The sequence below is a fragment of the Saimiri boliviensis genome, chromosome 7 (genome assembly GCF_048565385.1).
Source record: "Saimiri boliviensis isolate mSaiBol1 chromosome 7, mSaiBol1.pri, whole genome shotgun sequence".
Classification (NCBI taxonomy): domain Eukaryota; kingdom Metazoa; phylum Chordata; class Mammalia; order Primates; family Cebidae; genus Saimiri; species Saimiri boliviensis.
The window spans coordinates 121,530,084-122,679,445 of NC_133455.1; the positions used below are offsets into that span (position 1 = coordinate 121,530,084).

The following is a 1,149,362-nucleotide window of genomic DNA, read 5'->3' on the forward strand; positions in this document are numbered from 1 at the left end:
TGTTCGCTCTGAATTCTCATTTTTGAGTGTAGATACAATTTTAGAGTGTCCCATACATTATCTGGGTACGGACACTGGATCATTTCCTGCTTTTGACAAACAGTATTAGCTGAAGCCTGCTAATAAACCACTTTGTCTTTTCCTGGTCTCTTACTAAAAGCTGTCTATATGGCTCCTGTTACTCAGGTGATGTTACGTGGATGGTGTAGAGAAAGTAGGTAAGGATAAGTTTGGATTCTGACTTTACGGAGTGCCAGGGCTCCAGTTGCCTAGAGAAGCCTCTGGGTAGTGTTCCTTTAAACCCATCCCAGAAACAGCATCCACTTCTTGAATATTCTGCATTAATTGTAGTGTTTCATTTTGTCCTTACCTGGGAGGGCATGAACCATTTGCTAGCCAGCGCCACCCCCCAACACCCTATCTAATGTACAAATCTGTTCTGCCTTCAGCTGTTCGATGTGGTGAAACAAGGCCGGCCTGGCTCACTCATGTAGGACTGCTGATGATGGCACGGGTCACGGAGGGGCAGGAAGGAAGCTGCCCGAGCATGCAGCCTCCTGTCACTGCCGTCCTATCGTCCCACGTCCCTGCCTTGCTACACTCCCTGGAAATGAAAAGCGTAGCTTCAGATCTTGGTTGTGTCATTTGCCATGGAGCGTGGGCAAGTGGCCATTTGCTTGTCTAGCCTTGGTGTTCCGTTAAAAAGAGGTCAACGATACATCTTCTAGAGCAGGCGTCCCCAAACTACGGCCCGCGGGCCTCATGTGGCCCCCTGAGGCCGTTTATCCAGTCCCCCGCCGCACTTCAGGAAGGGGCACCTCTTTCATTGGTGGTCAGTGAGAGGAGCACATATGGGGCGGCCCTCCAACGGTCTGAGGGACAGTGAACTGGCCCCCTGTGTAAAAAGTTTGGGGACGCCTGCCCTAGAGCCTTCGCTGAGATGCTGTTGCTCCTCTAGATCATTTCCTCAAACTTCCCATAGCGATTGGGGTTTCTGCCAATCACTTGCGGAAATCATTTCCTTGCTCCAACTCCTTCCGTTGGCGGACTTTGTTTACTTTCCTGGCCTTAAATGATACGCTCGCTTTCTTGCCCCCTGCCGCCGAACCAAAACTTCACTGAGCATTATGAAATGGTTGAAGCATTTTCCCTGAAAGCTCTTCTATTAAAATATACAACATTATTAGGGTAGATTGAGTAGTTAACATGTCCTTGGTACTGAGGAAGGAGGATCTGACAGCATCTTTGAGTTCCTGGTCCTTCAAAGGTGTACAACACTAAGATTTCAGTAATTATTCCCTCTATTAAATGACTTAGGTTCCAACCTCGTGTCTCTGAGCAGGTACTGGGCTTTAGCTTAAGCCAGGCTGCCACCTGCTGTCCATTAGTGGTTCTGCTAAAAGAAAAGGAGGGGTTGTTTGGACTTTCAAAGGCAAAGCTTAGGAGAATATTCTGTTCTCCAAGGTAGAGAAGGTTTATCAGAAGTAGTTTTTCCTTCCAATGGTCTTGAAAGGGATTCCCCTTGGCCATGCAGAGACAAATAGGACCCGGAGGAAGCCGGCAAAACAAGGCCAGAAGCTGCTCCAGCTTCCTAAGCTTGCCTTTTTAAGAGTCGATAAATTTGCATGAGAGTGCTTTTCCGGTTTGGGTGGGGAAGATAAGCCTTCCAAAAAATGACACTGGGTTGGTTATTGTCCTAGAGACACTGCTGGTCGGTCTCTGTGAGTTAGTAGTTGGGGTTAAATGCAGTTGGAGTGCCTTAATGCGAAAGAATCAGCAGCAGGTGGGGCGGCCACAGCCTTGGCAGGAAGTGGCAGGGCAAGAGTTAGGGTGTACTCACCCTGCTGTGTGCAGCACAGGTGGGGCCTTGTGACACACAGTTGCCACACTCAGCAATGGTGGCCCAGGGGCTGGGAAGAGCTCCTTGCTGCTTAACCCCCCTGGGCCTACTGGACACCGTATTGTTCCTGGCATCTAAATTGTAATTTCCTTGTCCCCACCTCCATGAAACAAGGTAACGTAATGATAGCAGTTAGAATGTATTTATTTAGCGTTTACTATATGCCAGGCAGTTTCAAGCATGTTATGTGAGTATATCACATTCAGTCTTCACAATACTCTTCCAATAATTTTGAGGCAATTTTCAACTCTCCTGCAGTTTCTATAACATGCTACTAATGCTAGTATCCACTTTCAGGGGGCTGTCGTGAGGATGGAATGAGCTGAAACATGTTATTTGGTACGTGTAAACCTTAGTGTTCTAGCATTATCCTGCCACTTGAACTGGCTTCTCTGAGCTGCAATGTCTTCTGCTGTAAGGGGGCATTAATTCTGCCCTCATGGGGTTATTGCAAGACATGACGATAAGAGTGACATTCTGTAATCTATAATGTGTGTTTTATCGAGTTGGCCTACTCTAGAGGGAAGTTAGGGCTATTTGCTGGCAGAAAACTTGAACAGCTTGTACTTTAAAGTGTGGAGGCTGAGGGTGATGGAGGAGCAGGAGGAAGGGCCCCCAAAGCCCCACATACTATCCAAGCTCATCACTGGGGTTGGTTAAACTGAAAGATTTGAGGCCTCTCCCAAATTTCCCATGGTTTTGCCCTTCATGTTGCTCTCACTGTGGAGATTGTTGTCTCCTGGGATCCAGGTCTTGGGGTTTGGTGGGAGGAGGAAGCTGCAGGGCCTTGGGACCCTGGGGGAGATGTGTGTGCCCTGGGGGTGAGTTCCCAGATACGGCTTCCCTCCCAGTGGACCCTGCTTAGCAAATTGGAATGTTCCCACAAGTTCCAGTCCTAAGGATTTCACCCCAGGGACAGAGTCGAGTGGATTCTTTTGTACATCAGCGGCCAGAAAAAGAGTACAACAACTGCTCTTTTTCACTATGTTACAGCTATTTTTGCCGTCCCCTGAATGCACATCAATTTCCATGCAGCAGTTGGAGATCCCTACTGGCTTGTCATAGATGCAAACTTTCCTTTAAGTTAGGGCTTTGTAAAGAAGTTTTGGGAAGTTCTTCAATAACAACTTCCCAAAACATCAGATGCAGCCCTGTCGATATTTCCTAAAAGGATTTCATATCTTTCTCGTTCTTTACCAATCCCTTACCCAACCTCCACCCCTGCACCCCAACACAGTCAAAACTTTTGTGAGCAGCAGCTAGTAAAGTGAGCTGCGTTGCCTTCTACTTGAGCCTCCTTTGGGGAATCTATGCTTTAGTTGGGGCATGTTCTTGCTTTAGCCTCATCTCTGCAATTGGCCTCATTCTGCTGCTTTTTCTCAGTACCAGGAAGTCCTTGGGTTCTACTGGAGACCACTCAGAAGCATCTGACCTTTTTTTGGCTGGGTCTGGACTGTGGCGTACAGGAGGAACTAAATTATTTTGTCTTGGTCCAAACTGGTGTCATGTTGAGAGGATACAGGAAGGTTAGAAGGATGCTCCTTTCGAGACCTGGGCGGATGGTATCGGGCACCACTGAGCATCTTGCAGGTGGTGCCAGGTGAATGGTTTCTTGTTCCATCCAGCATTCTCCAGAGGCAGGAGCCACCAGCCCAGGATTGAGAGGAGCATTGATCTGGGGGTGACCCAACTGCAGTTAGTTGCATCCCATTTCAGTGCTGGCTTTTTGGGATAGTTCTGGAAGGATCACCTTGCCAAAACACAGGTCAGGCTGGGTGGTGTCACCTTAGGAGTTGGGGCAGTAGCCCCCAGGCACACAGAGGCATCAGGAGTAGGGGCGGCGAGGCTGAGGTGTCTGAGGCACCGCCGCAGTCCTGGGCGTTCTCCTGCGAACCCAGAGCAGAGGTGAGAGGGCAGCACTCAGAGGAGGAACCCCAAAAAGGGAGGGGCCTCCACCACTAATGGGGGCCAAAATCCTGGGGAAAGGGGAGTTTCAGAAAGCCGGGGAAGCACTGCCACCTTCTTAGGCTCCTACCTTTTGGAGGAAAGCAGAGCCTGGCCCATCAGCCTGGGAGTGGGGGATCAGCCTTCTCTGCTTGCCCCCAGGCTTGGAGTGGCTGTAGGATCATCCTCTCAGAATGGCTTCAGGAAAGCCCTGAACTCTGGGAGCATCTCTGATGGGGATTATTCGGGGCAGTCCTGCCCAACAGACTGGACTGTGTATGAAGCACCCAGCTCAGGATCCATACCAGCCACTATGACTATTATCCACGTGACAGCCTCCTCACATTGCTCAGATCATTCAGAGCTAAGTGTAGTGGGAATGCAGGCAAGATGGGAAAGTGGCATTCTAATTCACCCAGGGCCCAAACCCTAGGAAGCGTGGCTCTTTGTTAAAGCACCTTGGATCCCAGTTGACTTTGTATTTTAATGACATAGGGGCTCTGCTATGTTTTCACACCACCTCTTCAACAAATGTGAAACGTTTTCCCTGCCCCACTCTCTGGACACCAGCTGGACGTCTGTCCTGTAGTTCAATTCAAGTCTGACACTATCGAGAGTTTAGCATTAGATCCCAGAAGTTACAGGGCTCAGTCCCACAAGGTGGCGCTCACTTCAGATACCAATCGCAAGCCCCTGGTCTCCTGTCCTGCAGACTGGCTGTAAAGCTAGGGTTCCCATGACCCCGTCTCAGGCTGCATGATTTGATAGTGTGGCTCACTGGACTCAGGAAGGTGCTTCCCCCACCATTACTAGTTTATGATAAAGGACACAGGTCAGGCAGCGGAGAGGAAGAGACATACAGGCCAAGGCACGGGATGTACAGAGCTCTCACACCCCTTCACCATCCCGGACGCTCTCCAAACACCATTGTTCAGGGATTTTGTGGAGGCTTCATTTCGGTAGACATGATGGATTAAATCTTTGCCCCTTGGTGATCAACTCAACCTCCAGCCCCCTTCCTTTCCCAGAAGCCAGGGGATTGGCCAAAAGTCCCAACCCTCTAATCCTGTGACCAGCCCCATGCTGCCTAGGGCCCCCGGCCACCAGTCATCTAATTGGCATACAAAGACACTCCCCTATCATTCCAGGGGTCTTAAAGGCACCTGTGCAGGAACCAGGGACTAAGACCAAATACTGTAACAAAAGCTGCACCTGTCACCCTACTCATTCAGGAAATAGCAAGGGTTTTAGGAGCTTGCCAGGAATCAGGACAAAGACCAAATGCCTGTTTCTTATTCTATCACAGTGTCACGGGGTATAAACACGAATGCTTCCCCCAAGAAGCACAGGCACAGGTGTGTTCCTTGGTATTCATATGTGCTCCTGGCTGCAGGGGCACAGGCCCAGGCACAGAAGGCTCGGGGGTGAAGATCCAGCCCACCCTCAACCCGCCTCAGCCCGAACCTCTGGATGGAAGGCGTGGCAGGAGTCTGGTCGCCGGCGGACCTTCTGAGAGCGCATCCGGTCACATTTGACAGAGGCATTATGTGCAGAAGCCACTGTTAAGGTCAGCATCTCAGGACGGGAGCCCATTCTGCAGACTGCACCAGGGTCTGGAAGAACCTGCCCTGGTGCCATCAGTTGCCCTGCAAGCAGCTTCGAGGTCAAGAGACAGCACTGGGGCTGGGAAGGATTAGAGAACACGTAACGAGCCCTCTGGAGGATGGATGGGTGGGGATGGAGGCTGGCCCCGCTGCTCAAAATCCAGCCCCACAGGCACCTCCTACAGCCCCCGTCCCCCACCCCACACATCCCGGAGGATTGCAGGATATATTTGACTTCTGTCGCCTCCTGCAGCACTGGCGGGAAGATGCTACAGTCACAGGTGGGGTCTGTGACCAGGAGGAGGAGGTTACTGTTGGGAATCTGTTGCACCACAAATACCCTGCAGCAAAGAGAGGGAGTCGAGGACGGCTCGGTGGCCACCACGAGAAGGGCTTCTAGGGAAGGAACTTCTGGAGACTTTAGTGTGGAGTTGGAGTGACAGGGAAGCCCGGAAGCATGAGGCAGGGTGGGTCAGGGGCAGCTATGGGAAGGGGCTTGGGCAACGGCTCAGTCCTGCCGGCCTTCCCCACAAGCCTTTGCTGCTGCATTCCCTTTCCTGGCAGATCGGAGAAGGTGAGGAAGTCCAAACTGGGCCGCTTTGGAGAGTGCAAAGAGTTGTTATTAATATATGCAGGGACAACAGGCGTAAATCAAGACCATCCCGAGCAAATGGGCGGGTGAGGCCACGCTAGCTTTGGGTGAGGGTGGTGGGGTGGGCCTGGGCCAAGCGGCAGTGCTGGAGGTTGGCCACCAGGTGGCGCAGCGGTCCCGCGCTCGCGAGGCCGCCTTGCGAGGGGTCGGGTGGAGCCCGCCCGCCGCCTCCCAGCAGTCACAGCTGCCGCCTACCGAGCGCCTCCCCCAGGGTGGCACGTGCCCAGCACAGCCACGTCTACTCAACCTTCACGGCTCGATGTGAGACCGGTGTTGTGCCATTTTGTAGATGAGGAAACGGAGGCTAGAGGAGGCGAAGTCACTTGCCCACGGTCAGGAGTGGGGAAGAACTGAGCCAGTTTTTTGTTTTGTTTTGTTTTTTTTGAGACGGAGTCTCGCTCTGTCTCCCAGGCTGGGGTGCAGCGGCGCGATCTCGGCTCACTGCAACCTCCACCTCCCTGGTTCAAGCGATTCTCCTGCCTCAGCCTCCCGAGTAACTGGGACTACAGGTGCATGCCACCAAGCCCTGCTAATTTTTGTATTTTTAGTAGAGACGGGGTTTCGCCATGTTGGCCAGGCTGGTCTCGATCTCCTGATCTCCTGATCCGCCCGCCTCGGCCTCCCAAAGTGCTGGGATTACAGGCGTGAGCCACCGCGCCCGGCCCAGAGGCAGTTTTAAGCTCAGGTCTGTCTACTCCAAGCCCTGAGCGTCACTCCGACCTCTGGCTCGGTCCTTCGCCGAGCCCCTGCGCTAAGTGCACCGGGGACGCTAGTGCCAACCCTCAGCCCTGCGCCTACCCCGTGAAACCCCGCGCGGCATGAGGTGCAGGGAGAGGCGATGGGACCCCCATGCCAGCGCCGCAGGTGCTGCGCTCTAAGTGGTTTGCCGCGGGCCTGGGGGTCTAGGGACCGTCTGGCGAGCCGCACAGCTGGCTGCGGCGACCCTGGGGGAGGCCGCTGCGTTCCCAGGGTGGGCGCCTTCTCGGGCTGGAGGGCGGGGGGCAGCCGGAGAGACCCTTCGGTCTGGCCTCCTTGCCTCCCCGGGGCCAGGGCAGGATGGAGCTGGCGGCTTCCACCCAGCAGGAGGCCTGGCAGGGCTGCGGCCGGGGTTCCCAGCGGCCAGGACCTCGCACACTTTCTCTTCTCACACCTCCGCTGCCTCCCGACTTCTCCCCTGGCAGCTCAGCCGCAGGCGCTGTCACCGCCTGGGCCCGGCCTGTGCCTGCGCGGGGGCGAGGGAGACCCGCTGGAGGGCCGCCGCGCAGAGACGCCTGGGGTCCCTGCGGCCTCGGTGGGGTGGGCTCGCCACACAGGGTCTGGCCTCGGGACGCCTCTCCCCACCCGCCTAAGGCAGCACACCCGACTGTCCGGGTCCCCAGCCGCCCTGCCCGCCTCAGACCTCCCGCCTCCTGCGGACGGTGGGGGAAGACCCTGGGCTTGTGGCCTTGTCCTTAGGGGCGGCCCCTCCTCCCGGGGTTCCAGGCCCCGCCTAGACTTGGCCGGACAGCGGCGCCCCGGGCTCTCACTTCCGGCAGGCCCCGCACTCGATGATCCCGTTGGCCTCCCGGATGGCCGGCTGGTACACGAACACGGGGTACTCCGTGTCGCAGGGCTGCAGCTGGTCCTGCTTCTTCTGTTTGTGTGCTGCGGGCAGACCGAGACAGGGCGTCACACCAGTGAAGGGGCCTTGGAGGGCCTGCCCTGCGGTGACCTCGGCCAGCACTCCCAGCAACCCTAATGTTCGCCCCAGGCCATTTGCAGATGGCCCCTCCTCAGGCAGTTCTCAGGGTGCGTGTGGGAGGAGTGGGTGGGGGTGAAGGGTGAAGGGGGGGAAGGCACATGGAGTCTCTGAAGAGAGTGGCTTCACACGGGGAGGGCCCGCGGAGGGACCCTGGCCTCACTGTGAGCTGGGGACAGTGCACCATCTCCAGGCCTCCTTCCAGCACTCAGATCCCGGGAGAGGAGTCTGAGGGGGGAGCAGAGGCTGTAGGGGCACCAAGGAGTGGCTTGGGGGGTACTTAGGAGCACCACCCCTCCCTTCACTGTGGACAGACCCAATGCAGCTCCTGGGCGATGCTGCCGGGCCCACGCTCCACCCATCATGCCTGAGTGCCTGGGGCGAGGGGCAGCTGGGCAGGTGGGCTCCAGGCCTGGGGCTGCTGAAGCCTAGAAGGCGCAGCTGCAGGCACAGGGCTCCTTGGGGGATGTGTGATTTGCCCTAGCTCCCTGAGACAGGGACAGAGGGACTCAGCCAAAGGCTCTGGAGGACGCAGGTTCGTTTCTGCCCAGAGCCCCCACAAGGTGGACACATGGCAGAGCAAGGCTGAGCACAGGCAGGGACTGTGCCCAGCGCTCCTGTTCCTCCCAAGGCTCTCTGCGTGACCTGCCTGTTCTCAGGGCCTGGCTGCAGCAGGGAGAGGGCTGGCAGTGTGGCCCCCGAGGGATAGGCCTCTGTGTGTGTGTGTGTGGGTGGGGGCAGGTGTGAGCTACCTTCCCAGGCTCACGCGGAGTCCCACAGGAAAGCATGGGTCTCCTCTCCAGCCAGAGCTCAAAAGCCAGAGGTCACCGGCCGGCATGCAGAAAACTCTCATTGAGAGGAGCAAGCCCAAGGCAGCCAGGGTTGTGGGTTTTGTCCCCAGGGCTAAGTACAAAAGCCTGCCTTATAATGGCAGGGTGGAATGGTGTCCCCAGGGTCACACAGTAGAAGGAGCCACAGCTCCTACACCCTGGCCTGGGACTCCAAGTCCAGTGCTCTTTCACTGAGCACACTGACACCTGAGTAGGACAGGCCAGGCCTGCTAGGCCAGGGGGAGGGGCTCCAGGGGACAGCTGCCCCAGAGAAGAGAAATTCTGAGCAGGCAGATTGAGGGGAATCATCCTCAGCTTTTGCAAGATGCAGCTGCTGACAGAGAGAGACAGAGGGGGCAGTGTCCCCTCCTCCCCCTTGTGTTCCTGTGCGGGGGGCAGGGACCTGCTTCTAAGTGACACAACATTCCTGGTTCCTTCACTGACACCTAGGGACTGAGAACGCCTGGAGCAGCCCCGCTGATCTGGGTGTGAGTCCGGAGGGACTCTGGAGACACAGCCGGTAATGCTCTGAGCCCAGAGGCAGAGGACGCCCCAGGCCAAGGCCAGCAGGAGGGAACGAAGAGCAAGCCAGAGAGTGACCACAGCAGAGATGAAGAGATGGGACAAGCTGGGGACAGCCCAGGCGGTGGGAGGTTCTGGAACCCCATGGCAAAGGTTCTATGAACACAGAGGAGCTGAGCAGAGCCCGCTGAGGCAAGATGGCCTCCTGTGGTCATGGAGCACCCAGGCGCCCAGGGAATGAATGCTTTGAAAGACCAGGCTCATTGCCACCCTGTGCGTGTGACCAGAGCCACCAATCTTTTTGTTGGGGCTTCTCATGGTCACTGCCTCTGGGGACTGTGTCCTCAGACACAGGGTCCTGGAGGGGAATCATCCTGAGAGCTTCCTGGGGCCCTGGACTCCTTCCAGGAGTCCCGCTGAGGGCTGGTATCACCTGGGCTGGGGGCGCTGCTCTTTGCTTCTCCAAGGGGTGGGCTGGCAGCTGCTCACTCATACGGGCTCACGGCTGCCCGGCCCTGCCACCCTTCCTCTTGGAATCTTACATGTTCTCACCCAAGGGGAGGCTGGAGTTTCTAATTTTTCCTGGGGCCTGACTGTCCTCATGTGGGATGAGATCTGGGCTAGACTCCCCAGTCCCTCAACCCCCAGAAAAGGTGCTTTAAACCGGGAGAGCTCAGCCCTGCTTGGGGTCCATTCCTGGGACAGGTCATGGAGGTCAGGTTCTTTGTGGCTCCTGCTGCATCCCCAACCCTCCGCCAGCAGGGGTCGCCTCCGAGAGGCTACTTACAGTGATGGAAGACACTTTTGGCTAGCCGGGAGGTGAGCCCAGCACAGGATGGACACGGCACAGGAGAAGCATGGTGGCACATGAGGGCAGGATGTCATGGGGTGGTGATGATGGCACATGAAGTGGCGGTGTCCCAAGATGATGTCACACACAGAGCCAGGAGTGAGGGAGGTGATGAGAGAAGGCCACGCAGGATGAGATGTGAACAGCAATGCCTCAGGGTCGCCTATCCCCACCGTCACCCACCACACAGGGAGAGACCAAAATTCCACTGCCCTTCAGCACATGGCCCTGCAGCTCCGCGCACTCACCCTCGGCCCCTCTGTCGTACCAGGAGCCCCAGACGCTCCACTCCAGCAGGAACCTGTCAGACACAAGACTGAATCTCGGAGACCTCAGAGTCCTCTTGGGTCCCCAAGGGGCTGGAGTATCCCTGACGGCCCCCAGCCCATTCCTTCTCCTCCAACACACCCTCCTCCCTGCTTGAGGGCTCTGGGGTGAGCAGTGAGGTCCCTCCCAGGGGCAGCGTGCAGGGAGGAGGTGATATCCAGGGACGTTGCCCTCCTTCCCCGGGGTCTGGGAGCAAGTGGGTTGTCCTGGAAACCTTGCAGCCCCTGCTCAAGGACACCCTCCTAAGCCACCCTCGCATGCAGCCCTCCACCAGTCCCATGTCCACCCCACTCACAGCACCAGCTCCTGCAGCAGCCACCTGGTCGCCATCAAGAAGGCAGAAATTGGCTGGGAAGGAGAGAGTGCACAGCGCTCACACCTAGGTCCAAGGGTGAGGGTGTCCCCCACCCCAGCACCACCCTCAGAGAGACCAGAGGGCTGCCCCGCCACTGGGAGGGGGTGCAGCAGAGCACAGGCCCACAGCCCAGCACTCCCCATCCCCCTACCTCCCATCTGCCCTGCAGAGCTGAGCTAGCAGGGAGATGCCTACTGCAGGTCAGACATCTCGGGTGGGGTTAGACATGCCCCTCAGGAGGCGAGTCAAACCCTCATTCTGGTGCTGCACTGCTGAGGATCCCTGGTGGTCTAGCGGCAGCATCAGGGGCTGAGGCTGGGGCAGGCTGCTTTGTCTCCACCAGAGGCCCTGTTAAGTCACAGCTACCAGAGCAGTCTCTTAAGTCACAGCTGCCAGAGCAGAAGCCCCAAAGCGAGACCCACAGGCCTGTCTGGGAGTGGGACAGGGCAGTGGCTCTGAGCAGAAGGTGGAGATGGTCAAGGAGGGGCCCTGGAGCTAGATGCCCAAGGTGAGTGAGAACAAGGACCAGTGACCTCATTCCAGGACAGGGCAGAGGACTGGCTGGCTGGCAGAGCGAAGGGCTGGGTGACACTCACGCTGACCAGGGGCTGCGCTGCGCTGTGGTGGTGACTCGAGGGTTTGCACATGGCCTGGTAGTCATACATGGTCACTCTGAAAATCAGACACAGGCTGTGATGAGTTCAAAGCCACCCCCATACCCTGCCCCTGCCTCAGGAGGCTTTACTAGCAGAGCGTCCATTCACTGCAATTCCTGAGGGCGCCTGAGCTAGGACAGCAGATCAGAAGACAGCTCATGCTGAAAATTACATTTCTGTGCTTGGAATGGTTTAAAGACAATGAAGAGCAAATGGCTTTCCCTTTGAGCTGGACGGTTTTCCCTCAAGGGTCTGAGCTGCGGGGTCCCTCCCAGGGATGCCCATATGACCTAATGCCCTCCCCACATCACATGGATGCCCTGGCTCCATAAACGTTGCTTTTGGAACTCTTTGGGGCACCCACTGTGCATTTTGGACGTCAGGATCCCAAGATCCACCTGGACCACTTAGGGTCAGCTGTTGGCTTACTGTGTCTATTTGGACTGGGGAGGAGTGTGTCCCACTTACTGGCTGAACACCCCCATGCTGAGCAGCTGGGTCATGACAGCACCATCCACCTCCCCCAGAAATCTTCCCATCTGTGAGGGAGGGAGAGCAGAGAGAGAGAGAGGGAAAGAGGCGGAGCAGGATGAAGCCTTCTGAGTCCAGCACTACTATCAGCTCGGGTCGAGGCTTTTGGTGCCAGCTGGGCTTTCCCTCTAGATGCCTCTCGGCATAATCCAGCTGAACCTTCCACCCACGCCCTCTCCAATCCTGGCTCCTTACCCTCCAGCCTGGTGCTTTAGAAACTGGAGGCAGTTATCTGCTAGCTGGCTATGAGACCAACCTAGAGGTTACAATATGATTTTTAAAAAATGGTATAGAATTCCTTGGAATAATTCTGTGTGAATCACTTGCAGCAAGGTTAAAGAATGTTTTGTGAAACTGGATTTGTTGTATATGCTGTGTGTGTGTGTGTGTGCACGTGTGTGTGTGCACGTGTGTGTGTGCACGTGTGCGTGTGTGTGTGTTTGCACGTGTGCGTGTGTGTGTATTGGGTCAGATATAAAGCACATTTCTGCAGGTCAAGGTCAAAAGCAGCAGTGCTTGTCTCATGCACACCGGTATCTGCATCCTCCCAGTGTGAGAGGGCTGCTGTCGCTTTTGATGTCCCTCCACCACCTCTCACAATCAGTGTGCCCTGTGGATCGGTCATTTGTCCCCTCCATGACAACAGCCTAACTGGATCACTCGCCCTCTCTCCATTGCCCATCTGCCCTCCTAACTGACCTCTCCCCTCGTCCCTGTGGCACTGCCAGAGTCATATTCCTCAAACGCCTCATGGATGGGTCACTCTTGTCTTCATTAAAAAAAAATAAGACAGGACCCTCCCTCCTGTCCCCGGCCCCCCTTTCATTGCCCACCAGCCAGTGTTTTGTGGCTCCTGCGCCCTGTGCCAGGCAGTGGCCCCCTAGCTGGCTGAGGAAGGCCTCAGGTCCTCTGCTCTGCTACCTCTGATGGCCTCTGTACTTGCCCTAGCCTCTTGACTCTGCCGTTTCTCAGACTGGCAGGGTGGCAGAGCTTGGGCTTGGTGTTGGATTTTGACTTGAATGTAGGCTGTCTTAAAGATTGGGGATAGCGTGTGCCCTTAAAGATGTGTCTCCCAGTAAACACTTGAAAAATGGCAGCCATTGTTATGAGGAAAAGTCTGGGCTCTGGCTTGGCTGTTCTCCCTACTCTGATTACCTTTCTCTGTCCTCATGCCAAGGAACTTTTATCATCACCATTCCTGGAAAGTCTTTCGATTCTAACTTTTCCAGCCAGAATGAGGCCCTCCTGTGCACACTGACAGCCCGTGGCCGGCACGCCATGCAGTCCTCGCCTCACTCTGCCTGATGAGATACTTGGTTGAAAACTATATGAGGACAGGACCATGTCTTACTATCTCTGAATTCCCCAAAGTGTCTTGGTACCTGGACGTACTCAGTCAGTGTGGAATTTTGGCAGGGAAGGGAGGTGGGTGCCGTGCTGATGGCCATGTCAGGTTCTTCACGGAGAGCTTTCTAGCTGCATGGGCCCAAAATGAATGACATGTAGGAAAACTACCAATAAAAAGAAATGCAAGGCTGGCACAGGAGCTCAGGCACATGGACCTGGCCGACCTCAAGGAAAGCCAGGCATTGTCTGGGTGTCCACCTGGGGTCTGCCCTGGCAGCCAAGTAGATGCCAGCAAACCTTCTGAAGGGAACAGAGATTTATTCCAGGCAAAGGCTAGTTAGAACGCATGACTCCTGACACCCAATGAACAATCAGAGAAGTTCTCTTCCAAATAAGAGGTGATGGTCCCGTTTCAGGACAATAACCCCAGGACCATGCCCACAGTTCATAATGCTGTGACTTATAATCAGCCAATATGGAGCCACAGGTCTCCAAATGCGCCCACACCAGGAATCCGGGATGAAGTCAGGAAGTATCACTTTCCAAATTGGAATTAAGTAACAAAATATAGTTCTTACATCCTACAGTATTTCCTGTATAAGTGGAAATAGCTGACTTATAAAATTAAAACATAAGGATGCAACCCACTAAAAATGCATGGCAAACTGTAATCTACAAATGGACAGGTCAATTACAAAAGTAGATAGGAGGGAAACAGATGCAGACAAAGGTACTCAGATTTGTCTGTCTACACTCTGCTAGTTCCTCACCTGGAATGCCCTGACCACCAAAAACTATTTCATTACACCTTTTATTCACAAGGCACTCACCAGGTGAGTCTGATGCAAAAATGAATGAAATGAACACGAATCAAGAGCTTCAGACTAGTTTGCATGGACAGACAGGAACACATGAATCCTCAGACAAGACCAGCTGATAACCAGCACCTCTGACAGTGGTGGAAAGGAGTGGGAGCCCAAAGTCCTGGCAGGCTGCATGGAAGAAGGCAGTGGACACAGCAGGGGGACAGCAGGGAGGGTCAAGGGCATTCCAGGGACAGAACAGCACATGGGAATGTGAAAGGCATTGAAGTCCTGCCTGTTCTTCAAGGCGCAGCCCAAAAGCTCTCCCTGGTGCCTCCAGCTAGAGTGATCCCTCTCAGCTGGGGTTCGCTTTTTGCTATTTTAGTTACTGTGTGTGTGTGTGTTTGTTTCCTCCATCACTCCGTCACCTGGCAGCAAAATTCTAGAGGACAGAAATTCATCTCTGTCCCACAGTACCACACCATGTCCCGTTCACAGTTATTATTCCATGCATATATGCTGAAGGAATGTGTGAGGAAATGAATGACCTGAGTCTTCTCCTCCCTGAGAAAGTGCAGCAGCGTGGAGACAAGGCTTTTGACAAGGCTGGTTTTAATTCCTACAAGCCTGTCCCATTCTGCCTCCTAATTCCAGGCTTATTCGCCAACTATCCTGTTGTTTAGACATTTGATTCTGAGAAGACAGGTCCCTGAGAGCAAGGATGTGTATCCTGGACACTAGAAAAATGTATCCCCCTTCGTAAATAAATAACTTGATTTTTCTAGGATTTGTCACTCTGGCAGAAAATATCCATTCTCTCCGTCTTTAGTTAGGCAGCCTGACTTAATTATGGCAGCCATGTGCTCAGGGAAAAGACTACATTTCCCAGTAGGTCCTGCGGCAAGGGGTGGCCAATGGAATGTGAGCAGAGCCGTGGGGAGGGACTTCCGGCAAGCGGCCCCAAGACCTGCCTGCTGCCCTCCTTGCCCTTGTGCTCTGGACAGGAGCCCCTCCAGCTGTGCTGAGACTGTGCGGATGGGGCCAGGCCGGGCCCAGGCTGCCTCCGTCCATTCTTTTATGAGAGAATGCACCTTTAGTTGTTTAAGCCACTGTAGTGGAGACTCTTCTGGCAGCAGAACACAATTCCTGGCTGATAGTTTCTTTTGAACTTTGTCATGGCAAATCCCCGGCTCAAATCGAGTCCCTGAACCTGCAAAGCCAAGGTCCAAGCGTCGACGTGGGATGCCTTGCGGATTTAGGAGCCCCAGACCGCCCGTGGAGTGGCAGCGAAAGCACAGCACGATACAGGGGCCTGACCGCCTGGGTCCCCTTTTCACGGGGACAATTCACAAATAAGCAGTGGCCCATGGGCCGCCTGAACTCTGGGGCTGGGTCGGAAGGGTCTAGAACCCTCTGCCCGGCCTTCGAGTCTGCAGGGAGGCTGCGGGGAGGCAGGTCCTGTGAGCACCACCCAGGAGCCTGCAGGGGAAGCAGATGGGGAGCAAGTGATGAGAGGTTGGGTAGTCCCTCCCCGGCCTGGAGTAATTTGCAAGGCTGTGGGAGGCTGTCCCCAGAGAAAAGGGGTGATCTTGAGTCTTGTGGCAGATGGAGTAAATGTCCCATGGCCTCCTTACCTAGGGGCAGCCCTGGTTTCTTCTCTGAAGTTGGGAGCTCATCTTCCTAAGGGGTGTGGACACTAAAGTCCCCGTGCCTGGCTCATGTGGGGATCAGTTTCCTTTCCTTTGCTCCTGGCTTGTGTAGCCTCGCCTCTCCTCTGTCCCCCAGGCTGCAGTCTCTTAAGGGGTGCCTGGGAGGGATGTGGAGGAGGGAGTGGGGGTGGGGCAGCACTGCACTACCAGGAAAACCGCCTGAAGAGCCTGCCTCTGACTACCACAGGATTAATTTTATTCTGGGAGGGCCCGGTGGAGCAGGGCCATTTGGGATGCCAGGAAGGCAGAGGGAGCATGGCTGCCAGGGTGTGGGGTGCCTGGGAAGATGGCAGAGGCAGGCTGCCCAGAGTGGAGAGGACAGGAACATGTGCTAGGCTGGGAGAGTGACTTTGAAGATGAAGGGCCTGGGCTGGGTGAGTCGCAGGGGGCAGGGAATGTGAGAGGGATTCAGAGACACAGGAGCTGAGGCCCAGACCTGACACCCCCTGAGGACAGAAAGGGGCACCCTGCTCTGAGTGCCTGCCTGGTCCTGGCTCACTGGGCTGGGATGCAGAGGGAGCAGGGTGCTGTGCTCTGAGAGATCCAGGCCCCTCAGGGGAAGGTGCTGGGGTGGTGCCTCCAATTTTCTAGGCTGCAGTTGTGCCCCTTGGAGGTTCATTTTGAAGCTCCCATGGGTGGGTGCTGCCCAGAAGCCAAAGACAGGAATCGGAGTCCCCAGATTCAGGGTGACAGATCCACTATAAATATTACAAAACTCCACAGAGCTGCTGTCACTGTCTGTCCCCAGCTGTCTGCTTCTCTTTCTAGGCCCCACGTCGAGGATTGCAATCTTGGCATCCCTAGCTCTTTATTATAAGAATGAGCCCTGGCCGGGTGTGGTGGCTCACGCCTCTAATCCAAACACTTTGGAGGCCAAGGCGGGTGGATCACCTGAGGTTGGGAGTTCAAGACCAGCCTGACGATGGTGAAACCCGTCTTTTAAAAAAAATAAAAATAAATAAATAAAATTAAAAAAAAAAAAAAAAGAATGAGTCCTACCCTGGAAGACAGGCCAAATGTCTAATTAGCAGGCCTGGAACACCACTGGCACCAGGAGAGCCAAGCAGCCGCTCCCTCAGGCTGGCTGCAGACGGGGCCCTTGCGGTTTCCCCACTCACTGACTACAGGGAGGAGGGTCTTGGGTGAGGGAGGGCATGGAAGGACTTTGTCTGGGAAGAATCTTTGAGTCTGCAGCTCAACAGGCTCCTCTCTCCAGGCCCTTGCGTGAACCCTGGCAAGGACAAAGAGTCGCTGGAAACTTCTGGCCCATTTGCCCAGTCAGGGAAGTGACAGCAGCTGGCTAAAGTGTATTCAGACCCTCCGCAGCCAGGAGGCCTGGGCAGGGTTCGGAACCCACGATGCACCCAGCCACCTGGAGGGCTCCCTCAAGCAGACTGCCAGCCCCAGAGTGTCTTGAGTCCCTAGGTCTGGGATGGGACCCTGGCAAATCTGTGTCCCTAACCAGCTCCTAGAGGCTGGGGCTTCCGTGCTTTAGCCACACTGGAGGCCTACCGATAAGCAGGGAGGTGCGGCAAGGAGTGAATGAGTCGGGGAGCCAGCCCTGTGGCCTTCGATGGCAGTTGTGTGTTTGGGAGAGAGGGGCAGGTTTGGATCGGCCATTTGGAGTTGGTGGTGGGCAGACTCTGAAGAGGTTCACAACGATCCTGGTCTCCTGGGAGTCCTGCCCTTGTGTAAGCCCCTCCTCTTGAGTGTAGATTGGACACAGTAACTTGTTTCTAGCAAGCAGAATATGGTAAAAGTGGTGGGGTGTCACTTCTGAAATCAGATTTCAGAAGACTGTGACTTCCACCTTGCCTTGGTCAGTCTGATGATGGAAGCTGCCTGCTGTGGGAGAGGAGGCTTCCGCCTCACTGCCCTGGAGGAACTGAATGCTGCCAACGACCACGTGAGCGTGGCCGGATGCAGATCCTTCTCCTTCAGGCCTGGAAATGACAGCAGCCCTGGGGACCTGGATGCTATTGCCTTGTGCAAGACCCTGAGCCAGCCGTACCCAGATCCTTACCCACGTAAACAGCTAGATTTTAAGTCTTGTGGCTGTAAGCCACTACTTTTTTTTTTTTTTTTTTTTTTTTTTTTTTTTTGAGACAGAGTCTTGCTCTATTGCCAGGTGCCAGGCTGGAGTGCAGTGGCACAATCTCAGCTCACTGCAAGATTCCTCTGCCTCCCGGGTTTAAGCAATTCTGCCTCAGCCTCCCAAGTAGCTGGGACTAGAGGCGCACACCACCACACTCAGCTAATTTTTGTATTTTTAGTAGAGATGAGGTTTCACCATGTTGGCCAGGATGGCCTTGATCTCTTGACCTGGTGATCTGCCCACCTCGGCCTCCTAAAGTGCTGGGATTACAGGCTTGAGCCACCATGCCTGGCCAAGCCACTACTTTTGTGATAATTTGTTATGCAGCAATAGATAACTGCTACAGAGTTGTTAAATGAATGAGTTTTTAAAAAACAGCAAAACAGATGGACGGAGCGAGGGTCGGACAGCTGAAGAAGTGGCATTAGCCCCAGACCCTCTGCCACCCTGTCTTCCACTTGCCATCTAGTCCAGCGCCTGCTACTTCCAGGCCTAGAACTATCAGGCCAGTTTCGTTTTCCACACAGTTATTGAGTGTCTGCTGTGTGCCAGGCACCACACCAGGTGGGGTTTCCAGTCTGGTGCCTTCCCATAACCTAACCCAGCTCAGGCTGCAGGGTCAGAGCTGTCCCGAGTGAGGAAAGAGGCAATGAGCCCTGTCACAGTGCCGTGACCCCCAGGGCCTTGACACTAGCCCAGAGCTTAACCCAGGGTTGGAATTCCTGGGCCTTGCCTTTCAGGTCCTTAGAGGCATTGGTCCTAATTCCATGAGACTCAGCTGAGCGCAGCAAGTGAATGATCTCCACCTTGAGTGGTGACAGTGTGACCTGTGTGCGGCTCAGGGCCAGGAATGTCACACAGGGGGCCGGGACTTGCAGCCTCCACACCCACCAGAGAAGGCCAATCTAGCTGGGGTCAAGAACCGTGCCCTGCAAATGCTCAGGTCTCATCAAGACCAGTGTTATCCCCACTCAGTTTCCCTTCCAAGAAGTCTTTTCTAGAATCTTCTTCCCCCTCTTCTTTGCTGCTCTTCACTTGGCTTTCCGGGTTTGAAGTCTGGCTTTTCTGTGGCTGTGAGTTTTTGGGTTAATGCCCTAACCTTGCAGGACCTCATTTTCCCCTCCTGTGTGAAGTGAGACTAATAAGGTCCCAGCAGATGACGTGAGGGGCCCTCCTCACTTCTGTGGCCTCGCTGTTCGGGGCACAATGGTGAACCAAGTGCGATGGGAGCAGGGGCCCTGGCAGAAGCCTCTAGAAGTTCAGTTTGTTGCTGCCCAGCTTCTTTTCACAGACGATTTGGAATAGCACAAAAAAACACGTACAGGGTAAAAACGTAATAGGAAATGGGGGTGAATGACTTAAGTAAACAAATACGTTATCTAATATAAATCTCTGAGTAACTGATTGCTACCACGTCTTACCCAAAGTTGTTCTCAGTGATTTCACAATCTGAAGACGTGAGCAAATGTGGTCTGGACAGAATAGGACCAAAGCAGCCCAGTGGGTTATGAGAGGCCCCTCCAGGGTTCCTATCTTGAGATGCCACGTGCTTGCCAGCTTCTCTCAAGGCTGGGGTGGTTCCCCTCCAGGGCCAGCTCCCTGCACAGTTGTCCGGCTGCCTCTGGAGCAGGGGCTGGTAACTAGAGCCCACAGGCCAAGCCTGGGTCATTCTTGATTCATGTGGGATCTTGATCTAAGACTGGCTTTTCCATTTTCAAGCGGTTGGGGAAAAAAATGTCAAAAGACTGGTAACATCTCATGACACATTAAATTTATATGAAATTCACATGTCGGTATTCAAAGGTTTTACTGAAGCAGCGCCATGTGCGTTTGCTCACAGATCACCCATGGCGGCTTTCTTGCTGCCATAGCAGGGCTGAGTCTCGTGAAGCTCAAAACCAAAATGTGCGTCTGCCCCTTTAGGAAAAGTTCGCCTACCCCTGCTCTAGAGCTCGCCCTCAGGCCGGGCCATCTTCTCCCTCCGTTCTGCCACCTCCCATCCCAGTGTCCAGGATCCAAGCTCTCTCTGGGACCCCCAAACCCATGCTCTGGCCCTTGAAAGCCAACACCTCGGGAGGCCTGGGGCCGTGATCAGTCTCAGTAACCCAGGGCGAGAGGGGTCAGAGCACAGAAGAAGGGGCACCGGGTAATCCCAGAGCCTCACACCAACCATGGTTCAACTGCTGTCGTCACCGGTTTCTCCCAGAACAACTGAAAACTACAAAGGCCTGGTGCTCTGTCTGGAGAGGAGTGAAATGGCCAAAAGAGGGCATGAAAGGGAGGAGGGGGAAACCAGAGGCAGGCGCCCAGCTGGCCACGATGAACAATGAGCTGAGTCCTGCAGAGCCTTGCCCCGACTCCCACCAAGAGGAAGTTGAATGGAACCATCTTCGGGTTCTCTATTCCTGTGGCTGAAAACTGCTGCACATTAAGCGGGTCGTTTAAACACTACCCCAAGGAGTTAGATTTCCTGATCCGCTGGTGTCACTTTGTCCTCACTTGCCCTCTTTCCCAAGTCTCCTTCCGACACGGGGCTCCGGTTACCTGACGACTGCTTTGGATCTTAAGCCACACCCGCTCAGGCCATACCACAGCCCTGCGATGCGTGGAGGCGGCCTTGGCCATGACCTCTGCATCAGCCTCCTCATCCCAGGCACTTAGAGCCTTCAGCTGGGGTTGGCTTAGACACTGTGTAGTCCAGCCCCCAGCGAGGCACAGCTAATGAAAGTCGCTTACCTGCATCACATGTCTAACTAGTGGCAGAGCTCACATAGAACCAAATACTATACCCCTTCCCCGGAGGCTCAGGTGGGAGGCTGTTCTGATGCTTCTGCCGTGCTTGAAGGAAATACATCTGGTGAATATGTCTAGATTTGCTTAAGGTTTGAATGGGCTTCTTTCTCAGTTTGATTCCTGGCTAAAGAAATAATCCATTTTGAGGCCTCTTTTGGAGCCCAGCAAGTATAACATTATTATTGTACTTTCTCTTTTGCCTTTCTGAGCGCATGCTGCATTCAGGGAGATACCCACACCCGGCAGGGGTGGTGGGAGGGGGAAAGATTAGAATGTGCAAACCAGGCATTCAGGTGGGAAAGCTTCGCGTCCAACCCCCATTTCTCCCTGGCACACTGAAGGCCAGGCGTGGTGGGCGAGAATATACTTTTCCATAAGGTCCAGACAGGACAAGAACATGAGTGGGGAAGCTGTGCCTTCTGGGCCCCACGATGGTAGAAAAGCAGGAGGGGGTGGGGGGAGTGACCTGATGAGTGGGTGTGCTTGGACCCCGGGGAGGAGGCCCGGTGTGAGGCTGGGCCAGTACGGCCAGGCAGGGCCCCGAGATGGAGTTACTGAGTGGCTCCTACCAGCCACGTGAGGAGGCCAGGCTAGTGTCAGATAAAACAAAGAAGTAATATTTTCTCTGACCTCTGAGTTGAAAAGTGCTCCAAATTCTGCCATCTTGCTATGTTGACTTTGGCTTCAAGTACACCTTTTCTTCAGCCCTTTCGCTGCATTGGCCTCCAGCAGGGTTCCCTCCCGGAGCCGTGGCTGGTGTGACTGCCCGATGTCTCCAGTCCTCCCGGCCGCCCTCTCCCCCTATTCTGCATCCCCAGTGACTCACCTCTTGGGACCTCTCGGAGATCAGAATGAACCCGTTGTTGTCGACAACGAAGCAGTCCAGATCCTGGGAGGAGACCCAGAAGGGAGGTTACGGCCGGGGCCCTCACCCAGCCCGGCTCCTCCGCCTGTCCCTGCAGCTCTGGAAGGCAGCGTGGAAACCTTCGCTGCAGGGAAGGAGGGCATTTGGGAGAAGGAAGCTGGCTCTCCAGGAGGACCGGATGGAGGGCCTTGGCTCCCCTCCTCCACCCTCCTCACGTGGGCAGAACTTACACTGTCCTCGCAGCTCTGTGTGCATGGCATGTCCCCAGTGTTGCACTGGAAGGAAGAAGAGAGACTGAATGTGACACCTGCATCCATGTAGCGGAGATGGCGCCCGTGAGCGGGAGCACTGTGTGTGGTACGTTTGCAGTGTGTGTGCACTGGGTGTGCATCTGCATGCAGAAGGCACCTGTGTGGGGTGTGGGATGTGTGTGTCATGTGTGGACAGCACGTGTACGAGGTGTGTGCATGTGTGTGTCCATGTGTGGGTGTGTATCTGTATGTGGAGGGCACACGAGTGTGGTGTGTGTAAATCGCGTGGTGTGTGTGGCATGCGTGTGGTATGTGGCCTGTGGGTGCTGAATGCTGCAGGCCCTAGCTGGTGGAGTAGCCCAGGTAGCCCCAGGCCTCATGGCTGGTGTGGGGAGGTGGCTTGTGGGCTCTGCGGGGCTTCTGTGCTGGCTGTCTGGTAAGGCGGTGGGTTCCCCCAGGCCCCTGCCCTCTGTCCCTCCTGCCTCCCTCTTGGGCTCCCTGCACTTGCCCAAAGCCAGGCCACAGCAGCAAGTGGAGGGAGCCGAGGGGCCTGGCGTTGTGGGAGAGTGGGGCTGGAGGAGCTTGCGGGAGATGGTGGGGGCAGCTCAGAAGCCAGAGGGACCTGGGGGCTCTGGGGAAGCAGAGGGGAAGGAGCCAGTAGAACAGGACGGGACAGGCAGAGCTGGGAGTTCTCAGCCAGAAGCCGCTGTTTTCTCTGGCGTCTCTTGCCAGCCATCAGGGCCTGGACCCTGGACCCTGGACCCTGGACCCTGGACCCTGGACCCGGGACCCTGCATGGTGGAGTGGGCAACTGTCTCTCTGCAGTGGGAGGCGTGCCAGTGGCTTTGAGGTGGTGAGAGGGGGTGATGCTGGGTCTTGCCCCTTGCCACTGGGCCCGGAGGCGCTGTGGACCAGGGCTGAGGCTCGGCCTGCAGGCTGGGGAGCTGAGGGGCTGAGAATGGGAAGTGCCAGGAGGGCATCCAGAGAGCGTCAAGGCAGGCAGAGCATCCTGTGTGGTGTGAGGGGTTCTCGCACCCGGAAAGCGTGGGGAGTCCCCAGCCCCGACCTGGCCCAACATCACACCTACCTGCTGTGTTGCTGCCCAGAATTTGCGCTGGAGGAATTCCAGCTTCATTTGGACGCCCACCGCTACAGGGCAGGAAGAGGGAGGGCAAAGCCAGGGAAGAGATAGGGAGAGAAAAAAATAGATTCAAGTTAAAGAGAGGAGGTGCTTCAGCAGGAACTGAGGAGAGAGACAGCAATGATGGGAGGGCTGAGTCAGAGGGCAGAGTGCAAATTGAGGTTTCTGGGGAGTGGGGGCGGGAGGAAGAAGAGAGATGGCAGCCTCTCTTGTCCCCACTCGAAGAACAGCACCAGAAGTGCTCAGCAGCGACAAGACTCCCATTCCAGAGAACAACGAGGGCGATTCATCCCCGATCCCTGGGAACTCAAGGACCGCTTAGTCTCCCCTTTCCCAGAGATGGGAATATAGAGACCAGAGAGACCCACCCATCTGACCAAATCACGTGACCAAGAGTGGCGCCCTGAGACTGGGATTCAGGGCCATTGCACTAGCAACTCACGGGCTCCTTGGATGTCAGCCTGGTGTAACCACCTCTTTTACACCCACTGCCTGCTCAGGATCTTCCCCGCTTCATAATGAGGCTCTTTTCCTGCTCAAAGTCAGGATCGGATTTGCCCAGGGCTGCAGGCAGGTTCCAGGAAACCGCAGGCATCACCACCTGGCAAATAGTTCCCTTTTGATGCCTCGGCTTACAAGGGCCACGCTGCCTTTCTGCTTCCTGAATAGGCTTGGAGAACCCAAGCGGGTGCTCACATACCAAGAGAAATCTGGGACAAAGGCTCCAGGAAAACTTGGGGCCAATGAATAGAAAGAAAAGGCAGGCTATACTGAAAAGAAGAAGAATTTCAAAACTAGGCCAGCTTCCTAGTGTCTGCTATAATAATATCAAAACTGCGCTGGGTGCTTAGAACGCGTCCGGCACCTCACATGCATGAGTGTATTGAATCCCACAGCGGGCCAGTCCTATTATTACTCTGACTTTCCAAGCTGAAGAAATGGAGGCTTTTCAGAGTCACACAGCTTGCCCAAGTCACCAGCTTGTTAGTAACGGAAGCAGAACTGTAACCTGGGCCTGTCTATCTCCGCACCTGCTTCTTCTCAGAACCTGCCTCCTCTCTGGACCTGCCTCCTCTCCGCACCTGCCTCCTCTCTGGACCTGCCTTCTCTCTGGACCTGGACTGAGTCCTCTTTGGGACAGGCAAGCCACTCTCTACTCAGGCTTCGGTTTCCTCATCTGTGAAATATGAACGGATGTGGGTTCTTAACCATTGTCTCCGTCACAATTATTCTCATTTCTCAAGTACCCAGTTGGCGGGAGTTCCAGTATGGCACAGAGTTACAGAACTGTGTTTTTGTTTTTTCAATCTGGAATGATCTTAGAGAAATGTGATGGGAAAAAAAAATAAGAGCAGGGAAGGGTCAAGGGCCAGAGGTCCAGCCCTGCATTTGTGATCTTTGAATTTTGTCTCCTCAGCTGCAAGATGAGTCATGGGTTGACTTCCCTAGGAGGGTAGAAGGAGCCTAAGATTGTTGAGGCTCAAGTGAGATAATGTGAGAGGCTGTTACTCTAGACAAGAGCCTTGGTTTTTAAACTCCAGCGTGCACCAGAATCGCCTGGAAGGCTTGTTAGAACCCACCCCCAGAGTCTCCTTCAGGGAGTCCGGGGTGAGGCCTGAGAATTTCTGAAGTGTTCCCAGGGGTTGCCTATGCTGCTAATCCAGGTACCATAATCAGGAAACCCCTGTCCCAAAGCCTCACTGATTGCACCGTCTAAGATGATGAAGATGACCCATATCTGTGCTGTCCTAAACAGTAGCCAATAGCCACACGTGGCTACCAAGAACTTGGAGTGTGACTAGCAAGCCTGAGGACCTGAATTTTAAAAAAATTTAATTTTAATTAACTTAAAATTAAATAGCCATGTATGATTGCTGGCCACCATATTGGACAGTGTTGTTCTAGAGCTAATCTGAGTTTTCAGATGAAGAATCTAAGGCCCTGAGAGGCCCCTCCAGGCCCAGGAGTCTCACGGCAACCTTGGGGTGGTACTCTGGCTGGCTGGCCTTCTTGAACAGGTCCTACAATATAGGAACATTTGAGTTCTTTGGGGGCGTCTTTGTTGCTTTGAGGTCCAGGTGACTGAAAGGAGTGGGCTGGAAGGGGACAGGTGACCCATCTGTTGGCTCATGACAAAGATGAGAGAGAGCTCCCAACACAGTGCATAGCTGTAGGTGAGGCATGCTTGGGGGCCCAGCATGGGCCACGCTCCTCCTCCTGCTCATCTGCCCCTCTTAGGCTACAGGGACCCCTCACTCTCCTCTCCTTTTTTTTTCCTTATAAGACTACCCTACATACTCATTTTTGATAGACTTCTTTCACCTGGAGGAAAAGGCTGACTCAAAGAGGATCATCAGAGGTGAAACGTGCTAGTGCTCAGAATGACCATCTCTTCGGGATTTAAGAAGGCTTCCTTCATCCTGTCCTTGACCTCCAGGCTCAAAGAGTTCTCTCATTATTCCTAGAACGAGATGCTGCCTTTCCATTAGATGGCTCAGTGTCAAGTTGCATAGCATCATGAGATTTGTGAGCTGGAATGAATTCCATGATTCTAACATGGGGCATCTGGAGAGGGTGGGGGTGTAAGTTTTGAGGCTCCTTGGGCAGAAATGGGGGGAGCAGGACACAGAGCAGATTCTGTCTCACTAGGTTCCATCCCAGGCTCCTCCAAGGCAAGCTGTGTGTCTTTTGCCCCTGGGTGTTCTTTGCAATACTTAGGGCATTCCCACTACCTATTGGCATGTCATCTCCACTTGGGCACTTTGAACTTGACATGTTCTCCCCCAAACCTGACCCTCCTTGAGACTTCTCCATTTCAGGACACATATTCTAGTGGATTGCTATCATTTTTCCTCCTCCCATCCAAGGTCTGCACACCTTAGTTCCAAAACTTCATAAATTTGTCCGTTTCCCTCCATCTCCACGGTTACCACCATTGGCCAAGCCAACACTGCTGTCACTTAGATTAATGCAAGCACCCCTGAGCTGTCCCCTTGCCTTCCAGCCTGCCTCTCTATGATCCGTTCTCCACATAGCCACAAGAGTGATCTTTCTGAAGACCAAATCACACCACTTCCTGGCTTAAAACCCTCCGATGTCTTCCCATTGATCTGCTTTGTTTGTTTTGTTTTTTGAGATGCAGTCTTGATCTGTCACCCAGGTTGGACTGCAGTGGCACTGTCTCAGCTCATTGCAACCTCTGCCTCCTAGGTTCAAGTGACTCTCCTGCCTCAGCCTCCCAGGTAGCTGGGATTATAGGCGTATGCCACCATGCATGGTTAATTCTTGTATTTTTAGGAGAGATGGGGTTTTACCATGTTGGTCAGACTGGTCTCGAACTCCTGACCTCAAGTGATCCACCCGCCTCAGCTTCCCAAAGTGCTGGGATTGCAGGTGTGAGCCACTGTGCCCAGCCCCCGTTGATCTTAAAATCTAAACTTGTAAGATGGCCACATGAACTGGCTCTGCTGATTTCTCTGATTTCAACCAGAAACACGTCACCTCCCAAACATGTTAAGCTCATTTCCCAGAGGATTTGTGCCAGCTGTTCTCTCCTGCTAGAATGCTCTTCCCCTAGAACTTTACATGGCTGGCTCCTTCCCATCTTCAGGTCTCAGCCCAGCATCATCTAGAGTGGCTGTCCCTGGCCTCCCGAGATAAAGCCGTTTCCCCCTCCCTCACCTTTCACTTTCTGTCTCATTGCTTTTTAAATTTTCTAAGTGACATGATTTGTTCATTTATTTGCTGTCTCATTTACTGTCTGTCTGGGGCTAATAGCAGGCAGAGGATTGAGTTCTGACCCCCAGCACCTAGAACTGTACCTGTCACCATGTGACTCTGCAAATTTTTCTTGAGTTAAGTGAGCAAATTCGATTTGAGCCAGCCACTTGACAGGGAAGCAGAATTCTACCAGATCTCACTGTCCCTTCCCTCCAAGCTTCAGGAGCCTTGCTGACCTCCTTCCTCTCCATTTAGCTGTGCCCTCTCACTGTCCCTGCACTTGAGATCCTGAGCTTGAGGTTTAGCTGTGCTCTCTGTCCCTAGAAGACCTAGGAGGCCATCCGCTCAGAAATGAGGACTTAAGTGAGACACGAAGAAAAACTTCCTCATGGCAGGAACTGTAAGATACTGAAGACAAGGTGTGGTATTGGGAGGAAAGGCAGTGAGGCATGGAGATCTATTTGCCAGCGAGCCAATGGTGTTCTGCCAGGCCCAACCACCTGCACCCCTTGGCCTTCGTCGTGTTGAATCCTTCTGCCAACTCTGTCCCACAACCCAAGTCAAGCTTTTCTATTCTAGACACCCAGGGAACTGAGTCTTCTCCCCCAGGCCCTGCTCTGCTCGTGCGGGTGAGTGGCTACTTGCAGGGAGGGCTGCCCTGCCTCCTGTCATCTCCTGCTAGCCCACTGTGTGCAGGAGACAGCACCTTATGATATTATGTTTGCAGACAAGCTTACATCTTCCAGTGAAGAAAAATTCAGGCAAAGGGCCCGAGGAAATGCAAGGCTTTCCCGGGAGTTATCAGGAGAACTTCCCTCATGCCTGTGCATGGCAGGCCCTAGTTTAGAACCCAACCTTGGTCCCCAGGGGACTTGCCATGACCTGAAAGAGGAGGACAAATCTCAGACCTTTCATTCCACCCCAGCTGGCCTGGGCCCCCTCCTTCCCTCCTGTCCTCCCTCTCCAGGCTTTCTCCTGCTTTCCCTCTCTGGGCTGCCTCTCCACATTGATCTTGTGCCTTCCTCCAAAGCAGCTTTCCTGTAAGATCTCAGCTCAGCTCCACTGGCAGACAACGTAACAAAGAGCCTCAATAAGGCCAGGCTGGCAGGCGGCTTATCAAGATGTACGTCTTTGCTATGCACGCAGACTGCCACCTTGGTGCTGCTATGTCATCACAGATGGCAGAACCAAACAGCTGCACACGCACACACACTTACATCCACACACATGGACACACACAGTCATGCACACATGGACCCAAAAGCATGCAAACACACACATGGGCGCACACACTTGCACGCACATGCATATGCACATGCACACACATATACACACACATGCACACCCACAGCATGCACATGAACACACGAGTTTGCACACTGTTGAGTGCTCTGGTCCCAGGAGTCAGAAGCTCCAGCTTTGCCCTCCTAATCCTTGTATCTGCTTCTCTTTCCTCCTCCTCTGTCTTGAGAACCCAACCAGGAGCCTGCGAGTTGCACTGGAGGGGGACTGTGGGGCATGAGTGGGATCATCTTTTCTAACACAAGCTGGGGACCCAGCAGGTGCACAGTGAATATACTTAGGTCACAGAAGGCCAGTGCCAGAAGGGAGCCCAGAGATCTCAACCTGTCTCATTCTACAGGGCAGGAATCCAAGCCAGCAAGGCCTGGAGCTGCGGAGTGAACTCGCTAGCTAGCTAGTCACTGAGCAACAGAGTCTGGAGTCTGGGTCTCCTGATGCCCAGGCTCGAGCTCTTTCATGTCCCCTCCATTCCTTGCTCAATTGAAATGAAGTTGCTGGGGCCTGAAGGACACGGAGCAGGTGAGACTGGTCCCTCTGCTCCAACTGCTCAGTGGAGGAAAGGAGACGAAGCACGCCATAGCCCCTGCACACGTGATGGTGGCCTAGAGACAATGCCAGAGGTTGGAGGAGGAGCAGGGCCAGTCCTGGGGCATTCCAGGGAAATGTCATATTGCAGGTGACATGCTGGTTGAGTTTTTAAGGAAGGGGGAGGCCACCTATGGTCAGGAGAGCATTTCAGGCCCAGGGAAGGACACATTTTCATGGAGATGGAGAAGCAGGAAGCGTGTTTGTGGGGAGAGGTGAGCCTCTTCTGCTTGACGGTGGCATGTGTGAGAGGTACCAACAGGGAGAGGTGAGAGGCACGGAATTCCCCAGAGGTAAAAGACATTGCCTCCTCCTCCTGGGACAGCAGCTCAAGCCCTGTGCTGCCTGGGACCCCAGCAGAGCAGACAGAAGGGAGCATGCAGGAGCATCCTTCTAGGGGTGCCCTGAGTCCAGCGGGTTCCTCTAACCTCACCCCAGTCCTGGTTGTGAATCCCCGCAAGAAAGCAGGCAAAATGGAAGAGGGACCCGGGCCACAGTGAGATATTTCCAGCAAGCCGCTTCACCTGTCCACAGGCAGTGGACACAAAGGAAGGGAGGTGTAGGGTTGGTGCACCAGGCTGGTGGGGCCCTGGCTCCCCTCGGGCTTGGTCCCTGACTTACTTGGCCTTCAGATTAGCTACTTCCCATCTCTTGGGATATCAATTTTTCTGACTTGCTTTGTCCCGATTGGTTAGGAAAGACACCTCCGAGTTCTTGAATGACAGTCTATTCCCTTCGCATTGCCTGACCCATCATAGATAAGAGCAAGGAGCCCTGAGAGGCCAAGCTCGGCCCCGGCACTGAGGACAGTCTGCAAGTTGCTGCTGCAGGCTGCCCAGTGCCCAAGCTCCCAGCCTGCCAGCTCTGGCATTCTGCTCCCCTAAGTAGTCCTGGCCTGGGGTGGTCAGTCCCCGAGGCTCAGTGACCTCTGCATGACCATATGATCCCTGGCTTTGTGGGGCTCAGGGCCCTTTCCTGTAGGGCCATTTGGCACATGGACATCCCTGTGCACCCTTCTTTTTTATTGCATTTTAGGTTTTGGGGTACATGTGAAGAACATGCAAGATCGTTGCATCGGTACACATGGGGCAGTGTGATTTGCTGCCTTCCTCCCCTTCACCTATGTCTAGCATTTCTCCCCATGCTATCTCTCCCTGACTCCTCACCCCCCATTGTCCCTCCCCTATTTCCCCCCAACAGACCCCAGTGTGTAGTGCTCCCCTCCCTGTGTCCATGTGTTCTCATTGTTCAACACCCACCTATGAGTGAGAACATGCGGTGTTTGATTTTCTGTTCTTGTGTCAGTTTGCTGAGAATGATGGTTTCCAGGTTCATCCACGTCCCTACAAAGGACACTTCTTTTGAATGACCTAGAGAAGGGTTCGGTTTTTTCTTCTCTCACAGGCAGGATGGAAGATGCTGCCTTGCATGTCTCCGAAATAGGAGAAAGACCCGCTTCCCAGGGGGGCCTCCATGGGAACAAAAGTCAGCCACTGGCTCTGTGTCTGTGCCTGCCCTTCTTTCCCCAGATGGAAGGGGAGAGAGGAGAGAGGCACAGAAGACAGGTGCAGCCCGGAGGTGAGGGAGCGCCTGGAGGCGCGGGGTGGGAGACGGAGGTGGTGGTGAAACAGACTTCCTCCTCCCGGGGGTCAGCAGCGATTCATCCACAGGCACCATTTTCCACTGAAATGTGAGCACGGACAGGGTGAGCACAGCCCTCGCAGCGGCCGTGGTGCCTCTGGTGTGCGCCTGTGTGTGCTGCTGCCGCTGTCATCACAGATGCACCCCAGCTGTCACTCCCCGCTCTGCTCCGGCTTGTTGCTCGCGCACACGCGCGCGCTCTCCTCCCTCGCCCTTTTCTTCCCTCTCTCCTCTCTCTCTCCCTCCATCCCTCTGTTTCCTTCTCAGTTTGTGACTGACCCAGCAGCTCCGTACCCTGTCTGCCGCAAGCAGTCCACCTCCTGGTGCTGTGTGCTGTGTGCCAGCCCCTGCTCCCGCTGAGTGGAGACTCTGGCACCAGTGCCCACTGCGCTCTGCCTGCCGGTGGTGTCTGGATTTCTCCAGGAATCCCAGGAGGGTCTCACTGGAGGATTGAGAGCCACCTGATTGAAGGCGTTTGCGGTCAGAGTAAAGACGGGTGAGTGCTGAGCGGCTGATGGGAAGGAATGGAGGGTTGGTGCGGGCAGGGGGTGGCGGGGCATGGGAAGTGGGGACTGGCCATCTCTTTGCCCTGCAGGAAGAGCTGCAGTTGCTTCCTACCTGGGGGCAATTGCTGGGGCTGAAGAAGCTGCTCGGGCTAAGGCACCTGAGCATCCCAAAGGTGCACAACACTGGGAACTCTGATCCCACAGTGCTGGGGACAAGAGCTGTGGATTCTGCTGGGAAGCGGGAGGAAGGCAGCGCTGGTGCCAGATGACAGCCCCGGGTGGCATGGAAACTGGTCCCTGCAGCATGCAAGAAGCAGCCAGGAGCCTTGTGCTGTCCCTGTGTCCGGCTCCGCACAGACAGCCCCAAGAAAGTCAGGTGTCAAGGGAAGCGGGTGGGACGGTGGCTGGGCACTAGGAACAGATAAGAGGAAGGCTTGGGGTAGAGGGTGGCAAGGTGGAGGGTCTGGGCGTCTGAGGCATGGGCACAGACCCGGGGACTGGGCCTCCCTACAGGCTGCCTGCAGGTGTCTGTCCTTGGACAAGGGTGTGGAGGAACCCTCCCCCAGATGAGCACAGGTCCACTTGGCTATGCCTGAAGCCTCCCAGGAGAGGGTGAGGCTGGCAGTGGGCAAGAGAGAGAAGCCCTTCCTTGCTAACCCAAGGGCAAGAGAGGAGAACCAGGCCTGCGAGAACCTGCTGGGGTGTCCCGCAGCTGTACACCCAGCTGTCCATCTGCAAATGGGTCAAGGAGCCTTAGTGGGGGCTGTGCCCTGAGCTTGGGGGCCCGGAACCACAGCGGGACCAGGCCTGTCTGGCGTCTCGACCCAAGCAGGGGTCACGGACACGCTGAGTGCAGTGGGCAGTTGCTCTTGATCCTCCAGGTCCATTTGGACAGCGCCGGAGAGAGGACAGCCTGACCGGGACTCGGAAGTTCATATTCCTGCACCTCCCCGCAGGTCTGGGGCTAGGTTCCAGTTGGTGGGTCTGTCTCCCCCACCCCCAAGCTGTCCACATTTCTGGGGGGTGCTGGCACCCCGGCTGTCAGGGCTCTTTGGGCAGTGCCTCTGTGTGACTCAGATGACACCCCTGCAGCTTAGATAACTGCCTCAGGTGGGGGCGGGGAGGGAGCCGAGCACGTGGAGCTGAGGCGGGGGAAGTCCAGCTGGTAGGGAAACCCGACAGCAGCTTCCGAGCTGCCAAGAAGAGCCCAGCTCTTCCCACCCCCCACCTCCCCACCGCAGAAAGAAAGTCTCAGCACTGCCAAAAGAGGGAGACCAGGAAAGCCAGGCCCGCGGGGAGGGGAAGGAGAGTGGCTGCTTAAGCAGCTGATCTGGTGTCTTTGGGAGTTGGCAGAAGCCTGTCTGGGCCCAGGATGAGCAAACCCTGCTCCCATTTCCCAGGCAACAGGGCCCAGGGGCCACCTCTGGGCTGCTTTGGCCTCAGCGGGCAGTGCAGGAAAGGAGGAGGGGGTGGCGTGTATACGGTGATTGGGGGTGTTTGGGAGCTTTGGGGGCGGGCAGAGGAGGAAGGAGCCAGCATAGAGGCTGTTTGCCCCTCTGGTTTTCCTCCTCCTTCACCCAGCCAGGCCTCCCCTGCACCTTGCCTGGGGCCACCACCCTGAGCCCAGCCCCAGGGCCCAGTGGACACCTTATATCCTTCATGTTAGGGAGCAGCTCCCAGGAGGAGCCGCTGAGGTGGCTTCTCTGTTCTGCTTCCCAGAGGGTCCATTTGGGATTGGGAATATCTGACAAGGAAATGGGAGTGTAGGAAGCTGGGGGTGAGGATGGGGCATGTGTTTTAAAATGAACCAGGAGGGCATATGTCTGTTCCAAGTACAAAACCTGCTTCCTTGCTGCCTATGTGTGACGGGGTGATGGGCAGGAAAGAGAGCTAGTGTGTGTCCTAGAGGCACTGGATGCCCTGTGTGCAGTGTCGGGGGGAGCCCAGTTTAGACAGCAGTGGCAGCGTCCTCTGCGTCCTGGCCACACGGAATCTCTGCCGTCATCTGCGTGGGGCTCTGGCTGCCCACTCTCTGGGCTCCCTCTCAGCCTTTCTGGGGTTGACAGACGGGCACTGCCCCTGCAGGCCCAGGACCTGAGCCTAGTCCCGGCTCTGGTTCTCTCTGGCCTTCTGCAGAGTGAAGGGGGTGGCAGAGTGGGCTGCCAAGGCCCCTTTTACCCAAATGAGGGAACTGGAAATGAGGAGTTCTGTGAGTATTCCATGCTGAGGGTTGCGGAGGCCTTGTCCTGGGTCAGGGACCCTTGACCCAGGGAAGATGCTAGCAAAGCAGGTGTACTGTAGGGCCAGCGTGATGGCCCAGGAGTCAGGAACTCAGAGGTGGAGGCCTGATGGGCATTAACTGGCTGTGTGTCTTGGACACCTGGCATGGAGGGATAGACATGCGCAGATGCATGAGAGGAAAGGCGTGGACACCAGGAAGCATGCTGGTGGTTTCCAGCAAGAGCCTGAGCCTAGATTAATTCACTTCCATCTGAGGAGGAATGGGAGGGGCAGGGGCATGGAGCGTCCAGGCTCCCACCATCCCAACCTAGCTTTCCACAGTGAGTGCGTCAGGCTGCTCCATGCCCGGAGGGGCCAGGTGGGGCGCTAGCAGGGAGGCAGCTTCCACCCCCAGTCTCCAGGGAGGCTGCAGCCCACTCAGCTCTGCACGTGGAACCCCCTGCTCCTACTGGGGCCTGCTGCTCCCCCATGGCCTCCCCAGCCCTGGCTGCCCCGGATCAGAGCTCCAGCCTACTCCCCTCACCTCAGCACACAACAAATCCCCCAGTCAGAAAGGTTTCTAGGAAACCCTCCACTCTCCATATGAGCCTGGCCTCCCAGGTCTTTTTTTTTTTTTTTGAGACGGAGTTTCGCTCTTGTTACCCAGGCTGGAGTGCAATGGCGCGATCTTGGCTCACCACAACCTCCGCCTCCCGGGTTCAGGCAATTCTCCTGCCTCAGCCTCCTGAGTAGCTGGGATTACAGGCACGTGCCACCATGCCCAGCTAACTTTTTGTATTTTTAGTAGAGATGGGGTTTCACCATGTTGACTAGGATGGTCTCAATCTTTTGGCCTTGTGATCCACCCGCCTCGGCCTCCCAAAGTGCTGGGATTATAGGCGTGAGCCACCGCGCCCGGCCTCCAGAGATTCAAGAAGGAAGGCTGGGAAGGGGGGAACCTGGCTTGCTTGCATCTCAGTCCAGCAAGTCACAAAGCCTCTTCCTTCATCAGGTATATGGGGACAAATCAGCTGCCTTCTCAGCTCCAGCGAGAGTGGCCCAAGCAATGCTGTGGGCACTGCAGAGGACCATTCAGAGGAAGGGCGGCATCTTCCTTTCCTACCTCTGCCTTTCCTGTACTAGTAACCTCCGCGTGTAAGCAGACAACTGAGTTAGGAGCCAGAGAGCTTGGGCTCAGTGCTGTGTGAGTCCATTTGCTTAATTTTAGGCGAGTTACTTAATTTCCTGTGCCTCAATTTCCCCCATCTGCAAAATGATAGTAACAAGAACACTAACCTCAGAGAGTTGTTACAAGGATTAAGAGCACTCCACAGGTCTGTGACTGTGATAACTGTTTCTCCCCAGGTCCCCGTTAGCTTCTCAGTGCGTCCTGGAGGCTCAGGGACAGGCCAGCATGATCTCCTTGTTGGCCATTTGCCCTGCTAAGAGGTGCCGGCCTAGTAGTTATCAAACGCAAATATGCATGAAAATCGCCTGGGGAATCTTGTTAAAATGCAGATTCTGACTCACTCACTCTGGATGCCACCTGAGACTGCCTTCCTACAAGGCTCCCAAGCTAGACCAGTGCTCCTGGTCCGTGGGCCACACTTTGAGGTGCAGTGGGCTACACTCTGCAGCCCTGGTGCTCCTCAAAGCCCCATGTTTCTGGTGCTCCAGAGTTCCTCATTGGGCAGCCTTGAGCTCCTCAGCCCCATTCCTCAATCCTGGCTCTCTCTGGAAGGGAGGCCAGGGACTCCATGGAGGCCTGACCCCTTATCTTTGGCCTCCCTGTCTCTAGGACTGGGTTAGGAGCAGGCCCAGCACCCATAGGGAATGAGGCCATGGGACCTGGAGAGAGGAGATCTGGCTGTCCCTCATGCTGCACCCTGGGTGGGGACTTCCCTCCCAGACTGTGAATTGATTTCAGCAGCTGTCAGTGCCTGCTGCAGCAGCTGCTCTCCAAGCTTCCTAATGTAGGTCACCCCCTTTCCTTAGGGAGGCTCCACTCTTCTGGGGGTGGAAAGGGTCCTTTGGATGGAGGTATGTTGGTAGGCGGAGGCTAAGGAACTAGGAAGTGCTGGCTGCAGCCCCACCTCTCTCTAGGAGTCCTTCTGTGGTGCCACACATGTATGACTGGCCTCCCCTGCAAGCTGCACTGTTCCTCCTGCTCTCAGGACGGCTCTTCCAGCAGGAAGCCCAAGGGACCCACTGGCAGGATTAGCTGCTCAGAGAGCACAGGGCATATCTATGTGGACCTGGGGGGCTGGCTTTTCTCTTGACACTACCAAGATCAACAGCGTCCTGCCACTTTGCAAGACACCTGCAGGTCTGCATTGTGGGGACTTGCCTGACTTGCGCAGGTGACATTCCATTTGAGGCTGGGGATGGGACATCCAGACCTGCGCAAGAGGCCACCTTCACCAGCCTGTTTGCTGGTCAACCTCTGGGCTCACAGTAGGGGAAGCACTGAGGGACAGGAAAGGGTGGGGTGCAAAAGAGGAATCTGCCCAGAGGAGGCAGAAGCCTTAGGTGGAAACTGGCCTGAGCTTGGGTGGGAGGGTTTCTCCACTCCCTGTCTGCCTGCAGCAAGCCAGAAGGAGTGGGAGCAGAAGCCTGGATGGGGTATCCAGCTTCAAATGGGCCCTGAGCATAGGAAGTGTCTTATGGGTTAGGGATTGCCCCAGTCCCTAAAGGGATCCCCTGAACTGCAGGGGTTCTCTTTAGACCTCACTTCTGGGCTGGAGGTGGCTTACACATCCGTCTGCTGGGGACATTCGGGAACGCAGAGGCATCTCATCAGCTGCCTGAGTGTTGGCATTTGAGAAGTGCTGGGGTGCTGCCAGCAAGGTGCGGGTGTGCATGTGTGCAGGCGTGGGGCACATGTGTGTCAGCACACGCCTAGCTGCACAGCTCTCTGTGGGTGTGTGTTTGCATCACATGCTGTGTACAGGGATACAAGCACATGTCTGGGAGGCCTCTGTGCACACATAAGTATCTCCCTGAAAGGGTCACTGCTGGGTGACAGTCTACAGGGAGTCAGAGCAGCCTGGCTCAGAAACCTGCAATCCAGTCCCTGACTTACCTTGTGTGACCTTGGGCAAGTGATCATTGTCTCTGAGCCTTGGGTGGCCGTGGACCGTGAGCTCTTGTTATGGGCATTCTCGATTGAGTAGGAGAGATTGTTCTGAAGGTCAGGGCTCAAGGGACAGACAGTGGGGGTGCTGCTGTTTGAAGGCAGGACTCTGAAGGCCGTGGGTGTGGGGCAGAAATACATAGACTCTACAGGGCCGGGGTGCTCAGAAATGAGAAATAGTGTTACGTGTGAGGTTGGTGGGACTGGAAAAGAAAGCTGTCACATAGACCTGCTGCTGACACCCCTCTCCCTTGGAGGGAGGAACTACTGCTCCTCACGCCTGTCTTGGGCTCAAGTCCGAGCTAGGAGCAGGAGCCTTTGCCTGAATTTCCATGGCGATGTGCCCTGAGTGTGTCAACTCTCCTCCCTTCACTAGATTGATCCTCATAGAAATTCCACCAATCAGGTATTGTGGTCACCACTTCTAGACGTAAAGAAGCTGAGGCCCAGAGAGTTGGTTTAAAGAAGTGGCCAGACAGGGATTTGAACCCAGAGCCCCTATCCCTGCCAACAGGCACCAGGAGTCCACTGGGACCCGGCCTTGAGACAGTGGTTAGAGAACTCTGATGGCGCCACTCCCAGGGGCTCCTGCACCCCTCATGCCAGGAACACAGGTCCACCCGAAGGCTGCCTGGGGACCTGGGCTGCCTGCAACTCCAGATCGTGCCCAGCCTTGTGACCCCTCTGCCAGCCCCTGCAGGGCCCTCGGCGGGCTGGTACCCTCGCTGTGTGGGGGAAGGGGAGGAAAGACAGCCAAGAGGGCAGATCTCCGCTCCTAAGCAGGCTGCCCTTGCTGGGGGCAGAGCCGACTGTCCTGTTCTCACTGGGCCCTGCTGTGAGCACCCGAGGAGGGAGGGGCCGGGGGGAGCAGAGGGAAGAAGATGGGGCAACAGGGTTCGCAGCAGCAGGACCCTAATCCTCGAGCGGAAACCTGCACAAATAGGCCGAGATTTCTGGGCTCGGCACCCAAGCTTCCCGGCAGCTCCATCCACCTACGGGGCTGTCAGCTCCACTCTGGTATTGATATCAGCCCCCAGAATTGCATAGGCCCAGGGAGCAGGGAGAGGGAGGCTGCAACCAGGAATCACCCAGGGACAAATGTGGCAACCAACAAAGTCAGAGGCTGGGAGCTGCCTGGCGCAGGGAACCTGTGGAGTGCAGAGAGGGGTGTGGGCACCTCCCTCCAGGCCCCGTCCCCTCCAGCTGCAGCAGGTAAACACATGCCAGGCCCCTGTCCCCTTTCTGATGGACTGGCAGCCTGGGCCTCCCTTCTGGAAGGAAGTGGAGACCCCAGCACACAGCCTGTGTCCCAGCTGAGAGACACTGGGGGGCAGACCCTAGAAAGGGTAAGTGGCCCCTTGTCCCCTTGGAAGGAAGCCTGCTCTTGCACCCTGGCCGCCTCAGGGCCCTGCTCTGTGATCTCACCTCTCCTCTGTGTCCCTGTCTCTTCCTAGCAGCTGCTGCAGCATGAACCCCTGAGCTGATGAGTCTTATTATAGCCCGGCTGGCGGAAGACAGAGCGCTGCTATTCACCTCTGCGAGGGCGGCAGCAGTGCAAGGGGAAGCGGCAGGCCACCCAGTGGCTCACACCCTACGTGGCTGCAGCTGCCAAGGGCCTGGACCCTGCCTCCCTGGGGCCATGGTGAGCTGTGATGGGGCTGCAGAAACTGGGACCCAGGTGAGGGGAGCCTCCAGGGACAGGTGACAGCTGTGGTCTGTGACCTCACTGCTCACCTTGGAGAGACAACCTTAGTTTCTCCACCTGTAACTCAAGGAATGCCTAGATGGGAGACCATGTTGCCATGAAAACATTTGAGTCATCAACGTACTCCAGAGGCAACAAGAAGGCAGTGGAGGCTGGGTGGACACTCGGGTGTGCCCCCAGCCTGGCAGCACTAGCCCGCCCTCACCCTCGGGCTCCTGAGAGGCTGAAACCTGCCCGCCCCGACCCCAGGGGGTTGGTTTCCTGGCTCCTCTCCTTCTGCTCCCTGGCTCTTCTTCTTCCCCAACCCAGGGAATCATAACAGAGGAACAGGAGAGGGCATGAGGAGTGTAAAGAGACACCCGGGCCCTCTCCCTAACCCCTGGGCTGGAACGGGGCTACGACGCCTGCCTGGGCTCAGTGCTCCTCCCTCCCTCAGGACTGACAGGCGGCGCACCCAGGGGCTCCTCTCTCCCCAGAGCGACAGGGCCCGGAGAGCCATGGGCCTCACCATGCTGGCACCAGGCAGCAGCCCTGAGCAGAGGGGCAGGCTTGCCCTGCAGTGGAGGCAGGTGTCCTGTGAGTACTCCCCTGGCCTGGAGGAGGGCACGGATGGGATGGGGGTGCTAAGGTGACAATGGGTGGCAACACTTAGGCTGCAGGGAGGCCTAGGCCAGATCTTCCTGGGATGCCCGAGGCCATGTTTTGGGAAGCCAGGTCATGCCCATGGTGACAGCATCCCCGCCAGTCAGAGTCACTGCAGAGTGCTGAGCGGTTAGACTCGGAGTTGGAGGCCACCACAGTTGTTCTACCTCCCCCAGGTAAGTCTCTGTCACCTTGCTGGGGTCCCCGATTAGAAAAGAGCTCTGCTGGAATGCAGGCCTGATGAGTCTTACCCAGCCTCACTGGGGTCGGAGCTCGCCAGCCTGAGCTTGTCAGCCTGTGTTTCACAGACCGTGGAGAGCCCTTTTGCTCCCATGGGGAACTGCCCCCTTGGCTGGCCTCGGCCAGGAGCTGGGTCAGCTTGGAGATGTCTCTTATGCTCCTTATGCCTCTGCTTTCCCAGCTCTCAATAGAGAACCTAGTGGGCTCTTGGGATGCGGTGCTGGAAGAGACTTTGGGGTGTGGGCCCAGCCCCTCCTGCATGTGGGCGGACTGATCCCACAATTTAAAAAAAAGGAGAGGAAGCGTGAATGAAGGCAACGCTTGGCAGCTGTCAGTGTGAAAGGAGCCCTGAGAATTCTCTTTATATGTGTCAAAGGGACAAGGTCAGCAGGGGCTGGTCTGCCCAAGGCTAGACGGTGGCAGGGAGGAGATGGTCCTGTGGGACAGCCTTCCGCCTGACTTCCCGCTGTGGCCAGTGCCCCACAACCCGGGCAGCCTGAATTATTCACCATGTGAGAGGCTGGCCCCTGAGTGACTCAGATCTCCTTTCAACCTCATTCTAGAATCACTCAACACCTCGCAATACGGGATTATGTTTTCTTGTCACTGGAGCTTTTATGCCGCCCTGGTCTCCTGGAGGGGTGGGCAGGCGGAGGGTTGCTCTTCTCCAGCAGCTCTCTTGGCCCGCTGTCAGCCCCTTCTCTGGGGGGGGGGGGTGAGTGGCTTCTGGTGATGCTGATCCTTTGAGAGGGAAGCTGAATGGGGTGAATTTTTTTCCTGGGGAAAGTCAAGTCTGAAGAATGCTAATTTTCAAATGGCTTGGGGTGGTGGTGTGGGGCCAGATGATCTGGCAGCAGATGGGCTTAGAGGGGTGAGAGGCTGAGTCGTGACATGAGGTGACCCCAGATGGCCAGAAAGGGTCTCCCCAGTGGGCTTCAGGGGCTGTGCCTGTTCACTTCTCCCCAAGAACAGCAAGCCTCACTGTTAGGGTGCAGGGAGGCCTAAGCCAGATCTGACACGGGGCTCTCAGCTGTCATCGACCCTCCAGGCGGGGGAAGCGAAGAGTCTCATCCTGTTCCTTTGGGACACCAGACACCCAGGCCCCTATTGGACAGAGACTCAAGGCGGTCCCACCCAGGAACCCAGGTGAGGGTGGGCCGATGGCTGTGAGCTGGATCTGAACTTTTCTACCAGTTCTCTGGCTGGGGTCTTTCCTCTGAGCTGGGTAGAACTGACCTTGGCTGGGCTGACCTGATGGGGCTGAGCTATTCTGAGTGCTTCCCAGTTCCTTTTCACCAGCCTTCTCTGCTCCTCAGGAGGACACTTAGGGGTTTTTAAGGCCACTACTGGAAAGGGCCGCTCCGCAATAGAAGGCACTGCTCTGATGTGATTGTTCACTGAGTGTTACCCCCTCCAGTCCTGCAGATGGGACCCCAGGCTCGCTACAAAGAAGGGTCTTGGGCAAAAGATGGGACCAGGAAAGGAACTCTGTGAATCGAGCCATTGTGCATGAATGCTGCCCTGTAGCCCCGAGGAACAGAAGCCCAGGCTGAGATCCTGGATGGCTTTAGGGTGGGGGTCAACTTTAGGATGGAACTTTTCCTGGGCCGGTGATTTGTCAATGCTGAAGTGGATTTGTGCGTCTCAGCCTGTCATTCCCACAGTGGGATCCTAGGCGCACAGCCTGGGCTCTAAAGCCTCACACCAAGTTGCTGGCGTCATCTTGGGTGTGGGGTTCACGGAAAAGTAACAGCACCTGGGAAGCTGTGAAGACAGGGCTAGGAGTGCCATTTTGTGCTCTCGCCTTTCCATACACAGCCTGTCCTCAGCAAAGCTACAGAGTTGGGGTGGGCCGCAAAGGGGAGGGAACCAGCAGCCAGGCCATTTTCCTTTGGAAAGAGAAATTGTCCTGGCAGAGACACTGGGAGAGGGCATGGGAGCAGGTTTCTCGGACAACCTTATCTCCTTTATTTTATCAACACCTATGGTGTCAGTGGGACCCTAGCTCCCCAGGAGCTGACTGTGGGAGGCCCCGTGAGCTTCCCATCGCTGTGCACCAGGGTGGCTTGTCCTCTGGGCCCTGGCTGAGTGTGCAGAGTCATCCTCCACTCAAGTGATTTCTCTGCCAGATGTGTGGCAAGGCGGGACACCCTGCGGACACTGTGTGATGCCCATTAATATGGAAGTGGCTTTGGATTTGTTAATTATCCTTTTATGTGGTTAATAAATGTTTATGCATTGATTGTGGTTTGTGCCAAAGGAGATAAAGCCAAGAGGCTGTTATGATATGAGCTAGAAAGGAGGGGAGAGAAGCAGGAGGTGGTGACCTCCCCTGTTGCTTTCTTTCCCCCGTTTGGCCCTTCCATCAAGGGATCACCTGCTGGATTGCCCTGTATGCGGTGGAGGCCCTCCCCACCTGCCCCTTCTCCTGCAAGTGTGACAGCCGCAGCCTGGAGGTGGACTGCAGTGGTCTAGGCCTCACCGCGGTGCCCCTGGATGTGCCTGCGGCCACCCGAACCCTCTTGCTCCTGAACAATAAGCTGAGTGCCCTGCCAAGCTGGGCTTTCGCCAACCTGTCCAGCCTGCAGCGCTTGGACCTGTCCAACAACTTCCTGGACCAGCTGCCCCACTCCATTTTCGGGGACCTGACCAATCTGACCGAGCTGCAGCTGCGCAATAACAGCATCAGGACCCTGGACAGAGACCTGCTGCGACACTCCCCACTGCTCCGCCACCTGGACCTGTCCATCAACGGCCTGGCCCAGCTGCCCCCTGGCCTTTTTGACGGGCTCCTGGCTCTGCGCTCCCTCTCGCTTCGCTCCAATCGCCTGCAGAACCTCGACCGGCTGACGTTTGAACCCTTGGCGAACCTGCAGCTGTTGCAGGTGGGGGATAACCCCTGGGAGTGTGACTGTAACCTGCGTGATTTCAAACACTGGATGGAGTGGTTCTCCTACCGAGGTGAGCACAGCCGGCCCTGCTGGGGCCCGAGGGATTGCGAGAATCACCCCTAGACCCACACTTTTCTCCTGGTGGCTAGGCGCTGACTCAGAGAGCAGGCCAGGGGAAAGCAGGGGGCGACCCTGCCTCTGTGCCAGCTCGGCTAGAAGAGTCACAAGCCTCCCCTCAGATGATGAGCCATCACCCTTCCTGCCAGTGGGAGAGAGGCTGGTGCTGCTCCCTCCACCCGCACCGTCCCCTCCCCGCTCTGTGTCCCCTCCCCCAGCCAGCTCCCCCATTCCTCCTAGGAGGACTCACTGAACTTGATCTCCCTTTTGTGGGTTACATGAGGGAAGTAGAGACACCTGGGCTATCCCACCAGGTTTGCCTGTGGGCTTCCCCAGTGTGGTGGAAGGAGGGAGAAAAACAGCTCTTCTTCTGAAGAATACAGCCGCCTCTTAAACATCTGCCCTTACAGGAGAGGGTATAGAATGAATCCTCAGTAAAGCCAATTCTTCCTTTTGGTGACACTGCCAACTTCCTCTCCCAAGAAGTTTTGTTATCCAAACTTCAAGAAGAAGTCAAATGGGTTAGGTTTTACTTTTTTTCCTTCCCCTTTCCTTTAACGTGGGAAAGTACCAAAGTGACTTATGAGATGATCACGTGACATAGGAAAGGCGGGTAGTCAAGATGGTGGTGAGGAGGGCCAGACCCTCGTCTGAATTTCGGCTCTGCCACCTGCTAGCTGTGTGATCTTGAGAAGGCTGGTTACCCTCTCGCTGTGGCAGGGCCTTGTCTGGAAAGTGGGAAGGAAACAATATCCATCTCATAGGGTCATTGCAAGGATTAAGTGCGGCAATGCACAGAACGTGGCTTGAGAGGTGCTTCGCAAAGTAAGACCTCACCAAAACGTCCACGTTATCTGTTCACGTGCTGGTAGTGACCAAATACTAAGCGGACTTGAAACACCATTTGGTGCCCAGCACAAAGTAGGTGCTCAATGAATGTTTGCTCAATATTTAAGCTGTGAAAATAATGCCAGTGCTTTTCGCTGAAGTAATACTTTTGTTTCATCTCCAGCCACAATTTCAGATATTTCCACAAAATTCTCCTGTATTGGTTAATTAAAAATGTTTTACAAACTGTAAAGTGCCACAAAATGTTAGTCACTATGATCATTTCTCCCATTTTCATGAGTGGGGAAATGATTACTACCTGTGTGAAACATACAAGTAGCTTACCAACGTCTTTTCATGTGCATTATTTTAATCCTTACGTCAGCTAATTGAGATGGACCTTCTTATGTTAAAGTTAAGAAAACTAAGACTCATATGTAATTAAATGAATTAAATAATTTTCACAAGATGGCACAGCCAGGATTCAAGCTTGGGTCTTCCGAGCAGGGAAATGAGGCTGCATCTGTCAGCACTCAGCTCTGCGTCCCCAGGCAGCCCCACTGATACGTGTCCCTAGGATGTGAGGTTTGCTGCAGGCCACCCAGGCATCAGCTGCACGGGGGAACTAGGCCACGTGTCTGCACACCCTCCTCTCCTATGGTCGTCAGGAACTGAATTCCCAGCACAAAAAGGCATGCCATGAGATTGTGCATTTTTCAGACTTTTTCAACAGCAGAGTTGCTTTCAAGCTTGCATTTTTAAAAACAAAATCCTGGAATATTTCCATCAGCATCCCGGGGAAGGATTGATGCCTATTGTAGGAAGAGACTTGCGGCAGATGGGCTGCAGAGGGAGCTGGCAGTGACGGAGTGGCTGCAGCCCGACTCTCTTCAGCAGGGGGTCTAATGCCTACATCTAGATTTCACTGGAAGCTGAAAGAGGGCCAGAATCCAACTTTCACTTCCTAGGGGACATCTAGGCAGATTTTTGTCCTCAGCCACCCTCTCTCTCACCCTATTCCTGTCCTGCATCTGTGTCTCCCCATGTCTGAGCCAGGCTCCACCATCACCATGAAGACGTCACGGTGAGCCCGTGCGCCCGTGTACCCACACCTCCTCATCAGCACCAGCCTCCTCGCCTTGGCCTCGTGTATCTCCAGGGTTCCCCCTCCAGATCCCTTTGTATTCACAGGGCTGTGGTTGGGACATTGATGGGGACACTGGATTGCTCCTAAGGAGGAAAAGGAGAACATTCCTGCCCGACTCTCTTCCTCCCTATACCAAGAAGGGAGCTGCCCATTCTTAGGCAACCAAAAGGTCCTGCATGTAGGGGCAGTGGCAGAGGCAGTGGCTTTGACTTTTGTCCTTTGCGTGAGAGGGAAGAACCCTAGGGGGATAAGATGCTGTGTTGAGACGGTGTCCTGGGCTCACTGACCAGTGATGAGCAGGCAGATTCGGGGGCAGAGTGTGGCAGGGACACTCAGCTCTCCGCAATGACAGCCCTTTCCTGAGCACTTCCCATTTAGCACTGCCTTACTCTGTGGGTCAGTTTGGCCCAGGAGAGGACAGGCTGGATGGAAGTGGCTGCATGCTTCTCTATAAAATGGGAATAATGACAATATCCATTTCACATGGCTTCTGTGAGAATGAAATGGCACGATATACGTAACTCACTGTGGACTTGGCTCAATCAATGCTGTTTTCCCTCCTCCGCTTCCTCTTCTATAGATGGCGATTCCAGGATTGACTACATTGCTGATAAAAACTACCTTCTGGGGCTTCCATTTTGGGGAGCTGGGGATGGGGAGAGGGAGTGGCAGTTCTGGGCCCCTGGACAGCCCCTCTTTTTTCTCCTGCATGCAGGGGGGCGCTTGGACCAGCTTGCCTGCACCCTCCCGAAGGAGCTGAGGGGGAAGGACATGCGCATGGTCCCCATGGAGATGTTCAACTACTGCTCCCAGCTGGAGGACGAGAATAGCTCAGCTGGGCTGGATATTCCTGGGCCACCCTGCACCAAGGCCAGTCCAGAGCCTGCTAAGCCCAAGCCCGGGGCTGAGCCAGAGCCTGAGCCCAGCACAGCCTGCCCCCAGAAGCAGAGGCACCGGCCGGTGAGCGTGAGGCGAGCCATGGGCACGGTGATCATCGCAGGGGTCGTGTGTGGCATCGTCTGCATCATGATGGTGGTGGCTGCTGCCTACGGCTGCATCTATGCCTCCCTCATGGCCAAGTACCACCGGGAGCTCAAGAAGCGCCAGCCCCTGATGGGGGACCCTGAGGGTGAGCATGAGGACCAGAAGCAGATCTCTTCTGTGGCCTGAGTGCCCACCCCCACCTGGCCAGGTAGGAAGGGCAGGGAGAGCACACCGCATTGCTCTGCCATAGCCCCCACCTTGACATGGCGCTGGCCACTGCTTCCCCCAGTCCACTCTCCTCCCCATCCTCCAGCAGACAAGCCACAACAGGCTCGCTCCCTGCACTTCCAAGGCTCCCTGGAAGCCACGGTGCTGGGGGCTCCTGCTGATGCTCCTCTCTGGGCCAGTACATCTTTGGAACATCTGGGGGATCTCCCTAAGCTCTGGCCACAGCAAAGCAAGGAGGTGTGTGCAAGAGGAGGCTTCCAGACTGGGCGTTCCCCTGTCATCCTTCCTGCCCTGGGGCGGCCACAGCTGGTGACTTGTCCTACCTTGCTGGTCCCACCTCACCTGCATTGAGGGGACAGGGAGGGAGGAATCTGAGGGATAGGGTAGATTTCTGAGACTGTCTCCTAAGCCAGAAAGACGTTCTTAACACCCCTGCAGTATGAAACCTGGTCCAGCTCTACAACTGCTGGCACCAATGTGCAAACACACCAGCCCTGCCATCTGGACCCAGCACTCAGAAAAACCATGCACCCCTGGCCGACGCCATCAAGCCCCTGGATCTGCTATAGGCCACACTGACCACGTGCTCCTAGATTCACTAATTCACTCACGCACACCCTTTGTATCACCAGTGTAGTCACATGGATTGAAAGAATACACACACTGTCTCTCTCTTTCTCTCTCTCTCTCTCTCACACACACACACACACACACACACACACACACACACACAAACACACTCCTACAGTCATGTGGAGACCAAGGCTGTGAGCACTGGGACAGCAGAGATATGCTCTTCCCCGGGGTTCTCCCTGAGACCACAGAGCCTCTCGCTTGCTCACTGCAATCTTCTCAAGTCAACAGAGGGAAGGAACCCAACCAGTAACACCAGGATCCTTTGAGATCCTCCAAAGTGGTGCCACTGGAGGAGACTTCCTGTCACCATGGTAACCCACTCACACCTCTCCTGCTGGGCTTTCCCGGGATACCACCCAGGGGCCTGGAGCGGCTGCATGTGCACATGGCGGCCTCCTGAGAACCCAGCCACACACCACTGGTGTTACCTCGGTCCTGCCCACGCACATCTCAGCGCCAGGCCCCGAGGGCCCCCCTCTGATTCCTCCACAGCCTGCAGCCTGGCACCGTGACTCTGTGCCTCTCCCCCTCCATCTTCATCACTCCTGGCCTGTGACTTCAGGGCTGGGACTTGGTGGTGCTTTGCCATTGGTGGCACCCTCTGGGGAAAGCAGGTGGCAGGCAGAGAACACGGTGGCTCTCCTGAGGCTCATTGCCTGCTAGCTCATCCCAGACAGACTCCAGGAGTGGGAGGGGTGGCCACATGCTGCCCAGAGGTTCCGACGATGGGCTTTCTGTTCCTGGGTTTCATCTGCTCAGTGTGGCTCCCTAGAGCACTTCATTGCACCCAGGTGGGGTCCAAACCAGAGGGTGGGTGGGGAGCCTGTCTGGGATGGAGCCACCTGCTGCCAAGACAGTGGAGGTTTTCAGGGTCACCCGTCCCCCTCTCTAGCCCCGCCCCTCCTCGGAGTGTGATGGTGGTGGGTACCTAGGTGTCGTGCTCACAGAGGCTCAGCAGGTGTCAGGCTTGTCTCTGGCTCTCGGGTGGAATCTCGATGGGGGTTTGGGAAGAGGCTAGCCAGAACCCTGAAGCCAAGGGGCTGAGTGGAGAGAGTTGGCAGGCCCTCCTCCGACCCTCCCTGCTTATGCAGCTGTGGGTGGGTGAGGTGGGCTGGGCACCGGGAGGAGCGCCTTTGAGAAGGTTGGTCCTGGCAGGTGGACAGAGGGCACCTGGCATGGGCTTCTTACTGGGACCCCAGGCCACCCTAGCCTCAGCCACAGTCTTCCTTCTTTTGGCGTGTGGGCTGATACCAGATCTGGGGATTTTCTAAAGGGACTGTGGGGAGGGGAGGGCATTGTCAATGGTGGCATCTTTAGCCTGAGACAGAAGATTTTTAAAGGCAAAATTATATTTCTGGTTTGTTGTTTCAGAAGAACAATAAAGACTGTATTTTCCTATGTACTTCCTGGTTTCATTGGGTGGGAAGGGGTCTTGGGTGCCAGGAGAGTTGCCTCCTGCCCCCACCTCCCCAGGAGGCTGGACAAAGTGTGGGTGGCCATGACCCTGGTGCATAGAGCTCTGACAACAGACGGTGCCTACTGCCCAGGACCAGGGCTAGGGCAACGCTGGGAGAGAGCTGATGCTGAGTCCTGGATCAGAGTGAGGGCCTGTGGCTGGGGGCAGTGAGCTCGTGGCCTGGCAGAGTCAGGATGGTACGTCCTCCCTAGCCTGACGGGCAGGTTCCTGAGCTCCAGGGCAGCTTTGCTGGGCAGCACCGTGGCTGTGGTGCGAAGGTGAGCTGGGGAGCCAACCGGGCCCTGAGCCTTTCGGATGCTGCCCATCTACCCAGGCTTGACATGAATCAGCCTTGGCAGCCGGGACAGACAGGCCCATGTGGCGAGAAGGCACTGTTCGCCCAGAGGATGCTGCCACACACAGGAGGGGAGGGCATTGAAGGGGCCTCTGCTGCCTGGGTTCAGCCTCACTAGATGCTGGTGGGGCTGGCAGAGAGGAGGAGCCGGTTCAGGGCTGACTCAGGGGCCGGAAAACCACACTCTGGGCCTGCAGAGTGAACCCTTCATGGGGCTCAGCAGGTGGGCCCTGGAATCACAGACTGGAGGGCCGGGGATTGAGGCACAGAGGAGAGGGGATGAGGAAGAGCCTCAGGCCTCTGGGGTGGTGAGCATGCTGCAAGCCCCAGTGAAGAGCAGGGCTCAGTGCTCAGCCCAAGAACCCCCTCTGGGGCTGGGCTGGCTGCTGGCTCACCAGGTCTCGGCTATATGGTTCATTAGTCTTCAGCGGCTAAGGCAGAGTTGTCTCCTTTCTAGGACTTTTCTTTGGATAACAACCCAGCAAGCCAGGAGCAAACCCTGGAGGGAGGTGAACCATCAGGGTCCCTCTGGAGTTCAGCTTCACTCCATGGCAGAGCTGGGGTGTCCACCCTCCCCAGACAGTGATAAGTATAGGGTGTTGCTATCCTGTACCCCTAATGATTATAGCAGGGCACATGGCAAATATTCCCGAGCTCCAGTGCAGAAGCAAGAACTGGGCCCTCCCAGGCCTGGCACACAGGTCTCTCATGCATACGTGTGTTATTCAAATGTCATGGTTCCCAGACAGAAGCCCTCAAAGGTCTGAAGGCTGGACCTATACTGAGGCCGACCTCTTGGGAGAGGAGCCTCTTGCAGCCCCAGCTGGCAGGAAGGGCCTCCGTGCAGGGGCTTGTGTACATTCCAAATCGTGCTGGAAGAATGCCCGTCTGCTGGACAAACGCTCGCCCAGTACAGCCCCACCGTCCTGGAGCTTGACCTGACCCCTCACCTAGGACCTGAGGGCATGGAGAATTGAAAACAGGTCCTGATCCAAAAGTTGGCTCTCTGGAAATTTTACAGGAGCTGTTGATAAACTACCTGCTTAGAGATGAACACGATCTCTCCTGGTCCACTGCCTTCCGTGTGAGCCGGCGGCGTTATCCAGGGCAGCGACGCGCAGCACGCCACTGCCCCCAAGGCTGGCTGAGTGCCGTCTCCTACCTTTCCCTCGTGCTCAGCGCAAAATCGCCACCATGCACCCCCCCACCACAGACACCACACTCAGCAGGCCTGGCGCTCACATGCTCACAGTGCTAGCCGTTTCCAGGGACAGCAAATGAACCACCTACCCTCCTTCAGCTACAGGCTCCAGCTGGCCCCAGGATCAGGGAGGCTGAGCCACAGGCCAGGGAAAGGAAGTGACAGAATGAGACCAAAAGAAAAATCATAATTGAAGTATCAGGTCTCCAGTACCTCATCCTTTTCCTCTGGCATTCATGCATCCCGGAATGTAAGAGCGATTGTCTGCAGTGAGTTAAACCGGAGGCACTGGGACACTGTTTCTATGGCAACCCCTCTCGGCTCTAATTCAGCTCTGAGTTAAAAATGCTGTCAAATAATTGGAGAGTGCAGGAAAGCACAGCCAGCAGCCTGACCCCCTGTCCGGTCTCCTTCCTAGACCTCCAGGTGTACAGAAGCTGAGAAGGCCCCTGTCGCGTGGGAGCTGCACAGCGTGGGCTTGGCTGGGAGCACAGAACAGTCTGTAGGGAGACGATCTGAGGTCAAAGTTTGGCCTGGAAATTGGATCTGGGTTCAGTGTGCCCTGGGCCAAGGGAAGCATGGCAGGCAGGAGGGCACAAGTCCCTTCCAAGTGCTGCAGGTGGCCGCATTGCAGACGACCAGTGACAAGGGGGTTTCCACCCGAGGCTGTTTGGCAATGTCATTTGGAGCTGTTCTCCCCCCATTGCTTATCACAGAGTGGCACACAGCCCAGGACCCCGACTCAGGACAGCCCTGGTGCCCTCTGTGAGGCGGGAAGACAGACAGAGCCCAGCTGGCTCTTTCCATTCCCTTTGTCCTGCCCCTGTCTGCTTCGCCCCCATCCTGCTGTGGAAGTCCTCAGTCGGCCAGAGCCTCAGTTAAAAGGCAAGTACCTGACTGCTGGGTTCACGGAGCCAGGATGGCTGAGCTCCTGTGCCTGTTGGATCAGGCAACTTTTCAGAACACAGCTGGGTCCCAGATACAGAAGCTAAAGCTCGGGTAAGGAAAGCTTCATTGCAGGGGCCTGATCATTCTCAGACAGCCAGGTAGAGACACCAAGGACTCTGCAGGCACCGACCCTGAAAGGCAGGAGAAGCTAGTGAGGGTCACGGGTGCTCTCATCACATAAGCCGTCAAGAACTGCAGCGCAGGGCAGTGAACCTGGGCTTCAAGGAGAGGCAGCCGCGTTCAGATCCCATCCTCATTCATTATTAGCTGTGGGGCTTTGGGCAAGTAATTTTTCCGTGTCTCGGTTTCCTCAGCTGTAAAATAAAGCTGAAATCATCACCTTCACGGGGTCACCCCAAGGACTGCATGGGAGGCGGTTTCCACCGCATCTGGCACACACCGAACACACACACTGAGCTCATGCTTTAGGGATCTGAGTCACAGGCCCACTTCCCTCTGGAGCAGGATACCAGAGCCCAAGGCAATAAAAGACGGAACTGCAAGTGGATGACTCGGGAATCAGCACCCATTGTTTGCTATGTGCAGAGGCAGGACATCTTGGTGGTTAATAACACCTTTGGGGAAAAGACAGGTCTGGATTGAATGAATGATGGTATCTGGTCCCTGCTAGTTGGGTTGCTTTGAGCAAGTTACCCAAACTCTCTGAGTCTGTGGTCCTCATTTATAAAATAGGCACTGACAATAATATCTATGCTATAAAATATTTGTAAAGATTAAGTAAGTTACTACTGCGAAAGAGTTTTCTCAAGCTTTGATGTTCAGGCAAATCAGTAGGAATCTCGGTAAAGCGCATTCTGGTTGCACAGGTAAATAGGTACGGTATGGACCCCAAGAGTATCTGTTTCTAACAGAGGCCCAAACAATTCAGTGTTGCTGGTCTTCAGGTTATCTTTTCAATAGCAAAGCTTTCAAGAAGTTGTCTCAGGCCTGGCACACTGTAAATACTCAGTAAATGTTAGCTTGATGATGATGATGATTGATGAAAGGCCTAGAATAAAAGAACTCTGCCGCCAGCCTTCCTTTTAGCTATAGAATGCCTCAGCAACACTCTATTAACCCTCAGGAAGTGTTTTTCAAGAGAAGCCTGCATATGGTCAATATATTGTATGGAAGGGGGAGGGGGATGGGCTGGGCTGCAGCCTCTGTCCTGTGTGGCCTTGCAGATTTCCTTACCTCTCTGGGCTTCATTTTCCTCACTTCATGAATACTTTTACAACTAAAGTTTTATGGTTTCACAAACAAAATGGCTTAGGAAGAGTTCACTTCCGCTCATCTGGCATTTCACCCGGAGGACTGTGGCCCTGGCGACATGTGTGACATCTGTGGGGCCTCCTGCTGCTGTCATCCATGCCTTGCTCTTGACACTGACCCCAGCCTCCTGGCCTCAGCGGCGCAAGGGCGGCTCCTACCTGCAGCAATGGCTGTCTTCTTGTCCACGGTCACTGCCACAGCTGTGCTTGCTGTCACCACCATGGGCTCACCGGCACTTTCTGGGGAAAAAAGACGACCTGGTCACTGTGGAAGAGCTGCGGCTGGGGCAGGTGGAACCCTACCACTTTCTCGGAACAGGAGATGGGAATAAAAGCAGGCGAAGACATCCTTGGAAGAACAGAGTCGGGGTGGGACAGAAGTTGTGTTTGGAGAAGTTGCTGCTGTGATGGTGGTTACCCCAACAAGACACACACGTGGCCTCTGGCCGACAGGATGGTGCAGGGATGCAGTGTCCCCACAACCCGCGGTTTCTGCCTGTCTGCCGACTTCGGCATGCGTCTTGCCCACAGCACCTGTGCTTCATCCAGTGGTCCCTTCCAGGGAAGGAAGGACAGGCTGCGTTTCAGCCCTGGGTGGTGGGTGACCCTGGCTTGCTCTCTGTGAGTCTGCGTAAGTCAGAGAGGATGCTGACTGTCAGTCCTGCTCAGGAAGCCAGATGCCACAGCTGAGCCGCTGTTCGGTCTGGGCAGTGCGGTCCTGGGCAGTGCAGTGACAGACCCGCCACCGAACAGTGGCTCTCAAGGTCTTTGGCTTGCTTCACAGCTGTTGCTGCACTTCTGAGACTCTCTGCAGCAACTCAAGGCAAGCCCCGAGGCTCCTGAAAGCTACAGGGCTTGCTTTCCATTGCTCTCTCCACCTCTTCTGGAAGAATCAGGCCACCATAGGTGCAGAGTTTAGAGGGTAGTTTCAGCTCCACACTGAAACAGAGCTTTCTGGCTCTGACCGGGGCTGGTTGCTACAGGACCCTAGGATTCTTAATTCTCATCAGTCCCTGGCCCCGGACTGGCATTTCAAAGCACTCTTGCCTGCCGGTCAAACGCTATTACTAAACTTCCAAGAAAGGGGCAAACATTTTCTGATGTGCTATCATATTTTGTTAGAATGTCTTGATTTCAAATGTTGCATGAAGCAAACAGGTCACAGACTCTAGTGTGGTGATTATTACAACAGTGTCAATTATCCTGGGACTTCGCCACCAGCTTCTCACATCTGCCATGTCGCCAAGATTACCCACCACACCTGCTGTCATCAAATATCTCAAGAAATGTAAAACTACAGTCTGAGTGCAGTAACTTCCAATATGGAAGGTTGTCGTTGATTCTAGAAATTTGCTGTGATGACGAAGGGACCACGGTTCCCCACCTTGCGTCTGGAGACACCTCGAAGGTGGTGATGGGGCAGTTCTGACTGTTCCTGGGTCCCACGGCCCATTGTCTGGGACAGACCTGTTGCGTTTGTACCCCAGCCAAGCAGAGGCTTGTAGGAAACGCTACATGGGGATGTGAAGACCCTCATGGTGCAGTCTCTGGGGGCGTCAGGGATTTCAGTGCCTGGCTCACCGTGGCTACCCGGCCCAGCATTTGCTGGGAATGACCAGCGCACCCAGTGCAGGAGGGGGTGGGGCCCAGGGAGAGGTGGGCTGTGGGGGGATGACAGGCCCCAGCGCCTGGGCATATTGGCGAGGCTCTGCTGTGTGTGGACAGGTTTCTAGGCACTGGTGCAGCTCCATGTGGGCAGGACTTAGCCCACTAGGCCCCAGCAAAGGGCACCCGTGTCAGCCTAGAGAGACAGTGGAGCTTCCCCTCGCCCTGGAGGCGGCTCCTCCTCTTTTCTCCCATTGAACTGCAGCTGTTTTCCTTCTTTTGGGGTGGAAGGGAGTGTGCAGAGGTGGCCACGTGTCTAAGCGTGTGCATGAGCTGAGCAAGTGAGCGGGGCTGTGGAGAGGGAGCGAGCCCCACCCCCCTCCTCGTCAGGCCCCCTTTTTGGGCTCCAGCTTCCCTCTCTTCTCCTTGTGGCTCAGCTTTCCACCCACGCACCCTCCCACCTCATGGCCACATAAAGCTCCCCCAGCAGCCAGCAGGCTCAGTCCCGGTGACAGTGCAGGCAGGAGAGAACCTGTCACCAAGGCATGGGGCAGGGGCCGGGGGGCTCAGCAGGGGCTGGGGGGCTCACTACAGAACCTCTCCAGGGGCCTGTGGGTGCCCTCCCTGGGGAGCCCACTGTGCTACTATCGAGGGTGGGGGCCATGGAGGAGGAGCTGCCTCTTTCAGCCTTGGGGTGGGTGGTGTGGGGAGGGGTATCCCCTTTGCTTCCAGAGCCTGCCTGCTGGGCTTGCACTGGCAATAAAAACTCCCCCTTCTTCTTTCCCTATATTCAGTGTGGTAATGGGGCCTGGGCTTTTAGTGGGGCAGAGTTTAGCTCTGTGGCTTCCTTGCTGTGTGACCCTGGGCAAGTCACAGAACCTCTCTGAGCCTCATGTTCTCCTTGTGTAAGTTGAGGGATAATGATAGCACTTATCTTATGGGGTTGTGTAGATTAAATAAAATCATTTTGTGAAGGATAGTAGTTATTGGCACGTGTGTGGAGGGACCAGGTGCGGGCTGGAGGGGGAGCATAGCACCAGGTGAGGAAGGTGGAATTCCAGGGGGCCCAGTTTGCCTTCCCGGTCCTTGTCCCATGAGGAGCCCCTGGGATCCTGGGCCTTCTCAGGCATCAGCTCCAGGGTGTTTCACCATCATGGGGCTTGAGGATGGTTTTGTGGTGTTGGGAGGCCTTTGGCAGAAGGGCATCCTAAAGGGGAAGTTCTGAATGATCCCAGGCCCGGCTCCCCTTTCAGAAGTCTCTACTCTCCTGCATCCCCTCCTGGGGCTCACCCTACCCACCTGTGCACACTCTCCAGATCCCAGGATCCACATGCTGGGATGGGATCAGCCACCCCAGAGCTCACCTGGTGGAGGGCTGGCTGTGCTACGCACTCTGGGACCCCTGGACAAGCCCTGAAGCTCCCTGGGCCACAGTCTTTGTGAGGGTGAATCAGGAGCGCCAGGCTATGCAGACACTGAGGTCTCTACATGCCTACATACCTGGTAGTTTTTCTGGCGCTGTCAGAGTCACTTTCCAGAGTGGGAGCTGCGGTTGGCTGGCAGTTGGGTGCCCATCGACTCTGAGAGTCTTCTTGGTCCCTGACCTTGCAGGGGTTTTGCGGCTGCCTCACGCCCCGCCCTCCCCGCCACCCGCCCAGCCTCTGTCTTGAGCTGAGAGGGGCTTCTGGAGCATGCTGGGCACTCCCTGAGGCCGCTCCTGGGTGGTCCTGGGTCAGTGGGGACTGGTTGCTTTCTTTCTGTTTGGGAAGAGTGAGGCAGCCCTACTGACTTGGTGAATACTGCAGCCCCTAATGAAACCACTCATCTGGGTGGTTTCACAGACATAGAAGAAACTTAGATAAACTCTTCTGATCTCATGTTTGGAATCTGGTGTAGAATCCCATGCTGGAGTTTTAAACACCAACTTTGATGGCTGGCTAGGAAATCAAATGATCAGCCCCACCTTCAGCGTGAGACCTGTGGTGTGGGAAGGCACCAATGAGCTTTCTGAAGTCACTAATGCACAGCAGGAGGGAAGGCCAGAGGGTGATGCTGGTGGTCTGGACATTCTATTCTGTATCTGATGCCCATTTCCCACTAAGAGCGCAGCAGGAGGAGAGATGAGACTGGCCGGAGACTCGCCCAGCCCCAGGAGCACAGAGCCGTGGGTTACCTGGTCCTTCCGCCCAGCGGAGGTTGAAGACGAAGCTGCCAGCAGGGTGCTCCGAGGCTTGGCGGTACCACAGCGGGAAGCGGTCCAGGGTGAACACGCTAGCCTCGTCTTCAGGCGTCAGGAATTTCCTGTAGGGAGGAAGATGTAGACCTCTCCCAAAGCTGTCAACAGTCACCCCTCATCCTTTTTCTCATACGAGGTCATCTTGGCTGGGCCCAGAGAATGAGTCCCCTCTGCTTCAGCAGAGTTGCAGAGAGATACAAAATATGAGCCCCTAAATTAGTACTGCCCCAGACAGCGTTACCCAGCAAGCATCACCTTTTCCAGAGACAAAATGAGGTTGCATCTGACTAGCAGCTAGAAGAGGTATAGGGTCTGTGTAACGAGGGAATACTTTCCAATTTTATGTAAGCTCGTTCGCCTGCAGGGTTTCTTTCTTTTGCATGGAGCCTAATTTCTTCTTGTCTGGCTCCTTGGCACGTCTGAGGGAGGAGGCTGTAGAGTCAGCTCTGTCACTGCACTCACAGGAGGGCAGCAGTCCCCCCAAACGGTTCCTTCAAGAGGATTGCCTCTAGGTTTTCGCATGCATTATGAGTTTCCTTTTTTCGAGCAGCTTTACCTTGCTAATTATGGTTTTGCATTCCCTGAACACACCGCAGCCCACAGAAGGGAGTGTTTGGCCAGAAGCAGAGTGGGAGGCAGGGAGAAGCTGGTGGGGGTGGGGAGCAGACACATTGCTGTGGATAACCCACAAGGTGGATAACCGAGATTTGCTTTTGACAGCGACAGGCTCACATGTTCCAGAAGCAACCTGCCTTGTGACCCTGTTCCTGGGCTGCCATTCACCTCAAGGTCTTGGTGAAGGGAGCCCCCGGGAGTGCTTGCAGGAAGCAAAGGCACCGGGAAGGCCTGCCTGCCTCGAATCTCCTGCTTCCATTTTGGAAGCCTCTGAGAGAGGGCGAGGGAAGGGTCAGGGAGGCAGTGGTGCTCCTCCCCTCTCCACCTCCGAAGGGATGAGGGAGGGGGAGGAGGGGAGAGAGGAGGGAGGGAAAGGAAAGAGCAACTTCATTTGTTTTCCTAGAAAGCCTCAGCTTTGCTTAGCAAGTGTGGATTTGTCACAGAGTCCTGGAAGAAGCTCAAAGATGGCGCTCCGTGGCTGGGCGTGATTGCGTTTATCGAGAGGAGCAGCCGGTGGGTGGGAGGCGAGGAGAGGGGGTCAGGTCGGCTCAGGGGCCCTGGACTGCTCTCCAGGTGCCTGCAGGTCCTCACCTGTTGGAGTCTCCTGGGTTGTGGAGCGGCAGATGGCACTGCTCGCCCCCCAACCCCTCCTTTGGGCACCGGTGGGCCAGCCCCTGATTCCTCAGAACCCGGCCTTTGCTTCGAGCAGGGCTTCTCAGCCTCGGCACCAGTGACATCTTGTGCCAGGCAATTGCTGTGGGGGCTGCCCTGCACATGGTAGGATGTTTAGCAGCACCCCTGGCCTCCGCCCACTAGATGCCAGTAGGAAGCTCTCTGCCTCCCACAGTGTGACAACCAAAAGTGTCTCCAGACATTGCTGAATGTCACAAAATCAGCCCCAGTTGAGCATCCCTGGTGTGGAGGCGTAAGCCTGCCATGGCCTACAGGGAGTTGGGCCTGAACTCCTAGCAGGCAGAGTAAGAAACCACAAATCTCCCTCGCCAAGGTGGGAGTGGATGGTTCATGAAGGCACTGCGGGGTGAGCACTCCACCTACCAGAGGGCCCCAGCAGTGGCCTCTCTCCCCTTACGAGTGGGGACAAAAGACATAGTCAGAACATTCAGCCCATCACGCAGAGACTAGCCTGGAGAGGAAGGCAATTTTGGCTTTCTCCCTAGAGATTCCTCTAGGTGGATTCTCCAACCAACCCTCAACTCCGAAGTCTTCCTCCCTGACGACCGGCCTCCATCTTCTCCTAGGGACACTGCCGCCAGGATGTGTGTGCGCCTTCTGGAAGGGCTACTCTTAATACCATCCCAATCTGTCCATCCCGACCCTTCTGTTCCACTGGGCTCCCAGCGGTCCAGCATGCTGGAGACCCAGTGCCAGTCCACCTGGGGGTGGCTCAGGAACACAGCCCTTCTCTGCCCTGCAGGGATTGCCCTCCCGGGATGGCTGGCCCAACCCACCTGTCGGAGATCTTCTCAGAGCCCACGAACAAGCTGCTTCTCAGGAGACCAGCCCGGGTGCCCAGGAAGGCCATGTCCGCCACCTGCTCGGACTCTCTGTGTGGCAGACAGAGTGGGAACGGTCACCACATGGCTGTGGCGGGAGCTCGGGGGAGACCTACAGGGGTTTTGAGGCCTCTCTTTGGTCCTGCCCAGCCTGGCTCAAGGGAGACCTTCCAGGAAGGCTGGGTTCGCGGGAAGGGGCCAGGACACGCACTGTGCTGGCTGGCATCCACAGTGTGCATCATGTCTCAGGCCCAGCTTCCGGGCAGCACCTCCCTGCGATGGGGAGCCCTGAGCCTCTGCCTCTCTGTCCCGGCAGGTCTATCTCCTGATTTGTTCTCCCAGATTCTGGGGAGTTGGATCTGGAAGATGGAACTTGGAAGGGAGATTCTGTCCTGGGACCTAAGGAACAGGAACTTCTCACGCCTAGCATACTTCCCTTATTACCAAAATGCGAAGGGAGGGGGAGCAGCCACTGTCTACACCCACCCAGGAGAAGTCCCAGGGGACCTCATAACCTCGCCGACGGGACTTGAAAGGAAGACAGATCCCTGAGCTAGTTGCGTCACATTACCTTCCTCCCAGTCTCAAAGCTGCAACACTTTGACCAGGGTGGGAAGTCATCCCTTTTAACCTAGATGAGATTCTTGTCTTTGGCACAGTCAATTGGAGGCTATAAACTGGTTCCTCCCCATGCCCCAGCGGGGGTGCTATAGTGAACACACAAGTAGCAACCCCAAAGTACTGCCAGGCTTAGACTGGCTGGACTGCAGGGGCCTCCCTCAGGGATAGACCCTGCAGGGTCTGTGGGTGGTACCCAGGACTGGAATAAAGTCTGGAAAATCACTGAGGGAAAGGGTTTCCCCCACCCACTCCAGCGCTGTAGCCAGGGGGCTTGTACAGAGTGCACACGGGGGTCATAGGGACTCAAGCCCCAAAGAGCTCTGCAGCAGACCTCCGAGTCAGACTCTCTGGGGACAGGGCTGAAGTGCCTGGGCATCCCTCAAGCTTCGTGATCCAATTCTCTGTTCAAAAGCAGAGAATGGGCAAATGGGTCTCACCACCCGTAACTCGACTTCAACAATCACCAGCCCGGGGCTCGTTTCAATTCAGCTGCTACTGCCTCCTCCAACCCCTCAACTAGATTATTTTGAAGCAAATCCCAGATATTTCATGGGTAAATATTTTGATTTATACAATTAAAATAGAATAAAAAAACCCTCTGATGCCATTATTACACCTTAAAAACCAACGATTCTTTAATATCATCAGATAATCCAGTAGCCTTATGAATTTTTTTAAGTTTGACTGAATCAGAATCTGCCTAAAGTTCATGCATTGCAACCGAAATCCCTTATTTGTCTGTCTGTCTCTCTCTGTATTGAGATTTCATTCAATACCATCCAATTCACCCACCCGAAAGTGTGCGATTCAGTAATTGTTAGTGTATTCACAAAGTCGTGTGACCATCAGCACTGTGAATTTTAGAACGTTTGCATCACCCCAGAAAGAAACCCCACAGTTATTAGCAGTCATCTTTGGCCTCTTTTAACCGAATTCCCTTTCTCTGCTCTCCCTCTCCCTTTCTCTTTTCCTTGCAATTGATTTGTGGAACAAGCAGAGCAGCAAAGGGCGCTTGTCTATGGGGATTCTCCTGTTCTGGCCTTGGCGGGTCCACCCTGGGGTGTTCTTCAGCCTGCTCTTTTGTCTCCTGCATTTCCTGTCAACTGGCAGTGAGACCTCAGGGCCCCACCGCGGTCGGGTTTGTGCCTTTACAAGGCTGTTCTTTACAAGAGGCCCACACTCTCTGATTGATTAGGGCATGAAAAATACATGCATTCTCGTGTTTCTCCTTTATTTTATTTTTACCTGCAATACTTGTATAAAGAAAAACTTCTCCTTATCAATATTTAGTTATCTTGAAGTACAATTTTTATAGAAGAGGCAGAATAATTTATTCTTTTCGTTTCTTTATCAGGTTTTGGAATAATGAGTTGTTTTCCTACCGATCTTCCGAAGATGGCCAATGAAGACTTTTCCCCAGTATCATTATGAACCCAAGGATTTTAACGTATTTCCTTAGGTTTTAATCCATTGCAGTTATTTATTATTAACGTATTTCCTTATGTTTTAATCCATTGCAGTTATTTATTATTATTATTTTAAAATTAAAGACAGGGTCTCACTATGTTGCCCAGGCTGGCCTTGACTCCTGGGCTCAAAAGATCCTCTTGCCCCAGCCTCCCATGCAGCTGGGATTACAGCCGTGCCTCCATGCCCAGCTTCTGCTGTGATTATAATTACTTTTGCTGCTCTGATCATCCACCTTTGGCTCTGGGGTCCCTTGGGCACAATAGTACTTGTCTTTGGTAACTTCTTGCTTCCTCATATGACAAGATGTTCCAGGTTCATTGTGTACATTTCCTGTCCTTGTCCTGGAATCAGACATTTCTCCAAGGAGCATGGGCTCGTTTTAATGAAGACTAACATTGAAAGACCAAAGTCTGGGGCTAGAGTACTCACTGAGGTGGGTCCTTTCAGTGGAGAGAGAGAGTTAGGAAATCCTTTTAATTTCTTTAAGAGAAATTACAAGAGTTTAAATTGATATTTCTAATTCAAATTTAGCATTACATCTAAACGTAACTCCTTTGATTTTTGAAATGTGCGTATCTCTTTTCTTTTTTACTACAGATCTTGATTCTTAATGACATTAATATAATAGTATTTGCTCTCTCTATTCAGAATAACAGTGCCAATATTATTTCTAGCAATGTGATTACTAAGCACTGCGTAAGATTTTATTTATTTAGTGTTTACAGTTCTAAAGCCCCTTGAAAGAATTCCCCTATGTTTGATTATTTCATGAACTTGATATATGGCTAGGTTTATTTGTTTCATTTGCTTTCAATTACTAGAGGTTACTTTTTAGAATTTAATTTTGTTTTATAATTAGATAAAGCATTTACATGGTTCTAAAGTCAATATGGAAAATAAGGCATACTCAGGGAGTCTCTGTACCCATATCCGTTGTTCCTTTACTCTTGCTGTAGGAAACCTGATTTTTGGTTCCTTGTTCCACTAAAAGGTTGTGTGTATGTGTAAATAATGTACACATGAATATTTACATGCACATTTGTGAAAGTAATTATGAAAATATATTTGTGTTTCCTCTTTCTAGATAAACTTTTCTTCATTGCTGAAGATTATTTCAAAGTGGCAGTGTATAGAGATATTCTAATTTTTCACCGCTTCATAGAATTCCATGATGTGGCTCTACCATGATTTATTTAACTAGGCTCCTACTGATGAACGTTTGGGTTGTTTCCAATCTATTACTGTTATTAAAGGTGCTGTAATGAGCAGCTCATAGGTACATCTTTTCATATTTTTGCCAGTGTATCTTCGGGATAAGGTTCCTAGAAGCAAGGTTGCCGGGTCAAAATGTAAATGCACCATGAAATTTTGATAGATGTCATCAAGTTCCCCTTGACAGGGTTTGACACATTTTGTATCCCACCCACAATCTATTAAGTGCCTGACTTTCTGAGGTTCTGTCAACAGTGCACACTGACAAGTTCAGGTGGCTCTCAATCTGATAGGTGAGGAGTCCAATCTGGACTCCTCATTGCATTTAAGATTAAATGTTAAGTTGAGCATTTGAAAATATATTTAGGGACTATTTGAATTTTTCTTCCAAGGACTCTTTGCATTTTTCCTCTGAACTGTTCATATTTCTTGGCTACATTCCTTCTAAGGTGGTTGGTCTTTTATGTCTCGGTTTTTGAAGTCCTTTATCGTGAATATATAATGAAGTAATCCTTTATCTGTTTTATAACTCCTTTTATAAAGGAGTTTTATAAAAAACTCCTTTCCAGTTTGTAATTTCTCCTTTTACCTTGCTTGTGTTTTCATATCTGCCATAGAAACATATTTTTCTTTCTTTCTTTTTTTTTTTTTTTTTTAAGATGAGGTCTTGCTCTGTTGCCCAGGCAGGAATGTGGTGATGTGATCATGCCTCATTGCAGCCTCCAGCTCCTGGGCTCAAGCGATCCTCTCACCTCAGCCTCCTGAGTAGATGGGACTATGGGTGTGCACCACCACACCTGGCTAAGTTATTATTATTATTATTTTAGACATGGGGTCTTGCCATTTTTCCCAGGCTGTTCATAAACTTTTGGGCTCAAATGATTCTCCGACCTCAGCCTCCTGAGTAACTGGGACTGAAGGCACAAGCCCCTACACCCAACCACAGAAACATTTTTAAGGTTGTTAAATTTATCCATCATTCCTTTATTGCTTCTGAATTTTGAGTCATTGTTGGGAAAGGTTTCCCCACTCCTAGATTTTAGAGCAATTGGCTCATGTTTTCTTTAGTATTTATATGGTTTCATTTTTTACATTCGAATCTCTGAGTCATTTGGACTTCGTCCAGGTGTATGGTGTGAGAAAAGAACACAATTTTATCATTCTCCATATGGCTCTTAAACCAGTTATTTAAAAATCCATCTTTCCTTCATTGATTTGACAGGATGCCTCTGTCATAGACTAAATTTTCACATGCATTTAGATGAGTTTCCGGATTTCCTTTTCTGTTCCCGTGGTCTGCCTGCCTTTTCATGTGCCAATACCACACTTTATAAATCTCAGAGGCTTTGTTATGTGTTTTAATATCTTGGTAGGACCTTCATTGCTTTTTTTTTTTTTAAAGAGATTTCCTGGTTATTCTTGCTTGTTCTTCCAAATAAGCTTGATAATCAGTTTATCTAGATGCAGAAAAAAAAGATGGTGTTTTCATTGTGGTTGCATTCAACTTATACATTAACCTTGGAAGGATGAATATCTGCATGATGTCGAAGTCTCCTATCCAAAAACATTGTCTCTCCATGTGTTCCAGTCTACTTTTGTGTTTTCAGGAGTGTTTCATAATTTTCTTTATATAGATTTTTGAACAGTTCTTATAGTTCGTCACAGGTTCTTGTAGTCTTATAACTTTACCATGTATTATTTCTTGCCTTTTAAAATAAGCTTTCTCATATCTTGTATCTTTTTGTGTGTAAAGGCTATTAATTTTTAAATGTTTATATTATAACCTTTTACTTTACTAAATTCTCTCATTGGGTATAGTAATTTTCTTATTAATTCTTCTGGGGGGTTTTCAGACATATAATTATGTCATCCTTAAACAGACAATTTTACTTCTTTCTTTCCAATTCTGATTGCCTCTGCATGCTTTCCCTTGTCTAATTCCTTCTGACCTTATAAAATAGCAGTGGGGAGGTAGGCATGCTTGTCTTGTTCTTTAGTGAGAGAGACTCTAGTCCCAATAAGATGTTGACTTTCATGCTTAGGGTCAATTTTAATTTTACTGAGTGGCTTTAACAAACAAGAATGATATGGCTGGGTTTGGTGGCTCATTCCTGTAATCCCAGCACTTTGGGAGGCTGAGGGGGGAGGGCTGCTTGAGGCCAGGAGGTCAAGACCAACCTGAGCAACATAGCATGACCCTCCCCTACAAAATTTCTAAACAATGAATGGATATTAATATTTGTTTAATGCCTTTCTAAATCTATGGAGATGGTTACGTATTTTTTCTCCTTAACTGTATGCTATTTTATATTAGCTTCCTAGGAAGTCTTTTCTGATGCATGCCCTGGTTAGGAATATTTCCTTCTCAATATTTCTCCACATTGAAAATCATTTGTGACTAATCTCTGAGCTTAGAAAGATGAAGATGGTGCCCCTCTCCAAACCCAGTGCTCCAGCTCTCTGTAGAAGGCACAATAATGAAGGGTTTAAGAGTCTAGGCAAGGGATCGAGGCTGCTTGCTGTTGACTCCAGCTCTGCCACTTTGCAGGCATGTGATCTCAGGCAAGTTGCTTGATCTCACTGTGCTTTGGTTTCCTCATCTGTACAATGGCAGTAATGAGAGCTCCTGTGTGAGAGGAGTGTGGTGAGGATCAAGGGGTTATATACACTGAGCACTCAGAACAGTGCCTGGTCCACTCGATTCTTTTTCTTTCTTTAATTTTGTATAGGTCATGTATTCCTATGGGTCAAAATTACACCAAAGTGTTAGGGTGAAAAGTGTCGCTTCCATCACTATTTCGGTTACCCACTTTCTAACCAGAAACACCAAATGACAACTGTTTCCTGAGTAGCCTTGCGCAGACAGTATATAGATCATAGATGTTACGTATGTAATCCACACAAATGCTATGGCACCTCCCTTTTTATAGAAAGGGTAGCACACTCTACTATGTAAAATGGTAGCATCCCACATCTTGCTTTTTTCAATAGGAGACTGTGCCTATAAAATTCTGTAGGTGTTTTTTATTAAGATAACACTAAAAAACTTCCCATTTTTATTGTCTAGTATCTAATTACGTGCTTAAATTTATTGACTGTCTAGGGAGGTTTGACATCTTCACAATGTTGAATCTTCCTATTCAGGAGCAAGGTATGGCCCACGGCGACCTTAACCTCATTAATACCTTACCCTGCCCCCAATACTCATGTGCACACACACGTTCTACACTCACACACCACTCACCTTCTTTCTATCAGGCCACTAAACATAATAGTACCAGGAAAAGATCAGCAAAGGGAGTGAGGATTTTTAAGGGGCTGGGAAAATCAAGGTCAAGTTCATTGGTGCCGTGACCTTACCTGCTGAAAACCTATTTGAGCTGCTCTCACCAGGGCAGTTTAGTCAATGGGCTCTCATGGCTGGAGATCAACCCACAGAAAGGGGCTGTTGGAATGGGACTATACTTGGGTGGGGATTTAGTCCTGTGCCCAGGGGACCTGCACTTGATCTTAGGCCACAGGACGTGGTGCTCTCCTGCGCCACCAGCCAGGTGGTGAGAGGGGCCCCTGACTCAGACAAGGGAATTCTGGGGGCTGGTTGGGGCCTGGAAACCAGGGATCCTGGACCTACTCGGAGATGTTGAGGGCCAGCGCTGTCCAGTAGGCTTCCATGGGAGCTGTCACCACCGCATCAAACAGCACCTCCCGGACCAGCTCCTCGTCACCTGGGTGCAAAACATCAGGGTACCAGGCCACATGCTTCCTGCATGCTATGAACACAACTTACCCACCTTAAGTTCAGGGAAGAAGATGTGCTTCATGAATGTGTCTGCGGGACATGTAAAACTATCTCTGTGGGCTTGAGGGAGCCACCTCACCTCTGTCTGTCTTCACTTTATTAACCCCCAAAATATGTGAGTACAACAGCTTGTTATTTGAGGCTCTTTCCAATTGTAACATCTGAGGAGCTTCAGAGACCCTCGGTGACCTCAGGTTGGATCTTCCCAGTCTCCCTCGTCTCAACCCCTCCCCCTCTACTCCTTAATCATCCGTATACCTTGGCCTTTGGTTAGTTCTGTGAATTCTTTTTTTTTTTTTTTTTTTTTTTTTTTTGAGATGGAGTCTCATTCTGTCACCCAGGCTGGAGTACATTGGGATGATCTCAGTTCACTGCAACCTCCACCTCCCAGGTTCAAGCAATTCTCCTGCCTCAGCCTCCCAAGTAGCCACAGGTGCACACTACCATGCCTGGCTAATTTTTGCATTTTGGTAGAGATGGGCTTTCACTGTGTTGGCCAGGCTGATCCAGAACTCCTGAATTCAAATGATCTGCTCATTTTGGCCTCCCAAAGTGCTGGGACTGCCGGCGTCAGCAACTGCACCTGGCCAGAGAATTTGACCTTGCCAAGCTCCCTGTTGCCTCAGAGCCTCTGCACAGGCTGTTTCCTTGGTCTGGATGTTATTTTCCCAGTCATTGCACGGCGCTCTTTATTTTTCCTCTCTCTTTAAAGAACTTATCTGTCTTTCTTGGGGTAAAAGTCACATAAAATGAAACCGACCAATGTAAAACATGTGATCCAGCCAGTGGCATTTAGGACATTCACAATGTTGTATAACTACTACCTCTGTTCAGTTCCAAAATATTTTTGTCACTCCCAAAGGAGATCCTCCTCACCTTGGTGAGGAGGTGTCATGAAAGAGGCCAAGTGACTTAGCAGGATCTCCTTTAAAGCAGACCCATTTCTCTCTCCTATAGCATCCTGTTCATGGCACTTATCGCAATTTATAAAAACCTATATCTATATATGTAGGCTTCTTTGCTTATCATCTGGCTTCTCCACTAGACTGTAAGCTCCATGAGAGCAAGGGCCTAGTCTGGGTTATCTCTGTAGCTCCAGTGCCTATCCCAGGGCCTGATATAGGGTACAAGCTCAGTACAGATTTGTGGATGAAATGAATGAATAAGTAAACAAGTGCCCTGTTGGGCTAGCATGGGAGGCAGTCTTCTTATGGTGGTGACAATTATGTGACAGGATGACCTGCTCCTTCTTCCAAAGAGGAAGGAAGACGAGCAAGCTGAGGATGTGGCCTAATGAGGTCACCACTCACATTAGTGCAGGCAAGAAGGCCATGGGACCATGGAGCAGAAGCTGAAGTGTGAAAACTGCAAGACAAGGAGCTTCTGGGGCTCCTATCGTGGAAGAGGTGAGCAAGGTTAGCCTGAGGAACCAGCTTAGAAAACACCAACCACAGGCTTTGAGTCATCTGGCCAAATGCTCCCCTTGTGGAGATGAAGACTTCTGGTGGAGAGTGGCAGCCCTTTGCCCAGAGGTCCACTTCTAGATAGTGGTAGGGAGAAAGCTGACAGACTCTTAATAGTACTCTCTTCTGACCCTTAACAGAGCTTGGTGGATAGAGGCTGAAAAATATCCCAGGCCCTGACCTGGGGATGAACACCTGTCACCACAGTTCCAAACGTGCTTAAATATCAACTCAGCCCTGTGTTAAGGGTGGCTATGCCTTTTTCTGTGGGGGGATTCTCCTTGTTTTATCTAAGTCATCCATGTGCTCCTGGGATAGGGCTATGCAGCAGCCTCCCCCTGCCCTCCCATCTCTCCTGGCAAAGTCCTGAGCTGCAGGACCCCAGAGGAAAAGCTTGCCTCAGTGGACAGCACTCACACTCCAGGTCTGGATCCTCTCTTGTGAGGAAGCGGACCATGGCCTCTAGTTGGCTGAGCTTCCGGTGCTCCGGGTCTATATCCGTGATGCAGTAGATCCTGGAACCCAGGACAATCAGTGTTATCTCAAAACATTCCACCTGTCTCCCTCCCATTTTCTACTCCTCACTTACCAGTCACTGGCCAGGGCCAGGTCCGGGTGAAGCAAGTCATGCAGTCCTGTAACCAGAGTCCACATGCAGGGTGACATACCCCCACTGCCATGAGGGTGTGTGCCCCAATTGTAGAAACAGCCAGCCAGTGAGTTTCTGAAGGAAGGGACTGGGGTCCGTTCTTTCTTGCTCTTAGCTCAGAGCAGATGAACCAACAGAACATGGCTAAGTCTGCACAGGTCCTGCCTCCTGAAATGCTTTCTTCTCATTGCTTCATGTTCAAATCTTACCTCATCTTCAAGGTTCAGGCAAAAGCCATGCCTTCAATGTGCTGCCCAGCCAGTGGGAGCATCTTCTCCTCCTGCAGCCCTCATGCCCCTTCTCCCCGTCCAGGTTGGATCTGGGTTATTACCTGTTCCTACTAGCATCTCCCTCAAAGGGAGCTGATACTTTGAAATCAGTGATTTTGGCTTAATTGGCTTCAACCCCAGGATGGGTCCTGTGTGTTTTGTGGGCTCTCAGCACAGAGCCAGCCTGGTCTCATGCTCAGTACATGCTATTGACTGAATGAATGATGAGTTAATGCTCTGTGGCACCTACTCAGAGCTGAGAAACGGACAGGTGCTCCTCTGAGAGTAAGTCCAAGGAGGAGATGATGGAAAGGCCAGTGGGGCATCTGTGGAGTCTTATGAGGGCTACTGCTCTGATGTAGACACAGGACAAGCAGCTGGAAGGGGAGCTCCCTTGACCACAGAAGCCCAGGCAACTCCGGGATTCCAAGCCCTGACTACTGGTTTGTCTCACTCCCAGGAATGAGTAAAGGACAGCACCCTCTGTCTCCTGGAGGAGTTTGCCCTGGGAATATCTGGGCAGAGGAAGAAATGTGTAGGAAGAAGGAAGAAGGCATGGCGGAGGCCTAGGGGATGACGACAGACAGAGGAGAGTACCCCAGCACTAGGATCTGTGCTGTGGAAGGGCAGACACAGCTTCCAGGTGAGCACATAGCTGGTGCCTGACTCAGCCTAGGTGTGAGAGAGGGGCTCTACCAGGGACAGCTCCCAGACAGGTGACAGCTAAGCTGGGGCCTGAGAGTGGATCAAAGTACACTGGGATAGGAGGGCACTCCAGGGCAGAGCAAAGCAGCCAGGAGGGGCAGGCCCATCAGCAGTGATGTGGGCAGAGTTGGCATTTCTAGGAAGATCCCTCTGGCTGAAGCTCAGGGAAGAAAGGAGTCAGGGAGACTGGTTGGAGGCTACCATAGTTGTTCACGAGAGAGGTGACAATGACCAGGATGGTGGCAGAAAGTCAGAGTGATGAGATGCACTCAGCAGATAGCAGAGGGTAGTATGTGGGTGCTAAACAGAAAGTGACCACAACTTCCAGGGGCTTCCTGAGATATTTGTGACCCCTGAGATAGGTTTTGGTTTCCTAAGGTGCTTAGGTCACGGTAAGTCACAGGCAGGAAGGATGGGATGGGTGGGGCTCTTCTCTCCCGGCCTCCACCGCTCTTCTCTGCCATCTCACGCTGGTTCACATCCCATAAGCTCTGGGTATGTGCTGAATTGCGTCCCCCAAAAGATATGTTGAAGTCCTGACCTGTGAATGTGACCTTCTTTGGAAACAGGGTCTTGGCAGAAGTAATCAATTTAAGGTGAGATCACAAGGGTAGGCCCTGATCCCGTATAAGCGGTGTCCTTATAAGAAGAGATAACAGAGGCAGTGAGAGGCAGCTGAGGGGAGATGGCCACGGGACCAGGGAGCAGAGACTGCAGTCTTACAGCTGCAAGATGAGGAGCGCCTGAGGCTCCTAGACCTGCAAGAGGCGAGCGAGGATTCCCCTAGAGGCTTTGTGGGGAGCATGGCCTTTCCAACACCTGACTTGGGACTTCCAGCCTCCAGAACCGTGAAAGAATACATGTCTGCGGTTTTAAGATACCATGTTTGCGGAACTTTGTGCTGGGAGCCTTAGCAAATGAATATGGGCTTCCTTTCTTTTCCTGGCCTCCTTTCTCATCCCCTCTGCTGTCACCTGGCAGGGAAATTTCAGCTTTGAGCTTTGTTTAAAAAGCATACTGCCTTGATGGTCCTCCCACTCCAGCAAAGCCTCCTGGACCCTGGCAGTGTGGTTGGCAGGCCTCAGGCTCTGCTGGTTTGATGACTGACCCACAGATCCTGGCACACCCTGGGTGTCAGGGACACACACACCGCTCTCCACCTGGCAGCATTGTTCTGAGAGGCTGCTCTGGAACCTGGGAGCAGGGAGGCTGTCACATTTCCACTTAACTGTCCCTCAACCCCTGGCGCCAACCCACCTTCTTCCACAGACGTGTTCCCCAGAAGGATGTATTCTCCGTGGCCCCGGGACAGCACCACCCCTAAACTGTGGGGAGAGAAGAGAAGGCACTCACTCAGTGCCAGCAGATACCCGCCCACCTCCTGGGCCTCGCCCTTGCCCTCACCAACACTACATGTACAGGCTTTTTGTACCCACGATGAATGGTGCCCTCCTTATGCCCCCTTCTTCGCCTCTGGCCTCACAGCTGTCCCCTCCAGAATGGAGGAGTGCTTCTATTTTCCCAGCAGCCTTCCTTCCTGAGCAGGACCCTGGCTTTTCTGAAGACCAAGAGCCCTCTCAGCTCCCATTTTCATCAAGGCACATCCTGAACCTCTCACAGACCCCCTGAAATGTAGAACAGTCTCTCTGTTTCACAGGGGGTCCCACAAACAGGAGCTCCCTTTCCCACCTGATGACTCCTACTGTGCCTTCCTCTCCTTGACTGACCATTGGTTTTGAGCCTTGGCTGAATATCTGACTTTCTTGGGGAGTTTTAAAAGATGTGAGTGCATGGGCTCTACCCCGAGAAATTCTGATTAAATTGGTCTAGCCAGCTGGGCAACAGAGTGAGGCTCCATCTCTAAAAATTTTTTTCAAGTCAAAAAATTAGTGGGGTGTGGTGGCACACTCCTATAGTCCCAGCTACTTGGGAGGCTGAGATGGGAGGATCGTTTAAGCCTGGGAGGTGGAGGCTGTAGTAAGTTGTGTTTGTGCCACTGCACTCCAGCCTGGGAGAGAGGGTGAGACCCTGCCTCAAAAAAAAAAATTGGTTTTGGATGAAGCCTGGACAGTGGCCACTTGACATAATTCCTCAGGTATTCTAATGAGCAGTGAGGGCCAGGAACCAGGGCTTTATGGAGAAATGAGATAATTCAGAGGTAACGCTCATTTATTTCCTAGTCTGCCTAATACCTAGAGTCAAACATTTCTACAGTTGCATGGAACCTGAGATCTTCCAATTTGATCCTCTCACTGCTTTAGGGTCTTAAGTGGAAGATGTCACTTAATCATCACACCGCCATCAAGAAGCAGCTGTTACTGTTGCCCCATTTTACAGACAGAGATCTAAGGCACAGAGAAGTTAAGTGAAGCTCAAAGTTGTGTTAACAGAGTCGTAGGAGGCAGAGGCGATGCATCAGTAAAGCAGGGAGTGCTGGGCGTCAGAGCCTCTGCTTAGAGACAGGGCGAACTGCCTCTGGGGAAACGGCCTGTTGAGGCAGCTTGGCTGATGGATGCAGATAAACAGTGAAATAACCACGGCATCTACAGGGGCTTGCCTGGGGCCCAGAGGAGCACGGCGCAGACAACACACTTGTCCTGGGTTACACAGCCTGTAAGTGGTAGAGCTGGGCTTCACGTCCAGGCAGTGCGGCTCCAGAACCTACATTCTAGGCTACACCGGCAAAGCTGGTCTACACCTCAAGTTTCCTCAATGCTGATCTGGGCCTTTTGCTACTACTACAAAATTGCCGACTAAATATGAGTTGTTGGTGTTTGTGTTCAATCCCCACCCCCAGAAAATAAAGCCTGGGTCCCTCACCTGAAAGGGGTGTCGCTGATGTCCGTGAAGAAGTAGTCATTGGTCAGGAAAAGAACTCGCTTCTGAAAGAGTAGACAAGGAAAGAGTGCTCATGGCAGAGAAGAGTGGCCTCCAGCCCCCACCTCCTCCCTAGGGCTTTTGGGGTCTTCATCACCTCCACAGTGCCCCCCCCACCCAACTTCTTGCCTCTTCCCTCACCACTACGCACCTCATCCTGGTGACACCCATAGGCAGATCCGCTTGAGGTCCAGCAAACTGCAGCCCTTTTGGGTGTGGCCTGGATTTCAGGATCAAGGTCTAAACCTGCACTGCTCATCACAGTAGTCCCTAGCTGCATGCAGCACTGAGCACTTGGAACTTGGGTGTGGCCAAGGAACTGAAGTTTCAGATTTTAGTTAACATAAATTTAAACTCAGCTAGCTAATGTGGCTAGTGGCTATACTGGGCAGTGCCAATGTAGACCTTGGCTCTAGGGTTCCTACAGGGTTGAAGTTGGGCCTGTGAGTGTGTGCTAAGAACTTCTGGAGCCCATGAATACATACACAATCTGCTTAAACTCTCTGCCATCAAAGACACCCAGGGAGAAGGGGCACACCGTTCTCCCTCACTGCCACCTCTGCCCGGGTCTTGGCACCCTCTCACAACTTCCCTTTCCTTTCAGAGCTGCCAGCTTTCAGCCTTGGTTTCCTTTGTATAAACTAGGGCATCAGGTAGTACAGAAGTGGCTAAGGGCATGGCTGGGCTTAGATGAACCAAGACCGAAACCCAGCTCAGCCACTTTTGACTTGTGTGCTCTCGAGCAAGTTTCTTCACTTCTCTAAGCCTCCGTGTTCTCATTTGCAAATCAGGATGACCCGTGGCCTTTCTTGCATGAGGCTGCTATGAGGGCGCGTTCGTGGTGCTGAGGTTCTGTTGATTGTCCTGTCCGTCACACAAGTTCATGTCATTGGGAAAGCCACATTTTGCAGTTGGTCCAGGACTTGTTCTTATTGCCTTTGCTTGTTTCTGACTTTCCTTCTTTGATTTTGGAAATTGAAAGAGTCGTCAGAAGAGACACAGGGGGAGATGATGGCAACAAAAGCCTTGCTTTCTCTAGGAAACAGGCTTTATGCCAAACCAGAATGCACCGTTCTCAAAACGGGACCCACTCCCTGACGATGCCCTCCCGTTCCTCTGTGCAGTCAGATCCTCTCCATAGCTTCTCTCCATTGCAGTGGTCATGGGATGGCCTGGAAGATGTCTTGGGGGAGTCAGGTGCCCTGTGCTCCAAGGAGGGGCTGGCTCAAGTGGCAGAAGCAGAGATCATCTTTTTATTTTAGTTTTTAATTGAAGAAAAGGGTGGAATGCACTTACAGGTATTACCTAATCAGCTTTGATACATGCATCTAGTCATGTGACTACCACCCAGTCAAGACACAGAACGTCCTCTCTGAGCTCTCTGCCTGCCGCTTCTGGTCGGTCCCATCCCACTCCTTCGCAGGCAAACTCTGTTCTGGATTCTGTCCCCGTAGACTGGTTTTGCCTGTTCTTATAGTATGACACAGACAAAAAATTGTGCCGAACTTCTTTTTCTCAAAATAATGGTTTCAACACCCATCTATGTTGCTGTGTGTTCAGCATTTTGTTCCTTTCCGCTGCTGAGTAGTACCCCAGGGTGTGCATGCAGCCCGGAATGCTGCTCTGCTCACCGACGGATGGATATTTTGATATATTTCGGTTGTTCCTACTTTGGGGCTACAATGAATAAAGCTACCATAAATATTCTGGAACATGTGTTTTCATTTCTCTTGGTAAAAACCTAGAAATGGAATCTGGATCACATGGTAAATGTATATTTACCTTTATAAGAAAACTGCCAATTTCTCAAAGGTGTTTTGCCATTTTACACCCGATTAGCAATGTCTGAGAGTTCCAATTTCTCTACATCACTGACAGTATTTGGTGTTATTAGTCTTTTAAATTTTAGCAATTATAGAGAAGGTGAACCGGAATTTGGCAGGGTGTGTGTGTGTGTGTGTGTGTGTGTGTGTGTGTGTGTGTTTTGACAGTCTCTCTGTCACTCAGGCTGGAGTGCAGTGGCACAAGCCTGTCTCACTGCAGCTCTGCCTCCTGGGTTCAAGCAATTCTTATGCCTTAGACCCTGAGTAGCTGGGATCACGGCCTAGCTAATTTTTGTATTTCTAGTAGAGACAGAGTTTCCTTATGTTGGCCAGGCTGGTCTCAAACTCCTGGCCTCAAGCTATCTGCCCACCTTGGCCTCCCAAAGTGTTGGAATTAGAGGCATGAGCCACCAAACCCAGCTAAATCTCGTGGTTTTAATTTGCATTTCTCTGATGACTAACAATGTTGCACATCTTTGCATAGCTTCCCTTATGAAGCGTCTGCTCAGTACTCTGAGCATTTTTTAACTGGGTTTTAGTATTTTTGTTATTGCTTTGTAGGAGTTCTTTATGTAGTTTGGATACAAATCTGTCTGCTTTCTTATTTTCTTACTGGTGCCTGTTGATGAGCAGAACTTTTACTTTTGCTGAACTTTTACTTTTCATGACTTGTTTATCAAATTTTATTTTATGTTTAGTGCTTTCTGTTTTTGTCTAGGAAATCTTCACATATCCTCAGGTTGAGAAGATTTTCCCTTATTTTTTTCTTGTAAAAGATTTACAGTTTTAGATTTTACATTGAGGGTTACGATTCATCAAATTAGTTTTTGTATGTGATGTGAGCGATGGTTCAATGTTTCCCTCCCCCATACATTTATTCAATTGTTCTGGGACCATCTGTTGAAAAGATTGCCTTTCTCCAATGATTGGCAGAGGTGTCTTGATTGAAAAATCAATTGATGATATATGTGTGTGTAATATCTGGGTTCTCTATTCAAGTCACTGACCCATTTGTCTATTCATTGGTCAATACCACCCTGCTTGGTTACTGTAACCCTATGGCAAGTTTTGAAATCAGATACTGTGAATTGTCCAAATTTTTCTATTGCAAGATAATTTGGCCTATTCTAGGTCCTCTGCATTTTCACGTAAATTTTAGAACCAGCTTGCCTGTTTCTAGAAGTCTGTTCAAATTTTGATTCGGATTGTGTTGAATCTATAGATCAATTTGGGGAGAATGAACATGTTAACAATACTGATCTTAACCTATAATCATAGTTATATCTTTCTGTATTTATTTTTTTCTTTGATATTCTTTCAGAGAGGTCATGTATACCTTTGTTAAATTTATTCCTAAGTATTTTATGTTATTTGATGCTATTGTCATTGGAACGCTAAAATATTTCCTTTCCTTTTTTTTTTTTTAAATTTTTAAAGAAAGAGACTTTTTGTTAGCATTGTTACAGGGAATGCATTACGTGAGCTGGTCCTGTGTACAACCCCCTAAGCTGCAGTAGACACATCAGTAGAGAGCAACACATATGTTGTACACACCACAGAAACTGGATCACCCTGAATGTCAACAGAAGACTGAAAATCACTTTACAAAAAAAATAAAAATAACACCCATTGTCATATTTTAAAAAGTGCCAGCCCTTGAGCAGCAGAGCATTGGAAACGCCTGAGGACACCCCACCAAGTGCCTTCGCTGGAATGTGGCTGCCAGCTGTGTGTGGCCAGGCCCATCCTGTCCAAAGATAAATGTTTGGAGTGCTTCAATTCATCTTTAAAAGGCGGTCAGGCCCGTTTATCTTTGGAGTTCTTCCGTCTTAGGTTTCCCCTCTCTACTGTTTGTAATTTCACAAGCATGTCAGCCTAATGCTGAGCCGGCCTTCATTCAGCCTAAGAACGAAGGGCACAGACTTTCCCTTTGTGAGGTTTAAATCTGAGTGGAGTACAGAATGAAGAAATCAAACACTGCAAAATTTAAAGTCGAAGGACAGTGGAGCCAGTGCCAATTTAGAGAAGCACTTCCACGCTCCCTTAGAGTTCTATTTGGCAAATATTGATGTTTAACCAGTTAGCAAAATATTTAACCCAGTTGCAAAATTAACACCATCATTTCATTAGCTGCTGTGCTGTGTATACTGAATGCTGCAAAATGAACATCACATTTGATGAAACACATTTGAGAACGTTTGTCAGAAAGTGTGCCTCCGCCTCAGGACCCTAAGCCCAGGAAATGAACAGAGACTCCTGCAGCTCTGCTCCTGCAGCTCTGCTCCCGCCGCCCTGCCGGTGGCTCCTCTTCCTGCTGGTAAGGTGGGCGATGAGGACGAGGAGGAACAGACCCAAAAGGTTGCCGCCGACGGCGATGGGGATCAGCATGTTATTCTCATCCAGCAGACGCTCCTCCACAGATCCTAACTGGTTGCCTTCCACCTTGAAAGCCTGACCCCACACTTTTGAGTATGTTCACTTAAAACGCCTTCCTGCCGCGCACACGCTCTGGCCTTGCACTTGTAGGAATTGCTGAAAGCAGCCTGCAATGCTCGCAGGGAGTAAAAATAGGTCCCAGAAGCTTTAAAAGTAGGTCCCAGCAATCCCATTACTGGGTATATATCCTAAGGATCATCAATCGTTCTATTATAAAGACACATGCACACGTATGTTCATCGTGGCACTGTTTACAATAGCAAAGACTTGGAACCAACCCAAATGCCCAACGATGATAGACTGGACAGGGAAAACGTGGCACATACACACTGTGGAATACTATGCAGCCATAAAAAACGATGAGTTCGTGTCCTTTGTAGGGACATGGATGAAACTGGAAACCATCATTCTCAGCAAACTGACACAAAAACAGAAAATCAAACACCTCACGTTCTCACTCATAGGCAGGTGTTGAACAATGAGAACACGTGGACACAGGGAGGAGAGCATCACACCCTGGGGTCTGTGGGAGAGGGGGAACTAGGGGAGGGACAGCGGGGGTGTAGGGAGGTTGGGGAGAAATGCCAGATATAGGTGCCGGGGGTGGTGGGGAGATGGAGGCTGCAAACCGCATTGCCGTCTCTGTAGGTACCTACGCAACAATCCTGCATGATCTGCACATGTACCCCAGAACCTATATATATATATAAAATAAAAAATAAAAACAAGTGAGGTCCCTGGCGTCAGGAAGAGTCGTATCCAACTGGATTCCTCATAGGAAAATCCGGCTAGAACCTGCGTTTGTCCCGAACCGCAAGCCCCGGACCGTGCTGCCCCCGCTGCGTGGCTCCCCGGTCACCAGGTGGCGCCGCGGCTCCCGCTGGCTGAGGTCTCGCTCAGGTTGACGTGGAACAGTCTTGTCACCGTGGTGTTGTCCTCCTCACTCAGTGAGGTTCAGTCACAGCTCCAGGCTGGCCGGCAGGCAGGTCCCGTGGGTGCCGCTCACGCTGCACCTGTCCACGGAGTGGGGGAGGGGCTCTCGGCGCCGCGGTGGGGACGGCGCGTCTTGCTCTCCGCGGCCTCTCCCTTGCTGAAGCTGCTGTTGCAAAGCGAGGCCTGGATGGGGGCATCGCGGAGCCCGACGATCTGCTGTTCCTGCGGGCCTCGGTGCCTTGATATCAGGTATCAGTTTCACAGTCTTGACTTCCCTGGAGCTTGCACTGGGGAAAGCGTGTGTGTTTGACAAGTTGTAAACAGAACTCGTGAGTCGGAGGCTGTCACGTCTTGCATTTCTTGAGAAATGGAAGGTCAGCGTCTGTCCTCCAAAAGCAATCACGAGCCTGGGGTCGGAAGTGTTCTCTTTACCACCAGAGCCGTCAAAGTTCACGTTCTCAGCGCCACTTCTGGAGTCCCAGTGCATCGAGAAGGCAGCGGAGAAGCTGGCCATTATGCAGGCTGTCCTGTTGCCCTTTTCACCACATCCACTCGGAAGAACCATGTGAGGAGCAGCAGCATCAGGGGCAGCTAGGGGCTCCACGGGGCGAGGCAGCCAGAGCAGCGTGGGGAACCAGGGCGTGGGGAGGCAGTGGAGGTGGGGGGCACTGGCCAGAGGGCTGGCCTGAGGGAAGGTGGCCTTCTCAGACCAAAAATATTTCATATTCTGTTTGCTGTTTACATATGCAAATAAAATTAATTTTTATAAATTGTGTTCTGTGAACTTGCTAAACTTACCTATTAGTTCTAGTGTTTTGTTTTGTAGATTCTTGGGATGTTCTATGGAAACAATAATTTTGTCCATGAACGAAGGCAGTTTTACTTCTTCCTTCCTTGTCTTTGTGCCTTTTATTTTGCTTTCTTGCCTTACTGCGGTGGCTGGGACCTCCAGCGCAAGGCTGAATGGAAGTGATGAGAAGTGCCCCCTTGCTTTTTCTCAGTTATAGGGTGAGAGTGTTCAATATTCTACCATTAAAAGTTAGCTGCAAGGTTTTCAGAGATGCCTTTCATCAGAGGGAAGAAGTTTCTTTCTGTTCTTAAATTTTGTCAAATGATCTTTTAGCATCTATTGAGATAACGCTCTGTCTTTTCTTTTTTATTCTGTTAATGTAATAAACCACTGATTAATTATTTCAATGTTAAATTAACTTTAAATTTTTGAGATAACTCCACTATGTGCTATTGTTGCCATGTTTTACACTTTACATATATTACAAACCTATGATGCAACATCAAAATTTTTGCTTTAAATAATCAGTTGTCTTTTTGAGAAATTAAGAAAGTAAATAGAAGATAGTTTTGTATTAACCCATGTTATTTATCATTTCCGGTATGGCTGATCTCTCCTGTAGACCCCAGTTCCAGTTGACGTCACTTTACTTCAGCCTTAAGAATTTTCTTGAGCATTTGTGTTGCAGGTCTGATAGTAATGAAACCTCTGTTTTCTTCTACCTTAAAATGTCTTTTTTGTTGTTGTTGTTGGTTTTTGGAGACATATTCTCACTCTGTTGCCCAAGCTGGAGTGACATGGTCATGGCTCACTGCAGCCTCAACTTCCTGGGCTCAAGTGATTCTCCTGCCTCAGCCTCCTGAGTGGCTGGGACTACAGGTGTATGCCACCACACCAGGGTAGTTTTTTTGTTTTTTATAAACAGGGTCTCCCTGTGTTGTTCAGGCTGGTCATGAACTCCTGGGCTCAAGTGATCCTCCTGCCTTGGCCTCCCAAAGTATTGGCATTACAGGTATGAGTCACTGTGCCCGGCCTGAAGATGTCTTTATTGAAGACATTATTCTTATTTTTGAAGGATATTTTCTGTTTCTACAGACATTTGAGTTGACAGTTTTTTTCTCCTCTTGACACTTCAACGATCTTGTTTTGTTGTTCCTGATAAAAAGTCAGCTGTCTTATTGTCTCCCTCTATGTAATGCATCTTTTTTCCTATAGCTTTTTTGGAGATTGTCTCTTACCTTTGAATTTTAGTAGCTGGACTACGAAGTACCCAGGTGTGTTCTCGTTGCCTTTTTATCCTGCTTGGTGTTTGCCAAGATTCTTGGATCTGTAGATTGCTGTTTTAAATCAAATTCAGGACATTTTCGACAATTAGTTTTTCAAATACTCTTTTTTGCTTCAGTCTTTCTCCTTTCCTTCTAGGGCTCCAAGAACATGTAATTAGACCACTTGATACTATCTCACAGTTTGCTAAAGTTCTGTTTCTTTCTCTTGTTTTTCTCCATTTCCCCCGTTTTTTTTTTTTAAATTGGATAATTTCTATTGATCTATCTTTAAGTTCACTGTCCCTTTTTTCTACAATCTGTAAGCCCATCTAGTAAAACTTTCGTTTCAGATATGGTACTTTTCGGTTTTAAAGTTTTCATTTGGAAGCATAAGCAACAAATGCAAAAATAAAAAGTGACCAGAAAGCTTCTGCATAGCAAGGGACAAAGCCAATAAAATGAAATGGCAAGCTATGGACTGGGAGAAAATATTTGCACATTTTATAAGGGACATGAAAATCTTATAAAATATATGGTTTGCAAGTATTTTATAATATCCCAAATACATAAGGAACTCACACAACTCAACAGGAAAAAGAACCCCACCCATGCATCCAAATAATCTGATTTAAATATGGACCTAAATAGAGATTTCTCAAAAGAAGACATAAAATGACCAACAGGTATATGGAAAAGCTGCTCAACATCATTGATATCAGAGATGATCAATGCAACCCCAAACCACAGTGAGATACCACCTCACACCTCTTAGGATGGCTTTTACCAAAAAGATAAGAAATAAGTATATACAAAGGTGTGAAGAAGGGGAACCTTTGTACACTGTTGATGGGAATGTAGGTTGGTGCAACCACTGTGGAAGACAATATGGAGGCGCCTAAAGAAACCAAAAGTAGAACCGTCTTATAACCCGGGAGTCTCAGTTCTAGGTATATACCCAAGGGAAAGGACATCACCACCTCATAAAGACATCTGCACTTCCATGTTCATTGCACCATTGATTGCCAAGATATTGAAACAATGGAAGTATCTGTTGTTTCTGCTGATGGATGCATGAAGAAATTGTAGTGCATATAAATACAAAGGAATATTATTTAGCCTTAGCAAAGAAGGAGATTCTGCCATTTGCTACAACATGGATGGACCTAAAGGACAATATGCCAAGTGAAATTAACTAGCCACAGAAAAAAATGCTGTGTGATCTCACTTATATGTGGAACCTAAAATAAAAATGAAATACGTAGAAACAGAGAAAAACGGTAGTTACTAGTGGCAGGGGAGGGGATGGGGAATGGGATGGGGGAATGGGAATGGGAAAATGTTGGTCAAAAGATACAAAGTTGCAGGTACCTAGGATGACTAAGACTAGAGCTCCAGTGAGGACTAGAGTTCATTGTATTGTACTGTGGACTGGAAACTGGCCAAGTGCATAGAGTTCAGGTGTCCTTACCACACACAGGTTACAGCAACGTAACTACCTGAGATGATCGGTATGCTAATTTGCTTGACTATAGTTGTCTCTCCACTAGTATGTGTATATCAAGATAAGCACAGTTGGCCCTCCATATCCCCGGGTGCCACATCCTTGCATTCAATCCCTCGTGGATGGAAAAATAATTCCAGAAAAAAGGATAGTTGCGTCTGTGCTGAACATGTACAGACTTTTCTTGTCATTATTCCTTAAATAATACAGTATAACAGCTATCTACATAGCATTTACACTGTATTAGGTATTATAAGGAGCAGGGAGATGATTTAATGTATTAGGGAGGACTGTGTACATTACACATAAATCTATACCATTTAGTAGAAGGGACTGGAGCGCCCATGGATTTTGCTATCTGTGGGGCGTCCTGATCCAATCCCCCACGGATGCTGAGGGACAACTGCACATTGTGCTGTGCACCTGAAATATACACAATTGAAAAACAGGCCTAAAGCAAGAAAAAATTCCTGTTTGGTTCTTACAATGATTTTGTACTGTGTCAACTTAGCTATGCTGGAACTACACTTCCAGACTCAATGCCCTGTGTGGTTCCAAGTCAGGGTCAGCCAAAGAGAAGTGTCTGTGAGATTTGCAGACGGAAGTGCAGTGGCGGCCGTTTTACACACTGAGGTCCGCACAGAATACCAGGTGCTGCCGTTCTTTGCCGTAACCTATTGCTGTGCCTTCCTGGCATGGGACCCCAGCCAGATTCAAAGCTTCCCCGCTGCTGTGGCTCTCCTCCTTCAGTTTCGCTGAGACCCAGCCTGGTGAGGATTCAGCCCCTCGTAGAGGGCACTGGCTCCGTCTGCAGGTCACCTGCAATCCCTATGGGTAGAGCTGGTGAGTGACAGATGTGGGTTTCAGTGTGTTTTCACGGATTCCTGTTTTTCCTCATGGGTTCCAGTTAGTTCTTGCTTTCTCCCACATCTCATCCAGCTTTCCTTCCCAACTGCTGGGCCTGCTGACCTTCAATGGCTTCAAGCTCACCACTGGATGCAGACACCAGCTTTCTGCAGATTTCATCACCAACTCCCACAATTTCAGGTCTAATCCCTAGAATAAAATCCTGCAGTCATATCACTCGTAGGGATTCTGTTCTTTGATCAAGCCCTAACCATTTCTCAGCTGAGATTCTCCATCTATTCCCTCATTATGAACATCTTTCCCTTTAATTCCTTGTGCAGAGTTATAATGTTTGCACTAAAGTCATTCTAATTCTAACTGCTGTGTCATTAACAATTTTTATTGTATGCTGGATATTTGAGGGGTAGGCCACAGATACTCTGTCTTCCTTTGAAGAGTGTTTTTATTTTAAGCAGTAGTCAAATGATTGGCTGATAAGAAGTGAGCAGGTAGAGGCCTGGATTCACATTTTGTTCGGGTGGGTCTGTCTTAGCTTTGTATTTAGGCCTAGGGTGAATCTCTTGGTCTTGGGACAGGCTTCACTCCTAAGGTGTAGTTTTCCTGTGCTTTCAAAGGAAATCCCGACGTGTTTACCAAGCCCTCCATCTCCGTGTGACTCACACTCCAAACTGTCCCCACTACACGTGCAAGAGCTGAGATCCTGTGTTGAGATCCTGCTCTGAAATCTTGCTTTTGGCTTTCCAGGGTCATATTCCACTGGGGCACTTCGAGGCTCCACTGTGTCTGCAGGGTTCAGAAATCAGCCAGGAATTTGCGGGGAGTTTGTATACAGATTTGGGGTCTAGTTTCCCTGTGGCTCCCTGCTTCTGGGCTATCCCTCCTCATTTCCAGACACGCTGGAAACCCAAATTCTGTTCTCTGACACTTCACGGTGACAACTGCAGCCTTCTCCTTGAAGTCGAGCCGTTCCACTCCAGACAGCCTCGGGGAGTGCCCTTTGGGAAAGAGCCAGCCAAACTTGCATCACACCCAGTGCAGTTCTCTTGATTCAAGTGTTGTTGCTGCCTGCTTTTGGTCACTTTCAAGTGCCTTTCCATTTTTGTTTTTTGTATTTTGTTTGGAGTTTATAATTGTTATCTGTTGGAGGGTGGGTCTAGTCAAGCTACACCTTACTGAAATGAACTTCGAGATCATCTTTCAAGGCTGAAGTAAAAGGAGGAGAGAAGGGGTATGGGGGATCAGGAGGGGGCCTGTGACTTCTGTTAACAGAGAGAGTGAGAGAGGTCTGGAAGATGAGGTTGGGAGTAAAGAGGTATCAGAGCAATCTGGTTTTTTAATAGACTGCCTCCTTCTTCTGGACAAAAATGTGAGGGGGAGAGAGAGAGAGAGAGAGAGAGAGAGAGAAAGAGAGAGAGACTGTAAGAGCATAACACAGAGCACTCTAGCCCTGTGTTCCTGAAATCAGGGCTCAGGGATTCAAGGGCACTGGATGAACATGAGGCAAAGCTGCTCTGCTTGCCAGCCCCTGGTGTGTGTGTACATGTGTGTGCCGATGGTGTGTGCAGGTGTACATGTGTGTTGCTGGTGTGTGTACACATGTGTGCTGGTGGTGTGTGCATGTGTACACATGTGTGCTACTGGTATCTGTGTGTACATGTGTACAGCTGGTGGGTGTGTACACGTGGGTGTCGCTGGTGTGTGTGCTGCTGGTATGTGTGCACATGTGTGTGCAACTGGCATGTGCATACACTACACGTGCGCCACTGGTGTGTGTATACAGCTGGTGTGTGTGCATGTACATGCATTCACTTCAGTCAGTGCAGTTAATTTGGAAGAACCCAAAGGTTAGGAAGGAACACTATGTCTCCCCTCTCCCTCCTCCATTGCTAATTATTGTCTGAAATGATCAAAAACATGAAAATGACAGAACGAGTTCGAGGTTAGACTCCAGGATGCTTTGCTCTTCTGGTTTCTTCTTTTAAACTTGTGTCTGAGGATGCCTGGCCAGCATGCTGCTGATGGGTTAGAAATTGTGGCACTCGTTACTGGTCTGCAATTTGGGACAGAAAGCCTGCCATCGAAGTGTCAAATGGGAGGACTGCCGACCAAAGCTGGGCTTCTTACAAGTTCAACATCCTCTATGTTGGCCCAGGTTGTATTTTTAACATTTTTGGAATTAGTTGCACACGTCTTAGACATGGGTCTGAGCTGTCTCCTGCAGACGGTGTGTTTTCTCTCCCGTTTGCCACAGTTCCCAGAGCCCCGGCACAGAGGCCTGTCTGCTGCTGTCATTAGTATTTCTTAACAAATACAAGTTTGGCTCCATAGGTTTCTGGGTTTGAGTCCTGCCCTAAATCATGCTGGTGGATCTGTGGAAAATCAGGACCTGTAAAGTCCCCTGGAGAAAACAACACAGCAGGCGGTCATGTGCCGGGAGGATGGCTCAAACAGTAACAGATATTCCCACAAGGCTGTAAGAAAGCTCTCCTCGGCCTAGACCTGGACCTGGAGAGGCAGGTCGACGGAGAAACAAGCTCATAAGTTGAGATGCTCCATTGAGCTGAGAGGGAGGGCTGGGATAGATGGGCAGGCAGGCTGGCCGACCATGGGGCAGTTGGCTGGCTCTGTGAGAGCTGTGTCAGGGAGACAGAGCCCTTGGCAGTGAAGAAAATGCAGCTGTGTCGGGGAGGAGTGGCAGCCTCGGACATCAGAAGAGTGAGAGCCAGACACCGCCACCGTGGCCCCACACCAGCAAGACGCCCTGCACGAGGTGTTGGCTGCCAGGCCCCCTGGGTCAGGGTGAAAAGATGAAAGATGAAGGAGGGCTGAGTCGTGACGGAATGCGGTGGAGGGAAAGGAGAAGGCAACTAGTGTTCGAGGTGGAATAGAAATGCTGTGCTAAAGGGAATTCTGGTAAACCTTTAAGGCTGGAGAATTGAGAATTCAGGGCCAGCTCTACAGAAAGGCCTTCTAGGGCAGTGGTTAAGAATGGGAGATCCAGGAGCAGCTACACATGGGCTTTGCAGTTGATCATCTGGGTGACCCTGGGCAAGTTTTTAGCCTCTCTGAATATCCTCATCCGTAAAATGGAGATAGGATAGGCCCACCCTGACATTGTGAGTGTTCAATGAGTGAATACTTGAAAGTGCCCAGCCCAGTTTCTTATAAATGTGAGTCACCATCATTATTATAAACTGTACTAACAGTAGTAAGACATGAACACCTAAGTGCTATGGAACGTCCATTATGGTCATGATCATCATCATCCTCATTGAATGTTCTTTATGTTGAAGCACCCATATGTCAGGAAGCCTTTGTGAAATTGCAAATATATAACCCAGATGGTTTGTTAGTAGCAATGAACAAACTTCGAAGGGATGGACAGCAGTTTCAGAAGTTCAGTCTGCTGCATCTGGTTAGGACTCTGCCTCAGTGGCTTTGAGAAGCGTAAAGACTGCACAGGATCCCTGGGCACTGGGGGAGAGGCTAGAAGAGAACCACACCCACTGCGTGTGTCAGTCTGTATTAGACACAGTATAGCCACACTCAGCTCTACCTTTAAGCCGTCATGTGCCATCAGCATACTAAATTTTTCACTGTAGCTTCACTGATGTGGCAGTGCTGGGCTAGGGAGGAGCTGGCCTGTGCATGTGAGCAGAAATCTGGTTGGGATGAAGGTGGGGTCCCTATGGAAGAAGCCTTTGTTCTTTTGGATTAAGAGAAGGAACAGCTGCCGGTGGCGATCTGACCTCACTCTAGTGCCCAGTCTGTCTGAAGGAGGCCTTTCTCAGCCCAGAGCTTGCAAAAAGCGGGGCAGATGCCACTAAAATCACACACTCGTCCCAGTGAAAATCAGTCATGGCCTTTCTTGTCTCTCCCTGTGCTATCTTGTTTGGCGTTCATGGAGGTCTGTGTTGTGGAAGAACTTGGGTCTAATTGCTGCAGGCAGATGCCTGTGTTCTTTTAGCTGAGGCAGATGGGCAAGGGAGGAGGAGGTGGAGGTGGCTGTGAGGGAGGAGGTGACATTTGTAAATATGTCAAGGGACAATGCAGAATCAGTAGACACACTGGAACCTTTGAAGTGAGAAGATGAAATGATCTTTTATAAATGTTGCACGGGTCTATACAGATAGTAATGGGGTTAGGGAGGGTATTGGTTCCTAATTATCTAGGGTTACAGTGGGTGAAAATCGGTGATAGGGAATAGTGAATATTTTCAGTCTCTTCCCAGAAAGCATTTCACAAGAGCTGCTTACCATTTACAAAATTAGCTGTCACTTTTCCCCTTTTCATTGTAAACAACGAAAGGGCCACTAACAGACAGCATAAGGAAAGAAGAGCTGTAAATGCCTCGGCTAACCTGCCCAGCTCAGTGGTCTACCAAAAACCAAGCTTTGCATGAGCAATCCTGTCGTTCAGTGGCCAGGTGGTATACTCCCTCATCAAGCCCTCTAAGTGCAGCAAGCCCTCAACTCTTCAGCTCTAATTAGGCCAAGTCCAGGTTCCTTGTCACTACCCCAAGCCCTGCCTTCCTAGGCCACATCCTGGCTCTGTTTTTAGCTCCTTACCCCTTTATCCAGCGGAACCTTCACATCCATCGAGAAAGAACCTGTTTCCCTGTTGATCATGGCGGTTCTCAGCTTCAGGAGGAAAGACAATGGCATTAGTTCCTTAGCTCACAGGGGAGGATCGAAGTGTTGAGTTTTTGGACCAGATTAGAGGGGATTCCCAGAAATACTTTTGGATCTTCTCTTTTTCCTCTGAGCTTAAGATACTGGGAGGGAAGATGGACCTGATTCTAGGCTCCATTTAGCTCATGATTCTAGGCATTCACCAAGATCCCTCTCCCAGGTGGACTGATGCACTGGGGTACAGACTGCCAGGTTGCTGGGACATTGTTTCGTCTAGGACGAGAAACTGTGATCAAAAGCCAGGCTAGAACATTGCTAAAACTCAAACTCTGCAGCTTAGACACAGGAGCTCATTCAGTCTCAGTAGTCCTTATGATTCAAGAAGATATTGTTATATTTTTATAGCTGTTAAAAGAATTGCTCACTTTAAGCATTGCTTGAGCTTGGAAAGGCTCTGGGATGGACCAGTTCTGCCCGACAGGAACAGAGTGGCCTCAAAGCTCACAGCCACGCAGCTGACCCATTTAGTCAGGTGCAGAGCTAAACTAGCTTCCCTTCCCCCATTTTCCCCACTCACAGATTCAGCCTGGTCTTCCCACTCCACTTCGGAGAGATCCACACTGTTGTAGTTAGGTTTGGGTTTTAGTTTCTTCCCCTCTCTGTACTGGAGTAAGCAGGTTAGGAAGAAAAACATGTGGTTAGTATACGACCTGCTCAAGTTTATCTCGTCTACAGGAGTCTTTCAGGTATATTCATAAAAGGAGAGGATTCCTTAGAAATCAATCAATTCAGTGAGTACTTAAGGTTATCTGGGCAAACTTCCACCCGATGCAGAGCTCCCCTTGCTGACATGTATGGCAGATGGTCTCACGGCCTCTGAGTGAATCTTCCCATGCCAGGGAGATCCCTATCTCGTGCGTTAGCTTGGCACAGCTTTGGACAGCCCTAATCGTTGGAAAGTTCCTCCTCAAACAAAACTGAAATCGACCTCCCTGTAACTTCCACCCACTGATCTTCCTTCTTTTCCCTGGAGCTGCATAGAACGTGTTCCACCTGACAGCCCCTGGGATTTCCAAAAGTACTTGTCACTCCTAAGACTTCACTGCTCCAACTGAGTTTGCCCAGTGTGTGGATGCCTCAGCTCCCTCTGAATATGCTCGACTTTGTGTTTCAACATCACTCTCAAAATGGAATTCCCAGACAAAAGTCAACCTTCCAAGTGGGGTCTGACCAGTGTGACGTGTGATCTGTGGACTAAGGCGTCATGGGGCCCTGACTGCTGCCTGCAGTTCTGCTATCTTCCTGGCCAGCCACACTGCCCTGGCAGTTCAGGCAGTGATTTCAGACAGTCCAGTCCCTTGGTCCTCCTCATGGGACACACCGTCAGACGCTGCTTCGCAGTCGTACACTTGGGCACTGAGTATTTCCCAGAGCTCCGAATGCACTCCTAATACAGTTCATCTTGCTAGTGTCAGCTCATTGTTTTAGAATACTTTCTAAATACTAATTTTCTCACTTAATGTATTAGCCATATCTTCCAGACTTTATGGCATCTGCCTTCTGCATTTTCATCTTAGTCATAAAATATTTGAATGGAACAGAGACAAGGACAGATCACTGCTTAATAAAGACCTCCCTTCAACTTGACATACAGCCATTAATCAACATTCTGAGTGTTATTATTTTCTGGCCCTGACTCCTCTCTCTCTGAAGCCGAGACAGATGCCATCAAGTTATCTATGATTAGGTCTGCAGCACTTCCCGGGTTTAGTTTATTAACCCCCATCAAAAAAGGAAAGAGGACAGTTCATCATTGAGGTAAATTAAGGATTAATTAGCATGTATGCTTTGAGTGGAATGAGGCCCCTAGCAGATGCCTGGACGCCTCTAGACACCTGTCATGGTATATCTTCCTTCGGCCAGTTTTCTGTTTGTTTGCTTTTTTCGGGAAAATGTCATGCTGATTTCTCTCCTGTTCAGGGGATCTGTAGGATCCCCTTTCCCCTCCTTCCCTCCTCTCCCATGCTTGGATCATGCTTCTTGGTCTTATTAATGACCATATTCATCAAATGGCCCTGTCCTGCCGTCTTTTACATGGGATGTTTCCTTGGGTGTGGCTCAGCATTCCATTACCATTCCTTAAATCCTGACAAAGCCTGAAGATCATCTGTGGCTTCTCATATTAAAACCATAATTCTACTCCATTAAATACTCCTACATGGGGCGCTGACGTAGAAAGATTTCGGGCCAATAGCATGATTCTTTTAATTTATTACTGAGCGTATCCTTGTTATTTTTTCTTTTTCAAATGTTAACTATAGTTTTCCTGATAGCGCTTTCCTTAGAAATCCCATTTCATTGGCTTTACCATATCTTTTGCTGTGTAATAGGGTCTAGTGTGGTATTATTCCCTAACTGTTTCATTTGTGTAAGTCTGGTTTTCTTAATTAGAGTATAAGCTTCTGTTTAAAGCATTCTTCACAGCATCATGAGGTCAGCATGTAGGAGGTCCACACTGTGAATCAACTGGTTGAAGCCTTACATTCATCTGGAGTACATAGATGGTGACAGGAGGTTTCTGATCAGCACCCCTCAATTCTACAAGTCAGATCCAGAATCAGCATATTTATCATTTCCCTAGTGAGTCATTTTGCTGGCACTGGGGCTGTCCCCCGCAGAACCCCCGGTACAAGGAGTGACATGTTATGGGTTCCAATGCTTGCCCAGCAAAGCCTAAATTGGAAGACAGCATGAACAGAGTGGCTTCCAGTGCGCCCCAATCTCTCTCTATTCAGAACGCCTAGAGCTTGCCTTAAACAGTGAATCAGTTGCCCTGCAGATGCTCAGTGTCTATTTGAACCAAGTGGAATGAATAGAGTGTGGCTTAGACTGACCCGGGCAGCTGAGGCCCTGAGTTATCCAGAAGGTGCTCTGCTGTCTGTCGTCAGTTTCCATCTGCTATTCACTACAAGACTGGTAGAAGGCAAAGGGCTACGATTCTCCCAGGACTTTAGCTCCCCCACCCCAACAATCACACTGAGAGCTGTGGTCATATGCTGCCTGGTGCCAACGTGCAGGACTAGCTCCTTGGCCCTGGAGGCAGAGCTTTCGGATAAGACAATGCAACTTCCTCAGCCCTCAGTTGCTCAGTTGAACTCACGTGAAAATACCCAGCCTCTGAGTCAGGGTGGAGAGGGCTGGGAGGGCCAGGAGCATTCAGGAACGCGTCCTAAGCTGTGCCACTCGGGAGAGGGCTCCCCTGGCATTTCTATGGTTAGCTCCTCGTTCAGCCGACTTCCCAGGCCCCCAGAGTGCCGAGAGACTCCAGCGGATGTGAATAATGGCCCTGCGGATTCTTTAGCCTCAAAACTGCACGCTTCATTACGTGCTCTCTGGCCCACTCATCAGTCATTTCACATGTTTTTGCCTTGTCTCTTCTGCTAGATTATAAACAACTTGAAAACAGGGACTATGATTCAAATACATTTTTTTTTTCTCACATTACCCACTGGGTTCCTAAATGGAGCCCAACGTGTGTTTGTTGTTTTAATCATTTTTGTGAATTACCCCCAAATCCCATACGGCAAGGATCCCAAGGCAAAGAAGACCTGTACCTACCAGGGGTCGGAGGTCGGGATGGGACAGGATGTAGCCATTGTTGGTGTTCAGAAAGGCATATCCATGCACTCCAAGCTGCAGAGTACAGGGCGGAGGGGCATTTGGCCTGCTGTTTGTGGTGGGCATCTGGAGTTGGGCAGGGGTTCGGGGCCACAGGATGGTCAAAGATGGCAGCTCGCAGCAGTGAGTGTTTTCAGTAGGAACATAACCGAGCCAGGGCCATGCTTCCATCCCTTGATTGAGGCGTCCTTTCCAAACTTGACTGTTTATAGTAACCATCATAATGCATATTATTACCTGACTTCTTTCCTACCACGTGTTCTGGGTGCTTTGATGATCTAATCTCACTCATGCTCACAGCAGGACTGTGTGGCACAGAGGAGCAGACTGAGAAACCAAAGCACTGGGCAGGGGAAGGACTTGCCGAAGGCCACAGAGCAAGTCAGTTTGTGGTGGGAAAGGGACCCAGGGGCACCAGTTGCTGCTCCCATGCTCAGCACCTGCACTTCTTGAGCGGTGATGGAGGGGCCCCACCCCAGCTCTGGGCTTGGCTGTCACTGCCTGGAGAGAGGTTCCCACCATGGGGGAGGAGGGAGGTGGCCCCCTGGGAACCTGTGATGCCCACAGGGAACAGACCCCGGCTCACCCTGTACCGGGGCGCCAGCTTCATCAGCTCTCTCAGGGCCACATCGGAGCCCACCACACCCAGGAGAATGCCATGGGATCGCTGGAAGGAAAGACACAAGGGGTGGGGGAGACCCAGGTTTCCTGTGTACAAGCCAGACTGGACCCTGGCCTGTCCAGAGCCTGGAAGAGGAGGCCACTTCGGCTTTAAGTGGTTCTCCCTCTACAGTCAGATTCTAGGCTGGGAATAAAAATCTAGACTCTGTTAGATGAGGTCCCAGGAGCAATCTCAGCTGCTAGGAAGATTAATACACAGTATTAATATTTAAATTGTAATATTTAAATGCAATCCAAAGTTAAATGAAATATTAATCTTCATGGCAGAGGGTGAAGTCATCGGGATCTTAGGGACCATAATTCATGGATGCTCTGAAGCATACAGAGCCTGTAATGAAACATTTCCTGACCAGATGGAGTATGGAAGGCTCTAGAAATCCCCTCACCAGAGGCCTTTACAAACAAGTTAGAGTCTGCACAACCTGCTAGGTTAAGCGTGGCTTTGCAGGAAGGCTGGCAGGTGATCCTCCAGCCTTATATCCCCAAGCCAGGGTTCCCAACTGCAGAGCAGAGAAACAACCCCCAGCCGGTGAGCAGAGTCACCGGGGAAGCCATGGAAAGACGCAGATCCCAGCCCACCTCCAACCAGGAGAGTCTAGGGTAGCTACTCTGGGACATGCCTGGGAATCTGCATTCAAACCCTCCCAAGATGCCTCAGAGGCACAGCCAAGTCAAGAATAGTCTAAGGATGCCATTGTGGCCCCGGGTTCTAATCCCTGCTGCAACCTCTCCAGGAGCAGCCACTTACCGTTTCATTTTTCTTGCTGAAGACTGGCATGGCCACAGTGGTGAGGAGCGTCAGGCTTCGAGTCTGTGAGCTGAGGAGCTGTCAGGGAGGGGAGACAGGGGTCAGAGGGCATGGCCTAGGGCTACTGATGTGCTGCACCCAGAGCACCCAGTGCGGACAACTCACAGTCATGCATCAATTATCCAGCGTCACCTTCCCGAGGGGAAGGAGGAAATCCCAAATGAGGGTTCCCTTCTCTGCAAAAGGAATGCTGGGGGTCAGAGGTGGCCTGGAGGGGAGGACCAGACTGATGTCACTCAGCAGGGTCCTGAGCCCATGACCCAGCCACAAGCACACTCACTAGGCTCTCTCATCTCAGCGAGGCCCAGGCTGAGTGTTGAGCATGAACCCAGGGAACAGGCCATCTGCGCCTGCCCAGAAACAGGGAGGCTTTGCACAGCACCAGCTTTCTAAACCTCTGATACGGACTCAAGGTTGCCACAGGTGAGAGGGAGGACATCGACCCAGAGCTACCCAGAAACACAAGCACACCCCGAGGAAGGGCAGGCCGTGGTATGGCGGTAGTGGGCCTTGGGGCCATCCCCAGCACCCCAGTCAGACCCACACGGTCTCCACTCACAGCACCAGAGCCGAGCCCTTGCCGGTCTCCCCAGGGCTCTGTCCTGGCTGCCCAGGCTCGCCGTGCCCGCTCCTCTAGCTACTTGAAAGGGGCTCTGCATGTGTGCCCCACTTATAACAAAGGTAGGCTTCTGACAAGTGTGTGGGAAGAGAGGTTTCATAAGTCCGACCTCGGCTGAGATCAACTAAAGGAGGCTGCTGAGTCATGGAAGTCCACAGGTGACTTTCTCGGAGAAGGAAGCACGTTTTGGCCGCCACGTCTCTTTCCCTCGCCTCATCTGAGTTTTCAGTTTAGAGTTAGAAGTAAGGTTCTCTTTTCTTTTCTATTTTTTTTTTTGAGATGGAGTTTCGCTCTTGTTGCCCAGGCTGGAGTGCAATGGCGCGATCTTGGCTCACCGCAACCTCCGCCTCCTGGGCTCAGGCAATTCTCCTGCCTCAGCCTCCTGAGTAGCTGGGATTACAGGCATGCGCCACCACGCCCAGCTAGTTTTTTTTTGTATTTTTAGTAGAGACGGGGTTTCACCATGTTGACCAGGATGGTCTCGATCTCTCGACCTCGTGATCCACCTGCCTCGGCCTCCCAAAGTGCTGGGATTACAGGCTTGAGCCACCGCGCCCGGCCCTAGAAGTAAGGCTTTCTGAGAGTGAACCACGATGCCATCTAATTTTTTTCTGAGCTTAGACACATCTCTACAGGTTACATGAGGACTTTCCAGTCTCCTTCCTGAGTTAGGAATGTGTGAAGCCAGCTTGCCCCGGCCTCCCCAGGAAGCAGCTCCCAGACTGTTGGTAGGCCCCTGTGACCTGCTCTCCCCTACAACGTGTCAGCCTGGGCGGGGTCCAGTCACCGCTGTCCCTGCACTTGTGTTTCTGGATACCCTTGCAAGGACGGACACCTGCCTTGAGCTCAGGGGAGTGACACCCTCCACTCAGAGGGTTCAGAAGTGGGCCCAGGAGATCTGCAGGTGACCCTTAACTTCAGGGACTCCTAAATCAGGGACAGGAGAGGGAAGGAGGAAGACAGGGGTGTAGGGACTGGTTGCGGGGGCGCAGTTCTCACTGAGGGACAGGAGTAAAAGTGAAGATAAAACTGTGAACTGTCGCCTTGTCTGCATGCGTGGAGGTAAGAGAGCCCCAGAAGGTCAAGCTGTCCATAGAATGCTGGGAATAACCCAGCACCACCCATCTGACATCAGTTACAGGGCACAGGGAAGCCAGGGTTCCTCCACCACCTTCTGCCAAACTCACACCCAACACTCCAGGCCACCTTCAGCAGGTACGGCCTGCGCCCGGCTTCTCTTGTTGGATTTCAGAGTTCCGAAAGCCTTCGCTTTTCAGCCACATGACCACAACACTCCCACGTGAGGGGGGCCCACACAGTGCACCAGCGTCCTGGCGCCTCCCACAGGGCTGGCTACTGGCAGGCAGATGGATGCATGGGTGATGGAGGGGAACCACAGGTGCCAGCGTGCGCGGGAAGACAGCTCAAAGAAGATCCCCTCCTCCTGCCATCCTTCTCCCCACCCACCTCTCTCTCATCGACCGTGACACACAGGGCCCTACGAACGCTTGGACGAGGGACAGAGACCCCTGCCCAAGGCAGCCAGCTTGTCCCTTCTGAGCCGCAGTCGGTGATGGTCGGATGACATCTGCTGGGCATGGCCTTGTTGGCTGAACCCCTTTAAAGTGGATTAATGAGCTTTTCATCCCAAACTTGGCCAGATGGCTCATGTCTACTGTTAGCAGGTGGAGGTAAGCATGCCACTGCCTTCGGACATAGAGCAAGTTGAAGAAAGCTGACGTGGCATTCCCAGCCTCCCTTGTCAGCATGGGGACTAAGTGCTGGCCAGTGAGAGGTGAGTTCCTGGGTCTGGCAAGAGCCTCACGGGGGCGAAGCATCCCCCTTCCCCTTCCACAGCCGGATGCTAAACGTGGTTTCAGTTGACTCACGTTTCGGCAGCCTCCTGACCATGAGGACGAGGGTCACACCACTGGGACAGTAAAGGAGATGGGAGGAAAGAGCCTGGGTCCCTGATGACCACAGAGCCTGTGGTCAGCTCTGGGCTTTGTTTACCCAAGAGGAACGTTCACTTCTGTCTTATTTAAGCCACTCTTTTCAGGTCTCTCTGGAGCCCAGCCTGATAAGTAAGTCATCACTGAAGCAGGTGGCTGCCTATGTGATGGGGATTTGGGAAGTGGCAGAAAGGTCTCCCTTCCCCAAAAAGGTCCCGTCGGAAGCTCTCCCTTTGATGTTTATTCCTTTCTGCAAGTCACTGCTGCCTGCAGTCCTTTGAAAGTGCACGGACCCAGGAAGGGAGAACATGTGATCCAGCAGTGGGATGTTGGGTTCTTGGTCTGACCCCTTCCTCCCCCGGGTGGGTGGGAGAGAAGGAGGCTGAGGGAGGTGAAGACTGTGGGGGAGGAGGGGAGGGCGGGGCAGCTTTGGACCAGGGGCCCTGTCCGTGGGGGGCACCTGGCAGGTCTGCTGGGAGTTTGGGGCAGCATATGGGCAATCGCCCTGTGAGTGGGCGGAGGGCTGTCGGGAAAGAGGAGGAGATACACGGAAAAGCAGCCTCACCCACCCACCCCTTCTTAACGTTCCCTAAGGAGGTGCTAGGCCCACCCCTCTCCTGACCCAGGAAGTCCCTTCTTGCTCCCTGGGGTCTGTAACTCTGGGGTGGGTGGGCTTCTCTAACTGGGAGCTGCTGCCAGGCTCACCTTGCTGTCCATGTAGGCCTCTGTCCAGATGATGTCATGGTCGTGGTTGATGACCATGGGGCGGCTGAGCACGTGCAGGTATTCCATCACATTCTCCTGGGTGTCCGCCAGCGTTGAGATCTGCGTGTAGTAGCCTGCGGTGGAGAGGGCCGCGTGGGTGTGGAAGGCCGGGCTCCCCTGGGAACCCCTCGCCAGGGCCTGTGCCCTCCCCAGCTGCTGATGGCTCACAGCCGTGTCCTCTCTGGAAACTGGCCGGGGATACAGGGAGCTGCTTCCCCACAGTTGCATCCTTTACCCAGGGGCACCTGCAGGCCTCTGGGAGGCTAAGAGCTCCACGAAGGAGCAGCAGGGCCTGGTGTAAGGGCATTGGGGGTCGGCCTCACCCTCTCCCACCCTGTCCTCACCACTTCCTTGCAGGAGCATCTCCTGAGAGCACCCCATAAGCCTTCTTCGTCACTCTTAGGTTTGTCTTCAGGAAACCCAATCAGAGGCAGAGATTTCTGGCTCTCTGCTCCTCCTTCCTCTGGTCCTTGTCCTTGCTGGGATTGTGGGGTGGGTATCACAGCCTCTTCCCTGGAGCCGTGGTGACACTCCAAAGGGCAGATGGTGCAGAAGGCTGTGGATGGCCTCCCCGCTCTCCTGGCTCCACCTCCCAGCGCATTCATCCCCCTTGCCAGTGAGATGCAGTGGCTCTCCACTCCCAGGAGGTCTCAGCCCCTTTGAGAATGCTGTTCCCTCTGTCTGGAACACCCTTCCAGTCACCCCACTGGCACGGAGAGTGTCTCTCCCATGGCCCCCAGCACCCTGAACAGTTGTGGCTCTCTACCCTCACAGCACATTTCAGGCTGTATCGTGGGCGGTGGTTTACTCGTATGTCTCTCTCCTGGACAATACCAAAAGGCAGACTGACCCTGAGTCCATCCTGATCCCTCTTGGACCCCTGGTGCCTGGAAACAGTGCCAGGTGCAGAGTGGATGCTCAGTTAATTTTCGTTGACTCAATGATGTCTGGTCAGAGATCGATGAGGACCATTCACACACAAAACATTATTCCAAAGAAAACAGTGACCCTCTGCTTTTTGTCTGGGAGCAGAACTAGAGTCCATGGCTTAATTTGCCAAAAGAGGAATGGGGGCAGGATGGAGACAGAGCTGGCACTGTCTCACCTTGCTCTTTCCAAATATGAAGGAGGGGCTGAGGCTTTTGTTCTTGACGCAGCGCTGCTCCTCTTAGGGGCCCACGGGGAAGCCCATGCTCAGCGCCTCCAGGGTTAGGTCACCTGTCCCCCGGGCTCAGGTGCAGCTGGGAAGGCACCTGCAGGCCCGGCACTCACCTTTGTTGTTGCATGCGATCCACTTCATGTCATCAGCAAAAGACACTTCTCTCCCAATGAGGTAAGTGAAAACTCGGACCTAATGCACAAGACACAGAGGGACTCAGCAGCAAAATTCCTGGCCATAAGTCATGTTAACATCATTTATGTGAGTCTCAGATGTTGGGCCAAGTGCTTCTTAGTCTTTGGGTTCTCCCATTTCACCCCCTTAGGCCCAGGCAGCAACACAGCTCTCCCAGGGCCGTGGGAGCTGCCAGGTAGGTGCGAGGCCAAGGTTTACAGCCCGGCACTATTCTGATGTCCCCACACCATATTCTGGTCCCTCGCCCCAAACCTCGTACATCAGGCCTCTGTGTCTCAGGTCGCCGTAATTTTGGAACACTGAATTAAAATGTCTCTGAAGGCAAGAATGGCTCTAACAGGAAAGCACATTTGAATGGAAGCCATCCTTTTCAGGGCCCTGCTGGTGATTCTATCTATGGCAGTAGGAGAAGCTTTCTCTCCCCGGACCCCTGTGGGAGGGTCACCTTGCAATCTGGCCAGTTATACTTCTCAAACACTGGCTGGTAGTCCTCCACGGCACCATCACTGATGAGCATGATGGCCTGGTTGCAGAGGCTTCCTTGCTTGGCCTCTTGGAACTGCGTAGGGAAAGGGCCTGCCCGTGACCACAGGCCAAGCCTGACTCCTCCACCTGCCCCTGCCTCCTCCATCTGCCCCCTGCCTCCTCCACCTGCCCCTGCCTCCTCCACTTGCCCGCTGCCTCCTCCACCTGCCCCTGCCTCCTCCACCTGCCCCCTGTCTCCTCCACCTGCCCCTGCCTCCTCCACCTGCCCCTGCCTCCTCCACTTGCCCCCTGCCTCCTCCACCTGCCCCTGCCTCCTCCACCTGCCCCCTGTCTCCTCCACCTGCCCCTGCCTCCTCCACCTGCCCCTGCCTCCTCCACCTGCCCCCTGCCTCCTCCACCTGCCCCTGCCTCCTCTACCTGCCCTCTGCCTCCTTCACGTGCCCCCTGCCTCCTCCACCTGCCCCTGCCTCCTCCATCTTCCCCTGCCTCCTCCACCTGCCCTCTGCCTCCTCCACGTGCCCCCTGCCTCCTCCATGTGCCCCTGCCTCCTCCACCTGCCCTCTGCCTCCTCCATGTGCCCCCTGCCTCCTCCACCTGTCCTTGCCTCCTCCACCTGCCCCTTGCCTCCTCCATCTTCCCCTGCCTCCTCCACCTGCCCCTGCCTCCTCCATCTTCCCCTGCCTCCTCCACCTGCCCTCTGCCTCCTCCACGTGCCCCCTGCCTCCTCCATGTGCCCCTGCCTCCTCCACCTGCCCCCTGTCTCCTCCACCTGCCCCCTGCCTCCTCCACCTGCCCCTGCCTCCTCCACCTGCCCCTGCCCCCTGCCTCCTCCACCTGCCCCTGCCTCCTGCCCCTGCCCCCTGCCTCCTCCACCTGTCCCCTTCCTTCCAGTCCTCCCCTCCCAGGCCTTATTACAGCAGGCACCTGCTTCAGGATCTCAAAGGCTTCTCTCAGGGCTTGGTCCACGATCCCCACACCTTTGACCATCAGCTCCTCCACCAGCAGTTTGAAATGCTGTCATGGGTGAGATATTAGAGGAGCATCAAGGTGTTGCGTGCGCCAGTGGAGCTTCATGTTTGGTGCTAATTTAGGAGGCTGTTTAGGGCCATCCAGAAGGATGTGATTGCAGGGCCTGCGTCTCCATGATGCATCTAAGTTCACGGACTGGTCCTCTACAAGAGATGCTTCTGAAATGCCCCCGAGATAAACTGAGAGAGGATGAATGACTTGGTACAAATCCGTGGCCAGTACTGGTGGGAAATGCCAAGTGTGAGGCTAAGTGCAGATGGGGGAACAGTCCTGGGATAGCGGAAGGGTAACCTCCGCTCCCAGACCACAGCCCGCAGCCTGTAGCCTGCAGCCCAGGGGTGCTCACTTCACAGCAGAAACAGAGGGAGCAATCTGTGATGTGCAATAGCTCCCTTTAAGAAATTATTGCCATGTCCTCTCCTCCTGGGTCTTTCACCAGGGAAAAGGACAGCACTCACTGGGTCTAAATTTTCCACCATGCAGGGAAAGCTCTCATGAACACTGACATAAGAGAAAGGCTTACGTGGGAGGCAAAAAGGGAAACTGAGTCCCATATAAACCACAGGGTGAAAAACCAGTCCTGAATAAGCAGGTTTCCCTTCGATATGAGGTCTCTCTCCGCTCATGGTTTGCTCTGATAAGTAGCAGTGTGTTTACAGGGCGGCTCCCTGGGTCGTTTCCATGGGTAATGTGCTCTGCTCTCATTCTGGGTGTCATGGAAATAAGCAAAAGGGGCTGCAGACACAGTCTGCAGAGGCAGCCACCCACCATCCTGTAGAAGTGCCAGGCCACAGCGGACACTCACCTCGCGATTGTCTCGGTCCGCCTGGACGAGAATCCCTTTAAAGCAAGGCTCGATGTAATGGATGTAGTCATTGTACTGCAGTTGCAGTGAGTTGAGGGGACATCAGGGGAGAATAAACAGCATCAGTTTGCAAAGTCCAGGCCCAGCAAAGACGCTCACACAGGTCACAGGGTGGTCAGGGGTGGTGGGTCACCTTGGCACCTGCGTGTGATTTCTAGAGCAAGTGAGAGCTATTCTAGAAGAGGAAGGCATATTTACCGCAATGATATTAACAAAGTCATTCTCCCCCAGGGTGTCCAGGATGGTGGTGATGGTGTGCTTGGCAATAGTCATCCTCAGCCCCTTCATGCTGCCACTTACGTCCACCAAAATCACTATGTCCTTGGGAGAAGTAGCAGCTTGAATGTACCTGCAGAAGAAAAAAAGGGACAAGTCCAAGATGGGAAAACCAAAGCCAGAACCAATACCTGACCAAGGTGTCTGCAGTTATTTCTATTCTGATGCCGGCTGAAGCCCACCCAAAGTTCAGGGCAACCCATCCATCCCCGGCTGAAGACCTCTCCCCCATGAGCTCTCACCAGCCACGGTTTCGGCAGTCGAAGGTAACGACTCCATTCTCATCAGGTGTCCATTTTATACCTGGGGGAATAAAGACTGGTTCTTTTACTAGCAGAATGCTGGTGTAGATTTCTATCCTATTCACCTAATAAAAAAATCTGTATAGATACACAGAGAACACAGACACAATCCACAATAGAATCTCGATTTATAAGACTTTACAATTGGGAATAGTGGGTTTAAAAGAAGAAGATTAAAAATAACATGTGAAATTGTAGTATGTTGTGCTTTGGATAGAAAAAAATGATGGTGGCAGTATCATAAATGTCTAGAAGCTCCAAGGGACCTTCCTACTCCACAGTGGTTAGACTTCAGATGACATGCACCCTTTGAGGCACTGCTGGCCTTTCAAAGGTAGGAGAGGTTTTCAGAGACCATGCTCTCAAAACCTAACAAATGAGAACAGAGCCCAAAGAGTGAGGTGTATGTGTGAGATCAGCCAGCAGCCAAAGCCTTGAAGGTGGGAAGCAGAGCTGTGGCAGTGTGATGTGATGGGAGCTTGAGTACCACCAGTCTGAGTACCGCCAGTCTGAGTACCACCAGTCTGAGTACCACCTAGTCTTGCAGGCAGTCATGGGAGGTGGGGCTTTCCTGAGGCCACATTCTTATAGCAGCATGGTCATGGGGAATTTGATCCTTAGAACAGCGATGAGGGGGAGAAGCTGAGACTGAGGTTATTGGCTCTTGACCAAAATCTTGGAAGAGGAATTTGGAGGTTGTGGACGAGGGTACCCTCAAGTCCAAGCAGAAATAGAAGCGAATTTTCTTGTGGATTCCCAACTCAGGCCCACTGGAGTCCCAACCTGACAAGCAGCATGGCCTCACAAGCAAAGATTGCCAAATACATATGGAGCAGACCCCTATTAGTAGGATGCAGCAGACTGAAGAGCTGCCTCAAGAGCTGGATATGGTTTCTCAAGAATTACAGGTGTTGGAATGGCCAAATACCAAACACAAACTAGGTATGTATGAGAAGAATACACAATGCAAAGAACATATAAGAAACGATCAGGAATGAAGAAACAGTCTTGCAAATATGAAACTTTAGAGGTGAAAAAATTTTCAGGTTGAAAAAAATAAATTAAATGGATATGCGCATTATCCACAGGTAAAAAGAAAATGCACACATTTGTGGATGTACCTAGAGGCTGGAATGAGAAGGTCTAACATACATCTGACCGGAGTCACAGAAAGAGAAAGGGGAGAGCATGGAAGAAAGGTGATAGTAAAAGAGATGGTATTGGCAGACATTCGAGAACTGATAAAAAACGCATCTCCACAGATCCAGGAAGCACGGTGTATCCTAAACAGGATGAATAAAAAGATATCCACATATAGACACATAGTAGTGGAACTGCAGAACTTCAAAGGCAAATCAATAAACAGACAAATACCATGAAGGTAGGCAGGGTTTTCCCAACATCAATAAAAGCCAGAAGACAGTGGATAAAGTTTAAAGATGTTGAGAGAAAAGAATTATTAATTTAGAATTGCATTGTCAGCAAAACTATCATTCAAGAATGAGGATAAAAGGAAATATTTGTAGATAAACACAAGCTGAAGCAGTTTATACGGAGGGCTCCACTGTAAAGGAACTTCTGGAAGATTTACTTTAAGAAGAAGGAGGATGATCTTGTAATAACATCTTGACATTCTTGAGGGAATGGTGAACAAATAAAAGGGCAAGTAGGTCATTAATTCCAAGTAAGCAATGCACATATTAAATAACAGCACTCGTGTGTCTGATTTGTGGGGATGAAAAATTTGAAATATTGACAATAGAATGAATGTTTAGAAGAAAGAGATGGAAACACAAATGTTCTAAAGGCCTTTGTTGACTGAGAGGAGAGCAAAAATGTTATTTAATTTTAATTTTTTATTTTTAGAGATGGGATCTTGCTATATTGCCCAGGATGGTCCTGAACTCAGCCTCCCAAGTAGCTGGAACTATAGGTGCAAGCCAGGTTCTCAACTTAATTTTAAAATGTTGTTGTACTCAATATGCCTGATAAGATTTCAGGGGTAATTACTGAAAGATAAAAACAGGGGGACAAATTCTAAACTGCTAGAAAGATAAAAGTAATATTGGGGAAATTTATTTTTTAAATGTTAATCATTTCAAAAGGAAAAAAAGGAGAAGAAACAAATATAAAAACACCAGGACAAGTAAAAAATTTAAAACTAAGATAATAGGCTTCAAGATGGCTGACTAGAGGCATCTGGTACTTTCCTCCTCCACAAAGAAGAACAAAAATAGCAGGTAGATAATCACACTTTGAATAGATCATCCAAGAGAGAAGACTGGAATTCAACAGGGAAGTGATGGGAAACACCTAAATCAAGGGAGTAGATGGAAGCAAGTCACCCTGCTTGGCCAGGACTGGTTGGGAGCCTGTCCAGGCTCCTCAGTGCAATGAAAGGGTAAGTGAGAGACCCCCAGAAGCCTACATTCCCACCATGGACTCCTGCAATCCTAGCCATGGGAGAACCTCTAGACTATAGTAGGCCTTAAGACTAACAGAGAGCTTCCTGTAGCCTGGGTGAGGGCATTACGCCAGAGAGGAAGCTCACACTGGATCCCACACACCCCCCAGATCCCTCAGCAGCTGCAACACAGCACGATATTGAGAGCCCAGACTCCACCAGACTGCATCCTGCCTGGGTGCCCAACAGCTTCTTCATCTTGATATCCCTGGAGACCCACTGACATTTCCTTCCCACAGCGATCGCCATGGCTGGATGCTGCCACCGGGGCTGAAGTGTCAGCTATTGGCAATAACCCCACTGCCCTTGGCAGTGAAACCACAACAAATTTTCATGCACCCTGAAGACAAAATCCCTCATGTGCAGCCATTGCACTGTGGGCTGCTGCCAACAGGGCTGAAACACAAGTGAAGCAAACACTCCCTAGCCGCCTGCACCTGGCTGCTGCCACTGAAAGCAACCTCACCCTCCTTAATAGTGTGGCTGCAGCACAGCCACTGCTCTCCCAATCTGAGCATTCCACCAGGGGCCAAGGGACCACCCCACACTTGCCTACCACGGCCTGTGTCTGCATATGCCAGCAGAGGGCTTGGAGACAGGTCCACCTGACCTGGTTCTGTGTTCCCCCACCCAGTGCTAGTACTTTGGGGCCAGAGAACTGCCCAGTCCACTCCATCACCATTGGCACCTGAGAACTTCTCCCAGGATTCTGAGTTCAGAGCCACTCAACCTCCTGCTACCACCACTGGTGGCACCCACCCTTACATGCCACCTGCAGGCCTGGGTACTGAACTGCCGAGCTCATTGCAGCCACTGCCAAAAGCAGCACAGACCACTTAGGAGGCAGAGGGTTGCCCCACTACTGCTACTGCTGTCACCCTCGCCACACCCACTTCTCTGGGTCCTGAAATCCTGTCCACCACTACCACTACTGTCACCTGAGCAAGTCACCTGGAGTCCCAAGAATTGGCCTGTCTGGACCCACTAACACCAGTGCCAGTAAATACCTCCCTGAGACCCAAGGACATGCATGCTCAGCCCACTGCCACCACTGGGGCCCAAGGACAGGATCACCTGGCATCCTTGTCCCCAGAAAAACTTCACCACAGCCTCCACTTACAATAGCACCCTAAGCCACTGAGGAAATCATAGATACCACAGATGCTGTTTACAGCTGAAGAAATCATATAAGACTGCACTACTGCATGCATCTAGGATCAAAGTCAAAATGCCCTACCCAACCAACACCATAGATATAATAGCTTTAGGAAAAAGTCCTCCCATATAAAAGCAAATTTTAAAAATGGGAAGATGCAACTATTACACCATATGCACAGATATCAATGTAAAAACACAAAAAATATGAAAAAGCAAGTAAAGTTGACACCCCCAAGGAACACAATAATTCTTCAGCAACAGATTCCAATCAAAAAGAAATTTATAAAATACTGCAAATGAATTCAAAATAATATTAAAGAAGCTCAGTGACAAGAGAATACAGAAAAGCAATGCAAAGAAATAAAAAAAGACCTCAGGATGTTAATGAGAAATTTACTAAGAAGATAGATGTCATTACAAGGAACCAAACAGAAAATCTGAAACTGAAGAATTTATTAAATAAAAGACAAAATACATTTGTAAACTTTAACAATAGACTAGATCAAGCAGAAGAAATAATTTCAACTTGAAGATAGGTCTTTGGAAATAGACAAAAAATTTTTTTAAAAAAAGAATAAACAAAGCCTATGTAACATATAGAACATCATTAAGAGGCCAAATATTCACATTTTTGGTGTCCCATAAGGCAAAAAGAAACAAAAAGGATAGAAAATCTAACAAAATACTAGCTGGAAACTTTCCAAGCCTACCAAGAGATTACAACATTGAGATACAGGTCTTCTTCACAGTACATTGTAGTCAAACTGTAAAAAGTTAAGGACTAAGAGAGAATTCTAAAAACAACAAGGGAAAATTGTCTAGTTACTTACAAGAGAACTTCCATGAGACTAGCAGTAGATTTTTCAGCAGAAACCTTACAGGTCAGGAGAAAATGAGATGATATGTTCAAATTTCTGGGAAAAGGAAAAAAACCTGCTAGTCAAGGATACTATACCCAGCAAAGTTATCCTTTATAAGCAAAAGAGAAATAAAGTATTTCCCAGATAAGCAAAAGCTGAGGGAATTAGTCACCACTAGACCTGCTCTACAAGAAATTATTGAATTGTCCTGAAAAAGAAAGGACAATGTCTACCATTATGAAAACACATGAAAGTATAAAATTTACTGGCAAAGCAAACACAAATAAAGAAGAGAAAGGACTCAAATGTTACCACTATAGAAAACTACCAAACCACAATCATAAACAGTAAGGGAAAAAGAAAGGAACAAAGGATATCCAAAATAGCCAGAAATCAATTAATACAACGACAGGAATAGCTCTTACATATTGATAATAACCTTGAATGTAAACAGATTAAACTTTCCATTTAAAAGGTATAGGCTGGCTGAGTTGTTTAAAAGAATATGAACCAACTATATGCTGCCTACAAGAAACTCATCTCACCTGTAAAGACATATACAGAGTGAAAGGGAAGAAAAAGATATATTCCATGCAAACAGAAACCAACAGCAAACAGGAGTAGCTATATTTATATCAGACAAAACAAACTTTAAGTCAAAAACAGATACAGAAAAAAGAGATAAAGAAGGTCATTATATAATGACAAAGGGATCAAGTTAGCAAGAGTATATAACAATTCTAAATATATATATGCACCCAACACTGGAACACCCAGATATATGTGGCAAATATTATCAGATCTAAAGGGAGAGATAGACTCCAATACAATAATAGTTGTAATGTCAACAACCCACTCTCAGCATTGTGTACATCATAATAGATGATAGGCACCTGCCTGTCTCTGTGAATTTGACTACTCTAGGTACTTTATATAAGTGGAACCATATAGTATTTGTCCTTTTAAGATTGGCTTAATTTGATTAGTAGAATGTCCTGAAGGTTCATCCACATTGTAGCCTGTGACAAAATTTCCTTCCCTTTTAAATTAACAAAAAAATTGAATTTAAACTGCACAGTTGACTAAATGGACCTAGCAGGCATTTACAGAACATTTTCTCTGACAACCACAGAATGCACATTATTCTCACCAGTTCATGAAACATTCTCCAGGACAGACCATATTTTAGGACATAAAACAAGTCTCAGTAAATTTAAAATAATTGAAATCATCTTCAGCATCTTGTCAGACTACAATAGGATAAAACTAGAAATCAATAACTAGAGAAATTTTAGAAACTATTCAAATACATGAAAATTAAGCAACATGCTTCTGAATGACCAATGGGTCAAGGAAAAAAGGAGGAAATTTAAAAATTACTTGAAACAAAGGAAAATTGAAATATAATATACAAAAACTTATGGGATACAGTAAAAGCAGTATAAAGAGGACAGTTTGTAGCAATAAGTGCTTACATCAAACAGTAGAAAGATTTCAAACAAATATTTTAATAATGCACCTCAAAGAAATATAAAAGTGAGAATAAACCAAACCTAAAACTAGTGAATGGAAAAAAATAATAAATACCAGAACAGAAACAAACAAAACAGAGACTGAAATAATACCAAGGATCAACAAAAGGAAAGGCTGATTTTTTAAAAAGATAAAATTAGTAAACTACTAGCTAGATTAACCAAGAACCCCAAAGAGAGAGGACCCAAATAAACAAAATCAGAAACGAAAAAGGATACATTACAATGACTACCACAGAAATGAAAAAGATCATTAGAGACCATTATGAGCAACTATATGTTATGACAAACTGGAAACTTAGGGAAATGGATAAATTCCTGGACAATACAAGCTACTAAGATTGAATTGGAATAAATAGAAAACCTGAACAGACCAATAATACCTAATGAAATTGTACCAGTAATCAAAAGCCTCCCAACAAAGGAAAGTCTAAGACCACATAGGCTCACTGCCAAATTGTACCAAGCTTTCAAAGAACTAACACCAGTTCTCCTCAAGTTATTCCAAAATACTGGAGAGGATGGAATTCTTTCTAACTCATTCTGTGAGGCCAGCATTACTCTGATATCAAAACCAGGTAAAGATAGAACAACAAAAGAAAACTACAGGCCACTATCTCTGATGACCATAGATGCAAAAAAATTCTCAACAAAATACTAGCAAGCCAAATCCAACAGCACATCACAACGATAATATGCCATGATCAAGTGGGATCATGGATTACCAGGGATGCAAGGATGGTTCGACATATGCATATCAATAACAGTGATACATCACATCAAAAGAATGAAAGATAATAACCATATGATTATCTTCATAGATGAAGAAAAAGCCCTTGATAAGATTAAGCATTACTTTATGATTAGAAACTCGCAGCAAACTAGGCATAGAAGGAAAATACCTCAACATAATAAAGTCCATAAAGGACAAACCACCAGGTAACATCATACGGAACGGGGAAAGCTGAAAGCCTTTCCTTTGAGAACTGTAACAAAACAAAGATGCCCACTTTCATCCCTCCTATTCAACATAGTACTGGAAATCCTAGCTAGAGCAATCAGGCAAGAGAAAGAACCAACAAGCATCCAAATTGGAAAAGACGAAGTCAAACTATCTTTCTTTGCAGATGACATAATCTTATATCCAGGAACGCCTAAAGATGCCCCCAAAAAGACCTTTAGATCTGATAAATGCATTTAGTACAGTTTCAGGATAAAAAAAATCAACATATTAAAATCAGTAGTGTTTCTATACACTAATAATGAACTAGTTGAGACAGAAATTAAGAAGGCAATCTCATTTACAGTAACTACCAAAAAAGTACCCAGGAATAAATTTAACCAAGGAGGTGAAAGACCTACGTAAGGAAAGCTACAAAACTGATGAAAAAAAAATTGAAGTGGATACAAATGAAAAGACATGTTTATGGACTGGGAGAATTAACATCATTAAATATTTTTTTAAATATTTAAAAAATATTTTTTGGCAGAGATGAGATCTCACTATGTTGCCCAGGCTGGTCTTGAATTCCTGGGATCAAGCAATCTTCCTGCCTTGGCCTCTCAAAGTGCTGGGATTACAGGTGTGAGTCACTGCACCAGACAAACAAAAAAAGCCTAAGTTTAACAACATTCAGAGTTAGAGAAATTATGCATTAATGGGACCTCTTATTCATTGCTTGTGGGAACATAATTGGTGTGAGTATTTTAGAAAACAATTCGGAAATTTCTTTTCCAAGTTGAATGCCTGCATATCCTAGGGCCTAGCCATTCCATTCCTAGGTATATACCTAAGAGAAACTTTGGTAGTAAGTCTCAGGAGACATGTGTAAGAATGTTCATAACAACACTGTTCACAAAAGTAAAAGACAAAAATGAAAAAACCCATGAAGAGGATGGATAAACTGTGATATATTTATCCCAAAGAATATGTGAAAACCCATGAATCTTGGTAGCACAATGCTCAGTGAAAAAGCCAGTTCTAAAAATCTATACACTAAACCAGTTTTAGAAATCTCAACAACAGCAAACAACAAAAACAAAGCAGAGAGCAGATTCTGGGAAGATGGTGGAGTAGGAAGCACCAGGAATCTATATCCCCACCTGGACAACAATTGTACCAGTAGAATCTGTCTGATGTAACTATTTTGGAACTCCACAGTCTGTTAATGATTTGCAACTTCCAGGGGAAGTCTTGGATGGTAAATTGCAGTCAATTTCTGTTTATTTCAGCTTTTAGCACAGTAGCAGCTACCCATGCCCCAGCCCTGTGCTGGGCTGGTGTGCATGTGCTCTTGGAGCAGTTTACACAGCTTGCAAGAGCCAGGGTGAGCAAAAAGGATCCTGTCCTCCAAGTATTGAGGTTCTGTGGTCTGATTGCTGATTGCAGCTTCTGATCACAAAAGTGCAAATAAAGACGTGGCTGGCGTTGTTTTACTTCCTCCCATTGTTGCAAACCCCTCTTCCTCTGACTGAAGTTACTTTCGGGACATTTAAAGGGCCTGTGATAATTTTTCCCCTTCATTTTCTTCTTTTGTGAGCCAGACATTAAAAATTAAGACATTTGAAAACAACTGCATATGGGGGGAAATTAGAAAGTAATCATGCATATCCAGAATAAGGCTTAGAAAAGAACTGAGAAGACCTTAAGTTTACACCTCAGGCTGAGCCTCAGCACAGAGGCAGCCTACAACAATTTTTTAAAAATAACAGAACAGGGCTGGGTGCCATGGCTCACACCTGTAATCCCAGCACTTTCGGAGGCCAAGGCAGGTGGAGGTCCTGGTCAACATGGCAGAACCCCATCACTACTAAAAATACAAAAAATTAGCTAGGTATGGTGACGCATGCCTGTAGTCCCTGCTACTCAGGAGGCTGAGGCAGGAGAATCACTTGAACCCAGGAGGCAGAGGTTGCAGTGAGCCGAGATTCTGCCTGGTTCCAGCTTGGTGACAGAGTGAGACTGTCTCAAAAACCAACCAAACAAACAAAAACAAAACAGGAAACTCTAGAGAAGGAGGGGAGTATGATTTCCAGAGCTACCATACAAATGTCCAGTTCAAATGTAAATTCAAATGTCCACTTTTTAGCAAAAAAGTACAAGGTGTACAAAAAAGGAAAGGGTGACCCATTCAGAGGGAAAAAATAAACCAACAGAAATTATCTCTGAAAAATACTTGATGGTAGATCTACCAAGCAAAGACTTTACAATAACTGTCTTCAAGATGTTTAAAGAACTAAAGGAAGATGTGGAAAATGTCAAGAAATGATATAGGAATGAAATAAAAATGTCAGTAAAGAGATGAGAAATCTAAAAAGAAATGTAAAATTATTCTGGAGCTGAAAATCTAGTAACTGAAACTTTAAAATCCACCAGAGGGATTCAAAAGCATATTTGAGAAGGCAGAAGAGAGAATCAGTGAAATTGAAGATAGGACAATGGAAATTATTGAGTTCAAGGGACAGAAAGAAAAAACTTAAAGAAAAGTGAACAGAGTCTAAGAAAACTATAGGAAACCTTCAAGCTGACCAACATACGCACTGTGAGAGAGAGTCTCAGAAGGAGAACAATGACAGAAATTTTGAAGAAATAATGGGAGAGTATTTGAAGAAATAATGGCTGAAAACTCCAAATTTGATGAAGGACATGAATATAAATATCTAAGAAGCTCAATGAACTCTAAGTAAAATCAACACAAAGAGATCCACACTGAGACACATTATAATCGAAAGTTCAAAAGGAAAAAATAAAGAGGGAGTATTAAAAGTAGCACCAAGAATGGACTTATCATATACAAGGGACTATAAAATAATCAGTAGATTTCTCATCAGAAATTTTGCAGGCCAGAGTTGGGCTGATATATTCAAAATGCTAAAAGGGAATTTAAAAAAACCTCATCAACCAAAAATCCTCTATCTGGCAAAACTATCCTTCAAAAGTGAGAGAGAAATTAAGACATTGCTAGATTTTTAAATGTGGAAAAAGTTGACTGCTAGTAGACCTGCCCTGTCAGAAATGCTCAAGGGAGTTCTGCAGGGTGAAATGAAAGGACACTAGACAGTAACTTGAAGCCATATTTAAAGATCTTTTCATAAAGGAAAATACATGGGCAATTATAAAAGCTAGTATTATTGTAACACTGATTTTAACTCTACTGCTTGTTACTGCATGATTTAAGAGACTACCCATTTTACAAAGCTAGTATTAGTCTGAAACCTAGTATTATCATAACACAAAATTTTGTTTTCTGCAAAATTTAAGACACTAATACATTCAAAAGAATTATTAAGACAAGTAGGGAGAGCAAGATGGCTGAATAGAAGCCTCCACCAATCACCTTCCCCAAAGAAACACCAAATTTAAAAACAGTCTGCACACACACACACAAATCTTCATAAGTAGCAAAAATCAAATAAGCAAAACAGTACCTGATTTTAACTTCATATCACTGAAAGAGGCATTGAAGAAGTTATACAAAGTAGTTTTGAATTGCTGATGCCACCCATGCCAAACCCCCCTCAGTGGCCACATGGCACAGAGAGAGGGAAGATGGAGTGATTGTGGGACTTTGCATTAGAACCCAGTGCTGCCAACATCAGGCAGAACTCAGATGGTGTCCACAGAGGGAGCATTTAGACAAGGTCTAACTAGATAGGAGTCACCCATCCCAGCAGCCAGAACTTTTTGGCAAACCTCACCATCATGGGCTAAAAGTGCCCTGGGGTCCTAAATAAACTTGAAAGGCAATCTAGGCCAAAAGGACTGTAACTCCTAGGCAAGTTCTAGTGCTCTGCTGGGCTTGGAGCCAGCAGACTTGGGGGACACACAACCTAGTGAAATATCAGCTGGGGCAGTCGAGGGAGTGTTTGTGTTACTCCATCGCTAGCCCCAGGCAGCATAGCATGGAAGAGACCCTTCCTTCCACTTGAGAAAGTGAGAGGGTGGAGTAAAGAGGACTTTGTCTTGCAACACGGACACCAGCTCAGCCATAGTAGGATAGAGCACTGGGCAGAGTCCTGAGGCCCCCATTCCAGGCCCTAGCTCCTGGATGACATTTCTAGACACACTCTGGTCTACAAGGGAACATGCTGCACTGAAGGGAAGAATCAGCCCTTGGCAAGATTCATCACTGGCTAGCTACAGAGCCCTTGAGCCTTGAATAATCAGCAGTGGTAATCAGTTGGTACACACTGCGGGCCTTGAATTAGACTCTAAGACATGCTGGCTTCAGGTGTGACCCAGCACATTCACAGCTGTGGTGGCTATGAAGAGAGACTCCTTCTGCTTGAGAAAAGCGGACGGAAGAATAAAGGGGACTTTGCCTTGCGGCTTAGGCATCAGCTTGACCACAGTGGGGGTAGAGGATAAAGTGGGCCGTTAGAGTCCCTGATTCCAGGTCTTGGTTCTTGGGCAGCACTTCTGGACCTGCCCTGGGCCAAAGGGGAGTCCACTGCCTTGTAGGGTGAGTCCCACGAGCTGACTGAAGAGCCCGTGGGCCTTAAGTGAACGTTGGCAGTAGCCTGGCAGTACTTCCTGTGGGCCTATAGTGGCAGTGGACATGAGGAGTGACTCTTCTGCCTGGGGAAAGGGGAGGGAAGAGTGGGAAAGACTTTGTCTTGTGGTTTGAGTACCAGCTCAGCTGGAGTAGAATAGAGTACCAGGTAGATTTCTAAGGTTTATGACTCCAGGCCCTGGCTCCTGGACTGCATCTCTGGGCCTGCCCAGGACCCGGGGACCTTGCTGCCCCGAAGGGAAGGACATAAGCCTGGCTGCTTCACCACCTGTTGATCATAGAGCCTTAGGGCCCTGAGTGAACATAGGCAGTAGCCAGGTGGTGGTTACAGTGGGCCTTGGGAGAGACCCCAGTGCTGCACTGGTTTCAGGTCTGAACCAGCATAGTCCCAGAGATGATGGATACATGGGTGCTTGCATCACCCCTCCTCCAGCTTCAGGCACTCTGCTTGATAATGGACAGAATTCTTTCAGATCTTATCCAAGGACATCAAAATGGTACATCTATGAGTCTACAAGAACCACAGTGCTACGGGGCTTGAGGTATTCTCTAATGCAGATATGGCTGCAGTGACCGAAAACTTAGATCACAACACTTAAGTCCCTTTGAATACCTAGAAAGCCTCCCCAAGAAGGATGGATAGAAACATTTGTTCTTCACAGCCCAGATGGTGAAGACGATAATAAATACCTAACTCTCCAATGCCCAGACACTGAAGAACATCCACAAGCATCAAGACCATCCAGGAAAACATGATCTCACCAAACAAATTAAATAAGCCACCAGAGAGCAATCCCACAGAGAGAGAGAGAGAGAGAGAGAGAGAGAGAGAGAGAGAGAGAGGACTTTTCAGGGAGAGAATTAAAAATAGATGTTTTGAGAAAATGCAAAGAAATTCAAGGTAATATGGAGAAGGGATTCCAAATCCTATTAGATAAATTTAACAAAGAAATTGAGGTAATTGAAAAGAATGAAGCAGAAATTTTGGAGTTGAAAAATGCAACTGAGGTGGGGTGCTGTGGCTCACACCTGTGATCCCAGCTTTGAGAGGCTGAGGTGGGCATATCACTTGAGGTCAGGAGTTTGAGACCAGCCTGGCCAACATGATGAAAATCTATCTCTACTAAAAAAATACAAAAAGTAGCCGGGTGTGGTGGCATGCACCTGAAGTCCCAGCTACTTACTTGGGAGGCTAAGTTAGGATAATCGTTTGAACCAGGAGGCAGAGGATGCAGTGAACTGAGATCACACCAATGCACTCCAGCCTGGGTAGCAAAGCTAGACTCTGTCTCAAAAAAAAAAAAAAAAGAGAGAGAGAGAGAGAGAGAAATGTGACTGATATACTGAAGAATGCATCAGAGTCTCTTAACAGCAGAATTGATCAAGCAGAAGAAAGAATTAGTGAGCTTGAAGACAGGTTATTTGAAAACACGCAGTCAGAGGAGACAAAAAGAAAAAAATAATTAAAAAAAATGTAGCATGTCTACAAGGTTTAGAAACTAGCCTCAAAAGAGCAAATCTAAGAATTATTGGCCTTAAAGAGGAGGTAGAGAGAGAGAGAGAGATTGGGGTAGAAAGTTTATTCAAAGGAATAAATGGAGAATTTCCCAACTCCAGAAAAATATATCAATATTCAAGCACAAGAAGGTTACCAAGCAGACAACACCAAGCAGATTTAACTCAAAGTTGACTACTTCAAGGCATTTAATAATTGAACTCCCAAAGGTCAAGGATAAAGAAAGGATACTAAAAGCATCAGGAGAAAAGAAATAAATAACATACAATGTAGCTCCAATATGTTTGACAGCAGACTTTTCAGTGGAAACCTTACAGGCCAGGAGACAGTGGCATGACATATTTAAAGGGCTGAAGGATAAAAAAACTTTTACCCTGGAGTAGTATATCCAAGAAAGATATCCTTCGAACATGAAGGAGAAATAAAGACTTTCCGAGACGAACAGAAGCTGAGGGATTTCATCAATGCCAGACTGGTCCTACAAGAAATGCTAGAGGGAATTCTTTAATCTGAAAGAAAAGGACATTAATGAGCAACAAAAAATCACCTGAAGGTACAAAACTCAATGGTAATCATAACTACACAGAAAAACACAGAATACTGTAAAACTGTTAACTGTGGCATGTAAACTACTAATGTCTTCAGTGGAAAAACAAAAAGATGAGCCAATCAAAAATAAAAACTACAACTTTTCAAGACATAATTCACAAAAAGTTAAAAAGCAGAGGGACAAATCCATGGAGAAATCCAAACCTGAACAGATCAATAACATATAATGCTATTGAAGCCATTAAATTATCAGCAAAGGAAAGGCTGGGACCTGATGGCTTCAGAATTGCTGAATTTTATCAAAAATTTAAAATAGAACTGATACCAATCCTACTCAAACTATTATGAAAAATAGAGGAGGATGATACGCTTCCAAACTCAGTATACAAGGCCAGCATTATTCTGATACTGAAACCCAACAAAGACACATCGAAACAAACTCAAACAAACAAAAAACCTACAGGCCAATATCACTGAAGAGGATTGATGCAAAAATCCTCAACAAAAACACTAGCAAACTGAATACAACAGTACATAGAAAAGATCATTCATCATGACTAAGAGGGATTTATTCCATGCAAAGATGGTTCAACAAATACAAATCAGTCAATATGATACATCTTACTCACAGAAAGGACAAAAACCATATGATCATTTGAATTGATGCTGAATAAGTATTTGATAAATTTCATCATCTCTTCATGGTAAGAAGCCTAAAAAAACTGGGTGTACAAGAAATATAGCTCAACATAATAAAAACCATATACAACAGACCCACAGCTAGTATCATATTGATTGGGGAAAGACTGAAAGCCTTTCCTCTAAGATCTGGAACAAGACAAGGATGCCCACTTTCACCACCATTACTCAACATAGTACTGAAAGTTCCACCCAGAGCAATCAGCCAAGAGAAAAAAAAATCAAGGGACTCCAAATTCGAAAGAAAGAAGTCAAATTATTCTTGTTTGCAGATAATACAATCTTATATTTGGAAAAACCTAAAGACTCTACCAAAAAAAACCATTGGAACTGATAAACTCAGTAAAGTTGTGGAAGACAAAGTCCACAAACAAAAATCCGTAGCATTTCTATACACCAACGGAAAACAATCTGGAAAGGAAATCAAGAAAATAATCCCATTTACAATAGCCACAAATAAAATAAAATACTTGGAAATTAACCAAAAAAGTGAAAGATCTCTACAATGAAAACTCTAAAATATTGATGCAAGGAATTGAAGAGGACACACAAAAAATGGGAAGATATTCCATGTTCATGGATTGGAAGAACTGGTATAGTTAAAATGTCCATACTACCCAAAGCAATCTACATATTCAATGCAATCCCTATCAAACTACCAATGATATTCTTCACAGATATAGAAAAAACAATTCAAAAATGTATATGGAACCAAAAAAGACCCAGAATAGCCAAAGCTATCCTGAGCAAAATGAACAAAACTGGAGAATAACATTACCTGACTTCAAATTATGCTACAGAGCTATACTAACCAAAACAGCATGGCACTGGCATAAAAACAGACTTAGAGGCCAATGGAACAGAAGAGAGAACACAGAAATAAATCCATACATCTACAGTGAACTCATTTTTTTGACAAAGGTGCCAAGTACATACATTGGGGAGAGGACAGTCTTCAGTAAATGGTGCTGGGGAAATTGGATATTCATATGCAGAAGAATGAAACTAGACTCCTATCTCTTACCATATACCAAAATCAAATCAAAATGAATTAAATCCTTAAATCTAAGACCTGAAGCTATAAAACTACTGGAAGAAAACATTGGGGAAACTCTCCAGGACACTGAACTGGGCAAGGATTTCCTGAGTAATACCCCAAAAGCACGTGCAACCAAAGCAAAAACTGATAAATGGGATCACATCAAGTTAAAAAGCTTCTGCACAGCAAAAGAAACAACCAATGCACAGAATGGGAGAAAATATTTGCAAACTCCTATCCATCTGACAAGGGATTAATAACCAGAATATATAAAAAGTTCAAACTCTCTGGGGAAAAAAAATCTAATAATCTTTTTTTTGTTTGTTTGTTTGTTTAGATGGGGTTTTGCTCTTGTCACCCAGGCTGGAATGCAATGGCGCAATCTTACCTCATTGCAACCTCTGCCTCCCGACTTCAAGCAATTCTCCTGCCTCAGCCTCCCAAGTAACTGGGATTACAGACACCCACCACCATATTTCACTGATTTTTTTTCCCCCTGTATTTTTAGTACAGATGCAGTTTCACCATGTTGGCCAGGCTGGTCTTGAACTCCTGACCTCAGGTAACCCACCCATCTCAGCCTCTCAAAGTGCTGGAATTACAGGCATGAATCACCACTCCCAACCAAGACAGGCAATTACAAATGCTGGCAAGGACGTGGAGAAACACACACACTCATACACTGTTGGTGAGAATGTACATTAGTACAACCACTATGGAGAACAGTTTTGAGGTTCCTCAAAAAACTAGAAATAGAGTTACCATAAGATCTGGCCATCCCACAGCCAGATACCTACCAAAAAGAAAGAAAATCAAAGAAAATCAGTATATTGAAGAGATATCTGCACTCCCATGTTTATTGCAGCACTATTCACAATAGCCAAGATTTGTAAACAATCTAAATGTCCATCAACATTAGATGAATGGATAAAGTAAATGTAGTACATGTACCCCATGGAGTACTATTCAGCCATAAAGAGAATGAGATTCTGTCATTTGCAACAACATGAATGGAATCAGAGGTAACTATGTTGAGTGAAATAAGTCAGGTACAGAAAGACAAGCTTCACATCTCACTTATTTGTGGGAACTAAAAATTAAAACAATTGAACCCATGGAGATAAAAATTAGTATAATAGCTACCAGAGGCTGGGAAGGGTAGTAATGGGGTTGGGGAGAAGTGGGATGGTTAATGGGTACAAAAAAATAGAAAGAATGGATAAGATCTTCTTTTTGATAGCACAACAGGGTAACTATAGTTAGTAATAATTTAATTGTACATTTTAAAATAACTAAAAGAGCATAATTGGATTGTTTGTAACACAAAGAATAAATGCTTGAGGGAATGGATCCCAATTTGCCCTGATGTGATTATTACATATTGTATGAATATTTCATATACCCCATAAATATATACACATACTATATACCCACAAAAATTAAAAATTAAAAAACAAGAATTATTATTTTGTGGGTTTGGGCACACAATGTATAAAGAAGGAATTTTATCAACAATCAAAAGGGGTTGATGAGGAGCTGTAAAGCAGCCGAGTTTTTGTATGTTATTGAAGTTAAGCTGGCATAAATCCAAATTAGAATGTTATAATTTTAAGATATTAAATATAATCCCTCTGGTAACAAGAAATAAAATAACCATAGAATACATATAAGAAGATATGAGAAAGAAATTTAAGCATTTCCTATAAAAAATCAACTAAACCCAAAAGAAGACAGTAATGCAGAAAATGAGGGGGGAAAAGCTTAAAGCATAGAGAAAACAAACAGCAAAATGACAGAAATAATTCCCTCATTAGTAATTACTTTAAATATAAATGGATTAAACTTTTCAGTCAAAACACAGAGATTGGCAGAATGGAAAAAAAACATAAAGCTAGCAAGCAAAACTTCAGAGCATATTAAAAGGATTACCCACCATAACCAAATAGGGTTTATTCCTGGAATGCAAGGATGGTTCAACATATGAAAATTGATCAGTATAATAATATACACATTAAAATAATGAAGGGAAAAAATTCCATGGCCATTTCAATGGATGCATAAAAAAATTTCACAAAATTCAACATCCTTTCATGACAAAAACACTAAAAAAACTAGCAACAAAATGAAATTGATATAAAAATCATATATGGAAAACCATATCCCAAACATCATACTTTATGGTGAAAGACTAGAAGCTTTTCCTCTATTATCAGAAACAAGACCAGGATGTCCACTTTTGCCACTTCTACTCAACATAGTATTGGAATTTTTAGCCAGAGTGATTAGGCATAAAAGAGAAATAAATGGCATTCAAACCGGAAAGAAAGAAGTAAAATTATCTCTATTCACGGATGATCTTATATGTAGAATGCCCTAAATATTCCACAAGAAACTTTTAGATCTAATAAATAAATTCAGCAAAGTATCGGGAGACAAACTTAACACACAAAATTGGTTGTATTTCTATACATTAACAATGAAAAATCTGAGAATTTTTTTTTAAATCCTATTTATGATAACATCAGAAAGAATAAAATACTTAGGAATTAACTTAACCAAAGAGGTGAAAGACTTGTACAATGAAAACTAAAAAACATTGCTGAAAGAAATTAAGGACAGAAATAATGGAAACATTCCCTATTCATGGACTGAAATAGTTAATATTTTTAAGATGTAGTACTGCCCAGGGTGGTCTATCAAAATCTCAATAAGCAAGACAAACTCATTCTAAAATTTATATGGAACCTCAAGAAACCCCAAATAGCTGACTTATTTTAAATGAGAAGCAAAAAGAGGTAGAACTCTTGGAAACTTTGTGCTTTGTGTTTTCCATTTTTATTGATGGACTTTATTAAGTTGGCCACTAGCCACAGAGTGGCCTGTGCCATTTTCCGAATTGCTGCTGAATACTCTAGGCGAGTGTGCCTCATTTTTCTAACTGGGACATAAAGTCCTTAAGGTAAAGAATTGTTTTATCCTTCTCTGTATCTCCCAAAGTACTTTTCAGGGGACAGAAGCGTCATGTGGGCATTCATTGACTGGTTTCATGGTGTTTGATGGTTTCATTCATTCGTTCATCCATTCCACAGCCCTTTATATGTGCATATCATGCAGTGAGAAGGGCTAAAACATGGGCCGGAGATGCTTTGGGATAGGAGGACCAGCCCCATTCACTGGGGACCTGAGTACCAGGGCCCATATTCAATGCCCCTATTGCCCTATTTCTGAAGAAGAATCCCAGAAGGTTATGGAGATGCCACTCCATATCCTTACCTGGATAGATTCTGAAGAATCCAGTCGCACTGCCAAAATATTGCCAGGTCAATGTCGGATCTCTCTGGAAGTTCTCCACAAAGACAGCATTCAAGGCTTCAGACATGTAGACTCCATTTAAAATTTCGGGGTCTGAAGTGTGAGATTATAGAAGATGATGATCCTGCAGGGCTTCTCAGGAAAATGGTGGGTGTGCCTGGTGAGTGTGCCTAGAGTGCCTTTTGGGTGTGCCTTGGGTGTGCCTGATGGGTGTGTCTGTGCCTGGTGGGTGTGCTGGGTGGGCGTGCCTGGTGAGCATGCCTGGTGGGTGTGCCTAGTGGTTGTGCCGGGTGGGCATGCCTGATGAGTGTGCCTGGTGACTGTGTCGTGCGTGTGGGGTGTGCTGGGTGGGCGTGCCTGATGAGCGTGCCTGGTGAGTGTGCCTGGTGGGTGTGTCTGTGCCTGTTGGGTGTGCTGGGTGGGCGTGCCTGGTGGGCGTGCCTGATGAGCGTGCCTGGTGCGTGTGGCGGGTGGGCTTGCCTGGTGAATGTGCCTGAACTGAGCGCGCCAGCTACCTTTGTTGTACACGTTGGTGGGCAGCTGCACGCTGCTGATGGAGGTGTTCACCGGCAGATTGCTGAAGTGCGCGTTGGACTCCAGGAGGAACTCGGCGCCCAGCTCCACGAAGTTTCCGTTCTCATCCCGCTCGTTGATCAGGACCGAGTTGTAGTAGTCGAACTGCAGTGGACGAGTGAGGCCCACGGAGACGTCCGGAGCACAGGGACACGTGGACAGAGAGGGTGAGAAACCGCGCAGGTGAGAGGACGCAAGGGCAGGGGCCAGGCGGCCATCAGTGTCCACACAAGCACCTGCAGCTGTGCGCTGGGCCATGGTCAGGGCAATTCTGGACAAGAATATCCAGGAGGCCGGCGCGAGGGGCATGAGACCGGCATGAGACAGTTGTGCTGACCGCTGCCTCGGTCCCCAACTTGGTGCAGCATGTGTGGATACGGCTGAGGCGGAGCGGAGACACGCAGCCGCGGAGTCAAGGACACATACAGACAAGGAGCCCATCAACCCCCTCCACTTCTCGGGGGGCCAGGAAGGTCCCAGAGCCCCAGGATGGTGCCTGCAGGGTCTTGGGGCCTGCAGCCTTGGCCTCAGCCAGGGCCCAGGCTCCGAGTCCCGTGGGGAGGAGCCGCAGCTGCACTGGGTCTCTCCAACGCGGTATTGAGGGTGCGCTAGGATTGCCTCCTGTGGAGCCGGGCCCATTTCCTCCACACCTGAACACCCCCCAGGACTGCCTCGCAGACACCCGACGCCCACCCCTACTCCAGGTTCCTGCACCCCACACCCTGCTCCTCCTCCCGCCGCTGCGGCCGCGCTGGTCTTCCACGCACACTCCCAGCCGCACCCCTGCCTTGCTCAAACCCTCTGCATCTGCCTTTCCCTGCTGGGAAAGGCCAGACCCCTACACTGGCACCCGAGGCTGCCCCCACCCCCTCAGCTAACTGTCCAAGGCCACTGTCTGCGTCACCAGTCTCAGGACACACAGGGCCCAGGGCCCAATGTTTACTCAACCAACCTTGGGTTTTCTTATTTCTGTGTCTTCTTTCTGCTGCAGGCCCTGCCTGCCTAAATTCCCCTGAGCCCCCCGCGGCGCCTCCCTAGGCGGCCCTGTCTGCAGGGGTTTTGGGGCCGCCCTCCCCTTCTCCAGGCTGCATTCTCCTGAGGCTCCACCCACCCATTTGTAGGGACTTGTGATGTGCCTTACACTGGAGTTATTTGACTGAACTTCTTGAGGTCAAGAACAAGTCCTGCTCCAGAGGCTAACACATTTCTGTGTTATAATAATGCCTGTGAGGGGTGAGCAGTAAATGTCTATTGAGTGGTTTGCCACCCTACACTGCCACCCCCATATCTGGTACTCAGGTGATCCTGGCCCTCTGTCACCAGTGCCAGGAGTGGGACTCACCACCAGAGATTCGTTGAATTCATGGTTCAGATCAGCCTCCTCGGCAGCCTCCACCAGATTCTGAGAGACGGGAACACAGAGGTAGTGAGAATAGGTAAAAGGAGCCCAGTCGGTTTTCATCAAGTGAAACAGTCAACTCGTGACCAGCAATTCCACTCCTAGGTGTATGCCCAGAAGAAGTGAAGACAGGGACACACACAAGAACTTAGGCATGAATGTTCACAGCCACGCTACGCACAAGAGCCAAAAGGCCATGCTTATGGCTCAGTGAAAGCAGCCCTTTGGAAGAGGCCATGCGCCGTGTGATCTCAACGGGGTGGCAATCTGGAAAAGGCGTGACTGGGGAGATGGAGAAGATAAGTGGCTGCCAGTGGTTGGGGATTTTTAGGGCAGTAGAGTGTTTTTGTCTGATACTGTAATAGTGAATACATGTCATTGTACATGTTTCAAACCCCACAGAATGTATGAGAGTGAACCCTAATGTGCACTCTGGACTTTGGAATGATGGCGATTCATGGATTATAACCCATCTACCTCTCTGATGCAGGATGTTGATAATGGGGGAGGCTGTGGCAACAAGGGATGTATGAAAATCGTACTTTCTGCTAAATTTTGCTGTGAACCTAAAACAGCTCTAAAAAATAAAGTCTACTAAAATGTGTGTGTGTGTGTGTGTATTCAAAGCCAAAAGGTGGAAACAACTCAAATGTCTGTCATTTGATGAACTAATAAACAAAATATAGGCTATGCATACAATGGAAGATTATGCAGCCCTAAGAAGGAACGAAGTGCTGGTGCACAGAACAACATAGATGAACCCAGGAGACATTATGCTAAGTGAAATAAATCAGGTACAAATGGTCACGTGTTGTATAATTTCATTTACATGAAATACCTGCGATAGGCAAATCCATGGACAGAAAGCAGATTAGTGGTTGCAGAGCTAAGAGGAGGGGGATATCCGGATTCTGTTTGGGGTAGTGAAAAAGTCTGGAACTAGATGATGGAGATGGTTATACAACGTTGTGGATGTACTTCATGCCACTAAACTGTGTACTTTAAAATGGTCAATTTTATGTTACATGGATTTTACCACAATACAAATCTTTTTTAAAGAGCAGGCAAGCAACACAGTCAGGGTGTGGGAAGTGCTTTGGGACTCAGAGGACCCAAGCTCCTGTTCTGGCTTTGTCAGGGCCAAGCCACTAAGCCTCCCTGGTCCTCTGGTTACACAGCTGTAAAATGAGTAGGATAATCCCTGCCTCCCCACTCCCAGCCTACAGATCGTAGGATAAAGAAGTTCCACAGGGAAAAACTCATTTCAGGGCTGCTTTGCAGGAAACTTTCCAGGCGCACCCTCATAGAAGGTCTGCAGCCCACACAGATCCCACCCACAGCAGGGCAGGGACTGGTGCTCAGGGGAAGTCCGCAGAGCAGCGCTTCTTTGGTGTCTGAGGCTGTGGAAGGGCAGAGAGAGCCTGGAGCCCCAGCCTCTGGGGGTGTCCCAGGACTGCTTGCTACTCTAGTGATGCAAGAACCGACGCCCGCCTGAGTCGGGCAAGTCTCATGCCCCACTCTCTGTGTTCGACCCAGGGAGGCTGTGTACACAGCGCTGGCTGATTGAAGGAGGCAGGTGTTACTGCGGGTGCCAGGCCGTGTGTGAGGCTCGTGCCTTCCTGCTGTGGTGTGTGATTCAGGGACCCAGGATAGGTGCTTGGGTCCCCAGGCATCTTCTCATTGGTTCCTGAGGCTAAGATCCCTTGCCCCTAAGCCTGCAGAAATGCTGTGCATTGTAACACGTGGGAAAGAAGGCCCCAGCAACCCTGATCCTGGCCTCCTCCCAGATCAGGGATGGTGATGGGGATGGGAGAAAGACAGCACACTGGGGAGGCTGCAGCTCACCTGCCCTGTCTGCTCCTTCCCCTGCTGCTTGGCCCTGGCCTCAGCCTCCCAACTCAGCCAACCACCCTCAACCCCATCTGCTCTCTCCTTGTTTTTTGGCTGGTCTTATGAGTCCTTTTAGGGACTGCACTGGTCTTGGATGGTCCGATGCTTGACTGGATGGAGTGGGGGACTGTATCTACTGGTTTATACCGTCCGGGTCCCCATAGGCGTCAGTGCAGACACTTCATTCCAGGGAAGGGGACACCTTCTGTTTCTCCTGGGCCCCACCGGGCTTCATGGATGTTCAGTAACAGAGTCACCTGGGCACGAGGCCCACCCCTGTAAGCACCTCTGCTGCCCAGGTGGCCCTCAGAGCACTGGGGAGCCATGAAGGTGATCCTGATGGCCGAATGAGGGGAAGGAAGGAACGAGGAGAGAATGGAAGAAGGATAGGGGAGGGCGGGAGTTCCGCTTTGCTGGCTCCAGCTAGCTCACCTCCCACCCTCCTTCTCATCTGTCCATCCATTCTCAAAGCAGTTCCTAGGTGCTGACTCTGTGCCATGCTCTGTACTGATCACTGAGTGTGGCCTGGTGACTCAGTTCCCCTCAATGCTGCAGGCGGACCTGGCTGTGCAGGGCACTGGCACCTCGGGGCAGAGCCCCAGCTCCAGCCCCTCCCCTCGCCTCTTGCTTTCTATCGTTTCCTCTTTGACAGGGATTCTTGGACTAAGGGTCTTTTGCCTAATGGAGGTACAAAGTGGCATCTTGTAAGATAGGAGAGGGTCACGAGGGTGGGAGGAGGCAGGGCCATGACATCGGGAGGGTCACTCTGCCACCCTGCATCACAGGCTGGGGAGAAATGCCCTGCAGATCACAGGCTTGGAGTACCTGGACAGCCTCGACTTTTCTCCGCAGCATGGTCTCCATGTCCTCTGAGAACTTCCTCACCAGCTCCAAGCCGTCCACCTCCTCGATCTTCAGACTGGGCTCCACATCCTTGTACTTCTGTTCGGGGAATGTGGGAGAGATGGGTGCACATGCTTTTGTACCAGGATGGCTGCACCTGTGTATTGCACGGCCTCCATCCTCTCAGCAGGTGCATTCCAGCACTTGGAGCCTGGTTTACTCAACCAGGGCGAGGCCAAGATCTCTCCTCCTTGGACAACATCCCCAGTGATAGTGTAGCTGCGTTTCTTCCAATGTTCTCTCTGTTCCAGGTGCTCTAGACATACTGTGGCGATAGCCTTAACAGGGGAGTAGATCCAGGCTCAGAGAAGTCAGTGAACTTGACCAAGGTCAATAACCAGGTGAGCAGGTGACCGCTGATGGGGCCAGGCTCCCAGGCATGCCCCCTCCCTGTCCTTTGTGCAGTGCCACGCTGCTTCCCAGGGCTTTTGAAACCACTCCTGGCATCAGTTCACCTTTCTTCAATGCCCCTGAAGGGGGTCTTGTTATGAATGTGCCCCTATGCACGTGGATTTGGACCTCAATTCCCACTGTCCCAATGGAGCTCAGCAGCTCCATCCATGAGCCTGGGAATGGGGTTTGAGTTTTCTCCCTGGGCCCACTGGAGACCAGCTCTCACTGACTGTATGTATTGTCAGTGTTCACCCAGCTCTGCAATTTATTGGCTATGTGACCACAGACAAGCCAGTCAGTCAGTCAGTTCCATCATCTGTAATACGTGACATTTACATAGCTTTAGTGAGTGCTCTGGAAAGCATACATTTTACAGAATGCTTTTACCCCAGACGGCAGCATCAGTATTGCTCTATGCTCCTTGCCCTGGGTTGTGGTGCTTTACAGCATAGCAGCCTGCCGTGAGGGGTAGGACGGGTCTTAGCTGTCATTGCTATAGTGGCCTGTGGGGGCCTGGGGAGCAGCCCGCCCTGGCTTCTCTTACTTCCACCAGGGACAGGCTCGTGGGCTGCGGACAGGGGAGGTGAGGAGGGACATGCCATCACATGCAGGCATAAAAGCCTGGGATTCGGGATCTTTGTGATATGGAAATGGTGCCTCATGGATTAATGGTGGAAATGAAATCATGACGAAGCTCTTAGTGAATGGTAGTAATAGAGGAGGGTGAGCTGCCATTGGAACTGCTCTGGGGAGTAACAAATATTAGAGAACAGTGAAGTTGTTTATAACCTGGTAAGAAGATCAGAGAGCCATAAGTCTTCGAGGAAAGCAATGCATACTAAGAGGGTGGGTGCTGGATGTGGCTGGGGGGCTGACAGCCGGAAGTATGGGGGCTTTCCCTGAGCAGAAGCCACAGCCCGTCCACCTTCTCTGGCCCAAGCAGCTCCTAGGGACCTACCTGCACATGCCCTCTAAGGCTCTGCTAGCACCACAGGTGTTAAGCCCGCATCCCACTCCAACCACCCCCTCCGTCTCCCCCTTATTCTTCACCCCACCCCCACCCCATACATCTCCTGCAGGTGTAATTCCACCTTGGCCTCTGCTCCCTGAGGACCTGGCACAGTGGTCTTGACCATGCCCCTGAGCTGCCCCCCAATGCCTTGAGCAAATCATTCACCTCCCTGGGCCTCAGTTTCCCCAGCTGAAGTGAGCTGACTTGATGGAATGCCCAAGGCCCCTCCTAGCACTGGCAATTGGGGGGCTTTGACAGCTGACTGCCCTCTGCCATCCTGTGGGCTCCCTGGAAGGGGGTGACTGACCTTCTGCAGCAAGAGGGACCCCGAGTATTTGGTCACGGTGTTATACAGGTCCCCGCCGAAGGTGTCAGCCCACAGCTTCACTCTGCCAGGCAATGAAAAGGCATGTGTATACACACACATACATGCACAAATACAGAAACACACATAGACATACAGATTTACACACATAGAAAGCAAGTGTCTACACACAGACATCTGCTGATGCATGCACAGTCAAACTCACAGACGCATAATGCACAAGAAATGCACACACACGGCCAGCCGCGGTGGCTCACACCTGTAATCCCAGCACTTTGGGAGGCCGCGGTGGGCAGATCAGAAGGTCAGAAGTTCAAGACCAGCCTGAGCAACATGCTGAAACCCTGTCTCTACTAAAACTATAAAAATTAGCTGGCGTGGTGGTGTGCACCTGTAATCCAAGCTACTCAGGAGGCTGAGGCAGGATAATTGCTTTAACTCAGGAGGCAGAGGTTGCAGTGAGCTGAGATCATGCCATTGCACTCCAGCCTGGGCAACAGAACAAGACTCCATCTCAAACAAATAAGAAAAGAAATGCCCGCACGCATACACACACATGCATACTCATACACACACATGCATACATGTATACACACATGCATATGCATACCCACACATGCATACCCGTACACACATGCATACCCATACACACGTGTACGCATACACACACATACCCGTACATGCACACGCATACATGTACACACACATGCACACCCATACACACATGTGCCCATACACACAGATGCATACATGTACACACATTCATATGCATACACCACATGGACACACATATGCACATGTGACATATGCCCAGAAACACACGAAAGAGCTCCTGTTCCTTCTCCTCTCCCTAAAGCTACAGGCGTGGGCTGGGTAGGAGACGTGGAGAACGCTCAGGACCCAGTGGCTGCCCTGCTGTGTGGTGAGCACCCTCGCAGGCTCTCCTGCTGAGGGTTGTGGGGCAGGGCTGACGAGCCCAGGACTGAGCCTGACCCCAAACCTCCAGGGCCTCTGGTTGGAAAGTGGCGGACTGAGAGGAGAGAAGGAGGGAGAGGCAGTGGACAGGCTCAGGCCAGGGCCGGAGGACCCTGAGGACAAAGGAGGATCTGCCTGGCCACGCTGTGGCCTCTCAACAAATCGTTCCCTCCAGTGTACTCCCTTCAAGGTCAGTGGGGGCTGCCGAACCCTCTGTTGAAACCTCAGAGACTGCATGAGGCAAGGGTGCAAGAGGAAAAGGCTCTGAGCTGCTTCTGCTGAGGCCAAGGGTAGGACAGGCCCGGAGGGCACAAGGAGGCCACACCTCGCTCTCTGTAGTCAGCCTAGTGGGGAGCCCCGATCTCTTGCCAATGCCCCAGAAATGCACCACGATCCCACCATCTGGGCAGGTTCGTGAGGTCCTGGGGGCGGCACACAGGACTGGGTCTGCGCCTCTCCAGATGGAGCAGAGGTGGTTTGCCTGTGTGATCATTTTAAGACCAGCAGTCATTCAGTCACTCAACCAACGTTGATCAAGGTCCTACCACGTGGCAGCCTGGAGCCACCCTATAGTCCGCATCTTTGCAGGGACACCTTTCTCATGCAGATAGCATAGTACATGTTTGAAGGTGCCCATGAAAGTTGGGGAGGAGAGTGGTATAAGGGAAGGCTCCCTTGGGGAGGGAGAGCTGAGCTCTGGGTTAGAAGTTTGGTGGAGGTTAGCCTGCAGAGGGATCTGGAAGAAGATTCTAGGTAGGGAGAACAGAAGAGCTTAGAGGAGTAAAAAATGACTTTCAGGTTTCCAGTGTGGGTTGTTGACCTGATGGTGTTGTTACTGAATAAAATCAAGACTATCAAGAAGGTCTGGGGGAACACGCTGAGGAGGGTGAAGGGTGATGTGTGTACCTTGGGCTCTGTTGAATGTGAGGTTCCCGTTGTTGAGCTACCAAGAGGAGCTCTAAACGAATAGGCAGGTTGTGTACTGCACAACTCCAGAAGGCACTGATTGTGTTTTATCTTGAAAGACACAAATCTGAATTTAACACCTCACATGATGCTCAGGAAAAGCTGCCTGTAAGCACTGAGTCTGTGTCTAACAGGTAGAGACAGGGCTGAGAGTATTAGTACAAAGGTAGGTGTTGAAATTCGGAGGGCAGCGGGGCTCTCTCAAGAAGAGTGTGCAGCATGAGATCTCTGAGCATTGAGAGACGCTGAACGCTGGGGAGCACCCCCAACCTCAGGGGAAGGCAGAGGAGGAGGAGCACTTGAAGATGCCAGAGGTAACCCAGTGCCTGTGGAGACCCAGCGGAGTGCAGAGCCATGGAAGTCAACGCACTGGGACACAAGGAGCGGGGGCTAGTGTGTCTCAAGCAACAGGGTCTGGGGGGACAAGGCCAGGAGCACCTCCTGGATTGGGCAAGAGGAGGGCTCTGGTGACCTTGTGGAGAACAGACTTGGGAGGAGATGGAAGCCCGGCAGGAGGGAGGGAAAGACTGAGATGAGAGATTCGGCGGGAGTCAGGATGGATGGGGCCAAGTCCTGGCCAGGCAGATGTGGCTGTTTGTAGGCTGTCATCTCTGGCAGCGCCCAGGGCTTCTGCGTAGATGGGCACTGGGGCTCCCTCCCCGAAGGCCTGGATTCCAGCCACCCTGACTTGGCCCTCAGCCTACTCCTGGAGTCGGCCTTCTCCTATCAGCTGGTGTGTGTTCTGGGGATGAAAATCGTTCTCAGCATCTCCCGCAGCAACAGATAGCATTACGGGCTGGCAGTGAGTGTGACGGTGAAATCACAGTCCAGGCTGACTGGGGTTCAAATCCCAGCACCTTCATCTCCTGGTCTTGTGAGCTTAGGGAAGTCACCTGACCCCTCTGGGCCTCTGTTTTCCTCAGCTGCAAAATAGGGATAACATAAGACCCCACTGAAAGGCTAGGCAGACTCATGGTGTCATTTGTGAAGCACCCAGCTCAGTGCCAGGCGTGGAACAAGGAGAGCTATGTGGCTCAGTGGGAAATGATGCCACCCGGTCCCCTGCTCAGAAGGCTAGCACCATGCACACTGCATCATTTGGGATCCCTGTCCCCACTCCTGCTAAGACACGCTGTTGGCAGGTGGTTCTGCTGGTGGCCTGGTCATGGTGCCAGGCTCAGGTGGCTGGATTAAACAGGACAGGGTCTGTAGTACCCACAGTCTACGAGGCTCTGCTCCCCACATGTATTGGAAATTTCCTTCCTAGGACCACCAGAGCTGGGGCATAAAACACAGACACCCTGAGAGGTTGCACAATAATTTAAATTTACACCAAGTTGCACACGACTGATACCGGATTGTTTACTGGAGTTGGCCTTAATGGCTGGCTATAGAATCAAGGCTGAAAGGTATAAAAACGGAAGACTATGGCCACCAAAATCTATTTTTTTTCCTCCAGTTCCTGGATAGGCCACCTCCTGTGTGCCTGAGACGTTCTGTGGGTTCAGAACTGCTTCACCTTTTTTGAAAGTCAAAATACGCATTTCCTGCCAAATTTTCCAGGGAGCTGCGATGGTCAGATAACCCGGCTCCCCCAGGCCACCTCATCTCGGCATTATCCTGAAGGAGCACCCGCCTGCAGGTGCCCCAGAAGCCGCCTGTGAGGTCAGGAAGAGAGCAGCCCTGATTATCAGTTCTGCCTAAAGCCCTCGGTTCTTGGGGAGGGGTAGGTGGGACTCCAGAACCCGCAGAGCTTTTGGGAGGAGAGATTGGAGGCCAGAGAAGCAAAGGGATTTGCAGCAAGAGAGTGGGCAGTCACAGCTGCAGGGGAAGAGCCCACGGGGACGGCAGGGGTCGGAGGAGTAGGCAGAGGGTGGAGGTCCAGCCCAGGAAGGAAGCAGGAAAGCGCGACGGAGTTTTGTGGGGTGGAGGTGAATGTGATGCTTACGTTTCCAGAGGAATCTTGACCTGCCCCCAAGTGGGGGACAGGGAAGTGCCCAGGAGCAGCAGCCACAGGAGGGCTGAGGTCTTCCGCATGAAGGCCCAGGCCACGGGCCTTGGCTGGCGGGGAATCCAGCAGCCGATGGAGCTGGGGTTTGTGTAGAATCTCGGGGGTGCAGGCATGATGGCCCTGCTGGGGTCGGGGAGGGGAAGGAGGACAGAGTAGCCACAGACCATGAGCTCTGTCTGCCTGCCTTCCAGACCCCAGAGATGCCCCAAGCCTTTGCCTTCCGGGTCCTGGCGAGCCTGGGGTCCCCAGCCTCTTACTGGTGGGTGGGGAGGGCTTCTCTCTGCCCCACAGCTGCAGCTCACAGAAGAGTCACCCCACCTAGCAAGCAGGCATCGGGGAGAGGGACTGAGGGAGAGGCTGTGGCAACGTGAACCCCTTTAATCCGCTGGCCTCTCCTCTAATCCTCTCCTGACAGCAGGGAGGAGCTGGTGGGGGTGGAGAGCTGCCTCCCAAGATTACTATGACTGCAGCTCGTTCCCTCAGGTCACAGAGCACCCCTCTGCTTTAAAGAGGCAGCCCCGTTCCTGTGGAACCACCTTCTGGTCCCGGGAAGGGCTTGCTGTGACCCTGGCTGGAGGACAGCAGCTGAGTTTGCACAGTGCTCTGATTGACCCACAAATCTCTTTTTGACTCTTGGAGGAATCCTGGGGTGACAGCTGGGTCCTCGTCCCTGCTTGGCAGAGGCTCTTGAGGCCCAGGGAGTCCCAGAGGCAGAGGTGGGACTCTGGCTGGTGTTTCTAGGCCTGGTGCCTTTGGGCCGGGTCATAGGTCATAGGTGAAGTCACTGGGCCCAGGCTTCCACATCTCAGCTGCTCGTGGGCAGGGCTGGGAACGCATCTGCTATGCAGCAGATGAAGCTTCGGGGCCCCTGACTCCACAGACTCCTCCCTTTCCCAGAGAGGCCCTAGCAACATGTTCCTGTGGCCAAACGTTTTTGTAAAATATGCAAAAGTGAGGTAGTTTAACCATAACCAGTTGAGACGTCTGTCTCTTTGCATCCCAACTTCTCTTCTGTCCAATGGACCCTTAGTTGGATGATGTGTGAGTGGCCGAGGGCATTTGAGGGATCCAGTTAAGAGGGAAGTGAGCTGGGGAAACATTTAATCTGGGCTTAGTGGGATTTGCTGACGCAGCTCACAGTGACTTCCTGGTATAGAGAAGTTACCTCCCTCTAAGTGTAGGAAGCGCTCGCTTCCAGGAACACTCGTCCCACAGGACATCCCACCAGCAGGTGCAGCAAAGAGGCTGGACCCTGCCATACACACCCCACCACACCCACCAAAATAACAGTTAGGAGTTCATCTGCAGAAAATCTGCAAAAGGCCACACAGGTAACATTGTTAGTGGAAGACTTGGTTCTCTCCTGTTAGAAAACAGCTGATACTGAAAGAATGTAATTACACCACACGTTGCTTTGTGTTCTGATGAGAGTTACACAAATTAGAATTGATCAAAAGTCTTGTATTTGTGAGCCCAAACCAGTAGTCGTACCACATGGGTCCTCTGGGGGTGAAGTCACAGATTTTACGCAGTCCCCATATCGGATTATTTCTTAGTGTAACTGACACACCGCATCTTCACAAAATCTGGTGGTTCCAGCAAAATGGTACGCAAAATTGCCACCAACGCAGAGAAACGCTTGCAGAAGCAAGTGTTCTGATGACAAAACTCCTACACAGACTCATCAATAAGTCAATGTTGTGGCATCAGAGTAATCTGGTGGCACAGTTTCGTGGCTGAATACAACATGGTGGTAATTTTTAAACGCATCTGAATGATTCCTATGAATGCCTTAATTTCACATACATTTTGTACATGTTTCGAAGATTACAAATGAAACACATTTAGAAAAAAATACTACAGAGGTGCATTGGGCAAACAATAATAAAAAGAACGTAATCTTTCTAGGTTTTGTGAATTTGGTGACATTCACCAGCTTCTTAAAATTTGTAATTTGGAATGATTTTAAAAATTAAATAAATATTCACCTTTTTTCAACTTTTTCATTGTGGCCAAATACACATAACATAAAATGTACCATCTTAATCATGTTTTTAAGTATTTGGTTCAGTGTAATTAAATACATTCAGAATGTTGTTCCAGCATCACCACTATTTATCTCTCCAATTCTTTTCATCTTGTAAAACTGAAACTCCACCCACCAAACACTAGTTCCCCTTCTCCTTCCCAGCGGCTGGCAGCCGCCATTCTACTTTCTGTGTCTCTGATGTTGGTGGCTCTAGGGACCTCACAGAAGTAGAATCATTACATAGTTGTCCTTCCATGACTGGCTTATTTCACTTAGCATGATGTCCTTAAGGTTGACCCATGGTGCAGCATGTGTCAGAATTTCCTTCCCTTTTTTTTTTTGAGGTGGAGTCTTGCTCGTCTCCCAGTCTGGAGTGCAATGGCGCAATCTTGGCTCACTGCAACCTCTGCCTCCTGGGATCAAGCGATTCTCCTGTCTCAGGCTCCTGGGTAGCTGAGATTACAAGTGCTTGCCACTATGACTGGCTGATTTTTGTATTTTTTAGTAGAGATGGGATTTCACCATGTTGATCAGGCTGGTCTGGATCTCTTGACTTTGTGACCCACCTGCCTCAGCCTCCCAAAGTGCTGGGATTACAGGTGTCAGCCACCATGCCTGGCCAGAGTTTCCTTCCTTCTTAAGGCTGATTACCATTCCTTTGTGTGGACAGACGTCATTTTGTGCATTCATTCCTCTATCGATGGACATCAGGATGGTGTCCTCCTTTTGGCTACTGTGAAATATTGCTCTCAACATGGGTGTGCAAATATTTCCTCCAGATCCTGCTCTCAATGATAAATACTCACTTTTATATTTATATTTGTACTTGTGATTTGCATTATTTTTCTTTTATGGATAACCACTCCCAAATTATACAAGCTCCTGACCCCCTGGAGCCTGCCTCCACCAGGTTCCAGCACCCTGCCCGGAAAGGCCGCACTTCTCTCTACTGTGTCAAGCGTGTGAGCTGCTTAGAACGCTCCATCCTTCACAGACACACTGGTGGCCTGGGTTCTGCGCAGCCCCTTAGACATAGTGAGGAAACCCCAAGACTAGGACGATGGGTCCTCAGCCCAAGGCCACCGCTGGCCTCCAGGCGGCTGCCTCTGCTCACTGCCCCTTCAGGTTCCAGTGAAGGCTTCCTTCTCTGACTGGAGGGGTGGGTAACAGCTGGGCTGCTTCCTGTGTCCCCTACATCCACACCATTCCAAGGAGTCCTTTGGGTAAGGACTGTTTCCCGCAGCCCCTGTCTGGTAGCACACCTCCCCACTCTGCCTCTCTTCATCTATTCTTAACGCAGCAACAGAGGGATCTTTTCAAATATGAGTCAGACCATGTGGCTTCTCTGCTCTGAAGCCCCCAGGGCTGCCCATCTCCCTTAGAGGAAAAGCCACAGTTTTGATCACAGCCACGAGGCCCTACCTGGCTGGACCTGGTTTCTCCCTGACTGTGCCCCTCAGGCTGCGCCCACAGTGGGACTCCTGCTGCTCCTTGGGTTCCTCAGGTATGCCCCTGCGGTGCAGCTGACCTCGGAGTTTGCACCATGATGCGGCTCCAGCTGCCTGTTTCCCCTGCATGGCCGGCTCCCTCATTTTCATCAGTGTCTGGTGTCGGGGGTCCTGCAGGAAGAGCTGGTACCCTTGGATCGGGCAGCTTGAGAAGAGTTTACCAGAGAGGCTATTTACAGAGGTATGGATGGAGTCCTATGGGAACGCTGCAGTGGCCAGGTCTGGAAACCATGGGGAGCCAGCCCCTAAGCCTTGAGGATGGGGATGGGGAAGCCACTGGACCCTGGAGAGAGCAGGCTGTATGGGGAGCACTGTGGCCTCCAGTCAAGGGATGTGGCCAGCCACTGCAGTCCCATGGAAGGACTGGGGCAAGGAACACCCATCCCCCCTTACCTCCCCCGCTCTCCTGCTGGGCCCCCACCTGGTGAACCCTAGGAGCTCATACATGTGGTCCCCCAGGACAGTCCCCCAGGACAGCAGAGAGTGCTCTTAGAGGAGCCAGCAGGAGATGCCCAGCTCAAGGTCTTGAAAGCCACCTTTCATGATGAAGTTTCCTTCAACGAGAGAGTGGTGGTGATGCACAACTGTGTGAATAGCCTGTCAGGCACTGAGCGGAAAACAACATGGTGAATTTTATGGTGTATGAATTACTTCTCCATTAAAAAACTTTTTTTTTTTTTAATCGCCTTTTGAATGACTGAAGCCTTCCCTGGCTACAAGATCTACCATCTTGCCCGACACCTGACATTCCCTGTCCTTCTTCGAAGCATCTTTCTTCTCCTCGGTGGCTACCACAGGGTGTGCCTTATCCAGGCCTCCTCCTCTAGCACATAGCCTCCATAAGGGCAGGGCCTGCGGGCTGTTGTCCCTGCTGTATGCCCGGCCCCTCAGCACAAGGAGGTGAAGATGATTGGAATGAAAGGGATTAAAGAGGGTGGATCCTGGGTGGAGGTGAGGGTTCTTGGGCTGAGTCCTGCCTGTCTCTGCCTCTGCTCTTCAGGGCCTTTGAACAGGAGCCCCAGGGCCCCAGGATCAGTTTGGAAACCCCCACGTAGCCAGAAAAAGGCTTTCATTTCCCCTTCATTTTACGAATTTGTCTCAGATGGCTCATTTCATCCTCAAGTGACACAGAGGACATCACGAAGGCCATCTGTGACATCCATACACCACTGTTCAGGGCAGCGTTATTAACAACAGCAGAAGGTGGAAGCGATCCAGGTGTTCACCATACGTGGACATGGGTTAGGGATAAATCCGAGTGTCAACAAACTAACAAAATGTGACTTTGCACATGATGGACTGCTAAAAGGAAGGAAATCCTGACACACACTAAGACATGGATGAACCTTGAGGACATTATGCTGAGCGAAATAAGCCAGTCACAAAAGGACAAATACTGTATGATGCCATTTACACGCGGTTCTTAGAGCAGTCAGATTCTCAGAGACAGAGAGCAGCATGGTGGGGCCGGAGCTGGAGGAAGGGAGCAGTGGGGAGTTATGTGTAATGGGTGCAGAGCTTCAGTTTGGAAATGTGAAAAGCATTCTGGAGATGGAGGGTGGTGGCGGTTTCACAAGCACGCGAATGGATTTAGCACCACTGAACGCTACACTAACAAATGCTTACGATGGTAAATTTTACGTTACGTGTATTTTACCACAATTTTAAAAAAATAAGTGAGAAGAAAGAGGTGCGTGGGGAGGGGCTGTACAGCTGCCCTGGGCAAAACCAGGAGTCCAGGCGCCCCCGACTTCCTCGTCTCCCAGAAACTGCTTCCCATCCTTCGAACAACCATCCTTCCAAAATGCCAGTCTGGCTGGATTGCAGAGCTTTAAAGGGAGAGTGCATTTCAGATTCCTAATGCTTTTAATCAGGGCCCAGCCAATTTTATTCAACAAGAGAGGAGGAAGTGAGAAACAAGGTCATTAAACAAAATGGTCTTGCTTGAACACATGCCTCCTGCAACTACACACACGCACACGGGGACATACACATGCACACACCTCCCAACCCATCACTAAGAAACGCAGCTTGCATTCAGGTGGTAAACAAGCTCATCAGCCTAGCGTCAACCTAGATTTGCTGGTGCAGACTCCTGCCTGCGGGACATCAGGCCCCCAACTTGCCCCTTCTGCCTGGGGAGTCTGAGGCACATAAAGCCGGGAGCAGAGGGCAGCGGGCTAATTAGAGGCTGGCCAGGCAGGCGGCTGCTGCGAGGCTGTGTGGAGAGGCAGTCTGCCAAGGAGCGGACCCCTGGGGACCTGCCGTGTCTATAAATACCCTGAAGGTAACTTGTTACAGGGTGTGCATGTGTGTGTGTGTGTGACAGAGAGAGAGAGAGAGAGAGAGAGAGAGAGAGAGAGAGTGAGTTAGTGTATGAGGAGGTAAAGACTGAAGCTGAAGAAACTCAGAGGGCCTGGTGGGGATTTAGGAGCTGGGGGAGGATTTGGTGGTGAAAGGAGTTGGTGAGTTTCCACAGCTTCACAGCGCAGGAGGAGTGCAGAGAGGCCTCAAGAGGAAATTCAAGCATCAAAGAACAGGCTTTGAGAGGGAAGACCAGAGGAAGTGCTTGCTGAGAGGTACCGGCAATTTCCTTATTTAACCAACAAGTGAGGGCTAGCTGTGAGCCCAGAGCATGTGCTCCAGGTTGTGACCCATGACGGGCAGGCCCCAGGACCCGGGGCATAGGGAAATGGAAAATGGGGACAGAGTGGCAGTGTGACGTTGTCCATGCCAGTGACCCACCAGCATCCTGGGAGACAATAACTTCAACGCAGGGACACAGACCAGGCATACGAGGACTCTGGTCTAAATCCCAGGTCTGTGTTGATTGTGTGCACTGAGGTGCCGCACAGGGGAGGACACAGGGAGCACCCACCTGGGAAAGAAGTCCTGGAAACCTCCCAGGAGGACAGACGGAGGACCCACCTGGGGGAGGAGGCCTGGAAACCACATGGGAGGAAGGAGGGAGAACCCACCTGGGGGAGGAGGCCTGGAAACCACATGGGAGGAAGGAGGGAGCACTCACCTGGGGGAGGAGGCCTGGAAACCACATGGGAGGAAGGAGGGAGCACTCACCTGGGGGAGGAGGCCTGGAAACCTCCTGGGAGGAAGGAGGGAGCACTCACCTGGGGGAGGAGGCCTGGAAACCACATGGGAGGAAGGAGGGAGCACTCACCTGGGGGAGGAGGCCTGGAAACCTCCTGGGAGGAAGGAGGGAGAACCCACCTGGGGGAGGAGGCCTGGAAACCACATGGGAGGAAGGAGGGAGAACCCACCTGGGGAAGGAGGCCTGGAAACCACATGGGAGGAAGGAGGGAGCACTCACCTGGGGGAGGAGGCCTGGAAACCACATGGGAGGAAGGAGGGAGCTCCCATCTGGGAAGGAAGCCTGGAAACCTCCCAGGAGGACAGAGGGAGCGCCCACCTGGGGAAGGAGGCTTGGAAACCACACGGGAGGATGGAGAGGGTACCCACCTGGGGAAGGGGGCCTGGAAACTACCCAGGAGGATAGAGGGAGCACCCACCTGGGGAAGGAGGCCTGGAAACCTCCTAATAGGATGGAGAGGGTACCCACCTGGGGAAGGGGGCCTGGCATCACGTCTCAGCTCTGACCTTCACTCAAAGTGTGACTTTGAGCAAAGCACTCCCTGCTCTGGGCCTCACTTTCCCCATCTGTATGTGGGAGGGGCCTGGGGTGCTGGAGTTCTCCACAGGTGGTCCTGACCTCCCTGCCCTGCTGCAGATGGTCCCATGTCTGAAGAGTTTGCATGTGCTCAGCTGTGGTGGGTCTACATCTTCTCATGAGGGGCTGTCCACATGACCTTGGCCAGAGAGAGGGGGCCAGCAGTCCTGAGAGCCGGGGCTACTGTGCTTTATGTAATATGAAGACAAAACATGACTGTAATTAGTCTGTTAGGTAGGTGAGCATCTGCCTTGTAATCTCATTGATATTAGTAATGTGCCTAACCAACTCCTCACAGTGCGTGAGCTCAGACTCTGGTATCTGGGGGTCAGGGCTTGAACCCCAGCACTGTCCCTTCCTAACCCATTATCCACAGCATGTCGTTTTTCTTATCTGTAAAATGGGGATGACACTACCCGTGTCAGGCAGAAATGTATTCAGCTGCAAGTAACAGAAAATCCAGCTAACAAATAGGGGTTTGTGGGAACAGGAAGTTTGGAGTGGGCAGTTCCGGTAGCAGCCCGTCTTGGCTCAGCTGCTCGGTGATGCCTGCAGACACCCAGATTCTCCTTCATTCCACCTTCTCTCTTCTGTGTGGTTTTCATCCTCACGTGGCTCACCTCACTGTCACCAGATGGCTGCTGCCCTTCAACATCATGTCCAGCTTCACAGTAGGGGACGGGAGAAGGGCCATGCCTCTGACTGGCCAGAAGTGGGCCACGTGATCACCTTGAACTGCAAGGGAGGCTGGAAAGATGGGAACAGGGTGATCCTAACTTGCCTAACAAATCATGATCTGTTGTCTGGGGCTGGGTATTGTTATCAAGGAAGAACAGAAGTGTATGATGTGGGCGGCTAGGCCTGCCTCACTCCTGTTGAGTAGTGAATGAGATGAGGCAGGTAAAGTTCTCAGTGCAGGGCCTGGCACTAACAGACACTCTCCATTATCATGTACATGTGAGTTTTCTTTCTGTGTAAGGACTGATGGGCAAACCGTTAACTTTCATGGGAGCTAGCAAAGGGTGCACCCTCTCTTCTTCAGAGCAGAAGACACAGGACAGAGATTGGGCAGGTTCTCAAATGTAGGGCCCAGGGGCCCGTTTACTCTGAAAACCTTTCATTGCCTTTCTGGTGGGTGCAGTGGAACAAGCCTCACCCATGAGTCAGAAGGGCTGGTTTTTAGTCTGCACCCTGATACTGATCTCCTGTGCAGTCTTGGCCTTTTCTCTCTTAATTTTGTCATCTACGTACAAGAGTGTGGGGTGAGAGGATCATCGGAGATTGTGCATGTGAGCTCATTATGTTCTATGCAAATGTGAGACGCCTGAGTTTACTAGGGGAAACAAGGCAAGTTTAGGGAATATAGTTGGTTTAGTGACTAGGGGTGGCAGGCAGTGAGCCCATACATGAACATGCACACACATGCACACATGTAATGCACCACACACATGCACACATGTAATGTACCACGCACATAATGCACTGCACACATGCACACATGCAATGCACCGCACACATGCACACGTGTAATGCACCGCGTACATGCACACACATAATGCACTGCACACATGCACACACGCAATGCACCATGCACATGCACACATGTAATGCACCACACACATGCACACGTGTAATGCACCACACAGTACCAAGCAAGCACGTGTGAGCGCATGCAGATGGATGTACATTCCACACACATTAAGACACTGGTAAGCTGTCTGCCAAGATGGACCCTGGTGGCACATGGAATGGACCATGGTATAAAAGCCTTGTCAAAGGAGAGGAAGAAATGGAGGATGGGGCTGGGCTGCGGTCAGCTGGCTGTCAGCAAGATAGTCTTGGTTATTCCCACCACATCAGGCCAGAAGGCAGAGTTTCCAGGGCGCTCACTGGGCACGTGGACAGGTGTCGACCAAGTCGTCCCTCTTCGGAAGCCACCTCACTGCCCTTTGCAGTGACTCTGTCCAGTAGGGGCATGTTGCTAGAGAGTCTGGTCTCTAGGTCACCTCCATCTGCAGCCTTTCCACCCCTTTTGGGGCAGGCGAGAGCCTGTGACTACACAGTCAGCTGAGGCTGAAAAGGGCAAGGGGAAGCAGAGGGGCTCAGCTGCCATGCCGGCCAGAGCCCTGGCTGCCCAGCAGGTCAGGAGGGAGGAGGATGGAATTCTGGGAGAGTTCCTTTGAAATCAGAAGTCCCCACAGCCTTCCTTTCAGCTCCCCACTTCACTTAGACTTGTACCTCTGCAGCTGTGCCAGGTTAGAGCCCCGAAGAGGTGGGCAGCCAGCGTGCATATCACGTTACACCAGGAGGGTAGGCAGAGTACCTGGCTGGGTGGCTACCACTGCTGTGGAAATCAGTCCCTAAGCGCTGCCGTTAGAAATACCAGGGCCCGCGCCAGCTGACTTGAGGTGTTGGAAACGTGCTGAGATGTAGCCATGCACAACTCAGAGCACTGGGCCGAGTGCAGAGGCCACAGCAGCCTGGAGGAGGCAACTCAGCAGGGAGAGTGGGGAGCGGGGCTAGCCCGGCGGGAAGCTGAATGCTTCCTTGGAAAACCAGGCCAGCTTCCAGGGAGGACACCTGGTCCAGGCTGGCAGCTTGCTGAGCTCCCCAAGGTCAGCATTTCAGAAAGGCCAGAGAGAGCCGGTCAAGTGTCTGTTGAGGGTCACTGCAGAGTGGGCATTACCCAGGGCCAACGAATGAAGGAGCCAGGGCTGCTGTCCGATTCTCTTTCAAGCAATCTGTGGGGAAAACATTGCCTTACAAGCTGCAATGATGGGATTAAAATGAGTCCCATTGGCCTTAGGAAGAGTTCATCTACTTCCTCCTGATGGGGGGAGTGTACAGAAATGGTGCAAAGGTTTCCTGGTAGAGAAATGGAATTAGGGGTGTGATGGTCTCGTGACTGGCGGGATTTCACTGGGAACTCTTGCTCCCTTGGCGCGCCGCCCTCAGGGGCCGGCCCCATGGCTCGCCTTCGCTGGGCTGATGTTCCCCGTGCTGAAAACCTTGGGCACACCTCAGAGGATTGAGGACTCTGGACCCTGGTTCCCCGTCCAGGAACAGTCTCAGAGGAAGTGGCAACTGCAAGTGGGAGCCATCAAATGCTCATGCTCAAAGAGGCTTCTGGAATTGTCTGAGCTTAACCTCAACTTTAAAGAAACATAACAGAGATGACTGAGGAGCGATGCCCCATTCACAAAAGAGCCAGGACCGCCGCGCCCAGGCTGCCTGCACTGTCCACACTGCCCGTGCGAGGCTCCGTGGGATGGGCCACTTCAGTCTCTCCATGTCGGGCACAGCAGGGGCGACACAGAGGTAGGGGGATGGGATCCTTGCACTTGGAGATACACCGGGGGATACAATCAATGAGAAGACCATGATCAGCAATGACAAATGTGAGAAGGGCACTTGGATCGTTGGGGACACACCGGCAGACACTTCTGAAGAGATTAACACAACAGGGGTAGCATTTGAGTTTGAAAGAAGAAGAATTAATGCTGATTAAGCTTCCAACACAGTGGCAACAAGGTAAGGCCTTGTTTAGGCCCTGCTGTTTATTAACTGTGTGAAGAGATGGTGCTCCACAAACCTTTCCTTCGCTGCCTGTCTGCCTGGCCTTCAGCTTCTCCTTTTCTGTTGCTCCTCAATGCCTCCCTCTCCTCGCTTTTCTCCCACAGCGCCCAGTAAGCCTTTGCTACCTACCCACTGTGTGCCTGGCCCTGTGCAGGGCCCCAGGATCCAGAACCCTTGACATGATGGTGATTTCTCGCCCTGGAGGAGCTCACAGGCTGCCGAAATGACAGACACAAAAGAAAACACCGAGAGGCCAGGGAGCTCGCTCTGCCTGGGTCTCATCCCTTACCAGGGCGGTTTCTGCTGGAGTAAACCCCACATGTCCCGAACACGCGTGGCTCCACTGGGCCCTCAGTGTGAGGCCTCGCCCCTGCCTCAGGGAGCTTAGAGCCATCAGAAGAGTGCCTGGCAGGGGTGGGGTGGGGACCACTTAGTGCTTCTGGCTGCAAGGAGCAGGAAACCCCTACTTGGGGACTGAAATAATAGAACAGTGTGACAGCTCACGCGAGGCCAGTGGCAGGTGGCTCCAGGGCTGGCAAGCGCAACAGGTCTGGGATGTGGCCCAGGACACAAGTTCCTTCGGCGTTTCCTCTTGCTGTCCTCAGTGTTTTGGGTTGTCCTCCAGCCGGCTCCCCTCATGGCCACAGGATGGCTGCCTCTGCTCCCATGCTGATTCCCAGGGCTTATCCCAGACCTTCTGGATCCAAAGCTCTGAGGTGCAGGGCCCCAGTCTCCCTGGGTGCCCCTGAGGTCCTGGCTGATGTTTGGGAACCAGTGTCCCTGGCCTTCCTGCATGGATACAGGAACCCTCAGCCTTGAGTGGGGGCATGTGAGAGGGCACAGAGGGGCAGTGAGGGCAGCACGGCCTGGAGTTAGCAGAGGCTGCAGGCTGGGCTTCCACACAGACCATTTGCCTGTTGCCAAATGTGAGGACAAAGGTTTTGTTTTTGTTGAAGTCATAGGTTTCCTGGATGGAGCCTCGTCTAACCCCAGCAGTGCAGTACAGGGGAATGAATGAGCAGGAAGAGGATGGGCATCTCGTGGGGGCAGGGCCCCAATGGGGACCTGTGTGTCCATGCCCGCGGAGCTGGTGGCAGAGTGGCGGATGCCGTGGTGGAGCACGGCGTGGAGTACTGGCAGATGACATGTGCACATAGCAATGAGGGCAACATGTAAACACAGCATTTAGTGGGGCAAAGCCAAAATGGGATTCATAACACAGAACCATAGAAATTAAAAATATAGAAGCTGGGCGTGGTGGCAGGCACTTGTGGTCCCAGTTACTCAGGAGGCTGAGGCAGGTGGATCTCTTGAGCCCAGGAGGTCGAGGCTACAGTAAGCTACAATAGAGCCACTGCACTGTAGCCTGGGTGACAGTGAAACCCTGTCCTAAAAAAAAGACAGGTCCACGGAGTTTCATACAACTGAGTACTACACAGTGATTAAAAATGGACACAGTGAGGCGTGAAAGAAGCCAGATTAAAAAAAGACTGAAGGTGCTGCTTCGAGTCACTCCATTTATGTGAAATTCCAGACAGAAACCTACAATAACAGGAATCAGCACAGTGAGGTCCTGGGGGTTACTTTGACTAAGCAGGGTGTATGCGGGACCATCTGGAGTGTTGGGAATGTTCTAGATTGTCGTCTGGATGTGGGTTAACACACACATATGCAGACACACATAGACGGCTGTTTATAAACTTCGCTGAGTTGTGCACTGAAGACTCTGCATAATTTTCCGTGTGCATCTTACACCTCCATAGAATTAATATAGATCCACACACACAAAACAATATATATTTTGTAAAAACACAAACAGGAAGACATTGAATGAACAGAATGGCTGAGGGGTTGTAGGGGAATGGGAGTGGGGTACGGACATAAAAGGGAGGAAATAAGAACCTTTAGAGTCCTTGACCAAACCAGTGATGAAGGTTTGTATAAACTAAGGAGTACGATTATCTCGATGGCTTGTGTGCCCACGAGTGGGGGCGGGGGGAGAGAGAAAGAAAGAGCAACAGCAGCAGAATAGCAGAGGCAAGAAGTTTAGGGCTTCGGAGGCTTGGACCAGATGCATGTGGGGAGCGATGGGGTCTCTGTGGGCAGCCTGGCACCATGGCTTCCTAGGCCTATTGCCAAGGGCAGGCCGCCCTGGTCTGCTCAACGTCAGGAACAAAATGCAAGACAGTGACAAAAGAAAGCAGGACAGAGTTCCTGGCGGTGGTTACCCGGGCTGGAGCTTCCCAGCCCTGGCGGGGAGCTGGCAGTAAAGCCAGACTCAACCTGCAACGTGCGCCTCTCTCCACAGCAGGGGACACGGTGTGAGCTGGAGCATGCAGAACATTCAGGAGTGAGATTTTTAGTGAGCAGAAGAGGAGAGAAGGGGTGTGGGCAGAGGGTCATGTGAGGTGAGGTGAAGAGGTTCTGCCCGCTTCTCCCTGGCTGCGGAGGGAGCATCCACTGGGCACTGCTGTGGGGCCAAACCACAGGGGACGAGGCTCAGTGATCCTAGGGATGGAACTGGCAGAGGTTAGGTTTGTTCCGCAGGATAACAGGAGACTGCTGGAAATGGGCTGGGACATGTGTGTGTGTGCAAATGTGTGTACATATGTGTCTATGACATGGATATGTGGAGATGTGTGCGTGCACCTGTGTGAGTGAATGTATGTGTGCACGTGTGGGAGCATGTGTGTGAATGTATGTGTGCAGGTGTGTGTGCATGTATGTGCACGTGTGTGAATGTGTGCGTGCATGAGTGTGCATGATTGTGCACGAGTGAATGTGTGTACGTGTGTGCATGAGCGTGAATGTGTGTGTGAATGTGTGCGCGCGTGCGCGTGATGAGTGTGCGCATGCCTGAATAAATGCCTGTGTGTGTGAATGTGTGTGCATGTGCACGTGTGAGTACTGTAAATGTGTGCACGTGAGCACATGTGTGCACGTGTGAGATTGTGCACACGTGTATGCGTATGAGTGAATGTGTGTATGAATGTGTGTATGTTGTGCATGTGTGAATGCACGTGTGTGCATGTGACTGCGTGTATGTGTGCGTGTGAATGTGTGCACGTGTGGGTGAATGTGTGCATGTGTGTGAGTGAATGTGTGTGCACGTGTGAGTGAATGTATGTGGCATGTGAATGTCATGTCTACTGATGTGTAGGTGTGTGCATGAGTATGTGTACGTGTGTGAATGTATGTATTCATGTGTTTGTGTGTGTGACGTCGATGTACATGTGAGGTGTGTGTGCAGGTGTGTATTGCATGTGTATACACCTGTGCACATGTGTGTATATGTATGTGTGCAGGTGTGTGTCCTTGTGTTCTGAATAGATTAAGAAAGTAAAGAATAAACAGGAGAGGCTCTCAGCAGGGATGACTGGTCCTTTAATGAACCCCCACAAACTCTCCCTTCCTTTGCCTCTCAGGCTTGCTATGCAGCCTCCTTAATTAGTGCCTGTAGAATGCATTCAGATGCTAGAAGGAGAAGCAGCAGCTTTATAAATAAACAGACTTCTAAAGGTTGACTAATCCCTGAGTCCCCGAGGGAGACGAGAGAGCTGTGCTGTGTTGGAGGAAGGCGCAACTTGAGTGAAGGGGGCAGCTTCAGCGGTTCACCAACGTTTGGGTCCTGGCCCTCATTAGCGAGTTGCTTCTCCAAGAGGGGAGGCCCAGGTCACAGAGTTGCCCCAGCTGAGCACTTGAGAGAGGGAGGCAGGGGCCATGTGGCTGCCTCTCACATGCTGACAGCCTTGCTGGCTGGAGCTACCCATGGAGTGACCTGTTTGCGAGGTCCAGCACGGAGCTCTCTAAGCAGGCTCAGCAAAGGCGAGCAACACAGATCCTGTCCACAGCAGAGCTCAGCCGGGCCTGCAAGGCCATCCCACACATGGCAGAGCACCCCGACCTGGGGATGGAGTGGCCTCTCCAGGTGGCATGGAGGCAGAGAAAGCAGTGGCCACCTTATACTCAGGGCCAGGGGCCACCTCTGGCAGTGACTTCCCCTGAACTTACTTCTTAACCAGAAGGGAGGGCCCAAAAGGAGAAAGGGGGCTAGATGCTGAGATGGGAAGAAACCACATCTGATACAGACTCATCTGACAGGGGAACCTGTGGCTGAGTGTTTGCATGGCTTAACTTTAGCACAGAGGGTGAAGTAATGATGGAGCCAGCCACACTCAGCCTCCTGACTTCTGGGGAGTTGTCACCTGCCCTCTGACTCTTTAAGGCTTATCTAAGGATGGCGCTAGTTGCATGGCTTAGCACGGGGATCCCTGTGGCTTGGAGTTTGGCAGGGCCTACCTGGTGATACGCATGGGGATCGTTGGTCTGCATTTGCCCAGGACAGTCGATGTTTCTGCCTATTGTCTGTGTGATTAGTGACCGTTCACATCCAGAAGCATCCTAGTTTGAATGATGAAGTATGTGGTCACCCCACTGATGGGCAACTGGGTGACACTAAAGAAGAAAGAGGACTTGGCCGGGCGCGGTGGCTCACGCCTGTAATCCCAGCACTTTGGGAGGCCGAGGCGGGTGGATCACGAGGTCACGAGATCGAGACTACCCTGGTCAACACGGTGAAACCCCGTCTCTCCTAAAAATACAAAAAATTAGCTGGGCATGGTGGCGCGTGCCTGTAATCCCAGCTACTCAGGAGGCTGAGGCAGGAGAATTGCCTGAACCCAGGAGGCGGAGGTTGCAGTGAGCCGAGATCGCGCCATTGCACTCCAGCCTGGGTAACAAGAGCGAAACTCCGTCTCAAAAAAAAAAGGAAAGAAAAAGAAAAAGGAGAAAGAGGACTTGAACCTCCAGAATCTTTGGCTTTTAGAACCTCTTTTTGGACCTCGCTTCTCTGCAAAGTCCCTCCAAAATGTTCTGCAGCCTTCAGCTGAAGTCACAAATAAGAAATGATTCCTCATTTGCCCCCATAGAGTGGAGTGTGATGGGGGGAGTGAGCAACCCCACTATCTGAGTTAGAGGAGGTTCCCTGAGACCCCAAAGCCAGGGTGGCCCCCACTTTCTCTTAGGACTAACATTTCCTAAGTACCCACCCACAGGTACCCACATCACCATTAGCTCACAGGTGTGCTGAGTCTAAACTGCATGGAGCCCCTCACGTGTGAGGCATTATCTTTTATTATTCGAATTATCAACCACCTTATGTCATAAAGAGGAAATGACTCCCGAGGGGAAGATGATCATGACCTGCTCTGTGAGTGGACACACGGGAGGTAGAGCACAGGTCCCTGGGCCTCACCTCTTCTCCGCAGGACACTGCCTCTACGTGCCTGGTCATAGACGGGGCAGGGCGCCCTGCTGGCAGCCAGGCCCAGGCAGCGGGGCGTGCAGAGGGGCCATGTCGTAGCCTTTCCCCTCTTCACCCCATCTCAATCCACATAGCCAGGTCAAGGTCTGCAGGCTCCAGTGCAAGGCAGGTGCTGCTGAGAGAGCTGTAGCTGGAGTTGCAGGTAGGGGTGCTCCCTGCATTGTCTGCCTGGGAAATTCTGCCAGAGACACAGCCCCCATTTGCCTGAGGAGGCAGGGAAGCTTCCAGAAGAGGTTTTGCTGAGAGTCACAGACCATGGCAAGGCTGTGAGACCCCTTCCCCAACCCAGGACTCAACAGGGCCACATGCTCACAGAAGGTCAGTGTTGGGCCCTGGGAGGTTGTTGATCTGGGCCCAAGGGATCCAGACTCCCTCATTCCTGTGGGAGTTCTGACTCTGTTCTGCCATGCCAGCTCGGGAGAGAGTCTGGATTTGGAGTGGTTTAGTTGGGCTGTCCTTCCCCGGGCCTGAGCCGGCCAGAACTCACGGTCACTCTTCTCCCGTCTCCTTGCTCAGCCTGGCTAGCGGGAAAGGACAGCTCTGCTTCTGGATGGAATCAGTGAAATGGTGCAAGTAAGAAATCAACTTCTTGGAATTTCAGGTTTCCCAGCTATAAAATGAGGGAAAGAGCATACCTTGCAGGGTTTCATGGGGGGGCAAAGGCAACCACGTGCTAGGGGCAGAGAGCAGTGCCTCGCACCGGTAGTTGCTGTTATGGTCAACTGGAGCCAGCATCTCCTCATTTCATCTTGTCACTGTCAGCCTAGTCACCCAGGCGAAGAATGTGCGGCTCATCTTTGCCTTCTCTTTACTATCCACAGATGATTAGTAACTCAATCTTGCCAAGTTTGCTTCCTAAGTCTGTCTTAAATCTGTCTCTTGTGTGTTTTTCCATTTCAGCTACTGCTGCTTTGGGTGAGGCTGCCATCCTTTCCCCGCTGAGCCACTGCCACAGCTGCCCGCTGCCATCTGCCTCGCCCATCTTGTCTCCACTCAGGACCAGGGACGCGTGGGAGTGATGGTGAGACCATGCAGAATCCCTCACGGGGCCTCCGCTCTCTGGAGGGGCTGGACAGTGCTTTTCCAGCCACATCTCCTGCCAGTCTCTGTCTTTTAAGTTCCAGAACACCGAATGGCTGGTATTCTACCCGCTTCCCACCCCTTCACACACACGGGTCCCTCCAACACACACACGCACGTGCACACACACATGTTCACAGAACTATTGCTGCGGCTTGCCTTCCTGTCTTGGCTCATGCCATCTCTTTTGCCTTTAAACTCCTGCTGCCCTCTCATTTTGTCAACCTTACCTACCCTTTGAGAACCAGCATAGGCATTACCTCTTCCTGGAAGCCTTCCCTGGCCTCCTATTTGCACGTAAGCAATGACCCTCCCAATGTCATCTTACAGTTAAGTCTCTTTCCCACTGGTCTGTGAGCTCCCTGGGGCGCGGGCTGGGTCTTACTCATCTCTGTGTCTCCAGCGTGGCATCTGATGGAGAGCGGCCATTCACACACAGGCTGGGCACGCGACAGTTGGGCAGAACCCCCTGTCCTTTCAGGACCCGTTATCTCAAGATTTCCTATCCAGCCACAGTTTCCCAGCCACAGTTTCTCCGATCAAGCCAGAGGTTTCCCACAGTTTCTCTGTGTGTGCTGGGAAACCTCTACACAGAAGGGAATAAAACCTAAGGAACTCGTGACCCTGGAGAAGTGCTATGGGCAGAAAATATAGCATCAGAAATAATTCTGGACAGATTTATGATGGAGCCATAAGTGGCCGGGACACACTTGACCCGTGAGGCTGATGGGGGAAGGGCCAGCTCTGCCTGGTACATCCCAGAGGGCTGCCGTCCAAAGGAGAAAATGCTGCCGTGGAGCACGCACAGCACTGGCCTGAAGCAGCCATTGCAAGGTTCCTACAATAAATACTATAGAAAATCATTTTTCCTTGACACTCACCTGGGTGGAGAAAGAGGAGGTGGTGGGACTAGAACTCAGAGCTTTCTGAGTGCAGTGTTCTCTGCCCTACGTCACGTGGGATGTGGGGCTCCTGGCAGCCTAGATCGTGGTTCTGCCTTCTTGGTCTTTTGAGCCCCTTCAACTGTGTAGGTACTAAGTGTGCCTGACAGGTGGAGGAAGGAGCTGGGGCATTCACAAAACTGTGTGTGCACAGCGGGGTGGCTGCAGCTTCCGTCCTGGGCCAGGAGACTGTCGTCTTGGAGACGGAGCTCTGCTCACTCCCCAGGATCTCTAATGCTGAGGACTCCCACCCCGTCCCTTGCGTGTCTGTCTCTGTTGTCTGCCAATCTCAGCAGGGTGCTTCATCTTGGCTTCTTCCTAGATATTTAGTGCCTTTCATCTTGGCCCCCGAAATTCTTAGACTTTGGCTTAAGATTGGTCTCCCACCCTTTCTCTGCCTACTTAGTACATTTTTTTTTAACTTCCTTCCTACTTGCCCTTAGTTAACTTGTCCGAGGCTCGGATTTCTTTCTTCTGCCTCCTTGAGAACCCTGGGCTGCACAGCTTGGGCTGCTAGCTGGCGCGGGACCACGCGCCTGTCTGTACTGCCCAGACGCCAGGAGCGCCAGTCACCCACAGCGCTCGGCTCTCCTCCCCCTCCCCACAGTCTGCACACGCAGTTTTTATTTGTGTACTTTTCTCAAGGCTCTAAGCTGTTGGCAGGCATTACTCATGACTCAATTTAGTGAACATGTATCTAGATACCCAAGGTTGAGTTAAATATACCAAGTATTTGTAACCACCTCCCTCACTCCTCTAATTGTAAGAGGGAGTGGGGTGCAGAGCCATCTGAGATCTGAAAACCAAGTGTTCAGCAAAATGCTGGCCAGGCTCCCCAACACGTGCAGCCATGAACCTTTACACCGCGATGCGTGGCCTCGGCCTGCGCGCTGCAAACGATGCGTTTAACCTCAAAGATGACTCCATGTTCCAAAGCCTGGGAGGCAGGCTGACTTCTTGGGGAAGGAGGGAGGCGGCACATGTCTGAATAGAGCAGGCCCTGGCAGAAAGCAGAAGGCTTCTTCATTGCTAATAGGAGCGAGCGGCCAATCTGCCCACATTATTCTGGAGACGCGGTTCCTAAAACTGCAGCCAACACTCTGCCCTCCCGCCCCACCTGCATCTATATTGACAAACGGAAACCAGGCAAAGCCTGGGGCTCAGAGCACTCTTTCTGATGTGCCCCTCCCATCCTTAGCAGCACAGACTCCAGGGAACTAGGCCTTAACAAGTGTGGTTGGTTTCTCTTTATATCTGAGAGAACCAAAGAGAAGAGCTGTTACTCAATAGCTGAGATTTCTTGAGGTAGAAATGCACTTTCCGCTCGGATTTTCACCCTTCTCATTCAAGAGGAAGAAAGCAGGCCCTTCTGTCCTTTCTGGGTCTGCAAAGGGCAGGCAGGCTGCTGTCGTCTGAGGGAAGAAAGAACTCAAATGCCACAGATCTGTGCTTTCCAGGACAATCCTTCAGCCCGTGATTTTCTGGTTTTTGTTTTGTTTTTGTTTCTTGGCCCTGGGCTTTCCTCTTAAAGGGGCTGGAAGAAGCCAGTACAAGGGGTCTATGTCCAGTAGGGCTGGTTATGCATACCAGACAGTTCTGGAAGATACTAACGGAGGCTTCTCTCACTCTGCAATGATCACCATGCCTGGCCTTGTGAAGGGGTAGACCAGGCAGTGGGTTTCTTTTCAGAAGATCCAGGAAGTCTGAATCCTGTCAAATAGCACTGCCTTCTCCTGCCTTGCAATTCAGGTGGTGCTTCACCCATACCGGCAGGGGCGAGAGCAGTACCGACACGGTGCCATTACAAGTAATGGTCCCACTGGGTATGTGGACCTCTTAAAGAGCCGTGGCACTTCCTTCAGAAGGAAGGGAGAAGCGTTACCGTTTTCATTCCGTTGATAAGGAAATGAAGGGGAGAAGAGAGGAAAACAGGGAGACCACAGAACCCCAGGTGCCAGGGCCAGACCGAGCACTCAGGTCCTGGTGGATGGCAGACGAGGCCACCCCAGCAGCCGCGGGCCTCTCCCAACAGCGGGGGCAAGGCCCCGCACCGCAGAACGGAGGAGTCATTTGACGTATGTTGCTCCCATTTAATCCTCATAAGGACCTTGTGAGAGTTTTTCACTTTATAAGTGAGAAAGCAGTGTGCCAGAAATGCACTTGCTCAGGAATTGAAGGCGGGTCTGTGTGACTCCACAGCTGTGTGCTCTGTCCCCACAGCAGACAGCTCTGGCTTCTGGAACTTCTACCAGGTTGAAGCCCACTGCACTGGATAAGGTGACCTCTATGAACAGAACTCTCAGGACTCCACCTGAGATTCAATTAGGTTAAAACTGCTGCCTGGGAGCCAGTGGCACCTAACGAGTGGCATCCATGATGTTCCCAGAATTTGGGCTGAGTGGGAAGAAGAAAAGCCCATTTATTATGAAATCTAACTTTGGGTGCCTTAGATAGCCCTTTTGATCTATTTCTTGGGCTCACTAGAGAAAGTCCTTTTGTACAAAGACACTCTCATCTGCTTTGCTGTATAGAAGAAACAAGCAGTCCATCACCAGCTACCCTTCAAAAGGGTGACTTTGTCTTTGGTCGAAATGAATTGGGCCTGTCCCTTTTAAAATGATTTATTCCAGTAAAGGATGGAGAATTTATTATTTTTCAAAACAGATGACTGTGGTGTTGACCTAGAAAGGCCCGCTGAAGCCTGCAGGGCAGGTCTGACCATGCTGGGCTTGGGTTTGTTCCTCTGTCACATCAGAACATGGGCCCCTTTTCACATTAGGTACTGTAACGGATATTTCTTTCTGTTTTATTTACTCAGTTCTGAAGCAAAGGAAGAAATATTTCATGAAATTAGTCATTCACTACAACAAATACATTAGGAACATTAAATATGGAATTCAACTTTCCCTAGCTGGTGAGCAACTCTAAACATGTAATCAAGATCAAAGATATGTTTTCAAGGTTCCAGCAGTGAAGCAGATCATTGATTTTGTTCCCATTTTTGTATATGTGTCGCTGAAGCAAGCACTATTATCATGGATTTCAGAAGGACAGATCCAAGTGTGTCTCTGACGTTGCCCTGTTCTCCTTATAAGACTACTGAGATACCATTTATGCAACCATTAATTTCAAGTATTTTGTGGAAACTCTGCATGGCTTGCCACTTTGTTAGATGTTGTAGGAGATACCAAAGAAACAAAAGAACTTCTACCAGGTTGAAGCCCACTGCACTGGATAAGGCTGCCTCTATAAACAGAGATCTCAGGGCTCCACCTGAGATTCAATTAGGTTGGAACTACTGCCTGGGAGCCAGTGGCACCTAAGGAGTGGCAGTCCCCTTCCTAAATGTTGGAGGATAACACAGTGGACTCCTTGCCAAGGTCTGGCACATAACAAGGGTTCAGTAACAGTCAATCCCTTTTCCACCCACCCATTCTCTTCTCAAAAAAAAGCATCCTCCTGTGGGACAGTAGGGGAGTTTCACTTGATGGTGTGGCTGAACAAAGGTTTAGAGCTTAAAGTCCAAGCCTAGATCTCAGAAACTGCAGGGAAACCTGTTTTCCTCATGCTTCCATTTTATGAACTATAAAATGAGAATAAAACCCGTCTGCTTTGCAGTAATCTAAGATCTTTTTATGATCCAAGAGTAAGAACGGTTATAGGAACACAAAGCTTTCTTTATTACGAATACTTAGCAGGGACTGACTCCCATACATACGTACTTAACAACTTGGCAGGGGCTCTTCTGGCTCCTTCCAAGATTAAGCTCCTCATCTCTGTGAACATAAAACTCAATCTGTTACACGGCTTGCCGAGTCCTTATCACAAGCCCCGAACATCACAGTCACAGTATCCTGTGCCCTCGCTCTCAGCGTGTTCTGCTGAGGATGATATACTATGCATTCGGAAGCTGAGGCGGGCACATCCTGCTGCTTGGGTCCAAAAGAAATATGGGCTGGGATAGATGAAGTGTTGCTGGAAATCTGGGCCATTTGTCAACTCTTAGAACATCTATCCTCTAGAAACTAGCTATAAATACATTTAGAAGTAACTTCCCTTCAAAGGATTGGGTAAAACATGCCAACTGGGTTTTTACAAATGAAAGGTTTACTTTGTCTGGTAAAAGAAAACCATCATTATTTCCAAAGGCTCATTAAAGCCTTTGTAGGGTAACTTGTGGGACGACACTGCCACCTGGTGGTCGGCATGCACTGTGCACATGGAGCTCCCCAGTGGAAATTACACTCTGTGCTCCAAAGAACCACCAGACCCTATTAATAAAGAACTAAGCCGTGATTTTAAGGCCTTCCCACAGAGACACTGATTCTTCTAAAGTGGCTCCATACATGTAAGAAAACGTAATTTAAGCCTGGCATTTACTGAATGACCTGGGCAAAGAATTTTCCTGCTCACTCAATTCTTAGTACCAGGTGTACTGAAGGACATGATTTCTAAGAGCAAAACAAAACAAAAAACCACTTGAAAAGCAGGCCTGGTAGTGACGGAATCTCTCACCATTGGTTTGTCTGTAAAGAATTTTATTTCTCCTTCGCTTATGAAGCTTAGTTTGGCTGTATGTGAAAGTCTAGGTTGAAAGTTCTTTTCTTTAAGGATGTTGCATATTGGCCCCCACTCTCTTCTGGTTTGTAGGGTTTCTGCAGAGAGATCCACTGTTAGTCTGATGGGCTTCCCTTTGTGGGTGACCCGACCTTTTGCTCTGGCTGCCCTTAGCATTTTTCCCTTCATTTCAACCCTGGTGAATCTGATGATTATGTGTCTTGGGGTTGCTCTTCTTGAGGAGTATCTTTGTGGTGTTCTCTGTTTTCCCTGAATTTGAATGTTGACCTGTCTTGGTAGGCTGGGGAAGTTCTCCTGGATAATATCCTCAAGAGTGTTTTCCAACTTGGTTCCATTCTCCCCATCACTTTCAGGTGTACCAAGCAAACGTAGGTTTGGTCTTTTCATATAGTCCCGTATTTCTTGGAGGCTTTGTTCATTCCTTTTGATTCGTTTTTCTCTAATCTTGTCTTCATGCTTTACTTCATTAAGTTGATCTTCAGTCTCTGATACCCTTTCTTCTACTTGATCAATTCAGCTACTGATACTTGTGTATGCTTCACGAAGTGCTTGTGCTGTTTTTCAGCTCCATCAGGTCATTTATGTTCTTCTCTAAATTGGTTATTTTAGTTAGCAATTCCTCTAACCTTTTTTCAAGGTTCTTCGCTTCCTTGCATTTGATTAGAACATGCTCCTTTAGCTCAGAGGAGTCTGTTATTTCCCATCTTCTGAAGTCTACTTCTGTTAATTCATCAAATTCATTCATTCTCCATCCAGCTTTCTTCCCTTGCTGGCGAGGAGTTGTGATCCTTTGGAGAAGAGGCATTCTCGTTTTTGAAATTTTCAATCTTTCTGCACTGGCTTTTCCTCATCTTCATGGATTTATCTAACTTTGGTCTTTGATGCTGGTGACCTTTGGATGGGGGTTTTGTGTGGACGTCCTTTTTGTTGATGTTCATGCTATTCCTTTCTGTTTGTTAGTTTTCCTTCTAACAGGCCCCTCTGCTGCAGGTCTGCTGGAGTTTGCTGGAGGTCCACTCTGTACTAAATATGGAAAGGAAAACTGGTACCAGCCAGTGCAAAGAATACCAAATTGTAAAGACCATCGACACTATGAAGAAACTGCATCAACTAATGGGCAAGATAACCAGCGAGCATCATGATGACAGGATCAAGTTCACACATAACAATATTAACCTTAAATGCAAATGGGCTAAATGCCCCAATCAAAAGTCACAGACTGGCAAATTGGATGAAGAGTCAAGACCCATCAGTGTGCTGTATTCAGGAAACCCATCTTGTGTGTGAAGACACGCATAGGCTCAAAATAAAGGGATGGTCAAATATTTACCAAGCAAATGGAAAGCCAAAAAAAAAAAAAAAAAAAAAAGGCAGGGGTTGCAATCATAGTCTCTGATAAAACAGACTTTAAACCAACAAAAATCAAAAAAGACAAAGAAGGGCATTACATAATGGTAAAGGGATCAATGCAACAAGAAGAGCTAACTATCCTAAATACATATGTATCCAATACAAGAGACTCATAAAGCAAATTCTTAGAGACCTAAAAAGAGATTTAGACTCCCACACAATAATAGTGGGAGGCTTTAATACTCCACTGTCAATATTAGAGAGATCAATGAGACAGAAAATTCACAAGGATACTGAGGACTTGAACTCAGCTCTGGACCAAGTGAACCTTACAGACATGTCCAGAACTCTCCACCCCATATCAATAGAATATACAGTCTTCTCAGCACCACATTGCACTTATTCTAAAATTGACCACATAACTGGAAGTAAATCACTCCTTGGCAAATGCAAAGAACAGAAATCATAACAAACAGTCTCTCAGACAACAGTGCAATCAAATTAGAACTCAGGATTAAGAAACTCACTCAAAACTGCACAACTACATGGAAACTGAACAATCTGCTCCTGAATGACTACTGGGTAAATAATGAATTTAAGGCAGAAATAAATAAGTTCTTTGAAACCAGTGAGAACAAAGACACAATGCACCAGAATCTGTGGGACACAGTTAAAGCAGTGTTTGGAGGGAAATTTATGATACTAAATGCTCACAGGAGAAAGCGGGAAAGATCTAAAATCGACATGCCAACATCACAATTAAAAGAACTAGAGAAGCAAGAGCAAACAAATTCAAAGGCTAGCAGAAGACAAGATCAGAGCAGAACTGAAGTAGACAGAGACATGAAAAACCCTTCAAAAAAAGAATCCAGGACCTGTTTTTTTTTTTTTTTTTTTTTTTTTTTTAAAGATTAACAAAATAGCCACTAGCCAGACTAATAAAGAAGAAAAGAGAGAAGAAAATAGACACAATTTAAAAATGATAAAGGGGATATCACCACTGATCCCACAGATATACAAACTACCATCAGAGAATACTATAAATACTCTATGTAAATAAATTACAAAATCTGGAAGAAATGGATAAATTCCTGCACACATACAGTCTCCCAAGACTAACCTATAAACAAGTCGAATCCCTGAATAGACCAATAACAAGGTCTGAAGTTGAGGCAGCAATTAATAGTCTACCAACCAAAAAAAGCCCAGGACCAGAAGGAGTCACAGCCAAATTCTACCAGAGGTACAAAGAGGAGCTGGTATCATTCTTTCTGAATCATTCCAAACAATAGAAAGAGAGGGACTCCCTAACTTATTTTATGAGGCCAGCATCATCCTGATACAAAAACCTGTCAGAGACACAATAAAAAAATAAAATTTCAAGACAATAACCCTGATGAACATCAATGCGAAAATCATCAATAAAATACTGGCAAACTGAATCCAGCAGCACATCAAAAAGCTTATTCACCACAGTCAAGTTGACTTCATCCCTGGGATGCAAGGCCAGTTTAACATATGTAAATAAATAAATGTAATCCATGACATAAACAGAACCAATGACAAAAACCACATGAATAGCTCAATAGATGCAGAAAAGGCCTTTAATAAAATTCAACACCACTTCAGGCTGAAAAAGGAAAACTCAAAAACCAAACTCAATAAACTATGTATTGATGGAATGTATCTCAAAATAAGAAGAGCTATTTATGACAAACCCACAGCCAATATCATACTGAATGGGTAAAAAAGCTAGAAGCATTCCCTTTGAAAACTGGCATAAGACAAGGATGCCCTCTTTCACTACTCCTATTCAACATAATATTAGAAGTTCTGGCCAGGGCAATCAGGTAAGAGAAAGAAATAAAGGATATTTGAATAGGGAGAGAGGAAGTCAAATTATCTCTGATTGCAGATGACATGATTATATATTTAGAAAACCCCATTGTCTCAGCCCAAAATTTCCTTAAGCTGATAAACAACTTCAACAAAGTCTCAGGATACAAAGTCAATGTGCGAAAATCACAAGCATTCCTATACACCAATAATAGACAAACAGAGAGTCAAATCATGAGTGAACTCCCATTCACAACTGCTACAAAGAGAATAAAATACCTAGGACTACAACTTACAGGGGATGTGAAGGACCTCTTTAAGGATAGCTACAAATCACTGCTCAAGGAAGTAGAGAGAGCACAAACAAATGGAAAAACATTCCATGCTCATGGATAGGAAGAATCATATCATGAAAATGCCATACTGCCCAAAGTAATTTACACTGACTTTCTTCATGGAATTAGAAAAAAACTATTTTAAATTTCATATGGAACCAAAAAAGATCCTGTAGAGCCAAGACAATACTAAGCAAAAAGAACAAGGCTGGAGACATCATGCTACCTGACTTCAAACTATATTACAAGGCTACAGTAACCGAAACAGCATGGTACTGGTATCAAAATTGATATATAGACCAATGGAATGGAACAGAGGCCTCAGAAATAATGCCACACATCTACAACCATGTGATCTTTGACAAACCTGACAGAGACAAGCAATGGGGAAAGGATTCCCCATTTAATAAATGATGGCGAGAAAACTGGCTATCCATGTGCAGAAAGCTGAAACTAGAACACTTTCTTATATCTTACACAAAAATTAACTCAAGATGGACTAAAGACTTAAACATAAGACCTGAAACCATAAAATCCCTAGAAAAAAACGTAGGTAATACCATTCAGGACATAAGCACAGCAAAGACTTCATGACTAAAACACCAAAAGCAACGGCAACAAAAGCCAAAATTGACAAATGGGATCTAAACTAAAGAGCTTCTGCACAGCAAAAGAAACTATCATCAGAGTAGGAGAAATATTTTGCAATATCCATCTGACAAAGGGCTAATATACAGAATCTATAAGGAACTTAAACAAATTTACAAGAAGAAAACAACCCCATCAAAAAGTGGATAAAGGATATCAACAGACACTTCTTAAAAGAAGACATTTATGTGGCCAACAAACATATGAAAAAAAGCTCATCATCACTGTTCATTAGAGAAATGTAAATCAAAACCACATTGACATACTATCTCACCCCAGTTAGAATGGTGATCATTAAAGAGTCAGGAAACAACAGATGCTGAAGAGGATGTGGAGAAATAGGAACACTTTTACACTGTTGGTGGGAGTGTAAATTAGTTCAACTGTTGTGGAAGACAGTGTGGTCATTCCTCAAGGATCTAGAACCAGAAATACCATTTGACCCAGAAATTCCATTACTGGGTATATACCCAAAGGATTATAAATCATTCTACTAAAAAGACGCATGCACATGTATGTTTACTGCAGCACTATTCACAATGGCAAAGACTTGGAACCAACCTAAATGCCCATCAATGATAGAGCAGATAAAGAATATGTAGCACATATATACCACAGAATACTATACAGCCATAAGAAGGGATGAGTTCATGTCTTTTGCAGGGACATGGATGAAGCTGGAAACCATCATTCTCAGCAAACTAACACAGGAACATAAAACGAAACACCACATGTTCTCATTCACAAGTGGGAGTTGATCAATGAAAACACATGGACACAGGGAGGGGAACATCACACACCAGGTCCTGTTAGGGGTAGGAGGCTAGGGGAAGGATAGCATTAGGAGAAATACCTAACGTAGATGGTGCGTTGATGGGTGCAGCAAACCACCATGGCACGTGTGTACCTATGTAATAAACCTGCACATTGTGCACATGTATCCCAGAACTTAATAAAAAAAATCCACCTGACTATAAAAAAAAGTCTGAAACATTTTACTTCATATTATACATACTTTTTTAAAAAATAAAAGGCAGAAACATTGACGGAAACAACACTTGATGTGAAAGAACCTTGTGCCGGAGTTCTAGAAGGATCTGAACATCAGTTTTAAAAGGACTTGCTCTCACATAGTCTTTTTCATGGCTGCTTGAGTCATGCTGAAGAGATAGGCTTCATAGATTATATTTAAGAAGTTGTCGTCGTTCTGGAAAACAAATGAAAGACCCAAGAGAATGCAACTTGGTTGACAGACACAAAAGGCTTCCTCTGTCTTAGAGCTGAACTGGCATTTGGACACACAGGCTCATCTCTCCCTGTCTGATCTAACAGCTGGTGGTTTTTAATTGCACGTGTGAATGTTATGTGGGACTGAGGCAAGGCCAGTCAGAGCTGCTGGTTTTCCACGGTCAGTATGCACAGTAGCAAGAGCTCATTACATACAGCACGGGTGGGCAGCCGAGCCACATGGCAGCATGGAGCAAGGTTTACTCAAGAACCGCCTGGATCTGCTGCATGAAAAGACAAGGGGCCTCAGCAGACAGAGGAGTTAGGAGGACATGATCCAAGTCAGTGGTCTCAAAGTTTGGTTCAGAGATTGCTGTGGTGTGTTTTTTTGTTTCTTGTTTTTTTGTTTTGTTTTGTTTTGTTTTTGAGACCGGGTCTCACTCCATCACTGAAGCTAAAGTGCAGGATCACCATCACAGCTCACTGCAGCCTCAACTTCCTGGAGTCAAGCAATCCTCCCACCTCTGCCTCCCAAGTAGCTAGGGCTACAAGGTGTATGCCATCATACCTGGCTTTTCTTTGTCAGTTTTTTTGTTGAGAAAGGGTCTCACTATGTTGCTCAGGGTGGTCTCGAACTCCTGGTCTCCCCAAGTGTTGGGATTACAGGCATGAGCCACTGTGGTTTTTAAAGGCCCTCCACGTTACCTACAATGTGTTTACTTTGTTTTGGGCATGACTTAGGATTTTACTTCCAATATGCTTCATCAGTACTTCATCAAAGTCCATGTAAATCTTTCCAAAAGTTATGGAAAATTTCTGGCCTTGGCATGTGGGCGGGAATACGACTGGTAGTCTCTGGGCTCTTTTGCCTGGCAAAGACTGGGAATCATGGTCTAATCAGTGGTTTTCTTCATTTTTTAGTTCTAGAGACTTCTCCCTCCCACTCAAATTCTTTACAGTGTTAGTAATTCACCCACACTTCACATTCCCCCTTCATTCCCTCTTGGCACCCCACATAGAGTTAGCATTATTTTCATGCAATGAAGAGAGTGATGTTATCCCTTTTTATCCTACAAAGTAGTCACAAAGTTCCTATGCATGAGACTGCATCCTAACAAGAGGCGGAGGCCAAAAACAGCCCGTTTGAGTGACTGGGAAGATGAGGTCTAGCACACAGGAAGAAGCAACATGCATTCCGACAGCCGAGGGAGGGGGAATGTCATTTCTAACCAGCCGTGTTCAGCAACTACTCTGGACTAACGGAGTCTCAGGACAATGTGATCCGAATGGAATGAGCCAGAAAAACATACGGCTCTTTTAAATTCAAACTTAAGAAATTTGCTCAATGTAAAGAAGTTCATAGATGTCCTTTCTAATTCCTCATGAGCTTACCGTGAATAGCTTTAAAAGGTGGCAAATATTTGTATCCTGATATTTATTTATTAATTAGTAAGGCTCAGTTATTTGCTGCTGACCTTTATATCTGATCGTTATTACACTTCTGCTGTTTTCTAGTCCATTCCTTTCATTCTCTCTCAAACGGTTTCCTTCTCTGTAGTCTCACTACGATGCTCAGGCTGATCTTGAATTCCTGGCCTCAAGCAATGCTCCCACCTTGGCTTCCCAAAGTGCTGGGAGTGCAGGTGTGAGGGGCCCCTGCACCTGGCCAACACGTAGGCTTCTAAAAACATTTTAGTAATAGAGACCACTGTCTTTTTGAGTAGGACAAGACAACCGCAGAAGGGCTAGCCTGCTCTCTAAAGGCCACCTGATGCTTAAGCAAAGTGCCACAGAAGTTTTCTCAAAGACTATCTACCAAAAAGACACCTAAATATATCAACTGGGGTGTCTCAAGTCTGTCTGGCTACATATATTCCACTTTTCAAGGCCTACCATTTATTTTTTGGGCGTGCTTTGCTAAGGCACCTGTGCTGAAAGTCCTTCTGAGGCTGGTCCCTGGTAACATTCATGTGGAGAGCATGGCCCACGGGAGAGCATATGGGAAGTGGCACCCGGGGGCCAGGCTGGGGGCCTGCACGGTAGCAAGAACTCATTACATGCAGCACAGATGGGCAGCCGAGCCACATGGCAGCATGGAGCATCCCCGCTGTGTTATGAACGAGCTGTGTGCCTCAGCAGTTGCTTAACCTCACTTTCCTTTTCTGTAGAATGGGAAAAATGACAGGGTTGTTGTGTAAGGAGTGAATGAGTTAGTATGTGTGTGGCACTTAAAACAGGGCCTGGCACCAGCTCTATGGAGTGTTAGCTCTTACTGTGCTCATTATTATTTCACAATTTCACAGGCACGTGAGACGAGCGGCTCACAAGGAGTCCTGTCGCTCCATCCCATCCTACTGAGCGGGCTTCAAAATGACTTACAAAACGCACCTGCAGCAGCCACGGCCGTTACTTGCTTCCCTCCCTGTTTTCCGCTCGCTCAGTGACCTGCTCCCCACTGGGCAGACGGTCCCTTGTCCAGGACTGCTCCCACCTCTACTTCCCAATGGTGAGTTTTCTGTCCGGGCCCCTGGCAGCACCCAGGGTCCTCTCAGGGACTGCTTAATCACCAGCGTATGCTTCCTTCTCTTCTGACAGGTGACAGTTTGGAGACCTTAGACGGTCCTTCAAATGACCAAATCCTTGAAGAGCTGAGACACCCAAAGCCACACTTGGTATTCTAAATAACACCGAGCTAAATGAGCACAGAAGCCACTGGGGTCAGATGAGTTGTTACACACACCTGTTATTCTCAGGAAGCTAAGCAGGCCACGGCCAAGTCTTTATATCCAAGTCACAGCCAGGAGGCCAACAGGTGTGGTCGGGTGCAAAGAGAGACGATGTGCCCGCTTACCTGAATGAGGTACAGCAGTGCTTCCTGGAGCTGGAGCTTGGTGAGTGGGCTGCTGGTGATCACGGAGGGCTCTGAGCTCTGCATGGGCAGGAGGAGGCTGGTGGCGGCAGCAGGCAGCTCCTGGCCTCCCACAGGCAAGAGGCCGCTCTCCCTTTCTTTTGGTGGGACGGAGGTGGATTGTGTGAACACCATGGGGGACATGAGCAGAGAAGGAGCTGCTGTAGCAGGGATGCGCTGAGGTGAGATGACCTGCTCACAGCAAATACACACAGGGGTGGGGTCAGGAGCAGCTCATGGCATGACAGCTTGCAGCAGTGGATGCGGGTGATCTAACATTCCCTGTGCACAGCTTCCCTAGCTGAGACTAGTCTACGCGTAACTGATTCTTGTTCCACTCTCTGTGCACCTTCCTCTGGCATCACTGAGCAGCTCTGGTATGGTCTGCTGTGGTGACTGCTGTTCCCACTGCATATGAAGCTTGGCCTCTGAGTGACAGTGTATTTTTCAGGCTGACTGCCAGTATTTGGCAATGTGCATTTAGGTCTACTGACCTTTTCCTCAGACCTGGCTGTCATGACTCTGACTTAAAGGTCTCACAATCTGTGTGAGCTGCCACCCTTACTTGATGGGGGCCTACCTATTTCCCCTCCGGACCCTGGAGTACAGGAGATGCTGTGACAGCAACTCCCTGCCCCTCCTGCAGCCTCACGCACTTCTCTTTGGGAGGGAGAGTGATGTGTGGCTGCACCCTTTCTGGGTCCTTCCTGGACAGGATCTGCCTGCCTGCAGAGAGCCCGCCTCTTCAGCTTCTGCAGCTGATGTGCTGCCTGTTGCTCAGCCCTGCCATGGCCTTGTCTGTCTGGTGAGTCTAACTCCCTTGGCAAACAGACCTGAAACCAAGTTTTCTAACAGCCCTTTCAGTTATGCAAGTGACATTTTGATCCTAAGCTGACTGACTCCTACAGCTATCATTTGCTTCTAACTCAGGGGGAAAAAAAGAATATTATTTATTAGCCTCCTAACTCCCCAGAAGAACTCCTGAGAGGGAGGCACAGAGGCCAGCAAGCTAGAAGCTGCTGTAATTCTATAATCACTCCCTTAGCATCTCTTGGAGCAGAAGCTGGCCTAGAGGAAGGCAGGCTGTTTCTTTTAACTTGTCCCTACGTGACATTTCGAGGAGCGGTGCTGAGCAGCGGTGCTCCCCGGAGGAGGAGTCAAGCATTCTGAGCACAGCGTGGGCTCCTGAAATGCACGCCTCCCTCATTTGGCTCTTGATATTTGTGAGTACTGAAAAGTCAAAGGAGTTGTACATCAGAAATGGAAGTCAGACTATATTCATCCCCTGCTTCTAATTCTAAATCATCAAAGAGAAAAAAAGCAGACGTTTTTAAAAGAGGGACAATAACACTGAAATGAGGGGGAGCAGGAGTTATGAATATTGTTTCTATAACAGCCAGTACTCAGATTAGGGATGTTAATAAATAATAAAGGAGAACACTTTGACTCAGGGGCTCACAAAGACTTTTGGTACATCCCTAAGATCTTTGTTTTAAAAAAAATTGAATGTTTTCTTTTGAGACAGGGTCTCACTCTATTGTCCAGGCTGGAGTGCAGTGGTGTGAACATGGCTCACTACAGTCTCAACCTCCTGGGCTGAAGTGATCTTCCCCCTCCTGCCTCCCAAGTAGCTGGGACCATGGTGGCATGCCACCAAACCCAGCTAATTAAAACCAAAAATATTTTTGTAGAGACAAGGTCTCATATGTTGCCCAGGCTGGTCTGAAACTCCTGGGTTCAAGCAATCCTCCCATCTTAACCTCCCAAAGTGCTGGGATTACAGGCATGAGCCACTGTGCCTGGCCAAAAGTGACAGATTTTTGAGAAACTGTTGTAAGTTACATAATAGACCGGGCACAGTGGCTCACAACTGTAATCCCAGCACTTTGGGAGGCCAAGGTGGATGGATCACCTGAGGTCAGAGGTTCAAGACCAGCCTGGCTAACATGGTGAAACCCCGTCTTTACTAAAAAAAATACAAAAAAATTAGCTGGACATGGTGGCAGGTGCCTGTAATCCCTACTACTTGGAAGAGTGAGGCAGGAGAATCGCTTGAACCTGGGAGGCGGAGATTGCAGTGAGCTGAGACCACGCCATTGCATTCCAGCCTGGGCAACAAGAGTGAAACTGTGTCTCAAAAAAAAAAAAAAAAAAAAAAAAAAAAAGGTACATAACAAAACATGACGAAAGGCCAGTGATTATGTATGTGATATGCAGGGAGAACCTTCCAATTTTTAAACCGAATGTACTTTCAATACATGTGTTCCAATCCAAAGGGAAAACAAATCAGTGTCTGATCTCCAGATGTTACCCACAGGCAGACGATCAAGCTTGTGGTTTCCTCACTGCCCCAAGTCAGTGATAGACATGGAGAAGCATCTTCCCTAAAGGACAGAATACTTCTAAAAATGGTCCTATTTTCCCTCTCTGGCAGTTTGTGTGGGGGGTGGAGGTGGGTGGCATGCACATCTCTCCTGATCTTCATTAGGCTATACTGATGATACTGAGAAAGATAAAAATAGGCTGCGCCTTTAAGGAGGAAATATGCTGCTTTCTGTTTATTTCAAGAACCTAGAGCATGGGCTGTGGGTAGCGGTAGGGAGTCTGTTTTCTTCATCATTATGTACCCACATGTAGACAATGCCTGACATGTAGTAAGTGTTCAAAAATATTTACGAAATAAGTGAATAAGCAATAATTTACTGCAGACTGAAACACCAGAGGAGGTCAGATGCTCAGTATTCTAGACTGATTTCAAAGCAGACCATACTATGTTCCTATAGTCAGAGATAAGGCTTTTTTCCCATGTCTGTGTTGGTCTTCAGACCTCCTAACATTATGACGATTTAACTCTACAAGTAAACGCTCTCAAAAGGGCAGGGGGAGGTTCTCAGATTGTTAACCAAAGTGAAGATTCTCCTTTCAGGTAGAAAGTTCAGGCAATCAAGATGCACAGAGGTGGCTTCTGGCACCCTGCTCCAAACAGAAATGTACGTGATACATGGTCCTCACAGCACAGAAGTGAACTCTAAATTTCACTGCACTATAGTAATACCTTTTCGTCTCTGTTTTTTTCTTAAGGGACAGAGTCTTATTCTGTCACCCAGGCTGGGGTACAGTGGCATGGTCATGGCTCACTGTAACCTCTGCCTCTTGAGCTCAAGGGATCCTCCCACCTCAGCCTCCCAGGGAGCTGAGACTATAAGCGTGAGACACCAAGCCTGGCTAACTTTTTTTGTTTTTTGTTTTTGTAGAGACAGAGTCTTGCTATGCTGCCAGCCCGTTTTATTTTGCACCTGGTACATATTTACCTGAAAAAGAGGAGTTTGCTGTTCTGTGTTAGATGTCTTGCTGATCCAGCATTCCAAGGGCTTCCCTGTTCTAGAGCTCTGAGTGAGCACAGGAAACCTAGCGGCCAAGGCTGGCCGGTTAGAGGCATGCAGCTGCTGCTCCTGCTGCACCATCTGAAGCTTCTTCAGTAACTCTTGAGGGGAGATCACTCCAGAACTGCCACTCTGATTACCAGAGAGGGGGAGTGTTTGTCTTGGGAGTGTGGACTGTTCTCTTCCATGAGCCTGATGTCCTACTGTCTGAGGTGGAAGACAGCCATTGAAATAGGCCTGTGGTAGCTGAGCCAGACCCTTTCCTGGAGCCACAGGGGTGACAGAAGTGGGAGCTCTGCTGCGGTTCGGGGCGGCTGAGCTGGCAGGTGTTGGGGTACTAGGGTCACACTTGTTTGTGGCCCCCAGTGGGGTACTGTGAAGTTTCTCTAACAGGTTGTGAGTTCTGGAAGCATTTTGCACACTACAAGAAGTCCCAACACTGTGAGGAGACCTTGGCCGGACAGGTCCCGTAAAAACTTCTCCTGCAGAACGGGAACTGCCATTTTCACAGCACCGGTTTTCAGGCAGCTCTGACAATGGGTGGAGGTCTGTGTTCCTGACCATGAGTTTCTGAATGGCTGGACAGAGCTGCTTCTCAATGGGGGGCGAGTGCCTTTTGGGTTCCTCATAGGACAGGGAGCGTACGGCCCCCTGTCTAATTGGAAGCTTCTCTTGCGGCTGCTGTTGCTGCTGCTGGTGGTGGTAGTGGAGGGTCTGTGGAGGCTCTGCAGTCTCCTGACATGTAGCTTTGTCCTGCTTCCCAAACAGAGCTGTCAAGGACAGGTGCTGGGGTTCAGGGTCTAAGGTCTGGAAAAAAGAAAGATATCTGACATGAGTCTGCAAACAATTTGGTTATATGAGGGAGTGCTGTGAAACCTAACTTACCTAACTGATGACTTACTCTATTCACAAAGGATCGATTAGAGAGAACGAAATCAGATAATCAACTTTAAAAATGAAAATCCCTTTTTAATGTCAAAATTTTTCATAGCCTGTTCCCCTTGTACCCCCAAGACAGTTGTTATACTTTAGTGTCTGTTGACTGAAAAAACAGGTACAGGATCTTCGAGGGCCTGGGGTTTCACAGATTGGAAACCACCTTGGTAGGAAATTACATGCACTAGAAACATAAACAGTCTCTTCAATAGGAAGCCCATCTAAGCCTGCAGGGTAATATGAGAAGGAATATGAGAATTTCTGAATTTCTAGTAGCTTTTCATAGAATTATGGAAATCTAGGGCTGGAAAGAAACGGAAGACTTTTAATCTAACTTGATCCTTTCAAATATATAATGGTAGGGTTTGAAAAGTCCTTGGATACATAAAATCTACCTTGGCCCAGCCACTTACAAAGCTACTTCCTTTTTCTGTTGTTTTCTGCATAGTTGCACTAAGAAAACACAAGGCCAGGCACAGTGGCTCATGCCTGTAATTCCTGCACTTTGGGAGGCCAAGGCAGGCAGACTGCTTGAGCTAAGGAGTTCAAGACCAGCCTGGACAACATGGCAAAACCCCATCTCTATAAGAAATACAAAAATTGCCAACATGACAGCACAAGCCTATAGTCCCAGCTACTTGGAAGGCTGAGGTGGGAGGATCACTTGAGTCCAGGATGCAGAGGCTGCAGTGAGCCAAGACGGTACCACTGCACTCCAGCCCGGGCAACAGGAATAAAACCCTATCTCAAAAAGAAAACATGAGCTTCATTTTAAAGTTATTTTATATTCAGGTCTCTCTATTAAAATATAATAAAAACCTTCCATGGACAACAAGCAATAAAAAGAAAGCTAAAAAATTAGAAAATATTTATTTTCTTTAAAAATTCAGTATAAGATTTTCATTACTAGTCTTTGTGTCTTTTGGCTCCATGTTCATTTTCAAAATTGATTTAAACTAATTCCTTTAAGAAAATCTTTCTAACTAGTCATAGCCATGACAAAATGGTACAGCAATATTATATTTATAATCATTAATGGCACCTACAGATTGACAATTTTTGTCATTGCTGTACTATTCTGAAATATGTATACATACACTAACACAAAAGCTGCTGTAATGTTTCTAATTCAGATTGCAAATACGGTAACAGGTCACCCTGTCTGAAGAGGAATTTTGTATCACTCCTCTGGACTCTGAGGTCTCTGCAGCAGCTACCCCAGTCTATAGTGCGGGCACTGCAGCTGGCACAGAGGAGGTGCTCAGAAGTGTTAAACTCAGTTTTGCTGCCTTGGTTTTTATTCTCTCAGGTGGCCTTGGGAAACTACCTGTCCCAGAAGAATACGGACCCAATCGGTAATATTTCTGTGATCTCTGACAATGTTATTAGTTTTCTAGGGTGTTTTTTGATTTTTGCTTTTTGAGGCAAGGTCTTGCTTTCTTGACCAGGATGGAGTACAGTGGCGCATCACAACTCACTGTAGCCTCAAATTCCTCAGCTCAAGTGATCCTCCCATCTCAGCCTCCAGAGTAGCTAGGACTACAGGTACATGCCGTCATGCCTGGCTAATTTTCTTGTAGAGATGGGATCTTACTATGTTGCCCAGGCTGCTCTCAAACTTCTGGCCTCAAGTGATCCTCTTGCCTCAGCCTCCCAAAGTGCTGGGATTGCAGGCTTAAGCACTGTGCCGGCTTGTTGTTTTTTTAAAAAAATATATGATCTCTTAAGGAGTTCAAGTTCACAAGAGAGTAGCACAGAATGTGGTATATTACAAAAGTAAAAATTTTCACCCTCTTCTAGAAAGAGTAAATGATTAGTAATGAAAAAAATCTATATTTTGAAATTTCTCTTTCTTGGGTTTAGCTGAAAGCATTCTTCAACAACACCAGGCCCTCCCCTGACTATATTCTGGGTCAAAGTTCTTTAAGAATTCTAGAGACACACTGAATACGACAAGCAGAGGACTCTTACCTGGCTGGGCTGAGGTATATGCGGTTGCTGGTTTTCACTGGGTTTCACTGGAATTGGTTTGATGAGATTGGGGTTGTCATAGATGGCAGATGAACTGGTTATCTTTTTTGGCTCAGAACAGGTTTTACACTGAAATAGAAAAAAAAAAAAAGCCACCTCATTTTTGGCTTCAAAAAGCTTTAGTCTTTTTAAAAGACTACCTTTTTGCTTCTTATCTAATTGGTAGATGCCTGTGTTTTTGATAGATTTTCATGCACAAAGGAAGATCCTTTAAATTTTTCTAAAAGCTATGTTTGAGTATAAATCAAGTTCTAATTTAATTTTTCTTAGTTGGACAATTCAGTGCTCTAAATACTACTAACACCACCAGCCTGCAGGACAAAGGGGTTCTTAGATACCTGTATAATTGAAAGGCTATATATATATATCCATGCTTAATATATTGACTATACATTTAAATTTATGTAGTCTAATGCTTTTCAATGATAAACAATTATAGACACTATTCCTTAAATAACATGACAATTTAAGCAGTTGACTTAAAACTGGAGAGTAGCTGAGTACATTCATCAAAGTAACTCAACCTTTTTTGGTCTATAGAAATGAAAAAGATGACTCAAATCACTGATTTAAAAATTACTAACATCATCTTTATTTAATACATGTCTTCTTGCATAAACAGAATAATTCAAATCTGCGTGTTCTGAGCCACTTACTACAAATTAGAATTTTGCAGAGAAAGAGACAAGTGACAAATCTCATCGTTTCAAACACTTACTCATTATCATCCATTAATCTAACCAACCATGCAATTGCTAACACAGTCAGATTTATAACAAAAAGAGCACGGCAATGATATTGGTGTCTAGTTTGCCAAAACACTAAATAAAACAATATAAAATGCTGCCTTCTGTACTGTGGGACTCTCTGAGGCATCATTAGTTTTCACTGTACACTCAAGGCCTCAGGCCCCAAAACATTCCACACTGTACCTGACGTGAAATGAAATGTAAACACAGTCTTGTCACTTGGGAACCCAACATTCCCAATGTGTTTTACAGTTATCAGGGTGTATCTTCTAATGCAGCGATCTGGGGGCGTGGCATCTATGACCACTGTGTGCACTGTATGTAAGGTTAACCATAACAAAGATTAATTCTTTTCTTCCAGGCATTCTATCAATATTTTATATATTTGGCACAAGTACTATGTGGGATGTGAAATCACTTTATAAGTCATAAAGTGTTATTTCCAATTCTTCTTAGGTGAATGATGGTATGGCTGCATGAACCAACTGGCCTGGCTTTCCTAAGACATGGATAACCAAGATAAGATAAGAATACAGGCTAAGGCATAATCCCTTACACAATTGTCTATTTCTATGTTCAGAAACACTGAATTTCCGGCAAAGAAAAGCAGATTTTTCCCAGCTTCCCTATGCCCATTTTTTTATGGGGTAAGAGGCTGCTTTATCTCTTGATATTCATAACCCTAATAGCTTTTCCTAGTCAAAATGTATCTCCAGAAGCTGTTTTCTGTGTCACTATGACTGTCTGCCTACAAAGCCTTGCTTTTATGTAACAATTGCTCCCTCTTATCAGAGTGCTCAGAATTAATCATCCACCTCAGTAGTTTGTAGCTCATTTTCCAGTTGTTTAATTTTCTATGCTTTTCCCGAACCAAATATCTTTAAAACCCTGGGGGAAAAAACAGTTTTTGAAAAAGTATATAATGGATTCTTCACAGAGAACCTGAGGCATTTCTTAAAAACCTCAAAAACTTCCTCTGTTGGATGCTGAGGCTAAAATACAATAAAACCTCAAAACGTACGTCACATAATTCAATTTTAATCACACACAAACACATATATACATAAACATATGTATTTATACCAAGAGAGATGTCTGAAACAAAATACAGTAAAAGGATAAAAAGTTTCTATCTTTAGGTTATAAAATTATTGGTGATTTTATTTTTTATATTCTTTTTAATTTTATCATGCAACAAAAAAATTTGCTATAATTTCATAAATAACTCACAGCTATATCCAGAAAAGAGCCACTAATTCTTGTCTTAAAGCCACAAAACACAAATAGTCCACTTCTGAATACTCCAAGCCTAACTATGCATCCTGTAGAACATTTCTGGTCCTGGCTCTTGTTCTTACTGAAATTTGGTTATTTTATTGTTCACTTGCATCTCAACTAGAATTGAATAGGGAGGAGATAAAAAGAGATGAAATGCCAATTAACATCTTTGCTACTTTACAGCAGATTCACAGAATGTTACTTCTCGAAAGAGAATACATGAAATTTTGGCCAAAATAAGGTTTTCAAATTATGTTATCAACTTCCTGTAAACTAGATAGACTTCACTTTACCAATATCGTATATACTGATAACTCAACATTTGTCCTACTTTTACTTCTTTGGATGTTTGCAAATTTAAAAATTCTGGAGAGCCTTAGACATAAGACCTGAAACTGTAAACCTACTGGAAGAAAACATAGGAGAAAAGCTCTCTGACAATGGTCTGGGCAAAGATTTTTTTCTTTATGTGACCCTAAAGATAGGCGACAAAAGCAAAATAGACAACAGGCTGTTCCACGGCAAAGGAAACCACAGAGTGAAGAGATGACCTATGGAGTGGAGGAAAATACCTGCACGCCTTACATATGATAAGAAGTTAATGTCCAAAATATATAAAGAACTCAAACAACAGGAAGAAAACAAATGTTCCAGTCAAAAAACACACAAAGGGCCTGAATTGATATTTTTCAAAAGAAGACATACACATGGCCAACAGGTATATAAAAAATGCTGGACATCACTAATCATCAGGGAAATGCAAATTAAAACCACAGTGAGATATCCCCTTAAACCTGGTAGAATGTCTACCATAAAAAAGGCAAAACATAAGTGTTGGCAAGGATGTAAAGAAAAGGGAATCCTTGTGTACTGTTGGTGGGAATATTAATCAGTACAGCTATTATGGAAAACAGTATGTTGGCTCCTCAAAAAATTAGAAATAGAACTACCATGTGATTGAAGAATCCCATTTCTGGGTACATGTCCGAGGAAAATGAAATCGGTATATTGAAGAGATAGCTGCATTCCTGTGTTCATTGCAACGTGACAAGAGCCAAGATACGGAATAAACCTAAATGTTCATCAATGAATGGATAAAGAAAACGTGGTACATATACACAATGGAGTACTATTCAGCCTTAAGAAGGAATGAAATTTTGTCATTTGCAACAACATGAATGAACCTGGAGGACATTATATTAAGTGAAATAAGCCAGGCACAGAAAGACAAATACTGCATGATTTCACTCATACATAAAACCCAGAGAAGTTGAATCCTTCGAGGCTGAGTATGCTGGTAGTTGCCAGAGCCTGGGAGTAGGAGAATTATGGAGGTGTTGGTCAAAGGATACAAAATTTCAGTTAGACAGGAGGAATAACTTCAGGAGATTTATTGTGTATCATGACCACTGTAATTAATAACAATATATTGTATACTGAAAGTTGCTAAAAGGGTAGGTTTTAACTGTTTTTGCCACACAAAAATGATAAATATGCGACGTAATACATATGTTAACTAGTTCGACTTAGGCATCCTATAACGTACATGTATATGAACACATCGTGTTGTATACTATAACTATATTCAATTTTAATTTTTCTTTAAAAAAACTGCAAAAAATAGGTCTAGCATTGAAACTCATATCAGAAGTCTTTTAGTTTAATACTTATCCAACACAAGCCAAATTGTTTATCACATCACCAATATGTAACCTTTCAATCTCTTCTTGAACACTTTCAGCAATGGAGACTCGCTTCCCAGCAAGCACTCAGAAGAAAACTTCTGTTTTCTTTCTCTCTCATCACCTTTCCATTTCACCCCCCTTCTTCTACTCAGAACCACCCTACTCAGGATCTCCACTTTTTCTGAAATATGTGTGTGTGAGTGCAGACAGCACGAATGTAAGAAAGCGATGGAAGGCTCCTTCCAAACATAAGGCTCTGGAAGCCAGCAGGGACTTAGGCAGGTCAGAAATAAGGTGATGGAAAAAGAACATTTGAAGCAGGCCATGAAAGACTGATCATATTTTGATGGGTGAAGAAGAGAAGAAAACAGTGTGAGAAAAGGCACTCTCAGGAAGCAAAATTGGTATTCTGTTTGGCAGGAGTTTCAAACATTTGTAGAGGGTAGTAGGGCTAGAAGAATAATCTCAGGCCATCTTAGGGAAAGCTTGAAGACTCCAAGGGTTCCTGTACTGGGCAATGAAAAACCAAGAAAAATGTCGACTAGGAAAGTAGCTTGATCATGCAGGTGTCCTGGAACACTGGATCACATCAGCTGGCTGTTAAGGGAAGAAGAAATCATTTCTTCTATTATTTATTTCACAGTTGGAGTAATTGACATTACACATATAACAGCATATATTTGATTTTTAAATATATTGAAAAACACAGTCTATACACAAATTAGGTATCTGTATTTCATGTCAACACTATAACAAATTTATGAAGGCATAAAGATGAACAGAACATTGTTTTAACTTCAACGTTTACAGTGTTTACAGTGTATTGAGATAAGTTGACTTAACGTAATAAACGAGGAAGAACAAAATAAGTTTTAAACAGTAATAGACTGAGTTCACTGGGAAGAATAATTAATTTGACTGAAGGGATCTGGGAAAACTCCACGTAAAAAGTATCATTTTTACTGAGCCTTAAAGGATACGTAAATTCTGAAGGGTAAATAAAATAGGGGAAAAATATTCCAAGATATAGGTATAATATAAAGTGATGGCCTAAATTAAATCTCCAGAACCATATATGAGTGTTTCTGAGAGACAGAGAGTATGTATGTGTTGTTCTTTTATGTGGTGGCCACTCAGGTGAGGCCACAGAAGAGACACAGGAGAGTCTCAGGAAAACAAAGTTTATTATACTTACAGGTCCTGGAGACAAGAGGCATGTCACACTGCCCAGGGCCACATGTGGAAGCCTCAGGGCTCAGCAGCAAGGGGAAGGTGTAGGCTAGAGCCTTTACTGGATTTCCTCAAAAAAAGGCAAGGCAGGGCATGGTAAACAGGTTAAGATTATCCAGTTTGAATAACTCCAGCAGGCTCTCAACTGTATGAGTGGTTCCTAGTTGCTGGGTACCTGGCCCTGGGATGATTAAGGCAGAGAAATATTGTACAGGCCAGACAGAGGAGATACGTATGGCTCAGGATTGGTTAGTGTGCCTATTAAAGACGTGTTCCTGGCCAAGCCCTTTGCTAGCTCTGAAAACTGTCTGGTCCTAGGAGGGGCAGTCTCTCCAGCCAGAAAGGTTTTTAAGATGTCAAAACATTGTAACATATAGAAGATAAAAAACACAAACAACACAAAGTATGTGTGTTTTGAGAGGAGGGAGGGAAAGAAAAGAAAATAATTTTGTTAAATATTTGTACTTATATTTATTTACCATTGTTATGCTGTCTTCACAGAACATTATATTCCCAGAGGGCAGAAATGTCACCTTTTAAAGATTAATCTTCAGTGTGCATAATGTAGTATAATTAATAAATTAAATAATTAATTATTCAACTAGGTGCCAAGTCATCATAATACATTTTAATGCCTTTTGAAGAATTAAAAAAAAACACACAAAACGAACATAGAGATAGTTGTTACCGTCTGAAGCTGAGATTAAGGCATCTCTGTTCAGGCCACAAACTAAGAGGAAAATTAAACTGTGGCTCATTCACATTAATATTCCGTCCTTCATTCAATAGCCAGTATTTAGCACTCATCATGTGCTAAGTACTTTGAAGACAACAAGGGATATAAAGGTGAATAAAGGATGTCCTTGGTACTCAAGAAGCTCATAATCAAGGCGAAGGCATGTTGAAGAAACTTGTCCAACTGCCCATATGTGCCATTTCATTCAGGGTTTTTCTGATTTCTTCCTCTTGGTATCATTTAATTTGTTTTTCTACTTGTTCTCCCCTCACTTCCCACCCACTTTCACTTTCTGTAAACTAAAAAGTTAGAGCTCAAGGCTTAATGAGATTCAGGATCAACTCTTTGGGCACGAATATTTCAAGATGGTGCTGTCCATTTGACATCTTATCACGCTGGGAAGCCAGAATGTCTGGTTATTTAACTTTGAATGATGAGAATCACTGGGGTTCAGGTTCCACTGTCAAGTTTCTATCAACTTTTCCCATAACATTAATATTACTGATGATCACTGCCTGAGTCAATTATTTTAAGCAGAGTGTCTATAAGTTCTATGATTCCCTCCACATGTACTAGCTGGAGTTCTTTGGTAGAGAAGAGCTCTCCCTCATTGACCATGGCTGTTTGATTACTCTGAGATCTAGTCCCTTTAGGGCAGGCAGGATAAAAGCTCAATTCATTCCCATTAATTACCAATTTTCAGAGGAAGGAGTTGGTGCCTTAGCACCTTCAAAGGATAACGAATAATTATTTTGTTTTGTTTTATATGTTTGGTTTGCCTGCTCTCTTTCTCATTACCATGAACTCGTAAATTTTTACATTCAGGGTGTTTTGATCCATTGTAGTCATTCCTGTTGATGTTAGAATTTGATGATCTGGTCAGTGTCCTTGAAGCTGATCACTGTGCCCTTTCACATGACCCTGCTGGTTTTACTATTCCAGACCTGGAATCAGAAATTTCTTTAAAGAGTCCTGATACCTTTTAGAAAGAAGCAATATTTAGAAATAACAATCTGGGTGATATAGATGCTTATTGTCACTGAGTCAGTCACTTTTATTTCTGTCTTTTCAGGGCAGGAGTTAGAAACTCTATTTTTTGTTTCTATACCTATGAAACAAAACATGATCTAATTCTGATATTTACACTTAATCTTATACAATTTTAACTTATTGGATTTGATTTTTTTCACCTTACACTAAGGTTTTGGTTCCAACTATGTTTATATAATTTCTTATTTATTATATCTGCAACAGTAGAAAAATTACAATGCCAACAGTAGAAAAATTAAAATGCCAACATTACTATAAACAATAAAACCAATGAATGAAGTTTATAATTTCTTGCAGTTCTTTTTATCCTTAAAATATAACCCACAAAGAGTGTTCAGTTCAAGCACCAGGTTTTGAAGTCACTCTAATTTTTTACTAATTATGTCATAATACAATATTCAATTACATACATTTATTTCAGCTAGTTTTCAAATTCTATAATTTAAAAAAATTTTTATTTTTGCCCATTTTTTCTAGTGTTAATTTTGTACTTCTCAATTTTTAGGAGCTCTTCATAAAATAACTTCCTGTTATTCTGGTATAAACAATTTTTTTGTCAGTTGTTTTTGTATCTTTCTATTTGCTTCCATTATATTTAAGCCTTATAAAACATTTTTCTTTTTATGTAGTTTAATTAACTGCTTTTGGGTTTTTAGGCATAACTGAAAGATTTCTCTTTTCCTAGATTATAAAGAAATCCATACAAATTTTCTTCTGGTACCTGAATCATTTTTTTTTTTACATTTAAATTTCTAATACATTTGGAAGTTATCATGAGGTACAGACTCAATTTTGTATTTTTCCAAATGGCTACTAGCTGCCCCAATACCATTTATTTAAGAATTCACTCAAATAGCTGACTTGAGATTATCATCTTTATCATATCCTAGATTTCATACACAATTGGATTTAATCTTATATTTAGAATCTTACATCTGTCCCATTGGTCTATTGGGCTGTTAGGTATCAATACCAACAACATGATACTGTTTGAAGTGTTTAAGCTTCAATGTTTTAAAATCAGGGAGAGCTCGCTCCATCCCCCGTCTCATCTCCCCCACCTCCAGCTCCTGCTAATTAATATCACTCTTCTTTGCCAGGATTTTCCCAGCTATTCTTTCTTGCGTATTTCTTCCCATGAACCTTATGGTCAACTTGTCTGGATTAGAGAGTAAGGGAGAAGTGGGAAGGGGAAGGGGAGGGGAAAATAAACCAGTGGTATTTATTTAGTGATCACCTTAAAGGTACAGATTTAAGGAGAACTAAGAGCTTTATGTTCAATCTTTTTATCCAACAACAGGGCACATATTTCCGTTTGTTCAAGTCTTTTTTCATGCCTTTCAGGAGTTTTAAAACATTTTCTTTATATAGGTTTTGCCCATTTCTTGTGAATTTTATTGCAAAGAATTTTATATACATTTGTTGCTACTGTAAATTGGGGTCTTACAGTAAGTCTTCTATTTGTATATACGAAGGCTATTGATTTCTCAGGCTATTTTTTAATCCACTTAAAGGCAAACCATTTTCTTTAGCTTACTAAAAGCAAATAAAGATTTTTTTATTTGTAATATAATTTCCTTTGGTGGAAGGCACAGGACCCACAGCACCTGCTCTTTCTAAACAAGAATATTCCCACTGCAGAACTGAAGTGTGTACGCATCACAAGGAAGGGCAAATACTCACCTTTGTGTATTCATCTTTGGCCTTGATGAGCATTCGTAAAATATCTACCTCTTTGCCCTCTCCTGAACTGAGGATCATTGGGGAGATTCCCGCTCCAGTTCCCTGATGGGCTTTCAACTGTTCATACTGTGTTAGGCTAGAAAAACGGGGGAACATCCACACAAGAAAAACCAATTTAATACAAACAGTGTTGAAAACCATCCCAGTTCTCACCTAGTCATCTTCATTCTGTTACAACCACATTAGACATAAGGCTGCTTAGGAATTTAAAGGAGAAAAATGAGAGTTGAGGTCCTGAATTCACTGACTACATAGGTGAATCTAGGGTGGGAGTCAGCAAACCTGCAAGCCAATTCCAGCCCACCACCTGTTTTTGTAAAGAAGGTCACAAACACAGCCATGCTCAACACAGCCATGCTCATTTGTTTACGTATTGTTTATGGCTGCTTTCGCATTACAAAGGCGGAATTCCACAGTTGGAACAGAAATCCTATGGACTACAAAGCCTAAAATACTCACTCTCTGATCCCTTTCAGAAGAGTCTGCCAACTCCTCACATAGTACATTCGGAAGGATGCTCTCATTAGTTGCTAAGGAAACCCAATTTAGAGTTCTGAAATAATGAGGAAAGTACCCCCCACTTTACATAAGCCTTGAAGTCAAAGCAAGGTTGATTCTAGCAACTCAAATCCTGTAGTTCTCTGGCAGTTTCAAAACATGGTAAAGATTCCATTCTAACCCTGAGAAGAGGGGCCATTTAAAAAAGCACTTAGAGCATTGAGTTCTGTTGCCTGAAAACCAATACAGAAGAGAGACCAGATTGTTCCTATCACCTAGCAAAATACACATTCCCTTTATGTGCTGTGACTTTCAGCTAACATTCTTATTACTGCCATGAAGTTTATGGTAACAAAGATCTGAGAACTTACTGAGAGACTTAATTCTAACTGGGGAGGGGGTCTGAATCCACACAAATCAGCTGCTTACGGCTAGTAAATCATCAATTTCCTGCCCGAGCTGTTGGGTAATTATTGCAGAATGCTGACAACTTTAACATGGCCTCTTGGCTGAGCTACAGGGTATTTTTTAATCTGTATGAAATCTTACTATTATTATCTGCTGCACAAGTTACAGTAACATGACTGTTCTAGGAACTAGCTGTTACGGTGGTATACATCGGTTTGAATACACTTAATCACCATCTGCACCTTGAGCTACTTACCTAAAATTAGCTATCTCTAGCTAGACTTTCAGGAATCTATCTTATTTCTTAAAAGGTGCTCCCTGTTTTTCCTTTCCATGAGGTCACTTTCTAGTCATTTCATTGCTCCTGGATTTAAAAGTGGGGAATGATTCTTTTGCACACAGAGCTGCAGTGTTAGATCCATGTGGTAGCAGCCATCCTATGTGCTTGCGTCCAGTCACAGGCTGTGCAGGAAACTCTTCTCACTCTGAGGCTCTTACCCATCCCCATAAATGGCAGGGAAATAACTGCCTCACCATGAGCAGACCTTCGGCTCAAGAATTGATCAGTCAACCAGTTGCAGAGCAGAGAGCAAGCCCTCCCCTTTCAATGCAATCAGGGAAGCCAAGAGTGGGAAAGACAAACAGCAATTTTAAAGTTTCCCAAAATGCAGAATGGGACAAATCACAAGGTATCATGAGATTAAAAGAAAGAGATGAGGCTGGGTGTGGTGGTTCACACCTGTTATCCCAGTAATTTGGGAGGCCGAGGTAGGCGGATTACAAGGTCAGGAGTTGGAGACCAGCCTGGCCAACATGGTGAAACTCCCTCTCTACTAAAAACACAAAAAATTAACCAGGCATGGTGGTGCACACCTGTAATCCCAGCTACTCGGGAGGCTGAGGCAGGAGAATCGCTTGAACCCAGGAGGCAGAGATGGCAGTGAGCAGAGATTGTGCCATTGCACTCCAGCCTGGGTGACAGAGCAAGATTCCATCTCAAGAAAAAAAAAAAAGAAAGAGACTAGTAACAAGGAAGAGAGAGATGGATGAGTGATTACTAAGCTAATAGTAACTCAGCAATTTCTAAGAAGTTTAAAAATAAAGACTATCCTAAGTACTCAGTGTCTGAGACATGGGAGGAAATTCTGAGCTCCCACAAACATGGATAACAGTTAAAGGAAAGCATTTCGGGGAGGAAGGAAATGAAAGATTTTACAGAATCCTGAGCAGACTTTTAGGATGGCTCTGAATGTTCTTTTTACTAACAGGCATGTTGATAACTTTTCAAAGCAAAGAACTGCTAATTTATAAATGAAAATATTAAAGAAAACTGCCATCTGGAACAATTCATATATATTTCACAGGGACAGGAAAATATGAGTCATTCCAGATGATAAATATTACCTAGTAAAAATGTGGCAAGTTGTTTCTTGTGTCTACTTCTCATTTATTAATTAATACTAAATGTCTGCCTAACCACTGTGAAAAGAATTGCTGTGGGAGATACATTCTGTTAAGATTATAGTATAGTTATATACATACATTTGTAGAAATACAAATGAAAGCACCAGGTCCTGAAAAATATTTAGCCCTTTAGCACTTACTTTTTCATAAGCTCTGCAATTCTTTGGCATTCTTCCTTATCATAAAACCAAATTCCATAGATGGACACTGAAAAAAACACATCAAACAAATTATGAGCATCTTCAAAACTACAAAATAGAACAAAATTGCCTTTTCCATCTTAAATACATGATAATCTATGTATTGAATTGATTTATTCGATAGTTATTGAATAAATAAAAGCAATCATTGGGGTTAAAGCTCAAAAATACAGCATTGAGCCAGGTGCACAGTGGCTCATACTTGTTATCCCAGTACTTTGGGATCACCTAAGTCAGGAATTCAAGACTAGCCTGGCCAACATGGTGAAACCCATCTCTACTAAAAATACAATAAAGAATTAGCCAGGCGTAATGGTGGGTGCCTGTAATCCCAGCTACTCAGGATGCAGAAGCAGGAGAATCGCTTGAACCTGGGAGGTGGAGGTTGCAGTGAGCGAAGATCGTGCCATTGCACTCCAGCCTGGGTGAAAAGAGTGAAACTCTGTCTCAAAAACAAAACAAAACAAAACAAAAAACAAAAAAACGGCCTCAAAATGTTAAGTCCACAGAGAAATCTGTGGTGGTTTTGTGCAAAGACACACACCCACACATAGATACACATATTGAATAAACTGTGTTCTCCTTAAAAATATAGCACCTGAACACATTAGGCATTTGGTAAAATCTTCCTAAACAAATGACTACAGAACTGAAAATGAAGTCAGAATTTCTAAACTTCCTGGCTTCAAGATATCATTGTTTCTACACTCCATTTGCACATTTCATAAAAACATTTCATCTTTATTTTTAAATATTCAGAAGCCTGATACTCAAATTATGCCTAGAAGCCTCCTTCCCCTTCTTCTCTTCTCAGGAACATGTTAACTGAAAAACTGGCTTTTGTAAGCTATAAGTTAGGGATAGGCCACGGGAAAAAATAAAATTTAACAGATCTCTGGCTTCAAAATGTCTGTACAGAAAATTTAAAACTGCTCAAAGATTAGATATGACTATGATTTCATCATTTAGTAATGAAAGAAACTGTGACATAATATAGCTGCTATTGATTCATTTAATAATGTTCAAATAAGTAGTATATTTTATATGCGCTTATCTATATCATTTTTATAGCAAAGGCTGAAACAGCTCCAAAAGACATTTATAAATATCTAGTTGAGGATCTGATGGCATTAATCATGTAAGTAATGCATTAACTACACACACATTTAAAAAATCTTCACTGAAAATAGCAACAATATTATGATGGGGCAATGAAAACTGACAAAACATGTTTTTAAAAGGGAAAAATCTTTAAATTCAAACTTTCCAAACATGTAATTATATTAATAGTCTTTTGCTGTTAAAACAGCTGTGATAAGCCTGGGCAGGGTGGCTCAAGCCTGTAATCCCAGCACTTTGGGAGGTGGAGGTGGGGGGATCACGGGGTCAGGCGGTCGAGACCATCCTGGGCAACATGGTGAAACCCGTCTCTACTAAAAATACAAAAATTAGCTGGGCGTGGTGGTACATGCCTGTAATCCCAGCTACTCAGGAAGCTGAGGCAGGAGAATAGCTTGGACCCAGGAAGCGGAGGTTGAAGTGAGCCAAGATCGTACCACTGCACTCCAGCCTGGTGGCAGAGAGAGACTCCGTCTCAAAAAACAAAAACAAACAAACAAACAAACAAACAAAAACCAGCTGTGATAGTCTAACTACATGTTTTTTCCCCTCTTACCTGACCAGTATCTGGGCATGGAATTTCTGCTTCTTGTCAGTAATAGTTCAGATATCAAAAGGTACAAGAAATGTCTTTATAGTGCTATTTTCAGCAGAAATCTTAGAGGAACCTATGAATCTGAATTACTAACTTGGCAAAAGGTGGTAATAGGGCTTTCAACTTTGTTTTGCAATTATCAGTGTACCAGAAATATTTTATCTTACCTACCTGCATGTGAAGGCTGGGCAGTGGGGAGGGGAAGTGAGGGAAAAAAAAATCCAGCTTTTTCTTGAACGGGACCATTTTACCTCTTAGATGGAAATATATACATATTTTCCTCCTTGGTATACTGACTTTTTTTTTTTTAAAGAACATCTGAGTTCTGAAGTCCATGTGCTATGAAAGCTTTTACATCAAAACAAAATTCTTTCATCTTCAGATTACTAAATGTGTATCTTGAAACTTCGTATTCAAGTTTGCTTTCAGTCCATCAACAGTAATTCCCTACTCTGATTCCCTACACAGATTCCTACACTAATCTGCCTACCCTCACGTTCTTGAAGTCAAAGCAGATTGGATCACTGACATTCAACCACTGAATAAATCAATCTGAATATGTTTGTGTGTCTTGGTGACTTCCAACCTTAGTTACAAAACTAGGAGCCTGGTCTATTGTTTTAGCTACAGTGTAAGTTTTCTTTCCTTGAAGACTGGCTTTTCCAAAACTATCAAACGAGAAAGGTGGCAGTAAGAGAGAAAAACAGAGCATAACTCAGAAACCCAAGGTCCAATGGCAGAGGCAAAACCGGCCATTGTTGTCTCATGAGTAGGCTCTCTTAGTAGAAATACTATGGGTGTCTTTTGTTTGATGTTATACATTTGTGGCATCTGACATAAGGAATTAGGTTTTCATAGGGTGGGATGCCAAGGAAACTGCTGATACAAATAGAAGAGCAGTTTGACACTGTCACTACCAGGAGATAACTGAAATGCAGATTTAGGGAGGGAAAATGGTATGGAACATCTCTCAAATGTCAAAACTAAATGAAGGAAAGATTGGGTTCGCAGTAATTATTTAACACATTGTGAATACTTCTTTAGGTCCCAACCATTTATCTCTAAAGCAGCAGGGCTTTAAAAATTAAAATGGGATATTTTGAGATAACTCTTTTGATCCCAGTTTAGTCTGGATAGAAAATTTAAATAGCCAAGAGGGGGGAGGAAAACATTAACCAAGAGTTCCGGTTACTGAAAAGTGGCACCAAGATAAAATGTAAAACTGGGCCTAACTTTCTTCTCCCTAAAATAGTTTTGAAACTTGAGCTGCATTCCCCTGGGAAAGAGGCTGTGAATTCCATTAAAGTACACATTCCAGCTGAAGTTTCCTGCCTCTTAGCTCTAAGGTCTACCAACCCCTGGACAAACCTATCACTCTTTCACACAAGAGGGTCAATCAAAGCAGTCTGTGGGGATATATAAAAACCAGAGATCATCATGCCTTAGGGAGGTGATGAGCTGACAGGCTGACAGAAACCATGAAGTTCACATTTCAATCCAAGTTTTCCCGTAAAGCCACTGGGTGAGAGGCCCACCCGTACATAGGCAGAGAGCAGAGCAGGGAAGACAGAAAATATAAGGTTGAAAAGAATCAAGCAAGAAGGTGTTTTTTTGTGTGTTTTGTTTTGTTTTTTAGAATTCTAAAACTTAAATTACTGTAACCTAAACTTGCAGCGATGTGATATGGCCATGTAAATTTCTGTGGCACTGAAATGTTACTGCGGGAATGGCTTCTGGGTTTTAAAAAATTACAAAAGCTCATGAGCAGGATAATTATTTAGTTTTAAAAATCGACCAATATACATCTGGAAATTCACAATGCTTCGAGCATTTGTTCAGCCTGGTACACCTGCATACCAGCCGCTTCCCAGCCACCTGTCTGCTGATACGGAGGTCAAATTTAAGGGTACTTTGGTGCATGAAGCTCAACTCAACTGTTTCTACATCTCTCCTGGAGGTAAGAAACCCTAAAGCGAAATAAAGAGTAGGAAGAACATATTAAAATTTACTCTAAATATTCTAATGCTACCTAGAATGTGACTTCTTCACTGTAGGAACTCATCTCTCCACATTTAATCAGGATTTACCATACACTGTTATGAAATTTTGCCTATAACTGCACTATCCTGGTTTATGCCATTCTTGGAAATTCTCAACTGATAAAAAGTGATATTTGAGACAACAAGCGATGCCACACAGCTCAATCTTCTACTCTCCTTTTAATTCTGTCAGAAAGATCATGGAGATCAAAATTTCCATATTAGACTTTATGTCTGGATTTTGTAGGTCCACAAAGACAAGGCAGAGAGCAAGCTGATTATATTCAATAGTGATATTTTCTTTCTTAAATTTCTTCAATGGAAAAATCAAAAGCTGGTCAAATTTTAAGCGGTTAGTTAAGGGGCCATTAAAGGCAATATCAGTGTCACTCACATGCACATTTTCATTTGTAACCCTTTGATTCTTATTAGCATGGTGCATTAGTTCATTTTGCATGTTCTTTGGGGATTTACCTCATCTTGTTTATGTTCCTAATACATATTTCTATTCAATCTGTTCTTTTAAGATATTTATAATTTGTTTTATATTTTATCCAAAATACCATAACTCCAAATCATGAATGGTAGCTTGTATTCGTCTAATTAGGACCTGTGATAATGTTTGTGCAAATTTTTTAAAGAATATATATATCCATTCAATTAGGAAGTGGACGATAAACACATAATTACATGGGTAAAATTTAAATAGGCAGGACATCTGATTTGGTAATGCTCTTTCTAACATAATTTCATTAATTCTTCTAAAACTGGTAGGGAAATAAGTTTTTCTTAGTATTCAGCAAGGAAAGCATTTAAGTTCCCTCTTTCTATCTGGAAAGCCATGAAAACACGGTAGTGTTAAAGTTACACAAACCTCTTCTGGGCATCTAAGGATAAACCAAAAATTTAAAAATTCCTTCAAACTCCACTCCTTTCATGAAGTCTTTCTCAAATGAGTAGAATAATATTTTCAATGTAAGGATAGAGAACATCTAATCATGTATTTGTGTAAACACTTGTTTTTGAGGCTTCATTCAAATATAATATTTCTTGATTTACTGTACCATTTATCCATATCAAGCTTTAATAAATTTGACCACATTGATGATGACTAGTTCCTAGCATATGGTACCACACATGCACACACAGCTACTATGCTTTTGAAAGATCCCAAGATATTTTAAAACTCAGAAAACCAGAACCATGAAATTTTAGAGCCAGAAGTCAAGTAAGAGGCATGCAGTTCAATAACCTATTTCACTAATGAGGAATCTGTGGTCTAACAACACTAAAAAAGTCAGCCACAGTCATTTTTCTTGGTTTAATCTGTTTCCCCTAAAATACGCCCTTCCCCCAGCCTTTCAAATGAAATAGATGAAGCATTCAAATTTGTTTTTACATATTTGATTGCGTTCTAGGCTTGGTTATAAAAGACTGGAATGAGTCTTTTTAAACCAAAGTTCATGTGGACCCTCAAAAGGGAAAAAGAAGGCTGGAATGAAGGGAGGGGGAAAATCCGTGAGGAAGGGAGGGAGGAAGAGGGAGAAAAAGAGAGAAGAGAAAGAGGAAGGGAATGAAGCTTTCTGGTAGCAGCAGTGTTTTCACAGCAGTAAACACTCGAGCAGCAATGACGCTGCCTGTCTGCTGGCATCCATAGATGGGAAACGCAGGCTACGTCTGGCCGGCTCTATGCTGATCCTGTACTACTTCCCCATTTGGAATGTTTGCACTCAAAACGCTTTCCTCTGGCATGTTCTCTAATGCCTTTAAAGTAACGTTCTGCCATTCACCCTTCTGCCTTAGCTTTACTGACCAAACACGGACACAATTTTGTAAAACAAAATCTTCACTAGCCACTGAGAGTCTACATAGCTCTGTTATCTTTGGCTCCTGGTCTGCTTCTTTTCATATGACATGGTTTTACTGCGCCTCACAAATCAGTGATCCCATGACCTGGGAATATTGGAAGGTTCAAAGCAGATGAGAAGCAGTTTCTATTTTATGGGAGACTAATACTCATGAACATTTTGGGGAAAACAGTAGAAACAACCCTCCCCTTTCTAAATAAATTAACATTATGAGAAAGTTAATGCTATTAAGAACAAACAAAATTCTCTTAATTAAAGCATTATACTAATTTGGATTAAATTAATATGTACTCTCTAACTTTAAATGAGAATTTATTACTTTCCAAGTAAAAGATGGATTTAATCTTTTAGAAAGTTTTCATTAATAATGGATTCATGTTATATAATTCAACCTTCTTAATCTTCACAGAGGCCATTATCTTCCTAAACTGGGAACCTTGAAGTTATCTACTACTCTCAGGTTTATCAAAGGTCATATGGGATCTTCATATACTAATTTCCTACTTTTATCTGTTCCTTTAATTTAAGAGATATGACAGTGTAAATAAACTTTTTAAAAGTTAGGAAGTAGAAAACTTCAGAGTTTATAACAAACATAAATAGAAACAACGTATTCTGCCTTGTTGGCCACTTAAATTTATATTTTCATTTGTTCATAATCTTGCTGATAAATTTCAAAATCTCCTTGGCCACAAATATCATGCAGGGAGTCCCTAATACATCCTTCCCTTCTCTGTATTCATCCTTGAAGACCCAGGCTTTCACTCCTCTAGGGATAAACAGTCCCAACTTTTTCTCTGCTCCTGTAGCTTTTTTGTAGAACCTTGTACTAAAACAGGTAACAAATTAAGCATTTATAAATCTGTTCCCTCCACTAGACTATAAGCTCCTGGAGGGGAGGACTTTGTTAATACCCCCAGTACAGCAACCAGCATGTACAGACATTCAACAAATATTTGCTAAGTTAAATGGAAATCTAAGACTTCAAGCTCTTCTACCATCAACAATCCTTGTAATTGATGATAGCAATAATTATCACTTTCTGTAGTTAATTAAACATTGTAGACTAGATAAGCTAGAATTCTCTCTCAGTTGATTACACCTTCTACCAGAGATTTCAGCATGGACAGTCTCCTCACATCATCCCTTTTGTTCTCCTTCAAACTTCACTGAGAGTTTATTTTGCTTCAAACACTTTACCTTCTTAGGTTTAAATAATGTTGATGGGATTCTGTCATTAGGACATAAGCTCCCAAAGACTGTATATTTCTATTGCTCCGGCACTGTGTAGGCACTAACATACTCGTTTTATGTGTATTTATTATTACAACTCTACTGGAAAGAGTTCAAAGAATGCAGCAATTCTGCAAAATCACATGCATTTCTCTTCATTACGGAAAAACACAGAACAAAGAATAACAGTACTTTGGTCTACCAGAAAAACTAAGACATTCGTATTCCAGTTGTGTTTGATAATGGTAATCTCAAGCTTATATATATAAGTACCTAAATTATCTGAAAAATATAAGATTTATATGCATGTCAATTATTCAGCAACACATTGACAATCTATTACCCTAAGTGAATCTCAATGTACGGACCTGAAAAATATAAGATTTATATGCATGTCAATTATTCCAGCAACACAGTGACAATCTACTGCCCTAAGCGAATCTCAATATATGGAAGTAAGTCCAGTCTTCTATAATTGCAATTTTTGAGAAAGTTATGTTTAAACATATCTATTTATGTTTAAGCTTATGTTTAAAACAGAGTATTTCTACAGGTCGAAAATTTGTTCCAATGAAGAACAGACTTCTTCATATTGGAACCAGATGATTTAATCGAGTGTTTAACAATGATAGGAATAGCTCTGCTGAAAATAGCCTAACCATAAAACACATGATCACAGAAATATTTCTATGATTTGACATAGCTGTAGTCTAGCCAAAGGAGCATAGCGTTACTTCCTGATTTAAGAAAAGTAAGTCAGAGTTTCTGTGCTTTTTCACTTTTACCTTAATCTATGAATGCAGACATAAGAGATACCGCTTTCCAAAAGACTTTTTCCAAAAACCCTTTATGTTTAAACCGTTAAATTCCATGTTGATTCCACTATGAAATAAGAGCTCTAAGGCTATATATAAGGTAATTCTAAAATGAATTCTTGGCCAAAATTGTTTTCCTTCTTCAAAACCCATAATTTTTCCTTCTGTGGGTTAAGGGGTAAATTTACCTTGATTCTAGAACTTGATTATTTGAAGCTGTTTACTAAATGATATTTGGACAAAAATTAGTAATATAAAACATAGAATCTAAAAGAATACACATTATATAGCCATAATGATCATTTACTATAGATAGAGGATAGAAAAACTAAAAGATGTTTTACTTTTTAAGCATTTAAGAAAATGTTTTGGAACCCAGCTTTTCTCTGCCAAGATTTAGATTTCCACCATGCTAAACTGGGCTCTCTTAAACACAAAATATAAAATACGCTGCATGTCCAAGCCACAGATACAGTGTATGAATCGGAATAGCATTACTATGTATATGTTTTTTTGGTCAAGCCGAGAACCTTAATAGTCTATACAGTTCAGGATAAAACAAGTGACTTTGCTTTAATTTTGCTCTCCCGTAGCAGCTGGAAATCACCATCTACGACTTTGCTGCATGGGTGGCTTTTCCTCACCTCAGCATGTCAGATTGTTAAGTTACGTAAGAGATGTATATCTTCACATGAAGGTTCTCTCTGAGTCGCCCAGCAGTTAGGATGGAAAAGTAAAAACTGTGTTAATTGGGTGGTCAGGATGAAGAGAAGGGTTGTTTACCCACACTGTGTATCTGCTTATGTGTGTGTTTTAAGGAACTATCTGGTGTCACAACTCAACATATGGAAAAACAGAAATATGAAATCCAGAGATATCACAAGACTCAAGAGTGAAATTCTGCTTTACTTGAGATTTTTCAGAGCCTTCTTTAACTGGCAGAACACCAGTTCTTTAGATGAATAGTCCTCTTTAGAGTTTAGATCCCTTACTTTCAGCCTACGTGGAGTACTGACAGAAAACAAAAAAGTCATTCTGTATCAAAGGTCAGAGTGACAAGTTTCATCACTCATGTCACAGTAGATGCATAACCCTTCATCATATGTTAACATGTTAGCTCTCTAAGCAATGATGCATAATAGATAGATCAATTTTTCGGTCAGAATGGCAAAGGAGACTTAGAGACACAAAGTAAGATTCAGGCACCACATGCTCATTTTTAAATTTTGGTGGCCTTCTTTCTTTCTCGTTAAGTGCAGGCTTAAAAGGAGTCCTTGAAAGAAAGTTGCTAATGCAACCAACCACTCCTCTCGCAAGACTGTATAGCCTACCTATTCTGACTAAATATGAAATGTCAAATTCCTCAGCTCCCATTCCATACTGCTCATGATTTGAATGAGTCTACTTTGAGGATCTTGTCTTGCTGGGCAGATCCCGAAGAGAAATACATTCTATTATTCCTGAAAATACTAAGTTTCTGCCTAGTAGGAATGTCAAGTATTTTTAGCCATATAGTTACTTTAAATATTAGTTTCTTGACCCTGGAGGGCTTTAGGGGTTCAATAAAGTTTCTACAACTATATGCAAAAATCTCATGTATATATGCAAATAGACATTTTAAGAGATGAAGGAGTATAAAGCATAGAAGACCCTCTAGAACAATGCCTGGCACACAGAAGTCAAGCAAATATATTTGAAGAAAGGAGAGGGACGGAGGGGCAAGGAAGGAAAGTAGGAAAAAGGAAGAAATGAAGGAAAAAAGGGAAAAAGAAGTCTTCAGATTCTCATAGGGATTTGTGACTCACAAAAGATTAAGAACTACTATTTGTGACTATCGATATGCCAATAAATATCCTAGGGTGGAAAAAAACCCGCAATTATCCGTGGGCAGATAATGTGTCTTATATTTACTTAGTAATAAATTTACACAGCGTTCACTTTTAACTTTCCAAATTGCTTTTGTAATAAAACTGATTACAAGGTTAAGAAAAGACGTAACAAGTCTCCAAGTCTTAGAACTTGTTAAGTTGGAAGAGCTTTTATTCCTCCATGTAGCCCGAAGCCTAGGGTGAAGCTTAAAAAGCACGGATCTGTTAGCATGCTCAGCCGTGAAGAGGGTGAATCACTCAGTACAGCTGTGGCTACTGGTTTGCCTTCGTTGGAAAGGTGTCATTCTGAGTCTCTACCACGAAGTGGGAAACAAGAAGACATTTTGGAAAGCTTTTCAACTTTGTGGCTCCTGCTTGATCGCTCCAAGCCACGTATCTTCAAAGCTTTGTCTTATGCATTCTGATGTTCCAGATGGTAGACAAAATCATCAGATATATATACATATGTAACAATTCTAGAATATAAGTGATTTAGGAATTATATTAAGTACACTGTACATGTCTATTTCTTATCTAAATCTGTTTATTTTCTGTATTTATTTGGCACCACAGAATACAAGTAAAATATAAGATATGGGCTCTGCCCATGAGGCACCTGTAATTTATTATCCATGCCACTGCCTTCTCAATAGCCTAATTATCAGCCCAATTAGTTAATGGTAACATAGTGGCAGATAAAATGTTTTACAAAATGTATTCCAAGTATAGTGAGCCATACTGTTTTCAAATCATGACTCATCATTGTTCTGTAAATTTGACTTCCTTACTGCTATTATTTACTATGGGTATATACAGGTACGCTTTAACTTTGGCACTTTGGAAGAAATTCAAGTTTATACTTCATAAGATGTTCTGTAATAGCCACCAAGAAAATAGCTAGTATTACATTTTAAAACTGTATTGTTTTTATGCATTTCACTTTAGAGAAAGCATTGCAGAATAGATGCTAGGCCTTCTCTTTGCTAGGAAATTTACATTTTAAAAAATTCACTCTCAAGAGAAAAGTGGAAGGTTAATTCCTTCCACTCAGGAAAAATATTAAGTTGTACAGGTTTCTATATTGTCAGCAAAAAGAAACCTTGCTTCTCTGACCACAGGGAGAAAGCAGACATCACAAGCCAGAGAAAGGGGGCATAGCCTTCTCACTGATCTGGACTAGAAATGCAGACTCAACTATTTCTATTACCTTACATTACTTGGGGATTTTAGTTGATGTCAAGCTTTTGGTATCATGTTGGTTTAAAGTACTGAAGATGTGTTTTAGAACAAGGACTGGTTTATTTCCAGGATGACAAAGCCAAGATGCAAAGTGCTAAGAGTCAGTGTAATATTCTAATCAATACAGCAGAGATCAGGGTTAGCTGAAACAGTGGTTAATAAACGTCAGGATAATAAAGAAAGGTAACAAGTTATCCTTAAATATTCATTTCTTTAAATACTTCTTTTATAAGGTTCAATTATTTCTACTTTTTTACACTGAAGAATCATTTACATACAAGAAAATGCACAGATCTTAAAGTGTTCTTCTGCTCAATGAGTTGGCAATAAAACAAACTTATGTAACCAACACTGAAAACAACATATAAAATATTTTTATCACTCTTTTCCAGTCAACAACCACACCCCATTTCCACCACCAGCCCCAGCAGAGACAAACAATTTTTTACTTCTGTCACCCTAGATTAGTTTTGCCTGTTCTTAAACGTCATATAAATGGGATCATACAGCACATCCTCTTTCGCAGATGGCTTGCTTTGCTCAATGTGTTTCTGAAATTAATCCATGTTGTCGAATATATCAGTTATATATATTATATATAAATATATAATTTTTTTATAGCTGAGTACTGTTCTATTATTATATACCAAAATTTGTTTATATATCAACTATTAATGGGTATCTGGGTTATTCCCAGATCTTTTTGCTATTATGAATAAAACTGCTATGAGCATTCATGTAAAAGTCTTTGTTTGGACCTATGTTTTCATTTCTTTTTTTTTTGAGATGGAGTCTCGCTCTGTTACCCAGGCTGGAGTGTGTAATGGTGCGATCTGGGCTCACTGCAACTTGCATCTCCTGGGTTCAAGCAATTCTCCTGCCTCAGCCTCCCAAGTAGCTAGGATTACAGGTGCCTGCCACCACATCCAACTATTTTTTTTTTAATTTTTAGTAGAGATGGGTTTTCACCGTGTTGGCCAGGCTGGTCTCCAGCTCCCGACCTCAGGTGATCTGCCTGCTTCGGCCTCCCAAAGTGCTGGGATTACAGGCATGAGCCACTGTGTCCGGCCTTTTTTAAAATGTTTTTGAGATGAAGTCTGGCTTCGTTGCCCAGGCTGGAGTGCAATGGTGCCATCTTGGCTCACTACAACCTCTGCCTTCAGGTTTCAAGTGGTTATCCTGCCTCAGCCTCCCCAGTAGCAAAGATTATAGGCATGTGCCACCACGTTCGGCTAATTTTTGTATTTTTAGTAGAGAGGGGGTTTCACTATGTTGGCCAAGGTGGTCTCGAACTCCTGACCTTAAGTTATCTGTCCATCTCATCTCTCAAAGTACTGGGATTACAGACTGAGCCACCGCACCCAGCCCATTTCTCTTAAGTAAATAACTATGAATGGAACTTGTTGGATCCTATGCTAGTTATATGTTTATGTTTATAAGAAATTGCCAAATACTTCTCCAAAGTGGTCGTAACATATTTCTCTCTCACAAGCAATGTATCAAAGTTTCCATTGCTCCACATCCTCATTAACACTTGTCTTTTTAATTTTAGCCATATGAGGGAGTATGGAATATTCTTATTTGGGCTTTAATCTGCATAGGTTTCCAATGTCCGATAAGCATATGGTAAAATGCAAATTAAAACCACAATGAGATATCACTTCAGAATTCCCAGATAATTAAAAGGGCAGGCTGGGTGCGGTGGCTCAAGCCTGCAATCCCAGCACTTTGGGAGGCCAAGGCGGGTGGATCACGAGGTCAAGAGATCGAGACCATCCTGGTCAACATGGTGAAACCCCGTCTCTACTAAAAATACAAAAAATCAGCTGGGCATGGTGGCGTGTGCCTGTAATCCCAGCTACTCAGGAGGCTGAGGCAGGAGAATTGCTTGAACCCAGGAGGCGGAGGTTGCGGTGAGCCGAGATTGCGCCATTGCACTCCAGCCTGGGTAACAAGAGCGAAACTCCGTCTCAAAAAATAATAATAATGATAAAAGGGCAAACAATATCAAGTTTTGACAAGGATGTAGAGAAAATGGGAAGTCTTAGACATTATTGTAGAGAGTATAAATAGGCACATAACTGTTCAGCAGTATCTACTAAAGCTAAACAAACCCCTATGCTATGTCCCCATCAATTTCACTCCTAGGTACAAACCCGAGACAGATAAGCACACATATCCACCTAAAAAACATAGACCAGAATGTTCATGGCAACTTCTTTCAGAATAGCTCAAATTTGGAAATAACTCATCTATCGACAGGAGAATAAATTAACAGACTGCAATATAAGGATGCAGTGGAATATTACACAGAATAAAAAGCAAGAAACTACTGCTATATGCAATAACTTCGAAGTACCTGATCAATAATGTTAAAAATCTTTTCATACGACTATTGGTATTTATATCTTCTTTTTTAAAGTGTCTCTTCAAATATTTTGCTTATCTTTCTGTTATTAACTTCTAAGTGTTTGTTTATATATTCTAAACATAGTACTGTGTCAGACATATGTACATCTTCTCAATATTTTTTCCTAGTCTGTGGTTTCTCTTTCCATTTTCCTAAAGGTATCCCAAGAACAGAAGTTTTTAGTTTGATGAAATTTTTACTTTTTTTTTTTTTTTTAGGCAGAGTTTCGCTCTTGTTACCCAGGCTGGAGTGCAATGGCGCGATCTTGGCTCACCGCAACCTCCGTCTCCTGGGTTCAGGCAATTCTCCTGCCTCAGCCTCCTGAGTAGCTGGGATTACAGGCATGCGCCACCATGCCCAGCTAATTTTTTGTATTTTTGGTAGAGACGGGGTTTTACCATGTTGGCCTGGATGGTCTCGATCTCTTGACCTCGTGATCCACCCGCCTCGGCCTCCCAAAGTGCTGGGATTACAGGCTTGAGCCACCGCGCCCGGCCGAAATTTTTACTTTTGATGAGGTACAATTTATCGTTTTTTGTTTTATAGTAAATGCTTATAAGCATCATTTTAAATCTAGTGTTTGGTAATACTACCTTTAACTATTTTTAATAAAGAGTTATTTATTTCATTGCTTTTATAAAAGTGAAAAAAATTCTTATTTCATTTGCAGATAAAACATCTATAGCATAAGCCTTTCTGTTTAAACCACACGGCCATGGTTTAAAAGGGCCATGAGGAAATAGCAATGTGACCTGTTTTCATGGATCGTAATTCAGATATCAAGTTAAAATAGTGAATAAACTTCTTAAATATCAAATCACAAATCTTAATAAGCATTAAAGAAGTTGAGGGAGACGTCTATAAAAGTGCTTTTTAGAATTTAAATAAAGTTCTATAAAGGAAATTTATATTTATATATATATATATATATATATATATATATGCATTATACATCATCTTGTTCACGTAGATAAAAATTAACATTTTCCCACATTACATATCTCTTCCTTGAACTATTAAATTTCCCATGATGAGGATGTATGGCATTCTTACAACTCAAAATTACTTCTAGGAACTTTAAGGTAAATGTTACTACTATCTATAACCTTGAGAACCAGAATAGTTCCTAGGTAAGCTGCTAAAATTACTTACTGCTTTGAGGTTCTGCACAGGAACTACAGAGGTTCCTTAATAGCTGTTGGCTAATGCTCCAGAATAAAAACTAAAGAAATAGTTGTGAACATTTAAATTAAGCTTTATTGGTAGCTTTGAATAAAGAAATCCAATAAAAACAATTCAATACTCATCGCAAATATTTAATTGTGCACATTTAATGCAAGGATTTAAGTGTTATAGGGGACTGGAAAGTTGCCTTTGCCCTGAAGGTGCTTGCACTCTAATAGAGAAACTAGGACATAATACTCTAGATAAGGTAAAATATAAGCACAATAGTAATTGCCTTTATTTCTAGCTCAGATTTAGCATGATATTTTGAAGATATATGTGTACATGTCTGTCTTTTGTGCTAGGATGGTAAATTATAAGGAGGAAGGGATGTACCTTACTCGTTACTTCCAAAACTCAACACAGAATCAGTATCAACAGACAGGTGCTCAATAGCAAATGAGCAAGCAAGCGCAATGTAGGTACAACACAAAAGACATATATGCTGTAGTGAGACATCACAGCTATACACAGGAATCACAAAAACATCCAGGGAGGTAAAGTTCCATCTGGGTTTTGAATTATGAGTAGAATTTATCTGGTAGAGATTGGTCACAATGAAGGAGAGAATTCAAGGAGAAAAACAGACATATTTAAAAGCATGAAGGTAAGAGTGTTCTGGGAAAGTGTATATGTAGCTGTGTTTACTTGGAGCATTAGGCAAGTGTGCAACAGGAGTAGCAGACTTGGCCAGAAAGGGAAACTGAGACCTGACTACAGTAAGCTTTCAATGTTAGGTGAAATTTCTTACTTGGTAGACATTTCAGATTTTGAGAAGGAAAGCAACTTGATTAGGCTTATGCTTTAGAAAGATAAATATAGCTGTGGTTTTGGATGGAGGGGATAAACCAGGTGTGAATTATAAAGCTAATGACATATCCTTTTTATAAATTGCTGGATTCAATTTGCATTTTTTCCTTTTTTATTGTTAAAAATATTAAAAACATTAAATTTACAAGTTTAACCATTTTTAAGTATGCAGTTCAGTGGCATTAAGCATATCCATAATATTGTGCAGCCATCACCACTATCCATCTCCAGAACTTTTTCATCATCCCAAAATAAAACTCTGTATCCATTAAAAGATAACTGCCCACTGTCCATTCCCTGAAGCCCTGGAAAACCACTATTTTACTTGCTGTCTGAATGAATTTGACTACTCTAGGTACCTCACAGAAGTGGAATCGTACAATATTTGTCCTTTTGTGTCTGGTTTATTTAACTTAGCATAATGCCTTCAAGTTTCATTCCTGCTGTAGTATACATCATAATTTTATTCTCTTTTAAGGTTCAACAATATTCCACTGCGTGTGTATATAACATTTTGTTTACCCATTCATTCACTGGTAGATGTTTGGGTTTTTTCCACCATTTGGCTCTTGTGAATAATGCTACTATAAACACTATTCTGTTCGTATTTTGCTGAGGATTTTCATATTTATATTCACAAAAGACACTAATCTGTAATTTTCTTTTCTTGTAATGTCTTTGCCTTGTGTTGGTATCAAGATAATGCTGCCCTCATAAAATGAGTTGGAAAGCCCTCTTCTACCTTCTGAGAGATGGTGTAGAATTGGTATTAGTCCTCCCTTGAATATTTGGTAAAACTCACCAGTTAAACTATCTGAACTTGGCAGTTTTATTGGATTTTTAATTGCAAATTCAATTTTCTCAATAAATATGGGACTATTCAGGTTATCTACTTTTTCTTGAGTGAATTTTGATGATTTGTGTTTCTCAATGAATTAGTCCATTTCATTTAAGTTGCCAAATTATAGTATTCCCTTATTATCCTTTTTATGTCTGTAGCTAGCCCCTCTTTCATTTCTGATATTGCTAATTTGTGTCTTTTCTTTTTTTTCCCTTCATCACTCCAGCCAACTGTTTATCAGTTTTTTGATTCTTTTAAAAAGTAATCAGGTTTTGGTTTCACTAATTTTCTCTAAATAGTTTTTCTATTTTTTATCTCATTGATTTCTCTTTTTGTTTCCTTCCATTTGCTTTGGCTTTAATATGCTCTTCTATTTTCTTCAAGTGAAAGTTTGAATTACTGACTTAAGAACTTTCTTCTTTTCCAATACAAGTATCTGATGCTATAAATTTCCCTCTAAGTTCAACTTTGGTTGCATCTGAAATATTGTATTTTTATTGCTATTCAGTTCAAATGTTCTCTAGTTTTCTTTCTTCTTTGACATGAGTTTTTCAGAAGGGTGCTATTTAATTTCCAAACATTTGGAAACAACAAACATATACTTTGTTTGATTTCAATTCTTTAAAAACTTTTAAGGTTTGCTTTATGATCACGATAAGGTTTATTTTGGGGAATGTTTCATGAGCACTTGAGAAGAATGTGTATTCTGCTGTCGTTCTACAGAATGTAATATAAGTGACATATAGAATGTAATTTAAATGACAACTGTGTTGAGTTAGCTGATAGTGTTGTTTAGGTCTTCCGTATACTTGCTTGCTGTTTTCTGTCCTCTTGCTCTGTTGATCACAGAAAGTGGCGCACTGAAGTCTCCAAGTGTAATTGCAGAATAAAAAAAAAAAACTTCTCCTTTCAGTTCTATCACTTTTTGCTTCACACACTGTGAAGCTCTATAGTTAGGTGCATACACATTAATAATTATTATGCCTTTTGTATAAATTTACCTACTTTGTCTGTTATTAATCTAGACACCCCAGTTTTCTTTTCATTAGTATTTGCATGGTATATCTTTTTTCTTCCTTTTACCTTTAACCTATCTATATTATTACATTTAAAATGGATTTTGTGTAGAAAGCATATGCTTTTTTTTTTTTTTTTTTTTTTTTTGAGACGGAGTTTCACTCTTGTTGCCCAGGCTGGAGTGCAATGGCGCGATCTCGGCTCACCGCAACCTCCGCCTCCTGGGCTCAGGCAATTCTCCTGCCTCAGCCTCCTAAGTAGCTGGGATTACAGGCACGCGCCACCACGCCCAGCTAGTTTTTTGTATTTTTAGTAGAGACGGGGTTTCACCATGTTGACCAGGATGGTCTCGATCTCTCGACCTCGTGATCCACCCGCCTCGGCCTCCCAAAGTGCTGGGATTACAGGCTTGAGCCACCGCGCCCGGCCCAGCATATGCTTTTTTAATGCAATCTGGCAATCTCTGTCTTTTAATCAGTATGTTAGGCCATTTATATGTAACGTAACTACTGATATGGCTGAACTTAGGTAGGTCTACCACTTTATTTTTTGTAATTTTTGTATTTTTAGTAGAGACAGGTTTTCACCAATCAACTCAGGTGTATATAAGAAGTTCAGTCTTGCCTTCTGTGGATGATGCTTCCCATGTCAGTTCCATTTTCAAAGGTGTTTATGTCTTCCCTATACATATACCAGTTAGTCTGAAATTTGGAATAATGGTTTATATTGTAAGTTAATTCTAAAACCTGTTGTTATTTCCTTGGTTCTGTTACATGTATGTAGCTCACAGGTGAGCCCAGGATTTGCATCAGTTCCTCGAAAGAATTAGGAGATCTCCTTATCAAGCTCCCTCCTCTAGAATCACTCCCACTCACCAGCTCTGAGGGGCCTTTTTCCCCAGTCTTCTGACTACAAAGTCATAGTTTATCTCAGGGTTTTAGACTCTCACACTGTCAGGCAGTCTGTACAGCAAGAGAAAATAAAAATATATGATGGGATTTTCCTCACACTCTTCAGACCACAGGGGCCATTGTTCCCAGTTCCTCTGGCAGAGAAAGTCTTTCATGGGATTTTAGGTGCCCGTGCCACCACCATGACCACCACAGCAGCAGTTCAGCTTTCCTTGCAACTGGCTTCAGGGTGGGGATAGAAGAGAAAAAGAGAGGTAGGGAAAGGAAACGGGGAAGTTTTTAGAAAGAGGAGTTTCTCTCAGGTTTTGTTGTTTCTTTTCCCAGAGTTCTGTGACTTGGTGCATGTCAAAGCCAGGCGATAAAAGAGGAAAGAATAAATCCAGGAGCTCACCACCACACCAGTTTTTCTTCAAGTTCTGATTGCTCTCTTCAGTGGGTCTGTTACCATCTACTTTCAGAGCCCCTAATTAGTTGCTTTTATAATCTGATCAGAACTTTTAGTTGTAACCTGTGGGAGAGATATATTGTAGTGAACCTACTCTATTTTTGATGGTGCCAGAAGTTCAATTCCTTTTTGCTACGAGGGGTTATGAAACATCCCAAGTAACACATAATGAAAGTCTGAACTGGAATAGAAGTGGGGATGAAAAGAAGGAGAGAAGCTACAGAACCACTTCAGAACTAAGACTTAGTAACATGGCTATGAAGACTTCAAAAGGTTAAATATTACCATACATACTTAAAAAAAAAAACAAACTTATAGAAAATCCTAGTTTTACAAATGATTTGTCAATACAAATGAGCATTAGAAGTATTCTGCCCTGCTGCTAAAGAAATTATATTCTTGGCATCTATACAGGTTTATTCTTGAATGGATTTTCCTACAGAAATAATCCTACATATGCTAGTGCTCACCATCATAGCAGTTTTTCCATTTGGTTCTTTTTTATACCTATTTTTATGCCTCAGGTCTTGAAGTTATGGTTTCTTGGTTCAAATGGTGTTTCCATCTCAAAACAGTCATGGACCACAGTGTATTACTTAATCCCTTTAACCTTAGTATTCTCATTTATAAAACAGGAATAACAGTATTTCCAAGAAAAAGTTATGGGATAACCCATATAAAGCCTGAGCAGGGTGCTTGGCAGACAGTAAGTGCCCAGTAAATGTTTTACTGAATAAATGAAATTTTTGCCCTAACTTTAATAGCTATCTTATTTACTTTTAAAGTTCATACACGTCAAACCCCATCATAACAATGTTTAAACACTTTAAACAATGTACAAACCCTTTTCTGTAGTAATCTATTTTGCATCTGAATGAAGCTACTTTACCTAACAAGCATCTTTTTCTGGCTGAATAGTTTGGGGATTTCATTTCTTTATTTTATTCATCTAATTCAAGAAAAGGGATTTTTTTCTCTCCTAATGAATCTAAAAAACTGTAAAAAAAAACAAACAAAAAAACCTTAACGCAAACCTCTATCAATTCTACCTTTGTCTACCTGAAATACCCAAATATGGCTTATGAATTATACAAACAAATGTGAAATGCCAAGACCATATAGATTCTTGACTATATAGAATATCTTGAGGAAACAGAGCATTCTTAAAAAAACAATCCTGAGTGAAGCTGAGTTCCTTGCCCAAAGAATGATGAACCAATCTATATGCCACCAAAGAACATATAAACTATACATAATTCTTATATAACATATTTGAATTGTATGAAAACATTTCAGAGGTATCAGAGACTCTGACAGCACCTATGGTAAACCCTTCTGTGCACCTTTGATGCCAGGGATTGAAAAGGCTTGTGCAAATAACATAAAACCAAATGACTCTGGCTGCAAAGGCAATCTGTATCAGATATAAACGAGGGAAAAACAAAAAAGCATAATGAATCCAGAAAAGTAAATAGATCTATTCCCTTTCATTCTTTGTTGTTCAACTGATTCGATTTCTTTTGCATGGAAATTTATTTAAAGCATTTTAATGTGCATCCGAAAGGCTGCCTTTAATTTGCATCCATGTTTAACAGTAGAAAGAGCAGTACAGGTGGTATGGAAAGAGCAATGGAAGTGAAATCAGAATCTGTGGGTTTTTACAGTTTGTCACCTCATTAAGTCTCAGTTTTCTCATCTGCAAAACGGCAGTGAAAATGTCTATTCTATAAAATTGTGATTATTAAATATGGTAAATAAATAAAAATAATTATAAAATATGGAAACATAAATGAAAATATGAAAAAATAACTGAAAATAGAACAGTGCCATTCAATAGAAATATAAGTTGAACCATGAACATGAGCCACATAGGCAATTTAAAATTAAAAAATGCAAAGAAGCATGTGAAATTAATTTTAATAATATATTTTATTTTGCCCAATTTATTCAAAACATCATTTCAACATTTTAATCAATATAAAATGATTAATAATTGAGGGTTTTTTTTTTTTTTTGAGACGGAATTTCGCTCTTGTTACCCAGGCTGGAGTGCAATGGCACGATCTCGGCTCACCGCAACCTCCGCCTCCTGGGTTCAGGCAATTCTCCTGCCTCAGCCTCCTGAGTAGCTGGGATTACAGGCACGTGCCACCATGCCCAGCTAATTTTTTGTATTTTTTAGTAGAGACGGGGTTTCACCATGTTGACCAGGATGGTCTCGATCTCTTGACCTCACGATCCACCCGCCTCGGCCTCCCAAAGTGCTGGGATTATAGGCTTGAGCCACTGCGCCCAGCCCGAGGGATTTTTTTTAACATTCTTTTTCTTTTTGTCCTGTCTGAAAATTGGTGCCTATTTGACACTGACAGTACAGCTCCATTCAGACTAGCCACATTTCAGGTGCTAAACAGCCACGCTAGCTAGTAACTATCATACTAGACAGCATATGCTTAGAACCAAGGTGAGGCTTCACACATGTTTATTAGATTCAAATAGTATTTCCCATCAGATAAACCCTGTGGGACTTGGGAAGTTATTTTTAAAATTGATGCATTAAAGAGAGCTTGTGTTTTTATATTGGTATAGTAGTTAATATGTGATACGTAATAAGAATTTAAAATAAAATATTCCCTATAAATGACCAGATCATATACTTGACCAAAATAAAAGCATCCAAAAATGACGATTATAGGTCACTTTGTAGTTATTTTATTAGGACTTAAATTATATGTTAATTTGACATAGAATCTAATAATCTAAAAAAAAAAAAAAAACCAAAAAACCTGACATAACTATAAGTACACAAAACAATTTGAACTATAAACAATTCAAACTGGCATTTCTGTAGAGAAGGAAAGGGTCCTGGAGTTGGAAATCCAAGTCTTTAGTAATAAACTACAATTGCTACAGTATACCTTTCATCAAAAAAACATGAGGAGAAATCACAATATTTTTCTATATTGCAAACATTTTCATTTCACAGGACCTGCCATTATAGTAAGTCATATTATAGTTTCAATAGCTTTGTTTTTTTCCTCTCATAAAAATTTATTCTCTAAGTAAGAGGATGACCACCCATTATGACAATTACATATTGCATCATTTTAATGCATGTTAATGACTCATTGGGGTTAAAATGTCAAATATTCATACTACACTCATTATTAAAATTACAGTGAATAGTATAAGGTAGGCAAATTCTTGTATCTTGAGCTCAAAGAGTAGAATGAAAAATATAAAGAAACATTTCTTCACTGCAAGGTCTTTATGAAAGCTGTCCATAAAGCCTAAGGTGCATGTATGTGCACATGCACACACACATATTATATATTTAGTATTATGTTCTTGTTTTCTGTGGGTGGAGATGTCCCTGCAACTGGCATATTTTCAGCAATCTTCCTCTGGACTGACCAGCAGTGCAACACAAGTGGAGAGTAAAATGTAGTATTAGAAAGACAATGGCTACTTCATTTCAAATCTGACAAGGACTATTTAGTTACCTACTACGACAAAGGGTTATGACATTCTTAATGACTGATATAAACTTTTTGGACTTTGACTTTTATTCACTTGTATTCAGAAGATGGCACTTCTACAATACAGGTGCCCAAACACTTTGTCCGCACACTCAGCCAGAAGTGACACATAAAGAAAAAGTGCTATAGCAGACTAATTAATTCTTCGTTCAGGGCGCCACCTATGTCCCTTTCTGTGGTCTCCTCACCAAGAATTTGCCTCACCCAGCCCTGTTCAGGCTTAAGATCTGCAATGGGTTCACACTACAAATTGGAAAAGCTTCAAAAGCTTCAAAATTTATAAATTTAAAGATTTATATCATTATATTTATATTCCCTTAAACTCTTCCGAGGAAGAATCTATTCCATCAATTAGGTATGCATTTCCTAAACATTACCGTTTGTTAAAATACAGCCCACCCCCCATAGCCACTGCTACCAAATTCAAACACAATGGCACACACTGTACAATTTTAAACACTTGGCCAAACTTCCGAAGTAAAACTACCCAATGTGGTAAGAAAGACTCACATCTGGCATTTCTGTAGAGCAGGAAAGGGTCCTGGAGTTGGAAATCCAAGTCTTTAGTAATAGGTTCTGTCCTATTTTCCATGCTCAGCCTATTCATAATGGTGAATCCGTGCTTTGGAGAAGCAGACCTAAAAATCACAAGGGGTCACGGGGAAATCAATAGACAAATTGCTTAGCATGCGATATTTTCAGTATAAGTATACTCTGATGTATCTCTCAACCTTTGTTTGTATATACAGCTTTATACAAGCAGCCTGGACACATACTTCTTTACCACTGGCATCATTATAGAGTAATTCCCATAATGCAACAGCACTGTCATGATGACTCGTTTCATAAAATTGAGTTATACTTTCTTATTTGTGGAGTGTGTGTGTGTGTGTGTGTGTGTGTGTGTGTGTGTACAGTTGTGTATTTCTCTACCTAGGTTGTAAATTCCTTTAAGGCAGAGTAAATACTTTTTAAAACATTACTGACTTTTAAAGAATACTTTTTAAAAGTTAAATTAATTAAAGATATTTTTAAAGAATCTTGGTTGTTAATATTAAAGTATACATCACAATTAGATGAAGAAAATTTTCATAGAAAATGTTAAGTGTTAGTCTGAAATTGAGGGCTGCAAAATCTCTTAGTGATATGAAGCAACTCTGGACAATGAACTTATGAGGTTACAGAGCCTGAACTAGAAGTTTATATAACAACGCAAAGGGCAGATACTTCAATGTTTTCTTCAATGCAAAGCAAAGAGCTACAGAGATAAACAATTATGAAAGTTTTTCTCTATAAAAATGTGACATTTAGTGACGTTTTATTTTCATTTCACTCAATAAACCTTGAACACCTACTATGCCAGGCAGAAAGAATCCAAATTATACTGAGTATAAACTCTAACAGCTACATGTGCATTTGTCTACCTTTGGGTGACAGCCATATAGTAATTCAACTGTGCAACTTCTGATGACAAATGAAACACTACATACTTACACACTGAAGCTGAAGCAAGCAGAATTCATTTATTTACTTTAAATGAGGGTGCTAGGGCTGTTATTAACAAACCCACAGAAATGTTATGAGCAACAGGAAGACAAGTTGTTTATGTCTCAGTTTTATGTTACCTCTATTTGATACTGATCAAGGAACACAGCTACGTAACCACTGCCAGGATTTTCTTCTGAAACCTCCAATTTTAAAACTGATGGGAGGCGATCCTTGCCTAGCTTTCTTTACAAAGGGGTAAAGTGGTGGTAAGCATACAACCAACACCAGAAATAATCATGATAATCATTTCAACTTAGATCCAGAGGAAGAATAGAAACTAACTCCCAAAGAGCTCTATTAGGGGGTCACCCGAAGTGTCAGGTTCAGAAATTACCAGTGGGTGTCTCTATGAACTCTCTATTACAGAAAGGAAGGCATGGGAGGAAATAAATGATTTTTTAAATGGGATTAAGTGTTTTCGTACAAGAATGAGAATCTGATTCTTCACATATTTCATTATCACAACAGGATCTCACCTCTTTAATAGTACAGCTACTATACCATCGCATAATTTAGAAAATAGGCCCAGGGGATAAATGTGCCAATTGCTCTAAAGCAACTTCTGTAAGAGAAGTCAAAATATATTACTGCCAGCTCCATTCTCTGTACCAAACCCCCCTCCCACCTTGCGTTTTACATGCTTTTTGTAATTGTCTACTGAAGAAAGACCTCAGCATACTAGGATCTGAGAGGTTTTTGTTTTGCAGGGGATAAGGGAGGCATCCTATTCTTGAGGAGTTAGATTTGGAGAAGAGACTAAAAAACAGGGAAGGATTTTGTTTTCAACTTCATGTTCTGTTTAATTCAGAGCTCCATTAGAGACATGGAGTATAGTAAGAAATCTTTGAAAATACAAACTTATATTTGGTTTGGGTGCAAAAACCAAAATATTTGTATGATTTGTTACTCTTCCACAGCTTAAAAAAAAACAACTACTCTACTAAAAGTTCCCCAAATCAATCATTAATACATACTAATACATCTTTTCTGTCACTTCTCCAAGGAGTAATAATGCCTGTTGTGAGAAATGTGTGACAGCGCACCCTGCACGCATGGCACACAGTACAGTTCAACCCTGTGCCTTCTGTGGTGAACTTCAGAATCCTCAAGAGCGCTCATACTCTACTGAATAAACCTGCCTTGGGGCATGCTCTGGTGCGCTGGATGTTTGGTAACATAATGCAGACGAATATGCCAAGGGTTCTTGGGTACTCCACTGCCTTTCTGAGACTGTGAAGAACCTGACCTCGTCACCTAGTGTGCTGGCCTTGCCACCCATTCCTTCTTCCCGCTTCCAGTGCTGCCTCCATATAAAAGTTTTTTCTCCTCTTATAAAAAGTTTTTCTCTATAAATATGTGACAGACTGGAACAGACCTTCCTCCCCTGCAGCTGAGCTCCTTCCTCCCCAGCACACACAGACCTCCATCATGCATGCACTTTGCCCGCCACGGGCCTCTCTGTGCTGTTCTAGTCCTGCTTTTATCTTTCAAACTGACTCCTCTGTCTCCTTGCTGGCCCTCAAACCTAGCCATAAACCCTCATCGGTTTCCTCTTCATACTCACTCCTTCAGGGAACAGCTTTTCTTTCATGGCTTCAACTACCAAAATACTTCAGACAACTCCAAACCATCTCCACCACCGCCCCTACTCTGAGGGGCAATCACCGGAATGTCCGGCTACCACTCCAAATCATTACTTGAAAGTACAATGAAGGCTGATCCTCAAACCACATTCTTGATCTCCTGGCTTTCTATTCCACCAACGCTTCTGTCATTCTCAATCTTCCATGTTCAAAATATTGTCATTTTAAAAATTTCACCATTGCAATCCTCTTTCCATTTCAGTTTCTATTATTTTAACCCAAACTCTCATCATTTCATATCTACTCCACTGCAATAATCCTCTCACTGTCCTGACTCCAGTTTCTTCAAGAACCAGAGCATCCCCATGAAGTTAATACACTGACTTTCCCCACACATTTCCTCTATTACTCTCCTGTTCATAAGCCTTCAATAACTTCCTACTGCTAAGAAAACAAAACTTGCCGGGTGCAGTGGCTCATGCCTGTAATCCCAGCACTTTGGGAGGTGAAGGCGGGCGATCACTTGAGGTTAGGAGTTCGAGGCCAGACTGGCCAACATGGTGAAACCCTGTCTCTACTAAAAATACAAAAATCAGCTGGGCGTGGCAGCAGGCACCTGTAATAGCAACTCGGGAGGCTGAGGTGGGAGAATCACTTGAACCCAGAAGTGGAGGCTGTAGTGAGGGGAGATTGCGCCACTGCACTCCAGCCTGGGCGACAGAGGAAGACTCCATCTCAAAAAGAAAGAAAAAGAAATCTCAAAATCTTTAGTTTGCCATTCCAAGCCAGCAAATCTCTTCACCCTTGCTAACTACTGTAAACCAACATAAACCCTCTGCATTATAGTCATTTTCCTCACTGTCCCTTTAACACACCAGGTTCTATGCCTCTGCTTTTGCCATTCTTCCTGTTGAGACTGCCTCCCCTCTCCTCTATGCAAGCTAAGTTCTACCTTATTCCTGAGGCCCAACTCAAGACCCATCACTCTATAAAGCAGGGGTGTCCGATCTTTTGGTTTCCCTGGGACACCTTGGAAGGGGAAGAATTGTCTTGGGCCACACATAAAAGATATTAACACTAACAACAGCTGATGAGCATTGAAAAAAATTCCATAATGTTTATGAAAGTTTATGAATTTCTGTCAGGCTACATTCAAAGTCATCCTGGGCCACATGTATCCCATGAGCCACAGGTTGGACAAGCATGCTTTAAAGGTTTCCACAATCACAGCAACCCATGCATTGCTCAGAATCTATCCACTGGCACTCAGGATACTCTATTCTGTACTGTGGCTTACCATAAACGTGAATATATGTAGAAAGAAAATACACTTGTGCGTGTATATTTCCTATCTCCTCAATGAAACTTACCCCTAGAAAGGTTTCTATTAGGCCTTTGAATTTCATCTTTGTACCCTCACTGAATGTGATGACCTTTGGTTATGACATTTTATTTATTGTAAAGTTTATTTATTGAGCCAATATATATAATGCATTTGTGATTTGATATTAATAATATCTGATAACAAGAAATGACTGAAAACATGAGTTTATTGACTCTATCCTGAAACATATTCTATTAACTGGACAATGGAGGACTGAAAGACAGCTTCAATTTTGGACCATGCTTTTTTAAAGAGTCGGGGTGGGAGAAAAGACCCTTTTCCAAACATTAATTGAACAATCTAGTATTTCTCATAGTGTTCTTCGAGCTCCTTGCCAATGCATTATATTCAAGAACTTTGTGCAATTCATTTGAATTAAAGAATATTTAATTTATTTTAAGCAGAACCCAGTCAATGATTTAAGTTCATCTATATTGAAGTTTAAATTATATTCTGAAATTAGCATTCATCGCAATATACCAGGTGACATTTTTCAGTATTCCCTTCTCCATGTCAACTAATAATTTCAAACTGAAATTTAATTCTTTTACTTCTTTTTGAAATAAAACTGCATGCAACTGAAGAAGAGTGACACAATTGAGCTAAAATATTATTTCAAAAATTGTTAGTTTCTTCATAACAGTAAAACTCTTACCTTGTATAAACAAATAAGGTTCCTTCCACATCAGTCTTCTCCTAAACAATAAAAACAAAACACGTAAGACATGTATGGTCTCTTCATTCATGAAGGTATCAAACAAACTTCTCATAGAACAGGAATTATATCCAACTTCAAGTAGGTGAAACTGCGACCAGCCAAATATACCCAATATGAGGAGTTGTTCTCAGCAAAAGGAGAAAGCAAGTTCTATGCTCTGCAGATTAGGCGGCAGGAAGTAGTCTTTCTTTTGTCATTTATAAAATAAACCATCGTTATCTCTCTTTACCAAAGACAGGGATGGCAACATACTTATAGCTAAACAATGAGAAAATAAGTGCTCTGTGGATTTAATGACAAAGCAGTGTGCTGCCTTTTTCTCCATCCACCACACTGGGTATAGGGCAAGCTGCAGACATTATGGATGTCTGTATTTCACTATCCTTCATTTTATTTTCTGGGTTCATTTTCTCTTGACATATCCAGTTACTTAGGAGAGCAGATGTTCTGTTAGTAACTCTACTTTGACTGCTGGATAGAGAAAGCATGCCACAGAGTTCTCAGATGAATCAATCAACTACTTAGTGTATTAAATTTACAGTCATCTGAAGTTAAGTTAGACAAGTATTACCAATAGGACTCAAGAAATTTGCCTGAGAAAATCTGGGAGAGGTGGTAACGTTAAAATGATGGTTCATTTGACATTTCTTTCCCATTTTTCCAAAGGTAGGAAGCCAGGCCATTATGATAATGTTCATCGATACAATGCATACTAAAAACACACATATACGTATCCAGATGTTTTATTAACCAGTAACCAGGCCCATTGTAATTCGGAATTTAAAATGTACTTTTGCAATTGACAGGGTTTAATTTCAGCATTCCATTTAAACTCCTGATATTTTATAATTAATATTCATGACCATAAGCATTCAATATTTAAGTACTCTGTAATTTTGGTGAAAAATACACCCTTTTTAAAAAAAGCATAACATCAAAACAGCAATTTTTAAAAGGCACACAAGGCATGATCCTCTCACTTACTCAAGTAATTTCAGCAAATTTTCATTCACTTTAGTTCAGCAGGCCTCAAAGTGTTATCCCCAGATCAGCGGCATCAGCGTCACTTGGGAACTTATTAGAAATGCAAACTCTTGGGCTCCTGCCCAAACCTACTGAATCAGAATCTCTGGGGATCGTGGTCAGCAATCTGGTTTTTATTAACTTTCCAGGTGATTCTGATGTAGGCTAGTTTGAGAAGCACTGCCTTAGTTCAACAACATACTCTCTGCCCATGAAATTATATTACGAGTCCTGAAAACAAAATCCATTATGTCACAAATTATATCAAACTATCATCAAGAGTAAATGGCTATAAAAATCATTACTTAGTAACAAAATGTTTAATCGCAAGATGTTTATTATTATGAGATGTGAAATTATAAATAAAGAATTTAGGCCAGACACAGTGGCTGATGTCTGTAATCCCAGCACTCAGGAGGATCGCCTGTGGCCCGGAGTTCAGTTTAAGACCAGCCTGGGCAACAGATTGAGACCATCTCTACAAAAAAAAAATTTTTTTTTAATTAGCCAGGTGTGGTGGCACATGACTGTAGTCCTAGCTACTGAGGAGGGAGAACTGCTTGAGCCCAGGAGTTTGAGGATACAGTGAGCTATGTTTGTGCCACTGCATTCCAGCCTGGGCAACAGAGCGAGACCCTGTGTCTTAAAAATAAATAAATTTATAACAGTTAAAACAACTTTAGCCAGTTTTTTCCCTTACATATAAGCACAGGTAAAAAGTCAGGGAGTTAATCCTTAAACTAGATTCATTATGAAGTGTCTATAAATCACTACAATATACTGTGAAACATATCCTTATTTCTGAAATGTGGCCCCTTTGCCACTGTACTTTGAAAAATGTCCAAGCTAAAAAGTATACAGAAACATTACTTATCTTTCTTTGAAAACAAACATGATTCATTCCTATCTGTTAAGAAATGTATATCCTTAGTGTACGTTAAACACTAAGAATTACAAAACCCAAACCACCACCATCATCGGGAAAATGGCCACTGCAGTACAGTAAATACTACCTGAACAGTATCCAAATTTTTGGCTGTCCCTAAAGTTTAACTGATTCAGTCAGCAAGTATTCACAAGTCCACAAAGCATTTATGAATAAATTTGTAAAAACTAAATCTTTGGTATTATCCATTATATTGTTAGGAAACTGAGCCAAGACACAGGTGCTAGAACTAGGACTCTGCAGAATCTCTGTGTACTGTCAGGATCACTCCCCACAAGATCCAAACACTCTCCTGGTCTTCCAGTATTTGACCTTGGACTGATCAAGACTGATTCATCTTAGAGATTAGAATCAGGAAATCTATATGTATCAGCACATATAAAGCTAAATAGCTTCTGACTTATTCCCTTTCTTCCTTGATGTAACAGAAATTCTCTTTTCTTAAAAAAAAAAAAAAAAAAAAAAAACCTTTAATGACACAATTTAGTTTTAAAAAGTCCAAGGTGAGAAATGTAAAAGGCACGCTTCTCCTAAAATTAATCTTTAACTTATAACAAGCAATTCTTAAAACTAAGATTTTTATTTAGCATTACACACAAAGAATATGAGTTTGTTACTAGAAAGGAGTTGTGATTGAATAATCACAACCTGGGACCTGGAGGGGGGTTCCTGCCAGATCATATTGGGCTAATCAGTTTATCATTGTATGTCTCAGTTTCTCCACTGAAAAGAGATAACCAGTCTACACTACTCAGATCTTTTGATGAAGAAACATCAGGTGCTCTATGATATCTGGATAAAAGAGACTTTTAAAATGTACATTTCTGTCCATTACAGCTGCCCAAATTCATGCATTTTCCTGGCCCCTCCACAGTTATCTAAGGGCAACCAGATTTTTTTTTTTTCTTTCTGAGCAATGTCCAGCGTTAGGGCTGTGGAGAATAGTTAAAACAAGATTTTATTAGCTGTTCCTTAGATCCTTTAAGGAGGACTTGTATGTTAAAGTCCAGTCTTGGGGTATTTTAGCTTAAATTTTAAAAGCACAATTTGATGACTTAATATTGCACTCTATTATAAAATCTAACAAGTGCTAAAGAAATAAGCAATTCAGAATTCAAAATACAAAAAATATCCCAAATGGAATATAAAATAGTGCTGTTTTGCAAATTTTGGGGACTCCACACACCATCTGACACAAAATAAAAGCAATGTCTATTTTAACTTGATTATTTTCAGTTAAAACAATCAAAAAGTAGTTCTCAGTTTATCCTCCCCATCTCTCTTACCATGCATGTAGCATCTGAGTCACCTATTAAACTTTCAACAATAGCAAATGCCTGGGCCTCATTATCCAGAGGTTTTGGTTTGGCATGTTTCACTTTTTAAAAACTCTGAGTTATTTGGATACACCAAAAACTTAGAAAACCGCTAGCTAGGAACACAACGTTAGCCACTGTAGGGCAATTTTCAGGCTCAGCATTCCCAGTATTATGACTCTATAGATGTCATAATACGCTTTCCCTCAGTGTGACAACCACAAACCTCTCCAGACATTGCCAAATATCACCTGCTGGCAAATTAACTCCAGCTGAGAGCCATTGGTCTAAAGACTGAGAGCTGGTAAATACCAAGGTTATGGTCTTTAGTTGACACATAGGTATTAATATTTTAAGGGAGCAGTTTTTCCTGGCAACAGGGAGTAGGTGTAACTCTAAAATTCCTATTCCAGTCATGATGTAATATTTCTTAATCCTTCTTTAAAGCAGTTCATTTTCTATACACCTTTCATTCCTAATTTCTCCTCCTCTGAAAGGCTGAAGTCATTCTTCATCCATTTTCAGGGCAATAAGAATTCCCCTCCTTAACATCCCCCCTGCCTTCTTTTAAATACTTTCACCTCTATTCTCAAGAATGTTCTCATAGTCTTATCAGGTTGACATTCAAAGGGCTCCCATCCAGAGATCCTGAGTGACAGCACATGGGGACGGTGGTCAGAATTTGTTTGCCTCCAGCAACTGTTCTGCCGCTGAACTAGGTCTCTCTCATTTTCGGCTACCACAGCCTTGAAAGATTAGGACTTTGAAAGAATGACCTTTTCCTGAATGAATTATGCCCTGTCTGAAGACAACGTGTCAGCAAGCAGGAAAACATAACTCCTGTAAATAATGCATTGTGACACTTCTGCTTTTTGATAAGGCTTTTGTAGATGGGCTTCATTATTAGGTATCTAATAAACACCTATGTAACTATCTTAAAAGGTATCTATCTCATAGATAACTGTCAAAAGCCTATAGAAAACAACTATTATTTAAGAGAAATGCTCTGTACTCATTTATATTAAGTTTCTCGGGATTCTCCAGACTCTAATCCTAGTGTCAAGTCAGCTTACAGAACTATACGTCCCTGGTCCTCATCGCTCACTGTGAAATTGCTTTTACAGGATTATGACATTATACCTTTGGCATTTTTCTACAGTGCAACAAAATAACCATATGTAGAATATCTTTAAATATATTTTTAAATACCATGGGAAACTGTCTACTATGTTGCTCAATGTTCTTTACGTAAAGACCCAGGTGACAAATTACCCCAGAAACTAGGGGAAATAACCTCTTTCTCCTGATCAAGTGGTACATTTTTCTATTACATAAGAACAAATATTAAAGAGCTCTTCCTGTTCTCCTTTTGAGTTTGGCCACTAGGAGAGCAAACCTAAATTCTCTGCCCCATTCCAGTAAACTTCCTCTGTTAAGACCTTTGGCCAAAACTGTTCGTCTATCCCACTTTTGCTTGCCTTTTTATTTTTATGTTAATGATTTTCAGGTGAGTTTTTACTACAGGCTGCTGATCTATACTGGAGATCAGTAGGCTTATGAATGTGGGTATTAAAAAAAATAGATTTGCTCAACATGGTTGTTTTCCTTAAGTTTTGATGTTTATACAACCGACCTGAAGAACACAAAAAGTTTATCTGAAATCCATTCATCAAGGCCAAGTTCTCCACACTGATTGTAACTTATTTTAAAATGATGGATATCATATATGTGGTATATAACGGACAATATACAATGGATGATGAATATTTGGACAAAAATCGTTATGAGGAAAGAAATAAAATTACATCTCTCTACATTCGAGTGGGTGGGTTACAAAATTACAAGCAGCAATTCCTGCAACAGGACTCCAGTGTTCTAGGCTTCTACCCCATTCTAATTGTGAGGACAATGAAATTTCATTCCATTACCATTTATTGGGGCTCCGCTTTGAGAAGAGCACTAAAATAACTTGGCTCCCAAATAGCCTCCAATATCAAACATGGTGGGCTGTCGTGTCATACATAGTCTTTCCAAGAGCATCAGCCTCCTTCTAAGTGTTAGACCCTGCTCCATTTCGTCTTTTATTCGCCGAGGTTGGTTCTTTTCTTGGTGTTTCCCCTTACTTTACGACTTACAGACTTCTCGCCTCCTATCACCTTTTCATTTCTCTTTGCCCCATCTAAGACTGACGTTCTAAAACCAGAACTCTTAACTTTTATTCGTCTGCTGTCCCTGCCTCCTCCATAGCCAGTTCCACTGTAACAGAACTCAGCTTCACTTTCTCAATCACATCGGTCTTCCGGCCCTAAGGCATCAGGTTCTTCCTTTTCTTCGGCTGTCAAGGGTGCGGTACCCAATCGGTCTGGTTTCCCAGTGTGGGGTACATTAGAGACTTAAGTCTTTTCCCCAACTCCAGCTAGCTCCATAGATCCGCCTCCCTTCCCCCAAACCCCCGGGACCCCATCACCACAACGTCAGCCTCAGGCCCCCGATCCACCCACCTCCAGGGCGTCAACGTCTCCTCCCCGTCCCTGGGTCCTCAAATCCCGAGTCTGACACCCCCGCCCCCCGCCTCCACCCCAACCCTGGTCTGCACGGCTCTGCCGCGTCCGCACGCACCCACTCGTTGGCCCGATGGCCGAAAGTGTACAGAGCCACCTGGCTGGCCACGTCCACGATGCGGTTGATATAGGGATCATGGCGCTGCAGGGCCGCTAGGCTGATGTCGCGCCCCTTCCCCACCAGGCCGCTTGCCGCCACTGCTGCCATCTTCCCTCCCTCCCTGACAGCGGCGCCGGGCTCTGGGAAGCCACGCTCAATAGATCGCAGAACGAGCGAGCTGCCTCGCAACCGAAAACCCAGGAGGACCAGAAGGCCGGGGAGGCCTTCCGGCGGCAATCACCCGCAACCCTCCCGCCCGCCGACGGACGCAAGGCCTCACTAATCGATGGTCGCGCCCCGCCCGCGGAGGATCGTTGCCATGGCGACGACAAGCCCAGGCCTGCCCTCCGAATCCCGCTCCTTTCTCGCAGAGCTGTTTCTCTTCGCGCCGGAGCTTGAGCTGTGTGCGCGGGAGGGCTTCCCTCTTGCATATGTTCGACGCTTTGGCATATCTTTTCTTTGGCGCTTCAGGGATCAAACCTGTAACAGTAAATAAGCCTCGAGCATCAAGAACTTTGAAGACAAAAAGAACTGAATTGATTTCTGAATGCGCTAACACCAGTGGTTCTTAAAACTGTAGTGTGGTCCCGGAACCCCTTGAGAGTTTCTGAGACCCTTTAGGGTGATCTGCAAGGTCAAAAACAAAAAAACCTTTTATGACAATGCTAAGACGTACTTATTTGACTTGTTCACGGCGATGACGTTTTGCAGACAATGGTGGTTAAAAATGCTGGTGGTTCAACCCAATTAAGGCAGGGGCACCAAACTGCATTGTTAGTCAAAGTACCTGTCACTAACCTGCCTTCTCAGTTAAAAAAAGAAAAGAAAAGAGAAAAGAAGAAGCTAGAGCCAGTGTCACCTGATGGTGTTCTTGATAAGCACTAAAAATTATTAGTTTTGTTGAAGCTTAATCCGTGAGTACAATTCTTTTAAGTATTCTGCATAAAAAATAGGAAACAGGCATAAAGCTCGTCTGCTGCACACCGGAGTGTGTCATATTTGTCTCTAGAAAAATACTTCTGTGCTTGAGTTGCAAGCTGAATCATGTTTTTATTTTTATTTTCATAAAACATTTTTACTTGAAAGAAAGATGGGCAAACTATGGTTATTCAAACAGGTACTTGACAGACATTTTTCTGAAAATAAATAAAGTATGCCTGTCACTTTCAGGAAAACAAGGGACAATTACTGTTGCCAATGATAATTTTTAAGCCTTCAAGCCAGAATTAAAAGTTTAGGAAAACTTTATCTACTGCCATGAGCTTGACAGCTTCTCAATACTTAATGTTTTTTTTGTTTGTTTGTTTTGTTTTGTTTTGTTTTCTGTTGAGATCACCGGTGATATTGAGTGCAATTTTAACAAATACTGTATAATGGAAAGTGTCAATATCTGAAAGATCTGTGTAACTCAGTGATCCAGTATTTTCCAAATGACCCATATCTCATGCCACATAATCATGCATAGGCAAAAGATCCATTCTGGGACAAGGTGGACTAATGGATTTTTAATGTAACAGAATGAAAAGTTAATAGGATTTCAGACAGTACATTGCAGCTAAGCTTTGAGAAACTCCAGCTTGTCAAGTTTTGGTATATTATCCAAGAAGAATATCCACAATTATCCGAAAAAGGCTATTAAAATATCCATCTCTTTTGCAACTACATTATCTGTAAGAGGCCAGAGTTTCTTCATATACGCCAAACAAAACACACATAGCAACAGATTATAAGCAGAAACAGATATGAGAATGTAGTTGTCTACTATTCAGCCATGTTAGAGATATTTGCAAAAATTTAAAAGAATGCTTCTTTTCTCACTAAATGTTTATTTTGGAAAAAAATTATCTTCATAGAAATGGATTTATATTTAAGATCGTTGTTATTTTTAATAAATGAATTAAGTATTTTTTAAAGTTTATTTATTTATTTTAAGATGGAGTCTTGCTCTGTCACTCAGGCTGGAATGCAATGGTGTGATCTTGGCTCACTGCAATCTCTGGCTCTCAGGATCAGGTGATTCTCCTGCCTCAGCCTCCTGAGTAGCTGGGATTACAGGCACCCACCACCCCTGGCTAATTTTTGTATTTTTAGTAGAGACCGGGTTTCACCATGTTGGCCAGGCTGGTCTCGAACTCCTGACCTCAGGTGATCTGCCCACCTCAGCCTCCCAAAGTGCTGAGATTACAGGGGTAAGCCACTGTGCCCGGCCTCTTTGAAGTTATTTTTAATTTCCAATATGGTAAATATAGGTAGATATAACTCATATAAACAAAAGTTCTTTGAGGGAACCCTTAATAATTTTTTTTTTTTTTTTGAGACAGAATTTCGCTCTTGTTACCCAGGCTGGAGTGCAATGGCACAATCTCGGCTCACCGCAACCTCCACCTCCTGGGTTCAGGCAATTCTCCTGCCTCAGCCTCCTGAGTAGCTCGGATTACAGGCATGTGCCACCATGCCCAGCTACTTTTTTTTGTATTTTTAGTAGAGTCGGGGTTTCACCATATTGACCAGGACGGTCTTGATCTCTTGACCTGGTGATCCACCCGCCTCGGCCTCCCAAAGTGCTGGGATTACAAGCTTGAGCCACCACGCCCGGCCGAGCCCTTAATAATTTTTAAGAATGGGCTGGGTGTGGTGGCAGGCACCTGTAATCCTAGCTACTTGGGAGGCTGAGGCAGGAGAATCACTCGAACCCAGGAAGTAGAGGTTGCAGTGAGCTGAGATCCCACCACTGCCCTCCAGCCTGGGCAATGGAGCAACACTCCATCTCAAAATAAAAATAATAATACTTCTTAAGAGTATAAAGGGGTCTTGAGACTAAAAAGTTGAGAAGAGTTGGTCTAAACCATTTACCTAGCATTAGCTATTAGAACAACTGTGAAGAAATTATTATGTTCATAAATTCTTTCTATATCCTATTTGATATAGAAATATCACAGGTATGGCACAATACCCTCTCATAATAATATGTTGCAATATAATCTTTGCAGTCACAATTTCAATTGTACTGAAATTCTTGATTAAGTTGCATTTTGGAGTCTCAGACCTATTGACTCCCAAGCCTAACTTCCCAGTGGGGAAGAATACAGCAATGGCTTTCAAACAACTTTTTTTTTTTTTTGAGACGGAGTTTCGCTCTTGTTACCCAGGCTGGAGTGCAATGGCACGATCTCGGCTCACCGCAACCTCCGCCTCCTGGGTTCAGGCAATTCTCCTGCCTCAGCCTCCTGAGTAGCTGGGATTACAGGCACACGCCACCACGCCCAGCTAGTTTTTTGTATTTTTAGTAGAGACGGGGTTTCACCATGTTGACCAGGATGGTCTCGATCTCTTGACCTCGTGATCCACCCGCCTCGGCCTCCCAAAGTGCTGGGATTACAGGCTTGAGCCACCGCGCTCGGCTCAAACAACTTTTTTTTTTTTTTTTTTTAACTGAGGCTGGAGTCGTTTGCAGAGTCTGACCCAGAACATATGTTTATATATTTATACCTGATATTAACTCAAATAAATGTTTCATGAAACAATACTAAATGACATAGACTTTTTTTTTTTTTTTTTTTCTGAGATGGAGTTTCACTCTTGTTGTCCAGGCTGGAGTGCAATGGCCTCATCTTGGCTCACCACAACCTCTACCTCCCAGGTTGAAGTGATTCTCCTGCCTCAGCCTCCCAAGTAGCTGGGATTACAGGCATGTGCCACCATGCCTGGCTAATTTTGTATTTTTAGTAGAGACAGGGTTTCTCCATTTTGATCAGGCTGGTCTTGAACTCCCAATCTCAGGTAATCCGCCTGCCTCAGCCTCCCAAAGTGCTGGAATTAAAGGTGTGAGCCGCTGCGCCTGGCTGATACAGACATTTTAAGAAATACTAGCTGTGACTCTGTAAATTGATTTCATGACCAATTAATGGATTGTGACCTGCAGTTTGAAAAACGTAGTGCTAGGCCGGGCGCGGTGGCTCAAGCCTGTAATCCCAGCACTTTGGGAGGCCGAGGCGGGTGGATCACGAGGTCAAGAGATCGAGACCATCCTGGTCAACATAGTGAAACCCCGTCTCTACCAAAAAGTACAAAAAAAAAATTAGCTGGGCATGGTGGCACGTGCCTGTAATCCCAGCTACTCAGGAGGCTGAGGCAGGAGAATTGCCTGAACCCAGGGGGCGGAGGTTGCGGTGAGCCGAGATCGCGCCATTGCACTCCAGCCTGGGTAACAGGAGCGAAACTCCGTCTCAAAAAAAAAAAAAAAAAAAGAAAAACGTAGTGCTGTGGCAACTGAGCAAGCATACAAAGCTGACTAGACAACTTTCCATGTTAGTTCACTACCCTTTTCCAGTATTCTTAACCTTTTTGTTCTTATATCACATACGTGCTTCAAGAAACAAGTTTAATTGTAATATGGGCAATGGAGAACTTTGTGATTAACTCTTGAACTAGTCACACTCTCACTTGATTAGCTGTTTTAATTTTGATTTTTCAGCATAAACCCACAGATTCTACTTTGCATTTCCCTCATATATATAATGATGGAGCATTACGTTTCTTTTGTCTGTTAAGTTCCACGATCCTTACGCAAATCATTTTCCTTGTAATTTTTCAGTCTTTTCATCTTTAAAGAGTAAAGAACAGATGGTGACCCTAAAAGAACAAATTGCTTTGAGCTCAATAGAGAAGACAGACAATATGGGGGCCAATGTAAAAGCTTAAGTGTTCATAAAACAAAAATGCCTACAAGTCTTAGTGATCTGTATGACTACAATTGCAAAGTATTTATTAAGTGCTCACTTGATGAAATTCATTAATTCATTCTTCATGATTTATTGTTGCTTCTTGTGTCTGTACTGAAATTAAATGGTCGTGTCATCTCCAGTCTTTGATCTCACTAATGAGTAAGAGGAAGATACTATTACTTTGCTCATGGGGAAAATTTCACATATGTGAACAACATGCCAATATGATCCTTAGTAGAGAAGGGTTGATTTTTTGTGTTTAGAATTAATGAAGCAACATGAATGAATGACCCATCTCCTGTTTCAACCTCCTTTATCTGAACTGTTTTCTCTCAAGTATCTTACACATTCCCATCTCTGTACCTTTGCCCATCTGTCTTCTTAGCTTGGAACATCCTTTTCCTGGAAAACTCACCTCCTGTCTTCTTGTCGCTTACAGTCCTTTTGGCCTGTGAATCCTCAGTGTATGCTGTTGTGATTTTTCTTGTGGCACTTAACTCACTTCATCCTGACTCAGACTTATTTACTATGTTACATATTCACTTTTTTCCAATTCTTAAAAAAGAGTCATTGTAATAAAAGAGAATTGTTATAGAAAATCTAGTCTGAAAATGATTCTTGCAATTGAACAAGAAATTTAGCTTTGAATTTCTTGACAGATTAGCTAAAGGAGGAAATAGTATGTTTCATAAGTTTCTGAGACAGGGTCTTGCTCTGTTGCCCAGGCTGGAGTGCAGTGGCACAATCACAGCTCACTGCAGCCTTGACCTCCTTCCCACCCCAGCCTCCCAAGTAGCTGGGACCACAGGTGGGTGCCACCATGCCCAGCCAATGCTTTTATATTTTATAGTGATGGGGTCTCATTATGTTGCTCAGGCTGGAGTTGTTATTTTTTATGTACTTATCACCCATGTAGTCTCCCTAGCACTTGATCCAACACCTTGTGAATAATAGAGATTTAATAAATGCTTATTCTTTTGAACTAAACTCTGAGTTAGTTGAATTTACTCATTAAATGTCAGCTTTTTAAAGAGCTCATGATTTATAAAATAAAGAAATCCAAGTTGGGATAAAAGAATATACAATAACAAGTCCTGATCTCTCAGAGTTGACATTCTAAGGGAGATAGAAAAAAAATGGAAAAGTTTTTGGTTTTTTAACTTTCAAACAAAAAACTCTTGAAGATTAGAAATTATACTCAGAAGAAAAAAGATAAATAATGTTGCAGTGACTTCAGTATCGCCATATTGTTCATCTCCCTGGCCTACAGAGCTTTATTTTTTCATTCTTTCCCCACCCCGCAAAGGTCTAAAGCTCTGACCTTCTAGGATGACGCTAGCCTTCTGCCTATTTCTATTTGAATAATCTGTGTTTGTAAAACCAGGGCATCATCACTTATCCAAATATACGAAGTTGCAGGCTCGATATTAGTAAAAGACCATTACAAATAGGCAAATTCTTTTTTAATCCATGCAACTTCCATTTCTGTTGGCGTCCACGGTACTGGCATGCTTCCACTGTGTTTCCATAAGCCTCTTCATGATACCTTGGACAAATATTGATGACTTTGGGTTCATGATTATTTTATAATTGTCATTATGAAATTAAATATATGCTCAGACTTGGTTTTATAAAGTTAGATACTGCAATTTAAAACAAGTTTGTCATTTGATAAATAAAATAATGGCTGGGTCTGGGATTTTTATACCATGGCTATGACTGAGTATGGCAAAATTCAGCACCTAATCAATTAAGGTGACTGTAAGAAGACAGTATGTTTAGATTGTTTGAAAATCAGAATATAACCGAAAACTGTTTGGTTCTGTAGCCATGAATGAATGTTTGTATACAAATATAGATTGACTCTTTATGTCATCATAATTTTAAAACACAAATACGCAGTCTGCTTTCTTAGTACCCTTTTCCTTTTTTTTTTTTGAGACGGAGTTTTGCTCTTGTTACCCAGGCTGGAATGCAATGGCGCGATCTCGGCTCACCGCAACCTCTGCCTCCTGGGTTCAGGCAATTCTCCTGCCTCAGCCTCCTGAGTAGCTGGGATTACAGGCACACGCCACCATGCCCAGCTGATTTTTTGTATTTTTAGTAGAGACGGGGTTTCACCATGTTGACCAGGATGGTCTCGATCTCTTGACCTCGTGATCCACCCGCCTCGGCCTCCCAAAGTGCCGGGATTACAGGTGTGAGCCACCGCGCCGGCCCTTAGTACCCTTTTCTTTGTTGCGTAAATACCCTCTAAGTCTGGCATTTATCTTGTAGTAGAATATGATAGAATGGAGAGGAAAGGAGGAGCTTCCAGGATGACCCTAAGAATTTGTGACTCTGAAATGACTTAAACAGCCTCTGATACTGTGCTTGTATCATCTGTATGAGTTGCCCTTTTTGCTAGGAATTTTATTCCAAAAGATGATAGAAGTGAAGAATTAACCCTCCCTGTGGAGAACAGTTTGAAGCAGTGTGTTTTCAGTTGCTTTCAATGAACGGTTCATTTATTTTTTAAGCAGCAGAGCACAGTAGAAAGGGCACCTCCTGGAAAGGGAAACTAGTTTCACCTCTTTCTGTGTGACCTTCAACAAATGACCTCCCCTATACCTTAGGGAATATAATATTTGCTCTACCAATTTCACTGGGTAAATGAGATCAAGTGAGAAAATGTACCCAAAAAAGCTTTGCCATCTGTACGATGTTCTGCAAATGAAAAAAAAAAGTATTAAAATTAGTAGCAGTAAGAGTATTGCTATTTTCATCATCATTATTATTACTTTAATCATCAATATTACTCTTTCTAATAGAAGCCCAGAAGGGATACTTCTAGTCCAGCAAGTGTTCAAATCAAAAAAATTCTGCCTAAGTGACAAAGAATATGTTAATTTCCAGGGCAGCACATTTCCAATATTTTTGTATAATAAAGGATGCGAATTAAAACATATTTATCAGAAACTTCACAGAAGAAGATAAAATATAGGAGACATAGCTCTTTGTTCGTCAAGGTTGTACAAAGATATTAAGATTTGAAACAATTTTTGGGAGCCAGAGTGGAATGAAAAGGTGTAGATATGGGGTGAAGACTGGCGAATGTGGGGAAGGCAGACACCTGCCAGGGGGCTTTTGCTAGGGTAAGAGGTAACCTGTACCTTTGAAAAGGTCAGAAATTCTCCAGTCTGGCCCTTGTAGCTCCCTGCACTAGACCTCTATTAACCTGACCTAAAGCGGGGCTGGGGTAATTAGAGCTTTTTGAAGTGGAGAGACCAGACATGAATTTTCTCTTTTGATCTCTATTTGCTTCTCTCTGCCAGTTCCATGAAAGCTATTAATTTTACTGTCACTGTCAGGGGTCAGGTGAAGGCTTAGTGGGCCTAGAGGATCTCTACAATAGCTACATCTTTTGATTCGTTTCCTCTTGTTTCTGGGCATCACCCTAAAAATATGAAGAAGTACCTTTAATTCCACATGAAGAGATCATTGGCTTAAAATGCAAAGACCTGACGGTGTTAACCAGTGTCCATGAGTCTCAGTCAGAGTAATCAGTCATTTGATTACCAAGAGGGAGAAAAAGATGTTAAGAAAGAAGTACCGTAGAGGCCGGGCACGGTGCCTCACACCTGTAATCCCAGCACTTTGGGAGGCCGAGACGGGTGGATCACCTGAGGTCAGGAGTTTGAGACCAGCCTGGCCAACATATCAAAGCCCTGTCTCTACTATAATACAAAAAAATTAGCCAGGCATGGCAGCAGGCACCTGTAATCCCAGGTACTCGGAAGGCTGAGGCAGGAGAATTGCTTGAACTTGGGAAGCAGAGGTTGCAGTGAGCCAAAATAACGCCACCGTACTCAAGCCTGGGTAATAAGAGGGAAACTCCACCTCAAAAAAAAAAAAAAAGTAGAAACTACAGAAGACAAATCTCTGTTTTATTCTCAGTGTACCATGGAAAGGACAATGGAAGTTGTGTAGACATTGCTTGCCATGCCTCTGAAAACACAGGCAGCTCTGTGTCACAGTATTGAGGAAGATGTTATTGGATGTGGCTGATTTCACATAAAGGAGCCTTGTCGTGGGACATGGAGGAGTGTTTAGGGTTGTCACCAAATTTTCATTCACATTAACTTGGTGTGTGCTATCTGATTCATTATCATAGCCCTAAGGTCATAGAGGGATGACCTGAATGATTATCTGATTTGAGCAAAGAACCCACAGTTCTGAGCAAGTCACCTCACTTCTCTGTGGAATAGAGATCGAATCAGAAGAGTGCTACCCAGCTACAGAATTTGTGGTTCTCTATTAGGCTACCTTTGTTCATATCAAATGCATATCAAATCTTTACAAACAAGTAGATAAGCCCAGAAACAGTACTGAACAATTTGTTTAAGGAAACATCTCGCACTGAAATTAGGTCAGGGAAGCAGCCCATTAAAGACTTTTTCAGGTTAAATCAAACCTAAGGGTTGAAAAGCCTTTATTCTTTCATTTGTTGTTTTCCCTTGTGCTGAAGGAAAGCTGTTGCTGTGGGGAGGAAGGAATGCTTCCCCTTGCCATCCTGAAGGCGGCTTCCTGCCAAGGTGGATGGGCTCTCTCTGTAGATTGCTCATCCAGGTGAAATGCATATTTCAAATGACCTACGATGATTTGCATGACAGTCTGTAAGAAGGAGTTGGGAAAGAGTGTCAGAGACTCCTGGGTGGGATGCATTTGAACACTTTTGTAATTACTTACTGTTCTTACAGCCTACTGTGTTAGCTTTTCACTTTGGGATTGATTTTTGTCTTTTTAAACTGATATGTGAAGCTCCAAAGGTAATTGAACTGCAAAATAGTGTGCTAAAGTAACCTTAAATCCAAGATGAGAGGCTTTGAAAAAATACTTGGCTTGGTCAGGGGCTAGAACTCTAATAGTGAGGACCAGGGTATAGAGGGATGAAGGGGAGGTATGGTATCTACTTCCATAATGCTGAGATTTGAGAATATTTCCCTACCCAGTCCCTCAAGCCTATCATAAATATTCTATATTGGATTGACAAATTAAAGCCCTCAGGCTAAATCTGGCCCTCTGCCTGTTTCGTAAATAAAGTTTTATTAGGACACAGCCATGCTCATTGAATTGTCTACAGCTGTTTGCACCCTGTAACAGCAGAGTTGAGCAGTTGTAACAGAGATCATGTGTTCCGCAAAGTCTAAAATATTTACTATCTAGTCCTTTACAGAAAAAGGTTTTTGGCCTATATTATTTAAACAAATCAATGCATAAGTTATATTGAGGACTTTCTACACGCTTATTGAGGCACCCGGTTTGTGCACATTGTTATTTACAGTAGATTGGAAGCCCAGCTTCTATTCTCAAGGAATTTAAAATATAGTTGAGGAGACAAAGACTAGCACACATGAAAAAATAGTGAACAGTAAAAGATAATATATCATCAAGTTTTCAGCTGTGATGTACAGGCACGTACCAGGACTTGGAGAAAAGAATGGAGGATCAGTGAGACTTCTAGTAGTTGGGGAAAGCAATATTTAATGTATGAAAGGTTCAGGACACAATAAGAGATGGAATGCTCCCTTGAGATCCATTGTAATTGGATGTGACCTGTATTTCTACTCCAGTGTCACTTAACTCACTGTTATTTTTGGCCTTGTGCTTAGAGGACACCTAAATGACCAGAAATATTTCTGAGTGACTTTAGCTGACGGATTTTCCTGGGATTTGGGATTCCTTCAATCTCCCTACAGTACAGAAAATTAAATCTAGTCATAGCGGCGTAATGTCTTTCTCTTTCGGAGACAAAACAGCAAAATGATCGCAGGCATGAGCTCTGCAGTCCAAGAAACTCAAGTCTCAATCTCCCCTAGCCGTGTAAGCTTGAGGGGCCTCTAAACCTCTGGATCTCAGTTTCTTCATCTATAAAATAGAGACAATAGTAATGGCAACCTGCTAGGCTTATTGTGATAACTAGTTAATATAATGCCTGTGACGTGTTTAGAATATGAAGTGCCTGCCTGGTGCGAAGATAGGTCTCCATGAGTGTTCAGTCATTGGCTCTTGCTCCTGAGAACAGCAAGATTTACAGTCTGCACAAGAGTCATACTTACTTCCAGAACAAAAATTAGTACTTTATCTTTTCTAAAGGTACTTAAAACAAAATGTACTGATGTAAAGCACAGAATTACTGCTCCCCATTTTTTCTGGTTTACTAATGATGATGATTTTTAATTTTACCATATTGCCATTGCCAGGCCCCTGATTTATTTCTGTGATGTCGTTGGGAACAGGGGCATGATGCAAAACCACAGATACAGATCTCCACTCTGATATTGCTGCAGGAATCTTGGTTGTTTAAGGACTTGTAGTGACTGTCTTTGGAGGTAAGGCAGGGGGCAGTGGTATCAGCCTTGTGGGCTGGGAGGCAGCATCTGCAGTTTCTCACCCATTTCTGTGGTTATGGAAGAAATTATGTAGAATCCAGACCAGTTTTTCTTATCTCTAATAGGGAGATAATGTTATAACATTTATTTTTGTGTTTGTTGTGAGTATTGCTGAAAGAGCTCTTTGAAACACTTAAGTGTTTTGATGTAATCATAAAATATGAGGCTTTAAAAGCAGGGTTTGAGCATCCACAGAGGGCTCTGCTTTCTCTGTGGATAATGCCTGATGATAACATTGTTTTCTGTTTTCCTTGAGGTAATTTGAAGATTAAAGGGCAGGGTGTTTTCCACATTTCCTGTTGGTGATAAACAGCCCTCTCCCAGTGCTTTGACCTTCCCCCCCACCCCCGCTGCTATGGAGACTCCTAGGAGCAGTGAGCAGGACTGCAGCCAGCCAGGCCCGAGTTGTTAACAGGGCTGACTCCGCAGGTCTTCAGTGTTAGTGTATTTATAAACAACCCCAAACACTGAAACCACTGTTTGGTTTTGTTCACTTTAATTAAAAAATTATACGGACTTTAGGAGAAAATAACAAACTGTCGGAAAAATAGGCATCTTTTCTCTTTAACCCAAATAAGCCAGTGTTTAGTCTATAATGGGAGAGTTCTTACAATTAGCATAGCAACTCATGGCTCAGCACTTCCCCATGAAGTAGGTAGCAAGTATTGCCTGTTCAGTTATGAGATAACCTTTACATTTAATCACTTGTCATTTAATGAATATTTATTAAGCTCTTAGCATGAGACAGACACTGGGCTAGGAGCTGGGAATATTGCAGTGAACAAGATAGGCATGTTCCCTACCCTCCAAGAGCTTAGAGTCTCACTAGGAAAGCAGACACATAAACAAGTAATCAAAATAAAGTGGGGTGAGTGTGAAAAGTTTGGGATGCTATGGGAACATGGCAAAGGCCCAGGAAAGGCTCCAGTTTCTTTAAATGAATTGCCAAGTATATTGATATGAAGATACTATACATCCTGTCTTTGTACCTCGACCAGGGTGGAACAATCCTAAGAGTGAGACAGGCTGGTCTCAGTTATTCTTGGACATAAGACTTTTCTGGTTGATTTGAGCTTTAGGTCTTACAGAGGAGCCAGAGTCTTTTCTGGGTAGTGCCATAGGTGTCATCCTAAAGCCACCTTGGTCCCTACTAGCCTTGGAGCAAGTCAGACTAAGAGCTTCCCAAGAGCACTGGGAATGGGCGCAATCCCTTCCTGCTCATGCACTGGCAGGTCTTGGCCCAGGGACTCGCCTGTGCAAATACTATGTCCTTGAACTGCTCGTAGTTTTTACCTTCTCAACTTTGGCTTGTTCTTCTGATTGGCGTTTCCTTTCCCAAGAAAACAGACCAGATCCTCTGCTTTTCCAAACCTGTCTCTCTGAGGCAGGGTCAAGAAGACCATGTTGGTCTATGAAATGGCTAGTTTACCAGTTGGGACTCTCCTGTACTCTCTCTCCCTTTACCTGGTGTCAAAAGACCATCCTCAATTAGGGCTGACAAGGGACACCCATTGACCACATTTATGCTCCTTATTCTTCTTAAGAAGCTATAGCTTTTACTTGCTGTACAGCATCTAACAAAATAAGACTGTGTTAGCTTATCTCAGCCCCAAGTTTTCTGTAGTGGAGGCCGAAAACTCCAGGGGAAAGCTGGCTGGCGTCAGATGTGGAGAGTCTGGGAGTCCCCTCTTTGCCAGGGCCTAAGGTGGGAAGTGGAGGAAGGGCAGGGATAATTTGAAGGCATTCAAGCTAGAATTATTGCCAAGATAGGTGGCTTCAGCCATCTCTTTGTGTAGAAGAGACTGAAGCACAGAGAGGTAGCTTTTGAGTGGTTACATTGGTTTAGAGTAGAGAGAGCCTAGAGCAAAAGTTCTCAGCCCTGGCCACACTTCAAAATTGCTGGACGGCATTTAAAAAGAAGCCCCTAGCTGGGTGCAGTGGCTCACGCCTGTAATCCCAACACTTTGGAAGGCTGAGGCGGATCACGAGGTCAGGAGTTTGAGACCAGTCTGACCAACATAATGAAACCCCATCTCAACTAAAAGTACAAAAAATTAGCCAGGTGTGGTGGTGTGCACCTGTAATCCCAGTTACTCAGGAGGCCAAGGCAGGAGAATCATGTGAACTTGGGAGGCAGAGGTTGCAGTGAGCCGAGATTGCACCATTGCACTCCAGCCTGGGTGACAGTGCGAGACTCCGTCTCAAAAAAAAAAAAAAAAAAAAAAGAAGGCCAAGTGGCCAGGGGTCATCCAGAGGAGTTAATAGGATTCTGAGGTTGGGCCCTGGTTGGTCTCAAAGTGATTCAAACAGTAGGCAGGATGGAGAGTCACCGGACAGCCTGGCAGTGCAGCTGCACTTACTTCCTGGGCTCAGATCTGGCTCAGCTGGTATGGGAATTTGGGCAATTCACTTGTCCTAGGTAAACCTCAGCTTCCTTCTCTGTAAAATGATGTTGCTAATCATATCTACTTGTTAAGATTACTTTTTGAGGATTAAACAAGAAAATACAAGTTAAGTACCTGGGACACATCAAGCATTTAATAAATACAAATCACCGATTTTGTTATTTGGTAGTGACAGAACAGGACTAGACTTCAGGTCTCCGATTTCCAGGCAGTGCTCTTTCTACCATGAGAATTTATCAAGGCTTATGATGGTAACTTCGGTGGGAAATGGCGTGCTCCATCTTTAAAATAATTCCCTTTATTTAAAAAGACATGAGAGACTTCGTTTCTTAGTTCAGTGTCTCCTGCTTGAAATCATTCATTGATATGTTCATTTGTTCTTTGATTTGACAAACATTGGTCGAGTGTCTTATTAGTTGCCAAGTACTTATTAGGTCCCAAATGATATAGGTCTAAATATTATCAGTACAACAAAATAAATACAGAGCCTGCCTTCCAGGGGTTTATTGTTTAATGAAGGAGATATACTAACTTGTACAATGTATTGATTATGACAATGCGTTTGTTTAAAATTTCTTTTTTTCTTTTCTTTTCTTTTTTTTTTTTTTTTGAGACAGAGTTTCGCTCTTGTTACCCAGGCTGGAGTGCAATGGCGCGATCTCGGCTCACCGCAACCTCCGCCTCCCGGTTTCAGGCAATTCTCCTGCCTCAGCCTCCTGAGTAGGTGGGATTACAGGCACGCACCACCACGCATGGTTAATTTTTTGTATTTTTAGTACAGGGGTTTCACCGTGTTGGCCAGGCTGGTCTCAAACTCCTGACTTCAGGTGATCTACCCACCTCAGCCTTCCAAAATGCTGGGATTACAGGCATAAGCCACTACACCTGGCCTGTAGTGCCTGATCTACCAGGTAATCTAGGTGACCAAAATCCTAATATAGTTTTGGTATTACCTAAGGTGCCAGGCACTGGCTTCACCCACTGACATTCTGATTTAATTGATGTAGGATGTGGCCTGGGCATTGAGTTTTTTTAAAACTCCCAGGTAATTTTAATGTACCTCCAAGTTTGGGAAGCACTTGTTTAGAAGCTTGCGTTCCTTAAGGGCATAGCCAACTCTGGAAAGAGGCTGGTGCTGAGTGGTTAGGAATCTTCTGGGACCCTGCTTGGACTTTGGGAATTTGGAGTTTATTCTCTAGGCAATGAAGTACAATGAAACGTTTTTTTTTTCTTTCTTTTTTGAGATGGAGTCTTGCTTCTTGCTCTGTCGCCCAGGCTGGAGTGCAGCGGCACGATCTCAGCTCACTGCAACCTCCGCCTCCCAGGTGCAAATGATTCTCCTGCCTCAGCCTCTGGAGCAGCTGGGATTATAGGCACGAGCCACCACGCCCAGCTAGTTTTTTGTGTTTTTGATAGAGACGGGGTTTCACTATGTTGGCCAGGATGGTCTTGATCTCTTGACCTCATGATCCTCCTGCCTTGGCCCCCCCAAAGTACTGGGATTACAGGCATGAAATGAAAAGTCTTTTGTGTGTGTGTGTGTGTGTGTGTGTGTGTGTGTGTGTGATGGAGTCTTGCTCTGTCACAAGGCTGGAGTGCAGTGGTGAAACTTGGCTCACTGCAACCTCCGCCTCCTGGGTTCAAGCGATTCTTCCGCCTCAGCCTCCCGAGTAGCTGGGACCACAGGCACGTGCCACCATGCCCGGCTATTTTTTGTATTTTTCAGTAGAGACAGGGTTTCACCATGTTGGCCAGGATGGTCTCGATCTCTTGATCTCGTGATCCGCCCACCTCGGCCTCCCAAAGTGTTGGGATCACAGGCGTGAGCCACCGCGCCCGGCCAAAATGAAAAGTCTTTAACAGGGGAAGTGACATCTAAGTTTCAGAAAGGTAATTCTGGCTACAATATAGAAAACAGGAAAAAGTGGAGGCAGGGTAACTGTTAGGAGGAAGAGATAACACTGAGGGCCTGCATGAGGCTGGGATGGTGGCATTCTGATGCTAGGTAGCAGCAGAAACCTTGGAACCCGGAGGGAGAAAAGAAAATAGGAGGAACTAAAATGTTCTGCTTCTGCTGGTTTTCAGCTTTGAAATGTGACTGTGGCCTTGTTAGTAATCATCTAAAGAATTCAGTTAGTACTTACTAGCTTGGCTGTAAATGGGGCAGCTCCTTCAAGAACTCTCAAGGATTTGTGGGTTTCAGCATGATACAGAGATGAATGATCATCCTTAAAAAATAAAGGAACTCAGTGAGCTTTTACAGTTACCCAGTTAATTTTGGCAATGTAAATCATTAAGCTCCCAGACAGACTTTTTCATGGTGGGTGAGGGGAGAAGAGGTGGTCTGGCTACTTACATGAATCCAATTACCTGGATAATTGCCAGATAACCGCTAAACATAGTGATGTAAGGATAGTTTCAGCCAATGTATCTTTTGTGGTTTTTGTTTTTTTCTGATCTAATGCCTCTACTGATAAAAACATATTTTTACTGTCATTAGTTCTGTGGAGCTCGTATGACTGTGGCGGTGAGAGGACTGGAGTCCATTTGCCTCGTGCTCCGTCAGAGTCAGCTGTCCCTGCGTCCTCATGCCAGACTCGTCGCAATTAGAAAGGAGGCAGAAGAGGCAAGGGGAGTCCAGTGAGAGGCTCCCATTTTGGCTTGAAGGCAGTAGCACCACAAATTAGAAAAATCATTGCTTGCCTTCTACACGGACTCAACACAATACTATTGTGTCTACCCAGTGGGAGGTTGAATTTTTTTTACAACCTTTGTAAATACAAAAACTGGCCGGGTGTGGTGGCTCACGCCTGTAATCCCAGCACTTTGGGAGGCCGAGGCAGGTGGATCATGAGGTCAAGAGATCGAGACCATCCTGGTCAACATGGTAAAACCCTGTCTCTACTAAAAATACAAAAAATTAGCTGGGCATGGTGGGGCGTGCCTGTAATCCCAGCTACTCAGGAGGCTGAGGCAGGAGAATTGCCTGAACCCAGGAGGCGGAGGTTGTGGTGAGCCGAGATCGCACCATTGCACTCCAGCCTGGGTAACGAGTGAAACTCCATCTCAAAAAAAAAAAAAAAAAAAAAAAGAAAGAAAATACAAAAACCATTCTTAGCTCAAGGGACATAGAAAAACAGGCCACAGGCCAGAGTTTGCAGACCCGTGGTCTAAACAATTAACAGAAGAGTAAATGAAGCCCAGGGTGTGTCGGGTTTCCTAACCTCCCTGTTGTAAATACTCTCACTGATGACTTGATTTCAGAATCTCAATGTAAACACTACTGCATGTGGAGTTAGGAGAGATGTGTGGTGGTTTACTATTGTGTGCTATTTGCACCCTGCAGATAGCATAGGCTAAGGTGTATGATAAGCAACGTTGAGAGCAAAGGGAATGGTAAAATGTGTAAAGTAATTAGAAAGAAAGGAGTTTCTGAGTATTTATTCTCTTCGTTTCTAGTATGATTTATTTAATTGTCAGTTTACATAATTTAGTTTTTATACTGGCCATGTTTAACAGTCAGCTGGCAGAATTTCTAAAAATTGAACAATCTTCTCTTACAAACTAGTACAAGCTGCTTCCGGTACACCCCAGCTAGGACAGGGGAAGCTGGAATGTTGAGAGACAGTCAGGATGAAAGCAATGGAGCAAGGAAAGCTGAAGGTTATGGCTGTGGACGAGCACTTCCGCCGTCAGCTGAGATGGAGCAAGCGTGGGCGTTGCACAGGGCAGCAACCGAACGGACAGAGCTCATTCGGGCCCTGCCTTAATAAGCATGACTCAACTAATCTGGGAAGAAAACTCAGTTTAGTTGACCAGTATCTAGCGGGGACAGGGAGCTTGACTTACTATACGGCAAATCTGATGATAAAAATATAGTACTGTGCTCAAAATTTACATGTGAGTAGAACTATCGTGATGAAACAGAAGCTAGAGCTTTTCCCTTACCATACTGGGTTTTCTCTTCTAACCTAGCTCTCCTACAAACATGCAAATCAACTGAACCAGCTAAAGAAGTGGTCCCAAGGTTTTAATTAAAAAAAAAAAAATTAACCCTCCCCTAAACATTCACTAATTGAAGAGAGTAAAATGCGTCACTCTCCCTTGACAGACGGGATTCTGATGGCTGCTGTTAAAGGGGAAAAAGAGAAGCCAAACCGGGTGACCCCCCGAGTTACATCTTTGGCTCCGAACTCTGTGAGTCTATGGTTTGATAGGTTGGCAGGGCAAAGGGAAAAGCAGAGACTGAGCTGATTGAGGATTAGAAATGGAATCTGGGGCTGGGCACAGTGGGTTATACCTGTAATCTCAGCACTGGAAGGTTGAGGTGAGAGGATCATTTGAGCCCAGAAGTTCAAGACCAGCCTGGGCAGTATAGTGAGATCCTATCACTACAGAAAAAAAAAAAAAAATGTAGCTGGGTGTGCTGACACATGCCTGTAGTCCCAGCCACTCAGGAGGCTGAGGCAGATCACTTCAGCCTAGGAGTTCAAGGCTGCAGTGAGCAGTAATCATGCCACTGCACTCTAGCCTAGCCCACAAAGCAAGACCCTGTATCTAAAATAAAAAGAAGGAAGGAGGAAAGGAAGGAAGGAAGGGAGGGAGGGAGGGAAATGGAATTCAGATGGTTTCTAATGTAACATGGTGTTTTTGTGAGGGGATATTGTTAACTATAGCAGTCATTTGATTTGCTCACGATTGATTTAGTTTTTATGTCCATAATATGTTAAGTGTTTTTAATATGAAATATGTACCTACATGTATTTAATATTTACCACTTCATGGAATTCTTTTTTTTTTTTTTTTGAGACGGAGTTTCTCTCTTGTTACCCAGGCTGGAGTGCAATGGCACGATCTCGGTTCACCGCAACCTCCGCCTCCTGGGCGCAGGCAATTCTCCTGCCTCAGCTTCCTGAGTAGCTGAGATTACAGGCACGAGCCACCATGCCCAGCTAATTTTTTGTATTTTTGGTAGAGACGGGGTTTCACCATGTTGACCAGGATGGTCTCGATCTCTCGACCTCGTGATCCACCCGTCTCGGCCTCCCAAAGTGCTGAGATTACAGGCTTGAGCCACCGCGCCCGGCCTACTTCATGGAATTCTTAAGATACTAGTGGTAGATGGTTTTATGTTTCTATTTATTTCTCATGTTTTTCAACGTTCTGCAGGGAGGAACCATTTGTTAAATTTCTTTTTAAGTTTCTTACTGTGTGGCATTGCACCATGAATATGGAAGGTGAGCTTTAAAACAGCGTTAAAGACAAATGGTAAAAGGTGTACAGTTCTTTCAGAAAACATTTTTTCTCTCTCTGAGAGTATCTCTGTGTCTCTCCCTCTCTCACATGCACACACATGCATACACACACTTCTCTTGGTAACTGAAGGAGGCAGGAATATGATGCCATTACCAAATGCCCTTTGGCAGAGAGCAATAATAATAACTGCTGACTTTGACTGAGGACTACTTATGTGCCAGATACCATGTGAAGAACCTTGCTTGTATTAGATCATTGAAACCTCAGAAAAACTTTGTGAAGTGGGTGCTAATATTTTCTAGATTTTTCAGACACAATACCGAGGATCAGGGTGATTGACTTAAGTTGTCCAGTGTCACCCTTGGTAGCTGGGAGAGCTGGTTTGGGTGCCTAGGGCTGTTTGTCTCCAAACCTGTGCCTTGTACCCTTAGCTCTGGTTCCTCCATTCTCATGTCACGTAATCAGCACAAGGTTCCTGAAGTAAGCCTACATGCATATAACACGAATGAAGGAATAAAAATAGAGGATGCCATGGAATGGGAGAAGGTGGACTACTTAAGGCCGCAGAAGAGACAGCAGAAAAGGAGAACTCTAGATGCTATAAAGCTTCCTGGGACTATAAGTACACTTGGCTACAACAAAATGGTTGGGCAGGAAAGAAGGGAAGACAGAAGGGCTGATTTGGTGGAGGGCCATGGAGGAATAAAATTAGACATCATAGCTACAGAATAGAAGCGCTGAAATTGCACCAAATCCATCGACTCTCAGGAGTGGAGAATTTGAGTGCCATCTGCCTAATACAGAAATCTGCTCTGCGTCTTGACAAGGTGGTGGTTTAGCCTCCTTGAATGCCCTTGGCCATGGGGAACTCATTAGATCCTCTCAACAGATGGTGTATGAGAAAGTTCTTCCCTGTATAGAACCCATATTTGCCTACTGGTAACTTCTGCTCAGTAGCCAGGAACTGACTTCTTGGGGCCATACATGACAAGTCTTTCATAAAATAGTTTCTAGGGTAAATAGGAAAATAGCCACATGTCAGCTATTTTTCCCTAGTGGTAAAATTACTTCTAGATACTGAGTTTACAAATGCTTCCTAATCACTGAATATCACACAGTACATTTCTTAACGACTGCCTTTTTACTAGGTAATAATGATAGTTGACAACCAACTGCAAATAGCTTTGCATAGATCATTTTTTATGTTGTCATTTCTGTCTTACAGTTGAGGAAGCTGAGGCTTAGAAAGCTTAAATAACTTGTTCAGGGTCACCAAGGCTATAGGCAGAGGAGTCAGGATTTGCTACAGCTGTTTAAACACAGAGGCAGAGTACTAGCTTAGTCAATTAGGTGCTGCTATAACAGAAACCCAAGACTGGGTAATTTATAAAGACATTTATTATGGCCAGGCATGGTGGCTCACACCTGTAATCCCAGCACTTTGGGAGGCCAAGGCTGACAGATCACGTGAGGTCAGGAGTTCGAGACCAGCCTGGCCAACGTGGTGAAACCCCCTCTCTACTAAAAATACCAAAAGTTATTCAGCCGTAGTGGCAGGTACCTGTAATCCCAGCCACTCAGGAGGCTGAGACAGGAGAATTGCTTTAACCTGGGAGGCAGAGGTTACAGTGAGCTGAGATCATGCCATTGTGCTCCAGCCTGGGGAACCAGAGCAAAACTCTGTCTCAAAAAAAAAAAAAAAAAAAAAAAAGAGGCTGGGAAGTCCGAGATCTAGGTGCCAGCATCTGGTGAGGGCTTTTTTACTGCTTCGCACATGGCAGAAGGTAATAGACAGCCATGCAAGCCCTTTTTATGGTGGCATTAATCCATTCATGAGGGTAAAGCATTCACTATCTAAACACCTCTAAAAGCCCCCCTGCCAACATTATTGCATTGGGGGTTAAGATTCCAGCACATACATTTTGGGGGACACATTCAGACTATGGAAAGTACAGAAGATCTTTGAATAAATTCATTTTGTTCAACATCATTTCATTATGACGATGAGAAAGAAAAAAAAATCGATGCCCAGCCAGGGCCACTGCCACCGTCTGGGTGGAATTTGCAAGTTCTCCCGACGTCTGTACGGGTTTTCTTCAGCCATTCCTGTTTCCTCCCACATCCCAATGCTGTGCACTTAGGTGGATTTGTGTGTTTACATGGTCCCAACATGAGTGAGTGTGGGGGGTGTGAGAGTGCCCTGTGTGATGGAATGGCCTCCTGTCCAGGATCAGGTCCTGCCTTGTACCCTGAGCTGCCACGATAGGCTCTGGCCACCTGACTTCAGGGGAACTAGAATACTTGGGTAAATATTTATCTCATTTCTAGTAATCTTTCTTAAATGTATGTATAACTCACATTTATGTCAATGTTTAGTATTAGAAGTGTTTTGGTCTTTATTTAGAAATTTGGGGTTTTTTTTGGTTTGGTAATGTTTTCATGACCAGTAAGATGCCCTAAGGAAATTTTTTTTTTTTTTTTTTTTGAGACAGAGTGTCACCCTGTCACCCAGGCTGGAATGCAGTGGCACAACCATAGCTTGGACCTCTGGGCTCAAGTAATCCTCCTGCCTCAGTCTCCTGAGTAGCTGGGACTACAGGTGCATGTGACTACATCCAGCTAGTTTTTGTATATTTGTAGAGATAGGGCCTCTTTATGTTGCCCAGTCTGGTCTTAAACTCCTGGACTCAAATGATCCTCCTACCTCAGCCTCCCAGAGTGTTGAGATTACAGTCATGAGCCATATCACCCAGACTTAACTCTTGTTCATATCCATTAGCCTATGGTAAAATGGGTTTTGTTATACCAGTTTTGTAATACCCTTATATCATCATTTAATTAAAGCAACAATTCCCGAGAACCTGTTGGTGACATTAAGTGAGGACTTACTGTACTTAACAAATAAACCATTCATTCTACCTGGTATAAAAAGAGAATGCTGTGGAAGGTAGAGTCTACCCAGGGTTAGCTTTGAGCACGTGCAGCTTGTACAGTCTCCCACGGAGAAGGGCTCTGTTGTCACAGCCTTGACGTTCTTAATACATTTTAAACAGGGAGCCCTGTATTTTCATTCTGCACTGAGCTCCCCAAATTAACTTGTTCTGGGTCTGCCACTGAAAACAAAAGAAAGAAAACAGTCAAGCTAACAAATAGACCACCTGTTTTAGTGGTGGTGCATCGAGTGTTCCGTCATTCTGTAGGTTCACATAGTTTGGAGTGACCTTTAGAGCCCATTCTCTATTCTGTGGCTCTGGGTCTTACTACCCTCGAAAGCCCCAGGGGGCAGGGAAGGGGTGTACGATGTGGGGCGTGGATTTCTTCCTTGTATCTTTAATGCCATGCATGGAGAGGGCCTGAGTTCTGCAGGAATGCTTTTACATTTTTGGTTTGTATCACTTTCTACTTCTTAGACACTGTGTCTTCTGTCAAAGGAAATTTATGGGCACATTGTAGTAGTTGACAGGAACAACGAGCCTCCAGGATTTCCCCAGGAGCAGCTTCCACCTGCAGAGTGAGAGCTTCCTCCTTTTGGCTAACGTGGATGCCCTGGGCTCTCGTCGTTATTTTCTCAGCCTGTCGTTGCAGGTGTCACAAAAGCAGGCAGAGGCGCACTGTGAGTGACTGCTCCAGGACAGGTCATATGGGAGAGGTACTTCTGCTCTCCTCGGATGCTTGCTTCCGAGTCATCTTAGCAAGTCCAGTTTAACAAAAATGTGCCTTTCTAAGTAAATGTGGGTCACAGCTCATGGCTGCCAATTAAAAAAAAAAAAGGACAAAGGTAACATAGCCACCCAGCGCCTTCCTCAGAACATCAGTGTCTGATACCATGGTTCGCTGCTTCATAAGGCTTCATTCAGATTATGAATGCCTTCAAAGTGGCAGTAAGAGATCTTGGAAAGAGCGCTGCACTGGGAGTCAGGGAGCCTCGGTTTCCACCTAGTTTAATCTTCCCAGATTAAGGGAAGGAGTTGAATCGAGCAATAGCTAAGCCCTGCTCTTAGTATCCAGTGCAGAAATTTTATGAGGCTTCTTCTTTTGGGAATTGACAGATGTTGAGCTTGGGTTTCCTTCTCTTGGCTCAGAGTGAAGAGGCTTTCAGTCAATCCAGAGATATTTACCTAGGTCTTTTAATTTACTGCACTGTAAGCTCTATGGTAGAGTGATATGCAGGAAAACCTGAGGCTCATTATGAGAAAATGGCATAAGGGGCTTCTTTCCTGACTTCCATGTAGAGCCCCAGAATCTTGGCTCTGACTGTCAGGCCAGCTCCACCTGGGCCAGGTATTTGCAGATGGCATCCTTAGATGGGGAACACAGAGCTAGCTGCTATAATAGGAACTCAAAATAACAATGAATTAAATAGGGGTAGATGCTTATTTCTCTCTCAGGCAATCCAGGGTGTCTCCGTGTCAGACTCCCAGGCCCCTTCTGTGTGGTTGCTTCTGCCCCCACTAGAGTGTTGCCCTCCCTGCATGGCCCATGATGGCTTCCCATTGCGTTCACAGTCCAGGCAGCAGGATGGGAGAAGGGGAGTCAAAGGCAGGCTGCACCCATCCCTTTTCCCTCCCAGCCCAACAACCAGAACTTAGTCCACTGAAAGGTAGGAAATGCAATCTTTGTTCTGGGCAGCCATGTGGGAGAGTGGATACTGGCAGACAAGTAGCAGGTTCTGACATGTGGCCTGTGTCTTGGGATTCGATTAAGATGAACCAAAGGGCCTATTGAGAGCATCTGCACTCCGACCTGTCCGGAGGTCCCTATGCGCTTTCCACGAACTTATATGCAGCAAACCACAAAGACCAAAGCAGGCCATGGCACCAATCACCCATCCCTCCTCCAAGGAGCTGGTGCGGGCCCTCAGCTGGTGTGGCCGTGGCTGTGGTCTCTGTGCTAGTCCAGTCTGGGTCTTCTCTAACTATCCACTGTTCTTGTTTGGACTGTTCTGGAGTGCCAACTTTTCTTCACAGTTCTTCCGGCTAGGTGCTAAACTTCATTTATGCATTTGTCACAATGGAAGCTCTAAGCACTTATTCTGGGGAAGGCAGGCTTAGCCTCCCCCATAGCCTCTACAGAGTGCTGCTCTCAGTTCCCTTACCCTGAGTTCTCTGTCTCTTTGTGTGATTCTACGGTTGTAGCGAAGAGAAGGGCGCCCCTTGGCCCCTTCTAGTGGGAAGGGTCACTTCTGACTTAGATTCAGACTGGAAAGATGACCTCTCCACGGTTCTGCGTTCCACACAACATCCGGAAGAGCTGATTCCAGGCAGTGGTGTCTCAGCACAGCTGGAGCAGTGCCGCCTGCCCCTGGCATGGTTGACATCCATTAGGTGAGTCCCCTGGAGGTGTTAGAGGCTCTAGAGGTGAATGTGGCGGTCAGTTTGTCCCCTTCCAGCTTAGCACTCTCTGCAGAGTGGACAGTCAGACACTTTCTTGTTGAGGACTTAGTTTACTCTAAGTCTCCAAAAATGGTTCTGGGCCCATTTTACTTTTAGCCTCTAGACACGGTTTGGACCTTCCTGTTTTCCTTTATTCTTTCATATCCCAGCCTTCCAAAATGCTGTTTCATCTTCTGTCTTCAGACTCAAGTCCTCTTCATCCTTTGACGATGCCAATAACTCCTCTTGGAGCTTTTGCCTAAAACACCAGCCTTGGGATCTTTACGACACTTGTCGGTTCTCCCCCATATTTCTGTTACTGGTGGAGCACTAATCTCTATTGTTCAGTATTTCACATATTTTTTGTCTTCTTCTCAGGTTTTAAACTCCTGACTTGTTTTATTCATGCATTTATCAGTCATTTGCTAGGATTTGCTAGGCAAGAGCAGACAAAGGCAAATAATTTCTCTCTATAGCACCTCTGTAGCACCTCGCTAGAGTAACCAAGAGGGGAAGGCTGTTCCTGGAAACAATAACAGAACAAATTTTTACACGTATGTGCTGGTCTTTGAAAGACCGGAAGAAAGCCAGCTGCCTAGCAATATCGAAAAGTTTCATGGAGGAGCTGGCATTTGTATTGGCCTACTCAGTGGTGGATGGATAGAAATAGTTGCTGGGTGGAAGAGGTGTGAGTATAAATGTTCAACAATTTGAAGAAGATGAGGGTTGGAGGTCTATTTGTTTGGGCTGGAGAAACGGATACAAAAGAGAAGGATGAACAGAACATAAGGCTGAAAAGGTGAGTTGAGCAAGATGGGCAAGTACTTATTGGCTCTGCTAAAGCTTTTGGATTCCCCTGTTGCCGATGGGGAGCCTTGAACATTCTTAGGGAGGGAAGGTGCATGGTCACATTTGTGTTTTAGAATGATGAGGGAAAACTTGATTGGGGTTGAGGAGTGAACCTCAAATCAGATGGATCGTTAGATACAAATTTCTGCCAGACAGTGACACCAGCAAAGGTGAGAGGTGAGGAGAGTTCTGAATTATTAGCGTGGCAATGGGTAGGAAGAATGAAGGGAACACATTTAAGAGACACTGAAGGTGAGTCATTGGATGCGCAGGAAGTGGCAGATGCTGAAGACCTTCGCTCCTCTGTATAAGGCAATGTCTTTTTTTATTCAATAAATACCAGCTTTTTCACTCTGTACAAATGGTATATGCTTTTCTGAACATTTGGTTTTTTGACACAAACTTCTAAGAGTTAAACCATATGAATATTCTTTTTAAAAAGTAGATTGTTAAGATTTCATGTGAGAGTTTACTGTGTGAGTACAGGACTTGGCAGTGTTGATTTTCAGTCTAGCTGGTGGTCAGATTCTTTTCCTATGAAATACTATTGGGGAAATTTTATTCTGGGAGTACAAAGTCAAAATGTGTACCCTGTATGTTTTAAAAGAAGAACTAAAACTGCAAAACGATGCTTTTCCTTCAGGTTTTGTGGGTTTTTAAAAAAATGTTAGTGGAGAAATAACTTTCTATTCTTTCTTGCCATTTCCCAAAGAAAGACACTGTGATGTTTTACTAAATTCAAATAGTTATTTTTTTTCTTTATTGTCATCAGGCTAGCAATCCAGACAACGCCGGGGAGCAGGGGGTGTAAAGAAAAGGAAAATGTTTCTTGGTATAAACTCTCTTCCAGTGCTAACCAAGTGCTTTGCCCCTTGGGTGGTGTATACCACCCAAATGCAGAGCAAGGGAGTTTAGGAGAATGATTTTCCTTTTTGCCTAGTGTTGTCCATAACTACATAATTGTTTCTTGGTTAATTGGTTCAGATGCTGCATTGTTTCCAGAGGAGATCAATCTTTCTTCTCTCCATCTCTCTCCTTCTGTCTTCCCCCATTTGTTAAGCTCCTTTGCTTTAATGCTTAAATGCTTAAATGCTTAACAGTCTTATCTGCTGATCCTCTCAGCTCCCAGATACTGAAAATAAATTATCTTTATGTTATGGCTGCTATTAATATATTCCTGTTTGTCTTAGCCTCTGAGTTATGGGTAGCTGTCTGCCTTGAGCATTGCATCATAACAATTGTATAACCTCTTCCAAGTACTGCAGCAAACTTAAATTTATAAATGCCTATGAAGTGAGAGGAGAGGATGGCATTGACTTGAGTGTGGGCATTTAAAGCGGAAGGTCCCTTCCCTGGAGACCTCCTCTGTCAGTTGATCTTTCCAGAGTGAGCACAAGGGACTCACTCTCTCCCTGACACTTTTTGTCCAATTATTTATTGACCAAGTTTAATGATGGAGGCCAGATGAAATATCAGTATTAGGCTTCATGAAGAATTAAGTAGCACTACTCTGATCAATGCAAAACTCTAATAAATAACCCAGCTTAATAACTGTAGAGCTGTTTAGAGAAAACACACAGATTGAGAATTGAACAGCTGGCCTCCCAAGAGGGGCCCACTGGGCTGGTAGCATCTAGCAGTTAGTTAAGAGGGATGCTGCGCCCCCAGAAGGTTTAGGTTTTAAAAATCCTTACACGTCCTTGGAATGATCCCCTTGCACTTCATACCCGAAACCTTCGCCTCCTCTGCGTAAAACCATCAAGCCAAACCAATGTTTTTGAGCAAAGTGACCGGAATATTATAAGTTTTCCCACAGTGTCAAAGAATACCTAAGGATGCAGTATTTGAATTTAAGGCTATTAGGTTTTATTTTCAAAAGAAACTTTGGAGGTTTTCAAATTGTATTCCACAGGGTTTCAGGGGTTCCAGGACAGTCTCAGGAGCTGCTTGGGGGCATGGAGAGAGGGCCTGCACCCTCCCCACCTCACCTTCAGCCAGCTCCATGCTTATATCTGTTTTAGATATTGGGCTTCTAAGTGAGGCTTAATCTGAAGACAGTTACACTGATTCAATCATTGGAAAACTATTGATCTAGTCCAACTCATTTTATAGAGGAGGAAACTGAGGGCCAGAGAGATTTTATAATCTGCTCAAAGTCACAATACCAGTGACCAAGATGGATCTAGAACACTGATCTTCTATCAATCCACCGTTCTTTTCTCATCCCACTAACTGTTGAGTTTTTCCATTTATCCAGGACAAGCACGGTCCTATCAGCCCCAACCTTAGGACTAAAATAAAATGCATCCTGTTTATGGAGAGGCTGGGAAGCAGAGAGGTTATGCATGTAGGCTCTAAACCAGATGTTCTGGGGTCAAATCTCTACTCCACTGATTATTCCCTGTATGATGGCCTTGCATAAGTTATTTGCCTTCCCATAGCTCTGTTTTCTCATCTTTAAAATGGCTGTGAAGATGATGAAATAAGCCAGTGCATATACAAACACTGAGAACAGTGTATGGCAAGTAGAGAATAATAAATATTCGCTTTTGTTTAAAAGTTGGCATCATCAGGCTTTCTCTAAGTTTTCCTTAGATGCTCTGTAGCCTGTTGATCCTCCTGCCCTCGTTTGGTGCTGAGGATGACCACGGTCATGGGTGTGTGTTCCCTCATGCCTGTTAAAACCATTCTCCCAGGGGGAGGAGGAGTAATAGGATCATACACCATTTGGACTGAAAGCATGTCTTATGTCACAAGCAACTGAGTGAGAACTGAGGCCCCGTGAGTGGAAATGACTTGCTGAGTAATCTTAAGGGGCTTTCCGAAAGTGGTGGGATGAGGGCAGGGAAAGAGAGACTCCTGACACAGTGCTGGGGAACCCACATTCTATCAGAAAGCCAATTCTCATTCATGGGACCAATATGTTGATGCTGCATTTACAAATTTTTAAAAATTGAGGTGTGATTCATTTGACATAAAATGAACCTGTTTACCATGTAAAATCCAGAGGCATTTAACACATTCACAACATATGACCATCACCACTACCTTTTTCATTAACCCCGAAGGAAACCCTGTACCCATGAAGAAGTCACTCCCTATTCCCGGCTCACCCAAGGCTCTGACCGCCACTGCGCTGCTTTCTGTCTCTGTGGATTGACCTATTCTGGATTTTTCATGTAAATGGAAATCATCTAATAGGTGAACGTTCGTGTCTGGCTTTTTTCACTTAATGTTTTCAAGGTTTTCACTTAATGTTTTCCAGGTTCATCCACGTTGTAGCATAAATCAATATTTCATTCCTTTTCATGGCTTTTATGTTGCATTTTGGTTAAAGAACTTGATTGTTTTTCTTTGTCTCTCACCACCCCTGAGGTGAGGCTAACTGACTGCAGCACAGTTTTCTCTGTACTATTTCTTTCTCCCTTTCCACCCGACACCTTGGTCATTGGTAAGGGCTAATACTGTGGCTCTGTTATTTACAGAAAACTTGTTCCTGGTTTTATCGATCAGGAGACCAACAGCAGAGAAAGCCCAGCTGCTGCTATGCTTGTGGGACCTGCTCTGTTAGCCCCACTGCCTGTCACTGTTGTTGTGCCCAGGTGTTTGTGAGGGCCGAGGGCTGCAGCATGAAGAAGGGACTTCAGGGGCTGGGCGATTTGGCCGCACCATGATACCCAGGTGTTGCACAGAGCCCACGTGGTAGTGGAAAGGCTGTCTCTCATTGCTGCCTTTGCTGCCAGCTTCTTGTCACAACCCCCTGCCTGACAGGGGAACCACACTGATAGGAGGGCCCTGTGGGTCCAGGCAACAATGTCGTAATGCAGATTACCAGAGCAATATGTCACAGTGTCATTTTGCAATGGTATTCCATCTGTTAATGGAAGGAATTTCTTGTCTGTAAACATGAACATCTGAACATGAACATGGTATTTGCAAAAGGTATTCCATCTGTTAATGAAAGGAATTTCTTGTCTGTAAACATGAACATCTGAACTACTGAGGAGAGATTAAAAAAATAAAATCGCCACACTAATCAGGCCCAATAATTCCTTTTTAAAGCTTGGATTCAATGCTCAGGAATCTCTGGCATCCTTCTTTGGAATCAATTACAGTTAATTTCTTCACATTCTACATCAGTTAAAGGAACATTGTCAAGATAAAATCTTGCCCAACATAGATTTTTTTGGGGGGTTTTAATTTCCTTGCTCACGTAAACCAAGACCTTCATAGGTTACTTTGCTAAAAATGCATTTTTAGAGCCAAATCTCTGGTTTGTCTTTATTTGGGCTGTGCTGAGGAAGTAGCATCTTCCTTTCCGTGGTTCATTTGTTGCCGTGGGCCACTCCATGGCTCGCAGGTGCGCCCTGGGGGCTGCATTTTGTCCACACAGGAGCCTGTGCTCTAGTTCCTTAGGTACACTTAGGTTCCTTAAGTTGTGTCTGCCTTGCTGATGGGGTTATTTGTGCTAATATTTCTGGGGCCCAGGCACAGGCCACAGCAGGGCAGAGGTGCCTGGAAGGGGTCGAGGCTGGGTGCCAACATCCTAACGGGCCACAGAGTCAGGCAGGCACGAGGCCACATTCCAGAGGCCTGAAGGAGCAGGCGGCTTGTGCTCAGGGAACTTAGCTGAGGCAGAAAGGCTCAAAAGGCACCAGAGGGGAGGTAGGTGGAAGCTGGAGACCCAGCATCAGGTTGGGGACACTACCCGTGAGTTTAGGTTATAAGTTTTGTCCTGACATCTTTGACCTTCTCTTTTGTCCTGTGTTAGGCAAGAACTCACAGGTGTGTGTTCATTGCTAGAAGGCAAGACAGGTCTCTGCAGGTTCAACTTACCCATAATTAAGAACGGACAGCAGCCTAGACCTTCCCAGAGGCTACCTAATTTGAGTTGCTAACAATAGATGTTGTTCTGTTGTAGCAAAGAGACCCAGAGACTTTCTGCCTAACTGCCCACGGGCGTCCTTGGCTCTTGCCTACCAGACAGGCCTTCTCCTCTGCACCAGAATTGGAGGATCCAGTTGGATTCACTCTCTTGGTGGTCCAACCTGGATTTTGTCTTTCTCAGCATTGTGGTCTCTGTATGGAGAACCCAAAACTCGTGGCACTCAGGAGCTTGTTCACTCTTCTGTTCTCCAAACCCTCTGGTGTCCAAGTGAGTTTAACTGACTAAATGGGAGGCTAGATTCACCGGCACGCAAGTGGCAGTGTGGTGAGTGGGGCCTGTGCTGTGTTCTTCAGGCTAAACCTTCCCGAAGACAATGCATACCTGCGTCCTCTGCCGCCTTCCTGGTCCGCTATCGTTTGTTTGAACAAAAGAGGATTGAAGAATGAGTTTCTTTTTTATTTGTCCTTATTTTCTGTGGATGTGAAGCTTGAAAGTCAGTCTTCTTGGGTCTCTGTCTCTCTACCTATCCTGCTCCCCCTTACTCTAGAGCGAAGGTTCTGAATTTAAAATAAAGTTATTGGGGAGATTTTAAAATTCTGATGCCCAAACCATATTCCAAATTGAATTGATGGTTGGATTTTATTATACATTAAGGAATGCTTTGGTAGCATGTTGAATTCAGATGGTTCAGTGGCTTTCTTTGGCTTTCTCCAAGTCCTGCTCAATCCTTCCTGAGATGCCCCAAGAATTCTGGCCTCCTGAGCAATGGTGGCAGGATCTCAGGAGCGAGAGGGCAGCTGTGGGCAGTGTCTTTCCATGACTATGCAATACTCACTTTTGTTTATTATTTCCCCACCCTGGAGACAAATGTGTTGCTCTTTCTATGTGAGTATGTGTGTGAATGAATGAGAGTGTGTGTGTACGTTTGGAAGGGGTAAGAGCAGTGTAACCACAGCTCCCATCCCCATGCTGCAAGCTAGGAGGAGGAGCGGTGGCTCACATGTGAACGGGAGCATGGCCTGCTGCAGTCTCGGTAAATGGATGGGGAGGGCACGCTCTCAGGGAGCAACTTGGGGGAATTCCTGTGGTCCCAAACAGCCGTCCATCTCTGCTTGAGTCCTTTCCCAGTTTTAGGTTTCGTATGAGTGTTTATATCACCATAACTCACATCAGCCTTAGTGCCATGAACAATCCCTAAAGTGAACATCAATCTCTCTGTCACCTGCCATATTTTTTGGGTGTACCCTAGGGGCATTTAGCACTCGCAGCCAGGAGGCTCAAGCCTGTGCCTATGGATGGCACACATTGAGAATGGACTCCGTTGCTCTTAGAAAGGATTGTTAAAAAATCAAGTTAGCATCTCATTTTTCAGAGTTAAGACAGTTGATATTTCAGAATAATTGACAAGCATGAAAATCTGCTGGGAACAGGAATGTTATTAGGCGACTGTGTTTGTGAGTGTTCAGATGTGAATTAAACCAATCCATTACACTTGTTTGATGTTCATTGGGGCTGCAACACTTTTATGCAAAACATGTGAAAGGAGACACAGTTCAGTGGCGTTTATGAGTGACCTTGTCTTGTCCTGTGAATGATGGACAGGCAGCTCATGCCGTGTTTTCTTCGTATTCCGTATCCCTGAGATGGTGCTGCCATCTCGGGCTTAGATTCTGAAGTAGAGAACATGAATGCGGCTTTTCAAATCAGAAATATTTATAGAACTAGATTCTGATTTAACAATCACCAAAGCCCTGGTCCTGGAAACAATAACACAAGTCAGGAAAGAGAACCTTCCTCCCTATAAAACATGCTCCCCCAAGCACTTGCTTTTGAGGGGCCTTGTTTGTGAAAAATGAACATTTTCGCCAATCTGATCAAAAGGATTTTAAACTGAAGATGGGTGTGGAGTAAAATGCCAGGTGAGCTTATGACACAGACAGTGACTGGTTAGGTACAATAATGTAGCTAGCCTTTCCTGGCAGGGGGTTCCCCTGGCCTGTTCTACTGTTCCAGGGAGGAGGTGTTGACTCTCCATTCCTTGACCTACAAGGAAGCCTGAGGAAGGTGTGGGCAGGATGTCCCAGAACAAGAGAAGCCAGTCTCTGTGTCCAGCTGGGTCCTCTTTCTGGCCCTGACATAGATACTCCCAGGATGCCTGCCATCAGCAGGCTCAAGCCCGCCCATATGCTCCGCCACCGCCTGGCCTGCAAGTCTCTCCAGGGATGCTGAGAGGGCAGCTCTCGCATCCAACACTCTGGACCCCAGAACACGGATCCCGTTTTCTCTCCAAATCCAGGCTATGTTTATACCTTCAAAACACGTAAGGCCAACTATCTCTTCTTTCCTGAAAACTGGAGCTTCACCCCCACTCTTCCAGGCTGTAAGTCTCCTGAGCTCTCAGTGTCCTTGTGGCTTGGGGGCATTGTCTTCAGGGCTTAGAACATGATTCACACTCTAATCCTGAGGACAAAGGCAACCTCATGCTAAAACAGATGAGAACAATAACAAAATCCCAGCTCTCTCTCATTTTAAATCATTCCCCAACTCAAATCTCCAGCAAACGTCCCACTAGGGAAATGAGAATAACAGTTAAAATGCCTAGTAACCTCAGCAGATGCAGCTACCAATAAAGCTAAAATAAATGGAGGCACCATTAATAGAGGTCTAGCATCCAAATGGAGGCGGTGAGCGTTTGCCTGGCCCTGGCCTTACTGCTGTGGAAGACAGCTTAGCTCTGGCAGCATGTTCTGAGAGGAGAACTGACAGAGAAAGGTACAGGAGCATGGAGGGGGAGGGGAGAGTGGCTCGTGTTTTGGCCTAGAGAAGAAAGGATTCATACAGAGGGAAGAGAATATATTTACTGTATTGCAACATTTATTAATAATAATAAGACCACATTTTTAACATCTGCTATACCTTAGGCCTTTAGAGCATACTGATTCATTTAAATCCTCACAGCAACCCCATCGGGTGAATATTTTTATTCCTTTTATACAGATGGATATCTGTATAAAACATCAGGTAGATTTTGTTTGTTGTTTGTTTGAGACAGAGTCTCTCCCTTTCGCCAGGCTGGAGTGCAGTGGCGCCGTCCTGGCTCACTGCAACTTCTGTTTTCTGGTTTCAAGCAATTCCCCTGCCTCAGCCTCCCGAGTAGCTGGGACTACAGTCACGCACCACCACGCCCGGCTAATTCTTATTTTTTTAGTTTTAGTAGAGATAGGGTTTCACCATGTTGGCCAGGAAGGTCTCGATCTTTTGACCTTGTGATTCACCTGCCTTGGCCTCCCAAAGGATTACAGGTGTGAGCCACTGCACCCGGCCCAGGTGGATGTTTTTATCCCTTTTATACAGATGTTGAAACAGGCTTAAAGAGAGAGATTTAGTGACTTGCCCAAACGCACCTGCTTAGTGTGGCAAAGTTAAGATTTTGCCACATCCAAGTCCTTTTAGATCCAAGGCCACATTCCTTTTTCTAAGCCTCCCTGGTGTGTGGAAGAGAGTACACTTTCTCCGTGAGCTGCCAGAGAACTGAATGACAGCTAGGGAAGACGTTGGAGCAGCAAGATTCAGCTCAACCTGATAAAGAACCTGCTCATGGTCAGAGTTGTCCAGAGATGGAATGAACAAGCCCAGCTGGGGCTGCGTCCCTTGGAGGTCTCAGGCAGAGGCTGAGGTACTAAGGTTGAGGGTACAGTGGTGGGTTATTCAATATTATGAGTCCCTCACTCATAATGCCTCCTGTTTTATTACTCTAAAGTAAACTTCCCAAGCACACAGCTCAAAGAGAAAGCCAATGCAATATGCTGGGTCAATATCCGATTACTTTGAAATAATTAGAGGGCTAAGTGGCTCATCTAGTGTGATTAAAGCTTATAGTTACCCATTCACTTATTCAAAAAATACCTTTCGGAGTGCCTCTTAGTGCCAGACTCTGCAGATATAGCGGTGAATAACATACAGTCCCTGTGCAAGGAATCTCTAGATGGGAATGGGGAGACACAGGTCAACAGGTGATTTTCATTCCGTGTGTAAATATATTTAGGATAAAGTACAGGATGCTATGAGACATTGAATCCAACTTCGTGGGAAAAGGGACGGACTTAGGAGCTGGCGAGGTGATGGGGTGAAGAGAAGAAGGAGGTCTGGGCACTGGAAACAGCTCACGTGAAAGAGGTAAAGGCGGACCCGGCTCGGAGCAGGAACTGCGACAGCCCCGTCATCCAGCTCAGGTGCGCGCGCCCCCTGCTGGTGCACGGAGACGGCGCGGCCCGGGGGCGTGGCCTCCCCTGCGCCGGGCGGCTGTGCCCGGGCCCTCCGCGGGGCGCTGGCGTCTGCGCCGAGGCAGGGTCTCCTGCTGCTCCCGATCTGCCTCCTTCCAAGTACTGAAGGGGGCCATTTCCCTGTCATTTTCACCTGGCCGGAGACATTCTGGATGTTTTAAGGAAACGAGGAAACAGTTCTTTCCTCCTACTGGATGCTATGCTTTGTCATTTGGAAACAAAGAAGGGCTCTGTTTCTTGGAGTCCCTGGGTTCTGTCTGCAAGAGCTGCAGTCCTGAGCCTTGCGAGGCAGGGAGTGGGTAGGGTGGTGCTACAAACGGCCAGGAGGTGGTGGGGTCCAGGGAAATAGAGATTTCCGTTTCTTCCTCCTCCCTTCTTTTCTCCCCAGAAACTCCTGTGCGAACCTCTTCTATGCAGACTCCTTCCCGCCTCACCTCAACAGAGCCCTGTGGGCCTCCCATGCTCTCTAGGTGTGTGGACAAATCTGCGTGCCAGTGGGGGACACAGCCCAGATTCAACCTGGTATCTCCATCGCATGTGCACCTGCAGCCAGGTGTGTCTATAAAACCATAAATGCGACAGGTGAGGGGATCATCTTATTATTTTCCTACTTCCAAGGCAGGACGGTACTTAAACCATCTCAGACAGATGGTTAACTGTCCTATTTTAAAAGATCTCCAGGGAGGACGATTTCACAATTCCCTGTGGCTGTCTGTTCTAGTATTTAATCATCTTCATTACCAGCGAGTTCTTTCTGCCGGATCTAAATCTCCACGGTTGTGATTTAAGTCTTTTTCCTTGAGGGTAGACGCTGTGGCTCTTCTGGTCCTAATTTTGTGGTCTTGGAAATCATTTATCCCTTGTAACACTTTCTTTTGGGTTTTTTTTTTTTCCTTTATTAGTAAGTGGGGTTGGGGGGTGAGTTAGGGATGGTTCCCAAGGACTCTTCTACCTCTAAAAGCTGTGACTTCTCAAATGTCTTAGCTTTCAGACAAGTGCTGCATTGGTATCCTGTGCAATTTAATACTTAGTGAACATAGTAATGCTTTGCTGCATGAAAAGTGTGTAGCTGAAATCTGAAATGATGCCTCGTAGACCTAGTCCAGAAAGCCATCTTTCCCTTAGTGACTTAGTGGGCCGTGGGAAGGAAGTCCACTCATGGTAATGGAAGGGAGTCCATTCCCCTTTTCTGTACAATTGATGATCAGAGTGCCTACCCACAAGCAAATGCCCTAGGAAGGGTTATAGGTTAAGCCATTATCAGGTAGCCTTTTAGTGACCAAATAAGGAAATGAACTACAGAGAAGCTGCTTGGTCTTCAGACTGGAGGGGTTAGCACAGGAGGATTCAGGGTACCCTAGGAGGGAGGTTTGGCAAGAGCAAAAACAAAGGCTCCACACCAGCAGCAAGAGACCAAGTTCATTTATTTCCCATTGTTTTCAAAACCTTCTTGTCTGCTTACTTTGGTATGTGCATCCTTAGGAGCTGGTTTTGCTCCAGGCAGCATGAGTTACCTTGCTTTAGGGGGAGTTTTCAGACAGGGGTCATCCTAGGGAAAGTTCCATCAACCAAAGCTCTCTGAGCATCCTGCCTCATCTGTACATAGCAGTAAATAGAAGCTTCAGCCAACGACTGGATCACATCATGAGACAGAGTAATCTGCTATTGACTTGTATTCTCTTACCTCCTTGAGTTGTTTGAGAGGAAAATAAAGACTTCCTTGTTTGGTAGGCATCGGAGGAATTTTAATCTTCTGCACATGTAAATATGAGATTGTAGGATTTCTCTTGCCTTTATTACTGGTATCATTAAACACTGCACTGGGCTAACTGTCTGCCAACAGCAATTCTCGTATTATTATTTCAGCATTAGCGGGGAGTTAAAGTATTTTAGGACCCAACTTGGTCTTGAAATTGTTAAAAGGCATTGGGTACACCAAATATGACCCTGGGCCTCTGAAGGGGAGAGAAGGGGCAGGATGGTCCCAACTCAGATGCAAGTCTCCTGGAAAGGGCCATGTTCCCCACTTTGTGCAGGTCAGGCAGGGGTGCACTCCAGAACTGGCTTCCACCACTGTACCAGTCATGGAAGGGTTTCCATTAGCTCAGGATTGTAATTGTGTCCCACTGGAGGAACAGCATGAAGTTCTGAAGATTCTCGGGCCTTCTATATAACTCCCACTGTTCAGAGCATGATCTGCGGTAAAGCAGCATCAGCCTCACCTGGGAGCTTGTAAGAAATGCAGAAGCTCAGGCTCTACCCCAGATCTACTGAATCAGAATCTGTATTTTAACAATATCCTCAGGTGATTCTTATACACATTTAGGTTTGAGGCCCCCTGGGCTAGCCCACTGGAAAATAGAGTCCTTCTTGGTGGATTTTGAGGGCACGGTTCTAGGCAACATTGTGAAGCAAGTAAGGCTTCTCTTTAGGACCACGGACTCTACTTTTTAATATTCTTTTCTCTCATTAAAGCTTCCTTTTCCCTCCATTTCCCTTCACTCCCTCCCGAAAGCACCCAAACAAAACCCTACTGACAAAGACTGTGCACTCAACATAGCCCAGGTCCCTGACATACTGTGGAAAAGAGACATGATTAAATAATTCCTATTAAGCTGTTAGTGACTTAGGATTCAAATAGTTCTTTCTCATATGGATATTGCACTCTAAAATAGGATACTTAATGAATCACTGTTTAACCTAAAGATTACATTTCCTTTCATAGAATTCGAGTCGCTGTGGCACTCTGACAGAGATTGCAGATATCTGGGGATAGGGTGACTTTTATAATCACTCATAGGATGCTATGCGAGTGACTACTTCAGCTATGTAACAGACTGGACCCCCGCGTTCCCAGCTCAGTAAGTGACCCCCAAAAGTTCCTAGCTCAGTAAGCCCTCATTATTGCACACAGACACTGGATTCTTAGTGCTGCTTCTCAGATACTTCTTTCTTACTTTATTGCTTTGCTATGCTTGGCCACTTTAGATACAAAGTCCAGTTTTCAAAATAAGTAATGGATTTTAGGAGAGTTTTTGATAAGTCAAAGAAACATAAAAGAATTGTTGAGATATGATTCAGGAACTATTTCTGGAGATAGCTGGACCCATGCTTAATAGGGTGCTAGTTTTGCCGGGCAGCTTTGACACGTGACAAATGTTTCTTCTTTTAATTTCCAGTTATTGCAGAAATAATTCTGGCTTATATGGTATTTCTCCTTTTTTTTGCTTAGCCTGACATTTTTTTTCCTATGCAAGTCACTTCCTAGTAATTCACCCCAGTATCACAGCAACTCAGTGACTATCCTGGGCCCAGGTATGTTGAGAAGTGAAATCCCTTAACATAAATTTTGTCAAAAAAAAAAATCCTGTAAAAGACAGATGCTAGGAAATGGAAATGGATACACCCAGGTGTTACAGATGGACCCTGGCAAATGCAAGGATTGCAAATGTTATGTGAGTAAACACAGTGTCCATAGGTAGGAAATTGTGAAAGACAGATGCTGGGAATAATGGTCTGTGAGGCCGACAGACAGCCCTTTGCACATCACATGGGGCTCTTAATAGACGAATAAGAGCTAAAACTTTCATGCAGAGTCCCAGTTCCCTGGTAGAGGGTCTTTTTAGCTAAGTCACTCACTAAGCAATGATGAGAGGACAAGAGTAACAACCTCCCTTTAAACTAGTCTCCCTGGGTACCTGCCTGGGAGTTTTTCCAGGAACATCAGCTACCAGCTCAAGAGCAGCCTTTCATGTAGATACTTTTGTGAGATGATTGATAGAAGTAGGGCAGGTCTCTTGGTTCCAAAATTTCTCTTCTACCAGCCTGAAATGTGCCTGAAATTGTACCATTAGCAATATATATTTTTGATTAATTCTCTACCACCACCAAGATTCATAGGGCAATCATTCATTTATTCATCAAATGTTTATTAAGCACTTACTATGAGCCAAATACTATTCTTGAAAGGAATTTCAAAAGTAAGTACAACAGGATTCTTGCCCTTGAGCTGTTCAAAGCCTGGTTGGGAATATAGAAGGTAAATAAATAACTACAGCAATCTAACCAGTGCTTTGATGTAGATAGCTGTAGACTCTACGGGAACACAGAGGGAGAACAGCTTGACCTGGGACTCCTGAGCTGAGTCTTAAAGGATGAGGAGCTTGCACACAGATGTAAAGGATGGAGGTCTGCAGTTTGGGTGTGAGAAGGGAGATGATTTCGGACCATCGAGCCATAGGGGTGAGCATCCCTGTGCCTGGCTGGTATTACAGTTCCTGGGTTCCTGTGGAGCATCAGTCAGTGTTGGCTGCCTATATATGTAGAGAGAGTCTTCTAGAGATGGAGGTGGGGCAGGATTTATGCAAAGAGGAGATGGGGGATGGCAGAGACCAGTGTGTCTACTTGGATACCGTGGAAAGCCTGACAGTGCTAGATTTTTATTTCAACTCCTCACCTCTCTATTCAACTTGCTTTCCCATCCAGGTGCTTTTCTACCCAATGGTGGTGCACTCGTGACTTCAGCAGGGAGAGAGTTAAGACTTTGAGGATGGACAGCAAACGTTTTTTTTTGTTTGTTTGTTTTGTTTTTTGTTTTGCTTGTTTGTTTCTGTTTTTAACATTCATGATTAGCGTATTGTAGAAAATATGGAAGATGGCTTAATGAGGTCTTTGTGTGATAGGAAAGGTTCGTAGCCCCATGTTCTTTTAACATTGAACTGCTCTCTGCAGAACATCCATCTTGGTGGGCCTTCACTAAATGCATAGAAGAGACAGCAAATAATTTAGCTAGTCCAACTACTGCCCCAGTAGGATTTACTTTCAGAGTTTTAAGGGAAATTTTCGAGTGGAAAATGGCTTCATGGATAACATTTTTGAGATTTAATTTGACTTTTATAAGAAATTTGGCAGAATTTGGTTATCAAAGTCTACGTGGCAGGCTGGGTGATGTGCAGATGTTGAATACCTTGACTTTCACATCCGAAGAACCGGTTTTAAGTACCCTCTTTTCAAATAGATAATCGATTCTTATTAAGAGATGGTGACAAACTAGTCTCTTTTTCCAAAGCGGAACGAAAGGCAAAAAGAAAATGGTTGAAATTACGGTTAATGATATTTAGGTTGGACCAAGAAAGATTATTGGGTGGTTCAACGGATTGTCAAAGATGATGGAAAATTCTATCTTTGTGGTAATGAGTACCCTGCTATGCCTGTACTTTTCCTTACCAAGCATTTTCATACTAATATTTCACTTTATATTCAGGATCCATTCCTTGAAAGTTCCTTGGTTTATGGTTGATACTCAAAGAACATAAGAAACTTGGCTAAAGTTACCCAGCCAAGTGGTAATAGATACAAGCTTTAAACTTAGAGTTCTTTCTAATACCTGATGCTTTTGTCTTCTAGACTGTAAATGAAAACACGGCAGAATCAGATCTGTCCAATAAATCCTGACTGAAGGCCAGAACTGAAAGTATTTCTTCTGAGGCTGAGAAAAATTCCACTCAAATCACTGAAAGGGTAGAAATAGGCAGTAAAGTCCTAGTGTCTGTTCTGTTTGGCCTTTCTGGGTTAAAAACGTACTTAAAAATTGAGTGACTCTGTTGTGGAATAAAATCCAAACAATCTGGGTTCAAAAAGACTGTGTAGGGGTGTTTGGGTCACAGTGCTGCTAAATGTATTCTTGATATCCTCTGGGATACTGTGACCGCAGGACACTTTGCTTTCTTTCTCCAAGAATCTCAAGAAGATTAAAAACCCGAAGAAGGGAGGCATATTGTTCAAGATCGTGTTAGGGACAGAAGACAGAGTGAGAATGAGAAAGCAGAGATGTTCGTTTGTTTTGTGAACATTTGCTTATCTGCCAAGGTCTGTAGCTCTGGCCTTCCCTGTGGAGAGCAGCAGCCTGCACCAACATTCCAGGCCTGGCTGCCCAGCCGGGGCCGTCCAGGGCTGCAGCCTGTGTGGACCCAGGGCCTCCACAGTGCTTTGCTTGCAGACCCCACACAGGAGTTTTTTTTCACACGCAGTGTGAAAAAGTCTGTGCCTCATCGTGTGCTTTCAAGTTGACATCCCAAAAGTTTCATGATAATTTTAAATGGTTGTAAATGATGCAATTTCTGGTTCTGTGTAAATCTTGACAGTTTAACATAAAATTGTTGCATTACTCTTTTAAAGTTTCCAGTACAATATAAACACTGCAGCTATTTGATACCTTCTATTATCTATTCAAAAATATATAAAAGCCCTGTTTTTAACAGTCAAAGATTTTTCATCATTTCTTTCTCTCCTTGGATACATATTTGCATTCCATTTCCTTCTTAAAATTTTACCCTCATACAATATATTTTGAGGCTTGAAAGTCTTTCACTGATCACACTATCACATTACTCCACAACAAAAAGAGGTATACAAATTAAAATTTAAAATTAAAAAATGTATAACCATCAGGCTTTGTGTTATACTTTTCTTTTGGATTGAATTATTATCACAGATACTATTAATGTACAACTGAGCAAAACAACATAATCACATTATGAGCTTTTCGAGGTAATTATTAATATAAAATGTCTAGAAATATATATTTTAAAAAGATCATGATTGAAGGGATATGTTGTCTAATTCAAGATGCTTTCTAGATGCCTGTACTTCAAATGTCTCCTTGTCTGGGCACCAGTATTTCCTGGTTCTCCTTGTCTGGTGTCCTGAGGGCATTCACACCTCAGGGATGTGGGGCTGGAAGGATGCAGGGTGAATGACAGGTGTGCCTCCCTGCTGAAGCCTAGGATAAGGATGCCCCTTTGAGAGAGAAGAGAAGTGGCAGGTGGGCTCCAGGCTCTGCCCCAGGTTTTCCTCCAGTGAACATGAAGACTGAGCACATATGAAAGTTGAGGATCTGGAAATGAATTCTGTGAAACCATTACTTGTACACCAGTTTGAAGATGTCCTACACTAACTACTCCAATCACTTTCCAAGCCCACTTGGCAAATTGTTGACACATTCTTGATTCATCCACACAAGAATAGTTTGCATAAGCTATTCAATATAAAAACAAGCATAAATATGCCTGTACCTTGAGCGGATTTTAAGAGGAAAACGCGTTTTGGGGTATTTGATCTGTATAATCAGTTCCAATAGGTGCTGTCACCAGTTTATCTAGAAAAATAATACTATTATATGCTACATAAATTATAAATGCTTTCAATATTACTTCATCACAGGATTATTATGGTTACAGCCTGCCCTCCTATAAATTAGAATCATTGACTGATATTAGGCTGATTGGAATGGAAGTCAATTCAGTGAATCAGAACTTGGCAAATCCCTAACCACATGTGGGTCAGACACATGGAGTTGTTGATTTATTCTAGCCTGTTAGTCAAGATAGGCAACACTACACTATGGTAATGTTTTCCACATTTCTGGCACTTAATACAATACAAATCTATTTATTGATCACGCTATATCCAGAGGGGGCTAGTGAGAGGTTCTGGTTCACAAAGTCACTCAGGGATCTAGGGTTGATGGATGCTTCTCTGTTTTGCAGCTGTACCATCTGGATAATGTGGCAAGAGAGAGGAGAGACAGAAGAATTGCAACAGGTCTTCCATCACCTCAACCTGGAGGTGACACAGTCACTTCTTCTTACATTTCATTAGTCAGGACTAGTCCAACAGTTGTGTCCAAATGCAGAATGGTTGAGAAGCTCACTCTGCCCTGTGCCCTAGAGGAGAAGAAAGCAGAATATATTCTTGCTAACTAAACTGTAGTAGCAGTTGATATGGGTGGCATCGGTCAATTGGTCATTGGTTAAAAAAGTGATTACCAAGGATTAGTGATTAATAATAAAATAATGGGGTTATAGTCATCACAAAAAAATCATTATGTAAGCAGGACCAAACATGACAAAGGCAGAAAATTGGAATCTGCTATGGAAAGAGGAAAAAGTGATAAACTTTGAGAGATTGAAACTGACCTTCATGTATGACTTTGACCAAAGGAAGACCTATCTAGCTGGTAGCAGTACCTCAGCTGGGTCATACGAAGAGGTGACTGGAAGTGTTCTGCCATATTTGACAACTCTGCCCAGTTCTTGTTTCCACCAGGCTCCACCTGGCCACTGAGTGGCAGTCATTTGGCAAGTTAATGATAGTCGCTACTGAGAAGATATTTCTTTGGTGGCCCTCTTGACTTTGCCTATATCTAGATGTATCATGGAGCAATGACCTGTCTAGCAGGGTGGTGATTAGTTGTAACTTCCCCGCCCCTGGGGACTTGGAAAATGGCCCAATCAACAACTTAGAGTGAACTAACTAAATGTTAATTAGTTATATGGTATTCGGGTTTACTGTTCCAGGAATGTAAACATCTGGAATTATTCTTATCAGTGTAGTCTATATTCTTTTAGATTTCACGGATGAGACTGCTGCAGGTTGACCCAAGGGTATCCCTATATAAAGATCGTTGGACTTTACAATTAGAACAGTGCATCATCTTTAAAAAAAGAGGTATTAGAGAACAAATACCCCTTTTTGTCTATTGAGGTGGCCAGGTCCCAAATGTCATATCAGGTAAAGGGTTACCTGACCTGTGTCAGACTAGGAACCAGAAATGTTCATGGCTATACAACTCTAGTCTTGCATCACTTCTGATACTGTAGGAGAGGAAGCTGGAAATTAACGTATGGAATTCTAAGAGAGACGCATGCACAGTGACCATTCAGGAAAGAATAATCCAGAGTGCAAATACAAACTGAGCCATCATTTATTATTCATCCTTGGGTGAGAGGGAGAAGAACCAGGGTCAGAGAGAGAAGACATTACAGATTGAATGCCAGCTGAAATAAGGAAGGACAGGTGAGTTTGCCAAGAGTTATATTAATAGGAGGACTGTGAATGGAATGAGGGTTGATGGCTGATTTCTGATGACCAGATAAAGGTGTTTACTCTTAGGACCGTGTTTTGACAATGACAGAGAACTTAGAATGCATTCAGAGAAGGGTAAAAAGAGAGGAGGGAACATTTATAAAGCTAATTAGAACAGGATGGTTCTAAAAGCCCTACCGAAAAGGACACTATTCAGCTTCCTTTGAGAAGATATTTTCTTTTTTAAAAAATTTTATATTTTTTATTATTATACTTTAAGTTCTAGGGTACATGTGCAGATCATGCAAGATTGTTACATAGCAAACCATGGTGGTTTGCTGCATCCATCCCCCATCATCTACATCAGGTATTTCTCCTGATGTTATCCCTCCCCAATCCCCTCACCCCCTGCTATCCCTTTTCTAGCTCCCCAACTCCCCAACTGGCCCTGGTGTGTGATGTTCCCCTCCTGTGTCCATGTGTTCTTATTATTCAACACTCACCTATGAGTGAGAACATGCAGTGTTTGGTTTTCTGTTGGGTCAGTTTGCTGAGAATGATGGTTTCCAGCTTCATCCACGTCCCTGCAAAGGACATGAACTCATCAGTTTTTATGGCTGCATAGTATTCCATGGTGTATATGTGCCACATTTTCCTTGTCCAGTCTATCATTGATGGCCATTTGGGTTGGTTCCAAGGCTTTGCTATTGTAAACAGTGCCGCAGTGAACATAGGTGTGCATGTGTCTTTATAATAGAATGATCTGTAATCCCTTAGGTCAAATATGTGTAGCTCTAGATCCTTGAGGAATCACCACAGTGTCTTCCACAATGGTTGAACTAATTTATGTTCCCATCAACAGTGTAAAAGTGTTCCTATTACTCTCCATCCTCTCTAGCATCTGTTGTCTCCAGATTTTTTAATGATTGCCATTCTGACTGGCATGAGATGGTACCTCAATGTGTTTTGATTTACATTTCTCTATTTCTATCTAGCTCCGTTGAATATGTTTGAACTGGCCTGGAACAGTTAAGAAGGTAAAGGGGTTAGGGAGGTTGAGGGTCAGAATGGTCTTTGGGGTTTAAACCCGGGTCCATTCCTACCCAGCTGAGTTGGCTCGGCCAGGTTGCTGAACCTCTCCACGCATTCAATTTCTCTAACCAGCCAAGGGTGATTACCTGAAAGCGTGTTTAAATGTGAGACTAAGTTCTGTGGGGAGGAGCACCTTCTATAGTGCTGCACCCTGTGGACTTCGTCACCACTCACTTCAGCTCTAACATACACCAATAATTTCTGTTTTGTAAGTGAAGAGCCTCAGTGAGAGAAAGAGGTTGCTAAAGTTTCAGGAATTAGCAAACATCGGGCTTGAGATTCAGGTGAAAATGGGTGAAGAAACACTCAGGTAGCTTAGGATAGTGTAGTGGGTTGAATAGCGGCCCCTCAGAATGTATGTCCATGTCCTAATCCCCAGAAAGTATCAATGTTAGCTTATCAGGAAAAAGGGTCTTTGTAGGTGTAATTAAGAATTTTGAGATGAAGACGTCATCCGGGATTATCTGGGGAGCCTGTAATCCAATGACAGGTGTCCTTGTAAGAGCGAAGCAGAGGGCGATCTGACTGCCAGGAGAGGAGGAGGCAAGGTGACCATGGAGACAGAGTGATGTGGCCACAAGCCAAGGAATGCTGCCAGCCAACAGAACCTGGAAGGGACAAAGAAGGGGTTTTCCCTGAGAGCCGCTGCAGGCAGCACACCTGCTGCATTTGGAACTTCTGGCCTCCAAAATTGTGAAAGAATAAATTGCTATTGTTTTAAGACACCCAGCTAGTGGCAATTTTCTACGGCAAAAACTGAATACTTGTGGGAATGGCTTCAACTTTGTGATGGCCTTTGAGCACCTAAAAAGTGGACACAATAGTGGATAGGTCTGAGCTTTGACCTTCTGGGGGTCAGCAGGTCACCCAGATGAAGCTAACTTTCTCAGGGCCTTAACAAGTAATTAACGATACAGCTTTGGTGATTGAGAACTTCCCTTGGTATCAACTTCTCTTTGCAAAGAGCCTCAGGACACGAGGCCACCCATTCCCACTTTGCAGATGAGCAAACAGAAGTCCAGGATAGTTACATGATTAGCATGCACCACTGACTTGCTGAGGTCGAGGGGACCATCACTTGATTTCACACATGGTAGATGAATTCATACATGGTAGATGAATTCTCCCAGCTTGAGAGCCAGCCCCTAGGATCAGGCCGTAAGTAACTTTGCTGCTTTCTGTCTTTGGGGCTAACTATGGCTGAAAATCACAAGGGTAAACATGTTAGCCATGTTACCAGACCTTGTTATCCTAACAAGTTAGGCTGCTGTAGAATGAGGCTTGAATTCCCCCCACACTCCGAGTACTCTGGTTTCCCCTTGGGACAAGCTGGGGCTGAGCTGCCAGGAGAGGTTTGCCTAAGTGTAGTGTATAAAGACAGCCCAGTGGGTTAGGTGGGATCTGGTCCATCCTATAGCTTCTAGATAAGCAGACTGGAGGAAAGATGGAGATGTGATGGAAGGGAGAACTCTGCCAGCAGAGGTTCTTAAATAGTCACATGGGTTGTGAAGGCATCAGCATTACTGTGGGTCTTCCAAAAGAAGGAGAAAGGCCATTCTGCACCCTCTTCAGCTCTACTCTCTGAACAGTGGTTTGGGGGACTTCCCCCAAAGCCTTCCTCTTTCCTCCATTTTAGTTCTTGTGCCTGAAATGTCATGGATAATAGTGGCCAGTTATGGATATCATGGCCTCTGGGTTTGTGTAAACTTGGGTTCAAATCCCAATTCTATAATTTGCTGACAAAGAAATCTTGGGCAAGGAAGTTAACCTCTTAGCTACTGTTTTGCACCTGTACAATGGTGGTAAGTCTCTTTGGCAGGGCTGTGGTGAATTCAGGGTACGTAGTAGATGCTCAACAAATCTTTCTTACAAGGAAGAAGGATGATAACAGCTAACATTAAATGAGGACACTGCACCCCACATACTTCACATGGACTATTTCATTTCATTCTCACAACCACCATATGGAGGTAGGTAGCACTGTTAGCTTCATATTGTAAAAACTGGGTGTTAGGAGGTGAAGTCAGGTGTCCACATTCCCATAGTTCATAGCACGCAGAACCTGGCTCTGTGTCTATCCTGTCTCCAAAGACCAGACTCTTAGCTATATTTAAAGTGCCCAGTAGAGCACCTGATATTCACCAGGCATAATTAGTATGAATTCAACAAATGTATATATTGAGGGTAACAATGTGCCAGGTATTATTTACTCACAAAAATATCTAAACAGGAACCTGGTCACAGGTGGGAACACTACACCCATGCCTTAGTCAGGTTTGATCAGGGAAGCGGCATCACCGTGAGTGACGCGGAGGAAGGGATTGATCACAGAGATTAGCCCTTACCCAGTTGTGGGAACTGGCGAAGAATCTACAGAGGGCTGCTACCTCTGCATCTGATGATGGGTCTGAAGTTGCTGCAGTGCCAAAAGGCAGGAGGAAAGCAGGACGTGATGTGGGAGAGAGTGAGGCCAAAGTGGAACCCACAAGGACAAATATAAAACCCTTGTTTGCTCTCACTGCTTCCGATCTTGACTATAAAACATAAAGCTGGGATGTACTACAGAGCTGGACACATACTTTGCCCAGGCCTCAGAGCAGCTGAAGGAGGAAGTCTAGTAGGAGCTGGAGGAGCCATGGGCACCACCAACAGGGTACACCAGCAGACTGGCGACAATGAGTGCATGCTGCTGCTTCATGTCCACCGTCCAGAGGCTCCACAGACACCTCTTGTGGACAACCTTACTGCAGAACCACATAAGGAAGACAATTCTGGGAAAGGGATTCCAGCTTAGTTAAGTTGACCTAATGTAAAGACACTGCACTGATGTTTCCATCTCTGGCCTTTGAGAAGGAATGGTTGTGCGTGGCTCTACATGGAGGTAAAGAAGGTAAGCTGTCAGAAGGCACATTTAAGCTGGGCTTTCTGACTCCCCTCTTCCTACTGTGGCTTGCTAATCACTTTTACCTTGTTTGAAATGCCCACGCTTATATACAGGGAATCAGATGGATTAGAAGCAGGATGAAACATTTTCCCGAAAGGTCACTGTTAAGATTTACCCATCATCTTGGTGCTCCTAGCTCTCTACCATCAACACAGAGTGGCCGACACTTCAACCAGGCAGCTTGGATTGCAATGAGGACATGCAATGCGTTTGGGTTAGAAACAGCGGACAGGTAATTTTTGCAGGTGGGTAGCAGCATTTAGTGTGGAGTGGCTGCTGCGGTGGGCAGAGGGAGATAATAGAAGGGACACCTTGCACCCTTGATGGGAGAGTTATTTTGAAGAGATTTATTAGTGGGGTCGTTGGGGGAGGGTTCTGTGTCAAGAAGTGTGTGTGCCTAGGGAAGAGGAAGAGCCTGCTTGGCAACCTGGCTTTCCAAGTCTTGGGTCAGATAGGGAAGAAGAAGAAACATTTACATGTAATCCCACCTCCCAAAGGAAGCTACTGTCAACATTTTTTTTCCACATACCACGGCTTGAGGATATTGTCAACATTTTGACGTGAACCCTATTTAGTCTTTTTCCTAGTTCAAATGTAAACATGATTTTAAAAGGAAAATGAAATCATATTGCCTGTAATATTTTTGTGACTTGTTTTTTTTTAGTGTAAATCATCCTTTTCCACGTTACTAATACTCTTCCGTAATATTGTTCACGTCTATGTAGGATTTCACTGTATAAATGTACTCTAGTTCATCTATATGGCACTTAAGAGCATAAATTCTGAAAACTTCTACGGTTCAAATCCCAGGTCTTTCCACATTAACTGGCTGTGAAAACATGGGCAAGTGAGTAAACCTTTCTGTGCTTTGGTTTCCTCACCTGTAAAATGAGGATAAAAGCAATTCCTTCACAGGGTTGTTGGAGAGCAAATGACTTTATATATGTGAGACACTTGGAATAATCTCTCAGTGTTATTATTTAACCAACATTTTTGTTGAATATTTAGTTCATTTCCAGGTTTTCACTCTTACAAATACACTATAATTAACAAATTCAGTGCACTCTTAATTGCTTTCAAAGAAAATATCTGTGGTCACATTTAAAAATCTTTTCCAGAGTGAATCATGCACTCAACACAAATCAAGTGTCCATATGTACAAGGCATTATGTTCTGCTCAAAGAATGAACACAGTTCTCTTCTTGAAGACACCTAAAATGTGGTAAGGAAGAGGAGAGAAAAGGCTCCTGCAAATATAAGCATAATTCTATGTACAAAGAGGGCACACATGAACACCTATGGGAGATTCTTTAGCTGGAGAATCAAATCATTCAATGACAGACTTCCTCCTCTGCTCCCACCACCTCCCAAATCTCCAAATCAGAATTCGCAATGGTCTCCCTTTGTCACGCTGAGAATTTGTTACCTCGAAAGAGCACACCCAGGGCTGTGTTCCAAAGTTAAAAGCTGGGTCATGGGCCTATACTGCAAGACCAAATATTTAGGAAATACCTTTTTCTGGAAAGGAAAGAACACATTTCACAGCTGAAAAGAGAAGTGAAAAATGAAACTAAAGAAGCATAAAGGTAATATTTACTTGCTGGATTTATACAGTGCCTACCTTGAGAAAAGCTAGGCTATAAATCCTGCACGTGACCCCCTAACACACATACACTCTGTTCCCAGTGACTTGGCTCTTTGTGAATTATCTGCAGCATATTTTGCAATCATTTCACACTGTTCATCTCTCTGAAGTCCTGCGCACACCAGCTCACCCACAGTTAACCCCTCAGAAGAAGGAATAAGATAATAGAGGAGCCTGAGTTTGGTGTCAGATACGCCTGGGCTAAGTCCAGCCTCCATAGTTTGTCAATTGGGTGACCCTGGATGTTATAATTTAAGCCTCGAAGTCTCCGGACATTATAATTTAAGTCTCGAAGTCTCAGTTTCCATATCTATAAAATGGGGATAATAATGACAATAACACAGAGCTTATTGGGTTGCAATGAGGATTAAATAAGATAATGCCTGTAAGATGCCTATCACAGTACCTGGCACAGAGCACTCAATAGTGTTAGCTATTATTATTATTTCTGCACTTGTGTGTAAAGGGGATGCAAAGCAATTTTACTATTCATTTAAACAAATTATCAGCTACAGCAGCCTCTGAAACACAGGCCTATAATGCATCCTAAAGTAAATGGGAAATATTTGAATTTGTGTCATTTCTAATTTTCTCTATTACATTGAAAATTGAGTACAAACACACCAGAATGTCAAAGAGGCCCGATTTCTCTTGTAACCAACAAAATTGAGATCGCCATTCACATCAGAATGAAAATGACTGTTAAAGTTTAATACCTCTCCCAGGAGCACTTGCATTTTAAACTGGGGCGAAAACCACTGGACAAAGGAAGGAAACAGGAGTGGTAAGGTTTCGGGTATCAACCAAGGGACAGAGGGAGGCATTTTGATAGGGGGAATTCCAACACTCCTGAAACCATCTCGGGTACTCATTCTTTCACTCAACACATATTATATACTTACTATCTGCCAGACATTGCTCTAGGCACTGGTGAACAAAATAGATGAGACACCTGCCTTCATGGGGTTATATTTTAGTGGGGGGATACAGACAATAATACGGTTAATGAATAAGTAAACCATGTAACATGTTAGGCAGGGATTCAATAAAAGAGTAAGGGGAGATTGGGAGTACTGTGGGGGGTCCGTCCGTCAGTACTGAATCAGGATGAGGTCCAGGTGAGCCTCATTGAGCACATGAGATTTGCAGAAAGACTTGAAGGAGGTGAGGGAGTTTGTGTTCCAGGCAGTGGGAACAGCTAGAGCAAAGAGCTTAAAATGTGCGTGTGTGCTGGGGGGTTATTCTTGGAATGTCTGGGGCCCAGCCAGGAGGCTACTGTATCCAGAGTGAGAGGGACAGCAGTAGGAGATGGTATAAGAGAAGTTGTACTTGGCCATTTCTGTAGCTTACCCCAAGGACCATGGCTTTTACTAAGTGAAATGGGTCACCTTGGAGGATTTTGAGCAGAGGAGTGCTGTGCTGTGATGTTTTAGGTTTACGCCGATCTGTTGAACTGAGTAATTGTATTGTTGTAATACCAAAGGAGGGGAGAGGGAAGGTAGACCAGGGGGGTCAGCCGCGGGAGAAGCCTGGGTGAAGGATGCTGGCTCAGTTCCTGGCAGTGCAGTCGAGGAACTGAGGAGTGGTCAGGTTCTGAATTCACCTGAAGCTAGTGCCAACAGGATGTCCTGATGGACTAGACATGGAATGATGAGATAAAGGAGTCGAGAGTGACTCCTGGATTTTGATCTGAGCAACTAGAAGTACAGGGTTGTCTCAACTGCGATGGAGAAGGCTGTGTGAGGAGCAGGCTTTGAAGAGATCAGGAATCCAGTGTTTGGATATATTAGGCTTGAGATATCTGTTAGATGGAGTCGGCTGTAGTCTGGAATTCAGGAGAGAGGTCTGGGCTGGAGACAGACATTTATATAGACAGCTGCAGAAAGCCACGGGAATGGGTTGGTCACCCAGGGAATGGGAATGTCTGTGGAAACAAGGAGGTCTCACGGCAGGCAGGTAGGGGTTTTCCCCAAGAGGGAGTTGTAGGCCCCCCGAAAGGGATCGCGAAGCCCCACTGGAGGGGAGCCCGGTCCCGCAGGGGGTGCCATGGAACTTGCCGTAGCTGCAGGGAGTGATGGAGGGAAGTGCTTGCTTCTCCGGGAAGGAAGGAGAGGTGCTGGATAGATTCCTGCTGGAGTTGCAGAAATAATTAAGAGAAGTAGGTAAGGATATCCTAGTAGAACACGTGCTCGGCTGCCTCCAAGGAATTAGCAAACCTGGGTCTGGGAATCTGTTCAGACATCTGGGCACCGCTGCCTCGCCTACCAGGCTCCGCCTCGCTGCCCCTCCCGCTTCCCCTCCCCTCCCCTATCTGTCACATCTACAGCCGCTCTGATTATAATTGATCAAACAGAATCACGGAATCACGGCTCATTTTGCCGTTTTGTTCAGTGGCCCGATCCGAAACGAGACTCTGGTAGTTGGGCAAATTGTATTCCTCCTCCTTGGAATTCCGCTCACAGAGGCCTTCCCGGCGTGGCCAGCCCAGCAGGGACGCGCCGCCGCAGCGGAGGAGAGGAGAACGCGGGCGGGGGGCTGCAGGCCGGCGCGGGGGGCGCGAGGGGGTGTGTCCGCGCCGCGGCCACCGCGGCCACCGCTGCGGGCGCCCCGGTTCCTCGCGCGCCCCGGACTCCCTGGGGGCTCCTCACGACGCCCCTCGCCCGCCGGCGGCCGGGGCCCGCTCCCCTTGACGTCATGCGGGCCGAGGGCTCGCTCGGGCGGCGCTGCCGCGGGCGCGGACAGGGGGCCCAACTTCGGGCTCCAGTCCGCCGCCGTGCGCCCAGCGCTGTGCGCCCGGCTGCCTGCGCGCCGCCGCCGCCACATCTGGAAGCGTTCAGCGCGTCTGCCTCCGGCGCGCCGGGCGGGCGGGCGGCGCGGGCAGGGGCGGGCGCGGGCGCGGCGGGGCTGGGCCGGGGGGAGTGAGCGCGGCGCTCTCGCGCGCCCGGTGTCTCCCTCTCGCTGCCTCTGCAGAAACAGCTCCTGCCAGAGCAGCGCTCGGCGCGGCGCGGCGGGCCCGGAGCGGCGGCGGCGGCTCTTCCTGCCTCCGCGCCCAGGAGTTGCCGGCTGCCTTTGACAGCAGAGAGCCGGGCAGGGGCCTCGGGAGGACTAGCCGGTAGTGGGCAGAGGCGCTTCGGCCCCTGCCGGCCCAGGCGGGCCCCGCGCGCCCCCCGCCCCTCCTTTCCGCCTCTTCTCGCCCTGCCTCTCCTCGCCCTGCCTCTCCCGATTTATTTTTTCAAATGGTGTAGCCGCCAGAGGTGCGGTGCTCAATTCTTGGAAGGGGCCCGGATGTACTGAGGATGCATTACAATTTCACTCGAGGAGGCAGTAGTGGAAAGGAGCAGTTTTTGGGGTTTGGTGCCATAATGGGAATCAGGTAATCGTCGGCAGGGAAGAAGAAACACTGCAGACCACGGCTTCCTCGAATCTTGCACGAAAGCCGCCGGCCTTGGAGGAGGGATTAATCCAGACCCGCTGGGGGGTGTTTTCACATTTCTTCCTCTTCGTGGCTGCTCCTCCTTTTAAAACCATTTTTGGTCCATGGTCAATGAGAATACGAGGATGTACATTCCAGAGGAAAACCACCAAGGTAAGCCTGAACCCCGCCGCCTCGCCGGGGCTCCCCGCCTTCTCCACCGGGTTCCTGCTTTCCCCGCGCTCCCCGCGGCCCCGGGGCCAGTCCCTGCGGAGTGGCCCGGGGACGCGTCCGCGAGGGGCGCCTCCGCCTCGCCAGAGCTCCCGGGAGCCCAGCGGGACCGGGGCCCGAACCGCCGCGCTAGACGGAGCGGAAAATTCCCGCCCCTCCCCCTCCGGGCCCCGGCTTCTCCAGAGCATGTGTTTCCTATGAAATTCCAGGCGAGGGGGGAAAAGTTCCCCAAGTGGCTGCCGCCGTCTCGCTTTCTCGCGTTCGACTAGAGAGCCCGACTGCTCGGCCAGCCATGCGAGGGGCCAGGGGACGCCGGCGCCGGGGAGCACAGCGGCCCCGGGTCCCTGGCCCGGCTCGGGGCGCGGCTGGGAGCGCGCGCGCGCGCACCCCGCGCCGGCGGAGCCCCGCGCCCCTGGCCGCCCCCGGGGCGCCCTAGCGCTGCTGGGCGTCCACTCTCGTCCAGGCGCTTCCCGGGCAGCGCTCTCCAGGTGGCGGGTGGGGGCGGCAGTGCAGATGTGAGCCCCAGCGCGCCCCTCTCGCTCCCCCTCCGTCGGTCCCCCTCTTCCTCTCTTCCTCCCTCCTCCGCGGCTCACCTACACCCACCCACCTCTCCACTGCCGTTGACCCCGAGCGCGCCCACGCCGCGTGTGTGCTCATTCGCACCCACATGTGGGCTAGCACCTGAGGATGGAAGCGGCGAGGAGCCGGGCGGTGTGTGGGCTTTGCTGTTTCGTGTTTGAAGGAGATCATGAAAGGGTGTGCCTGGCTCACGCGGCTCCATACTATTGCCCAGTGTTTTCCGAGCATCTCCATCCTTGGCCGCAAGTGTCACCAGCTCCCCCTGTGATGGTGAAAGGCAGTCAGGTAACTCCCCACTTCCTGGAAACTTTCTTCCTCACCGCTCTCCCCCCATATTAACAAGTTATTTTCTTTGACGTTGCTCAGCATTTAATGCTTTTTTTTGAGAGGTGGGGGGTATCTGGGAACCTCCAGGCATGACATCTTTTTCTTCTCGCCACTGCTCTCTGTCTCTTTGGGTGTAGTCTCTCCCTCTTCTCTCCCAGTTCCCAGAGCCTCCCTGTTTGCACCCTTCCTCTTCTCTTCCCCTGAAAGCCTGTCTGTCACTGCTGGTCTCTGTTCCTTCCCTGGGTTCTTCCAAGCGATCCTCTGAAGACCAGCCTGGTGGAAGGAGTTGTCTCCAAGTCTCTTTGTCCAGCCTTTTCCCTCTGTTTGCCCCCAGCTCCACCTTTTGTGGACAGGGCCTTCACTCTTCAGAGCCAGAAGCTGCCAGCCAGCCTGCCTGGTCTCCATCTATCCTGAGACTGATTTCCGGGCCAATCTTCTCTGCTTTCCAGCATGGGTGGCAGCATGGGGATTTTGGCCTTCTTTGAAAGAGAGAATCTTGTCAAGGGTCATGGGTTCTAGGGTGAGCCAGGGCTTTGGGGTCACAATGGCAACGTCCATGTTTGGATTTCTCTACTGGTGTCCCCATCCCTCACCTGATCCTCTCTCCCTTCTGTAGCTGATGGGGTAGTGGATGGATTAGGAGGGAGGGAGGGAGACACAAAAGAGAGTGGTATTTCTGAAGAGTGGGGATGGATGACTCCCCTCCAGGTTCTGAGACTGTGTGCTTTACTCACCTCCTCAGTCTAAGCAGCATTGAAGAGGAGAGCTCTGTAGTATTGCCCTAAATGCCACTGTTAATGGCAATGTACTGTGGTAATAATAATGATTAGTCATAGGATGTTAATCTTAAATAGTTTACAAGGTCTCCTTTTAGCGCGGGATAAACCCTTTCTGAGCCCATTTCCTTACTCTGGTTGATTTTTTTTTTTTGAGCCTTTGCTTCTGATAATGCACCCACCCCCCGCCCCACTGTGTGCTGGGAGCAGACATTAAAAGTAGGAGTGCCAACCCTAGAGAGGTTCTTGAGAAAGGTAGAGGGGAAGGGGGCAAGGGAGCCAGTGGCCGGGAGCTCTACCTTTCCAGCAACATGCCAAAAAATACTATGGCAACCTGAATTCCAGTTCTCTCCCTTGAAGCTGCAGTGATTATATAATTCACAGGAGCAGTTTTGCCTCCATTTCTAGATGCGGTTCCCAGGTGGAAGAGCACCTAGATCCCTGTCCCCCTCCATTCTCCCTCCTCTCTTCTTTAGTTGGTTGGCATTGCCCAGGTTTTTGGGAGAGGAGAGAGGAGGAGGGTGGTGGAGGCAGGAAGGGCAGACCTAGAAGAGCTTCAATATGGACAAGGAAGAGGTTGCTGTGGCTAATCACTAAAGGGGGGTGGGTGAGCCATTATAGGGGTTAGAATTTGAGGAGACAGAAGAGGAGTCTAGGATTGCCTCAGAACATCAGTAATGGTGATGAACCAAAGAGTTGAGAACCAAAAAAGTTGCCAGTGGCTGGAGCTGTGCATTCCTCTCTTCCCGACATGCCCCAAGACACGGAATGCACCAGTCCCTGTTCCCGCATCTTTTCTGTGGAGTGTGTGTGTGTGTGTGTGTGTGTGCGCGCGTGTGTGTGTTTTGAGGGTTGAACTGGGAACTGGAAGTCAGTGCCTCGGAACATCCTGGAAGTTCATGGGAGTACCAGCCTCTGACCCTGGATTTCAGGCAGGGGTGGCACTCTCAAGCCCTGCCTCACCTCTGGTGCCCTGTCTGCTTTGGTCCTGTGACAGCTTCCCACTTTTCTGGGCTGATTTTCCATTGCAGGCTCCAGCTAGCAAATGAGTATCTTAATAGTCAACCATTGAACAAATAAAACACCAGAATGTCCCTTATCTGCTAGAGACAAGGCAGAGGGGAGAAACATGTGTTCTCGGAGTGCAAGACACACTGTGCTTTTCTTTTAACTACTAAGCGATACAGCAGAATAAGAATCGCTGTAATAAGGTAATAATAATAATGATCACAGTTAACTTTCTTTACACATGGTCAGAGAATAATGTTGCTCGCACATCAGCTTGAGCAGGTTAAAGAAAGCCATGGCATTAGCTTTGCTTTTTCTCAATCCTGCATGGAGAAAACTGGAGAAAAGGGGCTTCTGGAGTTCAGCATATCATTCCCACCATTGCTCAGGCACTTTTCAGTGTGTTAGAATGTGACATAATAGAATATATTAAAAAGAGTCAATTTTCATTATTTCCGTAGAATACATGCTAACAGTACTTAAGTGTGTGTGTGTACACACACATGGAATAAGGAGAAGCTATTTTAAATAGATTACACAAGAGGCTAATGCCCTTCAGGGACCTGGCATGTTGAGAGAAGAGTATTGATAATGCAGTCGCCTAAGACTGTTTGAACATTTCTTCCTCATCGTAAAGGGAGACTTGTTCTGAACAGGGAGATGCTACAGGCACAGTACTTTGCAAATGAAATGATGAGCCATTAGCCCACCAGGACCATTCTCAGTCTTGGCGATGACAGGACTTTTCAATTTTTTCTTCCACTAAGACTGCTTGAGTTGGATTCTTCTGTAAGACATACCAAAGGGACGCAAGGAGCATACTGAATAGAGAGTTCAAGGCCCTGCTAATCTTTGGATCTCCGCTTCCTAGCACAGGGCCTTGATGCAAGGCTGAACAGATAGATAAATGCCTGTGTGAATGAATGAATGAATGCGACCTGGCCAGACCTGCAGTGGATGTGACTTCTGCCTCTTCCAGTAGGTGGCGCCACAGGGCTTAGGAGTCAGGAAAGGGGTTTGGGGGCCGGCGGATGATGAAAGGTGTAAGCGGAGTTTGGAGCTTATGACCTGTTGGGGTTGTGCTGCTTTCATCATCCCACACCTGCCCCAGCACAGGTAACCCAAAAGACCAGTGTGTCTCCATGCCACCGCATATACCAGAGGCCGTCGTGGCATCGCTGAGGGACCCAGGTCCCACAGTGACCTCTCCACCCTGTAGTGATGAAAACCCCTTTGGAGACCACCCTGTCCATCGCAGGCTCTTCCCACAGACCTCTGTTTACCTCCAGCACAGACAGCATCCCGCCGAGCCTTGGAGGGAGCCTTTTGGGTGATTCGCTGAACTTGGTATGACCGTATGTTAATTTTCTCCCTGATTTTTCACAGATGGCTTAGTAACCAGAGGGCTCAGTGGTGCCCAAGCCCAGTGGAGCATGGGGTGACCTGAAGCGTGGGATCTGGGAACGTGAACTTGTGCCGTCACAAAGCTTGTCAGCTCAAAGGCAGGAAGACATTTTCCTAACTTTAATAGGGAGAAGAACACAAAAATGACTGGGTGCACTTCACAGCTGATTTCCGTTTATGAGTCTGCCTGGGTCTCCTGCTGGGTAATGGCAGAAAAGCTCAGGAGACCCAGGTTAGGCAGTCACTGAGATTTGTTCTAATTTCCAGTGATGTTTTCCAGGGCCTGGCATTTGCTTTTCTGTTGCTTTCTTCACCCGGTTTTCTTAGTTGTGTGGCAAGTTCCATGAGGTCTGAGGAGCCCTTGGCACTGTGTTAAGAAGGGGTGAGTGGCTGGCAGCACTTTCTTCCTTTTACAGTAATCCCTCCCGCCTGATACAGCAGCTGTTTGTTCTGTAGGAGGTACAGGTCAGCCGGCGTCATCTCACCCCTTCCTTGCCGTGACCCTGAAATTAGTGCTCAGCATTCAAATTCAGCCAACAATCTTGTACTCCAGTGTGGACTGCGGAAAGCTGATAGACTGTTTGGGAAACACCTGGAGACTTAACAGTCTTAACTGACAAAGTATTCACACTGATTCAGTCTGTTTCTAGATTCCACCCTCACAGTTGCCTAGGTTAATGCTGGGCACTGTGGAGGAGAACGGAGATTGGTTAAAAAAAAGGCAGGAGGAATTGTTTTGCAGAATATCAGGTGCTAAATATTTAGCAACATAAGTGCTAAACATTCTGATAATGAAATAACACTCTGAGCGTGCCTGTCATTGTTAAAATAATTCAGTAAACACCTGTTTACGTGTACCTCAAGGTTAGATACCCCGTAAAACAAGTAAAAGTGACAGGATCCCTCGAGGAAAATGGAATGGAATGTTTTTCGGTGCCGTTTCCAAGCCGGGTGTGTAGACTTAACTGAACCCTCTGCAGAAAAAGCAAACCGGAAGGCTGAAACAATGAATGCCATCATTTGAACCTACACCTGGTGCTCCAGAGGAGCTCTTTTCTGTGTTTTAATTCCCAGATGGGGTGCTCATTTGCTCAAGACCAGGCTTTCCTGAGCCCCTGTAGACGTGTGCCTGGAGCATGTGGGCAGAGCTTCTCGGCTTCTATAGTTGAGGAACACCTGAGGCAGCTGTTTATCATGGCAAGAAGGGAAGTAGACCCATGCTCTACTGCCCCCTTTCCCCTGCCGAATTTAGGCGGGACCTGTGGGTCCCTGGAGAACCTCGCTTCGGTGCTAGGTGAGTGTACCGTGTGGGCAGGACCCCAGCTGGGAGATCGGGAGCCCAGGATGACCCCACAGAAAAGCAGAGCTCTGAGATGGCTGGAGCTTCCGAGAACTGAGGTGCAGAAGATGAGGGGAAGCCAGAGGAGACCCAACCCATTAGGGTGCCTGGGAGGCCTTGGGGAGCCGGGTCATTGGGGTAGTCAGCTGCTTTTTGTGGAGCTGAACTAAATTTAAGTGGGGATTGTAGGGACTGTAGGAGAGAAGTTTGGACCTGGAGCTCAGGAATCAGAGGTTGAAAATAGACCCTTCCTGCCGGGAAGCCGAGGGAACTAGAGGCAGTGTTCATCCGGCTTAAGCAGAGGGTGAGGGAAGCAGGGGTTAACTGGCAAGAAACCCAAGCTTCTCAGTCCCTCTCCTCCCCAAAGCACCACAAAACGGTTCTCTCCATAACACATTCACTTTAAAATGAGCTTCTTGTGCTCTATTCTGTGTGTATAGGGGGCAGGGGGCGAGGCTTTTGTTCTTTAAAGGGTTTGTCAAACAGAATTAATGTAATGTCTCTTTGGGAATCTACTTCCTAGGATCAGGACATTTTATGGGTAAAGGAACCTTAGAGAGACAAACCTCATTTCCAATTGAGAAAACGGAGGCCCCTAAAGGGTCACTGAGGCAGGGATGTAACGAAATACAAGGTCTTCAGTCTCTTTATCCTCCTGCCTTTGCACAGGAGGATAAAGGCACTTGGTGCTGGCTTCCTGAGAGAGCATTGTTAGTGCTTTTGGCTAAATTTTGCTTGGTAGATCTCTCAACCTCTCTATTCTTCCTCCTTCTGCCTCCACCTTTGTACTGCCTTAAAATAATTTCTGCGATGTTAGATTTAGGAACAGAGTTGGAAGGGTGGGGTGGGGGAAATCTATCACTGGGAAGGTTTAAAAATAATTTCTTAGACTACAAGAAGTTCATACATGTCCACAAGAAACTCCTGCAAAATTCAGATCACGATTTTGTCTGCAAACAGATCTGCCTCTAAGCCTTTTTTATTTGCTCACTTCCTCTCGGCCCCAATCTAGGCTTGTTTCAGCCCCTTTGGGAGAGTGGGATGGGGATGGGAAGCCAGGCTGTGCTGTGGGACTTCCCTGGTGAGCTGTTAGGATTCTTCACGGGCCAGCTGGCATTACCAGTAGCCAGAGTATGGACACGCAGATCAGCTCCAGGGTAAGAGACCATCATGAGATGGGCTGCCACAGACTCCACCTGAGCTGGGCGAACAAGGGCGTCTTTCTGCTCCCATGTCAGGCTTGGTCTCCTGGGACCCCTGGCCTACTCCCGGGAGACATTCCCAGAAGACATTCCTGGCAGTGGTGGTAGGTAGATTGAGCCCATGGAAGAGAATCACTAGGACCTGCCTCTGACATTCCCGTCTTCCTTGGAGTGTTCATTGGCTGACTTGTTTGATACTCTTTCAAGTCATCTCTGAGAAACTGGAAGGGCTCTGAGGCTGACTTGGTCTGTCTTGGAGACAGAGGCATGTGCCAGGCTCATGCTTAGAGATGTGGCCTTTGAGTTCCCTGGAGGAAGCCACCATTTCAGAACATAGTGTTGTGTTGTGATAATTTCATGAAATATTCAAGCTGCCAATTTGCCAACAGGGGTTTCTTTTAATACACTCGGCTACACTTGGTGTTGCCCGCTTGAACCTAGCTAAAAGGAAAATAAAATAATCTTGTCTCCTCTCCTTTAGAGAACCAAGCCAAAATCTAGACAGTAAATGAATGTTCTTCTCCATATTGCCTGTGGGCAGAAATGTTGACTTGATTACTCAATTAAGCTCTATTTACTTTATAACCATTGTGTCATGTTCAGTCATTTATATTACTTTTTTTCTTCCAAAATAATCTATGTTGGGCTAAAACCTTTCAAAGACATTAGCAAAAGTAACAAAGTAAATAGCTAAAGAGTAAATAAAGCTGTAGGCTAGAGAAATGACTTGGGTCTTGGGTTACATTCTTTGACTTGATCTCTGTCTCTCAGAGTTCAGAAGGAAATCAAGTTTAAAATCTGTAAAATGGAGATAATAATCCTTAGCCAATTCACTTCGTAGGGCAGCTGTGAGGATCCAAATGGGAGAATGAGCGTATATCACTTTTCAAACATCAGCTATTCTTATTCCCCCCATCAGAGAGCAGAACACCAGAGTTTGGAAAAGCAACGCGGTGAAGTAACATTCACAGCATTTCAAAGTAACATTTCAAACAACTTTGGAGATATTATTGGAGGGCTGACATTATTCAGTATTTTAAAGGTGAAAATGTAAAACACAGAGAAATGAGAGTCGGAGGTGGTCTGCCTGATACCAGGATAATCCATGGGGAAGTGAGCCGCTGGACGAGGTGGGCCTGGTGTTTTGCCCTCCAGAGAGTCTAGGACCCTGTCTCCAGTAGGCTCCCAGGACACTGGAGCCATGTGCACTGCTGCTGTTTCCAAGCTGAGGGTGAGGACCTGGGGATGCAGGGTTCCCGATGCCCGGCAGCCGTCCATCTGCCATGCTGCCGTCCCCTGACTGTCATCACACGTGGCTGCCTGCCTTTGACCTCAAGTCCAAAGCCATGCTGGCTGGAAGTCCTTTGATGGCCTGAATATCTGAAAATAGGGCCACTGAGGGCAGGAAGGACACCACCTGGGAAAACCAGTGTCTCCTCACTTTTGAACATGAATTACCCAGACCTAAACACAACTTCCCAGTACAGAAGGACAGGATGGAAAAGAAAACTTTGCTTCAAAAGTAAACTTTGGGCTTGGAAAATAAACTTAACTTATTTTTCATAGCAGAAGTGCTGCAGGTTTGGCGGTAGAGGGGACAGTTCTGTACAGCTCCTTGAGACACTGATCAAAATAGGAAAGGGCTTTCACATTATAGTTTAAGTGACAGGAATAGCCTTTAGTTTCCCAAATCAAAAATAATCCTGTCATCAAAATGTATGCTGGGAAACTTTTGCATTTCTTTGCACCTTGCTCTACCCCCAGCTCTGGTCCTGTGATCTGCGGAGCCATATATGTTTTAATTTTTATCTAAAGAAAAAAGCTGTATTGAAGTGTAACATCTACCTTTTTATAATTTTAAAATGGAGCAAGAGAAACCATTTATTGAATGCCTAGCATACGTTAGGCAATGCTCCCGGTGCTTCATGTGCTTAATATGTTTTATCCTTATAGCAGTCCTACCACGTGGCATTTAATTATGTTTTTTAGATAAGAAAACTGAGAACCAAACATCTTAAGCAATGTAGCCACAGCCACCCAGACAGTGTTGAGGCTGGGAATTAAATTCAGGTCTGTCGGACTTTCAAAACATGTGTTCTTCCTGCTATCTCTCTCCATGGGGACGAATAGAAAGAGGAACCCACCACCCATCTATCTTGGGAAAACGACCTTGTCCTCACCTTCTGGAACCTGGCTTCAGTTTGCTTTACGGAAGCTCAGAGCTGGAATCCTTGTTCTTACTTGACGGCCGCATGTAGTCTTGGTACCACGCCTCGTCTCCTAGCTTCTTCTTATGCCCAGGGTTTCTCACGGGGCCCTCCCTGCTTCTTCAGATCCTTTCACAGAGCTTCACAGACCACCTAGGTCTGTACGCTTTGTCTCTCAGGGGACCCCTTTGTGGCATGGCCTTGCTTCACGACCCATTCTTGAAATATTTTCTCAGTCACTCCTTCCTGGAAAATAGATACCTCCATTCTTGAATGAGATTCCCATGATTCCCAGGGACCATTCCTGGAAGCTGAGCTCTCCAGACTTCATGGGTTATTTATTTATTTTGAAATAGTAGCTTGGTTGAGACACAATTCAAGTACCGTAAAATTTACTCTTTTGATGTGTACGATTCAGTGGTCTACCTAGTTCCCCAATATTTTCGTCCCCCCAAAAAATACCCGTTACCTGTTGATAGTCACTTTTCATTCTCCTTTTTCTCCAGTCCTTGGCAATTGTGAATTTACTTTTGTCTCTGTGGATTTTCATTCGTTATTGATAGCAGTAATTTTTTTTTTTTTTTTTTTTTTTTTGAGTCGGAGTTTTGCTCTATTGCCAGGCTGGAGTGCAATGGCGTGATCTTGGCTCACTGCAACTTCTGACTCCCTGGCTCAAGTGATTCTCCTGCCATAGCCTCCCAAGTAGCTGGGATTATGGGCGCCTACCACCACGCCCAGCTAATTTTTGTATCTTTAGTAGAGACGGGGTTTCACCATGTTGGCCAGGATGATCTTGATATTCTAAACTTGCGATCCACCCGTCCTGGCCTCCCAAAGTGCTGGGATTATAGACATGAGCCACCGCTCATGGTCAATAGCAATAATAATTCTACAGTTGGAATTTTCTGTGTAGTCTGACTGTTGGCAACATATCTCACAAATTTCAAACCTAGATAGGTCATGACAATCTACATGATAAATGATGGAGTTAAAAGGAAGCGTGTGAAATGAGTTAGGGAGTTGGATGTCATTTAGAAGTGGGATTGAGCATTTTCTTTCAATTACACAAAAAAGCGGTTTCAGCATTTTTTTTTTTTTTTTAGAGACGGGGTTTCACCAAGTTGACCAGGATGCTCTCGATCTCTTGACCTCATGATCCACCCACCTCGGCCTCCCAAAGTGCTGGGATTACAGGCTTGAGCCACCGCGCCTGGCTCAACAGATATTTATTGAGTATTTATTATATGCCAGGCTCTCTTCAAACTCTGGTGAGAGTATTTTCTTTTTTATTTTTATTTTATTTTTATTTTTATTTTTTATAAGAAAAAGAATAAAGAAGAGGAAGAAAGAGAAAGAGGAAGAGGGAGAGAGGATGGGGGTATTGCTTTATTGCCTGGGCTAGAATGCAATCTAAATATGGGTATGCCTATAATTGTCCTTAATAATGGAGATATAAAAGAAAATGAGGGAAACGAATAACAAACAAGGAGCCAACCAACATTTCGTTTAAACTTCTAAGTTGATATGATGTGGTACTGATCTACGTATTCCTGTATTGGGTGCGTATATATTTAGGATCTTTAGCTCTTCTTGTTGTTGCATTGATCCTTTTATCATTATATAATGTCCTTCTTTGCTTCTTTTGATCTTTGTTGCTTAATTGTAACTTCTGCTTTTTATTTATTTATTTTAGCTCTCTGTATGGTTGGTAAATCCTTCTCCATCCCTTGTTTTGAGTCTTTGTGTATCCTTGAATGTGAGATGGGTCTGGATGCAGCATACTGATGGGTTTTAGTTTTTTATTCAAATTGCCTGTCTGTCTTTGGACTGGGGGATTTAGTCAATTTAAATTTAGAATTAATAATAATAATATATGTGAGTTTAATACTGCCACTTAATATTAGCTGGCTATTTTGCCCATTAGTTGATGTAAATTCTTCATTATATTGATGCTCTTTTTGATACTTTTTTAGAAAGGCTGATACTGTTTGTTCCTTTTTTTTTTTTTTTTTTTTTTTTTTTTGAGGCGGAGTTTCGCTCTCGTTACCCAGGCTGCAGGCTGGAGTGCAATGGCGCGATCTCGGCTCACCGCAACCTCCGCCTCCTGGGTTCAGGCAATTCTCCTGCCTCAGCCTCCTGAGTAGCTGGGATTACAGGCACACGCCACCATGCCCAGCTGATTTTTTGTATTTTTAGTAGAGACGGGGTTTCACCATGTCGACCAGGATGGTCTTGAACTCTCGACCTCGTGATCCACCCGCCTCGGCCTCCCAAAGTGCTGGGATTACAGGCTTGAGCCACCGCGCCCGGCCTGTTCCTTTCTATGTGTAGTGGTTCTTTCAGAAGCTCTTGTAAAGCAGGCCTGGTGGTGATGAAATCTCTGAGTGCTTGTTTATTCACAAAAAACTTTTATTTTTCCTTCACTTGTGAAGCTTAGTTTGGCTGGATGTGAAATTCTGGGTTGAAAGTTCTTTTCTTTAAGGATATTGAATATTGGCCCCCACTCTCTTCTGGCTTGTAGGGTTTCTGCTGAGAGATCTGCTGTAAGTCTGATAGGCTTCCCTTTGTGGGTAACCTGACCTTTCTCTCTGCCCTTAGTATTTTCTCCTTCATTTCAACCCTGGTGAATCTGACGATTATATGCCTTGGAGTTGCTCTTCTTGAGGAATATCTCTGTGGTGTTCTCTGTATTACCTGGAGTTGAATATTATCCTGCCTTACTAGGTTGGGAAATTTTCCTGAATAATGTCCTGAAGCGTATTTTCCAGCTTGGATTCATTCTCTTCGTCACGTTCAGGTACACCTATCAAGCGTAGATTAGGTCTTTTCACATAGTCCCATATTTCTTGGAGACTTTGCTCGTTCCTTTTTATCCTTTTTTCTCTAATCTTGTCTTCTTGTTTTATTTCATTGAGTTGGTCTTCAACCTCTGATATCCTTTCTTCTGCTTGATCAATTCGGCTGTTAAAACTTGTGCATACTTCACGAAGTTCTCGTATTGTGTTTTTCAGCTCCATCAATTCACTTATATTCCTCTCTAAATTGTGTATTCTTGTTAACATTTCGTCAAATCTTTTTTCAAAGTGCTTTGTTTCTTTGGATTGGTTTAAAACAAGTTCTTTTAATTCACAGAAGTTTCTCATTATCCACATTTTGAAGCCTGCTTCTGTAATTGGAACACACTCGTTCTCCATCAAGCCTTGTTCCGTTGCTGATGAGGAACTGTGATCCCTCGCTGAGGGAGAGGCGTTCTGATCTTGGGTATTCTCAGCCTTTTTTGGCTGTTTTCTTCCCTCCGTTATAAATTTATCCATCTGTGGTCTTTGTATTTACCGTCTTTGTGATTGGTTTTCTGAGTGGATGTCCGACTTATTGATTCTCAGCGCCGAAATCTGAGCAACCCACTGCGCCGACTCAATCAGCGGCGTTAAGATTGACGGTGCTTCTCTGATTCTGCACCAAGAACCGACGCTCCGAGGTGCCGGCAAAACCGCCTCGCCGGTCACAAGAGTCGCGCTGGTGACCCGTGGGGCTTCTCCGCTAGGAATCTCCTGCTGCGTGAGCAACAAGAATTCATGTGAAGGTATGGCGTCCTTTCGTTCTTTGTGCTTTCACTGGGAGCTACAATCCCGAGCTGCTAGTGATCAGCCATCTTGGATCTCTCTCGAGCATTTTTGAAAAGTGTCTTAGCATAATGTCTTCAAGGTTCATCCATGTTGTACCATGTGTCAGGACTTCATTCCTTTTTATGGCTGAATAGTATTTCAGTGAAAGCACATGCCACATTTTGCTTATCCATTCTGTTGATGGACACTTGGGTTTCCATCTTTTGGCTATTGTGAATAGTGCTGCAATGAACACCAACATTCAAGTATCTATTTGAGTCCATTTTTAGTTATTTTGGGTTTACCTAGGAGTGGAATTGCTGGCCCTGCAATGTGAGTTTTTAGTCATAAGAGTCCATTTACTTGTGTAGTGCCCCAAGTTTGAATCCTGTGTAGCTGAGAATCCAGTATTGGGAAATCCTATTACGTTAGTAGTGAGGGTTTGGTATTTACTCTGGGCTCCCAGTTCCTATACCAGAAACTTGACTTTAATTGGTGTTTCACAATCTGTCAGCTGCCTTTTGATGAGGAGTGACTAATAATGCCTCTATTCTGAAAATAAATAAATAAATAAAAGAATGTCTCTTCATCTAGTTCAGCTTTCACCTCATTGCTGACCTGGCTTTGTAACTCAACAGGAAATTGGTGTTTGGCAAGACAAAGCTATTTAGTCTGTCTCTGTCTCTCCCTCTGCCTGTGTGTCTAGTCCAGGAGCACCCATGCCTGTGGCTAGAGATGTGGGCCTGATAAGCCTCAGGACTGTGGGAGAGGGTGGCTCCCCCGATGTGTGGCTGGGCTGAGTCTTCCCTGGACTGTGCGGGCGGGGAGGCTGCTGTGGGCTCTGTGCTGGCCAGGGGCTGCCTGCCCTGCCCCAGGCATGACTGATTAATGAGGGATCTCTGCCTTCATCCTGAAAGCTGCCTTGTTGGGGGAGGGAAGCAGCTTCCCAGGGCTCTCACCTGCTCCTCGCACATCTAAAGTCTAGGCAAGGGAGGCAAAAACGTGAGAAGAAAGGTAAACAGTCTGGGGAGCAAACTGGGAAAGGAGGAAGGAGAGAAGGAAGTGAGCAGAGGGTAGACAGCCAGGGGAAGCAGCAGCATGTGGTAGGCCCTTGGATGTGCATCGATGCCCCAGTTAAATGATGCTGGAAGCCTCTTTCCAATCTTGGGGTGGGCATTTTCTTGGTAATCATTTTACCTGAAAGTAATAATATCATCAGATGCATTTCTATCATAGCATGCTGAACTCTTTTAACCTGAGGAAGAAACAAACACACGCATTGATGCCTTGGCTGAACCTGTTAGTCAGAGATCTGGGTATAGGTAAAAAAGCTCACAGGCTCATGGAGGAGTGTGGCGCTCAGAAGACTGCACTTTGAAGGCCAGTGCACTTAATTTATTTCAACCTACTATTAGTAAATTTCTCTCATGTGGGCTCTGCCCTCACACCCCCACACTGGCCCTGGCTTACAGGTGGGTCTGGGCCGCTGTCCAGAGCTGGAATGTTGCACAGAGTTTCTCCAAGGTGGGAGCTTCTGTTGCCGTATCTGGCTGCCTGAGACGTCCTGGGGATCCGAGCTTCACATCCAAGTCAATGGCAGTGACTCAGAGCTCATATTTGGTCTGCCATGAATAGGATCTTGTGCCTCTGTTTTTTAAATTATTTAAAAGGCAAAAATTTTGACCTATGCCCAGCTGTCTGAAAGACCAGAAGATAAGAAGCCTTTTCTAGGATAAATTGACTGTGAAAAATCCCTGAAAATGGAATGTCTCATGCCAGTTGTGATGAAACAATTCTAAATAGTTTCTTTTCTCTGAAATAGGAATGGTTAGTCATTAACAAAAAGTTATTGAGCATCTGCCGTCTGCTAGGCAGTTTGCTTATAGGATCTGTGGATTAAGGGGACCTTCAAGGTTTCAGCCCTTGAAGGTACCCTTGAAGCCCTTAACTCTCCCTTCCTTTAAGGAGTATCTATTCTGCTAGGAGGTAAGATACATGCCTAGACATACAGACGCCCACAACTGTAATAAAAGGCAGAATATGCTTGATGTTACAAGGATATAAAGATAAAGGCTCACAGATTTAAAGAAGGGTGATATGAGAAGATGGAAAAATGGAGGAAGCGTTATATGGAGGTTGTGACTCAGCCAAACCTTGAAGGATAGACAAAAATGGGGTGGAGAGGAGAGGGGCACATTCCCAACAGAAAGAGTGGAATGGCCCGTAATGTGTTGATAGGCATGTGCATTGGATTTCAAAGGAGTGGTGAGTTGAGTTTGGCTGGAACAAGGTTTTGCAGGGGGGAAAAATGGGAGAGACAGTTGGAATGGCAGGAAGGGGGTAACACGTGGAACACTCCGTATTGGCCTGAAGAGTTTGCATGGCATTTGGTAGGCAATGGAGGGACATTTAAAGTGTAGGAGTGGAGAGAGGGTGTACTCAGAGCTGCTCTTCCAGGCAGCAGGCTAGAGGATGAGGTAGGGGAGCCGAGGCTACAGGTAGAGGGGCAGTTCTGAGGCTGCTACCACCATCCAGGCAAGAGAGGGAAAGAGTGATATAACCAACAGAAAGAGGACAAGGGAGCCCTGTGCTGTAATCTGGATGGGAAGGGGAGAGGTTGTAGAAGATGCCCAGCATGCATGCAGACTTAGACTTCTGTCTAAGAAGGTGCTATCCGAAGCGGTGCAGATGGAGCCATTAGGGAGAGAGAGCAGAGAGAAGGAACGATGGAGAGCTGAAGACAGACAGGAAGAGGGTGAAATGGAGGAGACAGTGACAGAGCAGTCAGGGAGGTGGGGGAGAGGCTGACTACTGCAGGGTCCCAGGGATTGAAGCAGGAGATCCTTTCCAGGAGGCTGTCATTGCTGAATGGAGTAGGGGAAGGGAAGATGGGAGGAAGAAGCCCACTGGGGAGTGGGTTTGGAATGACTGTTGTCCAGCCCGACTGTGCAATGCTGAGGCGTGGTGGTTGTGAAGTAGGGGCAGCACATGGGGACCACTCTTTCAAGAATTTTGGTTGTGAATGAAAGGAGAGGGGAGGGATTTGTTGGCACACTAGAGGTTGAAAACGCAAGAAAGGGGAGCAGATTGGGAAGAAGGCAGTAGGCAGTGGCATTGGGGATGGGAGTGGAAGGCTCAACCCGAGTAAAGGAGGTAGCACTCTGTCTTCAGAGGCAGACATGTGGCAAGCAGTGGGTGAGGAAATGTAGAGGGTAGAGGAGTATCGGGGGAGCTGGCAAGGGGGCTAGAAGGAGTCTCAGGCAGGGGTGCTGAGTCCTGGGAAGGATGAGGCTGCTGCAATGCAGCCTGAGCTTGAGGAGACTGGAAGAGGGAACAGTCAGTGGGAAACGCTATGAGACACCCCAGAGAAATCTCTAAGGGTGCCAGGTCCCAGAGGGCACTGGCCAAGATCTGGAAGAATGATTTAGGGGCCATGAGTGATTGGCATTCCTAGAGAAAGCTTCCTCAGAATTGAGTTTGGCAAAGTGAGACAGTTGCTGACTAGGTCTGGGGGCAAAGGCATCTAGCTCTGCAAGGAGGCGTGCCAAGCTGGAGCTGGTGTGGGAGCATCGACGTGTCCAGTGGGACGCAGGTGCCAGAATGCATAATTTATTGGGAGTCAGGGAGTCTGAATCCTCTAGCCTGCCTCCATCCCATATGAGTTAGTCATCAGAATAGCCAGTGGGCCCCTTGAGCTCTGAGTGGATGCACAAAGGGCCAGGTGGGCTTTATTTGGGGAACATAACAGGAAGAAGATATCAAAAGCCTGGGTGGTGGAGATGGCAGTTTAAGGATGTGGGCTTAGGGCTGTGGGCTAGGATGCACGTACGTGTGTGTGTGTGTGTGCACGCGCATGTGTGTGCACATGTGTGTAAGTGTAGGTACATGAAGACAACTTTGCTGGCTTCACAGTTTGGCCTCCAGAGGGTCTTCTGGGTACTGACACCAAAGCAGAGAGAGAGCTCGTGGTGTGGAACCCTGAGGTCACATTTGTGACGGGGATGGAAGGAAACGGGATGCGAGGACTGTGATGGAGGGGGATGTCAGATACCAGGCTTCCCACAGACTGTCTTGGGCATCAGGGACAAGGAACTTGCACTGTTAACCTGAGTCAGGGCACAGCGGTAGAGAGGAGAAGCGAAGGGGCAGTTGGGATCACAAGTTCCAACCTCAGCGCATTTACTGGAGAATATTTACCTCCACACTCTTCCCAGCCCTGTCTCTATATGCCCCTCCATCCAAACCAGGCCCAGCTTCCCAGCCTATGATATTGGCTCTCTGGAGAACCAGTTAGCCTTTGTGGAGTGTTAAGCCCTGTGATTTTTATATCCTTGTAATTATAACAGAATATCAAATTCCTGAGAACAGAACGTTTTATTATTTTTTTCTTCATCCTTTCCCCTGTTATAATCCCACAAGAAAAATGTTACAAACCACTGGAAAGTCTCTGGTTGGATCCCATTTGAGCTTTGCGATTCCTGGATTTCCCTGTAATCAAGAAAAATGTGATATCCTGAATGTTTCATGAAAGGATATGAGTATTTGGTGCCAAGGACCGTAACACTCTTTGAATGCTATGGAAATATGCTCTGCTGTGTGGCTCTGAGCTTACCCTTGGTGGAGGAAGATGTGAATGACCAGGAGGTACCCCCCCAGACTCTGCCTCAGTTGCTGTCACATATGTGGGGGCTCTGGTTGGGAGGGGCCTGGTGGAAGTAGAGGTGTGAGTGGACTGGAGGCCTGCCCAGAGGCAGGCAGAGAGGTGGTGGCTGCAAAGGCCTAGTGTCTCTGAGTTGGGGAGGCTGGGCTCCTGTACTCAAATTCTCTGCAGTGGCCAGAGCCTCTGCATTCATTCTTATACGTTGGCATTGTTGTTGCCAAAAGAGGCACAGTTGTTGACTTCTCATAGATGCCAATTTGTGTGATGTTTGGAGTATTAGCTCCTCACGGTGCCACGCGTAGGCAGTCCGGTGGCCCCAAGTCCTTGCCTTTGTTCTGTCGTTGTTGGCTAGGGAAGTGGCACTAGTCTTCTGTGTGCCTTGCCTGGAAACTGTGTGTTATGACAGCTCTCGTGGGAGTTGGCATGGCAGGCCCTGTGGCCACCATCTCACCCTGTCTGGCCTCATCTGGAAACCTACTTGCACAGTTTGGCCTAATTCTGATGAACCTCAAGGGCAGCACTGACCCCAGCTTGATCTCTTGCTGGGTCTGGGCAACAAAAGGCTTTGGGATTTTTCCTTTTTTCCACTCCAGTGAAACTTAGGCAGAATACAATGTTTTCCTCTGAGGGTATCAGTTGGGGAATGAACTGAGTCCAGATGGACAGGTTTCCATAGTTCCAGCTGCTGCCACACTCAAACAACTGGCCCTCTGCATTTCTTTGGCGTTTGGGTTGGCTTTAATAAAATGAAAGAGAAAAGAAAATCCTGAAGAAGAAAATGACCAGAAGAAGAATGTCCTTGAGTTGGGAGAAGCCATGGAATGGGCTGGTGTCCCTGAGAAGTGGACTCAGCTCTTCTTCAGAGACCTGTAGACATCACAGCCTGCAGTCTCATGCATCTTTGGCCCTCAGACTGGCACAGCTAGCACCCCTCCTAATGATTTTTCCTGGGTATGTCTGAAAGGGAGAGGGTAAAATGGCAATTAGGGTCATCAACTTATGTCTTTCAGGCCCAGAAGGAAATGAACAGAAAATTTAAACCAAAGATAGAGCCTTATGGAGAGGTTTCTCTAACACTTGGGGGTCAAACCCTGTAAGTTCTTTGATTTGCATTTGGAGGGTGTGCATGTGCATGTGTGCATTTGCATTCATGTGTGTCAGAGAGAAGAAGCAGAGAGGAGGAGAGAGTAGTGTGACCGAGCTTGTAATCCCTGAAAGACAGCATGTCGTCACAAGATACAGCCATATCTGGGAGCAGGAATTTATGTTTAGATTTATTGTGATCTGTCACATTGTCATTTTGATCGAACCATTTAATTTCCCCATGTCTGGGATTCTGCATCTGACCTTCCTGCCTTATGGATCTATTTATTCTTTGAACCCTGTTTATAATGACTATTACTTGAGTGTTTAAAAGGGATTGGTGGAAATATGGCAGGAGAAAACTTTGTGTTAGGTCCTTTATGTACTGTTAGCTGCTTTGGGACATTATAGCATAGGCTCAAATGCTTAAAGAGTATTTCTTTTCTTTCTTTTTTTTTCTTCCCTTGCCCAGACTGGAATGCAGTGGTGCAATAATGGCTCACTGCAGCCTCAAATTCCTGGAGTCAACCAATCCTTCCAAATAGCTGGGACTGTAAGTGTCTGCCACCATGCCTGGATAAATTTTAAACTTTTGTAGAGATAGGGTCTTACTATATTGTCCAGGTTGGTCTCAGACTCCTGGCTTCAGGCGATTCTCCTGCCTTGGCCTTGCAGAATGCTGGCATTATAGACTTGAGCCACCATGCCCAGCCATAAAGAGCATTTCTGAGCTAAGTTCACACTAAGAAAGAATATCTTGGGGGTGGAGCAGGGAGAGCATAAAACAGCCCTGCTCCATGACTTCAAAATAGTACCAGGGTAAAAAGGACTTTGGGTCTTAAAGGCGTGGGGATGTTGCGTGTTTCCATGGCCTCGCATAAGAAACTCCTGAGAGAGTCTTGCACTGGGGACGCTTTATCCTACTTGTGGTAGATGTGACTAACAAGTCACACCCATTTTCAGGAAAGTCTGAGAGGAAGCTTTATTGCATCTTGCATTCCTTTTCTTCTTTCGGGATTTCTTTCCTTAGTACTGAAGAATGTATTTTGTAGTTCTTTCAGCAGTGGTCTATGAGTGGTAAACTTCCTCAGTCTTTATCTGAGATTTTCTGTTTTTCCTCTTGGCTTCTTACTCTTGAACGATAGTTTAGTTAGGTACAGGATTCTGTGTTGGCAGTTATCTTCCTTCAACCGTTTAAAGATATTCCATTATCTTCTGGATTCTATTGTTGCTGATGAGAAGTCTGCCATCAGTCTAAATGAATAATCAGTATTCTGATTTTTGAAAAGATATATTAGTGTTATGCAGTTATACAATGTTGTGTTAATTACATAGATTAAAAAATTCTTTCTGGGAGTTGGTGAGATACTTCAACCTGAGGATTCATATCACTCGCCAGTTCTTAGTCATTATCTCTTTCTTTGCTTTGCTTTCTTTTCTGAGACAGGGTTTCACTCTGTTGCCCAGGCTGGAGTACAGTGGCACAATATCTTGGCTCACTGCAGCCTTGACCTCCCAGGCTCAAGCAATCCTCTTGCTGCAGCCTCCTGAGTAGCTGGGACTACAGATGTGTGGCACCATGCCCTACTAATTTTTTCATTTTTAGTAGAGACGAGGTCTTGCCATGTTGCTGAGGCTGATCTTGAACTCCTAAGCTCCAGTGATCCTACCACCTTGGCTTCCTAAAATGCTGGGATTCCCAACCTCTTTTCAAATATTACCTCTCCCCTAGTCACTGTATTTTATTCCTCTGGAATTCTATTATAAAAACATGTATTAATCTTCCTCTTTTTTTTTTTTTTTTGAGATGGAGTCTCACTTTGTTACTCAGACTGGAGTGCAGTGGTGCAATCTCTGCTCACTGCAACCTCTGCATTCAGGGTTTAAGTGATTCTTCTGCCTCGGCCTGCCAAGTAACTGGGACTACAGGTGTGTGCCACTACACTTGGCTAATTTTTGTGTTTTTAGTAGAGATGGAGTTTTACCATATTCGCCAGGCTGGTCTCAAACTCCTGACCTTGTGATCTACATGCCTTGGCCTCCTGAAGTGCTGGGATTACAGGGGTGAGCCACCACGACCTGCTGATCTTCCTCATTTTACCCATTCTTTTAAATGTTCTTTCATATTCTATATTTTGTTATATATCCTGTGCTACATTCTGGATGATTTCTTCTGCTTTGCTTTCCAGTTTACCAGTTTCCTCCTCATCTGTATCTTATCTGCTGCTTAGCCTTTAAGTGCATTTGCAATTTCAATGGCTTTTTATTTCTAGAAGTTCTACTTTTTCAATTATTTTAGTTTTTTCATAGAACATTTTTTTCCCTTTATGATTTCTGTTGTGAATGAATTCACAGTATGTGCCTGAATTCTCCATTCCTTGGTGCTCTGAGCATGACCTGCCATATTGCCAGAACAGGGAATTTGCACCTGTGTTTTATAGGCCACTAGTAATACTACTACCATCACAAGGATGCTGTGATGACAAATGACTTAATGGATGTGGACATGCTTTGAAAATATTCATATATTTTCTGTAAAGGGGTTATAATAAATATATCTTTGATTGGTTTGTTAAATAATTCTCTCTTGAATCCAAAGTTCAATAAAACTGTTTTTGTTTTTGTTTTTTGTTTGTTTTTTTTTTTTTTTTGAGATGGAGTTTTGCTCGCTGGAGTGCAATGGTGTGATCTTGGCTCACGGCAACCTCCGCCTCCTGGGTTCAAGCAATTCTCCTGCCTCAGCCTCCTGAGTAGCTGGGATTACAGGCACGTGCCACCATGCCCAGCTAATTTTTTGTATTTTTAGTAGAGACGGGGTTTCACCATGTTGACCAGGATGGTCTCGATCTCTCGACCTCGTGATCCATCTGCCTTGGCCTCCCAAAGTGCTGGGATTACAGGCTTGAGCCACCTTGCCCGGCAATAAAACTGTTATTGTAAAGGGAATCTCTTCAAATCCATGTGACAAGATAATTTTTTTTTTTTTTTTTTTTTTTTTTTTTTTTTTTTTGAGACAGAGTCTTGCTCTGCTGCCCAGGCTGGAGTGCAGTGGTACAGTCTCAGCTCACTGTAACCTCTGCCTCCTGGGTTCAAGCAATTCTCCTGCCTCAACCTCCTGAGTAGCTGGGACTACAGGTGCAGGCCACCTTGCCTGGCTTATTTTTTGTAATTTAGTAGAGACGGGGTTTCACAGTGTTGCCCAAACTGGTCTTGAACTCCTGATCTCAGGCAATTTGCCCACCTCAGCCTCCCAAAGTGCTAGAATTACAGATGTGAGCCACCATGTCCTGCCTGTAAAGATAATATTTAATAGCTTACCTCCTTTATTGCCTCATATTTATGTCACCTAATGATTTCTAGTCTGTTTGGTGGAAATACTTATTTACAGAGTGTTTTAAACTTTCAAGATATTAGTCTGTTGTTTCTCCTTTTCAGTGTTTTGGTATATAATTTGGTATAAGAGGTATACATTAGATCTACATTAAAATATATTTCTGGTACACTAGGTATCTGTTAGATAAATTAGGTTAGGTATTCTGGGTATATGTCAGGTATATTAGGCTAACTCATTCTACTGCCTTCATTTAGGGAACCAAGGACAGGGCAGACTGTCAATCAGCAATCAATCAATCCGTGTTAAATGTGTGCTTACTGTGAGTTTGGCACTGTAATAGGCATTGGCAGAGGGCATAAACAAGCATAACCAATTTTGACAGCCATGTATTAAGTGTCTACTAGATACCAGATGGACACAGTGGTAGATATGTTGATGAATAAAACAGATGGGCATCTGCCATGCTGGAGCTGATGGCTAGGCCACTGGCTGGAAATGGATCACATGTTCTCAGTGGTAGCAACACAGGCCATTGTTAAATCATACTTGTTTGAGAAGTAAGTGAATCTTCCAGCTCTGAAAGTCTTGCTCTGTTTTACATGGAGCTCTACTGCACAGGCAGGTACCCTGATCCCATCAAGGACCGTGTGTTTAAAAAAACGTAGTCTCACAGCTCAGCAGCTTTTGATATGGGGGGTCAAATACAGGATGAAAGATGATATTTTCTGGGGTTGAGTGGCTATCTCTATGTCATTGAAGTTTGTCTTTGGTTGTCATCTTACCCTTCTGTGCCCTTCCATTGCTATGGGACATTCTCACTTCACCCTCAAGGATCTAGGGTTCTTCCCTCATCTATCTCCTTCCTTCTGCCGAAACATGCCCAGAGAGAAAGGGCCCTTGCTGCTCTGATCTTGCTCATCTTGGCAATGCAGTGCTGACTGTGTCTTGGAGGAGCTTGACTGGCCCTCCAGGCCAACTTTGCCAGGATAAAGCACAGGTGGGAGAAGAATAATCCTTAGGATGCAGCTGAGCGCTCCACAGAAGCAGGGCCACCTGGAACCTGCTCAGAGGGAGACTGGAATCAACTGTTTACATTTTTGTATACATTTAAGTCATTTTATCTTCCTTCTGAAGTATTTGCACATTCAGCCTTTTCTCTAATTGTGAAATGAAAGACTATCTCCTTTCCAGGAATTTCAGGCATCAGCAAATAAGTTCAGGAGGAATTAGTAAGATGAATTCTGTGGATGATTTTGCCGAACCTGTGACTTCCAGTTAAATCCAGTGAAGGAGAAATCTAAGACGACAAGTAGGTTTCGTGTCCTGCGTAGATTCAGGACTGGTTATGGCCTCCTGCAGTGCTATGTCAAAAGGATCCTGGACCATCGCCTAAGCTCCTAGGGCAAAGTGTTCAGTGATGGATTAGTGATGTCTGCCACAGGCTTAGGCAGGAGTGAAGGCAAGCGTCACAGCTGCAATTTTGGCCATTCGTCGTAGAGTCAGAGATGTGCTTAGGTTGTATTTTATACAGCAGATTGATTCAATCATTTCCATCAAACAAACTGCCAATTCAATTAAAAAAAAAGAACTGTTGAAATATGTGTCAGGATAATGTGGGAAAAAATATCTACCCATTAAAAAATTATGTTCTTTTCTTTTTATTCAGCTAAGTTGGTAAATTGGACAGATTTTTAAAGGTGAATTAATTTGAAAGCTTCTAATTTCTGGTCTAACTTTCCTGAAGGGTCAGTAGATAGTACTTTATAGTTCTACTGCACCTTCATGCTAAGGATTTTTCCAAACATCTCACGCATGTCATCTCATTGCATTGTTTCCTTGACCCCATGAAGATTTGTTTCCAGCATACAGGTGGGGAAACTGAGGCTGAGAGATGATCTGACTTGCCAAAGGTTGAATGGCAAGTCTGAGCAGGTATGGGTTTGGCCCTGCTCTTCTTCCTTTGTACCATGAACTTGCTGTGACTCCTCTGGGGTCTCCTCTGGGAGGTGGAAATTTCCATCTAGGGAGTCTTTGTTGATAGGCTCTCTCAGGGGCAGGAGACTGTTAGTGCCGTGACTCAAAATAGCTGTCTCTTCCCTGCTGAAGATGTTGCCTTTTCTACAGCAAATGGACGAATTAGACCCCCCTCCTTTGATAAAATACTTTAGGGTTTATAGGCTGGAAAATTTTGTTTGGAAATGAAAATAGCCCATAGCCATCCATACCCTGAAGCTGTCAGCTAATGCGGTCTGAGTCACCCCTCCCCATCTTCTGGCACCTGTGGGGGGCCTCCCTGTGGTCCACCTCGCAGGGTCTGAGCTTGGCCATATTTGGCATTCTAGAGCCTCCTGGCTTTGGAAGTGCCTTTCAACCTGCCAACACCCACATGGGGACCCAGATCAAGCCATGTGTTTAAATGGCTGGGCTGTGGAGGGAGCTCTCATGGAGACGTCCAAGAGATGTAGGGCCATTTACTTAACATAAATCAGTTCCCTGAGTGTGAGTGTCTTAATGCATTCCTTCGGTTATAAACAGTTTAGAGTCATGACAGCCAACATCTTTTCACCCCCACTCTCCTTAGCCCAGGCCTCCATTTGGATTTGTTTCTGCAGCCAGAGACTTTGATGATTGCAAGGGATGATAGGGAGGCCATTCTGAAGACAAATAGCTGTTGTTTATGGAGCCCTTACTCCTGGGGTTGCAGCCGCTCACTGGGTGCAGGCATGAGCCCTACTCTTCAGCTCCTGGTGGGTCCTACATTAAGTGTGTCCCATACACTGTCTCATTTGATCTTCCCCTCTCATTGATGAGGTGGGAACCTCTTACATTTTACACTTTACAGAAAATTTTCCATTTATGGAAACCCATTTTACAGAGAAGAAAGCAGACGTACCCTGAGCCTAAATAATTTGCTCAAGGTCACACAGCTAATGAATGGTAGAGCTCGAATTTGAACTTAGGCAGCTTGTTTTCTGAGCTCTGGCTTCTAAAATGCTCTGCCATGATTATATTATTTCCTGTCTAATTTGGATGGTTTGTTTTTGGGCTTTTGAGATCTTGCTTGCTTGCTTAAATAGCAGCCCATTGGTTGGCAGAACAAGCCTGTGGATACTGCCCCAACCTCCCCAAGCCAGGGGAAAGTTTGGGGTAGGAATGTTCACAGAATTGGTGTCAGTGCCATGGACTTGTTCTTGTCCCAACCTTGGATGTGGAACAGTGGAGCCAGGTTCCCAGAGTCCTGGCTTATGCTGTGCCCCAGGTTTCTCCTGGGAGCGGATGTGCCAGGGCTTGTTCTTGGGAGTCTGCCTGCACCCATGGAGAACTGACAGTCAGGGCACCCATTTTGGTATAAACAGGGGTTGGTATATTTAGAAATAATCTCTAGAGACTGTCATATGTGCTTATCTGCATGCTCAGAGATAAAAGTCAGGGAGGTGGGTCAGTAAGAAAATGCTGGGGTTGACATCCAGTTGACACATGGCTCTTTCCCAGGGACACAGGGCAGCCTGATACGTAGGGCCTATTTTAGGGTCTTTTATTATCAGTTTGGAATTGTCGCTGTCTGCACTGCAGTAAAACAAGACTCGCCTGGATCTGCCTTTCCTGACTTGAGAAAAAGATCCTCACACAGGCATGCCTTCGATTCCCATCTTTCTCCAACAGGCTCACATGTGCTAGGGCTTTTTGTTTTCTCTCTGCAACCCACCCGCAGATGTAACCTTCTGATTCACTGTCTAATTTAGGGCAGAAACTTGCAGAGCAATGTCAAATGGGTCTGTTTTCACTTCTGGATATTACACATGCTGAATGTTCTCGCTTTGAAAGCATTCCAAGAGGATATGATAAATAAAGGGGCTCGTACACATCCAGCTCAGTGGCCACGTGGCTTACATGGGTCTGCTGCTTTTGGGAGTGAGCCATGTTTCTTTTTCTTCCCTTCCTTCCCCTCCCTCCCTCCGTACCTCCCTCCCTCACTCCCTTACTCCCTCCCTCCCCATCCCTTCCTTCCTTGTTTTCCCCCCCTCCTTTCTTTCTTTGTTAAGCAAAATATTTTTTCATTCATGAGCAAAAACAGTTTTCTAAGGGATGTGAAAGAGTAACAGAGATGGCATCTCTAGCAACTTGTATTTTTCAGTTGCAAAATTATTTGCCTCTGGTGTTTCTCCCAAGTTTGATTCCCATTTATTCTACAGTCAGCTACACTTATATCGGAACCATTGCTGTTTTCTGTGAGATGACACTGGTAGAATCAACCCCTGCTTTATAGAATGGGACTTGTTAGATGGGCCGCCCTGTTTGGAAGCCCTGGGAGACCTCTGGCTCTTTGAACATGCACGTACTGTGTGTGAAGGACATTGGGTTCTGCTCTATGGTACTTTCTACTGAGTGGGAAAGTGAGACATGGAACATGGACCAGCCACCTATGGAATCCAGGAGAGGACCAAAGCACTGGACGTGACCTGGAGCGGACGGCATGCTGGGCTCACTGGCTGTGGCTTCATGTTCAGCAATCATGTCGAGCAACATTCATTACAGCATGTTGCCCACTGAAGTTTGATTCAAGATGTGTATCATTTATGATCAACTGGGAAATTTCATTTAGTACAGCTAATAGCTGCATATGTGAATATGTGTGTGTGTTAGCTTGGTGAGAGTTTCAGGCATTTTGTTTAAATTTGAACATTAGCTAACCTAGGTAAGTGTGTCATAATGAGGTTTCTCACATATAAAAATGACATTAGGATTCAGACTTAGCAATTTATTCCAGGTATCTCTTTTCTAAATGTTTTCTTCTGTCTTTTTCAAGAGAAAGGGGAGATCTTAATGCATGGGTAGTCCAAGGTACATAATGTTGTATATCACTGTTTTAAATTTGTTTTACTTTTTAAAGAGGAAGGTGAGGTAGTATTGGCTAGACTGGGCTGAGTTGGGATTTGCAAGTAAAAATAGCCTACTTTATAGAGTATCTAGTGTATGCCAGGCCTTATATCAGGAACTTTATGTGAATTGCACAATTTAATTCTCACAGAAGCCCTGTGTTGTAGATATGAGTGTGAACAAAGGAGAGAATAGGTTCGAAATAGCTAATGCCATGGCAGCCTGTAGAAGTTTGGAGCTGGATATATAGGGTATAGGGTTTGGGGCTGGGGAGGCAAGAGTTATGGTCTCAGATCTATAAGAATTGGGGGAGTTGGAATGGAGCTGTTGCATAAAGCCCAGAACTTTAAAGAGTTTCCTATTCAAGGAAGGGAGATGAGAAAACTCTGTTTACTGCTCTGGAGCCAACAGCAATGAAGTGTTCTGTTTGTCCTGGGGCTTGCTGTGTCACCTTTGAGAAAGTGAAACTCTAGGCCTGTATCACTCACCTGTGTGGTGCCTGAATTCATACTGCTTGCATACTAACTTTAGGATAAAAATTAACATAAAAATGAAATCGAAGACATTGATAGATGAATGGATAAAGAAAATGTGGTGTATACATACTGCTGTGGACTGAATAGTGTCCCCCCAGATTCATGTGTGGAAGACCTCGCCTCCAATGTGATGGTATTTGGGGATGGGGCCTTTGGGAGGTAGTTAGGTTCAGATGAGGCCAGGAGGTGGGGCCTTCATGATGGGATTAGTGCCCTTAGAAGAAGAAATAGCAGAGAGGTTGCTCTCACTTTCTCCCTGCCACATGAGGACACAGCGAGAAGGTGGCCATCTGCAAGGTAAAAGGAGAGCCCTCATTAGACATCCATCTGCCGGCATCTTGACCTTGGACTTCCAGCCTCCAGAATGGTGAAGAAATGCATTTCTATTTCTTAAGCCACCTAGTCTATGGTATTTTGCTATGACAGCCTGAGCTGACTAAGACATGTACAGCACAGAGTATTATCCAGCCTGAAAAAAAGAAAGAAATCTTGTCATACGCTACAACAGGGATGAACCATGAGGATGTTGTGCTAAGTGAAATGAGCCAGTCACAAAAGGACAAATACTGCATGATCCCATTTATACGAGGTATCTAAAGTAGTCAGACTCTTAGAAAGTAGAATGGGCCGGGCGCGGTGGCTCAAGCCTGTAATCCCAGCACTTTGGGAGGCCGAGGCAGGTGGATCACGAGGTCAAGAGATCGAGACCATCCTGGTCAACATAGTGAAACCCCATCTCTACTAAAAATACAAAAAATTAGCTGGGCATGGTGGCACGTGCCTGTAATCCCAGCTACTCAGGAGGCTGAGGCAGGAGAATTGCCTGAACCCAGGAGACGGAGGTTGTGGTGAGCCGAGATCGCGCCATTGCACTCCAGCCTGGGTAACGAGAGCGAAACTCCGTCTCAAAAAAAAAAAAAAAAAAAAAAAAGAAAGTAGAATGGTGGTTGCCAAGGGCTAGGGGAGGAGTAAGTGGGGGGTTGTTCAATGGATATAGAGTTTCAGTTACACAAGTTCTAGAAATCTGAAAAAGTTCTAGAAATCTGATCACAACAGTGCAATATAGTTAACACTAGTTTAACTGTACACTTAAAATGGTTAAGATGGTTGTCTTAGTCAGTTTGGCTGCTGTAACAATTTATTATAGAGCCAGTGGCTTAAACAGCAAATTTCTCACAATTCCAGAGGCTGGGAAGTCCAAGATCAAGGTGCTATTAGATGTGATGCCTGGTGAGGACCTGCTGCCTGGACAACTGCCTTCTCATTGTCTCCTCACTGGCAGAGCGTGGAGACCTGAAGAGCACTCTCATGGCTCTTTCTATAAGGGCACGAATCCCACTCATGAGGAACCATCTTTATGACCTAATTACCTCCTGAAGGCCCCACCTCCTCATACCATCACATTGGGGGTCCAGTACTTCAACATATGAGTTTTGGGGAGACACAAACATTTAGTCCATAACAATGGTAAATTATATATATATTTTTTGCCTCAATAACAAGAATTCGACATAACTAGATCTAGGATAACTGATAGCCATAGGACCCTTCCAAAATAATCACAAAAACTCTGAAGCCTTCTTCTGCAGCTCAGGACCCTTCAGACTTTTATGAAATAAGCAGTCCAGGATGAAGATGAGCTTACAATAAAAAGTATACACCTCACAACAGAGGTGAGGAAGAATCAGCAGATATAACAAACATAATTACTACCTTGAAAACTAAAGTTAACAGGACAATTTGAGGAAAACATAAAATACCTTTTTTAGGCTGGGTGCGGTGGCTCACACCTATATTCCCAGCTCTTTGGGAGGCTGAGGCGGGCAGATCACTTGAAGTCAGGAGTTTGAGACCAGCCTGGCCAACACGGCAAAACCTTGTCTCTACTAAAAATACAAAAATTGGCTGGGCATGGTGGCACAGGCCTATAGTCCCAGCTACTTGGGAGGCTGAGGCGGGGGAGTGTCTTGAACCCAGCAGGTGGTGGTTACAGTGAGCCGAGATTGCCCCACTGCACTCCATCCTGGACAACAAAGTGAGACCGTGTCTCAACAAACAAACAAACTAACTAACTAACTAACTAACTAACTAACCTTGTTTAAAACAAAGAGATAAAGGAAGAAATAGCATAATAAAATAATCATGCTGTATAAAAAAGGAGAAGATTTTTAAAAAGGGCCCAATTGTATTTTTTAGAAATGAACAACACATTTAAATAAATAACTTAATGGATGGGTTAAACATTAGATTAGATATGGTAGAAGGTAATATCAGTGGATTGGAAGTTAGATCTGAGGAAATTGCATAGAATACAGTCCAGATATTGAAATATTGCATATATGAAGGAGCCATTGGAAGAATTGGTGGAAAGAATGAAATGTCTAAATGGAGTTCTAGAAAACAGTGGAGAGGAAGTTGAAAAGGCATTACTTTAAAAGTTGATGCCAAGAATGTTTCAAAATTTAAGAAAGATAATTGATTTTTAGATTATAATAGCACAGTGAGTATTGAGTAGGGTAATTAAAAATACATCTAGACCTAGACACTCAATGTAGAAAACTGCTTAAAAGTCAAAGAAAATCTTAAAAGCAAGCAGGGAGAAAAGACAGATTATTTCTGTATAAACACCAGACTTCATTAACCACAACTGAGGCCAGAAGACAATGAAATAATATCTTCAGAGTGCTCAGTGAATATCAAACTAGAATTCTATACAAAGCTAAACAATCATTCAAGAGTTAGAATGAAAATACATTTTTCACATAAGCAGAGGCTGAGAGTATTTACCTCTAAAGTGATTCAGGCTGAGGGAACTACCAAGGGACTTGTTTAATAAAGAAGCATATTTTTTTCATGAACCTGACATTGCAAATGTATTTTTTTAAAAGAAGATTAAGATTTAGGACGATTCAAAATTAAGGTGGTTTTAGACATTGAACAGTAATAAGGTGGAAGGTTAGTGAGAGATGGGGTGGGTGCAAAGATCAGAATTTAATGTATTCTAAGGTCTTGGTATTTTTCAGAGGAATAATGAACTATTATCTGAAATGTTTCATAATTAAAAAGAAAGAAGAGAGAAATACCCAGACACTGGCCTTTGGGCATCATCATTATCACTAGAATAACAACTAATATATGCAGAGTTCTTACTGTGTGCCAAGGTCTTTTGTGATGCTACTCCATTTAATCTCACAGCAACCATATGAGAAAGGTAATGCTGCCATTTTGAGAGGTAAGAAAACAGGGGGAGAGAGGGGATATTCACTTCAGTGCTCCATCATTGAGGGTAATGCACAGCAATAGTCTGTTCAGTGAATGTGTATGAATCAAACTAAGCTGAGGTTAAACTAGAATAAGCACTTTGCCCGTGTCACATGTTAGACGAGTGATGAAACTGTGGTTCTACCTTGGGCTGGTCTAGCCTTAGACTCCCTGCTCTTCTCCACTGTGTCTACCCCTTACTGTTTCCTTCACTGGGTGGACGACTGGAAAATAGACCCTGGCCTTGCACTTCCTGTGAATTAATGCCCTGCTTTTCCCCCTCTCACATACCTGTGTGACTTGTCTCATTCAGGCCCTGATTTTCCAGGTGTCTTTCCAGGTGCCACACAGCCTGGCAGAGGCTCCTGGATCCTTGCTTTGCTTTCAACAAACCTGAGCCAGCTGTCGCTCCCCAGTTTCTATGTGGCGCTCAGACAACACCCCCAGAATGGTGTTGCTAGGAAATGCAGGAGCAATCATAGCATTTGGAGCAGGGGCCCTCACTCCTGCCTCCTGCACACACCTGCCTTTACCATCTGTTCAGGATGCCCCTGGCACCTTGACCCTGCCACACTGAGATGCTCCACTGCATTCTAGACTGTGGACCTTAGAGCTTGGGTTTTCTTAATGGAGGAATTATCAGGGAGAAAACTGGAGCCTGGGGTTGCTAAGCTACACTGGACCCTGTTCTAGTCACACACTGGAGAAGAGGTGCCGAGAGTGGGATGTCTCGCGTTCAAGGAATTTTCATTCAGTTTCCTATATTTTCAACAAGATGCCTATCTCTGTTCAAGTCTACTTTATATCCTGTATTTATATATAGATATGCACACACATATGTGTACATACAGACACTGAATAATTAACTTGTTACGTCTGTGAAAATAGTTTTTTGGTGGTATTTGTTTTTTGCCCCTTTGGTTTGTTTAATCATGGACTGTGCTGCTTGGCTTCCTGAATTGCCAGTTAATTTCAGGCTAAGGCAGTTAATCAGGTAGTCCCACATGGCCTGGTTTGAACATAGAATGAACAGGGAGTTCTGAATGCATTTAAGTTCCTATTACTGGCTTCTCACACACTGTCATCATTCTTTTGAGGGTTTTTCTGACCTGAGCTCAAATCGTTCCATACCAGAGGGGTTCCTGATTTAAATTGTCAGTGTTAGCAGGCCTGGTGGACAGATGGTGTCTTAGAGGCAAACAAAGGCCCTTGGCTTGCTGCTGATGGAAGCCATGGACTCCTCCAATTTCTGCTTTTCCCTAGAGAGGCCCTGCTGTAGATCCCAGCATTGCCAGGGCAACCTGTGTTGTTGAGGACTGTGTCCTGCCCTTTGGTGACCACAAGCGTTTTGACCCTCCCAGGGGTGTGCCAGAGGATCAGGCAATCCCTTTTTTAGGGACACAGCCGAGGTGAGTGGAAACAGCATGCGCCTTGCCGTTGGAGAAGCTGGGTTTATGCTGGGGCTCACCCAGCCATCTCAGGTTATACTCTTGGGAAAGTCTTTGATCCTCAGTTTCCCCAGCTGTAGATTGGTGATATTTATCTCCACATTGTAAAGAGAATTGATGATACAGAAAAAAATGCTCTGTAAACCTTAAAACACAATACAAATGTAAGGCATTGCTACTCTCAGTGCTTGGAGGATGTTTTGTGGGAAGTTAATGGCCCTTGCTCTACCATATTTCAGTGCCAAGAACCATGAGAGCTGTCAATAAATATTGATGAATGATGAGGTGGAGAAGCCGTTTGACTCTGTGGAAGCCAGTGCTTTATATATTAAATGCATGTTTTCATTGGATCATTCATTGAGCAAATATTTATTGAGCTCCTACTAAACACAAGGCACTGGGAATACAACAGTGAATAAAACAAGTGGAATCATGACTAATGTTTCCTCTGGCTTTCACAGAGTTGGAAAAATTAGATATGTTGTTTTCATAAAATTAAATTATTCTATATATATAAAGGATTTAAAAATGCTGATAGTATATCTGTCTTGCTCTTTGGTGTTAAAATGTCTCTTCTTTTGTGTGATGATGGTGATAGTTGATTTTAATTAAAAAAATTTTACCATGTAAAATTTAAAAAAGGTGTTGTTACTTGTCCTTGAAATCCAGCTTGGGAATGACTGATCCAGCCCAACTTCCCACCCACTGCAGAGCTGTCTTCAGCATTTTAACAAGTGGTCATCTGGTTTCTGCTTGGGTAGTTTGGAAGGGGACCTCACTAACTTCAACATGCAGCCATTTGAATGTTAAATAGGCTTTATCTTTTGAATGTTCTTTTTTATATTAAGTTGAAATCTGCCATCCTATAACTTCTGCCCATCAAGCTTGATTCCTCCATCTGGAGCAAACAAAATATATTTACTTCATTTTCGTTAGCCCTCCAGATTTTTGAAGCAGACTGTTATGTTTCTTCTAAGCATATTTTCCAGACTTCTTGTCCCCACTTTCTTTACCCAAGTTCTCTCATGGCTTCATTCCTCACCCTTTTGTCCTGCCTTTGCTGGTCAGCCTCTCCTTGCCAGTGTTCCTCCTGGAGTCTGTTCTCCAGAAGGGACCCAGGGCTTCAGCTGTGGGCTGGCTTGGATGGAGTCTCAGCCTGCTACCTCCCTGATTTGGAGCTCTGAATGCAGATGAAGGAAGAAGTAAAGATTGCATTTGCTTTTTTGGCAGCTGTGCTCTGCTGTTGACTCATATTGAGTCGCAGCCTACTAAAACCCCTAGGGTCCTTGTCATATAAATTGCTGATAAGGCAAGCCAGGGTTCCACCTACCCTATGTTTATGCAGTGAATTTCTTCATCTAAGTATAGTCCTTTACGTTTGTGCTTATTATATTTCATCTTGTTAGTGCAGACCATAGTTTCAGCTTGTTGAGGTCATTTTAATTCTGACTCAAACTTCCAATTTACTAGCTATTCCTCCCAGATTTGTGTCAGCAGCACATTTGACAAATTTGTCTTCATCCAACTTTTTAATTTAATGTTCAAAAGCCTAGAGCCAAAGACAGAGTCGTGGGTCACATCAGTAGAGACCTCCCAGTGTAAATGTAACAGTGAGTGAATGCCTAGGCATCTGTGCATAGAATCAGTGCACCTATGAATATGTCAATCATCAGTGCATCTCTGGGTCAGCTAACAGCAGACCCTCCTGAGTGTATTAGCTACACTGGTGATGTGAGTTCTATTTTCGGACTCTTCTACTTCTCATTTTTTAAGGAAATGTCAACCTTTCCCATTACTGAACCACCATTGGTAGGATTATGACTTTCAAATTTACTTTTCAGCCCAGATATCTGTCTCAAGTTTACATTTTTAATTTTTTAATTGGATAGCTGCAGAATGTTTCAATTTTTCAAAGTAAATCCACTATCTCTGTGTCCTCTCAAACCTTCTTCTCCTTCTGTGATCACTATTTCAGTGGTGGTGCCACCCAGTTGGCCCAGCCAGGTACCTGGGAGCCATTCTCAGTGCTTTGGCTTTCTTCTCATTCCACAGCTAATTCAGTTAGCTGTTTTCAGAGATTCTACCACCTTAATACATTATAATACACCCCCCGGGACTCTAATCTGTCTTGCCTATGCAATTGTAGGAGCCTTCTGACTAGATTCTGTATTCCTGGCCTAACTCCTGGTAGCCCTCATGCTCTACTATGGCACCACTCAGTTTATGTCAGTGTACTGCACTAAGCCCCTCGCTGGTTCCCTGTCCACTGCAAATGATGGCTCCTCCTGCCTTATCTTACCATTCTCAGCTTTTACTGTTTCTTCTACCAACCCGACACTTTAAATGTACTGTCTACCGCTGGTTCCCAATTAGAATGTGTAAATTCGTACTTTGGGCATGCTGCTCCCTGTACCTGGGATGCCTTTCACTCCTCCTAGTCAACTGACTTTTACTGCTTCTTTAGGATCAAGCATCCGTTCCTTTGGGACTCCTTCCACAGATCCAGACTGAGTTGGGCATCCCTTTTCAGCACTGCTGCAACACTCTAAGTCTACCCATTGGATAACTCATTACTACGTGGTAGACTGCTTGTCTGCCTCTCCCACTTGGTTGAGGGTTCTTGTAGGACAATGACTGTGCTCTGTTTATCACTGGAGCCACAGCTCTTAGCACTTAGTAGTAGGCACTCGGGATTTGCTGGGAAAAAAAACAGATGAATGGATGGTTTGACCAATCATTTCCAATTTGCCTTGGACTGAGTGATCATTATTTCCCTTTTAGCATTACTCTACGATTCTGTGTCTGAGGCATCCCCTTGATATACTAGCCATATAATTCCGTTCAAAAAGTGAAAGTGTAGTTTCACATTGATTAGGTTTTTTTCTCCTTAGGTGTTCCACGTCATCTGATTTCTAATCCATTCTAGGCTTGTTAAACTCCATGTTTACCACTTAGTTGCATATTTGTTTCTCTGATCCTGTTTTAATTAGGGAAGGCTAGCAACTGTTATAAGCAGCCCAAAATCTCACTGGCTTTGTGCAGTAGAAGTTTAATTTTCAGTTACATGATAGTCCAGTGCAGTTATTCCTGGTCAGGTGGCCTTCCACATGGTGGCTCAGTGACTGTGGGTCTTTTCGTTCTGCAGAGCTTCTCTCTTTGAGATCTTTGACATCATCTCTACTCAACTAACACATGGAGAAAGAGAAGCAGTTGCAGATGAGGAAACAGAGGGATGGTGCATGGCAGCTTCTCACCGGCCCGGCTTGAACTAGCACGCCATCACTTCTGTGCACATTTCACTGGCCAGAACTTAGTCATATGGCCATATCTAACTGCCACAGCAGCTGGAAAATATAGGCTAGCTGTGACTCCAAGTAGAAGAAGGGAACACAGATATTCATGAGCATGAACAGTTGCCTTTGAACCCATTCATAGATTCTGATCTCATGCTTCCCAGGGCTGCCTTCTAGAGCTCTTCTTAGTCAGGGCATTTTCTCTGCTCCAAGCCCTTGATCTTCCATCTCCCAGGCTGGGTTTTTGATCTCTGCCCTTTGCCTCTCTATTCTCTCAAGCCCTCTTGGCCATTGGTACCTCACTTCTCTTTTCTTGCTGGCCTGTCTGGTCTTGACTCCTCACTGCTCCAGTTTCTTAGTAGCTGATCCCTGCTTCGCTCACATATCTGGGACTGGATCATCTGATTCTTGGTATCTGCCTGTCATTGCCAGATGTGCTTCTCAGGGACAGCCCATCTTATTCCAACTCCCAGCACAATGGGGGAGAGTCCTTTCACTGTGTCCTGTGCTTTGAAGTCCTTCCCATGAGTACAGAGTATGGATTGGAACTCTGTTTTTAGGGATAATTTGAGAACTTAAAGAGTTACAGTGAGAGCCACTGGGAGATAGGAACTTTGGGAAGCCAGAAGAATCCATGCTGTATGACTTGAAGCAGCTAAGCCTGAAGTGAATGGATAGTCTTTACATATGTGCAGAAAAATCGTAAAGGTGGTGATGCTACAGTACGTATTCTTTCGTTACTCTGAAAAAGAAGAAAGGGTCACATTTTAGTGTGAGAATTTTAGGTAAGAGACAAAGAAAAAATTCATAAATTCCAGAATTTGGGGATGCCATTATGGGTTCTTAAGAGAGGTTAAGTAATGTGCTTTCCTAGAAAAAACGAGAGTGGCAGAGCCCCTCTCAGGAAGCTTTGCAGTGACCTGCTGTGTGGCAGGAGATGGATAAGCAAGCTCGAAATCTCTTCTTGTGTCATGATTCTTTGAAACAAACTAAAAAGCTGGGTGTTCGGCTTTTGACTCTGCCCTCATTTGAGAGATGCTCACACTGAACGTGTTTGTCTCTGGGCAGTGGTTTCAGATGATTTTGTAAATGGAAGTGAATTGTCTTGTAAGGTTTCAGGAATTAGTGTCTAAGTTCCATCACCTGTTTTGTCACCGAGTCATTCTGCAGGTTACCCACTAGGGCAGGCCACTTCTCCGTTCTTTTCATGGTCTGCTTATCTATTAAGTGGGGATGGGAACAGGATGAATTTTCAGGAGGTTTGAGTGAGAAGTAATTCATGTTTCTAACATGCTTCAGAATGCATAAGTACAACATCCTATGGGAATTCAAAATATAATTCTACTTTTGTTAGGTTTAGTTCTCTGTATGCTGGTTCTTTGGTTCTTGCCTTGAGACTTGCAGCTTTTTGCAAATGCTGTTTCCTAGAAATAGCTCTTTAAATGTGTGTGCCTCTCCTAGTGAGGGCTGAAATGGTACTCTCTGCTGGAGTAGAGGGAGGGAAGGAGGGAGAGGAGGCTGGAAGTCAGCATCCTCAGGCCAGGGACCTAACTCCAGAGGCTATGGACCCGGTGGTTAAAGCACATACTTTGCTGTCAGGCTGCTTGGTTTGCTGGTGGCTTTGCACAAGCTGCTTAGTCCCTCTGTGCCTCAGTGTTCTCATCTGTGAAGTGGGCGTCATAATAATGCCTACCTTATGGGGGTGCTGAGAAGATTAAATATATCAATGTGTGTAAAATTGTGAAAACAGGGTCTGGCCCACAGGAAGTACTCTGTACATATTAACTATAATTTTTAAACAGGAATTTTGGAAAGACGCTTTGCCTCAGATGCATTCTCCTTGGTTACTTGCTGAGTAGACAGCCTCCTCCCATGTGTTTGAAGGGCCTCAGAGCAGCCTTCATGTTTGCAGACATCAGAAGGACCTTTCCACTGTCCTCATGCTGGCTCAGCTTATGTTAAGAGATGACCATCAACGCACGGGGAAAGCAATTTTTCTGTTCATAGGATTTAGTTGGAGTGGTTATGACATATCACCGCAGCACGGAGGGACTGTCAGAGGACTCCACTGTATCAGGCAGGCTGGGCACTTGCTCACTGTTGATACTCTTAAATGAATCATGGTGTTAAATGTGGAGAGAGGGCTGTGCGTGCAGACCTATATTCTTACTTCTGGGAGACCCTGTGGGGTTCTGATACTTTGCACTTCTTAGTCCAACCAAATTGAAGCTGTCTCTTGCTCCCAGTGGCTCATTCTGCTTTTACTGTTGATTCTGTGTTCTTGAGGGATTCATGGTTTGTGCACATGTGGAAGGCTAGGGCACTGGATAAGGAATGACATTCCATGAGTGTATAGACAATAGCTGCACTGTGTCAGTTATAGCCTGAGCCTCTTCCATAGTACTGAGCCACCCTGTCTGTCCCCACTGGCCCTGAGGTAAGCCATGGATGTGGGGGCAAGTGGTAGACTAAGCACCCCTTTGGAAGAATAGGATTAATTCGCATGAAGCTAGCAACACACTTTTGAAAAATTAAATCCAACAAAGGTCTGCTGAGTACCTCCTATGTGTAAAACACTATGCTGGGTGCTGTGCAAGGTACTTGGAGTAGTAAGACTTGACTCCTGGCTGGGTACAGTGGCTCACACCTGTAATTCCAGCACTTTGGGAGACTGAGGTGGGCAGATCACGAGGTCAAGAGATTGGGACCATCCTGGCCAACATAGTGAAACCCCATCTCTACTAAAATACAAAAATTAGCTGGGCATGGTGGTGCACACCTGTAGTTCCAGCTACTCGGGCAGCTGAGGCAGGAGAATTGCTTGAACCTGGGAGGCGGAGGTTGCAGCGAGCTGAGATCCAGCCACTGCACTCCAGCCTGGCACCTGGTGACAGAGTGAGACTCTGTCTCAAAAAAAAAAAAAAAAAAAAAAAAAGAGAGACTTGACTCCCATCCTCAACAAGCTCAAGATCTCTTGGGGAAGATGAACACAGGAGTAAAGCAGGTTGTGAAGAAGGGCAACAGAGCACGGTGACAGGAGTGCCACAACAATCCTGGGGCTCTGCTGGGCTCGTCTGGGGCATGTTATGCACCTAGAGACTTAACATTTTTTAATATTTAAAAATTGTGGTAAAAAGTGCATAACACAATTTTCAGTCTGAATAATTTTTAAGTGTTACAGTTCAGTACTGTTAAGTATATCATTGTGGAACAGATCTCCAGAACATTTTCGTTTTGAAAATTGTAGCTATATACGCATTGAACAACTCCTCATTTCTCCCTGCTTCCAGCCCCTGACAACCACCATTCTACTCTCTGTTTTTATGCATTTGACTACTTTAGATACCTCAAGTTAAAGTGGAATCATTGTGTATTTGTCTTTGTGACCGGCTTATTTCACATAGCACAATGGACTGAAAGTTATGTGTGTGGCTGTGTGTGTCAGAGTTTCATCGCTTTTTAAGGCTGAATAATATTTTATTGTATGGATAGAATGCATTTTTTTGATTTTTTAAAATTGTAATTTAGGTTCTGGGGTACATGTGCAGATCATGCAGGATTGTTGCATAGGTACATACATGGCAAGGTGGTTTGCTGCCTCCATCCCCCCATCACCTGTATCTGGTATTTCTCCCCTCATTATCCCTCCTCATCCTCCCCACCCCCTCCGTCCCTCCCCTAGCCCCTCACTACTGACTGCAGTGTGTGATGCTCCCCTCCCTGTGTCCATGTGCTCTAATTGTTCAACACCTGCCTATGAGTGATAACATACGGTGTTGGGTTTTCTGTTCCTTTGTCAGTTTGCTGAGAATGATGGTTTCCAGATTCATCCATGTCCCTACGAAGGAAACGAACTCATTGTTTTTCATGGCTGCATAGTATTCCATGGTGTATATGTGCCACATTTTCTTTATCCCATCCATTGTTGATGGACATTTGGGTTGGTTCCAAGTCTTTGCTGTTGTAAACAGTGCCACAGTGAACATACATGTGCATGTGTCTTTATAATAGAACAATTTATAATTCTTTGGGTATATACCCAGTAATGGGATTGCTGGGTCAAATGAAATTTCTATTTCTAGGTCCTTGAGGAATTACCACATTGTCTTCTACAATGGTTAAACTAATTTACTCTCCTACCAACAGTGTTAAAGTGTTCCTATTTCTCCACGTCCTCTCCAGCATTTGTTGTCTCCAGATTTTTTAATGATCACCATTCTAATGTGTGAGATGGTATCTCAATGTGGTTTTGATTTGCATTTCTCTAATGACCAGTAACGATGAATATTTTTTCATATGTTTGTTAGCCTCATCGATGTTTTCTTTTGTAAAGTTTCTGTCCATATCCTTTGCCCACTTTTGAATGGGTTTGTTTGTTTGTTTTTTCTTGTAAATCTGTTTTAGTACTTTGTAGATTCTGGATATTAGCCCTTTTTCAGATGGGTTGTTTGCAAAAATTTTTTCCCATTCTGTTGGTTGCCAGTTTGCTCTAATGATTGTTTCCTTCACTTCTTATTGTGAATAGTGCTGCTGTGAACCTGGGCATGCAGATATCTCTTGGAAATTCTGCTTTGAGTTCTTTTGGATACATATCCAGAAGTAGGATTGCTGGATCATATAGTAGTTCTATTTTTAATTTTCTGAGGAATCGTCATACTGTTTTCCACAGTGGCTGCTCTATTTTCCTTTCCCATCAACAGTGTATAAGGTTCTTATTCCTCCACATCCTCTCCAGCTCTTGTTAATTTCTATTTTTTGACAGCAGCGATCCTAATGGGTGGGAAGTGATAGCTCATGGTGGTTTGGATTTGCATTTCTCTGATGATCAGTTGTATTGGCCATGTGTATATCATCTTGGAGAAATAGCTATTCAAGTCATTTGCCCATTTTAACATCAACACTCAAAGACTTCTGTTTCTGCTTTGCCCATGCCCTCAGACATCAGGACTGGTTTCCTTCTGCAGAAGTGGCAAGACCAGCCCTGCATCAGCAGAGGCTGAGGGCAGCAAGGGCTTCTCCCTCTGGAGGTTCCAAATGTATGTGGGTTTCTTATCCCCACTGGCCATATAACTAGGACCTCCTGGACCACTTAGCTCCGCCCATCCCGCTGTTTCCACCTTGCGATGATTTGCAGGGATGAGAAGCTGGGTATATTTATTTCTTCCTGCTTCAGTATTAATACATTACCACAAACTTAGTGGCTTAAAATGACAGTTTTATTATCTTACATTTTTGAAGGTCAGATGTCTAAAATGGGTCTGCAGAGCTGCAATCCTTCTGGAAGTTTCTTTTGCCACATACGGTAACTTATTCACAAGTACCAGGGATGAGGATATGGACATGTCTGGGGATGATGGTCATTATTCATCCCACACTGGGCCTCTGCTATGTGGAAGGCAGGGGTGAGAGCAGCTTTTGTAGGGAGGTCTCTTATTCTGTGCCTTCTAGACTGAGACTTTATCCTGGGTTAATAGGAACAGCATCCAGGGATCTGGAGGCTTTGGCTTAACTTTGGCTTAGCTGTGAGTGGGCAGGAACTTAGGGCACAGAAGGATTGCTTTCTCTGAGCTCCCGTGGCCTCGCCTCTTAAAGGAGGTGGGTGGGCCAGGTGCTGTCTGTGTCCCTCTGGCTCTGCCATATCCTCACCCACTCTCATGTCTCATGTGGCGTCCTCACATTGCTTTTTCCCATTGGCTATGGAGCGTGAGGCTGCCCTTAAGGGTAGAAGAAGAAAATTATGTGAAGCTTTGCGGAAATGGCTCCTGGGCACCAACTAATTCAAAGGAGGACGGGAATAGCAGACGTGAAGGGCATGAAGGCACTGCTTTATTACCTGCCTCCTTCTTCCAGCCCTACATAAAGCATCCTTGGAACAAACAAACGGAAATACTGCACACCCTATAAGCCTAATTGGGTCATATATAATTTGTACAGTGATTTCCTACGGAACTTCAATTATCCTTCTTTTTCAATTCAGACCTGATAAGCTCAAATATTTGTAAACTGCCAGCCAGATGGAAGATGTGTTTCCCTGTGGCTTGGATGTCCTGTAACTCAGTATGTGTGGTGACTGGCATGGGCATCCATATTCAAGGAAGGAAAGGAGCCTTGCTCCCTGGATGTAGCATTGAGGGGCAAGAAAAGGCATTGTCTGTTCTCTTTGGGACAGGTTGCTCGAGTCCCCTCTGGAGCAGGCTGGGAGAAGTTGCCAAGGATAGTTGGTGTCCTTCAGTAGCTGGGGAAGGAGTATGTGACTCTTGGGTCTTATGTCATTCTTCATTGCACCCAACTCAAGGGAGAATGTTGACGTCAAATAGTTAACCTTTAGTAAGCACGCATTAGTATTAATGCACCCTATTTAATACTTATAATATTATATTATCCCTGTTTTACTGATAAGAAAGTGATCAAAGAGGTTAGGTTAACTTGGCAAAGATCACGTGGTCAGCAAGTGGAGAGCTGAGAGTCAAATGGAAATGAGTCTAATGTCTAATTAAATGTCGAATTTCAAAATTCATCTCTTTCTACTATGCTGCATTATAGCTTCTGGCCTCCCCTTCACGCAAAACCATTGCTCTTGGGAGTGGCGTGTGGGTGAAGGAGGAGACACTGAGCCACAGCCTGGAGGAGGTGATGGCTGCAAACCCTACACTCTGGCAGAGGCCAGTGAACTGCTTTGGAATGCCAAGCTGCCTGGAGCTAACTGTGGGCCAATCTTGTGTTGGCCACTTTTGTTTCAGGCCCAAATTTAGTGACAGACTCAGAAAGAGCAAGGCCCCTGGCAGGGCAGAGTTGCCGGAGAGTGTGCGTGGGTATGTGTCTGTGTGGGTGACCGTGCAGCGGGGCCTCTCCTTCCCAGGGATGCTGGTGGCTTGTTGTGGCAGGGGAGTATCTTACACAGCGGTGCCTCCCATGTCCCTATACCAGGGGAGCCCGTGGTAGGCCCACACCCCTATGCTTCCTGACCACTTGTCACCGTGGGGTCACATAGTGGAATGAGACAGGGCTCTGCTCTCAGGGTTACGTTTGGATAGGAGGAGAGGTTACATGGATACAAGAAACCCAGTGACCAAGGCCATGAGCTGCACAGATGCAAGTGGTGATGCTTTGTGCCTCCACGTCCCATGCTGGCAACATGTGTTTGTACGTGGACTCTTGTATCTGCGTGCATGTGCTCAAGGGTGACTGTGGAGTCACGTGGGGGACTTGCCTCCCCAGCTCCTTACCCTGGGCAGATGGTGGTGGCTCCTTTCCCCCATCGCTGAGCCCTTTACGTAACTGTATGATTGTGGATGATCTGGGACCTGTGGGGGCAGCTTTGTAACTCTTTGGCTCAACTGGGAAGTTGGATCAGGCATTTGCCACCCTGAGTGTGAGCCCTAAGACCATAGTTTTATGCAGGAAATCACCCCTCTTTCGTGACACTCAGCTCCCAGTGCCTGCAGTTGCAGGCTACCAAGGGACCACTCAATAACAAAGCTATGTTGAGGCCATCTGCGTTTCATCCTAAAAGTATATTTTTCTTCGGCAGCATACTAAGTATATAGAGCAGACCAAAGCAGATGTCCCATTTTTCCCAGTAACCTCTGCACTTGTGAGAACTAGGCAGCTCTCACCTTGAGAAAGATGCTGCTGGGTCACCCCAGAGATCCCACATACATGCTATTTGGTGCCTCCTTGTATGTGTGTAGCTGTTATTAGCCCATTTCACAGGTGGGAAAGACAAAGGCAGGAAGGCTGCAAAAGAGCCTGGTGTTCAAGGGAAGTGAATGAGCAGACAGTTATAATTCTAGTGGGATCCCACTCCACAATCTGAAGTGCATCCCTGAGGATTAGGGAAAGCAGCTTAAGAAACCAGCAGACATTTCAGAAGCTGAGCCCTGTGGGCAGTGCACATCCCACGCTCAAGGAGTTCCAATGGTCCTAGCCCATTAGCCACGTTTGTTGAGACTCAGGGGAGCACCCCCAGTAAGTGGCTGCCCTACTCAGGAGTACTTTTCAGATTCAAGTCTTTATCAACATTAAGGGAGGAAATTCAGGGGTAGAGGTGGGCAAGAGGAGCCTACTCTCTTTTGGGAAGCCTATTTCTTTGGCCAGTATGTCCCTAATGATTAACTTCTCCACCACCCACTTGTGAATTCCAGAAACACCGAATGCCAGAAAAGTACATAGGACCTTAGAGATCATTTGGTGAACACCTTCTTTTTACAGATGAGGCGACTGAAGCACAGAGAAGGAGATAAACTTGTCTAGAGTCACACAGCTGCCTAGTTGAAGAGGTAGGAAGACTCATGCCTTCAGGCCCACTCGGAAAAGTGACCCACGAGGGAGAGCTGACCAGGAAGTGGGAGTAGCTGGGGCTGTCTGAGCTTCAGGGGAAATGTGGGGGTGGGTTGTGAAATGCAGCCACTCTGGATGGGGCCATGCTGGGGTGCCCACAAGGGCGTTCCAGGTGTTCAGCTTCTCCTGTGCCTCTCCTTCATTGTGGCAGGCCCCAGGGGCTCAGCCCCCTTTAAAAATAACAAAATGATGCCAATTAATGACTGCCGCCCCCTGAGAACTTAGATGGCTGCACCATGCTAAGTGCTTATAAATGTTTTAAGACTCTGGTCACAACTCAGAGGTATCGACGTCTCAGAAATGTAGATAGGTAGCCCAGGATCACAAGGCTAGACAGGAACACAGGGCTCCTGCTTTTGCCATTTCCACCAGACCACACTGTCTCTTCACGGAGGTGGCTGCTGTGACTCAGTTCACTCAATGCCCTTCCAGTCCTGTCCCCTAAAACTTGGTATTTCTAGATGCTGCACTCCACCTGTCTACTTTTTCTTTGCTGTTTTCATAGACCAGAAGCAGGTCCAATTTGTCTCCAGGGCTATGACCTTCCTAATTCCTATGGGGACAGAGAGTCAGAGGAGGGGAACAGAGACGGGGGGAGAGAATCGCAGAGATGATTGAGTGTTACAGCGTTTTTACAGCCCTGGGTTCTGCTCTGTGAATCCTGACTCCATTCTGAGATGAAGAATGGTAGTGCCATTGACCTCTGCCTTCTGCTTTTGGGCTCTTAAAGATGGACTTCTCCCCTTCTATTCCCTTTTGGCCCAGACTTTCAATGCAATTGATGTTGTAGGGGAATCTGGGTAGCACCATAAGTGCTCCCGGCCTGAGTCAGGCCATCTGGTGTTTCCTTGATCCTTCAAGAAGAGGACCCTGGAGAAGAAGGGCTAGGCAGAGTTGGATACCACTGGCTCCAGAGAGTGTCAGAAAATCCTGAGCAGAAAGAGGAGAAGGGTGAGTGCAGGACACAGGAAGATGGTAAACAGACGCCCACGGAGGAGGAGAATGCACATGCCCTGTGAGGACAGAGTGTGGATTTACGATGCCAGAGAAATTGGAAGGTTTGGGAGTGGAGAGGTCAGTCTTAGCCTGGGTCCCACTAGATCGAGGCCGTGGGCTTCTGTCTGCCTTGGTTTCATCATTCACCATCATTGGGAATAATGTCATTTGTCTTCTGACTTAAAATGATCAGGTGCTGAGTTGAAATCAGCATTCCTTCAGCAAACACTTCTTTTCATACTGGGTGTGTGCCAGGCTCTGGGCTAGGCACAGAGCCACAGAGATGAGCACGTCATGGCCTGCCCTGGAGATACTCACAGGTGCCCAGAGTGGAGCTTTTGGACGGGACTGAAACTGTGCAGAGATGAGGGGTTGATCTAACTTCCCATCAAACCAGCTCTCGCAGCTAAAGGTCTGATGCCTGATTTTTAACGGCGCTTGAGAAAACTGTTGATATATTTGGATGTGCATCTGGTTTCACTCAATGGTGAAGGCATGTTTGTGCATGTGCACATGTGATTTATTTGATGTTTGAAAACAATTTATGACTTGAATTCTTTGCATCCTTCTCTGGGCCTATGTTCCTGTGGTGAGCGGGCTCGACGGAAGCACATGTATAGGGTAGAGACTTGTCCTGCCACACATCTCCCCTCAGGACTGGCCTAAAGTCTGTCCTCCCATCTCCTTCCTGAGGGACAGCTTCCAAAGGCCTTCCCCTCTGCTTCTCTTTTCCTAGAAGGACAGACCTCCTTCTCTTTCTTCTTGGGTTGTGCTTCCAAGTATTCTGAGTCTCTTTGGCTTTTTATAAAAACATTAAATTGAGATAATTTTTTGTTACGGTAAAATATATGTAACATCAAAATTGCAATTTTAACCATTTTAAGTGTACAATTGAGTACATTCACCATGTTGTGTAACCATCAACCACTATCCATGTCTAGAACTTTTCGTCATTTTGAACTAAAACCCTATAACCATTAATTCTCATTATCTCTTCCTCCTTCACCCTGGCAAACTCTATTCTACTTTCTCTCTTTACAGCTCTTCTAGGTACCTCATATAAGTAGAATTATTCAATACTTGTTCTTGTGTGTATGGTTTATTTCACTTAGCACCGTGTCTTCAAGGTTCATCCATGTCGTAGCCTGTAGCAGAATTTCATTAGTTTAAAGGCTGAATAACATTCCATTGTGTGGATAGATCACATTTTGTTTGCCTGTCCATTCATTGAAGGACACCTGGGTTGCTTCCATCTTTTGTCTCTGGATGATGCTGCTATGGACATCTGTTCGAGTCACTGCCGTCAGTTCTCTTGGGTATATACCCAGAAGTGGAATTGCTGGCTCATATGGTAATTTTATGTTTCAGTTTTTGAGGCACCTCCATCCTGTTTTTCATAGTGGTAGCACCATTTTACATTCCCAACCAGCAACACATGAAGTCTCCAATTTCTCCACATGCTTGCCAATACTTTTTATTTTCTCATTTTTAGATAGTAGCCATCCGAAGGGGTTTGAAGAGCCATCTCTGGCTTTGAGGATTTCCATGTAAACCACGGTGAGCCGCCAGGACTCTCTCTGTGGCTTTTCCTAGCCGGGGGTACAGGGGTAGGGGGGATCTTGGGTTGTACTTGCCTTGTAAGCACAGGCAATTGGAAGCAGGTGCTCAGGATAGCTGAGTGTGCTCTCAGGCCACCTCTGCAGCCAGGAGAGCCCAGCCAATGGGCAGAGTGGAGTGGCTTCCGGGCTGCACCTGGTTCAGCCCCGGCTTCGAGATCAGTGGGGAGGAGATCCAGGCATCAAACAACCGGGGGAGGCGGATGAGGCTGGCTGGAGAGGCTGAGGGGATCAGTGAGATGTCTGGACCAGAGAGTTCTGGAACCTGAGCTGTCTGAGCTGGAAGGACCTTGTACGGTTATCTGGTTGAGCCTCCTCGTTGTATGGAAGAGATTGAGAGCTGGAGGAGAAATGTGGTTTGCCTGAGTTTGTAGAGCAAATGGATGATGGGCCTGGGACTGGAATTCAGATTTACTGACTTCTGGCCCAGTTCTTTTCGTACTGAACTTGGGAAGGAGTCAAGATAACTTCATATCTATATGAAGCTTAGTATTTACCAAGGAATGACAGCCTCAGGGGAGACTTGCATATTTTTTCAATGCCTTCCACCTTCTTGTCTGCCTGCTGTCTGATGGGGTTTTGTGGGGATTAATCAGATAAATGGCTTTGACTTTTCTAAATGAAAGAAGTATTATATTTTACACAAAGCATCGTTATTAGATGGTCCGTGAGTGTGTGGAAAAGCTGATGCTGTTTCTTTTGTCGTGCCTTAATGAGAATTGGAGACTTCCAGGAGTGGCACAAAATAGGCCGTGTGTGGGTACATTAGTGTGTGTGATGTTTTTAGTGCGTGCATATGCGGCATGACCCTCCTTCCCCAAACAGTGCAATCCCCCGACAATGGAAGAATTTCAGAGGCTTTTACTAATACAGGATTCTTGGGAAAAGAGCACCATGTTCAAGGATCTCTGGAATTCGGTGTTCTGAATTTTCTGGATAGATCCATTAATGTCTGTGTATGAGATATAGCAATTATTTGTGAGATTGGTTATTGTTAAGTAATAACACAGAAAATGTGCTTCTGGGAAAACGATTTTTAAAACCCAGCTTTCTTGTTTGATTTTACTTCATTGAAATGAGGTTCTTCTTGGGTGCCCAGAGCTTTATCTGTGGAATGATTTTTACTAAATAATTCTTCATATTCAGGTAGTACTTTCATAGACACAGTCCCTTGTAGTCTTCACCATTGTTCTGTGAGGGATGTGGTATCATCTCAGTTTTACAGATGGGGAAACTGAGGTGTGGACAGCATGTGCCACTTGGCACTGGTAGCAGTGCTCATGGTATGAGGGGCGACTGAAGAGCCAGGGCCTGCGTGCTGAAGCTGCATGGCTGTGTGGCTGGGGAAGCCTTCCCTCCCTGGTGTCTGGTTCTGAGGTTATGTGCACGGTGCACCCCGGACCGGGGCTGAGTCTCACTGCTGCTCATTCTGGGCGCATAGCCCTGCTCATGCTTCCTGGAGGCGAGCGGATAGGAAACAGAATGGTTTTTAAACCAGATGAAAAGAAAAAGGAAAAGATGAAGAGAAAAAGGAAAGGATCTTGCCTGTGTTTCTCAGCTAATTTTCAAACCAACCGTCTTACTCTGCCCTAAACCTAGATCCTTCTGTCTGCAGAGAGCCACAGCTGGAAACACAGGAGTGCAAGTGGTCCTCTGTCTGGAGCTTAGGCTGGAGTCAGAGGACTGCTGAGAGGCGTGCTGAGTTCTCATGGGACTTCCAGCTTCTTTCTCTGCAGGGAGCTGCCTGTGTTTCCCTGCAGTGCTGGGGGTGAGGGAGAAGCAGCCTGAGGCAGGTTGGGAGGTGGGCAGCCTGTCTGCCCCCTTCCAGAGGCAGGAATCTGGCACTGGGGTGGCCACAGTCATATTGGAAGTGTACTTAAGCAAGAAAACCAAACTGTAACTTGTTTTTCTTTCTGATTACCAAAGAATTACTTATTGCACAGAATTTGGAAAATTAATCACAAAAATAGCTAGTATTATTTGTTGTATATTGTATTTTCTCTTACTGTGGCCAAGCCAGTGCCAGATTCTGAGGTTATGTGCACCATGCACATAACCTCAGAACAGCCGCTGACAGTCCCACTTGGGTAGAGGACAGACAGGTTGCCTGCCTCCCAGCCTGCCTGAGGCCGCTTTCCCCTCACCCCCAGCACCACAGGGAAACACAAGCAGCTCCCTGCAGCTCTGTCCTGAGAGTTTTATGTTCATTAACTCATTTGATTGTCATGCAGTGCTATGAGATAGGCAGAGTTATTATATGCATTTTACAAGTGAAGAAGCTGAGGCACAGAGAGGCTGTGTGCCTATTCAACTCACACAGCTAGCAATGGGCAGAGCTCAAAGTTGGATCCATTCTGCCTGGTTTGCAGGTCCAGGCCTCTGAGCACTAGGCTGTACTACCTCTCAGCACATGTATATTACTTGACACTTAAAAATAACACTAGTGTTTCCTTCTAGTCTTTCTTCCATGAAAACAAACCTATAAAATTGGATGGGGGCTGGGTGCGGTGACTCCCGCCTGTAATCCCAGCACTTTTGGAGGCTGAGGTGGGCAGATCACCTGAGGTCATGGCAAAACCCCGTCTCTACTAAAAATACAAAAATTAGCTGGGTGTGGTGACATGCGCCTGTAATCCCAGCTACTCAGGAGGCTGAGGTAGGAAAATCACTTGAACCCAGGAGGCGGAGGTTGCAGTGAGCTGAGATCATGCTACTGCACTCCAGCCTGGCGACAGAGCAAGACTCTGTTTTAAAAAATAAAAATTGGATGGGAGGCTGAGGTGGGAAGTTCACTTGAGCCTAGGAGTTCAAGACTGACCTGGGCAGCATAGCCCTGTTTCTACAAAAAATAAATTAAAAAATCAGCTGGACATAGTGTCTCATGCCTGTAGTCCCAGCTACTTTGGAGGCTGTGGTAGGAGGATTGCTTGAGCCCAGGGAGGTTGAGGCTGCAGTGAGCCATGATCATGGCACTGCATTCTAGCCTGAGTGACAGAATGGGAGTATCTCAAAAAAAGAAAAAAAAAGGCCGGATGCAGTGCCTCGCACCTGTAATGCTAGCATTTCGGTGGCCAAGATTGCTTGAGCCCAGGAGTTGGAGACCAGCCTGGGCAACAGGGTGAAGACCCATCTCTACTAAAAACAAAACAAAACAAAACAAAAATCTGAGGTTAGAAGATCACCTGAGTCTGGGGAGGTCAAGGCTCCAGTGAACCATGATTGTGCCACTGCAATCCAGCTTGGACAAGAGCGAGACCTGTCTCAAAAAAAAAAAAAGAAAGTAAAGAAAAATTGTGGTCCCATTGTATATACTTTTGTAGACCCTGTTTTTGCTTAATATTATACTGTGGAAACAATTTCTATATTATTTCATATTTTTTAAAGCGTAATTTTTATGGCTTCCTAAAATTCTGTCAGTGGGTGTGCACTGATTTGTCTAACCAGTTCTACAGTGAGGGGCTGCTAGGCTATTTCCAATTTTGTGTTGGTGTCATTCACACCGTAATGAGTAGCCAGGCGCATCGCTTTGCTATAGTCTTGGATTAGTTCTTTCAGGGTAGCTTCTGAGAAGTGTGGTGAATGCTGGAATTTCTTTCTTTTTTTTTTTTTTTTGAGACGGAGTTTCGCTCTTGTTACCCAGGCTGGAGTGCAATGGTGCGATCTCGGCTCACCGCAAGCTCCGCCTCCTGGGTTCAGGCAATTCTCCTGCCTCAGCCTCCTGAGTAGCTGGGATGACAGGCACGCGCCACCACGCCCAGCTAATTTTTTGTATTTTTAGTAGAGACGGGGTTTCACCATGTTGACCAGGATGGTCTCGATCTCTTGACCTCGTGATCCACCCGCCTCGGCCTCCCAAAGTGCTGGGATTACAGGCGTGAGCCACCGCGCACGACCCCCAGCAGAGTGCTAAACCCGGACAGGGTGGAGCAGACCGTGCTTCCCCGGGAAGAAGTGTAGGAGGCTCTGGGAGGGGTCGGGGCTCAGCCTCCCCATCCCAGGCGGGACTGTGAGAGCTACAGCTCCATTGTCCTCACAGTGCAGAACAAAAATGTGCGCTCTGCCTCCCTGAGTGTCAGGTCTGTGGGTCTGTGAATTTCAAGCCTCAGGAGCAGGGCCAGCCTCTGCTACAGGGACCACTGTGCCATCCCACTGAGTCCTGTGGCCCACAAGGTGGGGTGTTCAGAGGCAGGGGTGTGAGCAGTTCCTGCCGGTTCCCAAGGGTGCCCACCCAGTTCAGTGGGTGACAGTGAGTGTGCAGGGTGACTGAGGATTAGTCGAGGGAGCCATTCTCTCAGATGGTGGCAGGAGGAGGCAGGGGCCACCAAGAATACTAAAAACTGCCCTTGCAAGGTCGCTGCCTCCTGTGTTCTAGTTCAGGTGCCTGGGAAAGCTGTACTCACCCTCTACCTCTGCCCTCCTACCAGTAAGGTGGGTCAGAGCAACAGGACCCCAGCATCATGGGACAGAAGTCCAAGTAATTACCACTATGGGGAAAAAAGCCTTGGGACAGTTACATGTTGAGTCATCTTTTCATTCAACACATTGGTATTGTGCACATCCCATACTCCAGGCTGCCCTGGGCTCTGAGAATACAGTTGTGCAAAAGAGACAAAAGCTCATGCTTCCTGGGACTTCCCTTCTGTTGGGAACAAGAAACACATATTCATTTAACCTATGATAATAGATACATTGAACATGTGGCAAACACCAATTTAAGATAATGGAATGCATCTTCCCTGTCTACTTCTGCACAGAAACCTTTGAAGGCCAAAGTAAAGTTCTGCAAAAGAACTTCCATGTGGCCAGTGTGTTTTGAGTGCCTACTGGCAACACCATACTAGGATTCGAGGCCACAATGCTGATTCCTGCTCTCAAGGAGCTTATGAGTTGCTGGGAGAATAAGAGAAGGACCCAAGTGTTAGAGCTGAACTCACTTCAGGCGTTCAGCAACTGAAGGAAAGGGGAGGCTGAGCTGGGGTCTGGATCCCCTCGGTGTGGTGCCTGGCTGCTGGGGGCATTCTTCCCACTGTCTGCACCACCTCTCTGCCCCCTAGACATCAGCAACCCGAAGGAATTTCTCCTTTATTTAGATGGCTCTCTGTCCTCAGGCAGGCAGATCTTTTTATGTTTTTTAACCTCAAAGGCTTCTCTGCTGCCACACTAAAAAAGGTAAAATGCTGATTTTTCAATAAATGTGAATTCATTCTCAACTGGGGCCTGTTTGCCATCACCAGGTAGTGATAGGTGCATTCGTTCAAGTAGCAAGAGGTCGTGACTTCCCTCCTCTCCATGCTTGGAAATAAGTGGAAGAAGCATTTGGTTATTACGGCGATTTGCCATCTTTGGTTGAAAGCCATGGCTTTGCTGTGTGTGTCTATGCATTTGTTTCTTCCCTGTGCTCTTCAACGTCAACGTGAGAGACGTTGATGGCCACGGGCGTTATATCAGGGTCCTCTCGCCAAAGCAGTGCTGGTCTGGTGGGCATCACAGGTGGTTTGCTTCCAGGGGTTCCTTACGAGGCTTCCTTTTCCTTTCTTTACCTTCTTTCAGCTAGCTGCCCCGTGAAGAACAGAGGGCAGATGTGGTCTGTTGGATCACTAGTAGGTGTGGATGCTGTAGCTTTCCCGCTTTTCTCATTGCCCTGGGCCCCTGAAGTGCTCCAGGCTATTTGCCTTCCTCTGCCTTCATGCAGTCATCAGAGGCAGGTGGGATGTAGAATAGAAAAGAGACAATTGTGTTTGAGGGAGTACTGGTCAGTTGGGTTGGGAAGAGAGCGGCAGATGTCCTGGTGCCCTCACAGTCTCCTTGTTTTGGAGAACATTTGACTGCTGTGATCATGGGGTCTGTTCTGGGCACCCCATCTCTCATGAACTGTGTCTGTGGGGAAAGGAGGGTGAGCAGAGTGACAGAATGCTGCTGGGGATGGTGTGAAAACAGCTCAGGTAGGAGGAAGCGCAGTCAGATGCACAGCATGGCGACTGGTGCATTGGGAACCACTGGGTGCCCACCCCGGAGAGGGTTTCTTTCCACCTCAGCTGGGGTGTCCTGAAACCAGTGGGTGCTCACGCTGGAGAGGGTTTCTTTCCACCTCAGCTGGGGTGCCCTGAAACCAGTGGGTGCTCATGCTGGTGAGCGTTTCCATCTCACGTGGGGTGTCCTGAAACCAGTGGGTGCTCATGCTGGTGAGCGTTTCCACCTCAGGTGGGGCGTCCTGAAACTAATGGGTGCTCATGCTGGTGAGCGTTTCCACCTCAGGTGGGACATCCTGGGGCTTTCTCTCGCTTAGGCTGGGGAGGAATGCCAGCTTCTCCATTTGTCCATTTAGAAGAAAGTCATCTCTCGTTTATGTGATGAGCATATTAGACACTGAAAAAGGACTTTTGGTTTCTATATTGTTTGTTGGATCTTAGAATCTCTTATGCTTTGAAAATATGTCTTTTTGCACAGGGTGGTTAATTCCTGATCAAAAATCCACCCACCCAACAACATCTGAATTCATTCTCGATTGCCTTTTTAAAAAGTTTTCCCACAATTGTGAATTCAGTGCTCTGCTCATCGTCACCCCCACTTCTCACACTTCTTCGTCACCACGCTCTTCCCAAGAGTACTTCCTCTTAATACAGCACAGCCTGTGTTGTCCAGTGTGGGAGCCTCCGGCCACGTGTGACTATCTAAATGTACAGTTATTGAAAATTAAGTGAAATTCAAAATGCATTTCCTCAGATGCGCTAGCGACATTTCAGATGCTCAGGAGCTGCGTATGACTGGCGGCTAGGGCATTGCACAGCCTGGGCTTATAGAACATTTCCGTTGTTGTAAATTTTGTATTGGTCAGTGTTGCTGCAGACTGGTCTGTATATCTCAGTCAGGGTTCAGGCCTGTAACAGAAACTTCTTTGGCTGTTTTTAGAGGAAAGATACTCAGTACAGGAATTTAGGGGCTTATTGAATAATTGGAAGTGCTGCAAGAGCAGGCTTTAGGCTGGGTCTGTGGGAATGATTCTCTAAACAATGCTGCAGAAGAGGCCCGAGGAAGGAACTGTGGCTCGGGTACATTTATGGGGACCTGGAGGTCACTGCGTCAACGGCTGGCTCTGGGGTCACACCACCTTATGCATGATCCAGGAATCAGGAAGCCACTGGCTTAGCCCTGCAAAATAGATACCTTGCCACCTGACTTCGTTTTGATTCAGTTCTTTACTGGCAAAAGTTGTGTCAGGAATTCTCGATGCAAAGGAGGTTGGGAGCCATTGTGTTTAGCTCTCCAGCCCCTGCAGTCCAGCAGGACGAGGGAGGGTGGAAGAGCTGCCGAGACCTCCCGTCCTCCAGCCTCTCGTCCACCATATGGTGCCCAGCACACGCCATCCTTCCAGAGATGAGTGCCACTGGGCTTGAGATGCCAGGGTCTCAGGTTATCATCTAAGACCAAAAGACGGTGTCCTCTCTGTTCACGTCCTCCAGCTATCTTCGTACCGCAATAGATAGGGAAGATGAATGGCCCTGCTCTCAAGTCATTTGGCCTTTAGTGGGCAGAGGAAGTCCGGTTTCTGATCCAGGTTGTCTGCTGTGCTCTTAAGGGGAATGTAGGCCCCTTGCCACTACAGCAAGATAAGAGTAAGAGCCAAGTGGGCTTCCGCAAAGGTCCTGGGTGACAAGTCGGCTTGAGAGAAGGCATTTCCTTTGCCCTGCAGAGATTGCTCCGTGGTCAGGACTTTAGGGGGAAATTCATTTGCAGTTCTCCCTTTTCTAAGAGGCAGCTGTGGCTGCTTACTCTCTCTAAATCAGTCTCGGTGTCTGTGTCTACGAAGGTGGAGGAGTGACCGGCCTTTGTGCTCACAGAAGGCACCAAGGCCAAGCAGGGTGACTGCTGCTGAAGCAGGCTGGTAGCCCCAGACCATCTCTTACACACATAGCTGATTGGGGGTCTCTTTACAATGCCAGGGGCATTGGGCAAGTTTATTCAAGGGTGGCATGGAGGCAGGGAAGTGGGGAGAACCCTGGCAGCTAGTGTTTGAATTCTGTTTATTTGGAGTGGAGGCTTGAAAAAGGGATTACCTAAGCCCCAACCTGAAATGTGAGAAGAGGTTGCCTAGCAAAGGGCAGAGGGAAGAAAATGAAGAACATTCTAAGTGCATGCAAAGGCACTGTGGCAAGCAAGAACTGGGCATGTCTGAGGCATGAAATGAGCCACTGTGTCAGGAGTGCATTGGACCAGGCCCACAGGGGAGTGAGGTGAGCTCAGAGAAGTGGGCCAGGGCCAGTCTGTGCAGGTGTCGTGAGCTGTGGCAAGGAGTCTGGATTTTGAAGGGATCTAACTAGGGGGATGACAGCGCCCAATTTACAAATTCTGTTTCTGAAAGGTCACGTTAGCTGCTGCATAGAGATTGGCTTGGGGATAGCCAAGCATGGAATGAGGGAAATGCCGGGGGGCTGCTGCAGCATTTCTGGGCAAGAAATAGGTAGTGGCCTGGAGTAGGGTGGAGGCTTGGGAGATGGAGATCTTCCTCACAGCCTCTTTCCCCCGAACTTCTCCCCTATGGTTACATCCAAGAAATCAGTAGAAGAGCATGTGGCTTGAGAATAAGCACATTCTTTAGGGGTAGATGGAGCGATTCCAGCAGTGCTCTTTCTGCAGTATCCTAGCCCACCTTCATCTGTATCATGACAACATTATCGTCATAGTCATTAGCAAACAGATATTGAACATTTTCTGGGGTACAACCCTGAATCAGGTGTAGAGATGGATTAAAAAAAATCAATTTTTTCATCACTGAACATCTTCCAAGTCCTCAACACCAAGCCCGTCACTCACAGGGGACAGCCAGGAAGCACACACCACCGACTCCTAACTTGGACTCCTGACTTGGACCCTTGCAGAGTTGCAGAGGAGAATGACATGAGGCTGGTCAGACTATGCTGGGGTCCTTCCCTTGTCCTGGTCCCCAGCAGCAGCTCCTAGGTGCAAGAGGAGGAGGCAGATGCTGTCTTCAGGGGAGCCAGGCCATTTGACAGGCGGGAAGCATTTTCTTATGTCGGGATGAGGTCACTGTTGGGGGGCACCTACCTGTTGGTGTGTGGCCTGATCTGCTAGGCAACTGCTTGGGGGCTCATTCAGGGGTAGGAGCATCCATGGAAACAGCCCATTCAGGCAGAGCCAGAACAGACTTAAATGGTGGCATCCTTTCAGCTGGCAGCCAGGAGCCTGAGCTTTGAATCAGCTTTATAATTTGAAAATTGGTCTCTTTGCATTGGGTGGTTATTTCGTGCTAACAAAAGCCATCAGTGACACAATGCTGCCTGCCCTACCTTCATGGCACCACTCTGGGTTCAAAACATTGAGCCAGGGATGGAGATTTTCCACTCCTGGGAGTCTTGGGTGGTTGTGCCACCCTGTTGCGGGTGACCCGGAGATACTCAAAGAACATTTCACATGCTCAGGAGCTGCATATGACTGGTGGCTAGGGCATTGGACAACCTAGGATTATAGAACATTTCTATTACTCTAAACATTGTATTGGACAGTGTTGTTATAGACTGGCCTATACGTTCAGGTCAGGGTGGGATCCACCACACTGGGTGGGGAAAAGTACCTGAAGAAGCGGAGGCCCAGGCCCAGAGGTGAGCAGTCCCGAGAGGCCATACCTGTCTCACCTGTGTGTGGCTCCGCGTTCCTGTGCAGGGCCCTAGTCTTGTCATGGGACTGCAGCAATGCTCAGAGCTGCCAGGACCAAAATAGTGTAGGTTGTTTTCTTGGCCTCTGGCTAGGGAGGTTGACATTCTGTTTTTCCCCAAGGGCTGGTTCATATGTGCTTTTTCCAGATGGTGTGCTCCAGAGAGGTCCTTGTGCTCTGGGAACGGTTTATAATATAAATACGGGCCCCATGGAATTTTGGGAGGTCTCAGAAGGCAGCCCACCGGGATGTGGTTTTCAGAGCTGCCCCGGGGCTCTGCGCAGCCAGTCGCCAGCTTGAAGCTTCCACCCTGTGCTCTGGGTGCAGGGATGCGCCACACACCCAGCTCTTCTGAGTGATGGGTGTGTTCTCAGGCTGGGGCTTCCTGCCCTCTTTTTAAGTGTTATCCTGAAATTCCTGGGACTCCTTGGTTTTGGGAACTGGCAGCCTGTATGAGATGGGGGGATTAAGGGCAATGCATGGGGGTGAGTACAAAGATTAGGGTCTGGGGACAGTCATTTCAGGGGAGGTGTGGGGCATGGAGGGCTTGCCATGAGTGACCTGGGGTCTGGGAATGCCAACAGTTAGGGTGAGCGCAGCTTTTATGTATCTGAGGGAAAAGGAGACGTTAGTCTAGGAACTAAAGTTAGTCTATTAAATTTTGCCAGGCCAGGCGCCGTCGCTCACGCCTGTAATCCCAGCACTTTTGGAGGCCGAGGCGGGCGGATCACGAGGTCAAGAGATCGAGACCATCCTGGCCAACATGGTGAAACCCCGTCTCTACTAAAAATACAAAAATTAGCTGGGCGTGGTGGTGCATGCCTGTAGTCCCAGCTACTCAGGAGGCTGAGGCAGGAGAATTGCTTGAACCCGGGAGGCGGAGGTTGCGGTGAGCTGAGATGGCACCACTGCACTCCAGCCTGGCACCTGGCACCTGGTGACGAAGTGAGACTCTGTATAAAAAAAAAATTGTCAGTGCCAAGCAGAGAGTCTAGGAAGAAAACATTATATACCACAGATTGAATGGAGCAAAGTTAGACTTCCAGCCTTCCCTGGCAAGCCAAAGAGGCAGGAGCCGAGGCTGCTCTGGACTCAGTGGCTCCAGTGTAGCAGGTGGAAATGGGCACTTTCCACTTTTGCCTAAGGGACTCCCCAAGGTTACTGAGGGGCAGGTGGAATAGTGCACACTGTCACGTGGAGATCATAGTAAGCAGAAAGGATGTTCTTGGGGTCAGAAATGCAGCTGCTTGTATCTTGAGGCCTGGAGAAGCCCAGGAGGAGGTGTGAGCCTTGTTCGTCACCATGTACACGGGCATGTGCGTGCATGTGGAGTGTGTGAGAGAGGGCTGAGGAGGCAGGAGTGGAGTCTGGCAGCTCACCGTGAGCCCTGTGCCTGCTGCAGCAACCCTCCATCGCTGCACTCTGTGACCTTTAGTGAGTCAGACACTCCTTTGTCTTCTTATGTGTTAAGTGGAGACACGCATGCTTGCTGGGTGTTTAAGCCGTGCGTGTGTTTTGGGCACCTTTATTAATTCAAATGCACTCTTTTCATCTTTTCCCTCTGGGTCTTGTGAGAAACGTTAAGGTCCTGGCCTTATTAGGGTCTTCGTCGCTTTAGGCTTGGGATCTACACAGTGAGGGCAGGGAGGATAGGGATGAGTTATGGGAGAGATGAGAGGTCTCATTGTAGGGAGTGTCACGTCTTCCATGAGGCTGATGTTCTGGTGATTGTAGTTTATCCCTGGGGCAGAGAACAGGAGGAAGGTGAAGGGAATATATGGTGAGGTGAGTGGCAGTGTCACATTGAGAATGTGGCCAGGAATTGGTCATGGCAGAGGCAATTTTCCAGGCCTTGAGGAGTAGAGGTGGGGCTGCAATGTGCAGGGGCCAGCTGGCGGTAGAACAGGTGGCAACCGTTGTGGGTCAGGAGGCAGCTGACCAGCTAGTCCTCTTGGGATCACACAGGGGTGGTACCTACGTGGCATGAGTGATACCATTCCCTGCCTTTCGTGTCCACAGTGGGCCACACTAATCTACCATCCCCTGAGTTCTTTAAGTATAGCATTTTGGAATTTGATATCAATCAATTGGCATAAAAGTTGAAACTTACTGTCTGTCACCGGTGTGATGGAAAAGGCATAGACTGGAATCCAGCAGAAATGACAGCCCAGCCAGATCCAAGCTTTCGGCCCTGACCAAGCGTATTAGGTTGTTTTTTGGTTGCAAAGGACAGAGACCCAATTCACATTAGCTTCAGCTATGTTACTTAAGTTACTTAAACATCACAGCAGGTGGGGGAAAATACCTGGAGAAGGGGAGGCTCAGTCAGCCTTGCAGCACAGCCATAATGGAGGTCAGCCCCAAGAGACCATACCTGTCTCACCTGCGTGTGGCTCACCTGTGTGTGGTTCAGGTAAGGGCTAACTTCAGGTGTGGCTGGATGAGGGATCTAGTGAGGTTGCTGGGGCTCTGTCTCTGGGGCAGACTCTCTCTGGGTGAAAATGTTCACATGGCTAAGCCGGGTCATGTGCTCTTAACAGGTTCCTGTGGGGATGGGGTGGACATGGGGGTGATAGGTTCTAGAAAGCAGGTCACATGGGGAGCAAAGTTATCTTGGAGGTCAACATAGAAGGATCAGCCCAAGGTAAGAGTTGGAGAGGCGACTGGGAGAGGTGCCAAGTTCATCTGTGTCTTAGTCACAGGTGAGGAGGTAGGGGGGTCAATAATGTTGAGCCAGCAACCTTAGGACACATGGCTTCCCTGGAAGACCTTGTGTCCATGGACCAGAAACGGTCACTGTGGGCAGGCTTGGAGGTGATATATTTGCAGTTGGTCTGGCTGCTCTGGCCATAGTCTCCCAGACAGCTGAAGTGACCTCAGATGCCAAGCTCACCGCCCATGGTAGCACCCTCTTCTTTGTGGCTTTTCTTGATCCTGTAGCACCTGGCCCACTGACTAGTGATACCAAGTCTCAAGGTCATGCATGTGTTCCGGGGAGATTTAGGTGTGGATCAGGCTGAGCTGATTGCTTGGCAAACTTTACAGATTCTAGAGTGAGGCATGCAGCTTAACAGGCCAAAGAGTGTCTGCCAAGCATATGTGTTGTCTTAGGGACCGTCTAAGAGCTTTGTTGCCTTGACACCAGAGCAGTGCCGCTGTCTCTGTGCAGGTCGGCGCCCTGGGCTGCACAGGTTCCAATCAAGTTTCCTTCCTGACATTGTCCCTCTCCCCTACCTGGTCAACCCCTGCCACTCACAGCTCCCTTTCTCAGATAGCAAATGCTGTCTAATGAATCACCCCAAAACGAAGTGGCTCACAACAGCAGACACCTTGTTATTGCTCAGTCTCTGTGGGTCAGGAATTCAGTAAGTTCTTGTGTGGGTCAGGAATTCAAAAAGTTATTGATTTGGGCAGTCCTGACGTGGGGTCTCTCCTGGAGGTGGCAGTCAAATGGTGACTGGGGCAGCCAGGAGCTGGTAAGGACTCTCCCTTGCCACATGGCTTCTCTGTTGAGGCTAGTCTGGGCTTCCTCACAGCATGGCAGCTTAGGGCTGAATGGCTGCCTTGTATGGGGGCTGGCTTCCTCCAGGGCAACCATCCCGAGACAGTCAGGGGGATGCAATGTTGCCTTTTTTGTTGATTTTTAACCTATCCTTGGAAGTCACATGGTGTCACTTTTGCTGTACTTCATTGGTAAGACAGTCACCAAAGGCCAACCTCATTTCAAGAGGAGGGGGCCTAGATCTTTCTCAATGAAAGGGATGTCAGATGTGAAGGGATTTGTTGACATGATTTAAAACCATCAGAGCTCCCCTTTCCCCTCCTGGTCAACCTAAACTTAAAGCCCAGATGGCTTTGAGGTAGCTGGATGTGACCTTACTCTAGTCCAGCCTCCTCATTTTATTATATGTATTTTTGTTTGTTGAAACTCAGGTACAGACAGTTGAGTGAATCATACTCTAGTTCATTGTACCTTTTTTATCATTGCTTCATGCAATGACCTCTCATATTCACTCACTCATTCATTTATGCTTCCTCCTTACCCCGACATCTTATTCTCATTTTCCTCCTCACCTTCTTTAAACAATCATTCTATTCTATTTAATGAATATCCTTTCGTTTGTGTGTGTTCTTATAAACATGTATTTTAATTTGCAGGTAATCGTTGTGTTTTATCTGTTTCTGCAGAGGTCCATGTGTGCTGATATGCACGGATCTCACCTCTTGCCCACTTAAGGTGAGGCAGAGACTAGAAGGGAATGACGTGCTCAACGTCACCCAGCGAACCAGGACCGGACCAATCCTGGCCCTCTTCCCTCAGCATCTCACACTCATGTTTCCATGTGACACTTCCTAACTGCTGCAATAGCTTGAAATAAAGCTTTGAAAAAAGTGGGAATCTGGGGTCCAGAGAGTGTCAGAAGTGCTCCTGTTTTCTGTCTAGTAATTGTTGTGTTGTTTTCTCTTTTGCCACAGGTTCCAACTATGGGAGCCCACGCCCCGCCCATGCCAACATGAATGCCAACGCAGCGGCGGGGCTGGCCCCTGAGCACATCCCCACCCCGGGGGCTGCCCTGTCCTGGCAGGCAGCCATCGACGCAGCCCGGCAGGCTAAGCTGATGGGCAGCGCTGGCAACGCGACCATCTCCACGGTCAGCTCCACGCAGCGGAAGCGGCAGCAATATGGGAAACCCAAGAAGCAGGGCAGCACCACGGCCACACGCCCGCCCCGAGCCCTGCTCTGCCTGACCCTGAAGAACCCCATCCGAAGGGCCTGCATCAGCATTGTCGAATGGAAATATCCTTTGTGCTTTGGGCTGGGCATGCTCGTGGGACCTAAACCCTGGGGCCAGCCCTCCAAGGTTCCCTGGGCCACAGACTGTGTCAGTGGTGCTGGGCTACAAACCAGGCCCCGGGCCTACTGCAACTGTATCACTGGGGTGCTGTGAAATGCAGAGTTCTGGGCCCTGCCCTAGACTTGATGAATCAGAATCTCTGGGGACAGGGCCCAGCAATCTTTTTGTAAATAAGCTGCCTGGGTCGGGTGTTTTTTCATATAATAAGCAACATTTGAGCAAATGAGCCTAAGAAGTTATGAAATCTCATCTCCTGTAGCTGAACTCGCTCAGGGGTCCACTCACGCATCGGGGTAACAGTCGTTAGTTACGTGCTGCCTCATTCCCTTTTTTCCCTCCTGTGCCATGGTGCTGGATGGTTTCATGGCCTTCCCGCTCTCTGGGGTGAAGGGGCTCAGGAGATGCAAGAGTGTAGTGGTCAGGGCCCCAGCTCTTGGCTCAAGGGCCCTGGAGGAGTGAGTGGTTCTCAGCCTTGGCTGCACATTCGATAGAGTCTCCTGGAAAGTCCTAACAAACGACAGACCACGCAGCTCCACCTAAGCATGAAAATAAACAGACAACAGCAGCAAACTCTCTGGGTAATTCTAATGTACAGACGAAGTTGTGAACACTGTCTGGAGTGCTCACTTTGTCTGTATAGAAACCAGCAAATGGGCCCTTCAGAGACAGTGGCTTTGAAGGGTTGGGCCATCACTGTGGCGCTACAAGCCCCTTGCCTCATCAGAATCCTCGGGCTGTAGAAATTGGAAGGACCTTTAAGCTCTGTAGATCCACCCTGACTTCCACCAGTGATGAAACAGCCCCATAGGAGAGGCTCTCCAGGGTCATGTGGTCAGGAACAGATGAGGCTAGAATCCTGGTACTGACTGTGGGAATTTTTGCAGTAAGAATTCATCCAGGCGGCCAGGCGCGGTGGCTCATACCTGTAATCCCAGCACTTTGGGAGGTGGAGGCGGGCAGATCACGGGATCAGGAGTTTGAGAGCATCCTGGCCGACATGGTGAAATACTGTCTCTACTAAAAATACAAAAATTAGCTGGGCATGGTGGCACATGCCTGTAATCCCAGCTACTTAGGAGGCTGAGGTAGGAGAATTGCTTGAATTGGGACCCAGGAAGTGGAGGTTGCAGTGAGCCAAGATGTCACCACTGCACTCCAGCCTGGGCTACAGAGTGAGACTCCCTCTCAAAAAAAAAAAAAGAAAGAATTCATCCAGGCAGGACTGTCATGTCTCTCAAGGGCCAAGATGGGAGCATTAGGCTTCAGTAGTGAGTTTCTATGGAAAGATTTAAAAGTCTCAGGTACTGGTTGAAAGAAGATAGCTTAGAGATAAAAGAAAGTTTCTGTTGAGCAAGAAACATAGTTTTATAAACATATGAGGCTAGGTGCAGTGGCTCACACCTATTATCCTAGCACTTTGGGAGGCCAAGGAGACTGATCACCTGAGGTCAGGAGTTCGAGACCAGCCTGGCCAACATGGTGAAACCCTGTTGCATTAATAACACAAAAGTTAGCCAGGCATGGTGGCACACACCTGCAATCTCAGCTACTCGGGAGCCTGAGGCAAAAGAGTTGCTCGAACTCGGGACGCAGAGGTTGTGGTGAGCCAAGATCATGCCACTGCACTCCAGCCTGGGCAACAGAGTGAAACTGTCTCAAAATAAATAAATAATAAGTAAATGTTTGAGCCCCTCAACTTAAAAGTAGTTTAAGAAAATGCAATTTGAAACAAGTGGCTGCAGCTGCCTGGCTGGCCTGCCTGAGTGGTCAAGCATGATTTCGGGAGACTAGGTGGGAGGCTTGACTTTGGTCAGCTCCATAGGACTGCTTGCATAGCTGCTCACGGTGGAGTCAGGGAGTGGGAGCGCTGAGGACCCTGCATGTCAGGCACTCCCGAGAGAAGGGTAGCAAGGCCCAGAGAAGCCAGAGGACTTGCCCTAAATCACTCAGTTGGCGATTGACAGAGCTGAGTTTCAAATTCAGGTTCCCCTGACCCCAAAGTAAATGCATGTCCCACACCCTATGCATCCCTAGTACTAGGAAGGACTAGGTAGGTCCTAGGAGATACTAGGTAGGACCAGTTAGGCACTAGGGAGGGTGTCCAGGGGCTGTAGTCCAGGTGCACTGGGACATGCCGGACCCGGACCTGGGCCTAGACACCTACTTCCTGGGTGCTGTGGCCACCCCTTTGGGGAAATGTGCCTTCCCACCTGGAGGAGAGGAAGGGGCCCAGCCCTAGCAGTGCCAGGTGGGTGGCATTCTAGGATTGCCTTGGAGGAGTGGCAGGACAGGGAAGGAGATAGCCTGGAGTACTAGCCAGCTAAGCTCTTCTTGAAAAAGTAGAATCTGAACTGTCATTAGGAAGGAAAAGCAGTTTAAAAAGTAATCTGGGCCTCAAAAGGTGACACAGAGCACTTTCCAGTGCTGACCTGGGTTCTCTGCTTTTCAGCCGGTGGCTTTTCTTATCTGCCTGATTGCTTTTACACATGAGCTTCTGTGGCTTTAGCCCAATGCCTTTAGCATAAAGGATGGCTTGATGATAGTCTGGATGAGGGGAGGGGAACTGATAGTACCAGAAACCCCAAGCTCAGCTGTCCCCTGCTGTGGTGGAAAGAGTGAGGTGACATTTTCTGGGTGGGTGTTCACGGGTCTGGCTTGGCTGGGTTGTTGCATCCTGGTCCTATTGGGGGGAGCACAGGCACAGCTGGTGGGAATGAAACTGACCAGCCTGTGGGCTCAGTGTCACTTCCCTGAGCAGGTGAGAAAAGGTTTGGGAGGCAAGAGGTGACGCAGTAGGAGGGCTAAGAGAACTGCCTACAAAGGCTTCAGGTAATTTTAAAGTGGATCAGTATAGAGTGGTCCTTAGAACTGAGACTGCCTGAGCTTGGATCCCATCCTACCACTTGTTCTGTGACCTGGCACAAGTTAACATCTGACCCTTCTGTGCCTCAGTTTCCTCATTTAGAAAGCGGGGATCACAAGCATACATTCCACACAGGGCATTTCTGTAGGGTCGTAAGAATGTGCCTGGCACCGAGCAAGCTCTTGGCAGAGGTCAGCTTCTGTCCTTACTGTCACTGGTGCCGGCATCAGCGTCTGTCTCCTGTCATCACCACTTGTGCCTCATCCAGCACAAGGGCAGCAGGATGTAAAAGCTTAGTCAGTCGGTCTGGGTTCTGGCCCAGGCTTTGCTATTTGCCAGCTTGGGGTCTTGGACAGGCTGCTTTACTTTTCACACCTGCAAAGTTGGGAGATGGACAGGTCCACTGTGTGCCATCTTTTTTATATCAAGGTAGCATAGAAAATGTTCTGCGGGAAAATGGATACTCAGAAGTACCCACAGGGCTGAGGGGGACCAGTGCTGAGATAATCACTTGGGTTCCTCCCCGTTCAGTATGCTGTGACCCTGACCCAGGGTTGCCCATGAACTCATCAGGAGGCTGTCTGTGGCAGGGGAGTGAACACCGGAATTGGTGACTGGGAGATCTGGGCTCTATTCTCAGCTGGTGATTAACCAGCTGTGGGGCCTTAGGAAAGTTTCTCAGGCTCTCTGGGCCTCAGAAGGTTAGACTAGTTAATCTCTATGGTCTCTTTCTGCCTCGATATTCATTAACTTTGTAAGTATGGATTTCCCTGAGAGAATTATGGTGGTCCCTTCACCCCGGCTCTCCATCCCTCTCTCTCTTCCTCTTCCTGTGAGACTTCGTGAGCTGGGCTGCAAACTTGGCAATGGGAGCGGGGTAGGTGGGGGTGGAGCTGGAAGAGCATAGGCGGCCCTTCCTGGGAAGCTTCTCCTTGCTGGCCTTCCATGGGGCGTGTGGGGTGGTCCCGTTGGAAGGGGTGTTATGACATTAGCTCGTTTTTCTCTTGAGAGTGTGTCCTGCTCTGAAAATGTGATGAAGAAGTCGAGGCATGGGACCCTCTGCCTGCACACTGGTGATGGAACCTTAGGCTGTCCCACTAGAGTCCAGGACACACCAAGGAAAAATTAGGCGGCCTTAGAATCGAAGCTTTGCCTGCTGAAGTGGGACCTCTGCAGACCAAAGGGGTTTCTGTGCTCCCTGTGAGACTCAGCCATAAAGAGGACACAGCCTTCCTTCCCTACACTCAGGACAGACATCCTGCTATGTGCTTGGGGGTCTTCAGGATCTCTGGAACCTGTCAGAAAATGAGAGAGAAGAAATGAAAACCACTCTTAACTTCAGTTTAAGAGATTAAAAATAAAACCTCCAAATTTCAGTGAGACCCTGGGAAAGTCTCTCTGTCTTGGAATCCTGTTCAACCCATGTCCCCTGTTGCAGTGGGCATGGGCCCATGGGCAGTTGGGCGTAAGCCGTGAAGGAACGGGGTACGTGGTGCAGGGTATGCTCTTTAGAGGCAACCCCAGGCACACATTGGGGAGACTGAAGACCAATGCAATCCAAATAAATAAAAGGAGGGGAAAAAAGTTTTTAGAAATCTGTGTTTACTCTGGCACGCGACTGGCCTCCACTGCTTTTGACATATTAGGGAAAATTTTGGCGGGGACCCACTAGAAGCACTTAAAAAGGCATATGTTTCTTTTCAGAATACAAGGGGCTTGGAATGCATTGTTTAAACAAAATTCTTATGAATCTTTGATTCATTTAAAAAAATACATAGATGTATGTTTGTTTCACTTGTGCTTTCTGTGGCATTAATTTCCTTAACTCCCTTTCTCAGACCATTTGAAATAATTATTTTACTGACTATTTTTGCCAATTGTGTGGCCTTAGCGATCTATATTCCCTTTCCAGAAGATGATTCCAACGCCACCAATTCCAACCTGGTAAGTCTACCATCCTTAAGTCTCTGCTTTTTCACTCGACAGAGAACTGTGTTTGGATCACATGGATTCATGGAATGTGGGAGAGAAGTGAGACGTGTGTTTGGCATGTGCAGAAGCCCTGTATAGCTCACATCCCGAGTGTTATTTTACTCTTTATTCAAAGCAGCACCTGTCTCATCATGGCCTGTTTTCCAAAAGAATATTCCAGTTAGCTGATGGTGAGCTCTGTGTGTGAGTGTGTGTGTGTGTGTGTGTGTGTGTGTGTGTGTAGTAGTAGCAAATCCCATGAGTGCTACAAAATGCTGCAAAAGTTGTGAGTGCAGGTGTTTGCTTCAGTGAGCAGCTATTCTTGGGTTGTGTGTTGTTTCTACTTTGAACGCCTTTGTCCCACTGGTAGGGTTTGCTCAGGTGATCTGGAGCATTACTGCACAATAAATAATTTCTGGGAAGCTTGTAGGAATGTTTGCCTTTGCAGCCAAGATGTATTTATTGAGTTAAAAAGGATTTATTTTATTGGGAAAGGCGGCTTTCCATTTGGATTGTTGAGGGGACAGCTCTGGCAATTTGGGGTTAGAATTGGTCCATGGAAAAAGTGGAGCGTGTTTACTTTTGGCTGAGCGTGAAGTCATTACAAAGACTTTTGCTCCGTCTGGGCATGTGAGGAAAAGAGCTCTGGAATGCAGTTGGCAAAATTAGGGCACTCCAGGATGCCCCTGCGAAAGACGCGCAGGGAAAATCCTGTCTCTTTCTGCTGCTCCATTGCAGAGACACTGTTACTCTTCACGTGATTTCCACATGGCACGTTCGGTCATCAAAGCCACCATCTTTCCCGTTCTGTCGGCACCTTCCTCTAATTAGTATGATGGGACCATCCGATGAGATGGTTTTTAAAAGAAGCAGGCAGCATATAAGATTCTCCTTTCCACAGCTGCCAGGCTGATACCATCGCAGGGTAGTTTTTGTGTTTCGTAACCTTTGACATTTCCCCGGGCCCCCTCAGCAAAAAAATCTGATGTACGTTTTCAACTTCTCTGCTGTTACCCCGGTTTTTACAGGTACTGCTGATGCATAGCAGGTAAGGTGTTCATTGCCTGCGGGCTGTGGTATCTTGTGGCTTGGCTTGGGGCCCTTTGTTGGGGATGGGTTCCAAAAATTTTAAAGCTGGGCACAGCACTGAGTGATGATGTGGCTGGAGTCAGAGGGCAGAACATTGGCCGCCATCCATGAGGTCATCTGAGGTGTGACCTTGTCTCTTAAGGGGCAAGAAATCTTTACTGTGTCAAAATAAATACAAGCCAAGGTGTCTCCCCGAAGCAGGAGTTCCTTCCCTTGGTGTAGCCACTTCCTCCCTTAGCCATGGTCCTCCCCACCTTACCACAGTTTAACATTTAATCTGCAACTTTTTTTTTTTTTTGAGACGGAGTTTCGCTCTTGTTACCCAGGCTGGAGTGCAATGGCGCGATCTCGGCTCACCGCAACCTCCGCATCCTGGGTTCAAGCAATTCTCCTGCCTCAGCCTCCTGAGTAGCGGGGATTACAGGCACGTGCCACCATGCCCAGCTAACTTTTTGTATTTTTAGTAGAGACGGGGTTTCACCATGTTGACCAGGATGGTCTCGATCTCTTGACCTCGTGATCCACCCGCCTCGGCCTCCCAAAGTGCTGGGATTACAGGCGTGAGCCACCGCGCCCGGCCTAATCTGCAACTTTTAAAGAGGAGCCTTGGTTCCAAATAGAGTCCATATCTTGTTCTTAAGCTGATGACACTTTGGGCTGCTCTAGGCCCAAGCAGTGGTGAAAGTGAGCAAAGGAGTTTGGTTTTTCTTAGGTCCTAGAGATGGCCACATGTGGCCCCTTCGCCCCTCCATTCCCAGGGGGATTAAGGGAGCCACTTGCATTGCTGAGCTAGAGGGAAGCCCTGGGCTGGCTGAGGCCCCTCATCTCTGTACCTCCTGGAGGCAGAGGAGCTCGTAGGAGAGGACAAGGAGTCACCCTGGACTTACTCTGGAGCTGGAGTGAGATTGTTGGGTTCAGATGATGTGGAGGGATGGTGGGTTTTTATCACACCAGAGTGATGGAAGTATTCTAAAAGAGATGGTGGGGCTGCTTGCACAGCTGTGTAACTTTACTAAACATCATCAAACGGTGTACTTACAATGGGTAAATCTTATGGCATGGTAATGATACCTCAATAAAGCTGCAGGTGACTCCTCATTCTCTGCATTCCACAGTGTCACAGTTTCCCTGGGGCAGTGAATGCTGCCAACTGAAGGTGGGGGCATCAGAAAAACCCCCTAAAACAGATGAATAAACATGACCTCACATCAGCTAATAAATCAGAACACGATTCTGCCCCATGGAGAAACACATCCCAAGTGCTATGACCCGGCCTCCCGATCTTTGCTCTCTGCAGCATTTTGAAGCTGCAGCATCTCTGCAGATACCTCCTTTTCAGAACACATTCTCCTCTTGCTTCTTCCAGCTTCTCTTCCCGTGTCTACATGAATGTTTACCAGGCTTCTGTCCTGAGCCCGCTAATTTTCTTCTTCTGCACTTTCCCCTTGGGGACCTCATCTGTGTCCACAGATTTCAGTTCACTTTCTAGGTAAATTGTTCCTAAGATGGACATCTCCAGCGCTAAGCCTTTCCAAAGGTCTGGCCCAGTGTTTCCTGCATTGGAGAGGCCTGTGGACCAGAGCAGCAACCCCTGAAGCCTGCACATCATTACAACCCCGGAAAACTCCAGCTATGCAGACTCCAGCACCCTGGTGGATCTGATTCACATTTAGTAGTTCTGGGGCATGGTCTGGGGATGTGCATTAAAAAAAAAAAATCTCATAGGGCTGCCAGTGATTAGTCAGTTTCAGGAACAACTGGCCTCTTGGGTAGAGCAAAATTTGAGTTGGATACATCTGATTTCAAATCTTGGCTTCTCCACTTTAAGGTTAAGTCTGAATCTTAATCTGAGCTTACTTAGTATTTCCAAACCTCAGTTTCCCAGCTTGTAAAATGGAAGTGACCTCAGATGGTTCTACGGAAGAGTAGGGCAGGCAGTGACAGTTATATGTGACAGAATGTCTTGCCGATACCTCAAACAAGCCAGCCCCAAATGGAATTCATTCCCTCTCCGACCACATGACCCTGTGCCCCAGAAGAAAACAAAACAAAGCTCAGGCAAATGCTGCTCCTTTTCTCTTTCCTTGGCTGGGTCGATCGCCTTCCTGTCACACACAGCTATTTCTGACATCTTCTTCCCCTTTCCATGCCCATCCAAGCAGGAATCCAGTTCTGGAGATTGTGATTTGCAATGCATCACATTTAGCCTTCTTTCTTTTCTCAAAGTCATTTGTTTAGACTTCCTGTGCCTTAGTTTCTATATTTATAAAATGAAAATAACAGTAATGACAGTACCTACCTCACAGGGTTGTTTTGAAGAGTAAATGAGCCAAAATGTTTATATAGCCCTTGGGAGAGTGTCTTAGTAAAGGCTGAGTGTTGGGTCTTGTTAATAGTGCTGGATGCTATTGTTTTGATTGTCATCTTTGTCATCCTTGTCACCCTAACCCAGTCTCTGTTGCCTTTTGCTGGGACTCTTGCAGTCACCTCCTTCCTGCTGTTCTCCCTCTAGTCTCTCCTTCCTCTGGTCTAGCTCATGTCTAGCTCATTTGGCAGACATCTATACCAACAGATAGTCACTATGATTAATAGGGAAGATAAACCTATAAACAGATGTTTCAAATAGTGAAAGGTCTTATAAGGGTATCAGGGTAGAAGAACCGATTCATTTGCTGTAGGGAAAAGATTAATGGCAAGTTTTACATAGGTTGACATATTTGCATTGCATCTCTCAACAAGAGGATGCCATAAGAGATATGTCAGGCTGAATATAAACATGTGCAAAGGCCCTGTGGTCACATTCTTTAGGACCAGAGGAAGGGGTGCTGCTTTTGAGGGAATGAGAAGAGCCAGGTGATGGGGGCTTGATGGCCGGTGCAAGCTCTTGGACTTAACTACAAGTGAGGAGGAGGATCACAGGCTTTAACGGCAGGGGAGTGTTCTTGCAGCATGAGGAATATGGCTCAGATGGAGGCCTCATTGTTTGTGAAGAGAAAAAGAAACCTTGCCAGAGTCCAGATGATGGTGACATAGGATAGAGAGGGGGCAGTGGATTTAAGAGGCAAGCTTGTCTGGTTGAGTGACCAGTTGGATATCTTGGGTGGAGGCGAGAGCAGGCTCCCAGGATATGAGATGAGGAGCCAGGTGCCCTTGGCCAGGAGAAAGACTTCAGGAGGAAGGTCACATCTAAAGGGCAGGGAATGATGTGTATGATTGGTGATTGTGAAGTGAGAAACCTGTGGAGCATGAGGATGGAGATGTCCCATGGGCAGTCGTCAGAGGTCTGCAGCCTAGGAGACCATTCAGGCTGAGGATGGAGACTTGGGGGTACCAGGAGGAGAAACACAAGGAGAATCTGTAGGCATGGCCCAGAGCACCTGCATCAGGGTGGAGCTAGAGGGTAGCAGTGACCCCAGCTAGACCCTGGAGAAGAGTGACGTTTGCAGAGTGTGGAGGAAGAAGAGCAAAGAAGGATGTATGCTACCTGTCAGGAAGGCTTAGCTTGAGGAGTAGGAGGGAAGCCTGCTGAGCGTGGAGTCTTAGACGGTAAGGGAACAGGCAGTTTAAGATATCCAAGAGGGACTGGTTGGTAGTTCAAAAGCGTGGCTCATCGCAACTCAAGGCCAATGACAAGAGGGTTGGCCTGACTGAAAAGAGCTGAGCTTAGGGCCGAAAGTAAGAGGAGAGGATGTTGATCTGTGCCCGTACCCCTATGGAGGCCCTGAAATTATAGGTGCATGACAATGGTTTGCTGAGGTTCAGTGCTTGAAACATTCCCACTGTTGTGCCAGAGCAGAATGCCTCAAGTCATTTATGTACCCCAAAAATGAAGCTTGAGAAATCCTCCATTAGTTTCATAGCTTTTTTTAAAAAAAATGAAAGAATTGCTATTTCAGAGTGCTGCTCTGAGAACCAGCAAAGAAGAGATGCTGGTGCACCTGCAGCTGTGGCTCTCAAGCCCTGTGGCATAAGATCGTAGAGATGACGAAAATACATGTTCCCAGGCTCTGCTCTCAGAGATTCTGATTCCGTGAGTCTGGAGTGGGCCCTGGGTGTCTGCATTTTTAATAAGCTCCCGTGGGGTTCTGATGCAAGTGGTCCTGAGCTGCTCTTTGAGAACAGTGACCTAGAATGTTCCCCATGGTGTGATTGGATCCACCTTCAGCTCCCTCCGCAATCAGCTCTGTCTACCCACAAGCTCCCTTTAGGATCCAAGCAGAAAGACGACACACGTCAACAGCCGAGAGCTTTCCCACTCCACTGGGTTCAAGAATAATCTATTTAGCAAAGCACACTCACACAGTCACAGAATTAGAAAAGATTCTTCTTTTCACACACACTTGCAAATTCACATCTGTGCTTGCTCCTGCTCTCAGATTCCCTCGCAAACTCATCGGCTTCCACCCATTCTCTCGCAGGCCCTTTCCTTTCTCCCACCTGCTTAATTTAATCTCCACTTATTTTTCTAACACTTTGCATTCTTCTGTTTCCAAGAGATGAAAAGTATTCCAGAATAGAGTTTTTTTTTTAAAAAAAGATCTCCCTCTCTCATTATTTAAATAAAAAAATCTGTTTGTTTTATGCTCCATCTAACATACACTTTTGTACCAAAATCCATCATCTTTGTTATCTTTTCCTCACGCTAGTGAAGTGTAATGAAAGCTGAACTGGGTCATGACATGACGTTTCTTTCTTTAGATTCACTGCTGCTATTGGCGATGCCACCTCTCTGCAGCACATCGTTTATAATATAGCAGCTATAACCCCTGTCTACCAAGAGCGTTACCTGGTAGGTGAATTGTCTGATGTCTGTTGAACAAGCTCTGCAAGCAGAGCTGACTCACTGTGTGTGGAAAACTCCCCGTTCTCTGCAAACCCTGAAGTCCACAAAGACTTGGCTTGGTTTGAAATATTAAGAGAATATATTTGGCATTTGACCTTGTGCAAAGAACAGTGCATGTACTTTCTGGAGCAAGAGCCAGGCTTGAAGTGGAGGTGAGGAGAAGAGGGGATGAGGCCAGAAAAGGGATTGTCTTTTGGCTGGGCTTTCTTCCTTCAGAGGCTGGGAGAGGAGAAGCTGTTTGTCAGAGGGGATTGAGCTCCACTAGGAAGAAGGTTGAATGTCAGAATTGCCTATTATTGCTGTAAAATTGGGGCAGCAAGAGTTGCATCATAACCTGGTTGAGAGGATTAAGTGAGTTAACATAAGTAAACTTCATAGAACATGCCCAGCAGAGGCAAATGTGTGTTGCTCTTTGAACTCTAAACCAGGCTGAAGGCCTCTCCCCTCCGCCTGGTCCCTGAGGGTAAGTCAGGATCATTGGCACCTTGTGCTAGCTTTGGCCTCAGAGGGGGGGAGAGAGGAGACCAAAAAGCCGTGCTTCTTGGCAGCTCTGACCCAGCGAGACTGGTGTCTGTGTGTGCTCACCCTTGCCTTCTGACTACACAGGGAGAGAAGCAGGGATTCGTTACTGGCCAGAAAAGAGCCTCAGAGGGAGAGCGCTGGTGGGGAAGCCCCACTCCCCCAGCCAGGCTTTGTGTGTCTCTTGCCAGTCTGCTCAGGAGGTGCCCCCATGGCCACACAGTGCTGGGTTGAATCACCCCACATGGGGCCCTGCACTTGGACCACCACCACAGGTTCTGAGACGCGTCTGAGCCCTGTCGCCCCTCACGCCCTGAGAAGTGAATGAAAATGCCAGTTTAGGCTTCCCTCCTGTTCCTGCAGTGAACTGTGTTTTCTTTTATCATCAGGGTTACTTAAGAGTGAGAAGTCTTTTTGTGGGGCTTTTGTGCATCAACAATAATGATGATAATGAAGTGAGATTTATTATTGCTATCTCATGTGTGTTGTCCTAATGCACCAGGTGTTAGGGTTTGCAGGAATGCTAGGGTTATAAAATACACTAATAGATAACTGCAGGGAACAAGCCACCTAGCTTGGTTTGTACATGTACAAACACCCTCTCCTGTGCTGTGCAGTGAGGTGTGGAAGACAGGGTGGAGAATCTGGTTTTGGATGAGAGAATGAGCTTGACACAATGCACTGGGAAAGTGCTTCTACTGAGTCAGGTGTCCCCTCAGATTTTCCAGCTGAATGGGTCTGAGTGGGAACTGGCTAAGGGTGTGTCTTAAAAGCTATACCGGAGCCAGAGTGGTAGGCACTGACCTAGGAAGAGAGATCTGAACTGTGTGGCTTCAGGTCAGTCAGTTAACCCCTCTGTGGGTATCCCTTTCAGCACGTTGAGTATTGATACTTGCTTAGTCATCGTAATTGCCTTTGCTGAGTGACCACCAGGTGCCAGTGCTTTGCATGCAATGTTTCTAATCTCCATAACTGTAAATGATGCTTTCTACTTCTTTGTTGTCTTGACGGTAGAGAACGAATCCCTCTTGTTCACAGGTGTATCCCCAGTGCTTTGGCAATAACTGGCACACGTAAGGCTCCCCATAAATAACTGCTGAGTGAAACCTGGGTGAATGAGTGGACCTTGTGAGGGGTTGTCCCTTTGTTTCAGATAAGAAAGTAAAATCTCAGAGAAGTAAAGTGACTGGGCGAGGCAGTGGCAGGGGTGTAGTTGGAACAACCACAGCTTGGATTCTTGCTCTGTTCCCGGGGATGTGTAGGGTTGCTGTGAGATTCCAGTGAGGTAGATGTGAAAATGTTTCAAAGATGAAGCACTCTGTAGCAGTATTAACAGATTAAAAACAACAACAACAACAAAACTTGGTTTTGTTGCAAAATAAATTCAGTAAGTGCCAAGTTAGCCAAAGGTAATTTACTATAAGACTTCTCCAAGCCTTTAACACGATAGCAACAAGACACTGCTTATGAGTTCCTACCATGTACAGATGCTGTCGTAAGTGCCTCGTGTATAAATGCACTTAAACATGATTGTAGCACAATGAGATGTTATTATCCCATTCTATAGATGAGCACACAGAAGCTCAGAGAATGCAAATAATTCACCCTATGAGACGTAGCTATGAAGCGAAGTCACGGCCATGCAGTTGTGGGTGAGGCATCTCCAGTCTGTGTTCTCACCCATTCTGCTACAGCTGCCTCCTTGTGTGGTAAGGTGCTCTGTGAGTCCCTGGGCCAGGCAGAGAGCACATCGCGTTTCCCACTCATACCATCACAGATGTCTTGAGGAACGGTGTTCCTGGGATCACACCTTTGGGAAATGCTGTTCTGTGGAGATGCAGCGGTTTAAAACCACAGGGAAGAAGAAAATTGTTGCCCCAAGAACGGATGCCATTAGGAGGGTAAAGGACAGAGCTGAGCACAGGATGGGACATGCTGCGAGGCTGGTGTAGAAAAGGAGCAAAGGCCACAGGACCATCTTCATCAGGAGCATGATATTTCAAACTAGATGGCAGCTTCTGATGGTTTTGTGCTTAATCCCGGGGTCATAAACCTGCAGAGAGCCTGGGGCAATTGTTTGACTCAGAGTTTACTCACTAGATATTTCAGAGAGAGGAGAAAGCATTTTGTGCTCTGCGTTTGCCAGCGGATGGGAGAAGAGAGATGATGATTTGAGGTCTAAATAGGGTGACACCTCTTCCTCCATTTTTATCCATCTTTATTCATTTTTTTAGGGGGAATGTTCCAAATAAATTCATTTTTTTTTATGTAATAGACCCCCTTTCATGTACTAAACTCCTTGTAATTTAAGTATATTTGAAAGAAGTCTTTCCAGAATATAAAATACAAATTCCTGGATCCTTAAAAAAATATGACCACATTTCATCCTTTTTCTGGGACTATACAATTCTTAGGAATTTCAATGATTGCACCTCAATGATTGCACCTGTTGTAATGCTGGGAAGCTGTTGGGAGAGGTAGGCAACCCCCAGAGGGTCCCAGAACGTTCTGACCTGGGGAAGATTTGGGGTGTGCTTTTCATGCACCACTTTGTTGGCGTGTCAGCCTTCTCCAGCACCAGCCTGATTAATTGGCTCCCCGCTCTCTCCTACAGGCTTGGGAACCAGATGATCAAGTCCATTACAGTTGTGTGCAAAGTAAGAGTAACTAGATTCTGATTGGGGACCTACAGGGCTTACTTATGAATAAAGTGCATTAGCTTTAATTTATGGGTTTTATAACACTGATTTTGGCTTCTTAGAAGCTGTTTTTTTCCCTTTATTCTCTTTGTTCTGTCTGGTTTCTGTATGATTGAAGTTGTTGGATTGGTGCCTTCTGCTAATAATAATAGCAGTGGTAACGTCAACCCTTATGCTGCTGGCTGCTGGCATCGCTCTGTGGTCCGTGTGTTAACTCATTTAGTCCCCTCAACTATACCATGAGACCTTTCTTATAATTATAATCATCCCATTTTAAAGAGGAGGAAGGGGCACAGGGCAATGAACTAACTTGCCCAAGGTCACATAGCTGTGAAGCATTGGAGCTGGGATTCCAGCCTGGCTGTGTGGCTCCCAAGTCTGTGCTTTTAACTGCTATGCCCTGTGGCCCGCCACTAAGGTGTAAATGGGAGGGGTATTTTGCTTTGAATATGCTCCTTTAATTATCAAGCCCTCGGCTGGAGTTTATGCTGTATATGCGCTGCTGTCTTTACCAAGAGGACCAAGGGAGCAGCAACAATGAAGGAGGGAGTGAATGTCCTCAGCCTCAGGCTGGGTGGTGTCTGTGGGGTCCTAGGAGCATGCCATGAAGCCCCCAGACCATGCCATTTGGAAAGCATAAGGGGTAGGCAAAGGGGAGGCTTTTCATCTGCTGCTACCTGAGAGGTAGGCTTGGCTTTGAGGCCATATTTTCCCGAGGATCAGGAATTCATATTACCCAAGATCCTCATCCAAACAGGCCCCCAGGCCCCCTCCTAAATAGATGAGAACCTCTGGTTGGGGTGAGGGAACCCAGAATCAGCCCGACTTTCTGAGACAAGCGTAAAACTTGAAGGACCCTTCTCATGGACTGAGTCCTTGGAAGCAGATCCTGGGAGCTGCCTGGGCCTGCATTTGAACCTGGGGACTTCATGGGTCATTGGCAGGGCTGAAAGCATAAGATGTGGGGGACCCCCATGGCACGCAGCCCAGCTGAGAGAGGCTCCTCTCAAGCCGAGAGGCTCCACAAGTCTGCCTGCACACTCCAGGCTTCGTTGGAGATGTGGAAACATGATAGAACCATGTCCTGAGTGCCGGCGTGTGAAATGGGTAATAAGAGAGTGCTGAGCTGCGTGTCAGAACCCTGGGTTCTGGTTCTAGTTCTACCCCTGCCTAGTGCACTGGCCTTGTTACTTCACTTCCCTGAGTTTCAGGTTTCTCAACTGTGAAATAAAGATAACAATTCCTATCTCACTGAGTTATGGCAAGGGCAAATGGGAGTATAGAGAGAAATGCTCCAGCCAGCTCTACTAAATATATATATATATTATATAATACATATAATATATATATATAGGTATACATACACACACACACACACACACACACACACACACACACACACACATACACACAAGCTGGGCTTTAAAACCACAGGGAAGAAGAAAATTGTTCTTGAAGTTTTGATGGCTTGTCCCTGAAGTTTTAGCTGCTTGGGAGGCTGAGGCAGGAGGATTGCTTCAGCCCAGGAGTTCAAGGCAGCGGTGAGCTATGATTATTTCAGGGTGATGGAGTGAGACCCCATCTTACTTTTTTTTAATGCTCTGGAAAAATGCAAAGTGCCATATAAATTTAGAGTCATTATCATGATCATTATTACTGTTATGATTAAAACTAGACAGAGATATTTATCTCTAAAATATTTACTCTTTTTTCTGGCACATTCCTCTATGAACCTTCTTCCTTAGCTTCTTCTCAAGATCACTTAGACATGCAAAAGAACTAAAAGCCAAGTTCCAAATTTAGTTCCTGGCCTTTCCAAGATGGATGGTGAGTGGTGTGGCCGTAACCTGCCTGCTGCCGAGAGCCTGGCAGGGCTGCTAGGGCTTGGGAGTGCCAGGACAGCGGACTCTGGACTTTGTGTGCAGGCCCAGAGCGGACACATCCCCTCCCCAGGTGCCCTTGCCGAGAGCTCATGCAGACCACTCCTTGTTTTCTCACTGGGTCTAGCTGAACTTCCGCACAGCTGAGTGCGGCTGCTGAGCAGTACGTTTGATGCTGTCCTCCCACTTGCAAAGCCTTTCTCAAATGCACAGCAGAAATGATGGGAAATCCCCAGGGCTTTACTCTCTGGGCTCTCGGGCACACAGTCAGAAATATGGCCTGGGGCAACCTCTGACTCTGGTGGCTTTGAGTCCTGAGGACCAGGGTCAGGCATTGAGAAGAAGGAAGGCCGGGATATCTGGGAGGAGGATCTCACGTCTGCACAGAGGCTTCGTCAGATTTGACTGGAAGTGCTATGGTCCCTGTGGCCAGGCCAGCTTCACAGGGCCGGGAAGCATAAGCCTTGGGGTGACCTGTGCCTGCAGACGGAGCCTGGTTGTGTGGGGGAAGGCAGGTGGCAGGTGGTGGATGTTAGGCTTGAGGGCTGGGCTGTGTGCGCAGCTCACAATGTGGAGGTGCTTGAACCCTGGCAGTTGGGCAGGGTTGATAGGGATGGGCCTTGTGAGTGTCGAAGGTGTCAAAAGCCGGGACCTTGCCCTGAGTCCCACCTCTGCCAGACTGACCAGAGAAATCAGGTAAGAGAATGATCAACAGCAGGCTGGGGTCACTTCACACTCCCTGCCCATCAGAGGAATGTTCCAGAGGTTATCCTGGAGAAAGGTGAAGCCCAGCATGGCCTTTCAGCTGTGATCTCTGCACACACAGCCCCCCTCCTGCCATGAGTGGAAGCAGCCTGAGTCCGTCATCAGAAGCAGATGCTGGAGCCATGCCTCTTGTGTAACCTGCAGAACTGTGAGCCAAATACACCTCTTTTCCTTTTAAGTTACCCGGCCTCAGGTATTCCTTTATAGCAACACAAATGGACTAAGACGATCCCCAAGGCCCAGACTTGAAGTCCCATCTCGTAGGACATTTTCTTTGATCCTTCATGGCTGACTTTGGTGCTGCCCTCCGTGTTTCCATAGCATCCTAGATGACCCTTATCTAATGAAGCACGTTTAACCTCCTGCTTACTCATCTGTGTCTCTCACTGTATTTGTTTTCTGGGACTGCTCTGAAAATACTACACATTTGGTGGCCTAAAACAAAAGTAATCTATTGTCTCACAGTTCCGGAGGCCAGAGTTTCAAAATCCACATGTCAAGTCGCATTGGTTCCTCTGGGCACTCCCAGGAGTGTGTTCCGGGCTCCTCCCCCACTCTGCTGTGGCCGGCAGTGCCTGGCATTCCTTGGCTTCTAGGCACATCCCTCTGATCTCAGCCTCCATCTTCACATGGCGTGCTCCCCTGTGTGTTTTGTCTCTCTGTGCCCAGCTTTCCTTCCTCTGATAAGCACAGCAGTTCTTGGATTAGGGCTCTTTCACCCTAATCCGGTGGAACTTCATTTTCACATGATTCCATCTGCAGAGACTCTATTTCCAAATAGAATCCAACTGCAGCTCTCACCAGAAACGAGCCCTGTGCAAGCAGGAATCACATCACACAGATCCAGTGCAGAGCCTGGAACCTTGTGTGTGTCTGTGAGGGCAAGGCTGGGCTGCTAGAGAGTGTTTCTTAAAGGAAGATGTGCTTCAGTGTGGATCCTGGCCTTGACTAGGCCACTGCCCTTGCCTGTTAGCTCCAGACAGGGTGAACTTCTGTACCCGTTTACAGCATAGCAGCCTGAAGGACAGCGGCGTGTTTGGTAGAGGAGATCTCTTGCGCCCCTGAGGGCCTCCAATTATAGCTTAGTCCTGCAGCTTAGCACCAATGCTTCCCCATTCTCTGCCTCTTCTGTCCACTAGCCTCAGACACGCACCCTAAGGTGGGAGGATGCAGAGTATGAACTGGAGGTGTGAATGCTGAGGCCACTCCCAGGCCACAGCAGGCCTTGAGCGATGAGCCCTGGCTTCTTGCTTCTGGCTCCCTAAGTACCGAGGCCATCCAGGGAAGGGCTGGCCTCCTCCCTGGCTCTCAGAGTGCTGTGAATCAGGTTTGGCAGGGGTCTCAGCAGGGACTTATCTCTACCATAGTTCAGTCCAAACAGGGTGAGCAGTTCTCAGTGGACCAGCGGTGACCCAGGCAGCTTGCTCCACACCCTTTGGAGGGCGTCCCTGCAGAACCCTCGCTCACTGCCCATGTGGCTGTGTGTCATCAACGTGTTTTGGCAGAGCACCTGTCCCATAATCAGAGAACCTATGTCCTAGGACAGGGACAGGCCCGGCTCATTCTGGGAACAGTCACGGGGCGGGGGGCGTGGATGATTTGCAGAATGGTTGGAGACCCTCTAGCAAGAGGATCCACTGTTCACGGCTGTGGGTGGTTTCTTTGGGGTTGCAGACAAGGGCCTCCCAGTCACTCTTGGTTTGAACTCAGTTCTTACCACAGTTCCCGAGACATAGAAGGCACTCGATGAGTATTGGCTGAATGAGTATGTGAGGAAGAGAAGTTGTTCATGGACTGGGAATTCTGGCAAGGTGTGGCATGGCTGTGAGAGCACCAGTGAGAGGCCAGGAGGCCTCCACCCCCGACCTCTCTCTGCTCCTCACCAGCTGGGTGACCTGGGGCCAAGTGTCTTTGCCTCTCTTTACCTCTGTTTGTTCATTTTTCATAATCTAGGAGAGGAGTATATTCAGAGAATTCTTTTATGTAGTCTTTTGCCTGACAAGTAGACCATTTGACTTGATATCAGCATGTTCCTTCATGCATTCATTCCATCGTATTTATTAAATGCCTGCTATATACCAGGCTATTTGCTGGAAATGCAAGATGTGCAGAAACAAGGGTGCACGGGGTCTCTGCCCTCATGGAGCTTACGTTCTTATGATGCCAATCAGTAAGCAACTGGCAGCTTCACACAGCCAATGCTTTCAGAGCATTGTCAATATTAATACTATGGAGAAAGTAAAGGAGATAATGAGATGGAGAGTTCCAGGGTGAGGGCCCACCTGGAGCGAGTAGGCAGGGAGGGTCTCTCTGAGGAGATGGCACATGGGCTGGCTGTGGGCAGACCTGGGGAGGAGTCTGCAGGCAGGGGACAGCAGGGCCAGGACCTCGAGGTGAGCAGGGCCCGCTGTGGCTGCTGCTCAGGAGGGTGGTGAAGGAGGACGCGAGTCGGGTTGGAGGGGCAGTCAGGGGCTGAATTATGTGGACCAGCATGAGGAGTTTGCCGTCAGTGTGACGTTGGCAGGTCTGTGTGCTTCCCAAGGCTCCAGAGGAGCAGGAAGGATCTGGAGGAGGGTTAGGAAGGTAGCAGAGACACCTTTACTTCAGCATTGCCAGAGTGGCTGCTGTGGTTGCCAGAGGGCCTAGCCAGAGCTGACAAGGGAAGAAAGCCCTGGGTGGTGCGAGCTGCCGGTTTTTGAAGGGAAGTCGGTCATGGAAACATGTCCAAGGGACCTGTCGGAATCTTCTGGATACAAGGCTCCTGTGGAGGAGTTTTTCCCGGCTCTTTTCTGCACACTGTGAGCTTGGCCATCCAGCTTTCATTTCTCTGGCAACTTCTCTACATCCAGATCCACAGGAGAAATCTTTCTGGTAAACCCGTAAGGGGTTCAAGCTCCGTAATGAGCACTCAAGCTCCTCGCCTGTGGGGGCTGTGAGGTTCCAGAGGGTCAGCCCATGTAGTAGGCTGCTCCTCGGTGCCTCTGGCCCTGGGTAGACTTTGGCCTCAGGGGAAAAGAGTGTGGAGACGGAGCTCTGGACACCCAGATTGCTGTATATCTGGAAGAGCTTGGCCCCTGTTTATCTGGAAACAGGGTGAGGCAGACTGCATTCTCAAGCTCAACCCTTTTCTTTATGGCAACTGGGGCGGTGACCAGCCCAGTGGAAGCCATAATAACCCAGCCCCCATGAGGATACCATAAAGCTGAAGTCAGGCAGCTCTTTGAAGGGATGATGTAGGAAGGGTACCCACTCCTTTCCAGCATTCCTTCATTTGGGGAGCACTGCCTCCTTGGTACAAGACTCTGTATAGGGGAGGCAGCAATGAGCAGGGAGGTCACTGGTCTGGCAGGGACAGCCACCACCTGGCACGTGACCGTGGCAAGGAAGCCTAATGCTTACGAGTGATGCAGTGTGCAGCTCCGTACCTTACACACGTCACCTCCTGCCGTCTCCCGAGGACCGCATGGGGCGGATCATACAGTCAGGCACCGCGTAACAAGGTTCTGATCAACAGCAGAGCACGTGTACCATGGCGGTCCCATAAGACTGCCAGGGAGCCGAAACCTCCCTGTCTTCTGACCGTCGCAGTGGTGCAGTGGCACGTATTCCTTACATGCATGGGGTGGTGCTGCTGTAAACAAACCCACCGTGCTGACAGTCATATAAAAGTCCAGCACAGTCTATGCAGTACACAATACTTGGTAATAATAAATGACTGTGTTACTGATTTGTGTATTGCCTGTACTTTTAACTGTTATTTTAGAGTATATTCCTACTTATTAAAACAAAAGTTAACTGTAAAACAGCCTCAGGCAAGTCTTTCAGGAGGTTGCCGGAAGAAGGCATTGCCATCATAGGAGATGCAGCTCTGTGTGTGTTCTTGTCCCTGCAGACCTGCCGGTGGGACGAGATGTGGAGGGCAGTGATGCTGATGACCCTGACCTTGTGTAGGCCTAGACTAATGTGCACATTTGCGTCTTCATTTTTAACAAAAACCTTAAAAGTTAAAAAACTGTTACAAATAGAAAAAAGCTTATAGAAAGAGGATCAAAGAGAGAAAATGTTTTTGTACAGCTATACAGTGTGTTTGTGTTTTAAGCTAAGTGTTATTACAAAAGAGTCAAAAGTTAAAAAAAAATGAAGTTTTGTAAGGTGAAAAAGTTACAGTAAGCTAAGGTTAATTTTTGATTGGAGAAATAAAATCTTTATAATAAATGTAGTGTCGTTGAGGTGCACAGCGTTTGTGAAGTCCACGGTAGCGTGCTGTCATGTCCTAGGCCTTCACATCCACTGACCACTCCCTCACTGACTCACAGAGAGCAGCTTCCAGTCCTGCAAGCTCTGCTCATGGTGCCCTATAGAGGTGCACCATGTGTTACCTTTTATAGCACCTTATCTATGTATGGACATGTTTAGATACACACGAGTTCAGTACAGTCACGTGCATGGTCTGTGGACTACGCTACACTAGGCTGTAGCGTAGTCTAGGTGTGTCGTAGGCTGTGCCATCTGGGTTTGTGTAAGTGCACTCTGTGATGTTCACACAACAATGAAGTCACCTAACGACTCATTTCTCAGAATGTATCCCTGTCATCAGGAGATTCAAGACTATAATTAGGGGTAAACTTTAAAGGACTTTGTTAAAAAGGCCATTTGTGTGGGGTTTCCTGGATTTTCTTGCGCTGTGGTACCTCCTGTAGTGACGCAGAGCCTTCCTGTGATTTTTCTCCCCACCCCACCCAAATGCCCACCCTTTTGATTTGCTATTTCATCTCTTCTCCCCACCCAGCACCCAGTGCTATTTACATGCTGTCTATATGATGCAAGTTGTGTCTTTAGTTTGCTTTTTAGCTGCCTGAAGACATCTGACTGTGAATTTATAATCACTGGTGTTGGTAGCGGTAGCCTATTTGGTCCAGCCAAACAAAGATAACTGAGTCCTGCTCTGTTGCTTGTGGTAGCACTATGTGTGGGCATGCAAGAGTACTAATCCCTCCTGTGTATATGTTGAGAAAACAGAATTAAGACACGTGGAAAAATTAGGAGCTATCTGCAGGATTCTGACTGTCATGTGATTATTAGCCAAAAAGGCAGTGGTTAGCATGAAGTGGAGTGGCAGAAAAGGATTTCTTGGAAGCAGCTGGGCTTAAGTGCCGTCTTGAACGGTGTAGAGGAATCGTCTGGACCAACGGTAGGAGTGCTGGGATTCCAGGTAAGGAAAAGAAGAGATACCATTCTGTGTGAAAGGTATCATTTTGACATATAAACATGGAATTTCCAAAGTTTAGTCTAAGATCATTCTTGGGGTGGTCTTTCATTCATTCAAAAATTATCTGTTGAGCACCTACCATATATGAGACACAGCAGAGCTTGACACATACACAGTTCCTGCCTTCATAGGGCATCCTTCTATCTAAGGGAGACAGGTATTCAGTATCTATTTAAATAATTATTCATTTACAACTCACCTCTAAAATTCTTAGGTTTGGGGTTTGACTACATTTGTTTTAAATTAACATTTTACCCATGTTGCTGAAAAAGCAAAACCCAAACTTATGATCACTTTATTTCATGGGAGTGGGGGCTGTCTCATGAAGATGACGTTTGTCTTAAATTATGATTGAAAAACTGTTTTAGGGTAGACTGTTTGTGGAGTTTTTCAACCTGCTACAGTGATCCCTCTAGGTCATAAAACTTGAGACTTGCTGAATGAAAGGGAGAAAAGAATGAGAAGGACCTATAAATCTTCATGGGGAAGAGATTGTGTCAGTTAGAAGTAAAGCCACACCTGTCATGAGAGACCAGGAGAGGCTTCTAGGAGGAAAGAGAATGTACTGGGGTAAAGAACTGAGCAGATTTTCAATGCTCTGCTGTGTTGCAGGTGGACAGGAGGGCAGCATTATATTGGAGAGATTGTTAGACTGAAAACTCAATTAGCATGCACAGAAAGTGTATATGTGTAAGGCTGTTTTAACTGTTGGGGAGCCGCTGAGCCGCTAAGAGCTGCCTGCTGTCATTACCTATTAGCAAGACTTTAAATTCTGACTTGCTGAAGTCATATTTCCCCCCATAGCTAGCCGTTTCTAGTAAAGCTTGTTTATTTTTGTAAAAAAAAAATTGTTATAGTTAATTTATCCTTTTGGAATTGGAAGAGCTTTCTGCCTGAATAACTTTTTTTTCCTTTTCATTTTCTCCAGTGTGGAATTCCTGGTTTTGGCCTTTTGGAGCTAAATAATAAAACTCTTTGTTTATTCTGCTGGGTCTTTGCTTGTGTTAGAGCTGCTTTATCTCAAACAGTTGTAATTCTATAAATTGAAATCAGCTTTTCTTACACTCATAGATTCCTTTAGATTTGAAATCTATTCTTGGTTATGTTTATAGCTTCAACATGCCTCTTGTAGATTTATACATGTGTTTCCTTGCTCATTTACTTTGTCATCATTTGCTCATTTCATTACCATTTATTGAGTGCTTACTATGTACCAGGCACTTGGCAAGGGGCATTCTGTGAGACGGCATGGTACCTATGGGCCTAAGTAGTCCACGGGCTTGTGGGGAAAACACTAGATTAATCTTGATTACTATAAATGTCAAGTATGGCCAAGTGTGGGATTTCACGGCAGGCATGAAATTTCCTGGAATTTGTCTTTCTTGCCTCAATTTGCCTGATAGTCATTTCATGCTGACGATGTTTTAAAGGCTCTGGAGAGGCCCTGCAGTGTAGAGGAAAATGCTCATCCGATACCAGAAATGCGAACCTGGCTCTCTGCCCTTAGGCAAGTCACTTAACCTTCCTGAGCCTCAGTTTCCATCTGTCGCTTAGAGCTGATTATACCTACTTAACTCCCAGGCTTTTTGTGAGGAGCATTATCTCATTAGAGATAATGTTTTTAAAAGCTCTTTGTAAATTGCGTAGCATTCAAATGGAAGGTATTGTTATTTTTATTATTGAGTGCCTTCTAATTCAACACTGGGGTGGTAACAAAAGAAGAAAGGGTTTATTATCACCCCTCTGCCCTGTCACTGTGGGGGTGTTGTGAGTATGTTTGAATTGGATCAAGGTAAGGTTCTCACCCTCGAGGAATTTATGATCACATTAGAGAGACAAGAACCAGTTTGAGAACCAGGTAATGGTAGTTGAGAGAAGGGAGAGAGGGCTCAAGAATCTCTCTGGGCCTTCCTAGCTCCACAATTCTACAGTGGTAATCAGGAAAGGCTTCACTTGGGAAGTGGTACTTGAGTGAGGCTGTCATCAGCATAGGAACCAGAATCATCTTTGTATGCTCATCATAGTAAAATAAACATTGATTGAGTAGCAGTATGTGGCAAGGGACTCACACATGCATTTTCATTGAGGAGTCAGGATACTTGCGTCGAAAATGATAATGAATGGTACAGAATTCCCTCCACTGGCACCAGAGACGGGGCAGCCCCAGGCCTGAGGTCTTTGGGAAAGGCGTGGGAGAGGCGGTAGGCACAGGCCTAGGGAAGGGCAGGATTTAGACAAAAGCAGAGCCATTGGAAAGGCATTCTTCGTTTCTGCTTATTGACGGCCTTAATTCCGGTTTTCCCATTCAGCTGGAAAAGATTGCTTTCTCCTCTCAATACCTCATCCTGTTTACCTGCTGGTGGGCAGAGCGTCAAACAGCCAAACTCATGTAGCCCTCTTCACCCTTTCTCCTCTTTTCTGCAGAATGGGTTTTGTTATGATTTGGCTGTGATTTTTCAGGCCCTTAATCATCCAGGGGTGAATGTCTAGGGGTTAATTGGACTCAAGCAGGGCTGAGAGTTGGGGGAAGTGGGAAGAGAGGGAAAGGCCAGCCTGAGCCCTTCCAGACACATGCAAAGGAGTGAGGACAGACACAGCCTCCCTGAGAGCTCTCCAACCCCTCCAATTATCAAAGCAAATCAATGTCACTTTTAAGTCATGTCTCCATACCAGCTCTATCCCTTTTCCTGTCCTTATCTCTAGGTCTGTACATTCAGGGCTTAAGGATAAGGATGGTATCAAGGGAAATTACAACAAACGAATCACTGAGAGAGAGTGGCAACCCCCAAAATGTTGTGATTTGCTTGTTTAATGTTTCAGGAGCAATTTGGATTCAATTTCAAGAAGTAGGGCTGACTAGAGAGAGAGGAAAGTTAGAAACAGCGTGCTATAGAGGTTGAAGGTGGAAGTAACTGTGTTTTAGCCAGGCCAGGCTTCCTTTCAGGCATTGTATTTATGATGTTAATAAATGGGAAAGTTATTGACAACTTCCTTAGGCAACTTTGGGGAGTGAAATGCCAAATTTGGGCAAAGCCGACATCTAGCTTTATTGGTATTGGGGCTTCACCAGAATTATCTGCTGTTAAATACTCACAGGGACCTGTTGCCTCTTTGTGACAAATGTTAGATAATTTCCATTAACTGCATTATTGATGGACAAAGCAGAAAGGTGAGAAAATTGGAACAGTAAAAACTGAATGAGTGTCATAACTAACTGGAGGAAGAAGGAAGACAGAAGTGGAGAAGAAGCATATATCCGAGCATAAAATGTAAAAGGAAATTAATGAAAATACGATGGTCAGATTGGACGGAGAGAAAATGTGAATTCCAGAGTGAAAGGAGACTTCTTCCTAGTCTCTCAAACCTTTTTGAGGCAGCAGGTTTTCATGTAGGTGAAGTATTTTGAAAAATCCACGTCTTGACACTTGAGTTTTCAGGTTCTTGATTCGTAATCCTAGGATTACCATTGTCAGTTGTGCAGAATCCCATTGGAAAGCAATACGCCATCAGTACATCTGGTAACAGGAGGATACTAGGAATGGAAATACAGTATGTTTATACAACTTTTAGGACTTCTAAAAATTGTATGTTTACATTCACCTATACACATACATGCACACTAACATAAAACTTGTCAAATTTTCCAAAAATTTTGGAAAGAATTATCATTTTAAAGTCATAAAGAAATCTCTGAAGGGACTTTGGAGTAGAGAAAGATGTGGGAAAAAGCCTAACTATATCACCGCAGCAAACGAATCATCCACACAACCACAGAAATCTCTGATAAATTTCTTGTGAACTGAACTCCCTCTTACCTGATGGTTCTTTTTTGGAAACTTTGTCTCTGTCTCTGATATTAAAATATCGCACTGAGAAGACCAGAAGGCATCTGAACTTATCTTCCAGCCGTGGCTCAAAGATTGCAGATGGAAATCCCTGCCGTTCGCATTTGTATATTTAATCAAACTCTTTCCATGGCCAGGCCAGGCTCCAGGGGTTCTGGGTTATTTCTTCCCTCTAGCTGCCATTTACTTTAATCATACCACTAACAATTACCACTGCATTCTAGAGCATGTATTATATGCCAGGAACATTGAGTTTGTAATCTTTTTTTTTTTTTTTTTTTTTTTTTTTTCTGAGACAGGGTCTCACTCTGTCACCCAAGCTGGAGGGCAGTGGCACGATCTTGGCTCACTGCAACCTCTGCCTCCTGGGCTCAAGTAATCTTCCCACCTCAGCCTCCTAAGTGGCTGGGACTACAAGGCATGTGACACTATACCCGGCAAATTTTTGTATATTTGTAGAAACAGAGTCCTGTTGTATCGCCCAAGTTGGTCTCAAACTCCCAGGCTCAAGCTGTCCTTCTACCTCAGCCTCCCAAAGTGCCTTCCCTCCCCGAGGTTTGGAGGAGGTGCCTTGGGACCTGTGCTTCCTTGACTCTGTGCACTACTAGACGCAGTCCTGTGGGCAGCCTGCCCCGTCTCCCTGGGACTCATTGCTTTGCAACCTGTCTGGACCATACCTAAAATTTTATTTTTTTGACTTTTCCAGTGGATAGTCCACAAAGAATTTGATTTTTCCTTGGGTCATCTGTAAAGACTTGGCAAGTGATGTCTTGCCTCTGGGGAGATGTGGTCTTGGGGGTCACCTAAGCAGCAGAAAAAACCTTGCAAGATGACATGTGGGGCTAATGTGGAATTAACTAATAGACTGATGAGTCTGCTTGATCTGAGAACTCACAAACGGCACTGAGGAAGAAAGGGCAGCTATGACCCATCTTGGGATTTTGCGTTTTGTTCTTGTGATGCCGTGGAAACGCTCAGATGAGTGCACATGTTCAGACGCATGCCAGGCCAGTGTGAAGAATCAAGCTGAGTATGCATCCTTCCGAGGCGGCAAGCCAAGAGAAAAAAAAAGAGAGTCTTGGTGACATATCACAGAAAATGTCACGGTCCTTTCTGGACTCGCTTAAAAAGCCCGAGACCCATTTAATATTTCGATTGCAAGACTTATCTCTCCTGGGTGGCGTTTTGGAAAGCTGGAGTTTCAGACAATCCTGGCTGTAGGAGTGCTCTGCTGCTATGAGTATTCCTGCTTTAGGAATGCTCATCACAGTAGAGAGCAGACTACTGACTTTTCTAGTTTTCAACAGTATCTTACTTTTCCTGAACATGTATTAACTGTGTGCTCTATCAGAGAACTTCTCAGATTGGGACTTCCCCTGCGTAAGAGACAGTGACTTGAAATGCAGATCGAGAGAAGTTTCTTTTAGTTGAGGGCAGAAGGTGGGACCCAAGCTTAAGAGAGACAACACCACGTAAAGAAGAACAGCTCTCACTGGGCATGCGTGGGACCTACGCTGGAGCACACCCCCGGGAAGGGCTGGTGGTGGAGCTGGAGGTCTGACCTGGAGCCCAGGCTGAAGTAGAATGTCAGCACTGCCAACAGCCCAGGAAAGAGCTTAAAGGACCAAACTGGAATTGTGAGTCAAGACTGGGAAGGAGGCAGGAAGCAAAGATGAGGATCCAGGTCATGGTAACTGGTGATGGATAGGGTGTCCAGGCCCAGAGGCACTAGTAAGAGGTCAAGGACCCAGCATGGAGACTGGGTAACAGGGAGTTATGCTATGCTCATGGAGTCTGGGCAGCGACTCCATGAGTCTTGGCAGCTCCCAGAGGGGCTGGCTGGCAACCCTTTATATCAGCTTAGGAACTTTATATGTTGGTCAGGAGCATAGACGCACTCCCAGTTTTGACTGGCCTGGAGCTTGCAGGTTGAGGTAAGCCCGTGTCTGCCTGCAGTGTAAAAACGATGTGGAGAATAGGATGGGTCTTGTCCTTGGTCTCTAGAACAGCCACTGCATGGAAGAAAGAGGTAGAAGGCAGGTGTCTATCAGCTGACATCAGCAGAACTCGAGGGGAGTGAGTGTCCGTCCATCCCCCAGTCTCCCACCATTCCCTGGGGAACAGGGCAGAGGGACGACAGAGTAGGGGCATTCCAGGATAAGCTTCATGCACCCAGAATGTGGAATGCTCACCGAAGAAGCACAAGAGCACTGCTCACATCATGGTATTCCGCCCTCTTCATTCCCAAACAGGGCTCCCAGGCTACAAAGCAGCTTTGATAACAGCAGTGCACTCCCTCTCCTCTAGAAAGTTAGGTGGCTTTAAAATAGGTAAGGCTAATTTCATTCCCTCTGTGAGTTCTGATGAAAAGGGCATTTGGCGAAAAGCATGTGTGGGCTGGCATGCAATGAACACTTCTTTACATGGCTGTTTTAAAGACAGTGACACAGAATCAAAATGTAACCTGCAAGTTTAAGTTTTCATTTTCCTTCTGGTTCTCTCCTTCTTTGAGAAACAGAGATTGGAAACTGTCTCTACCCCTCTGATTTTCTCACTCTGATGATCTTTCCCATTAGGAGAGTGCTGTATAAGGTACAGTGCACTTGGGAAATGCCTCTCGGGAAGGTGACATGTAAACACAGTGGGCAGTGCCACTTCTGGGCTGGTGCCAAGGCCTGTAGCAGCCTGTGTCTTTGGGTCCTGCATGCTTCCTTTGTGTTGGCTGGTTCCTCTGGCTGAGTTCACTATTGGTCTGTCTTTGACAATTACGTAGAAGCGTGGCAGTCACAGCTTCCCTGAGTTCTGCTGAACTCATGCACTCACAACAGACGCTGCAGGTGCTGCAGGATTCCTGTGGCCACAACTCAACTCAGCTCAGTAAAATCAAGGTTTATGGATCATTGGAGCTAAAAGAAAACTTGCAGATCAGATCATCTCATCCAATTCCCTGACTTTACAGAATGAGGAAACAGGTGCAGTAAGATTTTGCCCAGGTCTGAATAAAATGGAAGCCACCCTTACCATAGCCAGGATTATTTGTATATACCACTGGCTGACCAGTGGTAGCTAAAAAAAAAAAAAAAAGGGATTTGAGATGGCAGGATGGGTGTCTGACTGAGGAGCCATTTTTATAGGTTTTTTTTTATAGATGTTTGCATAGGTTTGGAGTAGCAGAATCAGAAATAGTCTTTCCCTTTTCTGGAGCAACTCTGCATAGAAGACTCACTGGCTTTGGACTCTGTCCCTATCACATACATTTCAGTAGCCAGGCCAAAGCATCTGGCTGGGAGGCTGGGTATGTCTCAGCTAGAGAACAAACGCTTGTCACAGAATGAGTCGTGATGCTGGGCTGAGAGCCAGGTTTGCAGAGATAGCTTTGTATTGATGGAGAAGGGAGATTTTTACCTTGTCTTGGCCTCCATCATGTTGGGAGTGCTACAGAAAAGTACAGATGTCAGCAGGTCACTCTGGGAGTCCCACAAGAAGCCTGTCTTCCTCCACCACAAGTACATAGGTCAGTGGACCCCCCAGGAGTCCCTTCTGATGCGTGGGTGGATGAGCCAAGGGCTGGGCAGAGGCCATTTCAAGAGCTTAATACTTGCCAGGCATATCCTGAACCAGTGCTGCCATAGGGACAGGGTACGCCTCTGGGAGATCTGAACCAAGCAAGGGTGTGGCGGCCAGTGGATGACTTACAGTCAGCTTCTCTGGGCAGATTTTAAACCCTGGTGCCTTTAGTGCCTTGACTAGTGTGAGAAACTGGAACTCAGTCTCATTGCTATTTTTGGCAATGGTCATTTAATTTCAGGAAAACACCAACTGTGCCCTTCCCTAGATAGCCACATTGCGATGGACCGCATCATGGCATGCATGTTATTGTAGTGGTTGGTCATACAGAAGAGGACACAGAGGCCACCTGTGATAGAAATGACTAACAGCTACCCTGTGTCTGTTCCCTACCTCTTTCTTAATGATAGAAATTTCAGCTGGGCACATGACTGCCTAGAATGAAGAACTACGGTTCTCATCCTCCCTTGTAAGCTAAGTGAGGTTGTGTGACTAAGTTCTAGCTAATAGGAGGTCAGCAGAGGCGATGCGTATGACTTCTGGTTTGTGCCCTTGAAGGGAGAGGCATGCCTGCCCTTTGCCTTTCTTCCCTCTGCTGCTGTGATGCCGTCATGGTGAGGAGCCATTTTGGATCATGCACCCTTTCCAGGTGGTGGAGCAGCCATTCAGAAGGCAGTGACGCCTGGGGGAAGGCTTCCGTGGGAGAAAAAAAGTGAATGTCTCTCACGGGGAACCCCTGTTGTTTTGGTCTCTGTCAACCACAGTTCAATTTATAACTTAAGTTATGCCCTACTTATTGGGAACTTTGATTTTGAAAACAAAGAAGTTAAAAAATTAAGAAATAAAAATAAAACAACAGATAGCACTTGGATAAGATGGCCAAGTTCAAGTAACACAAATGAGTCAGGACATGGAACCAGAAGGTGGAAGTGCCTTGTTTCTCTTTCTGATGCCCATCTCACCCATAGGACCGGTGTGCCCTGTAGGGAAGATTGGTAGGCCCCATTGGTCCTGAGTCTCCTACAGCCCCTTGTATTGGATAATACTGGAACTGGATTCTCCTAGAGACTGGGAATGGTGACAGAAAAACTAAAATTGGCAGGTGAAGGTTCACGGAGTTAGTTACAAAACAAAGCAAAACAAACAGTTTTAAGCATGCAGCTGCCTTTCAGTGGTGTCAATGTTTCCCATTAGGAGAGTGCCGTATAAGGTACAGTGCGCTTAGGAAATGCCTCTTGGGAAGGTGACATGTGAACACAGTGGGCAGTGCCACTTCTGGGCAGGTGCCAAGGCCTGTAGCAGCCTGTGTCTTTGGGTCCTGCATGCTTTCTGTCACGGTGGCAGAGACCAGCAGAGCAAAGGGTAAGGAGACAGGCTCATTTCTGATCTAACTTTAATAATCACCAATTGTAGTGGCCCCTGAGTGAGTGAAGCAGTCGATTCCCTTCTCCATCCTCCCTCTGTCTTTGTCTGTTGTTTCTGCAAAGCCTGTAGGGCCTTGCCTGAGGAATCAGTCCTTATGCTTGACGCCAACACTCTTTTCGTAGAAGCATTCCACTTACAGAACTCTTTCTCCAGTTTAGGATGGAGGCTACTTTTTGTTTTTATTTTATTTTATCATTATTTTTTTACTGTGGTAAAATATCTAGCATTCACATTGCAACCATTTTGAAGCCATTGAGTACATTCATGCTGTTGCGCAGCCATCACAACTATTCATCTCCAGAACCGTTTCATCCTGCAAAACTGAAAGGCTCTGCCTATTAATAAGTTCCCGTTCCCGCTTCCCCCAGCCCCTGGCACCCACCATTCTACTTTCTGTCTGTGAATTTGACCGCTCTGCGAACCTCAAATAAGTGGAATCTCAGAATATTTGTCCTGTGACTGGAGCTAGTTTTGGCTAAGTAGGGAGAAAGGCGGGTGGGTCCTTGCTGGTAGGAGGGACAGGGCCGTGTTGACAGGGACTCTGAGGCCTCTGACCTGTGGTTCTCCTTTGTCCTCTGTGTGGGGTGGGGCAAACCCCTAGGGGAAAAGGTTCCCCTCACTTCTTTCCTTCTCCTTCCTGGGACATGGAGAAAATGGCTCCTGCCTTCTCCGTTTGGAGCACACAGGCATAGATCATGAATAAGACGGTTGGAATGTACTTGGCAAAAAATGAAATAGTAACTATCTTAGAGAAGCTAAATAATCACAGGGTCTCACCAAGCTCTACCTCAAGCACAGCTTTTACCTGTCCTTGGACATTTATTTTCCTTTGTCCCTACTCTGTTCCCTTTCTCCCAAAATGATGGGTAGAAGTTCTTTAAAAATCAGGAAAAAAAGAAGACTTCACCTTCTCCCCAACGACATTCCCAGCCTCTTCTCTCACTTGAGCGATTTCCTGTATAAAATTCAACAACAGGCCTACCCAGATGATGTTTTTTTTTCCCTCTAGCTTCTCCATTTAAAAATCTTGGGTTCTTCCTGACAAAAGGAGGCTTAGTCATCTTCCCCCAGTGACAGGCCCTACTTAAAAACAAACAACGAAGAAATCCTACATCCCACTCCAGCCCGTGCTGCAGAGCCTGGCCGGGGAGGGACAGGGAATGGTACACTTGGAAAGGCAATCGAAGAGTGGGCGGTCAGAAAACAAAACCTGCCAGGTTATCAAAAGGACACCACCTCCGATGCACAGAGCTGCTTCCTTGGTGCACACATAGAATCTTCCTGCTCCCTGCCCCACTCATCATGGTCATGGCCAGTTGTGTTCAGTGGCCTGGCGCCCACTTAACAAACGAGACAATAAGGGATATTTCTCACCCGTGCCAGCGTGGGTCAGGGAAGAGCCTGGGGTTAGGGCTCAGAGCTCTCCACCTGGAGTCCTGTGTTTGCAGCTACAGCTCCTAGGCCTTGGAGTTTGCCTAGTGGGGAATCCTGGGCTCCAGGGCAGAAGTCACTGAAGGTTTACCAGGCAGACTCATAAATGGGGAGAAGCTGAAGCCTAGAACGCCCCCATTGCTGATGACTGCTGCCTACGCTGCCTCCTTCCTTCTCGCAGCTCCAAAGGCACAGAATGTTTGATCAGAGAGTTTAGCGTGCTGCTTTCTACTGTTTTCTCACAGTTTTGTGTATCAGCCTTGTCTTGCCAATGACACAGAAGCTCCTCGCAGGACAGTGGGTAGGTGGGAGCTTCAAGATTATCATATTGGTGTTGACAAAGCTCCCCAAAGTGTAGTATTCCCTCAGGCTGATCTCCTGAGCCTGCTCTGTGCTCTGAAAGGGGTCCCATCCTGCCTTCCTGGGGTGCAGGTTCCGTCTACCTCTGTTTGTTGAGCCATCAGGAGATGGAAGACTTTTTTCACTTGGTGAATCCTGGCATTGAGGGAGGACTCTTCTAATACAGACGTAATTCTCTTGCCCGCAATCACATAGGCACACACATTCGCAGAATCACACCTCTGGTGTGTCACAGGCCTTGTTTTGCATGGAGAAGGTGGAGCATGAAGAAACGTTTTCTACTGCAGCGGTTCCCTTGTTGTGGGATTGACTGACCTCTAGACAACAGGAGTTAGAATGTTAGTGCTCTTCAGGATCTCGGGGGTCACAGGCTAGAACACCTTTCTCCACAGGTGAAGAGACCGCAACCCGAGAGCTCTGTTATGTAGACACACAATTTTACTGCACTTGGGCTTCAGTTTTTCTATGGGAAAAGAAGAAAAAAAAAAAAATAGAATCGCCCTAAAGGATCTTAAGGACTTTTTCAGAATTCTGTACATAATGAGTTTTTATCGCCATTTCCTCACCATACTTTGGCCTTTGTGGAACTGACTAGAATAACTCAATTTGTTTATTAAGGAATTTATGACTTCAGTCAGTTTTCCTTATATAAGAAGTTAAACACTTCTGGAGCCTCATGTCACTTGGGGCTGCGCCTCCCTTAAAAGTGTTCTGAGAACATATTGGATTGCTGAAAGGAGAAACTGACCACCTCTTAGAAGACATCACCAATTCAAATGAGGGTATCTTCTTTCCTAGCAAAAACGGGCACTTAGACTAGTTTAGAGCCACTGGAGGTGGGAGGATGAGCCAGATGTCCCTGGAAAGCCAGTTTAGGGGTGCTTTTCTCATGTTTTCAAGAGTTTAATTATGCTCCACACTTGAGAGAAATATTTTTGGATCTGAGCATTTTTTATCTTAATGTTGAACAAATTATTTAACTTATCTTCTTATTCGTGTCCCCTCCATAGTTCCCCAGTGCCTCTAATCTGTATTATTGTTATAAAGCATTTTTCCTTAAAGAGTAAAGATACAAAAAAAATCTGTAACTTAGACACAACAAGAATGAATCTGACAAACCTAAGGTTGAGTGAAAGAAACAAGGCAAAGGGGTGTGTTCAGCAGGACTCCATTCCTATAAAGCTAACTGTGGGCCAAATGAAACTGTCTTTTGAGGTACACATACACAGAGCGGCAAAACCGTAAAAAGAACTCAGGAAATGACCATAGGTCAAGGTAGGGTGGTGTTTCTTGACTGATGGTAGTTATGTGAAAGTTTGCTTCATTATTTATTAAACTATAAAAATATTTTGCATGTGCCTTTTAAATAAAAATCAAAAAGTGACATTGAAATCAGAAAAAAACTAGTCGCATAAAAATGGCTGATTAATATGGTGGATTGAATGCTCTCGTCCAAAAGTACACTAACATGATGGTAAAGGAAGGGCTAAAAACTGCATAAACCACAAAGACAAAATGAATTGAAAGAAGACATCACCAAACATGCATATATATATAGATATATATATATATGTATACACACACACATACCTGTGGAATAGGTTTTCATTTGTTCATTTTTTTGGTATTTGAAATCCTCTTTGATGACGTAGTTGACCTTGATTCTTTGCCACTGTCCTTGACAACCGTACAGCTGCAACCAGTTGCTTACAGAGCTTTGCTTTTCTGCTGAATTTGCAGAGGCCTTACCCATTCCTTTAGTTTGACCAACCTCAAGTAAGCTAATGTGGGTATCAACAAACAGTTCCTCAACCAGGTTTTTCTACGTAGATTCATGAGAGTCAGATGCAAGTACACACGAATTCCACAAGCTAAGCTATCGTGGATGAGGGTGGTCTTCAGCACCCTTTTTGAAGCAGGATTAATGTCATTTCTCCCCCAGCAGCAGTGCCTTTCTTGGCCATGGTGGAGGCTTAAGGTTGGAGCTGAGTGTTGAACTCACTGGAGAAATTCTGCCTTCATGCAGCCCAGTGGGGGCTGGGAAAGCTGGAAAGTAGATGGACAAGTAGTAACAGACTTTGCATGTACCTTGTGAGACAGCTGAAGCCTAAGCGGCAGTGGGGAAAATTGAGACACAATTAAACTTGCAGCTCACAACCTCCAAACGGGTTGGAAATTGTGGTATCGGGTATTTTTGGAAGTGACGGTTAAATGGGGTTAAAAACTAGAGAATTGGTTGAAGGTTTGTATTCTTAGAAAATGCTAAGAGTAGATGACGTACAGTGTTCTCGCCACAAAAATAATAACTATGTGAGGTAATGCATATGTTAATTAGTTAGATGTAGTCATTCCACAATGTAAATATACTTCAAAACATGTCGTACACAATAAAGATATATACTCTTATCCATCCATTAAAAAAGGTCATTAGACCTCATACCCCTGCTCCTATTCTTGGCAACCAATACTCTTTCCCATTTCAGCTGAGGACTGGAGGATACAGAGTAGTGTCCCTCAGTGGTGATAAAGTGGAAGCTGTCTGCATGGGAGCACCACTGGCACAATTGAGGGCAGCACGCCTGGGGTGAATACAGGGCTGAGACTTCCGGGGCATCGCTCACTTGCTCGCAGGGTGCTGGCCCATAAGCCTGTACTCTCTAGGCAGGAGATCTGAATGTCCTCTGCAGAGTGGATCAGCCTAAAGAAGACAGCCCTAAAGGTACCCCAAGATTTATTCAATAGGACGTTCCCACCAGGGAGCTCTAGAGCAAAGCCCAGTGCATCATAAGCCACACCTACGCTCAGAATGTCCCATCAATCTTTGGTGGTTCTCTCTTAAATAAGGTCCATCAGTTAAGGATCCCTAAATATCCCTAAGTATCTGAGGAGGGCCTTGAAAATAGAAACCAAAACAAACAAGCAAAGATGCCTATTTAAATCAGAACATATAAGAAGAAAACTTATAAAAACCCAACATTATTTTCTATCTTTAGAGGGATAAGATATTACATCCCTGAAACAGAAACTGATTGCTATGTAAAGGGAAAAATTGAAAATTTAAAAATGTGATAACTGAGTGCTATGAATGGTTAGAAAACAAAATTGAAGAATATCCAGGAAAGTAGGGCAAAAAAATCAGAGATGGAAATTAGGAGTAAAAAAAAATGTGACAACTGGACAACCAGTCCAGGAAGTCCACTCTCTGAATACTGAGAGTTCCAGAAAGAGGTAACTGCAAAAGCAGACGGGAGGACATCACCACTGAGACAGTTCCAGGACATTTCCTAGAACAGAGGGATATTAGTATCCAGATTGAAAGAGCTTATTAAGTGCCCTCACAAATGGGTGAAATAGGCCTATACCCAGGGTGCATCATTATGAAATCTCAGAAAAGTAGGGACAATTGGATCTTAACAAGTTTCTAGGCTGGGCGCAGTGGCTCACACCTGTAATCCTGGCACCAGAGGCAGAGGCAGGCTCACCTTGAGCTCAGGAGTTTGAGACCAGCCTGGGCAACATAGCAAAACCATGTCTTTACTAAAGACAAAAAAATTAGCCAGGCATGGTGGCATGTGACTGTAGTCCCAGCTACTTGGGAGGTTGAGGTGAGAGGATTGCTTGGGCCTGGGTGACAGAGCAAGTTTGCCTTAAAAAAAATAAAGGGTTATATAAAAGAAGAAATGTGTTACAAAAAGGTCAGGAATCAGCTTGATTTACCAGCAGCGATATGGGAAGCTGGAAGGCAATGGAGAATTGCCCTCAAAGTTCTGAAGAAAAACGATTTCCAGTTGACAAGTTTATATCTGATCAAACACTCAAGCAAGAAGGTAGAACAGAGACATTTTCGGATACGTAAAAATCTAAAACAAAAAGAAGATAGAGAACCTAGCCCTGAGGCACCTTCTCTCAGGAAGCTGTTAGAGGGATTTCTTCACCACAAAGAGGGATTAAACCAAGGGAATCGTAGGATCCAGGAAATGGGAGCCAACACAGAAGACGGGTGGATGGAGTACATGAGGGAGGTCCTTCATCGTTGTGAAAAGTAGACGCAGGGCGTTGATCTAAACTAAATCCTGACAGAACTGTTGCAGAAGATGGTGGACAGGTGAAAGAGGGCTAAACCCTTACCTTCTGTAACGAGGAAAAAACCTTAAAAATCACCAAGAGGCTACAGAAGCATATGATTAAAAATATGGAATGAAATACCAAAAGAAATAGCTAAGGAATTGAAAGAGGTTATTGTTATTGAGGAGTGGGTTGCGGGGAAGGGTAAGAAGAGAACTGTGTGTGTGTGTGTGTGTGTGTGTTTTTTTTTTTTTTCTTCAATGAACCTTTTAGAACTATTTTGACTCTTTAAATTATGTGTATAGGCCAGGCATGGTGGCTCATGCCTGTAATCCTAGCACTTTGGGAGGCCGAGGTGGGAGAATTGCTTGTGCCCAGGAGTTTGAAACCAGCCTGGGCAACATGGCAAGACCCCCCTCTCTACAGAAAATAAAAAAATTAGCTGGGGCGTGGTAGCATGTGCCTGTGGTCCCAGCTACTCAGGAGGCTGAGGTGAGAGGATTGCTTGAGTCTGGGAGATTGAGGCTGCAGTGAGCTGTGATTGTACCCAGAGCGAGACCCTGCCTCTAAATAAATAAAATAAATAAATAAATAAATAAATAAATTTATAATATATAAAGATTAAAACTAGAAAAATTAATAGCTTATTATTGGTGTTCATCTCCTTTAGATTTGTTTGTTTGTTTCTTTTTTTTTTTCCGAGATGGGAGTTGTGCTCTCATTGCCCAGGCTGGAGTGCAATGGCATAATCTCGGCTCACTGCAATCTCCACCTCCTGGGTTCAAGCGATTCTCCTGCCTCAACCTGCCAAGTAGCTGGGATTACAGGCCTGCACCACCATGCCCAGCTAATCTTTTGTATTTAGTAGAGACAGGTTTTCACCATGTTGGCCAGGCTGGTCGTGAACTCCTGACCTCAGGTGATCCACTTGCCTCGGCCCCCGAAAGTGCTGGGATTACAGGTGTGAGCCACCATGCCCGGCCTAGACTTATTTCTTATAAGTAAAACAAGAGTCTTGTGTTGTCCATTCACTTATTCCACAGATCTTGTTTTGAATATCTGTTGTGTGCTGGGCATTGAGGCAATTTCTCTTCTCCTTGTTACCCCTTGTTTTCATTGCTCATGTTCTAGACTGTCCTGCTGGGATCCTATTTAAGGAGCTAGTGACCGCCTGCCCCATATGCCTCTCTCTGGACTTCTGCTGTGGTGTGGCTGTGGCTCTAGCGTGATGTCAGGGAGGTCTCACTTAATGTTCCTCTCATGCTTTCCAGTGGCGGGTTGTCAGAAGTGGTACGTTTTGCTTTTTCTTCTGAGACGGGAGAAACATGCCCAATCCCCAGATCCCTAGATGGCACAGTTGATGGTTTATTTGCTTAGCACATGGCCTGACACACAGCAGACACTCAATGCATGAGTGAACGTGGGAGCTGTGACATGTACTCACTTCCTCTCTCCTGCCTCTGATCCTCAGAGAGGACCACATACCTGCCTCCCTGCATCCTCAAACGGCTCACAGCTTGGGTAGAAAGGGGCCACCACGGAGGACCTGTTGCAGCCTTCCCAGTTCCCTGATGTTTCCACTTTTGCTACCTGAAATCTAATGATTTGAGATTCAGTACTTTGCGTCTTTAAGAATATTTGGAAATTAAGGAAAATGCAAGTGCCCCTAAGAGGAAAAATACTATGACCCATTATCACAGTAATTTCTAACCTGGAGTTCCCACACGCTAGTGTCTCATAACAGGCGTAATGGTGGCCAGAGAGCACTTTTTAATATTTCAAAACACTTAATGGAAACCACCCATTTATTTATGATAAGGCTGCAAAGAGTAACTAAAATGGCAAATTTCTTTGCTTTCCAGAAAGAATATCAATTAACTCGGTATGGTAGCTCTGGTTTATTTATTTTATTTTTTGAGATGGAGTCATGCTTTGTCACCCAGGCTGGCGCAATCTCGGCTCACTGCAACCTCCGTCTCCTGGGTTCACTCGATTCTTCTGCCTCAGTCTCCTGAGTAGCTGGGACTACAGGTGTGCACCACCACGCCTGTTAATTTTTGTACTTTTAGTGCAAACAGGGTTTCATCATGTTAGTCAGGCTGGTCTCCAACTCCTGACCTCATGATCCTCCCGCCTTGGCCTCCCAAAGTGCTGAGATTACAGCCATGAGCCACTGCACCCAGCCAGCTCTGGTTATTCTATGCTGAACAGATGCTTCAGTTGGTAGCCATCTATCTGTGATAAACATAAGAACGGTTGGTGGTGGGGTGAGAGATAATAGTTATCAATAACAGCTTGTATGGTTTACAAGACCTTGCCAAAGGCAGTGTGGGTGTGTAGGAATGGGAAAAGGGTCTTTAGGAGGGGAGAGATGGGGGTACTGCAGGCTACTTAGATATTCCTGGGGTTTGTTGGCAGCTGCACTGAGGACAGAGGGCTCCAGACAGAGGGCAGAGCAGGGGTGCAGAGAGCAGTGTGAGGCTCTGAAGGCCAGCTTGGTCAGCTCACTTTGTCATTTTGCTGAGGGCTGGTGGAGGTGCCGATGTGTCTGTGCCACAGGCCCCGCCTGTCACCTCTCCCTGCAATCCAGACCCCATCACAGAGCCTCATGGCAGCGGAGAAAAATGCTTCAACAAAGCAAATGAAATCCAGAGGGAATGGGAGCCTCAAGCCGTGAAAAATGGTGGGGACTGTGGCCTACTTTCTTGCTTTGTAAAAGTCACTTGCACTTTTCTGGGACACAGCCAAACTGACCTGCTGTAGAATGGAGATGTGCAGTAATGCTATTTGGCAAACAAATGGCGCTCTCCGGCCCCCAGCAGTTCTGGCTTTTGAGCCCAAACTAAAGAAAGCCAGGCTGGAGACTGTATATCAAACTTTGCAAGCTCATCTATATACCTTGCTGGTGACTCAGGGGACAGAAATGGTGGTTGGGGATCTTTTTGTTTTATTTTTGAAAGAGTCATGTTTGGAAGCCAAATAATACATCCTGACCTATGGCACTTAAAACTGCCACCAGAGCTTGACATTTAATTGTTCTGTTTTTCATGCTGTGTTCTAATTTTCGGTTTCCAGACAGATTCTAAGGTCAACAATGACGGTTTATTTACAAGTCAGTCTTGGTTTTTCTCATCTGTACAAGTCGGGATAAAAACACAGGTTTGCTGTGAGTATTAGAGGTTCAGGGTTTTGTTTTGGATATAACGCCTCCCACCTACCTTTCTTCCCTTCTGGGACCTCTCAGGACACACCTTATTTCCAAAGCACAATATCCAAATGGCAAAGAGGTTGTCCCTTTCTTAGAGAGCTCCACAAGTACCTGACCAAAATCCCCTCCCATGTGAGGCCTCCTTATCCCCTCCTGCTGAATGTAAACTGCCCTGAGGAACAGCTCACCAGGCATCAGTCCCGCCTGGATGAAGATGCTGATTTTGTGTCTAGGGAAACAAGCCTGCCTCGTTTGCTTTCCACCTGGAAGCTGAGAGTACAAGAGAAGGTTGGAGGAAGTAGCAAGGAAAGTTCACAGAGGGCAATGGTCCGTTTTTTTCTTATCAGCCATGAAACAAAGAATAAAAAAAAGGAGGAGGAGGCTGTGTCTTTGAGGCACAGCAAGCCTGCCCACTGAATGTCCCTGGGAGTAACTAGTTATAGCAGCTACTCTTCCTACAGGAAGAACTAGAGATGGGGCGGAGAGAGGAAAGGAAGTGCCCTCCGTGAATAGCAGAGGGGTGAACAAGAGGCCCGGGGGACAAATTGCCTTCCTGACAAGGAGAGTTGGAAATGATGAATACAGGACCTCTGGCACACTGCCTGGCCCGTGGTGATATAACTATCAGTAGTGGCTTTGCCATTTCCAGATTACCATCCGTGCCCTAAACAGAGAATTTTGCTGAGATGAAATTTCCTTGCTGGGATGCTTTTGTGGAGTACTCCATTGAAAACCAGCACAAAGCCACGGCCTTCTTGGATGTATTCATTAAAACTAGAATGATCTCTGCCCCTCATTTGCCCATGCACGTGGAGAACACATGGATACGCATTCCCGGATTAAAAATATGACCACTGAAATGTGTATAATGCTTTAAAATTGACGTTGAATTTTCTCATGTATCATTTGAGCCTCACAACAGCCTTGTGATGTGGGCAGTATTAGTATTCTCACTTCAAAGATAAGGAAGTGGATGCTGGAATGGCTTGGGCACCAGGCCAGGTTCATACAGTACGTAAATGGCCAAGGCAGGGCGTAAATCTTTCGACTCAACACCCAGTGCTCCTTTTTTTTTTTGTCATCTGTGATGTTTCTTCCGCCCTGCTGTTGATAGCCTAGAAACAAGACTTGTGACTTTTCTTATCACCCACTGGCGAGTACATCCTAGGTACACTTTTCTGTTTTCTAGTAGGGGTAAGGAAAATGGCTTTCAGTGGTGAAGGTTCACAGAAAGAATGGGATCCAGAAGCGTCTTCCAGCCTGGTCCAGGTGCCAGAGGACTTTGGCAGGCGAGTGTACCATGGCTGAGTCAGGTCCTCCTCCCCGGCTCCCTGGATTTCGGATCGATTTTGCAACAACGGCTCTGGCGGCTCCGTGTGTTTCCCTTGGCCTCTAAGGCATTCCAGTGATGGTGATGGCTCAGCGGGGTCACGGCCCTGTACAAAGCAAAGGCTATTTGTGGCTGATCTAAAACATAACTGGAGCCACCTGCATCCAAGGCTGGCTTCTCAGGCTCTGGGGCCTGTAACCCAGCTGAAGTAAAAAGTTCACGTGTGAAGCAGATATCAAAAGTGACGTCTTTTTCTTTTCTTTAGTTTTGGCTGAGTAATTGGAAAACCAAGCTGCCCGCCACCCTGCTGTGGCTTCTCCTTCTATTCTTAGGGCCTGGAGTGGCCCTCCTCTCTCCCTTTATCTAAGCCGTCCTTGCTGCAAGACCCTGCTCCTTCCACGGAGTCTCCATTACCAGAATGTGCATGACCTTATTGTTTGTCACCCATGGATAGCGGAGGGCATAGAAAACATGGAGACCCGGGAACCCAGAGACCAGGTTTTGTTGCCAGGGCAAATCCCATTGCCTCTCTGGGTTGCTCAGTTGTTATCTGTAAAATGAGGATTGAACTGGATGATCTCTAAGGTCCATTGCAAATTCAAAGTTCTGGAACTAATTTTAAACTGATCAGGAGCAATGCTTGTTGCCTTTACCTATCTTTCTGTGCTCCCCATATTGCAGCCTGGTAAGCTGTTTTGGCTCATCACCTGCACTTACGATTTGCCTGAATGTAACTTAAAAACTTGCCTTCATATCTCAGAGGAAGGTCACAAAAGAGAATGAGAGAGTGCTGAGTGGTGTTTAGAAGCAGAGACTGGGGAATCAGACAAACCTAGGTTTTTTAGCCCCACCACTTAATAGTTGGGTGGCCTTGAGCAGGTCACCTTGTTAAGTACTACCTTCCTTTTCAGAAACATGGAGTTAATGCCAGTCTCACAAGGCAGTGGAGGACTAAGAGAGATAATACAGGTGTGGTGCACATACAGTGAAAGAGCTCACTAAGTGGTGGCAATCACAATTATTAAAGTGGGGAGGGGCAAGAAGCAGAGGGGTGTGTTTCCCAGTCCTCTGGTGAGCATTTTCTGACTTGTAAACTATTGGTTGCATTTTAAGACAATGCCTTTATCATTTTAATAAGCATTGTAATGATTTGAGGAAAACCATTTCAGTTCTAATAAGAACACTAGCAGTACTAATTGTGCACATGATAGCATTTTAATAGAGTTCCATAATTTATGGAATTGGGAAGACTTACAAAAACATGGGTTGACTCTCTGGAGTGTTAGATTTCTGGTGAGTGATTCAAACAGGCTGCTCTTGCTTCCTGCCAGTGCAAATAAATCAAGTGTAAACCTGTACTTTTTAACAAAATTGTGAAAAAAGAAACAAATCTAGTGATAAACTATTTTAATGAGACACTGCATTCTTGAGGTGATTTGCTAAGGAGAGATTTTCCAGTTTATCTCTGAACTACCAAAAGCAACAGCCCCACTGTGGTACTTTCTTCTTTTCTAGCCACTCTGGGTTTAAGTAACTGAAGTCTTCTCAAGTATTAGATTTGGAGGGTGGCTCAATGATCTAAGAAATGAAGTCTCATGAAAGACTTTGGGTCTGAATCAAAGTTTTCTAACTGCTCTGGGTGCTGGGAAAGTCCCTTCTTAACCATAGATACTGCAATCTTACCAATTAAAAGAGTGGTGGATGGCGGGGTGAATATCACCCAGCTTTAGACAGTGAAACTTGGATTAACTTAACCTGGCTTGAGATGATCCTTTCTGTTTAAGAGGAAAATGCATTTTGAGTGAACATTACCTTTCAAGCAACTTCTGGATGGAGTCCACATATGTGTACATGTGTGTGTGCGTGTGTGTGTGTGTGTTTGTGTGTGTGTGTATTAGCCTGAAGTTCAAGTACTTGCAAAGGTTTCTAGCACACAACGGGTGGTTAGGTGAGCTAGACTTAGGACTTCCAGATCTCCCATGTTTTATCTTGATCATTTATGTTTAACTGAGTTTTAACATTGACTCTCAGAGTCAGAAAGAATTCCAGAAGATAAAGGAAAACCAGAAAGCCAAACTTTAATAAATACTCAGAGAGCAAAAAGAAATAATAGAAATGGCATACATGCAGAGGGCACATAGTTAGTGAAGAAATAGCTTTTGATGAAACAGGACAGGGTGAGACTTCAAAGACGTGTCTTTTATCCATTAATCCCATTAGTGCTCCAGCGATTTCTCAGAGATTGATTATCTTTGGGGAAATGTGTTACATCAGCCCTCAGCTTTCCAGTCCCATTAGACCCAGCAAACATTCTGTGCTGCTGGCATGATTGGCTTCTATGCCATGTTTATCCGTATTCCTCCAGCTTGGCCCTCTCTTCACCAGTTCCAGTCAGGAACAGAGAGAGGCCTCCACCTTCAGTAGTCAGAATTTGAAATTATCATTCACACCTCTTTGGAAGGGAAGAGAAACATAAAAAGAATGGGCAAGCAGCATGTACTCAGGTTAACTTTACATTGGCTGATCAATTCTTCATATAGCCTTGGGTATTTATTAGGATTTTCATGGTGGATAGACACACTGTCCCCATTCAGAGTGCCTCTAAATTAGAAGTGAGATACCTAAGGAGTGTCAACAATGAGGAACAATGGGCTGCTCTTGAAATCTTGCTCTTTGTCTAGTACGGTGGGCAAAGGAATCTATCAGTTACTAATTTTGTAAATAACCTTCTCACAGTCTCAGTTTTGTCATATGTGAAATGGCAGTAATATAATGTATCCTCCAGAGGACTGTTAGGATGACTAAATGGGTTAGTATGTGTTAAATGCTTGGCACTGTGCCTGCCTCACACCATACAGGCACTCAATAAAAGTTAGCTGAAATTATGTTAACAATTCTAAGCAAAGGATTAATAGGCATGTTAGAACTGATGCTAAGAAGGAATAAGACTCACCTTGGGATCAGGGAGAAGACTAGGCAGCAGGCTTCTGAGTGTGGGAGTGTGCAGGATGTGAGCACATCTCTGCAGTGTCTGCACCCTCCTTGCCACAGAAATAACCTACATCAGACATAGTAACAGAAAAAGAACCCAAGCATTTTTAAGACAATGTGAGCAAGATAGAAAAGGGCAACCCATGAGTCAACAATACTCAAGCTTTTATCAGTCTCAGTTTCTTCATTCTTTGTTTCATTCATTCAACCCACGTTTATCATCAAACCTGTGCTTGTCATTGATGTTATAGATAAAAATGAACCAGTCTCTACCCTCAAGAAAGCAAAAGGAAGAAGCAGGTAAGTAGACAATTAGAGAACAAGATCCTGAGTGATCAGAGGAATGAAGTACACTAGGAAGGCTTCTGGGAGGAGGTGATGCCTAAGATTAGATGAGTGACAGTTATCTAGTGAGGGGAAAGGCATGATGACAGAACACTGTGTGTGACAAATCCTTGTCTGCTAATTCTCACTTCTGACTCATCTCAGGGTCAGTCTCCATTGATTGCCTATTCTTTTAAGTATGGGCCATATTTTTATGTCTAGTAATTTTGGATTATATTCTAGGCATTGTCAGTGGTCTAGAGTAGAGCCTGTGAATTCTATTATGTTTCTCCGAAGAGTGTTAAATTTTTATTTTAGCAGGCATTTAATTTGACTGAACTCAAACACCAGACTCCACGGTGGGCAGAAGCTGAAGTCTCTGATTAGTTCTGTTAATTTTAGATGAGTTACTTGGACTCTGCCCCATGCGTGTGTAGCTCAGGAGTCAGCCAGAGACTTGGACGGAGTTTATATGCAGAATTTGGAGCATCTCTTCTGAGACTTTCTCCTTTTGGGGATTTCTCCTTCTATTTTTCAGCTGCCCCAACCATTTGTTCCTTCCATTTTCCAGCTGCTCTTCTGATTCTACAGATTTCTCTCTAGTTTCTAATCACTCTGTGTACTGTAGATTGGGTTCTGCTCTCAAGCACAAAGCTGTGAAACCCAGAGACTCATCCAGTGCTCCCTTCTCAGGTTCTGCCTACTTTGAGTTGCTCTCTAGTGCATGCAAATAGGTATTTGTAATTTTTTATTAAGTAATAGCTATGTTCAGAGAATAGGTTTAATATACACTACTCTGAGATATTGGAAGCAAAACTTCAATATCTCAGAGTAGTGTATATTAAACCTATTTAATATTAAGGAATTTGAACTGGATCCTGAAGGCTGTGATGGAGAGCTTTAATCAGAAGAGTGAAATGATCACAATTGTTCTTAGAAACTTTGCTGGGCATCTGTATGAAGGATGAATCAAAAGAGGTAGAAAGATCGTCAGGGGATTGATGGGGAAACAGAATTCAGTTTTTGTCCTCTGGAAAACGAGGGGTTGAACTAGCTGATCATTAATGTCTCTTGTGGCTCTAGTATTCTGATCTTCCCACTGATGCCTTTATTTGGCCCTACTGTAGCCAGGAGTTCCCGCAAGGCTGTTTTTTTGCAGAGCACTGTACACAACCCTTGAAGCCTAGGCTTTGAAAAATGCCATTAGAGAAAAATACACCTAGCGATATTTTATGGCTTGTGAATAGATTAAGGTAATGGAGACACAAAACAACACACATGAATACACCATGGGTGGGTAACAGCCTTTGAATTTCTCCAGTTCTCCCTTCAGACCTCCTGTATCACAACAGGTATTTGGTCATTTTATGTGATCTTAAGTGGCCTACTATCAACCTGGCTTTGATTATTTTTCGGTCCTCAGAGAGATGGAGATGATCCTAGAAGGAACCCAGTGCTAGAGATTAATTGCAATAGGGGTACCCAAATTGGGGAGGATGGGAAGATATTCTGTGATGGTCTCGCGAGAACTTCAAGAGATGCTGGTTGCAGTGTGATGGGTATCTTGGTTTCATTCTTTTCTGTTTCTGAACCAATAGGAAAATGAGGCTTCTTGAGCCTCAGGATGCCTTGATCTTTCTGAGGCTTCCTGGAGAGCCAAGAGTTCCTGCTCTGCCCTGTATGAGTCAGAGATTGTGATGACACACTGAACAGCAACACCTGTCCTTGCTGGGGAGGGGATCCAAAGTCCAGCCACTCACCTTCAACACGACATATTTTTCTGTGTTTTGCCTCTTTAGGAGCTCAGGTCCTTTAGTGCTTGAAGGTAGCTGAGTGCACTGCCTCTGTAAATTGATCCCACAACTCAGTTCATGAAACATCAGGTTTTAGGAATTGGAGAGGCAGCAATATAATTCTTGTGTGCTGTTGCTTGAGTGAACTGTAAACCAAGGCTTTTCTCCCAGGATTGCATGGCTTTTTACTTTGATGAATGTCGTTTCACTTAGAGTTGACTAAATGATATTGTCTTATATGGCTCTCAATTTTTTTCTGATCTGTTCCCAATCTGAAATGTCTGAGTACACTGATTCAGATATTTGCTAGGCATCTGAGCTTGGCCTAAGGATATTCACAGGCATAACTGAGAAAACATGCTTACCCTCAGGAAGGCCCAAGTCTAAGCACCTGCTCATGCTGCTTCCTTCACTGTGTGGCTTTCTGTGCTGCAAACCAAGCTTGTAGAGATGATGTACCTTTCTGTAACAGGTCTCTCTCTTCTCTTATGTTGTGATCACTGAATTGGATCAGAAATAGCAGGAAGTGGAGCATGTGGTTTCAGCATGTGACCTTCAAGTCAGTTCCAGCTGGTGCTTACCGGCCTCCGTTTGTTGGTTCAGGTGGAATCAGGCCTATGAGTGGACTGCACTGCTATTATTTGAAGACATTGTGAGGCCTGTTCTGAGTGTGTCTCCTACCTCCTTGACTACGTGCCTGAAGTTTCTCTCATTGATTTAACTCATATGTGTTACAACATTGCCTCCAGAATTCTCTTATTTATGAAGTCCCATTCTGTTGGAACAGGTTGATTGGGGAGCACATTACCTACTTATGGTGCTCCATCTGGGGACTGTGGACAGCAGAAGAGGGTGTGGGGTGAGCTTGAGGGGTTGAGGGAGAGTGACTCAGAAGAGCAGGACTGGCTCCCCTGAAACAGGAGGCTCCCCTGTTTCAGCTGTGGCAGGCTCTCTGCCAGTTTTTTCCACTCCTTTATCCCCAGCACTTAACCTCATGTTTGGCACATAGTAGATGCTTAGAAGATGAAAGCCTCAGGTCCAGCCGTGGCTGGCAGTTAAATCTGTGAACCTCAGACTTGATTTCAGCTTGGCGAAGTCTGAGTCACTAAAGGCCGCTTTGCATTTCTGGATAGTGGAACTTCTGCCATCTTGTTCTTTTTCCATGGTGTCATGGCTTTGGCATGATCAAGGTTATGAGAAAATGGGGATGAACCCTCTGCTGTGCTTTACCTGCTATGATTGGGATCAAACACTGGTTTTTAGAGGGAAATGTTCATTTTAGAGCAAGAAGAGAGAGAGGACCTTAAGCATGACCTAAAGAAAAGAGAGAGGCCAGGCTATCCTGCCACTTTATGCCTGGCTGACTGAGCCAAGTTTGACTGCAGGACTGGGTCTTGGCCCAGGATGGGGAATATTCACTAATGAGGCAAATGACTTCAAGAAGATCAAAATAATTAGTCAGTTTTCACCGCTATAGTGAGTCACCCTTGTGAAGACATTATGTTCCAACTGAAGAGTAAGGGAGTTCAGGTGGAAGTCTCCTGGCTCCTGCTCCCTGGGGAGTGCAGTGTGTCTAGAAGTCTGGGCTGGCAGGCCCTGGCAGGGGGGACCTGAGCTCTTTTCTTTCTGCCTGTGCTTTTGTTCTCTCATCATCCACATTCACTGGGAAGCAAGGAAAGTGAGGACACCTTCTATGCATACCACAATATGCATTAGAAGTCTGCTTCCCAGGCCCCTGGATTCTGCGTAGGCACTCCGGGCCTGCAGGGGCCCTGAGGCAAGGGTTGGTGAGCATGAGAGTGTGATCTATCTCTGCTGCTGAAACACGGGAGGGTCTGTGTTCCCTTGGAGGCAGGACAAGGGCTGACTGTCTCTGCACTTGGGCGCTGCCATCTGCACAGTGCCCTGTAGCAGGGAGACATGGCCGCAGAGCCTTTGGTTCCTTTAAAGTGGATGGATTTTTATGTGCTGGGCTGGATTGCTAAGACTATGTTTTCCCTGGGGGATCCCCGAATAGGCGAGGTGGATTTGGGTCTGGAAAGTTAATTGATATCTTTGCTGAAGGCCAGGGAAGGGCAGGGGCAGCCTGACCCGTCAGGGTGATACATTCCGTAGCTGTTGGCCATAGTGAGAGGAGTGTCTGATGGAACGGGACTTGCCTTGGAACCGTTTGGCCCCGTAGAGACTGAGCCTCAGACCTTTGTTACCCCGAGTACCCCACGCCAGCCAGCTCACAGATAGGAGGCTGGAGAAGGGAGTGGGGCGGATCACACGCCATCCCCACGTGTTCTCTGTGTGGCCGTTCTTCTCTCCACATATGTGGAGGGTTGATCATTCTGCAGGGAGTCCGTCAAGATGAGTCCATGGTGGAAAAGCTCCCAGACAGGGAGGTGAGGACTCTGCAGGGTTCTGCCACTTCCTGGGTAGGGAACCTCAGGAACGTCACTTAAATTATTTGAGCCTTCTTTCTCTTCTTTCCTCCCTCCCTTCCTTCTTCCCTTTCTCCCTCCCTTCCTTTTCCCCACAAATATTTTTTGAGTGCCCATTGGAGGTTTTAAGTGCTGGAAATGCAGTGAAGAATAGCGTAGACAAGACTGGTGCTAAGGCAGGAAGAAGGGGAAAATGAGGCAAACAGCTCAGTCAGTTAGACTTTCAGATATGGCTAAATGATTTCAAGAGACTAGGATAACAGGTAGAGAGGGGCATGCCACTCTCGCAGATAGTGTAGGAGAGGAAGACCTCCCTTGGGCTATGACCCTAAGATAAAGAGCCCCTCGTCATAGGTCTGGGAGGATGGTCACTGTGCACAGAGGCGACAGCACATGCTACTGCCCTGAGGCGGGCAGACCAGAATGCAGATGACCACAGGGCACTCAGGGAGGAGAGAGACCAGCCTCTGAACCGAGCTGTGGAAGAGCGTGAACACAGGATTTTTCCTGCTTTGGACTGCTGGCAAGAAAGAAACTCCTATTGTGCCCGGAAGCTGCCTCAGTGTTGGGGTGTGTTTGCTGCAGCAGCTAGTGCCCCCCTAACGACGCAGTCTCATCGTGTGTGGCAGTGCACAGGACCTGAAGCAACTGGGAGCTTGAGCGCAGGGAAGTAAAGCTCATTATCACTGCAGCAACAGGGGCCCTGGGAGAGCCAAAGCCTGCTCTTCTCTCTGCTGGCTGTTCCCACTCGTCTGAGCCAGAGGCTCTGTCCTGCCGGAATGTCAGTTCGAAAGCAGCCTTTCCAGACTCTTGTCACGTCACCAGGAGCTCTCGGTCCTCTAATTAAGTAGTAACGTGCTTGTCCAATAAGTGCCATATGGTTGCAATGAATCAAGCCCAAATTATCTTAGCTCTGAAAATTAATATTACTAATTATGATGATAAAATCTCACCATTTTATGTTTGCTTTTCTTCTGAAGAGCTGAAAATGCAAGTATTAAAATAATATGTCCAAATATCCTAGGTTAGGAAGAAAGGAGGACCCATGGAGATGTCTTTCAATGTTTTTTGTTTGTTTGTTTTTGAGATGGAGTTTCGCTCTTGTGACCCAGGCTGGAGTGCAATGGCGCGATCTCGGCTCACCGCAACCTCCGCCTCCCGGGTTCAAGAAATTCTCCTGCCTCAGCCTCCCGAGAAGCTGGGACTAGAGGCGTGCGCCACCATGCCCAGCTAATTTTTTGTATTTTTAGTAGAGACGGGGTTTCACCATCTTGACCAGGATGGTCTCGATCTCTTGACCTCGTGATCCACCTGTCTCGGCCTCCCAAAGTGCTGGGATAATAGGCATGAGCCACCCCACCTGGCCGACTTTCAATGTTAAGATGAGGCTCCAGTCTTCCCCTTGTCTTTATCTCTGACTCCATAAAGATAGCTAATCATTCCTGGCAATAAGCCAGAATGGTGATAGGATTAGGAAAACGGGATTATCTTAACATCACAGAGGAGATGAGGCACGAATAAGGGACTGAAGCTAATTAGATATTACAAAATACCAAGATTGGAGAAAACTGGAATAGACTTACCCTGATGGACCTTGTCCTTGGGGAGTAGATATAGGGTGGGGCCAGGGAAGCTGGCCAGCCTTGGCTGGGGCCTCATGAGACCAGAAGTGGCAGCAGAGAGCAGAGTTGGTGAGGAGCTGGGAGAGGGATTTATCAGGAAGGACTGAGTTCTGAATGGCAGGGACATTTGCAGACAGGAGACTGGCATCTGTCCAGGAGAGAGCAGGGCTTACTGTGAGCGAGAAGCAGTGGGATAAGTATGTCCAGGGGTGTCTCTTAACTTAAGACTGACAAAGGAAGAGTGCAAGAGTTTCCGTGTTGGGCCCCAACCCAGGTCCACTTCACTGCTCTGAGAGTTACCGTGGGATGACTGCGGGGACTGGGGGCAGAGTGGATATTTAAGTCTTGGGGGAGAAGTTAGGAAAGGGTTGTGGGTCACAGAGAGTTACCAAGGAAACTGCAGAGATCATTCATTAGTCAGTTCTTCATTCCAGGAAGATTTATCACCATGGGAAAAAGAATTCATTAACCTTTATTCAACAGGTATTAATTAATTGGCTGTTATGTGCTTTTCTTACCCCAGAAGGGCATATGATGGAAGGTGATCATACAATTTATCATCCAAATGGGAACATATTTGAGAAGGAAAGGCAGCATGATTATCTGGGAACAAATACTGGCCTAAGCCAGCTGGGCCATGTGGTCACCTTATTTATGATCCATGAGATATGGAATCACCCCCGGTTCATACCAGGTGCAGTGAGATGCATGCTGTATGTGCAGTGGGTTTTTCCACCCTGTAACCCCATCTTCTTCTGGGAGCAGGACTCCCTTCCTCCCTGCCTGAGCCCATTCTCCTCGCTGTCAGGATCCCGCTCAAGCCCTACCCCAATCCACCCCACCACCACTCTGACCCCTGACTAGGCTTATGACTTAGCCTTTCTGTGCCTCAGCTCCCTGATCAGTAAAACAGGGCTAAACACAGTACCTACTACTAGAACCGTGCCCAACTCAAAGTAGGCACCACATGCAACCTGCGATGATGACGGGGAGCCTTGTAACTTGGTAACTTCCCCAATCTCTCTGCACTTTTGTTTCCTCATGTGGGCATCAGGGACAACATTACCTACCTTTTAAGGGCTTGGAATCCAAGAAAAATTAGCCCTCCTTCCCCCTTAGAATCAGCAGCAGACATCAAAGGGTGAGTTTTAATACTTTCCACACAAGTTCACAGATTTATTACATAACATATTTAGTTGTGGCTAAAGAACATCTAAGAGGCAGAGGAGCTACCCAAGGGGAAGGAGGCAGACAAGAGAGATGTGTGTGGCCTTACATGAAAAAGGGAAGTGGAATCCCAGAGAAAGGGTGGCCAGCCTTCCCAGGGCTTTCAGGCAAGAGAGAAAACTCTAGACATCACCAGTGCCTGGGCTTTATTGCAGGCAGAGGTGCTTTCTCTACAAGGGGAGGCAAGTCTTTATAGTTAGAGAATGACCAGCTCTTCAGCTTCTAGTACTTGACCTCCAGCCAGACTTGATGGGGCACACAGAGCTATTCTAGGTACTTTGAATTTTTTTAACCTCATTAAGTTCATCTATAAGACAGGTAGTTTTATATTTTAAAATGGAATTTTATAATGGAAACTTTCAAATGTCATCAAAGAGACATGGATAATGAGTTTCCATGCGCCAGCTTCAGCGGTCATCAAGTTGCTGATTTGGTTTTATCTGTTTCCCTCAAGATTTTTTTCTCTTCTGGGATGTCCGGAAGACAATTCCAGCAATTATATAATTTCGTCTGTAAGTATAGCTGACCCTTGAACAACATGGGGATTAGAGGTACTGACCTCTTGCATGGTCGAAAATCTGCACATAAATTTTGACTCATTCAAAACCTAATTACTAATGGTCTACTGTTAACCTGAAGCGTGACCAATAACATAAACAGTCGATGAACACATATTTTGTATTTTATGTGTATCATTTAGTATATTCTTACAGTAAAGTAGGCTAGAGAAAAGAAAATGTCATTAAGAAAATCCTAAGGAAGAACAAATATATTTACTATTCATTAAGTGTAAGCAGACCATTGTAAAGATCTTCATCCTTGTCTTCACATTGATCAGGCTGCAGAAGAGAAGAGGAGGAGGAGGAGGAGGGTGGCTAGGTCTTGCTGTCTCGGGGGTGGCAGAGGCGGAAGAAAATCCACATGTAAGTGACCCGCACTGTTCAAACCTGTGTTGTTCAAGGGTCAGCTATACTTTGGCATGCATCTTTAACAGACAAGATTTTTCCTTTTTTTTTTGAGCCAAAGTCTTGCTCTGTCACCCAGATAGAGTGCAATGATGCGATCTCCGCTAACTGTAACCTCTGCCTCCCTGATTCAAGCAATTCTCCTGCCTTAGCCTCCCGAGTAGCTGGGACTACAGGTGCGTGCCACCACAGCTGGCTAATATTTTGTATTTTTAGTAGAGACACAGTTTCACCGTGTTAGCCAGGATGGTGTCAATCTCCTGACCTCATGATCCACCCGCCTCGGCCTCCCAAACTGTTGAGATTTACAGGGGTGAGCCACTGTCCCCAGCCAAGTTTTTAAAAATATATATAACCAAATGTCTTTTTCACTCCAGATAACAATAACAGTAAAACACAGGAGATCCTTAATATTATCTAATATTCAGTTCACATGTAAATTTCCCTTATTATGTCAACATGTCTTTGCCGGTTGGTTTGAATCAGGATTCTAATAAAGTCTACACATGACATTTGCTTGTACGTGTTGTAAATCTCTTTTTATGTGTAACTGTTCCCCTCCCATTTTGCATGTCGTTTGTTTGTTGAAGAAACTAGGTCAGTTGTCCTACAGAATGTCCCTTGTTTTCATTTGGTTGGCTGTTTCCTTATTTTGTCCTTTAATTTTTTCCTTCATCCTCCATGTTTTCTGTGACCTCTAAGTTAGATTCCCGGTCTATTTGTTTTGAAGGGAGGGTCAGGGGTATGGCAGCTGTGGTTATCCTGTTGTGATGCTGAGATGGGTGGGTGGGCTTCTGGATTGACAGCCTTGTCTTTCATCCCTTACTGAGGTCCCATCAGCCTTTCCCCTGATGGCTTTCACATCCATCGACAATTGTTGCTGAGATCCATTATTTCGTTAGGGCTTGAAATGCTCATTTTCTGATTCTCTCATTCCTTTTGCGTTGAGTAGCTGGAATTCTTCTATAAAGAAGAACGCTCTGTCATCAGCAGTTTGATTACCCTGAAATACCATGTGGCAGAAAAAGGACAGGTTCTTTCTCATCACTTACTGATTTTCAAAGTAATGAGTTGGTCCCTTGCAAGGGAGATAGATCTTTAATTAATTGCTTAAACAAATATTTATTGAGTCTCTGTTATATGCTGGGTATTGTTCTAACAGCCTGATGGTTCAGCAGTGAACAAAACTGACAAAAATGCCTGCATTCTTGGAATTTACATTCTACTGGGGGAAGATGAACAGCAAACAAACTGGCATGCTGGTGCCATATCACCCCGAACTCAAAACGTTAAGTTAGGGGTGATAGAGGCTATGGAGGAAAGCAAAGCAGGACAGGGACATGACATAGGCTATGGAGGAAAGCAAAGCAGGACAGGGACATGAGGATGCCAGAGGGGCAGGATTTGGGTTTGCAGTCTTGAATAGGGCCAGAAGGTGATGTTTAAGCAAACTCCTGAGAAGGTGAGAAATTGCTGGAGAGGAGCAGGCCAGGCAGCGGGCTGCAGTGCGTGAGGCAGGGGTGCTGATTTGGAGCCCATTGTGGGAAGATGGTAGGAGATGGCCCAGAGAGGCGGCTACAGGGGCAGACCAGGCAGAGTCTTAGACCATTTTCAGGACCTTGGTTTTCCCCTGAATGAGATGGGCAGCCCTGAGGACTGTAAGCAAATGTATGGTCGGACTCACATTTGTAAGGGTCTTGCTGGCTGCCTGGGGAGCGGATGGAGAAGTCAGGTAAGGGTAGAACTGAGTTTAGCCTTGAAAGCAGAAAGCCTTCAGCCCTGGTCAAGCTTCCTTCCTTGTCATCTAGTGCCTGGGGGAGGGGGAGGGGGGAGGGGCAGCGGTAGGCGCTTCACATGTTCCTAGGGGTCCTCTGTGCATCTGACATTACAGAAAATGCTTCTCTCTCAGTTCTGTTCTTTAAAATTCCTAGGCATAGCATTCTCCTTGAGTGCTTCAGGACGTAAAATCCCAGAGCAGAAACCTTCCTTCCTGAGTCTCTAAACAAAATGGCTACATGTCCATCACCCCAGGGAAGTGGAATTCCATTTCATACTGAAAGTGAGATACAGGAAGACAATGCTATCACTTGACCCATCTTCTTTCATGGTTGGTGATGAGTCTGTTGGACTGTCTTTACTGTTACTGAAGAATTGGTACTGGCTAGCTAGGCACGTCCAGAGGGAACTTCTCATGATTCCAGAACTCAGTCAGCATTTGTGGTGGGATTGGCCATCTATCTATGGAGGGTCACCAGTCCACCCATGGCCAGGTCAGCTGAAACCAGGGGTGCCTGATTAAGGAGACTGAGGAGGGCAGATCACCTAAGGTCAGGAGTTCGAGACCAGCCTGGCCAACACGGCAAAACCCTGTCTCTACTAAAAATACAAAATTTAGGTGGGCACGGTGGCAGGCACCTGTAATTCCAGCTACTCAGGATGTGCAGAGCAATGGGGTACCTTTTCCTTTCCATCCAGACTCTTCCAGCCAGCTTGGAAAGCACTTTTTACCCAGGCTGCCTTCCCAACATCCAGAGAGCCTTTCCGTGGACAAGCATCTCTCCCTGCCTGTAACTCTCTCCTGACAAAGGCTGTTCATCAATTTCTGGGTGCTTAGCAACCAGGAGAGGGGACGATACAAGCCGCCTCTATCCATGTCAGGTAGCTGCTCCTGTTGTTCCTCTTCTCCTCTGGGTTTGTGTATGCATTGAAAGCAAGAGAGATGCTCCACCTCAACTTAAACAGCAGCACACAGAATTCAGCAACACACAGAATTCAGTTCAAGTAGATCTTGCCTCAAATAAAGCTTGCAGGCATCCCTTCTCATCATTCCCTGTCCTGATTTCCAGTGTCTCTCTCCCTTCCTTCCTTCCAAGCATCCCTTCTCATAGTTCCCTGTCCTGATTTCCAGTGTTTCTCTTCCTTCCTTCCTTCTTTCCTTCCTTCCTTCCTTCCTTCCTTCCTTCCTTCCTTCCTTCCTTTCCTCCCTCCCTACCTTCCTCCCTCCCTCCCTCCTTCCTTCCTTCCTCTTTCTCTCCCTCTCTCTCTCTCTTTCTCTCTTTTCTTTCTTCTTTCTCCAGAAGCTCGCTCTGTTGTACTGCAGTGCAGTGACATGATCTCAGCTTACTGCAACCTCCGCCTCCCGGGTTCAAGTGATTCTCCTGCCTCAGCCTCCTGAGTAGCTGGAATTACATGCCCCTACTACCATGCCCACCTATTTTTATATTTTTAGTAGAGACGTGGTTTTGCCATGTTGGCCAGGCTGGTCTTGAACTCCTGACCTCAGGTGATCTGCCTGCCTCAGCCTCCCAAAGTGCTGGGATTACAGGCATGAGCCATTGCGCCAGGCTGATTTCCAGTGTTTCTATGTAACCTTCTGAGATTCCCACAGCCTAGCATGAAGGTGAAACACACCAAGGGAGGCGAGGAGCTGGGAGAAGGGCGGTATTTTCAAATTGCAAGTTTCTTCTCAAACTGCAGATCTGCAGAGAAAAAGGAAGAACACAGTTAAGGAAGCAGATTCTCCATGGAAGGGATATCAGGACTTAGGAATGGACTCTCTGCCTCTTATTAAAAGTGACGTTGCTTGCTGGGGAAGCAGCAAATCATTTAAAATGGGCATCATTCCTTGGTAGCCACCAATATCCATCAGTTTAACAGGAAAGGAAATAGAATTCTCATGCTAGGAGGATTTTGGAGGAGCTAGGGCCTCTCGGGAAGGGACGGGAACTAGCACCTGCTGAGTTTCTTCAAGGGTCCATGGACTTTGCTTTTTGCATGGGGTGAACCTAACTCAGAGTTGATGCTGCTTGTAGGATTGTGTTTTTCAGACAATCCAGGGATCTGCAGAAGGTTGCTATAGGATCTCAGCGGGAGTGTAAGCAGCTGTCTTGTGATATCAAGGCACCTGTGTCTGGAGAGCTGGTTGCTAAGACCTGGAGAGGGCCCCTCTTGGGCTGTCACAGGAGTCTGTGAACATCTCTCTGCTCCTGGAAAATGCCTTCCTTTCTTGTCCCCAGAGAAGGCTCTCCCACTTCCTTCATAACCTGGTTCTCACTGGGGAGCCTTTGGGACTGCTTGAGTACCAGATTATTAACAGGACCTACGAATGTGCTTTCCATGCCCCCATACAAATTCACAGGCCCTGAGAAGAAAAGGAAAAGATAGGCCAGGCGCGGTGGCTCAAGCCTGTAATCCCAGCACTTTGGGAGGCTGAGACAGGCAGATCACCTGAGGTCAGGAGTTTGATACCAGCCTGGCCAACATGACAAAACCCCATCTCTACTAAAAATACAAAAATTAGTTGGGTGAGATGATGGATGCTTGTAGTCCCAGTTACCCAGGAGGCTGAGGCAGGAATAATCACTTGAACCCAGAAGGTGGAGGTTGTAGTAAGCCATGATTGTGCCACTGCACCCCAGCCTGGGTGACAGAGCAAGACTCTGTCTCAAAAAAAAAAAAAAAAAAAAAAAAGAAAGACAGACGTGATGGGGGTCTTTTCTGTAGTTAGAACAACTTAATACTTATTTAATGGATAAGCAAGCATCAAAATGAATGTTTGATGCCTTAGAATCCAGTCTTTTCTAAAACTCTCAGTGTTCTGTGTCTCCACGCACTCATGGCTGTGGCAGGCATCCTGCCAGTTGGAGCCAGGGGTTCAACCAGCACAGAAGTAAGTGGGGAGGTGGTGTGCATGGTCTTAGCCATGTTCCTGAACAAGTGAGCTGTCTAATGAGAGAAAACATAAAAACCTATTAGTGGAGTCAGTACTTTAGCCTCACAGACTCTTTAAGGTTGGAAGGACTTTTGAAGTCATCTAGCCTCTTGCCCCACTGGATGCTTGATTAATAAGCACCACAAAAACTCTGGGCTCTGCATACTGAACATTGACCCAGACCCCTATTGTGTTAGAAAATATTGCAATTAGTGGAATGCTGCTAGAGTATTGGCTCCAGACCTGAATCCCCAAATTGGAAGAGATTTAGAAAGAAGGATGTCCAGAGGAAGGAACAGACATGAGTGAAGTTGGAAAATGGAGATTGGCAAAAGAGTAGCTTGAAAAAGAACCAAGTTTCATAGTAATGACCACAGATGAATATTTGGCTGTTGAATGGACATATATCTGCTCCATGCTCATTGGATGCTAGCCTGCTCTTAGGAAGAGCTCTTGCCTTCCTGCCTCCAAACCACTGTATACACTGTTGCTGGACTGATCTCCCAAGAATTGGCTTCTACCATGTTCCTTCTCTGCTTCAAATGAAATTTTGATCGATTCTCTTCATCTGACAGGTGAAAAATCAGAATTTGCTGAGCTTAGTCCTCAAGGCCTCACCCTTCTTTCTCCACTCAGCCTTTGGTCAGGCAGGCCCTCCCACTGCCTCCTGAGCAACCTTCCTCGGTCTTTGCTCATACTTGCTAGAATGGAGAGCATGTTCTCTCCTTCCCTGTAACCCTAACAGTATCTGCTGTAAGGTTGAACACACAGTAGATGGATGGTTGAAGCCTTTGTTCTGAGTAAACATGCATGCAAATATAAACACATACCTACACACAGAAACACCACATACTCTTAAGTGTGGATGAAGAGAAAGAACCCCTTCTTTCTTCCCTGGTGTCCCAGGAAAGGGCAAAGGGATGGTTGGCAAACATTAGGAGACAGAGGCCCTGGTTCTCGTTCCTCCCTGGAACTGGCTTCTGCTAAGAAGCCCAGCAGGGCCTGAGTGCTGGCAAGCCTGGCATGGAGCCCTTCTTCTTTGGAGGAAGCGAAATGTCCCAGCAGGATGAGTCAGTGGGAGAATGGAACCAGAAAGTGAGTCATTTTGGGAGGAGAGGCTAAAGGATCTTCTCTGCTCAAAGATATTTTAGGTCTTGGTAGGTTTTCCCCACTTCTCTTGTTTAGATGTAAGTTTGGGGCATGTGACTTTAGTGGCTCAGTTCCCAGATGTAATGCTGAGAGACTGCCCAGTGCGCTGCGTTCTAGAACAATTTTGCTGATAGGGAGGTAAAGTGAGGGGCTGGTTTTGGAGCCAGGCAGATTGGGTTCTAATCACAGCATGTCCCAGAATCAGCTGGGGACCTCAAGTCCTTTGTTTAATCTCTTAAAGTCTAGGTTTTATCATTTTCAAGGAAATGTCAAATGTTTGTCCAGCAAGTGTTTGTTGAGTCCCTAGTGTGTGTCTGGCACAGAGCTGGGTGCAGAGTACAGGGTGCTGAATGCTGCAGCCCCACATTCTGCCCTCTGGGGGTGGGTGCAGCTTGGGATTGTGTCATATTTGTAGCGGTTCTGATGGCAGCAAGAATAGAATAAAATAAAACACCTGGATTTGTTTCATGGGCATGACCCTCAAATCTGCGCTCTCCTAGTGTGTGTTTGGTCAACTGAGTTTTGGGGCCTACATATTAGACTCAACTGTTTTCCTCTGGGGGGGCGGTTACAGTCTAGGGAGACCCCTTTGTAAAGCATGGCGTCTTTGCTTAGTGCCTGTGGACAGGAGTGCCCAGTCTGTGACGGCAGTAACAATGATCATTACTACCTCTGTGATTTCCTGTACCCAACTAATCTCTTTGTACCTCCGTTTCCTCATCTAGAAAATGTGCAGCTCAATTGCAATCCTCTCACAGAGGCTGTTCCTGAGTCTCTAGCTTTTGGGCTCATGCTTGAGTTGTTTAGAGAATCTCTAAGATACAAGTGTGGAGACAGCTGGAAGGGGCAGCACCCAGGCCTTCAGTGTGGGGACAGACGTAAGATCAGCATGATCGCAGCAGACTGATTTGGCGAGCTGAAACAAACAGGAAAACATTTGGATCCGACATTAGATTCCAAAACTCAGTTGCCGAAATGTGTAATAGGGGAGTACAGATTTGAGAGTCATGCCCATGAAAACAAATACAGGTGTTTTATTTTATTCTTGTTGCCATCAGAACTGCTACAAATATGACACAATCCCAAGCTGCACCCACAGAAGAAGCGTGAGTAGTGTACAGGCCAGGGCAAGAAAGATAAGAGCAATAATAGTTAATATTTTGGTTATTGGAGGCCAAGGGATATAGATCCATGATATCATTCGTTTACAGCTCATGACTGAATCCTCACAGTAATGCCAGGGAGTAAATGTTATTGTTATTACCATTTTATAGATGAGAACACTGGAGCTTAGTGAGGGTAGGTAATGGGCAGCAGGTATGCTCTGCCCCTGGCCCAGAGGAACAGCTGGAGGATGCAGGTAAGATGTGTGTTAAGGGGGTTGTGCAGAGCAAGAGTAAACTGATTCTGGGTTACTCATTAATGTAGAACTCCAACCAGGGTATGGATTCTGAGAGCTCTTCAGAAATGGAACACGTTGAGAGCCCAGGAGCTCTCCATCCCTGAGAGCATTCAAGGAGAGGTTGGGTGGCTGAGGGTGGTATTGGAGAGGGGATTTTAACATTGGGAGGGAACTGGTGAGATTATGTGTGAGTTTCTGTCTGCAAAAAAAAAAAAAAAAAAAAAAAAAAATGGTAGTACCTGCCTTGAACCCATGCAATCTTCTTTAGTAATATTCATCAAGAACAACCACCATAAAATTGTGTGAGAAAATCAGGTGACGTGGTGAAAGCCAAGCACAGGCTCCACATTGTGTAAGTGAGAACGTGGTATTGTTACTGTGATGGATTCATGCACGCTGGGATGGGTATGCTGATGGTTTCTTTTGCTTCTGCTTCTAGGAAGCCCCTCTGCCAATGCCTTTTCCAAATCTCTCCTCATGGGGATTTTTTTCCTCTTCTCAACCACTTTAAATTGAAATCCACTCACATTTGTAGCCATTCCACAGTCTCTTTGCATATTGGCGAGTCCTGTGGGGGGTCACTGGTATCTTATAGCATTGATGTTACAAAATGTAAAGACATTCCGGAGAAATGACTTCTCTTGTGAAATTTTTATAGGGAGCAGGTGGTGAGCTTAACCCTACACTCTCTTTTCCTTTGTCTAATTCCTCCACAGAATATTTGTCCAGTGCCCACTGTAGACTGGAAGTGTGCTAGGGACTGTGGACCTCAAGGCGACTGGGATGTGCCCTTGAATATCCCTGAGTCCAAGGTGGGGGAAGGAGGAAGTGGTCCATGATGACCCCGTGATGACGGGCATCCTGATGAAGGCACACCCATCCTGAGGCAGCTCAGGGAAGGGGAGCGTGTCCAGACATCTTGCAGGCAGGGTTTCGATGGTACTGTCCTCAGAAGAGAGGACTTTGGAATCATGTGGTCTTGGTTTCAGTCCTTAGTCTACCAGATACCAGGTACTTAACCCTTTTGAACCTCTGTTCTTCACCTTTTAAATGGGGATAATATTACTTCCCCGACATGATCTTTTATTTTTTAAAAATTATTATTTTTAGTGGTTTTAATAGAGATGGGGTCTCACTATGTTGACCAGACTTGTCTCCAGCTCCTGGCCTTAAGCAATCCTTCCATCTCAGCCTCCCAAAGTGCTGGAATTATAGGCATGAGCCACCATGCCCAACCTCCAACATGATTTCTATGAAAATTAGAGTTAATTTAGGGAAGCCCCTTAACAAAATTTCTGTCTTTAAAAAAAGGTTTTTTTCCCTTCCCGACCTTGGAGGAGAACGGAGCTTCTTCACCTGAGGTGCACGAGTCCTTATGCAGAGGTTCCCTGACACCTGCCCGTAGGTTGGTGTCCCGCTGATCTGGGAAGCACTGGGAATGGTCTCTTAAACACCAAGTTTGGGCTGCCTCCTGTAGAGATTCTATTTCCACAAGTGTGGGAAGGGGCTGCACGGGAATCAGAAAAGTTCCCCCAGTGATTCCGACACATAGTTCAGTTTGGAGACCTGCTAACAATGTATGCCAGCAAAGGTTGTGTGTGTCTTTTTTTGGAGACAGACGCCCTGGCTTTCATCAGAATGTCCAAGTGCTTCACGGTCCCACACAAGTGAAGATGCGCCCTCTCATGCTCTGTCCTACTGGGCACAGACTGGGGCTGGAGCTCAAGGGCTTGGGAAGCGAAAGGCCCCAGGGCTAGTCCTGCTCCACCCTCCTCTTTTGCCCTCCCGCCAGGTGGTTCAGGAAATAGGAACAGGTAGTTAGTCATGGGGCTCTCCAGCGGTAGGGCAGTAGCTGGGGAAATAGGGTGTCTCATCAGCTCTGTCTCTAGAGGTTCTTAAGACATTTAGTTGTCACCAGCCTGAAAAGTCAGCATGGAAAATGTTCCAGTCTGGTTCCTGTAAATGTAAAATCTGTTGTGAATTATATCCATCCGCGTGGAAGAGGGAGACAGAGTGATCTGGTGTGTGCAGGAGGGCCAGCCTCTGCGTGGTCTGAAAGCTTTTGCAATTGTTCCTAATTGGCCCGGTCCTTTTCTGTAGGAATCTCCTCTCTCTTTTCTCCATCCCATCCCCCACTGCCTGCAGTTCTCATTTCTTGGCAAGGCAAGCAGGCACCAGAGCTGGGGTGCTATTGTTCTGAAGGATTTTCAGGTGTGCGTGTTGAAAGCCGGCGGGAAGAGAACGCTGGCTCTGTGGTTAGCAGCTGAGGGGACTTATTATTCAACGTGTCTTCTGAGGCCGCGTGGCTGGGCTTTGTAACTTGCTTTCTTGACTCCTGTAAGTCTTCTGAGATGCCCCATGGACTGTAGGAGGAGCTCTGACTTCCTGGCCATGCCCTTATGTTTACCACTACAGGGACAGAGGTTCACAGCTGCTTCTGGTTTCTGTGGATGATCTGGTCCCCTGATAATGGGAGATAAGTTTGTGTTAGTTTGGAGTCTTTGGTGAAGACCTTAGGGTACAAGTTTCTTCATCATTCCTGGCAGGGCGGATCATAGACCACGTCGACCCAAGAATGTGATTGCCTCTCTGATGAGCCTACATCTAGAATATGAAATCATCGAGTGTTTAAGTATCTTTCTACATAGTTCATTAATTAGTTCATTCATTTGTTCAACAACTATTTCTTGCTCGTCTGCCATGTTCTAGACATGTTGTGGGCTCTGGAAGCAGAGTGAGAATCGAGGCCAAGTCCTGTGCCCACAGAGCTCAGGTTCTAGTGAGGAAGACAGGCAAACAAGGTACTGCGGAGAGGCGGGCACAGAACCTTGTTTTCCAACCCTGCTTGGAGGCACAGTCTCTTTATATTCCCAGTTCTGCTATTCCCAAACGTGCCTGTTAGCACTGGCATCTAAAGGGCGCACGGTGAATTAAAATGTGACCCCACCTCTGGGTATTTACTTTTATAACTGGGGTTAAAGTCCTAAGGAAAGGCATGTGGAGCTAATATTTTTTGGGACAGGCCCTTCTGGAAGTCATGGAATCTCAGTTCGCGTTGCTCATCCCTCCTGGGCTTTATAACTCGACACAGCTGTAGCTCATTCACTGTGCCATGGCGAAGCGGAGGGGAGTTCACATGTCCCCACTGCCATTCTCCAAGTTGTCTTTCTCTCGGGTTTCTATTTCCCTGGCTTTTGTCACTCCCACTTTACCTAAGGCCCAAATTCTTCTTTATTTTAATGTGAGGCAGGCAGGTGAGACAGACAATGGGGAACAGTTGTTCTGCAGGAGGGAAGGGGACTGTCGTTCCTCCATCCTGAGCGACTTCCTGCACCTGCTCCCCACCTGTCTACTCTCCATATCCCACCATGCTCTCAGGGCCTCGCCCTAACCCCAGGAAGCCCACATGGTCTGTCTATAAACCCGCCTCTTGGCTGACTCTTATGGGGTGAGTTGGGTCCCTCCGAAACTCATGTGTTGAAGCCCTGTCTTCTGTACTTCTAGAATGGGACTGCATTTGGAGACAGGGTCTTTAAAGAAGTGATTAGGTTAGCCTGAGATCATTAAGGTGGGCCTACCCCAACATGACTGGTGTCCTTATAAAAAGAGGAGACTTGGACGCAGACGCACACAGAGGGAAAAGCACGTGAAAACATGGGGAGAAGACGGGCAACTGCAAGCCAGGGAGGGAGGCCTCAGGAGACATCTACTCTGCTAGCACCTTGATCTTGGACTTGCAGCTTTCAGGAAGTTCATTTCTGTTGTGTAAGCTGCCCTGTCTGTGGCACTTGGTCGGGACAGCCCCAGCACTGCCTCCCACCCTGTCTGTGCGGCCCTGGGCGGAAGTGGCCTGGGAGCCTCACTCTCCCTTACCACGTGTCTTTGCACGGTGGGCTCCAGCATGCCTGGGCAGCAGCCTAGACTTCTTGCAGTCTCTCAGACTTCTTTGTGGCTGTTGCGTGTCAAGTGCCCAGTGCACACTTGTGGCCTGATTGATTGGTTTTCTCAGCCAGGCCACAGATTGTTTCCCGGCCACTGTCTGTCTCCTCTTTCAGATGCCTCACCCGGTCCCCTACTCCGAGGAGGCTATGGCCAGACCCGCGTCAGCAGCTGTCCCCACCACAGGCGGTGGTTTTTGACGAGCTTCTTCCAGTCCTCTCATCTTTATGGGAAAACTGCCCAGCCCAGGACCAATTAGAGTGGAATGGTTGCAATAAAGGTTTCACTTCCCGACATGTGGCCAGCACATAGCCCTCCCTGGTTCCCTCCTGGCATCTGGTCCCAGTCCCCAGCTGTTATGTTATGGGTGGCTGGGAAAGCAGACGCTCTTGGGGTCTAAGCCCAGGTGACTGGGTGATGAGGCGAGGTGGCTGCCTCTGCATCCACTTGGGGACATCCTCAAAGTGGCTGCAGGCCATGGGCAGGTGGCCACTGATGGGGTGAGGGTTCCTTTCAGTGAGAAATGTGCCTCTATCTGAGAGAACTTGGATTCACTTGAAAAAAAAAATTATTTTTTAAAGAAATGAAGGGAGAAAAAGAGAGACTAAGAACCCTGGAGGCCAGGGTCTGAGAGACAGACCCTGTGATGTGCTGGGAACCCTACTTATAGATTTATTAATCCCTGACTTTTCACAGCTTGTGCCTGGGATTCAGTACTTACACGTTTCCATAGCATGATGGACATCAGTTTAGTAATAACAGGGTTTCTTCAGTGATTACTGCATACCAATGCCAGGTACTACGCCTAGTTATTTGTCAACATGATCTCCTTTAATCCTTTCAACTATCCCATGGGGCCACTTGCCAGAAGAGGAAACTGAGGCCCAGAGGGGTCACGTGACTAAAAGAGTGGTGGCTCTGCACTCAGGTCTGCCTGACCCAGAGTGTGTTATCTTAAGCATAGGTGACACTTCTTGCTTCGATTCCTGCTGGCTACACCATCTGTTTGTTCCTGTGAGGTTCCTTTCCCCCAAAACTGGCTGTGAGCACATCCCACCCCTCACCCGTCTTGCTGCCCCCATCACTCGGGGCTCTGCTTGTTGCCAGCAGAGTCAAGCACACAGACTCATGGTACAATTTTATCTTACATTTGTGTACCATTTCATGTTTTCAGAACCTTTTCCAGGCAGTATCTAATTTAATTTTTACCATTGTTCTGAGTGGATATTATTTTCTGTTTTATGGTTGGGGAAACTGAGGTCAGAAGGGTTAAATGATCCTGGGGTTGCACTGCACAGCCTCTGTGTGATGGAGCTAGGGCCCAGGTCAGGTTCAGAGTTTTAATCCAGCACTCTACCCTGGTAGGGACCTCTCTGCAAAGCCAGCCCCCATAGCAGCGGCTCTGTCTTCGGCCAAAGATATAGATCAGCAATGGCCGGGAAACGATTTTTATGAACTGAGGTTGGGCAGGAGAGAGGCTGAGGCAACAAGGGACCAAGTGGGCACATAGAAACTTCCCTCTGGAGGTTGCAGCCTCTTTCCAAGGCTCAGCATACGTGCAATGGCTTAGTTTGTCAATTCCTGGGAGCTCTGGGTAAGTCTTCCCTCTCACAGAGGGAAAAGCTGATTCTTCCAGGCAAGGGTGAAGAGACCCACCTTTCTGAGTCAGTGACCGACAGGCCAGAGGACTGAAGGTGTGGGCACTGTGATGAGAACCAGAGTGGCCAAGGAAGCAGGGTGGTCCCCACACAAGTGATGATTGGTTTGTGGGGTCCCTGCTTGTCCTCCAGAGAAAGATTACTAAGGAGCAAAAGCCGACCTTGCTCAGTGACCCCACCTGGTGCCACATCCGTCACACCTGCAGCAGAAGGCCCAGGCTCCAGGCCCCTGACAGGTCGTCCTGATCTTAGAGAAGAGTCTGCTGCTCCCGGGACAGGGACTGAGCCATTCCATGGTCACCGAGGGCGAGCAGGATGCCCGGGGAGGCACCTTGGCCCCTGCTGTGGCATTGGCCACAGGTTGGGAGCTGCCCTTCCCGAAGCCCTGGCTCTGCTCCTGTCAGAAGCAGACACCCAACAGCACAAGCAACCCATGTAGAAGGCTTTTCACTAGGAATTAAAAACTCAAAAAAGGAACTTCTTATCAGCATGCACCCTAGGGGCCACATGGACTAATAAGTGGCATCTTCCGCAAGGTCTCTTAAGACCTTTGAAGGCCCAGACCCTCAGATAGTTGGTACCTCTGCCTTTCTACCTATCCAACATCTGAAAATGTATCTACCTCCCACATCAAATGTAATATATTTGCTATAACAAAATTGGGAAAAATGGTTATATTTTTAATAATGTTGAGTTTTATTAAGAATAAATTGCTCATTTTAGTCTTACAACATAAAGTCTATTATACTGATAGATAACTCTATAAACTGAGATGCATTCGACTAGTTGACACAATGTTAATTTTTGTGGATGTTGTGTTAAATATTCATTTTGATTTTGTAGTTTTATATTTTGGACCCAATCTATTTTTGTTTTTGGTTTTCAAGTTTTTTTTTTTTTTTTTTTTTTTTTCAGGACAGTGGAAAGCTTGTAGGGTATAAGAGTTGAACCTATTGCACCTAATGGGTAAAATCTCTTCTGTCCCTCCCCATCCCCAGAAAGAGAGAAAAAAATAAATAAAAAAAGAAAGAGACTGTTTCAACAAATTGATATTCAGTTTTAGGCCTATATTCTACTTAAATCTCAGATCCTCTAATCTCTTAATTGGTGTTGTCCTTATAAAATATAAGAAGTGTTCTCTGAGAAATGTGGAAAATTTCTGACTATCCAGATGATGCTATATTAATTGCCTCAAATCCTTTAGAAGGAAGAATACAAATTCCCAGTGTGAAGCATCGAACAGCTCAGCTTTTCTAAGTGGTAGGACAAGAAGTGGGGAACACCGGTTCTCCTGGGATGGTGCCTGGGTTAGCAGCAATGTGTGGATCCAGTGTAACGTAGATGCAGGATTTCTTCCCCTGCCCAGTAAGAGAGCCCTGTGCTAGATGCAGTGAGGACAGAGGCCCCTTGCTGGCTGTGTGTGCAAATATTGAGCACCAAATGGTGACCAGAGGAATGGGGAAGAACTGACTTGGGATAAGAGTGAGATGTGTACAAGGAGAGAAGGCTGGAGAAAACCTTCCAGGCTGCAGGAGCAGGCTCCCCATGCTAGAAGGACCCAGTCCCTGGAAACAGGGGGACCTGCCATATGAACCATTGTGGCTGCCTGTGTGGGGACCTAAGCTGGGTGCTGGCTACTGCCCAAGATGAAGGGGCCAGGTCTAGCTTCCAAAGGGTAGCTTCCAGGCAGAGGGCTGCTAACCAGCTGGAAAGCTATCAGTGCATCGAGTGGGAATCTGTAGGGGCAGAGAAACGAAGGTACATTTGGCCATCTTCCGCCATTGTGATTTACCTACCATAAGAAAAACTATAGTAAAACAGCCTGAAGTTGTGGCCAACCCCATTAAAATAACATGCTCATTAAAGGCTCTCATCACTAGTGATATTTAAAGAAGAAAAAAAAAGTCACAAAAATACCTGAGGCAATTATCTACCGCAAAAGAAGATATAGATCCCTTGAGATCACTGATGCAAGAGAACCAGGGAGGTCCCTAAAGAGGCTGTCTGTGATCCAGGTGAGAGCCGAAACCTTCAAGGCTGGGCACCAGCGCTCCTCACACCTGGGTGAAGAAGCATCTTGGGTCATGCCTTGTGGTTCTCCATTAAAGGAATAGCACAGCCAAGCAGAATCTGCTCTTTGTTAATGGAATGGAATCCTCTTTCTGCACTAAAAATGAGATGATGTGAAATCCTTTAAAATTTATTGGAAGGAGGGAGGGGGCTTTTTGTGCATGATGCATTACCACGAAATGACACTGTCTCATTCCTTATTGCTAAATTAGCAATATTATACTTCTGTGTGAAATGGGGTGTTTAAACATTGCCAATCGATTTAAACAAAAGATTTCAAAATACTGTAGGATGGAGCACAGTAAAAAATTCCTTGCCAGCCAGCATTCTCCTAGGTAAGGTTTTTGACATTCAAGGTGTGGCTGCGCAGCAGGAACTGCACAGCGGGGAAAGCTTTACTCATCCCTGCCCCGGAACCCCCCACCCATTCCCTCCATTGGGGTTTTACCTAGTGTTGGGTCTGGTTTTCTGGTTGTTTTTCTTTGGATTAATTTTTTCAGGATATCATAGACATGTTGGGCTCCACTGGGCCCTGCCAGTTATTTACTTATTTATTCATTACACACTTAATGAAGACATAAGCTGTGCATTCTAGGTGCTAAGGATATAGAAATGCGTATAATACAGTTCCTTTCCTCAAGGAGGTCAATCTGGTGGGAAAAGAGACGTTTTTGTGGAAAGTGGAAATACAGCCTGGTGGGTGAGGAAGCTGTAGAGAGAGGAGCACAACGCTATGAATAGCCTGTCTGCTGGAGCAAGTCACCCCCAGCAGTTGGTGGCTTCACAGAGTAAAGGTTTGTTTCTTGCTCACATCACAGACTGGCTGGGATGCAGCCTGTGGCCCTGCCTCGTCCAGGAAGACTAAGTGTGGTCCAGTGGCGTGCCCAGGAGGAAGAGCAGGTGTGCTGCACATCAGCCATGTCCCCACCCCATGGAGCAGCTCATCCACCCTGGGGCAGTCAGAAGAGGCTCATCAGAGGGGATTTTGCCAGGGAGATGTGGGGTGTCGGGTGCTGGGTGCTAGGTCCGGGAGAGCAGGAGTGTGAGAATAGCAACCCACGCAAGGAAGAAGAAAAGGCCTGGATATGTCTTCAGATAGAAATGGATTGAAACGCTGGCCCACACCCACCAGCAGCGTGGCCTTGGGCCTGGTCCTTAGGTGTCCCAGGTGTCAATCTCAGTGCTTCTTCCCAGGCCTTCTCCAGCGTGTGGGCATCACACGGGGAAGGGCTCTCTGCAGTCACGCTGACTCCTGCTGAGCCTTTCTCACACACACTTTCTCTGCCTGTGACTTTCCTTTTGCTGTGGATTAACCTAGACATGGGCGTGATGCTTTTTCTTTAATTTACACACACATATGCACTCACACATACATTCACTCACACACATGCTTTCACATACACATGGGCACATACACGTTCACACAAGCACACATATGCACTCACATACGTATACACATGCACTCACACATGCACCCACACACATGCATCCACACACACACACACACATGCACTCACACACACATACACTCACATATACACACAAACATGCACTCACACACACAGGCACACACACACACACACACACGCCCTTTGCTCCCTCTCAAGGTTTTTGGTTCAGTCTGCACTGAAGTTTTGGGCAGATGGAGCGCACATCATGGTAATGTGAATGTTGAATGTCTGAAACTTCCTTGCTGAAAAATCCCCTCAGGCCTTTTTGCCAGGTTGGCTGTGGTATTTTTGTATATTTCTTGCCCTTTCCACCTCTCTCCCTTTGCTGCTCCCAAGCAACTCTAACACCCACCGTGCCCTGTTATACAGAGCAGTTCAGTCCTCTCCAGTCCCTACCCTTGAGCTCAGCTCCAAGCCGTCTTCTGTGCATGGATTCCCACGCCTGTGGACTCATGGCAGGCCAGGCTGGCTCATGTGGGGTGGACCCTGTCTCCTTCCACAGAGAGAGGGGCGATAAAGACATCAATTTCCCATGCTTTGAAGGATGTCACTGTCTCAGAAGGCAGAAGCCGATTGTGTCAGTTTTTAAGTACTTTTTAATGTTATGTTTAATTTCATTAACGTCAATTTTCCCTTATGTAGAACGGAATGCTGGCACTACAATTGCAAAGTTGTTGTGAGAATTCAGTAAGATAATGTATGAGGCTGGGCTCAGTGGCTTATGCCTGTAATCCCAGTACTTAGGGAGGCCAAGGCAAGCAAATCACGAGGACAGGAGATCAAGACCATCCTGGCCATGGTGAAACTCCGTCTCTACTAAAATACAAAAAATTAGCTGGGCATGGTGGCGCGTGCCTGTAGTCCCAGCTACTCAGGAGGCTGAGGCAGGGGAATCGTTTGAACCCAGGAGGCGGAGACTGCAGTGAGCCGAGAGCGTGCCGTTGCACTCCAGCCTGGTGACAGAGCAAGACTCCAGCTCAAAAAAAATAAACACATAAGATAATGTGTGAAAGTATGTAACATGGTACCTGGCACATAGTAGCTCCTCCATTAAAAGGCAGTACTCCCCCCACGCACCCCCTCCACAGAGCCCTGGAAGACTGGTGTGCTGGGTGGTGCTATGACAAGTGTGGTGTGTGCTGGGTAGCAGTGAGGGACAGCTGGAGACGGTGCGTGGAGCCAGAATTTCCTGCTGTGCATTTTTTCAAGGAGATGGGCCTTTGTCTTCTGCATTCAGAGTCAGAAGAGAGCTCATCAGGCACAGTTGGGAAGAGAACCTTATAAATAGCTGTCTGTGCAGACTGCCCCCCTCGAATTCAATATGTCATTCCATGTAGGTTTCCATTTGCACGGCACATCTAGGAGAAGCTGTTGGTTGCTGTGATTTCATACCTGGAGTGAGGGGAGGACATCATGGTTTCCTGCCAGGTGTGCTGGGGCTTACTGGTCATGCCAGGAAGATCTAGTTGAAACTTGTCACCTCAAGGCGGGGTACAGAGGCCCACACCTGAAATCCCAGCACTTTGGGAGTCTGAGGCAGGTGGATCACTTGAACCCAGAAGTTTGAGACCAGCCTAGGCAACATGGCCAAACCCTATCTCTACGAAAAGTAAAAAATTAGCCATTCCTGTTGGAGAATTCCCATAATCCCAGCTACTTGGGAGGCTGAGGCGAGAGGATGGTTTGAGCCCAGGAGGCAGAGGTTGCAGTGAGCTGAGATCCCACCACTGAACTCCAGCCTGGGCAGTACAACTAGACCCTGTCTCAAAGAAAGAAAAGAAACTTATCACCTCAGTGCAACTGATTTACATGAAGAAACCTGAAAGGAAAAGAGGCCGACAAAGCTGGAAGGTTCCATGTGCTCCTTCCCTGCAGAGGCCGGTGTTGAGAGCTCGCCACCTTTCCTTCTGTTTAGGGGTAGGGGGAGAACTCAGGCAAGCGGAGTGCAAGCCGCCTGAATTGGGCAAGGGCCCCGGGCTGGAACCCTTTTCTCCCCTGCTTTCCTGGTATCACGGTGCTAGATGGGGCCTCTGCAGCCCACCCAGCCAAGGAGGCCCTTCTCCTGCAGCGGCCTTGACAGATCTTGTCCAGTCTCTGCCCTGACCCCTCCAGGTTTAGGCCATCTGTGGGGGAAGATTGTAACTGTAAGGAAGGTTTTTCTTAAAGCTGCCAGTCTCTATCTTCTACCTGCCGCCCCTCATTTTGTCCTCAGAGGAGGAACATGTCTTCTCTTCCCTAGGACGTCTGTCTTGATATGGAAGACAGCGCTCCTGTGCTTCTTACTTACCTTCCTTGACGTTAGCCATCCTTGTCTCTGCACCCTCTCCCTCACTTCTGGCCACTCCCGTATGAATCCTGGTGTTTTTTTCCTGACTCAGGAAACCTCAGCTCCAACTGGACCCCGGGCAGTAAGAGGCTACCCGTTAGAGTCAGCGCATTCCCACTGATGCAGCCCAAGGTTACCTGCCCCATCCTCCTCCTCCGGCTCCTCCTCTGGCTCCTCCCGCTCTCCCTCCTCCTCCCCTCCTCTTCTTCCCCTCCTCCTGCTCCCACTCCTCCTCCTCCTTCTACTCCTTTTGCTCCTTCTCCCCTGCCTCTTCCTGCTTCTATCCCTCCTCCTCCCTGCTCTTCCCCTTCCCCCTCTCTGTCTCCTTCCTCTCCTCCTGCTCCCACTCCTCCTCCTCCTTCTACTCCTTTTGCTCCTCCTCCCCTGCCTCCTCCTGCTTCTATCCCTCCTCCTCTTCTACTCCTCCTCCTCCTTCTCCTGTTCCTCCTACTCTGTGCTCTTCTTCCCCTCCTCCTCCTGGTCCTCCTCCTCCCTGCTCTTCCCCTTCCCCCTCTTGCTCCCCCTCCTCTTCCTGATTCTCTCCTCTTTCCCCTCCTCTGCGCAGCCATATTACATGGCTTACTCATGTTGAAGTTGTGCTGCTAGTAAGCTTTGTTTCTCCCTTGCTGTGCATGTACAGTTCTTTTCCTTGGATGTTTTCTGCCAAATGTTTTTCATTGATGACTTTGCTGTTTAGGTCTCTTTGTCTGTCTTCCTTCCTTCCCCCTTCCTGCTCTGTGATGTTCTTGTTGACATACCTCTCTACTGTGAGCCTGGTGTTTCAGTGACGGGAGAAGTTATCTGAGCTTCTTTCCATGTTATCACTGATGTTCACACAGCTCCATCCATTTTTCTCGTGCAGGAAGTCCTGATCCTGCCATGGAGCACCTGAGGGGAGGAGTCTCTGGGTTTCTGGCCTCGGAGGAGCACAGTGCTCCCCAGGACTTACTCTGCATCCTATACTGGAATATCTGAAAATTTCATCACTGTTGAAAACAGGAATGTTTTCTGAACTAAGGTCTTCTGAGGCCATTGGGGACATTTTATTCCCAAGAGCAAACACTGACTAGGATGTCTTTTTGGCTATGAAGGGATCTGGTAGACAGTTTCAAGTTACTAAAATAGGGAATGTATTCTAATGTTGTCTTGAAAATAAACCAAATACACTTCCCTAAATGAAAGAAGAGATGTGCGTGTGTTTAAATCATCGATAGCAGCAGTGATGATGGTGACAGTCAGCCGTGCCGTGCCTGGCACTGTGCTAAGTGCTTGCACACACTATCATTTGGTCCAGGCCGTAAATCATGAGGAGTGGGTATTAGTGTCCCAAAGCCTCAGGGAGTTTACAGGCCTGTCCTGATCACAGCTGGAGGACCTCACCACACCCCTCCCTGTGGAAGTAGGAATTCTTCAGCAGAAAATGGAGTTTTCCCACAGAACACAGGACAGCAGGGAGGAGCGCACTGGGAATCGTGGCTGTGTCACTGCCCCTGACACTGGGCAAGACTCCAGGCCTCAGTTTCTCCTGTGGCAAAGTGGCGGGATTGAATTAGATGCACTTAAGTAGGTTTCCAGCTCTAAAAATCTATGATTTGATGTTTCCCTTATTTCAGTGGAAAATATTGCTGTCACAAGAAAAAAATGCCGCCATCAAAATGTCTTCTGCTCTTGGACAAACGGAATGAGGTTAAGCAATGGTTCGGAAACCACTTCTATAGGGTGAGGGGACAGATGGATGAGTGTCCTAACCAGAATAGGGAAATGATTTTAGAACTGATTTTTCAGGGAGTCTCAGGATTATATTAATCTAGCTCTAGCTCTGCACCTAGAATTGGACAGTGCTCAGGACAGGGCATGTCTAAACCAGGAAGGGGCTTCCCCTCAGACCCAAACACAGAATTCATATGTCAGATCTGGAAGGGGACCACAGTGACCACTTAGTCCACCCCTTCATTTTATATCAGTATCCCTGGAAACTCCAGCTTTTGGGAGAAAGAGACCCCTGAGGCCACATGGTCCAAGTCCCCAGAGCATCTCTGGCAGAGGAGTCTTCAGATCAGATGTCCCCCAGCCTGTACCCGCCAAGTGTACCATCCCTGATAAGTGGATCTTAGTGAAGTAAGGCTTACTTTAGGGATGTGGAGTGGAGCTTACTTGGATCTTTCAGCCTTTTTTCCAATAACTTCTGCTTTAGAGATTATGGCGTCACTGATGAGAACTCTCTTGAGACTTCTTTTTGTACTTAAAGTGGACGGGGCAGGCTGGTTTAGTACCTAGGGCAAAGAGTCGGGGGTCCTTCTCTTGGTTTAGGAAGCTCCTTTTGTCTGTCTGGCCTGGATGCTTGTGATTTGCCAGCTTAGTTAACAGTGGGAAGTAATGAATCCAGAATTCTCTGCTACTTTTCAGGTGATAAATTGTGATAGTCAAGTCGGAATTTCCTCACTTAGGTGTTGTGAAAGCCCAGATGAGGTATGATTGATAAGATACTTTGAGTTTTTCCACACAGAAGTAATTTATAGATGATTCCCAACTTTTGAACTGCTCTTTTATTTATTATTAGGTTGGTGTTTCAAACTTAGAAAACTCTAAATGACATTTAGTTTTCCAGGCTGGCCTGTTTAATGCATAACACAGCTGACACGCTATATGGTTGCCATAAATCATAACAGAAAATAGTACTTTTGCAAACAGATAATATAGAATTGCAGTTGCAGGCTCCCTAAAGGCCTTCAGCAGTTCCAGCCAGCACATGAACACATTGACACCAAAGCATAAAAGACAGTTGCCCCACGCATCTTTACTGTGCTGAGAGGACCTTGAGGAGCAAGAGGTCACTGGGTATCTGCAGGTAGTCCCCAGGAAGCAGCAGCCAGAGCCAGGGGTTTAGTCTTCTCGTGGCCATGGCTGTGTGCAGCCACATGGCCTCCTGAAACACCACTCCTGGGCTTTTCAGAACTCCCCCAGATCAATGGGTCCAGAGCTGTTAGGAGCCAGGTGGGCAGGGGAACGCGAAGGCTGTAGGGCCTCTCAGGTTTTGAGCAGGACATTGTTACCAACCTGCCTCGTGCTCAGAAAAGATGGGCTGGAGCTGCCCAGCAGAGTAAATACTGACCCTTTCTACGTCAGCAATTCAATGCCCAGTGCTATCTCCAGAGCCTGGCTTTCCCCGAGGTGCAGGCTGGCCCCTGCCTCCTCCAGGCACTGCGCTGTGCTTCTGAGATCAGGAGTGGAAGCTGGCAGAACCAAGAGCAGGCAACACACTGGCCTCCACCTTGGCCCAGAACATACCCACCATGCCCTTGGGAGGTTTAAATCCCATCACCCTCTCTGCTGCTTTTCCCTATCACAGCGTGTAAACTAAGATTCCACACTTGGAAATTCATGTGTCCCTCTCTTGGGAGAGCCACCCCCATCTCCCTGCATCTTGTGTCCACTGGAGCCTTTCGCTGACTGTAGAGAATGCCCAGTTTAATCCAGAGTGCCGGGCAGCATACATTCAGACTGTGCCCCAGGAAATCTGACACAAACCGTGTTTCCCATTGATTTAAAAAGTTAAGACTCAGTGATCTAATGTCGCTCATTATTATGTAATAAAGGCCTATTATGGCTAGTAATTTTTCAGTGACTGACTTAATTTTACTTATTAGCGTTCATTTAAATCTTAGACTGGTATGTTCAGTGCAAGTACTAAAACCGCCTTTCCTCAAAAATCAGAAATTTGAAATTTGTCATCCGTCAAGAATTCCTTCCTTTTACCTCCTTCAAAAACATCCAGAGAAGTGAGATTTTCTCACATTTGAGCCAATGATTGAATAGAACCAAATTGGGAGATGATTAATTTTTGAACCAGTAGCACCGAACTGAAATTAATTTGACGAATTTTAAAATCTGACAGTTTTGAGGACCCTTTAATAGAACCAGAGCTTCTGAAAGTAATCACCTACTGAGCTGGTTCAGTGCAGAAATGAACCCAGGTCTAGAACCGCGGTGTTAAGATGGTTTCCAAACCAAGCTGCGGTTTCATTTGGAACGCTCTCTTGATTTACATGTTCTGGGTTTTGTAAGTCTAATTCAAATTTATTTTCTCCTAAATGAATTTTTACTACCGGAAGGCCCCCGTATGGAAATCACCTTCTTTCATTATGCAGCTTGCCTGGCCCAGAGGGTGAGCGGACCTTGAAATGAGAACACCGCCCTGGCTGGGAGACAGGCCGGTTAGCATCCAAGGCTGTAGCACAGTGCAGCCCACAGCAAAGGATGTCCTCAGGAAGGAAAGTGCTTGTGTTTGTGCCTCTGTCCCTTAAGACTGAATACCCAGATCTGGCAGTATCTCCTGCAGCAGTAGGGGCTGATTACCTGGAGCTCTGCCGGCCCCTCTCCCGCCTCTGCCTCCCCCCAGAGAGGCGGCTTCTGAGGAGCCTGCTGTTTGCAGCCAGGAGAATTCCTTGTCTCTGTGGAACTGGAGGCCTCCCCTCTGCGGCTATTTAAATGTGTTCCTCCGGCATGAGGATGACTCACCATTTAACAATTAATTACAGCTCCGCATATTGTAGGCACTGCACCTACATGGGGGTGTAATCTCTGTGCTGCACAATGTTAATGAGCTTCTCCACATTACCAAATTGTGAGGGCTTCAGTTTTAAAAAACAGACATTGAACCAGATTTGGAGGAAAGGGAGAATTTATACTATGTTGTTGATACGAATTCTTTTCATTTTCTACTCTGTGGCTTGCAGTTTCCACCAGAGTAAGGGAGGCAGAGGTGGGAGGTGAGGAGGGAGAGACAAGGGGTCCTGGCTAGTGAGGGATCGCGCAAGGAAGCTGCCCACTACGCGCTGTCACCCGGGGCTGCCATGGCTGGCCCTCATTTCCACCACACCGGCGAGAGGCATCATCATCTTAGGTGATTTTAAGTTTTCAAGGTGAGGATGAATTTTACTATATGCCAATTTTTCTTAATCACATGTTATGGTTTATTATCAACAGATCTTTAAATAACATTTCCTGTAGTAAATATTTAAACCTTTATAAAATTAAGAATTGGCTGCATAAAGTCCTCTCTCCAGAGATTTGTTGCAAGTTTGTGCTTTTTGAGATGTACCGAGTGGCTCCAGGTCATTCAGTCATGATCATGACCATGACATCTTGATAGACTTTTAGGCGTGAATCCCCTGATCTCTGTCTTGCTGCCTTCCTCACACCAACCATGAATTATACTTTCTCAGTATCCAGTTTCCTCTGGTACCAGGAGAGGGCCACCACCCCTTTGTGGCCTCAAGGACATTGCACGTGCTACAGCTGGCCCTTGCACAGTACGGGTTTGAACTGTGTGGGTCACTTGCACATGGATTTCCTTCTGCCTCTGCCATCCTTGAGATGGGAAAATCAACCCACCCTTTCCTCCTCCTCAGTCTGCACTACATGAAGATGATGAGGGTGAAAACCTTTACGATGGTCCACTTGTACTTAATAAACAGTAAATATATTTTTTCTTCCTTAGGATTTTCTCTTTTTTTTTTTTTTTTTTTTTTTGAGACGGAGTTTCGCTCTTGTTACCCAGGCTGGAGTGCAATGGCGCGATCTCGGCTCACCGCAACCTCTGCCTCCTGGGTTCAGGCAATTCTCCTGCCTCAGCCTCCTGAGTAGCTGGGATTACAGGCACGCACCACCATGCCCAGCTGATTTTTTTGTATTTTTAGTAGAGACGGGGTTTCACCATGTTGACCAGGATGGTCTCGATCTCTTGACCTCGTGATCTACCCGCCTCAGATTTTCTTAATAACATTCTTTTCTCTAGCTTACTTTACCATGAGAATACACCATAAAATACATAAACATGTAAAATATGTATTCCTTGACTCTTTATCCTATTGGTGAGCCTTCCAGTCAGTAGTAAGCTATGAGTAGTTAAGTTTGTGGGGAGCAAGAAGTTACCTTGGAGTTTTGATTGTGAGGGGGTCAGTGCCCCCAGCCCCTGTGTTGTTCAGGGGTAAAACTGCATTCTGTCTGCTTGGACTGCCCTTCCCACAGGCGTTGTCCTGCTCCCTTTTCCTCTCTCAGGTCCCAGAGCGTGCGTTACCACCACAGGGAGGCCTCTGCGGATGCCTATCTAAGGAGGAAAAGGCAACTTTATGCTATGTCTTTGATACGAATTCTTTTCCTTTTCTACTCTGTGGCTTGTAGTTTCCATTTGCTTGGGCTGGGGGGTCAAGGCTACAGTGAGCCAGGACCACACCACTGCACTCCAGTCTGAGCAACAGAGTGAGACCCTGTTGCAATAAGAATAAAAACGTGGTACCATCCTCCCAGCTCCTCACTTCCAGCAATCACTCAGGATCCAATTTTTCTGTCTTATTTTTTTCAAAGCACAATTACTATCTGAAATGATCTCATTTATTTACTTGTTTTCGGCCTCCCACCAGAATGTTCCCTGTTCTCTGCTGTATCCTTAGCACCGAGCAGTGCCTGCACATGGTGAATGCTCAACAAAAACTTCTTATACGATGAATGAATGGATGGCCCTAGATTCTGTTATTATTATTATTATTTAATCCAGGCCACACTCAGGAGTTTCACTGTATCAATATATCCATTAGGAAAGTTAGTAATGTGTAAAAGCTCTCCTGTGAATGCGTTCATTCAGTACTCTTACGGTGCTTAAACCCGTCTATAAGGGATAAATCCTTCAGCAGATTCTTAGGGAGTGTTTACCAAGTGTCAGGCACTGTTCTAGAGCAGTGGTTCTAACCTAGGGATGATTTTGCCTCCCAGGGGCAACTGTCAATGTCTAGGAACAGTTTTGGTTGTCAGGATGGGTGGCAAGTTGCTACTGGCCTATAGTGGGTAGAGGCCAGGGATGCCGCTAAACATCTGGCCACACACAGGACAGCCCCCTAACAAAGAATTATCTGGCACAAAATGTCCATAGTGTGAGGTTGAGAAGCCTTGTTCTGGAGCCTGAGGATCCAGTGGTGATGGAGCAAGGCTCCTACTCCCATGAAGCTTATATTCTGTCACGGGGACTGGGATAGATAACCCAATAAACAAATGAGATTATTCCAGGAATGACAAGGGCTGACAAAGAAATCAAATTGAATGTTGAGATGGTAGCTGCGGGAGTTACTTAGATCGTGGGACTGGGGAAGGCTTTCTGAGGGGTAGCATGTGAGCTGGGACCCCTCCAGATGAGCTGGAGGCAGCCCTGGAGATCTGGCAGACCCTACCAGGAGGAGGGGGACAGCAAGTGCTAATGGGGAAGCGGACAGCTTTCCAAAGGTTCTAAGGTTTAGGTTGGTTTAAAAGAGGGCCATTCACTCTGGGGCTTGAATATACTTTTATCCAATGAAGGTAGCCTAGAAGTCTGCTTGAAAAACCATGAGATTAGTATTCTTTTTTCATTATCTCATTTTCTGGAAAGAGCTAAGCTTCCTACAGAATGTATTTTTCTAGACTTCAGAGTTCCTTAAGAGCGGTGGTTTATCTATCTGAGGTTGGCTGCCACGTTGATTCCTCCTCCCCTTTCTCAGCATTAGGCATCTTACAGCTTTGTCTCTCCACTCAGTGCTCAGAGAATCACACACACAGACCCAAGTCAGGACACTTCAAAAAATAAAGAAGTCAGGGCACAGAGAAGGTGGAGGGGGGCTTCCCTGGAACTTAGCTGCAGTTAGGGTTTCAATAATTGAGCCTGAAAGATCGTTTTAACTTCCTCAATAAAAGTTTGGTGTTCTTATCTGTTAGGTTATATAGCTCCTAAAATGCAGCATAATTCAATACCATTGTGTTGCAAACCCACTCACACTTTACTGCCCAGCCTGGCTGCTCCTCTTAGGAGTCCCCTGTCCATAGTTTAGAGAGTCCCAGAAATTCTGCCTTTTCCTCTATGTTCTCCTAGACTGAACAGAAGACTGGAAATGTCTTCCCTTAGGTCTCTGCTGCCAATCTGGGAAATGCCAAAGGAATTAGCGTTTCTTTCTATACTTCTAGCATGTATTTATCCTTGCTATAAATGTCACTTTTTCTTACTGTTTGTGTGTCAGTCACGTTGCTTTTGGCTGCAAGTGTCCTCATGACCCTAAAGACAAGTTATTGTGTCATGTATCAAGTTCTGGGAGAGGGGATTCTGGGGGGAACCGGAGAGCATGTCTTCCTTTAGTGAGGAACCCTCTCCAAGAATCCTCCAGCAGACTCTGCCATGCCTCATTGGCTAGGGGTCGGCCAGATATCTCTTTAACAGGGAGAATGGGATTGGCTTGGGTGACTTCTGCTGTGCCTCCACTGTGGGAGAGGGGTGACATCCAAACAAAATTTGGGGGCTCCTAGCAAGGGAGCAGGAAGGAGTGCTTCTGGGCGGGCAACCCAACTTTGTCATTGGTCTTCCTGGCAAGGTCTCAGAAGATACTGACCATTTATAGTTTTCTGGTTCTTCATCACATGCAAGAATGTCTTTGTTATAATGATTAGAGAGATGATCATGATCTTGGGCCTTTGTTTCCCCTTGCCTGAGCTGGGCCTTCACAATGCACAGAGATTGCCTTTGATACATTGGATTGACTTAGAGGATGTTAGACTTGGAAAGCCTTAAAGAACAGCCAGTTCAGTCTTTGTCTTTCTACACAGGGACACTGAGCCCAGGCTGCCATGTGGCCTGCCCAGGACCTCATGGCTCATTCAGCTGAGGCCCACATGTTTTGGGTGCACAAGGCTCTCATTTATTTTGTGCCTTTTTCCTCATTTCATGATACCTGGTCGCCGTGTCCCTCCATGTAATCAATGCTATTGTACACGTTTAAGTCTTTATCTCAGCTGAAACCTGCACAAGAACTGAAGAACTAAACAGTAGTCATATATAGCTCAGCATGAATATTAAATATTTCATATTTGAAGTCTTCTCTTGAATCATTTAAAGACATTTCAATCATTTATTAACAGATATGGAAATTGTTTTGGGGCCTGGGGATCTTCAGTCCTCTTCTTGGTCCTTCAGAACCACACCATCTGGGTGGTGCCTCTTCTGCCCCTTCCTCCTCTAAGAAAGCTCTGCCACCACTAACGGCCGCAGTGGAAAAAAGAAAGGGGACTTGCCTCACGGGGGAAGGAGTGTCTTACCTGACAGCATCCTTGGACCCTTTTTTTTTTTTTTTTTTTTTTTTGAGACGGAGTTTCACTCTTGTTACCCAGGCTGGAGTGCAATGGCGCGATCTCGGCTCACCGCAACCTCCGCCTCCTGGGTTCAGGCAATTCTCCTGCCTCAGCCTCCTGAGTAGCTGGGATTACAGGCACGCGCCACCATGCCCAGCTAATTTTTTTGTATTTTTAGTAGAGACGGGGTTTCACCATGTTGACCAGGATGGTCTCGATCTCTTGACCTCGTGATCCACCCGCCTCGGCCTCCCAAAGTGCTGGGATTACAGGCTTGAGCCACCGTGCCCGGCTGGACCCTTCTTTAATTTAAAAATATTTTGTGCGCAAATTCCGAGCTCTGCTATCTTCTTCCCCATGAGCAGAGGGTGGGATGAGACTTTAGGATAGAGGACCCTGGACTCTGAGAATGCTTCCAGCCCTGGAGATGAAGGTTTCTTTCTGACAGAGGTCCCCCAGTCCTCAACCAAGGAGGTGACCTCTCTTCTCTGTGAAGAGATGCTTTGCTTCTGGAAACCCAAGTATGATCCTAATAACCTAGCAGCTGGCTGTTTGTACCTTGAAAGTTTTCTTTTTTCTATGTGGATGGAATCCACACGAGGGTCCTATTGAAGTTCTCTGGGAAATTTAGATAGGTCTTGATTTCCATGCTGGTGTTGTAGCCACGCACACCCTGTCTGTAGTGAAGACACACATAGTCTTTCCCATGAAGGGAAGTGCCTGCAAACTCTTCAAAGTATCAGGCCACAGGAGCGACCAGCCGGGCCCGAGAAGGTGGTATAGGATGGGATGTCCGGCTGCAGTCATCTGTCTCCATGCTGTCCTGCCCTCCTGTCCCCAGAGGAACAGTCATGGACATTGGACTTCTCCTTCTTATAGTACTCTCAGTTTTGGTGCTGTTGGCATTTTTGCAGGGACCATTCATTGTTAGTGGCTGTCTCACCCACTGAAGGGTATTTAGGATTCTTGGCTTTTACCTGCACTCAACTCCCCAACCAGGTACTGCGGCAACCGGAAGTCCCCCACCAGCTTCTCACCACCTCCTGTGGGGCAGACTGCTCTGGGCCTCTGTTAGACACAGGATGAATTAGGTGTCAGGATTCTGGAGCCTGCTGCAATCCTATGGCCAGGCTGATACCTGCAGCTCCAGGGATCTGCATTCCTTGGGCAGTTTTCTGAATGTAGGGGAAGTGCACACTGGGGGACACTGCTCCTTCTGGTTCACCCACCAGCACATCATGGCTTTGTTCAGCCGAGAAGCACATCGTTATCTCTTTGGGCCCCTCTGGCATCTCCTCTGCTTTCATACTCGGTCCAGAGATGCATGTATTTGGGATACATTTTCACACTACGGAGCTTGCTAGACAGAACCCAAGGGGATGGAACTGAGTGAAGTGACCTACAGTCCTGTTTCTGGCCAAATCTCAGGGCCCAGGTCCCCAGCACAGGTCTTCGCTGCATGTGATGTCTGCCCTGTCATGCAGGGCCAGGGGGCCTTGCAGTCTTTTGGACATTAAATGATGCATGCAAAACAACAACGTGATGGGTTAGGAATGAATCAGAAGCAGACCAGGGACATTTAAAACCTCTTATATACACATTCCCTTGTGCTCCTCCTCAAAGAACCTTGTCCCTTCCCAGGGAGAGGGTCTTGGCCACCTGCGTGGGAGGCTCTGTGAAGCCAGTGAGCTCTTCCACCCACAGTGCTCCCAGGACCCTGCCCTTCTTGCTTCCCTTTCTGGGCTCCAGCCTTTCTAGAAGGAAGCCATGCATTCGGGCACTTCTGAAGGGCTGGGTGAAACCAGGCAACAGACTTCTGCATGTTACACTGGGAAAGCCGGTATGTGGAGGTACAGTGTGACCCCCACCAGTCCTGAGAGGCCAGGTGCCCACACTTGGCTGTGGGGCTTGGCTGCTGGGGGTGGGGCATGTAGCCTGGGTACAGGGAAGAGGGGTGCTGCCAACAGGCACTCACTCTTAATTTGGCTTTCTCTTCAGGTCTCATTATGTGTCACTTAATGTGAAAAGTCTGCCTTAGACTCCTATTCTAAATTGTCTTAACCTTTCATCTTGCCCTGTGGTGCTCTTGGCTCCTTTAGCACTGAAAACAACGTGTAATGCTATGTTTATTTGTATATTTGTTATCTGTCACCCCCATCTACCCCAGTAGATGGTAAACTGTGTGAGCTGGGGTCTGTGCATTGCAAGTGCGGGCATCTAAGTAGCTGCAGAATGAATAAACAGTGGCAGTGGCATCCTCTCGGGATGAGTTTTTAAAGTAGGAAGTAGGCAGAGGGTTTGGGGCCATCTTAGTTTGCTCAGGCTCCTGTAGCAAAATACCACAGTGGGAGGACTACAAAGACAGAAATGTATTTCTCACAGGTCTGGAGGCTGGGCAGCCCCAGGATCAAGGCGCCTGCAAGTTTGGTGGCTGGTGAGAGTGTTCTTCCTGGCTTATGGCATTTGTCCCCTTGCCGTGTCCTCACATAGTGGAAGGGGCGAAGGAGCTTTCTGGAGTCTCTAAGGGTGTTAATCTCATTCATGAGTGCTCTTCCCATGACCTAATTATCTATAACCACCCCCTGCCATATCATCACACTGGGGGCTAGGATTTCAGCATAGGAATTTGGGGGGACACATTCAGTCTATCACAATGTACATGGACTGCAGTGGGAATTACCCTGATTTGGGGAGTATTTAGCGAGGGGGAGTGCCAGCTGGACAGACCTGGGATGGCTCCGTGTGAACCATGTCTGCAGCATCCTGGGAGCCTGCTTGAGATCCAGGCCTTCTAAGGAGCTCTGGGAGACTTACAACCCAGCCCTTGGAATGAGATCCAGAGGGAAGAAGGCCAGTTGATGACTTATGAAATGTAGATTTGTATTTTCAGAAGTGCAGAGTAGTATTTTAAAAAAGCAAATGAGACTCTGAGGGTTGGGAGAATGGCAGAGCATGGGAAGTGGAGGCTGCTTCTGATCCGGGAGGAGGCACTGTGAGATGTGGAAAGAGCTCAGGCTTTGGAGTGGAGCCTGCATTTGATTCCGGATTTCACCACTGACTTGTTGTGTGGCTTTCATCCAGTTTGAGACTCAGCATTTTTACCTGCAAAATGGGGCTAGTAACACCGCCCTCTTTGAGTTGTCATGAATATTCAATGAGATGATGTGTGTACCCACCTCCCTACCTACCACATGCCTGCTTCATAGTGAGTGTCCAATGAGTGTTTGTTCTTTGTTTTTTTTTTTTCTCTCTTGAGCAGCCAGCGTGGCCAGTTTTAGATTTCTCTTGCTCTCCAACCTAGTCTAATTTATTCTGTCAGCTGTCACATCTACTAACTACATAGTCCATAGGTGCATATTGTGTGCACGTAATGGACCCATTGCTGTGTGAAGGGTGGTAAAGATTCAGGAGCACAGATTTATTCTGCAGACCATCTCCCCATTTACGTGTTCCTGAGAGAATACATTTGGGATTTTTAATACTCATACTTCATATTTTATACACATATTTTAATAAAATGATTTTAAGCTGCTGTTGATATAGGAAATTATATTTACAGCCTCCAAACTCAACATAACATTTTAGTGAAAAGTCCTGAGTTACATTTCAAGTACAGTGGTAGAACGTGGGAATCACTTGCGGGTGTTATGTAGAACTCGTCAAGTAATAAATGGGAACTGCTTTGGGGATATGTTTGGGCTCCATGACCACATTCGAGGAGCATCTTTCCCTTCCCAAGGTAAGGCACCTTGGCCACATGTGCTGGAGGATTTGCAGAGCCAGGGTTTGGGGGATAGACCAGGCTGCTTTCCCAACCCATGACACACCTGGGCTCTCTTCCCTTCCCTTTTTCTGGCTGATAGTCTTCCTAGAAAGAGGTCATTTGTTTGGCCCCTCCATGGGACTGCGTGAAATCAGCTGATGGGCATCTGCACATTAAGCTGAGAGGTCAGGAGGTGTTATTGTAAGCACTTTATATCCATTTTGATAGTTTGTGTGATAGTTGTACTATGTAATAGACATGCTGTATTTTGTTACATTTTAGGAAATACAAGATGAAGTGTTTTGATTACATTTTAGGAAATTGGCTTTGAGTTGACATGTAATACATTCTAACTTTTCATATTTAAAAGATGAGAAATAGGCTGGGCGTGGTGGCTCAAGCCTGTAATCCCAGCACTTTGGGAGGCTAAGGTAGAAGCATCACTTGAGCTCAGCAGTTCAAGACCAGTTGGGCAATATAGCGACACCTCATCTCTACAAAAAAGTAAAAGAAATTAGTCAGGTGTGGTGGTGTGCACCTGTAGTCTCATTTATTCTGGAGGCTGACACAGGATGATTACTTGGGCCCAGGAAGTTGAAGCTGCAGTAAAGTCAGAGCTGAGATCATGACACTGTACTCCAGCTTGGGTGACAGAGCCAGACCCTCTCCCCAGAAAAAAAAGGGAAGTAGGCTAGCATTTCCCACAGAACATCTGACTTTCAGGAAAGGATTATTGATGTGTGCTTTTTTACAGATGGCCCCTATCTTCAAGGAGTGGATAGTTTTTTAGGGAGACAGAACAAACAATAAGAATGGAGCATTCATATAATGAACATAACAAATAGCACAAAGAGGTATGCAGCCGAATTAGTGGACCTTTGAGGACAGCAGGGCTGGAGAGGATGGGTAGCAACCGCATATGCCATGGCTCCTTGAATTTCAGACTTTAGCAGTTTCTCCCTGTGAATGTTCCTTAAGGACCTGTCATGCACAGGTACTGTGTTAAGTATAAAGCGGTGAGCAAGGAAGCGGAAGACATAGCATGATGCCTGCCCTGAATTTCTTTATGTCTGAGAGGAATGAGAAGACATTAAAAAACACAGCGCACCATGATTCAAGGTAGAAAAGTTGCAACGTGCTAAAAGAGAACAACAGCTAGACAACGTACTGCTCAGAGAGGGGAGATGGCGTGCGCATCTAAGAGGTTGCTGTGGCTTTGGCTAGGACCGTTATCTTAGCTGAGACGGCCTTAAGGCGAGGTAAATTGATGAGGCTGCCCATATTGATAACACCGGGTACCGCAGTGTCTGGCAGAGCGGACTCCCCTGGGTGAGGGAGCTGGCAGGCTCTGGAGCCTTCTGTCCTCCAGGCCGACATCCACCATGCATTGCATTGGAGGGAAGCTCCAGGGAGCCTGAGGAAGGATGTCTGGGTGGTGGGCAGCATTTGAGGGACTCAGGGTATTTCCAACTGGCATTTCCAACCTATACAGTGTTTTACTATTTAATGATCAGTATGTTTTACCACATTTAGTTGCTAAAGATCAGCCCAAATTGGACCCCCAGGGGTAGATAAGCTAATGAAGCCAGAGGTGTAGGCTATTCATCCTCTTTCACCCCACTCCAAGAAATATATTTCACCCAGTAACAACTGTCTTGTGTTCTTGGAGGGTATTCCTCCTGGCTTAACCTAAGGGTCTAACTTAGGGTTTAAGTTCCCTGTATTGAAATAGTAGAGAAACTTGTGACCTAACCACTCTACTTATTCTAATCAAAGTGCTCTATCACTGTGATCCCCTGCCCCAGACCCCTGGGCCTCACCTCCATCCAGTAAATAGAGGGTTTGTACATGGCAAGGCTGAGGGCCACAGAGCCCCGCACTAGCTCTCCTGGCTGGCAGTGTCCATTCTGATGGGTAGTGTTTGTGCAGCACCTGGTACTAAATCTGTCAACCCCCTGGTTCCCATGCCTGCCCCTTTGTTCAGCAAGAAGCAACGAGTCACATAGTACCACAGTGCAGTCTTGGTTTTGGATGAGGTATATGATTATAAGAACGTGTTTTCATAAAAACAATAATCATCCTAAAAAATTGTGTAAGCCTTCCCTCTATAAATCAGTATGGTTTGAAAGAAAACCAAGTAAAACAAACACCAACAATCCTTATGAACAAAGGAGTGGGAAGGGGTATGTTTGATGGTTGTAATAGTAAGAAATTCACAGGGAGTAGTCATAGTGTGCTTGAAGTTTGGTGGCTCTCCGAAGACAAATGGCGCTCCATCTGTGTGAAAGGGAGCGAGGGAGGGAGGGAGGCACGCCCGTGGCTGCTCTGTAGCTGGGGTGCTGTTCCATAAGGTGGTTGACTGGCTGGTACTACCATCACACAGTGCCCTATTACCAGTTGTTTACCCAAGAATAAATAATCCTAAGTATATTTTAGAAGTACAATTTAAGGAGCTGAAGTTTAAAATAACTGTTGTGAGCTTCAGAAAACTCATCTCTGGAAGATATCCATAGAGGGATATTTGTACTTCCAAGGGAATCTGAAGGGGCAAGAATCAAGTCAGATTTCTCTACTTTTCAGTTAGTGGACTCCTTAAAGATTATGTTCGTATTCCTTTAAAATAGTAATTACTTTGTTTCCTCAAGAGCCAAGATCCATCCAGTCCCTAAATGAAATTCTCAACTAAAATCAGAAGGTTTAAGATACAGTTATTTTAAGTGCTGCATACTCTTAAAAATGTGTGTCTGGTTATGTTGTGTATATAAGTGGCTCATCTCAGAGATGCAGCAAGTCAAGCTATATAAAATTCAGTAACACATGCCAGAAAGGGAAGGAGGGAAGAGAGAGAGAGAGACGAGATAGAGAGAGAAAGAAAGAGATGCTTATCCTTCTCTCCAGGAGAGGCTCAAATTTTACTTTCAACCCGTTTCTAAAAATGGCAGATGCAAAGTAAGAAAACAAATTTATCTGTTGCAGGAAGGAAGGAAGGACAGAGAGGGGAATCTAATCTTCAGCTTGATGTGATATGTTTTTATCCGAATGCTTTTGCAATAGAACATCTGGGAGGCAAGTGAGAATTGGGGTATGCCTATGTTTCAACAGTTTCATTAGGGTCACAGAGCTTTATTTCCTGGGGCTGTGATAGAAAATATGAACTATTTACATGGTTGAGAATTGAGGGAGGGGTGGGCTAAAACAGTGATATATGCGACAGTACATGCCATCAGTGGGATGTGATGATAGTGCTTATCACCATAGCTTGAGGACTTATGCCCTCTTTCTTTGTAGGCATTTAAATAGCTAGCCTTGTTTCTCTATCCTAGGAGTAAGGCTGGAGTTGATGGTGGTACCTCCATCTGGAAGTCTGGGAAATTGGTGGGGGGTTTAGTGACTCAAGTTTAGAAGTGGATTTTAACCCAGTTCACGTGGTGCTTGTGCCGACATTGGCATTTTGTGCTGCGTGATCTAGAAGTTGAGGCAAACGTTTTCAGTATTAGACTGGCACAGTCTCAGAGGACGGAGTCCAAGTTTCACAGTTTAGAAACATTGTATTGATCGAAGTGTATTAGAGAAAAAAGCGTTCAGTTAATTTTTTCATTCAGTCATCTTGTCATGCAACATATCTTTCTTGATCAGCTGTGAGGACCCCAGCACATTGCTGGTGGCTGTACTGGGGGGCAGACTGAAGCTAGGTGCAGTGTAATCTCCTCTCTGGTAACTCCTTTCCTCTGGAATCTGCAGGTATAACTGGTATTTTGTGCCATAGAGGACGAAAAAAATACACAGGTGGGCAAGCTGGGATTATGTGTATCAAGATGGCTGTGTAATGATGAAGGGACTATCTCTTGGGGTACATTTGAGCAGAAAGGAACATAAAGCATTCAAAAGAGTTCTATTCTCCAGTTATTGTCAGGACTGACTTTTCTTTGTTCTGTGGTCAAGGAAGGCTCTGCTGGAAACCCAGAAATCAAAGTGGGTCCTCACATGAATTTCCCTTCAGTGTCAGGAATGAGAGCAGTAAATCAGTCAGAGCTCCCTGAAGTAGGACTCCTAGGGAGTCCTTGACCAAGGCTGTGAGGTCAAGGTCAGATTTAATTTGGGATTTTGTAGTTTATAGGCTGCTACTCACTTTCTTACACCTTGCAGTAACCATGTTCCAGTGGCTTATCAGGTTGGTCCAGGCCGTTACTGGTGGTGAGAACGTCGGGTTTTGTGGGCACATAGCTTCGCTAGGAGAGGTCTGGGGTGTCTTATGTTGGTAGAGGAGGAGTGTGCCCATGGACTTTAACTTCTCTAGATGCAATGCTAAAGGCCAACTGGATAGCTATTGCTGCTATAGCTTTGTAAATCTATGACTCTCTGTTGAGGCCTCTTGGACTCTAGCAGGCTTATAAATCTTTGTGTTAATTCAGTAGGAACCCACCAGATGACTCTCCTTCTCCCAAGAGTGTAAAGTCATTCACACAGGTTTGGTCTTGCCTGGAGGTTGGGGCTTGGGAGGAAATGAGCAGGGCTTGCCCTCAAATCAGCAGTCATTTGGTTCCTCCTTTCTTTCACCTGTCACTCTTTCGCTCTACTTTTTTTTTTTTTTTTTTTTTAAGATATAGTCTTGCTCTTGTCTCCCAGGCTGCAGTGCAATGGCGCCATCTCAACTCACAGCAACCTCTGCCTCCCAGGTTCAAGTGATTCTCCTGCCTCAGCCTCCCAAGAAGCTGGGATTACAGGCACCCACCACTAAACCTGGCTAATTTTTTGTATTTTTAGTAAAGACAGGCCCTCACCATCTTGGTCAGGCTGGTCTCAAACTGCTGACCTCAAGTGATCCACCCACCTTGGCCTCCCAAAGTGCTGGGATTACAGGTGTGAGCCACAGTACCCCACCTCTTTCTGCTACTCTTAAGTTATTAACACAAGCTTGGGGGACTAGAGGCAGGAGCTGGTATTTGGATCAATGGCTTGGTAATCCAGACCATTCAAATAACCAAGAAATTATTAATATTTGTTCCAGGTGATATGTTTTTATGGGGTGATGGTGAAAGAAAAAATTAATTTCATTTCCTAAATGTGTGCTTTTCACATAGCAAAATTTGCCACTATTTGCATTTGCTAAGCATTCATCAGCCCATGGTAGAGAGAAAGAACTCAAAGCTAAGTATGGTTGCAGGTAAAGAAACCAGGAATCTAGTGGTTACCACTAGCTTCATTCAAAGTATAGATCCAGATTATTACGTATTATCTGAATTAAACAAATTTTACTTTAGAGAGATCAGGGAGGTTCTATGTTTGAGGAAATCTTATGATTACTTATAAAAGACATCACTGCCACCAAAATTCTGGATTTTAACTGATCTGATCTGCTTAAAGCATGATACCTGCATACCTGCTAACTTATTTTTTGAGAACAGAGAGTTAGATAAGGCATAGGATTCAGTCCTTAGAATGCAGAGCCTATAATTTTAGAAAGAGATATAATTTATTTATTTATTTTGTTTTAATTTTTTAAGACATATGAGTACTTTCTCTCATAAAAGTTTTACCCATACAGATAAAGTAAACTTTTTCTTTTACTCTGCCTGTGAATCTCAGTTTCCTAGGGGATAACAAATCATAACGGTGATTTGGATATATTCTTCCCAACCATGTTAAAGGTATCTGTAGATATATATGTATACCTCTAGAAATATGTAGTTTTGTTTTTGTGTTGTGTATAGATATATGTATACGTCTATATTAAATCATTATCTCTACCAAAAACATTTTCATCACCACAACATATATTCTATATGTATTAAATTGTCTCATTCTTTTTCATTCTTTTTTTTATACTTTTCTCGTTTTTTGCTATGCATTTTTAAAATTAAGGTTTTATATAGTAAAAGTGGTTAATCTTTCCTCTTCTTTCTTTTTTTTTTTTTATTTACTAGCCACAAGATTAGAAATTATCCTCTTATTTCTTTTGAAAGGAGATATAATTTATTTAGGCCAGATATTTTTACTGTTAATATCTTTACTGTTTTATCTAGAATGTTGACTCTGTTATGCTTGAGTCAGTTGCCCCTTCCTCTCTTCCTCTTTTCTCTGTATATTTATTGCACACTGAATAAGTGTCTAGGATGACAGCAGATGCTGCGGTCATAAGGGTGACCAGTTAGGCATGATTTCTGCCTCCGTGGAGCTTGGAGTCTGGTGGGAGGGATGGACAGAGCAAGCACAGAACGAATGGACACTGTGCATTTTCTCCTCTGAGCCAAACTGGAAGATCCTGAGAATAATTTTATCGCTTGGCCTTTGGAGATGTTAACAGATTACTCAGTGATTTTGATTGTTAAAATATCCTCCTGCTTAGAATTATTATCACAGTGGCTCCTCTGGCAGTAGCATAGTTACAAACGAAACCAGGCACTGCCCATGTGCCCAGCCTAGGCTTCTGACTCCCACAGATGGCTCTAGGGCTGGGGCCTGGCTAAGTATTTTCCAGGAGGAACGTGGTCAGTCAGGAGCCAGCACCTGCCATTTCCCATTCTTTCAGAGCCAAGGAGCTGGGCGACCATCTGACAGCCTGGAAGAGCCCTGCTCCAATCTGGAGCTGAGGTTAACACTTCAGGTCAGCAACTTCCTAAGGGAAGGAAAAATCCCTCCCAGGTGTTGCTTCAAGCTTTCTCCGGTGCTGCTTGTTGCTGGCCTTCAGATTTTGGCCACAACTACCTTCGGGTATCATTCTCCCTGCCTCCCTTGGAGAGGTGACCTTCCCCTTCTGTGCAGGGCACTGTCTGTCCCATGTGGGCTTCCAGGGCGGGGGTGAGGAGGCGGCGGCGAGATTATTGCCTGTTACACATGGACATCTAGACGGGGGAAGAAACATAACAGCTTTATTTTTAGGCTTTGCTAATTCTCACTCTTCTCCTAGTTCGCTGCTACCTGGCAACAGCTTATTGTCATGGCAACACTGATGTTAATGAGTGAAACTCAGTGTGTCTGCTTTCCTGGTGCTCTGACAGACACTGTGTGGAGCTATCTTTCTGGCCATCAAAGGCTAAACACAAGGCTCCCTTCCCCTCTGCAGGCCTTCCGGGCCCCGTCCACAGAGGAAAGGCACGGAGGCCGCATTGACAAGGGATTTGTGGCTCTGCTTACCCAGTCCCAACTTCTCCTCTCTTCACAGATGGCTGCTGGCTCTTGCGCTGCCCCTCCTCCCGCAGTCCCTCCCTCCACATTTTTAAGCAGCAGCTGTAGCCAGTTTTCTCATGTTTGGGGCACCTCGAGATTTGAGCAGGTTTTTATGGCACCTTCTCTGCAGTTGATCAGCAGGGCTCTGAATCCGAGTTTTGAGAAAGGAGATTGTGGCTGGAACTGGCGCTCACATTGGGGAGGGAAGACCTGCACCCTCAGTCCTTAGGCTGAGAATCAGTAACACCACCATAGCTTCTTGTCTTGCTTCCCTGACATCTGTCACTCAAGGGTGCCTTCGCAGCATTACAGTAACTTGTGAGGAAGAGCAGGCAGAGTCTGCTCCAGCCTCCTCATGCCTCAGTTTGTCCGTCTCTAAAGCGGTGTGAATCTGAAACTGGATGGTCCTTTAGTGGGCGCTGCTGAGGTGGGGTTCATGTGAAGTGCCCAGGGCTCCTGCTCACCATGTCTATCATGTGGGTGACTTGCTCGATCCCTCTGTGATTCTGCTTCTTACTTGTAAATAAGGATAGTAATAGTATCTACCTCAGAGTGTCATTGCAGGACTCCTACCAGCTACGTATGTGTGCAGGGCTCATAATAAAATAATGATTAAAGAAATCCTAGTTCTATTACATGTGGTCATTATTCAGTCTTCACCCTGGTCTCATGAACTGAGGTCTATTTTTATTCTTGAATTACAAAGAAGGAAACTGAAGCATGGAGGGGTAACTGCCCCTGTCGCCTGAAGCGATGGGCTTGACTTGAAGCCTAGGCGTGCTCTGAGCCACCACACTGCAAGGTGAGCCTGAAGGAGATGGCCCTGTGTGTCCTCAGTGACTGCTCCCTGTTCCAGGGAGGGGGCCCGGGCCCCCGGGAGTGTGTCTGAGCACCTTGTACTCCTTGGATAAGAGGTGCTGTGTGAACACAGAATTACCAACTTTTTTTTTTTTTTTTTTTTTTTTTTTTTGAGAGGGAATCTCACAATGTCACCCAGTTTGGAGAGCAGTGGTGTAATCTCAGCTCACTGCAACCTCCACCTCCTGGGTTCAAGAGATTTTCTTGCCTCAGCCTCCCAAGTAGCTGGGATTACAGGCACATGCCACCACACCCAGTTAATTTTTTGCAGTTTTGGTAGAGATGGGGTTTCACCATGTTGGCCAGGCTAGTCTCAAACTCCTGACCTCGAGTGATCCACCTGCCTCAGCCTCCCAAAGTACTGGGATTATAGGCGTCAGCCACTGTGCCTGGCCACTATCATTGTTAAGTGTGACCTCCAGAGGGGTGGCATTCAGCTCCTGTGGCCCATCTTGAACTCAACACTGCTCTACCAGGCTCTTTAACGAGTAATGGAATAAAAATGGCAGCCATCTCTGTGTAGCCCTAGCTGGTTCCTTAGGATGCGGGTCCCTGGCAAACACCTCTCAGTTGGGCTAAGAAAGCACATTACCGCTTATTTACTGTGCTAGTTCATCCAAACTTTTCAGCAACATGTAACAGCTTTACTTTTTTCAGAGTAATAGTCCTTTTAATTTTTCTATGTATTTTTTAAGTGGTAGCACATACATGTGGTCTTGTGGTATAAAGTCAAAAATATGCAAAAGGGTATATGGTGATCAGTCTCTCTTCTCCCTTGCCCCAGACCCCCAGTACCTCCCCTGGAAGGAGGTCTGTCCATCGGCAAGCATATACATGTATATTGATTTGTAAACCCTGATGGGAACGCTGATCCATTCTCTCCTAGATTATGGTGCTTTTTAAATACACCTGACAGTATATCTGGGAAACTACTCCATATCAATTCATGATCTATGAGAGAGACTTCATTCATATTCAACAGACACCTCAAAAATCCTATTGTTTTCCAGGTAAATGAGGTCTAGTGTGTGAATCATTGTGAAATATGCTTAAGAAAGCCTAACTGCTGGCAATAAGTTAATAAAACTAAACAATTATTATCATCATGATAATAATAGCAGGATTCTTTTTAATCCATGATGCAGTTTTTTGTCTCATTTTAAAGCTGAAACCTGAAGTGATGGAGCTAGAAATGTCCCTGAGCCGTGTTTGAACCTGAGTCTGTCTGCCTTTCATCCCTCTGTCGCTTTGCCTGCACCGCACTCCTCCTCCTGGAGAAAAATGCTTCGAGTGGGTCTTGGCCATAGCATGGACACAGGAGCGGACTCCCTGGGAGTCCCCATGGTGGTCTGATGTATAGTGAGAGCATCACTACACGGCTCTCATCACTGCCAGCCCCCCTTCCTATTTTCCCTGTAGGCCCAGCACTCATCCACAGGCAGACACTCCTCATTAGCGCACATGGCTGGACGTGTGAGGTTGCTTTGATCCCATCCCTTCTAGTCTATGCTTCTGTGTCTTTACCTAGAAAATGTGCAGCCATATCTCATTCCTGCCAAAAGAGGTACGCAAGAAGAGAGAAAAAGAATGTTCATTGTCTTCTCCTCACGTCCGCTTCTCCCCCAGTGAGGCAGAGGGGCTCTCTCTGGGTTTGGACTGGAGCACCTCATGGGTGCGAAGTTGGGAGGAGCCACAGGCAGTGAGGACCTGCATTGCAGCGGGTGGTTTGGAGGCTCGGCAAACGTGTGCTGCACGAGATGGGGAAACGAAGCCGCATTTGCCAGCATATCTGGGGCTCCTGGTCACTGAGAAATCAGAGACATGTGGGTCTGAGTCCTTTTGCTTGGATTTAATCTTCTGCTATTTGCGGGTGTTCTGTTGCGTTCGATGGGGCTTCAGTCTTCATTTTCCTTGTCCTTCGCAATTTCTCTCCCTTCCCTTTCCGCAAGCTTGCCCACTTACTAGGATAGACCCTGGTCAGCAGTGGTGGTGCTGAAGGCCCTGTTACCCAGACAGGTGCCAGCTTGCAGGGTCCAGCATGCCTGTGAGGGCAGAAGGGTTCTGAGTGGGCCCTATTCCTCTGGGTGGGATGTGTGCTCCCTCCTCCTAGGCTTGGCTCCTCTTCTTCCTCGGGGCCTGGCTCCCCTCAGCTCACACTCTGTCTTTCCTTGGAGCTCCTACCACACTCCCTGTCCCCTACACCGTTGACACTCTTACATCAGCATTGCACATGGGCATGAAGGGGCACTGCAGCCAGTCCTCTGGGATGTCCCAGCCCCTCAGGGACAGGCTCCAGAGTGGGCCTGGCAGAGGGAAGGACTGTGTTCTCTCCCAAACAGGCCAGTCCTTGGAGCTACTGCCATGGCTTCAGCTTCCAATACCCTGTTTGGAGGGCTCTTTGCAAAGAGGCGGAAGAGCACCAAGGTGAGTTGAAGGGCCCTGGAGCCCCAGGCCTACCCACCTGGAGGGCAGCTGATGGCGAATCTGTGTCCTAGAACATGCCCTCCTGCCGCCAGTGTCACGTCGGCCGTGGTTGTGAAATTTCTGACAAAGATGCTTGGAACCCATCCTGTTCTTGAAGTGCCCATGTACCTCATCAGTTTCTGTGCTGTGTTGTCAAGAACACAAGAACCAGAGAGAGAGTACACACAGCAGAGATGTGTGCTAGGGTGTTAGAGGAGGGGACCCCATCACAGAAGAAAATTAGCAAAGACATAATTGGGCAGCGCCTCCCTGGGGCACACCAAATTAAGCTGCTTGGAGTCTTGGGGAAGAGCAAGGGGAGGATGGGGTTTAGGGATGAAATGTGAGGACAGGGAGGGGCTTCTTGAGCAGGCTTGGTGGCCCAGTTGGGCACTGGACACAGACTGGGACCACATCTTCTGGCCTCTGTTATTGTCCCTACTGCCTTGAAAGGACCAGATTATAATTACCTGAAGGATTGAATAGGCCTAGAAATTCTTCCCTAACTGCTTACTCCTATCAACATCCCTTCCAAGAAAGAAGCAGGCACGCAGTACATAATTAGAGATAAAAGGCTTAATCTGGAGGAGGTAAGGCCATGGAGTGAATGTTTCAGTTGAAATGCAATCAAACAACTAGGGCAATTGACTGGTTATCAAACCCTTCTGGGTTTTGATGGGAGGAAAGAAGAGGAATTACTTATAAGGCAGAGATGTCTTAAATAAAGAGAAGGGCCTCCAGAACAAGAGGCTTCAGAACACTGATTCTTAGTACTGTCTGTATAGTAGCATAATCTCGGCAGCTTTTAAAAAATACTCAGTCCTCTGCCTCGATTCATAGGAGTTCTGATTCAGTGGCTTTCATAGGGCTGGGATATCAGTGTTTTTAAAAAGCACCCCTAGGTGATTCTAATATGCAGCCAGGGTTGAGAACTACTGATTTAGAGGTGTTTAAAGACAGAAGGCAAAATGTGTGGGCCCCAGCATAGAATTTGCTGTTTTCCAGGCTGAGACCCATAGAAAGCATATCCTGATTTTAATTCACAGTGGCACATTCTAAAAGTATACTCCAGTATTTAAAAAGTATAGGGGCTTTAGAAATATTTGTTTGCCCATGTGCATGTCAACATCATTCATAATGGCCAAAAAGCAGATGCAACCCAAGTATTGATCCATAGATAAATGGATAAACAGAATGTGGTATATACATATGATGGAATATCACTCGGGCCTTAAAAAGGAAGGAAATTCTGATACATGCTACAATATGGATGAACCTTGAGAACATTATGCTGAATAAAATAAGCCAGACATAAAAAGAAATACGGTATGATTTCACTTAAATGAGGTACTCACAATAGACTGATTTATAGAGACAGAGGTAGTATGATGGTTGCCAGGGGCTGGTGGATGTGAGAAATGTGGAGCTATTGTTTAATGAGTACAGGATTTCAGTTTTTCAAGAATAGAAAAGTGTTCTGGAGATGGATAGAGGTGATGGTTAAAAAACAATGTAAATTTTTTAATGCTATTAAATTGTACGCTTAAAAATGGTTAAGATGATAAACTTTATGTTACCTATATATATTTGACCGCAACTTAAAAAAATTAATTTCAGATTAATGAGCATCATCTATATATTTTAATATTTTAGAAAAAAGAGAAATTTATAAAGGAGAAAATTTAAAAATTACCACTTAGTATCTAAATGTGTTCTTTCTCTGTGTGTGCTTAATCATGTAAATACGTATGCACATTGAATCGTACGTTCTATGATGGTTTGCAGCCTGGATTTTCCTTTGTACTCGATTTGGTTTAATCCTCGTTTCTTTACAGAGATGGCCCATCTTAGGGCTAGAATAAGTGAGGTTACATGGTAGGTGGGCAACCTAACATATCCTTATATTCAGCTTTGGAGTCAGAACATCACTGGGTTCAAATTGTACCTCTGACATTCGTGATTGGCGTGACCCCGGGCCTCACGCTGAGCCTACGTGTCCTTGTTTCAGGCTTGTTTGGGAAGTTAAAGATAACTTAGGTGCCTGGTCCCTGCTCAGGCCCTCGGGAGATGGATGCTGTAACTGCAGAGTCACTGGAGACGTCCATGGACTTCTCTGTACTTGTGATAGATATTCAGTCTCCACTTATATCCCCCACTTAACTTAGGAGAGGGCTTCAGAGAATCCCTGATCTGAGATTCAGGAAGTCTCCAGGGCTGCCACACGATACTGGGAACTTGGCAACACCAGGTTCTTTCTAGGTCTCCGTTACCACATTCACAAAGTGAGCACGTTGGGTTTTGAGGTCTCTGGGTCTCTATTCTAGCTTCCTCTGCTTCTCCATAGCCTCTCACTCCCTGAGGTGATGCAGAGTGGATGCCCATAATGTTTATTGACAACGAGGCTCCTGCAGGTGAATCATGAACAACATGCAACAGTATCGCAGATATGACCAGCTCCCTCCAAAAAAGAAAACCTGCTTTATGGCAAACTTGTTGACTTTTGTTCAGGAAGTTAATTTCTGGTGGCACAGCGCCATAGTCTGCAGGAGCTTGGACAGGCTGTGCTGGAAGGAGAGGAATATTTTTCCCTAAAGACAGTGCACAGGGGCAGGGTGGGGGCAGAACTTCCTTTATGATTCCTGTAGCGCTTGACTGGGGCAGAGGAAGCAGATGGATTACCAAGAAGGTAGAAAGAAGTCCTATGTCCAGCCTAGAGCTCAGCACATCTTTTAGCTGCCAAGTGGAAGTTCTCTCTGTGGCAATGCTGGGGAGGAAAATTGAGTTAGGCTGGCTTATTCCAAATAAAATGCTATATTTAATTTCACTCTGGGAAATATTTGAAGTCCAGGCTACTGTAATATGTGAAATAGATTTAAAAGATCTTTTTTGTTAGACAGAAAATATAAAACAAGGAGGTCCTCACATAAGCTGCAGGTGGTACGTAGGGATCTGACCATTTCAGTGTGGTTTTTAATCATCTGGCAGCTGGGTTGACTAGTCAGTGTCTAGCAGCCTGAGTGTCACTGTACATGTTGAATCTGTCTCAATAGTTCAGCCTCTGAAATGCCTTTTGAGTTAAGCCAAGGCACTCGGTGTGGGAATAGGAAGCTGTCAGTTTGTAAATCTGGAATGTCCATTTGTGCACTTGACACGTGGAAGGGAAGGGCTGAGTATGAACCTATGCGGAGATAGATTCAGCAAATGTGTATCTGACTGTCGGTTCTAAAAACCAGCCAGGTAGGGTCCCATCTCTAGAATTGCTGACCCTTTTATGATGGTCCTAAGTGCCATGGCTGCTGGAGGCTTCTCCCCCTCTGTGAACCTCTGCCCTGGTGCATGTCTGGGCTAACTGGCCATGCAGGGATTTGGGGAAGGAGCTCACAGAGCTGCTCTGCTTTTCACATTGTTCCTATCCCTTCAGGCTTCCACCTGTTTCCTTCCTGACTCTCCTGTTATTTTTTTGGTGTGAGGTCAGAAAAAGTTCTTCTCCCCTCTTTTGCTTTCATTCATTTACCATTCAGAGGGGCTCGCTGAAGCAGAGAGACCAACAGATAGGGCTGCCAACTCAACCCTGGAAACAATCCTTTTTTGTTTTACCTGGCCAACCAGAAACCAAGTGTTTCATTTCTTTGTCCATTTATTTTTAAAAATACAGAATGAAGTATTTTTGAGGACTGTGCCACTCTTTTGGGCTGCAAGTAGAAAAGATCAAATATGTCCTTGTCCAGCTTTTCCTGTTAGACCCTCCGAGGAAGAAGCTCCAGCCTGTAAGCTGTGGGGCTTTATCCCTTGGTGATGATGTGAACTAGAGAGAGAAGTTAATTGTTTTGAATGACGATGAAAGTTTCTCTGTTGAGCACCTGAAACCCTGGCAACACTTGCTTTCACACGTGCTCAGGGAACCCTTGTATGTGGAAAGGATTTCAGAGGCCAGGTCTCAGGAGAGGCCCTGGGAGAGCAAGGAAATATAAGCAGCCATTTGGCCTGGGGACTGGAGGCCTGGTGACCCGGGCAGAGGAGGGTCCAGGAGGGAGGCTGTCCTTGAAGAGTACTCTCTGATGTTGGTTCAACTCTCCGACACTGAAGTTGTCACAAGAACCCAAGCTGCTCTCCGTGGTGGAAAGGATTTCCTCCTCCTCAGAGGCTGAGGGAAATGGTTCTTTGCATCCTGCATCTAGAATCAGCATGAGACGGTGGAAGTGGTCAGGGACTGGCATCTGGACTCCCTTGTTCTCCAACTGGCAGTGCTGGGGGCTCCCTGGGCAATTGTACAGAAAACACGTATATAGAGTCCGATAGATATGTGTTAGAATACTGACACAATTCATAGGTCCCTCTGCTCAATTCCTTTGAGTTAAGCTTAATTCATAGCTCTCTGAACCTCGGTTTCCTTATCTATAAGAGTGGGGATGATGACACCACAGAGTTGAGAGGCCTGTGTATGCTAACACATGTGATATGCCAGCTAGAGTGCCGGTGCCCTGGTAAGGCTCAGGCGCATAGGGAACTGGTACAAACATTGCCTCTGCCCTCCCATGGGACAGAGGGGTGCTGATATTTGGTGTGAAGAGGTGCTGATACTAGGTGTAAGGGGTGCTGTACGAGGTTAGGTTCTCCTGGATCAGTGTGATGTAGGAGAGGTATCTTCAGCTGGAGCTTTAGGATCTGTAGTTACTGACCGGTCTTGAATCACCATTGTTTGTGGTTTCTCTTGTCTTTTTTTTCACATGTTTCCAGAAGGCAGCTGGTGGCAAGTTTCACATTAGATTTAACTTGAATATTGTGCATGGTTAGCACAAAACTAAAATTATTTCCTTTTCCCTGTGCATTCATCTATTCAACACGTATTTATCAAGGATGAACTATATTCGAGGCACTTTGACAGGCACTGGTGATGCTGCACTGAACGAGAGTTTACGTTCTCTGTGCACATGAGGGCAAGGAGAGAGGGGAGACAGAAAATGCAGGTGTAAGCAAGTAAATGAGGGAGCTTCATTTTATGGTAGGTGGTATGAAAAAGAGATCAAAGAGAAAGAAAGCAGAGTTACATGGTAACATGACTATGAGTGGATGTTACTTTAAGCTGGTGGTCAGGGAGGCCCCCTCTGGGACCCAAGACAAGACGGAGAGAGGAAGAGCCTTCCAGGGGAGGGCATAGCAAATACAAAGGCCTGGAGGCAGGACCACCTTGGCATGTGTCAGAAACAGAAGAGCAAGGCTGGCATACAGTGAATGAGCAGGAGGGTGCAAGTGAGCTGGTCAGAGGGTTGGAGGTGGGGCGGGGGGTGGTTGCTAAATCATGATTGGTAGGGACGTGATGTATCTTTTTTATTTTTAGAAGATCATCATTCTGCCTTTGGATTAGAAAAGGGAGTTAGGAGGGAATGAGAAACTGGTTGGGAGGCCAGTTGGTAGGAGAATAGAGGCTGGGACCAGGTGCCAGCAGTGGAGGTGAGATGAATGCGCAGAATTTGGCAGTGGGCTGAATGCACGTGCTTGGGAGGCAGAGCTGCCAGGGCCTGCTGGGCAGTTGGGCAAGGAGGCCCAGAAGGATGCCAGGCAGTGGGGGTAGTTGGTTCATCAACAGTGACAGTCTTGACAAAGGTGTTGGGAAGTGGGACATTTTCAGACACAGCTGATGGCAGTGTAGAAGTTCCACTCACCTTGGAGGGTCATTTGACAAAATGTACAAAGGCTTAAAAATGCTCATTTCTTTTGGTCCAACAAGTCCATAGGATTTTATCCTATGGAAATAGAAATACACAAGGATTGCTTGCAAGTATGTTCATTGTAGTCTTATTTGTAATGGAGCTAAACCTGGGATAATTTAATTTCTCTCCCCTATTTTTCAGTCACCAGAGGGCTGGGTGACTAAGTTAGGATGCATCCATATGATGGAACACCATGTAGCCATTCAAACCATATCTTAGAAGGATACTAAATAGCAACGAAGATGTTCAACTGCACTGCTAAATGAACAAATATAGAAAGTCATTTACAATGTGATCCCAAATTTTATAAGATATATAAACTCTATTTACATTTCCTATAAGTGTAGACAGGATATACTATATCCTGGAAGGTCTAATAGGCATGTATTAGAGTGTTAATGGTAAGCCAATTTAGGGAACAAAATAATGTATTTTTTATTTCATTCTCTATTTATGATTCTTCTAAATTTTCGACCATAAACATTTGAAATAAAACCTTTTTTTAAAAACCCTGTTATTTGAAAAAACTTGTGATGTCTTACCATGTCCAAGTATAAACTGAATAGTAAATAAATCAGTGGGCTGGTGGCTTTTCTTAATATACTGCTGTACATAGGTCAACCATTTGCATTCAGAAAGTTTGAGTTGAGAAAATCACTGCATTTGACTCAGAAAACTTGGAATTGGAGTCCCAGCTCAGCCACTCACTGGCTTTGTGATCTTGACCACAACGCTTGACCTCTAACACGCAGACCCTTGGCTGCTTCCATTTGCGGTGGGAATGAATGATGGTAATAAGAACAAGAATAATGTTTTCATAGAGTTGTGAGGACTAAATGACAGGGAATTAGCAAAAGGGCCCACGTCTTTGACATAGATGTGACTATGGGCACCAACCGATTTTTGGATGGATCATTTATGGTATCCAGTAGTGCCTTATAGTGTGTATCTCATGCAACCAAATGTCCAGTTCATGTCTGATCCCAAGCCCTGAATTAGGTGAGCAATCTGAACACAAGGGACACTGACCTGTCCTGAGTGGCAGGCGGCTCTCAAATGAGGAGTGTTTTTCGTTCACTAGAAAGCTGTAAGTGAAATGCTGCTTCAGCAACTGTACCCAGAGCCCTGCTGATACATGGTTCAGCTGTTCTGTTACATAAACCTATTGGAAATGAACCTGCAAAGGAGTTGAGCAGAGAGAGGTGCCCATTGGAATAAGGATGAAGGAGAAATACACTACCTCTCCATTTAAAGGAGACATGTGCTTTTTAACGGACCCTAAACACTGGGATCTGAAATGTCACAATCTTTACATATTGGAATGAACATGCACATAAATGCTGATGAACAGCTCAGCAGGCACTTAATTTTTAAATCCTTGATTGTTCAAGGACAGGGACATCCTACTTGGGTCTGCAAGACTCATAGTGTACTGGACAATGTTGTCTGCCTCATGCAGTCTTAATGGGGAGTTAATCTCGAAGAAGAAGCTGTATAGTGAATGGGTCCAAACATAAGGGTTCGAGCCACTATTTTCAGCTGGGATTTTTGGGTAAAGGGAGATGAGGCAGCCAAGTCTGACCAACTGCTGAGGTTTATTTCTTGGGGAGTCTCAGCTACACGTTGAGGTGTAGAAAATACAGCACCGGCTGTGTGTGGTGGCTCACGCCTGTAATCCCAGCACTTTGAGAGACCACGCTGGGTGGATCACAAGGTCAAGAGATCGAGACTATCCTGGCAAGCATGGTAAAATCCCGTCTCTACTAAAAATACAAAAATTAGCTGGGCTTGGTGGTGTGTACCTGTAGTCCCAGCCTCAGGAGGCCGAGGCAGGAGAATCGCTTGAACCTGGGAGGCCGAGACTGCAGTGAGCCAAGAGTGTGCCATCGCACTCCAGCCTGGCGACAGAGCAAGACTCCGTCTCATAAATAAATAAATAAAGCACCTGCCAGTTACCAACAAGGATACCTGTTCCTGGGCGGAACTGCCTGGTTGGAAAGAATGCTGGTGATCAGTAGTGCCTTCTGATCCTAAGAAGAGGACCCAAACCTGGCCATTTTGAACAAGGGTCCTATAGCTGCCAATTAAGTGTATCAACAGTGGCTTCCTTGTGATGTAACATTCATCATCCTTCCGATGGTGGATGACCCTACAGACCCACCTGCTGATAAACTAAGCAGCTTGCCCAAGGCCATAAAGCTACAGAGGTATTAATCTAGAGTTTGGACGAGATCTCTGACTCTTAAGATTCCTGCTTTGAAGTTCTCCATTATCCTGCCTCTTACAAAGTTGTTTTGCCAGTGCTATTGAATTTGAATTCAGTTGTGTCCTATGTACATTAGAATGAAAATGTATAAATCTTAGAAAATGAATAAATCATGGTTCCAACCCTTGAGAAACATATATATATATATATATATATATATATATATATATAATGATTACTTAAGAGTTTGAAGTGCATAGCAATGGCTCAATAAATAATTATTGAGTAAACGATATTACACAAATATATTCTAGTTTATAGATATCCATAACCCCAATCAGATTATGTTGCATCTCATAAAAGGTACACACGCAGATTGAAAAAGGGATTCAAGAAGGAAGCCAGACCGGAGATTCCCGGGCAGAAAAGCACCACGAATCTTAACGCCGCTGTTTTGGCCAGCACAGTGGGTTGCTCAGATTCCGGCGCTGGGAATCAACAAGTTGGACGTCCACTCAGAGACCTAATTTGAAAGTCGGTAATTACAAAGACGACAGGTGGATAAATTTACAATGATGGGAAGAAACCAGTGTAAAAAGGCTGAGAATACCCAAAACCAGAATGCCTCTCCCTCTACAGGGGATCACAGTCCCTCATCAACAAGGTAACAAGGCTTGATGGAGAACGAGTGCGTTCCATGAACAGATTTAGGCTTCAGAAGGTGGATAATAAGAAACTTCTGTGAGTTAAAAGAACATGTTCTAGCCCAATGTAAAGAAACTAAGAACCTTGAAAAAAGGTTTGACAAAATCCTAACGAGAATGGACAATCTAGAGAGGAATATAAGTGAATTAATGGAACTGAAGCATGCAATATGAGAACTCTGCGAAGTATGCACCGGTTTTAACAGTTGAATTGATCAAGCAGAAGAAAGGGTATCAGAGGTCAAAGATGAACTCAGTGAAATAAAATGAGAAGACAAGATTAGAGTAAAAAGGGTAAAAAGAAATCAGCAAAGTCTCCAAGAAATATGAGACTATGTGAAAAAACCTAATCTACGTTTGATAGGTGTACTTGAATGTGATGAAGCGAATGAATCCAAGCTGAAAAATATTCTTCAGGATATTATTCAGGAAAACTTTCCTAACCTAGTAAGACAGGAAAATATTCAACTTCAGGTAATACAGAGAACACCACAAAGATATTCCTCAAGTAGAGCAACCCCAAGACACATAATCGTTAGATTCACCAGGGTTGAAATAAAGGAGAAAATTCTAAGGGCAGCTAGAGAGAAAGGTCAGGTTACCCATAAAGGGAAGCCTATCAGACTCACAGCAGATCTCTCAGCAGAAACCCTACAAACTAGAAGAGAGTCGGGGGTCAATATTCAATATCCTCAAAGAAAAGAATTTTCAACCCAGAATCTCATATCCAGCCAAATGAAGCTTCATAAATGAAGGAAAAATAAAATTTTTCACGAACAAGCAAGCACTCAGGCCTGCTTTACAAGAGCTTCTGAAAGAAGCACTATACACAGAAAGGAACAACCAGTATCGCTCATCCCAAAAACTTACCAAAAGGTAAAGAGTATCTCCATAATGAAGAATCTATATCAACTAATGGGCAAAATAGCCAGCTAGCATTAAACGACAACATTAAACTCACAAATATCAATATTAATCCTAAATTTAAATGGATTAAATGCCCCAATCAAAGACACGATGGGCAAATTGAATAAAAAGTCAAAACCCATCGGTTCATTGTATCCAGATCCATCTCATAAGCAAGGACACACAAAGACTCAAAACAAAGGGTTGGTGGAAGACTTACCAATCAAATGCAGAGCAAAAAAAAAAAAAAAAAAGAAAGAAAACAGGAGTTGTAACTTTCGTCTCTGACAAAATAGACTTTAATAGTAACAAGGACTAAAAGAAACAAAGAAGGACATTACATAACAGTAAAAGGGTCAATGCAACAATAGGAGTCAATGATCATAAATATATATGCACCCAATATAGGAACACCCAGAAACATAAGACAAGTTCTTAATGACTTATAGAGAGACTTGGACTCCCGCACAATAATAGCGGGAGACTTTGACACCACATTGTTAATATTCATTCAACGGATCAATGAGATAGAAAATTAACAGGGACATCTATGATTTGAACTAAGACCTGGGACAAGTAAACTCAGTGAATATTTATAGAATTCTTCACCCCAGGTCCACAGAACATACATTTTTCTCAGTATCATATTACACCTATTTTGAAAGTGACCACATAATTGGAAGTAAATCACTCTTCAGCATTTGCATAGCATTTCACAGACTTAAATGAAATATTGGTTGGCTGTTTGTTTGTTATTTTCTTCCCTTATTCCTTCCTGTCTCCGCTGTTAAGCACAATTATCGGCATAAAAGACGTTTTTAATACCTATTTTTAGATTGCATTCCAGCCTGGGCAATAGAGCAAGACTCCTGTTCTCTCTCCCCCTTTCTCCATTTCTTTCTTTCAAAAAAAGAAAAGAAGAATCTCCCTCTTTCTCTCCCTCCTTCTTTCTCTCTTTCATTCTTTTTTTTTTCTTTCTTTCTCTCTTTGTCTTTCCTTAAAAAAGAAAAAGGTGCACACACACAATCCTGCAGAGAAATCAGGAAAATATTAAGTTGAATGTATCATTTGAGATGGGTGTTTTTTGTTTTTTGTTTTTTGAGATGGAGTCTCACTCTGTCACCAGGCTGGAGTGCAGTGGCGCAATCCCAGCTCACTGTCACCTCCGTCTCCTGGGTTCAAGCAATTCTCTTGCCTCAGCCTCCTGAGTAGCTGGGACTACAGGTGTGTGGTACCACGCCCAGCTAATTTTTGTATTTTTAGTAGAGATGGGGTTTCACCATGTTGGCCACGGTGTTACTGATCTCTTGACCTTGTGATCCACCTGCCTTGGCCTCCCAAACTGCTGGAATTGCAGGTGTGAGCCACCGTGCCCAGCCTTGAGATGGATCTTAAAGACCTGTAGGCACTTCGACAGGTAGAGATGGTGAGACTTTATTCTCACCCTGAACCTACTGCTTGCTGATTGACTCCTGTAGCAGACCCTAGGTGCCTTGGTTTGTTTCTGCTTTGTAATTCCTCTTCTCAGTGATATCAACAACTGGGAGCTGGGAAATGGAGTTTTTATTCTGATAAACCTGACTCGCCACAAGAGGCCTACATGAAACGGTATGATTTTTGGTTTGCCCTCTACTGTCTCTTATATGCAAATGAGTCACACATCTATATCTTCCTTCTAGAACTCTCTTTTGAACTGCTAATCCCCCTGACTGAGTCTCTAATCCTGGTTATCCAGCATTCTTTTAAATTTAAAATTGAAATGGAATGCATGACCTTCTCAGGCTCCCTTGTACATGAGCTCCCAACTTCCCGACCCCTGTTCTGCTCCACCCCTTATGGTGGTAGCCAGGGTGTTGAGCTGCATTGCATGTTAGTAGTCAGGGAAGAATGGGGTGATTGGCCCAGAGTTGTGTGTTGTAAGATGACTTCGGAGATCGGGCTGTTGTTTTGGCTCACTTTGAGATCTTGGGCAGTAGCATACTTTGTCATCAATTTCCTCATGAAAAAAAGGCAACTTGGTATTCTTGGTATAAGCAAACAGGTCAGTGTTGGAGATACTTACATTTAGAAGCACCTTGGGTCCCAGAGGTGGGAGGCCTCATGTAAATACTACTGTGCCATTGCTGTCGTCTGGAGGGGATGATAATGTAGTATGTGCCTACAAAGTGATTTTCTGATGTTTGGTTGAAAGAGACAGTTATGTACCTTAGCCAACTGTTAGGGCTGTTTTTCTTCTAGCACAATTTATAAAGTGCTTTTTGTCATACCCAAATTTTGCAGGACCAGAGAACTTGGATATTTAAGGTTGTGGCTTTTTAGGATGGATGAGTAAACATTAGCACTCCAAACTGAAGTGTATGAAGACTTGTCAAGCCTCCATTTCTGATTTGCTTTCTGATCTCATGCAAGTCACTTCACCTCTCTGCTTTTTGTTTTTCTATCTGTGGGACATTGTTCACTTTGCCAGGATATCCTCAATATGAATAAGATAATGTGTGGAACCCTTTCAGCTGCTGCATCATTAAAACGCATTTATTCAGCACTTATGTAGAACTGCACAAAGAGAATTATAAAGACTAGATCCCTGCCTTGCCTGCTAGGTTATATTCTAATATGTTCTTAAAAAGGGAGAAACGAGGCAACCACAGAGAGCAATAATTCAAATGTTATCTTTTAGGCTATACAAATAACAGTAGCATAAATAATTAACAAGAACCAATACAGAAATAAATCAGTTATCAAAAATATATAGATAAAATGATCAGAAATTTCTCACCTTTCTGGAGCTAAGTCATGCAAGAACCTGGTTTTATGTAAATGAAATTGCCAGGCACTGCCCACTGGAACCTGAGCATAAAGAAGACTCCAGTGGGTGGAGCGGGGAGAGAAAGTGTTTGGGGAGCTTTAGTTGGGATTCTGGTATTTTGGTTTCTGTCACTGTCTCTTTTCCCTCCAAAGTCAACTAATCCTCAGAAATTAAGGCTTAAGACCCTGTTAAGGGGAAAGGTCTATGCTTTCCAGAGGATGCTGTAGAGTGGTAGGCAACTATCATTCCTCTTCTGAATATTGTGGTTATTGCATTGTGGGCCTTCATGAATTACGAGCCTTCGTGAGAATGACATCCAAATCGAGCTGGATGGAAACCACATGAATGAGGCCCTAGAAAAGTGAGGACACCATACAAATGCAATCACGGAGCTGTATGAATCATCTTGAGAAACTTCCACAAGTCTGTATATATCTGACTTCCCCAGGAGTTACACACTTTGAAAGGTGAGCTCCGGGGAGAAGAGTACCATTTGCTTCCCCAGCACTAGGAGAGAAAGGTGATGAGACCAAGATTATTTACTAAATTATTTCCTGTGGCTTCTTAGAAAAGCGGAATTCCCAAGGTATGTTGCTTGGAGATGTGGGGGTGTGTGCACATGTGTGCACACACACACACACACACATACACACACACACACAGTTTTTTTCATACAGGGGCAGTAAAACCTGCCAGGAAATTAATTAAATTAGCTATTATTTGTGTTTCACTTATAGTTTACAGCATTCTTTCACTAATTTTATCTCATTTGACATAAAAAGACTTGCTGTCAAGGTAGGTGAGACTAATATTAATCATCCCCATTGTGCATAAATGGGGGTTAAATAACTTGGCCAAGGTTACACAACCAGTATGAATCTGGCAGAGACATACTGGTTTCTCTCTGGAAGATTGGTCAGCATTCTAAAGTCAGTGTATTTAAATACCACCTGCCAATCACAAATTTTGCATGTAAAGATTTCAAGCCCCATTTAGATATCTAGATTTCCTTTCCATATCTCATGTTTTTAAATTACCATTTTGTGTCGCCATAGTGCACAGTATGCTTAAGACCTGGCTTGCTGATGTTAATAATTACAGAGTGTCATTGTTTGCTTCACAGAGACTCACAGTGAAAGCTAGCAAGCCAGTAACTTGTCCTTCACTGCACTTGGGTCTTAAACAGCTACTAAATACGCAGAGTTTGACTCCCATCTTCCTCCAGTTTTCAAGCCCTTTCACCACTGGTTTTCAGCAAGAGTTTCAAGTAGTCCAAGGCATGAGAAGGGCTCTTGAAAAATGGCCCATCGCAGTGCAAATTCTTTTCTAATGAATGCGCTGGGCCAGGCAATAAATCTGAAAGGGCTACCTCTGAATCCTGGTCCAGGTGGAAGAAGCTAAACTGGCTTAAGGCTTTAAAATATGCCTGTCCTTAGCCCACTTGCAGATATTGCTGCCATTGCTGCTGAGGCCATGGCCTGTGTGGGGGGAGGTGATCCTTCCTCCACAACTGCTAGCAGGGGGCTGCATGCTTTCCCTGTTCCCCGCCCTCCCCTTTTTAAATTATTCCCCTCCTCTCTGAAAGCCTCTCCTCCTGACTTTGGTCCAGAATCTCCTTCCAGCTCCTCTCCTTCCTCTCACCAGGACCAGCTTTCAGGAAAAACAGTTCTTGCAGTTCAGTGCCAGTTTTCCTTAAGAACGTGAGCATTTCCAGCCTTGAGTGCTGATCGGGGAATTTATCCAGCCACAAGGGTTTCCCAGATAGACAGTGCATTCTGCTGATTCGGAGTCATAGTGACTCTGTGATCTGAGTGAGTTGAGTTTGAATCTCGGTACCACCTTTGACTGACTTGTGGTAAGTTACCTAACCTTTCTGGGTCTGCAAAATGAAGACAATGCTATTGTACTGTTAGAAGGATTAAATGATATCACATAAAATACCTAGATGTGCTCAGCCTGTGGCGAATCACTATATTCCAGTTCTGTTTCTCTCTTTCTCTCCTGAAGAACTCACAAAGCCTCTTTATCTGTTCAAGGTCATTGGACACCTTGCTAAGAACTAGGCAGAAGCCAAAGGTCATTTTTCCATCAGTGATTACTCCTACTTAACAATATACACCAGGTGTCAATTTTTTTGTTGTTGTTTAACCTACTATATTTTATTGATTCTACCAATTCTAAGACATTTTCCCCCCTACATTTTCATTTCTCTGAAACTAAAGTGCAATGTAAACTAATCGATTGCACTTTCGTTGGCACCATTTTTTCTCTTATTGATACATAAATTAATGGGCGTATCTTACAACTTACAACTTCTTTGATTTGATGGACATATGGTAATTATTTTTCAACACCTGAGTTTAAATTCCCTGAACTCAAGTGCCAACCAATGCCCTGACCTGGTGATTCTTGATGCAGTCTTTCCCCAGGTACTTTGTGCTGGAGCGTCTGCAAGATGTCCGTATGTGGCAGGCTGCCATCTGGATAAAGGGACAGCAGGAAGAAGAGTTTCTGGGCTTCTGGGACACATTTAAATAGAGTACAAAAGATGCTCAGGGTTGCATTCTAGTGTCAGAGTTCAGGTGGCTCGTGCAACCCCGCCCCTGTGTTTGGCCTCGAGATGCCTTCCCACATCTTACACGGGAACTCCCTATCATGTAATATTCTAATTAGGCTTTTCAACCAACATTTATTCAGTGTTTACTGTGTATCAGGCCCTGTTAAGCAGTTGACATATGTGTACTCTTTTAATTAATACGATTGCGCTATAAAGTAGGTACTTCTTTATCTTACACATGAGGAAATTAGGAATTCCACTCCACATGAGGCTTAGGAATTAACTTACTTGCCCAGGTCTTGAACTCAGATCTGTCTGGCTCCAGATGTCCTGATCTGAATCTCTCCTTCCTTCTGCTTCTCTCTCAGCCTGAGTTGGCAACTCTGCCTTACCTAGTGGCAGTGACAAAACAGCATGGGAGTTAAGTCTGAATTTTTGTTCTCCTAAGAATCCGGTTGACATGGTATGTGTTAAAGAGGTAGGGGTAGGTTATAGAGTTTGTAGAAAAAAGAGGATCGAGAGGAGGAAAACCCAGTGCAGATTTTGAGCCTTTCCGAGTGAATTTTCATCTTCTCTTCTCCAGGTACACTCATTGTATCATTTCATCTCTGGCACTGAGCCAGCATGGTCCCAGGGCCAGGGGTGTCTGTGGCCGCCTGGCACGAACAATGCCCCACTTTGCCCATCTGTGATTTTTTTTTTCCTGTCTTCTGCCTTGAATCAGATATGCTCCCAGGGAAAGCAGAGTATGTGCTTGATGGTCTGTCAACTCAGGTGGAAAGAAAATTAACAACTCTAACAATGAGTGATTGAGATTGAATATTTGCCAGGAGCTATCATATTATGTGTGTGTGCATATCTCCCAGAAGAACAGAGAGGAGGAGACACTGCTGGCCTCAAGAGAGCCCAGTTTCGTAGTGAAGACAGCAGATGTACGGGCCCATTACTATTAGCCAGGCAAGTTCTGACGGGTGTGAGAACCAAGAGAACTGTTGATTCGTGGAAAGAGCACAGGATCTGGAGTTTTGAAGATCATGTTGAGTTTTGTCTTTTCCTTACTGGCTCACTTGGGCAAGTTCCTTAAACACCAAGCTTTAGTATCATTTTTATAATTTGGGTAGTCCATTTTTCTCACCGCCTCACTGAAAGAATTAATGAGACACTCAAAGTGCAGGCTTGATACTGGCCTCCTCCAGGGCCCGGGATGTATTAAGCGCTGGTGCTCCCTCCGTGGCAGCCTTGATATGCACACCTAGGAATATATACGTATGAGTCTGTATACGTGTGTATGGATTTTAAAAGTGCATCCTTCATTCATCAAATATTTATCGAGTTCTAAGTGCCAGGGAGTTAGCAATAAATAAAACAGGCCTCAATCTCTGCCCACGGGGAGCTTACATTCTAGTAGAGAGAGACAATGAATAAAGTAAGTTAAACGCAGTTTTTTTGGATGGCAGTAGGGGCTGTGGAGGAAGGTAAAGCAGGGAAATGGGGTGTGAGTGCAGGTTTATTGTGAATAAGGCGGTGAGGGAAGGCCCCGGGAGGGGATGCTGAGCACCGACTGTGGGAATGAGGGGGCCAGCCAGGTGGACTGAGCGGGAGAAACGCATTCCAGGCAGAGGAAATTAATTGCAGGAGCAGACGTTCCCCGGGCGAGCGGTCTGCGGGCTCAGGGAAGGCCAAGGGAGCCGCCCGAGGAGGATGAGCGCTGGTTGGAGGTGAGGACACCGGGGTCAAGAGGCGGCGGAGCGGGGCCTGAGCACAGCAGCTTTTGCCCAGAAGGAGGCCGCAGCCATTGCAGATTTGGGGTGGAGGTGTGGCGTGGTCTGACACGGGCTACCCAGGTGACCATGGCTGCTGTGCGGGCGGTGCGCGCCGGGCGGGCGGCCATCCCCTCAGGTCAGAGGTGGAGCGGGAGGAAGAGGCCTGGAAAGGGGTGGTTCTCCTGGGGGCTGGCCCTTGCTGACTGTGTTCGGAATGTCGCGTCCCCGGGCTGCGGCCGGGAGCCGCGGCAGGCAGGCGGTGAGGGGCGGGCCTGGCGCGTCCAGCCGGTGGTCAGAGGCCATGGGTGTGCGTCCGGACAGCGCTGGGATGGCGCGGAGACGCCGGGGCCTGCTGCGGGCAGGTGGGGACTCTGACCCAGGCTGCGCACGGCGCCTTGTGAGGAGCCATGGTGGCCTGGAAGCACAGCCAGCCCTCTGCCCGTGAGGAACTCGCAGTGCCACCCCTCAGGAAGAGTCAGAACCTACAAGCTGAGGGTAGAACGTGAGCTTGCAAAAGGCTTAAGAGGAGAAAAGACGGGAAGGCTGGCTGTGGTTACACAGCACCAGCCGTGACCCTCGACAGCCCCAGGGGCTGTTGTCCCCGCCCTGCTGACCGGCTGTCGTCACTAAAGATGGGGGGATTGGGCCTTCTGGAGAAAAGAGGCCTTTGCTACTAGAATCTTCTATCTTGGCTTGCGCAGAACTTTATTCCACTGTCAGTCACAAAAGCTATAAATACATTTCTCCAAAAGAAAAGCGTAGCAAGTTACCAAGTAACCCCTCTGCAGCGCTTATTCTGCACAAGGTCCTGTTCAGAGTGCTTGATATGTACTAACTGCTTCAGTCTTCGGAATCATCTGTTGAGATGGGTCGTATTATTAGTCCCATTTTGCAGAGGAAGAAACCAAAGAAGGACTTGGCCCGAAGACCTCTAACAGGTGCTGGGACATTGTCCAAACGCGTGCTTCTGACTTTGTCAGTTTCTTGATTTATTATTTGCCACTTGGATTATTTGTGAGGGAGATTTTGGAAATAATGTATACAGATACACACAGAGGTCAGAAAGGGAAAATAAAAACTGGCTTACGTCCTTTTCTTCCCGTATCCCTGTGGGCACCTGCCAGGCAGCTGGTGACTGGCAATTTGCACTTCTTATTTTATGTTGTAATTTATTGATGTATATGTCATCCCCCTTCCTAAGGCTGGAGACTCCTGAGGCCAGAGTCCAGGTAGAATTCATTTTATATTCACCATAGTATCCAAGCCAGTGCCTTTAACATAATAGGTGCTCAGTAAATATTAAACCATTTCTAACGTTGAGTGGATGCATGTGGTAACCAGTTCTCACTTAAGCCATTCCGTTCTGAAAACAATGAGAATGAGAGCCTTTAAATATGTGAATCATAACACAGTTAACAGCTGCATGTTTGTATGATTTTCAAAATGCTTTCACACAGTTTTATCTTGTTTCATCTTCCTGCTAACCCTTGTGAAAGTGGGACGCACACATTACTTAATTATAAGAAAATAAGAAAACTGAAGATGGCGACAACATATGAGCTACCTAAGATTACAAATAGGTTTTGTTTTTGTTTCTAAAATCAGAGCAGAGATCAGAACCATCGTCTCCCAATCTTCCTGTTTGCAAGCAGTGCCCCGTACATACCTTGTTGGATAAAAAGCTTGAACACAGGACCTAATTGTTTAGTAGGCATGAACAACAGGGTGTTTTGACTCTTGTAAACTGCAGACAGTCTTGCACAGCGCGAGACTGTGCACTAGCACTGTCTGGAATGCCATCTTTTGACCGGTAGACCAGTTGTCAGTCACCAGTTTTTGACAAGGTCAGGAGCTTATGACGAAGTGTAAATCAGCTGTTGTCTATAAACACACTGCTTTGTTTGCCTTAAAAAAAAAACAACCCAACATTTTATTTTGAAATACTTTTAGGCTTAAAGTTGAATAGTACAGAGTTCCCGTAGACCTTTTGGGAGCTTCCTCTAATGTTAACATCTTGCATGACCATAATACGGTGATCAAAACTGAGAAACTGACATTGGTATAATACTTCTGATACACCTTGGACTTCATTTTGATCTTACCAGTTTCTCCACTCAGTACATTTTTTTCTGCTGCGGGATCCAATTCAGGATCCCACATGACATTTAGTCATCATGTTTCCTTGGTCTCATCCAATCGGTGGTAGTTCTCAGTCTTTCCTTGTTTTTTGTTTTTAGTAACTTTGTATTCATCTTTTGAAGAATCCAGGTTAGTTATCATGTAGAATGTCCCTGAATCTGGGTTTGTCTGATGTTTCCTCATTACTAGATTGAGGGTATGCATTTCTTGCATACTAAATGCATGCTTCTGAATATCGCAGAAGTGGTATGCCCTTCACAATGTGTCCTATCAAGAGGTAAAGGATGTTGGTGTCTTTCTGCTGGTGCTGTTAACCTTTGTCACTTGGTGAAGGTGGTGTCTTTTGAGTTTCTTTACTATAAAGCTGCTATTTCCCCATTTCTAATAAGGATTCTGGGGGAGATATTTTGAGACTATGCAAATATCCTGCTTCTTGTCAAGCTTTTTCCCATAGTTTTAGCATTCCCAAGTGGGTCTTGCTTACAACAGTTATTATGTTTGGCTAATTATGATTTTTCTATTGTCCTTTTTGCTTCCGTATTTATTAGCTGGAATTCTCCCATTAAGGAAAAATTGTCCCTTCTTCCCCAATTCTTTCTTTATTTAGTTATTAATTTATACCAGTATCATGTTTATTTATTTTATTCTATGGGCAATAATCCACTACTACTCTTCATTTATTTTCTTGCTCAAATTGTTTTAGCGTTGGCCCTTGGAAGCTCTTTCTGGTTGACTTCTGTGCCTCTAGACACACCCCTATTCTTTCTAAAATCATGCAAGTTAAGCCTAGGAGATTTTAAATTTTGATTTTAGATTCAGAGGTCGTTAGACTATGAAGAGACTATTTCCTATCCCAGTAACTGCTGGGGCCATTAAAAACGTTTGCCCACTTGTATTTCTCAAGTGTTTTCTTGCTTTGGGACCACAAGGTATACTAGGCACATCTTTTATTTTTCCTACCCCAGCCCTGGAGTCAACTATTACTCCAAGGAGCCCTGCTTTGTTTTACTGGAAACTGGTAGTATGTGAAAACCAAGACCCAGGCACTAGGTGTGCTTATTGCTATCAGCTTGTATTTGTGTGGAGACTCTTTTGATGAAGGAAGTGACGTGTTGATTCACATTTTGGTGCTAGCTTCCTATCTCATCATAACAGGACCAGTTCATGACTCTCCCACTTTGAGTCTCAGTGATATTTAAGTTCTGCTGTGTCACCACGTCCATGTGACCCATCTGAGGGTAATTTCAAATTCCATTGAATTAAAGTTATGAATCGGTGTTATTCTTTCACTCATTCATTAAGCCAATATGGGTTCATGTACACTGTGTGTTGGGCCTTGTGATAGGCGCTGGGTTTACATTGGTGAGTAAAGTTCTGCCCTTAAGGAGTTTACGCTATAGTTTCTTCAATGGCGTCTAGGAGACGTTACTCCTTTTCTCGGTCCTGCATGTTATTAGAACTCATCTCAAATTGTTCAGCATTCTTAAATCATATAAATTCAGCCTAGGGGATTTAAAATTTTTGATTTTAGATTCAGAGGTTGTTAGAATATGAAGAGACCATTCCCTATCCCAGTAGCTCCTGAGGCCATTAAAAACCTTTGTTCATGCCTTGTTTCTTGTACATAGATGGTTGACTTACTCAGATGCAAGGAGGTTGAAGATAAATACTTTGACTTGACAAGACTTCTGGAGTCTTAACTGCTCCCTCTAATCAACAGGGCTCTCTGGCCAGTGCTTCCCTCTCCTATGAGGTTGGCGTGTGGGGTAGGCATCCTCTTCTTCAAACTACTCTCAGACCCCCAAAAGATCACTTCAGCAAAGATTCTGTTGCTTGGCTTTCCTCCACCTACAAATCAAGTTGGATCTGGGTTCAGCTTCAAGGGGGTTGAGAGTGATGTCAGTTAAGGTCATTCAGACAGGGATCGTCCTCACTCCCAGGTCTACCCTTTCCACTTGATTTAATACAGTCTGGCAAAATTCCAGTGCTTCTCCCTTTGGCTGGTTATTAGCATTTAAAAATTTTTTTGAACATAAATAGAATAAGAATCACTTTCAAAACCCAGAAGGGTGTCTCTGGCAAGGAGTGTCCTGCTGGACAATGCAACCCTTTCAAATGAATCAGTTAGCTGGAAGTATCTGATGTCTCCTTTACTTTTGGAAAAGATGGGACTGCTGAAAAGTCATGCTAAGGCTGGTTCTCTGTTTCTATTGGTTCCTTTCTGGCATGTGTTAAATTATGTCTTTTGTGTTCTGAACAAATATGTGTTCTCAGCATGCAAAATATGCGCACAATGACCGACCGATTGCCTGTTCTTGGGAGGAAGGGAACAGTCAAGCTGTGGTGAGTTGATTGCCTATGCACTCTGTGGCCAAAAATGTGAGAGCTCCATGGGTCACCTGCATTTGCCTTGAAAAGTAGTATAGGGTCTAGGGGCCTGAGCATCCATTCATCAGGTGTGCCACAGATACTGCCAGAGATAGGCTCCTGTATGCAGGCTCCTCAACAACCTAGAGCGTTTGCCTGAGGTGGCCCAACCCCCAGCTTTGAGCCTGGTGTAGGCCAGGGCCAGATTGTGGAAATGAGTCTTTAGTGCCTCTCTCCATTTTTTTTTTTTTTTTTTTTTTTGAGACAGAGTTTCGCTCTTGTTACCCAGGCTGGAGTGCAATGGTGCGATCTTGGCTCACCGCAACCTCCGCCTCCTGGGTTCAGGCAATTCTCCTGCCTCAGCCTCCTGAGTAGCTGGGATTACAGACACGTGCCACCATGCCCAGCTAATTTTTGTATTTTTAGTAGAGACGGGGTTTCACCATGTTGACCAGGATGGTCTTGATCTCTTGACCTCGTGATCCACCTGCCTCGGCCTCCCAAAGTGCTGGGATTACAGGCTTGAGGCACCGCGCCCAGCCCCTCTCCATTTTTTTGTTGGTGCTTTTCACAAAATTTTCTCTCTGTGTGTGTATTTTATACATGAAATCGGTTTAGAGAACAGCTCGTAGGTCCCATCCTGCTTGTGATGCAGTGGTCTGCCCTTGAGAATTTTAAATTAGCTGACCTACATAGCTTAACTGTTTCAATTAAAAGTAACAGGCAGTGTAGATTGGCAAGGGGTGGAGGATAGGGAAGGGAAGATCCCTCCCAGGAGCTTTGGTTCAGGCAAAACAATAGAGTGACGAGCAATTCTGGGAAGAAGTCATGACATAGTTGTCTTAGAAGCTCTGACACCCTTTCCGTGGCTGAGGTTCTCATGAAGGTGGCTTCTGGATATCCCTTTGCTGTGAACACATAGCCTTTGCAGGATGGTGCCAAGCAAACTCTCTTCAAGAGAAGGATTCAGGCAGGATTGTTCTTTGCTCTTCTGCACATCTGCTCTTCTATTTCCAGCATCTGTACACATGGCTCTCTGAGGACCAGTGTTCTCCCAGCCACTTCAGCCTGCTCCCAGGGGAGTACATGGACAGCAAACACTGTCCATGGCACAGGGGGGCATTCTTGCTCTTTCTCCATTTCTTCTCCACTCTTCAGAATTCTGACTCCACAGAAATGCCTAATTAACTCATTTGCTCTGCAATGACAAGCTAACATCTGGAGCTACTGAGTCAGGAAAGCCATTCGGCCAGGGTCCAACACAGATTTTTCTCCCCTCTGCACCCAGCTCAGCCGCTGGGCACTACACCAACCCTGATGTGTCAGGATGAGGATGCCAAGGGCTGGAGCAACTCAGGGCTAATTTTTTTTCACCCAGAAAATCATGGGTTAGATATTTTTAAATTGCTGGCTTATTTTGCAGCATTTTTTTTTCCTCTGGTAGATGAGAAGATCTTGCCATTGCTGGGGGTTGATCTCTCCTAAGTGCTGCCTTGCAGTGCTCCTCTACCTAGGCCATCCCTGGGTGATGCCAGTGTACCTGGGGATGGGATGGGGTGCAGTATAGTACACTTCAGATTGTATATATGGCCCCATTGGGAATTGGGTGCAAAGCAGGGCCATGTCAGATGCAGGTGTCGGGACAAAGGCCCGAATGACTAACAAAGAAGCTGTCTCTGGCAGGCAGGTTGCAGGGAGGCCAGTGCACTGGAGCTGTAGAACGACTCCCAGGTTCCATTCTTCACTTCCAGTTTGCATCCATCCATCTATCTGCCTGCCCACTGTGTACAGGGCTTACTACGTGTCTTGCCTAGTCTAAGTGCTTTCCATAAATGAACTCATTTGACGTTCATAGGACATCACAGGTAGGCATTACTATTGTTTCTGTTTTATAAATGAGAATACTGAAGCATTGAAAGGTTAATAATTTTGCTCATGGACATTTGCTTCTGGAGCTGGGCCAGGCAGTTTGGCTTCAGAGTCCACTCAGCTCTATCAGAGTCATGCTATCAATTACGTAAGTTCCATTCCATCCTAGCCCCAAGTGTTTTCAGAGAAGGAGACCTCACAGTGTCTCTCAGGACAAGTACTTTTCAGGTTTGAATGTGCCTGTGAGCCGTCTGAGGATCGTGGTAAAATGCACATCCTGATTCAGCAGGTGCAGATTGGGGCCTGAGAGTCTCAGGTCCAGCAAGCTCCCAGGTAACGTCAGTGTGACTGAGTGCTGGTCCACACATTGAGCAGCAAAGCTGTACTAGACTACTATCATGCCTGTGTACTATATTCACTGCCAGCTGTGTTTGCATAGGGCACTCTTTCAGCAAGAGAATAACACCAGTAAGAATTTTTAATGCGTAATCGACTAAAGAACTATAGTAGCAGACAGTAATCAATTTTTTGTTTAAAAACTAATTTTCCTAGGACTTTAATGGAAAATGGATAGATTATATCCCCCTTTTCTGTATCTTTGCCATGGGTCTTTCCTTTGTTCCTGGGTTTAATTTGGCACTTCTGGGCTACTTCAGTCATAACTTTTTTCAGTTACCATCATATGCAATTCTCCCAGCCACACCCCAGCAATGTACAAGGGATCAGACACAAGGTTGAATTCCATCACAAAAGCAGAATCACCATGGCAACTGCAGCCTTTGATTCTTGAGTGTGCCCAGCAACCTGAGCAGAGACGATAGTCGAAGTGAACCAGGTTCTCCTGAGAAATGGAGGGGAGTGGTGCTGGGCCCACACTGGGCTGCGGTATCTTCCCCACTACAGCAAGGGGCTTCCATTTACTCTGAAGATTCCGGACACTCAGAATCTTGTCCCCTCCCTGCAGTCCTGCAGTTAGCCTCTAGGAGTTTCTGGTCCTAAACTTCTAACTACAATGCCTTGTGGTACTCTTGTTCATCTGGTTTGAGTTTTGGTGGATAACCACATCTAAGTCTTGCTGTGTTAATGCCTCAGTATTTTGGTTTATCTGCTTGCTTGTCATGTGGGGCTTATGGCAAGTCCAGTAGTGGATGGACTGGGGCAGACCAGACCTTACCACATGGTGGCCTTGGGGGAAATCTTAATTCCAATGTGTGAAACGAGCGAAAGTGTGATTTTCTAGATCAACTTTTAAAACTATACATTCAAGCAAAAAGCAACTTACTATCTCTTCTCTTTCTGCCTCTGTACTGGCAGCCTCCATTGCCTAGGGAATGATAGTGTGGGTTCATTTTGTCCATCTCATTTGGATAACATCAGCAGAGATGTGCTCTGTACCTCTGCACTGAGGTCTGTGACAGGACCTAATGTTTGATGGAGCTGAGAGAAAATTAGCCAAAATGACCCAATGGAATATAAACGCTGATTTCTGTTCCCATTGTTTGCTAGAAAGGAAATAATGAACTAAGATGCAGTAGTCTGCCCAGGTGATGTCTTGACAGGCAGCTTCCAGATTTGGAAATGCTTTAGAGGGTGGCATTGAGTCTCTAGGAAGGCTCTAAACACTCAGCTCCCAGTAGTCAGTGGTTGACCTCTTTTGAGACACAACCAACTGGGAAGAAAAGATGGATCTTCCTGCTCTCTGTGATGTTGACTTAAAAAGACATTTCCTGGGAAGAACTGGACAGACGGTGATTTTAATCTCACTAGCCTTGTTCTTCATTTTTATATCCAAGCTTCAAGAAACCAGCATTAGCCAACAGCACTGTTTTTACTGCTAAGCAAAACTTTAGGAAAGAGCCTCCTTCAATAACGTAAATCAACAAATGTGCCATCAGTCCCAATGAAGTCCTATTCTACTCCCCGTGCCATCCCCAGCTCCACCATTATCTATGTGCCCAAAACATTTCCAGTGGTATCAAAGTGACAATGATAGGTTTTAATATGGAAGACCTAACCTTAATAAATGCAGTTTTGATTGCTTTCCTATCCGAATGTTCTTTAAGGAAGTTCGTTTAAAAGCCAAACAATCCTGCGGGTTGCAGAGAGACTCTTTGTTCTAGTCTTCTTCGTCAAAGCAGACAGAATCAGGTTTGGGAGAAAGGCTTCTACATAGAAGACTGGGAAACTATTATGCAGAAGCTTATTTTGTTCCCCCGAGTAACTAATATAGTTAGTATGCATGATGTGTGTATAAACCAGGATGTATTTCCTGTGATGGCGTAACGAGGTAACTAGGTGACCTTGGCATGACCTTCCCACGGAGATAATACTGCTGGACCATATGTAGACAAAGATAAGCTTTCACTTGGTATAGAAAGAACTGAAGTGTGGCTAAAAACTGTGTCTCCTCACCCTTGCCTTCAACGTGATTTCTGAGCTGCAGACTCAGAAGTTTCTCACATTTCATGAGATAGTGGTGAAGGGTAAAAGGTTTGGGAGTTGGGGAACTGGGGGTTGATCTCTCCCAAGTGCTGCCTTCCAGTACTCCTCTACCTAGGAACTCTGCCAAAATCATGTTGAATCACAGAAAAATGGGATGAGCCAGTCAGTCTTTCTTGTGAATGAGAATGGGAAGGTAACTCTGACAGGCCTCAAAGGAACAGACTTTGGAACTGACCCACTTAGTGCCCTCTGAGGAGAGGACTGGCCATTCTTTGGGAGCAGAGGGAACCTGGATGATGTGGTCTTTTGTCCAAGGAGAGTGTCCTGGAAAGGTGTTCCCCATCTAGGTATTTTCTCTGAGAAGCAGAGGATGAGGGTTAAACTTGCAGGAAGTCGAGAAGAAGTGAAGTCAGGGGAAAGTCTGCTTGACTAAGGCTGAAATTTGGGGATTCATGATACAGCTAGGTTCTGGAATGCCTAACCCTGGTTTTGGAGGCCAGGGTTTTTCATTTTGACTGGCTTAGCTCCTTGGCTTATTAAATGTATTTGGTTGAATGGCTAAGCCACCCTAAGCCTTAGTTTCCTTACCTGTAGTGTGGGAATAACACTTGCTCCAGAAGGTGGTTAAGAAGATTACATGACGTAACGCATATGAACCATTTAGCTAGCGCCACGCCTGCCACATAGTAGCTCATGAAATTTTAGCAGCTATTTTTACTCCTAGTTTTACTACAATAGCCTGACTGGGAATGTGTCCATGGCAGGACAGAAGGGAGGAGCCGGGAAGGTAATCAGGAGGTCAGCATTAGAGTAGGTACCAAAACAGCCTGTTTGGGAGAAGTTGCCTCCAGAACATCCCGGTTTGGTCCCGTCCATCAGGGCCTACTGGTCATTATGTGCTGGGTCAGTCACCTGAATGATGGCGAGGGCTGGGCCAACACCAGCTCTCCCAGGCAGTGAGACATTCCTTCCACACACACAGGCTTCATTTGGGAAGGCTCTTGGTGGGAGCTGCAGCTGGGGCACTTCTGGAGGAGGGGTCAGCTGCACAGACCTCACGGCCCTTTGCTCAGTCCCTGACATCAAAAGGGCTGTTCGTTCCTAGGGTTGTTCTCTCACACCCGCCATTGGGTCTCAGCTCCTTTCCTGGGGAGCCCAGTACTCCATGGGTAGGAGATTCTATCCCGACAGTCTGTTCTAGCTCCCTTCCCTGTTTGTGACTGTCCCTCTTCCCTCCCACTCTCCTCCCATGCTGTCCCCCACCCCCTGCCTGGTTTCCAATTTTAGCGATGTTACCAGGGCAGGTTTTCAGGAAGCCTGCTCCAGTGGCTCTCGCCTGGACCATTTCCACAGAGGCTGTGTGCCCAGCTACCATTCCCCGAGGCTCAGCCATTGTGCCCATCTGTTCCCCAGGCTGCAGCCAGCGAGCATCTGTGGGGGGTGGCGAAGGCTGAGGATGCCCAGACAAGGGGCAGGGAGGGCCGGCCCACGTGATGGCCAGGGGAGCGGGACGCCCAAGGGAGATGGCGTAAAGAGTCCACTGGTTGGGAAAAAATGGAAAATGGAAATGCAGTTAAAATGGAAATGTTTTAAAAAAAGTGATTTGTGAAGACTTAAATTTCTTTCAAACTGCTTTATTACTCATAGAAATTGTATCAATCAGCGGTGATCGCTAAATTGCTGGATCAGTCAGGAAATATTGTTGCTGCTGAAGAATCAATGCTAATTGAATCATTAGGGCATTATTACTTGAAACACAAAAAAGATGGTCGCTCTTTGCTTGGCTTGATCTGCAGTTTTCAGAGAAGCAGGGAAACCGTGGTTGTTTCCCGCTCAGCTGACTTGCAGCTTTTCTTCCCTTGCTGCCTTTCTCACCAGAGCTAAAGGTAGGCACTGGTTGCAGACATTTCCCCCTATTTAGAAAAACAAAGACATTCCATGGTTCTTGAAATCAATGATATTGAACAGTCCTAAAAAGTAGGGAGGTGAAAGAGGGATTTGGATTGCATTTTAGCAATCTTCTGTTGGGGTCTGTGATGTGTGAAGGCTCATCCGCACCTTTGTTGAGACAGGCAGAATGCAATAAAAGTCACTGACGAGGCTCCAGCCATGGGCCAGGGCCTGCACTGAGGGTAATGGTCACAGCTTGAATACTCGGCCTGAGCCGCAAGCTGGCTGGAAGGACTCCTGGAGGGGTGAGACGTTTCGTAAAGTCTGGGAGGCCAGCGTCAGCACTGGGCCCACCATCCCCCAGAGCACCTGGTATTGGTGGCCTTGTTGCATGGAAGACGCTGATGGTTATTGACTTAGAGGACAAGGTGCCCTCTCCATCTATGCTTGGTCCTTAGCAAATGATTAGGTGGGTACATGTGGCCTCCTCATGGCTTCCTCTTCCACTTCTCTTTTGGCCATTTTCCTGCCCTCTCCCCCACCCCCTGGCCTCTGGCAGCCCAGAGCTCCCCTCAGCAGTGCTCACCCCAACTCCCTCAAGGCCTGAATTTCCAAGGTGAGAGTCCCTTCTCCACACCTTCTCAGTGGGTGCTTCTGCCAGTGTGGGGTCTTGCCAGGGACTATGCCTGCATCTTAACAGAAATTTACTGGGGATGCAAGTATTAACCCAAATGCAGTTACCAGGGAGGGCATTTCACATGTTTCTCAAATAATGCAGAGAGAGCCATGGTTTACATAACCAGTACGAGGTGAAGCGGGTGGGAAGAGGGGAGGCATTTCCTTTAGAGGCTCCTGGCAGCTTTATTTCTGACTTGTGAGTGGTTCGAGAAGCCTCCATCCTCCCACGCGTGGAGAAGTTCAGCATTGACTGCAGCCTCGCTGTGTCCCCGTGCTGGTCTGGCTGTGTGTTCTCACATAGATGATGTCATGTCAGCCTCATAAAAATTCCCTGAGGCAAATCTTATTGCCCTTGTTTTTAAAGACGAGAAGCCAGAAGCTGAGGATCCTGTAATTTGCCCAAGCTCACGTCACAGAGCTTGAGTTCAAGTCATCCCAATTCCAAATCTTTTCATGATACCATGTCATTTTTCTATGCCTCTCCCTTTGCCCCAGAGTGTGATAAGCAGAGGAGAACATGCATGTGGGATGTGGATGGGATTGATTGCAAAACATGTGCAGCCTGGCCAAGCAGGTAGGGGAATGGATGGAGCCTGGCCAAGCAGGACCAGCGATGTGTGTTCTCATGCTCAGGTTCTTCTGTGTCTTCCAAAGATAGATGGGGCAGCAGGAGTGTGGAGGGGGGGAGGGCACGGGGAGGTTCCAGCTGCTTTGCACCTTCACCAGCTGAGCACTGACAGGTGGGGCATCTTTAGCTCCACGCCTTGACTATCCTCTCTCCTTGTCACAGGCAGCTCTACTTTTTGTCCTCCGTGGCACCTATCTTTAACCATTCATGGGGGAATTTTGTGGAAAGATCCTTCCCAATGTGGCCGCATCTGCCACCAAGTGGAGATTTTTGTTGTGTTTGATCCCTTGCTGTATTCCCAGAGGACTCAGTGTGTCTGGCACACAGTGGGTGCACAGTAAATTTTTGGATGAATGATTTTGCAAAGCATTTCTCCTGGTTCTTGCCCATCAGAATTTCCATTTCTCCTGCTCCCTACATGGCACTACCATGCATGATGCCCTTCTCCCCACCATCACCATCATCATTCCAGCTCCCTGCTGCATCTTGCAGCCTCATTTCTGAGCCTTAAAGTCTTACCAGTCTTCCACTGCTAGGGAAGCCCCTCCTCCCAGTCAGGCTACATCCTCCAACCTGGCCTCCCACCTCCACGCCAGTTATCCCAGCACACTTTGCTCTTGCTACATTCCTGCCACCCTATCTCCTGGGAGTCTCTTTGTCCTTCAGGTCAGACAATGCAAACTTAAATGCCTGCTGGAATAAGCAAGAAAGGTACACAGGTGCAGGAGGAGTCTTCGCTTTCCCATAGAAACATACTCACTTCCATTCCTACACAGAGACAGCAATGCAGGGATAACGAAGACTAGCTACTGACACTTGCCATGCATGCTGGAGGAACAATGGGGAACCAGGGGAACTGTGATGAACTCAAATGACAGGTGTTTCCTAAAGGTGGCAGCTACAGCAGACTGTCACTGCTGAGGAAGTCTGTGCCCACTGTTATGAGTTCTTCTGACTTTTCAAGGCAGAAAATGTGGATTTTATGTGAATCCTACTGTTTCTTAAATGTTGACTCAAAAAATTTTTTTCTTGACTCTATCAGCCAAAAAAATTCCATCTCTGGGCCACATTGGCCTGTTGGCCTCGAGTGTATGACCTCTGCTTCAGGGAGTCTTCCTAGATCATTGAGGCCCAAACGGATTATTTACTTCCCAGCTGCTCATAGTTAGTGAAGCATCATCATGGAGAGGAAAGACCTCTGGCCAAAGAATCCAAAGACCTGGGTCCCAGTCCCGGTTCTGGTTCTAGCCTCAGTTTCCTCTTTTGTAAATGAGAGCAATAACATTTGGCTTGTCCAATAATCTGCCACTGTACAGCTTCGTGGCTTGTAATTTCAAAGTACTTTCATAGGTGTGATTTCATACGCATGATTTCATTTGATCCTCAAAAGAACCCTGTGCGGTTAGCAGGAGGCAAGTGTTGTTATTCTTAAGAGGAAAGAACTGAGGCTCCAAGAGGTGAAGTGACTTACCCACGATCATACAGCTGTTGGAACTGGCTGTGTCATTTGGGTCTTTTATCTGCTGTATGGTTTTGTGTTTTGTTTGAACTTTTGGATAGAATGCAATCTGTCTTTGTAAGTTGTTAAGTGCTATGTGGGTGCATAAGAAGGAGTAAGGAGCTTATTACTACATGGGTTATTACTGATAAGTGTATGCCCTCTGTTTCCTCAGAGTGTGGCACTCATCTATATACCATGGTAATTGAGCTCTGATGATTTGATATGTAATGATCTTACCTCTCTAACTAGGTTGTATGAGTTCCTGGAGGCAGGGATGAAGTCTAGTGCAGAGAGACCACATGGAATCATTTGGTAAATAATTGCTGATGAATTGAATCATAGGAAAGTGGAGATGCCACTTGAGAGAGAACTATAACTTGAAACCAAAGCTAGGTTGTGCCTGAGGTAAGTCAGGGGCCTTGTGGCTCATAATCCTAAACCCTCAGCTCATGGTCTGTTAGTAGCAACTGGTCAAACATGCATGATAGCTCGTGTGGCTGCTGCCATCAGTATGGTCAGCATCCAGGAAGAAACACGTGGGGGGATGATGAGAAGGTATGAAATGACATAACGGAAATGGCATTTTGGAGTCAGATTTGGGTTTGAGTAATCCCTGGCTGTGGGGCAGTTTAAGTCTGTTGAGCCTTAATTTCTTTTCCTATGTAATGGAGATAATGATACCTATGTAATATTTGTGTATATATATTTCATATATATATATATATATATATATATATATATACACACACACATAATATTTATATAGGTATTGTTATCCCCATTATATAGGTAAACAAACCCATGAGTCTGATCCTGGAACAGACCAAGTGCTCAAGTGCAATGCATAGCCCTGTTATAAATTGCTTTGTTAGAGCAGTACTCACAAGGGCACTGTTTATCTGGTTTCACCAATGCTGGGCACTGAATTCCTCATTGCAATTGTCAGATGAGGTTCAGGCAGTACAAGTATTCCTTTATAACAGTACTGGGAGGAGTCTTTTAACTTGAGGTTTTATTAAGATAATAAAGACAACTGGAGAATGACTAGGTACACATAAGGGAAATGGAGCTATTTGCAATTAAACTTCAGGCCAACTATGTACAGCTGTGGGTATAGAACTGAGTTATGATGTGGAATTCCAGTTTCTCTCTGCTGAGGACCTGGGGGAACCATTACCAGAGAGAGGCATCTCTGGAGCGCTCCTCTGAATGCCCTGCCCACTCTGCGGGGCCATCCCCTGCTGCTCTTGGCTCAGATTCATGTCTCTGTTTTGGGGCCTTTGCCCACCTCAGTCTGTAGTTAGCCACTTGCTCCAAGAGTCTTTCAGCTACAGCCTTCATTAATTTCATCGCGAAGGGGCCTTTGGCTCCCCCAGCATGCGTTGTGCCTGCTTTGCTCGTTACTACTGGCCCAGGAATGCAGAGTTGACTCATGGCTGCAGCTCTGCTTATGAACAAAAGCACTCAGGGCCTGAGAGACTGTGTTTATCACTAGGCAGGGAAGGTCCTAAGGGAAGATTCCAGGTAAACACAGACCTCATCCTTCCATTATTACCTGTGTAAAGCACTAAACACAGCCATCTCCTCCAGAAACTGCGCCCCAGGTTCCAGCAGTAGTTCAGGGTTCCCCTTTAACCACATTGTGCCCACTGCCCTTCAGGCTGCACACACTTCCCTCTCTGTTTAGAGAGAAGGGGATGCAGCAGTCTGCCACATAGGGCACGAGGGGTGAAGCCACAGGTCGGTCCTATAAGCACCTCTTGCTTCCTAGAGCAGAGCCATAACCTGCTTTGGGCTGTGCCAAGGCTCTTGTTGAGCAGTTCAGTGCCTCACGTGGACTCCCCCTGCAAGAATGCACTGAGGATTATTGGTTAATGCTGGTAAAGCACTTGGGCTATAAATGTCAAGTTTAATGTTAATAAACAGGGGGATTAGGTTCATTTATGTAAAAAGGAATGCTTCACAATGGATACTGGGGGGAAGACTTTACTTTTATCAACAAAAACAGAGTAAACTGTAAACCCAGACCCCTCGAGGCCAAGACCTTCTTGTCTTCTCACCCTGATGTTCCCATAGGGTTTCTCTCTGGGGCTGTAAATGCAATTCCATTGCTGAGCTGATGGCCCGACTGTGCTTGTGTACTTGATGTCTTTCAAAAAGAAAGTGTATAGGAAAGTGCAAAAGAGGAGCAGGCAAGGCGGAGACAGCACGGCCACGTGGAGGGGCCCGCACTGATTGTGAGAGCAAAGGGAATTGTATTATTCCTTGGGATTTGCATACTTTAAGAAGGTGGTTCAGCTGGGCGCGGTGGCTCACGCCTGTGATCCCAGCACTTTGGGAGGCCGAGGCGGGTGGATCAGAAGGTCAAGAGATTGAGACCATCCTGGTCAACATGGTGAAACCCCGTCTCTACTAAAAATACAAAAATTAGCTGGGCATGGTGGCACATGCCTGTAATCCCAGCTACTCAGGAGGCTGAGGCAGGAGAATTGCCTGAACCCAGGAGGCGGAGGTTGCGGTGAGCCGAGATCGCGCCATTGCACTCCAGCCTGGGTAACAAGAGCGAAACTCCGTCTCAAAAAAAAAAAAAAAAAAGATGGTTCAATTAATGGCATTCTGTTCCTCCTAGTTGAAGACAGCAAAATGTAAGCATCAGGACTTGCCGAGTCCTCCCTCCAGGAAGCTTCTTAACTGATCCCTTCTCAGCTCTGTTCTCCATAGAGAACCCTTCAACACGTGTATGCTTGCTTACCCACCGGGTTTGAATTCTCATTGACTGGACAGTAAAAGGGAGAAATGAACACACGTAGGATCTCTGAGCAGAACGTTTCAGGTGCTTTATAATAAACCTGTCCTTGCTGGGAGTGTGTCATCCCCTTTCACAGATGAGGCAACTGAGCCTTAGCACGGGTGGTCTAGAATGTGCCCACGCTTGGGCTCCTTTCTTGGGCCTCCCAAAGGCAGCAGTTACACTGTTTGCTTTGTGTAAAAATATTTATCTTTATGTTCTCAGAACACCTAGTACAGATCCATAGCCATTTCTCTGTAATTCTGAAATCCCCGAATTTCTGAAAAGTGAAACTTCGTTTATTATGCCTTTGACAGAAAAACTTGGCCTATCCCAAATTTGTCTGGGGCAAAGCTGGCCTAAACTGACACAAGGATAGTTGCAGTCTTATTTAACCTGCTTGGAGTGAATATTCATGTGATTTACTGCAGAAACACATTGGCTTCTGGCTTCTGGGGCTCTTCACCCTGCTGTGGTGTTACATGCAGTAGGTATACAAATGGCTTTACCTGACACATTCTGAATTCTGAAATGCATTTGGCTCCAAGAGTTTCCAATAAGGGATCATGGAGCTCTAGAAGGCCTGCACACAGTGAGCATTTCCTGCATGTTGTTGCTTAGAGTGAAACCTCAGCACCTTAACTCTGTGCACGGTGCACCCATGGCGGGATGGACGTAGAACCAGGCGCCCGATTCAGAGTCACCACAGAGCACCTGCCATTAGGGTGGCAGGAGCAAGAGAAGATCCGATGTGGCAGCAAACAGCACAGGGCAGGGTGTGGGGATAATTAAGGCGCAGAGTGCCCACAGCCAGTGCTGTGGCAGGACAACTGCAGTGGGGCCGGCTGGGCAGAGATGGGCGGGGGGTGGGGGGCAACGCTGGAGGCATTGCTGTCCAGCACATGACAGTGGACTCAATTCTGTAGATAGGGGGCCAAGGCTGAATTCTGAGCAGGAAAGTAATCTGCTGAATAGGAGGCTTTGGTAAGGTTTTTTAGATGGTGGCTCCCGGAGTGAGTAAGATCCTAAATCTCAGGCTTTCCTTATCCCACTGAGCTGTGCTTTCCCTCCCTGAAACGTGTTTCTGAGTAATAACAGCTAACACTTATACAGTACTTCCTACGTAGTAGGCACTCCTTGGAATGCTTTAACTGCTTAACCCATGACAACTCTGTGCAGTTTATAACATTATTGTCCCCACTGTATAGATGAGAAAACTAGGGCACACAGAAAAGGCACACTTGCATTTTCCCTATGAGGTCACTCTTTGATTTCCTGAAGAGGACAGGTCATCTGGTCCCATGGATCATGAGTTTAGGGACTGTGGTGAAAACCCAACCGCTACCCTCTGCCCTAACCTGTTCTTTTCTACATCCCTGCAAGGAAGCTTTTCTCCTGGTCCACACTGCCCTTTGGGCATGCAGAAGCCCACGGCTCTGATGGTTTAAAGAACACTCTGTTCTTCCCCTGGAAAATGGGAAGGAGGTGGGGTAGGTCAGGTGGAGAGGAAGGCACACTGGCTAAGGTTTGCGGTGAGGGGTGAGGCCATGACCCATCCAAGAACTGTAATCTCCTGTCTTCATGGAGACCACTTCCCTTAGCTGACACTTCATGCACAGAGGCTGCATCCCTGCCTCCCCACTTCTCCATCCCCTCCCAGCCCATTCTTCCCCCACGCACACACATGCCTATGTATGGTGTGTCCTGCAACAACTTCCTGATAGGTAGAATTAAAATGTTGAAAACTTAAGTTAAGACTATAAAGTGAGAATAGCTACATCAGCTTCCTTCCTTCAGTCCTTTGACTCCTGCAGATCTGTAGCTTCCTTTAATTTATTCTGAAATTTTTTCCAGTTTTCACCCTGATTATCCCTTATTCGTGTCTTAAAAATACACAGGACATCTTCTTTGGGAAGTGGGGATGGGCTGTTATAACCTTGCTCTCTGTGTGGTCACAGTGCATTGCCTGGAAGTTGGGAGCCGCACCCTTGCATTTTCCCTATGAGGTCACTCTTTGATTTCCTGCACCCTCTCTGCCCTGTCAATGCCGCAGGGTCTGTTTTTCCTATAAATCTGATGCTCTGTTGCCCTTGAACTCCTTTTCTGGGTGGGGTTTAATTAGCTAAATTTGCATGTGACAAAATGAGATATAACCTTTGTAGGGAAATTCCTCCCAGATTTCTAGGCTGGGAGAAATCAACCATGCCATTTTGTGATGGAGTGTCCCAGTTTAACATGGCAATGTGACTTCAGACTTCATCTGCCTGGCAGGCACTTTGTCCCCATGGCTGAGTTCCAGGCTTCCTGACCTCCTGGTGGGCAGCCAAGGCAAAATCCAGACTTCCTGGTCCTTCCTCAGTTCCCTACGGACTATGGCAAGATTTTGCAAAGGGACAAAAGGAAACTTTTGCTGAAACCTTGTAGGTCTTTAATCACTTGTTTTTTCCTTCTAAAATTCTGGATTCTTGCTGAGACTCTTTGTGCTTCCTCTTTTCGTTCTCTGTCACCTCCACTTAGCCTTGTTCTTACCTGCTCCGCTTTCTCTTTATTCGCCAAGTGAGGTAAGACAACTTGAATTTTAGGAACAAAGCAAGAAACAATCCATGGAATGGAAAGAAGGTGCTGTGGCCACTGCAGAAGGCGGACAGGTGGCTGGGAACCTTCATAAGCCAGAAAGAACTCTTCTCTCCCATTCTCAAATATAATTAGTTATTTCTAAAATTGAGCTGGATCGTGGGCATCGTTTTCCACTCAAAACCTAAAAGTTCTATGTATTTATGTGTCCGTGTTCATTGGAGAAACAGTAACACCACAGCTTAGCTAACCTAGGAAGGTTTGGCTCAAATGTCCATTGCAAAGTAATTAAGAAGCTCCTCTTCTATGCTGTGTTTACACTGTACATTCCCGTAATGTCCACTTCCTGGCTACTGGACTCTGCTCTATAAATATAACCAGTGAGCAGTGTCTCTTTTGTGCTCAGCTCCTGACCAGCTAAGGGGAGGAGAAGATGAGTCCAGGAACCAGGGGTTGGAATGCTGGGAATCTCCATGCTGTCCTTCCAGGGAACATTTCTCTGCACTGGGCCAGGGACCCAAGGGAACATCCCTTTCCATTGTGAAGGACTGGGGCCCCGTCGCTGGGCTCCATTTTCCAGTATTTTTAGTTAGCAGGCTGCAAGTGAGTGTTCTGCCCACAATGCTGTAGAAACTGACAGACCCCGTGTGTTGAGTGGCAGGATAGGCAAGAGTTGGTGCTGGAGAGGCGATGGCTGCAACTGGGGCACAGAAGTGAGCCTTCCTTTCTTCCTGGAGGTGAATATCCCCAAGGCACTGCATCATGCTTCTGTGTTCAAAGCCTCAGTGGTAGAACAGAACAGTGTCTACCTTTTCTCTGCAAAGAAGTAACCAAAAGATGGGAGTGGTTATTGCCTCCTGGCAAGAGGGCCTCACAGTAAGGAGGGGATGGAGCGGCAAGGGCCAACCCCAGAGGTGACAGACTTAGGTTCTGTTATGGCTTTGATGCTTGCTGACTCTGTGACCTTGAGCAAGTTATGGTAACCCTCAGCCTCTGTTTCTCCCTCTGGACAATGAGCGTCATGATAGTCCTGTTCTCACGGAGCTGCTCTGAAGGTTGCATCTGGGAAGCACAATGCCTGGTGTATCATAGGCCCTCAGAAAATGTTGCCTATTACTTTGGCCATGCTTGATTGGCACCTCAGTTTGAAGCAGTGGTTGTCTCGTTTTATTTTTAGCTTTCTGAAGAGGCTGTCAGCAGGGAGGAAAGGACTCTGGGACCAGATTCCCTTTGTTTGAATCCCAAGCTTGCCACTTAACAGCTCTCTGACATTGAGCAAGTTAATTCATGTGACTGGGCCTCACTTTTCTCATCTGTAAAATGAGTATGAAGTGGCGTATACTTCATCGGGTCATGGTGAGGGGAGGTATGCAAAGCAGGAGTTGGTGAACTGGCCAACAGGCCGCATCCAGCATGCCATCCGCTTTTGTAAATAAAATGGTATCAGAACATAGCCACAGTTACTCATTTATGTCCTGTCTTTGACTGTTTCTCTGCTGCAGTAGCAGAGATGAGTAATTGTGACAGAGACTGTCTGTCCTACAAATCCTAAAATAAAATCCTAAAATATTTACTACCTGACCCTTTACAGAAAAAGTTTGCCGCTCTCTGGTTGTAAAAGGTTTAAACAGTGCATGGCACAGAGCAGATGCCAGGTGAATGTTTGTTGTTATTCCTGCTGGTACTCCTCTGCAGTTTGTTACCCCAGCCCTTACATTAGCTGTGTGAAGTGGGCACACACAGGTGATGACCATTCCCTGTCTGTTGTACCTGGTATTCAGGGGACTCACATGACCTGCCCAAGGTAGGGCCAGGCCTAAAAATCTAGTCTAGGACTCGCTTGGCTGGTGGCTCCACATCAGTGACATCTGCCTTGCCTTCTCCATAGATTCCTCTAGGATAAGGACATGTCAGTCCATCTCCCTGAGGCATGGACAGGACCTCACAGAGCCCACCAAGCCAGTATCTGCGGAGTTCGTTGGTCTTCTGCCCTCCATCTGGCCAGCACCAGCACTGAGCACTCTAGGAAGAGGCATTTCCAACCTTGGGCCATTCACCTCCCAGAGCCTGGAGTTGGGAGCACTCAGCTTATTAACAGGGCAGAAACTCCGCAGTGGCACACACAGCACCGAATCCTGAAGGGCACGGGCTAAGACCCTCTCTCCATCCTCAGACCTTTAGTCGGGATTGTCGGTGTGGTTGATGACAGCTGATATCTGGGTAGCAATTTGTGGTTCACTGAACACTTTTACATCCATGATCTATTTGATCTTTATAGCACCTACTCAGGGGGACAAACTGGGTGATGGTCTCCCCTGCAGCTGAAGTGGAGAGAGACTGGCACCTCCTCCAATGCCGTCCGTTAAATACCGCCGAGCCAATGGAGCCTTGGTCATCCATCTCTAATTCAGTAGCCTCCCAGCCCCCTCCAGCCCTCCTGACTTGATCATTGTGGTGATGCCAATGCCGTAGCCTTGGGCACTCATTCCATTGTCTAATGACCCTCACTGTCCAATAATTCTTTTTTGTCGGTAACGGAAATTCCACATGCTTTAGGGGTTTGTTCTGCTCTCAGTGGAGATGAAGACAAGCTACCCAGAATAATAGCTCTACTTTTTAGTCTTCAGCCTTGAAGCTGTCCTCTCCCTAACCAGTCCAGGCTGGCTTTTCTGTCCTTGTGGGCTTGCTGGAACACAGACCATCCCAACCACCATGGTGACTTCTGCCACATCTTGCACTCAGAGCAACTTCCAGCATGAGGCAGAAGGAGGAACAGTGTGTTCTGCATTGGCTCAGCCCATCTGTAGAACAGTTGTGTCACTTAGGAAGGGTCTGAGTTTGAGAGGGATGTGTATGTGCTCATATGAATACTTCTTGATCATTTAACTTCTGTCTCATCCGTATCTGGGGAGTGCAGAATCATTGCAGAGGGCTTCTGAAGAGCAGGGGAGAAAACGGATCACATTGACCGGCAGCATAAGGTCGTGGGGGTGAAGGGCAAAGGGAAGCTGAGTTGCTGCTGGACGATGTGGTCTCCTGACACGTCTCCTGGGATCGTGACCATCATGAGGGCAGGCGGTCGATGGTTGGTCAGAGCTACACCTTGCTTTCTAAAAGTACAGTGATCCTAAAGGACATGGCTGAAATTTCCAGCAGAGGTTTCCAAGCCAGGGAGATTGAGGTAGATCAGAGAGGCCGCAGGTGCTTATCTAAGTGGGATTGCCACAGTCTTTGAGTTTCCATTACTGGCCTCCCAGACTCAATGGAGTCCTGCTAGACATTGTCATTGCAGGGCAACCAAACCCAGCTCCAGGCCCATGGGAGTGAACATACATATCTTCTGATGTTAGAGAAATGAATTGCTTTATAACCAAAATACTCTTTTGGCTGTGTGTCTTTCTTGGACAAATAATCAGAAACAGCTGCCTTGCAGTTCTTCAGAGAGTGGAGTCTTCCTAGCCTCCATGAAATGAAAGTGCTTTGGAAATCAGAACTGAATGAAGCTGGGGTGAGAGGTGGGGCTGAGAATGGACTCCTGGAACCGCCTTTGATTGACCCTAAATCACTTTCTCACTCTGGCCTTCGGTTTCTGCATCTGTTAAACAGGGATAATGAAACTTGTTTCTTACTGCAACTTGACACCATGAAAATTTATTCTCTCATCTGCAGCAGGCTTAGGCAAAGTGGCTGGCCACATAAAACAGCTTGAATCCTTGAGCATGGTGGATGGAGTTTGTTTAATGAGTGAAGCTGTATAGCCCACTCCATGTCTGTCCTACCATTAAAATTTTTATTGTTATTTGTGAAGTATCCACTGGAGTTCTGAAAAAGACTGCACACCACTAAATCAAGCGGACTCAGCTCCTGCTGCCGTTAAAATGAGTGCTGTAACCCCAATTAATAACGATTTTTTTTTCCACTGGAGACGGCTGCTTGCATGAATGTATTATTTGCTGGGGGCTCTTGTGGGGCTTGCTTTGTAGGGTGTAAATAATCAGCCCGCCTGAAAAAGAAAGTCCAAAAAAGGGCTGGTTTAGACAGAGCAGTCTCTGCAATCTGGCCACAGTCAAAGGCCTCTTCACATCAGCAGCTCTGATACGCTACACAAACGTTTGGTTGTAGAAGAGTCTAGAAAGAGAGGCTAACATGCTGAGTGGAAGAAAGGTGGAAGGGAATGGAAAAGCAGTAGCCAAGCAGCTGAGGCTGAGAGCTGGAGAAGCTGCAGAGCAGGCTCGGGGGCTTCTGCGTTGTTCATTGCTTGTCCTCTACTATCTCCCAAGAAGCAGGGACAGGAGTTATGCACTTTGAATGTTAAGATTGCCTCTGGAAGTGGTAGAGGACTGGTTGGTGCCAGGAGATTATTCAGGTTCTATGTAGAGCAAATTCCAGATTAGATCAAGGTGTTTGTGTGGGGACAGCCTTATGTTTTCTGTTACAGACCTGTAAGGTCAAATCCCTTCTTTCTTTTTTTTCTAACCCTTTCTTTCTACTTTTCCTCATTTTTTTTTTTTTTTTTTTGAGACGGAGTTTCTCTCTTGTTACCCAGGCTGGAGTGCAATGGCGCGATCTCGGCTCACCGCAACCTCCGCCTCCTGGGTTCAGGCAATTCTCCTGCCTCAGCTTCCTGAGTAGCTGGGATTACAGGCATGCGCCACCATGCCCAGATGATTTTTTGTATTTTTAGTAGAGACGGGGTTTCACCATGTTGACCAGGATGGTCTTGATCTCTCGACCTCGTGATCCACCTGCCTCGGCCTCCCAAAGTGCTGGGATTACAGGCTTGAGCCACCGTGCCCGGCCTGCTTTTCCTCATTTTTTACTTCCCAAGACTTTCTTGAGTCCTTCCAAGGCCTCCTTAGAGGGTGGCCCTTTGCTTGGTCCATGGATTAGACTGTTTTTTAAAAAATCTTCCCTGTACATTTGAGTTAGCTTGAAAGTGTTGATGACCCACTCCCCCAAAAGGAGTATCATTTACTCCCTACGCCTTATGTTACATGGGCAGGGGGAGGAGGGGATTTCTAGCTCATGTTCCCAGAAGGGAAGGTATGGGAGGAACACATCCCGCTTTTCCCTGTCTCCTTATGCACTCGTCCCCAGGGGAGAAGTGACCTATCTGATTGGTGAGTTTGGTGTAGCCCCTTCTGGGACTCTCTATTGAATCCACTTATCCCCAAAGAGGGATTCACCAAGTTACTGGGGCTGATCTGGTCCTGTGGGGAAAGGCTGTGGTGGTATCACTTTCTGGCAGGGTATGTTTAACAGTGGGTGAAATAGGAAGTTCCTGGAAGCCCATCTAAGCCACTTCCTCCATTTTATAATTTGTACTAATCAAACTTTTGGTTTGAATTCAATCTGCCTGTCTTCTATACCTTACTTCTTTTTTTTTTTTTTTTTTTTGGAGACAGAGTCTCACTTTGTTGCCAGGCGCCAGGCTGGAGTACAGTGGCGTGATCTCGGCTCGCTGCAACCTCTGCCTCCCAGGTTCAAGCAATTCTCCTGCCTCAGCCTCCTGAGTAGCTGGGACTATAGGCGCATGCCACCACGCCCAGCTAATTTTTGTATTTTTTTAGTAGAGAGGGGGTTTCACCATGTTGGTCTCGATCTATTGACCTCATGATTTGCCTGCCTCGGCCTCCCAAAGTGCTGGGATTACAGGCATAAGCCACCACGCCTGGCCCTATATCTTACTTCTTAATTGGATCTGAGCTTGTAAGGGGCAGAAAGGATGATTATTTATTGGCTGCCACCCAAAGGCTTAGAACTCCTCCTTGATCATTGACTCATCCATGTGGAAGGCTCTCCAAGCAGCTCTGGGTATAGTGGAGGCCAAACATATGCAAATCCTTTTCCCCACCAGGGTACTATTTGCAAGTCATTGGAACCTAAGTCTGTGGCTCTGCTGTTGTCTATATGTTCTACAGCACATATAGAACATATGCTATAGAAATGCTATTATTTTCCTTTTTCTTCATCGCTGAAATAATGATACCTTCCTGGAAGGAAGATGTTGAGGATTAAAGAAAATAATGCACAGTCACACATGTAGGTAGTCAGTAACTGTCAGTTCCTGCCTCTCCGTCCATCCACTGGTTACCTACGTCATGGTTAAGTAGCGCTTACCACGATTCATTCTGATGTCCAAAGCATGCCTCTCATGTTGCAATGAAAGATTTCTTCTGTCTCCTTGGGAGCTCTTTGTAACCTTTAATACATAATGGGAAACCTTCTATCTCACATGTTTGATTTGTGGGATCATGGGGGAGAGAAAACTTTGAAACCAACAGGGAAGTAAGGGGTGTGTACTGACTGGGAGAAGCAACAGTGCTGGGATCCAGGGGAGGGCTGGATGGGAAGGGCTTGGTCATGGATGGGACTGAGTGTGTGCTGGTGAGCCTGGAAGCCATCATTGGGCTACAGACCTCATCTGGGCACTTCTTAGTTTGGTTGTGCCTTATTTAAAGTAAAATTTGACACAGTCCAGAAAAACTCGCAATGCAAAAGCAATTCACTCTTCTGGAACTTTGCTATGTGTGTCCAGCACTGTGCTCACCACTCAAGAGCCCCTAGACAGGCACCCTCCCTCCAGTTGCTCTCAGGGAGGGTGGGGGGAGAGTATCAGTACAGAGGAGAACCTCAAATGACCCAGACTCCTTTTGTCAGTATGCTTCTTCTGGAGCAGGTGGGCTGAGAATTACTTAGCTTCTCAGCCCCCGATTGTCTATAGTGGTCCTTCCATTTCATGCCTTCCTTAGACATGTGCTACCATCTGTTGTTTTGGGTGTTGGATGTGAACTCTGTAACCATGTGTTTTCTCTTTTCCTCTTAGTATGAGAATGAAGGTGTGGGCCCGGATTCCCCGGTTGCTCCTGTGTCCTGTGCACCTTTTGTATTGTGCTGCGGCAAATTGGCACAGGGGCACGTTGGCTCCGAACACCCTGTTGTGGATTGTTCAGGTTCCAGGCTTCTCCCTACTGCTCATCCCTGTCCCCCTTGCTGTGCCTGCCCATGGGATAAGGGAAAAGGGAAAAGCCACTCAAACTACTTCACTGTGGGATTTGCTATGGAGTCAGGGCTGAAGTGGAGTGGGCTGACTCATCAGAATCTGGGAAGGGGGACGCTGTATGTTGAGAAAGTGCCTGGGTGATTCTGATATGCCCCATCTACACTTCGAGAACTGTGGGTTCATTTCCACTGCCAAGAAAAATTTCTTTTCTTATGCCCCTCTCCTCTCTTCACTTGGATGGCAGTTGAGTCTCTGAAAGAGATTCGTCCCAAAGGTCTTTTAAGAGAGGCCAAGCTTGGCTGAGTATTTCCTTTCTGAAGAGTGCATGCCCCTGTGTAAAACTGAGGAGCAACAGCCTTAGATGGAAGTAGCCGTGACTCCCCGCCACTGTGAAGGGGCTTTGGCCCTGTGGATGCCATGGCTCTGGATGCATAGAGCTTGGATACCCTTCCTGGCTTCATGGCTGTCCTGCTGTGTTGGGCAAGTCAGATTTCCTCTCTGCTTGCCATCTGCAAAATGTGGATTCAGACCCATGCTCCCTCCTGGTTTTACTGAGGTACTATGAGAGCCAGTGAAATCATGGTTATGGGATGCTCAGCATGCTGCTGCAGAAACAAAACAAAACAAACAAAACAAAACAAAACACAACCTAGTTACTAGGAAAGTACCATTCCCCAGGTGTGGGAGGTCTGAGCTGTCTGGAGTTTGCTAATGGACCTGGGATCATTTGGGGTGTGACAGGCAGGCCGTTTCTCCTACATCCAGCTCCCTTTACTAATGTCCTTGCTCATCCATGCCTGCAAGAAGGAAGGGATGTCTGAGCTGTCAGGAGGTAGTGGGTACAGATGGTCCCTGGCAGAGCAAGAAGGAAATGCCAATCAAAGGAGGTCGGCCTCTTCAATTAGAACTCTGAGCAGATGGGGCTGAGGGAGCCAGAAGGGGCACTTCCCAGTTTACTAAGTGTGTGACAGTAAGCTGGTGGCCTTCAGAAAATGGTCATCTAGTTCATTTCCTTTCTTGAAGGAACGGCAGTATTTAGGGTAAGTCAGACAGATGAGATTCCTCCTCATTGGACAGATAGTAAGCTTTATTGTGAGTTAGGCAATATGCTCAGCCCTATGGATGTCACGCTAAAATAGACCTGATCCTGACCTCACCAGTTTACAATCACACCCACTGTTTCTTGCCACTTGCATACAACTCATGGTTGGGGTAGAAGGAGGAATGTCATAAGTGCAAACTTCTGTACCCTACGCTAGAACTACTAGATCAGATCAGACTACCCGGTGGCTGAGCCCAGGAGTCTACATTTTTAACAAGCTTCGTAGTTCAGCCTTGCACATGTTAAATTTTGAGAACTGGTCACTTTCTCCAACAATGCGCAGGCTCACCTTGAACACACTGGTGTCTTAAAAATGACTTAAACACACATTTGAAACTCTTTTGCTGAGTCTAGCCTGTGTCTAGATTGCTAGAAGAGCCTTTTTTTCCCCTTATTCTGATGGTATAGAAGAAAATAACTGCTTGAATCAAATGAATCAACATGTTGATTGAGATTTTATTACCTGCCTAGCTTCATGCTGTTTGGAAAATAAATATAAAAGCTGTAATCTTGGCCCCTGATGAGCGTACAGGGTTCTTGAGTTGATAAAACACACCAGTTAACCAGTTAGAGATGAGGAGAAGACAGTGCAAGATTAAGAGCCAGGATGCAGAGCAGATGGCACATTTCCAGGGATAGAGAAATGAGGACATTAGCGGGCCAGCATTGCAGCCATATCCTTCCTAGCCATCCTCAGGTTCCGGCCGAATGAACAGTCATAACTTCCTAAAGAACTTAAAAAAAATATCCGGGAAAAATTCAGGAGATCCAGGGTGTGGTATAGGAATCTGTTTGATTAAAACACTCCACAGGTGATTCTGATGGGTGTTTCCAGGTTTGGAAACCAGCACACTACCTTTTAAAACAGTAAATAGACTAGTTATCTCTTTTTAGGGGTGGCACAAGAACATCAGTTCCTTTCTCCATTATTCTATTACACCAGCTATGTTACAGTTGCACTCAGACATCATGGTGACTCAATACAACAGAATGTAAACCCCATCAGGGCTGGGGTGCCTCTGCTTCATATTGTAGGAGACCAGGGCTTTGCTAGCTTCATTAGTGGCTTTCCAGGCCTCCCTACGTGTTAACATCCAGCAGTCAGTCAGTCACAGAGGAATGAGCACAGGGGTTTATAATGGCGACCAGGATCGGCCAGGCCGGGGAGTTGTGACTCTCACTTTTACTGACCTTTCACTGGCCAGAAGTCAGCCATGGGCCATGCCTGTCTCCAAAGGAGGCTGGGAATTGTAGTCCAGCTGAGTACCCTGAAGAAAGGGTCCTGGCTGCAGCAGGACAGTTCAGTCTTCTCTAGCACAGTGGTCTTTAACCTTTTTGGCACCTGGGACTGGTTTTGTGGAAGACAGTTTTTCCATAGAGGACCAACAAGGAATGGCTTGGGGATGAAATTGTTCTGCCTCAGATCATCAGGCATTAGATTCTCATTAGGAGCATGCCACCTAGATCCCCAGGATGCGCAGTTCACAGTAGAGTTCGCTCCTGTGAGAATCTAATGCTGCTGCTGATCTGACGGGCCATGGACTGGGACCTGGGGGTTGGGGACCCCTGCTCTAGCATGTTCCCTTCCTCTACAAGTCTTTTTTTTTTTTTTTTTTTTTTTTTTTGAGACAGTCTCACTCTGTCGCCCAGGCTGAAGTACAGTGGCACAATCTTGGCTCACTGCAACCTCTGCCTCCCAGGTTCAGGCAATTCTCCTGCCTCAGCCTCCTGAGTAGCTGGGATTACAGGCGTGTGCCACCACGCTCAGCTAATTTTTGTATTTTTAGTAGAGATGAGGTTTTACCATGTTGGTCAGGCTGGTCTCGAACTCCTGACCTTGTGATCCACCAGCCTCATGCTCCCAAAGTGCTGGGATTAGAGGCATGAGCCACCACGCCCGGCCCCATTACAAGTCTTTAAGTCTTTTTATTGATCTCTTCTCCTCTAGATTCTCCCAGTTCTCAAGCAGTGAGGTTCCAAACTAGGTTTAACTCTCAAGTCTTCAGAATGTTCATTTCTAACTACTAGAACTGCATCGACAGCCTTGAAATGGTATATTCTTTGTACTTGTTGCCTCCACTTCCCTTGGTCTTTACTGTTAGGCTGAACCTTAGGAAATTACTGATATTTTTTGACCTACAGAAGCAGCATTTTCATACAAGTGAATGCTACACTCTTAACTTGATCGAAGAGCACCCTCAAGATGCCTTCACGTGCACTCCCACTCTGCAGTAGGCAGAGATTTGAGAACCAAGCCGAAGGAAAGATAAGGTGGAGGCAGAGTTTCTTTTTACTAAATCTCATCACCTGGTGTGTCTGGGGTCTGCCCTATCCCACCATAGAAAAGCTCATATGCCACCTCTTCCTGAAACCTTAATAATGACATCTTATTTCTGGTTGTTTGCCAAAAGCTTTCACACACATGATCTCATTCATTGCTTCGAGGAATTTGTTTGTTTCCGCCTCTCAATTTATGAGATAATGAGAGTTATGTAATAATTCTCTTCTTCAGTTTAACTGCCAGGAAACTTAGAGCAGCATTTGTGATTAGTCAGAATAATTGTGCTATGTTTTTGGTTGATATATATTGTTTAAAATTATGTATTTTATTCATTCATTTTTGAAGACTTATTTTTTTCTCATGTTTTTAAAAATACGTGAAATTTTAAAAATCTCAAGTTCTTTTTAAAAAAATGATGTGAGATAAAACAACTAAATTTAATTATATCATCATCTTTGGAGGAAGGTGTTATCTTCATCTTGCGTATGTGGAATCTGAGGTCCATAGAAGTTAATTTTCCAAGCCCTGAAGGCTCCTTGGTGGGACAGTTGGGACTGGATTTCCCATCTAGATTTAATCCAGGGCCCCTTCTGCTGTATCAGGGCTGCCCTTCCAGACTTCCCCTTTCTTCACCACTTCAATCTCTTCCCTCTTTATTTCAGATAACTCGTATTTTAAGGTGCCTGAGTATTTTATGTCTTATTTATTATTGTAGGTGTATGAGCATCAGCTCCTTAAAGCTACTGAATATTTCTGATCAAATTCTGGTTCTTTTTGTCTCATTAAAATGAATTTCTAGGTTTTCAGGAGAGAAGAAGGCATAAATCTCCCTTTAAAAGAAATCCATTTGAGAGATGGATTAATAAAGTAATGTTTTGAATTCAATATAAATTAACTTCTATGCATTTTCGAATTCCAAAAATTGGTGGGGGAGATGAAATTGCACTAGTGAGTTCAGCCTGATTCCTAACCAAGGCCTTTTCGTAAGTGGAAGTCTTTTACTTGGACCTGGGGAATCACGGAGCTCAATATTTCCTTCACTTAATTGTTTTTCTTTTCCATTTAAGGAAAGGTAGCTTAAAGCAGTGGTTTTCAGAATATGGCCCTGAGCTGGCTGCATCAAAATCATCTGGGAACCTATTAGAAGTGCCGATTCTACAAAAAGGAACCCCCGCCCCCGCCATGCTCTGTCTGCCCTACATGGGACATGCAATTTGTGCTTTAACAAGCCCACCAGGTTTTTGTGATGTAAGCTGAAGTTTGAGACTGGTTAGCTTAAAACAACCTCTGAGAGGTGCTGGAAGCCACTTCTTTATTTGGATCATAACTAAGTGGTTAAAACATCCCTGAGGGAATTCAAAATGCTAATGAGGAAAATGTCTTTAGAAAAAAACAAAGGAACAAAAAAACAAAGAACAAACCTGAGGAGACCAGAAGTAAGTTGCCTCTTAAAGAAGCAGAGCTGCTTTGAGGTATTGCAAGGGAGAGCTAAGAGCAGGGCAGAATTTTCCAGCGTTTTTTGACAGGAGGAAGTTGTGGGGGATGACTTATTTTTGCTGCCCAGAGAGAGCCTGTCATTATTAGATTAAGCATTGTATCAGATCTAAGTGTGTAGCTTTCTTTATGTAATGTAGAGCAGGAGTTACAGGTTTGTTTTTTTCATTTTATCGTTAAGAATGAGTGCATTATTGCTTGGGCAATGTAGCAAGACGTGGTCTCTACTAAACAAAAATAAAATAATTAGCCAGGCATGGTGGCACATGGCTGTGGTCCTAGCTACTTGGGAGGCTGAGGTGGGAGGATTGTTTGAGCCTAGGAGGTAGAGGCTGCAGTGAGCTAGGACTGTACATCTGCACTCCAGCGTGGGTGAGAGAAAGCACTAGTAATAGTATTGTGAGCTAAGTCCCACTTTCTTGGGTGTTCTCATGCTTAGAGAATCCCCCCTCTCCCCAGCAGCATCCACCAGATAGCACACTGGAGAAGCCAGCATGCCCAGCAGCCTGGTCTCAGCAATCCCAAACCATCAGAGGGAAAACAGACATCCCGCTCCTCCACGTGGCCACTAATTCTCTGCTGTGGGGGGCACGTTTTGGCCTGAAGTAGGCACTTGGCCGACACAGTCTGGGGAAGAAAAGAGAAGTACAGGCTGGGTACAGTGACTCTCGCCTATATTCCCAGCACTTTAGGAGGCTGCAGCAGGAGGATTGTTTGAGCCCAGGAATTGAATCAGCCTGGGCAAGATGGTGGGTGGGACCTTGTCTCTCCAAAAATACAAATAAATAAAAATAATTAGCTGACCACAATGCCACGTGCCTGTAGTCCCAGCTACCTGGGAGGTTGAGGTGGGAGAATCACTTGAGCCCAGGAATTTGAGGTTGTAGTGAGCCATGATCATGTCACTACAGTGCAGTGTCCGTGACAGAGATCCTGTGTCTATTTAAAAAAAGGGAAGAGGAGGGGGAGGGGGAGACAAGAAAAGAAAGAACAGAGAAAGAAAAAAAGAAAAGAGGAGTACAGATTGCTCAACATCATGGAGGCAAGCATCTCACTTCTGCTGGTGGGGCTCTTGGCTCTTCCTGGAGTCAGGGTAGCATCATGGTTGAGATCACATGGGCCCCTTGGCTCAAATCCCATTTTGAACCCTTGTTCACTGTGTGATCTTCGATAAGCCATTGTATCTCTCTGCCTCAACGTTCTTGTTCCTAAAATGGGGATAATTATATATACCTTGCTATTCAGGGAATTCTGAGAATTACATGAGGGCTATTCTGAGAATTACATGAGTTAATGTAGCAGTTCTGAGACTTCTTAGTCTCAGTACTCCTGTATACTCTCAATAACTACTGAGGACCCCAGGGAGTTTTTATTTATGTGAATTATAGCTACTAATGTTTATTGTATTAGAAGTCAACTTAATTCATTAAAAAACTGATTGCATGTTAATGTAAGTAATATTATCTATAAAAATAATTTTTTCTAAAACAAAAAACACTTCGTGAGAAGAGTGGCATTGCTTTACATTGGTGTAGATTAGTGTCTGGCTTACTAGAGAACAGCTGGATTCTTACATCTGCTCTGTCATTTGGGGTGTTACGGTATCACATCTTGTAGGCTCTTGGAAACTCTGCTGTATATTTGTGAGAGCATTAGAGTAAAACGTTAGAATTATTATAAAAATAGTTTTCTCCTCACAGATACAGTAAAAGGTCTCAGGGATCCTGCTAGGATTCCTTGGGACACACTTTGAGAAACACTGGGTTAATAAGTCATCACAAGTGTTAAGTATAACACCTTACATGCGGTAATCACCGAATAAAAAATGATTATAAACAGCATTGTATACTAGGAGATAGAGCATCAGAGGTGGTTTTCTATACATATACGAGCCAAGCTCTAGAAGGGCACCTATGCAACACACACACAACAGGTGCTTCTTCTGCTGCCACCAAGCAGTTTCATGCCATCCCATCTGGCTAGGCGGAGCCCTGAAAGCATCTGGATGTGTTTGAGGCTGCTGTGCTGGGATGTGTGCAATACTCAAATGGAAATGACAGTGAGTGGGCATCACATCCCATAGTAGCCTTTCCTCCTAGGAGGCAAAGCACTCACTTCTCCAGCACCTTGCAGTTATCCTCATGGGGGAAGGAGCCAGTCCAGGCCCTGAGGAAGGCAGTGCCAGGGCCAGGATGGGAACCTGCCTTTCCGACCTGCAGCAGAGTCAGGCTAAAGAGGGCAGGCAGAGGCTCGTCAAGGGGCACAGTGGAGTGCTTCAGGACTCAGAGTTGCTGGGGCTGAATGCTGGAAACAGCTTGTCAGTTAAACCCAGGAGATGCTAAGATGCGGGTCAGAGTCCATGACTTTGTCCTCCCATCAGGAGACTTGCTGACCATGTGACAGTCAGCTGGCACTCCCAGCCACCTTTCCCTTGACCACCTTTTTGTTGAGCCTAGAAACCATAATGCAAGCAGTGTGCTGAAAGCTGTGGCAAGCTGCTGTGTTGGCATATAATGTGGAAAGCCTATTCACTTAGCCATCTATTAAACGCCAGGTGTGTTTTGAGTCCCCAGTCTGTTTTCTCACTCATCTCCCACCAAGGGAAAAGCAAAATTGACCAATCAGAAGGCAGGCTCAGTCTTGCAGTCACAGTAGTACAGTCTTCCTTGTGGCCAAGATGGTGTCTCCAGCATCTGCAGTGGTGTGTGCAGCCGTAGGTTGTCAATGAAAGGCAGGGAGCCAGGACCAGGAATCTGACCTGCACGAAGAGCTCTGGGCAGAACAGACTAGCATCTGTTTGATGCTGAGGCTGGTGGTGCAGGAGGCCAGGAGGCAGCCAGGAGCCAGAGTGATGCCTTGAAGGACTGGGGTGGGGTGGGGTCTATCTAAAACGTGGGATGAATGCTAAGAGTCAGAAAGTTAGTGACCGCAGGCAGAAGCTCAGAAACACACAGTAGATGTGAAAAGTGCTCCGTGCCCCTCCTTTTGAAATGTTCTCTGAATACTCACAGAGGGCAGAAGCTACTATTTGGTAAACAAATAATGGTCAAGGGCTGGGCATTGTTGTAGGTGCAGCATTAGTTACCTCAGTGAATACAACAGACAACAATCCCTACCCGCAAGGAGGTTGCACTTTTGTGGGAAGAAGAACATAAAGGAAAGGAGAACATGAAGGAAAAAATCTAGATAAGATACATAATATTAGACACAGTGGGGGAGGAATGCAGGACTGGAGATAGGGTGCTTCTGGGTGGGGTTATAGCTTTTAATAGAGGGGTCAGGGAAGGTGTTATTGAGAAGATAACGTTTGAGCAGACCTGTGAGAGATGGCGAGGTAAGTGCTGTGGATCTGGGGAGAGGGCATTCAAGGGAGCAGAAAGGGCAGGTGCAAAGGCCCTCAGGTGGAAGCAGGGAGGAGGTAGGCACAGCTGGAATACAGCAAGTGCTCAGAGGTGAAGTCAGTGAGGAAGAGAGGGTCCTTAGGGTCTTGTAAGTCATTGTGATGACTGTGGTGCTAACTTGGGGTGAAGTGTGAAGCTAGTAGTGGAGGTTTTTGAGCAAAGGAGTGACTGATCTGACTGTTTTGAAAGAGAATCAATGCCAGCAGCTTCCTGGGGCTGGTAGAAGTTGTGATGGTAAGTCAGAAGGCTGGATCAGTAATCCAAGAGGCAGATGTTAGCAGCTTGGACTAGAGTGATAAAGGTGGAGGTGGAGAGAAGTTGCTAGATCCTTGTTACATTTTAGAAGTATACCAGAAATAATCTGCTGACAGACCGGACATGGGGTATGAGAGAAGGAAGAGGGAAGATGGATTCTGTGTCTCTTGGCTTGAGCAAGTGGAAGGCTGGAGAGTCGCCATGATCTGAGATGGGCAGGAGCTGACTGGGGTGGGAGAGGTTCAAGAGTTGGGGTTTGGACACGCTAAGTTTGAGATGTCCAAATAGAGACTGACTGTAGAGATCTAGGCTGGAGCAGGCAGAAAGACCCAGGATGTGCAAAGGAAAGACGGAAACAGCAGCAGCAGCTCTAGTTCAGCCAAGTACTACCTTGGTGATCAAATGCATCAAGGAAAGGAGATCTCAGAGCCAGCCTCCAACCCTGAACTTATTCCCAAAGAGTAGCAGAGTAGCCTGGAATATCCACGCCTCCATCCATCCTGGTGGTGTTGCAGAGCCCCTCTTGCACTCATGGGTGGCAGGAGGCAGGGCTCAAAGCTTACCTCACATAGGAATGACTCCCAGGGTGCAGGTGTAGGGCGAGGGCCCCACTAGAACTAGAGTGGACACTCCTGTATCATGATGCCTCCTAAACCTGGGGATACCTCTGCAAGGGCTCTGGGGGTGGGATGGCTTTTAAAGAGGACTGGGCTCTGCCTTTCAGATCAGCCCTCTGCCTCTGTTGTTCCCTTGGGCCTGTCTTCACTTAACCACGGTGATCCAGGGAGATGAAACTGGCAGATCAGAAGCCCTTGATTAGAACTGCCAAATGTCCGAATTGACAAGAACTGTAGAGACCATTCCGTCCAACTCTCTCCTATTGGAGATGGGGGAACTGAGGTGCAGGGTGATGATGGGGCTTGTGGAAGTTAGAAGCTTCATGACCTAGGGCAAATCACTTAACCCTTGCCATCATGCCAGGTTGAGATCATTTTCCTAAATGCTCTGGCTCAGAGATGGCTGTGTGCTCATAGTTTCTCCTGTTTCTCCCTAATCCTCTTCCATGTGAGCTTTTCACGGCCAGATCAAGGTTTGGAGGGTGATTGGCAGCCTGGAGGTCAGCCAGCCCTTTTGGCAATCCAGTCAGATCTCCCCTTGGCTAATAAGACATGAACTCCTTTGGCAGCCAGTACTTCCTCAAGAGGTGTCTTGCTTAAAATTGATGGTCCCCCTTTGCCTTTGCTATTCCCATGTCTTTGGTGAGGCAGAGAGGTAGCTCCATCCCAAGTTCTTCTCCGTGTGCCAGAGTCCACCTCCACCCCATCCCAAAGCTGTTTTCTCTGGCTTGCCCTACTGGTTGGCTCCTTTCACTGTCTGCAGACCCTTCTGTCCTTCCCATTGTCTGAGCTGCCTTTTTCTTGACTACTTCTTAAGCCTCTGGATTTCTCCTTAAATATCAGCTCTAGGACGCCTGCCTGATGAGCTGAGGTCATTCCTACCCTCGAGTGACCTGGTGAATTAAGCAACAATACCAGGGATTCCAGGACAGTGAGTTTGAAGATCAGCATCTTTGCTGGCCTCCGGGAGGCCCTTGGCCTGCTGGGGTTGGGTAGAGTGATCCTGACCTTCTGCACAGGCTTTGGGAGGGAATGGTTAGTTACCGAAAATGTCTGGCTCTCTAGGTGAAGCACCCCAGACCCTCTGCCCCTCTCCCCCTTAACTGTAGTTGTGAGTTACAGAGCTGGAAACAGCACACAGCACTTTTGTTCCACTTCTATTTCAGGCACAAAACTTAGGCCTGGGTCTCTAAACCCAGAGGTGCTTGATGCTTCATCCCAAGGCTAAAGGGGCAGATGCCCCCTCTATCTGGCATTATGTTTCCTCTACTTCCACCTTACTGCATACTGGGGGACTGGAATGTTGGCAAGGATCGGGGACTCCTGTACCCTCTCTCATTCTCTTCCCACACCCCTGTCCCTTCATTACAGATAATCCAGTCTCTTTATTTCATGGTTGCTGAATAGCACCCCCCAGGGGACCATCTTCCCTGCGAATGCAGGGCGACGCTGTGCAGGGGCTTTTCTACCGTCATCTTTTCTCTGCTGGAGATCCAGATCATAAACCCGCGGTGCAACAGAACGTGCCTGGCAGCAAAGAGAAAGACACTGGGGCGCCAGTGTGCTCTGCCCCTTCCTCTGTCAGCTGGAGTGCTCTCACTCCCTTTGGGCCTCAGCACCCCCCACCCCCGACAAAAAGGAGGAGCTGGGTGGCCCAGCAATCTCTGAAGCCCCTTGTGGCTCAGACCCCCTGCAGTTCTCTGTAGCCTCCTGGTTCCCCATGTGTTTTTAAAAGGATCCTGTGTTATTTATCTCAGCCTCTCTGCCCTCCCTTCACTGCACGCTGCTATCTATGCAGTAATGACATCCAAACACCCACACTGTATCTCAACAATCTGATGAGATAAATGCCTCATCCTTGGGCTCCGTGGACACAGAGTAGCAATTCTCCTATTCTGCTATCAAAGAGCTCAGAAACTCAGGCTACCAAGGCAGGATGAGCAACCATGTGGAGCGCCGTGTTCACGTCATTGGGCAAAAACACATTCTCCCTGCCCCAAAGCCCCTGTTTTTCCCAAAGCTGCCTCACTTTTTCCCTTCCTCCACCTCTAAAACAATGCCTCCAAGCCTGCTGGTGTTTGAGAATGTGCTGGGCGGGCAGCGTTGGGGGCATATGGCCTTGTTGTTTTGCATGGAGCTCCTAGTGGGATGCACCAGCCACTGGTCAGGTCCTGGAAATAATTAGGCTGAGCATACTGATATAGGGCCTTGGGCATGCTCTAGCCTCCAACACCTGCTCTCATGCTCCTTCTACAGTGACCCTCTCATGCTCTGGGCACACCTGTTAGATGAAGTGTGGGACTTTCAAGGCTGTCACTGCCAGGGCTGGCATGATGTGCTTGCACCCCTGCTCCCTTTATGGACCTGGGAGCCAGGAAGGTGCATTGGGTTCCAAGAGAAGCAGGAACTGATTTGGTTGTAGTGAAAGTAGACCTGGTTCTGGTTTGCTAAGTGAGTGACCTTAGGCTTCGTTTCCCTAGAAGCAGAAATAGGATAACAAGTCCTCCCACTTAAAGAAATGTTACAAGAATCAAGTGAGACAATGCAGAACTCTTAGGAAAGCTGCAGGGAAGGCTACCTGTTAAACACAGAGGCAGTGGGACACAGAGGGCGGACGGAGTAAGGGCCCTGGGGCTGGGCAGGCCTCGGTGTGAATCCCAGTGTTTCTCTTCAGGCCGTGCTGCCTGGGGAAATATACTTACCTGTCCTGAGCTTTTCTTTGCTCTTCTGTAAACCGAGGGATAATGAAGCTACACTGACTGGTTACTCATAATGATAACAGGAGAATCTATTATTTATTAAATGTTTATTTTGAGCCAGGACCTTCGTTCCTTTTCTTTTGAAAACCTCCGTAGAATGTAGCTGGATTTGCAGTCGCACATGACTTCGCGTGGACTTTGGCTGGTTTGTGTAGTGACTCTGTGAGAGCAGAGTTTCTGCTGGTATTGCCCAGTGCTGTATTTCCAAAGCCCAGCACATGCCTGTCCCACGGTGGGCACTCAAGAGATGTTCATACAGTCAAGGGAGTGCAGCTGACTGGCAAGGGCCCTACTCTGAGATGGGAGAACCCAGGATATTCACTTACCCTTCTTCTTCTTCAGTTCCTTCACCTCAACTCTCTCAGGCTGGAGCTCAGCTTTGGGTTCATAATACATGATTATCATGCCCATTTAAAAATGCGTAAAATGAGGTCAGGAGAGGTTAAGTGCTGTGCCCTAGATCACTCAACTAGGAACTGGGGAAAGAAGCCTTTTTGGATAGTACTTGTTAGAACCTCCTTGGGAGCTTGGGAAAAGGGTGTGGGCAGGACTGGGCAGGGAGGAAGCAGATGGGCACCTGCTGGATTCACCATCTGCCCGCATGCAGATACATGGAATCCCATATCTCGTATCAGCCCCAGCAATGCCCATGTTACAGATGAGAAACTGAGGCTGAGAGGGAGAAAGAACCCGAAGCTCAGCTCCAGCCAGAGAGAGTTCAGGTGAAGCAAATGAATAATAAGAAGGGCAAATGAATTTCCCGAGTTCTTCCGTCATCCCAGAGTAGGATCCTCAGCCTTGCCAGGCAGCCGTACTCAGCCTCCCGCCCTCTCTGAGCAGAGGGGTTGGAATGTGTCTGCGAAGGGTAGTGAGGAAGGAGCCTGCCGGAATTCCTTCCGTGTGGCACATCTGGGAGGGTATTTCCCCTGGTGATACTTGGGAAATCTTGCTGGCCGGCAGGCCTCACCAGTCCTTTTTTTCCACTGTTCTTTTGGTCTTGGAGCACTCGCCAAACATCTGACACTGTTCAGGATCGATTGCACGTAAAATGAAGAATGGGTATTTAAAAAACAGGTTTTTGTGTGTTTTTCTCCCTGTTGTCATCTAAGACGCAGGTTTTTGGGTTCTTTAATTCTCTCACAGAATAACAACCATATGGGGCCTCCAGTTACACTGAGCAGCCTGTGCCTTGTGCCAGGGACCAGCTAGTTTCCATTGTCGGCAAACCTGGACTGGCCCCAAACATTTTCTCTCAGGTGGCTTCTGAAAGAGGAACAGGCTGAGGGGAATGTGATGATGTGGTCCCTCTGAAGAGGGTTTAGCTTTCAAGGGTGTGGCAGGGGTGGTGCCAACAGCCAGAGGGGTGTGACTTTGAGAGGCCAAGTCACCAGCAGGATCCAGTGAGGTCCAGGTTTGGAAGCTGGAACAAAGGACACTTTGACCCACACGGGACTCTGGCATGTTTGTTGATCGACTTATCCAAGGCCTGGGCCAGCTGCTTTTGTTCCAGAAGATTTCACGGATTAACTCCCCCGGCTTTGGAAAAGTGTTTCTTTTTAAGAAAGGGAAGTTTTGAAAAGCAAATGCTCCTGGGCAGACTGGGGGCATGGGGAGTGTTGGCTAAAGTGGGAGGTCACATACTTGCCCCATGGTGGGATGGCCAGGGGCTCCCAGCGAGGGAACAGTTAGAGCTGTGGTGTCCACAGTCCTGGGGGGAGGGTTTCTCTGAGAGCCCCTAATGGACAGAGGAGTGTGGACGCCTGTGCCTGGGAGCATCATGGGCATTTAGACCAAACCATGAGAAGGACTCCCCAGTGCTGAAGGTTGCTAAGCACTGGGGGAGGTTCCCAGGGAGACTGTGGCTAGAAACACCATCTGCCAAAGATGATTTAGTTCTGGAAGAGGTAAGGGATAGAACGAGATGGTCCTTTCTGCCCCAGTTAATCTTGGTGCTGTTCAGTTGGGGCTAAGCATTCCCTCCCTGAAGTGGAAGAGGAGACAGACTCGGTCTTGGGCAGACTCTGAGCGTCTTGTAAAAGGGAGGCTCCTACCTCCTTGGCTTTGTTCCCACTCCCTGCCCAGGGTTGGATGTCTTGCGAGCCTCCCAGCTCTCTGCCCACTGTCCTGCCCTGGCAGCAGCTACCAGCAAGCCTGTGTGCTGTGCGGGGTACAGGGAGTAACGGGCATATGATTAAATACTCATGCTTTGTCAAAACACTGCCAGTTACCAAATGCCTCCGCCTCTACTCAGGGAAGGGTGAGCAATGAGGAAAATGACTTCAATATGCAAAAGACATTCCAAGGAGTCCGGGAGGGAATGCTAATTCTGGAGCCAGGAGGGAATAATGGGGATTAGTTCTTGATTTATAGACTGGCTGGAAGAAATCAGCTAGGCTAAACCTGCCTAAATTCTGCTATCTGCGTATGTGCTTCAGGAGATGGGTTAAGGAGGTTTGGAAGACTGTCTCTTCTCCATTGATGGTAGTGATGGTGAAGTTTCTGATGAAGAAAGGTTTAGGGTGGAGGAATTCTGAGCCCCTGGGTTCTGGATTCAGAATCACACACAGCCCTCTAGACAACACAGATGTACAGTCTTTGTGGAGAATTTGAAACACGAGAATGGCGATTGTCTATTTAGGACAGGTTTGGGTACAGCCACTCATGGAAGCGAGGAATCAACTTCAGACCAAAGAAGCTTTCTGTTTTCTGTATAAATTGTCCTTGACTCTGGACAAAGAATGGGTACCCAGTATTCAGTTGGCATTACAGTAGGAAACAGAATTCTACACAGATGGTTCAAAAGGAACAGAGATTTTTGAGGGGCATATTTATGGAGGGGTAAGGAGACAAGTAAGGGATATTGAGGCACCCAGGGCTAAACATAGAGGGAAGCTGTTACCACCCTAAGGCCTGAGGGGCAAGGGGAGAAAAGAGTTTTGGGGCCTGGGGTGTGCTGGAGCTGGAGCTGGAGCTGGGAGGACCATGAGGGAGAAACCGTAGTCATGGAAGGACGTTGCCACTTCTAGGACCAAGACCCCAAGGTAGGGGGACATGGAAAGAGAACACCCTGCCTTCTCTGTCCTCCCATTTCCGGTTTCCTATTGACGATGCTCATTGGCCAAACCAACCTGAAGCTGGAGGGCCAGGGAGCCACCTCTAGCAGTGCCTAGGCACCAGGCTTCCAGGGCACAGGGCAAGGAAGAGAGGGTGGAAGGGGTCTAGAGGAGCCAGCAGGGAGCCAGGGCTCATTTGTAATATTTGCCTGATTTAGCCAACTCCAGAAGGCTTGTCCTGAGAAGGTGAGCTTCGGAAGTGGTTACCCACCTCAGGTTATTCCGTCTTCAAGACTAGTGTGTTTATCTTGCAAACTACCTTGAGCCAGTGGTAATGAAATTCTGAAATGTCACCTGTACACCTTCCTTCTCTGTGAAATGTCAGCTTTTTGAGGGCAGGGCCTGATTCTTTTATGAGCAACTGTCTTGAATCACTTCAACCCCTCCACAACTGGAGTGCCTTACACTTTCCAGAATACCATAATCAGTGACCCCTCATATCAATGTTTTGAGGCTTTTGAATTGATCAAGGTGACCGTCTTGCTGAGTGGCCTGAATTCTCCTGTAGGAGAAAATGAGTAGTCTCCTTGAGTGAGTGCCACAGCACTACAGACGTGGTGATAGAGCCCTCTGTGGTGAGAGCCCACAGCCACGCCACCTAGCCAGGCAGGAACCCAGGAGGCCAGGATGGAGGCAGCAGGAGTGGAAAGTCCTTGGACTCCCTTTCTGTTTTAAAGTTGGCCACGTGATATCTCAAGTAGGGCTGCTCCTCAAATGATGCCACAATGTCTGTATTGCCACTATTCCAATTGTTCTTTTGGGTGAAGTTTTACTCCATCTAAGGGGAGAGCACATGAAGTCATCAGCAAGTCCTGGCACAGAGGGCCATTATCCTCCCTAGCCAGGCTGGAGGGGCTGGGTGGTGGGGTGGTGGGGGTGGTGTGGGTGAAGTGAGTGTGAAAGGGGAGATGAAGGGTGTCTAGACACTCCCTTTGCCGAGGGCTGGTGGCCTGTAACTTGCTCTCTAGAACAACGCGGATCTGTTTGGGTGGATCTGTTTGGGGTAATGGCAGACACTGTTCTTTCTCATGCAGCTGCATCTTCCTCTCCTGAGTCCCACAGGGTCCTGGGGCCGATGGGCTCTGTCACCTCCAGCCTGTATTGGGTAGCCACCTGCCACTGCTCAGGCTGGCTTGGAAGGGTCTGGGAGGGACAGATGTGAGGTCCAGTTTATGGCTTCCAGTGCCCGTTTGGGTGAAATGCAGATGCTCTTCCACTCTTGTGTTTCTATTTCCCAGTTTCATTCTAAATGCAAAACCTATCTGTAGGTTTAAGTCTAAGGTATAGCCCTAGAGCTGGTATTTTCCCTTTGACACAAAACAGAAAGTGGAGGCTGCCCCGAGCCTTGGGAAAAGTACTCAGAGAGAATTTCCCCCATGAGGCAGCGTAGCTTAAGGAGTTAGGTATTCTGAGTACCTCCAAAGCCTGTTTGTTCCTTCCATTCCAGCTCAGACTGCGAAGTCCTGGCGTTGCCGCTTACTAGCTGGGTATAAGTTATTTAACATTTTAGTTCCTCGATACCCTAATCTATGAAATAGGGATGAAAATAGTATCTATGGTAGGGAATTGGTATGAAGATTAAATAATTTAAATTGTGTCAAGGCCATGCATCGTAGCTCACCAGCACTTAGGGAGGCTGAGACAGGGTGATTGCTTGAGCCCAGGAGTTTGACATCAGCCTTGGAAACATAGTGTGAAACCCCATTTCTAAAAAAAAAAAAAGAAAAAATTAGCAGAACATGGTGGTGCATGCCTGTAGTCCCAGCCTCTTGGGAGGCTAAGGCAGGAGGATTGCCTGGGCCTAGGAGTTTGAGGCTGCAGTGAGCTGTGATCACACCACTGCACTCCTGCCTGGGTGATAGAATGAGACTCTGTCTCTAAAAAACACTTTTTTAAAGATGTGTCAAGTGCAGAGAATAGTGCTTAATGCATGCCATGTGCCATGCAAATGTTTGCTCTTATTTATTTAAAGAAGCATACTCTTCTGGGCAGAGCATCCTCCTAGGACTCTGGAGAGATGGAACATCCATGAGGCCACCAAAGGGACCAGTATGCCCCAATATCCCCCAAGTATCTCTTCTATCAAGCTATTGCCTTGCTCACAAACCCTCAGTGAGTTGCTTGTCTGGAGATGCAGGCCAAATCAATCCTGTCTACAGTCTGCTGTCTGACCGTGCCCATTCCTGGCCACAAACCCTCTGCTTTACCAGGGAAATCTGTTTATGGGCCCCATTCTCCTACCTGTTTTCACCTCTGCTTCCTCCCCTTTCCATCCAATGCATATCCATTCCTCGATTCCAGCTCCAGTTCTGCCCTGAACATCACTGTCCTCTGCCTCCTGCCTCCTCCTGCTTCCCTGGCTGGTGTCTGCCTCATATCATACCGTCATCTCTTCCCAAGGAGAATGCTTTCTCTACTGATAACGGCTTGAGCGGGAAGCCAGAAAGCAGATATTCCAAAACTGAAAACCTGTGGATTTGCCTGTATATTTGCTATATTTCTTAAGAACACAAGAAAGGCTGAACTTCCTAGAAGTTATTCCTAGGGCTGGCATCACGGGGGCTTGACGGTTGGCTGTGTAGAGAGCAGTCACTCCAAGGCAGTTGATTTGCTTTCCTGTTCCTCTCACCTCATCAGTATTACAACATGGAGCTTCCTCTGCATTTCAGATGCTGTGAAATGACAGGAAAAGGTCTGTGGCCACTACCTGTGACTCGATCTTTCCCTGAAACAGGGACACTTTACTCTATGACTAGTGCTACATTACACTTATCTGTTCTATGGGACACATGTTCATAGACCCAAGAGCAGAATAAAGTAAGTCCACATCTAGAAGAAATCAGTTTATAGGCAAACAAGACTCTGATGTTGGCCCTTAAAAAAAAAAAAACTGCCTGTATTACATATTACAGTTTAATTTAGTCCCTGTTGGAAGGTCCCAGTGATATCTTTGCTTCTTGACTGTACTCTAGTTTTTATTTATTTATTTATTTTATTTTTATTTTTAAAGACGGAGTTTCACCATGTTGGTTAGGCTGGTCGTGAACTCCCGACCTCAGGTGATCCGCCCACCTTGGCCTCCAAAGTGCTTGGATTATAGGCGTGAGCCACCATGCCTGGCCTGTAGTCTAGTTTTTAAAGGTTATTTGCCCAGGTGACTTTTTGTATTGTTTGCAATCTAAATACAGTTGTCCCTTGGTATCCACAGGCGATTGGTTCCAGGACTCCCCAAACCCCTGGACACCAAAATCCTTGGGTGCTCAAATCCCTTAGATAAAATGCATAGTGTTTGCCTATAACCTATGCATATTCTCTTGTGTACTTTAAATCATCTCTAGGTTACTTATACTACCTAATACAGTGTAAGTGCTATATAAATAGTTCTTATGGTATACTGTTTTCATTTACTTGTATGATTTTTATTGTCATACGATTTTTATTAAAAATTTTTTTGAATATTTTCTGTCTGTAGTTTGAATCACCAAGAATGCAAAGAGCCAAATGTATCAACAGCTCAAAGTGGAGAGCCCAGGGCCCAGGCACGGATCATTATGGGGAGAATAGGGCTGGCGGAGAAGAAACTGGACCCCCAGACTGGCTCTTCCTGTGGGCTGGGAGCTCCTCCAGGATGCTTGGTTAGGACCAGCAGGGCGGCCAGCTCTACGGAGATGTGCTGCTGCTTTTGGAAGTGGGGAGAGGCGTATGACCTTTCCTGGGAAACAAATCAGAGTAAAACCAGAAGAAGAATCTAGACTTCTTAGAGTAACTTGGCAAACAAAGCTCAGACAGATGGAGGAGTGTTCAAGGAACTTTGCACGTTTTCCTGTGGGCTAAGAGAAGACACTTGTAAATCTGAAAGGGCACCATAGGGAGAGCTCCTGCAGGGAAGGGACAGGGTCAGCCCTCTCTCCCCAACCCCAGGCTTGGTTGAGGGTAGAAAATGGGAGGGGGTCAGGGAGACTGTCTGTTTCCCTCAGTGCAAATACCTGGATAGACGTGTGTGCAGGCTGTATCCCTGAGCTGACGAGCACCTGATGGGTAGCTGTTGACTGAGTGTCCATGCAAGGCATATGGGCCATGCTTGGCAGCCTCCAGCAGGCTGGGCTTATTCACCTGCATCCTGTCCAGTTATCCTGGCTTTAGTGTTAAAAGATGGCCCTGGGTTGAAGGAGTGGCATAAGGTCACACGTGGGTGCTTGATGATGATCTAGAGCCCTGAGCCCTCATCTGCACAGCCTCCTCCTTTATGGCAGCTAGTCATTGTCCTGTGGGCTCCATTTCTAATCTGGATGCCCAGCAATTACCTCAGAGAGTGCTATGGGGCCCGGGTGTCCTCTGAGAGGATATGAGCACTCCTGAGTCGTTCTCACTGCCTGTGTTCATTTCATTCATCTGTGTGCTTCATTCGTGCTGATATTTCTGAGCTAGGAGTGCTTCCTTCAGGTAATAGAGGGAAGCATGATCTGGAAAAGGGAACATTTTCCTTTTGCCCCATGAAGAGACGTCCTGAGACACTTCACCAACCAGGAAGGTTCCCAAGCAAACACTGGGTTGCAGTAAATGTGTTCAGCTGCTAGTGACCGCTCAGGTGAGACTTGCGAGAGAGAATGACAGTGACGTTGAGCGTAGCAGCCCCTCAGAAAGCAAACCAAGGCGTGGGTGCCTGGCATGCATGATTCCTAATTCACACAGTCCCTGCAGAAGTGAGGCATTCCTGTATCCTGTTTGCACATGAGGAAAATGAGGCCCCTGGAACTCATGTATTTTGCCCAAGGCCGTGTCATTAGGAGGCCGGAATTAGTGAAGCTAAAATTCATACCTACGGCTGTCTGATTCCGAAGCTGTGCTCTTTCCACAGCATGGTCCAAGGGTGCAGTCCAGAGCAAGAGCTGATGGGGTTTGTTTGAAGGAACATGAGATGGTGGAGTGCCAGGCTGGCTGGTATGGAGACCTGGCTGGGATGAGACGCTGTCTTTAAGTGTCAGGGATGGACGAATGTCCCTGTCAGGAGATGTTGGTCCCTGGCAGCCGGGCACAGTGGCAGCAGTCTCAGCCTGACCTGCCCTGCACAAGCCTTCAGGCACATGGGCCTCTTGACAGAGTGACAGCTGCAATTCCATGCCTGCACCAGTGGCGGGAGAGATGCGGGTGAAACAAGGGGGAAAGGACTGTAATTACCTCTTAACACATTTCCACATTTCTCTGCTGTCAGAATGGTTTTGTTTTCTGATTTATTCTGATCTGCTTGAAAATTAGTTGCTGCAGTATGTTTGGTGTGTAATCATTGTCCTGCTAGCTAGCAGTAATCATCAGCAATGTTAGTCTGGCAAATGTGATCTTTCTCTCCTTGGCCCAATTCATGTCAGGCTCTGTGTGGCAAGGGCGAGGGAGAAGCATGACTACGTGTCTCTGACTGTCTGTGGACCCCAGCTCCTCACCATCACCCCACAGGGCACAGTCCTGCTGGCTGTGTCTTCCCGGAAGGCTCGTGCCCCCACAGATTGTCTGGTGAGCCTGCCAGCTGTACTGCATCACTCTGTGCATGTGACCTAGCTCTCTCCAGGCTCCCTGCTCCATCCCACATGCAGCCTCCATTCACTGTCCTCCAGCTCTCAGCCCGCAGGCAGCCTCACCCTTGACCCACCACCTCCATCTGCACCTGCTTGTGGAGCCTGTGTCATGGCAGAGAGGCGGCCTGACCATTCTCAACCCACAGCATCACTGGATCTTTCCCCGATCTCTGTGGGAAGATAGCTGGTCTCAATTGCATGTGGCTTTTTCTCTTGTGGTCAGGCCAGGATGAGCGGGAAGTCATCGTTGAGACACGGAAGCCTAGGTGGGAGAAGAGAGACAGCACTGTAGAGTGGGAAGGGCTTGGTGCTTCCAGGGTGGACGTTCGGCAGCAGACTGGAGAAAGTTTTTTTGCAACGAGCACTCAAAAAACATGAGTTTTAGAGCCGAATGGAAAGTCATCGAGCTCAGTTAAAGTCATCCCTTGGTATCTGTGGGGAGATCGATTCCAGGACCCCTCTCAGATACAAAGCCCAAGGATGCCCATGTCCTTATATGTATGTAGATTATATGCACATACTACACCATTTTATGTATTTTATATATATTTTATTTTTTAATTTGTATTTTTAAAATTGATTTTTTTCCCCTCATATTTTCTACCCAAAGCTGATGGAATTCGTGGGTACAGAGTTCCAACTGTGTTTCATGATTCAGAGTAGAAAACTGCAACCTAGCACAGAGGCAAAGATGTGCTTAAGAACTACTGTAGGTTGGCACCAGGTCTGGGATATGAACCCCAATCTCTGTTGCTGTCTGTCCAAAAGTGGCTGAGCTGGTTTCAGAATTGGAGCAGACAGCTGCCCATGTGCTGGGATTTGAGGAATCTGCCATTTCCTCCCGGGAATTTCCACCTTTAGCATTACCTCTGGAGTAAGTCAGGGATTATCAAACATCTTATTACCAAAGAACTCTTTCTTCGCACACCACCTGACACAGAACAGAAAAGAGCAGAGATGCTTTGGTTCAAGTGCCTGGGAAAGAATGGATGTTTCCGAGCTGACCTGTTCAGCTTCTCCTGATTCTCCGATGAGCTCCCTTAGGCATCTCACTAGAACCTTTAGAGCTCCATGGAGTATCGTGAGAAATGTTTATGGCTTCTCTTACTAGGGCAGATGAATAGGTATAAACATTAACACCTTCTACACCTTAATTAGCATGGGTGTGTTTAGCAGAGTAATTGAGAGCAGAGACTAGGTTGATAAAAGAATAGGGTTCTCAACAGGATAGTTTTTGATTAAGGAAATATTTGGAGAGCTATGGAAATGCTTGAAACATAGGATAGACAAATTCAGTGAAAGTGCATTGGGATGACGGAGGGCAGGGCACGGTGAGAATCGGGGCAGCCTGGAAGCTGAAGTTGTCAAACTCTTTACCAAAGTGGTTGTGCCATTTTGTGCTCCCATCAGCCATGTATGAGAGTTCTGGTTCCTCTGCATCCTCATCCTCACCAACACCTGGTGTGGCCAATATTTTTAATTTTATTTTAGTTATTATAATATGTACGCAGTGGTACCTTATTGTGTTTTCAATTTGCATTTCCCTGAAGACTAACGATATTGAACATCTTTCCTGTGGTTATCGGCCATTCATGTATCTTTTTTGGTGAAGTATATGTTCATATATTTTGCATACATTATACTTGGGTCATTATACTTATGTATTGTATTATAAGGTTTCTTTATATATTCTGGCTGGCTACAAGTTTTTTTTTTTTAATCAGATATGTGCTTTGCAAATATTTTATCTCAGTCTGTGTCTTATCTTTTCTCTCTCATCTTTGTTGGAAGTCATTTTCCATATATGTGTTGGTCTATTTCTAGACCATCTGTTCAGTTCCATTGATCCATTTGTCTATTTTTACACTGATACCACACTGCTTTGATTACTATAGCTCCATAATAATAAGTCTTGATATCAGGTAGTGCCAGTTACCCCTTCAGCTTTGTTCTTTTTCAAAGTCGTTTTGGTTATTCTAGACCTTTGCATTTCCATATGAATTTTAAAATCAGTTTGCCTATTCCTACAAAGAAACATGTTTGCTTCACGTATTTGTTTTGAAACTCTGTTAATAGATGCATGAACATTTAGGATTGTTATGTGGCCCTTGAAGACTTGACCCCTTTGTTGTTGTAAAAAGCCCTTTTTAATCCCTAGTGATAGCTTTTGCTCTGAAATTTACTTTGCCTGATATTAATATAGATACTCCAGTGTCCTTTTGACTGTGTTACACCGTATAGCTGGCCCCTTGTATTCTTGGGTTCTGCATGTGCAGATTGAAAATATTCAAAAATAAAAATAAAAAATACGTAAAAAATAATGCAAATAAAAAAATACAGTGTAACAACTATTTATATAGCATTTACATTGTATTAGGTATTGTAAGTAATCTAGAGCTGATCTGAAGTAATGGGGGATGTGCATAGGAGGGATCTGAGCTTCTGAGGATTTGAGTATGTGCGGGACGCGAGGCGGGGTACCCTAGAAACAATCTTGTACAGTTACAGAGGGACAGCTGCATATCTTGTTCCATTCCTTTGTTTTTAAACGTATTTGTTTCTTTATATTTAAAGTGGATTTCTCATAAGCAGCAGATTGTTGGGTCCTGCGCTTTTGTTCAGCCCGACTTAATTGGCATATTCAAGCAATTTGCTCTTGATACATGGCTATGCTTAAGTTTAACCTCTTGCTGTTGTTTTCTGTTGGCTCCATGTATCCTTTGCTCCTTTTCCCTCTCTTTCTGCCTCCTTTTGGATTAACTGAGTATTTTTAAGGATTCAGTTTCATCTCTTCTGTTGACTTATTAGCTAAAATCCATGGTTTTGTTATTTTAACATTTGCTGTAGGGCTCATAGTATACATTCTGAATCATCACAGTTTGTCTTCAGTTGCTACCAAACCACTTCACATACAGTATAGGAATTTCACAACAGCACACTTAGATTTCTCCCTTCCTGGCCTTTATGCTGTTGCTGCCATACAGGCTAATTGTACATTTGTTCTTAATTTCACAATACATTGTTACTATTTTTGTTTAGGCAGCCAGTGATCTTTTAAATGAAAATCATATATACTTAACTGTGTAAATACCATTTCTGGTACCCTTCATTCCTTTATGTAGATCCGCACTTCCATCTCATATCATTTTCCTTCTGCCTAAAGGACTCCCTTTGCATGTCTTATAGTGCAAGTCTGCTAGGATTAAAATCTTTTCGCTTTTCTATGTCTGTAAAGAACTCCTTATTTTTCACTTTTATTTTGGAAGGATATTTTTACTTAGTATGGAATTCTCAGGTGATAGTTTTTTCTTTCATGCCTGTAAAGCTATGATTCCACTGTCTTCTTGCTTGTATTGTTTCTAACAAGAAACCTGGTATTACTCGTCTGTTCCACTGGACACTTTATGCCCTGGCCACTTCCAACATTTTCTCTTGATCACTGCTTTGAGCAATTCGATTATGATGTGCCTCGGTATAATTATTTTTTTTCATGTTTCCAGTGCTTGGCCTTCACTAAACTTCTGGAACCTGTGGGTTTATATTTTTTAAATTGAAATTGGTAAATTTCTGGCTATTATTTATACAGTGTTTTTTGCTTCTTCTCCCCATTCCTGTGAGAAGTCTAATTACACATGTATTAGGCTTCCTGACATTGTCAAACAGGTCACTGGCACTTTCATTTTATTTAATTCTTTTTTTTTCTGTCCTTCATTTTGGATAATTCCTATATACTGCATGTTCAAGTTTACGAATTTTCTCTTTTTTTGCCACATGTAATTTGCCTGCCTTCTTCCCTCCCTCACTCCCTCTCTTCCTTCCTTTAGAAGAACCTGGGAGGATTTACCTAATTTTATAATGATTATTATCTCAAAACCAATCCAGAGCTTCCATTCCCAAAGCCAGACTACTGGTTGGAGATTGTGGAGGGAGGGAATACGGGGATGACATTCCTGGAGGTTGGGATGGAATTTTTTTTTTGCAGGACTTGACACTTTAGAGGCTAAGTTAGGATACATCCAGTTTCTCCTGCTTCCTCCCTCTTCTTTCCTAAACCCAGAGTAAGGAGAGTTCTGTGAGCCCAAGGGCACCAGACAGTCCCAGTGCACTGTCCCAGGCAGGGGCTGAATGCCTGGATTTCCCTCTCAGTAGGGAAGCCTAGGGAGCCTCTCACAGGAGTGAGGCAGGAACAGCAGCTTTATGGAAACTGAATTCCAAATAAACACCTGGAAGAAAACTCAGGCTCCCCTGTAGGCCTGGAAAGCTTTGCCTGAAAGGATGGCCTTAGGAGGAGGTCACTAAGACCACTTCTTCCTTCACAGCTCACGGGATCATAGCCAACTGTACCCACTGAATGAATGAGCAGTCAGGTACAGCGCACCTACCTCCTGCCAGAGTAAAGGAGGAGACCTGCAGTCTGGCTGTGGCAGGCCTCACCAGAATGTTTAGCTGCCTCCAGGCTTGATCAGCTGCCTCAAGACCTGTGCTCATTTGAAGAATAGAGAGTACATGTCAGTTAGAAATGTTCTCCACTTCAAGTAACAGGGTACTTAAGGACTCTGAATTGGTTCAGCAGCTCAAGATGCCACTGGGAACCAAGGCTATCTCTTTCAACTTGCTTATACTAAGCCTGTTGGCTTTTCATATTCAGGCTATTTCCTCATGGTTGCAAGATGGTCAGTTGGGCTCCAGGGATCACGCCCCCATTCAAGGCAGGTAGAACCAGGAAGGAGTGAAGCGAATAACACTGGCCCCTTTTTGTATAAAACAGGCTTTTCCAGAAGTCCCCAGCATAGTACTTCTTGAATTTAATCTACACAAGGATCCCCTGGGGATCTTGTTAAAATACAGGTTTGGATGTAGTAGATCTTGGGTGGAGCCTGAAATTCCACATTTTTATCAAGCGGCCGGAGTATGTCAGTATGGCTGCATTTTGAGCAGCAAGGTGCAAAGCTACTTCTTACTCTGAGTGACACAATCCAGCCACTTGGTTACAACTGGTTGCAAGGGAGGCTGACAAAGCATCTAACCTTTTTCAGAAGAAAATTTGGGTAGTGAAACAACATCAGCCACAGAATTCTACTGAAAATGCAGGGTATGGAAGCATCTGAAGTCACAAGGTTGGGCTGGGACAAATTAGAGCCTTCACCTCCACGAGGGAAGACCATGGACCTCTTACTCTATATCCACATCCAGCCTGCAGGGACAGGGCCTCATTGCCATGAGCCAGTCTGTGCTGTATACTCACTGGAGCAGGGATTCCACTTTCAGAATTTCATGACCTCAGCACCCAGCACAGTGCCTGGTACACAGCAGGTACCCAGTATGTGTCTACTACACTGAAATGTTTATTGGGACATAGTCTAAAGACAGTGTTTCTCAAACTTTAATGTGTGTACAGTTTGCCCAGGGATTCTTGTGAAAATGCAGTTCTAATTCAGGAGATCCAGAATGGGGATTCAGGGCGATGCATTTGGAACAAGCTCCCAGAGGATGCTGCCCTCTTGTCCGAATCCCAGGCCCCACTTTCAATTAGAAAGGGCCTGGGACATGCAGAGCAAAGTCCTTCCTCCTGAGTTAGCAGCAGCTGTTTGTTATTCATTCATGCAGGCAGGAAGCTGTTTGCAAGGATGTTAGCAGATATCAGATGTGGCCAGTGGGGAGGGGTAAAGAGGCCTTGGCTTTGCCTTTTTCCTTGACCCGGGAGCTGGATGCCCAGAGATCTCATCCCTGGTTTCCTTGTCCACCGAAAATGAAAATCAGCAGTATACTCGGGTGAGAAGAGAGATCAGCCAAACACGTCTTTCAACAACTCTTAACTTGCTTGGCTCCAGCCATGAAACAAGAACCCACCATCCCCCTAGCTCAACCCCATCCCTCGGGAAGTGCTGGGGATTCTGCCGGGCTGCGTGAGTGAGGGGCCGATTGTCTTTCAGATGTTGGGGCTTCAGCGGGGGAGTGGGAGAAGCTGGGGAGAGGGAGCATTTTTTTGTGTGAACATTTTACCCACGGGAAAAGCTGAATTCTCTAGAGCAGAACTCTGGATTTCTTTTTTTTTCTTTCTTTTCTTTTTTTTTTTTTTTTTTTTTTTTAGGTAGTGGGAAGTGAGTTACTGGAATTTCTTCTGAATTAGAAGCCAAACAAAGTTTCTTGCGGTTTCAGTTACACAAGAGGCTGCTGCCAAAATGGAATGAATGAGAAGAGCCACTGAAAGGAAGAGACAGTGAGGGACTGGGGGAGGAGGGTGCCGAATAAGGACCTGGGCACAGCACAGAACAGCCCTCCAGGTGGGCACACTACCTCTATGCTGTCAACTCTTTAGGGAGAGAACCGACCGCTCTGTCTGCCTCCTAGGATCAGAATTAAAAAGAAAAAGGTCTGTGGAAAGTGAGGCATACGCTGGCAGACACGCACACATGTAAATAATTATCATTTCTTTGTAACTTACCATGATTTGGGCCTGCGTACTCTATGGGGTCATGCTCTGTTCAGTTTCCTGAGTGGCAGTTGGACCAGATCTTTCTGCCCCTAAGCTGCAGGCAGGTGGCTCTCAGTTCAGCCTTGTTCCAGTGTGAGTCTACAGTGATGCCTGCTGCCCCACCGGTGATCCCCAAATTTCATTTTGCTTAGAGCCTGAAGCCTCCTCCCCGTTACCTTCCTGGTAGCCACAGAACGGGCCAGGGCCATGTGTGTCCTTCCATTTCTCCAGCGTGCCCTCTGGTGGGAGCTGCGCTCCAGTGAGCAGGGCCCAGGGTAGGGACACTCTGCAGATCCTGGGTTGGCTTCTAGGGATGCCTAGTATCTCTCCTGCTCCCTGGGAGGAAGGATGGGCCACTAAGTGTTGACGGCGGCCTGTCACTCACTGTAATTCTTCCTCTGTAGAAACACTCGGTGTCTCTCCGTTCCATCCCTGTGTGCTACCTCGCAGGAATTTCCCCTTCCTTTGGTGAAGCGGTTGGGAAGTCTCATGAGAGCTGACTGAACTCAACCCTCTACACTCGGCATTCAGTGTCATCATATTGATAGCTTGGAATGGGTAGTGGTGGGACTATTTACACCACAAAAACTGGCATATGGTACAACCAGAGCTTTCCTTCCCCTTCCCCTAAAAGCCAGTTGTTTAAACATTTAGCAACATACCACTGGCTGGAACCCTTGTGAAGGTGAGATAGGGCAGCGAGGAGGGCCCAGGTAGTACGGGAAATCCTTTCCTTGCCCAGAGCCAGTGCCTGCCACCACTCAGCCGTGTTTGGAACTTCGGAGCTCTGTTCTGAAACTCTCCTTCAACACCTCCTCATCCTAAATGGGTCGATCTTCCATTAGAGGACTCTGCTGCAGAGCAGAGCTGGAATTACTCAAAGCAGAGTTATAGCCCAGGCTTATTGTCTCTGTTCTGACATTCCCTTCCACCATTCGCTGGTCTCCAAACCCATGTTCTTACCTGACGGTATTTCTACTCTTTTTTTTTTTCCTCAACCTGTTGCTAATTTTTGTTCTCATTCAAGAGAGGCTGGTGCATACCTGACTTTTTGAGGGGAGTGGAAGGGAGTGTTTTATTAGAAATTTATATGTGCAAGGAATACCACATCTGTGGCAAAGTTCAGCCATTTTCCACTGAAGACAGGGATTTTTAAGCTGCACAGCTTTTCAGGATTTGTAGTATTTTAAATTGCCACCTTTTAGAGATCCTTTAGGCCAGCCCTCATTTTACAGTCTGGGAGTTTGAGGCCCAGGGGTGTTTCACAGGGGCTGAACTCTAACTGAAAATGAAGGTCCCCCAGTCCCATCGCCTGTTTTTTTTCACTCAGCTGTTTAAAGGACTGCTGCCTCCAATGAATTATGGATGACTGCTGAACAGAGTTACCAAGAGCTAAATACTCATCATTTATACCTGGCCGTTCTGTTTCCACTTGTCCTTTTACTTTGCAAAGTGCTTTGAAACAAGACTGGCCTGTTTGACCTTCCATTTAGAGTTAATGTCAAAGCTTGCCGAGGCCTGGGAAACAGGTTTAGTTGTTTGCATTAAAAGGAAGTAGGAAACAAGAGCCTTGATTATCCTAGGCTCTGGCCTATTCTTTAATAAGAAATTTGAGAAGATGTCTTAGTGGCTAGTATTCCTCGAAGAGAATACTTGGAAGTGGAACAAGCTAATGAAAATATGCCTTAGGCAGGAAGCCAAATAGGAAGGGCCGGTGTCTACAGGATCTGCACGGTAAGGACCCTGTGGGAAGATGTCATTGGTAATGGGGCCTGATGGGCCAGCACCCAGCTGCTTTGCAGTAGTTCTGTCTTCAGGGGGTCCTCTGAGTGGCTGAAGAACAGGTTTGTGAGGTTCATTCATTAGCTCCTGTTGATCAAGTGTGGACTGTGTGCTGGATACAGGGCTGAGGCTGTGGAGTCGAGAAAGTGCAGCCCCTGCCCCAAGAGCTCTCTGGCCAGTGGAAGGAGACAAGAGACTGTGATGGAACCTGGCCTCAAGCTGTCGTGAGTAGCCCTCCGCTGGAGAGCAGGAAGTGTGGGCTGGGGACTCACGCTTACAACTTTGTTATGTTTTTTTCTTACTGAGCGATGCTCATAACAGGGGGAAAGATTTCTTCACTGTCCCAAAAGAATGTGCCTCAGGACTGAAGTTGGTAGTGGCCCTGCCTTACTTGTCTGCCCCAAGCACATTGGAACCCCGGAGGAATTTCAAGCAGATTAAAATTTTTGTTTTCTGGAGACAAAATCTAAAGTGAGGGGTGGGGGGGGGCATGCAAGAAAATTGGGAAGTCTGGCTGACTGGTCCCAGTTACCCCGACACAGTGGGGGCCTCTGGCCCAGATGTGGGAGGTCCTACAGGGGCCTACCCACCTCTGACAGAGGGCTCTTTACCATTAGGACCCCTTCTGGGTTTCTCAAATTATGGCTTTTCTTCCTTCATGGTCTCCCCTTCTCTCCCTTCTTCCCAAGGCATGTTGTAGAGGCAGGGTTCCTGGGAATGGATACCCTTCTCACCTGACTTTCCTGAGGGACGGGATCCAGCAAGCATTGAGTCATTCCTGCTCATCTTGGTTGTGATCCCGACTCGTGCCTCATGGAGCATCACTGGATAAGCATTTGGTGTCCCTTGAGGCAGTACCTCACATGGTGCAATCCCAGAGAAGCCAGGGAATGAGAATGAACGTGGCTGTTCATTAGTTCAGTGGCTATTTAGGAGTTTGGTCAGTGGAGGTTCAGTGCCTAAAGAGCAGTTTCAGCCTGTGTGGTCTCGATGTGGGGTTGGCTGATGAGAAGCTCTCTCCAATTCTGTGATTCTGGGTAAAGCGATCCACTGTCCCATTGGGAGTGCTCTTGTGATTCATTAAGTTAGTAAGTCTCATCCCTGGCCACACATAAGAATCACCTGGGATCTTTTAACAAAAACAATGCTAGGATCCTACAGTCTACTCCGGGCCTTTGTTTCAAACTTGAATGGCCATCACAATCACCTGGAGGATTTGTTAAAACAGGTTCCTGGGCTCCAACTCCCAAGTTTCAATGGCTCCAGGATGGAGCTTGACAATTTGCATTTCTAACAAGCTCCCAGGTGACTCGCTGCTGCTGGGCCTGGGACCACACTTTGGAAATCATGATTATGAACACAGGAATCAGAATCTCTGCAGATGTGACCTGGGCATCTGAATTTTTTCACATTCTCCAGGTGGTTTTAATGTATCGCTCTAGCTGAAAACTATTTCTGATCATTGATATATATATTTTTTGCATCATTTGATAACTATTCATTGGTCAGATTGTGTGGAAGGCACGGAGTTACAGTGAAGACCCTCAAGAATTCCACTGATGACTGAACCATCCAAGGGAGCTGAGCCCTGCCCAAGAACACATAGCTGTTGTCCTCTTCCTCGTTCTTTGGAGAAGCACAGTTGAATCTTCCTCCCCACACCACAGCCCCTCCTCCTTGAGCATGAATGTGCAGTAAGTGTGAGAGCCTGCTGTTTACCCTACCCAGCCTCCTCTCCAGCCAGCTTTTCTCTGAGGAGAGAGGATTTCTTGGCTAAGTACATGATGATGGCTTGTTTACTTTGCCCTGGAGTTTGAGGCTCCCGTGCATTTTCTGCCTTCCTGGACAGTTCGGGAATCAATCAACCAGCTGGCCCTGGCAACCTGGAAAGCATTGTCAGTTGCCCTGAAATAGGTTGACTGCACCCCAAAAGTGCTTTTCTGTCTCTCCCCATCAAAGGTGTTTCCAACTCCATTTTCCTTCTGAGTTAGTTTGTCCATTCCTGGGTTTGCATTCCTCAATGGGGTCTGTTTTTCCAAGGTCTTCAGTAGTGGCTCTTTCCACCCGGTTTGGCTGCAGGGCTGAGAAGGTGCCCTTGCATTTCATATTGTGAGTCCTTGGTGGGTCTGTGCCTCCCTTCTGTCTGTTTTCCCTCAGGACCACCCACCGCCCCATGCTTGTATCTACAACAGCTATGAGGAAGAATATACAGGTTTATTACCCTGCTACAGGGTGCCAACTACCCAGTGGCTCTGGCAGCCCTAGTCAACAGATCCTTGAGTATAGCCTTCATCAGTAGAGCTGCCACTGCTAGCAACTAAAAGGTAGCACTAATATGCATGCGTGACCTGAAAATTACAATGTAAATGGCGGGGCAACACATGTATAGGAAGGCACATTTTAATTGAAAGTCTGTTCTCCAACTCAGCCTGCCTGTAAAGCTGCAGAAATGCCAAACCATCAGGCTGCCGGTCTGGTTAAGAGGGTTCTCTCGTACACTCTGGACCAAGCTGGAAGAACCAGGGCTTCATTGAAATCAGATGCCTTTGATTAATTATGCACCAAATGCATCCCATATGGGGAAGATATGCCCCCAAGTGTTAGCAGAGCCAGCAGGAGCCAAAGCTTCCTAAGAAATGCTGGGTCTCCTCTCCTGCTGTGTCAGGGGGTGCAGACAGTACAGAGGGAGGGTGTGAGAGTCGAAGCATGTGCAAAAAAGGAGCAGGTGGGAAAGGAGAGCCCATGGCCTGGCAGGAAATCACGTGTCTTTGAGTGGATGTGGCTGTTAAGGCACTATGCCCAATAATCATCCTGAATTTGCTCCACTGCCTGGGGAGGGAGTAGATGGAGGAGGGAAACTAACCACCTCCAGAGGCAACCCTGCTGGGCCAAGCTCACTGTTAGAACTATCAGAAACCTATTTTCCTATGGAAATCTACAGGAAAGGGATAGAGAAGAGCTACAGGGTCTGTTAAATGTGTGCTTGCTGCCTGGTTTCTGGTATAGTCAGGAAATCAGATTTGTACAGTGGAAATTCATTCATGCAACAAATATTTATTGAGTGCCCACAATGTGCTGGTGGTACTAGGGACTGAGGATACAGCGGTGGGTGAGATAAAGGCACAGTGCCCTCACCGAGACTTGTATGCCGCTGGAGAACGTGGGTTAAACAAGGCATTACATGATCAGCATGTCAGTGCCATGTGGGCAACGGTCCAAGGTGCTGATGGGCGCACACTGGGAACACCTAGTTCTTAGGTGACGTTTTAGGATCCTAAGTGGTCCGAACAGCTTTCCTGTTTTGCAGTTTTCATGTTCACATTCACTTAGCTCAAGTTATTCTTCTGATAAGAGGACATTTGTATCAAGTCACATAGAATCACTGAATATTTGCACTTAGAGGATCAGCTGGCCTAATTCTTCTACTTTAAACATGAAGATGCAGAAGGAGAGAAGTTAAGGAACTTGTCCAAAACTGCACAGCTAGTTAGCAATAAAGCTTGGGTGGAAATCTGCTTTCCTGACTCCCAGATTAGTATTTCTCTGACTTTACCTCACCTTTGGAAAAATGAAGCTGATTCAGGGTAAGTTCCTGGACACTTATGGCCAGCTGCCCTCGCTCTGAAGATTTAATGTTTTAATTGGCCCGGCAGAGCTGCAGTTCACAGTGTTAAGTGTGGACAGGTGGAGAGCCAGCATCAGAGGGAGCCTCCTGGCCAGCAATTCCCTTGCTTTGCAGATGTCAAGGCAATTGGGGATTGGGGCAGGGTGTGACAAAGGGCATCAGGAAGGTGGCAGTGCTGGGACACTGTCCTCTGGGCCTCCCTAGGCTCAGCTGAGCAGGGGCGTGTTTTCAGAGATGCTGGTGTTGACTCCTTCTTGGCAGCCCTGCAGGGTAGCGGTCCCACAGCAGAAACCTTGGAGCAGATGTGTTGGAGGATATGTATAAAAATGAGGGGTTAGTGCTGGTTGGGGGCAGAGAAAATGCCCTCTTTGGGAGAAAGAAATGATCTATGTCAAAGCATTTCCAGTCCTAACCATGCAGACTCTGCAAGATGACCATGAGGCCGAGTGGGAAGGTGGCAGTGGGAATGTGATTCACTGTACTCTGCATGGACAGTGAGCCAAGGAGCTTGCGTCTGGCTTTATTAGGGAAATACACCCAGGGCTGCTTCACCCAGAATCCCTCCTGCTGCCCTCAGAGCTGCTCCACTCAGTGTCTCAGAGATGAGAAAAGGAATTAGAGACTCCTACTAGCATGGAATGGTAACCTCTGGAGAGGAGGTAGGTCTCCTAGGGATCTGAGATGTGTTCTAAGAATCCAGTTCCCGGTACCCTCAGCACTCATTTCAGGATCTTGGGGACCTGGGGATACTGTCCTGACTGCTCTAAGATATCAATTCCTTGGCTTCCTCAAGTGTATTGTCTGCATCAGCAGGCTTCAAGGTAAAATTGCGGGGGTGGTTACAGCACAGATGTTGGAGCCACGTAGACCAGATTCAGATCCCCGGTTCTACCAATTCCAGCTGTGTGGGCAGGGCACTGGAACTTGCTGAGTCCTAGCTCGTTTGTAATGTGAGGTGAGGGTGAATACGTCATAGAGTTGTTGCCTGGACTGAAGGTATGTAAAGCTCTTACTGGTGTGTCTGGCACCCGGGAGGTACTTCAATGGTAACCCTTATTACAACACAACAAAGGGCCTTCCTTTTAAGCCAGAAAAGTTATTTAGAAATGGCACAGTCTTTTAATGAGGGGGCCTTAGAATCTCAAATACCAGCCAAAACAATAAAAATGGAACCCAGATGGATATTCGCCCAAGGGCCCCTGGCTTCTCAAGGGCCTACTCTGCAGCAGAATTTGCCTGTACCACCTCCTGGTGGTTTCTGAGAACTACACACTCTCTTTCTGGACTGCTCCTTGGTGAGCAGGACACCAGGAGAGGAGGGGAGGAAAGGAAGGTAACTAGTAGTTTTGCAACTGTTTTGATTGCTTCAAATTGAGACGTTTGTAAATGAGATGTTAGAGTGTGGAGCTTTTGTTCGGTCTCGTGTTTGCCGTAAATATAGTTTTATTGAACTCGTCACAGAAGTGTCCTGCAGCAGAGGGCACAGGCTTTGGCTGTGGCAGAGCAGAGCTAGAGGCGACTTGCAAATGGCAGCATTTGGAAGTGTCTGTTCTGGGTAGAACATCCAGGCTGCTCTCTGTTTGCTGTTTGTCCCTCCCAAGAAGCAAGGAAGGTGAACATAACCAGCCCACTGGAATCGGTCCTTTTGCCGTGAACATCACCTCTGTTTACTATGTGGGAAGAGTGATTCACATGCAGGAAGAAGAACTTTTTCAGAAATCCTCCATCAGCCGGGAAGAAGAGAGAGATCCTCATTAGGGAGCCACTCCGCATTTCATTCTGAGATTTTGTTTGGAGGCATTTTTCCAACTGAGAAGGCAGGAAAGGGTCGTTTAAGTTTCCCACTGCTGTGTTGGGCTTAATGACCTGCCCAGGTCTCAGGCTGCTCTGAGCTTAACTGTCAGGGAGACCAGCAGGAGGGCATCACTAGGATCGGAAATAGTGTGGAGTCGATTGACAGACATCCATTAAGCACTACTAAGGCCTTGTGCTGGTTCCTGGGGAGGCAAAGAGACATGCAACATGACCTTGTCCTTAAGAAGATGAGAGTTCAGTAGACAAAACAAGCTTATGCTAAGTCAGTGTACAATAGTGAGTAAAGCAAGTGACGAGTCCTATCAGACAGGTCCATCCTCTTGTGGAATATCAGAGAAGGAAGCAAGCACATGTTTAGTTAGACACAGTTTCTGGCCTCCAAGGCGATGGTTAAATTCCACGCACGTTTATTGTGTCCCTTTTTGTACAGAGAGAGCACGTTTGTTGATATTCTAAGGGAGAAGGATACAGTTGAGTACCATTTTTCAACCCTTTCACATTGGCAGCACAGAGGGCAGGAGCACTATTTCAGGAATCAGACAGCCCACATTTGAAACCTCCAGGACTTACTAGCTGTATGTCCTTGGTCAACTTATCAAACCTTTCTGCAGTTTCGTGTATTCAATCAACAAACATTTACTGAATACTGTGCTGGCACTGGCAGGTGGGCTAGAGGGATCGAGAGGACGGGTAGAGGTTGGTGGAGAGAGTGGGTAGAGCAGAGACTGAGTCTATCTAAGCTAAGCTGCCTGCTTTCGGTGGCCTGGGGAGCTCCTAGTTCTCAGCCAATCTTCCCTGAGTGGGCAGCCTGTGGGTGAAGATCCCAGAGGGGATGTGGCTGTCATGTCCCTTCCTGCCTTTCTCCCGTGCCCTGCAGCACCAGGCCCACACTGGAGTGCTGGTGGGAGCCTGCATGCCTGGTTAAAGGGGCATGCCAGAGAGCTTTCCATAATTGCTTCCTTTCTTTTATTTTCAGGTGTATTTATGAGTTTTAAAAGCCCCTTGGCAACCCAGGAAATTCCATGTCCCTCTGCAGCTCATTTAAACCTTCCTTGATATATGCCCAGGCACAAACACTTCTGTGTATTATTTGGTTGGTCATGGGGGATCTTGTAAAGTCTGAGGCCCTGGTGGGTGCACTTCAGGCTTGAGGGCGGGAGAGGGAAAGAAGCAGAAGGCGAGAAGGTAACCTCTGGCAAGGAAATGGTAACACTTTGAAATCCCCTCCGAAGACCAACAGTGAAGGAAATGGGCTCAAACTGTAGCATGGGTGGCTAGAATAGATATGAGCAAGTTGTTCCTGGTAGATATTAACTGCCTTTTTGCCTGTTCACAACAAGCTTTTCTACATATGAGCAATTCTCATCTGACTGGGCCATGATGCAGGGAGTGGAATGAACTACATGTCTAGTATGCTTGATTGGTGTTGCGATAATATCTTTCAACCCTGCGACTCCATGAATGCCTCTAACACCTAGAGCAAGCTTATCTAACCCATGGGTCACTGGCCACGTGTGGCCCAGGATGGCTTTGAATGTGTCAACATGAATTCACAAACTTTCTTAAAACATTATGAGATTTTTTTTGCATTTATTTTTACTTCATCAGCTATCATTAGTGTTAGTGTATTTTATGTGTGGCCCAAGACAGTTCTTCTCCTTCCAGTGTGTGGCCCAGGGAAGTCAAAAGATTGGGCACCCCTGGTCTAGAGCCTTCCACAATTTGACCTTTAGAATAGCTTGCCTTAGCTTATTATTTTTCATAAGTATGTACATCATTTTCCAAACCATATTATACAGGTATCATTTTTATTTATATCCCTACCACAGCTTAAAATAGTGCCTGAACATAAAAGACAATAGTGTTTGATGAGTGACTAATAGATAACAGCAGTTTCCAGCTTCTGCCAATGCTTATGCTATATTTTAATTTATCATTTCTCGTTGAGGTGACAGGGAACTCTTGCAATAACTCTAATAGCAAGTCTTCTTTTGTACTAATATATTAATTTAATCATTTATTCACTTTCTAATAATATGCACCAGCCACTGTCAGGTGCTAATTATTCAAAGGAAGACAAGCCACAATCCTGACCAGACATGAGGGGTGTTTATCATCCACATAGGAGATAGGCATATCATTTAAAATGAAATATCAATTGGTAATATATTAATGAAGACTATATATTCATAATTTAGGATGGAGGAAGTGCTTTTTGCCTGGCATAAATGGGGAGAGTTTCAGGGAGGATGTATGTGAGCTCCATCTTGAAGACGAGCAGGAGTCAGCCAGAAGAAATGGTGGTGGTGTTGGGTCCTGGCAGAAGGAAGAGTGTGGCCCATAGCATGAGGCATGTGCATAGTTATGCCTGGGGAGCCCTAAAGAGGGCGCTGCTGAGGAAGATGGAGCTGGAAATGTAGGTTGGAGTCAAAGCATGAAAGACTCGAATACCCTGGGCAGAAGCTAGGCAGGCAGCCAGAAAGGCCCTGAGGTGACTCAGAAAGGCCCTGAGGTGACTCGGAAGGGCCAGCTGGGGCAGTGGAGAATGAGGAGCGGGGAGGCTGGCCAGGAACCATTGCAGCAGGCCTGGTGTGGTGGGGGAAAGATTCCTTCCGTGCATGCTGTTGGGATACATCATAGAGCCCGAAGCATGCCAAGAGACCAAGCAAGGGAGCGTGGTCGCACGCATGCCATCCAAGCCAGAGGAACCCAAGTAGAGCTGCTGGTTAAATGGCTTTGTTAGTTCATATGTAACATGTCACCTCAGTAGTGAGCATCTCTGGCAGCCGCTGGGACTGCAGACGCCTTGTTGGTCACACTGACCCAGACAAGTAGTCAAGGCAACTTTCACCACAGATCAAGCAGCAGAGTCGGCAGTAGGTGGGGCAGGGCAGTCTCCGTCTGTGCGCACATGGTGCTCAGCGAGTCACATCTGCTCCAGTTGCGTAATCTCCGTCATCAGTGAAGCAATACCGTGCTTACAGTTCTGTGATGTGCTTCTCTGGGGGAAGGGGTGTATTTGGCCTATGCCCCACCCTAGCCCTCCTTCCTCTTCCCTCTTTCACCACGTCTTCCGGGGCTGGCTTGAGTGCAGGCGTCTTTCTGCCAGCTACCTGCCTACCGCCGCCCACTCAGCAGCCCTTCCTGCATGCCTCTGAGAGTCTTCCTCCTAAACCACCCCGTGCCCTTCAGTCCCCTTTTAAAGAGCTTGGCTTTGTGAAGCCTGGACAGTGAACATCCTTAAGCCCTTAGCAGCCTCCCTGAATCCACTCCCCATTATCCTTCAGGAGTCCTCCCATATGGTCAAGCAGATGAATTCCCTATTTCTTATTCATATCATGCCGCTTCTCACCTCTGGCAACCCCGTCTAACGTGCCTCTCCCTCTTCTGTCTTTCAAGGTTTCATTCAAACCGAATTTCCTTCATGAAGACTTCTGCAACTACACACCCCTCAATGAAGCATCCTTCCTTACTGTGCACATGACCCCTGTGGCACCTGGCAACTGTCCCTGGATACCCCCATTTCTCTTTCCAAGGCAGGGAGTTTTCTTGTATTTCCTTGTAGTTCCAGTATCTAGCAGAATTCTGAAAAACAGCCATTCAATGAATGTGTGTTGATAGCGATGATTCTGGCACAGCTGAGGGGGCCAAATAGATACTAAGTGGTATTAAGAGGGATAATAGTTTTTAAGTAATAACAATACCTACCATTTATTCATTGCAACGGGTCGGTCACAGTGCTAGACACATTGCAATCATCATATGATTGAATCAGCGTAACCTCCCTGTAGCTTGGCATTACTTCCATTTTGCCGATGAGAAGTGACATACCTTGACCAAGGTCACATGGCTAGTAAGTGACAAATCTGGAAGTGGGCCAGTGTTCTGCTTCTCAGCCCACACTTCTAACTTCTCAACATGTGTCCTCTGCCCTAGCTGCATATCCCAGATTACATGGGATCTTTTTCTTCATTTTGTGTGTGTGTGTGTGTGTGTGTGTGTGTGTGACCATGTTGCTTCCTTATCCCTGTGATTGGGTTTTGCCCACACCTCTCATATGAGAGCAGCTTTGGTAAGAAGCAGAGAGAATGGAAGTGATGTCACATGCCAGAGTGGTCAGAAAAATTAGACTGCTCAGCAGGTGCCGTAAGAATGGATGACTCATGCCTTGTGCCTTAGAGTAAAGATGGCAAAATGAAAAGGGAGTGGGGAACAGAGAGATGCTGACAGATGATGCTTGAGCACAAACGTTTATCCATGCTAATGGAGTAGGGGTGTGATAGCCACTCTGCTCTAATGCTTATGAGGAGCAGTCTCTGGGCTGCAAATGCAGGAGCACAGGGAATCTTCACCCTAGTGGCAGGGAACCTAAAACTCCGGGCTGCAAACAATGGCTGGAGCATTTTCGTAACAGTCTGTCCTGTCAGGTCCAAAAGAAAGGTCATAGACAGCAAAGACATCCGGTATTTCCTGGCACTGCCATCCTCTGGGCTCTGGGGGAGTCCAAGATCATATGCAGCACTGCCCTGGGAGAGGTGAGAGGCTGGAGAAAAATTACAAGGAGTGCAGGCCTAGCTTTCCTGTCACTCCCAAGGCCAACCCAAAGAAATATTTGGTGCTGCTTTCGGAGTGTCCTCACGTGGGACCACCACCACCTCCCCTAGGCTCTCTGTCCGCAGCCTCCTACCTTAGGCTTTTCCACCTCACCCTGCAGACTATCTAAATTCTCTACGGTAGAGCCAAGGAGGGAGGATAAGGGAAAAGGAAGCCAGGGGTTTTAAGAACCCCAAAGTAGTACCACATTCCCCCGTTGGTCTGTGATCCAACAGTATGGAAATGGATAGCCATTTGCATGGGATGGAAATGTCTCTTCTTTGTAAATGTCCCACTGCCTGAAATTCCATCATTCTAGCTTTATTTTGCTTCCATTATTCCATAATTTCCAGGGGAAGAAAACTTTACCCAGCTAACACCTTGATCAGAATCACTTCATCACAGATCAAATACATCCACAGAGATGACGGAGGAAAGAGAGAAGAGCTTAGAAAGCCAGCTCCGTCTTCATCACCTTTTGGTCTTGGTCCTCCTGCCTTGGGGATATAACCCTCTCTTAGTTTGTGAGAGAAAAATATCCATGGTAAGAAGAAAGATGTCAGGTCTATGACAGCAAAGGAAACCACTCGGTAACAGAAGGACCTCTGATTGTGTGAGCAGGCTTCTTGAGTGCTGTCCTCGCAGGCTACCGTCCACATCCCTGGTGTTAGCAACTCCCTAGGGACAGGAGCACAAACCACGTGGGAGCCGCCACTGCAGGGGCTGCCTTAGTGACAGTAGCATTCGCCAGAGGCATTTGAAGGCTGATTATTTCATCCACAGCGTTGTCTGGGCTTTGAGAGAGAAACCCCGCCTGCACCAGGAGAAGACTGAAAAATAGAAAACCATTGGCAGGATCAAAAGGTTGTCATGAGTGGACAAGTACTGGCTGAATTCACGAGTGCTGTTATTATGGTTGTTACTTTAATTCCAAAAGAGACAGTCGGTTGTTGGAGAACATGGGCAGTGGTCTTTGCTTCCTAGGAAGAAAGGCAAAGGGGAGAGAGATGTTCAGGGTCGTTTCTGTAGAAAGCAGATGCCCAGGTGTATTTTTTCCCCTCTGTTGCTGTGCCAGACAGCATCCTTGTGAATTTGACCGGTGACATTGTGGCACTGAAAGCATTCTGTTGTGTCTTTGTGAGAATCCGCGGTCCTCTTTTCTCCATAGTCTAAATATCTACAGATAAAGATGCGTATGTGTTACATGTGTGTGTGTTTCTCCAGACCCTGTGCATATATATACGTCTGCAGGGTGTGTATACCTGTATCTGTCTCAGTGGTTGGATATAATGTAGATGTGTTGCAGCTCTCCATCCTTTACCAAAGAAACAAAAAACCTAAAGACCACACGTGCGCGCGTGCACACACACACACACACACACACACACACACAAATGGGAAGAAAGAAGAAAAGAGAACTGCCAGAAGGAGGTTGCCTTTTCTGTTCAGGGGACCTCAGCGGTTCTTCCCAAAATAGGTTTCTGTCCTTGCTGGGCAACATCTAAAGGAGACGACATCAGCCGGGGTCCAGGCAAGGGTCATGGAGTCAGACAGTGGGGTTCAAGTACTCACGTGTGCTGTCGTGACCTTGGTGGAGCGACTCAACTTCTCAAAGCCTCAGTTTCCCCATCTGAGGAAGAGGGGCAGTCCTTCCTGTGAAGAAACCTTGCCTGCCCAGTGGCAAATGCTCAGCAATAATCTCAGGTTTCTTTCACAAGGAACAAAACTGCTCATCCTAGAATTACAGCTCAAGTTTAGTCTTGCTCTGTCACCCAGGCTGGAGGGCAGTGGCGTGATCTTGCCTCACTGCAACCTCCGCCTCCTGAGTTCAAGCGATTTTTGTGCCTCAGCCTCCTGAGTAGCTTGGATTACAGACCTGCACCACCACACCCAGCTAATTTGTGTATTTTTAGTAGAGATGGGGTTTCACTATGTTGGCTAGGATGGTGTCAATCTTCTGACCTCGTGATTCGCCAGCCTCAGCCTCCCAAAGTGCTGGGATTTTAGGAGTGAGCCACCACAAGGAGGCTTCCAGGACAGATTTGGTTCATGTCAGCCCTGGCATTCAGAAGGTGACAAGTAGAGCCTGGAAGACTCTCTGACTAACTTCTGTAGACTCGTTCCCTCTGCAGCCATGGAACTGGCTTCTCATTCGATGTTGCTGCCAGTGCTCTGTGTAGCCTGAGCCAAGCCGGTTCCCATCTTTGGACCACAGTGGACCATCAGGGGGCTCTCTGGAGTCCTCCCAGCCTGCCCTTCTGTGCCTGGCCACTCCAGTATTGCAGGACATCGTGCTGGAAACTGACTCAAGAGTTATACTGACTTTGATCCCACCTCCGGGGACTTTGTAGGCTTGAGTATGTGTGTGGGAATGCGGTCTGTTTTATTTACTCTTCCTAATGAGGCTGAACCAAGCTAGTGAGGGCATTAAAACATTTTAGTGTTATTAGTTTTAAAATTAGCCTGAGCTGTTAAGGAGAGTCCCTGCTCACTTGCTTATGTGAGAAAGGGGCTTCTGAATGCCAAGGTTGAATGGCCATCATCTTTTATCCTAAAAAAGACAACTTTATGAGCTATGCATTAGAATCACCAGGGAAACTTTAAATATAATGATTTGGGGTGCATAGGCCCCACCTCCTCCTTTGCTCCACTGGCCCTCCCTGGACATCAGGGGGAGTGGTTTTTGCTCTGTGTTTTTTAAGTTTTCCAAATGGTTCCCATGTGCAGCCAGGGTTGAGGCCCACCAGGCGAAACTAGAAGTATTTTCTGGGGTATGTGGGAGGCAGGTGGGAGGCAGGGCTGGCATGCTGCCCAGCCATGTAGCATTTCCTGCTTGGTAGATGCTTGGGGAGTGTTTGTCAGAGAGCTCTCATTGGATGCTTGGCATGGCTAAAGTGCTATGGACAGAGTGGCACCTGTGGGATCGGTGCTTCTCAGTCCTGAAACGATTATCAGAATTCCCCAGTGATCTTTGAGAAAATACAGATTCCTAGGCCTCGCCCAGATTTCCCGGAACAGAACCTCTGGGGGTAGAAATGAGGAATCTGTTATTCCTGTTATTCTTAGGAATAGTGAAGCTTCCCAGAAGAAGCTTTTGATTCAGAAACCACCAGGAGGGGAAAACTCGATCCTCATTTCCTAGGAGTGAAGATTTTACATTTTCCCTTTTGGTCATCTGATGGCCCTAGAGTTCACTAGCGAGACCACTTACTTGCCGTGGCACCCAGACAAGGCACTCAGCCTCTCTAAGCCTCTATTTCATCATCTGTAAAGTGGGAGCCATAATGGTGCCTGCTTCCAGTGTTTTGGGGATTAAATGAGGTAATATGTGTGTTTGGCACACTGTAGATACTCAGTGTGTTAACTGCTGTCATCATCATCGGCACTATGATTTTGTAACTCAGATAGAAGCACACTGCAAGAGCAATTTCTAAGGCTTAAAGAGTATAAAGTAAAAAATTCTGGCTGTAAAGTCCGAGGCAAATCTAGAAACTAGTCGGGGGTAAATTAGTTCTAAACTTGTATCTGAACCAGAAGCTTCACTGGAGAGAGTTCGAGTAAGATCACACGTGTAAATCTTAAGACCTATTTGTTAAGAATACAAAGCCATAATTAGGAAAACAGTGAGGTCCTGATTGTCATCCAGAATGAGTTAATTAACATGCACTTATTGAGTACCTCCTGTTTGCTCAGCTTTGTGCTTGGTGGCATCACATAAAAAAAGGACCAGGCTGGGAGCGGCAGCTCATGCCTGTAATCCTAGCACTTTGGGAGGCTGAGGCAGGTGGATCACTTGAACCTAGGAGTTTGAGACCAGCTTGGGCGACATGGTAAAATTCTGTCTCTACTAAAAATACAAAAATTAGCTGGGCATGATGGCATGCACCTGTTGTTCTAGCAACTTGGGAGGCTGAGGTGGGAGAATCACCTGAGCCTGGGAAGTTGAGGCTGCAATGAGCTGTGATTGCACCACTGCACTCCAGCCTGGGTGATAGAGTGACACCCTGTTTCAAAAATAATTTTTTTTTTAATTAAAAGGATTGGGTTCCTTTCCTTCAGGCAATTGGCAGTCTGGTCTGGGAAGTACAATTAGCACCCTTTGAAGAACAGGAGCAGGATGAGAGGATGTGTAATTAAGTGCTAAATTGTGTCACTGGGACTCTCCAGGGCTAGATGATTCAAGGATGGCCACTCAATGAGCCATGGAGGTGGCTGGGGGGTGCCTCTTGGGAGAGTAGGGGGGGACCTAGAGTGGGAAACTGCAAGCAAATCCGAGGAGCCTCGGGCAGCAGCCTGGGACAAGAGTGACGGCTGAGATGGAAATGACGAGCAGCTGCCCTTTCTGGATGGAAGGTGAGGGTCCCTGTTGTCCTGAAGCTGCACAGCCACTTGTAACTGGGGTCATGTGGGTCTCTTCCCACCCCCACCCCCCCGACAGCTGGGGGTAGTCTTCAGGCATGCACTCCATGTCCCGTCAGGAGCCGGTCCTCAGGGCAGCATCTGCCCAGGAAGCCGCGGGCACACTTAGCACGGCCCAAGAGCACTATCTGTGGGAGGCGCTTGGCTTCAGGGCTGAGCTGATGGTCATTGGGTGGGGTGGGCGACAGGAGAGCAGGGGGCCTCCTTCCTCTGTGCCATCACTTAGGGGGCATTGGTAGAACCCTGTGTCCCAGAAGTCAACTTCATATCTGTGGGTCTCAAAAACCTTCTGATCTTACAAAATTACATTTTTTAAAAATGGTTAGATTTTAGACCTTAAATTCTATAATCAGGCAAGATCTTAATTTTGGGCCAGCAGTTTTGCACAAAGGCAGGGCAGAATTTCCCACAGAAGGTCCCTGATCCATGATTTGCTTCAGAGGTGAAAATGAGCAAGGTTCTGTTTGTTAAATGAGTATAAGAAATGCACCAGCCTAATCCCCCTCCTGGAGAGTTACAGAGATGCTCATTGGCAGTTTAAAGGTTCAGACAAGTCCTGTAGTAAAGAGCCCTGTGTGGCCTGCAAACTTTCTTGACCTCAGTACTCTTCATACCCTCCATGAATGTTCTGGGCTACGCATGACCCAGCCTGGTCTCCTTTGGAAGAACTGGAGTGATGAGGTCCTGCCAGACTCAGCCTGAAGAGCCTTCCATCTGCCTCTTCATTTTCTTTTCTTTTTTTCTTTCTTTTTTTGAGACAGAGTTTCACTCTTGTTGCCCAGGCTGGACTGCAATGGCACGATCTTGGCTCACCTCAACCTCCTCCTCCTGGGTTCAAGCAATTCTCCTGCCTCAGCCTCCTAAGTAGCTGGATTACCAGTTATGTGCCACCAAGCCTGGCTAATTTTATATTTTTACTAGAGACGGGGTTTCTCCATGTTGGTCAGGCTGGTCTTGAACTCCCGACCTCAGGTGATCTGCCCCGCCTTGGCCTCCCAGAGTGCTGAGATTACAGGCATGAGCCACTGCGCCCGGCCTGCCCATTCATTTTCCAAGCCTCAGACACTGAAAGGAGATTCCCAAGATTCCCCGGCCTGGCCCTGCAGGGGTGGGGAGCTCCAGAACCCAGGTCTGGTTTAATGTTCCTTAGTTGTTAACCAGCTGGAATGAAGGCTGAGAGGAGACGCTGGGCAGGCTTTACAATTGAATCAACTATCAGTATGGTTGCGAGTCTGCTTTGAAGGCATTTTAGATAGTTTCTGGTTCAGTAATTCTACAAAAAGGAGTATGATCCAACTGATTTATTAGGAAAAAATTTGTAAACTTTGGTTCACTTACAAGAAAGAAGTGTTTGGGTTTTTGAAAAAGATACTGCCTTTGAGGCTGGCTGAGTTTCGTGACTGACTAGTGTTTATGAACTAAAATCTGGCTGGTTCTGCCACTCAGTGAGACTTGCATAGTGAATTCCTTGCCCAAGGCCTCATTTGTAGCTATTAACCCATTCACCCTTCTCTCCTACTACTGGGACTTTCGGATGGAGGATGCCTGGGCTGTGTCTTAGAGGAGCAAAGGCCAACGTCAGGAACATAAGGTCATGCCATGATTGCGTTCCCTCCCTGCCACCTCCACCACCTCTGCTTGCTAGTGCCAGGCTGCCCAAGTGCTGAGAATGCCAATGTCACTCTTCCAAAGGAGGCAGGAGGCGACTGTAGCATCAGTCCCTTGCCTCATCTATACTCTTCATCTTTTTCCAAAGGCACCACTTCTTGGAAGTTCCTCCCCTTGTGCCTCTAACCTCTGGGATGCCTGGGGACATTTCAGCTTTTCTGGGGGTGGACTGTCCTTCCAGCCCCTCAGAAGCGCCATCAGTGAGCCAGGACTTGGGGTGGATGATGTGCCAACAGGGAGTGGCCAACTTACCTTTGCTACTGTATCTGCCCTGTCCTTAGAGGGGTTTAAATACGTCAATAGCTTATTTGCCAAAATGTATCCAGTGTTTTTTTTTTTTTTTTTTTTTTTTTTAGTGTTTTTAACATGTTGACTCTTATATAAGATTCATTCAGTATACATAAACTATTCAGTAAATATTCCCTCAAGAGAAGAATGGTATTTTGGTCTATTTTGTCTCTCTGGCCTCTGTGTTCTAATTTGGGACCCGGGAGCCTCTCAGCTCCATTCTGGGGTTGGCTGCTCCCAGACCTCACTCACATTCTGGCTGGGCTTGCAGCCTTGGCTCTGGTGTGGGGCTCTTGTGGCCCAGGGGTGGGGCTTGGTAAATGCAGAGCCCACATCACAGCACCAAGTGGGGAGCCCAAGAGCAGGGCACAGAGCTCCTCCTTCCCCCAGGATGGAGGTGGGCATCGGACAGTGGGATCTCCCCTGGTGGGTACCATGGTCCCAGTCCAGAGGGATGTGGTTGCCTGCTGAAACCACTAATATGGGCTCATGAATATGGCTGCTGGTCACAAAAGTGCCTTCCAGGTGGGAAAATGAGTGAAGAAACCTGTATTCATTTGCTGAGCTGCTGCGGCAGAACACCACAGACTGGGCGGCTCACACAAAAGACACAGATTTCTTCTCAGGCAGGAGGCTGGAGGCTGGAGATAGAGATCAAGGTGGCGGCAGAGTTGCTTTCTCCTGAGGCCTCTCTCCCTGGCTTCTCCCTGAGTCTTCACATAGTATCCCTCTGTGTGTCTGTGTTCACACTTCCCTTTTCTATAAAGACACCATTCATGTTGGATAGGAGCCACCCTCATGCCCTCATTTCAACTTAACAACCTCTTTTAAAACCCTACCTCTAGGCCAGTGCAGTGGCTCACACCTGTAATCCCAGCACTTTCAGAGGCTGAGATGGATCACTTGAGGCCAGGAGTTCAAGACCAGCCAGGGTAACATAGGGAGACACTGTACAAAAACAAAACAAAATCCTATCTTTAAATACTGTCACCCATTCTGAGGTGCTGGGGTGAGGGCTTTCACACATGAGCTTTGGCAGGGACCTGTTCAACGCAGAGCAGAATGTCCATGCTTCTGTCTAGGGGGCAAGGCTGCCCTCTAAGGCTGTGCAGAGTGGGCACCAGGCAGAACTCCAGGGGAGGTCCCCTGTGGGTGAGTGTGGCCCAGAAAACCTATGTGTTTCCCACGGGTTCAGGGAGATGAGCTTCTTTTGGGTAGAGACAGGTCTTGTTTGACTTTTCACCCCAGTTTGTATCTGCACATGGTGAGCGCGGAGTGGATGGGTGCAGAGAGAGTGCAGAGGGACTTCTTGCAGATGGCCCCTGCCTCTCTCCTGGTGAGATGTGGGCTTTTCTTAAGAAAGAGCTGCAACATGTGCTCCAGGAAATATCTGGGCTCCCTTGCCCCGGGTGCGCAGGACAGGGCAAGGAGCATTCGCTGTGTCTTCAGTCAGATCTCTGAGGGACGTCCCTCAGGGGCTGTGAACTCTGGTGGAGCGTGAAAAGTCCCAGGGTGGATGCTTGCGGGCTGCCAGCCGGGTGTGTGTGAAGGCGAGGTAGAGGGCTTGAGGAGGAAGAAACCTGGAGTGTGGTCCAGCCTAGGACACGCTTTGGGCTTGCAGATCCTTTCCTTCCTTCAGAGTCAGGCTTCGCCAAGCAAGCCAAGCGTCCCCCTTACGGCAGCAACAGCAGCCACAAAAATGGCACTGATAATCCTAACCCAGTGCCGAGGAAGATCCTCTATTATCAGTTTGTTCTGAGAGCATGAAATCACCTCCATCCCAACACGTTTGTCCCTCTGTGTTTTTACTGTTCCACCTCCTGACCAGGGCTGGATTAACTGGATAAAGCTAGAAGAGTAAGTGCCAGCTCCATGACCTGGCATCCAGGGCAGGACTGCCTCCTTCTCCTCTCTGTAAAGGCACAGAGAGCGGGTTGCTCCCCGGGCCATGAAGCACATTTTCAGGAGACTCTGGACATGTCCAGGCCTCCTTGAGGACCAGCCCTCTATGCCACACAGGTAGATCCCTTCCTGCTAGGACAGCCAATTGCTTTTAAATTCAAAAAATGCTCCTTGCATCCAAATGCAAGAGCTAAGGTGAGGTTTGCTGGGCATGAACACCTGGGCACAAAGAAAGGGTCTTGGGCAGGGCAGGCAGGGTGAGCTGAGGGTTTGAGTGAGAAAAGCCGCCATGTCCAGGGGCTTTACGTTTTTACAAAGCTTCCGTTTCTAATGTGACGTTAAATTCTTCCCTCGTTGAACACAGCTTTTGGTGGCTGGCTGGCAGCTGTGTGCGGGTGTTTGCTGGATGGTAACTGCCTCAGCATCCGTGCCATCCTGCGCTGCTCGGAGGACTGCTGGGCAGAGACTCCTTGGCAGGGGCTCCAGGAGGCATCTGAACATCCCTCTGCCCTGATCTGTCCCGCACACACTGCAGGGCTGTTTCTTTACTCACTCTGGCTTTTGCTCTCACCCCTAGGCCTCCCTGTGCCCAGCACATGGGTCTAGGAACATAGAATGTAAAAGCTGGGGCAGACTCTGAGATCTCTTATTTCAGTCCTATCATTTTACTTGGGAGGAAGCTGAGGCCCAGAGGTGTTAAGAGACATGTCCTTAGGACAAAGCAAAGTTTATGGTGTAGCCTCAGGTGGAGCCCAGATCCCCTGGCTCCCAGTCTGGTGCTCCTTCCCCTGGATGAGGAGCCCTTCTGTTGGTTTGTCCTACCTGGGAGGTTCTCCATATCCTCATGTCTTCCTTCAGCTAGGTGTATTTGTAGAGGTCCAGACACAATTCAGGCTGGGTCATTTCTTCCCCACACCTCAAAAAATAGGTTGCTTAAGGCGGGTGCAGAGGGTCACACCAGTAATCCTAGCTCTTTGGGAGGCTGAGGTGGGAGGATCACTTGAGGCCAGGAGTTAGAGACCAGCCTAGGCAACATAGTGAGACACCATTTCTTTAAAAATTTAAAAATTAGCTGGCCATGATGGTGTGTGCCTATAGTCCCAGCTACTCAGGAGACCGAGGCCAGAGGATTGCTTGAACCTAGGAGGTGGAGGCTGCAGTGAGATGTGATTGCACCACTGCACGCTAGTCTGGGTGACACAGCAAGACCCTGTCTCTTAAAAAAAAATCCCAGATTGCTAGTGAGGCCAAATCATGATATAATGTTCATAATAGAGATATAAGGTTCATAATCTTTCTAGGGCTGACCATGTGCCAGGCCTTATTAAATATATTACTTATGTTAGCTCATTTACTCCTCATATCGACCCTCCCCATTTTATAGTTGAAGAAACGGAGGCACCAAGATGTAAGGAACTTGCCAGAAGTTATGCAGCTGAGGGTAGTGGGCAGCAATGCAGCTGCCCACTATTGCAGACTCTGAAAAGTAAAAGTAGAAACAAGCTCTGGGAGCCACAGTGGCTACTCGTCATGGGCTGGCTTAAAAGGAAGACTTCTGACTCTATCCCCAGAGATTATGATTCAGGGAGGTCTGGGGTGGAGGACAAGAATCTGCATTTTAACCAGCACACCCTCTTTCCACCTCCACCCATGTGGTTTTGATGCAGTTCATCCTTGGACTAGACTTGGAGAAATGCTGACTTACATAGTAAAGAACCAAAACTGTGTAATTATAGGAATCACTCAAACACCCACGTGCTACGATATGAGGCTAGAAATTCAGGTTTATGATTGTCCAAGTGGGTTAGAGAAAGAAGCAAGGCATTTTGATTTTTTAATGTGGATAACATGTAGCATAATGATATCATCCTGATAATCTTTTGGTTGCTTTTTTTGTTATTGAGGTGTATGAATTTCATATATATTTTGGATATTAACCCCTTATCAGATACATGGCTTACAAATACGTTCTTACATTTAAATCTTTAATCCATTTTGAGCTGATTTTTGTTTATGGTGTGAGATAAGGGTTCAACAGCCAATTTCTCAGCACCATTTATTGAAAAGACTATCCTTTCTCCATTGTATATTCTTAGCACTTTTGTCAAAGATTAGTTGACCATATATGCATGGGTTTATTTCTATGATCTCTATTCTGCCATTGGTCTATGTGTCTGTTTTTGTGCCAGTACCGTACCATTTTGATTACTATAGCTTTGTAGTGTAGTTTGAAATCAGGAAGTGTGATGCCTCTAGCTTTGCTCTTCTTTCTCAAGAGCGCTTTGGCTATTCAGGCAAATAAACTGATGGAAAAATGGGCAAAGGACCTGAAAAGACATTTTTCTAATGAAGATGTGCAAATGTCCAACAGGCATATTGAAGGTACTCAACCTTACTGATCACCAGGGAACTGCAAATGAAAACCCCATACATGCCAGAATGGCTATCAAAAAGACAAGCAACGACAAGGATTGACGATGATGTGAAAACAAGGGAATCCTGGTACACTGTCAGTGGGAATAAAAATTGGTACTGCCATTATGGAAAACAACATAGAGGCTTCTCAAAAACATAAAAATAGAACTATCATATGATCCAGAAATTCCACTTCTGGTTGTATATCTAAAGGAGATGAAATCTGTATTTCTAAGAGATATCTGCACTCCCATGTTTATTGCAGCACTATTCACAATAGCCATGATATTGAATGAACCTAAGTGTTAGTCAGCAGTTGAATAAAGAAAATATGATTTTGTATATATAATGGAATATTATTCAGTCTTAAAAAAGAAGGAAATCCTGTCCTTTGCAACAGTGTGGGTGAACCTGGAGGACACTGTGCTAAGTGAAATAAACAGACACAGAAGGAAAAACACTGTGTGATCTCACTTTTATGTAGAATCTAAAAGAGTCCAATTCGCAGAAGCAGAGAGTAGAACATGTGTTGCCAGGGCTTAAGGGGTTTGAGGGTAGGAGAAATGGGAAATGGGAAAAGGGTATAAACTTGGCTATCTAATGTACAGTATAGTGACTATATGCTGTATGTTTGAAATTTGCTAAGAAAGTAGATCTTAAGACCTGTCACACCACACACACACACACACATACACACACACACACACACACAGGCAAGTGTTAATCAGCTGTATTGTGGCAGTCATTTCACAGTGTACACGTAAATCATCATGTTGTACACCTTAAATATATACAATTTTTTGTCAGTTATACCTCAATAAAGCTAGGTAAAACTGTAAACTATAGCTATATTTAAACTACAAAACTGTAGAAAGATAAATAAAAGTAAATAAGAAGAAAGTGCTTTTTAAGCATTGTCTTGCAGGTGGCATCGTGAATGCTGTATTGCATGCATGCCGGCATCTGCACAGACAGGACCCCTGCCTTCTGGCGACTTACAGTTCAGGAGGGAGTGAATGAGAAAGTAGAGCAGTGTAACGCCAAGTAGCAAATGCTGTGGAGGAGAAAGCTGGATCATAGGCAACCGGGGAACTGCATGAGTTTCTGAAGTTTCTTCAAGGTCTATATGGTATCTCTCTCCCTCTAGGGTTTTCAGCAGGAAGCAGTCTGGGAACACACTAGTACTACCTCTAGTCAGAGACCTGGTGGCCTGGAAGCCTATGAGATCTATGTTTAAATCTTTCTGCCTGGTCCGCAGAGCTGCTCAACGCATTGGTTGGTTATGACGTGGAACACTTGTCATGCAAAGCCCTCTGCAGTGATTAACTTATTTAACCCTTTAACAACTCCATCGGATAAGTAGTAGTATTACATACAAGGAAACCGAGGTGCTCAGAGAGGCTGTATAACTGAATCCCACATCAGGGGGCCCCAACTCAGGTTTGTTTGACTCCAGGCCATACATTCTATTCCCTTCCGTTCCCTCAACAAGAAAGGTGGGGCAACATCCTGTCCTGTCTTCTGCCTCCCAGTTAAAGAAAAGATGGGAATAAAGACTTCTTGATGGGTATCACCAACGTATCTAACTTGATTTTGAATGTGGGGGAGGCAAAATGACATTGATAAATAGTGGGATTTACATAAAATTCTGATTTGTTTGGAGAGATGCTACAAACTGTTTAGCATTGTTGACTCATTTGGAAATTTGACTTCCAAAGGAGCAAATGCAAAGTATTTCTCAAGCCCCAGTCCTCCATTTTTAAATCTGAAGAGGGAAATAAGACGGTAGGTAACTGGAAGTCTGGAGTTGTTTCTATCTGGCTGTTCCTAAAGGCAGGGAGATGGACTAGAGAAAACCTGCAAGAGCCTTTGACTCACAGGGTTCTTTCATTTTGTGGGCTCCAGTTCTCTAAGCATAAGAGATGCTAATGAGCTGCTGTGTTTTGGAGCGCTCCTGCTCTGAAGCACATCGGAAGAACCGATGGCTGCCTCAAGACCCCATCCCTAACGCAGACGGAGTTTTCTGTGAATCCCGGAAGGTGCACTTGGGTGGGAGGGAGTTGAGGAGTAGGAAAGGGAAGACAACCTCCACCTTCAGCAGAACTCATGGGCGGTGTCTGCAACAGCACAAAGTACCTTCTAGAATCTCCTCCTGGTCACTGGGGTAACATCGCTTCTCCAAACCCTCTCCCTAGGCTTCCTTTCATGCTCGTGGCCACACATAGTGAGGCTTTCCTTTCTGCCCAGAATCCACAGGGCATCACCCTTCCTCTGGAGCGAGCTTGGGGCTTTCCTGACGTCAGTAGTTTTGGGGAAGTCAGTGTCACCTCCTCTCTGTCTTGAAGCATATCTGACTTTCCCAAATAGCATACTCTGGTTCTTTGAGCAAATGACTTCCAGATGCTGGAAGCAACGGCTAGTGGAATTTTATTGCCCCCAAACTGTGGTTCTGGGCTGCATACTTCTGACGTGAAGGTAATTTGGAATGTAAACATTGCAAGACGTGTACTGGAATTAATTAAAGCAACCCTGTATTCTCTAAGGCTTACAAGCCTGCAATTAACTGTTTACATTAACACCAAGCCAAGCAGATCAACCAGAGGATGCAGGAACCCTTGGTTTTCACTTTCTCCCTTTACCTTCAGAAAAAAGTGACATGAGAACCGAGCTGACCCATTTCCACAGTCCCAGCCTGAGGAGAGGCTACTTAAGCCATCCTCTCTACAGCAAACAGGAGACAGTGTGAGAAGCCTGGCTGGGCACCACCTGGCACCAAGGGCAGGCAGGAACCTCTTCCCCTGTTATGTCAGATGTCAGAGGCTTTTTAAACCAGAAATACAAGTGTGCCCTTAAAAACGAACGGTCACATTCATGGTGGGCCTGGAGAGGAAACTGTGGCATCTCATACTTGCCTGATGAAACTAGAAACAGCTTTTGAGAATAATTTTGTGACTTCATCATGGCATTTAAAAGTATCATGAAAGTTTTGGAGCCGGAGGGTGGTGATGATTGCATAACAACGTGAATATACTTAATGCCACTGAACTGTAACCTTAAAAATGGTTAACACGGTAAATTTTGTGTTATGTATATTTTGTCCCCCAAATAAAATAGCAGGATGTTCAGATTATAGAGGCTCTTTGGGATTATGTAAACTATGAGAGCCCCTGGAATAGTCCTCATTTATTACCACCACGTAATACAAGAGGGTGAAGTTCTGGCTTCCCGGGAACAGGCCCACACAATGAATGTCAGGATATTCCAGAGGCATTTATGTAAAACACCAGAAAGCCATGCCCCTGGAGCTGACCAATCCTTCACATCCCCTCCGAGTTTGTTAGAGGGGTGACTCTTTTGGCAGGGAGCACTGGGAAATGCTGGTAAGTGGTAGCCTTCACTCTTGGCTGTTAAATATGAAGAGTTGCTGGAGGCTACCTCGTTGCTCCCCTTCCCCCACCAAAGGAGAAGAGGGGCTTCAGTATCCTGCAGCACAGCAGTGGGGCAGGCGTGTGGGTGTGCACATGCTTATAGGAAGCAAAGCAGTGCCCACAAGAAAGCGCTGTAATCTCTCCATTGACTGTCCTTCTGCCCTCAGATCTACACGAGTGCCAGCTCCGTTCCCAGTAGCACTTTACGTCTTTGAAAATGCTCTCTGTGTCCTGCCAGAGCCTCCTCCGGTTCAATTCCGTTTCTTCTTCACATGACACAGCTTCCAGACCCTTCACCATCCTGGGCATCTTCTGTGGTGTACAGTAGTTTTTCAGGATAATGCCCAAAACTAAATCCAATACTAATAGTTGTCTGCTCAGAGAGGGGTGTGGGAATTTTGGTATCTGTTCTGTTTTGACTTCCGTATGTCCAGCATTGTCCCCCAGCGTTGCATGTCAACCATCATCTCGTCCTTTCCTTTAAAAAAAAGCTTGTGATCACTTGAGGCCTCAGGGATGTTTTTACATGAATAACTGTTGAACAAGGGCTCCCCATTCCTGAAATTAGGTAAATTTATTTAACTTAAACCCAGAAATTTACTAGGAATCTTATTATAATTCATTATGTTAGAATCAGAGCCTTTGATATGGAGATCCTGAGTCTTGACTTCCTCACCCACGGCCCTTCCCTAGCTTTAGATGTGTCTATGTCTTCACCCGAGTTAGAATTTTATATAGCACAGCTTGAATGAAATGCTGAACAGGACTGGCCTGGGAGTACAGAGACCACCTTTTCAGTTAACAGTGAACCATCCATCAGTCAAAGCCCTGTGGGTGTGGTAAGGCCACAGTTCACTTAGGCGTCATCATCCAGCTTGGGTTTCTCCACGTTGCTCCCATGGACTGATGGAGAGTGCACGAGGACTGGTTAAAGAGTTGTGTGCTGTGATAGGCAGGCTAGCAGGGCGATGTGGTGCCTGGGACGTGCCAGGTGTCCACTACATTCTGTGGGCTGAGCCGGTCAGTGAATACTACATTCTGTGGGCTGAGCCGGCACGTGCCAGGTGTCCACTACATTCTGTGGGCTGAGCCGGTCAGTGAATACTACATTCTGTGGGCTGAGCCGGCACGTGCCAGGTGTCCACTACATTCTGTGGGCTGAGCCGGTCAGTGAATACTACATTCTGTGGGCTGAGCCGGCACGTGCCAGGTGTCCACTACATTCTGCGGGCTGAGCCGGTCAGTGAATACTACATTCTGTGGGCTGAGCCGGCACGTGCCAGGTGTCCACTACATTCTGTGGGCTGAGCTGGTCAGTGAATACTACATTCTGTGGGCTGAGCTGGCACGTGCCAGGTGTCCACTACATTCTGTGGGCTGAGCTGGTCAGTGAAGTCATCCCCAAGCCTCCTTGCTAGTGATCATTCAGACTTAACTTCCTCCCCATCTTACAAGTTGCCTCAAAATTGCTCATAAAGTGGGGGCTTTGAGTTTAATTTCTCCTGAAGCCCTCTGGTAGGATATGAATCAGCAGGAAACCAGCTTCGGGTCTTTGGAAAGAGAAATAGTCTAAAATGAAGGGCCTAGAACATCCCTCAGGAAGAAAGCACTGCTGTAATCAATGAGGATAAACTAAATGACAGTCTGGGACAACATTTGGTTTCCCTGGTTCATTTAGAACATTGATTCAGCGACTGGGGACTGGCCTTTTCTGACTTAAAAGCAGTGGAGGCCTTTCCCTCCGACATAGACACATGTTGGTTCCCTCCTGCCTGGGGAAAGGAGACTGTCAGATTCGAGCTAAGAGGGCCCGGGAGGGTCTTTCTTGGTGAAGCAGCACTGGCAGTTGGTCGAGACCTAGACAGACAGGGTTTCAGCTGAAAAGGCTTCTATCGCTTTTTATCTATTGATACTTTTTCAATTAAGGAGTCTCCCCTGAGATGATCTACCGCCTCCCCGTTCGAGCAGGAAATAATTACCATCAGAGCAACTCCATCACCTGCCACGTGTTTTTCCCATGGCCAGGGAGGCTCAGGAAAACATCAACAGCCTTCCCGCCACACTGGCGGTGCCTATGTGGGCGCAGGGCATGCGGCTTTGCATGCTGCTTTTCCAGGCGTCTTTCCTCTGTCTTCTCCTCCTCGGTCTCCTTAGTGCCTTGACTAAGGTTTTTATATTATACCCTGTCACCATCCGGGAATCTGGCCACCTCACCTTCTCTCCTGACACCTGCTCTTCTGAGGAGCTCACAGCTTTCTAGGCTGGGGTCCCTGCTTCCTCTTGTTCCAGGGCTCCCTGTACTGCTCATACATTCAGATGTCCAGGACATGTTCCAGTAGGGGCTACCCAGGATAACATTTCTGTCTCACTGAGGTGTTTCTGGAGGCTTCAAAATTCCATGATTTGATATTTTAAAGTAAAAACTTTAAATATAAATGTCATTGAGGTGTAGCACACAGATGGCAAAATGCAAACATTGTGAGTGTACAAGCATGAGTTTTCACCTCATGCATGTGGCTGCATCACCAGCACCGGTGTCAGGACACAGAATGTTATTCCCACCTCTTGTGCCCCACCTAGTCTCCCTTCCCCGGGAACTACTGCCCTGACTTCTAAACGGCATAGATCCATTTCCCCTCTTTTTGAACTTTATATAAACTCACTATATATATATATGTCTAGAATTCTTCACTCAGAATCATGGTCATGATATTCACCCATGCCCGTAGTTGGTTGTTCATAGTTATTGGTTTACAGTTGTTTGCTCATGATCACTGGTGTATAGTGTTCCATTGTCCAAGTATGCCGTGGTGTTCTACCCATTCTGCTATTGATGGATATTCTCTAGGTTTTTTTTTTTTGTTTTTAATGGAGAACATGTGCATGTACTTTAATTGCCTGTAATGCCTAAGAACAGAATTGCTGGGTTGCAGGGTATGCCTATGTCTAGCTCAATTATTGCCAGCTTTACAAAGTGGTTGTGCAGCTGTGTGGTTTTCTTAATGCAGAAAATGTAAGAACAGTTATCTCCTCAGCACTGCCCCCCACGACTTGCCTCTATGAAAGGAACACAGAGGTGGGGACTCGTGGAAGGTGAGGACTGCTATTTCTTGATTCCTGGCCTAGTTACCTTCTATAGGCCTGCAAGGGTCCTCTCTTTTGAGGGACATGAGAGAAAAGGATGCATCCTCCTGTCTCCCCAGTCATATCTTCCCCCAACCCATTCTAGAATTCCTATAATTTTCCACAAAGTGCCTATTTGAACTTCAAATGTTTGAGACCAGATGAGCACCATAGATGTGGCCTCTTTTTATTTATCCAGAGGGTTTAGGGGAAGCACGGCTCCCCAACACTCCTTGACAGATATCATCTGTGACCGCTTGCTTTCCTTTTGTGCCAATAATCTGGGAATGAGAGAGAGACGAGTGTTCGCTTTACGACAACACGGAACCAGCCTCCATCAGCTAGACTGATGAACCCCCACATGAACATGCCACAGTCTGTTTTTCCCCTTCTAGCCACCCCCTTTCTTGATTAGGAAGCTGCGATGTCATTGTGCTGACTTATGAGGGAGAAGAATGGGCTCTAGCAGGCCTTTAACCATCGCACTTTTCATTCGGGAAAGAAGTAGAGGCAGGCATTGTATGCCCCATGCCTCCCACAGAGCCCGGCAAACTGCGGGTGTCCTCAAACCGCCCATCCATTCTCCCCTGAAGGGCTTGGGGGAAGGGCTGTGAAATGGAAGGAAAAAAATCTGTGAATTGTACAAACAGTAGGTTCTAGACATTCTTTTAGGCATGGGTGTACAATTTCCTGAGCAAATGAGTAAATGAATGATTAGTTTTAAAATACAATTAAGAGCTTTGCTGGCTTCTCATGAACAGAAATTTTCCTAGATTACTGCTAGCAATAAGAGTGCCCTAAGAATAATGGCTTCTTCGTCAGAGTCTCTTAATGCCACCAAAGCTTGGGAATGTGTTCTCATTGGCAAAAGAACAACAACAAAAAGATCTGTGTCCCCGTTTCTTGTGTGTAAAGGTTCTCTGGCCTCTTGGGCCCCACCTCTAAGGGTAAGAATAACCACAAGTAATTCCCAGAGGGCAGCACCTTCATGGACAGAGAGCAGGTGTTTGAGGGTCCTGTGCTCTACTCAGGAGGCCACTGACTTCACTAAGAGAAGGGGCTCTGGGCCTGTTCAGTTTCTACCAATGTGTAGGGCAGGCCCCCAAAGCTATACATAGATGGAGACAGGGTAGGGCAGAACAGTTAAAAATCTAACTTCACCTTCGCCATCGCTTACCCTTATGATCTTCAGAAAGTGCCTGTGTTTCTATGAGACCATGGTTGCCACATCTGTGAGATGGGGAGAATCATACCTACCTTATTTGTCAGGTGTCTATTGTGTACAGACAGAGGCCAGCCATGCCTTCAGGTACCTGCTTCATGGACAGCTGAAGCTGACACATAGTGCTCAGTCAGGGGCAGTCATTACTTGAGACTTTGCTTTAGCTGAAAGGACGGCCCTTGGTCGTCCTACTGTATACAGTGCCAGGCTTGGGCTCATGAATAGGTAGAGTAGCATGTATATGGTCACTGAGTTTCAGTGGAAACCCCAGTGGCCAAAAAGAGAAATTCCACCTTTCTTGTTGATGCCCAAACACCATGAACTCGGTAGTTCAGCAACAGAAAACTCCCAAGTATCTGCTGAAGTTGGGGCTTGCACTGGCAGCCTGCGTGACTGTGCGGGTGTATGCTGTGAAGAGCTGATTTGCCGTGGAGACCCCTGTGCATGGGACTTGGGTGGAATGAGAATACTCATGCCAAGCACGCAGCATAGTGCATGAAACATAAAAGGAAATCATTACCTCACACCTACTAGGATTTTTTTTTTCCTTAAACAAAACAAAACACCAGAAAACAAGTGATGGCATGGATGTGGACAAATTGGAACCCTTGGGCACTGCTAGTGGGAATATAAAATTGTATCATTAAGAAAAATGGTATGGTATTTCCTCAAAAAATTACAAATATAGCTCTCATACCATTTAACAATTCCACTTTTGTGTATGTACCCCAAAGAATTAAAAGCAGAGCCTCAAAGAGATACTTGCACACCCATGTTCACAGTAGCATCATTCACAAAAGCCAAAAGGTGAAAGCAACCCAGGTGTCCTTTGACAGATTAATGGATATGCAAAATGTGAAACATGATTGCAAGCTTTAAAAAGGAATGAAATTCTGATCCATGTTACAATATACATGAACCTCAAGGACTTTATGCTAAGGAAAATAAGCCAGTCACAATAGACAAATTCTACGTGATTCTCTTTGTGGGAAGTGTCTAGAGCAGTGAAATTTGTAGAGATGAGAAGTAGGATGACAGTTATCAGAGCCTCACAAACTGCGGGTGTCCTCAAACCGTCCATCCATCCTCCCCTGAAGGGCTTGGGGGAAAGGGTGTGAAATGGCAGAAAAAAAATCAAGGGAGTGAGGAATGGGGAGCTGTTGAAGGGGTACAGAGTTTCAGTTTTGCAAGATGAAAGCATTCTGGAGATCAGTTGCAGAGCAATTTGAGTGTATATAACACTCTGAACCACACACACACTTAAACATGGTTAAGATGGCAAATTTTATGTGTATTTCCCCACAATTTTTTAAAATAATAAAAAATTTAAAAACATAAAAGAAACTCAACAAATAAATATTTGCAATATCCGAATCCAGATGAACAGAAGAAATCCCTCCAAGCACCATGGCCCTGGATAGACTGGAAGGGCTCTGGTGGTAATTGGATGTGGGAACATGGTGTGGGTGCAGAGGCGATTTCAGGAGAGCAGAGGAAACAGTGCCATCCCCTTCATTTCATAATCAAACTGAAAGCAGCCCTGGGAGAGGTGAGGATGCAGTGACTTAATCTCATCCTAAGGAGTAAATAACTGGCATCACATTTTAATTCGTGGAGAAGCTCCAGGCCTGAGGAAGTGTGCCTTCTTGCAGGTGCTCAGAGGCAGGTGTGGAGAGGAGGGGGTGAGCCGAGGGTCTGGGACGTTTATAGGGTGGCGGGTGGGAGTGGTGCTGCAAGTAGCTTGGCCTGACTGGCCCAGAGTTCAGAATAGACAGTGGTTCTCGCTCAGTTGACCTAGTTGACCTCCTTCTCTGAAAAAAAATTCACAAGGCATTGAAAGAATGATCCTTTGGGCCCTGGGCCTGGGCTCTCTCCTTCTGGAGCAGGAAGTCACACAATGAGGAAGGTTTTGTTGGAGCCGTGCAGTGTAATTACAGGCCTGACAGGCGGCAAGTCAGAGGGAACATCTTACTCTGCAGCCTCTGAAACAGTGATGTGAAGCAAGGTGACAGTGGAGAATTCTCCCTCATGTGCAAGCCAGCCCTGTTGAGCCACAAGCCAGCACCACATCCCCAGTAAAATCATTTCCGGTGGTGGAAGGAGGCCTCCATCCATCGGTCCTGGCACCCAGTCCACGTTGCTCAAGCACTGTCTCTAGGCCTGGTACGGGCTGCTCCCTGGGCTACACTTCTGTAAGCATATGGCTCCTGCCCTCAAGGAGCACAGAGTCTAGAGAAGGCTCTGCTGAGGGTCCCAGAAATCAGAGAAGTCAGGTGGGGTGTTGGATACAGGGTAAAGATTCCCGGCTTGGAGGAGTTTACAGATCCCCAGACAGGGAGGTGTCACATGGCACCTAGAATAGTGCAGGGCACAGACTAGGTACCAAAGAAAGAGAAGGGAAGGAGAGAGGGAGGGAGGGTGATGGCATGGGGATGAAGGACTGGAAATGGGGCAGCAGCGAGACAGCAGGAGGGAGACAGAGAGGGCGGGGCTGGAGGAGGGGGGGAGAGACAGGGAAGGAGGGAAGGAAGTGGATGGGGAGGCATGGATGGAAGAGAATAGACAGAAGGAGAGGGAGGAGAGCAGGGAAAGAAGGAAGAAATGAAGGGAAGAAAGCCTACTCCTCGAAGCAGTACTCTTAGGAAAAGGACCGAGAAGCTCAGAATTGAGCTCCTTTTCTGACAGTAGTGATGTTTCCAAGGACTGATCTTTAGTCTCCAGAGCAGGGCTTGTGAGTCTCTCACACCAGCTGTGTCCTGGGGATATGAAGTTCATAGGCTCATCTTCTTGTCCCATCACCTACCTGTCACACTGCACCCTCCTGGGCTCCCCTGCCCTGTCCTGGCAGCATGAATGATGGGCAGCTTACATGATGCGTAGTGTTCACGAGGGCAGTGTGCATGGTGGATATGGGGGTGGCGTACATGAAGGTGGCATACATGGGGGTGCCGTGCATGGTGGGTGACATATATGGGGGCAGTGTGCTTGGTGGGCGGCATACCTGATGAGTGGCATACATGGGCAGCGTACATGATGGGCGATGTACACGATGAGCAGACATCATGCACCAGGAAGAAAGACACTTGGCTTCCATGCCGCAGCCTCAGGCCCCTGCCACCCTGGCTCCGGACCCCCAGCAGCCAGCATAGTGGGTTGGATTCCAGAGTCTTCTCTCAGGGGCATTGCAGGGTGAGCCTGTGATAAGGGTGTAGCTCTGCTCATTTCTGGAGTTCTCCACACACACCCTCCAGGCAGACCTCGTCTTCTTTAGACATTTCTTTGACTCTTTGGCTTGCTCTTGCTGTTGATCAAATTTGATGTGGGGTGTCTGCAAATGTTGGGGCTCATGTGGGTGTGCTGGGCTGGGAGAGGTTGGGCATTCCTCAAGAAGGGAAACAGTAGAGCACTAGATAGGAAAGGGCTGGGCCCTAAGAGAGCCTGCCAGGTATCCCCTTCTAGCAGGAGGGACCCCCAGACATTTCACTTCATTCCTTAGGCATGAGTCATTTTCACATTTCAAGGAAAATGCACATCTTCCCAGAGCTGAGGAAGCCCCATGAGCTATTCTGGTCCTGACACCAGCTCCCACCCTTTAAAGCTCCCATCCCTGGGGGTTTTGCTGCAGGATGGTCTCTGAACTCTGCAACCAAGTATTTCCCTTCCCTTCTTAGAGAGCCACCTCCCTGGCCTCTTCTCCAGCCCCAGGGATTCAGGCCACTGGGTCTTCCCCTGCCTGAGGATAAGCCACGTTGTTACTGACACTGGGACCCTGGCTCCAAATTGAGCAGATAGATTGGGTTTCCAGTGGTTGGCCAGTGCCTGCATGAAATCCTGGACTTCGGGTCCTATGGGATCCAGCTTCCCTCATCCTAACTCCATCCTTTGACCTTATTCCCGGCTGGCAGTGCCACCCTCCATGGCTGCGGTTCCACCCTCTATGGCTGCCTATTGGCCTTGCTTTGTTTATTTCCCATGTATTTGTTGAATATGCATGCATATTTTAGCAAAAATAAAAAGTAGGCAGAACCCAAACACCAACATGTCCCAGTCCATCGGCTGGCAGCATATGTGCTCTCAGTCTGAGAAATATACACAAGTCATTAAATAGCAATTATGTAATTAGCAGAATGTACACGTGATTAATCACCCTCTGCCCCCACTCCTCCATTTACCTTGCCTGTGGCATTAATGGATACCATAAGGGGAGCCAACTTGTGGTATAGAGGAAGGAGAATGGGAGGGCTGATTTCCCTGGGGTTTCTTTTCTCTCTGAGGGTGCATGGTTCTTCTTTCTGTGTTACTCTGGACTCCCTCCAAGGTCAGCTCTTCTCTCCTCCCTTTCTTTGTGACCCATCGCAAAACACACCTTCCTCAAGAAAAGCATTGTATTAAATCAGCAGCTTGGAGCTGTGTAGCCTCAGCCAGGTGTTCAGGCCAAGGCAGCTGGGGGTAGGAGCAGGAGACAAAAAGGATGAGGTTCCTGGTGCTTGGAGACCCTCATTCCCTGCACCTATGGCTCAGGGACAGTCATGGGTCCTGCGTGACCTGCCAGACCAGCTAGAGCAGGTGTCCCCAAACTACGGCCCGCGGGCCGCATGTGGCCCCCTGAGGCCATTTATCCGGCCCCCCGCCGCACTTCAGGAAGGGGCACCTCTTTCATTGGTGGTCAGTGAGAGGAACACAGTATGTGGCGGCCCTCCAACGGTCTGAGGGACAGTGAATTGGCCCCCTGTGTAAAAAGTCTGGGGACGCCTGATCTAGAGCATCTGCAACCCTCGGTCCATAGGAGGGGCTTTCATCACCACACGGGCGCTGCAGCAGCAGCTGTGTAAGGCTATGGATGGCTGAAGCTGCAGCCTATCATCACATATTTACAGTTGCTACGCTATGGAAAATTAAAGGTGTGTAAGGCACAGCCTCTTCCTCCAGCCAACAGAGGCCATCTGCTTGGGCTCAGCTCAGGCAGCCAGTGTCATCTGCAGCTGGAACTGGCTGACCTGGTGATTCTGACCCTGCTGGCTCTTCAAATCCTCCTACCTGTCCAGGGCAGGGGCTTTTTCTGGTTTCCAAGTCTGTGTTGGGGGAGAAAGAGTAGATGACTGTACTCACCTTGGCTCCTCTTTTGTCTCCTGGGTGGGATGGATTGGTTTTGCTTTCTGTCTCCCTGTTAGGGAAGCATAGCTTTTGGAGTCCCATTATGAGCAAGATGCATTAGCCTGGCTCAGTTCCTCATCTGTAAAATGGGCGCTTGTACCCATCTCGCTGGGCTGATAGGATGATTGAATGCAATACTGCTTAGCCTTGTGTTTACGTTAATTAGTTTATTAGTCGCTTCTGGTGGTTTGGTAAATACTGAGCACCTGCCGTGTTTCAGGATGAATGACTCTAGGCTCTGGGAATAAGGCAGTGGTTAGATACAGTTTGCATTTAGTGGTATGTGTGAGCATGTGTGTGGGGAAAACAGACAATTAAGCAGGTAAACAAGTGAATAAACAAGGTAATTTCAGGTAGCACTATGTGCCGTGAAGAAGATGAAGTCATATGGGCTGGGAGGTGAGGGCTCTGACAAGGTGATGTTTGAGCCAAGACTTGAATGAGGATGAAGTGCTAGCCATGTGAAAACCTGGAAGAGAAGTTGCTGGGTGGAGGGAACAGCTCATGCAAAGGCCTTGCGGCAGGAATGAATGAAGTCAGATTATGTTGTGTGTGATGGCAGCTGGGTCCTTCCTTGAAGGAAAAGTTTGGATCAAGTTTGCATTAAATCCCAAGGTGACCTGGTGGTGTACATCAGAGATCTTCCCCCTGGGAGCGAAGGGCTGAGTTCCGGGGAGCTGTCTCAGATTAGCCTGATCTATCAGAACTGGATGCAGCTGCTGGGGCTTATTATTATGTTCAGTAGCCAAAACTAATTTATTTATAGGGCATTATTAAGAAATCAATTTAATTTGCACTTTGGATCAATTGAGTTGCCTCACACTTGTGTGAGTGCCTGTGTGGGTGATGAGCAAGGAGCCATGCTTGAGAGCCTGGGAAAGGCACACCTGCCCGCAAGGTGAATCGGGTGAATGACAGGAGCGCCGGAGCTGCCCCCAGGTGAAGACATCTATTTTCAGTGAAGGTAGTGAAGCTTTTCCTAACTTCAGGAGCCAGCAGACTAAGGGCTCAGAGGGCCCAGCACATTGACTCTGGAGACTATGCATTAGATATTCCTGCCATTGTGGGAGATTCCCAGTGGCCACTGGTGGTCATCATGCCCGGCCATGTGTGGAGATGTACAGTCATAAATCACTTCCATCTCCTCGATCTCCTATGGGCTCAGAACAGCCCTATAAGAAAGCAAGAGAGAAACTGGCTTCTCCATTTTACAGATGAGAAAAATGAGGCTCAGAAACCTCAGTGGACTGTCCAGGCTAGAGATGGGACTCTCCCGAAGTCAGGTGTTCCTCCCCCTTGCCTCTCTCTCTCCCTTCCTTCTGCTCACCCCAGACACTTCGTTGAGCACCTCTTACCAAGCTACATTGCATGGCGGTTACCTGTGCGGTACTGCCACCTACCAGCCTACCTGGGCTCAAATTTCAGATCTATCCCATAGCCTGTTGCACGAGCATCTGTCTCTTGAGGTTACCTTGGAAGTTAAGTGGGTGAATACATGGCAGGTACTTAGAGCAGCACGTGGTTCATAGCAAGCGCTCCACAATCATAAGCATTTGGGTGATGAAGTGCCCCTTTGCCTGCCCTCTGCACCATGCTGTCTCCATGCTGTCTGTTCTGAAGGTCCTCACCACTCCCCCTAGCTGTGATCCAGCCCCGGTCTCTGGAATTCTTCTTTCTTGTCCTATCCATTTACCTGCCTGTTCTCTGTGAGGATCCTCAAGCCCTATGCTCTTCCCCGTCTTCTCCCTCCCATTTCCTCCTTCCTTCCCTGTTTCTCCCCTCTTCTGTGCACACACGGGAGACAGCCAGACACAGCTGCAGCTCTTTTTCAGCAGACCTTGCTTCCTCTGTCTCAATCTGGTAATTCACAGCTCTAAGGAAATTTGAAGTTTTGAAGATGTTCTTGAAGCTCACAATCCAGAAAATAGTATTTTGTTTTTTAAAGTATTTGAGCAGCCTTCACTGGCAACAACGTCAAGGGGCTGTGTTTCCTCAGGAGAGGCCTCACTGCCTGCAGCTGCACCTTGGCAAGGACCGAGGGAGGAAGTCAGGGCTTCTGTGTGTGGAATCGGAAAATAGTGGCAGAATCTGAGAGGTTGGTGAGTGTCGCCATCAGAACAGGATTAGACTAGACCCAGATAGGAGGCGGGCAGCTGGCCCCAGCACACCCACCCCTCACCACCCTGTCCTCCCCTGCAGTTCCCTCACACTGTGTTTGCTGTCCTGGACCCATCCCCTGGCAGTCCTCGAAAGACCACACCTGAGGCAGCTTCCACCGCTGCCCGGTGACAGCTCACCCCACAGTTTATCTGCGGAGAGCTCATGCTTCCTGTTCCTAGGTTGTAGCCCAACACACGAGCAGGGGATTTGGGGAGATGGTGCATTAACTTGAGGGTGGCTCTAATGGGGGCTGCATTGTGGGAGTCTATGCAGGGAGGCGCTTTGGTAGGTCTCTGGGGGGGGGTTGGAAGTGGGGACCTCTGTCTCTGGGATCAGAAACTCCCCCTGGTTCCCAGCAGAGCCAAGATAAATGGGGTGTGCACTGGAGTAGTGGTGGTGAGTGAAGGGCATGGAGAAGATGAAACCCGAGACCTTCCGTTCCAGTTTGTCACAGCAGCCGGGTCCGTTTATCTGGTGAGTCTGGCTTATGTAGTCAGTCTGGACATTTCCATTTGAGAACAAGCCAGTTGGCTCTATATATAACCCAAATGTCCAGAGAATTGTCAATCCTTCCCTTCAAGTCTAAAAATATGAGTGCAAGTCCCAGTTCTGATGCTTAAAGATGACTCACTCTAGCCACTCTAGCCTCAGTTTCCCTCAACAGCCTGGAGGATGGGGCCAACATCCCAGGGCTTCCAAGGGCGTGGCACAAAAACGTGATACCACTTCACAGGGCCACAGACACTTAGAGGGGCCTGACAAGTGTTCATTTCTTGATTCATTTTGCTTTAGGGAGGTTTTGGATTTCTTGTGATCTCATTTCTCTGGACCAAGAAGGGACAAGCTGCGCCCTTGCTGCCTGAATCTCCACCTGGTGGCACCTAAGCTTATGCCCAGATGACATACTGGAGTTGTCCTGTTTTTGCCCAAGACCATTGCACACATGCATGAGGTTAACACAGCAGCCCTGGGTCTCAAGCTTGCACTCAGAGCTACCCAGGACCCAACGCCCCAGGAGAAAGGCCTCCGTGAGCTGCACCTGTGGGAGCAGGCACACTGCCAGGACCCTGATGTTTCAGCTGCTTCTCTGCTCTGTGATTCTGTCTGAAGTAGGAAATAGGGCAGGCTTGCTGGTGGACTCCAGAGGTCATTAAAAATATGCAAAGGATATGCAAACAGGCCTCCATCAATCACCTTCTTTGCAGGCCTGCTTGGAAGGATGCCGGAAGGGGCATGCTGGGCCTGGGGAACCAAGCTGTGCCTCTTGGGGTTTGCTGTCTGTCTTGTTCTCCATGTGCTGAACCCTATCAGGAAAATGCTGTGGAGTACCTACTATGCTCCAAGGACTGTGCTGGATAGCTTTGCATAAGCTATTTAATCATTACCGTAGCCCAGTGAGGAGGGAATTACCATCTCATTTCCACAGATGTGAATACTGAGGCTCAGAGAGGTTGAATGACTGACGGAAGAGGTTAAATCACACAGGTTTAGACGCAGCTGTTGTTTCAAAGCTCTGCCTGAACCTGGGCTCTCTTTCCCAAGGTCCATGCCAGCCTAGTGCCCTCCTTAGTCCTGTGAAGCGGGTGCATGTGCCACCCTGCCCCAGCTCCCATCTCCCATGCTCTGTGCCACCTGCTGTCCGGAGATGTCGATCCTCACTACAGCCCCTCCTGGGCAACCTCTGCCCCACTATCCATACTATCCGGTCTCAATACCCATTTCCTCTGAGCTTCTTTTATACTGGAAAGTCATCCAAGAAACTCTTGAAGATTACCCAAGAAACTCCAAATTTAGAAACATCTGCATTTGGATGTAGATATTATTACAGTGAGAATACCTGGTCAGGAAATAGTATAGCTTACCAGCGGAGCACCTTGTTTTAACAGAGGCAATATGTGTTTTAACAGAGGACTCCTGGAACCAGTCCTAAGAAGTAAATGTCTAATAGTTGAAATTTGTTCTTTTCGGGTACATGGTATATGGTTTATTGGAAGAATATAGGCTCTGGAGTTACATATCAAATCCCAACCCTCCCTTACTCATTGTGTGAACTTGGACAAATTATGCGAACTCTCTGATCTCCCACGGTACCATTTGTAATACAGGAATAAGTGAAATTACGCACACAAAGTACACTGTGCAGAGCCTGGCACCCAGCAGGACCATCAGTAAATATGAATTTCTTTCTTTCCCCTTTGAAGGCGAGCAGGTTTTTCCTGCATTCCTTCAAGCCGTGTAATAGCTGCCAACTCCTCTTATGTGTCAGCCCAGCCCTGGACGTGTAGACAAGGTGGTGGTGTTCTGTACCTTTCATTTAGGGACACTCAGGCCACTAGCTCTGCAGATGGCAGAAAGCTTTCTCTAGGCCAGGGAGGAAGAGGGGGACTGAAATAGGACCTCCTTTGGACGTGGCCACGGGCCCATCCTGTGTGTACGAGTGCTACTGGCTTTTCCCAAGGAGCCCTCCATCCACTCACAGCAAAAGCCTGGCCAGCCCCCTGTGGACTGCTGTGAGGAAGGGCATGCAAGAGCCTGCAGAAGCTCCAGGGGCAGCAGCGGAAGGCAGGTCTCACTCACATTTCAGGTGGAGTGTTTTTGTTCATCATCAGTTCTTCCAGAAGGGCTTTTGAGGGGTGGACTAAAGGAGGCAGGGAGAGAGAGAAAGGAGGATGATGAGGGAGGAGCGAGAATGCAGCGAAATGGTGCACAAAGGGAGCAGATAGGAAGATGAAGGTGGGTGATATGAGCTGGTCTTCCTTCAGAGGGAACATTCTGGTCTCATGTTCATTAACCATCAGCTGAGAATCTTGTTAAAACTGCACATTTTTAAAAATTAATGAAAATCATAGAACTTTGATTGAGTAAGTCTGAACTAGGGCCCTAGGAATATGCATTTTAACCCTGCTCTTCTAGTGATTTGGATGTAGATATTTGGGGACCACACTTTGAGAAGTATAGAACCTTCAGATGGGCCCCTGGAATGGGGATTCTCAAAAATCCCAGGCTCCTTTTCCTGGTAAAAGCAGGTTCTTCATCTCATTAGAGGGGCCGCCACTGCCCTTAGACTACAGAAGCTGTTTTCCAGGAATGTAATCAGGCCTGAGCTCTGCCTCCTGGCTCTCCCCATGCTGTGTCTCCTGGTAAATACCTACCTGCAGCTCTCAGCATTGTTTTTGGCCTGTATTTCACCCTCTTGTAGATGCCTGACTGCATTGATCAGCCCACTGAATTCACTGCCTGAAACAAAGCTTAGCGTGATACTTCATCGATCTGTCCTCATTTCATGTCACTCAGAATGGCTCCTGCTGGAGGGCGCCTGAGAGACAATCCGTCCCGAATGTCCTTAACCAGGGTGTGCATTGACAACTCCTCATGAAGCTTTTTAAAAATAGGCAGGGCCAAACTCCAAGAGGCTCCTGATTTGGTGAACGTTCTCTCTGTAGTGCCATGCAGATGCATTAGTTCCCCTCTAGTATTCATTCTTGCTGCCTCCTTCCTCTGCTGGGAATGTGGATGTGATGGCTGCAGCTTTAGCTACCATCTTGGACCATGAGTAGGAGATGATCAGCTAGTGAGCTGGAAGCATCTGGTGTCCACGGAGTGGGTGGAGTAGACTGTTCACCTCCGGAGTTTTACATAAGAGAGAAGAAATAAACTTTTATGTTGTTTAATTCACACAAAAAAGGAAGGCTAGACCTACTCCTCAAGATTCAGGTCCTAGATGTTGAATTCCTGTTCCTCTTGATTTTCCACTAGCTTTGTAAGTTCTTTGCAGGTAACTACTGTGCATATACTTCCTTGGCAGGTCTTAAAAAGGAAACACACTGCCAGGCATATACAGTTAAACAGCAAGCACTGAGTTGACTGATCAATTGGTTGATGAGGTTGCCTATCCTTCCCTTTCTACTAAAAGAAAATGAGGTTCGTTGGTAGCATCAGGAGTTCTGCACTTTCTGATTCTGTTTCTGGTTTCATTCTGTGCCTTGGCATTCACTGTGGTCTGCTGCAGGATGACAGTCTTTGACCAGACGACCTCCACTCTCCATCCATTTCTAACATGCTGATCTAACGGTATATCTGATAGGTATTCATGTGGTGTGAGCAGGAACTTGGAATACGGGAACCTGATTGGCTAAGCTTACCCTGTGGTTGGTTGACAAATGATGAGGAAATTGATGGAGTTGGGGGTTTGATGCAACAGTGTAATTAGAAGGAAGATGGTGAACTTGGAAGGTTGCCTTGCCAAAAGCAAAATGAAAATCCAGTTGCTTCGTTATAGGTACTCATAAAGGAAGATGATATCAAAGAAAAAAATCGGCATGATTAGACCTGGTAAGGTGAAAGCACTGGGAGGTGAGGTTGTACCTGAATACTGGACCTCAGTGGAAAACCCTCAGATGGTTCCTCTCACCTTACTTCATCCTTCACCTATGGCTTGTTCTTCTGAATATCCAGTTCAAAAGATGAGATCATGTAATTTCTCTGTAGGAGAACATATCTCCCGGATGCCCTAGTTAGGGGGCCAGTTCTTTGCAGAGGAAAATTTTGATAGAACTTCAGCCAAAAGAATAGATTCATTAGATCTGTCAAAGTGGCAAGGCTGCTGGCTCCTTTCTTACCCATGCACTGAGAGTAGAAAGGGTGCTCGCTGTAATGTCTGTTGCCCACCCCCTCCCCCCTGAAATGATCCCTGAGCTTTGAAAGTTCACAGAAGCTCCCCAGATGCCCCAGTTCTTTCTTCTTAATACCTGGGCAGCAGAACCTCCCTGGGGATACTCAGCACCCTTTATTAGGAGCTTCTGCACAGTGAGGCTTTGTGCCCAGGTTTAACATAAGTTCCTAGGACACTGTGATAGTAGTGAAGTCACTATGATTCTAGCATTTTTGCCCCTTCTTTTAATTTGTCCAAAGCTGTCACTTAGGTCTGACCCCAGAATGGGTGTTAGAATGAGCCGAAGGTGGCGATGGATGGATTAGTCAAATTTAGCTCCAAATGCGGCCCTGATTGTCTACTCTTACTCATTCTCCCTAGGAACAGCATTAGGAAGCCCAAAAGCAAACATTAGTGAATTATCACTCTTCAGACCAACTAGAGCAGCTTCCATATGGAAAACATAGGTGGGCATGGGCTTGACAGATGAGTTTTATGGAAGCTGGGAACTGAATCAATGAACATCACTTGGTCTGTTCTTGGGCCATTTATTTGCCATCTTGGTGCAATTAGACAAGAATGTCTAGATGGGGGCTTTTACTGTGTCAGCTCCAATTAGCAAGTCATTTTTTGTTGTTGCTAATGCATCTTCTTTATTGTACCATTGATCAACTGCAACATTCACTTTGACAGTGTGGGTACACAAGGCCACTCAAGGCAGCCTCCACAGAATGACTAAGGAGCAACGCGGTGTCTCATCTGGGACCAAGTGGAATTTGTCTGCGTATGAATCAGCTGAAATTAAGTGCTGCTTGTTGTCACCCTTGTTCTATTTTTACCTCTCAGATTGATTTGTTCAGGATCAATGACAGTATGGGCATTAACAAAGTTTGCTGTGGGTGCTTCCTGGTTTTGTGACACAGAACAAAAGATAGCACCCTGACCAGCAATGTTGGTGTACAATGGCTTTTTGGTCCCATTGGCCACCTACTGAGTCTACAAACACCATAGTCCCTGATCAGTGCTACTGGTTTAATGACTGCATTTCAGAGTCCACCCATTTTCTCTACCAGCATCATCTTCTTTTCTCGTATATAACTTTGGAATCGTTTTGATGATTGGAATAACATTATCAACAGTTTCTACCATTATTATAATTTTTCAAACACATAGAACTCTGTAATACATTAGCCAGAATTAGGTGCTCTGTCTTGACATTATCATAGCTGTTTGCGGTACTCAAGCCCCAGTGTGGAAACTTGCTCCTAAGGAAGAGTCCCATCACCTGCAGTGTCAGTGCACCACCAGCCCAAGCAGTGAGGTCCGGGGCCTGTCCCCATCCACGAACATCATTCCTTTGTGCCTCTTTACAAGCAGGTGCATCCTATTCTGCACATGCCACATGCTCTATCCTGACTTGTCACTTTAGGCTCTTCCAGTCTACCCCCCAGTAATAATAATAATTCTTGATTTTAGCATTTTGGCCAAAGGAAACCATTTTGCTGCTATAGATGTGTAGTTGTGTGGCTATGAGGACATAGTGAAGAGTCCAGTGTGCACTTTATGAAGTTTACATTAGAGGAGAATAAATTAGGAAAAGGGGAGTGACCTAAGACAAACACTGAGTTCCAGTTGGGTGGCTGTGACTTCACTCTCACGGTGCTTGTAGTGAATGAACTCCCATAGGAAAGGGCCACGCTGCAGAATGGCAGCCACTTCTTGTGAAGGCCATGACAGCTGGGTTTTAAATTTCTGATTCTGCTCAGGAGGATTAGAAATCTGTTGCTGGGGCAGTTGAGTCCCAGATGGAATAACATTAGTCAGTTTACATTTAGGGGCCATGTTGTTTGAAAATACACATCTTTAAACACTGGAAACCCACTCAGTGTGGTGACGAAGGCCACAGGAACTAAGAAAGACAAGCTGAACAGCCTTCGGGGTCTCTCCACTTAACACAGGGGGTGCATATGCTGAGAGAAAGGGGGATGGCATCACACATCCTGTTTGAATTGCATCCTCCCTCCCTCTCACCTTCCCTCCTTCTCCTCATCTCATAGAGGAATTTGCCTAAGTTAAAAACACGTGGCCTGGGACTTGACCTGAGCAGGAGATGCCAGGGAGGACCTGCCTTCCTTTAGGAAATGTATCGGTGTGGAAGGGCTGGGGTGCATGAGCTTAGAGGATTTGCTCATATTGCTAAGCCTCAGTTTCTCCTTTGAGAAATAAACAAGTTAATCTAAAAAAAAAAAACAAGATAATCTGAAAAGACTAGTAACTAAAATTTATTGAGTTCTTCCATGTACTAAGCAATTTTTTAATCATTTAAGTGTTTTGACTCCTTTGATCCTCATGATAGCCCATGAGGTAGGTGTACTGATTAGCCCCATTTTACAGGTGGGAAAGCTGGGGACCTGAATTTGAATCCAGCCAGCCTGGCTTCAGTCCAGAGGCCAAGTGCTTAGCCAGGATGCTATTTTTTCAATGTTCTAAATTACGTGGGACTAGGAGAGAAAAACACTTTTACCCTGCAACCTTTATAAAACCCACTTGGCCAGATGGAGATACAAAAAGCAATTTCTAAAAACAACAATGATAAATCAGTGATGAAGGGAAGGATTATATAATAAATGGTGCTAGGACAATTGGTTGGCTGCTTGGAAAAAATATCAAAGCAATTTGGATCCTCATCTCATAGAGTTTGCCACAATATACTCCAAGTTGATTAAATAGATTAATGGAAAAAGAAGAAGAAAATAGAAGCGAATATCAAATCTCTGACTGGGGAGGACTTCAATAGCTCAAAACAGTGAAAGAATTTGCAAAAATTTGAGATAGTTCCAACTTCAAAAAAACTAGAAGTCTCTTCATCAGGAATAAAAGAGTAAACAATCAATTTGGGAAAGTACTTACCATGAATGTAATATTTTTTCTTAATATCTATATTTAAATATGTATCCAAAGAAATGCAAAAACTCTGATAGATAGATGTATAGAGGAACCATATGATACACTAATAACATTTGGAAGTGTCCGACTTCAGCAATACTTTTTGAAATTCTAATTTAAAAAGAAATGCCATATTAATATGATTATATTCGTGGATATGTATTACATGTACCTGTATGGGTATATGTACATACATACATGCATACATACATAGACTAACTCAAAAGCTGCTGAGAGGACTTAGAAGTAATGACACCCCTATAGCAGTATATAAATCTAGTATTGTGCTTTACTTAAAGGAATCAAAGGCAAAGTTAGCACAAGAGAACTTCTTGCTGCATCTGGTGCCAGAAAGTCATGCTCTCAGAAGGATGGGGTCATGTCCAAGGACACAGAAGCCCCATTCAAGAGCTTCCTAATGCCTAAATCCCAGACAGTTAGAGCATCAAAATAGATGATGACATTAACAGCTTAAACAAGAATCTGGGAGTCTATACCAATGTAAGGAAGTTAGTAAATAAATGGGGCAGAATGAGGAAAACTTTTCTTTAGGACATAATGCCAGCTAACAAATGTGGATATACCACCCAATGTGATCTCCCAAGAAGACACAACGTCACTTCCCTGGTGTTCCTGCCCAATATGCTTGATTCTGAGCTAATCAGGAGGAGATACTAGACAAACCCAAACTGAGGGACATTCTGCGAATATCCTGGCTTGTTCTTTTTAAAAATGCCATGGTCATGAAAGACAAAGAAAGATGGAGAGTACTGTTCCAGATTGAAGGAACTAAAGAAATATGACAACTAAGTGTAATTAGTGTCAAGGAGTCTAGGTTGACTCCTAGATCAACCTAGACTCCTTTTCTTTCTTTCTTTTTTCTTTTTTTTTTTTTTTGCTATAAAGGGCATGGGGTGAAATTTAAGGCCTACAGATTAGTTTCAGTACTTTGTCCATGTTAAATTTCTGATTTTGCTCATCGTAGTATATGAAAATGTCTTTGTTTCTATAAAATACATGCTGCAGCATTTAGACATAAAGGGCATCCTATTTGGAACATAGTCTGATAGTCTCCTCAAATGGTTCAGAAAAAAAAAAATGTGTGTTTATGTATGTGTATGTATGTATGTGTTTATGAATGTGTATGTATGTATGTTACATATGTATATTTCTGCCTACCTACCTATCTGCTAAGGAATAATAAAGCAAATATGGCAAAACGTTAACAATTGGAGCATCTGGGGGAAGGGTCTATGTGAGTGTCTTTCCCTGTTCTTGTAACTTTTTTGTAAGTTTGAAATTATTTCAGAATAAAAAAAAGAAAAAGGGTGCTCTATTTTGCTTGTTGATGAATAAGGACAAACCATTGAAGGAGAGGATGTGAGGGTATAGCAGGAACTCCTGAACCCGAGCCACAGGAAAGACTTGGCCAGACTTTTCTGGAATGCAACTTGGCAATTTGTATTAAGAACCTTAAAATATGCATAACTTTTAGCTCTGTTTCTGCTCAAAGAAAATAAACAAAAATGTGAAGACTTATGCACAAGTATCTTATTACAGTGTTACTTCCAACAGTACAATATTGGAGACAATTGAAATATTTAACAGCGGGGGCCTGGTATAGCCCTACCATGGAATACAGTGTGCCCATTTAATGATGTCTCTGAAGAGTTTTTAACAGCATGACAAGGTTCTTATCTTATAATGTCCTATGAAATACCAGAATAAAATGTACATGCAGTAGAATCTCAATTACATCCAAATACATATTAGAAATCTGGAAGAAAGTAAGCCAAAATGTTGAGTATACTCGGTAGCATTTCAGTTTCTAGTATTGTGCTTTACTGAACGGAAAATGGCAAAGTTAGTACAAGAGAACTTTTTGCTACATCTGGTGCCAGAAAGTCATGCTCTCAGAAGGATGATGTCATGTTAATACTTTTTAATATTTTTCAGTAATATCACATTTTTTTCCTTAACATAAAGATGAAAGTTTTTTTTTAAATGTATATTTTATTGTGTTTTAGGTTTTGGGGTATATGTGAAGAACATGCAAGATCGCTGCATAGGTACACACGTGGCAGTGTGATTTGCTGCCTTCCTCCCCCTCACCTATATCTGGCATTTCTCCCCATGTTATCCCTTCCTGACTCCTCACCCCCCGCTGTCCCTCCCCTATTTCCCTCCCACAGACCCCAGTGTGTGATGCTCCCCTCCCTGTGTCCATGTGTTCTCATTGCTCAACACCTGCCTATGAGTGAGAATACGCAGTGTTTGATTTTCTGTTCTTGTGTCAGTTTGCTGAGAATGATGGTTTCCAGGTTCATCCATGTCCCTACAAAGGACACGAACTCATCATTTTTTTTATGGCTGCATAGTATTCCATGGTGTATATGTGCCACATTTTCCCTGTCCAGCCTAGTAATATCACATTTTTTATCACAAAGAAATATCCTAAAGCCAGAAAATAACAAATAAAATAGCAGTGAAGTTCTGAGTCTTTCTGTGACCATGTGATGATAGTATCTGGACCGTTCTCCCTCCAGCAGCGAAAAACAGCCCCTTGGACTAGTTTCAGTCTCAGTTCTTGAGAAAGGGGCAAGACTCCCTGGGGGAAGAGGAGGCATTGCTGATGTCATGGTGACAATATGGAGCATGGCACACCTACAGGTCATGGTGGGCTGTGTGCTGGGCACTTCAGAATCTCATTTAATCCCCCAGTGGATAAGGACCACCAAGTATTGGAGAGACAGAATGATATTACCCAAGGCCAGTGTATAGTAAGAGGTGAGGCTAGAATTCCAAGTGAGGTTGGGAAACTCTAAAACCTGTGCTCTTAATTCCAGCCTTGCCTGGCCTCCCGAGTCATGCCCATGGTGCTGAACTCAGGATGCTGGCCCCCATGTTGTCATCCTGACTACTCAGCCTGTTTGCTTCCTCCTCTCTGCTGTGATTTCCTCAAGCTTATTATTAAATAGCAAGCATCCTTCTCTTCCTTTTCTCCTGGAATTCTCATCCCACAGTGGCCTAAGGGGAAGGTAAACTGTATGCTTGTGCATAGAAAGCATGACGGCGTCATCCGGCCTCCTTCCAATGGTCATGTTACAAGCCTTCCGGCAGCAGTAGAGGCAGCCTTGTTAGAGTGATTCTGACCCCTTTTGCTCTGTCACCTCACAAGGCATAACTACAGGGGACAACTGTAGGGAGAGATGTAGGTTGGCATTCAGAAGCCTTTCTGACGGCAAGAGTGAATCAACATAAAATGAATTACACAAAGACGCCATTCACTGCCTCCCCAGAGAGCCTGGAGAAGACATGTCTGCCATTTGTGTAGCTCTTTTTGATGTTCAAAGCTCTGTGGCCCACGGCCCTCCTTCGGTTTTCACAAGAACTCACTAAAAAAGACAAGGCAGGAATTAATTCCCTTAGGAAAGGAAACTGAGGCTCAGGGAAATCAAGTTACTTGCCTGTAGTCATTGGTGACTAGGTCAGTCTTCTGACTTCCTCTTTATTCCTTCTTACTTATTCTGCAAACAGTACAATGCTCGGCAGAGTGGAAGATCCCTTATTGTCTCACCCAGGGGCAAGGAGATGGGCTAGATCGTTTCTAATGCTGCTTCCTGCCTCAGCAGATGAATTTACCTCCAAGAGATGGGCTCTCCATGCTTATAAATTTTTCTCTTTAGCTTACCCCTACCTAGTGAGAAAGATTTACACAAGGTAGAAAGTGGGTAGAAGCCATTTGGCCACTCGTACGATGTCTTATTCGATAGGAGGTCCCCTGAAGGGAAGGTGCCACAGCATTACTGCAGTTCAGCAGACATCTACCAGCACATCCCAGTCACTCTACTGGAACTGAGGAGAGGGAAAAGATTGCCATGGGTTGAGTCAAAGAACTCATGCTAGGCTCAAAAGGACAGGAGTGCTAGTTCATTAGGATGCTCAGCTTCCATCTAGCAGGCTGGGCAAATGTCCTAGAGAGGAGCTGTGCTGTAGTGAGGCAAAGTGGGCTTGGATGTCTGGCAAATCAGCCTGGTGGCTCACACCTACAGTCCCAGTGGCTCAGGAGACTCATCACAGTAGGATCTCTTCTTGAGGCCAGGACTTTGAGGCCAGACTGGGCTACATAGTGAGGCCCTGTTTCTACAAAATAATATTTTTTTTCCAATGTTTACTTCTTAGCTGTGTGACTTCCAGCAAATTCTTTAATGTCATTGAAACTCAGTTTCTTCAGCTATAAAATGAAGAGAATAAATAAATTGTCCCATGGTATGACTGCAAGGATTAAATGAGATGACAGCGACTAAAGGCCTGCCAACAATTTTATTTCCTTCCTAAATTAGCTAGAAATGTCATGGTTTGGGGTTTCCATTGTGTTTTCAAGAAAGATAAGACCATAGTGCCTTTCTCACATGTCTAAGCTTCATTATCAGAGCCTCTCACACTTTTTTTTTTTTTTTTTTTTTTGAGACGGAGTTTCGCTCTTGTTACCCAGGCTGGAGTGCAATGGCGCGATCTCGGCTCACCGCAACCTCCGCCTCCTGGGTTCAGGCAATTCTCCTGCCTCAGCCTCCTGAGTAGCGGGGATTACAGGCACGCGCCACCATGCCCAGCTAATTTCTTGTATTTTTAGTAGAGACGGGGTTTCACCATGTTGACCCGGATGGTCTCGATCTCTTGACCTCGTGATCCACCCGCCTCGGCCTTCCAAAGTGCTGGGATTACAGGCTTGAGCCACCGCACCCGGCCCACACTTTCTTTTTAAGCTTTTCCCCCCCAGACCTATCCAATGGCCCAAGGCTGAGGCACCCATTCCAGGGGCTCCCACGCCTGCTTCCAAGCTAGCAGTGGCCTCTCATGAGTCTCAGCTCTATTCTGAAGATGCCCTGGGCTTGGCGGTGCTAGTATTTCAGGCACACGTCGTGCCATTTTAACTTGTCCAAAGTGAGACTAGGATCCCCTGTCTCCCCCCTCACTCACCTGGCAGCCTCATCTTGGCTGCTGGAGGCTTCAGGCTGGGTTCCACGAGTGGCCCCAGTGGTGTACCATCCGTAACCCAGTGGCCTGTGACCCCATGCCTGCAAGCTCCCACCTGCCAGAAGTCATTGGAATTTAAAACAGCATGAAAACAAACATCTGTGATTTACGATGTCAAGAACCATTTCCTTCCTCTTGAGACAGTCTCCACAGGTGATTTTCTTTAGGTCATCTGCTCTATAGAACATATTAGCTAAAAAAACAACCTCAAATGTAATGTAGAAAGATGTGCAGGTATGGAAGACAGAATGGCAGCACCTTTCCATGAGTGGCAGCCATCAGACAGAGCAGGACACGCACAGTGTGGCTACCTCCTGTCCCTGGAAGGCAGGTCTGCTCTGTTCTCTTCTTTCACACGTGTCTACTCCCAGCCTCTCCAGGTGCAGGACAGGGAGAGCATGAGAAACATTGGGTGAGGGACCAGCCCTCCCTCTGAGCACTTCCTCCCCAAGCATCTGAGTCCCATCTGTAGATCCAAAGTAATGATATCTGCCCAACCTCCCTGTGGGGTCGCTAGAAACCCAGAAGTCACAGTGACTTCTATAGGAGAGATGCAGGTTGAAGAAAGTTGTCATGACTTTTGCCCAGAATTGTCAAGCATACTTGACGGTGGTATAGGTGTTTTTCCCCAAAAAAAGTAAGGCTGAAAAAAATCAAGGCTGATCCTAAGGCTGTTCAAGTACAAAATTTGCAAGTAATGGAAAAAGCTATACAATTTTAATATAGGGAGACCTCAAAAGCCTTGAAAGGAAATATAAAACAGTTCAAAAAAAAAAAAAAAAAAAAAGGAAAAGAAAAAACCCTAAGCATCTTCTTTGTTCCTCAGTGACAATTTTCTTACTATTTTAAGCCACATTGATTCCCAAGAGAGAAACTGGCAAAGCATGGATGGAGAAGCTTCATTTCCCTACCACTGCTGTGAAAATACCCTATGCTAATTTAAGGATATAGAATTTTCTAATAAAAACAACCAAAGTGCACTAGGCACAATTATTCCAACCCTAGCTTTCTATTGTATCTGTCCATCTACCTTGCTGATTTCCAAAGGAATAGAGATGGCTTTATTCCATTTAAGATAATGTGAAAGAGGACAAGTATAGCCCCTGTTTGATTTTTATGTGACAGATAGGGCAGTAGGTTTTTAAAGAGCTGTGTTTGACTCCATCCTATTTTGGGGCCCAGGTACATGATTCCTATTTTTAGTAGCTCTCTGGTATTGTGAATCTGAGATTTCACCCACCAGTGAGTTGGAAGGTCTGGCTGCCCAGAGATATGTGACTCAGATAGGCAGGAATAATCTGTTCACTAGAAGACGAGGGCCTAAAGAGGAGCTTTTGTGCTTAGTGAAACACGCAAATGAAAACAAATGTTTAAATAGGAACCCATTGCCCTTCCGGAAGGCTCTCTCCTTATCCCTGAAAGTTCTCAGCTCACATCCAGGGAAGAGCTGGTGCTGCTAGCTGGGAAATGGGGCCAACACCCTGGCTACTTTCTCCTCTTTAGGGGCCCTCTAAGGCATCTAGGAGGAAGTTTCTTGGTGGCGCCAGCCTTCAGAATTAACGGAACAGCCTCCTGATGGACAACAGTGGTGGGAGAAAGGAGTGAGCAGAGTGCAGTGTTGGACAGGGTTGGGACACAGGAAGAGATTTTACTCTTTTAAGAGTAAAGCACCACAAGAAATGAAAGGCGGGAAGCAACAGGTTGGTGTTTTCTTGATTAGAAATGCTATGGAATTCATCCCAGCACTTTGGGAGGCCAAGGTAGACAGATCACGAGGTCAGGAATTCGAAACCAGCCTGGCCAGCATGGTGAAACCCCATCTCTACTAAAAATACAAAAATTAGCTGGGCATAGTGACATGTGCCTGTAGTCCCAGCTACTCAGGAGGCCGAGGCAGGAGAATTGCTTGAAGCCAGGAGGCAGAGGTTGCAGTGAGCCAAAATCACACTACTGCACTCCAGCCTGGGAGACAGAGTGAGACTCTGTCTCAAAAAAAAAAAAAAGAAAGAAAGAAAAAAGAAATGCTATGGAATTCATCCATCCATCCATCCATCCATCCATCCATCCAAATATACAATGCATATGGGAAGCTGGCTATGTCCTGAATCCTTTGCTAGGTACTAGGGGAATGGTTTCCACCCTCAAGGAGCCCACAGGCTGGTGGGAGGAAGATAAGCAGGTAGAGAGGCAGTCTGGCTACAATACCCTTCCAAGACAATGGTTTTGAGATTCCAAGTTTCTGGTGTCTTCTCTATGGTCAGTAGTCCCTGAGAGGCCCTGTCCCTGTAGAACTGAGTGAGCATTCAGGATAAACCTGGATAAACACAGACAAGCCAGGACTATTGTTTCTGGCCATATGAACACCCTCCTTTTCCTTTCTTCCAGACTTAGACCCCTTTAGGAGCCAAGCGCCCCAAGAGTGTAGGCCTTCTCTGGGCGTGAGCCTGAGGGTCACAGTGCACATCAGCCCTCCAGCCTCACCAGAGTGAAGATGCTTATCATGGAGGCTGGAATAGTTGTGTTTTTAGCTGCTGTTTAGATGTTCCAGTGTTCCATGAAAGCTCCTGAATCTCTTCCCTAAATAACAAAGTCCTGTTTGGCATTTGGTGAAATGTTTGGAGTGCCGTGTTCAACCGAGCTGAACTAAGCTGCTGACAAAATACTGTCTCAGCCCTTTAATAATAATAGCTAACATTTGTATAGCACTCTACAGTTTAACAAAGCACTTTAAATGCACCCAGCCCCTTTGAGGTGTGAGGGCAGGGTTATCACGTGTGCTTCACCCAGGATAAGTGGGCTGCCGGGGGGAGCTAAAACCCTCCAGGACCCAGCGCTGGGGAGGCCGGAAGCTGGCCCTCCTGAACCAGGCACTTTGCCCTTGGCCACCTTCCCTGAAAGCTGCGGTGATCACATCTCCTCCTCTGACTTCACGTTTGGTCTTTGCCTCTTGTCTCAGCCCCATGTAGTATCCCACAGGCAGTCCACAGGCAAATCTCCTTAATTGTGCCCTTTCTCTGCTTCAGCACCTGGAATGACTGTCCCAGGATTAAGTTCACACTCTCAGCCTGCAATCCCCTCTCTGCAGTGCCTGGTCCTATCCCAGGACCCTACACTCCCCTCACCACCCCCAGTATGCCCTCCCTACAGCCAGGTAGGACTTGGCCAGAGTATGCCATGCCAACTTTAGACCCCGGTGCTGGCTATATGGGAGGAGGAGAGGGCAACTTGTTTTTTTCCTGTTGTACCCTCTTGATGTCTGGCTAGGGGCTAATTAGCAGCAAACCTCTTCTGAATCAGTCAGTCAGAGAATCTGTAAATGAATAAAACAGACATCTATGTAGACATAACAGCATCGCCACCCAGTCCATAGCAAGAAGAGGCCCCAGGGTGGGCGCCTTGTGCACAAGGGTCTGTCTGAGATAGATGCCAAGGCCAATGGACACATGTCATCTACAGGTCCTGGCCGTGTGGCTCTGGATGTGCTGGAGCCAAAAGTGGCCACATGTCAGAAATGTCCCCCCACCCCCACCCCCATGAAGCTGGTATAGCTGGAAGCATGGTCCCCCTCCCTCCATTCGATGACACTGACCACTAGTGGCTCTTCTCAGCTGTTCTTTTGGCAAATGCCATTCTGTTGCTCCCCAGAGACTGGATGATGCCTGAGAGATTGGATTAGGGTTGGCAAGGTCAGTGTCAAGTGGGTAACTTTGGGGCAGAGAGCGATCTGGTGTGTCTGTGTGTCCAGGACATGGGGCCCAGGAAGCATGAGAATAGTGGGAGCCTTGGAGGACGTGCCCTTGGAGATGGAATACAGCTCTTGAGGGCTTGTCCTAGGCCCAGGAAAATGAAGGGAACTCCCACCCTTCTTGTCCTTTTCCCCCAGCACACCCGCAAGTTGAGCTGGGGTACTGATCAAACTCGGTTTAACAGGTTTTATGGGCCAAGCTGATTGTCTTTTTATGAGTTACAAACTGTTCGACGGGAAAAATGCTCCCCCCATATTAATAATAGCTTTTCTTTTAATTGAGAGAATATTTCAAAATTATAATTACACAAGTACAGTCACGAATTGCTTGACAATGGGGATCCATTGTAAGAAATGCATTGTTAGGTAATTTCATCATACGTGAACATCATAGACTGAATTTACACAAACCTGGTTGATTGAGCCTGCTGCACACCTAGGCTATAATATGGCATAGCCCATCGTTCCTGGGCTTCTGTAAAGCATACTACTCTACATCAGTACTGTAAGTGATTGTAATATAATGCTGAACATATAAACATAGAAAAGGTACAAAGTACAGTATAAAAGATTTAAAAAGTGGTTCTCCTGTGTAGGACATTTACCGTGAATGGAGCTTGCAGGACTGAAAACTGCTCTGGGTGAGTCAGTGAGTGATTAGAGAGTGGGTGGAAAGCCTGAGACATTACTGCCCACTACTGTGACTTGATTAACAGTGGACACTACATTTATAAAAATTATTTTTCTTCAATAATACATTAACCTTAGCTTGTTATAACTTTTGGCTTTATGAACTTTAATTTTTTAACTTGATGACTTTTATATAATAACATGTAGCTTAAAACACATAGAGCTGAACAAAAATATTCTCTCTTTATATCACTTTTGTGTGATTTATTCTGTTAAAAATTATTTTATGGCTTGGTGCAGTGGCTCATGCCTGTAATACCAGCACTTTGGGAGGCTGAGGTGATTGGATCACAAGGTGAAGAGATCAAGACCATCTTGGACAACATGGTGAAACCCCATCTCTACTAAAAATACAAAAATTAGCTGGGTGTGGTGGTGCATGCCTCTAGTCTCGGCTACTTGGGAGGCTGAGGCAGGAGAATCACTTGAACCCAGAGGTGGAGGTAGTAGTGAGCTGAGGTCACGCCACTGCACTCCAGCCTGGTGAGAGAGCAAGACTCTGTCTCAAAAAAAATAATAATTATTTTATTTTTCCTTTTTAAATTTTTCGTTAGGAAGTAAGACACACACACATACTAACCTAGACCTAGACAGATCATCAAGGTGTCACAAGGTGATAGAGATTTTTCAGTCTCGTTATAAGCTTATGGGACCACCATTGTATAAGTGGCCTGTTGTTGACTGCAGTGTTATGCAGTGCTTGACTGCAATACATAGTCATTATTGAAAAATTAAGAGACAGATGTTTATAAAGCAAAAATGTTTATTCAAATCCTCAGACCAAAGGGACACTACTCTCTTTTATGTGTATATCCTTCCAGTCTTTACATTGCCAATATGGAAATATGTTCTTTCTTAAAAGAAGACTCCTACTACACATATTACTATGTAATTTGATTTTGAAAAATTACATGTCATGACTGTCCTTTCGTGGCATTAAATATGAATCTGCAGCATAATGTCAAATGCTATGAAGGTGTCCTGACCTTTGTAATGCCCCCTTTGGAGAGCATCGAAGTTGATTTCACAGTTTCAACAGCACAGTGAAGAGTAACTTTATTCTAGATATACCTTTATAAGATACATAATATATATGTAATATATACAAATTATATATACAATTATATATGTAATATAATACAAATAACTGTATTCTATATATACCTCTTTTTGCGGTTGCTCTTCCTGATGTATTCCAATAGAGGGATTTATAGGTGAAAAGTTATGTTTTTTTGTTTTATTTTGCCAAAAGGCACTTAAGAAAGCCTGTCCAAATCTAGATTCTTGGCAGTGGAATATGAGAGTTTGTGATTCCTCACACCCATGCCAACAGGCTGAGCGTCATCTTTATTAATCTGAAAGGAAAAGAAAAAAAAAAAAGCGAATGGGACACAGCATTGGGAAAATGTTTTCTGAACCAAGACTTACTCTTTTAAAACACAACCCAAGCACCACTACACAACCTCTAACGAAACATGGCTGGACCCAAGCTGGGGCATCCTTACTTCTACCTATAGTTAAGATAAACAGAATTCTTATCTAACAGAGGGATTTGGAGGGTCCCTGGAAATGTATTGAGAGAGAAGCGATTTGATCCATAGCTGATGTTTCCTTGAAGAAAGAGACCACAGCAAATGCTCGACAATTTAATTGATGCCTTGAGGCTTTTCTTTCCCAACATGCCTTGGCCTTTTAATGAAATACAGCAGTACAGCAGTAGGCACCTTCAACACTGCCTAGGGGAAGTGGATGTGAGCCTCTTAGCATGTAAGACTTGGTCTAAAGCCCTGGTCCAGACCTGGATGTGCCACTTGTTACCCTTGTCACCTGGACAGGCTTCTTCCTGTTTTCGCTGGTGATGGCTTGGGGCAGTGAGGGAGTGCTCAGGCATTGGTGACACAGATCTTGGTTCCTCCCTCCATCCTGGCTGTGTGACTGGCAGGCGATCTGCAGACTTACTGTGTTTCTGACCCCTGGAATAGCGCGAGGATTAGAGCACATGGTGAGAGCTAGGCACGTGGTCATCATTTTTCCTTTTGCCCTCTCCCTTTTTCATCTGTTCCAGCGAGGGATTAAATTATCGGATGTCTAAGAGCCCCATGAGATCTAATTTCCTGAGGATTCCAAGGCAGGCCAAGCAAGACCCTGCTCTTCTAAGTGTGAAGTTCAGAGTCACTGTGGAATCCCTGCTCTGGGAGGTGATGCTTCTATGGGCCCTGCGTTTCAGAGAGGCCACCATGCGCACCTGAGAGGCAGCCTCCAGCGGAGCCCTGCTGGACTGTGATGTTGTCTGTATGCCTTAGCAGATGTCTGTTGTCGTCTTTTTGCCTTTGTGGATTTGTCCTCTGTTTAGAAAATGAATTTCCTGAGGGAAAGACCAGGTCCATCATCTCTGACATTTGCCTGCCCTCAAATAAGTCTGGAACTAGTACGAGCACATGTGATGGACCCATACCCCATCAGGCATAGCTGACTGGTTGATAAGTAGTTTGAATAGCCGGGAAGTGATTTCAATGGGTAAGCCTCTCTGGCTCTGATGATCTGTTCGCTGCAGCTTGCCCTCGGTGGATTTCAGCCCATCTGTACAACCCACATATCCCCATTCAGTTCATGGCTGCATTTAAGGCCCACTGATATCCTCAGAGTTGGGGGTTGTTAATCCCATGCTTTTTAGGCAGGCTTCAACCTGACCTCACAGGCTAAAACCATGTCAGCGAGGTATAGGGCCCAGTCACTTGTTAGGAAATAAAACCAAACAGATTGTTTCCAGAGAGTAGAGATATAGGATGACTCATGAAATATTAGCCACTTAAAAACTCTCCTTAGGAATGTTTTCCCTTGGTTCCATTGAGCAGTGTCATCTGACAGATCGCAGTACGATTGTCATTGCGGAGTTGGAAGTCCAGCTCCCTTACCCACCTCAAACTTACACTGGGCGTCCTCAGTTAGGACATCATTCTGTTAGTTTCTACTTTGTGCACATAACTGGTGCCTTTTCCTTGCCCTGCCTTGTCTTGTCACTTACAATACAAAGGGAGTTAATCCAGCCACATGTATATCCTGAGTCCTTTTCGTGTATCCAGCATTTATAAATTCACCATAGGCATTCATTCACCCACTTCCTCATTCAATCCACAAATATGTATTAGCAGGAGAACAGCCAGTTACTTTGAATGAAGAGTTTCCTTCTAAGCTCATGAATGTGACTATGCCTAGCACAGTGCCTGGCACACTGAGGTGCCCAGTGCATTTATACAAAGCATCTCTCGGAGTTCTTGATGGAGCTGTGTCGTACCGAAGCCCGTGGCCTAGGTAGATTTGCCTGCATGAAACCCTTCCTTGCCTTCTTGAACAGAACACACTGAATGTGCTTTTATTTTTTCCTGATGCCTCCAAGCCGTCATTCTGAACACCGGTGCGGCAGTAAGGTGATGTGTCACCTCCGTTTTATCGAGGTATACCAGTTCTTTGCCCTGATGTTAAATCAGTCTGAGTGTTGTCTTTGTGAGCCCTTGTGCTTGATTTCTATAGTTTGCCTCCTCCCCAGCAGTGAAACTGAGGATGCTTATTTTTTATTCCATCAGTGCGTCCTCTGTGATAACAAGCATCTTACATTTATTTAACACTTTTCATGTGCATTATTTTACTTAATTCTTATATCAACTCTGCAAGGCAGATAGGATCAACTCCAATTTGTTGATTAAAAGAGAAAAAACAAACAACAAACTGAAGCTTTCAAGAGCTCCGCAACCTGCCAAAGACACACGGCTAGAAGGAAGACAGTGGGATTCAAGGCCGAGTGTTTCGATTCTAGGCCGGGACTCTTTCTGTGCCAACGTCCTGCTCCCCTTTAGCAGCTCCCAACCTTCTTTCTGGTAATCTGCCACAGAGCTTGTTAAAATTGGACGTGAAATGACCAGGTGAAGGTTTGAGAGTCTCTCCTTTGGAGACAGTGTTTGAGATTCAGTGCATGGGTTTTGTGGCCTCTCTTTATTTGGCTGTTCACAGCCTTTTTCTTCTTTCTCTCTGAAGTGTAAGCAAGGAGGAAGGATAACACATCGAGTTGCCAGATTTAACAAAAAACAAAACAAAGATACAACAGAACAAAACCAAATACAAGGTGCTCAGCTGGATTTGAATTTCAGATAGACAACAAATGATTTTTTATAAGTATGTCCCAACTATCACATGGGACATACTCAGATTAAAAAAAATTACTTGTTGTGTGTCTAAAATTCAAATCTAGCTGAGTATCCTATATTTTATCTGCAGCCCTAATAGTAGGGCTGTGGCTGGGTGGGCAGTCTCTGATCTGTAATGGCAGCAAGGCTTCGGTAAGAGTGGGGGAAAATAAATTAATGGGTTGCAGAATGTATAGTGTTAATTAGATAATGCTTCCCGGAAAAGATGGATCTTGAGCTGCTATTTACAGGACAGTAGGGAAATGGTTTGGCCGCTAGCTGCAGAAAGAGCAATTCATAGGAAAAAGAAGCAGACTAGAGAGGCCAAGGCTCGGAGACACATGCACAGACCAAATAAGGGTCAATTTACTTTGACTGTAAAAGTAAATTACATTTTGGCTATAGCAATGTTTCATCTCCTGCCTAACATAATGACCAGTTTGGTTCCTGTCCTGGAAACAGAGAAAACGGTGCCACCTTCCCCATACACTTGAGCTGATCTGACAGTGATTGTTTGAAAACTTTGGTTCCCCCAGGCAGTATATTTAAGGAGCAACCCCATCTTGAAAATGGAATTAAGTTACCAAAGACTTCTTCTCAGCAGTTCGGAATTTCTTGAAATCCAGGATATTATCTTTTCTCGATAAGGCCTTCTTGAGATCTCACAGTCATGCTTTTAAGGCTGATTGCTACCACTGTGAGGAAATTTACCTGTGATGGTCTCAGGTAAAGGAAGTTTGTGGATAAGTTGAAAATTGCCAGCCTGTTAAATGGAATGAGTAGCAAAGAAAGGACATTCTTTTTGAACACTGTCTCCAGGTGTGCGAGCATTTCACACTCTGCATTTTCACAGCATCTTTGTAAAGGTAGCTCTGGGTTCTCTTGCACCCTGGAGAGGTTAGGAACATTCCTAGTGCCCTCCTGTGAATCCTTCCCCTCTATTCTCTTATTAGGGGCACTTGCATTACAAATCCACAGACCAAGCAACTCTTTTTAAAACATTTATATTCAACTACTTTTTCAAGTGCTTATTATTCCAGTGACTGTGAAGGTGCACAGCCCAAAACCTCCTCCCTCAATGGTGTCTTGAGTGCTGAGTCTGTGGGCTGTCCTGGGATGGGACCCTCACCTTGCTTCATTCCCACAGCACACCTCATTCCCAGATGAGAACGCAGAGGCTGAGACTGCAGGGACTTGCCAAATGTCTCAGGTAGCACCGTTGAGATTCAAGCTCATGTTGTTTTTTGACTTGAATGTCATACTTTCTCCTTGCAGGGTTACTCCGTCAAAACAGTGATCACAAACCAGGACAGGGCGGATGGTGCACGGTGGTGGTAGAATTGGACAGATTTAACTGTTTCTTTAAGAAATATTTACTTTCTTGAGCATTTGCTGCTGCCTTAAGAGAGTAGCCTTGGGGTTTTCCTAGCTTCACAGAACTGTGGACATTGATTCCAACTTTTCCCAAACATTCCTGGCCTGGAAATGAAGCTGGAAACCAAGCTCTCTGGCCAGGAGCCCCATGTCTGTGGGTTTCAATGATCTAGAGAGGAACTGCATGCTCAATCAGAACCAGAAGGAAGCCGAGTGGGGTTAGAAGGCTCAGTCCTGCTTAGAGTAGGATGAGGGCGTACCTCAGGAGCTTGTTGAGTGCACAGAGGTGAAAGGGAGTGTGAGAGAGACTATGGGCTGGCGACATTCAAACAGGGAAGGATGCTATGGCATAGATATCAGGACTTGCACAGGCAGCTCCCACTGCCCGCCAGGCATTAACTGCTTAGTATCTGGATTGCGAAGAGGTCCTGGAGCCCTGGAGGAAGAGCCACAGGGGTGGGAGATTCTCAGGCAGCATAGGGCAGTGGCCATTAACCAACTGGTTCTAAAGTATTTTAATAATGTAAGTACTTAGTAAAATATTAAAGGCTCTATTGCATATATTAACAGTAACTTTTACAAATAACCCAGAAGTTAGATTTTGTGAATATCTCCATTTCACAAATGTTGAAACTGAGGCACAGAATGGTTAAGCAACTTCTCTAAAATTGTAGCTAGAAAGTGGCATGGCTGGACTGGAACCATCTGTTTAATTCTGAAGGCTGTGCTCTTAATTACAAGGTGACTTTTGTCTCCTTATGCAAATTCCCTGCTCCTGTCCCTGCAGGTTAATCTAGGCTGGCCACTAGAAATAGTTCACTTCAAAATGATGACATGGAGGTGACTGAACAGGGTGGGTCATATGGTGCAGCCGTGATCATACGTCCCTGAGGTCTTAAAAAAGGGTAAGGTGAGATGTTTATGCTTTTGATCCTTCATGAAGTTTTCAGTTCTTCCTTGGGCCAAATTCCAAGATCTAGAACCTGGAGGAAGAGAAGGAGAAACCCACTCACCTCCTCAGGACCCTTCCTGGCTACATAAAACCCCCATTAATCACTTCTGATGCCCGGGCTTGGTCTGTGAAGGAACGTGGGCCGTATGGGAGTGATGGGAGGAGACTGAAATAGTGCTGAAGAAGCACAGCTGCCTCTGTGTTCCATCTAGAACTGCTGATGCTCCCCAGGGCCACCACGGAGAATTCCCAAGACCTGGAGCCCCTGACAGGTGATATCCATCGCTCGGCTGTCTGTGGGTGGAGCCGAGGAAGGCAGACATGTGTGTGTGTCTGTGCGTGTGTGTCATCTCTGTGTGTATCTGTCTGTGCATCTCTTGTGTGTGCCTGTGTCTCTATGTAAATGTGTCTGTGTGTACATTTCTGTGTGTCTGTGTGTGTCTCTGTAATGTGTGTGTGAACTTGTGTATGTCTCTGTGTGTATGTGTGCTTACGTATGTGTGTATGTGTGTCTATGTCTGTGTTTGGGTAAGACTGTGTTCCACCTCCTTCCCCAGGCTTGGGACAAGCTCACTTTCCACAGGTCCTAGAGGAAACGTTTTTGCTGTCCAGGGTTTTGGGACAATGGGCTTGCTATTTTTTAAGTTTTGGGCCCCAGGAAGAGAGTTACCGCTGTGTTAGGATGGCTGTGGCTCAGCCACCTGCTCCCCCCCTACCCGCCGCCCCCGTTTCTCTTACCCAGCCCCAGGGTGTATCCTGGGGGTGTAGTCACTGACCTTGCAAGCCTGGAGAGTGACTGCCTCTTCCATTATGGTGAAGTACAGGCTTTGCCAGGGGGAATTGGAAGGCCTTAAAAGGTAACATTTAGAAATCTGGAGTCAAATGTGACTTGGACATTAAACCTTGATTTTGCATCCAGCTCATGATAAGAATACAGCAGCATATACACAGATATGCACAAAGCAGTGTGTATGTGGCAATTGTCTGGTGCCTCACTTGCCTCTAAGGCTTGTTGGGGGCGCCATGATTTGAACCATCTCACCTCTGCATTTTTGCTGGTGTCTCCCTCTTCTCAGAATGCTAGTCCTTTGTATAACTCTTTCCACTGGCTGCTGCCACAGACCTTATAGGACTAAGAGGCCATCTGACCCCCTTCCAGTGGGTATGGTACTTTGTGTAGGATCAACCCCAATTTTAGCCTGTCTGAACTCTTGTTAGAATTCTTTGCTCTCCTACGTTCCTGTAGGGCAGAGACCAAGCCTTGCTCCTCGTACTACCTCCAGAGGTACGCGAGCCTGCCATGTGTATGCAGCTAGCATCTGAATGAATAATTGAATGAATGAACAAATGCACCCTTTCTCCCTCCCCATGAACACTGCATTTTCCCCACATCTATCAGTGAGGAATGAACTGAGATGTACCAGCACCCGTGGTTGCCTGTCTTACCGATCATACAATTTTCATTTGCCCTTTAGCCAGCAGCCAGTGCTGTCTGCTGGGCACATCCACAGCATCCATTTCATTTCATGCTGCTGACAATTGTTTAAGCTTATCCTTTCTGGAGGAAGATGGGGAAAGGAAGTTAGGCTCCACATTTGTACCAGTGAAAAACTTCAGGAGAGGTCCTGAGTGCAGCAGAAGTTAGCAGTCTCTGGGCCTGATGCTCAGAGGGTGGTGTCCCAGGGCTTTCTCTGACCCAGTCAGTAGGAACGCTGCTGCAGGACCAGAGAATCCTAGAGGACAGGAACACGGGAGCTGTGGGGGCCAGTCTCATAGCTCCTGCCTTTGGGATTCCTGGGAGGGTTTGCCTTATGGGACTCCATCCTCCGAGCCCCACCCACGTAGCCAGGCCCTATGCCCTCTTTGCCTGACTCATAGCTGAGCTTGGACACTGGGCCAGACCTGCTCAGTGATGTCCCTGGTCAGCTGCTGCAGGAGGACACATCCTCACCTTGGGAGCAGCTCTCAGACTCAGGTCTTGCCCTTTCTCCTTCCTCACCTGCTCCAAGGGGCTGTACACTTGGTAGGCTGTTGGGGTATCACACCAGATTCCAGAAGAGGGGGCCAGGAGGGAGAGGACTATGGCCCGGGGCCGTTCTCTCCAGACTGTTGGAAACAGTCTTTGGTACCTGCTGAGAGAGCTAGTGCCAGCTGGGAAATCTGTGAGGTCTCCCTGAGGAAGCTTGTCCTAGAAATTGCAATGAGGTGATTGTGTAGCAGGCCCACTCTAAACTCAAAGGGAGCCCCTCCAGCCTGCTGCGGGAGTGGGAGCGTGGGGCTAGCTGCCAGTGGGATGGCCCTAGCTAGAGGAGCTGGGCAGCACAGCCAGGCGCCAGCCAGGCCTGACTCCTGAGGCCTTCTGCTCACCAGAAGGGGTGCAGGGCTGCAGACCCTCCCCCATTGCTGGGGCAGGGCAGGCAGTCCTGAGTGCTGGCCCTGAGAATCTAGACCCTTTGTGCGGGGGACTTCCCAACAGCTCCCAGCCCACAACTGAGTCACGCGGCTTCTCAGCAACTTAGACGATCCAAACGTGGAGGTGATTGGCATATGTAAGAATCCCCTTTCCTGTCGGCGTATATGGTGTCTTCTCACTGAGCACCTGGTTTAGGGCTACAAATAGTCTCCCCGAGGGAATAGGCTCATACCCTGGGTGGGCAAGGATTTCAAGTCGTCGGCACAAGAAGAGGCACTATATTAAGGCCTGGTTATGTTTAGAAGCCGTCCAGAGAATGTTTGGCATGCTGAATATAAACTCATGCTTCCGTCTGCTGCCACACTTTCAAATTTCTCCCAGAGGGACCCAGAGTGTGGGGCGCCCTGGAGAAGGAACTGGGAATGTCTCAGGGGAAAGGTTCCTTCTTTGGGAACTGGGTGGCAAGGGGAGAGTAGCTTCAAGCTTGCTCCTACCTGGACTTCCTAGATATAGTGTGGGGCTGTGGGATGTGACCTGTAATGTTACCATTCAAAGCCCAGCAGGAAAAAGCCTCCATCGAAGTGAACCCAATTCCTGAAGGCCTCCATAATGGAATTCCTGTTAGAGACAGGCGTTGACTGTCTAACCAGTGTTATACTTTGGAGTTCAGTTAGCCAAGAATGGTGAAGAAAATGGCTGTCCCCAAAACCCACTGAAGGATGGTGGTGCCAGAAAACACTGTAGGTTATCTTATCCAGCCCCTTCATCTATAAGATGTGGAAACTGAGGCCCAAGAGAGGATGATGACCTACTCTACTTATGGCATTCAGCACTACCAAGGTCATGGGAGTGGTCTGCTCTGATAGCACATTCCCATGGATGAGAAAACATCACGAAGGAGAAAACAATACAAACAGTGTTAGGACTGAGATGCGACCAGCATGAAGTTCCATAGCCCTGAATGAGTGGAACCTTGGTTTAGGAAGTGGGCCCTGGCAGTGTTGGCATATGGAGCAGTTTGAGCTGTGTTCTACCTGGTTATGGAATTTTAACAGACCCTTGGGGAGATTCTCTAGTACTGTCTCAATTGGAATCAGCCTTTTTTAAAGTTAAGGAGAAAAATGGAAGGGCTCAGGTAAAATAAACATTTTACAAGCAAATGCTCAACTCTTTCAGCCTGGGGGCATTTTGAGTAGGGGCACAGCATGCAAAGCAGGGAAGAGCTCCCATGTCTGCTTCCTGCTGTCCTCCCCTCTGGAATGTTAGCCCCTGCTTGGCATTGCCATGGGTGTGAAAGGTGGTGTCTGGTCTCAGGAGGAAGGTACTGCAGAGGGTGGGAAGAGCGCCACAGTCATCCCACGGACCTGGCTTTAAACCAGGAGCTCTTGCAAATCTGGAGCTACGTGAGTTCTCTGAGCCTCTGTTTCTTCGTCTGCAGAATGGGGATAGGATTGCTGTAAGGGAGGAGCACACCTCACCATGTCTGGCACACAGTACCCTCTGAAAGGGACTCTGCATGTACTAGGTGCTCAGGAAACATTGCAATCTTCCTAGAAGTTTTGAAATTTGTGATTGACTTAGTTCTGAAGAGGAAAGAAGAGTCATTTTCCATGGGTCAGTATGTATCGATGTGGTGGTTGCAGAGAGAATCAGAGAAAGAAATTGAGCCAGGAAAAAGAGGGGACCCCAGTGTTCACAAAATGTTTCCGAGTTCCTTTTTTGGGTTCTGGCTATGACATCCCCTCTTGGGAGTCACATTTGTTCACTCTCTGGTGAGAAGGTGATCTTCTAGTAACAGCCTTTTTTGGGGTGGGGGTGCTCATAAGGAATTCCTTCTTGCTGTATGTGCCTTCTCTCGCCACACCAGTGTGGGACCAAAGACCCCTCCTCAACTCTGTCAGGTGAAGATCCACGGCTGAGAGGAGTCTCTGCCTGGACCTTCCCCAGGGGTGGGTTGTGATGAGATGAGTGATTATCAGCACTGAGTGAGAGGTGGTCATGGGCCAGATGCTGCTGAAGACTTTACTTCCTAACAGTCTTGTCGGGTAGGAGACTGTGACTCCCATTTTACAGATGAGGAAGTTGAGGTACAAAACAGTCTTATAACTTGCCCAAACCCCCACAAATAGTGGTGTTGCTGGGATTTCAGCCAGGTACTCTGGCTCCAGAATTTGTGTCTTTCATCTCTAAGCCTTTCAAGTAGCAGAAAGATCAAGGGGGCGGTGGGGCCTGAATATTTCCACAGTGACGGCAAACAGAAGAGGAAGTGTGATGGGTTGTGGGGTCAGTGATGCCCATGAACTGAAGAGCCTGAATGTCCAGATGATGAATGGCTGGTCAGCTCCTCATATGGGCAGCAGAGGCTCTTTCCAGGCTCAGCTCTCATTGGCCCGAATGAAGTCCTCTTTTTGCCAACCCCTTTTCCCCTGGATGGTTGCTGAGCTCTGCCGACTTTAGGAGGCATCCACCCACCATGTCACAGGACTTGAGAGTCTTCTGGTTGGAAGTCCCGAAGAAGGACTGTTTATTCTTCCACCTAACTCGGGAGTCTTTTGTAGCCTTCTTAGCAAGGACCTGTCGAATCATGCAAGGATGATGGAGGAGCCCTCGGATGTCCATCTAATTGCTAGAAAGTTCTTGTTCATAAGCTCATGCTGAAGGCTGCCTTGGAACAGCTCCAGCCACTGGCCCCAGTGGGCCCTGTGTTCCGTTCCCTCGGGGCCCTTCTGAAGGCAGTTGCTAAGTGAACTATTTCAGATACTCTGATGGAAGTTTCTTGGCATTGGCCCTATTGACATTTGGCGATGGATAATTTTTCTTGTCAGGGGCTGGCCTGTGCATGGTAGGATGTTTAGCAGCATTTCTGGCCTCTACCCACTGAGTGCCAGTAGCAGCCATGCCCTACCCCCAGTTGTGACCACCAAAAATGTCTTAAGATTCTGCCAAGTGATCCCTGGGGCAAAGGGGTACAAAATCGCCCGGGTTGAGCCGCTGCTCTAATTCTGCCTTGCCCAGTCCTCAGACAGCAGCCCGCACCTCAGCCTCCAATGGCCATTGGCTGAGAAGAAACCATCTCCCTTCACCTGGCCTCTGCTGAAGTGGCCTGGAGTAAACAAGCCAGCAGTCCCCAAGGCCACTTCCTGACCCTGGAGGTGGTCTGTCTTCCTCAGTCGCCCTGTCAACAACGGGCGGCATGGGGCCTGCCCTCCCCTCTGTCCTCCTTCCTCTCCTCATTGGTGGCTGATGCAGGAGTTGAGGGACCATAGGGTCCAGGGAGCGGCCAGTGGTGGAGGCACAGGTTATTTCTAAGGTCTTTCCCGCTTGTTCTTCCTCGGGGTCGTGTCTGCAGTGATCTTCTCATTTGGTTGGTATCTGTGATGCTGCAGAATAGAAAACAGCATTGCACACCTGTGTCCTGGCCTAGGGTCACCAGAGCGTGTTTCCTCCCATGTGGGCTCTGCAGGTGCTTCCTTGGGCTGCCCCTTTCCCCACCCTTACCCTCAAATACACACCCACTGCCTCTTCCGCACACCCTGGGTCCAGAAAAGGACACAGGAGCAAGGAAGGGACCTCCCCAGGCTCTGGAAAGGCTTGAGGAGGAAGTCAGGATTCCAGTCTCATCAGGTTTTCTGCCTGCCCAGTGCAGAAGACCTCAGTAACCTGCTCTGTTCTCTGTGGCCTGACTCAGAAATGTGCTGGCTGAAACATTAGGCTTTCACCCCAAATACAACATAGTCACCCTGTCCCCAGAGCCACAAAAATTCCCTTTGTCTGCTTCTAGTTTGCTCTGTAGCAGCTTGGTGAGAAGACAGACACTCTAGAGCAGCATCAGGAGGGATGCTCACCTAACGTCCCAGACCTGCACTTGGCAGAGGCCCCGACTTGAAGACATTACTTTCTTCTCCCACTCTCCTGCTCGGTTGATGAGGTCTCCCAGGCTGCCTCAGGTTGTCAGAAGGTCGGTATGGTGAGACCTCAACTGACAGGCCCTCTGGAAATGCAGTTACCCTGTAATTAAATTCTTATGCTAAAAAAAAGTCTTCATCAATCATACAAAATAAGCTGCCTGCATTTGATGTGTGTGGGTTGCGGGAAGATTTGGGGAAACGTGGTCGGGTTTGAAGACCTTCACAAGAAATGCCAGGTGAATTCTGTATTGCTGCTGTCATCCCCACATTTTCTAGTAATGACCTCCTTTCCTTACCATGGTGGGGAGATGCCAGTTACCCCAAGGATGCCGAGTTAGCACTGGATTATTTGTGGGGGGAAATAGACTCTGTGGACTGTTGAGTGTCTGGCAAAGAAAATGAATTCAGGACTAACCCTGACCTACCTCTTGGTTGTGATACAGGATCTGAAAAGGTCCCTCTGACCCCCAGTGTTGCCAGTCTATAAGAGTGACTAATGATGTCATCCTGACTTTCTCAGAGCAGTGGTGAAGACCAAATCAGACTCTGCAAGACAAATGCATTTTCAATTTATGAAGCATACACAAAAGGGGTTGACGGATTGTTACTGTGGAAGAAAAGAGGGGATTGTTATTTTAAGGCATCTTGTCTTTAAAGTAATCTTGGTTGAGCGCTCCACGTGCAAGGCAGTATTCTGGGTGCTGCGGGGAGGTCACCTGTGGAACTGGCATGGAAGCAGGTCAGGTGGGAGGGAGTTTAGAGGGAGACCACGTCATTCTGGCTGGGATGCTGAGGGCTATTGTCCTGGAGGAAGTGGCCTCAAGCTGAGTCGGGCAGGTGGGTGAAATTTTCACAGGAAGAGATGCTGGCCTATGTGGAAGTTCTCACCCACCAAGCAAGTCTCCAAGGCCTGACTCAGACAGCAGAGCGAGCCTCCTTGGTGTTGGTAAATTCTGAAGCCCATGGGGACCACCTTGTCCACTTGGCTGTGCTCTTGTCCTCCCTACCTGTCCCATGCCAGGAGCACTTCTACGCTGCTGCCTTGGAAGACTGTCCTGACGGGCAATGCCTGCGCTGGGAAGAAGAGCACTTAGTTTGCCTCTAAGAGCCCTGGGGCTCCCAGCAGCAGGAGGTGGAGAGGGAGACTTGGAGGGTCTGCTTCCATCAAGTCAAGCTCCAAAGGGCCCATGGAGGAGACAGATCAGGAGCCTCTGCCCTTGGATTTGCCAAGTGCCCCCCAGTGTGTTGGGGCTCATGAGAATACTCTGGTTTGGAGGGCTTTTTGGAGGAGGTGGAACATGACCCATGCCTCAGTCTAGAGGGGATTTGAAGGGGACACTGTCTCGGGGTGGGAGCTGCAGTGAAGGCCCAGGGTTGGGACAGCCAAAGCCTGTTTGTGGGATTCTGATGAGATGGCTTGGCTGAGGCAGAGCCGTGTGGAGAGAGGCAGGGGAAGGAGGTCAGGGTGGCTGGGAGCACAGCTTCTGATCTCGAATGCAGGACTGGGGTGCTGCAGTGACCTGCTGTCAGCAGTGGGGCCTGCTGTGTGTGGCAGGAGGAGATGCTAGTCATGTTTGGGTGTGATTAAATCGGCCGCTGTGTTCACACCAGTTAAAGGAAGGAGAATCTGGAGACAGATGCCTGCCTGGCACCTACTTTAGGGGCCTGGGAGCTGGGTGAAAGTGGCAGAGCTGGGAGGTTGCTCTGAAATGCTGATGGGGATGGAATGGGGGCTCCAGTCAAGGACTGGATGGAATCTGTTTTTCCAGAAGCCCTTAACCCTGTGGAAGCCCTGCCTTCATGTGGAACCTGCACAGCTAGGCTGCCCGAGTCCCTCTGTGCTCACACCATCACCTGGTTCTCTTCTTGCCTAAGCCTGTCACAGGAACCCTGCAGAGCAGGAATAACAGAGCAGAAGGCCACGCACACAGCTCTGCGTTTCCTCTGGTGCCTCCAGGTCACTTTGCAGCCACCTGCTTGGAGAGGTGATAAGCCAAATCTTTCTTTAGAGGAGAGAACTTAGCTAGCCAGGGCTGCCACTATAGCTGCAGCCTGTAGGGAAATGCTGGGAGGAGCGGGAGACTATTGAGAAGGGGACAGAGCGCCTCGCCAGGAGTTGAATTGAATTCCATCTTGGAGACCCAAGAGAGGGAAAATGCTTTTCCACGCGCGTGCTCTCCTAGGTATGCTTGTGAGAAGTGTGTGCATAGAAGGGGTCCTTCCTTTCTCCTGGCCTCTAGGGAGAGCCAGGCACTCCTGACCACAGGGTGGCTTGTAATTTGGTGTTTCTGAGCGTGGCAGGAGACTCCTGCGTGTCAGTTGAGACTGACACCTCCTTTTGCCTTCTCCAGACACAGCAAGACTGGCCTTGACTTCTGGTTCCATTCTCATTTCCCTGGGCTGTTCTCTACCTTCCAGGCTCAGCCAGAATAACCATTTCAGAGCTGGTGGCTTCCCTGCACCTTTAGATTCTGTTTTGGTGAAGAAATTTACATTACCTAGGTGTGCGTTTGGGCAGGCTGAGCGACCTGAGTGAAATGACGCCAGATCCTAGAGGTACAGGCGTGAGGATGGGGCTGGGCATGGGGTGGGATGGAGGGCTGAAGAAGGAGCTGTAACATTGTGCAAAATTGAATATTAACCCTACTGCGGCCAAACCTGCTCTCTGCCCCCTCCCCCTGGGTATTTATCATGCCTACCTTCTACTGTACACACTGTCAGTGAGAACCATTGCATAGAAAAGGGTTTTCCAACATTGTCAGGTCAGAGCTGATTAAGCCTTCCCTTAAGACCAAGAGTGGATTAAACCTTGGGATCTGCCCCCCTCCAGAGGGGGAGAAGCTGGCTGACATTCACTGACTTGTGGCTGCGTGGCCGTATCAGTTGTTAAAACATTGAGAAACTTCAGCTGTCCTGTGTCCCTGAGCGCCCATCTCCCATCCAGGACCTCCCACCTCCCCACATTTCCTCAGTGAAAGACTGCTCCCTGAACTCGTTTTGGCTGGTGGGTGCCACCATGATTCAGTATTTTCAGAAGCTCACTATAGCCTGCGGGTTATGCCAAGTCCCTTGACACTAGGTCCTCATATTTCCTGCTGCTGTATTTTTTTCTTACGAGATAGAAATGAGATTTGTCAAAACCCCAGTGACTCACTGAGGCCCAGCCCAAACGTCTCTTTGTCTACTAAGTCTGTCCTGGTCACCTGCTTCTTGGCCTACCTGACACTTGGTTTATACCTCTTTTATGGGCGATTATATTTAATCTCCTTTTGCAGCTATGGCTTGCAGTGGGGACGATTTTGCCACCCAGGGGACATTTGGCAGTGTGTGGAGACAGATTTGGTTATCACAACTGAAAGGAGTGCTACTGGCATCTAGCAGGCAGAGGCCGGGGATGCTGCTGAACAGCCTACAGTAGATGGGGCAGCCCCACCCCAGAGAAATTTCTAGCCCAGCCATTCAGCAGTGTGAAGCTGAGAGATCTGTGTGTCTCCATGTCTGTCTAGCGCCTTCCTGCGAGCTCCCGGAGGGCAGGACACAGCTGCTTGCATCTTACCCCAGCCCACTCCTCCAGACTCCCAACCCCCAGGAACCAGGGTGAGACATTGCATTTAGTTGGACACTCAATAAATGGGGCTGAATTGAATTCATTTAGTTAAATGGAATCAAATTGAATTGAACCTAAGCTGCCCCGCAGATCGTTAGGCAAATGCACCAATTACCTGGTGCAGTAGCTTAGTCTTTCCTTTGCTTCACAATCAAGAAGTGGCCTCCGTGGCCTAGACTGGGGGCTTAGGGACAAGAGTGAAAATTGAAAACGCTTGTAAGCTGTGGCCTTGAATGGTGTTAAACACTCCTCATTTATTGTGCATCTTAATGACACAAGTAATTCTCTGACCTTCTCATCCCAAAAATGTCATTTTGTCTACAAAGTCTGTCTTGGTCACCGGCTTCCAGGGGTCAAAAATAGCCACTGCCCCAACTGTCTGTTGAGGTAAGTTGCAAAAGTGCAGGACTGTCCATAGTCTATACCGAGATGCAGTGTGGTGTGGACCTGAGCTCCTCTGCATTGCCACACTGGAACCCACATAGAAGATGCTCCCATCTGAACTGTATGCCTGGGAAAGGGGGCAAGCAGGTGGCTGGCCCAAGCCCTGCCCTTGGCCCCAGGGCTGTGTGGGCAGAGCCTGTCATATGAGTAGTGCATTAGGGGCACAACATTTGTGATCACTATGGCAAGGCAGAAAAAAACCATGACCTGAAAAGGTAGATGACCTCTGCGTGGCCAGCCCCTTGACCAGCGTCAACTGTCTGACCCTGACCTGTGGGCTTGCCCTCCTCTGTAAATGCGAATAAAAATTCTTCCCTGCTTCCAGGCAGGGACTGGACTTGGTCAGCTCGTGTACCTCTCCCCAAATATACTAAGTACTCTATATGCATTGCTCAACTCCCCTTCACCTGTGTTCCCATTCCACATATGAGGCTGCTGGGACACAGAGAGATTGTGTTGCTTGCCCAGGGTCACACGGCTAGCATGCAGTAATGACCAGTTTCAAACTCAGAGCCTACGCCTCGCCTGTTCTAGAGGGCTGCACCGTCCTTTTTGTTCACTTCTCAGAAATGCAGCCTCTGCCCATCCTTTCATCCTCCACTGGGTCTTGAACCTTAAGGCCACTTTGCCTGGGGGTTTTTAGGCTATGCTTGCAATATACACAGTGATCGCTGGGCTTTTTATGTTTCACTCATTGATGAGAACCAAAACCGGACCAGATTAGAAGTGAGGCTTTCTTCCTTTTCAAGATTGGATTTTTCTGGTCCATCCAGAACCAGCTGCTGTTCCCCAGCTACATGCCCTAGTTTCAAGTAGGTCTAAAATTACAAGAGAATCACCTTGCTCCGAGGCAGCTGGCATCCCTCTTTCCCAATGAAAGTAGGTACTAGAGAGTGGAGCTACCCAGAAACCAGGGGGCGGCATGTTGGCCATGTGGAGGCAAACAGAGCTGTGTTTTCTTTTCTTGGCCTGCTTAAAGCTGTGTCTAATTTGGGGCATGTTTTGTTTGGTTCATCTTGTATCTGGAGAGGTTCATTTTCTTCCCCCCTAAGTGACAACCCTCTTGAACCCACAATTCCCTCTTCTCAAGGTGAGTAATCCCCTCTCCAGCTGTTCATAATTGCTAATTAGTGAACGAAGAGACTAACCAACAAAATTAGCTATTGGGCCGGGGTTCAGGATTGAACCAAAGGGTGGAGAAGGGCTTCAGTCTGCTTGTTTTTTATTTGTTTGGAGTTTTTTTTCCTTAAAAAAAAAAAAAAGAAAGAAAGAAAAAAAGCAATCACAACAAAACATACAGCCCTTCCCCACTGGTAATTTATCATAGTCACATCCGAAGTGTTCATACCCAACATGTTCACCATTTGAAGAAAGGTTCCTGATGATTCCTTATCTCATCAGCTGTGGAGGCCCCAAAGGATTTTCCGAAGGAAGTGCCCGACCTCAGCATAGGATGGAAGAAGGAGATGCCATTCTCCAGGAGGGACTGTCCACCCCACTCCATCTGCCACCAGGCTGGCCAAAGAGAAGTGGTGTCCTCCTCTCTGTGTGTGTGTGTCTCTCTCTTTCTTTGTCATCTTCAGCATATCCAGTGCAGAAAGAGATAGAGGCATTCATATTCAGCGACTATTTCTTGGCATGTAATTACATCATCTCCTTAAAATCTCATTACAACCCTTTCCATTTATTGGGCCAAGAGATTGAGGCTGAGATTTACGGACTTCCTCTGGGCCACCCCTAGCAAGTGGAAGTACCAGGAATGGACTGGGCTCTCTAAAGTCCGTGGCTGTAGTGTTAGGAATTTATGACTAATAAATGCCAATTCTGTTGGGCAGACAAAAATTATCATATAAGGAAGGACTTGAAAGAAAGGAGAAATGCTAAGTGACATGCTTCTAAGTGCACTAGGCTTTCTGGAAACTGCACAATCCAGGTTACCCACAAAGTAGTGGGCAGTTTGTGGGTGAGAAAACAGTGCGCACACCCACATGGCTGTTCTGTGAGATCACCTCTCAGGAAATATTTAGAAACTGATGCCCACTTTCCCAAGTTTCCAGCAAAGCCTACAGTCACTGTCCTCACTGGAGGTGCAGTCAGTGTTCTTGTGGACCCCCCAAGGCTGGGAGGATGGAGTCTCACTCAATTTCCACCTTTTCCGCTGCCCTCTCTTCCCTCTGCCATCTTCTCTCTTTCCTTCTGTTCTTTGGAGAAAATAGGTCCACAGCAGCCACTGAACTTTATCTCGCTTTGTGCTCGACTCTTGGCCTTGCTTCCTTTCTTTCTCCTTCCACCTTGCCTGGCTGATTTTTCATATCATCCCCTTGAGAAGGCTTTTTGACTTCTTTAAAAATCTTCTCCAAAGTGAATTTCTGCTGGTGGTTTAAACGGATGCCATTGTCAGCAGGGGTCAGCGATGACCCACCCATCTCCTACGCTTCTTCCCTTTGCTCTCTGGTTCCCACATTTGATTCTGTTTTCTCCCACTTCCTCGGGCTGTTGGGTAGTCCCGGCCTGCCCTGATCTCTACCACGGGAATGGAGGGAAAGCTAAGCCGTCCTTCCTGGCTTTCCAGTGAGCCAGCAGGTGGACTTTCAGACCTTCCTGCCTGTACGGGCATCCAGAAAACTTTTGGGGTGTGTTGCCATGGAGACAATGGAGTATTTATTGTACTACCTTCCTTAGACTTTCTTATGCAACCTGCCCTCTTTCCCGGATTGCTGTGATGCTGCAGGGAGGTTTCTTAAATTAATCTTGTCAAAATAGCCTTCGAATCCTTTTGGAGCAGGAATTTTTTTTTTTTTTAAATCTCACAAGACACAAACTGTTCAAGGGAAGAATTAGGAACAAAGACAACGCAGGGGGACTGGAGAGAATTTGGAGAGCATTTAGAGAAAAGCGGGGAAATGATTGATGGGTTGGAAAATAGGAGCATGGATAAGTGGTGCGAGGAATGGGGATTATTTAACTGGGACAGAGAGGCTGACAGGTGACCTAGTAATAGGCTTCCAGTTTGTGGAGGGTTAGCACAGAGAGGCTGGCTTCCCATTACCAGGGAAGAAAAGACACTGCAAGTGGGAGGTAGGCAAGGCTGAGGCTGCAGGAAGAACTTCTAATCACAGGGTCTGTTAATTATAGCAAGGGAGGATGGATCACAAGCTCTTCACCGAGTAGTCTTCCCAGACGAGAGCAGCACTGGGATGGTGGTAGGGCTTTCTGTGAGTCATCCGGTGCAGAGCTTCCCGATCACTTGTCCTCAGATAGTAGCGAGATGGCTGCCTCGGCATCTCCAGGGACACGTGGTAAAAATACAATTTCGTGGGCCCTACCCAGACCTTCTGGCTTAGAATTTCTGGGAGGAAAGTCCAGGTGTCTGTATTCTTAACACACACACACACACGCACACACACACACACACACACACACACACACACACCAGGAGAAATGTAGAACGAACTCATTGAGAACCAAGAGGCTGATGATGTGGAGAAAGAGGAACCGCCTCCCCCAGATCCCGCTGGTGTTCCCCGTAGCATCCTGCTAGTGCTTCCACTGCCCATGAGCTGCTCCAGAGCCCAGGCCACACCTGCCCTGGTGACTCTGTCTAGCATCCCTGCTGGGCCACTTGGAATGGACCCTGGGGCATCAAAGCTGCCCTACAGCTCTGAGGAACCCCTGTGTCTCTCCTTAATCACAAGGGTGCTGGGAAAAATGCTCATTCCACGTTTTTGTTCTAGATTTCACTGGCAGTCACTGAAGTCTTAGGTGGCCGTTCTGTGGAGTTTTCAAATGCCAAGGAGTCTCTCAGACACAACCGCTGCCCCAAAGGGGCTAGAATGGAGTAAGCCTGGGAATCAAGAAATGGTATCTCTCTTGAGCTTGAGCTGGCTATTTTACCGCTCCCCGTCACAGTTTCTTTCTCTGGAAAAGGAGGCATCTGGCCTGGACAATCTCTAAGGCCCTTCCAGCTTTACCTTTCTGTCTCTACTGGCTGTTTGAAGAATTGCAATGCTTGAAGAGTATGAAGTCATAGATTCAGTGTAATATTTCATAGTGAAATATTTTAAATTCAGTATTTTTTTCTTTACGTAACTTATCTTGGGGACGTTGGGAAGGATGAGGGAAAATACATGGATACACGCAACTCCAGCAAGCTCAGCTTGTGTGTGGGCCTGCTGTTCACCGTGCGCAGCCATGCACAAGCTCTCTCGTCCCTTGGTGGCAGCCAACCAAACTACACATGCTGTTCTTTGGCCTCAGAACAGTTTTTTGTACGTTTGAAATGTGTAGCTTGGAATCAATGAATATTGTTCATGGGGATACTGGAAGGTTAGGGGTCTGGAATCATTATTTCACACACTTGCTTGCTTGCTTCCTGCTGAATTCAAGATTGCAGTGATACTTAAATAAAAAAGCTCCAATGTCAATGATTTCTAAGCTTTTGGGACCAGCCACACTCTGACACTTAAAAAATAATAATGAAATGTTAGCATAAGAAAAATTGCTAGCTGCCTATCCCAGCCCTCTACCTTAGTAACTGAACCTAATTCAAGGCACATTGCTACCTACATTGTAATAGTAGATTTTTCAGACTCCTGCATGGCCAGGTAAGTTGTGGACAATGATAGAGATAAATTACTGTAAACTAACATTTAAGGAAGTCTTTTTTTAAAAAGTAAGGAAAGGATTCTTTTTTCCTTTCTCCTTTCCTCCCTTCATTTCTCCTGCCTTCCCTTCATCCTCCTTCCCTTCTTCCCAGAATGCAGTTGTAATGGCTGGAGTTCCAACAGCCACTTTAGACCATAACATGGAAGTCAAGCATTGAGGATGGCAAAGCAGAAGGCTAAAAGCCTGAGACACAATGACCATGGGGCTGCCATTCCATCCCAGGACTGTCTCCCTTCAGGTATCTTTTATGTGAGAAAAAAATAAAGCCACTATTATCTTTTGCTTTACTTATGCAGCTGAACCAAATTCTAATGAATCCACATAGGTTCCAGGTGAGCTGGCTTAGATGATGAGAGCCAAGGTCAAAGGCAAAGGGTAGCCCTGTTAAGCAAATGCCACAGCTGAGTTGCTCAGAGCAGTAGACTTTTGCTATAACATAGCACAGGAAAGGAGTGATTTGAGAGGCAAATGGAGTGTGACATCCAGCTCTGCCTAAGACCGACTGTGATCTTGATCAACCGATTGTCTTCAGTCTGGATTTTTTCATTTGTAAATTAGAGTAATAATCTCCACCCTACTCGTTGGCATTAGACATCATATGTATTCGTTGTCTTGTTTAGTACCTTGCACACAGGTGGTGTTTAAAAGTAGTGGCTCTGTGTGTGCACAGGCATGTTGTGTGTCCACCGGGCCACAGACATCATGCTGTGTGCTGGGGACATACAGAGGCATACGGTGTAGCCCCTTCTCTGAGGAGGCTTGCGGGGTACTGGGACATATCCAGATATGCAGCATGTGTGTGCCTGCATGCTGTGATGCAGGCTTAGCAATGAGTCCCAAGCCTGTGTACAGCACCAGAGATGGAAGGACCCCATCTTAGAGTGGTGCTTCTTGGCCTTCACTCACGTGGGCCTAGAGCTAGGGATACCTTCCTGCTCCTTTACTCCTTCTGAATCCTACATGTTTTTATGGCCCATGGAAATCCTTCCTCCCCCACAGACCCATCCAAGCTGGCCTAGCTATTCCTCAGCATTTCCACTGAGCTTATTTCAAGCCCACACAGTTCAGGGCTTCACTTGTTCTGCTGCATACGTGTCCTCTTCAGCTGGGCCATAATCCTCCTGAAAGCAGAGCCCAGTTCTGATCATTCCTTTTGTGTGGAAGGCACAGTAGGCACTCAGTGTTGTTATGGAGAAAGCTGAGTTTCACAGTTAAGAATATTTTTTTTTTTTTTTTTTTTTTGAGACGGAGTTTCGCTCTTGTTACCCAGCCTGGAGTGCAATGGCGCGATCTCGGCTCACCGCAACCTCCGCCTCCTGGGCTCAGGCAATTCTCCTGCCTCAGCCTCCTGAGTAGCTGGGATTACAGGCATGCACCACCACGCCCAGCTAACTTTTTGTATTTTTAGTAGAGACGGGGTTTCACCATGTTGACCAGGATGGTCTCGATCTCTCGACCTTGTGATCCACCCACCTCGGCCTAGAATATTTTTTTCTGCGAGGGTCCAGATCAGGCCTGCAGTCCTGTCTCTCCTGTGGCTGTAGACAGTGTAATGAGGGAGAATGGGAAGAGAGCAGGGAGGGATGGCTCGGCCCCAAGTGCACATAGGGCCCTACCCAGATTCTGGGCCCAGTGGGCGTCAGGGCAGCTGTGCCAGGCAGACACAGGGGAGCCTTTGTCCGACCCGGCTGGGAACTGGATGATAAGAGATGGTTTTTCACCCTAAGGAAATCACTACATAAAAGAAATTCTGTCATCAGAATCCTCCCAGTGGCCATAACAGGCTGTTAGTCGTAAGTGATAATGGCCTGGGGTGAGTAGGTGTCAGGCAGCTGGGCTGAACTGTCTCCTTCCATCAGGAGTGAGCTCTTGAAGTCCCACACGGTCACAGTACAGCCCTCCAGAGGAATACTTCCCTTACCCAGGAGCCCTCCCTGCAACCTCATGCCCCAGCTGTGCCCTCTCCCTGGCTGACCATAGCATTGTCTGCCCTTGGAGATTCCCCATGAGGAGACCAGCCACCTTGAACGGCTTCCTGATCAGAGGCCTGCTTCTCCCTGGAAACCCATCTTGTCTCGTCTGATAATATACTGAGGAGGATCTTGGAAACCACTAGAATGATCATTCTTCCCCTCTCTGTATCATTTCTTTATTCCTGTTTTTATAAACTCCACATTATTTTGACCTGGCTCAACCAATTCGGCAGTCCGCTCCGAGTAAGTTACCAACGTGTACTCACAAAACCACTTTCGTCTGTCGGAGGAGAGCTGGATAGCTGGTGCTGTTTGCAGATTTCTCCTTCTCTTCGTTACTTGGTGAATCCCTCCCCAGTTTGCTGGGGTTGCCGGTGGGGAGTGCTTTCACAGTGCCCATCCATCCCAGCCTCTGCCCCTCCTCACCCTCCCTGCTTCCTGTTTTCTAGAGGTTTTTTCTTTCTTTCCCTTGGAGGTGATCACTGTGTAAGAATAGCCACAATCTATGTGTGGGAGGTTGAGCAACATAACCTGGGAGGTCCCTTCAGCCTCCAGAGTCTTAGTTTTCTTCAGAGTCTTGGTCTGAATAATGGTGTATTAAGGTTTGGGGGTGGGGGACAGTGGGGTGGGGGACAGTAAAGAAGGTCTCCGCCTCTCCTTGGAGCTGCCCATGGAGCGCAGTTTGGAAGGGCGAAGGCTGGGGATGTTTCGTAGTAGGCAGGCGCCCCTGAGCAGCAGCAGCAGGCATGGTCCAAACTTACTGGAGGGCCTAGAGGCCAGGAGGCCAGTGCCATCATCTCCTGGTGCCTGGTGATGACCAGCCCTTAGATCTTTGAGTGCCGGGTTAGCAGAGATGGTGGACTGACTCTTGGTCTCCTCCAAGGACAGCCTAACTCATCAGTCAGCATCCCAGCCCGAGACCAGCCCCAAGGTCCACTGCATCTGATGTGAGTCTTCAGATCTAAATGAGAGGTGAGGGCAGAGTGAAGGCCCACACCCTCTTTTTAGTTCTTTTTTTTTCTTCATAAATGGCATGATTTTGAAGGTCTCTAGGTGAAAGCATATAAGGACAAAAGAAATAAATTTAAAATGTGAATGCAATAGGGCAAATGCAGTTTTTACAGGCATCTCTGAGAGCTGGTTTTCAATTTAAGACCTGGCAGTGGCATACAGTGAGCATCTTATTTGAAAGTTGCAGTGCCAGTGAGAAAGACTGGGAGTGGACTGGACATCTGTGAAGTCCATGCTGTTAGATAAACCCGTAAACCCAGTGTGGCGGCCCAGTGCAGAGACATAGTAAGGATAAAAAGAGAGAGGAACTTAAGTTATGTTGTGGAAATGTATCACAGCCTGCCTGTATAAACAAAGATAGGAATAGTGACTTCTTAATACCGTTCAGAAAATAGGTGTAGAGGCAATAGTCCCAACTTCTGCTAGAAGTTTCACTCAGCTAAAAACAGAACATTTAAATACACTCTTCCATGGGCTGCTGAGAGTTCCATCTCTCAACAAGAAGGCGGAGCAACTCTAGGGATGGCCACGCTGGACTCACTTCCAAGAAAGAGGAAGAGTTAGTTGGGGTAAGGAAATCTTGGAGGAGGGAGACCAATCGTTTCAGGGCTCCTTCTCCTAAAAGCAGAGACTGCCATGAAGAACTCAGCCCAGGTCAGCCACAGAGACCTCGGGAAGCACAGAGAAGAGAATGATCTTGTGATTCCAGGAGAGTCTCTGAAAAGAAGGCAGTTCAAGAAGAGTAGAGCCACCAGGGGCTTGCAGAGAATGCTGAGAATACCACATGGGCCTCTGCGGTGAATTTAAGGCAAGGAGCAGAATGAAGAAGCAATAGCCCGTGTCTGTGAGTGCCTACAGGCTAGAAGCAGCACAGCGGACATGACGCAAAGGAATTGACCCGATGCATTTACAAAGCATTCCAGTCTTTCCTGTCCGGCTTTATCCCAAATAGTGGGAGAACCTCCTGATATTTTCTTAAAGCTTCTGACAGTGATCTCTGTGAAATTATGGAGTATGCATAGGGGCCAGAGAAGCGAAACATTTTGATTTTCTACAGCTAGGAGGCTCTGGGAGAGTAAGCTCAATGTTAATTCCTGGCAGACTCTTAGGGTATATTCTTTAAAAGATAGCATGTGTGTGCTTTCAGAAGAAATCAGTAATTTTAGGAACATGCCAAATTAACTGAACTTTCTTTTATTGTAGGGTTACTAGGTTTAGATGAAAAGAATACCGAAGACAGTGCTGATTTTACTAAGGCACAGAGGAACATCTATCATGATTTCTTTTGAAAAATATGGAGAAATATGTTAGTAATTGATAGGCCAACACTGGCCAAAAAATTCAGATGAGCAGATTGATGTCAGTTTGGAGGGAGGACTTCAGTTCAGTGTCAAGGGGCTCAGCCCAGCTCAGCATGTCAACCACTGGCCTTCATGAAACTGCAAAGTAGAAACTTAGCACATTTGTTGAAGACACAAAGTTGGGAGAGATGACTAATGCCATAGTAATGAATAGAAAAAAAAAAAACTTTTAATCTGTGCTGGTTTTTAATTTAACATGACAGGAGACCAGACATGCTTGATATACTTCCTAAGAACATAGAAACAAAGTACCACAAATATGCCAATAAGTTTAAAACTTCCAGTCACATTGTAAATCAAGGGACACTAAGGAGCAAGTGGAATTCCTACCCGTGGGAATGGGTGAATCAAGAGGCATTTTTCTGGCCTTTACTCCACATGTCTATCCACTGGCAGACATGAAGAGCTGAATTGTTGAATAATAGGTGATTCAGGCAGAAAAATATCATGAAGATATATGAAGATATGCAATGTCTCAGAAAATAAAGCACTCATGTCCTCCTCCAGAGACTCTGAGTCAATTAATTTTTAATGTTCCAGGTGACTGAGATGAATCAAAATCAAGGACCCCAACCTAGCATAAAATGGACCAGTGGTGAATTGAAATCAGTTAAATAGAGCTGAGGCATCGTGAGCAAGAGCACAGGCTCTGAGAGCTACAAATGAACCCCATCCCTGCCACTTACTAATTGTGGGACTGTGAGAGAGTTATTTAACCTTTCTGAACTTCATGGACCAAGTGTGAGTTCTGTAAGGATTAGATAGAGAATGTAGGTAAAGTGTCCTGTAAATTACAACTCTTATTAACTTTATTAGTATTATTAATAAAAACAGCTATGTTAACTATCATTACAAAATAAAAATTAGAATTTTTAAAAATAATATGTTGAGACATAACAATATAAGAAATTATCTATATAATACAAGACTAAATTGGTACTGACAGGGAAATATTGGGTGCTGGAGACAAGCAGGTGTTACATATATTTTAAAACTTTTTTGTCTTAATGAAGGGAACCATGAGTTAAAGTTTTGTTTTGAACTTTATAAATTATAGAAGTTTAAGTTGCAAATGTTTTTAATAAGTATAAAGGTTAAAAATCAGGGTTTCAACTTTCAAAAACATCAAGATAAAACAAAAGTATACTCTGTGACAGCGGACCCCAACCCTTCTGGCATCAGGGACCATGTCTGTTCGCACACTTCTATGAAGAACTGCCTGACACTTGGTAATTTATGAAAAAAAAAGAGGTTTAATTGACTCACAGTTCCACAGGATGTATAGGAAGCATAGCCAGGAAGCCTCAGGAAACTTACAATCATGGCAGAAGGCAAAGGGGAAGTAAGCATGTTTTACCACAGTGAAGCAGCGAGGGGAGAGAGAGAGAGAGAGAGAGCGAGAGAGCACACATGCACCAAGGGGAAGTGCTACACACTTTCAAACAACCAGATCTCATGGGAATTCACTCACTGTCATGATAAGAGTAAAGGGAAGTCCACTCCCATGATTCCATCACCTCCCACCAGGCTCCTCTCCCGACACGTGGGGATTCCCATTTGAGATGAGATTTGGGTGGGTATACAGAGCCAAACCATATCAGACCAGTCTCATGGAAGACAATTTTCCACTGACTGAGGGATAGGGGCAGAGTTTGGGATGAAACTGTTCCACCTCAGATCGTAAGGAGCATGCAACCTAGATCCCGCATGAGCAGTTCACACTAGGGTTTGAGCTCCTATGAGAATTTAATGCCAAGAGGAGGCAGAGCTCAGGTGGTAATGCTTGCTGGCCTGAAGCTCACCTCTTGCTCCAAAGCCAGTTCCTAATAGGCCATGGACTGGTACTGGTCCACCATTGGGGGAATTGGGAACTCCTGCTCTATGAAACAAAAAATGAGAAAATAAACATACAAATATCTAGAAGCATAAAACAAAATGACAGAAGTAAGGTTGAACGTTTAAATATGGTAAAATATGTAATTGGGTTAAACACTCTTATTATTAAAAGTTTAAAACTTACAGATTTTTGTTAAAACAGAAAATTTACTGGGCGCGGTGGCTCATGACTATAATCCCAGCACTTTGGGAGGCCGAGGCGGGCAGATCACGAGGTCAGGAGTTAAAGACAAGACTGGCCAACATGGTGAAACGCCATCTCTACTAAAAAATACAAAAATTAGCTGGGCATGGTGGCTCGTGCTTGTAATCCCAACTACTTGGCAGGCTGAGGCAGGATAATTGCTTGAACCAGGACCCGGGAGGTGGAGGTTGCAGTGGGCTGAGATCGCACCACTGCATTCCAGCCTGGGCTACAGAGCAAGACTCCAACAAAAAAAAAAAAAAAAAAAAAAAAAAAAACCAGAAAATTTATCCATATTCTGTACAGGAGACACTAAAACAAAGTGTTGCAGAAAGGCTAAATTTTTAATTAATTAATTAGGAAACAGTATCAGAATAGATTTACGATATAAAGGAGCTGGTGCTATAAAATACAAAATTTAATTAATTAATTTACCTCTGGAAAGTTTAGCAATAAAAAGGAGCAAAAATTAATAAGGAAATGTAATAGCATACACAGGAGATTTTAAGATTAAGAGAATGAATGCTATTCATAGTGGTATGTTAAAAAATTTGACAGTTGTAATTGTGACTTTCTGAAAAAATATAGATTTCAACTTTAATTTGTTTCAAAATACAGAATAACATTAAATGTAAAAAATTTATTGAGTAAAATTAGCATTCTCTTGACAAAGAAGTCACCAAAAATGTTTTAGAATAATCTTATATATGTACACAGATGAAAAAAGAAAAATGAAATAAAATTGAATCCATTGGGTTCACAGTTAGTTAAGATACAGCCAATGAATTCAAGGACTATTCAATGCTGGGAAATTTACTACTATAGTATATCACATCGATAAGTCAACTAAAAAAATGCAGCATGCAATAAAATGCAATATCCATTTTAAATAAAACTCATAAATACTAGGAATAGAATGATATCTAATATGATAAAGAATATATAGCTCAAACTAGCAGCAAACGTTTAGTGATGATGTTCTGGAAAATCAAGAACAAGAAAGGAAGGTCCACCAGAACCGCTGCCAGTCAGTGCTGTGAAAGGTCGAGGGGTTGCAACAAAGCAGGACGTGGAAAGGAACAGGGAAAAAATTGTCAACATTTATGATTATAGTTCTAAAAATCTAACTGAAAATGGTTAGCATTGATAAAAAGGCTCAAGAAATGTGACTGGATATGACATAAGTAGTTTAATAATCAATAGTTTTTTATGTACCAAGAATTACCATTTAGAAAATCAAATTAAAAATAATTCCTATTTACAATAATTATAAAACTTTTAAAATGTGCTTAGGGAAAATATTCTAAACACATGGGACTGTAAGATAAAATTAAATTTAACTAAAAGATATAGAAGAATAGTTTGAATAGATGAAAACATGTCTTATTTCTATAGGTAAGATTGAATATTATGAGGATGCCAAATCTTTCCAAATTAATTCATGAGCTAAAAAAATCGTAATCAACAGCCCACGGTGTATTTTATTTTTGTTTTTTGGTTTGGGCGTTGTTTGTTGTTTTGGTGTGGAGTGGAAAGAAGGAGAGTGCTTAGAAAAATAATTCTAGAGTTTATCTGGAAAAATAAGCAGGCAGAATTTACCAAGAAAGACATGTCATGAACATAGTGAGGAAAGGATAAGAAACGGTATTCCCACAGTTGAACAGAATGCTGCAGGTAAGGGAATCCACAGACAGAGCTGTGAAACAAACAGCCAGTCAGTAGCCTCTAGTAATAGTATTTGCTAGAGCATAAAGTAAAATTTTTGAAAATAAATGTGTCCAAAATAACCTTGTATGCAATAGCACCATTTCAAAAGTAGAAGGCCAGAGCCGTAAAATAACACATCAGTCAAAGGCAGAAGAAAATTTGCATCCTCCTATGCATCTCCCAAGTAGCATATACTGTGTACTAGAAAACAAAATCTGTTTTCCCTTACAAAACCAGTTTAAAATTACCCTCAATTCATGTATGGCAAAAATAACTTTAAGGTGTTTCTCAAAAAAATGAAACTAGGATGCTGTGCAGCCATGGCTCATGAGAACCTACTGTACCATAAAGGAAGCAAGGAAGTTCTAAGGAAGGTGGGTGAGGTCAGGGGCTGGTTAGTATTTGGAAAGAAAGTAATTTTACATACCTATCTTATGCATTTAGACAAAACAAATTACCGATGGATCAAATAGTTAAATGTAAGATAAACCATAAGAAATGGGGGGAAATGAATACTTGACTGCCTTCAGAATTGTAATTCTTAAACATCAGAGTCATGGAAACAGGCACAAAAGACTAAGATTCAACTCATAAAAATAGAAAACTTTTATACACAGAAAAATTACAGCAAGTTTTAGAACCCAAACACACACTGGGAAAATGTTTATTTAAAAAAGTGATAGGCACATGGTCAATATTGCTTCTGCATAAGGAGACCTTAGAAATCAGTAAAAGAAACACATCCCCATTAGAAAATTTTGCAAAGACCATGAACAGATTTATTCACAAAATGTAAACTACAAATTGGTCAATACATATATTTTTAAAATCAGCCACACTAGTAAAATGGAAACGTAAATTAAAAGATGATGCCATTTTTCACTTACTAAAGTCACACAGATTAAAAAATACATTAGCAATAGGTGTGGTGAAATGGGCTCTTCTATACTATGGTAGAAATCGAAAAAAAGTTATAACCTCTCTGGAAACAATTTAGCGATACCTATCAAGGTCTTTGAAATGTTCATATCCTGTTGCCAGTAATTTTCCTTCTAGCAATCTGGGCTAAAAAATAATTAGACAAAGTTTTATATTTATGTGTAATGATGTTTATTTCAGCCTCATATATAACAGCAAAAAGAGGAAAGAACCTAACATCAAAGGGGAATGTTTAAATGTGTTATAATTCATATGATTAGCTAATAAAAATTATGTTTTTGAAGCCAGCAAGTTGAAATGCTCATTTTACATTAATAGCAGGATATAAAACATACAGATAGCATATGAATTTGAATAAAGTTTAAAAGGAAAATAAATATGCATAATATCACATTTTTGTATAGTATAAAAATAAATGCAATAGTAGCTTAATAAAAATTCCGGACCAAAACTAATGAGAAAAAGTTTATTATTGGAAATGCTAAGTTATGTGCTCAGGCTCAAAAAATAGAAATGAAAGAGGACTAACTTAACTATATTGCATTTATGATAGGGACCAGGGGGGTTTCATTGCCCCGGGCTTGGTGTTGTGATGATAACTGAAGCAGACTTAGGTTGCCTTGGTGGCCGTCTGCAGTGTCCAGGTGGGGAAGTGGGAGTCCCTGTGATCTGTACATTCAGGTGCATCTGCTGTCCAAGCTTCCAGAGGAGCAAGGTGTGTCCTCATCTCATGTTGGTCACATCCAATGAGGGAGCCCAGGGGAACTGTTAGGTAAGGAACTGCAGAGAGATCTAGGGATGTTTTACGTGGAAACAAGGATATTTAGGGGCAATGGAATAGCTGATTTCACATACATAAAGGGCTACACGAGGATGAAAAATCAGACTAATTCTGAGTAGCTTCAGGAAGCCTAACTAGATTTTGGGTAGGAGTGAAAGGGAGAGGCAGGTTTTAGCACCATGTAAGATGTGGTCAGGTGTTCATCTTGCAAAATGTTGAGCTCACCAGGACAAAATGCATCCTTAAGGAGTGAGTGAGAGGCTTCACTGGGCAGAAGTTGGAACAGAAGTCATCAAAAGACACAGCTGTAGGATTTCTGCAGTCCCATCATTGACTGACTGGAGGCCCAGTTGGACAGAAAGAGAGCATAGAAGGTGCATAGACTCCTTAAGCCAGTGGTTTTCAACCTTTCCTTTGCAACAGAAGCACCTGAGGAGCCTGTTGAAACATTGCTGGACCCCACCTCCATAGTTTCTGATTCTGCAGGTCTCAGGTGGGGGCCTGAGAATGTGGGTTTCTGACAAGCTCTCAAGTGATGTTGCTGCTACCATTGCTGCTCCAGGAATCACACTTTGAGAACCATCACCTTAGGTCAAGAGCAAGAAATAAAGAGATATTCTTAAGCCTGATGGCATAGAGGGCCCAGAAAAAAATATGTGGCACACAGGAAACGCATACCCAGTGACATATGCGTTTCTTATCTCGGATTCTTGGACAGTAGTGTTGAAACTTGTAGAATTAAATCACAGACTGGAGGCCATTCATTCCCGAACCACATTTCTACCTGGATGTTGGGCTCTATCACCAGGCTAAAGAAATTGATGTTGATTATTAAAAGTCTCTCAGTGGGAGCAGTTTTCTTCCTCTCTTAGATGCTCCTAGATGGTGGGGAAGTTCACTGTTACGTAGAAGTTCATGAAGGAAATAGAATATTGTTCATGGACTCTGGAATGATCCATAATTAGCTCTTTTGGGTTTTGTTTTCTTGGTTGTTTAGCATTTGTTGTTTTACTTGACCCTGGAAGAAGCCTTCCTCAGCAAAACCCCTTATTATAGTTACAACAGATAGTATGTGATATAGAAAACCACAGATGGAACCCCAAAGTTTGATGATGTCCTCAGGGTCCTGCAGTTATTCCAACAAAGATGCACCGCTTCCATGATCGTCTCCATTCAAAGTGAGCCTCATTTATTTGTGCTTTCAGCTAATTGGTTTAGGAAGAGATCTGTGTACGGCCTCCCCCACGACTCCCCACCTCCTGCTGCTCTCTTCCTGAGCTCACTGTGTCAGTGTGAGCAGACTGTGCGCCTCACACGCTCGAGTCTGTTACCATGACGCTGGGGAGGAATCTGGTTCCTATAGCAACATCAGGTTGACCTGCTACACCTTATAACACAGGCACATCTCCAGCAGGGGCTTCTTTGATCTCCAGTTAATCCAGGAGAGATGGACACATGTAGTACTGAAAAATGTTCAGTTTTCTCACAACCCACCTAATCCTTCCAGCCTGACTTTCATCACCACACATTACCAAAATCATCATCATCATCATTATCATAAATAAACAAATTCACATTCCCTTTCTTTGGCAACCTACAAAAATAAACCAATGGATCACTTTAGTGTCTTCATCAGATTCAGATTAAGATGTAGTTTTGAGGATCAATCCCTACAGCCTCCCTTTCCAAGGCCAGTCTACCCATTAGCATGGCCCCTGGCATGTCCCTCGAGGCCTGTCCATTCGGCCTGGCTGACTGGGGAGAAGTCCTGTCAGCTGCAGGGGCCGAGGGTCATGCCAGTAGTGTGGTAGCAGCTCCCTGGGCAGACCGAAGAGGCCAGGGGCTCATTAGCAATGGGAGCAGATGGAGGTGGGGGCAGCCCCGGGAGAGGCTAGCAAGTCTGGTGTCGAGAAGCTCCTTGACTTGCCATCCAAAGGAACGCAGGGGTGTTGGCTTCTGTATGTCACAAAATGGACAGCTGGCCTGTGGCTCTCAGCACATTCCTGGTCTGGTCTGTGGCAGGAGAAGTGACAAGGAACTGGATCATTACCAACAGGACGGCATCCCACACTGTTCTTTCAAGAGACCTTCAGTGAAGGAGGATTTTCCCCAAGCCTTCGAGTGCCTTTCAGCCTTCCTCTGGGAAAACATCCATATGTTTTCTACTTAGATTACTTACTTGTCACCCCTTATTCTTTCAGCAAATGCTCGCTGAGCTTCTCCTTGTGGCAGACGCTGTTCTAGACCCAGAGCACTGAATAACACAAACAGGGTTTCTCCTCTCCTGGCACCTACATTCTCATGGGGGAGACAGATGATAAGTAAAGAAGAGAAAGTGTCAGGAACATGAACATAAAATGGGGTGACTCAATGGGGAGTTATGGGGGAGGCTGCAGAGGTCTCCTGAGGTGACACAGAGGCCCGAGTGCCCTGAGGAGCTTGCCCTGGGACAAGCTAGAGAGAGGGTGTCCCAGGCAGCATGCAGAGGCCAGCACAGAATGCTCTGAACTGGGCACAGCAGTAAGGCAGGAGCTTGGCATGGATCCAGCAGCTGCAGCTGTAGGGTCTGTGGGCTGGGGGAGAGATTGGATTTTAAGTGATAGATATGGGAACCATTGAAAGTATTTTAGAGGGGAAACAACAGAACTATATTCATACTTGTGAATTTGCTCCAGCTGCCCTAAAAAGCCGTCCTCAAATCTATTTTCCTTTTGCCTTTTCATTAGCGGCGATTAAAAAAAAGATATTTGCTTTCCTTCTTAGGCTTGAAGGTGATTTGCAAGTCAAACCTCATGCTTTTCTCCAGTATCAATAAGCTCAGTCCCATTTTTCTTCTCTTATCCGTGATGAACTTGGTTATGCCATCTTCAAGGGATATTTCGAATTCCCTTTTCTTAGAATTCTAGAGCCAGCAGGCCCCTTAGAGATCACTGGGTCCAGTCCTTACTTTACAAATGAGGAGACCTGATTGCCACAATGATAAAGTGACCTGGCCCATGTCACAACACCACTATCCAGGGCTGGGCCTCTGGTGCTGGAACCCAGTGCCCTTTCCCGTCCTGTGACGAGCAGACAGTAGGCTAATAGTCTTCCCACATGCACTTTGACTTGCCAGTGCTTATTTTTATTTTCTCTTCCTTTTCTGGTTCATCTTCTCTGCCTTCCTCTGGTCCTGCCATTTTTCCCTGGTATGCTGTAATTTTTTGTTGATTATAGTATGTGGGAAATTTGGCCATAAGTTTTGGTTATATGTGGTTTTTTTTATCACGGTGGCAATTGTTTTTACCGTTTTCTGCTTTGGTGTTATTTGTGGCTCCCGTTGGGGCCTTCGTAAGTTCTCCATGCCTTCCTAAGCCCTGCTGACTTCCCATGACTGGGGACTGAGTGTTATTGTTTGTAACTCAATATGCCAGCCATGGCATTCATGGCCACCAACCCTCTGCCTGTCTCAATAGCATATCACAGCCCACACCACGGTGCCCTTCTGTGGGCCAGGCCACAGGGCAGGAACTCAGCCTGGGTGGTTTCTTACTCTGAGGCTCTGGCGGATCAGTCAGGACTCCCTGCTGACTTAAACACCCACATAGCAGTTCCTAACTCCACAGTTCGGCTTCCTCTCTTCTGTCCACTCCAGAGTAGGGCCCCTTAGCCATTCATTCAGCAGACAAAGAATACTGATAGTAGGTGGTAACCACAGCTGCAGGGATGACACGTTAGCATTAGGTGACAAATAAACCATCTCCAGCCACCATTATCCCTGCTGCATCCAACCAGCACAGTTGGGAAAGCAGACAATGAGGCGGAAGCTCGTTTCTTCACTCCCAAAGCTGTGCACGCACTAGAAGTTGGGTTCTTTGGAGAGCAGGTGGCTTCACATCAGGATCTGTGGCAGGAGAGCCTCAGAGATGAGCAGTGTTGTCTGAGAACAGGGCAGTAATAATAATAAAGTGCTTCTGGTGACAGTCTATGCCTTCATCTTTACAAATGCTTTCAGAGATAAGAGTATTGCCCCAGTTTTCAGAAGGGGAACAAGATGAGACAGGACCAGTGATTCTTCCAAGGTCAGCAGGCTAGGGAAAGTCAGGGTTGGGACATGAACCTAAGTGCAGGGCTCACTTCTCACATGCTGCCCTTCTCTCTGGGCAGCAGACATGCCTGTGCCGAGTGACCACCAAGGAGACAGGATGGTTGAAACTCTGCAGAAGAAGGGCCGGTGTCTTCCCTGTGCTGCTTCAGTGGGGCAGGTGGGGCTGAGATCTGCAAGGTACAGGCAGGGCTTGGCTTGGGGATCCGATGAGAATGATGCCTGGTGTCATGGTTCAGCAGAACAGGCCTGACATGGGGCTCAGGAGATGCGTGTCCTGGGTCTGGCCCACGTTTGGCTCTTGTGGCACCATAAGCACTCTAAGTCTTAGCTTTCTGACCACTATGTGAAGGAGTTAGCCTGGAGGTCACCAATGTACACTAACTGATACCATTCTATGATTTATAAAGCTCTTCCTTGATAATTAGATGTTTCCTTTCCAAGGTATTTAAACTTCCCATTTATAGTTAGTATTGAAGTGTCACCTCTGGGTTTGCCAGGCTGCTGTCTCTTTTCTTTATACATCATACCCTAAGGATGCTTATTATTGCTGTTGTTATTAAATCAAGTCCTTATCCTAGTATTTATATTTTAACATATTGAGTTAGGGAAAGTGCCTAACTTGACAGTTCTGACAGTGTTGATATAATCCATAGAGAGTCTTGAGCCCACTGGGACTGCCCAGAGCTCATTGGGAACTCAGGCTCTCTGCATAGCAAAATGGAAGACGTTGGCCACATCACGTGATTGGGGGCTGTCTTCCTTTCCTGGGATGAAACCAATCAGGACTTTCTCACCTGGGAGAAGCATCAAAGACTAAACCAACCTAGCAACAGTCCAAGAAGAACCAACCAAGCAAGCCAATCAAAATGGTTCTGTACACCCAGATGTGGCAGTGGGGAAGGGGGAAGAGGACCAGCAGGGTCCAGGCAGTTCAGCTGGTGTCCAGCACAGGGCCTGGCACTAGCAGGTATTTGAGAAATGCTGGGTGAAGTGGCGTGATTGCTCAGTAGAAGGAGCAGCCATGCCCAAGGCCAGAGTTGCCCCATCAGTCTGAGCCATTGCTTGGGGAAGTAGTCTGTTTTTGCCATTAGACGGCACACTGCATGGAGGATACTCTAGATCAGAAGCCCAGGTCAGGGTCATGGTTTTTGACCTCCTGTGTGGCTCTGGGCAAGCCACTGAACTCAGCATCTGTGTGTGAGGACAAGCATTCATTCTTCTTATTGCAAATGGATAATGCCCCTTGAGTACCTGTGCTTGGGGAGGGAGGGAAATAGCACTGAGATAGTGTCTTTCCCATCTTTGTATCCCCGTGGCACAGAGCCCACACTGTCTAGGTTCTCAACAAAAACGAGCGGGTGGTTGGATGGATGCACAGCTCAGGTGGACAGATGGACAAAGAAATGTGCAAGGAAGGTTCTGGGAGCTGCTGGAGGCAAACTTTGCTCGCTTCCAAAGGGTTGTCCTGCCTTTCTGTGATAGGTTAGGGGGCTGTGATGTGCAGTATATTTCTGCACAGAAGCACTTTCCCTTGGGGAGGTGTGTGGAGGGCAAGACCACCCCCAGGAACCCCAACATGAAATTTTAATTGGGATTCTGCTGCTCTAGGCTAAGCAATCCTACATTCTTTTTTGTTTTTTTGTTTTTTTTTTGAGACGGAGTTTCGCTCTTGTTGCCCAGGCTGGAGTGCAATGGCGCGATCTCGGCTCACCGCAACCTCCGCCTCCTGGGATCAGGCAATTCTCCTGCCTCAGCCTCCTGAGTAGCTGGGATTACAGGCACGTGCCACCATGCCCAGCTAGTTTTTTCTATTTTTAGTAGAGACGGGGTTTCACCACGTTGACCAGGATGGTCTTGATCTCTCAACCTCGTGATCCACCCGCCTCGGCCTCCCAAAGTGCTGGGATTACAGGCTTGAGCCACCGCGCCCGGCACAGTCCTACATTCTTGACTAGAAGAGTGTGTCTTGGGCATACATTGCTGCACAGAAAACCCCCACCTCCTGCCTGCTTCACAGAGATGGGGTGGAAGATGGTGGCGCCCGGAGAGTGCAGAGCCCCTGCACCACACAGAGCATGCTCACTGCACCCACTGGCTGGCCAGGGATGGCAGGAATGGCAGGGACGATGATCAGGCTTTTTCTGCTGGGGCCACCTGCTGCTGCTGTTGTCACGTTCTGTGCTCTGCCACCATCCTCTGTGGGGGTGGAGCCAGCATCTTGGCAGCCCCAGGGTAATAATTAGGGGTGGGGCAGCTCCCCAGCTGGTCCAATATTCAAGGAGGGGCCTGGAGGAGAAGGAAACACTGGGACCCAGCCAACAAAAGGAGAAATTAAATGGGTTGTCCTGGGAGCCCGTAGTTAGTATTGAAACGCAGGCGTGAGCTGTGGGTTTCACGGAGCAGGGCTGTGTGCATTCTCAGTGCCCTCCCCTCCTGGCCCGCTTCTGTTTGTGAGCACAAGCTGGGAGGACTCTCAGCAGCGCCCTGAGGTATGATGTTGTCATGCCCAAGCCCAGGATTCCGGCCTGGGGCTTTCATGCAGTGCAAGGACAAACATGACGAACACCACATGTGCCTAGCTGCAACAGCACTGTAGCCCTCACCTACTCACAGCCCTCGAGGAACTCACCGTCCAGCCTCGCCTTGCAGCAGTCATCACAGGTGTGCTAGGCCCCTGACGCTGATGGATTTAGGGTTTCATTTCATTTGCTGTCAGCATGGTTCAAGCTGCCATTTTGATTGTGGAGAGACAGCCAGAAAATCCTAAAGAGACGCCCCCATACCTCCTTCACTACAGCCACAGGTACTGAGCACTGAGCACACATTGTACATTCTTTATCTCCTCCAGTCTGCCCTGCTCGTTTAAATGGTAGGGCATATTATCCCCATTTTACAGCTGAGTAAAGTGAGGTTCACAAGCATTTTGTGGCTGGCCCAAGTTTGCACAGCTAGTGAGGAGGGGAAAAGATGCCAAGTGAGTCCGCCTGGTTCCTGAAGCTCCTTCTGCTTTTCCATGCCTCCTGCAGAACACCTGAGGCCTCCCTGTGTCCTGTGGGAGAATTTGTCATCTGTCCTACATGGGAAAATGTGAAAGCAGGTAGGCCTGAGGATGCCCAGTGAGCTTGGGGAGTGAGAGCTGAGTGAATTGGCCTTGCTAAGGGATCTGGCAGTCATCTGGTGGTCCTGAGCCCAGAAGAGGGTTGTGGGAAGTGAAGAATATGAGCCCCTGCAGAGCTGAGTCCCCTGCAGAGCCTGACTTCTGTTCTGCCAGGAGATCACTGGACTCCCATGCTCTTCTTTGGACTTTAGTTTCTTTCAGCAATAATGATGATTAAAATCTAGAAACAATACAATTAGCAACCACAACAGAGTTAGTAAATACATGGGAATGAGTGAAGCGCTCGGTCTTGTGAGTGGATTCTGGAGGTAGAATCAGCCCCAGAAACACAAGCTACTAAAATAGGAAGAGTTTCTAGGAGAGTTCCAGGTATCCTAAGGGAAGCACAGGCCCCTCTATGTGGATGGGTTCGAATGCCAGATTCCACCACCACTCCATGGGCTCTCCAATATGCAGTCTTTTAAAATTGTTTTTACATTAGAACATCACAGGGCTGTACTGTGCCACCACAAAAGCACCTGTCTTCATTACCCATGATCCCTCAAATCATCAAATGTAAGCACGTAGAGGCCAAACAGTGTCTATGGGGCGTACTGAGCACAGGCCCATGGGAGCCGTCTACCCTGTGCAGGCAAGAGGGAAGAGGGAAGCGGTTGTCTATGGGGAATTTAAAATCATAAAACTCACAAAAATGTGGTATGCTTTGCATTGTCATCATGGCCTGGCCATTTTAAATAACATCAGGGATGAAACACTCCTCAGTCCTCATGGGGGAAGAATGCTCCCTCACCACTTGGCAGGCTAGTAAATCTGTATTGCCCTCGGCCGTAGCTTGGCTGTCCTTGGTTTTTGTTTGTTTGGTTTCTTTCTTTCCCTTCCTCTCTCCCTCTTTCCCTCCCTCTTTCCCTCCCTCCCTTCCTCCTTCCTCCCTTCCTTTCTTTCTTTTTTGTTTCTTTGCCAGTAGGCCACTGTAGTCAGTTTCATGTGTCTTCCTGGTCAATCCCATGTTTACTACACAAATTTAGTTTTCTTTCCAGTGGTAGCATTTAGGAAACTACCTAGGGAAGAGTGAGAAACCACAGGAGGGAAGGAGAACAGTGAGAAAAATACTGTTTTCTCTTTTTGTTATTTACTTATAAATGTCATGGAAATATTTCAATTCCTTTTTGGTTTTTGTAAAGTGCTTTTTTAAACCAAGGCCTGAATCAGGGGCCACTCTTGGCAGTGTCCCTCTGATAGAACCGAGGGAGGGTGGCAGGGCAGGAAGGCATGAGCTGCAGAAGCACTTGTTCTGTACAATTTTCTGGGTCCTGACTGATAAATTATTGTGCATCCTGTGCGTGCGCTGACATGCAATACAATTTGTCCATGTGACGGTGATGATAGGCTGTCCCAGGCTAATAATCATGAACCCTTTATTTAGCTCCTTCAGCCTTTTAGAGAAATCTTAAGTAACTGTTCATATCCCTTTATCAGTTTTCTCTTCCACATTTTAGCGTAAGTGGAAAAAGCTTTTAACCTTGAGAATTTTACTCACCCTGGGGCTGGGGGCAAGATAGAAGGCACGTTGTTAGAAGTGTAAAGGAAGTAGGAGGCTAGTCACTTCTGGCTAGGAAGGCTTTTGGTTGGTCTGCCTCATAGGAGCGTGAGGTTCTCTGGAGGGTAGAGATTGTCCAGTCCATCTCTTATTCTACTGGTGAGGAAGGGAAGTGAACCCTGAGACATAAGTAACTGGCCCATGATCACATGGCACAGTCATCTGGAAGTGATGCTGAGCTCCCTTCACCCATTGCAGAGACCCTGCCATGACACGGGGTGCTCTCCTTTGGCACAGGACCCCTGGTTCCCATCCCCACCCACATGATGGTCTAGTCAGTCTAAGCACGTGGCTCAACACTCTACCCAAATGCCTGGGTGTTCCTTGCACCCTTTTCTGTGTCCAAGTTATTGATGTAGATTGTGTACTCTGGAAGACAGATGCCGTCCCGGGGTGAATTGCTTTCTGTAGCATCTGTGTAGTCTAACCTTAACTTCTGCGGCATTTGCATGGCACTTTTTGGACTTGGCTTTGCAAACCTTAAGACATGAAGCTGCCTGTTTTTTACAGGCACAGTCTTGCAATTGGGGTGACTAAAAAGCAGTACCTGGACAATGGTCTTATGATTCAACTATAGCTTCTAAAAGATGGGAACGATAGCAAGAGGGCATGCAAGCATTCCATCTGTGCATTTAGGTGGCAGCAAGGATGGCGGGCATTCAGTCACTCTCTATCTGCAGCTGATGTTTTGTACCCCTCTGGGAACCCTGTACTATCCTTTCTGGGCTCTTAATAGATTGATTAGATTCCCAGTGTTTCCCCATCCCTCTCTTATCCCTGGAGAACACATACACATGCCATTTGGGACAGCTTCCAACAGATCCTCCTATTCCAGTGAGCCCTCCTGGAACACTGTATGTGCAGCACCTGATCATTGTAGCTGTAAACTGAGTGCTTGGGAGCTTTTATACTGAGGAATGCTCACACAGCAGCCTCATCTGCCAGACTTATCAGCCCCAAGGAAAGATGCTGTTACTTTTCTGCACAAGAAACACCCTTGCTGCAGAGGGGTTTGTCCAAATGAGTGTCACAAAGGTTTGTTCTTGGCTGAAGGCTGGCACGAAAGGGCTCTGCCAGTAAGCAACATTAGAATTAAAGACATATTAATACTAATTAACTTTCCCATGCCTGTGATCTCTGCATTTATTATTTGTGTAGAGATAAAGCCTTAAATATCATGACCGGCCTCTTTGGGAGCCCTGCTCAGGAGTGGGCCTGGGGGCAGTGTCCTCATTCCAGCACATAAGTTGGGTGATGTCCTGAGGCACAGGCACCATCACCTACAGTCACCTACGTCACCTACGTCACCAAGGATCACCTACAGAAGGTGGAGCCTCCTTCCTAGCTGGCCCATGTGCTTTTTCTCAGCAGCATGTGGAGGGGGAGGGGGACTGAGGCTTGTGAAAGAAGAGAAGCAATTTCCAGGGATGTGGCCCCTTGCATGGTCCACATCTGTGGCCATCCGCCTTCCAGGACCTGCTGTAAACCATGCAGCAGAGATACTCGAGCTGGCTGCCTGTGGTTGTCGGAAGTCCCTCGCTCCTCTGCCCTCAGTTTTGTCGTCTCTGAATGGAGGAAGGGAGGTTAGATCAGGCTTCCAAGAGTCCTTGATGTTCCTGAAATTATATATAAAATGTGAGTGTGCTTCAGGCATTTGTCAGGAGCTACGAGTCTACTGCCTGTGATTCCCAGATGTCCCTGAACCAAAGATTAAGGACCACCAAGTGAGATGCTTCCCAAGGATTCATCATGTTCTTCCTGTTTATGATTTTAGAACTTCCAAACCTAATGTGTATTGTCAGCCCAGACAAACTCAGCATTAGGGTTGTAGAGACAGGTAATAGACACTCCATCAGAAATGCCAATAAATTAGCTTCTTTAAAAGTGTTGACCAAGTAGCCTCCGAGGAAGGTTCCCCAGCTGAGGTGGCTCTGGTGTTCCCACCTCATCTGCAGCAGCTCTGGGAATCCTGGCTCCCTGCCACCAGGTTATCCTCAACGTGAGATGTGCCCCCCACCTCAGGACATGGTAGCAATCCTGGGGCTAACCCTGAAGACCATTTCCACTGTCGGGTAGCCTTGGTAGTTTTCTTGTCATAGAGAACCAACCCAATTTCCCCAGGCTGGCTGCATTCTCATCACCTCACCATCTCTAGCTTCCACTCAGACAGAATGACCCAGAGCAGTCTACAGCGTTTCTCATTTGGAATTTTACTAATGAATTAGTAATAATGACTTTGACTATGGGGATGCTTGAGAAAATCTCCCAGAGTCCTTGGAGGTATCCTGGGAGAAAATAGAAGCAACTCTGAGAATCAGAGCATCTGGGAGGATTCTGCAGCTGGATTCCAGGGACAGCCCAAGAATCAGAGGGCCCTCCTTCAATGCAAGTGCTGCCTCCAGCCTGGTGCAGACCTGTCTCTCTCTGTATCTTTTGTTTTCCCAAGCATTCCCTTCTTAAACTGGGGCTCAGGAAGTCTATAGATGGAATTCCAGAGCATTTACAAACTTGGACGGGAGAATAACTGGATCTTTATTATCACAGACTTCTAACCCAAATTTATTCATAGTATTCCTTTGCAAATATAGGCAACACAATAGCATTAGCAGTTTCTGTTACTTTGTCCACCATTAGAAACCATGGATATTTTCAAATCATATTAAGATGATTGCAAATATCTCAAAAGTATTGTTTGCTTTCAGTACTACTTCAGAATTCTGGTAGTCCACTAGATTTTGTTACTTAACATATTATCAAAGAAGCATGCATATTTGTATTATTACAAAATTGTCCTTAAATATTTTTGGCATCTGTATTTCAACATAACTGGTTTTATTTGCAATCTTTTATTTCCATTTAAGAACACTATTCTGAGAAGAGACCCACAGCCATCATGAGAACCACCAAAGGCAGCCACAGCACAAGAAGCTTACAGGCTTATCCTCTAAATTGACAATTCACGTTTCAATCCTCTGCTCCTTGTGTCTGAATCATATTACAGGGGGAGCTCTGGGCTTGTGTGAACGCTGAGGGTATGGGAGACAGAAAGGAGAGATGTAGGAGCCAACTTCGTGTGTGCTGAGAGTCGAAACCAGTCAGATACCCTATAAGGAAGGGTTCCTGAGTTGGCAAATCCCAGAATGTATTTTGCCCTGGGCACCCTTTCCCTCCTCATTAAATAAGAAAATAACCCATGAGTATTTGAAAGGAACTTGCATCAATGTGGAACTGACTGACTTAGAATAGAGCTCATCCAAGATCTTGAGATAAGCTTATTGACACAGCCACCTTTCAGCTGCTCTTGAGAGTCCCACAGGATGGGGAAACCTTGGTATTAATCACTGGAATCAGAGCTGGGAAGCTGCTTAGCTCTGGGCTCAGCGGGCTGGACCAACGCCACTTGTAGGTAAGAGGGGCAGTGTTTCCTAATGGTTAGGATCATGCACTCTAAATCAGCCAGAACTAGTTTACAACCCTGGGTTCAAGTCCCAGCACTATCATTAATGAGCTGTGTGACCCAGCCAAGTGGTTTATCAGCCTCCTCTTCCATAAAATGGGGTGCTGGGTTGTGTAGGTGTTCCTGGCTTATAAACACTAAATGAGTATTGCTATTACTCTGGTCACATGCAAGCAGCACCTGTAACATTTGGAAGGCTCAGGAAAAGAAGGGTGGGTGGGAACAGGAGCTGTGCAGACTAAAGTGGGGTGTCTTGTGGCAATGCTTAATCCAGGCCTGGAATTTCCCCTTTTCCCGGTCTTACTGTCATTGGAATAACATAGCTGTTCCTGGGTGGGAAGAGACCAGCAATAGGGCTGCAGTTTCTTGGGTGGCAGGAATGTGCCCTTTGTCCTTGGTTTCTAAGTAATAATGTTTTCATGTCCGGTTGAGCAAGGGGTCAGCTTTAACCCTGCAATAAACCAGTGCAGTTATAAATGGAAAGCCCGCGTTCCCAGACAGGGGAAGGGAGCCAATGAGACAGCAGAGTAAGTAGGGAATTTTCACTGCCTAATCTCCAATGATAATGTGAATAGCAATAATAATCATCCTAAGAAAGGATTTTGTCTCAGAGCCAAGGCAACGAAAAGAGCTTTTCCCATGCCTTGCTGGGGAAAGCTAAACACTCAAACCACATCAAAATAGAAGGAACCAAAAATACAGTGAAGTACCCTTTGCCCCAGTGAGAAACCAGTGCAAGACAACCCCGGGCAGAATGATGTCAGAGGGCAGAACAAGAGGCCAGGGCCCAGTCCTGAATTTGTCTATTGGTTTTTACTTCTCCTCTAATCATTCCAGAAGAGCTGTTAATGAGCAAGAAATCGAATTGATTAGCATTTCATCCCGGCTTCCCTTTCTGCCAAAGGTGCAAATGAGCAGGGAAATCCCAGATCCTTGGGGTGCAAGGTGCTTGAGAGGTTGTGCATGCATATGCCACCCCTACCCGGAGAACCTCATCTGAACCTCAGCAACCTGAGAAGGACCACTCTTAATTTTTAAAACCCTCCAGACAAGCTGCCTTCCTTCTGTGGACCACGCACCACCCAGGTTAGCAGCAGCGCCACCAGAAACACTTTGTTGCACTCGACACAAAGTTTCTGGCAGGTGACTCATCCACGTGCTCCTTGGCAGGGAATCGCGGGTTACTGTGTTGTCTTTCTGTGAGAGTTCCTCGTATTTTCGAAGGTGTTCCTCACATCTCCTTTCTACTGTCTTTCCTCCAGGTTGCACGTTGTGCCTCTTTCACCCTTTCTGTGCAAGGTGTTCCTTCTGACCCTAATCACCTTCTTATGTTGTTGGATCTCACTCCAAGTTCATCTCCTTTGGTTGTGGATGTGGAACTGAGCTTAGAAGCCATGAAGGGCTCTAGCAAAAATGAGCACCGTTAGAGGTCTCCTGGCACCCTGTTGCTGGCTCCTTTTTTTCTTTCTAAAAAAAAGCCCAAGGTCAGTCTCTCCAATACATGACTCGTTTTCAGCCCCAGCCTCCCTTTCCCCTTTTGTGTACATGCTCTATTTTTCTCTTCCTGGCAGACAACCCTGCACTTTTCTTTCTCTGAGCAGCAACAGTGAAAGGAACGGGAGGTGAAGGGAGAGGCGGCCACGTGGACAATCTGCAACCTGGGTCTCCAGCCTCTTGCAGTCTTGGTCCTCGCTGTGGCCTAGTATAGTGCCAGTAGGGGCACTGCAGGGACAGATGAACTCCGTAGCAAGGCATTGCAGAGGGCTTTGGAGAAATTCCTTTGCAACTTGAGAAAAGCCCACTCCTTGACTTAGCAAATCTTTTTACTTTTTGGTCTGTTAGATTTTACTGCATGAGTGGTTATCTGGAAGGTATGTCTGTGTCCTAATCGGCTCTATTAGACACCATCTGGAAAGGGGCTGGGAGTGGTCAGCTTCAGGGAGGGGAGCCAACTGACCATGAAAGGAGGGAGATGAGAGAGAAGTAAGCCTAGGGCTCGTTTCCCAAGGACAGAAATCACCTCCTCTGAGCTGAAGACTTACAAAGACGTAGTCTGGATTCCCAGAGCAAATGAGCTTTTATACCCATAACAAGTTGTAATTTGAGTCGTAGAGGAAATTAAGAAAGTGAAACATGAGCAAATGCCGGTGTGATGGAATCAGAGTCTCCAGGCGGGAAGAGACTTCAGAGGGGGTCTGCTTAAGCTGCCTGGCTTTAGAGATGGGAAGACCTGCCCCCTCAGAGAGGCACACGGCCAGGTTCTGCATGGCTGGGGCAAGAGGCTTCTCTGGTGCCTGCCTCCCTCTCCCGGCAGCGGAACCTCATCACCTAGTTCAGATAGTGGGGAAAAAAATGAGGCGATCAGAAAATAACTTTCTTAATTTTCTCAGTCTCCACCAGCAACTAAAATTGTTCCTGTATCCTCTTCCCTTTGTCCACTTAGCACCCCTACACCCAAGGGCAGCTAGGACCCGCTGTGATCTCTCCATAACCTCCCTCCCTCTGTAGCCTTAGGTAAGCCCCTGCCAGCTTTCTCCTGGATATTTGCAACAATCTCTTGACTGGTCCCCCTGCCACCCTCCAGTCTTAATTCACCTGTCACTGTGTGGCTGAGTTACCCATCTAAAACACAAACCTGATAAAATTGCTTCTATTTAAAAGTCTTGAAATCCTACAGCGGCCCTGATGGCCCCTAGGATAACTATCAAACCCCTTAACATGGGCTACAAGTAAGTGGTTCTCACCCCTGGGTGCACATTAGAATCACCTGGGGATCTTTTTGAAAATTACTCGTGCCTGGGTCTCACCCCTAGTGACTCCACGGAGTGGGCCTGGGTGGGGCCAGTGGTGTCCTATAGCTGGAACCAGCTCCAGCAACTCAGGAGAGGCCATTGCTTCCAGGAATCTTATGAGTGCGTTGTTAAATGACCATTATTAAAAACTAAATTACATAAACTTAAAACTAAGTACATTATATTAAAAACAAAGGTAATAAATACTCAAAAATTGTGATTGCCTAATGACTTTACTACCTTTTGAGGTCATTTTATCAATTGTATCTGTTGGGTGGAAATATTATATAATGGTACACTACTACACATCTCTTCCCAGCTCTGCAGTGACGTATCATTGGTAGCTTGAAATTGACTGTGGCATGAGTATTTATACCATAGAAATTGGCAGATGCTACAAATCAGCCCCGCAACACACACACCCAACAACAGTCATTAAACATTGATATCATTGGCTGGGGCTTAGGTGTTTACATGATTTTTTAAAAGCTCCTCTAGTTGATTCTGATGAGCAGTGGAGTTGAGAAGCATTGGCCAGGATCTGACTCTTTCAGCTTCTTCAGCAAGGCTCATCTCTTGGAAAAACTCTCCTCTTCCCCCCAACTTTCTTCAGTCCCACCGCAGTTACCCAAACACATAGGCCATGTTATTTCTTGTTCTATCTTTTTACTCCTAGACACACCGGTTCTTCCGCCTGGGCTGCCCATCGCTTCCTTGTCTGCCTTGCAAGCACCCGTTCATCTTCCCAAACTCAGTTCGGTACCTTGTCCTGTGTGAGCTCTTCCTATGCCTCCTCCCACACAGGTTCACCACTCTGCCTTTGTGACCTATATATCTTCTCATTATAAGGCATTTAGAATCTACGGTGCTTTCTGATTATATGTCTCTCTCTACCTCCACCCCGTTAGATAGTAAGCACCCAAGGGCAGGGACATGCCCTGTTTCTCTGCATCCCAGCATGGAGTGCAGCATCAGCATAGTGGGTGTTCAGTCCGTGTTTACTGGATGGATGAATGAGCCACACTAGGTTTCCTGATTTTCTAATTTCCTGGGGCAGCCTTCTCACCAACCCACTCCCTCCTCCACCTGACCCAGCCTTTCTAAATGCAGGGAGAGTAAATTGCTTCCATACCTGTGATGGGCAACAGCCTGGGCTTGCTGCTGCTAGACATCATATGAAGATGGTTCTCACAGCTCTTTTAATAATAAGACTTTTAAAACTGACTTTAGTTTTAGAAGTTAAACCCCAGGTTTAGAGTTCTATCCATTCATTATTCATTCAATAACATGCCAGTATTGCTCCAGGCCTAGCGATACAGTGGTGTGCAAGGTAGGGGAGGGCAATTTCTTCAGAGCATTTTCAGTTAGGAGGTGACTCAGATGATTAAAGAAGCAATGACTGGCCAGGCATCATGACTCACACCTGTAATCCCAGCACCTTGGGAGGCCAAGCTGGGTGGATCACTTGAGGTCAGGAGTTCGAGACCAGCCTGACCAACATGCTGAAATCCCAGCCCTACTGAAAATACAAAAATTAGTTGCACATGGTGATGGGTGTCTGTAATCCCAGCTATCCAGGAGGCTGATGCAGGAGAATCGCTTGAAACTGGGAGGCGGGGGTTGCAATGAGCTGACATTACACCACTGCACTCCAGCCTGGGCGACAGAGCAAGACCTCCTCTCAAAAAAATCAAAACAAAACAAAAGACTACTAAGTGAACTAAGAGCTATAGCATGGAAAGTGCTGGGCTCCATCCAGGGTTAGCTCCTAGGCTGTGGAGTTTCGTGATGGCCTCCCAGAGTCGGTGGAGCCAGAGACTGACACTTGAGGCAAAGAGGAAGGTGGAAAGGTGTTCCATGCAACTAGATGATCCTGTGCACGGGCTTCAGGGCCAGAGAGAGCTCAAGCAGGTGCAAGGAACAGAAAGAAGTTGCCACAAAGCCTGTGAGGAGTGACAGCAGAGGAGCCAGGGCAGGAGGGGCCTTGGAAGCCATTTTCAGGAGTCTAGATTCTATCCTAGGAGCAGAGAGATCCCCACTGAGGCATAAGGCTGGGAAGAACTCACCAGAGCAGTGGTCCAGGAGAGATGAAGTTGGAAGGCAGGAGACCAAGCCGTTAGTAGGGAAGAGGCTGCTGCAATGGATAGAAGGGAGGGGTTTCGGAAGCAGAATCATGTCTCACTTATTTGTGGAATCTAAAGAAGTGAAACTCACAGAAACAAAGAGTAGAAAGGTGGTTGCCAGAGGGCTGGGGGAATGGAGGGATTTGGATTAAAGTATACAGGCTTTCAGTTATAAAATGAGTAAATTCTAGAAAACAAATATGCAGCATAACTATAATTAATAAAAATGTATACTTGAAATTTGCTCAGGAAGTAGGTCTTATGTGTTCCAACCACATACATGTACAATTTGCTGTGTGGTGGGCACAAGTAAGACTATGGTGACCATGAGGTGATGGGTATGTTGATCACCTTGGTTGTGGTAAGCACTTCACAGTGTATACCAATGTCAATCTTACATCTCAGTAATACACAGTTTTTATTTGTCAACTATACCTCAATAAAGCTGGGGGAAAGTAAGAAGCAGAATCATGGAAAGTGATGACTGGATTTGATGATGGAGGTGTGGAGGTATGAAGAATCTGAGAGAGGTAAGGAGAGCTGATCAATTCATGGTTCATGTTGGGTTTGTGGAGTTGGCAGTGTGTATGACTGCCAATTCATAATCACAACAGTTGTGCAATTGGATCAGTTCATGGTTCATCCGATCAGTTCATATCCAAGTGCAGTTGATCAATTCATGTTGGGTTTGTGGAGTTGGCAGTATCTGTGACATATCCAGGTGCAGTTGATCAGTGCATGGTCCGTGTTGCATTTGTGGAGTTGGCAGTGCATATAACATATCCAACACATCTAAGTGCCGTTGATCAGTTCGTGGTTCATGTTGGGCTTGTGGAATTGGTAGTGCATATGACATATCCAAGTTCAGTTGATCAATTCATGGTTCAAGTTGGCAGTGCTTATGATGCATCCAAGTACACTTGATCCGTTCATGGTTCATCTTTGGGTTTGTGGTGCTGGCAGTGTCTACAACATATCCAAGTGCAGTTGTCTGAGAGTCACTGAGAGATTTAGGCCTGGAAATTTGAGAAGAGATGTGGGAGAGAAATATAGATTGGGATCATCAGTGTATGAGAACTAAAACTACAGGAGCAAAGGTCATTCATTGTTTAGGAAGAATGACTAGGGTAGGAAGAGAATAGGACATCACATTTAATCAATGACCAGAGTAGACAGAGCTGATAACAGCAATGAGATGAGTGGCCAGAGAGATAGAAAACCAGGAGAATGTAGAGTCATGGAAGCTAAGGAAGATGGTGTTGAGAAGAGAAATGATGAACAGAGTCCCCTGTTCTTGCTGATAGGAGAAGTCAAGTGAAATAAGGACAGAGGTGTGGCCTTTGGATTCGGAGATGTGTTAGTCACTGGTGTACTTGGCAAGTGTGCCAGAGGAGTGCTGAGACAGAGGTCAGGGTATATCGTGCCAAGCAGTGGGAGGTAAGTGATGGAGACAAGCATCTGAACTCCTTCAGGACAGTGTGCTGGGAAGGAGAGGGGTGAGAGAGGGCAGGTTTTGGATCAAGGGATGTCTTCTATTTTGGTTGTCATTTGTTTTGAAGTAGGAGAGGCAAGCTGGCTAAACTTTAAATAAAAGGGAAGATTGTGATCCTGACCTCTGTGAGTGAGGGAGAGCAAATTTAACGTGATCAGTGCCAGATGTCATGTTACAACTCCTGTGTCTCACCTGAAAGGCACGTACAATGGCCAAGGCTTTCTGGACTGGCCTCGTTTCGTTGATGACAGCCTCTGCAGAGCCTCCATTGCCTCCTAACTGTCCACACTTGGGGCCTCCATTTTTCTCTTCCTTGATAGAATTTTAGAAGCAGCCTCCTGTCACCAGCCTTTCAGAGGCCCCACTGATCCTGGCATGTGTGCTCCTGATTGGCTGCAGCCCACCCACCCTTGTTCTTCCAACCCTTTGGCACCAAGTCCCTCCTTTCACTCCCTCTGTCCCCTGGGCAAGTTCCAGATAGTTACAGTGAGCTCGGGTAGTTCCCTCCTCTCTTACTTCTCATTCATCAGAGTGCACCGGAGGCTGCCTGGATTGCCTTCTACTCCCAGGCTGAGGAAATTAAAGTGGCTGAATTTTTATTACAGTCCCTCTCAAGAATATTTCTAGAAATCATAGAGTCCTTGAACCTTATTACTGAACAGAAATTGAGGGATCATCTGATCCATTCCCTTACTTCTAGGCAGCTTGATTTCCAAACTCTTTGTAGGTGCGTCTTCTTTAAGATTTCTATGTAAAAGGTCCTCCAAGCCCAGACCTTATGACTAAAGTGACCATGTGATTTTGCATTCAAACAGAGGTGGCAAAGGAGGTTCTGACCAAACCAGACTTGGGAATCCAGGTACGATCTTTGGGAACACCAGAACAACCACCAGTGTAAATGGGGACTGTCCTGAGCTAGCCAGGATATGCAGTCATCCTGCCCATGATGAGTATGGGGGACAGAACCAGAGAGAATCCTTCCTGGCTAGTGCTTAATGTTTCAGGACAGTCGCTGAGCATTTACTATGGATTAGGCATCATTCCAGATGCTGGAACCAACAGTAAGATAAATCTTTTCCTTAAAAAACTGTCGAAGAAGAAAGACACAAATAAAATTCACTATAATTCAGTGTGATAAGTTTTGATTTCAGTTTCGGTAAGTAATAGCTTTATGGATGAAGTGCTTTGGGAACAAAGCAGAAGAAGGGATGAGTTTGGAGGTGTTTGAGAATCAGAGGAGGTGAGAGGAGAGCTGGGCTTTGAAGATACTCAGGATTTCTCTGGGACTAGGGCTGCAGGAAAGGGAATGTGTCGAGATGGTGGAACGAAGGCAGACTGGGTAAAAGAGGGAGCAGGTACTAAAGCTGGGAACTGGACAGGGTCCTGTCAGGACCCACTCACCTTCTGATGGCATCATTCATTCTGTGTATTCGTGATCTTTCTGTGTGTGAGTGCAAGGTGTAAAGCGGTCTGTGGCATGCTGGAGCTTAGTAGACACATCTGGTGAAGATGTGGAGAAGGTCCGAGCAGGAAACCACTGGAAATGGAGAGGTCCCCTCCAAGACTCTCCACAGAGCAGTGGGGGTGTAGTGGCTCTGAACTAAGGTGGGATCAGAGAAGACAAAGAGGTGGAGAGAACTTTAACAGCATTTGGCAGCAGAGACGATAGGACGCAGTGACTGACGCGGAAGGTAAGGAACACAAAAATGCCAAGACCAGACAAGCCTGCTGTGGAAGACCAAGAAGATGGGGCTTCCCTTCACTGAGACATGGAGCAAGAGAGCAGCTAAGTCTGACATCACCAAAGGCCATTTGGGGCGTGTTTGGGTGCTTGGGGTGCATCCACGTGGACACGTCCATGAGGAGTTTGTATCTGTGGGTCTGGGGCTCAGGGGACAGATTTGTGTCAGAAATACTGACTCCTTGGTGCACTGATGGGAGATGTGGTTGTAGATGAGATGACTCAGGGAGCAAGTGTGGAGTGAGAGGACTTGGGAACCCAGGGTTGATTTTTGGGAAACATCTAACCCCAAAGAAAGGGCAACCATGAAAGGCTGATCAGAAGCAGCAGCCAGTAGGGTGGGAGGGAACCAAGAAGAGGACCGTCAGGGAAGCGCGGAAGGAAGCAGGGTCAAGCCGAGGACGCTGGATGAGCAGTTTTCTTGAAGTCATGGGCAGAAGCCACGAGAGTGGGGTGGGAGGCAGAGAGGAGGAAACAGCAAGGTGTAGGCTGCTCCTTCCCAGCGCTTGAAGTGGGGGCAAAGACAAGATGTGAAGATGGAGGGGGAGCTGGGGTTTAATGAAAAGTATTTCTTTTCAGGTTAATGGAAGGAAGTACCTTTTCACAGTGAATTCTTAAAGAACATCCACTCTGAGCATCCGTATAAGACAGCTGTTTGCCCTCTAGACCTGGGCTATCGAATCCGCTAGCCACTAGCCAAGTGTAGCTATTTAAATTTAAATTAATCAAAATAAACAAAATGTAAATTTCAGTTCCTCAGTGGCACTGGCTGCATGTCAGGTACTCAGCCGCCACGTGGCTGGTGGCTGCTGTCCTGGACAGCTTGGGCACAGGGCATCCCTGTGTTTGCCAGGAGTTCTGCTGGACAGCCTTGTGTTAAACTCTGCATTTCGCCATCGCTCCAGTCCTGCCTTTTGGAACTTAGTGGAGTATCTAAGCCCAATCTGGTTGTCTAATTTGCAAACCTAGTTCAGAGGTGAAGAAAACCAGATGGTGTTTTTATCAGAGAAGCTGAAGAATTCTTATTATTTTAAAGTCAACGTTTTTTCCAGACATTGACCTATCATAAATTGCTCCATGGTGTTAAACATAAGAGAGAGAAATGCAAATGTGAGAATTATTTCTGCTGAGCCATCTATTTAGTCTTTCCATAGCTACCGTCATAACTACTTCCATCTGATAATTAGCCTTTGTGCATCCTCAGTAACTTCATTTTTCTATTTTTTTTTTGAAAGTTATGAGCTCATTAGGGAAATTTAGCACCATAGCCTCTTCCTTCCAGGAAGCTACAGAGATCCTGCTAGCTTTCCACCTGTCTGGGCACCTAAGCAGACCTTGTCAGCTGCTGGGAAGAAAAAGCATCTGATTTGCCAGCTCCTCGCATGTATGCATTGGCCGGGGTGGATTTCTGAGAAACCACTGTGTCTGGGCGCAAGCTCAAAGCATACTTTTCACTTCTCCCTGAGCTATTTTCCTCATTATTCTTTAGAGGGGATTTGTCATTGGGTGATTATATGTCTCCAAGATGCTTGTGTTTAAAAAGGTCTCTGCATTACTCTGCATGCAGCAGGACCTGAACGTGGGCTGGAAAAATGTTGCTGGTCCCCAAATGGGAGGCAGAGGATTGTACCTGAGAACTTGCCCTGTGGCCTTCACCTGGGGGGAGAGCATGTTGGCAGAACATTCTCAGGGCTGGTCCTATCCCACATGGATGTGTTCAGCAGAAGTGTGGAAGCTAGGGAGCTTTTATTTATATCCATCTGGCCTTTGCTATTTTGCTGAAATTCCTGGACCAATCCTTATGTTCGTAAGAACCCTGTGTCCTTACATTGTATAGACTGTTGATTACTGTTAACCCTTTAGTATTGGCTTAGCAAAGTACCATCGTGTACTTCAAGCCGTTATGCCAACACATACCCCTCAGTCAGACCTCACCTTGGGAGCTGCTCCTGTGTCAACAGCCCTTGAACGTGCGCTGTCTTGCCTTGTAGCCAGAAGCTAAGGCTGCAGCTTCATCTCCTACAGAAACCTGGGTTCACTAGGAGAGGCAAGGCCTCCAGACCTCTGTCTTACCATAAAAGCTGCCTGGCAAACTGCAGACCAAGTAGAAAATGCAGGCTGTGCTGAGGAGGCCTCTGACTGATTACCAGCCAAGCAGAGGAGGGGTGAGTGGTGTGTGAATGACAGCTGGCTCTAGGCCTGAACCATGGGCTCATACCATGCTGGGCCCTTCACCATGTCCTCCTCTAGGGAAGGCTGTGGCATCCAGTAGTGGGGCTAGAGCACGCACTTCTGACTGTGGAACCCATCTCATTTTCTGGCTCTGCCGTCAACTAGCTGTGTAACTTTGGGCAAGTGTGACCTGATAGCCCAAAGCTTACCCCCACACCTTACTAGCTGTATAGTTGGGGGCAAGCCACAGAACTTCTCTGAGCCTGTTTCTAGTCTGCAAAAGAGAATACAAATACTTAACTGTGCAGGGTTGTTGTAGAGATTAAGTGACATTTATCAAATGCCTAACATAGAAGAGGCTCTGTGGATGCTGGTTCTCTATTCTATCTGGTTTAAAGCTTTGTTGGATACTGGTTTTCTTACTAAGAAGGTTATAAGATCAAAATTTCTTATTTTAGGGAATTAAAATCTAGGAAAGGGTTTACATCTCTGAATTGGGCTGAAAAGAGACACTGGGGATTGGGCATGGAGGCTCACATCTGTAATCCCAGTACTTTGGGAGGCCGAAGTGGGAGGATCACTGGAGGCCAGGAGTTCAAGACCAGCTGAGCAACATAGCCAGATCCCACCTCCATAAAAAATAATATAAAAAAATTACCTGTGTCATGTGCATGTGGTCCCAGCTACAGGCTAAAGCAGGAGGATCCCTTGAGCTCAGGAGGTCGAGGCTGCAGTGAGTATGATTCTGCCACTACACTGCAGCCTGGGCAACGAAACAAGACTCTGTCTCTTAAGAAAAAAAAAAAAGCAAAAGGAGGGACACTCGCCTCCACAATTTTCCGAGGTGCCAGGGTGAACCAGCATGGGCCAGGCGGGAGGCCCGTTGTCTGCACTTTCACATGGTTCCCCTCCTACTCCTGATGTGGCTTCTCTCTGGTGTGGATGCAGGAGCTGGTCCCTGGCCCACAGGAGAAGCTTTGACACAGCCATGATAAATACAGGATTTATAATCCAAGAGCTTGAAAAAGAGAAATGTGACTAATAAACTAAAAATTGTTCCATTTCTTCATGCTTGACTTTCAAGGTAAGAGGTAGAATAAATTTGAGTATACCTTTAAATATTTAAAGGTATAATATTTAAATATTAAATGATGTAGTTGATTATAAAATCCCCTGCTGCCTGGAGAGAATGGACACCTTCTCTCCTTAATGGAGATGATGTCATCCCAGTTACTGAGAATGTGAATGTGAAGTGTTTTCAGACTGTAAACCCTGGATGGGGTTCTGGAAGTTCTCCTCCCTGGGCCCATCCAAAGGGGTCCTCAAAAGTACAGTGGGGAAGAGAATGGCATCAAGTAGGAAGGGCTCCAGGTGCAGAGGGATGGGGAGCAGACACCTTTGTCAGGAAGAGTCTTCCTTACCCAGGTCTATCAGGATCAGGATATACCATAAGCTATATCTGCAAAGCCAGGGGAAGGCTACATTTTAGTTCAATTAGGATCCAGATTCTTCACTGTCAACTTGCCTGAGATTTTGTTTGTATTTGCTTTTCTTAATTTCCTAGTGAAATTTACATATGAAAATTCCCAACAGTATTTGTTTATTTATTTATTTTTTAATAGAGACAGGATCTCACTGTTGCCCAGGCTGGAGTGTAGTGGCACAGTCATAGCTCACAGCAGCCTCGACCTCCCAGACTCAAGTAATTTCCTGCCTCAGACTCCAGAGTAGCTAGGACTACAGGCAGGAGCGGCTGTGCCAGCATTCCAGCCTTATTTCATTTTCTCTAGTTTTTTTTTTTTTTCTTTTTAATTTCGAGACAGAGTCTTGCTTTTTGGCCCTGGCTGAAGCACAGTGGCGTGATCTCAGCTCATCGCAACCTCTGCCTTCTGGGTTCAAGAGATTCCCCTGCCTCAGCCTCTCAAGTAGCTGGGACCACAGGTGTGCACCACCATGCTCAGCTAATTTTTGTATTTTTAGTACAGATGGGATTTGGCCATGTTGAACAAGCTGGTCTCGACCTCCTGGCCTCATGTGATCCATCTGCCTTGGCCTCCCAAAGTGATTGACTTATTTTATTAACTGTATAAAGGGAAAGGGGCTTTTTTTCCCCCCCGTGACCCTGAAGGCAGAGGGACTCTGTATGCCCCCCGTGGCCAGGGGCTATAGTTATAGGGAAATCAAGCTGGGTCCCTCTGGGCCTCTGGAAGAGCAAGTGGCTGCTGGAACTGTCCAGGAGAAAGCAGATTTTCGAGACTAGAGCTGTTTCTTTTTTCCAGTCTGAGGCTTCCCATGTATTCCTTTCAACCACAGCACCTCTAAGTGCATCCCTGAACCCTATGATCTGAGAAAAGGTAGCTGAACCTCTGACTTTCTCTTTTGCATTGACATTAGCACAAATGTGAGCCACGTGAGCAGTTGTTCATACCATTATCTTCCTTTGGTTGAGAATTTAGAAGGTGCTAGGCATGAACACACATCATCTTATTTAACCCTTACAGGCCAGGATCCGGTACTAGAGTCCCCAGTGTTCAGAGAGATTAATTTGTCAAGATCTTACAGTGAATAGATTACAGTCTGGCTCAGTGGAGCCTAGGGCCTGTCCCCATGGTCTGCACTCCTGAAGCTGAACCTCAGCAGAGGCTTGCCCTGGCCTGCTGAAACAGTTCAGCTGATGCAGGAAGTACACGTGCATGGTGTCTTTTGTACATTCTCAACCCCTGGGTCTGACACGCTGATGGTCAGTAGGGTGCTGGGTTATTTTCTAGGGTTCTATCTGTGCCTAGCTCTGTATCTTTCAGTGACACACATCTGCCCAAGCCTTCTGAGTTGGGGAGCAACAGAAATAGGTGAAGGGAGAAAGCACACCGGGAAACATGGAAATATTTGCAGCCTGATTTTCTCTGCATGCAGCACCAGCAAAGCTGTGTCTGCTCCCTTTCCGGGTCTGAGGACACAGAAGCCTGCCCATGAAGAAGAGGAATGATTTTTCTCTTTCTGTGGTTGGGGGGCAGAAAGGCAATCCTGCTGCCCAAGTGGCTCAGGGCAGGCCTAACCCGGTCGGTGGCCTGTGGCCTGGGGAATGTGCTGAGCTTTGATTCAGCTGAGCAGTGGCTCGCTGCCCAGACCTGTGGTCCTCCAAAACACCAGCTGAGGATCCCAAAACCTAGGGCCCTTGTGAACAGGGTGAGTTGTTGTCACCAGGACTTGCCCTGTCACCACCTACTACATTTTCTGGGGACCCAGCAGTCCTTGCCCTGTGGCCACACAGCAGGCGCCTCTTGGCCAAGAGCTCTGGCATGAAGTTAGGCCTCTCCAACTATTTAATGTTTCATTAGCGGTTTTCTAAAGGCATGGGGCCAAGCTTGGCCGAGCCACACCATTCCGAAGTACGTGAACACTTCATAAAACCAAACTGTTGAAGGATCCCAAACCCAGGAATCTGGTCACTTGGAGTCCAGGCTGGAGGCCCAGGGCAGGCTGCTGCACTGTCTCAGCTCTTTCTTGGTCTGGTTACTACTGTGCCACACATCTGTCTCTTAAACTGTTTAGCCTGTTGGTAGTTCTTAACTATTTGGGATTCACCAATCTCTTTTCATATCTGATGAAAGCTTTGGGCTTGCCTCAGAAAGATACATCTATGCACATGCATAAAGCATTGTGCTTAGAATTGCAAGGCATTCACAAGCCACCCTAAAGATCATCAATGGATCCAAGTGGAGAACTCCCGTGCTAAACAACATTTGCTTCCATGCTTAGGCTACGGGAACTGTGGACTGTCATCCATCAAGAAGAAGAGTAAATGAGTATTGGGTTTGTGCGTGTGTGTGTGTGTGTGTGTGTGTGTGTTCTTCTTTTGCGGTTTTTTGCTTGTGTCTTGGATTTTGAATCGAAGTCCTTGAGTGGTAGAATGGGAGCTAGATCGTTAGAATCACTCCAGACTTCGCAGGCATGAGTGGGAGCTCAGTTGAGTGACAGGCTCATCCCAGATACAAAGTCACTCCAGGGCAATTATTCAGAGCCCCCAGGAGCTTTAGGGCTCTAGGAGCAAGTCAGGTAAGCAGCAGCAACACACGTGCCACGGAGGCGGCGTCTGCATTCAGACGCTCATTGCTCTTGATGGACTGCATGGCCCTGGACAGTACAGAGTCCACGGCTCTGAAAATGGTAATCAGGCTTGTGGTTGCAGTGGAATTAATGTGTGCCAAGTGTCTGACACAAAGTAGAAGCCCAATACACTCAATGGTAGCAGATGACAGAGTGTGGAGCAGCAAAGCTGGTGAGGATGGAAACACCCTGTCGCCTGTGAGTGGGATTAGAGCATCTGCAGAGGGCATCCTGATGACTTCCCAAGCCATGAGCCTTCTGAGACATCTACTCACTGCTCCGTCAGATCTTCCGATTTCAGGATAGGGAGGGGCAGTCAGGAGATAGCATCGTTAGGTGTTGGGCAGCTAGCTGTGGCAGACAGCATGCTTTGTCCCTCAGATGAGCCACAAGTGCCCTTGGCAGGCAGGAAGGGTTTGAAGTGTGGTGCCCCAAAGGGCTGGTCCACGAGGCTGCCTGCCTGGCCTGCCACTCCTGAAGCTCCATCGTTGGCCTGAGGGCAGGCCCAGGCTTGAAATAAACTCAGGCCAAGCTGGAGGGGTGATTAGAAGGAAGAGAGCCATTTGGCTTTTTCCAAAGGGTAGGAAGGAGGACTTCTTATTTTTGTGCTCTAAAAATCAATGCACTCTTTTGATGCCATTATTTGCATTTTCTGAGTTCCGTCGTTCTTGGGCAAACTCCAGTAGCCCAGCTCTGAAGGCCTCCTCCACATACCTGCCCCTCCCCAGGAGAATTCCTCACACCTTCTTTGAGCTCCCTGGCCAAGAAAACTGTATTGAGCTTTACTTTGTGAAGTCTGCATTTTAAAAGCAAGATGTGTTTTTCATTTCTAAATATAAAGTTTTCACATTGAATAAGTTTTTCTAAACTATATGCCCTGCATCCGGATGCTCTGTGGAAGTACAGGGCAGCATGGCTGGATGGTGCTGAGTCAGGCAGAGCCCTGGTGTCCATATCAGGAGACTGGCCACTGACGAGATGACTTCCGGAAGCCACCACTCTTTATCTGCAGGCCGGGCAGCTGGGGGCTTCTGTACCTGCATCCTGCCCCACTTCCACAAAATTGTCATCATTGACTGAGATTATATCTAGAGCAGCACTTTGAAATCTTGCTCCAGCATTCCAGGTCTGAAGAGGGTAGCCTACACCACCCAAAGTTGCAGAAGGAGAGAGGAGCATGGGTCCAGAGGAGAGGCCGTGTGGGGTGGAAAGCTGCCTCAGACAGTTACTGGTGAAACAGTGAAACAGCCCAAAGGAGGCAGCAGGTTAGAAACTTGGAGAGGAGCAAGGAGGCTGTGATGTCTTCTTACCTGGAGACCTCAGGACAGGAAGGATTCATGAAGCACTCTTACTAGGAAAGCCAGAAGAGCAGTCCTAAGGCAGGCAGAGAGAGAAGCTCCTGAGAGAGGCTGAACAGTTCTGGCCACTGGGGATTCAGTGACTGCAGCCACCATGTTCTTCTTTCTCCAAACCATCCTCTGGCCCACTCAGAGGATCTCATTTCAAAAACAGGAATGTGATCGTCCAACTTACCTTCAAAAAGCCTGCAATGACTCCGATGGCCCATGGATCAAGTCTATGCTCCTGAGCCCATATTTCGGGCCCTCCACGTGGCACTGTGCTTAGCCAAGTGATCAGCCACCTGGCAACCCCCTAAACTACAGCCATTTTCCAAGCTCCCCACTAAGCCCTTTGCACATACTGTTTGCTCTGCTCTTTACCACCTTGTCCTTGAAGGAGCAACTCAAATGTCACCTCATTAGTGTAGCCTCCCTCGCCTTCCTGACCCTACATGGGTAGCTGTGTCCTCTGAATTCACAGATCAGTGCCGCGCCACCTGAATCTGGCTCCCAGACATGGAGATCCTTGGAAGGATCCACTGTTGTTCACAAGCACAGTGTCTGGCCCCGCCAGGATGCTTTCAGGAACTGCAGATGAGTGCCCAGCAGGCTCTGGCTTAGTCTACTTTAGCCTCGGCACATGACCTTGTGCTCTGGTCTACATTCCATGTCTTGCCCTGTCCCCAAACCTCTTGGTTCTTCTGAAGCCAAATGGCCACACTTCAGTGACCTTGCAGGAACCTGCAGGGTCTTGGGGTTAGGAGGGTGGGCCCTGTGGCCTGAATCCATGGACACTGCTCAGAGCTGCCTGGCCTGTAAGGTAGGCCCTGCAACATGGTGTGTGAGGTGCCAGGTTGCCATCATTGGGGCCCCACAGAGCTGGAAGAAGCCGCAGGGCTCCTGCCTGGGACCAGCGGCTCTCCCGAGACTGTAGGAGAGAAGCAGCCTCCAACCCACGCTGTGATGGAACCTCCCCTGCCCGGCCTCCTGCTGTCCTTCATGTGCGTTCTCACCCCTCATCATTGCTGTTCTCTCAGTACTAACTGGCACTCATTTCTAGTTGCCAAGGCATCTTCTCCCATTGTCCCTGCTGACATCCTCAGTAAGTGCAAGGGGGTGGCTGTGAAGCTATATCCCCAGGAGGACGTTGGGGTCCCCTAGCAAATTTCACAGGAGAGCACAGTGCCAGGGCAGGCTGCTTATGCCTTGCCACAGCTTCTCTCTAGCTGAACTTAAAGGATTAGGTCTGGGCTAGTAAAGCGGGAAGAGCTTGTGTAGAGTGTCTGAGCAGATAGGGCTTGCAAAGGGAAGATTTTGTTTTGTTTTACAGCTAGCCAAAGAGAAGTGATTTGGCTCTGTGATCTGTCAAAGAACAGAACATGAAAATAAGAGAAATAGATAAGGGGCAGGTTGCTTGAATGAAACTGACTAGGGTAGATGGGAGAACTGAGGTGTGTTCAGTCAGTTTGTCACACTAAGCAGGACTGTTATTAGGAATATTGAATGCATTATCCTAGCACCCAGAGGAAGGCAAGTTTTGCTAGTACTGAAACTGATTAGATTAAGGATTAATCAGGCCTTTGGCAATAGTTCCACCCTGGAGCAGGGTGGTGGGGAGAGGGCAGAGGACCTGCAGCCTTGAGGTAGGAGAGGCCCTTTGCTGGATGGGGACATTTGCCCTAAGACACAATCCATGCCATGACCAGGAAGGGCTGGGAGGCCACCCTGGGGAAGCAGAGAGCCCAGAGCCCAGGGTGGATTCACAGATTTATCAGGGTACCAGCTCTTTCACCTTGAACAAGTCACTTGACCTTTCTGACCTAAAAGGCTGCGAATGTGGACAGCAAAGGGTTTGCTATCCCAAACCTCACTCTGCTACTTGCTGCTATGTGACCCTAAGCAAAGCCCTTAACCTCTCTGAGTCTCAGTGGTACTATCTGTGAAATGAGAATCTTAATAGTTGCTTTGATGACTTCACATGTGAAATTGACCTATCAAGTGCACACTGATGTTGCTGTAATCTGGAGATAAGCAGAAATATGCTAGCAATGACCTTGCATCACCATTCAGTTTTCACTCTCTGAACCAGCCTTGTGGGTCTCCAGTGCCAGTGGGAGCCCTGGGGGTCTGGTCTCAGAGTCAACAGGAAGGGTCTGCTGTGCCACTGCCACCACCACTAGGACATTGCGTTGGAGGCAGGAGTGAGTGTGGAGTTGTGAGGACCCAGGGAGGAGGGTGTAGAAGTCAAGGAGGCAGCTGCATGGTGTGACTCCCGCACTGGCCTCACCTCTCACCAGCTCTGTGAGGACCGGAGCTGCCATCCCAAGGCTGCTTTTCCTTTCCTTTCTTTTTTAAAAATTCTTTAATTAAACTTTTTTGATTAAGTGACAGCTTTTACCACTCCCGGTAGCTGCTGCGAGACAAGATAATTTATAGATGCATTGACACTATATGATTAGAACAAGTACAGTAAATAACAGATGAGAAGATGACTCGAGCAACCTGCAGGGCCCCTCCCCTGTCCCTTCAGTCCAGCCCCCACCATCTCCCAGTGAGCCCCAGGTAGATGTCTGCTGCATCACTCAGGGGCTGCGTGGAGCACTCCTGGCCTTTCCCACCACAAGGCAGTGAAGATGCTGGTGTGGACAAAGTGCTGGTGTCTGTGGACTGCAGCTCTGTCCTGGGGCCCCAGGGACTGTCTGAGGTAGCTGTTTCCACCTGGAGGAAACACTTAATGATTCTCAGCCTTGGAAGTCTCTACAGAAGTCCTCTAGTCAGAATGTCCTTGCTGTGTACCCGGGCATACCGTGGGCTCCGACCAGCCAGGCAGGGCCTGGACCCGGGGACCCGCTGGGTTGGTAGCCTCTGGTTGTGAGTGCTTCATGCATTTCCCTCTGGATGCTGTATAAAGCGTTATCCGTTTCTCTGTGTGCCACACTGTGGGAAAGGTTGAGAATCACCACTAGTCCACTCCTGTGTCTCTAGCAAGGATAGGAATTAAAGGGCCCCAGGAAACTCAGTCCATATCTTCAGCTCTTCAGCACTGCTGGAGCCCCATCCTCCTCAGGAATGAGCCCGGGGCCTTTTCCTTGCAGTAACCAAGAGTGCTCATGGGGGCAGCCTTAGCCTGTCTTTCTGGGTGAAGCACATTTCCCCTTGTCCCCTTGTCTACCCCAACAATCCACTTGTTCCTTTCTTAGGGGCACCCCTTCTTAGGTGCCCCACACCCAAGCCACAGGGGTTCACTGAGCAGGCATTTTGTATGGGGAGGGTGCCTAGTATACTTATAACCAGTATTTTCTAGGCAAGATTAAATCAGTGGCATTCAACCATGTACGATCCTGTGTGATCAGACGATTTGTTGGAAGGCAGGACTCCAGTTTCCCCTCAGAAGCTGCCTTGCTGTGCACATCTCTCCTAACATGGACTCTCCTCACTTGCCTGGCAGAAAGTGGCCAGCTCCCAGCCAGATGCATGGGTGCGGGGACCCTGGGTTCCAGAATATCAAGTGGCCAAGCACATGAAGACAAATGGTTTCCCTTGTCAGCTTCTGAGGGTTGCTTGTTAATGTGGGAAAAACCAAGCAGTGAAGGTTCCCATAGAAAGATTACACAGCCAAAGTTTGTGGCTGAATTGTGTGTGTGTGTGGAATGAGGGTATCCAGGAAGAAGAGTAGCTTTGGGATTATCAGGAAGGATCCAGGTACCTGTTTCTAACTTCCCATCAACTTGCCTGGGGCAGTGCTCAAGACATAGTAGATCTTCCCATAAACGCACTGCTAAACTGCACAAGGAACTTACTCTGTGAAGAGAGCTCCCTGCCTCTGTTTCCCCACCTGAAAGGCCTGCTAGCTTAGATTCCATGGAGGATAACTCAGCTACTCCCTGTGGGAAATCTGGAAAGAGTGAGGACGGGATATAGATACATTCTACTGATCTAAATCAAAAGATTTTAAATAATTATAGGTTCATAGGAAGTTTCAAAGGCAGCACCTTTGAAGCAGTGCCCTTCACCCAGTTTCCCCCATGGTCACACCGTATGTACATAACGATGGCACAATATCAAAACCGGGAAACTGACTTTGGAACAATGCGTTGTTTTATCGCATGTAGGTTCATGTGACCATGGCCGCAGATGCAGAACTGCTCCACCACTACGGAGATCTTCCCCGAGTGCACATTTAGCACACCCACCCTTCCTCCTTACCATCCCTAACCCCTGGCAACCACTAATTTGTTCTCCATCTCTATAATTTTGTCATTTCAAGAATGTTATATAAATGACTTTTCTTGTCTTTCTGTGGATTAGTTGAACATTTTTTAGAACTCCGTTTTTATCTGCCTCTAGTGTTTTTGAGTGTTTCTCTTTGTGTAACTGTTTTGTGCTTGCTCTAAGTATTTTTTAGCTCATTTCTATTTAATCAAGAAATTCATATTGAGACAATGACAAAATAGACTGTGTCCACAGAAAGATTGAGATAGTGAAATTTCTAGAAACTACCTTAAATGAAATAGTTGAAGAATTCAGTTAAATATTTATTGAACAAATGCAGAATAAATGAACTAAGGGCTGTTATAACCTGAAGTTACAACAAACAACTTCAGATATTCAGAGGGCTGTTGTACAGAGAATAATAATTTATCAGTCTCCTGCTGTTAGTTTTTCCCAGTCCAAATGAAATGTGTCTGTCTCCCTTTATCCTTAGCCATTTATGATAGAATTGCCTTAGGTATTTCCTCCACATACATGAGAAATGCATGCGTTTTGATTTTTGCTTCAACTGTCAAAATTTAGAAAACTCTAGAGGAGATGGGAAGTCTATCCATCTGCCCATATTCTTGCTCTTTCTGTCCTTCCTTACTTCCTGATAACCCAAGTTTCCTTAAAATCATTTCCTTTCTCCTTAGAGAACTTTCTTTTGCCATTCTTTCAGTGTAGGTCTGTTGGTGACAAAGTCTATTAGTGTTCCATCATCTGTGAAAATACCTTTATTTCTCCTTCATTTGTGAATAATATTTCCACTGGATATATACTTGAGTTGACACTTTCCTTCTTTAGGTACTTGCAAAGTGGTATGCCACCTCTCTCTGATACTCATAGTTTCTAATGAGAAATATACTGTCATTTGAATTATTCCCCCACTCTAAGCAAGGTGACACTTCCCTTGCACTACTTTCAGGATGTTTTCTTTGGCTTTGGTTTTCAAGGGTTTGACTGCGATGTATCTTGGTGTAATTTCTTTGGGCTTATCCTATTTGGGCTTCATTCAGCTTCTTCAATCTGTAGGTTTATGTCTTTTGCTAAGAAATTTTCAGCCATTATTTCTTTGAGTACTTTTTCAGCCCCATCTCCTCTTCTCTCCTTCCGGAACTCCGATGACATGGATGTTAGACCGTTTGTTATAATCCCACAGGTCACCCAATTCTGCTTAAAGATTATTTTCTCTCCATTACTTATATTGGGTGATTTCTATTATTCCACCTTCAAGTTCATTGATTCCTTTCTTCATTGTCTATATTCTGCTATTGAGCCCATTCACTGAGTTTTTTCATTTCATTTGTTGTCTTTTTTACTTTTGAAATGTTCATTTAGTCTTCTGTATGTCTTCCATTTGTTTTCTGAGGCTCTGTTTCTTTGCTGAGACTTTCTATGTTTCCACAGTTTCAAGAGTGCTTGTAATTGCTTGTTGCAGCATTTTACAGTAGCTGCCTAAACATCTTCGTCAGATAATTCCAACATCTGGGTTATCTCAGTGCTGGTACCATCTGAGTGCCTTTTCTCATTCAAGTAGGTACTTTCCTGTTCCTGGTATGAGGAATAATTTCCAGTTAGAACCTGGATGTTCTGGGTATTATGCAGTTCCGGATGTTATTTGAGAACTTCCCTTACAGCTGCTTTCCTTTGCCACTGACCCAGCAGGGAGGGACGCCGCTATCTTGTTAATTCCAGTAAGAGCTGAAGTCAGGTTTCCCCCTTGGCCCCCATCAACACTCAGTGAGACAGGGCCTCCTTATTACTGGTGGCATGGCTCAGGCTCCCTGCTGCACCTCAGCTGATACCCCCTCGCTGGAAGCAGAGGGGAGCCTGGTTACTGCCTCACTGACACCACACGTGAATGTCCTGGCCCTCCATTAGGCCTCTTCTGACACTACTTCCACAGAGGAAGGAAGGTGCACCCCATTACTGCCTAGATGGCGTCGAAGTTCAGTTTTCTCCCATGGTTTCCACTGACTCCATGTGAGTACTGGGGAGCTGCATTATCACCCAGTGGGAAGGAATGTTCTTTTGTTAATAGCCACCCTAATAGGTGTGTGGTGGATTTCACTGTGGTTTTGATTTGCATTTCCCTAATGAGTAGTGATGTTGAACATCTTTTCATGTGCATATTGGCCATTTGTCGATCTTCTTTGAATAAATGTCTATTCAAATTCTTTGCTTATTTTTATATTAAGACACAAAACTTTAGACAATAACCATTATCCTCCAGCCAAACACCACAAGAAAAACTGTGGCTTTACCTCCTCCTCCCCCAGCAATGGAGGACCAAGTAGGGAACCTCTACTTCCATCCTCACCAGGCTGTAACAAAGCACCCCAACTCTTTTGCTGGGGTGGGGGGCCAGGAATTTCCATCACATGCTACAACATGGATGAACCTTAAAGACTTTATGCTAAGTAATGTCTCTTTTGCATTCCTGTCTCTCCAAGGACAAATATTGTATGATTCCACTTATATGCGGTACCTAGACAAATTCATAGAGACAAAAAGTAGAATTGTAGTTTCCAGGGGTTGGAGGGCAAGGATAATAGGGAGCATTATTTATTGGGTACAGAGTTTCAGTTTGGGAGGATGAAAAAGCTCAGGAGTTGGGTGATGATAATTGCACAACGTTGTAAGTGTGCTTTGACGCCACTGAATGGTACACTTAAAATGGCTAGCATGGTAAATTTTACATGATGTATATTTTACCACAAGTTTTATGAAGTTTGTGTCTTGCTAGCCTCCCCTTTCCTGGGCTCTTGGCTATTGGGAGGAGACTTTAATTGGGGCTTTTCTTAGTCTGTACCTTTTGATGTTCTGGGTTCCCCAGGAACCCAGAGAACCCTGCGATGTCACTCCTCAGGTCCTGAGGTTCCCTTCTGGTCTACTGTCTTCTCTCCTCTCTTAGAGTCTTTTTATATTTCTTTTATATATAACGTCCAGGGATTTTAGTTGCACTTAGTAGGAGAAATAGGGAAAGATGTGTCTACTCCATCTTTCTGGAAGCAGAAGTCTCCAAGACACTTTATTTTATGTGAAGAGTTTTGTCCACTTTTAATTTCCTTTTGCTACCTAGTGAAGTCTCATTCATTTCAATTTATTATATAAAACTTATAGCTGGAAAAAATACTTAGTTTTCATGGAAAAGGACTCCTACTTCTGAAACCTTATATTGATCATTTCTAAACATTTCCAGGGCACCAAGTCATAACATCAAGTAAGAAGCCTATTGCCATCCTCCGTGACATTCCCTTCCTCATCTCTTTTGCCCCATGTTGCAATGATGCTAATCCCAGCTGTGCTGTCTAGTGCCACTCACTAACATGAGTTTATCCTTAGTTATGCTGACACTTCTTGTCCTGTGGGTGTCTTCCACTCATGGCTCTGTCCCTTGTACACTCTTGTTAGCACTCGTGATCATATATGCTTACACTGGACTTGTCCTTTCGTCCTCATGATAACTGCTGACTTTCAAAACACTCCTTGGATGAAGTACCCTGATGTGGCAGTAAAAGCAATGGGCTTAGCATTAGAATGTTTGGGTTCCGACCTAGTTTTGCCACTGACCAGCTGAGCGTCTCCTTCCCCCGGATGATTAGCCTTAGACTCCTCACCACTAAAATGACAGACGTAGAACTAGATCGCCCCTGTGGACCCATCCTGTGGGGGGCATCTTCAGGTTCAGGCTACTCAGCTCTGATAAAGTCAAGAGCACCATCAGACCAGGAGGTTGAGAACGAAGATATCACCATAGGTCTGCCCTCCTTGAAGAGTTTCTGCTGATGGATATATTAACCAGCAGTGTATGGTTAGTACAGGTAGAATCTCCATCAAGACTCCTGTTTTAGGTTTCTCACCATAATTTTTAATTTTTGTTGGCAATGGTGCTTGAAGCAATAACCAAATTAGAAGTTATGTTTGTCTATTGAAGTTAGGCGCCTTGATGGCAGGTCCTCTTTCGGTCTTTGCCACTTCCTCAGTCTCCCCCATGAAGATGCAGTGTTCATCTTAGCAAAGCAGGTGCCGGTGCTCCCTTCGTGACTCCCATGGCACTTGTGCCAAATGCAAGAAAGAGGAGCCAACGCAGGGCCTGCTGTCCAGCAAGGAAGGTGGAGGCAGTGCAGGTGTGATGCATACAGTCCCTCTCGGGTCAGGGAGAGGAGGGAAGTAGGGCTGGGAGGAGAAGGGGGCAGGAGAGGAAGGAAGAGCACAAGGGAGAACTAGCGGCAGGGAGAGATGGATGAGCAGGACAGCTCAGAGAGACAGGAATGCAAACAGAGGGGAATTTTCAATCGGGTGGGAATGAATCATCCTCACCTGCCAGCCGCCGGGCCTCAGCAAGCTGGCAGCTTCGTCCTCTCAGACTGTGGGTTGTTTTTAGCTGTCAGCCTTGGATGGTGGGCTCATGCATCCTGTTCCCCCTCTGGTCTGCGGGAGGGACAGGGTCCTTCTCCTGAGCAGCGAGGCTCGGCCAGTCGTAATGCCTATGGTGACTGCAGAATTGGCTCGCTGAGGTTGTTGCAGGGCATCGTTTTAGCAGCCTCACAACATCCAAAAATGTTTTCCCATTTTTGGAAACACAAGCCTGGCCTCCCATTCACAGCAGGAAAGGGCACAAAGCTCTTCTTGTCCCACCACCTCCTTTCTCTCTGGAACCACTGTGGCTCCTTGCTCGTTGTGGAAGTTTTCACGAATGGATCCCAGCGAGGAACGTGGGGCATGATGTAGTTTTCATTTTCAAAGGACCATGATGTCCATGGATTATTTTGCACAAAGGATGCCAAAACCAAATATTTAAAGTAAATGAGGAAAAAATATGCCTGGAGTAAAAAGCATCTGGATCGTGTGTGTGTGTGTGTGTGTGTGTGTGTGTGTGTGTGTGCATGCATGCGTATGTGTGTTCGAGGAGCTGTGAGGATGGTGCCTGTGTGTGTGTGTGTGCGCGCGCGCGCGTGTGTGTTTCAGGAGCTGACTCTAGCTGTGAGGATGGCACCTGTATGTGTGTGTGTGCGTGTGTGTGTGTGCATGCGTGTGTGTGTTCCAGGAGCTGACCCTGCCTGTGAGGGTGGATCTCGTGTGTGTGTCTGTGTGTGTGCATGTGTGTGTCTGTGTTTACACATGTGTCTGTTCCAGGAGCTGACTGTGGCTGTGAGGGTGGCTCATTTGTGTGTGTGCACACAAGTGCGTGTGTGTGTTTTAGGAGCTGATCCTACCTGTGAGGATGGCTTTCCTGTCCTTGCCGTCTCCTGGCCGCCTCCTACTGTGACATGGATTTTTCTCTCATCTTTCTCTCCCTACTCCCCTTGCAGCACGAGAGGCCCAGCCCCTGTAAGACTACCGGGCTCTGTCACTCTCCAGAGAGGCCAGTTATATTAGGAAGGGCCTAGATCTGCGCATATCCCACCATTGTGATGTCCCCAAGGGCTCCACCAGTTTGTGTGTTGGGTATATCCAACTTTTCCAGCAAATGCTACTTCCTCTCCACCTCCTGAGCTCTGTGGGGTGTCAGGAGCCTCATCCCCTGGGCTGGGAAGAAGGACAGAGTGACAGCCTCAGCCCACAGCCTCCCTGCAGTGGAGGGCTGCTAGATAGGTGGCAATGAAGGCAGGCCTTACGTAGATAGTCAGGAAAACAAGGGTGACTGGAAGCTCTTAGGCACGGGCAGAGTCAGAGCCCTGGGACCTTTAGGGACAAGGCGGGTGAAAGACCTGTTAGAATCAGGGGTTTGAGGGGCTGCAGGTGAGCGGTACACTAGAATGTTATGGTTCTATTTTTCACTGATTGAAAACCACGAATAACAACTACAGAAGCCCTGTTCCTTCTGCAGGCTGAAATGGTGCTGCAACTGTGTGTTCAGAGCTGCTAAGAACCAGGAGGAACACAGCCCTTGTCTCCCCGCCCTAGTCCCTGGGCCCTGGCCTTGCTGGAGTCACCAGAGGCAGTCAGGAGTCCCTCATTCAGAAAGCAGCCATGAGATAGCCTGGCCACCCTTTCACCTTTCAACCCAGGGAGCCCAGAGGTTTCCAGGGCTTGCTGAGATGAATCCAATGAGAATAAGATTGCAGATCCTCAGGTGTGTGCAGGGGATTAGCCCAGCACTGCCTGTCTCTCCACACTGCAGCTCCTCCCTCCATCCTCAGGAGAGCTGGGCTGGAGGCAGAAAGCTGCACCTTCCTTCTGAAGCTCTGCCCCAAAGGAACTGCAGATGTCTGCTTCCTTTTATTTGAGAGGAGTCAGAAGCACAGGGGCCATGAAAGGGAAAGGCCTCTGACTTAGATAGCCTCTCCCTCCTGGCTGTCCCTCTGAGTCATCCCGCGGGGCCAGTAAAGAGCCTTTCTGGAGCCCAGAGCTATCTTCTTGCTCCAAGCTGAGCTCCGGCTCCCCACACCCAAGGCCCCTTAGGCCCCCCTGCCTCTCCATTGTCCTTAGCTCATTACCTCTGTGGCTGTGGAGGTCCCTCAGGAAGAACAGCTCCCCAGGCAGGGGTCCCTCCCTTCCCTTGCCACAGCCCAGCCCTGCTGCAGGATGCCCAGGGCACCGCACAGGCCCCTGCAGCCCCTGCTGGCAAGGCCACCCTTCCACAGCACACACACTGGAGAGGCCTCCTCTATGCACCTTGATAACCTCAGACCTGGCTTCTTAGAGAAACAGATTAGGCAGTGATGTTTGTGGCATTGTACTCCATTAAGTGCTCTTCAGTCCCTCCCTGGATCTTTTGAGATCACAGGGATAAGGGGCGGTGCCTAGCACACCTGGCTGCTTAAACCACGGTCTCCAGGAAATAGGAGACATGTAAGCCCCCAGGAGCACAGCAGTGAGACACATGCACCCACAGCCAGAGGCTCACACTCTACACTTTGCTTTAGGGCTTGGCAGAAAGCACATTGAGCCACAAGTGAGGAAGCTGGCCCTATCTCTGTCATTAATTCAGGTTAACCCAGTCACCTCCGCTTCATAGTAAGTGCTCAATAAATCACCTCACTTTTTTTGAACCGGAGAATAAATATATTGAACAATATGTAAATAAATAGCTATTTAAGAGATGCCTATACAATGGGTTTAGTGAGCTTTGAAACTATTGACATCAGGAGGAAGGGCCTATGCTGGAGGAATAAACGTGTCTGAATGTAGGTTTCTCTCATGTTGAGTACTTAGCAGAGAACCTATTTTATGGAACAGAACTGTGGCATAAGTAAGATGAGGGCATACTGAGAAAAGACTTTGAAAAGCACGCAGCTCTGTCCAAGTCTAACAATTCAAAATATAGGTACGATTTATGATGTGAATGAATCAGCTGCTAGAAAGATACACTCATAAAAATTGTTTTTGTTTTGTTTTAAGATGGAGTCTCACTCTGTCACCCAGGCTGGAATGCAGTGGTGCAATCTCGGCTCACTACAACCCGGGACTACAGGTGTACACCACCACACTCGGCTAATTTTTGTATTTTTAGTAAAGACAGGGTTTTGCCATGTTGACCAGACTAGTCTTGAACTCCTGACCTCAGGTGATCCACCTGCCTTCGCCTCCCAAAGTCCTGGGATTACAGGCATGAGCCACCGCACCTGGCCTACCCAATGCTTTTGAATGACTACATGAACAAATGAAAGCAATTTGATAAAGTGTGAATGACTCGATCATCTATCCCATCCCCACCCCCTCCCCCCAACACTCTTCCCCTTCTCTGTTTGAATTGCTGTGTGAATTTATTACTTCTGCCAAATGAAGTCAGCTGAGATGGAAATGTCAATTTATTGGACCAGACATGTGTCAACAGAGTTCTGATAAAATGCAGCGACATACTGTTCCAAAGCCAGCTGTCCTGAAACCTCCTACCATCCTGCTGCAAAACTGCTGTGTTTGAGGTTTCACAGCTGCTCTGGCTGGATCTGGCCGCCATCCTACCATCTCACTCAAGTCCCACCATCCCTCCATAAACTTCGTGGAGACACATGAGTGCCCAAAGCCAACCTGACCTTTCCTGCCTGCTTCTTTGCTCACCATGGTCCTTCCACCTAGAAGACCCCTCCACTGCCATTTAGACCATTGGAATCCTTCTGGCCTTTAAGGCCCAGCTCAAATGCCTCCCCTTCCTGAGCTAGAGGGGAGCTCCTCTTCCTCTTCCTTAGGCACTGTCTTGTTAGGGAACAGGAGTTTTCCTCTCCTGCTGGACTATAAGCTCCTTAAAAGCTGAGGCTATCTGATGAATTTTAAAATCACTCCCTGCCCCATGCTGCCCCCAAAACTCAACCCAGTGCCTTGTATAGCAGGGATACAACATTAGGCAGTGCAAAGAGAGTGGGGTTCAGGGTAGGACCAGTCCAAGTCCCATCCCGTCTCCATCATTTGCTGGCCGTAGGACCTGGGATAAATTGCATCATCTCTCTGAGTTTCAGTTTCCTTATCTGTAAGATGGGGATGACACTAGTTACCCATGTTCCAAGTGTCACTTGATTCATTGTCTACACATGGCAGTCACTCAGGACATAGCTGCCTGTCCCTTTATTCTCCTCACTCCACTGGGGACCATCATTTTCAATATTTCTTTTTAAAGGACTAGCACTTATGCAACACAACCTCCCCATTCCTTTTGTGGCTCAGAATTTGGGAATGGGAATTTTACTGAGATGATCAAAGGCTGAAGTCATACATAAGCCATGGGGAAGATACCAGCTTCCCGTGGATGGCCGGATTTTGACTGCCTGTGCTTAGTGGGAACAGAAAGGAAGGGAAGGGCCTGGGAGGCTTGGATAGTAACCAAATTCAGCTGGTGTCCTTGTGCCTGGGTCACGCGTCCCACCTACCAGTCCCAAAAGAAGGACAGTGTCCTTTGAGATATCAACAGCTATTCTGAGACTTTAAGAAAATGAAAGGGTCTATGTTCTGGGTGTCAGCACACTGCAGCTTCTACCCCTGTTTGAGTGTCACGGGCATAGTGGCTCATTAAAGGCTCTGAGAAGTCCTATAGCAAAGAAACCTTTTGACTTTGCTTAACCCAGTGTTCTGAGGCTTTTGTAGCCCTTACTGAATGTGGGCAGCTCTGAGCTGGAGATATCACTTCCAGCCAGAGGGCAGTCATATGGTCTGCCCGGGAACCCCGGCTTCAGTTGCACAGGGGTGCTGGGGTCATGGGCTTTCTTTCTCCCAATACGAAGGGCCAGTTCTTTTCCCAGGGGACCCAACACAGCACTTACTTCCTCCTGGGGTCATGTATGAGTCATGCCCAGCAGGCTCTCTTCTCCAAGGCACCTGACAGGGTCTATGTGTGCCATGGGCCCCTGATCCACAGGCACGCACACCCTCTTCTGCTGGACAGATACCTCTGGGGCATGGGAGTGTGGGGCCTGACCCCAGGTTCCGTCAGGCAGGTGAGTGGGCTCACCCAGATGTTGCACTTTTCTTTCTTGCTCTTATATGTTTTCTCTTCCTATTTTGCCTTTTTATTCCCCTTTGCGTTTTTTAAATGTTCCTCTCTAATAATTTTCGCTAGTCTTTTTGTCTTTCATCTCATTTCTTCCACTGGGAGTACGCTCACCCATTTGCCTGTTGTCCTATGAGCCATATCCACGCTTTTCTACCTAGTTTCCAAACCTGAGTCTGGCAGTACACTGACTTCCAAGCTTCTGGTGAAGCCCCCACAGTTCCCTTATAGTGCCCCATGGCAACAAGCTAGTATCCCAAGCTGTGATCATGAAAAGGACGTATCCAGCTTTTCTTCCAAGTAGAAATACTTTACAGTATTTTCTCCAAGGCCACAGAAAATGAAAATAAAAACCAGTACTGGCAGCAGGAAAAACAACACTGTCACAAGAAGAAGAAATAAAAACAGTGACACACTCGTGGCTGCCCCTCTCCTCTGATTTGATCAAGCAGAGGTGCTGGGGAGGCAAGGGCTGGGCAGTGGTGACCATCAGTGGCAGGCACAGTCCTACGTGTGCCAGGTCCTCCTGCTTGGTGTGGCCAGAGCTGAGCTTGGTGGCTCTCCCTGAGCAGCTGAGGCAGGAGTCCCTGCTGTGGTCGCCTCTTCCCCCAGCACCTCTCCCTCTTTGCTTCTCTTTGCCTACCTTGCTCTCTTCCAAGTGTTGGTCAACCTGCCCCTTCCCCAGCTAGCTCTTCTTTAGCACTCCTTCCCTGCCTTTCGTGGCCACCCTTCTCTGATGCTCTGGTGACTCTCGGTGCTGCCTGTAGACTTCTCTAGCCACTCCTTTCTCTCCCCTTCCCTTGCTGTCCTCTCAGAGGAGCCCAGGTTTCCGGCTTTGCTGACATGAAGGTGTGTGTTGGAGGGCGGGGGCCTCTTCACACGTATCCTCCAGCCAGCCCCTTCTTGTCCTGTGGGTCCTAGCTCCAGTGCCTCCATCTCAGAGAGACCTCCCTCAGCCCTGGTTGTTTCCTTTTGACAGCTCATCGCTATTTTAGAAAGGTATTCGTTCACTCATTCACTGTCCTTTCCTTCCCACCTGCATGCATGCTCCATGACAGCACTCTTCCTTTATGGCTCGCTTTTGCTTTCTTCTCTTGATCTCCCCTCTATTTTGTGGGCCTGCAAAGTATCAGGCACATTGGAGATGCCCCACTGAAAAGGGAGAAAGGAAAGGAAGAATTGAAGGAGTAGGGAAAGAAAAGGAAGGAGGGAGGAAGAGAGGTGGGGAGGGGGGAAAGGGAAGGAAGAAGTGGGTGACGATTGCAATGTTTATAAGTTTTAACCCCCTGGGATGGCCGCTACAATCTCCATTTTATAGAGGGGAAACTAAGGCACAGTGCTGAAGGAATGTGTCCCAGGTCAAACCTCTAGTAAGTGGCAGTGCCTGGCTTCAAAACCAAGCAGTCTGTCTCCAGAGACTGGGCTCCAACACCACGCTCTGAAACAGGAGGAAGACGCACGAGGCAAAAGCCCTGTGGGTGGCAATTGGCACTCCACCCACCATGCCAAGGAACGGCTCCATCGGGAGCGGGAGGAGAGGAGTTAATTTTTGCTTAGCACTGACTGTGGAAGTCATGGTCACAGACACGATTTCCCTTCATTTTCATTGCAACCCTGTGAAAGGGACCCCTCACAAATGAGGACTCTAAGAATCAGAGGCTGAGGGACTGGCCAGAGTTCACACAGCCAGCAAGAAGCAGAGGCTGGATTTGAACCCAGCTCTTCCAGCTCCACGTTCGCTGTGTTCACATTCCTCATGCTGCTTGGCCTTTCATCGCAGACGTTCCTTTAGAGGTTAGTGACTGCCTCTCCCTGTTTTGAAAAGGCTTGTTCCGTGCACACATCTCTTATGCCTGCTTGCAGTGGATCAAGTGTGCTGTTGTGGTGGCTTTTGTAAAATGTGGGGCGTACGGCCCTCTGGCAAGGATGTCGCTTTGGTCCAATGGTGAAATCACACCCAGGCCATGTCATGCTGATAAAGAAGGCCTTTTTCTAAAAGTGGCCCTTCCATGAGTGGGGAACCTCCTTGCAGCTAGCCCATACTCTACAATTCGGGTTGTACCTGTGGCTCCCGCCCAGTGATTTCCTGGAATGATCAGCTTCCAACAGTTGTGGCCCACTTGCAGTCATTTACCGTCACCTCACGGTGCTGCACAGTAGTGCCACAGATACCCTCAACAGGTTTGGTGGATCTCAATGCTGGCTGATGGTAGAGTCTTGTGGAGTGCTTTTAATAATGCTGATGTCTGGAGCCCTTCCCTGGCCCGTGTTAACCTTGTCTCTGGGGATAGGGCCAGGCACTTTGTTTAAAATTCCCCAGGAGGTACGCACCGAGGACCTCTGCCCGGCCCATGTGTGTGCTCTGCTCCTTCTGGTGGCATGTGACTGGCTGCAAGGTAGTCTAGGCAGATGACGAGGGCGAGGTAATGATGCTGTTAATCAGAAACACTAATCTGTGCTAATGGATCATCCCTCCCAGGCAGCAGAACATTCACATTCAGTTAAAAATCTCATCTCCTTGAAAAGGCCCTTGAGAAGTGAGTGATGTGAATGCTGACAGTTCTGGAAACTGGAGAGAAATTTTGGGCAGGAGACTTTTCACTGCGCTCCAATCCCCCACTGCAGGTGGCTACCCCTCTGCCTGTAGCTACAAAGGCTGACACAGGAATGGCAGGGGGCGTCCCAGAGCAGACATTCCTGTGCAGAACCTCCCAGCTGCAGGCACTGGGCTCGCCACTGGGGCTTCAGTGGAGACCAAAACCAGGCGCAGTTCCTGCTGTTACTGGGCTTACATCAGGTAAAGGAAGTTGACCTTACCTAAGTAATTCTTTCCCACAGGTTGAGGGAGCTGCTCCGCTCACTCTCTGTTTCTTGGTCTGTCTAACCTTCTGCCTCAGCTCATCAGGTGCACAAACAGACCCCTAGCATTACGGCTGGCATCTCCCATGCTGGCTTCTCCTGGGCTTGGGTGGCCTTTAATTTTGGAGCCTCTGCTGCCACACGGTGCTCCCCACAGGGAGGTGGGGCACTTCCCACCTCACACCTCTTGCATTTGGTTGGGGTCTCCCACATTTCAGATGGCTATAAACACCACATGTGCAAGTTCAGATGCTCTAAGGAGAGGGACCTCTGCCACTGAATTGTGCAGCAAGGTGTGAATGACTGACACTGGATCCATCCCGAGAGCAGGTTTTAGTAGAGGGGGAGAACCTGACAGAGGTGGGGGCCTGTGGAGGGCAGGAGAAGATGTGTTATATTCTAGTTATGTACCCCAAGGACAGCATCATCCCAGGAAGGGCCCAGGGTTTCTCCTCCAGCAAGTAAAATGAGCTTCAAAGAGCACCCAGGCAATCCTGATCAGTGGGACTCACCTTTGCCTACAGGGAGCTGACACCCCTGGACAGCTGGTCAGCAGAAGCTCTAGGGACGTAGGGGTCTGCAGCCTGACACTAGCCAGCTTTAACCTCAGGTGCAGCCCATGCTGACCCCCCAGCTCCACTGCCTGTAGAAGGGACTGGCAGGTGAGGGGTTCTTCACCTTCTGGGGTCACAGAGCCCTTATGGTCTGTTGGAAGCTATGAACCCCTATGGAAACATATATGCAAATGTGTATATGCAGCACTAGATGTGATTTTGCATCATAAAATAAACGCTAGGAGGGAGCAAAGGGATGGGGTATTCATTTCACATATTAGAAAACTGATGCCCTCAGGGGCATAACACCTTCCCTGAAGCCTAGGCCTCTCTGCCTATATTAGGCCATTGCTGTGTTGCCATTAAAAAATACCTGAGGCTGAGTAATCTGTAAGAAAAGTAGTTTAGTTGGCTCACAGTAGTACAGGTTGTAAAGGAAGCTTGGTGCCAGCATCAGCTTCTGGTGAGACCTCAGGAAGCTTCCAATCATGTCAGAAGGTGAAGGAGGAGCAGAAATGTCACATGGCAAGATCGGGAGCAAGAGAGAGGGAGGGAGGAATTGTCACACACTTTTAAACAACCGGGTCTCATGAGAACTCACTATCCCAAGGACAGCATCAAGGCATGAGGGATCCGCCCCCACAACCCGAACCCCCAACCAGGCCCACCTTTAGTCCTTCAACATTGGGAATTTCAACACGAGATTTGAGGGACAGATATCTAAACTATAGCATCATCGTGCCAGTTCCCTTTCTTCTCGTCACCCCAGATCTACCATGAATCATGTGTCACATCAAATTAGACTTGCTAGGGCATACACAGGGGCCTGGCAGTCTAGAATGTTCCAAATAAATTCAGCCTTGTCCATCTGTGTGTCCTGATTTGGGGGTCCGAAGAATAGTCCCTCTAGACAGGGGCATAAACCCATTCTTCACACACGGTAGACCCCTGTTGAATAGTGGGTGCAGTGATAAAGAGGAGAAGAGAATTCTCAAGGGTGTATGTTCCCTCTCCTCCTGAGAGATTTTCACTCTGTAATCCAACCTCAACCACATGGGAGAGAGGGCAGGACAGCCAGTGCTGAGACTGGGTGGGGGCTTCGTACCTGTGTCATCGTGTGTGCCGGGGCCCAGCCTGCCCTGTGCTAGGGTCACTTCCACACCAGCTCTGTGTCCCGGCCACCAGTCTCCAGTTTGGCCCACATTGCACGTTTCAGTCTTGCTCTGGGCACTGCCAAGCTTTCTGTAATGGGATCACTTTGGCCATGGCCCCACCCCTCTGCGTGTCAGGATAACACAGCCAGACAAGGTAATCAGACTCAGGCAAAATGGTGTGTGTACGTATGGAGGGGAAGGGAGCATTCGACAGGGAGAGATTACCAGGTGATAAAGGGCTACAGAGCCAACAGGGACATGGAGGCACTCCCACTAACTAAACCTCCCTCCTGTTTCCCTCTACCCTCGGAAGTTGCATTCCGGCCAGCTGCCACTGTTAATTCATGTGAGAGATTGGACCAGGGAGATGCCACCAGGCTTTCACCCCAGCTGTGACACTGAGTCAGCGGGAAGGATGGTGTGGTTGGTTGGGGCCATCTTCATTAGACAGAGCTGCCGTCCTGATAAAGGAAAGGCTTCCTGTCTCAGAGCTGTGTCCTCCCACTGGCTTCTCTCCCTGCATGCCATAACTGATCATCTCAGTCCTGAAGCAGGTGTGTGTTGGGCCAAGGTGGGAGGAAAGCGATCCTGATATTAAATTAACCCAATCTGTTTCATTGCATCCTCTGAGAGAAGAACAAAAGGGATTTAGCATTTGCCCACAGTCTGTCTCTAAGCAGGGTTTCTGGAACATCCACAGGAACTCGGAGACGTTTGGAATGGGCAGATAAAATGTGGTGAGCATCCAGCAGCAGCCTGGGGTGCTGGGCAGAGCCCTGACCTGGGTAGGGATCAGAGTGGGATTCCAGCCCGGGCTCTGCACCTTGCATTGCTCGGTCCCTGTCACCTGGCTTCCGCTTCTGGAGGGATACACCTATTTCTCACGATCATCGTGAGGATGGAATGCAGTTTTGTATTTGAAGCTCTGTGTGCCGTTCTGGAGCCAGGAATGTCCTTGTACATGCTCTGAAAACTTAGTCCCTTCCTCTCTCCTAATGGTAGGAAATGCACCCTTATTTTGGCAAGATCGTGTGAGTTAAATTTTAAAATAATCATAATAGCGAAGAACATAAACTATTAGCGACTCACAAAGTTGAAGTCTCCCTCAGTGGCAAAAAGACAGTTTCGTTTGCTGTTACATAAAATTTTCAGATTGTTTTTCTCATACTTCCAACCCAAACATGCAGAATATTTAAAGCTTAGCAAAACCCAAAAAACATTATGGGGAACCTAGAAATATATAAAATATGTGACAATTGTAATTTTCTTGGGTTAACTGGGTTTGCAACTATTTTAATATCATAATCTGCCCAATTAACCTCACAGATAACTTCTGAAAACTTTGTTTCACAGAACACGTAAGAGCAAAGGAAAAGCAAGACTCAGAAGAGTCAACGTGTGAAGCAGACTAGAAGCAATGAGGCAATGCCTGGTTACACTTTTGCATGCTTGAAGTTTCATACATTCATTAAATCTGTCTCCATTCTTTTTTGAGGGGCAAATGGGATTTGCCATGGGAAATAGAGTTATCTGAGAGGAACTGTCCAGATTTCAGAAGGAAGAGGTCAACTTAGCCCAATCAGAGTAGTCCAGCAGTTGAATTTTATCTCACTGCCAAGTAAGTGTTCTGTCAGGCGAGCCTTCTAACTTACTTTCCTCCCTCCTCTTGGGTCTGTAGGAGTATCTCAACTCTCAGTTTCTCGTTGTGGCCGTGCTAGGACATGGGGAACCTGGAAATGAATGAAATACCTTTCTCTCTTCCTCCACTCAGGGAAATCTATTAATACTTGGTTAGACTTTAATTTTTCAATTTTGCAATCTAGAAACAAAATACCCACGAATCTCCCAAAATAGAAACCAAATGCAGCCCATTCAATTGCCAAAAAGTAAACAAAGTGATTCTTCCTCCATGAGACGCCTGAACACATTCATAATTGGCTAATTAAACTACCATAGAAACAATTATTCAATATGGGAGGAGAAAGAGAGGAGGAGGAAGGAGCATTAGCAGACATGCCCTGGTTTTGGCTGGGAAGGTAATGAGCTGTTACAGGCCAGTGGGATGAAGGGAAAGTAATCCACAGAGGGCAGTCACTTCTGCAGACAAGTGTGTGAACCAAGCTGCACCTTCATCCTTTTTCACCACTAGAATTTCTCTTCTTTCCCCTTGGTACCTCCCCAGCCATATGTAGGAAGATGATCCCAACAAGTTTTCCTTCAAATCAGTTTCATAGCATTTCTGCCCTACAAGGGCCGGGGTGTATCTTGGATGCCTTGGGAGCCTCACTGGCATATCATAGGATGGCCATATTTTCCAGGCCACCTTAGATAACCCCAGCATAATTACCTGTGTCCCCCACAAATTATTAATAGTTGCCCTCTTTATCTCTCTAAAGTGCCCTTGTTTGAGTGATACTCATATGGCCAGTCCACATACCCTGCAGGGAGGAGGGTAAAAGGCACCACTTTATGGGTCAGCACTGAAGGGCTGGCAGTAGCTGCTGGAGTGCTGTGTTGTGGCTCAGCATGCAAAGCCCTGGCAGTGGGTTAGCTGTGGCGGCCAGTAGGGCAAGTGACGGGAAGGCAGCACTCCTTGCCGGCATGGAACATGCGCTGGCCAGGTCAGGGTGTGGGTTTCAGGCCAGCTCTGCTCCTCGTCTCCTGTCATCTGAGTGGGATTGTTTCCCCTCTCTGACATTAGACCAAGATACCTATGAGCTCTTTTTCAATTCTGTGATTCGAATCTCAGCCTCCATCGAGGATTAGCTTGGAAGGGAGCTCAGATGTCATCTAGCACAATTTCCCACTCCCTCCATCTAGTGGGAGATTGTGCAGGATGACATCTGAGCTCCCTTCCAACCCCAGAATCGTGTGATCCTATGATAACTTTGTGAGAGGGCCTTTCTGCTCCAGAGCGAAGCTGCACTTTGGGACAGATGTCAGCTGGTATTCCCATAGTGCATTTTACACTTGACAGAGCACTTGAGTGTATATAGCCATAATCACACGGTAGCTTTATTTTTATCATCTTCATTTTATAGGTGAAGAAATTAAAGCTAAGTAAAGGCCAAGTAATGGGGACTCTGGGCTCAGACTGCCTGAGTTCAAGCATTTGTTGTAGCTCTCACAATCTATGGGGTTTGGCAAGTTCATCTCTCAGGGTCTCAGTATCCTCATTGGTAGGATAGGGGTAATATACTCACATCATGGTAATGTTTCAAGAATGAAATGAACTGATTCATGCAAGGTGCTTGGGACCGTAGTTGGAATATAGAACACATGTAATAAAATGAGTTGATGGAGTGAGTGGTGGAGGCGGTAGTGGTCGTGATTAACAGTAGTGGTGGTAGTATAGTAGTTACACCCAGCAAGGACATGGCATAACTGGGACTCTTCTCAGAAACTGACCCCAAGGTCTGTATGTGACCCCAGTGACCTCAGAATCTTAGGATTTATATCCACAGGTCAGAAGCAGCAGGCATGATAATGAGAAAAATAAAGACAATGTTTAAGGAGATGTTTTCCCCATGTAGCACTGACAGAATATTAACTGGGGAGCTGAAATTCTCCCCTCCTTAACCTCAGATCATCTGGTAACATCAGTGGCAGGTGCAGGGTGCTGGTTAGGCTGTTGCTGTACTGTGTCAGACTTGTCCATCTGTGTGTCCTGATTTGGGGGTCCGAAGACTAGTCCCTCTAGACAGGGGCATAAACCCATTCTTCACAGTAGACCCCTGATGAATAGTGGTTGCAGTGATAAATAGGAGAAGAGAATTCTCGAGGGTGTATGTTCCCTCTCCTCCTGAGAGATTTTCACTCTACAATCCAACCTCAACCACATGGGAGAGAGGGCAGGACAGCCAGTGCTGAGGCTGGGTGGGGGCTTCATACTTGTGTCATTGTGTGTGCCAGGCAGTGGGTGAACGGACAAGCTCCTGCTCAGTCCTGTCCCCACTCCCCTCCTCTCAGGAGAGGCTGCGGAGGATGTCAGCGTTTCTTCAGGAACCCACGCTCATTATGTGATTCCATACCGGTCAGGAAATTTCCCCCAATCTCTGTATCACAAGGTCTGGTGCCTCATTAATGGCGTCTTCAGCACCACAAGCTGAGGCCCACAGCTCTGTGTTTTTCCATTTTCAGTGGGTCTGCACACAGTTGCAGCAATTTGCAGGAAAGACCTCAATTAGCCAGATTCCTATGTGACTCAGTGAATGCACTCAGCTGCCCATCCTCAGTTGGAGAGGGAGGATCTTAGAGGGCCAGAGAAGAGGCAGAAAGAAAAAGCAAGTGTGAAGAGGCAGAGGGGAGAGGAAAAGTCAAGGGAGAGGGAGGGAAGATGGGGAGAAGGTAAGGAAACCACAGATCTGAAGGAGCGTGCATGAGGACATGGTTGTTTTCACCCAGTGTGAGACAGATTCACTTCTTTCTTGGATGTTTGGTGTCTTGGCTAAAATATGTCAACGGAATGTTGTCTCAGGGATGGGGAGATGGGGAGCAATGGGACACTTTGCAGAAAGCCCAGGCCTGCAACTGGGCTATGCTGAGTGGGGCTCAGAGCACTGACAGTGCAAAAACTCACTTCTCCAATCACTTTAGCAGCTCCAGGCCTCCTCTGCTTGCCTGCCTCTCCCAGTTGCATTGTGAAGCGGCAAAGTCTGTTCAAAGTACTGCATCCTGTGGGAGGGTGAAGAGGAAGTTGCGGAAAGCCTCTCTCCCAGAGACCAAGCTGGCAGAGGCCATGGGCATGGGCGCTGATGAGGGCCAGGAAGCAAGGAGGGTCCTCATACCATGACAAGGGCAGGTCCTTGTCTCCAGTGTCCCCTGTGGTCCTCTGTTGGCCAACAGTATCTCCTGTGCACCTAGAGGAGGATGTGGGGCCCACTGGACTCACCTGGGGGATTGTCTGCACCATGGGTGGGAAGGAGAGTCCAGAGGTCCAGTCAGGGACTGAAACGTAGCATGCGGCAGCCCTGGGTCTAATGCAGGCTCTGGCTGTCACATTCCCCAGACAGAGAGAGGCCCTGAATCATTGCTAGGTGGCATAGAAACCTAACACACAAAAAGCAGAGAATTGGTTAAGTAAATTATAGCTGTTCCTCTACTAGAATGCTGTAAGGTTATTGGAAATGATGTTGTAGACAAAATTGGACAATGTGTTAAATGTTAAAAAGTTATTGTTAAGCAAAAATAGAGACTATAAAATGATGTGAATAGTATAATCACAATTTTGGAAAAATATACACAAAGGAAATGATTAATCATATAAATGAAAATGTTAGCAATAGTAATTTCAAGGAAATGGAATATTGCTCGTTTTCCTTTTCCTTTTTTTTGGGGGGGGGATGTTGATGTCTCAGAGTTTCCTTAAATTTCTAACATGAAATTTGTTATCTGGCTATCAGAAAATAAAATTATCAAAATTATAGGAAATAAATGGGACAACAGCAAATTATATGTTGCTAACTTTTTTTTTTATTATTGTACTTTAGGTTCTGGGGTACATGTGCAGGTCATGCAGGATTATCTCATAGGTACATACATGGCAAGTGGTTTGCTGCCTCCATCCGCCTGTCACCAATATCTGGCATTTCTTTCCATGTTATCTTTCCCCAACTTCCTCACCCCCTGCTGTCCCACCCCTAGCCCCCCGCAACAGACCCCAGTGAGTGATGCTCCCCTCCCTGAGTCCATGTGTTCTCACTGTTCAACACCCACCTATGAGTGAGAACATGTGATGTTTGATTTTCTGTTCTTGTGTCAGTTTGCTGAGAATGATGGTTTCCAGATTCATCCATATCCCTAAAAAGGACACGAATTCATTCTTTTTATGGCTGCGTAGTATTCTTTGATGTATATGTCCTTGTCCAATCTGTCATCGATGGGCATTTGTGTCGGTTCCAGGTCTTTGCTATTGTAAACAGTGCCACAATGAACATACGTGTGCATGTATCCTTATAATAGAAAGATTTATAATCCTTTGGGTATATATCCAGTAATAGGATTGCTGAGTCAAATGGAATTTCTATTTCTAGATCCTTAAGGAATTGCCACACTGTCTTCCACAACAGTTGAACTAATTTACACTCCCACCAACAGTGTAAAAGTGTTCCTATTTCTCCACATCCTCTCCAGCATCTGTTGTCTCCAGATTTTTTAATGATTGCCATTCTAACTGGCGTGAGATGGTATCTCAGTGTGGTTTTGATTTGCATTTCTCTAATGACCAGTGATGATGAGCATTTTTTCATGTTTGTTGGCCTCCTATATGTCTTCTTTTGAAAAGTGTCTGTTCATATCCTTTGCCCACTTTTGAATGGGTTTGTTTGTTTCTTTCTTGTAAATCTGTTTTAGTTCTTTGTAGATTCTGGATATTAGCCCTTTGTTAGATGGGTAGATTGCAAAAATTTTTTACATTCTGTCGGTTGCCAGTTCACTCTAATAATAGTTTCTTTTGCTGTACAGAAGCTCTGCAGTTTAATTAGATCCCATTTGTCTGTTATGGCTTTTATTGCCAATGCTTTTGGTGTTTTAGTCATGAAGTCCTTGCCTATGCCTATGTCCTAAATGGTTTTGCCTAGGTTTTCTTCTAGGGTTTTTATGGTGTTAGGTCTTATGTTTAAATTTTTAATCCATCTTGAGTTAATTTTAGTGTAAGGTATCAGGAAGGGGTCCAGTTTCTGCTTTCTGCCCATGGCTAGCCAGTTTTCCTGACACCATTTATTAAACAGGGAATCCTTTCCCCATTGCTTGTTTTTGTCAGGTTTGTCAAAGATCAGATGGTTGTAGATGGGTGGTGATGCTTCTGAGGCCTCTGTTCTGTTCCATTGGTCTATATCTCTGTTTTGGTACCATGCCGTTTGGATTACTGTAGCCTTGTAGTATAGTTTGAAGTCAGATAGTGTGATTCCTCCAGCTTTGTTCTTTTTGCTTAGGATTGTCTTGGCTATGCGGGCTTTCTTTTTGTTCTATATGAAGTTTAAGGTGGTTTTTTTCCAGTTTTGTGAAGAAGGTCATTGGTAGCTTCATGGGGATAGCGTTGAATCTATAAATTTCTTTGGGCAGTATGGCCATTTTCATGATACTGATTCTTCCTAACCACGAGCATGGAATGTTTCTCCCTCTGTTTGTGTCCATTCATAATTATTTCCTTGAGCAGCAGTTTATAGTTCTCCTTGAAGAGGTCCTTTACATCCTTTATAAGTTGTATTTCTAGGTATTTTATTCTATTTAGCAGTTGTGAAGGGGAGTTCACTCTTTATTTGGCTCTCTGTTAGTCTATTATTGGTGTTGCTGACTTCTTATTGGCCATTTAAGAAAATTGAATCAAAGGACTAAACCATGAGAGAAGGGAACCCTGGTCCTTACCTTTGCAATTAAACCTTTTGCAGCCAGTCTTTAGAGGTCTGGCTTTAAATGCTCTTACCTCATTTCCAGCCTGGGTTTAATGCTCTCCTCATTTGCAATGCTAAGCTTTTTATCTATTTTCCCCTCAAAGCTTTGTAGTTCACTTTAAAGACTTTAGTGACAGCAAAGACATGGGAAGCCTGGATTATCCAATGCCAATGCCTGGGACAAATGAAAGGTCGCAGGAATGAGAAAAAAAGTTTCCAGAGGGTTTAGAAAGCCCCAGGAGACTTGGGAAGTCAAGTAATAATTTAGCAGGAGGGGTCTTCCTTGCTTTGGTTTAGGTATGCCTCTGTGGATTTTGTGGTATTCTTGTAGTGGGAACAGATGACCATGTTCCTATTCTCGAAGGCATTTGTGGTGGGACTGAGAAATAAGCCCAGTCCTTGTGCAAAAGCGTGAGAGAGTAGGATTTAGCTTAGAGCTGGGGGCAGGACACACTGGTGAGAACTAACCCAGCACAGTATTTGTATATACCCACTGAATTTCCAAATCTCATCAACCAATGAGCAATGCACATGCCTATCCTGTGCAAAATATTGGGTTAAAATCTGTGGGGTATAAATATGATGCAAGTCTTTGCTTGCCATGAAGGACTGGCAATCTAATTGAGAAGGTAACACATGCATGTCAAATGAACATTATCAGAAATAACTTACAACAGTGTGTGAGAGATGCCACAAGGTGAGCAGTACATGACTAAGGGCCATGGGAGTGGCACAGACAGTGAGTGCTGAGACTATAAGAATGAGTAAAATCTAGGGATACATGCAGTAGATATGTCAGACCCGGGGGGAATAATTTAGGTAAATTCTTGGAAATAGGAAATCCCAAGTTGTATCTGAAAGACAATAGAAGGGTTTAGGAGGCCCATGAAAATTGTGGTCAGAAAGGTGGTATATCAGTTAGCTTGTGCTGCGTAACAAACTGCTCTGATACATAATGGCTTGGAACAATAACCATTTATTGACTCACATTTCTGTGGGTTGGTCATCTGGATTGGCTCAGTCGAGCAGATCTTCTGGACCTAGCAGGGCCCCCCACTGATCTTGGTTTGGTGCTCAAGTGTCTGCAGTCAGCTGGTGTATTGCTGGGATGGTTGGGATGTCCTCTTTCCACACAGCCTCTCATTCTTCAGCAGGCTGTCTTGGCTTGTTCATGTAATGGAAGAAAGTTTCCCGGTGTGAAAGGAGAAACTGCAATGCCTCAAGTGGCCTAGGCTTAGCTGTTGCTCAGTGTTCCTTCCATCATATTCTTTTGGTCAAAGAACGTGACAAAGTCAGCTCAGATTCAAGAGATGAGGAAATAGACTCTGATTCTGGGAGAGAAGAGCTGCAAAATATCGTGGCCATGTTTGCCATCTTCCACAGATGGGTTGGTTGGATTGGGTGCCAGACCAAAGAACGCCTTAGTAGGAAGGACACAGAAAGGCTGTAATGAGCTAGAGAGTGGGAAGGACCTGTGCTTCCCAGTGCCAGCCTGCCGACCTGTGCCCATCTGCAATGAAGGTTTATCAGTCTACAGTTAGAGGCGAAAAACAGGAAGAGTGCAGCGTGTACATGCCAGGGATGGGGACGGGGTGGCAGCCAGGGTTGTCAACTGCTCTTTATTCTAGTATTGCTTCTCCTTCCTTTTATGAAATGGAAAGGATAACAAATGATCATTATTATTTTCCATATAGTCTTGGCAGAATAAAAAGTTAGCAACCCTGCGTCCCTTCCTAACATTTCTTTTGCTTTTTTACTGATCAATAAAATCTTAACTAGAGCCTGGGTGTCACTGGATAGACTATGAAGATTAAGAATTCCCGGAAGGAAGAAATGGCTTGCTGCTGACTCGCATAATCAAGGAAGCCTTCCCAGCAGAGGTGGTATCTCAGCCGGGCCTAGAATGGCCAGCATTTCATGAGGCATATTTTATTTTATTTTATTTTATTTTTATTTTTTGAGACAGAGTTTCACTCTTCTCACCCACGCTGGAGGGTAATGGTGTGATCTCAGCTCACTGCAACCTCCACCTCCCGGGTTAAAGCAATTATTTGGCCTCAGCCTCCCAAGTAGCTGGGATTACAGACATGTACCACAATGCCCAGATCATTTTGTATTTTTAGTAGAGACGGGGTTTTACCATGATGGCCAGGCTGGTCTCGAACTACTGATCTCAAGTAATCTGCCCTTCTAGGCCTCCCAAAGTGCTGGGATTACAGGCGTGAGCCACCATGCCCGGCCATGAGGCATATTTTAAAAAGCAAAATACCATTGATTTTGTAATGTTTATACTATATTAGTGACTCCTTATCAGATCAAACACTTGACCTGTCACTTTAGAGCTTTCAAACTGAGAAACACTTTCAAAGGGAAGACTCTCTTGTATTACTTGCTTGCAAATCGGAAACCTGCTTTAATTATACCTGAAAACTGCTTTTATAAGATTGACTTGTATACTCTCTGTTCAAAACTGCCTACAGAAGCAATCCCCAGTTTTTTTTTTTCACTGACATTTGAAGCCTTCCCTGAAGGGACCTCTGTGACGTCCCCACCCTCTGTGCCACCCCTCCCCTGCAAACCCCTGCTTTAACCAGGTCTCACGCACCGTGCTTCAATGGGCTGGCCTTGGATCCTCCCCTGCCTTTCCGCTTTCTCTTCTGCTCTCTATTTGGTGAGCAGTTCCTACACTGCCTTCTCCAGGAAGCCCTCACTCGTGGATCCAGCTAGCTGTGGTGTTGGCTTTGCATGTCACTTACCTGATATTTAGTTCTACTTGGGAGACTATTCATCCTATCTGCCTAGACTGCTACCTCGCTGAGGCACAGATCCTGTCTTCCCGGTCCCTGTGTGCCTCACAGTGTGTGGCATCTCAAGAGCACTCAGTTGATGTTTAAGTGCTGCAGCTAGAAGCTAGTGAGATAAGTATGGGGTATGTAGGTTGGTAGCACAATGGAGCTGCGTCAGAGGGGAGCTTTTACTCACTCTAAAAGGGGCCAACACAGTAGGAGCCCCAGACCGTGGGGCCAGGCATGTATCTCACTGCTGCCTACTTCTCTGTGCCCTCACACTCATGATTCCGCTGAACTCGCAACCCAGTGAGCTGTCCTCCTGGTTGGCTGGACATGTCCTAAAAGGCATGAGAAGAGAAAGACAGCTCATCAAAGTCAGGGGTGCTCTCTGCTTGCACTGGGCAGTGACTTTGGAGCGGGAAGCCAAGAGGCTGATGCTGATGTTTAGCCTGTGTTCAAGCCTTGTCGTGCTGATTCTGTGCAAAGTGGAGAAGCTGGGAGTGTCTTAGGCAATGGCCTTGTGTTAGTTACTTAAGGATGCTGTCACAAAGTACCATGAACAGAGTGGCTTCAGACAACAAAAATGTATACTCTTGTATTCTGGAGACCAGAAGTCTAAAATCAAGGAGTTGGTGGGACCGTTCTCTAGGGGAGAATCCGTCCCATGCCTTTCTTTTTGCTTTTAGTGTTGCCAGCAGCCCTTGGCATTCCTTGTTTTATAGATGCATTAATCACTCACCTTTGCCTGGGTGGTCACATGGCTTCCCTCTGTGTTTGTCTGTTTTCCGTCTTATAAGGACATCAACATATTGGATTAGAGGCCCACAAACTCCGGGATGACCTCATCTTAACTAATTAAATCAGCAGTGACCCTATTTCCAAATAAGGTCATATCCTGAGGTCTGGAAAGGACATGTGTTTGCAGAAGGGAGGATGCTGTTCGACCCAGGGCCACCCTGGATTCTGTAACAAACTGACCAGGAAGTAGCTTGTGCTCTCCTTGGCTAGCGGAGAGAATTCTGGGAGCCAATATCTATTCAGAAGGCATACACCAGGTCATTTAGGGGAAAAGCACTGGGGTTGGAGTTGGAATACTTAGGTATAAGCCCACTCCACTGTAGTCCAACGGGCTAAGCCTTGCTTTCCCTGTCTTTCCCATGGGAATGATAATACCCTTTCCTCCCTCCCACAGTTCAGGTTAAGAAACTTTGCTCACACAAAAGCTCTTTATAACCTGCAGGCAGGATGCACTTGGTGGATGGTACCATGCTTCTTTTTGCCCAGGAGATGACTTTGTATGTTAAGTTCAGAAATTTGCAAGGGTGCTGAGAGCTATTTGATAGACACCAGAGTCTCTGCTCACTCCCAAGTATTTCATGATATTCCATGAGCCAAGACACCAGCCATGCCCAGCTCAGCACATCTTAGGTGATGAGGAAGAGTAGTTTCCACAAGCTCATGAGTTCAGGCCAGCTGTGGTGGGGGGTAGGAGAGGAGGCTGTGTATACAAAGGCCTGAGATTTGAGCAGCGCCCTAGTCGGTTCAGGCTGCTATAAAAACATACTGTAAACTGAGGTACTTCATGGTGACTTATAACCACAGAAACATATTTCTTATTGTTCTGGAGGTTGGGAAGTCCAAGATCAAGGCGTCAGCAGACTTGGTGTCTGGCGAGGGCTCATTCATGGATGGCTGTATTTTTGCTGCGTCCTTCACATGGTGGAAAGGGTGAGCTAGCTTTCCTGGGTCTCTTGTATAAGGGTCCTAATTTCACACATGAGACCTTCTGCCCTCATGACCCAATCACCTCCCAAAGGCCCCACCTCCTAGTACCTTGGGGATTAGGATTTCAACATAGGAATTTAGGGGAACGGATCGCAGACATTCAGACCATAACAAGCAGCGATCTTCACTTTAGGTCTGCCGTGCCGTATTTCGTTCCACGAGCTGACAGGGCAGGTGTTCTTATTTCTAACTGGAATCCAGAGACACTCAATGTCTTGCCTGAGGATCTGCAATTAGTTCATGGCAAAGTGACCTAGATACCTTGATTCATAGTCCAGTATATTCCTTTAACTATTTCCCAGGACTGTTTACAGGAAATTGTAGCTCTACCTACCCTCACACTTGCCTTGAGTTTGCTCTCCCCACCTGCCCACCCCCGACTCAGTCTGGGAGGTGGTGGGGGGTCCAGGTGTGTATGAGACCCAATGCTAGCACAGAGTATGTGCTCCAGAAACACTTCCTCTCCCCTGTAAACTCAAGCACCCTGGTCTCTGTTCTTCAGGGGCGGCTTACTGTATACTCCTTCCTGGCATTGTAGGAGCTGGATGGGCAGGTCTCCTTCCCTCAGGGGTATAGGAGGTTCTTCCTTTGTGTTCCCTGTAGTTCTCAACATGAAGGTGGCACATAGAGCCTGGTCCCCACAGGCTGATGGCATTGAACACCGCAACCTCACTCTGCATCCCGTTTCTGAGCCTCCCACCCTGGAAACACACCCACTGCTGACTCCAGGTCCCAGTACCCCAGCCACATACATGGTTCCACTGTGGGCGACTTCAGCTTCTGTCTCTCTCCACCCACTCTGGACTTCCTTCCCTGCAGGCAGAGGGAGCTCCCTTCATTGGATGGGTGCCCATGGGCAGGATGATGTATTTGAGAAGCAGCAAATCCTGCAGCTGAAAGGAACCATGGGGGCCACATAGATCAGTAGTTCCCAGACCCTGGAGCTTTTCAGAAGCAGGGAGCTTGTTAGGAATCAAGATCCACAGGTCCTCCCCAGAATCTTCTGACTGAGCAGATCTGGCGTGGGGGCCCAGGAGGCTGCATTTTTAACAAGTGCCCCAAGATATCTGTAGGTGGTTGTAGGAGAACTGAAGTTTGGGATCTACTCATACTCCAACCTCTTCATTATGTGGATGAGAAAAATCAGACTCATAAAGGCTCTGTCACCTACCCAAGGTCACCCAGCTTGATAATGATGAAACTAAAATAATAACCCAAGATTCCTGGCTTCCAGGATGATGCTTCTACTGCCACAGCTTGCTCATTGCCCTTGCTATGTTTCCAGAGGGAGAAAAACCATAAGAGGCAGTATGCAATCCAGTGATCCAAATGTGCTCTGTGCCGAGAGGTCGGTAAAACATGGTAGTTAAGAAGCCAGCCTAGTGCCAGGCAGACCTTGGTTCCAACTTTGTAAAATGAGAATAATAATTATACCCATCTCTGAGCTTTGTTGTAAAATCATCTACATAAAGCATCAAACACAGGACCTGGCATGCAGCAAGAACTAGGGGTCAAGGGTTTGACCGGTTTGAGAGGCATTCAGGCCCAGTGACTTCATTTGCCTGATGTTATGGCAATGGAGGGGTCCCACAAGCAGGTGGAGGTACAGCTGCTATTGCATTGCTCTGCAGCGAGGAGTCTTCAATGCAAGGACCTCCTGGGCATAGTGAACCCTGCTGTTCCATACCCCGAGATTTCCCATTCCCTCAACCACAAAATTCATCTTTGCTGGAAGCGCCAATTCAAGCCTCAGCCCGCCCCTGCCAAGGTCACCAGAGGAGAAGGCCGTGAATCACTTTTCCCACAACTTCCCTTTTAAGGGCAGGTCCCCAGCTTTTATTGTACTCTGTTTTATATCATTATAATTGTACTGATCAGCAAGGAGAACAGACCCATTTTTACAAGGGAAAGGAGACACCCACAAAAAAGCCAAAATTATGACAGTTTAAAGCTTGCAGCAAACACTTTTTAAATTAGATCTGCCTTCAGTATGGGTGTCAGACAGTTTCAGAGCAGAGCCTGATTTGGAGGAGAGGCGAGTTAGCCCTTTTAGGGGGCATGTGGCAGCAAAGAGTCCAGGAACAGTTGTTGGAAATGAAATTCACTTACCTACAAGATAGGAAGTGGTTGGAGGGTTCCTTTGGAGCAGAGACTGTGTCTTCCTTTGCATTGCTGATGCCCTGTTGCCCACTGTGATACCAGGTGGGCCTTCAGAGCTTGGAGAGGGAAGATGTTTAACCCCCATACTTATGGTCAGCCTCAAAAACCTACGTCTGGCTGACCTCGGGAAAGGACCTGATGTTCTGGGATTCAGCTTCTTCTCTGGGAGTCTGATTCTCTCCTCCCACCCACTCCACTCTCCTGCAACCTTGGGGATTAGTGGCCAGGGCTCAGGGAGTTGGAGCAAGGCCAGAGCTAGGAGATACAGGTGAAAGTCCAGATAATGGAGGAATCATTTGTTCTGGATGGTGGATCAGAAAAGGAATCTGTGGAATCTTCTTTTTAAAAAATGGAATGTGTAAATAAGCATCATTACCACGTTACTGGTAGTATTTGGCTTTGTGGCCTTGAGCAGGTCCTTCCCCCTCTTTATGCCTTACCGTCTTCATCTGGACAACTAAAGCATTGGACCAGATAAGCTTCCATATTTCTTCCAACTAGAATGCGCGCCGTCCACCACAAAACCTGTTAGTCTTCTGCAGCCTTCCAGGTGAACCACTGGGAGGGAAGTGGTGCCTGAAGAGGGCAAACAAACCAAACACTGAAGCTGGGATGAAGGGAGGTGTTCCTTTAGAGACTAACCCTGTGCCACTTAGGCAGCAATGGTTTCCTTCCACAGCAACCCATGGCAGAGGAACCTGGCTGCCGGAATGAGGTTCCTGTTCTATGCATTTGACGTGCATGCTGATGACCCTGGACCATATGGGAAGGGTGTCCCGGCTGTCACTGGTGGGCGTTTTATTTCCTTGCCTGTTGGTTTTAAGGAACCTGGATAGATGCTGCCCTGTGCCTGTCTTAGCACAGGAAGCAGAGCTGAGCAGCAGAGATGAAAGGCATACAGAGGCCAAGGAGGCATCCAGCCTGGTGTAGCTGGTGTGCTTGGAGCCATGGGGGTTCCTGCTCAGGGGCAGATCCTCTTGTGGGGCCACAGACCTGGAGCAGTCTTAGCATGGGTAAGCCCAGGTGCAGGAGAGAGGATGGAGGTTTGGCTAAGACAATAGAAACCCTGCACTGCCCTGGACCCATGCCTGCTTTGATAAATAGCCCTTCTCTGCTTCATCTATCCATTCACTCATTCATTCATTCATTATCCATGTACTTCTTTGCTGTCCTCTCACTCATGAATATGAGGACGCCTCATGGCATCAAGTGCTGTTGGTCATTAAAGAGACCTTGGAGGAGATATGCTCTAACTTTCTCTGAGGCTTAGTCCCTCCATTGTCCACAGATGGCCCTTCCTTCTTGGGAGCTCCAACTCTAGAAGTTCTTTCTTAAAGCAAGACTGGCCTCCCTCTCATTCCCACTGCTTGGCCCTACTGATTTCCTTCTCCCTTCCACCACCACATGGACCAAGCCTGATCATCTCAAGAGACAGCCCTTGAGCCCAGTGTTTTCCCAAGTGTGGAATGGGCACTTGGCATGGCTGGGGATTGGACATGTTTACTTTTACTGTTACCCTTTTCATAGCAAGCAGTAATAGTGATGCTTTGGTAAAAAGTTCCCTTTCCAAATGTTTATGTAAGAACAAAGTGAGTCGATTTAAAGAAAAAAATAAGGAAAACACTATGCATACATGGACATGCCGAGGGCTATAATGTCCCCGGGAGATGCTGCACTGGGCACTCCCACCTATGCTCCCTTCCTGTGCCTGCTCCCTCTGTTCCCCTCACTTCACACTCTTCTTTGATTGTGGATTTCACGTAACTATCTCTATAGGTTGTTTGTCAAGCCCACCTGTCAGGCCTGACTCCCCCTCATCTCTAATCCCCACATACATCTCCATGAGGAGGCTGTCACCTCTCTTCATCATAGCATGTCTGAGGTGAGCCCCTCAGACACCCTGGAATTCTAGGGGTTGGGAAAAGGGACTTTTCTTAAGTATTTTCTATTTAACGCTATAAGTGCACATTTTCCCTTTAGTCCTGAAAGATTCTCTGCAAGAAGATATTCTCTCCGTTTTATAACCAAAGAAATGGAGACACAGGATGGTTAAATCACATGTCCAAGGTGCAATGGTTGTGGAAGAGCTCAAATTGTAAACTCAATTTGTCTCCTTCCAGCTCCATGGACTTCCCACTACACTGGGAGGCCTTCTAGCTGCACGCAGGAAGGGGAGTAGGGATTATCCAGCCAAGGACGCTTTCATGGATAAAGAAACTGCAGTCTGGCAAGTTTGCATGGCATGTCCAAGCCCCCTGGGGACACTGGCCAGCCCACACTTTGGACTCTGTTCTCTGTGAGCCTTTCATTCTCCCAGCCATTCTGAATGAAGTCTGAAAGCCATGTTTGATAGTCCCCATCAGGCCATAACATTTTCTTACTCTTGTCTTTTCTCTTCTTCTTCTCCCTCTCTCTACTTCAGACTGTCGTTGCCTCATTCCTGGACCACTGCAGAGGTGTCCCCACTTCAATCTAGTTCCCCTAAAGATTGCCTTTCGTATTTACTTCCTAAAACATAGCTTGACACCCTTTGATCACCAACAGTTGTCAGCCCAAGTCAGCGTGGACTTTAAGTCCCAGATACAACATCCTGGGTAGGGACTGTGGGAGTGTGGACTCTTCCTGCGATCCTGGAGGCTGGCAGGAATTGACCTCACCTGCCTGTGCAGAGGCTTCCCCCTCACTGTGCAGGCAGTCCAGCAAACACGGGCTGCTGCTGGTTTCCCCTGGGGATCTTGTGTGTTTCCTGTGGAGGTCACTGACCTTGACCAGGGCCCCACTGTGCAGCTCCTCCTCTGCACCTTCAGGCCTTGCCACCACCGCATGCCCTGACCACCAGCCCCAGCAACTGCCTTTTCTCCAAATCCTTAAACGGCTGGTTACCAGCAGGGCTCATGTGGCAGGTTGCACACACAATCTGTGTTGTCATTTCTCCACGCTGTGCATCCTTCCTGCCCACTAGCCTGGACTGTGTGTCCCGGAGGGTAGAGAAAGCATCTCCTGCCCTTTGTAACAGCGGTCCTTCGTTCCAGTGCCCTCAGGGTGGGCCCTCGCCACAGGCCATCCATGTTGAGAATAGTAAGGTGTCCTGTTGGTTGCTGCTCATTTGAATTCACATGGTGGGGGCAGGAGGAAGGGTTGCCTAGGAAGAAGAGAGGCCACTGCCCCTGGAGTTGCACCCTGAGTGCTTGGAGACAGGCAAGCTGAGAGGTGAAAGGGTGTTGTCAACCGTGACGTGCTGTAGGCACCAGAGGGAGGCTGTGGCTGGGACATTGCCCTGGATGGTGCTCAATGTCCCTCCACTTCCACTCCGGGGGACTCTGTGAGCCTCCAGTGCCCAGCACTGTACAAGGCACCATGGAGAGCAGAGGAAAATCTGCCCTTCGAGTGCTCCTGCTCCTGAAGAGAGAGCGAGGTCTTGCACGCTTGCTGAATGGGAGGACCCAGAAAGCAGGCTGTCGTGCCATGTACCAATATCCCAAACAAGCAGCAGACAGACTGGCCAGGAAGCTGCAGAACCACAGGAAAAGGCGACCAAGAGGCCTGGAGAAGCCAAAGCACCCTCCCCGGGGAGACAGAATCCAGCTGGCCTGGCTGTGACAGCTTCCCAGGCAAGGGGTTGCAGGGGCAGGGATGGAGATGGATGGGCAGAGAGGCAGCTTCTCCACCAGAGCAGTGAGAGTTGGGAGGAGAGAAGATATGTAGGTGGGGAGGGAAGGATTTAAGCAGAGAAATTAGGGCCTGATGAACTACTAATTGGGAATCCTTTTAAGTTCTTGAGTTAGGGAAGTGGCCTGATCAAAGTGAGATTCCAGAAAGTTCCTTGTCAGGACTTCACTGCTCAGAAATTCCTTCATCCCTGGAAGGTAAGAAAAAGCCACCACTAGGGAGGGAGATACTAGGACTGCATCCCTGTACCCTCCAGCCATAGATCTGAGGCTGGGCTGTTGAAGGGGCCTCTTGTCAGTCTCTCTATGGGCTGTAACGTTACTGCCTCCCTCCCGCGGCCTCGTCCTCTGCTCCACAGCTCTGTGCTGCACGTAACAAGAGGCTAAGCACAGAATGACACCGGCTACCCTGGGCAAGGGATTTAGGCTGATCTCTGTAGATCTAGTCCGAGAGCGTAATCTGAACTAAGCCTCTCCTGCACAGGCTGGGAGCTAACAGGGAGGCAGCACAGCGGTAGTCTTCATTGTCTGCACGCTCCTGCCTTTTCCACCCGGGCAGGACTCAGCTGAGCTTGAATATGCCCAAATGGCTGGTAAGGGGCGGAAGCACTGAGCAGCCATGCAGAGACAGTAAATGAGCCCATCAATAGGTCCGCTTTCAGAAGCAAGTACTAGAAAATTCAACTCGGAATGGCTTTCACAGTAAGGAACTTTTATCGCACATACAGGAAGCCCCAAATTAGGGTGGCACTGAAGTTGGCTCGACTGCTTCCTCCAGGACTTTAGTTCTTCCCACCTTTTCCCTTTGCCACCCTTAGCATGTTGCTCTTATCATCAATTAGTAGTCCTCATGGTCCCCAAATGGCTGCCACGGTTAGACTTCACATATAGACATGGATGTGCCTAGTTCAATGGGAGATCATTGCGCTTTTGTGCTGTTATGCCTCTCTCCCTCTCTCTCTTTTTGAATCAGTGAGAAAATTTCCCATTAAGCCACATTGGCAGGGTTGGGTCTCAGGCCACTTCTGAAGCCAATGGATAGAGGAGAGGAAAGGGATAAGGTCCGCTTCAGCTGGGTTAGACCAGTGGTGGGTTCATAGCCAGCGGTGTTGCTCACAAGGTGGAGACCAGGTCTGACAGGCAGGTCTGACAGAAGAAAATGTGTGTTTGCGGGGGCAGGGAGAGGGGGAGGTCTGTGTAGCAGCCACACATGAGTCAAAATTTAGGCACCCAGTGTAGCCTCAACAAAGCCCCAACACACTTCCCATTCTGACGGCTGTGCCAGGTAAAGGGGGTTTTGGGGCGGTTGGTAGGTGAGCTGATGGAGTCCAACTTTCTCTCTAACCACAAAAAATGGGAAAAACATTACATTCAATGTCCTGGCTCTACCACCTGCTAGCAGTAAGGATTTGTAGATTACTTAAGCCCCCTGATCTGTTTGTTTATCTGTATAGTGGAGATATTTTTTATCCATCATATGGAGTTACTGTTGGGATTAGAACAGAAGTGTCCAGGCTTAGACTGTTGTTGATGGCAGCTATGGTGGAGGTGATGGTGGTGGAGATGGGGGAGGTGGGAATGGTGGGAATGGTGGTGATGGGGGAGGTGGTAATGGTGGTGACAGTAGAGGTAGTAGGGATGGTGATGGTGGTGGTGGTGGTAGGGGATGGTAGGGATGGTGGTAGTAATTATGGTCATGGTAGTGGTGGTGATGGTGGTGTGGTGGGGATGGTGGTGGTTCTGATGGTGATGGTGATCATGGTAATAGTAGTCATATGATGATAGTGGTGGTGGTGGTGGCGATGGTGGTGGTGGTGGTGATGTTGATGGTGGTGGTGATGGTGGTAATAGAGGTAGTGGGGATGGTGGTAATGGTGATAGTGGAGATGGTAGTGGTGGTGTGGTGGGGATGGTGGTGGTTCTGATGGTGATGGTGATGGTGGTAATGGTAGTGGTATGATGATGGTGGTGGTGGTGGTGATGTTGATGGTGGTGGTGATGGTAGTGATGGTGGTGGTGATGGTGGTGATAGTAGAGGTAGTGGGGATGGTGGTAATGGTGATAGTGGAGATGGTAGTGGTGATGATGGTGGTGTGCTGAGGATGGTGGTGGTTCTGATGGTGATGGTGGTGGTAATGATAGTGGTGGTGATGGTGGTGGTGGTGATGGTAGTGATCATGTTAACAGTGATGGTGGTGTCGGTGGTAATGATAGTGGCAGTGGTGATGATGGTATAGGGGAGGTCATGGGGATAGTCATAATGGTGATTGATAGTGGAGATGGTAGTAGTAGTGATGGTGGGGTGCTGGTGGTGATGGCTGAGTGATGGTGATAATGATGGTGATGGTGGTAGTGGTAATGGTAGTGGTATGATGATAGTGGTGGTGATGGTAGTGGTGACGGTAATGATGGTGGTGGTAATGATGGTGGCAGTGACAATGGTGGTGGTGGTGAAGATGGTGGAGATGATGGTGATAGCCTTGAGATGGTGGTGATGGTAGGGATGGTGATGATAATAATGGTGATGGTGGTAGTGGTAATGATAGTGGTAATGATGATGGTGGTGGTGATGGTAGGGTTGTTGGTGGTGATGGTGGTGGTGGTGACGGAAGTGATGGAGGTTGACATGGCAGACAGTTGGGGATTGAGAAGTACAGAGCAGGGATGGCCTCTGAGCTGCATCTTGGAAGAGTAGAAGGAGTTCTTGGAGGTGGAGGAGAAAGGGGCAGGGATGGGAAGGGCATGAAGAAGAGAGCTGCTGGAAGTAGCCTGCCTGGTTTGGGTATGATGAGCCTTTGGTGTGGCTGGAGCACAGAGTGCGGCTGGGGAATGGGGAGGTTCAGACTATGGTAGACCTTGAACCATGCTAAGGAGGCTAGATCCCATTTAAGGGTAGGAGTGAGCCACTGAAGGCTTTTGAGCAGTAAAACTGCCTAGGTGTCAGTGAGCCTGGTTGGGAAACTCTTTTAATATCCAAACAACTCATGATGGGGGCATGAGTCGGGAGAGGCCATGGGGTAAGGCATAAAGACAGGGTCTTGTTCCCTGGGCCAGGTGTTGGTTTAACTCCTGTGAGAAGGTAGGGTTAGTAGAGAGTTTTAAGACCACTGCGGCACCTTTTCTCCATTTGGGAAATTACATGCTAGCCCACAGGCCACTAAGTAAATGCCCATTGTCCCCTGGAGTAATTCAGCCCTGATTGGTAATAACTGTCACCCTCTCCACTCCATTGCCCTCAAAGAAGAGGTAATCACCATGAGCACAGTGAGCTCCTTGGAGAGTTTGGGACTGTGGCCATGCTCTGACACACAGCTGCCCAGCGACAGAACGTGTAGCTTTATGAGGACATGACAGCCCTGGGACAGAGGAGGTCAGTGGAGAAGGGGCTTCCGCCCTGGGTAGGTGGCTGACCTGAGTGGCATTTGGGCTTCCTGTCAACTCCAAGAGGGTGACACAGGGAGCAGTGTGGCAAAGGTTGATCATGCCCTCTGTACTATTCAAATGCTGGACACCAAACCAAGAAATCAAATGCCCCATGCCTGCTCTGTAGGTTGCAGCTGGAAAAACATGAGCCATGAGGAGACCACTGGGTCGTGCAGAGCTCCTGCAGCGACTTCTCATCCCCAGGCCTGCCTGTGAGAGGTCAGCACAGGCACATGTCTGGGCCAGGGCAGGGGAAGTGAAGAGCCCAAGAGGAATGCACAGGGCTAGTGTCCGACAGGGAGGTGGCCTTCGGCACCCTGGATCCAAGCACCCACACCCACTTGCTAGGGCAGGGAGTCAAGGCAGGTCCTAGGGAGGAAGCCATACACACAAGAAACTGATAGGCGAATAAGCCATTTCAGCTCAGCATCATGGGCAAGCATAGAGAAACAGATGAGTTTGAGAAGGGTTTTTTAATTTTATTTTTTTTAACTGAGCTACTGTAAAACCAATGAAACTAGCATACTTTTCAATTTACTGAGCCTCAATTGCTGCTTGCCCTCAATAAATAAGTGCATTGTTCTCTTCAAGGCTGCTTTGCTCTTAGGCTATCATCACTGGTTTTCCCTGACCTGCTTTACAAGAATGTCCTGAGTGTAAGCCCAGACCGTCCAGAGCAGCAGACGCCTTCTAGCAGAGGCTGCTGCAGAAGGCCCCGGGCAGGACCTGCCCACAGGATGTGAAATCGAAGCATGTCCGCCTCCCTGCCCAGCCCCTCTTCCCAACCTAGGCACGCCCTGCACGTCTGTCCACAGCCTCACTACAAAAGGCTGTGCTGTCAAACCTTTCAGATCCAAAAGAATGCTGCTTTTTTTTACTGTGGTAAAATATATGTAACAAAATTTACCATTCTAGCCATTTTTAAGTGTGAAATTCAGTGGCATTAATTACACCCACTATGTTGTGCAACCATCACCACTATTTCCAAAGTTTTTCATCTCCTCAACCGGGAACTCCTTTCCTGTTAAGCAGTAATTCCCATTCCTCCCTCTCCCAGCCCCTCGTAACCCCTAATCTACTCTATGTCTCTGTGAATTTGCCTACTCTGGATCTTTCATGTAAGTGGGATCATACAGTATTTGTCCTATTGTTTCTGGCCTCTTTTGCTTAGCACAGTGTTTTCACGGTTCATCCATGCTGTAGCATGTGTGAGAATGTGTAGGCACCACATTTCTGTCAATGGGAGAAAGGCTCCTTAATGGCTGACTCTCAGGCACAGGTGGAGACCCCAGGAGGAGGAGGCCTTCAGCGTGGGAGGCCTGCTGGCCACTCCCCCGCCCACCAGCCATACCTGGCAAGCAGCCCTTTGCCTGCCCAGTGGCTCCTGTTGGTCACAATGGGTTTTCAGACAGTCCATAGGTAGAGACGGCCGTGCTTTGGCAGAAAGAATGGCAGACCGGCCATGGAGAAACCTGCATGCCCCTCACACAGGCAAGATGTGTGGCCTTGAATTAGCTCCCTCACCTTCCTATCCCAAGGAGGTCAGGATGGGTGTCCTGGTTTTTCTGCCAGCCTTTTATACTCTCCAACTCATTGATGTCCTGAGAGGGCGATGCGGCAGGTGGTGCCAAGCGCTGCAGCTCTCGGGAAGTATCTGTGGCGTGTTGAATACATGGAAGAAGAATAAGGCAGTGAGAGCTAAGGGGTTGTGCTCCTTTGTCTCTCAGAGAATAGGCCAGAACCACATGTACAGGTGTAGCTGATTAGTACTTAAGTTCTGAAGCAACTGGAGATACCATGTACTGCTTCAAGTATTACTATTGTGTTGATTGTCTTTTGTACATTATACTGAGGTGGAATTACATAACTGGGCTTCTCATCAATTCTGCTTGGTGGAGAATTCTTGGCAGCTTCCATGAGTACATTTACATATAGCTAAGTGGGGACACACATCCTATCTTGGTATGAGTTCTCACACCCTGGGTCTGTCACCTAGTGGATGTAGCCCGACAGTGTTCGGCACAGGTGGGTGGGTGTCCCTTAGCTTTATCATACACATGGAAACAGGTGCTTTGGTCTCTCCAGACTGTCCTGGTCCCAAGAGATCTACCCTGGCATGGCTTCTGCTTACAAGGAGTCTGTGTTCCTCTAAAGCACAAATATTAATAATCTCATTAATGAAGGATGTTTTATTATAAAATCTATTTGTATTCATGGTGATCCTCAGAACAATGAGGAGAGAAAGTGAAGAAGAGGAACTCTTTGTTCCGTCCCATGTCCTGAAATCTCACTGTGCCTTGGGCCGAACTGCACACACACACAGGGCTAGGCAGCCTCCCTTGCCATAGCATCTTGGAGGGACTTTGAAAGTCATCTACCATTTTGGAAATGGTATTCAGAGTTCCAAGAAAAACGAAAAATAACACAGATCCCTCAAATCTTATGCAGAACCCAGTAATAAAGCCAGTAACAGTCTTCCAGACTGGTCAGTAAGAGGTAGCTGCTGCTTCTGTGTCCACACCCTGTCATATTGACTCCCTGGACCCTCTTCAGCTGTGTTAGGACCCTTGGATACTCAGCGTGTGGGTTCATGGCATTGCTCTGGTTCAAGAGGGGATGGAGAGTCGAGGCCCCCTTACCTAGCCTTCCCCTTACCTGTACCTGTCCCGAAGCCCTCTGTGGAGGACTAGAGCTCTTTGCAGGACTGTAATTTTCTTAAGTCCTTTTGTGCAGGAGAAAATAACTCAGAGAAGTAGAGTGACTTGTCCAAGGATGTGCAGCCAATTGGTGCCAGAATCGAAATTATTACCATCCTTCGAAGACTCATCAGTAAAGACTTCATTATAATTCTCATTCTTGAGTCTTTGTTCTCAAGAAGCTTATAATGTAGTTGAAAAGGGTAGCAATATATATGTGTGAAGATAAGTGGAAAACTCAGATAGCCTATACACATCAGTGTCTAATTAACTCCACAATTGTTTAGAAGGCATCATCGTTCCTGGAACTGGGGCTCTCTCTCCACTGAACTCTTCTAAATATTCCTGACATGAGTGTGGCCATGGACCCCCAGTTGCCAGTAGCAGATCTAAGAAATGAACAGGGAGAGAAGGAAAAAAAGGAGAAAAGAAGATGGAAATAGGAAGCAATAAAGGAAAAATGGATTTGAAGAGAAAGTGATAGAAAGGAGGAAGACAGCATCTGTGGGCAAGGTCATCAGCCTGCCCCAAGGCTGGCAGGGATCTACCCACTGTCAGAGGAGCAGGGTTCTCCAGGGGTGCCGGGGAATCCCATCTCGTTGTTGCATTGCTATAAAGAACTACGTGAGAATGGGTAATGTATAAGAAAAGAAGTTTAATTGGTTCATGGTTCTGCAGGCTGTATAGGAAGCACAGTGCCATCTGCTTCTGGGGAGGCTGCAGGCAGCTTCCAATCAAGCAGAAGGCAAAGGGAGAGCAGGCACGTTTTTCACATGGTTAGAACAGAGCAAGAGAGAGAGTGGAAGGAGGAGGTGCCACACACTTTTAAATGACCAGATCTTACAGGAATGCAGAGAGCTCACATATCACCAAGGGGATGGGCTAAGCCTTTCATGAGGGATCCACCCCCATCACCCAAACACCTCCAACCCTAGGGATCACAGTTGAACATGGATCTAGGTGAGGTTATGCGCAAATGTTATTCTGCTTTTGCTCAGTCCGAAATCTCAGTCCTCACATTGCAAAATACAATCACCCCTTCTCAATTGTCCCCCCAGAGTCTTAAATCATCCGGCATTAACTCAAAAGGACAAACTCATCTGAAGTTGCAGGGCTGGAGGGCCCAGCAGGAGCAAGATGGAAGGTAAATCCCTTCTACCTATGGGCCTGTAAAATCAAAAGCAAGTTAGTTACTTACAAGATACAATGGGAGTATAGGCATTGGGTAAACATTCCTGTTCCAAAGGGGAGAAATTGATCAAAAGAAAGGGGTTACATTCCCCAGGCAAGTTCAAAACCCAGTTTGGCAATCATGAAGATTCAGAATGACCTGCTTTGATTCCATGTCATACATCCAGGGCACACTGGTGTGAGGGGTGGGTCCCCAAGGCTTTGGGCACAGCCTGTTTGCAGCTTTGAGAGTCTGGGTGCTTCCTTGCTATTGGTCTGGGGTTCATTCTCTCTTCTGCAGTTGTTCACACCTCCTCTGCACTAATCAACCTTAACACTGAACCGTAGAAATGGGAGTCTTCATCTGTTCCACTTGGCTTCCAAAGTTTCCCAGTTCCCAAGATCACCAAAAGGGCCAATTTGCTCGCTAAATATTTGGGGCCTTCTCAATGAGCTCTGCAACCATCTGGGATTCAGGCGGGCACACAGGTCTCTGGCTTCAGAGTTCAGGCATGAGGAGGGCTGCAGAGCTGTGTATTCATGGAATGAGAGGCACCTGGGGCATCCACAAGAACAGTCTTTGACCAACTTTTTCTTTACTTTACCCCATTCATACTTGCCCTTAGATGTTTCTGTGACAGCACAACATATGTTTTGAAGGAATTAACCAAGCTGTTTTGCTTGTTTATGTTTTTTGGTTTGTTTTTTTAACGTAATTCTAGAAGGGCAATCATGCCTCTAAGGTCTGAGTGAGTAACACTGCTTGTTGTAACATTGAGTCAGCACATGCACACACACACCACACACATATGCTACGTGGTGACTGTGTCACAGACTTTTCTGCAGCTGTCCTTCTCTGGATTCCTGTTCAGACCTCTTCTTATTGGCTCCCTGGGCCCTTTCAGTTCTGTCTCAGACCATCAGACAATCAGGCATGAGGACTGTGAAACCAGCCATGTCTCTGGGAATAAGTGGGACCAGTGAACTGCATTTCTCCAGTACCCAGGCAGGCAAGATGGGATGAACGGACCTTTGGCTCGAAGGTCAGAAAGTCTGGTTTCCTGTCCTCTGTGTGTTTCTCCCTGGCTTCAGTATGTTGTCAGTATCCTAGTTTTTCAGATGAGGAGGGTAATTAGATAACCTTTAAGTTTCTTTCTCTCTCAGACTTAATGATTTTAAGTGAGGCCCTGTAACTTCTGCTGGAGATAATCTCCCATAATGTGAAGGGGCTTTCTTGGGCATGAGGTTTCTGATGGGACACACATCCTGATTGGGATTTGTAGTGGCTGTTCTGTCCTGATTTGGAGCCCAGCCTCTGCCCTTTTGTCTTTAGTCTGCACACTCTCCTCTTTCAGCCCTCCCCTGCAAGGTGAACTCTGCTCTGGACCCCACCTCTGTAGGTCCGATCACCAGTATCTTCAGTTCAGCAAGTTCATAACTGATGTCTCTACCTTCCTCCAAAACCCCTCTTCCTCTTCTTGAAGTCCCCTACTGCAGTGAGAGGCATCACCATCCACACAGTCACCCAAATTAGAAACCTCAGGGAGGGGGCATTGCACATCTCTGTACTGCCTCTTCCCTCAACCCCTACGTGCAACCAGAAAACAAAGCACATGCTTTCTTCTCAAATCCACCTACATTTCACCAAAGCCACTGTCTCTACCTTGGCTCCAGCCTCCATTATCTCTGCATGGGTCACTCCCCTACCCTTAACCCCATCACCCATTCTCCAGCCGGTGCAGGGCGTATCTTACCAGATCATTCCCATTCTCCTCAGAATAAAATCCAAGCATCCAGGCATAGCCACGAAGTTCCTGGTCATTTTGCTCCTGCTGGGCCCTCCAGCCCTGCTACTTCAACACTTCACTCCAGCCAAATCAAATATTTGCATAGCAGAACTGTCCATACTTTCCATCTTCTTAGTTCACTCTCCACCTGCAATGCCTGACCCCCTCCACAGCCCCACCTCCTACCCCCAGCCCCTAAGCTGCTTCTCCTGGACAACTATTTATCCTTCGAGATTCAGCTTGAAGATTCTTACTTTGGGAAGTCCATCCATAACCAACTGTGCTTGCCTCTAGAGCACCATGTACTCACTGTATTGGAATCATCTGTCCATTTGCCCCACATTGTACCAGTACATCCTTGAGGTCTATTTCTGTGACTTTTTCCTTGAAACTCCAGCACCCAACACTTACATAAACATGTGTGTGAATGCTTGACTTAATGTTGAATATAATGATCACTGTCAGGTGGGACAGGTGCCTCTGGGTGTCCACATGTTCTGTGCCAGGGTGTGGGACAAATGTTACGTGGCATGGATCAAGGAATAGGCTTTATTGGGAGAATTTGCCAAGGCCAAAGGCCAAGAAGAGAAGTCACATCCCCCAACCCTTCCATCTCAAAAAGAGATATGCCAGGTCCAGGATGCTGCTGGGCCTAGTGGAAGGCCCCCACTACACCCTCCAACCCCATGGCTCTCTCTTTTTATAGGGCAATTAAGCAAGAGAAAGCAGCCTATCAATGAGGGAATAAGCAGACTGCTTGGTACTGGGCAGTCTGGACTAGGGGCACCAGCTATTTATAGGAGTTGTCTGGGAATTCGTTTCCCAGCACATAGGGCCCTCAGAGCCTTCAGCATATTGCTGCTCTCTCTGCCGGGGGAGGAGAGGTTCTGTGCTTGAGCGCCACTTCTTCTAGAGGGTTCATTATCTAGACAACCCAAAGTGAGCTACAGGGTCACTTTATGACAATCTAACAAGTTGTGCCACACCGATCATGAATGACTGAGGGGACAGATAGGTGGATGGATGGGTGGGTGAGTGGGTAGATGGTGGGTGAATAGATGAGTAGATGGATGATCAGATGAATGAGTGGGTGGGTGAATGGATGAATGGGTAGATGGATAGATGGGTGGATAAATGTATAGATGGGTGGGTGGATGGGTGGATGGATGGATGGATGGATATATGTAGGTGGGTGGATGGATGGATGGGTGGGTGGGTGGATGTATAGATGGATGTATGGATGGTGAGTGGGTATATATATATGGGTGGGTGGATGGATGGTTGAGTGGGTGGGTGGATGGGTAGATGAATAGGTGGGTGGGTGGACTGACGGATGGGTGGGTCAGTGGGTGGATGAATGGATGGATGGACCGATGGGTGAATGGATGGATGGATGGACAGGTGTGTGAATGGATGGATGGATGGATGGATGGGTGGGTGGCTGGATGGATGGATGATTAGAGAGTGGGTGGGTGGGTCGGTGGGTGGATGAATGGATAGGTGAGTAGGTGGAAAGATAGTGCAGGGGTGGAAAGATAGTAGATTGATGGGTGGATGGACAGGTGGGTGAATGGATGGATGAATGGATGAGTAGTGGGTGGGTGGCTGGGTGGGTGGGTGGATGGATGGGTGAGTGCATGGAAAGATGGATGACTGGATCAGTGAATGGGTGGATGGATGGCTGGCTGGCTGGCTGGATGGATGGATGGATGGGTGGGTAGATGGATGGATGGATGGATGGATGGATGGATGGATGGATGGATGGATGGGTGGGTGGGCAGGTGAGTGAAAGTGTGAAAGCAACTAACACATATGAAAGCACCTGTCACCCAATGGATACCCAACTTGTGTTTGTTTCCTTTTCCCCTTTCCCCTTTCCTTTCCTTTCTTTCTCGTCTCAGCTTCAACTTTCTGAGAATACAGAAAGAGTTGGCCCTGTCATCTGGTGGCAGATATGAAGGCTCTGAACCAACATGTGTTGGGGATGAGGAGATGGGCTGAGTGGCTGTGTGGCAGCGCCTCCATTCCCATTCCCACAAACATCCTTAGGTTCCCCTGTGCTGTTTTGTCTCATGTTTTCTTCTTCAGCACTGCCTTAGTGTACATTTTAACCCAACATCATTTGACTTTAAAAGATTGGAGCTTCCCACACACTGCCATTTGTTCCTGGTTCACAATCCCAAGACAGCTGCCCCCCTAGACCAATTGTATGGCCCAAAAATGGGCAGGAAGGGAAGGACGAGTCTGCGTCTGAGATGTTGATTAACTCTGACCCCTGCACTCCCTTCCCACTGCCTCTGCTTGATCTGGGCCTTCATCAGCATAGGAGCCAGTGGTTCTTCAAGGTACCTTTAAAACACCTGGAAATTGTCTATAATGCACATTTCCAGGCTTTGCAGCCAGAAGATCTATTTCAGTTGGTCTGGGTAGGGCCCAGAATTCTACAGTTTTTAACTTTGCATCCTCAAACTGCTTCCCAGTGAGGCTGGCACTTCCTGCATGCCCAGGAAATTGTGATGGAGTGAATGGGAGCCCAGGGTACTGGTATAGCCTGATGGTTCCTGCAGAGCTCTCCATCAGGCTCCTGATGGCCCTGCTTTGGAGGACCCTCCCAGCTGGCCAGGCAGGAGGAGGTGGGCCTTTGTGGGCAACACCCCTCATCCAGAAAGTGGGTGAGCCTGGAGCATCCCCTCACTACTGCTCCCATATGCACATACCAGAGCTCCTTCTGACCTGGCAGAGGAGGGGAAAATGGGTCTAGAGGTTCTGAGCCAAGTGCCCACTGGGGACTGTGAACAGGCCCACCCCACTCCTGAAGGCCTGTGCCCAAATGCAATGTGGATGGGTGTTTCATGGCTCCAGTGAGGGATGGCTGAGGCTTCTGCAGAGGTGAGCAGTGGAGCATGAAGACATCCAGGCAGCCTTTGCCTGGTGGAGGCCATTAAGGCTCTGCACTTGGGATGGGAGTATGGGAGAAAGCAATTAGTGGTGAGGGAAGTGCATGAATCAGCAGAGAGTCGGCTCGCTCTAATTAAGTCAACGAATTTGTCCTGTTCACACTGGGCTCCCAGGGATGGGAGCTGCATCCTTAAATGCAAAGCCCTTCTTCAAGGTGGCAGGGGATGAAGAAGACTGTCTTTTGCCCCTCGAGGAAAGAGAGGGGCTCTTTCCATTCTGCACCCCACCCAGTGCCTGCCTCCATCCTCAAAATGCTGATTTTCTTTGCTGAACTGTTTTATGTCTTTGGACAGAAGGTTTATTTTCTCAAGAAAGAGATTTCACATTTCTGGATGAGTGTATGTGAGCAGGTTGCCTCTGTTCGGGCTGCTCTAAAGGGTTCTTCACCATCTCCATTTCTTTGCAGCTGCGTTTCCCTCTGTCTTTTGGAGGAACTCAGCTAGTACCCTCCCCAAGACCAAGTCCACTGTCTTCAGGGCTTGTTCCTGAAGAATTGTGACACAATTTTCCAGGAGCTCTGCTTTAGCTCGTTCTCTTTTTGCCCTGACATTGTTTCCCTTTAGATGAATTCTCTTCTGAGAGGGCACAATAAAATGTCAACTGATTAAATAAAATATTTTGAAAAATATATAATTTTTCCACCAGTCTAATGTTTGCATTTTAACGGGGGACCTTTGAAGCAAAAATAAAAATCCTGTCATCCCCAGTAGCTTGGTGCTGTCATGGTAAGAACAGGCTGTGGAGTTGCTAATTTGGCCTGAGTGTCCCCATTTGGTCCCACGTCAGAGGGGGCAGCATTTTCTTCCATCTACTTGTGAGATCTGCTGGCTCTGAACTTTCCAAATCCCCAACCTAATGACTTATTTTTCTCTCTTTTCTATTTTTGTTTCCTAGGAACGAGTGGAATATCTCTTTCTCATAATTTTTACGGTGGAAGCATTTTTAAAAGTAATCGCCTATGGACTCCTCTTTCACCCCAATGCCTACCTCCGCAACGGCTGGAATCTCCTAGATTTTATAATTGTGGTTGTGGGGTAAGTATCACCACCTATCTCTTTCCCTTTACCTTACTAGTGTTGCAGGACTTTTCCTTAGTTTAGCTGAAGACGAAGTCCTTGTCACACAGCCACAAAAATTTAGGCTCACAGATGATTTGGAGAGTGAGAAAAATGAGATTTGTTTTGCAAAAAGGAACAGAAAGGGAAACAGGGACTCTTAGCAAAGTGAGAGTACGCTTCCTGCCCACGGGCTTCCCGCCTGCAGATTGAATCCCAGGTTCCAACCAGGAAGAAGAGGGGTCAGGCTTCTCCCTGCTGCAAAGGGTGTGAACTTCTGTGGCTCCACCCCAGTGTGCACTCCTCCCAGTGTGCAGGCTGGCTGGAGTTTCTCTGGGGACCCCTTCCCACCTGGCTGTTTCAACAGTACATCCCTCTTCTTCCTTCTATATTATCTCTTTCCATTTGGTCCAAATTGTGCTGGGCTTCAGGCAAGAAGAAATGATACATGAAAATCACTTTGATTTCAGACTCCCCCAGAGGGACAGGGGCTATGACGCAAGTGCACCCCTCTCCCCCACTCCCACACAGGCATGCACACATGAGTGGACCTGAGTGCTCCTAGTGGAACCCAGACTGCTCTGTGCCACTAAGGAGAGCCCCCTGCTTAAGGACTTTCATTTCATCTCAGACTACATCTGGCCCTGCAGTTCCGCTGACGGTTTCCCTGCTGTCTCACTGAGCACATTTGGGGCAGCTCACCAGTGAGCATGCAGCCTGCAGGTGTGGGGTGATGGTGGGGGTGCATGGGCTGTGCCTGTGCTCTGGACTCATACAGAGGCCTCATCCCCATCCTCACTCTACAGGGGGCCTGGTTCCGTGGCCCCAAGAAACCAGCCTGCTCAAGACAGGTGGATGAGAAGGAGACAGGGAACTATGAAAGGCCAAGATGACAGGTAACCAAACCCCAATCAAATGCGGCTTCCCCCAAACACCCTGCTCCAGTGTAGAATAAGATAAGGTAGAGTCAGTCTAAGCTTTCAAAACTGCAACATAAAATGTAGAACTGATCTCCTTATACCTAAGTTGGTAACCTCACAAAAAGATTCTCCATAAAATATTTGTACCTAACAGGCCTATGTACACTGGTGAAGTGTAATTTATTAAAACGCAGTTGATGAAGGTCCAACAACACATCTGTCTTGTAACAGGACGGAGCCCACTGCAGCAGATTTTACCTAGAGAACAAGCCGGCTGCTTTGGGCTAGTCCCTTGCTACTCTGACCCCAGTGAGCGCTCCAGTGGCTGCCACCTTGGACTCTCCCTCCCTTGGAGTCCTAACAGTCTGCAGAGTCAAGGTCAGAATGTCAGGAACTCTTTATCCCAGAGGCCTATTTTTGGAGGATCCTTTTGTGCCATCCCAGAGGAAACACAGGCATTGTGGACGTCTCCAGAGCACCGGCCGTTCAGCATCTTGTGGGAGTGCCTGGTCTTTACTGCAGGAAGTAACGCAGGAGGACATCGAGATCCTTTGCAAGTGATGTCCTCATCTCTGGCCATCTGGATGGCTCATAAGGTTGTTTGGAAACGCATTGGGTTTTTTGAATTTTGTTGCCTTTTTTTGCCTGGTCAGTGAATGATGCACTTTGGCCACGTGAACCTCAGGGGTATCTGGGTGATACGACGGGCACTAAGGTTATTAGCGTTATTAGCCAGGTCTAGCTCTGGCTCAGGGAACTTGAAGTATGCATGCAGATTTTGCTGCTGCTTCTCATGCCAGAATAAACAGAGTGGCTACACACGTGCCTTGAACACTGCAGTAAGCCACAGCAAAAGTCCCTAAGGTGGGTTGTTCCAAATGCCCCGAAGTCCTTTTTAGAATTCAGCAGCTTTCTCCAGGCCTCAGTCTTCTGGGAGCCTTTTGCACATGCATAAGAAAGAGCCTCAGGAATGAGAGCAGATGCTTCTTAGACGAACGGAGGGATGAGGGTGATTTGAAGGGACGAATTTTGTTTAGGCAAAATTTTGGAATTTTGGATTGAGTTGGAGTGGATTATACGTGCTTTGCCCGATATGTGGTCTTAACTAAATCATGAGTCGGGGGAACAGAGACAAGAAATACAGGGTGAGCAGGTGCCAAGCAGGAACCCTAGGAGGGAGGGGCCCTGCCTGGGTTGCACAGGGAGGGAGTGCAGTGGAGCCTCTCTGGCCCACACTTGGTGCCTCACCTGCAACCTGTCTAGACCCGGCTTCATCCTTTAGACTCCTCCCCACAACCGCAGGCAGCCAGGCTTTTTTGTGGGGTCAGCCCTAATTCCAGTTGCATCCCCCTGGAGTCTAGGCCATGAGGCTGACGAAGGGAGGGAGGCATCCAGATGTGTGCTCCTGTTTCTGAGCCACAGAGTTCATGACGCCAGCAGTTCCCCAGCTTGTGGTTGGTCTTGCACTGGGCCATATTTGGCACCTAGTTTCTCTTCTCTCCTAAGGGCTCTTCATCCTGTCTAAAGCAGCTCATCCTTGTAATGATCCCGCATCACTGGTGGGTGCAGCTCACCACCTCTCTTCGGCCTGCCTCCTTTTCCTACTTCCTTTGCAATATTAAATGGGTACCCCTTTGCTTCCCTGTGTCTCTCGGGAAATATCTGCTATCCTTGGCCCCTTCTCCATAGCTGTAGGGGAAGGTTTCTCATGGCCTCCCACAAAGCTGGGTGGGGGCTGACACCCTGGAGAAAGGTGGACCTGCCTGCCTACTGCCTGACTGCGAGGCTGAGAGTCTCATCTCTAAGTTGCTATTCTGGTGGCACGTGAATGACACGTAGCATTTCTTTCCTTCCTAAAGCAGAGGACCCTTGGTGGTGGGACTGCTGAATAAACATGGAGGGACGGTGGCAGCCTCGGGTCTACCTCCCCCTCCCCAGGGACTGCAGAATCCTCAGTGGATCTTCTGCTAAGGAGGTTCCGTGCCAGATAGTGAGGCTCGATTGCATCTCTACCTCCCCAGCAGGGTGGTGGTCCTGCCTTTCCCATTCTCTGGGCTCGTGATCATTCTACGGCCTCACAATCCTTTTATTCTCAAAGCTCCACTGCCTGGCTACAGATCTGCCAAACACACCTCCAAAAGCAATCCTCCGGCCAGGCATCCACGTCAGAGCCCAGCCCGTAGGGACCAGTGGGCACCGAGCAGTGCTTTCGCCTTCAGAATGTCTCATCGAGGAGAAGTACAGCAGCCACTCCCACACCCATGTTTGAATTTTCTGTCCCTTCAAAATTAAAAGCAGATACTTAATAAAGAGTCTCAACCTGAGGCAGGAGTTAAAGGAAAGTTGTCTAATCTCTACTCCCTTCGCTGAATACTATTTGGTGAACATCTTTTACTCCGATGAGCATGTTGCTTTCTTCCAGGAAACACTGGGAACAAAATCTGGTCTGCATTTGGAAATGTCGTTTGACAAATTTGCAAACTGGTCTTCATTTCCCCAGGTTTCAGTGATCTGGGCTTCAATGGAAAGAGCGTTTCCCTTGTGGAGAAAAAAGCCCACTCCCCCCATCCTGGCAACTTCTGCCTGGGTTTCAAGGGCTCGCCACCAACATCGGGAGCCATCAAGTTGCCAGGCTGGCAGACACTGCAGATACAGCCTGAACAGGGTTGTGAAACTTCATTTAGCTATGGAGCCCACTGTCAGAGTCTTGCTCAGAGGTCCAATATACAGACCAGATAGAAGGGGAGCTGCTCTGGACTAGAGGAGCCAGAACCCCAGTCACTCAGCCACTCAGCGCCTGGGGGCCTCCACGGAGCTCCGTTTCTAGACCAATCCCCTTACAGCTCAGCCCTGCCTGGCCCTAAGCTTCTGCTAATGCTTCTGGCTGATCTCCCAGCTGCAGCTTCCCATTTCTAGATCCAGTTACCTGGGGCATAAGTTACTTAAGAATTCAAGCCTATTGTTCCTGAATGAAAGTGGCCCTGGCTCACAGTTCAGATGTGATATGGGGACCCACTCCTAATACCTGGGCTCCCTCCTTGATCCCAGGCCCAACTATTGAAGAAACATGACCCAGCGTGCACTGCACTCTGCTGGCAATGAATCCATAGCATCTCCTCTGGGTATAAAGGTATAAATTTCCCATCACACAGGACGCCCTGCACACGCTTTCCCCTATTTTTCTCAGTTGCCATGAAATGCCCCAAATTCTTGGGTCATCCCTCGTCACCAGGACTCCTGTTCCCATGTGGCTCTGCGCATCCTCTGATCTAAGCCCTCCTTTCTCACCACCCCACCGTGGAAACCTTCCCACTGTGCCCTCCGATTCCCATAGTCCCCTGCCTGTTCAGGGTCAGCCAACTTTTCTGTAAGGACCAGATGCTGTGTTCCACTTTGTGAGCCACGCAGTCTCTGTTCCAACCACTCCACCCTGCCCAGCAGCAGGACAAGAGCAGTTTCTCCATCAGTGGGTGTAACTGAAGTCCAACAAAACTTTATTTACTAAACAGGGGCCCAGTTCTCAGCTTCCTTTGTGGTCACTTCCTGATTCTCCCCTGGGCGCAGCTTTCCCTGTACTTCCTCTCTCAGAAGCCGCCTTCCACGGCACCAGCTTGCTAGATCTAAGGGGGCCCTGCCAGCTCCTTATTTCTGTTCCACCGCCCCCCTCCCTGGAGCCCTCCAGTTTTGACATTTGTGTCATCAGACCCTCTATGCCTTACTTCTCCTCTTTACCACAGCCTTCTGCAGACCTCCGAGTCACTCTTCCTTGTGCCTTGAGGATGTGGGCTCTTGGCTCACTCTACCTCACTCTAACCTCACTTCTCCGTTTTCCCTCCAGTAGCTTCTTGGTTCCTGGGTATCCGCCTCCTGGGGAGCCTATCTCAATAGGCCCACTCCCATGCGTATAGCCAATATCCCTGTCACCACTGATAACACCTCCCCATAATCCCGACTCTAACATCCTACTCTCTAACCAGCACCACCATCTTTCCAGTCCCCTCCCTCTCTCCCCCTGACTCCCACGGTCCCTTTATCTTACCACATGCTTCATCCCTGCCCCCGTGTCCACCCTCCTTCCAGCCAGCTCAGACGCCGTGCGTCACTGCTGCACTCACTCACTTGCATTTACGCTCAGCTTTCTTAGTCTTCTCTCTGTTTACCTTGCATACCTGGAAAAACACCAGCCCTAATCAAGTTCAACCAGACGGAGATCTGCTCGGTACCTGGAAAGGGTCAAGAAATCTGCAAAGCTGAGCAGAGTCTCACTTTATGCTCGTGACCTCCAACCTCCAAGAGGCCCTTGGTGATACCTGAGGGCCCTCCTGCTTTGTCCCCACTCCATTCACCCTTCTGCTTTCTGAGATAACTCTTTCAGCACCCTTGCCTCTCTCTTTAAACTTCCCATCTCCTTCCCCTTTCCCATTTTCGGCCGATGGCCCTGTTCCCCAGTTCCCCGAGAAAGATGCAATCAGAAGGGAAATTTCATGCGTTCCCACAACCATGTGTCTATGCTGACGATGTGCCTTCTTACTGAACCACGACACACGGCCCTGCCCCTGCACAACTGGACACCCTTCGTGTGCACCAACTCCCTCTTGCCAGTGGAGGGGCTCTGTCCTACCAGCAACAGTTCCTTCTCATTTCTGTCGTCACGTCTCCTGCCTCTGTTAGATAAGTCCCACCACATAGAAAAATGCTGTCCTATCTCCCATTCAAAAACAAAACCCTCTTGACTCCACACCCACTTCTAGTAGCCCCATTTTTTCTCTGCTCACTTAAACCAAAATTTCTCAAAAGAGTTGTCTATATGGTAGCCACATGTGGCCATTCGGCACTTGAAGTGTGGCTAATCTGAATTGCAATAATAATAATTATAAGTATAAAATAGACTGCATATTTCAAAGATTTAGTACATAACAAAGAATGACAAATGTCTCATGAATGCTTTTTTATATTTATTACATGTCCAGATGATGATATTTTGACTATGTTGGGTTAAATAAAACCTGTGATCACTGTCAATTTCATTGCTTTTACTTTTCCATGTGGCTACTGGCAAAGGTAAATTACACCTGCAGCTCACATTCGTGGCTTGCACCATCTTTCCGTTGGCTAGGGCTGTCCATCTTCACCATCTCCAACTCCTCCCATGCTCTCTTGAACCTATGTCTGCTGGGCTTTGTCTGCATCACTCCACCAGCACAGATACCTTCCAGGTCTGGATGGTCTTCATGTTGCGAGACCCACCGGTCAGTGTTCAGCCATGCCCCTGCAGCATGTGACACCACCGCCTGTTCCCTGGCCACTCTCTTCATGTGATGCCATGCTCTCCATGTATCCTGCTCTATAAGCCATCCCTCATCCATCTTTCTTGTTGCTTTCTCCTCTCTTGCCCTCTCCATGTGGGAGCACTGCAGGGTTGAGTCCTTTCACATCCTCACCATCTGCACCCGCTTCCTATGTAGTCGCATACAATTTGACTTTAAATATGAATTATCCAACTACTGTGCTTTTGTCTCTAGCTTGGACCTCCCCGCTGACCTCCAGACACAGTCAAAACAACTCAAGACATGCATTTGATGTCCAAGCGACAGCTCAAACTTCAAGTTCTCAGCAGAACCCTTGATATCCATTCCACCATATCTCATCCTTCCTGTTGCTCATGCCCAAACTGTTGGAATCTTCTCTGATTCCCCTCTCTTTCTCACACCTCACATCTAGTCCATCAGCTAGTCCCACCAGTTTTATCTTAAGGTGAATCTGATATCCACCTTTTCCTCACTACCTGCACTTGTTCTGAGCCACCAGCGTCTTGCACCTAGGTGACTGCAGCAGCTGGTCTCTGGCCTCGCCCCTGACAGGCACCTTTCCCACAACAGCAGAATGATTCTTTGAGACCTGTAGTTAGATCATGTCACTCTCCTGCTCAAAGTCCCCCAGTGGCTTCTGACTCAGAGAGGAAACCAAGCACCTGGTGGGGTTCCGTGTTTCCTCACCGACTTTCTTTCCCACGGTTCTCCCCTTCCCTGCCCTGCTCCAGCCACGCTGGTTGCCGTTGTTCCTCTGGCGCACACCCTGCTCCTCCCTCAGGCCCCTGCTGTCCTGCTTCCTGTGCCTGGAACAGTCTCCAGATAGCTAAGCGGGTCCCGCTCTCACTTCCCATAGACCTCTGCGCAGGGATCATCTGCAGAGAGTTTTTTGTGCAGACCTCTCGTGTGGGAAGGAAGGCGGCCCCCACCCAGTCTCCGCAGAGCCCCTCCCTGCTCCTCCTCCTCAGCGCTCATCACTCTAAGCTGCAGTATCTGTGTACTGATTGCTCAGTTTATTGTCTGTCTCCCCGCGGGAATGTAGGTTCCTTGAGGGGAAGGGCTTTCTCTGTTTTGCTATAGCCCGATTGTCTAGAACCCTGCTGGAGAGCTGCAGGTGATCTTGTTTGTTGGAGGAGTGAATACGCCAGCACAGACCTAAAGGGACAGGGCTTTTCGCCCTGCATCTCAGTTACATGCACATGTGGTTTTGCCCCACTTGAGCCCTTCCTGTTTAACCACTCGACCATTCATTCATTTGTGCAGCACATGTCTCCTGAGCAGCCACCAAGGCCAGCACAAAGCAGGTTTCCATGGGCCAGGAGGTAGTCAAAGAGAGGGAAGGTGGGTGGGCAGGGAAAGAGAGCATGTGGTTGCTGCTGGCACCCCTGGGTGGGGCACGAGGATGCCTTGGAGAGGGCAGAGGGCTCCTCAAGGAGAGGAGGACTGACGACTTCACCTGTTTCCCACTTTCATCCAGCACCTATCCAGCTCATGCCTTTATGACGGCAGAGGGCCTGACCCTCAGCTCGCTCAGGCCTCCCTGGGCCATGGGAACCCCCTCGGCATGGCCACCACCCATACTGGGGATGCCAGCTTACAACCACCCACAGGCCCCCACGCACACCCATAGCACCTGCTCCTGGGCTGGAGACACCTACGCAATCTGCCTTTCCAGGCTGCATCCAGAGGTCAGAGCCCCCAGCTGGGCACTGAAGCCCAGTCCTGACAGTCCTTCTCTCTTTCCTCTCCTCTAGGCTTTTTAGTGCAATTTTAGAACAAGCCACCAAAGCAGATGGGGCAAACGCTCTTGGAGGGAAAGGGGCCGGATTTGATGTGAAGGCGCTGAGGGCCTTCCGCGTGCTGCGTCCCCTGCGGCTGGTGTCTGGAGTCCCAAGTAAGTGAAGCCTGTTCTTCTGTACAGTGTTATCTCCTCACCACCTTCTGCTGTCCTTTGCTGAATTGCCAGGAACACCCTGCAAAGGGACCTGATTCCATGTAAATAGAGGGGTTTTTGTTTTTGTTGTAAAATGAGTTCCTTTGATCTGAAGAACCCAACTCTGATGTAAGTACCTTAAAACACGCTGTGGTCCCAGCTCCTGGAAACTCCTGGAGAAAGTTCACAGCAGTCACTCAGCTACATGAATACTACTGGAAGGAAGCAATCCCATGGCCATCTGAGCCACCCTGGAGGCCATGGGCTGGGGATTTAAATACATTTGCAGCAGAAGAGCCAGGTGGCTAATCCTCGAGGCTCCAGAGCACTTTAGCCAATGAGATTATCTCTACTTACTGTATTTTTCCGAAGAACAATCAGGAAAGCATCAATGGATGTTCTAAAAGTTCTGTTTTGACCTTTCTCCCTTTCCTGTCAAATGGGGCAGTCCAGGCCTCAGGAGCCCCACTGGGGACATCATGCCTGTCATTGTGAGAATTGATTTTTCCCAAAGAAAGGAGGGTATTCAGCTCTCTGAATCAGGGGAAGGGTTTGGAGAGGTCTTGCCTATCCGGATGTCAATCACATGGACACTGCCTCTTCTGCCACTCCTCCAGAAGCCTGGCCCATTATGGATGCACCCCAGGTACTGAACACAGTGGCTTCAGGCCCCCTGGGGAGGCTCCAGCAAACCCCAGCCCAAGGTGCTCCTGGGGGCTCAGTCAGCTTTAGGAGAACTCCTACTCTTCCTTCTTCAGTTTGTGGTATCTGAGAACAACTCTGGACTTAATTTGTTTAAATTTTACTTTCAGTTCAGCTTGAGTAGATTTGGTTCATGACTCAAGACATAGGAGACCCCTCAGACTAGGCTAGGACCAGATGAGCTTGGAGCTGGGCTGAGGGACAGGGAGACAGAGGTCCTCCGAATGCACAGCCTCTCCTACCCATGCCTTGCACTGAGCACTTGGTCACTTGTGTGTTGCTGGCTGGGATCTCTTGGTGTCATGAACCCATGAAAATGTGAGGGACTTTATATTAACCAGTTTATTTTTTGTTCATTCACAGAATAGTGAAAAGATCTTCCTATAACTTTAATCTAGCAGGAGAGGCAAGACTAGAATCAGGTCTCCTGATTTCTAGACCAGCTCTCTTTTCTACCATACAGCACTGCCTCTTTTAAAGAATTAAATGATACATATCTCTTGATGGTCTTGGATATTCACACATATATCCTGTCTCTTAAACTATACTATAAGCCCCTTGAAACCCAGAACCATGCCTTCTATTGCCTCTGAATCCTGCATAATACCTAAATACCTAATTCAGTCTCTAAATAAGTGAGGGGAATGTACTGAATAAGCAAAAGCAAGAGTTTGTTTTCTTTGTAGTGGGACTCCCTGGGCAAAGCTTGTGGCCTATCTTAAGCTCAAAGGGCACACAGAGCTGAGTCACACAAGCACAATTAAAGCAGACTTTCTCTACTCAGTCTTAACCATTTGGAGGTACTTAGGAATAGAAACTCCCTATATCATGGCCAGGACCCCTTTCAGTTTGAAGCCTAAATTATTTGGGTTTTCTTTGTCAATCAGCCATAACTCAATACCCAAAGTCAGAGGATGGCAGTGACTTTGAACGTGACTTTAAGGAGCTTGTAATAGTACTGCCAGTGTGTCAGTGATAGGAACTAGGAGTTAATGCTAGACACCAGCCAACCAAGCAGAATAGATGCAATGACCCTTAGCCTATTACCTATGTACTTATTAGGGGCCTGCAATTTGTATTAGGGGTATTAGGGCATATCATAAAGAACATGCATTGTCTTTTCACTAGAGAAATTTGACAATCTAATCAAAGAGTATATCAGTCAGGTTTTGCTGTGGGAATAAACAATCCCAAACTCTCCATGGCTTACAACCAGCAACATTTATACCTGGCTCATGGTGCCTGAGGATAGCGGCCAGCTGCAGCTCTTCTGCGTGCAGCTGGGCTCTGGGCTTGACCACATTCTGCGTGCCATCCAGTTCCAGAGCCCAGGTCGGAGGAGCCCTTACCTTTGGTGGTAGGCCTTGTGGTTCTCATGGCTGAGGGCAGATGCTCACAAAATGGGGCCTAGAGCCAAACCACACCAGGCACTTAAGGCTTATGCTTAAATGTGGCTTGCGTCTTAGCTGTTCACGTTCCACTGGCCAAAGCAAGTCACATGGCCACCCTCAAAGGTAACGGGGCCAAGAAGTTCACTGTACCTGCAGAGAAGCATGGGTGAACGACTGAGAACATATAGCAGCCTACCACAAAGAGACTGAGGAGATGATTGTTATCAGCAGCAGTAGCTACAGTAATTGCTCTAGTACAGAGATTCTTAATTAGAGATGAATATGGTTGAGAGCCACTCATGCCGCAGCACATTAAAAGGGAGAATTAGATTAGATCCAGTCACTTGGGTTCCACTACAGAGGAAACTTCCTGAGGACCGAGCCCTGTCTCCATCTGCACGTAAGGAAGATAGATGTGTTTTGTAGTGGTCAAGAAGCAGTAACACTCCTAGGAATTCTCTCAAGAAGACAAAGTCCTCAAATGCAAGGCCCTCACGTGGCCTGCCATGCAGTGCAGGAAAATATTTTTGTCATCGGAGATGATGACACTGGGTCATTGTCACGTGGGTGCCTTGCAGGCAGCTCCATGCTTATGCACAGGAGCAACAACTGTGTCTGGTTTCCTGCAGGTCACCAGGAAGATGGTAACTCTTCCTCAGCTCATCCAGCCTTCTGCCCTTTCTTGCTAGAATAGTGTCTGTGCAGCTTTTGAAACAGTGAAGCATGCAGACCATGATGGATCAGGACACTGTACCAGTGTGGTTGATGTCATCTACAAAGATGTCAGCAGTATCTCCCCTGACTACAAACCTAGACAAATGCCTTCTTCTACTTCTCATAGCCATAGGTTATCTCCTTCTGTATTTCAGCGAAACTCCTCAAGAGCTGCCTCTACCCATTGTCTGTGATTCTTGCCCTTCCATTGTCTCTTGAATCCACTCGATCGGGCTTTCTCTCCCACTGCTGCACCAAAACATCTGTCCAGACCATCAGTGATGGCTGTCACTGCACCCAGCGCTCCATCCTCCAGGGCCATGTTATGTGACTTGTTAGCAGCTTTGGATACAGCTGATCCCTCCTTGTCTTTGAGTCATTATTGCCCTTGGCCCATGGAACAATGTTCTTTCTTAGCTCTGCCTTTCACTTGCTTCTTCTTCTTGGAATCCTTTGCTGACTTCTGTCTCATCTTCTCAACCTCTTAACATTGGGAAGCTCCAGGGGTAGATCCTGAGACCTCTCCTCTGTCTGCGCTTACTCCCTAGTTAACACGTCCAGCCTCCTGGTGTTAAATATCATCTGTGTATAAACCACCAGCCCAGACCTTTTCCCCAAACTTCAGACTTGTGTCCCTACCTGGTGACTCTTGTTTCTCTCCTGTCTGAATAGCTAATGCGTGTCTTGCACTTAGCAAGACCCACAGCAGAACTCTCAGTCTTCCCAAAGTCTTTCTCAGATCAGTAAATGCTAGCCATCCTTCCAGCTTCTCAGGCCCAAAATCTTGGACTTATTTTTCTCATTCTTTGCATACAGTCCACCAGAAAATCCTATGAGCTTTATCTTCCAAACATAACACAACTTTGTCTCTTACCACCTGCACTCTCAGCTCAGTGCTGGCCGCCCTCACCTCTGGCCTGGATGATGGCGACAGCCTCCCGCAGGAGTCTCTGCCTCCACCCGTCACAGCCTGGCCCTAACACAGTATTCAAATGGCCCTCTGAACAGCCAAGTCAGATCATGTTCCTACCCTGCTCAGGACCCTCCAAGGCTTCCCTGACTTGCCCAGAGTGAGTGCCAAAGTCCCACAGGCCCTGCGGTCTCACGTCTCCTTCCTCCCTGATCTCACCTCCTTCACCCTCCCCTCCTGTCTCTCCTCACCAGGCCTCCACAGTGACCCCCTTGCTATTTCTCTGACATTCCAGGCTCACCCACTGTGGGATGGTGGCCAGCGCTGCCCCTCCTACTTGAACACCCTCGACTCAGCTCTCTACATAGGCCTTTGCACCTCCTCAGCCCCCGCTGATGCCATCCCCTCACTTCCCCATTCATCCAGCCTCCCCTGCTCCATTCCCCACATCAGTTCTCACCATCTGCCACTCTACACATGTGTGTGTTCATTTGCTTATCACCCCTTACCTCATGAGAATGTAACCTACGTAAGGCAACAATTTTTGTTAGTTGTGTTCACAGCTGTGTCCTCAGCACCGACAATAAAGGTGATAATATCTGTAGAATGAACAAACATGGTTACATGGATGCCTATGGCGGCTGGCATGGCTTCACATCGCAGGCCCTAAGAGCCACCCAGGCCCCTAAAATGGTGCGAGTGCTGCCAGCTTCATGGACATGTGTCTTCTCTGGCCTTTCCGAAGGGTCTTTACTTCTTCCATCTCATTTGATCTTCGTGACAATTGGGTAATTTAAAGAATTGTACACAGGTGATATGTAAATATGTCGGGTTTTTCTTACAACAAATAGGTCCATTGGGTGGTTTTTGAGATCCGCAACTCCAAACCAGTCATGTTAGAGGCCCCAAAAGTTGCTGTTATTTTTAAATGCCCATATATGTACTAAATGTCATTGAAATCTTATCATAGGTTATAGAAATAGATGATTGTGAGAGTACAAGTCCATGAGTCATCAATTCGTTCAGCAAAATTGACTAAGTACTTACTTTACGTAAGATTTGCTAGCCATTGTAGCAGATACAGAAGTGAGTCAGATACTAAGTGTGTTCCAGAGAGCTTGAAGTACAGTAGAAGGAAAAATATTCATACAAATGATTATATAGGATGAAAATTGGAGATGCCAAAAAACAACGTTTAGGTAAGATGTGTGATGCGGTGAATTCTGTGACAAGCATGCATTGGAGATGCCATACTTTGGCGGGTGAGGACAGAGACTCAGGAGAGCCTTCTTGGAGTGCATGGCATTTGGGATGGAACTTGAAGGATGAGTGAAGAGAGGCATTCCAGGAAATCACACAAAGGAAGGAGAGTGGCCGTGGCCCTGGAGATGCACACAGCAAGGCTGCAAGGCCAAAGGTTTGATTACACGACGGAGGTGAACGTCAGATTGGCTCTTTCAATGGAGTTCTGTGTCGTTGAAAGATTCGGCCATTTGGCTTCATAGAGACTCTTCTACAATAACAGAATCAGTTCCCTCTGCTGTGGGCATCACTCTCCCACAGCAGCAGGGCTGTGGAGCACCTGCATTACACCAAAGACTAAGCCATACGGAGTGATCAATGTTATACAGCGAGGCGAACAATAAATAGGGAGAGTTGTGGCTAAATATTTGCAGTGTATGTGCAAGGAGTCCATTTGCTTATGAAGCAGTAAGCAAGGGGTCATTTCCTCCTTCTGTATTATCTCACACGCCTTCTGGAGAAGAACTTTCTGGCAGGGCTTGATAAAGGGAGCAGACAGATGGAGGTGAGAAAGGTGTGTAGGGTCTTTGACGGAAACTCAGAGCAACCTAGACTTGATCTGATGATGAAGGAAACTGAAAAGGCACCCCTGTGTAATACCAGCACCAGCCTTGGAAGATGCCCTTCACTCATCATGAATGTTTATTAAGCGCCCTCTGTGAGCCGAGCACAAAGCTAGGCATGGGGACAGAGATAGGAAGTGCACTCTGATTAGTCAAAACAGAACACTATCCAGTTTTCCTAAGGAACATCCAGTTTTAAGTCCAGACCTCCCAATCCAAATTTGAGAAGAGAACAACTTTCTAGAGAAGATACTCAAAATCATGTAACTCAGCCCCTGAAACTGACATGTTTTGGAGTCCAGAGAATATCCCCGAGCCAGAGCAGAGGCTCAAGCCCACACTGCTTCACTCTTCATCCTTCGCTTTTTCCACTATCTGTGTCCTCATCTTCCCAGACTTCCCTTTAATCCTGGTTAATGTGATTTTAGTCCTAATGGAATGGTTTAAGGACTTTTTACACTATGTGAAGTTTTACAAGATTAGCTCCTTCAGGATGTCCCTTTTCTCAGTAAAATGTTGTATCTAGAAGCATACAGAACAGAAAACAGCTCCCTATTAAACAGAAAGTTTGCTCTCCTCCTGAGAGTTGAGAAGGAGCACTGAGGACCGTATGTGAATAGAGGTCAGATGCTTCCATTTTTCCTTGCTCAGGTGAGGACCGTTTCCTGAAAACAAATCAGCACCAGTTAGTAACAAATACCTGGGGAGTGGATACCGTATAAAGGACTCAGGAAAGCCTTAAGACATGCTGGTTTTGAACGTGAGCTCTTGAATCAGACTGCTGGCTTCTGCCACTTACTGACTCTGTGGCCTTAGGGAAGTTACTAAATCTCTCTGTGTCTTAGTTTCCTCCTGTGCAAAATGGGAATTGTAATCAAACCTATTTCATATGCTGTTGGAAAGACTAAATGAGTTAAATGCATGCAAAGCACTTTAATAGTATCCTGCTTATAGTAAGTGCTCAGTTAAGTAGCAGCTGTTACATTATATTATATATTACATGTGTAGAATAGAAATAGAAGACAAGGTCATTCTCAAGAGACAACAAATATACTTTAAAAGATAAGGAATATTCAAGAGTTAAATAGGAACTTGAGACCAAAAGTCACCAGAGAGGCATGGGTGTGATTATTTGACTTGCATAGTGTAGGTGATGAAATGGATTCAAGGGAGAGGTTACCAGGGACTGTGGCAGTCTGAAACGTTTTATGAAGGAGGACATATTGGAGATGAGCCTTGAGGTTTATGTGGAAGAGGCAGGGATGGAGATGGAAAGACGTCTGAGGATGAAAACCTCATTTGTTTACGTCGCCAATGCGGGCCAGCCTCAGCCAGCACATAGATGTGGACTGCCCAAACCCACTGCCGAGAAGGAAGCACAGATAGAGAACCAGGAGACAAAAGTCCTCAGGGAGCAGACTGAGCTGGGTCTTGGATGGCATGCCAAGAGGCAGTTTTCTAAACAGCCACTGCTGTTCAGTCCGCATACGAAATGTTCAAAAAACCACACTGGTGAGACGGCTAAGTGGCTTGGAAATCTACAAAAGACGGTCAGAACTGACCATGGATCTTAAATTCCAGGGGGGTTCATGAACCCCCCCGGCTGGTGGCAGAGCTGGGGTCAGAGCCATACCAAAGCTGCCACTGCTGTCTCTCACCCTGCATGACCTCCATCCCAGAAGCCAGGTCTGGGGCATCCTGCTCTGTCCTGAGCACCTTTCCAGAAGAAACCACACTCATCCTGAGATGCCGTTTTCCTCCCAGGATGGGTTCTCCCCTCCTGGGGATTAGTCACCATGAAACAGGCCACACTGATTAGCAAGCAGAGCCGGTTAATCAGACCCACTGGGGGCATATTAAAGCTGCTAAAAGCAACTTTTCTGAGTGTTTTCACACTCCGATGGTTTAAAGGCAGTCATGCTGTCCTGTCTGAAATTTGCTGTTGGTAAATTGAGCCACGGTGGATTTGCAATCCCATCATGGCTCCCAGGAAAGTGTTTTCTGGCCCGGGTGGTGTCACACTGTGCAAGAGAGGAGGCTAGGCAGCAGGCATGGTCCCTGCAAACAGCTCCCGAGCCTCACTTGCAGTTCAGGACACCTCCCAGTCCAGATCTGATAAGAGAACATCTTTCTAGAGCAGATATTCAAAATCATGTAACTCAGCCCCTGAAACTGACATATTTTGGAGTCCCAGAGAAGATCCCAGAGTCAGAGCAGAGGCTCAAACCATACTGCTTCACTCCCCATCCCTTGCTTTCTCCACTGCCTGTGTCTTCATCCTCCCAGACTTCTCTTTAATTCTGGTTAATGTGATTTAGCACTGAAGTGCCCGCAGGATGCTGCTGGTGCAGCTGAGCACAAGCCTGGGTAGGCAGAGGACCCAGCCCTGCACTCACCCAAACAAGCCTGGTGACCTTGGACAGGTCTGCCCTCCCTCTGGACCACTGTCCTGCAGCTGGGGCTTGAAGGCCCTGGACCGGCTGGCCTCTGCACCCCTTCCTCCTCCCACATGCTTATCCCCCTGCACCAGGCCGTACACTCACTGCTAGCAGAGCTCTGGCCTCTCTATCCCCTGTTCTCACCCCCCCCCTCACGTCCTTGGACTTGGCTCTTATTCTCCCTTCACTTTCTATTTTGCTTCCTCTTGCTTTTGTCCCCCTTTGTCCTATAGGGGTCTCTCAGGCCACATACCATTAAACAACATGAGGGGCCACTGACAAAGCTACTTATGAGGACAGGGGCATGTGCAGCAGGCCACCCCCGAGGCTGCTCCTCATTCTTCACACACAGCTGGAGGCTGCCTTGTCCCCCTGCCCGCCCATCAGAGATGGTCCCTGCAGCATCTTCTAAGCCCTTTCCCTCCCACTTCAGTCACTGCCACAGGAAGTACTCAAACCTTGTCCCCGTATGCATCTCGTGGCACTGTTCCCAAATCCGAATGTCTAAGTGGGAAGGGACTAGGCTAGTCCAACCGAGCTTCCATTCTAAAGAGAGGAGCACTGTGGCCAGAGGGCCACGTGGCTTTCTCAAGGTCACAGAGTGACCTGGTGGCAGGTGGGCAGGAGGACCCTTCCTTCCTACACTGTCTGTAAGGGGACTCTTGATAGCGACGGCGAGGGAAACTTCAGGGCTACTGATCTGTGGGGCCCCCAGGTCTCCCAGCCTCCCCAAGAGGGACGAAGCCCCTGGGACCAACTCCCTGCCTTCCCACCCATGCAGCTGGACTTGTGCTCTGCAGGCAGAGCAGAGCCTGCTGGAAGGCAGCCAGAGACTGCAGGGGGTGGGTGGGGAGAGGCCTTCACACCCCAGGAAACTTGCTTCTCAGAAACAGAATTTAGAATGGGGTCCCACACCCGCCCCACCCCTTAGTGTTTTCCAGGCCTGCCCTCTCACCGCCCGCCCCCTCCCCTCCACCTGGGTCTCCTGATCTCGCACTGCAGACAGGCTTTCGCCTTGACCACTGCCTCCCCAGTGAAACAGCTCTCTTCCCAGCCGCCTCCCTTCCAGGTACCCCTGAAGGATGCATGGGCCAGCAGCTCAGGGCGCAGTCACAGTCCCCACCCTGCTTCGACTTCTCTGTTACCCTACCAGGTGCTTTGCCTCAGTTTCCCAATCTACAAAGTAAGACGATTGATAGGGGTGCTATGGATAAAGGGAAGATTCCACCTGTGCAATCCCATGAGCTCCCAGCATCCGAGACCTCTTGGAGAGGGACCCTGTGGGTTTTGAGGAGCCACCACACCGGAAGGAGAGAGGCCCCCCATGAGGCAAAGTGGGCTAACTGGCACAGTATGCATACTCACAGGGTTGCGCCTCTGCTATAGTGGGCTTTCACTGAGAGGGTACTGAAGATCGATAACAGTATGTGACTGAACTGGGAAGATCTCTATTATTTGGTGTTCTAGATACAGCAGGGTGAAAAGTCCTCATGGCAAAGAATGCGCGCGTTCACACCAGAGCGTTAGATGTGTGCTAAGGCACACAGACATTCCTCCAGTCACAAACAGGTCTCTTTTTGATTTGACGACAAAATGCAGGAGGCAGTGATAAGGGGTACTTCCAATTACAAGCAATATTCAGCATCAGTTCAAGGCTTTCAGACTCAAAGAGCTGGAGTAGCCAATTAATCAGCCTAGCGGTCTAGGAACACAGGGACGTTATCCCTAATGTAGAGATAGTAGAGATAGGCAGATCCAGGCTGTCTGATTGAGACTGCTTTGCGGTCGGGATAGCTTCTCCAGGACTTGGTTTCTGTGGTTTGGAAGAGAGCACAGCTTCCCGAGCTGCGGGGAATCACAGTGCTTCTGGGCTCTAGGGTGCCCTGCCTTCGATCTAGAGATTGAGAGGGGTTCATAGCTTGCCTGTTGCCTTATTTATGTTTCAAGAGTTTGTGGGCCCCTTGGGTGGCAGGGGGCTGATGGCAAATCATATTGTTGTCACCTCAGGAATTGTAACAGAGTGGGAGGCACTGTGGCCTGCCGGTGAGGAGCCCAGAGATCTAAGTCTGGCCAGCTGTGTGACCTTGTCATTTAACCGCTGGCCCTCCGCTTCCACATCTGTGAAATGGGAGAGTACAACCGTATCGCCCTAGATATTTAGCCTTTAAAAGCCTGTCCTGCTCACCTTTCACCATGGCAGTTGCCCTCTGAATCATGAGTAATTTTCAGCCAGCTGACTTCCTGGGCACCCCCTTCCATGTTAGTTAGTTAGTCAGTTAGTTAGGTTTGTTTTCTTTTTAATTTTTGGCTTGGGAACATTGCAGAGCCACTAAGGCTGTTGCCATTTCTGTTGTAGGTACGCCCATAGACTGTGTGGTGTGTGACCCCAGGGATATACAGAATCACATTGGGAGGGGAAAAACATACCAGTGTGTATATGTCAGCATTAGCCAGGGGAAATGGTTCTGTGCCACTCACAGAAAGCTCACCAAAACACCGTGGTCTGTGGCAGCAGCAGATGATATTGATGATGATAGAAAGGTCTGTCTTCACTCAGACATGCCATCGATCAGGAACACTTATTCAGAGACTGTTATCTGCCAGGCATCGAGCCACGCAACATGACCCACCAGTCGGTGTCTTCATCTATGCCACGCTGTGTTGATATCGGCAAAGGATTAACACAGGAAATGCACTCATGTCATAGGAGGTGTCAAGCTGTCTGTCAGGGCAGAAAAGAGGAGAATCATCTCACTTACATTGTAGACCTCTTCCCTCTGAAGGTGTGAGTGGTTGGAACAGCATGTCATCAGGTGAGTTTACAGTGTCGCTTCAAGTTCCAAGCGGGGATAATGCTGAGTAGTCTTAAAATGGACTACTATTGGAGGATAATGGAAAAGCTGAACTCAGAAAAAGCTCTGGGCCGGGCGCGGTGGCTCAAGCCTGTAATCCCAGCACTTTGGGAGGCCGAGGCGGGTGGATCACAAGGTCAAGAGATCGAGACCATCTTGGTCAACATGGTGAAACCCCGTCTCTACTAAAAATACAAAAAAAATAGCTGGGCATGGTGGTGCGTGCCTGTTATCCCAGCTACTCAGGAGGCTGAGGCAGGAGAATTGCCTGAACCCAGGAGGCAGAGGTTGCGGTGAGCCGAGATCGCGCCATTGCACTCCAGCCTGGGTAACAAGAGCGAAACTCCGTCTCAAAAAAAAAAAAAAGAAAAAAGAAAAAGCTCTGGGACCGTGAGCACCGTCAACTGCATTGAGGAGGCATCCAAAAAAAGTATAATGCCTTCTTCAAGCTGTTTACTAGGGCATAGAGTCCTGCTAATCAACACTTGCACAAAGTAGAACTACTTTCTTAAAAAATAATAATATGCTCACTTAATTTTCCCAGAAATAATACCTTGACCATATATATTTCCCAGAAATTGTTAGACTCATCTTCTATTGTCAGCAAGAGCTTTCCTGAATCTGTTGAGATTTAGTGAAAGCAGGTAGATGTAAACTATGTGAATTAAATTGCATTTTCCAGAAATATATTTTTAAAAAGCTTGTAATACCCCTAAAATTCCTCTGAGTATTATCATCCTATGCTTTGATGATAGAGAATAGCAGTAACATGAGAATTTCTTTTTTAACCCCTAATTCTAGACCTGAGGTGTCATTGACAGAGTGTGACCTTGAGCAAATGCCACTCTTTCAGTTCTCAATAGGGTAGCAATTTTGCAAAGTCCAGAGGTGGGAGAATAGGTCCTAAAATAAGAACAGGTATTTATTAAGCACTCATTGTGGGCCCAGATGGCCAGCGGCAGTCTCTACTATTACTGATTAAACAAATGTAAGTTTGATTTGCTTATTACCTTATAGAGTTTGAGGTACACTGAAGTTTATACCCTGAAATAAGCAATAGTGAATGAAAAGCACAGCACAAAAGAGAACAGCTTGTAGCTTGTAAAGGCATGAGCAAAAGCGGTAATGGGAGGTAAAGTGAGACCGTCAGAGAGCCCCCCGTTGACCGTGATACGTTCGCAGTGTGGTTGCAAGGCAGGAAAACGCTGCATTGGTCCCAAGAACTCCTTTCCAACATGGTGTCTGCACAGGGGCCTTGTAAGGAGAATTTGTGTAAGCACCTGGGAAAGATCAGAGACCTCTGCTCACAAGATCCGGAAGGGTCTTTGCAGGTGGTAGCTGGCAAGGCAGGAAGGCCTTGCAGGCGGAGGTAGTGGAACACCTGCTGCTCTGCCTACATTCTCTGAATATGGGGTAATGTTGGTTGCCCTATGTCCACAGCGCTCGGGAGATAAAAGCCCCTGATGCATTGTGTGTGGTCAGACTTGGTAGCACCCTACCTGCTGTGTTCCGGTGCAGCAGCATATCGATAACGATCACTGGCAAAACTTGTGTGTACTAGTTAAGCATTCCATAGAAGAATTAGCTGTTCCGTTGCATTCTAATGATGCCTGCTTCTCCCCTTGGCTGTCTTGCCCCACAATGGTTTCAAGGCCTCCCCGGATAGTTTCAAGGCTTCCCCTGATAACCCCCCCTGCTTTCCACCCCTCAGTTAATGAGTGTGTGCACCTAATAAGAGCCTGTGGAAACCAGAACTCAGGTGCAACATGGTCCTCACACTTCACGTTGGTCCCCTGGACCCACATTTTAACTCTATTTCTGTGTCTTTGTCTTTATTTCCTTCCTCAGTCACTCATCACCGCAGGGGCTCGGGGCACCCACGAGCAGGTTTGGGCCTCATACCCAACACTCATCATGACTCCAGGACCATGGCAGGTGATATAATAATCACCAGAGACAGGTGGGCTTCTTAAACTCAGGAAGCTCCATAAGGGATTCCTTTTTGTGTCTGGACCGTCTCTGGAGAGCCCCAAACATGAAATCACAGCCAAGGTGATGACTGATTAAAAATAATGACGATAACAAAGGCCACTTAGGCTTATAAGTGGCCCAGGCTTTCTGAATGTTGGAAAGAAAAATGAGGGGGTAATGAAATGAAGATACAGTGAGTCCAGTGTCCCGTGAAGTGATCAATACGCAGAACATGAGCCCCATGTGTCTGTTATTATTGGTTGATTCTCTCGTGCTGATTCATGACACTTAGTGGTTAAAGACGCAGATAGTGGAATCCCACTACCTAGGTTCAAATTCCCAGAGCCACCATGTATTAGCTATGTGCCTCAGTTTCGTGATCTATAAAATGGGGTTTAAAATTACACCTGCCTGCTTCATGGAGTTGTTGTGAAGATTAAATAAGTAAATACTTTTAAAGCAATAGAATTGTATTTAACACATAGAAGGCATTCAGCAAATATTAGCCACTAGTACTCCTGTGGGTCCAACTCCCTATCTGTTTACCTCAGGCTCCAAGTTGGACTGATCAGAGAAGGGGACCTTCTATACTTTGTTTTTTGTTTGTTTGTTTTTTTTTAGACCGAGTCTCACTGTCTCCCAGCCTGCCTTGGCAAGATCTTGGCTCACCGCAACCTCTTCCTCCCAGGTCCAAATGATTCTCGTGCCTCATCTCCCAAATAGCTGGGATTATAGGTACCCACCACCATGCCTGGCTAATTTTTGTGTTTTTTGGAGAAACAGGATTTCACCATGTTGGCCAGGCTGGTCTTGAACTCCTGACCTCAGGTTGCTAGTCTCAGCCTCCCAAAATGCTGGGATTACAGATGTGAGTCACTGTGCCTGACTTATACTTGATTTTAAAAATAACTTTATTGAAGCATAATTTATATTCAATAAGATTCACAGATTTTAAGTGTATACTCACAAGGGTAATAAACTTCACAATCACAAAATTTCACTTACCCAACCCCCCTGTCCTGTATGATTGCTATTATGTCTTCTGTTTACACATACACTGTAAGTCCCACAAAACAATATTATTATTTTTACTTTAGTCAATTGTCTTTTAAGTAAATTATGAGAAAAAATAAAACATAGTAGTATTTTATATTTACCTACTTATTTACTGTTTCTGGTGTTTCCACTGTACATTTCATAGATCAAAGTTCCCTTCTGGTATTATTTCCCCTTATCTTGAAGCAACCCAATAGCATTTTATCATGTAGGTCTGCAGCTGGCAAATAAGCTAAGCTTTTATTTATCCGAACATGTCTTTTGTCATCCCCTTTTGAAGAATATTTTTGCTGGTATAGAGTTCTTGACTGACAGGTTTTTTTTCTTTCAGAGCTTTAAAGATGTTCCATTTTCTCCTGGTTTCCACTGTCTCTGATGAGAAGTCATTGATATTATTATTATTTCCCTGCACATAATGTTTTTTTGTTTGTTTGTTTGCTGACTGCTTTTAAATTTTTCTCTCTTGGTTTTCAGCAATTTGACTATGATGTGCATCATTGTTATTACTTATTTATTTTTTTGAGATAGAGTCTTGCTCTGTTGCCAGGCTGGAGTGCAGTGGCACAATCTCGGCTCACTGCAACCTCTGCCTCCTGGGTTCAAGAGATTCTTCCACCTCAGCCTCCCAAGTAGCTGGGACCACAGGCACATGCCACCATGCCCAGCTAATTTTTGTATTTTTAGTAGAGACGGGGTTTCACCATGGTGGCCAGGATGGTCTCGATCTCTTGACCTTGTGATTCCCCTGCCTCGGCCTCCCAGAGTACTGGGATTACAGGCGTGAGCCACCACACCCAGCCATTTTCATTGTATTTCTTCTGCTTGGAGTTTTCTGAGCTTCTCAGGTACATTCATAAATTATAAATTGTGAAGTTTGGGATATTTGGGGTCATCATTTTTTAAAGTATTTTTTTCCTACTCCATTCTCACTCTTCTCTTCCTGGGACTCCTATTATACATGGTGTTTGGCCTCGTAATAGTATCTCATTGGTCCCCAGGGCTTTGTTCAGTTTTCTTCAGTCTTTTATTCTCTGTGTTCCACAGACTGGTTCCTTTCTGTTGATTATTCTTTCAGTTTACTCACGTTTTTTCTACTGTCTCCATCTTCATTAAGCCTATTGAGTAATTTTTCATTTCAGTTACTTTTCAATTATGGAATTTCCATTTTGTTCCTTTTTATAGTTTCCACTTATTTTTGGAATTCTCTGTATTTCTCCCTTTAAGATCATATACTCATTTATTTCATTTAATCAGTTTTTCTTCCATCCTTTAAATACATATATCTATGTATAGATATATATGTAGCTCTCTCTCTCTCTCTATATATATATATGTATATATATATATATGTATATATATATACACACACATATATATATAACTGTTTTAAAATCGTTGTCTGCCAAGTCCAACATCTGAACAATCTCATTTTTGTTTCCTATTGACTGCTTTTTTCCTTGACTATCACATTTTACATTTCTTTATATATCTAGTGGTTTTTCTTTTTTTTTTACTGAATATTAGAATCATGAATAATACGTTGTTGTGATTCCGGATTTCTTCATATTCCTAAACTATTGATTCTTCGGCAGACAGTTTAATCCCTGCCTGGTCACCATGAACATGTGTAGGCGTGGTTTCATGCTTGTTGGTGCTGACACATCGAAAGCCCAAGCCCTTCCACCTCCAGATTTACTTTTCCGCTCCTGATGCTGTCAGGGTGTTGTTTTATGCTTCGCCAGGATGGGTCTAGAGTGGGTCTCACCCTAGAGGAAGGCGCTTACTCCCAGGAGGAGCCCTACGCAGCGTCAGAGCCATCTGCTCAGGGTGGTAATGAGATGTTAACTAGGACTCTCCACAATTTCAGGGCCATAAGTCCAACCTCCTGGCACTGCTTTTTCCCAGCACTGATTAACTATATCATCTCTTTTCTGCTCTCAGCCCTAAAGCAGCTGCTATCTGATATGCCTCTGGTTTCACCCTGTACCTGTGCAACCCAGCCCTAGGCCACAGACACATAGGCAACCCTACACAAACTTCTAGAGCCCCATATCTACCTAGCTGTCTCTTCTGGATGTCCCACCACAAGCCACTTCACCTTCCCACATTCTAACCTGATTTCTGCCTTCTCAAATCCATGGGGCTGCAGCAGTGTGCTTGAACTGGAGCTCTTTGTGCTGCACTTAGGAAACGGTTCTTAATTATAGTATATTATATAATATAGTGTTATATGTTATATATTACTTTATATGTCACACATTTACTGAGGACTTATTGTGTATAAGGCACAGTAGTAATTGGAGGAAGGAAAGGTACTAGAATCTTGCTTTATTTGGAAAATAACAACTTAGAAAATGTTAGAGTCAGATTGCATTTTCTCGTCCAATGTCCAGATTTTAAAGATATTGAAACCTAGACCCAAAAGGTGACATGACTTGTCAAGGTCACACAGTTATTAATAGCAGAAGAGGAAGTAGCCTGGCATTTTCCCCACTAAATCCCTCCAAAAACATATTTTAAAAAAAATCTAAACATGATGTTTGGAAAATTTTCCCACTAAAGGGAAAATCTGGCTAGTGCCAAAATCCCTATTGATGCAATAGTGATTTGAGCCAAACTAGAAAATAAGTATATGACCCTAAGAGCATTTTGTTTGCCTTAGACAGAAAGGTTACCTTACTGTATAGAGTTACCGTAAGTTGGCAGCAGTGAACAAATTTGATTCTTTGTTACACTCCATCTCAAGAACATCCAGGGAAGAGAAAGCTGTTGCCTGGGTATAATGGTATTTGCCAGAAAAATCATTAGAGAGGCATAATTAGGACTAGTTTAGTACATCATTCAACTAGATAACTCTATAGTGAGTATATATCATTTACCACCAAAACCATAGAGATATTTGGAAGTTTTCCCAAAAACTATGCCTTTTGTACATTTCTAAAGGAAGGAGTGAGAATTTGCAGTGAGGGCAACCAAGCCACCACTTCCTCCTGTTTGGCATTATTATCGAGTGTGTCGCTCAGCAAACAGCCAGTCCTCAGAAACTCCACTCCCAGAAGCTCTCTCAAGGGATTGGCACTAAGAGAATTTGGCAAAGACTTTCAAATGCTCTAGAATGTATCCAGTTGTCTGGTTCTGGGAGTGAATGAGGTAGCTATTGTTGCATTTCTGTAGGTAGTTTTTCCCTTATGAAGTGCAGGCCAGGCTGGGTGCAGTAGCTCACGCCTATAATCCTAGCACTTTGGGATGCCAAGGTGGGCAGATCATTTGAGGCCAACAGTTTGAAACCAGCCTGGCCAACATGGCAAAACTCCATCTCTACTAAAAATACAACAAATTAGCTGGGCGTGGTGGCACATGCCTATAATCCCAGTTACTTGGGAGTCTGAGGCAGAATTGCTTAAACCCAGGAGGTGGAGGTTACGGCAAGCTGAGTTTATGCCATTGCACTCCATCCTGCACAACAAGAGTGAAACTCCACCTCAAAAAAAAAAAAAAAAGTGCAAGCCACTTTTGCTTTCAGAAATGGCAGATAAGATAATTCAGATCAACTGTGCTGCTGAGGAGAATTAGAAATGCTGGACAAAATATTCTAAATCTTTCTGGAACTTGAAGAAGATGCCTGATAGAAACAAATATTAATCTTCTCTGGAGAAAGATAACATCATCAACATTTTCAAATTATTTTAAAATGCAATTTTGTGAAAGTAAGGTTTCATTCATGATACCAAATCACTAGATACACAAGGAGACAAAATAACCTGAGTGAAAATGGAGAGAAACTGTAGACTATAGAAATAGATCCACAGGGAATCTAGGTATGGGAATTCTTAGAAATACACTTGAAAATAACTGTATTTACTACATTCTGAGATATCAAAGACAATACTGATAATTTTCCAAAGAACCAGAAGATATGGAAAAGAACTAAATGTCAATTTTAGAAATGAAGAATACAATCACTAAAATAAAAAATGCAGTGAATAGATTTAAAAGAAGACTTGACACAGCTGAAAACAAAGTTATTGAACTAGAGAGAAGGCAGAGAAAAATACTAATAAACACAGAGACTGAAAAGAATTGGAAATGCAGACAAGAATACAGAATATTAGAGAATAAATGGATGCTTACATTTATGCAATGTTTTTTTCCTACATATACTGACAGAATCATTATTTTTAAATTAATGTGTTGAATTACATGTTAACTTGTTACTGAAGTATAATATAGTGATTATCTTGGTGTAGGAGGAGGTGGGGGGGCTGCTGGAGAGCTGGTGGTGTTTTATTTCTTGTTCTGAGTAATACTTGCAGGGCTGTTTGTTTTGTGATCACTCATACGTTGCAACATCTCCCTTTCTTGCCTTTTTGTATGTATATTTCACAGTTTTTTTCAAAAAAGATTTAAAAAGAAGAAAAAGTACAGGCCCAGGTAGCTACATCACTGGCAGATGCCAAAAGAGATCTCCCTATTCTGCCTGGAGCAGAAAACTAGTTCGTCACCGATAGCGAGGCAGCACGGAGGGATGACCACTGTGATGCAGTCACTTTCTGTGGATTAGAGTTGCCATGACAGATGCACTGTTGAGAAGGATTGTGAGGCCCCATCTGGACCAGAGGGAAGGGGCAACATCTGGCATGGTGTGGAGCCAAGAAGTGGCACATATGTGCAGAGTCGTTGTCATTTTGCCTGGATAATGGCTAAGGAATGGAAGTTGTAGCTTCAAGTTGGCTTGGCTTCTAACTCCAGCTTTGCCATTTACCTAGTATGTAATCTGGGACAATTTATCTGTCCTACCTAAGCCTCGGTTCTTTTATCTGTATCCAGACAGTTGGAGAATTAAATGAAACGATGTATATAAAGCACATATGTGGTGCCCAGCAGGTGCTGAGTCCTCAGGAAATGGTAGTTAATATTATTACTTCTGTCATTTGCTTTAGATTATCTTGTCTCCCTTTCACCATGTGCAGGCTTCTTCTAACACAGGGTTTCTCTTGTATCTTTTCCTCTGAGCTTCTCTTTTCAATACACATTGGTAATATAAAAAATTAATTCAACTTGATGGTTGATATTTAAATTACTCCTCAAGTTTTAATTTATTGGGCAGCCAGTATCCACAATTGCTTTCCTAAAACAAGAACACTCCTGTACTGTTTCTTATGCCATGTGTGGGATGCAGAATTTATTAATATGGAAAGGCTAAATTAAAAATAAATGAAAATTTCTAATGAGTAAGGACAATCTAATGAGAACATGCAAAAATCATAAAATTTGAGGCTATAGGAAAGCTATAGTTCTCTCCCCCTTTATAGGAAGCTTTTTTTTTTCCAGTAAGAAAATGCATTAGACACTTCTGAAGCTCAGCATGATAAGCTTTCTCCTTTCCCCAAAGGAGAACTGTCTGTTTTCCTAGTTCTAGACCTATTTTCTTTTGAAAGCCATTGAGCCTGTGAGACCATTAAAAGTGTCCATTACTTCATCAGCCAAATGAAGGCAGAAAACATGATCAGTGAGATTCATCACATCTCCAGCTTCCAGCCAGTGCAACATGATTCATGGAGATCAGAAGTAAGCGTGGGCTAGCAGTCACAACCTGACAATGACAGTGCTGATTGTCACCACCACAAATGCTGAAAGGAGCACTCATTTTTAGGCTCAGTCAGGTATGACTATGGAAGATAAGAACCCAGGGCTGGCTAGTGAGTTATAGTAAGAGGATAGTTATCTGATCACTGTCCCTGGGAAGGCACTTGTTGGCTCACAAAACTTAGAAGCCCTCCAGATGGAATACCTCCTCCTGGCTTAATGGAATGGCAATGGTGGCACATAGAAAGCCACCCTGTCTTGTCTGCCAGACATCATCCAATTGCACTACCACATCTACTCTCCAGCCTTCCCCACTCTGCTCTCTGGCTGGGGAGTTGACCAGATGGCCTCCATCAACAGGCTGCCTCATTTTCAGCTTGTAGTTGGGTTCAGTCAATGGGCAGTGGAGCGAGAGCTCAGCAGGTGGGAGCAGGTGAGGTCAGGGTTCTTCTGTCCCCAGATACTTCCCTGCAGGTCTGGCCCGGCATTGTCATGGCCTCTCCAGATGGTCCTTTCCACAGAATGCTGTCCTTCCCACTCCCTGCAACCACTCTTTCCACTTGCTGCTTCAGCCTAGTGATGCTGATAGATCACTGTTGTTGCCACCTCCAGCCACATTTGTGGTCTTCTTTACCCTATCATACCTTCATCAAAAGCACCAGTCACCTCATGTTGTCTTAATTTGAGTGTGAGGAGATGGTGAGACAGCCTCGTGGAACTATCTAGTAAGTTTATGAAGCATGTCCTGAACTCAGAAGAGAGGACACGTGCAGGTGTGGACACATCTACTTAGTGGTGACTATTGGGTGCTTAGGAAGGAGCGAAGTGAATGAATTTTTTGAGAGAGAGTTTAGAGAGAGAGCCACACAAAGGTAGAAGACTAACGGAATAAAAGGGCAGAGAGAAGCTCTACCCATGGACACAGCTCACAGGTCCACTCTTCTGGGAACTGTTTTCTTATTTTCCCAGGTGAAGATAGTCTCTCTCTCCTCTTTGCTTTCATAGTCCTTTGGGCATAATTCTTAGGAAAAGTATCACTGGCTTTGCGATGAGCTGTTTCCATGGCTGCTTTCCCAACTAGCTGAGAGCTCATGGGCAGGGACTGCATCATTTTTGCCTCTGTGATAGTCCTCAGATTCAAAGAGGCCCAGGAGGGAGGGAGGGAATAACGGAAATGAAGAATTAAACATGGAGTTGCAGAAGAACCAAAACTGGGCACTGTCATGGAGACAAGGAGAGATCATTTTTGAAAAGAAGGGAGTCATCAGTAATATCAAATAGGTCAAGGAAAATGACAGCCAAGCCGAGGCATGGGTGGGCCTGTTGGGATCATCAGTAACCTTGAGGATGAAAGCTCCATGAGGGTGGCAGTGATAGAAGCACCAGTGGGAGGGGAATTCAGGTGGAGCTGCTTAAACCTGTAAAGCTGCTGCACTGGGTTGTGAGTCTCTGCATGACAATGTTGAATGGCTATTTCTGCGGCTGGAAGGAGAGGCACTCACACGTCAATTGTGCTCCCCAGCAGTGTGGTACAGGTATGTGGCTCCCAGTGTTGCCCTCTGCAGTGATCATGTATTTACAAATGAAAACAAAAACTAAAAACTTAATAAATAACCCCACAGGACCCTCACACCAGTTAGTGTATGGTATTTTCTGCATCCAGCGTTGGCTTCATGCACTTTACTGATTATACAAATTATTTGAAAGAGTGATGTGTTGAGGATAACCCCCATGGAGGCAAAAATCCAGTCACTGCTTGAGAGCATCTCGGAACCCCAGCAAGATTGGATGAAGTTGCTGCAGCCTCCCAGGATGGCAAACTCTGAGTCCATCTATGAGAAACTTGTACCCACCAACCCCCTAAGCCTAAACTTCTCTCTTCCTAGTTCAGTGATTCTCAGCATTGTCTCCTGATGAATTCGTCACCAAGCCTCCTTGATCATTTTCATACTTCCTAAGGCTTAGTGGGAATCTTCCAGTCTGAATAATTAGGAACATAAAATGTTCATGCCTAGCCACCAACAGAAAAGCAGAGCATCAATGTGGAATCCAAACAATGAAATCAAACTAACATTGGCAGTGATGTCCAGTTCCAAGGTCTTCAATAGTTTCTCCCTTTCCCCTCCCATTTCATGTGAGAATGACTCAAAATATTAATTCAAAAGAGGGAACTGTGGGTTGGAGTTTACATGAAAAGAACAGAGTCCTTGAATCTGGCATGTTACCTTCCATCCCCAGGAAGTTCATAAAGGCATTTTCAGACTTTTTTGTGTTAGTATCCTTGGGGCCCTGAGCAGAACAGTTCATCCCAAAAGCAGGGCTTGGTGAGATGCCGTTTTCTAAAGCAAAAGAGTGTGTGAGCTGTTGTCAGCCCTCATCGGTCATGCGGGACAGTCTGAACCAGGTAATGGAAGCACCAACTTTAACCAATCTGGGCATCTCCAGGCTAACCTCAAAACCACCGTAGAGAGAGGTGCCAGACGTTGCTTTCTGCTGTGAATGGTTTCTTTTGACCTTTTAAGGTGAAACAGGATGATTTATATATGTAGGTCCCCTAAGCCTTTCCTAACCCAGAATTGTCAAGTTGTACCCCGGAGGAATGCAGGCAGCACTGCAAGAGGAAAAAAGGAAAAGCCATGTCTACTGGCTAAACTCCATCCCCTCCTTTTCCCAAGCTCAGCACTGAATGATGCCACTGCCCAAGGCCCCGTCTCCCTGGAAGGTCTTCCTGGTACCTTGAGAGTCTTGCCACCCACCGAGAGGCAGTCACTGGACATGAACTCCAAATTAGCGAGACTGAATTTCTAGGTTACATGCTATTTGATCTTTGCATGGAACCGTATGTTCCAAATTTTCCAGCAGAGCTCTCCTGTTGCATACTCGGTCCTACTGGTCCCATAAGTACACCTGTGTTTGTCAGACCTTAACCTGATTTAGGGCTAGAAAAACAGGCTCATCACATGCGTGGGCCAGTAGCGATCTTGTGTTCCAGAATGTTTGACAGCAGTTGCTTCACCAGGCTTATCTAGGGCCCCTTTTCCTTCACCAGCATGAGCAGCCAGCCCTGAAGAAGGCCCGGCACTTTCTTATCAGCTGTGAGCGTGGCCTATCTGAGAACACTTGGGTGGAGAAATGTCGTGTATTTTCCAAATTAGAACTTGAGTTGGAGGAGCTGTTTCTGGGGCAGCTGTGAGCCAATCCCAAGAAGCTGTTAAACATCCAGACCCTGAGAGCCACACTCTACATGGCAGGGTGGAGAGGAGGAAGTCTGGCCACACGCCTTCACAAGCCAGCCTGGCTCTGCCACCCCAGGCGGGCCGCAAGGAAAGCAGATGGAAGCGAGAGCCTTTCCTGGACTGGCCTTGGAAACATCTGGGCTCTCCTGGAAGCAGGGACTACACTAGACTCCCCCACCTTCCCGGCAGATGCTGCAAGCACGTGTCCCTGCTTTATAGACTCAGGTCGTGGAAGCTGAGAGCCACAGTCTAAGGGTGTGGGGGGCCTTTTGCACAGTAGTGAAGCCACAGGCTAGGGACCAGACCACCTGGCACTAAGCCCTGTGCTATCACTTCCCAGCTGTGCAACCTTGAGCAGATCACTCCACCGCTCTGGACTCACTCTTCTCATCTGAAAAATATGGTTAGAAATCGTGCCTACTTCCTAGGGTTGTTGCCGGGAGGAGGCGGAATGGTCCAGTAGAGTGCTGCGGGCTGTTGTCGCCCATGGCAAGTCTTCAGGACACGTTCATCAAGTTGGAGGGCTTTTGGTGTTCCAGGGTAACCTCCCCACAGTGGCAGAATCCCCAGCCAGGCACTTCCTCAAGTCACGGCTTGGATACCTCTGAGGATAAGAAACCTACTCCTTCCTAAAGTACCCTACTCCACCTTCAGATAAGCCTGTTTCTCAGACCGGTAAGTGTTTATCTGAAGTCTTTCCCAGACACTTCCCAGTTGGCCATAGTTCCGTCCCTGTGGTCAAACAGAGCTCATCTAACCCCTCTTCCTCAAATAGCCACTGAGATCCCGTGAAAACCACTGACATTACCCGCTGCCTGTGCCTCTTAACCATTCCACCAGTCTTGTCTTTTCCTGACAAAACACCTTCAATTTCTTCTAATGGTTACTACTGAATGATGTTGTTTCCAGTGCCTTCATTATTGTGGTTTCTGTCTCGGGAAGGCACCCTGTGCTTACGAATGTGACTTGGCCCCATGTGCGTGGAGTCCCTCCCACGTGCCTGAGACACAAAGATGAGAAGACAGGATGAGGCTCAAGGAGCTCTCAGCGAGGCAGGGAACGGCATTCTGGAGGGAGCGGCGGGGAAGTACTGCACGCACTGGGATGGGAGGCATGAAGCCAGAGAACTGCAGGGTGTATTGCTCAAGCCTAAGGTATAAACTGGGAGTCATCTGAGATCAAACTGGGGAAGGAGGCAGGTGAATTTACCTGCAAGTGACAGGGAGTCACTGGGTGACTTTCAGCTAGAAAGTGACACGTTCCAGTGTATACTTCAGGAAGAGCATTTTAAGTGCAGCTCAAAGACTGGGCAACACTGAAAGCAGGGAGACCAGTTGACCAAATGACAAGGACCAAGGGGCCAGAGAGGAGGAAAATGAGTCATGGGCAGAAAGGCTAACACTGGCTCTTCTTGTGCGGGGCAGGACAGTGAGTGACTGCTTCCCTGTGTTCTGTAATTTCTCTATAATAAGTATTTTCTGTTTTCTCTGTAATTAGCATGCATTATTTATACAGTAAGAAAGATGTATTCATGTCTAAAGATACGAGGAAACCAAACCAGCAGGACTTGGTTACTGAGTGGGAGGAGGAGCCTAGAAAATGAGTTTTCTAGCCTGGGTGCTGAGGTGAGCGACGTGACCCCCAACCTGGGTGGGGATGTGAGGAAAAGGGCATTTCACGGGAATTCTTACGGCATCGCTGACAGCTGAAGTGACACCCACAGGCTGCTTCCACTCCACTTGGCCTCTCTGCAGCTTATTCAGTGCCTCTGTCCCCTGCAGGCCCTGCAACTCGCCTGTCCCTTAGATATCTACCTGGAAAGCAGATTTCCATGCAGCAATGCTCACCAGCGCTCCAGGACAGCAACAGCATTTATTTAGATGATAAGTTTTGTCACTCCTTCAGTAAATATTTACTGCATGCCCACATATCCTCAGCACCAAGCCAGGACTCAGTGAGAAAATGGGGAGAACAGGCACAGTCCCTCCTCACAAAACTCCGCCGAATGTGTGAGACAGATATAAATGTGTTAAAATCCCGTTAAGGAACATAACATTTCAAACTGAGGTGTGCGCTCCAGAGGAAAGGAAATAGTTCCAAGAAGTTATAAAGGAAATATCTATGGTCTGGGAGTTGGGTGATGATCCCTGGGGAAAGAGATACTTGGGCCAAGAGTGAAGGATAAGTAGGAGGGAAGTGGGGAAAAGCATTCCAGGGTAGAGGGAACAGCATGTGTGGTGGCCCTGTGGTGAGAGGAACAGAAGCTGATTTGACTCTCTAAAAGAAGAGCTGTTTTACTGGAGTGGGTTGGTGAGAGGCAGTGGGTGGAGAGGTGAGTGGAGCCAGACGCCACAGGGCCCTCTAGGGCACAGTCAGGATCTTGGTCTTCATCCTAAGAGCAGAGGAAGGCATTCAAAGTTCCAGCAGGCCTGAGGCAGCCTGCTGAGCAGCCCTCCAGCTGTGGCCTGGAGGGGAGCCTCCCAGTGAATGTCCCTTTATGTCCCATACCCACCATTCTCTCGCCATGGGAGGCTGTGGCACTGAAGCCCGCTGAGATGCCCCTCATGCCTGGGTAGCCCAGATTTGGGGTTCCCCCAACCTCCAGGAGCACTTGGAACACATCCCCCACCCCCAGCAGATGCCCTGAAAGTCGCTTTGCGGTTCCGTTTTCAACTTTCTTTTCTTCGGCTCCGCGTACTCTAACACTAATGTGTGTACGACTTGCTAATTAATGGAATCATTTCCATCTGAAAACATCTTGTTCTAATGGGAAGCTGCAAGCACTCTCATTAATTCACAGGTAAAATCATTCCAGCTTTTCTCTTCTTCTTCTTTTTTTTAAATCTTTTCAGCTTGGCTTAATAGCTGGGGAGAATTGTTCTAATCAGCCTTGTGAGAATCACACCGCCAAAATGAAAAGCACCAATAACGGCCCTGGGGTTTGGGGAGGGGGTGACCAGCCTTTGTTTATCCAGGGGCAAGGGCAATGTAAAAATGTAAGGGTGAGACGCCCTACACGTAGCAGGTAAAGACACAAAAAGTGACCTGTGTGGTGTAACTAGGAGGGGGGTGGCCTGTCCTGTGTGTGTCAGCAGAGGGACTCAGGGTGACTTTCTGCACCACTGGCTCTGCTGGAGGGAAGGAGGAGCTGCCTCCACCTTCTCACCAGGCTTGTGAAGACTCACTGCACTTGCCTGGGCAGGAATCTCACACTCGACTTTCTTAGGGCTTGGTGTTATCTGGGGGTGACTTGTTGGTAACCACCTTCTTGCCATTTGCAAATCATTTGCAGTGTCTGTTTAAATAAGCGGCATCCCTAGTGTGTTATTTCTGGTGTAACCGAGCTTCGTAAGGGGTGTCTTCTCCCCATAGACCACAGTGCAAGCCCCAGACCTCACCACCACCAGCACCCATGTGCCCAGCCAGGCTCTTCCTTTACTCTTTTTTACCAGAAGGATCTGGGTGTGTTTTAGAGTTTCTTTTCTTGTGGCACAAAGAACATAACAAAATTAATCGTTTTAACAGTTTTCAAGTGTACAGCTCAGTGGCACTAAGTCTATTCACACTGTTGTGTAACCGTCACCACCATGCAGCTCCAGAACTTCCAGTCCCACCATGGGGAAAATCTGGAGGATAAATGAGTCCCTGCATGGCCGTCTTGAGTCCACCTGAGCTCTCGCTGTCCTGAGATTCTGCTCTGGAGAAAAAAAATGCTCAGTTGTCTCTAAGATGGGGTATTACACAATTTGATCGTTATGGATGAAAACAACATGTTCTTCCCCTTGGAAGTACAGCAGCTGCCAGTCCTTTGCTTTGGATGAGTCTCCAAGTCAGATTTGGAGTGAGGCCAACCTGGATTTAGACCCCTGCACCGTCAGTCCTTGGCATGTGGCTCTGAGCCTCTGTCTTCTCATCTAAACAAGGCTGGCAGATCCTCCCTTGCAGAGTTGTAGGAAGATTGCATGAGATCGTGTCAGCACGGCACCCACGGTGGGGCTGGGTTTTAGTGAGTGACTCTGTCCCCGCAGGTCTCCAGGTGGTTCTGAATTCTATCATCAAGGCCATGGTCCCCCTGCTGCACATCGCCCTGCTTGTGCTGTTTGTCATCATCATCTACGCCATCATCGGCCTGGAGCTCTTCATGGGGAAGATGCACAAGACCTGCTATAACCAGGAGGGCATAGCAGGTAAGAGGCGCAGGCAGCCATGCTCCCGAGGCCCTGCCTTCTATCGCTCCCAGCACCGTTCCCACTGCAGGCTACACCAACGTGACCAGCAGAGCCCAGGGAAGGCCCCCTCCGCTCACACACCTGCTGGGCATGGTTAAGTGAGAGGCAGAGACCCATATCCGTTTTTTCTCAGTTCCAGTTTTTGTTTTAATCTCTGTTAAACCAGCCTAATGCAAACTACGTTCAGCACTTTTCAATGAGCGACACAATTTGAGAAACATCTGAATAATTTAGAACATAACTTTTGTCAATCTGCCACTTTTTAAGGCAACCCTGAGTGTTTTAGGAATCAGAGCTGAGCTGGGGATGCTGGTCTCTGCTTCTTGGGCACTTCAGTGTGGCTGGCCATTGGGAGCCCTTTCAGGGAGCTGCTCAGCCCTAAGCAGCAGGCTCTCCCAGTACCGCTCTGAGATCTTTCTACCTTCGTGGTGCTGATTCTGGCCTCTCTGTAATTATTGTTTCTGCTTCTCCATTCACAGCTGATGCCCCAGTGCCCCTATCCCAGGTGGGGGAGGAGGGCAGGCGGGAATCACTCCCCTTGCCAACAGCCAAACTTCCTTCCCTACAGGAGAAGGCTTAGCTCCACCCTGTGACTCCCAGTCCCTTCCTTTTTGAGCCTTCCCACTTCACATTCCTTCTATAAATCAATCTATTTAACAGCAATGCTGTCTCATTAGATACTTCCCTGCATGGCACTGGAGTTTTGGCTTGCAGGATATGCTGCAAGCTGCCGCTAAAGCTACTAACATCACAGCTTGGCCTTTTAAAGAAACATTTAAAGAGAAATTGACAAGGGTTTTACACAGACATATAAAGCAGCTTAACACAAAGAACTTGTTGAAAAAATATCCCCCTCCCCAAAGGGGCTAGCTGTGTTAAATGTCTTTGATGTTTTTTCACACATCAAGATGCATCATCTTAGTTTTTGGCATCTTGGTGGAGAAAGGGGAGCATCATCTGCTGGGAACAGTGAAGGATACCTAATTTTCTCCATCGACCCCACACCTTATTCCCACTCGGTGCCAGCATTCAGTTAAATGGGACCCCTCTGGCTTCGCTGGGGTGAGGAGGGATAGCTTCCAAACAACAGGGAGTGAAATTCGTAGCAGAAACCAAAGTGGATTATTTTCTATGTATGATCTGGTTTGACTGGATGGATTAACTGTGTTTTTGTGAGGTTTCTAGTTTATTTCCACATAGCTACAGTCCTAAAAACAAAACAAAACAAAAAACCACATACACAAAACATACTCCTTTAGACACAGAATCACACAAATGTTTTCACTTTTTCGCTGAAAGTTGTTTAACAGGAGACTTTTTTCACTCTAGAGAGAATTTCTAAATTACTTGGGTCATAATTGTATAAACTATCATGTTTTCAAAAATAGAATCCTTGTTAATTTGGAAAAAGCAGGTCTTATGTGTAGCTAAAATTCTGAGATTTTTCAGCCTTGCTTCAAGAAATGCAACCCATATATGAATAGCATTTTCCTCTTAAATTAAAATCCTTCCTTTTATTCAGGTTGATTTGTAGCTATCTCAGAACCAATAAATTTACATGAATTGTGTGGCTCTGTGAGAGCTCATTTTAAGACTCCGTAAGAGCTGACTGTAGTATATCTAAAGCTGATGCAGTTGTATTAAAATTATCAATGATCCATTTGACCCAGACTCCTCAGGAAGTCACAGGCATGTGGAGTCTCAAAGATTCCCCATCAGTTCGGCAGTGAAGGACGGTGAGGTCCTCACCAACAAAATGGGGGAGAACAAAATGGTGGAATTCAGCAGACCCGCTGTGCAATCAGATGTCTGTGTACCACAGAGCTAAGGAGGGTGGCTCCAAAATGCAGGTGATTTCCGTCATCCTGATGGGAAAGCAGCCCAAGTGTGTTTTCTGCCAATGGTGGGATCCTGCAAGGGCCTTGAATGTTGGTTGGAAGTCCTGGGCTTTGCTACCAGGCCTCAGTGACCTTGGATAGTCTGAAAATGACAGGCATGGTAGACAAAGAAAGCATGACATAAAGAGGGAGCCGTCCTCAAGGCTATAGTCTCAGGGCCCAGTGAAGAGGTCACCCCAAGTACTGAACCTATCATGGCCTCCCCTGTGCTTAGGAGAAAGACAAGACTTGGCCTCCCCAATTGGAATGGCCAGTTTAGGATCACGTTGTGTCCACTCTTGATAGTAAACCAGGAAAAGTGCCTGAGAAATTGCTCCGACCAGGAGACTCATCAGATTGTTTATGTGTTGAGTTTATCTTTGCCTGCAAGTTCAGAAGAGAAGTAGGCCTCTGTCACGGAAATGGCCATGAGTCACGGGGGCCAAGGTGTCAGAGGACAATGACAGAAGTGCTCCAGAGAGAGGGGCCCTGCCAGACTCCATGAGAAGGCGGCCTCACTCATTCGCCTGAGCCAGACTCCCTGCTGGGCTAAGAGGGGCCCAGGACACAGCTGCAGAAGCCTGTCCTCTCAACCTCTGCAATCAGAAGCTTGCATTCCCTTCGTTCCCAAACCTGCCATCTGATCACAAGCCAGGACCCACTCTGTCACTCCCAGCACAGCACAATGCCGCTGCCATTGAGCCCTTGTCCACCCACGTAGTCACCAGTGCAGACAAGGAGGGAAAATGTGCAAGAATCCTGACATATCCATGCAGCTGTGGAGTAGAAGACCAAATACTTGCAGGCTTTCAAATCAACCCCTGAGTATTTTTGGAGAGTTTCACATAAACTTTGGAATGGGTGGTTTAAATTTTTTCTTTTTAAAAAATCTTTCAGGTTTTGGATTGATTGAATTACCGTATTTTCTGAAAATTTAAATTACACAAAACTGCTTAGTGAGCCTTTGTTGTAATTTTTGATGATATTTACATCAAATTATTTTTATAGTCTGATTATTATTTGACAAACTATGAATTTTATGTATCTCTAGATTTCAAAATACTTTTGGTTTTGAGGGTGTTTCTAATAAAATCCACAAATAAAGCTCTGGAATTATCTGGGTGAACCATGTTCTGCCTCATGGCTGCCCTTCCAGAGAACAGTCCCTGGTGAAGATGGTCTCAGAAGAGGCAGTTTCCCTAATCCCTGAGACATCTGCAAGGCGCCTTCTCAGCTCCTCAACAGACACATCACCATATGCCGACACCTTTTGTTTCTGGTTGTCCCATCTGTTTGATGGTGCGCTGAGCCAGGTCACTCTGAATAGCTTCCCAAGCACAGTAATTACCCCCGAGACTGGCACAGAATTGGCTGGCTAAAACCTAGAAATGAAATCATCTTCATTCTATTCACTCCTTAAAGTTGAGTTTTTAAAAAGTAATTGATTTTTGTCGTTAGTGATTTCTCCTTGGAATCACTAACTGGAGCTCTCCCAAGATTTCATGTTTTTGTTGTTACTAACTGCGTTTCTAAAATCTCTCCTAATCTTCACCTCCATTATTTTACCAAAACCTTAATTTAGGCTTCCCAGAATGACTCTACCTCTCTTCATTTCTGTTTTAAAATGTAGAACCAGCATTGCTTTGTTTCTTTCTCCAACCTTATGTTCCCACTTTCCTCCCTGGGACTTCATGACTCTGCAAAAGAAAACCAACACATTTTTACGTTTAAGCAAATTTCTCCTCACCCTAGAGTGTGTGTTGCTAGGACCTGCTAATTTGTGTGTGTTCACATTTTTTCAAGTGTTCGCTTTAGTGCTTTTTATAGATACCTATTTTTACCAGACCATCTTCTTAATTGTTCTCAAATCTTTTTTATTATTGTTCAAATCAGATTTTAAAATAGCAGAACAGCACTAGAGCCTTTAGATAATGTTTCTGAATCTCATCCCGTTCTCTCATTAGTGAGATCACTTCCCCTTGGTGCCATTTTCTTTTTCACAGATATTAATAAAATCCCCAGAGATGTTTTCCTGCCTTGAGGACACTCAGAACTCCCTTTGGCAGCCTTCTCCTTTCCCTCTTTGTGATGTTTCAGGAATTGGGAGTGCAGGGAATGCTGTCAGATGGGCAGTCCCAATGTAAAGATTAACTGCAACTTTATTCTGCTAAAAAACAAAACATGAGAAAAAGATGCAAGCCTCTCCTTTACTTTTTCACCCTCTCTCTTTGTGCTGTCTCTCCTGTCATTCCAGCACTTTTATCACAGTGACTGAACATGTCTCTCTAGAAAGCTATATCTAGAATGGGTGAGAACCCAACAGAATTAATGATCCACTTGGCTCTTGGTTTTCTGGTCTCTCAGCTCTCAAATTTTTAGGTGCTTATTACCCACTTTTTCATGTCTTATTTAGGCTTAGGATTTACATTTTAGTCTCCCCTTTTTTTGTAGCATCACATCCAAATCTCTAAAGATTTCAGATTTCTGAAAGTCACAAAAAGTTGTAATTAGAGGACTGCTTATTTCAGCTGCATTCATGGAGCCCTCCTGGGGGCTGGACCCTGAAATGAGGAAATGGTATGAATAGTGTCTCTCTGACAGTTCGGGGACCAGCAGTGCAGACCTTTGCACCTTGATCAACAAACACAGGACTCACACACAACTTTAAGCACCAGCCCAAGAATCCTCCAGGAAGCAGCATTATTCATAATAGCCCAAACCTGGAAACAGTCCAAACGTCCATCAGCTGGTGAATGGATAAACATACGATGAAAATACACTGCTCAGCAATAAAGAGGAACAGAGCCTACTGATATATGCAACAGCACGGATGAAACTCAAAACATTATGCTAAGTGAAAGAAGATGGACATAAAAAGCCTCATAGTATGTGATTCCATTTATATGAAATTTCTAGAGGAGGCAAAGCAATGGAGACAGAAAGCAGATCAGGTTGCCGGGGGCTGGTCATGGGAGCAAGGATTGACTGCAAATAGGTGTGGGGGGTTTCGGGGAGTGGTGGCCGTGTTTTAAATGGATTGTAGTGATGGCTGCTTGCCTCTGTAAATTTACTAAAAATAATTAAGCTGTACATTTACATTGATGAATTCTGAGGCATGTAAATTTTAAGTCTATGAAGCCGATGGGGTCAGTGGGAGAGAAGGAGAGGAGAGGAGAGGAAGGAGGAGGAAGAGAAGGAAGAGGAGGAGGAGGAAATGACAGAGGAGAAGGAAGAGGAAGTGGAATTGACAGAGAACAAGGAGGAGGAGGAGGAGGAGGAGGCAAAGATGACCACGAAGGCAATGGTGACAATGAAGATGAGGACGAGGAGGAGGAGCTGCCCTGCTGCTGGGAAGACACAGTGGGGCACATGTTTTCTAGTAGACTCTATTCTCCTAAGAATTATCTCTTACTTAAGGATTAATATTTCTCTTCCTGTCTTCCTCTTGGGAGTGAACAGCTTCAAGTTTAAAGCCACCAACTGAGAATCAGCCAGCTGACCAGTCATCTTCAATGCAGAGCCTATGTGTTGTAGGCAAAGTAATCACACGTATGATTGTTTTGATATATATAAAACAAGAAAACAATCCTGGGTAATCTGTTGTCTCTAAATGAAGAACTATAAGCAAATTCTCTCTCTCTCTCTCTCTCTCTGGGAGCCTATTTTCATTGTTAGAGGCAATCATTTGTTTGCTGGAACTGAGGCCTCTTCCATCTGTTTTTGTCATTACTTTGTCTAAAGACAGAACAATGTCTTTGATTGCACAGACTTTTGTGAATTCCACACCATTACCTTCCATAGCCAGAGCCAAGACTTTCTCAGTGTTTTCCTATAATGGAATTTCTTAGATCAGTCAGGTCTTGTTTAAATTTACCAAAAATCTCCACACTCAAAGTATAAATCACATCTTCATTCATTAATTTGCTGGGAGCTATTCCCAGCACGTGGCATTAGTCCAACTGCTGCCTTTAGCCACAGACACTGTGTTCTACTATTTCCTGACAAAGCCCCGTCCATACTGAAGAACCATGCTCCCTGTCACTCACCGCCGCTCTGTCTTGATTAGAGGTCAGAACACGATTCTTCCCTTCTGAAAGGTATTCATGCTGGAGAGCAAAGGGCAGAGCCGTGAGGTCCCACATGACATGCATGACAGTCAGTAGTGTGTCCTCCTAGGCTGTAATGAAAATGGCTGCAGGTCATCCCTCTCCCCTGTAGTCAGTCTATTATCCATCTTTCACGTATATTAGGCTTCATTGTAAAGTGACTTGCATCCCTGGCAATGTATCCTCTACTGTGTAATGGAGCCATATAGTTAGAAAGCACTGTTGGATGGGATTGGTTGGCTATCTATGTGAAGTAGCCGTCGGATTGATACTGTCCTTACACTAAATCCTGGTATTCTAGTAAGTGTCTATAGAATTCTACTACAAAAAAAAAAAAAGAAAAGAAAAGAAAGAAAGAAAAAGAAAATACGGACTTCCTGTCACTTTCTGGGTCAGTTTCCGCTTGCAGTGGTGGCACCATCATTATTTTTTAATTGGCCATTTGATTGTGATGCTGACATATTGCCAGAGTGGCCCTACTGCCTTTGAAATCAATTACTGAGATCAAAATACAGCTTTTATAACAGTGAGTGGGAAGGACTGACCTTCTAAATAGCCTAAACGGTATGTCCACTTTCTTATCATGCTGAATCCACATCTAGGGGACCCGATGCAAACGTGTCTTGCACTGTTGTTGTCATGGTTGCTTTGCCCATCCCATCAACCTCATCCTGTCACTTTTCTCTCTGACTTCTTTCTCTGCCCACCTCTCTCCCTCTCTGTTGCTCCTGTCTCCTGTCTTCCTCTGGCCATTTGAGATGTTCCAGCAGAAGATGACCCTTCCCCTTGTGCGCTGGAAACAGGACATGGGCGGCAGTGCCAGAATGGCACAGTATGCAGGCCCGGCTGGGATGGGCCCAAGCACGGCATCACCAACTTTGACAACTTTGCCTTCGCCATGCTCACAGTGTTCCAGTGCATCACCATGGAGGGCTGGACGGACGTGCTGTACTGGGTACGTAGCAAGTGGGCAGTCAGAGGGCAGGGGCACAGAGGCCATGAGCCCTTCCCTGACACCTCCCTTTCCCCTCCTCCCCATGGTCTAGGGGTCACATACACATCTTGATAGAATGGTTGATGAAGAACATCTTTGATTTCTTCCAGGTCTTGCCTGAGAAACAAGGCATGAGCTTTTCACCCTAATGAGTCCCCTCCCCCACCTGCCAGCCTTAGGGAAAGGTTATTTTTCGGTGCGTCCCACCACAGTGGGAAACCCTGGTGTGCAGGCATGGATGAGCTGGCCAAGCTGGCACAAGTGTTCCGTTCAACTCTTCCTCCCATACGGAGTTCCTTCTGCCCTCATCTCTTTCTTGCCCCTTGCCTCAAAAGGGAGCTGGAAGGCAGAATCATGAATTCTTAGGGTGAGGAGAAAAAATCAGTCCTGGTCTTCTGAAAAGAAATTATATGAAGAAACCATTTTTATTGAATTATGTAGCATTGTGACGTGCTGTTCAATTTTTACTTTCTATTTTCATCTTAACGTATTAGAATAGTCCACCACACAAATGCATTGGCAGCATTTTCACTATTGCCAAAACAGGCTGCTGGTCACGTGATGCCTATTTAGAAATACACTTTTTAAAATGTTTATTTTACTTTGAGTTCTAGGACACATGTGCAGAACGTGCAGGTTTGTTACATAGGTATACATGTACCACGGTGGTTTGCTGTCCCTATCCACTCCTCATCTAGGTTTTAAGCCCCACATGCATTAGATATAGAAACACCATTTCTCGAGAGCCACCCAATCAATGGTAAATCTTCATTTACCTTAAAGTTGCCCCTTTTATTATCCAGTAGCCAACATGACTTTGCCAGGCTTCAAGCCTCTAAAGTGCCAGATTTTTTAACTGCCTACCTCGCAGGCAAATCCATGCTCCGTATTTGAGCTGTCTCCATTCTGGCAAAGTCCATTATTAGGAAAAACTCCAGAAAATATATTCTTCAGAGTGTCTCCAACTTCAGCATGAGAAATGACTTGCCAGAATCCAGTGTTGTCCTCCAGAATTTGGGCGAATAAAGCATGCTGCCAGTCTTAAAAATACCATCTCCTTCAGAGTTTTGCAAATAGGCAAATTTATTTGGCCATCGTGAAAACAATCTAAGAGCCTGCTCAGGAAACAAGTCTACAAACCAAAGCAGGGAAGAGTGAGAGGGGAGCGAATGCTTCCCATGGAGCAGAGCTGCCAGATCAAAAGGAAACCATGCCAGGAGAGGCACTGACTTCTTCCTGAATCGGAAGGAAGAGTTTTGTAACTGTGCAGATATGTGGTGCACAGTATTCTATCATATGATTTCTTTAAAAGCTCGATGTCCTATTGATTCAAAAACCCTCTTTCTGAGTTTTTATGTGATAGGCAACATGCCAAAACCCAGTGTTGCTCTGACATGTGTACCTCTCTCTGTAAGTGATGATTTGAAACCTGCCCAAGGACCTTGTACCCAGCAAATATTTCCAGAGTGTCTCCTTGCATGCCAGGGATGCTCCTAGGCTCTGAGGATTTAGTCATAAAGAAGATCCAGTCCAGTCCAAGTAGCTCAGTCAACTAAATTCTAAGTCGAATTATGGCGATATGGCCAGACCTGTGCCACGGCAAAGCTGCTGTGTTGTGACAAAGGTCACATCACCTCTGCCTCAAACTCAAATGAAATATTGGAAAACATTTCTCAGGTTCATGATGAATGAGAACTTGGTTTTGAATAATTTGTAAGACAGAGAGGAGATGAACTTATTACACTTAGGCAATTTTATTTTGTTTAGCAAAGCAGACCAAATTCCCAAGTGGCCCTAACTGGTCTTTCTTCCTCGTGTGGGTCCCTCTGACCAGCCAAGGAAGGAAACATCCTTCAGCCAACAGGCAGTTTCTGCCTACAGGCCATAGAATAAATGATTGTGTGGGACTGTGCTTTGGGGCCTCATCCCATAAGCTTCAGATCCATGCTTTCCACGGCATCAAACAGAGGGCAGGTGGCAGAGGAGGGTCAGTGGAGGGTAGGAATAGATATGATTTCCTTTGCTGATGTATTTTTGTGTTCTTCCTTCACCACTCCCTTCTTCTCCCCCACTACAAGTCATTGATGCCCCACCAGCCAGATGTGACCCAAAGAAATACTGTCATAATGACAGCCGGAGCGAGGAAGCAGCAGCAGCAGCAACTGCAGCGGCCAATTTTCAGCAGCTGTGTTGTGCCTGCTCCCCTGGGGTGTGTGTGATAGAGCTCAGGCTGGGAATGGAACGAGTGTCAGAGGTGAAGAAACAGTCCCAGGCTCATGGGACATGCCTCTCTCTGATTTTCCCAGCACCTTCCCAAAATGTCCGCGTGTGTGTGTGCATCTGTGTGTGTGTGCACGCCTGCACGTGTGTATCCACACACGTGCACAAACACATACCTAAAACTGAAACCTGGGTATTCGTGATAGAAGCTCTTCCTAGCCCAGTGCTCCTGCTTTCAATTTCTCTAATTGCTTTGACCTTTCTATGGCCATTTCTTCCTTCTTCCTCCCTCTCCCTCTTCTTTCTCTCCAGCGTCCCTCCTCCTGAGCCGGTAGGCCAGTATCTCTAAAGCACAGACTCTCAAATCGCAGAATGTTTTAGCATCAAACATAAAGCTTTGTAAATATAAAAATACCCACACCTCCCTCCAAGCCATTGAATTAGAAGCTCTGAAGTTGGAGCCCCACGATCTGCATTTTGAAAAAGCTCTCCAGGTGATTCTGATTTCCAGGCCAGAGTTTGAAAACGTTGCACATCTAACCTATTGAACTTCATGGTGCTGGTATGATGCAGCTGGCTTTGAATTCATCTAGGGAGATAGTTTCCATGGGGAAGAAGGGGAAGTAAGGTCTTTAACTCGGAAAAATGAATTGTCCTTCAAGCACAAAGGGCAAGTCTAAAGGACTTGAGAAGGAGCAGCCAAGATTTTCAAGTATAGCAATGCACAGAAACCCCAGAGCGGCATTCATTCTAAATCACCAAACAGCGGGAAAAGAATAGGTCACTAAAGCATCAAAGAAGCGATTGGTCAGCCGCTGGAGATGGCCTGAGATAGAAGGGGCACGGGAGGGCACCTAGCTGAGGGCAGTGCTTGCTTCCTGTTGTGGGTGACACGGAGTCTCTTTCTCTTTTCCCCTAACATCCGTTATTGCATTCCATTGTTACAATTTTGAAGAGTGGACTAAAAATAAAATCAGACTTGGTCAAGTAACACTTGAGCATTGCTTCGGCTATGAAAGCCATTGGCCATGCATTGCACTGAGGTCCCCAACATGCCAAGCAATTTGCTGAAAACATTTCTTCTACCTAATATCCTGTTTGAGGAGTATGCAGATGACACAGTAAGGAAGGGCGGGCACCAGGCATTTGGAAACTAAACAAAACTCGGGTTTGGGATGTGGTTTCCTTAGGAAATTACTTCTTAAGCCAAAGGCTCATCATTTCTTCTCAGATTGTCCAAGCCTCTTAAAAATAGATGAGTAGGTGTGGGGAGTGGGATCAGATAAAAAGCACTGGCCTTCTTCAGAAGCAGTGAAGCACCAAGGAAGGAAGAACCTAATGTGTAATGTTATCATTGGTTTCCATTCTTACTTACACATGTTTTTTTTGTTTTGTTTTGTTTTGTTTGTCTGTTTTTCTCAAAAATCTAAACATCCCTACTCTTTTGCATGTAATTCAAGCTGGCTTGTCTCCCATGGTCTACGCATGTGCCTTCTCAAAGATGGAAGAGGTTGCTGAGTCAATCTCCTTTTTAGGACCTTGTCTGTAGGATTCATAGGCATGCTCTGAGAATTCAAGTTGGTTTGAAACTCTGAGCATGACCTGTTCACACGTTGTGGGCAATCACAATCAGGTGACAGAAACATCCATCAATTAAACATGTTTTCAGTGCTGACTTTGTATTCAGCACTTGAGACAAGCCCCTCCTCATAGGAAACAGAATGACATGGCCACTGATCTGGGGTTTGGGACATACGCAGAAGGTTACAGGTGAGAATGGTGGCGGGGGGGCAGCAGCTAGACTAGGCATCACACTAGAGAACTGTTTCTAGCTCTTTAGGAATTTCGATGCCTGAAAAATTCTTCATCAGAAGCATTCGGTTGACTTCTGTCCACCCCATTTCCTTCTGGGATCCCCAAGAACACTGCACATTGTAAGCCACAGTAAAGAGTCTCTGGACTGTGTTATCCGAGGCCCATGTCCCTTCCCATCCCATTGGGGACACCCTCTTCCTGACACTACCCATTGCTCCCTACATTGATTTCTCCATGATCAGTTCTTCTACTGATGTTTTTTAAGTTAAAAATTAAGCTTAAAAATAAGTTCATAAAAAATAATGAGAAATCATATAAAAGAAAGATTTTTAGAGTCACAAATAGTATCTTCTTTAGTATCTGGGATTTGTTTTGGTTTGGCCAACAGGAGACCCTTCGAACAAAAGTCTACTGAGTTAACTTTTCATAAGTCACTTGTCAGCTCCACTCTTCATCTTGCCATCCCACTACGTGTCTGGATGTGCAGAGAAGGTATTCCTTCTAAATTCATACACACACACACACACACACACACAAGACAGCTATTAATCTCTGGTCTTTGTGCTGCTGAAATATCCCTTGTTTATGACAAAGGCCGTTTGCATCCAACCAGGTTGAATTTGGGTGTTTCACCCTATTTTTTTCTACTCTATCTTCACAAAGCCACCTTCTTTCACTACAGAATATGGAGTTGCTGAAGGCTTCATAAAAGGTAGAGCTGAATTCTGCTGATGACCTAAGAGTCATTCTAAGTGAGGAGCTGAGAAACCCTCCAGTGTCCTAGAAGCAGCATCCAGGGCCCTTTCTCAGGCATCGGAGTAGAGGCCATGTGAGGACCTACTCAGGATCGGTGGTGTCTGGCTTTTCACCTGCTTCCGTGCCACCCTCTCAGTGCACCTGTTGCCTAAAACAGAGAATCCCTGATCTAAACAGTAAACTGGCCATTCAGAAGCATATCGAGGAAGAGAGTCCGCATCTTTCAAAGCCGTTCTTTATTTATTTATTGCGTTTCACTGTATTTATTTTGTTGGCATTAGATGAGTCCTTATGATTCTATAATTTAGTTTATCAAACATTTCTTGAGCATTTGCTGTTTCCCGGGACAAGGGGTGTGGGAGCACAGAGAAGAATAAGGCCTACCCAGGCAGTTCATGTCTAACAACGGAGGTGTGGGCTGTGTGGAGGAATGCAGCTGAGCCATTCGGGGCAGTGCCCTCTGTGGGAACAGGACAGCCCTGAGGGACACAGAGCACTCCAGGACTAAGTAGGGCTTTGCTGGACCAGGAGAGAAGGCTTTCTGCTTGGGGAAAGCAAGCTTTGTCTCAGTTTGGGAAGCTGCAGAGACCTGGGTTTTAGATTCTCTTGACATTGCTAAGGCTGTGAGCCAGCTGTCCTCTGCACAGGCCTTCAGATTGGGGGCCACCACTCTAAGAGAGATCCCAACCTCCCACATGATGTCAGTGCTTGAGTTCATCTGATTTCATGGATTTTTAAATATGGGGAGGAACTTCTTTTGTTGGCTCGCCTGGGTGCTCAGAGCCAGTTGCTTTCTTCCCCTATATAAACTAAGCTTTTACCTGGGCTCTGAGGCCCTCCTAGGTTTTCAGCACACAATAAGCAGTGGCAGGGGTGGGGAGGAGCCGGGCAGAGCCTGTTCTCCAGCTTTCTGCCCACTCGGTGCTCCGGTAAGGCAGCCGCCTGCCCATGTTCCAGCAAGCAAGGTGACATAGGTTATAAAAGACGCAGGTTGATGGAGCCGTTGCCCTGAGCTGACGCGTTCACTGGCAGCAGCAGATCCTGTCCCCCTGTGACACTCCGTGGAAAGCACCGTGGCTTTCACAGATTTGCACCTCCTGCCTTTTGATGGCAGATGTCAGCCTCTCTCTCCACATTTGCTGAAACTGTTCAGTCTTTTTGGATCCACAGTGCCTGTGCCAAAACGCTTACGGGAAAGGTACGCACAGCTTGAAAACCCATAGAAGGCTGCTGGACTGGAGACTGCCCTTGAGGAGATGGCCTAGGGAAGCTTATTCCCCTATTTATCTTTTTGAGGAAAGATGAAAGGTGGACTTGAGGGTTTAAGTCTGGGTTTCCTTCAAGGAATTAGATGCTGGTTTCTGAAGGATCTCTGGGAGTTTTCATTCAGTGCCCCCTCCCTTTGCAGTGAGGCTGTTTCAGCCAAGGCAGGGGCTGTCCTGCCAGTTCCTAGGCCTGGATGCCCTCAAGGTTACAAGACAATGAACTGAGGAACATGACTTAATGGTTCTAGAAGACCTATCCTTTATTTCACCTCTAAATAAGGTGTCAGCAATCTGGGTCATTAAAAAAAAAAAAAATCTGACTTTATTCTTTGTCTTCTTAATAGCTCCATTTCAGCTGCTTTAGGACATCAATCTCATGACTCCGGGCATCGCCCTACTTCAGAGCCACCCAGCTTTATGTGTTCTCTACTCAGCCAGCCCCCCAAAGTAGGTGGCCCAGAATACAGAGGAAAAAGTAAGAGGGAAATGAAAGGAGAACTTTCCTTTCAGACCAGAGCCAGGCAGACCAGAGAATCGCCTTCTGTGGCAGCCGAGCACTGCTCACCCAGATGGTGGGGTTCTGAGGACCACCCTGACCTCACCATCTCCATCTCTCATCTGTTCTCCTGCCTCCTCCCCTCACCTGCTGTTCCCCATCTTGAACCTCTAAAAATCCAGCCCACAGCCCAGGAGGGTCCTTGGTGAGCTCCTGTTCTAGCATGGAAGTCAAACAGCAAATAATGAATGTAATAAATAGGTAATGATACAGTTATCAAATGGGAAGTGCTCTAGGAAAGCAGAGCAGATACAGGAAAATGGGCATGCTCAATAAACCCACGCTCAATTGAATTTCACTACGGCATGGCCCAGTGGACACACGCTGGGAATCTTACCTCCTCATGAATGTGGGGTCCCTCAAACAGGGACCCCAGACACAATATTTGCACTATTCACAATGACTATATTGGGTAAATTTTCCAACCCAAAATTTAGTAATATCAGATATATATCAATGAATCTGTAAAGAACATATTGGGATGTAACACGTCAAACCAGTCAGACTAGCCAAACCTCTCAGTACTTCTCAGTCTTTTATTTCTGGCAAGCAGGGAACATCATGTTTATCCAGCCTACTTAAGCAAATGCATGAGGCTGCTGAAGCTGCAAAGCCCAAGGGCTGAGGGCATTAATATCCTAGCTGCCTGAACTCCTTTGAGGCCCCTGGGTGGAAATTGTGAGGTTGTTATCAAACTTGAGCATACCTAGAATGACCTGGGGAGGTTAATATGCAGACTGTGGACCACCCTGAGATGTTGGGGGAACAGGACAGGAACCTGCTTTGTTAACAACTCTGCCAAATGTTTCTGATGCTGGTGGCCCCGGGACCACACTCTGACGATCACTGCTGTGCAACCTTGCGGAGGTACCTGGCGAGCCACAACACTTTTCTTGTTACATTTGAACTTGGGAGCTGTGGAGAGAACAGTGTGATCAGTGGTGCTCAAGTGTTCGTCAGAATCACCTGTAGGGCCTGTTAAAACTTGGGTTGCTGGGCCTCCCCCACAGTGTCAGGGTGAGGTCTAGGTATATGCATCTCTGAACAGGTTCCCAGATGACGCTGAGGCTGTTAGTCCGTGGACCACACTCTGAGATTCATTGATGTGAATCATTCAGGATGCTTGCGTGCTTTGGAAGTTTAGGTTTCTGTGATCTAATTTCACAAGGACAAAGGTGGGTTCATTTTTAAAAAGGTAGAATTTAACCCAGTTTAGTCAGAAAGCATCAGAAGAGATAGATTTGAGAAACTAAATCAGAATAAGTTTCCTCACCACTGGCTGGAGGGTGGATGTCAAGATAAATTGCAGATAAACAGTTCTGCAATTTATCTTCACATCCACCCTCCAGCTAGTGGTGAGGCTGATAAATGTTTAGTCATATCTTCTTAGGAGCAGTGGGTAGAGGAGGCTGATATATATTATTTACCTATCTCTGTGGTGTAAATATTTCCACCACGGTTAGTTTCAAGCTACCAGTGTGGTCACTGAACACGAAGCTGGGAAGAGATGTGCAACGGTGAGCTCCCCACAACAGGCAGGAGCCAGCTTCAGACACCACTGCCTCCGACTGCCATAGGGGTTCGTGACTTATCAGGGCATTCTCCACCATTCGGTAGTTACCGTCAGTTTCCATGTTAAGGACCATTTCCATCTAAGCTGTGGCTGCAGTCACAGGACCTTTCTCTGAATGCATAAACCAGAATGATTACCTTTCCCAACCAGTGGCCCACGGTATATGTGAAGCACTGGGGTTTAGCTTCTAACTTCTGGGCTTGGCCCAGGGTCCAGGCGGCAAGCCCTTGAGGAAGGTCATCTTTCCTCACACATCCTCTAAGGTTTCAATTCTCCATGCCTGTCAGCAGGAGCTGCCGCACTTCATACACAAAGGTCAGGAGCCTTCAGGTGCAACCAAAGGCTTAATGTCCATGCAAACCCAAGTGAGCTAAAACCATCCCATGCTGAAGAAAGTATTTTTTGAAGTGACCCATTTTCTCCGACAAGTGAATAGAAAACATTGGAGAAGTATTTGTTTTCCAGAAGATAACACAACAGAGAGACAGAGTGATTCTTCTTGAGGCAGAGCTGGCTGAGGTCCCCTTCGGTCACAGGAGATCCTTTGAACATGGGTGATGCCCCGGATAACACGGATATCCTGGGGCACATGAACAAAGCCCACATTCAGCCCCATCTGTCTCCTCCAGATCTGCTCACACATGCTGCCTGCCTGCCTCTTTGCTATAACCCAATTCTGCTGCTTCTTTCCTAACTTTCCTTCGTCTTTCCAGATGCAGGACGCTATGGGCTATGAGTTACCCTGGGTGTATTTTGTCAGTCTGGTCATCTTTGGATCCTTTTTCGTTCTAAATCTGGTTCTCGGTGTGTTGAGCGGGTAAGCTGACCATTTCTATGTCCTCTCCACAACGCAGCCGAGCAAGGTCTCAGGTTCCACTCCATCCATGCCTGGGGTCCTCAGGGATGGGACCCTGACAGGCCCAGGAAAACCACAAAAATGTCTCTGTTCAACCACAAATTCTGACCCAATGGCTGGGTAGGCTGTTTGGCCTCTGATTTGCACCTAAAGGGTCCCCGGGTCCCGGAGCTGCGTGGGTCAGTGTCCCGGGAGCCAGGGACCGATGCTGGCCGTGCTCGGTTGCTGAGTGTGCCTCACTAACTATCATTCCATTCTTCCAGGTCAATGATGCCGTAGGAAGGGACTGGCCCTGGATCTATTTTGTTACACTAATCATCATAGGGTCATTTTTTGTACTTAACTTGGTTCTCGGTGTGCTTAGCGGGTAAGCAGGACCAAGGAAAAAGGTCTTGATTTTTCCATTTATTTTTATTTATTCTTTCTGCTATTCCTGGCTGCATTCTTTTTCTGACTCTGATGAACCTGGGATAGGGGTCAACACAGGAGCCTTGAAGTGAATGTCCTTGTCCTGGCTGGGTAAAAGGTCAGATGTGCCTCTGGTCTTGGTGGTGAGCAATGGAGGAGAGCTGGCTTCACCACAAAAGCCGGGTCCACCCAGCCCCTCTCAGCCTCAAGTAGTGGAAGCCTCAGCCTCCCACTTCTCCTTGTGCCTTTATGGCCTCTGGTGAGCAGGCCTGGGGAAGAAGAGACTGGTTTAAAACATAATCGAAGAAAGGCAGACTCAAAATCTAATTCTCTTCCATTTTCATTCATAGACTGAGCAGTGTATCTCCGAATTTCCTTTTCTGAATGGAAAGGACCCTTAACTGTTTAAAGCCATAGATTATTTAAGAGTAGAAGAGATGGGATGCACTTTCCTCTAACTTTATCTAGTTGGCTGCAAGTATCATATCTACCTAACTTCAGCCCTTGCTCAGATGAAGTTAAAAGTGGCAGAAGTGGCTGGGCATGGTAGTGCACACCTGCAGTGCCAGCTACACAAAAGGCTGAGGCAGGAGGATCACTTGAGTCCAGGAGTTCAAAGCTGCAGTGAGCTTTGCTCATGCCACTCCACTGCAGCCTGGACAACATAATGAGACTCCGTGGTAGAAGGAGCATGTGGCTGGAAGGCCAAGGAGCCCTGAGGATGGCCACCTTTTCACCATGGAAACACATGGGATATTTCCTTAGCCCACTGTCTTCTTCAGAAGTCCACACCAGCCATGCCAAGGCCTAACACCTAAATGCTCCTGGTGACCTGCTCATGGGTGACCCACTCTGCTGCCTTTGTCACGTGGGGGAGGGGGCAATCTGCTTCTACTCTGCTTGAGACCAGTCAGCTGCTTTGCAGAGTCTTTCCTAGATGTCTAGAGATGTTAATGCTGGGAGAAATTTAGGCGTAAAGAGAAAGATTGCTCCCCACTTTCCCCCAGTGCATAAACTGGGAGCGGCTCCTCTCACCTCCTGAAGCTGCCCTAATGCAGTGCAAAGCAGTGGGCTTGGCCTTCAGAGCTGCGTGGAGGAAAGCATCTCCTCCCAGCCCTTCCACCTCCCATGAAGAAAGGCCCGATAGAGACCTTGATGACAAAATGCCTTTTGCCAAGGTGAGGCCACACGGGAGACTAGTGCCTTAGATGAGGGATAATAATGATGAGCAGCACAACGTAAGTCACTGATTCATTGCCTGGAAGGTAGAGAGAGGTGTTCAGTTTTATGTTCAAACACAAGAAAATGCCCCTGTGTTTATATGTGAATCTTCGAGGAAAGGATTGAAAAAATCAATTTCATCACCCTGAATCAAAGCAGAAATTGTGGCATCCCAGCTCTGCCCTTGCTGGATGCATGACATTGGGTGGTTTCACCTTTTTAAATCTTAGTTTCCCCATCTGAAAAAGTGAAGATGATAATTCCAGTGCCTACGTGGCTGTGATGATACAGTAAGATCACTTTCAGTATACTTAACACAGTGGTATGTAATAAGTGCCCAATAATGGTGCTGTCATTACAACGATTATTATTTACTGGTGCCTGTAATAAGTGAAATTGCAGTATTATCAAATGTTAGAAGTTCTCCAACCTTTCCTCTTAAAGATGAGGAATTCGGCTGGGCACAGTGGCTCACACCTGTAATCCCAGCACTTTGGGAGGCTGGGGCAGGTGGATCACCTGAGGTCAGAAGTTCGAGACCAGCCTGACCAACATGGAGGAACCCCGTCTCTACTACAAATATAAAATTAGCCAGATGTAGTAGCACATGCCTGTAATCCCAGCTATTCGGGAGGCTGAGGCAGGAGAATCGCTTGAACCCAGGAGGAAGAGGTTGCATTGAGCCAAGATCGCACCATTGCACTCTAGCCTGGGCAACAAGAGTGAAACTCTATTTCAAAAAAAAAAAAAAAAAAGACGAGGAACACAAGCCCAAAGATGTTAAGTGACTCATAAAACGCTGCTTCCCTCGTAAGTAACAGAACCAGAGCCAGCACGCTGGCACTGCCTCCCATAAGATCTACGATGAATGAGCTTGAACTGCAACACAAGCCACAGCTCAAGACTTAAAAGAATGTAGCTCCACTTTCTTCCCCTAGAGATTAGGAACCAAATCTGAGCAAGTAAACCCCTGCCAGGGGCCTGAAGTGGAGAATGAGGGCTGGACCCCGAGCTGAGCTCCCCGAGCTGAGCTGCTGCCCACAGTCATTCTCAGCCCCCCAGAGGAGTAATCTTCCCGGTGGAATCAGAGCAGCAACGTCAAATGACAGAAGCTACTGATGTTGGAGAAGAAGCCACTTTGAAGGTCATATCTTGGCTGATTCAGCCTAAATGTGCTAGGGTGTGTTTAGACACCTCACCCCAAACCTGGAGTTTAATAATACTCAGAAATGTTGGTTGACTCAGAGCAAGAAGAGTAAGGCTATTTAACCTCGGAACCTAGGAGTCTTTGAGTCTGTATGCTGGTTTTTCCTGGAGACCTTCCCCAGCTTCTCTTTCCTGACCTGTTCTGAAAGCTGCCATCTGCTCCTTGCAGCTCCTGAATCACTGATAGAACATCTGCCAAGTTTTCCTTGGCCAGGGGTCTGCCCTGAAAAGCAAAGAGGTGTATGTGGTGAGCACCTCCCCTTTCAGATTTAAGGAGGCCTCTCCTTCTGTGTCAAGGGCTGGCCACCCCGAATTGCTTGCCCCTATCCCATGCAGTGACAAAGCTGGAATCAGGCTTCTGTTGGCTGACCACTCAGAGGCAAGTTTCCAGTCAGTGTCTTGATTAGCTAGGACGAAAGAATAGTCACCCACTCACTGGGTACAGATGTAGTTGACCATGCAGTCAAACACCCACTTATTCATCAGACTTCTGATTAAACTTCCAGAAGCATTCAAAAAGGTCTCACAGCTCCATGAAATTGACTGTCACAATGATAGCATTAACAGTCACTAGCATTCTCTGTGTCAGGCTCTGTGCTCCTCTGAGTATTAAATACATTAGCTCAGTTAATGCTCATGGCAACTCTGTGAGCTGGTGCTATTTCTGCGTCCATTCTACAGAGAAGGAAAGTGAGGCTTAGCAGCCAAAAGGACCTCAATTCCAGCAGGTGAAAAATGCTGGATGCACAGTTGAGCCCAAGCGAGGTGAATCCATCACCTCTATCCCTGACCTCCGTGGTGCACTCTTTCCAAACCCATGTGACGGGTGAATCCTATGTTTTTAAATGACAGGCAAGAAGTGGGGTGGGGAAGAGCAGAAGCTGCAGTAGGAAGGGTGAGAGGAGCAAGCGGGCAGGCATAGAAGCAATCTCCAGCGCAGGCTGCAGGAGACAGCCAGCAGGCACATAGAATCCCAGCAGGAAGCTGCGAAGGCACTGCCCAGAGGCCTGCAGCAGCGCAGGGCTCTTTAGCAGAGGGGCTGGCAGCCCTGCAGGTCTTCATGGCCTGTGAGAGAGAGCAAAGATGCTAACTGAGTAGCACTGCAATCTTGGAGCCTCCTGTGACTCAGAGAAGTGGGTGTGACACCCTATATTCCAACAATTAAGGATACTATGATTTCATCTTCCAGCACAGTAGTTTGTCCTCATAAATTATGTCCTTCAGTCACTAAGAAAAGTTTGAATGGTCCTTGGTGTGTTCTGCTCATGAAGGTAGAGAAGAGGACTCCATAAAGCTTCTCTGTAATGCAATGGAAGCCTTTGGACCCTGGATTCTGGTTACTTTTTGGTTTTTAGCGACTGCAGACAGAGGGCTTGGGAAGTGCGCCTCCAGTTGGCAAGAGGCCCGCCATCTCTTACAAAGGTCGTCATCCCATCCCTCTTCCCATTGGGAGATAAGCTTGTCTTGTCCCCAAAAAACGGAAGACCCAGGAAGGAGGTAGGCATTTTACAGACAGGAAGTATCACTGGACCATGGCCCCACAGTTAAGACGCAATATCCAGGCCCAGAAGAAAGCAATGAAAGGGCAAGACACACGTGCTCTGTGAATGGAAGCAGAAGAGACGGCCCAACATACACAGTCAGTGCCCCTTATTCATGATGGTTACATTCCATAAAGTCACCACGAACATGAGCTACAGGACCCTCAGACGCTGGTCCTAGGGGAACTATAGCGTTATTTCCTGTGAGCCTCTGGTCACATTTTGTCAACCAATCAATACATAACCTTGTTTTAAGTGAGCTTCTATTTAAAGACACCTTATTTGATATATATGATTGATTCATTAACATTAAACTCATGGCCACCAGCACTGTAACTGGCGCCTGCGTGAAGCTTATTTAATCCACGTTTTCTCTGTGCCGCACACAGCCTTCTTGCACATCGTGACACTGGGCGGCACCTGAGCATTACACTTGGGGCCATTTTAAACAGCAAAATCACCGACAAAAAGCACAAAAATGTGAAAACATGGCACTAAGTGGATGGTGAAAAGGACACCTCACAGTATGAAAGCTGAATTGGGAAGGCAGACATGCCACCTTGTTTGACCTCAGTGGGATCACGTAGCGTGTTTATTATCTGCACATGGCCACATATGACTAAAACTGCCACGAGTATTGATTCTGGAGTTACAAGCAAATTTTGGTGAGCAGGTGCATTTGTAGATGTGGGATCCACAAATGAGGAGCCTGGGTGGTATCAATGATCAAAGTGGCTGGCACTCTTTGGGCTGTTGTTGGATTCCACATGCACCGCCCTTCCGTCACTGAGCCCTGGCCCCTGGCTCCCCACACCACCCCTCGTTTTTCATGTTGGCTGTTGCTGGCGAGAGATGCAGTCCTGCCTTGTGACAAATCCCACAGCTGTGACTGATTGTCTGGCCAGCTCCAGTCCCTGGGCCCGGTGTAGCCTGTCAGGCTGGGGCTCCATGTCTTCATTAACTCAGTCCCCAGAGCAGGCACCTGGCTGGCATCCAGGCAAGGAGATAAAGAGAGCCAGGCACTGCCACCAACAGATCCCTTACCGCATGGGGACTGCCAAGGGAAACCTTGGCTCACCTTCCATCCAGCCTCAATCCCGGCTGTGCCTCACACTCCACGGGAGCCAGCCATGCTCCAGATCTGACTAAAGCCCTTCTCCATCCCTCTCACACTCCCAAAACCCATCCTTCCTCTACAAGGACAGTTGTTTTCAGGCCGGGCAGAATCACTAGTGTTCTGTTTCTCCCCCTGGATGTTTATCTTAGATTCCCAGAGGCCTTGGGGGGTATATAGATGGTGAACTTCATTCCATGGGGCCGATGCTGTTGAACAGGATTGGGCCAATTGTCCCTCCTCCAGTTGAGTCCCAGTCCTAGTCTCCCAACCCCAAAAGAAGGTTGGGCCTGTGTTTTGTAACCAGAACTTGATCCTCTGCAAAATCACTCAGAAGAGCTGAAGTGAGCCCTTACAAGGGACTGTGAAGTTCAGCCCCTTGCAACTACAGACCAAACCCACCCCAGAGGGGTGCAAATGGAGGTAGGCAGAAAGACAGTCAAGAGAGGAGGCCTTGAAACAGTTTTTGATTTGCATAGGGAGAAAAATGCTATATGAGGTTACTGTCCCCAGGACCAAGACTAAGTCCCTGGAAGCTTAACCAGGTACAATGGATAAAAGGTTAGGGGAAGAGGGGATGGCATCTCTCTACAATCATCCCCAACATGGAAGGAGCAAAGCTTCCCTCTCCATTGTGAGCTGTCAATCTGTCACCTTTCCTCTAGCATAAAACGCCTTGGGAAGGAAATGAAGGTACCCACTAGTTGGCAGGAAGCCCGAGAAATAGCAAGTTCAATCCAATTAGAATTGGATTCAATCAAATTTAAGAAAATTAAATCCAAACCAGAGCATCACTAAGGCTGCAGTTGAAGAGAACTGGTTAGCTTGAGAGCCCCCACATTCTCCCAATTAAAAATTTCCCTAGACCCCAGCCCAGCCCTAACCCTGTCTCATCATAAAGATGGTGCATGCTAAAATCGGTGCTCTCCCAAGTGGCATAGGCCAAATGCAAGCACTAGGCAGTGCATGTACAGGTGGAACTGCCCCACGTGACAGTAGACTCAGCAGCAGAGCCCTTTGTCCTCTGATGGTTTGTGGTGCTGTCCCTCCTTCCACGGTGCCTTTCCTAGAGTGTGGCTTGAGCCAAAAATTCTCTAAGAGGCCTCTTGCCCTGAGCTATGCCTTCACTGTTGAGAGAGGAAGGCATCATGGCTCCAAGAATTAACCAAGATGTCCTGTTCGTGTACACACACACACACACACACACACACACACACGTACCACCAAAGGCCTCATTCTCCAAAGACTGCATACACACACACACACACACACACACACACACACACGTACCACCAAGGGCCTCATTCCCAAAAGACTGCATATCAAAGCCAAAAATACTTCCCTATACCTATTTTGGAAGAAAAGGCCCAGACTTGCTTTGAGGGTTGAGAACTCACTTTGATGATGACTGCCTTCTGCTGCCAGCCTCCTCCTTGCTCAGAAAGCGAATTCGAAGTCAGAGAGAAAATTAGGACAGAATCATAGAAAAGAAATAGTCTTTGTGTCAGAAATTTTTCAATAGGCCCTTCTTCCAGCAAATCCCACTCCAGTTCCAATTTCTGCTCATTGTTACTTTAAACTAAATGCATCACTTAACTTTTATATCATCTTGATTTTATGTATTTTTCTATTCTGATTGGATTTTTTAAACCAAAAGGGCAGCCCCCAGGACATTTTCTTGTGTTTGGAATCTTCAGTTGTCTCTGTGAGGGAGAGAACCTTCTCTAGATTAGAAATCCTTCCAGGCATGCTGAGTGGCAGGTTGAACTCATCGTAAGCGTAGAGATTGAGGACATTAAAGCTTCTGAGTCCCAAGTCAGTGGTATACTGATAAACATTTAACAGTTGTCTCTCTGGGGGAAAAGCCCTGGTTCTCGGCATTTGCCAGTTACCATGGTGTAAATATTCCCTTTGTGGCCGATCTCGAGCTACCAGTGAGACATTCCTGAAGCCAGAGTTGGGAAGAGACATGAATGGTTGGCTCTAAGGACCCGGCACGAGAGAGTGGGCTTTGGTACCTGCCAGTCCCAACACCTTCTGTCACCTGGGGACCCTTGGGAGAATTGTAAACTGCCACTCAATACTGGGAGGGATGGCAATGCATGCTCTGGAACAGTGGTGGAGGCTTTTAGTTACTGCTCAGAACAGGTCTCCAGGTCTTTGGAGAACAGTTATTTAAAAAACAAAGCCTGTGATCATGATCCAGGAAAAGAGGGAAATGGACTTCATCCATCTGCTTTAGCCTCTGCTGGCCTGTGTCAGGAATGTCCCCTTAGTGCCACTTCCCATTGAGGTGAGAGTAGACAAAACCTGGGCTGACTAGAGTAACTCCGTGGAAAGCAGGGCCATGTGGGCAGGTTTCTCCCCGCAAAGCAATTAAGACTCTTGTTTCTCCTTATCTCCATCTCTCCTTCCATGCCCGACCCTTCTTGGTGCTCCCTCCTTGCTCTCCTCCCCTGCCCCTCCTCTCACTCTCACCAGAGAGTTTTCCAAAGAGAGGGAGAAGGCCAAGGCCCGGGGAGATTTCCAGAAGCTGCGGGAGAAGCAACAGCTGGAAGAGGATCTCAAAGGCTACCTGGACTGGATCACTCAGGCCGAAGACATTGACCCGGAGAACGAGGACGAAGGCATGGATGAGGAGAAGCCCCGAAACAGTGAGCAGCCGTCTTCTTCTGTGTTTGGGCTGGGTTCTGGGGGAGACGAGACAGCACAAAACCTTGACTGTCACCATTTCTTGGCAGCCCCAGGTGTGCCTTTCTGGAAAAGCACTTACCTCACTGATGGCAGTCACTTGCTACACACAGACATCAGTCACATGTGGGAGATCACAGCTGTCGATCTGTAAAACCTCATGCTCCTTTTAGAATATTTCACCTTAAAAGACAGTTGAGATTTTGCTAAGACAGAGGCTTTTTTAAAATCAGAGATCCTTCTCCTCCAGGTTCCGCCTCTTTGGGCAGGGGCACAGGCTTCCTGTTTGAAAGCACAGGCTTGTTTTAAAGGAACAATGTCTGAAAAACTTCATACCTGCCCAGGATTCCTTCCCTCCTTGCAGAAAATTTCCAGGCACCGCCGGGCTTTTTCATAGGAAAGGTAGTCGAAGGTTTTCCTTGAAGGGGTTAGATTCAAAGACATGTGGAAGTGCTAAATGGGAGGGTTGGGAGAAGCCCAGAGGAAACGCAATTAGGTGATGGAAATCAAGACAAATGCCTTCCTGGGGGTTCACGCGGCCCATTGTTAGAGAGGCTGTCGCCGGGATAGAAATGAGAGTCATGTATGACGTTGACTCACAAATAAGCACGACATGATGGATCATGGAAATTCAGGCTCTTATCAGATTAGCCCCGTGGTTCTCAAAGTGTGGCCCCTGGCCAGCAGCATCAGCATTACCTGGAAACTTGATAGTAATGCAAACTCTTGGGCCCCACTCCAGACCTCCTGACCCAGAAACTCTGGGGATGGGGCCCAGGAATCTGTGCTTTGACAACTCACCAAGTGATCAAGATGCATGGTAAATTTGAGGAGCTTTGGGTTAGCTCTAACCACTCTGTGTATCCCGTCTGGCCTTGATCTCTGTGACTCTAACCACACTCTTTCTTCCCTTTTCTGTGTGCAGTATCTTTCTCTTTCAGTATACATGTGTGAATAGGTGCATTTCTGTCCTTTCAAGGAGCCTTACTTAAAAACAGTTTCCTAAACACTGAGCATCTAGAGTAGTCCAGGAAGCAAACAGGTTAGAGCCATCCACGGCACCACATGGAGTAATGCCGGTAAAGGAAGGGAGCCAGAACTTCGCCCTGAGCAGAGAGGACGATGAGAAAAGCCGCCAGGAGAAGGAACAGGGGCAGGAAGAAGGGAAAAAGACAGCCAAAGGTGTTCACAGGAGCAGAATCTCTGCTCTCTCATTTCAAATTTACATTTAATAAATCTATCAACTGCTCCCTTTCTGATAATGCTGCTCAAGGAGCAAATGCAAAATTAAAGCACACAAACAACAAGGGACTGGTAACAGCATAATTTAGTAACCTAAGGAGGCCTTTGTGCTCTACTAAGTGGTTTTGCAAGTTGGAAGACAAGGCCTTTGATGGATTATAACAATGAGTGATGATGCCGTTGAGGGTCTTCCTGGAAGAATGCCTGACAGCTTCTATTACACTGTTGATGGAACTGAGGAGTAATTGATTAGTTTGTGGCACTGAGTGGTATGGTAAATAAATAAGGTGGCCTGTGAGCCACGGAGAAGCATACCTCTAAAATGCAGGTATTTGTATCCTGGCTCCTGGCTCCACCCTAAGTCACAGCATTACCCCTAGCTTGTGACTAATGGTGATGAGCATTTCTGTAGCATGTGTTATTAAAATCCAGCAGTAGCCACAACCTGCTCAGCAGCCAGTAGCTGTCCACTGAGATAACAGATCATAGCTATTCTGTTCTTTGCCTAAAGCAGGAACTTCCAAGTGGAGGGGTGGGGGCGTGCTGCTTCTCCATCTTACCTGTTAAATGAATAAATTCCTAGGAGAGTTCCCAGCATGGAGTATTCTTTGCTGCTGGAGCACATCACATTGACAAGGCCCATCTACCCAAATTTCTGGACAAACTTTGAGACGAGCATAATGAGCTGCCTACCCCAATAGACAGAGTCTCTGCCAAGATTTTCCTAAGCCTAGATAAGGATAGCCTTAGACCCCGGAGACTGTGGTTTCTCTCACTTTGCACTGTTCCCTTATGGCTGGAGGAGCCCTGGGGGCCTGTTTCTTGTTCTAGGAGGACTGGAATGGGAGCCTGGCTCCTTCATTAGTGGAAATGCTAATGCGTGGGACAGTTCCAGGGGATGAGGCAGGGGAATGAATATTTTAAAAAGCAAGGTGTAGAGAGTTAGATAGATGCGTGCAATGAAGTGGAACGTGAGAGACAGGAATGGAGCCAGGAAGAGAGTCCAAAGGACTGAGGCTGCTGGGGAAGTCCAATTAAAAGTAGAGCTGATGTGATGAAATGATTAAGGAATCAGAGGCCTAATACACTTGCAAAAAAAGGCAAGACAGCGGCTCAGAAACTAGCTTCCTGTCGAGATTTTCATACATTGCCCTTTGAAACAAATACAGGAGAAATCCTGCTATGTTTGAAGCATATGTGTTTTGATTACTATAACATCATAGCCTTTGAAATTTCAGAAAGATTACAGTATGGTATGTTTGCCAACTGTCTTCAGCTCAAAAGCTACATGATCTTTTAAGAGAAAAAAAGGCTAATCACTCTCGATCAGCGTCTGTGGTGACTCCGCTTCCCCACTGGGCAGCGTCTAGATGCCCGTGGTGTGAGGCTGGGGAGGTGGGGCTGGGTGCAGTTCAGGAGCTGCTTGGTGGCACTCAGCATACCTGAGGGGAGCCCAGTGATTCCATTTTCCTAGGGAAAGCTGCAAAAGCCACCAAGGACGTAGAAGAAATGGGCTGGAAGGACAACAGAAAAAAAGTTGCAGTCGGGAGTCATTTCTCTAAATATGAGAGTAAGTGAAGTAGCCAGTAAGTCATATACAAAAATATGTTCCAGTTCATTCATTCATCAGTCCACCCATTCACAAACAAGAGGTCTGCTCTCTATCAGGCACTGTTGTAGACGCTGGTGATAGAGCAGTGAACAAGAGAGTCAAAACTCCCTGCCCTCATGGAACTTAGATTCTAGTAGAGAGACCTATGGTAAATTAAATAGCAGGCCAGAGAGGGACGAAGCAGTGAAGGGGGAAGAGTGTTGAGAGGTTTGTGATTTTAGAGGCGGCAGCCAAGGAATGTCTCACAGAGAAGGCAGCATTGAAATAAAGACTTGGAGGCTGGAAGGAAAGGCACCATGCAGATAGTTGGAAAAAGAGCCTTCCAGGGGCTAGTGAGAAGAGGCCCACACTGATGAGTCCAGAGCAGAGGAGGCTTGTACAGCTGGAGAGGAAGGAGGAAGGATTAAGAGGGTGAGTGGTGCGAGGTGCGGCTGTGGGACCCAGAGAGTAGGGTATGTAAACTGTTGTGAGAAAACTTGGCTCTTACTGGGAATGAGCCGAATAGCCTCTGGGGGTTTTGAGCAGAAAATCAACATGATCTGACAGTAATCAGGATCCGTCTGCCTGCCACGTGCAGAATGGAGTGAAGGTGGGCCAGGGAGAGGCAGGAGTCCTGTCGGGTGCTGCCGCCTCAGGAGATGCTGGGCCTGGTCTTGACACCCATGGAGGTGATGAGGTCAGGCTTCAGGATGATATCATTTGCAGACGTATCAGATATGGGATGTGAGAGATAGAGGTCGGGCGTTTTCCAAGGTAATTATCCTAAATGACACCAAGAGTGGAATTGTCGTTTATGGATATGAAGTCTGTGAGAGGGGCAGGTGTCAAGGCAGGAGGATCAGGAAAGCCATGTCGGACCTTTAAGTTTGAAGGGCCTGTTAGACATCCAGGTGGAGCTGTTGAGTTGGTAATAAGAAATGAACCTCTCCAGGGGAGCGATCTGTGGCTGAACTGTAATTTGGGGAGTCAACAGCATATAGAAGATACCTAACTCCGGGATCTCTGGATGAGCTCACTGGGGTGTGAGTGTAGACAGAAGTGAGATGTGGCCCAAGAACTCAGTCCCAGCCCTACTGATGTTTGAAGATTGGGATAAAGGGAAAGGACCAGCAAAGGAGACTCCAAAAGGTATGGCCAGAGAGACAGGAAGGAATGCAAAGGTAGGGGTGTGAGTGTTGCTGCTGTGACTGGAGACTGACCATTGCAGTCCGCAATGTGGGCCTCACTTGCTGGGGCTTTGACACAGGCTGTTGGGGGAAAATCTTCCTGGAAAATCAGCCCTACTCTGCGCGTCTCTCAAGTCTGCATGCCTCCTGCCATGGCATGGAGCATTGCTCTGTAGGCTGCTTGCTTCTTCTTTGGCATGGCCCAGCTTCCAGCTGTTGAAGAGTTTGGCCATCAGGAAACCAGAAAGGGAGGAGGAGGAGACTCACACAGACTCTAGCATGCCCATGGCCTCAAGGCAGTCAGTGTCTAAAGCTTAGCCCGTCGTGATATGATGTTCCCTTCTACACCAGTGCCAGTACTAGCCACTGCCTCTGCAACTGGTTACAGACAGCCTGAGAAAAAAGAGGACACGATACTCAAGAGCCATTTCAGAGCCAAAAAGAGGCAAGAAAGGGGCATGTTTACACACTGGTGCCCTGGATGCAGCTTCCTAAATGGGGCAGCCAGGAGCCAAGCACCTTCTCTCTCTGGATAAAGACTAGGATAATGTTGAGGTCTCCCCCACCTAGTGACTGCTTCTTCCCTCCCTCTGAGCAGCAATGAGCAGCCCCTATGAAGGGACCCATTGCAAAACCATCATTACTGCACGGGGTTTATTGTCATCAGCAGGGACGCACTGCTGCAAGGCACAGGGTTCATCTTCCAGCTCCAGTGTTAAATCTAATAGAAGGCCAGACACTAGAGGGAGACGCCATAAAGAAAAGAGATTTTCTTTTTCCTTTTTCCTCTTCAAGATCAAAAAACATTTCATTTCATTTATTTATTTATGGATATTTATTAAATGTCCATCCTTACAGGAATCTCTCTCTCATGTCATTAGCATAACTTGAACGCAGCCCTGGCTCTCTAAAGCTTGCAATCTAAGACAGATATTGATGTGGGAGACCATGTAAAAGACAGACAGACAGTGGAAGCAAAACATAGAATTTCCACGCAGCTAAGCCGGATAAATATCTACCCCGTGGCATTGAGTTACGTGGCTCGGGAGTCACTTTTGCAGTCATCACCAGCTAGCAGAGCCACGTGCCTGCTGCCTGCCCCACAGAGTCTAGGATCATGTATTATTGAGACAGGAAATTAGAAGGCTTGTAAGAACTGCAGGTTGCCCATGAAAGGGCCCCATGTGGCTTGAGAGCAGCAACCTGAATATCACTGATTTACATTATATATGTGTCAAGGGCATGTGCATAGTTATTTGATCTTTTTAAAAAATAAATTAATCGGTACGATCAGTATTTACCCTGGACCTCCCTCATGGCCAGGGGTTGCCACATGTCTAGATACTTACAACATAATCCCATGAAGCATCCGGCTCAGATTACATGAGAAGACACACTAATACTCGTTTTTGTCCTTGATTCTGTTCGTACCTTGCTCTGTTAAGTGATCGTGCCGCCAGGCCACGAAGTGAGAACAGACCCTTAAGGCAGAGACTGGACCTTCACGTTAGCTCCCGGACCTTCACATTAACTCTCAGCTGGTCCCAGTCAGAGTCCTGGAGACGTTAGTGCTGGAAAGTTGCCAGAGAGATCAGGTGAGGAAACTGGAGCCCAAGGTGGGAAACAACCACCTGGCTAAATGTTAGTGAAGTCAGCACTCAAACCCAGGGCTCCAGATTCCCTGTTCATGAAGAGTATGTCAATACCAGCTGAGACAGGCACCAGAAGGATTCCCACATCCTTTTTAGATAACCGCCTTTGTGTTGGTCTCCCACTCATGTAATACTATGGTGGGAACGGAGGCTATGCAGAGGGGCCTATGAGCAGCAGGGGCTGGGGCAGGTACTGTGCAGGCCACATTGTGGTTTGGGAGGGACAGGGGTTACCAGGGAGCCACCGGGACCTCTCCTGCAGTTTGAAGTGGATGTGGATGGGGAGCAGCTGTGTTCCTGTGATCACTGGCCAGCCAGCTGCCCTGCAAAGGCAGAGCAAACAGGCTGTTAGCTCTTGAACTGCCAGGCACACTGCGGGTCCTTGGCAGGGAGTGGAGCGCGAAGGCCCTCTTCCTCTCCGGGCACTGGAGGACAGCATCCTCTGCCTGCCAGCCAGGGTCCCCGCCCAAGCCAGCATCTTCCCAGCCCACTTCTCTCTCCAGAGGCTTCATCATCTTCCCAGTTCCCCAGGAAACAAAGCCTCCTTCCCCTTCCCTCTGCAGTGCCCCTCCACAGTTCTCAGCGCCTGCGTCAGTCAAGTCGTATGGGCTGTCCTCCTCGTGTGGACCTCTCACCGCTTCCCTCTTCTCCCATCACCTCTCTTTGCCTGGACTCGCAGCCACTTTGCTGCCTTGCCTTCCAGCCCCACTCCCACGCACCTGTGTAATACAGCCAAATTCATATTTCTGCAGCTGACCGTGTCATCATTCCCTTGTTCAAAAGCTTTGAAGGTCTCTCCATGGCCACAGGTTAAAGCCTGAGCATCTCTCAGTATTTTAGGCATCTTCAGTCTGTCCCAGCCAATAACTTGAACCTTATCGCTCCTTACTGCCCCGCCGCAAAGCCATACTGCATCCTGTTTTCCAGAAACACCTGCTGCTGTCCTGTTTCTGCACCTTTACCCATCTCCCGTCCCTCTGCTTAGAGCTCCCATTGCCTCCCCTGCTCCTCTGCAGCCTCCCAGCCCAGATTGGAGAGCACAGCTTGGCTCAGGCCTCCCAGAGCTCCCATCTCAGGACAGGCACCATCAGCACTCAACCTTCACCTACCCATCAGTGGGTCGAGGTGGCCCAGCCCTCTTGTTATATTGAAAGCTCTCAGGAGACAGGAACGTGAATTGGTAGCTTCTCATTCACTCTCCCACTCAGTATGCAGGACAATGATTTCTACTTCACAGACTCCCCCCCAAAAACAGACATATTGAAGTGAATTGAATCCTCTTTAGGTCAGAGAAGTAAGGTCTGATAACCCTGCATTCATGCCTAGTTGGTCAAATACCACTCCAGTCATAGCCATACTCATGGTAGCCCCCAGGGAGTGTATTGCGGTTGGCAGCATGGGCAGAAATGATTTGGCATTGAGAAAGTGGGTTGAGAAGACCAGTTGGAAGGAGTTAGAATTATAGTCCCAGGAGAAGAGAAAGCCAGGAGTCAACAGAACAGGGCAAAGCTGCCTGATGCCCACATACTCCCTGAAGGAGAATTCATTGTTTCACTGGTATGGAGTCAGCTTTTGGACTCTGAGTTTGGATCTTGGACACATTTCAGCCCTCTGTGGCTCTTCTGGGCTGGGGGACAGAGGAAAGACAGGGGCAGGGACATGAGACAGGACATCGCTTTCTTGCATGGAAGGTGAACAAAGCCTGGATAGTCTCCTTTCATCTTGCCAAAGGTCATCTCACGTGGCTATCATTTGCCCCATTTTGCAGATGGGAAAAGCAAGGCTCAGAAAAGTTAACTTATTCACACTGTGTGGCTTTCAAGTTGCACAGTTACGTGGGCCTTGGTCCCAGTTCTGCTCCCTCATACCATACTGGGGTCTACCACAAGCCCCCTCAGGAATGCTCTCCTCTTCCAACCATAGGGAAGGAGAAGGCCCTCCAGTCCCCCAGCCCGTGCAACCTGCACATTCTCCCTGGTTGTGACATTTTTTGCTTCAGCCTAATATGCAAAGCAGGTGGACGGAGAAATGAGGAAAAGAGTGGAGATGGCGGGGAGGGTGAAGGTAGTAGGAAAAAGTGACCCGAAATTGTAATATAACGGGGCATGGGCTTGATTTTTTTTAAGTTGAACTTGACGATTCTGAGAACTATTGTTGAAGCACGAAAAGAAGGTATGGCATTATCTTGCTCACGGAAAGAAAAAGCGAACTGAGGTGAAGCACTATCCATTTGGAATCGTTTAAGAGACAGCTTTGTTTGGAAGGAGATGTACCAAATATCATGACCTGTCTGAGTTGTCTTCAGTTCAGAGTTCCTTTGGACTGGGTTAGAGGAGGGTGTTGATCAGCCAGCATGCTCTGGTAATGGGAGTTCTAGCTTACCGACTATCCAGTTTCCTGCCTTGGCAAGCACAACGTGAGGAATGTCACAGCACCGTCTCTGATGATTCTGTGCAGTGCTCCAGGGTCATCACTTTCAAGTCTCTGATCCCAGGAACCTCAGCACTACAGGGCCCCTGGGGGATCTCTGACATGTGGTGTCTTTGAATAAGTCCTGTCACCTACCTAAAGTCTCGGGTCGCTTTAAGAATGGATCTGCCTGTGCCCATTTGGCCTTGCCCAGAGTAGGCACCCAGTAAAGAGCTGATTTGATTTTAATTTGGTCCTTTGCAAATGGATCTGTACACCTGGGAGTTGAAAGTAGCTCAGCAGAGGGATGGAAGGGGGGATGAATCACCCTAAATTTCCCTTCGATCCATTTTCTCCAATAACCAGCGCTCAGCCCTGAAACAGAGCCGCCTACACTACAGTTACCTGCGGCTCCCCACCCACTCCACACTTCCTTCTCCATAAACACTGGGGGATAAGAAGCCCATGCCGCATCAAGAAGTCTTAACTGTCAGAGGCCATCGATGGAGGCGAGAGTGACAGCTCTGGCCTTTCTCACTACTTGTTGATGTGGAAAATTATCATCCAGTAATGGAGGGAGATTAGCCATGTGTTGTATTTCCATCATTGGGCTCATGGCATGGGAGGATGATTTATAGAACATGGAAACCTGAAGCCAGTGGAAAGGGCACAGAAAGTGGAATCATTGGCCTCAGAGCAGTAGCTAGTGTCTGGGGAACCTCCTGGAGTCACATGCATGCCAGACCATCCTGAATGCTTGAAAGAGACATGGGAGCATTAGCACACATTTAATTCCCAACAGGGCACTCAGAATACTAAGATAAATAGACACAGCCTGTTCTAAGGGGACTTACAGCCTAGTTCAGGAGACAGGTGCACCAACAGACAGGTGACAGTGATGAATTACAGTCATGAACCGGGGGCTGGAGAAAGAGCAGAGTTTGGAAGAGGATGGGAGGGGCTGCATGCCCCAAGAATGATTCATGAAGGTGCCGTATCAGTCAGGGTTGGTGGACCATTGTAATAAGCGGCCCTCAAATCCAATCTCAGTTGCTTAATACAGTAAAGATTACCTTTCACTCCTCAGTGGAGTGTGGACTGGGGACTGGAGGGAGGAGAGTTCCTCCACACCGGTCTTCAGGGCCCAAGGCTGTGTCCCTTTTGTGGCTTTGCCACCCCCGGGGCCTCGTGGTCTCCCCTGTCTGCTTTGCATCTGACCAGCGTAAGAGGGCGCATAGAGAGCCAGCTAGAGGTTTCAGCAGCCAGGCCTGAGAATGTGGGCATTGCTCCCAACACATCATCAGCCAGAACACAGCTCCCAGTTGTGCCCGACTTCCAGGGGGCTGGCAAACACCAGCTAGTTAAGTGCTCAGGGGCAGAAGGACTGGGGCTGGGTGGGCACAGGACAGTGTCCCAGCTGCAGTTTGGCAGCAGGTGACATGGCTGAAAGATCAAAATGGGACCTTCTAAGCGGAGGAGGCTACATTTGCAAAGTTGTAGAAGCAAAATAATTTTTAAAAGAAGGAAAGGAGATTGAATTGTGCATGTCTTACGGTGATTTTCGTTTCGGGTACACAGGGGAGAAGTCAAAAAGAAAGACCAGGCCAGAAAGACAGGGACCTGGTCCCAAAAGACCTCGGAGTCGGACTCTATCCTGTGGTTAAGGAGGAGCCACCCAAGAAATTTAAGCAGAGAGATGACAAGGTACCAGTTTGCCATCGAAAGGTCACTGTGCAGCTGAGTATGGACCATAGGCTGGAAGGAGAGAGAAGTTGGAGGTGGGGGCGGCAGTCAGAGGGTGATAAGGTCTGAGTGGGAGTGGACGGGGAAGGATTGGAAAGAGCCTGCATCCACTGGGATAGGGTCCTAAGGGTTGGCAGGCCCTGAACGCCTACCCTGAAGGCTCCGGGATAAACAGCTTGTGCTTTTCAGCATCACGGCTGATGGAGGAGTTTGCAGCGCTGCCCTGCTTCTCTGGGAGGCTTTTCCTGGGAGTCAGTTTGTCCTGCCTGCTCCATGGTGGGATCCCTGCTATAACCCTCTGCCCCTTGGCATTCCAAGGCCTGTTTAATACCCATGGCCGTAAACACACCGGCAAGCAGTCCCCTTACCCTAAAAGATGCCACATGCAGAATTCCAACCAACGCAGCCTCATTAAATCCCTGCCCGCATGATTAAATGCCTCCTGGGGAAAAAAGTCGAGTAACAACCCCAAACATGGGCTTTGATGGCTCCATCCTTCAGGATTACTTCATCAAATGGAAATACTCATGCCTCTGGTGACAGCTGCAATGTTTCCAGAAGAGATTTCTACTCTCATGTAATAGGAGAGACTTTGTCCTCTTCGATAACTATAATACCTGCTGTAAGTACTGGACTATTAATCACTGTAATCGCTTTGTGTTGAAGCCACACTGTTAGAGGGACGGAACTGAAGCCTCGCCAGAAACAACAGAGAATCTGCTCAAGGATTGCTTAATAAAAAGGGGGTTCTGTTGGGGAGATAGATGGAATTCTTCAAAACAGAAGGCAGTTGGTAGCATTAGGCTGGGGTGAGGGTCAGAAGAGGGGCAGCTGGGGAGAGGAGGGCTGGCACATTTATGTCTTACTGTCTTTCTGTATCCTGGTACCAGGTGCTAGATTCCTTATTTAGCCATGTGGTTGGTTAGCTTCATTACAATTCAAAATTTACGGAATCCTAAAACCTTGGGGCATAAAGGGGGGTCCAGGTCCCTGAGTCTGTTCTCATTCCCTGGGCTTAATCATGCCGCCCTGAGCCACACCCTACCCCATGTCGGGGCTGTTGACACAAAGACAAGTGTCCGTGCTGCTGTTCCAGGCCTTGTCACATTACACTGGAGTGACCACCTCCCAGCTGACGATGCTCCCAGATTCAGTTTGTTTTAGAGATGAGCAGATTTCAACACTGTCTCTGGAAAAATCACAGGACATGCTCAAAGGTAGCATCATGGGAACCGGGCAAGGGCCTTCCACAACAGAACAGGAAGTTGTATTTGTTTCCGAACCCCTAGCTTTGAGCCTAAACTTCCACTTTACTGATAAGGCCATAAACTCCCCTCCTCCTGCACCTAGTTTGATTTACCTGCAGGGCTCACACAGGGGGTGCCATCCAGAGCCAACCCTCCTCAAAGGAAATGATAGGTAAGAAACATGTTTGCACAAGAGGCCTCGAGACTCTAAAAACACCACATGAATGAATGGTCCCCGGTGACGGCAGACTGGAGTGACAGAGTAGCATGTTCACTTCTACACGGCAGCTGAAGATAGCCTAAGAAGAGAATGAAGAAAGAAAAGAAGAATGTAGCCATTTACTCACTTATAAAAATATACATCCATTGCAGTTTAGACTTAACATACATTAGTTCCTCAGACTGAAGAAAAGTAACCCAGCAAAGATCTGCAGGGGTGAGCCACCGGACCATAAATTTAAAGATTTACCCTTTCTAAATATATATATTTGAATTTTGATAAGATTCTTCCGGGTTTTGTTTTATTCTACTCAAAAAGTAAGGATATTAAGACATTTTTAAAATGTCTGGGCAGAGGAACCCTTGCTATTCCCTAAATCATTTTCTGAAACTTATTTGCTCAGCCTGAGGCTAGTTTTGACGTGCGTGGCCCGAGTCTTACTCTAAGGACTTCAATGAGCACCTTGTGTGTAGCACCACAGCATATGAAGATTAGAGGTCAAGAAAAGACAAACCATAGGCCAGCACTGTTAAAGAATGATTACAACTGCACTGGGACTTGTTTGTGCCTTTTGCTTGAAGTAATAGAATAGATTTATTCTCAACAACTTACGATGAAGTTGAAAAGCCTTAATTATTTGCTTGACAGGCTGGCTCTAAAGGAAAAAACCTTTGTTTACCTTCTCAATTCCAAGCTTCAAATCAGCCTGTCCAACGATTATAACTCACGTCCATGACTCATGAACTGTGATAATGATATCCAATATCAGTTATCATGTTAACAAAATGATCTGAAAATAACCAAATGCACACCTACTAACATAACACATGCACACACACCAAACACAGGAGCAAGAGGAAATTCAGGAATTCCTTTCTTGTCAGGAATATTCAGAATTAGAGTCTCAATGTATTTACTAATATTGGTTAAAGTCAGCTGGGTCCAGCTTTGAGTAAAAAGCTTGGCATGATGTTTGCTATGCCTGGCAGAGGCAGAGAAAAATATCCCTGCTGTCCCCACGGCATGAAAAGTAATGTCAGTGGTGGTCCCAGCCCCTCGGCCCACTTCTGCATTGACTAGGAGGCTAAGGGGTCAGTTGCTAACCATCAGGCAGAGCATCCTAGGTTTTCATCAAATTTCAATAAAAACTGCAGAGCTTCTTCTTGAACCGCTTAGATGGTATAAAATCATTTCCATGAGTTAAAATTTCCATAATCCCTTAATAAACTAATTCCATTAATCTATGAAGCCCTACCCCTTGATTAGATGAGTTGAGAGTTCAGCAATATGGGATGAATGACCCTCATGTTCCTCTCCTAACAGGATGCCAGAGTTTTGGGTCTGAACAATTATCATGTGCTGTACAGGAACTAATAGAAGCCAAAGAAAAACAGGCAGCCTGACTTCACAGCCCCACTTGATAGCCAATCTGCAGCTGGCCTCTCTCAGTGTCCTTGTTTGTAAAATGAGGGGAGTCAGGTCAGTAAAAGCCCCTTCCCGTTCTAGGATTTGTTTCTGTGGTTCGCAGTTGACACACCTTAGCTTTAGCTCCAGCAGTCTGGGCCAAACCTGTTGATTTCAGTCCATCAGACCCCAGAGGAATTCCGTTGATTCTAGAATCTTACAGATCTCCGACTCTTGGAATTGCACTCCTCCTCCTTCAGGATTGCCTGTACCCTGAAAACCAGCCCGTTCTTCCAGCAATCCTCCACTCACTCATGCATACCCTGATCTCTCTGTACGGAAATTCCAGCCCCACCATCTGCCTTCTGAACTGCCACTGTTACCAAGCCAGGCTTGCCCTGCCTATCATGCAGTGTGTCAGTCACTGAGACGCAAGTTTTGCTGTGGAAAAAGGGTTTGTTCACAGGGCAGCCAAGCAAGGAGACGGAAGAGCAGGTCTCAGATCCACTTCCCCAAAGACGGGGTTTCAGGGCTATTTATTGGATAGAGGAGCAAGGTCCAAGGCATGGGGAAAGGTAATTGGAGGTAAGGAGAAGTGAGGCAGTTGGCGATCTGTGCAAGCGCAGTCAAGCTTCACAGCTCTTCATAAGGTTCATGTTCACAAAATGGCATTGTTAGCAGTCTCAGGATGGATGTTTGGGCCCTCTGATGTCAAAAGGTCACCCATTGGACACTCACACAGTCCCAGTTGGAGAATCAGTGGTCTCAGATAGCTTGAACTGGACAAGAGCTGACCCTAAGTTCTTGGAAAATGGCTTAGGCAACCATTACCATGGTGACTTATACGTCAGAGATGTTATCTGTAAGGCGGCTTGTGGAAATTTCGTTATATATTGCTTAGCTACGTGACTTTTAGCTGCATCGATTTTGAAATCAACTAGAAGCCAGTGAGACAAGTTAGGTTTGGTGGGCCTCATCAGGTTAGCCCTTGGTTTGACCACCCCACCTTCAAAGCCCCCTCAACCTTCTCTTCCTTTCCTGACGTTCCTATCTTCTCCACAGCAGGGTCTTCCCCGCTCCTTCATGCACCCAGAAACCCCATTCCACAGCTGCATCATAGCACTTACTATACACGATCTGTAGTGTCTCCCTCTCTGCTGTGTTTATTGCATTTTGTCTATGGCATTCATCTATCTGATACCATCTGCCGGGTAGTACATCTTGAGGGTGGAGACTTCTGTATTACCAGAATCCTGTACAGATCCTGGTGCATAGGCAGTCGATGAGTATTTGTTGGAAAGGAGTTTGGAAATTGGGGGATAGAAATAAGGTATTGGCTTGGAAGTCCTTGGAATTCTGCCTCTGGGAATGGATCTCTTAGTCCTCCTTTGTCACTATGTCAGCTCTAAAACCAGTTGGGGTCAGATCTGATCCAGCAGAGGATATATAATGAACCAGACACACAAAGTCATTTTTAATCTTCCGTTCCTTGCCTGTCAACATTTCTTTTTCACTTCTCAAGGAGGACACGATTATTCCATGATGTTTTTCTTAATGTACTCATTTCTCCTCCTCTTTCTTCTTCAAATATGTCCAAGGAAGTGTCAGAAATATTTCTTATTTTATTCTGTCTCAAGAAGGCCAGCTAGCCAGCTAAGAATAGCAGTCAGGAAATGGTTAAGAATAAATTCTGAGTTGCTTCTTTACAACTAGAAAGCTGGATACATTTAAGGCTTGAAAGGTCAACTCCCTTCAAAGGGGGCAGAGGTTTGATTTCATCCATTATGTGGTCTTCAGCATAATGCTCATTTCATTCACTGGCTGCAATGGAGATTTATGGAGTAAATGTTATCACAAGCTGAGACTTAATGGGATCTCAACTGTATCTCCTGGATGTAGTGGAAAGCAACCATTTTGATAATAAATAGAGAACAACATCTAATTTGTAAATTCCTTTTTCCATTGCTAAGTTTAATCAGATCAGTGAAACTGAAGGGAATTGTTGATGACCAAAAATTATTTTCCATGCCTTACTCTGGCCAGGAAACATTACTCCTAATGGAAGTGGCATGTTGCTCTGGCAATGGAAGGGGATGACATTTGTCATTAGACTAACCCAATTGTTGCATATTGAAAAATATGTTTAGATCAAAATCGTTTTAAAACCCAACAGAAGCTGAGGCCCCATGTTGCCCTGGTACTGGTGTTACTGGTTCATAGAAGCAAAAACTCTTTCCAGTTAAACTACAGAGATATGTAGCAGTGGCCATCCTAAAGATTGCTTCCTGACCCCACTGTATAACCAGAGCAAGGCCAGAAGGACCACCATGGAGCCCAAATTGTGGTCACAAGTGACCTTTTCTTAATGGTAGCAAGTGGGTTAGAGAACAGAACATAATATCTGGCAGGGCCTTGGCTTACTTTAGGGTTAAAAAAAATTTAAGGGGACACGAAGGGGAGGTTCATGCAGCTCTCCGTTTTCAGGCTGTGCTTAATTTTTTTTTTTTTTCATGATTAATTATAAGGAGTATTTCCAGGAATGGGACCAGGCCATGGGTGAGTGACGGTTAGCATGCAGTAGGAACTTCATGAATACTTCATGACGAGAATGAAGCAATTAGGAGCACATCTGAGAAGCTGGTGGCCCCAAAGGGAGCATGGCTAACTGTGGCATCTTTAGGGGGTGGCCCTGAGAATGCGATATCCTCTCCAATAAGAGGACCACCTCCAGGAGACCTTTAGATGCAAAGCAAGGGGTCCTGAGGACATTCTTCTCTTAGCCTGCATTTGCTTTTGTATTCCCCAGTACACGTGCCCAGTGTCTAGGTATCCTACACACTCAGAGTTCTCATACTGAATATTAGAATCGACAGCTACTGCTTATCAAGCACCTCCTCTTGCCCACATTATCTTTGCCCTCACTTCACTCTCTGAGACTGGTATGATCTCCATTTTCAGATGAGAAAGGCGAGGTTCAGATCACTGGCCCAAGGCCAGTTGGCTAACAGAAGTTTTACCAAGGCTCACACCCAGGCACGCCCCAACTGACTCAAAAGCCATCCTTCTTTCTCTTTTGTCAGAGAGGCAAGCACATGGTAGCCCCCCCAGAATCCTGAGCCTGGTGAAAGGAGGAGAAGTGGAGTGCAAAGAAGCTCTAGAAAGGGAGTGTGGAGATCTGGTTCCTAGTCCCGGCTCTGATACTAACTGGCCCTGCAACCCTGAACAATCCTTTCCTCTCTGGGCCTCAATTTCCTCATCTATAAAAGTAATACCCAAAGGATCTCTAATTGTCTGTTAATCTTTCTCATTCTTATCCCCTTGAAGCCCCTTCCAGCCCTTTCTCTTATTCCAGAGAAGTCTCATATTCCAGAACAAGTGTGTGGCTGAGCTGAGGAGACGATGCCCTCATTTTGCAAACAGACGCTTCCCCCATCTTGGCCAGGCAGCAGGGGTCACAAGAGAGGAAGTGTCCACTGCATAAGGACTCTGGGCAGCTGACTCTTCTCGGGGTCCACACTCTCCTGCCCTTTTCCCAGAGCCACTACCCTGACAATGTCGGTCTTTGCCTTGAAAGTACTGGACAGTAAAACCTCAGTGCCGGGAGGCGTCCTGAGGCTTTCTCCTTCTCTTCCATCATGTGTGTGAAATTCCTCTACAACACCTTCACCACAGAATCTTGCCACCCTGTTTCTTGCACACTATCCATGTAGGTACTTACCAGTCACGATAAACCCTTCCATCTTTGTGCACCCCCAGTTGCTGGAAGGTTCTTCCCTCTGACACCTGCGGCTATTGAGTGACAGTGGAAAGACAGTGTCCTGGGTGCAGTGGCATCCTCCCGATGGTGCGATGAATTATCCTGGCATGGTTGATTACTTACACTAATTGCTTTTCTGTTCCTTCGTTCCCTCCTGCCTTACGTTTCCATGAGGGGTTGTGCTTTTGAGATCATTTCCCACCTCATCTCCCTTCGTCCTCCCAGCGACTCTATGAAGGAAGCGCGGAACTGCTACCCTATGTGCCTTCTCGAAAAGGAGCCAGTACTGAGCCGAGAGGGCCTCTTGCCTCTTGCCTCTGGCCCAGGCAGCTCCAGGGACCTCTCTGCCTCTCTCTGTCTGCCTCTCTCCCTCCTACCCCTTGACACAACCGTTTCTTCCTCTCCGACGTCTGTGCTTGGTCACTCCCATCTGCAAGGAGGCACACTCCCCCACAGTATTATTGAGATAGTAACAGGCCACTGTCTCCTTTCTGCTTTCCCCAAATCAGGCACATCCTTCCTTCACCACCCAGGTAGCTGTTACTCTTGTAATGTAAGCAGCAAAAGCAATAGAGCAGCTTGACTCTGCCCAGGGCCTATGCTCTGGCTGCACAGGCCCATGGATACCTAAAATTACACAGCCTACATGACCCCACACTCCCACGCCTCACCCCAGGAGCTTTCCTGTGTTCCATCCGCCACGACCAGGACTCCATCCCCGAATCAGAACCTCTGTGTCCTTTCCTTCCTTCCAGGTTTCCTGGGCCACTGAGCCTATAGCATGAATCGTCCTAGAATTTAAGACTCAGAAGGAGAGAGGTCACTGAGAGGTAGCAGTATACCCAGGCAGTCGGGCCTGGTGAACAGCAAGGTCAAACCTCTCATTTCAAGTCAATTTCAGGATCATTAGCATTCCTACTTCCTGTCATGCCTCCAGGCCTTTCACTTGTTGAAGACAGTGGTCCCTGTTCTCTGGATTTCAAAAACCATTTCTCTATTCTGAAGGAAGAACAGTCAGCGTCCCCAACAAGCCCAACTCTCCTGAGAAATTACAGAAGAGTTCTAAGATTCGGGCAAAGGGGGAGGAGGGATGGAGGGTGAAGAAGGCCTTTGATTCAGACTCAGCCTTGAGAGGCAGGATCTGGAGGGAGAGGCTCTTCAGTGGAATAACGAGAGTGATAGAGGCTGACATTCATCCCCATCTGTTCTCCTTGCACATTTGGTTTGGGGTCAGTTTCTCCTTCACTGTGCTTGGCTTAGAGCTGCCCCAGCTTCTGTGGGCATGAAAACCACTGCCCACAAGTCCCCACATCTTAGCTCTTACCCGAAATAACCCAAGAGGGAGGAAGGAGCCATTTATCCAGCCACCCACTCCGCTGGGTGGGTGGCTGGATAAATGGCTCCAGAATAATGGATGAAACATTGAATGAGTGAAGCAGTGCATACCCTGTCCCGTGGCCCCAAGGTGCTCATTGATACCCCTTCTATAAGTATAAAGGAGAAACAAAAGAAAGCTGAACTTGGGGTGTATGCTCCAGTGCCAGCCAGTCTTTCCAGGGTGCCTCCGATGCCTCCAGCGGAAGCCCCCAGCCATGCTCCCACCCTGGGGCACTCCCATCAGCCCTCCCAGGGAAGGCAGCTTGGTGCAGCAGATGGGGGTGCTCTCTGGGAGCTTCGGTGAAGAGGAAAGGACAGGGGAGTCAGGATACAAGGTTGGGTGGGACCTGTCAGGTGGGGCTAGGGCAGCCTCGCTCTTCCTTGCCCAAGGAGCGTATGTCAAAGGCATCAGTGGCTGGGGAAGCAGCAGGGACCAGAGGCTGGAGAAGGCCTGTACCCCTGCCCTGGTTCCGCTCTCAGCAGCCTCAGTTTTTTCATCTTCCCCTGAGGCTAGAGACTGCTTCCCCAGTAGCCTCCCCAGGTTCTTGTAAGCATTAAAGGGGGTGATGTCATGTGAGCGCCTGAACAGCACACACTGCTGGACTCTCCTAATGAACGGGCAAAGAACGGGTGTCAGAGCACCAAGCTACATGGCGCAAATAGTAAATGCCTCAGGGCAAAGGACCATTCTGGGATGCCACATAGGTCAAGGAGGCTTCATGGAGGTGGTCAGAATTGGAGGGTAGGTAGGAAGGCTTTTGTGCATGTGTAGGAGCTGTGGGGATGGAATTCCAAGAGTGGGGCAGCAGGGCAAAGACCCAGACACAGGTGCACAGCTCCTGACAAGCACCCGGCATGCATTAAGCCCTTCGTCAATGGTGTCAAAGCAAGAGGAACTGTGTGTGGCATATTCTAGAGGCAGAGAGTAGGGCTGAGTGCATGGATCAGAGGGCAAATGCTGGAAAGGGAAGGTGTGGTTGGATGGGCAGAGTGAAAGCAGACGACCAAGGGCCCTGGGAGCCAGGCTGCGGGTCCCGTGTGCTGAGTGATAGTGATGTGACATGGTGAAGTCCTTACTGAGGAAGACTCCTCCAGACGATGAGAGAATGACGTGTGGGCTTCAAGCCTCTCTCTCTCTGTGTGTGTGCCCAGAGTCCCCTTACAACCAACAATTTAGCGTTTTATCCAATCAACACCCTCCTTTCTTGTAGAGCTCAATTTATTTTTTCCAAGGAAAAGAAATCTTAGAGATTTCCTCTCAACCTTCACCTCCCTCGCCCCTTCAGCAAATGCTTCTCCAGGCTTTCCCTGGAAATTTCTACTAACGAGCAAGTCATCATCTCCCCAGGCAGCCGGGCCAGTTGGGAAATGTTTCTTCCTTTAGGGTGCGGTCCTTCTCCTCCAGTTCTTCTTTTGTGCAGTGCCCTATAGAACTACTCTGGGCAGGCAGTGTCTTCCTCATGTGTAAAAAGTCTTCAGACATTGGAAGGTGGTGGTGAGATCTCTCAGGTTCTTCTTACCTCAATTAAACCTTTTCATGTTTTGGTTTGTTTTTTCTGCTGTTCTCTATAAGTGACACATGAGTTACTGGCCCTTCCTCATCAAAGAACTCTATTATTGCCCCTTTTAAACATGGTCCTGAGCACTGAACCTCTATCCTAAGGCGGTCTGCCTGATCCAGGGGAGAGGGAAGCCCTGCCTCCCTGGGTGGTGAGCCTAGGGAAGCCCCGCCTGTAGCAGTGAGCCTGGACATGCATGAAGCCTCAGGACCTCCCATGAAAGATGTGAGCAATTAAAGCAGCCAGAGGCCAGGCATAGAGGCTCACATCTGCAATCCCAGCGTTTTCGGAGGCCAGGGTGGGATAATTGCTTGATCCAGGACTTCAAGACCAGTCTGGGCAATGTAGTGAAACCACATCTCTATAAAAAATAATAATAATTAGCCAGGTGTGTGTGTGTGGGCCTGTAGTCCTAGCTACTTGGAAGGCTGAGGCAGGAGGATCACGTGAATCTGGGAGATGGAGGCTGCTGTGAGCTGTGATCATGTCAGTAGATGTTGTAGCTAAGAGGACAGACTTGCCATCAGATCTACCTGGGTTCAAATCCTGGATCCTATTGGCACTTGCTTTGAGTAAATGACTTAATTCACTCCTGCCTGGGAGAGAGCACAAGACTCTATTAAAACAAAACAAAACACCTAAAACAACACGTAAACACGTGAAGTAGCTAGATGGACCAAAGACTCTGTCTGCACCAGGGCAAGAGGAGGAAAACAAAACTGCAAGCATGCAGCAGGCAGTCTGGAGAATTAAAGCAAAGGGCACACCACATAGTGGGGCAGGCTGATCAATATTCTGACAGCTGCCTCTGCACTCATTCATGAAATTATGGGGCTGAAGAGACACCATGGGTTTGGAGCTAGTGACTCACTTCACATAAATGTCATCAGTGGTAGCAGCCTAGGAATTTAAGGCAGCAATTGACTTGCCTGCTGGAAGGGAAGACACGAATGAGACCCCTCTGAAGAAGTGTTGCTGTGTGCTCAAGACAGCTCTCCCTCTGTGGCTGCCCACGGCCTTCAAGGGAGTGCTGGGCCCCTGTAGAGCCTCCTTGCAGGAAATCTGACCTGATCTTCAGCAGCAGAAAGCAGTGTAGTGGGAAAGACAGGGCCCAATAGAAGAAAGAAAATGAGGGCAGATCGTGAGCTCTACATAGCTGTTGTGAACGGCAAGGAACAGGGTGCAAAGGTCAGAACTCATTCACGGTAAAACTCTGACTTCTGGACAGGAGAGGGAGCCCAGGGCCTGTGCCCAGCCTCGATGCCTTTCTGACCAAGGGTGGGCTCCTGGCCTCTCCATGATGTGTGTCAATGGTGAGTGAGAAAGGGAGGTAGCACTGATGGTAGGAGGAGGCTCAGAACTCTACCACCGTCGGCTTATGGTGTCCAGCTTGACTCTAGACAAGTTGCTGACCCTCTCTGGACTTTAACATTCTCACTTATACAATGAAGGGCTAGGTGGGGCACAGTAGCTCACACCTGTAATCCCAACATTTTGGAAGGCTGAGCGGGGAGGATTGCTTGAAACCAGGTATTCAAGACCAGCCTGGGCAACATAGTGAGGCCTTGTCTCTACAAAGAATTTAAAAATTAGCCATGCATGGTGGTGCATGGCTGTGGTCCCAGCTACTCTCAAGGCTGAGGTGGGAGGAGCACTTGAGACTGGGAGCTGGAGACTACAATGAGCCAAGATCATGTCACTGCACTCCAGCCTAAGCAAGAGTGAGACTGTTTCAAAAAATAAAAAAATAAAAAATAAAATGAAGGGCTGGCTTACAATCCTACAGACCCCTCTGACTCTGCAATGATGGTATGATTAAGATCTCCATTTTACACTGGGGAAACTGAGCCACAGAAGAGTGAGGTCACATAGCTCTGAGTGACAGATCCAAATTCAGGCCCCTGACCCCCAAGCCCATGCTCCTAACCACACCGCCTGCTGACTGCCTCCTTCTGCCCAGAAGAGCCGGCGGGGAGGCCCTGGGTAGGGTCATAAAATAAGTGTCTTCTCCCCAGGACCACCACCTGCACCTGCTGCCCTCTTCCTCCGCTTGGTGATGCCAGCACATCCTCAGGGCTCTCTTACCCTTGCTCTCTCATGAGAGAGAGGAAAAGGCTTTATAAATTCATCAATAGACATTATAGCTAATAGGAGAGACTTGGCATCCTGGGTTCAAATCCTGGATCTTATTGGCGCTTGCTTTGAGTAAATTTCTTAATTCTCCAAACCTCAGTTTTCTCATTCAAAAAATGAAGACATCGAATGCCTGCCTCGTAGAGTTACATCAGTTAATGTATGTAAAGTGCGGAAGAGTAGCTGTGACCTACAGCAGGTGACTGAAAAACTGAGCTATTGTTATTAATATGAAGATCGAAATGGCTGATGTTGCTATTGTGCACTCTGGGGAATTAGGAGAATTGGGTTTCCAAAGGAGTCCTGTAGAGAAAAGCCACCACACTCCATGTCTAGAAGACCCCTGCCCCATCCCTAATGGTTGCAGACAAGCTGTATTTTCCCCTTAGAGTGTCTTGCCCTCCTGTGTGATCAGATAGCCTGTTTCCCTCAGAGTCCCCGAGGGTCTGAGCATGTCCCAGCTGCCCTGCCATGTCTAGTGAAGGTGGGGTGGGGGTGGGAGACAGTGTGTTCCAAAGTTCAGAAGTTTGTTGGGTAAAGCTAAACTTCCTGCTCCTGCCCCCTCCCTGCCCTGTCCACCTCCCCGCCAACCCAGCAGCAATAAGCAAGGCAGCCTGACGGACTCCATGGTGCCGTAATGACGGAGAGAGATTTTCTGCTTGGGAGCACAGGATGTTTATGGCCTGCTGAGATCACAACGACCCTGGCTTTCTTCTTTGGATTATGGCTGCAGATCAAGGGCAGGCATTGATGCCTCCTCCCAGTTTATAGCAGTGATCATAATTATGATGATGGCACAGCACACTTCTATTGTGTCTTTTTAATAAGGCCACTTTGTTTGGCTTCTTAATATTTAATCCTGTTTTATATTTACTTTCTGATAGCTTAAAATCAGCCAGGTTTTAATTGCTTATGCAGAGGAAGCCAAGCTGGGCCTGGGCTGGCAGGAAGTTGTTGAGAAGGTTCTGGAAGCTGCTGGCATCTTTCTCTGTGACCTTTCCACCCAAGCAGGCTGCTGTGACCTGGGGCTCATGTTTCTTTTCTCTTTTCTTTTTCTCTCATCCACTTTTTTCTCTTTCATTCTGCAACCTTCTTTTCCTTAGAAGAGATTCTCAATTTACCCTCCAGTTCATTTTATCCGTATAAGAGACCAAAGTTATTCTGTGGCCTGCCAAAGCTTTGGAGCTACTTAGGGCAAGACCAAGGTGAGGACTGTCTTTGGTGTTTTCCCTGAACTCAGTACGAGACACTTCTGAGATTGCAAACTGGGCAAGGACATGTGAAGAGTTCCTTCGCCCACCCCCTTGAGAAAACATGTGGCCTTGCCCTTGATCTATTCAACTGTAGAAAAGTGATAAAGAATAACTTTCCAAGTTATGGTTTCCTGAAAGAGAAAATTAAATCAGATGAAACGTGCCTCGGTGCCTCCATTCCTGAGAAGTAGCACAGCCCAGTCTCTCAGTTCTGTTCTGCTGTGCGGCCGCCCTGCTACTGCACCCTGCACCACCAGCTCTCATTAGCACTTCAGCCTGCAGCAATGCGCATCAGCAACATTGCCTGATGGGGCTGAAAAAGCCCTGGACTTTCATTCTCTGCCATTTACTAGTGCTCCCCTTGGGCACCTAACTTCAGCCTTTCAAGACTATGCTTTCTTCTGTCAGTGGGGATAACAATATCGACCTTGCCTGCGCCTTAGGGGTTTGTCGGTCAGGGTCCCCATGGAAACAGAAAGTGCTCTTAAACTAGGTGACTTAAGGAGGGTTTAACAAAGATGCAGCCAGGGTCTAAGGAAGCCAGCAAGTACAGTACCCAGGGCAGTAACTGCGCGGCCGGGAAAGGCTAGAAGAAAGACCTGAGGGGCAGCCTCGGGGTCAGAGAGCAGCTGTGTGGAGAGGGCCGGGGCGCAGGAAGCAGCCAGTCTACACCAACCCTGCATGCTTGAGTCGGGGAGTGAGTGAACGCCCCACTTCACTCTCCTCCGGTCCACCCAGGGGCATCCTGCCAGTGCTGTCCATGGGCCAGCCCAAGCAGGAAGCAAGGTCAGCTTCCTGGAGCACCAGAGGGAAGGAGGGTGGGTCTGAGGACAGACTCTCAACTGTCTAGCACCTAGGAGTCCCCTTCAAACTCCATGAAGATATGAAACATTCTAGAGACAGGGTGAAACCAAAACACAGATCTAGGTTTTTTATTGGAAATTCTCACAGCCCCCAGTGTTACAGGAGCTCAGAAAAGGAGACTCGGTGGGCAGGCGGGGTGGTCCTGGGAGCTGCCACAGATGGGCACTGGGTCTCTGAGAAGGAATTAAATTTGGATAGATCAGGGGTCAGCCGACTTTTCCTAGAAAGGGCCAGAGAGTGAATACTGTAGGCTTTGCAGGCCACACAGAGCCTGTGCTGTGGTGTGAGAGCGCTGATAGACAGCACACACACCGGGCACGGCAGTCCCAGGAGGACTGTGCTGACAAAGACGGACGGGGAGAGCTGCAGTTCGCTGACCCCTGAAATACGTGCGGGGAGGGGAACAGGCGCTCCATGGACAGGGCATGACGTAGGGCCTAGTGCGTGGGAAAGACCAGAGGTTGGAACAGAGCAGCAGGCTGAAGGACGGTGAGGAGGGCAGCCTGGCGTGGTTGGAGTTTCTGCAGGAAATCTCAGGAAATGAGAGAAAATCAGCAGTGTCTTAGTCGTCCAGGGCTGTCCAGTGACAGACCACAGGCCCAGGGACGGGAAGAGCAGGAACTGACTTTGTCAGTCTAGAGGCTGGAAGTCTGAGATCAAGGTGCTGGTGGAACTTGGCTCCTCCTGAGGGTCATGAGGGAAAAGGGGCAGTCCCCAGGTCCCTTTTGGGGACACCCAAGTGGCTGTCTTGTCTCTGTGTCTTCACGTCATCTTCCCTCTGTATCTGTCAGTGTCCACAGTGGTCCTGCTCAAAAGGATCCAGTCACACTGGATTCAGCCAACCCTCGTGACCTCATCTTAATCTAATGACCTCCTTAAAGACTCTGTCTTCAAAGTGTGGCCACACTGAGAGGTATGGGGGGCTGGGACTTCAGCATCTGAACTTCCAGGGGACATAATTCATCCCGTAACAAATAGGATGAAGCTAAATTACAGGACGTTTTGGGTACCAGATTGGAGTCAGTGAGGTAGGAAATGAGGAATCCTTTTGCTTGTTAACCATAAGTCTAATTAGTACTTTGAGAAAATAAATATGAATTATGCCACTCGTATGCAAAAAATGGAATAAGATGGGCACCTGGCCAGTACATGGCAAAGTCAGTTCCTTAGTTCCATCTCAGAGTGCCTGGAAGCCTGGACGCTGGATCCCAGCAGGCAGGTGACCTGGACTGAGCCATTAGCCTTGCATGACATCCCACACACTGGAGAAGTTTGGGTGGGGCAAGCAGTGCGTGCGACATCCCCAGCCACTGCCTGGGATGTCTGGGCCTGCAGTATCAACCCTCTTCCTCCCAGAGGAGGCATAAGATTGACAGCAGCTGGTGAGCTCTCTGGCCTTGGATAACAAGCTACCAGCTAAGTTCTGGAATACAGACTGGGCATTTTTCTTAGCGAATCTCATGAGAGGCCAGCCACTCCTGCTGACAGGCACATCAGGACATTACAAAGCTCAAAGCTATTTTGGGTGACTAAAGGTTTCGGAACTAGGCAGACTGTTTCATCTCGCCCCACATCCATCCCTCATTCTCTCATGTGGAGCTTTGCGGTGGTGCCACTCAGTCGTGACACATAAAAAGCTCTGAGACGGGGCCTCAGGAACAGGCCAGATATTCTCTATGAAGATGGTTCTCCCCATCCTCCTGCCAGCCTCAGGACGGGAAGGAAGGGATCAGCATGCAGTGGGAAGGAAGGAAACGAGAGCACAGCAGCGAGCACCAAAGAAGATTTTGCCCACTGTTTCCTTCATGGATTTATTGCTGTCACCTGAGGGCCTTTTTTCTTTTTTATCAAAACCAAAGTGGTTCTGACTCTCAATCCTTTGCCAAAACCCCTTCTGGAGTCATTTTTTATTCATGTGGATGGCTTTGGTCATCTCTGGACACACATCATGCTGGCCTCTTGGTGGCTAAACGAGACCCAATTTCTTTTTAAGGAGAACATGAGTGTTCACACACGGGCACAGCCTGCAGCAGATTCTCTACTTGGAGGCTTGCTTTCAGCAATATAGAGAAGTGTCAAGAGAGCCGTTTGTTTTATAGAGAGCTCATTTCCTATGGGGGAAAATGAGGCTTGTGTGCTCTGAGCCTGCGCATTCTCTGTTGACCACAGCTGTAGAAAGGCCGGCCCGCTGATCGGTGCAGCCATGCTTTCAAAGCACCACCTGGTGTTTAATGGAAGATTCCCAAATTTCACCAAGTAAACCCTCAGAAGGTTTAAAACCCAGACACCAAGAAAGGGTTATCTATACAATAGCTTAGCTCTAGCATTCCTCCACTAGCACAGCTGGTGTGCTTTCCAGTTTCAAGAGATTATGCCAGGGAGAAAGTGACTTTTTATAATCTCCTCAGTAATCACACAACTGTTCCCAAAGCAGGTCAGGGGAGACATTGGTTGCTGTAAGACAATCACTGTGCATCTCTCTTGAGGCATAGAAACAGGACGATTCAAGCAAGAGTGGCCACGAAGAGTGTATGTTTGTGGGGTCGGGGAGAGAAGACGTTAATTCAAGGATGTAATCAGTTGTTGGCAAGTCGGCCATACAGCTTGCAGTAGCCATTGATGATATTCCTAAAAATGCAATGATGTTGGCCATCTTGAGCCGCCAGCTACATTCCAGAATAGAGACTGGGCATTTTTCTTAGCAAATGTCCTGAGAAGCCAGCCACTCCTGCTGGCACATGTTCCTTACACTTTCAAAGAAATGTCCTTTTCTCGTGGAGTCTTCTCAGCAGAAGCAAGGGACAGGATAGCCCAGAGAAACACATTTGGTCCACAGTGCCTGGTAAGAGGGACGTTAGAAAACTGGAAAACAAGCTATCACTCTAGCTTTCTTCCCCAGCATTCTCCTTCCCAGATCTGTTCAAGAAAGCATATTGTGCCTTATAAAGGGTGTGCTATTATGACATTGCCTGCAGATAAGCAGACCATCAAGCTTCACTTCTAAGGGCATTGGAGTGAGTTGCCCTTAGAGAAAAGGTGCCCTATAGTTTCCAAACAACTCATCATTTGAAAGACCAAGGTTGGGGTTAGGCTTTCCATCTCATCCCTTGAATAAGTGTCCAGCATTCATGATCCTAAACTTTCAACAATTTGGACATTCAGCTTCCTAGAAGTTTTCCTTGAAAAATCAGCTTTGATACCACTATGTAATTCCTTGATAATAGGAACAAAAACACCTTGTCACCATTTTATTCCCTCGGGTGCTTATGGGATAAACTATCTCAAATTAATAGGCACTAATGTGTTATTATATTGCTTCTTCCAGGTAAGATTTTTTTTTTTCAGCAAGGAGCCTTTAGATATATGACATGCCCCAAAAGAAAGATCTAACTGAGACTTCCGTGAACCATCCAGGGAGATGATTTAGTTGCTCTTCAGATCATTTTCCATGCAGGTGGATGCCACCTTGGTCCCCATGAAAGACCAGTCCTGGTCAAATTCATGGTTTTTAAATGATCATACAGTTACTACTGAAATTGGACAAGATAGGACACTTAGGATGTCAGAGCCAAAAGCTGAATAATGCCTCTGCATGGAAGGTGTTGATGTTCTGGGCTCTCCACCACTAAGCAGGGCTCTCCTCCCCTCAGTCACGACACAGGTAGAAACGTGGTGACTGGCAGCCTACGTCTACCCCCTACATCTCCGGATAAAAGATCATTCATTATAAGAGTCTCACACTGGTGACTGTTTGAGACATACCTTTCCCTAGAAGGGAAACTCAAAGCAAGTGGTTCATTTCAGCTCCTAACTCTCAGTGTTTTTTGCATGTAGGATTTTTGAGAAGTGAAAAAATAAAATAAAAAACACTGCCAGTTATGAAGTTTCTGTTCATTCCACGCTTTGTACCTTAAAGATGAGTGTGTGAGACACAGTGCTTCCGGTTAAAAGTAGGCATGGCCCTTTTCTGTTAATAGCCAGTCTCCAAAATTTTCCCTAGCAGGCAACATTCAAAGAAGTCTATTGACTACCACCTGTGTTCTAGGAGAAGATGATAAAATAAAGAAAAACCTAAAACATGGTTGGCCCATCCCCTCATACCTTTCCTGGAAGGGATGGGGCTACCCATCAGTTCAGCAGGGCACATGCTTCCTTCTGCAAGTGGTGACTGACTTCCCGCCTGCATTCGCTGCCACTCATGAGTATTAGGTTGGTGCAAAAGTAATTGTGGCTTCAAGACTGTGAATTTTAAATCATTATAACTATGCTCAAACCCATCTTTATTAATCAAAATAGGAACCATTGCAATCAACACATTTTTGCCAACAAGAAAGAACCTTTTTTATTCCTATAACATAAAGGTCCGTGCTTCCGGGTTCAACAAACTCTTGGAAGGCATTTTCTGCATCCTGCTGGTTGTGAAAGCATTATCCCTGCAAAAAGCTGTTGTTAAGATGCTTAAAGAAACGGTAGTTGGTTGGTGAGAAGTCAGGTGAATATGGCAGATGAGGCAAGACTTTGTAGCCCAATTTGTTCAACTTTTGAAGCATTGGTTGTGCGACGTGCAGTCCTGCCTTGTTGTGGAAAAGAATTGGGCCCTTTCTGTTGGCCACTGTCGGCTGCAGCATTGCAGTTTTTGGTGCTTCTCATTGATTTGCCGAGCATGCTTCTTAGACGTAATGGTTTCTCTGGGATTCAGAAAGCCACAGTGGATCACACTAACAGCAGACCACTAAACAGGGACCAGGACTTTTTTTTGGTGCAAGTTTGGCTTTGGGAAGTGCTTTGGAGTTTCTTCTCCATCCAACCACTGAGCTGGTCATTGCTGGTTGTCATATAAAATCCACTTTTCTTCGCACATCACAATTTGATCAGGAAATAATTTGTTGTTGAGTAGAATAAGACGACACTTCAAAACAATGATTTTTTTTTTTTTTTTTTTTTTTTTTGCTCAGCTCATGAGGCACCCACTTATCAAGGTTTTTCACCTTTCCAATTTGCTTCAAATGCCAAACAGCCATAGAATGGTTGGCATTGAGTTCTTCGGCAACTTCTTTTGTAGTCGTAAGAGGATCTGCTTTGATGATGGCTCTCTATTGGTCGTTGTCAACTTCCTGTATCCCACCACTATCCTCATCTCTAAGGCTCTCACCTTCTTTGTGAAACTATTTGAACCGCACTGCGCAGTACAGTTAGTGGTTGTTACAGTGTGAACCACCACTGCACCGTTTGTTAGCAATTCCTGGGCCAAATGAACTGATGTTGTGAGTTGTCTCTACTGCTTTATGACCCAAATCACTTGAATTTACTCTATCTCACATTATTTCCATAGTATAAAATAAACATAAAATAAATACCAAGTAAAATGTCATTAATAAAAAAACATAAAGTGAGAAATGCCCATTAAAATGATGCATAATATAACCAAATTTATTTAAGAATGTCTTTTAATACCAAATGACCAATTCCAACAATGCAAAAAACACAATTCCTTTTGTACCACCCTAAGTTGTGATTGTGCCTTACTTGCTTCTCTCATTCCCAGACCTCCATAGTGACCTCACGGAGGCACAGCTCATGCCAGTTCTTTCAAATGAAATGGAAAAACTCTATCTGAGCAAGTAGCTAAAACACTTGACATCCAGAACTTCAAGTCCATACAGAACCTACCCTTCCTCATGCAGTGACTAGTGTCTTCATGCTCTTCCATGTAGTAGCTGGAGAATTCACACTCTTCTGTGCAGTGGCTAGTGTTTTCACACTCTTCCATGCAGTGGCAAGTGTCTTCTTACTCTCCTGTGCAGTGGCTAGTGTCTTCACACACTTCCATGCAATGATTAGTGTCTTCGCACTCTCCCATGCTTCACTTCACACTCTTCTGTGCAGTGGCTATTGTCTTAACACTCTCCCGTGCAGTCGCTAGCATCTTTACACTTCTCCATGCAGTGATTAGTGTCTTCACACTCTTCCATGCAGTGATTAGTGTCTTCACACTCTCCTGTGCAGTGGTTAGTGTCTTCACACTCTTCCTGCAGTGATTAGTATCTTAACACTCTCCCAGGCTTCACTTCACACTCTTCTGTGCAGTGGCTATTGTCTTAACACTCTCTTGTGCAGTGGCTAGTGTCTTCACACTTCTCCATGCAGTGATTAGTGTCTTCACACTCTTCCATGCAGTGCGATTAGTGTCTTCACACTCTCCTGTGCAGTGGTTAGTGTCTTCACACTCTTCCATGCAGTAGCTGGAGTCTTCACACCCTCCCATGCAGTGCCTGGTGTCCTCATACTCTCCCTTACAGTGACTGCTGTATTCATGCTCTCCCATGCAGTGGCTAGCGTTTTCACAGTCTCCTGTACAGCGGCTAGCGTCTTCACACTCTTCTATGCAGTAGCTGGAGTCTTCACACTCTCCCATGAAGTGCTTGGTGTCCTCATACTCTCCCCTGCAGTGGTTGCTGTCTTCACACTCTCCTGTGCAGTGGCTAGTGTCTTCACACTCTCCTGTGCAGTGGCTAGTGTCTTCACACTCTTCTGGAGCATTCTACTGCTCTTCAGCTGTAGCCCAGACCCAGCAGGAGCTCACAGAATTCTTCTTACTCGTTTACAAACTTCCTCAAATGACCACTCATGGACAGGCAATTTAACAACTTACTGGCCCATTTAAACCGATTAAAAGCAGATACATATATGTTTTGGATGTGAGCCCTAGGACTTTGATGAGTCTTTGCTGAATAAAATTGAATTATTGAACTGAACAAAGGAGCAAGTAGGTCAGTGGGTTGTTTTTCCACCTGCACGTGACTCATCGAGGTACAAATAGCAAGGGAGCCATTGAATCCACTAAAGGTGAAAAGTTTGCAGTGTGGTCCCATGTGAGGAAGAAGACAAGTCATCTGGCTATTGGGTAGGGATGAAGGGGATACCAGGGCTACAGTTAGAATTTAGCAGTGAGCCCATGTAAGCCTGCAAAGGGTGACAGCTCCCTAAGGAAGCAGGAAGGATGAGTGGGAGCCCCCTCCAAGGAAACCCTTTCAAAGTTACTCATTAGATATGCCAGATAGACTCCTTCTCCTGAAGTAATTCCTTCTCCCCAGGGTCTATCATTTGTTTTGTGATGTTAATTCATGTGAGTTGGGGGTTTGTTTCTGTTTTGTTATGTTTTCTTATATGTTTTGGTTTGAGATTTTGTTTGTTTATTTTTTGTGATAAAAATGGATGTTCTATGTGAAAGTGAGTTCCTTGTTTCTTTCTTTTGCCCGTGGCTGACTGCATGTGCTCTGTTGATGTCTTGTTCCTGGTTCTTGACACTGACCATCTTGTCTGTGAAAGGAGGCACTCCAGCGGGCATGCTTGATCAGAAGAAAGGGAAGTTTGCTTGGTTTAGTCACTCCACAGAAACCCATGGTAATGTTCCCCTGTGCTCTGTGTGTGTAAATGTGTGTGAGTGCACGCCAGACTGAATGGGAGGGTGTTTCTCTGGATGATTTGTGCCGCAGTCGTTCTGTGTGTGTGCAAATGTGTGTATGTATATATGTTGTGCATGTGTGTGTTTGTGAAGGGATGGCCCTCTCAAACCACTGCCTTATCATTGCTTCATATATATAAAGTCAGTGGGCATGACAGCTGGCAGAGCTGTTTCTCCAGGAGCCCTTCCTTTGGCCAGTGCTGGCCTAGAGCGAGGGCACTGTGCATGCACGGTTAGAACCAGAGCAGGCAGTGCCTTGATTTAGAAGATGCTGTGGTTATTTCTAGTGCCCAGGTCTGCCCTGTACTCACACAGAAGGCTCTGGGAACGAAGTGTCACAAAGTCACAGAACTTTTTCTAGATGGCTCAGCCCTTCAAACAAGGATACCTGGAGGGTGGAGAGACTTTTAAAAAAATAAAAATAAAAAGTAAACCTTAGGTCAGAAATGGCTGGAGATAGATGGATTGGAAGATCCAAAGTGCTTCCATTTTATGACTTCTGTAATGTGGTTTGAGCAGGGCTCCTGGCAAGCTCTGAAGGTCTGTTTTCCCAGCTCCCAGCCTAAAACCATCTGTAGACTTCGGACTGTCAAGTGAGTGTCATGCTGTAGAATTCAGTACCCTTGTTTGGCTACTCACTGCCCTCCTGTGGTGCTCCCAGAACCTAGGCTTTAAGAAGTTTGTTTTTGCCTAGGGTGTAGAGTTAAGAGGTGACTGAGGCTGGGGCACTCAAGATGAGCATGGTGCAGGAGGTGTGACACTCATGCCCTGGACCTAGCCCTACTCGAACACACCGTGGGACCCCAGGCATCACATCCCTTCTCTGGCCTCACTTTCCTCTCCTGTGGAGTGAGGAAGACATGTTAGAGCCAGATAGTTTCTAAAGCCTCATCCAGCCCTAGAGTTTTATGAAATGATATCTGGATTTCTTTTTTTCATCCTGTTTTATTAAAAAGGTCAGAGAGAGGTCTCTCACAGCAGTCAAACATACGTTAAGTCATGGACTTTCTGTTTGTATCTTCCGTGTTCTTGAAATGATTCTCTTCTCACCAACCTGGCTTATCTTTCTCCAAAGAAAGAAAACCAGGAAAAATCCACATCCCTCAACATTATCCGTACAACCAGCAGAAGTGTTCCTTGGGCTCTGGCAGCCTCACGGGGTCTTGTTACCAGAGACCACACCCTCACTAATGGCAGATTCTATGTCTGCTGAGGGCTGATGACTTTCTCAGCAGATGAGGAGCTCTATTCCGGAGGAATAGCAGAACCAGGACCAAGGATATGATGGTCACTCTAAGGGTTGCAAAACTAAGGAACACATTGTGTCGTAGTAAGAGAGTGATGGAAGGTGAAGAAAAATTCTTTGAGTTAAACTTTTATTTAGAAGAAAATAATAATAATAAAAGCCATCAAACTGGGTTCTAAGCTAGAAAACTCCCACTGTTCTCGAAATCCGGCCCACAGCTTCCTTGGGAGGAGGCTGGACACGTTGAATTAAATGGCTTATATCCAAGTCAGCCTGTTGACATGGGAATGTCAGAGTGACTGAAAGAGGAAATGGTATCCCTACAGGCTGTCTTCTGGCCACACTGAAATGTAATCGTGTGGACTGTGGATTGCACACTTCCACTCCTCACTTCTGATGTCTGCAGGGCTAGTTTGAGTCTTAGTGCCTAGCTCTGGGGATGGCCATTCCCCTCAAGCCCTCTGTCTCAGGTATGCTCCTGGGTGTAACCAACTACAGAAAAGGGGAGTCCTCCATCCACTCAGCAGCTCATGAAGTCAGCAGGCACGCCCTTTCTACACACAGGCTGGGCCCTGTTCTTAGGGATGGAGCCCCTTAGAGATGGTGGATGGGATGAAGTAAGGAAAAATGATATATTTTCATGAAAGCTCCTCTTTCTATGGCAAGTGGTAGTTGCAAAAGGAAAAGCCTCTGCAGCTTCTTCTAGTCTATAGAGTGGAGAGGAGAGGGAGGATTCAGTAGTCAGTTTTTTCAGTATGCATCCTATAATGTAAAACACTGTTATCACCATATGTCCTCCCACACTCTCACTAGTTTACAGTGTCCTTGGCAGCAAAACCTGCCCTGGACAAGCAACAGGCGTGTGGGTCAAGGGGATCCGTGCAGATCGGCCAGCCAGTGCTCTCAGGCTCTCCTTTTGCCAACCCGCACTGGGTCTTGTGGTGGGCATGTTGCGATGTAATGCTCTTCTGCTCCCTCTCTCCCCACCCTCAATGCCTTACTCTGCTTCCCTTTGGCTCTTGCAGTGAGCATGCCCACCAGTGAGACCGAGTCTGTCAACACCGAAAACGTGGCTGGAGGTGACATCGAGGGAGAAAACTGCGGGGCCAGGCTGGCGTGAGTAGGCACGGCGAGCCCAGGGGCTGGGGCTTTTTCTGGGGCATGGGTGGAAAAGCTGCATCTAGAAATCAGAATGAGCTGACTCATCACTAGGAAGGGCAGAGATTAGAGCCGGTGGCAAGAAACAAACCTCAGGTGGGAACCAAGATGGGGAGCAGAGGGCCCCAGGATGAGGATGGCACTGGCAGGGGGTGAGTCTTAAAATCGAGGCTGGTCTTCAATTCAGCACTTCTTCAGGGGTGGGTGGGGCTGACTAGGGTTTTGAGCCACTTTTCATCACATCTGAGAAATATAGAGGGCGTGGCGGGGGGCAAAGTCTGTTTCTTTCACTCTAATCCCTTTCACCCCTCTTCAAAGAGATAACTAAGGTTAGGGTCTCGAGTCCTTCTGGCTACTCTTTCCATTCTGATAAATGCGACCTGGGAGAAAAGCAGACAGGTGAGAAGATGCGCTGGGAGAAGACTGGCATGTGGGTCCTTACCTGCAGCTCTGTCATCCTGCCAGTAAGGGAAGCAGAAGTGCAGTGGAGCCTGCCGTTCTGTTGCCTTGGGTGTCACAACTGTAAGCTCACCCTGGCCACTGGAAGAACTGCAAACCAGTTCTGAGGCTCTGAGTCAGACCAGTCCCAAATACAAGGTGTTTCTGAATTGCTCCATCTGGGGAGTGGCATCTCCCTTCCCTCCTCGTCTGTGGAATGACAGAGAGCCTGGGCAAGCACAGCCCTTTCACAATGCTGAGCTGTGGAAGAGTCTAAACACAGCAATGCCGGCCTTGAGCATGGCCTCGGAGCCATGTGGGGGAAGGAGAATGAGGCTGAGGATGGGGCCGCTCTCACAGCCGCTATTTCCAGGGAACATGGCGCTTCAGTATCACTCACTCTGACAGTGGCACCAGGGAGTCTACACTGCAGATTTCTCAGCGTTGTCGGGAAGCAATTATTGTCAAAATGTTGTTAAAATACGATGCTAATTACATTTTTAAGCAGCAGTGCAAACCTCTTCTTTTGGAATCATACAAAACAAGCACTTGAGTTTCTGGAAGTAGGTCCCAAACAGCAACTCTAGGGAAAGTCATGTAGGAAGCCTTCAAAGTCCATCAGTTCCTGGCCTTTCTGTTGTCTTGCCACAAGACCGGGCTTAGAGAGATGATCAAAGGCCCTGCAACTCTGGCTGTTGGGATGACCCAAGTCGCATACCAGGGGGGACCAGGGAGCTGGCACCAGGAAGTCACTGGAGAGTACATTTCAGGAGAGCATGAGGCTCTGTTAGGAAGGGAACGTGATATTCCTCCACCAAGGGAGGCTGGCAGTCTCCAGTGCATCTGTGGTTTGCTTGGAGCATGTACTCTGCAGCCTGGAGAGCTCTGCACAAAGGGTCCCTGTTATCCCCACGTTCAGCCACATTCATACTCTGTACATACAAAATGCTGAGTCACAGTGCCAGAGCTCTAATATGCACCTAATAAAATGTGGTCTTTCCCCATCTCCCTACGTCCCACCCTACCCCAGACAATGCTGGGCCAAGACTCTGCCAGCATTCCTGGTGGGAGAAGTAGCATGGGAACTGAGATGGGGTGTGACGGTCTGAGGGGACAGTGAGAGACCAGGATCTTTAAAGCTAAGGGTTAAAAGTCTTATGTAATAAGATGAGGTCATGACAAGGACTGCTGTGTAGCGAGAAGGTCTGGATGAAGATGGTTCCTGTGTAGGAAGGGAGGAAAGAACGGCAACATGGTATTTCATGGCAGAAGGGGCAGGTGGGTGAAGGTAATGAAGAAGAAGGAGCCATCACAGCTGGGAAGAGGATACTGAGGCGGAAGTGAAATCTGAAGCAGGAGCCCAGTCAGAGTGACCTGCAGGTGTCACGGAGACCACGAGATACCGAGGTGCGAGGCTCAGCTCTGAACAGAGTGGACACACACGTTTGAGGTTGTTGAGATGAGAACCACCAATGAGGCGATAGGACGGGGTTGTTCGGAGTGAAGTGGAGAACAGAAGACCAAGGGCTGAATTTTGGGAAATGGACACCAGAAGAATAAGACCAAGCAAGCAAAACGGACAAAGGAACGTTAAAAGAGGCAGCACTGCCGGCCTGGGAGCCGCGGGAGGAGGGATTTCAGGGCAGAGCTGTTTATCTGTGCATTCGTTCAACAGTCTGCCCAGCCTGGTGCTCAGCTAGGCAGCAGTGACACACCACAGGGGAGGAAATTGACACCATCGTACTGGAGTTCACAGTCTAGTGTGGAAGAGACACTAAGCAAATAAGCAGGCAACTATAAATTGGGGTAAGTGTTAAGAAGGAAAAGAAAGTGTACTGTCAGGGTGATAACAAACGTCCCTGATTTGGGCTGGCAGGTTAGGAAAGGCGTCTTTGCAGGATTAAAATTCCAGCTGAGAATAGAAGGATGAACGTGAGTTACTGAGGGCCCGGCAGATCCTTCACCATTTGGGTCTGCACCAGAAGAGTGTGAGAAGTCACTGAAGGGCATTCATAACGGAGCTGAGTGGGAGGTTGATTTGGTTAGTCCTGGGTTCCTGAAGGATCACTGCGATGTCAGGGAAAGAGCAGGGAGGAATAAGAAGCTGCAGGAGCCTGATGCAGGTGCAAGGTGACGTGGCAGCAGGTCAGGCTGCAGAGGGAAAAAAAGGGCTGTGCTATGTGTGTGTTGTGGGGTGCTACCCCTCGGGGTTGCAGGGCACTGGACTTGGGAGTCAGTCTCAGTGAGGGAGAGGGGGTGGAAACGGGCCAGGACAGGGTGCCCACTCAGGCACTGAGGCCATGGATGGGGAGGAATAAGGGAGGATGTGAAGAGGAGTAGCATGACTGTGGGAAGAGCTGGTCTTCATCAGAGTAAAGGCGAGGGCAAACTTAAAGGCTAGAAAAAGTCAGTGAGCAGGAAGAGTGAAACAAGCTGGAGGGGAGGCAAGTGCTGATAGCAAGGCCTTGCTTCAGAAGAGGAGAAGGGTGAGAGCAAAGCCAGTGTGAGACACGGAGCCTGCACAAGAAGGAGGAGTTTCCTTACACCTGGGCTCGAAAATGAAAGAAGAGGAGTCCCAGAGTCTAATGCTCACCAACCTCCAGCTAGCCCTGGGATCTTGGCCAAAGCACTCTGCTCTGGGCCTCAGCCCCATCCTCTGGGAAAAAGAAGGTTGGACTGATGTCTCAGCAGAGGCCACGGAGCCCAGAAACCACCTGCAGTGATGCAAGGTTTCATATGAAGAAAGCATGCTATACCTGGAGAAACTGCAAACCGTAGGTCCACGCGGTATCTAAGGGTCCCTTCCAGCTCTCCAAGCCTACAGTTCTGCAAAGAATATAGAATCAGAAACAGGCTCTGATGGAGGTGTCAGTGATAGGATTCACTCCGAATGAGCTCAGCCATCTCATCCCCCAAAGCAAGGGTCCGGGGTCACAGGAACCTGAAGGACAGTACAGAGACTGAAACCAGTGAGCCACCGAGAGGTTGCCCAAAGGTTGCTGGGCAGCACTGATGCCACGGTAGAGACTGATACCGTGAATGTGTAGTCAGTTATATTTCTTGGTGGATCCTGCAGCCTACGAGGACTCAAAAGAGACAGTGGGTGACCCAGGGTGGTGCTTAGCTGTGCAGACACAGCAGAAGGCCCAGGCGGTGTGGAATCTCTGTGGCATTGAGGGCAACATTGTCATGACTGTAGTCTAGGCTGGTGTTGAAGGGTGTGAGTGACTAGGAGGATCCAGTGAGGACAAGGAGCAGGAGGGATCATAGAAAGGGAGGCTCTGGCCAGAGTCATGGAGCCTCTGAACTCAGCACCCAGGAGTGGAAGCAATGCTATGCCATGGCAAGGCCAGGGCGTGACCCTCCCGATCCTAAGAGCTGTGGTGGAGAGGAAGTCCTGGAGTTAAGGACGCTGAGTCAGATGCGTTGTCGGTGTGGATGATGACTGCAGTGCCATCTGACTTAAGTTAAAGGCGAATTTGGGACAATTCAGGGAAATACTATTTTACACAGCAGGTAGTAAACATACGGCACTTATTCCTCTAAGAAGAGGGAAGAGGCTAAACATATAACTAGCTCTTAAGAAGTTCAAATATTTCTCAAATAATGGCAAATGCAAACTGAGTAACTAAGCGGGGAAAAGGAGTTTGGAGTTTGTCTCTAATTCTGAACCTGAAAACCACGAAGGAAAATCATGGTCTCCCAGGAGGTTTGCCTCGTCTCAGAGTCCTGGGCAGAGGAGGTATCTGGGGTTGCGTGATCTTCACTTCCCACACAGTGGGTCTGTGCTGATGCTCTCATGTGTTACCAGCCTTGTCTCCCTCCTCACTCTTCTTCAAGGATCAGCCTTAGGAAGGAATTGTGCCTCATTGGAACAACGAGGGTGGAAAAAGACAGGAAGCCTTCTCAGCGCACTGTGTGTAGAGATGCCAGAGCCTCTCGCTGTTCTCTGGGTTCTCTGGAGATTGTGAAGCTCAGAAGCAAGGAGGCATGGGCTGCAGTGAGCCAGCCCAGGGTGTGGACCAGCACCATGGCCCCAAGGCACCCGGGCTTCTGTCCTCTCACTGTAGGAGCACCTTTCCTGCCCAGAGCCCTGAGCCACCTCCCAGGAGGCAAAGGGGTCCAATCATTAACTCCACGGTGTGCACAGAACTCCAAGTCCGAACCAAGGAGTTCAGACTTGACGGCGTTATCACCTCAGCTCCGCACAGCAATGGAGTTTTCCTTGGCCTCCAGACAAATGCCGCTGCGCAGTGGCCTCCCCTGCTCATGGACAGGAGCCTGCCTGACGTGGAACTTAGCTGTTTGGCTGGTTAGTTGTCAGATGTGCCAGCCTTTAAAAGGGGATGATGTTTTGGGCCCCGTGAACCTATAATTCTGCTCACCATCCCTGGGAACAGCAACAATAGCAATAAAATCAGTCTTCGAGTGTGGTGCCCAGGCTTACCCATCAGGATCTGTAACAAAGCAAGACAAGAAGGCTTTGTCCATTTCCTGCTTAGAATATGTCCAGATGCCACGAAAGGACCTGCAGTTCATGACCATGCTTGAACCAGGGCCTCCTTGCCTATCAGCCCCAGCAGCGATCCTGCTTCCCGGGGTCATTTCCCTGGGAGACAAACACTCAGGGTCAGGTTCCCCAGAGGGGAGCTTTTCAGAGCCCAATTGCACTGCAAGCAAGAGAACCCCTCATGGCAAAGAGCTGATGGCCATCGTCAATGGGCGCCCCAACAGGACTACTGAGGTGTTTCTGAAAGAAGGCCTGGGGCCAGGCTAGGCTTAGAGTCACAGTGACAAGGCTGAAGTCCGCGGTCACCCACTTGGGCTTATGGGTAACAGCAAGGAGAGACAGCCACCCAAAAGCAGCCTGGGAAGACGCTGAAGGTCCTGGGCTCAGCAAGGCGCCACTATAGAAGAGAGCACCTGAGTTCCCCAGCACCCAACTAGCAGCTGGGAAACATTTGTTTGCTGGTTAAAGCTGGCTCTAAATAACAATGCTGTCCTGGGCTCCCCGTCCGCTTCCCACACGCTGTTAGAACGTGTGATTAAGCCCTCCAGCCTTCACAGGCGGTCTTTGGGGGTGGGATGAGGTTACGGAACAGTGAAGGCACTTGGCTCTGATTTGCAGTGCCCCTGAGATATAATTATCTCATGCATGATGGCTTTGCCACCTGTCACATCTTCGGGCTTTATTTTTTTAATAAGAAATAATGAGAGGGGCTTGCTCTGCAACACAGCTCACTGTGTGCCGGGCTGGGACACTGCAGGCCTGTGACCGTCATCGCCCGGACTCTCTTCTCCTGTTTCCTCCCCACGCCTCTCCATGTCGCTCCACTGCGTCTCTAAACTTGTGTTCTGTCCTTCCGCTTATCCCACTGAACATTGTCACCACCTGCACTCTCCCCAGTGTTCACGGCCTTCTCCTAGCACCAAAGCCAAGGTGACAGGTGCCTTCTAATTGTCTCAGCTGCTTCCATTCTCTCACTCTCCCTGTCTCTCTCTCTTCGGCTCAGCCTTCTCTCCTCCACACTTCTCTGTTACAGTCTCTCCCTCTTGCCCTCTTCTCCCAGCCTCCTGCCTCCCCTGGACTCTTCCCTACATGAACAAGGGAGTTTCAGGACTTCCCTGAAGGTCCTGCCTTTCTGTGGAACCCCCTCCCCATTCGACGACCCTTCCAGGCAGCCAGCCTCACACCCACCCTGGCTTTCTGCCCAGAAATCCCCAGGTCTTTAGGGCTGCATGTGACTGTCAGCCTCCTGGGTTTTTCCTCAGAATCTGTCGCCTGTTCTAGACCCCCTGTGCAGCTCTGGGGTGGGGGATGTTGTGGCCCCTTCATTTCTGGCTGGCTCATTTTGCTGGTCTTCCCTTCATAACCCCACTCTAGCTGGGCTCTGGCAGACAGCCATGAGGTATGTGCGGACCTGTTCCTGCCTGTGATTTTTCTGCTGTGGGGGTCTTCTTGTTGTCAGGAGAGGCCTTTCTTCCTCTGCGGCTTTTCTCAAGATACAGCTCTTCCTAACCTGACCTCATGGAACTTTCTGGGCAGACCCTGAGGACCCGGTACTCTCCCTCTGCAGCAAGGAGTGTTTATACTTAGAAGATGCTAGCTGGCCAGACCTCAGTCTCCAGATTCAAATACGTGAATAGTGTTGTTTCTCTCCCAAGATGTTCTAATTCACACCATGCCTCCTTCCAGTGGGAACATCAAATTTCCCTGAAACTGTTGAACATCTTTTAAATGCAGGTGTGTGTACATCCTTTGGTAACATTTCCTTTTTCTCTTTCAGCCACCGGATCTCCAAGTCAAAGTTCAGGTGAGTGAGACACGCACTGCTCTTCCTTCCTTCTGCCACCAGCTCTGTCCTCAGCTGCCCTGTTGGGTGGCCCAAGGTAATACCTATGAGTTGCCAGTAGGGTAAGGGGTGTTCTTCTAAGGGAGTAACTGCTTTCTGTATGGCCATCAGGAAAAAGCTTATGGCTCAGATCAGACAAATAATTCAGTGTTTGGTAGCTGTTGAATGATCGCGGGCTGTCCGTCTTTTTGGCAGCAATGTCCCTAGGAAGTTGTCAGACTAAATGTGTCTTCCTCCCCTCCAAGATGAAGTCCAGTTAACAGAAACGTAAAGTGAACCCTCGTGACTAGCATGAGCTACTTCATGTTTATAGAATACAGTGGGCTATGAACTTGGAGGATGATGGGAAGCACATGGGATTACGACGCCCGTCTGTGTCACCGCCCTTGACAATGACAGAACCTACAAAAGGACCCAAAGTCCTCCACCCCCATCTGCCTCCCAGCCTCACTTCCTGCACTTCCGTGAAAATAACCTTTGTTCCCCCTACGGGGAACTCTTTGCAGTTACAGGGATGTTCCCCGTCCTGGTGCACATTGAGGCCTTTGCATGGAGCCTTTCCTCCACTTAAACAACCATGCCCCCATGCCTTCCTCTGGAGAACTCAGACTTCCGTTCAGAGCCTCGGATGTGACCGCTTCCATGTTACTGCTTTCTATCCCATTTCACTGGGACTGGAAAATACCTTCTGCAAACTCCAGGGAGAGTTACTCAGCTCCCCCTTTCCTGGTGCTTTGCTGATGCCTCTGTCACGGCACCCAGCACATCACACTCGGATCACTGGCTCACAGTCCCCTGCCTCCAGAGCCTCTATCTGCATGCCTCACATGGGTGATTTCCAGAGCACCCAGCTCAGTGCCTATCCAGTGGTGAACGTCCATACATGTGTGTTGAATGAATGAGTGGATAGCTGTGTGCAGGGAGAATGTGAATCTACTCCCACAAAGCTTGTATGTGCCAAAAAGTATTGGTTGTTTCTCATAATTGAGCTAATCTTGATTCCCTAGTCCTATCTACTATGTGGCAGGAGCATAAAGAACATTAAATTTTCATCCAGCTGAGTAAATGTAGCCTAGTGCTGTATTTTAAACAGTCCCTTAAGGTAAAGTGATTTGTCTGTCAGACTGCCTCTGTCCCAGCTTCTCTGTTGGATAGAGCTGGACACATCAGGGAGAGGGACTTCGAGATGCCAGGAAGCAGGGCGTGGTGAGGGCTGGTCCTAGAAGCCACGCAAAGCCCTCTGGGTGCTTGCTCTTCTCTGCTGCATGGGACTAGGCTGAACTGCTCTCTGAACTGGTGCCTGCTGAGGTCCATCTGATTAGGACATCCACCGCTGCAGTTCATGCCCTCTGCTTGCCTCTAGCCTTGAAATCTCCACCTCCACCCTCTGACCCCTGAATTCTGTTGGTCCACTGACTTTAGTACCTCTACACCTCAGCTGGAGTACACAGACACTTCCAGGTCCCTCACACTCCCAGAAGGAGCTGGGGAGGCAGCAGCATTATGACAGGCTCGCTGACCTACCCGTATCCCATCACACCCTCTGTAACGGCCAGGAGAAGCTTCAAGCCAAGGGGTGACCTTCTCCCAAGATCTGCCAAGGCTCTCCACCAGCCCTGGCCATCTGGGTGTTTCTAAAGCAACCCCCACTAACCTCTTGAAGTGTGGCACCCAAGGGCTAAAAATTAAATGAGGACCCTGGTGTCTGACTTCCGCTCCACTTCGGTACCATTTTTCTCTCCCATTTCACTGGGACTAGAAAATACAGGCTTTTCCCCCAATTCCTCTTTCCCTCAAACCAAAACCTCTTCTACATAAAAAATCTAGGATCAGGCCCATCAGATCTAGCTCTTATTGCAGAGAAAGAGCTCCAGAAATGTAAAAAGTCCTCTCTCTCACTAATGCTTGGCTCTTACTGCTTTATCTCCGGCATCTGGAGAAGTGGCTGGTACATAACAAGGACCTAATGAATATTTGCTGAGTGAGTGAGTGAATTAATAAATGAATGATCCTGCCCCAGTAAGACAGCACACTTAACAGAGATCAAACAAAATACCTAATTTGACAGTCAAAGCTGAGAAAGCATGTTGTGCTTTTAACAGTTCCAAAGCCCCTACACAATAAGAGTAAGGGATTAAAAATACACTTGAAAATATTTCCAAAATATCATTCTCATTTCATGTATGTGAGTAAATCATAAATGAATGAATGAATGAATGAACATGATCCAGAGGTTGAAAGGGAAAATTACGTACTTGTGTCTCAAGTTAGAGATTGCCTGGAACACTCCGGGAACATTATTTTGATCCAGTAATCCATGGTGTAAGCTGTGCTTTTGAACAAGAAGGAAAGAGCCATGGTGCCTGTAAACCCCTGGAGTCTCTCTTGGCTCTGAGGCTTTGCTATGTGCTGGCCATTCAACCCTGACCATCTGCCTCTGGGAAGGGCTTCTTCTGCAGCCACCCCTCAATACACCGCAGCAATGCGGAGAGTAGACCTTGTTCTCCTAAAGGCTTGGAGCTAGCAGGTTGGCACTATCACCGAAATCTGCTTTCCAGATAAGAATCCTGAGGCTTACAGAGGCCCAGATCACAGGGCTCTAGTATAGCTGAGTCAGAGCTCAGGCCCAGGGGATCTGCTGCCAATCACTGGACCGTCCTAGTGATGAGGTTCTGTCCAGGATTGGTAAACCCTGTTCCTGTATAACTAGTGTGTCACAGAGTGTGTAACTTTAGAGCCATGCTATTCAACAGAAATATAATGCAAGCCGCATATGTACTTTTTAAAATGTTCTAGTTGGCAGGTTAAAAAAGAAAAAGAAATAGGAAATTTCTTTTATTTAAACCAACGTCTCTAAAACATTACTATTTCAACATGTAATTAATATAAAAATTATTAATGAGATAATTTGCATTCATCCTAAGACTTTGAAATTCAGTGTGTTTTGCACCTCCTGCACGCCTCAGTCTGGCCTGACCACTTTTCCCATGCACGGCAGCTGCATGTTGCTAGCAGCTGCCACATAAGGACACGTGGCCCTGGGGGTTTCACACATGAGCAGGTATCACACAGCAGCTGTCTAATCTAGATTCTGCAGTTCACTGATGGTGTCTGTTTAGGGAATATCAAAGGCTACAAATAGATGGGAAATGCCACAAACATTATCAAAGTATTCCTAATCATTTTCTCAGGTGAAACAGTTTAACAATTACAGATAATGGAATTTGAGTCTCAAACTGGCCTATTCCATTTGCAAAACAGAATGATTCAAAGTCAAGATTTCTTTAAAGGAAGTATGAGAATGGAACTTTCAGGGAAAAGGAGGCCAGTTAATGGACTTATAATAGTTCAGCCATAGTAGAGTATTCCCTTGGCAATCCAGGTTTTCACTTCGAGGAATTAGTTAAAATAAAAGATTTGTGACATTTGGAGCTCTCTGTTCAGAATAGAATGTAAACAGTTATGAAACAAATGATTCAGGAAGTCTTTTGCAACCTGAAGGGATTAATTAGAGAAGTCGGAGTTTCTGGATCTTGACTTTATGGAGTTCTGAAGTGAACCTCACGGAATTCTAAAATAGGGAGGACTGTCATGCCCAGTCTTCAGTGAAATGTGCTTCCAATGTTCTGACTTCTGCCATACCATCAGCAAGAAGGCACAAATCCAAATTCACCCCAATCTCTAATAGCCTTTGTAAAGCTACTTATTTACATGAGAATTAAACTTAATGGTTTTCTGTGTTTGTTGTTGGTCCTGGTAAAAAAAAAAAAAAAAAAAAAAAGGTGGAAACTTACTCTAGCCACTAGGAAGAGCCTGCAGGGGCCATTTTCATATTGTCTATGATTCCAGATGCCTTCCCACCATTGCATGTCAAGTGAACTATTTTAGGAGCACTGCCCTCTCCTCACCGCTGCCCTCAGCCCTGGGTCACAAGAGCTCCAGGAATCTTAAGCCTTTCTTCCAGAGGGAGGTAGTACATTTGCCTGGTGTTCTTCTCTGCTGCTCAATCATGCCATCAGCCAGGGGTTCTTGTGCAGGATGGACTGTGCTGAGTCCTGTGGGTCTGTAACCAAGTGTGAGACACAGCCCCATTCCTTTGTGGGTCTCGTCAGCTCCGTGGAGAGGCAGGAACCATAAAAATAAAAGGTACCTGACAATACAAGGAAATGGTAACTCATTTCCTCTGGGAACCCTTCTTGGCTAAGGTGTCCCTTTGTGTGCTCCCGTGTGGATCCGCCCAGCTCTTAAGCCCTGCCGTGACTGCTCACTTAGTAGTCTGTGTCTCTGTATAGGTTTTACACAGAGGAGGCCTGTGAGCATTGTGCTAGCTGCTGAGTATCTGGTACCCAGCCCATGGTTGGGGTTTAGTAAATCTTACTGGGATGTAGAACTAAAATGAGTAATGCAGACAGTAAGCACTGCAGAGTGCCAAGGCTCAGAAGACTAGAAGCATGCATCGTGGAGAAGCCGGGATTCAGTGTGAGCCCCACAGGAGGAGCAGGACAGAGAGAATGGAACAGAGGTGGAGTTTCCGGTAGCTGGGAGGACCCGCCGTGCAGCTGGACAGGCAAGAGCAAGGCCCAGCATAGGGAGAAGGGCAGGCCTAGCCAGGGTTGCAAGAGCAGAAGTTTCCTGTGGGAATGCAGTGATCCCAAAGTTTAGAGACATAGATGAGACCCATTCGTATCCATCCTTCTCTCCTGTGTCTACATATGGAAGGTTCTATTTCTAGGGAAAATGACTTCCAGTTAGTGTGAAGGGAACATGAATAGCAGGCAAATTTCTCCTCCCTATTTTATTATTTAATTTCTATGTCCTCCATGCATATGTAAACACAAATAAATTTACACATTCTAATAAACCATTACATTTATTATACAGTAGGAAGTGTTGCCAGGAAACCAGTTGTCAAGCAAAGCTATATTTTGAAGAGTGGGAGGTGTATAATTATCTTTAAATACTTTCTCTGGATAGTAATTACCCCACCCCCACCCCAGCCCAAATCCACGTGACTCTCCCGAATGGGTCTGCTCAGGAGCACCCCAGTTTAAAGGGACACCATCCTGTCCACTCTGGCCACTCCTCAGGGGTCTGTTCGCAGCAGCTCCAGATCCATGGAACAGGCCTGACCACACAGCACCCACACCCACTGCCCCCAAGCATTGGGAAGAGGGGCATAATCAAGTTCTCATATAAACCACTCTAAGACAGCTCTATATACCGTAACGAAAGCAACCGTGATTGCTCTGGACCCTGAATAACAATTATCAGTGATTTCTGGAACTTGAGATTGTATCTATTTAAAACATGTTCTTTGCAACTTCCACTGTCAGCTATTTAAGACCAGATATGAGTTTGTCCTGAAAATTCATTTTTTAGGGGAAAAAAAACTACCTTGCCAAGTTTCTGCACAGTATTAATAATCACAATCACAGGAAACAGGCCGAGGCAGGCCCTGCAAGATAAGACTGTTTAATGTCAAGATCTGGCAGACTTCAGAGGTCGCCTCTCGAGAGGACCATCTGGGGCTCATTGTCCCATGCCTTTGACCCCCTGTCCACCCTCCACCATCCTCCCTCAGATCCAGGGCAGTATGTCTGGGGGTGCAAGAGTCCCGAAGTGCATTTAGAAATCATTACTTTTTACATGTTTAATGCTTATGGGCACTAATAGATGTATAAATGTATGGGGTGCATGTGATGTTTTGATCCAGGTGTACAATGTGTAAAAATCAAACCAGGGTTATTGGGGTATTCCCCACCTCAAGCACTTATCATTTCTTTGTGTCAGGAACATTCTAATTCCACTCTTTTTGTCATTTTTAAATATACGATAAATTATCATGACTGCAGTCACCATTCTTCTCTCCTATGTTGTCTGATCAAATATTACATCTTATTTATTCTATTTAACTGTACGTTTTCACCCATTTACCATCTCCGTTACCTTTCCCAGCTTCTGGTAACCATCATTCTACTCTCTACATCCATGAGTTCAATTGTTTTAATTTTTACTTCCCACATAGAAGTGACAACACGCACAATTTGTCTTTCTGTGCCTGTCTGGCTTATTTCACTCATTCTAATGGCCTCCAGTTCCATCCATGTTGTTGCAAATGACAGAATTTCATTCATTTGTATAGCTGAACAATATGAACGATATTCCATTGTGTACATGTTCCACATTTTCTTCATTGATCTGCTGATGGACACTTAACGTGGATTCCGTAGCTTGGCTATTGTAAATAGTGTTGCAGTGAACAGAGGAGTGCAGATATCTCTTCAGCATACGGATTGAAAACCACACTTTTGACCTGGTGGCCCACTGCCCTGTGTAGTGGATTTTCCTCCAAGTAGTAGGTAAGGGTCCCGTGTAAAGTGTGGCACTCACTGGAGATGGCCTTCAAGCCAGAGCAGAACCTTTAAAGGATTAAAGGGGATTAATCCTTTCTCCCCTCCCTGCTCTTTAGGCCGAAAACTAAGTTCTCCCTGCAGTCCTGAGGAAAGCATACCCTTCTTAGATCACGCTTCACTCTCCTGACCTCATCAAAGATTTAGCAAAGGCTTGGTAACAGGATTTTCTGCAGACCGTCGATAGAAAAATGAGGCAGTTTTAGGGGTGGGTGCAGGGATCCATAAAGCCCAGGTCCACATCCTAGAACCTCAGAACACTAGCTGTCCCTGGCATCTTGGAGTTTGGTGGTGTTTGGAGGGGCTTCTGCTCTGGAGGTAGAAGACTGAGGCCAAGGACAGCACACACAGCACAGAGCTGTCCCTGCCCCCTGGGGCGCACCCGCGTGTGGTGCTGCTATGTGCTCGGCGGCTGGGAAGGAATAGGCCATTCACAGAGCAGCAGGCTTACCCAGATGGGGCCTGCTGCTCCACCACCAGCATAACCTGACCCAGGAGGTGACGTGGAGACTTGATGGTTGTCTCTGGCAGGAAGACTGGACAAAGAGACTCATACCATGGACTCTGATTTAGAATAGAGGCCCTCAGTTCAGCTTCCTCGTGCTAAAGTAGAGGGCCAGTTTTCACACCCAGACTTGGTATGCCACACACAAACACACTCACACTTGCACACCAGAAACAAAGTTTTATGTAAAATACATTTTTCCTTAGTGGTGACTTTAAAAAGCAGTTTCCTTATGATATGACATGCACTGTGATGTTTTCCACCCTATTCCTTTATTCAGTGCCAGTCATGACCTACTCAATAGATTTCATGACCCACTAATGGGCTGCAGTGTGAGGTTTGAAATCTCTGCCCCAAGGCAGATTCTGCATGCTTATTTAGAGGAATGTCTGTCTAGACTAGAAAGATTCATAGAAAGAAGATCATTTTATGGAAAAATACAGATATTCATGTACTTTGTCACCAGGATTCTACTTTGTTTCTCTTCCTGCCTTCATTACCCAAGCAGGAGCTGTCTCCAGTGCCTGGCGGGCCTGTGTACAAGCCCCGGAGGTGCCCCAAAGCTAAGCACCCCACGCTTCTCCCGGTTGACCCCCTCCCTGGAACTCCACTCCCCTCCTCTGTGCGCCCCGTCAAAGCACCCCAGCTGGAAATGTCAGCAGTCTCTTCCGCACGTGCCTCTCATCCTGCACATCCACCCCTCTCAAGGGCCTGTTGTTTCTGCCCCCAAAACCGCTGCCAGCTCTGTGGCATCTTTTCCATTAATAAATCTGTTACCCTCATCATCTCTAACCTGGAGAACAGGAATAGAATTCCTCATACTCTCCTTGGTCTAGAAGATGACAGAGGAGCTGTTTGTGTGGGGTCTTCCATCCAATCTGATCATGTCCTTTCCCTCTCCCCAAGCCCTCAGCATGGCCCCTGCGGTCTCCCCCACAGCACCTCTGCAGCTGTGGTTCCTCTCTCCCTGTGCAGTGCAGCCATTTATTAACCATGTCTTCTACTGAATTCAACTACATAGAGCTGTATATTTTCTCTGTATCAGGAAGATGAAAACGCCTCCACCGTAGAATCTTAAAATGTGTTTCTTTGGGATCATCTTAGCCAATGGCTCTCAACCCTATTACCCATCAAAACCACCTGGGGAGCCTTAAGAACACCCATGGTATTTTGGCGGGTATTTAAAAATAGCCCACAGAGAATCAGATTTAATTGGTTTGGTGTTGGGGCCTCAGGACCATTGGGGTTTTGGGGAGGGTTCCCTAGGTAATTCTGTGTGTAGCCAGGTTTGAGAATCACTGACAAAGGCCCCTAAACCAAGATACTGGGAGCATTCCATGGACCAGGGATGAGGTTTGAGGGGTCTGTGTGCTGCATGGGCTCACATGTAAAGGCGTGTGTAGGGGGATGTGCCCATTTTTCTGAAAGGCAGAATTAAAAACATTCACTAGATTCTGGAAAGATTCTATAACCCAGAAAAACAAAGAGCCTGTGCTCCAGGTGAACCCCTCCCACCATATGGATGCAGCACACAGAGTCAGGGCCAAGAGGCTGGGCAGAACACCACGCCTGGCTCTGCCCACTGTGATATCGGCCGAGGTACTCAGCCTCCCAGCCCTTAGTTTTCTCCTCCACAAAAAATCAGGATAATGCATGCTTTGCAGAGTTATTGAAAGAATTGGAGAGAAGGTGTGAGAGTGCCTGATATGGTACTGGGCCCCTCCACCACTGTTGGTAATAGTGCTCTAATTGCTTGCAACACCATTTCTAAGAATGCCACTTTTCAAAAAAAAAAAACTTATATTTGTTGAGCACCTTCAACTTCAGTGCAGCCAGATGCATTATAAGGTATTTGATTCATCCCCACAACAGCCCCATGAGGTTTGCCCTCTTCCTGTTTCACAGATGGGAGGATTGAAGGAGTTCAGGGGCATCCCAAGGTGGCAGGGCCTGGCTAACTGGGTGAGAAGCTGGGCTTCTTGCCACCAGGTCAGGCTGCTGTAGCAAGGCCAGGTCAGTGACGGGTGAGAAGAGCCAAGGTGCTGCATCCTGGGTTCGAGGAAACCTGAATTCACAGCCAGCCCCACCTTCGTTCCTTGTCCCCTTTCCAGCCGCTACTGGCGCCGATGGAATCGGTTCTGCAGAAGAAAGTGCCGTGCTGCAGTCAAGTCTAATGTCTTCTACTGGCTGGTGATATTCCTGGTGTTCCTCAACACGCTCACCATTGCCTCTGAGCACTACAACCAGCCCCACTGGCTCACAGAAGTCCAAGGTGAGCAGCGGCCCCAGCTCTGTCCTGGTTTCCTCCTGGTAATTCAGCCCCAAGGCCCAGGGAGGGCATCACCACAGGCAGAAGGTGGATGGGAAAGCAGCTAATGGTCAGGTGCTGTGCTGGAGACATCAAGGGGCCGGCAGCTCCAAAGCCCCACCATAAAATACACTACCTTGTTAGAAACAGTCACGACCACCCTGACTGGGCCCACAGCATTGGCCTGTCACAGTCACTGCCAGGCCTGGGTGACAAGGACAGGAGCTGCAGCTTCTGTGCCTATCTCAGACCCCTGGCTACCAACTTCCCAGCATGGATTTTAAATACCTGGGAGAGGCCTTCCTGCAACCCTGAGATGGCCTTAACCAGAACAGTGAGGATGGAATGAGCAAAAAGGCAGGGAAGAGCATAGGGCCTGAGCACAAGGGCCCATCTTCAATGGGTCGTTCATGTTCATCACCCTTCTTTGGGCCGCTAGACGAGGGTCCCGCTAGCCAGGCCTCAGCATCACTGCTGAACAGTCGAGAACCAGCCCCATCCTCCACAGCTGCTTTCCAGAGTCCTGGGAGCCAGGGGCTCTAGTGGTGGAGAAGTCAGACTCAGACAGTGTGGCTCCAGCTGTTGGCGCTTGGCCTGCACAGATTACCCACCACTTTGAACCTCCTTTCTCATCTCTGAAAATGGGCGTGATGAAGATGGTGCCATCCGCACAGGCCTGCCTTGAGAAGTAGAGATTATGTATGCCGAGCCCATGGTGTACGGAAGGTGCTCAGTAAATGTCTGTTATGATTGTGACGAGAGAGCTCTTTCCCGTTGGCTTGGCCGTAACTGTTCTGTTCCGGCCAAGGTGGATGGGAGAGGTGTCATGGGGAATCTTTCTTCCTATGGAGATAATGACTGTATTTCCTTTCCCTGCCTCCCTCTCTGTTCTTCTTGGTCCTGCTCGGATGTCATCCCTCTCCTGGGCCTGCCAGACACGGCCAACAAGGCCCTGCTGGCCCTGTTCACGGCAGAGATGCTCCTGAAGATGTACAGCCTGGGCCTGCAAGCCTACTTCGTGTCCCTCTTCAACCGCTTTGACTGCTTCGTTGTGTGCGGCGGCATCCTGGAGACCATCCTGGTGGAGACCAAGATCATGTCCCCACTGGGCATCTCTGTGCTCAGATGCGTCCGGCTGCTGAGGATATTCAAGATCACAAGGTACTGGGCTCCTCCTCTCCCTTTGGAGAGGAGACTCAAGGAGAAGTTCTTCCAGAGGGCAAGGGAGGTGGCAAGGCCTCGGTGGGAGGGGAGCTGTTCTCCCTCAAAGGGTCTTTCTGAAGCTCACATGCAATGGGGGGAGTTTGTGTTCATTTAGATGTCACATCGTTTGGAAATGTCTCTGGCTGCTAATACCAGAGACTCAGCTCAGTCGTGTAAGCAAGCTAGGGACTTATTCAGCCACAGGAAAAAAGTGCAGAGGCAGGTAGCCAACGTGCCTTCAAGAAAAGAATCAGGGACCCAGTCTCTTCTCCTGTGCTTCACCAGCCTTGGTGCTGGTTCCTCCCCAGGGTCATAAGATAGCTTCTGGAGACTGAGCCATCACATTCAAATTGGAGGTGGGAAGTAGAGAAAGGGGCAAAAGGGCTGACCACCCCGTCCGAGTCAGCCTCTCTACTCCCAGAAGTCACTCCCAGACACCCATGAGGACTGCTGTTGTCAACAAAACTGAAAATCATAAGGGTTGGCAATGGCATGGAGAAACGGGAACCCTTGTACGCTATGGTTGGGAATGTAAAATGGTGCAGCCACTGTGGGGAATGGCGTGGCAATTCCTAAAAACATGAACAACAGAATTACCCTATATGCCATCAATTCCTCTTTGGGTATATGCCCAAAGGTATTAAAAGTAGGATCTCAAAGAGATATTTGCATACCCAAGCGCCTTAGACAGATGAATGTATTTTTAAAATGTGGTCTACACATACAGTGCAATATTATTCAGTCTTAAAAAGGAAGGAAATCCTGACACATGCTACAAAGTGGATGAAACTTAAGGACATTATGCTGAGTGAAATAAGCCAGTCACAGAAAGACAAATACTGTATGATTCCATTTATACATGGTTCTTAGAGTAGCAGATTCACAGAGACAGAGAGCAGAATGGAGGCCACCCAGGGCTGGAGGGAGGGAGCAGTGGGGAGTTAGTGTGTAATGGGTGCAGAGCTTCAGTTCTGCAAGGTGAAAAGCGTTCTGGAGATGGAGGCTGGTGGTGGTTTCTCAAGCGCGTGAATGTATTTAGCACCACTGAACTCTGCACTAAAAAAAAATGGTGAAGATGGTAAATTTTTATGTTATGTGTATTTTAACACAATGAAACAAACTGGAAGAAATCGTCCAGAAATCTCACCAAGGGCTTCTGTTCTTGGCCACCTGAGCCATTAGAGAGGCTAAGAAATGCAGTCTTCTAGCGGGGTAAGTGCTGCTGAAATGTGATCAAGATCCACTCACTGTAGAGGGCTGTGGATACTGCACAGCAGATGGCGTTCACCTGCCAACATGCTCACCCCTCCGTGTGTCAGTCCAGCGCCCACCCAAAGCGGGCCGTCTCCCTCCCTGTCTAGGCCAAGCAGTGACTCTCATGACAAGGACAGGGCTTGGGGGGGACAAGGACAGCATGACCCACTGGGAGTGGTGGAATCAATTTATTAGATCACAGCCATCATTTTAAAACAGCTCTATTGAAATATAATTCATGTCCCATATATTTTCCCCTTACAATGTATAATTTAATTGTTTCTTATATTCACAGTGTTAGGCAACCATCACCGTATTCTACTCGTAGAACTTTTTCATCACCCGGGAAGGAAACTCCATGCCCACTCCACATGTCCCCCATCTTCCCTCCCAGCAACCAAATTCACTTTATGTCTCCATAGACTTGCCTATTTTGGACCATTCATACGAGAAGATCTCGTAATATGTGGTTTTGTGATGGCCTCTCTGACTTAATATAATGTTTTCAAGGGCCATCCGTGTTGTAGCATACATCAGTACTTGGTTTTCTTTTGTGCTGAATAATATTCCATTGTAGGGGATGTACTACATTTTTTTCATTTATCAGTGATGGACATTTGGTTGTTACTATCTTTTGGCTCCTATGAATAATGCTTCTGTGAACATTCATGTTCAGGTCTTTCTATAGATGTAGGTTTTTGTTTTTCTTGGATACATCCCTAGGAGTGGAATTTCTAGATTATTTGGCAACAGTATGTTTAAGATTTTGAGGAACTGTCAAACTGTTTTCCAAAGAGACTAGACCATCTTACATCTCCACCAGCAACATATAAGGGTTCCAAATTTCTTCACATTCTCACAGCCATCATTTTTAAAGAAAGAATGAAATAGAAAAACATCAGAGGATCTCAAGCAAACATAAACATCGTTTCATTAAAAATTGAGATATAGGCTGGGCACAGTGGCTCATCCCTGTAATCCCAGCACTTTGGGAGACCCAGGCAGGCAGATCATGAGTTCAGGAGATCAAGACCAGCCTGATTAACATGGTGACACCCTGTCTCTACTAAAAATAAAAAAACTAGCCGGGCGTGGTGGTGCGCACCTGTAATCCCAGCTACTCAGGAGGCTGAGGCAGGAGAATCGCTGGAACCCAGGAGGCAGAAGTTGCAGTGAGCTGAGATGGTGCCACTACACTCCAGTCTGGGCAACAGAGTGAGATTTTATCTCAAAAAAAAAAATTGAGATATAGACCTGACTTGCAATATAATATATATTTCTTAATGTGCATTATGGCCAAACTTAGAAGACATACAGGAAACACTGGAAGGAACTTTCAATCTGTGCCCCTCAAGGTTCAAGTCCCCTGTCCTTAAAAATCTGTTTGGGGAGCTCCAAAATCTCTGCTTTGGGGAATTTTGGATAACAGTTACACTAAAACCATCAGTTGGATTGTGATGGGTACAAAGGGGTGGAGGTTGGTGTCTTCTGTTCAGGATCTGGAGCTGATGGCACCTTGCTCAGAGCATACTTCTGAACTTGGCTAAGTGAGGCCTGCAAAGTGTCCCCTAGCTATTGCTCTTCTCGTCACAGTTCCCTTGGCAGCCCCCCCGTGCATGGTCACATGGTGATGTGGATGGTCCAGGGAGGTAGGCATTGAAAGTGTTTCATTTAGTGCACAGGAAGCACTCAATAAGCAGAAGCTTTTATTATGAATCTAATTATTATGACTGCTATGATTAGGGGAAGGAAGAAGGATAAGAGAGCTAATAGTGACCTACATATTCACATACTCTTATTCTTACTTATTTACCCACCTCATATGTACTGGGTGTTGAGCTGGAAGAGATGGAAAAATAGAAGCATGAGGCATATGGCATGAACTAAACCCAGGAGAAATGTATAGGCTGGCTGAGGGAGATGGAGTTTGTGCACATGGAGAGATTAAAAGAAAATCTAAGACCAGAATATGACGAGCTGACGAAGTGTGGTGGGTGCGGGAATCACCTGCTGCGAGAAACCGGGAGCCGGAGACAGTTCCTAGAGAAGGTCGAATCTCAGAGGAGCGACTTAATGTATACACGCAATTAAAATCCAGACATTTAATGCTCCTAAGCAGCAACCTTCTTTCCCTCTCTGACCTCATCCAAAAAGAGTTATTCCCAGGTGTCCTGAATATGTTGGCATTACAGAAAGTCCTTGGTTTACAGTAAAGGTGGTAGAAATCCTTGTAACAGCAATGATTGCCATGCACCAGTGCTTAGTCTGTGCCAGACAGGGTGAGCCAGAGGCCTGCAAATGTTAGCTTGAGTAATCCAACTACCTACAGGAGGCTGCTACTATCATTATTCCATTTTGCAGATGAGAAAACTGAGTCTTAGAGAGTTGTCAGTTGCCCAAGGTTGAAAAACTGCTCAGAGGTTAACACTGGGATTAAAAGACGAGGCAGGTCTGTCGGTCCGACTTGAGGTTGGTGCTGTGCTCCTAACCTGCTGTGCACGGCAGAGCTGAGAGCTGAACTGTCTTCTTGCCTAGGTCCCTGAGACGGGACTTAAAGAATCTTTATGACCTGCTTCTTGTTGTTAAATAATTGCTGATTCTATTTGTTCCTCCTGGGGTCTGGTAAAAGCTATTTTTAACTTGGAGTTCTGAATGCCTGCTAAATAATTCTGAGAAATCTCTATTTTGGTTGTTGAGTTTATATATATATATATATATTTCTATAGAAAAGAAATCTTGCTGCTATATATTGTTATGACATCTTGAAAAGATATAACATTCATTCTATTTTTAATCACCAATTTATTTCTAATCTGAAGATATTGCCAAGAAACCATTTTTCAAAATCTATCTTAATCAGAGAGCTTCCTGCAGTCCCTCCACAAGAAAGAGTAGTAGTATTTTCAGATCTCTGTGAAGTCTATAAGCAGAAAAAATGCATTGTCTAATTGAAAGTGACTTTGGCAAAGGCCATGACCTTCCCATTGTCAAGTCTCCAAACCCTCTGGGGGCTTTCAGAAAAGAACAAAGAGACTAACTAGGTCCAGAATCCCGTAAGGCTGTCCCCAGACCTAGCCTTCGAACTGGCTGACAGTGACCAAGAAAAATGCCTAAAGGATGGGCCGAAGCGGACATTGTGGTCCCTTCAGCTGAACCTTGAAACGGCTCATCTCTGCCTGGTCCTGCCATCGGACAGTGCATGCCTCCCGCTTCTTGGAAAATACTTTGCAATGTCTTGCTGCTACTCACATGAAGAAGTTTCTTCTTTTTTTTTTTTTTTTTTCTTTTTTCTTTTTTGACAATGTAGTCTCAACCAGTGATTGCAATTCTTAAACTTAGCTGAACCCACAAAGGAGCTCATGAATAAGCTCATCTCTAGAGATTTTTGGCCAGCACTCCTGGAGAGTCCATGCTAGTGGTCCCATGATCTCACTTGAAGAACCACTGGCCTAATTTCCTACTGCTGTTCTTGGTCTACTTTGGTTGTCTTGAAATACTGCCCTTCATATGTGATTGGAAAACTTGATTATTATTATGCCTCTCCTCCTCCCGACTCTTCCTCCTCCTCCTCCTCCTCCCTCTTCCCTTCCTCCTTCTCTTCCTCTTCCTCTTCTCCCCTCCTCCTCCTCCTCCCTCTCCTCCTCCTCCCTCCTCCTCCTCCTCCTCCTCCCCTCCTCCTCCTCCTCCGCTCCTCCTCCTCCTCCTCCTCCCCTCCTCCTCCTCCTCCCCTCCTCCTCCTCCTCCCCTCCTCCTCCTCCTCCCCTCCTCCTCCTCCTCCCCTCCTCCCCTCCTCCTCCTCCTCCCCTCCTCCTCCTCCTCCCCTCCTCCCCTCCTCCTCCTCCTCCCCTCCTCCTCCTCCCCTCCTCCTCCTCCTCCCCTCCTCCTCCTCCTCCCCTCCTCCCCCTCCTCCTCCTTCTCCCCTCTCCCCTCCTCCCTCCTCCTCTCTCCCTCCTCCTCCCTCCCCTCCTCCCCTCCTCCTCCTCCTCCCCTCCTCCTCCTCCTCCCCTCTCCTCCTCCTCCCCTCCTCCCCTCCTCCTCCTTCTCCCTCCTCCCTCCCTCCCCTCCTCTCTCCCCCTCCCCTCCTCCCTCCCCTCCCTCCCCTCCTCCTCCTCCTCCCCTCCTCCTCCTCCTCCCCTCCTCCTCCTCCTCCCCTCCCTCCTCCTCCTTCTCCCCTCCTCCCTCCTCCTCCCCTCCTCCCCTCCTCCTCCTCCTCCCCTCCTCCTCCTCCTCCCTCCCCTCCTCCTCCTCCTCCTCCCCTCCTCCTCCTCCTCCCTCCTCCCTCCTCCTCCTCCTCCCCTCCTCCTCCTCCTCCCCTCCTTCCTCCTCCTCCTTCCTCCCCTCCTCCCCTCCTCCCCTCCTCCTCCTTCTCCTCCTCCCTCCCCTCCTCCTCCCTCCCCTCCTCCTCCCCTCCCCTCCTCCTCCCCTCCTCCTCCTCCTCCCCTCCTCCTCCCCTCCTCCTCCCCTCCTCCTCCTCCCCCTCCTCCTCCTCCCCTCCTCCTCCTCCCCTCCCCTCCTCCTCCTCCTCCCTCCTCCCTCCTCCTCCTCCTCCCCTCCTCCTCCTTCTCCCCTCCTCCCCTCCTCCTCCTCCTCCCCTCCTCCCCTCCTCCTCCTTCTCCCCTCCTCCTCCTCCTCCCCTCCTCCTCCCCTCCTCCTCCCCTCCTCCTCCTCCTCCCCTCCTCCTCCTCCTCCCCTCCCTCCCTCCTCCTCCTCCTCCTCCCTCCTCCTCCTCCTCCCTCCTCCCCTCCTCCTCCTCCCCTCCTCCCTCCTCCTCCTCCTCCTCCTCCCCTCCTCCTCCTCCTTCTCCCCTCCTCCCCTCCTCCTCCTTCTCCCCTCCTCCTCCTCCTCCCCTCCTCCTACCCTCCTCCTCCTCCTCCCCTCCTCCTCCTCCTCCCCTCCTCCCCCCTCCTCCCTCCTCCTCCCCTCCTCCTCCTCCTCCTCGTCCTCCTCCCCTCCTCCTCCTCCTCCCCTCCTCCTCCTCCTCCCCTCCTCCCCTCCTCCTCCTCCTCCTCCCCTCCTCCTCCTCCTCCTCCCTCCTCCCCTCCTCCTCCTCCCCTCCTCCTCCTCCTCCCTCCTCCTCCTCCCCTCCTCCTCCTCCTTCTCTCCTCCTCCCCTCCTCCTCCTCCTTCTCCCCTCCTCCCCTCCTCCTCCTCCTCCCCTCCTCCCTCCTCCCCTCCTCCCCTCCTCCCCTCCTCCTCCTCCTCCCCTCCTCCCCTCCTCCTCCTCCCCTCCTCCTCCCCTCCTCCCCTCCTCCCCTCCTCCTCCTTCTCCCCTCCTCCCCTCCTCCCCTCCTCCTCCTTCTCCCCTCCTCCCCTCCTCCTCCTCCTCCCCTCCTCCTCCTCCTCCCCTCCTCCTCCTCCTCCCCTCCTCCTCCTCCTCCCTCCTCCTCCCCTCCTCCTCCCCTCCTCCTCCTCCTCCCCTCCTCCTCCTCCTTCTCTCCTCCCTTCTTCCTCCTCTTCCTCTTCTTCTTCCTCCTCCTCCTCCTTTCTTTTTCTTTCATTCTTTTTTCTTCAAGAAGGATCTCACTCTGTCACCTAGGCTGGAGTGTGGTAGCATAATCTTAGCTCACTGTAGCGTCCAACTCCTGGGCTCAAGTGATACTCCTGCCTCACCCCAGCCTGCCAAGTAACTGGGACTCTAAGTGCCATGTCTGGCTAATATTTTTTATTTTTTGTAGAGATGAGGTCTCACTACATTGCCCAGGCTGGTCTGGAACTCCTGGCCTTAAGCAATCCTCCCACTAGGCTGACCTCTTGTCCAGCAAAAAAAAACTTGATTCTTACATCTCCACTGTCTTCATACTGTAGTCTAATTCTGTCAAGATGGTACTTTGGATAGTTTTTGACTGAGAAAACACATCAAGGTAAGAGCTACTATGAATTCGGCAGAGGGTTTAAATTTAAATTCCTGTACATCTGTGTATGTTGAAAAGTGGTAATGTGAATGCAAGACAGGCTGTTTATTCAGAGTAGTATAATGCTTGGTGTACACATGGACTCCTGGATCCTTTTCTAGAATTCTAGAATTCCAGCTGCTCTTCCCTCACCCAGGGCCCATTGCCTAAGAGTCAGGAACAGGGATCTAAATGAATGGCTGTCCACCCTGAGGTCATGACATGCTGGTACATCCAGAGCAGCTGGACTGTGTATAGCAAGTAATTTATGACTGAGAGCTAAAATTCCAAAGTGTGTGAATAGTTTCCTTAAAAAAAAATCAAATAAGTTAATATTGTCCTTGTAACATAACAGCATCACTCTTTGTCACTTGCATTCCAAAATGCTTCTATGAATGGGTGAGATCGGGATGGACTTACAGCTCATCCAGGACGCCTTAAGGGAGCAGATGTCTTTGATATGTCATTAGGAGGAAAATGAATTCTTTACATACTTATATTTTTTGTGTTTCATCAAAATCTGAGAATACCATAGGGAGTATGCAACATCTATGAATATCACTTATCTTGTTGTTTTAAGAAAAAAAAAAAAAAAGGCCGACTGTATGAGTCTGTAAGAAAATTACTTAATAGAAAAGACTGAGAAAGACAAGATCCCTGCCCACTGCGAACAGTGGGACATGCACACATGGCCAGAATCTTTGTCATCTTTGAGTGAATGCCCCAGAATGGTGGGCCTTCCAGCCTCATGACAGAGTGGGTTCTTCCACCTGTGGCGCTCGGTGCTGCCCGGATTCAATGTCCAGTTTGTCTATTCTTTGTCAGCCCAGTCTGACATATTCCACAGAGTGGGAGAAGGGCTTCAGACAGATACAGTCCGGATGCGATACTAGTTCACTAACTGCTTCTCGGTTTTTACACAGCTAGTTTTCAAATGCAGTGAGGCCCCTCTAGCCCCTGCTGTTTTCCCTCTCACGCCTTCAACCCTTCATTTCTCCTGCTGCTCCTCCCCTGAAGCTCCCTTCCCAGGCTTTGAGATGACAGCTGGGGCTGATTGAGCACAGACAGATTGACTCATGAATCTTGGCCACATATGGGCCCCCACGGAGCCCCAGGTGAGAGCCTTTAGCACATCCTCCAGGCTTGAAATAGCTCCATGTCCCTACCAGCATCTGGCCTTAAGCAGCAGATCCATCCCCACACCTTCCCGGCTCTCCCATCACCTTCTAGCCCCCACTCTTCTCAGACCCCCTGTAGCCTCTGAGCTCATTGAGGGCCATTATGAAAGAGGTATCTTTGGCAGATACCAGTTCCCGCTCAGGGCTCTGTGCCAAAGGCCGCTCAGACTCCAGAGCCTGCAGTCTGGCTGTCACCACAACGGGTAGTTCTCCTCTGGAATGGGAACGTACTGGTGTCACCCACTGGGGGAAAGATTAAGAAGATGCAGGTGAAGATGATTCCCTATAGCTAACACAGCTGTGGTTGGAAGGGCCAACTAGGTGACACTGAGTAGCCTGTGGCTCCGAAGCTCAGAGGAGCACACTGCTAAGGCCATCCCCAGGTTCAGGCCAGACCACCTTGCCTACTTAACCAATTACACTCCCCATGCAGGTCCCGTTCTCAATGTCACCAAGACATCTGCTGCAAAGGAAGACAAGACCTTCGAACTCGTTAACCAAATCAGGCCTTGACACAAAAGTGAAAACATGAAATGGCCTTCCCAGCCTGCCAGAATGAATGGGAGCAGGGGCAGGGACCACTAGAAACTGAATCAGTAGGTGAGGCTAGGCTGTCCCAGACCAAAATACTCTAGAATTCTGCATGACTCTCCAGCCCAGCATGTACAGTTCCGCCTCTGGGCATACTAATCCCTCCCAGGGCTATCGTGTCGTTTGTCTGTTTGTTTTTTGAGATGAAGTCTTGCACTGTCGCCGGAGCTGGAGTGCAATGGCGCGATCTCGGCTCACTGCAACCTCCGCCTCCCAATTCATGCAATTCTCCTGCCTCGGCCTCCCAAGTAGCTGGGATTACAGGTGCACGCCACCATACACAGCTAAGTTTTTGTATTTTTAGAAGATATGGGGTTTCACTGTGTTGGCCAGACTGGTCTCGAACTTCTGACTTCATGATCCACACACCTCAGCCTCCCAAAGTGCTGGGATTACAGGTGTGAGCCACTGGGCCCAACCCCTGGGTCTATTGTGTTTTAAGGGATCAGGGCTCAACTTGACAGTAGCTCTGCTCTGAGGACACCCACTGCTTTGCTTGCTGGATAGATGGATTCTACCTGCTTCCCCCATGTGGCCTCAGCTGACTCTCACTCCTCCTCACTCCATTGCCTCCCACAAAGCCCCAGCCACACAAACACACCGCAGGAGATTGCTTTAGAAATGCTCTTTTAACAATACATCACTTGCCACCAAAACTAAGAATTTTTTTTACCCTTCAGGATGAGAACATTTAAGGGCAGGTATCAAACTCAGTTATGACCTTCTCTGGAATACAGAGAGAAGAGGGTGGAACATTTGCAGAGCATCTGAAGTGGGAGGTACTGTTATTTTGAAGATCACTTATTAATGCAAGCTCAATGTTCTGCTCTATACCTAGAATAAAGGTAAAGGAGCGGCCCTGCGCTCTTTGAAGCAAAAGGTTCATGAGATGAAAGTTCCAGTTTAAGGAAGGCTCAGGTTACTTTATATTATAGAAAAGGAGGAAGAATTCCACAGAGCCCCAAACCCAGAGACAGACTTAGAGAAGGGGAAACAAATAGAGATAAAAGGATTTCTGAACCGATGGTTGTAACTGACCTCAGGAGAGGCAGAGGGAAAAGGTAACAGAAGTGACATGATAGTGAGCAAGTGAGAGGGCTTAGAGGGAGGCTGGGAGTAGGAAGATAGAGGGAAGGAGAGAATTTAGGTGGCAGAGAACTTGATGTGTTGAAAAACCCTGATGAGCCATACTTTAAAGAGAAAACAGTGAGCCAGGTGGGTCCAATGGGGATGCGATGGGCAAGGACTCGCAGTTTGGAGAGAATGATTCCAGCAGCTGGAGAATAGGAAAGGAAAGTTGATGCCAAGGATGGCAATGCAGGCAGATTGCTGGGGGGTGGTCTAGAGCTGGACACCTGCACCCGGGTGCGATAGAGCCCGCAGTACTGACTGTGAGCTTGTGCACCTGTGGCCGTGTGGGCACTGCTCTGATGAGAGGGTGCTGCATTTTCTGCTTCTCCATGAGGTCTGTGACCAAAAGACATTGGATTGCTTTGCTCTGCTGCTGCTCGCTTCTCTCCCAAGCTCTTGCCTTGTTGGCATGCGAGTGTGTGTATTTCATATCAATGAGGAACAAAGCTTCAGTTGACTGTGAGTGTGCCATTAACCCTTCTAGTTTACCACCAGTGAATCTTACAAAAAAAAGAGCATGATTCTAGGATAGGAGGCCATCATCCAATCTTCTGGCCATAGATGTGGGAGCCATCAGACCCCATTAAGAGGAGGGAGTGTGAAGACCTGCGGGACTGCCAGCTGCTTTCTTTAAATGGCGTTTCATGTCACCCCACCCGCCTCAAAGGCTGCCACCTGGACACCTCCAAATCTCATCCATATCAGTGATAGTACAGCCCCCACCCTGAGCCTGCTATCAGCCAAGGCCTGCCAGGCTCTGGAATTCAGCCCTCCTCCAAGTCCCATCAGCGTTCTTGGCCACATCATCATTTCAGCACTTCCTCTGTCTCATCTCCTAGGCAAGCACATAAAACATCCCCGGTAATTTGCACATTAGGGATGGAAGCCTTCTGCTCGGCAAGCCGAGCACCCCTCACGATGCCAGCACCCAGGCAGCAGCCTGCCCTCTTTATCCTGCCACAAAGGAAAAGAAAGGAGAGGTGGCAGTCCTGCTTCAGGCCCAACTCCTTCTTTGTCCTGCTGAATGGGAAGCAACAGTAGGCTGAACAAACAGCACGAACAACGCTGTCTCTGTCTGTCTGAGCCATGTCTTAACTATGTTGCTGGTACCCAGGACAGTGTCTTTTCCCCCAGGCGTTTTTCATGTCGACGGTAGGCTGGTGCCAATCCATCTTTTAAACAGAGGCTGACCTGTACCCTCAAACCTGGGACCATTGAATTTGAGAATGTGAGTTCTTCCCCAAAGGTGACACATATTCACAGTGATCTGGAAATCCTACCCCTAAGTGTTACTCAAGCCATAGCAACCCTGTTTTCTGTTTGTTTTTGTTTTTGTTTTTGTTGTTGAGATGGAGTCTCACTCTGTAGCCCAGGCTGGAGTGCAATGGCGCGATCTCGGCTCAGTGCAACCTCCGCCTCCCTGGTCCTGGTTCAAGCAATTCTCCTACTTCAGCCTCCCACATAGCTGGGATTACAGGCATGAGCCACCTTGCCCAGCTAGTTTTTGTATTTTTTAGTAGAGACGGGGTTTCATTTGGCCAGTCTGGTCTTGATCTCCTGACCTCATGATCTGCCCGCCTCAGCCTCCCAAAGTGCTGGGATTATAGGCGTGAACCTCTGCACCCGGCCTGCAACTCTGTTTACTGTAGGACAAATTGATACATATTAGTTTGATGCATGGTCTGGCAATGGAACAGTCAGGAATCTCAGAAAATCCCTCCCCATGGATGTAGGGAAGCTATGGGCCTAGGAAGGCTGTGGGAGCAGGGGCAGACAGCCACTTCTCACTGTTGGGCAAAGTGTGTTCAACTTCAGTGCACACACACACACACACACACACACACACATACACAGAAGCAACTGTGCAACTCCCTTGTCTTTCCCTCTAGGAAGTACAGATGTGTCATACACATAGTCAGGTTCATTCATTCACTGAACAAAATATTCGCTAATCACCTGCTTTGTGCCAGGCACTGTTCTAGACTCTAAGAATATAAATATAACAGATGGGTTCCCTCTCCCACGGCCTCACATGCTGGCAAGGGCAAATAGACAATAAGCAAAGACATAATTATCCATCTATAGAGTGTGATGAGGGCTAGAGCATCGGCCAGGGGAGATGTGAGCCGAGGTCTGAGGGAGCTGAAGGGGTGAGCCCCACCGACATCTGCAGAAGAGCCGGTGGACGGCAGCATGGCCTTGGCCAGGCAGGAGCAGTGTGGGAGCTGGAGAAAGAGTGAGGGGGGCCCAAGGGAGGGGAATGCAGCTGGTTGGTCACTGGGCCTCTGGGGCCAGAATCTGCAGCCTCTGCCAGGCCTTTGGGAGGCCTCTGGCTTTGACCCAGAGGAGAAGGGGAGGTGATTGAAGAGCTTAAGCAAGACTGAGGCTTCGTGGGCCTCGCCCCATAGCAACACCCACTGCTGCTGCAGCCTGGAGAGCCGCTGCCCAGAGCGAGGGTCCAAGCAGTGGGGATGAGGAGGTGGTGGGAAGTCGCCAAAGTCAGGGCTCACTCTTGAAGATGGCGCAGAAGGATTTGCTGATGTGGAGTGTGGGAGAGCCAGGAAGATGACTCCAAGGACTTTGCCTTGAGCCAAAAGCAATGGTTCTCATTTACTTGAGATGGGGAAGGTGACGGGTGGGAATCAAGAGTTCTGTCAGAGCACAAACCCCGGTATGGTGCAGCTCAGACTTTCCCAGACACCCCAGGGGTTGAGGGAGGCAGGGTCAGCAGGGAGAGTGGGCAGAGGGCGCTCCTCCAGGCACAGCTCCGTGCCCACACCCACATCCTTGCCTTCGTGCTGGCAGGACCACGCCACCCTCGCTCTAGGAGGTCCCTGCCAGTTTTCATGCTCCATCTCCCACTTCTCAGGAGCATTCGCCCCTCCTAGAGACTCAATCTGTTCCTGGCCCACAGGCTCCTCCTCCCTGGAGCCCCAGGCATGCCAAGGGGCTCCCTGGTCAGGAGGGCCCTCCCCACCTCACTCTCCCTCTCTGCCCCTCATCTGGTGCCTCCCTCAGACTTTCTTGCGACGGCGCCTGGCCCTCACCCTCTGCAACCAGAGCATGCTTGTCAGGCTGCAGTTGGTCACCATGACTGTTGGACATACCTGAGTTATTTCCTGCATGCCTCTTTACTTCATGAAAATAAAGGCTCCGACTTTCCATGGCCATTAAGGCTTTTCCAGAATCTTCCATGGTGGCTGAGCGCACAGAGGATCTCTAGGGGATTTGTGACTTCAGGGTACATGCAAACACTCCTCTCTCAGATACAGCTGGAAATTCTCATTATAAATATGCTCCAAAGCTGCTGGTTCCCAACCCTAGAGTATTGGCAAGTATTGGACTGGCTACGTGAGGATTACCCCAGCCCCAGAGTCAGAGATTAGGGTTTCCTGGTGCCAGGGAGAGACCTGAAAATCAGGATTTAGGAAATGCTAACACACCCTCACTGTCATTTTTGTTGTTGCTGCTGCTGTTGTTTTATTATTTTTATTTATTTATTTATTTTTTAGGACAGGGTCTTACTCTGTCACCCAGGATGAAGTGCAGTGGTGCACTCATAGCTCACTGCAGCCTCGAACTCCTGGGCTCAAGTGACCTCCCATCTCAGTCTCCCAGTGGGCAGGACTACAGGCATGTGTCACCACCCCTGGCTAATTTTTTGATTTTTTAGAGATGAGGTCTCACAGTGTTGCCCAAGTTGGTCTTGAACTCCTGGCCTCAAGCAGTCCTCTTGCCTTGACCTCCTAAAGTGCCAATCCAGCCACCTCCACTGGTGTCGATCCTCGGGCAGGCTTGGGAAAACTGCTTTACCTGTAAGAGGGGAACGTGTTCTACCCCTAGAGAGGTTCTCTTACTTTCTTCTTTAAACAGATCACTATTAGCCTCTAGCCTGCAGGGGTTCCAGGCAGCTCATCACACATACTGGGTTGTACAGAATTTACTTAAGAACAGAAATGGGGAAGATGGAGGGGGAAAAAAAACCCTGCAACCTTCTGCCTTCTAAAATTTAGAGGCTATTTTGGTGAGACAAGACTGTGCGCTATAGAGCAGATACAAATAAATGTGTATTAATATTCTGCAAACAGAGCGGGTATAGCTGGCAGGCAAAATAGGAGTGAGGAAAAGCTGGATTTGTGGAGGCCAATGGACCACTCGAGGCTGCAGGTTGGTAAGGAGTTCATGTTGCCATCCAAACTGTGACCCCTCTGCTTCCGTCCCTTGGTACGGAACCATTCTCTGAAGACATGAGCCCAGGCTGTGGTTGCAGTGGGAGTGGCTTGCATGTCACTCACTGAAGCAGCAAAAGCAATCCACTGGACTGGTGGTGAGCTGGGAATCTCTCAGGGTAGTGAACTAGGAGGCAGGTGGGCCAGAGGGGCCACAGGGAAATGAGTTTGCTCTGTTCTTGCCTTTGCTCCCCTCGGGGCGGTGTCCCTTGCCATGGCGCACTTCCTGATCCTGAGCTGACCCTCACAGAGGCACCCACTCTGCATCCAGCAGTCATTAGTAGGTTCCCCTCCCACTTTTTCATGAGAAAGGAGTTTTCCCAGAACTTCTGTAAGACCTCTGTGTTTACAGTGGAGAGAGGCCCCCAGGACTGTAAGCAGTGAGGACCCCCACAGGGATCCCACTGAAAGCCCATTCCACTCAAGACTGAGCTCCCGCCCACTCAGAGGACTCGTGCTTTGAGCTGCCCCAGTGGGTGTGACAGGTTTGCTATAATCTAGAGTTTCCCAAACTCACTTGCTGATCAGAATCCTGTAGTATGCTTGTTAAAAACACAGATATCTGGACTCCAAACTACAGCTAGTGAATCAGAAGCTCCAGAGGAAGGGCCCTTAGAAAAACAAAATCTAAGGAGGGATGAACTTTCTGTTACCCATGGGTCACTTCATTCCTGCCACTGCTAGATAGCTGCTTCCTGGGCTGACCTCAGACTGGCATAAATAGAGGGAAAAAAAAATTTTTTTCTGTTTAGAGAACAGCAACCACAATAATTACCAACCTTAATCAGCTATGTGCCAAGCACTCTATGGGGGGCTCTTTGGAGAAAGGTGGAACATGTCAGGCAATCCTGCCAATAGCCTAATGAAGCAAGGGCCACAGCAGTCTCCGTTTGTCAGATGGGGAGGTAGAAGGCAGGGAAGTGAAATGTCTTGTCCAGAGGAACATGCAGCAGGCATCAGGCAGAGGTGGGTCGCCGGCTTCTGACCACTGCCCTCATCTCTTCCTCAACAGGTTAGTCATCCAGGGACCTTGAATTAACTCCCTCCAGGGTGGCCCAGGTCACAGCACCGCTGACACCCCTCCCCCAAGGACAGGGATAAAGCAGAAATGGCAGCTCCTCTGAGAACCTGCAGTGGGCAGGTGTGAGAATGAGGCGCAATGGGGAGGACAGCAAGGGGCAGGGTGCTGACCTCCCTCCTGTTGGCTCTTAGGTACTGGAACTCCTTGAGCAACCTGGTGGCGTCCTTGCTGAACTCTGTGCGCTCCATCGCCTCCCTGCTCCTTCTCCTCTTCCTCTTCATCATCATCTTCTCCCTCCTGGGGATGCAGCTCTTTGGAGGAAAGTTCAACTTTGATGAGATGCAGACCCGGAGGAGCACATTTGATAACTTCCCCCAGTCCCTCCTCACTGTGTTTCAGGTAGGGACTCTTCTCTGCTGGGATTCGGACTTGGGGTGGTTGAGTGGCGGGGTGGTGGGGGGGCGTGTGGAAAGCTGCATCCTTTCACTGGGCAGCCACAGCCAGCCTAGATCAGCCCTGGAGGCCCCATGCCCAGGAGAGTCTTGAGATTTTTCTGTAGTTTCCCCTGTCCCCATCTGCCATGGAATTCCACTGGTGGGTGGACCATTAGGGGAAACAATCTAACTGAGTGGTTTAAAAACATCTTCTTATCCATGGACTCCTTTACTCAAATTCTCCATGGAAGCCCAAAACGTAAACAAAGAAAAACAGACTGCTCTTATGGGGGAGGGGAGGGTGACGAAGCCCTGGCTTTCCCACCCACCATGCTTGACCCTAGGAAAAAACGTTACTGGCCCACCAAATGTGCGATTTCATAGATATTTCGGCCTACGGCAAAATGAAAGTGGCACTTACTTAAGTTTAAAAGTAGATTGATTTAGAGGTAAAAATGAATCACATGTCGATGTTGTCAGAATCTTAAAGATGATGCCCCAATGATGAATGTTTGGGGAAAGCATGTGACAGTCTCAGCAAACACACAACTGCAAAAGGGCCCTGATGCCTTACCCCCAGGAATGGCTGATGGTCAGCTCAAGCATGAGTGGGGAAAGTCAGAGATCTTCGTGCCAAAACTTGCAGTCATTCTTCAAATAATATTATGCCAATGGCCAGGCATTTTGTCTAAGGAGAGTTCAATAGCTCAGAGCCCCTGGGGAGGAGAATTGGGAGCCAGGAGGAGGGAAAGAAGTGAAAGGGAAATTTTGGACAATTTTGTTGACTAGTGGGGCAGGGCAGGGTGGTTTTGGGTTTGCTGTTGGTCTAACGCTGTGTCCCTTATTGGTGGGAATGTGTCATTCAGATCCTGACCGGGGAGGACTGGAATTCGGTGATGTATGATGGGATCATGGCTTATGGCGGCCCCTCTTTTCCAGGGATGTTAGTCTGTATTTACTTCATCATCCTCTTCATCTGTGGAAACTGTATCCTTTGCTGCTGCCCCCCACCCCCGCGGCCCCCAGCCCCCAGCCTGCGGCGCAATGCCAAACGGGCACGCCCCCAGGTCTGGGCTGTCCTGCTCGGGGCGCTCACCACCCAGCCTAGAACCCCATGGCGGCGGAGGTGGGTCTGGGTGGAAACCTGCGGCTGGGGCATAGGGGAGGGAGGCTCACCCTCCTGAACCCTTCGGGGCCGCAGCGGCGCGCGCTCCAGGCGTGCCCTCGTGGTAATCTAGGTGAGCGGCGCCCCCTGGCGTTGCGGTGTGTGCAGCCACTCACACAGACTGCGCTAGGGACGCGCCGGAGCGGGCCGGTGGCCCTGGGGCCACTGCGTCTGCTGGGGGAGGGGGGTGGGGGGGCGCTCCGTGAGGGAGGGTGAGCCGTTGTCTTTGAAGTGACCTTCAGCTCTCCTCCTGCTTTTTGGTCAGCACCCCTCCCTCTGATGCTGCTCTCCAGGACTTTAGTCACAGGCAGAGCTGCGCAGACTTCAAACAGCCCCCAAAGCTCCTTCCTTTTCCTGGCTCGGGCAGGTTTCCAGGGTCACAGACCATGAGTGCTGCTTCTCTTCCCCAGCTCATAACCCCGAGAGAGTCACGTCCGGAGCCTGGGGTAGCACAGGAACAGCTCTGGGCCAAGTTGCAGCTAAGGCAGTGCAGCAAAGGCAGTCATGGAAGCCCGCAGACAAGGTTTCCTCTTTTCCCAGCTGGGTCACCTCTTGCAGATTGAAGGTCCCCTACGTTAGCGTCTGTAAAATGCAGCAATGGAATCATAGTACCTACTACATAAAGGGTCTTTGGGAGTTGTAATGGGATCATGCATGCAAAGCCCCTGCCACGTCCAGAAGCTTCCTGGGACAAGCCCCTCTTCCCCTGCCTGGGTTGCGGCTTCTCTGTGTGTTGAAATGATATAAATGTCTGGGTGCCTGGGGCTGGGAGTCAGACTTTGCAAACTTACGCCCCATCCAGCTACGCTTTCTTTGATTCTGCAGTTCTCTGACCCACAATGTTTCTGTTGGTGTGGTGGGGTGGGGAGAAAGGGCAAAGAACTGCCTCCCTTGGGAACTCCCAAGCTTGGCTAGCTCCAGCCGGACCCACCAAGGGTCTTCGTGTGTGCAGGCTCACATTAGAGTTGGCAGAGATACCAATCTGCCCCCTCAGCGCCCAGTTATAATAAACCGCTCTTAAGAGCATTCAGCATCCTGCTAGAGACAATGCTGTTTATAATGTCAATTACAGCCAGTCATCTCAGCGGGGAAACCAATCATGAAACCCGGCAATTAAAGTGCAAGGCAGGGCTGGCTGCCTCATTCCCGCCCGCTCCAGTGTGCAGGCTAGCCTGTTCTCAACTCTCTAGATTGCTCCAGGTAGCTAGGAGGGTGATGGGGAGGAAGAGGAGGGGAGGAACACTGTTGGGGTCTGACTCCCTCGAAGTGATTCACCCTCAAACTCTGCTGAGGAGCTCTACCCAGCCCATCCTATATCCCCCCACCCCCTGTGCCCACCAAAACCCCAAGCCAAGGGTCATTTTCTTTAAGAATGGACACAAACAGATATCCTACTGAATGTGTTCTTGGCCATTGCTGTGGACAACCTGGCTGATGCTGAGAGCCTCACATCTGCCCAAAAGGAGGAGGAAGAGGAGAAGGAGAGAAAGAAGCTGGCCAGGTAACCCTCTAAACATGCCCAGGCCCCGGGCTCCAGGGCCCCCATTCTGGAATGTCATCCCACTGGTGGCAGAGAGAGGCTAGACTGCCATCCTCTGTTGGCTGTCCCTCCCAGGAGGACTCTGGGTTTGGGGATTCCTAAGTTGGACCTCTCTCCTAATCCTAAGCATTACTCTGGTAGGGACCATTGTGAATTATAATAGTCTCTGCAATGGTGTTATATTCTCCACCTGTCTAGGAGGTTGGGATTGTCTTTTGGGAAGCTGTGATAGGTGGCAGGAGTGTAGAGTGGGGAGAGAGAAAGGCAACCACTCAGTTTAGTGGGAAAACACATATCCAGCTTCCAGAGGAAGTCCTCCTCACTGCTGTATAATTCAGCTCCAGTGTTAGGAAGGCAAGACAGGGCCCTGTGTTCTATCCTATCATTGTCTAGTTGGGACAGTTGTAAGCCACACAGCTGCCAGGCCCCGAGCAGAGCTCCTCCAGGAGCCAATCCTAGATGAGATCCACCATCCTTCTCTGCTTTCGTGACCCAGGCATCTCTGGAGCTGCAAGAGGCCAACTGTGTGCCAGGCAGAGCAGGTGTGGCTCAGCCCCGTAGCGCTTGGGACGGAGCTGCACATGAGAGGTGCCCTGGAGAAAGGAAGATGGATACAGACCCAGGGGATCTGCCCCCGCTGGCTCCCACAGGCCACAGGGTGGTTCCCTCCCACACTGTTCCCTATCACTCCAGTAAACAACCATTTATTTTTTTCTGCTGCTGACTGGCCAGGACTGCCAGCCCAGAGAAGAAACAAGAGGTGGTGGAGAAGCCAGCAGCGGAGGAATCCAAGGAGGAGAAGATTGAGCTGAAATCCATCACAGCTGACGGGGAGTCTCCACCCACCACCAAGGTGAGGAGCTGTCTCTTTCCTGGAGCTGTAAGGCCGGTGCTGGGGAGAGAGGGCCACAGCCTTCCCAGGCCAGACCCCCATGGAGAAGAGGAGAGAAAGAAAGACACCCAGTGGAAAGAAAGCCAGTGGGGATGGACAGGAGAGCTGGGACAGGGAAGAGAAGGCAGATGGGCTGGGTCCCAGCCGTCCCCTGGTGTCCTGAAGGGGATGTGCAAAGTGACAAGGACAACTTTTTGAGCTAAGTCACTGACTAAAATGAGACTTCAAGGCTACTGCAAGCCTCTTAACTGGTGGAAAATATCTAACTGAATTCTTCCTCCTTCTTCCCTGTGACTGCCTAGATCAACATGGATGACCTCCAGCCCAATGAAAATGAGGATAAGAGCCCCTACCCCAACCCAGAAACTACAGGTACCAGTCCCACTGCCTAACCTGGGATTGGGAGGTTGGGGACAGAGATCTAAATTCTAAAGCCACGTGGAAATGGCCATGTATTAGGAACCATGGTTCCAGTGTCCCTCTATAAGCGTCTTACGCTGCTAAGTGTCTTCTATCTCCATATTTAAGCACCGTCAGTCAGCATCTGGGAGACAGCTTTGTTTCTGGTTTCCTCATAATGAGATCACATTTGAGCAGTCCTTTTGTGTCCTTTCCAAGCAGGATTCTGTATACATTTAAATTTTTGTTACATTACAGATTGTAAAATCGTTATTAATTTATAGGATGTATTAGTATGGCATATGTTGCAACATTATGCTCACTTAATATTAATAGTAAATCCCAAATCTGCCTTGCCCTTAGTCAGGAGGCAGTGCCGAGTGCAGGGACAGCTGCCACCACAGATGTCCAACTTGTTGCTTTAGGAAATGATTTCAGGTCTCTGTAGAAGGAGATCTTACTGACTCCATCTCCTTGCGCTTCTATGTGATACATAAATAGACAGGCAGTTGGCTTCTCAAGGGCTTTAATGTCAGAGGTCAGAGGTCCTCCCTCCAGGCTTCACTTCCCAGCTCCCTGAAATCCCATACCCTGTCCAAGCTCTGGGCTTGCCTTCCTCTGACCTAAAATTGCAGATACGATCACCAGTTACCAGTTTGAAGTCAATAACATGCCATCAAGTGACTGTTGACTTTACTGACATTTCCTTGTTCCTGTAGGGTAGGCTATATTTGTGCTGTTCACCAAGTTAGGTGGCTGAGACCTTTCTACGTTTGTGAGCAAAGCTAGGTTTCCCTTTTGCTTTCCCTCCATTGGTTCTCTGCTAAGAACACTTGCAGGCATCTTCTGTTGTCTTTGGGAACCAGACTCCCTGGGATCACACCATCCTCATTCCCCTCCTTCTGCAAGGGAATAGGATGTGGTTTCCTGGAGCTTGGAGAGAAAGAACAGGGAGTTTCCATGTACATGCATTAAGTCTTTGAAGTTCTTAAAAACCCTTCTAGGGCGAAACTTTCAGGGAATTTCAACAATGTACTGGAATTATTGAATAAATGCAATGGGAGGATCTTGTCTTGATCCTGAAGCAACAAATACACTTTAAAATGACATTTTAGAGGTAAGTGGGGGAAATTGAACAAACTAAATGATTTAAAGTGGTTTTGTTAATCTTGTTGGTATAATATTTTGTAGTTCTGTTTCTAAACCGCTGAAGTATTTATGGCCAGAGTCTAAAATGTTTACGAGTTGCTCTGCTTTTTAAATACTCCAACAACAAAAAAAATGGGACAGAGAAGATAAATGGAACAAGACAAGCAAAATGTCCAAAATTGTTGAAGCTGGGAATATGTATATATATGAGCTTTACTACGTAAGACTCTACTCATGCGTAAATCTTTAAGGTTTAAAACAAAAGACAATTAATAAAACAAATTCCTTAGGGCCATGAGGCCAGCCTCCAGGATGGGCCTCCCTGCACACACAGCAGGGCAGATCTGATACGAGGGTCTTTTCACACAGGCACCCAGCTGCAGTCAGGCCTGTAGAGCAGGTACACCTCTTGCATCTTCAACAAGAATCTGAAATTCTATTATTCTCAATACTGTACTCATGGCTTTTCTCTTCTCCGTTGCTCTAATGAAATGAAAGAGAAGAATGTTGAGGAAAATAAGGGCTAATGAGGATATTGACACCGGGTCGGCCATCCTAGCTGTAGCTACTGGCGGCTCTGGGGACCTGGGGGGATGCTTAACGCTTCCCAGCTGAAAAGCTCTTCCCAGCCTCTGCTGAGGCCTCAGGACTCTTGAGGCCTGTGAGCAGATGGCCCACCCCCATCATTTCTGTTGGTTGCATGCATCTCTACTTTTGTGTTGAGACCTAAGGCTGCCCCGACTGCCCCACCACACACACCAGCCATCACTCTGGCCTGTGAAGCCAGCCCCAAGCATGCCCATTTGTGCCCTATCCCCGGTCTCCCGGTCCTCATCCAGGAGATCTAAAGGGCAGCATGCTTTTAAAGCCGTTGGCTCCACACATTGCCCTACCCCCAAAGGCTAGGTCAGCCTGTGTCTCCCAGCTCTTCCCGCCTTCCCATTTCCTCCCTTCCCTGCCTCCGAAGTCAGCTCTTGGATCCTTTAGTGCCAGGGGCAGCAGAAGTTCCCAGAGACGCCTCTGATGATCACGTGACCTGTTTCCATTCTGGTCAATCTCTGCTTCCCTCCTGCTTCTCTTTCTTCTGAACCATGAATGGCAAACAGCCTGATCTATCATGGTGCTCTCGACCTCTGCCCCTTCTAGGCCTCTGCCCCCTACCGTGCCCGGTTCATGCAGGTGCCACTTAGGCCCCTCCTGCTCTGCCTTCAGTCGCACTGCTAGAAGGAAGGGCCAGTGCACAGGAGCACACTGCCATGCTCTCCTGCCACCTCCCCATCTCTCTCTCGCCCTCTGTCCTAGGCTCACCCCCTGTCCTCCCCCTCCCTCTTAGGCTGTCCAGGTTGCACCCAAAGCCATGTATCAGAGGGGCCAAGCGGGAGCTGGACTCCAGAGTGCCCTCTGCTGGCTGCTGCTTCAGGTGCCCTCACATGACCATGAACTCTCAGAGGAGGGGCCTGTTTCTAATTCAACCGGGGGCCATTGAGGCCAGCCGTGGCCCTAGAATCCTTCCCTCTGTTTCATCTGAAAAGCTTGCCAGCTGGTTTCAGCCTCCCAGATTGGCATACTCTAATTATAGAGAAAAATCCCAACTCACTGGAAAGAAAAGCATTGTGCCCAAATGAGTGGAAGCTAATTCTACTTTTGTTTAATTTATTAATGTATTTGAGTGAGCATGTAGATGGTTGCAAGAGCCACTGAGGACTTAAAGTTGACAGGTACACGTTAAAAAGAAATGGGGGCCAGCAGACCCTGAGCAGTCAGCACCACCTGTGGTAGGGGAGGCTTTCACTGTTGCAAGGGGTTCGCTGACAAGGAGAGCCATGAGCTGTGGAATCTGGGGGCTTCATACAGAAGGGTGGTCTTGACTGAGCTTTGAATCGGGAGGTTGGAGAGTCCGGAGGAATTTTTGCAGGATTGTACAATAGTCAGAGATGCTGAGAGTTGGGAGAAACCTTGGAGATATTAATGAACTACTCATGAAGCACTTACTGTGTGCCAGGAACTGTGCTAAGTACAGGGGCATGGGAGTTCCTGTGCTGGATGGACAGGGAAGACCCCCGCCCTCCCGGAGCTGACATATCAGTGGGGAGACAGGCGGCAGGCAAACCAACCAAAAAGGTGACATCACACAATGTGAAGATAGTAAAATCAAGGATTGTGTTAGGGGTGACTTGGGGACCAGGCTGCTTCGACTGTGTGGTCAGCAAAGGCTTCTCTGAGGATACAGCATTTGACTGGAGCCTGAATGATTCAAAGGAACTAGACATGGAATCAGAGCAAAGAGCTCTCTAGGTGGAGGGCCTGAGTGCTGAGTCTCTTACAGGGGGTTGCAGTTGGCTGTGGGGACTCCAAAGAGGGCCAGTGTGCCTGAAGCAGAGAGAACCAAGGGATAGTGCCCTGAGGCAGGAGGCCGGGGCAGGACAGGAGGGCAGGGCAGAAGGCACAGGGCCATGTGGGAGACTGGGTCTGATCCAGTGCCCTGGAGGGCCACCAGAACGTCTGAGCAGAGGAGGCCCTAACCCAATGTCCGACTCTCCCTTTCAGAGATTCCCTCTGGGTGTTCTGTGGTTAAAGGGTGGTGGTGGTCGAGAGCAGAACTGGGGCAGGGAGGATACTCGTACAGCAGCCAGGCAGAGAGGATGGCAGTTTGGGCAAGGAACAGTGCTGGAGATGCAGAAGGGGGTCAGGGGTACATTTTGCAAACCAACAGGATTTATTCATTGCTTAGATGTTGGAGAGAAAAAGAGGAATGGGGGGTGACTCTGAGGTTTTCTAATTGAGCCAGTAAAGAGAAGGTCCCCAATGCAGAAACTGTATCCACCACCTGTGCTCCTGGTGCCCCAAGGCCCTGCTCTGGGTATCTGGCCCTTACCAACCGTGCACTCCCTTCAGCTAGTAGCAGACTCTTGTGCCCTGCTAGAAACTAAGCTCCTTGAGGACAAGAGCCACGGCTTTGTGTTCTCAGCCTTGGACTCAATACTCTGTAAGCACTAGGTCTTACAAATGCCTTTACTTTATGTGGCCAAGAGCAAAATCACAGAGATGAGGATGAGTGTCGAATAGGGATGAGCATCGAATGGAGAGGAGCAAGGCTTCCCAAGGACCAAGGATGGGGCTTTGAGTGCCACCCTGGTTTTACTTTTGAATCCTCTGACCTGCCTTCTGGAAGGCAGCAGCAACTCCAGAGTGCAGCAGAGCATCACTTTCCTTGCTTTTTCCAAACCTCCAAGAACAAAACAAGAAAGAAAGACCCCTGATGTATTCTACTGGCATTAGAGAGTAGGAGTCTAGGTGGCTCATTTGCCAACCCCAAAAGGAGCCTTGCCTGGCTTTTCCTGATCTGTCAGCCTCCTGCCTCTTCCATAATACCTGCTAAGCATCACATGCTGTCAACGTTATGTCCCTTTTCACATCTGAGTTTGTCCTTCAGAAACCGTTTCCTCTCAAGCACTGTGCCTGAAGCTCCGCTGCTGTGTGTCTGCGTGGACCAGCTAACTTGCTTCTCCCCAGGAATGGAGCTCAGCGCAGAGCTTCGTAAACAGGAAGGGAGCTCATGCAGATGGAAGAGCCTGCACTGTTTTCCATTAGGAACTCCAAATGGCACAAAGCTATAGTAAATATGGGTTTCTATAAACTCAAAAGATTAAAATAAGCATAAAATTACCTATTACCAAATTATCACAAAGAAGAAAGTGCTGGGTCGTTTTGGGCAAAACTGAGAAGAATACGAACACCTAGGCAGGAATTTAAGATCCTTCTCAATTAAATCTCACTTGTAGATATCATGATTTAGGCCAATTCTGGTTTTACTCATTCTACTTTAAGTAGAAGGCTTTCTTTTTACATACCAAGGGTTGGGTGTCACAAGAGCTCCAACTTTTGGCGTGTAGTCAGCTTTCATTTGGGGTCTCTCTTCTGCTGAAAAAAAAATATTAATTGTCTTGCTGGTCAGCTCTAATTACCCAAGAGAAAGAATCTGATTGATGCCTGTGTGCTGCTGGTCCTCCAAAAAAGCCTTGGGTCCCTAAATGCTTGAATGTGTTTTGCCTGATAAAGAATTGCTTTCTGTGCCAGGCATTTTTTTCTTTGCAGTACCTGGCTTCATTTGAACCAGAAGAGGGAGAACATGGAGAGGCATGGCTGCATCCGTGAGATGAGCGTCCCATAACTATCTTTTTCCAGCCAGACTAGTATTCCCTTCACCTTGGTCTTATGCAAAGTCCCCTTCCTTCTAAAGCAGGCGTCCCCAAACTACAGCCTGCCCCGCGGGCCACATGCGGCCCCCTGAGGCCATTTATCTGGCCCCCGCCACACTTCAGGAAGGAGCATCTCTTTCATTGGTGGTCAGTGAGAGGAGCACAGTATGTGGCGGCCCTCCAACGGTCTGAGGGACAGTGAACTGGCCCCCTGTGTAAAAAGTCTGGGGACGCCTGTTCTAAAGGGTATGGAAGTTCAGTCATTATCAAGAAATAAAGGCATCTAGTGCCAGGCATGGCTTTTCCTTCCAGGGTTTTCAGTACATAGAGAGAAAGGACAGACATTTAAAATCAGTCATGAAGGCACTGGAGGCAGAAGGTACTGCGGGGATTCACAGGAAGGTCATTCCCTGGAGCGCAAGTACTCAGGAAAGCTGGGTGGAGGATGCTGTCCGGCACTGGGGGTCTGCATGTGCTCTGCTCTTCTCTGGGAGATGAAGAGCAGCTCAAACAGGGAGAGAACATGAGGAAGGACAGGGCACACAGTGAGCGTGGCAGCTCGCTAGGGCTGCCGTAACCAGTGACCACATGCTGGGTAGCTTAAACAGCAGAAATACATCCTTTCACAGTTCTAGAGGCTGGAAGTCCTAAATCAAGGAGTCCACAGGGCTAAGTGCCTTCTGAAAGGCTCTTGGGAAGAATCCTCACTTGCCTCTCCTAACTTCTGTGCTTGCCGGCAGTCCTTGGCTTGTAGGCGCATCCCTCCTAAGTCTGCCTCTGTCTTCACATGGCCCTCTTCCCTAAGTGTGTTTTTGTGTTTCTGTATCTCTCCTTATAAGGATAACAGTCATTTTTTTTTTAATTTTATTTTATTTATTTATTTTCTTGAGACAGAGTCTCCCTGTCATCCAGGCTGGAGTGCAGTGGTGAGATCTTGGCTCACTGCAACCTGGGCTCAAGTCATTCTCCTTCCTCAGCCTCCCGAGTAGCTGGGATTATAGGAACGCATTGCCACACATGGCTAGTCGTTAGATTTAGGGCCCATCCTAGCCTAGAATAAACTTCATCATAACCAATTACATCTGCAAAGGTCCCATGCCCAAATAAGGTCACATTGCGAAGTTCTAGGTAGACATGAGTTTGTGGGGGAAACTGTTCAACCTGCTGCAGTGAAGTGTTCAGAATATAGTTTGATGTGAGTGGACAGTTTGTTAGGGAATAATAGGCGGTAAGGATCTGACTGGGAAAAACGCTGAGCACTAATTTACAGGCTTCAGGCCTCTCCCGTGGATAGAGGTTGTAATCAACAAACACTTACTTACATAGCAGCTGCTAAGTGCCAGGCACCATTCTGAAGTATAGATGGACTACTGTTATTCCACCTTACGTGGGGAAACTGGGGTGCAGAGAGACTCAATAAAATGTACACAGCTAGAAAGAAACAGCCAGGATTGTGATCCAGGAGATTGGCTGGACAGACTGCTCTTCACTCCCATGTTGTTACTTTCCCTTCTGAGCATCTTAAACACATTTGCCTAGCACAGGGTGTTCAGTGCTTGCTCCCATGGGCATTGTGCCTGCAAGCGCAGGAGTAAGCTGTTTGACTTTGGTCCACATTGAATGTGGCCACTGGCCGGGAGCACAGTGGCACTTAACTGGCGTCAGTGTCTAAACCTTTGCATGAAGGGCCTGTTGTGGTCAATAGTATTGTCCTGTTATCTCAACAGCACTTCTTTTTTTTTTTTTTTTTAAGTTTCAGAAATCGGGAAAGTGTTGGTTTTTCAATTCCTGGAACTTCCAAGGGTGGGGTTATTTGCAAGGGATTCCACAAGCCAACTAAGCCACACCCTTTCCCCCACCTGCCGCCTGAGTAACCCCTGGCAGTACCCGATCCTACCTGGTCACCTTTTCTCATGCCTTACAACTAGAGTGACAACCACCCCAGTTTGCCCAAGACTAGGGGGGTTCCTGGGATGAGGGAATTTTGGTTTTAAAACCAGGACAAGTTGGTGACCCTACTTGCAATCCCCCTTACTGTGCACTGCCAGGTAAGTCTTTTCCAGCAGAGATGAGCTGCAGCAGCACCCACAGGGAGACAGCAGAATATCTGCCTTAGTTAGTACCCTACATTTTCAGAGCCACAGTGATGTCTGCCAGTAGGAAGGTCTCTGAAAGTGGTAAAATAAGTGGGAGTGCTGGAGTTATTTAGAATGGTGCTGTTCTTCTTACAGGAGAAGATGATGAGGAAGAGCCAGAGATGCCTGTCGGCCCTCGCCCACGACCACTCTCTGAGCTTCACCTTAAGGAAAAGGCAGTGCCCATGCCAGAAGCCAGCGCATTTTTCATCTTCAGCTCTAACAACAGGTGTGCGGCAATGGTGTGGAAGGTGGGGTCCCGCTCTCTCTAGTAGCAGCCCAACGGTTTCCTGTATTTTACCTGAACCGCTGAATGGAGCCTGAGACTCTCCCAGCTCCCTGCAAATTATATAAATAGACACTGATATAGGGAAGAGTCCTGGATTTTGAATCAGAAGACCTGTGTTTATTTCTCTCTCCACTTTTTAAATGTTTAAACTCTACTTCCATTCCTTGAGTGATTATGTGATGTTAAACACTATCAAGAACCTCTTCCTGTCCATTAGATTGACCTTAGAATATTTTAACTCACTCATCTCCTTACTTACATGCAATTGTCATTAGTATTTTAGTCCAACTTTCATACTTAACCCAACAAGTTAGTGAGTCTTATTATTATATAGATAGTGTGTGTTTGGGTTTATGTACACCTTGCCATTTTATTTGTTCACCATTTTTTTGCTCATTTCAGTCCATCTTCTTGCAAACATTTTTTTTCTTCCTAAAGTACATTCTTTAGAAGTTCCTATAGTTCCATAATGACGAATTCACTTGACCTCTACTTATCTATAACTGTTTTCACTTCCTGCTCTTGAAAGATAGTTTTGCTGTGTACCTCATTTTAGATAGACAGGTTTGTCTTGCAGCACAAGAAAGGTGTTATTCTACTGTAAAGTCAGCTGTCATTCCAACTGTGATTCCTTTGTGAGTAACCTAACCTTTCTTTGTAGCTGCTTTTAACATATTCTGTTGCCTTTGTGGTTGTACAGATGTACTACCATTTGTCGAGATGTGGATTTCTTTCCATTTGTCTTGCTTAGAATAGATTGTGCTTCCTAAGCCTATGGATTTAGATTTTTATTCAGTTATTGAAAATGTGCAGCAATAATCTTTAAACACTGCTTCTCTTTAATTCTGTATTTCTTCCTTCTGATAGTCCAATTGGACATCAGTTAGACCTTTTCATTCTGTCCTCCCTACCTCTTAGAGGGTCTTACATGTCTTTCATCTCCTTGTCTTTCTGTATCCTAGGAAATTTCTTCAGCTATATCTTCCAGTTTCTTAAATCTATTTTCAACTTAATCTATATTACTGTTTAAACCAATTTTTTATCTTGACCATTGTATGTTTTTATTTCGGTCAGTTCCAATTGTTGCTTCATTTTCCAGATCCATCACTCTAAATCTAATGGTTTCTATTGATTTTTCATCTTTGTGATTTAGTCTTTTATTTCATTAATATTTCAAATGTATTTTTTTGATAGTCTATATCTAATATTTCCAGTACCCCCAGGCTTTGGGGTCTAAATCACTTATCTGGTGTTTCTTCTGATTTCTCATCTTAGTGGCTGGTCCTTTCGTGTGTGTGGTGTCTGATGATCTTTGATTGTGACCCCAACACTTCCTCTTCATTTGTGAGAGTCCTGAGGACCTCAAGTAGGACTGGGGAGACTTTCAGATGCCCCAAGGGGTGTTGGCTTAGCCTGAGTCCCAGGCTTCCTTGCCCCACCTTAAGCTTGTCTTAACCTGCAGTTCCGTGACACCACGGTTATTGGCTCCCATCCTCTGGCAGCTCTGCCTTCCTGGCTCTCCATATATAGCCTCAGCTCCCTGGCGGTTTGTGGGAGGGGTTGTTGGTTTGAACCAGAAGATTCTTGAAGACATCTCCAAACTCTCATGAGCCAGAATTTTCTCAGAGAGTTTGACCCTTCGAGGGTTTAGTGCTTCTGCAGCAGGAGGGCTTCTTAGAGCATTTAGTCAACCATAATGCCTGCAGCAGAAGTCTGAAGGCCTGTGTTGAAGCCCTGACTCCCCCACACTAAGGCTGTGTTTCTGGGCAAGCCTCTCCTACTTGGGTTTCGGTGTTCTTATCTATGAAATGTAGATGATGACACCCATACCTTCCTTCCTACACTGTTGTCAAGATGAGATGATTACAAGACACTTTGGCATTGAGGAATCTAGAATTTTTGGTACTGTCACTGGGTGCCTAGAAGTTCAATTGAATAATCGTGCCAGGCCATGGAAGTGACTTACACACAGGAGCAGATCACCCACAGAGAGTCGGCTTGGCTGGCTTCTTGGTATACCCTGTCGTGGACCGTCCGGGACGGGTAGGCACGTCTGCCCGGGGGTCTCTCGACCTGCAAGAGGGTCCCAATACCTGGAAGAGGGAGTGCGCCTGGAAAATTAATAAAGACAGAGAGAAAGCGAGGCGTCTGGAGGGCTGATAGGCCGTGCCGAAACAGCAAATTTTATTTTTCAAAGGCCAGGAATAAATACACTTTCTTGGCTTTGGTTTACGTCATAGTAAGAGGAATGTAAATGTATGCCTCACATGGCCTATACAATAGAGAAGTCAGATATGCGATCAATGGTTGTAAAAAGTAACAAAATTTTCTACAATCAAGAAGTTTGTTTGCATCCAAACATTATTCACAAAGCTTGTTTATATCCAAACATTATTCACAGACTTGTTTATCTCCAAACATTGTTCACAAGGCTTGTTTATATCCAAACATTGTTCACAAGGCTTGTTTACATCCAAACATCATTCCTCCTGGCTGCAGGTATCTCTGGTTTGACCTTGTTTTAGAACTGAGATGTGAAAAGGTTTTTTGGTTTTGCTCATCAGAATATCTTTTAATCAGATTCTCCTTTGTCTACTCCTGACTCAACTTAACTCAACTTCCCCATTCAGGAATCTCTGAGTCAGGAATCAAAGCCATCCCTTATGGTGGCATTTTGCTTTGCAAATATCAACAGTTAAACCATTATCTAGGGTACAAGGCAGTTAGGTAAGTAAAGGTTAAAACTTATTCTTAAACTCATAAAAAGGTTAAAAGCAGGAACTGGTTGCTGGTAGGGGGTTACTCGGCATAGCAGCAACGCATAGTTTTAGGCCCAAACGATATTGTGGTTGATATTAGAAACCGATCATTCATCTTTCAGTTCCTATATTTCCGGATAGCTCGACTGCCTCCAGTAGGAAACTGTGTTTGGGATCAAACTCACCGTATAGTGAGACTCACGCCTTTTAGGGGTCTCACACGGGAGTGTTCCCCACAATACCCAGCTCCAGGGAGTCCTGTAGTTCCCTGTGCGGAAGCACAGAGTAGATGGCATAAAACGACTTGTTTTCAATGATAGGGAAAATAAGTCCCCAAACAAAAGCCAGTTGTTAATGTCAGAGCAGGATTTGGAAATTCAGAGAGTCCCCAAGGTCTCAGATGTAACCTTCCAAAATGTCAAAGGTGATATGTGCGCCATGGGGGTGAGGGGTTGTCATTGCTGCCGTCATAAGCAGCAGTAAGACTTCAGAATGAAGAGGTCACTTCAAGCCAACAAGCGCCTGTTGCCAGCTGCTAGAAAGAGCTGAGGAAAGGGACTCCCAAGAGCCGCCTGCTGCTCCCCTTGTCTGCCTTGACTTGTCTCTCCTCCTGTCCCCCCTCCCATACAGGTTTCGCCTCCAGTGCCACCGCATTGTCAATGACACGATCTTCACCAACCTGATCCTCTTCTTCATTCTGCTCAGCAGCATTTCCCTGGCTGCTGAGGACCCGGTCCAGCACACCTCCTTCAGGAACCATGTATGCATTGCCTGTGTCTTCTGCACTCCTTACCCCTGGGGCTGTGCCAGGCCCACAGCTTCTGAAGCTGACATCATTGTTCAATCAGCAGCCCAGTTCTAGATGTCAGAATCAGATCCACAACTAACATTTCATTAAGAGAGTAGGGCTTTGACAGAAAACCAACTTAGGACCACATGCAAGTAAGAGAGAATGTACCCAAATGCTTGGGCTGGTTTGATAATTGGCAAAGGTCGGGACTTTCATTGCCTGCGGATGTTCCCCAGGAAGCTCTAGTTCCCTGCAAACTTGGGGAAATGTGGCTGCTGACTACAGGCCCTGCCCTGCTCTCAGTGTACTCCGACCAGAAGGGGAACATTGGCAAACAGGTGCCACTGATAAGCCTGACCTTACCTAAAAGAGAGTCTTGGTGCCTTCTGTAGAGGGGAACCAAATGTGAGGACCCACCCAAGGCTCTGGTGAACAACATTAAAGGCCAGTTTAAGAACTGCTGTATCTCAAAACTTTGTCAAGTCCCAACCAAGTGGGCCTGAAGAGAGCCCACTCGTCTAAAGCCATACCCATGTCAAACCACTCTGCAGCCCTGGGACCTGCTGGGTCTGGGGCTGTCTTACTGAGGTTAGCAGGTGTTGGCCCCACCCCTGATCCATCACCTGAGATATAATAAAGTACGCAATCCTGGAGCCGGTCCTCAGCCTGTGCAGACCTCACCTGAGGGATGCACCTCCCTTGCCCCAGAGGACGTAACCCAGGAATAGATTTCCACCAACACAGGAAGCTGGCCAGCTCAGTCCCACCAACGTGAGTAAAGCATTTTGAATCTCCCTGCAAAAAGACAAACCCCATTCTCTGTCCTTTTGACAAGCATCGCAGTGGTCCAATTTGGGTTTGTAAGTAAATTGGATTAATGGGAAAAGCATCCAACCAGATTCTGCTCAGATCCAGTACCAGCTGAGGCCTGCCCTGGAAGCTCACCTCGCTTGTCTGGGGGCTTCAAGGGAAGCCGCTGTGCTGCCTGAGGCTATCCCTGCCTCAGGATCGCTGTGTGTGTGCCGCTCACGCCCATGTCCATCTGTGTCCCTGCACAAAGGCTCAAGCGCCATGCATCTCATTTTGAAGTGTGGCCCCTTTTCTGGTGAACATCCACCGACCTCTCCTCCCATCCTGCTTTTCTCCCTTCCTCATTCCCATCCCCACCCTGTTCCTTTTTGTTTTGCAGATTCTGTTTTATTTTGATATTGTTTTTACCACCATTTTCACCATTGAAATTGCTCTGAAGGTAAAGCCCCCATCCCCCTCTGCTCCTCCTGAGCCCCTTGCGCCAGCACCAGCTCTCTGCTGCTGTCTGTCCTAACACACGTGCTCCTTCCTGTTGGTGTTGGGTTCACTCTCAGAGCCACTAATCCAATTATGCTTATTTTTCAGATCCTAGGCAATGCAGACTATGTCTTCACTAGTATCTTTACATTAGAAATTATCCTTAAGGTAATGCAACCTGGGCAATGCATCCTTTGTCTCTTTCTTTGTCTGTCTCTGCTCTGTCTGGCTGGCTCTTTTCTCTTTACTGTTTCTTTCACTCTCTCTTTTTTAACTCCCAAGCCTGAAATTGGAAAAATGAGTGCCCCTCGCTTTGTGTGATGCACTTTGCCCAGACTCAGAAGCCAGGAGCAGCCCACCCCACTGCAGCCCCTCCCTCCAGCCACCCCTAAGCAGTCCGTGGTTTGGAAGTGACACATGTTGGCTGTGCCAGCATTGAGGCTGCCATTTCATTGGTTTGGGCTGCAGCCATCAGCAGTGCCCGACACACATGCCCACACACACCAGCTCCGGTTAATTGATACCTGAGCCCTCGTAGGACTCTCCTTCCCTCCTCCTGCATAGTCTCTGAAAGTGGGGAACCTCCTGGGCATGGAAGAATCATTTCGGCTGCTCTCTTTGGATGTCCATTTGTCGTTAGCACCTTCCTCTGTATTTGCAGCAGACATTGAGTCTAAGCTGGGGTTGGGGCCACGTAACAGTGATCACAGGCCTAGTGTGAGATGTGGAGTTGGTCTCCCAGCTGAGGGCCTCCCACAGGCAGCTGTAGACTACTGCCAACCCCTCAGTCACCTGCTGCAAAGCTTTGTCACAGTGTCCCTTGCCCTGAGCGCGGGGGAGGGAGAATTGTGCTGGAGAACTGAGTTCAGCAGGGTGAGAGCAGGTGCTAAAGGAACCTGGGCACACAGGCCCCAGCCCTTGGTTGCTGCTGACCCAGCTCAGTTCTGCTACGGGAACTGCTACAACATTGCTGCCCTCAGAACAGGCAAAGCCCACCTCTGATAAACACTGGGATGAGAGAAAGGGTATTTCTCCATGTTTCTGGTGTGTTTCTGAGTCCGGAAACCACCACATGGCCAAGCTAGTTCATCTGAGAGTCAGGGTGTGAGTTCCATGACCTCAAGGAACATGTGCTCCTCTCCGAGCAAGGGAGAAGATTCTACCCTTTCCCTAAACAGAAGGACTAAGGCTCTGAAGTCCATGCTTCAGCTTTAGCTTCTTCCTGGGAGACTGGCCTGGGACTCCCCCTCCCAAGGAGTCCAGGCTCCCTTGTCATCCTATCGCTGTGGCCGATGCAAGCTGACGTCACACCTGATTGATGCCACCGCCAGCTGCAGGCCTTTCCTTCCCTGATGAGACTCCCTCATCATGGCCAGCCTGTCGATGGACATGACAGTTCAGTCACTTCCAGAGATGATGGGTTTTTGTGTGCCTTGCCCTGTGTCCTTGTCCCCAGGGCACTCAAATGCCCCTCGCTTCCATCCCTGGTTCCTGCTAACCAAGTATGTGGCTCAGATTTTTCTTTTCTACTCATGGAGAGTAGATCTGGCCAGGCTCTGGTTCCCGGAGGTCGGGAGAGGTAACCAAAGCTGCGTGGCCGCACTGAGATGCACTGCGGCGAAAGCTCTCTTCCGTGGCGAGCTGCTTTGTTTCCCGGACTTCAGATGCAGGGGGACACACAGACACCAGAGTTCTTTCCCAGGACAAGAGAAGCTCTGAGGCCCCGTTCTCAGTGCTCTTCTGCAGCGCTGGCCCTAGTGGATTTCAATGGTGCTATTTCTCCTTCGGGCTTGCCATACAAGCCGAAGTGAAAGGTCTCTGCAAGCATGGCAAGGTCCTTCTCCCCTCCTATCCCCTCCCTCTCCTACTCTCTTCTACACTCAGTGTGCTTCTGAATAGAAACCCCGATGCCAGGACACGTCCCTGTACCTCCTTCCCACTGGGTCCCTCTTCCTGGCCTGAAGGCCCAGTGTCATGTCGTGGCACTGATGACCATGGCTGTCCAAGGGGGACATTTAGCCCAAGGAAGAGTGGAAGGGCCTGAAGTTGTTTGGCCTTAAAAAGGAAAGGCTTGTAAGCGCACGACAGTTGGCCTGAGTTATGCAAGGGACTGTCACATCAAAGAGGAAGAAGGCAAATCAGGACCAGTGAGTGTAAATCACCAACGATAAGACAGGTCTCAAAACTAGAAGAGCTACCTGGAGAAGTGGGGTTGGCCCGTGGTTGAGCAGAGAGCTAGCGAGCCACACCCCATTCCTTTCCTTCCTCAGGATGGAAGCATCTCCGCAATGGCCCCTTCCCAAGTGACGTAGAATTGGAAAGCAGGACGTAGGTGGCTGGCAATCAGAAAAACAAGGATCAAAGGGGGACAATTAGCACTGGGTACCTGAGCCCGGATTTTCCCGATGCCCTGAATGCCACAGATGACTTTCAAGTAAAGGCTGCATTTTCCCCATGTCCATTTACCCTTTCTTCTACAGCCACTCTTCCTCAGCCCTGCCTGGGTGCAAGTTCCCCATCTGCACGCACATGCACCGGCTCAAGTGTTGGTCCCTTTCAAGGGTCCCCAGACAAAACAGGAGCCCAAAGCCAGAGGACAGAGTTGGCACTCTAAGCGTCGTTAGTCCACCCATCTGAGGACTGTTTTCCCCCAAGCACAGAGGGTTCTGTTAGAGCTCAGTAGCAGCCTCAGAAGATCTGTTCCAGAAGTAAGAAGGGATCAGACCCAGAACCTTCCTAATACTAAAAGCGAGGTGGCTGGGCAAGTACTGGGCCTTCTGCAGGCACAGAGGGCTCTTCAGTGAACTATGGGAGCCTCCTGAGTCCAGTCCCTGGCAGTCTCAGGTCTTCACTGAGAGGCAGGGCAGCAAGCCTTCCAGATGGTGGGTCTTCCGGAACGATACTCCCTTGCATCTTTTATATAATCTACCATTGCACAGCACAGGTGCCTGAGTCCTGTGGGACCCCCTGCTGCAAGAGATAAATGGAAAGAATTAGGTTGCAAGAGCTATTTTTGCCCATTTCCCCCTGTGTTTGCTTTTGAATGGCTCTGCGGACACTCTGCCCTGGGCATGCTCTGATTCCAAAGAGATTAAATGGACCCCAGATGACTAGGGAGCCTTGCTCCACTACTGCGCCTTCAGCTCCTCATTTTTCTTTTTCGTCGATGCTTCCTGTCCTCTGCCTGTCATAGCCCCTATCCTGGATAACCATTGGCCCTTGTGCAAGCTGGCGAAACAGGAAAGGCTATAAAGGCAGTCTGTTGAGCACCTGCAGGGCACAGCTTTACACCAGTCTCAGGGGAAGGTAATAATGGCCACGTCCTCTAACAGTCATCGTCATCTTGTGTGTTCTCTTTTAAAAAGTTTCCAAAGGGCTTTCATAAAGGCAGGGGATAGTGTCCTCACTTTATGATGAGAGAACAGAACTTTCCTCATCCAGGAAGCATCCAGAATTCAAATCCAGGCTGCAGTGACAGCTCACCCTTTTATGGAGCTCATTGTCTGCAGGATGGAGTCCTAAGTATTTTACATATAGGTTCTCACTGGATGCGTACAATCCTGTAGGGTAGATCTTACCCTAATTTTTCCAATGAGGAAACAGAGGCACTAGGGGAATTGAGTTTCTTGCTCCAGGCCACAGAAATAAAATACCACAGGGCTGAGATTCCAGCCCAGGCAGCCTGGCCTAAGAGCCTGTGCTCTAAGACGCTGAGCCACGTAGCCCCTCTGACCACACAGCTTTTGCCCTCGAAGAACCCCAGATGCAGTCTAGAAGCAAAACAATAGAATTGAGTTCAGAATATGTGGCATCAATCATAAGCACCTCTGAGGCCAGAAAGGGGAGGTATGCTAATTGCCAGAGTCACCAGTGGAACTTCTCACCAGGCACCAGGGTGACCAGTCTCAGGCCTAGTTTGCCTAAGACTGAGAGGTTTCCTGGGATGCAGGATTTTCAATGATAAAGCAAACCTGGGCAAACTGGGACTGCTGGGCATGCCCGCCCCCAACTCCCTGCAGATGTCTGGTGCTCTCAGCTGGCCTAAGGACTCACGTGTTTGGAGAGGCAGTAGGAAAGTGCGCCCCTAGCCCGAGAGCATCAGCAAAGGACCCTGCAGGGCCAAAACCCTGGACTTGGATGTGGAACAGTGGGAAATTAGAGTGAGATGGTGGGTCCTACTTGAAAGGGCTTTGAATGTAGGACTAAAGAGTCTGGCATGGCCTGGCAGGTGTAAGGAGCCACCCAGAAGTCCTGGGCTAGAGATTCTTGGGTGGTCGTGTGCATGGTTGCAGAACTCTTTTCTTGGCACCATATCGCCGTCTTTGTCCTTCCTGTTCCCCATGGATGGTGCTTGGGACTTGCCCAAGGGATGCTGTGGGAGGAAGGGGTGGTGTGAGGGGTCTCTGGGCTAGGGCTAGGACCACTCACACTCGTGTTTCTCTGTCCCTCCCTGCAGATGACTGCTTACGGAGCTTTCCTGCACAAGGGCTCTTTCTGCCGGAACTACTTCAACATCCTAGACCTGCTGGTGGTCAGCGTGTCCCTCATCTCCTTTGGCATCCAGTGAGTGGGACCCCCTCAGCCCACGATGGGCCATGCAGCTAGCAAGGGGTGCTAGAGAGGACAAGCAAACCCTGAAGGGCCGGCCTGCAGGGCCACGGCAGTGTGATGAGAGTGGGGCGGGGCCTCCAAAGCTGTGTGTGGCGGCTTTGAGTTCTTAGATTGGTGTCCTCAGGGGTCTGACAGCTGGGACAGGCGAGAATATGTTTAAATACCTGGGTTTTGCCATGACAGGCAGGGCCAGGCCCAGCTATTAAGAAATGGCTGTCTCCAGGACCTTCCTGCCTCCTCTGCCATGGCCCCAGTGCCCTAGGCTGACCTTCAGCAACCCACAGTCTGCCACTGCCATGACCTCCCCCGACCTGGACCCTCCTCCTCCCTTTCTCTCCCTTCTCTCTCCAGCCAAAGCACCTCATGTGTGAGTGTATGTGTGAAGGTATGTGTATATGTCTGCGTATGTGTGGGGTATCCATGTGCATGAGTGTGTATGTGTGGGCTGTGCATGTGTGTGGTGTATGTGTGTTTGCGGTGGTGTGTGTATGTGTATGTATGTGTATGTTGACCAGTCGACCATGTGTATGTGTCTGTGTGCGTATGTGTCTGTATAGGTATGTATGTGTGTATATGGGTACGTATGAGTGTGTGAATGTATGCGTGCATGTGTGTATGTGTGTGACTGTATATTTGTATAGTGTGTGTGCATGAGTGTACATGTGTGTTTTTTTCATTTCGCTGGTCTGGGGTACAGTCTGTGTACGAGTTCTAAGAGCTCTCCAGGTGACTCCCCTGTACAGCCAAGGTTGCAGATCTTGCTCAGGTGTGAAGGATCTGATTACTAGTTCCTACCAAGTTCTAACAGCTGACAGTGTGAATCCCGCATCTTCACTTTCAAAACACTTCCACATACACATTCTTCTATGGTCCTCACACACACAAAGCTATGAGGGAGACAGGGCAAGTGTTATCATCATGGTATAGGTGGGAAATTTGGGGTTCAGGACATCATGACACTTGCTCAAGGTCACACCTATGGTAGAGAAAGGCGTAAGTCCCAGGGCTCCTGGATCTCTCCTCCCAAGGGTGTTTTCATGATTGACTGAGATCAGGCAGGGACGGGGGCCTTGGGAAAGACCCTTTACTATGATCATCGATTATATTACCCCCTATTTGCTGCCTGGTAACCTAAGTCTAGATTCAAATCCCAGCACGGCCACTCAATCATTATTTAACCTTGAACCAGAAAGTCTTCCTCTTTAGCCTGTGTTTTTCCCATCTGACCTTTAAATCCCTTCCACTGTGATTCAATGCAAACTGACTCCCTCCCAGAGAGACTGTAGGAGAGGCACAGTGATAGATAGGAACGGCCTTTGCATTTCTTGGAATAAAAGACCCATGCACCAGAGAAATAGGATCTTTCCACCAGCCCCTTCTTGAGCACATCATCCTGACCATACAAGGCATGAAATCACCACTGCTGGCCTGTCATTCATTGTTTAAGTCCCAAAGCAAGTATGAGGCTCTCTGTAAGCTTGAGAGGCTATCTCAGGTAGTTAGCCCATGAAGGTTAGGATGTACTCCATAGCTGCTCACCAAGGTGGTATGGTTAATAACCCCCATGTGGGTAGGATGGACAACTCCGGAAACCATCCAGGCATTTTGCTGAGGGGGCCTGCCTCCTGCTGTCTCTGTCACACTGAGGAAAAGCAGTAGCTTGAGATTCCAAGAAGCTCTGGCTTGCCCTCGGCATCCCAGCTGTGTGGAACCGTAGTGCCGCGTAGGAGCCAAAGGGACTGGCCTTCTGAAGGCCCATCCAAACAATCAACTCTCTTTTTTTTTTTTTTTTTTTTTTGAGACGGAGTTTCGCTCTTGTTACCCAGGCTGGAGTGCAATGGCGCGATCTCCGCTCACCGCAACCTCCGCCTCCTGGGTTTAGGCAATTCTCCTGCCTCAACCTCCTGAGTAGCTGGGATTACAGGCACGTGCCACCATGCCCAGCTAATGTTTTGTATTTTTTTAGTAGAGAGGGGGTTTTACCATGTTGACCAGGATGGTCTCGATCTCTTGACCTCGTGATCCACCCACCTCGGCCTCCCAAAGTGCTGGGATTATAGGCGTGAGCCACCGCGCCCGGCCCATCAACTCTCAAAAGAAAGCCTAATTGGAGAAAAGGCGTTCACATTTATTTAACGTGTATACCCACAGCCTTCAGAATGCAGACCCAAAGATACAGGGGAAATTGTCTACTTTTATGCTTAGGTTCAAAAGAGTATGGACAGTCATGTAGAAATGTGATTGGACAAGAAGGGTGGGATCCAGTGTGAATGGACTAAGTGGGGAACCCAGTAAGGCCTGTCTCTAGATTCTCTCTGTGAAGCATTCCTTCCTTCTGGGTGGGGGACAGGATCCTCTCTGCAATAACGGTCTTAAGATCTACACTCCCACATGGTAGATTTGATAACTTTTTATGGCCAGTTTTTATACAGAAAAGCAAAGGGAACATTCGAGTGATGTTTTTAGGTTGTGTGGCTGGTTTTGGTGAAACGGGGTTCTGGGTTCTGGTTTCTATGACCCGTCTTGAAGAAGAGGGATTCTAGTGTCTATGGCCAGCCTCGGAGGAGAAGGGGGCAGAGAGACAGGAGGGCAAGAGAAGGCCAGAGAAAAACTTTTGCCTCTGAGACTGCTTCTAAGGCAGTCATTTCGGGTGTTGTTTCCTGAGCCCCGGCAGTAAAGCCCATCCTTCCTTGGAGTCCTGAGTGTGCTCTGGGTGGGTTTTATGTATAGGTGTCAGGGGCAACTGTCTAGGATATGTGTTTGGAGCTAAACGCTAAGAAACCTCCTCCCCGTGCCCATTGCCTCCAGCCACAAGGCCAGAGATCCCACCATTAGTGTGGCATTCCTTTAAGTGTAATTATTAATGTCTTCAGCAGGCATCATGATAAAAGGCATCATTCAGGCACTTCATCAAGCACACAGCTAGGTGATTTACATAGAATTCTTATTTAACCCTTGCAAAGACCTTCTGAGCTGATTACACCCCCATTTTACAGATGAAGAAACTAGAACTCAGAAAATTTAGGAAATTTGCCCTCCGTACCTCAGCTAGCAAGTGGCCGTGAATTCCCATGGCCTTGCTCTGAATTTCTTTCTCTGACACTGTGGATGCCCCTGTGAGTAGCACAGTACATTGCTAATGACCTGCCATGAGCCACCTTGGGTGTTATTTATTCACCCACAGGAAAGCCCCAGGGTTACAGGCAAGCTCGTAGTTCTCACAGGGTGGGAGACAGGAGTCAGAATGGACCCAGAATGCGAACGTCCCCGAGATGGACTTTATGTTTTCTCAGGTTTGCCCGGGATTCACCTGTCAGGACACTCCCTTACCACATTATTTTTGCTCCCCCAGAAACAGGAGGAGCTTACTACACTGCCTATCTCCCTCTCCCAGGTCCAGTGCAATCAATGTTGTGAAGATCTTGCGAGTCCTGCGAGTACTCCGGCCCCTGAGGGCCATCAACAGGGCCAAGGGGCTAAAGGTGAATCGAGGGCAGGGGTAGGAAGGCTCCAGCCAGCCCTGGGGGAGTGAGAGGTGATGGCGTGGGGGTGGGGGTTGGAAGGAAAAGATGATGGTCAGGCCAAGTGACTGCCATGTGGGGTCCCGGACACTGGTCCCACTGCATGTCCCTGTTCCATAATGAACAGGGTAGTAAAAGAGGCAGCCATCCAAAATGTCTTCCCTAAGCAGAATGCGCCAAACGGAGATCCCACGCAAACCCTGTGCCCCTGTGGTGCCGCCGTCCCTATATCCCTACCACTGTAAGATGGGCAGTTAGCAGGGTTTTTCTCCTCGTAGTCACGGAGAGTCCAGTGGGGGCCTTTGCATCCCATTAGGGTCCATCACTTCTCATGTGACTCTGGGAGCCTGACTTTGCCCCTCTCAGCCCAATTACTCCCCCTTGTGGCAAACGGGCTGCCCTGCTACCTTCTGGAAAGGCTCCCGGCATCTCCTGAAGCCCTTCCCTTCCCACTGCAGCATGTGGTTCAGTGCGTGTTTGTCGCCATCCGGACCATCGGAAACATCGTCATTGTCACCACCCTGCTGCAGTTCATGTTCGCCTGCATCGGAGTCCAGCTCTTCAAGGTAAAGCCTGGGCTCCGTCGTGGTCCCGCTTGCCCCGTCCCATCAGCATCCCCAGGGAAGGGAGCTGGCAGATGCAGCACAAACAAGACAGTGGCCTGGGCCAGACTCAGCCTGGATGTAACCTCCACCTGCAGCGCGACTCAAGCTTCAGACCAGGGGAGGGAGGCATTGGGCCACCAGGCCAGAGGCCCCTCACTCTCTCCACTTCACCTGCCCTTCAGGTCACTGCCCTTCCTCCCTGTGGAACCTGTGTGTCAGTCACTTGCTTTAAGCTTGCAGCAGTGACCTCTTATCAACAGCAGCATGTGCCCGCTGCACCACCCAACTTTCAGAGCCCTGCCCTTGTCAAAATCAGCTCCCACTGCTTCCTGCGGGGCCCCTTGGCTACAACGAGGCAGCGTCCTCCTTGGGTTCTGGTCCTTTTTGCCCTAACCCTTTTAGTTCTGCTGTTCTTCCCCCAGAGCATTCTCCCCTGCCACCCCCAACTGTGTAAACTCTCATCTAACTCCTCTCTGAGCCCGGCACCGCTTCTCCCTCCCTGGCCAGCCCTTCCTAGAGAGCACAGCTCCGATGGCCCCGAGCTCCCTACTTGTGCGTCTGTATTCGCCACTGTTCAGTTGCTGCGGGTCAGGCCCTGCCCATCTGGATTCTGCACTTTTTATCCCACTGTCCCTGGCACAGTGCTGGGCTACAGAGATGCTCACTAATTGTTGTTGGATTGCTTCACTGATTAATGAACATCTCTAATAATACTCTGTTCTCTGCCTTCCAGGGAAAGCTGTACACCTGTTCAGACAGTTCCAAGCAGACAGAGGCAGAATGCAAGTGAGTGGAGATGGGAGGGCAGCCAGGGCCACGGCCTGTCAGCCCCGGCAGGCTGGAGGCTTGACCCAAAGGGAAGGACAGCTCATTTTGTAAGACTGCAGTGGCACCTGGACTTCTGCCCCTGCGTCACCTGGCCTCACTGACGCAACGTGTAGCATGTTTTGTTCCTGAAGTTTCTGCCCACTGAAGCTCTTCCTCTGGCTAGAACTGTGAAGTTCAAGCCAGGCAGTCCCATCCCACCCAGTATTCCGGGTCACTGGCAGCCCAGGCGTGAAGGAAGATGGAGATCCCAGAGTAAACTCCTTCTCCTCCTCTCTCAGGGGCAACTACATCACGTACAAAGACGGGGAGGTTGACCACCCCATCATCCAGCCCCGCAGCTGGGAGAACAGCAAGTTTGACTTTGACAACGTTCTGGCAGCCATGATGGCCCTCTTCACAGTCTCCACCTTTGAAGGGTGGCCAGAGTGAGTATGTAAACCAAGGCCTCCTGAACCCTGACACTCAAGGGCCAGCACTGACTTTCCATCCCATCCCCAAGTTTTCTCAGTGTCCCGCACTCCTTGTGGAGGTCATGTTTTGCTGGGTCCTCCCCAGGCAAGGAGGTATATTTCCAGAACAACGTATAGGCCACTGTCACTGCTGAAACACAGACTCTTCTTTCTCTAGAAGGTGTCCGGAAACTCCCACCAAAAGTGACCTTTTTATTTTTCAGCTCTCTTTCCAACCTCAGCATGAGCCACAGAGTCAGAGGTCTCTGTCTTGCCCTTACGGCATCTGGGAGCTGGGCGTAGGGAGAGTGTCTCCAGTGTGGGCCCTGTGGTCACCATAGGATTCAAGACTACCACTCCCAGCATGCCCTTCATTGGGTAAAGATGGCTGAGATGCCTCTGTTTTATTGACTGGACCCCATCTCCTTAGAAAAAGCCTTGCCTCTGTTTACAGTGGAAAGTAAGAAAGGAATGGAAGCATGGGCCCCACTTCCACTGCAGAGACAATGCATTCGTACCTACAGCAGCCCGTGGGCCTTGCATTCTGCATCACCTCTACCAGGCAGCTTCCCATCAGGTCCTTATGTCTTCGTAGAGACACCTGCTTTTCTCCTAATATGTATTCCAGTGACATTAGAATCTGACAGTCAAAAAACTCTAAATGTTTTTAAGTCAAGAGCAATGCGTGGATCTTAGGTGAGAGTTATCAATATTATGTAGTAAAATATAGGTGATACCTAGAGAATAACCAGCTGCTGTGCAGGGCTACAGAGGAAGAGGAAGAGATTATCCCTGTCCGTGAAGAGTAATAAGCTCCATGGGGCACATGGCCCAGGCTCAAATGAATGACATACATGTGTAAACTGCTTATTAAAGTCTAAGACCAGGCCATGGTGACGGTGGGAGTAGCATGGGTCATGTGAGTGTTTTTATCTAAGTGGAAATTTGCTCTCAGAGAGATTTATTTTGCATTCCCTCTAACATCCTCTGAGTCCATGCCAGTTTGCAAAGCTGTCTCAATATTTACCACTATTTCCAGTATTTGAAATCAATGTCTGTGACTCATGTTACATTTAAATAGTTCTTCACAGTTTCAAAACACCTTCTTATACATTATTCTAAGTACCCTGCAAGGTAGGAAAGTCAGGAATTACTGTCTCCAATTTACAGATGAAGAATTTGAGTCTCAGAGAGGTTAAGCGCTTTGCCCAAGGTCACACAGCCAGTAAGTGGCCGAGCTAGGACTCCAACCCAGAGCTGTCTCCTGCCCCCTGCCCCCTGGGATCCCTGGAGCAGTGCTTCCATCCTTCCGCAGAGGGGATCCAGCTTCTCCAGTTCCCTCTGTGGGACCTGTCTCCTCCTGCAGGCTGCTGTACCGCTCCATCGACTCCCACACGGAAGACAAGGGCCCCATCTACAACTACCGCGTGGAGATCTCCATCTTCTTCATCATCTACATCATCATCATCGCCTTCTTCATGATGAACATCTTCGTGGGTTTCGTCATCGTCACCTTCCAGGAGCAGGGGGAGCAGGAGTACAAGAACTGTGAACTGGACAAGAACCAGGTAGCTTCCTAGGAAGGAGCAGAGGGAAGCGGGGCCTACCCTGCAGAGGGATTGTCTCTTCACTCCTCAGAGTGGGCTCTTAGTCTTTGAGAGACCTGTGCAAGAGAAATGCAAATCCCTGCAAACCCCAGATCTGGCAAATGTACTCAGCCACCAAATATCTGTGAAGCTTCTACTTAAGGATACTCTACGATAGGTTTTGTCAAAAAAAAACAAAACAGAACAAAACAAAAATCTCATGTCCTATCTAGAAGTTGACAAGTTAGGAGGACCCAAGTGGGTCAGCACCACTGATATGGAGGAGAGAAACTAGAATTGTGAGGGAGTGAGGGCTTTGGGGGTGGGGAACAGGACGGCTTCAGGAAACCACTCTTACATGGTTTCTTAAGTAAAACCCAGAGGCCCGTGTGGGAGGTGGGGGAAGGAGAGAGGCTTAAGTGGGAGTGAGATGGTGACGCCAAGTATCGTGACAGGTTCTGTTAGCCGTGAAGAGCTGGCAGTACCGTTGCTGAGTCAGGAAGCTGTCAGGGTAGGAGGTAGGCGTGGCCCCTCAGTTCTGTTCCCCTGCTTGGCTCCCACTGGGAGGAGTCTGTGGGGAAACACATCCTTGTCTGTGAATAAGGAGTGCCCAAGGGAAGGAGCACAGCATGGTGTACCCCTCGTGACCCCCGCCAGGCCAGCCAATTCCCTTTGAGTTTTCCTGTTTACGTCTCAGCCACAGACTCACCCTGCTGGCTGCTGTACGGACCTTGATTTGAAAGAAGACAGGAAAGAGGGGAGGCCAGTTAGAAAGTAGAAATGAGAGAGGCTGAGACTCCGATCTAGTATCGGGTTAACGATGGGAAAAAGCAGGAGGAGGTGAAGTGTGAAGGCTGTCATTGGACATCAGGGCTGAGAGTTTGAGAAGAGGCTGGGGAGATTCCCCAGTTCCTGATCTGGAAGTCTGGGCACAGTGCTGAGAAATGGACTGGCTGTTTTCCAGAGTCCCAAGAATCTAGTTAGCCCAGAATCTTCTTCCCTGTCAATGAACTGTGTCTTTCCATCTTATGGACACTGGCAGATAAGAAAGATTCATTTAGCTGGCCAAGTGGGGTGGGTCATGTCTGTAAAACCGACACTTTGGGAGGCCAAGGTGGGTGGATCACTTGAGGCCAGGAGTTTGAGACCAGCCTGGCCAACATGGCAAAACCCCATCTCTACTAAAAATATAAGAGAATAGCTGGGCGTAGTGGTGCATGCCTGTAATCACAGCTACTCAGGAAGCTGAGGCAGGAGAATAGCTTGAGCCCCGGAGACAGAGGTTGCGGTGAGCTGAGATCTCACCACTGCACTCCAGCCTGCTGGATTTAGGACAGGAAAGGAAAACTGAGGAAAGAAGTAGCCAAGGAGGGTCTGTGGCATGCGAAGGAATCGGTGAGAAGGCCAGCCGTTCGCCGGTCAGGAAGCACAGCCTTCGCCATGCCAACTCCCTGAGAAGCCACGTGAGAGGCATCACGGGGGAGCGGGGGAGATGTGTGTTCCCTGCCTATGTGCTCGATACGGGGATTTGACAAGAAGGGGCTCTCTCCTTGATTAAGGGAGCCGTGGAAAAATCAAGACATTTTCTTTTTCTTTTTTTTTTTTTTTTTTTTTTGGAAATGAAGTATTTTATTGAAAATTTAAATTCATACTCATATACTGGTATTGTTAGCCAGGGCACAGAACACAGTAACCTGTGTTTACCATGTTGGACTTTCAAAGAAGTGTAAAACTTCCGAAAGGCAGAGACCTCAACGACATCTGTTTCATACTTCATGTCCTCATGGCTTGTAGAAGCTGGCAGACAGAACAGTCAATTGTGAAATACGAATGCTAACTGCAACTAAACAAATGTATCTTATGAACATCTAATTTAAAAAACGACTTTGTCTTAACAGTATAAAACCCTAACTCATGATGATTACTTAATTACCTTAGAATTACTATCAACTTAAACAATTACTACCTTGCCTTTAGTCTAAATAGCTCATTACAATTAAAAGAGGAGGTAAGAACTAGAAAGGAAATGATATTTATTAAGTGTCATATAATGTGATTGGCCAACAATTCTATCATGGCAAAAATCCTGGTGTGATTTCTATTTGACATGTACGAAAACCAAAGCTCAGAACAGAATCTGCCTTGTGATTTAGTTGTTAAGAAACTAGACAAGGATTTGAAAACGTGTATGATGTCAAGGTATGTTTACAAGTTTATATTAGTTTGCCAAGCAAACACTATCTCAGACACTTTTACAAGTGAAGTAAAGAGGTACTCCTTGGAATAAATATATTCTTATTCATCATCTGGAGAAGCACTTTACTCTCTATTATAAGTATTTAAACTTTTCTTAGTCTTCATTATATCATTTTTATCCTCTAAATACCTCTGACCCGTAAGTGATGTAGATCAGCTGATGAGTCCTCTGACTTCTGGAGAACCCCACTCCACAGTGTGCGGTTTCGTTCACATCCCACACTCCTCTGCCAGCCCCACACACCCTCCAGGTAACTAACCCCACTCTCCCCATCCTTGCCACCCTCCCAGCGGCAGTGTGTGGAATATGCCCTCAAGGCCCGGCCCCTACGGAGGTACATCCCCAAGAACCAGCACCAGTACAAAGTCTGGTACGTGGTCAACTCCACCTACTTCGAGTACCTGATGTTCGTCCTCATCCTGCTCAATACCATCTGCCTGGCCATGCAGGTCAGTAGAAGGGAGAGCACAGCCACGGTGCCGCAGGAGGGAGCGGGCCACGGGGGTGGAAAGTGTACCGGAACGGGAGGGCCGTCTTAGTGCATCAGCTGCCTGGTCACCAAGGGAGGCAGCTGGAGAAGCACGAGTGTTCTCTGCTGGATGCGCTCCTCTCTGGTCCTTAGGGAAGAATCCATGGCACCCTGGGCTGGTAAATGGAGAGAGGGGAGGAGATGGAGAAAGGAGGGAGGGAGGGAGCTGGATGAATTCATTGTGTCGGTAAGGCATGGCATGTGGAGGTGGCTTCTGCATCCACCTGTCTTCAGGGACAGAGCTTGTGCCCGAGCTCTCTTGAGTGCCAGAAGTCTCCATTGAGCCATCACGACCAATCAGGGAAGGAACACAGATGTGTTCAGAGATGGCAGAGCAGGGAAGAGCCTGGAGGCTCTCCTGAGTCCTCCTGACTGCCCATGGAGGGGTGGGTTTGGTTCGGGGAAGGTCTTGCTGAGGCGAGGGCCTCCAAGAAGGCTGGGCAAAAGGTGGGGAGGAGGAGAGACCTCCCTGCTCCATGTTCACAGCTGTTCCCCTCTCCTGATGCAGCACTACGGCCAGAGCTGCCTGTTCAAAATCGCCATGAACATCCTCAACATGCTCTTCACTGGCCTCTTCACTGTGGAGATGATCCTGAAGCTCATTGCCTTCAAACCCAAGGTAGGCCTCTGAGAAAGGCTTTTGGTTCCCAGGCGTCAGGGGTGGGCAGGACAGGGAGGTGTGGTGCAGGTACTGAGGGAGAATGAGGGGAAGAAGACATGGTGAAGGGCCATCCCTGCCCTGATGATCAGTGCTCCAACTCCTACCCTTGCCCAGAGCTGAACCCAGGCCAGGAAACACTGTTAGCTCATGGTGTTGACCCTGGCTGGGGTGCACAACCAGCAGATTCCTCACTGAGCTGAACCTGAGAGGCAGATGATGGTCCCTCTCCTATGCCCCATTCTCTAGTGTATAATCTGTTAACAGAAGAAAGTATGTCCGTAAACTGGCAGACCAAACCTCTCCGGGCCCAGCTCCCCAGATCCACATACGCCTGTGTTCCACCCTCCTCCCATTTCATCAGCCACACAGACTAAACTCGTGTAAAACACTCAACCAGGACTGGATTTGCTCAGGGCTCAGGACTCCAGCCTAGAGGTACCCTCCTGTTCCCTGCCACAGAGGTTATGGCTTTGCTCCTTACATGCTCTGTGGCAGGAAGAGCAATTACTTGCAAATTTCTCTGCTTTGCACCTTGTGTAAGGGCAAAAGATTAGACCTGCTGCTGAATGAGGTGGGGTCGGATTTCTGGTCCTTTGGATCATCTGTGCTCTTCCTAGCCAGTCACCCCCACTGTCCTCAGTGGTGAAGGAGCAGATGCTGGCATGAGCCACACCTTCTACCCTCAGCCTCTGTAGATGGGTCAGAACCACTGGCATCCACCAGCCAGGATTCACCACCAGGACAGCTGCTTCTGAGGGGGGCTGTAACAGCAACTCAGCAGCCCCTAGGCTACCATAACAACTTTTGGAGAAGGATGAGAAGGAAAGAGTTCTAGAAGAATCACAGTTACAGACTTGAGGCCCTTAAAGACAATCTCCAGGAACTGAAAAGACAGTCTCTCTGGGCCCAGCCCCTCGGATCTCTCCAGCCCACCGAGCCTTATCCTCCTCCTTGAGTCGTTTTCCCAGATGCAACTCAGAGCACCAGGAAGCCAAAGCAAGAGTTCCTCGCCATGTCTTCTATTTTCATTCAAGTTTTTACTGGTCTCAAGATTAATTGGGGGTGGGAGGGTCCAGCATGGCCTTCGAATCCCTGTGCATTGAGGAGATAGCCATAGTCTTCTTCGAATGAATATTCAACTCATGCTTTTGAATCTGAACCATGTGCTACACATATATTGTCGCATGTCCTCAAAACGTCCCTATAAAGTAGGTATTGGCATCCCTCTAGAAAGGGGGGACATGAGGCTCAAACAACTAAGTACCCGGTATTATTTACTCCACTCCTAAGAACTGGCAGAAGGGAGACGAATCTGGCACCTCTGGCTTCACTGTATTTTACACCACACTGAGGTTAACTAGCATCTTCCCAGGTCAAGTGCTCTGCAGGTATTTTTCAGAAAGAAGGGAACAAGCTTGGAGGAACTTAAAAGATAAGATAGTAGTCCTACAATACAGAGTCTTCCTCTCACTCAGAGAATGCCTGGGGATGCCTGCTGACTTTCATAGAGTAAGGCTCCTAAAGGACATCCTTTGGTGATAGAATGATGGTTTCCTGCCTTCTCTAGAGAAGCAAGTACTCTTTTTCACCTTCCTGGACAAGTCTCGTTTAGGAGCACAGACCTTGTCCTGACCTAGAGAGGATCCCTGGGTTGCCCTGACATCTTCCTTAGGGCACACGGTGTCACTGCCCATGCATTGTGGGCATTTCTGAATTCCAAGCCCTGCGGCCTAGGAGCTCTGACAGTTCACCACCCATGGCAGCATGACCAGCTGAGGCTAGGAGTGCAGTCACTGCCGAGCTGCGCTTCAGTCTCGGGTGACATCCTCTCAGTGGGGAAACCGGCATTGTTTACATCCAGTGTCATGAGACATATGGTTTAAATATTTCAAAGCCTTGAGTCATTCCATAGTTGACTCAGATGTGTTTCTGACAATGTCTGAGGCAGTCTGGAGAGCCTGCAGTGGACTTTCTGAATCATGCCTCCTGAGCACGGGAGACATACGGACAACCTTCCCTGGGACTTGCATGAAATTGACACCTGCAGGAGCCTCCGTCTAAGCTCCACCTAAATCCTGCAAATCAAGGAACAAGCCAGTTTCCTAGAAGGAACCATTGGGGGTGGACTAAACCATAAGGTGCCTCCCAATTTCCTCTATCCCTGGTTTTCTATTATGAGAAGATGGAGCAGGATAATGGAGTCTTTTACCCAAGAATGAAGAGAGCCATCCTGGGGCCATTTGCATTTCACACGCCACGGTGCATCTATGGTGTAAAGAGAAAGGGAAATGGATCTTTCCCTGTGAATTTCCCTAAAGTGGCTCTGGCAAGATGGGGATAAAAGTCACCTCCCAGTTGGGAGGATCATGGAGCGCAGCTGGGTCCCTGGATTCTCACTGAGCTATATTCTTCATTCATAAATAGACTCCAAGAAAAGCAACTCCAAAATTTGCAGGCAGAAAACCAAACTGGAAAACAATTGAAACTCTGGAAGAAATATCCAGCTGCATCTGGCCCAAGAACCAGTGGCTTCCAACCATGACCTGAATCCATGACAGCTTTCATTTCCCACCCTTAACTGGGACCCTGTGCTGCACTTTTTATTTCACTGGCATGGTTGTTTGTGTATGACCCAGATGAGCATAAGCATTTGCTGTGAAAGGACAGCTCAGAACCATTGATGTGGAAGATAGTCTGACGTTGCCACTGCTGATGTTTTGTCTCTGCAACTGGTTGGTTGGTTGGTTGGCCCACCAGCTGGTCAACTTGTATTCTTTCTTCATTCTTTCATCATCTTCATGGTCACGGATGCTCCCAATTCCTTCATTTCTCTGTGTTCTCCTCACCATTCCATGGAAAATAAATTTACTCAAGTCACTGCCTTACATCTAACCACTCCATCCCACTCCTTAAATTCATACTCTGTTCACAAAAAAAGATTCACAGAAAGGAACTAGGGACCAACATAAACAGTTTAGAGTGAGTCAGTCCCCCACAAAGCCTCAGGAACCTGCAGAGATGGATTGAAGAGAGTGGGGTGGATCGTGGCAGCATTGATTTGAACAGTGAACAGTGAGCCAGAAGGAGCTCCTTCCCTAGAAGTGAGAGGCCATGACCCAGAGACAACTGGATGGCCCCTGTGCCCCACATGATGGTGCAGGACCAGGCTGGGCAACATAAAAGTGCCGGTTGGAATATTCTGAAGGTAACTAAATAACTGGATTGTCCTGTCACGAACTGAAGCTTGTCAGGAAAGATGGGAAAAGAAATTTTAAAGATACCCCTATAGATTTGCTAAACTGAAAAATATGCAATGCCTGAAGAAAAAGTCTAACGAAAATGGCTAAGATCTCTACAGAGAAAATGACAAAACGGAAAGGAATTCAAGAAAAGCTGAGAAATGGAGACATCTAGAATGTTCCTGAATCAGAAAGCTCAGTATTATTAAGATATCATTTCTCCTCAAACTGACCCATAAGATCAATACCACTCCAGTTAAAACTCCCAATTGCACTTTGCTGGAGGTGAGAATGGCAAGAGAGGGAGCTGTGCCGCAAATCCTTTAGGGCCAACAGGATGAGGCTGGGTGGTCCCAAGGCTTCACTGTCTTCAGGCAGCTCTGACGTCACCAAGGAGGGAATGCACAGGAGCCTGGGGTGGGAAGCAGCCTCTGTCTCAGCTTCTCCACTGTCAGCTGCTGGTTTGGTAGCAGGAGCAATGATGTCACTTAGTTGCCTGGAATTTGCTGTCCAGGATGTCTCAGCAAGGGCCCTGGGGGAGGAGAAGCTGCAGGAGGCCATGAGTGAGAGGCTGGGCTCCTCCTCAGTGAAACGTGGTATGCCCAGCAAGGCAGGGGTTCACCGCGTGGAAGGCTCCTAACTCCTCCCCTCCCTACGGGCTCCCACCTGGGCCACGGAGGGGAGAAGCAGCTGAGACTCGTCTCTGCCCCCCCAGGGAGTAGCCAGTGCTCACGTCCCCAAGAGGAGGACGCTGGAGGGACCTTGGCCCTGGCAGCTCTCTGGAATGGTCCAGACGGGAGAATGGACCCAGAGTGAAAGCACTCATTGGCCCTTCTGACCCCCTGCTTTCTTGAATAAGCTGCTGAAACCTCGAGAGGCCTGGCCCCATTCCCATGAGTTCCCAGTCTCTGCTCTCCTCTTTCTATCTGGGCCTCCTCAGCCCAGCTGCTGCAGCTTCACGAAGCCAGATGGTTTGTCTCATCCCCCTACCCTTTCTTCCGGTGATTTTCTGCCAGAAATTGAAGCATACGTCGTGGAGCCCCTCTTAACTGGGTTAGACAGTCTCTCACCCTGGCCCGAGTGAGTTTCTCCTGACTGTCAGTTCCCCCAGCCATCCCTGGCTTTCCTCAGCCGGTGGCATCTGCGAGCACCCAGGCTCTTTCCCTGAAGACTCTTTCCCACCCAGTTCTGAGCTGGTCCTAAGAAGGCAGCAAGCACAGGTGAGGTCTGGAGTTACTTTTGCTGCTGCTGACCCTCATAGGGTGTGTCCCTGGTGATCCGTGGGGCACCCAGAGGCTCTTTTCCACGGTCAGTTGGACTTCTCTCTAGATTTCCCCATTAGCATTTTATTGACCTAGTGACACTGAAATCCAAGAGTCCTGAGCCTCTCTGGGTTCTTAGCTGACCCCCTCTGGGGTGCAGAGCCTGGTCCAGCTGCTGGCCAGACTTGCTGCCACATGGCCTCCCTGCCACTACCAAAGCAGGGCAGCCTCCTCACCATGGCTCCTCTCCAGCCCTCCCGCCCGTGTCCTTGCCCTGCCCACTGGTCTCTGCTGGGCCTGTCAGGCTTGGCCGCTGCCATCTAAGTCATCTGGGCCTGTGGCTCCTGCCTGCCCACCCCCAACACACACACACAGAGGATGTGGCCAGGATTTTCAGAGTATCAGCTAAGAATGGGGCAGTAGTACAGTTGCCACAGTCTTCTCTGCTTTGGGGGCTTCTTTGAAGCCCCTGTTATCTTTCAGGAAAGGGTAAATGATGGCAAGCATTGGCCTTGGCTGCTTCTCAGAGAGCAGAGAGGCAGAAAGAGATGAGGTTTCTCCTGTCCCCTGCCTGCTGTCTTGAGAAATCCATCAAGGCCTTGGGCACTCCCCTTAACAAGAGGGAGGGGACTAACCACTAGCCTGGAGAATGAGATGCTACCAGAATCAGAGCTGCTCAGGACCCTGGAGGTCAAATGCTGGCTCTCTCGGGGCCACTCCACAGCACAGCTCTAGGCCCAGCCTTGCCCCAGTCTCACTGACACATGTGCCAGCCAAGCTGTAGGGAGAGCCAGGAGCTGGGATGGTCCTCATGGCAAGCACCCTGGAGTTCCCATGCCAAAGCCAGCCTACCCTGCTGGTCTTGGACTTTCCACATGCAGAGGCAGCCTCCCTAGTATCCAATGTGCCCTTGTGGGGCTGGGACTCCCGTGGCTTCCAGAGCAGTCTTCTCTGCAGGCTCTGCTGTTCGTAGGACTGGTTTCTGCTCTGGGAATGATGGTTGGCCCTGACAGGGGTGGGCCCAGTCCCTGTGGAGTTGAGAAGTCTTTGGGGATACCCTGAGGATGTGGCTTAAATGGAAGGGTCATCACCACCTACCTTGTTTTCACTGGGCTTGTGTCAAAAGGGACAGATGAGGGCTGGGTTGGGGCTTTATGTTGGCATGTGGATGGGCACAGGGAAAGTTGGAATGAGTAGGTGGGTGCATGGGGAGCACCTGGGAAGAATATTTGCTTCCACAGAGAACCAGTGGCCCAACTTCTCATCTACTCTGTCAGCCCTGTCCATGTCTAGAAACCTGTCCTTAAGATTCAGCATCTGGCCTCTTTGGGCAAATAGCTTCCGTCACATGACCTGAAGATGCTGTGGTTCCTCTTCCAGCCAGCTTGGGGTTCTCCAGGGGCATCCATGCCCTGTGAGATGCACGGGGGCTTTGGAGGCTGAGAGTCCAGATTCCTCTGGTGTGGATCCCCGTTTTAGGTGTTGGAGTCTTTGGCTCCAGGAATGAGCTGCTCCCAGGAAAGGGACCAGATTCTGACATTCTCCTGGAAGGTGGAGAAGTGAGGGGGCACCCTCAACAGACAACTCAGCCCCCAAGTCAGAGGTCACATCTGCTTGTCTGAACAAGAGAAGAGAAACCACTTTTACAGACTGTGAGCCAGGCCTCTTTTCCTACCCAGGCCAGGGTGTCAGTCTGGGTGGCATCAGACATGTTCTCTGTCCCCAGGAAGGGGCAAGTGGACGGCCCACCAAAGGACAGGCTCCTGAAGGTTGCCAATGGCAGCAGAAACAGCCACAGGAGAAGAGAGTGCAGGAGCTTGTGTCAGAAGTGGCTTATCAGCCTAAGGAGAGGCCTGGTGAAGGCCACGAGGCCCCGAATCACCCCACCGGAGCCCTGGGGCAGCCTGGGCAGAGGCAGTGGGAAGAATGCCAGGGCCAAAATTCCTCTAAATGCATCGGTGTGGCCACCTGAGGGGCCGGGGTACCCTGCAGGCCTGAATACATCAGGCCTGAGCTGGGCCTGCTCCGGAGGCAGGAGAGACTCCAGTGTCCACATACTCTTCCATGGGCTGTTGAGAGACATTTCAGAGTGTGTTCTTAAAAGCGCAGTCAAGGACCAGGAGAAGGAAGGGGAAAGTGGGATGAGCAGCAGGAAAGGATGCACACTGGGTCCACTTCCTCTTTTCGAAAGCTGAGAATCTTCTAGGAACTTGGTTTGTTTTTTGGTCATGTTTTTGGTAATAACGACATTGCTGGCTGAAATGTACTTTTTCTCCAACTTGACCTCTGCCTCCACCTGTACCACTCACCAGGAACCATCCTCTTCCAGCTGTTTTAAATTAGCCATGCACTTCTGCATGGTGCAGTCATTTTTGTGAGGTTTTAATTTTTACAAAGCAAGTTTTGCTTTATGTCTTCACTTCATCATCCACTGCCCCCAGATCCCAGCTAGAGAGGAAATTCTGGTTGGTGGAGACCCAGGAAGCCTAGTTCCCACCTAAGCATCACCTTGAACAAGCCAGGGATGAGCAGACAGGGACGGGAGAGCTTCCCGCAAGCACTGGTTCCTTCCACGTCTGTTTCTCTGTGAAGTAGAAGACTGGCTTAGCAGGCTGTGGTGAGACTGAGTGAGCTCATATCTACAGAGGAATGAAGGCTTCCGGGAAAGTACCGTTCAGATGAAACTCAGCTGGATCCCTTTGCCTGGGGAGTTTGTACCCAGTCCTCTAATTCGGCACCAAAGGAACTTCACATCCAGCCTGGGTGTGCCCTCTCTTGTCTGTGGCCATTTTTAATGGACCCTTTTGCAGTGTTGGGATCCTGTCATCTTTCATCCTTGAGCTCATGCATTCTATCCCTTCCGTCTGATTTCTACCTCACACCATAAAATAACTTTAACGTTCGTCTTAATGCATCCTTGAAGCTGGGTTGTGCAAGCATCAACCATGCTACCAGCTCCTAAACTATCACTCCCCTTTCCTGTGGCTAACGCAACCCATTAGTCATCTTTTCAAGCCTTCAGCTCAGTTTTTCACCATTCCCTCTCTTTCTCTGTGCCAAGGCGTTGCCATTCTTCATATTCTTTATTTCAAGAACTCTTTGTGTGATGTGGCTAGTGTTTTTCTGCAGGCTAAAGTTCACCAACAACCTCCAAAATATTTTATCGAGCAGCCCATGTGCTAGGCGGTATGCTTGGTACCACGGACTCAGTCATGAATACAAGCAGGTGGGTGAGGCTACACTTGTCTGGGGTGACTTTGGCCCACTCTGGGGTCTTGCAGCATCCCCAGTTCACCCTCTCACTCATCACTAGGAAACCTCCTATCAGCTGACATTCATAGTTGAACTGAAAAAGAAGCAGCCGATAAATGCATCGGCCCATTTGGTATCAGTGCCTACACCAGAGGTCAAGTAACATTTAGAAGCACAAGAGGGAAGGAAACAACATACGTTGTCAATGAAGAACCAGATGTGAAGCTAGATATTTTACTTTCCTTATCTCATTCAATCCGTAAGACAAACATGACGGCCTCCCATTTTACATCTGAAGAAACTGAAGGTCAGAGCAAGGCCAAGTAACATGTCCAGAACTGGCTTTTTGTTGTTATTTTTAGTTTGTAACAAACACTCTCATGCTTAGCATGCACCCTGTGCAGCTCTAAGCACCTTAACAAATAGGAATGCATTTAAACATCATAAAAATCCTCAGATTCTATTGCAGGGTTAGGTGACTCAAAAGCCACTCTTTCCACGACACCCCCATTAAAACAACAAATGTGAGCAGGCCGGATTTTTGCTATATACTTGGTGGATACTCAGTAAACGTTAGCTGTCTTCCTTCCAAGAAGAGCCGAGACAAAAAGCAAGCCATTCTCGAGTCACCGCCCTCTGGATTAGAAAGTGTTCACCCCACTCCTGTGAACTTCTTCTCTGAGGCCCCTGCCATCTTCTCTGAGGCCCCTGCCACCCTCCCATCTCACTCAGCCATTCTGTCTGTGGCCCCTGTATTCCCTACATTACTTTGGACCTTTGGATTTTGTTTCCAAATCTGAGTTGACAAGCACTTTCAGGTGAGGGGGCAGCCAGCTGACAGGTGGGCTCAGAAAAGTGAAACAGAAGCTTAACACTCATATTCATGTATCTGCATACACACACACACACACACACACACATGCACACACACACACATTTGCAATCGGAACACTTGCACATTGGGGACACAAAAATTGCAAAATTCATCAATGGCAGAAACCGTTTCATGTTCATTTCTGTGCCATGAGAGGCATTCAGTGAAAGTTTGATGCGTGGATGCATGAATGGATGAGTGAGAATTACGAGCCAGGGAAAGAGTCAGAATATTAGTGTCAGAAAAGATTGAGACCATTGAGCTTCCATCAGTGCAGAAATCTCCACATGGTCCTACTTTCTGCCTTAAGAGTCTCCTTGTTTCTAGAGGTAGCTCTGTTGGAAATCCTTTATACTGAATTAAAATGCACCCCTCTGTAACTTCCACTTATCTGTACTTCCTTTTCCACCTTTTCTTTCTATTAAGTAGTTACTGAGCACCTCAGTGATGATGTTGAAGCATGGTACCATCTTTATAGGGCTCACAGAGCAGTGCAGAGGCACCAATACACAGTAAACAAAGGTTTCAGACGGAGTAAGGGCTGTGGTGCAGAAGTAGAAGAGTGTGAGGAAGAGGTACCTGTTTAAGATAAGGAGGTCAGGAAGGCAGCATTTTTGCTGAGCCCTGGAGGCTAAAAGGAGCCCGAAGAAGAGCATTTCAGGCAGAAGGAAGAGCAAAGAGCCGGAGGCAGGGGCAAGCTCAGCTGGTTCTGGAAACTGAGAACAGCACATGAGAAGGACTTCACAGAGGCCAGAGCATGCAGGCCCTTCAGGACCACAGGAAGGGGTGTGGACTTCCTCTGACTGTCCTTGGAAACCACAGGGATGGGCCATTCAGTGGAGGGATTGTATAATCTGATTTTCAGTTTTTAAGCAGCATGCAGGCTGCTCATTGACAAGTGACTGGTGTGGTGAGATGGGGAGCAGCAGGGAGCCCGATGCTGGGAATGCAGCTGGCAGTGGAAGAGATGGAGTGAGGTGGGCAGAGTCATGACATCATTGGATGGTGAATGGGATGTGAGTGTGAGGAACAGAAATCAGAGACAACTCCGGGGTTCCAGGCTTCCCCTGAGTGGATGGGAAAGTGGTGTCATTTGCTGAAATAGAGAAGAACAGGAAGAAACCAGTTTAAAGTTAGAATGTGGGGATATATTAGGTTAGAAAATGTCACGTAGGCTGTGAAAATCTGGGATTCAGACAGGCGATCTGGGCTGGAGATGTATTTTAGGAGTCAGCGCCATCTATTCTTTCTGAAGATAGAAACGTCAAGAATCCTGTCCAGAGCCTTCCTGTCCTGGGAGAAGAGTGCAGAACATGAAGGATCAGAAGGAAACTGGGAGAGAGAAGAGGAAGGAGAAGGAAAGGGGTCCAGAGGCTGAGAGCCAGGAAGGCTGAGAAACGGCCCTCCAGGCTTTCTAGAAACTGTGGACGGACAGAGGGAGACCAGAATGCTGCCATGCTGTCCAGAAGGTGGCATGAAAAGGACTGCACAGAGGCCAGAGTGCACAGGCCCTGCAGGACCCCCATAGGAAGGGGTGTGGACTTCCTCTGACTGTCCTTGGAAACCACAGGAAAGGGTCATTCAGTGGGGGCTTATATATTCTGATCTGGGGTCTTCCATGTGCACCTTTGCCCTCACCCACGTCCTCTGTGGCTGAGCATCACAGAGGTCCCTGACTCTGCCCCTCCTTCTCCCATACTAGAAATCCTTCCCCCAGAGGAGCTCCAAAGCCAGGCCTTCCCAGAGCTTGCTGGACGTGTTTGCGATAGAACCAGGGCCCTTGCCTTTTTCCAGCTGTGCACGATTTAATTTACAGGCCTCATGATTCCGTAAAAGGAGGATCCAAGACAGACCTGCACTTCTCTTTGGCTAAGAGGTTCTTCACTATATTTAAAAAAAAAAAAAAACAAGGATAATGGAGGAGTGTACCCCGCCCCCAGCCGAGTGTTGAAGCTAGGGACAAACGTTCTCATGCAGCTCTCTTCTTTCCTTCACAATTTTTCCTCTCTCCTCACTCTGCCCACCACCCACCACCTCACCTGTGTTCTGCCCTACACTGGTCAGGGCAGCCTCAGGCTCAGAAGTCTGGCTGGCCCCGTTTTCTGTCTCCTGGTGGGCCTTCTGTGGGCCTCAGGGCAGATCTTTAGAGCCCATGGCTGTTCTCAGCCTCATGGAGATAACCCTGGGCACAGCAAGAAAAGCCCTGCTCTTGGAGTGACCTTTGAGGAAGGCATTTTCATCTCTATGTAGTTGTTCCGTGTACAGGGAAATGCCTTGAAGTGTTCTGCAGGAGTCCAGGGCTTGGTCACCCACTGCTCCGTGTTCAGCCCCGCTCTTCGGAAAGGTATTCAGGAACAGTCTAAGACGCTGATTGAAGAAAAAGACAGTGGCAGTCTAGTAGGACAAGGGGTTGGGGTTTAGGATGAAAGGAAAGTGGCTGCAACTGGGTCATATTCAAGGATGGAGACAGTTGGTTCCTGCCTGGCATTCTCCCTCTCATCCCTCCCCTCCTCTGCCTCCCCTGCTGTAGCCTCTCGGGGTCCCTGTAGAAGCCTCATGGTTCTGTTTAGTCCTGAGCACCCCAACGAGCCTCTCTGTGGTTCCCCACTGTCTGCAGAGGCAGCTGCTCTGGCCAGCCCCCTCCACCAGCCCTTGTCTCCTTTTCAGGCCCACCTGTTCTCTGGGTCATGCCTCACCTTCTCTATGTAATAAATAATAAACACCCTATGCTGACCTTCCAGGCCCAGCTCCAATGCTGTGTCCTTCAAGCTGCCTCCCGAGATCGGCCTGGCTAGAAGAGATCTCCACCACCTCCGAGCTCCCAGAGCACCCTTTTCTTTCTTTTCTGGCACTTAATCAGAGCTCTTGAGGGAAATGTCTCATCCTTCCAGCAGGACTGGATGGTCTTTGAGAGGACTGCCTCTTGCTCACATCCACACTGACCTCCCTCCAAACGCTGGCACAGTAACACCATCTCTGTCAGTGTCAGCTGAATAAACACCAACCAAAGACGAGACAGGCAGCTTCCCCTGGGGTGCCCTTCCTCACAAAAATGACTCCAGCCCCTGGCTCCCAAGCTCCAGCATCCGGCCAGGACACCCCTTCAGTTTTCCGCCCACCACAGGCGCTTATCACTCTCTGGGGTAGTCCACTGGAAAGGAAAGCAGGGATGGAAGGTAGACAGTGGCCCCGGAGCCAGCATCTGAGCCGTGCTCGGCAGGACTTAGCAGTATGGCCACCCAAAGTCAGGGAAACTCTGGCTTAAATGTGCTCAGACAGTTGAGTGCAGAACTCCAGTCCAGTGAGAGGGGCTGGGCCCTGAGACTACCCCAGGCCAAAGTTCTGGAATTCAACCTTCCCAGGCTTATTGGAGGATGTGGTCCTTGTTTGGGGGTTTGTTTTGTCAATTTTTTGTAATCCCGATTAACACCCCACAGACCTAGTGTTCTACCGAACACAGTTCTGGAAACCCAAAGGGGCATCACCATGACTGGGGGAGATGAAACTGACACGTAGTGTTTAGTGGATAAGACTGAGGATGCTGAAAGTCCCACAACGTGTGAGATGGTTCTGCCCAGTGAAGGAGCATCCTTGGGCCCTGTGACATGTTTGGGAAATATTTATCCACAGAGCACCCTTCATGGGTGATGTTCAGTGACACCGATAGTGGGGGTGTCTTTGGTGGGTGGCCAGTGGCCAAAGCTCAGCAAAGATAACACTGCCACTAGAAATAGGACTGTATCTTGGGTTGTATTTGACTGCATTCCTTACTAACCTGGAATATTCACTTTGGAAAAACTTCAAGAGCAAGCAAGAATTTTATTTCAAAAATCGTATGGAAACCTAGACATTCTCTTAGGCTGGGTCTTCAATCCTTTCTGGACCCAGTGCTCTTCTTTTTGGGACGGTCTGCCCACCCACTGTGTACTCCATGTCCCACAGGGCACCACAGTGCCCCGTGGTGGCCAGTGTCACCCCCACTCTAAGAAGCCACACTTAGCTTCAGGCTGGCTGACTCAGCCTCTTAGTGACTTTTAGATGAAACCTATTTATCCAATCTATTAAAAAACCAGTGTCTCGCACCATCCACAGAAACCCCGAGGTGCAGAAATGCATTAAAAGGAGTAGAAAAGGGACCGGGAAAGAAGGACGGCAGCTGGGCATGAAACTGACTCTCGCCCCAGCCTTCACCGTCAGCACAGAATTCAGAGGCCAAAGCTGCGTGAGCCGAGCTCCTATTTCTTAGCAGCTTGTTGGAGAGTCGGCATTCCCCTGATTATTATTTATTTGCAGAGTGCCCACGGGGCACCTGCTGCCACGCGGCACTCCTTAGACAGGCAGGCCCCAGCTCTGCCAGGAGGACCTTCCCGTCTGTGGCTCTGCACCCACGGATTTGCATATTGTTGCAACACTGTGACAGATTTCTTTCCTGCCTGGTGCTGGAGAGCTTTAAAGTCACTATGAGTGATAAAAAGTAATTATATGACTTGCATAAAGCCTTCATGTGGGAAGGGTAGTATTAGCTATTACATTTAATTATTTAATGTAGAAAACTATTCACACTGTGTAAAAAGAAAGCCTGGTGGGAAAGTACACTGTGGTTCCCGTCTCCAGCCCTGCCACGGGGAAAGAAACTAGAGCACGAGGAAGAGGGATTCCCAGACCTAGAGGCTGCGTCACTGATAACCTGACCCACTGAAGCCCAGAGTGCTGCCATTGCTTCTGGCCCTGCGCTGGGTCAGCCTGGCTTAGGAACAGGAAGGACCTTCTGTGACGCAGAGGCTGTGGGCAGTGCAGGAAGGTAGCCTCTCAGCAAGAACCTCAACAACGCCAGTAATAGTAGCAGCTGCAGCAACCAGTGAGCCCTTCCTCTGTGCCATGCATGAACTCATATCATTCCCACAAAGCCCCAAGAGGGGCCAGGCACAGTGGCTCACACCTGTAATCCCAGCATTTTGGGAGGCCGAGGCCGGAGGGCCATTTGAACCCAGGAGTTCAAGACCACCCTGGGCAACATAGCAAGACCTCATCTCTACAAAAAATATATATTTTTTAATGAGTCGGGTGTGTTGGCACACACCTGTAGTCTCAGCTCCTTGGGAGGCTGAGACGAGCGGATCTCTTCTGCCCAGGAGATGGAGGCTCCAATGAAATATTATTGCACCACTGCACTCCAGTGTGGGTGACAGAGTGAAACCCTGTCTCTAAAAATACATTTAAATTTTGAAAACCCTACAAAGGCAAGTACTCTGGTTACTCCCATGTTGCAGGTAGGGAAGGTGAGGCACAGAGAGGTTGGGTAACCTGCCTGCACAACCCCAGGCTCATTTTGGGAAGTGAAGGCAGTGTATCATTTTATTCACATCTTGTTCAAGAATGTGGATGCAGGTTGCTGGCCACGTGTCCTGGCAGAGGAGCACCCGTCCGCTAGGTTAGAGAGGGTACAGGGCAGGGGGGTTAGGATGGGCTATGGAGGCTGTCTGAGAGTGCTGAGCAGGAAGGGGCCTCTCTGATCTGCATTTGGAAAGTTCTCTCCAGGACCTTGGTCCTCTGGATTGGACTGGGAGGGGTTCGAGGCAGGCAGGTGGTTTTGAAGGCTGCCACAGGTCCAAGCCCATCCCATAGCAAAGGAGAGACTGCTGCTCCTTGTTCCAGCCACACCTGCTGCTGCTTGCTTCCTGCCTTTCCTTCTTCACAATGCATGGTGCTGCTCATCTGAGCTTAAAGTCGCCTACGTGTATGGTCATGTGTCTGCCTGGTCTTGCGCCTCTCCAAGGAGGCATTGATTCAACACCCTAGTCCTACAGGCACCTTTGCAGAAAACAGCTCATTTGTTCCAGCATGAGTAGTGTGAAGCAGCTACTGGGATTCCCCCAATCTACCCAGGCGCAAACTGAGGCAGAGAAAGAGCCTCCTGAGGCCCCCAAATGGAGCTTAACCTGTAACCCCAAATTTTCATCTGCTCCCAGCAGGGCAGATGGCAGGCTTCAGGAGATCTGATTCATGTTTGTATGCCCAAGTCTTGCATAGTTCCAGACCTCTAGTAAGTGCTTATTTTGCATTGATGAGATAAATAAATGAGCGAGGAAATAAATGGAAGAAGGCCTTCAAAAATGTCCTGGAGAGGAAAACCTTAGTTCTAAAGAAAAATGAGAGCAGGAAGTGTCCAGTTAAAAGTGTGCCTTCTCAGGAGTGTGTGTTCCTCCTGCAACTGGGATAGCAGCCCCGTCTCCTGCACCCACCTAGGGTCCTCTCACGGGGCAAGCACCCAGCCCCCTGCTGGCTCCTGCCCTTTGTCCAAGCGGTCCTCAAGCTTGCTGTGCCGTGTGTGCCTTGGGTGCTTCTGAATTAACACATCACAGGATGGGAGCTGACCGAGGAGGGTAGAAATCCCCACTGCCTCCCAGGCTGCCAGCAGCTGTGTGCCCCAGTTATGCCTTCTCCATTAGGCACTGCTAATTTCCGTGATTACTCTTATGTCTAAATGGCATCCTGGTGTAATACAATTTATGTTATCTCTGCTTGGTGTCGGTTACCATTGTGTTCATGATATTCAATGGGATCAACTCTGCATAGACACATAGGCACTGGGACTTCGCCACCGCCACCATCACCACTGCCACTGCCAGCTGCCAGTGGGACCCAGCTCCTCTCCCTAGTTCATTTGGCTATCCCCATCTCTCAGTTTTGCAGCCTGAGACCCAGAAAAGATCAGTGTTTCCAGGAACGGGCCACAGCCTCCTCTCCCCCACAGCCAGCCACCTCCGCCCAGCCCCCTGCCTGGCGCACCTGCTTTCTCTCCAGTGCTTGTTCACCCAAGCAGAACCTCTGCTCTCTTGTAGGGATCCCCTTTCCCCAGTCCAGTGATGCCATCTGCTGCCCCTCCTTCCCTCAGCTGTGCCCCACCTTGGCAGCCTCCAGCTGCTTGCTGACTGATGTTCCTAACCCTGTCAGCAGGAGCCCTTCAGAAGACCTTCTGTCCTTTCCCACTCTCCATCTCAATCTCAGCAACCCCACTCCTAATCCAGCCCAGAAGTCCTGTAGCCCCTCTGCACCCCATGCGTCCTCGGAGGGGAAACCAGGTGTTCAGAGTCAGCTTCCCCATGGGGCCGGGGAGCTCAGGAGCTGGCTGCCTCCCCTGCGTTTCTTTGGGCAGATAAGGGAGGCAGGAAGGAAGGAAGAGAATAAAAGGAAACGAGCCACGGTAGTGACAGCGCCTCTGCCCTCCAAATCCCTAAGACTGACAGTACCACCCCAGGCAAGGAGCGAAAAAGGTGTGCAGATTTCCTTGTGGATGCTTTCTTGCAGCCAGCCTGATTGAAAGCTGGTGCTGCCTCTGAGGAGACGGCAGGGCAGCCTCTGCTCTGGGCAGAGAAGGAGCTGAGGATGCAGACTTCAAGGGCAAAGACGCGCTCCAGTCACCCCTTCCACAGCAGTCCCCTCGCAGCTCTCCCGTAACAGAGACAGAAAACGTGCCCCCTTCCACCGCTCCCTCTCGATAAAAGAAGAGTGACCTGAGCCTTCTTCAGTGGGAAGAGTGGTTCCTAAGAACCTAGCAGTTAACTGTCTGCATGAACTCGAGTCTTACAAAATGCAGCCATGACAACCTGCACCCTGTCACCAATCTCAAATGCATCAGCCAGATTTCATTCGGGAGAGTTTGAATACTATCAACCTGGAGGATGAGCAGAAAAGGCCTGAGAGACAGACTCAAGATTCCAGAACCTGCAGCTTCCTCCTTCCTCCTTTCACACACCTAGGCTTTGTCTCCCTGCCATTGAGTCCCACACCCAAAATACAACCTGTGAGTCCTACTTCACTAGGAGGGACACAGAACTAGGCTGGCAAATCATGACAGTGGCCAGCTGCGCGCAGTGGCTCACGCCGTAATCCTAACACTCTGGAGGGTGGAGACAGGAGGATCACTTGAGGCCAGGAGTTCCAGACCAGCCTGGGCAACATAGCAAGTCCCCGTCTCTACAAAAAAATTAAACAATTAGAGGGGCATAGTACTTGGGAGGCTGAGGCGTTTGAGACCACAGTGAGCCATGATCACAGCACTGCACTCCAGCTGGGGCAACAGCTGTCTTTAAAGTGAACATCTTTTTAAAAAGGTAAAAATTCAAGGATTTTGGTCATGAGAGGGTCAGGCATCCTCTATCTGGAACATTCACACATCCAGAACACCTATTTCTGAGGAGGCCACATAGAGTCAGTATAAAGAATAGACATCTTTTGGATTTTTTCAACATACTTTTCTAAGTATTTGTCCTCACATTAACCCTATGTGAGGACATGGGGCTGGTGCTTGCTTGGATTATAATCAGATTATGATTACCTCCCTTCCGGAAAGATCAGTCTCCAGCCAGCTAGGCTAAAGATGACAGCAGTGATGATGAGATTCTTAAAATTGCATTTGAAGCTATAATTCAGTGGAAGCCTCTGGACACTGGACTCTGGTTCCTTTTTGGTTTTTAGTGACTGCAAACAGAGGGCTTGGGAAGTGTGCCTCCAGTTGGCAAGAGGCCCGCAGTCTCCTGCATAGGAGTCATCTCATCCCTCTTTCCATTGGGAGATGAGCCTGTCTTGTCTCTAAAAAGGAGTGGACCTCGGAAGTAGGCATTTGATAGTCCAGGAAGTATCGCTGGACCATGGCCCCACAGTTAAGACACAGTATCTGGGACCAGAAGAAAGCAATGAAAGGCCAGGACACACGTGCTTTGTGGGTGGGAGCAGAAGAGATGGCAGGTTCTAAGTGCTTTGGATGCATGGTCTCCTTTCATCCTCATTTCAACTCTGTGCCTTATCCCATGTTCTAGCTGGGGAAACAGTGGCATGGGGAAGTTATTTGCTCAAGGCTATCCAGCTAGTCAGTGGCAGAGGTAGTGTCTGAACCCAGATCTGCCTCCAGAGATCATGCTTTTAACCACTATGCTGCCTCTTTCAGTGTGGTATATCTCCAACCATGGAGCCAAATCGTGGCATGGATAATCAAAATGGAAGAAAATCCAAAATTCTTGTCCATGGGAAATGCATCCGGTGCTGCTTCTGCAGCACGTGCTCCTTCCCAGCAATGATTTTCTGATGCCAATATCAATTTGGTGTCCATTTTCTCAGCCCACGCCTGTCAGTGAGTGGAGGTGCTGCAGCACTCAGGCCTGGGTACTGGGAGCCTGGGGCGCACACGGGACCTGCCCTGGGATGGCCGGAGGAGAGGCTCGTCTTCTGAACACATCCCCAGAGTGGGGAGTTAGAAGTGGGGAATCCACTCAACCTGTAGGACTGGGGGATGGCGAGGGCAAGGCTCCCACCTGCAAAAACACTTTCCCTTCCAGGGAGCCTGCCCTGGGTGGCTCTGAGGAGCTGGACAGTAAGAGGTTTGGTTTGCCGCTTCAAAGAGAGCCAGGAAAACCCTTTCTCCAACCCCTTACTTCTCAACCATTTGGGACGCAGTCATCAGAGAAATAAGGGGCAGCAGGTATAACCAGGCTCCAGGTCAGACTGATTTTGTAAGAAGTATATGATTTTCCCCCAACCTCCCTTCTCCATTACATCCTTAATACCCCTATTACCAATGGTTTCCAGCAACTGAGAGAGTGGGCAAAAACAGACAGAAGAGAGATGAGACAGAGTGTCAAACCCTTACACTCCAGAGACTGTTGGGAACAATATTCCTCCTGGGACCCAGCCACCTGGGGACGTGGGGCCTTTTTTCTGGGCAAGGTGTGGTCCAGGTGGGAGGAAGGGGCTGTTGAAATAGTGGGAGGGGGACACAAAGGGACAATAGGGACGGAGGCCTGAAAGCTGGCCCTGAAACTGTCTTCAGGTCCAGCTGGAGGACTGAGGGGCTCTGGGCACCAAGGGCAGGAGGGTGGGAGGATGGGTCAGGGTGAAGAGCTGCCTTCTTAAAGGGACCCTGTTTGCCCCCTAGACATGTGCCCTCACCCACTGCATTCAGCTCTGTGTAAATCCCCCAGGGCTGTGTGCACAGGAGCTCTTGGCAACAAGGGACCTGGTTGGTTTCTACAGCCCCCCAGGTAGTGTGCCACCAAAGAGAGATGTCAGTCTAAAGCCTGCAGTAGCACAGCCTGCTGAGGGCAAGCGTGAGGCACGAGGCCTTAACTCCGACAGAGCCCAGCCAGTGCCAATCCAGTGGGAGCTGGAGTGCAGCCATGGGCAGAAGGGGCTGTGGTCAAGAAAGAGTTGACTGTCTTGTGCTTTCCTTCTGTATGCACATATATAGACAAAGAAATCTGGGAAAAGGGTGGCCAGGGATGCACAGCCAGGTGGTTGACAGGGTTCCTTAAGGTCTCAGCCCTTCACCCTGGTGCGCCTGCTGATTAATTGTGTGTGTTTCTCCGGTTTTCAATACCAAAACTTTGCTCTGCTCTGTTCATTTCTTCCTTTTCCTTTCTCCATCTCAGAGGTGTTGCAGACCAAGACCAACTTACCCATTTTGTTTCAGGTATCTCTGATGAAGATTCCAACTCACCTTCCTTTCTTGAGCACTGACACTCACATCTTCCTCTCTCTCCTGCTCCCACACCCAAATAATGTTTTCTTGCCCATTTTCTAGGCTGATGCAGACAATTCCCGGATCCTGTTCTTGTTCTTGTTTCTTCCTTCTCTGCCTTGACTTCCCTGCCCTTCCCTTCTGAAATAGCTCTACCCACAAAGATGGTATTCATATCGGGAGAGTGACCCAGTCTTTTCCAAAATCTAATTTTAAGATTTATGCATAGCCATAGTTCATTTGGGGTCTTCACTCCTTCCCTCCCCAGAAAATCACCATTCTCCTTTTGCCCTGTGAATGATATCTGAGAACCCGGGAGGAATTGGTTATTTCCTGCTCATAGCATCTGACTTAAATGGAAGAGAGAAGCCTCTCTGCCTCACAGGCTCCACTATATTCAGAAAAATACCCTGGGAAGCCAACAAGACATTGTTGATTTGAAGCTGACCCTCACCTCACCCATGCCCTGGTCAACTGATCTCTGCTGCCCCAGTCCTGGCTGTCCTGGCTGTCCAGAGTCTCCATAGTGGCGTTTCTGTTTTCTTTTGGCAGAAATGCCTGGGAACTGAAAGGCCCCTTTCCCCGTGACCTGACCTCCATCACTAAGAATAACAGCCCTAGGACAGCATGTCTTTTGGTCCCTCTGGAAAGAGGGCATGGCTGGGAAGTGGGAAGTTAAGGGAGCTGGATAGAGCCAGGAGGAAAGGGAAGAAAGCAGATTCTTGGCTTTGTGAGTAAAAAATGAAAAGGCAAAGTTGGCAGCCTTCGAGTAAGCTCAGGAGAGATCTGGGAACCTCTCAGGGGACGCTTCATGCTTTCCTACCCCACTCTGACCTCTAAAATTCCACCTCCTAGAAGCCCAGAGGGCAGGAAAATGCTGGTCTCGCTGAACAAATGTGGCCAGCCCTGTCTTGTCCCCATTGCAGACCATTTCTAAAGTAAAGGTGTAAATGTTTCTTCTTAAAGAAGACAAATCTGTAGTAGTAGATTCTTTTCCCTCTGCCCATGGGAATATGACTGCCTGTACCTGGGGGTGTATGCGGTCACAGAACATTGCTCTGCAGGCTCCTACACCTCCCAGACCCACGAAATCCATCTGCTAAAGAGTCCACCCATCTGGGACACCTGGGGTCCCATGGGACCTCTGGGACAGCCCATTTCTTGATTGACCAGTTGTCCAAGTACATGAAAAAAGTCTTTTAAGAGCATTCATCTCTTCTCTTCTCCAAATAGGGTGAAAAATAAACTCCTACCTGCCCTCCCTTAGGTAGGGTTACTTTAGTGATGCCTGGAATGTTTTTGACTGCCTCATTGTGAAACCAGGACACTGGTCTTCCCTGTCTGTGCCAGAATCTCTCCTTCAGGGCACTGCTGCCTTCATCCTCTGCTAGGTAGCCAGCCACCCCCAGCCCACCAGCCTATTCCTAGCAAACCCATCCTCAGGAAAGGCTTTGATCACCGCATGCCCTCTGGGTGCCTTTTGCATTCAGCAGGACCCTACCTTAAAATGATCGTGAAGGAACCTGGGGAGGCGCTTAGGAAGCCTCAGAAAGCCCTCTCTAGAGCCACATACCCACTCACAGACCAGGAGCCCAACCTTGCCTCTGCCTCCTTTCCCTTAGGAAAGTCTTTGCCAGGGTTGGAACTGCCCCTGGAAACACTGGGACGTGTCCAGTGCAGGAACTAGGGTTACCCTGATTTGATCTGCAAGAGTTGCACTTAATATGGATCCCATTTTTAAAACTTGGTCCTTCTTTTATTTCTGAGCTTTGTATGAGTTTATATATTATATAACCTGCCGCCCTGAGGCCCACACTGATGGCTTCGGTTTTCAAAGCCTTTTTTATTACCAGCTTCACCCATAGGACTGAGCCCAGTACCCTCTGAGGGGTGACACCCCTGTGTTCCCTCCCTCTAGATAGGTATTTCTGCTGGAAGAGGACTGGGGATGCAGGAGGTGCTGAGCTTAGTAGCCACAGCCTGCCCCCCACGGCGACTTGCACCACCCCACCCCCACGCCCCCTCCTGCCCCTGGTGGAAGGTGGACAGGGCCTCTATGGAGGAGGGGTAGGGTGGGTGGATCTGTAGGACGCTGGCCATGTGACCGAGGGAACTCGGGCAGTAGGGTTAGCAGTCTCCCTGCTGCTCCCTCCCTGCTCAGCCTCCGGGGCTCCGGGGCTCCTGGCCATGGTGAGGGCATCCGGAACTCCAGAGGCAACACGGAGGTGCCTGGACGATGATTCTGATGGTGGTGTTGCTCTGTGCTTGTCTGTCTAATATTCCTTTTTAATCCCCATCCTGCCTGCCCTCCCTTATGTAGGGTTACTTTAGTGATCCCTGGAATGTTTTTGACTTCCTCATCGTAATTGGCAGCATAATTGACGTCATTCTCAGTGAGACTAATGTGAGTATTACTCTGCCCTCCCCAGGAAACCTCCTCCTTCCTCCTTCTCTGCCTCCTCTGTTTCTCTCTCTCTCACTCTCTCTGTTTACCTTCTTTTATTTATTTTTTTAATTTCCTGTTTTTACCCGCCTCCAGTCATGCCTTTTATTGAACCTGCCGTCGTCCTGTGGGGAAAAAAAGTGGGAGCTTCTCCTCCTTTTTTTCCATTTACCTCAGCTCTGCCCAGCTGTGCTGGGCTGGGGCGTGGAGCTGAGCAGAGAGTGGCGGTGCAGGGGACACACCGCCTGGTACCCGGGCGGCCACAGCACCACGCCACCTTTGAACTAACCCAGCTTTTGTTAGGCCTCTGCACCCTGGGAAAACCAGGGTATCCAGGTTTGAGCCGCCAGAACTGTTGAGTGGTAAAAGAGTGTTTAATATGCCCACGTAACCTCTTTCTTTTCTCATTTTTTTTTCTCTTCTCTCCCTTTTTCCATGCCTTTTTTTTTTTTTTTTTTTTTTCATTTTTCCTCCTCCCTTTTGTTTTGTGTTTCTCCTTTGTTGTTGGTTTTTTTTTTTTTTTTTTTCCTTCTTCTCTCTCTCTCTTCTCGGCTTCTCTGCCCCATGCAGCACTATTTCTGTGATGCATGGAATACATTTGACGCCTTGATTGTTGTGGGTAGCATTGTTGATATAGCAATCACCGAGGTAAACGTAAGTACATGGCGTCTGTACCTAACTGTCCGTGCCTGCTCTAACACTCATTTGTCTTTCCCCGGTTTTTTTTTCCCTTCATTTTATTTTCTCTCCCCACCGTCTTAATTTTATTTATTTATTTAGTGTGTTTGTTTGAATTGGTTTGAAGGGTTTTTTTTTCCCTTGTTGCTTTATTTTGAAATCTTTTTTTTTTAAACTTTGGAACGCTTTAGGCCTACCCCTTTTCTGTTAAGTTCTGATTGCTGCATCTTTTCTCTCTCCCTTACAATCAGCCTGGCATGACTCACACTGTATAGGAGGAAGCAGCTCTGGGAGTTTCGGAGTGAGAACACGAGGGGCTGTTTACCACTCTGGGCAGCTGCTGGGGCAGGGACCCAAACCTCCCTGGCCTCCACCTTCTCCTCCAGCCACTGCCTGTCCTACTCTCTCCTTTCCATCCCCACAGCATCTTAGAAGGGAGCTCCCTCGAAGTGGAACACCCTGAATTAAGGCTAGGACTTAGCCTCGCCCCAGGGCCACCCATGATCTTGGGTTAAATGGCCTCTGTTTCCATTTAACACCAGCAGTCCATGCAGGCCTCCAGGTCCCTGAGGCTCATTTGGAAGAGGAATGAAAGGAGACAACCAGTCATGTTTGGACTCTTCTCTGGAAGTGGTCAGTGATCTACTGACAGCTCCTCTGGGTGGAACTTTCCTCCTAGTTGCTGTGAAAGCAGCCCCCATGTGAGCACCTCACTCCCACAGGCACCTGCCGCCCCTGCCCCTGCCCCCTGACCTCTCACACCCCTCCCTCTGGCTCCCTGGCCTCAGACACAACCCCAGCCTCTGCAAGGCCTCCTGCAGCCTCCTCCTCCCAAGAGGTGCCTCCTCCTATACAGTTCCTACCAGTTCCTGCACATGTCTTTTCTGTTACCTGGCATGTTGAAATCTCTCTTTATCTATAGGCAAGCCCTCTTGCGGTCAGTCTTTAACATGTGTTGTTTAATTTTTTTGTCGTTATTTTTCCTTAATTAAGAGACTTGGTAATGTTTGCCTAGACCTTTGATGCACTGTACCGTTGAATAACAGCACAGAACAGACACTTTAGAGTTTTGATCTAAAATGTTTGGAAGTACCCAGCCACCACCCCCAGCTCCTCCATGCACCCTGACACCTCCCTCCACTCCATCTTTTGCTCCCAGTGAGTTACACTACCATATTATCTTGCCTGCCTGATTCTTCCAGGCTAGAAGCCCCTGTCTGCTCCACTTCCAGCAGATGGACTTTGGAAAGCGGTTGTTACACTTGTCATATGTCCCCCACTGCAGCCTGGTGTCCCAACCCTGCTCACCCTATAGCTCCAGAGACCATGGCCCCTCTGTCTCCCTGTGTCTCAGAGAACTTTGTCCCGCATGTATGTGTGTGTGTGTGTGTGTGTACATGTCTGAGTGTGTGTGCATGTGTGTGTACATGTCGGTGTGTGAGCATGTGTACGTGTGTACATGTCAGTGTGACGTGTGTGTGCATGTGTGTGTATGCATGTGTATGTGTATACATGTCGGAGTGTGTGTGAGCATGTGTGTATGTGTGTGCATGTCTGAGTGTGTGTATGTGTGCGTGTGTACATGTCTGAGTGTGTGTGAGCGTGTGTGTGCATGTGTGTGTATGTGGGTACATGTCTGAGTGTGTGCAAGCATATGTGTGTGCGTGTATGGGTGTGTGCATGTGTGTGTACGCCTGAATGTGTGTGAGCATGTATGTATGTGCACATGTGTGTGTACGTGTGTGTGTGTATATACTCTCCTTTAACTTCTTGCAGTAAATCCTCAGATCATTTTTTTAAATCAGTCTTCCTACTCGGGCTCTGAGTCTCCCCTCCCCTCTCTGAATGGACCCCAGTGTTGCAGCTGGATGAGCCCCAAGGTGCTGTTCCCACTCATGCACATAAAGGCCAGAGCTTCTGTGCTCAGAGCTTGTGCTATGCAGTGCTCAGCCCTGGGGGACACTGCAGGGAGAGAAACAGAAAAGACAGGGCAGCGGTGTGCTCTGCCCTCAGGAGGTTTCCTTTCCAGACAGCAGTGCAGAGCCACATGAAAACCTATGCAGAGGGGCCGAGAGCCCCACAGCAGGAAAATGTAGGAAAATGACAGCAAGCTGCCCGCCTGTGCAGAGGCCCCTGCAGCTCCTGGGGTCCTGCGGGTTTTTCTCACAGTGGGCAAGGCCCCTATCGTACTCAGTCTGCCATTTTCTCCCAAACTATTCATGTCTTTAAAAGAAAAAGAAAAAGAAAAAAAGCATTTTCTAGGGTTTAAAATTTATACAGCAAAGGGGGCTCTGTCGGGGTTAGGGAAGGGGCCTGAACCCACGCAGAGGCTCCTGACATTGGAATAGTGGTTTTCTATTTACAAGTCACGTTGCGTTTATCTGACTTCGCTCTTAACTACCCTTTGAATTTGACAGGTGAGAATTCTCATCCCCAATCTGCTGATGTTAAAGGTGATGATGGAGAGACTAAGTACCTTTCCAGTGCCTCAGAGTCAGCCCAGCCCTCCTGGGGCCAGCTCACTTCCTGCTAGGCCAGAATTCCTGGTCTTTGTACTCCACAACACCTTTTGACAAATAGAAATCTTACCTGTCCCTCCTGGTGTACTGCCATCAGCCATGACTTACTCAGAACTTACATTCTGTAATTGATATTTAAATAACCACAGGATTTTCCCCCTTTCTAAATAAGCAATTATCAGCCACCCTGAAAGTTCCATTGCCCCTGTGCCCTCCCACACTGAGATGCTCCCCACGGCTCCAGGCTGAGGCATCTGTGGCTTTGAAGTCCTACTGAAGGATTGTCAGGGGACAGGATGGCAACCGTGCATGTGACTGAGAGCAAGAGGAGGTGTCCTGAGACCCGACATCTCTTTCGGAGCCAGTTTCTCCCCTCTCCCACACAACTGATGGCTTATGAACAAAAAGAACAAACATTACATCCCCCAAGGCAGGAAGGCGGTTTGGGAGAGGAGAAAGCTGGACTTGAAGTCAGAAAACTGGCAGCTTGTTGAGTCTTGCTGCTGCTTCCTGTCAAAGCGTTACCAAAATGCCCAAAGACTGTTTTTTCATCTGTCAGAGGAATGTGGTATTTACAGCAGTGTGTTTTGAAGCTCAAATAAGAGGATCTATTTAAAAACTCTATATAAACTGGTAAAGCACTGTGGAATGGGAGAAACTGTGGCACCCAGGCAAATGACATTCTTTCCAAAATTACTGCTGGTGTCACTGGGAGGGTCTAGTCTCCAACCAAGACCCTTCTGTTAGTCTACTTATAACTTACAACCCACAGGCGAGAGCCCTGTCTCCCAGATATGCTTAGACCCATGAGATGGCCAACAGGTACAGCCAGATCAAAGCCAGCACACACACACTTACCACGGCCCATAACTCTGAGGCCTCGAGAGGCTTGCTCTGAATACACAGTCTGGCTTGACCCTGCGCTCATGTCGCAGCCAGTGTGAGGGACGCCAGATTAATTGAATAGCACCGCATGTCCTCAGAGGTAGCTCCCTCTCACTAGATGGTTCTGCCCCTAGGGCATTAGCAGCTTATGGGCAGCCCCAGCATTTTCTTCCCAGTCCCATGGGATCCTTCAGAAAATCCTGCTTCCCTGGATCCTGCTTGGGTACTTCCCAGGTATTTTTAGTCATACTGTCATCACAAGACATATATTCCCAGGGATATGATCTATTTGGAAAGAGTCTACATTGTTAGCTTCAGTGTAATGCATAAGGGCGTTTCACCTGTAACCTGCCATCTTTAACTCCTAAACCCCTCCCCAGATACCTTACCGCCCTCCCCCCAGCTTTCCTCTGTATATTCCCCACATCTAAACCTGTCTCACCTTTTCTCTTCATCTTTCCCAGGCTATGGGGCCCCTCCCTCTCAGGAACCATCATTCATTCATTCCGCAGCATTTAGAGTCTCACTGCCTATGCGTCAGACACGGTTTGAGGCACCTGGGATCCATCAGTTGGCAAACCAAAAGCCCCTGCCTTCACGGGTTTGCACTGTTGACAGGAATAGTCAGACAATTCACAATGCAAGAAGGACAGAAAATAAGGAACCCGTACGGTATGTTAGAAGATGATAGGTACTTTAGAAAAAAAAAAAAAAAAAGTAGTGCCTGATAAGAGGGCTCCAAGGTGCTGGGGAGCAGTGATGGCAGGTATTGCTTTAAATAAGATGGGCTACCTTGAGGAGGTGACAGTGTAACAAAGCAGCGACATGAAGGAATTGAGGCATTCTCCATACAGAGATCTGGGAGAAGAGGTAGCAGGGCAGGAGGAGCCAACGTGGCTGCTGCACACTGAGCTGGGAAGGGAGAGGTGAGTAGCAGACGGGTAACCAACAGGGTCCGCATGTGGGCTTTTACTCTGAGCAAGAAGGGGACATACCCATGGCTTTGATTAGAGGTGTCACGTGACCTGACTCTGGTTTTTTAAAGAGACCATTCTGGCTGGCTGAAGGAGTCAAGAGTGGAATCTGGAAGATCATTTAGAAGGCAAATGCAAATGCCCTCATCTAGCTGGAAGTTGCTGGTAGCATGGAGCCAAGTTGTGGCTAGAAGTGGTGGGAAATGGGTCAGTGGTACAAGTGGTGGAAAATGGTCAGCCCATCACTCTGTTTTGGAAGCAAAATTAACAGTCTCTCCTGACAGACTGCCTAGGGGCAGGAGGGGAATTGCCCAGGAGGACTGGGAGGTTTGGCCTGAGTCAGAGAAGGATGGAGCAGATAGGCAAGGAGGCGGGTTGGAGGCGGGGCCAGTGTGAGTGAGGAAACTCGGAGCGCAGTTTTGACTTATCTGTTAGCCCTTTGAAGGGACATGTCAAGTGAGCAGGTGGACACACTGGTCAGAGGCCTGGGGATGGAGTTATTCACAGCAAGGTGGTACCCAAAGCCCTGGCACTAGAGGAAGCGACAAGAGGCAGAGTCGTGGATAGGCCTGGGCCAGGGCCTCTGGCTCAAGGAGATCAGGACCCGCAAACTTCTGTTCATCTGGGAGATGCCTCTGAACAGCTGCCAGGTGTCATGAGAGGACTGTCTTCAGGCCCCCTTGTGCGGTCATGCTGAATTCTGTGTCGGTATCTGAGCCGTGGACCCCAGCCCTTCTCCTGATGCATCGCCTGTATCTACATCCAAGCCTCTCTTCCTCTGTGAGCCGGAGAGGTGAGAGTGCAACGTCCTGCTGCTCTAAGGAGGCCTCTTGGTCTTCCTCAGTGCTTGGGTCTGAAGTCATATTTTCCTGAGGTTGTTCACAAAAGTTACTGTAGCATCAAAAACTGCTCCCTAAACATCCCAAATTGGAATCAATTTGACTGCTTGGGCCAATAGCCTTTCCCAACACCCTTCTTTTTCATTCTGTATTTTAAAATATACTGAACAGTAGAAAGTGCTGGACAGCCTGGATTCCTGTACCATGAACGTAGAGAAACATTCGCGAGTTGTGAATGAAGACGCCTTGGTTAAGCTGCTAGTTCTGGTGACTTACAGCAATGAACTCCATTCCCTGGACCTCAATTTCCTTGAATGCAAAAGTGAGGGGTGAGAGGTTTGGGATGGTCTCTTGTGACTCTAGCATGCAGTGATTCTGACTTGGGCGTTTTCTGATAGCTAGAGGTGGATGCTTCATTACCCCCATTGTCTTGCTGGGTTCTGAAGTGTCGTTTCCTGTCATCAAGCATCCATGGCTTCATGGGGATGACTCCTCCTGAGATGGAGTTGTCTGCATGGAGATAATCCCTGAAGCCACAGTGCTGAAGGATAGCAAGGCAGGAGAGGCTCTCTTGGCTTTGGTGCAACTCATGTGCAGATTTTCCAGAGAAAAGGAGCGGGAGAAACACCTTCAGGGAGCAGAGCAGGCACAGGGATCCTGTAAGGGGAAGGAACCTGGCCCTGGAGCTTCTGGGCACAGCTCACAGGAGGAATTGCTGAAGGCTTTGCATGATGCACAGAAGTGTCCAGAGTAGGGAAATAAAGCTAGCGAAGGTGGCACTGGCTGTGAAAATGAGAAGACTGACTTGAGGACAACCTAATACCTAATGATGAGCACGGATCAGGTGTCAGGCTGAGGACATCATACACATGATCAGATGAAACCTGAGTATTTACTCTCCACATGAGGAAATCAAGGCTCAGGCAGGAAGAACCTCTGCCCGAGGCCCTGCAGTGAATGGAAGGCAAATCTTGGATTCAAACCCATTTCTGTCTAAGAATTGGCTCTTGTATTTCCACAGTGCCCGCTGGCTAAATCCCTGGGCCAGGCTGGCCTGGGCATGGCATTGCTGAATGGCAAGGCCCAGTGGCTCCTGCACTCCTCATTCAGTGCCTCCTGGCAACAGGACTTGGGGCGGAGCTGCTCGATTTGACTTCTCTGTGCTGCGGATGCTGAATCCACAGAGCTCGGGATCCTCCTGGGATGCTCAGACAGAATGCAGGCCACACACCAGGATCTGTGTCCCTGGTTACAGGGCCCAGAATGCAAGGGTCGGAGGCGTAGAGCAGCACCACTCCCTTTGCCCAGTGGCATCTGCAGCTGCAGCTGCAGAAAGAGACTGGGTGCCAGAGGGATCAAGCAGTGACAAGGAAGGGCAGGGAGTGTCCAGGGATCAGCCTGTCGGGTACTGGCCCCAAGTTTTTCCCACCCAGGCCCTGAAAGCCATTCTACCTTAGCATCTTTCCACCATAGACTGACAGGCACAACTTCCGGTAATTGTCCCTCACTATGCCCCATAAACATAAGTAAACCGGGCTCCTCTATCTCGGCTCTGGGTCCTGGAGGGATGGAAGAAAGGCAATCAGTCCTGAGTCATAGAGAGAGCTGCTTGCTGCACGTCCACCCACTCAGGGGTGAGTCAGCTCAGCCTGCACGACTCCAGCCCTCTGTCTCGGCCTGCAACCCACAGTGCTTGCGTGGGGCAACAGGCCTGGCTCTCTCTGTCTGCCTTTGTGGCTGAAACCACTCCTCCTGCCCCCTGCCATGGCAGAGAAGGGGCCAGAATGGGCACAAGAAATGCCAGGCTGAGTGAGCCCCAACAGAGTTGTGATGAGAGAGGAGGATAGAGATAAGTGGTCAGAAAGTAGATTCTTCCAAGGACATTAGGGTGGGCACACCTTGGAGACCACCTAACCCAAACCCTTGTTTGTTTATTCCTCAAAGGTACCTTGAGCACCTGCTGTGTGATATTGCCTGGGGATATACAAATTCTCTAGGACACCAGGACACAAAAGGCCAGAGGCTGTAAACAGGGTTTTCACAGCAAGCTGACCAGAACTCTCAGTCAGTAGGGGGCTCAAGTGGGTGCTGTTGCCGGCATTGTCTAGATGGCATTGGTGGGTGTGGCCTGAGCTGGTTCTAGGACAGATAGATAAATCAAGTTCAGTGGTCTCAGGACAGCTGGGTGGGGCAGAGCGTGTCCTTGCTGTCTCCCTCCAGCCCCATTTCTCATTGCTGGAGCCTCCTGTTGCCTCAGAGTCCCTCCAACTTCTTCCCACTTCCAGCAACACCCCCGACTCCCAACAAACCCAATGCTACCAATGTGCCTTCTTTCCAAACGAACTGATTCCAGCACAGTAATTCATGCTGGGGTGATAGGGACTCCGTGAGCTGCCCTTCTAGTACATCGTTGTACCTTGAAGAGAAGGCCATGCTCAACCTGCAGGTGGAACGTTTCTCGTATCTCAGGTGAGCCTGTAGCAACATGACCCCTGAGTGGGGAAGTGTTAGGTCTCTCTCCCATCTTCCCCTTTTCTAGTTGTTCTACAAAGGCTGTTTTCTACTCTGCTTAAGAATACAGCTGGCCTTTGAGAGAGTTAGCAGAGCCACCCTCATTACTGGAAGTGGTACATGGCATCTGACCATCAGCAGTCCCCTGGGAGAAGGCCAAAGCCCCCCGCCCCTGGATATCAAGGGAGAGGGCCAGGCTTGCTGTGTAACTGGTGTGATGTGAGGTTGAAGGCATGGGGACAGAGAGACAGGCCTGAGCAGTGGCCTGGTGCAATGAGTCTTCTTAAAATCTTTTGCATTGAGAAGTACTGAAGAACTCTGCAGGTTTGACCCAAAAGGTCCATGGGAACCTGATTTTTTATAGGCATCCAATTTGGGTTCTTAATTCAGCTGTGTGAGGTTGCAGAGGTCCCAACCAGGCTCTGACCCGTCCAGGCTCCGCTTGCCCTCTGCCTTCTGCCCCCAATCGTGTCACTTTCTGTTTTCCTCGAATGCTCTTTCCTATTCTCATCAGCCCACATACAGCCCCCTATTCCCCTCCATGTAAGGGCGGGAGGAAGTTGCCTGGCACACCCCTTGCTGTGGCCAGACAGCTGATGATACCTGGCTAGTGTCTGATACTTTAGTTCCTACAGGCTCAGCAAGCTGCTGTGGGAGTTTTTGCCAGAAAGCTTGTAAAGGCACCTAGAAGATGCCATGTGCTGGTAGTGAGGAGACACAGGCAGGCTTAAAGATGCCCAGGGTGCCTCGAGAAGCATGGCCATTTCCGTGGGTGCCCGTTTACTCTCAGATGCGGTGCTCTCACCCTGGGAATCATCTGTTTGTTTCCTTTTTGAGTCTCTGGCCCTCCCTGCCACACCCACTCTGTTTCTCTGCCTTTCTTCTCTATTCTGTATCTCCTCCCTCTGGCATAAGGAATTTTTTGATATAGTTAGCGCTACTGGCAAGCTGACTTCATTCTTCATGGGCTTTTTTGTTGGTGGAGGTCTGTTTGTTTGTTTGTTTGAATGACTAGATACTGGGCTGTCCTTCCCAGGGGAAGATGAAACTCCCTGGCAATTTTGTAGTCAGTTTTGTTTAGCGTGTTTCTGGCAGGTAATAGCACCTAGAGAGCCATCAGGTTGCAGATGGTAACAGTGAGACCCTGAGGCTTCCACCACTTCCAGCCAGCAAACTGGTCACTGCAGCCAGTAGCACAGGGCATAGCTGTCAGCCATCCACAGCTTCACACACAAAGCAGGAAGAGCAAAAGAGGGCCAGGAACCACAGCCCCATGCTGGGAGCCTGGCTACCAGTCCCCTTGGGTTCAAAGACCACTTGAGGGGAGTTCCGAAGGGGCATTTCAACTCAGTATCTGTAACTTCAAACACACAAGACAGGCCCTCTCTTTCTAGCTGGAATTCCACTTTGGAGAAACACGAAAGCCAGTGGGTTTCCAACCTGGGGGATATGGGCCGGGGCAGAGTTATTTCCATGCTCCCCATCCATCTTTAGCTTTATCCTCGCGAGTTCCCTATCCTTTGTCTTCCTCTGCTCAGCGCTCCTCCTCCATCACTTTGGTCTCTCCATTTACACCAAGCCAAAATGGGAATTCTGCTTAAAATTGCTTCCAACTACGTATACCTCATTCATTTGCTCTTTTGTCTGAAAGCCACTGGCCTCTGCCCTCAGCTCCTGTCTATCCCAGCTGACATGTATTTATCCTTCACCTCCCTTAGCAAGTAGCCTGTTCGTTCAACTTTAGGAGGCTTGCAGTTTAAAACACGCTTTACTTTGGCCTCCTTTAAATGCCTTGCCATGCTGCCATCCCCAGTAGCTCCAAGATTCAGCACCTCCTGACTCCTCCTGAGATGTGTGTTTCTCCTGGTGGGAAGGGAAGATAAAAGGATCATGAGGACCCATGCACACATACAGACCCTTAACCTACATCCTGGCCATGACATTGGTGTCAGATGTCTCTAGCAGCCCCTAACCCCTGCCATTCCCAGCTCTCTCTGTTCACCAGCCTGACCACCATCGGCCCGACCCAGATTTACCGCCAAGGTCTCTCCCTCAAAGCCCCACCCCTTGGTCCTCCTCCACACCATGACACCCCCCACAGAACCAGCGGCTGTGTCTTGCAGATCAACTTGAGATTGGAAGTAGTAAAAGCAGAGAACCGGAGTATAGGGAGGGGGTACCAGCTGGATGGAGATCTTCAGATGGCTTGGAATGAAATTTATATCAGATCTGCCTCCCTAAGTTCAGGACAAGACATTTTAAAAAATACAGCAAGGGTTCTGTAGCAGGACCACGATTTAGAGACTCACACACTCCCATGACATTACTTTTGACGTCTGTTTCAGAGGTGCATGGAATCTCAGGGATGCTGAGGTCACAGCATTGTCTCCATGGCAGCCGTTGAAATTGGGCAGTCCTTTTCCATAGAGCCAAGAGCCATCCTTCCCTGGAGGAGATCAGAGGGTTATCTGCACCTCTCAAATTCAGCCTGCCAAGGAGAACACAGCCATGGCTTATGCCCCCTTCACAGTGCTCTCTGGTCCCCCGACAGCAAGAGAGTATTGTGGAAGACAACTTGATTGGGTATTCCAGCCAGAGATCTACTGCTCAGCCCCTGAATTTCTATAATCCTTACCCTTGGCTGTGCTTTTTAAAAACATAATTTTCAAAAACGTTTTTTCTTATGTTGAAGAGCTATTTTTCAACTACCTTTTAAGTCTCCAGAGAGACCATGTGATCCAGCAAGCAGGAAACACACCCCATGGCTTCCCACACCATCCTGGTGGGAAAATCCTCCACCTGGGAGGAGCCTGTCTCTGCTGGCCTCTGGCATTCCCTGAGTCTCACCCTTCAGCATCCTAAATGTGGCCTAGAGCTGGCACTCCGATGAAAAGAAGTGCCCAGTGAGTACCTTCCAGAAATAAGGACTTCATCCACGCTGGTGTTACTACTTTTCATTTGACCCTGAACTTAATGCAAAAGGCAGCTTTCCAGAGACCTCTCATTAGCTGCTCTGAACCACTCCTTTCCTCACCACCAGTTCTGCCAAACCAAGGCAATCTGCATAAGCATATTGAAGGAAGGAAATTGGCTTTCCTTTCTATTTGCCTTGAGCCTGTTATCTGGAACCACTAACCAGAACTCTCTCTGAAAATGCCCAACCTCTGCCTCAGATATGGAATAACAACTTCATTTCATTTATATCATTACAGGAGCAAATTAAGTAAATTGCCCCAATATCATGAAATCATTGAAAATTACCAGATCATTAGAAAACAAGGATGAAAGAATTGGCTGCATGGAAATTTCTCCGCGCCTACCATTAGTGGAGACGGTGCCGTATTAAAAATCAGCCAGAATGTTCAGGTTATGTAAGCAGCTCTGTTGGCTCTGGTAAAAGGAGAATGCAGTCTCCAGGCTGGTGGGGTGGGTGGAGGGGGGGCGTCTTCAGGGAATCCTATGGCCCTTTTCTTCTCCTGGAAAGACCACAGGTGGAGAAACTACAAAATAACTCAAGGGCACCGGGAGCAAATCTGGGAATCTGGGAAGCAATCAGAGATTAATGGCCCAAGTATTCATGGCTACCAACAAATTCTGAATTTACATCCAAAGGTAGAACTCACGCTTTGTAGTTTCTCAAGTGGCCATACTAGGTATTTAAAGACAGAAATGTGTCTCTGAGCTAAAAGTGCTGATCCTGGGATACCACAGATGTCCAGCCCCAGCAAGTCCAATCTCTCCTTCCATTCCAGCAGGGGATTCCCTTGCCAAGGAGAAAGGGTACCAAAGACGCCAACAATTACGTGGGGTCATGTAGGAAACATCCAGGGCATCAGTAGACCATGGGTGCCTTGAGGGCAGGGGCTGTGTCTTAGGCTGCTTCCTATTGTTACCATGTAGAAATTCACTCAGGGATTGCTCTCTGATTTCGTTGTCAATGGTTATTCATTTTTGAGACCATGGACCTTGTAAACATAGCTCCTCATGTGAAAACAGGTTTGTGTGGTGATAGAGATAACACTAACTAGCTAGTCGAAGATGCCCTGTGAACAGTAAGGCTTAAGGCTCAATAAAAAGTTAATCTTTGAGTCTCTAGCTTCTTCCAAAGTTGGTCTCTTCGGAGAGTTGTCATTACGTAGGCAGGAGAATGCCACATAGAGAGATCCCTGAGAGTCCTCATCCTTCCTCTTTCTATTGTCCTCATAGCTGCCCCTGACGTTTTCTTGTCTGCTGTTATAGGGACATGCCATAGGAATTGTTACACCAACACATATTATTAAAATACAAAATACACTCGAGATTATTAGAACAGACCTAAAGTCAAGTCTTAAAGTGAAATACGACTTAAATAGACAAGGTCCTAAATGGGAGCTATAAAACGCAACAAGAGAAAAGACAGTTAAGACAAATGTTTAAAAGTCCCAAATGAAGGATTCTGAATTTTTTTTAATTCACATATGTATATATGTATGAGATGGAGTCTTGCTCTGTTGCCCAGGCTGGAGTGCAATGGCATGTTCTCGGCTCACCACAACCTTCGCCTCCGGGTGCAAGCCATTCTCCTGCCTCAGCCTCCCAAGTAGCTGGGATTTCAGGTGTGCATCACCACGCCCGGCTAATTTTTGTGTTTTTAAGTAGAGAAGGGGTTTCTCCATGGTGGTCAGGCTGGTCTCGAACCCCTGACCTCGTGATCTGCCCGCCTCAGCCTCCCAGCCAAAGTTCTGGGATTATAGGCATGAGCCACGTTGCCTGGTTCTGAATGTTCAAGAAGTAAAATGAAAAGGGTTTTTTTGTTTGATTGTTTTGGGCCTAGAGGTTGGTTTAGTTAGGCCAGGTAAGATAAGTACCCAAGTGTGTTGTCAGAATTGTCTCCATTTTGGTCCTGTTCAGGCTGGGATTGACACAGAAGACCTTCAAGCATTTGCCCAGAGTTCTGAGAAGTGATGAGCAGCTGTGATGGTTTGCAGGATGGATCCAAGGGGGCAGCAATGGCTCGAGCCTCCTGGGAACTCCGCCCAACACTCTGGAGTTAACATGGTGTAGGTTATCTCCCTCTGGGCCTCACTCCCTGCCCCACTGAAGCCTGAGAAACAGAACTCCTTGTCCATGAGCAAGGGAGCCCAAGCCCTGGGCCAAGATGCCAGTGAATAGCTAGACCTGACCATCCTGGGCAACTATCACACACCAGAGGAAAAGAGGTTTAGGCGCTTTGCCAGGAAACTTCTGTACATGCCTCTGTGTGTGTGTGTGTGTGTGTGTGTGTGTGCGCGCGCGCGCGCGTGTGCACGTGCATGTGTGTGTGTGAGTGTACGTGTGTATGTGTGTGCATGTGTGTGTGCACATGTGTGTGTATGTGAGTGTGTACATGTGTGTATGTGTGCGTGTGTATGTGTGTGGGTGTGTATGTGTGAGTGTGTACGTGTGTGCACGTGTGAGTGTACGTGTGTGTGCATGTGTGTATGTGTGTGTGTGCGTGTATGTGTGTGTGTGTCTGCCTATGTTTGTCTCTATGTTCGGTCTCAGCCTGCTAGCCAAATTCTAGGGACCCACACCCACCCTGCAGGCACCCTGGCAGGTGGAATCTTCATGAAGCAGAGGCTGAGATCTAGAGATTCAGATCTGGAGTGTTCTGTAAATGCCTAGAGCAGCATCCCTTTCCTTCTCTTCCCTCACCTCACCCTATATCTCTACCATCCCCCAAAAGGACATCCTACCAACTAGCTATGAAAAACAAAGAATCTGCTGAGAAATCTGTTACCAAAGAAATATTTTCAGGCTGCAAGCAAATGTCTAGTTGTGCACATTTCCATCCTTCAAAATTCCATTACACATTTTCCTTGTTTGTACCTTAAAAACAGAAATACAAGAGCAACCATCTGAAAGTGGAGGGTAAAAGCCAAGTCCTGACTTTCTAGAAAGAGTTAGCAGCTCAGATGGTCAAGGTCAGCCGGGGCTTAAGCCCTCTGTGCTGGAGCCAAAGAGTAAGGACACCTTCCCAGATCCACGCTCCAGGAACTGCGGGAGAGGGCTGGCCCTGGGATACTCACCAGAGGCCGGCTCCCTCAGCTTCTACCCCCAAATGAGTTCAGCAGTCACACCCATGAGAATAGCTTCTTGGGGTATTAGTATCCTAAATTGTGTACAGGGCCTTCAAGTGTAGAAAACAATTAAATAGTCATTATTTCATGCCAATGGCCAGGCTCACCACATCAATAGACCAACAGCTAAACAAAGCCATCTCCTGCCTGAGCCTGAGCTTTGAGAATGAGCCCCACTACAGAGTCGGTGGAGGCCACCTCTGGAGGCCCTCCTCAGTGTTAGATTGAAGTCAGTTTCCCTAACCCTGAGAGGTCACTGCCTTTGGGCTGCTTTGCTTATGCCTAAATATGGCTGGGCAAGGCTAGGCCCTGGGGTCAGCAAGGCCTCTGTTCTTCAGCTGGCCCTCCCATAAAGCCCAAGTCCTCAAGGCTTAACAATGGCTAATTAAAACATGAAAACAGGCTGGGCACAGTGGCTTACACCAGTAATCTCAGCACTTTGGGAGGCCAAGGCAGGAGGATTGCTTGGAGCAGGCCAGGAGTTTGAGACCAGCCTGGGCAGTGTAATGAGACCCTATCTCTACAAAAACTGTTTTTAATTAGCTGGGCATGGTGGCACGTGCCTGTAGTCCTAACTGCTAGGGAGGCTGATATGGGAGGATCATTTGAGCCCTGGAGTTCGAGGCTGCAGTGAGCTGTGATTATGCTATGGCCCTCCAGCCTGGGCAACAGAGCCAAGACCCTGTCTCTAAAACAAAGCATGAAAAACCTCCATCCACAAAGTCCCGAAGACCTCATCTGCTTATCTAACAATATTATGGATGTGAGTTATTTAAAGCTCATAGGTAGAAGAAGGCCTGTGGATCCTCATTTGACATGAGACCCAGCAACACAGACCCCACACTCACAGGGATGCCCAGGACCTGCCAGGCCTACACTTTCATGTTTCTTTCACTTGTTTCCTTTTGCCCTCTTCTGCCACTGTGTTGCTCCTGTGTTAGCCAAGACCTAGAATACCGGGCATCTTCATGGGAGACTCATTACAGCTTATCTCTATCTGCCTTTCTTTAAAGCCAGCTGAACATACCCAATGCTCTCCCTCTATGGTAAGACCAACCCTCCCAACCACGCTCCCGGCTTCTGTGTCCCCCTCTGACACCCCCACTCTCCCCACCCTGACCTCCAGAGTCCCTGGGAGCCCTGCCTGGCTCTCACTGCATGTGGCCACCATGTCTGCCGTGTGCCTTGCTTGCCTGTTCCCTTCTCATGTGAGCTGTGAAGGTGCCTTTTGTGCAGTGTTGTTGTGTTACCCCTGAGCTTTCCTTGGGGTGGTAATTCACTGTGATCTTGACTATCTAACAAGCCACTGGGAGAGAATGGGACCCGAGGGTCATTTCCTGTTAAATACCCTGAGGACTCCACTGGCCAAAGCCTCTGGCCTTAATCTGATGTGAGAAATTTGCAGAGGATACTTATGAGAGCCATGGTAGGAGCTTCAGGGTAAGGAGGGAAGAGGTGCTCGAGCCAAGAGATGGAAGGGCGGATGATGATTCCTATTAATCAGTGTCTGTGGCTCCTAGTCTCCCTGTGCTTCAAGTGAAAGGCCACCGTAAGAGGTTTAAGCGGATATACTTGTTACTGAGAGTGTGGTTGAATTTCCAGCCACTCCAATCTTGCTAGCCCTTGCATTTTTCTAAATTCCTGAAGTCCGTTAAAATGAGGCTACAGCCACTATTCTGCAGCAGGCTGGAAGCGGAAAAGCGAGCTCTGTTGATGGGACCACTCCTGGTGTAGGAGTCTGTGATTCACTTTGGCTAAAGTGATAAAAGAGACGCCATTCAGTGTGACCTTGAAGCCTCCTTGGCCCAGCCTTCTCCAAAAGGCTGCCATTAAGCATTTCAAACTAGGCCAGGTATGAGTTTTTAGAAGGACCAGTGGGTTGACTGACTGACAGCCCCAAAGTCCGCAGGCGGAGGCAAGCTTGGGTGGGTTGATTATTCCCCGGTGCACCCTGGCCCCGCCTGGCCACAAGGCCACCACAACAAAGGCTGTGCACAGATGTGCTCTGCCCCACTTCTTGGGGACCCTGCTCTCTGGATCAGCCGTCTGGATCTGCGTCTTCTTTACACAGCCATTTGGTTTATTGGGGAAATTGGTGCGTCCAAATGGTCGCGTGTATTTTCCCTTTGTCGAGCAGCATTAGGAAACAGCAGCCACCGGGCAGGGGTCTGAACAGTGGAATGGAATTCACACGGCAAGCTGGGTGTCAGGTGTTTTTTGGTTTTTTGTTTGTTTGTTGTGTTTTTTCAACTCAGCAGACCCAGATGCCCCTGTGGCACCAACTTCTCAAACTCTTGACACTTGCAGCTGAAGTTCTCCACTGAAGCTTGTGCTTTTTTTTTCTCCTTTCCTGAACACAGTGGAACTGACAGCTGAGTTATAAAACCCTAAGCCTCCTCTGCATACTCCTCTGGAGGAATACAACCTCCTTTTATGGAGTGAAAATAGAATTTCAAATAGATACACAGGTGATAGAAATACAGAGATTAAGGGCATCAAAGACTTCAGAACACACAGGCAGGGCAGATCCCAGGGCAGGACAGGGCTGCTGCCCACAGCCCTCCACCCAGCCCCTCAGGCACCCGTGCCGCGGGTCCCGAGACCCACCAGTCTGTCCCCTGCCTTGAGGGGAACAGGAGCCTTAGGAGGAAATGAGGCAGCTGTGATTCTGAAACATAAGAAATGTTTTTGCTATTCACCTGCCTGGAAGGTCTGGAAAGCAGGAGAGGTCTCTGGCCTGCTTCTGGGCGGGGTGGTGGCTACCTCTGGGTCTCCCTGCCTCCCTCATAATCTCCTGTCCTGCACAGTGAGGAGAGCAGCCTCTGATGCCACATCAGGGTCAGCCAGGGCAGGCAGTGCCGTTAGAAGGGCTTTTGCGCTGTATGTTGCCAGGGAGAGTCTGACCTAGAAATAATTAAACAAGTGGCAAGGTAAAGCAAGGAGTGGGGGGATCCAGGTGGCCCCAGTGACAACCTGAGACCTCCCACCTCGAGGGTGATGTGGATGGGAACAGTAACAGGAAGCCCCGAGGGTCCATTCTCTCCAGGTGCCCGCAGGGCTGGGTGAGCTGCACTAGCTCCGGATGTGGCAGTGGTCCCCTCCTGGGTTCCTGCTCACCAGGCTGGTGTGGGCAGAAGGAGGGCCAAGTGGGGAGTCAGCTCAGTGCTCAGGTTTGGAGGCAGAGGATGACAGGGCAGCCCGCCCTGCCCCCTGAGCCCAGGCCAGGTATGTGCCCAACCCCCAGGCCCCCCAAGGTCCAACAGCAGCTGCCCAAGCACCTCCGCTCACCTCGGCCTGCATTCCACCCTCCCTCCCCTTCACCTTCCCTCTCCCCTTCCCCAGGGCCCCTGAGGGAGACCATTTGCAGGAGCATCAGTTGCAAGGAAGGCCTCCCCTCCTTTACCCGGACCCTTGACCCTCTCCATTCCAAGGTCTTGTACAGCCTGGAAGGCTGGAGCCTCCTAGAGGCCCCAGGGCAGAGCGGGGTAGAAGCAACAGCTTCAGAGCAAGAGCTGCAGACCAGCCCCTCTCCCAGCACAGAATAGCACCCCTCGTCCCTCCCTTTGGGATGGGGGCTGTGGAAAGCAGAAGGAGGTGGTACGAGGGAAGTGCTGGAGTCCCAAGCAGCTGGGATGTGAGGTCTCTTCGGGAGGCAGCCCACAGCACCCCCAAATGCACACATACCTACAGCCAGGAAAGAGGCTGTCACCAACCCACCTCCTCGCAGAGCACCGGGCCCCACTCAGGACACAGGACTCTCCGCCCAGACAAACAGAGGCTGCATCCTCAGCAGTGCAGGGGCAGGGGCTCCCAGGGCAGCTGGCTCTGGGCCTAGAAGACTCCAAAGCATGTGGAAGTTCCTCATGGAGTCATCTGTTCCTCCATCCAGGGCATTAAGAACTAGGAATGAAGGGGAAGTGGGGAGAATAAAAAAAAAACAGGACCACAGCCCAGGGGCCGGGGCACAGTCTGTCTCTGCAGAGACCATGGGGCTGGGCTGTCCACCCGTTAAAGGTGGGCGGCTGCCCTCCCATCTGAGGGGGAAGTCTAGTGCAGCGAACCCTGGCCTGCCTTCCGCCACTGCCACCGAGGGCTGTGTTTCTCGGAGGGGCCCGCCTCTTCTTCCCCCCTCTTGCTGTGCTAACTGCACCTCCTGTTGCCGACGGGTTCCAGAACGCAGAGGAGAACTCCCGCATCTCCATCACCTTCTTCCGCCTGTTCCGGGTCATGCGCCTGGTGAAGCTGCTGAGCCGTGGGGAGGGCATCAGGACGCTGCTGTGGACCTTCATCAAGTCCTTCCAGGTAGCCACCCCTCGTGTCCTGCGGCCTGAGGGTCTCAGGGCTGCCACCTGGCCCGGGGCAGAGCTGGCACGGGAAGAGCCCTCCACTCTGGGGCTCTGCCGCTTCCTCTGAGTGACAGAAGTCCGCTGCTCTGCCTGGCTCCCCATTTCGCACGGAGAGGCTTAGACAAAGCGTGTGGTTTTTAAGGCAGGCTTGGAGACCCAGAAGTCCAGGTGGTAAAGGAGGGATGGGAGCTAAGGGGAGGCAGAAAGGGTCTGCCTTACTTTTACCCATCGTTTGTCTTTCTCGGCAAGAATTTACTGGACAAAGGAGTTTTGTGATAAGGAGGGCCTGGACAACCTGGTGACCACGATGGCTCTTTGAATTCAGTATTTTCAGAATCCGGCCATCACCCTCCTTCCCGTGGGCATTTCAGCAGCATCTGCTCCAGCACCTGTTATGTCCTTGGCCAGACTTTCAGGAGCCTGGTGTCTTCTACTTGGCAAGAGACGCCCCTCAAATAAGCCCAGGACTGCCTGGCCACATGATTAGTCCCTTTGCTCAGCCATTATTTCCCAGTTAAAACAAATGACGGTCAGCCCCAGCCAGCTCAGAGGAGCCTTCATAGGTTTGAAGTTAAGGAGAAGCAAAGCTGTTGGGTCACTTGAATTCCCCCAGATGAGTGCAGAACCGTGAAGGCGTTTTCCTGCTTCCCTTGGCTGGTGGAAGGCAGGCTCCTCTCCCCATAATGGAGGGGCCACTCAGCCTTCTCAAGACCAGAGGCCATCAGGCAAGATGGCTTTTGTGTCCCTGGCCCCAGCCAGTTCCTGCCTGGGGACAGGGTGTGCCTGGGCATGGTCCAGGTGTGCCCATGGCTGTAGCTGTAGCCAGAGGAAAGGTGCCCATCCTCAGTGGGAGTCCCGTCCTGGCTCGGCCCCCAGAGCCTCCTACCAGGGACTGACCATCCAAGGCTCTCCAGGGAGCTCCTTATGGCCAGGCCTCCTCCAAGCTGGCAGGGCTGACCCCCACCTGGTGATGAGCTGAGGCTCCTGCACCCAGTGCCACACTCGACCAAGGCTCCGGGGATTCAGAATGGTAGACACCAGCAGAAGCAAGACCGCCGCCACCCCTGTCCTGGGTGCACGAGGGACCCATGGCTGTGAGCGGCCATACAGGGACCCAACATACTCGCCCTGACCTACAACATCTCCCGGGGCTGGGAAGAGGCACCGACTGGGTGACTGTGAAGCCTGATGGTGGGGCCTGACGGTGGGGCGTGCTCTCATGGCACCCTCTAGTGACCGCAACCGCGGCTGCCATGGCGCCCGGGAGTGCGGGCCCTACCTCCCATCCCAGGGACCATGACCTCTCCCCAGAAGTGGCAGGGGCTCTGGAAAATTAGTTGTCCGAGCTGCCAGACAGGTAATACATTGAGCGAATAGAACGTATGGAACCCAACTCTGTGCAAGGCATTGCACTAAGCACTTTATAGGCCTTAAATCATTTAAACCATGAAACCTCTGAGAGGTCGTTATTGTTAACATTTCCCATGAGGAGACTGAAGCTAGGAGAAGTGAAGCACCCCGGCTCTCATAGATAGAAAGTGGCAGAAACAGGATTGGAGCCCATGATCTTTCTGCTAGATTTTTCCTTATTAAATGTTTTCATTGCAACTGTAATACCTGCTCACTGCAACTCGTGGGACAGAGTTAAGCTGTGTAAAGAGAGGGTGTAACTTGCCACCACCCCACTCACAGGTAACCACAGCCAGCTGAGTGCTGTCCTCCACCATTTCTCCTGCCGTGTACAAACATACGGCACATGTGTCGTCGGAGGAGGTTTTGCTGATTCTTGATTGTTCTGCCCAGGTAGTGTCACACTCTATCATTCATTACTCCACAGCCTGCTTTGAAAACCAAGCTGAAATGAGAAGTCAGTTCTGGTTTCTCAGGCCTTCTCCCAGGTTCCCTGCAGTCCTGTGGGACTCTTGGAAATGTCCCCCAGCCCAAACCAGGCAATAGCTGATGGCTGCAGAGACAGGGGTGCAGGGCTCCCTGGGAAGGGGCCAGCTGGCCTCTGCACTCGGGCCTCATAGGAGTCTCCTGTGCTTCCTTCCAGGCCCTGCCCTATGTGGCCCTCCTGATCGTGATGCTGTTCTTCATCTACGCGGTGATCGGGATGCAGGTAGGGAGGCTCCCACTTCCTGGCCTCTTGCTCTGTCTCTTCCCAGTTCCCAGAACCACATTCCCTAATGCCTTCCTCCCGCCCTTCTCCCTCTCATTCCTGACTATCCCTCTCCCTCCTCTTCCATTTTCTGAGGCCCAAAAGGCCACAGGAATTGGAACTGGCCCCAAAAGGATCTCCTGTAAGTAACAGGAGAATGTCCAGGTACAGAATACATAGCCCAGAGAGCTTCCCTCCCCGAAGCCTGGGTTCTGCTCTTGGTAGAGGAAAGACACTCCTGAGTTATACAAGGGGCCTCAGGAGAGACACAGCCCCTTCTCAAGAAACAGCAGCAAGGTGTGTCTGCCCTGCACCACTGTTTTCATCCAGGTCTGATGGGCCTGAGAATGACCCCAATGAGATTCACTTGAAGCTAATGTCTGAGAGGGAGGGAGGAAAGAAGGAGGAAGCAAGGAAGGGCCAAATCAAGGCGAGGTTCACTGCATCAAACGTGCAGCAGTTTTCCGAGGCCTCCCTTCCCAAGCGCCCACTGCACCTCTCACTGCAAACCTGGAGCTCTCCATTCCCGACTCAGGGCTCCAGCTTGAGGTTCCAAGGTCAGACTCGGCAGGGCACCCACACTAGGCCAGAGCGTTTCCTCGGCCACTCCTTCAGGAAGTCCCCTGCTTGCTCATCACAGAAAGACCCAAGATTCAGTTGCCAAAACCTTTTGAGACTAAAAGAGCTACCCTGATACCGGATAAAGGTGGCAGTTTCTTTTTTTTTTTTCGAGACGGAGTTTCGCTCTTGTTACCCAGGCTGGAGTGCAATGGCGCGATCTCGGCTCACCGCAACCTCCGCCTCCTGGGTTCAGGCAATTCTCTTGCCTCAACCTCGTGAGTAGCTGGGATTACAGGCACGTGCCACCATGCCCAGCTAATTTTTGTATTTTTAGTAGAGATGGGGTTTCACCATGTTGACCAGGATGGTCTCGATCTCTTGACCTCGTGATCCACCTGCCTCGGCCTCCCAAAGTGCTGGGATTACAGGCTTGAGCCACCACGCCCAGCCTTTTGTTTTTGGTTTTTGTTTTTGTTTTTTTTGAGACGGAGTTTCGCTCTTGTTACCCAGGCTGGAGTGCAATGGCGCGATCTCGGCTCACCGCAACCTCTGCCTCCTGGGTTCAGGCAATTCTCCTGTCTAAGCCTCCTGAGTAGCTGGGATTACAGGCACGTGCCACCATGCCCAGCTAATTTTTTGTGTTTTTAGTAGAGACAGGGTTTCACCATGTTGACCAGGATGGTCTCGATCTCCTGACCTCGTGATCCACCCACCTCGGCCTCCCAAAGTGCTGGGATTACAGGCTTGAGCCACCGTGCCCCGCCTAAGGTGGCAGTTTCTAAGATAAGCACAGCTAAAAAAATAAATAAAAACAACAAAAAACAGGGGAAAAAGGGATTTCAGGAATGAATTAAGCTTGCCCTGGCCCCTGATCACTCACCCCATATCACTCCAAAATGCAAGAACTAAATTTGAAAGAGTGCCTGGGCATGCAGATTTGAAATGGCAAAGTAAAGAAGGCCAGTGCATCCTGTGTCCTGTCAGAAGCTGGGTCCCCGTCCCAGCATGCACTGCTCTCAGCTCCAGCTCCCATGGCTGCAGGGATCTGTGGGCACTTTGGTCTAGTGTGGAAATTGGGCTTAGGGGCTGCGTGGGGCAGTAGGTGCCTGCCATGTTGCATGGGAAGATGGTTCAGCCTGTGGACTGGCCAGTTCCAGGGACCCCTGAGACCCTGAAGAGACCACTGAACAATGGTGGGAAATTAGGACCCTCTCTGTCCACAAGTCACTGAACACCTCTTCCTTCCCTCTCCCAGGTGTTTGGGAAAATTGCCCTGAATGATACCACAGAGATCAACCGGAACAACAACTTTCAGACCTTCCCCCAAGCTGTGCTGCTCCTCTTCAGGTGGGTCCCTGAGGACACAGGTACACACACACACACACACACACACACACACACACCCCTGCATGGTGCCATGCTGTGGCCTGGTTGTAGAATGAGAGGGAACTGTCTCCTGGGGAGTAGGAAGGGAGAGGATGTGTGCTTGCCATCCCTTGACAAGGAGGCCAGTGGTTCCATTGTCATTTATGAAAACTTTGCACGGAGCAACACACTGGGCACTGGCACACCTGCTGGAAACCAGCCAAAGCCACTAGGGGAGCAAAAGTCACATGCTGAAAGTAGCCTGGCTTGGAATCTGAACAGGCCCAAAGCCAACCTGGTGACACACTTTGTGACCTTGAGAGAGACATGTAACTTCTCTGATCCTCTGTTTTCTTGTCCAGTAAGTACAGATATCGATCACTCTGAGCACCTGTGCCATTTGCCATGCTGGGCGCTTATGTCCACATGCACTGGGCTTCAGCCTCGTTTAATCCTCAACACAACACTAGCAAACTGAATCCAGCAGTACCTGGAAAAGGTGATGCATCATGATCGAGTGGATTTCATTCCAGGGATGCAAGGATGGTTCAACATATGCACATCAATAAATGTAATACGCCATATTAACAGAATGAAGGAAAAGAGACCCGTATGATCATTTCAATAGGTGCAGAGAAAGCATTTGACAAAATTCAACATCCTTTCGAGATAAAAACCTCTCTAACAAATTAGGCATAGAAGGAATGTACTGCCACACAATAAAGGCCACATATGACAAGGCCACAGCTAACATCATACTTAATGGTGAAAAGTTGAAAGGCTTTCCTTCAAGATGAGGAAGAAGACAAAGATACCCCTCTCACCACTTCTATTCAGCATAATAATACTGGAAGTCCGAGCCAGAGAAATTAGGCAAATTTTTTTTAAAGGCATCCAAATAGGAAAGGAAGAAGTAAAATTTTCTCTATTTGCTGATGACATGATCTTATATAGAGAAAATCGTAACGACCACTGAAAAACTATTACAACTGATAAACTAATTCAGTAAAGTTGTGGGATACAAAATCAACCACACAAAAATGAGTACCATTTATTTACACTAACAATGAACTATCTGATAGAGAAATTAAGAAATCAGCCCCTTTTACAATAGCATCAAAATAAAACAAAATAAAATACTTAGGAGTAAATTGAATGATCTATAAACTGAGAACTTATAAAACATGATAAAAGAAATAGTTGGTGACATAAATAAATGGAAAGATATCTTGTGTTCATGGATTGGAAGAATTAATATTGTCAAAATGACCATACTACCCAAAGCAATCTACAAATGCAATTCCTATCAAAATGCCAAAGTCATTTTTTATGGAAATGGGAAACAAAATCCTAAAATTCATGTGGAACCACAAAAGACCCTGAATAGGCAAAGCAATCTTGAGCAAGAACAAAGCTGGAGGCACTACATTGCTTGATATCAAAATCTGTTACAAAGCTATAGTAACCAAAACAGCATGGTACTGGCATAAAAACAGACACATAGAGTAATGGCTCAGGATAGAAACCTGAGAAATAAACCCACTCATTTATAGCCAACTGACTTTCAACAAAGGTGCCAAGAATACACAATGGAGAAAGAAGTCTCTTTAACAGTGTTGCCAAAGAGGAAAAGGGGAATTACTTTCAAAATCATCATTAGCATTAGACTTCTCATTAACAAAAGTGTATATATAATAGAAGACAATGGAATAATATGTTCAAAATTACAAGGAAAATGTATATTTGAACCTGGCCCTCTATATGCAGTCTAAACAGCATTCAAGTAGCCAAGTAAAATAGAGACATTTCCAAAAGTGTAAGAACCCATAAAGTTTCCTCCCCGACGTAAGTCTTCCTTGAAGCAATTACTCAGGCTGTACTTCCACAGAATGAAAAATGAATCAAAGAAATAGAATGAGCAGAGTAATGATACAAGTAAAAAATCATGAAGTTTATAGTTATGAGTTATGAACAAGGACATTATAAAGTTTGTGTAAAGTCTAGATGATTGGTAAGGGGAAAATGCACGAAACCTTAATGACGATTTGGAAGTAATATTTTATATTATCTCAACAAGGTAGGAGGTGAGGTGGTAGAAGAATGAGAAACATGAAACCATACTAAGATTCTTCTCTTGTTTGGGGGTAAGAAATAGATACTGTTTAATTCTGTACAAAACTGAGGGAAAGTATGTATAAATGAATATGTTAAATATTTCAAAGTCAATCACTAAAAAAATAGAAATGGAATGTATACATTCTAAACCACTAGAGGAAAAAATGGGCAAACATCAAAAGGAAGGTAAAGCAAAAGTAGAAAAATAAATAAATAAAACATGGAAATTAGAATAATAAAATGAGATGGCAGGAAAAAGAACAATAAGCTGGGCGCAGTAGCTCACACCTGTAATCCCAGCACTTTGGGAGGCTGAAGTAGATGGATCATGAAGTCAGGAGATAGAGACCATCCTGGCTAACACAGTGAAACCCCGTCTCTACTAAAAATTCAAAAAAAAATTAGCTGGGCATGGTGGTGCATGCCTGTAGTCCCAGCTACTCAGGAGGCTGAGGCAAGAGAATCACTTGATACCAGGAGATGAGGTTGCAGTGAGCCAAGATTGTGCCACTACACTCCAGCCTGGGCAACAGAGCAAGACTCTGTCTCAAAAAAAAAAAAAAAGTAATAATTACTAAAAATTATCGAGCTAAAGTTCACCCGTTAAAAGATACTCTGATGTTGACTTTAAGATATCTAGCTCTTTGGGAGGCCGAGGCGGGTGGATCACAAGGTCAAGAGATCAAGACCATCCTGGTCAACATGGTGAAACCCCGTCTCTACTAAAAAATACAAAAAATTAGCTGGGCATGGTGGTGTGTGCCTGTAATCCCAGCTACTCAGGAGGCTGAGGCAGGAGAATTGCCTGAACCCAGGAGGTGGAGGTTGCGGTGAGCCGAGATCGTGCCATTGCACTCCAGCCTGGGTAACAAGAGTGAAACTCCTCCTCAAAAAAAAAAAAAAAGATATCTAGCTCTAGCCTGTTTGTAACAGATATAGTAAAACAAAATGACCTAAAGAAAATGAAAATAAACGGATGGAAAAACAAATACCATATAAGGCTCACATTGTAGATGTAATAATAGCAGTAGCAGAAATAGAATTCCAGGTGAAAGGCATTAAACAAGACAAAGAGAGATTTTATACTGATAAAAGGTATAATCCATCCAAAATATGTAACAGTCATAAAACTACATGAGTCTAACAATATAGTTTGGAAATGTATCAATCACACACTGATAGAACTATAATGAGAACACACTCACACAGTGGCAGATTTAATACAAGTAGTAGAGCATGGCAGTTCAAATAGAGCAATGTAGAAAAAAAGGTAAAGAACATTAAATAATACAATTAACAGACTTGAGCTTATAGATTTATACTCAATAAATGGCAAAAAAAAAAAAAACACATTCTTTTTAAACACCCCAGAAACATTCACAAAAATTAGCCAAGATTTAAGTCCAAAGAATTAAACAAATTCTAAAGCTGCTCTTACCTTGATATAGCAAAATTAGAAATTAACCATAAAAACAATAACCCCTTCAAAATCTACTTAAAATATTCATCACTCTTCTTAGTAACTCAAAGCTGAAACTACAGTCTACAGGCATGCACCCCTAATGACATTTTGGCCAATGACAGACCCTAAAATTACCATGGAGCTGGAAAATTCCTATCACCAAGTGAAGCTGTAGCATTGTAATGCAGCGCAATGCTTTGCTCGTGTACTCGTCGGCTGCCAGTCATGTAAAAGTGTAGCACATACAATTATGTACAGTGCATGATATTTGATAATGAGAATAAATGGCTGTCACCTGTTTATGTGTTTACTGCACTATACTTTTATCATTATTTTGCAACATGCAGCTTCTACTTATTTTTTTAAGTTAACTGTGAAACAGCCTTAGGCAGATCCTGCAGGAGGTATCCAGAAGAAGGCATTGTTATCATAGGAGATGACAGCTCCATGCGTGTTACTGCCCCTGAAGACCTTCCAGTGGGCAAGACGTGGAGGTGGAAGACAGTGGTATTGATGCTCCTGGCCCTGTGTAGGCCTAGGCTAATGTGTGGGTTTGGGTATTAGCTTTTAACAAAAAACATGAAGTGTTTGATAGAAAAAAAACATAAAATAAGGATATAAAGAAAAATTTTGTACAGCTGTACAATGTGTGTTTTAAGTTGTGTTATTATAAAAGAGTCAAAAGTTTAAAAAGTTTACAAAGTAAAAATGTTGCATTAAGCTGAAGTTGATTACTGAAGAAAGAAAAACACTTTTTATAAATGTGTGTAGCCTGAGTGTATGGTGTTTCCCATCTCCAGTGGTGTACCATAGTGTGCAGTCATGTCCTAGGCCTTCACGTTCACTCACCACTCACTCACTGCCCCACCCAGAACAACCTTCCATCCTGCAAGCTCCATTCATGGTATCACCCTCTACAGGGGCGCTAGCTTTACATCTTCTTTACCGTTCCGTTTTTACTGTTCCTTTTCTGCGTTTACCTATGTTTAGACACATAAATACTAACCGTTGTGTTCCAGTTGCCTGCAATATTCAGTACAGTCACGTGCTGTGTAGGTTTGTAGCGCAGGGGCAGCAGGCTGTGCCATAGAGCCGAGAGGTGTAGTAGCTATACCATCTAGGTTTGTGTGAGTCCACTGTGTGCTGTTTGCACAACAACAGAATTGCCTAACCATGCATCTCCACATTGTTAAGTGACACAGGACTGTGCTGAGAAATGAGACCCAGAGCACCATGTCTTAAGTGTTGGAGATACATCAATCAACACCAAAGAAAAATTCACAGCCTAAAATTTATTTATTTAAAAGATTTATATTAAATAAGCTACTAAATGGGGACATGAATAGTAAAATAACCCCAGAATATGAAGGAATGCATTTTTAAAAATAAAAGCAGTTCAGGCATGGTGGCTCACGTCTGTAATCCCAGCATTTTGGGAGGCTGAGGCAGGCAGATCAAAAGGTCAGGAGTTTGAGACCAGCCTAGCCAACATGGTGAAACCCTGTCTCCATTAAATATACAAAAATTAGCTGGGTGTGGTGGCAGGTGCCTGTAATCCCTGCTACTTGGGAGGCTGAGGCAGGAAAGTCATTTGAACCCGGGAGGCAGAGGTTGCAGTAAGCCAAGATCATGCCATTGCACTCCAGCCTGGGCAACAGGGCGAGACTACATCTTAAAAAATAAATAAATAAAATAAAAGCATAAATTAATAAAATACAAAATAAAAATGGATTTTATCAATAAACTCTAAAGCTGATCCTTTGAAAAGACCAATAAACAGACAAACCTTCATGAAATCCAATTTTTTTGAAAAAACACATCAGGAATGCAAAAAGCAACATAATTACAGATGGGGATGTGATTTTTAGAATGATAACAGAATTTCATGCCTCTGTTTTGTAGCACCTCAGAGGTGATTAGCTACTTCAAGATGAAGCCAAAGGTCTCCTTCCCAGCCAGTGGCTGCCAGAAACTCATTGAGGTGGACAGTGAATGCAAACCATACCTTTTATGAGAAGCATATGGCCTCAGAAGTTGCCTGTGCCACTCTGAGTGAGGAATGGAAGGGTTCTGTGGGCAGAACCAATGGTACAATGATAAGCATGGCTTCCTTATGAAGCGGCATGTCCTAACCTGTGGTTGTGCCCACCTGCTGCTGCATACGGGCATTCTGATATAGACCAAGGAGAACTGGAGAAGGAAAGCAGATTGTTCAGGGTGGCATTGTTGGTGCCAATCTGACTGTTCTTAATTTAGTTATAGTTAAAAAAGATAGAGGGGAGAGAAGGATATTTCTAGACTGACTGATACGACTGTGCCTTTTCACCTGGGGTCCAAACGAGATGGCACAGTTCAATAACTTTTCCTCCTCTATAAAGACAATATCCAGCAGTACGTTGTCAGTAAGCCCCCAAACAAAGGATGTCAGGAACCTAGGACCAGAGCACCCAAGACTCGGCATCTTCTCACTCCACATGTCCTGCAACACAAATGCTGACGTATTGCTCTGAAGAAACAGAACACTAAAAAACATATAAGAAAGACCAGGTGTGGTGGCTCATGCCTATAATACCAACACTTTGGGAGGCTGAGGCAGGTTGATCATGAGGTCAGGAGTTCGAGACCAGCCTGGCCAACATGGTGAAACCCCGTCTCTACTAAAAGTACAAAAATTAGCCTGGCACGTGCCTGTAATCCCAGCTACTAAGGATGCTGAGGCAGGAGAATCGCTTGAACTCAGGAGGTGGAGGTTGCAGTGAGCCGAGATCATGCCACTGCACTCCAGCCTGGTGACAGAGAGAGACTCCGTCTCAAAAATAGTAATAATAATAAGGAAGAGGTCAAATAATATGCTAAACTTTTGGCCAAGAGAATGAAGGATACCAAAGATAAATGCCAGGAACAGATCTCCAAGACATGGAAGCTATGCTCACTGAGAGCTTCTCAGTCTATCAAAAGTAAAAGTTTCACCAGGTGTGGCAGCTCACACCTGTAATCCCAACAACTTGGGAGGCTGAGGTGGGAGGATCACTTAAGACCAGGAGTATGAAACCAGCCTGGGCAACACAGCAAAACTCCATCTCTAAAAATAAAAAATCAAAATATTACCTAGGTGTGGTGCCATGCCTCTGTAGTCCCAACTACTTGAGAAGCTGAGGTGGGAAGATCACTTGAGCCCAGGAGTTTGAGGTTACAGTGATTTAGGATGGTACCACTGCACTCCAGCCTGGATGACGAAGTCACATCCCATCTCTAAACACACACACACACACACACACACACACACACACACAAGATTTTTCTAAAAGTGGCAGACTAATATCAGATTCAAATAAGAAGACAGAAAACATCATGAACAAATTTATGACAATAGATTTGAAAACCTAAATGAAGCAGATGCTTTTATGTAGAAAAAAAAATTATAAAATTATCTTAAGAATAAAAGAGAAAAACTACTATGTAAATTGAAAAGATAGTCAAAAATTTAGTCTTTGAAAAGGCCCAATATTCAATATTTTCATTTGTGAGGCCTATGAAAGAATTGATCATTACAATGTTACATAAACTTTCCAAGGACAGAAAGATGTAGAAAACCTCCTCACTCATCCCATAAGACTAATGTAAAGTTAATGCCAATAAGAAAAAGATAAAAAGCAAGCAGTTATAAATATGAAAATATGTACACACAAGTGTCATTGTGTGCAGACAACAGGCTAATTCAAGTAGAAAATCTATGCAAATTAACTAAAAACCTTTTATGACAATACAATTAATAAAGTGGAAGATTAAAATATTAAAAAGAAAAATAATTGCTTTCCTGTACTGGTAATAATTAATTAGTAAATATAATAGACAAGATCTTATGCTATTACTTTTGTAATATTATTATTTTGTAACTCTTGCCCAATAAAACAAGACAAGAAAAATAAAGCAAAGGCTAAGAATTGGAGAGGAAGAAACAAAATTAAATGCCAAAAAAACTGATTGCCTGTGTATATATACAAGAAAATTTACAGAAAATCGCTAAAACTAAGAGGGAGTCCTGCAAATATTCTGTAATATGAAATCAATTGTATTCCCTCTATATCAGCAGCAAACAGATGCACCGCTTAAAATATAATGTTAAAACTGCACCATTTTAAATGTACAACAAAATAAAAGGAGAGAAATGCCACATTTCTGGCCAGGAGACTTAATATCCTAAAGATGTCAGGATTCCCCAAATTAATCGATATCTCCGTGCAATTCCAATAAAACTCCCAACAGGATTACTCAGAGAGCCTGAAACTGATTCTAATGTGTCTGTGGAATAGAAAAAGAAACCGAATAGCCAAGACAAACACTGAAGAGCAACAGGTCGGAAGGACTCCTGCTCTGTGGGAGCGCAGGACTTACTATAAGAGGCTATAGGCATAAAGACAACACGTTAGTACCAAGATAAACAAGTAAACCTAAGGAATGGGATGCAAAGGCTAGCACGAGACCCGCACCCCTGTGAAAATACAGCTCATAGCAGAAGAAATGTTTTAATTAAGTAGGCAAAGTTGTACTGTTCAATACATAGTATTAATAAAATTCCTTATCTATACAGAAAAAAATAAAAGCATAGTTCTACCTTATATCATACCTGAAGGTAAATTTCAAGTTAATAAGTTATGAGAACCTTTAGAAGAACACAGAAAAGAATGTATGACCTAAAACAGGGAAGGATTTTTTCAACAAAATCCAAAAAGCACAAAACACAGAGGAAAAAAATTATGAATTTGACCTCACTGAAATAAAAAACTTAGATTCACCAAAATACACCATAAATAATGCTAGAGACAAGCCACAAGTTGGAAGAAGATATTTCTGATGCATACAACTGATGAAGGATTAAGAATAGACATGAAAGCACCATGAGATACCACCTTACTCTTGCAAGAATGGCTATGATTTAAAAAATAATAATAATAATAATAGATGTTGGTATGGATGTGGTGAAAAGGGAACACTTTTACACTGCTGGTGGGAATGTAAACTAATATAACCACTATGGAAAACAGTATGGAGATTCCTTAAAGAACTAAAAGGGATATACCATCCTATTCCATACAGCAATCCCACTACTGCACATCTACCCAAAGGAAAAGAAGTCATTATATGAAAGAGACACATGCACACACATGTTTAGGGCAGCACAATTTGCGACTGGAAAGATATGGAACAGGCTGGGTGCGGTGGCTCAGGCCTGCAATCGCAGCACTTTGGGAGGCCAAGGCAGGCAGATTACTTGAGGTCAGGAGTTCAAGGCCAGCCTCGCCAACATAGTGAAAACCCATCTCTACTAAAATTATAAAACTTCTCAGGGTGTGGTGGTGCATGCCTGTAATCCCAGCTACTCAGGAGGCTGAGGCAGGAGAAAGGAGAATCGCTTGAACCCAGGAAGTGGAGGTTACAGTGAGCTGAAATTGTGCCACTGCACCCCAGCCTGGGTGATAGAGCTAGGCTCTGTTTCAAAAAAAAAAGATAGGAAAAAAAGATATGGAACTAACCTAAATGTCCATCAGCCAACGAATGGATAAAGACAATGTGGCGTATATACACCATGGAATACTACTCAGTCATAAAGTGGAATAAAATAATGGACTTTGCAGCAACTTGGATGAATTTGGAGGCCATTATTCTAAGTGAAGTAACAGGAATGGAAAACCAAATATCATATGTTCTCACTTATAAGTAGGAGCTAAGCTATAAGGATGCAAAGGCATAAGAATGTTATAATGGACTTTGAGGACTCAGGGAAGAGAGGGAGGACAGTCAGGGATAAAAGACTATGCATTGGGTATCATGTACACTGTTTGGGTGATGACTGCACCAAACCTCAGAATTAACCACTAAAGAACTTGTTCATGTAAGCGAAAACTACCTGTTTCAAAAAAACTATAGAAATTTTTAAAAGAATAAAGAATAGAGTATCTTAAGCACCCTACAAACGAACAAGAAAACAACCTGAATCAAACAAACAAAAATATGAACATGCAATTTAACGGGAGATAAATATCTCAATTCTCAACCCACTAATCAGCCATTGTATAACCAAATTAAAGCAGCAGTGACCTGTCTCACACACATTATATGAGCCACATTTAAAACAATTCACTAATGAATGGATGAGCTTGTACAGTAATGTCATTTCTCCTACACTGGTAATAGGAGTCTAAGTTGGACAAACATGGAATATCTAGTAAAAATGAAGATACATGTCCTTTAACTGGCAATCCCACTTCTAAGTGGATACCCAAGATACAAATCTGCACGTTTATTGCAGTGTTACTCGTCCCAGTAAAAGAAAAAATGAAAAACCTAAATGTTCCTTAACAGGACAGTGGATTTTTTTATGGTATGTTCATACAGCATACTCCTATACGGCAGTCAAGGTCAAAGAACTGGAACTGAAATACATCCAAAGTGCTAAGTCTCAAAAACATCACGTGGATTGCAAAAACAGCAAGTTTTCAGAAAACATGCAATTTGTTACTGTTTATATAAAATTTTTAAATCTCCAAAATAATGCTATGTGTTTGCATGTTTAGTGAACATACCAGAGCATTTGGGGAATGATGAACATCGAGTTCCTTTTAGTAATTCCCTCTGGGGAAAGAGGAAAGGGAAAGGTGGGGAAGGATGAGAGGGCCCTCCTTGGAGTCTATAGGATGGGCTGCATGGCTGTGGGCTCTCCCTCCCCTCCAGGTGTGCCACTGGGGAGGCCTGGCAGGACATCATGCTGGCCTGCATGCCAGGCAAGAAGTGTGCCCCAGAGTCTGAGCCCAGCAACAGCACAGAGGGTGAAACGCCCTGTGGCAGCAGCTTTGCCGTCTTCTACTTCATCAGCTTCTACATGCTCTGTGCCTTCCTGGTAAGCCGATGGGGGACTCAACAGCTACCAGTCATGAGTGCCCAGTTCCAGGGCAGCCTGAGCCCTCCATCTCTGCAGCTCATGGTCAGGGCAACCCCATCAGAGGAGCTGGCTTGGGAAGACTAACTTGGCAGGAGTGTCCAGCCACATGGAGAGAAAGGCAGAAAGCCCTGGGCCAGAGTGAGCACCACCAGCATCTTACTTGTCCATTCTTTGCCCTTGTCATGGTGGCATTGTTCCAGAGGACAAAGGGGACATTCAGAGTCCTAGAAAGAACTACCCTTTTTAGCATCTTGCTGAGGAGTGAGGGAAAGGGGATAAAGCCCCCCCTGTGTCCTGGGCAGCCCTGCCTAGCAGCTCAGTAGGAGGGAAGCTGTAACCCAGATGTGAGTTCATCCCACGCAACTCTCAGGGAAGCTGTGTCAAGGTTATGTCCAAGAGACCCAAGACTGGTTGTTCTAAGACTGGCAAGACAGATTACTGGTCTTTAGAAATGTTGGCTTTTGCCATCTATGGGCCCTGGCTGGCAAGGGGGTTCCAGAGGCAGGTGTGTAGGAACGTCTTCTCAGAGCACTGCATGGTACTGTTTCCCACAGATCATCAACCTCTTTGTAGCTGTCATCATGGACAACTTCGACTACCTGACAAGGGACTGGTCCATCCTTGGTCCCCACCATCTGGATGAGTTTAAAAGAATCTGGGCAGAGTATGACCCTGAAGCCAAGTAAGTTCCCAGAGGGAAATCCCAATTCCCCAAGCTGAGAGAGGGTATAGCTGACCACACCTGCACAAGGGGTTCAAGGTGGGCCAGGACTGCGTGGATCAACTGGAAACACCAAACTGCATCAAACCCCAGGGTGAAGGGTCAAGGTCCAGCAGGACAAGGCCCAGCACCTCAAAGTCAAGAATATATCTACTAGGCCAGGTGCAGTGGCTCACACCTATAATCCCAGCACTTTGGGAGGCCAAGGTGGGTGAATCACTTGAGGCCAGGAGTTCAAGACCAGCCTAGCCAACATGGTGAACCCCATCTCTACTAAAAGTCAAAAACTAGCCAGACATGGTGGCACACGCTTATAGTCCCAGCTACTCCAGAGGCCAAGGCACGAGAATTGCTTGAACCCAGGAGGTGGAGGTTGCAGTGAGCTGAGATCACACCACTGCACTCCGGCCTGGCTGACAGAGCAAGACTCCATCTCAAAAAATAGATATACATATGCAATATTCAGTTGAATGGAAGGATAGGAAATTCTAGTATCAGAAATAACTAGTAAGTGTTGAAGTTAGGATATGTAGGATGGAGGAAAATCTTGACTCCATACCTGCTTCTGGTCTAAAGATCGTTTGACTGACCCTCAGTAAATACTTTTGGTCTGAAAGTTAGTTCATTCAGTCATCAAGTACATATTGAGAATTCTGTTTTGCTGCTAAAATCCCTTCCACCTTGAACATAGCATGGGCAGAAAATTACTCATTAAAATCTAAACGTGTGTATTGGTTTGGGGCTGTGTCATGCAGTTCTGCAACTCTGCACTGAGTGTGACTAATAGGGCCACTACACCATGCAGCCTTCCCCATATGAGTGGGCTGTACCCCTCAGTGCACGTGTCCTGAGCTGCTGGCAGAGACCATGGCTCTCTGATGCTCTGTCCCTCCTCTCCTTCCTCCTTCCTCTTCTAGGGGTCGTATCAAACACCTGGATGTGGTGACTCTTCTCCGGCGGATTCAGCCCCCACTGGGTTTTGGGAAGCTGTGCCCTCACCGTGTGGCTTGCAAAGTAAGAAATGAATGGGTCCATGGGAGGAAGAGAGAAAACAGGGGAGGCAAAGTGCCCATTTCTTGTGACCCTCTAAGGGAACGAACATACTAGTTTTGGGCCTAAGGGAAGGAGCCTGAGCCAGATTACATCTTAAGGGTGCTTCCAGCTCTAAGTCCTCAGACTCCATAAGGAAATAAGAGAGTAAATGAATGCCTTATGTCCCAGTGAGCCAGGAGCCCAGTTCTGGATAAAGGACTTGTTCAGCCCATCCCACTGCACCATCCAGGCATCCTGGGATGGGAGACTTCTCAGCCTAGGCTAGAGGGGTTAGGAGTTATTTTACTGGAGCTGGAGGGCCAATAGAGAGTCCAGGCATTGACTTCAGGGGTCTGTGAGTCCTAAAATTGCATGTAAAATCACTAAAATACAAAGTTTACCAGGGGAAGGATTTCTCACTTTAATCAGATTCCTTAGTGAGACCATGACCCAAAAAAGAGTGTCATTTCTATTCCTCCCCTCCTCTCCACCCTAGTCATTCTGTGCTACCTATTGGGGCAATAATGAGCTGACGGAGAGCTGGGAAGGGAGACCAGAGGGATAGAGAGAGGAGGAAACTCAGATGCAGGAAGATTCAGCTCTGTGAGAATCCATTCACGGAAAACACAGGTTGAGGGCACATAGAACCTTCTACTTGTGCTCTGTTTACTGAGTTTCTTCTCATGTGTGTCTCCACTCTGCTCCAAAAAAGCAGATTTTAAGAGATTTCCAAGGGCATAGAAAATATCAGAAAAAGGGAGCATAAAATAAATGCAAGGTGCAAACACCATGCAAAGCGAGGGTGGGGGGAGGGGTGCAGCTTGGAGGGGGTTCATGTGTCTCAGGATGGTCCTGGGCAGGCTGAAGCCTGGGTGTGAAACTTTCCAGTGGCCATGATACAGTTCACACTATCCATGAGGTTCAGATCATCAACATCTGGTCACTCAGGAAAAGTGTAACCCTTCTAGACACTGAGATTAGCAGTAGGTCACCGCATTAGCGGACAAACAGCTTGCCTTGAGCATGCCCGTGGCATGGATGCCATGATGATCTTCACATCACACATCCTCATCATGGCCCAGTGCATGCTGAGGGCCCCACACCAGAGCCTTCAGTGCTAGGGAAGCCTGTTTTGGGGGTGCCCTTACAAAGAAGAGGGTAAGGCAGCACTAGCCAGCATCTGCTCCGGCTTGATGCAGAAGTGTATTTGTCAATAGACAGGACAGGCAGCATCTCCTGCAGGCAAAGCTCCTGTGATCCTTTCTCTTCTCTGGGCTGTGGACAAATGCTGCCTGGCAGGTGGGCTCCCAGCACATGATGGCGTGCAGCTGGCCTCTGCTGCCAGTGGAGAGCACACCTGCATTCCTGAGCAGACTTTCAAGCAGGGTGCAAGGTTGGGTGGGCTTCACATCCTTTTGTGGAAGTGAGGGTCTAATGAGGACAAATTTCATACCTTTCCCACTTTGTGAGGAGGGTCAAAAGTAGTTATAGCGAAGGCAAGATTCTCCCTGGAATGCTTCGGGGAGTATTCACTCCCTGCCTACTCCAGCAGCACCCACACAAGCTGTGTCTCCCCCAGCATTCTCTATGTATTATGCCATCATTGTACTGCTATAAAGAAATAGCGGAGACTGGGTAATTTATAAGAAAATGGGTTTAATTGGCCCACAGTTCTGCAAGCTGTATGGAAAGCATGGCACCAGCATTCTGCTTCTGGGGAGGCCTCAGGAAGCTTCCAATCATGGTGGAAGGGAAAGGGGAGGCAGGTGCATCACATGGACAGACGGGGAGCAAGAGAGAAGGAGGAGGGACCACACACTTTTACACAACCACATCTCATGAGAGCTCACTCATCAAGGGGATGGTACTAAATCATTTATGAGAAATCCACCACCATGATGCAGTCACCTTCCATCATGCCCCACCTTCAATTCTGGGGATTACAGTTCAACATGAGATTTGGGTAGGGACACAGATCCAAACCATATCACTCTGCCATAGTGTTCTGTGGTCCCCTAAGCACCACCTGCCATCGTCACCAGCTTTTCTCCCCTTCCCCTGCAGCGCCTGGTCTCCATGAACATGCCTCTGAACAGCGACGGGACAGTCATGTTCAATGCCACCCTGTTTGCCCTGGTCAGGACAGCCCTGAGGATCAAAACAGAAGGTAAGGGCTCCTGTGGGCACTTGGAGAGCCACTCAGACAGTCTAGCAGACAATCAGAGAGGAGCTCAGCAGCCTGCAAAGCGCTTGAGGGACCTTCCTGCCCCAGACAGCTTCCAAGAAGGGATATGGGAGTAACCTTTGCTCCAGTACGTCACAGGGCCCCAGCCTGTTCATGACTTATTTGCTTCCTGAATGGCCTCCCTGCCTCTAGCTCAGGGGTATCCAATCTTTTGGCTTCTCTAGGCCACACTGAAAGACAAAGAATGTCTTGGGTCACACATAAAATATGCTAACGATAGCTAACAATAGCTGATGAGCTAAAAAAAAAAAAAAAACCTCAATGGTTTAAGAAAGTTTACAAATATGTGTTGGGCCACATCCAAAGCCGTCCTGGGCCGCAGGTGGCCGATGGCTGTGGGTTGGACAAGCTTGCTCTAGCTTATTCATTTTGAACTGTAGCTTTCCATGAAACTCTGGGACTCATTCTGGGAAGTATCTTAAGTCAGAGGGTATAGCTCACAAAACAGAGACAGGTGTTCCCTGAAGCAGGTCCAACCCCTGTCTAAAAGGACTTACACTGGCTACAGGGGAGTGTCTCAAACACTCAACTCTTTAAATTATTAGGACAGTACTGGGAAGACGTGTGGGAATGGGGACATAGTAACAAGTGGTGGCTGTGGTGGAGGTCACTGTACACATCGTATGAGCTGAGCCTGGCTCAAGGCTATCAGCTGGCCGACAGGTGAGGATTCAGACCTCACCTGGGCCACCTAGTCAGACCTGGCTCCCTCACGACTGTCCACCAGGAGGGACCTTTCTAGTTTTTACAAGGCACCCTAAGGCTAGCAGCAGCCTGAGTGAGATAACCTGCTCACTTTACAATGAATAAGAGTTTGCAAACCACTATGGGAAAGGCTGTATTAAATATACCTCAGAAGATGCCATTTCTCCCCAAGAGTATCCAGCCTTAGCGTGGCTAGTGTTTCTTAGAGCGTGGTCAAAGGACCACCTGCTGCAGAATCAGCTGTGCACACCTTTTTAAGCTACTGAGTCCCAGGCACCCACGCAGATCTACTGAAGCCAGCTCCCTGAGCGTGGTGCCCAGGAATCTGCATTTTGAACCAGCTACAGAGATGATTCAAACCCAACAGTGTAGTAATTAGAGAAAACACAGATGAGACAAGCAGTATGCCTCCTTCCCCTTCCTACACTTCCAGCTTAAAGCACAGGCTGTCCATCAGTGTTTCCCTTTGGGGAAACAGAAGGAGCCCTGGGCAGGAAGATGGAATCTGAGTCCCTGCTCTCTCACTAATGACAAGAGTATGAGCCATTTACTCTGTCTCTACTTCAGTTGCTTCATTTATAGGCTAGAGAAAGGTGATAACATCTGGGAATTTAATTCATTGAATAGACCAGAGATGGGCCTTCTCTCAGTTAGATCCTCCCAAAAAATAACAGAAACATTTGAAATGGAGGGAAATGAGAACCAATCCACCAAAAGTCAAAATAATGAGCTGACTTTTAAAAAATAAAACTAAGGGCCAGATACAGTGGCTCATGCCTGTAATCCCAGCCCTTTGGGAGGCTGAGGCAGGTGGATCACCTGAGGTCAGGAGTTCGAGACCAGGCTGGCCAACATGGTGACACCCCATCTCTACTAAAATACAAAAATTAGCCAGGCATGGTGGTGGGTGCCTGTAGTCCCAGCCACTCGGGAGACTGAGGCAGGAGAATCACTTGAACCTAGGAGTTGGATGGAGGTTGCAGTGAGCTGAGATTGTGCCACTGTACTCCAGCCTGGGCAACAGAGCAAGACACTGTCTGAAAAAATAAAATCAAATTAAATTACAAATAAAAATAGGACAAGTTTTGCTACTAAACTAAAAAAAAAAAAAGCAAAGGATAAAAAAAAATACCATCAGTAGCCAGTGCAATCACTCAATCTGAAATGGGCGTACATAGGCTGATTTCTGACTACCAGAAAACTAAAACACACGTTTTTTTTTTTTTTTTGAAACTGAGTCTTGCTCTGTCACAGTGGTGCAATCTTGGTTCACTGCAACCTCCAACTGCCTGGTTCAAGCGATTCTTCTGCCTCAGCCTCCTGAGTAGCTGGGATTACAGGAGCATGCCACCATGCCTAGCTAATTTTTGTATTTTTAGTAGAGACAGGATTTTACCATGTTGACCAGGATGGTCTCCATATCCTGACCTCATGACCTGCCAGCCTTGGCCTCCCAAAGTGCTGGGATTATAGGCGTGAGCTACCCTGCACCCAGCCAAAACACATTTTATGCACACATGTGTACATAACACAGAAGAAAACTGGGAAGAAAATGTGTTACTATGTTAATATTGATTGTCATGAGTAGAAAGGTCAGGCAGTGACTTCTACCTTTCTCCTTTAGTTTTTTTACTTTCCAAATTTTCTACAAAGAGTATTACTACCCTGTGTTCAAAGGGAAAGAGAGACAGTATGATGGCCGCCAGGAGGAATATGCTGTAATACTTAAAGCTTGATGTAAATTACGGATGTAAGATTCTGCTCCATAGAGGAAGAACAGGCAGGGAAGTACGGAAGCAAGGATTCAGCAGAGTCGAAGGTTCACTGTCAAAGCAAACCACATGCCAGCTAAGGAAGACCAGTAGCTAGTAACAATGCAAAAGACTGACCAATCAAATGCAGAGGCCCAGTTTTGAGGAAATAGGAGTTCCAGAGAAAAGGAGAGAAGCCAGCCATGTGGGAACTACAATCATGTCAAGAACTAAGGACTATCTTTTTAAACACAGAAATATTTCAGAACAGCTTCCAAAGGGGCCTGTAATGGCCCCACCCAAGGGTGAACCTTCATCAGACACAGACCCTCCACAAACTTGGTAAGATCTTAAGAAAGGAAGACAAAGTCAAGTCTTAGAAGCAACTAGAAAGAAATGTCAGAAGACATCTACGTTTGTGAAGATAAGGCTTACATCAGTCCTCACCCTTCAGACGTCTCAGAGTGGCAGGAATTGGGGAGAAATTAACTCCTACTTCCGAGAACCAGAGCTCTCACCCCAAGTCCAGTACCAAGCCAAACAAGCTTTTCTCTTGAAATATAGAAGGAAAATACTAAAAAATACTTAGATGACATGAAACAATTGTCAGTGAACTTCCACAATTACATAGACCATTATGAAGATAAACTAAGGCCTGATTTTTTAAAACAATGAAAAGTCCTTTTGGAAAGTGTGTTAATTTCTTAGGTCTGCTGTAACAAATGTTCACAAACTGGGCAGCTTGAAACAAGAGCAAATTCTTCTCTCAGTTTAAGAGGCCAGAGGTCTAAAACTAAGATATCAGCAGGGTTGGTTTCTTCTGGAGGCTCTGGGGAGAATCTGTTCCATCCTTTCTCCCAGCTTCGGAGGGCTGTGGACGATGCCTGGTGGCTCACAGCAGCATCATGCCATCTGTGCCTTCATCTTCACATAGCCTCTAGGGTCTTGTGTCCCCTCCTCTTCTTATAAGAACACCAGCCACGTTGCATTCAGGGCCCACCCTTATCCAGGGTGACCTCATCTTAACTAATTACATTGGTGAAAATCCTATTTCCAACTGAGACCACATTCCCAAGCTCTAGGCAGACATGAATTTTGGAAAGACACTATTTGGCCCAGTGCTGAAGCTAAGTATATTTGAATACCATGTGTGTCAGGATCTTTCACTGCTTGTCAGAAACCTCCAGCTGCCTCTCCCATGAAGGGGATTGATCGCCTGCATAGCTGGTAGGCCCAGGAGTCATCCCTTGCCTTCAGGTCCTGTTTGGATCTGAAGTTCAGGGAGTTCGGGATTCTGTCACTCACTCCACTGCCACCTCTGCATGCTCTGCCCTGTGGCCCCAGAGGTGGACTTGAACGCAGGCAGTCTGACATGAGAGCCCTCAACCATGATACTGGACTGCTGGTCCTATGCTAGAGCAGTAAACATCCCCTACTGCTCTCACGTAAGACCAGCAGTCCAGTATCGTGGTTGAATGTGAAACATTCCTACTGCTGTGAAACAAGTTTACTACAAGCTTTTCAGCTTAAAAAGACACCCCATTATTAGCTCACGGTTTGCAGGTCAGAAGTCCAGCAGTGGTGAAGCTGGGCTCTCATAAGGCAAATCCAGGATACTGATCAGGCCATGGTCTCTTCTGGAGGCTGTGGGGGAGATCTCGTTGTTGGTGGAATTCATCTGTTGCGATTGTAGGTCTGAGGTCCTCGCTTTCCTGCTGGCTGACAGCTGGGGACCCGCTCAGCTCCTAGAGGCTGCCTCTCTTAGTTCAGCCCACATGAGTGTTTGCTTTCTTCCAGGCCAGCTGGAGAGAACTCTGCTTTCCAAGGGCTCATCTGACTGGGTCAGGCCCGCCTGACCTCTCTGTCTTAGGCCATAGGTGCTGTGTGCCATATAACCTATTCTCAGGAGAAAAATTTATCATGGCCAGGAGCCCAGGGCTTTGGCAGCATGTGTGCCCCGGTGTGGAGCATCTTAGAATCCCACCTCCACATCTGCTCACAGCTGTAGGTCTCAGCTTTCCTTTTACACCTCTGTAAAGCCAGTACCCCAGAGGCTGCATGGGACAGGCATCTAAGTAGGGGAACCCAGGACAGGGCCCTCATTGACAGATGTACCCTCCAATCATCCATGTCCCCTGTGGCTGCCTAAGGAGGTCCATGAGAAATGCCACCCATGGGGAGCTGTCCTCCGCTGTCCATGGCAGGGCCATGCGTGTTCCAGCTGCTGAGCACATGGTTGCCATTATTGCTGCCTGGGGGCTAGGCTCAGCCCCCAAGGAAGAGCACTGAGTGTCAGCAGAGGGCCCCCTGGCTGGCCTGAGCCACGGGCAGGGGGAAGGGGAGAGGGATGGCATTGGACAGTGCAGGAGAGGGAAAGGGGAAAGAAGGAAGGTGGAGAGAGGAAGGGGAAGAGAAAGGAGGTGGAAAATGGGAAGACTGGGGAGAAGTGAAGCAAAAGAGAAACTGATGAGTCAGGGTTGCGTGGGGCAGATGCCACCATCTGTGGCTTCCTACCTTACGCAGAGGGACCCAGCCCATCAGAGGCCCACCCAGGGGCTGAGGATCCTTTCCGCTCTGCAGGGAACCTAGAACAAGCCAACGAGGAGCTACGGGCCATCATCAAGAAGATCTGGAAGCGGACCAGCATGAAGCTGCTGGACCAGGTGGTGCCCCCTGCAGGTGGTGAGTGCTCCCTGGACTCCCGTACCTTGGCCACTGCCTGGCTGTGCCTTCCTCTGCCTGCCTCTCCTCCAGCTGTGGCACTCTTAGAATGCAGAAGCATCCCATGAGACTTGCTTCTTGAGTCCCCTAGGCTTGCTGGAGGTCTGCCTTCAGACCCTTCCTGCAAGGCTCAAAGGCCCTATTGGTTAGAAGAGACGAAGGTACAGTGCCCTGCACAAACTCAGAAACAGAATGTCAGGTCTGAAATCTGGTGCGACTCTGCTTTTTACATAGGGGATCAGGCGAGTCCCTTCACGCTTGGGGGTTTGGCAGAACTTCTAAGGAAACTCCACAAGGTATAGGTTTCCCATGAACCTGATTGCTGTAGGATTGCTCTAAGGCCCTGAAATAAGAATCCCCTGAGATTCCTCCCCTCTTGGATGAAATTCTTTTTGTTCTTCCAAGAGCAGTATTTCTTGACCCTATCAAGCTCCAAGTCCCTTTTTATAGCAAAGAGTTTATACTGCCTTTACTATATGATCCCGAATGAAAATTATAGGTAATATAACTTTCTTATACATATAATTTCCAAATATTAATATAATTCTATAATATATTAATACTAACATATAACATGTATAATAAATTAATATAATGTCTTCACTCTAATATAAAGTCTCTTAAAAGCAGATGTTTTTAACATGTAAATACTCAGGCATAACCATACTAGAAGATACAGTTAACTGCTGACATCTTCTCATGTACCCACTTACAGCACATATGGCTGGGTTTACAGGAAATATGACAATACTGAATGTTGTCAACATTTTGTATTTGACATTTTGAAATAAAGGGTAAATAAGTTTATTAAATAAGTATGTGAATAAATAGTCCCACACACAGAAACACACACACATCCTTACACATTGAATAACCGTGATGTAATGCTTATGGTGGGTGATCCAGATACCACAAAGAGCATCACCATCAGGAATGCAGTTTTCAAAAATGCAAACCTCTCTTGGCCAAGTTCAAATAACCCAAAGTATAGTTTTCATCAATTTACACAGTTGTATTCCTGGAAATTTTCAGGTATGTTAAAACCGTGCAAAAAAACAGTCCTATGTTCATTTGCAAAATGAAATTGTGTTCTGATCTCAGGGAGTCATGAACAGAATCGTGGATGTGTGGCATAGGCTTGAAAGCCATGCAGAGTGCAAAGCTGTGATTGCAAGACGTGCCTGCACTTTAAGGGACAGGTCTGGAGCTACTTAGTCCTGATGGCACCCTGCAGCACCCTGACAACTAAAAACCATCCTACACATTTACTGTGCGTTCCTTAAGAGGTGACACCACCTGTGTTGAGAACCACTTGCCCAAGGGAAAGCCAGACTTGGGCTAAGTGAAAATCCCCTAAGAAGGCCAGTGCCACATGATGTTTCAAACGCATTATTTTATTGAATCCTGACAACATTTCTGTGAGGTTTGCTCAGGGAACTAAAGTTCTTAGAAGCTGAGATGGTGACCCAAGGTTACCTGGAGAGTCCAGAGCAGATTCAGGATTCAAACCCAGGCCCAGGAAACCTAAGACTCCCAGCGTGTCCCACCATTCAGTTCTTCCTTCCTGACTATACTGGGCAGGGGACCCTGGGTTTTCCCTCCCACTTGGAAATGCGGCCCTCGCCAGAGAAGTGGGGGTCATCTCTGCTATGGATTTGGTTATTTTTGAGGGACAGGCAGGAGAAAAAGAACCCTCACCAGCCCCTAGATCTAATCCCCAGCGGTCTCTTGGGCCCATTGCATTTCTTGACAAAGAACCAAGAGATTCTTTACAGGCATGAATTTTTTCCTGTGAGAACTTATGGCTTCTCCACCATCAGGTTCACTCCCAGGACAGGGACTGAGGATGTCACATGTAATCTTGGACACCCAGCCCAGCAGGGCTGCAGCCAAGCCACCTGGCACAAAAACCCAATCTGGTTTGAAAGAACAATCTGAACTTCTATGGAAAGAAGGCCCTCCTTCCACCAACCCCTCCCTCCAACCTAAGCAGAACTGTGTGGCACTTGCATTTGGAAGAGTGGCCAATTGATGCGGGACATTTGAAATTTTGAATTAAGTAAGAGTTAGCAAATATCAGTGAAGTTAAAAAAAAAAGGTGGAAAATAATTTTGATAATAGTCTACCTTTTCCATAAAAAAAAGGGGGATAAGAATATGTTTGTCAATTTACAGAAATAATTTGCACTAAGACTCTCTGAGAAAATCCTCAAGAAACTAGATAATCCACAAGGAGGTGGCGACTAGGCAGATAAGGGCTATGGTGGGAAACACTTTGCACTATAAGCCTTTTTATATATTTTTTTCTCTTTTTAAGCCATGTGAATGTACTACCTCTCCAAAAAAATTAAACCTAAAAAGTTAAAGAAAGTTTGGATGCTGAAAAAAAATGGATGAAGTGCAACTGAATTCCCCTGCTCCCCTCTTACCCCCTCTCCCCTCTCCATACGTCTCAGATGATGAGGTCACCGTTGGCAAGTTCTACGCCACGTTCCTGATCCAGGAGTACTTCCGGAAGTTCAAGAAGCGTAAAGAGCAGGGCCTTGTGGGCAAGCCCTCCCAGAGGAACGCGCTGTCTCTGCAGGTGAGGGTCTGGGGGTGGGCCTACACTCCAGGAAGGTCCTGGTCACTGCCTCTAACCTCCAGTCAGGGTCCTGGTCCCTCCCCAGCAGCTGGAGGCCAGGTCCCTGCAGAGGGAACCTTTCAGAGAGCTCCAGACCTTTCCAAAGATGGCTGTGAGAAGGGGGTGATGTGCGCTTCCCCACCTGCCATCACTGACTGCCCTCCATGGTCCTGCCTGCTGTCATAGCCCCCAGAGCTCTGAGCACTTCACTGAGGCTCCCATGACAGCCCCTGACCCCTGGGACCCCCTTCTAATGAGACTTTATGCCTCCTGGATGGGCAAATGGATTCTTCCAGCAGAGGGCAGCCCAGCCCCCGGTTCACACACAGGCAAACCTTCTAGAGGGTCAGCTGGCTGGGTGGAGGATGCCAGGGCCCTGCAGGGACAGGCCTGGGCCCTGGGTTGTGGGTGGCTGGGGAGCTCGGAGGAAAGAGAGCGCGGTCCTCACCGTCCTCCCTCTGGGTTCCAGGCTGGCTTGCGCACGCTGCATGACATCGGGCCTGAGATCCGACGGGCCATCTCTGGAGATCTCACTGCTGAGGAGGAGCTGGACAAGGCCATGAAGGAGGCTGTGTCCGCTGCCTCTGAAGATGACATCTTCAGGGTGGGTGGCGCCATGGCGCCCTCTCAACCTCTATGAAGTTCAGTTTGGAGCAAGAGGGTGGGCAGGGTTTTGCGGAGAATGTCCAGGGGAAAGAGCTGCACCAGAGGACAGGGCCACTTCCAGGCTCTTCCTGATCAGCTGTGTCCCCACCCCTTTGCCTTTTCCAAGCCTGACTCCATCCCAAGGCAGGGCTCCCTGGAAATGGCATTTCGCAGTGTCTTCCCTAGGGAAATGTTTCCTAGGAGACGAGAAACTTCTACGTTAGAAGTTATAAATGGTCACCCCTGGGCATGTCTAATCTGCAGGCTTGTTTGGTCTGTTACTATTTGAAAATCTGGCACATTCAGGTCAAAATCAAGACTCCTGGCATTCCTTGGAAAAGTCAGGAGACCTGCAATTTTGAGCTTACATTCCAGCAGGGCAGCAGAGGGCTGGAGCCTCACGGCAGCTGCCCCTTGAGATGGAGCATAGCCTGTGTTCTCCGGGTCTCCCAGCCCCTCCAGTCCTCCCCTTTCCCTCTCCCTTCCTGGAGACTGAAGCTGCCCAGCAGTTGCAGTAGTGAAAATTAAACACAGCTGTACCACAGAATAAGGGGCATTTATCACTCACTTGTGTCACTTGCCTCACCCCGCTGGTATTTGGTTAAAACTCCTCCTACAGCAAGGGAGCAGCTGCCAGTCATAATTGTGCAGGGCCCTGTTCACAGCCACTCCCAGCCCAGGGCCCAGTTCCCAGGCTGTGGAACACACAGGGGGCAAGCCGAGCCCATCCTGCCCCTACTCCTTTTCTTCCTTATCCTTATCCTCATCACCGCAGACATTCGTCACTGAGTAGCCTCAGGGACATGGCATGACTGTGACACCACCTGACAAGACCCCAGAAATCAAAGGCTCAGTCACCAAGGCCCAGGGATGTTCTGATGTCGAAGGTTGCAACCTTGCAAATAGCTACTTACCCACTTCCCCAGGACAAGGCAAAGATACTGGGGGGAAACACTGGCTCCTGGCTTTAACTATCTGTGAATCCCTGAGGGTGAAAAGAGCATCATGCAGGAAATCCCTCATTTTCAAAACCGTTTGGCCGACACAGCTTTTAGCTCTGTGAGCACATTGGATTTATTTATTTTTAATCTGGTTAGAATCTTCTGGTCGTTTTCACAGCCCCCACCCTCGTGGTGTGCTGGCTGCTCTCAGGGATCGCCGTCCTAGACGTGCCCTGGAAACTCACTCCCAGCCTTCAGGGACTTCACTGGAAACCTCCAGGGCAGCTTGTACCAGCTGCAGCCCCTTGCACAATCCCGTCCCTACCAGTGTGTGGGCTCTCCCAGCTGCCACAGAGGGGAGCCCGGAGCCTTGAGACTGTGGGTCCCTCCCACTCTGGAGCAGCCAGGCACGAAGAAGGTCCTCAGGAGCTCCTGGCTCCCAGCAGGGCTGTGTCTCCCCAAAGGAAGGCAGCCCACCTTCCCAGGCCCTTCGTTCCACTGGCCTGGCTGTGGAAGCTGCTCGCTGGGAGGAGTGGACACTGAGGGGTTTCTCCTCCACCCACCTGTCCTTCTTGCCTACAGAGGGCCGGTGGCCTGTTCGGCAACCACGTCAGCTACTACCAAAGTGACAGCCGGAGCGCCTTCCCCCAGACCTTCACCACTCAGCGCCCGCTTCACATCAACAAGGCAGGCAGCAGCCAGGGCGACACAGAGTCGCCTTCCCACGAGAAGCTGGTGGACTCCACCTTCACCCCCAGCAGCTACTCGTCCACCGGTTCCAACGCCAACATCAACAATGCCAACAACACCGCCCTGGGCCGCCTCCCCCGCCCCGCCGGCCACCCCAGCACGGTCAGCACTGTGGAGGGCCATGGGCCCCCCTTGTCCCCTGCCATCCGGGTGCAGGAGGTGGCGTGGAAGCTCAGCTCCCAGAGGTAAGCGGGAGGCTGGCCACCCTGCTCAGTCTTTTCTCCTTGTCCTCCGATCCCGTGTGCGCTAGGATGCACTGCTCTGACATGCTGGGATGGTGGGACTTCCCTCCCACCCTGGGCCCCTGCAGGGCTCTTCCCTGTCAGCATCAGCAGCTCCAGGGTTCCCTGGTGGGGCTGAGAGAGGTGCCTAGTCGTACTTAACTATGCTGCTTTTCCAGAGTAGGACAGTGGCTCCCAGCCGGCAGCACAGCGCCTCAGCATGTCAGCTTCCTGACATGCCTGCCCTCCCGCTCAGAAAATAGTAAGAGAAGTGGAAGCTTCTCACTAAACCCCTGGAAAAGTGTCCATCCAAGGAGCATCCTCCGAAGAGGGCCCATTTGCAAGTGGCTGCATGCAAGACCCTAGGGCCAGGCATTTAATTGTGTCAGATGACAGGCAAGTTAAAAAGACCATCCCGCTGTCTGCTTTCCTTTCTGCAAGTTGGCTGGTTTAGCCACCCAGAGGCAGCACTGGGGCATCCCTCAACTCACGAGGTCTGTACTCCTGCCTTCTGTGCTCAGGGCAGCTTGCTCAGCACTGGATTTGATGTGCTGGCCTGAAGGGCTAGCTTTATAGAGGAGAGGATCTAATCTAGGCATCTAGTCTTGGGGGCCTGCACTTGTTGTGGGGACCTCACCCTTCTCTGCAACCTCACTCCCCTTCCCCCCACAGCCTTTGAGGACTCAAGTACTGGATCCCCACACCCCTTCTCCCCTGCTGAAGGAGGCCTCCATGTCCATCTTTAGCATCTCAGGGTGAATTAATCCCTACCCTCTAGGGGCATTTTCCTGTGAGGCTTTGTTCTCTGTGACATAAGGGGAGAGAGATGTTTAGAGGAGCTGGGGAGGAGACCCTGGGGAATGTCTTTGTCCCCACAGATGTATCTCTCCATGAAGCAAAACACACACAAAGCACCCAGCACAGTGCCCAGCACATAGTCAGTGCTCATGAAATGTCGGTTCCCGCTGCCCACTGCAGACAGTACAAACAACAGGGCACCACGCTTCAGCTTGGTGAAGAAGAGGAGCATAGCCCACATCCCCGCTCCCTTGTCCTCTCTGTCACAGCTCAAGGCTAAGGGCAGCTCAGGCGTTGCTTGTGCTGAGGATGGGCCAGCAGGTCCCGTGCCCGGGGCCCCCAGAAGTGCTGTTGCCCGCCTGCTGCCACCCTGCACCTCCAACTCCTCCCTCAACACCATCGCCAAAGCTCGCGCCACCTCCCGCCCCTCCCAGTCCTCCTGGAGCTCCCACCTGTCATCTTTCCGTCCCATTGCAGGGTGGGTGGCAATCTGCAGGCCTCCTCAAGAGAGAGAACTGCTCCTAGCCTGCCAGTGATGCTCAGAGCCGGGGCACTGATCTAGCACTCAGCTCTGAGAGGATGGACCAGGATGCTCTCAGGGATCTGAGGAGAAAGTGGGCCCAGCATGCAAGGTCTGCAGAAAGCAAGACAGAGGGAGGCACTGAGCTGAGCTAGACAGGAAAAGGAAGAGGCCTTGGTCCAGAGCTGAAGAAGGCACGGCCTGTGAGCATAAGACCCTGTCCCAGGAGGGAAAGGCACGTCCTAGTGTGTGAGGATCTGGAGCTCAGGAGGGATTCTGGCTCAGCAGGGACTCAGGCTCACTGCCCTCTGCTCAGGAGAGCAAACCCCTCTAGGTGAGGCTTCCGCTCTGTGCCTTTGCCCCAGGGGGCCAGTGTCAGAATCAAGGGCACCATCAAAATAGGATGCCAGAGCCTTCTCAGCTGTACCAAATGCCAAAGACCCAGGTGTCATAGCTGGAGGTGAGTGGGGGGCAGACTCTAAGGCAAGGCATATGTCATTCCAATTTCATAGAAAGGGAAACTGAGGCATGAGGTGTGCTAAGCGACTTGGACCAGAGGATAAGCGAATTGGGGTCAGGACTTAGATCTCCCTGGATCAACAGTAGACATCCTTCTCCCAAATGGGACCCTCACCCTGATGTTAATACTTCCATGGACCCATCAGCAATCACAGGAAAACAAGGCACCAGCAACTGTGTGCCTGTTCACATATGTGTGCTTGTGTTTGTGCGTGTGTGTATACATGCACGTGTGTGTGTGTGTGATGCTTTACTTGCTGAAGGAAGGGGAGGAGGGTTGGCAGTTCCTGATGTTTTTCTTCTTCTTGGATATTGTAGGTGCCACTCCCGGGAGAGCCAGACAGCCACGGTGGGTCAGGAGGAGACATCTCAGGATGAGACCTATGAAGTGAAGATGAACGATGACATGGAGGCCTGCAGTGAGCCCACCCTGCTCTCCACAGAGATGTGAGCTCTGCTGCCCTCTGCCAAGGGCAGCCCGGGTGTGGGAACAAATCTGGGGAGGCAGGGGCAGGTCCCTGAGATCCCTCCTCTGGGGCTGATTGGAGGAGGAGAGGAGATCGCAGAGAAACACCTTCACAGCCTCTGTCATCTCCTTAGTGAAACGGGAGCCCGCATCTCAAACACACACACACACACACACACACACACACACACACACACACACGATGCCCTTTTTAGCTTGACCTTTCCTTGCCAGGAAATTTTCTGAGCATTGTTTCTGAAACCTTTTAGGCTGTAAGACACAGGCATAAATATATTTTCTGGTGAGACTCAGTGCTCACACACATATATTGACAATTAACAAGTGTTTCAACACTTTGCTTATAATAAAGCTGCCCAGAAGAGGGCGCTGGTGGCAAACCTATGCCTGAAATCTGTCCTTGCTGCAATTCTTAGAGTGTTTTAGCTGCAGATCTAGATCCTTTAGAAAGTTGTGACATTCATTTGGTCACTTAATGACTAGCCCTTAAAAGTAGGCATAGCACAGAATAATAGAAACTATCACAGTGTGTCAATGTCACAAAGGTAGGCGCTGTGTTGTGAAACACTTGCTTAACTGCCAACAGATGTGTGTCTCGAGGGTGTCTCCCTGTGAAACGTCTTTATGACATCCACAGAAGTCTGAGACACATTGTTTCAGAAGCTTTTCTGGCTTTTTTCACCCTCAAAGCTCTGTCTCATCTGTTACTTTATTTGTGACTCACAACAGGCGTCTGAGACAGGCAGGGCATATGTCATTCCAATTTCATAGAAAGGGAAACTGAGGCATGGGTTTTTCCCCAGGGGGAAATGCCGGGCCCTATAGGCTTGCATGCAGCCACTTGACAGTAGGCCCTCTGGAGGGACGGGCAGGCCAGCAGCAGGTGTGCCTTCTCCTTGGATAGACACTTTTCCAAAGGTTCGGAGTTATTTTCTGAGCTGGAGGGCAGGCATGTCAAGAACCTGGCATGCTGGGGGCTGTGTCACCTGCTGGGAACCACTGTCCTACTCTGGAAGAGCAGCATCGTTAAGCATGGCCAGGCTCAATGCAGGGTGTCCTCTCTCGGCCCCACCAGGGAACCCTGGAGCTGCCGATGCTGACAGGAAGGAACCCTGCAGGGGCCCAGGGCAGGAAGGAGGCACTCACCGACCTATCCCGGCATGTCAGTCCAGTCCGTTCCCGAAAGGACTTTAGAGTGAGGGAGGACTAGCCTTGCAGACTTTTGAAGACAGGAAAGATGTGGCTGGAGGCGGTGGGAGGGGGTGTGGGGGGAGATCAGAAGCCAGACCAGCACGGCGTGTGATTTCCTGGGGTCCAGTGCTTTCTGCTCAGGAACCGGATGGGAAGAGTAGCAGAGGCACCTCCTTTTCCCCTGGCATAGAAAAAAGAGTCCAGTGAGTAAGGAAAAACATGAAAAGAGTCCCAACCAGCAACTCTTGACAAATCACTCGGCTGCCCTGTGCCTTCATGTCCCCATTAGCAAAACGGGGCATTGGGGGGTGACAAGCCTTCTACTTTTCTGACTCAGTGAAACACAGTCAACGTAAAACCAAGAGAAATACCTGAAGTTCCTTATGAGATCATATTCTCTAAGTTGATTTTTAGAGAATACAAATGAATGCCTGGCCGCCTGCCCTAGAAATCGGGAAGAGCATGTGTCTTAACCTATTTCTGTTCTTCTAGAATGCTTGGTGCACCAGGTGCTCTGTGACTTCATTAAGAACCCAGTCTCCAACCTCAAAGAAATTCCACAAACTAGGAAACTAAGAGGGTCTCAGGGGAGGAAGATAACAGAGTTTCTCACTAATTACCCCCAGAGTGGTACAACCCCAAGGGGTACAGGCGTTCAGAGAATGTGGAGGGCAGGGTGACCTTAATAGGTACCATGCACAGGGTCAAATCGCAGCTGGGTCTGCAAGAGTGGGGGTGATTTGCATAAGAAGAAAATATAATAGGGAGGCCTTACCTAGCTGAGGTTAAGAGCAAGACTTGAAGGCAAAATACTGCGGTCTGCACTCAGCCAGCATTCCTGCACATCTATAAATTCTCCAAGTCTCTGTGCTGTGCCAGGAGCAGGCATGGAGTCACCCTCAGAGGTGTGGGGTGGCACCAGGGACCAGCGAGTCAGTGGCCTCATCTGGGAATGAGGTTAGGATGCAATTGTGCTTCTCAGCCTGCAGGCCGACCCAGCAGGGATTGGGAATCAAGATTTTAATAAAATAGAACAGACTAAAGCGGACTAGGACTCACCAGGGTGCAATGCATGCACTGAGGGTAAGCAAAGGGCGTGAGGTTTCATTCCATCAGGTGTGTCTGTGCATGACGGGAAGGTGTCAAATCTACTTCTCACTGAGTCTCCATCAAAGGCCCGGAGGCCATAGAAGAGATGCCCCCTGAGATCCCTCACAGCCCTGCTGTTCACCTACTGAGTGACTGTAGGGAACTGCTCATGTGCTCTTGTTGATGGGATGGGGGTGGCAGAGCAGGGAGAAATCGGGGATGGGGATAAGTTTGGGCTAAAGTTGAGGGTCACTGGGGAAAACAGCATCAGTTCATACAGATACGGGAGCCAAGGCCGTTCCCCAAAAGAACTTCATCTGCCTAGGATTCTTTCAGCTTCCTTAACACCTTTGACCCTAGAGTCCCTGCATCTCCCCAAATCAGAGCTGCAGGCCCATGAGACAGGCTGCAGGTGAGGAGCTGGCAACTCCCAGTGAGCAGGCCTGGAAGATGCCAAGGGCAGGCCAGAACTTCTTGGGGTGGCAATTGCCCAAACCTGCATGTAAGCACAAAGTGGGCGTCCCTTCACTAAGGATCAGAGCAAAGTGCTTTCTGCGGGTGCAGCTGTCCCTGTGGGTGGCCACTTCTCAGCTTCCAGGAGCAAGCCCCAAGAGTTCTCTGTTCCAGGCTCTCCTACCAGGATGACGAAAATCGGCAACTGACCATCCCAGAGGAGGACAAGAGAGACATCCGGCAATCCCCAAAGAGGGGTTTCCTCCGCACCGCCTCACTAGGTAAATGCACACCTCACTCTCCAGGGGCGGTCGGTGGTTACTCCCAAGAGGACACTGGTCAGGTACTCAGGGGTGATTGAGAAACCGTGTGGCCTGGCCTCACAAGGGAACCAGCCTCACACAGTGGGCTGGGTAGATTTCCAAAGCAAGGAGGCAGCATTCCAAAGGCAGGGTGTGCAGGGATGAGCCCAGGAGAGACGCTTCAGAATACATCTCAGATGAGGGGAGGGGAAAGGAGGAGTGTCCCGGGCCACAGTTACTGCTCCTGGCACCCACCTGGATGTGAACCGTCACAGGCCAGCATCCTGTTTTCTGCCCTGATCCTGGCTCTCTGGCTGCCTTTGCAGGTCGAAGGGCCTCCTTCCACCTGGAATGTCTGAAGCGACAGAAGGACCGAGGGGGAGACATCTCTCAGAAGACAGTCCTGCCCTTGCATCTGGTTCATCATCAGGTAGCTTTTGGACAGGCCACTGTCACCTGCTGGCAGGCCAGACAGTCCCCAGGATGATGGACAAATCCTGAGGACATCAGTGGGCCTTGCCTGTCTCTGATGGCTGGCACATCATGCCCCTGCCCTCAGAGCCACCCCATAGGGCTTCACACACCTCCTGTGCAGGTAAAGGCTGCAGCAAGGTTTGCAGCATCGCAGGGTGGGGGCCTAGGATGTGCTGGTGCACAGGAGCTCTTCGTGTCATCCTGAGGACCCACAGCTGTGGGCTCCACGTGAGTTTTTTCTTAGGCTGCCACAGATCCCACTGACTCCCCAGACACTGACTTATGCTGCAGGGCACTCAGGAAGACGTACTTGTACCTAGAGTTTGAACATACTGGAAATTTTGCTGCACAAAAACCCATCCAGTGACATATAGAAGTGATTAAAGAACCCGCCAGCCACATGGTCAAGAGTAGGGAATGACATCCAGGGAAGTCAGGTCCAGGGAGATTCCATAAATGAAACTGTCTCTGGGCATGGCTGACTCCAGCTGAGATAGTGAAATCCAAGATGGCTGGACCAAACATATTTTAGTATCTTTGAACTTCAGTGTTATCTGAGGCCAGTCCCTTAACCCCAGGCAAACTGAGTTTCCCAACATTCTGACCTTTTTAATGATATACTCTCTTATAGCATGGACGTATGCTTTAAATGACTTTTTTGTACCCAAAGGCATTCAACTGCTAATCAAAACTCACAATCGGTGTGAGATGGCCAGTGTGGCCTTGCGGAGTTGATAGGACTTCAGCTCCAAGAAATGAGCTGGTTTTCTTAGCCTGTGTGTGTTGATTTCCACTGGGCTTTCCGAAATAATGAATATGGCCTTACACTTTTCTCAGATCCCCAGGGACACAGAAGCCCCAGGCTGAGGACCACCATGGGCTGGGGCAGGAGGTGGAAGGATGTGGGGACACTATGTGTGCCATCTTAAAAGATTCTTAATGGTTAATTTCACCTACCTGGTCTTGTTATACTGGCAGGCACGAAACTCTCCTCTTCAGCTCTTTCTCCTCCTGTTCTCTGTGCCCCTAGAGGTGGCCTTTCCCCACGCACGGTGTCTCTCTCTCCCGGAAGCACATCCCATCAGAGCAGCTCGCCCTACAGAGCCTCTGCCCTGGCAGGTCGTCATGGCAACAGCCGGGTAGGCCTGGTCCCTGCCCTCAGGATGCTCAAGAATATTCAGGGACAGAGGGCACACCACGTGAATCTTTTAATCACAATGCAGCACCAGATTTAACAATGGTTCAAAGACAACCTGAGCTAGAGGCAGGCAGGGCATTATGAATGGCCCCGTTAACTGTCAGAACCCAAACCGCAAATACTGGTTTTCCCGACTCTTTGTGAGGTGCAGAGTGCTTCTTCACAGACATTGCACTTGAATCTCACACCAGCCCCGCCAGGCGAATGGATAGAGGGCGTTCGCTCTCCAGCTTTACAGACATGCAGGCCTCACCCTGTTCTCCGTTCTGTTGAGGACAAAAGCCAGAGCAAGAGAATCAACAGGTGACAGGGCCAGGGCTCAAAGCAGGTTACCATGACTCTACCCAATCCCAGCTTGCAGAAGTTACAGGAGAAAGAAATCACTTCGGACCCAGGTGATCCTAAGATGTATTTGAGATGGTTGAAAGTCATGCCAGGTTAATGAATAGGACCAAGAGGGGAAAACGATGGCATGTGAATATCAGGCTGGTGGAGCTAGCTGGACACAGCCCCTGCAAAGCAGTGGTTGCTCAGAAGCAGGAGCCTGCCTTGCTTGGGGTGGACTCTTCTATTAACTCACACTCCTTGTGTGTCCGCAGGCACTGGCAGTGGCAGGCCTGAGCCCCCTCCTCCAGAGAAGCCATTCCCCCGCCTCATTCCCCAGGCCTTTTGCCACCCCCCCGGCCACACCTGGCAGCCGAGGCTGGCCCCCACAGCCCATCCCCACCCTGCGGCTAGAAGGGGCCGAGTCCAGCGAGAAACTCAACAGCAGCTTCCCGTCCATCCACTGCGGCTCCTGGGCTGAGACCACCCCCTGTGGCGGGGGCAGCAGCACCGCCCGGAGAGCCCGGCCCGTCTCCCTCATGGTGCCCAGCCAGGCTGGGGCCCCAGGGAGGCAGTTCCACGGCAGTGCCAGCAGCCTGGTGGAAGCGGTAGGTGACTCGCGGACAGGCGGGGGGAGAGGCCACGGGCAGCAAGGGGACTTGGCATGTGGAGCTGAGAAGGGAGCACCTGGCTCTTTCCAAATTCATTGCAGTCAATATCTGAGCAGAAAGACCCTCCCCGCCAGAGCTGCGGGAGGGCTGGTGTGAGGAAAGCCGTGCCCACACGAGATGCCATGGGCTCTCCTGAGGCCAGGCGCACTGCAGAGGGCGACAGAAATCACTGAGCAACTTGTCCCGGCCATAGACCTTTGTGCTGCCTCTGCTCAACACGCAAATGTGAGCTTGGCTGCCTTTCTACACAGACAGGCCAGATCCAAGGCACTCAGGCCTGACTATCCATGAGAATCACCTGGGGAGCTTTGGAATGAGGACAAATTAAGTGATAGTTGTTAAAGCTCTTCGATGATTTTGATGCATAGCCAGGCTGGGAGACACTAGTCTAGAACAAGAGAGCTTTCAGTCCCATGTGCTCTGCCTGGTCAGAGCATCTAGTGCAATCCTGGCACCACATTATTAGGGACCTCTGACACATTGGAACAGGCCCAAAAGGGGATGACCAGAATGGCAAGGTTTCTAGACACCATTTCCCAGGAGAACCGGTTCAGGGAATTAGGGAAGAAAACCTGGAGAGGAGGTGACCGTGGAGGGTGCGATGCACCTCTCACACCTGCAGCGGCAGGGATGGGGAGAGGTGGCAGAGTGACTGGCTCAACCCACCAGCAGGCAGATTTCAGCTCACTTGAGGAAGACCTTCCCAACTGGCCTCTTCCAAAACGAGAGGGGCTTGCCTGAAAAGTAGTGAGCCCCCATCACCGGGCATAGCCAAGCAGAGGCTGTGCTCATCTGGACATCAGGCTGTCGGGCAGGAGGTGGGGGAGTTAATCTGGTATTTCCTGTGGCCTTGGCTATCCTTCATTCATTTCACAGACCTCCCCTGAGTGCCTACTATGTGCAGGCGCTGTTCTAGGTACAGGGACACAGCTGAGAAACACAGCTTCTGCTCTCATGAGCTAACGTTGTGGTGAGGAGAAACAGATAATAAACACACACATATATAACACATCAGGAAATTCAGGAGTGCCAAAGAAAAACTAAGCAGGGTAAGGAGTGAAGGAGCAAGACAAACAAGCCTGGGAGGAGTGAGTGCCAGGCTGCACTCAGCTTCCACCTCCTGGCTCAGGAGCCAACTTTCCTATAGCTGGGCACGAAGCAGCCAGTAAGGAGGACAGAGAACTTTGGGGGTCACCTGCTGGCCCTTCCCAGCAGAAGCAGGGCAGGGGCATGCACGGTGTTTGCACATATAACTCACCCCTGAAAAGGCAGCAGCAGGCAATGGGCAGTGGGTCTGTCTCGACAGTTTTACCAGGGAGAATGGTTTCTCTGAAAGAATAGTATAAAGGCTCTGCGGGTGTCAGAAAGGAGAGAGGCAGGCTGGGGTCTGCTGATGAAGCAGCAGGGAACGCCCCCACCCCCCATCCCCGGGCCCCTTTGTGAGCCAAGCCGACTCTAGTTTTTGTTCTGGTGGTTGTCTTTTGAGACAGGTTCTTGCTCTATCACCCGGGCTGGAGTGTGGTGGTGCTGTCGTAGCTCACTGCAGCCTGTGCTAGAACCACAGGCATTCATCACCACACCCAGCCAAATGCTTTTAAATTTTTTGTAGACACAAAGTTTCCCTGTGTTGCCTGGACCATCTCAAACTCCTGGGCTCAAGCAGTCCTTCTGCCTGGGCTTCCCAAGGTGCTGAGTGACAGGTGTGAGCCACAGTGCTGGGCCATAAACCAAGTCTACATATATTTGATGACAGTGTTTGGCCAGCCCAGCCAAAATTCTCTCCTCTGGCCTGGACGTCCCTAGTTCTTTTGGCAGATGCTCCATCTCTACTTGTTCCCTATGGGTGCCACTCCCAACACGCACACACACGTGCACACGCATGCGTGCACACACGCACACTTCCCCAAGTGACCCACCAGATACCCCTGGCTCTAGCCCTCAAGAGAAGAGCTGGGCTCCAGGAATAATGTTCCTTTGGTTCTCCATGGCTCCCATCCCGCGTCTCCAGGTCTTGATTTCAGAAGGACTGGGGCAGTTTGCTCAAGATCCCAAGTTCATCGAGGTCACCACCCAGGAGCTGGCCGACGCCTGCGACATGACCATAGAGGAGATGGAGAGCGCGGCCGACAACATCCTCAGCGGGGGCGCCCCACAGAGCCCCAATGGCGCCCTCTTACCCTTTGTGAACTGCAGGGACGCGGGGCAGGACCTAGCCGGGGGCGAAGAGGACGCGGGCTGTGTGCGCGCTCGGGCGCGACTGAGTGAGGAGGAGCTCCAGGACAGCAGGGTCTACGTCAGCAGCCTGTAGTGGGCGCTGCCAGATGCGGGCTTTTTTTTATTTGTTTCAATGTTCCTAATGGGTTCGTTTCAGAAGTGCCTCACTGTTCTCGTGACCTGGAGTTAACCGGAACAGCGTCTTCATTCATTTCTGGTGGGACAAGACGCGGAGCCTGGGTGCGCGAGCCGCCGTCCGGGAGGAAGGCGCCCGGCTGTGTCCGCAGACGCGCGGCGAGGAGGCGGCGAGGGTCCCGGGGCGTGAGGAAGGCGCCTGTCCTCCCCAAGCCCGCAGGCCCCGGGACCGGCAGCGCCTCTGCGGGGAGAGCACCCCGGCTTCCTGCGCGCCGTCACCAAAAGGACCCTACAGCAAACGGGTGTCTTTCGACTCTGCTTGTAGAAACCATTTGCACATATTCTGTACGAGCCTGCTGTCTCCCTAGAGCCAGGGCCCTGCGGATTTGGAGAAGGGAGCCGGGCAGGACTTCCAGGAGGACCCCGCCGGGGCCTGGAGAGGGAGGAGGAGGCCGCCAGGGGCGCGGAGCTTTGGGGATGGGCGTCCGGCCGGCGGGGGTGCGCCTCACCTCGACCCGTCCCCATCCACCAGCGACGGGATCGCCCCACAGGCACAGGCCACGCCGGGCTCCCGGCCAGCCGCCGGCCCGCAGGCAGCGCAAGGGAGGAGCTGCGCCGCAGGGAAGGGGCCGCCGGCTCCGCCCAACCAGGTGGTGCTGAGCTTCCGCTGAGCGCTCTTTTGTTTTGTGGTTTGACACTTTTCTTGACAGCATGTTGCAGTTTTCGGTTCTTTGGATTTTTTGTTTTGTTTTGGTTTTGGTTTTTGGTTTTCGGTTTTTTATTTTGTTTTCCCGGGGGGGAAGGGAGAAAGACGAGTGTTTACAAAGTCCTGTAGCCCCCTCACCTTTCTGTTTTCACTTTTGCCAATGTACATCGGGTTTGGTTTTCTTGTATTATTTAAAGGATTGTCGTTTCCTTTTCCCACGGAGGTTCAATAGAAGGCGCTGCAGGAGAGTTTTACCATCCATTGTGTATGCCCAATAATTTGTTATCATTTCCTTAGGCAGTAACCTATTTTTTTTTTTTTTTTTCTGGTTTAGTTCGGTTTTCTAATGGAAAAGTAATTGGCAATGCACTTGTTGTGGTCTTGCACATGTGGGTGATAGAGTTGGGTTCCTTTTTATGCTGGGTGTACAGGTGGGTTTGGGAGAGAGGAGCATGCTCGAGAGACTCTGTGAGTGTGCGACGCGAGTGTGTGTGGTGGGTTGTCTGTGCGCATATGTCCTACCTATGTATATGCACCCACACCATATGCCCGCGCACACCAGTGGCTACGCAGTCCCCCCTTTCTGGTTTAACTGTGGGAAGATCTGAATCTGGGGCCATGTGAAAGCAAAAACAAACCACTGTCTCTGCTTCTGAAATGGGTATCAGTAACCCTTTGCATTTTCTGTCCCACAAGATATGCAAAAACAATGCAATAATATTCATTTAAAAATACAATTGTGAGTTGTGTTGGCATTAAAGCTGTATTTAAAAAAAAGACACAGAAATTTAAGGGAAAAACACAAGAAGGCATTTTGCTTCAATATATTCCTTGTAATGTTTTATTGCATTGATAATGTTTCTGTTGAAGAAACCGTTATACTTGAATTCAGGTCAGTTTCAGTATTTTTCAAATATTTTTTTAAAACTGAATTGCAATTGTGCCAAGCGAATATAATGAATTGAATTAAGTTGGTTTTTGGATTCACTTCTTGTATATTTTGCTGCATGTAAAGTAAATCATTTTGTATTTGGAGTGTGACAAGCTTTACCTTTGAACTCTTAAGTGCTTTTCTATATGTGGTTGGGGGAAAGGGAATGAGTTTTCTTTAATTTGCACAATGAGCAAAGGTATCACCAGTGTAGTCATTATTCTGCTCTCCACAAACAGGTTTGGACATTACTGTTTTGCATATCTTGTGTTCACTTCCATTTCCCTCAGTTTTTCCAAAATCATTTGCTGGGTATGTTCGTACCGCCTCCTGCTGTGAGACCAGGACCTATTTTATTCCAGTCTTCACTGTGTCCTCCCTGCTCTGGTCCTCTGATTTGGTACTTCTCCAAGAACAGCCCTTCACTGTGAGGCGTAGGGAGGGATTCTGACCGGCCCTCGGTCTCCGGGCTGGCGTGTGCATCCCCCATGGAAGAGGTGGCCGGCTTGCCCTTCACTCCCACCACTCAGACTTTTCTTGTTGGGTTCCTTAGAAAAGTGTACACTAACCGGGAGGATGAAATTAAAGTCAGGCTGCTTGGAGGGAGGGGCATCCTCACTTCAGGAATCTGCTCTATCCAAGGAGGACAGCAGGGGCTCGAGAAAGGAACTGGTGAAACTGCCTGCCATCTGAAAGTCAACTCTGCGTGCTCCTTTCTCCGTCCCTTCCTCACTCCGGAGCTGCCTTGCCTTCAGGCCTGCCCTCATGTTTGGGCTGCCAAGGAGGGGGCCAGGGCAAGGGAAGAGGCATCAGGAGCCCACAGTGCAGGTGGGGATGGATTTTGTGAGGACATCTCCGACGCTCATTTACATCTCCCTACTCTGTGGTGCTGTGTCCTTCAAATGTGTGTCAACAGTGATGGTTGAAAAGGGACTGCTTTGGGAAAACAGGACCCAGTCATTTGCCTGGAATTGACCCATTGAATCCCTTCCAGTCCTAGTGTTCCCTCAGCCCCTCTTGGCACATATATAAGCAAGCTAGAAATTAACGAAGAGTCCATTCCTCTATGACAACTTGCTTGACTGATTCATGAAAAAGTAGAGAAAGGTACTCAGTACTCCCCAGTTAACACAGCCTAGAAACAGAGTTTCCTCACGGATGTCCACACCCAAGTCATCCAAACTTTCCTGATTCCTTTTCAGTGCCATCCGGGTTCTCTAGAAATTGAGTTTAGGTACCATCCTTTGAAAAGTTCCCAAGATTTCTACCAGGAAGTACACACAGGAATCCCTGTCTAGGGCAGGAGGACTTTCCTAGCCTGACCTCCTGATCCACCAGAATAAGACTGACATATGCTGCCTGTCATCAGAACAGACTGGCACAGCAAGTAATGACATCGACAAACCGCAGCCACGAGTTTCAAAGTGGTGTCTACTCTCCACCTAAAATGGAATTTTCCCCATGACCTTTTAAAACATAATTGTCACATCTTCCGTACCCCTCCTGACACCCAATGAGTGGCAGGAGAAAACGGCCAAGGGCCGAGGGCCCAAGGGACTTGAAGAAACACAGTTTAAGGTCTGCAGTTTGGTCAGTTTAATTCTTTGTCCTCTGACCAGCCCCGCCTCTTTCATTTTCAGACCTTGGTGAACTTTTCCCAGCTTTGATTCGGAAGGTATTAGTTATAACCCCTTTTCTTCTTCTTAACCCAGTAGGCCTCACTCTGACTGGAAAATCCACTCAAAGGAGCAAGGCAGTGTCTCTCATTCTCCTGTTTCCCAGTTTCAAATTCCAGGTGCTCGTCTGGAGCGAAGCTGCCTGTCACTTTCTCCCAGGTTTTCTCTACCCAGCACATCTCCTGGCCATCCAGCTGAAGACAGGGGATGCAACCTCAGGAAAAGCAGGTCTTTGCATGCCCAAGCCCATCTCCTGAGAAATAGGGACACCTTGAAAATGAGGACTTTGGAAGTTACCCAAAGGATGGTGGCTGCGAGTCCTGAGGTACACAGTGACCACTGCTAAAGGCAAAGAAATAGAACAAGAATGTAGGTCAGAGGTAGAGTGGAACCCTGCTCGTCGGGGATTTTAGGCTCATCAAACCATCATGGAAAGGGTGGCAAAGGAGGATGATGGCATCTCCATCCCTAGAGGCCTAGAATAATTAAATATCATTGTCGAGGATTTCGAAACAATTCAGCAAAGAGCCCTCAAAATGGGCCTGCTGACTCCCAGAAGACCTCTTTAAACCCCAAGGGAGGAAACTCGATGATGGGTTCTGGGCCAATTCCATGTTTTAAAGAAGACCTGCCGCTGAGGCAAATGTCAGCACAGAGAGGACTAGGGGGCGAACGAAGGCAAGAAAGGGGCGTATTTTGACTCCCTCTGTGTCTCTTCCCATTTCACGGAAGGACGTGTTCAGCTCAGCCACCCACAGTGACCAGTGTGGTGGAGCCGCTGACATCTCGAGGATCTATTTGGGAAGGTGAGAAAAGTGCACGTTCCAGCTGGGGGTGTTGTCCCTGCCACGTCAGCCGACCTGGTGGGGTGTGAGGGTGTCTGCCGCCCTGTCCCTCCCCTGCTGATGTCCCTCCCCCTCATGCTGTCCAGGTGCCCCCAGACACAGGCTCCTGTACAAAGGCAGGTGGGAAAGCCCGAACCTCACTCACAAGGAGGCCCTCAGCCAGAGTCCAGGCTCTCCAGCAGCTACGATTTGAGGAGGTTGAGGGGAAAGACAGGAGGGAAAGAAGAGTCCCACAACCGTCAGGGATGGGGCACCTTTCCCTGTCCCTGAGCAGCGCTCCCTGTTCCCACCGCCCTCCCCAGCCCCAGTTCCCTGTCCTCCCCAAAACCTAGTGAGAAAGATGGTGTGTGGAAGGGGCCTCATAGGCAGATGCTACGCAACCTCTTTGTGAAGCCACTTCTGGGTTCAACGTAATTCAGTCATTTATTTTTATGTCAAAGCAATGAAGCATTTCTTTGTGGAGCCAGATAGCAATACAACAGACGAATGGGTTTCTGCCACATCTCTACATTATTGTGAGGGATGCTTGACCTACCTCCCCGCCTCCCCACCCTTCAGGCCCAGGGGCTGGGATTCAGCTCTAGAGATGGGACTTTCCTACTCCTACAAGGGTGTGCACTGTACACACAGACAAGGAGGGAGCAGCAGAGTGATGTTCCTGGGTAGAAGTAGTACCATCAGAACCTTATTATTATGATGAGATAAATACTATTTATGTACATTGAGAGAGTACTACAATCAACACTTCGTCCTGGGGCGACTTTAAGAGGTTTGAGCCACTGGTAAAGCTCCGTGGTCTTTGTGGGGTATTAGAGAAGTCTTCAGTCACCTCTGAAAGCACTCTAGCTCTTGCAGCTCAGTGGATGAAGAGTAGCAAATCTGTTGAGCACTGGGAGGAGTCAGAGTTAGCACTTTTGATGAAAATTCTCCCACGTGTCCACTAAGAATGAGGAAGAAAAGATGAAGACGAGGTGATTACTCAAAGGTTTGAAATGTTATATCCCCAGAGCCACGTCCCCTCCCTTCAGATCAGTTACTGGCTACTGCACAGGGACACCCCCACCTTTGCAGGGCACTCCATGTACCCTAATTCTCAGGAGCTAAAGAATTTGACTTTATAGGGATCCCAGAAAGGGCACCGTGACACTTCCCTGGGCATGAATCAGACATACATTGTACATTCTTTTTTTTTTTTTTTTGAGACAGAGTCTCCAGGCGCCAGGCTGGAGTGCAGTGGCACGATCTCAGCTCACTGCAACCTCTGCCTCCCGGGTTCAAGCAATTCTCCTGCCTCAGCCTCCTGAGTAGCTGGGACTACAGGCACATGCCACCATGCCCAGCTAATTTTTGTATTTTTAGTAGAGATGGGGTTTCATCATGTTGGCCAAGATGGTCTCGATCTCTTGACCTCCTGATCTGCCTGCCTTGGCCTCCCAAAGTGCTGAGATTACAGGCGTGAGCCAGTGCGCCTGGCCCATTGTACATTCATTTCTAAAATTCACTCATGCACCTCAGATTAAGGTCATTATCAAAAAAAAAAAAAAGCTCTGGGTGGAAGAGCTTGGTTTTCAGAGAGGGTCATTTCTCTGTGAGGAAATGTGGAAATTGACAGAACGGTTCTTATACACTGTTTGGGTCTGGAGAATTTCCATTATGGAATTCTTAGAGATCTCAAGTTTATTACCAAAGGAATATGGAAAAAGAGGTGAGCAGGCATCAGGCTAAGCATTGGCCCCCTTGCCAAGGAACCTGGGGCTATAGGTTTCAGAGACCCCCTTGAGGAAACCTCTTCTGGCCATTGGCCAGGAAAAAAGAGAAGGCTCTTCTATAGAGTCACAAGAGAAGGGTGTGTCACTGGGTCCTGTATATAGCCCCCAACCCCAAGACTTCCCAACATGGAGAAACTACACCAATGTTTAAAAGGGGAAAGGAAAGAACTTGCACATCAAGGGAAGATGATTTGTAAACACACAGTCCTGTGCAAAGATCTCCTTCGGGAGGTGTCTCTGGCATCCCAGAGCTGTGGGCACCTTCTGCTTTCCTGCCTCAGGCCACTTATGCATCCAGCTGCACCCCATCCCCAAACCCAAAACCCATCTCTTGAATCCCAGCCAGATTATATACCACCCCATTGCCATGTCCCGTCCTGCCCAGAATGTATGCTGTTCTCCCAGAGCCTCGCGGGAATGAGGCCTTGCAATGCGGCCATGGGAAAAGTCTGTGATGGCAGTGGATGAGAATAACCGGTGGCAAAACACACACGTTCATTAAGAAATAGGGTGACAGATTCCCCATGGTGAAGCACTGAAAGGTCTATTACTCTCGTCATATTGCTGTTTTCTTTTAATCCACCAGAGCTACCATGCAAAACTTTCCTCCCATGAAAGGCTCCGGATAAAGCTCCTCTATCTCTCCTCTCCTCATGTCCTCCCACTCAAACCCACCTTCATCCCCAAAACCAATCTGTATCATGCCTGTTCTCAGAGAGGCACAGAAAAATGGGCAGTGCCTCCATTGTCACCATTACCCACACCCCTACACACGCCACACCCTCCCCTCCAGGCTCCACGACTTCACAGTCTTACTGTTGTAAATATCATTGTACAGTTTGTAATCCTCAAATAATCCCATTGTCAGAGGCCTCGCCTGATGAGCCTTCTCACCCTTGAGAAAGGCCAGGGAATCTAGAAGGGGCAACCCTTCAAGGAGAGTTTCAGGGTCATCTCTGTGTGAGACACTATTGTATATTCCTGTAAGATTGCATTTTTATCTAAGGAATGATGTTATTTAAAAAACAAACAAAAAACACAAAAAATAAGAATTGCAAATAAATTTCTTAACAATGTCTATATTGGTTTCATTGTTATCTTCCCTCTTCCGTATTCCTTCCTTTCTCTTAGGGGTCACAAAAACAAACTTCACCTGTTAATTGTCTGGGATTCCCCCAGAAGGAGGAAGGCTGGAGAGAATACAGGAAATATGAATTCAATGATAATACTTAAGTTCATTCAGCAGTTAACCCATCCCCTATTTCTTCATTCTCATGAAAGAGTTAACAGAAGAAAGGAGACAAAATCAGAGACATTAAATGGTTAATACACATGGATTAGGCAGGAAACGCTGTCTCCTAAATTGGTTTTGAAAGAAGGACAGAAGGGAAGAGGGAGGGAATGTAGGAAAGAAGAAAGGAGGGAGAGATATGATAGTATATTAAATACTATGAAGTCTACACAAATGTAAGATTGCTTTTTTTCTTTGGTTATTATAACTTAAACTGACTTCGAGAAAGCTGTCAGATTCAAATGTCCAGATTTCCCTAAGTAAAAATGATTTTTCCCAGAGGATTCTTGGAAGACAGCAGAGTAAGGAGCACCGACCCCTCCCCACTAGACAACAGATACACTGGCAGAAATTTTTTTGTGTAACTATTAATATTTTGAAACTCTGGAGTCTAATGAAGGCTTGTAACTTTCAGGGGAAGGCTTGGACAGTAAATCAAGATTAATTTTGGTTAATTTTAGCTCTTAGTACAGTAGCAGCTAATCAACTCTCCTCCTCTACCCCATTTTCTACTCCTGGAAGGGTGAACATAGATAGGCATGAAGAGAGAACCAGGGTGACTTCCTTGGGTGGAAATAGCACCATCAGAACCTATTATTATTATGAGAAAGTACTATTTACCTCATAATACAGGCAGCTGAGCACTCGTCCAATAGCAGCTTGCACACCACGTGTAGGAGCCAGAGTGAGCTAAAAGTATCTCGTTCTTCAAATTTCAGAGATCTTTGTTCAGAATACCAATTGCTGCTTCTATGCACAGAGGTGGGCAGCTACTCTTGTTGCACCACTCCCCACTGTTGCAAGCCCCTCCACCACTGGCCAAAGTGATTTCCAGATAATCTGAAGAGCCAGCACCCCTCTTCCCTTTTACTTTTCTCTTTTCCTTCTTTGGGAGCCCGACATTAAAGACTAAGATACTCAAAAGAAACTGCATATACAAGGAAAATTAGAAAGTGACTGCACATGCCCATGGAAAGAAACAGGCTCAGAAAACACCTGAAGTTTACACCTCATGCTGATCCTTTTAGGCCACAGAGATGGCCTAAAAAACTAAGACAAAAACATCACCAACAAGGAGGAATTCTGATTTCCAGAGCTACCACATTCTTAGATTCAAATGTCCAGATTTCAACAAAGAGTCGCAGGCCATAGAAAGAAACAGGAAAGTATGGCCCATTCAAAGGACAAAAATAAATTAACAGGAACTGCTCCTAGAGAAGATCTGATGGCAGATCTACTAGACAAAGAGTTTAAAACAACTCTCTTAAAGATGTTCAAAAAACTAAAGAAAGAGATAGAGAAAGTCAAGAAAAAAGATGTATGAACAAATAGTAATAACAATAAATGTCGGGGACTGGTCCGGGACGGCACGTCTGCCAGGGGTCTCTCAACCTGCAAGAGGGTCCCAATACCTGGAAGAGAGCGTGCGCTTGAAGAAATAAGAGAGACAGAGAAAGTGAGGCGTCTGGAGGGCTGATAGGCCGTGCCTAAACAGCAAATTTTATTTTTCAAATGCCAGGAATAAATACAGTTTCTTTGCTCTGGTTTACATCATTGCAAGAGGAAATGCAAATCTGTACCTTACATGGCCTATACAATAGAGAAGTCAGATACACAATCGGTGGTTGCAAGATAAATGCAAATCTATACCTTACATGGCCTATACAATAGAGAAGTCAGATACACAATCAGTGGTTATAAAAAGTAACAGAATTTCCTGTGATCACAAAGTTTGTTTACATCCAGACATTATTCCTCCTGGCTGCAGGTATTTCTGGTTTGATCTTGTTTTAGAACTGAGATGTGAAAAGGTTTTCTGGTTTTCCTCATCAGAATATCTTTTAACCAGATTCTCCTTTGTCTGCTCCTGACTCAACTTATCTCAACTCCCCCATTCAGGAGTCTCTGAGTCAGGAATCAAAGCCATCCCATATGGTGGCATTTGCTTTGCAAATATCCCCACAGTTAAACCATTATCTAGGGTACAAGGCAGTCAGGCAAGTAAAGAAAAGGTTAAAGCTTATTCTTAAATAAAGAGTCATAAAAAGTTGAGCAGAAACTGGTTGCTGGCAGGGAGTCACTCGGTCTAGCAGCACCGCATAGTTTTAGGCCCAAACGATATCGTGGTTGATATTAGAAACTGATCATCCATCTTTCAGTTCCTTTTTCCCGATAACTCGACTGCCTCCAACAGGAAACTGTGTTTGGGATCAAACTCACCATATAGTGAGACCCACACCTTTTGGGGGTTTCACACAGGAATGTTCCCTACAAATAAAGAGGTAGAACACCTAAAGATAAATAAACAAATTCTAAGGCTGAAAATACAATACCTGAAATGAAATTTTACTAGAGTGATTTAATGTCAGAGTTGAGCAGGAAGAAGAAAGAACCAGTAAATGTAAAGACAGGACAATGAAAATTATTGAATCTGAGGCACACAGAAATAAAATATTGAGACAAGTAAAAAGAGCCTTTTAAAAGGACCTGTGGGACACCATCAAGCAAATCAATGTACACATTGTTGGAGTCCAAGAAGAATAAGAGAGAAAGAAAGGAAAAGAGATAATATATGAAGAAATAGTAATTGGAATTTTTCCAAATTTGACTGAAGACTTGAATATGAATATCCAAGCTTAACAAACTCTAAGGAAGATGGAAAAAAACCATACTGAGACATGTTATACTTAAGTTTTTGAAAGATAAAGAGAGACTCTTAAGAGCAGCAACAGACAAGTGACTTATCACACATAAGAGATTCTGAGTAAGATTAACAGCAAATTTCTCCCCAGAAACTTTTGAGGCCAGAAGGCAGTGGGCCAGTGTATTCAAAGTGCTAACAGAGAGAGAAAAACGACTGTCAGACAAGAATTCCATATCTGGCAAAATTGTATTCCAAAAGTGAGGGAGAAATTAAGACATTCCTAGATAAGCAAAAGCTGAAGGAGTTCATCACCACTAGACCTGCTCTGCAAGAAATGCTCATGGGAGTCCTGCAGGGTGAAATGAAATGACACTGGGCAATAATTTGAAGCTGTGTGAAAAAATAAAGATCTCAATTAAGGTAAATACATGGACAATTATAACTCTGCTTTTTCTTTTCTACTCCACTTTTTATTTTCTACTTGATTTAAGAGACTGGTACTTTAAAAAAATACTAATCTAAAACAGTATTATTGTAACTTTAGTTTGTAACTCAATATTTTATTTTCTACATAATTTAAAAGACTAGCACATGTTTTTAAATTATTAGTTTGTGTTTTGGAGCACATACTATATAAAGATGTAATTTGGGGACAGCAGCAACTCAAAAGGCTGAGGACAGAATAGCAAAGAAGTAGAGTTTTTATATGTTATTGACACTAACCTGATATAAATTCAAATTTGAGTGTTATAAAAATTTTGAGAGTTTAAATGCCATCCTCCTGGTAACCACAAAGAAAATTGCTATAGAATATACACAAAAGCAAATAAGAAAGGAATTTAAATGCTTTACTACCAAAAAACTCAACTCAACACAAAAGAAGACAGTAATATAGGAAATGAGGAACAAAAGAAGGTATTAGAAAACAAATGGCAAATTAACAGAAGTGAAGTCACTCCTTATCAGTAATTACTTTAAATTTAAATGGATTTAAACTGTCAAATCAAAAGACAGAGATGGGCAGAATATATGAAAAATATGAGCCAACTATATGCTGTCTGCAAAGACTCACTTAAGATCCAAAGACACAAAAACAGACTAAGAGTGATAAGGAAAATATTCTATGCAAATAGTAACCAAAAGTAAGCAGGAAGGTCTATACTAATATCAGAAAAAAATAGACTTTACATTTTTAAAAGGTTACAAGAGACATTATATGTTAATAAAAGGCTCAATACAGCAAGAAGTTATAACAATTGTTATAAAGTTATAACAATTATAATTCGGTTTCACATCTAATGACAGACCATCAGTACATATGGAACCAAAACTTCAGGCAGAATCAAAGGTAGAAATAGACAATTCTGGGCTGGGCACAGTGGTTCACGCCTGTAATCCCAACACTTTGGGATGCCGAGGCGGGCGGATCACGAGGTCAAGAGATCGAGACCATCCTGGTCAACATGGTGAAACCCTGTCTCTACTAAAAATGCAAAAAATTAGCTGGCATGGTGGCGTGTGCCTGTAATCCCACCTACTCAGGAGGCTGAGGCTGGAGAATTGCCTGAACCCAGGAGGCGGAGGTTGTGGTGAGCCAAGATCGCGCTATTGCACTCCAGCCTCAGTAACAAGAGCAAAACTCCATCTCAAAAAAAAAAAAAAAAAGAGAGAGAGAGAGAGAGAGAGAGAGAGAGAGAGAGAAATAGGCAATTCTACAGTAACAGTTGGAGATTTCAGTACTCCAGTGTCAAGAACAGATAGAATATCCAGAGAGAGGATAAATAAGGAAATAGAGGACCAAACACAATAAACCAACTATGAGTAACAGATAGAAAACACTATCCAATTACACCAGCATACACATTGAGGCACATGAGGTGTTTTCCAGGATAGACCATATGTTAAGCCACAGATGAAATCTCAATAGATTTTAATAGATATCATGTAAAGTATCTTCTCCAACCACAGCAAGATGAAATTAGAAATACAAAATCAAAGGAAAGTTGGAAAATTCATGAATTTGTGGAAATTTAACAGCACACTTTTTTTTTTTCTTTTTTTAGATGGAATCTTGCTCTTGTCTCCCAGGCTGGAGTGCAATGGCACGATTTTGGCTCACTGCAATCTCTGCCTCCTAGGTTCAAGAAATTCTCCTGCCTCAGCCTCCAGAGTAGTTAAGATTACGGGTCCTGCCACCAAGCCCAGCTAATTTTTGTATCTTTTTTAGTAGAGATGGGGTTTCACTATGTTGGCCAGGCTTGTCTCGAACTCCTGACCTCAGGTGATCCACCTCCCTCGGACTCCCAAAATGCTGGGATTACAGGCATGAGTGACTGCACCTGTCCAGACAATACACTCTTAACCAGGCGTCCCCAAACTTTTTACACAGGGGGCCAGTTCACTGTCCCTCAGACCGTTGGAGGGCCGCAACATACTGTGCTCCTCTCACTGACCACCAATGAAAAAGGTGCCCCTCTCTGAAGTGCGGTGGGGGGCCAGATAAATGGCCTCAGGGGGCCGCATGTGGCCTGCAGGCCGTAGTTTGGGGACGCCTGCTCTTAAATATTGAAACAAAAAAGTAGATATCACAAGAGAAATTAGAGACAAATGAAAACAAAAACACAACATACCAAAACTTTTGGAATGCAGAGAAAGCAGTGTTAAGGAGAAATGTTATAGCTGTAAGTTCTTACATTAAAAAAAAAAAAAAATCAGCCGTGCACAGTGGCTCATGCCTGTAATCCCAGCATTTGGGAGGCTGAGATGGGCAGAACACCTGAGGTCAGGAGTTCAAGACCGGCCTGGCCAACATGGTGAAACCCTGTTTCGACTAAAAATACGAAACTTAACTGGGCATGGTGGTGGGTGCCTGTAATCCCGCTAGTTGGAAGGCTGAGTCAGGAGAATCGCTTGAACCCAGTAGGCAGAGATTGCAGTGAGCTGAGATTGCATCACTGCACTCCAGCCTGGGCAGCAGAAGCGAAATTCCATCTCAAAAAAAAAAAAAAAAAAAAATTAAATTAACAATCTATCTTTACAATTTAAGAAACTGTAATAAGAACAAACTAAACCCAAATCTAGAAGGCAGGGAAATTATAAAAATTAGAACAGCAATAAATGAAACAGAGAATGGAAAGCAATAAGGAATAACCAATGAAACTAAAATTGGTTTATTTGAGAATATCAACAAAATAGACAAAGTTTTAGTGAGATGGACAAGGAAAAGGGGAGAGGAGACTCAGATTACTAAAATCAGAAATGAAAGTGGAGGCATTACTACCAATTGTACACAAATCAAAAGGACTGTGAGAGAGTACTGTGAACAATTGACCACCAAAAAATTGGATAACCTAGATGAAATAAACAAATTCCTAGAAAAATAAAACTTACCCAGACTAAATTATAAGGAACTAGAAAATCCACATTGTGCTATAACTAGTAAGAAGATTAAATCAATAATCAAAAATCTCCCCATAAAGAAAGACCATGAACCTGATGGCATCACTGGCAAACTCTATCAAACATTTAAATCTTTTTTTATATACATATTACCCAGTCTCAGGCAATTCTTCTAGCAGTGTGAGAAGGGACTAATATAATATATGTGTATAAATGTATATACTCACAAACACATATATACATTATATATTATATATATTATATACATTATTCTTCTAATCTTCACATGGAACACACTCTAAGATCAACTACATGCTCAGCCATAAGGGAAGTCTCAATTTTAAAAAATCTAAATCATACCAAGCATTTTCTCAGACCACGGTGAAATAAAATAGAAATCAATACCAAGAGAAATTGCCAAAACCACACAAATACATGGAAACTAAACAACTTGCTTCTGGATGACTTTTGGGTAAATAACAAAAGGCAGAAATCAAAGCATTCTTTGAAACCAATGAAAATAGACACACAACATACCAAAATTTCTAAGATGTGTCAAAAACAGAGTTAAGAAGAAAATTTAGAGCACTAAATATCTACATCAAGAAAATAGAAAGATCTCAAATTAACAACCAAACCTTACACCTAAAGGAACTAGAAAAACTAGAGTGAACTAACTCCAAAGCTAGCAGAGGAAAATAAACAACTAAAATTAGAAGATAAATAAAACTGAGACCAAAAAAACCATACAAAAGATCCATTGGTGTTGAACAATGAGAACACACAGACACAGGGAGGGAAACGTCACACAGGAGGGCCTGGAGGGTGGGGCACTAGGGGAGGAATTAGCAGAGGGTGGGGGGATTGGGGAGGGATAGTATTAGGAGAAAGACCTAATGTAGATAGTGGGGTGATGGATGCAGAAAACCCCCACCATGACACGGGTATACCTGTGTAACAAAGTTGCATAATCTGCCCATGTATCCCAGAACTTAAAGTATAAAAAATAGTTTTAAAAAGGATCAAAGAAATGAAAAGTTTAATTTTTGAAAGGATAAACAAGAAAGATAGACTGACAGCAAGATTAACAGAGAAGAAAAGAGAGAAGATCCAAATAAGTCAATCAGAAATGACAAAGGTGATATTACAATTAATCCCATAGAAATACAAAAGATCCTCAGAAACTGCTATGAACATTCCTATGTGCACCAACTAGAAAATCTAGAGGAAATGGCTAAATTCCCGGAAAAACACAACCTCCTAAGACTGAACCAGAAAGAAACAGAAATCCTAAAAGACTAATAAGAAGTAATAAAACTGGCCAGGTGCAGTGTCTCACACCTGTAATCCCAACACTTTGGGAAGCTGAGAGGGTGAATCATGAGGTCAGGAGTTCACGACCAGCTTGGCCAACATGGTGAAACCCAGTCTCTACTAAAAATACAAAAATTAGCCAGGCATAGTGACAGGTGCCTGTAGTCCCAGCTACTTGCGGGGCTGAGGCAGGAGAATTGCTTGAACCCAGGAGTCAGAGGTTACAGAGGGCCAAGATCATGTCACTGCACTCCAGCCTGGATTACAGAGCAAGACTTCATCTTAAAAGAAGAAGAAGAAGAAGAAGAAGAAGAGGAAGAAGAAGAAGAAGAAGAAGAAGAAGAAGAAGAAGAAGAAGAAGAAGAAGAAGAAGAAGAAGAAGAGGAGGAAGAGGAAGAGGAAGAGGAAGAGGAAGAGGAAGAGGAAGAGGAAGAGGAAGAGGAAGAAGAAGAAAGATAGAAAAATAATAATAAAATTGAATTGTTAATAAACAAAATCTACTAACCAAAAAAAAAAAAAAATCACTGGTCCAGAAGGATACACAGCCAAATTCTACCAGACATGCAAAAATGAGCTGGTACCTATCTCACTGAAACTGTTCCCAAAAATGAGGGAGGAATTTCTCCCTGACTTATTCTATGAAATCAACATCATTCTGATACCAAAATCAGGCAAAGACACAACAAAAAGAAAACTACAGGCCGATATCCCTGATGAACACAGACACAAAAATCATCAACCAAGTACTTGGCAAATTGAATCCAGCAGCACATCAAAAGTTAATTTGTGGTGATCAAGAGGGCTTAATCCTGGGATCCAAGGATGGTTCAACATATTCAAATCAATAAATGTAATTCATTACATAATCAGAATTAAAAACCAAAACCATATAATCATCTTAATAGACACAGAAAAGCATGCAGTAAAATCCAAATCCCTTCATGATAAAAACCTTCAACATTAGCCGGGCAAGGTGGTGGGTGCCTGTAAATCCAGCTACTTGGGAGGCTGAGACAGGAGAATCACTTGAACTCAGGAGGCAGAGGTTGCAGTGAACTGAGATCATGCCACTGAACTCCAGCATAAGCAACAGAGAGAGACTCCATCTCAAAAACAAACAAACAAACAAAAAACCTCTCAGCAAACTAGGCATCAAAAGAACATGCCTCAAAATAATAGGAGACATCTATGGCAAACACACAGCCAACATCCTACTGAATGGGCAAAAGCTGGGAGCATTCCCCTTTAAGAACTGGAACAAGACAAGGATGCCCTTTCTCACCACTTCTGTCCAACATAGTACTAGAAGTCCTAGCCAGAGCAATAGGGCAGGAGAAAGAAATAAAAGGCATCTGAATAGGAAATGAGAAAGTCAAATTATCCCTCTTCACTGCAATATGATTCTATACCTAGAAAACCCTAAAGATTCTATTGGGAGACTTCCACATCATATAAACTTCAGCAAAGCCTCAGGATATCAGATCAATATACAAAAATCAGTAGCATTTCTATACACCAATAACACTTAAACTGAGAGCCAAATCAAGAACGTAATCCCATTTACCCTAGTCAGAAAGTTTAAATTCCTAGGAATCTAAAATTTCTTTTTTTTTTTGAGACTGAGTTTCGCTCTTGTTACCCAGGCTGGAGTGCAATGGCGCGATCTCGGCTCACCGCAACCTCCGCCTCCTGGGTTCAGGCAATTCTCCTGCCTCAGCCTCCTGAGTAGCTGGGATTACAGGCACGTGCCACCATGCCCAGCTAATTTTTTGTGTTTTTAGTAGAGACAGGGTTTCACCATGTTGACCAGGATGGTCTCGATCTCTTGACCTTGTGATCCAGCCGCCTCGGCCTCCCAAAGTGCTGGGATTACAGGCTTGAGCCACTGCGCCCGGCCGGAATCTAAAATTTCTAAGACTACATCTAAGATTTCTACAAGAACTACAGAGAGATACAAATCGAAATCACAGTGAGACACCATCTCACACCAGTCAGAATGGCTATTACTAAAAAGTCACAAAAACAACATGTTGGCAAGGTTGTGGAAAGAAGGCAATGCACTGTTGGTGGGAATGTGAATTAGTTCAGCCCTTGTGGAAAGCAGTTTGGAGATTTCTGAAAGAACTAAAAATAGAATTATAATTCTACCCAGCATCTCATTACTGGGCATGTACCCAAAAGAAAATAAATCATTCTACAAAAAAACATATTCACTTTCATGTTTATTACACTATTCACAAGAGGAAAGACATGGAGTCAACCCAGGTGCCCAGCAACAATGGATTGGATAAAGAAAATGTGGTACATATACACCATGGAATACTATGCAGCCATGAAATTACATTCTTTGCCGAAACATGCCGATGCAGCTAGAGGCCCATTATCCTAAGTGAATTAAAGCAGGAACAGAAAACAAAATACCGCATGTTCCACTTATAAGTAGGAGCTAAACATTGGGTATGCATGGACACACAGATGGCAACAAGAAACATCAGGGATTCTGAAAGAGAGGCAAGGGTTGAAAAACTACCATCAGGTACTATGTTCACCACTTGAGCAACAGCATCATTTGAAACCCAAACTTCAACATCATGATATATACTCAGGAAAAAAAATCTGCACATTTACCCCTGAATCTAAAACAAATAACAACAACAACAATAATAATAATAAATTTTTAAAGATTTGGATTGAGTCACTGCAATGAAGAGTCATGACCTCTCACCCAGCTTCAAGTCCTAAGCCAGTTTACAGGCCCAGAGTCCCTTGGTTGAAAGGGTGGGACTCTGAAATACTGCTATTGTATATACAGTAAATATTCCTCCAAGACTTCCCTGAAAAGATTTGCTGTCCATTACTGGAATGACCAAGCACTAGAGAAAGGGAACTACTCAGACTTCTTAGGGATTACTAGGGATTACTCTGAGTTGCTGCTAATTCCTAAGGACTCATGACATCACTGTGTCCCACCAGTCCAAGTAGGGGCTTATGGTTCCCCTGTGATAGTTTGAATCTCAGCCCGAGTTCCACTCAGAGTGATCTTGCTTGGTCCACAAACTCACCCTGTTGCTCTTCTCTCAGTTCCTGAATGTATAATTAGAATAAACGTACTTAGAAACTGGAAGAATCCTCACATTCGCTCTCTGACCATAAGATGGGGTGATTGTGATACAAAGAGCTAAGTGGAAGCTCCTAGAACTTCCCCTCTTTACCAGGATGGAAGGAACGTCACATCCCTAGGGGAAACGAAGAATATCAGTGCCATCGTCAAAGACCTGAAAGCGACAAGAGTGGTGATGTCTAACGCATCTCTCTTTAGCCTGCCTGTTGGGACCATGCAAAAATTGAACAGATCTTGAAGAGCAACTATGGATTACTGTAAACTTAACCAGATGGAAACTTTGATAGCAGCTGCTGTCCTAGTTGTGGCATATTTACCGGAGCACATGAACACAGCCTCTGGCACTTGGTATGCAGCTATGGACCTAGCTAGCGCTTTTTTTCCTCCACATTGATTTGCAAAAGATAACTGGAACTAGATTGTTTTTACTTGGCAGAGCCAAGAATCATTTTGACAGCCTTGTCTCAGGACTACATAAACTCTCCTGCTCTACCATAATGCAGCCCAGAAAAATACCAAGCATTTTGACAATCTGCTAAACATCACACTGGTTTACAATACCATCATGCTAATTGAGTCTGATAAACAGGAAGTAGTAAATAATTTAGATGTATTAGCAAGACATAAATGACCCAGAAGGTGGAGGACACACATCACACAAATTGGGATCCCAGCAGCTCAGTGAAGTTTCTGGGAATCCAAAGGTCTGGATCATGTTGAGATATCCCCATCCAAGGTGAAAGGCAAGTTGCTACACCAAGCACCACTTACCACACACACACACACAGAGAGAGAGAGAGAGAGAGAGAGAGAGAGAGAGAGAGAGAGAGCCGCAAGGAATGCATGGTAGTCTTTGTATTTTGGAAGCAACACCTTTGACTCAAGTCACCAAAAAAGCTAATAATTTTGAGTAAGGATGAGAGCAAGGGAAAGTTCTATAGCAAGTCCAGGCTACAATGCAAATTGTTCTTTCACTTCCCTTATTATCCAGCTGAGCCAATATTTTCCAAGTGTCTGTGGAAAATAATAATGTTTTTGGAGTCTCTAGCAGGCACTAACAGGAGAATCACAGTGCAGACCTCTCAAATTTTTAAATGCATCTTTGCCCTCTTCTGCAGATGAATATTCTCCTTTTTGAGAAATATCTTCTGACTTGCTACTGCCTCTTGATAGAGATCTAGTCATAGAATGTTTGGACCACGCAGGCTGAGCTTTGTACCATAAATTTTGTGTTATCTTATGTTAGTCATAAGGTTGGGTGTGCACTGCAGCAATCCATCATCAAGTAGAACTGTTATACAAAATCTGGGCTCAAGGAAAACCAAGAAACAAGTAATATGGACAAGCGACTCAGACTTCTTTGATACTAACACCTCCTGCATTGACTCCTCTCTCCCGGTTCAGGCCTGGAGCATTATAGGAAGTTCTGTAAGATCAAGTTCTTGAGGAAGGAAGAGGTTGAGAATGGTTTCTAGATGTTCTGCATGACATATTGGCCACACAAAAATAGAGAGCTACAGCGTAAGACTCCACTGAGGGATGCCGCTTGGTAGGGACGACAGGGAATGGTGAAGGAAAATTCTTTAAGTGGGCAGAATTTTGCCCAAAATGTTTGGTTGCCAAGTTTGCTGGACTGATAAATGGCCGGAAATTAAAAATCTACATGACTCATGAGCAGTTGTTAACAGTTCAAGTGGTCATGAACTTGGAAGGAGCAGGATTGAAATATAGCTGAGGAAAATACATGTGGGAGGACTTCTCAGGATTGGCAGACTGAAGATATTTTTGTCCCACATGAATGCTCACCAAAGGGCACCCACTGCAAAAGAAGCTCTCAATAACAAGTGGACAAAATTATACACTCTGTGGATGTCAGTCAGCCTCTTTTCTCAGCCACCCCATTGACTGCTCAGTGGACCCATGAACAAAATGGCCATGGCAGGGATGGAGGCTATTCCTGAGCTCAACAATACGGACAGCCCCACTGAACTGGGAACTTCACCTGATGGGTGCATAATCTACTAACAGAATATACCAACACCGAGGCCCATGTGGATCCATCCGTCAGGGATACCAGCCAGCCTCCTCATGGGCGGCTGATTACGTTGGCTCTCTCACACTATTGAGAGAGCAGAGATTTGTCTTCATGAGAGCAGACACATATTATGGATATAAATTTGCCTTTCCTGTCTTAAATGCTTCTGCCAGCACCACCATCTGTGGACTCAAACACACTGGGCACCCAAACATACTGATCAAAATTCTGCCACTAATGTGGTACTGCTCACAGAATTTTGCCTGATCATGAGGATGCAAAGGCATAATAATAATGAACTTTGGGGACTTGGGGGGAAGGATGGGATGGGGTGAGGGATAAAAGACTACAAATAGGGTGCAGTATATACTGCTTGGGTGTTGGGTGCACCAAACTCTCACAAATCACCACTAAGGAACTTACTCATGTAACCAAATACCACATGTACCCCAGTCACCTATGGGAAAAACAGAATGAGGCAGGTGGATTGTTGAGCCCATGAGTTTGAGGCTGTGGTGAACTATAATCCCACCACTGCACTGCTGCATAAATGACTGAGAGACCCTTCTCTGAAAAAAAAGCATATTTCATTTTTTAGAAAATAAAGTCTATTTTATGGTTATAATCATGTCTAACTGGTAGATACTTAAAATAAAAGATTTGTCTACAGATCTTTTAAAAAAATTGCTTGATCATGACACAGATTTTATGGCAAAGGAGTGTAGCAATAGGCCCATGCCCATGAAATCTTACCACAACACCCCATCACCCAGGAGCAGCTGGCTGGATTTAAAGGGTTACTGAAGACTCAATCACAGTGTGAGACAATACCCTGCAAGGATGGAGTCTGCCTTGTAAGCTCAGTATATGCTTTGAAGAGGAGATCCCTGTATATGATACTATCTCCCACATAGCCAAAATATTCATGTCTGGGGATCAAAGATAAAAAAGGAAGAAACTCCTTTCGCTATTATACCTAAGAAAACACTGGCAGAATTTTTGGCTTCCCATTCAGCAACCTTGAGTCCTTCTGATTTGGAGGTCTTAGTTTCCAAATGGAGTTAAAGATTACAATAATGGTTCTATTGGTTTGCAAGATGAGGCTGCCACTTGGCCATGTTGGGCTCCTTATGCCACTGAACCAATAAGTAGAAGAAAGGGTTACCCTACTGACTTGAGTGATTTATCACAATTGCCAATGGGAAACTGGGTTGCTGCAATACACTGGGGGACAAGGAGAATGATATTTGGAACTCAGCATGTTTTTCATGACCAATATAAATGTTAAAAGACTACAGCAAATGAACAAGCAAAGTCAAGACCCCTCAGAAATGATGGTTTGGGTCACCCTACCAGATAAAAAGTCATCTACTTAAGCAAATGAACAAACAAAGTCAAGACCCCTCAGAAATGATGGTTTGGGTCACCCTACCGGATAAGAAGTCATCTACTTAAGTTTCTGGGTGAAGACAAAGAAAAAACTGAATGAGAAGTAGAGAAGGTGACATAGATATCAACTATAACCTTGTGACTAACCACAAGAATTGTAGCAGGTTTGTATATTTTCTTTTTGTATATATATTTATTTGTATATACTATCTATTTTCTTCTCTATTCTTCTTTTCCTTATTATGTTACATACAAGTTGTTGAAGGCTAACTACAATTCAGTTATTAGCCAACCAAACGTTCAATAGTACTGTGACTAAACCCGGAAGTACTGAATACGCCTTTTGGGACTGTTTGTCTCCATCTTGGAAAGAGTATGAGAATTTCACTTGTACGATGGACAGCTTCAGCTTATTCATGCAAGTGTGTATAGAAAGACAAATTGAGAAGTTGGGTGGCCAAACGGATAGACGGTGCCAGTTATCAATGTATTGCCTCCCAGCTCCAAATCCTCCCTTTCATTTTCTGTTTTGTTACACTGGAGCTGGACCCTATGAACATTTCTCCTTTACCAGATGGCTTGATGTTAGAATAGAAAACACATGTCAATAATCAATAATAAAATGCACCTAGATAACCCCTCCACTCATTGCTAAAATTTTTACCTAGTGTCTTTATGTAAGAAACTATTTAAATATTTGTGCAAATTATCACCTGTATTACTTGCTAAATTTTGTAATTATTTTCTTATGGAGATGTTTGAAGTTTATTATTTTTTAGTGAGACCAGAATAATAAACATTCTGTACTATCTCTTAAATTAATAAGAAGCAATATACTTGATTTTAATAATTATAAACTTTATAATTTCATTATTCATTCCAATAAATTTTTAACAATGTTTTTATTCATTCATATATAGTTGCCATGAAAATGTTAACACATTTGGCTTAGAATGCTGGCTTATAAAAAAAAAAAAAGAAAAAGAACATGTTAACACATTTATGTAAACATTTTTTGTTATTCTAATATGTGCAGGATGGTGGTACCACTCTCATGGCCCCAGGAGCAAAGCATGCCAGCTACTCCCACCCTCCTGTGTGTGAAAATGTTCTTTTTTATTTTTTTCCATACACACGGAAGCACAAACACACTGAGCCTCCTGTGCACATGGAGGTGATGGGAAGTGGGTGAAGTCCAGGAAGACCATGAGTGTACATGTGACCCTGTAGGTCAAGGTCAAGGTCTTTGTCTTCAGAAAAATAGTGTACAGCTTTGCGTGGGCAGCTCACCAGTGTTACTGGTAGACCAAGGTAACAGAGGATCGTAGGATGGGATCTGTGCTATTAATACATATATGAATGTATTTCCAACATGAAAAAACTAAAATCCTATCAGATGAGTGGTAAAAGCTAGGCATGTACAAACTCTCATATTTTAAAAAGTGCCCAAGAAATATTTTGTAACTCAAAGGAACATTTGCTATGGGCAGAGACAGGGAGAATATGTAAAGACAGGCCATTCTCATAGGCAAATTGTGAATTATCAAAATGTGTAAAAGGGCAAGAACTCTTAAGAAAGGGTTAAAAGACCCCATTCTGAATGGTTAGTCAGGCCAACGGGAGAGAAGTGGGGACACGGCAGATCATCTGGGAGGTTTTTGCCTCATTCTTCTCTACCTTTGTCGCTGTGGTTTACATGAAACTGATCCCACATCCCTGGTTTGCCCCATAATGGTTGTCAGCCTCATCCTTTTCCTGGGTTTTCTGATGAGCCAGGCACCTATGAAGTCCATAGCCTGAGCTTGAGAAGCCAGCAGTGATCTGATAGCCACCTAGATCTAACAACAAATGTTATTACCCTCAGGCATTGTGAACTAGGGGCCCTTGCTTTGGCTCTGCTGGATTCAGACAGTGGTTACTGCAGCGTCCACTCAGGGTGCATTTGAGTGACTGCAGCTCTCAGGGAGGCAGATGCAGAGGGCTGCTGAGTCAGTACAGGCTGACCGAGTAAACCTGGAAGCATAGGTTCCCACTAAGAATCCAGTGGACAGGCAGGTGAGGAATGCTGGAGGGAAGTTTGGATATGAGGTACACTGTCCCCTGACAAGATGCTGACCTCTGAGAGGTGCTGCCCTCTGCTAAGTGCTTACCCATGAAAAGTGCTGTTCTCTTTAAAGGTGCTGACCTCTGAGAGGCGCTGTCCTCTTAAGAGGCTGATTACCGGGAGGTGCTGTCCTCTTTTAAGGTGCTGATACCTAAGAGACACTGTCCTCTCTTAAGGTGCTGAATCTTGAGAGGCTCAGTCCTCTCTTCAGGGGCTGAGCTCTGAGAGGCGCTGTCCTCTGCTGAGGCATGAAACCCGAAAGGCTCTGTCCTGTCTTAACAGGCTGATCTCTGAGGGGCGCTGTCCTATGTTAAGGTGCTGAATCCTGAGAGGAGCTGTCCTTTGGTAATGGACTGATACCTGAGAGGCGCTGTCCTCTGTTGAGGTGCTGATCTTTGAGAGAGGTTGTCCTCAAAGCGCTGAATCCTGAGAAGAGCTGTTCTCTACCAAGGTGGTAATCTCTGAGAGGCGTTGTCCTCTGTTGAGGTGCTGATCCCTGAGAAGCACTGTCATCTGCTGAGGTCCTGACCCCTCAGATGAGCTGTTAAGATGCTGACTCCTGAGAGACAGTGTTTCCTGGTAAGGTGCTGAACCCTGAAAGGCGCTGCCCTAAAGTGCTGAATCTTGAAATCCGCTGAACTCTGATCAGGTGCTAACCCCTAGGAGGAGCTGTCCTCTGGATAGGGGCTGATTCCCGATGAGCACTGTCCCTTTCAACATGCTGACCTCTGCCTGGCCTGTACAGACAGTGAAGAGGGTGAGGAGCAGCCCAGGCCGTAGAGAACCTCCAAAAGCTCTGTTTTTCAGATCCCTGCATGGTGTCTGCGTGCAGTATGCTCTTACACTATCTGCACAGGGTAAGGTAGGGCTTTTCCTGCAAATAAAATTTTAGACTATATTCATAAAATATATAAATACAGTTTTAGAATAGATTTAACATAATTGAATTTATGACTAGTAATGTATTACATTTTATAATTTTATATAAAATTTAGAATATTTTTATTACTATGTCTATAATTTATAGAAAATCTAGTAAAATCTGACAGTCTGTCATAAAATTTCATTAAACATTTTAGTTATTTAATTTATAAGAATTAATTTAGCTTTTTAATTTTGGGAAAGCTGGTCAATTTTTTAATTTAAATTATTTGACTGCAATAGAATTTTACATATTGTAAAATAACATTTGTTTAACTAGAATGATAATTACGACATGTCAAAGTACAAAACAAAGATGTCGATAGAACGTGAGAAGTTTGTTTTATAGGTCAGTTATTAAAATGGATAAATAAAAATAGCATGTAGTTTTGATTGTTTTTGTTTTGTTTTGTTTAGATTGAGATGCCTATTATATAACTTGGAAGTCAAATAGTATAAAAAGAGTACATGTATTTAATTAGACATAGGATGCATATTACATTTTAGGGGAATGTAAATAAGAAAATTATTATTTTAATATTGGAAATATCTAGCTCTTATAAGAAATATTTTTATATTGAATAATTTAGAAATATTAATGAGTTGAGTATAAATTGTTATATTAAATAATATTGTTTTCTATATTTTAGAAACAAATATTTTTGCACGGGGTCATAATAGTGGGGTTAGGAGTGAAGAAAAAGTTTATCGAAGAAAGAAGAAAAAAGAAAAAAGCCTTGTCAAAATGGTTAAAGAAAACAGTTCTTATCTCAGTGAGGTAAAAAAAATTACATCTTTTTAAAAGGTATGACAATAAAAGTCTGTAAATTATGTGTACAAAAGTTAACAAAATGTGAACTTTTGAGATATAATTTTGAGAAGTTTTAAAGAGAAATAGATGTTTGAATTAAAAATCAATGTTTTAAATTTTTATTTCGAGTAAATTAAAATTAAGAAAACCATGTTTGGACATAGATCAAAATATTTAGTTTCAGATTAGTGTATTTTCATTATTAAAGTTTAATAAGAAGACAATTTTTAAAATTATAATCTAAATTATACATAATTTTATTAAATAATTTCAGAATTTATTTTATTATAATTTACATAGACTAATATATGTTGGGGCATTTTGATTTATCTTTTTAAAACAGTAAATAATTTTATTTTAGGAAAAAACTGTAAAAGATTGCTCAATGTAAAATTACGTTTTAATGTTTTTTTACAAAAATATATCTGTATTTATAATATTTGATATCACTCCAATTTATTTTATATTGTTTTATAAATATCCAATAAATAACATTTTAACTTGGCAAAATTGTTTTAATAAAGCATATATTTTATGACTCACTTTTTAAACTTAAAAGCATATTTTATATTTTTATTTTGGTCTTACCTTACATATTGAATTATATAATAATTAGAAGTTTTCATTCTTTCTAACCATAATTTTTATTTGTAATCTAGGATGTAAGAAATTTTGAAATGTCTCTCATAAATTTGTATTTTATAGATTAGAACTATTTTAATATTTTTATAAATTTATTTAAATTATATATTTTTATTTTTAAATGGCCTAGACTTTTAATGAGCATCTATTATTTATTTTTAAGATTTTAAATTTTACAAAAAGTTTAGATAGAAGTGTTTACCTCATTATATTTATCTAATTTGTTTACTTAAAGGTTTGTTAAGATTATTTATGATTATTTATGCCCAAACAGATGCTTCCTCCTGCGGCCTTTCATGTCCTCTCTTGCCTTCCTCCCCAGGGTCTCTGTGCTCTCAGGGACATGCTGGGTGTGATCGAGGACCCTCATTTGTCACCACGGATCTACAAGCTGGGTGCTGTGTTGCCTCATTTTGCAGAAAAGGAGATGGAAGCCCCTGGATACACAGCTGCCCCAGAAGAAGGGCCAGCTCCCAGCCCAGGCCACCGGACTCCAGAGCTGTGCCATCAGCGCTGCCATGAGTGCTCTCTGGAGCCAACTCAAGGACTGGAGGGAGGGTGCCCGCTCCCTTTTCTGGGAGTCACAGGATTTCCCATGCTCTGGACTCCACAAAGCAGGCCTGGGCAGTCACATGTCCTGGTCCCTGCTTCCTTTGGAATGAGACTTGCCAGCACCCATGATGGCAGTGGCGGCTTGTCCAAAGCGGCAGCTCCCATGGCACCAGCTGAGGCGTGGTGCCAGTGCAGGCTGTGGGTCCTCTGGCACCAATGCTGACTGAGACAAACAGTCCCAGGACTTCTTCCTAGAGAAGCTTAATGAAGAAACCTTCTCTAACGAGGGTGGGAACTTTCACAATGCCTATTCAGAAGGATTTCAGAATTGTTACCCCTTCCTGTCTTCATTCTCTCCATTTAAAAGTAAAAGTGTTTATTGCAGTTGTCCTAACCCTACTCTCACATTGAGTATTGGGTCTGTATAGGAGGCAAGCAATATGTCTCTTCTACTTTAGAAGTCTCTAGACCAAGAAAAGGCAGGTATAGACCTGATGGAGAGCACAAAGCAGTTCACTTGAAGACCCTCAATTTCTTTTTCTCTTCTTTCTTTATTCTTTCTTTTTCTTTCTTTCTTCTTTCCTTTATTTTTTAGAGATGGAGTTTCACCATATTGGTCAAGCTGGTCTCAAACTCCTGACCTCAGGTGATTCACTGCCCTGGTCTCTCAGAGTGTTGGAATTACAGATGTGAGCCACTGAACCCAGCCTAAGAAGACCCTCAGTTTTAAGCTGGATTTGCTGACTTACGGGTGTCAGATTTTCTTTCTTGAGAAAGTGAGAGTATGTTCTACATATGGGCAAAAGAATGACCGGAAGGACACACAGAGAGTTTACACTTCCTACTTCCTGGTAGTTAGGTGGGGCCATGTGACTAGTTCCAGTGAATGAAATGTGAGTGGAAGTGTCATGGGTCACTCCTGGGCCAAATGTTTAAAAGTAGATTTGTTTCTCTAACAATCTGTCTTTCATTGTGGTGATCTCAGAAGCCACCAGTGAAGTGATGGTCGATAGGATGAAGGATGCCTAGAACTAAAGGGGTTTTCACCAACTCACATTAGATTTTGCATGAATGACATAACATCTTTATTTTTCTTTCTTTCCTTTTTTTTTTTTTTTTTTTTTTTTTTTTTTTTTTTTTTTTGATATGGAGTTTCACTTCTGTTGCCCAGGCTGGAGTGCAATGTGGCTTACCGCAAACTCTGCCTCCTGCATTCAAGTGATTTTCCTGCCTTAGCCTCCTGAGTGCCCAGCAAATTTTGTATTTTTAGTAGAGATGGGGTTTTTCCATGTTGTCAGGCAGGCCTCAGACTCCCGACTTCGGGTGATCTGCCTGCCTCAGTCCCCCAAAGTGCTGGGATTATATGTTTCTTAATGTTTAGCTACGAGGAATAACTTACATTAGATTCTTTTAGGTTTTCTACCTATACAATTATATCATCTGTGAAAGGTGATGTTTGAAAATTTCTTCCTTTTTGATGTTTACACCTTTTGTTTCTTGTCTGTGTCTTGCTGTGCTGCCTGGGCCTTCATAGTCAATGTAGGGTAGCAGTGGCGACAGTGGGACCATGGGCTTACTTCTTATAGAAAAGGAAAGCTTTCAGCATTTCAAGCATTGAGACATGTAAGATGTTTTCTATAATTTTTTGTGGCTATCTGATGTCTGTTAAAAGAAAGTTCCCTGCCAGGTGTGGTGGCTCAGACCTGTAATTCCAGCACTTTGGGAGGCCGAGGTAGGTGGATCACGAGGTCAGGAGATTGAGACCATCGTGGCCCACATGGTGAAACCCTGTCTTGACTAAAAATACAAAAATTAGCTGGGAGTGGTGGCACATGCCCGTAATCCCAACTACTCGAGAGACCAAGGCAGGAGAATCACTTGAACCAGAGAGTCAGAGGTTGCAGTGAGTCAAGAGTGTACCACTGTACTCTAGCCTGGCCACGGAGTGAGACTCTGTCTCAAAAAAAAAAAAAAAAAAAAAAATACCGGGCGCGGTGGCTCAAGCCTGTAATCCCAGCACTTTGGGAGGCCAAGGAGGGTGGATCACGAGGTCGAGAGATCAAGACCATCCTGGTCAACATGGTGAAACCCCATCTCTACTAAAAATACAAAAAATTAGCTGGGCATGGTGGCTCGTACCTGTAATCCCAGCTACTCAGGAGGCTGAGGCAGGAGAATTGCCTGAACCCAGGAGGCGGAGGTTGTGGTGAGCCGAGATCGCGCCATTGCACTCCAGCCTGGGTAACAAGAGCGAAACTCCTTCTCAAAAAAAAAAAAAAAAAAAAAAGTTTCCTTGCACTACTAGCTTGCCTAGCTATCTTTACCTTGAATAGCTGTTGAACTTTACAGTTTTTTGGTGTCTCTTGAAATGCTCATATATTTTTCTATTAAAGAAAAAAATGCTAATTCTCCTAATTATATTTATTGTTTTCTGACGTCAAAGCAACCTGATTGATATCGTTTGGCTCTGTGACCCACCCAAATCTCACATTGAATTGTAATAATCCCCATGTGTCAAGGGTGGGACCAGGTGAAGATAATTGACTCATGGGCGTGGTTTTCCCCATGCTGTTCTCATAATGGTGGGTGAGTTCTCGGCAGATCTGATGGCTTATAAGGAGCTTCCCCCTTCACTTTGCTCTCATTTCTTCGTCTTGCTGCCCTGAGAAGAGGTGCCTTCTGCCATTGTAAGTTTCCTGAGGCCTCCCTGGCTGTGCAGAACTGTGAGTCATTAAACCTCTTTTCTTTGTAAGTTACCCAGTCTTGTGTATTTTCCTGGGAGTGCACAGTCTACACCACATTCTCTAAAGCGGTGTTGTCCACTAGAAATACTGGGCGATACACACGTGCAACTTTTGTAACTTAAAAAGAATTAGAAAAAACTTGATGAATATGACATAGATGCAAGAAAAACACCGTTTTTAAGTAATATTCACGCATTTATGAAATCGATTGAAGAGTAACAAAATGGATAGACAGGAAATATCACGGACCTAGAATGAATTGGTTACCCCTGTGGAACTGAGGAGCTAGGGTGGCTCATTATAAAACTCCCTTAGACAAGACGACTTCTGATAAATTTTTCAACTTTCCCCCCCAACAAAATCCCGTCTTCTCAGGTATTTATTGTCTGTCCACTAAATAAGAGGTGATGTCACCTTTTCTGATGATCACAACAGGCTTTTCAAAAGATGTTTGCCAATTAACCCCTTTGTGCCTGGGCTTTCTCATTTGTAAAAATAGTACTTTCTACCTCTAAAGTGTGTGGTGAAGACAAACAATTGGGGTGATGTATACTAAAGTAACGAAAGTGCTTACCACACAGGAGGGGCTGGTTAGTGTTCGATTCCCTTGTTCTTCCCTCGGTATCTAAAACAGATCTAATTTAGCTTTGCATAAAGGCAAAGTATCAAGATAAGGTGACTCACAGTAGTACTAACACAATATTTGAACTAAGGTTTGCACTTCTAATGCATGAAAACAACAAAACATGTCAATAAATAACAAAAAGCTTGGAATTCAGACAACAGATTCAATCTGGGCTTGATCTCAAGCTAGTGTCTTGATGTTGAAAAAAATGTGATTTGGTCTTTCTAACCCCATTTTCTTATCTAAAATTGGGGATGATGATGAATTCACTGATATTAAGAGTTAAATGAGATTCTTGAGGAATCAAGGCGGTTCTGACATATGCAGGTATTATTAGCAGCCATACTGTAGCATAAGAAAATGCCATCTGCTGAAAGAGGGACAATAAGGTTATCATCATGATCATGTAAAAGCTACCAGATATAGGAAGAAGGGGCCATAAAATGATAATGCAGGTGATTAATTTTGATGCTTAGGTCGGAGTTCATTCTAGGATATCTCCTGCCTGAAAAGAACAGAGTCCAAACATTTCTTTGGACTCACAGGACACTGAGTGAGAGGAAAGAAAAAGAAAAGAAATGTTTAAGTCACATATGTGATTTTTAAAAGCAAAAAACAGACGAAATTAATAGTTTTTTTAATCCAGTATATCCCAAATATGGTTATTTTAGCATGTAATCAACATAAAATATTTTAATAAGCTATTTCACATTCTCTTTTCCTAGTGTTTGAAATTTGGTGCATATTTTACACTTACGGCACATCTCAATTCAGACGGTCCACATTTCAAGTGCCCAGCGGCTGCATGTTGCTTGTGGCTACCATACTGGACATCACGGGTCTAACGATTTCATTCCTGGCACAGGTCCTAACCTTAATTTTGAGTGTTTTTTTTAACAAACTGGCCTCTGTTTATCATTCCTCTAGTACTTCCCCAAGGATGATTGTACCCTCAGCACTCAAGACCACACTTGCTGTTCCCCTACACACTTTTATTCAAGCTGTTTCTTTCACCTGGAATGCTGACTTTGCACCTTCTTTCCTGTACCTGGTAGAAAGGCACATGTTCATTTTTGTTGTTGTTGTTGTTGTTGTTGTTTTGTTTGTTTGTTTTTTTGAGACGAAGTTTCACTCTTGTTGCCCAGGCTGGAGTGAAATGGCCCGATCTTGGCTCACTACAACCTCTGCCTCCTGGGTTGAAGTGATTCTCCTGCCTCAGGCTCCCGAGTAGTTGGGATTACAGGAATGTGCCACCATGTATGGCTAATTTTGTATTTTTAGTAGAGATGGGGTCTCTCCATATTGGTCAGGCTGGTTTCAAACTCCCGAACTCTGGTGATCTGCCCAACTCAGCCTCCCAAAGTGCTGGGATTACAGGCATGAGCCACCGCGCACAGCTGAGAGGCACACATTCTGCTAAGAGCTTTATCCTGACTCCCCTAACCCCAAAAGGGATTTGTCACTCCTTAGCCTTGTGCTCATGGCTGGATTAGAGTGAATTTAATTTGAGTTTAATTGTTTTTGAGACTATCTTCCTGGATAGTGTAATGTCTTATTCATCTTTGTTGTGATCATGGCCTGTGCCTAATAAATAATCAGTAGATATGTTTGCAGACAGAAAGTAAACCACTTATCAGGTGTATTCAGTCCCTTTCTTTCTTTTTTTTCTTTTTGAGACAGAGTCTTGCTCTGTTGCTAGGCTGGAGTACAGTGATACGATCTTGGCTCACTGCAATCTCTGCCTCCCACGTTCAAGTGATTCTTCTGCCTCAGCCTCCCAAATAGCTGGGACTACAGACGTGGGCCACCATGCCCAGCTAATTTTTGTATTTTTAGTAAAGAAGGAGTTTCACCATGTTGGTCAAGCTGGTCTCGAACTCCTGACATCAGATGATCCACCCACCTAGGCCTCCCAAAGTACTGGGATTACAGGCGTGAGCCACCATGCCCAGCCTTCAGTCCCATTCTTGAATGGGTTTGCTGCTTCCTTTTTGAGGAGAATTGTGTATGTAGTCTTATGTGTGTGTGAGCAAACAGCATACACACAAAAAAAGAATTCATCTCACACAGACTAACAAAGAATTCATCTTACACACACTAACAAGGAATTCATCTTACACACACACTAACAAGGAATTCATCTTAGGATGTGCACAGGAAATATCTTGTACCTTCACCCTCTTTGTGATCTTACACATGGGAAAACTGAGGCACAGAAATAAGTTAGGATGGCCAGCAAACTTGCATCAGTATAAATACAAGGAAGGGGAGGGAGTATTCAAGAAACAGCTTGAACAAAAGTGTGTAGGGGAACAGCAAGTGGTCTTGAGTGCTGAGGGTACCATCATCCTTGGGGAAATACTAGAAGAATGATAAAGAGGCCAGTTTGTTTAAAAAAAAAAAAAAAAAAAAAACACTCATTCTTGCAAGGGCTGTGATGGTCTCAGAGGGTTAGGCTTCTCAGATGGCTGGGCATCAGCTGGCCATGCTTTGCTTATATGATTGGAGGAAAAAGAAGTGGGAGGTGAGGAGTAACTCCTGGGCCCTGATGAGTATTCAAGCCAAGTAGAGATCTGGAAAGCCTGTACACAAAGGAGGAGCTCACTGCTGGAGAAAAAGCTGAAGAGCAGGATGGTCGCCTCAGATCATGAACAGTGCTGGCCTGAGGAGAGTAGAAGGAAGGGCTGGGGAAGCCAGCAGGGGAGCAAAGGAGTAAGCTTCAGCTGGGTGAAGATGTTCGTGCGGTGCATTATGTAAAATATACAAATTATTATTGGGAATAACCACATCTCAGCAGTGCTGGTTCTCAGTCTGGAGAATGGGAAATAGAAAGGATCAGATTCAGAGGAGGCAGCTTACCCAGTGTCACAGCATTTTAAACTCAAATGAAACCTAGGCCCTTCATGCCACACTCACCAGCCCCACCCACTTGTGTTGCAACCAAGGCCCCACTGTAGTGCTTAGGAGAGCAGGTCTCGGGCACAGTGCCAGGGCTGATTAATGTCTTCCTTACCGTTTTCCAGTGAGGGGCTGTGATTCGGCCTATTTATAGGGGCCTGGTCCCTTAATATTCTGCCTGGTGCATCTCTTGCCAATCAAATCAGTGCCGTCTGCAGTGTGATTGCTGCTTTAGTGGCACCAGGGAGAAGAGTTAATTAAACCCAATATAAATAGACTCTGCCCTCACTTTGCAATTCCAGGAGTGTTTTTCCTTCCTGTCCTCCACCCCCACATGCACCTCCTTCCTCTAAGGCCCCCTAAGCTCTTATCTAGGTGAGCAGGGCTGGACACCCCTATACCTAGAGTCACTAGCCACTGCCCAGTCTGTTCCAGGAGCAGACCTCAAATTCTCAGGGGTTAAAGTGAGAAGAACCCATGTGTGCACATTTTTTGTGCTTTTCCAGAACTGGGTACCATTTGGCAGTTGATCAGGCATCTCCCCAACTGCCCCATTTCCATCCCTTGGTTTTCAGCCTCTTTTTTTCTCTACAACTAAGATTTCTTTCTTATTTATCCAAGGTGGGGAGCTGAACTGAGACAGTGTATGGAAAGGGTGCCTGGCAGCTACCAAGCACCTTGTAAGGGGTCAGAAATGTTGCACCTTCTCTGAACTCCGTTGGCCCTACCAATTCCCCAGTCCCTGGTCCTGCCCTCCCGCTCCCTCATTCACTCAACAGGCGTCAGCAGACTCCCATCGGTGTGCTCCTGGCCTCCCACCAAATGCTGTGTCCCCTTCTCCCCGTTTGTGCAGGCTGAAGCTGTGTGCATGGTTGGGATGAGGGCTGTGTTGCCTCTCCTTCCTTTCTGAGGAGAATTGTGTGTGTGCTCTCGTCACTCCTTAGCCTTGTACTCATGGCTGGATTAGAGTGAGTGGGTGCAGGTGGGCATGGGCAGCTCTGATGCTCTGGATCCCACCCACAGGCACCATGACTCCTGTGAAGACTCAGCACTCCCTGGCAGGTCAGACGTATGCCGTACCCCTCATCCAGCCAGACCTGCGGCGAGAGGAGGCCGTCCAGCAGATAGCGGACACCCTGCAGTACCTGCAGAAGGTCTCTGGAGACATCTTCAGCAGGTGGGTGCTGCCACCCACCTCCTCCTCATCAGAGGACCATCCCTATCCTGGGCAGTCCCAGCAACATACCCTCTGGGAGCAGCCCCCTAGGGGAGATCCTGGTACTGGGGGACCCATCTGGCTTCCTTGTGTGGGAGGGGCTGAGGTAAGAGCCCAGCTTGGAAGGTTTTGCTCCTGAGAGTCTGAGAGCTCACTCCCTTCCACCCCACTTAGCCTCCTGATTTCCTGTGGTGGCTCTGCTCTCCTGACATTTTCTTCCTCCCATCTGGGGGGCATATTCCTTCACTTTTTCTTGCATCCAGCAAATACTTACCCAATAGTGTTTGTGTGCAAGGCATTGTAAGAATCTCTGTAGATCCAGCCATGGATAAGGCAGCATCCCTCTCCAGCTGGAGCGCACATGCTGGCAGGAGAGAAGGACCTAATAACCAATGCATGATTCGTTCTTTAGTAACAGTTGTGACAAGGCCTGTTGATAATATTTGGTAATCACTGTGATTTATATAGCATTAACCGTGCACCACCGTTGATTTGAGTGCATTAACTCATTTAGCCCTCGCCACACTTCATGAGCAGGCACTGCTGTCATCTCCATTTTATAGATGAGGAAACTGAGGCACAGAAAGGCTGAGAGACCTGGCCAAGTGACAGAGCCAGGGTTCAAAGCCACAGATCATGGCCCCAGGTTCTGTGGGTTATTACCGCCTCTGTGGAGGGGAGATGGGGTGCTGCGAGGCTCGTCCTGGCTTGGTCTTGGGTCAGGGAGACTGGCTTGGTCTCGGGTCAGGGGAAGTGGGATGTGAGGAAATGACATTTGTGGTAAAGTCTGAGGGTTGAGTTGGGTAGGTCAGGAAGAAAATTCCAGAAAGAAGAAGCACATGAACTGTAGCCCAGAGGCAGAGGACCTAAAAGAAAGCCAGCATGGCTGGAGCCCAGAGCGGCCATTGAGCGAGCCGAGTTGGAGGGCTGAGGCTTCCTGTGTCAGCAGCGCTGACCTCGCACAGTCCTTGGGCTCTGGTGACTTTTCACTCAGTGTTTACCTGATATGAGTGAGTGAGTGATTTTTGCTGTTTCCTGGCAAAGGTCCCAGCGGTTGTTGGATGCACAGGTCCTGTCTTTGGCCATGAACAGCCTGAAATGAGGCTTGGTCTTCTTCCCGGGATCCCACACAGTGCCTCACATGGTGGACCCCAGTGGGAAGCATGTGACTGCCTGACTCAGGTCCCGCACATGGTCCAAGTCACCCCTGCCCTGCCCTTCCCTGGTTGTTGCCAGACCTGGAGCGCCTGATCCTTCACTGTGCAGCCTCCTCTTCTGTCGCCAACTGGAAGCTTACCTCTTCCTGAATGACCTCCCCCACTGACTCACCGGCTTGCCCCAAGCTTGTCAAGAATGTCCCTGTAACCAAGGGGTCATGCACTGCAGTGGCTGAGGGGTCACCTTGGAGCTGATGCCTTGGCTCAGATCTGGCTTTCCTGGTTGCTTCCTCTGTAACCCTGGACAACTCAACCCCTCTGTCTGTGAACTTGTGGTAATAATGGTAGCTTCCTGGTAGAATTATTTTAAAGACTAAATGAATGAAAACATGCAAAGGAATGGAACAGTGCCTGGCACCTAAGAAGATTTGAGGAAATACTAGCTCTTCCCTGTTGATAATCTTGACCTGTCCACTGGACTCGGTTGCCATTCATGAACCTGTCATCAGTAGTTACAGAAATTGTTGGATGCACCTTTCGTGCTTATCATTGTGATAAATGTGCCCAAGGGACACCTAGGCAAGAGGATGCAGGTCTTAAAGAGCCATCAGCTCCAGATTATGGCTACTCCATGTTCAGTGCTTAGAACGGAGGCCAAAACCATTCCCTCAGAAACTGTGTTTCCTCACCAAGATGGGATTGCATGGTTGCCCTTCTCTGAGGGCAGCCTTGGATTTCTGGTGTCTTTCCTTTCCCGTCCTGGTACTTGGCACCTTGCAGACAGTTGCATGTCCCCTGCCCAGGGATGGGATGAGGAGAGGGCAGGAAGGCATCTTCTGGGGAGTGGAGTGCTGCATTCGTTGAGTGTGGGACCCTCAAGTTGCTGGCACAGCCCAGGGAGGGGAAGATGCTTCTCAGGAGCACTGGGCCTGAGTCCCGGCTCTCTCACGCCACATTCCAGGTCACTGTGTCGATCTCTCCACCATGTGCTCCACATCATGCTGGATCTTTAAGAGACATCAGTTATGTGGCTGACACTGTGTCCTCAAAGAGCTTAGAGGCTGGAATGGGAACATGTAGGGTGAGATTAATTGTTAATTGTGTAGCATGGACCATGTGGGCTTCTCAGGGTCTAGAAGGGAGAGAAATCAGTAAGAATTGGTGGCACACCTGTCAGAACTCCCCAAACCAAGCTAAGCAAATAGTAACCAGTAGGGCAGCCTTTAGAGTTAGGGCTAAAATGACGTCATCAGGGCCTGGCTTTGCTTTCCTTCCTTGTCATTTTGCTTCTTTGGATCTGGCTGCATTCTCAGACAGGCCATGCTCTCGTGGTGGCAAGGCGACATGGCAGGGTCAGTTTCAGCAGGAAAAAATGCTCTCCTGTGTCCCCCACTTCCTCTAGAGGCCACACTCACCTGGATTGGTCCTTGTGTCTGTCCCAGAATCCATTGCTGGGGCCAGGGGACTATGACATGCCACTTGGCTTAGACCAAGGAGCTCTTCAAACCACCCACTTGAAGCTCAGGGTGTAAGCCTGCAGGAGAGGTAGATTCCCCAAAGGAAACGGGGCCATTGCTTGAGTAAAGGGGAAATAGGTGCTGGAGAGAAAAGCCGCGTGCCTCCTCCACACAAGGCAGGCTCCTGGAGGAGAAAGGCAGGGTAGAGAGGTAGGCGTGCAGGTTGCCCTAATGGGGTCTAGAAATGGGGGCCACAGGCTTGGAGAGAAGCCTCAGTGTGGCTTGGAACGTGGTATATGATGGTCTGCTGGGAAGGCCGGCCTGCACAGGGGCTGGAGGGGAGCACAGGCAGTGCTGCCTCTCCCTTGCACTCAGCTCACAGGGCATGAGAGGCTCATTTCCCATGAGCCTGTGGGCCAGGCCTCTGGATGGTGCCGAGGAATTTTGCCTTGGTTCCTCCGTGTCCCCACGGGGCCATGGGAGACTCCCTGGCAGTGTGTGGGGCAAAGGAATGAGCGAAAAGTTGAGATGAATGAGTTAGGGTCCACGGAGTACTCAGGAGAGGACTTACGTTGATTCAGGAGTGTTAGGGAGCAGTGACTGGGTTTCAAGCAGGGCAGGGGTGGGACAGAAGAGTTGGGGAAGGTTCATCAGGCACCCGTCACGGAAGGGGCATGAAGAGAGAGTGGATGCCAGGGACACCCAGAAGCTGTTGCTGTAGTCAGGATGTGGCAGGGATGAGGCTGCAGACAGGGGACCTGCTACTGAGGAGGGCCAGGTGAGACATTCAGAGGAAACGGACGACATGAAATGGTGACAGATAGGGAACGATGATGAAGGAAAGGGAGGAGTCATGATGAGTGGGAGTGGAGTGGGGAGCACCGACACCTCCCCTCCTCCACCTGCCCTTTTTCTGTGGCGCTGGACAAGCATGTGGACTTTCCATTTTTCATGAGCATTTTTGGTGGGGATGTGACCAGCTTTGAATCTCTCCCCTTAAACATGCTCCTCCTGCTTAGAACCCTCCTGCACAGAAGAAACAGGTGGGTAGAAGAGAGACTCTCTCTCCCTCCCACCCCATCTCAGGCCCCAGCACAGCCCAGTCCCTGGCCTCACTGGTGCGTGTGCCCAGTGGCGCAGGCAGGTGACTGCCTGGCAAATTAGCATTCCAGGCTGTGCTCTCTCCTGCTCTGCCGCAGCCGGGAGTGTGCAGACTGGAGGGAATGACAAGCACCTCCCAGGCTCTCTTTAGCTGTGCCCCTTCCTGCCCCCTCTTTCTGCCCCTCCATCTGTCCCCTCTTCACCTGGGAGAAGCCAGGCCCCCAAAATATCGGGCCAGATATGTCACCTGCTTCCCATGACATAGATGACAAGGCAGGAGGGACTCGGGATGGCACGAGGAAGAGGAAGGAACAGACTGTGTGTGGAAGTTTGGATGCTGTCATTTGCCATTGCCGATCAGCCCCTGCCCCACCTCTTCACCCAAGAGGCCATGCCACTGCCCAGCACCTTTCCCTTGGGAAGCGTGATTTTCTCTGCAAAGCTCTGGGTCCTTTCCTCCATGTCTGTCTTTTTCCTTCTCCCCACCTCGTCTTCTCCCCTTCCGCTTTTCCCCGTTCCCCTCGTCCTCACTTCCTCCATCCTTCTCCCCTGTTCTCTCTACTGATTGGCACCTGGTGGCCCCCAAGGTTACACATTGCACTAGATCACTGCATAATTAACAAGTCGTTCTTAATTATCCCAGAGTGGAGAAGATAAAGGTAAAGGCAAGAGCACAGGTTCAGGATCTGCTTCCCTGGGGTCATGACAGGCAGGGGAGGAGAAGCAGTGAATTGGGAGCTGGAGTGGGAGCGGGTGCTCCCTGCTTCCTCCTCCCCACAGCCTCTAGGGACTGGTGTGCTGATGGTGATGGGCCATCATCAGCTCTTTGTCACCTTCACAGGAATCACATGATGTAGAAGGGACCATTCCTGTTTTTCAGTGGAAGTAGCTGAGGCAAAGACCAGTGAGTGGCCTCCCCAGGGTCGCGCTGCTGCTAAACAGACGTGAAACCCAGGCCTGTGGGATGCTGTGGTTATTGATGCTTATCTCTTACCCGGGAGGTCTGAGTCTCTTTGGGAGTGGATCTGTGTTGTCTGATTCGTCTTTGGCTTCCATGGCCCCAGCACTGTGCTTTCAAATGGAATGCACTCAAGATACTGAACAGTAAGGGGTGGAGTTGGGAGACAGGAATCAAGGGATGCTTGGAGATGGTCCTCTCCAGGGGAGATAGAGGAAGACGGACCCTTAGTGAGACCACGTGCAGAGCATCTGTCCCTGATGCCCACAAAACAGCTTCCTCTCTTGTGCTGGGTGAGTGTGCCAGAGGGAATGGCTTCAGCACTGAGCTTGTAAACTGACCTACCTTAAAGTAGGCCACCAAGCCAAGGGTGTCTACACCAGGAATGGCAAACAAATGGCTCTCATGGCACCATTCCCCCACCCTCATGGTTGGCATTGTTCATCAATGCCCTGGCCCCAGTGAGGCCTACAGGCCTTCCCAACACAGCCTCCCAGACCATCCTGCCAGTCCACAGAGATAGCAGACATGCTGAAAGCTTTCTGACCCTGAATCTGCACTTTTCCTCGGCACCGTGGCCTGTGACCATGAGATAATAGACAGTCCGGAAGCTCTGTCAGCAAGCATGCCGTTCCTTAGTCTCATAGGCTTCTGGTTAAGGAAAGAGCCCCAGGATCATGTCTTCTGCCTCCACCTCAGGGAGGATTCACCCTTGGAGCACCCTGCATGGTGCTTGTGAGCTGGAGCCTAATTGCTCTGCAAAGTGATGCAGTTGTTTATTAGAAAGTTGTTGCCATTTTTTTTAAAAACAGCACAGAGCTCTGTTTCCTTGCAACTCTGCCCACTATTCCTGATAGAAGTTTACTCACTTCACCCAACAGCCCTTTTGACATTTTTGATGCTTGAAGGGAATGATCATATTCTCAAAGTCATCTGATCTTTAGCCAGAACATCCTTCAGTTACCTTCATATGTCGGCAGTTTCTCACTCATCATCATCCTCATCACCCTCCTTGAGATGTTCGCTCATTTGTCACTTTCTGTTCAGCCAGTGGCTGTTACGCATCAGGCCCCGTCCCAGGTGCTAACGACGTAGCAGTGAATGAGACAGAGGGCAGTCCGTACGGGAGGTCAGAGTCCTCTGACTGTGGATCCAGTTTAAAGGGATGTGACTGTGGCTGAGACTGTGCCTGGCATAGACTCATTCACGAGTCCAGGGCCCTGTTTTCTGTGGTGCCTCCAAGAGACTGCATGGTCCCTGCTGAGTGGAAGAAGGACGAAGGGCAGAAGAGGAACAGGAAGCTGTGTGCCCTAAGAGCTCACTGCCTTTTTATGCTGATTAACATGCTTTTAGCTTCTACTGAGCTTATAGTTAACAGAAGCTTCCAGGTCTTTCTTCACCTGAACTGTGTCTAAACCAAGTTCCCTCCACCTTCTATATTTGTGCATTTGATTTTTAAACCCTAAATGTTGAGCTTTACATTTGTTCCCTATAAATGTCATCCTGGTGATTGCAGTCCCCCCTCTGGCCTTTAAAAATTATCTGAGCCTTGATGCCATCGTGCAGATCGTTTTACCCCTCTGTGCTAGCCCCAGTTTTCTAACTAGGGTGTTGAATGAATTGGAAGCGCCCTGCCATATTTCTCCATGCAAGGCTGGAATCAGACCATTGTTCAACAGTGCCCTTTGGGGCTGTGGTTCATTTGGCTCTGATTTTTCCCATATGTTCTCTCCTCCAACCCCCATAGCTCCATCTTGTCCACAAGGTTTTGTTAGAAGCCATCAGAATCCGTGCTGACTCAAGATGCACTGTGCTGCAAGTTTTCCCCGGGCACAGCAGGCTAATAACCCTGTTACAAAGAGAAATGCTGTGTGTTTTGAGCAATGCTGGCCCCTGGGACTCACCTCTGCCTTTTCTTTGTTTTTTGTTTTTCAAGGAATATTTAATAACAAGGTAGGTAACGTATGCTTATCTAACATGGAATTTTATGTCACTGCTGCTAAAGCAAAACATCCTGTTCACTGGGCGAAAGACCTGCTTTATGTGTGTACACTTCAGTGCAATTAAAAAAAATACTGTAATTATAATTTCAGAGCTTCTGAATTTCAACAGCTGCCAGTGTTCTCTTTTTTCATATGGGAAAATTTCTTTGAAAATCATTTGAAGCTTGGACAAAAATTCCACAGCTGTATTCCTCAGGATCACTTTGCAGAGTCTTCAAGATCCAGATACAGAGGAAGCTTCAATTCAACCTTTCAGAGAAGACATTCCAGCTCGCATGATTTCATCAACCAAGAGAATGTTGGTGGCAATCACAGTGCAGGAGTGAAGAAGCTGTTTCTTTACACAATAGTTATCCCATACGCCTACTTCTGCTGCTACCATTGGCTCACCTGTGTTGAGGTCTACACCCACAAGCTGACCTGATTCTGAATGTTCTGCTTGAATTTTAACTAATGTTTCCTGAAGGTCAAAACCAGAGTTCTGAGCAAGAATCTTGGGAATAATGAGCAATGCATCAGCAAATGCTTGGACACCAAGCTGTGCCGTGCCCTTTACACTGGACTTATATTTCATCAGGGCTTCTGCCATTGCCTCTTCACGGCACCAGCACCTGAAACCACACAGCCATTATCAATAGCATTTTTGACAACCCTCAAGCCATCCCTTACTGCCTCTTTGATCTGAGTGAGTGTGTGCTTATTTTGTCCTTTGGTCAATGATATGACAGAACGAGGGTTGTTACATTTCTCAATAAAGATGAATTTCTCTTCTCCCAATGTATACTCATATACAAGGCCTGAATGTCCCAAGCAGTCAGGACTTAGATCGTCAAAAGAATTCAGGGCTACCCCACAAAAGCAAGAGTCAGCCTCTCCATATTTCTCCTTTTAGCCCTGCGCAGAGCGACTATGCCTTCTTTTGAAAGAGTATCTGAGGAAAAGGAGTCAATTCCCTTTCGATTAATAACAACAAATATTTTATTTGAATCACCACAGACTTTCCTTTTCAGTTCTATTATTTTTTAATTCTATCTTCAGTGAATTTTCTTTCAGCTTTTACAAGTTTTTCTCTCTCTCCTTCACTCTTGTAAAAAAAAAAAGCCAGAATTCACTTCTGTTTTTTCATATTCCAATGACACGTTACATGTGAGGATGTATGCATCTTCCACCCTTTTCTTCGTATCAGGATGCCGTGCTCCGTGGCCCAAAACAAGCCCTCTGATTAAGCTTGTGTCAGTTTCAGATTTATGTTTCACCTCCACGATCTCAATCATGAAGAGATCAACAGGCTCATCTTGTTTTTTAATGGCCAAAATGGAATCCACTACAGCCTCTGTTAAGACATCTGCAAGTTCAGCATGAACTTTAGTACAAAGAGATGTTCTGGCCGCATCTATGTTTCCCTGCCCATCTCTTTACTTATTTTGACTTTTTCCAAAAACTGAAGGGCCTTTTCCTTTGCAGCTTCAAACCCTTCAGTAATTATTCTGGGATGAAGGCCTACAGAAATGTAGAGATCTGCCGGTTTCAGCAGCTCTCCAATGATTAGGACATTGGAAGTCGTACCATCACCAGTTATATCATCCTGGGCTGTTGCTACCTTTGCTATTCAGGAAGCTGTTGGGTGCTGAATTTGCATTTCGTGAAGCAGCACCTTGCCATCTTTAGTAAGCTTGATGTCTCCAGCGCCAGAAACAAGCATCTTCATGGTGCCCTTGGGCCCCAGGTTGGTCCTCAGCACGTCCTGCAGACCCCACGCCACGCTAATGTTGACTGCCAGTGCCACCTGTGCTCAGGCCAGGATGGCACCAAGTTCGGCCCTGGCAAGCAGGTGATCCTGACTTAAGAGCCCTTGCCTGAGGGCTGGCCTAGCAGGTCTGCTGTTAGGAGCAGGAGGTGTGCAGGGGTAGGGAGCAGTCCCAGCTTCTGTGATCTTCTCCATGGCAAGATCTCCCAGCGGGTAGAGCAGAGCCGGAGGCAGGTGCAGGCCATCGGGGAGAAGGTCTCCTTGGCCCAGGCCAAGATTGAGAAGATCAAGGGCAGCAAGAAGGCCATCAAGGTAGCCCCCATACCCGTGTCCTGAGGCTACTGGGCTGTCCCTCCATTTCTCCGTGCCTCTGAGGCTGCCCAGTCTCTGCCCTGCTGCCCACCCGTACCTTGGGCTTTTCTCCCGCCCAGGCTCCCAACCCCACCCTCTCCTGCCAAGCAAGCCTAGCCGTCTGAGCCTCTTGGGGCCCCTCAGACTTGTCCCTGTGTCCACAGGTGTTCTCCAGTGCCAAGTACCCTGCTCCAGAGCGCCTGCAGGAATATGGCTCCATCTTCACAGGTGCCCAGGACCCTGGCCTGCAGAGACGACCCCGCCACAGGATCCAGAGCAAGCACCGCACCCTGGACGAGCGGGCCCTGCAGGTCTGCTGGCCAGGCACATCACTCAGCCTGTCACACACCTGGAGGCCTGGATGCTGGGGACGAGCCGGGGCTGCCATAGGATTCTGTCCCACAGAGGAGGCTGACTGGGAACGGGTGGCAGCCGATTTGGCCCAGCACTAAATACTCACTATCCCTTGGCCCCCCGGCCCTTCCAGGAGAAACTGAAGTACTTTCCTGTGTGCGTGAGTGCCAAGGCGGAGCCCGAGGATGACGCAGAGGAGGGACTTGGGGGTCTTCCCAGCAACGTCAGCTCTGTCAGCTCCTTGCTGCTCTTCAACACCACCGAGAACTTGTATGGCCAGAAGGCGGGGCCGAGGGGTGTGGGCGGGAGGCCCGGCCTGGCTTAGTGGGAACCGAGGGCATCAGACACAGATATAACACCGAGGCTGGGAGCCAGGGGGTAATTGGGTGGCTTGGCTTGGGAGGCCTGAGACCCCACTGTGCACACTGTGCCCCTGATGGTGTGGGAGAGGTAGGAATGTGGGCTCAGGACAGCAGGTGTCAGCTTGCCTGACCCCCACGTCGCCCCTGTAGGTACAAGAAGTATGTCTTCCTGGACCCCCTGGCTGGTGCTGTAACAAAGACCCACGTGATGCTGGGGGTGGAGACGGAGGAGAAGCTGTTTGATGCCCCCTTGTCCATCAGCAAGAGAGAGCAGCTGGAGCAGCAGGTGGGAGGAACAGGGCTGGGGTGGGGACAGGTGCCATGGCTGGGGTGGGAGGAACAGGGCTGCGGTGGGGACAGGTGCGGTGGATGGGGTGGGGACAGGTGTGGCTGGGGTGGGAGGAACAGGGCTGGGGTGGGGACAGGTGTGGTGGCTGGGGTAGGAGGAACAGGGCTGGGGGGGGAGAAACAGGGCTGGGATGGGGACAGGTGCGGTGGCTGGGGTGGGAGGAACAGGGCTGGCTGGGGTGGGGACAGGTGCAGTGGTTGGGGCCTTGCCAGGGCCCCTCTCCAGGCAAGACTGTTGAGCATTTTATTCCACCCACGTGGGGGTGCACACAAGGCCTTGCAGGATGCCCCTGCAGGTCTCTGTCACCTCTCACATGTCCCTACCTAATCCTGCAGGTTCCAGAGAACTACTTCTATGTGCCAGACCTGGGCCAAGTACCTGAGATTGATGTGCCATCCTACCTGCCCGACCTGCCCGGCATTGCCAACGACCTCACGTACAGTGCCGACCTGGGCCCTGGCATTGCCCCCTCTGCCCCTGGCACCATTCCAGAACTGCCAACCTTCCACACTGAGGTAGCTGAGCCTCTCCAGCCAGGTGAGCTGAGTGCTGGGATGGGAGCTGGGCCAGGGACCTCCCTGCTCAGACACCTTCTTCCCTAGACACCCCACACTTTCTCTTTCAGACCTAGAAGATGGGGTGCTCACAGCACCCCCACAGCCCCCACCACCTCCCCCAGCTCCTGAGGTGCTGGCCAGTGCACCCCCACTCCCACCCTCAGCCGTGGCCCCCCGTAGGCCCGGGCGCCAGGCAGGACGACGGCAGCGGCGCGCCTCCTTCAGGTGGGAGCAGCTCTCTGAGGACACCTGCTCGTTTCTGGTGTGCTCAGTGCACTCAGGTGGATTGTCTGTGGGTTTGTCAAGTGGTCAGAAATCCTGGATTGTTTTTAATAGTTCCCATTTCAAATGTCTTGTTCTACTTGGTTCACAAAATAGTGGTTTTCAAACTGTAGAGCTCTGGAATGCTCACCTCCTGGGCAGAGGGGGGCTGGACAAGTGAGGCTCTGGGTTCCCCATTCCGAGTTAAACCAATGGAAAGAAGAGGCCTCTTAACAAACTATGGAAAGAAGGTCTAATAACAAACTACAGCAACACATGATTCGGTGTCCCTGAAATGACAGCAGTTCAGCTTTACCGTTATACCTCCCATCTGTCTCTAGGATCCAGAAGTGGCACAAAACCCCTCTGCTGGCTCGTGTGTGCAGCTGAGACTGTCAGTGCATGGCTAGCTTGGGGGTCCAGCTCTGCAGGGTGGGGGCTGGAGAGGGGTAGGGAGTGTCTGCACACACATCGCCTGCAGTCAGGTGTTGCAGAAGTCAGTGCCCAGGTCCTGTGTGCCCAGGCCCCGCACAGTCTCCAAAGGCTCAGCATCCCCAGCACGGGCCGCCTCATTCGAGGGGAGGTGCCCTCCCTCCTAGCGGGCTTTTGGACATGATAAGCTTCGCCAGCCCTGCCTGAGCAGCCTTTCCTCCTTGTCCTGTTACCCACCTCCCAGCTCCAGTCCAGGGAGCTCCCAGGGAAGTGGTCGACCCCTCTGGCGGCCGGGCCACTCTGCTAGAGTCCATTCGCCAAGCTGGGGGCATCGGCAAGGCCAAGCTGCGCAGCGTGAAGGAGCGAAAGCTGGAGAAGAAGCAGCAGAAGGAGCAGGAGCAAGGTGAGCGGGCCCCAGAGCCTGCGGTTGGAGGGCCTCGGACAAAAGCGCTGCCTGTCGTCCGGCAGAGTCCACAGGGTGCTTTCTGCCCAGCCCCTGCTCCTGCCAGCCTGCCCCTACTTCCCCTAGGGCACATGCTGGAAGCCCCGGGCCACCGCCCGAGGTCCTCAGCCCTCCTGCCTGGGCCATGGCTCCTTCCTGGTTTGGGAGCCTTAGTGGAGCTGTCCTCTCTAAGCCCAACCAGCTCCAACTGTGACAAGGAGAATCTTCCCTGACTGCCGAGGCTGGTCCAAGGCAATGGTCAGCCACCACGGCCTCCTGAGATATTTTTAGAGATGGACCTGAGGCTTCCTGAGGCTACCGGTAGCGCCTGCTGTGAACACAGACGCCGGTGTGATGTGATGCCTGCGCATGCTGCAGCAGTGCCCTGGGCACTGTGGTTCTGAGCTTGCGCCCAGCGCTGCTTGTGCCTTGCTCAGTGACCCCAGGCAAGTGGCCTCCCCTCTCTGGGCCAGTTTCCCCACCTGTGCAGCAATGCTGCCTACCCTGGCCCTGTCCCCGAGGGTGGCTGGGAGAGTGCTCCTCAAACGTAACCGCTTTCTCATCAGTGTCCAGTGTCGGGTCAGGGATAGACTGAAGCTCTGAGCTAACTGGGAAACAGTGGCCTTGGAGGGTTGGGGAGTGTCGTGAGGGTGCGGACAGGGAGCTGGGGTTTCATGTGACTGAACCCTTCACTCTGGCTTTCCCATTGCAGTGAGAGCCACGAGCCAAGGTGGGGACTTGATGTCCGATCTCTTCAACAAGCTGGTCATGAGGCGCAAGGGTAGGAGGCAGGGCCGCTGCCCGCCCTGGGCCGGCACATTGTAATTCTCTCCTGCCTTTGTCTTCCTATGTTTAAGTCTCTGGGGGCTGGGGGAACCAGCGTTTCCCACCCACCACCCTCACTCAGCCTTTTCCTTCCAGGCATCTCTGGGAAAGGACCCGGGGCTGGTGAGGGACCCGGAAGAGCCTTCGCCCGCGTGTCGGACTCCATCCCTCCTCTGCCACCACCACAGCAGCCCCAGGCAGAGGAGGATGAGGACGACTGGGAATCCTAGACTTGGGCCATTGCTCCAACCTGGACACAGCCAGGACAAGCTCCTCAGACCTGCTGCCCTAGGAGGGGGCGGTGATGGAACTGTCCCAGGACTGTGCGGGGACCACCTTCAGGGAGCAAGAGGCTGGCCTGAGGCCACAGGGCTGGGGCAGGGGCTTCTGTATGCCTGTGCTCCACCGGGGGACGGCTCCACCCAGCCTGTACCAGGGTGTTCTCCTCTTCCCTAAAGAGGCTTCCAGAGAAAACAGCAGCACAAATCGAAGAAGAACTGAGCAGAAACCAAGAGTGCACTTTTAATAAAGGACCACTGGCTGTGCAGGATGCAAACGTCTCGGGGTCAGTGACTCTCCTCCTGCCCCTGTTGGTCCCTAGGCGGTGGGGGCAGAAGATCTCAGCTGACCATGACCCATTTCCCTGGGGTCAAAGGAGGAGAGGTGCAGTCAGCAGGGGCAGCTGTTGCAGAGGGGAGCAGTAGTCTCCCACAGGAAAAAGCTTTCAGTGGCAGACACGGGGTCGCTAAAAATAGTCATGCTGAGAGCCGAGTAGCCTTTGGCATCATTGCTGGTGTCAGTGGTAGAAGGTGTCTTGGAGTTTGCTCAAGTGGTTGAGAGGGAGTGAGGTGCCATCGACTTGCAGGAAGTGGCACCAAGCCAGGGAGATAGAAATCCAGGGAGGGCTGTGGGGCACGTTGGGGGGGCAGGGCTGCAGAAGGAGTGACTCAGGAAGAAGGTGGGGGAGGTGACAAGCCCCCAGGCAGGAGCCTTGTGGCCTTGGGGACCTTTCTAAATTGAGACTAGATGGTGAGTAGTCCAGGGCAGCTAACTTCAGCTATTATAAAAAGGGCAGAAGCAGATGGGCCTGCTCCATCTCGCCTCTTAAGGTGGTCAGGACAGAAATGCCACAGTAGAGGCTGCAGCCCCCACAGCCTCCTGCAGAGGCCCAGCGAGAAGCCTGGCCCTCGGCCACATGGGATGGACGACACTCGATTCCAGAGACGGGAGCTGCCCTGGGAAGACCTCAAGGGTGGCCGGGACCCACGGTTTCTTCAGGATTCACCTGTTTCCACCTGTGGGCACTAATGCCTGTGCCTGGGTCCTGGCAGCGCTCCAGCACACTCCTGGCTTTCACCTTTGTAGTAGGATCCCCGCAGACCAGGCCCACGACAAACACAGTCTCCAGCAGGCCGGGCAAAGGAAGGGCGCAGTGGCAGGCAGTGGTGCAGCTGCTTATCAGGAAGAGGCCGACTCCTCCCGGTGGAACTGGGCAGGGAGAAGGCAGTGAGAATGTGATCTTGGGGTGGTGGAGGCTCTCAGGAAAGGAAAAGGGAGGATTGAACTTCCACATGGCAGCAATGGCAGAACCAAAGGTCGCTGTGACCTCCATGAAGGCTCAGATCCAGGCTGGCAGCTTGGCCAGGACGGGGCCAGGAGTATCACTGGTCCAGGAGCACTGTGCTGGCAGAATCCCTTTGGTGCCTGACGGCCCTGCCCTCATGGGACAGGAGGCTAGAGCTCTGAGTTACAGCTGCCTTCCTGATAGCACGTTTCCATGGCATCTCCCTCCCCTTCCTCAGCCTCAGGTGGGAGACAGGGCAGGCAACCCCCTTTCCTCTTCTCCCCTTCTCCAGCCCCCATCTGTCCAGCCAGCTGGAGGCAGCCAGGCTTGCTGTGGACTGGCTGATGGCCTTCTTGCAGAGCTTCTCCACCAGATCCTTCCCTGGGGACGCCTGGTCTGGGGCTCTGGGCTAGGGGTGAAGGGGATGACCCGTGAGGACTGTTGCCTGCCTGGAGCTCTCCCTGGGAAAAGACCCTGCCAGGCCTTGGAGCCAGACCCGGAGGTTTTGTTGGCCAACGCAAGCAGCAGGGGTCCAGATGACATCACAGGGAAGATCAAGAGGGTGTGGGGGGGTATCTGAAACTCCGGAGAGGACAGGAGATGCTGGACCAGCAGGAAAGGCCTGGCTGTGTCAGTGCTAGGAGTGATGCCACTCCCACCCCCCACCCACTCTCCTCCTACTCTCTGCAACACTGGGGACACTCACAAGGGTGTGATCCAAGTAGGCCATCATCTTCTGCAGCTCTGGAGACCTATGTTGGGGAAGGGCATACCTGCCATCGCCACACACCTGCAGTTGCAGCCCGGCTTTGGGCTCTGATGGCAGCAGACGGCAGGTAGGGGCCCAGCTGCTGGAGGGAGGGCCGGCCACGTATCACAGCCCAAAAGATGAGCACTACTTACCAGCCTAGGTTGTCAGAGAAGTTGATCCCTTCACTCATCTTTCCTCCAGCCACAGAGAGGAGCAGGGCCCCTGTCACCCAGCCTCTCTCCTGGCCACAGCCTGGTAAGAGACACCCAGCCCAGAGGTGCTGAGCCAAAGCTTAGATGACACTCTTAACGTTGCCAGCTGCCTCCCCACCAAGGTCTCAGGCCCAAGCCTCAGAGTTACGCCTGCACCTGAATGCACCTGGAACACGAGAGTGGCACCTGCTCCACCTGGTGTGTGCTCTTGGGTTCCTGGAATATGTGGAGGCAGAGGGCGTCTTCAGAGATGGATTCAGGGTGCTGGGTCTCGGATCTGCTGGTAGCTTTGTGTTTCCTGGCCAGGGGACAGGAGAGCCTTGCAACCTGGGGCTTTGGGGAAATCCTCTGTAGTCAGGAACTGGGAGCGGTGGGGATGAGGAGCTAGAAGCCTGTCCTGACTCGATGAGCACAAGAGCTCCCAGAGGACTCGGTGGCACTGTCCTCGTGAGTGAGAGGGCCAGCTGATGGGCCACTCGCCTTCTTTCTGGCTGCCAGGTGGCCCAGCAGGCTGCCGTTCTCCCAGTGGGCGCGGACCTGGCGCAGGGACTCGTAGGATGGGAAGAAATAGACTAACCCTCCAGGAACCACACCACACAAGTTACAGAGGAGGCCACACACACCTTGTCTATCTAAGGAAGGAAAAGAGGGCGCCCCCACAGAGCAACCCCTCAGCCACCCACAACAAATGGCATCTTAACTTGAGGCTCAGAACTAAGGAGAGGGACCCAAGGCATGACTACAGCCAGTGGGGAGGACTCGAAGGTGCCACCTCCCACCAAACACACCCAGGTGCTGCTGCTGACTGTGCCTTTCTGACACACGTCACAGCACTAGCGTCCCGGGGGGCCTTCCTATTGCCCTGGCACTGAGTCCTCCCTTCTTCACTCTGGGGTCCTGATGGGCACCACAATGACAGGCACTGCACACCCCAGGCATGCCACAGGAGATGCCCCCCAGTCCCCACATTCCTGCCTATGGCAAGAGAGCCAAAGGGAATGAGCAGCTTTCTCATGCGTGGCATCCTCAGGGGATGCCTGGAGGTTTTAAGAAAATTTAGCAGCCTAAGGGTTGAGGGGTGGAAAGCTCACGCTTTCCTCCATAATCATCTAGATTGACACTGCTTATCCTGTACGGCTCTGTAGTGGATGTCCCAGTGCAGATTCTCAAACACCTGAAAATACTCAGGGTGTGCCAGAGTGCCCCTGCCCTGGAAAACTCTTTCCTGCCCAAGCCCAGGCTGTGGCAGGGTGAGCTGGCTGGGGCTGACCATCTGAGGCAACTCTCTCTGCTGGAACGTGAATTCCAGGGGCTGATTGGAAATCCTTCTGCAGATGCAAGGGGCAGGATGCTGTCTGGAGGGATCACGTGATCGGTGAGACCCTGGGAAGAGCTGGAAGCTGAAGACGCAGGTGTTTTGCAAGGCACAGTTCAGGAAGGGCATTTCTCCATTTTCCAGCATAGGAGCAGCACTTGGCAGTGCTCACCCACTGGCCATCACCGCTGTCATACTGGGCAGCGGGCAGCAGGGAGCAGAGCAGGAGAGCCTGGATGAACACACGAAGGGTGAGGCTCCCATCCCAGGGTCTCCTTCGCCCCCGTGCCTGGTCACAGTATGAGGTTACATGCAGACAACAGGGGCCAGAACCTGAACACTGGCCCGTCCCACCCTGGGCGTGGCTCCTCTCCACAGGAAAACCCCACTACAGTGTTCAGCTTCCACCCCAGCACAGGCTAGCAGTTGCTGCCAGAAGGCAGACACCTGGAGACCAAGAGCGCAGCATCAGGACCCTGTGACCTCCCAAAGGGCTGGGGGAAAGGAAATGGGAAGTCTGGGCTAAGGTACAGCAAGTACACGTGAACAGAAAGAAGAGGTCAAAGAAAAGGCTGACGGCAAGTTAACAGAAACGTGGTGAACGACACGTGGTACAGGCAGCCTCGTTTAAACCACGCTCAGGAACAGCAAAGGAAATCCGGCAAATTCGCACAGTCATTCTCAACCCTGGCCGTGCAGCAAAATTGTCAGTGGAAATGTAAAGACATACACACGGCCAGGCCCCAGCCCCAGCCACTAATAAGAATCTCCAGCCCTTCACCTGTTAGACTGGCAAAAATCCAAAAGTAACCACTCTGCGGAGAAACAGGCATCCCTGGACATTGCTGGTGGGATACAGAACAGAACAATTCTTGTGGAGGGCAATCAGATGGCAGTTAACAAATTAAACATATTTACACGTTTAAACCCAGGAATCCCATAGGAGTCTACTGAGAAGATACAGGCCACAAATACCAAACAGCATACGCTCCGCGTGTTTCCCTGTAGTCGTGTGCCTGCCTATCCAGAGGGTACCGGCTGAATGAGCTCTGCTACATCTGCCTGTCGGAGAACACGCAGCCCACTAGGGGAGCAATGGCCTGGGCAGCTAAGATGCCTTCCATATCAATCAAGCTTGTCCAACCCATGGCCATGGGCTGCATGCAGCCCAGGACATCAACTTTCTTAAAACATGCAATTTTGTGTGTATGTCTGTGAATTTTAAAAATCTCGTCAGCTCTCATTAGCGTTAGTGTATTTTATGTGGGCCCCAAACAATTCTTCTTCCAGTGTGGCCCAGGAAAGCCAAAAAGATTGGACACCCCAACATAAATAAAGCAGGAAAAGAAAAAAATGAAGACATATACATGCTTTTCTTGGGGAAAAAAGAGAAATACTGGAATGACAGGCCGGTGGCTAGTAAAACTGATGATTCTCTCTGGAGACGGGGAACAGGCTGAAGAGAAGGGTCGGAGTGAGGCTTTCCTGAATAGGTTTTTTTATATAGTTTTGACTTTTGAACCACAGGAGTAGTTGCATACTTTAAAACTATAATTAAATCAAAAAATTTTAAAAAGCAAATTCTAAAACTGAAAACAAAATGAAACAAAAACAGCCTAGCTATCTCTCAAACTAACAACAGAAGCACACCAAGAAAAGCCTGGTTTCAGGTGACTTTACGGCCCAGGGACCACACGTCCTTAGTGGGTTACACTCTAAGAACAAAAAAGAAATGCAACTTCAATCAGATTTATTGTTATAGGTAATATTGGTATTATGAATTCAAACTTTTATGTATATTGAGGGATAGAGTAGATAAGAATTATGTTAATATTTTTTAAAAACCCAAATGTTTAGCTTAAGAGAAAAAGAGATACAATATAAGGTCAAATAAATGAATTATTTGATTTTTATTTAAAAATACCAACATGGACTCATTCTGAAAACACATTTTTTTAGACCTGTCTACTGAAATGACCCAGGAGCACCCACAAATGTCCTAGCACCCACATCTTGATTTCTAAATATCATTCCCCATTAAAAAGAAACCAGGGCGGTCTGGTGCAGTGGCTCATGCCTGTAATCCCAGCACCTTGGGAGGCCTAGGTGGGTGGATCACCTGAGATCAGGAGTTTGAGACCAGCCTGACCAACATGGTGAAACTCCGTCTCTACTAAATACAAAAACTTAGCTGGGCATGGTGGCGCATGCCTGTAGTCCCAGCTACTTGAGAGACTGAGGCAGGAGAATTGCTTGAACCCAGAAGGCGGAGGCTGCAGTGAGCCAAGATTGCACCATTGCAGTCCAGCTTGGGCAACAAGAGGGAAACTCTGTCTCAAAGAAAAGGAAAGAAAGAAAGAAAGAAGGAAAGAAAAAGAAAGAAAATAAATAAATAAATCAGGGCAGCTTGAAGAAATGAGTCCAGTGTGGGTCAGCCTGGGCAACAAGAGCTAAACTCTGTCTCAAAAAAAAAAAAAAAAAAAAATCAGGGCAACTTGGAGAAACGAGTCCAGTGTGAGGACAAGGACGCCCATGGGGAGCCCAGGACATTCTGTTGTGCTCGAGGCGAGACCGGCTGGGCCACAGGGAGGAGCTGAGCTAGCAGGAAGCGGCTCTCACACCAGCGTCCAAACAACCTGAGTGTCAGAAGCAAACAGGGACTGTGAACAATGTTAACGTGCGGGATGAACACAACTATGGGTCTATACACACAAAAACATAAAAATAAAACACTCGGGCAGCTGATCCAGGACTTCCAGCAGCCCTTCATCCCGCAGGCCCTTTGCTAGGATGGTGATATGGCTTGGGCTTGGATCTCTGTCCCCCCGGATCTCGTGCTGCATTGTGATCCCCAGTCTTGCAGGTAGGGCCCGGCGGGAGGTGACTGGAACATGGGAGCAGCTTCTCACGAATGACCCAAACCATCCCCTCGTCCTGTCCTCATCATAGTGAGTTCTTGTGAGATCTGCTGTTTCCGAGTGTGAGCACCACCGCCATCCTGCCCACCCTGCTCTCTTGCTCCAGAGTGGCCGTAAGCTGTGCCTACTCCGCCTTCACCTTCCACCGTGATTGTAAGTTTCCGGAAGCTTCCTCAGAGGCCGAGCAGATGCTGCCGTGCTTCCTGTGCAGCCTGCAGAACCGTGAGCCAATTAAACCTCTTTTGTCCATAAATGACCCAGTGTCAGGTATTTCTTCACAGCAATTCGAGGATGGTCCAGTACAACAGATGGAATCGCCGCCGCGCTAAGATGCGGTTGTGTTTATCACCATGTTGTTTAAGACAGAGGAAAACCTGGACACAGCCTGCAGATCTCACGGAAGAGCGGTGGCTACATGAAACACGACACCTCCATGTAGCTGGAACCCAGCGGCCGGACTGCAGCGGAACACACGCGTGCTCGCTGGCAGTGAGGTGCCTGTATGACCCTTAGCGGCTGAGTGAAAACAGCAAGTCACAACAACAGCACGTGGAGGAAACACCACTTTGTTTCATTTTAAAAATATGTATCCACATATATAAAAATTCTGCATAGGAAGACCATTATGATATATACCAACATGAACCATTTTGAAGTGGAATTATGATTTTTTTCTCTGTTTTTGACTATCTGTGCTTTCTGCAATGAAAATAGAATAATTTCATAAAAATAGATATTAAAAGTTAAGTGTACAGGAGAGAGAAGTTTGCCAGTTCTACGGTGCGTGCGGGAAGGGAGTGGCACTGAGCCACCTCAGTGAGAGTTTGAAACCGCAGAACAGCTTTCTCTGGAGAAGCGCGATCTCACGCCTAAGAGGCGCGGCAGTAAGACAGGACAGCAGTGCCCCCCAGTGGACACAAATGGGCCCTCTCGAGCTGACCGTTTCTGGCTCGGGGCCCCAGGAGAGAACAGGACCGATGGTGCATCTCCCCCTAGGCTCTGTCTCATCCCAACACCTGGGGCACAAGAGGCTGGGGCAGGTGTCCTCGCCGGCTGCCTGGTGCCCCCCAGGTGGTGCCCACACCACGCGGGTAAAGTGCACGGCTGGATTCAGAAGCAAGAGCCTCTGACTGAGGCTGCCTGTGGGGAGAAGGTGAGGGTAGGCCCAGCAGACACTTCTACTGTCGCAGCAAAGGGGGTCCCAGGTGGGTCCGTGTCTGACGCAGAAGCACTAGCACTTTTTCTTTAACTTAAATCCCATTTAATCTCCAGGGCAACCATCTCACTAAGTGGGCTGTACTATCTGCTCCCTTTTCACACGAGGAAACTGAGGTTGAGAGAGAAAGAAACTTGTCCAAGTCACATGGCTCATGGATGACGAAACCGTGGCCCAAACCAAAGCCCAGTCGCCCTCAACACAAGCTTCTCTGGGACCCTTGCCCGAGAGGATCCCTATCCCAGCCCCTCTGTCCCCTCCGGTCTGCCTTCGCTGCTTGCCCAAGTCACAGCAGGCCAGTGCCCACTGCCCTGCTTCCTCCTAACCCGGGAAGGTGCAGAAGGAAAGAATCCTTTCATGCTGAGCTCCCTGGGCGAGAGCACCGCTCCGTACTGTTTTGTGAAGCCAAACAGCTGGGTGGGATGAGAGAGCAGCGGAGAGAAATGAGGAGCAGCCATGAGAGGGAGGCCGAGTGAACTGGAGGCTCTGCCTGGCCTGAGACGCCTGCAGCCCACAGCCCGCCACCCCAGCAAGGCCTGCTGCACCAAGGAGGGTGGGGATGCAGGGGACTCTGGAGTTCCCCAAGGCCAGAGACGGAATGCATGTGAGGGGCAGCGGGGTGGGGGTGCAGCTGGGTCCTGCTCAGGCCCACAAGACAGTGGAGCAGGCATCTCTCTGTTGACTGTGCTCTTCTCACAGTGCCGCTGCCCCTGCAAACCCCAGCCCAGCTGTAGGCATGTGTGCAGACAGAGTGAGCTGTCATCTAAATTTTTTAAAAGACTTCCACCTCCACCACCCAGGGAGCGCGATCCACTCCCACCTTCCAAGGCGTCCTGGGCCCCTTGCTGCCAACCTGTCCTCCCTCTCCAATGCCACTCCTCTCTACTGCCCCTGCCCACAGCACAGTTCCCTCCCAACTTGGGGAGACGCTCTTCTCAAACGTGTCTCTGTGGCTTTCAAGTCTCTCCAAGGTTGTTCAGGAAAATGTATGCCCCCTTGGCTTTCCTTCCAGGTGACAGCATCTAAACTGGGCCTTGAAAAAGTAAGAGTTTAAGAAAGGAACTCCTGTGAGCAAAGGCATGGAGGAGGTGAAGCCTGGGGCCTGCTCACGGGCAGGGGCAGTGCTGTTCAGTTAATGGCACCCATGCGTGTGATTTGGTGACAGATCTTATTAGCTTGGGATGCAGACATGAAAGGTTTAGAGCCTTTATAGGTTTCTAAAATGAGTGACAGCCTTTGACAAAGATTCTCACAATGGTGGGTGATGAGGCCCATAGGAAGAAGTGGGCAGAAGGAAAGCAAGGGGGGCAGAGGGAGGGTGAGGGAAGGAGCACCTGTGCCCACGTCCCCGCAGTGGGAGAAGGGTGGGAGAAGGCAGGACTGTCTGAAGCTGCTGGGCCTGGCGCCTGTCACAGGTGTGTGAGACACAAGGGCAGAAAGGCGTCAAAGATGACCGAGGAGGTGCTGAACAGACACTCTCACCCCTTTCCTAGCCCCAGTGGTTTGAGGTGAGGGATGAGCCAGGCTCAGAGCTGGGGCAAAGGGGAGACAAAGGAGCAGGACCGTCGGTGCAGCCATGAGTTTGTAATCAACAAGAATCCTTTTCCATCTGGACGCCAGTGTCGTGAAATGAGGACTAAAGGTGACAAGGAGCTGGATCTAAGGTGGCTCCCTTCTAGAAGAGTCTCCTTTTCTCCACTGCCAGAAGCTAATAGCCTCAAGCTGCTCCTTGACCTTTGGCCTTCCCCTTCCCCTCCTGACCCAGGCTCAATCTGCAGCCTTATCCCCACTGCAAAGCTATATCCTCTCTCCACCTGGCACCCATTCAGGGCCTCAGCCTGCCCCCACTGCTCTCCATGCCTGCAGCAGCTGGGGCCTTCCCGGCTGCCCCTTCCCCATAGACCACCCAGCCTTGCACTCACACTCACACCTGCCATGGAAGCTGCTGAAGTAGGGGTGTAGGCCCAGGGAGCAGGCCTGCAGAGCCACCTTCCTGGCTGCCTTGCTGAGAGGACCACAAAAGCCAAGATGTTGCTTGGTTGGCATAGAAGGTTTATTGAGTACCAGCAGGGACACCTTACATGTCCTCAATGCCAAGCCCAAATCAGCCCCCTGCGTGAGTTCTCCAACCCCATGAGCTTGGATCCCTTTCCCGGAGGAGCAGTAGAGGGCTGGATGCATAGTCCGCTCTCCCCATGCACTCATTGTGTCTCTGACTCTCCGTCTCTTGCTCTGTCCCCTCTTACCACTTATTGCTAAGAGGTAACCAAAGCCTTTATGAAAGTCACACTAGGAAGGACAGGCTTAGGCAGAAGGGCTTCTTAAAATTTGAAACTGTGACTTCTGATCACCTTCACTGGGGAATATTCCAGAGGAGAGGAAGTGTTAAAGGTCAGGAAACTGGACTTGCATGTCGGGAGAGCAGCTGTGCCTCCGGGAGCAGAGGAGCTCACAGTCCTCCTACACAAGGAAAACATGCAGCTCAGAGGGCAGTTTGTTCAAGGATCCACAGCTAGAAAGTGGCCACGCTACTCAGACTCAGGTCTCCAGAGTTGCCTTCAATGCCCTCTTTTGTTCCACCGAGTCACCTCTCAGAGGAGCCGCAGGCCTTTAAGCGGAAACAGATGGAGATCAGAAGGGGAGGAAGAGACACTGCAAGGGGTTAGATGGAGGGAAGGGAGGAAGAAGGTAGTCTGAGGGGCAGGATAGCAATCTGGGGAGCCAGGGGAGGAGGAAATAGAGAGGGCTCTTAGGCCCTAACTGTGTGTACCATTTGTAGAATCTTGGTGCACATCTGAAGGTATCTTCTTCATTCTGGAGAAAGAAAAGAAAGGATCAAGACCTGGAACCAATGCCAACTGAATCTCCCTGGTCAAGGCCTCCCCTGGCCCACTGATCAGGGTGTGGATGTCAAAGCTCCTCCCCATCAGGCCAGCCAGGCCTCTATTCTGTGCCTCTGCTGCCACCCCTGCCCTTCTCTGTCCCCTGCCCCTGGCTTGTTCCACTCTCGGTCCCCTCACTTGCACCAGGTCCTGCTCACCGAGGGCTCTGGCTGGCTGAGCCTAACAAGGTGGTGGATGATGCTGTTCCCTGGGGCACGGTCAAGTAGCTGTGCTGCCCCCGCGTCTCCATGAAGCTCAGCAGGTCCATGCATACCTGTGGGTCACCGACGTCACATGCGGGACAGAAAGGACCCTCAGGATGGGCTCCTGTTCCCGGTGAGCACACAGTGGAGCAGAGCAGGTCAGGGAGGTCTTCAAGGACCACGGGCCTCCTGACTCCAAGTCCACAGTGACTCTTCAGTGGGTGCTGTGGCCATGACAGACCACCGTGGCTGGACCTGCCCACTTCCGTCCTCTGCCCTGAAGTTCTGACCCACTCCAGCCCCACATCCTCCCGGAGAACTCCAAGCACTTACTTCCCGCACCTCATATACCCTCAGATACTGAAACTGGCAGGAGTGTTGGTTAAGGGGATTCCAAGTAAAGGAAAGGTCTCATGTTCTGGCCTTTGTAGGAAAAGCCAGGAACCAATCCAGCAAGTCCTGAGGGCCCAGCCTCCTAGGACCCTTCTGGGAACCTGGGACCCTGTTTTTCAGGCTGATGGATCATTCTCTATTTATAAACACTCAAGACCAGGGTGCCTGGCTGCAGCCATCCCAACGCACTATACTACACCATCCAGAGCTGCAAGTCTCTCCTGCCTTCGCCCCTGACTGCAGAGCTTGTTAAAAAGACAGCTTCTCAGGCCTCACCCCAGCCATAAAGCTCAAGGCTTTCTCCCCACAAGCAACCTGTGGGTCCTCAGGGCCTGAGTCAGTGTCATTGGAGATCCGTGTCTCCCCTGAGACACCACAGCACTGCCCACAGAACAGGCTCAGAGGAAGGCAGGTAGGAACCACCTCTCCACTTCTCAAACCCTTCTCTGGTTCTGAAGAACTCAAATGGAACTAAAGGGCAGGGGTCTGACCCTGAAGTGGCTTTGTGAGCGCGCCCTGCCCTTCCTCCTCATCCCCCATCTTCCTCCCCTTTCCATTTACATGACGTCAGTTCTCAAGAAAGCAATTGCTCTCCCAGCACACATGGTCTCTGTGCTCACGGGTCTCTGATCTTCCCGTATCAGTAGAACCACTGAACTCATCACCTCCTTCTTCAAGGTCTCCCTCTGGGGCACTAGAGAAAACACAGGCGTGCAGCCAGAGGTCAGCCTCCTCCCCGCCTTGGATGCTCAGGAGACATCGGACGACAGCCAGGTGGGAGGAACACCAGGTACAGTCCTGGCCATCAAAGGCCAGGCGGAGTCTCCACCGGCATCTCAGCCACCCCTGCGCCTCCAACCACACTGGAACCCACGAGCCTGGCCAGTACTTTTATCAGGAGGGCATTCAAGCCCCACCCTCGCCAGTCTCCACAACGGCTCACACAGAACCGCCTCTCCAGCCAGGCTGCCCTCCCCACCATCTGTCATTATCAGCCTTTCCAACCTCGGCTGTCGCTCCTCTCCTCTGTGGCCTCCTTGTCCTGACCTGTAGTCACAGGCTCCTCCCTGTTTTTGGCCTGTCCCCTCCATAAAGCCCACCCGGCTCCCCTGACCGCCCCTTGCCTGCCTTCCTGTGGGCATCATCACTCCCATCTCAGCAGCCCAGTGCACATTGCCCTGTACCGTCACGGTGTGGGCAGCTCACCCTCCCTACCCTTGCTGAGAGCAGGGGCTGTCTTCTCTATGTGTACTCTCAGTGCCTGGACCAGCGCTCAGCACACAGCGAAAGGTTAACATCCGCACCTGACTGGAGGTGAAGCCTGCTCTTCCAGGCAGTAATCACAGATAAACCACTGTGAAACCAACACTAGACAGGCCCTGTTCTCAACACCTCACATGTTTATTCACTCCACCCTCACTAAAAATCCCTGAAGGTAAAAACTGTTTTTCCCTCCGTTTTTCAAATGAAGAAATAGAGGCACAAACTAAAAGTCATTTGCCCAAGGCTGCATAGCTGGTGAGAAGCACAGCCAAGATCCGAACCCACTGAGATGACTCTGCGTTTAAAACCGTGCTTCTAACCACTATACCAACTGCCTCCCGAGAAAGGAGACCTCCTAGGAACGGTCAAGTCCTAGAACCCCAGGCCCATGCCCCGTTCCCACTCACCTCTGCAGAACACATCCCTGAAGACTTGCAGGGCTGCCACTGCCTTGGCAGGCCCCTTGAGTTTGATGGTGTTTTGCAGCAAAATCACCAGCTGATCGCCATATAACTTGGCTATCAGAAAGGTGTGAATACGTGGCAGTGGGTATGTTTAAACAGCAGGTAATACCCGGGCACAAGTCATGCTCACAGCAAACCCCTGAGCATGGCTTCGACGAAAGAGAAAGAAAAGGAACCACGTCCACCCAGCATGTGCCAGGTGCCCTTCCTGCCCCACATGCCTGCCCGCAGGCAGCACACGGTGCTCGTCAGTGCTGTCCTGACATATGCACCTTTCTGAAATGGGGATCATGCCAGGAGAAAGGGGAGCCAGCCCCAGGTGAGGCAGTGGAAACAGCAGGGGTGGGGGGTGGGGCCATGGCTATGCCCTTTCAGATTCACTCAACTTCAGGCAAAGTTTTCATGAATTATTTTGAATCTTGTCTCAGAGGATGGAACCCCCACCTTCCCATAGGAACCTAGGCCACGACTCCAGCCCAGGGAGAGACCAAGGTGGTCCTGAGTTCACACGTGGGCACACACACACACACACACAGAGCCAGGGCTAGGGAAACATAAACTTACTTAGTATGTTGAAGGCTTTCAGGGCTAAGCTGTGGTTCAGCATGAAGTAGCATTTGCCACTCATCTGTAAGGAGACAAAGGCCATCAGACCTTGGAGGATGGAAACCAGGGCCCCTATGTGTGGAGGAGGAAACTGAGGCACAAAGCTATGCAGTGCGTGGCGCCAGGCTCTCAAGAGAACAGAAAACTGGAGCCCAGGAATCCACATTCCCAGCCCCAGAGGGAACAAGACAGTGGCCAGCAAATTAAATGTAAGGAAGGCATCATCCTTTTGCAAAATGTTCAATTGTCCTCTGCCTACTTCACTGCACAGAGGACCTGGCACGTCCCACAGGCTGAAGGAGGGCCTTAAACCTTCTGCCTTTTCCCCAGAGTTCAGAAGAGCCACAAAGGCTTATCACCCCAGAAAGCACGCAAGATGTGCCCGAGTTACCTCCTGGAAAATGTCCCACTCTGTGCCCAGAATCCAGGCATTTGTCTGTTTCTGAGAAGCCTGCAGTGTGTGCAGTGAAGGTCACCATGTCAAAGACTCCTGTCCCATCTGGAGGTGGTGACCTGGTCTAGGGAAGCCATCACCACCAAAGAAGAGAGAGAGGGCAAGAACAGGATGCCTCCAGCCCACAGCACTCACCAGCTGAAACAGCATGCCTGCGACTTCCCCAGCTGGGACTCCAAGCTGACATCTCACAGCTACTGAGAGCCAGAGCCCCAGCCAGCTGGCAAATGCACTTTGTGCACAAGGACAGTCAGGACAGGACTTCCCAGCCCTTCCAGCAGCCTCGAGGGAAGAACTACTTCCCCATGTCTTCAAGGTTGGCCCAAGCCCTCATGATTTCACATGGCCCCTCGGGCCTTCGAGGCAGGCCCAGGGTGCAGCTCCCTGTCGCTCAGCACAACCAGTACTGGACTGTTTCCCTCAACCAAGACACTGCACTTCTTTTCTTTTCTTTCTTTTCTTTCTTTACTTTTTTTTCTTTTCTTCTTTCCTTCTCTTCTCTTCTTTTCTTTTCTCATGATACTGATTCTCTACCATGAGAGCTGCACTTATTTTCATAGAATCTCATTACTCCAAGAATACCTTGAGGGAATCCAATACTGCACATGCTGGCTGGCCTAAAAGAAACAGGATATGGAGTCAAACTCAGCATTCATCGATAGACGAATGGATAAAGAAATCGTTGGGCCAGGCACCATGGCTCATGCCTGGAAGCCCAGCACTTTGGGAGGCCGAGGCAGGCGGATCAGGAGATCAAGATCATCCTGGCTAACACAGTGAAACCCCATCTCCACTAAAAATACAAAAAAATTAGCAGGATTGTTGTTAGTTCCTCTTGAAATGTTTGGGAGAATTCAGCAGTGAAGCAATCAGCTCCTGGGCTTTTCTGTGATGGGAGACCTTTTATTACTGATTCAAACTCCTGAGTTGGGATGTAATGGTCTGTAATGTCTGCCTCATCCTTCAAAAAAGTAAATGTAAGAGTGTGCTGTAGAGATAGCACTGTGACCCAGGGCTTGGTCTTTGGCCTGAATGATCGTTTCAAGTAGTCTGAATTTAATTAATTTAATTAATTTTTACATTAATCTAAATTTTTAAAAATTAGCAAGAACATTGCAGGCATAGTGGTGCGTGCCTGCAATCCCATCTACTTAGGAAGCTGAGGTGGGAGGATCTCTTGAGCCCAGGAGTTTGAGGCTACAGTGAGCTATGATTGGCTACTACATTCTAACCTAAGCAACAGAGAGAGAACATGTCTAAAAAACAGTAAAAAGAAAAAAAGGCCAGGTGTGGTGTTTTATGCCTGTAATCCCAACATTTCAAAGGGCCAAGAAGAGAGGATCCTTTGAAGCCGGGAGTTCAAGACCAGCCTGGGCAACATAGTCAGACTCTGTCTCTACTAAAATAAAATATTTTCAGACCCTGTGAAACTCACCCCTAGTCCTCAGGTACAGAACTCCTGCCTTATGCTGCTGCAGTTTCTGCCTTTGTAAGAAAGAATGACTAAGAATGAGGTTAGCCAGGGTGGTGGGGAACGCTGATTTCTGCGGGGAAGTAGGGATGTGAGAAGGGGCTCTGAGGAAAAAAGAGGTTCAAGGGAAAGAGAGCAGTGTGACCCAGGGGACCTCTGCGTGACCTTGACACACTGGCTCAAGGCCTAGGCTGGTCAGAACACTTGTCCTGAGTGGCCCTGCCCCCTTTGTCAGAGGCCACTGTGCATGGGGAGAAGTTTCTGGGGCATCTCCATAGGACATGCCCTGTGTGTTGGATGGACGAGCAAGCTACGTTTCTCAGCAGTAACTGCAAGGAAGACGATGTGCAGACAAATCGTGGAGCAGTCAGGACTTCGGGCAGTACCTGGCTGTTTCCTAGAGGGTGACCCTGAGACCCAGGGTCTCTAAGGACACTCACCACCTTAACTCAGTGATGTGTGCAGGTCTTTACAAGGTGCTCTTACACCCCTGTTTTCACAGCAGCCCCGAGAGGAGGCTACGTGGGAGGCATGGTGACAGACACTTATAGTCTCAGCTATCTATGCAACTGAGGCAGGAGGATGACATGAACTCAGGAGTTCGAGGCTGTGGTAAGGTATGATTGGTACTCCAGACTGGACAACAGAAAAAAACATTAATTAATTAATTAATTAATTGAAAAATAATTGAAATCCCAGAAAGAAACCATTACATTTAAAGTCAATTGATTTGACAAAGGGGTCAAGAAACTTCATTTGGAAAGGAATAGTCTTTTGTGTTTTTTGTTTTTGTAGAGACGTGTGTCTCACCATATTGCCCAGGCTGGTCTTAAACTCTGGACTCAAGCAATACTCCTGCCTTCACCTCCCAAAGTGCTGGCATTACAGGCATGGGTCACTGTGTCTAACCAGGAATAGTCTTTTCCACAAATGGTGGTAAGGAAATTGGATATCCATGTGCAAATTAATTTGGGCCCCTGCCTAACACTATACACAAAAATTAATCTTCACAAGATGGCACCGCAAGTGAAGAAGGAAGATCCTGCCCGTCCTAAAGCTGAAGCTAAAGCAAAGGCTTTGAAGACCAAGAAAGCAGTGTTTAAAGGTGTCCACAGCCACAAAAAAAAGAAAAAAGAAGATCTGCACATCACTCACCTGCCAGTTGCCCAAGACACTGTGACTCCGGAGGCAGCGCAAATATCCTCAGAAGAGCACCCCCAGGAGAAACAAGCCACCACTATGCTGTTGTCAGGTTTCCGCTGACCACCAAGTCAGCCATGAAGAAGACAGAAGACAACAACACGCTTGTGTTCAATGTGGATGTTAAAGCCATCAAGCACCAGCTCAAACAGGCTGTGAAGAAGCTCTATGACACTCATGTGGCCAAATTCAACACCTCAATTTGGCCCGATGGCCTGTTCAGCTGGCTCCTAATTATGATGCTTTGGATGTTGCCAACAAAAACTGGGAAGATCTAAACTGAGTCCAGCCAGCTACTTCAAAATATATGCATATCTTTTAACCATAGGAAAAAAATACAAAATTAACCAGACACAGTGGTGCATGCCTGCAGTCACAGCTACTTGGGAGGCTGAAACAGAAGAATCGCTTGAATCTGGGAGGCAGAGGTTGCACTGAGCCGAGATTGCACCATTGCACTCAAGCCTGGGCAACAAGAGTGAAACTCTGTCTCAAATTAAATAAATAGATAAATACAAAAATAAATAAAATGGTGCAGCCACTTTTTTGGAAGATAGTATGATGGTTTCTCAGAATTGCCTTAAGCCCAGCAACTTCATTTCTAGGTATGTACCCAGGGAAAATGAAAATGTATGTCCACACAAAGGCTTGTATGTGAATGTTCATGACAGCACCATTCACAAGAACCAAAAGGTCAAGACAACCCAAATGCCCATTAACCGGCAAAGGGATGAAAACATGAAATATACAATGGAATACTATTCAGCAATCAGAAGGAAGTTCTGATGCTTGCTGCTACATTGATCAACGTCAACAATGCAATGTTTCGTGAAAGAAGCCAGATGGAAAAGAACTCACATTACCTGATTCAGTTTATATGAAATGTCCAGAACAGCCTAATGTAGAGACAGAAAGTATACTACTTGTTGCCTAGGGCTGGGATGAGAATGCAAAGTAACTCTGATGGGCACAGGTTTCTTTTTGGGATGACAGAATGTTCCAAAAGTAGATTTTTGTAATGGTTGCAAAATTCTGTAAATATACCAAATATACTACAAATCATTGAACTGGACCAGGCACAGTAGCTCACATCTGCAATCCCAGCACTTTAGGAGGCTGGGGCAGGAGGGTCCCTTGAGCCAATTAGTTTGAGACCAGCCTTGGCAACAGAGGCAGACTCTGTCTTTCCAAATAACTAAGAAATTTGTTGGGCATGGTGACACACACCTGTAGTCACAGTTATGACTCAGGCTGAGGCAGGAGAATTGCCTGTGCCCAGGAGGTTTCAGGTCTTAGCGTGGCCATGGAAGACAACCCTTCTTGGTCCTCCCCCCTCAGTGCCCTGCGTTCGAGCCTGAGCACACTCTATAGTGTCACGCTTAGCCCCGACTCCCCTGCCTGGGGTGCCCTTCCTGGCCTAGGAACTGGGAAAACCTACCCACTTCCAAGACTCAGCTCAAGCACCTCTTCCTGCTGGGTGTGTGGAGTTTTTGTTTGTTTGTTTTTGTTTTGAAACAAAGTCTAGCTCTGTCACCCAGGCTGGATTGCAGTGGTACGATCTCAGCTCACTGCAACCTCTGCCTCCAGGGTTCAAGTGATTCTCCCGCCTCGGCCTCCCAAGTAGCCTGTAGGCACCAGCCACCATACCGGGCTAATTTTTGGATTTTTAGTAGAGACGGGGTTTCTCCATGTTGGCCAAACTGATCTCGAACTCCTTACCTCAAGTGATCCGCTGTCCTTGGCCTCCCAAAGTGCAGGGATTACAGGCGTGAGCCACCATGGCCCGCCCCTGCTGGGTGTTTTCTGATGCGCCTCATCTCCCCACCTGACGCAGATCCCACAGTCCCCCGAACAGCCTTCTGCCCCAACGCTTTGCTCCACTGTTTGGTCCTGTATGTTTCCATGGCTGCCTCGCCCTCTTAGATCACAGGCTCCTGGAGAGCAGCGCCCCGTATCTCAGTTGGCTTTGCATTCCCAGGGCCTGGCACAGAGCCTGGCTCCCATGAGCACTCAATAACCCTTAAAAATTGACGGGTGTCCTGGGCAGCACCAAGGCAGCTCGGGGAATGGGATCGTGATCTGCTGCCCTCTACTGCCAATGTGAGGCATTGTTCTAAGCGCAGACACCTCCCTCTCGGCTTTGCAAAAACAACTGCAGGATTGGGAAGCTGGAAAAGGAACTGGTGGAGGATGGGGGATGTGGACGCGGTCTAAGGAGACAAACTGAGATTGAGGGGTTGCTGAGACTCTGCAGTCCGCCACACTTTTCCTGTGTTCGTGGACGCAGGGGCCAGGTCAGTGCTTTCAAAGGAGGGTGCATCCCCAGAGAGGCTCTGGCTCCCCCACCAAACCCTAAACTCTTGGATGAGATCTTGCTTCTCAGTAGATCTCTTGCCATGTCGTAACTATCACTGCAGCTTTTATTCACTTCAGTGAGCGATCACTGAGTTTTCTCCACCATTGTTGTAAAATGTGTGTTGCTCTTGTGTATAAAAAGACTGTAAATTTAACCACTGGCTTCTCCTGATACTAACTCGGCTTCCTACTGCTGGGGGGTTGTCTCTTACATTCTGGGTTGCTCAGCTTTCTGTCAAAACCCAAATATAGTTGTTCCCCAGTATCCATGCGGGATTGGCCCCAGGACCCTCCCTTGAAGATACCAACATCAGAGGTGCTCAAGCCCTGACAGAGAATGACACAGCATTTGCAGACAACCTATGCACACCGTGCAATCATTTTTTTAAAGGAATATAAAACTGTTTATTGACCACTGTTCACCAGCATTTACAATAAATTAAACAATATACAGTCGAATAACATTCCGCTTGCTACAAAGATGTTTTTCCTGTTTTTTGCGGAACCAGTAAAGCAAATACTGAAAATATGGAGCCTACATGTAAGGAACGAGTTGGGGTAAAGAAGAAACATGCGTGTCAATAGCTTAGATTACAAAGAGTGGTTCACACATTTATGACAGCAGGTCCTAGAATGCCAACACTTCTAACTATCTGACTAGGTTTCTATGAGCCAAGTCTTAGATATTCCATGAATCATGACCTTTTAGTCAATATAGCAACAGAGATTTCGACATTTTTTAATGTTCATTTGCAAATGTTCAACTAAGTTTTGTTTAGCTAATTAAAACACACTGGGATTTGTCTAGTTTCCTCATCTGATGTGGAAACCTCCAGTGATGGCAGTGATAAAATTTTTCCTTTTAGGAATTTTGCAAACAAACCACTTCATTTATAGATATAGAGGCTTTAAAATTATCTAATTTAAATTGTCCTATTAAGTAGAATTACTTATTTCACTTAAAATAAATTTCACTTAAAAGGTATGGCTTCAGGAAAATTTTCACATTAACATGAAGTGATTATCTCATGGCTTGCTCAGAATAATGGGCTCTCAGAAATATGGGTTTACCTGTGGTTTTTGTTTCAGTGAATGTTGTTTTAAAAAAAAACATTTACAAGGCCGGGTGCAGTGGCTCATGCCTGTAATCCCAGCACTTTGGGAGGCCGAGGCGGGCAAATCATGAGGTCAGGAGATCAAGACCATCCCGGCCAACATGGTGAAACCCCATCTCTACTAAAAATATAAGAATTAGCTGGGCGTGGTGGCATGCGCCTGTAGTTCCAGCTACTCGGGAAGCTGAGGCAGAAGAATTGCATGAACTCTGGAAGTGGAGATTGCAGTGAGCCGAGATTTCGCCACTGTACTCCAGCCTGGTGACAGAGCAAGACTCCATCTCAAAAAAAAAAAAAAAAAACTATTTACACATACATTTTGTGTGTATACACACACACACACACACACAAAACCAAAGTCTAGAATGGTCCTTAGGCTTATAAGAACACAAGTTCTGATTAATGACTGAAAATTTCCCTCAACATATAGAAAAGCTGTTGACTAATGGAGAAGAAATAATATATCATGGTATCAAATGTTCTTTTCTGATAAAGGAAGCAACTACAGAAATCTTTTATTTATTTGTTCCAAGTAACCAGGTTCTATTGATGAAAAGAAAAAACCCAGCTGGGCGCAGTGGCTCACGTCTGTAATCTCAGCACTTTGGGAGGCGGAGGTGGGTGGATCACCCGAGGTCAGGAGATCAAGACCAGCCTGACCAACACGGTGAAACCCTGTGTCTACTAAAAATACAAAAATTAGCCAGGCGTGGTGGTGCACACCTGTAATCTCAGCTACCTGGGAGGCTGAGGCAGAATTGCCTGAACCTGGGAATCAGAGGTTGCAGTGAGTGGAGATCGCGCCATTGTACTTTAGCCTGGGCAACAAGAGCAAAACTCTGTCTTGTAAAAAGAAAAAAAAAAAAAAAAAAAACTCTTCCAATACTACTTTCAAAACAAACACATCAAACTTGATTTTCATTAGAATGTAGTTATTTTGTCACATTAATAAATCAGAAAGACCCAAATATTTTATTTCATATACATATATATATATATATATATATATATATATATATATATATATACATATATATATATATATAATGTGAACTACTGAGTTTCATCTTCTGGACAAAAATGCCAAGCTAGTCCAGGAGTTTGAGATCAGCCCTGCCAACATAGTGAAACTCTATCTCTACTAAAAATACAAAAACCAGTGTGGTGGCAAGTCCTGTAATCCCAGCTACTAGGGAGGCTGAGGCAGGAGAATCGCTTGAACCCAGGAAGTGGAGGTTGCAGTGAGCCAAGATTGTACCACCACACTCCAGCCAGGAAGACAGAGTAAGACCATCTCAAAAAAAAAAAATTACAATTTGAGGAAACTTCATATTTGCCTCTTTTGCCAGCATGAGATCCACCTCACCCGAGTCTTTCCACTTCATGAGAAACATCCATTTTCCATTGCCACCTGTGGCACCAATTATTCTTTCAGGATCGAGACCTCTGGCAAATCCTCTTGGCTTGTCAGCAGCATCTCTTTTCTTCTTTGATGTGCTGACTTTGGATTCACTGTGAGATACAGTACAGATTTTCTTTTTGTACCGTCTTTTTCTTTACCAGCTTTCTGAGAATTGAGAAAAGCTTCCATTAACTCTGGACAATTTGAATTTCCCTCAGGTTCCCCAGTATTGTCCGAATCTGTAAATCCCTTCCACTTCAGGGAATATTCCACTTTCCCATTCACTACAAATCCACCTAGCAGTACTTTTTCCACCACAAATTTTTCAAGCTCTGTCTCTTCAACGTTTTTACTCTTTTCATTCTGTTTTTTTTTCCCATTTTTGGAGGCCATTTTTTATTGCTGACTTGAAGAGCTATTATTCGCTGCTTCTGAGCTGCTCCAGGTCTTGGTCTGAAATTCACGTCTTGTGTGCAATTTCTTTTTTTCTTTTTTCTTTTTTTTTTTTTTGGAGATGGGAGTCTTGCTCTGTGACCCAGACTGGAATGCAGTGACGTGCTCTCAGCTCACTGCAACCCCTGCCTCCTGGGTTCAGGTGATTCTCTTGCCTTGGCCTCCCAAGTAGTTGGAACTACAGGCATGTGCCACCACACCCAGCTAATTTTTGTATTTTTAGTAGAGATGGGGTTTTGCCATGTTGGCCAGGCTGGTCTCGAATTCCTGACCTCAGGTGATCCAACTGCCTCAGCCTCCGAAAGCACTGAGATTACAAGCATGAGCCACCGCACCTGGCCCACTGCTCGCACTTTCAATCAGCTCTAGATTACTTGTGATATCTAATTCAGTGTCATTGCTATGTCAACAGTTGTTTAGAGAATAATGACAAGAAGAAAAGTTTGGAAGTGTTCAGTAAAGCCGCAATCTTTTTCAAATATTTTTGCCCCAGTTGGTTGAATCCCCAGTTAAATCCAGAAGCCACAGATGTGGCAACCATTGTGGGGAGGGCCAGCTATACTTGTTAGCATCCCCCGACCCTTCACTACCCACTGCTTCAACAGGTCAGGTGATGTCCTGTGCCCCTCCTGGCAAGGAGAAGCATTACCTCAGCCCCTGTTGGGACTGCAGGTCTGTCTGCATCTTGACATCTGGAAAGTTTGCCTAACACCTCACATAGGAAATGGATTTGCAGGAGCTTGGGACTGTAGATGGAGATTTGTGAGTGATGTCCACAGAAACACTTAATGTCTCAGAGCGGCTAAGAGAGCCACCTGCAGAGAAAGATCACCTGTCGTTCACCTTTGAATCCTCAAACTCTGTCACACAGGGCATTCAGTAAATATCAGATGTCTATGGAACAAATGCAAGTATTGGACATAAAAGAAGTGAAAGGGACTATCTTCTCATGGTGCAGAAAATTAGAGCTCCATGACACGTTTAGCCCTAAATTTAGGAATCCATACCACTAGAGAAGAAATACCTTTTTTTTTTTTTTTTTTTTTTTGAGATGGAGTTTCACTCTTGTTACCCAGGCTGGAGTGCAATGGCGCAATCTCGGCTTACTGCAACCTCCGCCTCCTGGGTTCAGGCAATTCTCCTGCCTCAGCCTTCTGAGTAACTGGGATAACAGGCATGCGTCACCATGCCCAGCTAATTTTTTTGTATTTTTAGTAGAGACGGGGTTTCACCATGTTGACCAGGATGGTCTCAGTCTCCTGACCTCGTGATCCACTCGCCTCGGCCTCCCAAAGTGCTGGGATTACAGGCGTGAGTCACCGCGCCCAGCCCAAGAAATGCCTTTCAATTAACAAATGGCCTCTCCTCTCCTCTCCCTGAAGAGTTCAGTGAACGATGATCAGGAGGGCACCATAAACTTTGTATCATCTACTTGAAGAGACAAGGCACAGATGAAAAATGACTTCTCCCTGTCCCCAGAAGTCTGTAACCACACGGGATGAGGTATCCATCCCACACTTGCTTCTCCAGAATGACTAGAGAACCATTTGCAATGATACGGTGAATTCACAGCCACTTACCACTGAAAATGTACAGCACAGAAAATCAGAGTTTGGCCGGGCGCGGTGGCTCAAGCCTGTAATCCCAGCACTTTTGGGAGGCTGAGGCGGGTGGATCACGAAGTCAAGAGATCGAGACCATCCTGGTCAACATGGTGAAACCCCGTCTCTACTAAAAATACAAAAAATTAGCTGGGCATAGTGGCATGTGCCTGTAATCCCAGCTACTCAGGAGGCTGAGGCAGGAGAATTGCCTGAACCCAGGAGGCGGAGGTTGTGGTGAGCCAAGATCGCGCCATTGCACTCCAGCCTGGGGAGAGTGAAACTCCTTCTCAAAAAAAAAAAAAAAAAAAAAAAAAAAAAAAAAAAAGAAAATCAGAGTTTGTAGTTAGGTGGTGCTATCAGAGCAGGCCTCCTGAAAGAGGCTGGCTTGGAACTACCCTAGGCTGAGAAGAAGTTGAAAAGAGAACAGAAAATTAACCGTTCTGTGGCCTGGAGGCACCCTGGGTCCTCAGACCCAGAGTGTCAGCCAGATATCCTGGTGGGGAGATGGGTGCAAAGCCATCGACCACCCTGCCCATGTTCTCATGCTTGAGAGTGTGGCACCAGGGCAGATGCAGCAAAGATGACCACTGCATACATTCCAGCTCCCAGACAGAGGCACACGTAGCTTCCAATGCACAAGGCCCCATTCAACAAAATCCATGCCTTTTCAGGATGCAGGATAATAGAGTGAAGTGCACGTGGACTGGAGTGCAGTGCTGCCCAGACGGACGGCGCCAACTCAGAACATCCTCGGGGAAGCCAGCATCAGTTTGGAGAAGATTGAGGGATGAGGCCATCCAATGAGCCAGAGGGTCCCTGAGAGATGAAGTGGCCTTTGCCTCTGGGATTCCCTACCCATCATTCACAGAAGCAGCTTGGTCCACTGAGCTGGGCAGCACTGTTCTGGAATAATAATGAAGAACATACCCAGCATGCCTCCTGTCAGAGCCCAATGAGGGGGACAGGTGAGTGCTGTCTCCCCAGCACCTGCTCCTGCATGGGCCAGCAGCCCTGACCTTTCTGACAAACCCCAAAGCGCTCCAACCATTACATGGCTTCTCACCATCTCCAGCCCAAACTCTGCTTCCAAAGCCTAGTGGATCCACCTGATGGACCTCACCTCCTGCTGTCCCCGCACATTCTGCTCCATCTGAGAGGTGCCTCCTCCCTGGGTGGCAGCGCTCATGTTTTACCTGGGGGCTTCCTCGCACTGTTCCCACCATCTGAGATACCCTGCTCCCTTCCACCCCGAACAATGGTAGAAAAAAATCAACACAGACTTAGAGTCGGAAGAGCCAGCTTCAATTCCTCCACTGAACAGAGAGTGCCTGCATATTCCCACAAAAGAACATACACTTAGGATCTGACAGTGACAGAGGTCTGACATCCACAGTCTCGGAAGGCTGAAGTCACAGTGTCCGCAGGGCTGGCTCACTCTGGAGCTCCAGGGAGATGTTGCTCCCTTTCCTTTCCCATCTCCTAGAGGCAGCATGGGTTTCTTGGCTCATGGCCCCACAGCACACGACTTCTGCCTCTGTGGCCACATGTCCATCTCTGACTCTGGCCCTCTGGTTTCCCTCTTATGAGGACTCCCGTGATTACATCAGACCCACCCAGGTAGTGCAGGAGAATCTCCCCATCTCAACATCCTTAGTTGAATCACATTTGCAAAGTCCGTATTGCCAGGTAAGGTCAGAAATATACAGGCTCTGGAGAGTAGGATGTGAACATCTTTGGGGCGGCATCATTCAGCCTGGCACAGTGAGATATATATGTATTTTTAATTTTTTGGTTAGTTTTTAGAGACAGTATCATTGTGCTGTCCAGGCCAAACTCAGACTCCAGGAGTTCAAGCCTTCCTCCTGCCTCGGTCTCCCAAGTACTGGGATTACAGGTGCGTGCCACTGTGCCTGGCTTATATCTTATAAATCGATAAGAAAACTGATTTTTTTTCCTTTTTTTTTTTTTTAATGAGACAGGGGCTTGACATATTGCCCAGGCTGGTCCTAAACTCCGGGGCTCAAGCGATCTTCCTGCTTCAGCCTCCCACAGTGCTAGGATTACAGACATGAGCCAACACACTAGCCCAGTCTGATTTTTTTTTTAATGGGTAAAAGATTGGACTTCACCAGAGGAGATAAACAAAATGGCAAAAAAAAAAAAAAAAAGAAAAAGAAAAAAAAAGTTTATGAAAGATGCAGAACATCATTATTCATTAGGGAAATACAAATTGAAACCACAATGATGTAATAACTACATCCCCACCAGAATAGGTAAAATCAAAAGACATGTCTGCACTGGCAAGGCTGCAGAACTCTCATATGCTGCTGGGGGACACACAAAATGGCACAGCTACTGTGGAAAGCAATTTAGCAGTTTCTTACAAAGCCAAATATAGGACCCAGCGATCCTTCCCCTAGGTGTTTATCCAAGACAAATGAAAGCAGATTTCTACACACAGTCTATACAAGAATGTTCCAGCAGCTTCCTTCTGCTCCCCACAAATGGACAGCAGCCCAAGGGGCTTCAGCTGATAAATGTCATAAAGAAAGTGTCGTACATCCATACAGTGGAATATATTCAGTAACGATGAAGAACAAGTTACTGATACACACAGGAACAAAGGTAATTCTCAAGAGCTTTACACCAAGTGAAAGGAGCCAGACACAAACGAATCTGTGTTCAGATTCTTTACCTGAGGCCGGGCGCGGTGGCTCACGCCTGTAATCCCAGCACTTTGGGAGGCCGAGGCGGGTGGATCATGAGGTCAAGAGATTGAGACCATCCTGCTCAACATGGTGAAACCCCGTCTCTACTAAAAATACAAAAAATTAGCTGGGCATGGTGGCGCGTGCCTGTAATCCCAGCTACTCAGGAGGCTGAGGCAGAAGAATTCCCTGAACCCAGGAGGCAGAGGTTGTGGTGAGCCGAGATTGCGCCATTGCACTCCAGCCTGGGTAACAAGAGCGAAACTCCATCTCAAAAAAAAAAAAAAAAAAAAAATCAGTTGCACAATTGCATAACAATGTAAATGTTCATAATGCCACTGAACTGTAGACTTAAAAATTTGTTAAAATGGTAAATTTTAGGTTATGTATATTTTATCACAATTAAATGACTCCCCCCCACCCAATAAACTGCATTCTATATACTGGCAATAACAATCAGAAAATAAACTTTTGGCCGGGTGCAGTGGCTCACGCCTGTAATCGAAGCACTTTGGGAGGCCAAGGCGGGCAGATCACTTGAGGTCAGGTGATCGAGACCAGCCTGGCCAACGTGGTGAAACCTCATCTCCACTGAAACACAAAAATTAGCCGGGCCCGGTGGCAGGTGCCTGTAATCCCAGCCACTCAGGAGGTTGAGGCAGGAGAATTGCTTGAACCCAGGAGGAAGAGGTTGCAGTGAGCTGAGATCACACCATTGCACTCCAGCCTAGGCAACAGAGTGAAGAAGCTCCATCTCGAAAAAAAATAAAAGAGAGAGAGAAAGAAAATAAACTTTTGAAAGAGCATTTTTACAACAGTACCCAAACAAAAAAATACCTAGGAAAAATGCTAATAAAAGATACACAAGACTCTACCCTGAAAAATATAAAACACTTTCAGAGGAAGTATACAAAAAATAAAAAAAGAAAAAGAAAAATATAAAACACAAAACATAACTGAGAAAAAAATTAAAGAATAGCTAAATTAATAGAAGAATATATCATGTTCATGGATTGACTCAATATTTTAAGATGCTAAATCTCCCTAATTTTCCGTACAGATTCAGTGGAATCCACTCGAAATCCTAGCATTTTTTGTGCACATTGAAGATGATTCTCCAGTGAACATGGAAAATCAAAGACCCCAGAGTAGCCACGGCCACCCTGAAAAACACACTACCAGACAGCAGCACTTGTTTTAAAGCTGTGGCAACTAAGATCCTGAAGGGCTGCACATGGACATATACTCAGACCAATGCGGAAAACAGGAGTCCACAGACAGACACAAAGATGTGGTCACACCTGACAGGAGGCACAGGAGCCAGTGCAGCTCAGTGGAGAGCGTGGCTGTCAATAAATGGCACTGGGCCAACTGCACAGAGAGGAAAAAATGATCCCTGACTCTGCACCTCAGCCCTGACATAAATAAAATTTGAGATGAATCCTAGACTAAAATGTGTTTAAAAAAAAAAAAAAAAGTTGCTGAGCAAGGTGGCTCACACCTGTAAACCCAGCACTTTGGGAGGCTGGGGTGGGTGGATCACGGGGTCAGGAGTTTAAGACCAGCCTGACCAGCATGGTGAACCCCATCTTTACTAAAAATACAAGAATTAGCCGGGCATGGTGGCATGCACCTGTAGTCCCAGCTACTAGGGAGGCTGAGGCAAGAGAATTGCTTGAACCCGGAAGGCAGAGGTTGCAGTGAGCTGAGATCATGCCACTGCACTCCAGCCTGGGTGACAGAGAGACACTCTGTCTCCAAAAAAAAAAAAAAAAAAAAAAAAAGTCTGTGTTCAATACAGTATATTGAGGGGGGGGAAAAAGTCTATAATTTAAACAAAAAAAGAAAGATCATCAGCCAGGCACAGTGGCTCATGCCTGTAATCCCAACACTTTGAGAGGCTGAGGCAGTAGGATCACTTGAACCCGGGAATTCAAGACCAGCCCAGGTAACATAGCAAGACCTTATCTCTGCTTCACTTTTTTTTTCAACTAGCTGGACATGGTCACATGCATCTTTAATCCCAACTACTCAGGTGGCTGAGGAAGGAAGATCTATTGAGCCCAGGAAGTCGGGGCTGCAGTAAGCCAAGATCACACCACTGCACTCCAGGCTGGGCAACAGAGCAAGGTTCTGTCAACCAAGGGATGGATAAATTAAATATGTATATATATACTTGCTCATATATATATGAGATGGAATCTCGCTCTGTCACCCAGGCTGGAGTGCAATAGCACGATCTCAGCTCACTGCAACCTCCACCTCTTGAGTTCAAGTCATTCTCCTGCCTCAGCCTCCTGAGTAGCTGGGATTATAGGCGCTCGCCACCGCAACTGGCTAATTTTTTTTATTTCTAGTAGTGACAGGGTTTCATCATGTTGGCCAGGCTGGTCTTGAACTCCCGACCTCAGGTGATCCACCCACCTCAACTTCCTAAAGAGCTGGGATTACAGGTGTGAGCCACCGCCCCTGGCCAACAAAGTCCTTTAAAATGGCCAAAGATGTATACAAGTCTTTCACAAAAGAGCCCACCCAGATGGCCAATAAGTATACAAAAAAGTGTTCAACTTAACATACCAGAATCTCTGGGACACATTTAAAGCAGTGTCTAGGGGGAAATTTATAGCAATAAATACCCATATGAGAATCAAGGAAAGAACTAAAATTGACACCCTATCATCAAAATTGAAAGAGCTAGAGGAGCAAGATCATTAAAAAATCTGGAGACAACAGATGCTAGAGAGGATGTGGAGAAGCAGAAACACTTTTACACTGTTGGTGGGAGTATAAATTACTTCAACCATTGTGGAAGACAGTGTGGTGATTTCTCAAGAACCTAGAAATAGAAATTCCATTTAACCCAGCAATCCCATTACTGGGTATATACCCAAAAAATTATAAATCGTTCTATTATAATGACACATGCACACGTATGCTCACTGCGGCATTGTTTACAATAGCAAAGATCTGTAACCAACACAAATGTCCATCAATGATAGACTAGACAAAGAAAATGTGGCACATATACACCATGGAATACTATACAGCCATGAAAAATGATGAGTTCATGTCCCTTGTAGGGACATGGAAGAATCTGAAAACCATCATTCTCAGCAAACTGACACAAGAACAGAAAATCAAACATCGCATGTTCTCACTCATAGGCAGGTGTTGAACAATGAGAACGCATGGACCCAGGGAGGGGAGCATCACACCCTGGGGTCTGTTGGGAGGTACTAGGAGAGGGACAGTGAGGGATGGGGAGGGTGATGAGGGATACCATGGGGAGAAATGCCAGATATAGGTGATGGGGGGATGGAGGCAGCAAACACCCTGCCATGCATGTACCTATGCAAGAATCCTACATCATCTGCACATGGACCTCAGAACCTAAAGTACAATTTTAAAAAGTGTTCAACTTAATTAGCTATCGAGAAAATACAGATTATGTATTATGTATCTAGCTCTACATCCCCCAGATGCACTAGAATGAAAAGGACTGACCATCCCATGTGTTGGCAAGAGTGTGGACCAACTGGCACTCTTGTACACATTCAGTGGGTAGGAAATTGTCAGTATCTACCAAAGCCAAATATAAGGAAAACCCAAACCCAGGAATTCCACTTCTTAGGTATCTACCAAACCGAAATAAGCACATATGTTCATCATGTACAAAAATATTCAGAGAAGCTTCATTCATCATAGCCAAAAGCTGAAAGCTCCAATGTCATCAACAAAAGAATGGATACAGTGTGAGGTGTTCAAGCCATGGAAGATTACAAAGCAGTGACAGGTAATGAGCTATTCCTGTTCACAAGATGGATGAATTTCACAAACATAACGTGGAAAGAAGGAAGCCAGTCATAAAAGTCTATACTGTACAATTCCTCCTGAATGATGTTCAAAACAGATAAAACTAATCTATTACAATAGAGGTCAGAAAAGTGGTTACTGTTGGAGATGACTATTGACCTGGAGGGAAGATCCAGGAGGCTGTTGGTTGCTGACATTTTCAACATGTTCATCTGGGGTGACGGTTTTGTGGACACATACCTATGGAAAAATGTATCAAGCTATAATTTAAGATTTATGGGCTGGGTGCAGTGACTCATGCCTCTAATCCCAGCATCTTGGGAGGCCGAGGCAGGCAGATCACCTGAGGTCAGGAGTTCGAGACCAGCCTGACCAACACAGTGAAACCCCATCTCTACTAAAAATATAAAATAAGCTGGGCGTGATGGCGCATGCCTGTAATCCTAGCTACTCAGGAGGCTAAGGCAGGAGAATCACTTGAACCTGGGAGGCGGAGGTTGCAGTGAGCCGTGATGGCGCCATTGCACTCCAGACTGAGCAACAAAAGGGAAACTCTATCTCAAAAAAAAAAAAAAAAGGGTTTATGTTATGTCTTTTTTAAAAGCAAGTAAATATGAATTTCCATATTTCAAGCTCTTTCTCAAGTTCTGCTTTCTGTGAGGCCTTCCCAGAATACCTTTCCCAGATGCTGCCATTGTGTACTTTGAAACTGTGCCACACTGGCTAGCCCTGGGTTCTGCTCTAATTCTCTTTATATGCAAGCTCCTTAAGGGAAGGTAGATTCTGTCACAGACTCTGCTCTCTACCGCCTCTGGTACAGACCTAGGAACCTAATAGGTGCTCAATAAACATCTTTCCACCAGCTGGCCATCTATAGGAAGTGTAAATTCGTGGGGGCAAGCCCTGAGGACAGGGACTGGGGGATGTTCTCCATCACTCTCTCTTTCCCAAGAAAAGGAAAGAGAGGATGGTTGGGGTGCCACATAACTAATTAATGAAGCCCCTGGTAAACCAAGAGTCCCTTAAAAAAAAGATACCCTTCTTATCCAAGGGTGTATGAGTCTAACAAGGGATAGCTTGGTCTATCCAGGAATCTATGTGAGAATCCCCACCCCTGACCAGGGCTTCCAGCAACCTTTCTTTCCATGAGGAAATTAAACCTAAGGAGGTAAAACCCGAGGAAAAACCAAAATAGTTCCCCCAGAGGAGGCTACTTGTAGAGAGAAGGGCTACGTAACATTTCATCTGTGAGCCTATGTGAAGAGTTAAACTCAAGAGATGCTATGAATACACATTTTGGCTAAACGTTAAAAGGATACATATTAAAGTCAATATCTGACTAAATGAAAACTATGACCAATACCAACAGAGAATGAACTTCCAGGATACAAGAATAAATCTGAATCTCAAATAAATTATTATTGCTATTATAATTCATACATTTTTTAAAAGTTAGCAGACTGATCATAGAAGTTTGATGTTATACTGAAGGAAAAATAATGTCTTAATTTCTCAATAACAGCCACTGGACTGCTCCTGTGCCCACTGCAGTGCACATTTATGGTCTCAAATACACATTTACTTTCAACTGACAACAAAGGAAGGTAAGACTATTTTTCCCAAGTGGCAATCTATGTCCTAGTTATGCTAATTAGATATAACAACCTAGACACATACATGATCCTTTTTCATATGTAAAATTTTGTGTTTATTTTTTAGTAGAGACAGTGTCTCACTATGTTGCCCAGGATGGTCTTGAATTCCTGGCCTCCTCCTACCTCAGCCTCCTAAGGTGCTAAGATTACTTACAGGTGTGAGCCACTGCACCTGGCCACATGATTCTTGATCACACACAAGTTCAAGGAAGACAGAAATAATGAAGAAATCACCATTTGGCTATTTGGCCCTCTGAAGATCTAGGCCAAAGCCAAATGTCAGTGCATCCACAGATACAACAGGATGAAGATTTGCTACTTCCTATCTCTCCAAGAGCAAAACAAAAATATGTATTTATCAGAAGAAATTCGATTTTATAAAAGGAAATAAACTTTCTGTCAGCAGGACAACCACCAAATTTCCCATCCCTTCCCCTCAAGATCAGCTAATGATGGGGTTCATGGAAGTGCTGGCATCAAGTCTACATTTAAGAGGCTCTCGGTCTTGTTGGAATGACAAAGTATCAGCAGGTGAAGCTACTGGGAGTTACATGAGATAGTCAAGTTCATAATCAAGTGTCCAGGAGCATAAAGCACAGTTGTAATTTAACATAAGAAGTGAAGCACTCCTCTGTAACTGATGGAGCAAAGCCTTACCTAGACCAGTGGCTTTCAACTTCAGAGCTGGAGACATCCACATCTTCAACCGCATATTCCAAGGCTGGGTGCCATGGCTCACGCCTGTAAACCCAATACTTTCAGAGGCTGAGGCAGGCGGAATCACCTGAGCTCAGAAGTTTGAAACCAGCCTGGGCAACATAGTGAGACGCTGTCTGTACAAAAAAAAAATTACTACAACATAGTCAGACCCTGTGTGTACAAAAAATAAAATTATTGGGCATGGTGGCATGTGCCTATAGTCCTAGCTACTTGGGGGACTGAGGTGGGAGGATCGCTTGAGCTCAGGAGATTGAGGCTGCAGTGAGGTGTGTTCACACCACTGCATTCTAGCCTAGGTGACAGAGCTCAAGAGCCTGTCTCAAAAACACAAACAATCAGGCTGGGCGCGGTGGCTCAAGCCTGTAATCCCAGCACTTTGGGAGGCCAAGGTGGGTGGATCACGAGGTCAAGAGATCAAAACCATCCTGGTCAACATGGTGAAACCCCGTCTCTACTAAAAAAATACAAAAAATTAGCTGGGCATGGTGGCGCGTGCCTGTAATCCCAGCTACTCAGGAGGCTGAGGCAGGAGAATTGCCTGAACCCAGGAGGCGGAGGTTGCAGTGAGCCGAGATCACGCCATTGCACTCCAGCCTGGGTAACAAGAGTGAAACTCCTTCTCAAAAAAAAAAAACACACACACACACACGCGCGCAAACAATCAAAAAACGCAACAGCATATTCTAGCAATCAAAAGGCTGAAGTGTGACACACACCACCACTCACCTACTCCCTGTGTGCCATGCACAGGTTCAGGTACTTCACACATAATATCCTATTGCCAGTCGCAGTGGCTCACACCTGTAGTCCCAGCACTTAGGGAGGCCAAGGAGGGAGGATCACTTGAGTCCAGAAGTTCAAGACCAGCCTTGGCAGTACAGGCAGACCCCATGTCTACAAACAATTTTTAAAAGTTAGCCAGGCATGGTGGTGCATGCCTGTATTAGTCCCAGCTACTCTGGAGGCTGAGGTGAAAGGATTTTCTTGAGCCGGGGAGGTGGAGGCTGCAGTGAGCTGCGATGCACCACTGTGCTCCAGCCTGGGCAACAGAGTGTGACCCTGTCTCCAAAAAATAAATAACCCACTTAATCTTCAAAGAAAACCCCTGAGATAGGCATTAAAATGACAGCCATTTTAGGGACAAGGAAACTTTGCTCAAGGATTCACGATGAGTTCAATGACGAGCTGAGATTTGAATCTAGGTAAAGAGCCTGTGCTGGAATTTGAACCCAGGAGAATCCAATCCAGAGCCCATGAACTTAACCTTCACACAGGTCTTCACTATGCACAGGCCTCATATAGAGGCCTACTATTTTTAAATTGTATGAAAATGGAACTATAATCACTTAACACAAATCAATGTTTTAAGGAGTTTTCTCAATCAACAGACACCAAAGTTAACCAAAAAAATGTAAAGGTCGTTAACTTTTTTTTTGGTAATACATTTTCGACAAATTATATTGGGAATGTTCTAACTCAGGCTAGGTGACAGATTCCCAGGTTCATTGTGCTGGTATGCTACGTAACATGTATGCACACATGCACACACACACTCGTATTGCATTTTACAGTCTTTTGAATGATCCAAATATTATATAATTCTTTGGACGTTAAGTGCATTGGCAGCCTAGGAAGGTCAAAACATGAACTATAGAAACAAGGGGTCTTCATGCCTAAACGGCAGGCCCAGGGTTTGGGAGCTGAGCCAGGTCAGCTCCAAGAGGCTCAGTGTGACAAGAACAAAGCTTCTGATCCTAGCAGAAGTCACCTACGGATAAGGTGGATGAGAAAAAGTGTGCTGACTTCCTCTTGCAAAAAAAAAAAAAGGGGGACATTTTGGAAGAATGTCGAGTGATATCAGTTAAACATATTTAATAGAATACTTACTTAAATGGGCCAGGGAAAGGGTGAGGAGATAGACTGAAACACGTGCACACTTTCTACAGTGAGTATGTGTATGTTTTATGATCAGAAAAGTATCACATAAACGACCAGGAAATATTCCGTGAACGGTATCTGCTCCAGGATTCAAGACCCAATGCCTGCGGACCCCTCGTTTCCTCGGTCGCTGTGTGTGGGGACAGAGCTTCTCCCAATGCCTGCGGACCCCTCGTTTCCTCGGTCGCTGTGTGTGGGGACAGAGCTTCTCACCGGGAACCTTGTCCTCATGCCCTTCCCTATCTCACAGCCCTTTGTTTTCTTAGCACTTTGTCCCCATCTCCGCTGCAGCGCCTATCAGATCACACTAACGACCGTTATTTACCAACTGCGGACTTGGAGGCGAGCACTGTGCTGGCTAGATACCATACACAGAGTCCCTCCTTTTTAACCACTAAATCCCCCTCATTTACAGATGTTACTATCCCTATTTTACAGTCAAGAAATCGAGACATAAAGATTAAATAACCTGCCCCAAATTAAACCGCTAACACATGGACCACCCAACTCGCCTTACTCCAAAGTACATGCTCATTCCACTAGGGTATTGGCTATATGTTTATATAATGGCAGGCACTTCGGAAGGGCTCCATTAAGTATGTGCTGAAGAGAATTAAAGAAGGCGGTCCTACACTGTCTGCTTCTGATGAAGAAAAAGAGTGCAAGCCAAGGACAACTTGCGGTAAACTGCCACCCGGAAGCCAGCACCCACCATCCTGGTCTCCCGGAGTTTGGGTGGCTCCTGGCACTGTCATTTCTACAGAAAAGTAGTGGATTTAATCCCTACAGAGGCAGCGCCCCCGTACCCTCTGGAGGTGTGTCCAGTCACCTAAAGAGACATCTTCATTGTGGCTCAACTCATGTGGGCTGTAAATTGCTGGAGAGAAGGGCTTCTTCTTATGCATTCCTTTCAAGTTCCCTCGGCAGGGACTACAAGGAACCATCACATTATGACGCTGAAAAGTTCATCTCCAAAAAGCTATCCTAATTTAGTTTGATGAGACTGATGGCGTCCCAACAGCACAGTGCCAGGCACATAAACGGATGTACAAAAACATAATTATTATCGGAATAAAAATTCACGCTGGGTGCAGTGGCTCACGCTTGTAATCCCAGCACTTTGGGAGGCCGAGGAGGGCGGATCATTTGAGACCAGCCTGGGCAACATGCGAAACCCCGTCTCTACTAAAAATGCAAAAATTAGCCTGCGTGGTGGCGCGCACCTGTAGTCCCAGCTACTCGGGAGGCTGAGGCAGGAGAACCGCTTGAACCCGGGAGGCGGAGGTTGCAGTGAGCCGAGGTCACTCCACTGCACTCTAGCCTGGCGCCTGGTGACGGAGTGAGACTGTCTCAAAAAAAAAAAAAAAAAGAAAAAGAAAAAGAAAGAAAGAAAAGAAAAGAAAAAAAAAATCAGCCAGGACTTGGGAAAACAAATAAAAATAAAAAAGGAAACTTCATGCAACCAGTATCTACTGGACACCACTCACCAGATGCTATACTAAGCTGGGGTTAGGTGCTGAGCAAAACCAGGTCCCTCTCTAGATGGCTCTCTAGATCCCGGGACCATGGCTTTGGTGACACCGGTAGCTGCGCGCTCCACAGGCTGTCAAGAAACACTCAGGAAACAAACATTGAAAATACTCCTTCCGTGGGCCTTTAGGAAAACCGAGTGACTATTTTCTGGAGGGGAACCCATCCTTGTAAGCATTCTCGGAAACAGCAGTTTTATTATCGCGGGGAAGGGTCCCCTGAGTGCGTGCCCATGTGAGTCCCAAACTGGGCTGGCCATGCCCTGCCAATCCCACTGCTTGCAGCATCTCCAGGCGCGGGAGGAGGCACCGCTGCCCAGCCGGGGCTTCCCCACTTTGGGGAAATCGAGGTCGCTTTCTCTGGCTCTGCGCAGCGGGGCAGCGCTGTCCACTCACTTCCCCGCCCACACGCACTTGCCCTTTTTCCCCCAGGTAGGGAAGGGTCTACGCGGGTCATAGCGGGAAGGCCACGCCGCCCGTGGTGAAAGCTGGTCCCGCGGAGGGCGCGCCGCCGCTGCCATCTGGCTGCCCGCGCTTCCCGCACCCCGCCGCGGGCGCAGCGGACTAGCGGAGTAAAGTCAGGAGATCGATCGAGAAGAATCTGGAAGAATCCGGTTAGACAGGGAAGCAGCCGGGGGTGGGAGGGAGGAAGGGCCAGGGGAGATCCCCAGAGTCCGAGGGTCCCAGGAGAAGGGAAAGGGGGCCGGCAACCAGCTGGAGGCAAGAACCAGGAAAAAACAAAAAAAACAAAAAAACAAAAAAAAGCAGAAGCACCCGCAGCCGGAGCCCAAACGGGATCAGCCCCGCAGTCTCTAGAAAGTTCTGCACCCCGCCCCCTCTGTCCGCTCTCCCGCTCCTCCCAGCCCCTCCCTCGCGGCGGGGCGGGACCAATCGCTCCCCGAGCCGCTCCTGACCCACCTACCCCCGCTCCCGCGCCGCGTGCAGAGGTGCTCCAGTCTCTGAGCGGTCCGCAGTCAGCGCTCGGCGCCCGGCCTCCCGCACGCCCCGCAGGTAGTACCCCCGCCGGCTGCCCAGAGTGCGCTCGCGCCGGCGCCAGCTCCCGGAGAAACGGCGCGCCGCGCGGAGATGACAGCCGAGGAGATGAAGGCGACCGAGAACAGGGCGCAGTCGGCGCCGCTGCCCGTGGAGGGAGTGGACATAAGCCCCAAACAGGACGAAGGCGTGCTGAAGGTGAGGGACGGCGGGGCCTGCGGGGGCGACCGAACCCGGGGCCCGGCGGGCCACCCTTCCGCCAAGCAGGGAGCCCGCGGCCGGGCGCGGGTAGAGGCGGCCGCCTCTGCAACCTTGTGGCGGTTCCGCTGGGGGCCGGTGGCATCGCCGTCCCGGATCGTGCTGCGTCCTTTGGGGCACTGAGGGCGGCCACGCGCTTGGCAGGGGGCCGCCTAGGTGCGCCGGCCGAGGCCCCATGCTCCCTAGCCCGCGGCTCCCGGGCCGGGGCAGCGGGTCGCGATTGCAGCGCCCACCTCGGTGCGCGCAGGGCGGCGGAGAGGGGCGGGGCGGCCGCCGCGGGCGCTTCAGCTGCAGCCAGGGGCCAGGACGGGCTGCTCCCACGCCGCGCCGCCCCCTACCCCCCGGGCTGCCTTGTAGGTGGCGGTGCCAGGGCTCGCCCACCCGGGCGGTGGAACACGGGCCAGGACGGGGAGCGACTCCCCACAGTGCTTTCCTGGCCTGGAGGCCTTTGTGCGACACAAGCGCGACAGGGTTCTGGCGCCCTCCTGGGGTCCCCGGCCGACACCGGGACCCTGCGAGATCCCCACTCGCCGCGCCGCGCCCCCTCCCTCGGCCCCGGGGAGGCCGAGCGCGGGGAATGCCGGGAGCTGTAGTCGCCTCCCCCCCGCCCCCCCGCGCCGCCTCCCGGAGCCCGGCTGCGGGGTGTAGGGTGGGGAGGAGGCGCTCTGCTGTGGAGCCTGCCGCCGAGTGACCGCCCCACTACAAATAGCCTGGGGAGCTGGGTGGAGGGCATCTTGACCTGGGCCAGGACAACCTGCCGTGGGTCGGAGCAGGTTCTGGGGAGAGTCCAGAGATGGTGAACTCCCAGCTCGCATCTTATGCCCTCTCTCCATCTGCTGCTGCTCCTCATCCTGGCTTCCCACCGTTGAGCTCCGCGTGTGCGGCACCCGCCTCAGGGGGCCTTTACCTGGTCCAGAAGTGCATCTGGCTTGGCACCAGATAACTGGGGACCTCGAGTGCCTGATCCAGCGGCTGCCCTGTGGCATGTGGCTTCCCCTTCTCGCTCCAGCGTCCTGCTGTTTTCTGTGAGATTGTTATTCTAGGAAGGATCATTTCCCCTTTGATCCGCCATTCCTTCCCTTTTACCTTTCTACTCCTCAAGGCCCCTTTCCGTTCTTCATGGAAGCTTTCCCTTAGAGGGTTACCACACACCTACCAGGTGGCGCTAAAGAAGCCTGTAGTTGCTGGGAAATACTCCAGCCCTGGACTTAATCAGGAATACTCAGCTCCGAAGTCAGAGTTTAAGGCCCCGTGGAGAGCCTCCGGGTTCACCTATAACCTGGTTTCTTCCTTACCTGTTTTGAACTGTTTCTTTTCTCTTCACTTATGCTCCTCTCTTTCTGCTGTCTCTAAACCAGACCCTGATCTGATGACCACTGACATGAAGGAAGGAGGAGGAAGTATGGCATAAATACTTCCCCATTTGCCGATGATAATAATAATCTGTTATTCAACCCTTTACTGGTCTAATCTTCCAACAGCTGTAGGAGCTAGGGATCATCATCACTGCTTTACAAATAAGGTGTGGAGAGTTTTAAGAACTTTTCCATACACCAGAAACTTGAACTCAGATCTCTCAGTCTTTTGTCTCTTTTTCAAACCAAGTCTTGCTGCACCTCAAGAAAGACAAGGTTAGTTGACTCCTAGGCTAAGCTGCCAGTAACTGAATCTGGAGGGACAAGTAGGCAGAGGAGGATGGGCACAGAGAGGTTCCTTTACGTTCCTCTGGAGGCTTGCAGACAGCGTTGGTGCCCCTTTCCGCCCCCACCCCGGGGTACTCACTTTCTCCCCCTTCCTCCCAGGTCATCAAGAGAGAGGGCACAGGTACAGAGATGCCCATGATTGGGGACCGAGTCTTTGTCCACTACACTGGCTGGCTGTTAGATGGCACAAAGTTTGACTCCAGTCTGGATCGCAAGGACAAATTCTCCTTTGACCTGGGAAAAGGTAGGCGTGGTCAGTGGGCTGGTAGGATAGGTTTGAGGTGGACACCAACTGTGACAAGCAGAAACCATTTTCTCAGGACCAGGCTCAGGGAGGAGTGGTTTATCACACTTGTTACTCTTTCTGCCACTCTTTTTTTCCTTCTACCGATCTGTAACTATATTGATCTATGTCTTCTCTTCTCATCACCTCCCAGCACCTTACTCCGGCTTCAAAGGTGGACTGTCTTGCATCTTAAACTCTTTTTTTCAGGGTCAGGTGATCTTTTAAGAGTTCTGAGACCTGGTAGCACTTAATGCAACCAGGTATCTCACCTTCTGGTCCCGTTTCTAAAGGATGTCCAGCTTCCCCATGAGTGTGGTCCAGTAACTCTCCAGGAGCACTGTGTGAGCCCAGAATCAGAACCCCGCTAAGGTAATCCTGTTTGCCTCTATATCTGCAGGGGAGGTCATCAAGGCTTGGGACATTGCCATAGCAACCATGAAAGTTGGGGAGGTGTGCCACATCACCTGCAAACCAGAATATGCCTACGGGTCAGCAGGCAGTCCTCCAAAGATCCCCCCCAATGCCACGCTTGTGTTTGAGGTGAGTGTCCAGCCACTGAGATCCAGGCTAAAAGCCAGGCCTTATCTCAGCCCAATGCCTGGCTGCCCTCCAGCCCTTCCTGCTTCTTGGAGACAATGTAGCCAAGGCTGAGGGCCTGGCCTTATGGGAGGAGGAGAAATGAACAGGGCAGCTGGCTCTGCTGCTGCTAGTAATAGAAGTAACGGAAGCTTTGGGTAGGAAGAGGCAGGCGCAAGCCCCTCTCCAGACTCAAAGCATGGTCAGGGTTAAGGCTTCTTTATCTCAAGAGTGGTACCCAGAAGAATACTGAAAGGAGTCGGGAGGTCAGAAACTGTGTACCCTTATAAATGGCAGTGCAGAATATTGGTGCTCTAGAGATCAGAAGATGGAGCAACAGCCCCTCCTGTGGGTCAAGGGCTGAGAAAAGCCTTCTCTGAGGAGCTAGAACTTGACATTGTTCAATATGAAAATGGTTGAGCCAATCTGTGGGCACTTGAATGTTGAGAAACTGCTGAGAGATATTGGATAATCATTCCTAACACCTACCAGATTGGGCTTATCAGGTAGTGTGAATCAGGATTACCTGGAACACGTCCTGATGCGTCCTAGTTAGTAGAGCAGGTAGCAAATAGATTGCTCTCCTCAGCTTAACTGAACCCCATGTAGGCTGCCCACCTCTACCAAAGGTGAGGTTAGGGCAGCTCCCAAGAACTTAGCAAAAGCGCCCCTCTACCCGACTCCTCATGACTGCCCTTATGGTCAGATCTGGCCTGGCAGTTAGTAGGGACTCTCCTGGATGAGAGAAAGGTTGTGTTTCACTGCCCATGAGTTAGTATGGGAAGGAATCGTGTCACATCTTGTCCCACAGGTGGAGTTGTTTGAGTTTAAGGGAGAAGATCTGACAGAAGAGGAAGATGGCGGAATCATCCGCAGAATACGGACTCGCGGTGAAGGCTATGCAAAGCCTAATGAGGGCGCTATTGTGGAGGGTAAGACAGTGCAGCCTTGGGTTTCAATTCTAATTCTGATATTTAGGCCTCGGTGGCTTTGGGCAGGTAACTTCCCTTCTCTGAGCCTGTTTTCTTGGCCATAAAATGAGGGGTTGGACCATATTGTCTTTGAGAACACAACTAGGAGAATCTTGGGGTGATGTAGAGAGGCTGATGGCATCCTTCCTCAGTCACCTTCCCTTTTACAACTCTGGTACACTGCCTCTCTTTCATGCCAGTTGCACTGGAAGGGTACTACAAAGACCAGCTCTTTGATCAACGAGAGCTCCGCTTTGAGATTGGTGAGGGGGAGAACCTGGATCTGCCTTATGGTCTGGAGAGGGCCATTCAGCGCATGGAGAAAGGAGAACATTCCATTGTATACCTCAAGCCCAGGTGAGGGGTGGGCACTTCGTAGAGTAGGCAGGCAGGCAAACCAAGATCAAAGATACAAAGTGAGTTATCTCTCTCTTTCAGTGAATTTTATTCTCAACTGTTTGTATTCTTTTTAACTCTGTGCACACCAAACATACACCATTATGATCTCTTCGGTGTACTTGGAAGTGTGGCCACAGTTGTCTATATCTCCTTGGATCTAAGCCCAGTCTTTTGTTGTTGTTGTTGTTGTTGTTGTTGTTGTTGAGATGGAGTTTCGCTCTTGTTACCCAGGCAGGAGTGCAATGAACGAATGAGAGAGGAAAATCTTGATGGCAGAGGAAAGAATCTGTCGCAATTATGAATGCTAAGCCCAGGCTTACCAGTCATAATTGCTACAGATTCTTTCCTCTGCCATCAAGATTTTCCTCTCTCATTCGTTCATTCAGTCATTACTGAAACATACCTACTACCTGCGAGACACTACCTGAAAATTCCCAGGGGTTCAGAGACTGATAGAACATTGTTTCTACATTCTAATTCTAGTTCTTTGTTTAGTGAGGTGTCATTTAAGTTAGTAATCACACTGCTGCCTGGCTATGAGTTATTAGAAGGGTACGAAGGATGCTGAGGGACCATCTGATTGTGTGAAGAGGCCAAGGACGATTTGCCAAACATTTGAACCAAGTCTCATGGGATGGGAAGGTACTTTCCAGGAAATGGACAGGAAGCCTTTTCAGCCTGGAGCAGGTTAAGTGTTGCCAAGATGACACAAAGTATTTTTCACCCCTACAGCTATGCTTTTGGCAGAGTTGGGAAGGAAAAGTTCCAGATCCCACCAGATGCTGAGCTGAAATATGAATTACACCTCAAGAGTTTTGAAAAGGTAAGTTTGTTCAAGGTCTTCCCATCTGAAGTCAAGTTCTACCCTCTAGGTGACTATGGGGTAACTGACAACTTTGTTTCTCCTCTGGGGTGTGGCAGGCCAAGGAGTCTTGGGAAATGAATTCAGAAGAGAAGCTAGAACAGAGCACCATAGTGAAAGAGCGGGGCACTGTGTACTTCAAGGTGAGCCAACAGTCACTGTTCTAAGGACACTCCCAGGGAGAGTTGCTCTGAGCCCACTCCTCCCTTGGTGACTAAGATCATTTTCTGCCAAGAAGTGGACAGGTTGGCACCTGCCGTCTTCACCTAGTATACCTTGAGTTTTCTGGCCTTGCCAGCGGGAGGGGTTGGGGCAGGAACCTCTTGTGGCCATGTGTCACTGATGTCTGCAGGGTGTAACAGCCTGGTATCACTGAACCTGTGCCAGGTGCCTGAGCCTCTCTCCCATTCTAGGAAGGCAAATACAAGCAAGCTTTACTACAGTATAAGAAGATTGTGTCCTGGCTGGAGTATGAATCTAGTTTTTCCAGTGAGGAAGCACAGAAGGCACAGGCCCTTCGACTGGCCTCTCACCTCAATCTGGCCATGTGTCATCTGAAACTACAGGCCTTCTCTGCTGCCATTGGAAGCTGTAACAAGGTGAGGCCCCCTCAGAGGGCATGGAGGCAGCATTCACAAGCAGGGTTGGGTGAGCTGCCAGCATGTCTGAAACTTCCCCTTGGTGACTAGGGCAGGCATAGCTGGGTAGATTCAGTAGGACCTCAGAGATTTCAGGCCAAAGGCACAGATGTTAGCTTTAGTGGTGGGAAGCAATTGGCACAGAAGTAGGAGAACACATGGAATGGGAAGAATCACATAAGGGTTTTCTCCCACCTTTGTTCTTAGCCTCTCCTCTTAACCTACTTGCTTTATTCTAAAGTGAATGTTAATGTCTAAAGTCTTTTTATTTCATCCAAAGACCTGCTGTCCTCCCTCTCTGCCAGTTGGATTAAATGAGGTTTCTTCCTAGACCTTGTATTGTTCCATTTAATGCCCCAGGCCTTGTTCTTCCTGGGGTGGAGCCAGCCGTTTGCATTCCTCATCCTGCTGAGGGGTACCTTTGGAACCCAGCCTTGGCCAGATGAACTACAACTCCTGAGCTCCAGTGGTGTTGCTTCCTCTGCATCCTTTAGGCCCTAGAACTGGACAGCAGCAACGAGAAGGGCCTTTTCCGCCGGGGAGAGGCCCACCTGGCCGTGAATGACTTTGACCTGGCACGGGCTGACTTCCAGAAGGTCCTGCAGCTCTACCCCAACAACAAAGCCGCCAAGGCCCAGTTGGCTATGTGCCAACAGCGGATCCGCAGGCAGCTTGCCCGGGAGAAGAAGCTCTACGCCAACATGTTTGAAAGGCTGGCTGAGGAGGAGAGCAAGGTGAGGATTGGGGTAGGGGACAGTTAGGACAGCATCCCTCCACTTAACCTGGCTACTTTGGGCTCTTCATGGCTTTGGTTGTCTGTGCCAATCCCGGAAACCAGAAGTTGCCCTTTGCCTGGAGCATTAAGGAGCATGTGTTCCCTGCTGTTGGGGTCAGTGTTCTGTGATCAGTGCTGGAAACCTACCCACAAGACCCAGAAGCTGGGTCGGTTGCTCTGATTTATGTTTTCTTGTGGGCCAGGTGCGGTGGCTCACACCTGCAATCCCAGCACTTTGCGGGGCCAAAGTGGGAGGAATACTTGAACCCAGTAGGTAGAGACCTCGGTGACTTACGATGGCACCACTGCACTCCAGCCTGAGTGACAAAATGAAACCCTGTCTCAAAAGAAAAAAAGAGCTAGATGCTTTTTGTGTGTTTAAATAGATAATACATTTACATAGTTAAATTCAAACTCTACCAAAGAATATACAGTAAAAAGTCTGCCTCCCCAACCAGAAGCCACTGACCCTTCTGGTTCTTGTATGGTTCCAATGTATTGCCTAATACACAGGCAGATATTCATGTTGCTTTCCCCCTTTCCCCTAACAAGAGGCAACATGCTCTACCTATGATTTGGCATGCTGTGCTTTTTTCTCATAATATCTGGAAGTGCCAGGTACGGTGGCTCACGCCTGTAATCCCAGCACTTTGGGAGGCTGAGGTTAGGAGTTTGAGGCCAGCCTGACCAATATAGTGAAACCCTGTATTGAAAAAATAAAAATAAAAAATATTTCGAAGCTTATTTCACATCAGTATTTAAAGAGCTTTCACATTATTAGGCTTATGTAGTATTCCATTGTATGGATATGGCATATCTTATTTAATCAGTCCCCTTTTAGTCTTCCAGTGTTCTTTTTTTTTTTTTTTTTCCTGAGACAGAGTTTTGCTCTGTCACCCAGGCTGGAGTGCAGTGATGCGATCTCAGCTCACTGCAGATTCTGGCTCCCGAGTTCAAGCAATTCTCCTGCCTCGGCCTTCTGAGTAACTGGGATTACAGGCACGTGCCAGCTAATCTTTGTATTTTTAGTAGAGCAGATGTTTCACCATGTTGACAAGGCTGGTCTCGAACTCCTGACTTTAGTGATCTGCCCGGCCCTGCCTCCCGAAGTGGTGAGATTACAGGTGTGAACCACCATGCCTGGGCAGTCTTTTGTTCGTTTGAGACACAGTCTCCATCTATCGCCAGGCTGGAGTGCAGTGCTGAAATCCTAGCTCACTGCAACTTCCGTTTTCCAGTTTCCAGCGATTCTCCTGCATCATGCCTCCCGAGTAGCTGGGACTACAGGCACACACCACCACACCGGGCTAATTTTTTTTGTATTTTTAGTAGACACGGGTTTCACCATGTTGGCCAGGATGGTCTCAAATCTTTTGACCTTGTGCTCCACCCGCCTTTGCCTCACAAAGTGCTGGTATTACAGGCATAAGCCATTGCACCCAGCCACCCGGACAGTCTTAAACAGTGTTCTAAACAAGCACTGTACAGTAGAAACACAGTATTAATCACATGTAATTGAAAATTTTCTGGTAACCATGTTAAAAGGTGAAAAACAGATGGAATTAAGTTTTAGTTGCATTTATATATTTTTCAGACTGTCTTCAAAATCCAATATGTATTTTGCACTAAAAACACATGAATTTGAACTAGCCACTTACAGTAGTGGCTACCACATGGGACTAATGAATGACCTTGTGAGTTCATAATTTGTACATATACAAGTGTTTTGTGTTTTTTTGGGACAGTGTCTCTCGCCTTGTTGCCCAGGCTGGAGTGCAGTGGCACAGTCGGCTTACTGCAACCTCTGCCTCCTTGCCTCAGCCTCCCAAGTAGCTGGGACTACAGGTACACACCACTATGCCCAGCTAATTTTTGTAATTTTTGTCGAGATGAGGTTTCACCATGTTGTCCAGGCTGGTCTCAAACTTCTGGGCTCAAGTAATCTGTTCACCTCACCTTCCCAAAGTGCTGGGATGACAGGTGCAGGCCACCACGCCTGGCTTATATACAGGTATATCTTTAGGACAGATGCAGGAGAATTGGTGTGTCTGTGCAATTCTGCTAGAAATTAAGTGTGTATTTTTTCACTTGGGAAGTCAGGCTCTGCTCTTCCTCTTCCTTCCAGGCCAAGGCAGAGGCTTCCTCAGGAGACCATCCCACTGACACAGAGATGAAGGAGGAGCAGAAGAGCAACATGGCAGGGAGCCAGTCTCAGGTGGAGACAGAAGCATAGCCCCCTCCACCAGCTCTAGTCCTGCGGCTGCCTGCCCCGCCCCCCAAGTCTCCCCACTCCACCCTGTTAGTTTTGTAAAAACTGAAGAATTTTGAGTGAATTAGACCTTTATTTTTCTATCTCGTTGGATGGTGGCTTTAGCGGGGAGGGGGGAAAGAAGTAGGCTGGGGGATTGAGGTGGGGAATCATTTCGGGAGGTGTCACCCCCTCTTCCCTTCCCCCCATTGCACATGAACGTATGTCCATCCATACATATTCATCAGAATGTTAATTTATTTTGCTCCCTCTGTTAGGTCCATTTTCCAAGGGTAGAAGAAGCAAGTGGTAGGGATGGGGCCTGCTGAGAACCCCGGGTGGAGAGGGAGACTCCTGGGCAGCCGCTCTCCTCCTCCCTTCCCTCTCCCAGTCCATTTCCAAACGTGGCCTCCATGTGGGTGCTAGGGACATGGGAAAAACCACTGCTGTGCCCATTTCTTCTCTCTGTTCCCTTCCTCACCCTGACGGTGTGGCTGATGATGTCTTCTGGTGTCATGGTGACCACCCCCTGCCCCCCATTCTGGTGTTTCCCCTGTCAATTTCCCCTCTCAACCAGGTTGCATCCTGAAATCCCCTCAGCCTCTTCTCTGCACGTTGCTGAAGGTCCAGGCTTGCCTCAAGTTCTGTGCTTGAGCAATAAAGTGGAAACAATAAAACCTGGGTGTCAGACAACCCTTTCTGTTCAGTCTTGGAGGAGTGGGTACATAATGGGTAGTGGCAAAACTAAGGGGTCACCCACTTGGTCCCAGTTCAGCTTAAATAAGCGCAGTACCTCCTATAATGATGCCATCGTTGGGCAGGAAGCAGACCCACCATGCAGGGCTTCCTGAGCACTGCACAGGTTGCAGTGAGACTTAGGCCTACACCCTTACGCTAGGTTCCCAGCACTCCCTCCCTCCAGCAACCTGATAGTTTTTAGTGCCTCTGGTTTTCTTCCCTGCCACCTAGGAAGAGGAAAGTCTAAACATCTAGAAGACTGGGTCACATGCATGTTCGTTTTGAAGTTAGCATTGGTCTGCCTACCTCGGATGTGGCAGAAGTATCTGTGCATTTTGGTTTCTTAACAAGGTCAAACTCCTGGTGTCACTCCTCCTGTCAGATACCCTTTACATGATTAAGGTTAAGAGTAAAGAATAGTACACATACCCAGCTTCCTTCTCAGCCTCAACAGGAAAAGGCTTGTGCTTTTTTTCTAAGTATGCTTTTACCCTTAACTTGTATGGCATGGTGGGGCCCTGAGAGAAGCCAGGCAGCACAAGCCAGTCATGTTGAGCTGTCTCCAGATGACCCTGGCTCCAGGCCACAGCCCATGTCTGCCCTCACCCCTCTCCTCTCCTACTGCAAGCTCTCCAGTCCTTTCCCAACAGTGATGTGGTTGTCTGCTTACCCACATGCCTGTATAGTTCCTTCCAGAAGAAATGTATCTATAATGATGGAAGATTAATTTTTGTGTAAAAGTTTTTCACCGAGCCATTACAGCATGGCTGATGCTGAAGCTAGGACTAAAACTGGGGTGTGCAAGTCTTCCAGAGTGAGTATTCCTTGAGCCCAAGGCACCAAGGGTGCAGAAAGCTGTGACTGTGCCACTGCATGCCAGCATGGGCAAGAGAGTGAGACCCTATCGCTTTAAAAAAAAAAAAAAAAGTCCCAATATAACTGTTCTCTTACTGGGCTTACCTCACGTCACAGCCCTGTATTTGTGGTTTGTGTCTGGGTCCTCTTGGTAATTCAAAAGTAGTAGATTCTTACCCCTGCAGCCAACAATAATCACTAACTCATTAAGCATTTATGAAGTAAGCCTAGCACTTGTACTGACAGCATCACGTGAGTTAAACTTAGTCCTTGCAACCATCCTACAAAGGAGGCATAACCCTAATAACCCCATTTACAATAAGAAATCCAAGACTCAAATGGAAAGGTATGCCTGAAAGGTGAGGTCTCTGAACTAATCCAGATGCTGCCATGAGGTTCATGTGGCTGTGGGCAAGTCTTGAGCCTCTTTACTCATCTGCACAACTTGAAAACATTCCTAAGGTTTCCTCCGGCTCTGCATCCTGTAGGATTCCAAGAATGTAAAACTGCATTTAACTGGAACATTTAGAGATAAGTCTTGGTTTATGTAACATCAAAACTGTCGGGTGAGGATGTTTTGTTAAAATGCCTACAAGCCTTTAAGCCTAAAAATAATCTCAACCACATACTCAAGTATGCCCTGGGTCAGTGCTTCAAGTTCATTCCCCAGTCAGTTGTCCCTTCCTACCAACACTTAAATCTTTCTGTATGCAGAGAATGTGCCTGAATAAAGAAAAGCTAGTAGCAAGCAGTACTGTGAGCTGTTAAGCTTTGCAAGTGGTCTCTAGAAAAAAAAACTAAAAATTATCTTGTCCTAGTGCTGGTTCTAACATGGAGTTCTGTGAATTTTATCTCCTAAGTATTTCTACTTCCTCCCATCACCATGCTGTCCTGCAAAAGGCTCCGATCTTGGACTCCCTCCTGCCCCACCTGCAGTTCACTCTGCACTGTATCCAAATCGTGTCCCTCTGAGTACTTAAATCACTTTCAATGGTTTCCCATCCCGTTTAGGCTAAAGATCAGAATCTTTATCATGGCTCACAAAACCCTACAAGGCTTGGCAAAGCGCGCTTTGACACTTGCCCTCACTCTATACCAGCTACGCCACCCTGAGGGTGAGTGGAGAACTGTACTCCATTTCAATTGGAGAAAAAATATGTGAAAGACACTTTATAAAGGACTAGTAAATTATCTTTTTAGAAAATGCTACCGGAAAAAAAGAACTTGGCCAGGCGCGGTGGCTCACACTTGTAATCCCAGCACTTTGGGAGGCTGAGGCTGGCGGATCACAAGGTCAGGAGTTCGAGACCAACCTGGCCAACATGGTCAAACTCCATCTTTACTAAAAATACAAAAATTAGCCAGGCATGGTGGTGGGCACCTGTAATCCTATCTACTTGGGAGGCTGAGGCAGGAGAATTGCTTGAACCCGGGAGGCAGGGGCTGCAGTGAGCTGAGATCATGCCACTGCACTCCAGCCCGGGTGACAACAGAGTGAGACTCTGTCTCAAAAAAAGAAACCAGGCCTCTCATGCCTTATTCCTGTTATGCCTCAGTGAATAATTTTCCCTTTCCAAATGCATAACAACTCAGAACCTTGTAACTCTTAAGTTGAAATGACAATGGACTAAGGACAATGCTGAATAAAACCAATGTAAGAGTGTAGACATTGTAAGTTAGGAAAATTGGTTCACTTTCTGGAATTCATTATTGTTGCCTTATGGCTACAGTTCCCTAGTTGTTTGCCAACCTCAGATAATGTGGATGCATTATCCCCAGTTAGAAAATCTGGGAATCATAAAAACACTAATTTATACTGTACTGAATGACACTGTACCAATTCTTTAAAATTTAATTTTCTTTTTTCTTTTGGAGACAGTCTCGCTCTGTTGACTGGAGTGGTGTGCAGTGAATCTCAGCTTGTTGCAACTTCCACATCCCCAGTTCAAGCAATTCTGTCTCAGCCTCTTGAGTTGCTGGGACTGCAGGCACTACCACAACTGGCTCATTTTTGCATTTTTAGTAGAGATGGGGTTTCACCATATTGATCAGGCTGGTCTTGAACTCCTGACCTCCAGTGATCCACCCGCCTCAGCCTCCCAACGTGCTGGGATTACAGACATGAGTCACTGTGCCCGGCCTATTTTTTTCTTTTTCTTTTTTTTAAACAGGTCTCCTTGCCCAGGCTTAGTGCAGTGGTGCAATCACAGCTCACTGCACCTTCAACTCCCTGGGCTCAGGAGATCCTCCCAACTCAGCCTCCAGAGTACCTGGGACTACAGGCACACAGCACCATGCCCAGCTAAATTTTTTTTTTTTTTTTTTTTTGACAGCATATTGTTCTTGTCACTCAGGATGGAGTGCAATGGCGCAATCTCATTTTTGTATTTTGAGTAGAGATGGGGTTTCACCATATTGATCAGGCTAGTCTTGAACTCCTAACCTCAGGTGATCTGCCTGCCTCGGCCTCCCAAAATGTTGGGATTACAGGCGTGAGCCACTGCGCCCAGCCACACTACACCAATTTGAGAGGCAAAGTAAGAGTGAATGGTCTCAGTGATGATCAAGAAAAAGCAATGCTTTTGTGAATGTTTAGGATCCTTTGGCTAGAAGAAAGAATCAGCCATATTCATCTATCCACAAGACATGCATATTCTACAGGATCTTCAGTCTCCTGTTTCACTCTTAGAAGTGCCTCAGATATAAAATGATTTGTATTTTTTTAGGTGAAATTCACATTTTTAGGTGAAATGAAGTTAACCATGTTAAATTCAACTGTTTGGTGGCATTTAGTCTTTACAGTGTTACCTAGTTCCAAAACATCTTCCTCATTCTTTGTGTTTTAAGCCTCTTTCGTAATGTTTAAGTGACAGAGTGACAGTGAACCTCTCATCCATCAGTAGTCTCGAGCAGACCACCCTCACAAGTTAGTTTTAGGATCAAAGCTTCCCAGAGTTGGTGGTGCTTTTTAATAGGGCCAAACATGACTAAGGGAGTAAGACTAAGTGGAGCTTTGAATAACAGCATTTCACTCAGCGAAGAGCAGCCCCACACTACTCTGCCCAGTTTCTAACTTTTCCAACATTTTAATATGCTAAGGTGTACCATGAATAAGAGAGGGAAGGGGGAAGAGGTGATATAAGCCAAACCGAGCCCATTAAGAAGCCCTGGGCCCTGCCCCCAGGGTGGTGAGGCTCTGGGCCTCATGTTTTAAAAGATCTTTTGAGACTCTGTCTCTTACCTGGGCACTCTGGGCAAACAACTTGGATAAGACCACTCCGTCTACTGTTGGAGGATGAAGTGGACTAAATCTTCCTAGAAATGCTTCCCATTTAATCCCCTCATCTCCTCCTACGGAGATTTCTATTGTTTGTAAAGAATATGCCACCCACACAACTGTATCCGTGTCACCTAACTAGGAAGATAACCCAACTAGACAGTTCTGGGAAGTAAGACAAAAACCAGCTGAAAGAGTGCTTCACTTAGACAAGATGGAATTTAGATGGTGCCCAAAGAGACCTAGCAACCATCCAACTAGAAAGGGGCCAAAAACAGGAGTGCTCTTTGTGGAGCCAGGGATCTGTCCATATGGTTCTGCAATGCCTAGTCATACAAAACACTCACTGCACTTAAAGTAACTGATGCAAGGTGAGGAGAGGCACAGGCATGGAAGGACTCGACTTATCCCTATTTCTTGGATATCTATCTTTCCTCCCTTTCTAACTTTATTTGGCTCTCCTGACAAAAGCCAAAAAGCATGATCTAGAAGTTGTGATCATAATTACATGATTTTCATGGCAAACATACTCTACAATTAAAAACAGACACCCCCTATCACAGAAATATCCAGACCAAGATACCCAAATGATGAGGAAGATAAAACTAAGGCCATTGGGGAATGCTGGGTCAGGGGCTGATCTCAGATAACTGGTTAGGCCAAGGCACTTGATGACAGAAGCTAGGTCATCTCATCTCTTGTTCTGAGTTATTTAGTAATATATTTCTTTTAAAACCACTTAACAGGGCTGGACACCATGGCTCACGCCTGTAATCCCAGCACTTTGGGAGGCCAAGGCGGGCAGATCACACGGTCAAAGGATCAAGACCATCCTGGCCAACATGGTGAAACCCTGTCTCTACTAAAAAATATACATAAATTAGCTGGGTGTGGTGGCACCCACCTGTAGTCCTAGCTACTTGGGAGGCTGAGGCAGGAGAATCGCTTATACCTGGGAGGGAGAGGTTGCAGTGAGCTGAGATCGTGCCACTGCACTCCAGCATGGGCAAAAAGAGCTAAACTCCATCTCAAAAAAGGAAAAAAAACAAAAACAAAAAAACACTTTAGAGGTAAAATTTTTTTTTTTTTTTTTTTTTTTTTTGAGACAGAGTCTGTCACCCAACCTGGAGTGCAGTGGCAGCATCCTGACTCACCGCAACCTCTGCCTCCTGGGCTCAGGAGATCTTCCCACCTCAGCCTCCTGAGTAGCTGAGATCACAGGCGTGCACCACCATGCCCAGCTAATTTTTGTATTTTTGGTGGAGTCACGGTTTCACCATTTTGTCCAGGCTGGTCTTGAACTCCTGAGCTCGAGAGATATGCCTGTCTCAGCCTCCAAAAGTGCTGGAATTATGGGCATGAGCCTCCACAGCCACCCTAGAGGTGAACATTTTGATATTGATTTTGGTTTTCCCACCCCTTAAAACCTAATATGAAGCTTAGGGTTTGAACTAGGATGAGAGACTAGAGATGGGGTAGAACACAGGATGAGAGGGCATGCAACTGCTTTGTAGATGAGAAAATGTATTCAATGCACCAGAAACACAGGAATACCTGAGGGACCCGGTGCCTCTGTGTGTGTGTGTGTGTGACTGAGTCTTGCTCTGGTGCCAGGCTAGAGCACAGTGGTGTGATCTTGGCTCACTCCGCCTCCTAGGTTGAAGCGGTTCTTGTGCCTCAGCCTCCCGAGTAGCTGGGATTACAGGCACAAGCCACAAAACCCAGCTAATATTTTTTGTATTTTTAGTAGAGATGGGGTTTCTCCATGTTGACCAGGATGGTCTCGATCTCCTCACCTCATGATCCACCCGCCTTGGCTTCCCAAAGTGCTGGGATTACTGGCGTGAGCCACCAAGCCTAGCCAGACCCAGTGCCTTTTAATGGACCTGGCCATCCCCACAGTACCCAACCACAAATATGAGCTTGTAACAGAGTTCAGCCTCAGAATATATCTGCAGTCTCCAGTATTTATCTAGACTTCCTCCAGTTCACTATTCTGATCTGATGTTCTTTCTTACCTTATCTGGCTGTCAGATCCATTGGGACATCTAGGAAAAAATCTGCCACCACCTTCCCCAGAATAAAAGGTCCTGCCCTCCAGCCTCCTCCCACTATGTACAGACATAGAAAATAGGAACAGGCCGGGCATGGTGGCTCACACCTGTAATCCCACCTACTCAGGTGGGCGAGGCATGAGAATCTCTTGAGCCTGGAAGGTGGAGGTTGCAGTAAGCCCAGATAGCACCACTGTACTCCAGCCTGGGCAACAGAGCAGGACTCTCAAAAAACAAAAAAGGAAAAGGAACAGCCCCTGGTCCAAAATCCCAGAGAAGGTGGGTATCACAATTTTTTTTGAAACATCAAGTATGAGTTAGTCTGGGTTTATAGATCTAAATCTAAAAATGTATTGAACACCTATACAATTTCATAAATAATACTTACATTGCCCTCATTGATGAAGTGCCCCAAAGAAAGGCAGGACTGGATTCAACATGGAAAGACAGTATCCTAAGAAGCCAGCCATGAGAGTGATGGTTCCATCTGTGCTACAAGAGTAAGGCCACTGAGATGCAAGAGCTTTGTGCTGGGGACGGCCACAAAACAGAGCAGACCCAGAATCCAGGCAACCTTCAATTCCAGCCTGAAGACTTTCCTAGGAACTACGGTAGTAAATGATGGAAAGGCCCTGGGGTTTGGGATCAAACAATTCTTGTTTGAGCACGTACCCCGCCCACAACCCTTCTTCTGCCATTTTACTTAATCTTGCTGAACCTGTTTTCCTTTACCAAAAAAAAAAAAAAAAAAAAAAACAAGCTGACATAGTGGCTGAACTAATTATGTGAAATATGTGAAATGCGCTTTGCAGCAGGTGGCTTTTAAACTATTGACCAGAAAGCACATACACTGTAAAAATAAATAAATAAAATTTGTTTTCACATTATAAGCCACTATACAGATATAAGTATCTACAATTGAAACAGGGATTTCATAAAAACTATACTTACTACTTGGGAGTCACTCGGAATATTCTATTGTATTTAATTTTTTATATGCTGCTTGCTACTCACTACATTGTTTTCACTCCTAATGGGTAGTATTTAAAAAATACTCTTCGAAACCATGCAGTTATCAGTTATTACAAAGATTAGTAAGATTCTCAGGAATGATCTGAGGGCTAGGAGTCTTCATTGCCAGGGAAAAAAAGAAAAAGGGTCAAGGTTATTAGGTCAAGCCCTAGGTAGCCCTGTTGCCAAGGGAACAGATCGGCCACGTCAGGGTTGGTTTACCCATGGGCTGCAGCCCTGTGGAGAAAAGGAGTGGCCCGCGGGCCTGTCACTCACATTCAGAGGTGGTAAGCCCGCCTCCAAGTCCGGAAGACCCGGAGGAAGACAGAGATTGGAGGCTCAGGCAGTGACGTAACTTTCTGCCTTAGGTGGCCTTCCACTCTGGCGGCTGTGGCGACGGAGGTTTAGGGAATATTTACTGGGGCTCCACGCTCCCTCTGCTCTTGGAAGTGCCATGAGGTCAGTGAGCTATGTGCAGCGCGTGGCGCTGGACTTCAGCGGGAGCCTTTTCCCGCACGCAATCTGCCTTGGAGACGTCGATAACGATACGGTAAGGGCATGCGCACTGCAAGGGACGTCCTGGATCTGTGCAGGGACCGGGCAAGGGAAGTGGAAGAGGCCGGCCGAGCGTGCCACGTGAACTTGAGCATGCGCGCTGGGGCTAGTGTGGAGCGCTAAAGAGAAAAACTTTATTGATAGCTTCAGTGTCCTTGGTTGGTTTTGTTCCCTGCTTTTGTTTTGTTTTTTTGAGACAAGAGTCTCGCTCTGTCACCCAGACTGGAGTGCAGCGGCGCGATCTTGGCTCACTGCCACCACCACCTCCTGGGTTCAAGCGATTCTGCTGCCTCAGCATCCTGAGTAGCTGGGATTACAGGCGCCCGCCACCACGCCCGGCTAATTTTTGTACTTTTAGTAGAGACAGGGGCTTCGCCATGTTGATCGGGCTGGTCTCAAACTGCTGACCTCAGGTGATCCACCGGCCTCGGCCTCCCAAAGTGCTGGGATCCCAGGCGTGAGCCACCGCGTCCGGTCCCTGGTAGTATTTTTTGAGTGGGATACATAGTTTGATCCCTCGGCCTGATTCAGGAACGTGTTCACTGGAGGAGACTGATAAACTGGTGGCCAAGTTTTCTGGATCAGTGCTTCTAAGTTAAGCTTCTTTTAGTGGCGTCACCTCTCAAATCACTTACCTTGGCCGGGCGTGGTGGCTCACGCCTATAATCCCAGCACTTTGAGAAGCCAAGGCGGGCGGATCACTCGAGGCCAGGAGTTCGAGACCAGCTTGGCCAACATGGTGAAACCCCTGTCTCTACTAAAAATAGAAAATTAGCCGGGTGTGGTGGTACGCGCCTCAAATCCCTGCTCCTTGGGAGCTGAGGCACGAGAATCGCTTGAACCCGGGAGGCGGAGTTTGCAGTGAGCCGAGATCACGCCCACTGCACTCCAGCCTGGGCTACTGAGACAGCCTCGGTTTGGAAAAAAAAAAAAAATCACTTACTTTCAGAGCCGTAAAGTGGAAATAATAATGCCGTTCTGCCTGTGGCTCCGCCCCTCCAAAGACTTCTCTGAGCCTCCTCCTACCGTCACAGAATTAAAGACTCTATCCAAACTCATGTCTGCTGCTGTTACACTTGGAGCACTCTGCTGGAATAGACTAGGGTATTTCCCTGCCTCGCTCTACCGCAGGAGCAACAATCACCCACACAACCCAGTGTTAATAAGGTCCAGTTTCTTCAGTGCCTGCCTCATAATAGATGCAGGTATCTGGTTACTTGTGCTGCATCTTCGTTGAATTACAGAAGCAATCTCCATCTACCTCCTCTCCTCAGCAGTTCTTCTTCTTTTCTCTCTCTCTCTTTTTTTTTCTTTTCTTTTCTTTTTTTTTTTGAGACGGAGTCTTGCTCTGTCACCCAGGCTGGAGTGCAGTGACTTGATCTCAGCTCACTGCAATCTCCGCCACCCTCCCGGGCTCAAGCGATTCTCCTGCCTCAGCCTCCCAAGCAGCTGGGATTACAGGCGCCTGCCACCATACCTGGCTAATTTTTGCATTTTTAGTAGAGATGGGGTTTCACCATGTTGGCCAGGCTGGTCTCAAATTCCTGACCTCGTGTTCTGCCCACCTGGACCTCCCAAAAGTGTTGGGACTACAGGCATGAGCTATAGGGACATGCCCTTCTTCTGGTTTTTTAAATCAATTACCGCAGGTCAAGCAGGTAAAACAATGTCTGTCACGCAGTTTATTGCCCATTTCAGTGTTAGCATTATTGTTTTTGTTAGTGTTTTATTCTGTTTTTCTGCAAATCTTTATTGAACTGCTCATTATGCACCAATCTGGGAATTCATAAATGGACGAGAGAGTTCCAGTCCTCAGGTAGCTCATAATCAAGTTGAGTGATAGTCACAGAATAATAAAATGTAATGAGATACATTGACTAAAATATGTAGAGGATTCTCCAGTGGAGCATTAAAGGGAATAGTGTCCGATGCTCTTTTTTTTTTTTTTTTTTTTGCAGACTTTTCTTTGTATTTATTATCTATTTCATATTTCTGATGCAAAGCACTGTACTGCTGTCTTCTGCCCTCTGCCCTCTCTTCCTACTCTGCCTCCCTGCTTCACACTTCCTTAACTGTCCTGTGCTCCCCGCCCCCACAAGACAAAGGCTAAAATATCTTTATTTCCCACCGCCCCCTAGTGCTGTGATGGAGAGGGTATTTTATGAGGCCTCTTTTGGCTCTAGCCCCTCTGGGGAGAAGAGTTATTCTCATAAATTTGTATTTTGTTTTCTGGGCTTTCATGTTTCTTCATGAACTGCCAAGCAGTTTTTAATTTTATGAGAAAATCAGAGGAGGCATTTTTAAAAAATGATTATTACTATTATTATTTTTAAGACAGAGTTTTACTCTTGCTGCCCAGGCTGGAGTGCAATGGTGTGATCTTGGCTGTCTGCAACCTCTGCCTCCCAAGTTCAAACAATTCTTTTGCCTCAACCTCCCAAGTAGCTGGGATTACAGGCATGCACCACCACGCCTGGCTTATTTCGTATTTTTAGTGGATGGGGTTTCTCCATGTTGGTCAGGCTGGTCTTGAACTCCCAACCTCAGGTGATCCACCTGCCTTGGCCTCCCAGAGTGCTGGGATTACAGGCATGAGCCACTGCTCCTGGCCAATTTTTTGTTTTTTATAAACACAGGGTCTCACTCTGTTGCCCAGGCTGGAATGCAGTGGTACAGTCATAGCTCACTGCAGCCTTGAACTCCTGGGCTCAACTGATCTACTGCCTCAGCCTCCTGTGTAGCTGGGACTACAGGTGCATCCCACCATGTCTGGCTGATTTTTTTTAATGTTTTGTAGAGATGATGTCTCACTGTGTTAACCAGGCTGGTCTCAAAACCTCTGGCTTCAAGCAGTCCACTGGCCTTAGTGTCCCAAAGTGCTGGGAATACAGGTGTAAGCAACCTCACCTGGCCACATTTTAAATAGTAAATTAACAAAGTGGCTTCAGTTATATGTTATTTTCCATTTTATCTGATTGCCTTCTTTGTTTAAAAGCGTTTCCTTTTTTACATAGCTTTATAGCACCAGCTTTTTTGAAATTGTGCTTTTTAAAATGAGTTACACTATTACACATTCACTTCTACAATATTAGATATACTACCATTTTTTCCACATGAGTTGTAAGCTCTGTTACATTAAACTCCATAAGGATAGGAATGTTTTAATCTGTTTTTTCCCACTGCTATATTCTCAACACTTAGAACAATGTAGGCACTGGCCAGGCGTGGTGGCTCACGCTTGTAATCCCAGCACTTTGGGAGGCCAAGGCAGGTGGATCACCTGAGGTCAGGAGTTCAAGACTAGCCTGGCCAACATAGCGAAACCCTGTCTCTACTAAAAATACAAAAATTAGCCTTGTGTTGTGGTGCACACCTGTAATCCCAGCTACTCAGGAGGCTGAGGCAGGAGAATCGCTTGATCCCAGGAGGTGGAGGTTGCAGTGAGCCGAAATCATGCCACTGCACTCCAGCCTGGGCAAGAGAGTGAGACTCTGTCTTTAAAAAAAAAAACAAAAACAAAAACAAAAAAACAACATTCGGCTGGGTGTGTGGCTCATGCCTGTAATCCCAGCACTTTTGGAGACCAAGGTGGATGGATCATTTGAGGTCAAAAGTTCAAGACCAGCCTGGCCAACATGGTAAAACCATCTCTGCTAAAAATATGAAAAAATTAGCTGAGCATAGTGGCACACACTTGTAATCCCAGCTACTAGGGAGGCCCAGGCAGAAGAATCGCTTGAACCTGAGAAATGGAGATTGCAGTGAGATGGAGCCACTGCACTACAGCCTGAGCAACGGAGTGAGACTCTGTCTCAAAAAAAAAAAAAACCGCAAAACATTTATCCAAATGAATGCCATAGTATGTAGTAGGCCCACAAACCATGTTGGTTTGTTTATTTTTAAGTTTTTTGTAGAGATGGGGTCTTGCCATTTACCCAGATTGGTCTTGAATGTGTGGCCTCAAAGTACATCTCTGGCCTCAGCCTCCCATGTCCTCAGCTGGGATTATAGGCATGAGCCACTATGCTGGGCCCTGAATATTTATTTAATGAACACATAACAAAAAAAATTTTTTTAAGAAACAGAAGTCAGAATGAAAGAGAATGCCCAGCCAGCCTCTGAGTTTTCCGGTAAAGTTGGGGGTACAAAGATAAATGCCACCAACTCCCGAGTAGCTGGGATTACAGGCATGCACCACAACACCCAGCTAATTGTTGTATTTTTAGTAGAGATGGGGTTTCACCATGTTGGTCAGGCTGGTCTTGAACCTCTGACCTCATGATTTGCCTGCCTCAGCCTCCCAAAGTGCTGGGATTACAGGCATGAGCTACCACACCTGGCTCAAATTTTTTTTTTTTTTTTTTTTTTTGAGACGGAGTTTTGCTTTTATTACCCAGGCTGAAGTGCAATGGCACGATCTCGGCTCACCGCAACCTCCGCCTCCTGGGTTCAGGCAATTCTCCTGCCTCAGCCTCCTGAGTAGCTGGGATTACAGGCACGCGCCACCTTGCCCAGCTAATTTTTTGTATTTTTAGTAGAGACGGGGTTTCACCATGTTGACCAGGATGGTCTCGATCTCTTGACCTCGTGATCCACCCGCCTTGGCCTCCCAAAGTGCTGTGATTACAGGCTTGAGCCACCGCGCCCGGCCTGTATTTTATTTTTAAAAAAGAATGAATTGTATTAAACTTCCCCAGCCTTGGAGTTTAACTAGAGGCTGAAAAACAGCTAGTATTAGTAGTCCTCTCTAAATGCCAATCACCATTTCTAAATGCTTTCCTCTGTTAGCTCAATTCTCACAACCACTTTATGACGTAGATACTCATCATCCTCATTTTCTCAATGAGAAAATTTAGGCAGAAAAAGCTAGATTCCAATCCAGACAGTTGCACTCTGAACCCCTGTGCTCTGCAGCCCCTCTCCTGGGTATCTGCAAAAGTTCTCAGGGCAGCCACAATTGAAACATCAAGGCCAGGCATAGTGGCTCACACCTGTAATCCCAGTATTTTGGGAGGCTGAGATAAAAGGGTCATTTGAGCCTAGAAGCTCGAGACCAGCCTGAGCAACACAGTGAGACCCCCGTCTTTACAAAACATAGAAAAAAATTAGCCAGGTATGGCGGTGCCCAGCTGTAGTCCCAGCTCCTCGGGAGGATTACTTGAGCCTAGGAAGTTGAGGCTGCAGTGAGCCGTGATCACACTACTGCACTCCAGCTTGGACAACAGAGTGAGACCCTGTCTCAAAAAAAAAAAAAAAAAAATAGACATAAGAAACGTCAAGGCTGAGTGTGATGGTTCACACCTGTAATCCAAGCACTTTGGAGGCCAAGGCAGGCAGATCACCTTAAGTCGGAAGTTCAAGATCAGCCTCACCAAATGGTGAAATCCCCATCTTTAAAAATAAAATTAAATTAAAATTAAACAAAAGTCAAGTAATAGAAGGTTTGATGAAAAAAATAGTAGTTTTATGCTTCTGGGATCTGATATTCTCACCAGAAACTCCCATAACAATTAAAAAATAAATGAAAGAATTTTTTTTTTTTTTTGAGATGGAGCTTTGCTATTGTCACCCAGGTTGGAGTGCAGTGATGCAATCTCAGCTCACTGTAAGCTCCGCCTCCCAGGTTCAAGTGATTCTCCTGCCTCAGCCTCCCAAAGTGCTGGGATTACAGGCATGAGACACCACGCCCAGCCAGAAGTCAAAGATTCGAATAAATTCCAATTCGTTTCTAACTTTTCCTTACTGTTTACCTGTTACCTCTGTTACCTTTAGAACTAAATTTTTTTGGTTTTGAGACGGAGTTTCACTCTTACTACCCTGGCTGGAGTACAATGGCGCAAACTTGTCTCACCACAACCTCCACCTCCTGGGTTCTAGCGATTCTCCTGCCTCAGCCTCCAGAGCAGCTGGGATTACAGGCATGTGCCAGCACACCCAGCTGATTTTGTTTTTGTTTTGTTTGAAAAGGAGTCTTGCTGTGTCACCAGGCTAGAGTGTGGTGTTGCAATCTTGGCTCACTGCAACCTTCACCTCCCGGGTTCAAGTGATTCCCCTGCCTCAGCCTCCCAGGTAGCTGGGACTACAGGTGTGCACCACCACACCCAGATAATTTTTGTATTTTTAGTAGAGGTAGGGTTTCACCACATTGGTCAGGCTGGTCTCGATCTCCTGACCTCGTGATCCACCTGCCTTGGCCTCCCAAAGTGCTGGGATTATAGACATGAGTCACCATGCCAGCCTAATTTTGTGTTGTTAATAGAGACAGGGTTTTGCCATGGTGGCCCTGCTAGTCTTGAGCTCCCGACCTCAGGTGATGCACCCAGCCAGAACTAAATTTCTTGAGAGTATAATATTAGTTCAGTGTATTCTGGGGACAGGAAGGGGATGTTGGCTATACCCCCAAGAGGAGATCATAAATCAGTTTGCAGAAGTGAGGTTTGAAGCCATTTGGTTAACAACATGAGCCCTGGAAAGGGCAGCTACCCAGATACGAGTGGTGGAGCTCCAGACAAGGACCTCCCTTCCTTAGAGCTTAGCCACCACTTGAGGGCACTGGAAGCCCAGAATGGGGAGCAGCCCCCTCAGGCCCCACCATCCTTTCTGGTTCCCACATACACGTCAAGATCCAAAGACCTTGCTAGAGGATGGAGGGCCCCAAGAGCTCATATTGTCTTTTTATTTGGCTCCTGATTAAATATGAGGTCTGAAGTTAGATTCTCTAAAACTCCATCATCTTGGGCTGTTTTCAAAGTATGTCCCTATTTTTTTGTTTTTTTGTTTTTTTGCTTTCTTGTTTTTTTTTGAGTTGGAGTCTTGCTCTGTCGCCTAGGCTGGGCTGCTGTGGCGGGATCTCAGCTCAACCTTCGCCTCCTGGGTTCAAGCGATCCTCCTGCCTCAGCCTCCTGAGTAGCTGGGATTACAGATGCCTGCCACTACACCCGGCTAATTTTTTTGTAACTTTTAGTAGAGACCAGGTTTCACCATCTTGGACAGGCTGGTCTTGAACTCCTGACCTCATGATCCACCCTCACTGGCCTCCCAAAGTGTTAGGAAAACCAGCCAACATGTCCCATATGTAATGGGCAGATTGGAAGAGCTGAAGTCGGGCACGTGGAGCCTAGAGCTGTTCAAGTGGCATACTTTTCTGGGATAGGCAATAGATTGTGTGTAGCCCCAATTCCTGTAACCTCTCCTACCCCTTATGTACATACCCGTAAATCGAAATAAAGAACTGGGAAACTATGGTTGTGTTGGCCCCAAAAGATTGTTTTGTTTTGCCGGGCGCGGTGGCTCACGCCTGTAATCCCAGCACTTTGGGAGGCCGGGGCGGGTGGATCACAAGGTCAAGAGATCGAGACCATCCTGGTCAACATGGTGAAACCCCGTCTCTACTAAAAATACAAAAAATTAGCTGGGCATGGTGGCGCGTGCCTGTAATCCCAGCTACTCGGGAGGCTGAGGCAGGAGAATTGCCTGAACCCAGGAGGTGGAGGTTGTGGTGAGCCGAGATCACACCATTGCACTCCAGCCTGGGTAACAAGAGCAAAACTACGTCTAAAAAAAAAGATAGTTTTGTTTTGTTTTTTGAGACAGGATCTTGTTCTGTTTCCCAGGCTGGAGTGCAGTGGCACAATCATGGCTCACTGCAGCTTCATGCTCCAGGGATCAAGTGATCCTCCTTCCTCAGCCTCCTGAGTAGCTGGGACTACAGGTGTGCATCAGCACACCTGGATAATTTGTTTTTTCTTTTTTTTTGAGACACGGTCTCACTCTGTCACCCAGGTTGGAGTGCAATGGTCCTCTCCTGACTCCCTCACTGCAACCTCTACCTGCCAGGCTCAAGCAGTTCTGCTGCCTCGCCCCCTGAGGGGCTGGGACCACAGGCATGTGCCACCATGCTTGGGTAATTTTTATATTTTTTGTAGAGACAAGGTTTCACCATGTTGGCCAGGCTGGTCTTGAATTCCTGAGTTCCAGCAATCTGCCCACCCCGCCTCCCAAAGAGCTGAGATTACAGGCGTGAGTCACTGCACCTGGCCTCATGGCAAATTTTTAAAGTTTTTGTAGAAATGGAGTCTTGCCCTGTTGCCCAGGCTGGTCTCTAACTCTTGGCCTCAAGTGATCCATCCGCCTCTACCGCCCAAATTAGTGGGATTACAAGTGTCAGTCATTGTACCTGGCCAGACGTTTAATAAAGCTGATGAAGATACAAGTTGAGGTCTTGTGGTTTCCCTTGGTTAGGCTAACTAGAGAAGAGCTCAAAGTGGTTCAACAGAGTCCCATCCTAATGCTTTCTTCTCTCTCCATTTGAAGTTAAATGAATTGGTGGTGGGAGACACCAGCGGGAAGGTGTCTGTGTATAAAAATGATGACAGTCGGCCATGGCTCACCTGTTCCTGCCAGGGAATGGTCAGTATTCACTTCTCTGGGCCTGGAGGGGGGAAGGGATCCCTTCTGTCCAGGGAACACCCACAAAGGTGCTCACCCATGTGTCCTGACTCCCCAGCTACTGGGCCCAGCTGCTGCCTTGCAGCCAATTTGATTCGGAGAGGGTAGCTCCCAGACATGCTCCCATCTGTTCTCACACACATATACATGGGCCAGGGTGTTTTTGTGTAGCAGAGTACTCCTTGACACTTTATGGAAGCTGCCTAAGATTGTCTAATCTTAAAGTATAGTCAAAAATGGGGGCAATAATTTGAATAAGTCTAGAAATACGATAGCCTAGTTCTATTAAATATGGAGTTTTTGTTTGAAGTCCAGATTGTCTTAACTACCTCAGATCTTCGTGTTGCTATCTGGTTAAACCAAACCTATAGCACAGGAACTCAGTTAATAAAGACTATCACCATAAGTTATCTGGCACAAGTTTTCAGTGGAGGATGGTGATGAGAAAGCCCGCCCACTCCTTCTTGCCTCACAGACATCAGGGAATACCGATCTCCCTTGGCATCTCCCTGAGCCGACCTTTCTCTCTTGCAGCTGACTTGCGTCGGGGTTGGAGACATTTGTAATAAAGGAAAGGTAAGAGCTATGGGGGACCTTGGGACTTCGGCAGGACTCACCTTGATTCTTAGCTCACAGTGGAAATCAGTTGAAGGTTTAAGCTTCAGCTCTGACCCCTGTGATCTGATTATCAGGCATGTTTCCCAAACTCCCTCCCCAGTCTGTTTCTACTATACCTTTGTTTGTCCTAGAACCTGTTGGTGGCAGTGAGTGCTGAAGGCTGGTTTCATTTGTTTGACCTGACACCTGCCAAGGTGTTGGATGCTTCTGGGCACCACGAGACACCAATGGGAGAGGAGCAGCGTCCAGTCTTCAAGCAGCACATCCCTGCCAACACCAAGGTCATGCTGATCAGCGACATCGGTGGGCATGGCTACCTCTGTAGGCTGCCAAGAGCAGGAGTCAGTGGATACTAGAGCAGATCCCAAGGGATTGGGGCGAGAGGGAAAGTCCACATTCAGTTTTACATTTGTTATGTACTGAGCTCCCATCATAAGCCAGGCATCACTCAAGGCACTGGGATTGCCATGGTGAATAAATAGACAAAAATTGCTGCACTCCTGAACCTTATTATGAGGAGACAGAAAAGAAACAATACAGGCCAGGTGTGCTGGCTCTTGCCTGTAATACCAACACTGTGGGAGGCTGAGGTGGGAGGCTCACTTGAGGCCAGGAGTTCGAGACTGTGGTGAGTTATGATCTCACCACTGCACTCTAGTGTGGGACCCTGTCTCTATTAGAAAAAGGAAGGAATAGAAAAGAAACACTATAATTTTTGTAAGGTAATTAAGTATTATATTGGAAGATAATAAGTGTGCAGCTGGATGTGGTGGCTCACACCTGTAATCCCAGAACTTTGGAAGGTTGAGGCGGGCAGATCACTTGAGTTCAGGAGTTTGAGACCAGCCTGGCCAACACAGTGAAACCCTGTCTCTACTAAAAATACAAAAACTAGCCAGGAATGGTGGCGGGCGCCTGTTATCCCAGCTACTCAGGAGGCTGAGGTAGGAGAATGAACCTGGGAGACAGAGGTTGCAGTCAGCCAGGATCATGCCACTGCACTCTAGCCTAGGTAACAGAGACTCCTTCTCAAAAAAAAAAAAAAAAAAAGGTAGTAAGTGTAGCCAGGCACCATGGTTTACGCCTGTAATCCCAGCTTTGGTAGGCTGAGGCAGGCGGATCACTTGAGGTCAAGAGTTCAAGACCAGCCTGGCCAACATGGTGAAACCCTGTCTCCACTAAAAATACAAAAATTAGCTGAGCATGGTGGCACATGCCTGTAATCCCACCTACTCGAAAGTCTGAGGGGCAGGAGAATCGCTTGAACCCAGGAGGTAGAGGGTGCAGTGAGCTGAGATCGTGCCACTGCACTCCAGCCTGGTGACAGAGACTCCATCTCAAAAAAAAAAGAAAAAAAAAGGTAGTAAGTGTAATGGAGAAAATCATTCACAGAAAGGGCTAGAGTGTCAAAATAGATGCAGCAATTTTATTTGTTTTATTTTTTTGAGACGGAGTCTCGCCCTGTCGCCTAGGCTGGAGTGCAGTGGTGTGATCTTGGCTGATTACTACCTCCGCCTCCTGAGTTCAAGCGATTCTCCTGCCTCAGTCTCCCCAGTAGCTGGGACTACAGGCACACACCACCATGCCTGGCTAACTTTTTGTATCTTTAGTAGAGACTGGGTTTCACCATGTTGGCCAGGCTGGTCTTGAACTCCTGACCTCGTGATCCACCTGCCTCAGCCTCCCAACGTGCTGGAATTACAGGTGTGAACCACTGCACCTGGCCAAGGTAGCAATTTTAAATGGAGTTGGTAGGGAAGTCCTCACTGAGAAGGTAACATTTGGTTAAAAAAAAAAAACAAATGCCGGGCACGGTGGCTCAAGCCTGTAATCCCAGCACTTTGGGAGGCTGAGGCGGGTGGATCATGAGGTCGAAAAATCGAGACCATCCTGGTCAACATGGTGAAACCCCGTCTCTACTAAAAATACAAAAAATTAGCTGGGCATGTAATCCCAGCTACTCAGGAGGCTGAGGCAGGAGAATTGCCTGAGCCCAGGAGGCGGAGGTTGTGGTGAGCCGAGATCGCGCCATTGCACTCCAGCCTGGGTAACGAGCGAAACTCCATCTCAAAACAAACAAACAAACAAACAAAACCGAAGGTGGTAAGCAAGGGAGCCACACAGATAGGGGGCTTGCAGGTGGTGGGAGATACATGGGCTGAACTGGGACACTTGAGTTGCGTGTTTGGGAAGTAGTATAAAGGCAGAGAAGGGATAGGAGCTGCAGAACAGATGGACCAAATGAACGAGGAGGATGCTGCAAACGCAGGCAGGGGCGGGGCAGACCGAGTGTGAAGTGAGTAGCCCAGCATACGGGGCATGAATCCGCATGGCTAGGAAGTGCCACTGTTAGCAGAGGAGCAGAGGCTGCTCGTGAGACTGCAAAACCCATCTTGTCTTTCATGCCCACAGATGGAGATGGGTGTTGTGAGCTGGTGGTGGGCTACACAGACCGTGTGGTGCGAGCTTTCCGCTGGGAGGAGCTAGGTGAGGGTCCCGAACATCTGACAGGGCAGCTGGTGTCCCTCAAGAAATGGATGCTAGAGGGTCAGGTAAGAAACTGAGTCTGGAGACCAAGGCCCCAGAGAGCTGGGAGGAAGGCCTCCTGGAGGAGGCAGTGGGAGAACAGTTATGGGACAGGGCCAGGGTGGGAAGAAGTGAAAAGTCACCTCGTCAAGAGAGATCCAAAGACCATTTCAAATCAGGGGCTTAGGGAGATTGCTAGTGACAGGCAAAGAGAAAGGCATGTGGGGCTAAGAATGAGGACCGAGACCACAGCTGGGACATGAACAGGGGAAAGCACGTGGTCTGTGTGGAGAGGGCGGTGCCAGGCAGGAACCCTGGAAACGCAAAATCCTTCCTCCTGCTGCCACCCTTGAAGCCCTCAGGGCTATTCCCAGGACTCCTGCCCTCCCCCGCCCGCCACCGCCCCGTTCTCTGCAGGGTCCCACTTCTCTCTCCATCTCCCTTTAATCCCATTCCCTGGTGCAGGTGGACAGCCTCTCGGTGACTCTGGGGCCACTGGGTGTTCCTGAACTGATGGTGTCTCAGCCAGGCTGTGCATATGCAATTCTGCTGTGTACCTGGAAAATGGACACTGGGTCCCCTCCTGCCTCTGAAGGGGCCATGGATGGCAGTAGGTAAAGGGGTACAAGCTGTGGATGGTGTGGGGTACATGGAAACAGGATGGGCTCCCAGACGGCACATGGTAGTAAAATGTGTCTGTGGTTGGCAGAGCTGCCTCATCTGGGTCCCAGCCCAAGCACCTTTGCACCACTGGGGAGGATTATTTTAGGACCAAGGGAATCTGGAGCTCTAACCTGTGGCACCTGAAAGAGGTTCTGAGATTCCAGCCTGGCATCCCCATCCCTGTCTTTTCTGTTTGCCACATGGGCCAGATGGGATCAGTGGTAGGTTTCGAAGCTGACTCAAATCCCAGGAGCTCTTGCAGGGATAAGGGCTGGAGAGCGCAGCTCACTTGGTCTCCTGCTTGGTCCTTCCACCCTCCTGCTCGCAGGGAGGCCCCAGCTGCCCGAGATGTGGTGCTGCACCAGACATCTGGCCGTATCCACAACAAGAACGTCTCCACTCACCTGATCGGCAACATCAAACAAGGTGAAAATGGGGGGCTGTGGGTGAGAGGGGAGCTGGGAGCAGCCGTCAGTTCTGGATGAGGAGAGATCCATAGCCCTCCCTCGTGTCAAGCCCTGTCCTTCCCCTGTTGCTGTGGGCCACCCCCTCCCTGTAGGCTCTGACCTTGTGCCCTGCCCTTTACATTTTCTTCCTCTGGTCCCTCTGTCCTACCCATAGGCCACAGCACTGAGAGTGGTGGCTCTGGCCTCTTTGCCCTGTGCACTCTGGATGGTGAGCAGTGCTGGGATGGGGTTGGGGGCTGTGTGCCTGTGGGGTCTGCTTGGGGCCTGTCGTGCCCACACTCAGCCTGCCTCTCCCCGCAGGGACGCTGAAGCTCATGGAGGAAGCAGACAAGCTGCTATGGTCAGTGCAGGTTGATCACCAGCTCTTCGCCTTGGAGAAATTGGATGTCACCGTGAGTGGAAAGCCTGGCACAGCAGAGCATTCTAGAGTTTTCCACATAGATGAGATTTGGAATAATCAGCCTGTTCTCACATCCCAGGGAACTCTCAGCCCTTATCTTTAGTGTCTCTCTCTCTCTCTCTCTGTCTCTTTTTCTTTTTTTTTTTTTTTTTTTTTTTGATACGGGGTTTCCCTCTGCCACCTAGGCCAGAGTGCAGTGGCACGATCTTGTCTCACTGCAACCTTTGTCTCCCATACTCAAGCCATCCTGCCACCTCAGCCTCCCAAGAAGTTGGGACCACAGTCATGTGCCACCACACTTAGCTAATTTTCCTAAATTTTTTGTAAAGATGAGATCTCACCATATATGCTTTCGAATTCTTGGGCTCAAGCAATCCTTTTGTCTTGGCCTCCCAAAGTGTTGGGATGACAGGCATGAGCCACTGTGCCTGGCCTTAAATCTCTTTAGATAGGTCTAAATCCATCTAAAGCAAGTTTGTTTCCTCTTACTCTACCGTATTTAATGCTATACTGTGCTGCTAGAAGTCTGTCATTTCCATAACTTCAGCAGAAGTAATGGCCCCAAAGAAAAGTTCTATAAGAGCCTGGAAGTGAATTATTTGTCCCAACTCCAGAGGCATATTTTGTAGGTTTTTCTTGTCCGTATATGAATCTCTGTTTAATAGCACTGTGGCCCCTGAATCAGCAGGTAAGGGCTACACTTTCTATTGCCATCAGGCATGCTTGTTGGCATGCTTGTTGGTTTAGGAGGAGAGGCAGAATCCTGATTTCTGCTGCCTCCTAGCTGAGTGGCCTTTGGTGAATGACTATATTTCTATAAGCTGAGATTTCCTCGATATAAAATTGCATACTTCCTAGGATGGCTTGAGCATCATGTGAGCTCATTTGACAGCCCCTTTTACTGCCCAGCCCATGAATGAAATTGCCCCCAGCTCGCTGTTTGTCATCCAGAGTCCAGTCCACGGCTCCTTTATGTGCCTTGTCTCTGGCCTTTTTCAGGGCAATGGGCACGAGGAGGTAGTTGCATGTGCCTGGGATGGACAGACATACATTATTGATCACAACCGCACCGTCGTCCGCTTCCAAGTGGATGAAAATATCCGTGCCTTCTGTGCAGGTGACTCCACCCCCACCACCCCTTTCTAACCACACTTAAGTTAGATAAGCGGGTTAGCTATGCCAGGGAAGTGTTTGCCTCTCAGTTCCCTTTCTGACGTATCCCCTCCTGTAAGTCTTCATTAACCAGTGAGTTCTTCACCTCTTTTGTTTGGGGGTGAGGGGTGGGTACTACATGGCCAGCTTGACGATTTTGAATAAGAAAATAGTAACAGACCCTAACATCTCCACCCCTGAATATTTCAAAGAATGGAATGAGTTTGTAGTCTGTCTGGGATGTGTGAAGACATCAGGAAGTTCTTTTCCACCTGAGCATGCCAGGTCTCTGTGAAGAAAGTTCTCCTAGAGCATTTTTTTTTTTTTTTTTTTTTTTTTTTTGAGATGGAGTTTTGCTCTTGTTACCCAGGCTGGAGTGCAATGGCGCGATCTCGGCTCACCGCAACCTCCGCCTCCTGGGTTCAGGCAATTCTCCTGCCTCAGCCTCCTGAGTAGCTGGGATTACAGGCACACGCCACCATGCCCAGCTAATTTTTTGTATTTTTAGTAGAGACGGGGTTTCACCATGTTGACCAGGATGGTCTCGATCTCTTGACCTCGTGATCCACCCGCCTCGGCCTCCCAAAGTGCTGGGATTACAGGCTTGAGCCACCGCGCCCGGCGAGCATTTTCTTTAGTTCCAAATCAGGGGCCTTGGGAGGCAGCACTCACTCTTCGGGTGGCTGGGGGATGCATTTGGAAGGAGGGATTGCCCCTAGGAGAAGCCTTACTTTCTGATCTTGTTTTGCTCAGCTCGCCCTTGGGTGAGCAAGGCCATCCCTTATCACTCCAGGGATGTCACTACGATGGGAAAATCACAAACAGCACCTTTCGGATGCTGTTCTGCCTGGGTTTTGTTACTATCATTTTTCTCTATCTGAAGTGGGCCAGATCTTTTCCTGCCTTACCTGTTTTACTGAGTTCCTAACAGAGAAGAAAGAGAGCCTTTAATTTTTTTCCTGACATCAGTGGGAGGATGGGAAGTGCTGACTCGGAGGTCTGTGTCTTGCTGTCTGCCCCCCACCACTGGCACTGAAACTTCCTGACCTTTGTCTCCCTGCCCACATCTCCCAGGCTTGTACGCCTGCAAAGAGGGCCACAACAGCCCCTGTCTCGTGTATGTCACTTTCAACCAGAAGATCTATGTGTACTGGGAGGTGCAGCTGGAGCGGATGGAGTCTACCAATCTGATGAAACTGCTGGAGACCAAGCCGGAGTACCACAGCCTGCTGCAGGAGCTCGGCGTGGGTGAGTCCCAGGAAAGCCAGTGGCCAGGGTGCCCAGGAGACCCACAGCCTCTGACCCATCCCCTCTTGGCTGTCAGATCCTGACGACCTCCCTGCGGCCCGTGCCCTGCTTCACCAAACGCTCTACCATCCGGACCAGCCACCACAGCACACTCCTTCAAGCCTCCAGGATCCCACCTAGCTGTACTTGCCTCATAGTTGGTGAAGGATTCTTCTGAACCCCCCACCCTACCCCCTAAAGGTATCTGTGGTATTGGCAGGATAGGGAATACGCATTACAGAAGTGCAGGATTTCACTCTGGGCGTGCAAGGATGGCAGCAGCCCTAGGGTGACCACAAACTATAGACTTTGCAGTCTTTTTGGTGAAAGAAGAGACAAGTTGACTCTGCCCATTTCCTTATGGACGTCGCCCATCACACCGGCAGGGTCATAGGACCCTGGCCTTGTTCCAAATCATCTGGGACATGTCCCACTCCCCACTCTGGCTGTGTAGAAAACAGACTTGTTTGCATGGCCCCAACACCCATAAGGAAACTAGGTTTTAGGCCCAGGGAAGCAGTGGAGGTAAGGGCTCCACCCCATCTTCAGCTCTGTTTTTCATGGCACAGTGACATTAGTCATTGTTTTTTGTTTGTTTTAGTTTTGCTTTTTGAGATGGAGTCTCGCTCTGTCACCCAGGCCAGAGTGCAGTGGTGCACTTTTGGCTCACCACAACCTCCGCCTCCCGGGTTCAAGCGATTCTCCTGCCTCAGCCTCCCAAGTAGCTGGGACTACAGGCATGTGGCTGCATGCCCAGCTAATTTTTGTATTTAAGTAGAGATGGGGTTTCACCATGTTGGTCAGGCTGGTGTCGAACTCCTGGCCTCATGATCCGCCCGCCTCAGCCTTCCAAAGTGCTGGGATTGCAGACGTGAGCCACCATTCCTGGCTGACAATAGTAATTATTAAAGGAATGGCAGACTTTTGTTTTGAGGGGTCTTTCAGCACATTCTACAGTCTGGTCTTACCCATGTTCCTAGCAGCCCTGAGATGATTTTCCTCCATTTACCGAAGCACCTGGGGCAGTGCTTTCTCACATTGCCATATTCTTCAGGTATTAGTCAGCTTCAGAAACTCTGCTCCCATTTTCCCACCCATCCATTCCCCCATAAAACACCTTATTGTCTGTAAGACAATAGACATTTAAAATGTGATGCTGGTTTATGGTCCAGACCACAATCAGAATTATATCTTAGGCCATTTATGTGCTGTCTGTTCTTGATTCTCTGTGCTCTAGATCGGTGTTTTTCAAACTGTGGATGCAGTCCTTTGGTGAATTATGGCCAGCATTTTTAAAATAGGTAGAATAGAATAAAGTAAAATAGAAAATAGCAGAATGCATTGCTCACAGCGTAGGTAAGTACCGTTTTGTTGCAGTCGTTATTTGCATGTGTATACTGAGTACTGTGTAAACTGCATTCCTGCTGTGGTAAGCTGCAGTCAGAGGAGCTTGAAAACCATTGCTCTCGCCGGGCGCGGTGGCTCAAGCCTGTAATCCCAGCACTTTGGGAGGCCGAGGCGGGTGGATCACGAGGTCAAGAGATCGAGACCATCCCGTTCAACATAGTGAAACCCCGTCTCTACTAAAAATACAAAAAATTAGCTGGGCATGGTGGCGCGTGCCTGTAATCCCAGCTACTCAGGAGGCTGAGGCAGGAGAATTGCCTGAACCCAGGAGGCAAAGGTTGCGGTGAGCTGAGATCATGCCATTGCACTCCAGCCTGGGTAACAAGAGCGAAACTCCGTCTCAAAAAAGAAAAAAAAAAAAGAAAAAAAGAAAACCATTGCTCTCAATTATATTGACCCTAGTCAGATGGGTCAGCCTGAGTGCGGGCCCACCGTTACATTTCCTTTCTGTAAGGGACAATGGGCAGAGTTATCATTCAGCTCTTGATAGGCAGAAAGGAAGACCACAGAAGATCATCGACATAGAGAAACAAGAGTTTATTCCGGTAGAGAAGCAGCTGAGCCGAGGGCTTGCCGCTGGGCCTGGGGTCTGCGGTTACAGAAGCAGCAGGAGCCAGACAAGGAAAGGCCCAGGCCAAGACCCAGGAAAGCGGACCTTGCGGAGCAAGGCCGTGAGGGAGAGGGAAGCTTTGAGGATTTTGAGACCAGGTTCTGTGGTAGACGTGGTAAGTGAGCCCCTCTCCTTTCCTTCTAAAGACAGGGCAGACAGCTGAGAAAGATCAGGCCAGGTGTCAGGGGCAGCTCCTTGTATCCCGGTTCTTCTGTAACTCAGTCTACCCCAGGCTCAAGACTTGTTTCAGCCCAAGGGTCCCAGTTCCACTATTCAGGTTAGCTATACCACTGTCTTTCTCTGCTCCTTCTTTTTGTTTGTTTTTGGAGACAGGGTCTTTCACCCAGGCTGGAGTGCAGTGGCACGAACTTGGCTCACTACAACCCCCATCTCCCAGGTTCAAGCAACTCTTGTGCCTCAGCCTTCCAAGTAGCTGGGATTACAGATGCGCACCACCACGCCTGGCTAATTTTTGTATTTTTTTAGTAGAGATGGGGTTTTGCCATATTACCGAGGCTGGTCTCAAACTCCTGACCTCTAATGATCTGCCCACTTGAGCCTCCCAAAGTGCTGGGATTATAGGTGTGAGCTATTGCACCCAGCCTTACTCCTAACCCATGATTTGAGAGACTCAAACCAGCCAGAAAGACTCTCAAGGGTGTGGCTTCTTAAGGTTTGGATTCTTCGCTTCACAGTGAATTCAAAAAGCCTCTGTCTCCTGACAAGACTCCAAACTTAAAAAAAAAAAAAAACACCTCCGTCTTTTTGCTTTGGCAAAGCCTGGCAGGGGTTTAGAAAGCCACTGATTCCAGGAAAAGGCAAGCTTAAGCTCAAGAGACCAGAGTTGGGGATAGGGAGAAGGCCTAATGAGGTGGATAGTTCTAGAAATCAGAAGGAATACTGAATAGGTTAAGTCTGAGTGCTGACAACCTCACTATCCTGTCTACTTCATAGGAGCAGTTCTCTATGAGGCTTTTCCACACACACCCAAAGTTCAGGGGCTTGGTGGGTACAAAAAGCAGATGGAGGATAAATACTTAGTGTTAATAGCAGAAGTATGTCTAAGGTTTTGCACAGGGTACTCAGACAGTAACTGGCTTCAGACATTTGTAGCCCCAGAAAAGTAACTAATAATGGACCTTCCTGTACTAACTCCCTTGCCTTGTATTGAATTCTGTTTAATGTTTCTTCCCCCTCCTCAACTGTGAGCAGATGTGTACAGAATCTAAGAGGCAGACTGCAGGAGGTCCGGGGACCCAGGTTGGTGAGGCATGGCAGTCTAGTTGTAAGAGATAATTTGTGGTGAGAGACTTGGTGGTGTGGGAAGATGAGTTATGTTTGGGGTGAGATTGGGTAGTGGGCAAGGACAGCAGTCAGCAGAGCCTTCGACCCAGGCCAAGCAGGCACCCTGTTTTACTTAGGTTCCTATCTGTGGTCCTGATTTGGCTTCACTTTTCTTGGGAGGGAAATGAATCAGAATCCTGGCATCAGGGTCCCTCTAGTGAAGACTCTTCCTGGGGAGTAGGACGGACAGCTGCCAAGAAGCAGAGAGAAATGTGGCCGGCAGGGAGAAATGGGACAGCAGGGGCCAGGGTGGTGATTCAAAGGGCAGACACCGTAGTCCCCAGCTACCTGGCTCCAAGAGCTTCCTTTCCCCACACACCTCTTCCCCTGAGTCAAGGTCTTTCCCTCTGGGGACTGACTGAGACTGCAGTCACTGGCCAGGTTCCTGGTACAAAGGTAGGAAGGGCAGCTCTGAGAACGGGGCTTTCAGCCGCAGCACTCTGTGCTCCAGGTCAATGCAGCACTGTGGGGTGTAGAGCAGTCATGCCAGGTCACCTCAGCCTGTCACCTGCCTCCCAGCCTTCTCCATTTGTTCCCCCTCCCACTTCCCACAGCTTCCACCTGCCTTTTGCTCTTCTCCTATCCCCATTTCCCTAGACTCCTGTTGGAGGAGAATGACACAGTTCTCTTGATTTTTCACTTGGTGGTAAGTAAGGAATCTCTAAGGAAACAAGGCGAGAATTGCCCATCTCTAATTCACTCTCATCAGAACCTGGTCCAGGCTTCCATACTTGTGCCTTCTACTACTTTTTCCCCAGTGCTTTGGATCAGGCCCTGAGTGTGGGTGCCTTACCTTGAGAGAAAGCAGAGTCTGCAGGCCCAGGCAGAATTCAGGACTCTCAACATCTGCAGGAACCATTTGAAAACAGAAGCTGAAGGTGCCCCTTGGTCACTGGTGCCCTTTTCTCAGCCCTTGCTCCTTCTCTGCCCACCCCATCCCCAGGTTCAAGGACGTCGGCACAGAGATAAGGGATAGAACATCTCTGGGGACTCCTTTTGCTGCAGGGGCTGAAAGTCTCTGCCTTTGGCCCACCCTGAAGAGAAAGGTGAGAGGTGAGCACCAGGGCTGTTGCAGAAGGGGAGACTTACCCACCACCTGTGCCGAGCACACCACAGTCTCCTGCCCCACCTGTAGCTCCAGCTGCTCCACCTGGGTTGGGGACCCAGAGGCCAGGTCCTCAGCTGAGGCTCTTAGGACCCTTTTCTCTAACCTGTGGTTGGGAAGCAAGGGTTATGGCTACCACAGCCCCCATTAATCAGCAGATGTCCCTCTCTGCTATGGGTTCACCTCCAACCCCTGACCCCCCCGTGGGATCTAAGTCCTTGTCTTCTCTGCCAGAATCTTCTAGCCACTCTTTTGTTAGATAACAGCTTTATTGAGGTAAAATATGCATCTATCATCACTATCTAATTTGAGAATATTTTCATCACCCCAAAAAGAAACCCTGTCCCCCAGTTGCTTGTTTGGGCCACACTCTTACCCCAGACGGCTGAGACAGCCAGCAGAGATCTGATTGTGTTGGGTGCCTGTGTCCACGGCCACTCTAAGCAGCTGGTCCTGGCACTAAGAAAGAGGGATTGCGGTGGATCAGTGAGTGAGTCCCTAGGAGACTGGGTTGGGATTGGAGCCTTCATTTTCCCAGCCCATCGATGATTCCCTTTTAGAAATGAGGGGATAAAAGTAACTGTCTTTAAAACTGGCTTTTATGAGACTCATACAATAGGGGCAAAACTCCCAGATAAAGAAATCAAAAAAGGAAGTGGGCCAGGTGCGGTGGCTCATGCCTGTAGTTCAACACTTTGGAAGGCTGAGGCAAGAGGATCACTTGAAACCAGGAGTTTAAAACCAGCCTAGGCAACATAGCAAGACCCTGTCTCTACAAAAAATAAAATGGGAAAAGAAAAAAGTAGAGTTAAGGCTGGGCGCGGTGGCTCAAGCCTGTAATCCCAGCACTTTGGGAGGCCGAGGCGGGTGGATCACGAGGTCGAGAGATCGAGACCAACCTGGTCAACATAGTGAAACCCCGTCTCTACTAAAAATACAAAAAATTAGCTGGGCATGGTGGTGCGTGCCTATAATCCCAGCTACTCAGGAGGCTGAGGCAGGAGAATTGCCTGAACCCAGGAGGCGGAGGTTGCGGTGAGCCGAGATCGCGCCATATGCACTCCAGCCTGGGTAACAAGAGCGAAACTCCGTCTCGAAAAGAAAAGAAAAAGAAAAAAAGTAGAGTTATATGTGATGAGTTCATAAGTTTGGGGAAGATGTGCCAGAAATGGAGACATGGTGATTTATTTGTTTAGAGGAATCCTTGGGAGTTTCATGGTCTGGTTTGAAAACTCCAGGTTAGGAATAGAGGAAGGATGAGAAGACTGGAATCCCCTTTTAGGAAACTCAGATGCAGTAACCAAGAAGTTCACCACTGGAAACAAAGGAGAACACGTTCACTTTAGGAGATACACAGACATTTTGATATACACTTGGATGTGCACATGTCATTTTCTCATTCCAGACATTCATTGAGTATCTACTATAAGATGTTACTGGAAGGTACATCAATGAATGCTGTTTAGGTGTCTAAAGGAAGTAAAATATAACTCTACTACATGACAAAAGTTTTAAGGTCTATGAAAGGATGTGAGTGGCCTGGCCCAGTGACTCACGCCTATAATCCAAGCACTTTGGGAGGCCAAGGTGGAAGGATTGCTTGAGGCCAGGAGTTCGAGACCAGCTTGGCCAACGTGGTGAAACCCCTATCTCTACTAAAACAACAAAAAAAATTTAGCCAGGCGTGGTAGCACACATTTGTAATTTCAGCTACTCAGAAGGCTGAGGTGGGAGGATCGCTTGAGTCCGTGAGATTGAGGCTGCAATGAGCTGTGATCATGCCACTGTACTCCAGCCTGGGTGACAGACTGAGACCCTGTCTCTAAGTAAAAAATAAAAGGGCCGGGCGCGGTGGCTCAAGCCTGTAATCCCAGCACTTTGGGAGGCCGAGGCAGGTGGATCACGAGGTCAAGAGATCGAGACCATCCTGGTCAACGTGGTGAAACCCCGTCTCTACTAAAAATACAAAAAAATTAGCTGGGCATGGTGGCGCGTGCCTGTAACCCCAGCTACTCAGGAGGCTGAGGCAGGAGAATTGCCCGAACCCAGGAGGCGGAGGTTGCGGTGAGCCGAGATCGCGCCATTGCACTCCAGCCTGGGTAACAAGAGCGAAACTCCGTCTCAAAAAAAATAAAAATAAAAAATAAAAGGAGCCGGTGCAGTAGGTCACGCCTATAATCCCAACACTTTGGGAGGCCAAGGCGGGTGGATCATGAGGTCAGGAATTTGAGACCATCCTGGCCAATATGGTGAAACCCCATCTCTACTAACAATACAAAAATTAGCCAGGCATGGTGGCATGCACCTGTAGTCCCAGCTACTTGAGAGGCTGCGGCAGGAGAATCTCTTGAACCCATGAGGTGGAGGTTGCAGTGACCCAAGGTTGTGCCACGGTACCCCAGCCTGAGCAACAGAATGAGACTCCATCTCAAAACAGAATAAAAGGATGTGAGTAGCATGCATGCCTTAGAAGTTGGGAGGGAGGAAAGGCTGTTTCCTACTGGGGAAATCAGAAAAGGTTTCAAGAAGGAGGTAACATCTGAACTGGGATTTGAAAGCTTACAGAATGTAGACGCAGAACGATTGGAGAGCAAGAAGAGCAATGCAGGGATAAGCAGCACAGAGCAAAGACGGTGAGTGGGAATTTGTTGGGAATGTTTCAGTAGTCACTGAGTGGTGAAATGATGATCAGAGATGATCCTTGTTCTTTTTTTTTTTTTTTTTTTTTTTTTTTTTTGAGACGGAGTTTCGCTCTTGTTACCCAGGCTGGAGTGCAATGGCGCGATCTCGGCTCACCGCAACCTCCGCCTCCTGGGTTCAGGCAATTCTCCTGCCTCAGCCTCCCGAGTAGCTGAGATTACAGGCACGCGCCACCATGCCCAGCTAATTTTTTGTGTTTTTAGTAGAGACGGGGTTTCACCATGTTGACCAGGATGGTCTCAATCTCTTGACCTGGTGATCCACCCGCCTCGGCCTCCCAAAGTGCTGGGATTACAGGCTTGAGCCACCGCGCCCGGCCATGATCCTTGTTCTTAAGATAATCAAAGTTCTTAAGAACTAGGACCACAGGCCCAATGCCTTACATATGCGTTTCTTCCAGAATTACATTATCCGTGCACACACACCATTCATCTGTGTAGAGCACACTGAGGAGTACTCACTTACATTTGAGTACTGTATTTCGACCAAGGAAGGGGGGTAGAGTAATGGTGGTGACAGATGGAATTGCACAGAGGGAAGATGGGTTGAGGCAAGGAGGAAGGAGGTAGAGGATTGGTCACATGGTTAGGTCCAGGCTAGGGAGAGAGGTACCCTTTCTCCCTCCCTTCCCCTCCCATCAGGGCAGAAAGGAGAGCAGGTGAAGTGAGCCACAGGCAGGGTTAATGAAAGTGCGTCCCTGGGAGGCTTCTCACCTTGCAGTTGACCAGAAGAGCTGGACTGTCTGTCTTGCTGGTCTTCCTGCTCTCCTGGCCATGAATCAAGGCCTGCATAGGGGGAGACTCTCCCTGAAGCCGATTCGGGTTTCCCTCCACCAGGCGTCTTTGGATCACACTGTGTGGCTGCTGGCTCCATCACAAAACAATGAAGGTATACAGTTCTAAACCCAGATATCCAGGCTGCTCAGTTACCCGACTTAGGTATCCCAGGATGCTCCCCCAACCCCACCCTAGACCTGAGCTTTACCCTAGGAGCTTACCCTAGGGTCCCAGCAGTTAAGTAATGAGCGCAGAGTGAGCCCCGGTATCAAATCATGCCATTTTTCTGGGACACCAATAGATTGCTTGGCAGTGAAGAATTGGGAAGAGGAGAATGGTCTCTAAATTAAACTGACTTAGTGGCCAAAGAGACATTTCAGGAACTTGTATGCTGAGGGGAAATTTTGTCTCAAATTAACATTTTTTTTAACTAGGAGTTTTTTGTTTTTTTTTTTTTTTCCTTCCCCTCTGATTTTATCCTTCAGTGGGCTGCAGACCCCAGGGTTGGTGGTGTGATGAAAAGAAGTAAGAAATTAAAGAACTAGGCCAGGCACAGTGGCTCACGCCTGCAATCCCAGCACTTTGGGAGGCCGAGGTGGGTGGATCACTTGAGGTCAGGAGTTCGAGACCAGCCTGGCCAACATGGTGAAACCACTCTTATACTAAAAATACAGAAAGTAGCTGGGCATGGTGGTGTGTGCCTGTAGTCCCGACTACTTGGGAGGCTGACGTGGGACAATCACTTGAACCTGGAAGGCAGAGGTTGCAGTGAGCCAAGATCACACCACGGCACTCCAGTCTGGGTGACAGAGCAAGACTCTGTCTCAAAAAAAAAAAAAAAAAAAAAAAAAAATTCCTAAGAACTGATGCGCCTATAATCCAAGCACTTTGGAGGCCAAGGCAGGTGGATCACCTGAGGTCAGGAATTCAACAGCCTGACCAACATGGTGAAACCCCGTCTTATTTAAAAAAAAAAAAAAAAAAAAAAGAACTGATGTTGGGAGTCATCTTTGACCTGTCCCTCATCTGAAACTACTCCCGTTCCCATCTAATCACTTCCCAAATTCTGCAAGTTTTGCCTTTTGTCTGGAATCAATCTGTCCCTCCTTTCTCTCTCTCTCTCTTCTTTCTTTTGTCTTCTTTTCTTTCAAGGTGGGATCTTGCTGTGCTGCCCAGACTGGGCTCTAATTCCTTGGCTCAAGGCATTCTCCAGCCTCAGCCTCCTGAGCAACTGGGACCACAGGTGTATACTACACTGCCTGGCTTCCATCCTTCCTTTCTGTTACTGCCTGCATTCCAGACTCCCCACAGCTCTCGTGGATGCCTGGAACACCTTCCTAAGTTCATAAGAATCTGCCTCCAGTTCTGTTGCCTTTCAAATACATCTGCTCGGAGCTTCAGACTGGAAGCAAGCTAAAAACCTTGCTACTCTAAACTGTGGTCCTTGGATCAGCAACTTGAACATGATTTCGAAGTTTCTTTAAAATGTATACTCCCATAACTACTGAATCAGATGTTTCATTGTGACAAGATCCCCAGGTGATTCATGCACAGCATGTGCAGGTTAAAGTTTGAGAAGCACCAAAGTAAAACATAAAACTAACCATGGGGCCAGACACGGTGGCTCACACCTGTAATCCCAGCACTCTGTGAGGCTAAGGCAGGCGAATCACCTGAGATCTGGAGTTTCAAGACCAGTCTGACCAACATGGTGAAACCCCGTCTTTAAAAAAATTAAAAAAAAAAAAACTAACCATGTACTCCTTTTTTTTTTCTTTTCTTTTCTTTTTTTTTTTTTGAGATGGAGTCTTGCTGTGTCACCCAGGCTGGAGTGCAGTGGCACAATCTCAGCTGATTGCAACCTCTGCCTCCTGGGTTCAAGCAATTCTCCTGCCTCAGCCTCCTGAGTAACTGGGATTACAGGCACCTGCCACCACATCCAGCTAATTTTTGTATTTTTAGTGGAGACAGGTTTCACCATGTTGGTTAGGCTGGTCTTGAACTCCTGATCTCAGGTGATCTGCCTGCCTCAGCCTCCCAAAGTTTTGGGTTACAGGTGTGAGCCATCTCGCCTGGCATACTCCCTTGTTTAAAATGCATCAAAAGGCCGGGCGCGGTGGCTCAAGCCTGTAATCCCAGCACTTTGGGAGGCCGAGGTGGGTGGATCACGAGGTCGAGAGATCGAGACCATCCTGGTCAACATGGTGAAACCCCGTCTCTACTAAAAATACTAAAAATTAGCTGGGCATGGTGGTGCGTGCCTGTAATCCCAGCTACTCAGGAGGCTGAGGCAGGAGAATTGCTTGAACCCAGGAGGCGGAGGTTGCGGTGAGCCGAGATCGCGCCATTGCACTCCAGCCTGGGTAACAAGAGCGAAACTCCGTCTCAAAAAAAAAAAAAAAAAAAAAAAGCATCAAAGACCCCCACCACCCCCCGCAACCCTACCCTGCATTGCTTACATGCTAGAGCCCAAGCTTTTGAAGGGGAGGCACAGCCCAGAGTTTGTATCTTAAGTTTGGGATTCCGTGTACATCCTATAATTAATGCAGGAGGTACCTCCTCCAGGATACCCTGTCTGAGCTCTCCATGCTCCTCTCTTCATACACCCCAGGCTGGGGTCCCTTTGCCATGCTTACAAATGTTATGTATGGATTTTACTCCCCCATCAGCCTGGAGAGTCCTTGAGTATCTCACTCATCTTTATATCCCAGGGCATGGCTCAGCATCTAGTAGGCACTCAATAAATGGTTGCTGCAGACTGACTCTTCCCCTAGGCTCTACACACCCCTCCACCTGCCCTCTCTCCTTGGGAGCCTGGGAGTGTTTTTCTTCCCTTAGATTAATGAGGCCCTTGGGGTTGCTCCTGGCAGCAAAACTGGCAGCAGGAGACCCAGCGCTGGGAAAAGTGCAGTGAGTTCTGGGCCTGGTTGGAGAGACTGGCTCTGCATTTCTCATCTTCCACCTTCCCACGATAGACACAGCTTTCAGACCTCTCTCACTGTTGTGCAGTTGGCTCCACAGCCATCCCAGGGAGGGAGACGATAGGGTCTCTCCTACCAGTTGTGCCTTCCCTCCCAAAGCCACAGGAGGTAACTGCTAGAGATCAGCTGGGGAGATCCTAGGCAGAAGGGAGCGGTGAAAAGCCCAGGGCTTTCTCATCAGAAGGCAGGACCTGCCGGTCTGGGATAGCAGTGTCTGTAGAGCACATTCTCCTGGGCCAAACAGATGTAGGCTGTTCCCCAGTAGGTTCTAGCCATTGAGAGCCAAAGAACTCGCTTCCCGGCTCCATGCCTGTTTTTCAGCTGTGCTTGCTGCCACTGCAAGGAGGAATCGGGCCCTGGCAGTTCCCTGAATTGAAGTCTCAGTACAGTCTTTTTTCCTCATTGGGACCTAGAGAGTGGCCAGGCCTCTGGGCTGGGGTCCTGCTGGGGGCAACCCAGGCTGAGAGGAGTCTGGAAAGGTGAAGCTAGGTCAGGAAAGGTAATTGGCCTTCAGGTTCCTGGGGAGAAGCAGCTGATGGAGTGCAGGCCTGCAGACATGCTTCCAACATCTCGGCCAGGCCTGGTTGAGTACCTCTTCTCAGACTAGGAGAGGGGTCAGGGAACCCAGTGCTCTGAAGCCTTTCTACAAAGGACTTCCTCTCTTCCATGGGTCAGAGGCCAGGTATATTTATCAGACTAAATGCAATAGTAGCTGGGGGAATAGTAATAGCATTGAGGTAGTGCCTGCGATCGGCACTGTTCTAAGCACTTTATATGTATTAGCTCTAACAGCTCTCCCAACAGTCCTATGAGGGAGATACTATTAATTTTATTCTAATTTAACAGATGTAGAAACTGAGGCACGGAGACGTAAAGTCAATTGCCCAAGGTAGTAAGTGGCAGAGCCAGGATCTGATCCCAAGCCAAGTGGCCCCGCAGCCCCGCTGGTCAGCACTGCCTGAATCTGCAATTGTCCCCCGCCCACTCACCTCCTCACTGTTACTCCCCTGCCCCGTTTCTCTGAGGCTAAAGCTGCTGCAGACAGATGGGAGGAGAGGAGCCTGGAAGGTCCATTCCACTTAGGCGTGGGGGAGCAGCGCTTGAGGTGGCCAGGGACCCCTGGCAAGAGCCACGCAAAACCCTGATGCCCTGGGAAGGATGGAGGAACCCCCGACCCCCGCCAATGCTTTGATTCTGAAGAAAAGGGGCAAATGAATGGACAGACCCGTTAGAGGAAATCTGTGGTTCAGGAGGAGCAGGAGGTCACAACCCTAAACTGGCCAGTCCTCCAGGTCCTCCCGATTTTCAGTGAACACTCTAGAGGGTTCCCGTGTTCCCGTAAGCCCCCACTCCCAAACAGCCTAGCTCCTCGCCACCCTCAAGTTTTGGGCCACGAGAGGAAAATGTCGAGGAAGCCGAGCAATGAGAGTAGGACCCCCCTCAGAGCCACTGAACCATAGGAACATTGCCAGTGAAGAGCCTCGAGTTGGCAGGATGACCTCTCCCCGTCGCAGTAAGGGAGCAAGACCTGAACGCTGAGGGTCTGCGCTTTATGTCCTGCCACTGCCGCTCGGGATCTGGGAAGTGGAAGGAAAGGGCCGGGGGACGCTGGAGGGGAAGGGGGTGCCTCACCAAGTCCTTGGAGGTGCCCAGCCTCTTGAGGGAGTCCAGCGGGAGCAGATCGGCTGAGTCCTTGTGCAGGAACTGAGTGGCTTGTTTGAGCCGGCGCTGCTGGCTCAGGTGGGCTCGGTCCCGAAGCTGTGCCTCCTGCCCGCTGGTCCTGGCTTCTCCCGCATCCCTCCTGGCCTCCTGCTTGGTGCTCATGGCCCCTGCCGGAGGAGCGAGCCTGGGGCTGCTCAGCGGGGGCCTCTCTGCTGCTTCCTGCCTGCCTCTCCTCCCAACAGGAGGGTCTCGCGGGAGGGAAAGAGGGGAGAAATACCGTGCAGGAGCAGCCGCGTCGGTCTTTAGTTTCCCGAGATTGCTGTAGAGGGAGTGAGACTCTGGCTGGAAAAACCCAGTCCTAGAAGAGAGGGAGGGTTGGCAGGGCCCACAGCTGGCAGACTTGGCCACGTCCCCAACGCTGGGGTCCTGGTCAGAGCAGGCGGTGACGGGGCGTGTGTGTGTGTGTGTGTGTGTGTGTGTGTGTGTGTGTGTGTGTGTGTGAGAGAGAGAGAGAGAGAGAGAGAGAGAGAAACAGTGCTGTAAACTGTCAGGGTGCCCGTGCCAGGTGGTTTGCAAGGAAGCGCCTGTCACTGTGTGGGGGCGGCAGCCAGAGTGCACCTCCCTACGTGTGTGGCCCCAGCCCTTCTCTGCATCCCTCCCAGGCTCCCCCGGGCTGCCCAGCCGTTTCTTCTGCCTGACCTTCTCTGCAGCCCAGGGCTGGCGTGCAGGCCAGTAACTGGATTCAGATCAAAGAGAGGCAACAGGAGTGTCCTTCCCTCCTTTCATCCCCCTAGCTTTACCTTGCAGGGTCTCTTCCCTCCTGCCTAGCAGATGTCAGTCTAGCAAATTTTCTCTGGATTCTGGGTTCCAGGGGATGGCAGGAACAGCTCTGAATCTTCCCATGAGTAGAAATTGTCCCCCGGTATCTCAGTCTCCTTTATATGACTCTCCTCAAGTCCTGGCTCTTTAAAAAATATTATATTTTGACCTGGCGCGGTGGCTCATGCCTGTAATACCAGCACTTTGGGAGGCCAAGGCGGGTGGATCACGAGGTCAGGAGATTGAGACCATCCTGGCCAACATGGTGAAATCCTGTCTCTATTAAAAATACAAAAATTAGCTGGGCGTGGTGGCACACACTTGTAGTCCCAGCTACTTGGGAGGCTGAAGGCAGGAAAATTGCTTGAACCCAGGAGGCGGAGGTTGCAGTGAGCTGAGATCACGCCACTACACTCCAGCCTGGCGCCTGGCAACGGAACAAGACTGTCTCAAAAAGAAAAAAAAAAAAGTTATATTTCAAACATACAGAAGTTATAAAGAGTAAGATAACCAAGACTCTTTACTCATCACCAGTTTAAAAAAATCAGCTGCTCACTGTTTACAATAGCAAAGACCTGGAACCAACCCAAATGCCCATCGATGATAGACTGGACAGGGAAAATGTGGCACATATACACTATGGAATATTATGCAACCATAAAAAACGATGAGTTCATGTCCTCTGTAGGGACATGGATGAACCTGGGAACCATCATTCTCAGCAAACTTGACACAAGAACAGAAAATCAAACACCGCATGTTCTCACTCACGCGGGTGTTGAACGATGAGAACACATGGACACAGGGAGGGAAGCACTACACACTGGGGTCTGTTGGGGGGAAATAGGGGAGGGACAGCGGGGGGGTGGGAGTTGGGGAGAGATAGCATGGGGAGAAATGCCAGATATAGGTGAGGGGGAGGAAGGCAGCGAATCACACTGCCACGTGTGTACCTATGCAGCGATCTTGCATGTTCTTCACATGTACCCCAAAACCTAAAATGCAATTTAAAAAATCAGCTGTTGAAGCTCTCTGTGCACTTCCACTTCTGCCTGCTGAACCTGGCGTTTATCATGCTCATACTTCCTTACATTATTTATGCGATTACTTACATATGCATTCTAAGCAATATATCATTGGTTTTGCCCTACTCATTGTCTTTATTCTTCTGCAGTCTGCTCTTTTTTTTTTTCCGCTCCCGCCACCCCTCTACAATCTGCTCTTTTTTGCTCAATATTTGTTAGTGAGGTTCATCCGTGCTATTTGCCTAACTCTTTAATTGACTTTACCTGCTGTGTAGCATAGTATCCCACTATATGCTTGTAGCACATTGAGAAAATGTAAGTTATTTTTCGTTTTTAGGTCTAACAATGCTGCTATGAATTTTTTTACACACATCTCCTGGGGCACCTATGTAGGCATTTCTCTAGAGTATACGCCTACACCTAAGAGTGGGATTGCTCCCATATACAGCTTTGCCTTTTTGGCATATTGCCAGAGTGTTTGTACCAGTGCATGCTCAGACAACTTCCATGGGGGCTCCTGAGGTTCCACAACCTCTCCAGCACTTGCTATCAGACTTTTTCTGGCTTATCAGCAGATTTTTCTCTCCAGCCTTTAAACGTCTTCACCATCAGAGACATGCATTGGCCAAGCACCTGTTTACCTGTATTGGACACTCACAGGATGATTACCCACCCTGAGCCCTGAGCCCTACAGGTGCAGTCTGACCCAGACAGTTCCAAGGCACAGGCACATTCAGACAACCCAGATGTCCACTGAGCTTCTAGGAACCAAGCCTCTTTGAGATACTTTCATAACCACTGCAATTATATGAAGAAATGTTTTATTCTAATCCCAATTTAGAGGTAAGAAAAGTAAGTGTTATGGGTTGAATCGTTTCCTTCACCCCCCACAAATGTATGTTAACACCCTAACCCCTAGTACCTCAGAATTCAACCTCATTTGGAGTTAGGGTCTTTACAGATACAGTGAAGTTAGGATGAGGACATTGGGATGAGCCTAATCCTATGTTCTTATTAAAAGGAGGAAGTTGACTGGGCGCGGTGGCTCACGCCTGTAATCCCAACACTTTGGGAGGCCGAAGCTGGTGGAGATCAAGACCATCCTGGCTAACACAGTGAAGCCCCATCCCTAATAAAACTACAAAAAATTAACCGAGAGTGGTGGCACATGCCTGTGGTCCCAGCTTCTCAGGAGGCTGAGGCAAGAGAATCGCTTAGACCTGGGAGGTGGAGGTTGCAGTGAGCTGAGATTGCACCACTGCACTCCAGCCTGGGTGACAGAGCAAGACTTCATCTCAAAAAAAAAAAAAAAAAAAAAAAAAAAAAAACCATGGCTGGGGTGGTGGCTCATGCTTGTAATCCCAGCACTTTGGGAGGCCAAGGCAAATGGATCACCTGAGGTGAGGAATTCAAGACCAAACTGACCAACATGGTGAAACCCTGTCTCTACTAAAAACACTAAAAATTAGCTGGGCATGGTAGCATATGTCCGTAATCCCAGCTACTTGGGAGGCTGAAGCAGGAGAATGGCTTGAAGCCGGGAAGGGAAGGTTGTAGTGAGCCAAGATGGCTCCATTGCCCTCCAGCCTGGGCAACAAGAGTGGAACTCTGTCTCAAAAACAAAACAAAACATTTACAAATTAGCCAGGTGTGGTGACATGTACCTATAGTCTCGGCTACTTAGGAAGCTGAGGTGAGAGGATCACTTGAGTCCAGGAATTTGAGACTGCAGTGAGCTATGATGGCACCACTGCACTCCAACCTGGGTGACAGAGCGACACTGTCTCTAAAAGAAAAAAATTCTTAGAAAATATGCCCAAGATTCAGTTATCATATGGCAGAGCACGTTGTCAAACGCTTGTGTTCTACCCCTCAAGTTCTGTTCACTTGACACTGCCTAAGGAGAATACTGACAGAGGTGATAGACGTGGAAAGAAAAGCAAACTAGCAGGATGCCATTGCTCAGGGTTCGTCCCACCCAGAGCCCGGCTTTATTTGGACTTAGCTTTAGTGGAACTTTCCAGCTCCCTCCCATGCCTTGACATATCATATGGTGATGTTTGCTTGGGATAGAGGTCAAAGAGGATCTTCTGACTTATTTTGCTGAGTTCCTATAGTCGTTTCAACAGGATTAACTGTATAATATGTAATTGAGAGATTATCGAGTGACACACAGTGTGATGCTGGGCAGGCCTCAAGCTGAAAAGCATCTCCTCCAACTTGCTTTATTCTTGGCAATTCATTCCTTTGGTTTGAAAATTCTTCAGCATCATCAGAGTCCTGTACTAAGGCCTGCTTCGGGGAGCCATGCTAAATTATCAACTCACAAGGATGAGACGGCTCTAGGGAACCAGGCTGCCGACATGGATGGGCTGTCCCAGGCTCTTAGGTGAGCTCAGGTCTGCACACTGCAACCCAGGGAAAAATAAAATGTGCCTGGCGCAGAGAATGGAAACTTTGAAGTTTGGAGTTTGAAGTGGGTTTGGAGACACCAGCTTCTCTTTTCCAGTTGGTCTGATAAGGCCTTTGTTGCCTGGCCCTGGGGACCACCTGTGCTCAGAAAATGCCGTTCTCTGGAATGTAGCTGTGGAGTAGGAAGAGAGTTGGCCCCCATGTTCTGTGACCCAAGCGAGTACTGTCTCACTACTGTCTTGGGGCAGACTCAGCAGTAAGGAGAATCTCTCTTGCCTTCTTGTTTTCTTCCTTTGTAAATACAAAGGATCTCTGTCCTTCCGCCAGATTGCGAGGAGAATGGGGTATATTGTTCTAGCAATACAGAGCTCTGAGATCTTTCTTCAGGACTGTGAGACCCCTTTGCTATCATGGTAGAGAATGTTGTGAGGCTAGCTGAGTTGTCTGGCCTTGCCCATAACACCGCAGTTTCCTCCCCTTATCATTATTTTTACCTAACAGAATTTTTTAAAAAAATTTTTCTTTTTGTAAAATGTAAAGACGGGATTTCACCATGTTGGTCAGGCTGGTCTTGAACTCCCAACTTGAGATGATCTGCCCGCCTTGGCCTCCAAAGTGCTGGGATTACCGGCGTGAGCCACTGCGCCCGGCCAAAAAAAATTTGGCCGGGCGCAGTGGCTCACGCCGGTAATCCCAGCACTTTGGGAGGCTGAAATAAGTGGATCACTTGAGATCAAGAGTTCGAGACCAGCCTGGCCAATATGATGAAACCCCATCTGTACTAAAAATACAAAAATTAGCCCGATATGGTGGCACACACCTGTAATCCCAGCTACTTGGAAGGCTGAAGTGGGGGAATCGCTTGAACCTGGGAGGCGGAGGTTACAGTGAGCCGAGATTATGACAGTGCACTCCAGCCTCAGCAACGAGGTGAAACTCTGTAAAAAAAAAAAAAAAAAAAAAAAAATTAGTTAACAAAGAATAACTTATTTGATCCCTAATAATGATACAGAAGGGGAAGAAACTTCTTCTAACTATTCAGGAAGATTAAGCCAATCTGAATTTGTAGGAATAAAAGAAGTGAAGGTAAGAAACAAAAAATAAAATAAAAAAATAAAAAAAGAAGTGAAGGTATTCTCATCCAAGACACTTGGAAAATGTCTGTTATTCTCTGAAGTAAATGGATCTAAATTCAGAAATCTGAGAGAAAAAATGGAAGTGTGAAATATGGCTCTGTCACTGCATTGATTCTTCTCTGTATGAATTTTTTTTTTTTTCAGAAGAAAGTATTTATTGAGCACCAATTATATACTGAACACTGAGCTAAGCTGTGGGTGCACAGTGGTGAGCCAGATGAGGTCTCCGCCCTCACTGAGTTCACATTCTAATGGAGAAGGCAGACAATGAACAACTAAACGTATAAGCTCAGGTGGCGGTGAGAAAATACACCATGGAATACTATGGAGCCATAAAAAAAAAAAATGACAAAATCATGTCCTTTGCAGCAACATAAATGCAGCTGGAAGCCATTATCCTAAGCAAATTAACCCAGAAACAGAAAATCAACTATTACACGTTTTCACTGATAAGCAGGAGCTAAACAGTGAGTACAAATGGACACAAAAATGGGAGCAGTGGATACTGGGGACTCCAAAAGCAGGGAAGGAAAGAGAGGAGAAAACTTCCTGTTGAGCACTGTGTTCACTCTCTGTCCAAACCTCAGCACCATCCAGCGTACCTCATAACAGACCTGCACATGTACCTACCGAATCTAAGAGAAAAAAATGGCAAGATCTACCAGGTTTATGAATAGGAAGGTTCAACATCATAAAGATGGCTGGGCATGGTGGTGGGTGGATCACCTGAGGCCAGGAGTTCAAGACCAGCCTGGCCAACATGGTGAAAACCCATCTCTACTAAAAATACAAAAATAAAAATAAAAAAATAACCAGGCATGGTGGCTCATGCCTGTAGTCCCAGCTACTTGGAAGGCTGAGGGATGAAAATCACTTGAACTTGGGAGTTGGAGTCAAGTTGAAATGAGCTGAAATTGTGTCATTGCACTCCAACCTGGGAGACAGAGTGAGATTCTGTCTTAAAAAAAAAAAAAAAAAAAAAAAAAAAAGCCGGGCGTGGTGGCTCACGCCTGTAATCCAAACACTTTGGAGGCCAAGACGGGCACGGATCACCTGAGGTCGGGAGTTCAAGACCAGCCTGACCAATATGGTGAAACCCCGTCTTAAACACACACACACACACACACACACACACACACACACACACACGGATTAATTTCTTCCCCAATTTGTCCATAAATTTAATATAATTCTAAATAAAACCCAAATATGATTTTTTTTTTTTTTTTTTTTTTTTTTGGAAAAAACAGGGAAAGAAAGCAGGGTAAGAAGAGAGATTGATGGAGTTGAGCTGGGCAGAATGGCTCTGTTAGAAACAATGACATTTACGCAAAGGTCATTATGGAGAGGGCCATGCAGACACCTGGAGGATTGCCACAGACAGGGAGAAGAGTGCAGGTAAGACAAGGTAGCCTGGGACTGTCCTCCTATGTCCCCAGACCTGCCTGGGTGTGGTGGGTGTGGGTGTGGTGGCTCGCGCCTATAATCCCAGCACTATGGGAGGCTGAGGTAGGAGGATTACCTGAGGTTGGGAGTTTGAGAACAGCCTGACCAACATGGAGAAACTCCATCTCTACTAAAAATACAAAAGTAGCCAGGTGTGATGGCACATGCCTGTAATCCCAGCTACTCGGGAGGCTGAGGCAGGAGAATTGCTTGAACCCAGGAGGCAAAGGTTGTGGTGAGCCGAGATCCCACCATTGTGCTCCAGCCTGGGCAACAAGAGTGAAACTCCATCTAAAAAAAAAAAATCATAATCATAATCATAACAATGTTATAATAAAAATTAATTTCACTTGTTTCTTTTTAAAGAAAATAGGTAAGAAATTTTTTAGGCCTGGTGTGGTGGCTCAAGCCTGTGATCCCAGCACTTTGAAAGGCAGGAGGATCACCTGAGGCCAGGAGTTTAAGACCAATGTGGGTAACATACTGAGACCTCATCTCTACTAAAAAAAAATTCAGTCGGCCGGGCGCGGTGGCTCACGCCTGTAAACCCAGCACTTTGGGAGGCTGAGGCGGGTGGATCACAAGGTCAAGAGATCAAGACCATCGTGGTCAACATGGTGAAACCCCGTCTCTACTAAAAATACAAAAAAAATTAGCTGGGCATGGTGGTGCACGCCTGTAATCCCAGCTACTCAGGAGGCTGAGGAAGGAGAATTCCCTAAACCCAGGAGGCAGAGGTTGCAGTGAGCCGAGATCGCACCATTGCACTCCAGCCTGGGTAACAAGAGTGAAACTCCGTCTCCTAAATAAATAAATAAATAAATAAATAAATAAATAAATAAATAAAAATTCAGCCAAGCATGGTGACATGCGCCTGTAGTTCCAGCTACTCAGGCGGCTGAGGCAGGGGCTTGCTTGAGCCCAGGAGGTAGAGGCTACAGTGAGCTGAGATCGTGCCACTGCACTCAAGCCTGGGAGAGAGAGTGAGACCCTGTCTCAAAACAAACAGACAAAAACTGTTAATTATATATGTTGCTCCATTATATTTCTGTTGGAGAGCCCTGATCTAAATAGATTCCACAGCTCCTTTCCTCTATCCTGACAGAACTGAGATTCTATCAGTAAGTTCTTTTTAAAATCTAACTCCCTGTGGCTATATTCAAAGTCCCTGCCCTCTTATCCAAGCCTGGCAGAAATAGAGATGAACTGTATCCCACCTTCCTTGTGACAGCAGTTCATGACTTCAAAGATCTTTCCATGTTTTCAACATTCACTGCTCAAGGCTGCATAGTGCCAATTCTTGTCTCTGCTGCTGGGGATAGAGAGGAGAGTTCCTCTGGCCCAGTGAAATCACCCAGTCCAGTGCCCTGCCACATAAGGAAATTCCCAGAATATTCTTTATAGAATGGGTTATTCAGAGCTAAACAAACAGCTCTCTTGAACCCATAAGGGCAGCCAGTTCTATTTCAGGCTTTCTCCTCTGGGCCCGTCAGATCTGCTGAAGACAGGAATGAGGTTGTTTTCCAGAATTCTCCTGTCCAGCAAGGTCCCCAGGCACCCTGTGTTGCCAGGAGGGCACAGCTCCCTACTGCCATCCCAAAGAGGTGGATCTTCCAAAGACTACCAGGCTAGGACAACATCTCATATTTGTCACACTAGGATGATTCAGCTATTTCATGGATGGCAAAACCAAGGCACGAAGAGGTCAATTATTTTGTCTCTATTGATGAAAGCAGCCTAAGCATAGCCTAGTGAACTCAGAGGAGCTTGGTCAAGAGTTCCAACATGGCCGGGTGCGGTGGCTCACACCTGTAATCCCAGCACTTTGGGAGGCCGAGGCGGGTGGATCACGAGGTCAAGAGATCAAGACCATCCTGGTCAACATGGTGAAACCCCGTCTCTACTAAAAATACAAAAAAGTAGCTGGGCATGGTGGCACATGCCTGTAATCCGAGCTACTCAGGAGGCTGAGGCAGGAGAATTGCCTGAACCCAGGAGGCAGAGGTTGCAGTGAGCCGAGATCACACCATTGCACTCCAGCCTGGGTAACAAGAGCGAAACTCCGTCTCAAAAAAAAAAAAAAAAAAAAGAGTTCCAACTCATGGCTGGGTGTGGTGGCTCACACCTGTAATCCCAGCACTTTGGGAGGCTGAGGTGGGGCAGCTCACCTGAGGTCAGGAGTTCGAGACCAACCTGGCCAACATGGCAAAACCCTGTCTCTACTAAAAATACAAAAATTATCCAGACGTGGTGGCCCACGCCTATGGAGTCCCCGCTACTCAGGAAGCTGAGGCAGGAGAATGCTTGAACCCTCTGGTGAAAGTTACAGTGAGCTGAGATTGCGCCACTACGCTCCAGCCTCGGTGATGGAGCAAGACTTCATCTCAAGAAAAAAAAAAAAAAAGAGTTCCAACTCTGTTTCTGTACTAGCTGGGTGACCTTGAGTGAAGTGCTTAATCTTTTGGCATTTATTTCTTCATCTGTAAAAATGAAATAGCACATTATCTGTAGAGTTGGTGTGAAGTTTAAATGAGGCAGAATAGCAAACAATAGTAAATTAGGCCAGGCACAGTGGCTCACACCTGTAATCCCAGGACTTTAGGAGGGTAAGGAGAGAGGATCTCTTGAGCTCACGAGTTCAAGACCAGCCTGAACAACATGGTGAAACCCCATCTCTACTAAAAATACAACAACAAGAACAACAAAAATAGCCAAGCGTGGTGGCACATGCTTGTGGTCCCAGCTACTCAAGTGGGGAGGATTGCTTGAGCCTGAGAGGCAGAGGTTGCAATGAGCCAAGATCACACCACTATACTCCAGCCTGGGTGACAGCGCGAGACCCTGTCTCAAAAAAAAATAAAATAGCCGGGCGCGGTGGCTCAAGCCTGTAATACCAGCACTTTGGGAGGCCAAGGCGGGTGGATCACGAGGTCAAGAGATCTAGACCATCCTGGTCAACATGGTGAAACCCCGTCTCTACTAAAAAAAATACAAAAAATTAGCTGGGCATGGTGGCGAGTGCCTGTAATCCCAGCTACTCAGGAGGCTGAGGCAGGAGAATTGCCTGAACCCAGGAGGCGGAGGTTGCAGTGAGCCGAGATTGCGCCATTGCACTCCAGCCTGAGTAATAAGAGTAAAACTCCGTCTCAAAAATAAATAAATAAATAAATAAATAAAATAAAATAAGGCGGGGCATGATGGCTCATGCCTGTAATTCCAGCACTTTGGGAGGTTGAGGTGGGCAGATCACATGAGGTCAGGAGTTTGAGACCAGCCTGTCCAATGTGGTGAAACCCCGTCTCTACTAAAAATGCAAAAATTAGCCTGGCGTGGTGGTGTGTGCTTGTAATCCCAGCTACTTGGGAAGCTGAGGCAGGAGAATCACCTGAACCAAGGAGGCAGAAGCTGCAGTGAGCCAACATTACACCACTGCACTCCAGCCTGGACAGCAGAACAAGACTCTGTCTCAAAAAAATAAATTAAAAAAATAGTAAGTTATGTGCTCGCTTCAGCAGCACATATACTAAAATTGGAACGATGCAGGGAAGATTAGCATGGCTCCTGCGCAGGAAAAAAAAAAAAAAAAAGAGTAAGTGATATGCCTCAGTTTACTGTCTCCAAGATGGAAAACATACAGGACCTACCTTCAGCACTGCTGTTCTTCCCTCTTTATCTACTTTATTTCCTGCTTCCATTCCCCTGCATTTTTTTCCCTTCTTGCCTACGCTCTGAGCCAGGACTTGGCACGTTTGGACACGACCTCCCCTTTCTAGTGATACTCAGGCTAAAGAAGTCACTAACTATTGTTGGGGAACCATGTCACAATACCTAGTGTCAGTGTTCAATAAACACCCAGTAAACTTAAGTGTTGTCTAAAGGAAGCCACACATGGAAATGCCTACCTTGGATTTGGACAATGACAAGATACAGCAACGTTCTTTGCAAGCACGGCGGCATTTGTGAGGCTGTGCTCTGGGACTGGCAGAGAATGAACTGGCTTCGGACTAACATAAGTGGAGCAACTATGGCCACAGGAGCCACTAACTGTAATGGCAAGTAGGCATCAGTCACTATTTATGCCATGTAATGAAAAGAGCAAATGTGTTCAGCTCGGTGGCATCACAACTAAGGACGGGGCTCAGTGATGGAAGAGAGGCATGAAGACAAGGGGCTCCCAGCAAATGAGGCAGCAATGAGTAGAAACAAAGGCCGGAGGGTCCCAGGGAAGCTGAAAGGTGAGTTGGGGGCCATCTGCACAGGGGATCTGGGCTCAGATTTGTCGTCTCAAGGAGAAGCTATGGGGCTTTTTGAAGCATGGCAATTAGGTGAGACAACCCTGGCAGACAGAGCATGACTAGCAACGTGGCTGGCCCTCCATAGTTCCAGGGGTTCCCAGTCACCACAGCTTCCAGACTCCCTGGCCCAGCAGTTCCTCAGGCTCCCAGCAGCTCAGGAACTTGCGTCAGCAACTTGGGTCATGACACCAAGATTAGGCTTGGAGAAGGGGAGGTGCCGGGAGGGGAGTTGTTGGCCTGGAAATGTCTGGGAAGGCTTCCTTTGCTGGGGTTAACTATTGTCCACGAAGCTGGTGGCATTCAGCAAGGCACACAGCGTTCTGGGGAGTGAAGTGCTGGGTATGTGGGGGAAAGGGGTGTCCATGCCTTCACCCTGCTTCCGTCTCAGAGCTGCACTTTAGCTGTAGTGAAAGAGTGGTTCTTTAGGCAGATCCAGATGCAGAGACCACCCCCTAACCCACCCCACCAAAGGCTTTCAAAACCTCTAGGTTTGGCCAGGCGCAGTGGCTCACTACTGTAATCCCAACACTTTGGGAAGCCAAGGTAAATGGATCATCTGAGGTCAGGAGTTTGAGACCAGCCTGGCCATCATGGTGAAACCCCATCTCTACTAAAAATATGAATGTTAGCCAGGCATGGTGGCAGGCACCTGTAATACCAGGTACTCGGGAGGCTGAGGCAGGGAGAATCGCTTGAACCCAGGAGGAGGAAGTTGCAATGAGCCAAGATCGTGCCATTGCACTCCAGCCTGGGTAACAGAGCAGGACTTTGTCTCAAAAAACAAAAAAGCAAAAACCTCTAGGTTCATTTGCATGTGGGGTTGGAATGATTGTTCATGGTTGTCAGCTAAGTGTATGTAGGCTGAGCTGTGGTTACATTTTTTTTTTTTTCATTTAGGGTCTCACTATATTCCCCAGGCCAGTCTGAAACTCCTGGGCCCAAGCGATCCTCCTACTTCAGCCTCCCAAGTAGCTGGGACTACAGGTGCACAAACAGCTGGGGGTCCCCAGGCATGGAAGATACGTAGGTGCTATTGCTGTCCCACAGACCCCCATGGCCCGCTGGAGCAGGGGGCACCAGAAGCCTTGCCTCTGTGTCTCTGGGTGCCTGATAAGAGCCAGGATGCTCCTGCAGAGCAGAGGCTGCTCCGGAGAGCAGAGCTGGAAGGTGGTAGGGTGGGATGAGGTCCCGACTTGAGCCTGGGAGCTTCTGTGTGGGCAGGGTGTGCTGGGACAGGAGCCTGTGTGAGTGCAGCTTCCTTTCTGCTCGCCCCTAGCTTAAGGCCAGAGAGTAGGCAGCTTGTTTTCAAAAATCTCAATAGCTTTCTTCCTCCCACTCCCTAAACCTTCTTGCCAACCCTCTAACCATGCCCAGGGCCTCTCACTGTGAGGTGGCAAGTAGCCCGAGAAGCAGATGATAGCACAGGCCTTTGCAGTCCTGGCTTCGGCAGACCCCTCCCATCCTTCCCCGGGGTTTTTGTTTTGTTTTGTTTTGTTTTTTTGAGACAGAGTTTCGCTCTTGTTACCCAAGCTGGAGTGCAATGGGGCGATCTCGGCTCACCGCAACCTCCACCTCCTGGGTTCAAGCAATTCTCCTGCCTCAGCCTCCTGAGTAGCTGGGACTACAGGTGCACACCACCATGCCCAGCTAACTTTTTTTTTTTTTTTTTTTGGAGACGGAGTTTTGCTCTTGTTACTCAGGCTGGAGTGCAATAGCACAATCTCGGCTCACTGCAACCTCCGCCTCCTGGGTTCAAGCAATTCTTCTGCCTCAGCTGCCCAAGTAGCTGAGACCAGGTGTGCACCACCATGCCCAGGTAACTTTTGTATTTTTAGTAGAGAGGGGGTTTCACCATGTTGACCAAGATGGTCTTGATCTCCTGACCTCATGATCCACCCACCTCAGCCTCCCAAAGTGCTGGGATTACAGGCGTGAGCCACTGTGCCCGGCCGACTGCCTGGTTTTGTGGTCCAGAGTAAGTCCCTTCTCCATGGGCTTCAGTTTGCCCATCTGAAGTCTGAGGGCTTTAGACTTGTTTTCTAATGGCTTGCCCAGCTCTGACGTTTTTGGATCCTATGTAGAGGGAACACTCCTTTCCACCCTCATTCCTAATCCAGAGTGAGGAGAATGGGCAAATTCCCAGAGCCCTGGCACTCCCTTGGAGGACTCAGGAAATGCTCCTTTATCCCCAGGTTCTGCTCTCACACAGCCCCTCCCACATACACTCACAGACAGCGTGGAGAGAGGGACAAAACGAAGGACCGTGTAAGAGAATTATGGACACGGCATTAGAAGGAAAGTGAGAAACTCTCTACAAGAGTCTGATGTACTGTTTATTTATTTACTTTTTGAGACGGAGTTTTGCTCTTGTTACCCGGGCTGGAGTGCAATGGTGTGACCTCGGCTCACCGCAACCTCCGCCTCCTGGGTTCAGGCAATTCTCCTGCCTCAGCCTCCTGAGTAGCTGGGATTACGGGCCCGCGCCACCATGCCCAGCTAATTTTTTGTATTTTTAGTAGAGACGGGGTTTCACCATGTTGACCAGGATGGTCTCGATCTCTTGACCTTGTGATCCACCCACCTCGGCCTCCCAAAGTGCTAGGATTACAGGCTTGAGCCACTGCGCCCGGCCTGATGTATTATTTTTAATTAATTAATTATTTATTTTATTTTATTTTTGAGACGGAGTCTTGCTCTGTCACCAGGCTGGAGTGTAGTGGCACAATCTCGGCTCATTGCAACCTCTGCCTCCTGCGTTCAAGTGATTCTTCCACCTCAGCCTCCCAAGTAGCTGGGACCACAGGTGCATGCCACCATGCTTGGCTAATTTTTGTATTTTTAGTAGAGATGGGGTTTCACCATGTTGGCCAAGATGGTCTCGATCTCTTAACCTAGTGATCCGCCCGCCTCGGCCTCCCAAAGTGCTGGGATTACAGGTGTGAGCCACCGTGCCCAGCCTAATTTTTAATTTAGATAAAATTCACATAACACGAAATTTACCATTTTAAAGTGTACAATTCAGTGGCTTTTAGTGTATTTACAATGCTGTGCAACTACCACCCCTATCTAGTTCTAAAATATTTTAAATTCTGTCTTCCTTCAGCATCTGGTAAGCATCATTCAGTTTCCAGCTCTGTGGATTTGCATGTTCTAGACATTTCACATAAATGCAGTCATATTCTGGGTACGGTGGCTCACACCTGTAATCCTGACACTTTGGGAGGCTGAGGTAGGTGGATCACCTGAGATCAGGAGTTTGAGACCAGCCTGACCAACATGGTGAAACCTCGTCTCCCACTAAATATACAAAAAATTAGCTGGGCATGGTACCAGGCTCCTGTAATCCCAGCTACTAGGAAGGCTGAGGCAGGAGAATCACTTGAACCTGGGAGGTGAAGGTTGCAATGAGCCAAGGTCGCGCCATTGCACTCCCGCCTGGGCAACAAGCAAAACTATCTCAAATAAAACAAAACAAAATAAATAAATGCAGTCATGTACCCACAGAGTAATGCACTCTGTACCCATTAAACAGTAACTCCCCATGCCCTTCCTCCGAGCCCCTGGTATCTTCTATTCAACTTTCTGTCTCTATACATTTGCCTATTCTAGGTACCTCATATAGGTGAAATTATACAACATGTGAGTGGCCTTTTGCGTCTGGCTTCTTTCAGCATGATGTTTTCAAGTTTTATCCACACTGTAGAATCTATCAATATTCCATTTCTTCTTATGGCTACATAACAGTCTTCTTTCTTTTTTTTTTTTTTTTTTTTAGATGGAGTCTTGCTCTCTCACCCAGGCTGGAGTGCAGTGGCGCAATCTCTGCTCACCACAAACTCTGTCTCCTGGGTTCAAGTGATTCTCCTGCCTCAGCCTCCGGAGTAGCTGGGATTACAGGCACTTGCCACCATGCCCAGCTAATTTATGTTATTTTTAGTAGAGACAGGGTTTCACCATGTTGGCCAAGCTGGTCTCAAACTCCTGACCTCATGATCCACCCACCGCAGCCTCCCAAAGTGCTGGGATTACAGGCGTGAGCCACCACACCTGGCCTGGCTACATAATATTCTATCTACTTATTATTTTTGTTCGTTTTCTTTCTTTCTTTATTTTTCTGAGATGGAGTCTGGCACATTGCCCAGGCTGGAGTGCAGTGGTGCAATCTCCTCTCACTGCAGCCTCCACCTTCCAGGTTCAAGTGATTCTCCTGCCTCAGGCTCCCAAGTAGCTGGAATTATAGGTGCCCACCACCATGCCAAGCTAATTTTTTGTATTTTTAGTAGAGATGGGGTTTCGCTATGTTGGCCAGGCTGGTCTCAAATGCCTGACCTCGTGACCCACCTGCCTCGGCCTCCCAAAGTGCTGGGATTACAGGTGCAAGCTACCACGCTCAGCCCCTACTATTTTTATTTTATAAACACTGATTGACGGCTTCACTTTTGGAAGGCCACCAGTGTGCCACACACTTTGCAGTTCCCTCACCTATACTCTTATATGTATTCCATTTAGTATAAACTAATGACCTCCGTTGTGCAGATGAGGAACCTGAAAGCCAGATGAAATAGCGGCTTTTCCGGAGGTCGTATCGCTGCTTAGTGGTTAAAGCAGTGTTAGAACCTTGTGGTATCTTGATTTCCAAGTGCCTGCAGGGCTTGAAAGAATGGAGACAAAGAAGGTCAGGGGCAAGAGGCCAAGAGAAGCCCAGCAGGTGCTGACCCTCACCATGGGGATGTGATGGGGGTGGGAGGAGGTGAGGTAGGGTCCCCCATTTCAGCTTCTTCCCCTCCATCCACCTTCCCATTGCCCTCCCTAGCCATCTGCACCCCCAGCCAGGGCCAACACCATTCTGACTGTTGCTTTGCCTGCCTCCACTTTAGCCCTGGTCTTTGACTCCCTGGTAGAAAAGGCTGAGGCCCAGCAGGCGCGGTGGCTCAAGCCTGTAATACCAGCACTTTGGGAGGCCGAGGCGGGTGGATCACGAGGTCAAGAGATCGAGACCATCCTGGTCAACATGGTGAAACCCCGTCTCTACTAAAAATACAAAAAGCTAGCTGGGCATGGTGGCACGTGCCTGTAATCCCAGCTACTCAGGAGGCTGAGGCAGGAGAATTGCCTGAACCCAGGAGGCGGAGGTTGCGGTGAGCCGAGATCGGGCCATTGCACTCCAGCCTGGGTAACAAGAGCGAAACTCCTTCTCCAAAAAAAAAAAAAATAAAAAAAATAAAAATAAAAAAGGCTGAGGCCCAAGGCCTCTGGGCTGACTGCTCTTGGCATAAGTCCTCTGCACCCTTCCCCCAAGGGAGAGGCCACTCTTTTACCTTGAAGCTCCACTTTGTTCTACTCTTGTTCCTCTGCTGAGTCCTGGTTAGCCTTCCTGGGGCCTGACTCTCCCATTCTCCAGCACCAGCCCTGACCTGACCTCTCCTCCTCCAAACCTGCATGGGGCCCTGCAACTAAGCGCAGCTATGTCTGGTCTTTGTCCAGACATCAAATGGTCCAGGGAGGAGGTGGCATTGTGGTTATTTTTGGCTAAGAGGCTTTCTGTACCCTGCCCAATCCCAGCCTCATTCCTAATGGGTTATAAGAGTGTTATTCATGTTTCTTACCATACATCTTCCCCAACCCCAGCGCACACACACACACACACACACACACACATCTTCTTCCTTCCCACTTATGTCGTCTCCTTAGGAACTGGAGCCCCCCCCGACCCCCCCTCACCGTCCCCCTGTCCCCCGTGCTCCCTGCTCTACCCAGCCTCCTGGCGTCAGTTCTCCGAACTTTGGTGAGAGTCCTCCAAGGAAAACATATAACAATTTAGAGTTTCAACTGCGTCTCCAATAGCCTGAGTACAGAGGTGGCTTGAGGCTGGGAGGGTGGTGGAGAGGCTGTTCTGTAGAAGTCAGAGTCCTTCTGCTACCCCAGGGCTTCTTGCTGAAGGGGCATTGATTGAGAACACTGGAGCCTGGGGCTCTGGTTCCCACCCATCTGGAGGCCTTTCTAGAAGTGCTCAGTTCTTCTCTTCCTCTTCCTTATTGGGGTGTTGCGAGCTTGTGCCTTGGAGAGATGGTGGAGGGGTAAGGCAACTCTGTCCTTTATCAGGGTTTGGAAATCTCTTATGAGGTCCTGGCTCAGGGGCGCACTGGGCAGCAAGGCCAGCTTTAGCACCTTCTCCTGGTAGTGAGGCAGAGGGTTCGGGCAGGGCCAGCTCCTGGCGAAATTATTGGGAAATGGGTTTGGCATGAGCTGGAGGCCCTGGGGTTCAAACCTCCCACCATCGGATATGTGCTGGTACCTGTTAGGGGAAGGGTGTGGAGAGAACAGAGAGATCAAAGAAGAGATCCAAGCACAGTGGAGAGACGCAGAAGGGGAAGGGTGATGCTACTGTCCACAGCTAGTTAGCCATCAGGCGGCAGGGAATCCCTTCTGTCTCTCCACCTAATCGGATATTGACCTATGCCAAATGGCCTGCATCTTATGTTTGGCATTAGGCCGGTGACATATGTTGCTCAGCAAGTAAGCCTTCCATCCTTTTCACGTACTGTATTTAATATTATGATCCAGATCCCGATCCATATTCTAACTGTCCTTCAAGTCTCACCTTTTCCTGTAATGCAGTGCCAGTGGGAAGATCACAGAACTCAACTCAACTGGATGACTGCCTCTTCTCAGTAAGCCTGCAGTATTGGGTCCAACAGGAGGAAATAGTCTTTTTTTTTTTTTTTTTTTTTTTTAACACAGCTAAATAGTAGCAGATTTTCTATGGCTCAGCACACTTTGCACCTGGTTCAGCAGATAGTTCTCTGCTATTGTTGGTTTATACAGAGGTTCTCAGCCTGGCTGCACATTAGAATCACCCTGGGAGCTTTTAAACACACCCTACCCAGGCTGCCCCCAAGGTCAGTTAAGTTAGCATCTCCAGAGGGAGGCTCAAACCTCAGCATTTAAAAAAAGAGCCCCTAGGCCGGACATGGTGGCTCACGCCTGTAATCCCAGCACTTTGGGCAGCCAAGGTAGGTGGATCACCTGAGATCAGGGGTTCGAGACCAGCTTGGCCAACATGGTGAAATTGTGTCTCTGCTAAAAATACAAAAATTAGCCAGTCATGGTGGCAGGCACCTGGAGTCCCAGATACTCAGGATGGTGAGGCAGGAGAATCACTTGAAACTGGGAGGCGGAGGTTGCAGTGAGCTGCGATCATGCCACTGTACTCCAGCCTGGGCAAGAGCAAGACTCCATCTCAAAAAAAAAAAAAAAAAAAAAAAAAAGGCCCCAGCTCATGATAATGGGCTGCTAGGATTCAGAACTGCTAGGTTTTCATGTAAATGTTCTATTTCTCCAACAAGATCATGCTTACGTCTCATTTTATGTCTGAAGTCCTCTGGGTCCCTAGTGCTTCAATGTGCTTGCTGACTGATCCAGTCATTTTTTGAGGGAGTCTCACTCCATCACCCAGGCTGGAGTGCAGTGGCACAATCTTGGCTCACTGCAACCTCCATGTCCCAGGCTTAAGCAATTCTCCTGCCTCAGCCTCCCTAGTAGCTGGATTACAGGCACCCACCACCACGCCTGGCTGAATTTTGTATTTTTATCAGACATGGGGTTTCACCATGTTAGCCAGGCTGGTCTAGAACTCCTGACCTTGTGATTCACCCGCTTTGGCCTCCCAAAGTGCTGGGATTACAAGCGTAAGCCACTGTGTCTGGCCTAATTTTTTATATTTTTAGTAGAGACGAGGTTTCACCATGTTGACTCTTTTTTTTTTTTGAGGCGGAGTTTCTCAAAAAAAATCTCGGCTCATCGCAACCTCTGCCTCCTGGGTTCAGGCAATTCTCCTGCCTCAGCCTCCTAAGTAGCTGGGATTACAGGCACGCACCACCATGCCCAGCTGATTTTTTTTGTATTTTTAGTAGATACAAAATACGGGGTTTCACCATGTTGACCAGGCTGATCTCGAACTCCTGACCTCAAGTGATCTGCCCACCTTGGCTTCCCAATGTGCTGAGATTACAGGCATGAACCACCACACCTGCACACTCAGCCTAGGGTCTTTTTTTTCTTTTTTTTGAGACAGAGTCTCACTCTGTTGCCCAGGCTGGAGTGCAGTGGCATGATTTTGGCTCACTGCAACCTCCACCTCCTGTGTTCAAGCAATTCTCCTGCTTCAGCCTCCTGAATAGCTGAGATTACAGGTGTGCACCATCATCCTGGCTAATTTTTGTATTTCTAGTAGAGACAGGGTTTTGCCATGTTGGTCGGGGTGATCTTGAACTCCTGATCTCAGATGATCCACCCACCTCGGTCTCCCAAAGTGCTGGGATTACAGGCATGAGCCACCTTGCAGGACAATTTTTTTTTTTTTAAGATGGGGTTTCACCATATTGGTCAGGCTGGTCTCAAACTCCTGACCTCAGGTGATCCACCCACCTCAGCCTCCCAAAATGCTGGGATTACAGGCGTGAGCCGCTACGCCCTGCGCAGGCCAATTTTTAACTACATTTTAAACCCCTTAAGTAGCTGCTCAGAAGGAACGGCGGGACTCAGTGGGCTTTTCCTTTCATCATGATTTCTTGTTCCCACCAGGTGAACTTGTACACCTCCTTCAAGGTCTATCTAGCTCAAATACAGTCATGTATCACTTAATGACGGTGGCACACTCTGAGAAACGCATTGTTTGGTGATTTTGTTGTTGTGAGGACATCGTAGTGTACTCAACACAAATCTAGACAGACAGCATACTATACTCATAGGCTATATGGTACAGCCTATGGCTCTGAGGCTACAAACCTGAACAGCATGTTACGTTCTGAAGACTACAGGCAAGTATAACACAATGGTGAATATTTATATACCTAAACATAGAAACGGTAAAGTAAAAATACAGTATAAAAGATTAAAGGCCGGGAGCAGTGGCTCAAGCCTGTAATCCCAGCACTTTGGGAGGCCGAGGCAGGTGGATCATGAGGTCAAGAGATCGAGACCATCCTGGTCAACATGGTGAAACCCCGTCTCTACTAAAAATACAAAAAATTAGCTGGGCATGGTGCCACGTGCCTGTAATCCCAGTTACTCCAGGAGGCTGAGGCAGGAGAATTGCCTGAACCCAGGAGGTGGAAGTTGCGGTGATCCAAGATCGCTCCATTGCACTAGCCTGGGTAGCAAGAGTGAAGTGAAACTCCGTCTCAAAAAAAAAAAAAAAAAAAGAGATTAAAGATTGGCCGGATGTGGTGGTGGGCGCCGTGTGGTGGTGGGCGCTTGTAATCCCAGCTACTTGGGAGTTCTGAGGCAGGAGAATTGCTTGAATCTCGGAGGCAGAAGTTGCAGTGAGCTGAGGTTGTGCCATTGCGCTCCGCCTGGACAACAAGAGCAAAACTCCATCTCAGAAACAAACAAACAAAATATATTAAAGATTAAAAAGTGTATAGGGCACTTATCATGAACGGAGCTTGCAACTTCCATTTGGAAGTTGCTCCATGTGAGTGAAAGCCTAGGACATTACACTACTGCAGACTTCATAAACACTACATGATTAGGTAACACTAAATTTATTTATTTATTTAGGATGGAGTCTGGCTGTGTCACCCATGCTTAAGTGCAGTGGCCTTGATCTTGGCTCACTGCAACCTCTACCACCTGGGTTCAAGTGATTCTCCTGCCTCAGCTTCTCAAGCAGCTGGGATTACAGGTGTGCACCGCCACTCCCAGCTAATTTTTGTATTTTTAGTAGAGGCAGGGTTTCTCCATGTTGGCCAGTTTCTCCATGTTAGCCAGGCTGATCTTGAAATCATGAGCTCATGTGATCCACCCGCCTTGGCCTCCCAGAGTGCTGGGATTATAGGCGTAAGCCACTGTGCCCAGCCATTAAGTTAATTTTATTTATTTATTTATTCATTTCCGAGACAGAGTCTTGCTCTGTCACCAGGGATAGAGTACAGTGGCTCGATCTCGGCTCACTGCAATCTCCTCCTCCTGCATTCAAGCAATTCTCCTGCCTCAGCCTTCTGAGTAGCTGGGACTACAGGCACCTGCCACCACACCTGGCTAATTTTTGTATGCTTGGTAGCACTAGGTTTCACCACATTGGCCTGGCTGGTCTCAAACTCCTAACCTCATGATCCACCTGCCTCGGCCTCCCATAGTGCTGGGATTACAGGCATAAGCCACCACACCTGGCCTGTTTTATTTATTTATTTATTTATTTATTTTGAGACGGAGTTTCGCTCTTGTTACCCAGGCTGGAGTGCAATGGCGCGATCTCGGCTCACCGCAACCTCCGCCTCCTGGGTTCAGGCAATTCTCCTGCCTCAGCCTCCTGAGTAGCTGGGATTACAGGCACGCGCACCATGCCCAGCTAATTTTTTGTATTTTTAGTAGAGACGGGGTTTCACCATGTTGACCAGGTTGGTCTCGATCTCTCGACCTTGTGATCCACCCGCCTCGGCCTCCCAAAGTGCTGGGATTACAGGCTTGAGCCACCGCGCCCGGCTATTTATTTATTTTTTTGAGACAGAGTCTCGCTTCCTCACCCAGGCTGGAGTGCAATGGTGCAATCTCAGTTCACTGTAACCTCCGCCTCCGGAGGTTCAAGCAACTCTCCTGCCTCAGCCTCCCAAGTAGCTGGGATTACGGGCATGTACCACCATGCCCGGCTAATGTTTTGTATTTTTAGTAGAGATGGGGTTTCACCATGTTGGCCAGGCTGATCTCAAACTCCTGACCTCAAGTGATCTGCCTGCCTTGACCTCCCAAAGTGCTGGGATTACAGGCATGCGCCACCACACCCGGCCCACTAAATTTATTTTTAAAATGAAGTAATTGTGCTAAAATGTTAAGACAGCTACAATATCACCAGGCAGGAGTTTTTTTTAAGCTCCATTATAATGTTATGAGACTGCTGTGGTATATGTGGTCTGTCATTGACCAAAAGGTGATAAGGCACATGACTTCTTGTTATGTGTCATGCCTTCTCTGTGAACAGCAAAACCTTGTCTGAAACTCATTCCTTCTTTCCTGGCTCCAGGGCCTAGGACTACAGCAGTAAACAGGTGAGACAAGGACCCTCCTGTCATGGAGATACCACACTAATAATGATACCTCTGTTAAGCCCCTTCTCTATGCTAGGCCCTGTGCCATTTGACCCTCTAACCACTGTGGGAACTTTTCTTTCTGAGATAGGGTCTCACCATGTTGCCCAGGCTGGAGTGCGTGGCACAGTGATGGTTCACTGCAGCCTCAACCTCCTGGGCTCAGACAGTCTTCCCACTTCAGCCTCCCATGTAGCTGGGTCTACGGACATAGGCCACCATGCCTGGCTGATTTTTTTGATATTTTTGTGGAGACAAGGTCTTACAGGGTGCTCCAGGCTGGTCTTGAACTGGCCTCAGGCGATCCTCCCACCTTGGCCTCCGAAAGTGTTGGGATTATAGGTGTCAGCCACCACACTCAGCTAGGCAAGATACTTGACCTCTCCATCTCAGATAGACCACCTGTAAAATGGGGTTAATGAAGCCTGGCACAGTGGCTCAGCACTTTGGGAGGCCAAGACGGGTGGATTATCTGAGGTTGGGAGTTCAAGACCAGCCTGGCCAACACAGCAAAACCCTGTCTCTACTAAAAAATACAAAAATTAGCTGGGAGTGGAGGTGGGCGCCTGTAATCCTAGCTACTTGGGAAGCTGAGGCAGGGAGAATGTCTTGAACCCAGAAGGCAGAGGTTGTGGTGAACTGAGAAAAAGATGGGGTTAATAGTTTCTAGTCAGAAGGTCCTGGGGGGATTAAATAATACAGTGAAGTGTTCAGAACACCAGCTGGCACGTCTTGCCACTGTGAATTGCTCTGGAGTACTCTCTTTCTCCCCTTTGTGTGCCCAGGGTCAGTACCTGTCAGCAATCGGCAATCTTCAGGGCAAGGGCAGCAGGGAGAAGCCCGGGTCCCCAAGTAGGGGACTGATCTCTCACCAACTTTTGGCCTCACTTTTTTTTTTTTTTTTTTGAGACAGGCTCTCTCTGTTGCCCAGGTTGGAGTGCAGTGGCACAATCTGAGCTCACTGAAACCTCCACCTCCCAGGTCCAAGCAATCCTCCTGCCTCAGCCCCACTAGTAGCTGGAATTATAGGCACATGTCACCATGCCCAGCTGATTTTTGTAATTTTAGTAGCGATGGGGTTCTGCCATGTTGGCCAGGCTGGTCTCGAACTCCTGACCGGTAATCCACCCGCCTCGGCCTCCCAAAATGCTGGGATTACAGGCGTGAGCCATCGCGCCGGGCCGCTTTTTTTTTTTTTTTAGATTAAAAATCCCCACAACCTCCAGCTGCAACTCTCCAGTACCTTGGCCATGCCCTCGAGATTGGAATTTGAGACATTCCCTCTTCATTGCCCTCCGGCTTTCCTGTTACTCTTGCAAGCTCAGTGCCTGGGCTGGACACCGTCGGGAAGCACCCGTGAGTTCTCTGGGTGGCCGGGAGGGGGAGCTGTGGGGTTCACAGCGGCTCCTCTCACGTCCTTGACTCGGCTGTGACTTCTCAGCTCTGCCTGGAGGGCCCCAGCCAATGCTTTTAGCTATCTGCAAGGTTTCCACCCTTCCATCCCGAACCCTGACTTCCCCAAGAAGCCTCCCTGCGGCAGGGACACTCCAGCTCACTGCAACCCTTCTCTCCTGAATTTCTGTAATAGCGTCTAACTCCTGTTGAGTTCTTCCACCTATTCACTAGTTCAGTTTATCCTCCCACAGTGAGGTCGGTACCTGAGGATCCCCCTTCATGGACGGGGCTGAGGCTGGAGAACCTGGCACCTCACCACGGGGATGGGGTTGGAACTGTACTCCAAGTCTTCGGGCTCCAGCTTTCACTCCAGTTCTCTCCATTACTAACTGACTTTCTTACAACACTCGCTGTGTCTCACACTCGGAGTCCTTTGCACAGTATCCTAGTTTTGATTGCTCTCTTTGCAAAGCTCCTTGAGGGCAGGCACTGAATCACACTTCTCCGTATCCCCAGTGCTTAGCGGGTGTCACCTGCCTAGCTGCCACCCCCCCGCCAGATTTTAGTGAAATGTCATGTCTCCACTCTCTGTCCTTCCCTTGTCTCTACCTTATTAAGAGTTTGGTTTTCAGATGGCCAGAGGTGGGAAGGGCAGAGTCCCCGGCTAAAACAGGAACCTGAGCGAGGGAGGGGTCACCTGGGCAGGGCAGGCCGGGTGGGCTCCCTGAGGAGGGGCCGTCTTACTTCTTGAAGTTCGCCGGAGGCCAGATGTTGCCCTGGGCATCTAGTGGAGGAGCCCTTGCCTCACTCCTCAACTTGAGCTTCTCCACCTCCTTCAACTCCTTCACTGTCCTGAAAATCGCCTGCTTCTTCCTATTCTCGTCCACGAATGTGGAGTAACAGTGGATGAAGGTCAGGAAGCTGTTTTGCCCCATCCAGGAGGGAGGGGGGATGGGGTGCTCTGCGGGGGGACGTCGGTGGGCCTTAGAGTCGGTCAGCCAACGCCAGACATTGCTATCGTAGGGCCTGTCAGGCCGGGTGGGGAAGGTGGCAGGCAGACGGCCCACATCGAGCCACGTGTGAAAGCCCCAGGTGTGTTGGGTGGCACCCTTCCAAGGGTGGACGAGCCGCTGCCGCACCTTGGACTTCATATCTGTGCAGGGCGGCAGCTTCAGGGCCAGCTGGTGGTAGGCTTGCCGGGTGAAGCCAGGGAACTCCCAGGACTCACCGGGGAGGAAGAACTCACGCTGAGCCCACGTCTGGGAGGGCAGGAGGTTCTCACTGGCCTGGACCATCTAGGGAGAGACAAAAGGGAGCCTGGGGAAGGTTGTGTGGGCAGGGGGCGCAAAAATGTGGGCGAGGCACTCTGCTCTCCTTCCAGGCACAGCCTCCTCCAGCCCAGGATTCTCATCAGGACACAGAAGGCCTGGTGGGGTCTCTCTCCTACCCAGTGGAAGTTATGGCTGCTCCGTATCATTGTAATCATGTATCATTCTCATGATCACTCAGCTTTTGTTCTCTTGCCATTGACCATATTTGGGCTTTGACTTCCTATCCTCTGTGCTCAGCTTTCGCTCTTTGCCTTCACCTCCCTCCTCCATTCTGGCATCCCCACATTCCCACCCAGGAACTGGTGCTCTTTAGAAGTCACATCAGGCCAGAGGTAATCATGAAGGGAAATGCCCCTAGCATGCTAAGGGGGCAGCCCACCTTCACTTGCTCCTGGTCTTGGTGACATACCAGAAACCTCCTTCCCCAGAAAATAGGGCCAGGTGTTTTCCCATCCCAGACTCCTCTCAATACTCGTTTCTCTGTCATTGACGCTTTCCTCCCACTCCTCATTAAAATGCTAGTATAGAAAACATCTAGAATGACAGCTCCTTCCCCTTTCTGCACTCTGCCACTGTGAAATAAACAGCAGCAAATGCATATAGACACGGTGCTAAATACTTGTACACATCTTATTTAACCCCCGCAACTCTATGAGCAAGTATTGCTATTGTGCCCATCTCAAAGATGCAGAAAGCAAGACACAGTGAGGGCAGGTAACTCACGCAGGGTGGTGAGTGCCTGAGTGACAGCTGGGACTTAAGCCCTCTGTCTGTGCTCCTGCTTGGCATACTATGCCGTGTGAAATGAAATGGCCTTGGCACAGTGCCTGACTGCAACAAGAAGTGTCTCTATTTTTTTTTTCATGAATTTCTCCTCAGAAAAGAAGTGTCTTTTTTTTTTTAAATTTTATTTTTTATTTATTTTTATTTATTTATTTATTTATTTATTTATTTTTATTTTATTTTTTTTTTTGAGACGGAGTTTTGCTCTTGTCACCCAGGCTGGAGTGCAATGGCGCGATCTCGGCTCACCGCAACCTCCGCCTCCTGGGTTCAGGCAATTCTCCTGTCTCAGCCTCCTGAGTAGCTGGGATTACAGGCACGCGCCACCATGCCCAGCTAATTTTTTGTATTTTTAGTAGAGACGGGGTTTCACCATGTTGACCAGGTTGGTCTCGATCTCTTGACCTTGTGATCCACCCGCCTCGGCCTCCCAAAGTGCTGGGATTACAGGCTTGAGCCACCGCACCCGGCCTTATTTTTATTTTTTGAGACGGAGTTTCACTCTTGTTACCCAGGCTGGAGTGCAATGGTGCGATCTTGGCTCACCGCAACCTCTGCCTCCTGGGTTCAGGCAATTCTCCGGCCTCAGCCTCCTGAGTAGCTGGGATTACAGGCACGTGCCACCATGCCCAGCTAATTTTGTATTTTTAGTAGAGACAGGGTTTTGCCATGTTGGTCAGGCTGGTCTCAAACTCTTGACCTCAAGTGATCTGCCCACTTTAACCTCCCAAGGTGCTGGGATTACAGGCATGAGCCACTGTGCCGGGCCCCAGGGACTTTCCTGATTGCAAAAACCCACCTGTTTTTTGGGCTTGGTCCCCTAAGTCATTTCTGTAAGAACATCCCAATGCGTGGGGCTGGGAGATGTGGCACTAGCCAGGCATCTCCTCTACGTTCTAAGCTCTGGGTTCCCGGTGTCACAGCACAAAAAGCGGAAAACAGCAGAAAATGTATGGGCCAGGCAGTCTGCTCCCCAGGAGAAAGCCTGGTCCACCACAGGGGACAGCCTGTAGCCCAGTGGGGTAAAAAAAGGTAGGCAGCAGAGATGGTCCACCCCTACCTGCAGGAATGGTTCTTCCACATGAGGTGGGTGACTTGGCCCTCTGAGTGATCTTTGCTGGTTACTGGCCATTCTTCTGGGGTTCAGAGCTAGGAGGATGGCTTTATGGGGAAGACCTTTCTGGCACCATTGTTTACTCCTAGGGTTGCTATGGTGACGCTACCTGAGTGGTGACACAGAGAGGAGTCCCTCTCCTGTTGCTGGAGGATCTTTTGTCCCTTGGGCCCCTGGCTGCCTTTCAGGTGAGACAGGCAGGTGATAGGGCTCTCTTCAAGTTCTGACTGCAAAAGATGGTAACAGGAGCTGCTGCTGGGTGGAAAGACAGGGCAGGCTGGCTCCCAGCCTCAGGGTGGGGATGGCAGTTGGAATGAAGCACGTGTATCTGGGCTCATCCTGCCCTAATGTTCAGGGGGTCCTACCCCTTGTGAGCTTTTCTCTTATTAAGCAATACCCCAAAGGCCTAAGCTAACCAGCAGGCCCAGAGGTCTCAAGGAACAAGGTCGGAGATGACAGGAAAAAGAGGTCGGCTGTGCAGAACTAGCACTGGGAAAACTAGCAATCTGTGCTCTGAATGTGTGTGCCTGTGCAAGGGGCAGGAAGGAGGGGATTCCCTCAAGCCCTTTGTGTGCTCCAAGTGCCTCTCCGGGTTAACTTGAGGCCTTGCCTCTTCCCTATCACCAGTCTCCATCAACACCCTCTTCCTTTTCCAACCTCTCCTTGTTCCTCAGGAGTCAGACACCAACAAAACACAGAGCCCAGCATGTCCACCCTGGCTTTTATTGAGTAGGTAGTTACAGTAGTGTTCTCAAGCCGGCTCACACCCGTGAGGTCAGCTGGGGCCTAGGCTGGCTCTTTGCAAAGCTGAGGGGCAAGATAAGGAAGTCAGGCAGGTCAGGGGCCCTTTCAGCCTTCTTAAGCCTCCACCTGAGTTCTTGTCAATGCTAGTCCCTTTGGTATGATTAGGGACATTGTCAGAAAACATCTAATGGCACACATCTAGGCACCCACACTCTGCTTCAGTTGCATCCATCCTCCCACCCCAATTTCAACTCTTGTCCCAATACAAAAGACGTTTTTAACCAGGATGTCTTCTTGCAGGAAAGCTGACTAGGAAACATGGGGAGGTGGCAGGGGGGCGCAAAAAGGACTCTGGCAAGCAGATCCACTTGTCTGGTACCTGCAGTAAAGAACCCAAGAGCCAGGTACCTTGGCCTGGAAGAAACCGTGTACTGCTTCCAAGAGAAGGTCCTCTCTTCTCTTGGAACGAAAACCAAGGAACAGAAGTCAACTGAAACTCCTGGTCATCCTACCCACCTTCTGGCAGTCTCTGGATAATGATAGAAGGAAATAAGCTTACATTTATAATTAGAGGATAATTTGGAGAATTTACACTATTTACAAGGGCCACCCTGTAAAGATCAGGGAAGGTGAGAGATTGCTGGGCACAGAATGGGACAGGCTGGGGAGTTCGTAATCTCTTTTCACCATTGCCTTTGTGGTTCCCACCCTTCAGCTCCTGGGAGGGACAGCAGAGGAATCAGATTCTCTTGGGCAGCATAAGGTCCCAGCAGCAACTAGGGTGTGACTGCTACCTTTGCATAATCAGGCAGCAGGGAGCTAGGAGTAGCAGAACAGTCTCTGCCTGCTGTCCGAACTCAGAGGCTTCGGGTGCAATGAGCCTTGGATTGCCCAGCCACAGGAATGCCCAGGGTGGTGGACAGCTTGAGCACAAGGGAAAGGGCAAGGCTCTACTGCAGCTCAGTAATGAGTTGGGACCAGTTGATGTTGTCAGGGCCCAGTGGGTCCTCCTCCAGGCCAGGGAAGCTGATGTCCAGCAGGATCTTGCTGAGGCTATCATTCATTGTGTCCAGAACCAGGCCTTCTGTTAGCGAACGATTGGCTGCAAGGCCAGAAACCTGTGGCTCCGGGGAGCCTGGCTTGGGGACTTCCATATCTGAGGGAGAAGAGTTGCCGAAGGGGTCAGAGGCAAGGTCTAAGGGTTCTGAACTGAGGAGCCTTTGCGGTGATTCAAAGGTGGGAACGCTTTTCAGTGGGGTGGTGCTGAGATCTATCAGCCCCAGGGGGTCAGGCAAGGGGCCAAATGCACCCTGGGGAGTTTGTACTGGGCTGAAATTCAGGCCCCCTACTCTGGCTGGGGGTGTGAGCCTCCAGGATTCAGGGGTTCTGGGAAGGACAGATTTGCTCGGGGTGGAGGAGATGGGCATTGTTTCCTTAATGGGTGTCTTAAAAGGTCCTCCCTCTTCCTGGGGGTAGCTGAGCTGGGAGGTAGGCTCAGAGGAGTCTGCTGGGAATGGGAGCTCTGCGGCCCAGCGGGAAGTACTGGGCCCCTCTGAGAAGAGCAGCTCTGGCTCATCTACACAGGGAGGCATTAGATGCTGTTTCCTTCGAGACCGGCTCATTTCCCTCCTCTCCCTGTGTTTAATCGCAAGCATTTCCGAGACACACCGGGTTGGGGACCTGAGCCCACTGTAGGACTTCTTGGGTCTTGGGGTGGGAGATTGGGACAAATCCTCCCAGGAGGGAGAAGATTCCTCTTTGAAAGATGGGCCTGGGGAGGGCCACTCTTGCAAGGGAGGGCTCTCCACTTTGATGGGTCTCACTAAGTGTGGCATTTCCTCCCCAGGCTGAATTTCTTCCTCCTTGATAGACTGAACTGGAAGCAAAGGAGACAGTCCTTCTCCAAACAGGAGTTTCTCCTCTTTGACTGGTCCTGCAGAAGGAAGAGGAGCTATCCCCTCCTCAGCTAGCAGTACCTGAAAGGGAAACAGACAAGGTGAAAGGGAGCTCTTGCTTCAACCTGCAGTCACCAGACAGGGCACACAAAATCACGTATCACTACTAATCCTCTTTGTGTCGTTTTAAAGTCTTAAAATGCTGAAAACCTGGAGAGAAAAAAAAAAAGTCTTAAAAATCTATTTAATATGAAAATGTCATGTATGCTGAAGTTGGTAGTTCAATTCTGGGGGTAAAAGATGAGAGTATATAATATGTACTGGCATAATTATAATAGCATTCATGTGAGAGAAAATAAAATTGCATGCCTATCTTACACTGTATACGAAGATTTTTTTTTTTTTTTTTTTTTTTTTTGAGATGGAGTTTCGCTCTTGTTACCCAGGCTGGAGTGCAATGGCGCGATCTCGGCTCACCGCAACCTCCGCCTCCTGGGTTCAGGCAATTCTCCTGCCTCAGCCTCCTGAGTAGCTGGGATTACAGGCACGCGCCACCATGCCCAGCTAATTTTTTGTATTTTTAGTAGAGACGGGGTTTCACCATGTTGACCAGGATGGTCTCGATCTCTTGACCTTGTGATCCACCCGCCTCTGGCCTCCCAAAGTGCTGGGATTACAGGCTTGAGCCACCGCGCCCGGCTGTATACGAAGATTTAATGCATGAAAATTAGAACCTTAGGCTGCTCTGATGGTATCAGGAAGGGACATTATTGCCACTAAAGTTGGTACACAATCCCCCCAACTGCTAAATTGGACTGGTTAAAAAAAAAAAAAGAAAACAGGCCGGGCGCGGTGGCTCAAGCCTATAATCCCAGCACTTTGGGAGGTCGAGGCGGGCGGATCACAAGGTCAAGAGATCGAGACCAGCCTGGTCAACATGGTGAAACCCCGTCTCTACTAAAAATACAAAAAAAGTAGCTGGGCATGGTGGTATATGCCTGTAATTCAAGCTACTCAGGAGGCTGAGGCAGGAGAATTGCCTGAACCCAGGAGGCGGAGGTTGCGGTGAGCCGAGGTCGCACCATTGTACTCCAGCCTGGGTAACAAGAGCGAAACTCCGTCTCAAAAAAAAAAAAAAAAAAGAAAGAAAAAAGAAAACGTTAAAACCATAGAAATCCTGTAAGAGGATCTAGGAAACTACATATACAATCTGAAGGTGGAGTGACCTTCCTAACCAAGACTGGAAACTCAGAAGCTGTAAAAAAGAGACATTTGACTACATAAAAATTTAAAATTTTACTGTAGCAAGAGGTACCATAAACAAAGTTAAGAAATAAACAATGCCTGTAATCCCAGCACTTTGGGACACTGAGGTCAGTTTGAGACCAGCCTGAGCAACATAGTGAGATCCCATTTCCACACACACAAAAAAAAAAAAAAAAAAAAAAAGTTTTTAAATTAGCTGGATGTGGTGGCATGCACCTGTAGTCCCAGCTACTTGGGAGGCTGAGGTGGGAGGATCACTTGAGCCTGGTAGGTCAAGGAAGGATGCAGTGAGCCATGATTACACCACTGCACTCCAGACTGGGCAACATAGCAAGACTCTGTCTCTAAATAAAATTTAAAAAAAGAAAAGAAAGAAACAATAGAGGTAGAAAAAGATCTTCAGTGTAAAAGACAGAAGGTTATTATTTTAACAACAAAGAGCTCTCACAGTGGGCCAGCAGGGTGGCTCATGCTTGTATTCCCAGCACTTTGGGAGGCCGAGGCAGGCAGATCACCTGAGATCAGGAGTTCAAGACCAGCCTGGCTAACATGGCAAAACCCCAACTCTACTAAAAATACAAAAAATTAGCTGGGCATGGTGGCATGCTCCTATAATCCCAGCTACTTGGGAGGCTGAGGCAGGAGAATTGCTTGAACCTGGGAGGCAGAGGCTGCAGTGAGCCGAAATCGAACCATTGCACTCCAGCCTGGGCAACAAGAATGAAACTCTGTCTCAGAAAAAAAAAAGAAAGAAAGAAAGAAAAAAAAAAAAAGGTTAGCAGGGCGTGGTGGTGTGCACCTGTAATCCCAGTTACTTGGGAGGCTGAGGCAGGAGAATTGCTTGAACCCAGGAGGCAGAGGCTGCAGTGAGCCGAGATCGAACCATTGCACTCCAGCCTGGGCAACAAGAATGAAACTCTGTCTTAGAAAAAAAAAAGAAAGAAAGAAAGAAAAAAAAAAAAGGTTAGCAGGGCGTGGTGGTGTGCACCTGTAATCCCAGTTACTTGGGAGGCTGAGGCAGGAGAATTGCTTGAACCCAGGAGGCAGAGGCTGCAGTGAGCCGAGATCGAACCATTGCACTCCAGCCTGGGCAACAAGAATGAAACTCTGTCTCAGAAAGAAAAAAAAGATTAGCAGGGTGTGTTGGCGCACACCTGTAATCCCAGCTATTTGGGAGGCTGAGGCACAATAACTTCTTGAACCCGGGAGGCGGAGGTTGCAGTGAGTCAAGATCACACCACTGCACTCTGGCCTGGGTGACAGAGCAAGACTCTGTCTCAAAAAAAAAAAGAGCTCTCACATATTGATAACAAAACCTGAAAAATGGGCAATGTCCATAAATAAGCAATTCATATAGAGGACAATTTCAAGTCACCAAATATAATGACAAGGTGCTCAGACTTACTGATAAACAAAGAAAGATAAAATTAAAGAAGAGGGTAATGGGTGCACCAAAATTTCAGAGATCACCACTAAAGAACTTAACTCATGTAACCAAACAACACCTGTTCCCCAAAAACCTATAGAAATAAAAAATTTAAAAATAAATAAATAAAATAAAACATTTAAAAAATTAAGTTAAACAAGAAGATATAACCTATACTCATTAGATTGACAAATATTAAACAGACTAATAGTACCAACTGCTGGCAAAGATACAGATCTTATCGTATATCATTGGTTTAAACATGACTTATCACAGCTTTTTTGTAAAGCAATATAGCAATATTTAGTAGAATTTAAAATATATTCTCACCTAGCAATCTCACATCTGGAACTCTATCCCAGAGAAATGAAAGCATTAGTAAGAGAGATCCTTGCAAACATATTTATTGCAATATCATTCAGCAAAAATTTGGAAACAGAATCTGTTCACAAATGCGGAATGGCTGAAAAATTTATGGTACAGCCACATCCTGGAATATTATGGACATTAGAAAATAACGAATTAGAACTATGCCAAGTGACATGGAAGAATTTCCATGAAGTATCGTTGAGTTAGAAAGAGACATGTAGAGAAGTATATACAACATGATCACATTTTCAATGTTCTATGTGTTATATGTGTACAAATAAAATGGCTATCACTATACACATATAACTAAGAGCATGGATAAAATATGCTCTTAGTTATACATGTATAAAGCATATTAAATTATCAACACGTTATCTCGGAAGTAGAGGTGATGAGGGTGAAGGTAGGGTGGAGAGGGGAGCCAAAAAGAAGGAAAGGGGAAAAGAAAAACGCTGCATTAAAACCAAAACAAGTGTACATGCTACAATCACATTAATGCATTTATGCTAAATTATGTATGTTTTGTATAATTGTGCAATATATTTATTTATTTATAATTTATAATTCAAGAAAATTTTTCTTTTAGAGACAGGGCCTCATTCTTTTGCCTAAGCTGGAGTGCAGTGGCACAATTACAGCTCATTGCAGCCTCCAACTCTGGAGCTCAACTAATCAACCTCCCAAGTGGCTGGGACAACAGGTACAGATAAAAATGCCTGGCTGGCCGGGCGCGGTGGCTCAAGCCTGTAATCCCAGCACTTTGGGAGGCCGAGGCGGATGGATCACGAGGTCAAGAGATCGAGACCATCCTGGTCAACAAGGTGAAACCCCCTCTCTACTAAAAATACAAAAAATTAGCTGGGCAAGGTGGCGTGTGCCTGTGATCCCAGCTACTCAGGAGGCTGAGGCAGGAGAATTGCCTGAACCCGGGAGGCGGAGGTTGCGGTGAGCCGAGATCGCGCCATTGCACTCCAGCCTGGGTAACAAGCGAAACTCCGCCTCAAAAAAAAAAAAAAAAAAATGCCTGGCTAATTAAAAAAATTTTTGTTGTTGTTAGAGACAGGGTCTTGCTTTGCTGCCCAGGCTGGTCTTGAATCACTGGCCTCAAGCGAGCCTCCTGCCTTGGCTTCCCAAAATGCTAAGATTACAGGTGTGAGCCACTGTGCATGGCCTAAAAAATATATATTTTTTGAGAGTTTTTCTCTTGTTACCCAGGCTGGAGTGCAATGGCGCGATCCTGGCTCACTGCAACCTCCGCCTCCCGGGTTCAAGCAATTCTCCTGCCTCAGCCTCCCGAGTAGCTGGGACTACAGGCGCGTGCCACCATGCCCAGCTAATTTTTGTATTTTTAGTAGAGACAGGGTTTCATCTGGTTGACCAGGATGGTCTCGATCAATTGACCTTGTGATCCACCTGCCTCGGCCTCCCAAAGTGCTGGGATTACAGGCGTGAGCCATCGTGTCCGGCTAAAATATTTAAAAAAAAAAATTTTCCTGACTAATCTAGAAGAAAAAACTTAAAAAATAAATAAATAAAAGCAAACCCAAGTGGCTCTAAACTCTAGAGTCTTCGTGAGTCTTCCATCTCCCTGAAGGGGACTGGGGAAGCCCTTACTCACAAAACTCTTTTTTTTTTTTTTTTTTTTTTTTTTTTTTTTGAGACGGAGTTTCGCTCTTGTTGCCCAGGCTGGAGTGCAATGGCGCAATCTCGGCTCACCGCAAGCTCCGCCTCCTGGGTTCAGGCAATTCTCCTGTCTCAGCCTCCTGAGTAGCTGGGATCACAGGCACATGCCACCATGCCCAGCTAATTTTTAGTATTTTTAGTAGAGACGGGGTTTCACCATGTTGACCAGGATGGTCTCGATCTCTTGACCTCGTGATCCACCCGCCTCGGCCTCCCAAAGTGCTGGGATTACAGGCTTGAGCCACCGCGCCCAGCCTCACAAAACTCTTGAACAGCGTTAGGTGCAGATTTGATAGCTGATCCAAGTTTGCTCTGAACTTACCCTTCTCATCTTCCCCTCAAACTAGACCAGTGACACTCAAGCAGGGGTGATTCTTTCCCCACCAGGGGACATTTGGCAATGTCTGGAAGCATTTAATTGTCACACCTGGTGGGTGCTACTGGCATCTAGTAGGGAAACCAAGGGATGCTGCTAAACACTTTTTAATACACAGGACAGTCCCCTCCACGCCCAACAAACAATTCTGCAGCTGTAAACACTAATAGGACTTACTTGAGAAACCCTGAGCTAGTCTGACCCAGTCACTCTACTACTGGCAGGTACAAACTCCATTTCCTGCCTCCACGGCACATTGCCCATTAGCATGCTCTCCACACCTGTTTGCTTACCCAAATCTACTTTTTTTTTTCCTCCCTTTTTCGAAACAGGGTCTCACTCTGTTACCCAGGCTGGAGTGCAGTGGTGTAAACAGGGCGCACTGCAGCCTCAACCTCCTGAGCTCAAGCGATCCTTCTGCCTAAGCCTTCTGAGTAGCTGGGACCACAGGCATGTAATACCACCCTGGCTAATTTTTTTGCATTTGTAGCAGAGACTGGGTTCTCGCTATGTTGCCCAGGCTGGTCTCGAACTCCTGCCCTCAAGCAATATTGCCACCTCGGCCTCCCAAAGTGTCGGGATCACAAGTGTGAGCCACAGCATCCAGCCTCAAATCCACTTATTTCTAAGGCTACCTCCCTAGCCCATCTACCACTATCACCCTTGTTTGAATTCTTACCAACTCATCAGGTACTTAGGGGCCTTCTGACACCACTTACGTTGTAATCCAAATACCTTTTTAGCTTTTCTAACGGTATTACATTTCCCTATGTTTTTATGCCTTGTCTACCCAACTAGATTTATAAGCTCTCGAGGAAAACTTATCAGAGTGCTTTGCAAACTGGAGGTCCAACATTTTTCATTGGCCAGAATCTCTCTTCAGAGGAAAACAGAAAGACACCCACCTTGGGGGCGATACGGATTCGCTTGCTATGGCGGGCGAGCTCTGAGCTCATGAGGGAAGCCGCCAGCGGCAATGGCACCTTCACTGAGGGCTGCAACACCAGCGACTGGTTCACCGGGAACTGGATAGGTACCAGGTACGAGCTGACCCGTGGTAGTAGTGGCTTCATCTTCCGCCCTAGGAGGAAACAGGAGAGATCAGGAGCAGGGGGGAATGGAATATACCCCTTCTTAACCCCAGGAGCTTTGCTCTGCTTCTCTGGGAACAGAATCCTGGAGTCTGGTTCCCTAAAGATGCCCCCAGAACAAGGACCAGGCCTGAGACCTGCTCTCCCATACTAACGTGCGCCCAGGGGGAGTTCAGTTTTGATGGTCACGTTCCGGCGGAGCTCTGGATTGGGTCGTTTCTGCTGCTGCTTGTGGCAGATGGGGAGAGAAAAAAAATCTGTGTTAATAAGGTAAGGAGGGGACGGCGAAACCCCACTGGCTGCTCTGGTGGCGTATGCTTGAGTTAACCGACAGCCCAGAGAGAGGAGGCCAACCTGAGGGGATGGACGCAGGTGAGCAGTATCCAAAGCTGTGGTTAGTGGGTGTCCTAAGACACATGATGGCAGAGTAGAACTACCGCCTCACCCACATGTCCTCAATACCCCTGGAGGATGCCAGAGCAGGTAGCTATATGCGTGGCAGAGAAAAGCCAGGCACAAAAGTGAGCAAACGAACTGCCACCCGTGGGGCTGGGGCCACACGCTTGTGGCTGCTGCAGCACGTTCCCCTGCTGTGCCCCGCTCTGCTCAATGCGCCCTTGTGATGCCCGTGGGAGGGGAAGGAAGTGTGCCCGAGCCTCAGAGTTTTCTGATTCTAGGGCTGGCAGTCACATGGCTGTAGGTTCTCTTCTCCATGTCACATCTTGTCTCTGTCCACTAAAGCCATGCTGAGCAGTGAAAGGAAAACAAGGCCAAGCCCGGAGCCAGAGGGAAAGAACCTTACTGATTCCAAGTGCTCGGGCAATTGTGGAGATCCTGGGTCCAGTGGCTGGTGGCGGCCAGGCATTGTGGGAGAGAAATGAGATGAAGTTACCACCAATATGGTCAACTGACCAGAGTGGGAAAAACATCTATTCCTGACTGATGACAAAAGACATCCCGGACAACTGTCCCTCCCAGGAGAATGATTACAGCTACCAGCAGCTTTATGGGCACTCTGAAATACCAAAATAGCTTCTTTCTGAAAAGATGTTCTGGTAGCTCAGCTTCCGATCTCCAGCCTAAGGAAGGGCTTTTTTAGAGCAAGTTTCCCAGACTTTCTTGTAAGAATCACCTGAGATGCTTGCTAAAAATACAAATTCCTGGGCCCATCCCAGGAGCACTCAATCAAGAGCCGCAAGAGGGGTGTGGGAAGCTGTGTTTTAACAATGTCCCAGGCAATTCTCATTCACAGGGAAGTTAGGAAAACACTGCCCTTGGAAGCCCTCTCTGTTGGATCAGGACAGCCCTCTCTTTGCTCTGGTTTGGCCCAAAGATGTGTCATTTGGTATTTGTCAACTGTACTTAATTCAGCAGGTTTTGTGCAAGTCACTACTTGGCTGGCTGGCTTCTAACTCTCCCCTGATCAAATGAAAGCATCACTAGCAGAACTTGTTTCAAGATGGCTATGACGTCCTCCAACTTAGGCCCTATTTAGAGGAAAGCAGGGCACTCACCTTAAACACCTGGTCTAATGTCAAGTAGCGGTTGGCACTGGGGTGAATGGTCCAGAAGGAGACCTTGCCATTGGCAGACGTCTCCCGGACAAACATGTCATGCAGGGAAAGGTTGTGGCGGATGGAGTTCTGAAAGAAGAGCAAGACAACTGGTTATCAGCTACGTTAAACTACTTTAGATTCAGAAACATCACCCTTCAAACACAGGGGGAAACCAGCCTCAGGCCCCTCTCACTGTGCTCAGCATAGGCTTTGTCTGGTGTCTTTGCAGCCCTGCCTCTTGGCAACTCTCCTGACGCTCCACACCACAGAGCGATCACCCTCAGCCCATAAACCCACCTATTCTATGGGAATAAAGATGGACGACAACGTCACATTTGGTAAAGAAAAGACCTGGGCCAGCGTGGTGGCTCATGCCTGTAATTCCAGTATTTTGGGAGGATGAGGCTGGTGGATCGCGAGGTCAAGAGATCAACACCATCCTGGTCAACATGGTGAAACCCTGTCTCTACTAAAAATACAAAAAATTAGCTGGGTATGGTGGCGCGTGCCTGTAATCCCAGCTACTCAGGAGGCTGAGGCAGAATTGCTTGAACCCAGGAGGCGGAGGTTGCAGTGAGCCGAGATCGCGCCATTGCACTCCAGCCTGGGTAACGAGCGAAACTCCGTCTCAAAAAAAAAAAAAAAAAAATAGAAAAGACCTGGATAGCTGTCAGAAGCTAGAAAAGCAGAGTGAGACCTGGCAAATATGGCAAAACCCCGTCTCTACTGAACATATAATTAGCTGGGCTTGGTGGTGCACCCATGTAATCCTAGCTACTCAGGAGGCTGAGGCAGGAAAATCACTTGAACCTGGGAGGCGGAGGTTGCAGTGAGCTGAGATCATGCCATTGCACTCCAGCCTGGGTGACAGAGTGAGGCCCTGTCTCAAACAAAGAAGCAAAAAAAGAAACTGGGAAATTAATGCTGGGTGTGGTCACAGTGCATTGGGAGGCCAAGGCAGGAGGAGTACTTGAGACTAGGAGTTCAGAACAGCCTGGGCAACTGCCTCTCAAAAAAAAAAAAAAAAAAAATTGCCGGGCGCGGTGGCTCAAGCCTGTAATCCCAGCACTTTGGGAGGCTGAGGCAGGTGGATCACAAGGTCAAGAGATCGAGACCATCCTGGTCAACATGGTGAAACCCCGTCTCTACTAAAAATACAAAAATTAGCTGGGCATGGTGGCACGTGCCTGTAATCCCAGCTACTCAGGAGGCTGAGGCAGGAGAATTGCCTGAACCCAGGAGGCGGAGGTTGCGGTGAGCCGAGATTGCGCCATTGCACTCCAGCCTGGGTAACAAAAGTGAAACTCCATCTCAAAAAAAAAAAAAAAAAAAAAAAAAAAATGTTAGCCAACTGTGGTGGTGCACTTGTTATCCAAGCTACTTGGGAGGGTGAGGAGGGAAGAGCTTGAGCCCAGGAGGCTGAGGCTGCAGTGAGAATGAGCCAAAAGGCAACAGAGTGATACCCTGTCTCAAAAAAACCCAAAAAACTAGGAAAGTAAGCTGATGTAAGGGAGTGAAGTTAAGAGTTCTATCATGAGGGGCCAGGTGTGGTGGCTCATGCCTCTAATCCCAGCACTTTGGGAGGCGAGGTGGGCGATTCATTTGAGGTTGTGAGTTCGAGACCAGCCTGACCAACATGGTGAAAACCCATCTCTACTAAAAATACAAAAAAATTAGCCAGGTGTGGTGGTGCATGCCTGTAGTCCCAGCTACTCAGGAGGCTGAGGCAGGAGAATTGCTTGAACCTGGAAGGTGGAGGTTGCAGTGACCTGATATCGTGCCATTGCACTCCAGCCTGGGTGACAGAAAGACTCCGTCTCAAAAAAAAAAAAAAAGAAAGTAAGTTCTACCATGAAGAAAACAAAGCACACTTGGCTTGGAATTGAGCACCCATCAGAAGACCTCATTTGTGGCTCTGACACTGACCAACTGTGTGAGCTACACTGACTCCCAGGCATCTGTGTTTCCATGGATGAAGTGAAAGGAAAACGCCAGCCCACTAGAAATGGTATGTGATGCTATAGGAGGTGACATCTTGGGTCATGAGGCTCACAGACAGCATTCTTTTTCGTTTTTACATTTTACTTTTATTTTTTTTAAAGACGGGGTTTCACCATGTTGGTCAGGCTGGTCTTGAACTCCCGACCTCAGTTGATCCGCCTGCCTTGGCCTCCAAAGTGCTTGGATTACAGGCGTGAGCCACCACGCCCGGCCGCATTCTTTTTGTTAATCAAGACATTTTCATAAAACGACTTAACCCCTCTAGCTGCTGGTATCTAGGACTGCTGTTGAGTGTAGCAAAAAGTGGGCTTGAGTGCTACACTGAAGACTCTCCATGAACTTTAGGTAATAACAGATGAAGTGGGTAAAGAGCTCTTTTTAATGATTTTGACTGAATTCAATAAGATTGAGTCACAGCCCAAAAGATGCATTTGTGTTTATCGTTCTAGCATCCTTTGCACTTAACTGCTGTCCCAGATACAAACTGTAGCACAGCACTGGAGAGAGACTGTCAGGCCAGACTGACCTTGATTTTGGTTGCACTTCGATATATTACCTTCCAGCCTGGCTTGGCAATGTGTTTAAAATAGGGAAAGTGGTCCTCAATCCAAGTATAGATGTCTTTCAAAGTCATGCGCTTCCTCTCAGTGCTGTTGATGGCAAATTGTATCATGGCCATATAAGAATAAGGTGGCCGCTCAGACACAGAGTTCTGCCAGGATGTTGATGGTCTCGAAGGCTCCTCAACCTGAGGGTTATGAAAAAGTGAATGACATGACAGAGTTCATGAGAACTATTCCCAACCCAAACCATTGAAGAACATCTCCTAGAGAAAGCTTTATTCCATAGGACTGTACTAGAAACAAACTCATCTTAGAACACTGTTTCATAGAGTAAAATTCTAGGGTTGGGAAGGATCTTGGAGATGATCTAACCTAGTAGCCTAGACCCCAGCCAATAAGAAACTCGTTTTGTCATTATTCATTTTGTTGAATTTGGAGAAAATCCAGTCCCTTCCTGTTGAAATTTCTCATGAAAGTTTGAGTATGTACTTTGATCCTCAAAGCATTGATGCTACACTAAGACCATGCCCATTTTTCAGACTTGTGGGTCAAGAAACCTAGGTCTTAGTCCCATTTTCATTCCTGATGTGTTGTGAATAAACCCATCTCATTTCTTTTTTCTTTTCTTTTTTTTTTTTAAAGACGGGGTTTCACCATGTTGGTCAGGCTGGTCTTGAACTCCTGACCTCAGGTGATCCACCCACCTTGGCCTCCAAAGTACTTGGATTACAGGCGTGAGCCACCATGCCCAGCCAAACCCATCTCATTTCTTTTTCTTCCTTTCTTTTATTGAGACGGAGTTTCACTCTTTTTGCCCAGGATGGAGTGCAGTGTTGTGATCTCGGCTTACCACAACCTCCGTCTCCCAGGTTCAAGCAATTCTCCTGCCTCAGCCTCCCCAGTAGTTGGGATTACAAGCATGCACCACCATACCCGGCTAATTTTGTATTTTCAGTAGAGATGGGTTTCACCATGTTGGTCAGGCTGGTCTCGAACTCCCGACCGCAAGTGATCCACCTGCCTCAGCCTCCCAAAGTGTTGGGATTACAGGTATGAGCCACCGCACCCGGCCCATCTCATTTCAATGTTTGTATGAGAGAAACATTCCCAAGAGTATGAGTCAGACAGTGAGTCTGTAAAACATACAGTTAGCTAAGTTTTAGGCAAAGATCTGATCATTCACATTTATTTTTATTTTCTGAGACAGGGTCTCACTCTGTCACCCAGGATAGAGGGTAGTGGCCAGACGGCTCATTGCAGCCTTGACTTCCCAGGCTCAGGTGATCCTCCTGTCTCAGCCTCCAAGAAGCTGGGACTATAGGAGTACACCACCATGCCTGGCTAATTTTTTGTTTGTTTGTTTTTGATTTTACTTTTGTTGCCCAGGCTGGAGTGTAATGGTGTGATCCCAGCTCACTGCAACCTCTGCCTCCTGGGTTCAAGTGATTTTCCTGCCTCAGCCTTCCAAATAGCTGGGATTACAGGTACCTGCCACCACACCTGGCTAATTTTTTTGTATTATTAGTAGAGATGGGGTTTTACCATCTTGGCCAGGCTGGTCTTGAACTCCTGACCTCAGGTGATCCACCTGCCTCAGCCTCCCAGAGTGTTGGGATTACAGGCATGAGCCACTGTGACTGGCTGGGATTTTTTTGTTTTTTGGTTTTTTCAGTATTTTTAGTAGAGACAGGTTTTGCTATGTTGCCCAGGATGGCCTAGAACTCCCGGGCTCAAGTAATCTGCTTACCTTGGCCTCCCACAGTACTGGAATTACAGTTCTGAACCACTGTGCCTGGTCCCATTTACATTTTTTAAAATTGAGATATAATTTTCTAAAGTACACAATGGTATGTACACAGCACAATTAATACATTTTCACTTTTTTTTTTTTTTGGAGACAGAGTTTTGCTTGTTGCCCAGGCTGGTGTGCAATAGCACGATCTCGGCTCACTACAATCTCTGCCTCCTGGGTTTAAGCAATTCTCCTGCCTCAGCCTCCCGAGTAGCTGGGATTACAGGCATGCCCCACCACGCCTGGCTAATTTTGTACTTTTAGTAGAGATGGGGTTTCTCTGTATTGGTCAGGCTGGTCTTGAACTCCAATGTCAGGTGATCTGCCTGCCTCAGCCTCCCAAAGTGCTGGAATTACAGGCGTGAGCCACAGTGCCTGGCCAAATTTTAACTTTTAAAGATTGTTGAGCTGGAGAATATCATCCTATGCTATTTAACGCAGGAACAGAAAACCAAGCACTGCATGTTCTCACTTATAAGTAGGAGCTAAACACTGAGCACGCATGGACATGAAGAAGGGAACAACAAACACCAGGGCCTACTTGAGGGTCGAGGGTGGGAGGAGGTGGAGGGTGGGAAGGTAGAAAAACTACCTAGCAGGTACCTAGCAGGTACTCACTACCTGGGTGACAAAATCATTTGTACACCAAACCCCAGTGACACACAATACACCCATGTAACAAACCTGCACATGTACCCCCGGACCTAAAATAAAAGTTGGGGAAAAAAGAAAATAAAGGCTGTTGAATGTATGATTAACAGGTATATACAATAGAATCTAGATGTGTTATATTGGTAACTGTGGAAAAAACAAACCAACCAACCCAGACTACACAATTAGGTTAGATCAATTTTGACTGCTGGGGAAGTATTTAAAATTCATGTCTAGGCCATACCTGTAATCCTAGCACTTTGGGAAGCTGAGGCAGGCGGATCACTATAGCCCAGGAGTTTGAAATCAGCCTGGGCAACATGGAGAAACCCCGTCTCTACAAAAAATACAGAAATTAGGTGGGCATGTAGTATGCACTTGAGTCTCAGCTACTCAGAAAACTGAGGTGGGAAGATCAATTGAGCCTGGGAGGTTGAGGTTGCAGAGAGCTGTGATTGCACCATTGTACTCCAGCCTGGGCAACAGAGCAAGACCTTGTCTCAAAAAATATATATATATATATATAAAAATATATATATATAGCCGGGCGCGGTGGCTCAAGCCTGTAATCCCAGCACTTTGGGAAGCTGAGGCGGGCGGATCATGAGGTCAAGAGATCGAGACCATCCTGGTCAACATGGTGAAACCCCGTCTCTACTAAAATTACAAAAAATTAGCTGGGCATGGTGGCGCGTGCCTGTAATCCCAGCCACTCAGGAGGCTGAGGCAGGAGAATTGCCTGAACCCAGGAGGCGGAGGTTGCAGTGAGCCGAGATCGCGCCATTGCACTCCAGCCTGGGTAACAAGAGCGAAACTCCGTCTCAAAAAAAAAAAAAAAAAAAAAAAAAAAAAAAAAATATATATATATATATATATATAAAATATATACACACACACAACTATATATACAACTTTATCTAACTTTATCTGCTATTAATATTATATCTTCTAATAAAATTACCTTATTATATTACATTCAATTCATACTGTTGGGAGGCACCTTTAAAGTCCAAGTGGATTCCCAAAGTGAAGACCCCTTAATCATTTCCTGAATACCTACTAAGGGCAGAATACTAATCTTAGTGCTGGTTGGAATACACTGACCAAGGGAATCTGCCCTCAAGGAAATTTCACAGACTGAGGAGAAAAGATCCCAGGCAGAAGAGTAGCTCAAAAGTTATACAGAATAGCATGAAGTGGAGAGCTAATACCAGAATGTGGAAATTCTGGTCCATCAGGCCACTTGATCCATTTTCCTTCCTAGGAATTCCCTGCACTGGTTCTGATTACTTTAGTGAGGGACAAAACAGTTCACCTTAACCTGTCTCTGCTCCAGGTGACAATTCTCCTTTTCCTCCATCTCTTGCTTGATGCTGCAGGAGCCCAGTCCATCAGAATTCATGTTTTGAAGCCACGGGATGTTGGAGAGGCTATTGTTGATAGTGCAGCCTGCTGCCTCACCACCTGCTAGAGGGAAAATAATCCAACACCCCACTTAGCTGCCTCATCAGATGCCCAGTATACCCATCAGAATTGGTGGCTAGCAGGCTGGGTGCAGTGGCTCAGGCCTGTAATCCCAGCACTTTGGGAGGCCGAGGCAGGTGGACCACCTGAGGTCAGGAATTCAAGACCAGTCTGGCCAACATGGTGAAACCCTGTCTCTACTAAAAATACAAAAAATTAGCCAGGCATGGTGGTGGGTACCTGTAGTCCCAGCTACTCGGGAGGCTGAGGTAGAAGAATCACTTGAACCCGGAAGGTGGAGATTGCAGTGAGCTGAGATTGCGCCATTGTACTCCAGCCTGGGCAACAAGAGCAAAACTCTGTTTCAAGAAAAAAAAAAAAAAAAAAAAAAAAGAAGGAAAATGAGATCAGGCACTGTGGCTCATGCCTCGCATCCCAGCACTTTGAGAGGTCTGTGTGGTTGGCTCCATTGAGCTCAGGAGTTTGAAACCAGCCTGGGCAACATAGTGAGACCCCTTCTTAATAAAAAAAGAATAACAACTTTTTTTTTTAATAGAAAAAAAACCCTGGAAGGTGGAGAGTCCAGTGAGCTGAGATTGCGCCATTGTACTCCAGCCTGGGCAACAAGAGCAAAACTCTGTTTCAAGGAAAAAAAAAAAAAAAAGAAGGAAAATGAGATCAGGTACTGTGGCTCATTTTTTCTTTTCTTTCTTTTTTTATTAGACAGAGTCTTGTTCTGTCGCCCAGGTTGGAGTGCAATGGTGTAATCTTGGCTCACTATAATCTCTGCCTTCTGGGTTCAAGCGATTCTCTTGCCTCAGCCTCCCAAGTGGCTGGGATTATAGGCACCTGCCACCAAACCTGGTTAATGTTCTATATTTTTAGTAGAGACGGAGTTTCACCATGTTGGCCAGGCTGGTCTCAGGTGGGCCACTCCTGACCTCAGGTGATCCACCTGCCTCGACCTCCCAAAGTGCTGGAATTATAGGCATGAGCCAGGCCAAGATTTTTTTTAAAGGAAGGAAAAGGATTTTTACTTTCTTTTGGGTCAATGGAAAGGATAAACAGAAATAATAAATCCTTTTCCAACATAAAGAAAGCAATAGATATGCCAAATTATAATTGGAACCCTTTCAACAGTGCCCAAAGGAGCTGGGTCAAGCTTTCAGGATGAAGACAACACTTTCATTGGCTCAGGTCAGATGCCTGATTGTTTTGCTTTTGATTTTTTTGAGACAGAGTCTTGCTCTGTCATCCAGGCTTGAGTGCAGTGGTGGGATCTCGGCTCTCTGCAGCCTCCTCTTCCTGGCCTGGGCAACATAGTGAGGCAATTCTCCTGCCTCAGCCCCCAGAGTAGCTGGGACTACAGGTGTACGCCACCACTGTAGGCCAATTTTCTTGTATTTTTAGTAGAGACAGGTTTCACCATGTTGGCCAGGCTAGTCTCGAGCTACTGACCTCAAGTGATCCACCCACCTTGGCCTCCCAAAGTGCTGGGATTACAGGCATGAGCCACCATGCTCGGCCAGATGCCTGACAGTTGCAAGCATCAAGACAGATTACAGACCTTGCCACTAGAGAGGAAAGGCTGGGCTCCTTCACCCCTTTGCCTGGAAGACCACATACCACAGCTCTCCTGTTTCTGCCCACAAAGAGCTCCAGGTGGTCTAGGAAGATTTATATCCGTAGTTCCAGGTTTTGGTCCCAAGGTCTCCATGGTCACTTCTGTCCTTTTGGCATCACAGCTGGTTTGGATTTGAGGCTGGAGTCTTGGAGGCTGAGTTGGGGCTCCCCCACAGCTGATAAGGATGAATTTGTTGGGCCCACTACTGCCACTCTCTTTTCCCTTGGCAGTCAGTGCCGTGATGATGCTGTGAATATTGGCATTGTTGGGGATGGCCACTACTTGGGTGTTGGGCATGGTGGGGTGGTTGATAATCTTGATCCCAGCTGGAAACTTGCAAGAGCTGGACTCTGCCACTTCCTTGGAGGCCTGTGCTTGACTATGCTCCTTTTGGGCAAGGGATCTCTTAGGTTCCTCCTCTGATGTTTCACTTGGGCCATTTTGAACAGGAAGGGGCAGCCGCCGTCTTTTGAGAATCAATGGCCGACGGGGGCTGGTTTTCATTATGAATCGGTGTTTTCACTCTCCATTGAGAATCTCAAGTGTGGACCCTGGAAAATGCCAAGAGCAGCAAGACGTCAGAGATTTTTTAGGCTGAGAAGAGGTTCTTTAAGAGAAAGGTGCTCCTCTTCCTATGACCAGGAACATGAGCTCAAAGGCAGAGGTGAACGCTCCATGGACTTTGGTAAAGACCTCAGATAATAAGGAGATAATAATTGCTAAAATTACAGCAGACAGAAGCAATTCAAAGGGCAAAAACGGGACTGAGTTGGAGATAGCCAAAGATCTCCTTCTTGAAGCTTCAGAATATCTGGCCTCAGAAATGGATGGGAAAGCTACAAAAATGTGGAAATCTCTCTAATTCCCGACTATAATATAAATAGATAACTTGCAATGACTGTACAGACAGCAATGCAAGATGCTAGAATAGAGAGCATATGGTAATTAGGAGTCCTGACAAAACTCTGATCCCATAATCTGTTCTAAGATAAAGCCTTTTAATTTTTTATTTTTTTATTTTTTTATTTTTTTTAGGTAGAGTTTCGCTCTTGTTACCCAGGCTGGAGTGCAATGGCACGATCTCGGCTCACCGCAACCTCCGCCTCCTGGGTTCAGGCAATTCTCCTGCCTCAACCTCCTGAGTAGCTGGGATTACAGGCACGTGCCACCATGCCCAGCTAATTTTTTGTATTTTTAGTAGAGACGGGGTTTCACCATGTTGACCAGGATGGTCTCGATCTCTTGACCTCGTGATCCACCCGCCTCGGCCTTACAAAGTGATGGGATTACAGGCGTGAGCCACCGTGCCCGGCAATTTTTTTTTTTTTTTTTTTTTTGAGACAGAGTCTGCCTTTGTCACCCAGGCTGGAGTGCAATGGCATGATCTCAGCTCATTGCAACCTCCACCTCCTAGGTTCAAGCAATTCTCATGCCTCAGCTTCCCAAGCAGCTGGGATTACAGGCACCCACCACCATGCCTGGCTAATTTTTGTATTTTTAGTAGAGGCAGGGTTTCACCATGTTGCTCAGGCTGGTCTGAAACTCCTGACCTCAGGTGATCCACTCAGCTCAGCCTCCCAAAGTGCTGGGATTACAGGCGTGAGCCAGGTGCCCAGCCAGGCCTTTTAATTTTTGTGTTACTTTGTGAATAGGACCAGTGCAACAGAATCAGGGAAGAAAGGCAGACTGTACTATTGCTACACCACTGGAAAAATCATCTCCTAGTTTACAAGACCTCACATGAAATGGACACCTCTACTGAAGGCCCATGTAAAGTCGTGCATCTTGTGCACTGAACAGCTCTAGAGAGTGACATTTATTTCTCATGCTATTATACTTGCTCAAATTTTAAAAGAATATGTTTTCTTTTACAATTTGTACTGTATTTATCCAGTGGCATTTTAGTACTTGCACATGGCTACATATATTATACATATAACTTTCTAAGCATGCCACTTCATTAATTTCTTTTCTAGAACTAAGACTATAATCCCTGCCTCCTTACTACCAGAATGTGCTATCATCAATACACTAAGGTGGTTCTGAGATGCTAACAGTGTAGCCCTTTTTTTTTTAAGCCTTTTGTTCATTTTTTTTTGGGGGGGGACAGAGTTTTGCCCTTGTCACCCAGGCTAGAATTTAACAACGCGATCTCAGCTCACTGACACCTCTGCCTGCCTCCCAGGTTCAAGTGATTCTCCTGCCTCAGTCTCCCGAGTAGCTGTGATTACAGGCGTACACCAACACGCCGGCTAATTTTTTTTTTTTTTTTTTTTTTTTTTTTAAGTAGAGATGGGGTTTCACCATGTTGGCCAGGTTGGTCTTGAACTCCTCAGGTGATCCACCCACCTTAGCCTCCCAAAGTGCTGGGATTACAGGTGTGAGCCACTGTACCCAGCCTTTCTTTTTTATTTTTTATTTTTGAGATGGAGTCTTGCTCTGTTGCCAAGGCCGGAGTGCAGTGATGACATCTCGGCTCACTGCAACCTCCGCCTCCCAGGTTCAAGTGATTCTCCTGCCTCAGCCTGAGTAGCTGGGATTACAGGTGCCCACCACCACATCCAGCAAATTTTTGTATTTTTAGTAGAGACTCCATGTTGGCCAGTCTGGTCTAGAACTCCTGACCTCAGGTGATCTACCCACCTCAGCCTCCCAAAGAGCTGAGACTACAGGTATGAGCCACCGCACTCAGCCCGAATTTAAAAATTTTTTGAGACGTTGATTTGCTCTTGCTGCTCGGCTGGAGTGCAATGGCACGATGGCTCACTGCAACCTTCACCTTCCCAGGTTCAAGTGATTCTCCTGCCTCAGCCTCCCAAGTAGCTGGGATTACAGGTGTGCACCAGCATGTCTGGCTAATTTTGTATTTTTAGTAGAGATGGGGTTTCACCATGTTGGTCAGGCTGGTCTCAAACTCCTGACCTCAAACTTCTGCCCACCTCGGCCTCCCAAAGTGCTGGCATTACAGGTGTGAACCACCATGCCTGGCCCTTTGCTGATTTTAATAGATACATGGAATATTCTACTATTAAGCAAACTTGTATAGTTCTATTTCATGGAACTTTGGGAGACAGAGGAATTGGCTGTCTCTCTTTTTTTTTTTTTTTTGAGACAGAGTTTTGCTGAGTTGCCAGGCGCCAGGCTGGAGTGCAGTGGTGCGATCTTGGCTCACTGCAACCTCTACCTCCTGGGTTCAAGCAATTCTTCTGCCTCAGCCTCCTGAACAGCTGGGACCACAGGTGTGCGCCACTATGCCCAGCTAATTTTTGTATTTTTTAGTAGAGATGAGGTTTCACCATGTTGGCCAGGATGGGCTTGATCTCCTGACCTTGTGATCTGCCTGCCTCAGCCTCCCAAAGTCCTGGGATTATAGGCCTGAACCACTGCACCTGGCCTTGGCTGTCTCTTTTTTAGGACAGTTGTTGTCTCCCTGAAAAGCAATTGCACTTTTTTGACATTTGTCGTCTGCATAGAGTTCACAGGCCCTCCACACCTCTACCTTCAAATGTTTTACTTTCACCTCATATCTTTCCAGGCCTCCCTCTCTCCCCGCATCAATCAGTAGATACTGTTCTTTTTCCATAGGATATCTTTTTTTTTTTTTTTTTGAGACGGAGTTTTGCTCTTGTTACCCAGGCTGGAGTGCAATGGCGCAATCTCGGCTCACCGCAACCTCCGCCTCCTGGGTTCAGGCAATTCTCCTGCCTCAGCCTCCTGAGTAGCTGGGATTACAGGCACACACCACCATGCCCAGCTGATTTTTTTTGTATTTTTAGTAGAGACGGGGTTTCACCATGTTGACCAGGATGGTCTCGATCTCTTGACCTCGTGATCCACCCGCCTCGGCCTCCCAAAGTGCTGGGATTACAGGCTTGAGCCACCGTGCCCAGCCTTTCCACAGGATATCTAAGTCTTAGGTTTCTCTTCTACTTCCTGACCAACCTCTTACTATTATTGCCGACATTCTCTTTCTTCTTCTTTTTTCTTTTTTTTTTAAAGACGGGGTATCACCATGTTGGTCAGGCTGGTCTTGAACTCCCGACCTCAGGTGATCCACCTGCCTTGGCCTTCATATTGCCGACATTTTCTTGCCCGGGAAACTTCCAGAGTGGCTCCTCTGACCCATCCCCATCCAGAGCGGGAAAATCTTGCTACATTCTCAAGAACCAGAAGAGCCCTGGCCAAAGGGTAAGATGGAGGCAGTGTTGCCTAGTGGTGAGAGAGCCTGGGAGCAGGGGAGTGTGTACCCAGGTTGGTCTTTGACTCAATGTAGTACAAGCTCAGTCTTCATCTCAGCCACAGTCGGCCTAAGTAAGAAAGTAGGTCACCCCGGGCCTCCCGAGGCTGTGGGCAGGGTGCAGAGGTCAGACTTCAGGGAGGTCCAAGGGGCGCTTTAAGTAGTGAGAAGGCCAAGGCCAGGAGGTTGGATGCAGAAAACATTTGCACCCTGGCTCAGACCTTCTTCCTGTGTGGCCTAAAACCTCCGCTCGTGGCCCGTGCCCTGCTGCTGGACGCCCTGACCTCCGCACCCGGAGGCCTTGCTCCCCGCCTGTGCCCAGGCCGGGCCTGGGACTCCATTCCTGCCTCCCGCTCACCTCCAGACTGCAGTCGCCGCCGCCGTTGGGCCGTGGCTCCGAAGGCGGGCTCCGGGCTCCTCCAACCTGGGGACCGAGCCCGGACCCCGGACGGGGACTCGCGCCGGACCGGCCGGGTCCCCGGCGGTGCGGGCGGGGTGGGAACCCCGGGGGATCCCGGGAAGGGAGGGGGTCCCGGGCCGGGGCCGGGGGTGGGGTCTGGCACCGGAGCTTTCAGTTTGTTCCGCTGTTTGAAACTGGCGCCGGCGGAGCGTTAAGGTCACGTGACGGAACGTCGCCAATCGGCGCCGGCTTGTCTCGGCGTTCCGGGCTCGAACGCGGCGCGGTCTGACAGGAGCGGCGGCCCCGGCCGGCCCGGGCTGGTAAGGCGGCCCGCGGGCCCGTTCGTGGGGGAAGAGGTGGCCGTGAGGCCGGGGCGGGGCCGGAGGGGTCTCCGCGGCGCGGGCGGGCGAGCGGAGGGACAGTGTGGGGACGCGCGGAAGCGGCGTGACAGGCCCGGCTCCCGGGCCCGCTTTCCCTGCCGCTCTGGTCACGTCCGGCGACACGCCCCCGGCGACACGCTCCCCTGTTGGCTTTCCTTCCTAGGGGAAATCGTACCCCATTTTCCTACAGCGAACGGTCGTTTGCTCCCCACCCGATTAGCCTGAGGGTTCTTGGAGGGCTGCGTGCGGTCTCCGCTTTCTTCCATCTTGGAAAAAATGTCGGCCCCTTGAGCCCTACGTGAGCGCGAAGTCTTCAGGTACTGACCTGCCTTTTGCCGCTCCCAAAGCTAAGCCTTCGGGTGTCATAGACTGTGGTGCTTTATTTATTTACTTAGCCGGTCTAGTTGAACCACTGCCATGTGCCAGGCACCGCCAGGCCCTGAAGGTACAATGGCAGACAAGGTTCTTAACTTCCCTTGGACTCAGAGCCCAATCCTGGGAGAGGGGCTCAGACATTTTTAAGGAATCAAATAAACAAATGTGGGCTGGGTACGGTGGCTCACGCCTGTGATCCCAGCACTTTAGGAGGCCGAGGCAGGTGGATGGCTTGAGGTCACGAGTTCAAGACCAGCCTGACCAACATGGCGAAACCGCTTCTCTACTAAAAATTAGCCGGCTGTGGTGGTGCGTGCCTGCAGTCCTAGCTACCCTGGAGGCTGAGGTGGGAGGATCACCTGAGCCTGAGAGGTGGAGGTTATGGTAAACTGTTCACACCACTACCCTTCAACCTGGACAGAGGGAGTGACAGAGGGAGACATCATCTCCAAAACAAACACACAGAAGTGGAATTACTGCTGTACAGTGAAACAGTAGAGGTTAACGATACTTTGAGTATTTCCAATAAGGAGATCTTGAGAGGCAGGACAGGAAACGCTTTTCTCATGAGAGCTTGGTGTGAGATCTGGTGCCTTTTACAAAGAAAGGAGGGAACCTCCATAAGCAGAGGGAATTAGGTGTGCATGGTAGGAGTAAGCACGATGAGTATAGGCTTAAGGAATATCTGAGGAGTTTGAGCTAATCAACCTGAGTGGGGTGTGGTGTGAGTTGAAGCCGGAGGCAGAGGAAGCAGGCCTTAGCCATACTGAGAAGTTTTGTGCTTATCCAAGAATTAAAGGCAACCAATCATAAGCTTTAAGCAAAAGTGAACTGAGGTCAGATATAGAAGACGTCAAAGGAAATACTCTGATTTTCCAGAAAGCAAACATACAAAGAGTTTTTCCTTTGATGTCTTCTATATTCGTTGTCAAGTAGGAAGTAAAATCATTTGGTAACACAAAAGGGGTGTTCTGACATTCTAAGAAAATGGGCAGGGTGTGGTGATTCACACCTGTAATTCTAGCACTTTGGGAGGCTGAGGCAGGAGAATCACTTGAGCCCAGGAGTTCAAGACCAGCCTGGACAACATAGCAAGACCCCATCTCTAAAAAAAAATAAAATAAACCAGCCACATGTGGTGGTGCTTGTCTATAGTCCCCGCTCTTCAGGAGCCTAAGACAAGAGATCTCTTGAGCCCAGGAGTTTGAGACTGCAGTGAGTTATGATCGTGTCACTGTACTCCAGTCTGGGCAGATCACCTGAGGTCAGGAGTTCAAGACCAGCCTGGCCAACATGGCGAAACTAAAAAATATAACAATTAGCTGGGCTTGGTGATGGGTACCTGTAATCCCAGCTACTCAGGAGACTGAGGCAGGAGAATTACTTGAACCTGGGAAGCAGAGGTTACAGTGAGCCTAGATTGCACAGCTGCACTCCAGCCTGGGCAACAGAGTGAGACTTCATTTCAAAACTAACAAACAAAAATTTCCACTTTTTTTTTTTCTTTTTTTGAGGTAGGGTCTGTCCGTCACCTAGGCTAGAGTGTAGGGGCATGATCATAGCTCACTGCATCTTCAGACTCCTGGACTCAAGTGATCCTCCCACCTCAGCGTCTCAAATAGCTGGGACTACAGGTGTGTCCCACCACGTCCAACTAATTATTCTTTTAAATTTTTAGTCAAGACGAGGTCTCACTATGTTGCCCAGGTTGGTCTTGAACTCTTGGCCTCAAGCAGTCCTCCCACCTCAGCCTCCTAAAGTTCTGAGATTACAGGCATGAGCTACTGCACCTAGCTTGGAGAAGTTTTAAGATTATCTTTGGCCCGGGCGCGGTGGCTCAAGCCTGTAATCCCAGCACTTTGGGAGGCCAAGGCGGGTGGATCAGGAGGTCGAGAGATCGAGACCATCCTGGTCAACATGGTGAAACCCCGTCTCTACTAAAAATACAAAAAATTAGCTGGGCATGGTGGCTCGTGCCTGTAATCCCAGCTACTCAGGAGGCTGAGGCAGGAGAATTGCCTGAACCCAGGAGGCGGAGGTTGCGGTGAACCGAGATCGCGCCATTGCACTCCAGTCTGGGTAACAAGAGTGAAACTCCGTCTCAAAAAAAAAAAAAAGATTATCTTTGTGGAGAAAGAGTTGATCAAGGAAACAGGATTGCTGAGCAATGTACCCATTTGAAGCTGATGACTTTCAGCAAGTCATGAATTTCAACACTGTAGCCATTGCTACCACTGTCATCTTTCTGCTGGTAGCTTTTTGTTTGTTTGTTTTCCAGACGAAATCTCGCTCTGTTGCCCAGGCTGGAGTGCAGTGGCGCTTGGCGCTCTGCAACCTCCACCTCCCAGGTTCAAGGAATTCTCCTGTCTCAGCCTCCCAAGTAGCTGGGATTATAGGTGTATGCCACGATGCCTGGCTAATTTTTGTATTTTTAGTAGAGATGGGTTTCCCCATGTTGGCCAGGTAGTCTTGAACTCCTGACCTCAAGTGATCTGCCCGCCTTGGCCCCACAAAGTGCCGGTACTATAGGTGTGAGCTACCATACCCGGCCTCTCTATACTTTTTATCCCTTTCCAACTAGAATGTAAGCACCATAACGGCAGAAGCTTTATTTTATTCTCTGTATTATTTTCTGTATATATTTTCAGCACCTGGAACAGTGCCTAGCACACAGTAGGCACTCAGTAAATATTTTCAGGTGAGTGAATGAACAAATAGATGTATTTGTATTTTGTGTTCTTCATAAGGTGTTAGTTCCTTGAGAATAGAGACTTCATCCTTTTTTTCTTTACCTGTAACTCTACTGCCTAATTATGTAAGTCAAAGCATGGTTTTTGTTGTTGATTGAATGGATTATGAACGTATAGAACCAACCTACTCTGTTGTGTGACTTTCCAGTATGCTTAGCTGCACCTCTGATTTACTTCTCTATCTATTGCATTCAACCTTGTGCCCTACCATTCCACTGAAGAAGCTCTTATTAAAGTTGATCTGGGGCAGCTGTAGTGGCTCATGCCTATATTCCCAACACTTTGGGTGGCCGAAGCAGAAGGATTACTTGAGCCCAGGAGTTCAAGACTAGTCTGGGCAACAAAGCAAGACTCTATCTCTAAAAAAATAATAAAACTTTAAAAAAAAGATGCTCAAGGCACCTTGTAAGAAAAGTCGGGTTGGAGAGGAGTGTGGAAAAAGGAAACAGGGAATTCAGAAGGCTACCAGAGGCGCCAGACATGGTGACTCATACTTGTAATCCCAGCACTTTGGGAGGCCTAGGTGGGTGGATCAGTTGAGGTCAGGAGTTCAAGACCAGCCTGGCCAAAATGGTGAAACCCCATCTCTACTTAAAATATAAAAATTAACTGGACGTGGTGGCGGGCAACTATAATCCCAGCTACTTGGGAGGCTGAGGCAGGAAAATCGCTTGAATCTGAGAGGCAGAGGTTGCAGTGAACCAAGATTGAGCTACTGCACTTCAGCCTGGGTGAAAGAGTGAGACTCTGTCTCAAAAGATAAAAGTACAGAGAAGAGTCAAATAAGACAAGGGTTTGAGTTGACGGTTATTTTAGACATAGTTGTTAGGGAAGGCCTATTTGAAGAATTACTGGTAATCTCAGCAATTTGGAAGGTAGAGGAGGGAAGGATTGCTTGAGCCCAGGAGTTTGAGACCAGCCTAGGCAACACAAGAAGAACCTTGTCTCTACAAAAAAAAAAAAAAAAAAGGCCAGGTGCAGTGTACTCACTTGTAGTTCCAGCTGCTCAGGAAGCTGATGTGGAGGATTGCTTGAGCTGTAGAGATTGAGGCTGCAATGATACATGCATTCCAGCCTGGGTGACAGAGCAAGGTCCTGTCTCCAAAAAAAAAAAAAAAAAAAGGCCTGGCACAGTCTCTCACACTTGTAATCTCAGCACTTTGGGAGGCTGAGGTGGGCGGATCATGAGGTCAGGAGACCAAGACCATCCTGGCTAACATGATGAAACCCCATCTCTAGGCCGGGCGTGGTGGCTCACATCTGTAATCCAAGCACTTTGGAGGCCAAAGCAGGCGGATCACCTGAGGTCGGGAGTTCAAGACCAGCCTGACCAACATGGTGAAACCCCGTCTTATTTTAAAAAAAAAGAAAGAAAGAAACTTCGTCTCTACTAAAATATAAAAAATTATCTGGGCGTGGTGGTGGGTGCCTGTAGTCCCAGCTACTCCGGAGGCTGAGGCATGAGAATTGCTTGAACCTGGGAGGCAGAGGTTGCATTGAGCCAAGATTGCACTACTACTCCAGCCTGGAGGACAGAGCGAGACTCTGTCTCAAAAAAAAAAACGGACAAAGAAAACCTGGGGTGTGGTGGCTCACATCTGTAATCCCAGCACTTTGGGAGGCTGAGGTGGGCAGATCACTTGAGCTTAGGAATTCAAGACTAGCCTGGGCAACATGACTAAACCCTATCTCTACAAAAAATACAAAAATTAGCCAGTGTTAGCCGGGCGCGGTGGCTCAAGCCTGTAATCCCAGCACTTTGGGAGGCCGAGGCGGGTGGATCACGAGGTCGAGAGATCAAGACCATCCTGGTCAACATGGTGAAACCCTGTCTCTACTAAAAATACAAAAAAATTAGCTGGGCATGGTGGCACATGCCTGTAATCCCAGCTACTCAGGAGGCTGAGGCAGGAGAATTGCCTGAACCCAGGAGGTGGAGGTTGCGGTGAGCCGAGATCACGCCATTGCACTCCAGCCTGGGTAACAAGAGCAAAACTCCGTCTCAAAAAAAAAAAAAAAAATTAGCCAGTGTTTTGGCATAGTCCCAGCTACTTGAGAGGCTGAGGTGGGACGATCACCTGAGCCTGGGAGCTCAAAGCTGTAGTGAGCTGTGATTGTGCCACTGTATTCTAGCCTATGTGACAGATGAGACCCAGTCTCTTTTTTTATTTTTATTTTTTTATTTTTTTATTTTTATTTTTGAGACCCAGTCTCAAAATAATAATAATAATAAAGAACACTGGCTGGCTGGATACTTGATAATGTTAAGGAGTTTATGTTTTTATTTATTTGTATTAATGGGAATGATAGAACATATTTTCTTTCTTTTTTTTTTTTTTTTTGAGATGGAGTTTCTCTCTTCTTGCCCATGCTGGAGTGCAATGGCGCAAACTTGGCTCACCGCAACCTTTGCCTCCTGGGTTTGAGCGATTCTCCTGCCTCAGCCTCCTGAGTAGATGGGATTATAGGCATGCTCCACCATGCCCAGCTAATTTTGTATTTTTAGTAGAGATGGGGTTTCTTCACGTTGGTCAGTCTGGTCTCAAACTCCCAACCTGTGGTGATCTGCCTTCCTCGGCCTTCCAAAGTGCTAGGATTACGGGCATGACCCACTGTGCCCGGCCAATAGAACATATGTTCTTCAAAATAATGCAGGGGTAGAAGAAGTGGCTAGGGTATAGATGAGTCAAGATTAGCCTGGTTGATAGTTATTGGAGCTGGATGTTTGGTACACAGGGCCCATTATTATATTATTCAGTATACTTTAGTGTGTATTTGATGTTATCTAGAGTGAAAAATTTTAAAGCCAGGTGGGATTATATTGTTCTGCTTGAAAATCTGCCATGACTACTCAGGATAAAGTCCAAACTCATATGGTGTCATCTGTTTTTGTTTGTTTGTTTGTTTGTTTTTGGAGATAGAGTCTTGCTTTGTTGCCCAGGGTAGAGTGCAGTGGGTGACCTTGGCTCACTGCAACCTCCACCTCGCAGGTTCAAGTGATTCTCCTGCCTCAGCCTCCTGGGTAGCTGGGATTACAGGCGAGCACCACCACACTTGGCTAATCCTTTTTGTTTTGTTTTGTTTTGTTTTTTTGAGACAGTCTCGCTCTGTTGCCCAGGCTGGAGGGCAGTTGCGTGATCTCAGCTTATTGCAACCTCTGCCTCCTGGGTTCAGGTGATCCTCAGCTTCCTGCGTAGCTGGGACTACAGGCATGCACCACCACGGCCAGCTAATTTTTGTATTTTTAGTAGAGGTAAGGTTTCATCGTGTTGGCCAGGCTGGTCTCAAACTCCTGACCTCAGGTGATCCTCCTGCCTCTGCCTCCCATAGTGCTGGGATTACAGCCGTGAGCCACCACACTTGGCCATGTCATCCTTTTTTTTCACCTCACCCTGACACCATGTTTATCCTCAGTTCTTGCCGTTTATCTTTTCTTTTCTTTCTTTTTTTTTTTTTTGAGACAGAGTTTCGCTCTTGTTACCCAGGCTGGAGTGCAATGGCGCAATCTCGGCTCACCGCAACCTCCGCCTTCTGGGTTCAAGCAATTCTCCTGCCTCAGCCTCCCGAGTAGCTTGGACTACAGGCACTCACCACCATGCCCAGCTAATTTTTGTATTTTCAGTAGAGACGGGGTTTCACCATGTTGACCAGGATGGTCTGGATCTCTTGACCTCGTGATCCACCCGCCTCAGCCTCCCAAAGTGCTGGGATTATAGGCATGAGCCACCGCGCCCGGCCGGTTATTCATCTTTAAATTCCCAGCACCTAGCATGACATTTAGTGCATACTCAATAAATGTTTGTTAGATGAATGTTGAATATGAATACTGTTTTGATTGGTGGTGTAGACTTTAGGAGGCTGTGCTCCCTACAGCCTTGAAATTTACAGTAGAATTGGCTGGCAGAGGATCAGGAAAATCTAGGGAATCATCTGAATTATTTGTTCCCAGCTTTGTTTCTTCTCTGCAGGCATGGGTTGGAATTGGAGCCTATCTCCCATCCCGAAGGCTATCAGCATCATGTGGTTACTAACTGTTCCTCATTCACCGGTTGATGCCTCCCAGAAAAAAACGCCGCCAGCCTTCCCAGAAAGCCCAGCTGCTGTTCCACCAACAACCACTGGAGGGCCCCAAACACGGCTATGCATCTCCACAGCTCCCCATCACTCACACTCGACAAGTGCCCAGCAAGCCCATTGACCACAGCACCATCACTTCATGGGTAGGGCCATGGGACTATTACTTCGACTTTTACTGTTAGGTTTTCCAGAATGCTGACTCTTCTGCCCCTTGAACCAGGGTCTCCAAAGAATAAGATTCATTGGAGCAGGGGCAGGGAGTTAATGTATTCTTTCTGTCTGTGGCCAGCCATGTTCTCTGGTATGTCGTCTTTTCTCCATTCAAACTGAGGAATGGGTTAGTTGGAACTGGAGTCTTTCTCTCTCCCTATTTTCATCTGAAAGAGTTCAGTGTAAAAGGTTTTTTTACCCATTAGCTGGAGGAGAAAGCCAGATAAATGCCAGAACAAGTAAGAAATGAGATTGTTTCCTAAACTTCATGTGAAAGGTAGAGTATTTAGCTAGATACTCTGTTTATCGTTTAATGGATTGAACCTTCAACAATAAAAACCCCATAAGAATAGCATATGTCAGGCCGGGCGCGGTGGCTCAAGCCTGTAATCCCAGCACTTTGGGAGGCCGAGGCGGGTGGATCACAAGGTTGAGAGATCGAGACCATCCTGGTCAACATAGTGAAACCCCGTCTCTACTAAAAAAATACAAAAAATTAGCTGGGCATGGTGGCTCATGCCTGTAATCCCAGCTACTCAGGAGGCTGAGGCAGGAGAATTGCCTGAACCCAGGAGGCGGAGGTTGCGGTGAGCCGAGATCTCGCCATTGCACTCCAGCCTGGGTAACAAGAGGGAAACTCCGTCTCAAAAAAAAAAAAAAAAAAAAAAAGAATAGCATATGTCATATTTTGACCACTTAAAAGCCTTAGGAAGAGAGGCCAATTGTGGAAACTCATGCCTGTAATCCCAGCATTTTAGGAGGCCAAGGCAGGAGGATTGCTTGAGCCCAGGAGTTTGAGACCAGCTTGGGCAACATGGTGGAACCTCATTTCTACTAAAAATAATATAAAAATTAGCTGGGCCTGGTGGTGCGCACCTCTTGTCCCAGCTACTTTAGGGCAGATCACTTGAGCCCAGGAGGCCAAGGCTGTAGTGAGCCGAGATTGCACCACTGCACTCCAGCCTGGGCGACAGAGTGAGGCCCTGTGTCAAAAAAAAAAAAAAAAAGCAGCAGCAGCAGCCCTGGGAAGAGAATATAGCTACTATACAACAAGGAAGTAGTATAGCAAAAGGGCCATACAAAAGCATGAGCTTGTTTTAGGAGTATTTAATAAATATAACTTATTCAGGACTGCTTGGAAGAGCCGTAATACCTGCTGCAGGATTGTGGAAGAAACCTAAACATCAGAATTTGTGGATGAGAATAGGAATGAACATTTATTGAATATCCATTATATGCCAGGTCCTCTGCTAGTTCTCACCCACTATGCTTGGAGTTGGCTATTCATTATTTACTGAGGGCCTTCTTTGTTTCAGGCATTCTGCTAGGTGCTGGGAATCAAGAACAAGACTGCAGGTCTCTACTTTCATGAAGTTTAAAGATAGATAAGTTATATGCAGGGCAGGTGTTGTGGCTCACAACACCTGGAATTACACTTGTAATTCCAGCACTTTGGGAGGGTAAGCTGGGTGGATCACTTGAGGTCAGGAGTTTGAGACCAGTCTGGCCAACACGGTGAAACCCCAACTCTACTAAAGATAAAAAATTTGGCTGTGTGCCATGGCTTACCTCTGTAATCCCAGCACTATGGGAGGCTGAGGTGGGTGGATCACCTGAGGTTAGGAGTTCAAGGCCAGCCTGGTCAACATGGTAAAACCCTGTCTCTACTACAAATACAAAAATTAGCTGGGCGTGGTGGTGTATGCCTGTAATCTCAGCTACACGGGAAGCTGAGGCAGGAGGCTCGCTTGTATCAGGGAGGCAGAGGTTGCAGTGAACAGAAATCTCACCATTGCACTCCAGCCTGGGTGACAAGAAGGAAACTGTCTCAAAAAAAAAAAAAAAAGTTATCTGGGCGTGGTAGGGGATGCCTGTAGTCCCAGCTACTCGAGATGCTGAGGCAGAAGAATCACTTGAACCTGGGAGGCAGAGGTTGCAGTGAGCTGAGATTGTGCCACTGTGCTCCAGCCTAGACATCGGAGTGAGACTCCATCTCAGGGGGAAAAAAAAGTTATATCTATATGATGTGTTGAAGTGAAAGAGACATCATCCCCTTTCCTACACATGATGAAACTGAAAGCCAGAGAGACAGAATAACTTGCCCAAAGCTTCCTGTTATTATACCATTAGACAGCTATTTTAGTTTTGTGTTCATTACTATAGTGGACTCCTATTTAAGAGTCCGCTGATTGGATATAGTTTCTTCTCTTAGTTAGTACTTGGTAGTTGGTTCACCTCACTTTTTTTTTTTTTTTTTTTTTTTTTAAGGTATCACCTGATTTTGATACAACAGCAGGAAGTTTGTTCCCAGCCTACCAGAAACACCACCACCAAGACCGGGTGAGACATTTAAGTCGAAAATCTACCACTTCCAAGTTTCCACATCTAACTTTTGAGAGTCCACAGTCTTCCAGTTCAGAAGCATTGGGGATCCCCTTAATCAGGAAGTGCCTCAATCAATCAGAAAAGGATGTTTCCAGAAGACCCTTAGTTCCAGTGCTCAGTCCCCAAAGCTGTGGGGACATGTCAGCTCAGGCACTTCAGAGCTTCCCTTATGTGTTCATTCCACCTGATATCCAGACCCCAGAGTTATCGTCTATGAAGGAAGAGCTCATTCCCCCAGATCAGAAGGAAAACAATCTTTCAAGCTGCTCTCTTCACACTGGCACTCCCAGTAGCCCAGAGCCTGGACCTGTTCTGGTTAAAGACACCCCTGAGGACAAGTATGGAATAAAGGTCACGTGGAGGAGACGAAAGCACCTGTTTGCTTACCTCAGAGAGAGAGGGAAACTGAGCAGAAGCCAATTCTTTGTGAAAAGCTGACTGCCATCAGCAATCTCAATAGAAAGGAGATATGTTTTCTGGAGTCATAAGGAAATTCAATTCTCAGAATTTTTTTTTTTGAGATACTGTATTTCACTGTTACCCAGGCTGGAGTGCAGTGGTGAGATCTCACTGCAACCTCCACTTCCCAGGTTCAAGAATTTTCCTATTTTAGCCTCTCCCATAGTTGGGATTATAGGCGCCTCATGCCTGGCTAATTTTTTAAAATATTTTTAGTAGAGACAGGGTTTCACCATGTTGGCCAGGCTGGTCTCAAACTCCTGACCTCAAGTGATCTGCCTGCCTCAACCTTCCTGGGATTACAGGCATGAGCCACCACACCCAGCCAAGATTTGTTTTCTAAAATACTTTGTGTCATAAACAGTTGAGTTTAGTGTCATAAACTGTTCACTTCATATTTTTCTGTTTAAATTTTTAAAGTATTTTATCATAACTGTTTAAAATGTATGTAAATAAATGGCTACAGAAAGTTTTTTTTTAGAGAATCTTGCTTCTGGCCGGGTGTGGTGGCTCACGCCTGTAATCTCAGCACTTTGGGAGGCCAAGGCAGGCAGATCACCTGAGGTCAGGAGTTCAAGACCAGCCTGGCCAACATGGTGAAACACTGTCTTTAAAAAAAAAAAAAGAAAAAGAGAATCTTGCTTCTATCAGTAATACAGCAATATTACCCCATCCACTAAAGGTTTTTGTTTCCTTAACCACTACTCATTAATCCTTTAATCATCTCTGCATTTTTTTTGGGGGGGGGCGGGGTTTTACCGTGTTGGCCAGGCTGGTTTTGAACTCCTGCTGTGTGATCCACCCGCCTTGGCCTCCCAAAGGGCTGGGATTACAGGCATGAGCCACTGTGCCCAGCCCATTCTGCATTTTTTTTTTTTCCAGGACAAGGAGTGATTTATTTCACAGCTGAGCAAAGGATGAGGCCCACAGCCTCGGTAGCAGCAGAGGCAGCTTCTGCCCGCCTAGCCCTCTCTTCTTGATATGGCAGCCAAAGGCCAGGTCAGGAGCAAGGGAGACAGCCAGGGCACAGCCCTCCCGCCACAGAGCAGCAGCGGGCAGCAGTAGCAGCAGCAGGTTAGGGGTGGAGGAGGGGGAGTGTTAGTCTGACTCCCATCCCCCTGTGGATAGTGTTTGGTGAGGGTTGGGGAACCTAGACTGCTAGGTGGCGGGCATCTGAAGTGGCTCATTCAGCTGTGAAGATTCGGCTGGAAATGTCATCCAGGAGCCAGTCAGTGCCCTGCAGCAGGTTCTCTCCAGTGACGGCGCTGTAGCCCTGGATGCACCAGTGGTGGCTGTGGATAGAGTTTGGCTCCAGGGCCTCACAGATGGCGTTAGAGGACAGTGCTCTAGGCAGGTCCTGCTTGTTGGCAAAGATGAGGAGGATTGCTCCGGCCAGGCGCTCCTCCAGCAGCAAGCTGTGGAGCTCCTGCTGGCAGTCCTGCATGTGCCGGTGGTCCACGCTGTCCACCACCCAGATGAGGCCGTCGGTGCTCTCAAAGTAGTTCTGCCAGTAGGATCGCAGAGACTTTTGGCCGCCCACATCCCAGATGTTCAGCTTGAATCCTCAGTGCTCCAGGGTCTTGATGTTGAAGCCCAGTGTCGGGGAGATCGTGTCGATGTCCTCCTCTTTGAACTTCTTCAAGATGGTTGTCTTCCTAGCATTGTGCAGGCCAAGCATGAGCAGTCGCACCTCCCGCTCTTTCTGCTTCATCTTCGTCAGAATGGTCAGGAGTGTCCCCGGAGCCCCCTCCTGGCCACCGTTTCTTCCCATTCTGCATTTTTGAGTACCAACTCTGTCAGGCTCAGTGGCAGTTTCTATGACCTGATGAAGAAAAATAAAACTTTGTGACTCTATGGTTGACTGCCGTCTCTGCAACCTTGACTCATCTGCTGAAAGGCAAGAAGGGCAGCAAGCCCTGTTTTAGGGACTACATGAGATCAGGGTAGTTAGAGGAGACATAGATGAGTCCTTTAGGATTGCTTGTGTTTTGAGTTTTTTTCCTAACTGAAACAATCTGTAAATATTAAATAGAATGGTTTCTTAGAGTAACTGTAAAACTGTGTAAATAAATATGGAAAGTTTTCAAAGAATATTATTTATTGTAATTAATGCAGAAGGACTTCCTAAGTCAACAGAATGTCTCAGGTGGCCTTTTACTCAGACAAGTAGAATCTCATTAAACCATTCATTCAGCATTTAAGAACCTACTGTGTCAGGTGCAGCCCCAACTAGGTCAAGCAGGGATTACTCTGCATATTCTACAGATAGGAATTTGAGGCAGAGAATGAACCATACACACGGTCATGATGGATGGAAAAAATCAAACTCTGTGACACTATGATTGACTGCAGTGAGTGCAGGCTGAGCCAGGCAGTGTAACGCTCCACTCTCAGTGTGTGCCTCCTGAAGTACTAACTTGTAGGTTCAAAACCAACGTGTAAACAACTTTGACTTTGGAATGCCATAAAGCCATTTGTGCAGTGACTTGTCAGGACTCAGGATGTTTTGTAGGGACTATAATGTGCATGTCGGCAGGGAGAAAGGGACTGACACTTGGGGATGCGATTTATTGGAGACAAGTACACATTTAGATGGGGTCTCACTGTGGGCTATGGATGTTTGAGGAAGGCCCACAGGCGCTAGAGAGGTAGAGGGAAAGAGTCTCCAGGCCGGGAGCGTGGCTGTAATCCCAGCACTTTGGGAAGCCGAAGCGGGTGGATCATTTGAGGTCAGGAGTTCAAGAGCAGTATGGCCAACATGGTGAAACCCTGTCTCTACTAAAAATACCAAAAATAGTCCCGTGGTAGTGGCACCTGCCTGTAATCCCAGCTACTCGGGAGGCTGAGGCAGGAGAATCGCTTGAGCCTGGGAGACGGAGGTTGCAGTGAGCCAAGACTGGGCCACCACACTGCAGTCTGAGCGAAAGTGAGACCCTGTCTCAAAAAAAGAAAAGAACAAGGCCGGGCGCGGTGGCTCAAGCATGGTGGCGTGTGCCTGTAATCCCAGCTACTCGGGAGGCTGAGGCAGGAGAATGGCCTGAACCCAGGAGGCGGAGGTTGCGGTGAGCCGAGATCGCGCCATTGCACTCCAGCCTGGGTAACAAGAGCGAAACTCTGTCTCAAAAAAAAAAAAAAAGAACAAAAAGTCTGGATACCTTGGTGTGTTTTAGGGGAGTCTGCAAAGCAGGTCTAGGAATGACCTAAAAGTTTGGGCTGGATTAGGGGAGACTGAAAGAGTTCTGTGCAGTTGAAAGTCAAGGCCAGCCTATGGAAGATGCGTTTCACTGGGAGTGACTGCTGGAGAGGGTACCAGAGTGGGTCCACGAAGGCCGCTGGTATCAGGGCAGGGGCCGGAATGGGAGGCAGCAGAGGTCTGGACATCCTCACAGAGCAGACCTCGGGAAGAGCTCTGGGTGGGCTCGATAAAAATGGCGGGGTTGCGGGGAGCCGTTGCGTGCGTGGCGGTTGGTGGGGTATGGGCGACTCTTCTGACCGGACTCGCCCGCTAATCGCTCGGCGGGTACAGCCAAGGCAAACACATCCTTCCGCCTTCACTCCCGGCTCGGCGACGCGCTCCAGCGGACGGAGCCCCGATGCGCGTCACCTCGCCCCCGCGCAGGCGCGTTTAACTCCCGCGCGCCTCCCGCCCCTTAGCAACCCTCCGGCATTGTTGGGCCCGGCAGTAGCCAATGAGACAGGAGCCGCGAGCACACGGACCAATCGGCGGCGGCGACAGTGCGGAATGAAGTTGCCGGGAGGCGGGACGCGGCGGCGTGCCAGCCTCGCCACTCTAGCGACGGCGGCGAAGAGTGTGTACGTGGTGGTGGGCGCTTCTTCCAGGCAGGCATGGAGTCTTCGCGCTGCCTGCTCGGTCCCAGCGGCGACAGGTCAGATAGGGCTCTGGCAGGTCTCCTCCTGAGTAAGGCGGAGGGGCGAAGCCAGAAGGCTGAGGTCCTCTGCAGGAGTCCTGCGGGGAGAGGGCGGGACTGGGTTCTTGGCGACTCAGGGAGGGACTGGTTTCAACTGACCCCTCGCCCCACTCGCGTGTGGGGACCCCTTTCTCAAGTGGAGCCGCGTCTCTACAGCCCGCGCCGTGGGCAGAGACCTTGGTTCAGATCCCTGCTCAGGAACTTCTGTAGTTTTCGTGTCGGGCTCCCTCGGCCCCTCTGGGCCTCGGGTTTCTCTCGGGGGAGACGCGCTGGCCCCACTCCGCTTATACGCCCGATGGTGTCACAGCCGAGAGGGGGACCCAGCCCTTCCCGGGAGGCGGAGCGGAAGATTGCGGGTGACGTTTAGTAACTTGTTCTGACGCCGCTGCTTTGGACGGGTAACGCAGAATTCTGGAGCAGAGTCCGAGGAGTGGAAACGCGAAACTCTTTTTCCTCTCTACTTTCCAGTAGTTGTCCCTGATTCGGGACGGTCTGTCTGATTTGCGAGTGGGCCACACCCCTTGTTTGTGCGCCTCTTTCTTTGCCAGAGGGAGAGCCTGGGAAAGAAAAAGGATCCAAAATCTCAGCGTGTCACTTTCTTGTTCATTGGGTTAATGAGAAGTTAATGGGGAGCCGTTTGAAATCATTGGTTGGAAACGGCGTCATCTGAGGATTTAAGTACTACACGCCAACTGTATACCCTGCTTTTTATTCCATGACCAAAACAAAGATTTGGGACCGGGCACAGTGGAACACGCCTGTCATCCCCAGCACTTTGGGAGGCCGAAGCGGGAGGATCGCCTGGGCTCAGGAGTTTGAGACCAGCTTGGACAACATGGCGAGAATCCCCCGCCCCCCATCCGCATTTCTTAAAAAAAAAAAAAAATTGACCGGGCTTGGTGCTGTAATACCAGCACTTTGGGAGGCCGAGACGGCCTTTGCCTGAGCTCAGGAGTTCGAGACCAGCCTGGGCAACACAGTGAAACCCCGTCTCTACTAAAGTACAAATTCAGCTTAAAAAAATTTAGCCAAGCATGGTGGCAGGTGCCTGTCGTCCTAGCTACTCGGGAGACTGAGGCAGGAGAATTACTTGAACTTGGGAGGTGGAGATTGCAGTGAGCCACGATTGCGCCACTGAACTCCAGCCTGGGAGTGAGAGTCCATCTCAAAAAAATAAAATAAAAATAAAATTTAGCTGACGGTTGTGCGCGCCAGTAGTTCCAGCTACTGGAGAGGCTGAGGTGGGAGAATTCATTGAACCCGGCGTTCCAAACTCTTGTGATTGGCCACTGAGCTCTCTAACCTGGGCAACACAGCGAGATCCTGTCTCCTTAAAAAAAAAATGATTTGATGTGTAAGGATTTAGTGTGATCTTTAGTAGATATTTAAACAATTTTAAACCTTTTTAAAAAATTGTCACAAAGTTGTTGGGGGTAAAGAACAACTGTTTTCCATTTTCATCAAGTTCTTTTTTTTTTTTTTTTTTGAGACTGAGTTTCGCCCTTGTTACCCAGGCTGGAGTGCAATGGCGCGATCTCGGCTCACCGCAACCTCCGCCTCCTGGGCTCAGGCAATTCTCCTGCCTCAGCCTCCTGAGTAGCTGGGATTACAGGCACGAGCCACCATGCCCAGCTAATTTTTTGCACTTTTAGTAGAGACGGGGTTTCACCATGTTGACCAGGATGGTCTCGATCTCTCGACCTCGTGATCCACCCGCCTCGGCCTCCCAAAGTGCTGGGATTACAGGCTTGAGCCACCGCGCCCGGCTTCATCAAGTTCTATTGAGGTGGATAGCTATACTCTGAAATTTGTTCACTGTACTTCCCCCTGCCCGCAAAGTCGAGGAAGAAAACTACAATTGCAGGTGTAAGTGCTAGGGGAGATAAGGTTAGTATTCAGCATCTCTGGTTAAAATCGGAAAATATTTCTTTTTTTTTTTTTTTTTTTTTTTTTTTTTTTTTTTCCGTGACGGAGTTTCGCTCTTGTTACCCAGGCTGGAGTGCAATGGCGTGATCTCAGCTCACCGCAACCTCCGCCTCCTGGGTTCAGGCAATTCTGCCTTAGCCTCCCGAGTAGTTGGGATTACAGGCACGCACCACCATGCCCAGCTAATTTTTTGTGTTTTTTAGTAGAGACGAGGTTTCACCATGTTGACCAGGATGGTCTCGATCTCTTGACCTCGTGATCCACTCGCCTCGGCCTCCCAAAGTGCTGGGATTACAGGCTTAAGCCACCGCGCCCGGCGAAAAATATTTCTTAAGTTGTGGGTGCTCAGTTTTAAGTCAATGAATTTAAATCAGTAAATTTTACGGGTACCAGTTGTTTGATGACTCATGATTTTTCATTAAAAAAAAAAGGGGGTTGGGGGATTGACTTTGAAATTGGAACCAGGAGGCAAAATGGTTTTGATTTATTGGTCCTGAAGCTTAAAGGTATAATTTGTAAGTTTTCCCTCCTTTTTCTTCCGAAAAAAACTAGCTCTTTAAATTTTATTTTATTCTCATTTAATTTTAATTTTTTTTTTTTGAGACAGAGTCTCACTCTGCCACCCAGGCTGGGATGTGGTAGGCGATCTCAGCTCACTACAACCTCTGCTTCTTCGGGGTTAAGCGATCCTCCCACCTTAGCATCCCTGGTAGCTGGGACCACAGGTGTCTGACACCACCCAGCTAATTTCTTGTACTTTTTGTAGAGATGGGATTTCTCCATGTTGCCCAGGCTGGTATTGAACTGAGCTCAAGCTATCTGTCTGTCTCAGCCTCCAAAACTGCTGGGATTACAGGTCTGAGCCACTGCACTTGGCCCTAAATTGTAAAATTGACATCAAAGGGGAATGTGTGAGTCACTAAATGTTTCTCCTGCCCTCTAATGTTAGTGTAACTTCTATCACTGCTTAACTCATTTGTTACTAAGAGGGATTCTCTTGCTTTTTTCTCTTTTTTGGCTTCAGGTTATGTGTTTAATGTTTTTTTTTTTTGTTTGTTTGTTTGTTTTTTTAAGATGGAGTCTCTCTCTGTTGCCTAGGCTGGAGTGCAGTGGCGCGATCTTGGCTCACTACAACCTCCACCTCCAGAGTAGCTAGGACTACAGGCGTCTTCCACCACGCCTGGCTAATTTTTTTTTTGTACTTTGGTAGAGATGGGGTTTCACCGTGTTGCCCAGGCTGATTTCGAACTCCTGAGCTCAGGCAATGCGCCTGTCTTGGCCTCCCAAAGTGCTGGGATTACAGGCATGAGCCACCCCATCCAGCCTTTTTTTTTTTTTTTGAGATAAAGATTTGCTCTTGTCAGCCAGGCTGGAATGATGTGATCTCAGCTCACTGCAACCTCTGCCTCCCGAGTTCAAGTGATTTTCCTGCCCCAGCCTTTGAAGTAGCTGGGATTACAGGCAGGTACCACTATGCCTAGCTAATTTTTGTATTTTTAGTCGAGATGGGTTTTCACCATGTTGGCCCAGCTGGTCTCGAACTGTTGACCTCAGGTGAGTGTCCTGATTCAGCCTCCTAAAGTGCTGAGATTATAGGCATGAGCCACTGCACCTGGCTGTTTAATGTTTTTGATGAAATACAATGATAGAATTTTCTGTATTACTTCCTTTTGGTGTAAGGATAATGAACAACTTTTAGGTTTTCTGTAATTTCTTTTCTCTTGGAATTATGTAACTTTTACCACAAGGCAGATTTATTTTAAACAAAATAGAAAAATTATTAACAACTACAAATATTTTTTTCGAAATTTTTTTGTTTGTTTTTTTTTGAGATGGAGTTTCGCTCTTGTTACCCAGGCTGGAGTGCAATGGCGCGATCTCGGCTCACTGCAACCTCCGCCTCCTGGGTTCAGGCAATTCTCCTGCCTCAGCCTCCTGAGTAGTTGGGATTACAGGCACACGCCACTATGCCCAGCTAATTTTTTTTGTATTTTAGTAGAGATGGGGTTTCACCATGTTGACCAGGATGGTCTCGATCTCTTGACCTCGTGATCCACCCGCCTCGGCCTCCCAAAGTGCTGGGATTACAGGCTTGAGCCACCGCACCCGGCCCGAAATTTTTTTTTTGTAGAGACAAGGTCTTGAACTCCTGATCTCAAGTGATCCTCCTGCCTCATCCTCCCAAAGTGCTGGAATTACAGGTGTGAGCCTCCAGGCTTGGCCTATTTTTCTTATATCTGAAATATTTAATGAAAATAGGAGATGAAATTTGGAACAGCACCCAGGACCTTTGTTGAGGCTAGGCATTTTATAATATAAATTCCCTGGAGATGATAGGGGTTGGCTGGTACTGGAACTTGAGCCCTATCTGGTCTCTGTAAGTGATAAAGAATTGAAGGCATACTTCCCGCTGGGGGTGTGACCTTGTGAGCTGGAGTCATCTAAGAAGTCCCAGTCTGTGGTTTATTTATATGCCATGATTTCTCTTTAGAAATATGAACAGTAGGTTGGGTGTGGTGGCTCATGCTTGTAATCCGATCACTTTAGGAGGCTGAGATGGGAGAATCACCTGAGTTCAGGAGTTCAAGACCAGCCTGGCCAACTTGGTGAAACCTTGTTTCTTTCTTTCTTTTCTTTTTTTTTTAAATGTTCCATACCTCTTTCTTAATGTGTAGTATTTTATCTTTCTTTCTCTTTTTTTTTTTGATAGAGTCTTGCACTGTCACCTGGGCTGGAATGCAATGGTGTGATTGATCTCGGCTCACTGCAACCTCCACCTCCCAGGTTCAAGTGATTCTCCTGCCTCAGCTTCTCGAGTAGCTGGGATTACCTGCACACACCACCACAACCAGCTAATTTTTTGTATTTTTAGTTGAGATGGGGTTTCACTATGTTGGCAAGATTGGTTTCGAGCTCCTGACCTCGTGATCCGCCTGCCTTGGCCTCCCAAAGTGCTGGGATTACAGGTGTGAGCCACAGCACCCAGCCGAAACCCTGTTTCTAATAAAAATACAAAAATTAGCTGGGCATGGTGACAGGCTCCTGTAATCCCAGCTACTTGGGAGGCTTGAACCTGGGAGGCGGAGTTAACAGTGAGCTGAAACTGTGCCATTGCACCCTAGCCTGGGAAACAAGAACAAAACTCCATCTCAAAAAAAAAAAAAAAAAAAGAACAGTAGTCATGGCTGGAAGTTACATCCTGTCCAGTCTTGTTATCTTTTCTCATGTTAATTTTTTAAAAAAGTTTTATCAGATCACCTAAGTGGTAGAAACCAGGCTTAACCAGTGCTTAAAAATGCTTAGATTAACTAATACTTGACTACAGTATAATTAGTAAATATTAAGGCTACTGTAAAGGCCTAATAATATCTAATATACATGTATTTCTTCAAGTGTGAAGGCTATTCACACACCTAGAAAGGAAAGAATAATCCCTGAATAAAGAGTGCCAATCTGTAATAGATTTTTCTTTCAGGGTTCTTCTGTTCTAAACAGGCAGATGTAGACTTTTTTTGGAATAGTTTTTTTTTTTTTTAGGATGGGGTGTCGCTATGTTGCCTATGCTGTTCTCCACCTCCTGGGGCTTAAGTGATCTTCCCACCTTGACCTCCCAAAGTACTGAGATTACAGGCATGAGCTACCACACCCAACCTGAAATAGTTTTAATTGCTGATTTCGCTCATTCTTTCCTATGGAACTCTGCTGTTTTCTCTTAATTTGTGCCCAGTGAAAGAAAAACTTTCATCTTTTTTTTTTTTTTTTTTTTTTTGAGACGGAGTTTCGCTCTTGTTACCCAGGCTGTAGTGCAATGGCACAATCTCAGCTCACTGCAACTTCTGCCTCCCAGGTTCAAGTGATTCTCCTGCCTCAGCCTCCCAGGTAGCTGGGATTACAGGCATGCACCACCAGGCCCGTTTTTAATAAAGACGGGGCTTCTCCATGTTGGTCAGACTAGTCTTTTTTTTTTTTTTTTTTTGTGATGGAGTTTCGCTCTTGTTACCCAGGCTGGAGTGCAATGGCGCGATCTCGGCTCACCGCAACCTCCACCTCCTGGGTTCAGGCAATTCTCCTGCCTCAGCCTCCTGAGTAGCTGGGATTACAGGCACGTGCCACCATGCCCAGCTAATTTTTTGTATTTTTAGTAGAGACGGGGTTTCACCATGTTGACCAGGATGGTCTCGATCTCTCGACCTCGTGATCCACCCGCCTCGGCCTCCCAAAGTGCTGGGATTACAAGCTTGAGCCACCGCACCCGGCCTCGTCAGACTAGTCTGAAATTCCTGACCTCAGGTGATCTGCCCACCTTGGCCTCCCAGAGTGCTGGGATTATAGGCATGAGCCACCATGCCTGGCCCAGTTTCCTCTTAGCAAGAGGAAAACAATGCTTGAATTGGCTGAGTGCCATGGCTCATGCCTGTACTCCTAGCACTTTGGGAGGCTGAGGCGGGTAGATCATTTGGGGTCAGGAGTTCAAGACCAGCCTGGCCAATGTGGTGAAACCCCATCTACTAAAAACACACATAAAAAATCACCTGGGTATGGTGGTGGGTGCTTGTAATCCTACCTCCTCAGGAAACTGAGGCAGAATTGCTTGAACCTGGGAGGCAGAGGTTGCAGTAAGCCAAGATTGCACCACGGAACTCAAACCTGGATAACAGAACAAGACTCTGTCTCAAAAAAGAAAAAATGCTTGAATTACTCAGAGGAGTTGAAGCTGCCTTATTTCTGGGTATTTTAGGGTTGGTTTGGTTTTTTTCCCTCTTTTATTTATTTATTAATTTTTAATTTTTTAAGATGGGGTTTCACCATGTTGGTCAGGCTGGTCTTGAACTCCCGACCTCAGGTGATCCGCCCGCCTTGGCCTCCAAAGAGCTTGGATTGTAGGTGTGAGCCACCATGCACGGCCCCCTCTTTTAAAGACAGGATCTCAGGCTGGGCATGGTGGCTCATGCCTGTCCTAGCACTTTGGGAGGCTGAGGCGGGTGGATTGCCTGAGCTCGGGAGTTCAAGACCAGCTTGGACAACAGGGTGAAACCCTCTCTCTACTAAAATACAAAAAAATTGGCTGGGCGTGCCAGTGTGCACCTGTAGTCCTAGCTACTAGGGAGGCTGAGGCAGGAGAATTGCTTGAACCCAGGAGGTGGAGGTTGCAGTGAGCCAAGATTGTGCCACTGCACTCCAGCCTGGGCAACAGAGGGAGACTCCGTCTCAAAAAAAAAGAAATTTTAAATAAAATTGAAAAATAATTTTTCTTGCTCAGGTGGAGTCTCACATGTTTCCTAGGCTGGCCTCAAATTTCTGGGCTCAAGCAGTCTGCCTGCCTCAGCCTCCCAAAGCACTGGGATTACAGGTGTGAGCTGCCATGCCCAGCCTTAAGCTGTGTTTTTTGTTTGTTTGTTTGAGAGGGAGTCTTGCTGTGTCATCCAGGCTGGAGTACAGTGGCACGATTTCAGATCACTGCAACCTCCACCTCTTGGGTTCAAGTGATTCTTCTGCCTCAGCCTCCTGAATAGCTAGGACTACAGACATGCGCCACCATGCCCAGCTCATTTTTTGTGTGCATGTTTTGTTTGTTTTTTTTTTTTAGATGGGATTTCATCTCTACTAAATATCTCAAAAAAAAAAAAAAAAGGCTCAGTAATAATGGCTTACATATTTGTGTTTTTTGCAGACTTCATCATGCTCTCACATATTTTTTCTCTTTTGAGCTTTATAACTCTGAAGAAAGCAAAGTGCAGGTGTCATCTGCATTTTGTAGATGGGGAAATTAACGCTCAGAAAGGTTATGTTGGCCGGGCGCGGTGGCTCAAGCCTGTAATCCCAGCACTTTGGGAGGCCGAGGCGGGTGGATCATGAGGTCGAGAGATCGAGACCATCCTGGTCAACATGGTGAAACCCCGTCTCTACTAAAAATACAAAAAATTAGCTGGGCATGGTGGCATGTGCCTGTAATCCCAGCTACTCAGGAGGCTGAGGCAGGAGAATTGCCTGAACCCAGGAGGCGGAGGTTGCAGTGAGCCGAGATCGCGCCATTGCACTCCAGCCTGGGTAACAAGAGCGAAACTCTGTCTCAAAAAAAAAAAAAAAAAAAAAAAAAAGAAAGGTTATGTTATACCTAAGATTATGTGACAAGTAAAATGATGTCATCAGAAATAAAATTGAGGCTTCAGCCTCTTTTCCTTTCTCACACGTTATCAAAAGGTTGATTCCAGATACTCTGGATGCCATTTGTGCATATGATTGGTAATAATATACTGATTACAGCCAGGTGCGGTGGCTCACACATGTAATCCCAGCACTTTGGGAGGCCAAGGCGGGTGGATCACCTGAGGTCAGGAGTTCAAGACCAGCCTGACCAACATGGCAAAATCCCGTCTCTACTAAAAATACAAAAATTAGGCCAAGCATGGTGGCTCATGTCTGTAATTTCAGCACTTTGGGAAGCTGAGGTGGGCGGATCACCTGAGGTCGGGAGTTCGAGACCAGCTCGGCCAACATGGAGAAACCCTGTGTCTACTAAAAATACAAACATTAGCTGTGCGTGGTGGCACATGCCTGTAATCCCAGCTACTCGGGAGGCTGAGGCAGGAGAATTGCTTGAACCCGGGAAGTGGAGGTTGCAGTGAGCCGAGATTGCACCATTGCAATCCAGTCTGGGCAACAAGAGTGAAACTTTGTCTCAAAAAAAAAAAAAAAAAAAAAATTAGCCTGGCATGGTGGCACAGCTATAATCCAAGCTGCTCAGGAGGCTGAGGCAGGAGAATTGCTTGAACCTGGGAGGCAGAGGTTGCAGTGAGCCGAGATCACGTCACTGCACTCCAGCCTGGGTGAAAAGAGCGAAACTCTGCCTCAAAAATAAAATGAAATAAAAATAAGAAAGAGTGAAAATAAATAACATTCCCGAAGAGAGAAAAATGTAACTCCTGAAAAGGGAGAATTGGGCAAAAGTTAGAATGAATATAAGTTCTGAGTAATGTCTGTTTGAATCTACAAGGAATAAACACATTCTTTTAACTTCTGGATTAAATCATACATCTTAAATAGTCTTTCGGTTTAGTTCACTTGAAAGAATGCTTTTTGCTTTTGCTATGTGATACATGCAAAATCAGGAGAGGTTTACTCAAGTAGTTTTCCCTGCTGCATTCTTTGGGGCTATGTGAATGCTCAAATCAGTGGCCAGCTTTTCCTTTTCATTGTCTCCCTCTCCCCAAGCATTTTGCCTGCTCTGATTATGTCTCTACTAAAGGGCCTCTTAGGAAATGGATGTGCATTCCCTAGCTTCAATTAAGTTAGCTCCAGATTATGGCAGTCTTTCAAGTAGAAGACAGCTGAGCCTAGAATACTAGCATTTCTCTTTAGATGAGGAAGGATATATGTCAGAGGAGTTCTTTTCTGACTGCTCTGACATATAAGACCTTTATATGTCTTTTCTCAGAAGCAATATTTTCTTCTAGCTACATGACTTCTTGGCATGTCAGTATGTGTAAAAATATGGCCTTCTGATGTTGGCATTTAGGATTTGGACAAGGTGAACCTATTTGTCAATTGAGTTAGGAAACATACTTTGTTTCCTAACTCTGAGAAATGTGTCATTAGTGGAGTTTGTTGTGTGAACATCATAGAGTGTACACAGACCTTGATGGGATATCCGACTGCATACTTATGCCCTGTAGTGTAATCTGTTACTCCTAAAAAAAAGCTTTTTTTGTTTTTTTTTTTTTAGATGGAGTTTCACTCTTGTTGCCCAGGCTGGAGTGCAATGTTGCCATCTAGGCTCACCACAACCTCCGCCTCCCGGATCCAAGCAGATCTCCTGCCTCAGCCTCCCGAGTAGCTGGGATTACAGGCATGTGCCACCATGCCTGGCTAATTCTGTATTTTTAGTAGAGATGGGGTTTCACCATGTTGGTCAGGCTGGACTTGAACTTCTGACCTCAAGTGATCCACCTGCCTTGGCCTCCCAAAGTGCTGGGATTACAGGCATGGGTCACTGTGCCAGGCTGAAAAGATGGTATTATCATTTTATGGGACCACCATTGTATATGCAGTCCATGGTTGACCTAAAAGTCATTATTCAGGGCATTCCTCCCCAGGGGTGCTTTAAAATCCATTCACTGGCTTGGAAGTTCTACCAAAAATATCGAGTCAGCTGGCATTTTTAATGAACATATTGAAATACCAGAGAATGAAATTCCTGCCTCTGCTGACCATTTTAATACATGTGTTCAGTCATGCAGTTTAATACATTCAGGTAGATTGGGAGTGAGACTTGTGATTGAATTCTGGCTTTTTCACTGATCAGCTGTTTGACCTTTAGAATATGAGCTATAGTTGTAAGTTTAAAAGTGTATAGAAAATAAAGCTGTAACAAGAAAGCAAGAAATATATATTTATTATTTATTATTTTTATTTATTTATTTATTTTGAGACGGAGTTTCGCTCTTGTTACCCAGGCTGGAGTGCAATGGCGCGATCTCAGCTCACCGCAACCTCCGCCTCCTGGGTTCAAGCAATTCTCCTGCCTCAGCCTCCTGAGTAGCTGGGATTACAGGCACACGCCACCATGCCCAGCTAATTTTTTGTATTTTTAGTAGAGACGGGGTTTCACCATGTTGACCAGGATGGTCTCGATCTCTCGACCTCATGATCCACCCGCCTCGGCCTCCCAAAGTGCTGGGATTACAGGCTTGAGCCACCGCGCCCGGCCTATTTTTTATTTTTATAGAGACTAGTTTCTCCACGTTTGTCAGGCTGGGCCCGAACTCCTGATTTCAGGTGATCCGCCTGCCTCAGCCTCCCAAAGGGCTAGGATTACAGGCGTCAACCACCAAGCCTGGCCCGAAATATTTTTTAAATATGCTTCTGGAAAAATAAAATTATTGCTTTTTAGCTTTGCAGGAAAAAACTTCAATAAATCTACAAGGTAGATATTATAATCTCATTTTACAGAGAGATATGAAACTCATATGAAAGGAGTTCACCTTCTTTCTCTCCAAATTCATTTAGAGCATCTGTAAGTTTCATATCTCTCTGTAAAATGAGATTATAGTGCCTGCTTTGTAAAGGTTATTATGAGAATTAGATAATAGATATTTAATATAAGTCCTGGCATGCAGTATTAAGTATTCACTAAGTGGAACTGTACTTAAGTGCAACTAGCAGAGTGACAACTTACTTTAACAGTGTTTTAGTAACAATGCAATTTTTGACTTTCAAAGATTTTGTTTTTGAAATGGAGTCTTGCTCTGTTGCCAGGCTGGAGTGCAGTGGCACATTCTCAGCTCATGGCAACCTCCGCTTCCCAGGTTCAAGCAATTCTCCCTGCCTCAGCCTCCTGAGTAGCTGAGATTACAGGTGCCTGCCACCATACCTGGCTAATTTTTATATTTTTAGTAGAGATGGGGTTTCGCCATGTTGGCCAGAGTGGTCTCAAACTCCTGACCTCAGGTGATGCACCCGCCTTGGCCTCCTGAAGTGCTTGGGTTACAGGCGTGAGCCACCACATCCAGCCTAAAGATTTTTTTAATATGGGGGGAATTCTTAGAAATGTCTGAGTTTCCAACATTCGAAAGATTATGCAGAAGTTTTTGAAAGCTGATAAAGTATTATGATTAAATCATTAGTCTTCTCACTGAAGTGAAGCTTAAGGTAATACATTCATTTGTAGTATTAAAAAGTACTGAAGGCCGGGCGCAGTGGCTCACGCCTGTAATCCCAGCACTTTGGGAGGCTGAGGCGGGCAGATCACGAGGTCAAGAGTTTGAGACCATCCTGGCCAACATGGTAAAACCCATCTCTACTAAAAATACAAAAATTAGCTGGGCTTGGTGGCATGCGCCTCTAGTCTCAGCTACTTGGGAACCTGAGGCAAGAGACTAGCTTGAACCCAGGAGGCGGAGATTGCAGTGAGCCAAGATTGTGCCATTGTACTCCAGCCTGATGAAAGAGTGAGACACTGCCTCAAAAACAAAAATAATCTTCCCAAGCATGGTGATTTATGCTTATAGTCCTAACACTTAGGAAGGCTGAGGCAGGAGGAAGAAGATGGCTTGAGGCCAGTAGCTCAAGACCAGTCTGGGCAGTATAGTGAGACCCTGTGTCTATGTGTTGGTCCATCATGCTTGTTCGTGCTCGCTCTCTCTCTCAAGAGATAGGATCTTGCTATAATGCCCAGGCTAGTCTTGAACTCGAGCCTCAAAGGATTCTCCCACCTCGGCCTCCCAAAATGCTGGGCAGGCATGAGCCACTCTACCTGGCCCGATACCCTGTCTCTTTGAGAAAAAAGAAAAAAAAAAAAATCTAAGCTGGCCATGGTGGCTCATGCCTGTAATCACTGCAATTTGGAAGACCAAGGCCAGTGGATCACCTGAGGTTAGGGATTCAAGACCAACCTGGCCAACACGGTAAAACCCCATCTCTACTAAAAATACAAAATTAGCCGGGTGCAGTGGCATATGCATGTGCTCACGGCTATTTGGGAGGCAGAGGCACTAGAATCACTTGAACCTGGAGGTGAAGATTGTAGTGAGCCAAGATGGCGTCATTGCACTCCAGTCTGGGCAACAAGAGTAGAAACTCCATCTCAAAAAAGAAAATGATAGGCCGGGCGCGGTGGCTCAAGCCTGTAATCCCAGCACTTTGGGAGGCCAAGGCGGGTGGATCACGAGGTCAAGAGATCGAGACCGTCCTGGTCAACATGGTGAAACCCCATCTCTACTAAAAATACAAAAAAATCAGCTGGGCATGGTGGCGTGTGCCTGTAATCCCAGCTACTCAGGAGGCTGAGGCAGGAGAATTGCCTGAATCCAGGAGGCGGAGGTTGCGGTGAGCCAAGGTCACGCCATTGCACTCCAGCCTGGGTAACAAGAGCGAAGCTCTGTCTCAAAAAAAAAAAAAAAAAAAAAAATGATGGCAGTTGCAGTTTGAGTGCTTACTATGAGCCAAGTTTCATTTCATCTTCACAATTACCTTGTGGGTTAAGTGTCAGTGTCGTCACTTTCTAAATTGGGAAATTGAGGCTTTACTAGGTTAAGTTGCACTGGGAATTGTGCTGTAACCACACAGCACACATCTCTAAATGGGGACTCACACCGGGCGCGGTGGCTCACGCCTGTAATCACAGCACTTTGGGAGGCCGACGTGGGCGGATCATGAGGTCAAGAGATCAAGACCATCCTGGCCAACATGGTGAAAACCTGTCTCTACTAAAAATACAAAAATTAGCCAGGCATGGTGGCACGTGCCTGTGGTCCCAGCTAATTGGGAGGCTGAGGCGAATAATCGCTTGAACCCAGGAGGTGGAGGTTGCAGTGAGCCGAGATTGCGCCACTGCACTCCAGCCTGGCAACTCCGTCTCAAAAAAGAAAAAAAAATGAGGACTTACTATTAGTTTGAACTAATACAGGCCAAGCCAGGGGTCGGCTGACCCTTTCTTTTTAATTATTTTTTTTCAGATAGGGGTCTTGCTTTGTTGCCCAAACTGATCTTGAATTCCTAAACTTAAGCCATCTTCCCACCTCAGCCTCCCTAGCAGCAGGGACTATAGTCATGCACCGTGTGCCACCACCCCTGACCAATAGTCCTTTTCTGTAAAGATCTGGACCAAATATTTTTGGCTTTGTGGGCCATACAGTCTCTGTCCCAGTTACTCATTACTCAGTTTGGCTGTTGTAGCACAAAAGCAGCCATAGATAATAGGTAAGTGAATGAATGTGTCTGTTTCAATAAGAATTTATAGACACTGGAATTTGAAGATTTTTTTTCTTTTTTTATTCATTACTTCCTACACAGTGATAATTTTTTTTTTTTTTTTTTTTTTTTGGAGACAGGGTTTCACTATGTTGCCCAAGCTGAGTGCAGTGGTGCAGTCATAGCCCACAACAACCTCGAACTCCTGGGTTCAAGTAGTCCTCCTGCCTCAGCCTCCTGAGTAGCTGGGACTGCAGGTGTGCACCACCGGCTAATTCTTAAATTTTTTGTAGAGACAGGGTCTCACACTGTTGCTCAGGCTGGTCTCAAACTCCTAGCCTCAAGTATTCTGCCCACTTAGGCCTCCCAAAGTGCTAGGATGACAGGCATGAGTCACTGTACCTGATTAGAATTTGAATTTAATATAATTTTTACATGTCTCAAAATATTTTTCTTCAGATATTTTCAGCCTTTTAAAAATGAGAAATTCATAGGCCCGGCTTGATGGCTTATACCTGTAATCTCAGCACTTCGGGAGGTCGAGGTGGGGCACATCACCTGTGGTCAGTAGTTCCAGACAAGCCTGACCAACATGACAAAACCCAGTCTCTACTAAAAATACAAAATAAGCCGGTGTGTTGGTGCGTGCCTGTAATCCCAGCTACTCAGGAGGCTGAGGCAGGAGGATTGCTTTAACCCGGGAGGCAGAGGTTTTGGTGATCCGAGATCACGCAGTTGCACTCCAACTTGGGCAACAAGAGCAAAACTCCACCTCAAAACATAACAAAAAAAATGTGGAATTCATTCTTAGCTCACAGACAATGTAAAAACTGACAGCAGGCCAGATTTGGCCCACAGACTATAGTTTGCCACCCCTGTGCTAAATCATAAAAGTATTTTTTCCTGGAAGGTCATAGTTACTCATACTATGAATATTATTTAAGAGAGTAATGAGGGTTGTTTTTATATTCAAATGGAACCCATTCCATTATGGAATAAAACCCAGAATTTAATTTTTAAGATAAAACTTGGAGATGGGCACGGTGGCTCATACCTATAATCCCAGCATGATTGGGAGGTTGAGGTGGACGAATCAGCTGAAGTCAGGAGTTCGAGACTAACCTGACCAACATGGTGAAACCCCATCTCTACTAAAAAAAAAAAAAAAAAAATAGTGGGGTATGGTGGCACATGCCTGTGGTCCCAGGGGAGGCGAAGGCAGGAGAATCGCTTGAACCTGGGAGGAGCAGGTTGTAGTGAGCCAATACCGTGCCATTGCACTCCATCCTGGGTGACTGAGCGAGACTCCATCTCAAAAAAAAAAACAGCTTGGGCTCTAAAGCTATATTGTTCTGTAGATGGTCTCTGGACTATACTTTCCTCTTTTCTCCCCAATTTTATTTAGAGCATAAAGGCACTTTCTTTTTTTTTTTTTTGAGACGGAGTTTCGCCCTTGTTACCCAGGCTGGAGTGCAATGGCGCGATCTCGGCTCACCTCAACCTCCGCCTCCTGGGTTCAGGCAATTCTCCTGCCTCAGCCTCCTGAGTAGCTGGGATTACAGGCACGCGCCACCACGCCCAGCTAATTTTTTGCACTTTTAGTAGAGACAGGGTTTCACCATGTTGACCAGGATGGTCTCGATCTCTCGACCTCGTGATCCACCCGCCTCGGCCTCCCAAAGTGCTGGGATTACAGGCTTGAGCCACCGCGCCCGGCAAGGCACTTTCTTAGACTGTCAGAAGCACTTGGATTGGAAATGTTGCCTGTATAACGGTAACCTGTGTAAACATCAATATGTCAATAACAGATTATTAGTGCAAAATTTAAATGTCCATAAACTGAAAGGGAATGATGATTGGTGACTGGGTCTATGAAATTACGAAAGTAAAGCCTAAGCGGAGTGGTAAGTTTTCCTCTTCTGCTACCCTTGTCAGCTGATGTCCTGATACCATTAATAAAGTATTCTTTTTTTAATTAAAAAACAGGCCGGGCACGGTGGCTCAAGCCTGTAATCCCAGCACTTTGGGAGGCCGAGGCAGGTGGATCACGAGGTCAAGAGATCGAGACCATCCCGGTCAACATAGTGAAACCCCGTCTCTACTAAAAATACAAAAAATTAGCTGGGCATGGTGGCACGTGCCTGTAATCCCAGCTACTCAGGAGGCTGAGGCAGGAGAATTGCCTGAACCCAGGAGGCGGAGGTTGCGGTGAGCCGAGATTGCGCCATTGCACTCCAGCCTGGGTAACAAGAGCGAAACTCTGTCTCAAAAAAAAAAAGAAAAACAAAACCACATCTGTTTTGAATAATACTTTTTTTTTTTTAAACACCCTACCTTTGAGGTAACTATTGTTGATTGTATGTATCCTTCTGAATTCTTGTGTTCCTGTAGACATCACAGATAACTTTTTTTTTTTCTACTTACAGTTATTTTATTTTTATTTATTTATTTTTGAGAGTGTCTTACTCTGTTACCCATTCTGGAGTTCGGTGGTATAATGGTAGCTCAACCTCCTGGGCTCAAACAATCCTCCTAACTTAGCCTTCCAAGTAGCTGGGAGTAAAGGCATGCGCCACCAAGCCCAGATAATTTTTATTTTATTATTTTTTTTTTAGTGATGGTTTCACCATGTTGCCCAGGCTGGTCATGAGCTCCTGAGCTCAAGTGATCCTCCTGCTTCCTAAAGTGCTTGGATTACAGGTGTGAATCACTGTGCCTGGCCATGTTGTGGTTTCACTATACACTTACCTAAAGACTAATCATATTGAATATCTTTTCATATGCTTATTGCCCATTCATAGAAGTTATTTTCTGAATCTTTTGCCCTGCCCCCTCCCTGGCCTCTTTTTTTTTTTTTTTTTTTTGGGGGCGAGGGAGGGCCAGGATCTCACTCTGTTCCCCAGACTGGAGTACAGTGGCACAATCATGACTTACTGGAGCCTTGACCTTCCTGGCTTAGACAATCCTCCTACCTCATTTTCCCAAGTAGCTGGGACCACAGGAGCATTCTACCACACACACCTGGCTAATTTTTTTTTTTTTTTTTTTTTTTTTTTTTTTTGTGGTAGAGACAGTGTCTCCCTATGTTGCCTAATTTTTATTTTATTTTTTGAGACAGTCTTGCTCTGTTGCCCAGGCTGGAAGCACAGTCGTGTAATCGCAGCTCACTGCAGCCTCCACCTCCTGGGTTCAATTGATTCTCCTGCCTCAGCCTCCAGAGTAGCTGGGATAACAGGCATGCACAACCACGCCCAGCTAATTTTTTGTATTTTCAGTAGAGATGGGATTTCACATGGGAGGCACCAGGCCTCCCAAAGTGCTGAGATTACAAGTGTGAGCTACCATGCCTAGCTCTAAGTTTTAGTTAGATTGCTTGTCTTAATTAATCTGTAAGACTCCTTTAGATTATAAAATTTTTATTGGATAAATGTTTTGCAAATATTTCCCCTAGTTTGTGGCTTGTCTTCTAATTTTCATAACAGTATCTTTGCAGAACAAAAGTTTTTCATTTTCATGAAGTCCACCTTGCTGATTTGTAAGCATGTGAATTTAAGTAAAGGTCATAATTATATCTACAATTTTTCTCCTGAAGGATATTAGTCAATCTTCAATTAAGCATGTGTAACTAGATTTAAGAATAAAAAATTGTTTTTTGTAGCTGTTTTCTTGAGGTAAGCTTTTTATTTTCTTCATCTTTCCTGTGTAATATCTTTGCAATAATTTCTAGTCACACATACTATGTTTATTTCTGATAGGTTGAGTTGAACTAAATTTTTGTAAATTATATTTATTTTAACTTCATGCAGCAGCTAATTACTAAATATTTACAATTATGAATTTCTCTAAAATAAATTGCAAAGTTGTCCTCTTTATCATTGCATACTGGCACTTACTGCATTAATTTAATGAAAGAAGGTAACTATATCTAATTTCTAAGTCCAAAGGAAGGCTTCACTTAAGCTACTCTCAGGAAGAGCAACTGGCTGCTCAAGACTTTATTTTTGCAAGTCTTATCCTGCTGCTTTCCTGGCAAGGATGGTGTTTACTTTCTCCAGTACCACAGAAGGAGCCTGTTTAGCCTCCTGCATCACTGGCCAAATTGCAGTTGAGTGCTGATTACAGCATCCTTATCTGGCACAGTGTAGGAAGCAGCAAGAAACACTGATTGTTTAGTGGTGATGGATTTTGTGTTACTGGCAGCTCAAAAATTTACCCTTAACAGGCTGAGAGAAGTTGACAGGAATGCTGAGAGTGTTGCATAATCATAGATTCTTGTGGGTCATTAATAACATTATTCAGTGCTTCAAAATACTTGGCAGCACCGTCTGTTGAGTATAGCACTAGACTAGCAATGGAACAAGTAATGTTTTAAAGTGGGCTCGAAGTTTCTCTGTTACTTACCTTGAGCAAATTTCTTCATTATTCATACTGTCTTAATTCCCTAGAAATACTGTGTGAGCATAATTTAGGTGCTAGATTAAAGGGCAATGAGATTTTTTTGTTTTTTTGAGATGGAGTCTTACTTTGTCGCCCAGGCTGGAGAGTAATGGTGTGATCTCAGTTCTCTACAATCTTCGCCTCTTGGGTTCAAGCGATTCTCCTGCCTCAGCCTCTCGAGTAGCTGGGACTACAGGCGTGGGCCACCACGCCTGGCTAATTTTTGTATTTTTAGTAGAGATGGGGTTTCACCATGTTGGTCAGGCTGTTCTTGAACTCCTGACCTCAAGTGATCTGCCCACACAGCCTCCAAAAGTGCTGAAATTACAGGTGGGAGGCACTGCACCCAGTGGCAGTGGTATTTTTAAGGGTAGTCAATCCACAACTATGAAAAAAATTTTCCTAAATGCATATTTTTTTTTTTTTTTTTTTTTTTTTTTTGTGAGATGGAGTTTTGCTCTTGATACCCAGGCTGGAGTGCAATGGCGCGATCTCGGCTCACCGCAACCTCCGCCTCCTGGGTTCAGGCAATTCTTCTGCCTCAGCCTCCTGAGTAGCTGGGATTACAGGCATGTGCCACCATGCCCAGCTAATTTTTTGTATTTTTAGTAGAGACGGGGTTTCACCATGTTGACCAGGATGGTCTCGATCTCTGGACCTCGTGATCCACCCGCCTCGGCCTCCCAAAGTGCTGGGATTACAGGTGTGAGCCACCGCGCCCAGCTAAATGCATATATCCTTACAGTTGATAAACCTGTGCCCTTCACCTAGATTTATCACTAATGTTTTTAAAAAATCTTTTTAGACTTACAGAAAAGTGGTGAAAATATTACAGAATCCCTCTATATCTTTCACCAAGTTTCTCCTAATGTTAACTTTTTTTCTTTTTTTTTTTTTTTTGAAACGGAGCTTCGCTCTTGTTACCCAGGCTGGAGTACAATGGCGTGATCTCGGCTCACGGCAACTTCTGCCTGCAGGGTTCAAGCGATTCTCCTGCCTCAGCCTCCCAAGTAGCTGGGACTACAGGTGTGCACCACCATGCCCAACTACTTTTTGTATTTTTAGTAGAGATAGGGTTTCACCATGTTGGCCAGGATGGTCTCAATCTCTTGACCTTGTGATCTGCCCACCTCGGCCTCTCCAAGTGCTAGGATTACAGGTGTGAGCCACCACACGTGGTCATTTGTTTTTTAAACATAAAGGTCATGAGTGAATTAATAGAGGGGCATGTCAGACAATCAGAAAGCACATCCACATCTGTGTCTGAGGGTTGTTAAATCTGCCTCACAAGTGATGAAGAAGAGTCTTTGAGACACATACTTCACACTTTCTAAGAATGATGAGTCACAAAATAAAGTCTTAGGAAATTCTCAAAAATAGAAAAGTCTTCAGAGATAATTTTTTTTGAGACAGAGTCTCTCCCTATTGCCCAGGCTGGAGTGCAATGGCACGCTCTCAGCTCACTGCAACCTCTGCCTCCCAGGTTCAAGTGATTTTCCTACCTCAGCCTCCCGAATAACTGGGATTACAGGTGTGCACCAGCACACACAGCTAATTTTTTGCATCTTCAGTAGAGATGGGGTTTCACCATCTTGGCCAGGCTGTTCTTGAACTCCTGGCCTTGTGATGATTCTCCCACCTTGGCCTCCCAAATTGCTGGAATTATAGGAGTAAACCACCATGCCCGGCCCAGAGAGAGTTTTCAAATGTTCAGAAGGGGTTGGTTTATCAGCCGAAGACTGGCTTTATTCCATTTTTGTTGTTTTTTCCTTTCTTCAAGCAGATCTGTCTCTCGGTGGCAATAAATGTCATCTGTTCATCCACACTTACACAGTCCTTTTCTTTGGTGACTGGCATAATAAGTGTTATTAATGACATACTTTAGTGAGTTAAATGAAATGCCCAGATCTTAAGGCTCTAGTAAGATGCTATACACAGTGTAATTTTCTTAGTCTTAGAACTAACTACAAAAAAATAAATATATTTGATTTTTCAGATGTAATTTAGAAGCCAGGAGACCAGAATTGGGGTCTGTTTCTGCTGTTAAATCGTACACATGGCTCTTCATGTCTGTTTCTTCATCTTCAAAGTGTGAAAATTAATGATAACTAGTTCATAGGGCTGTTTTAAAGAATAAACAAAATACCATGTAAAATGCTTACCACTGTGTTCAGAGCATAATGCTTAACACATTATTTAAAACAAAAAGAAATCCCTGCATGTATGGGGTCTGTGTTTTCACCTTTTTCTTATCCTTGGGATATTTCAGTCTCCTCAGGTCCTCTGGAATAAGTTTGGTGTTAAGGGTGGCAAATCTTCCTGCGTTCAGTATGGGCAGCCTCTAGAACAGGCGTCCCCAAACTTTTTACACAGGGGCCAGTTCACTGTCCCTCAGACCGTTGGAGGGCCGCCACATACTGTGCTCCTCTCTCACTGACCACCAATGAAAGAGGTGCCCCTTCCTGAAGTGTGGCGGGGGGCCGGATAAATGGCCTCAGGGGGCCGCATGCGGCCTACGGGCCGTAGTTTGGGGACGCCTGCTCTAGAAGCTGATGCCTTCTATAAGGCAGAATTGATTGGTTCCAAATAGCCCAAAAGAGTACATACAGGCTGAGCACGGTGGCTCATGCCTGTAATCCCAGCACTTTGGGAGGCTGAGGTGGGTGGATCACCTGAGGTCAGGAGTTTAAGACCAGCCTGGCCAACATGTTGAATCCCCATCTCTACTACAAATACAAAAATACAGGCATGGTGCTGGGTGCCTGTAATCCCAACTACTCGGGAGGCTGAAGCAGGAGATTCACTTGAACCTGGGAGGAGGAGGTTGCATTGAGCAGAGATCACACCACTGTAGTCTAGTTTGAGCAGTGAGACTCGGTCTCCAAAAAAAAAGAGTACATACATAAGATGAAATTGACAAGGATTTTTCTCTTTATATACTTGCTTTATTTTTTTTAACAGTGTCTTCCATGAGGAAATGATGAAGATGCGACAGGCTAAGCTGGATTATCAGGTGAGCAGTCTCCTCTTTTAAAATAGGTGGCCAACTATACTAACCGTGATGCTCTGAAGCCTTGGTAGGGCCATGGAAAGAATACTGGAAAGGAGACGGTTCGGGTGGTTACCTGTGAATTAGTGTCTGGAGTTAGTGGTTACTGAACCAAGGCTCTGGGCTGTGGCCAAACCAAAGGGCTTTGAAGATGTCAGCAGCAAGATGGGCCTTGGATTTACAATCACCAGAAATTCCTTGGGTTTCTTTCGGAGGAATTAAAAGATTGTTAACATTGTATTCTTTTTTTTTTTTTTTTTGAGAGACAGAGTCTCACTCTGTCCAGGCTGGAGTGCAGCGGCGCGATCTTGGCTCACTGCAACCTCCGCCTCCCAAGTTCAAGCAGTTCTCCTGCCTCAGCCTCCCGAGTAGCTGGGACTACAGGTGTGCACCACCACGCCCCACTAATTTTTGTATTTTAGTGGAGATGGGGGATTCACTATGTTGGCCAGGACGGTCTCGATCTCTTGACCTCATGATCTGCCTGCCTCAGCCTCCCAAAGTGCTGGGATTACAGGCATGAGCCACCTTGACTGGTAGCATTGTATTTCTATGTAGTAATTTGGTTCTCCTACCTTAAGTACCTCTCTACAATGTAATTTCACTTAACTACAAGATGCTGTTCTTATGCTAAAATGCAGATCTGAAACTTGCTGCTGTACTGCTTTAAAATCTTTTTTTTTTTTTTTTTTTTGAGACAGAGTTTCGCTCTTGTTACCCAGGCTGGAGTGCAATGGCGCGATCTCGGCTCACCGCAACCTCCGCCTCCTGGGTTCAGGCAATTCTTCTGCCTCAGCCTCCTGAGTAGCTGGGATTATAGGCACGCGCCACCATGCCCAGCTAATTTTTTGTATTTTTAGTAGAGACGGGGTTTCACCATGTTGACCAGGTTGGTCTCGATCTCTCGACCTTGTGATCCACCCACCTCGGCCTCCCAAAGTGCTGGGATTACAGGCTTGAGCCACCGCGCCCGGCCTGCTTTAAAATCTTAATCGCATAGAGAATAATTTTCTCCACAGAGCTGCTGGCACATTTAGTTTGTTTTCTGCATTAGACTAAGCTTTGTGAGAACAGGAGCCAAGCATATTTTGGATAAGCATTATATGAGAAGTTCTCAGCACAGTGCTGGACGTGTAGTAATCCTTCATTAAGGATTTGAACAAAGGAAGGAATAAATGAACGGTTTTGTAGTGTTACATGCTGTGATCATCATGTTCAGCCAGCTTAGAACCTATACCCAGCATTTGTTGCATTTATATTCACTTTTTTATATGAAACTATTCTAATTCAGCAAATTCTGTAGCTAGGATTGCTAACAGTCAAGATGTATGGATTCAGTAGGTGACTAAAAGTCTCTAAAGTTTTGTCTTCTCTTTATGTGGTTGGTGGAACTAATAATGGGACTTCTAGCCCAATAAATTATTTTAAAGGTGGTATTATTGAAAACTAAGAGACGAATTTACTATGATCATGGGGAAAATTCTGTTACACACACACGAACGTACACACTTATCCCTCTGCCCGCACAGATCACAGTGATTGCGATGAGCCCCTTATTTTCTTCATTCCATTGTAGAGCAAATTGTATTTAGGGAGAAGTGGGCACAAAAATGTAGATTTTTGATTTTTTTTATTCATTTTTATTCTTAGGCATCCTAGTATCATAAGGCACAATTGTACCTACTTTGCTAACATTAAATAAAATCTACGGTTCATCTATCAAGCATGTTCTAAAACATTAGTCTTTAAATTTCGTATATAAATTTTTTGTGTTTTTTTTTTAAGGTGGTCCTAATATTTTGTAATTTGTATTATTTTCATTGAAAATTCTACATGTGGTATGAATGTTACTTTTATAAATAAGCCTTTCTATAGTACCTTTTTTTTTTTTTTTTTTGAGATGGAGTTTCGTTCTTGTTACCCAGGCCGGAGTGCAATGGCGCAATCTCGGCTCACTGCAACCTCTGCCTCCCGGGTTCAGGCAATTCTCCTGCCTCAGCCTCCTGAGTAGAATTCAAACAATATAAAATTGATGTTTGCTGAAAACATCTCTCTCTGCTTGGCTCAGTTATTTGTCAGTAACCATCACTGACTTTTAATGTCTCTTCCGGAGATAGTAAGTGAATTTAGAGACATAAAATTTTATGGGAATTTTTTTTCACATGGCTAGGAGTTTCAAAGGACTTTTTAAAAATTAAAAAAAAAAATCTCTTTGGACCCGATGTATAAATTTTGGTGTTAATGTACAAGAAGCTGACATATTAGTGCACACCTGTACTCCCAGCTGCCCAGGAGGCTAAGGCAGAAGGATTCCTGAGATCAAGTGTTTTAGTTCAGTCTGGGCAACACAGCAAGATACCACCCTCCATCTCTTAAAAAAAAATGTATGAGAATATCATTAGGGCCATGAAATGCCAACAGGTTTTTAAGAAGGAGGTTACTCAGCTGGAGGTAAGGGAATTTCCACAAATGCAAGTCGAGCATTCAAATAGTGTATAACAACAAAGGCAGCACCACATAATGAGTAAAACATTGTGCTGGGAATCAGAAGTTGTTTGGTTCTAGTTCTGGCTCTGCCATTATTCAGCTGTGTGATTTTAGGTAAAGTACTTCAAGTCAGTTGGCCTCAGTGATTTCATCGGTAGAGTGAGGTGAGACTGAATAAAATAATAGAATGTTAGAAAGGATCTTAAAAGTGTCTACTGCTGGGCATGGTGGCTCATGCCTGTAATCCCAGCACTTTGGGAGGCTGAGGCAGGTGGATCACGAGGTCAGGAGATCGAGACCATCCTGGTCAATACGGTGGAACCCCTCATCTTATTAAAAAAAAAAATAAATAGACTGGGCACAGTGACTCACATCTATAATCCCAGCACTTCGGGAGGTTCAGGCGAGTGGATCACAAGGTTAAGAGATCGAGACCATCCTGGTCAACATGGTGAAACCCTGTCTCTACTAAAAATACAAAAATTAGCTGGGCATGGTGGCGTGTGCGCCTATAGCCCCAGGTACTCGGGAGGCTGAGGCAGGAGAATTGCTTGAACCCAGGAGGCGGACGTTGCAGTGAGCCGAGATAGCACCATTGCACTCCAGCCTGGATAACAACAGCGAAACTCCGTCTCAAAAAAAAAAGAGTGTCTACTAAGTTAGAGCCAAGATGGAGGCATATTGAGGAAAGCCAGGCCACAGCTCAGCCCAGGCATCCCAGGTGGGCAGTATCTTGGTGGGAACCTCACAGTCCAGAGTAGGCCAACCTGCCCAAGGAACACAGTGCATACCCATCAGTGATGGTGGCACACCGTAGCAGTTACCTCAATGGAGGTGGGAGAGACTGGGGAATCCCTGCCCAGATGTACATTAGATTAGACTCAGGAATTCTGCTATGGCAGTGTCCCTTTGGTTAAATGTCACTGCTCTCGAGCTTTGTAGGGTAAGAAACAGCTAAAAGCAACTGAAGTTAATCAGTCTCCTGAAGTTTGCTTCGTGTGAGCCAGTCTCATAAATGATAAATCTGAATCTGAGAATGACTTTCTAGTGAACTGTAAGTTAGAATTAGCTGGTTGTTACATTCCCAGTAGAAACATCTGTGGGAAGTTTGCAGTCAGAACATGGCTTGGTGTTTGAAATCAAATCAGGTGGAGTTTGTAAAGTGATCTCTATAGTGACACCTTAAAACATGATGGTATGACTAATTCACCTCTTCTGAAGGGGTGTACCCACCCAAGGAAGGAGATTCGCATGTGGTCAGGACAGTCTGCCTGCTTTAGTACTAGAGACACAAGGTAGATCTTGCTCTTTCCCTTCCCTTAACTCATCTTTTCATCATTCAGCTTACAGTATTATTGATTTGGTTTCATATCTGTCATGTTTTCCTCATATGATAATCTGAGAATTGAATATTTAAAAATTCTACATCTCCAGATGATTGACATGTGGCTGTTTTTCTCCTATGTAGATTTTAAGCAGCTTTATTAAGATATAATTCACATACTGTAAATATATGCCTATGTAAAGCATGCAAATGATTTTTAGATCTTTTAAATGGAATCATACAGTATGTGGTCTTTTGTGTCTGGCCGCTATGACTTAGCATAAAGTTCACCCATGTTGTAAATGTGCCAGTACTTCATTCCTTTTTATTGCCAAATAACATTTCATTATATGGATATACCACATTTTGTTTATCCATTCATCAGTTGATGGACTTTTGGGTTGCCTCCACTTTTGCATATTATAAATAAGGCCGTTCTGGATATCTGCAAACAGGTTTTTGGGTGGACCTGTTTTCATTTCTCTTGGGTTTATACCTAGGAGTAGAATTGCTGGGTCATATTGTAACTGTTTAGCATTGTAAGGAACATGTCAGACTCTTTTCCAAAAGGCTGAAGCATTTTATATTCCTACCAGCAGTGTATGAAGCGTTCAGTTTTTTCCCTTTTTGTTTTGTTTTGTTTTAATATGGAACCTTCACAGGTTCACGTGTGGTTTTTGTGCAGGGGCCATGCCAATCTTTGTATCATTCCAGTTTTCACTACATGGGCTGCCAAAGCAAGCACAGTTTTTCCATAGTCTTTTTTTTTTTTTTTTTTTTGGAGACAGAGTCTCACTCTGTCACCCAGGCTGGAGTGCAGTGGCTCAATCTTGGCTCACTGCAATCTCTGCCTCCTGGGTTCAAGCGATTCTCCTGCCCTAGACTCCCAAGAAGCAGGGATTACAGGTGCCCACCACCATGCCTAGCTGATTTTTCTATTTTTAGTAAAGACAGGGAGGGTTTCGCCATGTTGACCAGGCTGGTCTCGAACTCCTGACCTCAAGTGATCCACCCGCCTTGGCCTTGAAAAGTACTGGGATTGCCGGGCGCGGTGGCTCAAGCCTGTAATCCCAGCACTTTGGGAGGCCGAGGCGGGTGGATCACGAGGTCGAGAGATCGAGACCATCCTGGTCAACATGGTGAAACCCCGTCTCTACTAAAAGCGCAAAAAATTAGCTGGGCATGGTGGCACGTGCCTGTAATCCCAGCTACTCAGGAGGCTGAGGCAGGAGAATTGCCTGAGCCCAGGAGGCGGAGGTTGCGGTGAGCCGAGATCGCGCCATTGCACTCCAGCCTGGGTAACAAGGGCGAAACTCCGTGTCAAAAAAAAAAAAAAAAAAGAAAAGTACTGGGATTACAGGCAAGAGCTACTGAGTCTGGCCAGTTTTTCCACATTCTTACCAACACTTGTTATTGTCTGTGATTTAGGGCTATTTTAGTGGGTGTGAAGTGGCATCTAATTGTAGTTTTGATTTGTATTACCCTAGTGACTAATTATGTTAAACTTATTTTTTTTTTTTAATGTTTGTGGTGCCCTTTTTTTTTTGAGACAGGGTCTTGCTTTGTCACCCAGGCAGGAGTGCAGTGATATGGTCATAGCTCGCTGAAGCCTTGACCTCCAGGGCTCAAGCAGTCCTCCCACCTCAGCCTCCCAGGTAGCTGAGACTATAGGCATGCACCACCACACTTAGCTAATTTTTCTTTTTTTCTTCTTCTTCCTGTTTTTAGAGATGGGATCTTGTGTGTTTCCCAGCCTGGTCTCAAACTTGTGACCTCGAGTGATCCTCCTTCCTCTGCCTCCCAAAGTGCTAGGATTAATAAGCATGAGCCATCATGTCTGGCCAAGTTTTATAGTTTTAGCTTTTATACTTTCTGTGGCCTATTTTTAAAACTGATAGATAATCATACATATTTATGGGGTACATTTGACATTTGATAATGCACACAATGTGTAATGACCAAATTATTGTAATGATCAAGTTATTTAAGATATCCGTCACCTCAAACATTTATCGTTTATTTGTGTTGGGAACATTTCCAATCTTCTAGCTATTTTGAAATACACAATAAATGATTCTTGGCAGGCTGTGATAGCTCATGCTTATAATTCCAGCCCTTTGGGAGGCCAAGGTGGGTAGATCATGAGGTCAGGAGCCTGATCAATATGGTGAAACCTCATCTCTACTAAAAATACAAAAATTAGCCAGGCACGGTGGCATGTGCCTGTAGTCCCAGCTACTTGGGAGGCTGAGGCAGAAGAATCACTTGAACCCGGAAAGCGGAGGTTACAGTGAGCTGAGATCACGCCACTGCACTCCAGCCTGGCCAACATAGTGAGACTCCATTTCCAATCAATCAGTCAATCAATCAATTTTAACTACAGTCACTTTCTTGTGCTATTGAACACTAGAACATATTCCTTCTATCTAACTGTATATTTGAATTAATTGCTGTGTATAGTGTGAAACAGATTCAGCTTCATTCTCTAGCATGTGGATATCCAACTATCCCAACACCATTTATTGAGATACTTTTATATTGAACATATGGTGCTTTTATTTTTACCAGTTTCACTAGGATACTCTTTTATTTTTTACTTTATTTATTTAATTTTTTGAGACAGAGTCTTGGTCTGTTGCCCAGGCTGAAGTGCAGTGGCATGATCTTGGCTCACTACAACCTCTGTCTCCTGGGTTCAAGTGATTATTATGCCTCAGCCTCTGGAGTAGCTGGGACTATAGGCACATGCAACCATGCATGGCTAATCTTTTGTATTTTTAGTAAAGACTGGGTTTCACCATGCTTGCCAGGCTGGTCTTGAACTCCTGGCCTCAAGTGATCTGCCCACCTGAGCCTCCCAAAGTGCTGAGATTACAGGCATGAGCCACCATGCCTGGCCCAGAATGGGTTCTCTGATTCTTGCTATGATATTCCTGACATGGACACACATTAGGTGGAGAACATTTATTTCATCTGATGAAAATGGGTTAAAGTATAACATAGTCTCTTTGAGCCCAGTTGCTCATCTATTTGTATGTACTCTCTAAGAGAGGTCATCACTGGACTTAATGATATATTAAGAAGTCTAGTTTAAAATTTTTAGTCTTCCTATGATCTCGCTTTGTGGGCAGGGAGATTAGTTATTTATTTTTTATTTTTTGAGACAGAGTCTTGCACTGTCACTAGGTTGGAGTGCAGTGGCGTGATCTCAGCTCAGGCTCACTGCGACTTCCACCTCCCGGGTTCAACCAATTCCCTTGCCTTAGCCTGCTGAGTAGCTGGGATTATAGGCACATGCCACCATGCCCAGCTAATTTTTTACATTTTTAATAGAGACAGGGTTTCTGCCTTGTTGGCCAGGCTGGTCATGAACTCCCGAGCTCAAGCGATCCACCCGGCGTGGCTTCCCAAAGTGCTGGGATTACAGGCATGAGCCACTGTGCAGGCGAGAGCTTTATTATTTTATTGGATAAATTTATTTCATAGAAATTTCCTCCTATTTAATCTCCTTTATTTTCTTATTGTTTATTTTGACATCATCATTCAATATTTTGCCTTCAGGCAATAATAGTAAGACATACCACTAAATTCTTGGGAAGATAGATTCTTTTACTGTCAATTTCCAAGATAATTAGGAAGTTTAAAGATGATTAAATTTTAGTTATATGACACTTAAAATCATGAAGGCAGTATATTTTAATTGCTTTTAGGGCATCTAACCATCAACTTTGGCTTTCTTCCTGTCTCCCTGACTTACCCTTTCTTGGTAATACATCCTTCCTTTATGTATCCTTGTTTAAAGCACTCTTAGCTTTCAGGGAAGTAAAATATAAATGAAGTAAGAATTGACATTGTTAACATTCAAACGCAAGTAGCACTTCTCTCCTTCCTTACCCAAACTGCATGACAGTTTTCACCAAGATGGCACCTTGCACATATATATTTAATGACATTTTTCTTATTTGTAAACTTGGATAGTAGTACAATCTATTCAATACTGAGCTATAGTAGCTGTGGCCCTAATTACAGTTTGAGTCTACAGTTGTTTTTTTCTCAAGTCATTGATCTAAATGAGTTTGATCGGTCTTGAAGTAGATAGAGACTTCCCCAGATACCTTGGTGGGGTCACTGTGGTCAGGGGTCTAGTCTGCCCTTTACAAGTTTGAGAGTTTAGTTTGTCAGTGAACCTAAATATAACAGGCCCTTTGGCACAAATTCACACTAAACTCACACCAGTAAGCTATAAAACCAGAATCCCAAGTTATTAATTTACAAGGGGAGCTCTACTCTTTGAATGTGTATTCATCTCTACTGTTCATGATACTCTTTTCCTGGGAATATGAAGACGTTAAGCTGCACCTCAGAGGGAATGAGGTCAAGAGTTGGAGACCAGCCTGGCCAATATGGTGAAACCCCATCTGTACTAAAAATAAAAAATTAGCTAGGCATGGTGGCATGGCACGTGCCTGTAATCCCAGTTACTTGGGAGGCTGAGGCAGGAAAATTGCTCAAACCCAGCAGGCAGAGGTTGCACTGAGCCGAGATCAGGCCACTGCACTCTAGCCTGAGCAATAGAGAAAGACTCAATCTCAAAAAAAAAAAAAAAGATATTTTTCTTTCTTGGACAAATCAGATAAACCCTATCAAATTCTAGCTCTTTGGCCTCTCTTTCCTAGACCACAAGCAGAAAACTCCTTTTCTATAGAACATATTTTCCTTCCATGTGAACTCCATCTCTACTAAAAATACAAAAAACCCGTTTCTTACCAGCTCTACCACTTAAACTATGTGACTTGGACAAGTCACTGAATTCTCTGGGACTCTGTTTCTTCATCTGTGGAGTATCATACCCACCTCATGGATTGTAATGAAATAAAATGTATGTAAAAACAAGGAGGCCGGGCGCGGTGGCTCCAGCCTGTAATCCCAGCACTTTGGGAGGCCGAGGCGGGTGGATCACGAGGTCAAGAGATCAAGACCATCCTGGTGAACATGGTGAAACCCCGTCTCTACTAAAGATACAAAAAATTAGCTGGGCATGGTGGCACGTGCCTGTAATCCCAGCTACTCAGGAGGCTGAGGCAGGAGAATTGCTTGAACCCAGGAGGCGGAGGTTGCGGTGAGCCAAGATCGCGCCATTGCACTCCAGCCTGGGTAACAAGAGTGAAACTCCGTCTCAAAAAAAAAAAAAAAAAAAAAGCAAGGACAGGCTGGGCACAGTGGTAATGCCTGTAAGCCCTTATTTGCCAAAAGGTACTTGTACTATGTGCTAGTACCTTCCTTTCCATTTCATTCTTTTTTTTTTCTCTCATGGTCTTTCATGCTTTTTTCCTGACTTTTCTTGCTACCATAGTCTTTATCTTGCTTTTATTCATAGAGTTGACTGCTTTCTATTTGGTATGTTCCAACTGCCATTTATTTCTTTTCACCCTTGACCCAAATTTGATTTCTAATTATGCAAGATAAACAAGAATGCCAAATTTACTGCTCTTTGCTTAAAACATGAACATAATTTGAGTTTTAGAGAATATTTTTTTCTTCCAGTTATAAAACTTTGAAAAAAAAAAAAACTAGAAAAGAGAAAATAATCATGCCTTAGTCTACCACCTCAAGAAATCACCCTTGCTGTGTTCCTCTGTCTTTCCCCATGCATGTGTGTTTATATGTTTTGAGCTTGGATAATGCTATGATGATTACCATACATCTTCAGTAGACTTGGATCACAGCCTCAGCTTGGTTAGAAATGCATTGTGTCGGGGAGGTGTGGTGGCTCATGCCTGTAATCCCAATACTTTGGGAGGCCAAGGCAGTCAGACTGCTTGAGCTCAGGAGTTTGAGACCAGCCTGGGCAATATGGGGAAACCAGTCTCCACAAAAAATACTAAAATAAACTGGGCATGGTAGCATGCACCTGTAGTCTCAGCTGTTCATATTCAGGAGGCTGAGATGGAAGGATCGGGTACGCCTTGGAGGTCAAGGCTGCAGTGAGCTCTGATGGTGCCACTGCATTCCAGCCTGGGCAACAGAGTGAGAGTATTTGTAAGAACAAAAACAAAAACAGAAAAAGAAAAAAATGCATTGTACGATTTTAAATAGATCTTTATAGGTGTTAGGTGTTCAAAAGTATTTGTTAAAAGAAATGATTGAATCATTACTCTTCTCTGTGCCTCAGTTTTCCCATTTCTTAAGTAAGGAAAAAATAATTTACAAGATGTTTTATGAGGATCAGTGAAAAACAAACTGTAAATGTTGGAAGTGGCTAGGTCTTGTCAAAACTTTCCTGGCTATCTGTTATATCACTTTTTTCCCAGAGGCTACTACTTGAGAAGAGGCAAAGGAAAAAGCGCCTTGAGCCGTTTATGGTGCAACCCAATCCGGAAGCCAGGCTACGTCGGGCAAAGCCAAGGACCAATGAGGAGCAGACTCCCTTGGTGAACTGTCATACTCCCCACAGCAATGTCATCTTACATGGTGTGTATTTGGCAGCATCACTTCCTGCTAGGGTACAATTTTCACAAACCTAGAAGGTAGGAGAATTCTCAGATGGACCAAAGGGATAATATTAGTACCATTACTGGGTACCTTCTTAAATTTTTATAATCACATTTGGGGTCTTTGAAGAGAATAAAATAAATGATGTAATCAATGGAAGATGCCCTAACATATGTGTCCATTTTATAACTGTTTTCTTTTTTCTGAGATGGAGTTTTGCTTTGTTGCCTGCTGGAATGCAGTGGCATGATCTTGGCCCACTGCAGCCTCCTTCTCCCAGATTCAAGCGATTCTCCTACCTCAACCTCCTGAGTAGCTGGGATTACAGGTGCCCGCCACCACACCTGGCTATTTAAAAAATATTTTTAGTAGAGATGGGGTTTCACCATGTTGGCCAGGCTGGTCTCAAACTCCTGACCTCAGGTGATCCACCCACCTTAGCCTCCCAAAGTGCTGGGATTACAGGCATGAGCCACTGTGCCCAGCTAGAAGTATTGTTTTCTAGATGCCAGATGAATGAGTTTAGAATGACCTGTTTGAGAGGTGAATCATGAAACCAGGAATAGGTAGAGAGCATTCATTCTTCCAATAGATAGTTCAAAGGACCATCTGAGATGGTGAGGAGGCAGAGGAAGAATAAGATTATAAGAGCCTTTAAATCAAGCCACCTGAGCTATTGCCTTGGACAGGATCTGTACTATCGAGTACTACTATGTTTTCTTGGTCTTATTCTTAAGTTTCTGAAGTATAGCCTCAGGTACGTATCACCTTAGTAACAGAGCGTGTTAATGGAATGGACACCAGGCTGGGCATAGTGGCTTATGCCTGTGATCCCAGCACTTTGGGAGGCTGAGGCAGGCAGATCACTTGAGGCCAGGTGTTTGAGACTTGGCTGGGCAACATAACAAGAATCCATTTCTACAGAAAACTTAAAAATTAGCCAGGTGGGCCGGGCGCGGTGGCTCAAGCCTGTAATCCCAGCACTTTGGGAGGCCGAGGCAGGTGGATCACGAGGTCGAGAGATCGAGACCATCCTGGTCAACATGGTGAAACCCCGTCTCTACTAAAAATACAAAAAAATTAGCTGGGCATGGTGTCACGTGCCTGTAATCCCAGCTACTCAGAAGGCTGAGGCAGGAGAATTGCCTGAACCCAGGAGGCGGAGGTTGTGGTGAGCCGAGATCACGCCATTGCACTTCAGCCTGGGTAACAAGAGCAAAACTCCGTCTCAAAAAAAAAAAAAAAAAATTAGCCAGGTGTAGTAGCACACACCTGTAGTCCCAGCTACTCAGGGAGCTGAAGTGGGGGGATTGCTTGAGCCCAGGAAGTCGAGGCTACAGCGAGCTGTGATTACACCACTGCTCTCCAGCCTGGGTGACAGAGTGAGATCCTATCTCAGAAAAAAAGAACACCAGTTCTGACCTACTGTCTTAAGAAATGTTCTTATGGATGTTAAGAAAGGAGGGGAGATAAAATGATTTAGTAGTTTTTAATTCTGATCACATATGCCAAATCTACCCAACTAAATAGTGAATAATACTTTGCTCCTTTTAAAAAATTTATTTTATTTTGGCCCCTAGGTATTGATGGTCCAGCTGCTGTCCTGAAACCAGGTGGAGTTCATGCTCCATCAGTAAGCTCCCCTGTTTTGGAAGAAGATACTGAAAACACCGTGGCTAGTGCTTCCAAGCCAGGAGTTAAGGAGAGTCTCCAAAAGCACGGTGAGGACTAGTAATGATTTTAAGGCAATTTTTCTTCTTACTCATTTGTAATCTTTTTCTTTTCTTTCATTGTAGTTAACAATCTACATGACTCAAAATTTCTCATGGTTTAGGGCCACACAGAGGTGACAGTATTAAGCATCTTTTACATTTGAATATTGGTCATTTTCAGCAATGGTAGTATTTATACTATTGCCTGAGAAAAATAAGGTAATCAAATATAAAATATTAGCTACCATAGATGACTGTTTCTCTTTTTAACTATTTTCAGTTCCCACCCTTTTCTGACAGAGTTGTCACTCTACCCCCTCTACTCTGCCTCCACGTCATAGTTGGTGATGATTGACAGCCTTTCTGCTAGTTGGAGCTCTCATTTCCATAAATATTCCCTTACATTTCAATGATCCCTTGTAGTCTTCTTTCCTTTTTAGAAAAATAATTTTATAATGAGAAGGGGTCAAGCATCCCCTTTTCAGATGAGAAAACTGAAGCCCAATAATGAATAAATATCCATTGGGTACTTACTTTGCATCAGGCAAACATTGCTAGGTCCTGGGATATATAAATCAGGAGAGCCTACCACGGAATGGTAGAATAGATGAACGTTTAAACAAATTCATATATTCACTTATTTAGAAATTATATTTTAGTCAGGTGTAGTGAGTGGCTCATGCCTGTAATCCCAACACTTTGAGAGGCTGAGGTGGGTGGATCACCTGAAGGTCAGGAGTTCAAGACCAACCTGGCCAACATGGTGAAACCCTGTCTTCCCCTGAAAATAGAAAAAGATTAGTCAGTTGTGGTGATGAGTACCTGTAATCCCAGCTACTTGGGAGGCTGAGACAGGAGAATCACTTGAACCCAGGAGGTGGAGGTGGCAGTGAGCCAAGATTGCACCATTGCACTCCAGCCTGGGCAACAAGAGTGAAACTTCTCAAAAAAGAAAAAAGTGTGTTTTGAGGCCAGGCATGATGGCTCATTCCTGTAATCCTAACACTTTGGGAGGCTGAGGCAGGCAGGTCACTTGAGTCCAGGGGCTCAAGACCAGCCTGGGAAACATGGAGAAACAGCTCTACAAAAAATGCAGGAAGGAAAAGAAATTGGCCAGGTGCAGTGGCGCACACCTGTAGTTGCAGCTGCTTGAGGGGCTGAGGCAGAAGGATTGATTGAGCCTGGGAAGCGGAGGTTGCACTGAGCTTGAAATCGCACCACTGCACTCCTGCCTGGGTGGCAGATCCTGCCTCAACCAAAAAAAAAAAAAAAAAAAAAAAAAAAAGTAAAGAAAGAAAATATGTTTTGAGTACATACCATATCTCAGGCATTATTCTAGATACTTAGGATACAAGAGTAAACATGATTCCTGCCCTCATGAAGCTTCATGCACTTAAATAGGCTAGAGCTAGAAAATCAAGGTGCTGAGAGAGCCTGAAAACCTCACTTGGACATTTGGGAACCTTTCCAGAGAACGTGATATCTGAGCTAGTGCCTGACACGGGAAGAGGTGCTGGCCAGTTCACAATGGCAGCAGCTCAGAGTATGTGGTCATAGGGAAGGAAGTGAGAGGTAGAGAGATGAGCCAGGAGAAGGAAGTGGGCTCTAATTATATGGGACCTGATAGACCACATAAGGAATTGGGACTTTAAGGAGTAATAGAAGGCTGGACACAGTGGCTCACACCTGTAATCCCAGCACTTTAAGAGGCCAAGTTGGGAGGCTCACTTGAAGTTAGGTGTTGACCAGCCACAGCAACATAGCAAGACCCAGTCTCTACCAAAAAGAAATTGTGTAATTAGCTGGGGATGGTAGTACATGCTGGTAGTCCCAGCTACTTGAGAGGTTGTGGTGGGAGGATTGCTCAAACTCAGGTTGTTAAGGATGCAGTGAGCTATGATCATGCCACATCACTCCAGCCTGGGTAACAGAATGAAACCATGTCTCTAAAAATTAAAAAAAAATTTGGGTTGGGCAGAGTGGCTCATGCCTATAACGCCAGCACTTTGGGGGGCCAAGGTGGGAGGTCTCGTTGAGCCTGGGAGGCTGCAGTGAGCCAAGATTGTGCCGCTGCACTCTAGCCTGTGTGTAGAGTAAGACCCTTTAAAAAAAAAATAAATTAATAAAATTAATAAAATAAAAATAAAAACCTGTGAGGGACTTTTTTGTTTTTTGAGATGGAGTTCCACACTGTCACCTGGGCTGGAGTACAGTGGCGCAAACTCAGCTCATTGCAACCTCTGCCTCCTGGGTTCGAGTAGTTCTCCTACCTCAGCCTTGAGAGTAGCTGGGATTACAGGCACACACCACCACCCCTGGCTAATTTTTGTGTTCTTATTAGAGGCAGGTTTTCACCATGTTGGCCAGGCTGGTCTTGAACTCCTGACCTCAGGTGATCCACTCACCTCGGCCTCCCAAAGTGCTGGGATTACAGGCATGAGCCACTGCAACCGGCTGTTCCTCTAGTTCTTTTGATGACCTGAAAATGGCATTTTGCAAACATAGTAATAGGTGTAGCTATCCATATGATAGTGATATCTCAAGAGTTTTCTGCCTTTTTGCTACCAAATAAAAGCAGGGGTGCCAGGTGTGGTGGCTCATGTCTGTAATCCCAGCACTTTGGGAAGCCAAGGTGGGCGGATCACTTGAACTCAGGAGTTTGAGATCAGTCTCAAACTGGTGAAACCCTGTCTCTACAAAAAATTAGCTGGACATGCTGTAGTCCCAGCTACTCAGGAGGCTGAGATGTGAGGATTGCTTAAGCCCGGAAAGTTGAGACTACAGTGAGCAGCTGTGATTCGGCCACTGCACTCCAACCTGGGCAACAGAGTGAAACCCTGTCTTAAATAATAATAAGAAGAAGAAGAAGAAGTTAACATTTTAGAGAGCAGAAGGAAAAATGTCCTTCACAAACCAAATAATTTTTTAAAGTAACAGTTCTTTTAAGACATAAATTACAGACCATAAAACTCATCCGTTTAAAGTGAACAATAGGCTGGGTGTTCATCACGCCTGTAATCCCAGCACTTTGGTAGGCAGAGGTGGGCGGATCACCTGAGGTCGGGAGTTGAGACCAGCCTGGCCAACATGCTGAGACCCTGTCTCCACTAAAAATATGAAAAAAATTAGCTGGGTGTGGTGGCGGGCGCCTGTAATCCCAGCTATTCAGGAAGCTGAGGCAGCAGAATCGCTTGAACCCCAGGGGTGGAGGTTGCAGTGAGCAGAGATCGCACCAGTGCACCTCAGCCTGGGCTACAAGAGCAAGACTCTGTCTCAAAATAAATATATAAATAAAGTGAACAATAAATTGGTTTTTAGTACAGAGTTCCACAACAATATTCACAATCAATTTTACAAAATTTTCATCACCCCCAAAAGAAACCTCATAGCCATTAACAGTCACTTCCCATTTCCCTTCAATCTCCTCAGCCCTAGGCAGCCACCAGTCTATTTTCTGTCTCTGTAGATTTGTCTGTTCTGGACATTTCATAGTAATAGAATCATACAATACTTGTTTTTTTTGTGTCTGGGATTTTACTTAGTATGTTTTCCAGATTCCTTCATGTTATAACCAGTGTCAGTACTTCATTCCTTTTTATTGTTGGATAACACTTCATTGTATGGATAAACCACATTTAGTTGATCAGCTGATGGACATTTGATTGTTCCCACTTTCCCAACTGTTAGGAATAATGTTGCTATGAACACTCTTTTTTTTCTTTGAGATGGAGTTTTGCTCTTGTTGCCCAGGCTGGAGTACAGTGGCATGATCTTGGCTCACTACAACCTCCGCCTCCCAGGTTCAAGCGATTCTCCTGCCTCAGCCTCCCGACTAGCTGGGATTACAGGCATGCACCACCATGCCCGGCTAATTTTGTATTTTAAGTAGAGATGGGGGTTTCACCATGTTGGACAGGCTGGTTTCGAACTCCTGGCCTCAAGTGATTCACCCGCCTTGGCCTCCCAAAGTGTTAGGATTACAGGCGTGAGCCACCGCACCCAGCCTGAACACTCATTTATAAACTTTTGTATGGGCCTATGTTTTCACTTGAGATTGATTTTTTTAAATTGACCTTTGTCTTATCCTTGTGTTCTTCAGTAAAGCTAATACCAATCCATTTATGTACTGTGTAAAAATAAATCATTTTTCATTTCTGAGATGGTTGAAGTGCACAAGAAGTGGTTCAGAGAAAAAAGCCACACTATTAGTTTTGTTTTTGTTTTTGTTTGAGACAGAGTTTTACTCTTGCCAGGCTGGAGTGCAGTGGCGCAATCTCTGCTCACAGCAACCTCCACCTCCCAGTTTCAAGTGATTGTCCTGCCTCAGCCTGCCAAGTAGCTGGGACTACAGGTGTGCGCCATCATGCCCAGCTAATTTTTTTTTTTTTTTTTTAGTAGAGACAGGTTTCTTGATCTCTTGACCTCGTGATCTGCCTCCCTTGTCCTCCCAAAGTGCTGGGATTACAGGCGTGAGCCACCGCACTTGGCCAACAAAGCCACACTATTGTTAATTCCATTTGTAAATCCATGATTTGAGGACCATTTCAGCTGTTACATGAGGGATAACTTCACCCTGCAGATACTAGATCAGAGACAAGGGAATTTAGTTTAGGTCCTGCTCTGCCTCTGTCTATTGGGGAAATGATTCTTCCTGAGCCTGTACTCCCATATATAGATCTGAGGCTCATCATTCTTTTATAACACACGTTAATCACACTTCATTTTACAGCTGTGTTCCCCTCCAGATTATATACTCCATGAACAAACAAGAAACAATAGAAAACAAAAAGTAGGGCCAAGCACAGTGGCTCACACCTGTAATCCCAGCACTTTGGTAGGCCGAGGTGGGTGGATCGTGTGAGTTCAGGACTTCAAGACCAGCCTGGCCAACATGGTTCTCTACTAAAAATACAAAATAATTAGCTGGGGGTGGTGACAGGTGCCTGTAATCCCAGCTACTCAGGAGGCTGAGGCAAGAGAATCGCTTGAACCTGGGGGGGCGGAGGTTGCAGTGAGCCAGGATGGCACCATTGCACTCCAGCCTGGACAGCAAGAGTGAGACTCTATCTCACCAAAAAAAAAAAAAAAAGAAAAAAAAAAAAGAAAGAAAAGAAAGACTAGCAATATCTCCTCCTCTAAGTCAAATAAATGTAAGCATAAAATGAAAAAATAGTTTTTCATTCAGCAATTTTAAATTTTCTATAAAAGATGCTCCATAAATCCAAAGTATTAGTATTTCAAACATTGCTGATTAGATTTAACTAATTAGATTTAGCTGATTAGAGATTAAGAAAATGCTGGGGGGAATGAAACTGCTGTAGAGAACACTGTAGAGAACATTGAATTTTTTTTATTTTGGTAAAATATGCATTGTAACGTGAAAGTTATTAGTGTTGGCTGAGCATGGTGGCTCATATCTGTAATCCCAGCACTTTGGGAGGCCGAGGTGGGCAGATCACTTGAGTTAGAAGTTCGAGACCAGCCTGGCCAACATGGTGAAACCCTGTCTCTACTAAAAATACATAATTAGATGGGCTTGGTGGCACATACCTGTAATCCCAGCTACTCAGGAGGCTGAGGCAAGAGAATCTCTTGAACCAGGGAAGTGGAGGTTGCAGTGAGCTGAGATCACGCCACTGCACTCCAGCCTGGGTGACAAAGTGAGACTGTCTCAAAAAAAAAATTACTAGTGTTACAGCTCTTTTTAGAACTTGTCTAGCAAGTTTTCTTGTTTTTACTGAAAACTTTCTCTTCCCTTCCAAATAACAAGAAATGTACACTTTCTTTTTTTTTTTTTTAAGAGTTCAAGTGTCATTCTATTGCTCAGGCTGGGGTGCAGTGGCACAAGCATAGCTCACTTTAGCCTCAAAATCCTGGGCTTGAGTAATCCACTCACCTCAGCTAGCTAGGACTACAGACACACAGGTACCATCATGCCCAGCTAATTTTTTTAAAAAAAAGTTTCATAGAGATAGGTCTCAAACTCATGGCCTCAAGCAGTCCTGCCTCAGCCTCCCAAAATGCTAATAGTACAGGCATGAGCCACTGTGCCATGCCTAAAATTTACTTTACTCATTTTTAAGTGTGAGGTTCGGTGACATTAAGTGCATCCACAATGTTGTGCAGCCGTCACTACCATCCATCTCCAGAACTTTTTCATCATCCCCAGACTTCACACTCACTCAGGATAATGCCTCATTCTCCCCTGCCCCACCCCCTGCTAACCTCTGTTCCACTTTCTGTCTTTATGAATTTGCCTCATTTATGTATTTGGACAAAATACTTGTGTTTAGGGAAAGAATAGTTAGGAATATTTTAAGCAAGAAAATTAAAACTATCTTTGTTTCAAAGATCTTTTTTTAAACCAGTGTTGGCAGTGCTGACAGTTCTTCCTTTTCTGCTAGAGCTCTCTGAAAGTGTGAACTTCGATGATGAGACTGATGGAAGATCCCAGTCAGCATGTTTAGAAAGACCCAGTTCTGCATCCAGCCAGAATTCAACCGTATGTAGTTCTGAAACTTCTTCCATTAGAGCTAATTTGACTCTTTCTCAAACATACCTTCAGTATTTAAATACCATTACTGAGTGAGGATTCCTTCAGAAGTGTAAGCTCAAATTTAGCTTATGATCTAATTTCTTCTATCTCAGGTCAGCTATTGTGAGGCTTTGTCCCATTTTCAAACTTAGCTCTTCATTACTCCGAATATTCATATTCTTATTTCACTTTTTAGTTTTCCTTATTCTGTTAGAAAATTGAAGACATAGGGGTAAACCACTAAGTTGCTTTGTCCACTGTTTCTCAAAGAGAATCAGATTTTCAGTCCCAGCCACCTGTTGCTCATATGTGGCTGTCCTTTCAGGATACAGCCACTTCCAGTTCTGCTACTGCAGCCCAGCCAGCTGATAACCTCCTGGGAGACATAGATGACCTGGAGGACTTTGTGTATAGTCCTGCCCCTCAAGGTATCACAGTAAGATGTCGGATAATCCGGGATAAAAAGGGAATGGATCGAGGCCTCTTCCCCACCTACTATATGTACTTGGAAAAAGAAGAAAATCAGAAGGTATGAAAATTGATTTCTAAAAAAACTCTTGAGAGAGAGAGAAGAATGTTATGGGAATAGACTGTTGATGGGCCTTAGGGAACTAACTCTGGTATTAGGTCAAGCCCGCTGGAAGTAGATTGTATTTTTTTTTTTTTTTTTTTTTTGAGACAGTGTTTTGCTCTTGCTGCCTAGGCTGAAGTACAATGGTGTGATCTTGGCTCCCTGCAACCTCCGTCTCCCAGGTTCAAGTAATTCTCCTGCCTCAGCCTCCCAAGTAGCTGGGATTACAGGCATGTGCTACCTCACCGGCCAATTTTGTATTTTTAGTAGAGATGGGGTTTCTATATGTTGGTCAGGCTGGTCTTGAACTCGCAACCTCAGGTTACCTGCCCATCTTGGCCTCCCAAAGTGTTGGGATTACGAGTGTAAGCCACGGCGCCTGGCAGTCATATCTTTTAATCCCCATATGCTGTGTTCTCATTTTCTCCAAAGAGCTCATGTTCTAATAGGCAGCAAGCTCTATCTTCCCACAAATAAGAGCTTTATTCACAATGTGGGAAAATGGACAGGTATTTGTTAATGTATTGTTTTCACCTATCTCCCATGATATAGTTTTTGGATGTTACTGTGTGTTCTTTTGGTTTTTCTTTTTATTATGGTAGAACACGACATTGTGGAAGGAGGGCGAGTTTTAGGGAATAAGAAGAATTAGAAATACAGAAGGATATATAAGTTAAATGTCTTTTTTTCTCACTCTAGAAGTTCTAATTTATAAGTTTGAGCCAATTTAATATGTGCCAGTGAACAACTTTATTTTACTAATTTTGCATTAATACCAGGTCTTAACACGTGATTTTAAGAGCCTAGAAATGAGATAATAATAGTAGGTATTAATTGTTCTTGGTCTGTTGTAAAAACCATTTATTGAGTTTTTACAACAGACCAAGCTTACGCATATATGTTTATATATATTATCACCTGTAATCCTTGTAGCCACCCTGTTAGGTAGGATTTCTTATCTCTGCTTTAAAGATGAGGTAACTAGGGCTTAGGGAGTGACTTACCTACCCCAAATTGCACGCCAGATTCAAACCTGTTTCTAAAGTCTTCCTGCTTAGCCACTGCCACTCTTCTGCTTCCCTATTATGGTCCGAGTCTAGTAGAGTTTAGGAAGGATGACTATAGGATGGTATTCATGCCATTGAAGTCACAGTGGTTGAAAACAACAGCAACATGGAAAAAGAGTATTTCCTCTCCGGAGAGCCTTCCCTTTTTCCCCTTGTTGCCTTTTGCCTAATCAAAGGCTTTCCTGATGTGCTGCAGTAGATGTGGTTGACATTCCTTTGTCTATGTCTCCTTGGCATTAAGAAAGTTATCACAGGCCAGGCGCGGTGGCTTGCACCTGTAATTCCAGCACTTTGGGAGGCTGAGGCGGGCGGATCACTTGAGGACAGGAGTTCGAGACCAGCCTGGCCAACACAAGGAGACCCTGTCTCTAGTAAAAAATGAAAAAATTATCCAGGAGTCATGGCATGCACTTGTAGTCCCAGCTACTTGGGAGGCTGAGGCAGGAAAATCACTTGAACCTGGGAGGCAGAGGTGGCAGTAATCTGAGATCATGCCACTGCTCTCTAGCCTGGGTAACAGAGTGAGAGCCTGTCTCAAAAAGAAAGCCATCACAGTAAAGAATGAGAAGGTATTCAGGATCCTGTCTCTCCTAAAGTTGGAAAGACTCTTAATCATGGCATTGGATGAACATTGATTATTTATTTATGGGATTTTGCAAGGTTGCCCAGGCTGGCCTTGAACTCCTAAACTCCAGTAATCCCTCTACCTCAGCTTCCCAAGCAGCTGGGATTACAGACTCATGCCACCTCACCTAGCTTTGGAGATTTTTTTTAACTGGAAGTTTTAGGGATGAAGTTGTAACTAATTACATGGAAAATCAAACTAGTGAATTTAGAAAAATTATATGGGGAAAAACACCCTGATAGTGAATTCTGATAAGAGAGTTAGAAAAAGGGATAAAAGGGCCGGGCGCGGTGGCTCAAGCCTGTAATCCCAGCACTTTGGGAGGCCGAGGCGGGTGGATCACGAGGTCAAGAGATCGAGACCATCCTGGTCAACATAGTGAAACCCCGTCTCTACTAAAATTACAAAAAATTAGCTGGGCATGGTGGCACGTGCCTGTAATCCCAGCTACTCAGGAGGCCGAGACAGGAGAATTGCCTGAGCCCAGGAGGCGGAGGTTGCGGTGAGCCGAGATCGCGCCATTGCACTCCAGCCTGGGTAACAAGAGCGAAACTCCCTCTCAAAAAAAAAAAAAAAAAAAAAAAAAAAAGAAAAAGGGATAAAGGCTGGGCGCGGTGGCTCAAGCCTGTAATCCCAGCACTTTGGGAGGCCGAGGCGGGTGGATCACGAGGTCGAGAGATCGAGACCATCCTGGTCAACATGGTGAAACCCCGTCTCTACTAAAAATAGAAAAAAAAAATTAGCTGGGCATGGTGGCACATGCCTGTAATCCCAGCTACTCAGGAGGCTGAGGCAGGAGAATTGCCTGAACCCAGGAGGCGGAGGTTGCGGTGAGCCGACATCGCGCCATTGCACTCCAGCCTGGGTAACAAGAGCGAAACTCTGTCTCAAAAAAAAAAAAAAAAGAAAAAGGGATAAAGACCCAAAGAAGAACAGCTTGACATGCTAGGGACTTGCTAAACACTGGCTGAATGAATAGGTAGGACGACCATGGCGGAGGTGGGTGGGTTCTCTCGAATTCATTTTTGACTGACACTTTTTCTTTTCCCAGATGTTTCTTCTTGCAGCTAGAAAACGGAAAAAGAGCAAAACAGCCAACTACCTTATCTCCACTGATCCAGTTGATTTATCTCGTGAAGGAGAAAGTTATGTCGGCAAGCTTAGGTGAAAGCAGCCTTAGAACACTGTCCTATTCTTTCTGATAGTCTTGTTCCCACAGTTGTAGAACAGTCCATATCTTGGTTACAACTAGCATGTATTGATGTTGTAATCTTTTTTTTTTTTTTTTTTTTTTTTTTTTTGAGACAGAGTTTCGCTGTTGTTACCCAGGCTGGAGTGCAATGGCACGATCTCGGCTCACCGCAACCTCCGCCTCCTGGGTTCAAGCAATTCTCCTGCCTCAGCCTCCCGAGTAGCTGGGACTACAGGCACGTGCCACCATGCCCAGCTAATTTTTGTATTTTTAGTAGAGACAGGGTTTCACCATGCTGACCAGGATAGTCTCGATCTCTTGACCTCGTGATCCACCTGCCTCGGCCTCCCAAAGTGCTGGGATTATAGGCGTGAGCCACCGCGCCCGGCCTTGATGTTGTAATCTTAAAAAAAAAAAAAGTTGGAGCCGGGCGCGGTGGCTCAAGCCTGTAATCCCAGCACTTTGGGAGGCTGAGGCGGGTGGATCACGAGGTCAAGAGATCGAGACCATCCTGGTCAACATGGTGAAACGCCGTCTCTACTAAAAATACAAAAAATTAGCTGGGCATGGTGACGTGTGCCTGTAATCCCAGCTACTCAGGAGGCTGAGGCAGGAGAATTGCCTGAACCCAGGAGGCGGAGGTTGCGGTGAGCCGAGATCGTGCCATTGCACTCCAGCCTGGGTAACAAGAGTGAAACTCCGTCTCAAAAAAAAAAAAGTTGGATGCAGTGGCTCATGCCTGTAATCCCAGCACTTTGAGAGGCCAAGGTGGGCGGATCACTTGAGGTCAGGAGTTGGAGACCAGCCTGACCAACGTGATGGAACCTCATTTCTACTAAAAATACAAAAATCAGCTGGGTGTGGTAGCACACGCCTATAATTCCAGCTACCTGGTAGGCTGAGGCATGAGAATTGCTTGAACCCAGGAGGCAGAGGTTACAGTAAGGCAAGACAGCATCACTGCAGCCCAACCTGGGTGACAGAGTGAGACTGTCTCAAAAATAAAAATAAAAAATAAGGCTGGTATGATGGCTCACACTTGTAATCCCAGCATTTGGGGAGGCTAAAGTTGGAGGATCACTTGGGACCAGGAGTTTGAGACCAGCCTGGGCAATATATTGAGACCTCATCTCTTCAAACAAGTAAAAATTAGTCGGGTGTAGCAGTGCTCACCTGTAGCCCCAGCTAATAGGAGGCTAATGTGGGTGGATGGCTTGAGCATGGGAGTTTGAGGCTGTGAGCTATGATCATGCCGCTGCACTCCAGCCTGGGTAACAGCAAGACTCTGTCTCGAATGAATAAATAAATAAAAAGTTAAAATCTCAGTTTCTTCCTGCTTTAATGCGATATTTTTTAAAAAGTGACGATGAACATTTAGATAGTTGGAGAACAGGCAAATAGGCTTCCATTTTCTTCTTTCCTTCTCTTAGATTGTGTTTGTATAAGAGAAAAAACACAGATCATCATGGTGACTTTTTCTCCTGACTCCAGATCCAACCTCATGGGGACCAAGTTTACAGTTTATGACCGTGGTATCTGCCCCATCAAGGGCCGGGGTCTGGTAGGAACGGCCCACACCCGGCAGGAGCTGGCTGCCATCTCCTATGTGAGTGCTGCTCTTCCAAGACCCTCTTCCTGCCCTCCTCCTGTCCTGCTGGCACTCTCCACCTGGTATCGCTGAAGAACCTCCCCTCCCAAGCTTGTTTCTATTTCTATGATTTCTGTTGTTATACTACTTTGTCCATGTATTTGCATTTTAGTTATTTGAACGGTCAAGCTGAATTATTTTTTACTCTCAGAATATTTCTTCCCTTATTTCCTCTTCTCTTTTCCTGCTGCCACTTAATGCAGACCTTTACTTCTTATCCAGTGGCCAAAGGTTACAATAATTTAAAGTTGCTATTTTTTTGCTTTTAATCTTGTCCTATCTAGTTTATTCTTTTTTCTTTTTAATCTTTTTTTCCTCTTTTTGCCATTTATAGTTCACTTGTTTTTAAATTTTATCTTGTTATTATTTGTTTTATTGTACTTTTTTATTTCATACCCAGGAAAGACCTGAGAACTATCTAGCTCATTCTCTACTGCTACCAAATGAATCTTCCTAAAACAAGGCTCCAGATGAGCCTCCTGTTCTGCTTCACATCTTTTAGTGAGTACCCATTGTGTCAGAGCTAACATGGTAGCCTTCACTTGCAGACTCCTAGCGGCACTCCCTCCCCTTCCCATCATGCTAGCCAAGCAGTCCTCCTGTCATTCCTTTGTCCATCCACTCACCTTTCCTCCCTGGAGAGCCTTCCCTTTTCCCCTTTCTTGCCTTTTGCCTTATCAGAGTCTTTTCTGATGTATTCCACTAGACGTGGTTGACATTCCTTTGTCTGTGTCCTTGTGGCATTTGTAACCCACATGTGCTTTTATTACTTGTTGAAAATGAACCATCTCCACCAGTTTGTAAACTGTCGTGAGTTTTTACTCACTGCTGTATCCACGTTGGCACATGGCCTGGCACACAGTAGGTATTCAAAGAGTTGTTGAGTAAGAGAAAGTAAGAAGGAACTGACCCATCTCAGCTGGATTTTTTAATTCAAGTCTCAACTTTCTTTTTTTTTTTTTTGAGACGGAGTTTTGCTCTTGTTACCCAGGCTGGAGTGCAATGGCGCGATCTCGGCTCACCACAACCTCCGCCTGCTGGGTTCAGGCAATTCTCCTGCCTCAGCCTCCTGAGTAGCTGGGATTAGAGGCACGTGCCACCAAGCCCAGCTAATTTTTTGTATTTTTTTAGTAGAGACGGGGTTTCACCATGTTGACCAGGATGGTCTCCATCTCTTGACCTCGTGATCCACCTGCCTCGGCCTCCCAAAGTGCTGGGATTACAGGCGTGAGCCACCGCACCCAGCCTTCAGCTTTCTTAAATTGAAAATAATCACATCATTTGACTCTTAGGAGATTTTATCTACATGCCTGAGAACCATTTGACCTCACACTTTGATGTAAAGTACCTTTCCTCTATAGCTCTCATATATAATCGGCTTGGCTTTGCTGGGCACAGTGGCTCCCACCTGTAATCCCAGCACTTTGGGAGGCCAAGGCAGGCAGATTGCTTGAGCCCAGTAGAGATCAGCCTAGGGAACATGGTGAAACCCCATCTCTACTAAAAATACAAAAATTAGCCAGACATCGTGGCGGGCACCTGGAGTCCCAGCTACTAGGGACGCTGAGGCAAGAGGATCGCCTGAGTCTTGGGATGGTCAAGGCTACAGTGAGCTGTGATCGCACCGTGCATTCTAGCCTGGGTGACAGCATGAGATCTTGTTTAAAAAATAATAATCTGAGGCCGGGCGCGGTGGCTCAAGCCTGTAATCCCAGCACTTTGGGAGGCCGAGGCTGGTGGATCACGAGGTCAACAGATCGAGACCATCCTGGTCAACACGGTGAAACCCCGTCTCTACTAAAAATACAAAACATTAGCTGGGCATGGTGGCGCGTGCCTATAATCCCAGCTACTCAGAAGGCTGAGGCAGGAGAATTGCCTGAACTCAGGAGGCGGAGGTTGCGGTGAGCCGAGATCGCGCCATTGCACTCCAGCCTGGGTAACAAGAGCGAAACTCCATCTCAAAAAAAAAAAAAAAAAAAAAAAAAATCTGTTTGGCGGCCCGGCTCGGGGTTCATGCCTGTAATCCCAGCACTTTGGGAGGCCAGGGCAGGCGGATCACCTGAAGTCAGGAGTTCGAGACCAGCCTGGCCAACATGGCAAAACCCTGTCTCTACTAAAAATACAAAAAAATTAGCCGGGCATGGTGGCTGTTTTTGATTCTCTGTTTACAGCAAAGTAATAAAATTATTTTTGGTACACTTGACTTGTTTGTTTTGAGACAAAGTCTCACTCTTGAAACCCAGGTTGAAGTGCGGTGGCATGATCTCAGCTCACTGCAGCCTCTGCTTGCTGGGTTCAAGTAATTCTCCTGCCTCAGCCTCCCGAGTAGCTGGGATTACAGGTGCCTGCCTCTGTGCCTGCTAATTTTTGTATTTTTAATATAGACGGGGTTTTGCCATGTTGGATAGGCTGGTCTCGAACTCCTGACCTCAGGTGATCCATCTACTTCAGCCTGCCAAAGTGCTGGGATTACAGGTGCAAGCCATTACACCTGACCGGTACACCTGATAGTGTTAGCATTGTAATTCTGAAGAAAGTCTCATGTTATAAAAGAATGTGGTGTCTATTTTTTTCCTTTTTCCAACTTCTGCCTTATTTTCCTGTCTTCCAGGAAACGAACGTGCTTGGATTTAAAGGTCCTAGGAAAATGTCTGTGATCATTCCTGGAATGACACTGAATCATAAGCAGATCCCGTACCAACCACAAAACGTGAGTAAGAACATACTTAAATCAGCAAAGGACTTTAAAAGACAGTAATACAATACAGAGAGATTAATACAAAAAAAAAAAAACCTGAGCTTCCAGAGCCCCCACTGGAGCATGGCTCCATACACTTCCTTAGGAGAGCTGCCCCTCCAAAACCTCAGGGTAAGTGCAGTTGCAGAGTTGTTGCCTTGAAACTATTTTGTCTACAAAGAGAAATGCTGGATAATATAGAACAGGCGTCCCCAAACTTTTTACACAGGGGGCCAGTTCACTGTCCCTCAGACTGTTGGAGGGCCGCCACATACTGTGTTCCTCTCACTGACCACCAATGAAAGAGGTGCCCCTTCCTGAAGTGCGGTGGGGGGCCGGATAAATGGCCTTAGGGGGCCGCATGCGGCCCGAGGGCCGTAGTTTGGGGACTCCTGATACAGAATAATTAAAAAAACCTGTCTTTATTTTTGGCTTTAATTCTTTGCTTCTGGTTTACTCTTTCTGAAATGGAGAAGGTATTCTCCTGCTCTACCTTCTACCTCATAGAGTTGAGAATGAATGAGTTCTTAGAGTTCCCGGTACAAAATAATGATTTTCCCTTTGGACAGAACCATGACAGTTTGCTATCAAGGTGGCAGAACAAAGCTATGGAAAATCTGATTGAACTGCACAACAAGGCCCCCGTCTGGAACAGTGACACTCAGTCCTATGTCCTCAACTTTCGTGGCCGGGTCACTCAGGCATCTGTGAAGAACTTCCAGATAGTCCACAAAAATGACCGTAAGCCTCCAGGAAGGGCTGGGCAGGAAGCGGAGGATAGACGCTCTTATAGGACGGGGAAATGTACATTCCCTGTATGTGACAGGAATTGATAGGAGGGACAGGATTCTTTGGAAAGATGAAACTACAGTTGTAGAGAAAACTTGTAAGTCACTGTGTTGAGGAGGGGAGAAGAGTATGAGAGATATGCTACAGCAAATCAGAAAAGTCAGCTGGGCGCCATGGCTCATGGCTGTAATCCCAGCACTTTGGGAGGCCAAGGTGGGCAGACGCTTGAACCCAGGAGTTCAAGACCAGCCTGGGCAATGTGGTGTGAAACCCCTGTCTCTACAAAAATATTAAAAAATAAGCTGGGCATGGTGGCAGGCACCTGTAGTCTCAGCTACTGTGGGAGCATCGCTTGCACCAGGAGGTCAAGGCTGCAGTGAGATCACATCACTGCACTCCAGCCTGGATGACAGAGCAAGACCCTGTCTCAGAAAAAAAAAAAAAAAAAAAAAAATCAGAGAAGTCATAGAGTAGGTTGTTGGGGAAACAAAGGCAAATGACCCCACTAAAGGTTACTGGCAGCTCTAGCCTACAGGGCTTGTGCCATTCCCAGCAAGCTGCTCTCTATTCTAAGGAAACCTGGTGATTAACTGGCCTATTTGGATTCTTTCTGTTTCATAAATAGGTTTTCGTTACACCAGTAATCCCAGCACTTTGGGAGATCGAGACTGGAGAATCACTTGAGCCTAGGTGTTTGAGACCAGCTTGAGCAACACAGTGAAATCCTATCTTTATAAAAAATAAAAAATTAGTCAGGCATGGTGGTGCTTGCCTATAGTCCCCTCTACTCAGGAGGCTAAAGTGGGAGGATCACTTGAGCCCGGGACGGGAGATCAAGGCGCAGTGAGCCGTGGTCATGCCACCGGGCTCCAGCCTGGGCAACAGAGCAAACCCCTAAGAAAAGGGAGAAAAAAAAGTTTTCTCCTAGTGCAACCACATTATTTTCTAACATCCTGATTTCTTTCTGTTTCTAGCTGACTATATAGTTATGCAGTTCGGACGTGTGGCAGATGATGTATTCACCCTGGACTACAACTACCCGCTTTGCGCAGTACAGGCCTTTGCCATCGGGCTTTCTAGCTTTGACAGTAAGCTGGCATGTGAATGAGAGAACAGTCAACCTGGGAGCTGGGCTTTCTCCCACGGGGCTTTCGGGAGCAGAAGTGGCCGCTCCTTCCCTTCCCTTGCCCCAGGACATGAAGAGCAATAATAGTTGGCCCTTTTGGGATGATCTCTGAATATATAAAACACACACATGCTCTCTCACTCCTTTTCCATGTTTCATAGATTTGGTGAGGGATCAGCTCAGCATGGGTGAGAGATGATTTAAAGCACAGGGAGGTTCTTGTCACACTGGGGCCTCCTGAAGTGAGAGTGGGACTTCCTGTGCTTGGAAACTCGCTGTAGAATCAGGGACTGACATCACAGTTCCTCTCCTCTCTTCATTCCCTCACAGCTGATTGGCCGGCACCAATCTTAGTCACAGTGGCTGTGATCACATTTGTGATCAATTATGTGAGAATTTTTTTTTTTTTTTTTTGAGACGGAGTTTCTCTCTTGTTACCCAGGCTGGAGTGCAATGGCGCGATCTCGGCTCACCGCAACCTCCGCCTCCTGGGTTCAGGCAATTCTCCTGCCTCAGCCTCCTGAGTAGCTGGGATTACAGGCGTGCGCCACCATGCCCAGCTAATTTTTGTATTTTTAGTAGAGACGGGGTTTCACCATGTTCACCAGGATGGTCTCGATCTCTTGACCTCGTGATCCACCCGCCTCGGCCTCCCAAAGTGCTGGGATTACAGGCTTGAGCCACCGCGCCCGGCCAGTTATGTGAGAATTTTATAGAAGTCTTCATTTCATTTAAAGCTGAAAGCATAAACTCTAGAGGTGACTTAGTCAAGACTGACAGTAATTTGATAATTGCCTTCATTTTCAACCCAGGAGTGCCTCCCGAAGCTGTATCACTTCGGATCCATTAGTGTGTAGGTACACACCCACCTGTAGACATCCTGTGCAAACACTTTGTCATTGTCATTATCAAGAGAGATGGCAGTATTGACCATTTAATTTAGTTTTTTTTTAAAAAAAGGTGGCAGGAGAGGCTTCGGGGAGGCTCAGCGAGCAGACATGACCGCTGCTGGCCCACATGGCGGAGCTCTGGACTTTCTCCTTGGCTCCCGCAAGCCGGGCTCATAGGCATAGAAGGTGTTTGCTAAGTTTTTTGATTATACCCCTGCACATATTACGTGACTCTTACACCAGTTCACCCTTCCCAGAATGTATCCAAATCTTGAGAATGCAGAAGCTCTCTGAGCTTCGCCATCAGCACCGTTCAGCTGCATCCCTTGTGCACAGAACTGTTTGCCATTGTTGGGCAAGACACCCCTGGCAGCTGCTCCCTCAGACTTCCCTTCTGTGGACTGACCTCTCACTCCTGCCTGTTGTTCCTGCACCACATCAGATAAGCGTGTGAAGGAGCCGACTGGGAGCTGCAAGACCCTTGGCTCGTCCCCACCGACAAGTCCTACCTGCTGGGTGAGGATGAGACTGTTGACATCTCAGGCCTGTTTCCCACCAAGTGCCTCCCTCACAGCGGTGCCCAGTAGCCTCACCTCGTCACCACCACCATCACCCACTGCCCCATCCTGAGGCACTGCCTGGCAGGCCACCCTGGGTCATCACAGAAGCTATGGACACAACCGCGTCTGGGGAAGGACTTAGGGTGGGCCAGCCGGACCTCATCCTGCCTCCTCCTCCCCTCCCTGGTTTCAAGAGATACATAAACTAACACGTAATTTGTGTGTGCAGGTGATTGGTTTTACATAAGTCCTATTTATGCCTTTTATATGTTATAGAAATAAAAGTTAATTTATATCCCTCAGGGAGTTCCTACTGTCATGTTCTGTAATCACAATTACTGTTTTGGGCCAGGTGCAGTGGCTCACGCCTGTAATCCCCGCACTTCGGAGGCTGAGGCAGGCGGATCACCTGAGGCCAGGAGAGCAGCCTGGCCAACATGGCAAAACTGACTAAGAATACAAAAATCAGCCATGTGTGGTGGCTAACATCTAGAGCTCCAGGTACTCGGGAGGCTGAGGCAGGAGAATCGCCAAAAAATAAAATGTTTTGGTAACACAGTGAGCGCATCAGTTCTTTGAAGCCAGGTGATAACTAATACAAACTTTTGTTCTGGTGTAGAGCAGAAATCTGCAGGCTGAGGCTTTGTTCCAAAGGCTACCTAGACACATTATTCACATGACAGCCAGAGGCTTCTGGACACAGGATGGGACTGAGAGCTGAGCTTAGCAGGGGCCACAGAGGGCAGAGTTTATATTCTTTGGATGCCTGCCCAGGTCAGCCTTCCAGATTTGTTCTTGTCGGCATTCCTTCCTGGTTCAGCAGCAAGACAAATGAACTATCTAATAGTGAAATAGACCCCATCGCTTGCCTCTATTAAACTTTTTTTTTTCTTTTTTTGAGATGGAGTCTTGCTTTGTCACCCAGGCTAGAGTGCAGTGGCGTGATCTCAGTTTACTGCAACCTCTGCCTCCTGGGTTCAAGTGATTCTCCTGCCTCAGCCTCCCAAGTAGCTGGGACTACAGACATGTTCTACTACACCCAGCTAATTTTTGTATTTTACGTAGAGAAAGGGTTTCACCATGTTGGCCAGGCTCCTGGTCTTGCCTCAGCTTCCAGAACTGTTGGGATTACAGGTGTGATCCACCAAGCCTGGCCTATTTATTTATTTAGAAGTAGTCTAGCTCTGTCGCCAGGCTGGAGTAGAGTGGGGCAATCTTGGTTCACCACAACCTCCACTTCCTGGGTTTAAGCGATTCTCTGCCTCAGCCTCCCGAGTGGCTGGGACTACAGGCGCATGCGACCACACCCAGCTAATTTTTGTATTTTTAGTAGAGACAGGGTTTCACCATGTTGGCCAGGATGGTCTCAATCTCCTGACCTTGTAATCAGCCCACCTCAGCCTCCCAAAGTGCTGGGATTACAGGTGTGAGCCATGGTACTTGGTCCTTTTTCTTTCTTTTTTATTTTTCTTTTTAAAGACAGGGTCTCATTCCCATTGCTGAGACTGGAGTGCAATAGTATGATCTTGGCTCACCACAGCCTCAACTTCCTGAGCTCAAGTGATTCTCCCACCTCAGTCTCCTGAGTAGCTGAAACTACAGACATGTGCCACCATGCCCGGCTATTTTTTTTTTTTTTTTTAAAGTAGAGACAGACAGGGTTTACTTTGTTTTCCAGGCCTGAACTCCTGGGCTGAAGTGATCCTCTCATCTCAGCTTTACGAAGTACTAGAATTAGAGGCATGAGCCATGTGCCTGGCCTTCACATTTTTAAGCTGCCTTATATTCAGAAGTTGAAAAAAATGCCAGGTATGGTGGCTCATGTCCAGCACTTAGGGAGGCCAAGGTGGGAAGATCATTTGAGGTTAGGAGTTCCAGACCTGTCTGGCCAACATGACAAACTCTGACTCTACTAGAAATACAAAAATTAGTCAAGTGTGGTGGCAGGTGTCTATAATCTCAGTTACTTGGGAGGCTGAGGCAGGAGAATCACTTTAACTGGGAAGTTGCAGTGAACCAAGATTGTGCCACTGCACTCCAGCCTGAGTGACAGAGTGTGACTCTGTCTCAAAAAACAAAACAAAACAAAACAAAAAAAACTCCCAGCACTTTGGGAGGCCGAGGCGGGTGGATCACGAGGTCGAGAGATCGAGACCATCCTGGTCAACAAGGTGAAACCCCGTCTCTACTAAAAATACAAAAAATTAGCTGGGCCTGTAATCCCAGCTACTTAGGAGGCTGAGGCAGGAGAATTGCCTGAGCCCAGGAGGCGGAGGTTGCGGTGAGCCGAGATCGCGCCATTGCACTCCAGCCTGGGTAACAAGAGCGAAACTCCGTCTCAAAAAAAAACAAAAAAAGCGTGTCTGTGTGTGTGTTCACAAAGTTTTCCTAGGCTTTCTGGCTTTTATCAGTGTCACAGTGATAAATACATGGAAAGAAGCAGGAAGATCCTAAAAATCAGGACAAGAGTTGGTGTCAGAGTTTAATTCTTATAGCTTGATTTTTCCTTTTTAATTTGTTTAGTCTTCCCACATACATCATGAATTGTTTCCTTTTTCATATTATTCTCTTTGGCTAAGGTGCATGGCTAGCCAGTTTTTCTGATTTTGAGACAGGGTCTGGCTCTGTTTCCCAGGCTGGCGTGCGGTAGTGTGATCTCAGCTCACTGTAACCTCTGTCTCCTGGGCGCAAACCATCCTCCCACCTCAGTCTCCTGAGTAGCTGAGACTAGAGGCGTGCACCACCATCCCCAACTAATTTTTTTTATTTTTGGTAGAGACAGGGTTTCACCATGTTCCCCAGGTTGGTCTTGAACTTGTGGGCTCAAGCGATCCTCCCCCGTGGCCTTCCAGAGTGTTGGGATTACAGGCATGAACCATGGTGCCTGGCCCCAATAGATTCTTTATGACAGTTTTGTACACTAGTGATCAGGGACCATATTGGTGGTCATTGACATGGAAGATTTCAGCAAGTGTCATTTACAAGTCTAAAAATAGGCCTGCAAAAGGCTGTTTTTGATCAGTTTGATAGATCATAGAAGAAGTGAACTAGCATCAGTTCACTTCCTGAGACCAGCATTGTAAGTGCAGGAATAATGGTTTGACTAAGGCAAAATCCCCGAGTTCTAACCCTATTTCTGCCAATGATTTGCCACGTGCCTCCTTTGCTTATAGATCGAGAGGCTTTGAACTACATGGTTCTCCCCACTCATGGTGACAACACTCTGCCATTCCCCTGTTTTGAGCTGAACTCACTGGTTAACCCTGGACAGCTTCATGATGCTCATGGCTGAGGACTGCTAGCAGGAGAGGTGACACAGAGCTCAGGGAAAGCACAGATTGCCTCAGTGAAGGCACCATGGAGAGGAGACGAATTGTAGAAGAAAAAGGATTGTGTACTCAGAAATGTCCTCTTTCTTCTACCAAGTACGATTTATCAGTCAAGTTGACATTTGTCAATTTGGTTATAGTAACTGTAAGCAGTTCTCTCAAGACACAGCTTGCTCCTAGAGAAAACTCCAGCATGTTGGAAGCTGCCTTTTTCCTCTGCCTCCAGCTCCTGCCAGGGAATTGTCTGCACGTTTAACACCTGCCTCTCTTCAGTCCACAGCCCCCTTAGCCTGGCCCACGCAGGCCCTAGCCAGGGGCATGCCAAGGACTTGCCAGTTTCTGTGCCACCTCCTGAGGCACGTTTCCTGACCACTGGCATATTGGATCCTTTTGCCTCCTTTCCTGCTTATATCTCCTCATTATCATGTCAATGGATATGCTCTAAAAATCTCACAGTCAGCAAGGCGTGATGGCTCATGCCTGTGATCCCAGTACTTTGGGAGGCTGAGGCAGGTGGATCAAGAGGTCAAGAGATGGAGACCAGCCTGGCCACCATGGCAAAACCCCGTCTCTACTAAAAATACTAAATTAGGCAGGCGTGGTGGCACATGCCTGCAATCCCAGCTACTCAGCAGGCTGAGGCAGCAGAATCACTTGAACCCAGGAGGTGGAGGTTGCTGTGAGCCGAGATCGCGCTATTGCGCTCCAGCCTGGGCAACACGAGTGAAACTCAGTCTCAAAAAAGAAAAAGTCTCACAGTCTTTTTATCAACCCAGAGACTCCTCTCATCCATTAAAAGCTGGGGCTGCCACAAATGAAGGTGTGCTGTGGGAACTGTAGGTGGTTTTATGGCGCCACCTACTGTCCAGGAATGTATGTTGCAAGTGCGTTAAAATGGGCAGACTTCCCCACCGGTGAGGAAGTCACCAGGGCTGAGTGAAAGCAGCAGACCACATTACCATGCATTTACCAAGCACCTCGTGTTACACCATGGCTCTCTTCTGAAAGCCTGAGAACACTAACATTTCTGGAGTTTAGAAACTAGTTAAGGTATTCAAGGTAAAATGCCCAGGATCTGGCTGGCACAGAATATAAACCCTAAGTATAGAAGAGTGGCAAATATCTATATTATCTTTTTTTTTTTTTTCTTTGAGGCAGGGTCTCACTCTTACCCAGGCTGGAGTACAGTGGCATGATCTCAGCTCACTGAAGCTTTGACCTTCCTGGGTTCAAGTGACGCTCCTATTTCAGCTTCTCAAGCAGCCGGGATACAGGCATGAGCCACCATGCCCAGCTAATTTTTTATTTTTGGTATTCTGTAGAGATGGGGTTTCATCATGTTGCCCAGGCTGGTCTTGAACTCCTGGGCTCAAGTGATCCTCCCACCTCAGCCTCCCAAAGTGCTGGGATTACAGGTGTGACCCATTGTGCCCAGCCATCATTCTTATTAATGTTCTTTCAAAATGGAACAGTGGGTTGGGCACGGTGGCTCACACCCGTAATCTCAGCACTTTGGAAGGCTAAAATGGAAGGACTGCTTGAGCCCATGAGTTCCAGGCCAGTCGCAACATGGGGAGACCCCATCTTTCTTCTTCTCCTTTTTGAGATAGAGTCTCGCCCTTGTTGCCCAGGCTGGAGTGCAGTGGCAGGATCTCGGCTCACCGCAACCTCCGCCTCCTGGGTTCAGGCAATTCTCCTGCCTCAGCCTCCTGAGTTGCTGGGATTACAGGCACGCGCCACCATGCCCAGCTAATTTTTTGTAATTTTAGTAGAGACGGGGTTTCACCATGTTGACCAGGATGGTCTCGATCTCTTGACCTTGTGATCCACCCGCCTCGGCCTCCCCAAGTGCTGGGATTACAGGCTTGAGCCACCGCGCCCGGCCAGACACACTTTAAAAATGTTGCTCTAGCCGGGCGCGGTGGCTCAAGCCTGTAATCCCAGCACTTTGGGAGGCCGAGGCGGGCGGATCACGAGGTCAATAGATCGAGACCATCCTGGTCAACATGGTGAAACCCCGTCTCTACTAAAAATACAAAAATTAGCTGGGCATGGTGGCGCGTGCCTGTAATCCCAGCTACTCGGGAGGCTGAGGCAGGAGAATTGCCTGAACCCAGGAGGCGAAGGTTGCGGTGAGCTGAGATCGCGCCACTGCACTCCAGCCTGGGTAACGAGCAAACCTCCGTCTCAGAAAAAAAAAAAAAAAAGGTGTTCTAACTACTGATGCACACTTAGGAGAAACTATATCCTATATCAGCTAAGGTAGAATGTGACCTTAAAAAAGGTTTCCTGGAGGCTGGGCGTGGTGGATCACTCCTGTAATCCAAGCACTTTGGAGGCCAAGGCGGGCAGATCACCTGAAGTCGGGAGTTCAAGACCAGCCTGACCAACATGATGAAACCCTGTCTTAAAAAAAAAAAAAAAGCCGGGCACGGTGGCTCAAGCCTGTAATCCCAGCACTTTGGGAGGCCGAGTCGGGTGGATCACAAGGTCAAGAGATCGAGACCATCCTGGTCAACATGGTGAAACCCTGTCTCTCCTAAAAATACAAAAAATTAGCTGGGCGTGGTGGCGCGTGCCTGTAATCCCAGCTACTCAGGAGGCTGAGGCAGGAGAATTGCTTGAACCCAGGAGGCGGAGGTTGCGGTGAGCCGAGATCGTGCCATTGCACTCCAGCCTGGGTAACAAGAGTGAAACTCCATCTCAAAAAAAAAAAAAAAAAAAAAAAGGTTTCCTGATTTTGCCTTTGGTCAGTCGTATGTTGTTCTATATCAGATATTTAAGAGCTGGAGATAGATAAATTTAATCTTTGGGCCAGGTGTGGTGGCACACACCAGTAGTAGTCCTAGCTACTTGGGAGGCTGAGGTAGGAGGATTGCTTATGTGCACTAGGATTGTACCACTGTACTCTCGTCTATGGACAGAGCAAGACGCTGCCTAAAACTAGGCTAGGCTAGGCACAATGGCTCATGCCTGTAATCCCAGCATTTTGGGAGGCCGAGGTGGGCAGATCATGATGTCAAGAGATCAAGACCATCCTGGCCAACGTGGTGAAAACCCATCTCTACTAAAAATACATTAGCTGGGCGTGGTGGTGTGCGCCTGTAGTCCCAGCTACTCAGGAGGCTGAGGCAGGAGAACTGCTTGAACCCAGGAGGTGGAGGTTGTAGAGAGCCCAGATCACGCCACTGCACTCCAGCCTGGAGACAGAGTCAGATGCCATCTCGAAAAAAACAAAAAACTACACATTATTAATGTACAATTTGCCTAACTATAGGGGACTAGTTAAAAACACTAAGGTAAAGCTGGACACGGTTGGCTTATGCTTGTAATTAATCCCAGTACTTTAGGAGGCCCAGGCAGGAGTATTGCTTGAGCCCAGGAGTTTAGGACTAGCCTGGACAACATATCAAGACCCTATTTCTTAAAAGAAAAAATTTTTAAAAATATATAATTATGTATATTTGTATATTTATGACATTATATATTTATAATATGTGTATTATATTTATTATATATTATATTTATTTTATTTATTATATATTTAATATATTTATGAATATTCATATATGTTTGATACATAATATATTAATATATATAAGTTCTATAATATATTAATACATATTTAATACACATATATTTTAAATCAGACAGATGTGGTGGCACATTCCTGTAGTCCCAGTTACTCAGGAGGCTGAAATGGGAGAATCACTTGAGGTGGGGAGATTGAAGCTGCAGTGAGCCATGATCATACCACTGCACTCTAGTCTGTACAACAGAGGGAGACTCTGCCTCAAAAAAAAAAAAAAAGAGAAAAAACCCACTAAGGTACTTCCCGAAATGGAACACTGTGGAGAATAAACAAGTATGAGGAAGACTGTACTGACTGATACAGAGATATCTCCATGATCCATTCAGTGAAAAGCAAGCTATAGAACCACGTATACAATATGCTTCCTCTTGTGCACAAAGGTTGGGATATTGCAAGCCCATTATTATTTTTGCACAAACACTGAAAGACTGGAAACTAAAAAGTGGGTTAACTCTAGGAGCAGTTCAGGGCACACGAAGGGTAAGACAGATGTGGGAGGAATCTTTTTCTTCGTGTGTATGTGTTTTTTTTTTTTTTTTTAAAGATGGGGTTTCACCATATTGGTCAGGCTGGTCTTGAACTCCCGACCTCAGGTAATCCTCCTGCCTTGGCCTCCAAAGTGCTTGGATTACAGGTGTGAGCCACCACGCCTGGACTTTTTCTTTGTTTTTGAAACAGGGTCTCAGTCACCCAGGGTGGAGTGCAGTGGCACGATCATGACTTACTGTATCGCTCCACTGATCCTGCTGCCTCAGCCTCCTACGTACATGGGACCAGAGGCACATGTCACAATGCCCCAGTAGTTTTTTAATTTGTTGTAAGGATGAGGGGCTCACTATGTTGCCTAGGCTGGTCTCGAACTCCTGGACTGAAGTGATCCTCCTACCTCACCTTCCCAAAGTGCTAGGATTATAGGCATGTAGCATCATGCATGTTCAAAAAGAAGTTTTAGGCGAGAAATGGTGGCTTACATCTGCAATCCCAGCATTTTGAGAGGCCAAGGCGGCTGGATCATGAGGTCAGGAGATCAAGACTATCCTGGCTAACACGGTGAAACCCCATCTCTACTAAAAATACACACACACACACACAAATTAGATGGGTGTGGTGGCACACGCCTGTAGTCCCAGCTATTCGGGAGGCTGAGGCAGGAGAATCACTTGAACATGGGAGGTGGAAGTTGTAGTGAGCTGGGATTGCACCACTGCACTCCAGCCTGGGCGACAGAGTGAGATGATAGCTTAAAAAAAAAAATTAAACTATGTGAAATTACCACTATTAATTAATTTTATTTATTTATTTTTTTATTTTATTTATCTTTTTGAGGCAGAGTCTCACTCTGTTGCCCAGGATGGAGTACAGTGGTGCGATCTCGGCTCACAGCAACCTCAGCCTCCTGGGTTCAAGCGATTCTCCTGCCTCAGCCTCCCGAATAGCTGGGACTACAGGCGTGTGCCACCACACCTGGCTAATTTTGTATTTTTAGCAGAGATGGGGTTTCACCATGTTGACCAGGCTGGTCTCGAACTCCTGACTTCAGATAATCCACCCACCTTGGCCTCCCAAAGTATTGGGATTACAGGTCTGAGCCACCATGCCTGGCCAATTAATTTTTGAGACATGGTCTCGTTCTGAGCGCCCAGACTGAGCGCAATGGTGCAATCATGTCTCACTGCAGCCTTGACCTCCTGGGTTGAAGCAATCCTTCCCCTTCAGCCTCAGCCTCCCAAGTAACCGGGATTACAGGTGTGTGCCAACACCAGGCTAATGTCATCTTAATTCTCTTCTTTCTCATTCTTCGTACTTAGTCCTGAATTTTTTCGAAGGGTTTGCAGGTGTTAGCCAATTGTTGCTGGGCATCTCTCTCTGAGATGGTGCACAGCTGTGCTGGCCAACGTGTGGCTATTTACATTCAAATTCATTAAGTTCAGTTCTTCAGATAGGCTAGCTACATTTCAAGTCCTCAATAGCCACATGTGGCTGGTGACTACCACACTGGACAGTGCAGAGAACATTTTCTCTTTTTATTTTTATTTTTATTTTTATTATTTTTATTATTTTTATTTTTTTTAATTTTTTTTTATTTTTGAGACGGAGTTTCGCTCTTGTTACCCAGGCTGGAGTGCAATGGCGCGATCTCGGCTCACCGCAACCTCCGCCTCCTGGGTTCAGGCAATTCTCCTGCCTCAGCCTCCTGAGTAGCTGGGATTACAGGCACACGCCACTATGCCCAGCTAATCTTTTGTATTTTTAGTAGAGACGGGGTTTCACCATGTTGACCATGGTTGGTCTCGATCTCTCGACCTCGTGATCCACCCGCCTCGGCCTCCCAAAGTGCTGGGATTACAGGCTTGAGCCACCGCGCCCGGCCATTTTTATTTTTTGAGATGGAGTCTTGTTCTGCCACCCAGGCTGGAGTGCAGTGGTGTGATCTCTGCTCACTGAAACCTTCACCTCCCAGGTTCAAGCAATTCTCCGGCCTCAGCTTCCCGTGTAACTGGGATTATAGGTGTGTGCCACCATGCCCGGCTGATTTTTGTATTTTTTGTACAGACGAGTTTTCGCCATTTGGCCAGGCTAGTCTCGAACTCCTGACCTCACGTGATCCATCTGCCTCAGCCTCCCAGTGTGCTGGGGTTACAGGAGGGAGCCACTGTGCCCAACTGTTTTTGTTGTTGTCTGTCTCCCAGGCTGGAGTGCTGTGATGTGATCTCAGCTCACTTCAACGTTTGCCTCCCGGGTTCAAGCAATTCTTGTGCATCAGCCACCTGAGTAGCTGGGATTACCGGTGTGCTCCACTGTACCTGGCCAAGAACATTTTTATCATCACAGAAAGCTGTGTTGGACAGTTAGTTGATCTACAGAAATCTCAACTAAAGGTTCCCAAGCTATCTTCTTACCAATTCTGCTCTTGCGTTCCACTTGCAGTAGCTTGAGAGGCAGACATCATGACTGCTGTTTTCCACACATCCAATAAATGTGGAGTGAAAAAATGAGTGATGAGGAAACTGAGGCTCACTTAGTAGGTGGCCAAGCTGGAATTTAAACTCTGTTTAAAGCCCCAGCAAGGTCATCACACACAACTGATGTTAACTCTCATTTTCAGAATATTTTACCAAACAGGATTACTGAAGATGAAGGTTTTAGCTGGCCCCGACTGGAGGAAGCCTTTCCTCCCCTTTTTCTTTTTTTTTTTTTGAGAGATGGAGTTTTGCTCTCGTTACCCGGGCTGGAGTGCAATGGCGCGATCTCAGCTCACCGCAACCTCCGTGTCCTGGGTTCAGGCAATTCTCCTGCCTCAGCCTCCTGAGTGGCTGGGATTACAGGCACACGCCACCATGCCCAGCTAATTTTTTGTATTTTTAGTAGAGACGGGGTTTCACCATGTTGACCAGGATGGTCTCGATCTCTGGACCTCGTGATCCACCCGCCTCGGCCTCCCAAAGTGCTGGGATTACAGGCTTGAGCCACCGCGCCCGGCCAGCCTTTTTGTTTTTTTTTGAAATGGAGTCTCACTCTGCTACCAGGCTGGAGTGCAGTGGCTCAAATCTCGGCTCACTGCAACCTCCATCTCCCAGGTTCAAGTGATTCTCCTGCCTCAGCCTCCCAAATAGCTGGGACTAAAGGCACATGCCACCATGCCCAGCTAATATTTTCATATTTTTAGTAGAGATGGGGTTTCACCATGTTGCCCAGGATGGTCTCAATCCTTTGACCTCATGATCCGCCTGCCTCGGCCTTCCAAAGTGCTGGGATTACAGGAGTGAGCCACTGCGCCTGGCCCCGCCTCAGGCTTTCAAAATATTGGGATTACAGGTGAGAGCCACTGCGCCTGGCTGTATTTCTCTTTCATGAAGATGTAATAGAACTAAAATTAGGCTTATCAAATTACTGACTACTTTTATTCTGTAGACAGTTGGGGGAAAATAAAACTTTGATAAATGTCTGTTTTGCCAAGGTGGGAGGATAGCTTGAGCTGGGAGGTTGAGGCTACAGTGAGCCGTGATCCTGCACTGCACTCCAACCTGGTTGACACAGTGAGACTCTATCACAAAACAAAACAGGGCCAGGAGCGGTGGCTCATGCCTGTAATCCCAGCACTTTTGGAGGCCGAGGCAGGTGGATCACCTGAGGTCAGGAGTTCGAGACCAGCCTGGCCAGCATGGCAAAACCCCATCTCTACTAAAAATACAAAAATTAGCCAGGTGTGGTGGCGGGAGCCCATAATCCTAGCTACTAGGGAGGCTGAGGCCGGGGAATCACTTGAACTTGGGAGGCGGAGGTTACAGAGAGCTGAGATAGCGCCACTGTACTGCAGCCTGGGAGACAGAGCGAGACTCCATCTCAAAGAAACAGAACAAAACAGAAAAGGGTCTGTCCTTTCCTTCAAAGCACAAGATGAAGTTCAGCTGATGTCAAGTGAAGATTCTCTTAAGGAAAAAAGTAAATAAAAATATAGGATAGAGACTGGGCTCGGTGGCTTACACCTGTAATCCTAGCACATTGGGAGGCCAAGGTGGGTGGATCACTTGATGCCAGGAGTTCGAGACCAGCCTGGCCAACATGCTGAAACCCCATCTCTACTAAAAAAAAATTTAAAAAGTTAAGAAATATAGGATGAAGAGGTTAAAAAAGAAAAAGCACCTGGCCGGGTGCGGTGGCTCAAGCCTGTAATCCCAGCACTTCAGGAGGCCGAGGCAGGTGGATCACGAGGTCAAGAGATCGAGACCATCCCGGTCAACACGGTGAAACCCCGTCTCTACTACAAATACAAAAAAAAAAAAAAAAAAAAAAAAAAAAAAAAAATTAGCTGAATGTGGTGGCGCATGCCTGTAATCCCAGCTACTCAGGAGGCTGAGGCAGGATAATTGCTTGAACCCAGGAGGCGGAGGTTGCGGTGAGCCGAGATTGCGCCATTGCACTCCAGTCTGGGTAACAGAAGCAAAACTCCGTCTCAAAAAAAAAAAAAAAAAAGAAAAAGAAAAAGCACCTGAGTCACAGCTGACCAGTAGGAGTCATTGCATAATACTTTCCAAGGTGTAGCGGAGCAGCTTTGGGGATCTCTCCAAAGCAAGATGTGGCCCAGCACAGCTGCTCACACCAGTAATCCCAATACTTCAGAAGTCCAAGGCAGGAAGAAGAAGGCATGAGGCCAGGAGTTTGAGACCAGCTTACAGGAAATCTTACCTTTACAAAAAAATTTTTTTTAAATAAGCCAAGTGAAGTGGGGCACACCTGTAGTCCCAGCCAGGAGGGAGTATCACTTGGGCCCAGGAAGCGAAGACTGCAGTGATCCCTGATTGCACCACCGCACTACAGCCCAGGCCACAGGTGAGATCCTGTCTCAAACAAGAAAAAAAGGAAAATATTTGTCTTTCACCTAAAAGCTAGGAAACAATCTGTCTTTGCTCTGTTTGATTAGGCCATTCAATCCAGCTGTCAGTTCTTTGTTGGTTTGGGGGGAATGGTTTGATTTATTGGGGAAAAAAGTTTCTAGAGTTGTAAACTGGTAGTCAGCAATAGTTGAAACAAATACATAGGATAATGAGTGGATGGATGATAAGTTTAGAAGACTTAAATGGTGGTGTTTACTCAGAATCTATTCAGTGAGTTCTCCTAACTCTATATAACCTTTCTGCCACCACCACCAGCTTTATTAAGGTATAATTAACAAATAAAAATTGTATATTTTTATGGCGCACAATGTGGTTTTTTTTTTTTTTTTTTTTTTTTTTTTTGAGACGGAGTCTAGCTCTGTTGCCCAGGCTGGGCTGGTGTGCAGTGGCGTAATCTTGGCTCACTGCAATCTCCGCCTCCCGGGTTCCATGGTTGGCCAGACTGGTCTCAAACTCCTGACCTCTGGTGATCTGCCTGCCTTGGCCTCCCAAAGTGCTAGGATTACAGGCATGAACTACCACACATTTTTTTTTTTTTTTTTGGAGACGGAGTTTCGCTCTTGTTACCCAGGCTGGAGTGCAATGGCGCGATCTCGGCTCACCGCAACCTCCGCCTCCTGGGTTCAGGCAATTCTCCTGCCTCAGCCTCCTGAGTAGCTGGGATTACAGGCATGTGCCACCATGCCCAGCTAATTTTTTGTATTTTTAGTAGAGACGGGGTTTCACCTTGTTGACTAGGATGGTCTCGATCTCTCGACCTTGTGATCCACCCGCCTCGGCCTCCCAAAGTGCTGGGATTACAGGCTTGAGCCACCGTGCCTGGCTCACATTTTTTTTTTTTTAATGGAAGACCATGAATTTGTGTTGCCAGGGGCCAGGCTCGTCTCCTCTGTGCCAGTCTCTAATTTTTAGTATACCTGCTGCCCAGGCAAGCACCACAATGTGATATTGTCATAGCTGTAAAGGGTTTTGTTTTTTTAGTTTTTAGTTTTTGAGATGGACTCTCGCCCTGTCGTCTAGGCTGGAGTGCAGGCACGATCTCGGCTCACTTCAAACTCCATCTCCAGGATTCAAGCAATTCTCCTGTCTCCTGCGTCAGCCTCCCAAGTAGCTGGGACTACAGGAGCATGCCACCATGCCTGGCTAATTTTCACATTTTCAGTAGAGACAGGGTTTAACCATATTGGTCAGGCTGGTCTCGAATTCCACCCGCCTTGGCCTCCCAAAGTGCTGGGATTACAGGTGTGAGCCACCACATCCAGCCTATTTTCTTTTTATTTTGTTAGAGATGGGGGTCTCACTGGTTCAGGCCAGGCTTGAGCTCCTGAACTCAAGAGATTCTCCTGTCTCAGCCTCCAGAGTGAGCCACTGCACCTGGATTGGCTGATTAAAAAACCAAGTAGAGGCTCAGCACTTTGAGAGGCTGAGGCAGGCGGATCATGAGGTCAGGAGATCGAGACCAGCCTGACCAACATGGTGAAACCCCATCTGTACTAAAAATACAAAAAATTAGCTGGACGTAGTGGCGGGCATGTGTAGTCCTAGCTAGTCAGGAGGCTGAGGCAGGAGAATCTCTTGAACTCGGGAGGCGGCGGTTGCGGTGAGCTGAGATTGTGCCACGGCACTACAGCCCCTGTGACAGGAAAAAAAAAAAAAAAGGCCAGGTGCGGTGGCTCACACCTGTAATCCCATCACTTCGGGAGGCTGAGGTGGGTGGATCACCAGGTCAAGAGATCAAGACCATCCTGGCAGGCCAACATGGTGAAACCCTGTCTCTACTAAAAACACAAAAATTAGCTGGGCATGGTAGTACAAGCCTGTAATCCCAGCTACTCAGGAGGCTAATGTAGTGGGTATTTGTGGCTCAATGCAATCTCCGGCTCCCAGGTTCAAGTGATTCTCCTACCTTAGCCTCACCAGCAACTGGGATTACAGGCATGTGGTATAACGTCCAGCTAATTTTGCATTTTTAGTAGAAATGGGGTTTCTCCATGTTGTTCAGCCTGGTCTAGAACCCCTGACCTCAGGTGATCCGCCCACCTTGGCCTCCCAAAGTGCTGGGATTACAGGTGTGAGCTACTGCGCCCGACTATTAATTACTATTGGCTGCAAAGAATTCTGTCACACAGATCACACCGATGTGGTTGGTTCTGCTTGACAAAGTATCTTACGGATAGTTTGTTTGACTATGATACTGTGTGTTGAAAAAACAACGTAGAGATGGAGGTGGGGGAGTTGGGGGCGTTTCACCATTTGGCTAGGATGATCTTGATCTCTTGACCTCCTAATCCATTCGCCTCAGCCTCCCAAAATGCTGGGATTAAAGGTGTGAGCCATTGTGCCCAGCCATAATTTTTTTTTTTTTTTTTTTTTTGAGACGGAGTTTCGCTCTTGTTGCCCAGGCTGGAGTGCAATGGCGCAATCTCGGCTCACCGCAACCTCCGCCTCCTGGGTTCAGGCAATTCTCCTGCCTCAGCCTCCTGAGTAGCTGGGATTACAGGCATGTGCCACCATGCCCAGCTAATTTTTTGTATCTTTAGTAGAGACGGGGTTTCACCTTGTTCACCAGGATGGTCTCGATCTCTTGACCTCGTGATCCACCCGCCTCAGCCTCCCAAAGTGCTGGGATTACAGGCTTGAGCCACCGCGCCCGGCTCTTATTTTTTTTTTTTTTTTTTTTTTTTTTTTCTGAGACGGAGTTTCGCTCTTGTTACCCAGGCTGGAGTGCAATGGCACGATCTCAGCTCACCGCAACCTCCGCCCCCTGGGTTCAGGCAATTCTCCTGCCTCAGCCTCCTGAGTAGCTCGGATTACAGGCATGTGCCACCATGCCCAGCTACTTTTTTGTATTTTTAGTAGAGACGGGGTTTCACCATGTTGACCAGGTTGGTCTTGATCCCTCGACCTCGTGATCCACCCGCCTCGGCCTCCCAAAGTGCTGGGATTACAGGCTTGAGCCACCGCGCCCGGCCTCCGGCTCTTATTTTTTAAGTTTTGAGACAGGGTCTCGCTCTGTGACCCAGGCTGGAGTGCAGTGGCATAGTCACGGTTCACTACAATCTTGACCTCCCAAGCTCAAACAAGCCTTCCACTTCAGCCTCTTAAGTTGCTGAGACAATAGGCATGTGCCACTATGCCCAGCTATTTTTTTTTTTTTTTTTTTTTTTTGGTAGTAGTAGGGTCTCATTATGTTGCTCAGGCTAGTCTCAAACTCCTGGGCTCAAGCTTCCTAACCTCAGCCTCCCAAAGTACTGAGATTACTGATGTGAGCCACTATGCCCAATTAATGTGATTTTTAACTTTGGAATATAGCCAACACAAATAGTCCCTACATGAAACCTGGTCCTGCCCACACCCTTACCCTCCTCCTCCTGCACACAGTCCATCATCAGCTTGAGTGAGGATCCATTTGTAGGATCCAGACAAATGAAATATTTCCACCAAATGACTCATTCCTGAGGTCAGTGAATTAGGGTCCTGTCCCTTAAAAATGTAAACATCCCTGGGAAGGGCAGATTTGTGGGCAAAATTACCTTGCCTTTAACCCTTCAGAATTTGTAGCTCTGTTAACTTTCCTTTACGCATATGGTCCTCAATAGCTCTAAGCCTGAGGTCCCCAGGGCTGCAGAGCTCTGCAGGAGACTTGAAGGGTATGGGCCAGGAAGTCAAGATAGTGAAGATAGTTCTTTCCAGCTTGGATCACTGATGGTCTTAGGTAGTTAAGACTTGGAGGGAATAAAGATCTCCAAGTTAGCTCTCAGCAGTCTATGCTGAATGTGACACCAGGGTTACTTTGCTGTCTCCACTTTGGACTCTGTCCTGCTTTCCTCTCCATCCCGTGAACCTAGCTGGATTCCCCTCTGACCTCAGCCCACTCCCCTTTTGCTTGAATTCTTATCTCAGTTACTGACACCATCCATTGTTCAGCTGTTAAATGTTAGCGATTTTTGTTTTCTCTCTCACTATACTGCCAAATGATCTGAACTGTTTGCTTGTTCCTTCTCCTCCTCCTCAACCTCAGGACTACTGCTTGAGTTTAGGGCACCTCTAGTCTCCAGTCCAACCCCAAGACTGTTGCCAGACGGTCTTTTTGATCGTGATGCTGATTATGTCACACTTGTGTCTTTTTTGATGCCCAAATCTTCAGTGTGGCACACAATGACCTTCACAGTCTGGTACCCACTACCTTTTTTTTTTTTTTTTGAGACGGAGTTTCACTCTTGTTACCCAGGCTGGAGTGCAATGGCACGATCTCGGCTCACCGCAGCCTCCGCCTCCTGGGTTCAGGCAATTCTCCTGTCTCAGCCTCCTGAGTAGCTGGGATTACAGGCACGTGCCACCATGCCCAGCTAATTTTTTGTATTTTTAGTAGAGACGGGGTTTCACTATGTTGACCGGGATGGTCTCGATCTCTTGACCTCGTGATCCACCCGCCTCGGCCTCCCAAAGTGCTGGGATTACAGGCTTGAGCCACCGCGCCCGGCCCCCACTACCTTTAATCTTCTTTTTTTTTTTTTTTTTTTTGAGACGGAGTTTCGCTCTTGTTACCCAGGCTGGAGTGCAATGGCGCGATCTCGGCTCACCGCAACCTCCGCCTCCTGGGCTCAGGCAATTCTCTTGCCTCAGCCTCCTGAGTAGCTGGGATTACAGGCACGCACCACCATGCCCAGCTAATTTTTTGTATTTTTAGTAGAGACGGGGTTTCACCATGTTGACCGGGATGGTCTCGGTCTCTTGACCTCGTGATCCACCCGCCTCGGCCTCCCAAAGTGCTGGGATTACAGGCTTGAGCCACCGCGCCCGGCCGTAATTTTTGTATTTTTAGTAGAGACAGGTTTCACCATGTTGGTCAGGCTGCTCTCAAACTCCTGACCTGGTGATCTACCTGCCTCGGCCTCCCAAAGTGCTGGGATTTTAGGTATGAGCCACCGTAACTGGCCAATATAATTATTATTAATTACTTTGAGGCAGGGTCTCACTCTGTCATCTAGCCTGGCGTGCAGTGGTGCATTCACAGCTCACTGTAGCCTCAACCTTCTGGGCTCCAACTATCCTCCTACCTCAGCCTCCTGAGTAGCTGGGACTACAGGTGCAGGCCACCATGATGCCCAGGCTGGTCTCAAACTCCTGGGCTCAAGCAATCCACCCACCTCGGCCTCTCAAGGTGCTGAGAGGTGTGAGCCACTGTGCCTACCATGACTGCTGAGTTAAATAGTTGGTGCTCAGTGTGTACTTCATGCGGTGCTGATACGCTGTTTTGTGTTTTGGTCTTTCCATGTGCATGAGGTGTGACCAAACCTTGATATGACTCATTACTTAACAAGCACACCACAATTCATCTATCCAAATGAGGGCTGCGTCTTCAACGCCTTCTTCATCTTGCAGGACTGGATGCTTAGCTCAGTGATGCTGTCATTGCCTGAAACACTTTTTTTTTTTTTTTTTTTTTTTTTTGAGACGGAGTTTCGCTCGTTACCCAGGCTGGAGTGCAATGGTGCGATCTCGGCTCACTGCAACCTCCACCTCCTGGGTTCAGGCAATTCTCCTGCCTCAGCCTCCTGAGTAGCTGGGATTACAGGCACACGCCACCATGTCCAGCCAATTTTTTGTATTTTTAGTAGAGACGGGGTTTCACCATGTTGACCAGGATGGTCTCCATCTCTCGACCTCGTGATCCGCCCGCCTCGGTCTCCCAAAGTGCTGGGATTACAGGCTTGAGCCACCGTGCCCAGCTCCTGAAACACTTTTGGAGGACCTCTCTTGGAAACAGTTTTGGCATTGATAGCACCTTCCTTTCAATAACATCCACGGTAGTGATTGTTTTTCATTTATTCAGCATTTATCATGCACTTCCCTATCCCAGGCACCAGGCTGGTTCTGGGTGAAAGATAAGATAAATCAGACATTACTCTGTCTTCAAGGAAGTTTCTGTTTGGCAAGGGAGATAAGATCTGAACAACCACCCAACACAAGGCTAAGTGATAATGACCCAGAAAAGGTTGGATGTGAGTTTTGGAAAAAGCCAAAAGTCCTTTAGTTTCAGCCTCCCGGCCACGTGGTTGATGGCACTGCCTGCCAGCGCACTACTCTAAGCCCTTTCGTCCTGAGCATCTCCAAACAAGGAGTCCAGCATGTTTCCAGCACCTCCTGACCCAACAAGAGACCTCTGGGCATCTGTGTCTGAAGCCCAGACTCCCACCGATGGCAATACTCTTCTTTTTTTTTTTTTTTTTTTTTTTGAGACGGAGTTTCGCCCTTGTTACCCAGGCTGGAGTGCAATGGCGCGATCTCGGCTCACCGCAACCTCCACCTCCTGGGTTCAGGCAATTCTCCTGTCTCAGCCTCCTGAGTAGCTGGGATTACAGGCACGTGCCACCATGCCCAGCTAATTTTTTTGCACTTTTAGTAGAGACGGGGTTTCACCATGTTGACCAGGATGGTCTCGATCTCTCAACCTCGTGATCCACCCGCCTCGGCCTCCCAAAGTGCTGGGATTACAGGCTTGAGCCACCGCGCCCGGCCAATACTCTTCTATAATACTCCAAGTCCTCTCAGCTAAACTGAGCTCTTTGAGGGCAGGTGCTGAGGGCTGTTCCTGATCTTCACAATATCTGGACTCATAACACATATTAGATGAATATTCATTGTCACTGAGCCCAAAAAGCAGGCGTCTCCTGGCATGCCACAGGGACTTCAAACCGAGTGCCCTTTCTCCCATGTGGTTTACTCGTAGTGACGGTTTTACAGATGCCCAAGGGGTAGGAGAGAAAAACGGAAAGGGCTAAGGCAGGGAGGGCGAGCGAGGGGGCACTGGCGGCGGATCTGGGAATGGAGCCCGCGAGTTCCTGCTTCCTGGTTCCCTGGAGCAAGTGTCCTTTGGTGGGAGCCGCAGGGAAGGGAGCAGCCCTTCCTGCGCGCCGGGCGCCCGCCCCTTCCCCGGCCTCCCAGGGACTCGTGCTGAGGGACGCCGGGTGGCGGGGCTGGAGGCCAGGCCCAGTCCACCCCCGGGACAGCCCCACCCCGGCGAAGAGGAAGGCTCCCGGCTCCTGGGAAAGAGTCCCGACCCCGCCAGAAGTGGAGGGCCCGGGGCGCGCGACGAGCGGGCGAGGAGTTGGAGCAGGGAGATCGACGGGCGCGTGGGGTCCGCGGCCGAGGTCCAGGTGGAGAGGGTCCCCGCGGTCCCTCAGCCCCCTCCCCCTCCGCCCGCCCCGGCCCGGCCCCGCCCCGCCCCGGCGGCCCTGCCCCTCGCCCGCCCGCGCGCGGCGCAGTCTCCTCCCCGAGGTGCCGGTGGCCGGGCCGCCACTCCCTCCGGCTCCCTCCCTCCCGCCGCGGCGCGCATCTCATTCCAGCCCTCATTCCGCGCATTCCAGCGTCCTCCTCGCACTCTGGAGTCCAGGGGGCGGGAGGGCCGCAGCTCCGGCGCCGCCGCGTCCCGCCAGGTGAGAGGCGCCCGCGGCCGCCGCACCCGCCGCCTCCCTCCCGGGCCGTGCGCCCCACGCGGCCGCAGCCGCCGACCGCTCGCGCCGCATGCTCCGCTGCTCTTTTCTTTCCGTCGCCCGCGTTCCCGCCTCGGACCTCTGCGCCCCGGCGCGCTTCGTCCCGACTTCAGGCTTCCCTCCGCGCTCCGGCGCCGCTCGCGGCCCCTCTCCCGTTTCCCTCCGTCCGCCCCGCGCTCCCTTCCTCGCTCCCGGTTGACTCACTCCTCCAGGAATAGGGATCCCCGTGTTTTCCCGTCAGTCCCATTCTGGGAAAACTCCTCCCTCCGCGCTCCGCTCCGCTGGGCGCACCGGGGCCGGTCGGCGCGGGGTGGGCTTGGCCCCGCGGCCCCGCCTTCCCTGCGCCGCCCGTCGGCCCCGGCCCGACCCCGGCTCTGCGCGCTGACGCCCTGCCGTCCCCGCACAGCGATCGCCGCGGCCGGAAGAGTTGGCGCTCGGGGCAGACTCCTGGGAACTGGCTTAGCGCACCCACCCCACCTTCCCGCACCCTGGGACCGGTAAGGCTGGGGAACGGAGACTTGGTAGTACTTTGCCGGAGGGCAGGAGTCTGCTCCGTGCGTGCGGAGCTCCCTCCCGGGACGAGACTGGGAGAGAGCGACGCACGTGGAGGCGGCGCAACTGAGGCTGGTGGAGGCGAAGCGTCTCCAGGGGCGGGTAAGCGGGGTGGACACGCGGGACTTTGGGAGAAAGGGAGGCCTGTGTGGAAAGGACTGGAGAGGCAGAGCCGAGAGCATCGGCGACACGAGAGACCCAGCACCCTTGCCCCTTTTCTACTGGGCCCTTTTCGAGCCTGGAAGGGAGAGAGCTGGAG

General features: G+C 47.2%; 12 protein-coding genes, 1 long non-coding RNA gene, 2 other non-coding genes and 5 pseudogenes across 78 annotated transcripts; 10 read left to right on the forward strand and 10 right to left on the reverse strand.

Moving 5' to 3' along the window:
• Positions 1 to 2,028: 2,028 nt before the first annotated feature.
• On the reverse strand, positions 2,029 to 126,201 carry CACNA2D4 (calcium voltage-gated channel auxiliary subunit alpha2delta 4). Its single transcript, XM_003934481.4, has 38 exons — positions 125,792 to 126,201; positions 121,885 to 121,966; positions 120,095 to 120,211; positions 117,323 to 117,382; positions 115,923 to 116,085; positions 115,369 to 115,500; positions 96,706 to 96,766; positions 96,386 to 96,536; positions 96,128 to 96,202; positions 95,218 to 95,307; positions 94,253 to 94,366; positions 93,726 to 93,804; positions 92,394 to 92,527; positions 89,058 to 89,135; positions 88,215 to 88,295; positions 87,569 to 87,643; positions 84,528 to 84,614; positions 83,888 to 83,959; positions 69,648 to 69,709; positions 68,085 to 68,152; positions 65,794 to 65,839; positions 65,622 to 65,719; positions 63,574 to 63,667; positions 56,595 to 56,690; positions 54,448 to 54,575; positions 50,829 to 50,909; positions 22,860 to 22,921; positions 21,752 to 21,796; positions 21,483 to 21,545; positions 11,847 to 11,917; positions 11,319 to 11,394; positions 10,663 to 10,715; positions 10,289 to 10,341; positions 9,978 to 9,998; positions 7,627 to 7,744; positions 5,677 to 5,789; positions 5,309 to 5,391; positions 2,029 to 3,786 (listed from the first exon to the last, which is right to left on the reverse strand). Exons 1-38 carry the CDS (start codon positions 126,019 to 126,021, stop codon positions 3,682 to 3,684), a joined length of 3,417 nt encoding a protein of 1,138 aa, XP_003934530.1. The 5' UTR covers positions 126,022 to 126,201; the 3' UTR covers positions 2,029 to 3,681.
• Positions 30,112 to 46,834, forward strand: LRTM2 (leucine rich repeats and transmembrane domains 2). The gene is made up of 5 exons (XM_074403336.1): positions 30,112 to 30,657; positions 37,478 to 37,698; positions 38,162 to 38,301; positions 40,978 to 41,568; positions 44,306 to 46,834. The coding sequence occupies exons 2-5, from the start codon at positions 37,673 to 37,675 to the stop codon at positions 44,758 to 44,760; spliced, it is 1,212 nt and encodes a 403-aa protein (XP_074259437.1). The 5' UTR covers positions 30,112 to 30,657; positions 37,478 to 37,672; the 3' UTR covers positions 44,761 to 46,834.
• A 27,521-nt stretch (positions 126,202 to 153,722) lies between the features above and the next one.
• Positions 153,723 to 207,659, reverse strand: DCP1B (decapping mRNA 1B). Its single transcript, XM_003934485.4, has 9 exons — positions 207,377 to 207,659; positions 201,410 to 201,450; positions 196,750 to 196,877; positions 174,210 to 174,276; positions 171,640 to 171,775; positions 163,169 to 163,297; positions 160,190 to 161,068; positions 156,822 to 157,070; positions 153,723 to 153,950 (listed from the first exon to the last, which is right to left on the reverse strand). The coding sequence occupies exons 1-9, from the start codon at positions 207,524 to 207,526 to the stop codon at positions 153,870 to 153,872; spliced, it is 1,860 nt and encodes a 619-aa protein (XP_003934534.1). The 5' UTR covers positions 207,527 to 207,659; the 3' UTR covers positions 153,723 to 153,869.
• CACNA1C (calcium voltage-gated channel subunit alpha1 C) lies at positions 177,387 to 886,549 on the forward strand. Of its 50 annotated transcripts, XM_039461730.2 has the most exons (49): positions 259,115 to 259,758; positions 319,854 to 320,175; positions 324,935 to 325,040; positions 647,465 to 647,604; positions 655,609 to 655,748; positions 682,537 to 682,695; positions 689,479 to 689,675; positions 699,019 to 699,122; positions 706,727 to 706,899; positions 740,311 to 740,401; positions 747,169 to 747,195; positions 756,261 to 756,421; positions 757,393 to 757,618; positions 773,146 to 773,353; positions 774,255 to 774,375; positions 775,940 to 776,054; positions 776,826 to 776,946; positions 777,288 to 777,357; positions 784,964 to 785,096; positions 788,546 to 788,675; positions 789,895 to 789,954; positions 790,101 to 790,160; positions 794,449 to 794,555; positions 797,998 to 798,085; positions 798,583 to 798,690; positions 799,463 to 799,515; positions 799,836 to 799,982; positions 801,373 to 801,574; positions 804,140 to 804,298; positions 804,887 to 804,997; positions 826,500 to 826,583; positions 827,193 to 827,276; positions 842,140 to 842,172; positions 845,300 to 845,428; positions 847,526 to 847,591; positions 849,447 to 849,538; positions 859,866 to 860,031; positions 860,628 to 860,755; positions 861,712 to 861,808; positions 863,891 to 863,993; positions 869,108 to 869,209; positions 871,704 to 871,831; positions 872,340 to 872,474; positions 874,039 to 874,391; positions 876,583 to 876,711; positions 879,656 to 879,762; positions 880,110 to 880,213; positions 882,055 to 882,387; positions 884,459 to 886,549. In XM_039461730.2, exons 1-49 carry the CDS (start codon positions 259,710 to 259,712, stop codon positions 884,756 to 884,758), a joined length of 6,561 nt encoding a protein of 2,186 aa, XP_039317664.1. In that variant the 5' UTR covers positions 259,115 to 259,709; the 3' UTR covers positions 884,759 to 886,549. The 50 variants fall into 50 exon arrangements, with proteins under 50 accessions (XP_074259442.1, XP_074259443.1, XP_074259439.1 ...); XM_074403341.1 differs by lacking the exons at positions 259,115 to 259,758; positions 699,019 to 699,122; positions 790,101 to 790,160; positions 827,193 to 827,276 and adding exons at positions 177,387 to 177,940; positions 698,613 to 698,716; positions 737,904 to 737,978 and having other exon boundaries at positions 869,051 to 869,209; XM_074403342.1 differs by lacking the exons at positions 259,115 to 259,758; positions 699,019 to 699,122; positions 789,895 to 789,954; positions 827,193 to 827,276 and adding exons at positions 177,387 to 177,940; positions 698,613 to 698,716; positions 737,904 to 737,978 and having other exon boundaries at positions 869,051 to 869,209.
• A 31,434-nt stretch (positions 886,550 to 917,983) lies between these two features.
• Positions 917,984 to 919,134, forward strand: LOC141585198 (uncharacterized; annotated as a pseudogene).
• A 6,075-nt stretch (positions 919,135 to 925,209) lies between these two features.
• On the reverse strand, positions 925,210 to 926,897 carry LOC101047887 (T-complex protein 1 subunit zeta pseudogene; annotated as a pseudogene).
• Positions 926,815 to 931,323, forward strand: LOC101028637 (WASH complex subunit 1). Its single transcript, XM_074403485.1, is given in 11 exon segments — positions 926,815 to 926,887; positions 926,956 to 927,167; positions 927,371 to 927,517; positions 927,694 to 927,830; positions 928,073 to 928,208; positions 928,607 to 928,808; positions 928,897 to 929,000; positions 929,002 to 929,053; positions 929,772 to 929,924; positions 930,676 to 930,744; positions 930,885 to 931,323. Coding segments are annotated over 11 exon segments (1,419 nt in total). The 3' UTR covers positions 931,019 to 931,323.
• Positions 931,324 to 932,092: 769 nt separating this feature from the next.
• LOC141585018 (uncharacterized) lies at positions 932,093 to 933,293 on the reverse strand (annotated as a pseudogene).
• Positions 933,294 to 940,812: 7,519 nt separating this feature from the next.
• LOC141585019 (uncharacterized) lies at positions 940,813 to 944,593 on the reverse strand. The gene is made up of 3 exons (XR_012518300.1): positions 944,534 to 944,593; positions 941,535 to 941,578; positions 940,813 to 941,372 (listed from the first exon to the last, which is right to left on the reverse strand). It is a non-coding gene; the product is annotated as an uncharacterized LOC141585019 (long non-coding RNA).
• Positions 944,594 to 949,910: 5,317 nt separating this feature from the next.
• Positions 949,911 to 954,022, reverse strand: LOC141585234 (chromobox protein homolog 3 pseudogene; annotated as a pseudogene).
• A 13,869-nt stretch (positions 954,023 to 967,891) lies between these two features.
• On the forward strand, positions 967,892 to 977,378 carry FKBP4 (FKBP prolyl isomerase 4). 2 transcript variants are annotated; one of them, XM_039461565.2, is made up of 10 exons: positions 967,892 to 968,183; positions 970,046 to 970,190; positions 970,630 to 970,772; positions 971,620 to 971,740; positions 971,980 to 972,136; positions 972,911 to 973,001; positions 973,100 to 973,183; positions 973,454 to 973,639; positions 974,173 to 974,412; positions 976,579 to 977,378. In XM_039461565.2, exons 1-10 carry the CDS (start codon positions 968,079 to 968,081, stop codon positions 976,684 to 976,686), a joined length of 1,380 nt encoding a protein of 459 aa, XP_039317499.1. In that variant the 5' UTR covers positions 967,892 to 968,078; the 3' UTR covers positions 976,687 to 977,378. The 2 variants fall into 2 exon arrangements, with proteins under 2 accessions (XP_039317499.1, XP_039317500.1); XM_039461566.2 differs by lacking the exon at positions 970,046 to 970,190 and having other exon boundaries at positions 968,105 to 968,183.
• Positions 977,379 to 984,934: 7,556 nt separating this feature from the next.
• ITFG2 (integrin alpha FG-GAP repeat containing 2) lies at positions 984,935 to 1,002,081 on the forward strand. 2 transcript variants are annotated; one of them, XM_003942194.4, is made up of 12 exons: positions 984,935 to 985,186; positions 993,505 to 993,600; positions 994,174 to 994,215; positions 994,389 to 994,560; positions 996,670 to 996,809; positions 997,249 to 997,397; positions 997,775 to 997,872; positions 998,068 to 998,121; positions 998,214 to 998,305; positions 999,313 to 999,430; positions 1,000,540 to 1,000,713; positions 1,000,790 to 1,002,081. In XM_003942194.4, the coding sequence occupies exons 1-12, from the start codon at positions 985,091 to 985,093 to the stop codon at positions 1,000,891 to 1,000,893; spliced, it is 1,335 nt and encodes a 444-aa protein (XP_003942243.1). In that variant the 5' UTR covers positions 984,935 to 985,090; the 3' UTR covers positions 1,000,894 to 1,002,081. The 2 variants fall into 2 exon arrangements, with proteins under 2 accessions (XP_003942243.1, XP_074259485.1); XM_074403384.1 differs by lacking the exon at positions 998,068 to 998,121.
• Positions 1,002,082 to 1,002,683: 602 nt separating this feature from the next.
• NRIP2 (nuclear receptor interacting protein 2) lies at positions 1,002,684 to 1,013,669 on the reverse strand. The gene is made up of 6 exons (XM_003942193.4): positions 1,013,308 to 1,013,669; positions 1,008,632 to 1,008,781; positions 1,005,595 to 1,005,677; positions 1,005,203 to 1,005,324; positions 1,004,907 to 1,004,959; positions 1,002,684 to 1,004,576 (listed from the first exon to the last, which is right to left on the reverse strand). Exons 1-6 carry the CDS (start codon positions 1,013,497 to 1,013,499, stop codon positions 1,004,484 to 1,004,486), a joined length of 693 nt encoding a protein of 230 aa, XP_003942242.3. The 5' UTR covers positions 1,013,500 to 1,013,669; the 3' UTR covers positions 1,002,684 to 1,004,483.
• A 10,005-nt stretch (positions 1,013,670 to 1,023,674) lies between these two features.
• Positions 1,023,675 to 1,023,777, forward strand: LOC120360809 (U6 spliceosomal RNA). Its single transcript, XR_005577226.1, has one exon. It is a non-coding gene; the product is annotated as a U6 spliceosomal RNA (small nuclear RNA).
• A 6,516-nt stretch (positions 1,023,778 to 1,030,293) lies between these two features.
• TEX52 (testis expressed 52) lies at positions 1,030,294 to 1,040,204 on the reverse strand. 2 transcript variants are annotated; one of them, XM_039461574.2, is made up of 3 exons: positions 1,040,124 to 1,040,204; positions 1,037,694 to 1,038,244; positions 1,030,294 to 1,030,765 (listed from the first exon to the last, which is right to left on the reverse strand). In XM_039461574.2, exons 1-3 carry the CDS (start codon positions 1,040,193 to 1,040,195, stop codon positions 1,030,471 to 1,030,473), a joined length of 918 nt encoding a protein of 305 aa, XP_039317508.1. In that variant the 5' UTR covers positions 1,040,196 to 1,040,204; the 3' UTR covers positions 1,030,294 to 1,030,470. The 2 variants fall into 2 exon arrangements, with proteins under 2 accessions (XP_039317508.1, XP_039317509.1); XM_039461575.2 differs by having other exon boundaries at positions 1,037,647 to 1,038,244.
• Positions 1,040,205 to 1,040,881: 677 nt separating this feature from the next.
• On the reverse strand, positions 1,040,882 to 1,063,529 carry FOXM1 (forkhead box M1). 9 transcript variants are annotated; one of them, XM_074403387.1, is made up of 9 exons: positions 1,063,274 to 1,063,529; positions 1,058,681 to 1,059,229; positions 1,056,906 to 1,057,054; positions 1,053,141 to 1,053,332; positions 1,050,542 to 1,050,670; positions 1,049,830 to 1,049,874; positions 1,049,183 to 1,049,252; positions 1,048,842 to 1,049,017; positions 1,040,882 to 1,042,897 (listed from the first exon to the last, which is right to left on the reverse strand). In XM_074403387.1, the coding sequence occupies exons 2-9, from the start codon at positions 1,059,180 to 1,059,182 to the stop codon at positions 1,041,872 to 1,041,874; spliced, it is 2,289 nt and encodes a 762-aa protein (XP_074259488.1). In that variant the 5' UTR covers positions 1,059,183 to 1,059,229; positions 1,063,274 to 1,063,529; the 3' UTR covers positions 1,040,882 to 1,041,871. The 9 variants fall into 9 exon arrangements, with proteins under 9 accessions (XP_074259488.1, XP_074259487.1, XP_039317504.1 ...); XM_074403386.1 differs by having other exon boundaries at positions 1,049,183 to 1,049,255; XM_039461570.2 differs by having other exon boundaries at positions 1,056,906 to 1,057,057.
• A 39-nt stretch (positions 1,063,530 to 1,063,568) lies between these two features.
• RHNO1 (RAD9-HUS1-RAD1 interacting nuclear orphan 1) lies at positions 1,063,569 to 1,074,420 on the forward strand. 2 transcript variants are annotated; one of them, XM_074403391.1, is made up of 4 exons: positions 1,063,569 to 1,063,635; positions 1,063,859 to 1,064,012; positions 1,070,789 to 1,071,040; positions 1,073,376 to 1,074,420. In XM_074403391.1, exons 3-4 carry the CDS (start codon positions 1,070,873 to 1,070,875, stop codon positions 1,073,928 to 1,073,930), a joined length of 723 nt encoding a protein of 240 aa, XP_074259492.1. In that variant the 5' UTR covers positions 1,063,569 to 1,063,635; positions 1,063,859 to 1,064,012; positions 1,070,789 to 1,070,872; the 3' UTR covers positions 1,073,931 to 1,074,420. The 2 variants fall into 2 exon arrangements, with proteins under 2 accessions (XP_074259492.1, XP_039317510.1); XM_039461576.2 differs by lacking the exon at positions 1,063,859 to 1,064,012.
• Positions 1,074,421 to 1,074,695: 275 nt separating this feature from the next.
• On the reverse strand, positions 1,074,696 to 1,075,769 carry LOC101031334 (ADP-ribosylation factor-like protein 2 pseudogene; annotated as a pseudogene).
• Positions 1,075,770 to 1,077,716: 1,947 nt separating this feature from the next.
• On the forward strand, positions 1,077,717 to 1,129,040 carry TULP3 (TUB like protein 3). Of its 3 annotated transcripts, XM_039461579.2 has the most exons (12): positions 1,077,717 to 1,077,838; positions 1,098,893 to 1,098,944; positions 1,109,103 to 1,109,262; positions 1,110,864 to 1,111,004; positions 1,117,400 to 1,117,497; positions 1,117,856 to 1,118,059; positions 1,120,845 to 1,120,957; positions 1,122,477 to 1,122,591; positions 1,125,248 to 1,125,346; positions 1,125,943 to 1,126,114; positions 1,127,137 to 1,127,250; positions 1,128,436 to 1,129,040. In XM_039461579.2, the coding sequence occupies exons 1-12, from the start codon at positions 1,077,798 to 1,077,800 to the stop codon at positions 1,128,630 to 1,128,632; spliced, it is 1,506 nt and encodes a 501-aa protein (XP_039317513.1). In that variant the 5' UTR covers positions 1,077,717 to 1,077,797; the 3' UTR covers positions 1,128,633 to 1,129,040. The 3 variants fall into 3 exon arrangements, with proteins under 3 accessions (XP_039317513.1, XP_039317512.1, XP_074259493.1); XM_039461578.2 differs by having other exon boundaries at positions 1,127,137 to 1,128,552; XM_074403392.1 differs by lacking the exon at positions 1,077,717 to 1,077,838 and adding an exon at positions 1,094,575 to 1,095,598 and having other exon boundaries at positions 1,127,137 to 1,128,552.
• LOC120360813 (U7 small nuclear RNA) lies at positions 1,116,683 to 1,116,744 on the forward strand. Its single transcript, XR_005577230.2, has one exon. It is a non-coding gene; the product is annotated as a U7 small nuclear RNA (small nuclear RNA).
• Positions 1,129,041 to 1,149,362: the final 20,322 nt, after the last annotated feature.

Bases quoted from the DNA above. Each gene is read 5' to 3' on its own strand.
- CACNA2D4 (XM_003934481.4), bottom strand. From the start codon at position 126,021: ATGGTCTGTGGCTACTCTGTCCTCCTTCCCCTCCCCGACCCCAGCAGG. The intron at 96,203-96,385 runs GTAAATATGCCT...CTGCAACTGCAG, and splicing joins ACTTTGTTAATATCATTGCG to TACAATGACTACATCCATTA. The intron at 5,392-5,676 runs ATATCCTGCAAT...TGGCTTCTGCAC, and splicing joins GGAGGCGACAGAAGTCAAAT to ATAATGCCTCTGTCAAATGT.
- TULP3 (XM_039461579.2), top strand. From the start codon at position 1,077,798: ATGGAGTCTTCGCGCTGCCTGCTCGGTCCCAGCGGCGACAG. The intron at 1,077,839-1,098,892 runs GTCAGATAGGGC...TTTTTTTAACAG, and splicing joins CTCGGTCCCAGCGGCGACAG to TGTCTTCCATGAGGAAATGA. The intron at 1,120,958-1,122,476 runs GTGAAAGCAGCC...TCCTGACTCCAG, and splicing joins AGTTATGTCGGCAAGCTTAG to ATCCAACCTCATGGGGACCA.
- ITFG2 (XM_003942194.4), top strand. From the start codon at position 985,091: ATGAGGTCAGTGAGCTATGTGCAGCGCGTGGCGCTGGACTTCAGCGGG. The intron at 985,187-993,504 runs GTAAGGGCATGC...CTCCATTTGAAG, and splicing joins GAGACGTCGATAACGATACG to TTAAATGAATTGGTGGTGGG. The intron at 1,000,714-1,000,789 runs GTGAGTCCCAGG...CTTGGCTGTCAG, and splicing joins GCTGCAGGAGCTCGGCGTGG to ATCCTGACGACCTCCCTGCG.
- CACNA1C (XM_074403341.1), top strand. From the start codon at position 177,802: ATGCTTCGAGCATTTGTTCAGCCTGGTACACCTGCATACCAGCCGCTT. The intron at 740,402-747,168 runs GTGAGTAGGCAC...TTTCTCTTTCAG, and splicing joins AACTGCGGGGCCAGGCTGGC to CCACCGGATCTCCAAGTCAA. The intron at 773,354-774,254 runs GTAGGGACTCTT...TGTGTCATTCAG, and splicing joins CCCTCCTCACTGTGTTTCAG to ATCCTGACCGGGGAGGACTG.
- DCP1B (XM_003934485.4), bottom strand. From the start codon at position 207,526: ATGGCAGCAGTGGCGGCAAGCGGCCTGGTGGGGAAGGGGCGCGACATC. The intron at 196,878-201,409 runs GTAAGAGTTTTA...TGTGATTTTTAG, and splicing joins ACCTTATTTGTTTATACAAG to GTCTGCTTCTCCAAAGCACG. The intron at 163,298-171,639 runs GTGAGTATTTGC...TTTCTATTTCAG, and splicing joins CCAAAGATGAATACACAAAG to TGTAAAACCTGTTCTGAGCC.
- FKBP4 (XM_039461565.2), top strand. From the start codon at position 968,079: ATGACAGCCGAGGAGATGAAGGCGACCGAGAACAGGGCGCAGTCGGCG. The intron at 971,741-971,979 runs GTAAGACAGTGC...CTTTCATGCCAG, and splicing joins TGAGGGCGCTATTGTGGAGG to TTGCACTGGAAGGGTACTAC. The intron at 973,640-974,172 runs GTGAGGCCCCCT...TGCATCCTTTAG, and splicing joins CCATTGGAAGCTGTAACAAG to GCCCTAGAACTGGACAGCAG.
- NRIP2 (XM_003942193.4), bottom strand. From the start codon at position 1,013,499: ATGAGCACCAAGCAGGAGGCCAGGAGGGATGCGGGAGAAGCCAGGACC. The intron at 1,008,782-1,013,307 runs GTGAGGCACCCC...TGATGGAGCCAG, and splicing joins TGGGCACCTCCAAGGACTTG to CAGCCACACAGTGTGATCCA. The intron at 1,004,577-1,004,906 runs GTAAGGCACCCA...TACACCCCACAG, and splicing joins AGACTCTGCTTTCTCTCAAG to TGCTGCATTGACCTGGAGCA.
- TEX52 (XM_039461574.2), bottom strand. From the start codon at position 1,040,195: ATGGCCAGTAACCAGCAAAGATCACTCAGAGGGCCAAGTCACCCACCT. The intron at 1,038,245-1,040,123 runs GTAGGGGTGGAC...GTCTCTCCCTAG, and splicing joins TGGAAGAACCATTCCTGCAG to ATGGTCCAGGCCAGTGAGAA. The intron at 1,030,766-1,037,693 runs GTAAGACGGCCC...TTCCCCTAACAG, and splicing joins CCTCCGGCGAACTTCAAGAA to GTACCAGCACATATCCGATG.
- RHNO1 (XM_074403391.1), top strand. From the start codon at position 1,070,873: ATGCCTCCCAGAAAAAAACGCCGCCAGCCTTCCCAGAAAGCCCAGCTG. The intron at 1,071,041-1,073,375 runs GTAGGGCCATGG...TTTTTTTTTAAG, and splicing joins ACAGCACCATCACTTCATGG to GTATCACCTGATTTTGATAC.
- LRTM2 (XM_074403336.1), top strand. From the start codon at position 37,673: ATGGGGCTGCAGAAACTGGGACCCAG. The intron at 38,302-40,977 runs GTGAGTACTCCC...CCTTCCATCAAG, and splicing joins GCAGTGGAGGCAGGTGTCCT to GGATCACCTGCTGGATTGCC. The intron at 41,569-44,305 runs GTGAGCACAGCC...TCCTGCATGCAG, and splicing joins GGAGTGGTTCTCCTACCGAG to GGGGGCGCTTGGACCAGCTT.
- FOXM1 (XM_074403385.1), bottom strand. From the start codon at position 1,059,182: ATGAAAACCAGCCCCCGTCGGCCATTGATTCTCAAAAGACGGCGGCTG. The intron at 1,053,333-1,056,905 runs GTGAACTGTTTT...CATAACCCTCAG, and splicing joins TGGAGCAGAGACAGGTTAAG to GTTGAGGAGCCTTCGAGACC. The intron at 1,049,256-1,049,829 runs GTAAGGTTCTTT...ATCTGCCACAAG, and splicing joins TGCCCGAGCACTTGGAATCA to CAGCAGCAGAAACGACCCAA.